Genomic DNA, 1075239 nt, shown 5'->3' with positions numbered 1-1075239 from the left:
CACCTTGTTCTAGGCTGTTGCATCATGCCTTAAGGTAAGTATATTATAAGTACTTTGTCTGTGGGCTTAAATAAAAGTTCACCATGCGGCTCATGAGTAGTGGTCTTTTCTGTCTGCAACCATGGTGACAAAATTGTAGAGGGAGTATATCTGCTGTGAGAAGGGGTATCTGTCACAGAAAAAAAATGAAACTGGTTAAAAACCTGGAGCTCTACCTCATTATACTTGCTTCTATTCCATTACAGATAATTATATTTTCCTTACAGTTTTACATGTTTGGTATAGGGGCGTTTTTATTCCTGGTCTAGCTTCATACACAATTCCAGATCAGTTTGTATTATATTTGCAATTTATAGAATGCACTGGAATTTTCTGGTGGGAAATCGGCTCCCTACAAATAAGAGATGGGTATTTTGTTCCCACTGCTGCCACAGAAATAGGCTGTGTTCTACTGTCTGTAAGTTTCAGTATTGCTAGAGTGGTTAATTAATGTTTTAAAACATTAAGTAAAATAACTGTTACAGAGTTTCTTAAGTTTGCAACAGTTAAGGCTACTTGTGCTTCTGCGTGGGAGTCTGTGTAACTCGAGTTCCCAAATTTTTATATTAATTTGTATTTTTATAATAGTTACTTTTCTGTGGGGTGCTATTACAGTTGCCAGCAACAGGTGATCTTTCCAAAACTGATTTTGTGATCTTTTCAAATTCCTTTGGGAAAGTACTCAGTATTTCCTTTCTGTTCCCTGAAACTGGGCCAGCCTAGGACTATCTTGATTTATGATTAGCTGATTCTGTTGCTCTGTCATATGGTAGAGGTGTGTGCACGTGTTATCAGCAGTTTGGGTATTTAAAAGGCTGTTTGTGGACACACTGTAAGTTTTCAGCCTGAGTTCAATAGACAGTTTGTTCATGGCTAAGGAGTTGTATTCTATGATCTGAGGTGTTTGGAGAACCCATTGGCATTAGCTGTGATAAGGTTTGATGTGACAGCCTGGGACAGTCTCACAGTTCTCAGAAGTCCCTCTCATCCTGCTTTGGGAGCTCTTTCTTCATCTGCTGGGCAGTGCAGGTTCTGGGATACCTGGGACCCTTCTCCCATTGCTTAGCTCTTCCTTCTCTCAGTTTCCCTCCTCTGTAGATTTCCAAGGGAAGCATTGTAGTAGGAGCCTGCTGGTCAGATGTGGTGTTCTTCTTAGTGTGCCATACATATTTCCTCTAACATTACAGATCCCAAAGGAAGACTGGAATCTCCTGGCATTTGTGTGTTACCTCAATTTAATTCGCAAGCCTGGAATCAGCTGTTTGAAATTTCATAGGTTTTGTTCCTGTATTTGCTACTGAAAAATTTCCCTCTGTCACTCTTCTGTTTTAGGCACTGACTGATGGTCTAATTTTGACTTCTTACAATTTATTGTTTTTTAAATTCAGCATCCGACCTTCCCTCCGTACGCCATGAGGCAGTACAGGCGTGGCTGGAGACGGTCCCTGGAGGTAGTTTGGTGATGTTCTATGTATTCCAATGCACAATAACCCTGCCCCCTCTCTTCTCCATGCCTTCAGCAGCTGAGCTGGTACTTTAACCCTGGAACTGATGGCCCTGTCGCTACTGCATGGGGGGACGGGGAGTGTGCATGTCCGCATTGCTCAGGCAGCCCCTTCTCGCATGAACCCCACACTCATCATAACCTCTGAAGGCAAGCCAAGGACAGCTTATCCTGGGTAATGCAGGAACAGAGCAGGGATCCCACTGAGTGCTTTCGTTTGCTTTGTAAACTGAAGATAGGATCTGTTTTTCTTCCCCCAGCCCTTAGACTAAGAGAATGTGGGGCTTTCTTGCATCTGAAAAGTTAAGTGACAGAGAGTGCTTAAAGGAACTGCACTTCTCTGTAGCAACTGCGAACTGTAGTTATGTGGTGAAGAAAACAAGAAGGAAGAATAGATCAAAGCTAGGATCTTTAGGACTAGTGGTGGTTGTTGTATCTCTTTTGACCTGGTGTTGACATAATTCAGGAAAGCCTCAGGAATGTTGAAGGATGGCAGAGCTCAGCTGATTTTTTTTTTTTTTTTTTTTTTTTTTTTTGCCTGGTCCTCTAAGCTCTATTACAAACCGATGAGCCTGAAGATTCTGGGATGACAGTGAGGGAGTTGTGTAAAGCTGTGAAGGTGTCTAAATTAGTGGAGCAGTCTGTGCTAGGTAGTTGATCTACAGCTGGGTTGTTTTTGGCACATCAGAATAGCCAGCTTGCGTTAAAACTTTGCTTCTGCTGCTGCTTTGGCAAGTCAGCAGTGTTTACAAGGTGTCTGCACACGATGCAGGCTGCTCACAGCTGCCAGCTAATACGAACCAAGTGCTGATCCCAGTTTCTGGCTGCTGTAGTGTGTACCTTCTGAGTTCTTGTGTGACAGCTTTTGGCCTTTTGCTCCTTATCCTAACTGCATATATGTATATGCACAGTATATGTATCATATAACCAGCCACCTGCAAGCTTCCTGTGTCCCTCAGAATGGGATCTATCCCTGCACCAAGTTGTTACTTATTGATGCATCTGTTATCTTCCATTGAGTTTTTTGTACCCAACTATTTAAAACCTGATTTTCTCCTCATTCTCCAACACAATCTGTGTGTCATGTCCATTCATGGTTTCTGAATCTGAAGACCCACACATACATGGTGGATTCAGATACTCTTAACATCAGTCATGTTTTTTGCAAGTTTTGATTAAGATTACTCACATTTGCTGTTGCCATAAAGCCATTCGATGACATTATCATTTCCAAAATAACATAAGCTGTTGCATACCTAAGCAACAATCAGACTGGGACATAGTTTGGTTTTGTTCAGTAGATTGACAAATGCTCCTGTGGGCGGTCCAGCCTTTGCCACGTGATTCAGTTTTCCTGTGCTTGACATTGGTAGGGGATGGATTTGATAATTCTCTGATGTAAAGGAATAGGCCATTATCACACATGAGTGGAACTGCCTTTCCATGGTAGCTGACAGAAAATAAACTAATCCATGTATTTGTCTATCTGAATAATACTACAGAGTATGCCAAAAAGGAAATTCTTAGGTTGAAGGAAGAAGACAAGCCACCTGCTGAAGGCTGTCTTTTGAAATAAGCAAAAAACTGTATTAAAGGAGAGGCTGCAAGACTTTAATTTTAGTGAGGGTTAGCTTGTTTTCAAGATTGTCTTAATTAGCAATGCAATGGTATAAATAGTTCCAAGAGCCACATTATCACTAGAAGATAAAAAGGATCAGGAACTGGAAGTGCTCACTTTTTAAAAATATTTAAATTATGTTTAATGGAAATGTTTAGCCAAAAAAGAAAAAAAAAAGGCAGCAAATTGTCTATTGCACAGTTGTTGTTTTTTAAAGTATAATTTAATAATGAGGTTTATACTCACACTTTGGTCTTGTCTCTCCTCCTGTAATTAAATCCTGTCAAAAGCAATCATGTCAGATGTCATAGTTTTCAGAGTTACAAATTCAAGAATCTCGTCTTTATTTTGACCCAGCATATCAAATTGTGATGTGTAAATGAAAAAAGAAAACAACATTTTGAATATCTAGTTTGAATTACTTAAAAGTGTTTCAATTATTGATCCATAACAGAAAAAAGGTTTTATATATATTATTTTAACGATTTGACAGTATCTCAGTTTGTGCACTAGTCATTTGTACAGCATGTGCATTTTCTTAGACCTTATTGCCAAAGACTGCTGTAGCTGCACAGTTAAGCACTTTCCAAGTGTAATAATGGTCAGTCCTATACCTAGACTCTGTCTTGGATTTAGCCTCAAGGCCAGTTTCAATTTCAAGATGAGCAGTTCTGGTTAATTGTGAGGTTTCAGTTTTGACCTAATACACATGCGCTATCAAGTGGTGGTAACTGTTCTGTTGTGGTAAAGAAAAAACTAAAATCTCCCCAGAAGAACAGTAACCTTTATTCTGGTTTGATGTCCTCACAGTCCCCTTCTAATTTTTGAGAACATCCATTGCTCAGAAAAGCCCTGGCAGCTTTCACTGCAAGTGCCTTGGAGACTCCACAAGGGCAGGCATTCCTTGATTTGCTGAGTCTGGAAGTGTCACTTCACGATAGATGTCTCTCCAGGTGACACATTTCAGGATTTCTTGTTTTTGACAGTAATTGGTAAACATCTCCAGTACAAACTGTTGGTACAGTTCAAAATAGAACTTGTTCACTGTGTAGTGTTTGTTTTCTTTTCTTTTTTTTTTTCCTCAATATTTGAATATATTCTAGCTCCATGTGAGGAGGATAATGTGGAGGATGAGCTGGGCACAGAGCCTGCAGACACAGAAGGGCAGGCAGGTGAAGAGGGAGACACGGGTGCAGAGCTGGACGATGGTAGGGTACCACTGTGCAGTCTTTAAACCTGTTGTGTGAACAGAATGTATTGGCAATGAACACTTTGCATGAGGGTACTTAAACCTGGTCTTATTTTTAGAGGTGTGGGAGTTTGTTTCAAATATTTGAGAAGGAGCCAGGAGTGAGGGACAAAAAGAAAGAGAAGAACCTCAATGTCCTGGATTATGTAATGATTTTCTCATGTCCTCTCACTGCATGCCTTGTGTCTGTATTCAATACTGATCCTGATGAATAACAGAAATAGAATTAAATTCGTGAAAGTGTTCCATAATGCTGTCAGAATCCTTCCTGTGCTACTGTAAAATTAACTGCGTATGGCAGAAAACACAGAAAACTCCAGAGAACTGATAAGGTAGCGCTTCAGTTGCTGAGTTAACTCTTTGTATTAACAGTCCAATCATTTACTGCTTTCATTTACTGTTTAAATGACTAATTTTCACACCATAAAAAGGAGTGAACATTTAAGTGTTCAGGTTATGAAAGTGGTTGTGTGTGAATAGAAAGTAGTATGTCCTGATGGACTTGTATCCAAGTTCTCTTGGTTTTTTTCGTCCATGATCAGACGACATCGCATCTGATGCAGAAGCAGAGTTTCGCTTGCGTCAGGCTGGTGTAGAAGGACCAGAACTAAAAGTCTCTGAGGATGAAGAAGATGAAGAAGCAGAAGAAGAAGAAGAAGCAGAAGAAGAAGAAGAAGCAGAAGGTGCTTCTCGCAGTGTGACAGAAGGTAATCACTCAGTGTTGTTAATTGCATTGGAAATAGTCAGTGCAGTCATGGATTTAGTAGATAAGTCTCTTGGATTTGAACCATCTTACTATTCTCAGTGGCATGATCTGTGCTTGCATTAACATTTTGAGAAGAATGCTCTGAATCAGTTAATTGCGGTTTTAGAGAACCCTTCTAATTGCTTTTTCTTGTAAAAGTTGTTATTTAGAAGTGTGTACCATTTTGGACATTTTAAATTTCTTGTTGTGTTCCAGATGTCCAGTCTAAAATTTGTCACTACTTGCTGTGTGTAACATTAAAAAAAAGAGGTAGACTATTAATGGTTTATGTATTTTTGGAACATTTTTCCTTTCCTTAGATCCATGCAAGCCATCAGTCCCTATCCAGCCCTCTAGTGACAGTGTTCTTCCTCTGTCTCCAGCTGCTAGTCCCAAAGCAGAGCAAGCAGAGGTAAGAGAGTGACTCATGGACATTTTCTGCTTAGCACCTGTAGTTCAATAAAGCAGTTTGTTGAATAAGCTAATGAGGCCTGACAGCAGTCTGCTCTCCTCCTTTCCTGTCTCTAATATTTATGTTGATCTTGAAATCTGACTTCAGTAGGCTTAAAATATAATGTATACTATTTTTCTTTCCTGTCTTCAGAGTGCAGTGGCTCTATCACAGCCACACAAGTTCCCCTCACAAAGCCCCAGGCAGAATTATACAGGGTATTTTAGCAGGTATATGTGATAAATGTAGGGAGCCATAAGTAAAGTGTTTCCTGTTTAGCCTGGTCTGGCTGTCTTTTATGTGCTGTACAGTTGCAATTGAAAATTAGAGTAGTAACCAAACCAGTACTTCTTTATTCCAGGGTTCAACATAGTTCAGCTTAAGGAAGTGAGGCATGTTGTCAGCCCTGGCAGGCAGCTTGCAGGTGTACTGCAGTGTGTAAGAGCTTAAGAGCTGGAAGTACATGGCCCTTAAAATGTTCTTTTGGTATTTTGGTTTTTGGTTGGTTGTTTTTTTTCTTTGTTTTTTTTTTTTTTTTTTTTTTTTTTTTAGGAATTGCTAAAATGTATTGGAGAGTTTTGGCATAAACCAGTTTAATTTTACAGTGGGCTTAGTCTGGTTTGCTAAAAGCAATTGCTGATAACATTCACTTTCTATTAAAGTTTGTTTTTTCAATGGCCATCTAAAGATTGTATCAGACACAGTTATTGTTTAGCAGGCAGACTTTTGGACATTAAATTAGTATTATGATACTTGGATGGTTTCCTTATGTCTATCTTTGTTTAAAAAAAAAAAGAATTGTATTTTCATGTACCTAGTGATTGTTAATATTCCCCTTTTTCATTTTTTCTGTAGGATGCAGAAGATCCCCTGGCTGAAGTATGCCATGCAATAAAGTCCCCAGAGCCGCACTTTTTTCCTGAGCCTTTCATTCTTGAGGGAAGACCAAAGGATGACATTCCCAAAGACAGGAAAGTTAAGAGCCCTTTGGCGCCACCATCTCCAGTGTTGTCGCAGCCGGTTGCATCACCAGAAGCCATTGCACCCCCACCACTAGCAGAGTCTCAGCCAGAAGCACCAGCACTGCCCTCACCCCCAGCATCTGCTCAAACACCTATCTGTTCCCAGCCTTTACCTTCTGCTGAAACATCCATTTCATCCCCAGTGGAGCCTCCAGTGTGTTTCCAACCTGTCCCAGCCTTAACATCTACTCCTTTAGCCAAATTGGCCCTTAGAGGCCAGGATGGGCAGGTGGAAAAACTGAGGAGCCCTACCACTGCAGAAGAAGCCCTGAAACGGAGCAGCCTTGTAGAGGAGTTCTGGATGAAGAGTGCTGAAATCCGGAGGAGCTTAGGGCTCACCCCCGTGGACAGAAACAAACGCTCAGAGAGCAACTTTACTGTGTCTTCTCTGGAGACAACTCCTCAGAAGACTTTCAACAGCAGGGATATTTCGGGGGATGAAAGGATCCATCCTGTGAAACCCCAGCCTGCCCCAAGAAGACAGGGACTAACCAAGCTAGAAAATGAGCAGATTTCTCTGCTCACTCCAAAGTCTCCATCAGAAAAAGAGCTAAAGATTTCCAGTGAAGTACGGGGAGATGTATCTAGTAGCTCTGGGCTTGGTCTTCAGGAGAGCTCATCTAACATGAGAACTATGGCTAGCCAGAGCTTCAACACTTCTGACTCCACCATGCTGACTCCTCCATCGAGCCCGCCCCCACCACCTCCTCAGAATGAGGAGCCAGCCACACTGCGTAGGAAGAGGTACCAGGCACTCTGGCAGAATGAGGTTGAAGCTAGGTCACCTCCAACACCAGCATCAACACCTCCTGCTCCCCGACACCAGGAGCCAGCCCCTCCTGCCAAGGAGTGCCCCCCAGCCAAGAGAGACGACGTGCGGAAATCGTTCGCGGAGAGCGTGGATGAAATTCCATTTGCTGATGATGTAGAAGACACGTATGATGACAGGACAGAGGACTCAAGCCTTCATGAGAAGTTCTTTACACCTCCTACCAGTAGGCCAAGGCCAGAGAAACCACATATTTTGCCCTTGGTCAAAGAAAATGGTGGTCCACCCTCAATGGAAGGACGGGTTCACCAAAAGAAGAGAGTGTTCCCTGACATTTCTGTGGAAGCCAAGGAGCTTGCTGAGGAAAGAATGAGAGCCAGAGAGAAGTCTGTCAAGAGCCCAGCACTACGTGATGCCATGGCTAAACAGTTGAGTAAGATGAAAGATATGGAGATGGCTGCTGCTACTGGGGCCACAAGGGCAAGAAAAGCATCTTCTATGCCCTTGAAGACCAAAGAGTTGTTTTATGACTCTCCAAAGCATTTGGCCTTGAAATTAGCAGAGGGATCTGCACAAAAACATAATTCTGCTACTGAGAAGTACTCTACTCCTCCTGCTGATATGGCTGGACCTGAAGGGTCTGTCAGCTCTTCAGAAGGCTCCAGTGGGAAAAGTAAGAAAAGAAGTTCCCTCTTCTCACCTCGTAAGAACAAAAAGGAGAAGAAATCCAAAAATGATACCAGACTTTCTGACAAATCTAGTGGTGGGACAGAGGAAGCAACAAAGCCTAGGTCGTTATGGAAGTCTGTTTTCTCTGGATATAAGAAAGACAAGAAGAAAAAGGCTGATGAGAAATCCTGCCCAAGTACTCCCTCAAGTAATGCCACTGTGGATTCTGGCAAGCACAAACCCTCTCCACTGATTACAGTTGCAGGTATAACAGATAAGTGCCTCTGCACGGTGCACTTTTCCTACTTTCCTGAGGTATCCTTGAAAGTAGTTTTGGTTTGCTTTATCATTCAGCTGCTGTGCTGAATGCTGCTGCTCCCCAGTGTCAGATGGGCAGAGAGGGGTAAGTGCTAGGGACTAGATTTGTGTCTCTGCATGTTGACAGAATCCACTGAAATAAATGGAACCCTGACTAAAAGCTTAACTCTCAATGTTGAGAAATAAGCATTATTTGTTGGAATTTGTGACATTTCATCCCTACATTAAATCTGATCTTCATCTTTTCTTTGGCTGATGTATTTTTCTTTCTTTCCACCTGGCTCCATGGAAGCTGAAGACTGCAGAGATACTGTTATTCCTGTTCTCAGTAATCTGGTATCTTTCTGCTGATCTCTGAAGGAGGGATTTGGCAGCCTCCTGTAAATATTTCACATGCCCGCCAGTTGCAGGCAGAGATGTTTGATGGTGACTTGGGATACAGTAGAGAAATTACCTATAAATGGGATTGAAAGCAAATATATTACATTTCTCTGGCATTGTACAAACAGCCAAAGTAGAGCCAGTCATTCCATGTGCTGTATCTATCCTAAGAGCATTGATACAGCGCAAAAAGACAACCATGGCCATTATTTCTAACAGCATTCAAAGAAAGTGATGCTCTCTTAGAACAGCTCAAACCTCATGCTGATCATTCTGTGGAGCAGGGCTTCTTTGATCCCTCCCAAGCAAAACAACTGACATAAAAGAACTGAGTATTTTTGGTGCTCAATCAACCAACCTACAGCTGAGCTCTGGAAAGTTTGCAGAAAAGATCATTACTTCTCTAACTTCCCATTTTTATTCCCAACTTCACAGATTTACAGCTCCGTCAGCACCTGAGTTTCTCAGAGGACTCAGACCTCTCCAGTGATGATATTCTGGAACGCTCCTCCCAGAAATCCAAACGAGAGGTACGTAGGTGGGAAATGCATTCTGGATGAATCTAGCACCATTCAGATCACAGACTCAGAGAAGCACATCAGGAACTTAGATGATTAATGTTATTTTTACTCTTTCTCCCATGGAACAGGTTTCCCTGTAAGTTGGCTGACTGTCCTATGTAAAATAAGATGGTTTCACTTGTTTTCATTATTATAGGCTACTCTCCACCATTATTACAGGAGGGGTCCATTGTCTCACTGTCCCATTACTTTACTGGACACTAGAAGGAGACTGATTGGCCTGTATTCTCCTGGGTATTCCTTTTTCCCCTTTTTAAAAATGGGATTTTGTTTCCCCTTTTCTAGTCAGGGGTAACTCCACCAGACTGCCACAGCTTTTTAAATATGGTGGCTGGTGGCTTAGGCCGTTTCTCTGCCAATTCTCTCAGAACTTGTGCACCTGTGGGTGCTTTAGATGTTCTCAAATGTGACTTTGTCCTTCACAGGCAGTTCATTTTCCCAACCCCTTCTATGACTGGGATGGTGTGGCAGGAGCCAGTTGCTGGTGAAAATCAAGGCAAAGTTAGAGTACCTTAGCCTTTTCTATATCCTGGATGAATAGGTTTCCAATTTCCTTCTGGAGAGGGCCCATGTTTTCCCCAGTCTTCCTTTATCACTGATACACCTACAGAAACTTTCCTTGTTGCCATTGATGTTCCTGGCAGATTTAATTCTGTCAGGGCCTTAGCTCTCCTAACCTGATCCCTGACTGTTTGGAAAATTTCTCTGTACTCCTTCCAGGCTACCTGCCATTGCTTCCACCCTCTGTGGACTTCCTTCTTCTGTTTGAATTTGTCCAGGAGCCCCTTGTTCACCCACACAGACCTCCCAGCGTTTTTGCCTGACTTCCTCTCTGTTAGGATGCATTGCTTCTGGCTTTGTAGGAAGCACTCCTTCAATGTTAACCAGCTTTCCTGGGCCCTCCTCTCTCCAGGGCTTTATCCCAGGCCACTTTACTAAGCAGATCCATGAAGCCAAAGTCTGCTCTCCTGAAGCCCAGGGTAGGGAGCTTACTGTGCACCCTCCTTACTGGCCTAAGGATCTAGTTATAAGGGTTTGGTTTAATTGCATGCATTTATATGTGGAAAATGTATGGTAAAAGCAAAGTTTCAAAGCTAGTTGTTCTTAAACTATTTGATTCAATTTTAGAATGTCACTATTAGTACAAAAACAAGGTCTCCTGGTTTCGGGCAAATTATTTAAGGAACTCTTTGATCAAAGTAAGGAAGAATGCTACTTTCATTCCTGAGAGCCTCTAAGCTCTGCTAGGTAAAACTGGCAAGGTTTGTAGGGGTACGTAGAGATTTTATTGAACTCATAGAACACTAAGGTTCTTTTGGTACACCAGAATGAAAACTGTGTTCCCACTGTTCTTTCCTGGTGGTGCCTGGTTAAAAAACCTCAAGAAAAGAGCCTCTGGGAAGGAACTGTCATAGGCACAGTGTCCTGTGCCTCCTGACTCAAACCTGTCATCCCATGTGCACAAATCAATCTCAGATGCCAAATTGATCCTTGGCTGAGGTGGCAAAGGTGTGGAAGTACTGCAAATTGAAGTGTCATATGAAATGCTTTCTAAGCATATATAATAGAATGAACTAGAATAACTAATGAGTGAATTTAAGGCTGGTGGAATAAATTGATGAACTAAATAGGAATTTCCTGTATTTACTTATCTCTCTTTTAATCTCTTTCCCTAGTTGGTCTAGATCTCATCTGAGAGGAAGATTATTTTGTTTTTATTTTATTCCCTTTTTTTTCTCTCCCCCTTCCATTCCCCCTTGCATGCCCTCAAGGCGTTTCATGAGAAATTCTGCATTTTCCAAGAGATGCAGAAGAATGAGGTACCTGGAGCCACCAGAGGACAGATACCCAGTACTTGGGGTTCAGATAAGAGTTAAAGAGTTTTTGGTCTGCCTTGATTGTAATTTTTTTTCTATGCTGGGCCACTTAGATTTAAAATGGCTTTTGCAGAAAGGAAGATCACATCTCTAAGCACAGGAGGGGATGGCAGCTGACAGTGAAAATACTGAAAATACCTCACAAGTTCTTCCAAGGGTGTGGTGGTAGTGTCTAATATTTGCTCATTTGCTGTTGCTGAAATTACATAAGTATTTATTCACTCAGCATCTGTCTGTTTTCATAAGGATAGTTTTGAGAATGTATTTATTTAGACAATATGGATCTGAAAACTTGACTTACCTCATTTTGTTGCATCCTATCCAAGGATGTAGAATATACATGCAAACACTGGAATGCCTTGTTGTCAAAAGAAATGTAACCAAACTTGGAGTCTGACCAAGCTGGGTTTGTACTGGTTTGGGGAGGGAGTTGTATTTTTTTAAGTTATAACCTGCCTGCTACTTTATATGGGTAAGAGCTGACTTACTGCTACTTAACTTTTATGTGAACCCCTTCTTCAAACTGAGATCCTGTTCATGCTGCTTTTTTGGTAATGTAGTTAGCTTGCTTCCCAGACAGCCTGCTCTGTTTAGCCTGTTCTTTGTGATCAGCAGTGAATTAATTCAGTGTTGCTTAAGTGGTTTCTTTCAAGAGAAGCATCTTGTAAACAATTGCTAATGACCTGTGGGTGTTGTGTTTGTAGGTGTGTTGTCACCATGTGTGTTTGTCATTGCTCTGTACAGTTGTGGTGTCGTGCTCAGGTGTTCACCACTACAGGTAGCTTGCTTTTTCCTGGAGCCCGCAAACATGCTGGTGTTGTTCTCTGGCTTCTCATTTGTGACTGGTTTTAGTTAATTGAATGTGAGAGTGCAAAATGCTGTCTGCCCAGAGTGGCACAATGCTTTCTGGACTTCATTATATGGAGGGAAACTTAGCTCTCTTCTTAGCAAATAAAGCTAAGTGCTTTACTTGCCTTATATTTGGGTACAAGGTAGCGTAGAATGTCCTCGGCTAGAGTAAGCAGTGACTTCCCCTCCTTCTCCTGTTCCTTTCCCCCTCCAGTTTTAGCTCCTCAAGGTCTTTGGAGGCTCTCCTTTTAGACAAGTAGGTTCCATTACTGCAGGACACATAACCAGCTCTGAGCCCATCTGGTGTTTCTGAGTTCACAAAGCAGTGGATAAGATTTATGATGTTGGTTAAATGTCAATTATAATTTCCATGAAATAGACATAATTTAAAACTGTGGAAGAAACACAACTCCTAAGAGAGCCTGTAAATCAGAATGTAAATGCAGAGTTGTATGACATGGTTGGCCAAGCCAACCAAATATGTTCCAGAAATAAGCCATTATTCCAAATTTTAAGCCAGAATTTCATACCCATACAGGTAGACAAAGGCCAAATACTACCTCTGGAAAAAGGTATTTCCAAGTTGACTATCTTCCAGGAGGCTGCCAAAACTAATTGCATTCAGGAAAGTGCTAGAAACTTGATTTTGTGGCCAGAAGTTCCATTGTGCTTCATCAGTGTGGGTCACGTTCAGCATTTGCACAATTTCGTTTCATGTAAAAACCACTTTGTTTTATTACTATGCATCTGTTTTCAATGTTTAACTGATTTTGCTTCATTTTGTGCGTTTATTTTTTTTTATTTTTCTCCCTTTACCATCCCCCCCTTTAAAGTCGATCTATGTACCACACGCCTTGGCATTCAAGAGATCATACTCGTCAAAGGTAGTGTCTCCATTCCCACTAGTTGGCCATTGTTGCATTGCATGTCCCCCTATACATTAACCCATTGAATCCATAGCTCTTCACCACATGTGCACTAACATCAACTGATTGTGCATGCCTGAGATGTTAGCAGACATGGGCAGCAAATTCTTTGTAGAGGATGTGTCCTAAAAATGCATTAAGCTCCAAAATGTCTGGTTGGAATGCATGCGTTTATCAGTGCACCACTGTACAGTGATGTGAATGATCTATGAGCTTCAGAACAAATTGGTCTTCAGGACACTTAAATATCTATATTCTTCTTTTTTAATACTTCACATGTGAGTGCAAATGAATCATCACACTTTAATCAGCAGCTTTTAAAATTGCTGAGGTGGCTCAAATCTTAGTGAAATTCTGTATCAAGCTAAAATCCAGGCAGAAGTTGCTGCTTTCTGAAATTCTTATTGTCTTGTCTTTGCAGTCACAACAGTGTTATATGGGCTAGAAAGGTCTTGTGCTCTGTCACTTTACCTTCTAATTTGAGAACCATTGTGGATTTGTGTTTTTAAAAAAGGAAGAGTAAAGTATGAGCTTTTGGAAGCTTTAACAGTGGTGTTTGCCTGTGACCTACCTGAGGGATTTTTAATTAAGCTGTGATCCTACCTTAAACTCTGTTCACTGAGGACTATCAACAGAGGTAAACTGACCAATGTGGCAGTACAATAACTAGATCAAGCAAATTTCAGGGTGATCTGAAATAACATTCAGTTCTTGAGGTTTACAGTCCATGGAGGAGATACCTTTCCAGAAGTGGAAGATGCATGTTTACAGAAGTCCCTTAAAGCTTACATACATGTTCATGAGAAAAGAGGCTTTTTCTTCACTGTAGTTTACTTAGTGCAGTTGTCAAGTTTTTTTGACACTCTTAAAGCTCTTTGAAAGTTTTTCTAGGCTATGATATATCCAACTAGTGTATCTGGAAAGATCCTAAACCAAATTTCAGTAATGTTAGAAAGATATATTCTCATACTAGTTTCACTGACAGAAAAGAAGAGGAAATGCCCTTCTATTTCTATAAACACTGATTTTTTCCTCTTTTGGATGGCTTCCAGTGGTGCAATATACTACATTAGTTTATAGTAATTTCTTAGCTTACACTGCTGTAACTGTTCATGTAGACAAGCCTTTACCCACTTGTAAAATGAAATCAAGGGGAACCTTATCAAGATGAACCCTCTATATGTTACTTGTTGATTTATCTAAATCCATTTGGCTGAATTAATTGAGAAATGAAAATTACTGAGAATAAAAACTGCTTTGATCTTTGGGAAGGGGTTTCATCTAGCAGTGGAAAGCAGGGGTGGGATGTCATATAAAATCACAGCTTTGCAGCTGGCTTAAATGCTTCTTCACTCCTGATTTGATCCTGAAAGTGTTGCTCACTGCACTGTGAACACCTTTGCCTACAGAAGCTTGACTTGACACAGCCATGGCAAAGACAGAACACCTCCCTTCTGAGATTTTTTTGGAAGAGAAAATGGTCATCCCTGCCCCCATATCTCTGAGCATTTCAATAAGATCTGCCCGTGTTTTTCCTTCCTTCAGAGGGCCTACACAGAAGAGGAGCTGAACGCCAAGCTGACGCGGCGAGTACAGAAAGCTGCCCGCAGACAAGCCAAGCAAGAGGAGCTAAAGAGGTTACACAGAGCTCAGGTAGTGTCTCACAAGCCTTGTGTCATGGCACACAGATAACTGTTTAAAAGCACCCTGATCCTGACATTCCTGTGAGTGTATCAGAACAGAATCCTCTTTTTCTACATGAGTACTCCTGCTCCCTGTTTCAAATTTCATGTCATGCCACAGGGAAGTGAAGGATGGCTGAAACCTATCATGAGAATTTTACGGTGAGAAAAATCATGCCCATAACGCCTTTCTAGCTGGACATGGATGAATCATCATGGAATGGTGATAACTCAGATAATGCCTGATGGAGCTGCACCTATCATTGCTTTGCTAGGTTATGCTGGTGGTTGATCTGTTATAAAATTCTTTTAATTTCCAGAGAGTCTGCTGGAAAACTGTTGACATCATCTACAGCTGATGGGATTTGTCAAAAACTAAAGGCTCAGCTGACTGAGTAGCATCACCCTTCACTTCAGTGTTCAGGAAGGTGATAGGGGTTGTAGCAAATACATGAATGTCAAGGTGTTTGCAGATTTAAGAGTTAAGATACACCAGGGTGAAGAGGATGTTGTCACCAGAATTTGTGATGCTTGCTGTTGAAACAGGGCATTGTTGAATACAAATACTTGTTTTTGAAAAGGCATGTCTGACTGAAATCTCTTAGTGCTGGATGTGTTCTGCTGACTGAGCAAGAGAATTGCTTTGGTGAGGTTCTGCTCATTCTTCTCTGAACAGATTATCCAGCGGCAGTTGGAACAAGTAGAAGAGAAGCAGAGGCAACTTGAGGAGAGAGGAGTTGCTGTGGAGAAGGCCCTTCGAGGAGAAGCAGGTATCCATCACAACGTAGTCTGGTTTTCCATGTTTTCTTAGCAACTGCTTGTGCAGTAATCTGTAGCTGTTTGGATTTTAGAGGCATTTGGACCATTATAGTCTAGAGACTGAGCCCAATGTGAATCTATTCTCCCTGTTCTATCTTTTTTGAGACCTTGCTTTTCCTGTATTTCTTTTAATTCTGGGACTTCCCTGCTGGCAGAGACTTAGTTCATTTACCTTTACCTGAGGCATGGGAGGTAATTCTCCAGCTACTACTAATGGCTGTCTGTTTCTGCATATTACTGGATCCTACAGCTAGAAAATTGCAGGGGTTTCTCAGCTGCCATTCACACAAAGTTGTCACAGTAAGACAGCCCTGTTTCTATGTTAAGGAAATAATTGTGAAACTGTATGTGCTTTCTCTATTGTGTTGGATTATCAAGGTAGTGTCCTTACAAGGGACCATCACAGAACATCTTCCTCACTGCACAGCCCAGCACACTGGTTACTTCCGACAAAGTTGTGCAGAGTAGAAATGCACACGTGTACTGAAAGGTATCCACGTCAAGCTATTAAAACAAATGTTGTGTGTACTTGAAATTAAATTAAATTAGTATCATTTGATCTGGCAATCATATGAGTGGAGGAGTACCTGGTTCAGATAATGCTGATAGTAGTATAATGATTTGGGAAAAAAATCCTCAATTTGCAAGGAGTCAAATATCCAACAGGCAAATGCAGTGTGTGTATACCTGACAAGGCCAGGATTATGTACCTGACCACAGGGGTCAGAGTTCAGAAATGGCAACCGTAGAAGAGGTGTTTGGAAAATATCTGCTTGTTCCTTGAAGAGCCACATCTATGCCTCTGAAGATGGAGCTTGATTAAGCATTGAGGGCGCATCAGAGAAAAGTCTTTTGTGACTTCCTGCCAGTTACTACTCAGTCAGAGTTAGGTATGTCTGGTGCTCCATAACAGTGTGCCAAAGAAGCAGGACTGAGTGCTTACCAAAACAAATAGGTACTACATGTGTGAAGAACAGTCTTGAGGACTTCAGTGTGTTTATGATCAGGCTGTCTTTTTTCATTTGTGGAATCAAAAAAATATGCTTGTGCAAATGCCTGTCATTGCAGAGCTGCCTCCTTCCTTATGCTGTGTGTTCCTCTGTAGCCCTGCTCTGTTCTCTGGCCTGACAGTAACTGCACTTGTTAAACCCACCTCCATTGTTTCTAATGGTTCTTTTCCTTTTGCTTCTTTTCATCAGGAAGTCCAATTAATCTTGATTATTGAGCTGCCAAACGACTTTCATGTAAGACATGCCAGCGCAAGTGAGAAATCTTAGCAGCTGAGATAATATTCATGATAGAGTTTTCTCACTAAAGAATCATAGAATGCCTAAAACACGTTCAGACAGGACAGACTATGACCAAGAGTAAGAATTACAATCTTATATGGGAGACTGCAGAATAAGCCTTTGGATAAATAGCTTCTCGCTCCCAGCTCTCTGAAATGGAAGCAGCCTTAGATGAGCTTATGTATTTGTGAATTTCCTAGAAGAACTGTGAAATTGTGTGTCCTGCTTTGCAAAGGTTATCTGTTTTCTTCAGGAAGTCCCTGCAGTATGCTTTGCTCTTGCAAAATATTTCTATCAACGGGGCGTATGTTATTTCTGCAGAAGCTTTACTCTGACATAAAGAATTCACCATCCTAAAATCTTCCCCTTATTTCAGGGGATTACCCAAAAACACATTCTGTTGAGGTGGGCAAGAAAAGCATGTTCTAATCTGTTTTGACTGAAATACAAGATAAAAGATCAATTCCATGCTTCACCTCACTAGGTCCTCTTGCATGGCCATAGAATCATTTAGGTTAGAAAAGACCTCTAAGATCATGTGTTCAACAATTAACCCAACACCACCAAGCTCACCATTAAACCATGATCCTAAAATGCCACATCCACATGTCTTTTAGATACCTCCAGGGTGGGGACTCCACCACTGCCCTGGGCAACCTATTCCAGGGCTTGACAAACTTTTCCATGTAGAAATGTTTCCTAATATCCAAGCTAAACTTTCCCTGGTACAACCTGAGGCCATTTCCTCCTGTTATGTTGCTTGTTCTGTGGGAAAAGAGACTGACCTCCACCTGGTTACAACCTCCTTTCATGAAGTTGTAGGGAACAGTAAGGTTCCCCCTCAGCTTCTTCTTTTCCAGACATTTTATATATGTTTACAATCAACTGAATTCCTTCTTTTTGAGATCTGTGGTATCACATTCCATAAAGTTAATTTGTGCCGGCAATATCCACTAATTATTCAAGAGGGAAGGATAATTTTTCTGTCTTCATTGACTATTACATTCAGCAAGGACTGCTGTATAAAGGTGTGGAGTCATGCTCTTGTCTCTGATCCTTCCTTAATGAAACCATGAAAACAAAAGTTCAAAAAGGGAAAGGCAGTGCGTAAAGTGGTGTTTCTATCTAAAACAAAAATCTCTTTATAAGGTTGTACAAGGAGAAAAAATGGGGGAGCTTGGGAGGTATGTCTGCTGTGCACTTACTTTGTCTACATAAATAGAGAAGGATTGCAGTTACAGCATCAAAATAATGGCTCTTCCATAGGCAGTAGCCAGTATTAACTGTTCTGGGACAATGTGTTAGGCTCTGTAATGAGTGGGATTTTCAGGTTCCTTCCCTGTAGGGAAAGAAGAAAAATCACTTACTGATCAGCATTTAAATATGACGTTTTGGGTAATGTTAATGGCAATTTCTTACTACTTAAAAATCCAGACAGAAGAAACCAGAATTCTGTAACTTGCAATGATTCTTTTCTTTTCTATTATGGAAAAAGACAGACAACAATCTGAACTACTTCCCTAGGTAGTTTATCATCTTCTAGCATATTGCTTCTTAGTTATCTTTCCTCTCTGTAAAGAATTGCTAATTTTTCTTTTGTAGAGGTCTTCCTGACTTTAATTCCTCAAATCTCTCACGTCTGGACCACTTTCCATTTTTAGAAAGAAGTATTTTTCAGTTCGACTGGTAAGGAAAAAAACCAGTTCTATAGATAAAAATTTTTTAACTTAGAATAATGTTTCTACTTTCTATCCATTTTGCATCACCATTAATATGTTATTGGCAAGTTACTTAAACTGCGAAGATTGTCAATAAATTCTTCACAGTGATGACCTGCTGAGAGGTCACAGATCCTAGCAATAGATACGAGCAGCTCAATATTCTTTCCAGGAATTTCACACATTATCTTCTGTTTTTCAAGGTGGAATATTTATAGGGCGATACTTGCTCTTCAACTAATCAAACTCAGAATCATTTTGGAGGTCACCATCAACTTTAATTCTGACAAAATAATTGTACCTTCTTGGCTACCTCCTTGTCTTTTTTTTTTTTCCCTATTGCCTCAGGCATGGCACAGTTGGTCTTTTATTCCTGCAAAAGCTGAATGGTCAATCTATCTTTTAGTTTCTAATTCAGAAAATCTCACTACCTATGATTACTTAATTGCCTTAATGTGTTCTCTGTGAGTATCTTTGAAGATCTCAGCCTTTGATAGTTGTGTTCATAGAAAGAATGAATGATTAGGAGGCTAAGCTCTATTTCAAGTGGCAGTGTAAGCTCTATTTCAGGGACAAGTTTGTCATACACAGGTGGTCTAAGCTACTGTCATTCTTTGTTTTCCTTCCCTCACTGCCCCCTTCCTATTGCATCATGGTATATCACTACAATGGAAAAGTGGGATCTCAATGAAGAATATTCTCAGTTTTCTGTGGTGTCCCAAGAGACCCCTTGAATGAGTTAATTAACATAATACAATGTTGCTAATGCAACAGTAGTTTGTATTATAGTGCATTCGCCTGTTTGGACATGCTGATGATTTGGATTTCCTCTGTGAATTTTTCCTTTTTTCAATCATTAACTTAAAAATATGTCAAATCCAAAATTTCCAGAACCTTTCTTTTATTCCTTCTAGGATAAACCTTGATAGTAATTTTTAAGAACTTGGAAAATATTTATTATCAAATCAATACTGAAAAGTTTAAGAGCCACCTCTTTACATCAAATGAATCATATGCAGTGAGAAATATTGCTCTCAGTACTTCCATCTGTCTCCTCCCAGTGAAATGTTCCACAGTGCTAGACTTGTAGTTCACCTGTCTCTAGCAGCTGTGGAAATGCTTATCTCTGTCCTGACAACTGCTGTGCAGTTCTTCCCTGGCACAGAGACTGCATCAGCAGGAGCACACAATCCCATCTTCCTACACCTGAGTGTTTGCCATTCGTGTTGGCTCTCAGTCAGTGCCTCCCACCTGTGTGCCATACACCATCCTCCACTTGCTCACCTCCAAGAAATCAACCCTTACACCTTTCCTGCAGCTATCCTAAGAAATTACACTGTTTCCTTCTGACATATTGCTCAGCTCCAAAGCAACAGGATTAATTCTGCTTTTCTCAGCAAGAACAGGAGAGACATCACTGACAGGTACTGCTGCAAACACAAATAGGTGAAGTGTCTCTGTGCAAACTTCTTGATTTTTCCCCCTGGAAGTCCTTGCCTGCCTGCTGGAAGTTTTCTCTTCATCTTCCCGATATGTATGTTTGTGATATATTTGTGTGTGTAAGTACATATATATATATATATATATATATATGTATGTGTATATATATATACACACAGTGAAAGAGAGAAGTAGTGTTTGTATATATGTGTGTGTGCCCACATGTATAGCTGCCTGTCTGTTTGCCCTTTGTTTCTATGTCTTTCTCATATATTGCTTTGATTGTATGGGGCTAGGGTGGGTATCTGACTCAATAACTCTTGTCTTCACCAATTCCTTGTTGTAGACTATTGGGGAGAGTCTTATTACAGTGACCTCATCGACTTGCATCTGGGTGGTATGTATGGCTGAACCTCCTGCTGACACTAACCCTGCTGACACTCCTCCCCACCCTCCCTTCACCTACTTCTCCCATCCTTGGCTCACAAACAAGAAGAAACAGCCCTTGCACATGAGTGATTATAGCAGAACCCCTTTTCCAGCTCAGGACCAGGAGATCCTGGCATGTGCCACAAACCATGTGTAAGGCTCCGTCTTCTATTTTTCACAGTGCTGATTTTTTCTAAATTTGCTTACTGTTTTCACTCCAGCCACCTTCCCTGCTAGCAGTAGGTGGTTGTTCTGGTTTTATACTTCTCTGAAAAGTCCAGCTCTATCACTGATGTTTTCTTCAGGAAAGTATTTTAAGGGGGGACAGCAAGAGCAAACAGCACTGTCAAGGATTACTCATGCTATTGCCTCTGTTTTGCCCTTCTGAGGCTTTTTTTCTTCCAAAAAATCCGGAGTGTGTTGTTGATCTAATAAAACAAAAATGCTCCCTCAAGGGACTTTGAAAACACTTGCAGATGATAGATACGTCTTCTTTCTTGTTTTGTCTTACTGTAAGGTTAGAAGAGAATCTGCTGTTAAGAGTTCCAGTCATTTTTGCTGGAATCCTGTTTGCATCATTACACAGCTATTAAGCTCCTTGCTATGCTATTGCTTTAATACCCCATTTAGTGCTAAACACACATTAGAGTGTTTAGTTCTCATTTTCAGTTCAGAGTGCGGTCATCACTCTATACCATGGTTCTGTACTTGCTTTAATTGATGTTACTTCCTGAGTCCCTTAGCAGGTGATTAACTTTTGGGTTGCAAATGACATTTGATTAGCTTTTGCCTATCTTGAAAATTAAAATTTCCTTTGCTAGTTTAACCACCCAAAATCTATTCTTAGGAAGTGAACATGTCTGTCTGTCAGCAGATCCAAGAGAATGGAAACTCTGCTCAGTTGCCTTGTTATCTGAGGGTCTCATTTAGTTTATCTTTCAGAGTAGAAAGTTGCTTCGTCTAAGATGTGGTTTTTTTTGAGGGACTGCATTGCAGGCTAGCTCTGCAGAGGAAAAGATTCACATGCTCTAGGCCTGATCCAAGACACATCCCTGGAAGTCTTCCCTGATTTCATTGCATTCTGTGTTTGATCCTCCAAATAAAATCTTGCCTGGGTTTTTAACAGCCATTTTTTTCCTGCTCCAGGGAGGCTGTCCTACATAATATCTACCTATACCTATCTGTTGTGAATTATTTGGGTCACAATAGACTTTTATTGAAGAACATCCACCTGAATTCAGAATATCCACCCAAGTGCAAGTTTCAGAGTGGAAGACTTTCCTCCTTAGTAGATCTATTAGTTGCCCAGCTCCCCTGTGCTAATTTTGATGTGATAGTCCTCTGGTAGCCCTGTGCTTCATTCACTGTTCAGTCCCTCTGGCATTCTTTCCTGGGCTATCTCCTGCAGGGAGACTTTGAAACCCTCTTCCTGATTTTGTCCACCAGGGCTGGCCCATACTCATATGTGCATAGAATAGGAGCTGTAAAAGGGTTGATGCTGAGTTACACTTAACAGATCCTTATCCCTATTTAATGCTATCTCCACTACACCTCTCCCTCCTCCTGCCTCTGCTCCCAATGCCTCTTTAGAGACAGCGATCCCATCAAATTCACTTATAGTTGCGTTAAGAAAAGCAAAATCATCTTCACTTAAAGGGACACTGTCACTTAAAAATATTTGCTGTTCTGCAGAAAATCTTAATTGAAAATGGAATTTACTGTTTATCTTTTTGAGTATTTGCTTTTCCATTTCTCTGAGCTCAGTCATCTCAGAGTGGTCATTTTTCAACAGGCTGCTTTTATTTATATGGTGACTCAGTCACTTGGGCTTCCAACAGTCATCGGCAATATTCATGGTTATTTTAAGAACAGTTGATACATCTTAAAGCTCTCTCAAATTTCCGCTCATCTCAAAAATACTGTTTTCAAAACAAATTTTAAAAAACCCCTGTATTTGGCAGTATCCCTTTAAATGCAGTGAGCCAGTATAGCCTGGAGTATGTGGCTTTATAGTATTACTTTGTTGCCTCAGTAATTTGCTTTATATTTGCTTTTGGGCCTGCCAGAACACTTCTGCCAGAAGGGATACATTGCTCTGGTGATACTTGTCAGCTCAAGTGGCAGATACAGAGCTCATCTTCAAGATTACCATGTCTGTACATGATGGTGGATCTGAGTGGAGTGCCATTAAAATCCCTGGAGGTCCTGCTGAGCACTGTGGGCAGTTTAGATGCTTCACAGTTAATTATTCGATCAGCAACACGTGTCTCTGAGGCATGGCCATGGCTCTAGTCATGCTGTCATAGAATATTAACAAAAATTGCAAAGCACTTTGGAAAGTTATCTGCAAACTGGTAATATTGACAACTTCTGCAGGGGGAGTGATAACTTCTGACATCCTGGTCAACTTCCAATGTGTAGGATTACAGATTACTATCTTAACTAGCTCCGTTGCTCTGCTCAGATGTCATAATCCTCTCTTCCTGTTCTGAAATGTTTTGTACTGTTGCTGTAATGCAGATGTTTCATTTCATGCTACAGATGGTCACATTTTAATTCTGAGTAATTATTGCTGTGTGTGTACATTGTATGTGTGGTGTCGTTAAAAGAACATTACAAAGGTTGCAAAAGCAACTGAAATCAAGACTTTATATTATATTGGTATATCAAGAGATTTATAACCTTCAGATCCACCGCAGAGAGCTGTCTCATGTCCTTATGGAATAATTGGTAGCAACATTAGGTTGTCATCTTCTGGGTAGATCCTTATGGAGATGGAATGGAACAGAAGCTGTGGATTTTATAGATGTTTGTTGGCAACAGTAGAATAGTGAGACTTGAAAATATGGATTCTGAGCTAGATAGTGGAGGGGTGTAGTGGTCTGGTGGATACACACTCTTTGCCCTTTTGTTCCCTCATTTGAGACAGTCCTTGTCCTGATCCTGTCTTATTTCATTCAGAGCTCCTTACCCCACTTCTGTTTTCATTCTCAGGTATTTAATTTTAATCCTACCTTCTTGACAAAAAAATCCTAGCATTCTACCCCTCAGAGCTCCTATTTCTCTCCACTAGGTACTCCTGGTCTTGTCTTCCCACTGACACAGTCTGCACAGAACAAATCCCAGCCTTGGACTTCTTCCAAATTTTTTGGGCTCTGCTCCCTCTTTTGCCCAGCATTATTTGTCTGTAAATTTTAGGTCCTGCTTTCTTTTCAAATCTGCCTTCTCTTTTCATCCCTTGCCCTTTTTTCCCTCTCCTTTGTCCATTCTCCATGAGTCACTTTGCCTCCTTAGTCCCAGCCTCAATTCCTCCTAACTCACCAGCTCCTTGTGTGTCTCTGGAAAGTACCCCCATAGTTTTCTCTGCATTCAAATGAGCAGCTTCCTTTTCCTTGCACCCAGCAGGGAACCATTAAGTAAACAGCCACACACGCCCATCTTGCTTTTTTCTTGGCTGGAGTATACCAAGAGAGGCAAGAAGGATGTAGGGAAGAGAGCTGGTATGTTTGACAGTGTCAATTTCAGACACGTTCTCCCTTCTTGACAAAAGTGTTATGCAACTTCATCTTTTTGGGTTTTTTTAATTTATTTAAAACATTTAGGCTTACTGTGTTCTTTGAAGTCTTGCAGGTCTAACTCTGCAAGGCACGAGTCTGATATATTCAAGTAGGATCAGTCCTATTCCTTGTGATTGGCAAACACAGCTCTTCTGAAAGGGGAGTGGAGTTGTAAGATAAACATTGTTTTCGAAGTCTGCAGCTGTTTTTGACACTGAAGTGAATTGGTAACTTGTTTTCTTTCCTGTGAATGTTGAGCAGGAAAGAACACTTGATAAGCAGAACTTGTTAAGTACCAGTACTTGTTAAGCAATTACTATTTACCTGCTTCTTTCTGCACATAAAAACAAGTCTTGGGAGACAGGGTTAGTGCAGGACTGTATTAATTCTGAGTGCATTCTGAAGTGCCTCAAGGTCTAGTAAAAGCAGAAGACTTCTGTGGAGTCATTTGTGTGTGTGTTCTGCTCCAATCATTGCTTTCCCCATTTTTTTTCCTTCACTTCCCTGCCTTTCCCCCCACACCCTTCCACTGGATAAATAAAAGTGTTTCCGTTTGCACAACACTCCAGTGCTCTGTGAGTTTTCCCCAGGCTTCTTCTAGTGATTGTACTGTAGAGGATATTGAGTTTGACCCAGATTTAATAAACTGTGATGTGCTTGCAGGACATTTGTCAAAGTCCTTGCTCTCAGCCTGCAGTTCTGTGGATGCTGTTCTCCAAGAATTGGCTTTCTGTATCCTTGGTTTTTAACAATGCTGCTGTTGAACAAGTTCACCAAATAGTAAAGTTAGAGTGCTTTATTTTTCAGTACTTGGATTTCTGACCATAACCTGATTTTTTCTTAAGGGTGGAAAAGAGGGCATTTACTGTGATCAGTGCTGTTTTTTGTTTGACTTACTGATCTCTTTTTGACTGATCCATATTTTTAAGCACTGATTTAAAATCAGAGCTGTTAGTATTCCTGATAAATAAGGGATGAAGTTTATTAGTAGAATAAATTTCTAAGGTCTCATGCTTTTAGCTTGTGAGGGCAAGTGCCACAGAACTGAGGTTGACCTCAGAGCTGGATTTCCTGTCTGGTGTTGCTGTTTTCCAAACCATCACAATTAGTCAACAATATAAAAAAAATCAAAGTCTTTGGATGCAAAGCTCTCAAAGGATATGATCCCACTTGGTCTTTGGTACATCTGTTCAAGTAAATTTAACTTGCAATGACTCACCACTTCTCACAAATCATCACAGCTCTCATATCAAAAAAGCAGTGAAGGGGATCAGTGTGAGCTGTAGCTTGAGGATAGTGGGGTCTGACACCCCAAACTTTGTACTGTGTTTTCTTCATCCTGATGGATCATTTTGACCACCGTGCTTCTGATTGTGAAGAAGTGTTATTAGAGCTAGAGAGGAAAAGGACAAAACCAGTCTGAAGAATTGCTCTTTAATCAACAGGTAAATAAAGATTAGAAAAGAATGCAACCGTCCAATTAGCTTCTGTAACAAAGAACAGTGTACTGTGGAAATGAAGGTATATTTTCATAGTGGCTGTACAATTTCTGGTCCTCGTTTTGAAGAGACTTTGAAGCTATGGTGTTTGTTCTTGACCTGGCTCTTGGTTTCCACCACTGTAGCAGTCTGCAATCTCTCAAAAGTACTGTGACAAACAAGGTCATTCTTGTGGCTTTTTTAGACAGGAGCGAGGTAATTCCAGTCACTTTGTTGATGGGATGTGTCTGGTGGACAAGGCAGAGCTTCTGCCTCTGGAGAATCTTCAGTGTTTCTCAGGAACTGGGGCACACTCATTTCCTGCCTCCAGGCCATGCTCTGGCTTGCCAGCAGCTTGGACTGATGAGCTCTGCTTCCAAAGCTTTTCACAAAAAAAACAAAAAACCAAAAAAACAAAAAAAAGAGTTGGTTTGTGGCACTGAAAGGGATCAACTCATGACTAATACAGTCTGTTGGCAGCTTTATGGTTCTTGTGAAAAAAAATTGTAATTTTCCAGAGGCTGTAGCCACACCTTAAACTCTTGCTGGCAGCACAGGAGGATCCTAAGAAGGGAATGCTCACAGAAATGGTTTTTCTCTTGCCTGCCAACTCCTTCCAAACAAACTGCTTCAGCGGGTGTTACTGCTGCCAGTTGCTCTTTCCATGTTGTGGGTGAAGACCTGTGTCAGTATATTTTTGGTGGTGAAGGAGACTTAAACAGAAAGGAGGGTTAGGTTTGTTGAGGTTTCTTTAATTTGCACAACAAATGGCTTTTTCCCTATCTGACTCTGGCTCCACATCCAGGAAAATTGTCATGCAATAATGATCCTATTTATAATTTAATGAAACTAGGAAGTGGTGATTTATCTTCTCTAAACAATGCAATAATAATAGTAATAATAACAGTAATAGTAATAATTACTGTAGGATTAGTAACGGCTTTTGGAGCAATAAGCCATTAAATAATCTTTAGAGAACCATGGGAAGTAAGTTTTCATGTTGCACTTTGTTCTTTCTGCTAAGGACCTCCAATACCTAAGGAAGACTTTTTAAAGCCTTGCTGATTATCCTACTTTGGACAGAAATTGTTTCCAAAGTAATTGCAATGATCATAACCTGTATTCACTAATGTAATTAACTGTAATTTACATCTAGAGTATCTGGAAAGGATCTTAATTGCAAAGGCTATGTTTAATATTTAACTGAAAAAACATGGTGACTTTTCTAGTAGCAGGACTAGTGTAGATACAATGGACTTTGTCACTTAATTCAAGGACAACTTTTCTTTAGACAAGAGTGGGAAGATAACTAAGAGCAAGTGAGGAAAATACAGTTGTGGGGAGCGAGCTCTGCATTAGTTGTGTGCTTTGTGATCCTTGGGGCTTTTTACTGGAGACCAAAGATGGGCTTTCCATGGATGGACACTCTCCTAATGTCCTCTCACTTGCGTACTTATGACAAAAACCAGTAGTTTGTGGCCATTTCACGAGATGAATCATGTTTTCACATACTGGGTATGTATTTTCAGCTCAAATACGGGAAACTGGAAGTTCCTAACCAAGTCTCTGTCCATGGCTTGAAATGTATCAAATCCTCCAGCCCCCAGTTCTGAATGAAATCTCAAACCCTGAAAGAAGTGGATGTTTTCATCTCCCTGACCACCCTCAAAATAGTGGTTAGACCAAGTTAGAGTATTAAAACTTTTAGCTGAAAGGATTAGTTTTTAATGAGATAGGATGGGAAATAAAAAAAAAAATTAACAAATATCATGCATTAAATGCTCTGTTTTGTGTGCAAGCATATTCTTCACTGTACCTTTGTGGTTTGGGGTTTTTTTTGTTTGTTTTTGCTTTTGCAACCTGAACTGTGAAATGGCAGTTCTAGGAAAAAAGCCCTAGTGTTTTTCTATTTTAGATGAAGAAGTTGGAAAATTCAGAACAGCTGTAATTAATGTTCTGGTACTTGATCTCAACTACTGATGGTACTGTGCTTTATTTGTAACTGTCCTATGGCCAGCTGTGGCACCTCTCCCAATGTTGCCCCTTCCTGCTTCCAGTGCAGAGGTTTCTTCTTCTGAGAAAGCCGTGCTGTTCAGTCACAGGCTTTGAAGCTGGTGTGCTCTCCCTCTTGCTCCACTGTGTCCTCCATGTGCTGGTCTAGTTCTGTGATGGTCCCTTCTAAAGCCTTCCCACTTCACTGGTACTCTAATTTTGTAGAACTTTCTCTGAACCACAAACATCCAACTCTGCTGACTTCTCCAAAATGAGTGTTATTCTTACCATACTGTTGTTGTGGAGTTTATGCCTTTTCCCAACACAGAAATGCCTTCTCTTCATAAATACAGTTGTGCCTTGAGCCCAGTAAGTGTTCCATTCTGGTAGCTCTGATGTTTCAGAGTTCATCATCTCCCTGGTGCGTGTTCTCCTGTAACTATCAGTGATATTGGTTACTGCCTATTGTTTATCTCTCTAATGTTAAGTACTGATGAAAAGCAAATTCTTGGTGTTAAAACAACTGAACCTTTTGAGAGATGAGGAATATTTGTCCTTCACTGGCTGATGGAAAAGATGATAAAGATCCAGTAAGTCATGATACTAACAGGACTTGTAAGCTTTAAAATACTTTGTGGAATGAGAACATCAAGGGAGAGCTTTAAATGTACTGGTTTAACTCTGCAAAGTCCTCAGTTGGTCACTGGACCTGCAGATCCTGATGTGAACCACTTTATCTGTGTAAAAGCCTTTTCCATCCTAAGCACAACAATCCAGTGGGGTACATGTGTACTCACTACACTTGACACAGCAGATCCTGGCAGGCTGGTTCCATGGTAATCAGATTCTCCCTGTGATGTTCCCTGTCTGAAGACATTCTATTCCATTACAAAAGACACTTTTACCATCCATGGATGCTGCCACAGTGATAAGAGCATGGTCCTGATAGAGCTTAAGGTAGGGTGGCTGCTTACAGGTGGTGTCTTATGCATGCAGGCGAGACTTACTGTAACCCTGCTTGAAATCTGACATTTATCAGCAGAAGTTGAATATATGTCTCTACTCATCCTGACATCTGGGTCACCAACCTTTCAGTTAAAGACCTTGCACCTGAAAACTGTACATTCGGAAAAGTGCAGTAACAGTAACCTCCTGCCTGCTATTTGTACAGCTCAGTAAGAGTTCACCAGTACTTCAGTCTACCTCTTACCTGTTATCTGTGCTTACTAGGGACATTATTCATCTGTAGACTGTATCCCTTGTTTCTGCTTCTCCATTTCTTGTATTTTTTCTTTTCTTCTTGTGTTTCCTTTCTTTCTCACTCTTACGCTTTTTGTCCTTTGCTTGTCTTTTATTTCACCCCTTTCCTCCTCTTCCGTTCCACTTCCAACTTCCTCTTCCTCTCCTGCCTCTTCCTCTTCCTCGTTTGGTCCTATTGAAGTTGAGCCCAATGCCGGGACACCACGTCGTAGACCTCTCTCCTTCTGCCCTTGCTGTGCCCATGAAGGTAACGTAACCTCACACACCCCATGTCCTCCCTGCCCACAGCTGGGTTGTCATAGCAGCACTAGACAGCTAGTGACCAAAGCCCCCAGCCCTTTTCTTGATGTGTCCCCGAACCAACCTTGTGTGTAGCTACCTGGTAACCAGCTTTTCTGAGCCTGTGGCAAGCTGTTAAAGGTACAGTATCCCTTTTGCTGTTCCCAGCTGTGCAAGAGAAGGTGCAGTGACTGGGAGGGACAATGGGCAGCAGCTGTGGGACCAGAAGTGTCACACTCAAAAGTTTGTTTTCATTCGGCGGCTTCAAATTCTCTAGTCCTCCTGAAAGATGTTTGGAAAGTGGGATAAGGGATGACAATCTGTTTCCTTAATTAATAATGGCCTTTTAATTAGCATATAGGGATTAAAGGAATACTGTGTCTTTATAAGGACTGATTTGAAAAACATTCTTGAACTTTAAAAACCAACAGACCTTAAGTTAGACTAGTTTTCCTTCATCTGTCTTGCTGAGTGCGCTCTGTAACTATCCCAAATGGAGTTTGCAGTAGAGTTTACATTGCCAAGGCATGGGGAAGGGGTTGTTTTATGTGTGTTCATGGTGTAATTTTGCTAACCACTTATCTGCTTTCCATGGTGCTCCCTCACATCAGTTGTCAGTGCTCCCTTTCCAATCCTCCCATTATTCCTCTACTCATTGGCTGTTTAAAATTACTTACGTATTTCATAGGTCAGTAGCGTTGTGTTTTTGGCTTTTTTCTTAGAGGCATTTGTTTTCTATACATCCTGGCATCGGAAAGGAAGGGGAGACTTCCCAGTGTTTTCATGGCGCCACAGCACTGGACATCTGCATGCACAGTCTCCCTTTCCTGTTGCCACATGGGCATATTGTGCAGAGATGCTCAGAAAGGAATGCTTGGAACTGAGCAACACACTGGGATAAGGTCCACGGAGCCAGGGGCTTTTAGGGTGGTACAGCTGAGTCTGGTATTCCCCGAGGGGCTGGTATGACAAAGGCAGGTGAAAGGCAGCCCAAGCTGCACCTTACTAGGAGTTGCAGGCTCTCCCTTATGTAACTGTAGGGCAGTGCTTCTCTGACATACTGGGGATGAGGCAGGGCACGGGTCTGAATTAAGTAGCCATTAATGTGGTATTTGTGATGTGTCTGTGTCATAGAGTTTGAATAATAAGGTTGCTGCTTGATTATTTTTGCATTAGATGGACTGTTTGAGAGCTTTTGCTGTTGAGGTAGAGCATATGCATCCATAATAACAAGCAGAGACAGGGATGTTAGTTACCTTGGGATGCCTAGGTCATGTGCAGTGTGAGCTGGTGGGATGCAGCAATTCAAAAGTGTTGTTGAGCTTGATTTGAGGCCTTGCTCCTGCTTCTACTTCCACACAGGCAGGAACACTGCCACTGGCCTTGATGGGGTCTGATGTAAATCACAGCATTCAGATGCAGGTGCTTCAGTGTGGAATAAGTGGTACAGACAAAGAGCTTGCCAGGAGGAGCCTCCTTGGTAAGTTCTTGTGTTTGCTAAATGTCACCAGAAGGCTTTGGGAACAGCATTCTGCATTTATTCCACATGACTCCTGACAGGCATAAGACTCATCAGTGCACTGTTGAATGTGTTTAGGAGTTCATTCTAAAATAGAAGGACCAGCTAAGAATTCTGTACTAGGTGGTCAAGGTCCAAGGTTTCTTTATTCTTCTTTCATATTTTCTTTCTAGCTCTGGCATGCAGTACAGTAGAATTAGTTTCTGTGTTCACTGTGCAGGGGGAGCTTCAAGATGGGTAGATATGTGGGACTAGGAGGAGCAGTCAGAAAAGATTTACTTAACTGTTGAAAAAAGAAGAGACAAGATGTTACTTTTGGCTAGTAAAATTAAAACCTGAGGCCATGGAATTGAAGAAAATGAAGGTAAAACACATGGAGTGGCAACTGAATGCTTTTCTGATGCGCATATGTTTAAGTAGCTGGCATGAGCATCCATAAAATTTTTCTAATGAAAGGAGAAGTTAAATACTCATAGGAATTCGGGCTTTCTGCAGTAAGAGTGAGGAAGAAACAAATACAAGAGTATCAGAAACAAACAAACAAAAAAAAGTAGGCTCCAAGGAGAAGAAAATCCTTTTGGAGGTGACTTCCACTTGAGTGCTGTAGGCAAACTGAATGGACCCGGCTTGGGAGTGCTCTGGCAGCATCTTGCTCGGCTTTCTTTGCACATTTTGCCCCATTGTTGTTTTTTCAGTTTGGGCTTGTAACGATTGCAGGGCATTACCAGAAAATTTACCAGGTGTGTTTCTTGGCAGGCATGGGTAAGAAGGATGACCCCAGGCTGATGCAGGAGTGGTTCAAGCTGGTGCAGGAGAAGAATGCCTTGGTTCGCTACGAGTCTGAACTGATGATATTGTGAGTGAAAGTGGAAAAAATGGGGATTTTGTCATAAAAACTAGTGGGAAATCTGTCAGTATTGTCTTCCCTGGAAGGCCAGGAGTTTGGCAGCCTCTTAGGCTGAGATAGAAATCCAAATACATTTTAGAGGAGCGGTAGAAGAAGGAATAATAGTGGTAAGGGATGAAAGTTACAATTATCTGTGCACATGCAGAAGTACAGGTATGTGATCCCTTCTCATGCTGTTCTTGTATAAAACACATCCTGTTTATCCAAGTTTTTTTGAGCTGTGCAGAAATAATGTGGGACTCCTGGTTTTGGTAATGTTGTCTTCTAAGCATAGCCAAAAGCATTTAATTCAGTCACCTTTGCCACGTGGCCCTCTTTTCTGCCTGTAGTGGGACCCCAGTGCCTCTCATGTTGGCTCAGATGGTAAAGGTGTTTTCCTGTTAATGAAAGTGGGTTTTTTTGTCCCCATTTTGCAAATTCACTGAAATTAATTTTGGAGTGTGTCAGCTCACCTCACCAATGTGGAAGCTGATGGCCTTGGAGGCAGAAAAGCTGCAACCTGGTGTTTGCAATGGCCTGACATGTCCTTAAGTAATAAGTACTTTGTTAATAAGTAACTTTGGTTTTTGAATGGGAAGTGTCAGGGGATAGGTAGAGGCATTGCAGATCTGTTTGCTCTTTGACTCTGCTGTATATTTAGTTTGCTCCACTTTTGACATTGTACTTCTAGCTGAAGGCAAAGAACCTGAAATGCTAAAAGCACAATGAAATATTTTAAAAATACAGTTCTATATCTTAAGTTATTTAAGTGTTGTTTCAAATGAGATTGGTAAAATGCACAGCAGATATCTAGAGAGGGAGGAGAAACTGAGAATGAATATGAAGCAATGTGTGCAGTATTTTAATATACCTGGAACTTGGATTTCTGGTATTTTCCTTTCAGTGCTCGGGAGCTAGAACTGGAAGACAGGCAGAGTCGACTGCAGCAGGAACTCCGTGAGAGGATGGCAGTAGAAGGTGAGAGCGGAAGGGAATATTTCATGGACTGTGTGTGTGTATTTCTAGCCTTGTGTATGCTGATAGTTTTTGGCATCTCTGTAGATCATCTGAAGACAGATGAGGAGCTCTCAGAGGAGAAGAGGATCCTGAACGAAATGCTTGAAGTAGTGGAGCAGAGAGATTCCCTTGTGGCTCTCCTTGAGGAGCAGCGGCTTCGAGAAAAAGAAGAAGACAAGGACCTGGAGGCAGTCATGCTTTCCAAAGGTTTTAGCTTGAACTGGTCCTGAGCTTAACACGTTTACATCTGCTGGTCTGTGCTGTCCAGTTGGCCTACCCTGAGTTCGCCAGAGTTACACGGATAGGAAGATGTTGAAGGGGAAACCTCCGAAGGGTCCACCAGCATGCAGGGACTTGGTTTGATGCACTCAGAAGCCTTTTGATAAGTGTGTGGGTTCCAGAAACTTAAGTTTTACATGTCTGCAAGCCAAGTTGAAGAAATGAGTTGAGACCGTGGAGTCTCCTTGAGGTCGTGTACAATGGACTGTATTTTGTGTGTGTGGTAGGAGGGAGGGGGGAATAATCCATGTGTAGGGAAGGAGGTTAAGGGAAGAAGTACCCTTAACTACATTGGATTTAAGGCAGTCCATTCCTTTCCCGTTTTTACTACACCAGTTCTAATAAAAGGGAGGGGAAGTGGCAACCCTTCCTGAAAAACCACAGCAACCTGTAGCAGTGGAGTCAGCTGTCCAAGAGAGCTCCAGAAGCCCAGGGCAACACCTTCTTTGCTTTAGTCTTCCTCCCCACCAAAGAAACATGCAGTTGATCCTTATGCATGGATATGAAGAAATACAAGACAGAGAAGATATTGCTATATGTGATGGAACTCTCTGCCCCTTGGTTTTTGGAGAGAAGTGGGCATCAGTGGACTCTTTCCCTACCTTAGCCTCCTAAATCTTCTTGCGGGGAGCAAGGGGAGCAGGAGAGGGAAGATGCCCATCTGCTTTGCTACACACTGGAAAGACAGCTACTGCTGGCCTTAGTCTTCATGGCCACAGCTCAGAGGCTGGTGGGCTTCCTTGTTTTGTTTTTGTGACTGTTTTGACACTGGAAAATACTGCTGTGGGACAGTGGTAAGTGTGTGCTGGGGCAGGGGTGTGTTCCCAGGCAGCATTCCCTGGTTATTAGGCCCCTAAGAGGGAGAAGCCCTGAAGTGACTGAACCACCATTAAGATTTTTCAGTGTTTTTATTTTTTTTTCCTCTGTATTTTGTTTTTGCACATTGGAAACAAAGCTTAAGACCTGCCTGGGCCCTCAGTCACTTTGACCCTTTTATGTCAATTAACTTATTTTTTTAATACTTGAAAGAAGATTCATTTTTATATCTTTCAGGAAAAAAAATGGACGAGTGATGGGTGTGTGTGCCTGCTGCATCCTACAACTTCCACTTCAAAATTACTGGACGTTGTTACCTGTGGCTATTTATTAGTGTTCTTATTAATAATTTGATTGTTACACATATTTGATTGTGGAGGGAGTGTTTGAACTCTGTTGGAGAAAGACACTACTGTGGATTAGTCCCTGCTTCACAGCAAGGGCAGCCTTTATGTACCCATGGATGCATCCTGCCCTAGGAGTTTTCCTCTATGAAAAAAATCCTGTGCACTCATGGAGTTTAAGAATCTATTTGTGTTCTTAGTGTCCTTTTCTTCCACATCCCAGATTCTCTCTTTTGGACTAACAAACCTATGTTTATTTAAATTTTACATTTTCATAACAAGAAAGCCAAAACTGGTGAAAGTGGAAAAAAACTGGTGAGGTGGAAATATGCCATATGTCTCTTCCTCACTGAAAGAGGAGATCCTCACAGTCCTGATACAGTTCAAGGGATTTCCATGAGAACAAAAACAGCACATTTCCTGCTGCATCTATTGGAAGAAGCTCCTTTTGGCCCAGTTAGTGAATCTGCTGCTTTTCAGCTAGGAGTTGCCTGACTGTAACCACACGACAACCAATGAGCAGGATATGCACCGAGCAGCTCAGCACCATTCCCTGTGGGACAGACTCCCTGGGTAAACCATGTCCTTAACCTATCCTGCAGAGCTGAAACAGCATCGTGCACTTGGGATGCATCCCATCCATGATGTGTCCAGAGGGTTTCCCTCCTTGGGATGCTGGCTGTGTTCTTTTCCTGTTGAAGAAGTACCAAGCCTGCTTTCTGACGTCTTTGAGAACATGTCCCATTCCCAAGCACATTTGTACAGTGTACTGACTCTTCCAGCTTGAACTGACACTGCCAGTGCGAGGCACCCCAGCAGGGCTGAACATCCTTCAGTGTTTTGCCCCGGCACAGAAGTTTGCATGGTTTCTTGCTGTTGGCTGTCTACCTCCTTCAGAGGGGTCTCCTGTAAGCCAAGGTCTATGATTTGAATTCACCTCTGACTTTGGAGAGTGCCCCAGGTTGAGGGAGAATGGGTCGGGGTGTCCACAGGGACTGTGAGCAGTGCTGGTTGCTAATTGTGGAAACACACGTTTTCCACCCAAAGTGTTCTCCCTTTATTCCACCTAGTGCTTTATGCTAAGGCATTACTAATTAAATCCAGATACTCGTGAAACCAAGCAGACAGACTGGCAACTGCAGTACTACTTCAAAACTGTGTGTGTTTAGCAAGTGGTACCTGCCATACCAGCATCCTGGAGTGTTTGCTTTACCAGCAGGATGTCCAGCAAATAGAATTTCCTCCTGTTTGCTGGTGCATGGCCTTCTGTCCGAGTCAAACTGGCAATGGTAGTTTACACAGTCTGCATTTGAGGGGCGAGCAGAAACTGGAGTGCAGGAAGAGGGAAGAAAGATAGTTTACTGTAAATTGACTTGTGCAGAGAATTGACCTCAGTCCATTTTACAGTGCACTGGTTATATGGACCACATCTAACTTGTAACAAAAGGTCATTGAATGTGAGCTGTAGAACAAACAAAGTCCTGAAGAAGAAACAACAGATAGTTTCATTTCCCTTTCATGCTGGGGGACATTGGCCAGATCTTTGCAATGCTGAAGAGTGAGAACACTTGAGGGTGTATTACCTTATTGCACAGAAAACCCACATATCCTAACCCTAAACTCTTTGGGTTGTTCTGAAGGCCTCCAGCAGCGAGAATGAAAACGAAGAGCTAACATCACACTCACAAATTGATTAAAAATACACAAAAGGGAATGTTAAAAGGCCTTTTTATATCAAAATGGTTGTAAAAGGCACAACTTGTTATTTGCTGTTCAGTTGCACTTTAAGAATATGACTTGCATATCAAATAGTGGGGTTTTTTTACTCTGAATATTTTTAATTCAAATTTTGTATTTTTGAAGCTGAAGAAGGCTCTTGTGAGCACAAGATTCCTTATTTGTACCTGAATCAGAGCAGGATGTTCTAGCTCTTGGTGCTGCCCGACTCAGCAGCACTGACTCAGCCATGTGCATTCAATGACATGTGTCCATTGCCCGTGTGAGGAGAGCCAAGAGACCCTCAGCTCCCCGAGACGTGGGCACGCAAGGGTGGGTGGCTGTGCCCAGGTGACATGGTCCTGACCTGGGGCTGGCCACTTCATCCTGACAGCACGTGTGAAGAGAGCCGAGCTTGGAACCTGAGCCGTGTTCATTAGAAATGGGTGCACTGAGGATGGGGCAAGCACTTCAGCCCCCTTCAGGGAAGGGAGGGGAACACCAACTCCTAGAAGGAAACTCCCAGGAGCCAAATGGAGATGGGGGAGTGAGGACTGCCAGAACAACTAATCTGCTGTTTTCACAGTACCTTTTTTTCTTTTTTTTAACTGTTTTGTTCTTTTTAACCATTTTCTCATTAAAAGTCACAACCAGCTGTAAAATTCTGAGCTTCAGAGAACTACTGTGTGGGGAGGTGACAAGACATTTCAGCTCCAACTTTTCAGACATATTCCTTCTTTCAGTTAACCAATACCCCCTGGCCTCACTAGGGCATGTTATAAACTGCATTGCTGAACATATTTTAGAGCAAACCGCAAGTTTTAAAAGTCTGTCCTACTCTCTCCGTCTCTGCATTTTCTGTAAATATTTGTTTGTATGTAAAGGCACCAATGGATCCTTGGGGTGCTCCCACGGTCAAGAATCTGCATTTTGTGCAATGCCTAGGCCTCTGTTAGAACACGGTGCTTGCGTAGAGCTAGTCACCACATTTGTGTGCACTCTGGTGGGTTTTGATATTTTTATACATCCTAATCCTGAATGTTATGAAATATTCTAAGTGGTCTAGACAGCATGATCTAGAGCAGCCAGCAGTTCCCTTTTGTGAGCAGCTACACCTTGTTTGGTTAACATTCTTCTAAAATGAGTTTTCCATTAAGTGTTTACACCACACACCAGTGGATTGAGAGAGGTGTTGCATTGTAAAATCTCCCGTGTACAAACTGAAAAGCTGCAATGGGAATTTCAGTTGTCACTGTCTGCAAGGAAGAGAGCTCTAAAGCTCTAAATACTAAAAACCAGCCTATCTATAGTTCAGAGAAAGAGATCGCTGGCTGTTGACCTTTTCAAAGTAACAGAGATGAGAAGCTTTCCAGAAGTTCCTGCTTTTGGATTGTTCAAAGACTGCTTGGCAGGTACTAGGCAGGGTGGCAGGCAGATGCGGACGTCACTGAAAGCAGGTGTGAAGGGGAGGATGCCATGTTGTGATGGCATTGCAGTAATTTAAATACTCTGTATCTCTGGGTGCATGCGTGTGTGTGTGTGAAGTCTAATCCAGGCAAAGGGAATTTGCTTTGGCATCTTCCTTTTTGTATGAACGTGAACTCTGATATTCAGATTGTTCAAGGCATTTACGGTTGGCATGTATGGAGCGTTAACAGAAAAGCAAATACCCTACCTGTACAAAACCAACTCTGTTCCAGCCTGTTTTCTTCTATTTGGTTGTGTTTAATCGTTTGTTTTTATGCACACTTGCTTCATTGGTGTTGAGATTTTAGCACCTCAGATGGCCAACTGAACTAAAAAAAAAAAAAAATAAAAGTCATTAATTATTTTTTATTTTTTGTTGGTGACGTTACAGTTTCTTTCCTCTGTTGTCACTTCCTTGGTTGATGATTGATGAGGACCTGAGAGGAGGTGATCTAGAGATAAATCTGGGTGTTAAAGGGCATGGCTTCAATTTCTCTTTTGCTGGCTCACTCTCAGCCACTGAATGAATTATCCAATGCAAAGAAATCAGTGATACACCCCTACTACATGTACATATTCTACATTGTTTTTTTTCAGATTCTTAGTGAAGAGAAGTTACAGTTAATAGCCAAGAAGGGATTAAGGTAATATAAATTGGATTGTAGTAACTAGGATTTCATGTTTGTAGCTGAAGCTTACTTCCTCAGACTGGAGTGTTAGCCTGAACATCTGATGCAGGTGTAGCAGGATTCAGTAAATTAATGGCAGGATGACATTATGAACAGTCAGTCTCTGTGCTGACTTTTTTAAATGATTTTTTTTGTTTAGTTTTTTTTTTAGAAGCAGAAGTTTCATACAGGATGGTGGGGGAAATCCCAGCCGGGGAAATCCCAAACAATGTATTTTATTTTCTTGCCCACTCAACCATTTTCAAAAACAAAGGATAAACACTGGTGTTCCTGTGGTGGTGTGATGAAAGGAAACCTGTTAGTGCAAGAGGGATGGGAGGCCTCAGATTTCCCCTTGGCTGGATGCTGGGCCAGCAGGCTGTGCTGCAGGAGGTAGCAGAAATGACAGCACTGGCATTTGTGCAGCTCAGTAGGGCAGCAGCTCCTTGAGTACGTTCCAAAGCTTACAATTCTTCCTGCTCTTTTAGTCTCTCGCTCTGAAATGGTAGCAGGAATAAAAGTAGTAGTGGGAGAAAGCTGTGGTTACCCAGGGATGGAGGTTCTTTCTGCTGTCAAAAAGCCAGTCCATGAGGATTTCTCACTTGATGTCATAAGAAAAATGAATGTCTGGAAAGTAGCTGCTGGACTGTGGGACACAGGAGGTTGGGTCTCATCCACAGCTTAGGAGACCACTCTTGCAACACTTCATCATGGCTTTTTAAGTTACACTGCAAATTTGTTAGTCCTCAATCCCAATTAAGAACAAAGACATTCTGCTGTTTTATAAACTGTGGATGGAACAACGGATCTAGGAAGAACTTTATCTGTTGCTAGCATGACAAAACCTATGCTGGCCATCCAAAATGAGTGCTCCTGCACAGATTAGCTATGCATGTCTAAGAAATTGCACCAGAAAAAGACCCTCTAACAAGTAAACCCCGCCCCAGGAGCCCAGCGGTGGCAGCTGGTCTTTTCCTTTTCCCTTTATAATGAAGGTAGCCTTCAGAAGCGTCTGACCCTTTCCACAGGTGGCATTCCATGCCCACGAAGCTGCATCATTCCCCTTGGCACAGAACCACAACTCCTCCCAAGCTCTTTGCCTTTCCTGTGGAGGTGAGGAACAGCGTGGAAGTCACTGAGGTGGGAGGGTGAATGTTCCTTTGGAAGCGCTGGAGGAAGGTAGTCAGTGGGCTCATTAGAAGTATGCAGAGCCTCTTTCTGGCAGCAGCAGATATATTTTATCTTATACAGCCCTCCTGACTGGACTTGGCCTGGCTAAAGGCAATGAATGCAACTTGTCAGGAAGAATAAGTAAGAGAAAGTCGTGCCTACAACCCCCTGCCATTCTGGCTTCCCTCATGTTTTATACGGGTTTTTTGAAAAGTCCTCACTATCAGTGCTGTGACGTCAATTACCAAGTGCATTTTAAAGTCCCACATATTGGAGAATGCAAACATAATCCTATAAGGATTCTACCTGGCTACACATCTCTTAATTCCAGCAGGTCCTGAGTATATCTTCGTGCTGTAAATCCTAAGCATCAGCAGCAATGGAACAGTTACCCAGAAGAACGACCTTATGGGTGGCAATGGGTGAAAGCAGCAGTGCTGGCATGTGTCTGCATCTCCTTCTGGAACCACAGGGAAGAAGGGGCCTCATGCTTCATTTTATAGATATTACTTGAGGGATATGATGAAGAGTTGCCTCCTTCCTTAGTCTGCATCTTTTTACACAGCACTCAAAATAAGGAACAAAAAAGCCCCCTGCTCCAGAAACCAGCTCTGGAAAAAGTTCTGTGTTGCCTTGGCACCTCAGGAACAGTATGAATGCCTACAGATACCAGGAAAGTAGATAAACTAGTATTTCCTAACCTGCTGAGTGTGTGGTGTTTTCTGCATGTCTCAAGTGCAGAAATCACGTGGCTTTCTGTAAGCAAAAGATAACATCTCTTTTTTATTATTCACATGTTCTATACAAATATAGAATTTGTATTACTCAGACAACAGAAACAAAGAGATGTAAAAAACCTCACAGCAATTTCTTAAAAAAAAAATACACTTTGGGCAGAAGAGAGAGAGGGGGACAGTACTGCTTGGGTCAGTGCTGACTTTGCACTACAAAGCTAACCAATTTGAGGAAACAAAAACTTCAATTCCTTGGCATTTTAACACCATTCCCAGAGGGAAGCCACCCCGTGGTTTGACCAATATGACTCAAACCTGAATCAGAATTGGTTCGGTCTGTTTTGGAGAATCCCAGGGACTTTAAAAAGCACTCCAAGGTCAGGCACCATTGGCACACCCTGTGGGACCATCCCAAGCCTGAGCATGGCACCGTGACTGGGCATGTTAGGAAGGAAAGCGTGACAAGAAGGACACCCGTACTGAATACCAGCTAAGCATTGCTCTAAACAGAGCTGTGTTAAGGTGTAAGGTTGTATTAAATAGGAATTAGTTGAAGTACGACTGCATTACTAGACTTGAAAGGGTGTGGCAAGGTGGGGCCTGGTCTCTTCTCCCAGGCAGCAAGTGACAGAACGAGAGCACAAAATCTTAAACTGCACCAGGGGAACTTGGGGTTGAACACTGGGACTAATTTCTTCACAGGACGGTGTTTAGAAATTGGAAAAAAGGAGGTGGTGTCACTTTCCCTGGAGGTGTTTAAGGAAAGACTGGATGTGGTACCGAGTGCCATGGTCTGAGGTGACATGGTGTTTGGTCACAGGATGGAACCGAGGATCTCAGAAGTCTTTTCCAACCTGATTAGTTCTGTGAGTCTGTGATTTTAAGCCCGTAAAACGATGTTAAGCGAAAAATCTGCATTTATTTGTCAGGGAGAGAAGCGGCTGTAGATGACGTATGAGGAGCCTTTGGCCAAGCAGCACCAGGTCGGGACCATCAGCATTCCAGAACTCGAGGGCTGTCGGGATTCGAGGCCCGAGGCGGATCCCGATTCCCGGGGCGATTCCCGAGCCCCCAGGCCCTCAGCCCGCGCGGCGGTTGAGCCGGGCCCACAGCGAGCGCGTTCCCGCCCGCCCGCCCGTGGGGCGGGGCCGGCCCGCTCTCAAGTAGGCGGCCGGGAGCGCCCACCGCTGCAGACGCGCTGCTCCGGTCCTGGTGAGTGGTGCCTGCGGTTCTCTGGCCGCGGGAGCGGCTCGGTGGGGACCCCGCGTCGGGCGGGAAGCTCGCGGGCTGTGCATGGGCGGTGTCCGGGGCGCGCCCCGACACTCGGCAATGCGCGGGCCCGGGCCCGCTGGCTCCTGGGCCTCTGGGCATCAGCGCCGGGGCCGGAGGTGCCGGCTGCGGCTCGCAGCCCCCAAGCCTGTGGGACCCTCCGCGGGGGCCCGTGTGCGCGTTCTGCTTTCTCTTCTGGGTGCTGGAAACTCCTCTGCCTCCCGGCCGACCTCGCGATTCCTTTCTGCCCGCTGAATCCGGCCTTGCGTTTCAGCGGAGCGGTTCTTTCTTCCTTTGCTCTGTTTCCTGCTCAGTCGCTGTCCCTCTCGTCCCTGCTCTCCCTTGCTGGGAGTGGCTGCCCCGCTCTGCCCTCGACTCCGGCCCTTCTGCTGCTTCCCTCCGAGCCGCTCCCCGCCTCCCCCCGTCCCTGCCGCGAACGGGCCTCCCTCCCGCTCAGGTGTTATTTCATAAAACCCCAACAAGTTCTCTTTGCCTTTGGACTGTGTGGTAAAGTGCAGAATTTCGCCCTCACTTTCTGTGAGAGTAGTCAGATACGAGCGGTATTGGCCGGGCAGGGGGAGAAGAAGGAGTTAACTCTGTAGTGGCGGCTCCAGAGGGACAAGCGCTTGCCTCAGCCTTCCAGCAACAGAGCGATGTGGGAGTGGCAGCTCCAACAAAAAGCAAGGCAAAGAAGGATTTCTAATAATAGCGCTAGCACTTTTAGGAAGAGCCGGTGATTGATACAGATGAGTCAATTCAGTGTGAGCTGTTCTCTCCGCTCCTTGCCTTCCCCAAAACCGCCGGTGTCTGTGGCTACCTGTTGAAGTGGTGAGCGCCTGTGGCTGTCCTTTTGTTTTCCGTGAGCAGCGCTCACATTCCCCGTGTGCTGGATTCAGGATGAGTGAAGGCTGGAGCAGGAGACTGAGAGTGTGTGAAGTGGAAGGGAGCAGAGTGAGCAGGTCTGCTTCCTTAAAGAGTGTTTCTGTAAGTCACATGCTCTGGTGGTGTACCGGTGGAGTGGCTGTGGCTCGGAAACTGGTGAGCTTGATGAGGGGGGATGATCTTGTCTTCTTTTGGACCATAATATTTTGTAGCTTTAATTAAAAAAAAAAACAAAACAAAACCAAAAACAACAACAACAACAAAAAAAACAACAACCAACAAAGGTATAAATGCCTCAGAGTTATTTAAGTCACTAACGTCTTCATTCAGGAAGTCAATGCTTATTTCAGAGATAGTGAACTTTTCTTTATGTCTCTTGGAATATCTGGGCCATAATCTCGTCATGGGATACTTGTTATCTGTTCAAAACGGTTAAAGTGTTTGGTGGAGGAAAGAGCAAAGTAGTTCCCCGACAGGAAGTTATTTTTGAAGTTTTTGTTTTGGTTTGTTTTTTTGGTAAAGGACTTTTTGCAAAAGTCCACCTGTGGGGAAGAGTGGTTTTTGTTCTGTTGTAACTTTTTGTCACTAATCAAACTGAAACTGTTTTCACCTGCTTGTCGAAGCATAATATCTTAAAAGGTGTTATTTAAAAATAAGGGGTTTTCTGTGTGGGGTTTTCTTTCCCTCCCCTTTGCAACCCCTTTACGTGAGTTTAGTGCTGTTCAGTGTCTTTTTTCAGATAACTTTGCAACAGGTATTCCTGGAGATCTCTTCTGTGCTACTCTTGTTACACAGAAACACCGGGGATAATGTGCCGTATAAAAAGTAGCATTCTAGCACCCTGTTAATTCGCTTGGATTTCTGCAACCTGTCTCTTCCCATTTTATTGTATTCCTTTCTTGATCTTTTGTCTTTCATTGGAGGTAAGTGGCAGGGCTTAGGGATCTGCTGAGGCAAAACACTTCCACTGTTCATGTGCAAAGTGTGACAGGTGATGGTAAACCTTGTGGATAGGGCTGCCCTGTACCAAGGAAGGCTGGTGTGGAAAACCTTCCCTTCTGATTTGTCAGTGCTTTCTTTTTTGCACCTGGTGACATTTTGTGAGTTTAGGAAGAAAAAATGTGACTGATTTTTGGTTATGTGATTTTGTTGGGTTCCTGCCCTCCCGGTTTCTTAAAACCAGATTAGGCCAGCTGAGAGTGTGAGTTCAGGTCAGCTTCTCACTGCACAGGCAGCAGAGCAGTGTACAATACTCCACCAGGGCAGCCTGTGCAAACCTGGAGTCTGTGCTCCCGGGATCTAGGCATGCCTGAACCCAGAACTAGGACACTACACCTCTACATAATGTGAGGACCTTGTAAAGGTGCTCAGTGTGGCTTTTTATTTCTGTTAGATCCTAAATCAGTAAGAACTGTGATATATAATTCGGGAATTATATGGGCTGTGTGTGTGTGTATTTGCTGAACATTCTCATCTGAGGTCATTCATGCCATGTTTCCCTATGCTGTGTTTTTTCCTCTGGATGACAGGAGTCATCCACACTCAGCAGGAGTCGGAGGACCTGACAGATCAAAGAGGTTTTTTTTCTTTTCTGTAGTAGAATGAAAATGTTTGAAGTAGAAGCAGGCAGACACCTAAATCTAGTGACTGTCACCTTTGGAAACATTCCTGGAGCAGCCTGGAAGTCATCAGCTGGGGGAGAAGGGACTGTCTCTAATAACGCTGAACAGGTTTTTGTGCCTGGTGCAAAGGATTGCTGGCGTGACTGTGGAGGAGCAGTCTTGGGGTTCTGGTTCCTTTGCAGAGCAGCTCCTTTGGCCTGTGGGTATGAACTCCCCAGCAGGAAAAGAAGGAACTGGCCTGCTCTGCAGTTTCTCTGCTGAGGGGAATTCATGCAGATGGGCAGGTTTCGTTCTCATTGCTTAGCAGTTCCTAGAAGAGTGAATGAGCAGAATTTGCTATAAATTTTGGATTGTTTTCTTGGGTGTTTTTTTCCTTAGGGAGCTGCCTTCTCCTTTTTTCTTGGCATGCTATGGCTTTTTGTCTGTGTCAGATTACAAAAGAGTTTTGGGGATGGAATTATATATCTGTGTGCTGTGCAAAGCCAAGTATGTGAAAGTATTTCTAATTAGTGAGTGCAGCTTGTGGTTTAGCCAAAGGTGCAAAACTCTTGGAAGTCTGAGCCCCTTTTCATTTTGGATGGCTTTGCTTGGGGTTGGAGGAGCTTGCAGGAGGCTGAGTTCAACTTTAATTAAAGCTTATCAGTAATGATTACATTATGTGCATAGTTGGTCCCTTCCTCAGAGATTTTACAAGTTTGTTTTTTTTTTTTTTTTCACCCAGACAAGATAGGAAGGATATAGGGAAATGAGGGATAAAATGTAGAAAGAAATGTTGAGTCGCAGAGTCACCTGTCATTCTTTAGGTTTGGTAGCAATCTGTTGAGCTTCTGTAATTGCCTTGATTTGTACCAGATGTCTGTAGTAAACCATGTCCTGGTATCCTGCTGTACCCGATCTATACTGGAAGAGAACAGGATTCTCTGGGGCTGTAGATTAGGCACCTCCTTGCACCTGCTTTGGGTGCTTGGTGACTTCTGTTCTTGATCCAGTCTGCTGCTTTCCCTGTCTCTTTGCACCACCATGGCACTGCTTGGAGGTGCTGCTTGGCCCTGGTGGGCTTTGGCTGGACTGACCTTGCTGGCATACATGAGGAAAGGCCTGTACCCCTTCATGCATTATGGGAATTCTACTCTTTCTCCCATAAGAGGACATTGTCATTGTGGCTTTAAACTCCTCCTACCTCAGTAGCTTGCTCCCCATTTTCCTTTAAACTCTGAGCTTTTATTCAGCTTCACTGGATTATGAGCAGGGGAATTGGACTGTGCATGCAATCATGGCACACATGGATGTTGGGTGTTTATTTAAATGTCTGCAGACCTGCTCTATTTCCTGGTAAAGTGCTATGACTGCGACCTTTGGCCAGTTTGTAGTGCTCTTACTGCTATTTATAGAATGGGCAATGCCCAGGTCTCTCAAATATTTTGGGCTAGTTCCTTTATCTTTAAAAGACACATGAGTTCCTTGGTAAGTGTAGCTTCTGCTTGTTCAGTGTAATTGCTGTAATACCTTTAGATTGACAGCCACATGAAACAAATCCACTTAGGTCAGCAGTTGCTGTATTTTGGGTAAGCTCTTCCTGTGTTTCAACATCAACCTGTTCCTCCTAAGGTAGAACTGAAAGCAAAATGGTTTTGCTTTGTTTCATGCAGAGTCATGTGTTTTCTCCTAGAAGAAGACACTTTTTCACTGTGCTTGTCAACTTAAAGTAAGAGCCTGTAGGTGTTAAGTGGAAGAGGCAATGTACTGAGGTATTTCCTGTTTGCCTGGCACTAGGAAATTTGTACTCTTGCAGGCATCTATTTGCAGTTTTCCTGTCACAGTTCCCAAATAGCTCCCACAGTGTTTCTTTGAGAGGGAATATTTTCTTAGCTCTATATTGTTGTGAAAGGTGTTTAAAAGAGATGGTGCTTTCTTTTGTGCTTTCAGTATATGAGGTGCTATTGTCAAATGGCTTTGATCAGGGTGATGAATGCTGCTTTGTATTGCCATAATTTTTGGCTGCCTGGTTTGATGCACAGCGTTCTTTTTAAGGTCCTTGAGGATTTCTGGGCTCCTGTCATAAGAGATTCCTTCAAGATTATCTTTATATATAGATATATATGTATTTATACCTGCCTCATCAGTTTAACTGTCATGGTGGGAATGGAGGTTGCAGTGCAGCACAGTGGGAGAAAGGGAATCGAAGGATCTGTGTCAGACTTTCCTGCTGGGGATCTTCTCTGGCTGTCTGTGCTGGTGCACAGTTGGCTCATAAAAAGTGAGGAGTATAAGAGACATTTACATCTCTGATACACTGGGTGTTTAGGAGGAGGGGAGCCCGTTGAAAATTCACTTTCATCGTCTGGAAAAGCTGTCAAATACTGATACAGGGTTGTGGATGCTCTCAGAGCACATGAGTATGCAGTTATGAAGATTTGTCTTTGTTCCCCTTCCTCTAGAAATGCTTTGGGTCTTTTTATGATGAAGGTTTGGAGTCTGAGAGGGTAAGCAGGCTCCACTGAAGATATTCTGAGGAATACCAGCTGTGAGAATTCCCTTGAGAGCAAATTGTCCAGTGCACTGAACTGTTGTTCCTTGAGTGCTATCCTGGCTGTTGCATCAGCATCATTGTTCTACCTAAGCAGGGAACTCCCAAAGTGTTGTTCTTTGGGCACTGGTGTAATTTCTGATGGGCTACTCTGATCCAATATTTAAACTTCACACTGAAACATCTTTACAGCTTCTCTTTGTTCCAGAAAGCAGTGCACCAGATGTTCCTGGTGCTTCCCAGTCTAGAAAGGGAATTCTTGCCTGCTCATTTGGCCTGAAAGGCAAAGGGAATGCTACTGTTAGGGGCTACCCGTGTCCATAAAAACTGTCTTTTTGAATTCTTATTTTTATTACATCTGACCAGTTTCTTGCTTTGCTCATCTAACTTGCCAGTCAGGCAAAGGAAAGACAGATTTGCATTCCTCTTTGCTGTTGGTATCATCTGTGAAATGCATTCAAGTTGCAAAATGACATTCCTGATTTTCTGACTCAGGGCTGGTCCGTGCTCATGCTGGCACAGAATAGCAGTACATGTATTAAAACTAAAATCAGGAGGATTGTCTTGTCCTATAGGTGGCATGGCAGTTCTTGTATCCAGTCCCACTTTCTGAGGTCCTATGGCTGGCAGAACCTGTCCAAGTGGCACCTGCAGCTCTCAGACCACTGTTGCCAAGTGCTGAGACAGTCTGCTGCAGGAGCTGCACACTTTGTTGGTGCTCCAATGTAAAAGCAGCTTTGCCAGAGTGCGAGGGTCCAGTATCCATGGCCCAGCTGGGGCATGCTCTAAATCCAGAAGCAAGTCCTGCATTTCTCTGGTTGGACACTGTCACTTGCGCATCACCAGTGATAGCTGGAGTTTGTCCCAGTGCTACCTGCTCTTGGTCTGTTTATCCTTCCCTGATAATGTCAAAACACTGGAACTGTGATTCCTCAGTGCTTCCTGCTTTTTCCTCATTTCTGAGAGGATAAAAACTGTTTGCACATGCACTGTGCCATTATAGCAGAGGTCTGTTGCAGCTGCAGGGCTGAAATAGATTTTGAACAGGAAGCTAGCCTTGTGAAGACCAGCAGTCCTGTGTGATAGCAGTGATGGTGCTTTTTCATCAGGGTTTGCTCTGTTCCCTCCAGCCAGGTCCTGAGGAAAGATAGTTTTCCTAACCTTACAAAGAGGGTGAAGTGCAGGACAACCTTACTGGACTGGAGTTCTTTGCTCAATACCAGAGGGGAAAAACTTGGGCCAGTGGCAGATCCAAGAAACTGCCTGCACTCTGATAGCCAAGATCCAAGGTCCTGCCCTTGCCTCTTAGGTGTGGCTATGCCCAAAACATGGAGATGAGGAAATTCTGTTTGGTTCCAGCTGTAGGCTTCCTGCTGACTCAGTTTAAACTCAGCTGTGTCTGTAGGCTGGCTGCTGAAGAATAAAGTGTTGTCATGCTGCCTCTGTCACTGATCCCATACAGAAACCACACTGATGAAAAGGTCCTGCAGTATGGCAGTGCTCCTTCTTACTCATTCATGTGCTGCGTGGGGGCTGGTCACCAGAGCTTTTTGAGCCAAATGAGAAGGGTAGTTGATGAGGGATTTGGCTCTTTTTCTTCCTAAGAAGTCAAAAATACTGCCCTGATAACCAGAAGATTGCTGCAATTCATGTCATAGTGAAAAGGCAAAAGACCTTCAAGAACTTCAATTTCTATCAAAAAGGCCAACTGACACCTTTTTAGAATTGTCTCTGATAAAGTTTTTCTTCCAAAGAGGAAGATTAAACCCCCTTTAAACAAAGAGTGCGATGTATTTCAAAGCCAAAATAGACAGCTGAGAGTGCTTGGTGTCCAGGCTGGGATGGTAATTCTGTACTAAAGCAGCATAAAGAAGCAAAGGTAAAAATGCCCCAGCTAAGGCAGTAGTAAGTATTCATCATATTTTGCATCAAAGGTATGGGGAGTAAATGGCTTTGTGTTGGTGCTGGGTTTTGTTTTCCCTTGCTGGAGAGACTGGTGGTATTGTTTGCATTCTAAAGAAGCTGAAAGGAAGAGAAACAAAAGCTGGAAACCTCAACCAATTCGCTGTCCTGCTTAGGAGTATCAGGGAGAGGTTGTCCTGGTTTGATTTTAGGTAGTCTCATGATTCCTGTCTAACCGGGTATTCCTCCCAAGACCCAAACGAATAGACTGCGGATGACTGGGGAGGAGGTGTGACCTGCTCTGGGCCACTGAGCTGATGGTTGTCTCCAAGTATGCTCCTCATGGCTTGTCAGTTTTACCACTTACAAAATGAGCTCTTAGTGTTGCATCCTCCCTCGGAGGTAAATGGGTGGAAAATACCCTTAGTTTGTTTGGAAGCAGTGTTCCCTGTGGCAGGGGAAGTCCTGACACTTTCCAAGCCAGTAACTTCGGTGTTAATCAGATGTACCCAACCATCCTTCAGTTTCACAGATGTGTGTGCATGTGCATCCATACATGCCCATAGGGTCTTGTTGAGCCCATCCCTCACCTGGCTTACACATTGCAATGTTTCTGTTCTCCCACCACCCTGCTTCTCTTTCCAAAGCCTGGAAGCACATTCTACTTTAGGAGTGAGTCTCAAATGAGGCAAAATCCTGGGGTGTCCTAAACACTGTTACAGGCTGGCGAATCCTTTGCAGAGCAAGGAACAATGGGGACAGGTTTCCTGTGGTAATGCTGAAATTCTGTTTACTCATCTCAACACTGTTGGTTTTGCACCCCAGCAAGATCCTTTCCCTGGACTGTTTAGTTCCTGTTGGGTTTATGGGCTAGAAGTGGAACATTGCAGAGCAGTGAGGCTTTTGGTGCCTTTGGGCTCTGTGATGTGGTATTTGCTTACACTCTCATGACCTCAAGTGCTGCAGACAACAGTGGCACAGCTCAGAATATCCTCAGGTAAGGAACTTCTTAAGTCTGATGCTGTTTCTCTTTATTTTCCAGTAGTGACTGGTAATGTAAAGTAGTTGTGCCTCTGGCAAGTTCTCATGAAGACAGTAAAATTGAGTGGTTGTGGTTTGATATGTAGGTTTAAAATGTCAGGACATATCAAATACTTGGTTTCCCTGCCTGTAAGATGATGCTCTTGCTCTTTAAAAAGCTCTGTAGCTCAGAGCTGAATGAAACATCTGCCTACAGGACAGGTAAGTGCCACCAGGTGCAGGAAGGGGCAAATAAACGTTGCTTTATTTCCTCAATAATGAGGTCATCCTGACTGCCACACCCAAAGTTCTTACCTTTCAGCTGCCACACAGGGAAAGCAGTGCTCAGGTAGAAAGTGTTTTACTTTGCCAATGACTGATAATTTATTGTGGTTTCTGCTTTGGAGATTTTAATTGCCTGTAACTCCAGCGTGAGACATAAACATCTTGACAGCTCACACAATAGGTCCATTGACCTATACGTCAATGTCTGGTGTTCCTATGGGGGGTGTCTCAGAATCCAGACACGGTGTTAAAGGAGTCAGTCCTACAGGCCTGTGGCCTCCCTGCTGAGCAGAGTGTTTTCCTAACCAGTGTCTGCTGGAGCTGAGAATGGGAACTCCCAGGCTGAGCTGTAAAGAGAGGTGAAGAATCTGAGGGGAAGTGATGGTAAGCAGAGATACTGTTTCAGGGGTGGCTTCTTTTCTGAGCAGTCTTGAAATCACCACCACTCCAAGTGTGGAGGTGAAAACTGAGTTTTTAGGATTGCTTAGCACTGCTGCAGGGATTCTGGGACGTGCTGCAGTTAGGGCAGCCCTGAGAGCTGTGGGGAGTTCCCCAGCAGGGTAACCACAGTGCAGTTCAGTGTATGAGGCTTTTCCTTTGGATTACCCCTCACTGCATGATGTGGGAGGGGTTGAGGTGTTGGGAGAGAGGCATGGAATGCCAGTTGTCTTGGAAGTCCTGCTTCTCCCTGTTTTCTGCCCTGCAAACTTGCAGTGCCATCTCTCCTTAAGGCCTAGAGTCAGGGGGTTCTGGCCCTGCCTGCTCTTGCCTCTGGTGATGCTACCTCTCATTGGTGGACTGCAGGTGGGAAAAGCTCTTCTGGTCAGTTCTTTGTGAGATTTAAAGGATCGTGCAACTTGGGGATGAGAGGAAGAAAAGGAAGATGGGATGCCAGACCTGAAGCAGCTGTGTTGTTGGAGAGCAGTAAGTACCATCCCTCAGGGTGTACTCAGCCCCATCTAGAGCCATGATTGCCTTGGAGGAAGCATCCACAGAGTTCACTTGTGAAAAGTCCCAGAATTCACTTGTGAAAACTGCTATGTGTGGGTGGAACGAGGTCTCTCCTTCTGCACTGAGAAGCTGCTGGTGGATGTGCTTCTCTAATGGTAATTGCTTTCTTACCATATGCCTCTCCACAGTCCTACATTCCTTAGAATGTTGAGTTGGAATGAACATGCCCTGAACTGATTGTATAGAACTGATTTTAGGTTCTTAAACTTATGCTTAAAGTACCTCCTTGATTTTTTTCTAAGGAAGAGAGAAAGAGCAGGTCTAAAAAACTGGTTGTAATCTTATGTGCTGAACACTTCAAGGCATTTAGTGATTTCTCAGAAGCAGCTCATTTCTCACAAAGAAATGGGAGCTTCTCACAAAGCTAATTTGTCTAATGAGTGAATTGAAGTAAAAAATGAATAATGTATTAAAATTAGTTGGTGTTTCAATTAAAATATCATATTCTGTAAAAATTAATTCCAAGATTTCAGCAACCCTGAAGCAGCCTTAGCAAATGATCTAATTTGACTCTGAATATGAGTGCAGATGGTGTTTGTACCCTTTATCCATATTTTCTCTTCTAACTAAAGATTCTTTTGACCCAATATGTAAGGTAGCCTTTTTCCCTCTACCAGAAACAGTCTTAATCTGAAACTATCAAGGATTCCAAAGTCTTAATGATTAAAACATTTGGATGGTATCAGCATGATTGCATTTGACTGGGATTTGGTTTTGGTTTTTTTTTTTTTTTTTTGGGTTTTTTTTTTTTTTTTTTTTTTTTGAGATGCCATTAAGGAATTTGGTTTCTCAGGAGGAAGAACTTTGTGACTGTCGAAGCTTTTGCATTGATTCAAAGTAGTTACGTAAAACTTGAGGTTCCTGTAATTGCTAATTAACTAAAACAAAAACTAATTTGTCCTGTATTGTAGAAGTAGGGTTTTAGGGTGTGTGAGAAATCCTTTTTCCTCTTCTCTGATGTGATTTTGACCACCCAAGCAGAACTTTCTTAGCTGAGGGCAGGTATTGCCTTCAGCGGCATTCACTGTGTGGGTGATCAGTCTTTGGTTTAGGAAGTTAAGTTTGTGAAGTTATCATGTTCAGGATCCCTTATCTTCATTTCTGGCTATATTAGGAGTTTGGAGTGCGGTGGAATTTTCACTGTTCTGATTGCGTGTTTGTTTTCTCTGCTTGTGTGCAGGAGTATGAAATTGCTATTTGCAGTGATGGTGGGTGACTTTTTAATATGTCTATTTTTGTGGACTTGGCCTGAGGAGTGTCTATATCTCCACAGAGCTGATTTGATGCCTGAGGAAAGGCAAGAACCCACAGATGTTGTAGCCACTGACATCTGCAGGTGCAGCAGGCACCTGGCTGGGCTGGAGCAGTCTGTGCCTATTCATTTAAAGCCGAGAGTGGGGAAAATTGCATTGAAAGGAAATGTTATCTCTAAAACCAGAATATGTGCAAACTGAGGCTTTACCTAACCTACAGAAATATTGCTTGTGTGGACAACTCCTGAGGAGTTCGCACAAAGCCAAAGTCCTGCCATAGACTTAAATCCAAATCCCCACTTTCCTCTTAATGCTGGCATACTGTTTCAAAATTTCTAACCTGAATTAACATCTGTGTCTCTTCCAGCAAAGTCAAGCCCAGAAGAAAGGTCACCCTGACCTGTTTCAGAGCCCCTTCAGGTCCCAAAGAACAGGACAGAGGACTCTCTCCAGCCAGAACATTCCTTAAGGTAGAAGTGAGTAGCAGAAATAGGGATTCAAATGGAGCAGAGGAAAGTGCAAAGTAGCAAGGGATAAGTCTTAAGCATTGTAGCTGTTAGTCTGACATATATGCATGAAAAGAAGAGCTCATGGTTTAGAGACTTCCTGTGGGCTGTTGTGTTTTCCAGACATATTTGAGATTGTGTTTTGGTCTTGGACTTCTAAGAACCTTTGAAAAGTTGGGAGATTCATGGTCTCTTGAAATATGACTCTGGTTTGCTTTGGAGTTTGAATTTCTTTCTGCTTTCATTTCCTTCTTTTCTACCAGGACACTTAGTTATTTAAAACACAAATGTGAGGGGCTGTTACTGTGAAATAGAGTAATTTATCACTAGCCCAGGTCTTTGATGGTTAGCAGGCCTTTTGTTTGGGTTCCTTAGTGCTTCTAGCCCATTTTTGGTTAGAAGGTGCCTGTGAAACAACCTGGTTGTTCCCCTGGGTGAAGGTGGCTTGGTAGGGAGGGAGTGCCTACTTTTGGCCAGGCCTTGCTCATCAGGAGTTGAACCAGAGACTTCTGTGTGCAGCTGTGGGACTGCTGTGTCTAAGGCAGCAAATGCAAGGTTCTGACCCATCCATCAGCTGTTCCTGGCAGGATGAGGAAGGAGCACTGTGCTCCTACATCCAACAACTTTTGTAAGGGAGAGAAGGAGTCTCCCCTGTGCTCTTCCTTGTTGGGTGCCTCTTCCCCTGGACTCTGTCCTGCTTTCTCCCTTCTTCCTAGCTAGCCTCCCTGGAGGCTTAGCAGAGTTGCACTCGTGACTGGGAGCCTCTGTTGGCTCTTGATCTGACCTTCCCCATCGTAGACATTTGTTGGGAAGTATTGAAATGGGCCTGAGTATCCATGTGGATCTCTTGCATGGAAGGTGGGGAGAGGCACCCTTGAGGCCCTGCAGATGTATAGCAATGTCAGCTGGTTTTTTCATTTCAGAATATTCCGCTGTGCATGCAGACCCATCAGCTCACCTGTGCTCAGGAGGTGCTCAGGAGTTCATTTCTGATCACCCTGCTTTTCATTCCAACCTGTGGCTCCATGGAGGGTTGTCCCTCCCATCCCCAACAGCAGCTCTTGGTTTTCAAGCCTTATTTGTAGGTTGTGTCACTCCACGGTCTGTCACATGTCTATGGCAGGAAGGAGATTAGTGCCTCTCATTCACAGGGCCCTTCTCACTGAGACAATTGTGATTTCCTTAGCCCTTTTTCACGACTGATGTTGTGTGATGGGCAGCTCTCTCCAGAATTAGAAATACGAATCACTAAAAGGGACATTTACTATAAGACATGTCCAGACACATAAGTACAGGTGCAAGATGTGGATTTATGGGGATTTTTTTTTCCTTTCACACTTTTCTTTCTTACTCTTTCACAGGACGAGGATTTCCGGTCTGAAGCAGAGGGTGACCCAAGCTGCTCTGTCCCTGAATCCGTCATGGAACAGGTTAGAGTCAAACATGTCTGAAGTCAGCTGTTCACAGTGTACAGTGGTTCTCTGGTGCACTTGGCCTGAGATACCTTGAATGGGATAAGTCTCAGTGTTGGCTCATGGCCTTCTTGAATTTCCCAGAATTTCTGCAGTCAGAAATTTCTGCTTCTGTCACTGCTTTGAATACAGGGAAGTGAATGGAACCAGTTAGGTTGCAAGCTGCTTCCTTGCAGCTCTCAGTGTGGCTTTCCCTTGGGACTGCAGGCTGGAGATGTAGTTGTGTAAGAGACTATAATGTTTATTGGTAAAGCTACAAACTGCTAAAACTGATAAAGGAATGGGCACAGCCCTGTGATCAATGCATTGCTTTGGTTTGTGCAATGTTAAACACAATTAGGATGCTGTTACTTAGCACATTTAAATCTTACACATTGAACTGTAACTGAAATGTCTGTCATCCTCCCCCAGCCCAGGTCATGTTAGGGTGCAATTCTAACTCCCTACTCTGCCCTCCCACAAGCCTTTTTAACATAGCATGATTTAAAAAGGTATCAGTGATAAACTCAAGGACCAGTCCAGCAGGCTGTTGAAGGGGATTGCTACTGGTGCCCCAGTGAGCTCAGGTCCCAGGTGACCTGCACTACTGTCTTTAAGCATGCATGCTCAGATTATGGAAGATGTGCCTTCTGTTCATCTCTGACTGATCATATACTTTATTTTCCATTTGTTTCCATTTCTGAATGCTGCCTTTTGTTGACTTTGTTCCTTCTTTTGTCTGCCCAGTCTCAGATACGGTTATGTCAAAGCTTTACAAGTTTCTACTCCCCAAAACTCCTCTTCAGTTACCAAGTTGATCCTGGATGCATATTGTTGGCATAACAATCCATTCTTCTTTATTTTTCTTCTCCCTAGAAAAAATTAAGCCTAATTATTTTCTTACAGGCAGCATCATCTGCATATCAGAGTAAAGATTTTCTTTCTTACTTTATTTCTGTGCTTGCACCGCATCCCACTCTCTTACCTGTTTAACTAATTTTTTTGGGAAGTCGCCTGGTTTTTTGGAGGCCTTAGTTGGTTATGAAGCCTGGGGCTCCAGTGGGAACCCCATGCTTCTATCAGTCTGCCTGCCTCATGGGCCTCCTAAACATAATTAATTTGGGCACTCTGTGCTGCCTTGCTTGAAAGCTGCAGGTTGTGTGGCCATGGAGACAACCCTTGGCCATTTACTGGGGTGCTGCTGGAGGTGGCAGGGATCTGCCATCTCATGCCATCTCATCTTTCCTTGTGAGCAGCTTCTTGGCTCTCTATGAGGAGCTGAACAGGTTTATTATGGAGCTGGTTCCCTTGAAGAGGGAGAAGCGTGAACCTTGGGAGTTTTTGCAGGCTTGTGCTCTTATCTCTTTTTCCCACCTTGTTACTGCTCTGCTCTGATTACATGGAAGTGGGGACCTGCTGCCTTCTTTATGCACAGCAAGTAGAGTGCCAAATTCCCAAATGCAGGGGGTAAAAACCTTTCAAACACAGATGTGTGAGTAAGGGAAATGGATGGATTTTGTGGAATACACAGCTGTTTCGGAAGAGGAGCTCAGATCAGAGTTGCTGCCATTTCCACAGCTGGGGATGTGAGGAGAAGGTGAGCTGAGTTTTCAATATCAGTTTGTAAGAGCAGAGCCTTCTGTCATTCACTATGGGACAGTCCTGTGTGAGCCCATATCCAGGAGTCAGTCTGTGTTTGCTGAGGCCTCGTGGACCCTCTGGCCAATGCTGCTCAGGGTGCCCAGAGGAGGCCACGGAGACTGTTCAGGTTTGGAAAATGGTGCATGCCTAGATGCTTTGAGTGGGACATTTTCTAAGCGTGGGCTTAACAGTGATTTCCTTGTGTCTCAGATCAATGGATCTCTTCAGATGGAGCATGCACTGCTGTTCACCTTTCTGGAGGCATCCTCTGACTGTAAGTTCAAAGACCAGCTGCAATTCCTGCAAAGCCAACAGATCATGTGGTGCCAAGGAAGTGGTGATGATGATGATGAGCTTCAGACCGATGGCAATCGGAGTGGCCACTTTCAGAATGGTGAGCTAGGTGAGCAGGCTTTTGTCCATCCCACAAGTCTCTCTGAACATGGTGGTTTTCTTTTCTCATTTCTTATCTTTCTCACTGTCTGTTTCAGAGGAGTAATGTTTTCTCTATTGAGGAAACTTCACTGTGTGGTTGTTGGTGTTGGTAGCAAATTTAACACTTAGGTTAAGAAAACTGGTGCTTAGTACTTTTTCTCTCCATGGATTTCTGGAGCACCTGTCACTGGGTTTTGTCTGCAGCACATCAGACAAGGGCACAAAGCTGGTACTGGTGATAGCTGCCTTCAAGGAGTGAGATACTAAGCAGTTAAGTTAGGCCTCACGCTGCTCCTCAGGCAGTATCAGTACTTGGGCTAGGATCTTGGAAGAACTTGAGTTTTGAGTAAATCCCTTTCTGCTCTACTAGTCTCATGGAAGCTGTTCCTCAAGTAGCTTCTGGTCCTGTTCCTGCTTTGCTTGCCATCTGCAGGGTGGATACTGCCCCTTGCCCAGGGTGTGTCAGCTGGCACACTGACCTCAACTGAAGCAGGGTGAGAGGAACTGCTACAGTAAATAGCCCTCTCTCACACAAATTTGCACAGGTCTCATGCCAAAAGCAGGTAGGACAAGGTGTAAGGTTCTCAACTGAAAAAGGACAGATTCAGACTTAGATGTATGGAAGAGTTTTATAATGAGGGTGATAAAACACTGGCACAGGTTGCCCAAAGAGGTGATGGATGCCTCACCCCGGAAACATTCAAGGTCAGTTTGGCTGGGGCTTTGAGCAATCTAATTTAGTTGAATATGTCCCTGCTTATTGTAGGGGGTTTGGAGGACATGGCCTTTCAAGGTCCATTCCATGTCCCAGCTATTCTATGAGATGCTGTATTTTAGATGGTGCTTGAGATACAAGTCCTGACAAGTCACTTAAATTCTAGAATCATTAGGTTGAAAAAAGACCTTCAAGATCATGCACAGTTTCTCAATTCTCCTCTCTGGGCTATAACTGTCCTGTTCAAATTTTGGTTGGAGATGCTCTAACATGCCCTGAAGTGTGGTTTTTTTTGTGTTTTTTTTTTTTTTGTTTTTTTTGTTTTTTTTTTTTTTTTTTTTTTTTGGCAGGGTGAGACTACATTTTCCCTAAACTACAGATAGCTACAGATATAAACCCCTGTTTGCCACTATTTCTGGTAAGCAGCCTGGGTGCACTTAGAGAAATCATGCTTAGACTGGTCATGAATACACTCAGGGATGGGAAGGAGGTTCCTAATGGAGATCAGCAAAATGCTGTGACCTGTACTGAACCTGGTCTTACTACAGCCTGTGAACTAAATTCTGCTCTTTGTGTTGGCAGAATTGCCTCCAACAAATGAAGAAGTTATCCGGATCATTGCTGCTCAGCTTGCTGAGATTGGAGACCAGCTGGATAAAGAAATCCAAGGAAGAGTAGTAGAGAACCTAGTGCAGCACTTTCTGAATGAGCAACTGTCTAGAGAGGTGAGAGAAAAGCAGCCTGATATGTAGTTATCCTTTTAAATATTCTGCCTCTTTCCTGATCTGTCTTTGAAGGCATCTGCAGATTCATCCCAAACACTTACCTTTGATATGTTACGGGTGATTCTGTGGCAGAAGTTAATGTGTGAATTGGATTCCTTGGGTTCATCTCCTTTCTGCAGATGGTGAAATGGTGGTTGTGGAAAAAGACTGACTTTGAGGCATTTTGTCCTTCTTTTGATGGCCCCATGGCTTATCTTAGAAAATGAGCAGTCTGGCTAAGGCTTGTAGTACTTCTGGCCTTTGGACTTTGGTGCAAAGTCCTGTATATCTGCTGACCACCTTGTGGATAAAAATTGAGCAGATTAGTGACAGTAGCTTAACTTGTGCTTGTTACTGAGCACTGAAGAGACAGCAAGTCATGAGACCCTTTTCTGGTGCTGTGAGTGTGTTCATAGGCACAGTTTTTGGAGTCACAGTGGGTTTAGGCCTGGCTGGGTGACCTGCTGGGGTGGCCTCTTTCTACATGCAGTTGGCCCACCATCTAACATGCCTTGCTGCTATACAAGAGAAGTAAAGTTTGAGGTCTCTTGTGTTAAAAAAGAAAAGGAAGGCTAAGGATTAAGATCTACATCTGGATCAAAGGCTGTGATTTTTTTATTTTTTTTTAACATAATAGGCTGGCTGCCATAGCTGGGAGGAAGGGGAGCACATCCTGGCAGACTGTGCTGAGACCCCTTTCTGCCCCAGCTGTTGCACTGAGAATCCCTCTCTTCCTTCCATACAGGACATAGCCCTGCACATGTCCAGGGTAGTGAACGAGCTTACACAATTAATCCCCTCAGACATGGCACAGGAGAAGGCCATGTTGGTGCTAGCAATGGTCTTAACTAAGAAAATTTTGAACAGAGTGCCCTCCCTTCTACACCGTGTCTATAATGCCACTGTGAACTACATGAACCAGCAGTTCCACGACTACATTGTTGAAATGGTGAGTGCTGTCAAACAGCTCTGTGGGAGTCACAGCCAGCCTTTTAGCTGTCCTGGGTTATTCCCTGAGGGGTGACCTAGCTCTGAACTGCCTGTGGCCTGCTGGTTTCCCTGCAGTGCTCTGGATGTTGGGCCAGAAGGGAATGCCAGTCCTTGCAGAGCTCTGGAGATGAGTGCACTTGAGGGGGGTCATGTCACAGCTTCTGCTTGCCCCCCTCTGGCAGCAGCCAGTGAACAGTGTGCATTTGTTCTGTTGGGCAGAGAGCTGTGACTGCTCCTCCCTGCAGTTTCCTCAGGGAGCTGTACCAGTAAGATTGTGGTTAATGATTCTTTCTTTCCCTTGGGGAAGGAAAGCCTGTCCTGAGCTCTACTGGCTGCATTTCCCTCATGTCTTGATCCTGAGGTCTCTGCTCATCTTCCTCAGCTCCCCAGAGCTTGGGAGAAGGGGAAAGGAATTGCTTCTGAGAATTAACACTAGCAGAGGAACAATGAGAAATGGTCAATTCCACTCTTGTTCTCTGTTGGCACTTGAGCAGAGGTGGGAAGAACTGGGTAGGGGAGAGGATGCACACACTAATGTTAAGATTCAGTGGTCCCTGCGGAAGGTATTTGAGCAGGAAGGGCTGTGATCCTGCCTTGAGGAGAGGTGACACAGCTGTGCTGTGCTGCAGGCCTGTGGGACACTCCTGCACTGCAACCTTGCCAGGGACAGTGTTGGCAGCAACTCGCAGAGGGGCCTGGCTCACGTTGTCACTTTGCCTCACCCAGCACCCTGGGCACGGTGTCACTGTGCCTTGTCACTCAGCACTGGCCTTCCCTTCACTCAGTTTGGCTCCAGGGTTATGCCAGAAATGGGTCACTGGTGTGAGACTGACCTGTACTGCTGTCCCAGCTGGCTCGTGGCACCAAGGGCAGGGAGAGGGCTGGACTGGGCACCGGGGCTGTCCCACACTGTTCCCATGGGCCGTGTCCCTGCTGCTGGCACAGGAAGGAGCACGGCAGGTGGCAGTGTTGAACTCTTGGGCCGGTACAGAACAGAGCAGGGTGTGCTGCGGGACAACCCTGCTGCTGTAAATAATACCCCTTCTGTTTCTCTCCCCTCTAGCTGGGTGAGTGAGCTCTCCAGCCCTGTGTGGAGCATGTGGATTCCTGAAGACTTTCCTTGATGGATGGAGATAACTTGATTTACTCTTAACTTCTGAGATACAGCTGTGAAAGGGATGGTGGAGCTTCATAGATAGGCTTTTGTAGACTAGCACAGCAGTAATAGTAGTTTGAGCTGCCTGCCAGCTCTGTCAGTACCTGTAGGGAGTAGTGCTTGCCTCTCTCCTTTTACAATATTTTTTATTTTAGCAGCAGCCACCTTTGTTCAGTCTGCCTTGTGCCTCCAGAGGCCCAGGGCCTGCCTTCTCAGTGTGTCTTTTTTCTAAGCAGCTGTAACATTTTGCTTTAGTTATTCACTTCCTAGCCCTGCTTCTGCAGCTGAGCCATACTGAGTGTTGTTCCCAGGAAGGCCTCAGGCTATGGAATGGGTGGTTCATCAGCAGAATGGTTGGGGGTGGGTGGGTGGGAATCGGGTCTAGACGAGAACAGCTGGCAGCAAGAAGGAACAGAGCCCTCAGTGATAGAGGGGGGTGTGACCAGAGAAGGCTGACACCAGGACACTTCAGTATCAATCACCACCATACACTCGAGTTTGCTTGAAAAATAAAACTGAGGGAAAAATGTAAAGATAAAGGCAGAGTATGCACAAGGCAAGTCTTTTTGGGAATGCAACCTGGATAGACTTTAGAAAAAGTAGCATTATCTTGTAGTCCCATCTCAGGTTGAACAAACTTGGACTCAGGTTGTTTGATACATAATCACACATGATGGCAAATGTATCACCTGTGATCCAGCTCCCTCAGGACTTTTTCAAGTATGTAAATATTTTATGGGGTTTTTTAACTTAAATAAAAATTTCATTTCTGATGGCTACTACAGCTCTGCAGCGTTTCAGTTTCCACCTGACAATATTTTGTGCAAGTACTCGTGGCATTCTTCTAATTCACCATGGCTTATGATGCAGCTGGCAGAGACAGTGGTCCTGTCCTTGTGCCTTGCATAAGGAAGTTTCCTGTAAGTAAAACCACTTTTTCTTCCGGTGCCTGCACTAAAATGGGAGGAGAGGGGAACCACAGAAGTAGCTACACATTTTTTTTGGAAACTGTACCATTTATTAAAGTGCAACCTGGAGGCATGGTCTTACAGCAGTGTCCCATTAGCAAAGGGAAAAATGTATCTACCCCTTCACTTGAACTGTATATTGAACAATGAAGCTGGAAGGACTTTCTTGTCAAGGTGGAAACACTTTTATTAACCAAATGGCACAAGAAGCTTTAGACAGTTTTCCCCAAGAGGGCCGCACTTGCATATTGGAAGGAACAGTGTGACGAGTTCCTACGATGATGGGTGACCTGAGGAGCAGTCAGGGTATCTTCCCCCAGGCAGGCCTCTTGAGAACAGAATCCAAAACCCCTGCAAGTCTGTCACTATTTGCTTACACCCAGCAGAAGCCTAGAAGAAGAGATCCCCTAACCTGCTGCTTCAGAGTCAGTCCCATTAGTCTTTGCTACTTAACAAAGCAAGTGGCATTCTTTTGGTCTGAGTGGGTTTTTAGGTTTACACTTGAATAAAAGTGTATCCTGCAAATTAAAACTGAGGACAAAGCCCCTAAAGGTATAGCAATAAGATGCATCCTCTGCAGTTTGTTGTGTCCATATCGCTAGTGTCCCTTGCCTCCCCTGCAGATACTGCAGGGAAATCAAAAGCAGCTTCCACTGGAAGCCAACAGGAGCTTCCCCCACTTCTACAGCATGACCATAGACCTCTAGTTTGGAGGAAGCAAGTCAGCCTACCCAAGAGACTGAGAGAAGGTCAGCTCTAAGTAGAAAAAAAGAAGTGATAAAGTTATTTAACTTAAGGAGGTGGAGCTAGTGATGTGTTACGGTTCCCCTGGACTTAACACTACTGACTCTTCTGAGCTTGTGTCATTGCCCAGCCAAGTCCTGGTCTGGTGCCTTCACTGTATCAGATACAAACTGAGTTCTGTTGCCCAGACCTGGCCCTGCTCGGGGCCTGAGAGCTTGCTTTACCTGAGTCAAGCAGCGCTGGCCTAAATTTTATAAACACCCCCGCTTTATTTTTGTTACGGCAATACAGAGCTTGCACTCATAAGTACAGGTACATACATGAACTCAAAGTAGTACTGTTCCTGCAACCTTCCTTGTGCTGAAATTAAGCAGTCCAAGTCAAATAAAAGTCATGCACAGCTTCTGCCCTCACCAGGTAGACCAGCTATTGTGTCTCACACCTCCCCATTTCCTAGAATCAGCTAGGTTTGGAAAACACCTTTGATATAATGTCCAACCTATGCCCTAACATGACCTTGCCAACCAGACCATGGCACTGAGTGCCACATCCAGTGTTTTAAATCAGCTCCAGTGAGGGTGACTCCACCAGCTCCCTGGGCAGCCCATGCCAATATCCAGTCACCCTTTCTGTGAAGAACTTCTTCCCCATGTCCAAACTCAACCTCCCCTGGCACAGTTTAAGTCTGTGTCACCCTGGCCTGTCCTTGCTGCCTGGGAGAAGAGCCTGAACCCCAACCTGGCTGCACCTTCTTTTCAGGTACTTGTAGAGTGACAAGGTTTCCCCTGAGCCTCCTCCTCTCCAGGCTGAACACTCCCAGCTCCCTCAGCTGCTCCCTGTAGGACTTGTGCTCCAGACCCTCTCACCAGCCTTGCTGCCCTTCTCTGGACTCCCTCCAGCATCTCAACATCCCTCCTAAAGTGAGGGGCCCAGGACTGGACACAGCACTCGAGGTGCAGCCTCACCAGTGCTGAGTACAGCAGGACAGTCACTGTCCTGGTCCTGCTGGCCACACTATTCCTGATCCAGGCTAGGAGCCATTGGCCTTCTTGGCCACCTGGGCACACTGCTGGCTCATGTTCAGCTGCTGTCAACTATAACCCCAGGCTGCTTTCTGCCTGGCCACTGTCCAGCCACTCTGTCCCCAGCCTGTAGCGCTTCAGGGGACTGTTGTGGCCTAAGTGGAGGACCAGGCACTTGGTCTTGTTGAACTGGACTCAGCTTACCAATCCAGCATGTCCAGGTGCCTCCCAGAGCCCTCCTACCCTCCAGCAGACCAATACTTGCACCCATCTTGGTGTCATCTGCAAATTTGCTAATGTTCAACTCAATTCCCCTCATCCAGATCATCAATAAAGATACCGAACAGGAATTTTTCACTGGAAAACACTTTCTCCCACTGTGCTCCAACATGAGCAGACACCAACAGAGCCCAGAATATGACATTCTACTGAAGCCCTGGGCTTTCTGATGCCTGAAGACATGACACCTGGGCCAGCCCTGTGCATCTCTCCACCCCTCTTCCCCCCTTTCACAGCAAAAGATTCTAGTAATTACACTCTGAAACTCTGTAAGAGGAACTTGCTCTGGTTTAGTGAATGAGCGACCATGGTGCCAGAAGCATTTGGTTTTTTGCCAGAATAGCAACCTCTACCTTACTAAGGCTTTAGCAGTAGTGGCATACCTGACATACAGGGAAGGTTTATAACCTCAGATTATTTTATCTACTACAGTCATTAAGATGAAAGAAAGACCAAATTTCAGCAGCTTGCTTGTTTAGTACTAATTAAACTTTTCATTTGTGACCATTAGAAAGAATTGATTAGTTTAAAAATCCAGTCCAAAGTTTTAAGCCTAGCTGTGATCAGCACTGTGGGGGAAGGAAGGAAATGGGATTCTGGCAGCAAAACTTGTCCTGTGTAAGAGCACTCAGAACTGCAGCTTCCACCTGGCCCTTTGAGCTGCAGCTCTCTGAGAGTGAAAAATGAAGCCCTCACAAACAGCACGGATGGATTCCTATAGTACTGACCTGCCCCACACCCTGGATCTTCTGAAGAAGCTCAGGGGACTCAGGAGGCTCCAACCAGCACACAAGAACTCCAACATGGGCTGGGACCTGGCTCTGCATCTGCACTTGGGCTTTTGAGCAACAGAGGAATTCTGTCTTTGATCTCAGCCTCTTGTTCCTGCAGTGCCAGCTGAAGAAAATCCTTGCTTAGCTTCCAGCCACAATGCCCAACTAAGCATTGCTTAGAATTAAGCACAGCTGAATTTTAGTTGCACCTTATCTTGAAAGCCTTTCCCTTGACAGCTCCTTCTTGAGCATGCTGCCCACTGCAGTTCCTTAAGAATTTCCCATCCAGTTCTCTGCTGCTTTAGCATCTCAGCTTTAGGGTATGCTAAGGATAAAGTGAAGACAGAATGGATCTAAGGTAGATATTTTGTTAAAGTACAGGCCACTTGAGCACAGATATTGAGGCACTTCTGGAAAGGGGATGAGCAACACAAGTGAAAGCGATTCTATACGCCCTTTTGCAAGTATATAGCTCCTGCCCTCCCTCTGCCAGCTACAAGATCCATAGAGAGGCTGCATCACACCTTTCAGGGTAATTGGACCCAGCAGTTTAAGATTACTGTAATATACCTGAAGATAGAGGGGAGGAAAACTTCCATTTTCTAATTCACACCTCTTAAGAGAGCAGCCTCTCACTCAGGTCTGTAGGAACACTGCCATCTGAGCTTATCCACCCTTTGGTAATCCCAGCTCTGACCACAGGACTGCAAACTCTGCAGAACTCAACCCCACAGCTGACCTTTTTAACTAGTGGAGTGTTCCCAGAGGAAAGAGACTCATACAGGAGATTTTCTGAACATGTGGTCAGTTCAAATTCTTGCTGACATGACAAATCTAAAAGACCCCAGAAGGAGAACATTATAAAGAAAGGACCAAACAACTAAAACATACGGTGCAACTGTTGTTCCATGAGATGCAGCAACACACCAGATACTCAAGGCTTCTGCCTGACATGAAAATGCATAATGCCTAACACAGTCACTTATTTTCTGTACTACTGCTGCCACCTTCTCATTGCTGTGCATGAAAGCTTTTTATTTCATGCCCCACTGGGCTACTTGTGGCAGTAAGTTTGGAACTTTGTCCCTTGCCAGCCTGGATTTATTCCTGTCTGTCCTCTACCCATCTCCACACTACTACTGAAACAACCACATCCACAGAGAAGATGAAGTAATACCAGCTCTGCCTCCACCCTCCTCCCATTGGTGCACAACTTATCCAGTGTCCACAGAATCCATCTCTGCTTCAGAGTAATCTGCTGTGTGGCTAGAGGTGGGGCTGTACCAAAGCAGGTTCATTGTCTGCAGTAAGGAGGGGATGTAGGTTAAGAACAGTTCTCTGCAACAGAGAATGTGCCCACAAAAGAACCCAAAGCCATCAGCAAAGCAGCAGGAGAGGGGCAGCCCTGCCCTGACTGACCAAGCCATAAAGCTGCCCCTGCCACCTCAGAGACTGTACCACTCCCTGATAAACACATGTGAAACAAAGCAAAACTGTTCCTGCATGACTGTAACAAATGGAGCATAAAGAGACCTCTCCTCCACGTGGGGGAAGCTCCTGCAAGGGGCCAGGAGAGGGAACTGCTGTGGTGGGAATGCAGACACCAGAGTCCGTGGCATGAGGAGGTCCCAGCGACCCCTCCTGGGGACACAGCACAGCAACGAGTACCAGCAGGGCACCAGAAAACGGCAAACAAAAAAGTCAATTCAATTTTGCAGTGTGATAAAAAGAGTCGAGCTTTTTTTTTTTTCTGGTAAGGCCAACCTGCTATGTTTTGTACATGGAAGAAGAGCAGTGATCAACAGTAGAGTCCAGAGCTCCCAAGTTCAGTCCACAGCAGCAGTACATACACAACAACCCTTCCTCTTAATATTCAACTTCATGCACACACAGTTCAAAATCCAATAAGTTTTCTAGAAAATCCATTTCACAAAAGCTTACACAAAAATAATTCCTCAGAATCTGACACATTCTAACTTTCCAGCATCCTGGGATATGAAAATGCAGCAATATCCTAAAATAGAGAATATGCTAAGATCTCTTCACTCTGAGATCCCTTAAGAAACAGGCTCATCAGATGTACTCTTGATATGGTTTTTTAGAAATAAAAGTACCTTGTCTTTGTGCTTTGCGAAGAGTTCCATAAGCTCATGTTTTGTTTTTTACTTTATTACGAGTTCCCTTTCACCTTCCTCCATCTGGTCTAAGCCACCAACCCTCAGAGATGCATCCACAGTTGTGCCTGGGAAGCCCAAGGTGCTGCCTACAGAGCCACAGGATGGACAAGGACAGACACACAAATGTGCTGAAAGAGGAACACTTGCAGCTGGATCCCACTAAGGATACAGCAATACTTGTAAAGGCTTCTCTCCACACACACCTGAAGTGTTGTGACTGCAGGAAGGGGGATTTCCTTTTTTTTGCCCAAGTAAATTGCTCATCATTTGTGAACCTGTAAGTTTAGCTAATTACAGATTCACAGTCGCAAAAGAAATTGTACTGAACACCACTCTGGGCCAGGTCAGGAACAAGCAGATAGAGATGTTTAATGCTCTTTTGCTCAGTTACTAGAATCCATTGCTTTATATATCTGGGATTCTGTCACAGGCAAAACCAAGTTAGGACTAAATACTCTGTGCTTAACTTGGGAAAGACAATGCAGACTGCAGCGTGACACAGGACAGCAGAGCGTTAACGTCTGAATTGCACTAGCACTGACCTTGCTTCCACATGGTTTTGCTGTATTTTTGCTGAATACATCCCACATATCAGAGTACTGATCCCAACGGCACCGTGTCCAGCATGAATTTCGTACCTCTGGTAACTGAAGAGTTTGCAGTAAAGAGGGCTGGGCAGGAGCAGAGCAAATGGATTCTCAAACCAGCAAATAGCAGTGTCCCTCCCATCCTCCTAGGAAGCACCTCTGCCCCAGGAACACCAGGATGCTCAGAGATAATACAGTTATAGAGAGGCAGCATCTTCACAGGATGGGGCTCCAGTAAATGTTAGGGGCCAAAAGACTGTGAGCCAAGAGGTAAGAATAAGCACTGTCCCACTGGGACTTAGGAGGAACCTGGAAGATTATGAGGAGCAGTGCTGTACCTGAGAGGAAGCTGAGACAAAAGGGACACCAGCCTCTTGCTACAGGACTCAGGTTGGCTAATGTTTGTTAGGAGGGCTCAGGGGCACAACAGGAAGTGACAAGATAGCACAGCTGCAACAGCGGTCAATCTGAGAAACAAAAATCTCCAGAGGTTGGCAGCAGTTGGCTCTCCCCTTCCCCTGGGGATTCTCTGTTCCAGTTCCTAGAGTATGAGCACCCCTTTCTTCAGCACCTGCACTTTAAGTTCTTAAATTTGCAGATTTTTTTTTTTTTTTAAAAATACCCCCGTGCTTTAATCACGAAAAACCAATCCCCGTCCCAATTCTACTAAAAACATGATTGTCCGTAGCTGGAGGCTTATTGAACAACCTCACCTCATCACCACTGAGTTAACTCAAATGTCCAATTGAACAGCAGGCAGCTCAACCTTTAGGTAACACAACTACAAAAATTGGATGTGCTCTCTTCTCTCCTCCTCCTCCTCAAGAGAGCTCTGTTACTTTTTCCTAAGCGCCAGCGCTACTCCGACTGCCACAGCTAATATAGCAACTGCAGCAGCCCCGCCATACAGCAGTATAGATTTCCCTTCTGGCAACAGGATAGGCTTCTCCTCTGCAGCTGAGGATTTCTCTTCTATTTCTTCCAAACGGCCCTCTTTCCCCACTTTTTTTTCCCCTGGAAGCAGTATTTTCTCAGGTTCTGGTGCAGCCTTTTCTTCTGACAGGGCTAACTTTGGGACAGGTTTACTTAACACAGAGATTTCAGGTTCAACAAGCTCTTCAGCTGATTTTCCCTTTTCCTCATGTTTTGTATGCAGAAGTGTGGAGGGATGTGCTTTTTCAGCAGCAGCAATTTCAGGAGGTTTTATTTCCTGTAAAGAAGCAGAGGTTTCTGGAAACACTGCCTGCATGGTCTCTGCAGCGCCAGCTGGCACCACTGCTTCCTCAATCCCCTCTGGTATCTCTTCCTTCTCCACGTGAACAATGTCAGAGTTGGAAGAGTTGTTCTCACTTCTCTCTTCACCCCCTCCGTTGCTGTCCAGGCTTTTGACTTCTTCAGGATCCATAGCCACTTGCTGCCAGGACTCGGGTCCCAGGGAGACTGGCAGGCTCTCCGTGTGCCAGCTCTGACTTGCCGACAGGGAGACGGGCAGGCTCTCCGACTGCCACGACGTGGTCACGGTGGGGGACTCTGGGGGGCTCACCTGCCCTGAGTTGTCACTGGTCAGGATGTAGATGTCATTGCTGTCCTCTGCAATGAGCCCGGGATACTCTTCCTCTTCGGATTCCAAAGTGAAGACTGTTCCCTATGGACAAAAAAGAGGATACAACACATGAGCAATGCCTTCAGCAGTCCCTCCCCTGTAAGGACAGAGCAGAACAGGACACCTGAAAACTTGGTAAGCTGTAAGAAAGATGAGAGAGCCTCTGCAGGAGCAGTAGCTGCCTGATCTATATTTCAGTAAAAATTACAGAAGTCAGCTGGTCCAGCTGGCATGTCCAGAGAAAGGAACCCCTTACATGAGCTTTGCTGGGAGATCCTCCTTTCCCTGATGTTACTTTATCACCACATCACCAAAACACACCACATGGCCATTATTAACCTGACAAGATACTAAAGTCTGAAACCAAACTGCAAGAGAACAAAGAAAAAGAAAGCAAACGCAAATACACAATCCCAGCTGAACACCATTCCCCACTCCTTCCTGTGCAAGTGCTCTCTGTGGCTTGTCCATTTTCATCTAACAGTGTTCCTCTTACATTGATTTGACCCCATTTCCAGTGCTATGTGAAGCCTGTATTTCTACTTTGTACCAACAAGCTGGAATCTACAGTAATGCTAGTATTTTACTACAATTTTAGCTATTCTTAAACAAGTTCACTTTTGAAGATTGCCATTGTAACTTTGGCTACACAACTGAAGTTGAAACCAACAACCAAGCACAAACACCCAGAGATGATGAGAAGGTTTGCTTGCTTTTCTTTAGCTAGGAAGAATCTGTAGGCATCCTGAAAATTTAACAATGGGTTTCAGCTGGAGAAACTGCAGGTGTAAAATACTGATTCCCGATCAGCCCTAGTTCATGCACTGGGCTCAATGTTCCATGGTCTGGAATATCCCTTTGGATATCTGGCATATCCTATCCGAGCTCAGCTGCCCTGGCCGTGCTCCCTCCCAGCCTCTTGGGCCTCTCCTCACTGGCAGAGCATGAGACACTGAAAAGTTCTTGATTTAGGGGTAGCACAACTTAGCAACAACTAAAACATCAGTGTGTTATCAATGTTACTCTCATTCTAAATCCAAAACACAGCTCTGTACCAGCTAGGAAGAAAATTAACTCTATTCCAGCTGAAATGAGGACAAATAGATAGGGGCAGAGAGGAACTCCAAAGTTTCCTACACCATATAATTGAAGTCTGTGAAATAATTAACAAAGATTCAGTAACTTTCTTGTTTGCAACAAGAATGATTTGAATATTCTATCAAGTACTGCAGTGCTGGGAGCCCCTTCTGTGCAAATTCCAAACTACCCTCTACAGTTCCTCATAACAAAAAATTCCATTCATTCTCTTTCTCCCTGCTCCCTTCCACACACAATAGTTCTCCCAAAGTACTTTAAGCAGTTGTCCCTTTTTAAAACCCTTCCCAACAGCTGTGAATTTGGGGTTTGACTCCTACCTAGTTTCCCATTCCAAGATACCTCCTTGATTGTTTCACAACTTTTTATGGATCCATAAGGTGACCTGTGTCAGGAATTCATCCCAGTTGTAAACAGACACTTTTTATTTTGTAGAGATGTTTTTAACCCTCAGCCCACAGAATTTTGGAAGATATTTGGCCATGGGCAAAGGAATATTGCAGAACACTTGGAAAGGAACTTTTCTTAATAAATGCCTTTAAATTGGTTGAATGTGGGAAACATCATCCAGCTTGGTAAGATGTCCAGGAACTAAAGTGAAAAGATGCAGAGTTCCTCAGGGAAAGGGTTAAAAGCAATTAAGCTGTGCACTAAGCATTTGAGGATCACCACAAAGTCTTAACTCAGAATGTTATAAAAATGAGTAATACTCTCACTGGAATATAAGCCATTAACAGACACCTACGATCAAAGTCAATTTTTTATTTCCAGAGGTGACACAGACTCAGAAAAAACAGCGAAGAACAACAAAATAATTAGAGGTAAAACCTGCAGTCTCATGAATCTCTGTACTATCTTCCTCTCTGTTCAGCTCTCTACTTCAGAGATCAGGGTGAATTTATTTCCTGTCCACACCACATCATAGTACACTAGATCTGTGATGTGACATTAGAAGAAAGAACATGGACACACAACACTAATAACAGGTCTACTCTTGAGATTCCAAAGGAAGTGCACACATGCTGCTGTGACTCACTCAGCATGAGGCATGTACAGAATATTCCAAAAACATACTATGAGCCGAGGATTTGTGAGCTCTGGTGATTGTAGCAAAAAAAGCACCAACAAGGGCTACATTGAGACCTTGAATTCCCCTGAAGTTACACACTGTGCACTGGTGAAAGCCAAGAGGCTTTGAGCCACGACTCAGCAGCCCACTAAAGGGAGGATGGATCCACCCGTAGTCAGTGGGGACAGCAGGCCCAGAGACGGCCCTGAAATTGAAACCATCCTGATAATTCTAACATACTTTCACTGGAGATCTGCTTCTCACAAAATACAGGTGAGATCTGGGCACATCCAGAGGGTAACATGCAGGATAAACTGCTTTGGAGAGGGTAAGGAAACGAAGGGAAGGTTATACAAGGAACATGGGCCACCCTCATAATTTCAAATACCTCATTAATACGTGTACCATCACTACACACACAGCCTGCCTTCAGGAGGGAGGAGGGCCAAAGGGGCTCAAGAGTTTTATTGTTCCTTTTCTCACGCCAACTGTGCTGACCTCAAAAGAGTTATCAGCTGCTGGCTCCCTATAAATCAGAGCCTTATGCAGCCTGGCTGATTCCTTTCTGTCTTTACAGACAATTTCCCTTCCGTGTCACTTCTCAGGGACACAACTCCCCAGGCTTGGACAGACAGATCGCCCGTGGTTGGGAAGGCTGGGGCAGAGCTGACACACTGGCACTGGACAATTCCAGCAATTTTTCGGTAAAAGATTATGAAGCTTTAATTGAAAATCCAGACAGTAATGGGCATTATTTAGGATACACGATTAATATTTCTTGAGCTGAATTAAGATTTAATACATGAAGTCAAGCGGATAAAGCTCGGATTCTGTGCCAGTTCAGTTGAGGTTTGCACTTTGGTGGTTTTTTTTCTTTTTCGTTTTAAAGCAGATGCAATAAAAATTGAATGACATTTAGGACAATTCTCTGGATTTATCTACAGATGTGACCTAGAAGCAAAGCTCCAACAGGCAGATTATTTCAGGACAGGATGAAACATGTGGAAGGATTTTTAATAACCTGAGGAGGCCTTATATAAGCCCTACACTTTAGATTTAATAATAAGTAAGTAAGGAATGTATGTACACATTTCTTTATCTGCTTTGTTTATTGTAAATAGACAGTATACTGCTTCAAACCAGACGCATCAGAGTTGCTCTTTTTCACATCTGCAGTTGGAAACTTGCAAACTTGGGAGTGCTTTTCCTCATCCAGCATACTTAGAGAACCAAGTCAGGTGTGGTAGAGAAGCTGGAGTCCCCCACTGCAGCTTTCTGTCACTCCTGATCCCAACCACGGCCACCTGAAGAAAGAGCTGGCACAGCGTATGAGGAGACTGAGAACTGCACATTTCCCTGCTCGGCTAGAACACAGCAAGAAGGGCCACATCCCATAAGGCAGTCTTGGGGAAAAGATCAGCTACCAAAACCAATCACTGTCCTCAGCCTATGGGGTTTGACCCAGGCATGTTCCACAATGCTTCTACACGTGACAGGAAACACTGTTAACAAATGTGGCACACTTGCCCTCAGGAGAGGCCAGTATGCTACACTGGACAACAGCAAAATGGTAACAAAATGAAAAGAAAGTCTGAAAGCTCCAACAATAATATGGTACAGAACTGTTACTTAAAAACACCTGTTAAATTTCAATTACAATTTAAAGACAGCAAACATAACAAAACCTCCCCCAAATACAGAAACTGACTCAAGTATATTATGTCTATTATGTTTTCTGTATCTTTCATAGTTTTCCAATATATCTGTTATTAAGCGTATACAAACAAATAGGCTCATTACCTATAGTATATATTTGCTGAACAGCAAAACCTTTAACTACACATAAGGAAAAAAAAAATCCTTATTTCACAAAATAATAATTTCAGTACAATCAATACAAAGCTGCTTCTGGTACCAAGAGATATTCAAATCAAAATTGTGCATGTCTGCAAGATAAAAGCAACTTATTCCTTTACAAAAAACAGTAGGAGTAGCAGCACACATTGCACCTATAATGAGATTAGAACAGAAGAGATCCCATTAAAGTGTCTATTCAATAGAGTTTGCTGCATCTTAGAGCAGACTTTGAAAGTCCTGCCTTGTAAATTCCAAAGACCAGGAAAATGCAGAACAGCTGTGTCTAATTGCTGTTGAGACTTCTTCCAGGGTTTGGTTTTAAGTGTTCTCAAAACCTCAACTGGTCTCTCTGGTTCAGTTCTTAAAGTAGAAACAAGGAATGATGTAGATAGGTAACTCACACAAAACTCATTTCTAAACTCATTTCTCATTTCTGAATTACAAAAAAGCCCACCTGAAAAATGTACAGCCCAGCAATCCACCTGTACACCCCAGATCCTGATTTTGTCCAACACAGGTAAAAATTCTGTACAGAGAGTGCCACCAGGGGAAAAAGTTTCCATGTTCTTCAACTCCTCAACATGAAACTAAACAGAGCCACATAAAATCCCTGAGAAAAAGAGTATCCTGAGGTTGAAGAGGAAATGCTGGCAGAACACAATGTCCCAGGAGAGCAATCTTGGCTATAATAAAAATTTCAAACACTCAACTCAGCTAGAAAGTTTCTTAGGTAAGGGCAATGACTATCTTGTAACATAACCTATCCCAGAGAGAAATGAAGTTCAAGAAGTGTTTGGACAATGCTCTCAGGCACATGGTGTGGCTCAGGGCTTGGACCCAGGGAACTCAGGATATTCTATGCTTCTATGGCCACCTTCCCTGCACCAAACAGTATCACAGCAACAAGCACTAGGAGCCCATCAAATGCATTTGTGCTTAAAATCCAGTTCTGAAAAACAAGAGGCAAGGAGTGATGAACTGCCCTATGTCCAGGGATCCTAAGACATCTCCCACAGGGAAATAAGCAAACTTCCCACAACAACAAACTTCCCTAGAGCTGGGAATGTGCTGGTAGCATGATCTGTAGCTGTGGCAGAGGAACAGCTGTGTGCTGGGGTAGGGGTGCCTGTGCTCAGGAATGGCTTCACTCCCACCTGGGTGTGCCCAGGCTGTGGCTCCATCTCTCTGCCCAGCCCTGTTATACCAAACCTTTACAGACCATCAGGGAAGACAGACCAGACAGTATCACTCAGCTAATCCTTCAGAGAAACGGATTATAAAGGAGCTGCTGACAACATTCAGATCCAGAACAAAACATTCTAAAATATAAAGAAATCCCAAAAAGCCCCCAGGCACTTGCTGTGTCTCTCTGTTCATCCCTCTGAAGCTGTCAAGATAGGTGGAGCCAAAAAAAAAGAGAGCAGAGATCTTACAAATAGGACTGCACTTTTTTTAAGAAAAAAAAAAAAAAGGAAAAAAAGGTCAAGTGAACCACATCAAAGCACTCTGATGTAGCAGCCACTTCTCTCATTCCCTTCAAGGAATACTTTGGCTAGAACAGCCTGCAGAAATGATCCTCTATCATCCCTGCAATCCAACATAACCTCTAGAACCTGCAGAAAGTCAGCACCAAAGCCAACACCCTTTAGGTTTCAGTCTCATGGGTTTAAAATGAGGTAAATTCAGTTATTTCCAGACCACTTCTCCAGACTTGAAGTTGTTGGAAGGGAAAAGAGAAAAGAGATCTAATTGCTTCTTCACTATTTAATTTCCTTCTTCAGCCACAGTGCCTAAAAATGAAAAAAATCTATTACTGTACCAAAGAAGTTACATATAAATAAAAGTAGATACTTCGCTGCAGTATCCCATGATACAAGCATAAAGTATAATTATTTTGAAAAGAAAACAACTTTCTAGGACTCCTCTAACTAGGCTGCCCTTTCTTGCATCTCTGCCACATTAAACTTCCTTCTCTCTCCTCCAGCAGAGCATGTCTCTCTATTTCTGCATTGTCATTCCCAGGGCAGACACCTGGACTGCTGCAGGAGATTTTCATCTCCAGAATAACAAACTGACTGACTTCCCTATAATGACAACTGCCTCTTTACTCTCGTTCTCCTCCAGATCGTTAACACTCTCTAATACGTGTATAATTCAATCACCACCAGCAAAGAAAACAACTAAACCAGCTGCAAAGCCCAAGACAAAACACTGGAGACACAGAGAAAACAGCTCCTCTAAGGCTGAGATAGGATACTGTAAACACTGTAGATTTCATACAAATTTACTTTTATTCCCTTCAGCATGGGCAGTTAACTAGTTAAATGCAAATCCAGGTCTGAACTCAATGAGACAAGACCCCTGGGAAGGCAGAGACAATTTCTGCCACAGGTCACAATATAAATCCCAGGCTTGTGCTGAGAAGAAAGGTTATTAACTGCACTCTGATAAACAGGTTCAAACAAGGGGAAAGCAGAAGGGCTGGTAACAGGAATGGGAACCTGAGAGGAAAAAAAAAGCCAGTTAGCCTCCAAGAAAACTTACTCTTTTCTCCTCAGAGACATTGCCAGATATTTCTACAAAGACAAAATCTAACCATGGAAAACAGGATCAGCAGAGCTTGAGAAAAAATAAATTATTTGGGAAAGGGTGGGAAAGGAAGAGGGAAAAAATCCTTACCAACTGACTGGACTTACTGTGCACTTTTCCAGGAGACCAAGAATTGCTTCTGATGCAGCAGCATTCAGCCCTGGAGAAGTCAGAGAGAGCAAAAAGGCAGGGGAGGTAGGAGGAGAGAAGGGAGGGGAGAGGAGGAAAGGGGTGGGGAGAAGAGGAAAGGGGTGGGGAGAAGAGGAAAGGGGTGGGGAGAAGAGGAAAGGGGTGGGGAGAAGAGGAAAGGGGTGGGGAGAGCCTGTGCACACTGCATGTCTGTTTTCTGAGCCCCTAACACTGGTTTTGGGAAAAGAAAAGAACAAAGTTGCTTGTAAATCCAGCTGGGCATTGTTTTGCAATGGCTCAAGATGATAAAGGAAGAAGGTCTTAGTAGGATCAGTGGACCCACTAGTCAGGAGGAAGAAATGCCTGTCCTCATATATGTCTGTTTAGAGAACCTGGAATGCCCAGCATGCTTTTTGCTCCAAGAGAAGTCATACTAAAACAGTCAAACAGGTAAATACAAGAGTTGCAGCCAAACCATACAGAGCAATTAGTGAAATAGGGAACATACAAATATGCCAGCTATTCCCTCACCAACCAACCAAGCCACCAGTACATCTCAGTCCCATACTGCCATCAAAAGTCAGCTAAATTACAATTTTAGTGCCTGAAGGGAGTATGGGAGGGGAACATTGTTCCAACACACCATCTCAGCACCATATCTCTGTGGGACTGGCATGGGAAATCAAAAAGCAACTTCTCATCCTGCAGTATATCAAATTTCTCATTTCCCACAAGCCATGCCAATTTCTTGAAATCTGCTGCGCAGCTACCCAATTTGTAAACCTTTATTCCCTTGAGCTGGAAATTTTGCTTCTAGTTAGCTGTCTACCATCCTCAGTCAGATGCCTTCCTGGACTCACAAGCCTCCTGATCACAAGAGAACCTCAAGTGTTGCACACATGCAGAACACTGGGAGCTCTTCCAGCCGCATCGTGGCTGCACAGAATGATGCAGCAAATGGATGACACAGCTCTGTGCAATTCTGACTCCACAGATCTGCAGTGAGGCACAGCAAGGACTCAGCTGACCCTTTACCTTTGACTGGCTACTCCCCTCCTGGCCAAGGTTGACTTCAATCCAAAAATTGAGGAAGAGCCCAAATTACATGGTGCCAAGAGATGAGACAACACCAGAGACACCACAGAACTTTTCAGGTCTGCCCCTGAAAAGCTGAATCCTGTGAAACTCTCATCTGCTCCAGGTCCACAGAAAACCAGACAGGCTATTCTTGCATCTCACTTTTAAGCAAGCTCTTAGCAGCTGCAGGAAAGACCTAACTTCATACATCTCCAAAATAACACAAAAATTGAGGTTCTTACTGTCACAGCAACATGAGTCACTGGAGACTCCCAGGTTTACACACCGCTCTTATGGCTCAAGCAAATTATTACTGACAACTTGATCCGGCACACAGAGCTCCTGTGGCAGATGCTTATCTTAAAAAATGCAAACACTCCAACACTTCCCTGTGGCTACCAGCCTGCCAGGCTCTTCCTGGCCCTTCTCAGAACACAACCTCTCCCATGCTGGCCCCATGCCCTGCTCCCAGCACTGCCATCCCATAGACTTGGAACAAACCCAGAAACAATCCACAGGGTGAAAATGAACCTTTTCCTTATAGGGAGGAAAAAAATATATATAACCATATATTCCCCCTCCTCCACAAAAAGCCACAAGCCCAGTGGGTCCCCAAGCCCAACCCCAGAGCAACTCACAAAGGTTAGTGCAGCTACATTAATTCATCTGGAAAGGATTTTCATCACCTCGTCTCTTTCCTCGCCTCTTGTGCTGTTTCAAAAATAGCTTTGGCTTGTTTGCTGCACTGCCTGTGTCAGTCTGATTTTTCTGCCTGGCTGGATATGTACAGACACACTGGGAGCCTGCTGGACACCACCACCCAGATCTGTACGTCCATGCACAGCCACCCAAACACTAAGCTCAGCCCCCTCCCTTGCAGGCTGGGCTTGTTTTCAGAAGCTTTGCAGTCTACGAAGTATGTTTACAGCAGGCATCAAAAAGGGCCTGAAGAAAACAGCACAGCCCTTTTGGAGGTCAAAAAACAAGGCAGAAAAGCAAAAAAGTGCTAACATCGATCTATCTAAAAGCTGCAAGTAAAGGCCTGCCTTGGGATGAAAATACTTTGAGATGAGTGCATTTATCAAATGACCTGTGGTCATTTGGCTGCATACTGTTAGTGCTTCTGTCCATTAAAGACAAACAACCCCTACCACAGGCTTTCAGAACTGCTCTCCACAACTTCCAGGAAGGGAACAGGTAATGAAGGTGCAGATGTACAGAAATTCTGGAACAAGCTATTCTTCAAAAAAAAAACAAAAAACAAAAAACAAAAAACAAAAAAAAAAAAAAAAAAAAACAAAACAAACAAAAAAAAAACAAACAAAAAAACACCCAAAAAACCCTCAGGGAAATACAAGAAGCTTCTGAATTATATTCTTTCCTACTAGTACTTTTTTATCACTGGGTTTTCCCGAACAGCTTTTCTTTTTAGAATAAATCAGTTTACTGGAGCCATTTCACAAATCCCAGATTAATTCCATTCAAATATGGCATTCTTCCCAAACCAAGTAATCTTAGGCCCAGCCATCTCATTAGCTGTGAGCTGCCTTTCTGAAGTATTTCTAAATGAAACTTTCTCAGCACGTCATGACTCAGGGACACTGGTTACCATGAATTAAAGATTTCTACAAGGAAACATGCAGCACAAAGAAATCCTGATTGCTTATTCTATGCATGTACCTATAGAGCTATAAACTCTAATATGCATTAGCTATCTTATTACTTATTATAAAAATTAACTAGTACCTATTGACATTTCTGCATGAAGTGCTCCCCAATTACTTATCTGATAAGAAACTATCTGAAATTTAAGAGGAGGAAAAAACCCAAATACCTTTTACAGCAGTCACCAGAGGATGAAGATAGCATTAAAAAGAGGAACCAAAAGATATCACCTCTTGTTATGGGTGTCTGGTTCCAAATGCAGTGCTCCATGTACATTAACAGAGAAACACAAAGCTCACCATACTGCAATAAATTACCACCTTAACACACACTATATGAAAATTAATTGTTATCTGACACCTCAGGACCTCTTCAATTTCAACAGCAATCCAACGAACCAGACATGCAAAGAGCTAGAACAGACTGCCTGGGGAAATTGTGGAGTCCAGTCACACAGTTTAATATCAACATCAGAAATGCATGGGTGAAAGTCAGTTCTGCCTTGGGGAAGAGAAATAGATCACTGCCCAAGATCCCTTTTTGGTCCTGACCTCCTGATTTATTTATTTTTTAAATTTCTTTATCTGAGTCATTCCTTTTTGCATCTTCTTACTTCTAGCAACCCCTCTTAGCCTTCACTCCTACTAGGATCACACTTAGAAATGAAGTCTTCTTACCCATCCTCCTTGTTGAATGATAAAATCTGCAGAATAATCTTCTAGATACGTCACCCCGAAGTTCACAAGAGCACTCAGTGGTTCCTGGCCCCGTCTGGTCAGCTCCATCAGAAATTGTTGTAACAGAATCAGGGGCACCAAGACCTTCAAAAAACAAGAGTTGTGAATAAATACAGAAAGCACTATCAACACTACTGTGCAGCTAGAAGAGAATTCACATGTCCACAGGAAAGGTCTGAATCCTGAAGTCCAAACACACCAGGGACTGTACAGTTCATTTCTGAGAAGACACAAGGCAAATACACAATAAAGTGCACAGAACAGGTCCAGAACTTGCTATCCCACAAGTGGAAAGATACAACATCATAAATAGCTTGAACTGATATACACCCAAATGCAAACAGCAAAGTCATACACATTCTTGAATAGGAAGACTGCACTAGACAGTGTCTCTCTAGAAGTTCACACTTGGCTTTGAGACAGGACAGAAACGCCTCCACCCAGCAGCATAGCATTGCAAACATGTTTAAAATGACAAGTACAAAACCCTTTCCATGTCAAACTCTCCCTCTGATGCCAAATTTAACAGAGAGAGACCTTCCTCCCTTATTTCATACTACCATTCCTCTTTAGAAACTTTTTAACGGAATGCTCAGTCTTAACCTAAATTGCTTTGGAAGATGCAAGACTCCATGAAAACAGCTCCTTCACATTATATGGCTCTAGAAACTTGCTTCTGAAATTTTGTTTTTGTTTGCCTAAATAACATGCACTTTTAAACTCTAAATTTATTTGCCTAGAGCATGCAAGTGGCCCTCTGAGCAATGTTTATATGCACCAGCTTGCCAAGGTCAGGAAAGTGGTATGGACTGAAGTCACTAGCATCTGAAAAAGCATTATGACACAAGAGAAAAATATTTGTTTTACTGCATTTTAATTGAGGCAACTGCACTGCACATCTATTCACTGTGCAGATAGGAATGCTGTTTCCCAGCTGCACAAGGGAGATGAAGGCTCAACTACTGCTCATACTCAACTCCTAATACCTCCTTCCTTTTCCAGTCTCTTCCCCCATCAGCCTGGTTTTCTTCTCTGTAAATACCCTGCATTACAATTACTAGAAATCACACCTTAGAGTACAAAGCTGGAGGAAGATGAATAGGCAAAGTAAGCAGAAACCGAGATTTTTACTATATTCATAGTGGCATCACACTGAGATTGACTACTAAAACCAGACAGGGCCTAAAAAATGTCCATAATCTGATAAATTTAAGATGCTCCATCTGACTAACAAAGGAGTCCAAGACTGTGGCAGACAGGTTACAGTACTGTTGTTCTGTGATGAACAGTTAACACTGGTAACTGTTAACACTTCACTAGGGATGTCATGGTGCCAGAAATTTAAAGGTGTTGGGGTTTTTGAGTTTCTTGCAATTAATCTCAACTCAGAGGCAGAACAGGTGTAAGATCACAGATCTGTACAAGTGCACAGACGTAAGAAGAAGGTCAAGATGAGGTGTTAAGAGGAATCTTCAGTCTTTTCAGATGAAAAAAACCCAGGCCGTCAAGGTGAGGCATCTTTCAGAGGGTTTGGGCACACCCACATAACTCTACAGCAGCATGAACACTGGGATCTCAAAATATTTGGCATTTACTGTCAGATGAAGGCAAGAGAAACAAAGGCAAGGAAAGGCTGCTTGGGACATGAAGGGAGCTCAAATGCTGGCATAATGAACATGATTGTTGCCTTCTTCCTTTGCCTACTTGATGCCTAATCCACCCATTCCCCCAAATTCAGCAAGCCTCTTCAGGCCTCACAGTGAGGGACCAAACTCAAACTCTACCAACAAACACCACCCAGCTTTCCCTTCCTGCTGAAATTACTGACACTCCTGCCTCTGCAACCAGTAGGAACAGAAGCAGGTTTGCACAAGACTGTCCCCAAATTCATGAAAGAAATTACCTCACAGTACTTCCATCTAAGTCAACAACACCTTTCTGTACAGTAAAGCAGCTGTGTGAATGGTGGTGAGATTTAACTGGAACAAAGTAAAAATACAGCTTTGGCAATTCAAAGCAACTGCAACTCCCTCCACCAGGATGCCTGGGAAGGAATGCTAGAGGCTATTTATATTTTCACTGAAGAAAAACACACACAAAAAATAGTTGGCAGGAGAAAACTTCTAGGGAATCATAAAACCCACTTTACGATCAGAAGACAGCTGATTGTGTAAATTAAACACTTGTGTCCACTACACTATTGCAATCCCATTGTACAATATTACAAATTTAAATGTAAACAAAAAAAAAAAAAACACCCAAGAAAAAACCAAATAGAGTTCAGAGGCTTTGAGGAAGCTGTATTTTTTGAGGAAGCTGTATCCAAAATTATTGCTATTCTGTGTACCTTCTGACTATTCCAAGCTAAAACGAATCTAATTCTTCACATGACTATTTCTTATATTTTTGTTGCACTATTCTTTGCTCCCATTAATCAGTAAGAATGGGACACTAAGATGACTGCTGCCCTTCTCACCAGTTCAACTGGCTCTCAATAACAGTATCTGTTATCCTTTCATCCTTTATGATGATGCACAACAGTGGGATTATGCATTTTGGATATATGTATATAATATCTAGTTTTAAGCAAAAAGCATAAAAACTCAGCATTGGACTATTTAATATTTTTATTATGTTAATTTTATTATAGAAATTTAATTTGCCTTGTCTGAGGTGGTTTGGAATTTTTTTTTAATGAGAGCCTTATTTCAAATAAAAGATGAAGAACCTTTTCCTTTACAGAATTCAACATTAACACGTTTTTCTAACAGATTCTTTAAAGTAAAAATTAAGCTGACCTGAAACAGCAGGAAACGTATCTAGATTTCTTCTAAAACACAATTCTGATTAAGATGATAAAGGAAATTAAAAGGAAATGAAACCACCACAAATGTATTCCACCTCCTCAAAACAAGGATTATTGAAGGAACTGCTGGGCATTCCTGGAGCTCCAAGCTACCAGAAAAACAATACAAAGAGATGCTGTGCTGGGGTACAAAAATTCCACTCTGGTTTGCTCTTGGACTATATGTTTTGTAGCAACAAATGCTACGAGGAAGCGGAGTTGATGACAAAGATGTTCTGGATGATGCTCTCCACCACAAACTGATGTGGACTGAAACCCACAAGCCCCAGGGGCTGCAGGAATGCAGCAGCTATGAAGGCTGGATCATAAACCCTCAAATGCAGCCCATTTAGCCACCCAGGGCTGCCTCTTCAGGAGGTGGGACCCAAAGTATATTGACCTGAGAAGCCCCATGCACCTCCTCCATTGCCAGCTGAGCCACAATGACTGGTTTTATGCTTGGTTTTAGCTTTCACCAGCTGAAAAGTGAAATGTGCTAGCTTAAGCCACCTTCTTGATAATCAGATTTCATGGCTGTTTAAACCAAAATGCTCTGAATCACAAGATGACAAACTGACAGAGCATACACATAAAGCAGTGATAATTGCTGGAGCCATAGGCAGTAATTTGTCATGCAATGTCTATTAAACTGCTTTACAAGTGCCCACACCCTTGGAAAGATGAACAGCTTCTGAAGTAAGCAGGGAAATCTAGTCAGGGAAAAGTCTTCCTGAAAAAAAAAATGCAAAGAAGGGGAAAAAGATTTCTTGTTCTATTTTAAATTTAAGTCTACATTTTAACACTCAAATTGTGATTAAATTTGCAAGTAGTTATTTCATTCTTTCATTCTTTTTTTCATGCCCACTGAACCCATCAGAGAATGATTAAGGTGATGAATTTGAATGATTAATGAAAGATGTATCTGGGAAGAGTAATCTACTCATTTTACATTGAAAGTATTTTATGATAATTCATTTACAGATTTGCATGTTGTTTAAAAAAGAAGATTCCTATCATTTGAGATAACCACCCTTGAAACCAGGTAGGAACACCATCCCTACATTTTGTGAACAATTTAAATATCACAAAGATACTGTCAATTTTTATTTTCACCATGTTCAGCACTCTTTTTTACATATATTTTAAAGCTGACATCGGAGAAGGGAAAGAATAGAGAAACATTATGAAAAAAAAATCTCAGACTTTGTTCCAAACTGCTGCAGGAATTAACTTCCCTTGGGAATTTAAAAAAAATAAGTCAAGCAACATGTCTAACTTTTCTTTTTACCGAACTAAAGGAAGGCTGACCTAACACTTCCATTCAGTAACTTCTAGCTAAATTATCTATAAAACTACCCACTATGTGCACATCTACCATTTTGAGAGTGTAACTTATGTCATACTAAAACCAAGTTCTTTCTATTTTTGGCCCTCTGTGAAGCACAACTGTACCTAGTACAGACAACATGGACATCAAAGAGACATGAGACACATCCCAGTGCAAGTCACTGATCTGCTACCTTGTTCCATCCAGTGGCATGAGCAGCTGCCTCCTGCGTGCGCTCCCGATATTCCTGATATGTCACCGGCCTGCAGAAGTTAAACCAACACTCAAAGTTATAAAAGGAAACGAAAGAATGTGAATAAAAGAAAGTTCTCAGTTTCCAGAGAACACAATCTTCTGCATATATTACAGCAAGTAATTTTCAAGAGCTAGCAGGTCTTGTGTTTCAGGATATAAAACACCAGCACCAGACAGGGTCAGAATGGCATCACCTTTCTCCCACTTACACACATTGATGTAATTGGTTAAGTGAACTTCTTAACAATTTGATACTCTACAACCTAAAAGACATTAGATAAGTAGGTTCTCTGATATGCTACAGAATTCTAAGATCTTAAGGGTTTTTTATTATTTAATACTTTAAAGACAGAACATTCTAGTGAGAAATTAATACCTGAGCTGGAGGCCAATGGAGAGTAAAATTTTCTAAACAATACAGGTTATGGACTAACACAGACTGACTGCATTAACATTATATTAGAGCTGAAACCTTTTATTTGCAAGAAACAGCACTTTTGATTGTAAAACCCCTTCATACTTCAGTAGAAACCTCTATTCTGCATTTATCACATCCCTGCTTCTCTGAATTGGGATGATGAAATTCCTCTCTTCCACACTCTTTCCTCTAAGATCATTTGGCATCTAGGAGTCAAATAACAGCAAAGGCTTTCTGCCAAGTGATAGCAGAAGATGCACTGCTTCAAAAGCAGCTGTTCTCAGCCAGATCATTACACAAGGCAAGCTCAAACTTCACTTTAACGGAAATAGTGGTAACTGGCATTAGACAGAAAATTGCTTATTGAACTCCAGGGACCTGTCATAATCTAACAGCCTACTGTACCATAACACTTGTTTATATGTATGTCAGAGTGCAGGAAAATATAAGCCAAATTAATAAGTATTGCACCAAATAGCACTATTCTAGCAATAGGGGGGAAAGAACAGACTTAAAGCACAGGGGGGAAAACAATTTGGGTTTGTCATTTTAAGGGCACTCTCTTCACGTCCTTGGCACATTAATTCTTTGAAACCAAATCCAAATCAATCAGTGGGATGAGAAGAGTAGGAACAGCTGCAGGAAGGATATTATCAAGAGATTAAACAGTAACTCTAGTTTGCCTTAGAAAAAGGCAACACAGTTTCACAGGCACTTCAGACATCATGTATGTACATACATTTAAAAAAAAATTACCTGGATGCAAATATTTTCCTACAGAAAACACAGGAAGTCTTGAGCACCAGGGTATCAACAAACTAGAACTACTTAAATGCACGGCTGCATTTATGCAACTCTTCCTAAAGCAGCACCTTCCAACTCCAGCTCTCTACCAACACATTTTGGAGGTCACTCAGAGAAGCCTCAAGTAGTTCATCTGAATCCATTAAATTTCAGGCTGGTAATTGCAATACAAGATGCAGTCCCACCTTCAGCATTTCAGCAGCAGTCACAGTGCAAAAGGAAACACCTTTGAAAAAGCAAATGATAACTCACTTGCTAAGCAAGCTCTGCAGTGCTTTGTGCAGATGTTCCTTCAACTCCTGGGACACTTTCTCCCCCAGATGAGCCAGGCAGTCCTCTATTGAGCTCTCTGGATTGGCAGGGCTGAACACTGGGGAAGTGTGGCAGTCAAACCCTGTAGTGGTAAACGCTGAGAGAAAAAGGTACACAAAATAAAACAGATTCACAGAAGAACATCAACAGTCCCAGATTTTTTATCCCATCAGTTGACATAGTTTACATGAGGGATGAAAAAAAACACAGCATGCAATGAACAAATCATAGTAAAATAAGGTCCAAATACATTCTGAAAGTGCTATTTACAAGGCAGAGATTGAGCTACATTTCCCCACCAGCTCTTGTTTCACAACTGCATCCTAACCAGCAAGTTTGCTGAATGTGCAGCTATTTTCCCATTTTAAGCTGATGCCAGCCCAGATGGAGCAGCAGAAGAGCCTCTTTTCAAGTACATTTGTCCACACATGGACATCTCTGCAGCACTCCTAGAGTATTGGTTTCTTCAATATTATTTTATTCATATAACCTGTTTCTTCTCAATATAAAACTTCTAAGAAAGCTCCATATGAATGAACTTAAACAGCTCTAGAGTGTTTCTATTTCAGATTTCTGATTTGCAACACACATGCCAAGTAAAGATGGGTTTGAAATTATTCCTGCTGGGAGTCCTATAAAAACCACATCTACAGGTCAAAGCACATCACAAAAAATAAATGTGGTGGAAGGGAGAAATCTGACTGTTTAAATCCACACTCCTTGAAATATTAGCTCCTGAAGATTTCTACCATCAAGTGAAGCAGCTTAAGGGCTGCTTACTTTTCATTATTTACAGCAGCCTATTAAATGTCATCCAGTTGTTTGCTTTGGCCAGGCTCCACCACTCCAAATGGTAATGTTTAACTACTTTACTCCATGTGACAATGTGTACAGATCTTGGGGGGGAGGACGATAAAGAGATTCAACATATTCAAAAATCTCTTTAACTGGAGTACCTGTTACAAATTAACCACCATTACAGTGCATAGAGATTATGGATTGAAACGGGAAAACCTGAAGAGCACCTTCCAAGATTTCTTCATCAAGACGTTTTAGCTCCTCCTCGATTTCTAATTTAATCTTCTCCAAAGCCTCTTTCTCCAGAGCATGTTGTGCCATAAGCTGTTGTTGAGTCCCTGAAAGAAACCAGAGAAATCATTCAAGTGTTTAAATTCCACATTTTGAATAAGGTAGATAATAGAATGTGGTATTGAACTATTATGAATAAAGGAATTTGAGGCAAAAGTTTGATTTCAGACAGCAACAATTATGATCCCTCCAGAGGGTTTATTACAAAAGTTTTATTACACAAACCCAGAAACAGATAAACTTCCAGGCCTTTTCAAGGTAGAACTGGTGTTTTAAATAAAAATGTAAAACAAAACAAACAAACAAAAAAAAAACATAACAAACTTTAAGGCTACAAACAGAATACATAGGAACTTTAAAAGCAACATCTTTAATTCTTCAATTTAAGACCAAAATCAAACCAAGACACATAAACAATCAGCCATTATACCCAATACATTTATTATCAAACTACACTAAAACAAAGTAGTCTGGTATAAGCTTGATTTTTAGTAGCAAAATATAAAATTTATATTGACACTTGCAAAATCTACAACATCCTCAGAGCAACCATGCAGTGACATCAATGAAGAATCCTGAAACCTGTGAACAGTGTATCATTTCCCTGGTCATGAGAAGTCTACAGGCCACAGTCTAACACAGAGTTCACATGTAAGACTAGAGGCATAGGACCTCACAATTGTCCATCAATTGTCAATTCTCCTCTCCTAACCCAGAAATTAAGGAATTTGAAATGACTACATATCCCCAGAAGTTCACATGCCATGGTTTGGCATCACAAATACATTTTCTATGTGCTGACTCCAGACATTGGTAACAGAAAACTGTTTCAGCCTTATCAGTTAGGGTTACATAGACCCTCAGTCATCTTAATCATTATGCTTTACCAAGAAACACAAAACTGTCTCCAAACAAACCCAGGTATTCAGGACATTTGAATTTCTCACCCTTTCTTCTCACCTATACCAAGGGCTACAGTTCTACCTAGACAATGTTCTGCTCTACAGACATTCTTCACTCAGCTGAAGAAAACAAAAAGGGAAAGGATTTGTATTTGTAATGTTGGTATCATCAGAATCGATTCCCGCCTCATCACTTTCATTTCACATCCAGATCTTCAGATAAGTCCTGTAACAGCCAGTGGAGCTTTCTGGCACATCTTTTTTCATTCTTGTCTTGAAGGCACTAAATCATAATTTGATGGTCTTATGAATGACAGCTTTGAGGCCTGTTTTCTTTGGTTTGTTTCTCTGCTGGAACTCACTCTAAGTGCTGTCTTGCCTTCCCTATTTTTCCACAATGGACACATATAATCACTAAATTTCATAAAAGGTTGTGTGAAAACTGTAAAAACACTTAACACACACAGATGTGTAGTGAAGTACACTGTGCATTTTCTGTATTTAAAAAACCACTACACAGTAAGATTTCAAGGTCTCCTACAATTGAAAAATAAGTTAAAAAATCCACGGTACTGATGCACTGAATGTGTGTTAATGCTTAAAAACTCAGCACAAGAATCCCTCTAAACCAGTGTATGCCTGAGTCAGTATAAACTGTTTTCATAAATTTCTGTGACCAGTCTAAAAGAAGAAATGATAGCAAATTAAATTCCACTTGACTTAACCACACATGTTCAGAATAACTTCGCTCCTTAAATCCCTTTCCAAGTAGTGTCTCTTTGCCACTGTGAGTAATAAATTCCAGAGAGGAGCAAAGTGTTCCTCCTTTTTGGTTAATGCCCTGTCAGTCCCTGTCAATTGCTTCTTTGAAGAACTGAATCACCACTCTGGAGTCAAGTGCAACAAGTGTGTGCAAGTACCAACCCCTGTGTGAACCTGTGCTTTCCCTGCGTAGGGAAGGGACAGAGGGACAGACCCATTCTCACAGGACTAATGTGACGATGATCGCCCATGACAAGCTGTCATACTTGATAAGAAGTCACCCAGAAAATGGAAGGAAAAGAAATTCCACTGCTGCTTGTTAGTTATCTAAACAAAAGAGCTGTTTAGATAATCAGCACTGCAGTCAATGGTTTCCATCTCGTAACACCCACAACTTTGCAGCAGCTGCTGATTCCGACAGCACCTGACTATTCAGTCATGCCAAAACATCAAAACCCTACCCCTCCCAGAGCAGTGACTTTGCACTGTTTATTCCCCTAATAAAGAATGGATTTCAGCTTTCTGCATCTCCTGCATACTGACTGCTCCCAACAAACACTGCACACAGCACTGGAGAACATCAACAGCAAAAGTCCTAAGTGAGGGGTATCTTCCTCTCAATTAGCTAACTTCTAAATCACAAACAGGTAGAAGAAAACAGTAAAACCAGCTTATTTTAGATGAGAATATATTTTCATTATCAAAGATGCAAATGGTCACACCAGAAATGGTGTCTGTAAGAGCCATAAGCATTGAATGCTTTCCTGTGCTCCAGAAATGGGTTTGCCTCTTCTGGGCTTTTGGTAAACCAACTCTGCAAGGCCTCATCCCAGCCCAGAGGCACAACAAACCTCTGTTCTTACACAACCAAGTTACTGCATTCTATTCTCTATTTATGGAACAAATGTTCACTTCGGCACAATTACATTCCTGTTAAGATTTTGGGTTTCAGGTATTTGGAAGTAATCTAAAAAGTAGAGGAAAATATGTTCTGAAAGTCCATCAAGAACTGCATCAGGGAGCATCAGACTAACAAATAAATGTAATACTTCAGTAAAACTCCAGAAGCTCAGCAACAATACAAGACTAACCTGTTTGCCAGGTTTGATCCTAAGATGAAGAGGAGAGGTGGGAAGTCATTCATCAGAGCTACAGAGTCTGCACATCTCATTCTACAGTGCATGAGCCAAAACTTCAGCTAACAAGGGACAACAGCAACTATAAGGAGAGACTGAAAAGATGTTATGCCTTTTTATTCAAGGAAATGAAGGATGAGTAGAAAAGAAAGCCCCTGATATCACAGATTACTCCTGATTTTTCTTCTTTCATGACTGTAATTAAAATCTACTAGTATATCCATTTTTGAGTTCTCCTAGGTCTCTATATTAACTTCTGTACAGTTGACTTAAAAATTTACTTTCAGCATGACTGTAATATTTCTTTAACATCTCAGACTTTGTAAAACATTTAGTAAGAATCTAAAATTACTGTAAGCACTGAAAAGTGACAAAGATATAAAAATCTCTTTACAAATGTATTTATCTGATTCCTTTAATGAAAAGTATATCCATTACACCAGCAAACTCCAGACCAGGGACTGCCACACATAGATGAAGCCCTTGATTTCAGAAATGTTTAAAAGAAGCTCTTTATAAAACATAAGAAGAGTCAGTTTAAAAGAAACTGAAAAAGTCTAAAATATTAATAAGAAATAAGATATGCCAACTAGCACTCTTTAATTTGTTTTTTTTTTTTTTTTTTTTTTTTTTTGTGGGCAGAGAGGAGGCTTAATCACACCCCAAAAAGCTCCTTTTCTTTCCCTCAGTTCAGGGAATAGCTCCCTTATTACCATTAACTGGACTGCTCTGACCTACAATGTGAATCTTTACAGCCCAAACAGGTATGTTTTCGCTAAGAAGAAGGTCTCTAACAACTAAGTTCATCATCTAAGAGAAAACAATCTAAAAAAATCAGTTTCCTACAAGCCATGTAAGTACCACGTGTGTGGGAAACCAGGAAAATGGCTCGATCAATAACTACATACAGCACTTCATATGGTAATTCCAAAAAGATAATAAATGATCAAAAGGACATTGTGCATGATAATTGGATTAAAGTACTGTGGATAGCATGCACTTCAGGGAAACTGTAAAATTGTCAAAACCTCGTGCTCCTCTTGACTAATCTATGTCACTGTGCAGTTGTAGCACTGGCTATAAATCTTTTAGATGCTGTAAACAAAGAGATTATTTAACATTTTTCACTCTTCACCTCAAGGAAAACACAGAAAAAACACTTTTCTTCACAGGTTTTGTTGTAGCCACAAGCTCATGTGATGGTGTCAAGCAATGGAGGAGTAGATTAAAAAAGAAAAATACATTAAAAGTCACTCCTTGATAAAATACAAAGAAACATAATACAAATACATTAAATCACAAAACCAAAGTACTTTGACTCACTTCAAAAGTTAGTAATACTAACAACTGCATCAGAGTAGAAGCTTCTGTAAAGAGAGTGACTTCAGGGGGGGAAGTGCAAAGATGTTTTCCAATACTTAATTATTTTCTGTGTCTGAACCAGTATTTATAGGTATGACAAGAGTTCTGAAAAAATACAAAGCATCTCTCCACAATCTAATGAACAGACAACTGAGAGTTTCCACACATTTTAAATATAAGTACTCATCTGTTGCCTCAAACCACACTGACTTACACAAGTGATGCTACTCTATGTGTTTTATCAATTTATCTGATTTTTCACCTATATGAAAAACCTACCAAAAAGTATCAGAATTTACTGCTAATGGATTTTGCTTTAAATAAACTGCAGTGACTGTTATGCAGAATCACTATTCTGTCAAAACTAACAGGAAAAATCTCTCAAAGCACTGGCCAGTTAAATTTGCTGGATTTATGTCTGGAGACACTTAAATCCATTACAGAACACTATAGAGCTATAATGTTAAAAGATTGGCTTGTCCAGTAAATCTATCTTTTCTTCAAGGGTCTGGAATATTGTGGATAGCTCTCTCTTCAGTCCCTGTGCTGATAAGAAGATAGTAAAATAAAAATTTCCAAGTGCTCATCAGGTGTTTAGATCAACCTTATTTGCTTGAAGCCAGAAGTGACTTCGTGCTTGTAATTGAAGCCATTCTTCTTGCAACAAAACCAAGACCAACCAAGAGACACAAAAGGAAACACAGCAACACAATTTTCTACGTAATTTCTCTGAATTTTCTACTCACTGAATAAAAACCCTCCAGAAACCATCAGTCTTGCAAAACACATTGGGCCTACAAAAAATGAGAAGTTTTAACTGGAAATCTATCAACTTATTTTAAAGTTTTATCCTTATCTCAATTTTTGAAATGGAAAGATGTACACCAGGAAAAAAAATAGTACAAAATGCAGGAAAACAGAGGCAGATGATAGTAGGAGGGAAGGACAGGGAACAAACAAAAGCATTCAATCTCTCCAACCAGTTCTAGTGGATAGAGGTAAAATAACACCCCTCCTGTTGGGGAGGATCACTTTTTTGGCTGGGTGTTTTTCACCCACCAGATACCCTTTCTAGTTTAACTGTAGTGATGAAACTTCACTGAAATCTGGGAGGCTGCTGTAGAAGGAAACTCAAGGGAAATACAGAAATCCTAACCCAGTGCGCCTTTCTTCCTCATCTCCCATGTTCTGTTCACAAGCAATGGAGAGGCAGAAGATCCTCCAGCACAAAGTGGCTGGAACTGGGATCCTGAGCTGAACTGCTTGCTAGAGGAGTCCCTCACTCCCACTCAGGCAGACAAGGAGGGTAAAATTTAACTCCACCACAGCAAGCTACAACTTGTCCTTCTGGATACTCCCATTACACTGAATATGATTCAGAAAACAGATGAGGAGTGCAGTCTTATTTAGATCTGAGAAAAATAAATGAGATAATAAATAAACCAGAGTCAAGGCCTCATATGAATGAAATACGAAATACAGGAGTGTTCTGCAACTGGAAACAGGCAATAGGCAAAATTGCTTCTTCATTGCTTCCCATGGAAGGTCTGTCTGCACAATAACCAAATCAAAGCAAAATAAGATTAAGGACAGGTGTTTTTTATTGGAATCCTCTCAATTCACAAACCAATGGTGCTCAGCCATAGAGTAGAAAGACTCCTGATCAGCATTTTGAAATGCCACAGAAATCCACAATGGAAGGAATCTGGGATCACTCAAAGTGTTGTACCAACAGCTGGTGATGGTGCTTGGAAAACACACTGCCAAGCAGTGCTGTGCTGCTGTTACCCCTCCTGAGTCTGTCACCAAACCCAAAAGTCTCCTCCTCATGACAGGATTCCAGACAACAGCTCATTTCCATTTCCCAGCTTTCCTGTCTCTCTTGCTCTAACCAGGTTTTTCACCTCATGCACAGGTCCATAACACCCAGCGATACCTCTCAGCAGTGCATTAGGCAGGGCATGAAATATCCATTATAGGCTGTGCTCCCCTCTTAGGGGATTGCAGATTACAGCAAGCAGGCATCAGCCACATGCCAAACAAGGAGATGCACACTGGGTATATTAACTGCTCAAGAGCCAATGGAGATGCACACAGCACTCTGAAATAACCACACATAGCCCAGGAGTGCAGCTCAAACAGTTCTCACTGCAAGGTGAGAAAAAGTAGGAGAAAGGATTTTTTAAATGTAGCTAGCAGACAAAAGAAACCTCTTAGAAGCATGGAAAGCAGAAAACCACCACCAGCAAAAGTGAGTTAGGAAAGAATGAAACAAATCCTGAAGCAGAAAAATAAAAGATAAAGTGTTTGCTTAGTTCAATACAGCCTGAAGTCCATTCAAAGCATTACAAAAGAGAGTGAGAAACAAGATGGCAAATTAAAAATAAGGTAAAATTATTTAACCCAGAAGCTTTGATCTGAAAGCAGCAAAAACACTGAAAGACAGACAAAGTGAAACATGACCAGGAGAGGAGACATTGTGGTCACTGTCTGGTTTGGGGAATGAGGTAGGGAAAATGTAGGAAGATTTCCTTTTAGAAGTCATGAAGTATGAATGCTTCAGAGTATTTTCGTAGCAAATCCAACTACAGACTACTGTCACACAAGCTAACACATCTAAACAGTATCTGAGAAGTCCTCTTAAGTGACTATAAAACTTTCATTTAAGCATCTGAGCTTCCTCTTTAGAAAGCTGAAATATACCTGTGTAATTCAGACTAGAAGCTTAGAGGTTTCAGTAATGAGAATCAATTGACTCTGGAACGAAAAGATTTCACCTCAATTTGTAAATACTTCAAAGACAACTACAGCCAAATCATTTTTAAAAAGCTTTAAGGCTAACATTTTCCTTTCTGAATCTTCTATTTATAGAACAAAGCAGACTCTTACACATTGAACCTTTATATGTACTCAATATAGCGAGATGTTATTGCTAAAATAAGCAAATTTTTCTACGAAGGGTTTTATGAAACAGCTAAGGTGCCTCTCCTTTCATGAACCACAAGTGCAGTCAAAGCGGAAGTAGCAAATATACCTTAAATATGCTAAGGTTAATTTTATTAATGAAATATACTAACATTAATTTAATTAATTACATATAATATAACCAACAACTGCTATGTGCTTTAGTGCCAAATTGAAAAGCAGTTCTGTCGTAACTTTGATGTAATCTTTTCAGGAATTTCTCACTTCATGACAGGTAAGTTCAGTAAATGACAGCATATGTATTCTTAAATGATAGTTCAAAGAGAAAAAAAGATTCTGAAGACTGTCTCTGTTTGGTTTGGGGCTTTTTTATCCTCCTTTCATCAGAATATGTTCTGAATCACAGAACTACTAGTGACTAAAGCGTCATTAAGAAGTGACAAGTCACCCAGGCAATGCTGACAAAAAACATTGCTTAAGTGCTTGCCACTGCAAAATAAAGTACAGTTTCGCTCCCTAGGTTTATGTGAAACACAATCTACCAAACTTCTTTTATTCTGCCTTCTATTTATTTATTTATTTAACCTCTTTTATCCATAAACCTGTCCTGGAAGAAACATCTGACTCTGTGCAGTCCTTGGCCTCTCATAAATAAATAAATAAACAAACAGAAGTAGCACAGGCCACATCTCTGCACCAGCACTGACTGACAACAACAGGAGCCTCAATGTAATAGGCCAAAACTATTCAGCACAGGAGATTGCTCAAGACACCACTCAGTTTATGCCAGTAAACACCACCTCACCCCTGCTTACTTCCACTTGTGCCCCAAAAAAATAGCAAGCATGGGCTGAAATTGTCATGATGGCTCAACAAAGGTAATACATATCCATCCCCCCAGCCTAAAGACAGCAACTAAAAACAGTGAGCTGCTTCTTAAACACCAGTCAACACCATAACTCAAAAACAGTCATCTACATACAAAGAGCTTTGTTTCTATCAGCATCTCTCAACTTTCAATTGAAATTGATTCATTTTTCACTGAATAAACCAAGAGATTCATTACACACCAGGCTCACATTCTGCATCCCTGCAGAAACATCCGAAGAACTAATTGCAAATGCAGCTGCACATGTAAATGGTTAGAGATGAATATGCAAATATTACCTTGAGTTGGAGGAGGAGGATGCTCCTGTGGTTTCTCCTGTGCTAAAAGGCCCACGTAGCTGAGCACTACGTACTTGGTTTCATAGTGAAATCCTACAGGCACGGCAGTAGCGGACGCCATCGGGTTGGCTGTGCTGGCGTGGGGCACGTCACTCTGGGGAGCCCGGGAAGGCTGTCAGGGAAGAGTCAAGTGTTTTGTTTGTTGGTTTATAAGGCTGCAACAGGTCACGAACCCACAAGGAATTATGTAACAACCCTGAAGCAATATCCAAGTTTTTGCCCTGATATCCTATGCATTCTTATTTTAATAAGAACCATGCAGAGTAAACCCAAGTGTGCCCCAGTGAAGCTCCCTGCCTGCTGCCAGCAGTGGCATTTCTCACTCCTGCCTGGCATGCTCACACTCCCATGGAATCAAAACAAGCAATCCCTCACCACGTGTCCTCCTCCCAACACCTCCCATCTCGACCACGCACAAAAATACACGTGTTCACATTTTGATGGATTCTGAACACTTCCCTAACAACAACATGTGGTAAAAAGACAGGTTCTGAGAAGTCTCTCTTTCCCAAAGCCTCCCTTGAATATTTTCTCTGCTTTCTCAGATCCGCTACTCAAAAACTGTAATGCAGAAAAAGTGACCACAATTGCCTCGAATTAATTTTACTGTTCAGCAATGGAAAACATATGCTCAACAGAATAAATTCCACATTCATTGTAGGGAATGGAAGAACAGATGGTTGCTTGTCCTGGATTTCTCACACAGACATTATTAAGTATAAACCAGAAATCCACACCTAACAGCAACATCTGGCCAAAGAACTCCTCCCTGTTTCACTCTAATTGTTTTGTTGCTTTTTTCAAATATCCAAATAAAACATCAAATATCCACCTGCAGGAAAAACTAAGGTAGAGAGAAATTAAAAACAACATGGTAAAAAGTAAAATCTCAAACAACAACATGGAAGTGGGGAAAAAGCCATGCAATAGATTAAAAGGATGTTTGATATTAATCAACACGTTTTAGCTCTTTTTGTTTGGCAAAGTCTGATAACTATTTCTAACATGCTGTCAACCTGATGGACAAATAGTACTACCCAGGGGTTTCTAACAAACCCTTCAAGTTAAGTTCTCTAGGACTCCAAAGAGTCATTCCCAAACAAGCAGTAGACCATTCTTGGCCACCAGAATGGATGTCTAAATGAAAGGCACACAAGAAAGTTTGTGTTACAGAACAGCTACTGAGTAGGCACTGAAATAGCCATATAATTTAGTAATGTGAGACTGCAGTTACATTTAGAAGAAAAAAATGTATTAAGTTTAAAGTTTAAAGCCATTAGAATCAGCAAAACACTATATACAGGGAAGAGAAAATGGACCATCTCAAGAGTTATGGATTGCACTGGAAATGCCTTGGGACTACAAGAAAGAATCTCAGGTTCCAAAACCAAAGAACAATCTGCAAATGAAGCCTCAAGATTAAAAATATCAATAATAAACCAAGACAGCAAAATAAAAGCACTTGCCTGTGTAGCTATTCAAGATGTCTGGGCTAACTTCTAATCCCTCCTCCCTGAGAAGGAATTCAGATTAACAGCAGTTGTACAGTGGTTACTGTGGATAAACAGATCTTGAACTGTGCTGTGGCATGGTTGCTGTGGGAGCAGGTAGCTTGGCAAAGAAAAATTTACCACAAAACTAAAAGCTGCAAAAGGAAAAGAACTGGTGTAAAAATGGCTGACTATTCTCTTTAGAAACTCTAGTTTCTGAAACTCATTCAGTACTGAAAACAGAAAAGGTCTCTCTCACCAAGACCATACTATGGCAGCTCTGCTCTTGCTCCATGTATTTGAAAATGTCTAAAAAGCCTTTACCAGAAAGGCTGAGTTGTGTGTTTGCTACAGTTTGAACCAAAGCAGTGAATTGCATACAAAGGAAACAATAAACTTGGGAGTCAATACTTCATCTGTGTTGCCTCTTCCATCCCAAAGTGCTCCACGGGCAACAGACCCAGCTTCAGAAACCTAAGAAATCACAGCAGAGAGGAAGCACAGCTTTCGAGCAATAAATGCAGTAACCCTTGAGCCTCTCCCATAACTGAAATTTTCACAGAGCAAGAGGATATGGAAAAAAATAACTGCTCTGGAGATTCCAGGATCCTTTAACAATAGATCTGCTCTTCAGACCAGACCCCCACATGCAATCACCATATCACAAGTTCACATCACCAGGTGTGAAAGGTGCCATTAACCAAAAAGCAAAAGCTCCCCAGCGTGTTTCAGTTCTGGTTTGTTCAGTAGAGATCCACAGCCCTGTAATCCAAATGCTTCACGCAATGCCTACACAGTGAATGGGAGCCCTTCCAGACAACCTGAACTGATCTCTCCTGAAAAAATTAGCCTGACAGATGGTCCAGAGACATCCAGAAACTGTGATGTGGACCAAAGAACAAGTCTGGATATATAACAGAGATTATTCTTCAAAATACAATTCCAAATCAACGCAGAAAATGAAACAAAAAAGTTGATCAAAACAAGCACGATATCTAAAGCAGCACAGTGCAACAGGGAGGCCTAATTTACAAAAATTACAGTGTGCTTGGCTCAGCACTTCTGAGGGGAGGAGGGGAAAAAAAACTAGAGAGAGAGAGAGAGAGAGAGAGAATCAAATCACTACTTATTTAAATAGTGGTTAATGTTTTCCTGGGGAAAGAATGATTTAAAAATATAAATTACCTTGTGGATATATTTTGAGAGGCAATTTTATACTGAAATGAGAAGGGAGACTTGAGAACTTGAATGGAAGAATTCTTCAAATTCACATAAAAGAAGATTGTGAGTGGAAGTGCGCTTCAGAATCACTGGTCTTCCTTTGAGAGAAACTCACAGCACAGTAACTGAATGACTAGTTTTGGATTGTGAATGACTGGTTTTGTTTACAAAAAGAAACACAGAAATATTGACTCAGATACTGTAAATATCTCAGAAAAGGCCATTTTTCAGGAATAAGCAGGATTGAAAAAGGACACACAGCTTGAGAGATCACCTCAGAGGAAAGAGAGCTCTCCACTAAAGGAGCAAAAAGGAAGAGAGTCCAGAAAGTGTTTTCTTAAACAAGCTTGTACAGGAGATGCAATGGAGCAGAGAAAATAACACATTATACAGACTCCCTAAGTCTCAAAGCCAGAGAAATAGGTTTGCTTCTGGTTTAACAGGTTCCCTGCAGGAATACTGTCCCTAAAAAGCTACAGAGATCAACATTATTACCAATTACTCCCTTAAAAAAAAAAAATCACCTTTCCCACCCTTGGGGGACAGAAGTCTATACCTGTTGAAGCTTATTTAGCTTGTCACTCCTCTGGCCCTGCTGTCACTTGTTTCATGTGGGCTGAGCTGCTCAAGCGACCTGAGAGCAGGAGTTGCAGTAGGACTGACATTTCCCCATCTGTCACATCCTAATCCACGGCAGAGTTATAAATTGGATAATGAGCAGCACAAGCCTACCAATGAATACAGCGAATATAATCCCCAGCCATGAGGCCAGGCTGTGTTTCAGCCCCTATCTGTAAAACCCTACTGTGCATCAAGATGCATTCACTGTGCATCATTCAAACCCCAAAATGCAACGTCACTGCTCTACTGCCCAGAGCAGTCCAGCTGGTTTTTATAACAAAACAGCAGGCAACTATGGATTTCAGAAACATCAGCACTGCCACAGCTTTTTCCAAACAGCAGCACCATGGCCCCGAGCTGCCACTCCAAAATGGAGTCACTCCAGAGCTGGATGCATTCCTCACCTAGAGCCGGAGTTACCAGGCCTCACTCAGCAGCCACAAACCCAATGACCCTGCAATGGTGGTGGTTCAGTTTCTGCTGTGGCAGAACTCCTCCTGCTGCTGCTGAATTATTGCAGCGTGCACACGGCCTCGGCCAGCGAGTGCTCAGCCGAGCATGGGCAAGCACAGAGGCAACACGACAGCAGCACTGCAGCTCGAATCATTTTTAGGGACACCTGACATCGATATGCTCACGGTTTGGGTCATCTTCCTGACATCAATCTCTGCAACAGGCAGCCACTCTAATCTCAGCTGCATCTACAGCCTCGGGTTTACACACTGCTCTTGACCAAACCTACCGAATTTCAAGGACTTGAAGGTCTACAAAACCACACCCCACATCAACAAGATGGAAAACATTCAGGCACTCTGCAGCCTTACCAGGAGGCTTGTGTGGGGATTTCGGGTGAGACTTGCATGTGTGGACTAGTTTAACCTTGCAGCAGTTTGCCTCTGAAAACACTTCGCATAACAGGCAGGACTATCCAAAGCACCCAGTTGTGATCAGCTTGGGAGATAAATTCTCCGGAGTACTTTTCCAACCGTGTATGAGGGTACGACTAAGAGATTGTTTATAATCAACTGAGAACTATTCAGTTCAAACATGTCAGTTCCTACTGGAAATGAATCAATAGTGCAGCCACTACTGATCCTCTTGTGGCCCTTAATGGGTGGAAATACTGGAAAACATAATTGTTCTTTATCTGGACAGCGGTTGTAGCTGACCTTTGACAGAAACGCAATTAAGCGAGTATTCTAGGCAAACGATGTGATTTCTCTTCTAGGAAAAACAAAAACTGCATGCGTTATCCGCTAAAAATGTCCTCAGTCCTTCGCAGCTTAACACCATCTCACCACAAAATTAAATTATGACAAAACACAGCTTTTATTAACGAGCTTCCATTCACTTTCTGTCTTAACGTGCCTATTTGCGTTTGAGTATCCGAAAAAAGCCGCTCCAAGTTTCAGCAGCGCCGGAGCCGCCGGCGGGAGCGCAGCATGAGCCCCTCAGTTACTACGGCGATGAATGAGATATTTATATCCGGGCGGGCGGGCACGGTGCCGGCATGAGTCACCGGCGGGGCCGTGCGGGACTCGCAGCCTGCGCGCTGCCGAGGCCCCTGCAGCGGGGGAGCCGCCAGCTCTCCGCCGCCAACGGGGGCCTGGCACGGCCCCTTCGCCACGGCGGCCCGCCGGGCCCGAGGGTGCCCCGGGGGTGCCTCGGGCGGAGCGGAGTCCGCACGGCCAAAGGGGCGGGAGCGGCACCGGCCGCCAGGGGGAGCGCCTGCCCCGGCCGCGCCCCCGCCGAGACGCGCGCGCCCGGCTCGCGGCCCCCCTCAGCCTGCCCCTGGCGGACGGGAGCGCGCGCGGGGCCGCCGCCGCTACCCTCTCCCCCACCACCCCTAAATTAATAAGTAAATGCACACAGACAGGTCGGTAAAGAAATAAATAATCAGCCCGCCCGCTCCCACGCCCGTTCCTCACCTGCGGGCGCCGTGGGGAGGAACTGGAGAAGGCGGAGGAGCGGCCGCAGCTCCCGGGTCGCTCCCGCCGGGGGCGGTGTAGGGAGGGGGGGGGGGGGGCGGGCGGGCGCGCGCGCGCGCTCGCGCGCTCGGCCGGTGCGCGGGCTCTGCCCTAATTTGCCGCCGCCGCCGCCATGATGGAGGGGGCGGGGGCAGGAGCGCGGGGAGCGGCGCGTGCCGCGCGTCACGGCTCGCGCCGAGGGAGGGGCGGGACCCGGCCGGGGCCCCGCCTCGTGACGTCACCGCCCGGGGGGCGGGAGGGGCTCCCAGCGATCCCGGGGACTCAGTCACCGGGATAGGGATAAGATCGGGGTGCGCTCCTGCCAAGCTCTCCCCTTTTCCTCAAGGATTCGGAGGAAAGCTGGCCTGACCTCTTGGCAGTTCAGTGTCCGCGGATCTGACCTCCAGGTCACGTGGGGTTAGGTGGGTCACAGTCCCAAACCGAAACACCCCATAAGGCAGGGGGCACACGGAAAAAATACAGAGTCTGGATACAATTCCTACTGTATTTTCTATTTTACATAGTAATATTTATTTTAGAATAATAGACATAATTATCATTTACTATTGTATATTATTTCTTTTTTTGTTAAAATTTAATATTATTTAGACAGTGCCTGAAGTACGAGTAAATCGTTCTGCAGACCCAAAGTACATGCTGATTTCCAGCATTATAAAAGCAATATGAAAAGACAGCAGAGTTACACGCATAGTTTTGTAATAAGCTTTTTCATACAGAAAAAATGAGGGAATGGAAATAAACCAGGAAGAAGCATGGATGTGATGAATACCGCATTTGACACTGATTTGTAAGGGAATGGTTTTATCTTTTCCACCAAATGTTCCTGCAGAATGGAAATGGAAGCCTCTTGCCAATTAGAGCAAACCAATACTATTAGATTATGAAGTTGTCTTTAACTGTGCCATAAAGAAAAGAATGGCAGCAGTAACAGAACTCCAGCAAGGCCCTCTTTCCCCTCCCCTTGTCCAACTCTTTCTTGCATCTTTCTGCTTCTCCTGCGCACTGCCAACACAAATCTACTTCAGGGCCTTACAGGCGAGTTCGTCCCGGTGTTCCATGTCTGTCCGCTGCAGGTTGCAGTCACCGCAGTTTTTCCGTGAACTTTTCACTACCGCCGTGACGGTGACAATGACGGCCCCGCCACATGTGGTGAAGTGACATCATACGCCATTCGTCTTCCTATTGGTCCGGATGCTCGGTGGGCGTGGCTTGTGGCGACCCCGCCCTGGTCGTGACCCGCACCGGATCTGATTCCGCTCGCGGTCACCGACGGCACCGGGCGCGTTTCCTTGGGCTTGCGGCTGTCACCGCTGCTGCCACCGCCACTGTCACCGCCGCTGCCACCGTCACCGCCACCGCCATGGCGCTCAGCGATGCCGACGTGCAGAAGCAGGTAGGGCCACGGGTCCCGGCCCGAGCGGAGCACCCGAAGGGCCGTGAGGAGCGCGCCTGACCGCGCCGGGGCCCGCAGTGCAGCGCCGGGGCCCGGCTCTGCTGCTGTGTCGGGGCGCTCCCCGGGGAAAGGAAGATCGGTGAAGGATCCTGGCTTGGAAAGAGGAGTCTTCGGACAGAGCGATTTTTCCCCTGCCGGGGTGGATGGGCCCCGCTGGGTAACTTCCTTGAGACGTTTTGGTGACATGTTACGCCAGATTGTAGCGGGAGGGTACATGAGCAGGCTGTGTGCTATCTGCAGTGTTTAATTGCACCCCAAGGCAGGTAAATACACAGCTTTAGACGAGTACTGTGTATTTGAAAGTTGCTGTGGTAGATGTGTAGAAGTGAGGGCCAGCCTATTCTTCCGTGCCTGAAGTGGGAGAGCCAGAGAAAGTGGCCTTGAGCTGAGACAGGGGAGATTTACATCAGATATGAGACCAAAAAAATTCACTGTTAGGGTGGTCGGGCATTGGAATAGGTTGCCCAGGGAGGTGGTGGAGTCACCATCCCTGAGGTGTTCAGGAGGTGTCTGGATCTGAAGTGGTTTAGTGGTTTAAAGGATACAGTGGTAGTGCTACCTTGATGGTTGGACTGGGTGATCCCAGAGGTCTCTTCCAGCCTTAATGATTCTCTGGTTCCCTAAGGATTTTCCATCTATTTTATGCTTTTAGCTGTGTTACCTGCAGTGAGCTGTACCTTAGCATTTGGGTGGGCTGCTCAGCGTTCCTGAATGCCCTTTTCAGGTCTACATCCTAGGCAGAGTGGTGCAGCTTGGGCTTGGCTTGCAATGGAAACTTCCAGCCCTGAAGTCTGGCTGTGAACACTCCTCCAGAGGCAGGATGCCCTGTCCTTGTTGACTGTAAACACTGCCTCAGCTAAAAAACCTGCTTTCAGCTGGGTTGGAGATGATGTGTGGTGTTAAAGGCTGTGGGGATCCAGTCAGCACTGGTCTGGGTGGTTTCTTGCAGGTGATGAGCAGATCAGGCAAGTTCCCTTCGTCCTCTGCATCACAAGTACTTGTGTCTCACTTTCTCATTCAGTAAACATAGTTTCTTGGCAAGGAAGCATCACAATAAAAGTAAAGGTAGTAGGTTGTCTTTCTGCAGAAGAATTGTAACATTACATTATGTTCCTTTTATCTGCAAAGCTCGGGGTTTTTTTCCTGGCACTTCCATGAAGATAATAAAAATAAAGCTGACATTAGGGTGGTCTTGCTCAGCCAGAATTGGACCTGAACTTCAAAGGTTAGATCAGCCTCTGGTGATATATTAAACATGTAATGCTGATAGCATTTCACGTCTGCAGCATTCCTGTTAGTGCTTTACACTCCTGAGCCCAGGATGATACTGCTAACTGGAGAGTGCTGATGGCTGACAGTCCTGCATGTGGATGAATCTGGCATGAACTTGTCAGCTGGTCCTCTGAACTCCTTGCCACCACATTTCCAATGATTGCCGCTTTGAAAATCATCTCTGATTGAGACTTTTTCCCACTGACAGACAGGCTTTGTTATTCTGTCAAAAGTCTTTAATATATTATTCCATCTGGTCACTTCTAAAGCCCATCTAACATCTAGAACTTTCCTTGGAAAGGATAATCTCACTGCTCCTGATGGGCAAACCTCTTCTTCCTTTCTATAGGTAATACTGCTTTAAAATTGGTCTCTCATTTCCAAATACATTTTTGTCAGTGTTATTAAAACTAATCCTATTTTTAAGTGTTAAAATCTCACTTTGGTACTATCCTCATTTCTATAAAAAGCAAAAAGGTATTTCAGTACAGCAGCTTTTGAAGGAAGTAACACTGTTCAGTCTTATCAGTCTAAGAGAAGTGGATTCCATATTAGCTTGCTTCTGTCTCATTCCTTTTCTTTATGCAGAGGAATGTTTTCTGAACACCCAGAACTGTTAAAAGTGCTTTTCCAAAATTCAGACACCAGATTACACTGGAAGAAGTGACACATAAAGGCTGCTGCTTGGTTCTTGGTCTTCTTCAACAATAGGCTATTCAGCAAAATAATATCCTTATTTTAAATGCCTCTCTTATCCTTTCTGAAATGCAGGGTAGGAAGCTGATGCTGTAGTTAAACAAATACTTGAGAGTCTTTGCAGACATGAATTAAAACAAAATCTGCTGATTTGAATTTGAGGATGTAAATGTTATTGTTCATTTCTTCCACTGTGTTAACGCGTGTTTAAAATCTTCCACTTGTCTCTTCACTTCTGTTTTTTCATGTCTACAGCTTAGTGCTGTTCTTCACATTGGCTCAGTTTTCACCTTGGCACCTTTCTAACCTCTTTAAAGCATTTAATTTTAACATGAGATTCTATAAGTAGAGTCTTTTGTGTGAGTTTATTCTGACTGGATTTTCTGCAAAATGTGTCTCATCACTAAGTGCAAGCAAAAAGTCAGTAGGTTTTTATGGTCTGCTCCTTCTGGCCATGGAAATGTCTGTACCTCATCCTAGTTGCAGTTTGGCTGGGAGTGAGTCCTTCCAGTCTGCCCCAAATTGGAACCTGATCCGAGGTATGGTCACAGAAAGGCATGTGATGGATGAGCAGAACTTGGTCTGATTGCTTTCCTGGTCTTTAAGCTGCTGGACCTGGGCTTTGTAGTGCTTTGAGGTAGCTTCAGAAATGTTTTTCAAGTAGAACTTATTGGTTTGTGTGGGACTCTGAAGCAGCATGTGACATTCTAGGTGTGGTCTGGGTCACAGAGCGTTGCTGCCTCTGTCTCCTTCCCCAGCCCCTCCAAACTGACCTTGTAATAATAATAACTTATAGTTATTATTAAACTTATTACAGTTTTTCAAGAGGAGTGTCTCTGGTGTTCACAGGAACTTCCGGCTGTACAAATCTTATCAGAGTGGTCAGAAGCACTTTGCTTTGCTTCACTGCTCACCTGTGGAAGGCCCAGGTTCATTCAGATGCCACCTATGATAATCTTCATGTTTCATGTAAATGTCACAACAGAGTCATTTTGCTGTGTAAGGATTTTTGAAGTATGAGAGGTTTTTTTAATAATCCCAGGGGTGAAAAAGTTGGTCTCATTAATGAAGAACGCAAACACCCAGCCTCACATTTATACAAAATCACTTTGAAGTTGGTTGGTTTGTTTGGGGTTTTTTTTATAGTTGCATACCTGAAGTGCATTCTTCCAATGGCAGTTAGTGAAAGAGCATTATATAGAATTATTGGGGAAAATAGTTTTCTTGTAATATATGTTAAGATGACTGACTCTTTAATGTGTATGCTCAATTAAATTTCCTTGCAAAACAATATTATATGAGTTAGTAAATGGATATAGAGGATCTACAGATATATATATATACCTACTACCTCTGGTCAATGTCCTTTCCTACAGAAGATATTTTCTTTCCTCTCTCTTGTTACAGATCAAGCACATGATGGCTTTCATCGAGCAGGAAGCCAATGAAAAGGCTGAAGAAATAGATGCAAAGGTAAAAATGGAAGTTCACTGTCAGTAAGTGCAAAAGGAAAACTGCATCCCATATCCTGCTTGGAAAGTTGCAGTCAGAGAGGACTAGAACACCTTTATAAGCTACAGCTGATTTCTGTTTAGTTATTATATATCAAAAAATATTGTACCAAATAAATTTAGCATTTTTTAGCTTTTGACAAACGGAAATTACTCAGAACTAGTTTTGGTCAATGTTTTGGTGGTTCTTGAATATGATTATATTCACATCAAAGTTCACCCCTTTTTTTACAGAATCAAGAGTGCTGAGTGGTAACGTGACTCAGTTGGATTAAGCAGAACACCTTCCCCCACTAAATTAGTATTTAAGGCATGAGATGAATTACTTGCTGAAAGCTTTACTTAGGTTAAGCCACAAGAGACTGGGTTTAATATTAACCTGGTGATAGAGTATAGATGTTTACTGAAGAAGGATTAATGGTGCCTTTCAGCCCCAACAGTCTGCATTATACCACTACTGAAATGCCTTGTTGGTATTGGACTCAGCATATGTGTTGCTGATAATATTTAATCTTCCTTAAAGGTTTAGATTTACACAAGTATTTAATCAATACTAAAGCAGGTATTCCTGAAGATCTGCAAACAGAACTCAGAAGCTGAGATTGGATTCTCAGGTATAAGTAGGGGAATTATCCATGTGTCTTTACATTCTGTCTGGTGAGGCTTTACGAAAAAAAGTAACAGCTGTGCTTTCACCCTCCTTGTGTAAGAATTACTTAAAGAGGTAAAGGGTTTTTATATAGAACCATAAATTGCATCATCCTGTCCTGTCTGTGAATGTGCTCTGTTACATTTTGGTTCTGTTTTTTTCAGCCCAAGGAATCAATTTCCACTTCAGTTATTTAATTTTTACTGTAGGCAGAAGAGGAATTCAACATTGAGAAGGGTCGCCTTGTTCAGACACAAAGGCTGAAAATCATGGAGTATTATGAAAAGAAGGAGAAGCAAATTGAACAGCAAAAGAAAATGTAAGTTGATTTGGTTAGACAACCATAGCCTAAGCTCACATTTTGTTGTTAATTTTATATAGATTTTTTTCTTTCCTTGGAAACGAGCAAATTGTAGACAACATACTCAGTTCTAATTGTGAGTTTCTGTTTTTTTCTGGGGAGAAATTACTGAAACTGACCTACAATGTTATAACTTAGTGTGATGACAGAATCCTTCTTGTTTCTTTATGTAGTTAATGTCTAGAACTCTACCCTGGCCTGTTACCCTGGGACAAATGATCATGTCAGGTTTAGTTTGGCTGGGTCTTCACCAAGAAAGGGGTTCTGCAGTTTAATCTTTTGTGCAAGTCCAGGAACAGGTTCAAATAGGTGAACAGACCTTGTTGTAGAATTGTTATCTTTAAATGCAAAGCATGCAGTTAAATGTTACAGTTCTTCTGTCAAAGGCTGATGGATTGATTCAACTTTATCATGCACTTTGCAGTCAGATGTCCAACCTGATGAATCAAGCAAGGCTGAAGGTCCTCAAGGCAAGGGATGACCTTATTGCAGTGAGTATCTCTCAAGTAAACACACAGTCTCTATTTCTACCATATGTTAGGAAATGGAACCATTCTCTAAAGAAAATAGATTTTCAATTGAGTGACGTTTGCTTCAACATACAAAAATGGCTTTCCAAGCTGCTCTGAAAAGACCTTGAGGATTTAGTCCAGCATTGCTAATCTCCTTATTTTCAGTTTTCATTACCTGCTGTTTTAGGGAAATATGCTGGTCTTCCAGGGGCATTGCAGGCAGTGTTGTGTCTGTCATTTGCACAGTAGCTTGTTTCTTTAAAGAGCAGCAGCCCTGTCTTGCACACTTGGTCGAATTTTGAAATTCCATTTGCCTGAAGCAATGTTTATGTGAAAAACCCAGCATGGTATAAGCAAGGAGGCTTAAAACACCACTAACTGGGATTTCTTTGTGTCCTTCAGTGGCCCATAGTATATGAAAAGTTTTGCTTCTTGTTCTGGTAGGTGACCAGTGTGTGTGTGTTGACACAGAGGGCGAGTAATCATTCATCAGAGCAGGCTGCATTCAGGCTTGTGTGGGTGTCCTGTGTTTATCTCTCACCACGGGCAGTGTGTCCCCATTCAGATCACTGAGCAGTGACCAGATGTGCTGTGCTCTCCCACCCCATCTCAGAGAGAGTTTGGGTGCTCCATATTCTGCTAGATGGGGCTGTTGAGCTGTTGGAAAAGCTTGAAACACCCGTGGAAATCAAAAATAAAAGATGGGATAAATGTTCAGGTTTATGCTACCATGAAAAAGAGGAGTTAGCAGAAGAAAATCACCAGTTTATTGACTCTTTAAAATGAGTTTCAGACTTTAGATTGTATTCCCAGAGAGGAGGAAGGTGGATTGCTCAAGGGCTAACTCTGTTGTGGTAGTCTCTGCTGGGTAATCTCTTCCTCATTTATCTGCTGACTCAACCTCATGCTTCTGAGTAATTCTAAACACTCTTCCTCATTTTAAGACATTTGAAGTCACATGCTGCTCACTCTTTCTTCCCTTATCAGATCTTTGGCTTCTTTAATGAAGAGAGATGGGCAGTTCCAGAAATGCAGTGTTACTCTAGGGACAACAGAATAACTAGGTTTGACCATGACAGTAAATTGTGATAGTTTTATATCCTCATACTGATTGTGTTACTGTGCACTCTTTTTCTAAACACTATGAGATAGGACAGGAAAGAAAGATTTATACCTTTCACAGAGTGTCTTTATCTGAAGCATTTCTGATGCTTCAGTTTTACAAGCTCTGAGTTGACTCACATTTTTAGAAGTTTCTTAAGAATTCAATCCCATTCGATACTGATTTGCTGAGTAAAGATAACCAAGACAGCTACTTCAAATTGAAAATAAGCTCTCTCTTTTAAATTTTGACTTGCATTCACTTAAAGAATACCTAACCTGAATATTATTTGGTGGAAAAATAGATTGGATTTCTTTGCTCAACCATAATGCTGAAAAAAATTTATTTGGACAACTGTGTTGTTTTAGATTAAGCAGTTATTTACTACATATTTAGTTTATCTAAGTTAACACTCTAAGTACTATCCTTTTACTCCTGAGCTCTCCCTTTTTCACACAAAAGGAATTGTTGTGAGGTTCTAATGAGGTCAGCCCAGGGCAGGGAGAAGGGAAGTGTTGGGCAGGGATAATGTGCCATGCACAGAGATGGAGGTCTAGCTTGGATGAACACCAGCTGGAGTGTACATTTACGTGTTGGCAGGGTGTGAGAGCTATAATGAAAGTACAGAAAGTTGGTAGGCATGAAACCAAATGCCAAACAGATGGGCTCTGCTGATCTGATTTCTTCTGAATGTAGGATTTGCTGAATGAGGCCAAGCAGAGACTTGCCAAGGTGGTGAAGGATTCTGCCAGGTATCAGACACTGCTGGATGGACTAGTTCTACAGGTAAATATTTAAACAGCAAAAAATGGATCATTGCTGCCCTAGCCCCCTAAGTTTCTTTTGTCAGAAGTAGCCCTCTGAAAGTTACAGTTGTATTGGAGTCTGGATCAAATGCTGCTGAGTGATCCTTGAGTTTTAAACATCACTTCAGTATCTTTGAGTCTTGGATTCCGAACAGAAGAGGTTGCAGCTCATTTTGAGGTGTAGAACCTGGTACACCAGCAGCAGTTCCATTGTAAGAATAATTGCAGATGTGCACACACACATTTTAGGGTGGACACATTAAGCTGCTGTAGTGATCAGGTGGATCAAATGCACCTTTGGCAGAGGCTGTTTCTCTAAACCCACAAGCCTGTTGATACCCGCTTCGAAAACCTTTCCAGCATTTGAGACTTAATAAGCTTTGACAAATGTATGGTAGTATGGAGTGTGTCAGTGACAGAAGCAGGCACAGAAAGCAGGAACCGGTGCTTTGCTTGCCTAGAAGACCATCCTCGAGCCCTAGAAATGAACGGCTGAATGTCCAATAAGCGTTAGCCAGGTCAGTCCTGTGAGCTCTGGTGCCTCCTCCTGGCACAGACTGGTCCTGTTGCTGTGAACTCCCAGGAGCCACCCACGAGCTCTCCTGTCATACTGGGATGGCAGAGTTTTCTCAGTCATGTCTCCTACCAGCTTGTGCCTCCAGCTGGGTGTTGTTTCTTTGTCACACTCAGGTCTGGTGTTGCTGTACATCAAGCAAACCTTTCTTGTTCTTGCAAACTGGCCACACTTGTCTTGGCTCATTATATTGGATTCAGTGAGGATCAGATGATCATTGTAGGTCCCTTCAAACTGGAAATAAACTTATTCTGTTCTGTTCTAGCCTCAGGTATTACCACAGGAGCTGCAAGGCAGGGGTTCTTAGAACAGGCATCTGAAACTGCTGCATGTCTTCAAGACCTTGGTTGCATGCTCCATCTACTTAGTAGTGATCCTTCTGTGTGCTTGAGCATTAACTGGCCAACACAGTCCTGAGATTCCGTATGTTTTGTTGCACTTGAGTTCCAAAACATCATCCATATTTGGGCTCTTCCCCAAGTATTGGTGCTGTCCTCTCAGAATGTCTGTGTGAGGTGAACTTGTGAGCAAAGATCTAAATAAATGAGGCTGATATTGTTGGGGCTTGGGTTTCAAATTGATCAGCTTCTTTCCTTTCTTGGGGTTAAATAATTCTGGCAAATTATTAATTATTAATAATAAAGAAAATTTTGACTTCCTGAAACTGAAATGGTTATTCCTTGCAGGGTTTCTACCAGCTGCTTGAGCCCAAATTAGTTGTTCGGTGCAGGAAGCAGGATCTGCCCATGGTTAAGGTAAGACACCTGGAATATTTTGACAGTGCCCTGCTCACAGAGGCTGAGACCTGACTGCAGGTATTTACTGCTCAGATCCACCTCTCTGTGTGATATGAAAACAAGCTTTGCTGCTTACATTTTTTTTGCAGCTACAGTGTGCTTCCAAAGTTTGTGATCATTTCCCTGCTTGGATATTACCTTGGAAACTTTAGATATGGCTACAGTATTAAGAGTAATAACTGGGTTTGGCTGAAGAGCCAAAATGAAATGCATTTGCTTAATTAAAAGAAAAAAAGAGGCCTCGATCCCTTCATTTTATCAGTACAAGTGATTGAGTGATCAAACCCGACTGCTGCAGTAGCATTTGTCAGTGCTAACTGGAGGTTTATCTTCTATCCTAGACTGCTGTACAGAAGAGCATTCCCATCTACAAAAATGCCATTAAAAGGGATGTGGATGTTCATATTGACCAAGACAGCTTCCTGCCAGAAGATATGTAAGGAAAATGGAATTGTTTTGTACAGGACACTAACTTAATGCAACTTTTCAAGCCACAGCTCACATTAGTGTCAGAAAAAAATTAAGTATGGAATGTCCTCAAAGTGGCTGTTGCTGTTCTTGTGGAACTGGCCCTTCTTTGAGTTTATCAGACACAGACTGTAGTTTTATCCAGACAAGCATTGTCTCCATCAAAGATGTAAGGAAAGGTTTTGTGCAGTCTCCAGGCTAATTCACAGTACTGGAGTAGGGAATAACTGTGCATAGGAACTGAACCACTGGTCTTTTAAGGAGAGATAATATGGATGTAGCCATGCTTCCTGTCTCAAGATGAAGCAAACTGAGTCTTAAGATGCTGCAGGATAGTCACTTGATGGGGTTTGTGTCTTTTTTGTCTGCAAGGCTCTATTTCGATATGGTATCATAGAGGTACCATAGACAAAGCTGTGTATTCTGTCATCTTTGTGTGTGGACCAACAAACAATACTTCCAGGTCTTTTCCTCACTTTCCAAAATGTGACAGCTGTCTTAATAACACAGTTTTGAAGGGACAAATTGCATAGCTCCACTTACATTTAAAACATGCTAATGAGGATACTTGCATATAGCTGTGGTCTCTGATAACTTCAAAGATGCTTTGCACTGCTGCTTCACTGGATATCTTTGTGCTGATTCCTATTAAGACGTGACCAAAAAGGTTTCTTTTTTAAAAAAAGAGAAATCTTAGCCATGTATCTGACTTGCCTGCAAATGCTGATTTGGGATATGTTTGCCACATTCTGACTCTGACACATGAATTTCACTGAATTATTTCTTTTTTTTGTTGTCCATCTTTAGTGCTGGAGGTGTTGAAATCTACAACAGTGATGGTAAAATTAAAGTTTCCAATACCCTGGAAAGTCGTCTGGACCTTGTAGCCCAGCAGGTGAGTTTCTCCAACACGTAAACAAAATACAATTAACTAGTTTGTTCTTGTAATGAAATTCTTGTGTTTCCAAACTGTCACAATAGTGCATGGCATCAGATTTCATTTGGAATGACAAGTAGGAAGTTATTTTTGAATGCAAAAAAGCAAGTTACCTATTGCTTGTGCAGCAAAAAAAGTATTACTTTCCCCAGAAGGATTCCTTTTGAATTAAGCTTAAGCATAAAACTAAAAATTATGATACTGAAAGCCTTGGTTATGACTGCACTGCAGTCAAGATGCTGAAATGCTGAGGCTAATTTGAATTACTGAAGCTAGCTAGAGTACAAATTTTGGCTGAGACCTATTACACCCAAGTACAAAAAGCCCTAGCTCTGGCATTTCTTATGCTGCAGTACAGGCAGTGCTTTCAGTCTGTAGAGTAGGAGGCAATGTGTGATTGGAGAAAGACTTCAGAAAGCTCGGATGAACTGACTTGTTAACTTTGAAGCCAACCTAGCTATCCCACAATGCCTGCAGGAAGAGCACACAGCAGTTTTATTGCCCATTTCACATAACTGATGTTCTCTTTCTCTACAGATGATGCCAGAAATCAGAGTGGCTCTCTTTGGTGCTAATGCCAACAGGAAGTTTTTGGACTAAAACTCTATGAGAGAAGGTGGAATCTGTTCCACTGCCATACTGAAGGGGATGCAAAAGCATCTGCTAATTTAAAATCTTGAAATTTAACATTACTGTGTCATCCAGTATCTGTTCTTCAATCGAATAATTTTGCATACCTGCTGTGCTTAGCCTCTCTACTTGTGGTTAGAATGCCTTGCTCAAAGGATGTGAAGACATACATATTCATCCAGAAGTGGCACTAGAAAATGGAGGCACTTGGGCTCTTGGCTTTCCTTACACTGTTGTGACTCTCTAAGGACAAGTGGTCCATTTAGGGTCACTCTCTTTGCTTTGGCCACATCTCTCTCAAGTTGTGTGATGTGTGAAATAAATTACTATGCTGCTGATGGCAAATCCCCTTTCACTTATGGTTTTCAGTGTTACAGAGGGCATGTATTCTTTCCCAAGGTTAGTAGTTCATGTTACTTGGTCAGGCATTTCCTGTTCTGTATATGTGATTAAGAGAAAAAAAGCCTGAGCCTGTAAAACTATTTATTAAAATAAAAATGCGTGTGTATATGGAGTTCCTTGACACTTCTCTCTGGGGCATTGACAGCAACCTTTGAAAAGTGGGTTTGTTTGTGTAAGGACTTCATATCTGAGCTGTGTGCATGAACTGTTCTGTGAAGCTGGAATTCAAGTGCAAGGAGTAGTGTCAAACTGTTTGCAGGAATAACATTGGATTGTAGGCAAGGCTTTTGACTAGGAGTCTAGGATTCTGGAGCATCATTCTCCCTGAAAAATGGGTCAGTAGTTTTGCTCCCTCTATCTTCTGTCACAGGAGAGAACTACGGTAACACAACAGTGCTACTTAGATAAAACAAACACAATCCATTTCCCATCACAAGTTTGTTGCTTCTGTGCAGGAGATCCAAACTATACCCCAACTCTTCCTAATGCTCAGTTCTGAGATTTCTTACGTGGAAAATAGAAGATAATGAATTACTACTTAAATGTGTTTTGAAATCAACTTCTGTAAGTATTGCAGTGAATCAGAAACAGTAGGAATTTACACTGTGCCATGAAGAGCATTTTCCAAGCTGCAGCAATTCTGGCTCTATGCAGTGTTTTTAACCTGAGGCCCTAATGTGTGTGCCCTCATTTAAAGTAGACTCTAAATGCTAGATAAGCCTTTTACTGCCTCGTTCCTCTCAAATGGAGATTGACTGCTAAGAAAATCTTGATTCCAAGCTTATTTTAGTCTGTGTCTGGAAGAAATGTTTTAAATTTGCTCATTGGAAATAAGATTATTTAGCAAGGTTGGATTTTTGGTTTAACTGCTCTTTGCTGTTGCATTTAGGCAGCAGCTCTTGTTTTCCACGTAGATGGTTATGGTATTTATTCCTTCAGTGCTTTGCTTTTCAGCACATGTTTCTGTGACTGGGCAATAACTGTGTGGGGATTGAAGTCCTCCCCTCTTTCTAGATTTTGGATACTGTTACCGCTTTTATCTTTGCAACAGTTGCTGATCCAGCTTCCTGACTAAGCACCGGGCTCTGGTTTTATGACACACATATACTGAAGGATAAGCCTTTGCATGTGCATGCTTAGCTGTGTTGTTTCTTGATTCAGAGTATGTTTTGAAGCAGATTTGTTTAGGTCCTTTCTGATGGTTTCATCCAGCTCATCAGTAAGCTATCTGCAGATGCTTGTCTGTGACAAAATGAGATTCTTTGTACAGGATCTGATGGTACCAAGACATTCACAAAGCCAGGTCTTGCATACTTTTGAAAAGCAAAATAATAACAAGATAAGTGTTTGACTTGATTCTCACACTGGAAGATGTTGGAGTTATTTACCATTTACTTTACTCTGTTAGTTTTGTATCTTCCTTCTCAGGAAAGAGGAAGAAACTTGTTACACTTGGATTCAAAAGTTGGTGTCCTCCAGAATGTGTTTAGTGTTACTGACAGCAGTGACTAAAAGCAGATGATTAAGAGAAAGGGTCTGAGATTTATTTACCTCGCAGCTGAAGTCCAGGACTAAGGACTTCAGCTCCCCCCAAGCTGACTTGAGGCATTATTTGGAACATCCTGGTCCTTTATTCCAGGTAATAGGAACTGTTACCAAGTTTTTTTTACCTTAGAGATGCAGAGGAAAATGGTATATCCCATCCATGTATACTTAGGGTAGTTAGCAACTACACTAACTAACACAACTAACTACAACTCTTATGTCCTCATCCAAACTTCCTTCAGTGTTTTTACATAGATTTTTGCAAGTCAAATGTGAAAAAAAGCAGCATTTCAGGACAATTTCAGAGTTCCTTCTGGAGCATTTTTGCTCCAAAACTGGAGCACGGCTTTTTAAGTTGAACTGTAGTGCTTAATGTAGCTTGATGACTTAGGGCAAATCAGTGAGAATATTGATCTTTATTCATCTTTATATAAGTATGCATAATATTCCAGTTTGGAACAGTAAATAAGCCCTAAGCCAGATCAGCACATTGAGAAACTGGACAAATACAGGGGGCAAAGGAGGCATTAAATCAGGAAAAAATTCTCTGTGAAATTGTGATGGGAGAGGCAAGCACTGCAGATTAACAGTGAGATGGTTCAGTCTAATGCAAAAGGAGTCAGGGAAATAGATAGTATTGCACTTGTTCTGCAGACCTGGCAATGGAAAATTTAAGAGCAGGCTTGACACTAAGTGGTCACCAGAGGACTTGAAATGTTCCTGCACATCTGAATCACAGCCCTGTTTTAGAAGGCAATTTTCACACTTAGGGGTATTAACATTAATCAGGGAGATCAAGCTGTATGAATGATCCCTGGAAGTGCATGCACATATCAAGAAGAGAAAAAGCCTGGAAGAAAACACCCAGAAGGTGGCAGAGGGAGGGTACTTTGCTTGTTGTATGCCCCTGTCCTAACCTGCTGATGTTAGCAAACAGAATATGCATCTCCTGGAAAATAGAAAAGTGTAAGCTCATACCTTACACAGCCCAATAGCACACACAGAACTGCCAGGCTGGGGCCACCTCCATGGACACATAGCCTGTGCCTGAAATATGGGGAGGTTAAAAGAAAATTACCCATTTATTCACTTCCAAAGAAAGTGCAGTGAAGGAGGAACAGAAAAATTTGGAAATAAAAGTGAACCACCCCAGGGGAACATTCAAAGCAAAACATTTTCTTTAGTTAAGTGGACTCTGAGCTGTTACTCTGGGGAGCAAAGGCTTGATGGTGCAGCGAAGCAACTTGGCAAAAGGTGTTTAGCCCTAGGCAAGAGCCCTGACAGACTTTAGCGTGGTTTGGCTGGGTGTGCTGTTTGATACAGGCAGCTCAGAGAGGCAGGTGGGGGCCCCATCCTGCCTCTCAAACATGTTTGCAGGGAACAGGCCATGACAAGAAGGCCCTTCCAGGGCTGGGAAGTTCCTGCTGATCTCAGCCAAAGTAGAGCTGGCTGGGAAACCCCAAATCTGTCTTCCTAGGCATCTCATTCAGAGCATCCCATACTGGTTTTTTGGCTTTGCTTTAGAGAAAGCAAGAAAAACATCTGTACAGGAGCATTCTCGGGTTAAAATCATACTGACAACGTGCCAAAAATGTTATTTCCCAGCCCTTGTTACGTGCTGGAAATCAAAAGCTGTGGAAATCAAGGCTACCACGTTATTTTAGGTAGTTCAAGGCTGATCTGTGGGGAGAGACTGCAAAGAAACTATCAAGGGTGGTCCCCCCCAGTATTCCTAGAGGCTGTTTTTCCTTCCCATGTCCCAGAGGGTTTACAGGAGATCAGCTCTTTTTCCCAGTCAGCCCCTGGCCCAGATAATGCACTGCCTGAACACCGAGTGACTTCACAAACTCTACCCCAGTGCAAACCTTGGGGCTGTTCAGCTCTCCTTGCCTGCAGGGTACCAAATACAGAGGCAACACCTTGGCACGTGGCTGGGAGCGGTCAGGAGAACGGAACAGCTGGCTTAGATGGAGAACTGAGCACAGGTAAGAGAGAGAGGGACGCACTGAAGTATTCCTGGTATTGAGAGGGACAGTTATCTTTTGCAAAACTTCTTTTTCATCCACATGTGCACAGTCTCTGCCTCGCTCCCTTGGGACCATTGCCTGCAGTACCACTGTAACTCCTTTCTCCTAGCAAAGGCCATATTTCCTCATGTGGTCATAGACCACATAGACCATGTTCCAAAACCTTTTGGAACACCTGGAGAAAGGCTGGTGCTTCTCCTTAGAGGGCTGCAGAAGGAGAGAGGAACCTCACTACCAGCAGCAATATACCAGAAGTTAATCCCAAAACAGCACAAGAAAATTACTAATGTCTAAAAATATAAATTACTATTGTTTTCCCCACATCCACAAGAAATAAAGCAGTTAGAACACAGACAGTTGTTCCATGCTTCTGCTGTCAGCTCCAGACACTTTGAAGTGTTAGCTAGCATCACTAGCCAGGGCTGTGACACCAGGAATTGGGAGGCTCCTTTCACCTGCTGCCTGGGTGACTTGCCAGGTGTCCTTGCCACCACCTGGCTCTGTGGGATAGGACTGCTGAGTCGCTGAACTTTAGGAATGGGCATATGAGTATTTTAATTCTGAAGACATCCATGTCCCACCTCTGTGTGGCAGGAAATGCTGCTGTTCTGTGTGTGGGGGACCCATTCTTGATGAAGAGCAATGAGCAGTTCATCACTCATGCTCTAAAATCCTGGCATTTGAAGTGTTCATCCCAGCATAACAGTGGCTACAGCTGCAATGTGGGCTAAAGGTGATAACCTATCAAAAACCTTTAAAAATGTTACTTTTCCAGCCCTGCCAATGCCATTCTGCAGCAGGACATTCCTCAGTCTCCTCCACGTTATGTTGGCAGGCACCAGCTGTTTGCTTTCACCCAAGCTGGAGCATTTGCCTTTCAGTTTCACCAAGTGACCTCTTGTGAAGTCATCTGGAGTTGTAAAGTAAATTGGATCAACCATCTGGCTTTTTTTCTGTTCCCCATTTAATATATTGCTACCATATCTCCCTGCATCTGAATGGCTTTATTGCTCTGTGCTAACCATTCCTTTTTCATCCTGTGTTTCCCTTTTTCCTGGAGCACCAGCTACACATGGTGACTGGAAGGTCTCTAGCTGTGTTGTGCTTGGGGGGGAAAAGAGGAGAGAGGCAAACCCTTGGAGCAAACCCTTGGAGCTAACCCTTGGAGCTCACCAAAGCTTGGCTGCTTTATCTCCATAAAGAGGTGTCCATGCTGCTGAGTGGGTTTCTGGCATGCAGGCATTGCCCTCTGCTTTGATTTCAACCTTTTGGCTGGTAATTTTAGGCCAGCCCTTTTGGCTGCGCACCCATATTGGTAAATGTTAAAAACATATGCTAGGGGCATATGCCTCAAATAAATATGTTTATTTATACATTACATGTAGGTACTACTGTACTAATTATATTATAAAGCATAACAGAACTAGAAATTTAAAAAGGCTTATATAAATATGAAATAAATATTTTTATTTATTAATAGTGCAAACGTATTCTCCTCTTGCACCCCCAGCAGTGTTTTCTTCTGCATGCACCTCACTTTGAAGACCTCTGATGTACCAAAAAGACTTTCCATACTGCTTACTAGTAGTAACCTCTGTGCCAGAGGTGTTGTATCACACCCAGTGTGTATCACAGGGGTCTCAGGGCTTCAGCAGAGGCTGAGAAACCCCTCCAGCGCTACGAGGAGATAAGAGGGCTACAGGAATTTGCAGGGGGCAAAGGCAGACATCTCCAGGGGGTTTCCTGGTCACAGTGGGAAGCTGTGACACCCCTCAGCTCCTCCCAGCCATCGGGGATGGGAAGTTCAGGGCTGCTGCAAAGCACCCCGTGGGTGACAGGTCCCTGTGCCTCCCACCCAAGAAGCACCAAGTGCCAGAGGCAGGGAAGCAGGATAGAAAACCTGTGAGGCATTCCCAGCTCACCCCCTGGTGCTGGATGTGGGAGCGAAGGATGCCTTTCCCTGCTGGCGTGGCCCAGACTGCAGGGAGTGCCAAAGAAGAAATGGAGTTTGGAAAGCAAACAAAGGAAGGGAAGGAAAATATCTTGGAGAGAAGATAGAGAGCATTACAAGTCTTTTGGAGAGAAGATAGAGAGCATTAGGAGTCTCTTGGGAGGCGCAGGGGGGTGTGTGCACACAGAGGATGCAGCGAGCAGCCACTTTGATCTTGCAGAACATCTGGTCCGTGGGCATCTGCCTATAGGGTAGCCCCACAGCCATACGTGCCTGTGAGAGGAGGGGGCACACCCAGAGCCTGATGCTGTTTCCCATGCTCTGCAGCCCCTCTCCTTCAAAGCACTCAGGCTGCATCAGCCCTGCAGAAAAGGCAGGTGCTTGTGGCTCCAGCCCCGGCTCCCTGCTGTTCCCACACCCGCCAGTGGCAGTAATGCAAGTGCTTTAGTGTCTGGCTTTAGCCCCTCAGACCTCTCTGAGCCACGTGGAGCTGTGGCCATGCCATGGTGGGAGGTGTCTGGGCTGCAGGGGGAGCAGCTAAAAAGGGCCTGGGGAAGGAAAGGAGAGTGGCCTTTGGGGCTTTAATTTCAGTGAGGCCTGGGAATGGATGCTCTTTGCCCAGACAGCATGACATACCCCCTGAGATGGGCATGGCACACAGGATGACAAGGAGGACTGTGCTTAGTGTTTTGGCGCTGGCAGATGCTAAATGCCAGCAGGCCTGGGTACAACACCCGGTGTACAAAGTCTCTGCACAATTGATCAAGGTGTGGGAGGATGTCAAAGACATCAGACCCCATCGCTGCTGACTCAAGTGCACACAGACAAAGAGAGGTTTGGGCTTTGGTTTGGTGTGAATCAGGCAGAGAAAATACTGATGTAAAGGGAAGTGGTATGGGCATTCAGGCACACAGGCTGTCAAGCATAGCAGTAATTAAAATGGGAGCAGAGGATCATTCCTACAGAGAGGTCTGGTTTGCCTTCTGCAGTCTTTCTGGGGGTCTCGTGTGCCTCCCAGTCCAAGGAGCTACCCCAGCCTAAGGTTCTCAGTTTGAGGTGTAAAAGGTCTTTCCCTTCTCCTCCCTGAGCTCAACACATCCACATCAAACAAGGAAATAAGCAGCACATTTCTCCATATCGTGCTTTGCTGCGCCTGAAAGTGTGCACACATCTGCTTCCTAGGAAAAAACTACCCTGGTTGTCATGCGAGTGATTGGGTGATTGGGCTGGAAAGGAAGGTCTGGGTGTTACAAGGTGTTACAAAGGGGACAGGTGAAATATTGCAACCCTCCCTGCTGACCCCAAAACCTAGGTGCTCTCCAAGGGCCTCACCAGGGGGCATAACTGACAGAGGAGCTTCCCAAGGGAATGTGTATTTAACAGCCGGGAAGTTGGGTAGGACGCATTTCCCTAGGGAAGGAAGATCAGAGGCAGGGGAGGCAGGGGCAGGCAGCCAAGGGAAGCAGAGCAGACTGGTATGCACAGGCTGCATTTCCTCAGGGGAGATTTGTTTCATATGCAGGTATGTCTTCAAAGGGGACACCAGGGTGCAGGGGAGCACCAGGGATGCTCCAGGGATTAATTGCTCCCTTCCCTCCGCCCTTCCCCCCCCCACCACCGGGAATTTGAGTGGAGAGGCAGGTGTCTGTGGGAGCCAGCCATTTCCCAGGGGGGAGTTCTAGTTTGCCGCTGATTTTCCTAAAAAAACACAGTCCTTCCAAAAACGCATGCAGCCTGGAAATGCCAGGGACCAATAGGGGCTGAGACTTGGGAGGTGGTAAGTCTACAGGCATCTGTAGATTTGCCCAAAGCTCCTGCTGGAATTAGGGTGCTGATGCAGCTGGCTGGTCTGCAGGGCACAAGCTCTGCAGGACATCTTTCCCCACTCTACTGATGCAGCAAATTGTAATCCACTATCCCTCTCGGGAAAGGAAAGGAAATGAAAGCAAACACTCAAATCTCTCTTGTGGCCCACACAGTGAAGTTTCCCTCAGTGAATCCCACATCGGGAATTTTGAGTTTCCAGCTGAGCCAGTAGTGAAGCATCCCCCCTTGCCTCCTCACCAAACCAAAGCCATGTCCTTGTGCCCCCTGCTCCTTGTAAAGGCTCCCTCTTCTCTGCTCAGCCCTCTCCCCAGGCCAGGCCAGGGTTTGATGGATTGCAATCCTCCTCTGCCATGGTCAAAACAAAGGTCACGGCCCGAGGAAATTGCTAACAACTTTTGCCCACCGGTCCCGGAAGAACGGGAGCATTCGTGACAAGGGGCTGAACTTTTTATGATCCCTCCACCCAGGCAGTCTCTTTAGGAAAGGAATTTTAAAAAGTGGCCAGAGAACATGAGGCTTCCGGGAGCTGACAGAATAGGAAACACTGCCCCAGCCCTTGGCAACCCCCGGCCACCCCCTTCCCACCCCCTCCCTCTCCCCCAGTAAAACCTCTCTGTCTCTTTGCTGCTGCGCGAAGCCCCATTTGGGGGCTCTTGTTATGGTCCAGAACAAGTTCACTTTTATTTTAGCACTTGGGAGACCCTAATACTTGTTTTATGAGTGTGTAAATATCCAGGCATCAACACTGCACCTCAGACCATGCTTATGGCTGGGAGCAGGGTTTCAGGTACATTCTCACCAGGCAGAGGTGTGAGCTGCCCCACCAAGCCAATGGCTTTGCTTTGCCCCCCTGTGCATCTCCACCAAGCAAAAACTGCAGCTTTGGGGGCTGGAGGAGATAAGCAGGATCCCAACCTTCAAGAGACCCCCATCTGCTTGGAGAAGTTGCATTTTACATCTCAATGTGGGAAAAAAAAATTGAACTTATAAGTGGATGTATTTTTTCTAATCCTTATAAATGAACATTTCTGCTATTAGAATTTGTTTTAATCCAAAACGGAGTCTTCCTGAGCTATCCCAGAAGTCCTAGTCCTGCCTTTCTGTGTGAGGTAGTCTCTCCCATGCTAAAGTGTGGTGACTAACGGGAAAATTCAAGATGGGAACTTTACCTGTAAGACGTTTTATCTTTTTAGAGAAATACACAAAATCAACCAACATCCCCCCTGCCTCCCTCCCCCCCACCCAAAAGAACTCAAGAAACCAGATTGTGCCAAAGATACTCGGGTTCTTCCTTCAGCATTATTTATTTCCCAAATGCTGCATTAAGCTCCATTGCAGCTACATCATCCTCCAGCTGTACCAAAGCCTGCCTGGAATCAGAGCTTTCCTCAGGGTCTGCCCCATCATGGGGGTGAGTGGCTGCCATTTATTTCCACACCCAAACTGGGCACTAAACTGGTCCCTATTGAAACTTATTGATCAAATCCATCCCCAATTCAAGCCTACAAGAACAAGTAAGTTGCTTTGAAATGACTCTTTTTGGGAAAAATGCTGGGTTTGGGAAGCATCTCCCTGTTCCCAGGGAGAAGGGGGATAGAGAGAGTTTAAAGCCTCAGCATAAGAGCTCAGGAAATCTCCCTTTGTACAAAGGGGTGGGAGTATCTTTTCCAGCCCACGGAAAGAGAAGAATCAAGAATTGTGCATAGTAGTAGGAAAAAAGGCAGAAAAAAATAAGGGGACCCGTGGCTTAGTTTGACACCACCTTTTACACCAGTGACAGCTTCTTGTCAAGATCAGGACGTGGCATTTCCTACAGCACGGATAAGCTTTGTCTTTGCTTGGGCTGCAAGGCAGTTCTAAAAGGAGCAGCTCTCCATCCGCCCCTTCCCCAGGACTGGTTCCAATTAGTGCTCCACTCTGTGCCGGCTTAGGCCCAGGATTAAAAATCTCTCCGTGCCAATCCCCTCTGACCCAAACACTTCCTGCGACTGATAGGGCAACCAAATTCCTCCCCTTCCAAAACTGGACAGCTTGCTCTTGTCACCCCAAACTCTGGCCCCTGTGGAGGGGAGAGGGGAAATGTGACAGAGAGCAGCCCTTCATCCTCCCCCAGGAACAGGGAGCCAAGGTCCTCAGAAGCCTTTGCAGGGCCTGGAGCTGCAGCCATGCTGGGAAAAGCCCTGCTAGGATGTTTGACTTCATCTGCTTGCCCTGACAGCAAGGGCAGCTCTGGCATCCAGTTGGTGGGTTTGGGGTACTCAAAATGTCAGGGTACAGCAGATGACGTCTCATGCTTCTCCAAAGGTCCAGGATGGGAAGCTGCCTACATGTGCTTCTGTGAGCTTCTTTGGCCAGGAAAGATGCTGGCCCCTGGCTTTGCCAGCAAGTACAGAGTCCTGCACCATGGACAAATGTTTCCTGGGCATCTCTTTGCAGAGGCAGCTCTGGTGCTGAGAGCCAGGAGAGCGTGCTCAGCCTGGGAGCCACCCCAGCCCCAGTGAGGATCCCACAGCAGGGGCAGATGGAGCCCATGGAGCAAGCAGGCAATGCTGCAGGGCTGTTTTGGCAGGAGATATGAGCTTCTGTTACCAGCCCTGGAGGAAACAGAGGGAGATTTCACTGGATAGAACTGAGGAGGAGAAGGAAAGGGCTTGCAGCATGCACCTGGGAGCCTTTGTGCCCTCAGCCTTCTGCTGTTCATCCCCACATGCCTCTGTTTGCTGGCACCAGCTTTTAAGGAAAATCACCTTAATTTTGTCCTGATATAAAGCTGCCAAACCATCAGAACTGAACAAATTATTTATTCAGGGAGCAGCTGTGCAACGGCCAAGTGCAAGCTGCTTCCTTGCACCTACAGCAGACACCTTCCAGCATGAAACATTATGGCCAGTTCCTGGCTGTGATGCCGCCGGTGGGAAAGAACTAAGTTGTCTTTAAACACTTCCCTGTTGGGAGGGCTGCAGCCCCTGCCCCATCTCACATGGGAGAGTGAATAAACAGCAAACAGCAAGTGCCCTTTTGGGCCCAATACTCATTTGGACCACCACACATGGTGGCTTTCCATTCCTGTTACAGCACCCGAGGGCCATCATTAAACCAGCACAAAGGGGAGTCACAGTGGCTCCATCAGCTCCTCCTTAGCAGCTCCATCCAGGGCAGTCACCACTTTTAAATCAGAGAGGTTTCACATGGGTGTGGGGGCACAGACTACCCGTGCCCCAAAAGCATGGTGTGTTTTGGGAAGAGATGCAGGTTTCCAGCACTCCTGGGCTGCAGGAAAACCCACAGCCCACCAGAGACTTTGGGGGTGAAAGCAGTGACACCATCTCATTTCCACAGCTGGGTTGTTCATAGGCAGACAGCTGTGCATCTAAACGGGAAAGGATACCCATTAGCTTTCCAGGTGCTCTCTTGTAAATGTATTACAGGTGGTACAACGGTGTCTGACTGCAGTCCAGGGCTTTGTGTCTCTGAAAAAAAGCCCTCTGTGTTATCCTCCCACCCCCATCCACTTCCCCTCTCAAAGGAAGAGGGACACCATCCAGGAGACAAGAAAACACACATACAGCAAGGGTGATTGCTATTTTAAGAATGTACTTTATACAAAATAACCAATTCATATGGAAATAAAATCTACAGACCTCCAAGGATCAAGATTTTTAAAAAGTTCTTTAAAAAAATTACCCAACACACAGTATTAAACTAACTATTGAGGTAAATGTCGCTCTTGGGGAACAAAGGTAATCAGCAGACCAAGACAAAATATACACAATATAAAAATAAATAGCATTCCCCTTTCCAGTATTGACCAGGAAAGTTCACACAACTTTGCAGCAGCAGGAGAGAGAAGAGGATCCCTGACACTGTGCTCTACAGGATGGGGAGGGAGACGGGGGCTCCTGGGCAGCAGGTGATGGAGAGGTGCAGCCCCTGAGGCCCTGCTGGGGACAGAAGTGCTGGGACCAGCAGCTCCAGCATGAACTCTTTCTTGAGCTGATAAACTGAGCCCATCCAGTCCAACTTTTCCTAAACAGCATGGGCAGCTGTTCAGCCCAGTTTCCAATAGAGCTGAGGACAAGCAAGCTCAATCCTCGGGTGTTACATCCCAGCACCCAGCAAAACATGCTAGTGCAGAGCCCCACTGCAGAGGTCAGATTTCCCCCACTGAGGGAAACAGGCAGAGGTGTTTTCACAGCTTAGTGTGGGAGGTCTCTGCTACAGCCTCAGCTCACCCTCCTGTCACCCTGGGACAGCTACAAGCCTTGACAAGGGCCAGGCTTTTGCCTCCATGGCCACTAGACCCCTCCCTGCCCAACAACGAAAGCACAGCAACATGAGAACAGCCTCACCCAAAAAGAGAAAGGCCCCCGTTTTCTCCTTGTGCCCCCAACAGACAGATTACATTCTTTACAAACTTACAATAATACAAAAACAACCCCAATGTTACCCAACTTCAGAGAAATGAATGGATGTAGTGGCATAGGCTCCCCCACTCCCTCCCCAGCAATGCCAAGTGAAGCAGCAGTGGGCCACTCTCCTCCCCCAGAGGCATTAAACCAGTGGTCCACCCTTCCCTCTTCCATGTTCTTGGATGGATGGATGGATGGATGGATGGATGGATGGATGGATGGGCAGGCCTCAACTTTACCCAACTGCTCCCTTCCTTCTGTCTTCCCAAACACAGAAGCAGCAAACAGCTCTCTCATGGCTACCTGAATCAACCCACCAGTCTCTGGGAAAGCAGGAATGTGGCATGATAAAATGTAGGGCCATAGAGAGCACCTTGCTTCCCACTGAGACTGTGAAGACCTCCCCCCCAGTGTGCCCCATAGCCATCTTAGCCCTAAAACAGTACAAGAAAGTGAAAGTTGCACATTATATATGTATGTATATATATATATATATATATATATATACACATGCACTGTATGTTATTATTGCTCAGAAAAAGATCAGGCAGTAGTGTTCATTGATCCATTAGGAAGCAGAGACAAGAGTTTTCACAGTTGTACACAGTATACACACAGGCATTTTTAACCTAAACCCTCTTGGAGGTAGACATGCCAGGATCATGTGTGGGAACCCTACACTGGGACCAGGAGCAAATCCTTGTACTGACAGATGGACAGACACTGCTGTGCCTCGGTGGCAAACCCCACACAAGACAACACTCGTGAGCCACTGAGGACACCCTAACTTCATGAGGAGAATAAACGTGCCCTCCCCACCTGCTGTCTGTGTGTGTGCAGAGGAGGCAGCTGGCAAGGCCAACCCTCTGCCCTTGTGCTTGTGTGGGCAGTGAGCTTTCATCTCTGCACTTGACAGCCACCAACTGCAACGAAGCCAGCAGAGGGAGAGACTTGAAAGCTGGGAAGCAAGGAGAGGGGAAGTGTTGGTATATAATACAAAAGGGGATCAGAGGATGTTCCATACTAAGAGTTGAAGTCTGAGCTCCTATAGCTGCCTGGATGGCTTCAGAAAGAGAGATTGCTCCCCTGCTGTGCTCCAGTGTTTGAATGCACCAGGTGTCAGCCCAAAGGAGTCCCCAGTGGCTCTCTGGTCTAATTTTGTTCACAACAAGGGAATTGTGCTCACACAGCACCAGTTCTGCTTTTAGTTAGAAGATATTCCACTTACTTCCCTTCTGCTAAGTGAGCCAAGTGTTTCCAAATAAAAGCAGCAAAGGACAGAGGGACTTTTGGTGAAAATCTCAATTAAGCCTCAGTCCTAATTAATCCTTTGTTCCCTCTTTCCCTGGTGGACGTAGCTTTTGCTCTCTCCTGGATGCACTGTTCACTTTGATATCCATATTTCAAAAAGAGGAAGACATTTGCCAAAAGAAATCTAGGTCATGGCTGCAAATGAAGGAAAAAGACCCTCAGTCAATGCAAGACCAGCAGTGTTAGATCTACAAAATATTCTAAGGTCTCTCAAATCTTGCATATGAGCCAAGGTAATACAGTGACCAAAAAGGGAAGGGCACAACACAGTGACTTCAAAGGTACACTTGGATTTTACTATCTAGTTTCAGATCCATTCAGGTCCTGAACTTCCCTGCCTAGGGGTAGATGAGCCTTGCCCTGGTTGTCCTCAGGAGCTTGTATTGGGACACAGCTGTAAAAGGGTCCCTCCCCAGCTCTTTTTCAGAGTGGGAGATGGGCAGAGTGGAAACCAGAACACGTGGTTAATTATGTGCTGGTAAAAGAGATCTTTGTAGCATGCTCACCCCATCCTGTGTTCAACAGGTACAGATGGGGACAGGCTGCGAGGGCAACCTTTGAGATGCTTTCTCCCTTACAACAAGCACAGGCTCTTAAAGCTCAAAGGGGCTGCAGCCCTCCTTGCATAGCCTGCTATTGCAATCCTGGCCTTTCAGGAAGGACCTTGGCACTCACAACTGCTCTGCAATCACCAGCAGCCGCCTTAAAGCGAAACAGCAATTATGCAAGAGCAAATTCCTCCATTCCTCCACTGATGCACCACAATAAAAACTTTTTAAGGGGTTGCTCTGATTAAGTGCAGACCCAGTTGCACGGCTGCTCTGCAGCAAGGGGAACCAGGACCAACCACACCATCACAGATTCCACTGTTGGTCTTCTCCAAGCCACCCTTTGGGATGATGCTTCCCTGTCACTTATTTCAGCACCTTCTCTAAAATTCCACAGAGCATACAGCAACACAGTCTTTTCAGAAAATGAAAGCAGAACAAAGCCATCAAGAACAAAGAAACCACCCTTGTTGAACAGAGAGATGAACAAAAGCCTGACAGGGATCAGTGGAGAAAATAAAGAAAAGTTATTTTCTAATTATACTTTCATTTTAAATGGAGAAGTGCTGGGGTGAGAACCTGCAGGGGAGCTGCCTCAGTCAGCAGAATGAAAGACAGCCTCTGTGATTTACTTTCAGATAAGACTGAAATAAAGCTGATAGCTCTCCAAGACCCTGAGAAACCACACTTACAAAAATATACACAGGCGATTTACTTTGAAAGGTCTGCATGGGAAAGGCATTTGGCAGACAAGAAGGAATCAGAAGCTTCCAAGTGTCTCCGTTCACTTCAAAATCACAAATCAAACCAGTTGGGCCTTGAAGCTTCAAATTTACTTTCCCCTTTTGTCCTCCTCATTGCAGGCTGGTGCCTTGGATTGCTACTGAGTGGTTTGGTGGGTCACACCATAGAACTTATATAGACTGCAAACTTCTCAGGGGGATTTTATACAATGGGCTTTGCAAAGGCAACTTGACATCCCTGGAGCTTGGGAAGACCACACACCACTTAGAAAGGAGGAAGTAGTGGGGAGAGCAAAAGGCATACAAAGCATACAACGTTCTTCTGAGAATATTGGAAATTTCTGTCATGCTTGAGCATGGTCAACTTCATAGTTGTTCTATGTATTATATAATCTCATTTAACATGAAATCCATAATTACAGCAAAATGCATCCTCCAGATGGGAAAAGTAATAGCTACAAGAAATTTTGCAAAGTCACTAGTTCAGGATGCTTTCTGAAAAAGCACCACCTGGTAATATATTGTACTACAGCAATGTTGGGGGATGCACTAGAGTTTCTCTGTATTGTGTTAAAAATTTTAGATAATGGCACAAAGTATGGCACTCAAAAGCCACGTTATTTTAAAATGCAGCTACACTTGTCCTGCACTGCAAGCCAACCCATAGACACCAAAACCACCACTCTGTACATAAAGAGCTGCAATGGTAGTCTTCTAAATACTTCAAATCTCTCTTTAGCAATATCTACGAAGCAGCATGGTTTGGAAACCATAAAATTCACATTATATGCTCCTCCTTACATTTGCACAGGTATTCCAGCCCAGCAGTCCTCTCCCAGGGCTGTGCCCTCAGAGGGGAGTCAGTTTTCAGTGATTTGCTTAGATTACACCTAGCAAGATTAAGCTCTGATTTTGAGGGGATCCCTAGATATTGTAAGAGGGAAAGAAAAACTCCCAACCTCATGAACAAAGCATTTCAAAGTCTGGGAAGTCTGATCTAAGACTCCATCAGCATCTTTCCACCTCAGTGTGTCCTGTCCTCAGGAAAGCCCAGCCAAAGCTCCCTGTATTCTTTATGAGTACTTTTCTAACAGAAACCATCTGTCCTCACAACAGCAGCTTGTTAGCCACTTTCATAAAAATTACTGACAACATCAAAAGTCATTTACCTAGAAACCCTCCCAGGAAGAGTCAGCTTCACTGCTTAGTTTTGTCTGCCACCCGCAAGCCAAACCCTTCTCCCAGATTTACCTAGTGTCAGGTGAGGGTATCTATCACCGCCTAACACTCCACTACCCTCTCCGGGCAGACCACAAGCAATTCTTGCCCTCCTTAGTTGTCTCCTGTTTTGATTGAGGCTTGGCACTCATCCAGAGGTCATGACCACTAGAACCATGTTTTCAGTGCCACTTCCAGGTGAAGTGTGCTTCAGCTTGCCTGGAGAGTTTTTATAGCTTCTAAAAACCTCCTGTTCCACAACGTTCACGATGGACTGAATGAAAGTCACTTCAAATACACAGCTGTCTGTGATACAGAAGACAGGCTGAAGTATGGCAGTATGGCAGGGCTTCTTTGCACAATCTACACTCACATTTCCAGAGTTTTCAATGCTTTGCTACAAGTTATATTTTCCGGTTCCTCTGTTTTAAAATCTGTTATTTCCAATTATTTTTATACCTACAATGAACTACACACTGCTTTATAAGGAAAAACAACTGTGTTTGTCCCAGGTTTGTTGTCTTAAAAAAGAGTTATACTTGCACAATTTTGCATTAATATCTACTACTGCTTCTGTGGCTCTGTTCAGTGAAGGATCTAGGCCTGCCTTTTGGAGCAACTGGGGCACCTCTGAAAACCACTGCCAGCTGATGAACCAGATTTGGGACAAATCTGGAAGTGATATAACATAATGTTCTTGGCTGGGGAAAGAAGTTACCCATTTCTCAGTCAAAGGTCATCCTTCAGGATCATCTCTTCTGGTTTAGATCAATCCACCAGTCACAATTGCTCCCTGACAGATGAATACAAATAAGAAAAAAAAAACCAAAACAAACAAAAACAACACATCAAAACCCCCACTTTCCCTTTTCTCATGTAATGGCATCTGTAGATAGATATTGGAAGTCATTCATATTGCATTGACAGATGTCCCAGACAACTGCCTGGCCTAAGCAGCCCGCAGCTACAGTTCACAGGTTGGCTGCAGCAGTGGGTAAGAACTGCAACTGGGAGTACACTTGTGCAATTGCACGAGGAATTTTAACTCCTGTTAGGAGCATTGGAAAATGCCTTGGCCTTAGACAGCTCATCAGAGGTAAAAGTACTATAGCAACAGAGAAGTAAGGCTCATTGGACACTAACATGGCAGTCCTTCCTTTTACCAACTATTTCAGGAAACACCATCTAGGCTTTTTGTTCTTCCAAAAGCTTAGGACAGGAGGAGCAATGGCTTAGTCAGATGCTACCAGCAAATTACTTGATCAGCTCTGCCTGCTTGTGGTAGATCTACACGTAGGACAAAGGCAGTACAGTCGTGCATCCTGGCGCAATCCAGCTAAAGATAAGGGGGATAGCACCATCCAAGACAATAAAGCACACAGAAGAATTCTCCAGAAACTGGAGACAATATCCCTCCTCTAGCTGGTAGCACAGACTAAAGAGCATGCTGCTCTGTCCATACTCTGACTCCTTGGCAGATCCTCTTTTTAACCACTGTCCTCTCCCAGTGCAACCAGCAGCCTGCTCACAAAAGCTACGCTCCCAGAGGCTCTTACTGCCCAGTCTCATAATTTAACAACTCCCCTGTTTTTCTCCAGCTTCCTTAAGAATAATAAACTGCTTGTTAACTTTAAGATGTGAATTAATGCAGACAAAATTTCTACAGAACTCACTTGAACAGCAGTGGCACACGGTGTTTTTCCCAGTGCAGTAATGCCACTGTGCTCAGGGAAGCTGCTACTGGCCTTGTAGGACCTGCTGACAACAAAATTAAACCAACTCAACTCAAGCATGCAGCCCTCTTGTCCTTCATCTTCTGAGCCAATCAACCTCAACATCTAACTCTGAATGAGTGCTTGAGTGCTTTCCAATTCACCTGCAAATTTTTATTTGGCAAATGCCAAATCCAACAAATGGCTCACACTGCAGTAATCCTACCATTCCCCCAAGGCATCCTCTTGCTCTTCCCTCCTCAGCAAGAGTGCTCAGGAAAGCTCTGTCACTTTCTGCTTCACTGCAGCTAAAAAGTGAATATAGCCCAGGATCAGAGAAAGAGGTGGGGACTTGGCTGCTCTTCTCAGGCAGCAGGGCAGTACAGATGTGCACAAAATTTGTTCTACTAGAAAGGTGCTGCTCCACCTGCAGCTGCACTGGTTTCACCAAAATAAGTTTTAAGATGACCAATTATGCCATTTTCTGTTTTCTAGACCACATTATTTCTTCTATCAGAAAGGCAGGGAGAAGGGTACTATACTAGCAGCAGGGACAATGCCATGGGAGTCTTGCCCTGGTTTCAATTCCTGGTGCTGGTTTCCTTGTTCCCCCATGATGACAGGAGCTGGAAGTGCACTCAGGCCCTGGATCCAGAGGGATGGAGGTGGGGGTGAGAGGGGAAGGAGGAAGAAGGGGAGAGAAAAGAGGAGGACATGTTATGCTCCTGAACAATTCCCACTGTTAAGTCAACCAACAATGGGGCTGTGTCTTGGTTGCAGAGGACAGGCAGGAGGACAGCAAGTCTCCATCACACATTTCCTCACCTCTCCCCAGTCCCCCCCAAACCCTCACCCTTATCCTGAAAGATTTCAGTGTGCTATGATTGTAAACAGTTAATGATTCCTCCAGTGCTAAGCCCACTACAAGCTGGGCCCACCCCCTCCCCCATTATGTACAATACATTCACAAACAACAGAAATTTATTTAGAAAGGCAACAGGTTAAATTCTGTAAACTGGATCCAGCTCCAAAACACACACGTTAATACTACAAGTAAAATTCCATCATCGTCCTCTTCCACCCTGAAAAATATACCTGAGTTTAGCAGTCAATGAAAGTTTCCACCCCCACCCCCTCCCTCCCCCCCCACCCGAAAAATCCCTCAAACCCTGAATGAGATGCAGTCTGCAGTCACCAAAAGCCACTAGTTTGGGGTGCCCTGTGATGGTGAGCCAGTTGCTTGGCTGGCTGGGGCCCAGCACTGCTGCGGGTTTCCAACACAAAATCCGGCACGGCACCATGTTCCACAGACCCAGGATGCTCCATGCTGCTCGGGCGAGGGGAGGGTGGGAGCAAGGCCTGCCCCTCCTCTCTGTTGTCCAAATCATATGTGGCTTTTGTCTTCATGAAGTCCATCCTTTTTTGGACTAGCTCTGGAAGAGGAAGAACAAGAGTAGGAGTCATTAACTGGCAGCTTTAAAAAGCAATAATCTTGTGATTGCATGCAACCAGTTCAAAGCTAACACTAGTGATCTGCCCAAGTTCACAGCTTCTTCCAATTCTTCCCACCCTCATCAAACACCTCAATCCTTTAACCATTGGGAGAAGAAAGATTTGCATTTCAGCTCTGCACTCTCTAGCAGCCCTTACTTGATCCAGAGGCAACGCTGATGGTTTTTGTGATGTCAAATCTTCCCGGGACATGGTTGCTATAGGCATCTTCGGGAAAGGAACTTGAGCCTGATGCATTTGCATTCTGGAGTCAGGTTGAATGGAGAGAGTTTTAGCACATGAATGTCAGGAGCAAATCCCCACAGTTGGTTAAAAATATTTAACTGAAGGCTACACACAACACTAGCATACGAGCATTTGTCTTGTATATTCTGTCTGGCTTGCCCCCAAAACACAGCCCTCAACCCATGCCATTCCCTCAATGGCTTAGCTTTAAGTCAAGTTCCCTGAATACTAGAAGAAGGAAGGACTTGATGCTGTGATGATGACAAAAACAGTTGAAGCACATTCATAAAAACTGAACAGGGAATTGTTGGAGTAGCACTGTTTTCCACTTGGGAATAAAATGTGATACACAGTCTCAGTGAGAAATAACTTTCTGTGATAGAAATTTGACACAGAGAGAAGGGGCAAAGCAAGAGGAGGGAAAAGAAGACAACATTAAGGATGTTCATAACAAGAGGCAAACTTCCACTTTAGTCAGTGACTCTGCCCCACTACAAGCAAGATGAAATAAAACGTTTGCAAAGAAAATGGCAAGAGTCCATGTGATTAAGAGATGCTCAACCCTGGATGACACATTAACAAAACACTGTCAAGGAGAAACTCAGCACTGGTGTGGGGATGGATGGGGCAGGCTAACCGGCTCTCCATGACAGCAAGTGCTCCTTGTTTTAAGGAGATGCAACGAGACTCTCCACCTTAGCGCTCTTACTCCAAGAGTCCAAGAGCAGCCACCTCTTAGCCTTTCAACTTGACTTGCCATCTCCTGTGACTTGAAGCCATATCCCTTCAAGGGTATCCAATACTGATGGTCACCCAGGCATCACCCCCCCCACCTTGCCTTCTTGCAGAAAACACGATCTTACCCCGAGGGTCTATACAAGTCCTGAGGTGGCCCCCCCATGCCACCTCCACTGCCTCTCTGCTCCATCAGCAAGGCCTGAAAGTGACCCACATTCTCTTCTCGGCAGCGGTACAGGGAGCCCTCCTGAGAGAGGCCATTGGCCTGGCTGGAGGCTGGATGATGAGACAGGTGAGCATTCATGGGCGATCCATACGTCCTGGGCTGGAAGTGGCTGGCAGGATGCCGGGATCCATAAGGAGAGCCAGTCTGTAGCATCACGCCATGGGGAGGGAAAGCCGAGGGGCCGAATCCCATCCCCGCACCCAGGTGTGGCGGGGGGGCTCCATAGAGGAATTCCCCTGCTGCCACCGAGCTCTGCCTCTTAGTGGCTGCATTATGGTTGTCCAAATCAAGAAACTCTTTGGGACTCTCCGGTCTTTCCTGGGACTCCTCAGACTTCTCATCTTCAGGCCCCAGCTCCTGCCCATCGCTTGGAGAAACCTCTTTGGCACTTGCTACGTCCATGCGGTTGGGAGAGGCCAGGGCGGCGCTCAGTGCCTCGCAGCCCTGCAGGCCCCGCTCTGGGAAAGGGGGCCTGGCCAGGGGCGGGTGGGCACTGGGGTGCCCGCTGGGGCTGGCCTGGGGGTGGAGAGGTCTCTGCCAGTCCGAGTAGCCCTGCGGGCATCCGTAGTAGGGCGGTCGCTGGTAGTGGTGGTAGGAGGGCTGGGGCTGAGGCTGGTAAGGATACGGCATTCCCTGGGGCGGCCGATACCGCGGGAAGACGCCGGGGTGGGCGCTGCTTGGCTGGAAAGCCCGTGGAGAAAAATGCTGGGGATGGGAGGCAGGAGGAGGTGGCTTCCCCCCCATCACAGGGCTGAAACCCTGCAGTCCTGGGTTGATGTGGTACCTCCCAGCTGAATTTGGGTATTCCAGACCAGACATGTAGAGAGGATGAAACTGGTTGGGGGTGGCCCCCATGGAGGTGGCATCCACAGCAGGGAGACCGGTGCCCTGCCCCATGCAAGGCAGGGCTGCTTCAGGCAAAGCCTTTCCCCCACTGCAGAGGGGCTTCTCCAGCAGGTTGGCAGCCAGCCCCTTCCCCTCTGGGCCAGCTGCCGGCCCCTCGCCCGCTGCCCCATTCTGAGGCAGCGGACCCCCTCTTTCAGAGGTGGGCACCAGGTCCCTCACGCAGCTTGGGTCGCCGGCGTAGCCACTCTCTGCTGACCACGTGCCTTTGCCCTGCCCTGCTTTCAGGTCGCCCTTCACACCGGGGCCGTCTCCCTCCCCATCAGGGGGCAAGGCACGCCTCGTGCACTCCATAGGCAGTGGGGGCTTGGGATGAGGTAGGAGTTTGGTGTAGGCCCCGTCGGGAATGCTGATGCACTGAGCCTTCTCGTCCATGCCTGCTGCTGTCTCCACTGAAAGAGAGGGAAGCAAGTCAAACACACATCTAATTTTTACAAGTTTGGGTGAACTTTAATAGCGGCTTCTTTTAAAAGTGCTTTTAAAATCTGCTCATGAGGTTGTACCTCCCTTTGAAAGATGGCAGAGGTGGACACTGCAGTTTGCAAACAACAGCTAAGTCACAGCCCCTCTGGAGTAACACTGCACATGTCTTTGGTGTGACACAGAGGTGTGCAGAGGTTGCCTAAAGGAGAGGCAGAGTTGGGTTCCACGTGACAATGACATCAGGTGTTGGTTTCAGTTTGATTTCAGGGTGCCTTATCCCTTCTGGTCATAGAATTATAGAACAGTTTAGGCTGGAAGGGACCTTAAAGATCATGTAGTTCCAACCCTCCTGCCATGGAGAGACACCTTCTGCTTGGTCAGATTTCCTCCATCCTGATCTTAAACACTTCCTGGGATGGGGCGTCCACAACTTCTCTGGGCAACCTGTGTCAATGCCTCACAACCCTCGCAGTAAAGAATTTCTTCTTAACATCAAATTTAAGCCCACCCGCCACAAACCCCATTTGCATCCAGCTTAGACAGAAGCACCACCGCACCCTGAGATACTGCAGAGCTGATCACAGCCATATTTTAACCAACTGTGGTTTGGAGATGCAACTGCTCTGTCCTGCAATCACTCAACTTTCGCCCCTGCCTCTGTTCTATATCCAGCAAGCTAAATTATGATGATAACTTTTAAACAATGCCACACAAGGAAAGAGTTTCCTCTTAGTGCAAGGCACAGAAGGGACTGATAAAAGATACAAGGGTTTTGATCTCTAGTTTACCAGCTAGAATTAATGAAAAAAATGTTTTTGATCTCCAAATTTTTTTGATCTCTACGTTAGGTTTTATTTTTAAGGTTCATTTTTTTTTTTTTTATTATCTGCAGTTAACCAGATAGAACAAATGAAATTCAACCAGAAAGAAACTGGTGAGGGCATGCATGACATGCTGCTATCCCACCTGAACTGATACAGCTGCTCAGGGCTTTTGGGCAGTCATGGGGTGTGAAGATTTTAAGATGTTGAAAGCTCATAAGGCAGATGTGCATTTCAGAGGAGAAGCCATACTGACACACACTCAAAAGGAGTACATTTAAGGCATTTATTCACATAACATCTCCCCTCCTTACCTAACTCTCTGCAGATCCAATTTTTATATTAACTCCAGGTGAGCTCTAGCAGCATCACCTATGCTTTGCATTTGCACCTCATGGCACACTGATAACTTGCAGGTAAAGCTGGGACAGAGGGGACCTCTGGCAGGCTACAGTGAAACAAAACAGTCCTAGAAAAACCTAAGAAATACCCTAAGCAGAAAATACATTTCAGTTTAGGTAGAAAAACAAAATTCAGTGTAAAACCTCTGTTCCCCCACAAATATTTTATCAAGATTTGAATATTCTCTGAGCGGTGGAGGCGACAGATGCAGGCAGGGAAGGTCAAGTGCTACCAGTGGACACTCAGGGCGTTACCTTGGTTGCTGTCCACGTCCATGGTCTGGCCGCCTGGATCCTGGGAGCTGCCGTTCCCCATGACGGGTTTTGGGGGCTGGCCGCCGGCGGAGGCGGCATGAGCCAGCTGGGGAAAGGGTCCGGGGAGGTGCGGTGGGGGTGGCTGGCGAGGGTGGTAAGGCACACCCGGCGGGCACACGCGGGAGGACAGCTGCTGCATGGCGATCATCTCCGGGCTGTCCAGCATGGAGTCCCCACCCTGGCACCCTCTTTGAACCTGAGGTGGTCCCCCAAACAGAGCTGCCGGTGGCTGCGGCATCCTCTGACCGGTGGCTTTCCCGGGCGGTCGGATGTACCCCGAGGGAGGCACCCCGTGAGGTAGGAAATTCGATTGCTCGCTCCACTGGCTGGAAGTCAGGGGCGGCCTCATGGCTCGGGGGTCCATCATATGACCCAGGACGCGGGGCTGAAGCGAGGGCCCCGGCCCCATGGGTGCCTTCTCCTCCGGCCCCATGGCAGCCTGGCCAGCGGGGCCGTGGCTGCCGTTCCACAGGGCTGGGTGTGTACGGTTCAAGTACTTGTAGGGCCGGTACATGTGTCCCGGGGGAACCTCCGAGCCCTCCGGCGGCTTCACCGGGGGCCCGTTGTGCCGTGGCGGGAGGAAGCCCTGCTGGAACTGGGCCGGTGGGTAGACGGCGTCGGGCGGGGGGCCGCCCACACGCCCCAGCTGCAGGGAGCCCAGCCGGGGCCCCAGCCCGGCCACGTGGGCTGGTGCCGCGCACGCCTGCTTCTCTGGAGTGCCCAGCCGGTGCCCGCGGTGCTCGCTCAGTCCCACGGCCGGCTGCGGAGAGACAGGGGGGTTTCAGTGAGAGCTGTCGCGCTGCGGGGCTGGGGGTGCTGCACCCCTCGGCGGGAGGGGCTTACCTGCATGGCAAAGTGCTGGTGCTGCTGGACCGGGTCTCCGGGATGGGGCTCAGGCACTCGCGGAGAGCCGTACAGTTTTGTGGGATCAGAGCCACACAAAGGACCAAATGTTCCTGGCACCGCTGGTCTCTGAAGGATGGGGAGGGGTGTAGGGAGAGAAATAAAACAATTTGTGAAGTGCATAAAAGCAGCAGAAATACTACAGGGGAGGGGAAAAGCCAAGGCTGGAGTAACCACACGAATAAGCAGCCAGACTGTTTTGGAGGTACCATGGAAAACCTGTACACTCTCTTCCAGGAGGTGACATATCCTTATAAAAGCTACTCTGTCACACCTCAGCCACTCATCCCTGAACTTAAGGCTGCAATACACTCGCCACCTGAATACTAGGGAGCAAGCAAGAAGACTTCAGGAGGCAGTGGTTTGCTTCAAGAAGAGGAATGGACCACAAGAATATGGATTCAGGAAGACAACAGGGAATGTGCTGGATTTCCTTCAAAATATTAAATGCCTTCAGCTCTCCTACTGCCTCCCACTATCTGAAGCACAAGAATCACTAAAAATTCTGTTTGATCTCTAGCTAAAAGGGCAAGGGATAGCCTGGATCTCAGGGGAACAGCAGATGCATCACACCACAAGCTACCACTGGTTAAAATGGAAAAGGCAGTGAAAGATGGGTGAGGAGCAGCCTAGAAGGGAGGCAGAACAGGTGGCATTCAGAGAAGAAACGTTGGGCTAAAGATAGGTCACTGCTGCAGTCCAGGGTGGCCTTTGTTTGATTTAGTTTACTGCTTTTATAAATACTCAAGGCACGAAATGCAGTAGTACACAGATGGCACAAAGTTACCAGGCATCTGTAAACAATTGAGACAAAAGAAGACCAGCTTGTTCAGCTTCATAAACTGGGGGGTAAGGGAAGCAATGTTACAGCTTTCCATGCACACTGGGGTTACTCTCCAAGAAGAGAAGAGAAATGGGAGAATCAGTTTGTTCAAGCCTACACTGGGACATGCCAGCAATGGGAAACATTAGGAGACTGCCCCCAACTAATGTGGCAAAGACTTAAATTACACCAGTTTAAATCTAAGGGCTGAAAAGCTTCACTTGGAGGAACCATAGCTCTGACCCTTTATGTCTGGGAAAAAGTTCCTGACACACACTAAGGATTCCACAGCGGGAAGTTTTCTTCCCCCTTACCTCCCTCCCTCCCCCCAATAGACAAAGGACAGCAGGCACTGCTCCTTACCATCTGCCCAGGATGTGGCACAGGGCTGGGCATGCCGCCATACTGCAGGGAGCGTGGGAAGCCTCGACCATTGGAAGGGCCCACTTCTCGAGCAGTCTGCGTTGGGTTGCCACTTGGGTCATCTACAGAGGATGAAGAGAAGGAGGAGGAAGAGGAAGAGGAGGAGGAAGCAGGAGCCCTGGTAGTAGCTCGATACGGCGGAGGTTTTCCTCCATTTTCCAGGCGTTGCTGTCTCTTGCCAGGCCCATCTGGGTCTCGTGATCGAGTCCAGACACTGCCTGTGCCAGAGCGGCCAGTCCGCCGGCTCCTCTTCTCTCGTCTCCCGTCCTCTCTGATCCAAAACTCCTCATCCGTGTCTCCATCTTCCCCAGGGAAGTGCTTCATCATTGCCCGATGGAAACACCTCTCCAAGTTGTAAGCCATCTTTGTGTATTCTGCAGTCAAAAACCCCCAAGAATGTCAGTGCCTCATAGAGAGAAACAATTAAGCAATTATGCAGCATCAGATAAATCATCTCCCCTCTGCCACATTTCTCCAAGGAGGACTTTTGTTCCTAACTAGTTGGCTTTGGTTTCTAAACCCCATAAGCAACACAGCATCAGTTCTGTTCAGTAACCCCACCAGAGGACAGGCACACAGGCATGACAAAGTACCATGGGCAGCAGGGCCTGCAGAGTCAGCATTAACTCAGTGTTCCAGCCTAGTGCCAAAAATTACATTAGGAGGAGCACCACCTCTGCTCACAGAGATGTGTGACTTGCATTTAGCCAGCAAGAGTGCTGAGAGAACAAATGTGAACTTCCAGCAATGCTATTTGATTGCTTTCAGAGGCTTTTCTTGGACTCGTTCAGATCTCTGTTGTGGGCCACAAGACAGGAAAATCAGCAAACATTTATCCGTGTAGTTTCCAAAGCACTTGCTGATCCTGACACAAAAGCTATTGCCAACACCCGTGTCCCCACTGCATCATTTCCACGGGACAGTTCTGCTGAGATGAGCCTTTACTTTTTGAGTGGATAGGAAAGAAAAGACATGTGAGAGGTGTTGGTGACAAGACCTTAAAGTAAGTGACTTTCCAGTTGTTTCCCCTAAACTAACCCTGAAATTCCTTGAGGAACAGAGCTCTCCCAGTGGAAGTGCAGGTATGCTTTCACTTGCAGCCAACAGCAACAAGCTGATCTGTTCTTAATGTTGCTCTCCCTTTCTCACCAGGTATTGCTGGTAAGACAGTCTGCAGTGATGACCCACCATATGGGAACTGATTTCTTAAGAAACTAATTTCTTATCTTTCTTAATTAAGTCAACACAGTGGCATGGCAATTAAACCCAGGACTTCCCATTTGCACACCCATGTTGTTCTTTCAATAGCCAAGGAACTTAAAAGCTACATTTTCTATGGAAAGGACAGGCATTCTTCACTCCTCACTTTCCTGTGGTACTCAAGAAACACGGGGAGTTAACCAGACTCCCAATGCTTTTCAAAGCCTATATTAGTTACTATGAGAAAAAGGGGCACACTGGCACACATAAGCACATGAAGGAATGAGCTCAGAAAGAAACACTCTCTTCTCTTTGTGTGTTCTGCCTTCACCATCTACCAACATGGCAGTCCTTAGTATGCCATGCATGCCCCAATTCAGCATGACCAAACTGTGCTAAAAGCCTCACTAAAACCCAATGCAGGTCTCAGTAACTATTGCTCTTTCATCTGGTTTCCCAAAAATATCCTGAAAGAGAAGAAGCACAAATCAAACACTGGTTAGGAGGAAGAGGGCACTGCTTGCTTTGGCAATGCAAATAGACAAATATAGCATCTTACTGCTCTTACCGCTGCCTTCACCATTGTACTTAAGACAGTTCCTGAACATGGTCTTCATATCACCCACAAACTCATCCTTGGTGCAGTATTGACCTCCATTCAACTTCTTCTCCATGCTAGAGATATCCATGGGGGCCTGGAACACAATCAAACTTCCCTTCAGCTACAGAAAACTTAGTGGGGCTTACAAAGTTAGAGGTCAGAGAGGGCATGGGCAGCAGAGGATGCTCTCCAGAGAGGCAGCCATCCATCTTTGGTTTTCCTGACTCTTAAGAAGGGACTGCCAGAATCATGGAAATTGACTGTAAGAGTAATACAGCCCATATAACTTCAAAACACCTCCAGAAAACTGCATCCCAGTCAACACAGTGCATCAGTCAAGATGGCTGGGCCACTTTCCATACCTTAATGATCTGGTAGTAGTTGGGAGCATACGATTCATCAACGGGCTCCAAGAAGGGCCAAGAGTCTTTGTGAGCCTTCACCACATCTAGAACTGGCAGTAGCAAGAGAAAGGTGAATGGTTACACTCACACACACATAGAAGTATTTCACTTTGAGAAAGCTGAGGTGGGACTAACCTTTGTACATGGCTGTGAACTCATCATCCAGTTCAAAGCTGTAATAAGAAGCACCACAGTGAATACGCAGACTGAGGTACATGCTCTGTACTTCAACTTCCCTTCCACCCATGCAGTGCCATAATGCTGGCAAACAGGCTTCATCACAAACACTCCTCTCATATAGACCAATCCCAGATGTTTCTCAGCTTACTCCTCTCACTGTTTTCCAACCTCACTTTTCCCTCTGCATTCCTGTGGATGATCACACTCCTCTCCTCACCATAATTACTGCTTCAGTACACTTGTGTGTGCTGCAATGCCCCATTGTGCACTTACATATCCTTGGTCCTTCGCTCTTCCCTGGCAGGGGAACTGGGATCCAAGTGGGAAAGCTCAGGGGGGAGCTCCTTTCCCTGCGCCAGCAGCCAGGCCCGCTCTTCGCGAAGTTTCCTCCTCCTGGCCCGTTCTGCAGTGGGAAGAGATTAAAAACCACTTAGTACTCCTTGCCTACATCTTGCAGAGAAACAGAAGGTACTTCTGCAGTATTCCTCTCAAGTACTCCAGGGAGATGGTCTTGCTCTTTCAGCAAAAGCAAGCCCAGGAACAGGTGAGGTGAGAATACAGTGAACCATCAACACTCCTCATCATCCCCACTTGGTTACAATCACCAATTTTGAAGCACCACTCTGACACAGATGCCGCCTTAGGCGACTTCCAGAAGTGGTGTGGCACAAAGAGGAAAGTTCAACACCCAGCCCTAGGCACAGCTCAGCACGGTGGAAAGAGCTGGCTTATTGTTCTCTTTATCTGTTTATTCCTTTAGGGGCTTCACCTCAGGTAGGTGAACTTGAGGCAGCTGCCTTTGCACTGAATGGGATGAAGAGCAGTGCCAAGGGAAGTTCTACCAGCTGAGTGGCAATGAGTAACTGGAGTCATTATTATCCTCCATGGCTGGCTTTGGGAAGATTGCTCAGGTAGGTCTTCATGGCCAGCAGCCAGAGCGAGCAAGTTGCCACACACGAGGGCCACTGGGACAGTTTTCGTTTAAAGAAGTGAGACATGGGAAGAAGCAATGCTGGTAATATAACTTGTGGTTTGCAACCAGACAGCTGGCTAACAGACTGCTTCATAATAGAAAGTTTATGGGCTTTTATAAACCTCATTTCCTTTTTCTTATAGGAAATCTGAATTCATTTCACTTGCGAAACACCTGTGGTTGGACCAACATTTTGTAGGAGCAGAATTCTGTTAATATTAAGGGAGAGATGTCACAGGAACAGGCCACATCAGGGAACACCCAGAGTGAAAGAAAGATGAGGGAGACTTGGCTAACACCCTCTAATTGGAAAATGCCAACTACTCAAGAGGTACCAGCTCTGGTGGAAAGTTGAAAGTCAGTTGAAAACAAATTTCAGATGGGGGTTGAGAGTACAAGAAAAGTAGGAATAGCTACAAGGTGAGTGTTTGTAGAGACATACAATAGCAGATATGTCAAAGACTGGTAAAAGAAAGAGCAATTTTCCTGTCAGAAAAGTCAGGATTAGAGGACTTGCATCTAAAGTGTCCTACAGAATCTAAGAGAACTGCATGACCAAAAGTCCAACACCCAATTTCAGGTAACAGAGAATATCCGAGTCTGTCCAAGCACTGATCAGAATTCATGCTTGTTTCATGAAATTAGCAATCCTTAGACAGCATTGGAATGGATGCCTAAGTGATAAAGCTGAGGAGAACATGAAGTGATTATTTGATTTGGGCAGCAAACGGAAAATCTCATGACAACAGCAGCCAAGAGGTAAAGATCGGGTAGATTTTAGAAATCCACCAACGTCTGCCAAGGATCTGACCTGGTAAACTGACAGGATCAAGGAGTACTACTCTGGGATCAGGTCTCAGTCAGGATTAATAGCAGGAGCCTCTACCACAGCTAGCGATTAGCACAGGGTGTTCAGGATCATTGTCAGAGCTCATTCTCATACTGTTGGCCTGGGTCAAGTACTACCCAGCAACTTCCAAAATCTAAATAATTCCCTAAAAAGTACCTCGACCAGCTAGAAAGTCATATATGTGAGAGATTATGTTGAAGCAGCATCTGGAAAGAGAACTGAGAAACTCTAACCTGCTGTTGTGGTAGAAATCTAGAAAGTTGCCTTAACTTAGAAATTCGGGAGAGTACAGATGGGCCCAGCAGGAAACTTGCTACCTGTTGGAGTTGGGGGAAGTGCAATCTCGGGCTGGAAACAGGACTGTGATGCAAAAACAGGAATAGCATCCAAAACTGAGAAGAAGGTACAATTCATCACAGAGAAGATAATTCACATCTCTCCTCTACAGAAGGCCATATAAAATTAATATTATATTCCAAATGGACTGACAATTAGAAGAAAAGCTTTGTTACTCTAAAATTTCTGTTGTCGGATGTCCAGTTTTAACAAGTCTGAACCAAGTAAAACAAATGACATAATTTTCAAATCACTTCCTCTCCATCATAAGAGCTGTCACGACAGCAAATGCTAGTGGTGGTGTGCTTGGCACTAAGGAAAAAATCATTAAGAAGGCAATTTTACCTGAATAGCTGCTGGTTCTAGGGATAAAAAATATCATAGTGATTCAACTGAACTAGTCAGCATAACCTTTGCAAACAGCTTTTGCATCAGCTTAAAAGGAGACTTCTTCTAACTAAGCCTAAATGGACTAGGGAGGAGTTTAAACTAACTGAAAGAAACTGCACGAAACAAAATTAAAGAACCTCTGCCAGTAAAAGCATGAATGTACACTACCTTGGCTTAAAAGAGGTTACTTCTCAGCCTCATGCCAGTTTCTTTGCATGACTCTGGTGCCTTTGAATCTGATGATGTAATGACTGCATTTACCCAGAAAAGGAAGTGGTTTATACCAAAACAAAACTATTTTACAAGAACATTTATCTTTGACGCTCTTGTGGAACTTCAAGACTAATTTTTTCTATAGAGATTAAGCATTAAACCACAGAGAATATGCAATTTGCCAAAGGAAACAGATATCTGTGGCAGATATGGAAGCTGGATGAGTCTCAGTTTAAAGCACCTGATTAGCTAGGACTAGCAACCAGGAATACACGAAGGCCAAAGAAGTAATTGGTTTTTCTAAAGGTCAGAAAGGCAAGCAGGTAAAAGAAGCTATTCTTAGATAACATCTGGCCTCCTACCAAACATCTGGGAGCAAACTGTTTCATTTTGGAAAGTTTACAATGTTTGTATGAAATGAGTATTTTTTTTCCTTTTCTGATTCTTTATCCACTTTGGGACTCATGATACTGATATTGCCCCATATTGCCAGAGTTTTCTGAGGATGTTCAGCCTTTCTGAACATCTACAACAGCCCAGCCAGTCACTGTGGCTAAAGCAGCAGCTAAAGGAATCCCCCATAAGGGAGGCCAACAGAGAGAAGGTGGTCAGAAATGAGCTTGCTCTGACATCCACACCTACATGTACTGGCTGACTGCCTGCTGTCTGTGCCTTGATCTGATGTATTAAACACAACTGTTTTGTTCCAGAACAGCTTAAAAAAACCATTTAATTCATAACCACAAACATTTTAGACCAACACTTGAAATTGCCACTTCTGGTGCTCTGTGTAGCCTGGTGCCTTCATCTTTAGCTCTCCAATTGATAAGGCCACTAGCAATATAAAAATACTACCCTTGTAATCCCATGTTATCCCATTTCCTTTCTCCTCAAAGGAAATTATTTCATCATTCATTGGGCCAAAAGAATGAAATGCTGTCCAGTGAGAGCAAAGTCAGCTAATCTTGCACACAGAAATCATGATGAGGCAAGTGGGGAGACAGAACCAAGAAACAACATGAATAGCAAAAGAGAAAAAAATGTACAGCTGGGGTAAGGAAGAAAATTAGCACTATTTGAAGAAGACAACACACTCTAAAGGTACCCTAGAGAAGAGCCACCAACACTGAGAGGACAAAGGAAAAAAACCTACAGTCAGACCAATTTATCAGAGGTAGGTGCAAGAAAATATTCTCATTAGCAAGTCTGGCAGGGGAGGAATGCAAATGGCAGACTTTAATTCAAGACCTCAGTCTTGACTTTGAAAGCCTCCACTTCTGCTTCACACTGGCCACACATTACCTTCCACTGCTTTGACCTTCTCCTCCATCTCCCTCTTCCTCTCCTCCTTTAGCAGCTGCTCCTGCTCCCTCTTCTGCACTGCTATAAGGATCTGGCGTTCCTCTTCTTCCTCTCTGCGCCTCTGCTTCTCCATTGAGCTCAGCACATTTGGGGTTACCTGTAACAGAATGATGTACCAAAAACTGTAATGCACTGGCTTACCGAAGCCCAGCAGAGGCAGGTTTACTTTGAGGAAGTATTAAAGCACACCTACAATGAATGACTGTGAGTAAAAAAAAAAAGGGGGAAAAAATGGATTTGTATGTATGGTTTCCTAGATGAAAAGCAACATGAAAAGGGAAGTTATTCGTCAAGCAACGCAATCCTATTTATACAAGGACAATGGAAGGAGAAGCAGTGGGTTAGACAAGTTTCCATTCTGTCAGGGATGCACCATGCCCATTTCTATTCCCTTCTGGGCAAAGGATTCAGGCTGTTGACACCCTTACACAACACTTCTACCTCTTCCAGCTAGCAGAGCTCTGACTGCAAGTGTGAGAAAAAAAGAACTACTTTGCCAAACCTGTCTCTGCTGCAAAACACAGAATACTTCAACAGGAAAAGCGTCTGGTACAGCCTTGCATCAAGGTATCATTAGGAATGTTTTTCTTTCCTGTTCAAAATTTCTGTGTGCCAATCTCCCCTGATCTGGCCGTCGTTGGGTTGTTTGGACGTTTTCCTGCTGGGTCCCAAAACCAGTTCTCTCATTCAAGGACACCTGGCTCTTTATTGCCCCACTTTCTCACCTCCCCACTGCCAGCAGGCTGCAAGCCTGTGTTTGATCCTACTTAAGACTGCAGGCTTCCCAGACCAGGGACCGCCTGCTCCTATTTCTCCAATAAAGTATGAGGTATGTATATGAAGTGTAGAATTATCTGCATAACCTTAATTTAATTATAAGACAAATGTATCAGTCATCCACCAACCACTCCTAGCCCTGTGACCAAGATATGTGTGCCTTATCAGCAGGGAATATCAACCAGGGAAGAACAATGTACACACAGTTTGCTCCAACTTCATTTTTCAGGGAATAACCAGCAGCCACCACTTAGGCAGAAGGCATTTCCTGAGGATTAGCAATCAGCCAGGGTCCGCTGGCTGCTGCTCAAACCATCAACTTCTCCAGACCCATTATTAATCCCCAGGAAAAAAACCCTAAATATGCCGGCACCACAATTACTATTTTGTCCTTGTTTCATTGCCCAGGAATTGAACCTGGGGGGGTGTTTCGATGAACGCCTAGAAATGTTGTCTGGCTTCACTGTACATTCATTCTCCCTCTCTCTCCCCTTCCCCTACAAAGCCCTGGGCTGCCCTACAAACTCCCACTCCAGCTCTCTGTAGATGAGCACCATGCATCATCTCCAGCAGAAACAACATATTAAGAGAATTATGCTTCAACCACCAACAGTCAAAGAGAAGTGTCCAAGAGAGGGTCATGGGACTCTTGTAAAAGTTAGGACCATACCCTGCATTTAGGGACAAATTGGTCAATAAGAACAACCTATTCTGTGCTGATCCTTTAAGGGGAAACCCAGAGCTACATCTCACCATGATGGAACCATTCTCTTCCTTTCCATTTTATATCTTTTTCAAAATGTCATTACTTTACTTTGTCTATCTCTTTCCTAGGGAAATCATTCTGTGAGTTCAGGTGCCTTGAGATTAGCCAGCTTCTCCTGATAATCAGTTTAAATTTTGTTTCTCAACCCCTCATTCCAACCACATATTCATAGTTATGCTCTTCTGGGTGAGCATAAATTCTCCTTTTCTTCAGTCACATTCCAGTCTTTTACCTTATGGACTTCCTCAGACACTCATAAAATGCTCCCACATTTCTACAGGTAGATTAAATATTTTCTTATAAAGCAATCATTTCAGTTCCCTGGAATGATTATTCCAGTTCTCTCAGACCTTTCCTCCCTGATCAATATCCAAACACCAGGATGCTCAGAATTGTACTATGACAAGGTCAAGTACCTAGAGAATTGATCTCTATATTTCCACTTCTGATTTATTTTTATAGCCCTTTCTTAAAGGCTCTGCCATGTGATTTGCTACTCATGAGCTGCAAACAACTTCATTTCAGACCTGTTCCTGATCACTGTCACACAGTTTCTCTCTGAGTTTCTTGATAAATCTTCAAATTGCCATAGGAACCAAAAGAGTCAGATTCTGCAGTAAGAGAAAGAGGTGAGCAGGAACCAACCACCAAACTTGATATGCCAAGATATTTTAATGAGGATGTGACCATCAGCCTTTGCGTTCTCAAACCAGTAGATGTAAGCCAGCCTGGCATTACAATCGTTTTGATTGTTGGTACACAGATGAGACCTTCCCTTAGTTAATAGAATTTCCACCATTCATGTCCTACGGAAACAGGAACACAACATCCAAGCTGCAGTGCTCAAACCAGGACCTCTCCAAGGCTGCAGGGCATACTCAGCACCCTGTGCTTTAATGGCATGACACAGGATCCACATCACGCTCCAGATCAACCCACCACAAATATGACATCAACAAAGCACTTTTAAACAAAGGAGAGGGTGTCATTCCTACCAGATCTAGACAGCAAAGAAAAGAGAAAAGCAGAAACCACAAACACAGTGTAGTGAGCCCCAAGGACTGCAGTAGACACCCACAGTTGTACTTACTCCCTGCAGCACTTGCAGGGCAGCAACAGTGGTGCATGGGCTATTTGAGACACTTCAGTCACAGAAACAATCTACTTTTCAGAGGTACCCTCTGCCTGGCGTCCCACCTAAGTCCATTGGGGACAAGTGTGCTGAACTCAGGGTTAAAAAAAATACATAAACACAAACCAGTAAACTCCCACTGGATGGGTGGAAGCAGACACTTATTGGAACGACAAAAGCAAGAACCAAACACAAGTTAAACTTCCTTCCTGACCATGGAGGTGGCAAAAGGACACTTCTCCAGCTTCCTTCCCACTCAGAGGATAAAAACCACAGCAACCAAGGCATCACTGCCTCCTTCCCTCCGGCAGAGAGCACTCCAGGACACAACATCACTGCTGTCCCCTGGCCCTGGGACTCTGAAAGGGCCAAACTTCTGCCTTTAGCTTCGTTCTCCAGACTGTGGGTATCAGACTTCAGGGGCAGAAGGCACGGGTGCCCTAAGTGCCCTGGCCCCTCATCTGACAAACCTTCCCGGCTCAGCTTTCCACAGCACTCTTCTAATGAGGGTGCTGCTCAGGCAGCTCTTAATGAGGAGCTAATCTGAACCACCTGTTGAGAAATTCTGCGCCCCCCCCGCCCCCCCCCCCCCCCCCCCCCGCAGGATCAGGAGCCTATGGAGCATGGAGCTGTTGCATCTCCAACTCAAGCAGCAGCCAGGAGAAAGGGGTCACCTGCACCAGGCTGAGGTTTCCTCCTCCAGACTCACCGGCTGCCCACCCTGGCTTGAGGAACAAGCCAGCAGACACGCTGGCACCTTCCCTGGCTGCCCCATGGCAGGGACGGCTGCCACACCCTGCTGGGGAGCAGCGCGAGCATCACTGCTCTGGCGTTGGCTGGTTCGCTGTGTCCCAGCACAGCGGGTGCCAGGAGGGCCCCCTGCTCTCTGGAAACGTTTCGCTGGCCCACAGGCAGCAATTAACAGCCCTCTGCCGCCGCAGACCTGGAGCACCTGCGGTACTGATTAGCATCATTCAGGCTCCATGTGTTTCCCACTCCTCTCCTCCTCTGGGATTTCTGCTGCCTGTGAACAAACACGTGTCCCTGTGCTTCCTGCATGGTGGGCTTTGAAGAGAGTGGTTCTGGCCCCAAACTGACCATCTCTGGGGTCTTATTTTCCTCTTGGCAGGCTTTTATCTGCAGCATGATGAGAGGTTCTTCTGTCCTTTTATCTATCCGTTCTAAGTAATTACACTTATTGCAGAGGGAACCGTACTTTCTCCTTTGTTTTGGGGGAATCCCTGACTCTGGCTCACATGCCATATTCCCTGCAGCCTGATTTCCCAGGGTATGACAAAACACCAGGTAACTACGTTTCCATTATACCTACAGTGAGAGATTATGGCCCAACGTGGTAGAATTGAGACAATTTTTCCTCTGGAGCTAATCCTGTGTTGTCTGACCAATTGCTCAGGGTAGCAGTTGCTAATTCAAAGAGCCCCCATCTTCACTGCCCTGTGTCCTGCCTGTGCCCACGTGCCTGTTAGGGGCTGTGTGGTGAAGTGGATCGGAAAACTGATCTATGTTAAAAATAACCCCGACCAAAGAAAAAGGTTATATTTAACTCCAGTCATCTTCCTGGGTCTGGTTCACTGCACAGACCCTCAAGCAGCAGCAGTACTGTTGCACTGATGGGGTGGAGAGGAGATGAGGGTGAGGAGGCATGGAAAGTGCTGTTTGAGCCCACAAGGCTGCAGTTTGATAAGCATTTATTTAAGCAGCCTAAATTTTGACTTCCATTTCCAGCTGACCCCCTCTTAGCTCAGCTCCATACTGCATCAGTCATTTTCTCCCTCGGCGCTATCTACACCCTCATGTGTTTGCAGCCTCACGTTTTCCCCTTGGCTGAATTTCTGTCATTTCCCTTTGTAAGCCAGTTCTTCTAGCCCTCTCATCCTTCTTCAACTTTTCTTTGAACTGCCTCGAATGTGCCAGCACTTTCATTGAAGTGGAATTCCCCAGACTGAGTGCAGATTTCCATATGCAGCTGCAGCGGGGTCTGTGGTGAGGCCGGTTACCTCTGCGATCCAGAGGGCAGCACCTCCCTGCTCGCCATAGAAACCCCGGGTGTCAGCCTGCCTTTGACAGGCATTACCACCCATCTCTCTTTCAGCACAGCCACTTTCAAGCGACTCCTTCCCACTGAATAGCGATGCTGCGGTTTATTTTTTCCCCCAGGAGGCATCTGCTCTCGCCTCCCTCCTTCGTCCTCCCCCTCGCACCCCCCCTCACCTCCTGCTTGATTGGTTTGATGGGCTGATGGTCAGACATCCACCTGGGAGAAAACTCTGTCCGCTGCAGACGCTTCTCCTGAAACAGGGTTGAGAATTGAGGGAAGGAAAAAGAGAGTGGAGGAAATTAGGGCACATCAGTGACACTGGCAGGAGAAACTGAGGGCTAGAAGTGACCATGAAATCCCTATTAGCTTTACAAGGGTAGCAAACAAGCAAACTGAACTCAATCCAAGAACATCACGCTGACTGCAGATCCTGTTTTACAAAGCCATCTAGCCGAAGGATCCCTTTCCAGATCTGTCTCACCTGAAAACATTCAGCTGATGGACAATACCCTTGGGTTTTGGGTCTCTGACATACCGGTTCAAAGCAGACTTCACTAGGACAGCTCAGCAGCCAGTGCCCCTTCAGCAGAGCCAGCAGAGAAACGGCAGTAAAAGTGGAATCACAGGCAGTTTGCATAGAAAAGCCAGGCTGTAAACCACAGCAGTTCAAAAGCACAGAAATCCCCTGCTAGCAAGAAAGGGCCACAGAACATGGCTGAAGACAGTAACCCCTTCAGCCATCCTGTCTGTGCTGCCGTGCAACCACGAACCAGAACCTCGAGCACCGACTTCAGCACTGCCACAGCATGGGGGAGAGTCTTCCCCCTATCCACAAGCTCAACAGCCCCTGCATCCATGACACTTGCAGGTTGTAGGTGCAGGGAGCAGAATGGGCTGACAGGCTGCTTGAATTTAGCTCTCCTTCACTCAGCAAGCATCCATGCTCTTGGAAGCGGTCAAAGAGAGGTAAACAGGATGTCATGTCTCCTCACCTTCTGAGCAATCATGTTGCAGATCTCCGGCAGGAAGTCTTCACTCAAGAGTTTGTAGAGCTGCCTCTCTCTAAGGGAAGTCCTCTCTCTGAAGCTCTCTGTGACCTGCCTCCACTCCTCTTCCGTCTGGCACAGCAACCACCATGTCCCACGGCCAGGCCCTTGGGACCCTTCAAAAACATGAAAGGATGTTATCTCCACAGCAGTTATGACTAACAGCTTCTCTGGATCCCTTCTCTTCTCTCCTTAAGGCTCAGGAAGAGCAAAAGACACTGGCAATGGCCATTGTTACAGAAAATATTCCATTTACTATAGACCCAAAGCTCTCTTTGTGCACCAGAAGCACTGCTACCTCTGAGGTGATGCCAAGATAGAGAGGAAGTACACAGGTGAAGAAATAATGGCAAAACATGGGTGGTGTGACATCCCTGTAGCAAGCCCACGTTCCAGTTATTGCAGACTGAAGAAAAGAATTTAATTTGCTTCTTGTAATGGTGGCTGTCAGCCAGAGCAGGACACAGGGAACTGCAAATGCCTGATTTAGTCTGGCAGCAGAATAAAGCCATCAAAAAACAATGTAATTTGAAATAAGCCTTTTTTTTTTTAAAGCACTGCAAACCATTTCTGCAATGAAAAAAATCCTCCTGCTCCCTGCAAATGAAACATTTTGTTTGCAGGCACTTGAAAGAGTAGAAGAGGAAGCGAAGGACAGGGTTCATCAGGCTGCCAGATGAGGGGGAAGTTCCAAAAGTTCACATCCCATCCCTGCTCAATCCAGAGTGGGATTGAAGCAGATCACCCACTGCTCTGAAGCATGTCCCAACCACCAAGACACTCTGAGAGCTGTTCCACCTTGTGTGAAACATTTTAATATTAATTGTGAAGGAAGGGCTCTCTTGCATTGTGGTTGGAACACCCACCTGGAGATGGGGAATGTGGTTCCTGCTCCACAAATGTTTACACAGAGCAAGGTTGCAACTTGTATGCTTTTGCCCCAGGATGCTCGCTAAGCAGAAAAAGGTTGTGGCCTTTTTTTTTTTTTCAAGTAGGGAAAGTCTTGGATCAAACACCTTCAGGCTGAGGGGTTCTCAGCTCCCTCTGGACTTTTCTAGGGCTAGCCACTGGCTCCCAGAAAGAAAGCAACAGTCATCAGCACCACTGGCAGATGTCATGCACCTTCTGACCACATTTTCAAGCAGACTAACAATGAAAAATATAAAGAAGTAAAAATCCTGAACCTGACTCTGTGCCTTTGCTGGATCTGAGCTGCGAGTGGCTCTGATGCGCAAGCTGTCAGGTTGTCCTACGAAGACTGGAAATCTGCAGGCTCCCTCCAGCACCTGCCCTCTGTCAGGTGCCTGGGTGCTGTGGCACTGGCACAGAGTTTCAGCTGTGAATGCACTGGGGACTGGTAACTGAGACAGCAAAGGTCCAGCCACATGCTGGTTCTGCTGCTCTGACTACGCAAAGCCATCCCTTGCCCACCTGCAGTAGGAAGTTTACCTGCATCCTGCCCCCAAAGCCTGCATCCTTGCTTCTCATTCCATTGCCAGCTGCCCACTGACAGATCATTTCAATAGCAAACAGGACTAAGGCACTGCTTTGTGCCAGCACAAGATTACTCTGCAGCTGAAGTGACATAATTTGCTGGAAGACAATGATCTGATAAAACCCTCAGCACCTCACGCACATCATGCAGCCTCACGCACATCGTACATTGCTCCAAAGCAGCCGAAGTAGCTGCCAGGAAATCTGAAGACAAAGGGCATAGGGAAGGAGGCATGGGAAAGACAATGCCACCCTTGCCTTTTATTGTGAAGCAAAAGGCAGGCTGAGTCCCTGGGTTTTGTGGAAGCCAGTGGATACACATGTATGACAAATGAGTCCCAGCTCCCTTGAACTCACTTTCACATCATGTCGCTAAATCACTTTTTACCTTGTTAACCCTTAGCTGGGTATCCCCAAGACAGGGTTTACCACTCTCAGCCACCCAATGGCCATGAGGAAGGAAATGTGAGAGGATCAAAAGGTTCTTCCTTCCCTATCTTAGCATCACTGACTCCACTCTCTTCCCCATCTGAAAAAACACACCTGCTAACAAGGGGTGTGTTTTTACCTCACACCTGGAATGAGGACCATTCACAGCCAGCTTTTTTAGGTGAGCCCTTGAACACTAGTGTATCCCAATAGGTTAGGTTTCTTCATCCCGAGCTCAGCCACGATAAAATAGGAAGACTGAAGGTACCCAGGCTCCCAGCTGCCAGGCAGTCTGTAGCACAAACCCCTCCTTCCAAACTTGGCCCCAAAGACCAGCAGAAAGACTCTCCTGAGGAAGGCTGGGCTGTCTCTCAGGCTTCTCTCTGGGTTTTGATAACTGAAGAGCCTTATTAGCTGGTGGTATCAACCCTGATACTGCAAAATCTCTTTACCATTTCTTATCTGAGTCTCGTGGATAAGCAAGTTTTCTTCTGCCTTCTCCCTACCAAAAAAGAAAGAGAAGGAGCAATACAATAAGTACATAACTTCACATCACCGAAATGCAGCTTTTTCTGAGGAGGAGAAGAATAGGGAACACCACAATTATTAAGTGCAGAGCAAAACCATGAAAAGAACACTGCAGAACACACATTTGATATATATTTTCAAATACATATATTTATCATAGGTTTGTAAAATTTTTATAAGTGAAGGTGCAGGAAGAAGTTTGGCAAGTACAGTATCTCAGCTCTTACAGGAAGCATCCCAAAATCTATAAGGACTCAAATAGCCAGGATTTCAGCTTCAAGCCACAGAATGAAGGCATTCTTTATCAGGAGCAAATTCCCTAGCACTGCATGGTGGAAATGCATTTGAAGTGAGGTGGTTGGAAGAGTGATGCCCACTGTTTCACCAAACTTCCAGCTCAGTCAGAATTTGCTTTGGAGAGTGATCAAAGCATCGACCAAGTCTGAGCTTGCTTCACTTCTGAGTTGCATTGAAATTATGACTGCATGGTATATACATAGTTATTGGGGGAACCCCAGAAATACATTACACTTCCCTCTGGGAATGTATGTATTTTACGTCTGTTACAGGAAGAATCAACCCTTCCATACCTCAGTAAATTTTCCTCCAGTAGCTTTTTCCGCTTTGGAGGTCGCCCTCGTCTCTTGCCTGTTTTCCCAGCAACATTTGGGGTGTTTGTCTGCCCACCACATCCCCTGAAAAAAGGCAAAACCATCACAAAATATCCACTGAGCAAGGGAACCGAGGCTGGCAGGATGGGAGGAGAGCACGGAAATTGGAACAGCTGCTAGGAACCCAACCAAAGGAGGGATTAAATCAGAGCAGCAACAGGACGGGGAAGGGAGAGGAGGGATTCCCACTGGCTGGGAGCCTGATCTGGGAGCCGCCGGCACAGCATGGTGAGGGGCAGACAGGCAGGAATGTGGTGGGGCAGGCAGCATCGCTCCCACAGCAGGCTCTGCCGGTGCCACAAAGGCTGCAGGCTGCCTGCGACACAATGCATGGCGCGGGGCAGCTCCCAGCCTGCCTGGCAACTCCGCTCCCACCCGCACTGCCCCTCTCCAGGCCCCGCTCCCCCCTGCACAACAGCAGTCAGGCGGAGCCCCCTCCAGCCGGGCTGGCTGGGCCATGCCCCCAGACATGGGAGGGGGTGTGAGTGTGGGCTGTTACCTGTCTGGAGCCAGCTCTCCGTTGGTTTTGCCCTGCACCGGGTCCTCCTTGTACATCCGCGTGCCGTAGAAGTACCAGTACAGGGCACCGCTGCTGTCCTCGCCCAGCGGCTCCACGCGGAGGCTGTCGGCGTCCAAGCCCTGTGCCCACCGGGAGCCCCCCGCCAGACGGTGACAAGTTGAAGAGTGGCCACATTGTCACACAAAACATGATGACACCCCTTCGTAAACACCTCCCTCCCTCCTTCCCTTCCACCATGCCACAGCAGCAGTACAGCTGCTCCTCCCGGCCGAGCTGGGAAAATGTTACTCCAGAGGGAAGGCGACGTTCACTCTCTGTCCAGGGAGGGATTTAGATTGGCATCTCTAATTTGAATGGCCTCTCTCGTTTTAACATTTCATCTCTGGTGCTCCTGACAGGGAAGGTCTAATTAGTGCTGGCGGCAGTCACGCACAGCCCTGAGAAGCTCCCTCCCCCCTTCCCTCCTCTGCCCTCCCCCAGCTCCCCCAGTACCTCAACCCATCCTTTCATCTCACAGCATCCCTCAGCAAGGCAGCAGTCTCAGCTCTCACAGCCCTGCCACTGCCATTAAAGCACCTTCAAACTCACTCTTTGCAGAAAGAGTAGCCAATGAAGCCAATTTCCTTAGCGACTCGCGTGTTATGAATACATCCACACAGGACAAGGGCCCAAGTCCTGGACAAGCCAGTGTAAAGCAGAGGAGGGCAAAGGGAGCTGCTGACCCACTGTGACCCCTTCTTATGCCAGGAAGATTCTGATCTGGCCCAGCTGCTGTGGCCACAGTGTTTCCCTCATCCCTGCTGCCCAAAGCACCTTGAGGAGGTCGAAGACATCATCTGCATCGAGGCGGTAATCACAGAGGCGGTGCAGGATCTCCACTCGCGTGCGCAGGGGCAACTCCTGGAAAGTGCACTCCCGCAAAGGGTTGGGCTTCCCTTCCTCCAACTCCCAGCGGTAGTTGATGATGTCCTCCAGGTAGCTGTGAAATGTCTGGGATCTAACCAAAGTAGAAAAGTCACACACACTGTAGTTTGCAGCGTCCAGAAACACCTGGTGTACCAAGCAACTATGACAAACACAACGCAGAGACAGAGCACACCTGAAGGAAAACTGTCAGCTATGGTTGGGTGCAGCTCCAGCGCTGACATTCCCAAAACAAAGCAATCTCATTGCAGCACTATGGGATGTCATGTTATACCCAGACAGCTTTTTATACACAGACTGTTTTCTTTTTAAGCAGAATGAGCTGAACATGGTAGCCACTCATCCATTTTTAACCCTTGTGCTAGCACCAATAGCCACCCTTCACTAAAATGGGATGCAACAAAATTTATGCATCTGCTCCCCTTCCAACTCTTCCCGTTTTGATGTGGAGACGATTTTCTTCAGATTTCCCTTTGCCCCTCACATCTGTCATTGCCAAGCCCTGCACTTCTCTACTTCTAAAGAAGTTTTCCATGCCCTGGTTCAGTGGCTTGAGACTTTGCATAGCTGATCACTTCCTCCCCTTCCCACTTTGCTGCTGTATGCTTCCCATATTCCTGTCACGGTCCCTGGCCTCCTCTCTCTCCATCCCCAGAGGTGCTGCCACTTTCTGCCTGTTCCTCCATTGGTGGCTCTGGCAGGACATCAGCATAGCCCACCTCATTCATGTGGCTTGGATGCTACCACACAATAAGGGATGCCACTCATCCCCAACAGGAGTGCACCTCCCAAAAAGGAGTCAGTACAGAGGACTCCCCCCTCTGTACTCTCCCAGATAATCAAGCTGAACACTTAAGCTCTTCATAAACATTACTACTAAAATGATCTTTCTCATTTTGTAGCTGGGTTACATTAAGTCCTACTTTCACTGCCAGCATTTTATCATAAAACTGAAGGAAGCAGATATTTCTTATCCTCATCTAGCACTGAGAGTGTATGTCCCCATCTGACATGTATAAGACCACTGATGGAGCTTTAGGCTAAAAGAATTCCTGTCTATATTTCAATGAGACTTAAGCCTTTATTCTGAATGCTTAAAATTTCAGGAGAATGAATGAAAAGGGGCCATGTCCCTAAATACAAAACTTCCTGAAGATCTGCCCATATGACTTTGAGTCCTAAGAGATTCCAGGCTCGCTCAGTCTGCTCGAGTTGTGTACCCTGAGCACAGCAAAAGGGGACCCCCCCCACGCCCAGCCATTCTTGCACACACGGGAAGTCCATATGCCAGCAAGAACACCACTGGGTACACATTCCCACCAGCTCTCAAAAAGGCAGCTCCACTTGATAGGTTTTTGGCACAAGCAGATTACTCTATATGATTAATGGAAGGGTGCCAGCACTACAGAATTGCATTTCCCTGAGAAATTGCTAACTTCTACAAAAGCTATTATATTTTAACAAAGAGGTGGAGGAGTGTGATCCAGCTGAAGAAGGATCATTAAAAGTCAACAAGAAGTTAGCTATTAGACAGGGGTCTTCACACATTTGGTTAAGACCAGACTTCTTAGCAAGGACCATGACTGGACAGTGACTGCGAGAATAAAGGAACAGATGCCTCAAGCGATGTCCACCTGGCAGCATTTCCCTTCCTCCTTGAGTAGAGAGAAGTGCAGATCACCCTGCAGATCACTCCTCACCAGCCTGCTTCTTTCTGACGTCAAATGCAAGCTGACCTCCCCAGTATACCTCCTCTCACCCCATGACTGTTACCAGCCCTCAGGTTGTACTTAACAACAGATACTCGACTGTACCTGGACTTAGTGCCCTCTGCAACCTGGTGTTTGCTCCATCTGCATGACATAAGCAGAGCATCAGTGTTCCCAAGTATCACTGTTTCATTAATATCAACAATCAGACAAATGTAACTTGAAACAGCCCCCTGTGCTGACAAAGCTCAGTCAGAAAGGGAAGACATTTTATGAAATGCCTCAGGACTGCCTCAAGTAGTAATTTTAGGGTGAAAACTACAGCAATCATCCTTTTTTAAAGCGAGGTATTGAGTACACAGTACACCTAGCTAAAGTAGCTGTGCATTCCTGCATTATCTTTCACAAATACTCCAAGACTTAATTTCCAGCAAGGACTTCAATCTCAGAAAGGGGGCGATAATCGATTCCCTTTGCAGATTTTTTAAGAGTGATATTTGATCACATACCTTAAATGTCAGATATTTACATAAGTCATTAGATTAAAACAAAAAAGAAAAAAAAAAAAAAGAGAGAGAGAGAGAGAGAGAGAGAAAGAAAGAAAGAAAGAAAGAAAGAAAGAAAGAAAGAAAGAAAGGCAGCTTTGATTGTCTTCCACAACAGAAATAATGATGAGAACATCTTTTCTGAAAGCAACACTTGCATTTAGATACTTAGTCCAGAAGGATAAGGCAAATGATTGTAAGCTCTCAGAGAACATTCAAGTTTCAGCCCCACAAGTTCAGTTCTTCAACTCAGCCAGAGCTCAAGACAGAAAATTATTTAATCAAATCTGATGGAGAGGATCTGGCTATTTCCAATAAAATGGACTGAAAAAGCAGTTTACCTAGGATCCTGAATAAGTAGTGAATGAAAAGGATTGCCAGGAAGAAACCACAAAAGTAAAAGGGTTTTATCTACTCCTGTTTTTTCCATACCTAGAAAAAAAGTGGGAAAGCATGGATCAGACAGATACTTTTACCAGTTGCATGAGTTCACTTATCTTGCTCTATCATTTTGGCTGCTCTCAAAGAAAACTGATCCAGGAAGCCATTTAATTCCAGAAGATCATTTGAAATCTTTGCCTATGTAATTCTCCTTCCCCCTAGGGATTGGCTCTGTTGATTTAACCAATTTGGTTTTAGTTTGACTTTCACATAAGTGGCTAACACTAGAAATTTCCGCCATCCACCCGGTGTTCTGTGCATTAGAAGCTCTGTTTTTAAGAGTACTTTTGAGCTCCTACCCCCATCAATTTTCAAAGACAGCTACTGTGCATTTGTCGCTTTGAATAAGGATAGAAATGAGAACCAAAGATGGGAAACAGATGTCTCAAGGCATTCCTAATCACTCTCAATCTTACCCAATTTATATTTTCCCTCTTAATGGGAAACCAACCTCTTTTCTCCAGACAAACGTAGGGTGCTCATCTTCATCCTGTCTGCCACACCTACAGTTAGTTTCACTTATCCCATCTCTTATATTTCCCTTTGAAAATGTTTCTGGAACAGCTCTCTTGGTTTGGAGAAGAAAATCTGCAGGGAGGACAGCAATCTATGAGAACCCTGACCTTGGGGTTCTGCACAAAGCAGAAATGCCCAGGAATAGCTGTTTAGAATTACCTGTAAAATTCAAACCCAAGGATCAGAGAGACTGGATCCAGGAATAGAATTACCTAGATACAGTCTGTTAAATACCCTTCTTTCAAACTCAGTAGTAGGATAGCAATACACTTTGAAAGTCCTACAGAGTCTCTGCTGCAGCTGAGCACCACCAAAAGCTCTTTTGTAAGCGGGAAGAAGGCAGGAAGGAAATCTCTGAGCTGAGGAGACAGATGTATCTCTTCTCCAGAGGTTCTCGGCATCACTGAGATGTGTAAAAACATTCAGCAAGTGGAGGCAGTGCTAGGTCAGTCATGTCCTTTTCTCTACAAACTGGAGCACTCCCAAGGAAGTTAAACTGGTACATGGGCACATTCTTTCTCAGGGCATGTTTTCAAAGGAAAACCATCCCTCTTCCAAAAGTAAATTGGGAGTCTTAGAAACAATTTACAAGAAAAGTGTGAGACCACGGGCCACAATTCTCACCACATCTCAACCACTTCCGGATGTATAGCACAGGCAGCTTCCACACAGCTCACTAACCAAGGAAAAGCACTACAGAAATCAGCTATAACATCAGAAAAGATACCTTGAAGAACTCTGCAACTCTAAAACTTCTCCCATGCCAACTTGACTAGCACCATTAATAATTCATAAAACTGAGAGAAACTTTTCCTCATTTGTCAAAACATCCCTTGCTTTGCAGTTGCCCACCAATGTGCAAAGCAATTCGGATAGCTGTAGTGGGGCAGTGGTAGAATGGTACATGCATATCTATGTGGCACATGCCGCATGGATGCAGATGATTTTTCAAGATCCCAGTCCAATTCTTAGCCTTATCCCTGGCTACACTCTGAAACCACAGGGTTGCTGTCAGAGGTCCCTATATTTTTTTACAAAGATTAGAAAGGAAGTCAAAGCTGAATTGCAACTGTGGTTGAAAGTTTTAATCATATCTTACATATACAAAGGGAAATCTGGGGCACAGGGAAGGACACGACCTAGCACATCTGTGTCAAAGGGGAGGAACAGCCTCAGACAATCCACAAGAGTACCACTGCGGCTGCAGCTCAAGTTGCCTGTGATCTTTAGTAGCAGCTGCAAAAAAATCAGGGCATAAAGAAGATGGAGCAAGTTGAGGGAGGGGCTCCTCTCCACCATGGGTATCAGCGCCCAGAACAGCCAGAGAAATGATCCAGCCCTGACAGCTCAGCGCTGCAGCCTGGCCATCTGCTGCCCGGCTGCCTCCCAAACAGGGAAGGTTTCTCTGTGCTCCATCAGAGGGGAGCTGAGGACTCCTCCCCCTGCCTGGCTATACCAGTGTTTTCCCCTGCTCAAAGGAGAGGCACCCTTCCCATCACCCCAGCTTTTAACATGCTCTGCTGTCAGAAAAAAAGAAACTTGGCCACTGCGTTCGTCACCATGCCCAGCTTCCTAGAGGGGCTTCTTTGGAGACCTCAGGAAGAGAGGGTGAGAATTTCACAGAGCCGACAGGATATATGGAAAAATTTGGTTGGAGCTTCTGGTGTGCATGCTTGGCAGGGAACAGCTGCACCTAGAGACCCCTAGTCCACAGGGACCCTGTAGGAGGAAACTCAGCGTGAAATTTCTTCTGAGCAAATTGGGGCTGGAATTATGCCTACAGGTACACATTCTTATTTTTTTTTCCTCATGCCCAAAGGAAGCGGAGTCACTTGTGTTTTTAGTTTTAAAGACTCCAAAGTAAATCAGATCTTGGCTGGAAAACTGTAAACAAAATCAAGCCAAACAAACAAAACTAAACCAAACACTGATTCAGTAAGAGAGTCCCCGTGTCAATCTGCGCTTCCTGCAGGCAGCATGCCATGGCCCAAGCATGGAATTACTGTCACAGCACACTGCCCTATCTGGTCTACTGCTGCCAATTTTTTTACAAGCCCTCCCCCTGCCACACTTTCAAAAAAAAAAAAAAAAAAAAAAAAAAAACCAAAAAAAGAAAAAACTAAAACCCACCCCTCACAAAATCTCTTGTCCTATGGGAGCAAATATTGGATCAAAGGAAACATTAGGGTAAGGAATTGAAATATCGGAGACAAAAATTTACCAACAATGTTTGGACACTGCTGGCACACACAAATAAGCCTTCTGAAAGTTTAGATGCCAAATAATTGCCTGGACCCACTGGCTAAAATATCTATCATGCTGACAGTGTTTCAAGTCTCTTGTTTCATTTACTTTACAAAATGCAATGGAAGAGTAAATACTGGCATGCTCTTGAGCTAAAACTGCTGGGAAGAAGGCAAGTCTGACCTACATCTAATCCCGGACAGTATATTGTTCTTGAGATTTACACCAAGAACCCTGACAAACCCAGAGGATGACAGAGAGCGGGAACAACAACAGACCTCTTCCAACTCCTGTCCAAGAGTTGTATGTGGGAGGAACATGGAAAACAAGACTGGGAGAGCTCAGCCTTTCTACCAAAGACCGTTTAAAGATAAATGTAATTACTCCTGAAGTTCCTATTACAGAGTAAGCCAGTAAGTGAAATAATAGAGGTGATACTTCTGTCCGGTAAAGGCTTTAAAAGCTGAAAGAGAACTTGGATACATTCAGTCACCCAGCACAAGTGTTGCTTTCAGGACGTTCTCAGTACTAAATTAAAAGAAGAATTCTTGGGCACCTGATTCACAGCACACAAGAGAACTAGCTTTGCCTCTGTGATCTCTCTAGTTAAAAGAAACAACAACAAAAATCTAGGCCTTATCAGAACAGACGCTTTATAATGGAATTAATTTTATGTACTGAAGATATTTCACCTTATGGGCTGGCACCTTTTAAGTTCTGAATTGGCAAAAAGGCACCAGCTTGGTGTTGGGAGTCACTCAGGTGTTAATGAGAGCATTAATTGACAGATGGCATTCAAGATATTTCTCGCCTCTCCAGTGAAGACAGCTTCTTTGCTACAGCAGAGATCAGGAAAGCTTAATTCTTAACAAGCATACAATGCTTTGGCACAAAGGCAAGCCCTCTGGAAGGTAATGGGAAGGATTCAGGGTTTGCTGGGATGACCTCAGTCAAACATCATTAACAGGGTCAGGAGAAGCAAAGCCTATTTCAGAAGAAAAAAAATAATGTAAGGGCCCCCATGATCAATCTATCGTGGCTTGTCAGAAAGAGAAAGCTTAGGCTGACCTTAGAAGCAATATGAGTTACTACTACCAGCCTGACCTTGAGCTCTCATGTAACAATGGAGACCTTTTTTTACTGTATTAATGAGCTTTCTTATCTGAGGTGGGGGAGGAAGCTTTATGGACCAGCTTGTACTTCACCTTCAATTTACCCTACTGAGAAACTAAGTCAAGTATGATGCAGGGGGAAAGAGATGCTGCCCCATCCTTCAGGGGGAGAAGAGGGTTGGAGAGGAATCCCTCCAAGCCCTGTGTATGCAGCTTGCTCAGAAGGTGTGCAAGCCAACAGGGAGCACATATTGCTCAGACCATGGGCCAACTTGTCACCAGGGTGGCCAAACTGCCTGAGGCCCAAGGGACCCAAGCACCCTGAAGGGTCTCTCCACAGAACACTTCCCTGCAGCAGAGCAAAATGACTAAGAAGCTGGAGATCCAGGAATCATGGCCTTAGCCTTTAACCACCACATATAGCAGTGCCACTAGCTGCACCACTGATGGGGACAGACTTCAAAAATTCCAGCCAAGGACAGTCTAGAGGGAGTAGTAACTCCACACCACACTTGTGACAGACCTCAGCAAGGTCCAACTCTTGAAGAGGTCTTGTGATGAAGAAAACCAGCACTCAGACATGTCCTGCTTTTCAGTGCCTATTTTGAATCATGCCTGCAGAAAACCTGCTGTCCTACTCATGGCTGTGAACAAGAGGAGTACAGTTGACATTAATGGACCCTGAATGAGATCACAAAGTAGGGGGGCGAAATTTCAGATTACATTGATCAGACCTCCAGAGTGATGTTTCTCTTCCCAGAGCTGTAAAGAAAGCAGCAGACTTCTGGAGCACAAGACCATCACAAGGCATGTACAGGTCTGCCTTTTGTCCTCTCTGGCAAGTTAGAACTAGTTTTTTGGATGCAGACATTGCCCAAACCTCAGTAATTTTGTGACTTACCTGTGTGGCCATCAGGTAAGGGAAAAGAAAGACATCTGAAGAGTTAAGCAGGTGGATGGCACTGGGTTCTACACACAAGGACATTTGTCTTCACCCTTGCTGAACACGGGAGTACAATCTTTCTACATTAGAACCATTGTTTTATTTCAAAACAGAAGGATAAAATATTAGCTAGTTAGCAAATGTTAAGTAGCAGCAGCTCTCCCTAAAACAGTCCAGCCTATCTCCTGGATTTGGCAGTCTGAAACATGAGCAATTGGAGGCTCCCACATCCATGAAAGATACACCCATGTCTTCCACAAAAGGAAAGGACACCAAAGTAATTTCAGCACCCAAGCAATTCCTGTTCCCTGCTCCTCCCTTGTCCATCCCATAACTCACTTCCTGAACTCAAATGTGACAGAGACCAGAGACCACCTCTGAATATGCTGAAGCAATGCTTAGAGAAGACATCAGGGTTCTGGACCTTTCCCTCAACACAGTAATACTAAGCTAGGACAGGAGGTTCACCAGCAGGAGTGTCGTACAATCCTGCTAAAGAAATCTCATTTACATGGTTAGAACTAATTTACATGGTTGAGTTTACATGGTGGACTTCCCATCTGAACTCCGAAAGTGCTCATCTTCAGGAGAAGGGAAAAAATCATTTGTGAAAACCCATGGCTGTCAGCAGCTACAAGAACACTCCTGATCCTTGTCTTCTTACATCTCCCCCTGAGCCACCTTCCATGCAATCAAACCTGGGGAAGCTGGAAGGGGAGCTGGCAGACATGCTGCATCCCACAGAGAAGCAGAATAGGAACAGCTCTGGAGCGAGGCAGTGTCTCTGGGGAGGCAGGGAGAATGGAGAGCTGATGTGGGCTGTCTGCTCTAATAAGGGATCACACCACAGGAGCATGTGCTGGCTTGACAGAAGCAAGTGCAGCCACTTAACCTGAGTATGACAGCTGAAGTGGGAGCATTGCTTTGCTGCCCCCCAAAAAAGGGGGGTATGAAGAAGGACAGGGGAAGGCATGAGGTCACCACAGCTGCTCAACCTTCAGGAACATTCCAGGTCTGCTTGTCTAGATTTCTCACCCCAGACACAACCTGAACCATCATGGCAGTTTCTGGTTTGGGCTCCCAAGTATTATTAGACCATGCTCAGCAAGTCCTAAACTAGATGGAGATGCCCTTTTACCTCTCTTCAGCTGGTATGTGCTGCCTCCTACCCCTTTTCCCTTACACCAAGAAAGGAGGCACTAAGTCCACTCCCTTCTGAGGAGGAACTGAAGCCATCTCACACACCAGTGTGGCAAAAGGGCACACTCTGATCTCCCCTAGCTGCCTGTGACCCATGCTTCTCCAGCGATTTTAGCTCTTATCTAGCAACAACCCTACAAACAACACAGCTGCTGGGGGTGCCCTGTTTGTTATTTTGCTGAGAAAAGACAGAAAAGCAGGAGACATATCAACACAGATACAGCACTGTCCTGCATTGGCCTCTTCTGGAAAGGCTCTTTCCTTAGGCTGGCAAATGCCAGGGACAGGCAGGAGTGCTGAGATAAGTGTCTATTTGATCTTTTTTTCCCCATTCACCCTGGATTTTTCACTGCTTTATGTTCACAAAACTCCAAGGCAGCTAATCTGCTCTGTGACCCCAGTTAATTGGGGTGTGTGAGAGGAAGGCAGCATTGGCAGGAGAAATCACACATACCTGTTACTTTGAACTGTCCTGTCATATTCTGTCTCCCTGCTTGCCGGAGCTCCAAGCACCCTTCTGTGAGCCAGGGCTGCTCTATTTTCACCACCATCCCCAGGATCAGCAGGAGGGGCCACAAGTGTTTCGTGCTGTGGCTCTGCCTCTAACACCTCAAAGTACAGGGAGGCAACAAAGACACATATTGTTTCTCCTTCCGTGTGAGAAGGTGAAAGTAATTTTAGGTGCAGGAAACATAACCTGAAGGCAGTGATGGCCCTTCTTTCACCTATGCCCAGCTGTTCCTCACTGCCCTTATCTGCCTTGCTGTTTTCTCCCTCACCCTCCCCACCACAACGCGAGGAAGGAAGGAGCAGATGCCCAGCATCCTTCTCCCATCCCAAGAGACCAGCAGCCTACATGGCCAAGTGAGGCAGGGAAAAGAAAGCGATTGGTGTGGAGATGTGAAACAATGGAGAAAAAGGGGTTGGATTTGCCAAACCTCATGGATTATGGAGTTCTTGGAGATGAGGAAGACACATATTGTTAACAAGATGCATGCTGGGCAGAGGCGCTTGCATATGTTTTTTTTAGGTAGGAGCAAGGGTTGTTTCTCTGTTTTTGTTGCTTGATTAGGGAAAGGAAGAAATAGGAATATGAGTAACAATGAAACCGGAGCAGCCAGAAACATCCCAAACAATACTTGAAGGTATGTGATACCACGGGAAGAGAAAATCCTGGGGGCAAAGGGAATAAACAGGAGGATACATACACTGCCCAGACAGATTCAGGGAATATTAATGGGACTAAAATAAAATTTGTCTTTCAATGCCAGCTCAACCCCTCCTTCAAACTCAGTGAGTCTCTGCACAATTTCCATCAAGGGATGACTTGTGCTCTCACTACATGCAGGGTTTTGGACAGAGAAGCAGGAACCCCACCCCCCACTACTGATGCTGCAATTTGAGTGAAAACCGATAATGACAAATCAATGAGTTGGATAACTGGATTAAAACAGCGGGAAAAGAATTCTGCTCAGAGATCCTGAAACATCACTATGTTAAGCAAAACTTATTACTATATACATTTGTGAAAACATGAATTAATGTACATTAGATGAACAGAAAGCATTATTTACTTTGAATGCATAGAAAGAAGAGACATTTTGAGGCCGTTTTAAAAACTGTCTTGTCCCTTAATTACATCTGCATAGATACAATAAATAAAGTGCGATGATGCTATTTTCCATAGGCATTGTTGTTTTTGACTCAGGGTGACCATGTTCACACCAAATGTGTGTTTAAGCACACCTGCCCAGCTTTGCTGACACCCCACAGATACTCTGTGCTTCACAGTTTATTCAATTTTACCTTTAGGGTACTACCCTGAAACCATTAGTCAAAGGCTGCAGATACAAATCAGTTGCATTCAATGTCATATACAGCCCATGAAAGCAGCAAGGGTAGCTTTAAGCTCCAAGAGGAAAACACTTCTGTAATCAGTCACTGACATGCATTTTCAACCATCATGTTGAAACTTGTACTACAGCTCCAGCATGGAGGAAGGCTTCAAAATAGAGACCTCAGATCCTTGAGATACGGCTGAAACAGTAAAATACTGTGCATATGGAAATATATAGGAACTTCCAGAAAACTCCTGGTGAGAAGGTTGGTCAGACATCCTGCCTTTCTGAATGGGAAGAAAGCTCCTATGTCAAGAAGTAAGAGGTTTCTGCTTCATTGGTGGGGGTTGCACTGAGCAGTTCAGCAACCAAAGAGGAGACAAATTGAATGTCTCCAGAAGGGTCAGCTACTCTTTTCCAGCTTTTAGAAATCTGTTGAGCCAAGGGAGCCCAAAAAAGAGGCAGTATCAGTTATGAAAGCTTTCCCCAGCAAGGAAAGCACAGCAGGTACTAGAGCAGGGTGGTTCCAGCTCTGATGTCATCACATTTTACATCTGAGGTACAAAGGACCAAGCCAAGAAATTATCTCACACCATCACCTATGATAAATTAACAATAGAACTGAAAATACCTATTACACCTAAGAAGCTTTGCTGTCAAGATGTGATTCTACAAGAACACACAAGGAAGATGTCTAAGTGTGGGCCATCTCCTGCCATGTGATGGCATTGATCTTAGCTGGGGAAGGTCAGGGAAAATGGCTTTCATTAAGCAATTAATTCCCTGGCATGCTAGTGGATGGGCTTGTGAGCTGAAGAGAACTGGAGCCCAACACTTCCTTATCCAACAAGATTTACCACCACAGCTAGACTGGGAATATGAATTTTCCCCTCAAGAGCATGTTCAGAACAAGAGACAAGAATCTCCCAAGACCCTGAGATACAGAGAACTCTGTCATGCTCAAAATCAGACAGTGAGTAACAGTGACCAGTGGGTAAGGCAGAATGTCAGGAGGCAGAAGAGAAGTCCTGAGTTTCAAAGCCAACATCAGGCTGTGTGCTAAAGGCACAGGACAAACACTGGTACTGAAGGATGGGAAGACAATGGCAAAGACATGTTTTCATGATGGGTTCTGATGTCGATGGTCCGGGAGCACAAGACAGAGGTGCAGAGTAAGACTGAAGGAACAATGCTCTGATCTGTGGAGCACAGCTGGTGCCCTGGTGAAGCTTAATATCACTAAGAGAAGATTAAGCCATGCTGATGCCAAAGTGGAGATTTTACAGGCACATCAGCAGGCTGGATGATACCAACAGACTTAATGGTATCAGTAAATTATGCCACTTTTTGGATGCAATACAAAAACAAAGAACTGGGCTCTCCACAGAGCAGTACAGTAAATCCAAGACAGCAGTTCTAGGGCCAGTTTTAGAGGTCAAAAAGCAATTCCTGGGCCTAAACACAAAACCATCCGACCCAGACATTTCTGCAAACAACTTAGCAAAGCAAGATACCTTTCTTCCAAACAGATAGATTGGAAGCCAGATTTTTGTCAGCCTTGTAAAGAAAGTCAGAGGCAGGAGGGTCCCTGGCAGTGAAATGCTGAATCTGAAAGGCTGTGGTCAGCAAGTGAACTGTTCTCCAGTCCCCACATAGATGGATGCCTCCCAACACCCCTCAGGAATTCAGAGTGCTGCATTCTTTTCTCTTCCCATTTCTTCCCCAAGGCTTATCAGACACTGAGGATGGGGATCACTCATGGGCATAACGATCACACAGCCAGGACTGCTGTACCTTCCCTGTCAAGTACCTTCGGCTTTGAATAACAAAGGGCAATCCCTTAAGGGATCAAAATAGAAAACAAAAAGAACCAGTGTTAGAATCATTAACTAACCCAAGAACAAGTTACAGGTTGTTTGACAGGATAAAAGGAAAAGAGAGAGAGATCTCTGAGTGCTCAAAAAGGAATGAACAAGTTCCTTTGGGGAAGATGACTGGGGGGGATTTGGGTAGCACTGGTGGGGAGTGAGAGGCCTGGCAAGATGCAGGCTGCTGGCTTTGAGGGGTTCTGCTGAGGGACACTTCAGTTCCTGCACAGCCAGCACATACTGCTCTGATCTGGCCACACAGACAAATGCAGTGTGAGAACGGCTGCTGCACTTCCTCCTGTTGTCATAAGCTGCTTCATGTCACACTTTTGACTTGTTTTAAAGTGGATTTTTATTTCCTTGTTTAGTGTCCTGTTCTGTGTGACCTCGACAACCAACCACCAAGGTATGCCCCAACAAGAAGCACTCTGGACATGATGAAATAAAGATGAAGCCATAGTAGTCTGTCTCAGGAGGGATGAACACAGTCTTCCGGATGGTCCAGAATAAATGAATGTACTACAGCCCAAATTTCACCTTGTGATTGAACAGTAAGGGCTTTGGTTTTTCTGCGACAATAATTTGCTTCTCCCATCAATGACCATCACCTGCATCTAGCCAGGTTTCAATACGTACTTGCCAATTTTAATCCACATGCTTCTTTCTTTCTACTGCTGTTATTTGATTCTTTTTTGAGGAGAAACTCCTTGGGAGCTGGAGCTGATTAACTTACAAAAGACCCAAATACATCTATATTCTGAAGGAGCAAATAGGAATGGGGCTTAGGGCTCCACATTCAGACTGGAAGAGGATCATTACTTACTATTCATTCCTGGATCCTTGAAGAACAAGTGAAGCCAGCTTAATGCTGCATTGTTCATTCCTAGTGCCCATCAACAGAAAGCATGCTCCCAATTCATTGCCACAAGGAAAGACAACAGTATTGCTGTGCCATAAGCACTTCTGATTGTTTGGGGGCTGCAGAGACGACCTTAGGGTATTACAGTGATGATGAACACTGTGGGGAAGAAGCTGGAGTTATTGTCTTGAAGATGATGGGGAAATAGGACACATTCAGCATTACAGCATTACAGTATTACAGCACGAATGCATATGAAACAAGCCCTTACGAGCCTTGCTACTCATAGAAAAATGCATTTAATGTCACAGAAAAGAGTCCCCAGTGAGGCACAAAGTACCTAGCTTGGGGTTGCCTTGAAACAAATAAGCTCAGAGGTCAGCAAATTAATTTCTTAGAATCAGCCCCACACATTGTAAGTTTCTGGAGACCATGGATAAACCCAAGTTTTACAGATAAATAGGTCCTAAAGAAGTCCCTTTTGGGAGTTGTTTCAAAACAGGTCTTTGATCTTTTTTACTATTACATTTAAACCACTATATTGGTAGAGCCAGAAAGAAACTAAGGAAGGATCAAAAATAAAACGGGACGAAAAGTAAAAGCACAGGTGACTTAGAACGGAGACTGACATGAGACACCACATTATCACAGTGGCCTATCAGCTGGCCAGCAGCTATTCCAGTTGTTCATCAAGCCCACTGAGGCTAAAAGTCTCCAAAAATTATTTCAGATCTTCACTAATATTCACCCTTGGACTAAACATTGGTTTCTAAACTTGATGTGCTGCTGGGAAGGGGCCTGGGAAACCAACTGTGCTGGAGCAAAAATCCTGCACCAGGGCTTTGGAGCATCACTGCAAGCCTCAAAAGTGAGGGCAAAGGTTTCACACTGGGTGAACTTCCACACCCCATCTGTCTCTCTTCACAGTTCTTTGCCTTCTTCCTTGAAAGGAGAAGATATTTTCACTTGCCTTCTCAGTTTCTCTTTTTATCATTGCTTTTTTCTTCCTCCTCTCCAGAGTACTTGGTTTGCAACATCAAGAGGTTATAAATACAGCTGTCCCTTTCATATTTCATGCTCTGACACAGGCACGATGACATCACTGCAGTCTCCAAGACCCTTTGCTGACTGTTCTCTATTCCTCCTTTGAAGTTTAGCCACCTATTCCTCCCCGTCAATGTTTTGCATAACTCCCTCTCCCTAGCAATCCAATCTGTTTGTCTCTTATCCATCTGCCCTGACAATAACAGCACAGCGTTTTCCTTTTTCTTCTACCATTTTCAGTCCTTATTCTCCACCACATCTATGTAATATCACTTGCAGAACATGCTACCAACTTTTCTTCAAATTCTTCTTTAAAGATTCATTTTATCCATCTGAGAATCAAAGACATTTACTTAGCTTTAGTTATATTTCAACTCTGTAATTTTATTCCACTGTGCTTCTCATTAATCTCTGAATGACCGTGTTATTTTACTGCTGTAATCTCATCCTTCCTTTGCCAACACCTGCCAGCTGCTTCATTTTCACGTTTTACCCTTTAAAAGGCTCACCTTGCATGGCTTGGCTATTACTATAATAAATATTAAAATTAGATTCAAGATGAGCAATGTAGCCACTTCATCTCCCTTGCCCCCTCATGGTATGTCCTGTGCTGATGATACCAGGTTGATTCCGGAGGCCATGCACCAATATCCATGATGTATGCAAGGCAGCACTTGTTAAAAGTCAGACTGTAAATAATGCTGATCGTGTTGATATTCACTTGGCATTCATGAATATGATTTTGAGTTAGTGAGGTGCTTTGTGGCCAGGCCATGGAAGCACTTGTAACCAAGGTCACCAGCACAACTGCAAGAGCTGGCTGTTAAAACTCTTCCCAAAGGTGGCGGACACCAGGTCTGCTGGGACTGAGCTTAGGCTGGATGCCCCAGAGGTTATGGCATGGACTGAAGTGGTGAATTAATTAAATTGAATTAAATAAGCTCAGTCTGAGTACCTTGGCTTAGCTCTTCCCACAGCCTAGTTCACACAGTATTCATGAGACTAAAATCACAGCATTGGTTTGGCAGCTATTCCTGTGGACCTGCCACTTTATCCTCTAGACCAGACTGACAAACAGCAGCTCTGGAAGGACACAGCTCATGTAGGCATGTGCACAAGGGTGATTTCAAGAGGTTAAGCATTTTACTGAGGTCTCTTTTACCAAAATATAAGACCTGGGGTAACCCCTAAAGTACCTGTAAACACACAGTCCACACAGAATAAAGGACAAGGTTGGAACAAAATGATAAAGCAGAAGGAAGAAGCAAGATATCCAGAGCTATTAAACACAGCCTTCGGAAAAAGGCATTACTCCTCAGTAGGCATTGCTCCTCAGTAGGTTAAAAGATTTCAGATGATCTCTCTCCTTCTTATGAAAGTTCAAATAAGAGATTACAGAGCAAGTGCTAGAAAATACACAGACTAGACACAGTGTTCTTGACTGGCAACTCGGCAAGTAGGAAATACTGCTCTTCAGATGCCAGTCTGGGTGTGTTTCTCAATGCCACCACTAAGGATAGGAAAGAAATAATTTAAACAACTGTAGGGAAGGGAAGATGAGTTAAGGAATATCCTATTATCCCTATTAGAATAAACCTGTAGCTTGCACCTTTGTAGGTGCAAACTACAAGCCAAAGACTCCAAGGATAATTTAGGGATCCCAAAAGAACTTGAGGTGGGTGCAAAACCAATGATCCCCTTGGGAAGAAAAAAATTCCAGTGCATTAGAGAAGAAATAACAAGAACAAAACAATTGAGGTTCCTGAGGAAACAAATCCCCTCTGGTGGCACAGAAGTCAGTAAGACAGTTTTCAGCTTTACTGACAGACCAATCCCCTGAGGTGTAAAAAAAGAAAATATTCTCATGGAGCATAGGAAAAAAAGAGAGATATTGTTTTTCTTCCTCATCACATTCTGGCCTTTGTGCATGTTAAAAAAAAACAAAACATACGAAAAATCAGCAAATATGTTCTTTTGAGACAAAGTAGCATCATACAAAATGGCTCCCAATAAGAAATACAATAAAGTTACTGAAACTTTTTATGCCATCACATTAAAAAAATCAGCAAAAGTGCAGTAACAGAACACTGAAAAATCAGTTTCACCCAAAGAAAAGCTGAACAGTGGGAGCTTTTCTGAAATATTTTCATTGAGTGTACACATCCATGTCACACCATCACCTCTTACTTAAAAACAGCTGCAGAAGGCTCCTGCTGTGGCCACTGCCGTTAGCTGAAGCTCTGATCTTCCTGTCTTCATACAAGTCATCAAGTCACATTTCCTGCTGGAATTAAAGTGGCAACCCCTAGGGACTATGCAGCTACCCGCTTTATACCACAGAGAATCTGAAGCAAGCACCATGATTTTCCAAACTGCTTAGTTTTTACTTACTTTTTTGCAACCCCCACATTCTAATAAGAGTTTTTCTGGTCATTTACCTTTTGAAGCAATTAAAAGAAAACAGACACTTTAAGACCTGTGCAAAAAAAAAACCAAAAACAAACTGGGAGCAGGAAAAACCTGTGGGCAATCTCACTGGCTTCAAACCAAAGTATGCCTTAGGTACCTATTGCACCCATAGTAGTTACACACAGATGGTATATGGATACGTGAGGGGTATTTATAAAACAACAAAAGCTGCAGATCATGACACACAAGTATTTTGGCCCAGAGTAAAAAGAGGAGAACAATAGGGAAACTGTCCTGGCCAAGTGCTCAAACTACCTGGTGCCAGGCAAGGACAGCTACATGGTCATTACTAAAGATGCAGAAATGCAGGCAACTGGTTTTTGTTCCAGTACTTCTACAGCACTTAACACAGCAAGAACCAGGTCAATGGATTGTTCCTAACAACTATGATAGAATATGATGAATAAGACTTTGGAGAAGATCACTTAGCATCCCATTAAGTAGTCTCTGTAGTTAAACACAGATATCCATAACTCAAAGAAAGTCTTACATTACCAGACAACACTACTTAGCCATCAAGCAGGGTAAAAAGCAGTCTCTCTTATATATATGTCTCTTTGTCTTAGAAATACTCTGTCACAAATAGTATCAATGTAAAGTTGCTCTATTTCAAAACCAAGGCTCATAGAAGCCAACAAAAGTATTAATCTCATCTTTTTTTCAAAGAATGGGAAGCAAATCAAACTAGAGCATGTTAAATTGAGCACTAGAAGGGCTCTCAGCCACTTCCAAAATTACTTCAGAGCACATCATAATTAGCAAAGGTATGTGACAGTTTTATACCCCTCTATGATGCATGATTAAAGCCAGGCAGCCCAAGTCCTGTGCACCATCAAAACAGATGTGACAAGAACAGCAAGCTGCTCCCAGACAGACTGTGAGAAAGCATTGGCAGATAACGTTTTGGCCATCAAAGATGTAAGACCTGATACAAAACTAATTAAACCACAAAACCCCTCAGAGGTAGGCAAACTGATGCTTTATGAAGCATCCTGTGCTTGAGCTGCAGTGTCCCACCCCAAGAACAAGCAGCAGAACAAGCTCCTGCCTTTCTCTCTGAGGTACAACAGGGAGCAAAAGTTTACAGCCTTGATATTAACAGCTCACAGCCTCAGCACGAGGATGCAGGGCATAAATGACTGGAGAGATGCTGCAGTAACACCACCAGGATGATCTGTGACACTGCTGATTTTTCCCACCCAAGACATATACCTTTTATCTGTGTGCAGCAGAGAAGTACGGAGTCCTGGGCCACTGTGAAAAGCAAGTCTAAACTCCACACAAATCCTGCCTCTTACATTTGCATGGCTTTGTCTGCTGAGCACTTAAAAAATCAATTAGAGGCTAAGCTTCCTACCACTAGCTGTGGAAAAACAAGGTACAGAAGGGAAGCTGGGCATCAGCCAGGACCTTTGCCTCTTGAACTGTGGTTAGAGTTGAAAAAAGATGTTGCAAGGAAACATGCAACAAACCTGGAGAATTTTAGGCCTTTGGATTCCACAGTTGGTTTTAAGTGTGAAACAGTGTGGCAAGTTTGTTTCTGAGAAGTGTATCCAAGCCATCTCTTTTATTTATCTACAGATTTTCTTATTTAGATTACATCCTAATGCTTCTTCCTTCATGACATCCCTCGGCATATAGCATCTTTCCCTCTTGTTTCCAGGTAGCCTAACCCATTGCTTCCTCTGCAGTTCTTCAGAGCTCACCTCTCTAACATCCCAGCAGTTTCAGCCAGTTTTCCTGATATAGCCCGTGAGCCATTCCCACCACACTGCTCCTGTTGTGCCCTCTTCCCCATCTCCTCTGCAGAAATTTCTTTCCTCATTATCCCCATGCCCACGAGGTAATCCCCTTCTATAGGAGGCTGCAGAAGTGGTGCAGCTGCTTTCTCCTTCAAGCACCTCAGCCTTTCCCCAGCACAACTATCTGGGTGAGGTGTTTGGGTGTTTGGTTGTGTGTCTGGGTAACAGACAGACAGACAGACAACTTGCTAGTGGTCCAAGGATCCACCCATGATTCATCCCTAAATTTTCTTAGTCAAAAGAGTTGCAAATGGGGAGGGAATTACACAGTGCAATCACTATGTGGACACTCTTAGATCTGGACAGTTTTGGAGAACCTCACAATGTGGAATTTATGAATTTTATCAAAGACAAATCTGCTGCTGCTACAAGGGTAAGCTGGCTCAGGTGGGCAAAACACTTAAACCACTACTTTCTGATGGATTTGGTATGAAGAAATAAACTTGCTGCATGTTTACAGGCAGGTATATATTGCTCTGTGGCTAATTTGATGAAGAAGATACATGACTGCAACCCTTTACAAACAATCTTCTCATCACAGTTTCATCTGGAGATAGTAAATGCAGTGCAGCTCCCTGGTTCAGGTCCTGATACCTACTGATGCTGAATGTCTATGCAGCAATGAAAGAGAACGTAATTAAGTGGCATATGTATATATAAATAAACTATATAATTTTTGTTGAACATAATCAGTTAATTAGACATAGAGCTTTCAATGCAAGCACCTGTGGTTATGCCTAGGCACAGGCCTAAGCCTCACCACAACAGGGGGATCTTAGGGAGCAGGATTGCTTCCAAGCAACTGCATGTGTTGCCAAGCTGTCTTTGTCCCCACAATTATGCTTTGCTATTAACATGATTCACAAAAGAACAAATAAAACACACTGCAACAAGCCTTGGCTATCACTGGAAGCACATTTTGCTGTGCAAGTGGCAATCCTCTAAAGAATGATGTTCTGCAGATGTCTCCACTTTGGAGGTTGCTTTAGTGGACACTAACAAAGTGTCTCTGGATGTCAAAACTTCAAGAGAACATGTCAAATCACTTTCCAACATCCTGCAGCTGAAGTGATTACAATACTCCTTTTATTTTTAAGAAAATAATCATAGTTGTCCCTGTGTAAAGCAATGGGATCTTTCATGCAAGTGAGGTGAGTGCAGAGGAGCAAGTTTTATGCTACGCAATACATACAAATGTGGAAAACACATGTGATGACTTACTATCGCTAATTTGACCAAAGAGAGTGCAGAGCATAACAACAGATGTGAATGTTCACTGCGTGCACGAGTGCCACAGCATTGCATCAAACACGGTTTTGCAGAACAAAGGAGTTTGCTTAACGGGTCTGTACAATTAAAAGCCTACAAGTCAACCCAAGAGAACTGGAATTCCCTTCCACTCGGTGAAGCATCTGGCCTGATTGCTGGTGGCTGCTGATCACAGCCATGTCATCACTCTAAAGCCGTGAAACATCCCCGCCACCGTGTTAATTAGCTCCCCTTGCAAAGTGCTTAAGCCATGGAGAGAGGTTACTCACGTGATGTCTCTGCGCTGATAACATCCTTGAAGAAGGCAAGCGATCAGGTCGCTGATAAACTCCACATCATCCCCGTGAAGAGCAGCTTCCAGTTCCTAATGAGCAGAAAGGAAAGGGGGAAAAAAATGCAACCATTAAACTAATTCCTTACAATTTCCTGCTAGCTCATCAGGACCAAAAAGACCCAAACAGCCTCACATATATGTACAGCAGCAGAGCACACGTGGGTAAACTGACCTTCCTCATCATTAAAAAGACTGCTTCTACTACCTCTTCATTGCAAGAGTTTATGGGAAGACCTTGAAAGGCTTTTACTGAATGTCACTCTCCAGCCAGAAGACTAATGCTTTTGTCTGGACGCAGAAAAATAGGGTTCAGTGAGGTTGAGATACACTACAGACTAATAAGAAAGGCATGATTTCTCCCATGTTCACCTGATGGACAGGAATCAACAGTTTCATTCTCCTGCTTTACCTCCACTCACTAAGGTTGGTGAGCTCAATTTAAAAGATGTGCTCAGAAATCAGGGCCCTAAAAGCCACTTACAACCCAGAAACAGCAGTTTCAGATGGATTGCCAGAAATGGCTGAAAGCTAGCAAGCAAATGCCTCAAAGAAAAGCAGACATTTTGATTATTTAACTTATTTCCCATTGGGTTCCTTTTCTTTACAATTCCAGTAAAAGAGAAAGAATGGAGGGATGTCAGACCTTATGACCCAAAATCTCAACCCTCAGTAGAGAATATCACAACTTATTCTAGCACAGTGGAGTTCACAATGATGTGAGGCAGAAACTGATCCACAAAAAGAATAAACTCCTGAAACTTAGTTGCTACAAATTTTGCACGTATTGTGAGAAATATCTTTTTTTTTAGCTAGCAGTTTCAAGCTTTGTTTTCAAAATATTATTTGATTAATTACAGTTTTATTTGTATGCCAGTAAATTATTTACAGTAAGAAAAATCCACTTTCTATAAGACTTATCATCACTAGCATACAGCATTTAACAAGATTTAATATGGATAAACAATATAGGCATAAGAAGCTATTCTTTTTGGGTTTCAGAGTAAATAATGGATTGAATACAAATTCCTACTTGAATGTTACTCAACAGACTGTTACACAAATAGCTAAGCTAATGGCTACAGAATAAAGGTTAATGGCCAGAGAATAAAGGATAAATGTTTTGGCACTTACCCAATAAAGAGGAGAAGGTGTTTTTTTTATTAGACCACAGTAACTGCAGTAATAAAATTATTGATAACAGATTGCAGTTTAAATGCTGCCTGTAGTTTTTTTATTGGAAATGTATTAATGGCATATTTTCATTACCAACATTGTTCTTATTTACCTCTTGTGCAACATGCAGAGTGCTTCAGGAGCAGAAGCCTGACACCTGCCCTGTGAAGAATGTACTAAACACATCTATTATATGTGGAAACTGGAGGTAAGGAGTAGGCATGGTGTCACAGAGATAGGGAAAGTACCAGGAATCTCTGCTCTCTGCCTCTAGATGAGCACCCTGTTAATGACAACTTAATACAAAAACTGCAGCTGCTGCTTGTCATCCCTTGGACAGAGTAGTATTATTGCTGTACAAATAGTAATCACACTATATAAATAGTAATTACTGAGTGAATTCACTTAGAATCATGGAATGTCCTGAGTTGGAAGGGACTCACAAGGACTGAGTCCAGCTCCTGCCCCTGGCCCTACTTACCACTTGATAAGTGGCTAGTATTTTAGAGGTGTTGACTTACTTCATTTGTAAAATATTTTAGTGGACATATGCCTTCTATAAAGATGCCTGGGGGAGAGGGGAGCAGGGAAGACCTAAAGCATGTGATACACTAAACCATCCCAGGTGTGTTACCACATTACCACAATAAACTTGCAGCTTGTGAAAAATGACATGCTAGAACCCAGAATGATGGGCCGGGGGAAAGTAAGTCTCCAGGATGCCTCCCTGCATTCAGCCTCTCCCCTATCCTCATACACTGTTCATTAAAGCTGTCAGTCAGCAGTCTGCCCCTGCTAGGATGTGACAGCCTTTTGTATGAAGGAATATTTAAACTGCTTCCCGTGAGCCTTTTCAGCCTGCTGTTTGACTAACATTTCTTGAGCAGTTGCCACCACTGTCTCAGACAGCCCCTATCTGCAGCCATTGTTATCCAGGTCTTTACATTTTTGGCATTTTGGGTCCCCCCAGGAGCAGGGGGATATTCCTGGGGCACTGGGCAAGGACTAAAACACCTGGATGGGCTATCCCCCCTGCCCCTCTCCTGCTGCTTTCCCTCTTCCAGAAGGGTTCTCCTTGTCCCTGTCTCCATGGCAGGTGTGGCAGCAATTTTGGGGAGTCGACCCAGACGGATCTCACAGCCACTGGATAAAGGGGGCTTGGGGCATGCAGACCAGTGTGGGGCTGCGTGCAGAGTCCCACTGCTGGGTTAAGGAGCTCTGGAACAAGCCAAGATTAATCAGCACACACGCAGCGTGGGGCCAGTGAAGGTCCATCCCTGGCAGATGCGAGGCTGTCGGTGCTTCTGTAGAAAGACAATTCCACTGTGCTCCCCAATGCCATGAGTGCTTCCATGAGCCCATCCTGGTCCTCTGCTCCCTGCCAACAGTAACACTCAGTGTCAGAATGTTACGGTAAAGACACAGTCCAAGAATTGCTGTGATGATTTGTCTTGGAAAAAAGATACTGACATTGTCTTATGTTTTAACTCTTGCTGCTTGTGACAGAAGGGTAAGAGCAGTGAAAGGAACCTGATGAATGAACACGAAGTTTGAACAATGAACCCAGGGTTGAGTCCATTGGCCCTGTTTATCTGGATATCACAGTTTCCTACCCCACTGGATTGTCCAGCTTCCTGTCCCAAAACACCTAAATTCTAAACTCTTCCCACACACTCAGAGAGCTATGGGAATGACAAGACACATTAGGAGAATCTGATGCAAATCTTAACATCTCAGGGACGTGAACAAAGAGTTAGGATCCCTTCAGGTTTTCACCTAATGCTTCAGCCCACATTTTGCAGGAGGATTTTTCCAGCCCTCTCCTCCAACAAGGGACAGCAAAGCAGCACACTGCTCAAGCAGCACATCTAAACAGAGGCAGATGAAGTGATGCCAGGGACGCTCAGGAGAAAGAAGCCACTAAACCCCCACCCCCGGTCCTAAGGGCATATCCTGCCCTAGTCACCCATCCCCGCACTCCTCCAGCTTGGCCAGGATGAGTGGCTCAGCTTCCTCCCCGCCACCATCCTCCCCACGCCTCCGATCCTTTTGTTTTTCCCCTTTCTCTTTGAGCACTGAGCTGTGAGCACAGAAATCTGAACCTTGCCAAAACGCTTTGGGGACAGCACAGAAAGGAAACAGAAGAGGCAGCAAATCAGCAGAGGAAAAGGGGGGGACACATATCTCCTCCTCCTCTAGCTGGAGAGAGCGACAGGAGAAAAGCAGGATTCTCCCCCTCTCCAGCTGGCGTCACACCTCATTAGGGAAAAGCCTGTTTAACGTCTTTCCCTCCCCCCAGCCCGGTACTAAATCCCCCCTGAGTCAGGCAAGGACTGTTGGGAAGAGGCAATCGACAGAGCAAGGGTGGCCACATCTCCCAGGAGGAGCGATGGCCCAAAGCAGGGTTAGTGGGGCGGGCGAGAGGCACCAACCCATCCCTCCCCACACCCTGGGAGGGAGGGCTGGGACAGAAGGGCTGGTACCCCATGCCTGCTGCCTTCCCCACACCCAGCACTCGGGCAGGGATGGTTAACCCTACCGGCTGGGGGCCTGAAACAAACGGTGCTTTGGATGCCTTTTTGATATCTGCACTGATTTTTGAAAGGGAGGACAGTCAACCTTCCCGATGAAAGTAAACAAATGAGCCCACAACAGTGGACTGTCACAACACTGTCACCAAGCCAGCATGGGGTGACCACGGGGCTGCTGCACGTGCTGCTTTTTGAGCTGTGGAAAGCAGCCAGCCAGCCAGCCTCCAGCTCCTGCTCCAGGGACCTGACTGTGCAGAGGGCAGCCTCACAAACCTTAATTTCAAAAGACAGACTCCTCCAAACCTGCAAGAGCCCAGTGTGAGCAGGCTGGGTGCTGAGGTGCAAGACTACAGTTTAGAGGTTTCTTCTGTGCTGGAGCTGAATCATCTATAACTAAATGTGATGGACATAACGAGTTTAAGCACAGCTAAGCCTTGTCCAAGTTAGCCATCAGTTTAAAAACCTCAATCCCTTCAGCTCTATTTCCATACTGCTGCTGTTATCAGCTTTCCACTGCAATGCTCCATAGTGACTCAACAGGCTTTTGCAGAGGCTTTAGGAGATCACCAAAAGCTACCAACGGGACATGCTGAGCCAGCTCCAACCCATGTTCTGAAATTTCAATTCTGTCGCTGAGTCAAGTCAGGACACTCTTTTCCCCTCACAGAAAATCAATGACAACAGGCAACTGGGCAAAAGTTTGGCAAACTCATGCCAAAGGGTACTGGGATTGAGCAGGAAGATGGAAAGTCAACTGCAGGCCTGAAACACTTCCAAGAAGCACCATTTATCCCTGCCGGTGTGAAATCAGTGTCTGAAGGTGTGCTCAGCCCCTAGCACCTTCTCAGAATGCCTAAGAGAACCAAGCCCCCACTCAGCACACTGCCTGCAACCCAGTGCCATGTTCTCCCTGCTTGGGACTCCTGCCATCATATAGAAGTAGTTTCCAAAATATGAAGCCTACTGAGAGTGTTCTGCACAGCAAGCCAGGAGTGCACTGCAGGGCATTAGGGGTGTTCCTACAGGCATGGTACACTACAAGGGCAAACAGCACTGGATTTAGCTGGCTGCCAAAAATTCAGAAAGAAGTTATAGCTCCTGGTCCTGATGGAATCTCCCAGACATGCCATCTTAATTTTAAGTGGTTGTTGGAAACACTATGTGTTATGCAAGTCTGCAGCTGGATGCACCTCTCCCACAGTCCTACAAAAGCCTGCACACTGACCTCTCTCTCCATGACTATCCACAGCTTTAAGGTTTCCTAAGCCAAAAGGATCCCCACTCTCTTCACTCTGCCTTTCCACAGCAAGGAAAATGGGTGCTAAATGCCCTCCCTGTGCTCCTGGCAGTGGGGATGAAGTCAGCAGCTGCCTCACAGAAGCATCATCATCTTCTCACCCTCAGGACCACAAGCTCACAGGGAGCCAAGCTGGCCTTCTACAGTAGGTTTGGGGCATGAGGTGAAGAGGTTAATGACACTCATCACTACAGTGGTCCCAGCTCCTCTCTGAGCCTCCCTTCTGGTGGGAACGAGGTCAAGGGATGAAGAGCAAATACCTAAGGGAGGAAAAAAGCTATCCTGTCAGAAGGGAACTATCATTTGAGGAGGACAGAAAAAGACCAGAAAAGGTATTCCCTTTTCCTGTTTCTTCATGTTCCCCCTTAATGTGTGTCAGTGCCTTCTGAAATGTCTACCTTCCTTGACTTTCTGAAAGCAGACTTTGAAGGCTATTTGGAACATGTTGTAAAATGAGAGCATAATGGTACTCCAGGGCTAGGTAGAGGTATGAGATGACAGCTTTGTATGAGGGAGATTGGCTATAAACAGAAAGCCAGGGAGAATTTGTCATATTGCCTCCACATTATGGGTGTTTGCAAAGAACAAATCCCCCACGCTCCCCACTAGTGCCACCAGCACAAGAGGTAATGTCAGCCATCCTCTCCTCCAGCAGCTCCTTCCAGCTATGAAAAGGGATGCAACAGACACTGAATTCTGCTCAGCTCAGCCTAAGTAGGTTTGCAAATGTAAAGTGTTTGCCATGCCAGTGGACATTTTGGTCAGGCTAGAATTTTCCAGACTTGGTTTATAGGCAAACTTACATTTTGTCTTCCTTCACCCTCTCTATCAGGATGCTTAAAACTCTGAGACCACCATGCTCCTACGTACCACCTATCCCACTTACCAGAACAGCTGGAGTTCTCCATCCACATTAACCTGCTGCCTGATCTCTCCCTTGGGACAAGGACCCTCCCCTATTTGCACAGCATGACACTCCTTGCCCTCCAAGTGGAATTTCTCATTGCTGTGTAATACAAACATGAATGAGCATCTCATGCTGGGTGGCTAAACTGTACAGAAAAGAGATTTCAGACTGATCAATTCAGTCTCCCTCATGCCCCATAGCCATGTACCTGTGCTCATAATGCTTTCTTCTCCTCCTAGCTCATCTTGCCTGCAGTGCAAGCAATTTGAGAACTACATTTGTTATGAATGCATGCTTTGTCATCACTTTAAAACTGCTACTCTTTCATTTCTTGCCCCTGGCAAAGAACCCTTTCAGATGGACAGGGTACATCTGAAGCTCTGAAGTAACAACTAATTAGTTTCTGTTTTGTAGCTAGGTACTAGTACTTTATGCCTCTAAAGCAGTTGCCATCCTAGAGCATCAAAGCATTTTAAGAATATTCAGCAAAGTCTTGTAGCACCTGGGAGGGCACACACCCACATGCAGAGCAATTTTACAGACAGCCCAGCTGACACAAGCCCCAGCACCCACACCATGGGTATGCTTTACACAGTGGTGGGGCTGACACTTGATGCCACTGCAATCATCTTTCTTTTTCCACAGATTTCTGAGCAGCCAAAGCTTTTGGAGATCATGCTATTTCCCTCTGAAGGATAATTTCTCCCTTTCAGAATAATCCCCTATTCCTTCAGTGCAGATAATCTACGCCATTTCCCATAAACCAGTTACACTGGCTGAGGGGCAAGCATCGTACTGGGCACTGAGCTGGCTTTACAAGAAATTTTAGGCTCAGCAGAACCTCCAGCCTTTGGTTTGCAGACCTCTTGCAGACCCTATGGAAGACTTCCAAGAGGCCTGTGAAGGGCAAATAAGAAAAGCAAGCCTATCGCCAGTCTGCTTAAATTTCTAAGCAGGGGTCTATGCCATTATGGGAAAAGTATTGGCACTGTGGTCTTTAAAAAAAAAAACAAACCAAAACTCTGCCCTCCTCCCTCCCCACCCCAAAGTGGCTGACTACTACTGCCCAAGCCACAAGTTCGGCTCCTCCAGCTGAAAATAGCCTCCAAACACAACAGTGTGAGAGGAAACACAGTCTGTTTGAATTGCATCCTGTTTGCCTCACCCCCAGACAGAAAAGAAATAATTTATTATCTCCAAGAAAGGCTCTCTCCCAGTAGCGGTGCTTGTATGGAGCATCAGAAGTATTCAGACCATTAAACTACTCGCAGACTGCACTGGTTTAGGATTTTTTTTTTCTGGGAAGACAGGGTGAGAAAAGTGGCAAGCAGACACCTAGGGATTGGCACAATTTTGAAACTAACCCAAAATATGGTATAGATTATATATCACTAAGCTCTTTCAGTCCCATGCCAGCAGTACCTTGCTGGTAAAACCCAACCAAAACAACCCCAAACTATTTCTCTCCACATATGCTGGATTTAGCATTCCCATTTAGGGGCTAATTACTACCAGCAGCTAAAGACTAAAAATTTTATCAAGTGTTTTACACAGCACTTTGGGTGAACACAGTCCTACTGGTGGGAAACAGCATCAGCTCTACCTGTTTTGACATTGTTTCTGGAAACAACACCAGCGGGTTAGGGATGGTCCCTCCCCAGACAATTCAGCTGCACGATAAATAAAGAACAGCTGATCCTGCCGTGTCACCATCTCCTGTGGTAAGAGGCTTCCTGGGTACCTAGTGGGAGTTCTGCTAAGCTTTTAAGCCCATTGGAAACGTGGGGAACAGTCTGTAGCTCCAAAGCCAAGAGGCTCGAAGTAATAATCCGATTTCAAAGCTCCTCCTCCTCTCCAGCCAAAGGCAGCAAGGGAGGATGAGATCAGACTGTAGATGGTCCTCATTTTAGGTCTGGCCATTGCACTCATCTGCTCAGCATGAGCACTGGGAAGGATGAGTGCCAAAATCCGGAATGGATTGCTTGGCTAAAGTTTCTGCAAGGATTTCAAAACTTACTGGGAAAATAATTTTTGAAAGGGAATTTTCACTGTTTTTGATACTGTTGGACTGGTCTATCTAAGCAACACCCATTTTTATAGTTCATGCACTGGCCAAAACTCTTGGGGGATTTACTCACGGCCATCAGACACTCCTGAGGCACCAGGGCATTCAAGCCATGCAGCTGGTTTGCACCCTCCCCACAAAACTTCTCCTGCAACAGTAACCACTGCTGGCTGCCCTCTCCAGGATGTTATTAGCTGCCAGGTGACATGCAAGCCATGAAACAACTTATCTCCACGAGCCTGGAGATAGAAAGTCCAGATCATCCCTTGAGGAGTCAGGTGATTTCCTTGCATCCCTTCTGCCCCTCAAACCAAAACAACGACCTGGCTTTTGAATGGAGGAAGACAGGTGCTTGCTCACCACTGCCTGAAAAAGCAGAGTGAAACAATAAAATACATTCAGCTGGAAACAGGCTGTAAAGCCTTGCTTTTCCCCTTTAATCTGATCTCCACAGCCAGCCATTCTTCTGCCTGTCCTTGGATGCTGTGCAGAGTGCAGCCCACAGCACACATGCCACAAATAAACCCTGCCTGGGGCTCAGTGGGGAGAATGGCCTGGAAGTGCTGCCAGCACTGAAAACTCCTTCTTGCTCTGGGTGGGACAAAAGGAAAGCCACCAAGGGAGAGGGAGCCAGCAGCCACACACAGGTACCCCACATGTTTTGCCACTGGCGAAATGAAAGGTGGGCAAGTTCCACCACAGTGCAACAGTGAAATCCAAGTTCCAGCACCTTTTTTTACCTCTACTAATTTAGCAAAGAAGGATGTGAAAAAGTATGAGATAGCTTCCTACTGCTATCAACCCTAATGGATCAGCCAGGCAGCTACTTGAATGTGAGTTGCCTCTTTGCAACAGGCTTAGTCTCAAGCCTAAGAATAAGTTTTACAAATACATGTCTATTCTGTGGCCTAACAGTTGCTAGAACTAGAGCTAATAGGTCTTTTCCATACTCTTAGATCAGTGTCTGTTCTCTTCTGGATTCCAAAAGCATCATCTTGCTTATCTATCAGACTTTATGAGCTTATTCCAAGCTTATGCAGTCCAGACATACTTCAAGGCAAAAATTAACGGCTTTTATACAATTTTAAAAAAAATTATTACAACAAACACAGATGCTACCACCTTAATGAGATGTATATGTGCTAAGGGATAGGCTTGAAATAGGAAATGGTGTTTCAAGCCAGATGAGTATTGTAAAGCAATTCACATATAGCTGGCTTCCTAAGGCACATCACTGCAGGATCCCGCGTCAAAATAAATAGAAGTAGTTATCTCTCCCAATTCACACTCTATCTTCAGCCCTGTCCAAAAATATCTGTATTTCACTGGATATGTGGGAAAGACCACCCTGCCAAGCTTTTAAAGACTGGCTTGGGTTCAGAGCCTTTACCCCAGTGACTGCTACCTATTACACCTTCCCCATCTGGCGCTTTTTCCAATGTCCTGTGGAACATGCAGTGCTGCCCTGATGAAAGTCCAAAAAGGACCCAACAGAGCTGTCTGGTGAACCAGGCAACTGCTCTAGGGGCTAGGAGCAGCCAGGAGACTCTGGGAATTCCCTTTCCCTTCCCAAGAGCTGGGGAAAGGCAGAGGGGAGAAGGAGGTGCTCAAAAAAACAAGGCAGAAAGCTGGCAGTTCCCAGGGTTTTGAGTTGGAGTAAAGGGCAAAAACTCAGGAGCTGCTTCTTGCAACACACTGCAAGCAACTCAACATTCTCCCCATGGCCCGAAGTGGCCATGAACCACCATCAACTCCCACTCCCATCTGGAAGAAGCTTGGCTCACACATGTTTTTGCCAAGGGAAACAACACAGAGCCCTTTGCGTGCTTAGGAGACATGCTCTGAGTTTCACTCCACATCTGGCAAGGCTGCTCCATAAAAAAGGTGATGGAGTGCTTGTGGCTCTCCTTCCAGAGCATGGGATAAAAATCTTCTTCAGCACACGCCATGTAGGAATTCTTCTCCAGCTTAATTTAAAGCTGTCTTTATAGCCAATAAATTTGCAGATTGCCACAAACGCTTGGCTATTTACACAATAATAGTTATATCTGCCAGAAACGGCAAATAACTATTATGATGATGTTCATAAATGTTAATGTTAACTTCACTCTTAAAAACCCATATTATAAAAAGCATCATAATTTGAGAGAAGTGCAGTAAACTATTGCCCAGACAGAGAGGAAAACAGCTCTATTGCTATAATACTTATTCTACATACATTAGTTGGAGTACCTCTCTCATCTAAGTTTTCCTGACATCCAGAAAATGAAAAAAAGAAAAAAACCAACCCAGACTTGTTTCATTATACTTAAAAACAAACAAAAATCTGACCCAAAAGTCTGTTACATCTCATAAACTGTAATAGCCAGTTTTGTTTCTGCAATTCAGTGCAGACCTGATGACACTGGATTACCCAAAAGATCTGCACAAAATGCTTTGGTCAGGTGATATAGCTGATCTGCCTGAACTGGGGGGGGGGGGGGGGGGGGGGGGGGAGGAGGGAGGGGAGGGAAGCTCATGATAACAGATAATTATATAACCAGCTCGTAAAAGTGTTATTAGTAGGGCATGGGATCAGGAAAGGCCTGGCTTTTTTTCTCACTTCATGCATTCACAGTGATGAGAGCTAAATCTCTATCCATGTCTCCCTCCTCCCTCACCCAAATGTTAGATAATTTTTAGCCAACCCTGTAAAATGCTTGCAATCTTTGAGTAAAAGCAAGGCTGAGGTTAATGTACTGCTACTTTTCTAACATTCAGATGCTATGTTCCACCTTGATAATGGAAGAGAAAACTGGAAAAAAAAATTCCTCTGCGTTTCAGATACGGTAGCTTGAGGACTCAGGGGTAAACTCCAAAGTTCAACATTTTAGTTTGAAAGGACATTTCCAGTCATTGGCTACTGGAATTCAGATCCTGAGTGAAGTGATAAAATGCAGTTAAAAAAAGGACAGCTTTGCCAGGTCTTTTTTTCCAAGGAAGGAATGGGAACATTAGACTTTCTATACATTAAAATGTATAACAGAGCAAAAACCTTTGCATGTACCTTGTTCTCAGTAATCCACAGCTGCATGTCTCTGGAAATCTTTCTTCAGGAGTAAAATTTGCTCCTCCTTTCTCAGGAACAACAGAGTCAAATCCAACCAGGAGAAAAATTAAACTGGTGGCAACGAACCTTGAAGGTCTGAGAGTGACCTGCAGCACTAAGGTCTCTGAAACTGCTTTCATTTGCCAGAACATAAATTAGATTCCTCGCTAGGTATGGCACTGGGGTTAATGGGAGCTTTATAAAGCCTTCTTTGAACATACAGATTATCCTTTTCAAAAAAGTGGTTTAAAGTACAGTACCGTGAGCCAGGAAACCTATTCCCAGCTCTGCCAGGCTGGATGACTTCAGGCAACCCACTTGACTATTCTTAATGTGCATGGCACTTTCTCAATGTGCACAGCAGAGGCAAATACCTAAATCTCCCATGAGGCCAAATATTTGTAAGAAAAGGAGAACCAGCTTAACTCTTCACAGACCCCTCCAAGAAAATGATGTTCAGCCATTCCATACAAGCAGGGCTGCTCAAACTTCTCCAAACAGAAGGTCCCACAGATACCAGAAAAGGACACCTGCACTGGGCACCTCATACGGGCAAGAAAACTGAGTCACAGTGTTACCAACTAAATTTCTTTTTTCAGCAGTGAAGGAAATGTCTCATCCTTACCAGCATTACCGTCCCAAGTGGGTGCTCAAAAAGAGCAAAACTGAGAAATTAGGAAAAATTCAAATTTAGGAAAAGCCATGCTGCTGCCTGGACAGCCCAACAAACAGCTCTCCTCTGCAGGATCTGATTTCACTGAAAGAATGTTAAAAACAACTTCAAAAGACAACAAAATAAATTCAATTAAAAGAACAACAAAACATTTCAAAAGTACAAAACAAAAAAATAAATACCGTAAGTGTGAGATGAAACAGAACATTCAGTGCTGAGAGCAAGGATCACTACTTTACTTACTAACGAATTCTTCCTAGGCATCTCCACTGTGAAAACCAATATTGGCTTAGAATCTCTTTTCAGAAGATGCCTGCCATCCCTCCAAAACTGACATAGCTACATACTCCTCATATTTTAGTGTCCCTATAGTAGTCCACTTCAAACTTTTAAATAAAATGTGTACAAAACATTTGAGCATGAAGCAATGCTATGATTTCCAAAGCTCCTTAAAAGAGAGCATGGAGAGCCTTACTTGTGTTCTGCACTGCAACATTTCAGACTTATGTCTTCCAAGACTGAGCACAGCTCTTTTCTGCACATCCCTGCTCTTAGATCAATGCACTCACATGCTGCTCCTCTTTGAAAAATCTGCTTGCCCATGAGTTCAGGTGACTCTGACCTGGTCACTCCCAGGGAACTCAGTCCCACTGTGTTGATGTCTGGCAACATTTCCTCTGACTCAGCCTTGCAAATATAATAAAGCTCCAGTAAGAGGAACTCCAAAGACTGTTTCCCAAGTCATTCCCTTCTAGCATGCAGAAATCTCAGGAAGTCATTTGAACCCAATAACCTCCACACCATTTCCATACAGTCAAAATAGAACAAGAAAAGGCAAACAAAACAAAAAAATCACATCCTACTTTGCAGCCTACAAAATTTACTCATTCCAGAGTTTCTTGCACAGAAGCAACCACAACAAAGTAACATCACTTCCTTTTCCTCCAAAGTAAAATTTTAGTGTTGAAAAAGTCCACTTATTCATTTGCTGTGAGCAGCCTTAGTCAACACAGGAGCACATCCAAAGCCAGCAGTCAAGGAATAGCACTCAGGACTATCTTGGTATTGATTTCCAGCTGGTGTCCAAAGTTAGGAATTTCCTTCCCCCCTCTTCCCCAGCTGTCCATTGATCCAAGAGAGAAAGAAAAAAAAAATCCAAAAATGTTCAGACTCACTTTTGTATCAACTGATATATCTTAATTATTTTTCAAACAAAACCAAATTATATTTTCCTAACAGCACTTGCAAAAGAGCTAGAGCAGTGTGATCCATTGCTATTCATTCCTTTGGACACAGATCCAATCTTTCAGTCACTCTGTGCTTATTGGCTTTATGGAAGGTAGAGCAGCAAGGAGCACTAAAGGATTAATTCTCACAATAGTGGGAAGCAGGAGTCCTGGCTCCTGGGGGGGTGAGTGGGGGAGAAGGAAGAAAGATGAGTGTGCAGGCTGCATCCCTGGTCTTTGGACTTTCTTGCTGTGATTGCATCTTCTGCTTAAAGTTACCTTAAAAGAGAGCTAGCATGGAAATAGTGCCCCAGTGACTTAAAATGTAAAAAGCATTACAGGAATTTTGCTTTAAACCTGCAAAGACTTCGAGAAGGGGTTATATGTGAGATAACTCATGGCAGAGCTCAGCAGGGAAGAGAATAGCTAAGGCACAAACAGTTCATACTCTGTTTGTTGTGAGTCACACAGCAGCTGAACAGATTTATGATTCAGATGTTTTAGTGTTGGTTATCAGCGATTAGCTCCAACTGTTAGAAAAACAGAGAAAGAGAAAGATTAAGCTTTTGTCTGCTCCAGCCCTCATCCTTCCTTTGCCTGGCAGCAGGGGTTACTGATTGTTTCTGTCCCTTTTTTAACATCAGAATGGCTCCGAGCCACACTCACTGCAGAAGCAGATCACACTGCCAATATCGCCATCAACATCAGATTCAACAGCAACCACTGAAGTGTGACATCATTTGTTCAGGCATATATGCAAGTGTATTTGTCAAATTTGGTTATATGGCAACTTTTAAGTGTGGGGTTTTTTCTAAACCTAGAAACCATTTGGGACACAGAAAGAGCTGACAAGGAAGGACTGGTTTTGCTAACTTTATCTCCAAAGTCTGTATGAGCCCAGTAATATACACATAAGAAGATTTCATGCATCCTTATGGCATTTAACCTCACAACCCACCCATGTGGGCTTCTCACAGACAAGCTAAGTGATTTGCCCAAGATCACACAGGAAGCCAAATGCAGAGCATTAAAACTGAGCACAGCAACTCTTGGGCTAAATTTCTGGCCACTGCAGCATTAATCAGTTTCTAATTTAGTTTAATTTAACTTGATGCTCAACTAACAGATTTCTGCCTACCCACTATTACATGTGCAGCTCTACATTAGAGATCTAGGCTTTTCTGTGAATCACATCTTTACGTGTAAATGTAATGATGCAGCCTAAAGTACGGAGTTATCCTCAGCATCTCCACAGCTGCACGATTCGAAATGCTGCTGGCCTTCAAAACCACACTTCAGCTAAATGCTGTGGCTGTGGAGGAGAGGAGGAGGATACTGTTCTTTGATCACTTCATCCACAGGGTGGTGTATATCTCTGCCACAGACCATGGTCCGAAGATCCTTATGGAAGCAACTGAACACAACACCCAACTTTTCAAATGCTCAGAGCCAATCACAACTGGAAGATCTACATTCTTGGGGCAGCGAGAGGGAATCAGTGTAATTAAATCATCTACAATGTTGGTAGAGCAACTGTGGGTTATAGTGCTGTAAAAAAACAACAAAAACAAAAAACAAAATAAACAAAAAAACAACAACAACAAAAAAGATAATTCCCCTGCAATACCTTGGTCACGGTTAAAGCTCACAGCCACATTAGGACTTGCACCTGATGGCAGATTCCTCTCCTATAGGTCTAGCCAGCACCACTCATCCAAGACAACTGTGGACAAATGCTTATGTGCTGACCCAGTGTCCAGCATAAGCAGCAAACATGATGCTCTTGGTGAGTCTCCAACCTCACACATGCGTGTTCCCTGATCACAGAGTCCGTCTGTGTGCATCCCAACATGTCTGGGAGACAAACAGGCTGCACATCTGCACATCAGTGCTGCAGTGGGTCCAACACAGAAAAGGAGCATCAGGCTCATTAGGCAGAAGTTACAGAGATCATGTGAGTGATTTCTATCCAAAAGTTCCCAGACAGGAATAGAGGAGGCCCCAGACTTTGCTGCTTTCCTTAAGATGCTGTGCACAATGCGTGCAGATTAAGCTCTGTTAGCATGAAACACTTTTGAATAGTAGAAACTAGAACTAAACTTGGAATTAACTGGACTGGTGTAAAATTATACCTTAATGTCCACAGAAACCAGATTAGAAGACTGATGGTGAAGAGAAAAAAAGAAAAAAGAAGAATGGATTGGATATACATATGTGGATTTACATTCAGTGAGCTTAGCACACATCTTGGAGACATTTTTTTGTCTCCATTTTGTCAGCATAATAGAAAGTTGCCTGACAGTGCTGGTAGACTAGATAAGGGGGAAAAAAAGCAGATGCGTTTGAAGGGCTTTGTAGTATGAGTCTTTGAGAGAAATTTAGAGATCAAGGTGGGTAGGAGCACTGGAGGAAAAAAGCCCTTTCAGATACCATGGGAGCATAAAAAGGCAGAAAAGATAGGAAAAGGAAAATTCAGGTGAAGAAAGTGTAACTTTCAGGGTCCAAACAAGAAGCAAGAAGCAGACATGCAGCTTGGGCAGCAGTCTGCAGAACCCTGAAAGTAGAAGCAATATAGTGGAAGCTGTCAAAAATTAAATAATAGTAGTAGGCATATAATGCTGAGGAAAGGAACATAAAATATCAATACATCTCTATATGAATGCAGAGTGAATCTACACCACAAGCACTGCACAGAGTTCTGGACCACAGATTTGGGGAAAAAGAAGACACAGAACCAAAAAGCTGGAGGAGGACAACAACAGTGATTAAATGCATAAAACAGCTTCTGAGGGAAAATCAACTATGCAAAACAATAAAAAGCCAGAAACAGCATGGAGAATGAATGAGTGCTTGTAGTCCCTTCTGAAAAATGAATGGACAGAGCAAATTAAATTATCAGGACAGAAACAAGAAAAAGGAGACACTTCCTTGCACAAGCAATAACTCTTCTATCTCTTTGCCATGGAATATTATGGATGCTATAAGAGTACATGGGTTCACAGAAGAAAGGCAAGTTAACAGAAGGGCGGGGGGGAAATCTATCAACAGCTGTTAAGTAGAAAATGAAGTTTTTGAGCTGTAAATGAGCCAGAGACTGGTAGCACAGTCTAGGGAAGTATCATTGCTTGATTGCCCTGAACTGACACTCTTCCCTGGGCATCTGCTGTATAACAAGAGACAGGATGCTGGGCTAGGGGGACCTTTGATCTAACCCTGTACATCCATTTTTGTGTATAAGGCAGAAAAGGGTTTCTATTCCATGCTGAATTAGGTTTGGTATACTAAAATCAGGAAAGAACGTGACTCAGATGTTAAATACAGAAAATACTGGTTGCCTAGAGTTGAATGTCATAGAGGAAGCAAAATGTGAGGGTCCTAAAAAAAATAATAAATTCTTGTTACAGCATTAAAACGGAGGACAGATTAAACTTTTGATGGCAAGTATGTGCATGAATACAGAAAGCTGCATTTCAGATGTAGAAGGGAACAGAGACTTGATTTCACATGATTTGAGATGCAAGAAGGGAGGCAAAAAAGAGGGAATAAAAGAACGGTATTGTAGAAGACTCCCAACATGTAAAAACTCCACTCTCCTCCCATGCCTCAAGCTATAAGGAGAGTTGAGAGAAAAGAGATGAAAAATGCAGTTTGACCCGCTGGTTCAACTTCAACAGATCCATCTGAGATTAGGCAGTGGAGATGATCACATAACCAAGGTACTGGACAGACACATGGAGATCAGAGTTCATCCCCCAGCTGTGCCACAGACTTCCTTCATGATGGTGGGCATTTCACTTCATGGCTCCACAAAACCGAGAAAATATTTTCTTAATGCACAGGAAAGCCATGAGCCTGAATTCTTCAGGCTCTGTGGGGCCTGAAGAAGCACAGTTAGGACAGCAAATGCCCAGCACTCCCAGAGTGAGATAAAAACACAGAGACAGGGGAAAGGATTCCATCACAGGAAATCAGCTCAGAGAAATTAAACCCAAGAAGGTGTGAAGGGAGCTGGTTTCTAAGCCAGTCAAAATATAAGATGCAGGAAGTATGCTTAAGAAGCTGGCAAATTTGCAATGCCTCTGAAGGACAATGCTGCAAACTGTAGGAAGGAATCAGCCTGACACTAACAGAAGGGGAGATAAACAGGGTAATTTGGTATAATGTACCAAGTACTGCAGTATCCATCTACATCCAAGATGCACTCGAGTACTCAGAAATAAAGAAACAATACTTAGCTCTACAAGAACAGCAGTACAGCTTTTTGGATCCTCTGCTTTACTCTTAAATGCTTAAGATATACTAATACCTTTAAAACTTGTCTAATGGTAAATTTAAAATTACTCTAACTACTAAGAGCTGAAGCTTTCCCTGACTTTTAATCAATCACTTAAATTATACTTAGAATCTCCCAAACCAAATATTTGCCAAGAGGTGTAAAACAACTCCCAGACTGAACTGGCAGAAAACACAGAAGAGCCCAGAATAGACCTTACTGATAGGATAAATTGAGCCTTGACATGTGTGGAGCCCATCTGTGAGCGACGAGGAGTACACGCTTCATTTCTGTTTATTCCCTTCACTCTGGATGAAATTTCAAGGGTAACTTTACAGCAATTCTGCCCAGCTTCTCTACCTGAATGACCAACCCCTGTGCTTACTCACAGTCCTGGGCACCACCCATGGCCAGGTTACAGGGAGGTTTTAGGGTTTTTAGTCCTAAACTTGATTATCCGGCTGAATTTTCTTTGCTGTGCTATTTTGCAGTCTTTCATTGCAGCCTTTCTCTGCCCATCTCACAGTGTCCCTGGCTGCTGCCAAGCACCTGCCCACAGCCTGATCACAGATCTGAGTGCTCAGGGGAGTAGGAGGTGCTGAGATGGGCCACAAGAACCTAAAGATTGGAAACAAACCAGAACAGCTGGCTAACTGCAGTCAATCAGGTTTAGGTGCAAAGCATCTCATTTAAGACAATGGAATACTAAACTTCATCTTCAGACCAATTTTTTAAAAGTTGCAGTGCATTTTTTAAGTCAATTTTTTAACCAAAAGCATTTTAATACAGGTCAAAAGAAACAGTTCATTCTGCAAACAGGAAGAAACAATTATGATTTTGTAATTTAAAACGTTAAAACAAATTCAAGCATATGTTCATTAAAGCCATAAATTGCTCAGACATGTACAGAAGAAAATACTGACTTGAATGTAAAGACTTAATTTGGCTGTAAACCTCCAGATCGCAGCACAATCCAGAAATAATCCAACTTTAATATAAAAGGCAAAAATCACTAAAATCATACTCAAATGATGCTCTAGTGCTTGCTTGTTTGAATTAAAAAGTTAAAACCTCCAGTTTTAATGGAGCTGGTTAAGCTTCCCAGAAGTCTGAGGGTAAGGGGTTGTCAAGATACTTGGAAGAGCTTTTCAAAGAACATCTCCAGAGCAAGAGGCTGGGCTGGCTGCACCAAACAGGTTGGTAATGAAGAGGTATAGGAAGGGTATAGAAGGCATCAAGAGCACAGCCCTGCAGGGGCCCTTGGCGGGCGCCGGTAACGAGCAGTTCAAGAGCAGGCGCTGTAAAAACTCAGGGCAGCCTGCCACTGATGCCTGGAGTCACATAAAATTAATTTAAATTGGAAACAAACTGGCCCAGGTAGCGCTCGCCCGAGTTTCAAACGATGTTAAGAGCTAAGCGGCACATTATGCATTTTGCTGGCAGCTTGATCATTAAAATTAAGTAGGAAGTGGCAAAGCTGCAGGGCAGGTGATACCGTGGATTTGTGTATAAAAAGCAACAGTGAACTTGGGAATTACAGACACTTGTAAACCTTAGTTTAGTACCTGGTAAAATGGCTCAACTGGGTAGTTATGAAAGTTAGATTAATACCATGCAGCAAGCCCAGATTAGCATGGTATTTCCATAAGGAAAATGGACACATCCGTATTTTCTATAAAGAGTGCCAAGACAGTGGTTAAAGAAAAATCAGTAGATATAATTAATCTGAATTTTCAAACAGCCTTTGGTAATATTAATCACCACAGTCTATTAGGGAAACTAGTCATGGGGTGAGAGGTAAACATCCGTCAATAGATTAAAGCTAATTTGGGAAAAATGAACAGCATGAATAAATAGCCAGTTTTCAAGAAGGTTAATGGGGGAAGTCCCAGGGGTAGATACTATGATCAACATTTAATATATTGAATGATCTGGAAAGGGGCATATACAATGCACAATAGGGGGAAAAAATTGTTGATGATACTGCTGTATAAATTAAATAAAACCAGCAAGAACAAATAGTATGAATCTGAAGCATCCACCCAAGTTACATCAAATAAATGTTACTGCACACAAGTGCAAGGTTATGCAAATTGGCAAAGAGAGTTTGAACTAATAGTAGACATGGATGGGTTTCACATTAATTATAACCATTTGGAGAAAGATCTAAGTGGTCTTGTGGATAGCACAGGGAAAACATCTGCTTAGTTTCCAGTCGTCAAAACCACAAACCAGATGTGGAGTTTTGTATTAGAGCAAGATAAAGAATAATATGGAAAACATAGTTTTTCTCTCGGACATCATGTTCAACCCGTTTGCCTTTGCAACAAAACAAAACCTCAGAAACTTATAAGTCCAGAAGGAACTGACACGAATTTACAGCCCCAGAAAGATGCTCATCTAAGAACATAGTTACAAAACACACACATTACAAAACTCAAGACTCACTGATCCCTTGTTAGCATGACTTTGGATGGCCTATAGTCCATTAAAAAGTCTACTGAATAGGAATGCTAATGATTTTCAAATTTCTGGGCTACGTTCAAGGGGAGGTAAGTAAGAGGTGAAACAATCCCAGCATATGATAACATAAAACAGGCAGAGAAAGCCATCTGGATGCACTTATTCTCCATTCCCACCCTCTTTTTCTCCCAATAGGACAGGAGCAAGGAGTCGTTCAACTAAATAAAAGACAATAGATTTAAAAGTGATGAAAGAAAATATTGCTGCACCCACACTTACAAAAGTAAACCACAGAACTCTTCTCTGCAAGGTATTTACTGAAGCAATAATACTAATAAGATTAAAACCCACAAAACATCAACAGTGTCAGCAATTGGAGTCCAGAATTCCATAGTTTTCCCACTTGCAGGATTTTACTCTTTCTTCCAAGCTATCTAATATTAGGCATGACTCAGGACTAGAAATGAGAACAAGCTGAGGCAGTGGCCTCATCCAGAACCTGCTCAGAGGGTTCCCTCTGAGGAGGTGGACGGTTTGTACATGAAAGTAGCTCAAAATGAAAGAGGAAGGAAACCAGGAAGACACAATTTTGACTTCATTGTGTGAGTTACATTCAAGGAAAAGATGCTTTAAGTCACCACAAGAACAGCAAGAAAAATATGCTGAGAAACAGAGCTTTTCATCTTTAAAACTTTCAGTCTTCTATGAAAAGCGGTAGGAGCCAATATCAACTCTGCAGTTACTATCACCAATGCTTCCATCCAAACCAAAGGGGAGACTTGTTTTGCATGTCTTCCCAACACCCTCTTATCCATTTGGATTAGAGTGAGGACTGAAAAGCAGAAAAGCTGTTGCTGAAGTACAGTGTGCACAGACCAAACCTGGAGTGGACATTGTTGTGATGTTAAAGAGGAGGAGGGCTGAACTTCTGCTCTGGAGGTCATGTACCATGGCCCACTTCAGGCAAAGAGAAAGATGGGCATGAGATTACCAACCTGACACCCGTCCACCATCGGTGTAAAAAAACAGTATTTAATGAGATGCCAACCTTTTCTCCCTGTTGTTGAGGGAAAACACCTCCATCAAAATCCAGCCTCTGAGCACAGCTGGCTGGCTTCCAGAGCACTGATGTGCACAGCAGAACCACTGTACTTGTGCTATCTAATTCCTTCTTAGACTTTCCAATAAATCCCAAGGTACTTTGTCCAGTACCTAGCCCGAATCTGCCAAAAGAATACACATATCCAGTGTACCTATTCTACTTTTTCAAATAACCCTAGTATTGGCTACTGAGATGAACTCATGATACTAACCATCTCCTGCTTTCCAATCCACTTTGTTGGGGATAAAATTCAGAGACACTAAAAGGCACACAAAATTCTATTTCTGATCCAGGACTACTTGGAAGCTACTCTTTGACAGACACAATGTATTTATCTAATTTAAGTGTTTCAAGAGCAGAACTTCCTATTCCTGCTTAGAAAAGCTTATTCATGTTTAGAATAATATTTGTTCTCCTTTCCCCCTATTATTTCAATCATCCAATTGCCTTGTCTCTCTTGGTGTCTCTGTCCTATAGATGCAGGTAAGTATCCAGTATATTCAGGCTTTTCAGTGTGTCTTTCCAATAGGATCATTCTCATGCTGTTATTCTGGTTGATACTCTGTGACTTCCCTGCAATTTTATAAATCTTTTTTGTACCAAGATATCCAGAAACAAAGTTATACAAAAGGGCAGGGGCTACATTTAAGAATAAAAACATCAAACTTGCTTGCAACCTCTCTTGATCAGCCCAGTGATCTGCTTTACTCTGTAAAACAACATAAACATGACCCATTGAATTCACAATGTTTTTAAAATTATAATAAATACTGGGTGCAATTTGGTTCTCTGAACTGGGAATAGACTTGGATCATGTTCTCTAAGCACCTTCAAGAATGGAAGGTTCAAGAAAATATGAAATACTGGTTTTGGCTAAAAATCACAAGACATAGCACACTTGTTCTTATGCCCAGAATGTTCCCAACAACTAGCTCTGGTTTATATTATTTATGTCCACATATGATAGCATAAAGTCCCAGATTTAATTTCTTTTTCCATACTTTTAATCCCTCCCTAGGCTCTTCTACTTTTGAGTAATACTCCTTCAGCATTTTTTTACATCAATGAATTAATACACTGCCTACTTCTTTCTCTGAATTGTCAGTGAACTGGAGACAGAAACTACTTCTGGTCCCTGTGGCACCCGCACATATCCTTTCACAGCACAGGTTAGTTACAGGCTTGCCAACAGGAGAGAGGACCTGAGGAGGTCTGGTTATTGCTTTTGCAGTTCTCAGCGTAAATTAAGAGGCACAATTGAGATAAATCAGGTGTTTTCTAATAACTAAGTTATAATCATGTGTTATCTATGTTAAGTGACACCACTTAATACAACATATTAGCAGTGCTTAAATTTCTCAAGAAAAGCAGGAAGCCTAAAATTAAAGAAAAGGCTAAAAGTCAAGTGAACTTCCATATGAAGAATTACTCTATATATTTACATGCTGTTAATAAGTATGAGGTCTCATTTCAAGTCCATTTTCAAAGGTCCCGCATTTTGGGCACACCAGAGGAAGCAGTTGGCTGATAAGGGCAGCTTATTGGAAGACAGGACTCATGCAGACAAATTTTCTGGAAGCACATGAAGTGTCTGGAGCTCATCCACGAACACCACACCATGAGAGCCCTGCAGACCACGTCATGTGCCAGCAGGACAGTGGTGGGGCGGCCTGGTTTCATTTCCTTCCCCACTGTCCCCCTCCCTTGCCTGTGAGCTCAGGTCTCTATACCACCATAAGACCTGGTCTTGATTCTGCTCTCTGCTGGCAAAAAAAAGACACAGGAAAGGGACTCCAAAGGATCACTCACATCTCTACATGCTGTTAGCATTTCCTTAGCAAAACTGGGATGCCTCACGTCTTGGCTAAAGCACAACAGATGAATATATCCAAGGTGCATGGAAGCCCAATATCCTGCCCCAGACAGGGTCTAGCAGCAAATGCTTGGCGGGTGCGTAAGAATGGTGCAAGCATACCATAAGGCTTCCCCCCTACCAGCTTCCAGCAAGCTGTGGCTTAATACTTCCTGTGCCAGAGATTGTATCTTTGTGCTTAATTGCCCTCGATGAACTTAGCTTCCATGAATTTGTTTAATTGCTTTTTGAACCTATCTCAACTTCTGGCATCCACAACATCCTGTGGCAATGAATTCCAGTTTAATTATGTCTTGCATGAAAAAATGCTTCCCTTTTGTGAAGGAAATTACTTCCTTAAAGAAAAAGAAAACACCAAAAGGACTTCCCCCAAAACCATCAACCAACTATCACTATGTAAGACTCCAAGTTCTGGTAGTTCTGTAAGGGCTTTAGAAGAAACCACTGCATTTAGCTCTCCCCTCTGGCCTTCTGCAGAGGTTACTGCCCAGATTAATAGACAAGGGTGCTGGGGAAAAAGGTAGAGTCCTACACCATGATGGTGGGATGGTCTAAACGAGTTGGCAACTTGCCCCAAGTTGAAAAACAATGTCTGCCTAGGTTCCTGACTGTTGTATAAACTTGCAAAAATCCAGTGTTTCAGGACAGGATTTGTTCCCTGCTAGACTCGGAGAAAGGGTCTTGTATTCTGAAAAGTATCCAGTGTTACACTTGCATCACTTTAGGTGCTGCAACCCAGTGCAAGTGATCATAAAGGACACTTTTTTTTTTTGCCTTGATTGCATAATTATTTATTGTGGGTTTAGTGGCTATTTATTCTCACCATTTCAGGTCCACAAGAAATTAACCCAAGTACAGAAAAGGACTGTAGAGATAATATTTTATGAAGCCTCTTTCTACTCTTCCCTCCTTTCTTGACAATCCAAATAGCACAAAGTCTTTCAACACACTGGGTTTTTCTGACACAGGGCAACTCTGGCAAACTGTACGTGCAGCTTTGCAAAAGTGAAGTCTGGGGGGGTTACCAGGGCTCTGTAACAAACCAAAGGACTGCTGGCCTTTGCATTGCCAAAAGGAAAGCAGGCACGGCCATCCACAATTTCTCCTTACTGCCAGGTAAAGCATTAACAGGGCTGACTAATTCCCTATCTCCTCTCCTCCTAATCTCTGCTGAACCAGGGCACTCCACATTATAAATAGGTCTGCTTAACTGAGTTGAACAGCATCTCACTTAACCCAAAATGAATGCCAGTGTCTACCCTGCAGTAACACGCTCCAGGTGCTGGATTCTGGCAGGGGCTGCTCACAACAGCACTTCCAGGTGCTACTCTCACAGCTTTCACACCACAACTGGAGATGGTATTTGGTCATTTTCTGAAGACATGAGAGGAGGTCTTAGAGGGTTTTGAAGACTCAGCTGGTTTAGCCTTTAGTGTACAGTCAGAGGGTCAGCAGCCTAAAGGAACACAAGGCTTCCACAGCAGGCAAATCACCTTACCCTGTGCCAAGGCACTTGCTAAGTTCTTCAAAGACCTTAGGGCAGGAGTATAGAGGAGAAGGGGAAGGGCAGTTCCCGGGGAGATCAAATTCTCCTGAGAGGACAGGAAGCTGACAGCTGGCAAGCACTGCCCTCCACATGTTTCAGAACTCTCCTCCTCACGTTTTACCTATTTTTGTTACCATTTATTGCTGATGTACCCCAAGAGTGAGGCTTGGGGCCAACTTCTCTGGATGGGTGACAGCTACCAAAACAATAACAAAGCCCAGCATTCAGTTCTCCTGAAGCCAGGCCCTTCCTCTTCATCAGCTGATCACAGAAGTGCACTCAAACACCATTTTATTTATTTATACACATTGCTGCACTCTCTATTCCTGGCAACTGGTGCTCATGACATAGTGGCCTGGGACACGCTGGAACAGGGCTCTGGGTCACCTTGCAAGTGGTGGCAGCAGCTGCCTCCTGGATCAAGCGTCTATTAACCAGCAGCTCGGGAGGGCTCTAAATTAAGTTCTCTGCTCCATTCCCACACAGGGGGAGGGAGAAAAATACACTACGACCACCACCAAATCCTTATTTTCTTCCAGCAGGACTCCCTGAAGTTTCCCCAGTGCTCCCTCCCATACTTGCCAGGATAAGCCACCCAAGACCTGGTTACTGTTGGTAGCTATCCGGACCATGCAGGACTTCTCATTATTCCAGCTGCCACAGCTTTCCATAAAATACACAGCCTGGTTTTGGTGGGTGGTGGTGGCACACCACTCCTCTGGCAGCACGGATCCAGCCCTTGGTCCATCTCTGCCTGCAAGATGTGTACACAGTCCCTACAAACCCTGACGGCAGAGTTTTGGGCACCAAGGGTGCTCAGACCCAATATCAGTCATTTAGGAGAGGAGGCTGTATAAATAGCTGGTGTGGACAAACTGGAGGAGCAGCGGGGAAGGAGAGAGGAAGGGACAGAGGGAGGGGGAATCTGAAGTGTTGGGCCCCAGCTGTGAACTCCACTTGTTTTTGTTTTAGGGTAATTAATGTTCCCTTAAATAGAGCCAGGGCATGGGCTCCTGTTTCTGCAGCTTTCAATGCTATCAGCAGCTCGGGCTGGACTGGGCTGGGAGTGGCGGGGGGAGGTTTGTATTTCCTGCCATCCCCAGTAAATGAGGTAATGTGAGCATGGGGGCTGGAGGCAGGGCACAGCCAGGGGGACTCACCCGAGCCCCCCAAGCCCCGACAGCCTGCTCCCCAGAAACCTCTCCAGAGAGCCACCCCCCTTCCCACTCTGCCGTATTTATTAATTTTGCTGCCAAAGCAGAGGACCCTTGCACTCCCATCCCACCGCCCCTTGGCCTGCTCCCCTCTCCCACCCCGAGCTCTCCTCATGCCTGAATTAGATACATTCCCCTTGCACTCCCAGACGTCTCCATCCCCTCGTCCCCTGACAGAGCAATCATTTATCAAGTTGTTTCACGCGTTGTCGGGGAGGGGGGCCCCGGGGGACGGGGGTTTGTTTCGTCCCTTTGTTGGAGCTCCACAGGACTGTCCAGCTTAGTCTCCAGCCAACTGCTGAGAGTTGCCGGAGTCCGGGAGCAAATGTTAAAGGGGCTGCCTTTCATCTGCGGGCTGATCCTGCTGCCTTTTCATTTTATTCTTCCAGCTTCTGGGATGTTACTTGCTTACATGCCCCCACACCCACCCCACTATCATTCTGCATGCATGTCTTTGAGGGAGCAGAAGCTTATTTTCCATGTGCTTGTCTCTTCTCCTTCCCTCAGCAGCTTCTCCTGTCACCAGCCCACTCAGCCTCTGGGAGTATTTTTTACCACTGGCCTTTTTCTCATCCTAGAACGTAAGATACCATAAACCAAACCTGCTTAGGGGCAAGTCCTGCTCATGCAGTGCATCCCTGCCTTGCACACACTTTGGTGTATTGCAAGCTTTTATTCCCCATGTGCCTGGGAGATGAGTAACCACCTAGAGCACACCACCATCAAAACAGAGTAGTTAAAATCAAATGGAAAAAGAAGCGACCTTTGGCAGAAGAACTAAGTAACACTAAAGAAAAAAAGAAACATTTTGAGCACTTTCATGCTTTAAGCACTTTTGTGTTCCACACATGTAGGGCTGGAAGACAGAGGATCTGGTCTGTGTTGCAGACTGCCCACAGTCATGCAGCAGGCTTGTGGCACGTCACCTCACCCTTCTGTGCCACACCTGTGAGACCAGGATCCTGCCTGGCTGTGCTCATTAACCAGCCACAAACACTCTTAGGATTCCTGGGTGGAAAGAAATGTGGAAACATAGTGCATTAGAGATGTCTACCTGCACCCTAAAGTTCTTAGCTGCTGGTTTGGGAACAGCTGAATAACAGAGGGAGCCCAAGGAGATGGGAATTCAAACACACTGTTTCTTTCATTTACCAAAGCCCATTCAAAGTGCTTGCAATCTTATGGCTGCATATATTTTTGTATAATTATAGTTCACTACAGTTTGTTTTCTAGCAAGCTGCCAAGACTACTCTGTGCTTATGTGTGACCATTTCCCAGCTATAGCTTGTTGTGGTCCTTAGTTTAAAGGATGGACAGGGCTTAAGGACAAAAACAAAGAAAAAAAAATTCCACTTGCTTAGCAGCTAAGTAACCATTGTAAATTCCACACATTTCACAGCACAGAGGGCAGAAGCTGCCTGAGATCTGATGTATTCCTCTCACCACCTTGCCTCCATAACTCTTCCTTGTGGAAGAGAGCTGGATTCATTTGCTTCCCAAGTCAATCAACAGAGTTCATGAGTCAGCCAAGGGAATGCTGAAAAGCAAGAGGGTATGCTCCTGCCCTCAGGAACTGATTACACTGTCTCTTAATTGTTCCCAGATTCCATTATCCCTGAAGAGACAGGAGCAGCAGCAGCACCAGCCAGCTTGTTGACAACATCCACCCCTTACAGCCAGCCTCATCAGACATACAGAAATTTACATTTTTGCAATCATGGATCTGTTGAGACTACAATAGTTCGGTTATTAAAAAGAAAAAGTTAGGGCTTACAGATGTATATCAGAAGAATCATCTGTCTTCTGAGCCAGGGCTGCATATCCTACAGTTTTGAGTCTGCTAGTAATCACACAGTCAGAAAGCCATCTGATACCACAACACTTCAAACCAACAACCAGTAAGCACACAGTAAGGCACTCTGTGTATTGCTGATCCAGGCAATTCCCTCCATTCTCAGAGCCTTCAATTCCAGCAGCCTCTGTACTCATTTTTTCCCCTGTTGCCTCCTGTCCTCCCCTAGATGAGGACAACGAAAGCTTTATTCCACTCTTCACTCATTGTTAAGTGGAGTATTTTAGGTTTTACATTGCTGCACAGCCTCAGTTACTACTACTTCTTTAATTTATTCTGTGCAAGCTGCTGACTCTCTGCAATGGTTCAGGTGACAGCGTGTGAAGGGGGGAATACTACATTCAGGATTATAAAACCAACCTGAGGCCTGTCCCACTATTCAAACCCTTTACAATAGTAATAAAATGACTAATCACATCTTCATTATGCTTCATTCAGTACATGGGACTGTGAGACTAGGAAGTAAAGACAGCTGTTCAACATTGATTTTTATCCTTCTTATTCTTTATGTATCCCTCAGCTGTTCAATATTGATTTTTATCCTTCTTATTCTTTATGTATTCCTATGCCTAATTTGCTACATTGCTCCCAAGCCTGGCCACCGAATAAGCTATTAATCGCTTCACAGGACTTTTTCTGTGGTGGCCTCCACACAGCATCCCAATCCAATAAGCATTAACTCTTCTCAATCTATTTACACGTTAATGATTTTTAATCTGATTTGACAAATGAGAAATTGGTGGGGAAAAATTGATCAGCACCAGCAAAACTCACCTCTCTATTTAAGAGGCGCACCTCTATTTGAGATTGCCCCCCCACACCCCCAAAAAGAATCCCACAAGCCCTATCCCTGGCATTTTTATGGAAGCATTTAAAACACAACAGAGACTTAATTGTTATTTTTCCCGGGGCTGGGTAAAGGTGAGTAGGCAGCAATACACTCCAGAGGCAGAGGAAGCAAGGAGGAGTGTGATGCTTACCAAGGGCACCCAGAGAACCTGTGACAGAGGCTGGCTCTTCCCTGCAGCACTGTTCCAATTCCAACTTCACCACCAAACGTGCAACACTTTGTACTGCCAAACTTCAGCTTTAGAGTCAAGATGGTTCAGGCTGAACCAGAAATGCCAGTACTGACATGAACTCAACTCTGCCATTTTTAACACATTTCCCTGTACCGGCCAATGCCCATGGCTGCTCCTCAGCTGGCTAATTCAGCAAATAAAAAACATGTCCTTGTCTGGATCATCTGGATGACCAGCTGCTGGGAATAGAGACACATGGAAGGAGCCAGGGCCCAAGCTGGAGCTCTGGAGCACAAATGGTGGGTGAAGGAGTCTTTGCACTCTGTGCTTCAGCTGATACAGTAGCTTATGCCAGTCTCCCTTGGCTTCACCAAAGCTCTTTCCCAGATCGCACAAGTTTGTGAAGCATTTTGTTTCCACAGCCAAGGAGAGCCACATCTCCTGAGCTGCTCTGGGGAAGAGCTCCACTACCCAGACAGGTAACTTAAGATTTCTTGTTAGAAATGAGGCATAAGCAACTCACTCAGAGTCCTAAGTCTGAAAAAAATAAGTGCCGAGACTGAAAATGCAACTTAACATCAGTATATTTCAGTTGGAAAAACCCATCCTTACTCCTCTGTTCCTACTCCTATCCCATTCATTTTACGGCTTTATTGTAAGCCAGACAACCAAAGTAATTTCAGTTGAAAAAGAAAAACAAACCTAAATCCCTTCAAAATTTAGCTTCTGAAACCCAGATCATTCCTTCTCCTCCCTGCACAAGCACAGCCTCACGAAGGTGAACTGGTGGATGAAAAGGAGCTGTCATCTCTTGGGGCAGAAGAAGGGAAAGCTGTGGACCTCATATCTGCCTTGCCTCTTGCTAGACAGATAAAACACTACAGCCTCATGTAACCAACAGATATCCTTTCTTTTCCTGTGGCAGCCCCCATCTCTCATATCCTGTCCACTTTCCAGCTTCTTTAGCAAACAAGTGAGAACCACACAAGCAACAGCCTCCTTCAGTGCACAGCCTTGGTTTGTACTCTCAGCACCACCTACCCTACAGAGCAAGCCCATGGAAAAAGCATACAACCCTGTAATTAAAACCCATCATCATCTACAGGTACAAGGCCACTGAATTAAAGGTTGCAGTGTTTCCTGTCAAGTAACTGAATTAGTAATCATTTAGCATCAGTTTCAACACACACAAAAAAAACCCCACTAATGTACAACAAACCCCTCACTATCATGTCACAGTGGTGATTTGAAGCAGGCACGTTCTCTACCATCACCACCACTTGAGATCAAATACAAATTACATTAGTAGGCAATATTGGTCTTTGAAGGCAGCATTGCAGGACAGAAATGCTGAAAAGTGTGCAGGAACACCACCATTTTCTGGTCAGCCTTACCCAAAGGCAAGGAAATGGGCAGTGGTTAAAAGTGGGGTTTTTTTTCTGCAGAGCTAATATCTAGCTCTTCAACTACTTATATGGTTAGCAGCTGGATTTTCACAGCATCACTGTTGATCACAACTGCCCTGTTAGGAAGTTCGGGATTCTGCTTCCAGCTGGCAACATTTTCTATATTTACAACAGCACTGAGGGTGAAGCATTATGAACAATAACCGGGCATGCCAATACTTTCATTATTAAAATATAAGAGTCAAAAAGTGAAGTTTGATGTCTTGTCAAGAGTTGGTGCACTCAGTTCCCCATCATCATCCATGAAGAAAAGAGGGGAACACCTTCAGGGTGATTAATGTCATTCTAAAACAGACTCCTCTCATCTCTCAAAGTTCAATTTCTTTTCACTGACAGTGACAAATGCCTGCATGATCAGTCTGACATGACAGTCCACTTTGAACATTAAATTATTCTTGCCCCTTTGCTCATCCCCATTGCTTATCCAAACTCCATACCACGGCATGGCTGGCACAACTATTTGCCATGCCACTCTATAAGCCAGCTCATGAAACTAATCCAGGCAAAAAATAACTGGAGGGAATGGGAGTTGAGGTGTTTTAGGTTTTTTTTTTATCCACTGTCCAGATCAGCTGCCTGACCTCTTTCAATGCAGCCCCAGAAAGAGTTGCACTGGAACACCTGTGAAGGTGCTGATAGGGGTTTAGAGACTAGATAATCACACAGATTTCAGGCATGTAGGAGTGGATGAAAACAAGCAATGTATTAAAAGACCAAAGACCAGAACTCTTGGCTATCTGTTCTCAACAAATAAAAATCTTCCTGTCTGGCCTAAGGCATTTCTCTCAACAGCTGCTATTTTGTGTGGTGCTTACCCACAGGTTCCATTTGGAGTGCCTGCATAATGACTCCTGAAGGAAGGTATTTCTGCACAAGCAGCAACCATCCCTCAGAGGCAAGCTATTCCCTACAGAATGAAAAAAAGAACCAGCAATTTCCAACCCTGACTTATTGTCAGTCACAGTTCAAATGGAGTGTCAAAAAAATGCTAACAGAAGGTGTATCCCTGCTTCAGAACTATAAGCTCCTCCTTTGCCCAAGCTGAATTTCAGCAGTTTTAGTGACCATGCATTGCTAAATAATGTCTTAATTCTTTTCACAATTCTGCAGTCTTTTGGGGGAATGGGAAAAGGGAAAGAAAAAGAGAAAAGAACAGAGAAATTATGTACCCTTCAGACCATGGTTAACCGGACCTACTGTTGATGACAGCCTGAATCCAACAAAGAGGTTGGATAAGAGACTTCCAGACATCCACTCTGACTGTACATTTTTGTAATTCTATAGTGGGGTTTCCTTATCAGCTTTTTCTGAAATCAAGTAATGACTGACTTTCCTCTCATAATGGTCCTTATTGGACATTTACACCTTCAAGCTCTCAGCCTCCATTTAGCATAACCTCTTTGTTCAGCTGCCTTCTCTCAATCCATTTTCCATGTATGGCATAGCATAAAACCAGGTGCACAGCATGAATATTCAGGAACAGCAACAAGCAAAGCCATGACACCAGGAAGGGACACCAGGGTGGAAATACCACCCCCCCCCATCCCCCCCATGATCAAAGGAATGTCAGGAGCAGGCACTTGTGGCTGGATTCATGTGTCTCTATGTATGCCAAGAGATCCACACAAAGTTATGGTTGAGTAATGTTCAACATGTCTTGGACCTTTGGACAGAAGAGGGAGGAATTAAAGTACCCTGTCTCCAAGCTTCTGCAGGTGCTACTCCCCATCCCACTTCTTACTGCACCCAGGAAAAAAAAAGCAGAAAAATAAATCAGGGAAATCAGGATGATTCCTTACTTCCCAGCCATAGGAGAAAGGGCAGCTGTGGAGAGGATTTCTCCTCTGGCTGCAGAGGAGCCAGCCACTCTTCTGCTGCAGATCTTGTCCCTTCTACAGGGGGAGGAATGGAGACTCTCACTTGTCCTCTCTCTGGGCAGAAATCCTGGACTACAAATAAGAGGTTCTATTTGGCAGCTGGGTGTTGGCCCTACAGGAGGATGCTGCCCTAAATAATATCAAGCCTCTGCCTCTAAAGCAGGAAACATCACAGAAAAGAACATCACTCAAGTAAATACATGAGCTGCTCTGCTTCTAAGGAGCCCAGAAATATCCTCACATCATTCAGCATCTCCTCTCCATCCCCTGCCAAGCCACTGTGCCAGGCCAGGGCTCACAAGCAATGTGCTAAGTTCTGTGCAGTACACCCAGCCAGCTCCTCAACATCCAGACACATCCTCTGTGGGTAGAGAAAGTGGGTAGAGAAAGCCCTGCTTATTTTTGTGAATGTCAGTGGGGAAATAAGCACTCAAAAAAAAGACAATATGGGGGACTTGCAGAGCCCCTGCCATTTGCTTGGCTCAGACACAACTTCAAGGACTGCAGTAATTGTCTAGAAATCAAACAAGTGGCTGATAGCACCAATTAACACCTTCCTGCATAACAATACCTTCATCTCATCTCTCCCCATTCTCTCAACATCTTAACATACTGGCACCCTGAACGACTCCTCTCCCAGACAGCAGACAAAGAGTAATGTGCAGGGGAGTGAGGAATGAAGGTGGGCACAGTGTCTTAGCATAAGCGAGGCAGCACAAAGTACTGGCGATTATAAAGTATATTAGAACAAAAGAAATCGGAACTTGTCTTGAGGCACCTGAGAAGGTGGAACAAATCTAAAGAAATATTTTTTTACACAGACTCAGATCCCTTTTTGCTAATAGCTACAAGCTGAGATTTTTTTAAAATCTTCCAACAAAGAATACAGTGCCATCTCTGCACATGGGGAGAAAAGCCATATGAACAATTTAATCAAACTGGGGGAACATTTCCAAAAGATCTTCAGATTTTCTTCAGAATAAAGAAGCAATAAACACAAATAAGTTCTATGCTTAAGCTACCTCCTCTTTAAGCTTCTTGTATGAATGTCAGTTTGCAAGCTCAACCACATGCAAGTCTTGCACTGTGGGAGCACCCAAGCCTGTTCCCATGCACTGAATTCTCAGCATATGGATTGGGTACCTCATGGAGCAGTGGCCAGTTCTGGTGAACAAACATAGCCCAAAGAGAAAATTTCGGTTTCAGAAGAGACACTACGTTCTGCAATGAAAACGTAAGCCTGGAGTACATTGACTTGAACCCACTGGACTTGCCCTATATTTGCACCCGTGTGACTGAGTACAGCATTATGCCTGGCAGGGAGAAGAAAGGGGCATGAACTTCTCTTTTATTTAATACACTGTTTTACTAAAGTAACAGGACTGTGGATTCTGAGATTGACAGGATTAAAGCAAAGCCAAGCTTGTGGACAGGCAATACCTATTAGAAAAAGTGAACAGCTTCTGGATTGAGAGCTCTTAGGGGGTTATTATTTTTTTATTCCCCCAGAACTTGTGCTACCACTTAAAATAATAAAACAATTATCCTTCCCCGAAAAGAAGGCTAATTACCCTTCCCGGTGACACTGCCCATCTACCTTCAGACAGGCTGGAGGGGTAGCTGCAGCTTGGGTGCATTCCCAACAGGGAGAAGCCTCGGGCTTTGCTCTTCACTGGAGCTGGGAAGGAAGGATGGCTGCTGGGAGCAATCCCAAACCGGCTGGACCAGGCTGGTTCCACCACTGCCCAAGGGCTTTGCCTCCAACATTGAAATGTTAATCTGACTTTGTAAACCCATAAACAAAAACAAAGAGGAGGACACAAGAGGTAAAAAGCCTCCCTCAACTCCATCTCCAAACCCAATCTCCAGCATTCAGGCTCTGTCTGATGGAACAGGATTTTACCCACAGGAGTGAGTCCCACAGGCTCTGATAGCAAAATTGCTGGAAGGGAGCATCTTTATGGTCAGATGCATTTAAATGGCCACTTCTACCACACACTGGAATATCCTTTGTTTCAGACATCCCTGAAAATAGCTTTCTACTGCAGCAACAGGCCAGACACAGATCTGCCAGCCTTACTTACTGCCCTTTTACAACAGGACACCATCAAATATTAACAACACTAAAACCTAACTGGCTTCTGTATCCGGGCTCCAGCTCGACCTTGCATGCACTGTACCCACTTTCCCTGTCTCCCCCAAACCCACACTTTTAAGACGCATATCTGCCCATGGCTCATAAAATGGGGGCAAGCACCTTCCCAGACACCCCAGCTGGGAGTCGCAGGTGGGAATCCCAGACCTGGGTCTGACCCAGGAAGGCAGAGGGGAGTGCAGGCAGGATAGCAAAAGTTGCCTTTTGGGGAGAGAAGATCCAAGGACTTGGAAGCAGAGATGCTAAATCTCGGAGATCAGTAGGGGCACAAAGACATTGCAAGGCTCGCTGGCTGTTCTCTCTGCTCTTCCTTCAAACCCTGCCAGCATACCCACATCTGTAGAGTCAGCACAGGGGGTCATGTCTCACCAGCGAATGCTCCCTGCCAGAAGGAGCACTGAAACCATCTAATTACCCTGAAAGCTGCCCTTTTGTTTCCCATCCTCCCTGTTTTCTTCTGTCTGCTGACCTGTTTTCCAAAGCATTTTGGGCTGCCTGTCGTGTGGAAGCCAGATTTTAAAGACAAAGCAGTGGCTCAAGATATTTATCCCTCTGCTGGCTCCAAGGACACTGCTGCGACAAACAATCTTCAGGGAAAAAGTGGACATAGTCAGCAACATGGACCACGGGGAAGGGGAAAGCTGTTCTGCATGCCACAGCAATTCCTTACTGGGGTAGCTGAAGCCAGCCATGGTTAACTTAGGCCAGAAGGTCCAAGGGCTCTTCTCTGCCAAGTTTAGCTCAGGATGACAGTGAAATGTGCTTAATTTGACAGTTTCATTTTAACATGTATGGGCAAAGTCTAGAAGGAGACAGTGGCAGCAGCAAGGGAAGAGAGTTGGATTATTATAAGGTAGCTTTTCTGTTGCCTCAACCCAGCGCTTAGCACTAAAAATGGATACAAAAAAATTATAGATGCTAACTCTTCACCCTAGCAATAAAATGATCAAACACAGAGTGTCTTCAACATGGCAGAAATTCTCTCACACATTATAAAAATCACTTTCACTGTAAATTTCAAACTGCCATACCTCCAAACATTAGAGAAGCTGAAATCTTGGGCATAGCACTGGGGCCGGAAAACACAAGGAAACTTTCTGTCTATTACTCTTTTCACTATTTTTTAAAAATCTATAATAAAAGAAAGTTGTGGCACTGACATGACTTTTGTGTCCTCCTCTAATTGTTGGAAATATACCTTTGTGAGCATGCACAAAGTACAGTTCCTGGAGCGGACACTGCAGGAGTAAAGAGAAATAGGTGGTCAACAAGAAGTTTAATTGGTAGAATCCTGCCAAAGGCAAGGAAAGAACCTGGCTTGTGCCTACGTGCCAGTGAGGACAGGGAAGAATAATGCTTCAAAATTACAGGAGAACATCTTCCGGTCTCTGTTTGACTGTTTCTCCTCAAGAACTGTCAAGTTCAGGTTTTCCTTTTCTCTGCTTTTTACCAGGTGATCCTAAGCCATGGGCTGGGTTGCTGCACATGCCTTGGCATTAACTCCATGAACCCAGTGCATTTATTTGGCTATTTGGAGACAGGATCTATTGGTAGCCCATTGCCAGACACACTGATCGCATATCAGGTGTGCCAAACTGAAGGGAAAGGGTATAAGAGTGCATGATCTTCTCCTCTCCAGGCTCCTGATAAGACCACTCCGGCAGTCCTGCAGTGGCTACTTCATGACCACCACCCCCTTCTGATCCCAGTCCCCACATTGGGGAAGCTGCCCTCTCTATTTCATACAAGTGCATCCCAGGCATGCAGGGCAGTGAAGGGTTAATTTAATTAGTTCTGTGTGTGCTCAAAGAATTACAGGCAACTTCATTTAATTATTAAGTAGCCAATCAGGTAATCTCTGTATCTGATTAGCACGCTAATGAAATAATGTCTTCCAGTTCAAAGCTGTCATTCCAATCAGGAGACAGCCCTTCAGCTAGAAGGAAAAGCTGGCCAGGTTTCCATGGGCTCAAGGCTTTGGATTTTGAAGAGGGGAGCAGGGAGCAGAAACATTCCCACCTTCCCTCTCCTTGTCTCTGCCTCTGCACAGAACAGAGAGGCTCCCTGGTGCTCCAGGCAAGCAACCTGCATCACCACCACCACCTCACACCCCTTCTCTCCTGCTCCCAGATGCACAAGAAGGCTCCAGCCTACAGAGCCTGGACAGTGCCAGGCTGTTAAGAGTATTGCCTGGGCACTGCCAGCTGAGATCTGCTAAATATGTGGGGCATGACTGTACTATGGTCCGCATGGGAGAAGAGGCACACAGCAAAACCGTTAGAGCACTAAGAGGAAGCCAGAAACCTTCCTCCCTCCCCCATGCCATGCTCTGCTCCTGTGTCATATGCAGTTATTTCCAGCCTGGGGAAAAGTGCAAGGCGGCAGCTGTCACACGAGGCAAGGACTTGCCCCTTTTAAACAGTGATTTCAGGACTAAATGACCTATTACAACTAACACAGCTGCAAGAACTGGGACACTTCCACACCGCCCAAGAGGGGCTTTGGGAGTGGGGGAGGAAAGCAGGAGGCAAGAAGAGGGTTGGGATCATACTTCCAAGACCTGGCATGGAATCTCCCAACCCTCCACCTTTTAAGTATTAGCTCAGCTGTCCTCCTCCAAGTGCCACTGTTCAGCCTAAGCACAGTAGGGTGGGATGTGCAGCCCAGCATAAGCCTCACACACTCCTTCCTCCTTTGGGCCCTTCCTCACAAACCCTCTCAGACCCAGCTCAAACTCTCTTTCCCAAACAGCAGCACCAGCTACTCCACTACAGCATGGCTGCTTTGTGCATGGCTGCACACATCCTAACTTTTATTTAGCTAGCCCAGGTTTATCAGAGGAGTTGCAGCAGGATGTGGTTCAGCATGACCAAACCATCCCAGCTTCTATCCAAAGAGCCTGGCAGATGATGTAGCCCAAGCTCCAGCCTGCGCTGCTGTCTCTGTACTCGTGCGTGTCCTCACTGCCAGTTTAAACGCTAATTCCTCTCCAAAATTGCCACAGCTGCCAGCGTGTCTTCACGTTTCTGGGCCCCAGATCATCTTCCTGGTGATGTTTCCACTCTGTCGGTGCCCCTCCCAGGGAAAGGATGGAGCCTCCAGGATGCTCACACCAAACAGCACTAGTTTTAAGTCGCCACTCCAAAAACAAATACTGAGAGAATCACAAGAGGAAGCAGAAAAATTGCAAGCAGTCCCCAGCAGCCAGCCAGCCAGCTGGCTTTCTATGAGAATGCTCAAGTGTTGACACTTTTTGTTGACCCTTCTTATCTTAAGTATATCCCATGAACAAAAACCAGCACTGCTGAGAGGGAAGAGACACATCTCCCTCTCTTCTCTCTGCTTACTACAGCCATTCCAACTGAAGGAAACTGGTTAGATCAAGAAAGTCAGGCTTGGACAGCACAATGAAGCATCCACTAATAATCAATCCCTTCACAGCAGTCTTCCTGCCAACTGGCTAAGGACTAGGCAATGATTATAAACTGTAGTTGCTACTCCAAGGAAAAAACAACACAGCATCATATGGCAGCCCTTAAATTCTGAAACCAGTCCTGCTTTTAAAATAAAGACAAGTCTTTCTAACTGCCTATCCCAAAAAACCCCTCAGCCCTGAAATCCAAAACTGGGTTCATCCCAGCTTGCGTTTCACTATTCACAAAAAAACAAACAAACAAAAAAAAAAAAAAAAAAAACCCAACCAACCAAAAAGCCATAAAGCTTCCCTCATTTAAAGTTGAAAGAAAATTTTGAAAGTGCTGGGAAGGTGCGTTTAACACCTCCTAAGATACTATCGTTACCCCTCTCTCGGTGGAATTCCACTGGCTGCCTGAGGAGGTGTGCATAGGAGGACCTGGCAGGGCAGGGCTGCTCCAGCACTCATTAACCAGCACAGATGCAATTCCAGCTCGACTTAAGCACAAGCCACTGCAGTGGCCACCTGGGGACCCGCATTCCTTGACAGTTCTGCCGCCCTGAACATTCCAGCCCCCTCATCCCCCCGGCCCTGAAACCGGGTCAGGGAGGCACAGCATGACCTGATCTCCACCTCTGATAGCACCAAACCCTGTTCCATCCCCTCTTGCCACCCTTGCCACAGTCAGGCCAGATGTGTTGCCTTCCCCCTAGCGAAAAGTGCAGAGGAAGGATACAGATACCCGTCCAGGCACGTACAGGGACATCCTCTCCATGCCACAGCTACTTGCAGATCAGCCATCATCCAAAACGTCCCAAAATGACAAAGTCCGGGCATTTGGCAAGTCAGATGTTTACTACAGAGAGCAGTTTGTTCCACCAAGGGACTCGAAACACCCTCCCAAATTACACATTGCCCTTTACGGGATGCCACAGCAGCTGGAATCAGCTCCACTTCTCACATTCCTCAGTAAGCACTTCCACTAGGGAGCAGGGTGGATGCAGGGCATCAGCTGTAGTTAGTCATGACTGAGAGCTGGGCTCCCTTTCTTCATGCTCCCAGCACTATCTGCCGCCTAAGAATATCCAGCACCACCCACCCTGCTGGGGCAGGGGGAGTCAAGTGGTCCGAGCTCCCAGGCATTACAGGTCTCCCTGCTAGAGGAGACTTTCACTCTGCCTCCCCCAAGCAGCAGCCTTCAGTGGGGCCCCTCGATAGCTGGTTGAGATCCTACAGATCATGGAAAGATAATCCATTGCACTACTAATGCACTACTGCAGCTGTCCATGGAGAAAATCCCCTTTCAACCAAAAAAAAAAACCCTCAAGCCCTTTGATCCTCTCCAACTCACAATTATCTTAAGGGCAAAATAGTATTCAGTGCCTCGGCACCTTGTATCAGGCTGAAAGAAAGGAAATCGAGACTGCTATTCCCTGTTTATTCTACATGGCTGCCCTGTCCGACAAGGCAAGCTGCTCCAGCCTCTTCAGCATAGGCAAACAAATCCTGATGGATAGATATCTGCATTGTTGGGTGACCAGAGCCACAGAGAAACCTTTTTCTTGGGATTTTTTTGTTTGTTTTATTTTTTCAAAGAAAGCCTGAATCTCTCAAATATTGTTTTACACAAGACTCTCAGCTACCGCAAAGTTTAACTGATTTCAGCTGCATATTCAGGAGTGACTACAGAATGAGCAATTTAAAGGCTCACCATCTAACTCCAAATTAATACTTTCCCAACCAGAATGTTCAATTAAAAAATGAAATGCAGCAAGGCTTGATATAGCCTAAAACCCTTTCAGGGAGGGTCTTACTGATAAGGTTTCTTCCCCAGGTGCCCTCACTGCTGCATGACCTCTTGTTACCTGTGCAGGCTCACTCCACCTGCTACCCAGGGCTGCAGTGCGATAAACGTTTCTTTCAGCAGAAGTGTCAGCTATAAAAAGCCCTTCCCCTCCTCCCCGCTGCCTGTTTCCATTCCTGTGCCACTGCTTCAGTCATGCTGGTACAACACTTTCGTGGGGCTGTGGAGGGAGCTGGCCAGGGGAACTGCTTCTGGTGAGGCACAGCTCACTTTAAAGAAAAAAGTGTTTTTAAAAAAGTGTTGCGGTTTTTAATCTGGGCGAGCAGGTTTACTACCGGCTGTGACAGTGGCAGGAGCTGCTGTGGGAAGGCAGCTTGAGAACTGATGTTCCCAGGTTCCACCAGACTCTGCTCATGAGCCCACACTAACAACACAGAGAAAAATAGCCATGTGATAGCCAGCTCTCCACTGAAGAGCACAAAAATATGAAAGAAAAAAGGAGTCCCTTCTCTAATGCTCTGAAATACTATTCATTTCACAAGTACTACACTTTATATAATGCTTTTTAGAAAAATCATCTAAAATTCCCAACAAAGTACTAACCCTTGTGCACATTTCTCCATCAATCAACCACTAATGAGTTTTGAATTCTGGACTGACTCAACCTAAAGCAACAGGAGTGCCGGAGCCTTGGACACGCTTTCCTAGAGGGAGTGCTCAGCATACTTGGCCACTCCAATTATCCCAAACATGTTTACACGCCAATGCACACATATGGCCCAGGAAATGCACAGGACACAAGATTATCTTTGCAAGAGGAAGGTGCAGCAACGAGGAGAAGCAAAGGGAAGCACTGAGAAACATCATATGCAGGGACATGCACAGCTGCCATTTTCCATGCTCAAATTGGGAACCTTTCTGAAACCAGGACTCACTTCTACTTACAGGTAGAACATATTTTACACTTCAAAATGCATTTCACTTCCACAGAGAGATGTTAAGTTTGGGTGTTTAGGAGACATTAAAACACTTACATGGTGGGCCAGTAAGGGTTAGGCCTAAGTGAGGTCACAAAATACCACAAAGTAGGGGAAGGGGTCTTTTTCCTTGCTTATTTTTCAGTATTTCAACCTTCCCAGAGCACCAGAAGAGGGAGCCTTTGACTCCTCTCCCATGCTTATCATTTGTTTTATATTAGCAACAATGACAAGCTCTATTAAGAGTCAAGCTCTTTGAGTGAACTCTCACCCTTTGCCTCCTAAAACAAACAAACGAACAGAAAAAAAACAAGCAAGAAAAAAACCAAAAACCTTCAACCACAACCCTCTTTGCCTTGTGTTATGGATATATAAACACTTTGCTGCCACGCAATTCTCTGCATACAGGGCTTAACAGAGAGAATACTAGGTCTGCCTTCCAACCCTTTGGCCATACAAAGCTCCAGCCCCTTTACAGCAGGCTTAGCTGGAGAGAAAGACCAGAGAATTAATGGCTTTACCAAAGAGGAAAAAGACCCTCCAGAGCTCCTTTTACATCACCAGCCCCAGCAACCAGAAAGAAATTACAGCTAGAATTTCAAGATCCACAAGTGGATGGACCCAGCAGCTTGCAACCACCAGAAGCAGGAGGTGCTGCTCCCACCACAGAATTACAACCCCTGCGAAAACCCAGCCAGGATCCAGTGAGCAGCTGGGATGGTGCCAGGAAAGGGGCAAACCACAGAGTCAGAAGTGTGGCTGAAGTGAGGGCTTGAGAGGGAGTGAGATCTTCTTTCTGGCAGCCAAGACCTTTCTGGCAGCTGGCATCCCCCAAGAGCAGAAGAGCTTCGTGTTTCACTGCCCCCTCAGCAGCGCACGTGCCCTCCTTCCCACCAGGCTGAACGTGTCTGCTTAACCACATTGATGTAAAAACCAACAAAGACACCCCCCTCTGTTACTGAACCAAGGTGAGTTACTACAGGGAAGAGCTGAACCAGTATAAGTGCACCCAAGGGTGAAGAGCCTGCACTGTTTAGATCAGACCAGTCCAAAAGTTACACTGAACTGGTGGCCTAGCCCAGGGTAGGGGGTCCCTGAGGACCATTACACCCCTCATGTATCAAATCATTTGGCATTAACTTTACATACTGCTTTCCCCAGCCAGCTCTCAGCAGTCCTACCTGGGATAATACCAGCAGCCTTGCTTTTTCAGTAGAAAGCTGGTGTTTCAGCTAAGCATTTATAGCGTATAAAGAGTTTGTCAAGAAGTTGAGCCAGTGCTGAAAGGAGTTGCCACACTGGTCTGCAAGACCACCTCTGAGTAAAGCAAAAACCTTGACTGCCATCAGCACTTAGCATCGAGTTATTCCCCCATCCCTTGTAAAGGCTGTCTGTAAAGCCCCTCCAAAAAGCAGAAAAATGAGTGTTCTGGCAGTAAGCAAACTGCATTCTCACCACTTTTCCCCATCAGCTGTTTTCTGTTCCTCACACAAAAGGCTGCAAACCCCTCCTAATTGCAGGAGCCTTCCACCTAACAGACCCTGCTCTCAAGGCCCTCCTCCCCAGGAACTGGGGGAGAACTGGGGCACAATAGGAAGGAGCCCGGCTAAAGGGAATAGATCTGTTAAATTAACGCATTTTCTGTCAACCAAATCAGCTGCCCCTAGTGCTATTGTTGGTGAAACAATGGAGACCCCAGGAATGGGCACCCATTAAAAGGAACAAGCCTGCTGAAAGGATACACTCTGAGGCACTGCCTTGTGTGTTTAACAGGATTCTCTACTGTAAGGAAGGAGGAATCACTAGGCTGCATTGTTCCCACCACCACAGCAGATGCTGTTGCTTCTGGTAACGAGGGGGGGGGGGGAAATTATTTTTTTTAGAAATTTCATACATACCTACAATAACGTTTACATGATAAACTTTTAATTCGGGAATTTTAACTCCTTGGCTGTGGTCATTTCTGCCCATAGCCCTTTTCTAGAGGAGATTTTTGCCTGAAAGAAGGCTATGAAAGCATCCATTGCCATTACAAAAGTTAATTCTTCACCCTTCATGCAGGCACTTAACAGATGCCAGGGGCAGAATGGCACAGCTCTGCCGGCATTATGCTCTGGGAGAGAAAGAACACAGTTAAGCAGGTCTACACATATAAAGTTGCAACACTTTAAAGGTGTTACTTTTAGCTGGTTTGGTTAGAGCAAACTCCACAAGGAAAAACTTTTAAGGCCAGATTTAGATGCCCTATGCAGGAGTTTTAAATCGGTTGATTGAATTGGCACAGGTTGTTTGCAGTACTTGGTTCTTCTTAAACAAAGCAAACTGCAAAGTCATGTTTAAGCTCCTACACAAACCATTTTCTTTTTTTCTAGTGGAGAAAGACTTGCACCTGATTATTTTAAATCGGTCTTAAAATAAACTCAGCTTAAACTGTTAAACTTGTGGGTACACAAACACTTCAGCTAACACCAGGCATGATTTTCAGTGTCAGCTGTGCCAGCAGAAGAATTCCCTATACTAACACAACATAAAATCTGTAATATCAGGCTCCATGTGCTCCATCAAATCTCTAAAATTCATATCGTGTTCCTCCTTCCCTTCTGCCTTCGACTGCTAGTCATTCCCCAACCCCCCCCCCTCCAATCACCTAACTCAGATCCATTCAAAATGTTGCTGTCAAAATAACCTTCCTTATCCATTGTTCAGACACCCTTTGGCTTCGTGCAGTCACTACTTGTTCACTACTTGTTTCTTTTCACAGGTTTAAGATAACGTTTTAACTCATGTATCAGTCTCCTGAACTACCTATTACTTTTTTGCTGGTTTTTGCTCCTTTGTATTTTTTATGCAATTACACTAGAGTATCATTATATAAAATGTGAGCACTTGTGTAAAAGTTTAAGATCTACAGTTGGGAAAGATGTGACTTGCATTTGAAATGGAAACTGCTTTCCAATTTGCAGACCACTTGAAACAACAGCTCTGAGAAGTATCTCTCTGTCTCCCCCCTCCATTAATCTCAATGAACTCTAGAGCCCAACACTGACACGTAGTGCTAATGATTCTATTATGGACAGAATAACTAAGAGCAAAAGCGAGGAGAAGCAACCTAAGAAGTGGTGCTGGAACAGATATGGGGAGAGGGATGGGGTACTGCAGCAACTGAATCAAATAGCAGATGGGACAGGTAGAAGGAACCATAAAACCAGTATTAGCCCTTGATTTTGTTGGGTTTTTTAAACAACACCCAGCTCACACCCTCTACTCTGATGAAGCTGATGCTGACCAGGGTAAGCAGAGCCATCACAGAGTGACCATAGTATATCACCCAAATTCACACAGTGGTCCATAAATGGGTCTATCCACCCAACAGGACCAACACTGTCTTTTCAGTATATTTGAATTCCACAATATTTTCCAACCCTGTCTGTTCTCTGTACAGCACCTGTCCCTGCACTGCCAGTCACTCTACCTTTCCTCAGACAATGTGTGTTTCTCTAAAGCAAAGTGCTCCACATGAGGGGGAAGTTTTAGTCAGCAGATCTATTGCTCGCTGTTGCTTCAGTCACTGCCCACTCCCTTCCACTTTAATGTTGCCTACTGTGAACAGGCAAATGGCAAGAGGGATGGACATCCTAATGACTGAACTATTCTACCGAAAAGGCATTTAAACTCACAACTACCCTCGATGAACATAGCTGACCTATACGAATTCACCAACATTTTCATCAGCGTGCAGTGCCTTCTTGCTGCATTGATTTCACTTAGATTTTAAATTCTTCTGATCAGAAACTACCTGGCCATCATAGAGCAGGATGAGGCACCAGTAGATGTCATATATACTGCTGTAATAACAATAATAATGCAGCACCGACCCAAATAGCTATAGAGGGGTGAAGGCTGTACCTGGGTACCAAAACCTACTGTCTATGTAATTAACCCCATACAAGCCACTGGCAGAACTGGAAGGTTGTGCCATTTTGGTGTCATGGATCACAAGAGACACACACAAAGGGCAGAGGAAGGGGATCCACAGAGAATTTTCAGAAGGACTTAACATGATAGGACAGTGGAGGTTAGAGCATATTTGGCCATCCTGTTCTCACTAGGAAAAATTATTTTCAAAGTATTAAGATTCTAACACACTGTTCCACACATTTTTTTTCTTTTAAAGCTGTATCTGGTTTGCACAGATAGAAGAAACCCTGTTCTCTGCTCTCTCCTCCCTCTCTCCACACTCTTCCTCCTCCTTAGGACCCGGGGGAGCAGTAGCAGCTGCTGGTTTCTAACAGCCACATAATATTCCTGACAGAAAGAGCCTGTTCAAGAACCAGCATGGAGATACCACACTAGAGAAAGAAAAAGGAAGGCAAGAGCAGCAGTGCCCTCCCTGCCTGTGGGTGGGAAGGAATGTACCTAAAGGCAGAGCCAGAGCCTGAAGTGCTAGGAAGGGGCAAGAGGCAAGGAAAAGCATCCTAAAGCTGTAGTGAAGTTAACAGTAGAGGCAATTTGCCCAAAGGTGCTTTTAAAAACCACAGGAAAAGATTTATGCTTTCCCTGTGTAATGTGGCTTTTCCCCCTTTTCCAAATAAACTAAGTTAACAACAATGTTTTTACTATTTTCAAGCACATTCTGGAAAGTCACCTCCCCTCGACCTACCCAGGCAGAAGTTCCTAAATGTTTGAGTCCACAGCTCCTGAGAGCACATGCCAAAGAGTGTGGCCACACCACACTGGCTCCTGTCCAGTGTTTTCAAGTTGTGCTGAAATATGGTGGAAAAAGTCAAATATTCTCCCAATATTTTTGATACAAACAACCCTTATAGCTGCCAGGAGGATATTTCAGTTGCAGAGAGGAAGGGCACATGGCCAGCAGATACTTTGACAAGTACAAGAGGTGTTCCAGTCTTGAAGAGGGAAATAAATCACTCCCTATCATCACTTGCACTAACTTGACTGTGGAAAACATCCTTTCTGTCCATCAAAGCAATGACAACCAAAAAAAAAGACACACCCCACACAGCCACACCTTCTCCTGCCACAGTGCTGTTAGAGTAGGTAAGGACAAACTCACTGATGCACATTCGTGTGATGCAGGGAGGTTGGATCAGATGACCCAGTGTGATCCATTGCAACCTTACCCGTTCTGTGATTTTACAAACCACCAAGAAATACGCTATGACAACCAAGCCAACACAACCAAAATACCACTTTGGAAGAGGCATGAAAGTTTTGTACAGCAGATGGCTGACAAGGCAGCCATTTAAAACGGGAGGAAGGAAAAAAAAAAAAAGCCAACCCACCCCAGAAGGCAGAAGTGCTCTCTGCCATCCTCAGATCCATGCAAAAACACGGCATGAAGCTGAACACGTCCCAAAGTACCCGCTTCTGTCCCACTGAACTTTTGACCTGCTGGCGGTAGCTGAACCCCTCCTGAGTCCATTGGCGGGTGATGCTGCAACAGAGATTTAAAAAGAGGAACCCAGGCGCCTGCATCTGCCAGAGCCAGCATGAGGGCCAGCTGTGCCCACCCTCTCCCCAAACAATGCCCAGAGTTCAGCCTGATGGATGTGCCTCTTTCTTTTTGGACACCCCTTCCCCTGCAGTCTCTGGCTATGCACCGGTCCAGGAAAAAAAAAATTAAAACATTTGCTTCCCAGGTTTCTGCCATCCAGATGCTGATGGCAGTCCTGCATCTCGAAGCCTGGAAGCTTCACTTTCTTTTGGGCCAATAAGTAGAGGGAAAAGGGTTTGCATTTAAAAAGTGAAAAGGAAAACAAAACAAAACAAAAAACTCCATTCGGTTTCTCTAGACTACTAAAGGCTCCCAACTTCTCAAATACCCTCAGCAAATCTGCTCAGCACAGGAGGGATGGGTCCAGATGGCCTATCATTACAGAGCCTTCCAGCTAGCTATGGACAGACCCACCAGAAGAAAAAAAATATCAGGGGAGGAAGAGGGTGGGGAAAGAAAAACAAAAAATACCTAGAGCTTTTTAAAAATTACCAACAGAACACCACAAATTGGAAGATCAGGTTTGGTCAGGCTTGAAGACTGCAAGGATGGTGGCAGCGAAATCCTAACCTGCTTGCTGAAATTGGAGGGAGAGTCAAAGCAGGGGATATCTGTTTCAAGCAGAATTAAAGGTTGTTTAAACCTTCTGTCTTTCCTAACGATATTGTAAGAGTTTAGCACCAAACTCCCCCCGGAGATACACTGGTATCAGATAAACACCAAAAAAAGTGCCACCAACCAGAATTTAAACTCAGACGTGCTCACATGTCTTAGAAAGAAGAGAATATCCAAGAAGAGACAGCTGCATCCAGTCCCTTAGATATAGTGGGCAGAGTTAGACAAACATTAGCTATGAAGCTCAAGGTGTTTGAGCATGAACATCCTCCAGCTGAAACCCTCTGAACCTGAGATCTCCATTTTATCTTCTACATACCCAGATTCACTCAAAGCGCCCATTTTACTCTGTGCCCACATGGACTGGGGCAATCACCCCTGGGTTACTCATGAGGGGCAGCAACTTTTGAGGGAAGGGGCATTCCCCAGTCCATTGGTATTCAGCCACAAGCACACTTCTCCACAATATCCAAAGCTAAAGCAAGAAAATACAATTCATACATGAGCATAGATTCATTTTTTTATGGCTAGCTATAGTTTTATTTCCCCCTAACATGTGCTTTAAATCCTGGCATCTCCACAAACCTCTAGAACAGCCACCTCCAATTTATTCAGACACCCCTGAAACTCAAGCATGCCTCAGAGGTAGCAGTGAGACCAGCCAGAAGGGGCACTGGTATTATTAAGTCCAAAATCATGAAGAAATCTTTAGGCAGCTAAATAAAGCACAAATAAAAAAAATAATTAAAAAAAAAGGAAACAAAAACACACAGAGCAGTACTCTTAGAAAAAAGTCCCATCACTGGCCATTGGTTTCAAACTGTGAACTATTTGAGCAAGCTCTTTGTGCTAAGATCTGTTCCCAGATATCCCCGAAACCAGCGGTGAGACTGGAACAACTACACCAGGCAAGAGGTAACAAGATGGTGAGCTTCAATGAACAGCAACTTTTAAAACTACTTGTGCTCGGCTGCTCACACTCTGCCGGGGAAGGAGATCTACTCCACGTGCCTGAAGGAGCAGAGTTCTGACAGCCGCATCCATCCTCTCACAGCATCCCGATTTTCACTGTAATTTCCACCGACCCACGGACAAACGCCACGCTTTGAAACCCATTTCTGCCAAAGGCTGCAGGCCATCCACGTGCACGGAATTTTTTGGCGATGTTTTTTCTGCGTGCTGCTTCTGCTCTGCAGCACCCGCAGCACCAATGCGCCCGCACTCCACCACCTCCTCCTCCTCCCGGGCATTCCCCCCAAAAAAGCAAGTTAATTTGTTCCGAGTGATGATGTTAACTCCCCCAGCCTAAGCGTGCTCCGGGAACCAAAGGGGAGCCCACATTTACTTCATTTGTGAAGCAAGCCAGATGCTAATTGCCTCCAAAGGTGAAAGGCTAGTGCCTTGGCCCTTTTATCATTGTAAATTCAGGTTCCTTCAAGACTTTGCGCTGCTGGGCCCGGAGAGCCTCCCCCTTTAATGGTTTGGCATCAATAGGAGGGGGAGGGGAGTTCTCTTTCGCAAGAAGTTGCATCATTGAGAGATCTCATCCCCTTTCAAGATTTCGTACCGCATAAGGGATTCCCCCTCTTCAGAAATTCACATCCTGCTCGAGGAATTTTGCTCTTTAGGGCTTCGCGCATCCCACTGAACTTTTAAACATCTTTGGAATTCGCATTCACGGGGCAATTACTGTCTTTAAAAAACACACGCCACCACGTTATTCACCCGGTTTATTGCCAACGCGCTGGCAAGAATAGCTTTTCACAGCAAGCACAAAAGATTTCCTACCACGACACACTTTGTTTGTAACATTTGTAGCCGGCGCAGAAAATATTTACGGGACATTAGCGGCACACATAAAAATAAGAATTAAGTAAAAAAAACAACAACAACAACAAAAAACAAACAAACAAACATGCCACACAAGAAAGTTAGATCGGAAAACAGGCAAGAAGGTACGAAAGCCAAGAGCGTTCCCTTCGCGGGGGACAGGGGCGGTGGTGAAGGCACCGTCGATTCCCCGGCGGAGGCTCCGCTGAGCCGCACAATGAGAGCCACGGTGCCCCGAGGAGCCCTCCAGCCTCGCCGGGATGCGGGAGAAAGGCTCGGCAGGACCCTCCGCGCCCCGCACCCCGCGGCGGCACCGGCCAGGTGGGGACCCCCACCCGCAACAAAAGGAGCCGACCCGAGCACAGCTGAGCGGGCTGGGGAAACCCCCCAGCAGCAGCCGCTGGTACCCCCGGGAAAGGTGGGGGGTTACCGGGCCGGGCCCGCCTCTCGCCGCCACCATTTTGGGCACGGGGGACCCACCGCGGGCTTCGTGCCGCGTCCGTCCTCCGCCACCTTTGTGTGCGGACACCGGCCCGGCGGAACAATGCGGCCCGGCCCCGCTCCACCCGCGGCCGCCCCCGCCGTGCACCCCCGCCAGCCCCGGAGCCGGGGGGCTCCTGCTGCTGCTCCGCCGCCGCCCGGGACGGGAGCGCCGAAAGTTTGCGAGCGCGCCCGCGAGGGACGGGGAAGTTGCCGGGTCCGCCGCAAGCGGAGCGAACGCCTCGCGCTGCATCACGTCGGAATCTAGCTGTTCGCCGGGGGCCGAGAGGTGCCCCCCGGCACATCGCGGGGCAGCGGGAGAGGCGTGCGGGATCCCCCGGGCAGCGCGGGAGCAGCGGGAGCGGGGGCGCGGACACAGCCCGCGGGCTGTCCGGCGGGACGGGGCGCGGCGTCCGCAGGGTTCTCACCTCGATCTCGAAGTCGGGCAAACGGAAGGCGGTGCGGAAGAGCGAGCAAAAGTGTGCGATGGCCGGGACTTCCCACCAGGAGCGGAGCTCGTCCAGCGCCACCGCAGCCGCCGCTTCGGGGCCACCGGTACCGGCTACGCTGCCGCCGCCGCCGCCGCCGCAGCCGCCGTCCTCCTCCGGGCACATCTCCCGCGGCCGCCGTCCGCCCGCCCGCTCGGTCGCTGCCTCCCTCACTCCGCGGGCGGCTGCGTGTGCCGCCGCCGCCGCCACTCGGCGCTGCGGCCCCGCCCGCCCCCCGGCGCCACGCCGCTCAGCGGCCGCCCCCCGGCGGCCCCGCTCTGCCCCCTCGCTGCCGCCCGCGCACGGGGAGGCTCAGGGCCGGCGGGGGCGCTGCTGCTGCCGCCGCTGCTGCTGCCCCCCCTACCGCGGCCGGCCGCCGCTGCTCGGGCCCATCCTCATCACCCTCGCCGCCCTCATCCTCCACCTCCCCGCCGCCGCCCGCGCCCCGCACACGAACGGCCGCGCCGCCGGGAACAGATGGGCGCGGGGGGGGTGGGGGGCGTGTGTGTGTGGGGGGGGGGGGGGGGGTGGGCCTCTCGGGGCGTGGCTCCGCACGCGGGCGGGCGTGTCCCGGGGCGGGAGCACTAATGGGAAGGCGCGATCGGGTGGAGGGCGGGGCGGAGCGGGCCCGACGGGGCGGGGCGCGGGAGGTGACAAAAGGCGTGAGGGCGGGGTGGGCGGGGCGTTGCGCGGCCGTGCACGAGGAGGGGGCGGGGCCGGCGCTCATCACAACAACAGGCCCCCGGCGCCCGCCCGGCCACGCCCACCAGGGGCGGGGCTCTGTGGGGGCGGGGCTCCCGCACGCGGCGGCTCCGGCGCTCCCGGTCCCGGTGTCGCTCCCTTGGCTGGCCACCGGCTGCTGCCGGCAAGGGGCCGGAGATGGCTCCTGGTGCAGTGAACCCCTGGGAATCCCCAGGGCTTCTGCTCTTGCTTTGTGCCTCCGAGTGAGGAGCCCAAGCTGGGCTTCTTGTTCTCCGCATACGGCTGCCACGAGGAGCCAGATACGCTGCTGTGCCCTGCGATACATTTGTGTGTCACCCACATTCCCAGACCCTCCATTGCTCCTGGCTCGGAAACGAAGAGCAACGCTGCCCCGTTTTGAATTGTATTAGGGGAAAACATGCATCGATTGAAGACAAGTAGATCTTAATTACCTGCTTGTGGAACTGCCTTAATGGGACAGAGTTCCAGTGAAACACCAAGCAGCTGTGACTTCGCGTGCTGTCACTGCATCCCCTGACAACCTCTCTGTGGCCACCACAGTCCAGCTCTGAAACAGTTACAATGGATCACTGTGCCCAGCTGCCTCAGCTTAGGGTCCCACCTCCAGTGAAACCACTGTGAAACTGGAGTTTAACCGCAGTCATGGCAGAGCAGAGACGTGCAGAATTATCCTGTGGCTGAGGGCAATTCCTTCAGAACTGGACTAATCCCATGGCCTGGTCTTAACTAGCGTGGATGTGAGGAAGCAGTGAAATGCCTGAGTTGGAGTGGGAGGGGGATATCCCCATTCGGGAGCAGCCTGAAGATCCGAGGGGAAAACACATTGAAAATGCCCTGCTCTGTCTCTGACTTGGCACCATCAGAGAGGGAAAGGCTGGTGGCATCAATCAGTGCCATCATGTTGCTGCTAACACCTGCTGACATAAAGCAGTCTGATTTCAGAGTCTCCAACTAGCATGCACTTTTGAGATCTCCAGCTTTTCCTCTCCCTTTTTCCCTTCAAAATGAAAAGAGAATAAGGTGAAGGTATAAGCTCTGTGCTGTGTCTCAGCCCACTGCCTAACAGCCTGACCAGGGAAAACTAGGTGAGGATGGGAACAGCTTGTTAAGAGATGAAACAAATCAAGGAGCAGCAGCGTGGCTCAGACAGAATGAACAAGCTCTAATTTCATTGCCTTTTTCCAATTGCGGGATCAAGGGATACCCAGTGAAATTGGAAGGAAATGAATTTAAAATGGTGCAAGGAAATATTTGTACCATGTGTAATTAACACATGGCATTTGTTACCACGAGGTTTCATTGAGACCAGGAGATTAGCAGGATTCAGAAAAGGATTAGACATTTATATGGATACCAAGAACATTCATGGTCACGTTAGACAGGATATAAATAAATTTTAGGAGGGATATAAACTGTCAGGCTTCAAGCACAATATAACCCCTAACTGATGGCAAGGGATTAGGGAAAAACTTTCCTTGTGGGTGGGTTATTCTATAATTGTCCACTATGGGGTTTCTTGCACCTTTCTTTGAAGTATCAGCGAGTAGCAACTGTTGAAGTGGGAAGACTGGATTAGGAGGGCTACCAGGCTCATCTGGTGTGGCAACTGCTGTGCTTTTTGGGGGTTTGTGAGGGTCACTTGAGAAATGGTATGGCAGAAGATGACACAAGAAGTGTCATCAGACACTTGATTTTTCTTCAGACACAGACCTTGCTTTCCCTCACTGTAAATTTCACAAAGAAAATGGATTTCCTATGCCTTCCTCACCAAGGTTTTTGCCAAAATGTACTCTGTTTTTTAAGTGGTTTATTAGTTATCTTTCTAAGTTCAGCCTTTGCATCTGTTTTCCCTAAAAACTTATGACTTGGTTCGTTTATTGTTTGAAAGAGACCAACATGTTATACTGAAACCCTGCCTGTGTTTCAAGGCACAATGACTGCAAGACTTGATCTTGAGCAAGACAGTATCTGATCTTTGTGTATTGTGTCTGCCTGCACTGGATTGAGCCAGCTCTAGCTCCCTGCAGTAACTGTGAGAGGAGAGGGCAGGCAAACTCAGAGCAACATGCAGGATCACTATAAAGTACCAACAGTTCTGTGTGAAAAATCTAGAGGTGACAGATACTCAGGCACAATTTCCTTTGGGCCAATTACACAATGCTACAGTATTAACTAATGCCCAATTCTTCCCAAGAGCTAACTTTTGGTCCCCTGACCATGTAAGAGGAGTTTATGTTGCATTTCTGTCTTGCTCTGTGCTGACATTCCTCCCTGAATTCCTGTAATGTCCAGCTGTGGCTTATCTTGCTGCTGCATCTTTGCTTGTTCTTGACACTGGGTCAAACAGCTTTGTAGTATCCTCACTCTCTACCCTGCTAAGAACTTAGTGAACTTTAAATGAAGACTCCTAATCTCTCTTTTTGTCAGAAGAGCTACGGTACTAATTTTGCCTAGTGTTTTTTTGAATTAATTTGGCTCCCTCTATCGTCCCCATTATTTCTGTTGGACTGTGTTTTCTATTATATTGTTCTTTTTATTCCAGGATGCTAGGGGCTGCCCACAATCACTTAAGGTTGTTTCCTTTTTCTAGATTCTTACACTGTTCTTAAAAGACTTCTTTAAACTCCTTATTCAAGCACAAAACCCTCTGCTCTCCCACTGCTATTCAACACTGGGGAGAGACTTGGTGAATACAGTATGGCATTTCCTCTTCTTTGATCCATGTGCTCCTTCTCTTCCAAGCCACCTTTGGTTATGAGTTTCCTGTCCAGAACAAACAAAACCAAAGTCTGCTCTGGCCAGTGTCCTTTCCAAGTATGCTATATTATGCCTATGAATTTTTTCCCCAGGCTGTTGGTAAGACTTCCCCTACCACTGATTTTTAGCTCAATATCTAATCCTGGCTGCTCACTACCTTCCATAATTACACTCCTCCCCTGTCTTCTGTGCTTTTTCTCATCTTTTCTTCCCAAAATTGGCTGAAGGTTGAATTCTTGTACAATGTAGAGCCACATTGAGGCTGATGGACCAAATCAAAGCCTCTTGATTTCGTTGTCCCAAGTCATCTCTGGATTTGTGAGCTCACCTTCCCTGAGGAAAAAAAAAAAACAAACAAAAAAACCCCCAACAAATTCAAGTGCCAAAACCAAATTTTTTTTAAAAAATGTAGTTGCAGGGACTGCATGTCCCCATTCCTGTATGACAAATCATTTCATATAGAAACAAAAAGAAGGGAGGAATGTTTTCCACTTTCTCCAGAAACACCTGTCATCTGTGCCTGATTTAAAGCTTAAATGTAATGTTAGGTTGATGACAAGTAGATCTCTTATAGTCTGCCTCTGAAAGATAATAGATTACTGACAGGCACAGGTAGGTTCCTCACCAGTTGAAGTGATACCATAATTAATAAATATCTCTTTTAAAAGAACTCTTAACTTCCTTGCATTTCCAACACCTGGCTTTAAGCTAAAGCCCAGTGGACTGTGTTCTTATAAACTAGGTTCAGGGGGAACTGCAGTCTTCCCTTGTAAGGAGTCAAAAGCACTTGCAGAAGGACAAACCAAACCTCAGATTCTGTTCTTACTGGCAGCACATTCTCAGAAGGACTTGGCTTTGGGAAGTTTTCATTCAGGGGAAATTATTTAACAATAGATAAAACCTAACATTTCTGTTTCTTCGAAACAGAACTTTTGCACTTCTGGCTATGAAGAGCTTCATCTCCCTTTTTTAGCCTGTCTGATTTTTACTGCTTCCTTCTTTGTGTTGGCCTCCCTCAACAATCTAACACCAACAAATCTCACTGCCTTTGCTTCTTTTTGCTGAGTTTTGAAGTCAAAGATAGATGTGATTTAGCTACCTACTTTCATCCCAAGCTACTTCTACCTTCTAGGGTTCTTCATATTTTGATCCATCTTCAAGTTCCTTGTTCCCTTTTCAATGCCTCCTGAGCAAAGAAGTTTTGTGGTTTACACAGCACAGTGGAAAAGCCTTCCTGAACAGAGCAGAGGCTGCACTATTTAGCACTGGGAGGTCTGGCTTTGACCCCTGTATCTGCTTTTCCTACCCAGACAACAAATCAAGGAAATTGTGGCACATACAGTGAAAATGAAGGCACATATTTTTCTAGGTAACGGCAGAGCTGGAGTCACGGAGGCAGCCAGAGGGATTGCAGAAGAGGTGTGGAAGCAGATGAGAATTTTTTCTTCTTTTAACTAAACCAGGAGAGTCAAGAGAAAAAAAAGCCATGTTGAATTTTGGTAATTACTTCTTTTGAGCCACTAGTTATGATTTCATAAAGCAGTAGCACACAAGGGGCTGACATAAGATGCAGGAAAGCCAACAGGAGTGGTTGAAAGAGAGCAAAACAGATTTGAAATAGAGGGCAGCATTGCAGTCAAGAGACTGTGTAAGATGAGAGAGACACAAGGGAAGCAGGGGATGAGAGAAAGTGGCAAATACTCTGAGAGGGGGAAGTAAATACATCTTCCTAATTAGCAGGGAGTAAGGAAAAGTCGGTAGTCACAAACACTTGCTGAGTGGAAGGAGCTGGAATGCTGTAAGGAAGAGAGAGTGGGGAATGTCTGAGAGATGGCAAAGTCAGGGAGGGAGAAGCTGAATAAACCAAGAAATGCACAGTGAAGGCAATGTCTGCTAGTGAGTGGGATGCTGCAGGGCTGCATAAGAAGGTGAGATGAGAAAGGTAGAAAATGTGCAATCTCAACAGTTTAAAGTTATCAAGAGAAAAGATGAGGGAGTCAATAAAAAAGAGAGCCAGTTGTCAAGGCAGAGAATAGAAGAGAGATGGGTGGGTGCAGACAACAGCTTCGAGATGGAGGCACGAGAGAGAACAGGGACAGTGCTGGAAGCTGTAGGAGACAGGAATTGGAAACAGAAGTAGAACAAGAAAAAGCTGGCATTCCCACTTTTCTGGCATTGCGATGCAGTGAACCAGCTTGCACAGGTCTGTTGCTAAAGTCGGATATGTGGTATTAGTACAGCTACACTTAAACTTCAGCTAACATGAACAGGACTGCAGGTTTATCTGGGACACAAACACTTCTCTCTAGCTTTGAGCCAACAGAAAGCTTTCCATGATTCCTGCAGCCTGCATCCTGAGCAGCATGGGTTTGAGGTTCATCTGGCTGAAGAACCTGTTGCTTGGCCAGAATGAACTCTCCACCTCCTCAGGTGCTGACCCAGCTGTTATGGCATGGATGCTGCAATTGTGAAAGAGCTGTGCAGTATTTGTTTTGTCTCCTGGATGTACACATTCCATTTATCCATTGTGAAAGCTAATGTAAAAGCAGTCACTCTGAGAACCTGACCTAGCATGTGAAAACCTGATGGATGCCCTTTGTAACATCCCAGTTATTCACTCTACAACACTATTTTCAGCTGAACAAACCACTGGAAAGGAGAAGTAATTAGTGAAGAAAGCCACACTTTCCGTGAAGCAAAGCAGCAGTTGCACATATCACCATTGGTTTAAGCAGAAAATTAGCAACACTGGGCCTCTTTAGCTTGCCTCGACTCTCTTCCTCAAAAAGCATCTCTCTACTGGGAATTTGTCTAGCACTGATGTGACAAAGCACCCTCCATCACAGCTCCTCTTCTGAGTGCTTTACTGAACTACATATCAAACCAACAGATCTAAGCCTTAGGTCTCAACAGATTTTCTGCTACTAACCCATTGGGGCTGAAAAACACAGGTTGTAACTTGATGTTTTGTCCCCTAGAGAGCAATCAACAGGCGAATGATAATTTGTGGCAATGGATTTAAAGCCAGGGAATCAGGATCTTTCCAAGTCTTTCCCCAAAGAGTAACAGAGAGGGGCCCGCTGCGTGGGGGTTTGTTTGTGGTCATCCACGCTCACAGCTGCTGCAAGGTACAACTGGCAGAGAGATGAGTCAGACACAGGCTGGCTTGGATGGCCACAAAACAAGATGGGGAGCCTGTGATTTGCCCTGGAAACCTCGCTAGGAAGCAGACTGGAGACACAAACCCCTATGCTTCCATGCCATCCCAGCTCTGCTGTCTCTGCTCCTGTTGTCCACAGCTGTTCCACGGGCAGGCAGCAGTATTTCAGCACAAACAAAGAGATGTTTAATTGTTTCCAGACCAGCAGTCAGCAGCGGTGCTGATGTGTGCGCTGTGCGCTCCAGGAGTGGTTCCTGCAGACTGCCTCCAAACACCAGTGCAAGGCTCATTGGGATTCACCCCTCGGACTGAGCTCGTTTGGCTCAGGTGCAGCATGCTGGGGAGTAAAGCACTCCCAGGCAGAGGGAACAGCCCCAGACAAAATGCAGGGGATGCTGCACAGCAGGGCAGTGCTCCATGCTTAGAGGGGTCCTCATCAGTCACTCCAGGAGAGATAGACCATGTTCCTAGAGGGGAATGAAAATACCATTTTGCTTACAAGCCACGACAACTCAGTTCTCTGTTCAACACCACCTTAGATGAGGATTAGTGGCATCTGAGCAGAGTTGGCAGAGTGGCTGGAAGTTTTTGTTGTAACCAGCGTTCTGTAGCCTGGACCTGAAGATGTGATGTGAGGGTAAGCTGTATTTCTTGTCTAAAGCTGCTGATCTTACACACTGTGAGAAGTGCTGGGCACCTACTGGACAGAGCAAGATGGTTCCTGTTCAGTGCTGGTGCCAGTGCTGTGCTCTGCTTCTGGGACAGATGCAGTGTTGGTGTAAACCACTAAGCCCCTACAGATTAAAAATGGTCTGACTGTGCGCACACCAATTCCCACAGCTGTGGCAGGGTTGGAAAGGCAAAGCCTTGGTGGTCTCAGCCAACACAGCCTTTCCAAAGCTTCACTTGACACCCACCTGCCAATTGCTTTTCCTGCTCTGCTGCTTCTGTGGGGAGTGCAACTCTCCAGTGCTAACTTGTGACTTCACAAGCGTCCATTTTCAACATCACCAATACCTCCATTCCTTGCTGCTGCATTTGGCTAGACAGATATTCAAATCCCATTCCTTCCACAGCAGTCAGCAGAAATTGAAAGTGATTGATCGGTAAATCTTGCTAAGAATGAGACACCAGGTTGTGCTGATGCACGGGTGTAGAAATAAGGCATAGTCTCACAGAGGGCTGAGCAGCCACCCAATCATTAGCAGGATTGAGTCATGGTTCTAGCCCAGCTCTTTTACTGAATTGCTCTATGACTGTGAGTAAATCAATTCATATTTTTCTCATCTATAAAATGGGAACAGTCATATTTAGATACCTCAGGGAAGTTGCAAGGCTTAATTAGTTAATGCTAGTGCCTTGTCAGTTCTCATTACCACAGTATCTCTGTGTTTATTGCTCTGAAATTGTAAAATGCTACTTAAATGCTAAACATTATTATTCTAGATGAGGTGGAGCGACTTAATCCAGTTTCTCTGTAAATACCAAGGACAGGGAGTTGACATTCCTGGTATTGACTTTAGTGTGGGATCTGCCTTACTTGTAGAAAAACCTCCCTGACATATAACTGAAATTATTTATCTTCAGATCCCTAATGTAGTTGGTCTTCAAACAGTTAAGCTGCACTTTTACCCTCTTACTTAATTTGGTATGTATAATTAAACTCACCTGGGATAAACATAATTTAAACTGGTTTAAACACAATATTGGTTCCAGTGTAAGGGAAACAGAGCAAGGTCCATGAAATACTTTCATAACCTGGCAAGTCACTCAGATGAAAGCAACTGTAGGCAGCTTGAAATGGGGGATGGCTGGCAGATTCAGGGACTAAAGGAATTTTAGGTGCCTCAAAAAAACCCCAAAAACTAGTGACTAATCTAGTGAGTCATCTCCAGACCTTTCCCAGAACAGTCCTGCTTGTAGCTAAGGGGTTTTGAGACACTCAGCTTTTTCTGTCATGGATTAAGAGAGAGCCTAAATGCCCACAGGAGCACAGCCTTGAATGTAGGGGCAGTTAGAAAAGACCTGAGATGCTTAAAGTGGGATGGGCTGCTGCCTGCACCCCTTCTCACCCCAGCCTCTCCAGCAGCTGTGCCAGCTGAGGTGGAGGCCTGGAAAGCCAAGGGCTGACAATAGCCTGGAAGAGGCAGTCTGCTCCTCCCACTGCATTTCCACAAGGGCTGGGAAATGGCTTTCCACTTGGCATTTTGCACACATTATTTTCATCCTCCAAGGCACCAAAAGCACACCCCTGTACCTCAGCCTGGTACTCAGCTCAGAAAATCAGCTCAGTGCCTCCCCAGGGCTGGATGCAGCCAGACAGTGATAGTGGCTGCTCAGCTCTCTTTGTCACCAGCCCAGTTTAAACCAGCAGTGCAGAAGTGGAAAGAAAAGACCTGCTTGAGCTATTAGTGATACTGTCATCCATTGACTCGTCCAGCTTGTTCACTTTGAGCAGCTCTAACCAAACACCTGAGGCTCAGCTCCAGAGGTTCCCATGCTAGCAGGATATCAATACAAGCTGCTAGTGCTCCTTACAGTTAGGCAGGAAGGACGCTGCAGGCTCCTGAACAGAGATCTGATAAACAGATCACAGTCCTGGCCAGAAGAACCTCTAGGTTCCTGTTCCCAGCTCCCCGAACAGCTCTGCCAATGCACTTCTGCTTTTCCCAGAGTTCAAGATGAGGATCCTGCTGCAAACCACCTGCCTGTGGTGGAACGGTTGTGCCTGTGGAAGCACTGACTTGTTTTAAACCTGTGACCCGATGAAAATACAAGTAAATAGGCAACAGAAAAGGGAGAAAGGAGAATTTGGCAAGGCGAAGGGCCAGCTGATTTATTCCCTCTTTTGCACTTAATAGCTTTCAAGGTCTGGGTTTCCCACACCCAGCCTTCCTGGTTAACCTTCACATCTAAGCCTCATTTTCCTGCTGGGAAGAAGGGGATGCATGCCAGCAGCTCTGTCTATATGCCCAGCCCCCAAGATACTGTCTGCCCTCCTAGATCATGGCACCAGAAAAACCCAACTACTCCAAGTTAATCACCCAGATCAACAATCAGATTTGCAAAGTTCTCAGCGCCCAGCCATCCTGCCAGTTATCTGAGTGGCCATGTTTCCCTTGCCTGTTCCCTTGCCACACTCAGCAGTGCAGACAAAATGGGGTGACTTAGCTGGCAGTTGAATGACCCCACTTTATGCTCTCATGAGAGCAGAATCTGCCCCCAAGCCCCAAAATGTGGCAGGAAGGCTTTGATTTATACATCCAGGCAAAGCCCCATAGGGAACAGCCATATGGAAATAAAACCAATTATGCTTTACAATCAGAGAGGAGAAAAAGCTTAGGGTTAAAACATGAAGTGGCCAAGCTATTAACCCTCTCATTTAGAATGAATGGTCACTAAATTACAGGGCACATCTCCTCCCTCCCCCAAAGAATGGCCTTATGAGGCTGAGGGTGTTCAGCCTGGAGAAAAGGACATTCATTGGGTCTTATCACTCTCCATAAAAGAAGCCATAGCAAAGTGAGTGTTGGTCTCTTTTTCCAGGTAACAAATGATATAACAAGAGGAAATGTCCTCAAGTCGTACCTCAAGAGATTTAGATAGGATATTAGGAAAAATTTCTGCACCAAAAGGGTTGTCAAGCAGTGGAACAGGCTGCCCAGGGAAGTAGCTGTGTCACCAGCACTGAAGACATTTAAGACACGTAGATGTGGCACTAGGGACTTGGCTTGGCAGCGCTGGGTAATGCCTGATGATCATAAAGGTCTTTCCCAACCTAAATGATACTGGTCCATTATGTGAACAAGCAATAAAGCATAATTAATCCTGCTCTGAAAATATGATCGAATACTGGCAGTGAGCCACAGCTCAGCCTGAGGGGCCTAAGAAACTTAAATCAGAGATCCAGCATATCAGGCAAATAGAAAATCCTCCCACCACCTCCTGTCACCACAAACACCCAGCTAGTATTTGTGTTCCTACCAGTGACAAAAAACCTTACCTAGGCTCCACGGGGGAGAAGCTCAGCTTCCACAAGGCAAACGTGTGTTTGGGGAAGGGAAGGGGATGGAGTTTCCAGAGATCCTATCTTTTTAGGAGGCAATGCTGTACACAGATTTTAGCTAGTCCCGGTGGTTAAGTCTCCTTGGTAGTGCTTGGGCACACATGGTCTGAGATGTGTGCTGTGGTAGGGAAGTGCTCTCTCACCCACCTCAGGTGGGAAATTAATGGTGCAGGATTTATCAGTTCTCTTTGTGATGCAGAGTCTCTGAACAGACATCACAACTCCACCCTCATCTTTCCAAAGCAAGCACTTTGTTTAACTGATTTTTCTTCCCCATGAGAGAGGGCTACCATTTGTCTGAAGCAGCATCATAGAAATTGAGTTGAAAGCAAAACCAAGTAAATATTCATATAGCAAAACATTCAGACACCATCACAGCAGTGATATTAAATATAAACCAAACTGACAAACAAAATTCCCCAGCAGCCTTTCCAACTCCAACTTTGAAGACCATTCTGGGGAAGATTATCAAACAGAAAGAAAAGCAAAGATGATGTGAAATAAAAGAGAAACCAGCAAAACAAATTCCTTTCATCCAGCTGAGAAAAAAAAAATTCAGGAGGGAAAGAGCTAGCAAAAATAGGTGGTGCTTTTTTGTTTGTTTGGGTTTTTTTTTTTTTTTGTTTGTTTGGTTTTTTTTTTGGGTTTTTTTTAGTGCTCTTAGTATCAGTGATCATTCTGCCTCAAGATCCCAGTTCTGACAGGGGTACCCTTCATTCCAGGCTCCACCACTGGCCTTCTCTGCTCCAAATTTCCTGCCAGTTGTGGGGTGGGGGACAGAGGAAGGCAGAACTGTGCAGCCCCAAGATTCAGACAGAGTCAAGAAGTATTTTAGGTACTTTCCATCCTTTTCCTGCTGTTGGCTGCTGCAGCAGCTGTGCCCTGTGCTGTTTCTTTGTAACAGAGAGGGAAGGACAGAGGCAGATTTGACTTTCTTTTCAGGACTTACCACTACTCAGTGTTCTTCACCATCTCCTGTCTCCAGGCAGGGCAGTTATTCTCATCCTTCTCTTGTCCTTTCCTAGCAAGGTGCTTCCTATGGTTTAGCGCCAATTTCCTGAAAGTAATAATGAATGTAACTGAACAAGGAGTCTAACCATTATTTCTATTCTAAAACTTACTCCACCTGTCCATTTGGATAAATCCAGCCTGTAAGTGCCTTTACTTAAAGTAAAGTATGTGTTTTACCTATCACCTTGGTCTCTACACTGGGGCTTGATGCACAACCACAGCTGGAAAAAAAGCTGATATGAGAAAAACGTAGATTTGGAAGGACAGAAATAGCTGCGTGATAGCACAGGGTATAGTTCTGGTGTTCACTTTTCCCTTACACCATAACTTTAACAAAAAAAAAAAAAAACGCACATCTAATCTTTAAATTAAGCTGGCAGCTGGATTTGCTTAGCTGTTTCTGAAGTTATGGCTATAAAACAGCAGATCAATGTCAAGCCAAACTCTGTCACTGCAGTCATACCCACCATGCCAGAGCCTTCCTCTCTCCCCACAGAGATCTATCCTAGGAGAAACTACCAGCAAAACACTCACAGCACAAGAACAGCTAAAATTGCAGCAACGTAAAAATATTTGCCCCTCCCAAAATGCATCTCCAAAACTGAGCTGATAGCACCTCCCTGGTAGACTGGGCTCTGCAGAGGAGCAGTGTCAGCACTTTCACCCTGCCTGCAGGACATCCCTGCCAGTATCACCACTGTCACCACCCAAAGGCACCCAAGGGCCAGGCTGCTTGGGACCCTGCTGCCAGGAGGGCTGGCACAGGGAACAAATCTGCCTCTCATCGTTTTATTCTGGAGCCATGTGGGGGTTAAGGCTCCCTTTCCCACTTTCAGAGTGACCCAGGTGGGACTAATGAGTGCTTGCCTTGCTTAGCTAATTAGAGACACTGAGAGCAGCAGGCTGCAGTTCTGGGCTGGGTCACTGGCAGAGGAAATATAGAGTGTGTGGGTTTTATTTCTAGCTTTTTTTTTCTTTCTTTCTTTTTTTCTTTCTTTCTTATGGTCCAGTTATAAACCTCTGGCAGGATAGCACAGCACAGATGGGAAAGAGCAGAGGAAGGAGGATCCACAGCACCCTTGTGGCCCACCCACTTCTAATCTACATTGTTCTGTAGTAAAGAAGGAGGCAGGAGTAAAAGATAAGGAAGGCTGAACCATTTGTTCCCATTCACAGACAGATTTTCAGTGTGTAATCTAAATCTTTCAAAGACCAGCCTAAGCCTCCCCACTTCACAGCTCACCCCTCTGAAGCTGCCCATGGTCTCAGTGGAGTGTAGCACAGCCTACACTCTGCCCATGTGGAGCTTATGCATTCTGTGGGACACTTAGGGACCCCAAAGTGCTCCCCAGGGTCTTCACACATCCTCCCTCCCCACCTGCCATGCATCTTCCTCACCAGTGGGGCTGTCCAAGGATACTGAAGGAAAGCCTTCCCCAGCAGAAATGTTGGGAGAAACTGAGGAAGCCAAATTATGGCTGCTGGGCTGGACAGTCCTGCCCTGCCTTGCCTCGCCTCCTCCTGTTTGCATATCCCAGAGGTTTTGCCTTTGGGGCACAAGACCACAGACAGACTGACTGACTGACTGACATCGTGCACTGCCTGCTGTTCCCACCCAGCAGCAGCAGGTCAGAGACTGGGAGTGGGGGGTTCTGCAGCATGGACCCTGCCCCCGGAGCTGAAATCAACTGCTTGGGAAGGATTGGGGTGCAAGAGCCCAGGTGAGGGGGTGATGCTTGTCAGGGAGGAAATGGCCAGAGCTGCTAAGGCTGCTCCTGGCTGTCCCACGTGTGGCAGTGGGCTGGCCAGCACGACGGCTCAGAGGGATCTGGATTTTATTACAACATCTCTATTATAACACACCCAAAGAAGGCCTTCAGCTGCTGCGTGCTCAGAGGCTTGACCTCAAAAAGTTGTGATCTGAGCTCTCTTTTCCTTGCCTGCCCTGTCCTTTATGTACAAATTTCAGCTGCAGCTGAAAGGTGCTTCTTTTTCACCTCACTCTTGTAAGCTGCACTTCCCTTGCCACTTTCTAGCTGTTATTTAGTTCCCTTCACGTTGTTTTCCCCTGGCTTTTTCTTTGTTTCTTTCATAGGAAGCAGCACATCATTATGGCTGGTCTTTCTCTAGAGCTCTCCTAGCCGAGGTCATTACTTAGCTGGGAAGATCCAAGGAGGTGGCTGTTTTTGTGGCTGTGAGACCTGTGAAAAAGCAGCTAATCAATTCAGAAAATCATCTGGGTGGTAGCCCCACTGTCAGCTTATTTTCTTCCCTTCCACTTAGACTTCAAACTGGCTGAAGAGGACTCTGGGGAATGAGGCAGACACTGAGAGCTCCTCCTCTACAGACACATCTGTGTCTTTCATCAGCAGGGCTCAGGGAGGGCTCCAGTCACACCACTGACTGGAGAGGGGGGAAATCTCCTTGGTCCTGAGAGGCTCGAAGTCTCCATCTTCTTGCTCTGAAGAGACCCTGCCCAATGGGGAAGCAATTGTTTGAAAAGCGGCTGATGTGCTTACACTGTTTGGCAGAAACTGTCACCTAACAGGCAGAACTGGGGGAGGACAGGGACAAAACACACAGCAAAGAGAGTGACTGGTTAAGCTATGCCAGTGACCAGACCCTGGTAGTCAAAACAGCCTGCAGTGGCTAAGTGGAGCAGCAATTGCAATAGGACATGTAAATGGTCTTCTGGTGAACGATCTTACTAACTGTTGCACTTTGCTTTCACTCAGTCTTCCTCTGGTTTGTGTCTTTGGGGACTGCATCAGAACAGGAAGCACTCAGGGCCATAAATCCTTTACCATGGCCAGCTTTAGTCATTAGAAACAGAGATGCACAGCACCTCGTACTCTGGGACTCGTTGGTGTCATTCAGAAAAGATAAGTCATATCAGAAAGGCATTCTCTATCAGGCCAGCTAGCCCTCTGAAGGGGGAGTGTGCATGTGCATGAATGTGTCATAGAGTCACAGAATGGTTTGAGTTGGGAGGGGCTTTTAAAGTTTATTTAGCTCCAACTGCCCTGCAATGAGATGGGAGACCTTCAGCTACATCATATTGCTCAGAGCCCAGTATAACCTGCCCTTGAATGGTTCCAGGGATGGGGAATCAACAACTTCTATGTGCAACCTGTTCCAGTGTTTCACCACCCTTACCATAAAAAAACATGTGTTCCTTATTATCTTGTCTAAATTTAGTCTCTCTTAGTTTAAAACCAGTACTGCTTATCCTATCACAACATACCCCACTAAAGATGTGTCCCATCTTTATCTTTCTTATAAAAACCTATTTCAGTATTAAAAGACCACAATGACTTCTCCCTAGAGCCTTCTCCAGGCTGAATTATCCCAATTCAGCCTTCCCTCAGAGGGGAGGAATTCTGTCCTGCTGATCATCTTACCCTCAGGGTATGGGACTCATTCCCCAAGTTTCACTGCCATCAATAGTCCCACTCTAGGAATGGCCATAGCTTCCATCCCAAGGCATTGCCAACCACAGCACCCATCAGACACCCCCAGCTCCCCAAATCTTTTCCATCCCACGAGGGTCTGGGGAGGGTGTTGGGGACAGAGTGTGACACGGGGAGGCTTACATTCCATCCTGGGGGACCCCAACCAGAGGGCCAGAGCCAGTACCCCCAGAGTCCTTAGCAGCCACCTGCCACAAGTACCAATCCTCCATTGTGTATTAACAAGGATTTTTCCCCCACATCCTAAGAAATGTGGGGAGGGAAGATTGGGATTTTATACTCCTTTGGACTGAAATGATTGAAATCATGTAGGTCGCTGTTCTGTTTTACTTACATGCAAGATGTCATTTAAGCAAAAGTCTTTTCCATAAAGCTAGGAACACTCACACATAGCCAGGCTTTCCCTATTTTCCATGCACAATACAGTGGTTCTGTATTTATTTAGCAAGATTACTGAAGTCTCTGCAAAGATTTAGCTGAAAGTTCAGGATGGGAGAATGGCCTCAATTTGAGGTTTCCTTCCTTCTGCAAAGTTAAGTCACATCCTCAGGTCGCCTTTTAGAAAGCTAACAAGCCATGTTAGAAGAAAGAGAAAGATCTTTAATGGAGAAGCCTTGCACTCAAGAGGGCACACAACACTGACCCAGGCCACAGTTCAATTCTTGGGCTCATTTTCTACAGTGGCACAACAAGACAGCTGCACACCTCTTTTCCTGTTAGAAGCAAACTCTGGTGCTCTTCACAGCCAGAAATTTTGTCAAAGAATCTCTGAGATAAATGAAAGGCTTTAATGTTTATCAAGAGTCAATTAGTGCAAATTCCTTGAAACTACTGTTTTAAAAAAACCCACCCCAAACAGAGAGAAAGCAGGAAGCTCAACTACCTTTAAAGACAATGCCTTCCTACAGAGCAAGTTCTGTCTAAAATCAAGATGTGTATTTGCTTCCTTTGGTGTCTCCAGCACTTAAAATAAAATAAAGCTTTTATCCTATTATATTTTAAACCATGACTGACAGCAGAAAAACAGCTCTTGCCTTATTTCCTCTATTTTACCAACATGAAATGTTCTACCCGTGGATTTGGCCAGCAGTCTGGAAAATGTCAAGGTTAGGAAAGGCTGAGCTTCATTTGCTTTTCACAGATCCAAGTAATGAATTCTTCATTTCAAAGCATTGTTCTAGCTTGAAAAGTGAGTCTGTAGTGCTGGCATCATAGGGTTCCACATCTGTCTCTCAGTTTCTCTGGACTACGTTTGCTCAATTTACTAAAAGGAGAGAGTTTTTTCATGTTTTTCAGCCCTGTAAACTAAACAGGAGGCCTGAGGCTTTTCCTCCAGTGGCGCTTTCTTCTTCATATGCACTTATCAACCTGGCAGATTTTGCTTGCTAACACTTTAGATAAATCTACGTTGGTGTTGCTATTGCAAGAAGACTGGGCAAACCCCAAGTGCTGGAAAGGTAAGATCATCAAGAACTAACTTGTGACACTAGACAGAGTACTTACTTATAATTCTGTATACAAATAGGAAGCAGAACCCCACAGTAAAAACAAAAGCAGAGTCCCCAGACAGAGTTGAGTAAAAGTCATTGTGGTTGCAGCTTGATAAAACTCCATGAAAGAATGAGCAGCTCAAAAAGATTCACTGGGAACTCATCTCTGTGTTTCATTGTGTGAAAACCAGAGATAGTCAATTACATTAGAAATCATATGAGGGCAATTGGAGGCAATCCCTTTTCACACTGTGCACATTTACCTATGGAATGTGCTTCTGCCATGTGTGATGGAGCCCAGGGGTCTCAGCAGGATTCAGAAAAGAGTTCAGCAGGTCTCAAACATTTATATAGGCAATATTAAAAGCTATAATTAAAGTAACAAAGGCTGCTAGTGATGTAAGCCCTGCTTGCCAAAGCTGAATTCAACCTTTCCCAGTGGAGTTTGGGAAGTGTTTCATCAGCAGGGATGTTCTGCTCGGACCTACTGAAGATTTTTGTGTCCCTGCCCACAATGCTGATCCCTGGCAAAAACAAAAATCTAGAGGAGAGCCAGAGTTAGTCTTATCTAACACAAATCAGTTTTTTCTATTTCTATTTAAACTGTTGAGCATCAAATATACCCACTGTAATCCTGACCAGTCCTAAGGGCAGTGCAAGGGTGGAGGGGTGGTTCCAGGGTGGTGTCAACAGAGTCCTGACTCCTGTAAGGGTTCATGTTGGGCACTTATGAAAAGGTGCAAAAAATCCTTTGCCTTAAACAAATGTCTTGGGGCAGCGAGTTCCAGAGCTTAACTACTTAGGTGGGAAGCAGACAGGCAAATTTTCTTCTTATTAATTTCTCCCAGAGGTTGATTTCACTGGTTACGCTACAGCAGTGGCATTTCCAAAGTGAAAGCTCCTCAGTGTTTTCTCTCTAGAAGTGTTTTAGCTGTTTGAACACCCTGCGGGTTGCCTGCAGTGTGCACACTCCAACTGCAGCCACTGAAGGGCTGCTGGCCCAGTGACACAATTCCCCTGGGCAGGAATGGACACTGAGGGTTTATCAGCACCCAAAAACGGCCCAGCCTGGTGTCTGCCAGATTGTATGAGAACAACTGGAGTTACCCCACCACATCCACACTTCTTAGTGGTGCTCACACAAGCAATGGCCTGTGGCAAGTGCTGCCAAGTACAGCAGAGGAATGAAGGGGCAGAAGAGCAGCCCCTGGCCACAGCAGGACCTTGGGGCAAGCACGAGGGCTGCAGCCTAAGCAAGCCAAACAACGTGTGTGAGCCTCCCTCAGCCAGGTGTATTTAATTTGTTTCCAAGGTTTCCACTTGTTTCCTGGCCACTGCCTGTTGGAACCCAGAAACCTGTGAGTTTTGATCTTTCCGTGGTTTCTGGCATTGACCCCCTGGAGAACACTGCTTTTGACCTGAGACCTTGGAGAAGGCTTCCAAATTTGGGTGATGAAGTTGGGATCACTGGTATATAATTAGAATAAAACTGTGTAATTTCATATGGTGAAGGATTTGGAATTTGAGGTTTTTAGAATATAATAATAGGTATGGGACAAGATGGAGATTTTTGGGTGTTATCTCTTTCTGTCTTCTTCCTTCTTCTTCATGATTTCAGGTAGTAGTTTTTGGCTGGATGGTTAGTGCTATGCTGGAGGTAACAGGAGTTTGGTTAGTGGGTCAAAAGTGTAAATAATACAGGTGTTAGTTCTTTATTGGATTGTTTAGCTTTAAAGGACCTTGTAACTAGCTAAATTCAGCTCCATTTTGCTTGCTTTTAGCTGGTAGCTAGAAGTGTTGCAGAACTCTCTGTACTTGAGATAAGATTTAATAAACAACCAAGTCTGAACATGAGAAAATTCGTCTCCTTCATCTTTTTATTCCTGAGTCTGAGTGAAGACAGAAGAAAATGAAGACCAGCCACTAATTAGGTGGTACAGTTAACCCATTTACAACTGCACAGAGCTCGAGTGGCCCCATGGCTGCTGTGGGGCTGGAGCCTTGCAGAAGGAGGGTGCAGCATCCCTGGGGAGGCTGTGCCTGTGATTTGCAAGGGGATATATTGGAGGTGGGGAGCAGGTGGCACAGTGCCGAGCTGCTCAGCTGTCGTGTGGCTGGGTGAGGGAAGGGAAGAGCTCAAGGTCTGGCAGTCCTTCTGCTTTGCAGGTCTGCAGCCGGCAAAGGAGCAGCAGAAAGCAATCCAGCTGGGATGCAGGGCCCTGTGTGACTTTGATCCCGGGAGGGGTAGTGCCACGAAGCCCCCTGGAAGGAGTGAGATGTGCGCACACAGGGTCTGTGACAGCCTCACCCGGGCCCACGCTGCTTTGTGCTGGGGTGATACCCTGGCAGCAGCCCCTGCTGTGTGCCAGCAGGGGCCTTGGCAGTACTCTCTGGGGCATAGATTTATATCTGCTCATGCAAATAACCTGGAAGTGTCCCCTGGAGTGGGACAGCTGGTCCCCGGCAGCGCTTTTGGGAGCGTTCTTTATGTGCCCACGTAAGTACCCTGGCAATCTCTTTTGGGGCTCGCCAGCAGGGGCCCTGGCAGAGGCCAGGAGGCAGAGTCTCTGTGGCTGAAGCCATGCCAGCTGAAGCTTTCCAGCAGCAAAGCTTTCTTCTGCCCCGAACAAAGAACCAATGTGGCCAGCATTATTGATTTGTTTTGTGACTCGCTGCTTTCAGCGTGGCAGGAAAAGACCAAGAGGAGTTTTCATTTGTCCAAATGGTTTTAGACAAGGTTAACAAAACTCATCGATAAATGGCACATTTCATTAAGTTTTAATTATGGTGTCATTTCAACAGGCTGGACATGCATAGTCGTGGTGTTTGATTTTTTCATTTAAGGTGCGCTTCCCTGAGTTCAGGGATTAATTTCCATTGTAGACCAAGGAGCTGTCAGGCTGCTGGAGAGCCTGACTGCCTCAGTGAATTCCCTTTGGCCCCCATCCCATGCTGGGAATTACAGCTATTTAAGCTAAAGTCTCTGAACCTAGCACACTTTTGTACCTTGATACATCATTGCCTTGGTCCAGAAAGGGTGCTGGTGGCCGCTAGCCATCTCTCCTCCTCAGGGACTGGTGAGGATGGCACGAGTGCTGAGCGTTTCTTCATATTCTTGTTGTCTCCCAGGGCTGGCTTTTGAACACCTGAAAGAGATGCAGACAGGATCTGGTTCAGGTCAACTCACAGCAGGGTGAATAAACAGAAAATACCAGAACCACTGGCCCTCTCCAGAGTGAAAACATGAATTCTGTTTTAGCTTAAGAAGCTCTGTGTACACACGTATTATCCCTGAGAGAGTATTCCCTCCCGTGCACTGCACTGAGTTCTGTCCCAGCTAAGTTTCAAAATTTTGTTAAAACAGTTATTTGTAAGCAGTTTACAATTCCACTATTTGCTCCCTTTCTTAACAGCAAATTTCCACATTCTTTCCATGTAATCATTATAAGAGTGGAGAGCTTCATGGCTGCAGAAGGCAGAGGGGTGTCTAGTAAAGGCCTTTTACTTTAAAATGCCCACTGCTGTTACCATCAGCATTTAAGGAGCTGTGGTGCTTCAGCCAGGGGATTGGCAGCAGATTATATTCATCTGTTGCATCTCCACCTGCCTTCAGAAGGCTCACACAGCATGGCAGCTAGTGACACTGTTCTGAGAGCATCCCCTGAGGGTTCAGGGCTGACTTAGATAATCCCAAAGTGCCTGATGTAGAGAGAACTCTTCAAGAAAGCTCTGCTAGAAAGCCCCAGTGAGGGCCTGTGAGGCTGATCACTAGCTGAGGCTCTTGCCCTTGCTCCCCAGCTGGGCTACCTTGCACCTATAGCTGTGCCTTGTACCTTGTTTATGTGGACCTTGGCCTGTGGGCTTCAGTCCCTGAGCTGACCTTGGATCTGTCTGGTCAGTGTGAACTTGCCTAGCAGTCACTGGGCTGTGGCAGAACCTGACTTCCATTACCAGATCTGCTCTGCTCTTCTTGCCTGGGTACCACACAGCTGCACCTCTGCCAGTTTGGCCACTGGCCCACGCCTGCCTTCTGCCAGCCGCAGCTCCAGGATCACCTTCCTCCATGGAGCCAGCCCTCACAGGTGACATGCCCATTGATGCCTACATCCCTGATGGTGCCTGTAATTTTGCCTGGGTTGTCACCAGCAGAATGAAACCACAGCAGGAAATAGTCACCCTCTGTCTGCAGAGGACATATTGATCAGGCAAAGTAGAAAGAAAGAAGCTCTCCCACATTATAATTCAAAACAGCAATGAGCAGCAGCATTCCTGCATGCATGTGCCACCATGCTTGCCAAAATCTTAATGTGTGCTAGAGCAGGGAGGGATGTTGCACAAATTGAAGGAGATGGTGATAATGGTTCCCCACCATGCCACTCTGGAGGGGGCTGTGCTAGGTGTGGGTTGGGATCCCAGGGTGAGCTGGAGGAGCCCTGCAGCTGTGCTGGCTCCCACAGCTCGGGGTTACGCAAGAACCTTGCATCAGCACACTCACACAGAGCCACGCTCAGAGCTGGCAGTGAGGTTCAAGAGACAAGGCTTGCTCACCAACACTAAAAGAAGGTGGACTTGAGCTCTTTGTTCCTAGGGTGGGCTGAAAAGTAGTTGTTTTCTCATGGCTACCAAAAGACATGGGGTGTTTGGGCCAAAGACTCCACCAGCCTCTTTAAAGTCTCTATGCCTCACTTTGTGAGTTCAGTGATCTCATTGCGGCTTGCTGCTGAAGGTCTTGTCAAAGTGGCACTGACTGTGTGCTCCATGCCTTTATCACACTGTCAGGGTGGGTGCCCTGAGGACTTGGCTGCTTGCTGTGCTGAGGCAGGCAGTGTTATGGTGCTTTAGGGCAAGAGCATCTCTTGGGGAGATGCAGCAATTTAGCCCAAGGTAAGATTGTACCTATCACTACCTGCAGGGTAGGGTTGGGAGGTGTCAGGGGACACAAGTGTGTTGGGCTGGGCTGAAATACCTCTGAAGAACAGGATGAACAAGTCTAGGCATGCCAGAAATGCTCTGAGCTTTGTCTGTGATGATCACAAGTGGCTGGGCTCTGCTGTTCAGTGTGTACCCTGGGCAGGTGACTGGTGCTGGGATGAGCACCCTTCACCTCGCTTTAAACTCTGTTGCTCAGGTGTTGCCACAGCTGAGAGCAATACAAATCCCTGCGGAGCACAACCCTGCCTAAGGAGCTTAGGGGAATGATGTTTTGCTGGCAGGGCTTCTAGTGCTGACTGGCTTGAAGCCAGTGTCTGCGTTTTCAGCATGGTATATGGAGGTACCTCTAAAGGGAACTGTGCAGAAGCCTTGTTTTGACATCTCAAGGCTTTAATAAAGTTTGGAGGTTTGCCTAGGCAGGATGAAGCTTGGCTACAACACAGGCACTTTTGGCCAGTCGTGTTTTAACCCAAATGCTCCTCACAACTATTCATCTTTTAGTATAAATCTATCCTAAATGCTGACTTGCTTGTCTCATGCACAGAAGGAAAAGAAACCATACAGAGTGGAGTGACTTCTGAGCAGCTGAAGGTCTAGTGTATCTGTTGATACGCTCCCCAGCTTTTGCTATCCTCTCTTCCAAAGCATTTCTGGAGCCTTACAGTGTAAAATAGAGCCACAGCTCTGGGATGCAGTGTAGAATTCTGGGATGCAGCATAGAATGTCTCTTCTGGTGAGACTTCTATGAGAGGCTGGGGTCAGAGAGAGAGGAAAAAGCATGGTGCAGTGTAACTGCAAGGCCTTGTAATTTTTACTGATGGGGTTTAAAGTCTGTGTGATGGTGGAGCCATGTGGGTGATGTAGGCACAGAGAAATAGAGAGGCAGTGAGATGAGCAGATGGCTGACATGGAGAAACAGGATGTCCTGGCAGAGGTCACAGCTGCAGAGTGACCACGGATGAACTCAAATCCTCTGTGTCAAGGTGTGATGGACCCCAGGGGCAGAGGTGGAAGGATTAGGACAGAGACATGGCTGGCTTTTGGTTCTGTTTGGGGAAGTCAGGTGGGTGGAGTAGGAGGCTGGGAGTGGGGAGGATGTTTGTATGGAATATAGCTCCTAGGGACAGGAATTTTGCCTGGTTTTATGCTAGGACAAATCCTTTCAAAACCACACTAACCTCTGTGAGTCAGCAGAGCCTGGGGATGGATAGACACCATAGGTTGGGCAGGAAACCTGACATGACTAATGCAAAAAGCAAGAAAACACTTCCCATGGTAGCACTAGGCTTCTACCCTCCCTAAAGTCATCCCCCAGAGAGAGAGAGAGAGACAAGTACACTTGCTAATCCAGGATGTTTTGGTTGCCTAGTTTGCTCTCATTTTTGTCCCTGTGCATAGGGGAGGAAGAGAATACAAGAGTACTAATAATAAACTTGAGGGTCTGGGAATCTTTGCACAGAAGGCTTGGTGACAGCTTGGGACCTGCCCTGGATGGCTCTGAGCCCCTTTCCCAAATACCCAAGGCTCTCAGCTCATGCCTGGGAGCCCTTGGCAGGCTGCTGTTTGCCCCCAAAGCAATGGGGTGTTAATACACACCGGCTCACTTGATTTTGTACTTCCCCTTCCCAGACCTCCAGGGTGGGGTGACAGCAGCAGGGAATTGGGGTGGGCACGGGTGAAGGATTGGAAGGAAATGATGCAGTTGCACTTCTTTATTTGCATGCTAAGCTCCAGCAGAAGGGCAGTGACACCTGTGTGTGTGTGTGTGCTGGCTGCTGAGCCCCTCTTGTTAGAGGGCAAATGCTGATCGAGTTGTTTGGCTCCTGGAGCTCTGAGCCCTGCTATTGTGAGCAAGATTTGAACTTTTGCAGGTGTGCTGGGAGTAGCCCAAAGCACCTTGTCTCGGTTGGTGGTCAGAGGAATTCATGGCTATTATATTTGGGAGCCAGGCAGTGATTACAAATCAATGACTCCACTCCCAGACTGATTCATCATTAACCTGGGAATTTAGCCCTTTCCCTGGCTCTCTACATCAGCAGATCCCACTCCTGTGGCATCTTAAGGGTCTTATTAATTTTAAATCATTGGATAGTTATGGATGTAGCTGAGGAGGAGTGGAAGGACAGATGCACCGCGGCATGGTCAGGCAGCTGAGGGGAGGGAGGGATTTTGGAAGGGTGTGGGGCACCTTGAGGGTGAGCAGAGCTTGGCTGTAGAATGGGGAGCAATGCTGCCAGCAAGAGCCAGGGTACACCAGCATTCTCTCTGCTGCAGGGCTCCCACTGATGTCCCTGTTGGGCTGGAAAATGTTCCATGTTTTTATCTTACTGGGCATAAAGTGGGCTGGGAAAGAAATAAAAATACCAACCTGTGCCCAGCCAGACAAAAGCAGGGGTTATATAGCGGTCCAGTGGGGAGGTTTAATGATCCCCAACATCCCAGGACAACCTATTCTTAATAATAATTTATAGCCCTTAGCACTGTTACATGTTCTTAGAGTTTTGCAGGCATAAACGAGAGACTGGGATTTCTTCAGAACAGGGACTGGCACTGTGGTCTCACCTGGCCTCAGCAGAGAGGCAGGGACTCTCCACAGCCTGCCCTTACTCACTTGCCCACCTCTGACTGTTTTCTTGCCTCACCTCATGGTTTCCCTCTCCAAACTACACTATGTCTCTTATGCAGACTTGCTTTACAACCCAGGGACCACGGCTATTGCACCAGAAAATACAGCAAATAATTATCACAGCTAGGCAGGGAATTGGTTCCATTTCATAAATGAGGCAGCTGGCACAAAAAGAATATCTTACTGGTGAGCTAGGAACACATTTACCAGCTCTAGTCTTCTCTTGCCAGCCTTACAGTGATATTTCCAGAGAACAGCTTAGATTATAACATGTTCAGAGAGGCTTGGAAGCTAAAAGGCATCCCTACCCTCTGTGCTCTCAGAAACGCTCCTTAGTTTGAGTTTGGCTTACACAAAAAGAAACAGAAAACACAGCCAGGTCTGCATCACCCCTAGGCCTTGCCTCTGCTGGATTTATCACTGGAACTTTTGCTGTCACCTGCACAGGCTTTGCCCTGGGGCTGGGAGCTGCAGTGTCATCCTGCAAGCTGACCCTCCACAGCAGCAGGATGGACTCTGCAGGATGCTGAGCTGAAACATGAAGTGAGAAACACACGTCTGCAAGCCTGCTGCTGCTGCCTCTGTGGTCCTTCCCCCTTCCTGCACCCCCAGAGCTGCCCACACTCCCCTGTGCATGGACCAGGGTGCTGGGAGCCAGCACAGCTGTGGCCACAGCAGGGGAGATGCAGGAGGGAGAGGTGGGGAAACCTGCTGGGATCAGTACCTGTCGCCTTCAAGAAGCTCAAGAGGTTTGAAGGAAAGCAGTTCACATATGGAAGTGAAACTGAAGCAGGGGGAACTACCTCTCTGTGAGCATTCAGTGCTGGCCACCAGCTATTTAAAGCTTCAGAGGAGTCTGAGGTGCAGCTGGGCAGAGAGAAGGGGCACGCCTGCAGCTTGCACAGACACACCCAGGACAGGGGCTTTGGAGCACTGCTGGGTACAGCTGCAGCAGCTGGGAGGTCAGCAGGGGCCACGGAACCCCAGAAATCAAGGGAAAGCTGGGCTGTTTAATGAAGGAGCAGGGCATGTCTGGTGCCCTTATCAGCCTTGGCTAAACAGCACGTGGGACCAGAGCCAGGGAGCTGAAGACTATTCCAAGGACCATGCAAGACTGGACAGGAACTGCAATCATACTCCTGTGGACAGACACAGAGCTATTGCAAAACTTCCAAACAGGCTGCTTGGTTCTCAAGAAGAATTCAAACAAGCTGAGAGATGTGCTGGTGTGGAAATGACAACTGTAACATTCCTTGTTAGTCCTTGAGACAGGGCAAGGCTTCCTATACTGCGCCTCAGTTCCCAGGGAAGTCTGAAGCCAAGGTTTTGGCTGCCTGCAGACACTAGATGAACCCAATCCTCCCCCAGATGGGGCTCCAGGTTGTCCTCTTCTCCCTCTTTCCACCTTTCATGTCCAGGCAGATCACACCTAAAAGCAGCTGTGGTTCTATTTCACCAGGATTTTTTATTTTCAGAGCATGCACCACATTTTAATAGAGAGAAAAGCATCTCAAACACCTGCTTATTTCCTAGTCCAACCCTTGCAATATCTGTACAAAACTCTCTTGGCAATGTCTGCAATTGTTTATGTGGAAAAGTCCCACTGAAGAAGAGTTTGAGCACTGGGCTTTGGTTTTGTTTTTCAAATGTGATTTGAAAGGATGAACCACTACAAATCTCTGGGGCCCTCTGGCAGGCATTTCCAAAACCCCTGCCTGGCTGTAAACTATTTGAGGTCTGTCACACAGCATTTGAACCCCCCTCAGTGCTCCACAGTGGGAACCTGTCTCTAGCACCCAACTGCTCACTACAGAGCCAGTTTTCCAACTGCCTGGGCTGAATTTGATTTTATGGAACTAGTGCTGGGCTTTACTAGTACAAGAAAATTAAAGCAATTCCCTTCCTTCACTGATATTGTTCCCTTGAAGGTATTTGGAGGCAGAACTCTTATTCCTACTGAACCATCCTTTTTCACTCCATGCACTTCCCTCCTCACGCCTCCCTTCCTTGTGTTGCTTTCACCAACCAAGAGCTGCTGCTGAGCACATTTGGGTCTGATCTCCCTTTCTGGGAGCAGGATCATCTAGAGACTCAAGGAATACCCCCCATCCTGCTGAGGAGCAGGCAAGGGGGCACAGCCACCCTCTGGACATGCTGCCATGGACGGGGCTTAAAGGAATATTTGGGATCTCCGACTGGTCCCTGCATGGATGCTGGGACTAATCTTAGTGACAGCAGAGAGTGAAGGGACCAGGAGAGGAGGAAAAGCTGGCAGGAGTGCAGCTGGGACAGTCAGGGAGGGGACGGTGGGCAGCTTGAGCACCCTTTTTCAGTCTGTTATTGTAGTGCCAGCTAATGAAATTTAACAAATTATTGATTAGATCCTACTGTCTCTGCCTCAAAAACAATCTTTGTGACTGCTGTGGGTTGTTTTCAACAGAACTTATAAGATTTTTTTTTTTCTTTTATTAAATTAAACCAAATGGACTTTGTTCTCCCTTGGAAGCTGTTCATGTAACATACGTTTTAAGTAGCTGGACACTCAGCCCAGTTGAACTGTGTGAAATAAAATGCTGAAAATACTGTATTTGCCGTGATGATTTTCTTTTTTTTAATAAGTCCACCCCCCTTCCGCCTGACTTGCTTCCCAGGTTGGAGCTTAGCCCTGCGTTTCTCAGGGCAGCCGGCTGGATCGATGCTTGCGCGGGACCATTCCTAGGTACTCGTACAAATTGCTGTTTTCCCAGCTGTAAAAGCATCAGCGAGCAGAGTTTGCAACGTCGCTGGCACCAAACGCTCTGTACCAGATCAGATATCCAATCCTGTGTGTGTTCCTGGAACAGTCCGAGCAGGGATTCGGAGTTTCCCAGCACCAGCAATGCATGCCGAAGCGCTTCTCCCAGGATACTTGACAGCAGCAAGTGTGTGCCAGGGAATGCGGGACAGACAATCCCCCGCTGCCGGGCAGTGATGGGTTAAAGAGCTCACCCTGTGCAGGAACTGGGGGGTCCCCCGGAGCCACCCCGCTTTTTGGGCTTCCCAACCAATTCCCAGCCCGGCTCCCTTCAGCCGCTCCAGTGTCCCGCTCCCCCATGACCTCCCCTGCCTCCTCCTCCTCCTTATGTATTCATGAAGCTGTGCAGCTGGGGTGAAATAAAAGCTGGGCGAGCGGCACAGGAAGAGGAACTCCGTGTGCCTCTCTCTGCACGGCCGGGACGGACCCTGCTCTTTATTTTTATCTTTATCCGTGCTGGGACAGAACTGCAGACAGACCCGCTCCCAGCTCCCTCGGGCAGCAGCTGCGTGAGCCCTGGATGCCAGGAGGAGGAGAGTTAACAGTAAGTGAGTCAGTCTCACCACGGATGAGATAACACTTTCTTTGGGATGTTTCCTTTTCTAAGCTCAGAGCCAGGCCTGGTATGGAGCTGTATCCACCCCTGCTCTGTTTGCTCCTCCCTGGGACCCACTGAAGGGGCTGGGTTTGTCTTCCTGGACACACAGGTGGAGGAGAGGCTGGAAGCAGAAGCCTTTCTATATAATTCACATAGGCTTATTTCAAAATATTGAGCCCTTCTCCGGCCTGCTTTGCTCTGGAGAGATTGGCGTGGAGGGTCACTAAAGTCTGGTGTTGAAGGATTATATTGCAGATTATATTATATATTGTGCTTTTTGCGGGGAGGGAGAGCTCTCAGAGTTCACATGTGCCTGTCCCCTGTGACACTCCCATGGTCTCCCTTCCATCCCCTTTCTTCTGGGATTGCAAGGACAGGACAGTCCTCTGTTACTGCAGAGGAAGCCTTGGGGTTTCCTGCCCATAAATTAATCCTTCATATAGATGGACTATACTAAAAGGGTGCAACAGGATCTTCTCTCAGTTGGAAAGAATCAGGAACTGGTTAGCTCAAGCCAACCCACTTATCTGGACACTATCAGCACAGACAGCACCTTGGCACCAGCACCCCTTATTCAGTGAGGGCACCATCCCATCTTGCAAGCAGCATCCTGATCCCACCAATCCCCCATTCCAGGGCTGGGTTTTGGCTGCCTGCAGGCACTAGAGGAACCCTCTGCCTTACTGCATGATGTACTGCCAATCTGATCCTAGGAGCAATATCTCTTTGCCCTACACAGCCTTGCTGTGTGCAATCAGCAGCCATAGGGAGTGTGCTGATCCATGAGCCCTAAATTCAGGCAACATTGGTACCAGGTGCTCCTGCCATTACTGAGCATCCCATTACCCTACTGCTTCTGCAGGATGGGCCAATAACTCCATATCCCACTGCTGAGGTGCCACCATCTGACCTGTGCTAATCCTTCAGTCTTTTCTCCCTGTCAAGGTGCAGCTCTAAGATGAAACCTCCGGGTGGGCAAGGCATAAGGCTGGCATACCTTCTCCTGAGTCTGGCTTCCCTCTGCCTTCCCAGCCCTCTCTGGAAGGACCGGGACTCCCTGATGCAGGAGGAGAAAGCCCATCAGACAGGAGGCAACTTGATGCTGAGTAGGCAAGAGGAGCAGCTCAATACAAAGCTTGTAAACCTCAAGAAGAAGGAAGTGGAAACAGCCATAACTACAGGACAGTTTCCTCCAAGCATGCACTTCTTCCGGGCAAAAAGTCTCATTGATCACAGCGCAGTGTTCAGCATCTTAAAGCGCATGCCAAAAGGTAGGCTTGGCTTAAGGAGTCTTATCTTACTCATCCTTTCGCTTTCTGAGCTGGGACAAAACACAGGATGTGGGAGACAAGGTTATGAGAGCTGTAAATTGTGCTCATTGGGTTCCAGGAAAAACCCTGCTTCTGAGCTCAGGGATGGGGTAGGGGGAGAGAGGAAGAGGGGGATGGATTGGATGAATACACATTTCCAGCAATTGTGGCATTTGGTTTAACTTACAATATGGATCCTTAAGTCTTTCAAGAGTGGAGAAGGGGCAAGAGGAAGCAAAGACAACAAGAAATAACAGACATCCCCATTTTCTCAGCATGCTCCAGCCAGGGCCTCTCTTTTTCCCCACATACACATTCCATGAACAGGCTACCAACCTTGTCTTATTGTGTATCTTAGCCAAAAGCATTTCATCCCCCAAAAAGTGTTTCTGGAGGTGGTTCTGTAGCAGACCTGGAAGTCTGCTGGAAAGTCTGGGGGCACTAGAGGAAGAAGGGGCTACCTCTAACACTTTGCTTGATGTATAGAAGTCAAAGCCTGTGTACTTCCAGGACTTAAAGTGAGCTTATAGAAGGGAGAGAGAGAGCAATTTTTTACATGGGCAGCTAGTGACAGGACCAGGAGGATCAGTATTGAATTAAAAGAGGAGAGATTTAGATTAGATGTTAGTAAAAGGTAGTGACACACTGTAGTGAGGTTTTCCAGAGAGGCTGTGGCTGCCCCATCCCTGTAAGTGTTCATGGCCAGATGGGATGTGGCCCTGAGCAATCCTCCCGACTTCTCTCTCCCAGTCAGTGGGATGACTCCCATCCCACTGTGGGATGCAGATCCCAGTCTTGCAGCATCCTAATCTGTTACCATAAACAATTAGTATGTCAGAAATGTCATTATCCTTTCATGGCTGAATTGCACAGTTAGGAATTTAAAAGTACTCCCCTCTTTACCTCCAGTGCCATTGATACCAAGTGTGAGTCAAAACAAATAATTAACAAATTTCAATCCAGGCAATGTTTAAATGGGTTCTTGTGATCTTTGCAAGGGCTGTTAGCTTTTAGGGACAAGATCACATCCTTGTAGCTGTTTGAGTAGGACTTGATCAGAGCCCCTGGGAGTTCCTGTTGTTTCAAGCACTATTGTAATGTCTGTTGCTGCTCAGTTAGGAAAGAAGGTGACATTGCCAGCAGAGGAGGGTCAGACAGCTGCAGCATGCCCATTCTGGTGCACCAGCTCTGTTGGGAGCAGCAGCCATGGCTCCTCAGCATCTTTACAGCCAGACCCTCTGTAGTGAAAGATCATAGACATTAGAGTCTATATTAAATTAGTCCACTATAAATTATACTCTGGAACTTAATCTAATGTCAAATACATACTAGTCTTGCGTCTTGTTCTTGCTATTCATGTTCTCCCTTTACCCCTAAGGGCATCAAAGCTATTTTGACTAAGATCTCCCCTAGACTAATAAAATACATCTCTAAGACTTCAGCTCTCACAGTATCTTCCCTTTACAAAGGTGAGGCTTAGTTCAAGCACCAATAACACCAGGAGTCTTTGGAAAAGGAGAGATCTCAGTAAAATGAAATGATAAGGAAGGTGAGCATACAGAGGATGCTTCCTGTGCCAGGAAGACTGGCAGTTGCCAACATACTGCACAATAACACAGTGCCCCAGAGGCCCTTCATGCTGGCCAGCAGCAGATGTACAATGTAGGCAAGCATGCTTTTGATAAGGCACAGGGGTAAATGGTATGTCTGCATCTGAGTGCAATTCCCCAGAGTAACCTGGTCTGGGATTTTGGTGTATGCCAGAGTTCCAGAGAGCTGAAAAAGGAGATGCAGACTAGAGACAAAAATTGAAGCTGGGATCCAAACAGCTTAGATACAGAGCTTTGCTTCAGGTGTGCTCCAGCCAGCATGCCTTGTAAACTGCTGCCTCCTGTGTGAGTTTCTCTTTAAATCAGTGGGGCCTGAGCCAGCCCAGAGCAAAGTCTGTCTGAAAGACCTTTAATAACTCGGAGCATTTTCCATCCCAGTGGAGAAGCAGAGCTCCCTATTGATTTCCCTCCTCCCCGTGCTCCCAGGGAGCTGTCACGCTCTGTCTGCCCAGTGTCTGATGTGGAGGGGACACATCCTCCAGCCTGGGGGAGGCAGAGCAGCTGGGAGAATTCACCCACAGCCTTCTAGAAGCATTTCCAGACACCTCTGGATGAACAAAGGAACTGTTATCACATTAAACCTTCTACCCAGCTGCCTGGGCTCATCGGGATGTCCTTGTCCCCCGCCAGGTGCTGTGCTCCACCTGCACGACTTTGCCATGCTGAGTGTGGACTGGCTGGTGTACAATGCCTCCTACTTGCCCAACTGCTACATCTGCTTCACCCGCACGGGCTCCGTCCGCTTCCGCTTCTCCCGCCCGTGCCCTTCCCACCTGCCAGCCCAGTGCTCCCAGTGGGTGCTGCTGGAGACCTACCGGGGACAGCTGAGCGACGTGGCCGAGTTTGACAGAGGGTGAGTGAAGAGGAGTGACCAAGAGCCTGTTGGTGTTCCTGCTGGCAGCATTGTGTAGCCAGCAGTATCGTTTCTGGTGCAGCTTTCCCGTTTGCTCACTGCTCTGGAAGTGAGGAGCTCTTCCTCACACAGTTTAGGGCTGTGAACATGAAAAAACAAAGAGCAGTAGACTAGCTTGAAGGCTGCTGCATTAAGTATGTTAGAGTCAGGGACCATAAAACCTGAATTTTTCTGTGCACACTCACTCTGGCCCTCTGTGCAGACATGCTGAGGACAGTAGCTTAAGCAGATTTATGAGACCTGTCCCCAGCTCTCCTCAGAAACCAGGCTGAATGGGTTATCTCTGTGGGACAGGGCAGCATGGTGTCTCATCCAGTGAGGATTCAAAAACTGGATGAGGAAGCCAAGTAGCTGATGAACAGGCTCTCCCCAACAGCAAAAAATTCCTTTGCAAAGTCATTGTTTCGATTCGGAGCAAGAAGTTGGGCAAACTATTTATGTTAATTACTGCACTAGCAAAACCCCTTAAACTTCCCAAAATAAAACCCAACCCAACTCTCCAAACACCAGACTTGTTTTATGAGGCCTGTTTTTGATACCCTACTGGCACCTACCACCTGGAAGCATGAGGTGCTCATTCCAAGAGGCCCCTCAGGCACCAGAAGCTGTGGCTCACTGTCCTGGGCACTGGCTAATCCAAGAAACCCCACACACAGGATCCCTGCCTGGTTTTGGGGCTCTTTCCCCACAAAAACTCTTCTGCTAACAGAGCTTCTGCACTTACAGGCAAGGCTTCTGCAGCTGTCCAGGTGCTCACACCCCAGCTGGCTCCCTGGGGCATCACACCCTCCTGCAGGAGCTCCCCTCCCTGCAGGCAGCTCCTGCCTTTACTGCTGGCAGCCTTTTATCAGGTCAGGGCTGGTCTGAACCACCTGGAATTTATTCACTTACAGGTGGCTGGGAAGAGCCTGGCTCCCCCTCCAGCCAGTGGTGGTGGGAAGACAGAATCCTATGTCCCCATCCAGGGGCCGTTGATCCTGGGACAAAGCCCTGCTGAAAAGACCAAGAGGAAGCATGCAGTTCTGTCGTGGTGTGTGGGGGGCTGGAGAGAGCACGCTAAATAATGCATGAAGTCAGACACTGAGCGATGAGGACAAAGGAAAATATTGAGTAGCCATCCATTCAGAGGGCACCACTGTCCGTGGCGCTCTGGGGGCTGGGGTCTGCAGAAAAAAAGAGTGTGGGGTGTCATGTAATGACAGACAGTATTGCCATGCCAACACACAAGGAGAGGGATGGGTTAAGGCAATGCAGATGACTGTAATCCCAGCATTTCTGAATTGAAACTTGGTGGGTTTTACTGCAGTGCTCTTCAGTGAGGTTGTGTGCTCTTAAATAGAGACCTTTTAACTCCTAGTGAGCTGGTATCCCCTCCATGTGGAAGCTGTCTGGGCTCTGTGCCCTGCAGATCTGGGAAGGAGGTCAGGTTGGGAAGCTGAGGAGCTTCCAGACTTGTGGCATGATATTGCCTTGCCTCCCCAAAACCAGCAATGAGCAGGGCAGAGGGGTCTGACTCTCCAGCATCCACCATCCCTCCCTTATGGAGAAGGGAAGGAGAAAGTGATGCCAGACCCTGGGCTCTTGACCTTTTATATCCTGAGGATCAACTGCCCTGACACGATAGACAAAATAAGATCCAGAGACAAGTCACTTATCTCTGTCATCCAGAGAGAAAACTGGTTCCCCATTAGCTCCTTTCCATTTCTGCTGGGAGTGATGAGGAAGGAAAGATGACAGCACTACCTCTCTTCAACCACACCACGAGACCCACAAATAATGCACAAGTGGTTGGATTTTGAAACAGCTTCACTTCCTTAAGCACTGGGAATTTAGAAGTGTCTCAGGAGCAACCCTTCATTGCACTTGTTTTCAGTTGTGTCTCCATGGCATGATGCCACTTTCAGGCAGAAGCTAAAGGGCAGGGCATCCTGTACACCCTGTACACCTGGGTGACTGGGGCTGTGCATTGTGTTGTTCCCTCTGTTCCTGTGTGGAAACACTTGTTTCCAGAGGCAGTATTGCCAAATTCCTCTTCTTTTGTATTGGTCTGACAGTGTTTAGTGGCCATAAGTCAGAGCAGGACTTCAGAGTGGCAAGCACTGCACAGAGACACAAGACAGAATCTTGCAGCAAGAGTCTCCCCAAATGTGGAGGGGAGACCGAGGCAGAGGCCAATGAAGAGATTGTCCTCAGCAAACATATGCCTGAGCCAAGGACAAACTTGGATCTCTGGCATCCTGGGTGCTCACTTAGCCATTTGAGTATGTTGTCCTTCATTTCTTGCCCTTCCATGATCATCACTACAAAATCACAGAGGAGTCATTACGCATAATGTGCAAACACACCAACAACAGCCACACTGAGGCACTTCCCCTCCTATTTTCATCTAATCCCTGGGCACTAGTCTAGGGGTTAGGAATGTTTTTGGCCGTCTGGAAATAGGTCTCTAGCCAGAAATAGGCCCCAATCTGTTCTGCTTCTCAGTTTCTGGAAACTCTCCCAGTCTCTTGAACATGTGCATCCCAGGCTACCTCTCTCCTGCACTCCTCTTTGCCCTTGAGCACTGACAAGCTGAGAGAAAGCAGATGTCAGAGGAAAGAACGGATGGATAGTTGGGTGGTTTCAAGGAAGTGTCAAGGGATTATGGCAGCAGGGAAGAGCTCTCATGCAAGACAGGGTGGATCAGCAATTGTGAAGGAACAATGGAAATGTTTCTGAGAAGCTGCACCTCTTTCACCATACAGCATTTCTGACCAGGAAGGGGTAGAAGAAAGGGGAATATGCATGATTTTTGCTGCTTGCATTTTTAGGTACATATACGTGTGTGCATGTGTGTGTGTGTGTGTGTTTGTGTGCTTTGGAAGAGACTCCTTTTGTTTGTTTCCCTCAAGAGAAGGTCTAATTATTCCTATTCAAAACACACATCTCATGGGCCAAGACCCCGGAGTATTGTGTTACTGGTGAGCTTCCAAAAGGATGCTGTTAGGAGAGCCAGGAGACCACGGGCCAAGGGACAGCAAAAGGAAGGGAATTTTGCTTTCATACTTGAAAGGAAAAACAATCCTCACTTATTTTCTTCACAATCAATTACGATACAGGAGAATGTCATTCTTTCCCTCAAGAAGCAACATAATGGCTGCCATCTCCAAGGCAAGAGCATGCCCCCGGATATTTAGGGAAGGAGCATTGACATTCCAGATATTTGCAAAATACCACCCCCCACCAGCAGCCCAAGGATTGAGGTTGTGCCCAGCAGAGCTCTCTATCACCAGCATGAAGTCATCTTGTGAGGGAGCTGACACCATGGCCGAGGCTTCAGGGACAACTCCCCCGGGTGCTGGCGGCTGCCCTGGCCGCCATCACCTTCCCCTCCCTGTCCTCTGACTGCCTTACCTCACAGAAAAATAGGGCAGCATGTGCAGTATGAGGGGGGAAAAAGGAATAAAAATTCACTACAGAAACAAAGCCCTCCGCTCCCTCTACAAGTCTCCCCTTGGGGAGAAGAAGAGGGGATGAGAGAGAGCGAGAGAAAGGGAATGAACCACATGTGACAGATGTTAGTCACACTATTTAATGCACCACTGGAAGACATTTAGATACTACAGTGAGGAGAGGGGCATAATTATCCATCAAGAACAGAAAAAGGAGGAGGAAAAAGAATCCCTTTAAAAACAAGGCAAGCAAACCTTTCACTTCTGTATTATATAGCACAAGGAAGGAAAATGGGGAAAAAACCCAGGAAGAGAGAAAGAAAACCCACAGTTGAAAATAAATAATCCTTGGCTGGTCATTTTAGCTGTGCCCCTTTGGGCATATGCATTGCAATAGCATTGTTCAGCGCATATATGACATGACATGGATGGCTATTTGTAGTCTGCACCTGATCACTGGTGAAAGTCCATTCCAGAAAAGAAGCAAAAAAAAAAGTATTTATGAATGTATTTGCTTCATCTGCATGAGCTACTGATGGCAAAAGCCCCCAAACCCTTAGGAGATTATCTGGTTATCAAGGATGAATCACTATTATGCAATAAATCTTCAATAGTTGTAAGGATCAATAATCAGTCTCAAAGGGGAGGGGATTATAAAGAGAAGTACAATTTGATTTATGTGCTTTTAGGAGCAGAGTGGTGTGGGGATTTATTGCTGTTTCTAGCCCAAGAGCACAGGCTAAATAAACAACCACGAGTTTGTACAGCCAGATTTGAAGGCGGGGAGCAGAGCCCTGCGTGTGCGCTCATTGCCGGAGGAGCCGAGTTCTCACAGGACAAGGGGAGAAAGTGGTGGGAGCCCGAATATCATCCATCCTTATCTGAAACAGAGCTGCCTGCAGTGGCGAGATGGGGCTTGCACGGCCTTTTGATCCACGGGGAGGTTTTTCCCTGGGCGCTCGCAGCGCCGGTGGGAACAGCCGCGCTCGGCTCCGGGCTCCGGGCAGGTGCCGAGCTGGAGGGGAGCTGCCTTCGGCCACGAGGGAAGGGGGAAAATCTCTTTTCCCCGGCTCTTCCCACACGAAACCTCGCTGCTGAGCAGCAGCACACCCTTTCTGCCGGCGGCTGCCCCCTCCGCAGCTCGGGCAGGTGGATCAGCGCCTTCAGGATGCTCCTGATATTCCTGGTTCCTAGGCTGGTGCCGTGGTGTCTCCTGCTGCTGCCTGCTCCTCGTTGTGGTCCAGCTCGGTCTTTTCTGATCGCATGGATTGCTGAACAGTAGCTGGGGTTGCCCAGTGGGCTGTGATAATGGCACCAAAGCCCCTATTTTAATGCATGGGAGGGCAGAGCCCAAATTGCTGTGGAAACCTTAACTCTGAATTTTCCTGACTGTTGATCATTTAAGGTCTCATCCTTAACAGTAGTAGCATCTCTTTTACATACAGGTGTGCTTCTAAAATTGTTCCTGGCAAAGAAATTAACAGAGTGAGGAAGAAATGAAACCTCAGCCCCAGGAAGAGAATCCTTAGAGAATGAAACAGCAGGCAGATCCTGGGGGAACGGGCTGTGTTTTATGGGCAGGATGGAGGGATTAAAAAAAGCATGTCTGTCCAGGATGCCTTAGTTTATGAATTTGGACCAGATCACATTTTACATCTGTAGAGAGGCTGTGGGGGTTTAATTCCATCCACAGAAGTGTCCTGGATGAAGATAATAAGATCACAAATCAAAGCCACACCTCCCATATAACTGAGCAGAGCACTGAATGAGGATGGGGACCAAGACATCAAACAGGAAACATTACTGAAGATCAGTAGCTGTTATTGAGAGGAAACTATATACTCAGATGAAAGCTGAAGCATGGCTGAAGGTATTTCTGTCTAAACCTGCTTAGCCCCTGGCACGAGATAAGCACTGGGCCAGCACAGAAACATCTGTAGGTTTCTGTGATGGCTTCCATTTGTCCACCCAGGAATTAAGTTAATCACCCCTGCATTGCCATTTAGACTTTGTCCACTGGTAGGAGAAATTTATTATGAACTACTCTTCAGGTGGAAGAGGGAGAGCTGTTGCCAGAGGCAGGATTTCAGGTGGGATGAAGGCAATCATCTTGGCAGAGGATGGTGGTGTGGCACAGATGCTCACCTTGTCCTAAATGCAGCTGTCATCCACAATTAGATAATCTCACAATTTACTGGCTCCCTTAAACTCTGATAAAATTACCCACTGTCTCTCTGGATTTCTGAAAGAGGCTTATATGCCTGCTGAGTGTATGGAGGAAATAAATACATTTCCATCACACCAAGGAAAAGCCAGGACTTTTCGTTCTTAGAAGATTCTTATCAGCTGTTTCCCTGAAGTAGCTACCAGCAAGGCAGGCAGGGCATCAGGTTTGCTCTCACAGATAGGGAAAAATTATTTCTGAGTCAGAATTGTCTTCCCCTTGCATTTTTTTTCAGATGGCATATTTTGACAATACAAAGGTACCAGGACAACTTACGGGCTCAGCAAGCAAGTTGGAGGTGGCCCAGTACATGGCATCTCCTGTAAGCTCAGTCTGCCTTTTAGGTGCTGAACAGAGGGCCAAGTGACATCTTATGTGCACTGAAGAACCTTGGGAAAACATATTGTCTGCAAGAGTAACATGCATGCCTACTTTCAGATTAGGGGTACCCTGGGTAGCAGAGTATAATTGATATAAAATCACCGTACTTGCTTTTGTAACTCTGTTCCTTGAAAAAAGGAGGGGCAGGCTTTAAGCACCTACTCCTACCCTGCTTACAAATGTATCACACAAAATCTGTGCCAGCCATTAGAGGAGTAAATAGAGACGGCAGAAAAATGACCTGAATGCTTCCTAGTTGCACCAGTCGCTGTTATGCCTGTTGTACTGCAGTGCGAACAGGCTCTGTTTGTTCTCCTCATTCCTTCTCTTCTCCCTTTTCTATAGCTTGCTGAGAAACCTGACCCTGGTGACAGATGCCCCTGAGCTGGCCTACCCCTCTCAGACTTTCATTTGGAAAAGATTTGAAGAAATCTTTCTCATTGCCTCTGGACTTATCTGCTATGCACCTGTGTTCAAGGCCTATTTCTACCAGGGGCTGCTGGAGCTCTATGAAGATAACATACAGTATGTTGAGATAAGAGCTATCCTGCCTGCGGTACGTGGGGTTTGGCTTCTCTAGTAGTCTTTTAAATCCTTATTTCTCCATAACTTTTCTCAAGCCCTGTGTTGAATTTAGCTTTTGGGTGTTTGCATACCTGCCCTTCTAAGGATGCTGGAAAACCTTGATCATATTCAAATGTCTTTCTTGCAGATTTGCATAGGCAAGGGCTTAAAAGTGAGAGATTCTTTGTTCTTAATGGCTAAGGGAGATACCTGTTGTGACATAGGCACAAAAATACATTGTACAGTTAGACTGGGAGCTGTGTCAAAATTTCGCTCATTGTGAAGATGTAACTCAGTTTTGTCTGCAGCAGAATCACCTATTTTGTGGCAGCTACTGTGATCAAATTTCCTGTCTTGAATAGAGACTTATTCTGGAATAGCTATGTTATTTTAAATCCTCAGCTTATTTCAGAATGATTACTCTGAATAGGTGACTCAATTAATTGGCAAAACACAACCTTCCACAATTTGCAGACAACCTAAAATTTTGGCTGTGTGTATGAAGTATGAACTGCTCCTTTCATTGCCATTAACACCACAATCTGGTAATGGTTCAGGCCTTTCTCCCTGTGTGTCACTCAGAGCTGGTCAGATTGTCCTACAAACCCACTCTACCCTAATGCCTCCCCAAGCACCAGCAGACCACACCACCCTACATGTTCCCACTTTCCCAGTGACAGTTTTGTCACTGCAGACACACCTTTCCCATGCAATTCTCCAGCCCAGCTTTATGCAGGACTTCATGGGGGTGGGAGTTCTGTCAGTCTATCCTGCCTGAGAGGAGAAGGATGTATTGCAAAGGGTGGGGGGAAGGGATGTGGAGAAGTCCACAAAGCTTACATGCATCTTACTTTGCTGGGGGTTGCTCTGAATTCAGCCACCACCTGGTTTGGGGGTACCTGGAAAAAGAAGATAACAGCAATGTCAAAATGCCTGTGATGTGAGGCAGCATGAGCCGCAGAGACTTCCAGACCAAGAGTATCTGCCATGATACAAGTGCGTGGGCCTGACTGGAAAATACCCTGCCTTTACCATCAGCCCTTGGACACGGTTGTAAGTCCTTTTGAAGAGAGGCTTGGCAGGGAAGATTTGCTTCCTATTGAGCTCCTAATGCTGGCAGCAGCTGTGGGAGCCTGTAGAGCCCTGGGGCTGACGTGCTGAGCTCAGGGCAGGCTGCCTGCAGCCAGGGTACCAACAGGGAATGCCAGGAGCTGCAGTCACGCTGGGATGGAGGGCAGCGTGGACAGAGAAGGGACAGCCAGGCTGAAGCTGGGGTGAGAGGGCAGGGAAATGCTTCATGGGGAAAGTCAAGGGGAGCAGGGTGTGACGGGAATAGCAAGATGCTCGGGTGGCTGGAGATCCTCCACGGGGCTCGGACAGCAGCGCTGACACTGCAAAAGCTCTCCTTGCAGCAAAGCCTGCCAGAAGCGGCCCCTGAGGTAAAGTAAATGAAAACTGGGATTTAGTGTGAAACAGCAAACACTGTGGAAAAGCCCCCCTAAGCCCAGCTGTGTTTGCAGATTCAGCTGTGTAAAGTCTCACATTCCCATGGGCTGCAGTGGGGGAAAATTCCCTCTGAGCATCGGCAGCTGCCCCACAGCTGTCCCCACAAGGGGGACACCACATTGTGATGGGGTGTGAGGCTTTGAAAGGGGCAACCCTGCAAGGGAGGGCACCAGAGAGGAAGTTAGGGGGTGAAGTGGAGCAGTTGAAGGCTGGAGGAGAAAGGTGACAGAGAAAAGAACAGTGAGAAGGGTGAGAGAACTCATGGAATGGTTTCAGCTGCTGTCTGTGAGCAACTCCAGGCAGGGCCTTTGTGGGATAGTATCAATGGGGCATTCAGGGTCTCCACCCCTGCTGTAATCAGGGCAAAAGTCCTGAAAACAGCCCCAGTAGTGAGGAACCTCCAGAGCAAGTTGATGAGACAGAGCATGCCAAAAGGATTATTCTTCCTAGTTTGCAGCCAGAGACCTGGGAAGGCATGGCAAGACTAAATGACTGGCTCAAGGTCATGAAGCAAACCTCTGGCAGAGGGGAGCAGAAGCCCAGCTCAGCTGGTAGCTTGTGGAGCTCAGCCATTGCGTGCCTTGGGGCTGCCTCGGCTGACAGACTGCCACTGCAAGGCACAGAGCATGTGTGAGTTGCCAGACAGCTGGACAGAACACTCCTGCATTGCATACAGACAGGAGTAAGAGGTCACGGTCCCCTCTGGGTTTTCAAGGGCATTCGCTTGCACATGTCTGAACATGGAGAAACTTGTATCATATAGGAAGGAGGAAACCCACCCCTTGGTCCTTGCCAGCTTGTAAAGGCTTGAAGAAGAAAAAATTCTGCACAGATTTTACTGCTTTTGTGTTCCTGCCCTGTTCTCAGGACCACAGCCCTCTGCTTCTCCCAAGGTTTTTGTCACTTCATTTCTCCCACCTTCCAGTAAAACAGCTCTTCTAACTACTGCTTCTCACGTGCTTTTCACGCTGCAGGTGTATGAACTGGATGGCACCCAGCACAATAAATCATGGTCTGTGGCAACCTACCGGGAAGTGACCAGGCAGTTCGTGAAGGAGCACCCGGACTTTGTTGGAGCCAAGATTATATTTGCAGTGCACAGGTAGAGGCTGAGCAGGGCTAAGAGCGGCTGTGCTGTGCCGGAGGCAGGCAGAGGGCTGGGAGAAGAAATGCTAAGGGCTGGGCTGGAGTGCCAGAGTTGGCTGGCAATGTCCACACATGTTGTTAGAGCCGGGGTGTTGACTCCTCAAACATTCCCTGGCATGTGTAAAAGGCTGAGGGTGAGAACTTGTCTATATAAGTGTGCGTACGTGCGAAGTGAGCACATCCATGAGCCCTGGGAGAGAGAATGAGCCCGGGCAGGGCTCCGTGTGTGCATGTCCAAGATGTGCCTGCTCTCCTCCCGAGCCTGGATACACTCCCCCTCCCTGCAGAGACTGAAGCGGTGACAGCAGTGCCCAGTATGGGCTCTGAGTGTGGCAGAGGTCCCTGTGGGACCCTGCACACGCCGCTCCCCGGCAGCCTGTGTACGGTATGTTCGTGCTACTGCCTGGGCAGGCGGGCACAAGGCTGCTCTCCAAGTCAGCCAGATGCCATGAAGTTCATGTGAGGTAATCCTCAGCAAGTGGAGCAGACCCCTTAGCAGCACTTGCTCGCTCTGGTTTGGCACAATGCCCTCTCCAGTTCAGAGCTGGCTTGCCTCTCTGGCCAGCTTCAGTATGGACACAGTCTGCAAAATGCTCCGAGAAGTTTAAGTCTGATAGGGCTGGAAGAAACCTAAAAGTAAAACTCTCTTGAAATGAAGTTACTGCCTCACCTCCCAACAAAACAGCTGGGAGGAAAGGAAAAAAATAAACATTTTGTCTCCACACTGCTGTGTTCCCTTCCCTGCTTGGTAAATAGGAAAGCCAGTGAGTTAGACAAGCATGCCTCAACTCAAGCGACAGCAGGGTCTAGCCAGGCATTTCCTGGTCATTCATGGGTTTCCTTTCATAATATCAATTTTCTACTGCTGCTCCTCTAGAGACCTGAAGCTGGTTGTCAGATTCAGGAGCAACTTGTATTTTGGAAATACCCCTGGGGACCCCATTTCAGAACTCAAACCTCGAGAAGGCAGCCCATGGGAGTCAGCTTCTGCAGTGCTTTCTCTCTCTCTCTCTCTCTCTCACTCTCTAGGATGATGAATGTTTCCCAGATTAAAGAAGCCATCCTCACTGCCATGGCACTCAGAGCCCGCTTCCCAGACACTCTGGCTGGCTTCGACTTGGTAACTGCATTTCTTGTGGGACTTCACATTAACCCCTGGTGATACAACTGCATATATACACTATGGCATATGTTGTATACCAGAGCCAGAACCTTCACTGCTGTACTGAAATCAGTGCTAATGAATTGCAAATCCTCCAGCTAAGGATTTTGTTCAGGGTAATTGACAAAATCCCCTGAAAGAATCAGCTCCCTACCCCACAGCATTGTAATTTCAGCACAGCTGGCACCTCATTTATAAAGAGCTGTAAGTCCCACCATCTTCCCAAGCGTGCTCAGAAACACCTTTCTGCTTTCCCCCAGGTTGGTGATGAGGATGAAGGTCATTCTTTATGGGACCTGAGGGATGCCCTGACCATCCCATATTCCATGGGGGTCAATTTGCCCTACTTCTTCCATGCTGGGGAGACTGGTGAGCATGAGGAGTCAAGGCTTGTTACTGCTTACAGAGGCAAGACTGAAATCTTGCAAAGAGCAGAAGCAGCAAGCCTGGCTTGCTTGCTGGCTGTGTCAGGAGGATGTGTGTGAATACATGTTTCCCCTATGCTTCTCCCCATACCAGTTTGGAGCTGTAGCATACCCCCATGACCCCTCCCTTACCTAGTCCCTGCTTTTGACTGTAGGTGTCACATTGCTCAGCATCTTGCCCTGGTGTGACAAGGAGTCATGCTTAGGAATTATTGCTGGTAGCTATTTCCCTCTTGGAACAGCACTCACCATCCACAACAGCAGCAGAGTCCCCCAACCATCATTTTACATTTTAAGATGAAATAATGTTTGAGCCAGACTCTAGTCATAACTGAACAGACTCAACAAAGTTACTGATGTACCCTTTATTCCTGGGGTAATGTATTATTATTAGCAATACATTATTCAGTGTCTTGGTGGGATTTATCCTAACTGTGAGAGTCATGTCTAACTTGTACCTTGTGTGTTGCATGTTGACATCTCCAGAAGGGTGGTTACCCTGTGGCTGCGCTCCCTTAATAGCCACAGGCAGGAGCAAGCACTTCTAAGCCACCATACATCTCACTAATGCACAGGCTACTCCCCAGTAATTGTTACTTCTCTCCATTGACAATTAATGGAGTCCAGTATAATTAGCTGAGCTACAAGAGCAATACTATAAACATCTAAAACCAGGTGAGATGAGTGGATATCTCTATGCTGGGAAATATCTTGGGCAGATTTAGATCCCTGTTTCACTGAGAATGCAAGTGGAAACTGAGTATGAGCAACCTCTCACCTCAGACATCTATTAACAAAATCATCTAGCAGTTTGAGGAGCTTTATTTCCTCACAGCACTGCAGTGACTCTTACCTGTGTCTGCTCAGACTGGCAGGGCACCTCTGTAGACAATAATGTGCTGGATGCATTGCTACTGAATACCAGCAGGATTGGCCATGGACTCGCTCTCACTAAACACCCAGTAGCCAAAAGTTTGTCTCTGAAGATGGATATTCCTGTAGAAGTCTGTCCCATCTCCAACCAGGTATGTTATTGTGTGGCAGGATTACTGGAAGGGAATTTACCATAGCTGTGAGGGTCATCTGGGGGGCAGCTACAAGTTTTGATGCACACAGGCTGGCTTAGTTTCCTTTGTACCACCTTATACTGCACTTTGCTATATAGACATACACTGTGAATATATATAAGGCTTGTAGTGCCAGTCAGGAAAAAAAAAATTAAATTCCTATCCAGAGTAACTTGGGAAGACAGTCCTCCCTAGTGGAGGCGAGGCCCAGAACCACAGAGGTGCCTTAAGAGACATAATTGAAAATACTTCAAAGCCAGGAGGGCTGAGAAGCTGGATTGGATTGTAACTGGAAGTCCTTGGCTTTGCAGTATTTATAACCAGTGGGAACTCTTTTGCAGCGCATTAGCATGATGCCATTGTCCCCTGGGTACAGCAGAAAGGATACTTTGGGGTGGAGATTTACAGGTGTGAGCCTTAAGGGAGAAAACCCTGATAGAGTTCCAGATGCCTCAAGCTGAGCACCACAGCAAATGTATAACCAAAAGACTATTCCTGAATTGCTCACAGTCACATAAGAAACAAGTTATTCACTCCACTGGCCTCGATTAAGGTGTCACTACGGGAGATGAGCTGGTTCCTCCTGCAGCAGGTCAGAGCAGAAAACATTTTGAACCACCTTCTGGAGCTTGTCCCTCCCTGACCACTGCCTGCTGGCACAGGCAGCCCTGGCAGGTGTCAGTGTGACACAACAGCTTCAATAACCTGCCATGGTATTGTCTCCTTCTCTTCCCCACCCAGGTCCTGCTGCTGATAGCTGACTTGAGGAGTCACCCTGCAGCTGACCTCATGGCTGAGGGGCACCCCATTGTGATCAGCCCCGATGATCCCCCTGTCTTTGGGGCAAAGGGAGTCTCCTATGATTTCTACGAGGTGTTCATGGCCATTGGAGGGATGAAGGCTGACCTGAGGACACTAAAACAACTTGCACTCAACTCCATAAAGTAAGTTCATCACTTCTCTTACCTTGTCATAGTAATCATAAGGAGACTATCAGCTTGCTTCTCTTGCTTGCATTTGGGTTTTGGCCCCAGTCTCCTCTGCCACATGAACTGGACTTCTGTTAATCCAAAATCTCCACTGTGTGTCTCCTCCAAAGGTGGGACACAGGGAACCCAGAGGCTCCTCTGCCTCTGTTCTTAAGTGGTTTTCTCTGACTGTGTGCCTCTGTGTATTCTTCCTTTTCCATTCTTTGTGAACTTGCTTCCACCGCCTAGTTCTGGGTTTGGGAGAAATTGTGTGTCTTTGTATCATTTGTCTATTTCTGCCAAAATTTGACTTGCTGCAGTGTTTGCCATGACTCATCTGGGAAACACAGGAAAACAACCAGCATTTACTTTAGGTGTGTTTAACCCCTTTTTCTATTAACTGGACAATTCTGAATGTCCAAAAATAGTTTGGATATGATGCCCAGAGTCTTCTTGCACATTCCTCAGCTCCTGCCTCTTTTGCTCCATGTTACTCTGTATGGTGCAGGCATGTCTTGCAAGGGTTAATCTCTAGCTGCCTCCTGCCTTTTCATTTCAGTGCTGCTCTTGAAATAGCTGCCCCCTTGTCTCCTGCCTGATACTGACTTTCCTCCTCCTCACAGATACAGTGCCATGCTGCCGGATGAGAAAGCCAAGGCCAAAGAGGTCTGGCAGAAAAAATGGGACCAATTTGTGGCTGACCTCTCTGATAGCTTTCTAAGGGAGCTGTAGAGAGGACAAGGCTCATCTCAGAAGGCATTTGGCAAGCTAGGGTGAGCCAGAGTGATTGCTGAGAGGGAGACTGCTTCTTCCATGTGACCTGAGCAGATGAATGGACGTCAAAGTCTCACCTGGCAGTGGGCAATTCTGCTAAGCCAGGCTTAATGGGCTTAAAGCTAAGAAGGAGCTGCACTATCCTGTGACACTCATGGACTGGAGGTAAAAGGGAGCAGTGATCCTTTAGAGCAACAAGAAACTGCCCTGCTCAGAAGAGTCAAAACAATTAAAACTTGCCAATGACCAAATCTTGACATCCTTATTCAGGAAAAACTTGCTTTCCAATTAGAGTCACCAGAAGATTGCCAACACGAGGATCTCTGAATTTTGCCTTATCATTACAAAATGCAGACCTTACCCGGAAACAGCTAAGACAAACATCCAACCATTTGGGCCACTGACCTTCAAGAGAGCAAGGACTGAAAATGACTCTTGTTATGTTTAACCCTGGGCCTGCTGCCAAAATAGCACCACTAGGTTGAAGAACCAGTCATAGGTCTGATATCTGCTATTTCAGGACCTACCATGGCTGGAAACAAGCTGGTGGAACTTGCTCCCAGGACATTTAAGCCTGGTTGCCCAGTGATCATAAAACCAGAAGAGAGGTGCCTCAGTTGCCAGCAGTTTTTTTGCTACAAAGTCTTTTCCTGACCCCTGGTCAAAAGGAAGACAAAATACATTTCAGATTAAGTCAAAAACATCCTGGCTTCCCAGACTCAGCTTGATTAAAACTATCCTCCTTGCAAAAACCTGTGTTAACATGGACATTTATAGGAAACACCTTTTGGTTTCAGGGAGTTCCACCACCAGCCTTTGTTGCTGAAGTCATCATGCAAATGTGGCTTTATTCTTTGAAATGAAGAATCTCTCTTCTCTGTCAGAGAGATTTTCACCTTGGTGGAGAACTTCTGTGGATATCCACAGAGCTCTTTTGGACCTCTGTGTTTTCCAGCTCCTTGGCAAAACAAACAAACAAACAAACAAAACAAAAACAAACAAAAAAACAGCACAAGAAATAGTCTCTTGACAAGTTGATTCCCTGTCTTAACATCATAAAAAAATAGGAGAACTAGTTGCAGGGAGACTAAAAAAAAAAAATCCCAATCAGGTTTCTAAATAAATTCAGAAAAATCCTTCAGCACATATATGCCAAGCATGCAGCCAGGATCAAAGAGCATCATTGCCTGACTTCAGTACAGTCATGCTGGATTGCATCAGTCAAGGAAGAATTGACAAAAGTTCCTACTTAAAGAGGTCTCCCTCCTCTGAACCACAGACTAACAAAGGCTGTTGTTTCCTAATCTGACCAGCCTGGGCCAACTGGCTCTCTTTATGCCTTCTGTTAGTTGTCTCAAGCTGTCTGGCCATAGTGTTTATTTCCACTGACCTTGGTTGGAACACCTTAGCAGGAGGCAAACACACTTATTACAGAAGTGGATCAAGCCGCACAGCCTGTGTGCCCTGTGTTAAATTGCCCACAGTTCACAGGCTGCAACTTCATCTCTGGTTATCCCAGAGAAAACAAAAAACAACTAAACCAAACACACACTGCAAGCCCCATCACAGAACACAAATAAAATCACAACAAACTGCAGGTGTGTGCATTGCAGAAGGCAGCAATTCAAACCACAGAAATGAAAAAAAGTGAGAAGCCAGTCACACCCCTTGCTAACTGAGGGGAGGGGGGGGGGGGGGGGAGTTGAAGTGCCTCACACCCCCAGCCCCCTTTTACAGCTACAGCTACCTCTATTCCAGCTCTCTTTCCCAACATCTTCCTCTGAAGAATCCTGATGCTTTTTTTCCAGACTGACCTCTCCTTGGCCTTGATGCAGATTTGGTCCTGGGAAAGAGCTTTATACTGGAGGAGTAGCCAGAGCAGAGGCACCCTCTCTCCTCCTGCATGGATGGTGCATACAGAGCTCAGACTAAAGTCCCCAGGGTGGGCTTTGGTCATGGCCAGGTTATAAATGCTGATTTGGGAAGTGCCTTACTTGTAATGCTGCTGAGAAGAGCCACTGGAAACAAGCAGAATGGCTGCTGACCAAGGACTCAAAGCCCTGTCCCTCTCAGCAACCTGATCTTTCAGCTTTGCTATATGTGGATGGAAGAAGATCTTTATTTGCCATGAGTTGATTCTCCTTTAAATAAGCCTCTTTGCTGCCAAGGTGAAGCTAATCATTTCAGAGCTGTTGTGGGAGGAGCTGAGCTCCTCAAAGCACAGGTTGACCCATGCCCCTTCCTTTTCTACCACAGCAGAAAGCTTTCAGTTATTCCTACACATGGTCTCTTGAGGTCCTGAACCACTTTTTGGTTACCTGTAGTCCTCCTTTCTCCTCATTACCTACAGTAGTTGCAGGGCTAGATCTTCCATTTGCCAAATGCTTGCTGGAACCAGTTTACCTGTTGTGTCCAGTTTGTTCTTGGTTTCCTAGGAAAAGCCTGTTGTGCACATGGCCATTTACCTACTTCACAACTGTGCTGTGATGGAGCCAAGTGCCTGGAGCCACCAGCGTGTGACGCTGTTCAGGATTACAGCAGAATCGGGTTTCTGCAGAAATCACAGGGGTTTAAAATGGCACAGGACTGAAGCAGCCCTCAAAAAGGTGAACCTTGACTCTATAGGACTTTGGGACTAGCTTAGAGGCCTCATTTCTGCTGAAGGTATCCACTTTAGGGCTGGGCAGGGAGCAGAAATTCTTCCATCCTGATAATATGTGTGGGTTTAACTGTGAACCTGAACCACATGCAGGGTCCTGACTCCAAAGGTGTGGCCTTCCTTGTAGCCCTCCTTGCACAGGGCATTGCCATGTGTGGTGACTGGGGCTTCCCAAGAGTCCTCTGGCATATTTAGGGCCTTAGTGAGTGTGGCAGAGGGGGGACCAGCCTGCCTTACTGCTGGGAATCTGCTCTTCCTTAGAGCATGCCTTAGCTGGGAGAAAGGTGCAAACTGAGAAGCCCAGGCTGCATTCCTGCCTCTCTAACTCCGGGTGTGCAAAAAAGGAGGAATTTAGGCTGGACCACAGCAGTTATAAAAGATCAATCCATTCAGCTCCATTCAAGCTTTGGGTAAATTTGGCTGCAGGGCTTCACTGAAACTCGGCTTTTAGCAGCAATATTCCAAGAGTTTTGCTGCCAGTCTATTCCCTTTTCCCCAGTACCTTGGCTCCTGCTTACATTTGTTGCCAAATACATCGCACATAACGATGTCTTGCTTGTCTCTTTCAGAACATAGTGTATAATTAAATTTTTAGATCTGTCTTAATCATGGGGGCTATTTTTCCTCCTCCTCCCTTTTTTTTTCCCTGTTGAAGAATGGGGGATGCCTGGATTTGATGGGAGGTTTTAATCTGGAACATGCAGTGAAGAGGGGTGTCTCACATCACTCAGCCTGGAGTGATCAGGGAGTCTGAAATGCCTTCACAGCATGCTGCAAAGGGCAACTTGATCTGTGGACCTAACATAGTGCTAAGCCTGAGTCACCTGGCCAAGACACTACACAGGTCCCCTGTTCCCTTTTCCCCAAGCCCCACAGTAGCTGCATCCAGCTCAGGGCTGTGTTTTGATACAGAGACCACCTGACAGACAGGATTTGCTCATGCTGCCTCTCCTCCCACCACAGTTTTGTACCATCTCTGTGGTGGTTACAGCACAGGAAAGTAAAATGACTGAAAGTCATTTAACCTCCTTTTAGCATGATTTTAGGAATGGAATAGAGGGAAACAAGGAGCACACTAAATTGTCAGCCCATTCTTTTCAAAGAAAATGAATTATTTTCAAAGAATTGCCTTGTGGAGCGCCAGGTGACTACACGGTACAATGTGAGGCTCTTTGCCCAAAGTACTGCTGGTGGGCATGGGAAGAAAGTACCAGCATGAGAGAACTTCAATATCTGAGATGAAAGAGGAGGAGACAGCCTCAAGGGTGGTGGGAAGCTGAGTAGAGCAGACATAGAGGCAAAAAGAGCCTGCTTCAGTCTCCATCCAGACTCAGGAGCAAGGAAGGAGAGTAGAAAATACCTGGAAGTTTCTATTACAATTACTTCAAGCAGCTATAGCAATACCTAAAGCCTTATGACTGTTATCTCCCCCATCTGTCACTCCCTGTGGCCTCTTCAGGTTCAATTTGACTAAATGGGAGGTGAATGGAGCTTTGTTTGCAGCACAAGTGTTTGCTGCACAGCATCTTTGACTGCCTTTGGGGCAATTTAGAGGATGAAATGTTTTCATCCTGGTCACTCACTGCCAGGAAATGGCTGATCCAGCACTAGCAGTTGCTGTCAAAAATCATGCCAATAAAAACATACGAGCAAAGTAAGTAGTTGAAAACAGAGATGGGCCCAAGCAAGCAGCTGGATCTATCTGTTACGTGAACCTCCACCACTGCAGTGGGACTATGCAGGTACCAGATACTAAGCAAAGCCCTCTGGCCATAAAACACAAGGCTGCAGATGTGTTTTCCACCAGCTCCAAATGATCAGCCTGCTTCAGGTTTTCTTCTTATATAAGTCTTTGAATTAGCCTCTTCACAGGTAACAGAAGGACATTTCTTTGGTCAGAAACCTGTAGCTCTAATTGGCTGAGTCCTTAATTCCTTTCTTCCCAAGCTTGCAGCAATCACAGCAGGTCTATCAAGTGTTTTCTGTGCACTGAGGGACAGGCAGGTGAAGGGTCTGGCCCTCAGTTCTCCTGGCTTGTCATTTTTATCAGGTTGTGTCCTCCCCCTTGGTCATTACAGGATAAGAAAGGCATTTTACTGTATTTTCTCAACCTTTAGCTAGTCCATCATTCCATGAGCAGGCTGCAGCATGGGAAGAGGAGAGATAAACTATGGGGGGAGGGTTGGTTCAGGCCATTAGAGCCTCTGCAGCAAGGAAGGAGATGGAAGGTAGGGCTGCTTTCAAGGGGGGTGTGAGAAGGTCAGGAAGGGGGGCAGGGGGCTGATGACAGGGCTGTGAGTCCAGGGAAAACAGAGCTGCAAAGTTTACACAGGGACCCACGGGAGAAGGCTGTGGGCAAATGCCTGCTTTGCCTGTCTTTATAGTGAGCTATGGAAGGGAGTGGGAGACACACCCAAGAACGGTGTGGACAGGGGAAGAAGAGGGAGTCTCCTGTGGGTGGTGTGAGAAGGGCAGACAGACGATCCCCAGAGGTATTTGGGGTACAGCTGTTGCTAGATGCGTCTGCAGAGGAAAGCATGAGGTCCGTCCACGTACAGCATTCGGAACAGGAAGCTCCAAGCAGAATCACAGAGAAATTCCCAGCGCTTGACGCAACCGAGCATTCAGCACAGGGATGATGGGCTAAAGCCTGCCTGCGGATGTTGGGAGGGCTGGGGCTCGGCAGCCCTGCCAGGCTCAGCCTGTGCCCGGCCGCTGGCAAAGTCCTCCCGTGCCGCTTTAAAAATAAGCGCTCCAGCCTGCCGGACAGCCTTGCTTGGAAAAATAAATACGGCAGCACTGGCAGCCCGCAGGGGGAAAAGCACACGCACACTTTAGGGACAGGTCTCCAACGGGGGATACCCCGAGAGTCCCCTTGGGAGCAGAACAACGCCTTCCCTTCCCTGCCTCCGGCCAGATCCCGCATCCCCACCCGCATCTCCCGTGCCCGGAGCCCCCCGAGCCGGGGCCGTGGAGCAGGAGCGCCTCCCGCAGGGATGCGCCGGGATAACAACCCGCACCGGGGGTGGGGGATAAAACCCTCTGCCCCAAAAACCCTCTGCCCCAAAAACCCTCCCCGGAACTCCTGGATATTTAATACATTAAACTTTTTTTTGGGGGGGGAGGGGGGGGTTTAAGCAATAAAATCGTCTCTGCGGTAGGACTGGATGTTTCTCCCGGCTCTTTTGCAAGCCTCAGGAACAGGAAGAAAGGGGCGAAAGTATCCTTACACTTAAAATAAAAGGGACTGACAGACCCCAACAATGCAGTTCAGTCTAGAGGCACCGAAAGCAGCAGCCAAAACAACCCGTCCAACTTGCAAGTGGCTGTATCCTTAAAAGGCCATAAATCCACGTTAGCAAATACCCTAAGCAGAAATCACAGCAAATCAATCACATTTTCACTCTGCCAGGAAGGACCACCTTGGTGGACTGGTGAGAAGCACTCGAGACAAGGCTCCTGTGCTGGTCATTAACTTCAGAAAGTCTTTGCCTCTGACTATTTTTGATTGACAGTCAGGGCGAGGGTTGGAGGCCTCTGGTTTGTACATAGTTGAGGAGGCACACTCCAGAGCAGCTGTAGTGGGCTTTGTTGTGCTGGTGGAAGAAGGTTTGAAGCCCAGTTCTTCAGAGAGCAAAATATTTTCAGTAAAGTCTCCAAGGCCAGCATAAATTTTATCGGAGCAGGATGAGCTGCAAACAGTTCTGAGAAATTAAAGTGATCCCTGCAAATTGAGGAAATCACGAAAAATAAACAGTAGGTGATTCAGTTAAAACAAAAGCACTTAAGAAGGAATAACCATCTGTACAGAGGTATATCTGAGTTGCCAGTGCTTTAATAGCTCTGCAAATAGGGCTCTGGGTGTTAAAGTGGGTCAAAAACAAATTAAGGTTGGTGTTCATGGAAATGGAAGTGTAAAAACAAACAATTACACTGTGTAATTGATACCTAAACTCATACGTGTTAAACCTGCCCTGTCGAGAGACTCAGGCGATCCTAAGCGCAGTCAGAAAACAAACAAACATTGTTTCATCTCCATGGATGTGAAATAGACCTTTTCCTTTCCCCAGGTTTGGAAGAGTCTCAGCTGAATTCAGCATGAAGATTTCTGTTTCACAGTGCAGGAAAGAGGGACTCAGTCTGTCAAAGAGTAAAAAAAAAAAGTGACCAGAGTTTTAGAGAACCTTATTTATTTGTAGGAAAAAGGGTTTGCATAGAAAAGGCTGAGCAAAGGCAGGGCAGCAACTCACAGAATTCTTAAGGTTGGAAAAGACTTGTGAAGTCACGGAGTCCAAACTGACAGCTTACCACTTTGTTAACCAGACCACGGCTGCAATTGCCACATCCAGTCATTTGTTGAACACCTACAGGGATGGTGATTCCACCACCTCCCTAGGCAGTCCAATACTTGACCACACTTCCAGTGAAGAAATTCCTGATGTCCAACCTGACACACCTTGAGCCTTATGTCCTCTCGTCCTGTCACTGTTGCCTGGGAAAAGAGCCTGACCCCCACCTAGCTACACCCTCCTTTCAGGGAGTTGTAGAGAGCCATGAGGTCTCCCTTGAGCCGCTCTTCCAGCCCCAGCTCCCTCAGCTACCCCTCACAGAACTTGTGCTCCACACCCTTCACCAGCTTCCTTGCCCTTCTCTGGACTTGCTCCACACCTGTTTCTGGCGGGGAAGGGCCCAGAACTGGACGCAGCGCTCGAGGTGGGGACCTCACCAGTGCCGGTACAGAAGGACAAAGGGACAATCACTGTCCTGGTCAGCTGGCAGAGGTGACAACTGCGGTGCAATTCCTTGGCATGCAGATTGCAGGCAGGGCAGGCAGTACTCAGGTCAGACTGAAACCAGACCATGCCCGGGCCGCACACCTCTGGAGCTCACGGACCAAGAGTCCCCTGCTTGGTTTTGTGAAGGGCCGAGATAAACCCACTGTGATTGCACTGTAGGGCTCAAAGCCTTTCGCTGCCTCCTGCCCAAATCTTCCCTCGCCAGTGATTTTGCACGCCTGTACCACGGCACGTCTGCTTGTAGCCAGCGCACCCCCTTTCTGTCCAGGTCCCGCCACCCCCGGTGCTGCTTCCAACACCCGTTCCTCTCTCCGGCTCTCCCCTAAGCCGCGCTCCCGCTTTGCCCCGACGCAGGAACCACGGCGGGGGCGGGCTGGCAGATACCCGGCCGCTCTCCCTGCGCCCGGCCCGGCCCCGCCTCGCTGGGAGCCGTAGGCCGGAAGCAGCGGCGTGCCCGAGGTGTGAGGGGCGGATGGGAGTTGTAGTCCGAGCGCGGCGGCGTGCCCGAAGCGGCAGGGGCGGATGGGAGTTGTAGTTCGGGAGCGGCTCCGTGCCCGCGGTGACAAGGGCGGATGGCGCTGCGCGGCTCGCTGCGGGCCGGCCGGGCGCTGCTGCGCGCCCCGGGGCCGCCCTTCCGCGGGCTCTGCAGCCGGGTGCGTGTGCGGAGGGGCGCGGGGCGGGCGCGGGGCTGGCTGGGAGGCTCCGGGCTGACCGTGCCCTCCGCTCGCCTTGCAGCCGCCGGCCTTCGGGTTCCTGTTCGATGTGGACGGCGTGCTGGTGCGGGGCAGCCAGCCCCTGCCCGCCGCCCGCCGCGCCTTCCAGCGGCTGGCGGACGGCGGAGGGCGGCTGCGGGTGCCCGTCGTGTTCCTGACCAACGCCGGGAACTGCCTGCCGTCGGCCAAGGCCCGAGAGCTGTCCCAGGCGCTAGAGCTGCAGGTGACGGTGGCGGGGCGGCTGCTCTCGGAGAGCCGGGAGCAGCTGCAGGAGGGACCCCGCGCCATCCCCCGGGAGGGAAGACAGCACCACGAGTGCCGGGCTTGGCCTCCCCCGAGGGGCTGGATGCTGCCGGCGGGTCCCAGCCAGCCTCTTCTCTGTCCCGCAGGTGTCTCCGGAGCAGGTGATCCTATCCCACAGCCCCCTGCAGCTCTTCAGCCAGTTCCACCAGAGGTGCATGCTCGTGGACGGGCAGGGGCCCGTGGAGGAGAACGCCCGCAAGTATCCTTTGTGCCTTGTGGCGCTCTGTGCATCCTGCATCCCATCTAAAGGCTGCTGCTCTGGCCCTGCCCCTACCCCTGCGTCTCGCTTGCTCAGCTTCTGAAGTGCGAGGAGACACAAAGATCAGTGGGCTTACCTTATGGGGCAGCGTCCTTATGGACAGGCTTGGGTGCTGTTGATCTCCATGCTGGTCGCTTCCTGGTTTCCCTGTTCAGTGTTTGGCTTCTCACGCTCATGGCTTCTCCTGTGATTGCTGTTCTGTTGGTGGGATGTGACCGTGAGGACTCCATCAGCTTTAGGTGTCTTTCAGTTTGAGATAAAGTTGTGCTCCTCCCATTCTTTCATGGCAAAGCCCATTAGGGATCACTCCCAACTGTCCCATGGATAAGGATTTCCCCAGAAAGTGACAGCAGTTGAAGGAATTTAAATATGATGGGGCTGTGAGCTGTCTGGTCTAGTGGAAAGTGTCCCTGTCTGGCTGCAAGCCGTGAGGTTATACATTACCACACTGCTCTTGTTACTAGACTTGCATTCCTTAATCCTGTAGATGCTTCTGCAAGTAACTTAAAGAAAAACTGTCACTTAAAAAAACCCCAAAAAAACAACAAACAAACCAGTCTCCACAACATTCCTTGATGGTCTGAACTAGCCTGGGGTTCAAGCACGTGGTCACCATAGAGGCCCTGAGGAAGGCATATCCCCTGTTAGACATGGTGGACCTGAGCCGGAGGCCGAAAGAACTGGTAATTTCCTGAAGGAAAGTAGAAGCAGAAGGGGTGTTCTGGTGCAGAGGTGATCACAGCACACAGCAAAGGGACAGGGCAGCTGGCCACTGGTGAGGCCCCTTAGCAAGAGCCTGGCACTGACATGATCAACCAGCACCTCTCCTCTTCCCCGTGTTGGCTCCTGAGGGAAAGGCAGTGACTCTCCCCTCTTCTTTTTCATGCCACACCTGCCTTCCATTGCTATTCCTTGCACTGAGGGGTAAGGTGGTTTGATTGACATCTCCAGCTCTGAGACAGGAGTGCACAATCTGTGAAATCCCACCTGGGACAGGGGAGCGGGAGAAAAATATTCCTTCAGGATTCCAGGTGGCTTTGTTCTGCCTTATTATGGAATTGCCTTGGCAGGTTCAAAGGAGGCATTTTTAGTTTTGTTTTGGAGGTGGCATTAGGTTTTGCATTACTAATCCGGCCTTCCTTTTTTTTTTCTGGCAGCCACCTCCAACCACTGGCTTCCCCACTATAGAAGGTAAGGAGTGGCCTGTGTTTACATATGAGCAGCAAGCAGAGCTAGGAGCAAGGCAGGCCAACTGGGATGGGAGCTAATGACATGCTGTCAGCTCACTGCTATCCACGGGCAGCATATTCAGAGGGTACAGCCAGGAGGCAGCCTCACTGCTGGAAAAAGCTGGATAAAAGCAACTTTTCCCTGTGCTGTGTGCCAGTATCTGGGAGCAGTGGTGCACATGGTGCAGTGATGTTCACACTGGAGCCCTGGCACCAGCCATGTTCCACTGGTAACTACTTGCCAGGGCAGCCCAGCAGAGGAGGAGTGTTGTTAGCAGGTGGATTTTGGATGTTGTGAGTTTTCAAACAGCTCTCAAACTCTTTCAGGGGTGATTCTGTTTGGCGAGCCAGTGAGGTGGGAGACAAGCCTGCAACTCATTACTGATGTACTCCTGAGCAATGGGAACCCTGGGGCAGAGCTGCAGGATGTACCAAACCCTCATCTGCCTATCCTTGCTTGCAACATGGACCTCCTGTGGATGGCTGAAGCCAAGATGCCCAGGTGAAAAGCACGTGTGGTATTTGGTTTAGCCTATTTCATACTCCTCTTGTGCAGATGATCTTTTCCTACTGTGTTGTTTTTTTAGCATTTGAATGTTTTAAGAGCTTGATTGTACAATGTAATTAGCAGCAGAGACATGAAAGCTGCATGAGAAATAAAGACTAAAACTTGGGGAGAAGCAAAAGGCAGAGGCCTCCTGCCTGTGGAGGTGTGTGTGGACACGGTATCCAAAACAGGCAATAACCAAGGAGTGCTTACTGCTTCAGTGGTGTTACTGGGGATGCTGATGACCTCCTTTCTGGGGCAGGTTTGGCCATGGCACTTTCCTTCTCTGCTTGGAGAGCATCTACAAGAAAGTGACAGGCAGGGAGCTGAAGTATGAGGCCTTGATTGGCAAACCCAGCCCAGTCACCTACCGCTATGCCCAGTACTTGATCCAACAGCAGGCAGAGAAGCAGGGCTGGAAGGCTCCCATCCGACACCTCTATGCAGTTGGGTAAGAGACTTTTTCCTGCTGGCTTCCTTAGGGAGTTGCATACTGACTGCTCTTAAGTGTTTTTTTTTGTTTCGGTTTGGTTTTGTTTGCTTCTTTGCCTTTTTTCTTTTTCCCTCTGGATATTTCTAAAGTTAATACCAAAATTCTGACAGTATCTCTGAAGCCTTGCATCCTGGAACAGAGGCTTGATAGCTTTTTGTACCCTACACAGCAAAGCTGTGGACTGTAGGATGCAGAGTGCACATAGGGTGACAAAAACAAAATTAAAAGACCCAGATGTAGTACTGTTAGCTCAGTTTGGCCAAACACTTTGGGAATGTAGGGAATATCATCCATTAATAGCTGAAACTGCTGTGGGTGCTTGGGAGGTGCACATGTCCTGAGAGACTCACTGGCCTACTCCAGCTGCTCCTGTTGATGTTATCAACTATCTCACACCCCTTCCTCCTTCAGTGCTGTCTTAATCACAGTTCCCCAGAGCCAGAGGGGGATGCATGGTCTTGTTTCTCATTTCTGTTTCACACTGTGATCTTATCCAGGGATAACCCTATGTCTGATGTTTATGGGGCAAACCTCTACAACAACTACCTCAAGTCAGCTCAGCAGAACCAGGTCCAGACTGGGTTGAAGAGGAGCCCACAGGCAGCCAGTTGCCATGCTGAGGTTTCCCTGGAGCTGGGGAATGACTGCAACAATTCAGTGGAGTGCTGCCAGTCGATTCTGGTCTGCACTGGGGTCTACCGCCACAACAGTGATGTTCCCAAGAAAACAGCAGGGACAGTGTTCCATGGACATCGGGACTTCTGCTTCGATCCCAGCCTAGTGGAGGCATCCTATGTGGTGCAGGATGTGGATCACGCTGTGCAACTTGCTTTTAAAAAAGAAAACTGGAGCTAGGGGCTAAGACAGGTGTGCATGAAGATCTGCTGTAAGGAGTTTTACTGGAAAGGGAGGAGGGGAAGAATGGGGAGGGACCTGGGGTGATTTGCTAATTAAGCTACCGTTAAAGAAAACTCCCTGTTGCAGCACTAAAAGCCCCTTAATTTTATTGATACTCATCTGCCGTCCTGACAGCTGCTGACAGACTTTCAACTGTGACCATACATTGCTGCATACATCTGTAATTGAGCCATAATGGAAACAGGGTATAAGGAGTAGGCTTGTCCCAACAATCCCAGTTTTTTTCAGTGCTCACAGCTCATTCTTTTCCACACTTTTTGTGCAAAGATCAGGGAAGCCCACCCTCCTCTTTGTGAGGTGTTTGAGGGCAAAGCTCCTCCCCACACAAGGAGCCACCATCAGCCATTTGTACAATGTGCTGTTTATCCAGGCTGTGACTCCAGCACAACCAGAGGCTGGGCTGTGGTGGCACTGTGCCAAGAGGAGACTTTAAGTCTTAAAATTCTCCTCGTGAAGGATAAGTGCCTATGGACTTTAACAAATTTTCTTTGCCTGGGGATTTGCCACTGCATCATTGTCAGTCTGAAACAAAGTTCTGTTTTGCAATCATCTAGCAGCTATGGAGAGGCAGGGCCCCTCGAAGCTGCAGTAGCCAGAGCAACTTGCTGCAGGGCTGAGGTGAAAGTTATATTGTTCCCTCCCCCCTATTTAGCATTCTGTGAACACCCCTGCTTTTTCCCACTAGGGAGACAGCAGCCTGCTCTCAGTAGCAGAGAAAACCACCACAGAGTTTGAATTGGCAGAGTTGTCTTTGCCCAGACTGAGTGCTGCAGCAAGAGGCTCTTTTGACACCCACTCTGATTCCAACTGTTGCAAGGAACGTTCACCTACTCCAGCTTCTAAGAGGGGCCCTTCTTTGGAACAAGGGCCAAACGAAAAGAGTCACAGTCTACCTTTGCTCCTTCCTTGCATGCAAGGATTCAAAGAGAAGATCATCAAGCCAGGATGGTACCAGAGCCCCAGATCCCTAGGCCTGATATTTTAGAATACAAATGTCTGTGTCTTCCAGTTCTTTTGTTCCTGTCATCCCTCATGTGCTTTGCAGCTCAGGGATACCCCATACAGTCTGACCTCTTGTCCCTCCTCTTTCTTTAACATGCAAGTGGAATCCCCCTAACATGAATTAGCAGCTGGGACTTGCCTGCCCAGGAACATTTCCCTAACAACATGCACCTTCTATCGCCTCTTCTCCTAGCTCAGGTTATCCAGAGAAAGATGTGTCTCCATAGACATTCCAAAGAAGATAAGCAAGGTTTGCATGAGAAATTAATGTGAAAGATTGGGCTTAGCGAGGAATGTCTTAATTCCAGAGGAGCACTGTGATTTTAGAAGCACAAATCAGCCTGTGTATATGATGAAAAGCCTTGGATCCAGCACAACTGAGTGGGTTTTCCTAATTTCCTAGTCAGCTCACACCACACTGAAATATCAGAAGCGGGTCTGCTCTGCCCTCTTCTTTCCTTCTTCCTGCTTTACCAGGCAGCTTCATACACAGGGTGCAAACAAGATGTTCTGCACAGAAGTTTGAGTTCTTGATTCAAATCTCAGCATCCATGTGCACTGAAATTCTGCTCCAGCAGCTCTCCATCCTCTCAATACTGATGTATCTTCCTAGGAAGGTCACTGCAGCATAACCTCTGTTCTTAAGTTTTGCCAGGCTCTGTGTGTGAAGCAGACCGGGTGCTCTTTCAGTTACCTAGGCAAGAGAGTTCCTTCTCTGTTTCTCTGTCCTGCATGAATAGGAGCAGAAAAAAATACTCCTTGCATGTGTTCCCCTCCTGCAAAATCCACAGTGGGAAGCAGTTTCTTCCTCTCTTACCACTATTTGGGGTTCTTCTTCTTTCTCTCATCAGGATAAGAATTGTTTGGCTGCTTCTAAAAGCAGCTATAATGGGAGGAACACAGATTCGAATCCTTTTCCTTTCACGGGAGAGAGAATGAAATTGCCATTTCAACTCACTGCACAAGACAAGGGCTTGTCTCCAGTTTGCATAAGAATAGGCACAGGGAAGGACTTGGAATATTACACAGGGAAGGTCCTTGAGCTGCAGCACCCCTCTAGAGTCATGGCTGTGTTGTGCATCCAGTGTGCAAGGCCTGAAACTGGAGTCCAAACTCCATTTATTCACAGGGTAGCTCCAGTGTCCATCAGCCTCCCTTTTCAGATGTGCCATCCAGTGCAGAAAGAGGAACACTCCCTTTGCTTGCAGTACTTGCTGACTTGGGTGGTAACTTCCATGGGATTCCTTGGAATGGTCCTCATAGATAGATCTCAGGGAGCTGGTTGCTGGCAGTAAAAATGAGCCACACCTTCAGTGTGTGGGTGCTGACTGCAGAAATGCTGAAGTCTGTCCATCTGAAGCCAGCCTTTGGCAGAGCTCTGTCTCATTGCTTGTCAAAAGTGTGGTGCCAGTTACTCAGAGAAAAGGTGCTGCTGAACCACTGTGCCCTCAGGGCTGTGGCACCTCTTCCAAGGAAGGAAGAGGTTTGTACAGAGAGGGAGCCAGGCATCTCCATCTTTGGAATAGCAGCGGAGGTGAGCTGAGTGATGTGAATCTGCTTCAGATGCCAAATCTGCTTTTAGCTCTGGATTTGGGTTTTTTTCCACCAGTGTTCTTTGAGCGTTAAAAGTGCATAGGAGGAACTCCAGTGATAAGGAATTTAAAAAAAAAAAAAAAAGCTTTGCTTGCGAGTTGAAATTGAACAGAAGGGAGGAGAAGGAATCTAGAAATATCTTGTACCCTTTCCCTAATTCATACCAAGTAAGGTTGCATAAAAAACTGTGCATTGTTGCTCTCTGCACTAATTGACCAGATGGGCTGCCCTTGGTCTGAGCAATGCAAAGAACTTTTCCCTCCTCTCCTTTTCAGCTCCTTGAAACAGTGCACTTTGTCCAAGTCCCTGCCTGGGAATTGAGTGGACCCACTGGGTAGAGTAGGAAATCTGGTTTCTCCAGCTGCTGTTGGACACTGGCTTGATTCTGAAAGGTTTCTATTAATGAAATTGCTTGGCAGGTGTCCTGTATTCCATGAGTTGCACTAGAGTGCTGTACAGGCTTGTAACTTACCTCCAGTTCATTTATGGACATCTGTTATTGCCAGTGAAATCCTTTTTCCTTGAACTGCGGCTTCCTGGAATTAGCTTCCAGCATGGCTGAAGCAAAACTCTTCCTTTGTCTCATGTATTGCTCAGAAGTGGCATCTCTGAAGTACTATTTCTGTCCTTTGGAGCAGTCATCCTTCTATGCAGATTATGGGACTAAGCAGGAAAGGGGACTTCATTGCTCATCCAATACCTTAATATTTATGTGGTGCACTGCCCTGTACAACAAAGACGGCGAAAACCTGATCCTAACAACTCCGTATTCCAAAGATGAACAGGTTTTAGTCAAGCCAGAAGGGAGTTTGCAACTGAGAATAGCAGGAAGGAACCAAGGGATAGACATTGTTTTGGATCTGAAGCAAAGTGCTTTTATGGCATGCAGTAATATGGTGGCCAGAGAAGTAAATTCCTTTATTTGACAGGATACATGCAACTACTACCCTGGCATTTAGGGCACCAAATAACACTAATGTCCCCTCCCTTCCCATCCTAATCCTGCCATGTCTTTCTCCCTCCAGTAAATGCTAAATGTTTCAGATTGTGTCATGTGCACTACAAAAGAGTGATTATATGTCATTCAGAGAAATCACAAACTATGGTTATTTTAGATTTCATATTCATTTCAATGCAGTTACAGAGTTGCTACTTTGTTCAAGCACATATGTAAAATAATAATAAAAGTTCAAGCACATACAAAAATAATAAAAGATGTTCTCTTTGAAATAAATTTTAACTTCCTGTGTGTACATAATGGGTATTATCCTGCTCTCTTTCACATCTTTGCCCTAAAAGATGATTAGGGCAAACTGTTCACTTTTTATTTTCTGTTCTTCAAGCTATTACTAGATTTTCTTGAGGGAACCACCCTGAAAGATGCTCCTTCAGCAATTAGCTGGCAAACTTTTAGACTAGAACCAAAAGCTCTCCCTGATTTCAACAGAAAAGTAAAGATCCTGCTAGGTGGAACCATCATTTTTGATAATCTAGAAGCAGCCAATTCACTTGCATTGTTCTTACATTTTGTCAGAAAGTTTCCCATCTACAAAGTTCACAGCTCAGGGGAGGCACATTAAACAGTAAAACAAGTGTGATGCAAAGTCCTGAGAACTAGATGTAGAAAGCAACAATCAGTAAAGCAATTTTGGAGGGACTGGACAAGGATTCCCATTCTCAGCAGAGAGAGGAATTGAATTATATTCGATATCCTGGAGAAGTGACCTACAGCCCCAAAGTGTTAATCAGCCTCCTCCTTTTATCCAGTGCTCTGGTAATTGGAGCACTCACCCAAGATGGGGCTAATCAAGGTTTAGTTAAGCAGGGAGAGATCACAACCTGAAGCTCCCAGGTGCATGCTTTTAATCACTGTTGTCAGTGAACAAGGGCAGCCTAGGGTTGAGGTGTTCCTTGTACGAGAGCCTGTCCTGGAAGTTAAGAGTCTCATAGAGATCCTTACCCAGCCTAAGGTACAGAGTTGTGAAACACTGAAAAAGAACCAACTTGAACAAAAGGATTGAGAACCCTGGAGGAGTTTGCTCCCAGGGGATGCTGTAAGAAATGCCTGCCAGGGTAACCCTTGGGAAGTTTGGTCCCTGACCCCCCTGGTACCTTTAGGGGCCTGCCCAAACCCTTCCATTGCCGGGCCTTCCTAACCCAAATTATGAAAGCAGAAATCTTTATTTTATTTTATTTTTACTGCTGCAGTCAATTTCATGAACTGTATACTTGCAGACCTTCATGGATCCAGTCTGCAGCACAAACCCCACACCAGCAAGGCAGCTATGTGTTCTCTAAGAACCAAACCTCCATCAAGAAAACACTTCTCTTAATTCACTATAATAAACTTACTTTTCCTTTTCAGTAATTTAAACAATGAAGAACTTTCTCCTCAAGGTCAGATCAATACGTGCTCTATGCTATGACTGAGTAACTACAAAATACCAAAAGCAAACTGCAAACCCACTCTCCAAGCTCCTACCCTGCTACAAGCATGAAAAGAAATGTCTTGGCATTTTCTTCTGGTATTGAAAGCTCTTTGAACCAAAATGTAATTACAAGCAATAGACTGTCAACACTTCTATGTCGTTTTGAAGAGGATCTGCATTCCCTGAACCATAACAGAGGATCAGCAGTTTAGATACAAAGACTGTGTTCAGAGGCCAAGGCACTGTTGGATTTTGGTGCTGGCCAGGTGAAACTTTTTTACACTTACCTGTAACTTCATCCCTGATCATTTGAATGGGTTAGGTAAGTGCAGTACAAAGCGTGGGTCAGAGAATTCCAGAAGCTTCTTTTCCCACACAAAAGGCATTTTAAGTATGGTTGGAGCAGATTATGCTTCAACTCCCCGAGATCAGCTTTGCCTCTTTCCCTCCCACTGCTGCCAGTTTCTGACAGCTTACTGCAGGGTATAATTAGGTATCTAGTTTCTGGTCTTTCTTTCAGGCATATATCTGCCTCCCCCCCCAAAAAAAAAAAAATTGAATCATTTTTTTGTTTCCTCCCAAGTTCAGCCCTCAAGAAAGTTTTGCTTTACCCCAGAAGGGTTTTTTTTTGAGGGCACAGTTGTTTCCACTTGTGGTGTAAACTAAAAATAGTAGCATTTTAGATATTCGGTATGATTACTGCACAAAACTCTGCTGTCTGCTGTTTGCCTTTAAATATATGTATACACACACATCTCTATGCATACACATCAGTACTTAAAGAAGTCAAAAACATAGCTCAGGAGCTGCTGAAGAGCAGAAGCTATTTATAGTTTAGCTTTTTAATGTTTTAACAGTAATGGTTAAGCACTAACACATCCAAGGACTGCACATTGCATTAAGTAACTAGATCACATGGGAAGCATCAGCTTGTCATATCTCATAGTACAGTGTGCTACAAAAAGCTCTTCAGTGCTTTCTTGAGTAGAAGTAATTTCTCCCCTCATTCCCATTTTAAAGCAGAGGCACAACTTCTGCTTCCTTTCCTACAAATAAGCTCCTTTCTTATCCTCACCCCTTTGTTTGGGTTGTGTTTGCACTGCTGGAGCCCATGCTCAGCCCAAGAAAGCCCTTGAGCTTCCACCCTCTTTCCTGGTGTTCCCCCATTCCTTGTCATAGCTCCTCTTGCCATACAACCACAGGTCCTCCCCGTTCCCACCTACCTACCTTGGATCCAGGACCCTTCACAGCCCCAGGAGGTATCCTGTGATGTCCGGAGAACCATTTCCACAAGCCTGCTCCTGCCTGCCTCAGCCCATCAGGCCCCCTTAGCACCCAGCTCCCTCCCAGCTGCCTCAATTCCCTGTTCCCAGCTCCCCACATCACCTGGGTAGCAGGGTCAGAGCCCATTTCCCAGGTCTGCACACCAGCTGTGGGTGACAGCCCACCCCCTCCCAAAACCAGGGATCCCCCACCCAATTCCCTTTACCTGAGCAGGTGGGACACCAGAGAGCCACCCAAAGCTTTGAGGAATGATGTGATGAAATGAGTGCCTGGATCAAAAGCAGAAATGTGAGTGACTGTAGCAGGCTGCCAGGACAGCTGAGTGAGCATGTCCAGCCTATGGCACACAGGGAATTGCATTGCTCAGGAAATCCAGGGCATGACAGCCAACGAGGCAAAGCTGTCACTGTCTGCTGCCCAGGTAGGGCAGGACCAGCCTTCTCTGTGTGAGGGCTGCTGCCCTGAGTGGCCGAGATGGATGCTTGGTTTTCACTCCACATCCTCTTGTAGAAGTAGAAAACTCTCCTTGCAGCAAGACCAAGACCAATTTAGCTAATGCTGAGGGCTGACCACACATGAATCACTCCAGTGACAAAAGTATTGGCTTACCCTGAGAAGAGTCAGGTGAAGGTGCCCACACACCCTGGATAAAAGCCAGTACCCAGAACATAAGAATGTGGTTTTACTCTCTACCATGGGTCACACACTTACACTGCCATCTAACCCAGCCTTTCTGTGGAAGCCAAATTAGGAGGGCTAAAACTGGTGACCTTTTCAAAACTAATTTTTTTATTTGTGGAAATGCGGAGTTAGCGAGAAAGCCCTCAGCAAGAAAGCACATGGTATCTCCAGTCTCATCTGTTGCTGGGGACCATGACAAGGTGACTGAGAGGAAGGCAGTGGCACAGGTAATGCTGATGCAAGGTGGAATCTTGGCAAGTGTATCCCAGCACTGCAAACACGATGGGAGTGTAGCAGAAAACAGATGTTCCCCCTCCAAGCTGCAACCCCTCCAAGCAGGGGATGGAGCAGGGATGCAGCAGCATGGACTTAGAAGCAGGCTAGCAACATGTGCAGGGGACCACAGAAACACCTGCTTGTTGCTGTCCTTAGATACGGTACCATTTCAGTCCTGTGCTGCCCAAATAACCACATTAAAGCTCGCACAGCCTCCAGTTACCTTCTTTTCCCCTCTGCTCTGACCATGCTTTTAGGAAACTGATTTGTTTGTGCCCCCTCACTCCAGCCTCCACTGACAGCAATGCTTTTGCTGTGACTCTTCCCCTGCTTTTCCTCCTGATTGTTGCTGTGTGCCCAAAGAAATCTTTGTGTCAATCCATCCCAAGTTCTCCCCTTCCCTTACTCAGTTACGTCTTTGCTTCCAGTTTAAGCATGAATTCTCCTAGAACCCCGAACTGATTTCTCCTTGCTGCCAAGAGCAGCCAGGAACACTGACTGGAGCAGAGCTCCTGAGGGAGTCTTCACCAACATGTATAAGATGGTTGTTACTGCTGTCCTGGATGTCCTTTCCCAGTACTAAGCAGCATTTGCTCAGTCCCATATGTTGATTTAGCTATATGCTCAAAACATGAAGCTATTTTGGATCTTTATCACAAAGTGTAGTTAATACAGACATTTGTGGAGACAGTTTGAGGTGCTTCACATCATGGTCAGGCAGCACCTGGCTCATCACTGGTGGGCACAGGTACAAATGAGAAACTGGTGATGCTGAGCATCAAGCCACTTTGGAACATGATGTGCCAAGCCAGTAGTGCTGGTGGTGAATGGATCCAGCCAGCTATTAAGCTCAATTTGAGGCCATTAATAGTGGGTCAATAAAGGTCCCGATTGTTGCTCTCAGTAGAAGTAAGAGCACAAGAGCAGTTCGTATCAATTTAAATGCTATGTCCCATCATGGCAAGCTGGGTAGGGCCTTTGGTATGTGGATTGGCTCATCTCAGAAAACTGGTGGGATAAAAGACACTTACTTAGATGAACAAACACATTGGACCAAATGTAGGGGCAGATGAATGTCCAGCAGCACAGATGAGCCACAAATGAGCGCTTCACTGTAGGCTCTGTGCCAGGCAAACTGGTCTTTGTCTTGGCCAACCTAGAGAGATCAGGGGACACTGAAGCACTTCCGATGTTACGGAGTGGGTGCCAGGGTGCAGTGGCATGTCCATGGGCGACTCGCCCAGGCGCGGCTCGCCCCATTCGCGGGGATCCCGCAGGGCAGGAGGCAGGATGCTCCCCGAGACGTGGAAGGGCAGCATCCCCGGGGACAGGGCGGGGGCGCCTTCATCCCACTCCGCTTCTCGCCCCCTCCTCCCCTCCCCCGGCCGCGCAGCCTCTCCCCCAGCCCCAGCCCACCCACCGCCGCCAGCCGCCCGCCCCGGCTCCGGCAGCTGCTGCGGCTGCTGCTCGGCGCCGCCCCCGGGCTCCCCCGCCGGCTGCCGCCGCTCGGGCTCTCCGCACCGCTGCCGCTGCCGCCGCGGGGCCCGGGGCCGGTGCGGCGGCGCGGGGGGCGGGCCGGGGGCGGGCCGGGGGCCGCGGCGCGGCCGTCGGGCCCGGCGCGCCGGCTCGGGGGCCGGGGAGGACCATGCACCGCGCTGCCTCCAACCAGCGCTCGGTCTCCTCCTCCTCGGGCTCCTTCCAGCCGCCGCCGCAGCCGCCGCTGCCTCCGCACGCCGCCGACCGGCAGCCCCTCTTCCCGGGGGGCTCCAGCAGCGGCGGCAGCCGGCGGGGCTCGGGGTCGAGCTCGGGCTCGGCGCGGGCCCGCCGCCCTCGCAGCCCCCGCAGCAGCACCGAGCAAGAGGAGGAAGAAGAGGAGGAAGAGGAGGACAGCAGCAGCATCAGCAAGCCCCTGGTGCCGCCGCCCGCCACCCCGCTGCCCGCCGCCGCCTCGCCGCTCCCCAGCAGCAGCAGCGGCGGCGGCGGCGGCGGGGGCAGCCCGGGCCGCAGCATGACGGCGGCGGAGCTGTACGGGGTGGCGGGCGGCGGGGCGGGGGGCGGCGGGGCGGCGGCGGGGGCGCTGCTGGGGCCCGGCGGAGCGGGGGGAGGGCGGCGCTGGGGCTTCCAGGCGCTGTCCCTGGTGCTACTGCTGGGGCAGGGCGCGCTGCTGGACCTCTACCTGATCGCCGTCACCGACCTCTACTGGTGCAGCTGGATCGCCACCGACCTGGTGTTGGCGGCCGGCTGGGGCATCTTCTTCTGCCGCAACAGCCGGGCGCGCCGCCGGGAGCGGCCCCCGCCGCCCCCCGGGCCGCCGCCGCCGCACCCGCTGCTGCTGCACGGCCCCCCCGGCGGCCGCGGGGCCGGGGGCCGCGGGGCCGGGGTCCCCCCCCGCGGCGGCGACTTCGCCTACGCGCACCTCGCCTGGCTCATCTACTCCATCGCCTTCACGCCCAAGGCGGCGCTGATCCTGGGCACCTCCATCCTGGAGCTGATCGAGCTGCGCCTGCCGCTGGGCACCACCGGCTTCCGCATCACCCTGGCGCTCTCCGCGCCGCTGCTGTACTGCCTGCTGCGGGCCATCGGCACCGAGGGCGCCGGGCAGCTGCTCCTGCCGCCGCAGCCGCCGCCGCAGCACCGCGCCGCCGCCGCCTTCCTCGCCACCTGCCTCGACCTGCTCGACAGCTTCTCCCTGCTGGAGCTGGTGCTGCAGCCCGGGCGGCCGGCGCCGCTGCCCGCCCCGCTGCGCTACCTGCTCATCGCCGTCTACTTCCTCTGCCTGGCCTCGCCGGTGCTGTGGCTGTACGAGCTCAGCGCCGCTCGCCCGCCCGGCGCCGCCCGCCTCGCCCTGCACCTCCTGCTGCCCGCCGGGCTGTTGGACGCGCCGCTGCTGGCGCTGCGCTGCCTCCTGCTCCTGCGCTACCAGCAGCCGCTGTCCCTCTTCATGCTGAAGAACCTCTTCTTCCTGACCTGCCGCGGCCTGGAGGCGCTGGAGACCTGCTGCCTCCTCCGCCCCGCCGCCGCCCCGCCGCCCGCCAAGTACGGCCCGGCCGCCGCCGCCCCCGCCGCCGCCCCGCTGGCCCACGGGCTCTCCGACGTGGACGTGGGTCCCCACGGGTACGTGAACGCCTTGGCGGTCACCGCCCAGGGCTGAGCCCCGCTGGCCGCCCCTGCCGGAGGGGCTCCCGCCGCCTCCGGGCCCGCTCCCGGCAGAGTCTCCGTCTCTGCGTTCTGCTCAGGTTCCCTCCGCCGTGGCCGAGCAGGGGAAGGGGTCGTGGGCTTCTCTGTCAGACTCCCGCACCTCTCCTCCTTTCCTCATGGACAAATCCAGCAGCGGAAGCTCCGCACAAACCCGACTACCTGCAGGAGCCTACAGATGACACTTGTCACTGGAAAACGCACCTGTCCTTCATGACAAGACTTCTACTGCTTCTGTCTCTCCACTGTCTGGAGGGCCCCACTCTTCCCCTCCCTCCCTTGACATTGTGTTCCTTTGTAAACGTAAAGATTCCGTTTTTCCTTTTCATCCTAAATAAGGACCAGTGCATTTTGTCCCCTCCTTTAAGAACTCCTGCTGATCACAATAATGAGATGCAAGAGGGGCCTGACCAGCAGATGTTGCCTCCAGAAGGACAGAAGGAAGCATACTTTGGTTTCCCTGGGTCTTGCAAAGCTGCTGCCTGTGTTTCCTAGGCCTTCCTAGACCAGCTAAGGAATGTCTGGAAGCACGCTGGCCTCTTGGCCACTTCAAGCCCATGAGCCACCTTTTCCTAGCCAAAATGTCTACCTCTGTGCTTCAACTTTTTGCATCTTACATTGACTTCACATGCTGAAGAAATCAATCCAGCATGGACATAAACCAGGGTTTGGGTCCCATTTCATAACCACCGAGACATTTATTTCTGGTGAGAACAGGGTTTACAGCAGCCTACTGCTGGCATCCCCAGATGCTGGGGCTCTCATTTCTCTGTGAATATGCATGTTTACGGGATCAGCGTTGGATTTATTTTACATGGAGCATAGGGTCTTCCTTTACACAGCCTGAAAGGCTGGAAAATTTCCTCTAGCCCCCTTCCATGCCTGCTTGAGAGAGCAGAGATGGGGCTAAGCCTGCAAAGTACCCCCTCTCCAAGAGCAGAGCAGAGGACGCTGGCACTGCTCGGGATGGGCTCCATGCTCAGTGAACCTCACTTTTCAGCACAGAAAGCAAAGTGCTGCAGGATCCCTCGAGGCAGAGGGGCTCTTGAGCTTTGGTGAAAGCCCATGTATCAGCATCCTGTCCTCTGTGTGCATGTGGTTTAGGGTAGGTGGGGAAAATTGTTAGTAACCTCTCATAGGAACACAGCTTTCTTTGGTTTTAAGCTCCATGAATGTTGGGTGGGGTTAAGGCCTGCTCTTCTGCCTGGCTGCCGTTGCTCCTAAAACCAGCCCCATGGGAGCAGGAGCACACAAGCCACGTTGGGAGGAAGGACTTTGCCCCTCTCAGGCTTATATTTTGTTATCTGGGCAAGTCTGCAATAATTGTGAAAAAAAAACAGTTTCCTGTCGCACTTTTTTTTTCCCCCTTTTTATTTTCAAGCTGTCCTGATGGTAAGGGGAAATAAAGCACAACCAACTGCTACCCACGGCAGGACTGCAGGTGCAGCCCAGACTTCTTCTGCACACATATTCATTCTTTTCTTCAGGGCTTAGGCTTCAGAGCCTCTGTCCCACCTTCCTTTTCACAGAGTGGGATCAACAGCCTGCTCTGGTGGACTGCTACAACAAAATGTTTACAGTCTGGTAACTTCCAGCTCCCAGAGGCAGAAATGGGGCTGCCATGGGGCCCTCCTCCCCCAGCTCTCGGTGGCTGATGGGTTTTGAGGGGCTGGAAGAGCCCCTAGAAAAGATGGGTCAATAGTGCTGTCCTGTTCAGAAGTGCAGCTAGGATGGGTGACTCGCAGCTCTCCTCACGCCAAGTGGAGTTGGCAAAAGCTCGGCTTAACTTTCCCACCAGTGCTTTATTTTTAACCTGAGCCCTTACATGGGCAGTTGTGTGAATTTTGGCCAGTGGCCTTTCTCTTCAGTAACTTCTTCTTGTCTGGACAATCTTGGTGCTGTGAGTGACTGTGATTGTAAAACTTGGTACTGTGAACTTTTACTATGTGATGTGAAATGTGTCGAGGGGATGCTAAGTTCCTGGCCAAAGGAGGTGTAATTACAGGTATATTACACTTGTACAGATATTTGTTTCCTTGCACCTTCCTTTTTCAGCATTAAATAGGCAGTAGAAGGTCAGAAATAATTATTCAAGAGAGAATAAGGTGATACTTGAACCTAGGACTACTCTATTCTTCAGTCAAACAGCTGAAGAAAAAAAAAATCCCCAACCAACCAACTTTGCCAAAAACAAGCTGAAGGAAAAGCTTTTCATCACCAACTATATTTGGCTGTTCCTATGGCCAAGTTCCCAATAGCACCAAAGTTCTAATCCCTAATACACTGAAGCGTGAGCATAGTTGAGACATCAAAAGAATCACAGCACAATTATTAATGAGTCTGACTTCGTTACCCCTTCACAGCCCATAACAAAGTTGCTGTTTCAACAGTGAGTGCCTTTTTCCAGTTAGGATGTTATTGAGAAAAATGGCATATTTGAAATTTATCTGGCCATGGCATATTTAACCCGTTGGTGGTGAACTCACAGTTCAGATTTTTCCATGGATAAAAAGGTTGCCCAGGACATCTGACCCTGCAAAATGACTCTTGTGTTGCATAGAATTCCTTTGTAGAAAAAGTTGTTCTTTGTGGTGCCATGGTTTCTAGGTTGTTAGGAAATGTGCTGTTTGGAGAGTATAAAGCTCTATAGTTGGCTATACAGAAGCCCCCTTTCAACTAAAAGGGCAGCTCTGCTGCTCCTGCAATTACTTACTATGAAAAAACATTTAAAGATTTTCAATGTCTTGTTTATAAACCTGCTCCTCCTTTTGAATTCCCTCCTCTTTGGTAACTGAGCTCTTGCTTCCACTTAAACCTTTCTGTTTGCAGAAGAGAGATGGTGGTACCATCAAAATGCAAACAATACCTCTCCCAATGCACCTTGCACAACTCCTGTACATCGTGCCAACATTAAATTACTGGTCCAGGTCAGTAACGCTTTGCTGAATGAATTTGTGCCATACTAAGACACAGGTCCCTTGGGATTCTGTTACACAACTCAGTTATTTAGCATTTTACTGTTGTTTGCTATCCTGACAAAAGAGATGACTACTCCCAGGAGGGGAAATGGAAGTGAGAGATAAGGCCTGTGGCTGATGGACACTTGGCATCCCCCTGGCATTAATAAGAACTTGTATTTTTTAAAAAGCAAGATTGTTAAAATAAAATTAGAAACTTGTGACTGATTTTGTTCCTTTTTTTTCCTCCTTTGAGTCTTGCTGGGCTATTCAATTTTGTATTGAATAGGGACCAACAGATGCATTAAAGTTACTTGTTTTCCTTGTACTGGATTGCTAAAATACTGTCTGGATTTTCCCCTCAAACAAACTTTCTGTTAATGAAAGCAAATTCTAAGAGCTGTAACACCAAGGGAGTTATTTGAGAAGGGAATGACTAAGGCAAGGAAATTCAGATGACACTTCTGAGCTTCCTATTTAAGTGATTTATAGGAATTTATACCACTTGAAAAAGACTCATGGGAAAAAAAATATCAGATTTACATGCTGTAAGATAAAAGAAACTTTAAGAAGGGGGATCATCAAAATGGCAATTACTGACATAATCTGGGAAATGGGTTCTCACTGGAGAAGCACTGAGATCACAGCTGCCTCTCTGCTTAGCCCCTGTTGGGTTAGATTGGATTCCTGTTAGAGCAGGAAGGCTCCTAGCCTCAAGTCTGGATCTTTGCAGGGACTGTCCCTTTGTTATTAAGCTGTCCTCAGAGTCCTGCACGGAAATTACAGACAATTCCTTTACCACCTGTTTTGAAGGGATGTGTACTTCCCATGGCTGCAGGCCCTCAGCTCTGTCCAGCTCGTCTCAATACTGTGCTTTGCAGGAATATTTTGACATTTGTGAGCCAGTTCGGTTCTGGCTCAGTTTTGCCTTGAATTTCTGTAACAAATACTAAGAACTTAATATAACTTAACACAAGGAATTAGACAGAATTGAGAAACAGAAGTGTTTAAGTAAATATGTCCAAAAAGTATTCATGGTTTTTAATTTAAGGAAAAAAACCCCACAGGTTCGACACAAAATTATAAAATATACACAATACAAAATACATTTCAAGTCAAAAGAACAGGTTCTTTTCTGAGACATTAGACTTTAAAAAAGCTGAGATAAAAGATTTTTTAACAAGTAAACTTAGATGGACAGGAAGACGACAAAGGAGAAAGGCCTCAATGTATTTACATCTCACTGGTTGTTATCCAGTAAGCTGCAGAAACAGGGTGATAAGAAACAGGGTAAATGCCATCACTGCTCCTGGGAGATGAATCCATTAGTCTGTTCAGTATTTTACTGTGGTTAACCTGAACAACCTGTGCTTAAGCTTAAACCCACACAAGTATATCTTGCAGTCGTTTTTGCTCAGCCTCCCTTAACTTGGATATAATTTCCACTTTAAAACAGCATCTGCTGAGGCTACACTTCTTCCTCCTCCAAAATAGTCTTTCATTTCCTTGTGTGTCACTATCTGTATCTTCAGTTCACATCTTTCTGGTGCTAAGATACCCAAAAGCAAACAGAACTGCAGCAGTGTGTCACAGAAAACATCAGATTCCCCTGATTCTGTGATTCTGTATTCAGCCCCACATTTCTTAAAACCGTAAAAAAATCCCAAATTCCATTTTTTGGTCTCGTCTTCCCCCTCCCTGCTGTTGCTGGCTTTCAAGCACATACCTCCCAGTAGAGAGTCAGGAAGAGTTATGGAGACTCTCTATTTAAGCATTTATCCCACTTACTCTCAGCTACTCCACTTGATTTCTGAATGACCATGGAAATGCAGCTGCAAATGAGTGGTGGAAGAAAAATCTCCAGGCCCATTTATCAATCAGGTAGAGACAGCCGTAATCTAGCTGAAATTTAAGACGCACATCTTTGACACAGTTTTTACAAGGAAATGTTTAAAAGGTGCATTAAAATGGCAATGCAAATGTTACCATGTTATCTAAACCTATTTTCTAAACCACGCCTGTGACTTTTATCCAGTGCAATAGAATCAGCACAGCTGGAAGGCATTTTGAAGGCACGAGTGGATGAGCCATAGTAATTTTTCTGCCATCCATCAGTGAGAATTCAGTGTAATGCTTTTCCCCACAGAACAGAACCACCACCTATTCTTTCACGAGGAGGCCAATATTTGTGGCTTCTCTCTACAGAGACTGGAAGCAACATTCCATGTCTGCTGTGCAGTGCTGTATCTCAGCAGCACACAGGAAGATCCCAGCACTAAGCCATATACAATGCAAGGAGAGAGATAGGGCTGGAAATGCAGTCTCAGTACTGCTCTGTATGGGACCACCTTCCATCCCTGTATTTCAAACAGAGCAGGTCCCAGGCAGAGCCTAACAGTCCTCCAAAGAATGGTCAATGTCCATCACCTCTGCCGGATAGCTCCAGCTAGAGCTCCTCTGAATGTCCTGGAAAAACAGCTGCTTCTGGAGGCTCTTTAGACTGTTCAACACCTCTGGAGAGAGTTCATGGATGCCCACCTGTTGTTCCTGATGCTCCTCCTCCTCCTCTTCCTCCTCTTCCTCTAGAAGGTCCTCAGGAGGCAGAGGGGAGCATCTGGAGATGTAGCCCTGGTCTGACTGCACTGACTGTCTCTGGTCTTTGCATTGGTCATCAAAGACCAGCTGGTGCTGCCTGTCAGCCTCCCCCTGGCAGAGATACTCTGGCTCTGAAGGAATGATGCTCTGCTGATAAAGAGGGTACATGAGTCCATTCAGATGGTCACTCAGCTCATCTGAGAAGTTTGCAGGGCTCTGGTCGGCTACTGAAACTTCAGAGCCATTGTGGAGGATGACATTATTCCTCATTGGAAAGCTTGTCTCCAGAAGAGGAACTCCTTCCATACAGTCTTCATTGTTCAGCACATGGTGACTGAGTATATTTCTATCTTCCATGGAAGAGACTGGCTCCACTACCTGGATTTGAGGAACATCCACAGGAAGGACCACAGTCTGGGAATTTGGATCCCCACATGGATTAAGTTGAGGCTGCAGCTTGCAGCCTGTACTTTCACCTTCGTGCATGTGGAGGTTGATGAAGTAACAGCAGCCAGGGTCAGGTTCACGTAGGTGCAGCTGGTGTTTCACAATTCCACTTGGCTCACTCAATGGTGAATCCACCTGGCTCTCTCTGTTCAGGGAATGCAACTCTTCATCACTATCCAAGCAGATGGTTTCATTCTCAAACCAGTCTGGGTGCTCAGTCTGCCAGTTCTTGAACTTCACTATAGCTTCTTTCAACTTCCTCCCACTGGGGCTATCGATGTAATTTTCAGCTGTGATTTCCTGAATTCGATGGATCCGCCCAGGTTCAAACTTCTCCAGATCCTGAATCCGAAAATAAATATCTTCAAACTTGTCCATCAGTTGGTACCTGGATGTGACATTGAACAGATCAGGTATATCCCTCTCACTGCTTATTCCCTCGAAGTAGCAGACTATGTACATTCCAAAACAGGCTGGTTTCTTGAAATCTGGCAGGATCAGATTCAAGGCTGGGGTAAACAGGTCTCCCACCGGCTTTTGCTGATCTTGCTTGAGACACACAGGCTCACCCCCGAGCATGGCCTGCCATTTGGCCTGGGTTCCCTGAGAACACAAGACTATGATCTTCGAAGACAGCTCTTCCATTTCCTTCTTCTGCCGCATGAGCCAGGGTAAGGGCCCCAGCTCTGAGATGTGGTGGTCTTCCAGCAGATCCAAGGCTACAGCAGTACCACAGACTGTCATCAGGAACTCAGCAAACTTCAGCACCACGTCCACGTAGAGCAGGTGATCAGCAGAGTACACAATCCAAACCTTCCGCGGCTTCAAGGGTGGCAGGGACAGCTCGGTGTACGGTGCTGATGGAAGACAGAAAATATTCATTACAGCCACACTCCCCAAACTGTCATGGTGTGAGTCAGCACTAATCAGCATAGGAAGGTATTAACAAAACTTCTGAGTTTTAAAGCTATTTTGGCAACGTATGTGGACAACATCTCATTGTGCAAATTTAATATCAAAGTACAGACACAGCAAAGCTGTGATTTATAATAATGTCCAGATGAATCATCAACTTTCACCTCACAGAAACACTACAGCAGCTTCAAGAGGTATACAAATATTTCTGTATTCTCTGGTGAAGAGCTGAGTGCCCCCACCCCAAAACAATCTCCTGTTGCTATGGCCTAAGATGATTAGCAAAGCTTCTTCTGCCAGTACAGCCTTGGCTGGGTTGAAAGCCTCCCCACATTCCAAAACAAACACCTCCCATCTGACAAATATAGCATTTCAAATTCCATACACGAAACTTCTTTTAGCTAAGCAGGAAGATCCTAAGGCTACCTTTTGGTTTCAAGAAGCATCTATAAAGTAGTTAGAGCCTACAAAAGCCTCTTCTGGGCAACTTTGTGAGACCTGCATGACAGGTGCTTGCTAAAACACAGGTAGCATCTTACCAGCTTGCAAACTGTCATGGTTGTATTTCCCTCGCCGGCGTCCTGGAAGAGAGAAAAGTCACTGTCAGTTCTGAAAACATGAAGTAAGATTAAATGTTTAAAATCACACCACCTTCCACAGATTAGGTTAAAAAAAAAATAATCTTTAACTGTGTAGGGAGATAAAGCCCTGAGGAAGGAGAAGCCTAATAAAAAAACATACTGAATTTATAAAGACTTCTACAGCCAGTTCTTGCTATATTTTTCCTTTGATAGTAGACAGAATGCACTCAAAATGAACTTCCACCATCTCCCGAAAATCCTGTCAGTCTTATGTACAGAACCCCAACTGTTCTGCAATCTCTCTTTAAGGAGAAGGGGCTTTTAAAATGTCTTTTTCGTAAGAAGCTTCTCTGAAGAGGTGACTAAAATGTCCCTACCTACATCTTATAGACGAGTTTGATGTTAAGAAATTTTCCAAAAGACTACCAATTCTTCCTCTTGTGTAAAAACAAAACACAACAAAACAAGCAGTGAGTTACACATCTTGCCTGAGATAACTGCCTCACGGCTCCAGCACAGAAAACTAGGAGTTAGCGATTAGGTACCAAATTTTCCAACTTGCTTGATGTCAATCTCTATGTCCTGTATTTTTTCCCTTCCACTTTAATTGAAAAACCTTATCTAATCTCACCATAGTGTAACATTGATTCTGCAGAGACTTTGGGCAACAGGGGGAAGACTACTGTGTGGACAAACAGGAAGCTTCTCTTCTGCAACATACTTATGCAATGGAGGGGAAAAATAAGTGCCAAGAGATCCGCAGCAATCTACAGGAAACAAAACGGCTGAACTATGAAATTCCTTTTCCCCCTCATGAGCTCCGAAGTGCTATGCACATGAGTATCAGACAGGATAACCTGTGGAAGACTTTACTTATCTAGTGGATGGTATAAGGACATTGCAAGTCCTATAATGTAAAACAGAAGATGTTTTCATAGGCATTATCTCAGAGGCAAGGCATCAGAATGGCAAGGAACAAAACCACAGGTACAGAAGGAGGAAGAAATATTCTTTAGCGTTGGATTTTTCTTCCTGGCTGGTATGAGTCTCACCTGCTCGTATTTTAGTCATACACAGCACAGCTGTTATGACTGACCCCACCAGTAACACACAGATCCCAGTGATACACCAGTAGAGCCATATCATCATATCATCTGCAAAACAAAAACACTCCTCAGACACTGCCTTACACTGAGTTTCACCAAAGATCAAAAGGTTCTCGAGCATAAGAGGCCAAGGAAGGAGGACCCTGGCTTTGCAGAGTCGACCAGCACTTCCCCCTTACAATCCACAGGCACTTCTCCAAACCAATTCCTGCTTTCATGGTGCTACTGTACACCATAAACTAGCTCCACACAAAGAACCATATGTGCAGCACACTGAAAACACAGATCAAGAACCTTCCTCTAAATAGCAATGTTTACCCAGCTTTGACAGGCATGCCGCCCATGTCCTGCCTGTTCATGCAATCTCACTTAAAAGAAAATAAAATATCATCATTTTGGGTCATGAATTTCAGTTTACAGGTGTTTTTCTTTTTTTTTTTTTTATTAAATCTTGGGCAAAAGATCCTTACAGGTGTTGCAGCCAAAAAAAAATCTAATCATTATGCACAAGTTATCTTGACATTCATAAAAATGAATATATGCAAGGTATTCTCTCCAAAAGCTGCTTTATATTATGCAAATTTTTTAACACTGAGCAAAGTGACAGAAAGTATTTTATATTAAGACTCTTCTTGTCAAAACTGCTTCTCAAAGAATTCTATGCAAGTGAAGTATCTCTCAAAAAATTGCTCTTTAAGGTTCACACTGCATACAAATACTTGCCTCATTAAATCATGGTGAAGTCATTCTTAGCACAATTAATTCTGAACTCAGTGTTAAAGAAATTTTAGACATCAGGCTCTCACCTCCATCAGAGAGATTTATTGGCACATACTGATGACGATACCTAGCTGTTTGAGCTTGGCTGAAAAGAGAGACCCTGAACAAAGAAACCCCTGGACTATTAAACCCTCGTGACCTAAACTCCCCATCCCTCACGTGACAGCCCGGACCAAGAGCATTACTGGGGTCTGGGGTCTCTTTGCTCTTCGTTGGTTTGGTGTTTTGTTACCAAGTGGTTGCCATGTGCTGATCTTCACATCCTCTGAGGTTTCAGTGGGAGCTCTGGTGGGTTCCCAATATGGCTGGTTCATACATCACCATCTATGGGCTGACCACTGTTTCCAAATAATATAAAATTTTCAACAGGGACATTTCCTGTCCATTGGGTCATTCCCAGGAAAGATAATTTCTCATTCTACACAACAGGAGAAGAGCAGCAAAAAAAGTCTCAGGGTATTGGAAGAACTTCTTACCTGATGGTTCTGTACCTGCAAAAGACAAGAGTTATGTCAAAAATTCAGTTCTCAGCTGAAAAACAATGAGAATCTAATTTACAGAAAAGTGGTTCTCACTTGGAGCTGGTTCACATGGGATGAAAGCAGAGTGTCTCAGACAGTCTGTGCCACAGTTTGTAAAGAATGGCTGAATCTGCAGTTGAAATGAATCCGGAAAACAGAAGTTATTCTTAAAAGAAATTTTTTTCCACGATTTACTTTCTCCCTGCCTCAATGTTCCTTGTGTTTTAGCACAGAGACACAGAGTTCCCATTTCCCTTCAGAAAACAAGATTAATGAGGAATTCTTACACCATACATGACAAAGCCTATGAGCTCCTGAGGTTGCACATTTACCATTCTCACTCTCATAATCTCTGACTTGGCAGCCCTGTACTAAGGAAAAGCCATTGACTACAGAGAATACTTATATAAAAATTCTTTCAGCCATAATATTTCCCTGATCCAGGCAACTAGAGATTGGCCAGTCTCAGAAAAAAACACTGAAAAAACCCCTAACATTCCTAAGGTGCTCACTGCCTTGATTGTGAAGGAAGGACACAGAGACAACAGTGCCATCCCACCTGTATTCTGTAGCTGCAGCAAGCTTTTATGTTCTTGTCTATTTTGATTGTGACATTCACTTGCTGTTGTAGTCCATCCTGCAGAAATCAGAAGCAAGTTATAAAGGAAGGAAGAAAACTGAATGAAAGCAGGAAAAAAGAAAAAGCTGACATGAAAACACAACGTGGTCCAAAGAAGCAGAAGCTGCTTTTTTTTTCCTTTTGAACAAGCCGCCCACAGAGAACAAAATGGGTAAAGGCCACCATGACACAGTAATACAATTAAGACAGCAGGCTAAGACTGCACAAGTAACAGGAAATAATTAGCTATGTACATTGTACAACTTCAGAGGAGTTAAAGTTTCTTAACAATGTAGATGTCTTCAGCTTTGTAATGTGTAAACATTAACAAGCTTCCTAGTTCAATTAAAAGCAGCTGTCAATACTGACACTAGAACAGGCAAGTAAGTTGCCCTTGCTACCTGCTGTACACAATCAGTATCATGATAACCTAATTCTTCACAGTGATTAGCAGATGCAAATTCCAAAATGAGGTGCATTCCCCTCCACCAGGAAAATACTCACAGAGCTGTCCCATCTGTGTCAGTAATAGCTTAATCATATCAGTGCATGCAGTACTAAGGGTTTTAAGTGTTAAAGAATAGAAAGATTAAACAAACTGAATGCCAACATATCTGCCCTCACCCAAGGAAGGGTGGAGAGTGGTTCCAAATATTCAGTATTTCTCCTCCCTCAGATGCCTGAAGGGAAACATGATTTGTATTGGAACACAGTCTGGACACTTTGAGCTTCTCAGCAACACAGACTGCAAGATCTACAGAAACTGATTCTCAGCTTGAATGAAGCATCTGTTACTAAACCACTCATTCTTCATATAAAAAAATTAATTAACACCTTCCTGCAATCATATTCGATAAAGTACTTCAATGATTTATTGAAACTTTGCACCTCAATTTTGGTTAATTTACTTAGTTTTAACTCCCCAGGCACTGGCTTGAAATACGTAATAAAGCCCAGATAGTTAAACATAAAATTTGACATGGCAGATGTTTATAGGTTGCTTCATGCATTATAAAACCTCTTTTTTGATTTTTTTATCCACCAAATTCGAGACAATTTAAAAAATAATTAATTGAAAATTGCTGTTCAAATGTCCTGGTTTAGCAAGCATGTAAGATGTTTGCCTAAATCTCCAAAGAAGGTATGACTTGGGAAGGTAATTACCTCAGTGAAATCCCATGTGGTCATTTTACACCTCTTCTCATTCAGGTAACTGGCCACATGGATTTGGTAGCGGGCTGGCTCCATCCATGGGTTGAAGCTCACGAGCAGAGTTGTATCATCTAGACTTTCACCCTGGATCCTGGGCTCCCACAAGCTGCCTGGAAGTGGGGCAGATATTCCCGAGTTTCTCAACTGTCAAATACTCCAACAGAGTGCTCACATCTATGTGACTCAAAAATTTTTACCTGTCTTTATACATGGGATGGTTCTCTTCATCAGAGAATCCGTGCAGTCTGCAAGAAAGACCACCAGCAGCTAGTCAGAAACATTGTACTTCCATTTAGGAACAAAACAGATTCTTTTATCAGAAGCAAGCTCTAACCAAGCTCTCCTAAATGAATGGACAGCTTTGTTCTGAAGCAGTGGCAAAATTCTGTAAAAGAACAGTACTGGTTTCTAGCATACAGTCCCTTCACTGATGTCACGGTGTGTTTGGGTCTTCTTTTTCTTCTCAGAACAAGAGAAAAAGAATGAGACTAAAAACATACCACACTTAATAGTAGAGTGATAATGTAACACTGGTGCAGAAAGGGTCTCAAATAGTGGAATTAAAACTTCATATCCATCCCCACACCTTGTGATCACACCTCAGCAAGAGATTCCTCCAAAGGCATTCTGACACAGGAAAATCAGGAGGCTGGAATCTTTCTTAATCCTAAAACACTCTTCCACATTTCTAATTCCCATTATTTAGCAGATTGGCCCTGCTCTTTGGGACTTCCTTCAGAGTTAAATCTGGAGTTACATATTCAACATTTATCAATGTGGGATTTACAACTCTCAGTCTTAAAATTATATCTCTTCTCCACGGTTTGGACAAAGGAAAAGGAACAACTCCCTGCTTAGACAGTTGAGATAAAACACTGCATATCTCAAATTTCCAACTTTCTAAGTCACCAATTAAAACTTTACGAAGTTTAGGAATTTACAATGTCTCTGCAATTCATGTGCAAGCTCTAATCAGCAAAGCTTCCTGCAGCTGCTGATCTTGACACCATGTATTAGTTTTCTGAAGAACAGTAGAGGATAAAAGCCAGCAAGTTCTTAGTGTGAACAGGCAGAAGAAAGAGTAAGAGGGCTGAAAATGAAGAGCTCCCTCTCCTTTTCTAGCTCACATTGACTGACACATTCCACACTTGCTATTTTATAACTATGGAGTCAGGCTGACAACTAAGAACAAGAAAAAAGTTAACCAGTTTACAAGATCTGTATTAAGCATGAAATATTTATGAATTAGTCAGTGCAGCCAGAGGGCAATGCAGATGCTCAGCAGCCTTGGGAAAAACAGTAAAAATTCTTTTAGCAAAAGGAAAATTTTCACATGTACAAGAAAGGGTCAGGCACTCAGTACTACCAAATTTCTTGGTAAATTATGCTTAATTGTGCCTTTGAAATTGAACTTCACATGTCTAGGATTTAGTACTAGAAGGGAAACTTCTCATTTGGAAATTCTGAGCTGTACTTCCAGCTGCTACAAGCAGAGGGGCAACTCAGGAAGATTTTAAATTAACTAAAAGCATCAGTGATGTCAGGTCCACAAACCACCACGTTCCTAAACCCTAAACAATAAAAGTGAACGAAATCACCTCTTACCAGGCATTGTGAGAGACGTGGACTTGCAATTGTGGTCCCCATTGACGCCCAGTTTGGGCAGGTGATAGACAGTCACTTGGTAGGTCTGGCCAGGTTCTACTTCAAAACGGTCAAAAGTGAAATTCCACTGAAAACAAAACACATCCACAAGGACTTTAGAGGACAACATTGTTCTTGAAGGCACTGAAATTAACAGCTGACTTGGCCGTGTTCCACTGTGTCCCCTCATCCCATGTAAACCTTTTACTGAAGCTTGACTATAAAAAATTGGAACTTAAGTTTATTTAAAATACCCGTCTCTTCGTCTCAATTCTTCTGTTTAGAATTAGTTTTTTTTCTTGGGATCTTTGAGCTGACACAACAGTTTTATGCCAAACCACTGTGTAGAATTCCCACCAAACTATATTCTGAGATGAAAGGAGACTGGAATAAAATATGCAGTTTCAAGATGGAAATTTCAATCTAGTATGAATTTTGTAGCACTGTGCAAGTGCTATGCATTTAGAATTGCACTTATACATATGCAGCTCTGTACCTGGCCATTCCATACATAAATTCTTAAATCTATACTATTTTCTGCATCAGCAATGCTGTGCAAATTCTGGGAGAGGCACTGGCTCCTAGGCTAGTGGTGTTTGGCAAGTGGTAAGCTAACTATGGCCAAATTCTGTGTGGTTAAGGAATGAACTCCTTATTGTTTATATTCCTTACTGTTGTGGATGCTCAGCACTTTCCTGCTGAGTTTCCTAGAAGGAGTGTAAGATGAAGGACCACCCCCAAAGTTGGTGCTTTCTTCCACAAGAGAGGACAAGAAAGAAGTGGAAGCAATAGGAAGAGTTTAGTTTAAAAGCTATGAAATGTCATGCTCTTGAGCAGAATGCAAGACCCCCTACAATTATTTGCTTTCAGCAACCTCCAGAGAGATGACACATGCTAGGCACTAAAAGCAGCAATTCTTAAAACCTGAAGGATGGGAGGAGTGAAAGAGAAATGGGAATGACAGCAGATCTCAAGTCCAATACAGACTTTAAGCAGTCTGTACATTTTAATCAATAACCCTGCCATAAAACAGTGAAAGCAGAAACAATTCCACAGAGTAGAAAATGTAATTTGAAGCCCTTTGCACTCACCCGGCCTCCATCTGGACGGACCTGAAGAGGCAAATTGTTCTGGAAGTCAAACTGGGCACAGATCTGCTGATTGCTGTTCACCTGCATCACGGCGAGCTCTGCCCCTTCCAGACAGCGGATGCTGGCTGCAGGCACAGGGACAGAGTGACATGGTCACCTTTCCCTCTCCTCGGCACACGGAGAGGCTGCAGCCCCCACAGAGAGCACCACTGTGCCTAGCCGTGCCACAGTCTAACTCCTCTGAGGTGCTGAGGATCCCAGCATGAAGATAACTGGTCATGGAAAAGTGAGCATGCAGGGGTGACTAACAGCACTTTCAGTCTAAACGTTTCAGCCTAAGGTCCTGCATGGCAAAGCTACATCTGTGCAAATGAAGGAACAAAGGAGAAGGCAACTCCACTCTCCACACACCCTGGCAATTCCCCAGATATGGTATTGTGTTTAGCTCTGCCTCTCAAAGCTGCCTTGTGCAGTCTGGGTGCCAAAGTAAACACATCTTTATTTTGGTACACATGTGAGAGAGTTGGTCCCAGTGAGAGAGCTGACAAGCACAGCTGAGAGAAATTACTGGGTCACCTGAGTCACACCTGCTTCTACACTACCATAGCTAGAGAGCATAACTCTACAACCCTCAGACACAGCCCCTGCAGAAGGAAGAAATGAATGTGTTTAATTCTGTCTTAAAGCAGTGCAAAACTTTGGACAAGAGTATGCAAGGGAAGCATCATTTACAGACAAACAATCAGAGATATCTGGACAGTGAGACTGTTGTTTGTAGTCATTTAGGCTCCAACAATGAGAAATTATTGCTTTATCAAGAAGGCACACAAAGATGAGATTACACCCACCAAACAAAATTAAGCAGACAACCTCTCAAATTTTAAACATCTGCTTTCGTGACTTGAAGTCATAATTATCCTCTCTATCCTTACTAGATCACACCTATTTCCTCTGCTCCATGCTCAAATTAAACAACCACCACTTACCATCCGTGGCTACTTTCCACTCTATCTGAAGCACAGGGAACAGTTTTCCATCCTCCTGACGGAAAACATCTGAAGAAACATGGAGACTGCTTGGAGCAGAAGGAGTCCAAGCAGGAATATTCAGCCAGCTCGACTCCATGCAAGTGCCTGTCCAGAAAATGAAACCCACATTTAGAGTGGGGCTGAGGAAGCTCAGTTTAATTGCAGTTATGATCTGCTCTTAGGGTCAAGGTTACTCTGAGGGAAAAACTGGGTGACAGACTGCTTCCAGTTCAGAAAGGCAGTTTTCAGTATGGAAGTACTCTGTAAATTGCCTGCAATAATCTGAACTTACGCTTGTAACTTCCACTTCCTCTTTTCCTTAAAATCCATTAGTACTTGTCACAATCAATGTAGTCAGGCTAATAGTTCAAGTGAGTTTACTCAGTATCTCCTTCAACCTTCTGCTGAAACAAACCTATGTGAGTGCTAATTTCCAGGCTTCCAATGATAAGAAATCCATCAGATACCCAGGGAAACTGTTCCAACAGTTAGTTACCTTGGGTCTACAAACTGCTTTTCCTCAAATTTGAATATACATCTGAATTCAGCTTCCAACAACTGCCTGTTGTGCCTTGCCTAAATTAATGAGCTTCCTGGACAGAAAAAAGTAAACTATGCTTGTCAACACAGTGTTAGGGAACACTGGTCCTGTAAAGTCATCAGAAAGTGAAATCAGGTATGATAGGCACTAAACAGACATGATCTACCTATGCTTTTGTAACACATTTGACTTCTCAGAGCACATTAAAAATAGCACAATCAGGCCCCCGTAAAGTACACTTTGGGTCTATTTTGCTGGGTATGTGATGGAAACAGTAGCAAGTGGGCACTATCCATTCAGTCAAACACTGTGGCTTTAGGCTTAGGAGAAATTAGACAAATCTCAAATGCACATTTTACAAAAAACATCTATAAAAAGCCTGACAAGAATAAAGTACCTTTCAGCAAAGATTGTACTAAACACTAAAAAAAAACCCCAAACAACAATGTATTTCTCCTAGAGCAGAGAAACATAACAAGAGCCATAAGGCAGAATTGAAACTAAATATTTAACTTAGGCAGCATTTTAATGGTGGTGCTGCATTTTGGCTCAGCCATGTTGTCAAGCTGTACTCCAGTGGCTGTGTGCCAGTGCAAAATATCATCCAACCTGATCCCACCCAAGCCCTCTCCTGCCAGAGAAGTTTTAAACCTGGTTATTTTCAGCATAGTCCTCTCCCTTATCGGGCAAGTCAAACAAAAACACTGCAAAAATATTACTGGCTGCAAAAAGACTTGTGCCAATATGACACAGGGTTGGGCACTGAGGCAGGAATGAACTTGCTTAAAACAAGGGCTGCAAGGAAAAGCCAAGGAGCTCTGCAGCATTGCCCAGTTGCCCACAGGTACCAAATGGACAATTTCAGAATATTTTCTTTTTTTTAAAGAACATTTTTCAGAACATTACCCATAATTATATTAAGGTCTTTCAGATGCATCCCATTGCTAAGACTTGACCCCTTACACCCAATAACTTACATTAATTGCTCTCAACTGCACCCCTCTATGCCCCCTTTTTAATTCTAGTTCACACATTAATTTTTCATCAAATACTATCATAATGACTTGCAATGAACATTTAATGGCAAACTTGTCCTTAAATTCCCATTTCTTCAAAAATGGATAATCCCAGCTTTAAACAGAAACTAAACAAGTTGGGTTGGGTTCCACTCATGCCACTGCCTACCCCCAAACTCTATCTCAAAAAAAGACATAAATTTCCATTCCTCTTCTAGCTGGAGCCTATAATGGATCAAACTGGAAACTCCCAAAGCAAGGCATGATAGCAGTGTTTTCCCTTCACAACTCTCTGATACTAGCAGGAAAAATATGCTGTATGAACCCAGTTAAAAAAAAGACAAATAGAAAAAAAAGAGCATGATCTGATGAGAAAACTGCAACAAAGAAAAGAAAATTACTTACTATTTCTTACGAGGCAGTTTAAATCCTGTGGGGGAAAGAAACAAGAATATTACTCTGAGAATAAAATTGACAGAAACTTGCTTCTGCTCAGTGTTGGGAGAGGGGCAGGAAAAAGCATTACAGTGGCACACACAGATTGGAAGAATTAACCATGATGGAACACTCGACTGAGCTGTTCATCAAAAAACCAAGGACACAGGGCATGAAAGCTGGGCACAACTTATGTGACATCTCTGAGATCATCCAGTCCAATCTATGACCAAACCCCACTGTGTTAACTGAGATAAATTCTTCAGAATCAGACACTTTCTTGTTAAGAATAAAGATGCCCTGATCGTAAAGAAGCAACCAGAAGTTATGTGGGCTCGTCCTGGCTTCTCCCAGTGATGTTTTGTTTATACTGGAAGCCTGCATGGTCACCAGGGAGAAGCATATCAGCTTGCTTGGTTAGTGTGATGAAAAATCTCAGTGAGAAGGAAGCCTGAAGTTGTCTCTGACATGGTAAATCAGGAGGAGGGCTAGGTTTGCTCTCACTCATTTCCTATGCCATGACAAATAAAGATGGATATTATTGTCAAATCACTGCCATCATGTAATTCATTTCGGTGGAGCAGGGAAGGGTGCTTGAAATTGGGTTTTTCAACTCTCTACAACTTCCTAAGGTCAACTTCAAGTGTATTTGGGGCTTAGTGTCCAAGGATATATTTACATTTTTAGGGAAAGGTGCTTGAACAAGCCGGCTGTGCCTTTTTGGTAATGAAAATACTTCAGAGATTAATGTTCACATTTCAGCTCATGTAGCTGTGTTCCTGCAAACCTGGAGCAAGAGCAGAAGATTTGGCACTAAACTCCTCATGCTTATATAAAAAACAAAACCTGAAAATCTCTTTCAGACCTTTGCTACACAAGTCACAAAAATACACACAGGTATAAATCCAGCCTTCAGGCATCCTTCACAAGAAACACATCCACACTCCATTTACTGTACCACAAATGCACCCAAGATAGAGGTATACTGAAAAACAGCACCTGCAACCTAAATCCTTCATTAATGGAAAAAAAGAAAAGAAATGGAAAGCAAAGAAGCAAACGCTGATTAAACCAAACCCAAACTGGCTAACTACAATCACTGAAAAAGAGAAAAATAAAAATCTGGAATACCAGTATGGAAGAATGGATTAAGCTATGAAAAAAAATTTAGTCCTAACACTTCAGATCCTTAATCAAACTTTTTAAGGTAAATTAAGTGGCCTGACAAAGCCCATTGTGTAAAAAGGTGCAGTGTTTTTTCTGAGATGGAGTTAATTTTCTTCATAGCAACTCTATGGTGCTTTCCACTGAGGCCAAAAAGTAAGTGGCTGCTCTGGTATGAACCCTCAAGAGGAAACAAAAATAACTGGCTACTAACCATAGGGATTTTTTTTCTAATGTAATGATTTCTGTTAAAGCCTATCACTTAATATTCAGTCATTTTGTCCTTATTCCGTTGCAGTTATCAGTAATTATTGTACATGGCATCACAATAAAGCCCTTATAAAAAAATATAAGGCATTATTAGCCTGAAGAGCAGCAACATCTGCTTTCATCTGAGTGATGGTGCTCTGTGTCATAGCTGACAGCCACAATGAAGTGAGGAAATGCTGCATTTCCCCCTTCTTGTTTAATGATCAATATGAATATTGATCCAACACGGCATACAAACGGATCCTCTCTTCCTCCAAAGTCTATTATCCCAGGTAAATTGTCCACAAGGATGTTCTCAGCTTTGATGAAGCTGTTGTGCCCTTTGTGACATTCACTAAAAACTCCAGAGCTCAAAGAGGAGCCACCCATCTGCTGATGAGGATTCAGAACTGACACTTGGTAATTAAAGCCTTTCTTACCTTTTCAACACTGGGTTTCTATGGGGAAAAACAACAGCATTTTATCTGGTGTACCCCCTTTCCCCAGCCCCACTCAAGGTTTTCAAGGTACTACCTACACGTGTTTCTCCTACCCTGCACTAACCCGTTTACATGCTATGCCAGCAACTGTTTTTATGTGTAGCTGCCTATACTGAAATGTTTTAAACTGTGATCAGTTAGTTGAGCATTTACCAGGTCTGCCACAAGAAGAGGGGAAGGATTCTCTCACCACAAGGCACCAATTAACTTTTTGCCCACTCCTTTCCCAGTCCCCAAAGCACTACAGGGATGACCCAGGAGCTGGAAATGCTTCTAAGAACAAGTCATCCACACAGGAAGTCCTCACTGTTGGCATAAGGAAGCAAAGACAAAGCCACACTGCAGGCAGAGGTATAAGAAACTCAAGGAAAGGCAAATCCTAGAAAGGACTTGCCATGAAAACCCCCATCTCCTTTTTGTAGAGTACCCTGGTGAATAGGTCTGGGCAGCAGCTGAGGGCACACTTTTATACCAAAAAGTGCAGCTCCAGATAATAACATTCAAAAGCCAGAAAGCAGGACTGCAGCAAAGTCAATCAGTCTCATATCTGCACTGGCTACTTCTTCAGCACCTGTGGGAAAACTTGCTGGTTTTCCTTTGGAAAGGTCCAACCAACACAAAACCTTACTTGATGCATTGGCTCATCCAGAGCACATTAACAAAGCTGTGGACAGCAGAAGCATTTAACCTAGTTTCCCTACTTGAGGGTGCTGGTTTTGGCTGGAATAGAGTTATTTTCCTTCCCCGAAGGTGTAAGGGGGTGGTGTTTTGGATTTGGGCTGGAAACAGTGTTGATGACTGACAGATGTTTTCGTTTTTGCTGAGCAGGGGTTGCACAGGCCATTTCTGCTTCTGTAACACACACCCCTGCCAGTCAAAAAGCTAGAGGTGCAGGAATCAGGAGTGAACACAGCTGGGATTGCTGACCCCAACTACCAACAGGGATACTGTAAGGCATCAACTCAGCACGTAAAGCTGGGGGAAGAAAAATGAAGCGGGGGACCTTCAGAGTGATGGTGTTTGTCTTCATGAGTCATTGTTATGCGTGATGGAACCCTGCTGTCCTGGAGGCAGCTGAACACCTGCCTGCCCACGGGAAGTGGTAAAAAACAACTCCTTGCTTTCCTTTGCTTGTATGCATGGCTTTTGCTTTACTTATTAAACTGTCTTTATTTCAACCCACAGATTTTCTCACTTTCACCTTTCTGATTCTCTCCCCCATCCCAGTGGTGGGGGAGTGAGTGAGTGGCTATGTGGGGCTTACTTGCCAACTGGGCTTAAACCAGGCCTGGAAAGCAAAGCTACAGACACGGAAGGCATAAATATTAGAAGCAGATGATTGTGAAGTGATGCTGAAACTATTCTCAGCAGGACAGGAACAGACAACTCTTCATGCTTACTTGCTGTATTTTTCACAGAAAGCTAAGGAACTGTTTCTTTAGCTCTTTTAAAATGATTTTTGTTTTGCTTTTGACGTTAAAAAGAACAGACCATATGCTGTGGAGAATCCTATGAATCTGAATGAAATAAACCTGGGAAACTGATTAACAGCACCATCTCATAAAAATTCAATTAAAGTAATGGGAAGCAAAGATTTCCCAGCAGGATGCTGTGGTAACTAGAGAGAAACCACTGTGTGCCAGGCAAGTGTCCAGTTTTCCTTTAAAGTAGCTGCTGAATGGGAAGAGCTCCAGCTTTCCAAAATCTGCCTTTCACCTTTGAACCATTCTACGTATTTTCTGAGACTGGGATGATTTGAAGTTTACTGCAGTTTCTCTTTTCCAACTCCTTAGTAAAAAGAAGCAGAGATTAACACATGAACACATTATATGAATAAATGCTGAAGGATTATTTGTTTAAGGCTTGTAGGAAACAAACATCTTTTACAAAATTGTTTTAGTTTTTTTTAAGCATTTATTTCTACCATTTTGAACTTTTTGCCTTGCCCTCATGTCAATTCTCAGCAAAATCAAATCCAAATTCAAAAGTTAAAATTTCTTTATAACAATCAGTTCTAAAGTTGTCTTTATCATATTTTCATAGTTTTGATCAGTGCTCATGGGTTATGTTAGCATCCCACACAGCAGAAAGATGCCACAGAAGGCAATGACAAAAGTCAGTCAATAGCAAGGGCAAAATGAACACATTTGCAAAGGAGACCAGGGAAAAGTCATCCTCACACGCACCACCATGGCTCGTCTTCATGAGAGATGTTACATCAATTCTTCTCCAGAAACTTCCAGAGAAGCAAGCTGGCAACATAAATTTCAGAGACCAAACTATGTACAGCTATCCAGCCCCTCAAAGACAGCAGGGTTATAAACACTGCATTCCTCCAGGACACCCAGGCATGCTGTGTCCCAAAACAGTTACAGCACAACAGCTGAACACAGTGATTTAACACTTGATGGTGTAAAAACAGATGGGTATTTAAGCTGTAGGATGTTCTTCCCCTGCAGATGACATATTCAAGCAATGGCTACTGGTAAGAACTGGATTTGCAGCTGTGCTATTCAGCCCTAGAGGCTGAGCACGTTTGATGGAGCAGTAATGAATAAGGCCCATTAAGTGCATTTTTTGGCATTTTAATAAGATGAGCTGTTAATAAGCATTTAGTTTTCCTTGCAGGTGCCCACTGATACCATATATGACACTTTCCCTCCATCACTCCATCTCCCAAACAGCCTCTGCCACATGAGGGTTTTGCTGAGGAAGTTGCAGTGGCTAAGCCTGACCTGCTCTAAAGCTCAGCAACAGCAGGTGGGTTAAACAAAGGAAGTGGGTCTCACCCACCCTGCTCAAAAGCAGCTCTGCTTCTGAACCACAGCACAGCCACACGTTGGGAGGGCTACTGAATCATCATCCTCTGAAAACAGTGCAACCCACAGAAAGGGAAGGGGGAATGGTTTTCAACTGTCAGAGCTTCAGATGATAGGGCTTCTTCCTATGTGAGTCAGCAGCTTCACAGCTGCTTGAAGAGGCTGCTCCCCGGTTTAAGACTCCTTTTTCTTAAGTCTATCTGCACTTTGAAAATTGGCTTTTTGATAGAAAGGGCCAATGCAGCAGACCTGCACATTCACTGTTCTGGGTGCACACCAGAGCATGGGGCAACACAGCTCCTCTGTGAAAGTTGGTGATGTCCTGGTGAGCCCCTCACCCAGTTACTGTGGTCACGTTTCCTTAAAAGAAAAAAGAGGGACAGACAGCAAGACAAAGTCAGTCAGAGCCCAATCATCCAAGGACTTGCAGACTCTTTAATATATTACTGTCAATCTCTGTGACTAACAAGGTTTGGGATTCATGGTTATGTGAGATGCCTAAGCAATATTGTATTTTTTCCTTTGGCAAGCCTTTACATTTTGTATCTCTACAATGTCCAGCCTAAAGTAAAATTGCAGAACTGGTCTGTTTTCTTGGGGTCTCTATAAATAAGAGAAAAGGCAGCAGAGCAGAAATCTGGTAAAACAGGAGTAAAGGATATAGTCAAACATTAGAAGAAGTGTCTAGTCAGACTACACAAAAGATAGGAAATGTGTACAGGAAAAGGTTATAGATGCTTTAATCCCAAATTACATGTTTTGTTTTACATTTGCCTATAGATGTACCTTAACTATATGCCTTTTTCAGACTGCTGAAAGAACATAAAAAGCTGTCCAGCTTAGACGACAGCTGCACATTTTCCAGTTTCGCTGCTTTTGTTAACAGAATTAAAGCAAAAGCAGATCTCTTCCCCCTTCTACACACTCTTTACATGCATCTGACACAAAAAATCACCCCAAAACAAAAAAGCGACAAACATAAATCCAAAACAACCGTCAAAAACCACCAGAGAGAGTGACTAGCTAGGAGTTCTAACTCAAGTTCGCCCAGGTTGGTTGGCTGACTTTATACAGAGACGCTGCATTGGCAGCTCCCGTCTGGCTGGTTTCGCAGGGAGAAAAGGCAAAACCAAAATGTGCCTGTTCAAAAACCTCGGGTACACGTAATGTTTATTTCCCCGCGCTCCCCTAAAAACCCCTCAGTTGCAAATAACTGGTTAAAACTTTTAGGACATTGGGCAACGTCAGCTCTTAGCAAAGACTCACATCCTGCTCAGGGACCGCGAGCGCTTCCAGCACGGCTCAGTCCCGGCCCGCTCCGAGGTGGCAGCGCTTCCCGGCAGCCACCCGGGGCCAGGGGAAGGCAACGGGGTGTGCAGCGCACCCCGGGACAGCGACACGGCCCGGGACAGTGACGGCCACACCGCCCGGGCCCGCGCCCCACAGCGCCCGGCCGCTCCCCATCCCGCCATCCCGGCTCCCCGCTCCCGCCCGGGCCCGGCGCTCCCGGCGCCGCTTACCGGCTGAGAGCAGGTGAAGGGCGGCGCGGCGTCCAGCAGCAGCCGCAGGGCCGCGGGCGGCCGGGGCAGCAGCAGGAGCAGCAGGAGCAGCAGGAGCCGCAGGAACAGCAGGAACAGCAGCGGCGGCCCCGCACCCGCCATGGCCCCCGCAACGCCGGCCGGCGCTTCCGGGCCCGGGCCGGGCGGGGCCGCACCTGAGGAGGGGCCGGAGCCAGGGGGCTGGGCCTGGGCCGGGCCGGGCCGCGGAAGCGCCGAGCGGCTCCTCCCCGCCGGGGACAGAGCCGGCCGTGGGCTGAGGTTGGGGTTAAGGAGCCAAACCTGCTTCGACCCGGGCGTTGTCTTCCTGTTCGCGGGTCAGCGCGAGGGTCCCGAGGTCTGCGTGCTTATCACAGAATCGCCGGGGTTGGAAGGGACCGCTGGAGATCGTCCGTTCCAATACCCTGTCAAGGGAGAGCCACCTGGAGCAGAAACGCGTCCAGGTGGGTTTGGGATGTCTCCAGAGCGGGAGAATCCACGGCCTCCCTGGGCAGCTGTTCCAGGGCTCTGCCACCCTGGACCTACCGAAGTTCTTCCTCGTGTTGAGGCGGAACTCCCAATGCACGTCTCTGGCTCGGGATAAATGCCCGTGAGCATTAAAAACTGACATCAGCAGCGCTCTGCGGCGGCTGAACAAAAGGAATTATAAGTGTATGCTCTGCTTTTCCGGTTGTGGGGCTGTTCTAAATGCACCCACTTCACAGGGGACTGTGCAAACCTGTTACTCGTTCCTGATGCTCACCCCGTTTCAGCTGTCTCACAGGTTTCACTCCAGGTTTCGCACTGTTTTCACACGGCAGCACGCCCACAGCCACTTTCACTTGTTCTTTGCCATGGATTTCACCTCGTGGTCTCACACAGAGCTGTAACTCAGCTGAGTTGCCAGCTCAGGGAGTTTAACAAAGCTGAGCCCTTTGCTGGGCTTTGACCAACAGCCGAGAGCATGGTGGTTTCATATGGTTTTGTGGGGGCAAATGACTAACTGGTGGCCAGTCTGAGCCTGCAGAAAATGCGGTTTCTCTTGGTGATCCTTCTGCCATTCCTGCTGCCCTGCACTGATGACATCTACAGGTTTTCATCACTTACTGGGTTTTAACATTTTGTGCCACCACTATTTAATAGTAGCAGCAAAGCCTGCAGTTCTGACAGTTGTGTGCAAGTCAGGGAAAAATACTTATATGTACATGTGTAACTGAAAAAAACCCATTCTTTTTTCTTTGGAAATTATTTTACTGAATCTTAGACTGATGTACTTGGGCTGAGCGCACCGTGATTTACAATGCTGCGACACAAACACGGTGCTCAGCTGGCATTGCAATGTAATTTCCTGATAACCGTGGTAGAACAAATTTGCTCAGTCGACAAGCAAATGTGTAGAATGTTATTTGTTATCATCCCATTAGCTTCATGGCTTATGTATATACTAATTACACTGTATTTAAGCTGAGGGCATTCATTTTCTGTTGCATATGCTCTGTAAGAAGGAATCCAGAAGAGAAAATATTAAGTGCGTGGTTGCGCGTGAGTCACACATTGGACATCGTGACATGGCAGAATTTCTGTGGTGACAGCAGTACAGAGAGGGTTGGATTTCCTAAGCTGCTGTTTAGCAGGGCAGGCTGTGACTGTTCAGACCATTCTGCAGCCCTTTAAATAGGGACAAGAACCCCTGAATGGCATCAGGGTGCCGATGGAAATAAGGGGCTGCAGGAAGCTGTCTTAATTTTCAGCCATTCCTGGTAGGAGGGAGCAATGTCAAAGGAGTTTTGATACCATTTACAATATTGAACAAATCTGGACATTGTTTAGAAATTTATTAGCAATTTTAAAATAACATCATTCCTTAGATAAAAATGCAATCTTACAGGAATATACATTTGTCCCACACAGAGATGACCCTATAGCTCACTGGCGGGCCATTCGCTCTAACTTTCCTCTGTTGATTTTAAAACGTGCGAGAGGGCAAGACGGACTCTGGCACTGATGACAGGCTTACATGACGGTTACAAACTGTACAGCAGTATTTACAAAAGCATTTCTGTGGGTTCATGAAAACTAGATATAAAAGTGTGGAAGGAGGTAAAGAATTGAGACAGGGAAGGGCTTGGGTGGAGATGCGAGGGAGGGCTGGAAAGGTGGGCAGGGGGTGTAGGGAAAAGTGGGAGAGGAGGTTTATATCTGGACTGATTTATACTTGAGAGAGGTAATTTTACAGCTCTGGGCAATTCAAATGAAGGCAGAACACTTATATTTATCAACATTTATAGCTGATGATCAGAGCAGGAAATGGAGCTCCAGGGCCTGAACTTAAGAGGTGCTGAAGAACCCCATTTTTCCTGAAGTCACTGGGAGACACCAGTACACAGTACCTGCTGGGCCAGACCCAAACCACGCACAGACAGCACCCACCAGTCCTTAAACCCTTTGGATCCTGCAGTGCTCAGTCCTTGGTGTTGATGTTAATTCAGACTGAATGAGAGATCAGCTCCTAAATTACACTTTTGGTCCTGAAACTGGACTAAATTCCAACCACTTCATGCCAGAATTCACCCCAAGTGACTCATCCCTTGCTCTATCAAGCGGCAATTGTTTGGAGGGAGATTCATCAATTGGAATTGATTTTTAAGGCAGTTTTATAAGTATCTCCCCTTTTTTGTGTGTGTGATGCAGCAATGTTTGTCAGAGATATTTACAATCTCACTCCTCCAAAATCTTCCCACATTCAAACTGTTAAGACTAAATAAGCTTGAAACAACCATTTCTATGAGCAATCATAAAGTTGATGATGTTTAGATAGTATTGGGTGCCAGTCTAACTAAGTGCTTGAGATGGGAGCAGACTGACTTAGGATGTTTAAAATACTGAAAGCATTTCAGTCTAACTGGGAAAGAACTAATGGAAAACCACAGGTATTTAATCACCTGTATGATGATGCCAACAAATGGTGTCTGAGTTTGCGGTTCTGTTTCAAATAGGAAAAAGCTTTGGAAAGGGGCTGTTGGAACACTGGCAGAAAAATCTGTGGCCGAGTGAAGTGACGCCTACTCTTGTCTGGGCCTGCCCCTGCTCCCCCGGGTCTGGGATGCAACCACTAATCCTGGCCTAAGGGAACAACTGGGCAGAGCACTGCCAACTTCTGGCTGCAGGAGTGGAGGCAGAGTGACTGACATGGGGTAGAAAAACAACAGCATGGGAGTGTGGAGACAACCTCCTGATCCTGCCTAACTAAGCCCTTGGTAATGCTAATGAAGATTCCCTCATTACATCAGTCATTGGTGCTGCTCCTCTCAATTAGCCCTTTAGAAAGGGACTTGATTAAGTTGCCTAATTGTCCCCTGCCACCTGAGATCTCTACCATCCTCTGGGGCTGGGGGCTGTGACACCAGCCCGGCCTGGGCCAGAGCTGTGCCTTTCCCCACCATCTGTGGCAGACCTGGCAGAGGATACTCTACGGGGTCTCAAGTGACAGTGGACACCCACGGCTAGGCAACTGAATCGAGCCCTGTGCCCCTAAAGAAGGCCTTGTTTTTATGCTCAAGTGTTAAGCTCCCTGTAAGGGGTGGGGAGAAGAATGGAGAATTTAACTAGAACACTAAAGTTTGTATCAGAAGAGGTTTGGTTTTTTTTTTCCAGTGTCATGCTACTGAGTTTTCTGAAAGCAATTGGAGCCCAATCTGTCTCCTGCTGTGCTTTTACGCTCACCCACCCAACCTCAGGGAGCTGTAGCAGCAAGGTCAGAGTGGTTTCAGCTTTCCAGAAACAAAGCAGGAACAGAGATAAAAGCTCCACAGACTGAGATCCTGCTGGAAACCACCTGGATCCCTGGGCTTGCTCACCCAGAATAAAACTTTAAAAGTTTTGTAACATTCAAAAGAAGAAAAAAAGACACCCTGTGCAGCTATTGAGAATTGTCTTTCTTAGACTTCTTTGAAGAAGAAAATAAATGGTGGAAAGATGTAATTAAAATTTTCAGGGCCCAGTTCTGTTTTCCACATTCTTTGCATCAATACAACTTCCTTGGCCTCTAATGCCCTCCCTCTCATGTTACCGAGATGGGAATTGGGGTTTCTGATGGGCCTGGAATGTTTTCTTTATACACATTACAGTTTTCATTATGGGAACTGATAAAATCTCACTACTACCAGAAACCCCCGACTGGATTCTACCTCAGTATTGTTGTGCTCCAAATTCCCCATTCAGTGTTCCTCTCCCTGTCACTGCCCCTGATGTAGGGACAGTCACAGCAGGACCATGGATGTATCTCAGGATACTCAGTTCTGTCTCAGTAGGGCTGCTTCACTTCAGCTCCCTGGACCAGTGGGATTGGGGTTTCTCATCTACACGTATGAAGCAAGGCCTCCAACTCCATCTGTGACACAGGTGACCAACCCCACGGGCTCGGGGAATGGCCACCTCGTCCGGTTGTGTCTGTGTGCAAACGCGCATACATTTCATACAGCAATCTGAAACTCAGGCAGAAAAGACACAGGAGCCCGGCTGAGACCCATACAACTGTTATATTGGCGTCAGTCTAAAGAAAGCAATGATACATTGCTTTGGAAATTATCAAGAAATGTAAAAAATGCATTTGCCCTTTTTTTTGTAGTTGTTGTCGTTGTCGTAGTCACTGGGGCAGGGTTGTGAGTCAGAAAACAAAGCAGAAATAGATGCGGTTCTGTACATGGCGCCTCTCTGGCTGTCCCTCCGTGCCAGGGTGTGGTGGGCAGGGCAAGAAAACAGGTGGGACCCCTGCAGTAGCAGCAACATCTACACTGTCATTGTCCACATGTCCAGCTGAAGAGGCAGATGATGCACAAAAGGTCTGTGGACAATGAAACTCCAGCTCTGGATCATGAGTTCCACTTGCTTTCTCATGTCAGCCACACAGAAATAAGGAAGAAAAAAAGAAATGCACCCGATGTGGCTGGCCCAGTACTGTCTGGACTGATGAGCAGGAGTGATACAGGGAGGAGGTTTGTTGTTTTATACGAAATGTCTTTAGTCTGCAGTGTCCTCTTGCGAGTCAGAGATGCTCAGAGGCAAACAGCAGATCATTTTCCCCATTCTTTCCTTCCATGCCACTTCTCAGCTGTCCTTCCTTCAAAGCTTCCATCCACAGCACAGTGATTGTACCCACAATCCACTCCCATACACAGGGAAACACTCCAGGAACTAAACCTGCCCCCTCCTTCCCACTGTCCCCCAGACTGCCTCACTTGCAGGAGGCAGCAGCTTTTTGCTCGGGCCTGTCACAATGTGCACACTGGAAGTACCTCAAATGAAAATAAAAAAAACCAGCCACCCTCCCCAGAAAGAGAAGCTTGCACAGCTGGCACCAGCAATTACTAAATTTAACACCTGCCCCTCAAACTGTAGAAGTCATTTGCATTCTCTGCTAGCCATACATTTTCCACTCTGCAGCACCTACTGGGTCTTCCAGGAGAAAGCAGGGTTTCCCCTGGCCATTGTAGGCTTTGACCCCCGAGGGAGTAGCAGCTTTCACCAAGAATGCCTGGGGCATAATCTTTCCTGTCATTTTCCTTCCCATAAAAAAAAAATCCTAACAGATGGACTGTCAATCATCCAAAATGCTCAATGTCACCACTAATTTAGGTAAGCATTGTTTTTTAGGAGTGAAGAACCCCTGTCTTCCATTCGGAGGGTCAGATGGACTTTGCAGTGAAAGAAAATGAGTTAAGGGGCCCTTACATGGCATTTTCAGGAACAGCCAGGCATGGGCATTTTTCCCTTTCAAGTACCTTTGGAGCACATCAGCACCAGCAGCAGCAAACTCACAGGGAGACACATTTTGTGTGCCCATCTCCATACTGGCACCAGGGATGAAAGGACAAGCCTGACCCAGATCAGCTAGTTACTTTCTGCAGGGAAGCCTTGAATTATGACTTGGTGACAGATACTTGTACAAATGGATTCATATTTCTCTTGTATTTGTTTTTTTCCAAGGTATCTTTAGCTGATGATGGCTGGTTCAAAAAAATACAGTCAAAAATACCCTTTGCTATTTCTCCTTTATGCCTCAGAGAATCGAGAAGAAAAACAAGAGCGTTACAAAAACAATGTAATCAATGTATGCTGTGAAGGGTGTTCTCGGACATCTGCAGAAGCTCGAGATTTGAATCAAAGTTTAGCTCTGAGTCAGATCACACCTCAGAACTCAGAACTGATCTGCAAGTTTGTGAATCATCCTGAGGAGGGAGAAAAAACAGCAGTAGTCTAGACAAAAATCAGTTGCATAAAATCTAACAATACGTGCCTGTTTTTTCAGCTCTCAGGGTTAGGGCCAACTGTCAGTGTAAGAGAATTTCACACTTACTACTCAGGAACTGCGGCTGGGACATGCTGTGCTGCCACATGTTTTGTGACTTAGTACCTGACCCATCCACTAAAGTCTGGGAAGAGGACTGAGACCATGCATAGGAACACCAAAAAGTCCCTTGGCACCTGCTTCTTGACCAGACTGCAGCAATTCTCCTAATAGAAGATCCACAGCTCTCTCTCTCTCTGCTTTTAGCCCAGACCAGGATTTAGATAACTTTACTTTGCCAACTATTCAGATTCTTGCACTTCTTATTCCAGGATCCTGCTAAAATTGATCAGGGTTCAACTATTTAATAAAATAGTTTTGAAGCCAGATTTTTTTCCCCCTGCTCCTTAAATTGCTGGTGCCAGCTGAACATGTAGGATGGATCTGCCAAATGGGTTTTGGGGGTCTTGCCACCCTTGAGTGGGATGAGACCTTTAGAGGAACTCAGCAAAAAGAAAGAAAACAAACCCTGAATAAAATGTCCCAGTCTCTCGGGAAGAAAGATTCTCTACTGATAAAGTCATCGTGCACATTAACAGGGAGTGAGGAAGAAGGAAAATGAACACAAGATATGCAAAATCAGTAACGTTCAACCTGTCAGTGGATTGCAGAATAGTTACTTACACCAGGTACACTTTGTTCATCGTACAAATTAAAAAAAGGAAAACAAAAATAGTACCCTTTCCCCAACCACATGTAAAAAAGCACTTAACAGTTCAAAGGTAAAGCTTGGCACATTCCAAATACGAAATGATTCACTTGACATGCAGCAAAATATACAAGAAGTGATTATTTTTTCTTTTTTTTTAAACAAACTTAATTCAATTAATTATATTTGCTTGGCACAATTGCAATTCATTTTAAAAAAATATTTGAAAAATACTGAAACTGACCTGAATTCAAGTATAACGGTTTCTTCAACAGAAACATTATCAATGCAATAAAACATCACACGGAATATATTGAAGCATAACGTCTTCTGGTTCGGTTTTTTTTTTTTGTTTCCCCCCACCCCTGTAAATTTTTCTTTCTATACAGTTTTAATGCCAACACAACTTACAATTTTATTTTAAAATCAATATTATTGCATTGTTTTTGCATATCTTGTGGAACAGAAAATGCAAAGTTACTGATTCCCTTTTCGAAAGCAGAGAGAGTGGTTTGTTTTTGCATTCGAATGGCCCCAGATACAGATCGCCCACAGCTCAAACCAGGACCTGGAGAACTGCTCTTACACACAACTCACACACACACACTCACTCCTAATGCTCCCACACTCGCAGATACACTTAGCACTAAAAAGAACCCAAATCAGTCACTCAAATGTGCAAGACTATATCAAGTGCATTGCCTACTATCTTTAAATTATAAAACAACAACAACAAAAAAAAAAAGGTTTCAGTTGCTAGTAAATAAAATTACAAATTCTCGGTGTACATAATGGTTGGTAAAACTCATTAATCATTATACTTCTACCAAATTCAATGGAGAAACCATCCCTCCCCCCAGTTTAAATAATACAACATGATCAAACCAATTTAACATCTGCAAAGGTGAAAATAAACCAAAACAAAAAAGGTAGGTGATTACAAAACGCTGTAAACACTCCCTTCTCCCTCAAAAAACAATAACAAAAAAAAAAAACCAAAAAAAAAGACCTGCAACATGCTTTCAAGAAAATACCAAACTGCGAAACGAACTCTGCACAGGCCCGGCGGCCCCTCAGCCTCGCCGCCATGCCTGCTCTCCCATTGGCTGGCACAGTTGGCGCGCTGAACTCTGATTGGCCGGCAGGAGACTGCTTGAGCTCCGATTGGCTAGCGAGTGAGCGCCCGAGCTCTAATTGGCTGGCAGGGCCACTGCCAAGTCTCGGCATAGCTGGGCCGTGCCTCGAGCGCCCGCGGGCTTCTCCTGCTTCCTCCTCCCCGTGGCCGTGCGGGAATCCACAGCAGAAGTCTTCCTGTCCTTCCCAATCAAAGGGCCTTGGCTTTATGGAGACGGTGAGGCTCATACAGAATATGTGCAAAATGATTTTTACAAGCAAGGTTGAAAGACACCCGTTTGGTGCAGGGTCCTTTTGGCTAGGGCCATCCACAGGAAGCTGAGGTTCCCCTTGGTGCTCTGGAGGCAGCTGTCGTTCCTTGTGCAGGGACTGAAAAAAAGAGGGAGCTGGCTCTCCTCCTCTTCTTCTTCTCCTCCTCCTCACTCTTCCTTCATGGATACGTGCTGGCGTTATATCTGCTCCTGAAAAGCTTTCTTACACCACCCAACTCTGCGACTCGTCCCAACAGAAATGAATGAAGAACGCTGTTCCGGTTACTCCAGGTCACGAGAACAGTGAGGCACTTCTGAAACAAACCCATTAGGAACATTGAAACAAATAAAAAACCAGCATCGCTTCCAGCCCTGGCAACTACAGGCTGCTGATATAAATCCTGCTGTCCTTGAGCTCCTCCTGACTTATCCTACAATCCGGGTTTTGCACCTCTTCCTCTTCCTCTCCTGCACTGTCCTGCCCTGGGTCCCTGCAGTTAGCAAAAGGCAAGAGGTTGCCATTGGGGCTCTGCTTGCTGTTACCATTGAGAATGTTGTCTGCTGCATTTTCCATCTCTTCTATCGTCATGTCGCAGGCGTCTGCGAGCTCCTGGGTTGTGACCTCAATGAACTTTGGATCTTGAGCAAACTGCATCAGTCCTTCCGAAATCAAAACCTTCAAAAGCAGGTGGGGAACCAAAACACAAAGACACGTGTTAGTACCCCGCAGCATCAACCCTGTCACACCTCCAACACAACCCTCTTTAACTGCTGTGTTTCCTTCTCCCATTCATGCTTCTAAAACCCTGCTGGCAGAAGGGCTCTCCTACTCCTGGAATTTCAAACATGTTTCCCTGCTCTCCCAGGGCCATGTTTCTAGATGGCCGTGCCACAGTGTCCTTGCTGCCTGTGAGTTCTTACCGCTTCCACCAGGCTGCTGGCGCTGCCGTGGAGCTGCCGGCTGCTCCCTGCGGTGGGGCTGGGCACAGTCAGGGACACCGGCCGGGCTCTCCTGGGGCTGCCGCCGCTCTCGGGGTACCGGGAGCCGCAGTGCACGGACGGCAAGCTGCTGTTGAGCTTCTCCGAGGATTCCGCCCCGTCGAGGCGCAGCGTTGGGATGGTTTGTTGCGGCCAGCCCCGGTTGCAGGGCGTGGCCGGGGGTGTAGCACACAGCCGAGAAAACATGGTGGGGGAATGGCTTCGCTGGAGCAGGGGACTCAGGCCGGCCACTGCTAACGCCTGTGGACAGAGGAGAGACAACGTGAGTGAGAGCTTGCACGGCTGGAACAAGGAGGTGCTGGAGAAACCATACGAGAAAGGCCTGGAGAATCTTGAGGCTTGTGAAAACAGATGCCAGCTCCTTGAAGGGTTTGTGTGTGTGTGCTGCAAATATGTGCTGCAAACTCATTTTGCAAGCTTTCCTTTAAATGGTGTAGCCTGTGCTAGTTGCAAACACTGGACTGGAAATTTTCAGAAACACAGTTCTTTAGCATGGGAGCCACAGCACTGCTAGGAGAGATGCATCCCCATTCCCATGGTGCTGTCAGGAGGGATGCAGCCCTGTTCCCCACGGTGCTGCCAGAAACACCACCTCTTCTCCAGTAGGGGAGACAGCAACTCATTTTTCCACCACTGACACCAGACATAGCACAGGCTATGTTATTTCCAGTTGCTGTTTTAAGTGTCTACGGAGAAACCTGAACAGTTACCAGATGTGAATTTTAGATGTGTGTGCAGTTGGCAATAACCTGAAATCCACTACTAAGGCATCTGCTATTGGTGGGAGGATCAGTATTTGATGATTGTACTTTCAGCTGTCCACTCCTTCCTGTAATCATATACACAACCTCTGAGTCATTCAGCCTCCTCTTATAACAAACTCCTCAAGAGGCCTCTCTGATGCCTTATTGATGGTGGCTGCTTCCTTGTTCTATAAGCAAGACTGTCAGAGTCATAAACTCATCTCACAGAGCTCATGGCTGGGCAATGAAATAAATGCATAGAAACTACAAAAGTGTGTGGATTGAGTTGTGTTCAGGCTGGTGGAAGGCTCTGTGTTTAGTCTAAACTAACTGTGCAGAAAGGCACTGGCAAGCCTCCCTTCTCTTCAAAGCCTGCCTGAAAATGCTGCCTCAAAGACATGACTTACACAGGACAAACTTGCCCTTTGGTCATGCTCCTTCCCTCCACTGACCACAGTGGGACTGAACAAATTTAAACTAGACAGCTCACTTAAAGCTATCTAATGTTCAGTGAAGCTCAGTCCATCTGCCACTGAAATCCTTGGGAACTGATAATTATGAAATATATGCTGATGACTTCAGTGTCAAGTAAACTGACACTGAAAAAAAGAATTAATTCTTAGTCACCTGCAAGTTCACTAAGGCTTTCTCAGGAATTAGATGTCAGAGTCCTATCAGATTTCAGTGAGGAAGAAAGCCCTTAACACTTCTGAGTAAGTCATGCCCTGCAGGCTACGATGGCCTCAGCACATCCCTTAAACTGCCAGGACTTGAAGGAGAGACCTGGATCTGTCAGGCAGGACAATGAAACCAATTTTTCAGCTTGTTGGCAGAAACACAAAATGCTTTCTCAAAAATGTAAGGTTCTGAGGAAGCTGAAAGAAGCTCTGTAGGATTGCTTTAGGCTTCAGCTGAATACATTTACATATGATGTACAGGTATTCCATGAGAACACCTCTTCAGGCATTCACAGCAATAGAATCCATTAGGTTTAGCAGAGGCAAGCTTTCCACTCGTTGGTCTTATTTTAGGCTCTGTTGTTGGTTAACATTTTTGTAAACATGTGAATGTTGCTGAGTGTTGTCAGCTGACAGCCAGATGCCTCTTTCAGGGCAGCCCTTCAGTGTGGCACTTGTGTGGGCAGAGCCCCATTCCTCCAGGTTTTGGGCTGCATGGTGGGATGAGGAAGGGTGAAGTAGCTCCGTCTCATTTGTAGAGGTTGGAGGGAGGTGATTCTGTGGCTGTGTGGGCTGAAAGGGCTGTGAGGCCTGTGTTCCCTCTGCCTAGCCTGCCATGGGAGGGCAGGAAGTCTCAGGAGGGCTTTTGGTGCTCTGGTGAGCATGGGAAGCTGTTTTCTCACCAGTCTTCCCTGCTCCAACACACTTTCTGGTTGTCACTACTGCAGCTGTAACTCTCTGCAGACCACTGCTTTCTGGAGCTCAAGAATTAAAGGATATCTCTCTGAAAGTGGAGGTGAGAAAATCCACGGAGCCTCAAGCCCACACCTCTCACTCCTCTGACTTCTTACTCCTCCCATTCTTGCTGTATGGCATTTTCTGCCCTCGTGGCAGCCTAAACAAGTGGCAAGGCCATTCTGCTCTGCCTTTGGGAACTGCAGAGAGCAGGATGTCACACCTGCAAGGCTGGCATCGCCATCTGCACCCATTTCTTTTATGGTGACAAAAAGTGGCATCATCAAACCAAAAGACACAACTCTCCTTTGGACCCTGACAGCTGGCTAATCATCTAGGTATGTGTTTAGGCATACATTTGCTAGGCTGCTGAACACAGGGCTTTGCTGACAAAGGGCTTAAGAAGCTGACTGATTACATATAACCAGTTTATGTTTTAAAATGGTTAATTACACTTACTGGTTACCTTTAATTAATATTACAGTAGACTGTGCACACTTTATTCATGTGTATACTGCAAGCCGGTGCAATTGCACTGCAGCATTCAATTTGGGTAGTTATTTTAATCTTTTTGCTAGTATTTTATTTTATTCTTTCATGGGCATCATAAAATGGTAACTGTGGTGACTCCAAGGAATGTATTCCTGTAGCATTCTGGGAATTATTAAAATCCTGATTGCTAGAACCTGGGCCTTTAGTATGGGTGAGAATCTATCCCAAATGGTTTTTAAACAGTGGGTTGGGATGCTCTGGGGGGCACTGCGGGTGGCAGGGGCCCCGTGTGGTTATTAACACTCACCTGATGATGGACCAGATGCAAAGGCAGGACTGTCTTTTGTGAGACATCCACACCCTGGTTTTTCTGTCTTTTCAAACACTCTAAGTGAAAAGATGCTCTTCGACCTGAAACATCAACACGCACAATGTGACCATCACTCATAATGCACCACAGGTAATCTGTTTTCAACTTCTTTTAGTGCAGTTCTGCTGGACATACAGCAAAGACACACATGCTTTAGGCTCTGTCCACTTCCCTTTAACACTGTGCCCTTTCCAAAGCAAATGCATTTACAGAAAGCACTCAGCATGTGATCTGTGTCCCTCAGCTGTCAGACATACCACACTTTAAGAGACCGTCTATAGCAAGGTCAAATGCAACTGAATTAATCACTGGGGAATTTACTGGTGAATGGAAGGTGACTTGGACAGATATGAAGCATTTTCAGAATTTGGAAGGAAGGGAAGATAAAAGATTTTAGAGGGATCTACTGAAACAGTCACATTGTTTACTTGCTATAAAATTAAACTTGACTTCCTAAATATGAGAAAGATACTCTTAATGAGGAATGTAAAACTCCTGAAAGGTTTGTTTGTGATCAAATGCTTTACTTCTGAAAAATGGCAGATAAATCCAGTATTAGAGGTTCAATACATGTCACACTGAAATATTTTTGTGGTCTTCTTGATTCTGTTGACGTTTTTCTAAAGAAGGAAAGAAAAATAGAATTCTGAAAATAGTAATTGTCTATAATACTGGATTGTTGTGAAAAAGCCCTCTCAGGGTTGGAGAAAATATGTTCTAATCCAGAGAATGAATGTTACAATGCAGGTTAAAAGTATTTCATCTTTCTAGAGAAAAATCCCAGCTAGTAAAATGAGCATGACACCAGTATATAAATATTCACAAGAATGTAGTTACTGAAGCATTGTATCAAGGGCTGACTGCCTTACAGATAGATATAGAAGTTGTCATTGCCTAATATTTTAAGATTTGAAATAAAGTAAATGTTGTTAGAATGCTCAAGCATCCTGAAGGATTTCAGTGAAGATACAGTAGCCTCGCTTTAAACATGACACTAGCTAGTCTGTCACTGTTATTCTGTAAAAATTTTATACACATGATTCTTTTTAGTTTCTCCCTTCAGTGCCCTTTTTCACCACACCAGTATTTAGAAAAAGAATGAAAAGTGCTATACCTAAAAGAGTTCCTTTTGTCACAGACTCTCTTGATACTTTCATAAAACCTTGTGATTCACAGGTTTCCCCTGACAGTGAAGCACTTGAAAATCTCCAGGTACCATTAGAGCAGAAGGCAAATTTATGTTGTATTAACTTAATCTGACATTCAGTGTGTTCCTGGTAGCAGACAAAGGAGACAATCTCTCATTTCTCCTTGCTGAATACACACAGTGCAGAACACTGTAGACTCAAGGCTCACCTATTTGGTAACTCCCTGGTGATTGTTTGGAGAGTCTACAGCTCTCAAATAAACTGCCCTAAGTCACAGGAAAGCTTGATCAAACAGATCCCAGGGACTGTCCAAGCAGCCACAGGTTCATCTGCTGACCGAGTGTGACCAGCAAAGCCATGTGCCTGATCGGATTGTCTGCACGCCCTGGGATTCCTGATCTCACGAGCTGAACACAGCAAACAGCAACACCCGTACCCACACAGGCTGGGATTCCTCTTGGGAGATGTGGGAACTCCATCAAGGTGGAGGAAACACAACCCAGCCCTGCTGGGAGGTTACCTAGAGCTGAGGAGCACAGAAACCCCTTCTTCGGAGAGTGCCGGGTGTCCTCTCCTTTGCTGTTTTCTGGCAGAGTGAGTTGTCTGTTTTCATCATCTTGGTATGCAAGCCTGGGAAGGAGAGCAGAGGGATTTAGAAAAGCAGCTGATAAGGGGCAGAATAAGCCCTCTTCCAGCAAGGAAGCCAGGAAGGTCATGCTAGCAAAGGGATGCAAGAGCAAGCTAGCTTCAAACTATTACTGGTCCAAGAGACCATGAGACAGAGAACCCTCTAAAAATGAGCTCTGGGAACACCAGGAGGTAGAAGTAAATGTGGGGGGCAGCCCTGCAGATCCAGATGTGTTATTCAGAGAAGGAAAATCCTAGGTGAAAAATATCCTTTTCAATGCTACTTCTAGGGCTGAGCTGCATTTTTAAAAGGAATTATTTTCTCATATTTGAGTTGCCTAAATTTTTCTCACCTTCTCCCATAAACTGAATTTTTTTGTAGAAAAGTGTCACCTCTTCCCAGTTCTCCCCCTTAATTAAAGAACCACCCAAACACCTTGACTAAAGCTGCAAAGCTCACATTTCAGTAGAGAGCAGACTTGGTTCACTACAGTACTCAATGTCTTCATTCAAATTTTCATCATAAGTCTCATCCTGAGACACTTCCTCTTGGCAAACAATTGCCAGCTGGCTGTCTCTGGAACTGGAGCTAATGAGCAAAAAAGACAAATCAAGATATGGAGATGGTAAAGACAACCTGTTACAAAGAAAAGAATGACAGGCTCCATCTGTCTCAGTTTATTATAATGCTGAAGAGCCATCATAGGAAAATCAATGACTGAACAGAGCTACAGAGTTCACAAATACAAGGCAACAACCTTTGTCTGTGTCCTCTTTCACAGTATGAGTTTCTTAAAGCAATGCTGAGCAACACTGTAAATGTATTTTGTCACTTGTGACTACCTGTACTCTATTAATGTGCACGTCACTCTGACCACATTTCCAAAGATACACCTCACTGCACTCACAGTAAAATGTGAGATGGGCTCTCAGGAATAAGCTTTTTCCCTTGCTGCAAAAGACTTGGTTATGGATTTCAGAGAAGCCTCGAGGACACTCACAGTAACCTCCCGTCTCTGTGATGTATGGCCTTTGCCTCCCAAATTCCTCAGTCTGCACCAGCTCTGTGCTCTGCCTCCTGGTCACGTTCTCATCCTTGCTGGCCTTTCCACCTTTTGTCCCTTTTTTTTAACTGCAGAGTGCTTCTAGTAAATTCAGTAGGATCTGTTCAAATCCTTAAGTGTGCCAGCCCTTAATTCCCTGCTTGCCTCCTCTGCGTCCCTCTGTTTCACATTTCAGCACTGGTATTTTGCTATGTTTGGACTCTGCATTTTCTGAGGAGTAAAGTAGAATCTGGAGGTAGCTTGAATCTTTGAAGTATGGACATGGAGTATCGGCAACTATTTAAGTTTCTTACCAGCATTTGTAGAAGAGAGCAGGGTGGCATTTAAAAAAATCTTTTAGCAACTGGAGAGGCAACTTTATCTTGTTGTCTGGTTAAAGCAAAAACCATTGGGAGAAATGTGGTTATGCATTGTGTAAAAGAGCCTGTAGGACAGTGCTGCAGTGATCTTCTTCTGAAATGGAAGGCAAGTAAAACTGCTAAGGTGCAGAGGGGAAAAAATCAGTATCTGGCATCTCCTCTTGTTCATCTGTCTGTGTTTAGCCAAAACCATACTGAATTTTTGTGTGAACATGCCAGGGTGCACTTCACTGTGCTGTGATCTGAGAACATGCAGATGTGTGAGCCCGGCTAGAATCTCTAAAAAAAACCCCCACATCTAGAAAATAGCCAGAACATGGATTGCTACTTGCCCTGAGTTGTGAGTATTTTCTGCAGCTGCCATGGTGATAAGTATCTCTATTTCAGCCCTACTGACACTAAAAAAGAGAGCTCATATTCAGCATTAGTGGGAATTTGGAGTTTGAACAGGATGAAAGAGTGGATCTTACACCCAGGCAGCAATAGAGGGGTATGGAGAACACGTACCGTCCCAGTGTCTCGTAGTAATGTGTCCTAATTCAAGGAACGTGCCCAGGGAAGCAAGGAGAGAAAAGAACACCCCATTAGCAGTGTCACACCAGCACAAGTCAGGAGGGAGGAGGGCAGATGGGAACACATGTTATGCAAGTCCCGTGGCCTCCCTCAGGAAGGCATGAAATAGAAAAACCACGGGACTCTTCACTTGGGCAATTCTGCACCCACTGAAGTTCCTCTGTCTTATGGTCCTATTCTGTCCTTTCCAGGGCCAGTATTTAGTCACCTTTTCACACTGTTCTCTCTCTGCACTGAAAAAAGAAATCCATCTCTTTCCTGCTGTTTCTGAAAGTATTAAAAACAAACCCCCCACTGAGAAAAATTATATTCCTTTTGTGTTAGTCATCTGTGTATAGAGAGCCTGAAAACTGTCCAGAGAAGGGGATTTTCTTCGCTTTGTTTCTGAAAACCTTGCCTCCCTCCTCTCAGAATGTCTTTGGTGACTTCTGTAGGGATGTGACCTGCTGTATGCAAAAGCACTGACTTCAACAAAGCTCCCTATTGGGCAATTAAGACATGAAGAGCAGTCTCCTTCAGTTACCAGTTGGTAAAACACCTCCCTGTGGTGAAGGGGGGATAAATAAGGTTCCCTTTGGATCTTACAAAGGTTTCTTCCTGATAAAGCCCAAAGAAATCGAGTGTGGTGGTAGTAAGAGTGCTGGTGCTTTGCAGTGGCCAGTTGGTGCATATCTGTTGCACTGTGGGCTCTGGCACAAGTGGAGAACCAAAAGGCTCAGTCCAAGCTGCAGGCTGGGCAATGTCTGGCAGTGACTCTGGCTCGGCAGCAGTGCTCTGGTGTTAGCATACACCTTCCAACACCTGTTCCCTTGGCTCCCTCTCAGCTGGGAAACTTACCTTTTGGATGGGAGCTTCCAGGGAGCCTCCTGCACACATATGGTGGGTGACAAGGGGGTCCCATGGCCTTCCACTGTGCTGACAGTGCTGGGGTAGCTGGGTGGGCTGGGGAAGCGACACAGGGCAGTGTTGTTGGCATTGTTGATGTTGGCATTGGAGCCTGAAGATGAGTAGCTGCTGGGAGTGAAGGTGGAGTCCACCAGCTTCTCGTGAGATGGAGATTCCGTATCTCCGTGGTTGTTGCCAGACTTATTGATGTGCAAAGGTCGCTGGGTGGTGAATGTCTGGGGGAACCCACTCCTGCCATCACTTTGGTAGTAGCTCACATGGTTTCCAAACAAGCCTCCAGCTCTCTGTCAGAGAAACAGAAAGGATTTTTCCTTTGTGAGTGAGATGTGCAAGGGCCCTGGTGTTTTCCTGCTTAGACTGTTCTTGAGGAGAAAAAAAAGTGAGGACCAAAGTCAGCATAATAGCACTGGTGCTTTCTCTTTCAGGAGGCAGTGTGAGGACTTCTCTGTCACAGAGACTAGGTGTGGGATTTCAGAGGACTGGCAGGAGGTTGTCTCTGCACTTCCCACCAGTCCTGGGAGTCTGGGACAGGGTATGGATGCAAGAACCAGGTAGCTGCTGTCTGTTTTTCTCAGTGCAGCTGCAAAGGAACAGTTAGATATGAGGGGGAATTTGAGAAGAGCACCAGAAACTACTAAACACATGGAGGAAGAAATGAAGAGAAATTTAATGAGCCAGTTATGTACTGTTTGGATGGTGGGTAATGAAAGGGATTGATAGCATCTTCCTGTAAAGAAAGGAGGAAAAGGCCAAAGGAGAGAAAAAGTAACCAAAGAAAACAATTATAAGAAGCAGGAATGAAATAAGAAAGAAAAGTTTCAGCTAAGTTGGTCAGAAAATTTTCTCCTTCCATAGGAGCTCTATTGGGTCCTGGTGTACTTTTTGGAAGGCTGCTACCAGTGCCACTGAGAGAACAAAACACTAAAGTGTGCCTGGCTGCTGCTCTGCAGATTGCAAGATGCCTGCACTGATCTGTTCTTTAATTTAGGTTTCATGAGGGAATCTTCCAGTGAGAAGTTTCCTTTGAAAGAAAGAGAAGGAATTGGGATAAAACTATGCAAAGACCTTTGGACCTTTCATTTAGGACCTAGGTCCACCACTGTTTTCTAGTAAGATCTACACAACAAGGAGGGCTCAGCTGAAACGCAGAATGAACACTCTGAGCTCAGCCTCAGCTCACAAACTTGTTTGGAACCTACCCGGAAGATATCATCTTCAGAGGCAGCAGAAACAGCTTCTTTCATGGCCTTGTCCAGCTCTTCTTCAGCTGTCAGGTCTCCAGAAATTGCTCGTCGGATCTCCGGCCCAATGTCGTGGAGTGTGCGTAGACCAGCCTGCAAAACAGCAAACTATAGAGCTTCATATCTCCGAGTGGGCACAGGAGAGATAACAGCATTGCCATTTCTTCCTAAACACTGTGGAGTCCGTTTAGTTAACATAGCACCCCCAGCTCCTAGAGAAACACCAACAAACCCTGTTCTTTCATCTCCACCTCCGAGAGAGAAACTCTTGGCAATGCAAACCAAGGAATGTTTGTTGCAAGTCCTTGGCTTCATCACAGCAGGATATAGACATAAATCCACAGGCTTGACTAAGCAGGTCTGTGTGCTTTCAACTCTGCGTTCTCAGATCCACAACCAGACGCTCTAAAGCAGCCACAGTGCCAGCTGAACCATGTACTCTGGTCCCTCAGAAAATCTCTTCTTTTTATCAGCAACCTAAATGTGGATTTAGTAACTAAGCTTCTGGCATTTGGACCTGCAAAGTCCTCAAACACATTACTGACTGGAGCCTGTTCCAAAGAGTCCATCCAGGGTGGTAAGGGGTGGGCACACTGAGGCTTCATTCTGTTTCTGTGCCCACATCACAGCACTTTTCAACTTGCTGAAATTCCAGAGTCACCCTTTTTTCTCAATGTATCCTTGAGGGACATAAATAGTCCTGCTTGTACAGTCAATGGGGTTTTCTCTTTCTGTCGCACAGCCTGATAATCTACTGTGTAAACATGTATCACAGTGGGGAACAGATCCCAATTCTTACAGTCCTGTCCATTGGATGGCCTTGGCATCCAGGTATGCTTTTTGCTTTTTAAGTGATTTTGCCTCCTGGCAGCAATGCACTCAGAATGGGTCAAATGTATGTGGGAGTAAGCAAATGTCTGTAGGACACTTCATGTGAGTTCTCTAAGAGGATCACAAATTTCAAATATTACTGGCTTATTGATAAATTGTGATTATGCCTCACCTGTTCCTTCCATTTCCAGAGCCAAGGGATTGTGAGCCCATGGTACACAGCTATTTGTCCAAAAGGATCAGTGTAATAATTGAAGGGGTCTACAAACTCCTGTCCAGTAGGGATAGCCCACTGCAACCCCCAGAATGGCTGAAGAGGGAAGTGGGGCCACCTGTCTCTACTGTACCACCCCGGTCCACTTGGGGCCCGCTTGTCACCTGTAAGGACAGTGCATTGCGCTGGGAGGGCTTCCCCACCAGCCCCTGCTCTTTACGTTTCTTGAACTTCCGGAAATATTCCTGGATCAAGAAAGTGGCGTAGAACTTCCCGACGGTCACCTCGTCATCTGCAAGGGGGGGGGGGGGGGGGGGAGGGGGAAAAAATAAATTAAATAAGCAGCTGATTTATCATGTATTTGCTCATGTAAATCTTGCAGAAACACTGGGTGCTGTCCATCTCTGCTTTTTATGACATCAGGATGCAGGGCTGAAGGAAGGGATTGCTCCACAGCCAGAGCTTGCTGTGAATAGTCAGGAGGAGAGGTGCAGGTGGCATTGGGGCAGATTGGCTCTGCTGGCACAAAATCCCTGCAGCAGGAGCACATCTAACCTTTGCAGTCTCTGGTGTTGCTTAACCACAAAGGATCTCGTTATAGCAGCAGCCTCCCAGTCTAGGTCAACACATGCTGCTGTCTTGTGACAGCCTGGGGTAAGACTTATTCACAACAGCCAACAGCCTCTGACTGATCATCCATCCCAGGCCTGCTCTGACCCTTCTCTGCACTGGAATTCTGCCTCCTTTTGCCTAACATGGGTATGAGTTAGCAGAGAAGATCACCTCTCCCCTGAAATGCAGTCACAGCTGTGTTCCCACACAATAAAAAGCGTCAGCCAGCCAAAATGTGGACTGTTTTTCTCCAGGTAGCTCTCTTCCTGTCTGCAAACCCACTGGAAATTTTAGAAGACATGGTCCACTGACTTCAGAGCAGGCTCAGGACCTGTCTGCTTCTGTTGGCTGACTGCCAAGTGCTGTTTTGTGCCCATGGGGCCAACTGGAAAGTCAGTGAATGCCATACTGGATGCCTATGCACCAACACCTATTTATGCACATTTTTTTTTTTCCCTGATTTCTCAGCAGTAGGAACAGGATATTCATGTTAGTATAGAACAGAACTCAGCCTGATAGGCTGAAATACAGATCTGAAATCAGATATCTGAAATACAGATAGCTTGTAAAAGAAAGTCTGTGCCCCTTATTCCACCTGATGATCACGAGGTGCATTAGGACAGGACAGGTGAGGGAAAAAAACAGAGAGGTTCAGGGACAGGGACAAGATCATGCACTCACCACCTGCAGGAGGCACCACCTGGTCCAGCAGCTTCATACTGGTGCGCTTCCAGATTTTCTTAATTATTGCTCTCAGCTCTTCGTTGGCTTGCTCCAGGTTACCTGCAGGGTGAAAATCATCAGAGACAGGAATTAAGCAGATCCTGCAGAGGAGCAATTTAATGTCTGACATGGAAATATCAGGAGGTAAATATCAGAGTGTTTTCAGTAGTGGAAAGTTTTGGGCCAAGAGAGGCTCAGACCATTCCTAAAGCTCCCTCACAGCAAGAGGTCTTCTTCCTAAATATGCATAGTTATCTCTGGGTAGGGAGGTGACTTTCCTTCTAGATACCCATCCCCTCTCAAATGAGTCACCTTCAGTTTTATTTCTTATGTACATTCAAACCCCTCTCTTCTCTCTCTAGGAGTCTGAAACTACTATCTTGTCCTCCTAAAGGTGCTGTTCCTGTAATTTTTCTTATTTCTCCCCAGCACTAAGGGTCTGCATGGCAGTAGTTTTTATAATAGGATGAAGTGAAGATAGGGACACTGAATAACTTGCTGAGGATGCAACACATGGACAGCATCAAAGGCAGAAATCTTACTCAGCAGGGCTAATTCCAAACTCCTGCACTGACTACTTAAAAGATCCTAAGGCAAGAATGAAAGCAGTTTGAGGCTTTAGATGGTTTCCCAGGAGTTCACTGTCAATGCCTCCAAGAGTCTGAGGCTCAGATAGATAAGAAAATGAGTCCTTTTTGGGTTTCTGTTTCATAAGACACAAGATATCTTACAGGGATTGTGGGTGGCTTTTTCCTCAGGAGAGTCTCTTGTGCTATAGTCATATTCTGTTTAGCACAACTTTCAATGCCTTAATATATATTTTTTTCATTCTGACACTGGTTTTAGGCTCAGCTGTACAGCTGGCACAGTGAGGTAGAATTCTGCTGGTCTCTGCTTCCCCATACCTGAAATGTAATGCAGCCACTCCTGAGGCAGAGGTGTTTAGCTGTGAATCACAAATCTACACTCTCTTTTAATGCATCTCATTAATACATGAAGCCAGACTTTGACTCAGGACCAATATCTTTCATTACGCAGGTGACAGAGTGCAACAAAAAGGACAAGCTGAGCCCCAAATCTTGTCTGTTTTCCTCAAATATACCTGCTGTCTATGCAAAGCTATTAACAGTCCCTTTACTTCTCATCTCTCTTTACAACACCACTGTTACTACAATGTAATATTAAGTCATGCTAATGGAAGCACAGGAGGAGCTTTTGTGAGATGAAACCCTCCAGTCCAAGTTCTTTGTTCTCCCTTGGACAGGAAGATCAGTGAAAACAGCAGTCAAGAAGTGGCTGAGTTCTGCAGATGGGTACAAAGAGGAGGCTTCTTTGCCCTTTGTCCTCCTAATTCCTGTGTGAGAAGACATTGATCTAAAACTTTAAACTTTCAGACCACTGTGAAGAATGTGATCAGTAATTTGAGATGATACTATAGGAAGCACTGGCTTCCTAGGCAGGGGGAAACACTGTGCTTTCCCTAGAAGATATTGTTCCTCCAAACCTCTTTACAGAGCTTTTTGTCCCATGTGCTGCATAGGAGTAATTTGGATCATTTTGAACAAGATGTCCCTGTTGGTTTATTCCAGCTCAGGACACCTTGGCATGAACACCTTTGTATCCTTGCAGTCAGCAAGCTTCTCACCTTCTGTCTTGATCCTCAGTGCTGTTCTGACCAATGCAAAGAGAGTGGCATTGAACATGACGGTCCCATCACTGTTCAGTGGCATATTCATGGAGACAAGACGCTGTGGGATGAAGAGAAGAAAGACAACAATCACACTGCCACATGTGGACTGAAGCATGCTCTTCCTTATGTCCTTGTGACATCCTCCAGACCTACCATCCCCCTTATGTGAATATCCATGGCCTGCGGTTTGGTTATACAATGAGAATGCCCTGTTATTTCTATCTCTCCTAATCTGTCTCAAGATGGGTGTTGGACAGTACAAGCAGATGTGTATTCTTGGTACTTGAGAGCTGTATTTAGCACAGATGGGCTCTCCTAACCAGACATAAGGCTGATGGCCCTGAGTAGTGCACTACCTACCTGCTGGTGACCCTCCAGCCCTTGACTGGGTGGTTGCAGCTCAGAGGAGCTGGTAAGAGGCACAGGGCAGCCCAGGAGTTGTCCAGACATGCTGTTGCTGGCTCTGCCTCTTGAGTGGTGAGCTGGGATGTGCCCAGTGAGTGAGGCAGGGTCAGGCAGAAAATGCCAAGGCAGGCTGTTTAGTGTAAAACAACTGGTCTGGTGGAAGGCAGCCCTGCCCAAGCATGGAGGTTGGAATTAGATGGTCTTTAAAGCGCCTTTGGGGCCAAACCATTCTATATTCTCTGACTGATTCTCTGGTTTAGCTGCTCTGAGCCCAACCTCCCTTGAGCTGCAATGCCTTACTTTGCAAGCCACCCGGTGAGGACAGAGCTTCCCGAAGCCCAGCGGGGGCTGGATCCGCCGGAGCAGCGTCACAACATCCAGGTGTTTGATCCGTCCCCTAAGGAAGAAAGCTCAGTGAGGGCTGCATCCTGACTGGGCTGAGCTGCTGACCCACCTGCAGAGTGCAGCTACAGCTAAAAGTGTCACTAAGGTCTCTCCAGCCCCATGCTGCTGCTCCCTGTAGTCCAGGCATAGCTTGAAGTATTATTTCAGGCTTCTTGCATTTGGTGCCTTCTGCAGGATTTGCCCAGCATTCATGTAACTTCTACTACTGTGGAAATTCCAGCTGTCAGTCATACTTGAGTCAATACTTGCAAGAACTGACCTCTGCCTTTTCAGTGTTGAAGTTTCTTAGTGCACAGACAATTTGGGGTTCTCTTCCCATCAATTACCTGCTCGAAATAAATATCTACTTATCTATTTGTTGGGCTGAGGCCTACAGCAGGCAGAGAGGTATAAGAGTCTATTTCCTTGTGGTTTGCCTCCAACATAAATAGCCCCAAGCTACTATCTTTTAATATTTGTTTATGCTTTGGGGTGTCACTAGAGTGAGCACAAAGTACTGAATTTCCTCCACAGCAGCAGCTGGGTTTCTCTTAAGTTTGGTAAATGGCATCTCAAAAGAAGAATTCTCTCATGGAAGGAGGAAGGTTACCAGAGCCAGAGGGTCATGATACGTGGATGGGGAAGAGGAATAAAAGGGCTTCCCATTTATAATCAGTGGGGAACAGGATGCCATCTGAACTGTGTGGCTATCTATTATACAGCTTCAGCCACTGCAGTCTAGCCTTCAAGCAAGCATAAACAGTAGTGTCTGTTTTGTTAATAAACAGTGTTTTTATTAGGAGTCTGTGCTTATTCTCCATCCATATTAAAAGTTGCCAGCCGGGGAAGTTACCCTGAACTGGAAGAAGTGTTTAAATTCATGTATCACTCTCATAAAGTGACACACCCACATCCACATATGGCAGAACCTGAGCCCAGAATAATCTCAACACTACGTCTCCTAAAGAGATCTGCTTTTAGTTTACACCCAAATCTCTTTCCATGGCTTTTGCATTATGAAGGGAGCTTTGCAATTACAATTGTTAACTGTACAGTAATGCTACAGGGATCTAAATGCTCTTTAAGCCTAAGCATGTGTCAAACAGAGCATATAATACTGAATGTCAGTTAAGCCCTGATGTGAGTTGTTGTGGTGTAATTTTAAATTCCTGCAAGTCTGCTGTTGTAAATAACCCTTCAGACAATGTAATGCAGCCATGTGAATGTAGAGGTTGAGATGGCCATATATGACATATGAAAAAACAGGAATTTGAGCACAGCAGCTCTGCTGTGAGTATGAAGTCAAGCAGAAGACTCACATCCCAATATCCCAAACAAATGCAATAATAAACCAGGCGTGTAATCACCTTTTCTCAATCTCCTGCTTCCCCTCACTAAGTCTGTATCTCCCTCATAGAAAGTAAAACAATGGCCTGAAAGGGAACAGTGCAGCCTAAATGCTGAGATATCTTTGAGTTTCCTTGCACTTTGGGCTTATGAATTCACCAGCAGTACCTTGTGGTGATATCTATTTTAGGAGTTTTGTACAAAAAGAAAAAAAAATAAAAAAAAAAAAAAGGGTGTTCCTGCAGGAGGAACGTGGCACTTACTGCACTGGGTCTAGAGAAGAGAAAATAATGGGCCTGTTCTCCCAAGGAGCTCTGATATCCAGACTGGGTTACTTACTTAGCTTCAGGGTCATACTCTGCCCAGATCCTTTTAAACTCATCCAGGTGATGTGGTCCTAAAATGGACCAGTCCCGTGTCAGGTAATCAAAGTTATCCATTATAACAGCTACAAAAAGATTGATGATCTGCAAACAAGGACAGAGATTATGTGATGGATGAGGCAAGGAACAGCAAATTTTACCAGATTCTCCATTTAAGTCTGGATTTGGAATCACAAAACTAGGAAGCCATTTGGGTTAGCATCTTTCTTTCCCCATGCTGCCCCCCAGTTTAAATGGGAAGAGCCCAGAGACAGAATAGTCTCAGCTGGTTACATTTTTCTCTTCTCTGCTGAATGGATGAGGCACAAATTTGCTGAATTCTTAGATGTGCTGTTGTGGCTTATTGTTTACCTGTATCTTTGCCTGACAGAATGGGGTGGGATTTATCTTCAATAGGCAGTGGGGCTGAGATAAAAGTCCTTTCTTCTGGCCCAAGACCAAAACTTTTAAAATGTTGCTGCTGTTCACTGGGAGAGTTTTGGGCACTGCTGCCAGCTGCAGAGCATGTGCTGTCACTCTGAGCAGTGCTGCATTGCCAGCACAGAGCAGATGCAAGTGGGATATGTGTATTCTCACAGTCATTGCTGCTGGCAGGGGAGGAAAAACCCACTCAGCAGCCAGAAGGAAGGTAGGAGGGAAGGTGGGAAGTGTGGCTGAGGCGTTGCTAGCCTCAGCACAGCCCACAATGCACTAATTTGGTTTTCTCATTGAGGGGGAGGGAGGAAGAGTGCTCCTTTGCTGTGCACAAAGGATTGGGATTGGAAGCAGAGCTGGAGTGAGGCAGGGAAGGGGTTTTGTCACTGGAAAGGTGCTGCTGGGAAAGACCCTTTGGGGAGATTTCCCCTCATTGAGATCATTGTCCTGTGCAATGCTGACATCTGGGGAAGCAGAGGCTCAGTCTGCCAGAGGGATGGTGGACTCACCAGGGAAGGTTTGGGTTGGGTGGACTCACCAGGAAGGCACAGAGCATGTAGAAGCTGATGAAATAGAAGACAGCGAAGCTGCTGCCGCAGGAGTGATCGGCTTCTGTGGAGTTGGCTGGCTCTGACTCCGGGTCACATTTCTTGTCTGGGAGACATGCCAGCATGATTTCCTGCCAGGCCTCACCTGTGGCACACCTGGGCAAGGCAAAGGGCAGGGGATGACATCAGTGACCTTGGATGTGACAAGGACTGGAACATTAGCAACCTGTTCCTGATCCCATGAACATTAATGGGAATTTTGCTGCTGAGGTCAATTAAGAGCAAGTTAGGCTGATGACTTTGACATCCCCTGGCATATCCTGCTCCTCTGTTTGGCTTTGTTGCCATCCTCAGTGTATCATTTCTGACTGGCTTTGGCTGCTGTGGGTATGGGGCTGTCACGTTCCAACCAGAATCATGGATGTGTGTGTGGCATGGCTGTAGATTGCACCTAAAAAAGTCCTTCAAAGTTACAACAGTGTTGAATTTGTGCCAACTTCCCACCCCTTCAGCACCCCTCCCTGGCCCCAGCTGGAGTAGAATGATGTGATAAGCTGAGCTGGGCATGGTCATGCCTAAGCATGAATTCATCATGTCCCTTTCCCTGCTAGGAGTCACACTGGCCAGATTTGAAACAAATAAGTTTTTGGTGCATATCAGTTTTGGAGAGCACTGAAAACTGGCTACCTTCCTTATGTGTAGGAGGATTTGTCTCCCTCCCCAGCACTGAGCATTACCAAAGTGAGCTGCTGGGGTACAAGAGACTTAATGGACTGGTCATTCCATCTGACATAATTCCCAGGCTCCCCTGCTGAAGGACAAAATGTTGCTACTCACCTTAGCAACATGATATGGTAGAAGGAGATAAGCTGTGCCCGAGAGCAGAGGAATCGTGCTCCCAGACTGACACAATCCAGAGCTGTCATACACCCACCTGAAAAGCAGCAGCACTGCCTGGGGGAAGGTCTGGAAGTTATTGTTGCGGTTGATTTCTGTGGTATCGTTCAGCGCAATTTTACCAAATACCTGGCAGAAAGTAGAAGTCTTTTCAGATTAGCCCAGCAAAATCCCCAAACCTCTTGTCACCCATAGCTCTTGGCCTCACCCTGACTCCGATATTTAATGGAATATGCTCTTTTATTAAAATAAACTCTTCTGTGTGTCTTTTTTATATATTGTTGCTTCCTTGGCTTCTGCTTTATCAGCAGAAAAGCACTAACTTTTTAATAAGAAGCTTCTTGTGTCAAAACTAGGTGCCCTTCCTTATTCGTACACTGAATACATGACATGGGGCCTTGTTTTAAATGGCACTCATTTGGGAAGGGAGTCCAGTTGAAAGAAATCAGTAAGACAGAAGAGAAGGCTCCTTCCTTCATTGCTTATCTATCTTCATCAGGAGGAAATGATAGCAAAAATCCAGAAGCTGCAAAGCCTTGAGCTTCCATCACTGTGGGGGTCCTTGGATCTTCACAAAACAATGTAAATGCATTGCCTTGGATCTGTAATTGTCTGATTACCTGCCCTTCTACAGTCATGCTTGTCATCAGCAGCTGTTTCAGGGTTCCTCCGAGAATGCAGGAGCATGAAGATGATGACTAGATCTGCCCAGATAAGGATGTTCTGGAGCTTCCTCCCATACCACCCCTTAGTGCATGGCATGAAGCCTGCAATCATCATCAAACATTTTTAGGAGCCTATCTTTGGTGTCCCCAGGCTTCTTTAAAAAATATTGGATAGCTGTGGTACTTTCAGGCAGTGGTACTGAGAGCTTAACAAACAGTGTGTGGCAGAAAGGTCTCTGCACAGCATTGCCAGGACTATTTATTCCCCATTGATAACAACGTGGCAGAGGTCTCGGGGGGCTGAGAGCTGTAATCTCTCTGTAGCTGAAACAAGCAGCAGGAGCAGAGCAGCTCTGAGAGGACAACGAGCTTCTTTTCAAGGAAATGTCACTGATAATTAGCACCCCAAGAGAAACAACGACGTGGAGAGGAGCATGGGGACAATGGTGGGACAGACGGGAGGGAGGGTCAGCACATGGCAGCTTTCCTCAGGGGTTCCTCATGGATGCATGAGGCCAGCCCCACGCCACAGGCAGCACTGACAGCCCCAGCTGCACTGAGTTTGAGCTGAGGCAGCCCATATTTTTCATTTCAGGCAAATGTAGGTAAGGGAGCTTCCCATGATCTTCCTTTGGACCCTGCAGCTTCCCTCGCACAGGAGGCACTGGCAGCAGCTGCTGTGGGTGTTTTGCATTAGGTACCTGGGAGGAGCTGAAAGTGGAGGTTCCTCCAATCTGTGTCTCCTGGGCCATCGTATGAGTGGCTTCATCCATCAGCATCAACTTGGATTTTTTCCACCTGAGCACATTAGGTAGTGAGGCTTGAACGCTCCAAGTTGTGGCAGTTGCTGACATAAAGTAGTAGGTCTCCTTTATATGGGAAATTCTGATATTTTTATCAGATCTGGTACATCCAGTCTTTCATGGTGGCTGCTTAATGAAGTGAGGGATGATTTTCCTTCCTATATGTCCCTATGTGTGAGGGAACTCTATGTGTCAGCATGTTCAAGAGAGCTGCACACAAAATGTCTCAGATACCATTTGGACAAAAAGTGATAATCACAGGTCTGTGGGCTCGCTCTGGGCAAACAGGGAAAATGAAAAAAAAGGTTGGTTTTCTTAAGGGAAGACAGATGTGTGGTCTTCAGGCTGCTGAGATGATTTAAACAGAGGCTTGAATGTAAGCCAAGGGTTAAATAGGTAACTTAGAACAAGCTGACAGAAAAAGAAGTAGAAATAGAGAATAAAGCATCTGACCACGGCAGTGCCCTGATCACTGTAGACCCCATCTGTGTGGGTGCTTGGAAGCCACTTATAATGCTTTGTACAACATTATAATACCAGCTGAATACTCTGAAGTGATTTTATGTATAGCATAGGTAATTCTGTAAGATCTTGGCCATCTTAGGTATTAAAGGCAAAACTGGCAAGTTTACAGTATGAGCTTAGTAGAGTAAATGACAGCCATGTTTACTGAGGCTACTGAGATAACCTGTGATAATTCAGGAAAACATTAATTTTGTATTTCATGGTGGGGCAGGGTAGATGGAGTCTGTGAAAACATGTGATTATAATAACAGGAAACAAATTAAAACAAGGTCACAGAGGTCAGATGAATTTCATTACCAATTCTGTTGTCATTGTGAAACCAAGAAGCCTGTCATTTTTGAAAACCTCTGGAAGCAATTACGCCATGCCTTTCTATACTGTGGCCTCTGGCCCCAGATGGCTGACTTGTCTGAGAACTTTGATTAACACCAAAGTGGAAAGTGAAGCTTAGCTTGAAAAGCAGCACAGCAAATGAGGCTGGGACTGTCACAGTGTGTCTGTATCACGTGTTGTCTTCAATGGTGTCTGTGCAACATCAGTTCCTTGCACAGGTGAATGCTCAGGATGATTCCAAGCCCATTTTGCAAACTAAGTAAGATGTATTGTTGCAGCTTCCTGGAGAAACTCTGAGTATTGGTACATTGGTACATCTGATCCCATATTTACCTTCATGGGTGTAGATCAAAAGCTGCTCTTTAAAATTCAGTGGAAATTATGCCAATGTGAAAGAGATGCAAGAGAACATTTTGGTTTGTTCAGTGCAGCACTGTGGACATAAGCCCACTTGAAAAACTGTTTTGAACCAACAAGCAATTCTTAGTGGATAGTCCTTTGAGAATGCAGAGGGCAGGCATCGTCTTTTTACTGTTTGCATATTGTGTTCTGCCATTGAATGGGTCAATTCTTTTTTGCTTGCTTGCTTTTTTTCTGGAGCATGTTGTGCTGTTGTTGGAAGTACTCAGTCAGAAGATGCTCTCCAGCCAAGGTTAGCTGCCATCTTACTTTACTGGGTGAAAACATTGCTGTAAGCCCCCACAGCCACACACTGATCTAGTTACCCTATAAGCCAGCTCCCATGCTCTAGCAGGAGAAGACAGACACAGCCGAGCTCTTTAAGCATCACTCACCTGCATCCCAATCACAGCGTAGATGAAGAACAACATCACTATTAAAAGAGCCACATAGGGGAGAGCCTGGAAACGAAAGAAAAAAAGAGAGCACTGTGTCTCTGCCTGGTTCGTGCTGCTGGCTTTGGGACACCACAGAGCCTGGCTCTGTAGTGCGGGCAGGTGGCCACTAGATGCCTCTACAGGCCCACGCTTGGTTGCCCGCCCAGCCCAGCAGGCTGGGTGTGCTCTGTGCCATGGGGGATGGATGGATGGATGGATGGATGGATGGATGGATGGATGGAGCTCCGCTGCCTTCCTGTCACTCCCGCCCTTGACCGAGCCAGGAAAGCGAGGGAAAAATAGCGTCTACACCTGCTTACCAGGAGGAGAAAGCTCTCACAGCCGGCATTACTCTGGCACTAATGGCCATGTGATATTTCCCTGGATCCAGTATGGGGAAATAAAAGATGAGACAGCTGCCAGAATCTTAATTCAAGGCTCTGCTACAAGGGGTGGTACCACCCTAAGTACCTGAAGCAGCACTTTACAGCACCTTTCCTGTTCAGTGTTAGGTGTCCCTGATGGTGTCTGCCATGCACTGAGTGTCAGAGATCAGGTGCTGAAGAGGAAATGCAGAGCCCTGATATGCAGAGCTGCCTCCCAAGGCAGAGGTCAGCGCAATCAGCCAAGTGCTGAGTGCTGCCGGTTTCCTCCACCACTGTCAGGAATCAAGCGCTCAGGACTTTGTACGCTTAGGCTTTTGAGCAGGAATCTTTTGAAATATCTAGCACTCAGACCAGAGGCTGTCAGAACTTGCTTCAGAGGAAATGGGTGGGCACGTTTACTCTCAAAATGTGAGTACAGTCCCTGATCTAGATTTTGAACACCCAATTTCACAGAATAAAATGAACCTACAGCGTTATCTGAGGGCTACAGCACCTCTGCTATGGAGACAGGCTGAGAGAGTTGGGGTTGTTCAGCCCGGAGAAGAGAAGGCTCCAGAGAGAATCTAGAGAATCCAATACCTAAAGGGGACCTACAATAAAGACATAGGGGGATTTTTTTCAAGGGCATGCCATGATAGGAGAAGGGGTGATGGTTTTAAACTGAAAGAGGACAGGTTTAGATTAAATATTAGGAATAAATTATTTACTATATGGGTGGGTGAGACATGAAGAGGTTGCCCAGAGAAGCTGTGGCTGCCCCATCCCTGGGATTGCTCAAGGTTGGATGGAGCTCTGAACAACCTGGTCTAGTGGAAGGTGTCCCTGCCCATGGCAGATTGGTTGGAACTATGTGATCTTTAAGGTCTCTTCCAACCCAAACCCTTCTGTAATCCTAAATTCAACAAAACTAAATCCTGCAGGAAAAATGGAGGGAATATTTTCACTGGCCACCATGGAGATTTGACCAAGATCTGCATAAATAATCTCAGAGATCTGAATATTAAAGTGGCAAAAAATAATCAAATCCTTTAGACAATGTCTATAATCACCATCTTGAGTCTCAGGACAGATTCCTTTGTCTTTTTAGGGGGCCAGACAAATTGCTATGTTTACCCCACAATGTCACTGAAGAGACCACCAGCTCAGAACTGGGCTCCAAACATTTTTTGATGATTTAATTGGGACTTGATGCACACAACACCTAAGGGCTCCTGGGATAATGTCCAGACAGGACCTGAGGTGTATAACCTTAACAGTACTTCTGTTTTCTGATCGTACTTCTGATTTTCCTATCCAAATGGGGATAGAAAAGTGTCTTCTCTCCTGTCTGTCTGCCCCTTCACTTCCTTTTCATGTTCTTCTGCTCAGTCCATTCCTCTCCGCTAACTCACCTTCCTGCTCATCCCTGCCCCTTGTTCTCCATGGCTCCTTCAGCTCTCCACCTCCCATATTCTACACTTCTGTCTCTGTCCTCCTCTGGCTCTGTCCTTCCCTGGCGTTACCACTTTGTCATTGTGATTCCCACGGCCCTGCTGTGCCCTCAGCACCCTCTCACTTCCTACTCCTCCCACTCCCCAGGCTGACCCTGATGCTGTCTCTGCAGATGGAAATCCCGCTTAGCATTTTCCCACCACTCTGACCAGTGCCCCAGCTTGTACGTCAGTGCTTCATGCCATGCCCAGGGCACGTGCAAGTGACCACGGGATATAACTCCATGAGTTCGTTGCTTATTAGGCTGCCCTGGGTGAGCAGAGATGCTTCCTGGAAGCATGTGGGGACACTGGAGAGCCTGTGCCAAAGTCTGCTGGGATCCCACATTTTGTCAGTGGGAGTGGCTGAGGCACAGTGGCTATTCTTAGCTACCAAAGGAGCCTCCCGATAGTTGCAAGAGGAGGAGCTTGGAGCAGACAATTCCATGTTATAAATGGCTAAAGGCTTTCAAGGGAAAAGGCACTAGCTTGCAGTGCCGCCTTCCTCCCCCCCCGCTGTGGAAGATCCCTCCCTTTTTGCTTTCTCCCACCACCCTACAACCCTGCCTGAAGTGACTCTCCAATTAAAGAGGTCTGAAGGTCACTGGAGGGATGTACCAGGTGCTCCCTTTCCCATCCACCTCTTCCTCTCCAGCCATGAGCCATGACAAGTTCAGTTCAGGGCGAGCTATTGCTAAAGAGGCTCGAGGGGTACAGGGGCAAGGGGAGGAGAAGCAGGAACTGGAAATTCTGACTCCGTCCCCTGCATCAGTGCTGGCTGAGCTGTGCCAAGGGAATCTCATTCCTACGCATGCAAACAAAATGGTTCCCAGCAGCACTGCTCAAATAACAACCTGGAAATTGGCACTCTGAAAGCAATGGAAAAAGCCACTGTGGTATGGATGTGTCAGCAACCTGCTGTGCAGGGTTAGGTCCTCTGGCAGTCAAGGAGTGTGCAAAATGAGTGCTTTGCATCAGCCTGGTGGTCTGGCTACTGGGACCATTGAGAGCTGCACTGGAAGAAGTCCGTGCTGATCCCTGGTGTGCACGTGTGCTACTTCTGCTGAGAGGAGACAGAAGTTGCAATGAGATGCAGCACTGCAGGCTTTGGTCTCAGTTTGTGTTGTCACTGGTGAGGCTTAAGTTTTAAAGTGTGGGTCAGTTCTTTTTCCATTTGAGTCAATACAAAAGCTATTGACCATTTACAGCCTCAGTCTGAGGGGTGTATAGTTGCTGTTTCAAGACTTGTGTGTTGCACAAGTTACTCTTTCATGCTTTTGCCATCATTTGTATTCCTGTGCTGTGTTTCTCTGCCACTTCCTTTGGATATGTGCCAGATAACATTCAGGTTGTGCTGCTCCAGTAAATCCAGGTCAAGTACTTTTAAAATGCAGGAATATGCCATGCTTCATCTCTGCCATTTTGCTACACGTGGCTAGGTTTTTTCCTAGCAAATAACTGTGGTGTTTTTTTTCCTCCAAAGGTGATGATTCTTATCCATTCTGGTCTCCTTCACTTCCTCCTATCTACTCTGGAACTTTACCTACCACTGAAATGCAACCTGTATCCAGGGGAAAAAAAAAGCAGCAGCAATTTAATAACTTGGCATTGTTACCAGCTCAAAAGAATAGGGCTAAAAAGGTGAATTCTTCCTGGATGAAAGTATGGAGGCCACACACCTCTAATACTCAGTGGAAATCCTCAAAACAAGGCTTAAAGGAAACTTAATTGAGACCCAGGCCTTCCCCCCATAGCGGTGTATTTCACTTAAAGTTACACATATGAAATACAGCTCAAATAAAGAAAAAAAAAAGATGGGATTGAAGGGTTACAGACAGGCAGTAATTGAGTTGAACTGAACTATTAAGGCTGCTCAGGAGGGTCTCAAGCAATTGCCCATGCTTTAAAGATGAAACTCATGCCCAGGCATTCCATTTACTTGACTCATTCATGCTGCTTGTCCCTGGGCACCTTTGAGTTGAGGCACTGGGTGAAACCGCTCCCTGAGAGGCCACCAAGGGAAATCAAAAGGAGTTAGGTCTTTTCTTAGAGACAAGTGAAGGAATACCTGGAAGGACTTGATGAAGGTCCAAAGCAGCGTCCGGATGCCCTCCCCTCGGCTCAGGAGCTTCACGAGACGCATCACGCGGAAGAGTCGGAAGAAGGTGATTGAGATGCGAGAGTTTTCCTCTGCGTTCTGGAAGCCATTGGCACAGAGGCAGGAGTTACAACAGCACGAGAGGAACGAGGGCCCTGGGCCACAGAGGACGCTACGCCGAGGGTTCACTGCACTGTTCCTTGTCCTGGTACTGCTCCCTGGGCTTCCACTCCCCGGCACCCCAGGGACAGGCCAAGGCTGCTCAAGCCTGCCCTGTCTCCCATGGTGGTGAGGCTACTCTACAGGGGCTCTCAACATCAGCCTCTACCTTCAGTTTGCCTGGGCTTTCAGGGATTAGGGGTAGGTTGTGCTTATACCCCTCCAACAAATCTCCTCACATTGGAAATAAGCAATTCCCCTTTGACCTTGTACTGGAGGAGAAGGACACTTTCCCTTTTGGCCTGTCAGGGGTGTTTCACCCCAGTGAGTGCCTCAGCCAGCAGTGAATCTGGTGTCATGCACCAGCCACGTGCTGCTTGCTCTGCTGGAAAACAAGAGCAAGTCCCAGATTTTCTCCTGGGGTGCAAAACCCCATGGGGGCACGGTGTGTGCTGGTGTCACTGGTGCTGCTGCCAGCCTGGCTGCCCTTCTGCAGCTGTGGCCATGCTCCTGCAGGCTGAGCCCTGGTCACTTGCTGCTGCTGCTGGGCTTTTCTCATTTCTCATGACCCCTTTGTATTTCCCACAGTCTGCGCACTGACTTTTGTTTTTTTTTAAAACATTTTATTTTGGCTTCGCTGCTACTGTTTAAGCGTAGAGTATTTTAAAATAGTCTTTCTTCTGGCCTGTTTTTTCTCACAGCATCTGCTTTGTCCCTAAGCATTTTCCCCTGGGGTTGTAACCAGCTCTGACGTTCCTCAGCCTTCACATGTGTGAAGGCAACATCCATCTGAAGGCTGCTGCAGCAGCAGGCTCACCTGGCCTTGGCAGAGGACTCGCTGCCTAGCTCAAGGGCACAGCAAATGCCATGTTTTCCAGTTTATTAACCCCCTAAAATACTGTGCAAATCCTGTGGAGCTGGTGCCTTCCGGTAGCAGCACTGTGGGAACGTGACCTCCTGTCACAGGGGGAGATAACACTGTCACCCTGCCACTTGACCTGCTGCCGAGCAAAGTGCATGGAAACCCCCCCTCTGTCCCCACCCAGGCTGCAAAGACTGCAGTTGGAGTCTAAACACCCCCGAAAGAGCAACATTTAGGAGGAAGAAACAGTGCAGATCACCCCTGCTGTTAACCACTCACCACTGTGTAAACCAAGAGAGAACAGACTCTTTAGATTTCCTGCCACTGGGCAGCGAAAATAGAGGCTGCTTGCTTGTCTGCTTCTGATAAAACTCAAGGCACACAGCAGCCCGGGTGGATATTTCTGGGATTAAATGTCCAGATGCAGATATGTACCTGTGTGCTCCTGTTTCGGAGCCAGGATGAGCAGATTGGTGCTCAGCTCTGTCCCTGTCCCTATGCAAGGACTGTGTGCTCTCAACACTACAGTCCCAGAGGGATATCTCGAAGGTCAAATACCTCTTTGAGTCCTATAGAAGCTAAGCTCTAATACCATCTAAAACAGAGCTGAGGTTCAAATTTAAAGGTTGTGTGGACAGCAATCCTGCTGTGGTTGTGACTAAAAAAACCAGTGTTTTCTTATTCTACCTGCTGTGCTTCTTGTTGGCTTGGCTCCTTAGGTGGCAGCAAGCTGTGACATGGATCTGGACAGAAGTTTTACTATTCCTTTGTCCTTCCTTTCTGAGAGGAGGCCGCTACTGTAGAAATTTATCTCTGCCCTCCTAGTGTCCTGGAGCAAAAATCTAAGCAGCAGATAAAATAGAACAAATCCCTCCCTGATGCAAATCTGAAACTTACTGGCATCAAACCACTTAGCCAAAAACTCAGCGATGCCTTAGAAGATTACAGTCATTTTAAAACTAGGTGGCTATAGATTAGCTGATGCTTGAGTAGCCCTGCTTACTTCCTCCTGTCTTTCATCCAGCTTTTTGAAGGCGTATCCTTGCCAGAGGAGGGAGGTTCTGCAGAGTGGCAAGCCAGAAACTGGGGTAACTGCAGCTCTGTGGGGTTGGTATGGGAGGTGCTGGTCACACCAAGGCAGCAGTGTTTTGTGCACCGTTGCACCACTTACTCTTTTTTATGTGCAAAACACAAACTCAAATGTTCTAATGAATCACCTCATTGAAGAGGAGTTTCAGAGTCCCAGCCCTTTCTTTTCTGGAGGCTTGGACATGAAGTCACACAGCAAACTCATGCAGCGTCACACTGATAGTGACACAGGGACATCATTTGTGGCTAACAAGAAATCTGAGAGGTCCAGTTCTCTCTTGGTGGTTCATTAGAAGGCAGAACAACAGTTAACTTGACCAAAGGAAAGCTCAGGATGCACAAGAGATACACATGTGCAGCATATTCACAGCTCATGTGAACACCAGACTCACACCAATACACGACATGGCAGCTTCATGCACAAATAACTAGGCTGGGCTTGGAGAGAGAACTTGTGATCACGGAGAAGAGAAAAAAGGAGTGTGTTAGAAAGAGTGTCACAGAAGCTGGGAGGGTGGTCTGTATTTTCGGTCTTACCATAGAGGAAGAGCATTGGGTATGTTCAGCTGGCTTTAAAGAAAGGCAGACAGAAATAAGCTGTAATAAGTCTCCAATCAAGAGCCCTAGTAAACTAGGTCTTGGCTAACACAGGAGCAACAAAATGGCAGAAGAGGGCAAAAGAGAATTTGAAAGAAATGCACAAGAGGCTGGGCTTATGCCCTAGGATGCCCAGGATCAAGGCTGGCTGTGGCAGAAGTAGGTACAACTGCCACTGAATTTGATGTAAGCTCTCTCCACTACCACCACATGTGAGTCACACCCAGCGTCTCCTGAGTGCTGGACACCCTGGCAGTGGAGGTACTGAACTGGTAAAACATTTCTTGTATCACTACAAAGAGTTCAATACAGGGGCTGATTTAGGTCTCCAACTCAGATCCAGGCCATGTCTGCATAGGGACCAGCCAGCTTCTAGTGCATCCATCTGATTTGTACACCCATAATATCCCAGTGCTAAAGTAACACTTTCTGCTTATATATCCCCATTGCTTTACACACTGTTCTGGGTGAGGCAATGGGTTGGGAGAGTCTCACTAGCTCTTGGCAAGCCTACAACACCCAGCACCAGCTGTGGGAAGTGGGTTGGTGCAGCTAATTAGCTCACTCTACCTTCACCCACCTCACAGCAAAGTCCTAGGGACACAATGGATATGTTCTTGGAGGCCAGGCTGAGCTGAACTGAGCTGAGCCGAGCCCTGGTCATGCCTGGAAGAGTCAAATTACTGCAGACACTCTGCCTGATATTCCTTGATTAATCTCTGTGGCCATTTCCAATACTGAAAGCAATGCTAAAAAATACCCAAGGCTTCAAGTATCCTTGGGTGTAAGAAGCAGAATTGCAAATTAAATAAAACTGTCTTTACTGGGAGTCCTTCAGTTCAACAGCAACATAATCCTTCAGGCCTAACCTCTACCATATGCTAAACCCGTCTGTTACTTTAGCAAAGTGGGAACTGATGTATTCCTTCTTCTTTCAGTGTCAGAATTTCCCACTAGTGCCATGGAGGACTCCTGCAGCATGCTCCTGCTCTCCAAGGATGCTGCAGTAATCAAGCTGGCATTGTATTACCTGAAGAAAAACTGTAGCTTGGATGCACAGCCTATCTGGTGGTACAGGCAAATGAGAGCAATTAAAAACCCACGTACACCAACTCATTTAATTATTTGGGTTAACTAATTGGTTTGGTAGTGTCAGCTTTCATTGCTTTTATCCTCCTCTTTCACATGTTTGCTCTTGTGTTTTCAGATCACATACAGGCAAAAGTTGGTTTGAATACCAAATTAAGAAGCAGTGCCCATAGAGACATTTCTTACAGGTCGGGCATAGATTTTGATTTTGTGCTGCTAGGCAAACATCTTTCCAGCAAAGTGTTTCTCTGTCCCATCCCCCTTCCTCTTTCTAGCTCCACAAATCATCTTTTCTAACAGTAGAAGGACCCTTAATCTGCTGCTTGCTTTATTCCTGGTAGAAGGTATAAAGGCCCTTCAAAATAACTGAAGGAAGCCTAAAAATTTTCAGGATTCTCCATCCTTTCTGGCTGACAGTGTTGGTGCATCTGTGACTGACAGTCTGAAGAAGCCTTTTGAGGTGCTGTGGGATGTTGTGCCTTCATCGTCATTCCTTCTCTTATTCCCTGAGCTAACTGGGCTGTGTTTTAAGATGTGGTAAAAAATGTACCAAATTATATCCCTACCTATGGTAGAAGCTCAAAAGCAGCCCAGAAAAAGTTCTGCTAATGCTGGCAGGTGGGATTTGTACAAACTGTGGCACTGTGGGCTGAGGTTCCTGCTATGCTTGTGCACAGTGAGGGAGTTCATGAGGGGGTAATAAACCTCCAGCTTTGGGTTGCTGAATACATTTTCTGGTATCCACAAAGGTTTCAGAAAGGAGACAAATCCCACCACCTGTGCCAAAGGGGCACCCCATGGACCTGAGCACAGGTACCCGAGAACCCATTACTGGAACTTTCAAGTGTGGCCATTGTGAACTCTAAAGCTGAGAGAGCTTCTGCTAGATGATCCAAGAATCTTCAGCCTTGACAGTGATGTGGGAATGCCAATTTTAGGACAAGGACAGGCAACTGGCACCTGAGAATGTAGTGGTCACCTCAGTTCCCAGAGAGGGAGGCGTGGTGACAAGTACTTGGAATTAAACCCACTGTCTATTGCCCGTCTGAAGTGGACAGGATTTCATTTCTGCAAATCTCAGAACAATGTGGAAAAACAAACCCTCATCTGTTTAATGTCTCTGAAAGAGCTATTGGAGAAGCTACACCACTGAGTAGAAAGCAGTCTTGTCTGTAATGTTTAATTTGCAGCCATCCCTGCTCCTGCAGAGTGGGGTTTAACCTGCAAAGGAACTTCAAGCCTTCCATCCTGCCCTTCTTTTTTGGGGCGTGAGTAACATGAACATACTGAATGGGAAAGGTCCACAGCAGGGAGATCAGTCAGAAATTATGTTCTGAGCAGTTTCCCTCGTACAGAAAAGGGATCTGAAGTATAAATCACAAGTCCAAGGCCATATTTAGAGTGATACAGAAGGAAACCTTCAGGCTGAGTGGGAAAAGAAATGTCTGAGGCAGGATGCACCTGTGTAAAGACACTTGGGGTGATGAGTGCAATGAGAACTCTTTGGGTATTTCTTTCTTTCTTTTGATGTCACTATATTTAAAAAGGCAACAGAGATGCTAAGGAGCAGAAGAGGCCAAGAAAGAGAAGAGAAGGTTCTAGAAGCTCAAGCAAAAATTCAGTAGGATAAAGACTGAGTGATCCCTGCAACATGTCTGAAAACCTCCTCAGAATATTGTTGCCTGCGTATATCTCATTCATGTTCAGTGTGTACCAGAAAAGCAGCTTTTTAAACAGATAAATTGCTTCAGCTGCTGCAAACCTACAAGCACAAAAAAGGAAGGCAAAGCTTGTCAGGAAGTCATCAGGAAGTCATCATGAAGTCAGGATCCCAGGTCAGGAAGTCTCTGGGAAAGAAGCCAGTTTTATTCAATGGAGAGATACTCAAAATCTCAGAGACCACAACACTGGATAAGGTAACTGTGTTCCTACTAATTGTGCTCTGCCTGGGTAGGAGGGAGGTTCGCTGGGGACTACTTGTGAAGGACACAACCCCTCTAGGTCCTGTTCAACCTCCATAATGTCTCACAAATCCAACTTGGTGTCTGATACTGCCATCAAGTCAAGGAAAAGTTTCTAATGGGTTGTGCTTTGGAAGCTAGGAGAGGATAACATTTGAACTCCAGGAGAACCAGGGTCAATCTTTCAAGAGCAATATATAACAGAGTCAATATAGTAGGGCATTTATGTTGTAATGCAATCCATTCTGAAATTCTGAGGAGGGATGGTGTGGCTTTTCAGACCTGCAAAGACAGCAGCAAAAATTATGAGCAAAAAGGCTTTGTATAGTCACAGTAGTATCAAAGTTCCTTGAAATATCCATGGCTTAGAATATCTTATGGATAAAGATTTGGAAGAAAACAAGGAAGATAATAGGCAGATTCAAATGAAAGTTTCAGTAGGAAATTCCCGAGAAGAGATATTAATCCCACCTCATCCTTGTGGAACACTGGAGATGGAGGACCATGTTGGGAGGTTTGAGCTCCTTTAGGATGGATTGCTGAAAACTGTAATGGCTCTCCAGAGAAGCAGGACCTGGAAATGCCTGCAAATCTGAACCATATAACCATGGAGGCTCCTGGACTGCTGGGTAAGTATCAGTAGCTGTTCAGTAGCTGATGAAGCCTGACTGCACTGAGATGACAGGACAGGCAGGCAGCATTCCCATTGACAGCACTGCTGATGGCTGCAATTCTTTTACGTCACAGAACACACTGAAGATTAGTTCAACTCCCTTGGAGGGGATCCAGCTTTTGCTAGGAAGTCCAAACGGATCTTCTCCATGATGTTTGAGGAGCAAAACTTCCTTGCTGGTAGTATTTTACTTTCTAACAACACTCATTTGTAGGGAGGAATCTCTTCTGGCAAGAAGCCTTTATGTTGTGGAGAGCATTTAAGCAGCTGAATGCACAATGTTATAATTGCTTTGCTGGAGTTGTCTCAGTCAATGCAGAGGTACAACTGCAGCCTTCTAGTTATGCCTGATAGCCCTAGGTTAGAAGAGATGAGAGGAAATGTGTATTTGAGATGCTGGCACCACAGTATAACAGAGTAGCTTCATATTTCTTAGGAGAATGAGTGGTTGTGCTCAGGAGAGGTGCTTATGCTGCCTTTTGTGACAAAAAGTCTGTAATGGCATTTCTCCACTGAGGAAACTGTGGCCCGTGGATGAAGCTTTTGGGAGCCCGCTTGGAACAGCTGGTTGCTGGTGATGGATGTTTCCTAAGGTATTTCCTTGATTGCTGTTGACCATGGAAAATTAAAAGTTACCCTTGAAGATGCCATATCTGTTGGAAATTTGATAGTTGGTCTGTCAGCCTTGTCCCATGAGGAAGGTGATACATGTTCACTTCTTGTTTTTTTCTCCTTACTGCAGGAAGGGTGCCTCTGAGAATCCACTCTGCAGAGCTTGCCTGAGCAGGCTGAAGTGTTGTGTAACTCCTTTGCATTTGTAGGATTTCTAGATCGAGGTCTTTGTCCACAGAGGTCTCCTCCAAGAGTCCTACTTCAGCCAGCCATGCTGCATGTGTGACTTTGGGCACAAGACGAAGGGTGGAAAGAGACATTCTGGGGAAATAAACTCATCAAAACCATAGGTAAGATGTGGGGGGTAATTAAAAGCACAAATATGGCAATGGCAGACCACAATGCTCTTCTGGAGATGTTTCCTTCCCATGTGGTTACACTGAGATGGTATCTGCAAGGTTGTGAGTTTCAAGAACAACAAGAATTAATTAAAGTATGGGAAAAAAAGAGGTTTAGAAGTTAACTGTGTCATGGAGACATGGCAAAAGACACTAGAGATCCTCTTGTATTTGTACTGTCAAAAATCTGAAGTGACCTCAGGGGGCTGAGCTGCACAAGTCTTTGTGGAGAGCTGGAAAAAGTCAAGGTTTCAAATCAACCTGTCTGCTGGCAGGTAATAGTCTGCCATTGCATTGGGGAGTTACCACAGCTCCTTCCAGAGCCATCTGTCTGCCACTGCTGTCTGAGTTTTTAATCACAAGCACCCTGGAGATAACCCACCAGCCACCAAAAGTCTATGAGGTTATTTTAAGGCCAGGCAGAAACATATCTGGTATTTCTCTGACAGGGAATACTACTGGATTGCAGATGGCATAATTGTCAATTCCCACAATCTTACAGTGAAATCAAATCATTAGCAGGGAAAAAAAAACAAAAAACAAAGAAACCAGAAAAGCTTCTCAAACTGTGCATTCTTCCTTTAAGTGTGCAGCTCTGAGAATTTCTGGGAACTTTTTGAATAAAACTAGCCAAAATTACGTTTTCCCTGCAAAAATATTTTCTGTTAGAAGAATGCTGATGCTGAAAGTCAAATGTTCTGTAGAAACATGCCAATTTTGAAACAGGCATTTCAGAAATTTAAGGTTGAAATCTCACATTTTGTCCTCACACATTTTAATTTGGTTTACATTTCCATTATAAATCATATATAACTAAGAAAAAAAAATCAATGCCAGATTCAACTGCTTTTACTTTACTGAACCATATGTTTTGAATCTTGATTATTTCAATAGAAATTATATTTTACTGAAAGTTTTTCAACTTTAAATTTTCCTTCTATTTTAAAATGGGAAAAAAATGTTACAAGGGGCTTTCAGAAACAACAACAACAACAACAAAAAAGCTCGAGCTTCCCTATAGCTCTAATCTGGGTGAAGCACTGGAGGCTTTTTTGGTATCACTTAATGCCTATTAGAAAAGGGCACCGTCTTACAGGAAAATAGGGAATTGAGATGTGTGATGCTGCCTTTACTGGGGCAAATGGTGATTTCCCTGGAAAAAGCTCTGGGTGTTCCAGTGCAATATAACATGCTGATGCTCAGACAGCTCTGCAGAGGAGACTGAACTCTCCTGCAGCAGGGAAGTTAAAATTTCATTTGTTGCAATGAGGGGAATTAGGAAAAATGTGACATGTGCAATGAGGTTTGCCATTACATTTCTGCCTGCACTTACTCATAGCGGCCAATAGACACCAAGTGTCAGCTCATCCAAATGCAATATATATGCATTTATACTTCACTGATTTCACATGATCTCAGACCTCAGTGGAAATATTACCATACCCCTATGCAACAAAAGCCTGTTTTGAATACAGTTAATAAGGGCAAGGTAACTTTTTAAATAAATGAGTCCTGCAGCTATCATGTTTTTTCCCTTAATTTCCTACCTATTCTAAGATTTTGAAATTCTGGAGCTTGCTTTTCTAATTAGTTTCTAATATGCAAATCATACTAATTCGAATAGCTTATTAATTAATTTCAAATATATATATAGATATATCCATGAAATTGTCAGACAGTAGTCTTATGGTTCTAAGTGCTTAAAGTAAGTATGAGGAAAGTCAACTGCTTTAATTTGGTTATGCAGATTACCCTACATTGACTATTAGAAGACAAGTAATGAGGAGGCTGTTTCTTTACACAGATAAAAGCTCTTTTTTTCCCCCATGACTTTCAGAAAAGCAGAACAATTGGTAAAGTGTATTTATGTGAATTATTCTTAATTTTCAGGATGTTTTAATAATCCTTCTCATTAGCTCTGGGAAATCAAGTCTTGTGGTAATCAAGCCTGGGGGGCTCCTGAGAAAGAAGCAGATACTAACCACTATCAGAGATGTAGTACCCATCTTCAGGTACAACTACAGAGAGGTAGGTGCAGCTTGCCTGTGTTTCGTAATTTGTTTTCTGTGGGACAGGCAGCCAAAATAAACCCTAGAACGTCTGGATGAGAAGGTGCTGAAGATGAATTGAACCATGAAAATAAATGTTGAAAGGCGACTTGTGTGAAGGACCTTTTGTTGTAAGGTAGAGTGATTTTGAGGATCTTCTGTTTGAGTAAGAGAGGAGAGGTTCTGCTGGTTTGAACACCTTTGCCAGGAACCATGTGTGATGAACTTTTTGTCATTAAGCTTGCCTTTTAATTTGACCAATTCTTGATTCACAGGGCAATAGTTACCAAAGGAGATGATCGGTCTGCCCAGCCCAGAGCAGCCTGAGGGGGACGACCTTGGGAACAGAACAGACCACTGAGCAAAATGGACAGAGGTCAAGAGTGAGAATTTAAGTTCCCAAATCTTTCCAGTTTTCCTCACTGTTATTACCATCCATGTCAACACTGTCCTCATTGCTGTTCCCAAGCAGTCCAATGTGTTTCACTGCATTTCCTAAAGGCAAAGTTAACATGGCTTTTAAACATCAAACTCAGTAGTGTATTTATCACTGTGCTGGGAAGGGCATTTTTCTTTTCCTCCACCTCTTTAGAAACATTTATGTTCTGAATTACATTGCTCATTATTCTCTTCCCTTTTTTTGTTTCATTGTCTGGGAGGGAAGAGGAGAGAAATCTGTGGGACAGATTTTCCAAAAAGAGCACAGTCTGTATCTGGTTTTGACTCATTTCAAATAACAGTTAGTTCTACATCCAGGTTCTCCCATCCCAAACACCCAAATAAATCCATCATCTTGACTTATCTGTAGCACTGCTGTGAAATCACAGCTGCTCTGGAGGGCTGTGAGCTGGGAGATGTTCTGTGACACACTTGGCCTGCTCAGGTTCTTGTGTACTAAGACCATGACAACAATTTTGATGTCAAAATAAAACAGAAGAAAAAGACTGTTCAAAACATTCACGCCAGTCCTATGACTTTAAAGACATGCTGTTGTGCACTGTGTAAGCATTGATTTTTCCACTTCTTGTAGCATCCCACAGCCTGCCTTGGAAATGAGAATGGCAACAGAGCTCTTCTTTGAGAGAAGAACTTCCTGAGCCATTGATAGACAGGAGCTTTGTGTCCAACACCTTGCACTGCTCCATTGGTACTGAGAGAGTGAGTGACATCTACCATCTTCTTCTTCCCTTCAGACTGGTGATTTGAGGAATTAAGCAAACTCCCAGAGGCACGTCCTTCTGCTGCCATGGCTGTATTTGACTTCTCTGCACTGGACGTTTGAGCACTTCTGCAGGCATTTGTTAATTACTTCTGAATTAACTGATAGGATTTCATGGCATGGGAAAATGACAAGAAAGAAGGAAAAATGAAGAACATAGTGAAACCTGGTGCTCTTAGTGTATTGGTGTTTCTGGGGTTTCTCTGGCCAGCCTCAGGCTGAAAGGAGGAGGGAGACCTTCAAACTTTGTATGGTTTCAGAAGTACATGAATCCAGAAGGAAACTTCAGTAGCATCTCTGTTGTACTGTACAAGTCCTGTATAAGTGATGGGGAATTACACTGGTGATGTTAGGGCCAGTGTGGTCTGCAGCAAAGCCTCCACTCCTCAGTATAACTTTGGGGACTATTGGAGCCAGGTGGAGACTGGACCCGGAGTGGTTCTTCTGGGCAGGCAGGTGGGCTACCAGCTGAAAGATTCCACATGCAGCGTTGCCAGGACCCATCTTTCAGGAAGCCCAAAGGCTCTGGGATAGTGTGAAGATGGGTGAGTCATGTTATGCTTTGATGAAGGTGCTTAAAGAAATTGCATATGCTGGTGGAAGCAGGAAAAAAGCCAGCCCACCTTTGTTCCAAAGCTATAGGTCTGTGGATTGCAAGAGGCTCTGGATGACTGTAGGTGAATTATCAGCCTCTGTCAGTTCTGTATAATTAATCTCTGCTCAAGGGAGCGTATCCAGAGATACCAGCAGCCCAAACAGACAGATTGTTATGGACCATTTTCATCTGAGATTTGTAGCAGCTAGTATTGAATTCCCAGTCTGTGTCTTTTCATTGTCTTTTAAATTAGAAAGTTATTTAATGTTGATGTAGAACATTTCCTAGGAAAAATCAGCCTACAGACTCATACTGGACTTCTGTATGACAATATGGGATACAATAAAGCTTATGTGTCACTCTGGGATTTGAAATGCCGATCACAGGCATTATCAGAAAACATTAGAAGTGGTCATATGGAGACTGGGAATAGATCTTACAAAGTTACTGAGCAACATTTTCTTGTTCTACACATCTTTCCAAGAATAAATTCTTATTAATTTGATGAATTCTTTGGTAAAAAAGAAAGGGTAGGAACTGTTTAGATGATATGTAATGCTCACTGTGTGTGATTTACTGTGTTCAAATATGGTCAAACAGTTGAGTTTGAAATTCCCTGTCTCTAAACATTAATTTGTTTTGATGTTTTTTTCTATTAACAGGTGTTTCTTTACAGTTGAGGCATCTTTCCCTTCATGTCTGTTCATCTTATGTAATGATGTCTGGCTTTGGATGAAGGAGATTTTCTCCCAGCCACTCAGACAAGGCTCAGCAGGCAGCACTGCTGGCTGGTGTCTCTGAGTTTCAAAGTGGAGCTGGGCAGAACAACTGGGGCGTGACCAGCTGTGATGTCCCCTTACTCTGCAACAGCAATTAGAGCCAAGTCACTTTTTTTGGCCATCAATCAGCCGACCACAAGCAGCAATCCAGTCCCTACAGCTTGGTCATCTGGCTGCAGCAGGGAAAGGGTCCCATGTAGCAGATGCCCAGGAAGATATATGAAGCAGAAATCGTTTTGTTGGCATGTTGTGCCAGACGGTCTCCACAAAGAACAGGTCAGGGAATGAAAGTAAGAACACAGCCATTTAAAAACCAGATGTCTATTAAGAAATAATAAAATACCATCACCCCTTTTGTGTTTATCTGGCTGGTGTATGAGAATGTAGAGGAAGCAAGGCAAGAGCTAAATGGGGGTGTTATATTGACTATATTAGAAAGGGTAAAATTAATTTATATGTGTTTGCCTTTGATTACAAATCTAGGTGAGCAGCAAAGTCCCCACAACTGGGTGTGTATTTGATGGGAAGTCTGTACATTTGGGTTTGCAGACTGGTACTATCCCTATTCTGAAAGGCTGCCCAGTGCCTGGCACAAAAACCCTCACCAAGGGGAGCAGATCTTTCCCTGGACTGATGGCATCTTGCTTAAGACAGAGAATAAAATCTACTGCTATATGAGATAGAGGGGAACTTCCTGCTGCCTTGCTGAGAATGTCTGCTGCCCAAGATTTCAGGAAAACTGGGAGAAATTAACTGGGGAGAAGAAGATGGAGGAGAAGAGCAAGTTAAAGAGGAAAGCATGTAAAATGCTTGTGTGTGTCTTCCCTTCTTCCATCACCTCTGTTGCTTTCACTGCAACTGGCAGTGCAGCCCGACGCAAGTTAGAATTTCTCTAAATATGCACAAGAGTGCATACAGTGCATACAGTGAGGTCTTGTAGCACTGATGCTAAAAGCTCTTGTGGTTTGCATGAGGAACAGGAGCTTTTGCAGCAAAACTGTGAGTGAGATGCAGGGGTTTGTGCCCTCTCTGTTACTGCAGTCTGTGTATGGAGAACAATGACACTGGAAAACTCCTTGGCCATTCTCAGCAAGGTAGGTCTGAGAAAAAAAAGAATTAAACTCCAGAAACATCTTTCACTGCTTCAAGGAATTTCCTAAGATGACAGAACCAGCTGGATTTGAACTCACCCGAGCACCTTTTTGACCATGTAACTTAGGATGCTTAGAGATCATTAATTAACATTAATATATTCAGAGATGATCTAAGGAATCAAGAGTCAGAGATTTTTCTGTGGATTCATGTAAAGATACAATCTCTATCAGAGTTCACGGAAAGTTAAAAGAAACTTTTGCTAGGCAAAAAGAATGATTTATCCTGGCTAGTAAGCCAATGGAAAAATATAATCAGCTTGGGGTAGCTCTTTTTAATTTGAGTGTTTTAACTAGCTTTGTGGAAAACTACATTGGAATTCAAAAGAAGATGCAATATAACTCTAATATATCACAGGTTTTTATGCCAGAATATTGTAGAGGGTTTTCTCTTCAAAGTGCTGTGATAGGAAAATGACAAGTAAAATTAAATTCTGGTCAGAAAATCTGGATGTAGGCTTTTTAAAGCTCTTTGTATTGAAATGTAGATGTCATACAATTATTTTTACTCTTGAACCAAAATGGGACAAGGTCTGTGGTTCTTTGTGTTCCTACTATTATTATTTTACTGTTATTGTTACAATAATTTACAGTTAAATACGAAAACAGGACTTCTGCTCTAAAGGCCTTAAAACCCAGCAAGGTTTTGGGTATGTGCAAGCCTCCACTAATTAAAAGCACAATTCACTCCTCAGGACAGTCAGTGAGATGCTGTGGGCCACCATTTCAAATATTTTCACTCAGAAGGACTCCAGACAGTTTTATGCATCAGGTCTTACAGTCATAAGGCTCTCTAACTGCCTTTTTGCTGCTTTCACATTTAGCTTCTAAGACTTTGTTCTCCTGGATTCTTTATCTTCCATTTCTCCTATTTTAATTAATGAAAATGTGTGAGGTTCTTTTTTTTCCAGTCAGGAAAATTTATTTTTGCGCTACTCTTAAGTCTTCCCTGTATTAAAATACATTCTGATTTTTCCGTGGGCCTGGAATAATGTCAGAAGCAATTTTGTGGAAATCACAATATTGAGGTACTTCCTTAAAATTCGGTAGTATGAAGAGTCTTTCAAAGTTGGAACTAAATGTCTTCTTCTTATGGTGCTAGCACTGCTAGCAACAGCTCCAATACTCAGGTAAACTGAGGAAGGAGTAATTTGCATTGACTGTCTCGTGTTTTTGCAGAGAATACATACTTTTTTCTGATTGTCCATGTTTCATATAGATTTCCATACAGAAAAAGTTGTGCAGTTACCAAAATCACCTCTTTTAAAGAGCAAATCACATTATGAACTCTGGAAATGCACTCAAAATACCAACATTTTAAAGACAAGAGATTAAAAAAAAAAAAAGAAAAAAGAGGCCCCCATCATCTTGACAAATATATATATATATATATAAATAAAACCAAAAATAACCCTGTTCAAACATGGTTGTGGTTGGATGGTCATACCGTACTTCTCACCAATAATAGGGTGAAACATATGCACTAAAATTGTTGATTAAGAGTGGGAGGTGATCAATTTCAAATTAATCTAAGCCTAATCTGTAGAAGATTAGAAGATCTGTAGAAGGGCAGCTCTCCTGATGCTCTTCAAGGACAAAATAAAGCACTTGCCACTGCTACAGCTCACAACCATGCTTCAACGTGGCTTCCTACAGCTGGGGCCACTGTGGTGCATTACCCAAATTATTGCAATGATAAAAACACCACCAGATATATTAAAAAAAAAAAAAAAAAAGCAAACTAAATCCACCCTCCCCCCCATCAATTTTATCAGTGGCTTTTCCAAAAAGAAAACAAGTCATATATACATACATATACACGCACACAGGGAGAGCTCAGGACTACGGACAACTTCTGGGATGGCAGCAGTAAGGTGTGACAACACAAGATGTCAAAAGAAGCCACTGTGCTTCTCCAGCCCTTTGCTACATAATTTGGAGGCCTCTGTTACCCAGATGACATTTGAGAGAGAGAGAAAGGAGAGGGAGGGAGGTGTTTTCTGCCTTTTCCGGAAGGTTTGGCTAAATGAGCTTGTGAGCTGTGGGAATCGCAAAGATTTGCATCCGGTGGCAGCTGACGGCCAAAATCTGAGCAGCAAAGGGCGTGGAAGCGGAGAGAACCAGACAGGCAGAGAAGGACGGACAGACAGACAGACAGACAGACACAGCGACAGATATGAATGCCAGTCCCAAGTGAGGTGCAGGCTGGGTGCATGTCGTCCTTCCTGCGATCCTTGCTCCCTTGGAGGGGTGTGTGCACAGGACTGTGTGGCAGGGCTGGGCGCTCCAGTCCTGGCACAGGCTGAGCGCCTGAACGAGGACTGCAGTGCTTGAGCCACTGGTTCTCTGCCTTCAGACACATCGGTTGAGAGTGAAAATGAAACTCGTGAGGTTTAGTGTGGCTGGAGACGGGGGAGAGGAAAGCAAGGGAGAAAAGGAAGAAAGGCGGGGTGTGGGTTAAAAGGGAGGAGTGCAGGAGAGGGTGAAAGGGAGATTTAAGTATAGGCTTTCAGATATTCCAAAGAATGGGAGCAGGAGCCCGTGGCAAATAATATGAAGCCTCTTAACACCAAAAGCAAGATGATTGTAAAAAAAGGCCTCATGCGCCTGGTTTAAGCCTGAGCTGCTTTACATCAGAAATAAAATAGACTAAATGAGAAATCACTGCACAAGTCTCCAAGTCTTAGGAGCTCAATGCTTTGGTATTTCTCTGGCCTTACTGCAACAGTACTCAGGATTCAATCAAGCTGCAACCCTCTGCTGACTTCCTAACAAAATTTGGAAACCTTTCCAGAAGCGCAAGGTATGAAGTACTCAGCTCTCCTGAATACCTGATGGACAAACACCAAACCATTACCCAGTAGGCTGGGGCAAAACAGACCTGACCAACATTTTTTAGGGATGTAATACATCAAGGTGGGGTTTGGGTTTCCCTAATCTTCTTCATATGGGGGCTACTTCCTGAAGCATCCCAGTCCTATGTCTCCCAGATACTCACACACAACACTGCACTCACCTCCTGTCATCTCTCCCATCAAAACCCCACCATTTCCATGAGCCCTCAAATCAATGTTCACTCTTAGGAAAACGTGTGCTGCTACAACAGGCGGGCATTTTATGCACAGAAATATTTCATTATTTCACAAAAGCCCTCAAGTCACCAGTTCTCTGTCTCTGACAGTTCTCATCTTGCAGCCATGCTCAGCCCCTGGCTCATCACATCTGCTGCATCGTCTTGTGTACCTGTGCTGGGTAACTCCTCCTCCCCTGTGCCTCCTGCACGGCTCACAGACACACCCAGACGCGCAGCACTGAATGAACAGGTAGGGTGGGGACCAGTCCAGATGTTTTGCTCAGTCATCCTCATGCACAGCTGACAAACACAGAGGCACCTGCACATGCAGACATGTTCAGAGGCACCAGCAGAAGCCCTCCGAGACACAAACCCACAAAGACAGGCACAAACCCTCCCTCCCTGACATCCTTTCCAGACAGACAGATGGACTCAAGCACACAACATCCCCACTGTCACTGTGCTGTTCTGGAGACACACGTGATCCCACCTGGACCTGCCTCTGGAACTCTTACACATCTGCAGGCCATGTGCTCCACACTTGTCTTGGTTTCAGTTTGAAACTGGGTAGAAATATTAATTAATGTAGTGGTTTTTGTTTGCTAATTTGAAATTTTTTTTGCTGTGAGTTAAGATTAGGAGGAAGATAAAACAGTTCACAGTAAAACTTCAGATTATTTTCTTTTCCTTACACAATTTCTTAATATTGAAAATGTATAGAAAATAATTTAGTTAATTATTTTTAAAATAGTTTTTTATTAATTTACTAGGGAAAGGAGATTTTTTTTTGTTTATGGAGATTTTTTGTAAGAAATAGTTTTTTATGGTTTTGATGTTACAGTGGTCAGTTGCCCAGGAGAATGGAATTTTGATTACTATGTAAATTTGTTTTTTTTAATTAACAGATTTTTTTAATAATTATAATTGAGGAACATATTAACTTATTATTACTTTTTAAGGATTGTAACAGTTTAAATAAAAGATTATTTTATTTTTGAAAATGGAGGGTTTTGGTTTTTTTTTCTTGGAGAGCAGCAGGGATTTTTTATTATTTATATTTAGGGGATTGTAGGAATTTTTTGTTTTTACATGTATGTTTCACAAAAACACATAAACTTTCTCTTTAGTGTAACAATCCTAAAAATCCAACACTAATTAGTCCTTATCAGGTACAAAAAAAGCCTGCCCAGGTCTCAGCAAATAAAACTTTCAAAAAGCCTTTACAAACCACCACAAACTGCAGCTGGATGAGCAACTCTTCAGCTGGCCAGGGGCTCAGACAGCTCAGTGGGCACTGATATGAGCATTGCCGTGGTGGCGAATGAAGACTGAACCATGCAGTTTCATTGGTCTGACACTGACAGGGGAAAGGATGAAGGAAAAAGGACCCTATGAACCAAGGGAGTGTCAGTTTTCCTCTCCACCCAAGAGGAAGGAGGCCATGTGAGCAGCTTTCCCAGTGACTCGGGGTGTGACTGTTTTTCTTTTATTACTTTGGGCACTGTGGCACAGCACAAATCGAACTTGATCTCCCCATTTGATACAGAGCAACAAACAGTAATGAGCAACTTTCTTTGCCCGGAGGAAGGGACAGCAGGCCGTTAGTCACTTTTACAGTACTCAACTCCAGGCTGTGTCTGCTGATGTGGAAAGGAAGGAAGTGCTACTCTGTGCTTTGGGCTACTTCTGGGATGATATAGTTCAAACCTGCTGGGTTTTATTCAACTCCTATAAAATTTATTTCCAATTATAACAGAGAGTAATAATTTTTACCACTGTAACATTTTCTTCTAAGGAGCTTAAAGGGTTTTGCTAACCCTAATAGCAATACTTTTTTAACATAAGGAATAATAAAAGTCTCCACTGATGGGAAGTCTGAGGTACAGGGATCTAATCAAAGTCCAAGGAATATAATTCACAGGCCCTACATCCCAGGTCTCATACAGTGTACCAGTTTTCATCTTACTCCCCAGAAGTTATTCTTTGTCTTGAAGAGAGCTGACACATGGTAGATGTGGCCTCTGCCTTGGAAGTTCTTTTTTTAGCAAAATATTAAAAAGTCCTCTCCTTCCTCTTTAGTTACTTAAGAAGTGGCATAAGAGTGCCCCAAACAGAAACACTGAATATTTTTTTAAAAAAATGGGAAAATAAAAATAATAAAAATCTTCATTTTGTGGCTAGAAGGTTAGTTGTGCAGCAGTCACTGAGAAGAAAGCCCTGAAAATGCAGCTTCAGAGTCATGCAATTTAAAGGTGACTATGGCATAAACTGTGTCACTCTGAAGTTTTTAAACACACCAGATTTTGATCTTCTCTGTTTGAGGAAGCCCTTTGCACTTCCTCAGTTGTGTGAGATGCCTCTGTGTGTCTGTGCAGCTCCTTGGGGGCGAATTAGGAGATGTTCCCAGGCTGCAGGAAGTAAGAGGGCCTAACATGATTGGACTTATTGCTTGGTGTATTTCCCCACCATGGAGGTGTTTTACCTGAAGGCTTCCTGAAGGACTCAGAAATGCTGAGGGGGGCCTGCCTTGCAAGCACATAACCTCCCACTATTTTGAAATGCACAGCCATGCAAGTGCACACTCACCCACGGGCATGCAGGGGAACATTCCTGCATTCAGGACATTCCCAGACGCAAACACTCATCCATACCCAGCTCCAACTCACAGACATCAACACATCAGCAACAACCAATTCACTGCACAAGTACATGTGAAATACTTGTGTTTGCATCCACATTCTTTTCCCCCCACTCATTGGTTTATGTTTGGACACTCTCCCATGGATTTGTACAACCAAACACACTCAAGGACATGGAGTACAAGAATTGGAGTGCACACACAAACACCCACCCATGCACACTCACATATATCGTAACAAAGGTTTTGGTCTGGGAAATTCCTTTCAAGAAATGAAAATAAATGTCAAAAGGCAAAATAAAAGACAATCCAGAACGTGGGGAACTGCACAAACAAAAGCAAGCACGTACCTACACACACACACACTGTGGAGGCTGTCAGTCAGTCAGGGCTCTCCTCACAACTACAGCTCAGTGCCTGCTGGGTTTGCTTCCCCTGAGTGCAAATGTCTGGTGAACCTCACAGATTTCAGGATTATCTGTCTATGGCTGCAGGTTAAACTGGGAGTCTCCATCTTCCCTTCTAACTGATCACAATAAGAACTGACCCTTCACTCCAAGAGCAGCACCTTCCAAGATCCTACCGCAAGCACTCTTCAGCTTCTATGGAGTTAAGCAGAAATATTTTACCTGCACCTGACCAGTCTAAACATCTCCTATTAATGGAGCTGATTGGCATTTTAGGGTTAATTGTTTCTGTCCTTTTCAGATGCCAGGTCTCTCGGAACAAGACAAGACAGTGTGCAGAAACACAGGGCAGGGCTTGCTCAAAGCCACAGACAGCAAGGAAGCAACAAGCCCCTGAGGAGAGGGGAGAAGTGTGTGATAATCTGCCTCACACTGCTTGGGAAGATGACAACGGTCCGTCCAAGATGGGCTGCTACTTCCAAAGCCCATTTTCTACAGGTGTAACATATCAAGTGCTGCTAGCAGGGACGGAATCTGACATGACAAACCAACATACAAAACATTCTCTTATTCATTAAAGGTTATAAGTGCAAAGGGATTTCAGAACATTTCAGAACAAACTCAATCCATAGCTGCCGCTTATTTATCAGTGCGTCAAAAATGTTGTGCAAGTTTTTAGTAACAAACATTAGAAACTAGTAGCAAAGGACTTGCCTAGATAAAAAGAGAAGATTTAAACATGCCAGGTAACAAAAAGACGTGTGCAGAGATCTGTAAAACTGTATAGAAGGAAAGGGTTCTTTAGAGGAAACAGAGGGACCATCACACAATGCTCTTCACTGCCCTTACTAAAAGAGTCAGGGCCAACCCTGCCGCCTCCTCACCTAAGGCAGGTGCTTGTTGTCTGGGCAGAGACATGCCCTCATTTTTCATAGGCTTCTATAACTGAAAACTGGATTCTGGGCCTTTCCTGACATGAACTTGAGTTGAGAGAGGGCCTTGTCACTGGCAATTAAGCACACCAGCATGGACAGCCCTGGAGACTGAAGATCACAACAATCAGCAGCAGCATGACTGTCTCCACAAGATGTTGACAATGAATGTGATTTATACTGCTTAAAATTGATGTCTGGGAGCTGGGTGTCTAGACAAACCTAACAAACCTAGACACTCACCAGTCACTGGCAGGCACCTCCAAATAGTAATTTATTTCTCTGTCACAGACATGTCCAGGGAGAGGAGCATCCCTTGCCACCAACAGCAAGAGGACACCTGGGTGACTCTCTTCCCCTCAAAAATTGGAAGATAATGAGGAGATTAATCTGAATTTCTTCAGAAGGATCTGCAGGCTTTTCCTGCAGTCCAGGATTTCAGACTATGTACCAAAACACAAGGATTTCCCTCCTTTCTGCCTAGAAGACTTTTGCATTGATTTAAGTACATCAGTCAGGGAAGTTTAATTGATGTTTAATATGATTCATTTCCAGTTAACTGTGTTTATTCCCTCCGGTGCCATGTACAGTTCTCCCTCTATGGATGAGAACTGCACTTTTCCACAATCTGAAGGCCATTTCCAGGTTCTTTACTTGGTTTGCTTGTGACAAGTGTGGCAGAGAAAAGGTTTTAATATCACTCTTAAAAATTAACAACTTCAGCCTCATTGTAACATCCTCCTCCAAAGTCAGCCTAATACTAATATCTACCTAGTAAAAGGGTAACCAAAACTGTTTACAGCGTTCTGTGGGAAATGCTGCAAACAACTTTTGTGTCCAGAAAGTATGATATTTGAGAGATGCAAAATAAAAGTTCCTTTCTAGTTAAAAACTATTTTCCATTCTTTCAAAAGTCAAGGAAAATAAACCAGTTTAAAAAAAATAAAAATTAATTTATTCAAAATCAAAATGTTGCAGCTTGAATAAATATTCCTGTTTCAGAATAATAATAATAAAAAAAAAGAGTTGAAGAGAAGTTAAACTAGAACCAAGATACAAAAACATTTTGTTTGGAAAGTTCCAAGTATGGCATTTTTATTTTCAAAATGCTGCCTAATTTTTTTTCCCTAAATACAGCAGTGAGTGAAAAATATGCTGTCACTTTTCTGCATGAAATGGGTTGGCTTTACAGTACACAACAATTCCAAGATGGAATGTTTATTCAACAGCCACATAATTTTGAAAATTCATAACTAATTTTCTGATCTTTAACATATTTACAGTAATTTTCTTTCAATCTTTGTTTTCCTGGCCTTTATAAGGTGGATTTTTCAGTGTAATTTTTGTCCATGCTCATAAACCCATCACAGTCTTTCTTTTGAAAAATCGATGTGTTTCCTGCCTCTCCTTTGTCTATTTATCTTATAGCTCTGTATCCATCCACCTTTAAAAAAAGAGATAAAGGAAAAAAAATTGCCTGGTGTGATTTATTTCCTGCACACTAGAGGCTTATTTCAGTCTTTGTGGCTCACTCAGTCCTTCTCCTGTCTGCTGAGGGGGAAATGAGTGGGGCCAATCAGTGCCAATTGGGCTGGTGCAATTTGAGAGATGGAGCAAATCATGTTGCAAACAAAAAAAAAAAAAAAAAAAAAGAACAAAAAGGGGGGTGGAATTGTGGTACTTTGTTTTCCTTTGGGATTTCTGCTTTATTTTATCTACCTTTTAAAGAAATTTAAATTACCTTTTTTCAACTATTTTCACATTTGAAATGGAACATTAGGAGCAGATTCCTCTAAACAGAGATGATTTGGTCTTTATTTCTTTTGGAGTAAGCCTGAGTGAGGAGGCACAGGGAGGATTCCTGTTTGGGTTCCCTCAGTTCCACCTCGAAAGAACTGACCTTTATCTCTCTGTGGGGTGGAGAGTATTGAACTGCCATGGGAAGCAAAGCATAACACTGGGCAGACCAAAGTCCTCTTCGAGCAGCTTCCCATGGCACAAAGAGCTTTTTCACTTACACTCCACGTTTCCCATCACTTTTCCTGCTATACAGTTTAATTCATGCCAGGCGGATTATGAAAGGAAGAAAATGATGCAACAGTCAAAAAAGTCCTTTAAGTCGTTCCAAAAATTAAAACAGAATAAAACCAAACCAAATAAAATGAAAAAAAAAAAAAAAAGAAAGAGCTTTGAAACAAAACAAAAAGTTCTGGAAATAAACTCAAAAGAAAGGAGGAAAGGGGAGGAAAAAAAATAAAATAAAAAGAACCCGGGAAAGACAAATGAAAATGTTAGAGCAGGCACGATCATGGACAGACGCCAGCTACTTACGTTCACCTCGGTGATTGCTATATCAACAATGCTACCCACAACAATCAAGGCGTCAAATGTATTCCATGCATCACAGAAATAGTGCTGCATGTGGCAGAGAAGCCAAGGAGAGAGAGAGAGAGAGAAAGAGAGAGAGAAAGGAAAGAAGGAAGAGGAAGAAAGAATGAGAGAGAGAGAAGGGAGAGAAAGAGGGAAAGGGAGAAAAGAGGGGAAAAAAAGTAAAAAGTAAAATAAAATAAAATGAAAAAAAAAAACAAACCAAAACAAAAACATGAAAGAGGGAGAGAAGAGGAAAAAAATAAGAAAAGAAAGAGGTTATGTGGGCATATTAAATAGTCTCTTACCACTCTACAGTATTGGTTGCTCAAACCTCTGTAACGTTTCACGTGATGGAGGGTACCAACAAAAGCCTGGTTAGTCAGAAAGTTACACTCAAGCATGTCTACCTTTTGGAGGGAAAAAAAGCACACACACCCCAAACTCTGTGCGCTTTCACCAGTCACAGCCTTGGGGCCAGCTATGACAAGTGAAAAAGAAGGAGGCATTTCCCCCCCTCCTTTTTTTTTCCCTGGGAGAAGGAGAAGGACGACGGCAAGTTCAATAAAAGCATGACTAGAGGGAAAAAAAACCAGAAAACAAAAAGAGAGAGAAAAAAAGAGAAAGAGAGAAGGAACAGCAGAGGAGGAGGAGGAGGTGGTGGTATCCTGGGGAGGGTAGAGTAATACTCACATTAGTTTCACTGAGAATGACGTCTATAATGCTGCCAATTACGATGAGGAAGTCAAAAACATTCCAAGGATCACTAAAGTAACCCTACATAAGGAAGGGGCAGGCAGGATGGGGATTAAAAAGGAATGTTAGACAGACAAAAACAGTTCAAAATTACCATTAGAATTTCTGCCCTGACACCTCAAGGGGATTTCCTCTTAAGTCTACTTGTTGTGTCTGAAGCTGTAGCCCAGGCCTGGGTTCCCTGACTTGTGTGAGCAGCCCCTCTCCAGGTGATGTGATTCCAGAGAAGCCACCCCTCCCCTCCAACTCTGAGACAGGGGCTGAAGGGAAGTCACACAGATCATTTTGAGCATGGTTGCTGGCAGGAATGGGGCTTGCAGGACCAGCTCCACCAGACATATCCATTCCTGGCAATGCAGCATCCTTTCCCATTTAGTGGGGAGTGTACAGGAATAGTGTAACGTGGTTTCCTCAAAAAATGGCTCCCCACTGTCAATATCAATCCCCCAGTCCATGTTCCAGCTGCAGTGCGCTGTGCTGGCACAGGGAATAGCTGGCTGCTGTGCCATGGAGGAGGAGAGGGCACAGTCAAGCTGGGGACGTGCTGTCTAAATCTCACATTTCTCTTTACCGAGCCACAGCCAGTATTATGGCAATCATTAGCCTGACAGTTTCTTTCAGAAATGCTTTAGGTCCTGTGTCAATAGTACAGAGCAGGACTGGTATCTCTGTTACTCTGAAAGTATACCTGCACCACAAAAAGGAGCTGTGAATGTAGGCTGGCTCGTCCCATCAGGAAGAGGTAAGAATAGGAGCAAAGTTTGCTTTAGCATTGCTCAGAGCTAGACCTGTTGCTCACTCCTGCTGTGCCACAGCAGTGCTGTCACCTTGGCTGGCCAGGAAAAGCGATGGCTGATCACTTCAGGGCTATCCCAAACATCTCCTTGTCCTAAGAAGAGCTCAGGAGATGCTAATCAGCACTGCTTACTGTCCTCATCCTGCATAGTTTTTGGTGAATAGGCTGTAAGGACACAGGACCCTTTTGGAGAAGGGTCTGTTCAGCCCAGAAGATAAACCTCTGTATGTAAATTTCCTCTAAAGTCAATGTCATGAGCGAAGAAAATTCATCTTGGCTCACTGAGCACCTGTGCCAATCTCCTGCCCTTGTTCTGCAGTCTTTAAAGGAGGCAAACATATGAAATCCTCTGTGCTCCTCTCATGTGTTTGGTCTTGTGAGCATGGGCTAATCTGACCTCCCTGTTTCCCAGCTGCAGCTTGTCTCCTGTGAGACTGAACCCAAGTTGCACTGTGACTGCTATTCTTAGTCCAAGAGTCAGGTCATGGGTAAAGTGTGAGCTTGTGTTCCCAGGCAGCATTGCAGAAAGCAAAAAGGAGAAAAGAAAAAAAAAAAAAACAAGAAAGAAAAAAATTATCCCAGTACTGGCACAGTACGAAGTCGGGCTTGGGAACCTCAGATTACTGTAGGTTCAACCATCACATGGAGCAGGCACTGGCAAAAAGTGTCTTTCTGCTGAAACAATGTCTCCATGATACTTTGAGACTCACATTTATGTACAATATTACACTTTGGGCAGGGAAAAAAGACAGAAAAAGATGAAGCAGAAAAAGCCACTGCCCAGCTGGTTCCATGCCACTGAAGGGAGCTGGTAGAGGGGACTTTGCAATCCTCTCCTCAAAACCAGAATAAAACACCTTTGTTCTGCAGCCTGAAATAGGCAAGTCTTAGCAGATCTACACTGGAAGGAGCACCCATCCCATGGCTACACATTACTACACAATTAGCTACAACGGGGAGGAAGCAAACAGGAGCAAAAGCAAATTCAGAGAATATTATTATTCAGCGTCCAGCCTAGAAATACACAACAAATATTAGAATGAATTCAGCAGTGATGTCCAGCATCATTAGCAACCAGATGGACCTGGAATAAAACTGTCATTAGACTTCACCAAGAGGAAGGGGAGGGAGAGAACAGCAGATTAAATTGTAGAGGCAAACACATTTTGAATAAATAAAGGACAGACACAGATCATACAGAGTTACACAAAGTGCCTTTGCAGCCTGATGAGATCTTGGCAGACAGTGCACTTGCAGGATCAAAGAAGAGAGCAGAAAACAAGAGACCCAATCCTCCTGCCCCTGTCCATGGGCACAGTCCTACTGAACACAAGGGCACTGCCCACATGCCAAAGGAATACATGCGTTCAATAGCATGGTTCTCTTCTATTCCTCTCAAATTGCATAGTTTAGGAATTTGTAAGGATTTCAGAAGGAATCCAGACAACTTCAAAAAAAACCCCAAGAGTTTGATTTTTGGGCAGCTGCAAGGGTAAAGATCCAAAACGTGTTGTTTAGATGACTTTTAATGATTTTCAACTCTCTAGTGACAGGTATTTGGTATTCTTACTATGATTGGCACCATACTGCAAAGAATGTTTTTGGTGTAACAAAATTTACAATTTATTTTTTCTGAGCAGCTTTTTACATAGAGCCCAATAATGATTGCTCTGGTAAAACAGCATTTGCTGTTGATGTAGAACCTATGTGACAAGTGACATCAAATTCTGTCCTAAGATGACCACCAAAGCCAGTCAGTTATGTACTGCTTCCAGCAGTAGTAACCTCACTGGAAGCAATGACACTGCTCTGACAGAGTTGGCACATCTCAGGAGAGATTCAGGCCTGGAAGTAAAAGGTCCCTCTTTCATTGCCATCAAAAATAGCTGCTTTGGACCTCTGAGACACCACAGTGTATCTGGAGTCACTCTGCTGACTTAACAGTGTTGCTCCAAATTTACACAGCAAGTTCTTTCTCCTGGGATGCTCTGCTGAGTCTCAGCAGCAAGATCCTTGCTTGAAAGTAATGGGCTGCTCTGCTCTGGGATCTCAGAAAGAGCATTATCCCAGTCTGTTATTGTGTGGCTGTAAGGTGAACTCAAAGATCTCTTCTCTTCCTCCTGTGTCTCTTAGATGAGTGATAGAGAGGAACCATGGATATGAATGCAGTTTTACTCAACCCCACATCCAAAATGCCGGTGTTGAATTAAGGAAACACGTGAATTTAAAAACCTTCCTTTCCTCCTCACCTGCTCCCTCTGTGTTTCAAACAGAAGGGTGAAAAATAGGAAGATATTATTCACAGTAAGAGAGCTCAAGGTAACAGAGAACACAGATTCTTCATTGGGGTGCAAGGAGATGGAATCCTTCCCTGAAAAGCCACCCACCCTCCTTAGAGACATTTACCTATAAATGGGCATGTGGGAATTAGCTTTGGATCAGACCTCATAACCTGGTAATGAGTTATGAGTGCATTATGAGAGTGAGCTACATGCCTCCAGGACTTTCCTCTTGTGACCTCAAAGTACCTCTTCAAGCCACATTCCTCACTGGAGTGTACCAGGGTGGCTCATGAAAGACAAACTGAATGAAGGAAGAACTTTCACTCTAATAAAGAGGTTGTATTTCCGAAATATTTTTCCCACCAGAAAGTTCTGCATACTTTTCCCAAGAGGGTGGAGGTCTGACTGGAAATGAATTGATGGCACTGTTTGTTTTTGCAGTACAGGAATTTAGAGTGCAATACCATATTTTACCCATAAAGGGAGATGCTTGACCCTGATTTAGCTATAATTGCATGCCACATAATGGCATCCTCAGGGGGTTACTGGGGAATGGTAATCACCCTCTCTTATGGGATGTCTTTGGAGATCCATGAAGTTTTTGGGGAGAAAAGAGGACAGAGAGAGACCAGGAGGATTGGATTGAATATTCAGGAAGCATGAAATAGCCCCACCAGTAGAGCACATTTTTTCCCCAATTTTTTTCCCCCCAAAGGTAGCAAATGATTGTGTATCACCACGTGGTCAATAGGTTAATGAAAGGCTGAGCATAAATATACAGTAGCTGACTGGAATGGAATCTCATTTGTGCAAGAGAAGCAGACATTTCAGCGGGAGTATGCCAATCATTTTTAGGTTTCCTAGTTGCTGAGATTAGCTGTTAAAGAAACTAGGGTTTTGTTTAGGTGCTAATGGAGACATTGACATCTCTGGACACCATTTCTTCTACTTTTTGTGAATATGAGATCCTAAATAGGACATCTAAGAAGGCTCAATACTAACAAGAGAGAAAATTGCCCAAGGGAGTCTATCTGAAGCTCTGTCACCTGTAGTATAAGAGTACTGTGGTAGCTGGAGTGCTGTGTATTTACACTGAAGCATAGAAGTCCTAAGGGGAAGGGTGATGTTGAGTCATGGTACTAGCTGGGTTTTGAGTATCCAGCCCTGTGGGACCTTCAGGGTCACTTGTGTGTTAGTTTACATGCAGTTTTTTATCTGCTTAGTCACAGGTTTACATTTCTGCCTCTTCTGAGGCAGCTGGCAAAATTTAACAAACCCCTCTGAGAAAAAGGTCTCTAAAGATGAAGAGCACAGCAAGGTCAAGCCTATTCACTGTGTGGGATCTAAATGTAGGTGGGATGGCCCACAGTGAAAGGTGATGCTGCAGTGTTGTAGGAAAAAAGGGAAGGACATGCATACATGAATGCATGTTTGTATTCATGAATATGGGAATGAAGCATCGAGGAGGAGAAACTAAGACACAGAGATAACTGCACAGCCTAAAAGGAGGGGAAACTACAGGATGACCTTGCTACCACTTTCTGAAATAATCCTGCATGCTAAAACAAAAAAAAAGAAGCATCAAGTCTAAATCAGATGAAGAGAGTACATAGAAAGGAGAGAATGGGGCTGGTACCCTGACAGTCAGTGGGATTTCTTAGCAAAAATTTCCTGCTGATTGTAAAGGGCAAAGCAGACTTTGCTGGGGATTTGCAAAATGAGATGAACTGCTAGTCTGGCTGATGTTTAGTAAATACAAGGATTCATTTTTGAAAATGCTGCAGGCTGTTTAGAGCTGTGAGAGTCAGTTCTCAGGCTTCATTAAAAGAGGCATTCCCTGAAAGTACTTTTGCAAAAGGGACAGTATTGAACCAAAGGACATTTACAGAGTTCCATGCTCTTACAGCAGATTTGGGGGATTCATGTGTGCCCTGAACAATCTTACAAAGCTGCAATAGCTCCTGACACAGAGCAGAGATGTATCAGATGCAAATTCTGTTGTGCTAAGATACCATTTAGCCATAACAGCAATCAGGAGAATTAACAGAACCTAATAGAGAAGGAATCAAGTGGAGGTTGCAGCTGCTTGGAGTTCCTGACAGGCTGCAGGAAAACAGCATCTATTTGCATACTATCTATCAACTCTCATCCCCTGATGGATTAATTCTGAGACAGAGTCCCTGCAGTTCACCTACCAGTCACTGTAATGAGTCACTGCTGCAGGGAATTAAAGGCTCCCTTGTACTCCCTCAATTTTTTCCACATACAGGCAAAGAAAAGAGGAGCATTTTATCATTATTCTGGTGAGCTCTGAAGGAGCCTCATGACTTTTTGCTTAATCCGTAAGAAAGCAAGACCAGCTTATAGCCCAAGATGGACACTCAAAAATGTTGATGTTTTCCTTTATCCTCCCTCACTTGTTTCATGCTCTCTCTCACAATGAGGGCACCTGTGAAAGCAGACATGCCTGCACAGACATCCTGAAGACTCTGTGTTTGACAGAAACAAAAGAATTGGAGGAGCTGAATGGCTCTGTGTTCTGGAAAAAGACTTCAGATGTTTATTTCTAGGTCACTGGTATAAAACTGAGGTACCTTGTTACTGGCCACTTTGAAGTAAGACACCTTCTGATTATTGCCTGAGATACTGTAGGCCCTAAAGCAAATTACAGGTTTCACTTGTGCTTCTGGGGAACAAATATCTTCACCACGGGAAAAAACCTGAAAAACCCCACTGCCTGAACCAAGACACTCTTTGACTCTTTGACTTTGACTTTAACATCTATGGAGGCTGGAAATATAGAATCTCTTTTTTACGCTCTACACACCTAATGATAATTGATAATGTCTGGAGAGCATGACTAGAAAAGATATGTATCATATTTGTGAACTGAGAATTTCCATTTCCAGATTTTGCAATCCAGTTAATTTCACCAGAATTGTGTTTTCTAAAGAACCCCATGAGTGCCTCCATGCTTATCTGTATGGATTCATGGGATGGTTTTGGCTGGACCTTAAAGATCATCTGCTTCCAATCCCTGCTGTGGTCAGGGACATTCCACTAGACCATGTTGCTCAAGCTCAATCCTGCCTGGCCTTGAACACTTCCAGGGATGTGGCATCCACAACTTCTCTGGGTAGCTGTGCCAGGGCCTCACCACCCTCACAGGGAAGAATTTTTTCCCAATACCTAATCTAATCCAGCCCTCTTTCAGTTTAAGGCCATTCCCCCTTGTTCTATCACTACATGTCCTTGCAAAAAGACCCTCTCCTGCCTTCTTACAGGCCCCCTTCAGGTGTTGAAGGTGGTGGCACTTGGTGGCACAGCCATCTAACATCTGCCTCTATTTCATTTACTGTGAAGTGGTTAGAAATACACAAGCTCTCAGCCACAGGGGAGGCTTGAAGGGTAATGTTCTGGTCCCAGGTCCTCCAAAGACTGGGAAAGAAACATGGCAAAGACAAAATGGAAGGATTTATTATGAAAGCATCTCTTAAACATAGCAAAGAGTGTATTTCCAGGCAACATGCTGAGGAGGTCTGAGGAAATTATACTAGTAAAACATAATGAAACCAGATGATTCAACTAGCTGATCCTGATGTAATTTTTGGCCTGGATTGCTCTTAACTGCCTTTGAATGACATAAATGCATGAAAATGGTGGCGGAATAACTGAAAGCTACCTTAAAAATTTTGCTGTCCACCTGGAAAGTAAGATAAACATTCTTGACCTTCCTACAGGTATATTGTGGCAATATAATACCTCATGAGGAGTTAGGTTCTTTTTCTCATGAACAGTAAGCTCACTGCAGTCATTTAACAATTACTGCCCTGCATCCAGAAACTAGACTTGTTCTTAACAAAAAGAAACAAAACCAGCACCAGCTTTACCAGAAAGACTGAAAAGTGAATGTGATAGCTGAACAGATCTTTCATCACAAAGTACATTCCATGAGAACTTTGCTGTCCAATTCCATGTTATCTGCATCCATGCAGATGCTCAAAGACTTTGGAAGGTCTAGAAGCAGCATTTCTTGATGAAAGCCAGTAAATAACTCCAGTAAATAAGGCAGTAAACCAAGCCAGAAATATGTCCTATTAAAAGAGCTAAAGGATGGGCTTTATTGTTTAAGATAGTCTGTCTCCTAAAGTAGGGCTGACATCCCAGCCCAGGCAAGAATGATTCAAACAAAGGAAAACTCAGCCCATAGGAACAGAAGGGCCATATCTCTCAGAGTGAAGAGTCACTTCAAGTTGTGGAAAGATGAGACAGTGGCAAGCAGTGGGTGAAGAAGCATTCTGAATATGGGGCTGGACTTGGAATAGCTTCCCTCTCTCCACAGGAAGCATGGGAAGAGGCTGTGGACTGCTCTGATGTGGTTGCTGAGTGGATAGTGGATACTGACTGTCAGAAAGGCACAATGTTCAAGAAATGGCACTGTAGGTATGAGCAGCAGGTTTTTGCATAGTTTCTTTTAAAATTGCTTCCTTTTCATAAAAGGCTTAATTTTATATAGGTTAGAATGGATAATAAAATAATACCTATTTTTATGTACTCTAGCAATCACAACTTGCCAAAAGAGGATGATTACTCTCATTCTACCCTTGGGGAAGCAGAAACAAAGGAAACAAAAGTTTCCAAGGTCTCCAAAGGCCAGATGCATGAGAGAAGGGGGAATTACTTCTCCTCTAGATGTCAGCCAGGTGACCATTTGCCAGTGGAAATGTCACTTTTTAACATGATGAATGGTTCTTAACAGGTGCTGTATCACAATTTATCTGGTAACATTCTTATATGAAGATTCACATCTCTGAGAGCTTTTTGACCCTTTAAAACAAACTTTCATGAAGTGATAGAGGTTTGGGATTTTTGTCTGAGAGGGAGAACAAGTTGCTTTCCCCTGCACTGTTGTTTCCCCTGCACTGCACTGTTCCCTTTCCAGACTGTTGCTGCTGCTGTTGATGTTGTGAGTGAGGCCCTGGCTCATCATCCCACTGGGCTTTTAACACCGTGAAGATAATTTTCTGTATTAAATAATTAAGTGCAATAGCTAATACAGTGCTTCCCACACTGTTGCATTGTGCAGTCATATAATTATTTTTGATCATTTATAACGACATTAAAACCCTCAAGTGCCAGACTGAAAATACATCTGTCATAAGGTTGCAGCAATATGCAAATTCTCTGGGTATATTTGCTGTGAAGGAAAAGGTCCTCTATCACTGAAGTTCTTACACAGCTCCTTTAACAGCCTTTTCTGCCCACTGAATTTTCCACTGATCCTTCAGAAAGCTGGAGGATTGCACAGCTCTGGTTGATCGTTTTTAGGGATTTCACACATTCTCTATAGTAATTAGAGGATCTATTTGCAGAAAATTGCTTGGCTTGTCCTCCAGGAAAGGGAACATCCTGCATTTAAACGACAGATGTAACATGGGGAGCAGCAGATCAAACAGCCTTTTTGTCCCTCACCAACTGTTTCCACCACAACATGAAGTTCTTTTCATGAAGAAGGAAGTTTGTTCTGGATACTCATTCCGTTGTTGGCCTCTTTCTTAGGGCAGCAACAAAGAAACCGAATAAGGTGCACTCTGCTCATATCATTGTGCCAGATATATTTGTTTTCTGCAATAAAATGGGGAAGAGCCACTTTATACAGGATGTCAACCAGTGTTGACAAGGAAGGCTTTGATACTTCCTGACCCAGATTCAAGTAGAGTTATGGATTCAAGAAGAGCTAGGGTTTAGAGTGAAAGTTTCATTTCTCATCATCCATCTCATTTCTTCTGTTACATTCACCTACCGAGTGTTTTTCACACTGCATGACTTGTTTAGGTTCAGTCACGCCTATGCCATCTCAGAATATAAGCATATGCACAATAGAACAACTTTAGTCTGACACTACTTTCTTCTCCTTTAAAGTGTTTGGAAGGGCCAGATTTCCTCTCCCACACACACTCAGGAACTGGTGAGGAGCTCAGTGAAATCTAGAAGCCATCAAAGAGGATTCCCTCTGCTTCCACATGATAGAGAAGCCAGTTATCTGCTAGCTAACTCCTCAGTTATAGAGACTGTTGCTAAATCAACCTCATGTCTGAGCATTCTGTTGCAAATTTTCTTTCTTTGTATTAGCTGGAAGATTTATTATTCAAGGCTCTACTTGATGGGCCCTCAGTCTAAAGCACCAGGATGTATGTTCCTCTTTATGTAAATTTCAGTGCCTTGTAACATGTTGGCAGCACTCTCTCCTGAGCAGTTTTGATTAAGTACCTGGAACAACAAATCCAGGCTTTGGCTCCTGCCTAGTGGGGTCTTTGATGGTCTGTGAGAAAGCCTCAGTGCTAAACTGCTGAGAGAATGCTGTGGCACAGACTGGGCTGCAAGAGGCTCATTTTCTTCCTTAACCTCTCTTTTCCCTTCCTTTTCCTGGACATATGGGCAGATAGAAATTCTGTCAGGCACACAGCTTCCAGGAGCAAGTCTACCAGCTCACTGTGCCAACCCACTGATGTGCATAAAGGACTGGGATGACCTGGTCATCCATGTGCAGAATAATGATTCCAAGTATTTTTTCCCACCAAAGTCACCTCAACATGCTGCTCTGACATAAAATACTTTTAGTATTTACTTTTTCAGGAAGGGTTAGAAAAAAGGCTCCTTCTTCCACATGAAAGACAACATGGCCAAGTCTCTGCATGATGTGTATATTGTTCAAAATGCATGGGAATCCTGGCAGACAGGTAATCACAGTAAAGAGAAAGCAGAAGAGTGATTAATGAAGGGTTAAGCTTTCCCCCCCCACACCCTTTTTCTAGTTTATTTCCCAAACCCTCGAGGCTGATTCAGCAATTCTTCCAGAGCCTCAGGCTGACTGCACATGAAATGCAGTATCTGGTATCTTTAGCTGGGAATGACAAAGACTATTTGGGCATAACAAAATCAGGGACTTCTGCTTGTATGGCAGCTGCTGGGCTCACTGAAGAAGCTGAGATTAATTCTGGCTGGGCTACTGGTAGTATAGAAGAGGAATATACAAGACATTCAGATTTCACCCACAACAAAATCTGGGGTTAAAAAGGAAAGCCTTTCTGAGGTAACCTGAAGATGCATTTTGAAATAGGGCTGAATTTAATCCACAGAAGTAGGGAAATATACTGTACCCAACTTCTACTGCAAATTATTCTGATGAGACAGTACAGAGGGAGGCTGTGGCTGGGATTCTAATGTGTTTGAACATGGAGACCTGGGATGCCTGCCAGGGAACTTCAATAAAATACAGAAGCACAAAAAGATGCTCATTAGCTTAAAAGGTATGGGTTTAAACTCAGTTTTTAATTTTCTAAAAATCTCTTCCTATATTTACTTTTTCTTTCAGTCCTGTTTCTGTTTTTTTTTCCCTGCATCACTTTTTTGTCAAATCACTCCTTCCTCCATTTTATTCATACTTTACTATTTTAAGGTCTTCAATTTATTATTTTCTTTCTGCCTCTAAGGATATTTTATCTTTTCCCACTCTTCATTATCTGTATTGGCTTTTCTCCTTCTATGGGTTTGGGTTTTGTCTCTTTTCCTCTCAGACCTAGTCCTTCCTGTTGTTTTAGTTCTTTCCTTTTCTTCAGCTAGCAAACTGTCTTACCTGATCATTCCTACTTCTCTCGATGATCACTACTTCTTACCCAACATCAAGTAGAGCTAACTTTTTGCTAAATGATGTATATTATTCCCCACCCACAGGTTTTAACACATAATCAGCTTTCTTGTGCTTTCTTTTGCCTTTTAAAGCATTTCTTTCACCCAAAGCCAGGCTGGTGGTTGGAGACTGCCCTTCCTACTGCAGTGGGCACATGACTCAGTCATCAAATACTCCACATGTGGAGGCTGCCCCTCCAAAACAGAAAAGATCATACTGAAGCTGAAGAAACAATTGGGTGGCTACCGAGGTTAAGGACCTGCCAAAACCAGCAAAAGAAATCTGCAAAGTAAGAGCCATTTGACAACATATGGCCACGGCCAATGGAGGGAGGCAGCTGCCTGCACCATGGGCTCATATTTATACAACTTAAACCACTAGTTTATGCCACCATACTGCATCCAAGAGCATGTGATTTTTAACTATGATTCCTGTTGGATGGAGTTGATGTGTTATTCAGCTCTGAGCAAAAGACCACTCAGTTGTAACCAGTTTTCCTGATGTTTTTTATCAGTGCAGAATGTCTTTACTTCCCTTTCTCTGTATAAGCTGCAGAAATAAAACACTGTGATGAATGATGCCAGGGCAGCATCCTAAGCTATACCTGTATTTATACAGGTACTAGAATGAGGAAGTACAAAAAGCATTAGATTTCCAAAATTAACCAATGTTGTTTCTGCGGCGCAAGGGGATAGCATGGATATAAATTTCAGCTGTTTGTGGAAATGTTGAAGCCTCTATCCTGACCAAGGAATAACCAAGGAATGGTTTTGGTGAGAAAGAAGAATGCAAGTTGTGTGAAGTAGCCAGTGTGACTTTAGGAGATACTGCTCAAAGATCTGTTTATAGGCATAGATGTATGAGAAATGTACTGGTAAAAAGGGAACAAAAACAGATGAGTCATTTTGCAGGTTTTAGAAGAGATATCTGTACATCAAATGCATGATAAACGCTGTCTGAGAGAAGCTTAAAGAGGAATAAAGAAGTGCAAATGCATCAGGGGAGAAAGAAGCACTGAGGACACAGATCCATCAGTGCATGGAGGATAAGAAATAACCATGGGTGGCACTTGTGACTTTTACAGCACAGAGGGTCACAGTTCCTCCTGGGATCACATAGGATTGTGTACCTAGTGCTGAATTCTAAGCTTGTTTGAAACAGCCCATTGAAGTCTGAACTCCACTGCACAAAAATGACATGTAAGAATGGCAAGAATTCAGAGAAAAGTAGCAGTGAAAAATGAGGGACTGAAGTAACTATCTGAGGCAGGACAGATGGCGTTGTTATAGGCTGCTTTACAAGTAACATCCATAAACACCCAGGGAAGAAAGGTGCTGACAGTGTCTGGTAAATGGAATAGACTTGTGATCTGCAGTCTCTCTGATAGTTGTAATTCCACAGAGGAAATCTCCAAGATTCCCTTTCCACACACAGGCACAGATTTGACAAAATATATGATCACGTGCCTTACTTTATGCGTAGCAGTAGTTCCATGGTTATGTCTTCCCTAGTTTGAGATGACAGGCACCAGCAGGAGAAAATTCATAGCTCTTGGATTAGTGGTCCTGCCCTAGCTAATAAGGGGACAGATGATGTATTTTCTGAAAGAAAAGTAGATGTGGCTCATCAGGAAAACAGCCCATTCCAGTGAGCTGGAAAGATCTGAAACTCCTGGAGGAATATCCATCCTCACAATTAGTATGTACATTGACAGATGGTGAAGCTTCATACGAATAGGAATTTTAAGTCACTGTCTTTAACTTGAAAAGATAAACCCCAGGCAGGTTTTGTAGAGCAGCTGGCCCTTCGTAGACTGGTTCTTGTGGGGATTTCTTCTTTAAGAAGCTGGAACAGTGGTAGCTCTGAGCACTACAGACAGCACAGCACCTCATTCCCTTTAGTAGTTTTCTCTGGAAAAAGACTGAAGCAGCAGCAGCAGAAGCTTTCTCCATGCAGGAATTGGAAAATAGCTCAGCAGACTGGCTGGAGAATTTATAAAATTAGAAAAACAAAGCAGCAAAAGGCCTTGGCTCAACAGCGTTACTATTAGACTGTCTGTCTCTTTGAAGTAACTAGTCTTGACTCAGTTTATGAGCATCAGCCAAGACAAACAATGAGGTCCATTTGGGAGTTTTGCTTCAGAGCAGCATATTAATACTCTGTAAGGAGATGCAGGGCATGTAGTGGATGTTTTCTTTATCAGCAGCCCTAATCATCCCAAATCTCTCTAGCTCACTGTTAGCACACTCTCCTGACATGGATGGAGAGACATGGATGAGCTGTCTGACACAGTGCTTAGATTAATCCTGTGAAGAAATGGGGTAACTGACCCTCTGCAGCAGCAGAAGTGTCACACAAACCCACAGGGCTCTCAGAAGCTTCGTCCCAGCCTGGCATGCACTGACTGTGCCACAGCAGCAGCTGCTCCAGCAGATGTGCCCTCTTCTCTATGGCTGCCCAGGAGACCAAGCAAACCTAAACACTGCTCACAGAGGATGGCCAGCTAAAAGGACAAGTTTCAAAGGGACTTGCTGACCAGAGCAACCAATCTCAGCAGTAACAGTATGTTTAGTTAGGGAAGCCTTGTCTTCCCTTCACATATTTTCTGTAAGTGTTAGGAGACAAGCCCTGACTTGGACTTGGCTCCTTATTCCTACAGCTGGCCTTTCAATAAGTAAAGCCTTGCTCCCACCACAAGAACTAGGGGCAGGGCTGGATTATCCATGCTGGTTCTATGTCGACAGGCACATGTGTGAACCTGCTTCTTATCTGTGCAACTGATTGTGTTTGCTTTTTTCAACTCTAATATCAAGAGTAGTAAGTCAGGAGGACATCTCACAAAATGGGAATGAAGAAATAAAAAAGGGATAAAAAATAAGGGGTACAGTAAAGAAGTCTATTCAGTCAGGCAGCCACCTTTTCTGTTGTTATGCAGGTAATATACAGGGAGCTCTGGTGTGCATTGTATTTAGTGGACCTTGGCAATGGTAGGTTAAAAGTTGGACTTGATCTTGAATGATCTTGATGATTTTTCTACCCATTTCCAATTGAATCTCTGCATCTGTAATAGTGGACTCCACACTGTAGGCAGCAGCAGGAACTCTGCATATTAGGCTTCCCCTAAAGCTGTTCCACATGGGCACATCCCTGTGGTGACTTCTATGAGAAGGTAGTGCAATAGCAGCTCCCAATACCTCAGGGATGTGTCCTAGTTCCTTTTCCAACTCTCCCTGGTGAAGGTATGAATAAACAGCAGCTCATTTCACCTTGTGCAGATGGAGAAAACCTCATCCTTCTGTGGCTGCTGCTGCAGAGCCTTCATTCCAAGGTGCCTTTAGGAAGTGGCTGTGCAAGGGAGAACTCTGTGGTGGCTGCTTCAGAGTCACAACTCAGTTCCTGCTTGTTTTTCTGCAGTTGAAGGTTAAGTTGTAGCATCCACAACTGGGTTAAGCACCCAAAAAAGAGGAGAAAACAAGCTGAATGTTGCCAGCTTCAATTCTGGGCTCAATTCTGTTCTGCCACATTCTCCTGGGGCTTGTCATTAGAACACATCTTTGGCTAACCAAGTTTCCTGCTTTCTTGTTGTCCATCATAAAGCTTACAGCTCTTTTATTTTAGGGTATTCTTCAGACAGAAAAGAGTGATGTTTGGGCACCAATTCAAAATGAGAAAAAGCAGCTTAAACAAAGGCTGGTTTGTGTTTTATTTCTCAGGAAATTGCAGACAAATCTGTCTGCAGCAGAGATGAGAATTTCATCTTGACATTTTCCATTTGGGAAACACTAATAACAATCGGCATCTAATTTCTTTGTTGGGAGGACTTGGTTGGTTAGAGGGAACAGGTAATGATGTTCTCCCAGGTGACAAAGAAATGCTTTTGGACTTTCCTAGCTGGTGTTCCTAGGGACAACTTCCATCTGCAGATGTAGTTTGGCCACAAGGTCTAGCCAAGCAGAAAACTGAGGTAACTACTTTCTCCATGCTGGAAACTCCCACTTCAGAAAATATTCTTGGCAAGTTCATCTTCAGTACTGGTGTGCAACCTGAAGAGAAGCAGATGGTGTTCCCCAGCGTTGGTCCACATCAGTCCCAGTGGTCATCTGGGAGAAAGGGTTGCCTTCTTTGGAGAGCACGGAATGAAGGCTGAGCCAAGTCCTCGTACATAACAATGACAAGTTACACAAGGAATTTGGTGTTTCCAAACCCGAGTCACTGAACTGGCGCTTAAAATAATTCAGTGAGAATATGCTGCAGGAGGAAAGTCTTTACTTTGTTAGCTGTTTTCACAAGGTCAGTCCTGTTTTTCTTCCTTGTAATAATTTGCTTCAGTATTTAAAATGTTGGCGTTTTTTCATTAAGGTATTTAATTAAAATGGAGGTATGAGTTAGAACCATTTTTGGCATGTAAGCCGTACCAGGATTTTAAACATTTATTGTTAGTGCTGGCTATTCTTTCACCTGAGGTTGTTGTCTGAGTCCTAGCTCAAAATACTTTGTTAAAACTCTACTATTCTCATAATAAGAAAATTAATTTTTTCAGTCTACTTTTACTATAATGTAGTAGCTGGGGATTTAGTTTGGAAATCACAGAATTGTGGAAAATTGGGTTGAGAGGAGCCCTGTGGTCTGTTCCAATTGTGTGTCTCAAGACAGATCATAGATTCCTAAACTGCCTTGAATTAAAGATTGCCCCAACTTAATTTTTAATCATCAAACTACAGAGATTCCACAATTACTTTAGGAAATCTGTTTCAGTGTTTTGCCATCCAGAGATACATGATTACTCTCAGTTGATTTTTTAAAATACCTTTTGTGCAGTAAAACTTGAAAAGGAGATTGAGCAGGTGAAAGTAAACCACAGGAAGTAGAAAGGACTTTCAATATCATCAATACCATTTCCTTACTGTTAAAAGCAACCATGTCAGGTAAAGCCCTCCTTGTATATGCACAAAAATCAGTGTTTGACCTGGTTGAATTTCTCCCCTAAACGTTATAAAACAGATTCTGCTGAGATTCTCGTTTTCCTGGAAGTTAAGAAGCTGCTGCAAAGCAGAACTGCAAAATCAGAATAACATTATAAAGCCTGTGAGATGCACTTCTAGATACATAGTGCGCAGATAAAACTTTCATGAAGCGACAGAAAATTTGTTAACAGACATGGTGAAGTCTCAAAAATGAAATGTAGATCTCTCCTGAAAATTAAAATCCCTGATGAAACAGATAATGATGCTTCTAAATTTCCCAAGACAGTTTTTGAGATCTCACAAAAAACCCTCCAAAACCCTGTCTTCAACAGGACTGACAAGATGCTCCTAACTTCCAAGACAACTGCACCCAAGATAGGATAATGACAATAAAATTGTGACTGTTACAAGAAGTCCTAGAAAGTGTGGGAGAAAGAGAAGCTGGGTGGGAGTAAAGTCAACATGGAGTTGAAAAGAAAAAATAAGGCCAAATTCAGTAGAAATGGAGAGTGAAGTTTCTGAACTGAGGATGAGGAAGATGTTAGATTACACCTGGGTGGAGCTAATTCAGTGATCCCCTAACTTTAACATGAAGGACAAACATGATTGCCAGACATAAAAGTTCTTGTTTTTATCAGTTTCATAACTGATGCTTCAGAGAGCATCTTGACCATCTTCACAAGGTTTCAAAGCATCCTTCAAGATACAAACCCATGTGTCAAGGTACCACTGAAGATATGAAATGACATGAGGGACCTATATTTAGGTATCTGGATTCAATGTTTTATGACACATTACTGAGTTTAAACCCTGCAGAACTAAGTCCTGAGTAATTCTGTGAGGTCAGGATCTTTGTCCTTGTCCTGCAGCAGCTGTGAGAACTTAAATAGAAGAGCTTGGAGGTTATAATCATACCCCATAGTGCAGCTATACTGGCATAATATCATGGCCCAATGCACAGGACAATACTTTAAGACAGGAACTGCTGGGGTACTGAATATTATCAATGAAGTCTTAAATTCAAAACTAGAGCAATCCAAATCATCACTGAAATGTAGCCCTCCCAGAAGAAACATTTTCTTACAAAGCTCATAACTCAAAATGAGTCATGCTTGATTAACTTCACTTGGGTCAGGAGACTAATCATGAGATGCTGTTTATAAATTATATAAGGAAAGTCATAGAGAGAGCATTAGAATAACATTCAGCATGGAAGACATGCTATAGCCTTACCAGAGTGTCACTGTGATAACTTAATGAAAACTAGAAACCATCTCTATTAGCAGTGTTGCCTTTTTTTACATTTTTTTAAGTGTGTCTACTCTCCAGCGAAAAAAGTTATTAAATATAAGTGAGACTCCAATCCAGAGAGCAACTGTCCAGCTCAGTTCTTGGTGGGGTAATAGATCAGAAAGTTTCACCTCCTCCTTCTCCTCACAGCTGCCCCGCACACATGCACACACACACAGAGGCCAGGGAAATCTATTCCTAGAGCACCTACCTTGGGTTTGAAGGCGATTAATTTCAGGACCATCTCCACAGTGAAGAGGCCAGTGAAGAGCATGTTGAGAATATTCATGGCTTCCTTGAACATGCAGCTCTGACCATAGTGCTGAAAAAAAGCATCCCAGCAGGAGTGTGAGGATAGGACATGCCAGCAGTCAGGAATACACCTCCCAGTCTTCCTTCATGCCAAGGTTCTCTATGGAAGACTCCAGCATGTTTAATTTTTTTCAATGAAGAATTCCCATTTCGCTTCATACATAAGCCTCTATCAATGCCTCTATCCATTTTTTGCCACCTGGCTCTTGAGCTCCTCTTTTTAGAAGAATCTTTTTGAGGAGTGGCTACCAAAATCATACCTGTCATTTCAATTCAGGGCTCATTATAAATTTGCACAATGTTACAACACAATCTCCAGTTGTGTTTTTTATCTCAACCTTCCCTAACACTTGGATTACTTTTTTGTTTGATTGCACAGCAAGCAGGAGTTTCACTGAGCTGTCCATAATGATACCAAGCCATTCCCCAAGTAATTACACTAAATTCAGAATTCTGCAAAGTACATGAGCAGCTCAAATAATCTCTTTACAATATGCATTATCATGCATTTGTCAACTCTGAATTAAATTTGCAATCATGCTGCTCATTCACTTAACTTTATTAAGATCTTCTGAAGTTACTCTCCATCTTCTATTGATTAATTCAAGCAGTGTCTTCTGCAAGTGTTGCCACCTCTCTTTTCATACCCCTATTTCCAGATCATGATACTTAATTTGTTGCACTGCCTTATTCTCAGGTCACCTTCCAGTTCATGTTACAAAACCCCATTTGTAGTTGCTTAACTTTAATAAACTTAAAACAGCTGGGATAGATTTTCATGTTCTGTGTTGGCACAGGGTGATTTATTCAAAAGAGTTTCAGTTAAAACAATTCACCTGAAGCTGAATGCAGGGCTGAGAAAAATACAGTGTTGAGGCATTTTCAACATTTTTCTTGGAGGGCTCTGGTACTTTCAGGACTCTGTTTAGAAATGTGAAATTTATTTGTTTTTAAGGAGTCAAAACAAAATTGTTGAGAGTGCCAGATATTAGCAGGAAGAGGGAGAGAGTTAGATTCCTCATTTCAACTACATGTCATCAGAAGTTAACAATGTTTTGTTCCTCTGCCTTGACACGTGGTGTGAAGGTGAAAGTAGGTCTCAACCACAGCTGTTTTTGCATTTCCCCCAACAAAGTCTACTACTTTGTCACCTGGAGGTCTTCTGCTTTCTTACTTACTTGCATGGCCAGGCAGATGGTGTTCAGCAGGATCAGAACGAACATCAGGTATTCAAAATAGGTGGAGTTGACCACATACCAAACTTTGTACTGGTACTGGTTTTTAGGGATGTATCTCCGCAGGGGCCGGGCTTTCAGGGCATACTCTACACACTGGCGCTGTGGGAGAGACAGGGTACATTTAAAACTCAAACCCAAAATACCAGAGTGGCCAGCTACCTCCAAATGTAATAAAAATACAATATGTTTCAAGTTTTTTTACTGAAATGAAAAAGCTTCGTAGAAGAATTTCTATTAGGTCATAATGGGAATGTGCACATTCTACCCGTTAAAGAGCTCTACAATGGAATTACTTTGACCATTTACTGCTGTTGTGTTCATCTAATCTCAGTGAAACAAATGGCACAGCAAACATTTTTAAGTAATTGTTCTCCCTTGAGAAAATTTTACAGCAAGAATTTTTCTACCTGACTCCTAGAGGATGTCAGCAAAGCCAACTTCCAGCTTTATCTTCTTGGCAAGCTTAACATTTTCCTCTCTGTATGCATTTATGTATTAAAAGCTTATTCTCAATGCATTTTCTACCTTTATTGACAGCAAGTTGTTGTAAATTACCTGGTTTTTGTCCAGCTCACAATTCTTGTACTCTTGTTCTCCTTGTTCCTGAAATGTGACGATGACGAAACCAACGAAGATGTTCATCATGAAGAAAGCAATGATGATGATGTAGATAATAAAGAAGATGGAGATCTCAACCCTGTGATTATAGATGGGTCCCACATCCTCCATGTGGGAATCAATGGACCTATACAGCAACCTGAAAGCAAACAGGAGCCAAATGCAGAGAAAATCTGCAACTGCCTTGAGGCCTTATAGGTGATGTTATAAAGTTTAACTTTGTGATTTCCTTCTAATTGTATCAAAATTAATTCACTCAGAGATGTGCAGACTTGCACTGATCTGAGTACAAACACTTGCAAAAGAGAAGACCTGGCTCTTAGTAATTCTACACATTTGAACCTGTTCAGGGGTGAAACGCCTTCATAGTTGAACAAAATCATGGTCTTCAGTTAACAAAGGACAGGAGAGTCCCAACAGAGTTGTTGCCAATTCAGTTTTGTGAAAAAAGCTGATCCCAGGAACCAACAGCTGTTAACACTGCTGTTGGCATCACCTGGTGACACAGGTCAGGGTCAGCCCCAGTATCCTTCATGTCCATGTCACCCTGCGTGACTCTGCGGGAGTCCCCAGCTCCTGTGGCACAGCAGCAAGGCCTGAAAAGACACCCCATGTCTGCCCAGTACTGCAGAGGCAGCACTGATGTGTTTCATATTGCCTTGTTGACTTCATGGGGAAACCTGAAACCAGCCAATACTGGAGAGGACTTGATATGCATTTATACACATAATAAGTGCAACAAATACTGGTATCAGTGCTACTAAAGGAAATAATTTTTAAGAACTAGAGACAGTGCTTTTCACCGTTTACAGGTACAGTAACAGAAGTTCCTACCAGCCCTGAGGAATTTACAAAGTACATAATACCAGAGTGCTACTATTGCTATATTTAAAGCTCTAGACTTTTTAAATACTTAGAAAGAGAAAGACTGTGCTCTGCCTTTGAATTTTCTCTTTTGAAATGAATGAAGACATTGCTAGTGTTGCACTGGTCCAAGAAACACTCACTCTGGCCAGCCCTCAAAGGTGGAGACGGTGAAGAGGGCCATCATGGCAGTCAGGACATTGTCGAAGTCAAACTTGCTATTCTCCCAGCTCCGGGGCTGTATCATGGGCTGGCTGACCTCCCCATCCTTGTAGGTGATGTAGTACCCTCTGTGGGTAGAGAGGGGAGACAGAATGTGGCAGACCTGCATTGCCAGCACAAGGCTTTGTGGGTGGGTGGCCAGTGAAGGGGAGAGATTGGAAAAGCTCAGACCCACCTGCATTCTGCTTCTGTCTGCTTGGAGCTGTCAGTGCAGCTGTACAGCTTGCCCTTGGAAAGGAAGAAAGAAGAATGAAGCTTCTGCTTGTATGGTACTTTTATGTGTATGTCCTGAACACTTGCTGTCAGGAGGGTGGTGAAAGGCAAGGAGATAAAAGCAGACATGAAAAGAAGTGAATGAACAACCCCCCATGGTTATCTGGTGTGCTCCTTCCTCTGCAAGGACCAATCCTTTTCAACAGTCCCTTCACCTTCCTGAGAGCATGTCATGCCAATGTAAATTTGTTCAGAGAAGAACAACATTGCTGATCATTTCTTCTGATCACAGATGATGGGCAAGAGTTCTGCATATTCCTGGCTCAGTTTTGAACTGCTGGTAGCAGAAGCCCAGGTAATACTGGCAGTACCTCAAATGTCTTGCGTTCCAGTGAAGAAAGACCCCATTTTCCCTTCCTCAGGCTTTTCATGCTATTTTTCTTCCCAACCCTTAACAGAGCTCAATGTAATGGACGAATGAATGAGTCTGATGGTTTTACCTTAAACAGCTGAACTCCAATGCAGGCAAACATGAACTGCAGCAAAGTGGTGACAATCACAATGTTCCCGATGGTTCGGATGGCAACAAACACACACTGGACCACGTGCTGCAAATGGAAAAGAGGAACAAAAGTCACTTGTGGGACTGTTCTCACCTCTTCTGGCTAAGGGAGAAGCCCAAGAATAAAAATACAAATAATAAGAAATGATTATTTAACCAGTACCCATTATCCAAGTAATGTTTTGGGAAAGGGGACCGACTTGTTTCATTTCTTGCTGCACTTTTAAAAGCAGGCAGAAAGGGTTAGGAAAATACCAAAACTCAGTTCTCTGAAACTTCCCTCAGTTAGGCACCCAAGAGCACGAGCACATAGGAAGGAGTTTATCTAATACAGAAAAGTTGTGTTCAAGATTGTGGGACCATCTGAACCCTAGAAAACCACATCATTTCACCTCTGTGCTGATGGGGCCATTCAGCTGAGAACCAGCTTGTCAGAAAACGACCTGGCAATCTTGGTGGACACAGAGTTGAGTATGACTCTTCACTACAAAAATGGCAAGTGCTATCCTGGGCTGCATTAGGCAAATATTTTAACAATCTGAAGGAGGTGATTCCTCCCCTTTACTCAGCACTGGTAAGATTTTGTCCTGTTGTGCTTCGTCCAGTTCTGGCTCCTCAGTAGAAGAGAACCATGGGCATCCTGGAGGAAGTCCAGCAAAGAGCCACAAAGATGACTTAAGGGATTGGACCATCTCTCCCATAACAAAAGGGTGAAAGAGCTGGGTCTCTTCATCTTAGAGGAGACTTAGGGGAATCTGGTCAATGTATATTAATGGCTAAAGGGAGGATGCCATGGAGGCAGAGCCAGGCTCTTTTAAGTAGTTCCCACGGACAAGAAAATGGGCACAAATCGAATCAGAATAGGTTTATCTGAACATTGAGAAACTCTTCTCCTGTGAGGGTGACTGAGCATTGGAACAGCTCATCCAGGTAGGTTGTGGGGTTTCTCTCCGTGAAGGTACTTTAAAGCCTAGGCAACGTGCTCTCAGTGGCCCTGCTTGAGGATTCCTTCCAACCTCAGCCACACTGTGATTCTTCTGAAACATTACTTGAACCACTACAAAAGCCCTTGTAGCCTGAAATAACCTGAATTTATCATTTATAGAATGCACTGGGAATTTTCTAACCTTTAGTCCTTTGGCTCTGTTGATTGCCCTCAGTGGTCTAAGGACCCGCAGAACACGCAGGATCTTCACCACATTAATGGCACTGGACCTGGAAGAAAGTATTGGAAGGTTTGAGAGGTACAGAAATGTGAAGAGTATGCAGCAAGGACAGGTCTTTGAAATTCTGCACAGCCTGAGGCTACATAAAGAATTTAGTCAACTCTTTGTCATGGCACTTCAGGGGTAAGGAAGCCAATTTCTGATGTTATCTTCAGAGGTCTAGCTTCTTGTTCTAGCTTTCATCATCTCTGCTGTATTAATGAAGGGAGAATGGAACATGGGTAAGGTGTATTTTTAGAGCAGGGCAAACAGATTCTGTAGATATCTATGATACAGAAATTGTGCCAAGATGTAGTCATTACCAAGGCATTTTCAGATAAGGCTCAAAGAAGCACTCCATTGAAATATTCATAGAAGAGTGAACAGTCCAGGTGACTAGCATCTAAGGTGGACTATCCACCTGGAGTTTGATCCTACAGTGTGTTTGGCCCCTGAACCCACAAATCATTTAAGTGTGTACATAAATTTAAGGAGGGAAAACTCCCACTGAATTGATTAGGATGACTTATGTGCTCCTTTTTAAGTACTGAACACAACTATCCTCTGCAGCAGAGCTCTCTGCGCCTTCCAAGACTAAAACCCTGACTGAGAAACTTCCTCGTGCTCAATGACATCATGTTCTCCTACTGATTTTGGGAACAGCTTTAATGTTAACACACCAAGAGTCTGACTTAAGAAAGAAACTTCAGGTCAAAACAAGCACTGTGCCATTCTTAAGGCCATGACTGAAAGCCCAAATTGTCCTGCTTGAGTTAGTGTGCAACACATGTGAGCTGCTAATCTGCAATGGTAACAACTGGGAGCTTGTTTCTTACCAGATGTGAAACTAATTAAGGAACTTCCTACCCGACACATAGTCGAGTAAATCTATAAATTATTAAGCAAATTAACAGACGAACAAAAGGAAAACAGAATGACAGAACAGCACTACCACTCTGAACATTATCACAAAACTCTTCAAATGCTTGATGGCCTTCCATTGACTAAGATTCACAACATCTTAAGAAGTAGGAAAGTAGGAAAACATTATCAACCTCATTTTCCACAAAGGTTATGAAAAGTCTAGGAGGGAACCATAAGTCACTGAACTGTCCTGAACTGATACAGTGAAAAGAAAGCTAAGTGTCACGATTCCCAATACACCCTTTTTTTGGTTCTCATTTGCTCTTTCTTAAAGATTTCCCCCCCTCGGCCCAGTGCAGCATTTCCCAGTTACTACCTCCTCTCTTGAGGACGAATTTTAATGGCCTTGAATCATCTGAGAAAAATACCTCATGAATACCCCAACAGGCTCATGAGAAAAATCTTACCCCGATAAGACAATGAGCCTGAGCCACCCCTCCCAGCCCAGCCCAACAACCCCCCTACAAAACCAGCCAGCTGGAAATAGCTCACTCACTGGATCCCAAAGGAGATGAGAGAAACGCTGACCACCAGCAGGTCTAAGATGTTGAAATAGTTCCTGCAGAAGGAGCCCTTGTGGAGGAAAGCCCCATAGGCGGTCATCTGCAGGGAGGCACACGGAGACACAAACACAAACTTTGCCATCAGCAGCTGCTCAGGAGCCAAACCCACCTGGTTATGCTCAGAGTGGATAACTGGGGAGGGGGCAATATTGCTATTGTTGGCAGACAATTTACCCCCACACCCCAAAGGAGAAGTTGAGCCCCCATGGAAAGAAGAGAGTGAAAAAGACAGCAAGATAACTGTGAAAGGCTTAACTAAACAAAGCAAGGAAAATATGTGCCTTAAGTAAACTGAGTAAATAACATTTAGAATCAGCAAAGAAGCAAAAGACTTTGCAAAAACTACCCTTTGCAATCATATGCTTTTCCCTTTTTCTTCAGTGACAGAGGACACTGGTATTATATAAAGGCCTCTTCAGCAAAATTGAATAAAAAATATAAAATAAAATGGGCTCTTCTGTAATGCTTTTCAGTACTTAGACCAGCTGTAGTGGACAGTTGATTGTTCTTCCCTTCATGAAGGAAAAACAGAATCCCTAAAGGATTTGATGCTTTGGAACTGAACTGAAACAACAGGAGGAACTACTGCTCTTTTCAGCCTGCTCCTCCTGTTCAGCTCAGTCCCACATCCCTTTTCCTAACCATCTTTATTAATTTCTACTCTAGATGCAGTTGTATTTTCCATTTACTTTTCCTTACAAAGCCCGGGCTGTATTCCTTGAAACAGAGTAATTTCTTTCTGGAGGTAATCATTGTGAAGGTCCCAGGGCAGAGGTAAGGAAAATATTTACATATTTCGCAAGGGAGGTTCTGCCCCGCCCTGGGTATGAAGATGTATTGAAAACCTGCTGGCTTTGAGGATGTCACAACTGCAGAACTGGATTGATTGACAGCATAAACAGAAAAGTTGAGACTGAGCTCTGTTACAGAATGTGACTAAATGAGCCTGGCACAGTTAAAGAGAGTGAGCTGATGGGGTATTTGTACCACCTACCTTAGACTTGGTGAGTGATCTAATGTAGCTGCTTTGGAGAAACCCCATCCCCACACATGCTAATGTTCCTTCATTAGGCATTCTTGTTCCCATCCAGGGATACAGGCTTCTAAGTTTGGTCCTCTGAATCTCATCTAAGTTAAGTGTCTAAAGGAACCTGAGGCAGACATCATGAGCTCTAGCCAGACTTCCAGCTGAGAAGTATGAACTGGAAAGTCAAACTGGAGTTTTCTGGCTCCCACCAGTAGCTCAGGATGGTGTATTGGCTGGTGGTTTCCAGCCTGTGACAACTTTATTCAGAGCAGGGTAGAAGGACATATGGTAGATCAGATTATTTTCTTCACCAAACATCCATGACATCAGGAAACTGACTATCAATCAGACAGAAATTAGAGGGGGAGGAAGTATAAACTCTGGTCTTTGCTTAGAATTTATACTTGTAGACACATTCAGCTGGGGAAGGGAGGAGGGGTTCTTGCCATAACAAAGGTGGTAAAGATGCCCTTTACTGATTAGATTTTGTATGGCAATCTTGAAAGAAAGACACCATTGAAATCAGGAGGGGAAGCTCTGCTGAGTTTAAGTTCAGTACAAATTTTGGTTCTGTCAAGGCTGTTCAGAGATTTTTTCATCTCAGAAGAGACTCTCAGAGAGTGCATAATTTATATCTGCCTCCCATCTGGGGCGTTAAACAAGTTACAGCCTTTTAGGATGCCAGTTTTAAATCCTTGGCAGTCACCTTGCTAACATTCACCAGAATGCAGGTGTTGTTATCAGCAACATGAGGGAAGATGAAGCTTGTTTCTCTACAGCCTTGAACATCCCACGGCCGTTCATTCTTTTGTTTTTACCACTTACATTAACTTTGCTGTTTTGCAAAACAATGTGTTCGGTACAAGGCAGCAGAGAAACCGAGCTATTTGTGACTTAAACTTATGGTCCTTGCACTGTTCTCCCACTTGAACTTAGAGAATATACAGAGATGTTGTCATAAAACATTGAAGTTAACAGGAGGACCCTGGGAAGGCCCAGGACAATGGACTGGGTTATGTTCTGCTTCCCCTGAAGTCATTAGGAGCGTTGCTGCCTCCTTCAGAGCAAGCAAGAATTAGTAATTGTGAGCCCAAACAGGTGCCTTGAACTATTGTTTCATTTTTAACGTTGCTGTTGGGATATTTTCCTTTTCTTGACAGTCTTTTTGGATCTGCCATGTGATCTATGCACATTCAGATTTATTGTGTAAATACAGATGCAAACTGCACACAGGCATAATGTGTACATCTCCCTAGAGAACATAATGGCTTTGGTAATTTCAAGTCATATCAAAAACCAGCACGTTTCGCTATAAAAATATGCAGGGGCCACCCTGCTTGCCAGCCTTCTATATAGATACTGTTATTAGGGTCTTGAGCTGCAAAATTTGAGCAACTCTAAGGCACTGTCTGCCAGCACTTAGAACTAGCTTGCTGAGAAAAAAAAAAACAGCTGCCAAGTGAACCTAGCATTTAGAAAGCCAGAACTTTGCTCAATTACTGTTATTTAAATTATTAGCCTACCAATTTGGGAAAATTAGAATTAAGAACAAGGCAGCCTATTTTTATTTTCTTCCGAGCTAAACCATTCTCCTGCGCATTCCCCCTTGGTGTAGAGCACGTTCCTGGAAAAATGGGAACCTGCATTTTGATGCAGCAACATTCATTGGTAGCTACTGTCCTTGGTGTCTCAGTGATTTGTACTCTTGGTTCTCTCTACACCTAAAAAGTGAGCTTGCACTGTGCTCCCTGCCTCCTACTTGGCTATGCACCCTGTAAGCTCACAGAAGTCTTCAGCCACCCTTTGGGCTGTTTTCGGCAGAAGAGAGACCTTCTCTTTGGGTGTAGCCTGTGTAAGAGGTGTGTGTATTCAGCGTTTCTTGCAGAGCAGAAAAATACTATTTTGGAAAGACCAGCCAGGGTAGAGGGAGAAATTTATCAGGTGATGGCCTTTTTCTTTGTCTTCTCTTACATTTCCCAGCATTGCATCCTTTCATTGTGATTCCCCTAAAAAGCACTGTTTTGCTATAAGTCCTCAATTACAACTTTGAATATCAGAATTTCCCAGGACACTTTTAAAGCAACTACCAAAACGTCAAATGAAAAGAAAAGCAACCCTTCGTGTAGAGATAAAAATGAGGTTAAAATTAAAAAGAGAGAGAGAGAGAGAGAAAGAGCGAAAGAAATAGAAAGGAAAGAAGAAAACACGTGTATTTCTCAGATTGGTTACCTTAAGAATAATTTCTAATGTAAAGATACTAGTGAAGACATAGTCTGCATTGCCTAGGATCTGAAAAATAAGCACAATTGGGTTAGTGGTACTGAGCGTGACCCAGGAACAAAGAAGCGTGTGTGTTAGCAACAGAGAGTGGCAGAAAAACTAGAAAGCTTGTCAACAAGTAATGGTAGAGAAGATGGGCACTTTACCTTCAGAGCAATTTCAATGGTGAAAATGACAGTAAAAACTATATCAAAATAAAAGAGAATCTGTAAAAACAAAAGGGGATAGGAGTGGGGAGGGTAGGTCAGTGACTGATCACTTGAATGGGAAATCACAGTTAAAATCAAATACATGAGTTCTTTTCACAAGGGAATGAGGACGACTCTATAGGGAATGGTTTTGTAACGTCCTGTTGAATGTAGTGAAGGTCCTGGCACAGAGGACAAGAAGCACATTACATGAAATCTTTCCTGAGTTACAATCCCATGAGCACTACAGAGGCAAAATAACTTTGGTTGGTGTAGGATTTTTTTTTTTTTAATCTCATAAATAACATTCGAGGGTTTTCCCTAATAGGATTCCAAACTGAGAATACAAAGAATGCCTGATCTCTCTGCAGAAAACATGAGATTCCTTCTTATTAACTTCCATTCAGTCTCGTCCTGTGCTTCTCTCAAAGGAAGAAAATCAAACTGCAAAATCATACTCTAGCTATTTCTTTTCTCTCTCCTGAATTGCTCTGGATTAGGATGAATAACAAAGACACTGCCAATTGAACAGAATCCCAGCCCTTGTACTGCAACCATAATTTGGACATTCGTTAAAGGTGCCTAACTTAGATCCTGCATCTTTCCATTTACATCCTCAATAACCAGACAGCTGAAATGCTCATCATTCCCGGGAACCGAGGTCTGGTGATGGAGATACCCACTACATGTACAGCAGATACAAAAAGTGGTGTCACAGGAGGCAATGAGAAGTCTAGAAGTGTAAAGGGGCTTTCAAAGTAGCAGCACCAAGGACAGGAATGTCCTTCGCTGCCAATATGTTGGCATCCCACAGTAAATGGGAACTTTCTTACTGATTTATGGGATCAGGATGGAAGTCTCTTTGTTTCCAATATATTTCAACATCCCAAGACACTTTAGTGCTATCTACACTACAAATGTTGAATATCAAAAGTATCGTGCTCCTGGTTTACTGTTGTTTTACCATAATCGTGTTTTAGACCAGAAGACAAATATATGGAAATTAATAATTTGTGAAATTTAGACCTTTGCAGCTACAACACTAATAAACATAAAACAGGAAACTTGCCCTCTTCCATCCCACAGGCATTTATTGTATCTTAGTGTCTGTATCCTGACTCAGATTTACAGGGGGCTAAATTCTTACAGCCTGGTATGCAGAGGGGCAGCTACTGCAAATTCCAGGGTTATTTTACATTGCACTATTTAAACACAGTCTGATTTGCAAACACTGATTTTCAAATGGGGAGGGGGGGGGGGATGCATCAATTTCTGCTACCATAGAACTCAAAATTCTTCAGGTCACTGCTCAGTTTTTAATCCCAAATTCTTCTCAAGGTTGTCTTGGACTCTATCAATTTTTGCACCTTAGAGAATTAAGAAAGGGCCACTTCAAGGGGTCAGATCTCGATTTCAACCTATATTAATTTATGTACATTGCAACTGCCAATATTCGTTTGCCTTGCTGCTTTGTAAATACTGACATTTGATTATTTTATAAATGGAATAATTTTATAATCATTGGGCCAGGTTCATAGGTGCTCTCTAACTGCTTTGCATGACTCCACCAACATAAAGAAGCTGCAAACTTGATTAAACTGAATTATTAAGCTGTACCTATTGCTGCTTTACCTCACCAGGGGGCTGCAAAGGAGTCAGAACACACTGGTGAATGTGGTCCCAAATGTGCAGCTAGCAAAGGTGAAATCATGCTTCATGAAAATGGTCACAGCCCCACCTGTGCAGGCAGTTCCATTTATCAACTGGCATATTTACTGTTATCTAAACATGAACTTGCTCTAGAATATATTAAAATGTTTGCACCATGCCAAGGTGCAAACAGGAGAATATTGTGAGTACAATCTTAGGACTTGCTTGGACTTCAAAGGCTGTTTGGTCAGACTGGGCTGGCACTTCCAAACACTCGCTGCCTGAGCCCTGTGTGACACAAGAAAGACATAGCCTGCCCCAGGAAAGCAGCCGAGTCCAACCTCTCCACTAGCCCTTGCTGGGCTCTCTATTCCTGTCTTCCTGCTCTGTGATAGTCTGTGCCAGCAGCACCCCCAGTCTGCACAAGTCCTGGTGCACAGATTCATGCTGAGTGAAGGCAAAGGCAGCTTTGCTTTCAGTTTGATTTCAGATTTGCTTTATTCCTTTTCCTCCCAGGTCTCTGTGTAGGCACAAAATTAAACACAGATTTTCATGCAACGCCAGTAGCTTCACATACACGAAACAATGCTTTGACTCAAACCTTCAGCTCTTTAATCCAGGACAACCAGCTCTGACTCCTTTTTCCCCCCCCTCTCATTTAAATCTCTCTGCTACAGACTCTGTGACTGTTTCTGCAGCACGTCAGGAGCCCATCTGCCAGTTGACATGCTGCAGCACTAATACATATTGGCATTCACTTATCCTTACGTGGTGTGCGCCCTCATTTGTGCACAAGTGGGTTATTGGTGGCACAGGTTTGACTGGATTATTTAGCATCTTCCTTCAGGACAAAATGCAAAGCCACTCTGAGATATGCTTAGGAATAGACTCCCATTAACACCTTCTCTGCATGCATATATATGTTCAAATACGTGCTCAGGCCAGGATATTTTAGGGAGCATTAAATTAAGGTTTTATTATTAAACAAGGAAAAACCACCCACTCTTCAATCCTAGCAAACTCTTCAGGCTTCGAGGCACCAAAATGCCACTGCAGACGCCAGAAATCAGAGGTCTTGCATATGTCTGTTGCCTCCTCATTTTTCTGCAATGACCCCTGACTAATGGAAACAACCACTGGCAAAGTTAAGGGAGCACTGAATGTTTCAAAAGGCAAATGAGCATGGTCAGGGAAGAGGGTGAGAATGTACCTCTGTGCTGAATGCTTTCCTCTTCTCTCCCCAGGCAGGTAGGGAGAGAAGCACAGAATCTTTTTTGAGGTTTATCTCAAATTTAATGATAGCTTTGCGGCTTGTGTTCAAAAAGTCTGATTCTAACCTTGATGACATCAATTTCCCCCAGAGTGACAGCATGAAACTCAAGAATGTTACTCCTGATTTACACTAGTGTGAATAAAATGAAAATCAGGCCCCAGGCTTTTTAGCTTAAAGGACAGCATGTGGTAGCAGAACACATGTTCCAAAGGGAACCTGAAAATCCCTCAAAATTGAATTATCTGTATCCCCAGTCACTGTTTTTATAGCTCATTTCTAATGCTTTAATCCCAGGCCACAGTAATTTTGCTTCAGCCTCCTGTTCTTCCTTTCTCTACACACACTTCTGAAGTGAACTAGAGGCCAAATTCTGCACTGACTCATGTTTCCTGCAAAACCTAATGATTTCCCACACAGCCTACAAAAGGCAGAAATCATGGAAGACAGGCACTCCCAAAGCCTCTGATGCAGCCTTTTTTGCCTTTCCTGGCTTCAAGTCATGATCTGCTTGCAATTCCCAGAGAGGGAAGGAGGATGTGAAGCATACTTGGTTCCTAAAGGAGAGGTGTCGCACAGGGTCCTCAGCTGCCAGGGAGATGCTGCTGAGCAAGATGAAAAATAGGATCAGGTTGGTGAAAATGTTATCATTAACGATTCGATGGCAGTGGACACGAAACCTGCAAGAGAGAGGAGAGGCACAACTTTATCTCTCAAAGAACAGCAAGACCTGGGAAACATTTTCCCCCTCCTCTTCTGCCAGCAGCACTAGAGGGTTGCCCTGCAAAGCATCTTCCCTCTGCCCCAGCACAGGGACAACCTGTGAAGGGCAATGGTGGCTCTCCACACAAGACTCACACTCAGTGTGTTTGAATGGAGAACAATCACTCCCTCCTGACAGAACCTTTTGTGATTTCCATGTGGTCTGAAACCTGCCAGCCCAGAATTACATCCCTTGCTTTCATTTATGGAACTATTCCTGATTCATTTAGGAGGAAAGCAGCAGAAACTAGATTTATGGTGCCAATGTCTGTCTGAGCTGGGACTGGAGTGTCACTTAAGAGGAGCTGTGGGGGATCTACCTTGCTAACAGGGTACAGGCCTGGCCAAATGGATACAGGGCAGGCTGGCATCAGCAAATGACTTCTGAGAGACATCATGCCATGCAGGTTGCATGCTAAACCTAGGCCCACTTGGTGCTCTTAGTGGGAAACTAAAAGGTAAAGAAGGAGAATCTCCCATCAAACTTGCTTACTGGAGACCATTACATCACTTTCCATATGTTGGTAGCAGGGTGTGAGGAGTTAAACGCTGTAATAGCTCTGTGCATAATTCTACAGGCACTTCATTAATCTATTTAGCTCTACTCTTGGCTGTTAGGGCTCCAAGTACCTATTATAGCAATTTTACAGATGACTGCAGAGGTTAATTTAGTTCTACAAATGACAGGGGGTGGGTGGCAAAGCTAGCATTACAGTCCACGAGCCCCAGTCATTCTCAGTCCCTCCCTGTTACACATACCCAAGGAGGAGTGGCACAAGCTCTGCTGGGAAAAAATGGCTCTGAATTCAGCAGTGCAGGTACAGCCCTGCCTTCCTCTGGGGCTGTGTTTGAAGGCTGAGTCCTTTGGAGAGATACTAGAGTACGTGGTGCTGCACAGAGCATTGGGCAGTGAGCTAGCTCATTGCTGTACCCTTGCAAAGATAAACTCACCGATCTCCTAACAGCCCTCCACTCACAGGTCCTGCACATCTCATTTTGGAAAGGCAGGTGTGACAACATGAGGCTGCATTGCAGGAGCCCATGGGGAAAGTGTGAGAGAAGAGCTGTGCTCCCTAGACAGCTCTCAGAGCTATAGACTCTCCTCCCCCTCTCATTTCTTCTTTTATGCTCATCCTTGATGTGCAGCAATGAGCAGAGACACATGAACTCCCTCCTGGGAGTGGAATTTGGGCAGCCCTTGGGACAGGAAGCTGCTACTTCCCACTTGATTGATTGCGTGATGGCTCTCCTGCAGTTTGGACCTGGATATGTTGGGAAATTCCAGTTACTGACTCGCCTCTGTGTCCCTTATTTCTAAAGCTTTCATGATTTGTGTCTTCAACAGCCTTGCACGTGCCATGAACTCCCACTGAATATTTTCACTACACTCCCTACAGTTGTGATTTCATAGGATTTCATGCCTTAAAGGAGAGGTGGGTCAAAGGACGCCTCTGGTATGAACTTCTGAAAGGGAGCTCTGCACCTTATAATTTTTGGGGCCCAGTGTGAAAGGGTTACCAGCTCTTCACTTTCTTTTTCTGGCTAACCAATCTCTTAAATACCTGTTGTTAGGACTGAAGATGAAAAAAGCACTGGCATCAGGCATGGGCACAGCCTTTTCCTTAAGGTGCAGCTCAGACATTGGGCGAGGTCGAGGGCCGACAGGCATCTCAGGTTCTTCTTCATCTTCCTCTGCTGCAAGAAGAATTTTGTCTTTTAATGCAAAATGCAACCCATTCCAAAGTGCTGGGGCATTTTTCTCTGTCATAACTAGAGCCAAAATCTAAGAACCATTAAAATAGGACGCTGAAGCTTTGAGTTTCCTTGCCCTTCCCTCCTTTGAGGCAGTGCCCTTTACCCAGTGCTCACCCTGGCAGACACTGGTCTCATCTCTCTGTAAAACCATTAGTGCTGGTAAACCTACAACATTCTCACAACACTCCTCAGATACTTTGCAGTTCCTTCTGCAATAAACAAACAGAAAGGCTACTTCTAATGGCCCATTTGAATATTTCTTGTTGTGGTCTAGATCCATTATCTTTTTTCTTATTTTCCATGGACACAGAAAATTAAAAATTGCCTTCCTCTTGTAGATAGATTTTGCATACTTGAGGACCACTATTATGCCCCTGGGAGAATATCTGGTTCGTAGAGCAAAACAGCAGCAGCCTTTCCTGAGGTGCTGTGTTTCCCAGATCACTCCTGCTACTTGCTTCTCGTCTATCTTCAGGATTAACCTGCAGTTGAGGTTTTGCTGCTGCCGAGGAAAGCCAGATTATTGCTTATATCTTGTAATATCTTTCTGTTAAATGTACTTCACGGAGACTTTTCATTATATATTGGCATTAATTTTCCATCAGTGTCTGATATGCACAAAACACAGATTATTTACCATAGAGCAACAGCCTGGCCTGTCACTCCTCCCTCTGCATTTCTGCTGCTCACTATTCCCAAAAGAGGCACTTAGACCTCATCCTTACTGAAGGGCACATTTTTTTTTTCTTTTGACCATTCCTCCAGTTTATCAAGATTGTTTCTCTTCTATTTGTGTGCATCTCCATGGAGCTGCTGCTACATCTGGAACTGTGTCTGGATGAGCACACATATGCCCCAGAACAGTGAGCACATGCATATTGACTTACACTGATCAGAAAGTCTCAAAATTTTCCCCTTTTATAATTTAGAGGGGGTAAGATCAGAAAGTTGGGAATGAGGCTGAGACTCTTGAACCTGTGTCATCTCCAGGCAGATCAGTGAGAAATCTCAAGACAGAAAATGAAGAGATGAAGGCTAAGAGGCATGTGAAAGAGAAGCTTCTGCCTTTAAGGATTTCCTCTACCTGCTGAAGTCACATGTTGTTTTTTAAATTACATTATAGGATTGTGCTATTTTAAAGATCCCAATCCTCTCATGTAATCAGCAAGCCAGAAAAGAAACCAACTTTAAAAAAGGAGCCTGACATGTTAGGTACAACTGATTCATCTTCCAGGCACTGCAAAGGAGGAAACTCTAATTAAAAGGTTCATCTTGAGTCCACAAAGGGAGATAAGTTCCAGGAATGGTGTTCCTTTAGGGTGAGGTACTGTACTTGATCTGGTCACAGGACACATCAGAAAGAACAGATGAATCAGCACAGACCCTGATCTGGATATCAGAGAGAGGAAAAAAGTGCCATTTTTGAATGCATGCCATTATTACATGCAGATAGGATTCTTTCTTTACACTTCCAGTACCAAGAGTTCAGCTCAAATTTGCTTGATAGATCTTTGCATAAATGTTTGAGCTGGTGCATCGAGTTTGTACTTTTAAAGTCAGCCTATTTTTTAACAGCTCAATTTTATGTGTAATATACTTCATAATACTCTTTCTACAGGCTTTATTTGTTAAAGAAACATCTTTCAGAAGTACTTGTTTTACATAGCACTTGTAAAATAGGCATTAAGGTTAATGTGCATGTTTATGTAATATAACCATACTTTGCACCTGCACCTTTTATCTACGGGTTTCAGAGGAGGCTGACAAAGAGTGAGGTAAGCAAATTCTTTTTCTACTTTAACAGGCCAGAAAACCAATGCCTGGGATCATGTGGGATATTTGAAACTCTTACTTAAGAAGAGTATCTGGGTCCCTGCTCTGCTCCTTCAATGTGATATCATTCTTCTTTTATTACTGAGAGGAATGCTTAAAATATACTTTTAAATGAGCATGGAACAATGCATCTGGAAAATAGACCCTTAGCAGAAAGATCACCCCATGAAGACCATAAAAAACATTGCTCCTCTCCTCTTTTTCTTGTGTCTGCCATACAGCAAGAAATACAGATTAATGACGCTGGTAACCAAATACTTTCAGACTGAAAAACACATTCAGCTCCTCAGCCATACAGAACAACATTCTACTTTTCACTTAGAGTCCAGGGTGCAGAGGAAGGGAAACACTGAGGGTCAAATTCACAAAGAATAATATGATTATAACCTCATCCCAGGTCACTGCCTCCATATAGAAGGTATCTACCTCCATATAGAAGCAGCACAGCTGCTCACAGTTGTACATTTCTAGAAGCAAATGTTCTTTGGGTGTAGAGACAAGCACAAACAGGCTACAGTGCAGCATCAGTGAGAAATTTGATGATTTTTTTTTTGTTTTGCTTTTTTTTACTGTACAAAGACCAGAACTCTCAAATGAGGACATTATTTTGCTTCAAACTCCCATGAATCATCCCAAGCTTTTACCTTCATCTGGCATTCCAAATTCTTTGTCTATTTCTGTACTAGACTGTAAGACTAGCTCCCTGTCTTTGTGTAATAAACATATCATCATAATAATCCTTCTAGTGTACACAAATCTCTGAGAGAACCAGTCTGTCCTTCCAAAAAAGAGGCCAGGTGACCTGAGGTGCTGAAACTATTCTGGGGCCAAGAAGCAACACTGTGCAGCAAACAGAGTCAGGAGAGGTTATTGACAAAACTGGTTTAAGGAGCATAAACAAATCAGAGAAAGAGCAAGGTAGGTTAGGAAAAACAGGTAGGCTTGGTTGTTAGGAAAAACAAATTAAGTGATCAATTCAAATGGTTTCTGAACATTGAATCTTCAGTCTTCACAAAGAAGTGATAAACAATTCAGAGAACAAGCCTGTTGAGAAATGGCATCGATGCCCTACAGTGGAAAGTAGCCAAGATGGTGTCCCTTTGTATTTCTATTTAGGAGATAGAATCGTAACCCATTCAAATTTTAGGTCGTGTTCAAAAGTATGTTAGGACAGGGATTGGCACCCCGAGGCAGGCATTAAAAGTGTTTTCACTTGATTTTCAGCACTCTAATTCTATGTATGGCTGCATGACAAAACAGAAGTAGATGTAGTGTTTTGTTATGTATTTCATTTATAAGCTACTCTTTCTAAGCTATCTACAGAAAGTAAATAAATCCCAGTTCTATTAGCAGGAGACTTAAAATTGACATTCAGACGACTGTCATTTCACTTGAAAAAAATTGTAATTGCCTGCAAATCCAAGCCAGCTGAGAAACAGAAACAAAACTTTATCAAGCTGTTTTAATTTGTGCTTCTTACTAGAGACCCCCACAAACCCCTTAGCAACTGGGGATGTGTGTCCAGTAAGTGCCTGTACCTACAAAGGTGATGGGAAGAATAAATCCAGAATTACCTGCCTCAGGCAGTGTTAAAATAGTATCGCAGAGAGTTAGAACCACACTCTACTCCTGATAAATTTGCTATAAATATGTAAGAATACAAGTACAGCATATGTGAGGACTTGTAATGAAAATCAAATGTAATGAACAGTTTTCCATTTGGCTTGTCTTAAACTCTTGTCCATCTACTCAAAATGAACTATTGTGTCCTTTTTTACCCTATCAAATCAACCTATTATCAGACATTTATTTATCAGGAATCATGGAATAGAAGAGAAAGTGTTTTATGGCCTATTATAGCCTGTTATATAATCACAGAAACACAGACGAGTAGAGCAGGAAAGGATCACAAAAGGCTTTCTGGTTCATGCCTCTGCCAAGCCAGGTTCAATTAATTATTATATCTAAGCCTTTTCTGGGAGACATTTTTCTGACCTGTCCTTAACAACATCCAGTGATGCTGGGCTTCCACAACCATCTCTGTGAACTTTTACAGCCTTACCACTAGAAAATTCTCTCTGCTGTGAATCTTAAATCCGCTACTTCATAATGGAGACAATTCTTTTCCTATCTTTAGAAGGTTTTTATGCATTTGAAGATGTTTCTCCTGCCTTTCCTAAGTCAAATGGCCAAGGTTTATTCAACCTTAGTTCTTGCTACCTACTAGCATTGTTTTCACCAATCTCTTCTATACTCCTTCTAATTCAGTTCCACTTCTCTTAACCAGAGCACCCAAAAAGAGCTATGATATTCCAGATTCCAGAGATCTTATCAATGGTGCACACAATAAAAAATTGTTTCGCTCTGATTAGCTTTCATTGACCAGTTAAAACAAACCTGTAACTGGACAAAAGGGTCTGCGTTATAAATCTCACTGCTTGCTTGCCTTTTTGAAGACAGCAAACTGTTGCTGACATCTGTTGAGCTTGTGGTCATTAGATTCAGATCCTTTTCTCAAGGACTGTTACCTAACTAGCTGTCACCTAAGATCCTTTATTTGTGAATTGTTTATTCCTGTCTATGCATAGAGCCTGGCACTTTCAATTTCATTTAGACCATTTATCCAGGACCTCAGGAGCTCTTTGAATTCTAATGCTGCCCTCCAGCATGCTTCTTGTCCTTCCTAGCTTCATGTCATCTACAAATGTAATAAGCATATCGCCTCTTCCATCATTCAGGTCATTAACAATGAACTGAGCTGAACTCTGGACAGGCATTTGGGTTGTACAAACTCACTTGGGCTATCACTGCTCTCCTCATAAAGGGTCTGATAATTTCTCTCAACATCATCTAGGCCATATTTTTCTAGTCAGCCTATGAGAATGCTGTAAGAGATGGTCAGAAGCCTTAGCAAGTTAAAGAATATGGCATCTACTTCCTTTCTCCCATCTAAAAATGTTTTCAGCCCCTTTTAGAAGAAAATAATGGTGGTTTGATGTGATTTTCTCTTGGCAAATATGTGTTGGCTGCTAGTCATCTCCTTATCTTGGAGTTATATAGTTTATTTAATCCTTTTTTCCAGCACTTTTCCAATCATGGAAGTTGAACTAACTAGCTCTGATCCTACCCCCCACTCAGGATCTCTGAACACTGCTTAAAGTTCTGAGATTTGTTCAATCAATCTTTCAAGTATCTGAGAATGAAGTTAGGCCCACCTGACCTGAAAACCAGCCTAACTAATGCTACAGCCTGTTTCTTGCACTTCTAGGCTGAGATCTTATGCTTTTAGGGTTATGCTAGTGTCATACTGTTCTTTTTTATTAGAAAACAATGCAACAAGGCACTCAGCACTTTCCCTTTCATGACTATCTGTTGTGAGACTCCCCTGACCACTGAATACTGAGAAAGTACACTGAAAACAGTGCCATATGTATATTTTCAAACAGGAAGTTTTTTATATGATTTGAGTCTATGTAAAGCTCTGTCTTTTCCAATAAAGAGCTTTACAGAGAACCAAATCAAATATGACTGATCAGTATAGGGACTTCAAAGGGCTAAGTCCACACCTGTGCAAACACAGGCAAGAACACCACCCTGTCCCATAATGAATGCATTTCCAGCATACCTGCTACCACAGTTTGGCTTTGTGTGCATTAACAACTGGAGCTTCTATTGAGTGAGGAATATAGGGAAGGAGATGTATACCTGGTGCTTCTGTTGTGGGATAAGGGCTCTTTTCTTCATTTTCATTGGGCTGATAATCATCCACGTTGATCTGACAGAAATGGAAGGAGAAGCATCAAAGCCTTTATCAGACAAGGCTGACAGTTTTCATTCCCTTAGAAACCCAACTGTTTCTGCCATCACTGCACAGAGAGTGCTGGCTGCCAGCAGACCTTACCTTGGTAGCAGGTGGGGACTCTCCATCAGCAGTGATTGATTTCAGCTCAATTTTCTCCTCCTTTGTCTCTTCCTCCACAGCTGTTTTTTCCATCTCCTGTTTCTTTTCGGGACTAGCAGTCCTAGCAATTTTACAAGATAAAAACTGAAGAGTTACAAAGGTGAAAAGCTGCTTCCCTTTCAGGAACTTCATATAGTACAGCACACACCATGAGATCAATCAGCTGGCTGGCATCTCCATTCTGAGTTCAGTTTCCATACCAGCGGCTCCACCTTGTCCTCATCTGCAGGCAAAGGCAGAGGCTCTGATCTATTTTTATATAGTTCCCTTTATTTTATAGCTTTCTCAATGGCAAGTGTTTGTGTGTGCGTGTTTGTGCAAATGCATATTTTAGGTCTGTCAGCAGAGATCTCTCTGTTCACCCAAAGACAAAGCCATGGACCATTTTCAACCCATATCTTCTGAACTTCCAAAACTACATAGCCTACAAATATTTTGCCCCTCACTGCACCACTAGAGTGAGGGAAATATGTGGAGCTGCATGCAGGATGAAGCAGAAAGAGCTGCACAAGAGATCCCCTCCAAGCAGCCTGAATGACAGAGAATAGGAGTAACCAGTAAGGAGAGGCTTCCCTGCTGTTGGCAGCTGGGAATGACAGAGAAGCTCCTCATCCAGCTTGTGCCCTTAAGTGTCTGCAGAAACACTAAAAGTACTGGCAAGAGAAGAGCAGCATGTGGCATCAAAAGAAAAGGAAGCTGCTAAATCTCATCATGGCAATGACAGAAAATATGCCTCATGGCCAAAAGCAGTCAGAGAATAGTAGGGAGATTCAAATGGGATTGACACCATTTCACACTCATTCTCTGCTGATGCTCTGGAAGATCATCAGTAACCCAGACTTCCTTTCCTCTGCTCACACCACTGCACCTGGGGGGAACTACTAGCTCACAACATTTTCTTCTCTTATGGCTGGAATTCCTTTGCATAAAAATTTATGTATACATAATTCCATATATAATTACAATAATCACATATATAATCTATACACGTACAGACAAGTGATATATATTACATATACATATATGTATGTATAGGCATCATATTCACGTATATATCCATGCTTTGTGTAATTACAGGAAAGTGTGAAGATTGGTGTATGCAAATGGATTTACCTAGCTAGCTTTTTCCTTTCTTTTTCCTCTTCCTCCTCTTTCTGTGCAGATGTTAAGCTCTCAGCATCAGCAAGGTTGTCCACAGCAATGGCCAAAAATACATTCAGCAGGATATCTGTTTGTGTGCTACTTAAAGAAAACGGGCTTTGAAAACTGCAGAAAAAATTATACTAAAGGTTTCTTAATTGAAAATTTTTAGCAACCTGTCATCAGATCTCTAGGATTTTCCAAACTTCCATTTCACACAAGTGCATATCCATCATGCACAAACCTACACCTTCCTTCCACACAGATAACACACTTTGTGGGTTTTCAAAATTTCACAACAATCTGGGCTGATGTAAAACATCTAAACCCAGATTTGCATTTTAGTTTCCAGTTTCCCAAGTCTCCCTTTGTGCAGAGAATCCCACTGAACATAACAGGAACACTGAATGCTTTGCATCTTTTGACAGTTTAGGTTGCACGAGTGGATTTTATAGACAGCAAGCTTTGTACTCTGATCAGAATTTCTGAGATTTATTTAGTCTGGACAATGAAGGGTTGAGCTGACAACTCTGCCATCTCCTAGCAGAGAGTCCATGTATGGCCAGTCATGCCCATGGAGGTGAAGGGCAAGAAATTACAACTGTTTTCTTGTCTTACCAGTCAGTGTTCACATCTCATGTTACAGATCTGACCATAAGGCTGTTTTATAAATTTCTTGAGTGTAGGTCTTATTATACCACAGTAACTTCTAAGCAAACCCTAGTTCAAGGCTTAGTCTGGAAATACAGACATCCCCCTCCCAGGGCTCCAAGGTCTAAAGTCTCCAAAGTCAGCCAGCATGTAGAGTTGGCTCACATTTTCATAAGGAGATCCAAGTTGTAGCTTTTTTTTCTTAAGCTGTCAGTGAGATTGCCTACCTTGACCTTCAGATAAGTGGAATTGCACCACCTCACTTTGAAGTGAGGACATGTAGGTCAACTGAAATGTCAAATAACATGGTTTGAGAGATCTGAATTATGGGCAAAGGCCAGAAGAGCTGGGCTGAGTCTATAAGGTGGCATTGTAGAAGCATCAGTATAAAAGGAAATGTCAGCTCTGACACAGGAGGGCCATTTATTAGGGAAGCAGAAACTAAATGTGGACAAATTTGGAGCAAACTGAGGTAGGGAACAGAATGGCAGCTCTATGTTATATGCAAATTCCTGTGAAGAGACACTCACAGCACAATCAGGCAATGTGCTTTGTGCCTCCTGGGGTAAGTACAGTGCCCTCACTTCACCTTAAAGTCAGCTAGAACTGAAGTTACTCAAGACCAGCACAGGCTGGAAGATAACAGAGCACAAAATTTTTTGTTTGAAGAATACACAGATTGCAGGGACTGAAATGGAACACAGGTTCTGTTAGTTTATACATGAATTAATGTACGATCTCACATAAATCAATTATGTCAAACATATATTACTCCTTTTACAGCATTTGTATATAGTGTATTGCAGATTATACATATTTCTATTCCACATTAGGCTTGGATGGAAGCACATGGAATATATTGCTAAAAAAGAAATTAAAGTAAAAAAAAATGCAGTAACTACAGTAGGAACACCCAGAGATTAGTTTGTGGAGAAGGCATGAAAGAAAAGCCTATGAGAGAATTAAGGGGAATGAAAAATAAAAACACAAAATATGTAAAGATACTAAATAAAAGCTAGCATGTGGAAAAGCTGGCATGTAGCTGGCCCTTACAAATGTTTATATGCCTAAGCACCAGCTAAAACAATGAAACTTGTTTAACTTTTGGCAGTGCAATGCCAAAATTCAGACCTAGGGAAAGGGCAAAAACATGAGGTGTGAAATTTACTGTTTTCTGACATAACAAAGTAAATAGTGGTTTTAATTCATCCCCTCTCGCAGAAAAGAGTAGCATCAAAGGATACAGTTTCCACAGATGAAGAGGATGATGAAGTAAATACAGACCAACATTCCTGGAAAAGAGGGGCCGCCATAAGCCATGATCCCATCATACATCACCGAATTCCAGTCCTCCCCAGTCAGGATCTAAATGACACATTCCCACCAATAAGGGATACAGTGTTAGACCACACAGAGAATTTGAAAACCCCATTAACACACAGATACCCACTGTCCTAGAGAACAACCCCTCCCCCAGGATGGAGGTGATGGGGACTCTGGCTGTGTCCATCTAGAACATTAAAAATCCCCCAAACAACAAACCACAGCAGAACAAAGAAAATGCAAAGAAGGCCTGTGCTCAAAGTGTGAAAAACTGTCTTCCTGAAGATGATGGCTGAAGGCAAATGTCTCTCTTAGACAAGTCTGTTCAAGTCTCCCTCTTGTTCCAAGCATTTCCCTCCCACGTGCCTGTTGTTTCAGACAGGTTGCACAGCCTATAGCACTGCCCTCAGCACAGTACTCCAGGCCATTTCCCTTTTCCTCACATGTCAGTGAAATAATGATCCTGATGCTCTTGGTGGGTCACTCCCAAAGCTGTAGAGTGCTTAAAGGCCATGGGATTACTTCTGTGGTTGTGTGAGCAGGTATTTGTTCCCCAGAGCGGGGTGGGGGACAGCAGCAGGGCTGAGCATTGGCACACAAGTGCTGCCCTGGGACATGGCAGGGGCTGTTCTCCTGTCTGGTCCTGTCCTGCAAAGACCCCGTGGCCTTGCAACACACAGGGGTTTAGTCTTTGGTTCCCACTTTGGGAGGGAATACCCTGTGCTAGCAGCACAACCTGGCATCCTGCTCCTGGAGCTATTAGGGTCATGTCCCATTCTGGGGACTGTTGGCCTGCAGGACCTATCTTGCCCCATGAAAACACAACATGCTGGCTCCACAGGGACCACTCATGCCCTTACCTGAAACACAGTCAGGAGGGACTGAGGGAAGTTGTCAAATGTACTCCTCCTGGTCTGCATCTCGTCAAAGTTAAACTTGCCACCAAAGAGCTGCATCCCCAGGAGTGAGAAGATGATGATGAAGAGGAAGAGAAGCAGCAACAGGGAGGCAATGGAGCGGACTGAATTCAGGAGTGAAGCCACAAGATTACTCAGGGAGTTCCAATATCTGGGAGAGAAAATGGAAGCAGTTAAAATTCCTTCAATTTGAGACAGGTGTTCATGGACTGCACAGGATATTGGTTTAGGCTGCCTTCTGTATGAAGCAGGCATTTCCTAACACCCTGTTAAGCAGTGAATCATTGATGTGCTTCCCTAAGATAACGAGACCCACTGCAGCTAATGAGTAATTTTACTACCACACGCGTACATACACAATTCCCTCCACCCCCCACTCCGCACACACACCCAAATGATTATTACAGCACTCTCCATCTAAGGCTCTGAACATCTTATATCAATATACCATGATTAGTTCTTGCTGCTTCAGTGAGTTCATTCTAACCAACCTCATTACAACACACAGAGATGTTATGGCAGCCAGAATACCTCACTCCAGAGAATGGCCTGTAATAACTAACAAGAACAGATGGGGAAACTGTTTGGATGCAAATACAAACTTGCCCAAAATTTGGAGTGTGTGAGTATGTACTTGGGCTCACTCACAGAGAGGTTGCTGAACTCTCTGGGACTGGGAGGAATCAGAAAGATATCAGTGCTCCTTTTACAGGGACCTTAAAGCAAACTCCAAATCTACATTCATTTGGAAGAGCACAACATCACTGGGTTTTTTGGTTTTCAAACCTACTCTACTTCTTCAAACAGACTGCTGAACATTTTCAAATGGCTTCATTCAAGAGACAGGATGGCTAAGACCTGTTCTGCCAGCGTATTCAGGCTTGTGCCCAGTTCAGACTCATGCATGATGCAGAGAGAGGATCTTCTTGCCCTTGTGGTTCCACTTTAGGGTTCAGAGAGATGCCAGCAGCATGTTTGCTGCAGCATAAAAATTTGCATTCTTTGCCAGCCTGAAGAGTCACAAGCTGGAAAGAGGTTTTAGAAAAAATTCTAAAGAATTCACCACATCACCCGTGAAGCAACTTCCACTTTGGTCTTGCATCTGATCAGTCACTCCTAATCTGCTTAGCTGGTCATGAGCTCTTCTCTTTTGTGCTTTGAGGCTGGCAGAGTTTTCAGATTGGTCTGAAGATTAGCTGTCATCTTCCGATCACCACATTTTGATGCACATTATTTGCAAAGCCTCAACAGCTTTCACAGGTCAGCAAGCCAGCTGTGCTACCTGGCCTGCCACCGTGCTTTGAGAGTCCACCAAAGCCAATGCCCTCCAAAATGCTTCTCCCAAAACCCACAACTTAGAACATTTCTTTACTCAGAGGACTCTGCGTTTCTAACCATATTTTCCCTTAAGACAAAAGTTCCAGGTAAAAAGGATGGCAGACTGCTGCTCTGGCTCTTTTGTGGAAGCCTTATCCTTCAAGTCATCATTTTCTTCTGAAGGTAGAATACATATTCATTAGAGACAAAGGTTCTTAAAATCCTAGTTAAATTAATATTTTTAAAATATTGATCTAAAAAGAGTACTTTTCTTGTCCTGTGGAAGGCAGAACTGCCTGAGCAGCCCAATCACTTCACGAAGATTAACAATCTGATCTGCAGAGGGACATCACCATGTCTTGTCAAGTTCAGCAGTGAGTTCATCTCCAAGGACTGAGGTTCAAAGAGAGCTGTGATGTTTTCCCTCCAGCCCAGCTTCAGCACTTCAGAGAAAACTACGATGCTTTAAAGTTTAACGGCAATTAAAGAGATGAGCAATGAAAAACTGCAGAGCAAAGGTAAGGGCATAGAAGCTGTGGGCTCATTGCCACCAAATATCCACACGGAATGTGCAATGTAACAGCTCCCTGTGTTTGCAGTTATACTCACAGCTCACATACTTTCACACTTTGGAAAGAAGGGAAAGTGACACAGGAGAAGGGAAAAATTCATTCTGATGAAAGTCAAATTAATTCAGCATCCTTAAAGCAGAGGTTGATGGGCTCCAGAATATGTCTAAGTCCTCCAATGTCAGTCAGGACACACATTTTCTAGTTCTTTCTAGCAGTACCCTTAAGAAGCAGTGAAGTTTGTTACACATCTGAACAGTCCCAGTGACTCAATTTAAGCTTAAAGGCCTTGCTATCTCAGCTCACAACTGTGCAGACTTCTGTCAGCTCTGCATTTCTTACAAATGGTTTAATACCTGGGACTCAGATTCTTTTATAAGTATCAAGTTTCAAGCAATTAACTGAGATGGCCTGGTGGTAAGATTAGTGCTGTTTTATCTGTGTACTAGTGGTAGCTAGAATTACAGTACTATTAGAAAAGTAAATACACTAATCAGGGGAAAAAAATAAAAAGAAAAAAAAAGGAGAAAAAGGAAAAAGAGAGGATAAGAAATGATTGACTGATTAGGATGTGAAAATAACAACAGTTTTATCTCAGGGTCCTAGAAACCTGACCTGAGGTTACCATCTGTCACATTTGGTGGTGCAGAACTAACGTGAACTCCCTCCCTCAAAGTGAGATCTGGGATTACTCAGTAAAACAGAAGGGTTTTATGTCAGCAGTGGTTGAAGCCCAGACAAATAAGAAGGGTCTCACTACTTCATCCTCTCTGGCTAACACCTTACTACAAAGGAAAAATCAGCATTGGATACTGGATGAAATAGGAGGTTTTGGACCAGGCATCTTTTAGTGGGAAGTATGAAAGAAAACAGAGTTGCTGCTTCAGATTTATGGGGAAATGAATGTGCCCCTGAACAGCTCCCACTGCAGATTCTGGGCCCTGGAGAGTGCCAGTGAAGGCTCTGCAAAAAACCCCAAGTGAGCAGGACATGATTGTGATCCCTGTTTCAAAATGAAGGAATGATGCAGAGAAGTCAAGTGGTTTGTTCAGCATCTCACACAATAATCAGTTGCAGAACTGGATTAGAACTTAATGTGTTCTACTCTCTTCTCTCTCCTCTCTCTCCACACCTTTCCACTGTATCTTTATGATCACATCTCCAGCAATCACGGACACAGGGCTTAAAACAGTAGCAACAGCTTGCAGACTCATTATTGGAGAGCTTCCCACCCTCCTCACCCAATATAAAACCACATTGGCAGTGATTTTTGACAGAAGGCACAAAAAACCGAAGTACCCCATCTCTCCTCCCTACAATTAACAGTGACTTACCTACTGGTAGGGTTAGGTATAAAACATCACATTTCTCTATGCTGTCGCAAATGATATGTTTTATTTTTTAAATACAAAGGACTATAATACATATAAAGCAGTAAAGGATTATATATAATGAAAAAATAATCTGTCTTCTCATAGTAAAATGAAATGTTCTGCACAGCACTTTAAAAATTAGGGAGAATAAAACAGATAACAGTGTCTGCTTGTCTAATGTATTTATAATTCTGGAAAAAACATTTGGTCTTGAAATTCTAAATGGTGCTTCCAAAATGATGCATTGTTCATCTATTTGATGGTGTCTTTATTTGTTTCTATTCTATTATGGCACTATATTTGTGTTTCTTGTAGGATTGTATCATTTTGATGACCCAGAATTTGTTTGTGCATGGTATTTACCATGGAAAATCTATGCAAATATACAAAGATATATGCTCACCAGAGTATTTTTCCTGCTCTGTAGCTTTTTAATATCCTAGATTATCATTATTCTCACCTCCACTGTATGTCCCCATATGCTCATGAATGTATGTTTGATATAAAACACAACACAATCATTCCCCCTGCCCTTCCCAGCTTCCCAGTGTTATCTTTCTGAATTATCCTTGCACTCAGGTGGCGTATTCCACCAGTGTTGATAATGTTATTAATAAATCCTCATTGTATTTAGAGCTGAGTGAACAATAGAAAAAATTGCAATTTACTAGAGAAGGTGAAATCATGGCTTTAATGCCAAAATACTCTGTCCTGCAGTAAGGCATGGGTGAGCCTAAAATAATTCTTTGGAGGCTTGTGTGAAACCCTTCCACATGAGGGTGAACTTCATCCAGAGAGGGAAGAATTATGAAGAAAATTATGAATAATTACAAGACATATAAATTTGAGATGACTGCAGCCTACTTGTCAACATTTTAGGAACAGGAAAGAAAGAAAGAAAGAAAAATCTGATTAATCCATTATGCATCATGAGTTCCTCCTTGGCTCTGTGTTTTACACACAGACCCATGCACAAATTGCAGGAGACATATTCCAGGTAACACTTTTTCCAGGAAAAATTGTATTTTAATTGTTCTGCAGAGTGAAGGCAAATGTAACCAGTCCTACTGCTGATTGGTTCCATCATCACATTTTTGCCAGAAGCTTTAGGAATATTTGAGTACTCCACTGCTCAGGCTTTCTAAAGTATTAATGATATTCTCTCAGTGTTTGCCTTTCTATTAGAGAATTCTCTTTAGCTGGCTTATACATTTCATGTAGGAGTGGAGACATGTCTTGAAAAAACAATGACCTCTCCAGGATGCTATGTTGAAGCTCTTGCTTTTATAGCTATTGGTATGTTGCCCTGGGTGTATCTGATTACCCAGTGCCTGAAACAGCTACTGCTTTCCTCAGAAACCAGGCCTGGGACTTGGTAATGAATAGATCCAGGAAAAACAGTCCCCAAACCAGAGATCCCCACTATTTCTGAAAGACAAATAGTGAAAGTACCTTTCTTGCTGGAAACTCTTGTTTTTCCTCTCTGGGAGGGAACGTTGCCCTCTGGAAGGTTTTCCCTTCTATGATCACACATCCAAACAGACTGCTTTCACCCCCACCCCTGCCCCCTCTGAAATAGTTGTAGGCTTGCTTTGGCCTCTCTCTCTCTGAGACTGTGAACTGATTTTGTGTCTGCCATCTGACCCTGAGATCCATCCATCCAGACACAGATCTGAGCCTCAGAAGCTTTAAGGGCAAATCTTATATGATGCACAAGTTCAAACCTATTGTTTCTTTATGCCTCTCAGCTCAGTCGTCTTGACTGTCTTCCAGTTTTGGATTTGTATTTCTTGTGTGCTGTGTTTTCTATCTCCAATTTGTCAGAAATTTCCTCTGGTGGGGGATGTGAGGGGTGCTACAGGATTTGTAGGGATATTTTCATGGCTGAGCATACAGAAATAGCACTTTTTCACCACCTCAGTCAAGCTTTTTGTAAGGTGCTGACTGGTGCCCACATGGGAAAAAGCAGACCTTGTGCTACTTGGGGCAAGCTCTTGGATAGATCTGTTGCAAGAGCTCTGGGTAAGTTTGGAGCTGATCTCTCCTACAAACTCCCCTCAAGCTGAAAAAGCCAAACCAAGCTGGTGTTTTGGAGGTATCTGGCTCAGAAAGCAGTGACTGTTTAAAAGATCACTGTGCCTTTATGCAGAGGGAGAGGGGAAAGAATGAAAAGGGAAAAGAGGAGATAGTGAAAGCTGGAAAAAAGATGCTGCTTTGTGATGGACTCCTTAGAAGGAGAATAGTTGGCACCATCCTGTGTCTATGGCTGCTGGTGTTGACACAATATCCCACTCAGGTCACTGTTGAGTGTACTGGAGCTGGCATGGGCTCCTCAGTCAAATGCTGTTTTGGCTCAAAGCAGCCTTTCAGGCTCCTCTCTGTCAACAAAAACAGTCAGAGGAGGTCACAAGGCTATCTGCTGTCTTGGGTTTCTTTGTCTTTTGCAGAGAACTGTAAGAGCCTGAGCTCAGTTCACATTATACCAGATTTCAGTTTAACACTTTACATGGTATCAAGTGTCTCCAGCTGCCTGTGCCAGACTCCTTACCACTCACATCAGGAACAGATGTCCAGTCTGTAAAGCCCTCCCTACCCTATTACAGACTTCAGAAGATGAAGCACTCTCACTACCTAATTAGTGGTAGAAAAAGTGAAAGTAAACAGGGATGTGAGTGACTTGTACCCATACATGTTGTGCATTGAGCAGTAGCCCTCCTCCAGCCCCAAAGAAGCAATAAAGTACCTTGTGATTTTAAATATTCTTAGGAGTCTGACACATCTCAAAACCGAAATGCCCAGCGGTGACATGATCTTCGTCTCCACCAGGATCGTTTCCAGGATGCCTCCACACACAATGAAACAGTCAAAGCGGTTGAAGAGGGACACAAAATAGGCCTGGAGACCGAGGCTGTACATCTTCAGCAACATCTCTGCCGTGAAAAGAGCTAGCAGCACCTTATTGGCAGTGTCTCATGGAAAGCGAAAAGAAACAGATCAAGGAAACTTAGTCAAAAGATCATCACAACTAATCATTGGCCCTCGCTTCTGAGAAAGCATTTTAAGGATCAGGCTTAAAAGTTAACTTCACATAAGCTCGGGTCAAAGAATGAACTTGAAAAGTGTGGGCATCTCATTCACAGAAACGTTTTAGCAAGAGGGTTACAGCAATTCTTATGTACTGAACATACAGCTGCAATGTATTACACAACCTCCAGTGGCACGCCTTCCTGTGCACAACCTGCCTTCACACCCGTCATCTGCAGAGGAGAGTGGGAATAGAAGAGCTGCTGTGCTACCTACTGTTGCTTAATTAAGCCTTTTCAGCTGCTCTCACCTCCAGAGAGAATTCAGCTGTTCTGCTGACAGAAGAACTTTACAAATCACTCTTCATCACCTCCCTAATAATTAGAATTTATCATAAATGCCATTTCAGGGGAAACCTTGGACAATGTGGAGCTCCCAGTACCTATCCATAAATTAGGAATCCAGTTGCTGCAAATATAAACTTAGCATAAGCTCCTGATTTCACTTACACCCAATGGAACACTCCTTTGGCTGGAAATGAGGTATTTACATTTTTCCTATAACTTCTCCCACCACAGGCAGTTAAGTTTATTGAATTATTTAGGATCCTCCACAGACACAGGACTGCTTGGAGCTGTGTACACTCCTTTTATGTTGTGTGGGTTAATGCATCAGCTCTTCTCTCAGCTCCCTTTTTTTGACACCAACCATAATAAACAGAACGAGTAGCTCCTCCTCACCTTGGACCTCCGTGAGCCAATCTGGTTGGTTGTAGTGCTCAGAGGCAATGGTGAGGGTGTTGAGGAACACGAGGAAGATCACCAGCCAATAGAAAACATTGGACTTGACAGCAGCACGGCACTTCCTTCTGCAGAATCGATTCCATCGGCGCCAGTAGCGACTTGAAAAATTGAAGAAGGGAAAGTTCTTTTCAGAGAGGGATATTTAGGTAATTGAAGCTCTCTGTCAAGGGAGACTCTAGTCTTGATTTATGGTTCAAGAATGGTAGAGAGTAACTCAAGTTCGCCCTGAGAAATACTCTCTCATCTGAGTCGACACTTGTGAACATGCCTCCTAGAGCTACAGAAATAAAGTTTGTCCTAAACCAATTTGCAAGACCTTCAAGCAATATCTTAATCTGAGTAAGACATCCACTGCAGAAAACCCAAGAGATTTTTTAGCTCAGTTACCACAAAAATAAATATTTTCTTTGTACTTGATGCTTTTGGCCTGCAACAGCATCTTGCCCAGCCTCAGGATAGTCAATAGACAGATACCCTATCACATGGAGCTGAATGATTTAGTTTTTGGAGAGGTGAGGTCAAATAAAATCCAAAGAACATTTCCAGCATTCAGCAGCATTCAAGAGTAAGCCCAACAAGAGCTAGTTCTGAAAAGAATCCCAGAACTTAGGGCACTTCAGCATCTCACCTTCACAGCTGGAACTAAGGGTTACCATTTGCTAATCAAGAGAGTTTTTAAAGTTTGCCTTCCATGAGCACATCCCCTTGTGTCACTGATTTCTCAGAGTAATTACTAACCACAGAAGATATTTAAAGCTAATTACACACCTCCTACTCTTCAGAATTTAACTTGCATAGCAACCAGTTTCCAGGCAACACTTGTCACTGTATAATAAATCTAATAGTTTTATATAGACACTACATACATATGTGTGTGTGTCTGAAGTGACACACACATACATGATGTTACAGGAGAAAGAACTTTTCTTGACTGCTCTTGTCCTGTAATATAATTTTCACTGGCAAACTGTAGCAATGCTTGAGATCAGGGTTCTCATCTATAGGAACTAAAGCCAGGCCATGTAAACACAATGTGAGTAAGAATTTTGCAACAACATTTTAATGGGTGGTCAGATCTAGGGTGTTTTACCTATCTGATTTATAAAGGCACCTAATTTATCACAATCAGATACATTGTGTGTTTTGCAGTGGATTTGGGATAAGAAATAATCTTCCTGGCTTCCAAAGTGGGTTCCATATTTAGACATTATTTTTGTCATTAAACTATTTGCAATATTACATGCTTTTTTGTGTACTTGTGCACAAATGTGCATGCACATGACAATGTACACTATTTTCTGTGCTTATACCTACAATCTTTGCTTGGGGATGTCACATATTTACTTCCCAAATTGACATTACTCATTACTCCTTGGGTAAGCAGAAGGACTCGGTTACACACTTGCTCCAGTTATTCTGAAAATTCATTTAGTGTTTTACAAAACTGACAGTGAATTCAGGGTTATGGAGGCAGCTGAGCTCCTACCAAAGGGGTACCTTAACAACCAAGTTCATGAGTTCAGTCTCCCTCTCCAGTGAAACCCCAGAAATAGCCATCTTGGGACTGCTTCACTTTTCCAAAAGATCCAAGTCAACAGAAAACCCAACACCACCAGAGAAGCTCCCCATGTCTCAGGGTGACAAATAAGATGCAAACTTCATCAGTTGAAATCTTTACAATCAAGCAAAAGCAGAGAAGTTCAACAAAGAGAGCCTTGAGCTGACAGGGTTGTTGTTGACGGATGTAATATAATTATGTGGTTGAACTGGCTTTTTATTTCTGATTTTATATTTTATGATTTGAGATACATAGGTAGTATAGATAGGTACTTCAGTACTAAGAAGTCCCTGTGCCTTATTTCAGTGTGAAACTAAGAAAAAATTCATTACTAAAATCTGACATATTAACAGAATCTCCTAGATTCTCCTAGAATCACCACTGCATCCCAGTGATGCTGGTGTAAACCATTTCAGAAAAGAATAAAAACAGTAGAAAGGAGGGAAAACAGAAGTCAGTTTTACTTACCTAAATTTTGATTTTGAGATCCGATGCCTGAAAGACAAGAAATGCCATTAGAGACTCCGAAGCTGTCCCGCACCTCCCAGGCTTTTGTGAAAATACCAACAGAAAGAAACAAAGTTAAGCTCAATGCATTTTTTTTTTAATCTGTGCTGTTTTCCCCTTGCATCTGTTGTAAGTCATTCAGCGTAGGCACTGGGCATGGCTAGAATTCTCCAATAACCAAGTCTTGTGTTTTGGTGGGACTCGAAGCAGAAGTCATGCCGTGGTGGGATTCTACCACCTATAGCTATCAGTGAAATGTACAACTGCTACCAAATTTATTTCTCAAGTATGACTACTTTTTTTTTAAATTTGTAGTCACTATTTCTTTTTCTTGTATTGAAATATGTATGACTTTATGCAGACAGACTTGTTGCTTCCACACATCACCTGTCACTTCAGGCTCTATAAGCACATTATGAAACAATAATGGTGAAATAATGCTTTTTTTCAGTAATTGAAGGAAAAATGGTGCATGACAAATATTTTCAAACTGAGATACCAACACTTATTCATCTTGGTTATCTGTGCAAATTGGTTTCCATTCAAATGCATTTGTACAATAATAGAATTTCTAGTTATCAATTAAATTTTGCATTTAAATTAAGCATTCCCAAAAATTTGGCCATATTCCCACTATATATGTGCTTAAATATCTAATTCCATGCATTCTGATTTATTCACCTAAATAATCTCATTATTTTTTTATGAGAAGTCACAGGCAAATCTAGAAATAGGTTCCAGTTCTTAAACCACTACCTTGCTCCACCTGACACAAGTCCTGTAAAGCCTTTGAACACTTTGACTGTCTTTTGGTAAAGCCATAATGGTGCACAGAGAGAAATAAATGTATGTGGACACAATAGTGTGAATCAGAGGTGACTTAGGAAGCTGCAAAATCTACTACCAATAGCAGCAGAAATGAGAATCTGGGGAATGATGTGAAAAAAGAATTTCTGATGGCTTGAAGCATTCCTTAAGGTTCCCTCTATGACGGGAAAGTGAGTCATTGCTGACAGTAGTCAGTAGAAGTCTTAGTGCACTGCCCTAAAATTGGATTCTCTGTTAGCAGAGACAGGAGAATGTAACTCTCCAAGCATCCAACACTTCTTGCTGTAGCAGCCTTAACAATGGTCCTGTCCCTGCTTGAGGACATCAGTTACTGGCAAGTAATCAGTGATAGGTCAGGGTCCTTATGTGGAAGAGGTTTTAGTCAGGGGAACTTTTCACCAGCAGATGGGCTGAGCCCCAAAAAAGAAAAAAGCTTTTGCACCAAATACACAAATACATAATTCCTGCTGTGTCACAGGCAGCCTGTCTAGGCCACACAATGGGCAGCAGTGAGGCTACAGACATATGCAAGACTCTTGAGAAAGAAGAAATAATGCACTGGCAGAGCAGAATGCTAAATTATGCTGCAGAGACAAAGCAAGCTCTAACAAGGATGCCAAGTGAAGCATCTACAAAACACATCCTTAATGTTAAAGCTATTCCTACTTCTCACTGAGCATTTTGGCTTGACAATCACTACCTGCAAACTGTAGTGGAGCAGATTTGCAGGCAACAGGAAAGAAGGCTCAAAGACAGGAAGTGAAAAGCTGTAAAAATCACAACGAAGCAGAAAGCTGAGCACTGGAAAGGAGGTGATAAGGAGTTTGATAGGAATAGTTTGGCAGGGACAGAGGGGGAGAGAAAGCTAGAGAGAGCAGGAGAGAGAGATGGAAGGGGAAGGACAGGGAGTGTGAAATCCTCTGGTGACCTCTCTGGTTAATGGTTCCCTGTGAGCCAGTACTGAAATATTTTATTTATTTAAGCAAAAGAGATGCAGCAGGTGTAGTACTCATCATGCATGTGATAATTATATCTTTGGAGCATTATGAGCAGCAGCCAAGTGCGTTCAGTGCTCCCACAGGTTACCTACAGCCTTCATCCCCCTCCCTCCACCTTGCTTTACTGCTGTGGCAGAAGGCTTTATCACATGTGGGTGTGATATATATATAGAACAGGACAAGGAAGGAGGATTAGATTTATATTTAGAGGTAGAATCAGAGAGTGAAACAGAATTTTGGAAATAAACTGTATAATAAATGTTTCTGAAAACATTATGCATGAATCTGAAACACGTTTTTCAAATTACTCTTATGATTAATTTTTTTTCAGAACTTGGGTTACCAATGTCACATTAAAAAAATGCTTTTATGGCATCACTAGGGGCTGACAAATAGTCTGGAAACAGGGCCTTGCCAGTGTCTGCGGCACTCCAAGCTGACACTTAATGGGCTCAGAGTGGACCAGATTCTCTGCTGCATTTAAACATGGATCTCTTGCATCGCTGGTGTCCTGGGAGGTTTATATCACTGGGAGAAAGAGGATGACTCCAATAGTGTCCAACTCTGGAAGGTCTTGAGAAACTTTTGTTTAAAATTTTAGCAGCCTAATGAAAACAACTTCAGATCACTACTGAATGCTTTCATCACAGGAACCATGTAACTCTGCTTATCTTTTAGAAAGACAAACAGAAAAATCAGATCCCAACTGTTCAACTAGCTATCTTTGAAATTCTCTAAAACTCCCCCAACCTTGCATAGTTATGTACAGAACACAGATAACACAGTGAAATTTAAAGGTTTTGATCAACATAAATTCTAGATAATCAGCATAACACAAATGTATTGACATATCCCACATTCTGGGAGATAAAGTCTTCATTTCCCTTTTCATGGTGGACACCAGAGAAGGCAATTCTGAAGGATGTGACAGTTTTGTGTAACAGGGGTTGAGGGCTCTATAGAATTGTACACACTACAGACAATACTGGAAAAATCTTGTAGGTCACCAAGCATGACACAAAAGCCACATTAAAGTTGTTTTCTGGGTGTGGACATTATCAAACATGACCATTATGTAACTCTCTGGTCACAACTACTTTTACATTGTACGATCCCAACTTAGAGGCAGCCATGTCTTCAAAAGGACTCACAATAGCCTTTGGACACCAGTAAAAGCTGTCAAAAAACAGCAACACAGAAGATTCTAGATTATGTACAACTTTGGAGAACATCAGAGAGCTTCGCTGGCCATATCTTATATATTTTAGTGCAGTGAGAAGGCAGTACTGGTGTGATGTGGATTCTGCTTTGGTGCAATGTGGTGCATTTGCGCAGTTACTGGTAAGGTAACAATAAGAATCTGCAGAATAACCTTAAGAAAACTGGATCTGTCCAACATAAAATTGACTTGGTTTGCTATTAAACAGGCTTTCTTACTGGCTGGGAAAATAGGCCAGCATTTAAGCATTCAGTAAATAATCTTGCTTTCCTTGGGGCAAGTCACAAGAAAAGGCTGTCACAGAATCTGAAGCAGGAAGAAAATTCTTCTTCCATAAGGGCATGCTACTGTCCTTTCGACACACACTTAGAGATGACTGCGAATATTAAAAGCACCTTGCTCATAATAAGTTGGAGAGCAGTATCTGAGACTGACGTGTAAGGGTTGATCCTGTGAGTTTTCCGGCTAAAGTCAGCAGTGGTTTCAGAGCTTTTGGAAGACTTTTCTTCCCACTGTTCCTGGTGTGATGGGAACTTTGGTTCCATCACATCACATCACATCACATCACATCACATCACATCACATCACATCACATCACAAGGAGCCCATCTTTTCATAAGGTGAAAACCAGCAGCAACTACAGCAAATCCGCAAGAAAACTTCCACTTTTACCGCGGGCTCCTATGCTGATTATTGCAAGAACTGCACAGGAGTCAATTTCCATGCCAGAAAAGCACCAAGGGAAAAATCACTGACCATTCAGCTGCCAGGGAAACCTTCCATTTGCTCATAAAATTTTCAGGACACACTGTTTTCAGTTGGAAAGCCAGTGTAGGTTGTTCATTTTGGTTTATCCTGTTTTATTGTTTGAGCTGTCTTTGGTGGAAAAGCAATTGAACTGTCCCCCATATGTATGGAAATCCTGGCCAAGGTGAAAATGCCAAGTGGGTTATTGTTTCAAAGAAAGCAGATAATTTTAAGCTCTCTTTCCCTTTGACCTCAGGTGCTTCACTTTTCTATTGAGGCTCTATGGAGCATTAGTTTCCACAAAGGTCTTTTTTTTTAGCTAATGCATATGTATAAAAGCAAGCTCTATTGTAGCACACCAAATCTGTATGGTTGTATTAGATAATTAACATTCTGCTTGTATTGGAAGATTATATATGATGACACCCTGCACAGAACATATTACTCCTGATTATGAGCAATAGCCTGTCCTCAGGAATCTGGCTCCTGCACAGCAATAACCCCAGAAGCTCAGGAAAATTACTGGCTGTTGGGAAGCCCTGGGTGTAAGAATATCCTGAAAACAGAACCCCACTGTTCTGGGTCTGGGTTTGTCCCACTGCTGCCTTCTGCAGTGTTAACATGTTTGTTTGTACCCTGAGGCAACAGGTTATGAAAGTTGTGACACATCAAAATAAGATAAGTTCTACTTCCAAATGCTGTCCTTGAGGATAAAAGCTGTTGTGCTTCTACTGCAGAGCAGATGTCAGCCCAGTACAAGGCAATACCATGACAGGAATAATATACTGTGGAAGTTGTGGGATGCTTTTCAATGTCTTGTGGAAGCTTGCAAAACCATTTTCAAATTCAGATGTCTGATAAAGTGAATGCCCTTAGGAAGCGAACTGTCCTGTGCCACAGCACTCCTATTGCCAGCAGATTTACACCAGAAAATATTATGAATTAAATTGTTGGTGTTTTTTTTTTTGTTGTTTGTTCGCTTTTGTTTTGTTGTAGTTCTAAAAAATTGGATTTACTGAACAAGTAAAGGGAGATCAGATGTTAGATTCCTCCTGAAACTCCTGCTGGTTTGAAGGTTGGTGTTACTGCAGACAGGACAGGTGATACAGGCAGTTTCTATACTATGGATACTGGAGAAATAAAAGCTTTTTTCAGACAATTTATCAGTAGGCAATAGTTTGTGTTTGAGAGGTGCTTTCCTGATCTCACATAGCATATGTCTCTGTGGAGCTGAGAAAGGCTGTCAGGGAAGATCTCTTTTTCCAAAAGGCACATTTGAGCCTGGCTTCTCAAGCAGATCTCTCTGTCAGTCACAGACACAGCCTTTCAATCTCTACAGATTTTAAAAGAACAGAAAGAATAGTGAGTAATTCTAAGTTGCTTTCAATGAAAAAGGTTTTACTTTCAATCTCCTGGGCGTCTTTTTCCTTTTATCACGAGTGCATTTTGATGGCAAGCTCAGCCTGTAACTGTAGTGGTGGTGCTGGGGTGGTTAAATGCCCTAGGCAGCCTAATGTCAATAAAGAAATAAATATATTGCTTTGACTTGAAAGCCTCATGTTGCTTCAGTCATGTCTGATTGCAGCCTGCTCTGAGCAGCCTCTGCCCTCTGGGAAAGAGTGTGTTTATAGCAAAGCAATGGGACTCATAGCCACAGGGTAAGTTTAGAATGCTTGTAAAAATACTGAGACTCATCGGCAATAGATGAAACTCAAAAATCAAACAAAAATCTTGGCTAACCATTCCAACTGCAGAAACAGAGAGTAGGTGACTGCTCAAAAGTACAGGTCTAATCTTCAACTAGAGCATATCAGGATGACATGACTGTAATTATTAATGTTAGTACTCAAAATCTAGTACTTGATGAGGAACTTTTATTAAAAGCTCAACTGACTTCCCATGTGAATTTTCACTGCTCTTGAACACTGGGCCAAATTCTGATTCTTAGTCAGGTTCCAATAAAATAACACACTCATTCAAATAAATCCTTTCTTACATTTTATATATTCCAGAAGGAATATTGACCTATGTGGGAGTTTGAATGAGGACTCAGTAAAAATAAGAGTACTTAATACTTCTTGAAACAATGGCAGCTGGTTTCTCTGTCTGCCTAAGTGTGTGATATAGTAGCAAAGGAAACCAGAAAGGATTCTAATCCTCAGAATCAGAGGCAGGTCTGAATTGGCCCATAACTAAGGAAATTGCAGATCCACATGTTTAAAAGTTGGGCAGCATTGGCAAAATTTGTATCTCACTCCAGAATTTCATAGTCAATGATGCAGCCATTCATTTTCATTAAGGAAGGAGCCTATCCATCTCTTAGAGATGAAAAGCAGTCTGAGAGAGGCCTTGAGGATCTTAGCTGTCCTTGGGTAAGGACTAAACAAACCCTTCTCAATAGCAGACTTCAATTTGCCTACTATACATCACCCATTTCCAGATGAAGTGAAAAGTGGCAAGGAAACTGTTTATCTCTCTGAATCTTACACGTCCTGCTCTGCTGAAATTTTGGGCCCTTTTTTAACATTTGCAACATGAGAAGAAGAAATGAAGCTCTGTTTTCCTGAAACTTTCCTATGTCTTTTTCCCTAAAATATGTTTGACTTAGCCATCCCTTCTCCTAATGCCAAATCAGGGTACTGCCATTCTCCTGTGAGCACATTGAGCTATTTTAAGTAAACTCTATTCTAAGTCATGATTACATTTAGAGTTGAGTTTAACTTCAGCCCTCCTGGCCACATTGCAGCTAAGATAATTATGTTCTTGTTGCCAAAATTCCCAATGCAGTTTCAGTGCAAAACGAGTTATCCCTCATACAACCCCTTAAAATTTGTGCCTGTTGTTTTTAAACACCTGTCACATTTTACCTTGAAGGTGGTTGAACTCTAATGCTGTGAAAACAATCCCTACATTTACAGTTCATAAAGTGCTTTAGGACCCTTTGGGACTAAGAACATTAAATGAATGCAAGCTGTAATATTAAAAATACATGAAACCTTAGAGTAACTGCTGCCGTTTTTTTGTCACTGGGTCCACACCTATGAGGGGATTTACTATTCTGACATATTCTGGAAAAGCAATACAGCAAAGCACAACCAGCCCAGGAGGTTCCTGGAAAGCAATGATGGCAACTTTCTGACACAGGCAGTGGAGGTTCACACAAGGAATGATGTGCTGCTCAACCTCATACTAACTAACAGGGTAGGGCTTTTTGGAGATGTGAAGGTTGGGGTCAGCTTTGGCTGCCACTCTGGACCAGACGAGCCAGGGTGGTCCCCTAGAACCTGAAACATTTTGTGATTCTGTGAGCCATAGCTGCAGAATAAAGATGGTTCTCCAAAGCAGATCCAGCTGACGCTTCCTGTACTGCACCAAGAGCACAAGCAACTTGGTGGGGTGCCAAAGGAAGGGCTATAGGTGCCCCAGTGCTGTGAATACATCTAGCCTGGTTCCTGCAGGAAAGGGTTCATAACCTATACTAAAAGACTCAGCAGGTTCCCAACAGCAGGCAGGTGAAGGAAAGTGATCACAAATAATTTCTCCTGGGCCTTGTAAGTCACTGGCTGACACTTAAAGGAAGACAGAGATTGAATTTACAATATATTCCACATCTTTTAATGAAGATTACAGAATCACACAGAATTGACTAGGATGAAAAAGAACTTTGAGATTATCAAGTCCAACCTATGCCCTAACATCACCTTGCCAACCAGACCATGGCACTGAGTGCCACATCCAGCGTTTTAAATCAGCTCCAGGGAGGGTGACTCCACCAGCTCCCTGGGCAGCCCATTCCAATATCCAGTCACCCTTTCTGTGAAGAACTTCTTCCCCATGTCCAAACTCAACCTCCCCTGGCACAGTTTAAGTCTGTGTCACCCTGGCCTGTCCTTGCTGCCTGGGAGAAGAGCCTGAACCCCCACCTGGCTGCACCTTCCTTTCAGGTACTTGTAGAGTGACAAGCTCTCCCCTGAGCCTCCTCCTCTCCAGGCTGAACACTCCCAGCTCCCTCAGCTGCTCCCTGTAGGACTTGTGCTCCAGACCCTCTCACCAGCCTTGCTGCCCTTCTCTGGACTCCCTCCAGCATCTCAACATCCCTCCTAAAGTGAAGGGCCCAGGACTGGACACAGCACTCGAGGTGCAGCCTCACCAGTGCTGAGTACAGCAGGACAGTCACTGTCCTGGTCCTGCTGGCCACACTATTCCTGATCCAGGCTAGGAACCATTGGCCTTCTTGGCCACCTGGGCACACTGCTGGCTCATGTTCAGCTGCTGTCAACTATAACCCCAGGCTGCTTTCTGCCTGGCCACTGTCCAGCCACTCTGTCCCCAGCCTGGAGTTTCCTGGATCCTCCTTTCAGCGTTTTAGGGATTGGTGTCCCATTGTCCAGCTTCCAGTCATCTGAGACCTCCCTGGTGAGCCAGGACTGAAGAAAAATGATGGAGAGTGGCTTGGGCAGCTCTTCTGCTAGCTCTCTCATCCCCCTAACCTAGATCCCATCTGGTCCATTCAAAGCAACACACAAGGGCTCAAGGTAGCTCCCAAGACAGGAGAGAGACTCAAAATACTCCAGCGTGGTACAAGCTATAGCAAGGATATGTTTCAAGGAAATTTGGAGGGAATAACATATTGGCCCACAGCATAAAGTCCATTCTTGTTTAAGTAATGCAAAGGGAATAAAGGACTCCTCTTGCCTATACTTGCTCTCTGTGAGGTTAAAAAATACACCACGTTATGGCATTTCATAACTGCTACCTCATGCATTCTTGAGCATCTCCACTAATTACAATGTTGTAATTTCAAAGAGGCATTAATCCCTCCTAATTGTTGTATTTCTTTGTCACTACAGCACTCTGTTCAGAAAGGGTGTAATTCAGTCTGCAGGATGGGAGTTATTCTCTATGTATTTCTATTACACGACACTGTAAAGTGTATAAGAATCCTTAGAAAAATTGAAATAGACCAGTCATTTCCACTCTTCAGTCTACATATACTGGTTTTGAAAGTCTATTACCAGCGAGGAATTTTAAAATAAGAACACTATTATCTACCAGTTCCTCTTTTAGATATTATGCAAAATCAGATCTGCTTATCCTGGGCACTCTGTCCCTTATTTACATGTCTAAAATGAGAGGTCCTTCACTAACATCCAGAGTGAGTTTACATCACAATTAAGATAAGAACCTGGATCAACTGATCTTCTGTGGCCTCTCCTTTCACCCCCTGTGGGTTTTGCTCATCTTGAAAAGCCTGACACGTGCCCTGGCTTTCCCCCCAGTCCAGCTCAGCCCTAACACATTATCTGTGTGTGGGTACTCACGCCAGCCTTGCGCCGCAGTTCTCCCCTTCCATATCCGCTCCTGGGACGTTGTCGGTGTTCACAGACTCGGTCTCACTGGTGGGCATGCTCACTGCAAGAGTCAAAAGTAAGAAAAAGAGAGGGATGGCCATCAGAACCTGGCACATCTCTTAATGAATGTATGACTGAAGGAACTAGCTTAATGAAAAGACCCCCAGCTGCAGCTCCCGAGGATTGAACAATTTGCTGAGAAAATTTAGTGCCTCCCTGTACAGAGCAGGTTGAGCATGTAGTCTTCAGGACCATACAAGTTACTCAAATGCTAAAAAAAAGGGAAGAAGCAGCTGCTCTCCTTCTTTCAGAGTCACTTCCTGGAAATCTTATGAATGAGAACCGCTGGAAAGCAAAAGTCCTGACAAATCCAACAAGAAGCTCTTTTATTCCATTGAACATTAAAAAAAACAAAAACCTCTTTACCTGCAGCAGCACAACCACCTCACTGCCTTCTCCAATCTTTTGTGTAATGATTAGAATACAAATAAAAGATACCAGGATTGAGATGCATTCAGATAAACAGCTTCTGCTAGCCTGATAGCAAATACCACACGAAGCATACTGATGGCTCATCTGTTATTTACTAGCCATGAATGTAATTCAACCTTACACCTAGAAAGTGGACACAGAGGTATAAGAGAGAAAATCAGACTCTCTGACCCACTCAGATATTACCAACAAAGGAGCTAATGAATGTGGACTATGGTGCAGCTTTATATTGACTCTCACAGCTAAGAATTGGACAGAACCTTCTAGGCTTTTACAGAAGTACCATGAAACAAACATCAAATGAAAGCAACCTTAGGTGTGAAACCCTTCTCGTCTAGATTCAAGAACCTGTTTCTAGCTATTATCAAACCTCAAGATTTTATTTGCTCCTACAGACCATGAAAATCCCTCACACTCACACCATTTTCATTTCCTCAGTTGCTCACAGCTCCTGCATAAGCTCCAATCACTCTTTATACATAATCATTCAGTTAAAGGTAGGAAAATGGATATGATCCATTACGTGTATTGTTCCCTCACCCCTTTTGGAATACACAAAACAAATGAAAAAAATACTTAAGACTGAATGATGGAGGAGTTAAACAGATCTCCCAGGAGCTTGGTAGAACTTCAGAACACGTCTTGTATTAGATGTTGGATACATATCTCAGGTGAGTCTTGAGAGCACATGCTGATAGCTGTTGGAGAGATTTGTAATAGCCTGCAGGAATATGCAACTCAATAGTGAGAATATGTCTATTTGTGGGTCATTGGTGCAAAATGAGCCAATGTAGAAGAAACAGGTTCTGCATTTCAATTCGGCAGATGCTCATGGGGGCGTAGTCTTCTCTCAGGGGCTAAAAAGACATCAGAAGGTCCTTTCAAAAGTGTTCTGAGTTACTGCTTTGAAAGCATTATGGTAGAAATGTCCCTCAAAATGAACTATCTTTCCTTTGTCTCATCACAACAATTCACACACTTCCAACACACTCCTTAGGAAATCTAGAGTTCTTGTACTGTGATCGTAGGACCACATGAAATAATGGACTCTCTAGCACTCTCAACAAAACTATGAAATATTGTACTCTAATGGTGCCTGCTCCTTTATGAAGACAGATGTTTTAATAATCTTGTCTATTTGAAAAGACAAATTAAGGAATAAACTGAATTCATGTTCTGATATACATGAAACAGTCAAGTAAGCTATGAGAAAAAAACGACATTCATAATTAAATTTTTTTGTCCAGAGTAAGCCCTGCAGGAAAAAAAACAAATCACTGATATTTCACAAGTCAGTTTGGAAGATGAGGTAAAACACTTTCAAGACATATTCAAGCTTATTTGCAAATGGAAAACAATTTTGTAGACATTAGCATGAGATCGATTTGCAGAGCAGCTTGTTATCCTGGGTGCACAAAGAGGACACTGCACAAGCAACAGACAAAGCCAGGCACACACATGCAGGAGAATACAAAGCTGATTTATGGGCCAGTCTGCACAGAGATATACAGACACACAGACACATGCAGTGTGAACACAGAGCACAGTGGAACATTACCATGGCTTTCTGTGGAGTGACTAAACCAAGCAAACTTTCCTTTCTTCTCATCAGGCAAACCAGCTGGAGGGCTTCCTTTCACAGACAAGATGGTCAGTGTCAAGTACCAGGAACAAGACATCAACAGAGAACATGCAGCCAGTGACAGGCAAAAGAAAAAAACAAGGAACTCAGCTTACACATGATATCCACTTCTGTCTGAAAACTTCATCATGTGAGTTAAAAGTGCAAAATGCAAAACAAAGGTATACAGAGGTATGAAACATCACTAAGAGACCATCAGACCACAGCTCTCATTTGCTTTCTATTATTTTTTATATCTGGCTCTTAAGAACATGAACTTAATGAATTTAAGTTTAGGGGTCATATTCCAGAGACATCTTAAAGTGTACCTCGTACTTCCCTGATCTCACTGCTGCAGAAAGTCAAACTTCAGTAAAGTGAGAGATGCAGGTGCAGTGGTACATGGGTTGAAGAAACCCCATGGATCACTTTGCTGGCACCACCTCACAGGAGCTCATTACACTGCACCGATGGAAAATGTTAAGGGCAATCAGAAGTACTAGGATGGTATGAAGTATTAGAGGAATGATGGTCTAGAGGATAAAAGTCAGGACAGAGGGAACATTAGAGCTGAGTTCCCCAATGCCATGTGCTCTCAGAAGCACAATTACTTTACCTGGCACCTCACACCACCTTCATTGCCAGGGGATAATCAGGTGAGCACTGCTGTGAGATTTATTCAGGCCAGTTGACAAAACCAGAAAATAGAAGATGCTGCAGAAGAGTTGAGCATAAACTGGAACTGAATATGAGAGGAAGTAGACCAAATAAAGCCCAGATGGCTTCCTTATCTGACTCAGTTCTCAGAGAAGCCAGACCCTGTGCCCACACCCTGGCTCCAGTCTAGAAACAAGGCAGGCATTTTTTGCAGTCCGGGTAATTAATTACTGGAACCATGTACCAAGAATGCTGGTGGTAAATCCACCACAGGAATGTTTTAATCAGGAAGAGATGTTTTTTTCCAAATGGTGGGCTCAAGTCCAGACCAGAGTTGTGTTTAGGACCATGGCATACAGACAATGTCATCTCAATGGCCATTTCCTCCCTGTAATTTTGGGAGTTGAGACAAAGGCAAAAAATATGCAAAGGTTGATGCAAATCATGGTGGCTTTGCTTACATGGGAATCTCCTCTTTTTTAAAGATTTATCATTTTATCCATAACCCACTGGAGTTGATGAAATCTCCCTAATGGGAGAGTTACATATTCTCTAGGTAGCAGAGATAGCAATTTTTTAAAGGGAAGTGAAACAACTTTCCAAAGGCAGGCAAGTATCTCATGGCTTCAACGGAGTGCAAATCATAAGAACCAATAGGTTTGATATTCTCTCTCCAGTTCTGTCTGAAGCCTTTGTACTTCTTATATCTTGCCACAGTGTGGCTCACCACTGAACCTAGACTTTTTCTCCTGGACTACCTCAACTCCAATTTCACATCACTTACATAGCATTCCTGCAGCAGTTAAAGCAGCAACAAAAGCTATATAGAAGCTTCCTTAAAAATAAATCTGAAAAATGCTTCATGTTATGTTAATTCTAGCTCTGAGAGCTAACAAACAGAGAAAAATAGGAGCGGAGTGTGCAGTCTGTGACTGACTAGACAGATGTGCAAGACCCTTTGAGAGCCTCTGTTCCATGTCACTGGCATCAAGCACTGATACCAGCTCTACTCTTGCACTAACATATGTCCCTCCTCCGATGAAATGCCCCATGGGCATGCAATGAATTATTGGATGGCAGGTTGCCAAAAGACAGCCAACCACTGAAAGAGAAAGCTGGCACAAGCAAATACCCTTCTGTGCAGTCCTGAGATGATTTTTCCTTCACACACTTGGAGAACAGTATTTGCTTCCCAGTTCAGAAATATCATTTCCACTGTTGCATCGTGCATTTATGAAATGCTTGTCATCTTGGCAGTGGAAGTAATTTTAATATTCAGATTTATTTCCATGGATTATATAATGCTGTCACACTTCTTGCTGAACCTCACTTTAATACTGTAACATTTTAGGACTCAGAGGCAATCATGCTTGGGCAAAGGGTGCCCAATTCTAGAAAGAGACAAAACAAATTTTTCATAGATTTTACAGGGACATGTTACTGCCTGATTTTTCAGATCTGGACATTAATTATAAAAATGGATATATGGGGGGTTGCTCATATTGCCTGACTTACCATCTCTGATTTAGCTGTTTGACTTAGGCTACAGAGGCAGATTCCTACCACAGGTTTTCTGAATGCCATGCTGATGTGTCCCTCAGTTCTAGGGACAGGCTAAAAAAAGACATTTATCTTACATTCTTAGGTTAAGTACCTGACTTGGAACAGCATGAACATCCAGCAGTATTCATGGTGAAAGTGCCTTGTAGTGGGTTTTCAGATTAAAAAAAAACAAAAATACATTTGACTGACTTTTATAATATTCTCACTCAGACTCTAATTTCTCCAGTATACCAATCTCTACTGGTAATGAATCACTTTGAAAAATATGGGTCTAAATAACCCCTTTTTCCCACACTGGCATTTGAGGCCAGAGGGACCTGAAGTCATTTGCCCATCATTTCACTTTATTGTGTCACCTTGGCCAGTATGACCAAGCTTTTCTATATACCTGTTCAGTTTCTGTGCCAGGGGAGTTGTAATTCTGCACTCACCTTGCCAGCCCCTCTGAGAGGTACAGATGAAACACATCACAATAAGTGCTAAGTGCTATAGTTATTACTGATGCTAATGTCTCCCGAGTGGGACTCTGCACAACTGTAAAGCAAATCTAAAGAGCAAAGTGGTCCAGTGAATTCTCCAGCTGGGATTTAAGATTTCTTTTCCCATCAAGCACAACAAGAATAAATTGCAATACCCAGGCTGCTTCCTTTAACAGTATGTGCATCAAGTGAATGACTTTGTCTCCGGTAAAACTCTGCTTCCTGTGGTGCCTTTCAGGTCCATCATTTCATGAATGAGTCTATGGGCAGAATATCAATTGACTCGTATTTTTTTTTTGTGGAGAGCTCTCATTAAAATTAATATGTGAATACTGCCTTGCTTTCCTCTTCTGCCTGTTTTGAAAATGCTGCTCTCAATTCATCTTATTCATTAATTTAAATAAGATACAGCTTTCATTCTGCTCCATGCATGCAGTGCCTTGGGAACAATCAGCGGCTATGCTCTTAAATGCAAGCAGCATCCAGAAGGTAAACTGCAGAGGTAAAGCATTAGTTTTCCATGAATGTCCTGATTTTGTCAGGAAAATATAGTAGATGTGACTGGGGAATTCTTTAGCATTTTCTGCTTTGAAAAGGAGCTTTGTGACAGAAAAGCTTTTACAGGAGAAGAAGAAAGGGAACTTGAACTATGTGTAGGATCTTGGTGGTTGCATGCCTCCCAGCCTTAGACAGAACGTGCCAATAAATCTAGCACAAAAAAAATACCCAGAAAAATTGTGAAAGTACTTGGAAAAGTATTTTCTAAGGGCTCAGAGATGAATACTCATAATGTACAGTATTATACACTATATTACATTAAACACATGTAGCATATACACTTTGCACAACCTAGTTTTGGATTATGCACTGATGAATACAATTGCCAGGAGAACAAGCTGGATTCACACTGTCACTTAAGATCAGCCACAGAACACAAGGATAGCCATATAGAGCCATTAACTAATTGTCGGTTGCATCCATTTCAGTCAAACTGGAAAGGGCTTTTGGCAAAAACATCTTTCCATCCATGAAAGGTACCACAGCTGCTGTGTAGTGACAAGACCTGTGATGACACCAAGCCCAGGCTGGGCACTGGACTGTACCACAGAGGCTGATGCAGTGTAACACTGCTTTACTGAGTAGAGCAGCACAAAGTAGGAACATTGTCAATACTGAGATGGACTATTGTATCAGCAAATGTTTCATTCATAGAGAGATTATCTATTTTACAATATAAATGGCAGAGTATATATTTTACTTATAAAGGCTTGTTTTAACTCGCCCTTCTCCCCTTCCAGAGGGTCACCATATGTCCATGCACAGGTTGAGGGGACATGGCAATGGGCTACATAAATTTATACCTTACAGAAAGGGAACAGGAGAGAGTGAAATGTATTAATTGTGCAGGCCTGTGATTAACAGATCTGTCAATACCACATACAGATTACTGCATACCTATAGGTGCCTTACTTTGTTACTAATTAATCTTCCTGGGACTTATTCTACTGTAACAAACTCCTCAGCTGGTTTGAACAGCTGCCATTCCCCTTCTTTTTATAGCAATATTGACAGTAATATGCGGCATTCCATAAATATTTGTTCATTACAACCAGTGAGTGGAATGTACATTGCACAGAGGACCAAGTAATGGGCACAGTCAGACTCCTGGCTATGCCAAGTGACAGCATTCGCCAGTGTCACAGATGCTCTGTTCTGGACTTGAAAGGAAGAACTTAAAATCTCTTTGCATTTCCTGCCTGACGGACAAAACTTTTCTCGGTATAACATGTGGTACCTGAAAATATCTTGTAAGTGCAGAGCCTGGGACTCACCCAAAAGTAGACTTTGCAGAAAGCAGTCTAACTCTCTGCTGAAAAGGGCAAGAGGGGCAGTGTCCCTGGATAACTGCTTTGGCTGCGGAGCAAACACCTGAGTCTGCTGTAGAAACCCATTCCATGTAGAGAATCTGCCTGCAAGGGCAATGCAAGTAACTCTCACAATCCCTGTGGCTGAAGAACAGGTTGGCTGGGTCACAGGGTGACAGAGGTGCTACCAGCACACACCTTGAAAGATGCCTCTCTCCTGAATCTGGATCATCCTATGACCTCCTAAACTAATTTTCTTGTCTGATAAATGACTTGCATCTTTTGCCTTGCTAGGAACAAGAACTAAGGTGCCAAAGTTCAAGGCATTTATTTGCCAGAACATGGTGTATAGTATTTATTGTGCTCGTATAATACCTATTTGCAACCTCTCTGGTTCCCCACAGAATTCTGAAGCAATTCAAGGATGGACAGACAAGATGAAGGAAAGGCAAAGCTACTGAGTATGTATGACTCTTTCAACAGCATTTTGCAAATAAATCACAACAGCACATTTGTAAGAGTTCTACAAGTTTTGTCTCTCATTATTTATGATTTTTCACAGAGGAACTTAGGGCAGGCCACAGTGCCATCAAATGCTCCTGAAACAATCCTACAAAATTATATGTGGGCACAAAAAGCAAAACCATCTCACTAGAAAAACAGAAGGATTCCTTTATTGCAGGCTGTTCCTGCAGGCGCCTTAGAAATGGGGGCATGAGAGCTGCAGACACTGTAGATAATGTGTTGGGAAGTGATACAAATACTGATCATGAGCAAAACAACTAATGACTAAGAGTGCCCTCAAGACAGTAAAAACAACTAAAAAAAAATCCCTCTGGTTTTTGTGCCACTAATAATCATGAAGTTATTAATATTTCTCATGGGCATTGTTATTAATGAAAGTAGACAAGACTTGGGGTTTAAGCACAAATGTGGTTTTAAAGCAGCCTATGTGCTTCTTTCTGCAGTTCCTGTCCACGGGGAACATCTGCATCTGCCTACCCTCACAAATATACACCTGCATGATGGGATGGTAACTGATCAGGAGCTCCACTTCAGCAGCAGCATCTTTGCTCTTTCAGGGCATAGCCTTGTGAATCCATCTTCCCTGCAGAGTCCAGGAGAAAAAAATAAAAATGACAGAAGCTACTTCCAAGCTGATCTGCTTAGGTCATCAGAAACTCTCCAGGGAGTCTATGTGTCTGCTTTACACCTGGACTACTAAGCTTCAAAGTGACTGAGATGCAGCTCTGGCTGTTTTACGACATTCCTGCCTGTCAAAAGCCATTTCAAGGTGGGAGATGCCTGAGAAGTCGGTGAGTGGCCTACAGTTGGTGATCTAGAGCAAGTAAGAGGATAGGTCAGGACAGCAGGGACTGTTTGTGTGGTGCAGGGGTGGGAAATCATGGCCTTGTAGCTCACAATGGACATTTTCCCCAGAGGAAGCTTGTACAACACTACAACCAGGGACCTTAGGCAGGAATTGTACCAGGGAGAAGGTGCAGAGGAGGTGTAGAGGAAGGAAACTATTCTTTAGGAGGCTGGCTCTTGTTGGCAGAAAAGCCAAACAAGCAAACAAACAAAAAAAAAAAAGGCAAGAAAAAAACCAAAACCAAACAAACAAAAAACCACAAAAACCCCCCAAACAACCAAACAAAAAAACCCCCAGAAAAGTGAATGGGAGGGAAAAACTGGGCTGTATTATTTCAAAGGACAGGCGGAACTACTGGGTAGTGACTGGGATGCAGGCAGAGATAGTAGGAAAGAAAAAAATCACTGAGAATTTTCATCTGAAATACCACTCTGCAAGCTGGAAGAATAGCGTGTGCTCCCTGCATTTGAGCAAACTCAGTTTAGAAGTAGTGTTTAAAATATTTAAGCATTAATCTTATGAAGAAAAGACAGCAGCAAGGCCCTGTCCATCTGAACAGACAGTGCCTGATTGAGATGAGTTCTCAGCAAGTGGAGACATTTTCTAATAGTTGGATTCATGTGGGATGTGTGAGAAGGCTTATGGATGATGCTTTCCTTGACAGCAAACCATCAAGCAATTCAGTTCACTGATCAACAGATCCAGCAACACAGACATGAGATTTAGGTCTCTCTGGAGCCAGGGCTATATGAAAGCACCAGCCCCTTGGAGCTGAATTCTTGCATCACACTCAACAGGTTTAATTCAGCCTCATGACCTGAAATGGAGCTCACCTCCCCTATTGCCAAGTGTGCATAAAATTCTGTTTTGAAACCCTGGTCTTTTTTTGTGCCTAGTAAATAAAATGCTTGTTATTTTGTGTGCTGCTCCTGCATGTGGTGTTCTTTCAGACACTTTTACTAACATAATGACTAGTCTGATACTAGACTCTATTATCACAATATCATGAGTCAGAAACATGAGACATGCTAGCTGGGCAGGCTGTGTATTACTGTGCAGCCAGAAGAAAAGCAAAAATTGAAGTTAAAGAGACTTGCCTCTAAAGTCAGCTTGTCAAACATATGATTAAAGCTTTTCTACCTCTTGAGCAAGGCACTGAGAATAGACTGATTACCCTGAGCCAGAGAAATAGACATTTTATAGGGGCCTTGAAATAATAGATTCCTGGTTTGCAAATACTTCCAGCATGCTGGAGAGTGAGGGACTGATAACAACAGCTTGAGTTAAGCTTAGTGTGGGCAGGTGTTATGCAAGCTTCCCTCACACAGCTGTGTTAAACAAGTCATTCGTGACCTGACATAGCCCTGTTATTCTGCTCCTGGTTCTTCAAACAGCCACATAATAAACTTACATTTTGATCTGCACATCTGTGACGATCCAGAAGCTCTGCCACAGCATCCTTGTTCTGATGCTTAACCCTTCTGCTACTTCAGACTAGGGATTTTAATGTAGTTGGTAGCATCCTCACCCTGATCTAAATGAACCCCTATCCTTGGGCTCACTACAAGTCCTTTATAATTTGAACCTAGAGGGACACGTCTGAGTGCAGCCCTTCCTCAGGTGGAAAAGGAGAAGAGAGATGCATCATGCTGTGATTTGTGAATTTAATGGGAATGAGGATGTGAGCAGCCCTACGAGCACCTGTGGGCACTAAAGCTGAATTTGAATCTTGGCCTCAGGATCTGAAAGGCCAGTTCTCTAACAGGCTGTCTTGTTTCTACAATGCTGCTAATTCAAGAGCTGCTGTAATCAGCAAGGCAGACTCAGTGCCACAACTATTTTCAGTTCAGTTCCTCAGTTGGAAACATTTTCCTTCCCCCGCCACCTCTCCAGGCTTGGTGTTGTCTACGAAATAACTGGCATGGAGAGACCTGCTTTTCTCCCCAGGAGCAAATAGAAGCAGAGATTTTTATCCCATTAGCAGACTGTACTGAGTGGATGGGGAGTTCCACCTAATAAGCAGAAGGGAGTAGGCACCGAGTGAGGGTGTGACTGCTGCTCCCTTGGACCTGTGCCTGCACCAGGGTCCTGCTGGAAGCTTCCCAAAGCACTGGAAAGGGCTGGGTGCCATTCACAGCTGTGGGTTCTCCTCAGCTGCTCAGCACTGGCTGCCAGTTTGGTTACACACGTGCCAGTTCAGCTGTGTACTGTCACCAAGACTCGCTGTCTCTGAGCTGTGCCTCGGGAACATCACGGTGGCGCAGATCATCCGTCAGCCGCGGCTCATCACACAGCTCCACACTGCAGGGCCGCTACCCTAACCCCACTTGTGCTTGAACAAAATACCTTTGCCTTCTTGTGCTTGCTTGTGAATCGACTTAGGCAAGTGATCAACTACTCAAGCTGCCTTGCAGTCAGGGCTGGGCAAGGTGGAGGGGATGAGTTTCCACAGGAGAGCTCTGCTAATGCACCTCCTGCATCCCTCAGTCTGTCCTGGGCTCTTCCAGACTTCCTGCTCTGAGCCCTTCCCAAACAGAGCTCTTAGTCTGGACTTCAGTATTTACCTCTCTGCACATGAATCTTCAAGTTATAACATAAAATACATAAGGGAAGACAGAGAGGTCATGATGAATACACTTAGACAAGGAGGAAAAAAAACCCCACATCATACCAGAACAATTTCTGTTACAGCTGGTTCCATCACACTCTTTTAAGACATTCAGCTTACAGGATCATTATTGAAGGTTCTCCTTGTACTAAATTTCTCCTACATGCCTTTGGACTAACCACACTCAGTTGCCTTTTCTGAGGCACTCCATGACATTTTTGACACCCCATTTGGGATATTCCTTCCAACTATCACACTACAAGAGTACAAGCCTCAGCTGTATATTTGACCTGTCAGTGCACAGAGAAGGCCTTGGATATGAAGAGGTGTCTAAATTGGCATTAGATTAATGTGTTTAGTCAGCTGAACCGCATCTTTACTAGTTTTGATTTCCTGTAAAAAGGAAATACATGTAACATACTTTTAACTTCTGCATATACAGTGCCAGACACACTGTGGTTTTGATCTTGGCTGACATTACTGTAATAAAACTGATTCTCATCCCCAGCAGTTGTTTCTAACTCAAAACATATGCTTCATGTCCCTCAGCTACCGTTCCTGAACACCACAGCCTCTCTCCTGACAGCTCTTCGTACCACATCAAAACAATGCTCAGGATTTCAGTTATCAGTCCTACTCACTAGTGCTTTCTTCTCAGTGAAGAGACTCTTGAGACTACATCTGCAGTGGTAACTTACTTTAAAACACTGACCATGGGCCATTCTTACTGACTTTACCAGGAACTGCTGAATACTCCATAGTTTTTAAAACCACTTTATAAGTGTCCTTGCAAAGATTTAAGAGCACACTTTAGGCACCTTCTTAAAAAACGAAATAAAAAGTGGTCTTGGTCTATGAATAGTCATCTTGGGGGTTTGTGGCATTTCTTCCAAACATTTTCTGTGGAGATACTGGTACCAAATGCTTTCTACGCCTCTCTGACCATGGGAAGTAAAACAATTCATCAGAAGGTATGGTAAAGGCAGCTTTCTCACAGACTAATGTCCTCTCTTGAGGAGTAGAACCAGTGTCACTGGATTAATCTTGACAGCTTCAAGAAACACTTGCCAATAGGGCAGAGAGAGATTAATTTATTTGCACGAAGGTGTCTTCCCCAGTTATATAAACAATGGATTCCCTCCTAAGCCTTACCATCAAAGATACTTCTGTGTAACAAACTGGTACTACAAGAGAATTCCTACATCAACACAAGTCTCTCTTCTAGAAGGAAGAACGGAGGTGTTCTCTCACCAGCCAGTCTTTGCTCAGGAAATAGCTTTTATAGTGGATAAACGTAATGCCCTATCAACACTAATGTCAGTCTCTATATGCTATAGCTGGTCACACACCACTGCTCCAGCATTTCTCAGTGTAAAGTTGTTTGTGCTTCAGGACACAAGAACCAGGGAAGGGAGGAACTGGGAGGACCTGTGAGTTGACAAAGACAGGCCAAATTCTCAGCTGCAATAGAGCAAGAGCACAAGTAGACCACCACAAAACTTTTCCAGTCAGAGAGGATATTATAGGAAGTTTTTTTTCTCCCCAAGATGTAAACCACATTTACTTGGAAGCTTATCTAATTGCTGTAATCTTTGATGCCTTCAAGGGAGCAAGAAGAAAAAAAATGAGCCCATGGGCAAAAATTACCACAGTTTTGGAGTTTGTTCTCCATGCAGAAGTGGTACAGAGATTTGGTGCTCATCACAGTGACCCTCCTAGGATCAGCTAATTATCTCAGAGCTGTCACTGTTCACCAGCACTTGGTCAAGACCCTGGCTGATGGAATCAGGCACATGCCTGAATTTAGCTCACCTTCCTCAAATGGGGGAATTTCCCTGATTCCTAGAAGCACTTTTCCCTCTTCCCCAAATTACATCAGGTCTTGTGATGCTCATCTGGAACAAATGACTGCTGAATTATAGGTTGTATTGGCCACAGCTTTGTCCTGAACACCAGCAGCTTTCCCCCCCTCCCTGTTCAAGCAAAGGAAACATTGTTTTCTCCATACTGTGCTTTGACAGAAAATGCAGGCTTGAGCTAAACTGCTTTAACATCTTGTTTGGTTAGGTGGGATTTACCTACCCTAGCAGTAAGTTATCATCAGAAAAGGAAGGGGAAGAAGGTTTTCAAATGGTTTCTTGGTCTTTGTTTTATGATCAAAACCTTCTTTGAGACAGAAAGAAAGAAAAACTGGGAAGTTGTGAAATCTACAGGATAATGAACCTAAAAGCTGCTTTTGCTAAAGGCTGAGTCATTAAATTATATTACTAACAACACCCAGAAAACCAGACGTTTTGATTCACTTACATGGAGTGAACCATCCATACATTCAGGAGAAAAAGAAAGCCATATTTCTTAAAATGATTAACATGATTATTGTGAATTGTCAGAGAGGGAAAATTGTTTAAAACCACCATGCTCAAACTTGGAAATGCCTTATGTGATGCAATCCAAGGTCAAAATTCTGCTCTTTCTGCTCTAGAAAAAAGTGTGAGAGCCTGTGGCACTGGACTGTGGGGATGGGTGATCCTGAGAACATAATTTATCTTACCTGTGTTTGTTTCTTTTTTGTTTGTTTGTTTTGTTTTGTTTTTCTTTTCTTTGTTTTTAGTTTTTGTTTTAAATTGGAAAAAGGGGCCAGGACAAGATTTCACCTCTATCCAAGTATCACCCTGCATATACATATTTCAAGAATCAATGTTATAGCTGAAGCATTTTAAGGCGTAATTTAAACAGTCAAGTTTAAAATTTTACTTTGTTGAGAAGACTTTTCTCCCAGGTATTTAAGTATTTCCTCTTGGAATGGGAGAAACACAAAAAAATCAAGGAAAAAGATCTACTGCTTCCTTGTTTTTTTACTCACAATATTAAAAAAAAAAAAAGATGGCAACATATGAAGAGAGTCAGGAAGAAAATCCACTCTCAGTTTTGATTTTATTCCAGTAGGGAAAAGTCAAATGTTGACATCACAGTTTTGTTGATATTGATGGAAATGTGGAAGAAGAATCACCCTAAATGATTTTTTTTTTTTTTTTTTTGTTACTTGAGCTGCACAGAAAATGTACATGAAAATGATGCTTGGAAATAGCAGCATTACTTTCACCTACATCACTGAAGATCATTCCCCTGTGTACTCTGCTACCACAGCTACCTGCAGGGTCAGTATAAAGCCTCACAAATGCTTGCCTTTTTTTTGTTTTGTTTTGTTTTTCTTTCCTTTCCTTCTGAAATACATAGATTTTCCTTTTAGGATATCAGATTTTACCTGGATCTGATCACACATTTATTTCAGTATAGTTATGGAAGCCTCATGCTTGTAGGGACAGTGGGTCAAATTCATGCCAGATACAACTGCATTTTAGCCAGTGGAATAATGCACTGGGCAGACAGTGCTCAGTGGACTACTCATTGCTGTAAGTGATTTCAGACCCCAGATACCTCATGCTCTCCCTTTGGTGGATGCCAGTTAGACAATACTGAAGTCATGTGTGAACCCTCTGTGCTCCAAGACCTCACATTGGGCAACTTTTTTGAGTGCTGACATTAGCATTTTTTGTTACTGACCTTGGATGATACCAACTGGGGCCCAAGTCCTTAGCCAGGCAAAATCCCCAGAAATTTCAGTACAATTTTTGCCTAAGGACTGTAGGAGTGATTCAGCCTAATGTGAGAACTAATGTCCTAGGAGCTTTTTCTAGGCAGCATCCTAATTATAGACTCAAGCTCAACATCTGTAGCACAAACCCATGCTGCATTTTGCAACCTGAGCTTCTCAGTGAAGAACCACACAACAAAAACAAAGCTGACTTATCATTTACAAAGGCCTTTTATTAGGTGTCCTCAAACTCTGGTGGTATTTATATTAAGAGCAGCATGTGAGCTGCTTCAAAAGATGACAAGGTAGGAAGATGTCACAGGGACTATTTTCTACTGGGCACAGCACACAGCTGGAAGCTGCTGTCGCTCCTGTCCAAGCAAACCATGCGTTGGAATCTCTGCACATTAATTAATACATGGATTTTTTTCCCTCTAGAACAAACTGGTGGCACAGTGTGTATCAAAAAGCACTTCTTTTGTCCCTCTGTCTCCTGGTGAAAGAGAATAGATCTATCCCAGTTACTAAACTTGTGAAGTACCTATCAGGTACACTTGTAAAATGCCTGCAAAGTGTTGGCACAGCAGCTAATCTCTTCTTGGTTACCAGATGATTATTTTCCACATCAGTGGACAATGATAAAAGTAGAATAGGTTGTGCTTTCTTCCTCTTTAGATGAGATGTTGACAGATAATAAATCATTTTACAGGACTGACATTTGTTTCCTTGTATTTAAATATGGAAAGCAAATTGCAACCATGGTCTATGATGCCTTTCTCAAGCCACCAACTGGTATTGGAGGAATTAAATTGATAAAAGCTTCATTTTCCAGCCAATTTTCTTTTGTTTAGATGATCTTAAATTCCATGCAAGTCACCTGTGGGTTTTTAAAAATTGTTTTTTGACGATATCTGTACCTGCCTGTAGAGGGGTGACTGTCCATGTCCTTCCATGTGTATATAAAATACATCCGGACAGATTCTAAGGATGAAGCTAGAATAATACAGGATGAACTAATTTGCTGACATAGATAAGTTCAAGTATTCTCTGCTAAACATAAATTAACTCAGAACAGCATCTTTTTGCTCTTACAGTAAGAAGACAGGTTTTAAGGCAGTGAGGGTCAAGACTGGATATAAAATAGGTATCTTTTAAATATCCACTCTCTCAATTTCACCTCTGCATCTTCCATATTAATTCCCCAGATGTTCACTTGCCCATTAAATTTCATTGCAGAAGATGGACCAAGAGTATTTTAGGCCACCCTGAAATTTTAGCTTTTAACCCAGTCTGAAAATCCTTCCTACCTTAGACATTATCCCAGAGCATCATGATATTTTATTTCAGGCTGAAAGTAATAAGCCACTTTTTGGTCAGTACAGTAAACAATTGATTTGGAGGCCACTGAGCAGGCTGACACATGAAATTACTAAATGTATAAATTGAAAAAAATGTACAAATTGAAGTTGGTGATCTTTTATCTTGGTATCATGATTAGATCTGTACATAAAGCTCTCTCTATCCAACAGCTCCACATCACTAACTTTCCCAAAGAGTTGCAAAGAATTTAGTGACAGCTTTCATTCAAGTCAGTGGCAGATATTTTGTACATAACCTCACTGAAATCAACACAGCCTCCTTGCGGTGCATAAATTGACTGTGCAAAAGGAATTCAAGTCGACAGGAGTTGGATAGATAAATCCTAAAATGCCTGGACTTTTAGGGACAGGTGGCCATGTTTTTTTCCCTGCTACATAGCAGAGTCAAACTACTGTTGGAGGTCTTGGGAATAAAGCCCTGTTTGGGTTGAAATTACTAAGGCTTCTGTTCTTAGAGTTCTAAAACTCTTCCCTTCTCCTATTTAAACTACCATCTCCCCATTCTCATTTTTGGCCTGATGTGCAAAAGCACAAAGTGTTTCCATGAAAGATACAGTTTTTCCAAAAGCTGTAATGGTATAAGGTGTCCCAATTTCTTCTGAAATTTCGCTTTTTCTGCTGAAAATTTCTTCCTTGTCTCAAAATAATTATTTTCCAGGGAAGACTCTCACAAAGCTGTGATTAAATGCAGTCTACTTCCTAGTTATTGTTATGTTAAAAAGTAACAGTTTGAAACAGGTTGAAAGAGTGAGAGAAGACCTGTAGTCCACCAAAAAGTTAGGTTGTCATTGATTCCTTAGAGGCAGTGAACTCAGATGTTAATGAACGTTTCCAAAGGTCACTAAGACACTACAGAAATTCTCTGAAGGTGAAGATTGAAGACTATTACTTTTTAAACTGCTTAATTTTTAAATACACATTTTAAAACCTGCCTGTATGTCTGTACTTTTTGTCTTTAGTGCACTATAACTGTGCACTATTCCCATTTCAACAGAGGCATAAGTCTGCATGTACAGACACACACCTTTCATTATTTAACATACTATCTGAAATACTATATGATTCTGATAGGCAACATATTGATTTGTAGTGTTTTTTCTTTTTCTGCTGTGCTTATCTACAGCCATCAGCTCCATTACAATAGGGTCTTGAAGAATGATTAGACTTTTAATTTTAGTAGGGTAAGCTACTTGCAAATCGGTTCTTGAATTAACAGCACTATGTTGGATATGACTAAAAAAGAAGAATTAATTGTCTTGAATCATGGAATGTCTTTACAAAGCAGTGGGCTTTTTTACTCTTAGGGACTCTGTTGACATTAGTGAGGTAATACTGTCACTGCACATGGTAGCACCAAATAGAACTGAAATAGAAGGAAACAGAGGGATGACAAAATCTGAGCACTCAGAAACATCAAATTACTTTGCCCTGCCCATTCATAGATTATTTGTGACCCCACTGCAGCCTGTGGGAGTATTTCCAATTAATTTCAAGAGGAGGAGAATCTGGGTTGGATTGAGGTTTTCTGCTTCTGCCCACAGCAACAGATGCATTCCAGACCACTCTTGGGAAGGGAAAACAAAAGTGCAAATTCCCAGTAACTGTGGCAACAGGAGGGAGGGTTTTCTTTGCTATCATGTAATTTTGAATTCAGTAGCTGTTCTGTGACATGACGTGTTTCTCCCCTCTGTCAAATTAATGCTTTCTTCCCGTGTGGCAGGCGCATCAGGGAAAGAGCACAGAACAAAAACCATCAACATAAACAGCCCCCAGAAGCCTTTTCACATTTCCCACCTCACATCTGTCACAATGGCAAATCTGTGTTTGCAAACAACATGGAAAAACTGCCTTAAATGCGGTACTTCCTCAAAAGACAGGGAATTAACTCAGCCTGCTCTGTGAATGTCTCTCAATCCATGTGAGCCACAAGTGATGAGGAGCTCCCTCAGCAAAATGCCAAAGACCTCTGCTATGGAGAGAAGTGCTAAAGACTGCACAGGTTGTCCAACTCTGGTTGCATTCATCTTCCTTTTTTACCCTTTCCTTCACTAAGGTTCTCTCTGTTGTATCCTTGGACTTGATAACTTTATTAAGGGCTGCAAACCCCCAGTGAGGCTTAGGGCAAGGTTTCAGAGCCTCAGGAAAGCAGCAGCATACGTAAAATATGACCAAGGGTGCCCTAAGGACTGTCACAGGCAGTCAAACCAAAAGGGGATGCAAGTGAGTTTCTCTTCCCTTCCACCTTGTGTCCTCTGTTTTATTGGAGGCAGTGCCCATGCTGACAAGCGGGCAGCATTCTCTACAAAGTTAAAAGACAGCAAAATCTGCCTCTGTAGCTGCCAAGGACAGAGAAGAGGCTAGAAACATATGTTCTCTGTGTTTGGGATGATTCAGTTTAGGTGGACTACCTGGGTCAGAGCCCAGATGGTGTAAACTGCTGAATCTCAGAACTTATATTAGCTGAGTCTTTAGATTAATAAGTATTTTTTTATTTGAACTCCTGAACTATTCTGATACTCTTCATTAAAAAAATCTCCAAGTCCCCAGACAACCTTGAAGGGAAAGCCATAGAAGTAAAAACTGACGTGACTTCTTTAAAGCATTGGTGTGAATCACTGTCTGAGTATCAGTACAGTGCCACTGATGCAAAGGCCACACCTGAAGTTTATTGAGCTAACAGCAGCTTAAGGAGGTCTGAACTGCCCTGTGCACTTCAGTGATGTGTCATTTGAAGTTCTCAGGGCTGATAACTCAAAAGCCAACATTAATTAGTCACTGAACAAAGTGTGCTTGAAAGGGCAGTAACAGTCAACCGTGGAGTTCAGGATGCTGTACTAGAAACAGAAAGTGATGTGCATATAAAGTGCTTTGAAGAGCACTTGAACAAAAGACAATGGAGATGCATAGGAGGCAGCTGAGCTAAACACAAGAAAACAAGGAAGACATTGGAGTCTTGGTGATGTAATCTTGGACTGGGAGTAGGTGGGATTCAAATGTCTTGGAAACACTCAAGCCATAGGGATTCAGAGGGAATTTACAGCTGTGCCAACTGTCCTTTACTTATTTTGTAGATGGCTTTTGGAAGAGAAACAATACCATCTTTCTCCTTCAATTTAACCCTACTGGTGATTGACTGCTGGCACGAATGCTGTAACATTCAACCCAGGAGATAACACCCCAAAAACTAAACCTTACCCTAAAAAAAAATGCCCTGTCCTGTCACTTACTCACAGTACCTTTTCTGTGGTATTATCTTAAGGTGAAATCACTGCTTCTCAGTTTTTCTGACTCAGAGGTGAGAGGACTAATTTTGGTAAACCATGTCTCACAAAACTCACCTTATCAAATTGATGAGGAAGATCTCAAAGCAAGCTGGAGATGCATTACCTTTCAGGTCTTAACATGACCACAACATAAAAGGGGCTGGTTAGCTCAAATATGGATTGACTACACTCAACAGTACGTGCAGTGAATCCTCATCTGATTTATTCATGTATTGTATGCCACAGAGCAGCAAATTTTTGCCATGATCAATAAATTCATTTCTGAATAGTTGCTGAGGTTAAATTGTGAAAGTAAACTTTATGAGCTATGAAAACACCAGCATAAAAATCAAAATAACCTGATCTGGGATAAGTCTGAGCAAGTCACCACACTGATTCCTTCAAGTCCAGATACCTAAGTATTGTGGGTATAACATGATATTAATGACCCGTTTTATTTTTCCTAAAAGAACTTCACTATTGTGGCTACAATAGTGGTTACTAATATCCTACAGGTCATGAACATCTATAAAAATCTTGCTGAAGAAAGAAAGGCACAATTTCCCCATGAGCAGTCTTCCTGTTACTGGAATGTATGTTTGTGGTGGGATCATCCCATAGATTTTGATTGTTTGGTAAGAAGAGTGATATCTAAGGACATGTTTCATGTCTTCTCTTCCAAAATCAAACAAAGAAAATGCACATTCCCATAATGAAAGCCAAGAATAAAGCCACTGTCCATGGGCTGTGTAAAGGTTCCAAATGTGGCATTTCCCAAGTGCACAACCAGCAATGCTAACTGCTAAGTGGTTCTGAAGTGTTACACAGTCCGTGTTGGGAAAAGAAAGTGGAGGAGCCCTGCTTTCTTCAAGCCCCTCTTTCTTGAGGATTTCTAATGAGAGGTTGTTGGCGAATTTTCACTTTGTACAAACATCTTGTCAACTCCAAAAGAGAAGAGTAAGAAATAACACCCACAGAATAAACACCTGAGAGCTTAATCCAGCCTGGTAAAAGCAAACAGAAATCCACTGGTTTCAGTGGAGTTACAGATGGCCCACTTAAGGTACAACAGAGCTGATATGCCCTTCTATACTGTAGCACTGCTTTCCCTAAGAAACTTTTGCTTTCAAAGGAACCAACCATGTGCAAAGAGCCTGCAACACTGAGCTAAAATTAAATAAATGAATAGAAGGCACATTTGTACTGTAAAACTTTTCTCAGTAGTGGAATTTACCAGCAACTATTGACCATTTGTGCGTTTAATATCAGGATCTAATGCCTGTATCACAGACTAAACACTGATCTGCAGAATATCAATTATTGTACCTGTGTTTCTGCTTTCTATAGTTTCCTACAAGCATTAAATTGGAATCATGTATAAGCATAGTGCATGTCTCAGGAAGAACTTGTTCTTCCTTAGAAGCCACCTCAGCACTACAGCAGATGGGCATAGGCTTTATTGCCAAAAGCACGGAGAGAGACAGAGAAATAAAGAGAGAAAAAGAAAAAGAAAGTGAGAGAAGAAAGTTGCTTACTGTTACGAGGCTTCTCCTCATCCATGCCTTCATCTTCATTTTCTGGATCAATGTCTTCTGCTTGAGTTATCCAGTCTAAATATCCCTTCAGATCCTCCTCTAGCTGTTGCTTTTCCCGTAGCTTCTGGAAATCTCCTCGAGCCTTAGCCTTTTCTCTTTCTTTGGAAAACTCCCTACCAAGAGGGAGGGAGGGAGGGACAGGACATGCATGGAAAGAAGGAAGAGATGGAAGAAAAATAATGGGTTAGATTGATTTCCTCTAGAAAGTCTCCTCAGTCTGTGTAGCACACCCAGCTGTCTCTATTCTTTCAAGACAAACTCATGTATGGAGCATCCTTGCTGCACACACAGATATAAAACAGCTGAAGTGTCCACATTTCTATCAATACGTAGGAAAACACTGATACCTTTTTCAAAACTTTCCTTCTCAGCATTTGATTGACAATTCAAATAAAACACATAATTTAACATTTATATACATTTTTATGTACAACATACAACCAGACATTTCCCAACATTCTGTAAACACTTAATATTCTCCAACAGTTATCTACAAATGTCTATATGAATAATGGTTAAGGATGAACTGTTTGACAATAATCCGACATCTGGAGAGTGAGATGGTGGCTCTAGTTTTTAGCCAGGTTTTGATCTGTGTTTAAGATTTTACATGTAGTCACAACTAAATTGGGCTAATTTAAGTGTAATTAATAGTACTCACAATCATGTACACATTTAATCATGGACCATTTCAGCCACAGTAATGGAAAATACAGTTAAATATTCAGACCTCAAAGGTTTTTACTGAAGACTTTCAGCATTTGAGTCAGTTATATGACATTAAATATATTTTTCAAATCTCACATTGGGTAGACAAATATGGTAAATTATGGGTAGACAACACTAATAGATTCTGCCAGAAAATGATCAGGGTAAAACATTTGATGATAGTTTTATGAAAGAACACTGTTAGGAATATAGACTTAAACAGGGCATAAGAACAACAATTTCCTGTTGCTTAGCTATGATCCTGGGTTCCTGGCTTTACCTTCTTTTTGGCTGCGGTGCTCTTTCTTCTCCTCTTTCAGAGACACCTATACAGCAGTAATTTTTTTCATGAAATGCTGACCTCCCTTATTTAGAGACTTATGTGGTTCTAAACCAGGTTTTAGTGCTTGTATTCTAAAAACTAAGTTTAATGATTGTGAAAATTGCTTGACCAAGAGTACTTAAGCATTAAGTCTTATATCTGCTGAAACATATCACTACACAAGACACACAGAGCAGATAATGCAGGCCACTCTTTCTAGAAAAGAGAGGTAAAGCCATTCTCCCCAGTGCATTATGTTACTGTTGCTGAAGACTGTCAGCAATTAACGGATTTAACAAAATGCTTCTCCACTCAGCATTCGTCTTAGGTTTGCTCCTGCAAAAATGAATAGGAGATCTCCCACTGATTTTGGTGGCATAATATTAGGAAAATTAGCCAAAATGTCAATTTTGTAAGCGCCATGTGACTGAAATGGAGGTGGGTTTCTAACAGTGATGCTGAGATATTTTCCTCCTGTTTGGTCCAAAACCTGCTGAAAGACTAACATGGATTTCACAGGTTTTGGGTCAGGTTTTCAGAATTATGAGCTGTGCATGAAACCAGAACTGCAGCAGCATCATCCCTTAAAGCAGGATGATCCCCTAATTTCTAGCCAAAATATGTGACAATGTATGCCAGTGTCATCTGCACCCTTGTCACACTGCTGAGGGTTCAGGTCCCTCCAAAGGAGTCTGATAACAAAGGTGGAAGTGAGGAAGAGAACTACTGGCTTTTCTGACCTGAAGTTACTTCATAGCTAGCTCTGGGTCCAAACTAAGCCTCAAGGCATGGAAAAAGTAAAAAAATAAAATTTTCTTATACTGGGAGTGATATTTTACTATTTACAATGTAAAAGAAAAAATAACCCCAAAAATAATAATAAAAACCATACAACGATTGTTAGGGGAAAAATCCATCAGTGGTGGTTATATTTTCTGCTTCAGTAACACCTTTCCCCTGGGTCTGCAACATTGCCTTATCCAAGTTAATGAATTAACTCTCAAAAAAATAATCACTGAATGAATCTATGTATTATTAAGCCTGTTTGTTAAATCAAATTCCAATATTTTAATCTTTAGCTCGTAAAATACTATTTTAGAATCTAAAACAAATGGGCCCAATTTTGAAATGGAAAAAAATGGAAAAACCTAGAGTTTTCAAGTACAACACAAAAGATTGTGATAGCATCACGTAAATTATCTTCAATTTCATGTCTCTTCCCTTCGTACATCACATGATACTCCACATCTCAGGTGACTCTCCAAAGAAGACAACTGGTTTAAATTGTCTTAATTTCTATGCTCTACTAACATTGAACTGGTGAGAAGAGGTGGCTCAGGAAATTGCTATTGCAATCAACCAACCTCCCATGTGGAATGGCAGCCTGTAACTGGGCTAATGTAGTTCACCATCAAGAGTTACTATCACTGGTCATTTTCTATCCCCTGAGAAGAGAGCTGGTGGCCTCAGCCCAGGGCTTATTGCAGGCAGGTGCACACATTACTGCTGCCTCCAGCACAGCTGGCAATAAACGGTCACTGTTTGCAACTCCAGCAGGCAGGCGAAGGACCAAAATCCTTTAGATGGAAGTGCCATGTTGAGCCTAGAGGTTGTCTTCTCAAAAAAGGCTGTGCTGTCATGGCAGGGTAAGGTCAACAAAAGCTTGCAGAATTAGCAACCAATCTGTCTCTTTTCAGTGAACCCAAAACATCAGTGTAAGAGTGGGTGAATCTGATTGTTTTTACCACAATTCAGTTTGCTTTGCTTTGGTTTACTTCTTCCAGAAAATTATAGAAACGTCTGCCAAGGGGAATACCAAATAGCAGAGTATTATGGAGAGATGTTTTCTCTGAGTGATGTTAGAGTGGGTCAAGATCATAAACACCCAGCTCTGCATCATATGCTGTTTCAAAAGAAAATTTCTCTTTCCCATCCCAATGATGGAATTTAGGTTTTTCTTGTTGATATGATTTCTCACATTTAGAGACAAGATAGAAAGTGAGCAAAACAGCAGAATTCTAACAGTTCAAAACTCTTGCTTACTACTCAAAGTGGAGCACAAGGCTCCAAATCTCATCCACCCTGAGAAGTACATCAAGGAATGGGAAGGGTTGGAAGAGGGGACAGAAGAGTAAGAAAGATACCTGAAAGGTCACAAAAACTTCTCAAGGAGGAGCTACAACCATAGCCAGCCTCCTGTTCACTCTGACCTCTTTCTTGGCAGTAAAAGCATCAAAAGCAGACAACTGTGTTTTGCAGGATCCTCTCAAAGCAGAAGAAATGTCTGTTCTCCTGCCCTCCATTTACCTTAGGCAACTGCTTGTTTGGCCTGTGTCTGGGGATTTGGATCCAGATATAAAAGAAATGTGACTCTGTATTCTTAGGTGTACATGTCTGAAGGTTGAACCTCCACTGCCTTTTTCCCCCCTCATTAATTAACTGAAACAGATAACAGAATGTGTACATCTCTGATCTCAAGTGACTTCTAATCACTGCTCAGAGCAATGATGTGGAATTGTTTTGCCTGGGCTTGGGGAGGTCTATTGTGTGATCTGCTGACTGGATATTCCTTTGGAGTACATGAATTTTATATTGTGCTCAGCCAAGTCAGGAAGAGATTACAGCTCCACGTATAAATACTCTGACATGCTATTTAGCCTAGTATGTGATTAGTAAATTCACCAGGACCATGAATGGATGACATACCTGAGGAAAAACAAATTATGAAAGAGCTCTTTCAGCAGACCAGAATTCAGCATTTCATTTTGCAGGTGCAATCAAGGTGTCTTTGTGAGTACAATTAATTACACTTAAGTATTCAGAAGTGATTAAATCCCTCCCCCCCAAGCTAATCTGTCATTTCTGAAGTCTAACTACATAACATGCCTGCTGAAGCTCCTGAAATAGATGGGAAAAAAAAATCAGAGATGCCCAGAATGGATATTCAAAGATAACCAGGAATGCTGCTTTGCATCTAGAACAGACAGGTGGATCATCAACACAGATCAAACTAATAGCAATAGCAAGTCTCCAATAAAAAACACAGCTGAATCTGCAAAGTGAAGACACTTTGTAATTCAGCAGAATTTAGAACTGCTTTAGAAAGTTAATTGTTTAAGAACTGCTTATTTAGACCAAAGAAAATTTGGAACATTTATCCTATCATTTCTGTGTTTTTTCATGGGTGCAAATTCTTAAATTTCTTTTCTCCATTTGGGGACATTTTTGCAGAAACAGTGCAGCTGTCATAACACTGTGAAGACAGCCAGAAAGAGTGACTCACAGCTCAAACAAGGTGAACACTTCATCTTTGATTTCAGTTCCCTCTACAGACTTCCATCTCCTACCACTACTCTGGTGGTCTAGCTGCAGTGTCGCAGGAAGTAGAAAATTTAGGTCTCAAAACACCTTATTGCGTTGAAAATGAAAGAGAGGGAATTAAATTGTCAATTATACGGAGGTACAAATCCAAGTGCAGGTAAATTGAATCAGCAGCACTTCAATACTATGTACTCCTCATGGCTTGGCTCACAGGCACCTCTTATCCAATCAGATACCATATAATTTTTAACAACTTTTCTATATTGTCTTGAGCACACCTCTGACAGAACAGATCTCTTTCCCTGTCAGCTGATCATCATCCCCCACTAGTGGTGACATCCTTACCTGCTGGGAAGAGTATCCACCTGAGGAATGAGGAACATGTGTTTCAAAATCCTACCAGAGCATCACTCTCCAGATATACAAACACAGACTATTGCCCAACACTTCATTAATGGGGATTTTGTCCACACTTCCATTACTGAATGGAAACCCTTCTCTTTGCAGCAGCTGTCACAGTGGCTTGTCTCCTTCAATGGAGTCATGAAGATAGAAATAATTCCTCCTGCAGACCTCCTATTACTTGTCTCTTTGCCAAAAGGCCAAAGGCGGATTTTTTTCCCCAGTCCCACTGCTGCCCAAGATAGGAATCTTCTTGGCCCAGGTACTGAGGACATAATTTCTGTGAGGTTACAAGTCCTCTCTCCTGCTCAGAGATCATTTTCCCTCTCTTTTGATCAAAAGACAAGAAGGGACTTCAGGACTGCTTACTCAGGCATCAGGTACAGGCCCTAATCAAACTGATTTAGAGCTCCTCAAAGGAAGCAGGATGGCAGAAACAAAAGGAGGATGCAGAGAAGTCCTCAGACCATATTTATCTGTGTACACAGGATGTCTGTAGCCCCCAGCCATGTCCAAATATGGACTAGAGGCCTAATCCTAGAAGATTTTTTTTTTTTTTAAATCTTGCAAGGAATGTTTGCTGGCTTGATTCCTTTAATTATGCGGCTCCCCAGGGCAGTGAAGTTTTTAAATACTGGAGACAATATCAATTGTTTTTAATCAAAGCTACTAAAATGATGCTTTGCAGCGAGGGTTATACTGCAGAGCTGAAATACTGCTGAATGTCTGGATGTCTTAAAAATGCTTAAAAACTAAAAGGACTTCTCTACTTCTCTGTTCATCTTTGGAAAAGGTCAGAGGGAAGTGATCTTTTCTCCCTGAATCATGTCAGGTTTGTAATCTGCACAATAGAGAAGATGGGCATACTGAAGAAGAAACATGCCCAAGACTCTCTCCAGGGAAAAGTCTCCTGGTAGGCTGTGCTTAAGATATACTAAACAATGTGAAAATTTCTCCTGTAGAGAAGATATAATTTGGCAGGAATCTCATCCTACAGATGTGAAGGGATTTGTCTCATGCTCTCATTCCTCCTTCAGCCCTGCTGACTCTTCCAGGAATTTTACTATAATCCACTTCTATGCATGGATTGCTTTGCCCCCAGGAGAGCATAGCGCTGACCTCTTCCCACAGAGCACAGGTAGAGGAATGTGCTACAGACAAAAAATTGTCTTATATTCCTTCCGTTTAGTGGAAAGGCTCCTTCTGTGATACTGGGAATGCTGTCTTTTGCTATTGGCACAGCAGTAGCCTAGGCCTTCTCCTAAGATTCTTGAGATCAACCCGCCACTGACCGTTGTTTTGGTAACCAGAGAGTAGGAATAGAAATACAAATTTTTAAAAATAAACAATAATAAAACATTTTCCTGGTACTGCTTACCCGCTAAGTACACCGAGAACCAAGTTAAGTACAAAAAATGACCCTATGATGATTAGTGTAACAAAATAGATCCAGGGCCAGTCCCTTCCTATGGCATCATTGACCTGGAAGAGTGGAATGATAATTAGTGAGACAAGCTCAGATTCTGAGCACTGCAAGGCTCCAGCCAAAGAGATCCCAAGTCACCAGCAGTAAGATTCTTCAATAGCCAGTTTTCTGGAAATTCTTCAATAGCCAGTTTTATGACAGGTTGACATAAATAATTTTGAAGGCCCTGAGGCTGAATTTCTCTGTGAGGGGATAACTCCGCTTTTGTTACCTGTATTGTTATTTGCAATATTTGAACATTTTGTCAAAGCATTTCAGGGCTGATGTGAAGCTTCCTTGGATTCAGATTTTTAATCCCTCTGAAAGTATCCTGGTGACAGGGAAGAACCCTTATTATGGAGTCTTGCCCTGTAGCATTGGAAAAAGGACACCAAAACTGTCAGCTTACCCGCTCAACACACCAAGAACCAGATTTAGAACGAAAAAGGATCCAAAGATGACCAGACTGACAAAATACACCCATGGTAACTCATAGCCCATAGCGTCCTGCATCTGGAAAGATGAAGGAAAGTTAGAAGACAGAGAGGGAAAGCAGAAATGATTAGGCAAAGGAACAGATGGAAAGGTTTGTAAACAGAGCCTGTGGTTGGTTTGCACATAATCATACCAAGTGTTTCTGTGTGCTCTTTCTGATGTGACCACTCCTTTGATTGGTTTTTTTTTCATCTATTTCCTCGCAGTCAGTGACTAGTACAGCCTAGGATATAATGATGGCACTTCATTGGATGCCCAAAATTGTGGACTTACTTTTTGGAATTTACTTACAACCACCACAAAGGGTTGACCCCATGAATTCTAAACTTGGCTGCCCACACATATGACCCTCTGCTGCCAGGGAAACTTCTTAGCACTAGAATCTGTTTTATATGAGGTCGAGTTCTAGCCCATAATAAGATCTTGTATATATTCTAAAAGCATCTAGTACATAAACACTATTTCATCTTGAAATCTCTTTCAAAGTTCAAAATTTTGCCAAGTTGCTAGATACCTTAATAGAATTTCACTTTCATAATGGTATTAAAAATAACGGAGTCCCTTCTTTACTCTTCATAAACACTTATCTTTGCATCCAGACGTAGCATCATTAAAGAAACAGATGGTGGTTAACATTTTCAGGAGCACTAAATTGATTTATGAACATAAATTGCAGACTTTAAAGTATCTAAAGGCATAAAGCAATCTACATTCCTTTGTTTTCCACTCTTTTGAAAATTTTGTCTTCTCTTTCCAGGAAAATGCTCTTTCCTTTGCAACCTAAACATTTGTTGGAATCATAGAAGAAATATCCTTCCATACACAGGCAATTAGATACACTTCAGAGGAGGTAATTTCACTCAATATTCATAACAACTCAGGAAAGGAATTTCAGACCTTCAGTAAGACAAGGCAGGAGAGTAACACTAATATAATCAGTTCATTGTGGATGGAAGTCCATTATCCATTTTTCTTCCAAAGCAAAGTCACTAAAATTCTTCTCTGGCAATAGTCCAGAGTCAATGGACCAATCCAGAACTCCATCTCAGGGCTCCTTCAGCTGTGACTGAACTGAAGTAGACTCATTAAAAAATAAGCTCAAAATCTGCCTCTGTGAAAACAGTTCGTCAGCTCCTTCCTCACAGGATAAATACATTTGGTGGGCAGAAGAGTACCTGAACTGCTAACATTCCCTAAGCATAATAAACTTCATCCCTCTATATAGTTTTGCAAAATTTTTCAGTTAGTTTGTAAATCATACTAATTACTCTTTATGCTTACAAGCCACATTTCATCCCATGTGACCAAAAAGTGCCACCCCTGGTGTCTACTGCACATCAGGGCTTTAACGAGAACAAAGCATCATTGAGTATAAAGATGGAAGCAAAAATTCACCTGAGACCGCAGCTGGGAAACCAGGAAGGCAAAATGTAAATGCCCAAGTAGGATTTCAGTAAAGAAATGAGATTTAACACCCCCTCTCTCCTACAAAGAACACCAATATCTATATAAAGCAATCTGCACAAACAATGAGTGTGGAAGACTTTGAAAACTACCATAAGAATTTACCACTGTAGGCACAATGATGAATTGACATCCCTCTAATTATGATAGATGGTGATAAAAAAACCTTGGCTGCATGGTATTTGTCTCTCATCAGTTTGGGATTTTTTTGTCAGCTGGGAAAGTAGAACTTCTCAATGCTGTAATACAAGACAATCCTAAAGATCAAATGCCAGGGTGCCAGGTACAGAGGTCAAGTGCATGTCAGGGGAGGCACAAACCTTCCCTGGCATGAAGAAATTTCCAGATGGAAAGAAGCTTCCAGCACGTCCTGGTAAAGTATATAACTAGAATATAGTGTACCCTGTTATTCCCAATGCCTGCACAAATGCATAACAATTGTACCAGCTAGCATCAGCACAAATTAGTCCTGTAAAACAGACCTGCATTCTGGTACAGCAGAGCATTTGGGACTTTTCAGACTGAAAATTTCAGAGGCCAGCTTTTCATCTCCATTTTATTGCACAGTTATATATGTAACAGAGAAGCTGAGGGGCAGAGAGAACAAGAGCTTCTCAAGCAGAGAGAAACTGTCAATACTTTGCAGACAGCTGAGTCTGTCTCTTTTGCTGGACTTCCCTATGTTTGGTGCTCTCGTGTCATTTTTCTTTAGTAGCAGGTGAAGTTATTCCATTATTATGAGGTGAGATTATTCCCGTGGGACTGACCCACAGATGACAGGACTGTATGTTATATGGTCATATAATGTTAAGTGTTCATTAAATTATGTTTAAATCTCCCTGCAATAAGGAAACAGTATACTGTGAGCTTACTGCTTGCTCCTGAAAAACAGCTGCAGGAGAAATGCAGAGAAATAGGTTGTTTGGTGAAAGTTGGGGGGGACAGAATGGGGATATACTTAGAACAGTAACAGCAAGGCCAGGAGTGTTGTCACTTGCACCCTCCTGAGTGCAGGAAATGAAGTCTGTGAAATATATTTTGTACTGTTGTCTCCAGTGAACAGGAACTGGATCAGTTACAGGTTACCTGCCTAAGATGAACAACAACTGGTATACAGATCAGTTTTCTGGTGCCTGAATGTAACACTCCTCCCTGAGTGCTTACTACTAGCCCTAGGAATCCCAACAGAAAAAGTAGATCATCTTCTAAACTCACAATTCACAGTTCTCAACAAAGACTCTCATATCAACCAGCGTAGGTCCGAATTACAGCTTTCAGTCCAGGTGATTGCAACCTGATGCCAACTTAAACACGTATGGAACAATTGTTACATCAGCTGGAAGCACAGGATCAGTGAAAATCTGCAGATTGTCATTTATGGAAATAATTCTGCTTTCTGAGTCAAATTGCCTGACCTTTCACAGCTCACATCTCAACACTTACACGTCACTAATCTCAACAGCGAGGAAGCTGGCACATTTCAGAGCATTCATGCATCATCTCTCAGAGATTTTGAAGATAAGGATTCCTTCTCATTATTATTTCCTACGTACCCTCTCTGGCACTTGGGGATATCATTTGGCTCATTATGCTTCAGCTTTCCAATCTGAAAAGTGGGATACTACCTTGCCTCACTGGGTACTGTTGAAGAAACCACACAGTTTCATGACAAAAAGAGGTCATTTCAGCATATATGAGGTCTGTTGGAAGAGCTCTATCTTTGCCAAGCATCCTTAATTGCTATCATGCCTATAGTATTTCAGCAAAGGCTTTTCTCATAATGGTACAGGTAATCATCTAGAAATAACACCAGGGTTTCTAACTCTGTATTTTGCTGATCTCAATTACTATCAGCAGTTTCAGTAGGGGTCAAGGAATAAAAGTCTTTCTTAGTAGACCTTTGTGCTTTTGTCTTCTGATTCTTACAGAAGACACAGGTGAAGTTACATTGGCAAGGCTGCAGACATTCATGCATTAGTTGTTTAGTCTTTTTTATTTTTTTCATTCCCAGGGATAATAGCCTGGCACATTTGCAAGTGTTTCATTCCTTACACAGGCACCATAGTTCAAAGACAGTAATAGAGGCATATAATCTATTACCATTGTGGTTGAGCATCACCAAGTACAGACTTTCAGTCACTTAATGGGGGGGTAGGCACAATTCAAATTCTGCTGACTTCACAATTCACACACTCACACCCTGACACTTTGTGGTGAATGTCTTTCAAAAACATCAGAAGGTCACAGGAAAAGTTTAATTTATCAGAAAAAGGCAGCTGCCACTGGAAAATAGCAAACTGAAGAAAAACATGAAATCTCCCTTGCTTGGTGCGCAGTGCTGGAGAGCTGCAGCTTAATGGAAAGTAAGTTAGGGCATCTGGGCTAGGCTTCTGTTCCTTGAATAAATTGTTAATTGATTTCTAATGACTATAGGATGTTGTGATAACATTTTTTTAAATGCTAGAACTAAAAGTATTCTACAAGGAAGTGTATAACCTTTCACAGAGTAATATTAATGGAGAGGAGCAGCATATTTAATAAAATTAAACGGCAACAAATTTGGAATTTTTGCATAGAAATGCTGTTTTCTATAACCTATCTGTGGAATTTACAGCCTCAGAAAACAACCCAGCCAAAACTAATGGTTATGGCCAGTAGCAAGATCTCTGGCTGAAACCAAGTCTTCCTTGTGACAATCTAATACTGGAGAGTATTGGGAGCAGGAAACAGCAGAAATAAGAGATAACACTTAACTGTCATTTAATATATCCTCCAGCTTGAAGCCTTTATGTTGAAAACCATCTTTTTCAGGAACAGTACTTAAGCACTTTCCTAACTTTCGGGATGCGTAGAAGTAATTTCCTCAGCTCAGACAAAAGATCTCATGATAGGCTACTGGCAGGCAGAGCTCAGGGGATACATGAAGGGCATGTAGGTATTGATGAGAGATTGGGATACTTATCACTGGTCAATAAGGTTTTGATTAAAACATAAATTTTCCTTTTCCACCTCCTCTTTCCTTCTCTTCCAATGAATATTTGGGTGAATGCATTTCATTCACATATGAAACTAAAACTGTAAACTCTGTGTTTTTTTTTTATTTTTTATAGGATGATGCACTGTTTTGCACTGTGAGGGGAAAATATTCTCTGCTATAGTTTTCAGTCAGAACTTGGGTACAGCTCCTATTATAATAAACAAAGGATGGAGCTCTACTCTTCACAGCTATAGTTGAGTTGACAATATTAAAGAAAAAATATCCATATCATAGACAGGAGGTAAGCACTACATCTCAGGCAAGGATTATGTGACCTAGGAAGTAGAATACTCCTATTCTTACACTACTTTCTTTGGCTTCCATTGTATCTTCACACTGCCTTCATGATCATTAAAGCTCTTTGTTTCTGAAACTTCACTACATTTGAACTTTGCACTCATGCAGGCAAAGAAAAAAAGATGTCATAAATCCATAAATCCTTCAGAAATAATTAAGGCAGGGTGAATTTCCTACTAAATGTCTGTATATATCTGTCCAGTGAAGAAGCAAAACTTTGAAAGATCTACCTTTCCTCATGCTAGATATATTGCATGAGCAGAAACAGATGAAGAACAAAATATTCACCCCAAATGAGAAAAATTATATTGCTGGCAGCTCCTAAGAACATCCAACTAACAACTGTAATTGGTGACAACAGGATTTTTGAGGCTGCTCTGCAAACAAAAAAAAAAAAGTTTTCTCAACAAAACAATATTGTCTGGTTAACTTTTCAATTGCAGGCCGTCCTTGAGCTTAAGAACCCTTGGCTCTGCAGTACTTTGAGTCTTTTCATTGAAAGCTCTTGGTAGTTATCAGAGGATGTGTGACAAGATGGTTTGACTCCTGTTTTTCTCTCAACTTCTACTTAGAGATCTGAGACATTGGGGAATTGTCTCATTTGGTTATGCTCTTACCTTGTAGGTGGGAAAAAGGACTGTGACTATTGAGACTGTGACACAAATAAATCAACCCCTAAATATGCAGAAATTTAGTGTTGTTAGCTCGGGTAATGGATCCTGTACATTATGTTTTTATCTGATCTCTAAACTGTACACTGCTGATGTTATACTGGAGTTTTCTAATGTAATAATTGTATTAGCTATGCTATTTTAAATGTATTCTAAACCTTGCTGCTTTTAACAAGGAAATTGTTTATTATTATTATTCACAATTTCTAACTTTACAAAACTGTAAGTGCTTAGAAGAAGCCCCAGAAAGATATCAATGATGTGACACAGAACTAAAGGTTGAGTTACAAGGGACACGGTACTAAAATTGACTTTGTATTATAGGCTCAATAAGCACTTTTTCCAACCTGTGGGGCAAACAATGACATGGTTTCTTTAGCACACTGAAATCCTGCATTCCTGAATCTGCTGGTTTGTTTGGAGCCTGAATGGTGTGAGGCTGCTCTGTATCAGGTCAATAAAGATAAGAAGAAAAGCATACTTTTACTTGATAAATTCCTGGATGCTCTCCACATACACTTCAGGTAAGTCTATTGACAAAACATATATTCTTCTGACTTCACCATTCAGAAAAGGAGCAAGGAAAGGATCATATTTCCTATTACCCAGCACATATCCTAAAAAGTGGATTTAGTGCATTATTACACTAAGGATGCAGATTCTACCTTGCAGATCCTCCATTATTTAAAATCTAATTAATTGTTTGGTTTTTAATCCTGCAGTCATGTCTGTGCATAATTTAAGGCACATAAATTAATAATTTGACTGAGGCCAATAGTCAATATTATTGTTATCAGTGGAAATGAGCTGATATGCACAAGTGCTTTGCTTGAATAGGCTGGGGCACAGGACTGGGAGGAATGTATGATTAGGAATCTTCAGAAATTCCTTGGGGAAAAAAATTGAAGCTTAATATACCTAATTACTAAAAAATGGCAAAAGCATTGAAGCATTTCCATCTATAAATGCTACTGCATCATGAAAAGTATTATCATCTTGTTGACCTGGAATAGTCTTTTAGATGTTCTGAGTCTTTTGAACAGGTGAAAAGGAGTGGGAAATTAAGGTCTGAGAGCTGACTCAAGGGACAGAGACGGGGGCAAAAATTCTAAAAGGCATCAAAATTTTTGATAAGCAAAAATGTAAAAACTAAAATAAACTAAACTTATTTTTATGAACTTGGAACCAATGGTTTAAAATACTGGCATGTATGTCTTTGCTCTTAGTCTGGGTAGAATATCTTGCTAAGCATCCTTGCTTGTACCCTTGTAGTCTTACAGGGACTTTAAGCCACAGTCATTCCTTAAAACTATTCCTAAACGCTCCACATTTTGTAGCTGGTGCTATCAGATGGGTGCAAAGGAGACACCAGAGTTCAACCCAGCTTGAATTTGAACAGATGACAGTAAAAGGAACAAGGAAACTGGTCCTGTTTTGACAGTCACATTACTTTTATTCTGAAGTACTGAAGGAAAAGGGAAATTTTAAGCTGAGGTGTCTTCTCCAAGCCCTTAAGGCTCTATTTACTGTGTTACCTCAACTGGGGAATTTTACAAATTGTGTATGTGCGTTCTCTAGATACATATAAACAGCTATAACTTTTTTCAGTATCTTCATGAGAAAGGCAAGACAGAGATGGGGGGAAGACAAGGGCACAGGGATCCTGAACCAGGGCAGAGAATGCTCCAGACAGGTTATTCTGCTATGCAGTCACTGTAGGATAAAAATGAATAACGTAGGCAAGATTCACCATATGGTGGCAGTAGGAAAAATAAGACGACTCCCATCTATAGGTTGGTTCCCCAATCATTCTGTATACTCTGTAGTGATGGAAAGAGCAAATTAAAATTCCACTCTGAAACAGAAACACTGGCAATTTGTACAGAACTCTCTGCAGGAGCTAAATGGAGCCATTAACTGACAAAGGACTGCCTCGATGAGGGCAACAGAAGCATCAAGATTAATTTGCAACAGAGAACCCTTGAGAAAGAATCAAAGAAACTGCAACAATGGAAGATGAGTCCAGAATAGAGAAGGGTAACACTACAGACAGATCTGAGAATGTGGCGACTTCAGAGGTTGCTTCTTCACCTCTTCTAACAAAGATTGAAGTTTTTCAAAGATCAAAGATGTTGAATCTCCCGTAAATGTCCTCACCCACATATACATGCCCTGATCCAGGTGAACCGTAATTTGTGGTTTATTAATTAAAAGCTTTTGGTATAGCTATAGTTCATTGTCTGATCTCCCTGACAGGAGGGTGCAGTCTCCAGAAGTGACCAAGTGACCAGAAGTGACCACACAGCACTCTACAGAAGACAAAGGGGAGCAGGGCTGGAGCTCAACCTCCAGAGCCATGAGAGAACACACTTCTGCAGGAGATGCACCTTGGGGAGACTGTGCAAAGGCAGGAGTCCTGCAGGAGGGTCCTACCAGGTTGCTGCTCCCTGCTCAAGAGCAAGGTGGGAGCTGAGATCAGCTCTGCCTTAGAACCAGGTCGCTGCTTGATGGCAAAGTGAAAAAACATGTAAAATAGCTCATATGAGCTCCTCTAAAGTTATACAGGAATGCCATTTTGCTGTTACATGGAACAAACCATATTTGCTTCGGTTGCATATTGTTTGAGGGAAGTGCATTGCTACAGTAGCATTTGCCACACTTTTTTTTATAACAGCACATTTTAATCAGTCATTAAATACAGGCCCCTTTTCAAGGATATGCACATTTTATCAGCTGGGAAAGACTTTATACAGTCAGAAAAACATAGAAAAACACCAAGCTTTATCTAGCTGATACTGTCTGTATGCATTCACTCAGTCCTTCTACTGTGTTTTTTAGCTCTCAGTATACAAGCACTGAACTCTACAACATTATTTCCCTTGTTAGTAAAGTTCCACATTCATATTTCATCTGTTTTCGGCTTGGGTGCACATTGTTTTTTACAGTCTGATGTTCTTTGCCAGACTGAGCCATTATGGAAAATACAAGATCTCTGTCTGAGGGTAAGGAAGAGAATTACAGCTTGCATTCAAATACCAGCGGGTCAAAATGTCTGTGGCACACAATGATTGAGCTGAGCTGTTTCTCACTGCAAGTTATTTCTGTTGAAAATGGTTCCTGATCCTGTACTTCTCCAGCACAGCAGGTTGTGCTTGCTGGAGAGGTGGGGAATCATAGAACCATTAAGCCTGGAAAAGGCTTCTAAAGATCAAGCCCAACCACCAACCTAGAATCAACACCCTGTTCAGCACTAGAGGGGAAATACTGAATGTGTTTAGCAGTGTCCTAGTTAAATCTGTGATTTAAAATGGCCCTCACACAAGTTTACTGTACAACTTCAACAGATGGCAAAGGCCATCTAACTTCACACTTCTCAAAATAGAGGAGAAAACCTTTGGGCTCTCCCTTCACTTAAAAAAGCCCAGCAGTGTTACTGGCTTTTGTTTTTCACAAAGTTGCAACTTTTATTAGCACTAGTAGTGCTCCAAAGGGACATGCATCATCATGGCAAATCTGCTATCTGAAGAGCAGATTTGCTGACAAAATCTCAGCATGTTAAATTTTGTTAGTACAACTACCCCTGGCAAATTCCTCTAGTCAGCTCTGGAAGGGGAAAGAAAAATAATCAGGAATCTACAATTTATACATCCTCCCATGCACCTGTAATTTTGTGCTTTCTCTGTTTCTCTGTGAAAACTGGAGGGTGCTACATATCTCTGCAGCATGTTTGGCAATACAGGGATTCTGAACTCACACTAAAAACATCACTTACACATCAAGAAAGCCTTAAATCAAAGAAAAAAATCTAAGCTCTAATAAAACTCTTGCTTTGCCACCTCACTTTCTCCAGGCTTAATTCGTAAAAGAGAAAAAAAAATGTATCTCAATTCAGTTTAACATGGAACATGTTAACCAAAAGTGAAATATTGAAATTCAATTACTGCCAAGTGATAAAGCAACTCACATTCTAGAGCATGCTGAAACTGCTGCAGTTTGAGGATGTAAAAAATTCTCCCGAAACTGTTCCCTCAGATGTCAGGTGATTTTTTTTCAGTGGTGGCCAGGTCACTCTGTCTGCTCTGAAGGTGTCTGGGTCATACAGACCAGTGGGGAAAGAACATGCAAGACACTGACCCAGGCAGGGCTCATAAAGACGTGAGGCCCAGACTGAGCAGGTACTCAGGACTTCCCACAAACACATCCTGCTGTCTGCTGTGTCAAGCCCTTGCTCTTGACCCATTCTGCTTGTTGATACAGATGACTGACAGATCCTTTTCCCTACCTCTCCTGAACTCAACAGCTAACATCAATAGCAGTATTACTTTGGCCTGCTTAGTATTCTGCTCTTCATGGTTGCTGAACAGTGGATCTGCTTAGAGGAGGTTCATGCCATTGTGCACCTGCAGTGCTCTGCCAAAGCCAGGTACCTGCAGATGGGCCATGAAAGGCCACGAAGGCTCTCTTTTTCTTTTATGACTGATTACATGGGTGGTTGTTGAGTGAATTTGTAATTTACAGAAATACCATGGAGTGACCTCCAAAAATTGTTTGGATGCATGTGACTCAATCAGGATTTGAATTCAGAGCTCCAGAGGTAAACATCACAGAGCTTTATCTGAATTGCCTGATTCCCACATAGGTGTGTACAACACTTTTCTCCCCTTTAAAAGAAAAAGGTTGGGCTTTGAGAAAGTCATCCAAGAGCCCAAAGGTTATCTAGCCACAGTTCTTTCATTACAGCCACTGCAGCAGTTCCATCTCTTACTGCTACTCTGTTATGTAAAAACCTTTTTGCCCTTTAATGTCTTTGGAAATTCACTCCAAAAGAATAAAGTGCTCAATTCAAGCATAAAAATATCCTCTGCAATGGTGGGTTTCCAAATCTAAAAATTTCATCTTAGAATTCTGGGCTATCCCTTCCTGCCTCTGTTTACTTTGTGTTTATATTTGCATGGCTGATTATCCAGAAAGGATTTTCTCCTTGTATTACTGTATTGCTGTTTTATAAGTGTTTTTTTTTTTATCTCAGTGTAGACTGATAGCAAATTCTTCCACAACTATATAAGAACACTACTGATTGCTGCATACACAGGAATATACAAGCACACACTATTCATTGATTTCCATAGTCAATTAAGTCCTTAAAAATAAATATTATGAAAAACAGCACTGTAAGATGTAGATAATCACCACCTCCTTTAATAAGTGAAAGCAAAACTATCAATTTGTTTTTGCACTTGATCAGTACATCCCATGTTCCTCTGTATCGAGTTCACAATCTAGGAATCTTAGGAAAATTCTACATTTTAGATAATTAATCCATCTTCCAGTTGTGAAATCACATCCAAAATTCTCAAATAAAATGTACAATATCTAGAATTCCTAGCACACAGGTAATAAACCTTTGTCTGATAGGCACTCAGAGATACTGTAAAAGCTCTAAAGGTTTGCTGAAGAAATTACTTTCAAAGAGCCTGAACGAGCTGCAACTGCATTACTGACAGACAGGACTGCCCCTTCCCCTTTTCCTATGAGTCTTATAAGCAACACCACATAGGCAAGATTAGCACAACATCCTGACTGATTTGTTTTAGATATGCTTTAGAAGTCAACAGAGTTGATGCTCTGTGGTGGATATTCATAGAATAGTTTAGGTTTGAAAGGACCCTTAAAAGCCATCTAGTCCAACCCCCTGCAATGAGAAGGGACAAATTCCATGAGATCAGGTTGCTCACAGCCCTGTCCAGCCTGACCTTTAATGTTTAGATGGGGAATCTACCACCTCTCTGGGCAACCTGTGCCAGAGTTTCCCCACCCTCATTGCAAATATTTTCATCCTTATATCTGATCTAAATCCACTCACTTTCCATTTTAACTCACTACCCCTTGTCCCATCATGACATACCCTTGTACAGAGGGCATCTCCAGCTCCCTTGTAGGCCCCCTTTAGGTACTGGGAGGTCTCTCTGGAGCTATCCTGTTCTCCAGACTGGACAACCACAGCTCTCTTAGCCTTTCACAGAATCCCAGAATTTCCTCACAGGAGAGCTCCTCCAGCCCTCTGATCATCCTCACAGCTCCCCTCTGCACTCATCTAACAGCTCCATGCTCTGCCTGTGCTGGGGCCCCCAGGCAGCACTCCAGGATGGTCTCAGCAGAGCTGAGCAGAGGGGAAGAATTCCCTCCTTCCCCTGCTGCCCACAGTGCTTTGGATGCAGCCCAGGACATGCAAGTGCACATTGCTGGGTTATGTCCAGCCTGTCATCCACCAAAACCCATGAGTCCTTCCCAGTAGGAAGACTGAGTCCTCTGATTGACTTCTAAATCAATAATTTTAAACTTCTGGTCTCTTTGTATCTTTTGGAAAATGTGCTCAATATTGTTTTTAGGTCTTCAGTTTGGGTGCAGTTCAGAGGATTGGAGTTACAAGAAGACAGTTCTAGAGTGGGCCATGAGTGCAGATAAACTACACACTTATGATGACATGACCACTCATCATACTGAGCCCTCAAATCCTGCTCAGGCAGAAATCCCTCAGAAACCAAGGAATAAAGCCAATATTAATGGACCAATTCTCTTTGCAGGCAGGAAGGAAGGACTTTATGTCCACAGTAAGACTGGTGAAGATTTAGTTGTATTGCCCCTTGTCTTAAAAGCAAGATGTTGAAACAAGTTAAGCTCAAAATAAACAATAATTTAATAATTGGTTCTAGATACATGTCTTGTGTCCTGACCTTGGGCATATTTCCTTGTCTTTTTCTTTCCCAGGATCTAGATAATGAACCAGTCTGTTATTTGTGTATTTGTCTAGTAGATATGGGTCCACAGCTAACAAATCTGATGATATTTTTTCAGAAGGCATCAATCACAATTTCTTGATAAAACTGGTGCTAGACATAAGCAATGCACCCACAAACAGAAGCACTCAAAATCCTAAGTTGTGTAGAAATGTTCCAGTAGTTTAGCTCTTAATTTTATAGCTCCAGGACAAAAGAATAAAGATTAAAGACAAGAAAGGTCTCTGTGGTGGTGATTAGACAGCAGCAATTAGGACACAGTCTAAAGAAGAACAAAAGAAGAAAGAAAAGTGAAAGGGCAACAGAAAGACAGGGCTATTATAAAGGTCCTTCCCACACAGGAGCACTGGGCAGAGGGTCTCTATTAACACCTCCCATAACCAACCCAAAAAATCCTATTTTTAATAGAGAGTTTCTTTTTATGTTGAGGAAGATGGCTGAGCAGTCCAAAGTTGAGTTCTGAAGGGCTCATAAAGACTTCATTTCACACAACAAGCGTATTGAACAAATGTTCAGCAGCAGGTTTTCGTGGCAGGTGCCAATGAGTAAATCACTGCTGTTACTCACTTTCAAGTCAGTGGTACAGCAACCATTGCAGTTGCATGTGCAGTTGTTAACTAGGAAAAGGAAAACAGATTGAGGTCAGCATTTATGCAAATTACATGTGGAAACTGCTTTTTCAGTGCATTGATGCTGTGGCCCTTCAGTGCTCTGAACTATGGCTCCTCTCCCCTTACCCACCACTGTTGCAGCAGATGGAGATGAAATAACCTCTGCAATCACAGTGATGGGTTGCTCATACTTGCATGCTTATTCTCTGTAAATTTTTCACATTCATGCAACCCCCTGCCAAAAAGATGATTAAAAAAACCTCAACCCCACAACAATAAAAGCCCAGCATTTTCTTGGAGGGGCAGAGGAGGATGGGGAATAAACACCATGGAAACATGTAGACAGATATATTCTTAGAATCAGATAATTCTCTTTTGTGGAAAGTCTTACTAATTCAAGCTTAAGTGCTGCAAGAATAAAGGGTTAGAAGGAAAAACACAGCTGGTGAAAATTGGGGGTTGCAGTTCTGCATTTAATGTCTTCCACTTTGAGGCAATACCTCTGAATTTCTCACATCTTCCTCATTGGCTGCAACAGGATGGAGGAGGGGGATGAGAAAAGCTTACAGAATCTGTCAATGCTGTCAGCAAAGTAAATTACATCTGTTGTTCAATTTGTTCCGTTTTGATTTCATGATGGGAACTGGAAGGGTGACTGTAAGCCCGTGTTTCAAGCTGATTTAGCGACTCTTGAAAGTATGATCTCAAAGACTGAGAGGTGGAGGGAAGTTCCAGGACAGCCTGTTTAACTCACTGCATCTGTATGTGTTTCTCTCTGCTGTCGCTGGGGATGTGATGCTCCTGGAGGTTTGCACTGATTCAATCTCACTGCGCTGTGTCTCTCACTGTACTGTAGTGGCTATACTGCACTGTTTTAGACTATTAACTCATTTTCTTGCCTAGGGGCTGGGGAAGACTAACAAGGATTTTTTAAATCTGAGGGAGTCAACTTACTATGTGCCAGTTTGGACATCTCTTCCAGGGACAGGTTAGTGCCCTGGATGTCATCCAGGCTTGGCCTTAGTCCATCTATAATAATACCACACTCTTTAGTTTACACTTACAGCCTTGAGGTAAATTGTTCCTGGAGGAACTGCATGTTATTTTCAGAGACTTGACCAAGTATTCTGAAGTGCTGTCCAAATGACATGGGTCAGAGCCAAGACTCCAAAACTGATGGCAGGCTCAGGGTTGCTCATTGTTAATATTCTTCAAGTAGATCAAGCAGAATTACTGAATCCTAGAATTCAAGCTGTGAGGGGCAAGCAGAACAACTCAGGACCAGGCTCTCCACTGCCCAGGAATGTGAACAGCCCAATACAACAATTTGCAATTTCCCTGCACTTTGTTTTCATTTTTATCTACCATTGCTTAGATGCAGGGCAGTGGAGAGACCAGGCACGTAAAGCTAAGGCTGCAGTGGGTAGATTTGCATGCAGTGTCACAGGTCTCCAGCTGCAGAGAGCACATTTCACGCAAAGATGAAAACCTTTGTAGAGACAGGGCACTGGCTGAATTGAATTTAACTCAAAAACAAAGCTTCCCCTGAAGGACAGTAAACTGATGAAAAACAAAAAGAAGATCCATTAGGGAAGGTTGAAAGAACCGAATCTCCTCAGATTAGAAAAAGATTAAGTGAAGACAAACAATGCCTACAAATATTTAAACACTATGTTATAAACTGCTCAGAGATTAATTTTCCTCCTTAGTCAACAAGACAATACAAAATAATGGACTGCAGCAGAGGCTGATTACAAAATACCAAATGATTCAATTCGCAACATTTGGATTTTCATCTGCTGCTGGAAGTTTCCAAGATGGGTGGGCCTTCAGAAATGGGCCTTGGTGCCTGCACCAAGTGGGCTGCTAATGCTGGCTGATCATACATTAAGGAGAGTTTTGAGAATAATAACCTCAAATCCTTCTATAACGCATAGGAAAAGTTGTAACGTGACATATCCCAAGAGGTGCCTGTCTACTCAGTGGTTCTGTGGGCTGACTGCCCATGAGACAAAGGCTCCTTCCATGGGGCAAAATAAACTTGTAAGACTGAGGCAGTACAGGAGATGTGTTTGTAGAAACACTTAACACTCCCTTCAACAAAGATCAATTCTTCAGTGAAGAGTCAACAAGGCTGTTTTGAACAGATTTTCATCCTGTCCAATATAGTTATTTCACATTAAAAATTTGGGCCTTTTTAAGTAATTATCCTACCTTCCATGATAGCAGTATCAAACTGTTTTCCCTAACGTTTTTCTTTCCTATTTCAAAAGAAACCAGTCTACTCGCAAGTCTTATCTCTAAGAGAGAGAGAGAGAGAGGAGATTGGAAAGTGTATTGATCTTAGTGATGCCAAGTCCTTTGAGGGAATAAAAGTTTATTGCTTTTCTGTCTCTGATTATCTTTTTGTGAGGATGTGTATCAGAGGCTGGGAAACAGCACTCCCTGAGAAAGGAGACAGGCTTCCCTACACAGGTGGAAAGCCTGCATAGGGAAACATGAAGAAGGAAGCAGGAAACTGAAGTTAAAATCTGAAGAGCTAGCTATTAAGTGGATTAGGAGTCCAGGGCTTGTGGAAGGTCACTCAGCTTTCTAACTTTGAAACATGCAGCATTTACCTTGCAAATTGTGGCACAGGACAGATACAGGTTTCATGAAATGACTACTATATTTTTCAGGGCAACATGCTGAAATGTGCTAAGCTCCCTCCATTCCAACTGAGAAGAATGCAGAGATCTAATTATCTTTAAAAAGTTGTGGGGTTTTTTAATTTTTTTTATTTTTTATTTTTAAATAAGAAGATATAATTGAGAAGCACTTATAGAAAAGTACAAAGCAAGGGAATTGCTCCATGATATCAACACTTCCAGCCAAGTAATTCAGCCCAGAGCTTTATCTGTTGTTCTGCTGAGTTTTAGGCCAGGCACACATTTTCAGATTTAAGAAGGGAGCAAAGAAAATTCTCTGCATCCACATGTATGTCCTTGGAAGACTAATCTCAACAGATATGAAGGCCTTGATCAGGCATCTGTAAGTGCTCATATTGTACTATGACTGCATGTGAGAAATCTCAACAACATGATCAAGATTTTGCAAAATACAAAGTGAGATCCTGACCTTTTGAAATTAATGACAATTTTGCCATTGACCCCAGCAGGACCCCAGATTCAAACCTTGTTGTCTACCCTGAATTGCAGAGGAGCTGAGAACTTGACAGTCTGCTTGAGCTTTGAATGCTCAGCACTTTTAAATATTAGCCCATTAGCTAACATGGTTAAGTTTAATTTTTGTCTGCAAAACTGTCTGAGCTGCATCTCAAATTTTCTTACACTGTATTTTTAAATCTACTTTCAGTGTAAAATGGACAGCAAACTCTGTATTTCTAATTTAAATAACTGTGCAGATTTATTTCCTTATAAAGAAAAATTTAATTTTTGTGATCTCACTGTGGTTTCAGGAGATCTTTCAGAGCTGAGAAGAGAATACCCTCCTATCTCTGCACCCTGTGGAGATGCAGCACCCAATGGGTTGTCTATGACAAGTCCACTCCTCCTCAGCCAAAAAGGCAAAGACTGGGAATAAAGTAATGTATGAGTCAGACTGCAGTAAGGAAACAGTGGCTCACAGTAAGGTTAAGATAGATATTTGTATCCTACCTCACTTACTGAAATTCTTCAACAACTGAAATGTTGCATTTTTTCTATCCATTATTATCCAGAGTACTCTTCCTTTTGATCTGGCTAAATTAAGTAGGAATGCCCTTGCCATGGATTCTAAACCTGACTGTGCAAACCATAATAGATATGCTTGGATATTAAATGAAATGACAGTGTGAGCATTTAGAGACCATTTCTACACAGAAATATTAAGCAATAGTGTTTCTCCTAGGCGTGCCCTGCAAGAGATGCTGAAGCAGCATCTGACCCCAGCATGGCACAGACCCCTCTGCAGAAGGAAACACCTCAGACACCTCCCTTACCAAATGGTAAACACTGATCAAAGCTGAATTCTGTCTGCTTTGTCACTATAGCACAAAGAGGCAAAAGTCATATGGGACAATAGTATTCTTAGGATTGTTTCCAGCAGCTTAACCAAAAATATCTGCCAGCTCAGGTGTTCAGGTATTTACTCAAACTTTGTATTTCATGGTCTTTAAACATAGGTGGCACTTTTTTACTTTATGAAATGAATTCCCTCCTCCTCAGTTACTGACATTTTTTTTTTCTGCAGTGTTAGCTCTTATCTTTTGTAGTCTTGTCCAGGAATAACTGGGAACTGATGATAACAAATATTTCTGCTCTTCCCAAAGCAAGCATTCTAACAATGTCATAATCTAAAAGGCTCACTATATGCATACCCCTAAAAATAATGACCAACAATCTGCATTAATTTAAGGTCTAAGTTCAGCATTCTGTCTCTAAAGAAAAAAAAGAACAGCTCAGGAAATCAGTGAAAAAAAGCTGGCTGAATACCAAACAAAAGCCAACAACTAAAATTCAGTTTGCTGCAGGGACACCATAAAAATCAGACTCTGCTGCAGTCATGGTAGAAAACCTTTTGGTAGTGAGTACATGTTTTTGGCTCCTGTTATTAGATAACTGATAATGAGTTAAACATGATTCATATCAAGTCATTAAAATGACTCATGGACCCTAAAGGGTAAGAATTGGAAGGGTCTTTCTTAGCACATGTCTGGAGACTCTGATGATAACTTCCGGAGAGGTTTCACAATTCTGAATGGTATACAGGGCCAAAACTATTTTCATTTATTCTTTTCATATCATTTACTTTCTCCTGTTTTCCCTGTAAATAAATCCTCTCAATCACATACAGGATGGAGAAATGTGAGCTAAACATGCTAAAAAGATAGGTATGCTTTATGTAGCCATAGTTGAACTGTGGAGCAGTTTTGCCCAGTTTCTCTTCTGCCTTTAACTTCTGCTCTTCATTATTTTATTAATTTATACCCTCTTTTCTAGTAATGGCAATTTTTTTTGCTGAGACCCAGACTCCCCTTGTGGTTTGATCTCTGCCCTTTATCTCAGGCATTAAAAGGAAGCTATAGTAACTATTCTAATCTAATCTCAAGAACATAAAGAGACAACTTCTAGCTGTTCCACACAGAGACTATTCTTTGCAGATAAGCTAAATCTTCAAAGGGAAATCAAACTCTAAATCACTGGTGGGTAGAAGGCAGCTTCAGGCTCATGTTTAAGAGAGAAGCTTGTTGACTAACAGTGCAAGATGCCTCAGTCCAGATTATCCTTTTGTGTGCTTTGAGCTTTCTCGAGTCAAACTACATCATTCATTTTAACACATCCAACCATCTGGAGAACCAGGTGTGTCATGACATACCAGACTTACAAGTTGAGTCTGGGTTAGTTTTATACAGACAGGACTGTGCTGTGTGTGAATGAAAGTCCTAGGCTATAACATTGCTGCAAAAGCTGATGGCCAGAGCTGCATCCAAAAACATATTTATTTATGATCTACTGGTGAAAACGAAACCTGATATTAACTCCTATAGTATAATTGCATTGCAGTGAATTTCCCAATACATTAGGAATTAAAAGGTACAAACTAAAGCTGCTGAAATGCCCAGAATAAGGCTACAGGACAAGATAAGACTCAATTTTATTACAGGTAGCATCATATTTTGGCTAAAAATATGTGAGCGTGATTGTTTCCAGTATCAGAGCTAATAGCATTTGAATAAATTCTTCTATGACAAAAGTCATAATTGGGAGTACTGCTGGAATTAGTGAGGCCTTTCTTATCAAACCTATGAGCTGACAAATGTAGTGCCTTTGTAACACAAATACCACAGTAGAGCATATGGTTGTCTGTCACAAATTCTTCTTCCTCAGTAATCTGGACATGTATGAGATGTTTCACTCTTGCAGAGAGGGTCTTTCAATGACTTTCTGCTCAACCAAGGTACATTGCAAACCTTCAAATCAATGAGCCGTCTGTTATCATTCAGAATTAAAATATCAATGGAAAGTCAATATTTACATTTGATTCCATTGCACCAGATAACCCCTCCATTTTACCTAACAGTAAGCTGAGTTAATTCAAGCTCCATGCTAGCAACCATGCCTTCACTCTAGAGAACAAGCAAGAAAGCTAAAGCCCCCAAGTTTCAACATAGCTGTGAGCACGAGCAGGACTCTCAGCCTGTCATTTTCGGATACGTACCCAGTACAGCACGTCTGTCCAGCCCTCCATGGTGATGCACTGAAACACCGTGAGCATGGCAAAAGCAAAATTGTCAAAGTTGGTAATGCCGTGCTTAGGTCCCTCCCAGCCCGCCTTGCACTCGGTACCGTTCTGACACTGCCGCCCGTGGGCAGACTGGGGGGCACACGGAGATGGATCATCTTCTGCAGGTGTATCTTAAAGGAGAGAAGGGGAAAAAAACAGCTGAAGGAAACCATTTGACATGCTGATAAGCCAGTGAAAGGATATCAGATTTTAACAAATGTATTTTGCAGACTTTGACGGATTTCTCAGGAATACACAGGCAACTGCTCACTGTCACGCTTCGCTTTCTTTTCACAACAAATATTAGCCAAGCTGTCAAATTTTATAGTCAAAACTGAGATGAACTTTTATTTTCCAAAGTATAACCTCCTGTGAGGAAGAATTCATGCCTTTCAACAGGACAGGGAACATTAGATCAAGCCCATCATGTTTCATTAGGCTGTGTGTCATGGCCAGCGTTTTCCTACTGCAGTCACCTGGCATCTGGGTTAGTCTTGGAGGCACAGCACTGACTAGCACTGCTGAAGGAGGCTGAGCCCCTGCAGCAGACAGGCTTCAGTGCTCTGGAGACAGGCTGATGTGGCAATGGACCACTGCTGAATTACAGCAGAGAGTGTCTGGAGCTCTGCTCTTTCGGCATTTAGATGATGTGTGGCTTTTTATCGGTAGCCCAGTGGCACTCAGAAACTAAGACTGCTGCTTGATTATCCAACTCTCATTCTGTACAGGTGTTTTCAAAGACCTGACAGCCTGTATAACACAGCAAACTAAATGCTTTGGTATATAAAGAATGCTCCAGAAAACATTTTTATAAGAAAAAAAATATCTGCAATATGTTTTTTTTTTTAAATATACGGATTTCAGATCTTTGTGCTACATTTTTAACAGATGCAGGTACGTACGTATCTGCAGGGGAGTAGGTAATTATGTTTGTTTCTCATCTTATGATGTGGTAAACAATGTAATTTTTAAAAATTGTGATCACATTCTGATCATGAAAGGATGCCAGAAACAGTAATATCAGAATTAGATGCTGTAATGTAAATACTTCCAGACAGAATGGAGAAAAATACACCCACTTTAAAGATGCAAACCAGAGTGACAGTTCATTATAGTTCTAGCATCATTTCCAGAAAATGAAGTCTGCCAACATTATAAAAGCAGAAAATGCAGAACTTCTGAAACAATTGTACACTATTTTCTTATGAGCTGAACTGGGTAGTAGGCATTAATAGCCTCTACAATATGAGAAATAGCTGCTGTTCAAGATCAATAAATCAAATGAAAATGAACAGATGGTTAGATGAGTGACAGCGCAATTGAATTATTTTGAAATGTGAATATTTCTTTCTGTAAATAATTTGAAATAAAGACATTTCCTGATGGGTTTGATGTAAAAAAGTTTCTTCCAATTAATTTAATTTTGTTTTCTTTCTGGTGGCACTTCTAACCAAAGTTGCAGCCTATGACTAAAAAAATAAGGTACTGCCCTGAAATATATATTCTTTTACAAAGATACTGGTTTGAAACAAAGATGCATTTGTGTATGAGATTGATAATAAAACATGTGAGTTGTTGATTTCTCTGACACCATCTCTTGTGTAGCTCAGTCTGCAGTGGTCAAATTGTGAAACCTCTAAGAAGTACATAAGCAGTGAGCAACAGCCACCTACCTCCTGTGCCAGAAGAAATTACACATGGGAAAAACCTCCCTCTGAAAATCATTGTATGTTCGTGTGTGCTCCCCTTACCTATCAGTCCCCCTTGCACATGGTAGCAGGTCTTATGCATCTTCCCCATGAATAACTCCAGTCCAATAATGGCATAGATAATAATGACAAACAGCACCAGCAGGGCAATATGCAACAAAGGGACCATGGCCTTGATAATTGAATTTAAAACCACCTGGAGACCTGCAGAAAGAACAGAAGGAAGCACTTATCAGCAAGACAGCAAAACTCAGAGAGGCTACAAATTGCACAGTAGTGTTTCAGTTTTATTTTGTTCCCTTCACCTGAACTCATTACCTTGATGGTGCAAAGATGTTCATTTACAGATTACCTCCCCAGAAGATCCCCAACATTTCAAAACTTACCACCACTTCCCAGATCACAGACCAAAGTGAAACTGTTATTACCTTTCCTGTCACCAAAATATCCCCATCCTGAGTAAGGAATATTTCAACTAGCTTGCTTGTTCTTGAAAAACTGGCTTAAGGTGTTGCACACATGGTATTGAGGAGAGTTAAAGCACAGGAAAAACAAAGAGCAATGAAGCCTGAAGAGGGACAAGAACCATGGTACACATGAGAGGGGAAATGCTGGGGTGCACAGAGCTGCACTCCAGAGCATGGGGAGAGGTGTCAAACTGAAGTCATGTCCCTCCACTGAATCTGGGAGCTTCCAGAAGTCAAGCCAGTCCCAGGCAGAACCTGAGGTGCCCAAGAACCATCAAACCCCTATTGAGTGAGAACTCCCAGCCCTCTTCGGATCTTCCTATGCTCCACACCCACCTCATCTAACTTCAGTCTCAACAGAGGGAAAGTCAGAACCAGCAGTGTTGGTTTTGTCCCACGATTTATAGGTCACCTTTTAACAGAGGCTGCCCAGAAATGGATATGAGCAAAATATTATTACATGATTGTTAAGGTATGAGACTGTTGAAAGACCTAATCATGAGCAAGCCAAACATTCCCACAACAGCCCAGGGAAGGTGACTTGTAGCCAAGTTTTCTAAATCACTAAGCAACTGTACCCTCAGATGCACTTGACTCAAGCTGCAGATTCATGCAGCTCTGTCTCCTTCCCCTCATTTTGTAAAACCAGAACAATAAAGCCAGCCTCATAAGCCTTTAGTAAGGATTTGCATTTACAAAGATCTTAAAGTTATCATTTTGAGTAGGAATGACAGCAATCCCTGTCTCTGGCAAGTTATTAACGTTGGAAGTATTGAGAGACCTCTAGAAGTCTATAGTCTACACATAGCCAGATCAGAACAATTACAAGCTCATGATTTTGCAATGACTGAGAGCCAGAAGTCATTAATGTCTCCTGAAAATGCTGTCATCTCCTCAGAGAAGTTGATATTAGCTGTGATTTTTGAAAAATGTGATTCATGAGTTGTAAATGTCGGTTATACATCTGCCAAGAGAGCTTGTGATAACTAATAACTTTTAAAATCTATCATCTAAGATCTTAGACTTTCTTTTAAAAAAATGCCTTCATTTAAATACTTTCTAATGAGGATGACACATCTCTTGACAAGCACTTTCCCTTGTAGGCAATCCACTTGTCAGCTCACAGCTAAGGCTGAGACTGCCTTTGCTCCACAGCCATGATGGAACACAGCAGAGGCAACCAAGAGTGGCACAGCTGCCTCACCAGCAGCATCCCTCACTGCCTGCTAGCAAGTACTGGCTGGATTCTAATCTCTCAGATGTCAGAACACTTTTTCAGGTGTCTACAGTGGTTCAGTTATCTGTTATCAGTTATCTGTCCAAGGGATATGCTCCTATCCAGTGGCAGTGCCATTCAGCATGAAACATTCTGGCTTCCACAGAGACTCTGAAAAGAATTACATTACTGACAGCATCAAAACATGCTGTACAAGAGTGGGCCACTCTGCTTGCTCAGTTGCCTCTGGGTGCTTTTCTTGATAAGCAGTATCTCTGGGGGGGAAAAAAAAAAAATCTGTGCTTACATGAAGTAGTCAACCTTTTCCTCTAAATGCCCACATCTTTGAATCTACTAATTCTAAATATGTGCAGAAAATGAAGCGCAGTAAATACCAGCATTGCTCCAATTCTTTACATTGGTCCAGAATGTTACATTTCCCAGAAAATTAAAACAATGTCTCACCTTCTGCCAAACAAGTACAAAAGTACAAGAAAGTTTAAAGACTATGGATGGATGCAAACCTGAAAACAACACACACAAACTCTGCAGATTGAAAATATTTGTTGCTTCAACTAAATCTTCACAAAAGCAATTAAAGGCCTACTGCGGTGGCCTACAGCTGGCCACCAGAGTTATATACAATCCCAAGTTTATAACTGAAGTGTGGTTGATTACATAATTACCTTGCTTATGTAACTGGACCAGTAAGGCCCTTTGGGGAGCAGTCCCAGGTCACTGGGGACTCAGGCTGCTGTTGGCTGCTTGGCCAATTGCGACACCCTCCCTTTTCAGTGACTTGTTAACCCAAAATGTAGCCAAGCTTATGAGTTCAAGAGTTCTAATACCAGGTTTTATGTAATTTACCCTTTATTATTATTATTATTATTAATTTCTTCTAACATTCATCATAGGTTATACCCAGTGCTCTTGAAAGGGTACTGAGGACAGACAAAAAGATGAACAAAAGAGCTCTCTAGTTTTAAAAAAAGCTTCATTAACACTCAACACCATGAAAATGCTTCAGCCTACTACCGATGTCCAGAGAAGATAATATCTGCACAAAGCAACACCCTTTGTGTTAATAAAGCAGGGTGTATGAAAACAAAGGTTTGTACCATAAGCTTGAGATAATGTTTAGATGGTCAAGGCGAATGTGTACCACCAGAAGATGTACAGTACCTTCAGAAGCTCAATTAGAGAAAAGCTTCTTGAGAATAATAAGCCAGCTTTGAAGAGGACATGAGGTACTGAATGCTTTTAGCATGAATTGATGTGGGTACTGTGCAGTATCCCTTCAGGGCAGCCTGTTTTAAATCCAGATTATTCCAATTATTACCAAACTTAAATACATGACCATCAAAGTACTCAGAGAGTTTCTAAATATTAAAAAAACTCTAACTATGCAGCAGCTTTACAAATGCCCTCAGGAGATGTAATGGATGCTACTTGCAGAAAAGCAAGAGACTCATGCATATCACCAGGCTCCCCACATTGATGCTGAGCTTATTGCTGCAACACAGCTGCTGCCTGGAAATTGCTTTTATTCTGTCAGGCAGCTGCTTGCAACACAAAGAGCTGTTGCAAGGAATGGCACGAGGAACCATGCCCAGACACTCAGAAAATTCATTGTACTGGCAAAGGGGAGAACAGGGAGAGCAGATGAGGAAGGATTAAAGGTTGGGGGAAGATGGGTACATGGAACAGAATGACTTTTAAAATAAAAACCTCACACACTTCAAACACACACCAAATCTGTGTTCTGAAGCCCCAGAGGTGCAGATGCATTCCTCATCAGAGTGAATCAAGGTCAACCACCCCCTTACAAGCAGTCACAAAGATTTTTCTAACCAGTGGTGAGAATTCTCCATGCTCTTATGGGCCCTTTCTCTGTGCAGAGGAAGAAAATAGAGTGCAGCTTATAAAAGAATGATTTCTCTGTCCCAACTCATGTATGCTCTTAATCTTTGCATGGTGCAATACATACAACTCCACACAAGTGTTCACACCATTGCATGTCTTTGGAATTTTTTTCTCACTTGTAGAGGTAAGGCTTACACTCCTAGAAATGAGCTGTGCAGCTGATATTCATAATTAAGTCAGAGGACCTGATCACACTGCAGAGCTGGCCTCTGGGTTTAAAGCAGATGATGCCAATAACTGCTTTCTAAAGCAGATCCAAGTTTTTGCAGCACTGTTTGCAGAGGCTGGCAATGTAAGCACTGGCCAACCATAAACACAGGGTCTTGAACTTAAGTCCTGAGAAATAAATATAAAAATAAAGGGTTTTCAAATATTTGGCATTCTTAATCTACTTATTTGTGTGCTATACTCTCTGCAGACATCTGTTAAGGTGCAGCATCTGCCTTGAGGAGCTCACTCCAGGCTGGACACAGAACTGCACAGGGATTAAGGAAAGTGCAATGAAAGGGATTGCTTGCACTTTTTCAGCCCACACTTTTCATCTGTTAATAATTGAAGATCTTAAACAACTCTTAGTATTTATTTTAAAAGCACTTCAGTTTACCTTTAAAAAAATCCTCTTGGCTGTGTTCTGTTGGCTGACAGTGATTCCATAAATGTTTCAGCAAGCAAAACATGTTAATGCCATTCCCTGGGCTCACAGAATTTAGCCTTTATTTACACTGATAAAACGTTTTAAATATTTATTACATGGGAAAAACATTGCTTTTTATACCAGGTCAAGCCCTTTTTAGCCTCCAGAGGACTGTATTAACCCAAAAGTTTAGAATACAAAGGGGAAGAAGAGGGATTGTGGAAGAATGGAGGAAAAAAGCTTATACCAAGTAACTGATGTTTCTCAAAGCTATGGGAAATGGACTTTTAGGGCTGCTGCAGGTGTTTTAGAGCTATTATATGATGCTGTGTTTTTCTCTCAGCAAGATGATGAGAGGGGCTGGTTGCTGTCTCATCGATTCAGGCAGTTACTGAAGAATGAGCTTTATCTTTGAGCATGTAATTGTCTGCACCTAAAGCAATGGGATTACCTACATATCCCCTTGTGTACTTACAAGCCTTTTTGGATTTCAACCAATATTTAGCAAGATGGCACAAGAAAAAGCCCCAGCTGCTAAAATGCACTTGGCATTGTTGCACTGTGGAACACATCCAAGGAAATTAATGGTAGGTTTGCTAATACAGAATTCCTCTCGAGAAAGACATGCCTATAAAAAGTAAGACAATTCTTAGAAACACCCAACTTGCCTTTTTTTTCCAAGACTCTGAACTTTCAGACCCGAAAAGTCTTCTTAGTCTGATTCTGCCAGGCTTCTTCTCAAAATGACAATATTTCTTCTTTGTTGCAGAGTGGTGTTCATAAAATCCCAATTAATTAGTGCATTAGTGTTAATTACCTCACATCTTCCTCCCTTTTCCCCTTAGGTTTCCTGTCCTTTTGTACCCCTCATGTTTCCCGCCCTTTTTCTCCTCACGTTTTCCGCCATTTTTTCTCTCTTTTTCTACCCTTTCCTCCTCTATTTAAATACTTCAAATGCCAGAAAAAGGAGTATTTCCTCTGAATTTTAACCCTTAAAACCAAGGGAAAAAAGAGATTACCTTGCAATTTAAGCTGCAAGATGATGAAAATGGGGAAATTTTCCCTCAACTCAAACCCAAAAAATGGCATCAGAAAGGTTATCCCCTTCTATTTTAGCTAGGAAAAAAAAAAAAAAACAAAAACAAAAACCAAAAACACCAAAAAGCAACATTTGAGCAGAAAACAAGCCTCTTCAACTGATATCCGTAAATCATGGAAAAGGGAAGTTTTCCTTTAATTGATACCCTTAAAGTCGCAGGTGAAGGGGCTCCCCTCCAATTTAAACACAGACAATAATGGAAAATGAAATGTCCCCTCAACTTAAACAGCTTTTCCCTCCAACTCGTCTCTTTTCTGGGGTCACTGGCAGGGTCTGGAGGCACTGGGGAGGGACTGGGAAGATGAAATAGAAAAGAGAAAGAAAAAGGATCTTCCCTGCACAAGCACGTGCTCTCCCACCTGCTCAGGTGCGCTGCTCCCCTCTCCTGTGCTGCCCTGTGGCACAGGGCCTGTCCCTTTGCACATCCTGAGCGATGCTCTGGGAGCATCCAGGTGTTTCCCCTGCAGATGCTGTCACTGCTGTCCTGTGAGAGATCCCTGGAGATTGGTACAGAAACAGAACAGGTACAGAAACCCCCTGAAGGCAGCCCCTAGCAGGACCCACCCCTCCTCATCCTCACTGACCACACTTGGGACTGCCTTCATCCTCATCATCCTCACTGACCACACCTGGAACAGCCTTCATCCTCCTCATCCTCACTGACCACACCTGGAACTGCCTTCATCCTCATCATCCTCACTGACCACACCTGGGACAGCCTTCATCCTCATCATCCTCACTGACCACACCTGGAACTGCCTTCATCCTCCTCATCCTCACTGACCACACCTGGAACTGCTTTCATCCTCCTCATCCTCACTGACCACACCTGGGACAGCCTTCATCCTCCTCATCCTCACTGACCACACCTGGAACTGCTTTCATCCTCCTCATCCTCACTGACCACACCTGGAACTGCCTTCATCCTCCTCATCCTCACTGACCACACCTGGACTGTGATTTCTTAACTTTCTGAATGCTTTTTAGATCTCATGCTGACCATCAACGTTATGATTTATTTTGTTTACAAGGACACTGAGTAACCAGGAGCCCTGCTCTTGAAGCAGTCAATGCATTTTTGGAGCTGTTTGGACATCAGAAGTGCCGTGGCAATTATCAGGAGCTAGCAGCTCTTGTCCAAGGGACACTACACCATGACACTCCTCAGGCAGTGTGTTTGGACACCCAGATCCTGCACATTTCACTTTGAGCCACCCCTTCATCTGAGCCCATTTTCTGGGCTGACTTCTGCCTGCTACCTGCTGTGGAAGTGATGTGCCATGACTGAATTCCACAGGCCAAGCTTAAACTATTCTTAAGATGTTGGTCTCAGAACTAACATTCAGGCCTTGCCAAGCAGAATCTTCTCTCACAATTTTCACGCATCTTCAATTTTGGATCAAACTTGGCTTGCTGGACAGGGCAGTTTCCTGTTCCCATCACATCAGTAGTCCAGGTCTTCAGAGAAATCATATCCTGAGTCTATTTTTCAATTGGTTTTGCAGGGATATATTTCACACTACGGGGTTGCCTGAACCAGGAGTATGAGCAGGCACATTCTCATATAAATGACCTCCTAGAAGTGAGCAGGAATAAAAGGAAAAGGAGAGGACCATCTTTCCTTTTCCTTCCTATGCACACAAAAATATATATTTTTGTACTTAAGCCAGTGCCAGAGGTGTGGGAAGCAATTATTTTTCTGCTAATATAGCTCAGAAGAAAACTACGACTCGGTGCAAGCAAGGAGGAAGCAGGGGAGGTTTTGTGACTCAGCACAGTGCCTGAGTCAGAACACTTCTGGGAACCACTCTGAAGTGGTAGAGCTGAAGCACCATCCCCAGCCATGAGCAAAGTCTACCCACAAATCACATTTATTTCTGACGATACACCAAGAGACTGCCACCACAGTTCTTTTTCCAAAACACGAGCAATATAGCCAGTAATATTCCCCAGAGTGGATGTTTATCACTTAATAAATGTAGATATTGGCTAAGAAAATTGAAAAATATTAAATATTCATAAATATGAAAGGTTTTATAGCAATTTCAAAGGAAGTCTGGAAAACAACAGACAGTTTTAGCACAAAAAGGTTCACAGTCATGGCAAGATATCTTAGATAAGTACATCTACAATTATTTGTGAGAAAAAAACATTGAGGACTTTCTTCACCAGAGCTGCAAATGGAAATAATATCACACAGTTCATTTAAGGACAGCTTTACAATAGCAATTTGGGGAGGTAGTCTTTTTTTGTCTTGCTGGATTCTCAAAATATTAGTGGCAAATTGGTAGATAAAGTAAATTCTGTGGGTGTAGCCCAGCATTCTTGGGGCTGCAGATGTAATTTCTATTTCAAGAATAATAGGGAAGGTCTTGAAACAGTAAGGAAAGACACAACACAGGACAGAAAGCTGGATGACATGAAAAGAAATAGGAAAGAAAATTTTCAAGCTGCAGGGCATCTACTTTGGAGTAGGCAATGCCATTTAAACATATACAAGAACACAATTCAAAACCACGTGCTGTAAAAAATAGAAAAAAGTTTTGGCATCTGCTCACAATTCTTTCACTCCTGCATTTTCAAACTGTGTCTTCATTGACTTCTCAAACCAAAACAGTCACACACAAGGAGATTCATACAAATGGGCATGTGGACAGGAACACAATTGTTTTATGTTTGCCAAGTCTTGCAATACCACCCTTGCCTCATCCTTTGAGGCAAGAAATGATCAGTAGAACAAAACCCAAACCCACAACAAAACCCAGCTCTTTCTGTATCCTTTTCTCTTGGGAAGCAGCTCAGCTTGCATATCCTCTGCCTGCTGGAGTGACCTAGCTTAGGCAGACAATAGAGCTTGTCCTGAGTGTGGTGGCTACACAACCCCAACTTGGGGAGGATGCTTGGATAAATGTACACATGGCTTGGGCTCCTTGATTCTCTGCTGGAAGAGACCTCTACTACCACTCACAGAAGTATCCCTCTCTCCTCCTGGGGGACTTTAACTCTTTTTTAGTAGCCTTTTGTTCAAAGTATGTAAAGTTGCTTGATGATGAAAAAGACTTTCTTCCAGTTCCAATCTATGAGGTAGCTCCTGCAAGTTCAGCCTTGCTCTCTAACCATTTGATTTTAGCTCAGTTCAGTGGAAGATGAGATCCAGGCAAGATCTTCAGACTTTAAATGTAAAAAATAAAACCTAAAAATGGTGTGCTGTCCCTCCCATGCAGCTACCTGAATACAGAGGAAGAGCATGGAGAGAAAAGCAGTAACTGCCTACAGAAAATTCCATGTTACAGAAAAAAAGGCCATCTCAAACAAAACCAAGATGAAGTTCAGTGAGCAAACTCCAAAGCTGTTCTGAACAAAGACCACAATGTGCTGCCAAGTAGCCTTACACAGAGTGGGGAGGTTCGAGGTCAAGTACTCTCTGCCAGACAGAGACTTCTGAGGATGGTTTAAAGTTAAGGCAGGTAAAGGGCATTCAGGAGCCCTGGCAGTTCCTAGGCCAGCAAGGATCAGCTGTTATTATTTCCCAGGAAATAGCTTTGATTTTCTGCTGACAGGATGATCATGGACTGATAAAACCATTCATGGGGTCACCGTAAAGGTTTTATCTATCTTTAACCACTTGGAAGGATCACAGATAGGAAGAATTTTTCTTGGCTCCTCTTCCTGCCGGGCTATCCAAACCCAAAGACAGTCTGGCCCAAAGACTGCCCCAGGTCTCAGTGAAATGACCCATCACATTTAAACATTTTAAGTTTCTTCATGAGCAAGCACACAAGCACAACTGTGACAGGGAACAGTATTTACAGGGGGGAATTTTGGTCTAGTCCTGTGCCACTGGATTCAATCAGAAAACTTGTGTAGGAATATGTCAGCATGCTGTACTGTCTTCAGTCTGGTCAGGTGAATGTGAAAAAACAAAACCCAAACCAATAGTTAAATGACCACTTGAACCGAGATAATGATGGAAAAGTCTTGTTTCAGGATGCCAAATGCTGTTGCATGCAGCCCTGAAAAATGAATACGTGTGTCCTAAGGAAATAGTTTTGCAAACAAGGTACTTTGAAAACCTGGAAGCGCCAAAGCCTCATGGTAGCAGAAGTGGGCTTAAAGAAATTCGGTCTCAATCATTTGCGTAGAAAACTAATGAATTTTGGGTTACAAACACCTATATAAAATTGTTAATTTTTTTTTACAGTTTATTGACAGAATTCCTCAAGTCAGTGGACATTAGTCTCTGTATTATAAATAATAAAGTGTACTTTATTTGTTTCATGTCCTTCTCCAGATGCTCTAACTCATCACTTGTGAGAAGGTTCAGGAAAAGGCAAAAGCTTAAAAGATAACAAATGTTAACAGGGATTCTGTAAATGTAGAAGTCCAGTCAGGGATGATAAGATTAGAGTTTAGTAGTACATGGAGAAAAATATATGGATGAAAGAAATTGATCTTCTTGCAGGTTAAATGCTCCAGCAAATAACAAGTGGCTTACTATGAGCTATACAAAGCATCTCATGATAGAAGAATTACAACAAAATATTGGCTAAAGTCAAAAACTTTGTCTTTAGATGACTGTGTAGAAGTACAGCACTGTATATGACAAATAATAGGTTATATAGCCCTAGAGATGAAAATTCACCCAACCTCTCAACTTGGGATAGTGCTTAATGAGCATAGATGGGACTGAGATCTGGAGAGACACAGAGTGACATTTTCAAATCAGTGTCATGGAGGGTTTCTAGCAGAATTTTGAGAATCTAACAATAGAAAGCTACCTGATCAGGTAACTAAAGAACTGATGCAAACACTACAGCGTATGATCATTGCTGTGTTACTGTCTTGATGCACTTGTGGGATTTGTTTTCTCTTCGCAAACAGCTGGAAAAAAGACATGGCCAGACAAATCTGAGCAACTCTGACTCTTAGTTTTAAGAACAAAGAGTGGATTTAGTGGCTTATCAACACAGTGGTTAATCAGTCCCATCTCAGAATACCTAAAACTACAGCTTGCTTTATTTTTCCACATTAATAAGACTGTTGCTTTTGATTTTTATAAACCTGATTAGACTTAAAACTCTGCTTACACACATCAGATAATAAAATGCTTTAGGGGAAAAAAATACTTTCTGATACAATAAGCAAAATGTCCTTTAGCTCACTAGGCAGCACCAGTATGTTTGGACAGAAAAATTAATAGTTGCTGTTTTCACAAAGTTGTATTTGTCAGAAGAGAGAATGGTTCTTTATTTACTTTCTTTGCAACTCTCTTTACAACTTGCACAGTTCCAAGGCTTTTTGTACAGATTGTGTATGTATTGCTAGAATACACTCAAATTAAACATTTATTTATTTTTAATTTCCTTTTACATATAATAAACTCTCAAGGGGGAAAAATAAGGCTTTCCTGCTGCAATCTGAAACAGCTAAATAAAATCCTTAACAGATACAGAAATATACAAATATAAATCTGAGAGGAATTTTACTTCCTCCAAAGTAAAGTTTTAAAGTGATATAATCTCAGCATTGGCATATGAAAAGCAAATGATGGGCTAGAGGCTGAGTTTAAGTTTTCATCTGTATTGTGAGGGGAAGGATGAGACTTAACACTAAATTCCTTCATTGGGCATTGTTTATATTGAAAACCAGAACTGCTAGATTTAGAACAGGCCTTTGTAAAGCCTAAATGTATTCATACCTGCATGTATTGCTTTGACTTGTGACCAAGATATCCAGCCCGATTAAAAGGAACTTTATCCTTTGGTAATTTTAAAAACAACCTACAAGAAAATGTCAATTGCAGAAATGTCCTGAACAACTTACTGCAGAAAAAAAAAAAAAACCCAAAAACAACAACTAATCACCAAACTCAAAAACAAATGCAAAAAAAGAAAGAAATATCAGACAGGCTGCTAGCCTAATGTGTGAGCAATAATAGAAAATAACCACCCCCAAGAGATTATACTTCTGAGATGGAAAGCATTTGTTCTCACACCACTTCCTTAGCCCTCTGCAAGGATGGTGTGTGGTTGAATGATGAGATGTTTGAAGAAAGTTTAGAGAGGATGTTTTGTAATCCTGTAAAGAAATTGAATTTCTATAGCCATTTCCACTGCTAAAGAAAACAACATTTAGTAAGGCCTATGGAAAGAAGTGACAAAAATAGAATTTTTATAATTTCTCCTATTTCTTTTATCCCATGAGCTACATTCTGTCAAAAATGCTTCTGCTGTAAAACTATTGAGCAGTTTTAGCAGTACAGAAATTGAAAAAAAGAATCTTTGCAGAGGGTTAGCAGATGTTTTTTGAACTGTGATTGATGTGGCAGGGCAAACCAGCAGAAGATAATCTAAAACTGAAAAAATAAGAGGCATAGCTACTCAAACAACTCATAAAAAATAGTTGCAACAAAGGGCAAAACACATATGGGATAGGTTATTGTTGCATGTGTTAAACAGGAATTGGATTTGATTCTGGAAAAAAGGGAGATTAAGAAAGATGTCTGATCTCCTTCCCTTTTCCCTGGCTCAAAGAAAACTTAGATAAAATGTTAAGAGACTGGGCTAGGTTAGGCTGTCATTTCCATACTTCCCCATGATCAGAACAGCAAATTATTTGTTCCATCAGTGAACATCTTAAGCATTGAATAGTTTATTAGTTGTTCACACCAGCCAACGTGCTTGTGCTCTCATCTAGCACAGTAATGGCTAACAGACATAACTAAGAAGGCAGTACCTAATTTCGGAGAAATCTACGTTAAAGAGAAGAGAGAGGCTCTCCCACAGATTTATGCAGACATTGAAACTTAAAAATATTTTTGCCAGTAATTAATTCATGCTTTGGTTTTTTTTCCCTACTATAGAACTTATACAAGATGCAATATTATTATAAATTCAGATCATCACAGAAAAAATATTGTTGACAGGCTTAAAATGCATTCACTGGTTGAGAACATGATCTGGCTGGTCTGCTGCTCTGTGCTTTGCTGATATTTTGATAATGCTTTGTGAAAATCACAAGGACCACAGGCATCCAACAAGGCTTTTGGAAGGCTTGGACAGACAGAAGTAATTCAAATGGTGCCAGAGTCATGGAACATTCATGTAGCATCTTGTGTTCTGAGCAAAATGAACTCTCTTGGTGTCCCACTTCTGAGTTGACTGTTACCCAGTGTGTGTGACAGTCACATCCTTGGGACAGGATGAGAAAGAGAATGTTAAATAGTCCCATCAGGGCAGCAACACATTAATAGACACACAGTTACTCTAGAGAAAACGAACAAAGGACTTCAAATCATTCCTCCAAGATCTTAAATTAATAAGCAATGCAAAATTCAGCCAACTGAAATCAAAGTATGCAATGAAATTTGTTGTAAGCTTGGGGCGACATCAGATGCAGTAGAGGTGTCACCTGGGGGAGAATGTAAGCAAAACCCAAAGCAGATCATGCCTTTACTGCTTTGATGTGGAACAGCCAAATCTTCCCTCCCCAGCATGTTGACAGCGACAGCCAGCAATTACAAGTGAGCAACTGGGAACCCAATGTGCTCCTGTTGGTACCAGTTAGCTTCAATCTGTCCAAATACAAGGCAAACTGTTCTGAGGAGACAGCAGATGGCATTCTTAGATTTTTAGATGTTTCAGGACAAGAATTTTGGTGGCATGGGTTCCCTTTCAGACCTGTGCCCTACATCTAATCTGAACGAGAACTCTGGACATTACTTGAAGAATGAAAAAAAGGTACTAGAAATGTCTGATCCATTCAGAGCCCTTCTGGAAATTTTCACTATCTCCCTGTCTGCTCTTTGATGTCAGCATGGGGTTTGTTTTCTTCATTTGAAAGGGACTGCCAACATCCTGATGTGGTCCCATATTATGATACTGTGATTTTTTCTGTTGTGAAGACAAGCTGAATAATCATGCCAGCATGCACAGTAACTGCTAGGAAAAAGGCTGAGGCAGTTATTGGGTAGATTTGTAGCCAGTATTATTTTTAAAAGAGCTACATAGACAAGATCAAATAAATATTTCCCTGTTTTCATTGGCGTTTCTTAAATATGAGAGAAATCTTTATGAGAGCAGCGACGTGCCTCTGTAAGTAATCTTCCTTAGCAAGATAAACCCTTCTTTGCTACTGCTAGAGAGAGTTAACTTCTCCTGCCATAAATTACATCATTCTGCAGGCTGTACCTCTCAGGGAAGCATGCTTTAGGTCCTGATTGTGTAATCCATACTCACAGGAATGACCCTTACCTAAGGGAGATGTTAGCTGGTATCGAATTACTCCCTTGAGTAACGGTGACCTAAGAAAATAAAGCACTTGCAAGCATGTGTAGTTTGCAGTTAACTACGAAGAAACAAGCCTAATGAGGACATTTAGTTCAGACTGTTCTATCCTTTCTAATCCACTCCCTCCCCATTTGTAATGAAAGCAAACAAATTGACCACTTGAGATTAAAAACAGCGAGGTCAGGACATGGGAAAGGTGGTGCAACTAGTCCTCTCACAGTGCTGTATGTGCTAAAGAGATGGCACAGAGGGTTGAGAAGTCTTGTTCAGGAATGAAGGAGAACTTCAGGCATCTGCCTGACAGCACATTTGCTACAGCTTCTGGACCTCAAGAGAAAAGGAAGGAACTGGGCTTGACAAAAAAACTGACGTTATTTAATGTAACAACAGTAAAATTTAAGGCAGAACTAATATTTAGAAGCCAAATTTTGCCTAAAGCTATATGAAGCAATTCCCTGTGTCATCAAGGACCTTTATCTTGGCTTGGTGGCAGTAAACTGCCAAGTATATTGTTTGTTCCTTACACATCTTACTGTATTCTTTAATTCCTATACACAAACCTTTCACACTTGGGGAGCTCTGATCAGGCCACTTCTGCTATCTCTTCCCACTGAAGGCAAGCACAATCCTCCACTGGTGTGCCAGTCATAGCATAACCTTAGGAGTGCAAATTTAAGGCCCTTGCTCCACCAGTGATGGGGAATAAATACAAATCACGTGCAAGACACATCTGTCAACTGTACTTTGCTAGAAGTATATACATTTTAAAAGAAAGTGGGCTTCCTTACTGCCAGTTAGCATCTCCTTAAGACTTAATACCTGCTATTCAATATTCAGAAACAGTCAATGGCTCAACATTTATTTGCCATATTAAAAAAATACGTGATTATCAAAAGAGGTGTCATTTTGGATTCCTTGAATTCTCTGTGTTTATTACCTCAGTTGCATTATTTCCTCCACTCTACACTGTAGTGTTAATTTTCTTTCAGAGAACAGAAAATAATAAGAAATTACAGTTGAGAAGTTTGATTGGGCACTGAAAAAAAAATTCCCAAAGGCAAACCAGAAAATTGCATTGAACGTACTTTGTTTCAACAGCTTTGTTTCAACACTCATTTTACTATAAATCATTCAATAACAAATTCGAAGTCCTGGAATCAAAGATGAGATAGAGCAGTTGTTTAGTCTTACATTACAAAGATGACCATGGTGGTTCTGACATATCTCTGCTATTGTAAACTCTGCAAGTTACTCTGTATTCTGCTACAAATGCCCCCCAATATTTTCCTTTCAGGGGCATGTATCACTAAATTATGAGTCCATACAGACATAATTCCCCTGTGAATTCAAATTATTAGATTAGAACATATCCCTTGAAAATGGGGATTAAAATATTGCCAGTCTTAGTGTTAAGAACAGTCATTATTGGAAAATACAGATTATAACATCAATATCTTGTAAGAATCTGAAAGCTTTTGCTCTTACTTCACAAAAACTTGACTAATTTAGCACACACAATGTATTTAAGTAGTGTCACACAAAAGACCACCTAGACAGGAAAAAATCCAGTCCTATCACACCTGTGATTTCTTTGCTTCATCTACATGTGATAATGTGGCGAATTAACAATAAAGGCAACTGGGTGACTCTGCCAATCCAGCATTTTCCAAATGAGCAGAACCTTTCCTCTCTCCATAGAGCCCTCAGGGTGTATTTTACTTCTCATCTTCATTGCTGTATGTGGTGAATGTGGCATCATTCACAGATACATATCAATATATAGACCTGGATGGCCCAGATCTATCAGGACATTGCAAGGAAATACAGGATACTTTCCTGCCTGTTTCAAAGAAATATTTTGATTAATGCCAGAGACTTTGGGATAAGGATAGGAGATGACTGTGCTCATGAGAAAACTGCAATAAATATGGGGTAGAGAACGTTGCTGAGACTGAGAAAATATTATACATTTTAATAAAGCATTTCAGGGCAGATTGCTAATTGCAGTGACACAGACCAAAATCTAAAAAGCCTACATTTTTCATCCACATTTTCTCAAGGTGCCCAATTTTCTCATAGAGTAATCATGGACTTAAGCATCATTTTGAAAAAGGATATGTTCTAGTTAATTATTTAAATATGCATAAAGGTAGTAATCTCTCGGCATTCACACATGAAAATTCTGGTCTTATTTAATTTCAACTCAAAAATGTACTCTGCCAGTTACAGGCTGCTCTGTCACTAACAAAAGGACATTGTCATGAGGAGGGTTTGGCTTAGGTCCTTTTGCTCGTGCCTTCTCTTTCCCTATTATACAATGGCTGCATCTCCAGTAGACCATGCAATTATTGGTGCAAGAGAGGTACCCACACTGCCTTTGAGTAACTCTCCTGATACAAGATTCCAGTGAAGCTTAAACACATCACAGGCTTAGCTTTCTGTGGTTTTAAAATAAATAAATAAATAAATAAATAACAGAAGACACATGGTGAGTTTTTGTTCCAGTGGAACAGTCAGGTTTCCTCTCTAGCTCCATTAAGAGTAGCAGGGTCTTCTGCCCATATAAATCTGTGTTGTCCGCAGACGTTTTAGTTCAAAATACAAATATGGAGCACAGCAGCTACTCAAATCATATGACTTCCAAAATGTCTAGAAGAGCTTATCAATTAAGTCTGGTAAATATCAGATAGACAATAACCAGTGGCAAAAATGCAGTTACATTAAGAAAAAGTACAACATAAAGAGAATTAACAGAATGCATGAAGTGGTCTAATTGAGTAGCATGAGTAAAGGTGATAGAAATGGAATTTAATAAGTTAAAAAGGCATGAGCTATCATGCGTAGGAGTAACCCATTGCCCTTTCCAATAGTCAGGAGTGATTCTCCTTTTTAACTGGATCATGTTTTTTCATTGCCCAATTGGAAGCTTCTTTTTGCCCTCCTAGAGCACAAAATGTTTCAAACAAGTTTTAAAATATGTAATAACATAAAACCAAGAGAGAAGAGTAATCAACAGAAAACCCTTAGCACAAAATGGCTGACTCGATTATGTCCCTAGAAAGCTTTACAATGCTTTATGTTCCTGCCAAAGGAGATACTGGGTAAGTTTCCAAGACACTAAAGTGATTAAGTTTTGGTCGACATGCTGATTTTGCACTTGTCTACTTATGTCCATCAAGGAAATTGTTTTCCTTCTCTCTCCTTTCTCAAACCATTATATTGATCTTAATGTCACACATTAAGACAGGTGCTCTGAAACACACATGAAGTTTTCCTTACAAGAAGACTGCTTTGGTACTCTGGCAGTAAAGTTCTTCCAGCAACTGAAATAAAGTGTGCACTGCAAGAACTCTGTTAATATGACAGCAACAGAATAACTGAACAGTGAAATCTGGCCTGTGTATCAATGACATCAAACGCTTAGATCTCATTATCAAAAGTGATTTTACTTCCATGAAACCTAAATCATCTACATACTTTGCAAAATAATCACATTTATCTACACATTAATGCCAGGCTAGAAGGACTGAGTGTGGACCATTTTTCCAGAAGAAGTAGGACTTCAAAAAAAAGTGGTGGGGAAAAAAAAGAGTTTGCTTAATTAGCTCAGAAACTCTATTTTGTATACAAAGCAACTGCCAGCACTGGGATGACAGCTGTGGGAAGGATCTATTCTACTGGTCTGCCATATACCTCACACAGTTACCATAAGAACTATACCTCTCATTCAAAAAAAAAAAAAGTTTTCTGGAAAAAAACGTAAACTACTTTAAAAAAAATCTAATGCACAAAAACCCCCTCAAACCAAACCCAATTGATCCCAATGGAATTTCTTGGAAATGTGTAAATACTTAACACAATTTTTTTAAACTGTATTGGAAACCCAAAGACTTTGAATTCAGTGACTTTGAAAGTTTCTCCCACAATGGTACAGTTGCTTTTTGTGACACGGATAAAAAAATGTCTGTCTTATCTTTTGAACAAAATGTCTATTTTCTTCCTTATGACTAGTGGTCTTGTGAACGTCCATATAACCACAAAGCATAAAAGTGTCATCTATTCTCTAAAAGATTATGAAATATTGATGTTCCCACAACTGTCATCCAGATGTAATCTTCAGGCTTGTTTGAATTTGTGATCTCAACCCCTTTTGATTTTAGGAGGCACTAGCATAGTCTGGGGCCTTGGACAGTTTTATCCTGACAAAGATTGTCAAAGGTACCTTTTTGCTTGTCTACTGTGGGTGAGCCAGCTTTGCTTGCACATGAACCACTTATTGCACTGGTCACTCCCCCATTTCTTGGTTGGGACATTTAGTGGCAAGAGACAGCCAAGTCCCAGGAATTAAGCATGCGTGGGACTTGAATAAAAGGGATTGTGAGCTCTCAGCATCTTCTATCCATCTATCTGAAGCAGTTGGATTGTTGACCTAAATGTCTAGCCAATAGAAAACATAAATAATTAGAAGCCACTTCTGGAAGTGTTAAATCTTGAGCTTTTTTTTCCAGCTCTCAATCTGCAAAATGCAGACATCAGCGATTTACTTCAGGGGGCAATTAATACGTCTTTCCCTCACCTCAAATCAAACCTATGTGGAAACTCTCTATATGCTGCGACCGGTCATTAAATACACAAACCTGAATACAAAACATCTCCCTCTTAAATTGGATTATTTCCTATGGATTGAGCCAGAGAGAAACAAAATCCAAGTAAACTCCTTGTGACTCAGAAAAAATTATTCCATGCTGCGAGCCAGTCTCTCAGACAAACTATTTCCCAAGACTAATCCCAATGAATTTAAGATTTGCATGCAAAAATTCACCATATGTTTCACAAATTTGTTTTATAGGAATCATTGTGCTTTACACACTTTTTTCCAAACAGTGGTACTTAGATCTGGACCTCAAGCCAAGCAGCAGATGTTGGAATTTCCATGCAGAAGGTGGCTGCTAGTGACCCAGAGGATACCCTCTTAATAAAGAGATCCATGCAGAGTCTGTTAAGTGAGAAGGAATTGCAGTGTATGTTACATTAATGGAATGTTAGTACAAATCCGTGCGGGTTTTTTCCTCACAGGGAAAAAGCTTTTTGCATTTTGGAAGGGCAAGGAGGCAAAAAGCATTTCTTTATAGATGGCAAAACACTGCAAGTGCAATGTTGGTAACTCACCCACTGGTGTTTATGATGCCTCAGAGACAGAAATTGAATGGAACCTGAGACTTGACTTCTAAAGCTCTGCACTAAACTTAAGAATGTAATCCTGTAATGGGCTATTTATGGCTATCTTAGGCAATCTTATCTAAAAGGCCTCATGAGAAAAGTTACGCTCTAATACGTATGGATGTGATAACAGCTATTCTAGGCTAATCAACAGGCATTTGTACAATTAAAAAATGCCCAGTCAAAATTGAGGCTGCATTAGCTACAGATCTCAATAGGCTTTTTAAAGCCACACTGGCCCCCAAGAAGCCTGGTTTAACAAATATGTTCCTAGTTAGAACCAAAAAGATTAATAGAGGATGTCTTTCAGATGAAGTTGATGGTTTGCTTGCTTCACACTGCACTAGCATTTTGTTGTCCACACGAAGACCAGTTTATTAGTCTGCACCAGGCTCCCTGGCTCTGTTCTTATGCAAGTTAAATACTCCTTGATGAGAAAACTCACAAATGGACTGTTAGATAGTCTATGCTGGTTTTGAGATTGTACATGCATATAGATATGAACTGTGTCAGCTTCCTCCACGAGCAAGGAGCACACAGCTAAGCTCAGCCTGTATCAAAACAACTGATATCACAGAGTTTATGGCAACTCAACTCAAGGCTTTTCCATGACTAAGGTTAGAAGTACTCTAAGATACCAATCTAGCAAGATCTTCAAATAAAAATAAATTAAGTGCTCCCTACAGCTATTCTGGAGAAGATTAACTCACTTTCTGCTTACTACACCTCTCTTTGCTATAATCATGGAAACCAATGGGAGTTTTCAACCATGTCTCTCTCCAGAAGGCAAACAAGTCCCTTCCATAACAAACTCTCAAGCCGAATGATATAATTTTCCCACATTATCACGTCCATATTCCTCCTCCACAATGGAACTACCAGACTTAGTTACTCATAACTGCATTGTAAACAAGAAGATGGATGAAAGACTATTGAGGGCTGCTTGAGGACTTTCTCAGTGGCATTACAAATAATTTAAGCAAATCAGACTAACAGAGAATGTGTGTCATTGCCCTCTATCCTGTTGCTTCTAAATTGTTCCCAGTTCTCTTGATCTGAAGAAAATGCAGTTTTAATGAAAAATTTCCTCTCCCTCCAAAATCAACATGCATGACCATACAGAATTTCCATCAAAGTTGAGAATTTATAACACTGAAACTTCACTATGATTTCACAACCATTTAAAGGATTTTGGGCTTGAAATCACAAAAGTCCTGGATATTCCCCTCTCATCTAAAAAGATTGCACAGACTGATATACCACAAGACTTCCATTCCTTTTCAGCTCTGCTTTGGCCATCCTTTGGTCAATATCATGTTTATCACAAATACATACCTTTAATAAAAGTCTTCCCCCATGCACCAAAAATAACCTGCATCATGGTCTTTCTTCAAAATTGTTACAAAAATTGCTCCAGTCCCGTGCCACAGCATAGACATAGTTAAAAGGAAAATAATGGCATTACTTACTAGGAACTCCAGACACCAGCCGTAGTGGACGTAATACTCGGAAAGCCCGCAGTGCTTTAACATCAAATCCGGCACCTTTTCCTCCTATTGAATTCCCCCCATCTGCTTTGGTTGCTTGTTCTAAAATTGCACTAAAAAGTCTGCAAAAAGAAAGAGGAAACAATCTGTAGGCAGACAGCAAGGCTTGGGCTAAACAGGAACAGAGATCATCACCATCATATCACCCAAACTATCTCACAGATCTGTGAAGTGTGTCACACCTCTCTCTCAACATTCACATATGGTGGAAGAGAGACAGACTCTTCCCATATGCAACAGCCTATTGGTGATGTCTATACCATTTGCAAAACACTTGTTTATGGAGCAAACATAAGCATGTCAAAAAGCTCCTCCTTCATGTTCCTCCATGGCTCCTTGCAGCCAGCTATGGGGTACCAACACTTTGCTGTCTTTGTTAACCAACAGTCCACCTTGGGGAAGAAAATCATCCAATCATTAATTGTCTGTCACCCATTTTACGAAGAATTAAGATTCACCAATGGCACAGCAGGTAGAACTAGATGTAAACACAAGGACGTTTCAAGGGGCAAGTTTTTAGATAAAGGAGTGTGTGCTTACACTGTGTGCTTGTGGATCCATTTGTAAATCCCCTGATACACTGGCTAAGGACAGTGCAAAACTATAGGAGCCTTATTATTAGAATGTTCTATTATACCAGCCTTGATGTTTTATCTTGCTATTAGGAGTAGATGCTTTAAGGAGATATTTCACTTAGAATGCATTTAAAAAGGCAGAGAAAGAAAGAAAAGGCAATGTTCTTCTGTAAAAACCTGAAGGCTCACCCTCTCTGTTAATAAGAACTTGATTTAATAAATTAGCTTTCAGGAAGCAGCTTCCATTTTTCTGGTAAAACATTAGTACTTTTGGGGGAGGACAGATTCCTCATGAATTTGCTAATGATATTGCTTTTAGCCTTGAAATCCTCAGCTTGAACCCAAATTGAAGCCAAATTCAGCAGAGGTTAAAAGCTGTTCCAGCCTAAATGGATGTTTGGCACTCTGTAAACAAGGCTTGCCTGAGAGTGGCAGAGACCCCTTGGCCCATAGGGTGCCATGGAGGTACCACAGACAACTTGAAAGAAACTTCCAGAGGTGAACCAGTCCAGATGGAGAGGCCTGGATACAGCAAAGGTTTCTCTAACAGACTTTGCAGTCTGTGGTGCCCTGCCAGGATCTCATCCATATCCCAACTGCCATATTCCACAGAGAGCCCCCAGACCACGGGTCAAGCAGAGGCTGAGTCAGCTGATGGCTTAACAAGGAGCTCCAATACCTGTAGCCTACAGATGAATCTTACTGACGGGGTCACAAACACAGGGAGCTTGCCCTGGGTAATTAAATGAAGATTCATTTACTGAAACAACTATTCCCCCAGCACTAAATCTGCACAAAAGTATGGATTAGAGGACCACAAATGCAAAATTCCTTACTTCAATAGGAAGTTATTTTTTTAAAATTTGGATTGGGAGTCTTATAAAACTTGTCAGCTGTGACTGAGGAGCTCCTAACTGGATCTATTCAAAGCCTGAACTTCAAGCACTGCAGAACGATTTAACAACTAGGTAAGGATCATGGGAAAAACTGTGTGTGAGGAGGTTGGATGCTGAGCTTGTAGGTGTTGCAGAAGCAGGATGCAGAGAAGACAAAAACAGAACCTCTGAGAAATACTGCATTGACTACAGATATCACAGAGTGAGACAAACAAGGGTTGATGCAAAAAAGGTGAATTATTGCAATGTATGTATTTCTTGAGCTGTGTACACAAATTATACACTTGCAATTATCTGCTGGTCTTGATAATAGGAACACTGTAGGTCAAATTTGGCCTAATGTATTTTCAGTAAGTGTCTGATTAAGCTCTACCGATGTCCTCTGTTTCACATTCATAAATTTCTATCTTTCTAGTCCACAGAATTCTCATAATAGGTGATGAGTGACATACCTATACAACAGTCCCAGTCTCCTGGGATCCTCTAAAGGAAAAAGAATTTACTGTAAAAAGGCTTCTAATACTGTTTTTGAGCTCCAAGAATAGGAATCTCAAGGAACTCTGAGTCAGCTATTGTGCAAAACTGAGGGTCCATTTTCCTGATCCCCATTTTCACTGGCCCTGTGTTTTCCCAAAGAGCAGCTCTTGGCATTGGACACCAAGGCTGTTTCTGCTGCCACTTGTACAGTAAGCAAACCAGACTGCTCTGAAATTCTGCTGCCCAAGCAATGTCCTGAATTATTTGAGGAGGAGCAGAAATGCAACCAGTAGGACAGATCACTCTTCTGGAGATAGAGCCTGCCTTCCCAGACTAGTGCAACTCCACTGCAGGCCAGTTGGCCTTATTTCTGTGCTCCAGCACTAGCATGCTAAATGTGCTCTTTTGAGGTACCCACAGTCATCTGCCTCTGCACTTCAGGAATAATTTGCAGTAATTCCTGCTGCTCCTCATTTAAAAACCTACATTTAAACTTGAATTGCATTATTCCTGCTAATCCTGCTTTAATAAATTTACTCTGTGCTTAGTAACTTCCCTGTACTAATCCTGCTTTTTACTAATGCATTACAACTTCTTATTTCTTTCATTTATTTCACTCTCTTTGCCTTTTGTATTGGGGTCTAGACTGTGCCCAGTGTGGCCTACTGAATCTCTACTCCACTTTTCAAATTTACAGTATATCTTGTCAATTTTTCTTTGTCCTAAGCACCTCCCTCCAACCAGGGCATGGGCAAACATCCATGATGTGCAGCCACCTAACACTTTTAGTTTTTGCAGCTAATTGTTTCCTGAGACTAAAACTGCTGGATGGATGTAAAACTACTGATACAAAAGATGAGGCCAGAGACCTTCTATCTTATATCTATATAGGAAATCGTGCTCTTTGATAAAAATCTTTTGGGAAAGTTTTCAGTAGGTATGGTGGAGCAAGATGTAGCTCCTTATCAGTAGGTGAGTTAGAATGCTCCAAGCATAAGGTGAGAGAACACTCTGCTGACAGAGAAATCAGAGTCTGGATGGTACAAAAAAAGCAAGAGAGCTAATCTCTTTTGGCCACTGAAAATCTCACCATTGAACACACCCTCCTCCAAAAACCAAACATCAGCCTTATTTCCTTCTACCTAACTACTTTCTGACAGCCTAAATTCATGTCCCATTTTCATTTGGATATCGTGCTTTCCACTGATAAAACACAATTAGCATCACCTTGATTTCTGAATTTGTCTTGTGACATGACTACACCTTAACTAAATTCTTCGGACAGACATGAACTATAAGAGCAGAAAACCAAATATTTATCGCACCCATGTATGGACATGCTCTATGCTTTGTTTGTACTTTTTTACATTTACCTGTGAAGTAAGAAGTTAGCTATGTTGGGTTGTTTTTCTTATATTTTTCTATTTTCCTTTTGACATTTGATATTTCAAAAGGATATTCACTTTGTTAAGGACCCCAACAGCAGCATGATAAGGTTGTAACCTGCTCTTCATCTCTTCCTCTGTGGAGAGTACACTGTGATTTTTATAGCATAAAAAAAGAACTTGTCAAGGGCCTCCAAAATATAGAAAGAAAACAGAGGGCTTGGTATTTCCAAGGCAAAAAATCAGCAGAAAAACATAGTTGAAGAAACCCTCTTAGGTATAAAAAAAGAGCAAAACACAAAGGTTTTTTTTTCAGTGTTTTACAATTCACCTGTGATTAGTGAGTATGAAAATGTTTATATGTGCCCTCTAGAAACTCCCCACAGGTCTTCAGAAAGACATAAACTGCAACCACATTTTCCAGTCTGCTCTGACTTCAGATCTTGTCCAAATATCTTCACTGCTTGCCTTCCCAAGTAAGTCTATAATACTGCTTTTCAAATTACACCACTTTTTTTTTTTTTTCTGGCAGTAGTTACAGGTCCTTGGAGAATGACTGTGCTTGGCAGACAAACCTCAGCACTGCCAGGAAAGACAGATATTCTTCCTTCACAATATTGTCAAGCTGGTCTTCTCTCAAGAGAAATTTCCTAATATTAAGACACATCACTATGATATCTGGAAGTTTTAGTGTTTTCCTAAAGAGGAACAGCAAAAATTAAGGAAATGGGAGACAATTTGCCTAACCGTCAGTGTTTGTGGGATGTGACTCAGTGAGCAGCCTAGGGGCCTGGTCTCTACTATTAATTAATAATGTTGGTAGAGCTTCTAATTGATACCCTCACCCAGACATTCTTCAAAGCAGCACTTAAAATGCTGCTGTAACAAGGTCATGGGCTATTTAAAGAGAAGACAGATTCAAGCTCTAAAAGACATAGCTGATGAATAAGCAGGTCTTCCACATTTCAAGAATGATAAGATGCTACATGCCTACAGTCTAAAATGCATGCTTTCACCAGAAAACATAGCAGTTGTGGTCAGTGGTTCCCTCTGCTGCTGTTGCATATTCCCATTGCCTTGTTAGAGTCACTGACTCTAAAATCCCTTTGGATACCTGGGGACCTATCTTCAGAAGGCAGGGGAAAGTATACAGGCATATTGTTATAAACATTTTTTACAGGAACTGTGACTCCCCTCTGAAATTTATACTTGGTCTTACACATGTCCGTTTTCCTCTCTCTCTACGGGAAAATGTAGGTCATTTTAAGGTAAAGGAAGCCAGATATGTTATTATCTATTGAAGTTATATGTGTTGAACTGAGTATAGGTGGATTAGGAAGATCTAAACCATGCTTTTTTTTTTTTTTCTCCTTTAACTTGCAACGGTACTTGAAGAAGTACTTCCCAACTAGCCTATTTTTTGTTGCTAGGGCAGTCATCATTGAAAATGAAGATTGGAAAGGCAGAGCAAGCACAAGTGGCAATTACCACAGTAGTACCATCCTTTGCCCCACACACCAAATAAATCTCTGCCCTCTGTCCCAGCTGCATTCAAATGACTCAGTTTTCTCCAACAGCTCCATCAATAGGCAGAAAACAGCACCACAAGGAAATGTTGTTATCAGCACTTGCTTTCTTCCTCCTTCCTCTCTCTCTTCAAAATTTATTTTAAACCTTTTCCATGGGGCTTCCTTCCTGGCAAAATATTCAAATATACTGAAGTTTAAACATAATGTCACTGAGGGATTTCAGACAGCCCCTAGGAAAAGAAGACCAGGCAGGAGAGGAACAGATGGTATCACCAAGTAGACTTTGCAGAGGGGCTGTGGAGAGGAAAAGCAGCACACCAGCCCAGGCTGTGGTGCTGTACTAGTGAGTTTGAGCAGATAAACTTCAAAGGAACCCATCTGGCCTTGAAGTGGAATCTGTCACTTGAGATTGTTACTATTTAACAGAGACCTTGGGGTCTTGGCCATGTTTACTATACTCATGTAATCCTTCCCCACTTACATTTTTTGTTCTCCATCTAGTGACTAAGAGCTGCTGGAGGCAAAAGCAGATAGAAGAGCTGAGAGCTGCAGCTTCTGTCATTGGCAAGGGAATTAATTTCAGCCTGAATATCATCTTGCTGATTAACTGCCCTAATAGGAAAATTGAAAAGGATTGTACTTAAACTAGATATAATGCTGCTCTGTGATTTCTGGAGCCCTGCTCTCTCACATCCAATGGAAAAAGAGGAGGTAATGTGTTCTCTCTTTAAAATGCCTATTTCTCATAAAAATAGAAAGGGAATAATTGCATTCACAGGAGTTCTTTTTCTTCAATCTCTCTTCAACTTAGGCAACAATTTCCAAACACTTGAGATATCTGAGGGCATTCAAAGACAGAACCAGTGATGGAATTGGACATCAATACCAGGGGTATTGAGGGGGTGGGGATTTTCCAATTTTTAGGTACTGATATGCTATGGGATCCTCTGTCTGCAGGTAGGAAAAAAGGAGAAGCACAATGAGTGTTGCTGTAAGGAGAAGCTTTATGTCCACGTGGAAACAGAGAGGTCTTGAGACTAAGAATAGGTTTCAGCCTGTTCTCCCTCCCCCTCACTGGGAATTCTCCTTCCACCCACTCTTATCCATGGTGATGGGAAGTGGGAGGTATTGGGAAGCACACGGCAGTTTGCTGATTAAATATTTTGGGGCCACCACAAAAATGGTCAGGAAGGCGGATTGGTTTGGGGCAGAAATTATGAGGTGTTTGGATGACTAGGAGTGTCCCTTTTGACATTTCCCCTAGGAGCTGATGCAGGGTTTCCTTGGTAAAGGGGTGAAAAGACTACAAGTTTTTGTGGGCGATGAAACTCTCTAACAATGAAGTGGTGGGAGGATAGGACAAATTATTCAGGCAAAGAAATCCTTGTTCCCTTTGTATTCAGAGGTAGTTTATCCTTCACCTCTTCCCTTCAACAACCACAATACCTATCCCTTGCTTATCTCTAACCCTTAGGAGGAAAAAGCAGAAGGCGCATGATGTTACTTTTATTCAAATAAATTAAATCCCAAACTTGAAAAAAGTGGAGAGGAATAAGTGAATTAGAAAGGTTGCAGCTCAAAGTGGCAATTTGATCTAAAATAGTAAAAGTAGTCTTAGAAAAGGTTAAAAGATTAAAAGCCTCAAAATTGAAAGTGTTGAAATCACCAGCTGAGCAGTGCAATTGAACTGAGGAACTTATTTTTGTTTGTAAATAGGAAACCTGGGATTTAAATTTTTTTTCCATCTTTCAGAATGAGAAACACCAACAAAAGTTCACAAGATGGCAGAATTTATGTGTCATCAAACTCTTAACCTTAATTAAGGTGTTAACTAGCTATTATTTTAAAATATTAATACAGATTTAAAAACAAATGCATTTTCTTGTAGTTAAGCACATTCAGGCAATTTACTTTATCCAACAGCTTTGGACTGCTTTCTCTTTTTACCCCTGGTTCCCAGAGAGCAGTTTAATTTTCCCTTGCAAACCATTAAAAAAGTGTTTGTCAGAGGAACAGGATGGACAGCAATGTCTAACATCATCCATATGTAATAAAGCCTTCACCCACCCTTATGGTCCCAAAGGTTGCCACTATCCCCATGGGGACAGTGCCTTGAAAAACAAACTGTTGGTACTCACCCTACTACCACAATTATAAAATCTAGTAAATTCCAGCCATTGCGGAGGTAAGCGTTGGGGTGAAAGAGAAGTCCGTATGCTATTACTTTTAAAAATGCTTCCACTGTAAAAATTATGAGAAAGAGATATTCCACTCGTTCCTGGGGAAGACAAGAGAACAAGAGAGACACTGGTTAGTGTGAGTGACAAATCACGGATCAGAGTGTTTTCTTTTGTCCTGGTCCACCCCTGCAGCCTCCAGCTCACTGACTGCCACCTGGGTACACCTCCCACTCTCAGCTTGCTGGCCAGAGGGTTTGCTCCTCAGTCTTGCATGGCCTGCAGTGGTTCTGACAGTACAAGTGGCAGTAAATTTTAGTTAGATTCTGAAATTTGCTGCCCTTGCTTTGGCAGGGACTGACCCCTGAACAGGCTTGTGCAAGGCAGGAGGGGAGAGGGTTGACAGGAACTTCCCAGCCCTTGGGGTAAATATTGTCAGCCATCAAGAATGAACTGCACCCAGTTTCTGGATGCAGAAAAAGGACTGCATCCAGTCCTTTAGTGCCTCTGGAGAGAAAACGTTGCTGCATGCAATACTGTGGAGAGAGATGGGGAAAACTAAGAGGAGCCCACCTGAGACTGATGTGTATGTCAAACAGCCTTCTTTGGGATTCCCTTTGCTGTTGCTGGGGAATAAGTAGGCTGAATATCAGTGAGAAGTGATTCACAGATCAGGCTGACTAACTCTGGAGGCTTTTAGCCATTCTGTCAGAATTGTACATATCCCTGCAAAGTGCAGGCTGCAGTTAAGCATATCCAAACAAAGGCACTTTCAGTTACGGTACATCCTGATTTAGGATAAGAAAGCAGGATTTTAGAGTCAGTACATAGGCCCAACGTCTCTCATCCTCAGGACTTTTAACCCCAGTGTGGAATAAGGATAGCAGTATTGCAGAAATGGTAGGGATCTCCACCTAAGTAGGAGGGAAACTGCAGCATTAGGTAATCACTACACAAGTGCTGCATGGCAAGCTGAGTGGGGGATAAGTACATGAAAACGAGATGACAGCAAAAGACCAAGTTCCTACCAAGTTAAACTTCAAAGTTATTAAAAGTTCATGTTGAAGAAATAAAGTCTGAGATAAATACAAACAAAAATGTCCTATCTTAAAGGGTACCCAGCACAACAGTCAGACAGGTCACTATTTTTCTTTTCAGCTCCAAATTAAAACTGCCCTTTTCCTCTGTCCAGCTGAATGCATGTGTGACATTTTTGTATTATACAGGAATAGAGAATGAGCAGGATTACAAAAAAATTAATTTCATCATTTGACAGCTGCCCATTCTAATATCACCCATTCTAATATCTTCCATTCAGCTCCAGGTAATTAACAACTCACTAGAAGCCTGCAGATAAAAAAAAAAAAAAAAACAACTGCCAGTTCATCTGCAAGTTTACATTAACATGATATTTTAAATGACTGAGAAACTCCATCTGACAGTAGCAGGCACATGTTCATGCTTTAAAATATTGCTGGCTTCCCTCAGACAATGCTTTCCCAATGCCTACAGTATCCCCCTGTGCTAAGTACAAGGAATACCTAAAAAAAGAAAAAGTGTCATTTTGCAGTTATCTGATCCAGTAGTAAAGCTTTTGAACACACCCACAGCAGAGGATTTCTGCCGTTGTCCCAGATGGAGACACAGCAGCACACTAAGGATTTCCCTTCCCTTGAACTCAGAAAAGGAAACAACAGCATACAATACTATGTTCCCAGCTCTACCAATAGTAAGTGCTTGCAACCAGGAGTCCAGACAGGGGCTGGAGCACAGAAGAGAGCTCCATGGTGGCCTGAATATTCCTAGAAGGGATGGACACAGTGGCCCTTCTTCTTCTGCTACAGCTGAAACCTGAACGAGTTCTGATAAACAAATCAGCCAGACAGACCCAAACGATCTATCTCCGTGCACACGTTTCTGAAGTAGGACCAGCCAGTTGTGAAATCTCTCAAACAGAACCCAGAAGAAATGCAGAATGACCCTGTGATGGGAAGCATGGTCTTCCCAGCTGCCCTGCACCTTTGTGCTGCCACATGGCTCTACCGACACGGCCCAGCCCCACACAGACAGCTCCTGGGAGCTCTGCCTCATGGAGCAATGCCCCATGTCTGAAAGAACAAGGTGACACCTGCGTAGAGATCAAGGAAAGATGAAAATGGGCTCTGAGGGGGAAGAACCCGCCCTGAACTGGGGATGGGAGTAGGGACTGCTGTGCCTGAGATGGACATGGCCTCACTAGTGCCAAATGAGCACCTTTGAAGAAGGAAACAAAGATTTATCTTATGGCAACCCAACCCAATAATTAGTCTTTCTCACTCCTGGGGCTTAGCACAGTTGTGGCCAAGGTCTTCTTCCCTCCCACAGAAAGGTCCAAACTACTCCTCCATCCTGCCCTTGATGCTGCCCTGCACACTCAGTTCATCTCCCTCTATAAACACACACAGCCCCAAAGTGTTGCTGGCCCTAAAGCCTCCTCTAGGAGCCACAGCTGAGATAGTGCAAGGGGATGTGGAGGAGCTAATTCAACAGCTCCAGGTGCTATTAGAAACAGGTGGTCAGGACAGGTGAAGTGGAAGGGCTAAGGCTTATCCCGTGCCCAGTGACTGAACAGCAAACACTGTCACTGTCTCCAGGGACAAACAGTGCTTCCACTCTATGACTTTCATGGAAACACCTGTGCTAATGCCAGCAAAAGAAGTCCATGAAAGAAAAGACTTGGGAAAATTCTGGAACAACTCCTTTTTTTTTTTTTTTTAATTACTATTGTAAAAATATTCAGTGCTGCGCAGAGTAGACAATATATCAACAGCTAACATGTTCCATTTGGCTGGGTTTAGGGACCTCATATCTTTTCTGTCTCTAAAGATGCCTATGGGACTACAGGAACTTCTTGTTATTGTAATAAATGGTGCTTATTGAACCATGTTATGGGGGTAATAATATGCCAAAATATTGCACACACGTGCATGTACATACACCTATACATTGATATATAGATATATACAACTACAAGCTGTTTGAATAAATTCCTTACAGTTCTTCAGCTAAGGTGGAAAGATCCATAAAAAATAAAATTCTATAAAAGCTTCTGAAATTAACATATGATACAGAATGTTGAGCAGAGGATAGATTTTACGATCCCCTGCACTTAAATTAATGATTTCGAGGTCTAAAACTGAAGGAAAAATACTGCTGAGATTAAACAGTGCAGCTGCTCCAATACCATTTCAGAAAGTTACTCCTGCTCAGGCTCAAGAAGAGTCTGAAAAGCCTACTAAATAATTTGTGTCCCCTTTTCTTCCTATATTATAAAACTAAAGAGCCTCTATGAACAGAGCATAACTCAGTAATGACATAGCATAACTGAGTTCTCCAGAATGTGGGTTGCAGTCCCAATTCTGATGCCACCTTGCCCAGTGAGGGCAGAGATGTGACTCAGCCACTCCCTGCCTCAGGTTAGAAGGGACAGCATCGTCTCTCACCCTCAGCAGCCACAGAACGATGAATTTGTTTCTGCTAAACGGGCATCTGCACTTCTGTTTGCTCATTTGAAGCTTTGCTGTCACACAAGAGGTAGACCAGGGCCCAGTATCACAATCTCCCAAGGGATACAGCACTTCAAAGTATCCATCATCCCAACTCCTCTGAGAAGCCAATTTGGTACAATTTAGAAGAAGTCACGCTAGAAAAATTTTGGTATTTCTCTCTGAGAGAGTTCCCTGCTGATGGGGAGAGAAGGAGCTGAGCTACCTTTATGGCACTCTAGGGAGATAGCAGCAGCATTGACCCTTGAAACACTAATCCAAACCACAGCATAAAAACAGAGGGAACTTTGAAGCTGCAAGAAATAAGGAAAGGGATTTTTTCTTTATTTGTCTCTTAGAAATGGGAACTATAGTCATGTGGCTGAGGCACATAAAGAAGACTTCAGGCTGCAGAATTACAAAGCAGAAGCTTCCTCCTTGGACAATAGGGACATAAATGTTTTGAAAACCAAAGAAAAAACAGCAAAAAAAATATATGACTGGAAGAAGAGGAAGGATAAAAGTTTTACAAAGCAGAGCAGTCCCTGGAGCACACATGTTCTGGGGCTGGCTGTACCTGTTTTACTTTGTTTTGGGGTTTTTTTGTAGATATAGGGCATAAGTATCAGCCACCTCAGCTGACAGATTAACCAGCACTAACACTACCAAGAAGCAACCTGTACATCATCTTACTCATAACAAAGAAACAAATATTAACTTACTGTTAAGGCTCTAAGATATATTACCAAAAGAAGATTACTGTATTACGTATGAAACCCTTCTAATCCCACGTCTTCCAAAGAAGTCATAGGTTTGGTTTTGTTTATAATTTTTAAACCGCAGCTGATGTCCTCTTGGGTTCATAAAAGGAGCCTGAAAACAGGAAATCCAAGGGAATTACTCTAGGGTGCCATAAGGCTTTTCTCCTGTCAGAAAGTGAATAGACCAGTGCTGTTTCTGAGAAATGATCATCAGAATGATTCACTGTATCTTGATCTCAGCTCTCTAAACTCCATCCATACATCCATACAGCATCACTGCTTGGTTAAAACATTTTCTTTTCAAGAAAGATTAAACCACAATCAGGTTCTTGCATTTCATAAACACCAGTCGAAAAAGAGCTTACAATCTAAAATTCAGTCACTAAATGTTTTCTCAAGCTTTGCTGTCTCTCTCTCCCTGGACTCTGTTCAGTTTGTTATAAACCATGTTTCAAAAGCTAGAGCTTAAATGTTTGAAGTAATGAGTCGCAAGCACTGTACACTTAGAACCTTTATGGGGCTGCCCCTTTGACCTCAGTTACATCTGAGCCTGCATTATTATTTCCTAAAGCTTCCTTAAACATAGGAGAATACATCTCTCCGCTAATGCAAATACCCAGATGTCCAAGGAAAACAGCAGTTATTAAGGGCCCCTGCCATATAGGATGTTTTGGCAATGCTTACAGAAATAGGCTCCAAAAGGTACGAATCCAAGTGGAAGCACTCAGACCTTCCCCTAGTAGGGATAACAAGGAGATTGAACTGCAGTTCTGGGAAAGACAGCCCAGAAACTCCACGGAAAAGGGTTCTATGATTCTTGGATTACAGGTTATCATCACATGTGGTGTACAGATATCTTCGTTGTGTGAATATGCTAACCTGGAGAGTACTGCTAACATGAATAACTGTGACCTTCAGTGAGGAAGAGCCACATGTGTGCACTTAGAGCATCAATTCAATAAAGAAGTTGTTAAGAGAGGTTTGTTCACGATGAGTTACTTCTGAGTATACTTAGTTACTCAGGAGGCCTTTTCAGCTAAGTGCACATGAAAATACACAAGCACAAGAGGGATTAAAAGTTAAAGCACAGAATATGTTTGGATTTGTCTTTTTTTTTTTCAATTTCTCCTTAAAACTACTGTCACAGCAGAAACAAATGATCATATCCATTAAATAGAGAGAAAGGGATGATAAGATGTCATACTACTGAACATAACTCCATTTGCTGCTATTTCTGGTCCTAAAACACAGCATCCCTTCCACACATTCTCCCAAAAGAATATCCCCAAAATTAGAGCAGAAGAACACTATCTGTTTTTGGCGGACTAAACAAGCCCAAAGAAGAAAGTGAGTGATTGCCACTGAACTAAAGGTTAACCCACCATTTCTGTAAACAGAAGTCAGAAGGGCTTCTAAAAGGTTTGATTTCCAAATATCACCACTGCCTTCTCTCCACTCCAGCCAAAGACAGAGTCAGACTTTCAAATGAGCAGAGTTGAATTCAAACCAAGCACTGCAGAAATATCAACTTCTAATTAAGCCCTGGAAAATGGGGGATTCAATCACATACATCTGCTTTATAGGGGTCCAGCATAAGAATAAATGAAAGAGAGAATTCTCACTAATCTGAAAGAAGCAATTAAAAAGCAGGAATATAATGCATTAGCCAGCCTTTGGTACTTTATGATAATTTGCAATGTGCCCACAGTGTATTTAAAGAACTTCCCTGAAATGAATAGAAGAGAGAACAATAATAGTTTTAAGTTATTACAGGCCTTATACACATGCCTTATATTCAGGGATTCCTTGGCAAATCAATGAATACTTCATGCATAACTTTTGAAGAATTTAGTCTATAAGGCCCTTGTTTTTCTTAGAGCACTTTGGCAAGGATCAAGTTGAATTTATTTGTAGGTTTAGTGGAACTATGCTGTATGTCAGAGTCCAGTTGTAATGCAGAAACAAGGTAGATGGGGGTTGTCCTGGTTAAGGGCAAATTTGGGAGGAAACTTCCAAAGGGGTCCCTCTAGAAAGCAAATTCAAGTGGCCTCTCCCCCAGCTGGTTTGGGAAAAGATTTCCTTGGAGAAAAATGGAAAAAACCCCCTGTTTATTTAACAAGTATAATATTCACAATATAACAAATGAATAATATTTAACAATAAAACTTCTCACTCTTCTGAAGAGATGGCAAATTCAGAAATTTTTTTGGTGGATTTTTGTGCACTTCTCCCCCCTGCCCCATTTCACTCTCAGAACCAGTCTTAAAGGTGCAGAACTTAATATCCAGCATGAAGAGAACAGACAACTGGGGACACAAGCATAATAAAGTCACCCTAGGACAGGTCAATCCCCTGTTACTTGTACAAACACACTTTCCCTTCCAGTCAGTCACGTGCTCATGCTCACTCAAACCAGAACGCAGATGATGAATGCCACTGCTGTTCTGATTCATCATAATTTCACCCAAATTTTTCACTAAGACAGGGTGGGAAAACAAGCCCCAAGTATACAGAATAATGTAAAAATTGAGAGACCTACATTTCAGAAAGGGGGTGACATACCAATAACATTTGGTAGCAATACAATGGGAATATTGTTTTTAAACCTTTATACTAGAGAAGGTTCTGAACAGCTTGATTGATTTTGAAGACAGTCCTGCTTGGAGATAGAATTTGAACTAGACAACATACAAAAATCCCTATTCAACCTATATTTTTTCTGAGACTCTGTATGCATGTTTTATAACTCTAAATGTGCCTCTAGTCCTCAGAATAATCTAAAAAACTTGCTATTTCCTTTCCATACTACATCAGTGCTTCCCAGTGGGATGCCTCATTCTTCATAATAGAGATGGTCAAGCAAGCACCTTTCTGGATACACATAAAGGATTATGCTTCCATTCAAACTTAAAACTTGTACTCTGGTGCCAATTAGACAATGTGCAATACTTGTATATCTTTACTGTCTTTGTCTAGCAATAACAGAAATCTCTTGGGTGTTGTTGCTCAAGATTAACTTTTTTTGACTGAAATAGAACAATAGGATTCTGCCTATGCATGAGTCAAATCCAAAGAATATGTTCCTTATGGGTTCAGATTTTCATTGGCATGACCAAGAACTGAAGCTGTACAAACAGGCCACAGACAAAAATTCCTAACTGAACAGCTCTTAAGAGGTAAAGAAGGTTGCATCCTAATTTTTTTTTTTTTTGGTCCACTACTCTGATTAAACTGAAATGAACTGCCACTTTATATTTTGATCAGACCAGTAAGTGATTAAAGTGATTACCCTTCTAGGAGGAAGCAAAATCAGGGAAGGCAGCGTAAGGTTTATGACTGAGAGAGCCTCATTTAGGATCTCTGGATAAAAATTCAAAAGTGGCAAGGTGTTTTTACCATGCCTAGGAATTAAATTCACCCCGGAAGAAGATTTTACTGCTCTCCTTTACGCATTCCTGGGGCAGTGAGGCAGCCCAGTGTCTTCTCCCAAGGTTAACACAGCCATTAGAAACACTCCCATCATTTTTCCCTCTACCAACCACTGATCAAGACCAGGGTACCAGAAACATCCATTTGAATCAGAGCAGCCCCAGTACAATAGTTGTATCTAATAGATCATCACAAGGCATATGTGTCTCATCCAGCTCCCAAAATGACTCAAATAAGTGAGAAATTGGCTACCCACCATGCTCAGGTGTCTGCACTCAATCATGTATGAAATTAAATACACAAGTCCAGAAGCCATATGGCATTTCAGTGGCCCACTTTGTTAATTTTTAGAATCATTAATAAACTTTTTAAAAACATATTGTTAAATATCAAGTGTTTTGTTGCCAAACAGAACTATGTGTGCATGTGTGTGCATTTATCTGCACTTAAGGAGGGATTCTAGACAACTATCTAATGAAATAATGATTCATTAGGACAGTTTCTAGAAGTTCTTCTCCACAGCACATCGTCTAAGCAGGATACACAAGCACACTTGCTTTTGGAAACAACCTACCTGACCTCAGCAACAACAGCTCTAACGATTTTAGTATTTTGCACCACCTATGAGCTGAGTCCTAAAGGGAATCTGAGCATCATTACTATCAATTACTATCATTACTATCAATACTGTCAGTACATCACTTTTCTATGAGTCCCTAAAGTTCTTAGTGGCAGGCACAAAGCTTAACAAAGGTGAAACCCAACCATCTGACTGCTATAAAGAAGTAACCCTGCCCCTATGAGATTTATTAATTTCCAATCAATTACATGATTTCAGGAGCTGATGATTTCACTGCTTGCAATCAACTTTATGATAACTGTGGTTTGTCTGCCCTATAAACTTAGACTTGCCACACGAACAGGCACACTGGGAAACCCTCATGGCTCTATTCAGTCATCTTTCCAAAAAGAGGCCCAAAAACTGGGCTCCAAAATGAAGGACTGAATTCCCAATGCAGCTCAACATGGGGATAATGAGTTCCTTTGGAAATATAACCATAATGAGACTTTCTATGTGCCAAAGATTTTTTACAATCCCCTCATCGATAAGAGGTGTGATATTCCATACTCTTAGTTAATGAAGAATCATTTCTCTCAGAAAGTTGGATTTTGTTTTGGCTTTTCTGGTTGTGGGGGTTTTTTTGTTTGTTGGCTGGTAGTTTTTTTTTATTGGGGGGTGGAGTTTTGGTGGGGCCATTTTGTTTTGGTTTTTGTTTTTTTGGGTTTTTTTGTTTGTTTGTTTGGGTTTTTTTTGTTTGTTTGATTTTTTTGTCTTTGTTTTTCACTTTGTAAAAAAATCTCTGGTCCCACAATGTTTTAAATAATCATAGTGCATTCCAGGTTAGACTAAAATAGTCTAAATCAGGTAGAACTTTGTGTCTAATTCTGTCTGTAGGCTGAATTGCCCACTTTGTCTTTACAACTTCTCAGGTAACACTAAAAAATTACAAACTTTCCCTAAACTGCCTTGCAAGGGGAACCCCAACTTGCACACCCATGTGCTGAGCTCACAGAAGGGTTGGTGCTGCCTCTTCCCCAGGAGCACATTTCCAGAAGAAAGCAGGAGCCAAAGGAAGGAGGATTTGGGCAGCTCTCCTGGGAAGAGATCTCAGCAAACACGGGCTCCTCAATAAACCATGAACACACCCAGTCTATTTAGACCCTCTGTGGATCACTCAACCACTGAGCTAAGAGCTGGAGCTGCAAGTGAGCCCCTGCAGAAATCTGGCCCTTGACCTCTGTTTTTACAGACTTTTCGCTGACTGACCACCCGGAACACCTCACCAAATCCCACTTTTGAAACATCTCTGTCAAATGCATTTTAATCCCATTACTCTTGCACATTTTGGGATGCTCTAATTTATGTTTTTAATCTACTACAATTCTTTTATAATTGTTTGTGCAGTGATGCCTGACAGGGAATGCTTTATAAATAAATTGAATTTATGACTGTTTATAACTTCTCCCTCTTGAAATTTCTCTGCAAATAAATAGGTCCCACAGCCCAATCTTCTGGGTTTGGGGTTTCTCTGTACATATTCATAGAAACACACAACATGTGTGCATGAAAGGAAGAAAGAAAGGGACAGAAAGACAGAGTATGCACGTGTGTGTGACCTTTTATTTCCATGAGCGACTTAAGGTTTTATTTAATATTCTGTTCACAGGGCTCAGGGCAGACAGGGAAAACACAACTGAAGGGGATGAACAATGAAAGGTCCTTGAAGCTTCTTCGTCTCGGGCTCCATCTTTCCTTTCGTAGGACAAAGGTTTTCATGTTTTGTTTACTACCCCTGAGTAAGTTTCTCTTCAGCTTCTTGCTGCTTGAGCAGACAGGACACATGAAATGAGGCAGATATAAGGACCTCTGACAACCAGCACATAAAACTCGTTTTATTTCCTTAATGGAAGGCTAATTGGTAATTAAAAACATGACTGTGACCTGTGCGGTACCCAGAGAATAGAAATTGATTTCATTTTAAACAGATAAAGCTGCAGCTGTGCACAGCAGCAAGACTTTCTAGGCAAGGAGAAGTGAAAAAAGTGCTCTTGTTTTTAGCAGGCTTTGCTAGTTTAGGCAAACCAAAAAAACCCCAAAGAACTTGACCAGTTCTTCAGGCCCCTGGTTGACTCCAAAGAGCCACTCTGCTGACCCTCACTGCATTAGCTACTGATGTTGAAACAGATCCAGGGACAAGAAGCTGGAAAATGGAATTCATATTCTTGCCCAGCCTCCCCCAGTCAAACCAGGGCAGGAATTTTTGTTTCATGTAAGACAAGTGTGTGCTCCATCCTCCCAGGTGTGTGCACTGTAGGGATAAAGAGAAACTAATACTCTTCCACCCCAGCAGGCTGGGGTACCAGGATACTCCATCAGCCTCACGGAGCTCACAGCAGTGCTGGGGCATGCTGCAGAGTAATGTGAGGTAACATCATCAAAAAATATTTGGATTTTCTTTAAACAAGCCAAACACACAGATCTGGGAATGTTAAAACATTTTTGTTCAATAAAAATATTTAAACACAAGCCTCTGCTATTTCTGAAACTCTCTGAGAATTTCCCTTTACAGAAAAGGGGAATATTGCATTTTGAATGCAATTTAGAATTCCAAATTTTCCTTCTGATATTCAACAAAACTGAGTTTTAAAATACTGGAATATTTCAGACAAACCTAGATTTCCACCAGCCTGACTGTCAAACCAGCAGAAATGAAAACTGGGGGAAAAAAAGAAACATCTATGAAATGGGCTAATACATGCTAACGCATTTAATTCATTAAAAACAAGGAAGAAGGATTTCTAATTAAGTTCAGACACTAATAAGGAATGGAGATTGCACCCTTGCCATTTTTTTGCATTTGAAAACTCTGTAAATAACTATGGTGAGCGCTAATTACCATGCCAGAAGAGAGGTGTACCCTGTACCTGTATTTTCTTTTGCTATGATAAACCCTTAAGACAGTATTTATTCTCATGCAGATAAAATAAAAACTAAGAAAAATATTAGAGTCTGGACAATGAGAGGCCAAGAGTCTTATTAATATCCTATAATGTCCTTTAATTAAACTCAGCTTGATTATCTTCTCTCTGGTTTGCAAAAAGTTGCATTCCTCCTGTATACCCTGGCTGCAGGGGTAACTCTGCCTCCTGCAGATATTGCAGGCTGTGGGATCTCTGTCTAAAGGGAAAACCAGATTTCAGCTGGCCCATCTGAAAAAAAAAGAGAAAAGGAGATCTAAATCCCACCCATAACCAGAATTCCCTTTTATCATTTAAGTCAAGTTCTTATGACACCCATCACTCAGTGGGGCCAGTCCTGGTGAAAACATCTCTAAGAACTCAGCCAGATTTCCTCTACATCAGAGCACTGCTCAGGGCTGGCAAACATCCTGCCAAATGGAATTGAATTTCAAAGATTTTGTGTTCACTTGATGAAAATAAGATGTTACACTCTCTGTTTTCACTCCCTCTGTTCCCAAGGCTCCCTTTCTCTTCAATCACCCTCAGGCTCGGAGCAAACAGGATTCATATTGATCTGTCTGAAAATTATTTTTAATGCTATTAATGTTATAGGCTGCTGTAATGGACATCTTCCAAGTTTTTCATCCTGACTAGTTGTTCTAACTGATCTGCAACACACTAAACCCATCACTTGCCTTGCTGCTGGCCATGTCCCAGCTCCAAACACAGAAAAAAAAAATTAAAAAACCATAAATTTAACAGACATGCTGAAACGTCTCATAAAACAAAGACCCAATTTTGGAAAAAGATTTTAAATTAACTCCTTATACAGATGTAATTTCCACCAACTTTTAGAGGGTCTGTATAAACAAGAACTAAGAAAAGCAGGACAGCCAATTTTGGCCTAGTAACACCTAAAATATTAACACAAAATCAAATTGCACAAACTTGAGGGATTTTAGCATTTTCTTTTAGTTGTCTACAAACTGTACTAAGGCAGTGCTGTGCTTATGTTTGAGTTCAATGGGGGAACTAATTAAAAACTATAATTAAATGGAATAAGCTGCTATTATTTATGAAACAGTGAAAAAGGTGTTAAAAGAACAAACATAGACATGGAAAAAATAACTTTAATATTACTCCTTCATTCTATTTTGACTGTCTTTGGTACTGTTAGTGACACACAGATAGAAGGGGAACCAGTTTTGCAGGTAATAAGCATTGCTCAGTCCACAGTTTATCCTTATCATTTGACAGACTCCAAGAACAAACATAGCAACCTAAAAATTCATTAGCAATTCATTAGCAACCTAAAATTCATTCATAGAATATTTTATGAATGAAGAAGGGGCCGATGATTCAATTTTCACAAAAGCTTTTGTGTTTTGCTGAAGCCTTCTCATTTTAATCAATTGGTCTAAACTGAAATTTTCCAAAATACTTTCTTCTCTCCTAAAAATTTTTTCCTTATCAAATCCATCAGGATTCATGAAAGATGTAGAAGAACATTCATAGGGTAGCATGCAATAAGGACTTGTCTTACGCCCCTCAGCATGACTCTACAAGCTACTTTCCACCACTCATATTCCAAACAGCTCTGTCACTTGCATGTCCTCTGTTTCACTCTCCTATGCTGTCTCACCCCACTTTATTTCAAACCCAATTTGTTTTCACAAGGAGATTAAAAATAACCACACATAAGCAATGAGGACTATGAAACCACCGACCTAAAATAAAATAAAATAATTAAGGGAAATTCTTTAATTTTAATTAGCTTCCCTTGTGCAATCATTCCCTTTGTGAAAAGTTCAATTACCAAGAACCAGTGCTGTTAGATTCATTGCACTATATTATAGTTAGCTGGGCTGTTACACAGAAATGGGAACTGACAGTGAAATCTCTTGCACAGCTTGCCAGATATGAAACTAATAGGGCTGAATTATCCCGCAAGTCTTCTGGAGCTGCCTGAAAGGAAGAGATTGCCAGACTGAAAGGATAAGTTTGTCTCATCATGTAAGTGCTTTAGATCTTCAGAGAAGGTTGCAGGGCTCATATAGTCAATCACATACTGAATGCAACTCAATGCCATGCTATTGCAAAACAAAAAAAGCAAACACCATACTAGGATGCGGTGTAAACAAATGTACGAGCCACAGGACAAATTCCTTCTGCTCCACACAGCGGGGGTGAAAGCTTGGCTGAAATTCTGTGAATGAAAGGATGCACGGATGGACTCTTCCAAGAGAGATCAACAGGGATCTCCTGAAGCGTACAAAAATTACCTGAGAGGAAAAGCTGCGATGATACTGTTCAGCATGGAGAAGGTAAATCAAGACAAGGCTCCAGACTGCTGCAGAGAGGTGAATAATTCATTTGCCTGCTTTTACTCTGGATATGGCAGGAGGTAATGGCTTTACACTGGCATAAAGAACGTCCAGGAGGGACATTAAGGAAACCTTTCCTTGGGATAGCAGTATTGGTCAGAGAGCTGTGACAGAGCACGTTGGCTGGAAAGTTACAGACTTTAAATCCCCAGAGGTTAAATTCTCCAGTGGAGTAGCATGACTAAATGGCCTAGCAGGGTTTCTTCTAGCCCTAACTTTTGTACTCCTGAGGCTCTAATAGATGTCCACGGCCTCAAGATCCAGACAGATTTTTCTCCTTGGGAGGTAGCAATCTGTTGGGCTTGGACAGAAATACTCCAGGGTACAGTCCTTTGCTATTCACGAGCAAAAAGCTTTTCAAAATATTTCTTACACCCATGAAGCTAAGGCAGATCTAGGCAAGAAATCTATTAGTCATTTGGGATTTCAAGGAATGCCTCCATGTGTCACCATTTGAAAAAGGAGCTCAATGTCTCTCCTGAGGGAACAGAATTCGGGCTTCTCCCCAGGGCTGATCAGTTTGGAAATGTCACTGTAATTGCACTGGGATGAAGTGAGGTTTTCTGTTCTTGTGTTGCAGTTTTGGGGTTTTCAAAGATTACACTGCAGAGCCCATTACGAGCAGGGATTTCCCCCTCCCAGAAAGGCCTCTCAAGCACCATCATTCTGACTGATTCTCATCTAGGCTGGTGATATTTATAACAGGAGTTTCTCTTCCTCAGTGGATCTGGTTCTGAAGGGCATTCAGGAACATGACCTTGTGAATATTTAGTCTTCTTTTGATCTCTTTTGCCTTGGGTCCACAGAGCCCCTGCAGCAGAAATCTATGAGATTTGCTGAGCATATTTGTAATTAATCCTAGACTTAGAGAAATGTGGGGATTAATGGATTGCTGAACTCCTTATGTCTCTGGAGCAATGCTGGACTTTCCTTGTTACAAGCAGCAGAGAAAGATTCAGAATTTGGCATAGACCACTGAACCTGCTGATTTCCATAGATCAAAGAAGTCTTCAAAGCAGAAATACAACCAGTTTGAATAAATACTGTCTCCTTCTTCCAAAGGTTGCAATAAGACTCCACAGACAGCAATGAATGAATTAAAATATAAACCACACCCCATGAGCAAGAAAAACTGTCTGTATTTCACAAATGGGAAAATTGAGAAATACATAGGATGAAGGTACTTGAATGTTGGAGGTCTTAAAATTGGTAAGTACCCATTTTAGGATAATGAGAGCCTGATTTTACTCCCTTTTTTTTTTTTTCTCCCAGAGACACCAAGTGTTTTGTTGACTAATTGGAATGACGATGCCTCTAGGGATAGGCGCTTGGCGCAGTGACTTGACTGACTTAACCAGCTAACAAGCTAATAGCAATTTACAGAAGACAAACCTCTGACAAGCATGAAAAGACCTTGTCTAAATGTTTAGAAATCTGATTAATTCCTGGTGGATGAAAACTGAGATGTTGCTGTCTCTTCCCCTCTATGTTGCTTAGACTCCACCTGCTGCCTCATGTTTTCTGCCATCTCTAACCTTTTGTCTCTTTGGTTGCTTTGTTTTGCACTCCACTTTTCTTTTTGTATACAGGGAATTCCAGAGGTTCAACTGAAAGGGAAGACTTCTGGATCTCCATCTCCAAAACAAAAGCTGTTCAATACCGAGAGAAAAGTTTGGAAATTGGACCTACCTGATTGGAAACTTCATGAGAAAATCAGGAGGGGGATGATGGAATCCTAGGGGGATACTTTGCTATTCCAAACCATAGGTATGGTGTACGTATCAGACAATGTTTGGGAGAGGCCAAGGAAACTTCTTTATCCAGAAGGATGTTTTTGCGGCTCACTTTTGCAAATTAACGCATAGTGCCCAAGGAACACATCTTTTATTTGGTGACATTTGCACTGTAACATCAAAATTACACCAGGACCTCACAAAAGCAAGTGCAGTGCCAGTGGGGACCTGAAGTACCAAAATTCTCTCTCAGCAGGAAATAGTCTGAACAATAAGTTATCGAAAAAACAGTCCAGCAGCCTTTTGCTGCGACACGCTTACAGGGAGGATACGGTGCATCACAGCATGGTGAATTCATTGCATTGCAGCTGGTAGGGACTTTCAATTGCTAAAAGCTCAGTTTTATCTGTCCATCCCACAGTTGATTGCTGACTGGGATGCAGAGGCTGCTTTGCACAGTACAGACAGGCTGCACTTACCAGAGAGTAGTTGCAATATTTATCTGCACATCACAATTCTCCTACTCTCTATAAACCCTGACTTGGACCAGCTGCCAGGACGCCAGTGAAGATGAGTTACACCCTGTGCACCAACCTGCTGCTTCTCCTATCAGTTGCCATCCTTTCTTTTCTCTGCAGGACCAAAACTTCCCTCACAAAATCATGATTTACTTCAAGTAAAACAGTAGCTGACAGGATGAACTCTCCAGGAATGCAACAGAGCAATGCAGAATTCTCTTCAAAACACAGAATAAAAACCAATTATCTAGCAAGATGGTGCACCTAGTAAGTGCACAACAAGGGGTACATCTCTAGGGGTGTCTTGTAAAAGAGGAACAGTACAGCTCACTGCAACAGCACTCCTCCTGTAAGGCAATCGACAATTCATGCTGTGGGTAGATTGATGAAAATGGAGGTTCCAGATCAAATTCTGAACAGGTCATAACTAAAAAGAGAGAATATTGACTTTTTATTGACAGTAATCATTCTTCCCTCCTGTAAACTCACCACACTCCCTAGAAATCCCTGCTGGTACACTTGGGGTGCTGCTCTAGAGCATTGCAGTGTGAGCAAGGAAGCCCTTCTCAAGGAGGGAGATCGGAGCTCTAATAAACAGAAATTCTGGTGGAGCCCTTTCCAAAGGAGGGATGTGCACTGGTGGAGACCCAGAAGGAGGGATGTGGTTGTTCCAGCCTCAGATGTGCCCACAATACCCTTCCCTTCACCGGGACTTCTACTCTGTGCTCTCCCAAGAGGGGCTTTACAGCTCTCTAAAATAATTTTTATAGGTCTGCATTTTACCAGGCAGTAATTTCTGAGAGAAACACTGCAGCTGTAGCAGTTATTCTTAACTGTTTAAGAATATGCTGGTGTTTAGGAAAAAAAGAAATCAAGAATAAGAGGTACTATTAATCTTTTATTTTCTCTCTCTGAACTTCAGGCCATTTAGTAGGAAAAAAAGAACTGCTCTCGTATGCAAGCCTATGAACATCAATATATTTTAATGGATATATTTCTGTCTTATATCTAGCCTCTGAATTTTCCCACCTCTGAAAATGCACTGCATCATCTGTAATGCTCCGTAACCCAAAATCCCAAGTCTCCTTAGGAAACTTTCCATTCAAAAAATTTTAATATGATGTGATATTAACATCCCAACAGTTTCCCCCTCATGAATTAGAAGCCTCACTCTCTGTTTTGACTAATTTCTGCTAGATAAATAAGGTCTACCTCGATTAGAGAAATTCCCATGTTCTGCACTTTTTATTTGACTGGTGAGGCTTTCTTTACTTTGTACCCTGAGCTCTTTGCCTCATTTAAAATCTGTATCTCTGCTCAGCATGCCTGCATTCCTGTGGAGAGTTGCTTAATCCCTCTGTATACTCCCAATTTAGCCACAAGGAACACACAGAGCATTCCCAGATCTTTAAATGGAGGCAACACAAAAATCTCCTTTCTTTTATTAATGGAAAAGAATTCCTGTACTATTTAAAAAAAAAAAGAAGGAAACAAAAATCAAACTAGCCCCCTCTTTTTTGGTTTTATCCTTTTTTCCTGCTTTACACAATTAGAGCTGATTAACTGCCATGACATATGAGTCATACAGGATCTAGGACACAGGATGTGTTCAGAATTGCTTAATCATGTTCTAATATCTAACATGTACACTTGTTTACTAGGTAAGAGAGCTGTGCATGGCATTTACATTGTGCTGTGTTAACTTGGGATGTTAAAACTAGAATGGACAGAGAATGATAAACAAAAATGATACAGGCAAATAAAGAGGGAGAAAGAAAAGATAAACCAAAGCACGATGAGAAACAGACTTCCAGGGCAGGGGGAGAAAGAATTCACATTCTTTTTTTTTGTTTTTTTTTTGTTGGGCTGCTTGCAGGTCTTCCCTCAATTATATCAATCTAAGCTCAAGGTACCTTTCTTTTCAGGGTGAATGTCTGGTTTTACCCTAAAAGCAGCCAACTTTTCTATACCTCAGATTTTTCTCATAAATACCTAACTGCCAAATGCCCCTAAAACTCCTTCAGTACATGAGGAAAGCCATCTGTGCACAAAATAATGACTTTTGCTGCCTATTTTGAAGTGTTGACATCTGCCTCTAATCACTTAAGAATAAGAAAAGGACATCTTACATAGAAAAAATATGTTTTTTTCTCCTCTCCTTCTCTCATTGCAGCATTAACTCCCAGTCAGCACATCAGACAGCTTTCAAAAGAGCACACATAAAGAAGCCAAGCTGTCTCTAGGTGAAACAGAGGATCACAGCACCTTGTTTAGTGGTGGGCCATGAATGGTGGTAAAAACAATTCAGCCAGAGGATTCCCCTCTAAAGAGCGAGTATCCTTTTTTATGGGTAAAAACAATAACTAAAAGAGATTACTTGGCTGTGAAGCTTACCCAGGAATATCAAAGCTACATAGATAAGATGGAAGAAGGGAAGAAAAATAAGATGTGCTCAATATAAGCAAGGATATTTGAATTCAGAGTACTTAGAAAAGGTAATGAATATGCAAAATAATAATAATGATAATAAAAACATCTATTTGGCTGGCTTCTTCTGGAGGCACTTGACAGCTGAATGTGTTTTTGAAAGGCCTGAAGGCAATTTACCACAGGGACTGAGTCTAGGCAGCTTTGCAGGAGAGAGGACAATGGCATTCTGCAGCACACACAGGACAGATGCCTATTTTAGGGAGATGCTTTGCTGTCTCCAGGAATCCTCATCGTGGATACAGGACAACACGGAGCACTGCAGCAAGCATGGTCACAGAAATAGAGCTTAATTTGGAAACTGTTTTACAAATTAATTGCTTGTTACTTTGACTGCCCTTTGTTTTTCTTCCTTGCACTTGATGGCTTTTGTCTCTTGCCCTCCTACCTGCGACTTCTCCCATTTTCATCCCACTCTACCACCCCTATTTAGATACTTTTTGTTTTAACTTCTGTCACACTCTGACAGTGCTCCCAAGCTTCTGATAAAACATTTTAAGCACCCAATAGCAACAATGCTTTTAATCCCTAGGCTAGTTTTTCTTCATTGGAAGCTTACTAGAAAAATGTGTTCCTTGGGAGTCAGCAGAAGCTGACAATGAGGCATGAGAAATCCAAACAGGACAGCACCAGAAGCTGCTTCTTGCTGGGTGCTCTGGGCAAGACTGATCAATTCTGCAGGGTTCCTTCATGTCTAGTCCCTCTCCCTAGGCTTCATTTCTGTTTTCCCTCTTTATTTACCATTTTAGCCACTAAACAGTTTTCTTGTTAAGTAGCCTTTGAACAAAAATTCCCAGCTGCTGGTCCAGACCTTTAGAGGCAAGAGCTGCTAAACTTCTAACCTGTATTATGGTCAAAATTACTCCCTAGCAATTCCCAGAAAACCCCAAAATCCCACAGCCACATTCTCCATGTTTTTGTTACTCCTGCAAAGGGCACAGCAGTGAATTAGAGCCAATATTTTAAAAGCCACCCATCCAAATTTTGGGCTTCCTGTATGTATCAAAGCATCTACCAACATTTCCTGAGCTAATTCAGCAGCTGTCACAGTGCTTAATGCAAAAAGATAGAGGCTTGTCTTTTCCACCTAAGCAAGAACTTTTGTACTTTGCATGCAAATTTTTTACAATTAATTCTTTCTGGCAGATATGCATCTTACTCTTTTCAATTCCCCTTCATGTCTAATTGCCAGGAGCTGTCCAAAATCAGTCCACTTGGTCTTCAGACCAGTTATTCACCTGTCTGCCCAGAAGCTGCTTCTTGCTGGGTGCTCTGAGCATGACTGACCAATTCTTCAGGGATCCCTAGGCTTCATTTGTATTTTTCCTCTCTTTATACCCTTAGCCACCCATCAGTTTCCTTGTTCAGTAACCTCTGAACAAAACCTCCCCTTCCACAAACATCTCAGTGACGTGGCAGAAAACCTAAAACACAGAGCAATTAAGATATCACTTCAATTTATTGCCCAGTTCAAGTTATCAAGGCCCCAACACTGCACACAGTTCTCCCTGAAAACAGAATCTGAAGGGCACAAAGCTCATACCTCAGCTCTGCAATGCTTGTTCAGAAATGTTACCACTTTATTACATCGCAAGTGATTGTAAAAACAGTGTCTCCGATACCAAAATACAAAAGAGCCTTATAAAAATTGTTTAGGTATAAAGGAGAAAGGAAAACCTTCAGATCTGTGTTGTCTGCCAATCTGCTAAAGTAAAAAAGATTTAAGCATACTGATTTACAACATTGGAAAATAATTAATCTGACTCATACAATTACCAAAGGACATTTGTCTCTATAACCCAGTAGGCAACTTCATTTTTCATCCTATTGAACAGTATTTCCAACTTTTTTTCCTTCCCTGGCTACAAATAGCCTTTTTAGTCCTGCTGCTTTTTAACTGTTATTCAACCAAAAAAACTAAAGGCAAAAAATAACCCAAACATAAATAATCAGAATATCTATGTAGGGTATTTGCTGTGTGAGGCAGATTATTGAAGGAAGACTGAAATCCCCTCGACCTGATCACTGCAGGGAAAGAGGAACTCTACTGCCTTGAAACTGAAAGACAAGGTCCAGGCACAAGAATGACAAGGGCAGGGGAAAAGTGACAAGGGAAACACTGAAAAGATGCAGAAATTAAAGAATGTCAATTACCTCCGGTATGCTTTTGGAAATATAAATTCAACCTACACAACATGGGTCTTCAAGAGCACTGGAGAGGGTCTTTTTACAAGAGCATGTAGTGACAGGACAAGTGTTCATGGCTTTAAACTAAAAGAGGGCAGGTTTAGATTAGATATTTGAAGAAATTCTTTACCATGTTGGTGGTGAGACACTGATTTCCTCAAGAAACTGTGAATGCCCCATCCTTGGAAGTGTTCAAGTAGAGGCTGAATGGGACTCTGAACAGTCCAGTCTAGTAGAAGGTTTCCCTGCCCATTGCGGGGGGGGATTTAGGCTTACAACTAAACCATTCCATTCTAGAACTTTTTTTTTTTTTTTTTTTTTTTTTTTTTTTTAGCCAGTGGGGCTCCTTACAAAACACTTTTGTTCAGGTCTGTTAACATTACCTGAATGAACTTGTCTACATGAAATTACACCCCAGCAGGAGTTTGCTGTTTTGCATGGATGTTAGCAGCAGTATCAACAAAAAGTCAGCATTGACACCCAATCACCAAGGAGAGAGGACCTTTATTAAAAAAAACATCCAATTCTTACCAATTTACAGAAGAGATATCAGATTCTAGTTCTCTAATTGGCCTCTCTAACCAAAACATTCAGGTCTTTCGGAACCTCTCGGATTTCTCAAGTTTCAATAAGGAGAGAGGGGAAATCTGGGTACTTCTTCTATCCTGGGCTACCATGAACAAAAGCTCATCAGTCACAGTGATGGTTTACAGAGGTCATTGAGCAGCATTGAATTAGGGCAACTCTTCTACTGCAGAAAATGAAAAGTGCTGAGAAACATGTGAGTATCTTCTCACATGTGGTCTTCTCTGGGCAAAACAAACACACTGGCTGGCTTTAAGCTGCAGATATTGGCAAGTTAATTATTGATTGCTCTTCCTATTATTTTCTACTCATCATCTCTCCTGTAACCATTCACTGGCTTCCTTGGTGAAAGAAATGTGTCTGTGGGTAATGATTTCACTGCTTTTCCTCCTCTGCCCGCCTCTCTGTCGCTCTTTTATATTGAATAATCATTTATGTGGTAGTTTAATTAGCTAATTATGAGAGTGTTTGGGTATTTTAAGGAGGAAGAATCATTGTTTACTTGTTAGTAATTAAGTGGGTTCCATTTGATTTTGGTGCTGGGAAATTTACGAATATTATTTTTCTGTGTGGCTCTACCAAAACATTAAACACCTAATTATTTGCTTATATCTTGGTACACTGAAAGGAGAAGTAAATTTTCATGACTGTAGGCTTTGGGCTTCTGGTGGACTTTTATTAGTGTAACCAATCTGGATTTACTTATTAGGATGCGGAAAGAGCAGTCAAGAAAGGAGACCAGTTATGGATAGAAAGACCCACTGCATTTTGGAGGCTTTGCACAATACCCAATTCACCTGTCTGCCATCACAGCCAGCACAACCAGCTCTTCCAATTCCCTCCTCTCCCTATAAAGGTGTAGGCAAAAGGAAGCAGCACAGTTGGTCACCATCACCCATGGTCCTTGTAGTTTGCATGAAGAAGTTTGAGAGCCCAAATTCATCTAGAGCTGCTCTCTGCTTGATTCTCCTGACATGAACAAACAGGTCAGGCTGCCAGCACACACCAGCAAGCCTGGGTGGAAGGAGTGAGCAGGAGCAGTGCAGGCAAACACAGCAAGACTCTCTCTCTTCCAGCAGGATCCCAAGAGAGGCAGGCAGGAGCGCATCTGCTGCAGCTCTGCTCTGCCATGAATGACAAGCCATCAGATTTATATAATCCCAGGAACGTTTTAGAATGCACAGACTAGGAAGCAGGTCTAAAGAAACTCATGCAAGCCTGGTCATGGTGTACCTTGAATATTGGTAGTAATTTCCCAGGATCAGGTCCCACTTATGGCACTCATCCTTCCCTTCCAGTGGGGGACAGCACAGAATGAGATGAATAATGCAGAAACAACACAGCATGAAGAGTTTGGCCTCCTCATTTCACTTAATTTGAGAAACATACATTACTCAGTCATTCCAGTTTAACTGAGCATGGTTATAAGACCTCCATTTGGCGGTTTTGGGGACAGCCGAGAAGACTTTTTAGTCTTTGGTAATGTAAAATGAGGAGCAATATGTGCAATGCACTGTCTCAGGGTGAGAGAAACAACACGGTCCTGCCAGTCTACTTTAAGTGACAGCATCTAGAGAGGAGAGATGCCTTTAGGATATCTACACTTCAGTTCCCTCCCAAAGGCTGACTTTATTAAAAAAAAAACACCAAAACCCAGGACAGGTCCTACAGTTTTCAGCAGCACTGCATCCAGCAGCATGATTAATAGATAAGAAGGATAAACAAACTAACATGCCTTGTAACATGTCCCATGTTTTGTTCCTTTTCAAACAAATTTCAGGGTAAATCATAAATTACTTCTTCCACACTCCATTTTGCACTTTATTGTATACTGCTGGTTGGTCTTTCCAAATTATCTTTTTTCTAAGAACTCTGATTCTGTTTCAAACCAGGACATACTATAACAAACAGCACTTAAATACACAAATCCTGAATTTGCCTTAAAAGGGCCAAATAAGAACAGCAGAACTGTGTTTATAGATGTTTTTCTTTGATTTATAATTTCTGAGGCTTTACTACACCTTTTCAGACTACAAAAACTATGCAGGCTGTAATGTTAACATCTTTAAAACTAAAGCTGAAAGCAATGGAACTGCAGAGGACTGGGCTATCACAAAATAATCAACTACTGTGAGACTCAAGGTAAAATCATGGGATTTAGCAAGATATGTAGATTAGACTAAGCGTGCAAGCAATATCCATTGCAGCACTCCAGAATCCTTCCACACCCAATTCCTATTTACAAGGGTACCAAAAACTAGATCCATTTTATAATGTGAATTGAAGGTCATTGGAGATGGGTCCAGCTGCACCAGCAGAGGAGGAGTCCTGGAGTCAAGGACCTGGGCTAAATATAACCTTCATCAGCTTCATCCTGCCTTCACCTTGAGGCCATTGTCAGAGCATTCTGGGGAATTTCAAGTGCCTTGGTGTCATAGTGAGGAGAAGGTTGCTCTCAGGTATTCATATCACTGCAATTCACTGCTTCACAGTTTATTAATGACATGTGTGCAGTGAAATTGGATGCATGAGCCCTTAAGCCTCTATTCCCTCACATCATTTTCTCACAAGTATGATTTTTTTAGAAACTAGAGTGGAGTTATGAATTGAGAGCAGAGCCCAGTCCAGCATTTCACTGTTAATTAATATCTTACCTATATTTTATTGCCTAAGCACTTTAAAAATCCAGTTTATGTAATTTTCATAATCTAATTTCTAATTATCAATAATTGTTCTTCCCTCAGTCATATGACACATCTGAACTGATTAATTAATATTAAAGGCTAATACTTTTTCAAACACCTTGATGTCATAGTTCAGCAAGATCTGCAGCACTGTGCCAAGTATGTGAAACACATATGTACATCCAATAAATTGGAGTTATGTTCAGTCCAAGGCTGGTGAGATTTAGAGCCATAGACAACTGCTGCAATCTTACAGATGGAGCTTTATTCAGAGCTGGGGCAAGATCCTCCAAAATTTCAGATTCCTTGGAATCAAATAATGACACTTGCCTTGCGCAGACCCCCTGATATAGGCTCGTTGAACTTTAAATCAGCAATACTACCTGTGTGCTTTAAAAAGATCACTCTGGAGGCCAGACAAAATGTTGTGAACACTCAGCACCATATGCATATGATCAAGAGCCAAGAAGACTCTTAGGTCTCATGATAAAAACTTACTAAGCCCCAGCCTCATTAGGACAATTTCTTAGTATGTCTAATCAATTTAGGCACAGTGTGCCTTATATTTCAGCACAGGCATTACACTCATTATGACCCAAGATCTTCAGAGTTCACTTAAATTTGATTTTTTGCCGGTAATAACTGTTTGCCAAGGATTGAAAAAAATGCCACAACACCGCATTAACAATTGTTTTCCAGCCCCAAAACCACAACAGAATGTGCTGCTGAGCACAGAGGCCCCACAAGTGCTATATATAAAACTTAGATTTCTCTTCCTATTGTTGACAAAGAGTAGGGTAGAACAAGGCAGAGCAAGGGGAGGTAAAATGCCTTCAGAGATGATCACAGAAACAAAGAAGAGATTTACTCATTTTCTCACCCCTGGCCCTGAAGGAACCCCCATTTTCTCATTTGATGGTTAATACCACACAGAGACACATCTTATTATGGCAGGAGCAAAGCTACCAATAGCCCAGACAGGAAAATGGGAATAATTGTAACAGTGGCAATTGAAGAAACAGGGCTGGGCTCTGGAGCACATTCTCCTCTGCAATACTTCTATTATGCTTACCTTCTACAGATGGAGCTTACACTATTTGATTTCCAAGTTTCTTCTCCAAGTCAGGCAGCTTCACAATTAGAATGTTTCCTAATACTTTAGTCACTATTTTATTTATTAAATAGTACTAGTTTTTATTCTATCACCTTTCTTCAAATCAGCTTCCAAACCAAAGGATTTCTCTTTTGAGTCTTTTGGGAATATGCTGCAAAAGTGTTGCATTTTTCCACACTAAGAAATCAACCCTTTTTTTATTCGGGGCTTAGGAAAAAAGTCTACTAAAATAGGATCAGAGAGGTTTTAAACCAGGGCGGGAAAGGGAGTACAGATTCATTCCCAGAGTATGCAAAACAGAAATGAGATTGAAAAGTGAGCTAGGTTCAGATAAAGTCACCTTGTTTCCAATAACACAATTACACATCCCCAGGGAAGATCTCTGTGCTGCCCAAGCAGGGAGGCTGCGGATTGCATCTTTGCTCTGGGTTTATCAGCTGGTGTAAAGATGAAATCAGCAACAGGATAAGTGAGACTGAAACCAGCACAAGTGGTTTTGCTGCTGCAGGTGGAGGAAGCTGAGCACTCTCCAGCCACGGGGCTGCAATCAGGACAGGATGGAAGAGCAGCCTGGAGCCAGCACACAAGGTTTAATCACTGGGCTCTAACTAAATTGCACTGCACCACGCCTGAGCCTTCTGGTTCCCCCATTATCCCTGATTTCCTCCCCAGGAAAGGACTGCATGCCTTCAGACACAGCATTTGGAAGCAGCCAGGAAATACCTTTAGACCCAAACAGTGCAAAGCACACTTGGACCTCGTTGTTTGTTTATAACTGGAGTGAACACAAAGATGGATGTGCATTAAGCAATGCCCTGAGGATTGGGATTCTGCCTAGTGCACTTCCCTTCTCCCTCCCATTCCCAAGAGAGAAAGAGTCCTTAGGGTCAAGGCTTGTTGTGCAGTCTGGAGTAATGGTTACCCTAGAAAATATTTCTCTTTACTAAGTCATGATTATAACTTGGTATATTGGGTTATTCTAAGTGGAAGATACATGAAGCTGCAGATGAAACCTCTTATAGGTACAAATTGTATTAATATACAGTAGTTTGAAGATAAGTGCATTGACTTTTTCCTTCTGAAGCCTGCTCTTCAAAGACTGCAGGAATCTGGGTCTGGAAAAGACAAGTGACATTCTCTGAGGTGGGCAGCAGGAGCATTTCAACATTTTAATCAGTCCCAGTATGTGCACCTCACAGGTTGTACAAAAAGGACATCAGACCATAAAAAAATGCAGCTGTCAGTAATACATTTATAGTAAATCCATTTAATTTGGGACCTTAAGATTCTGGAATTGGAGAAAGTTGTACAACTAGCCACTGTGATTTGGAAACTGCTGCTTCTGGATTGCAAGGAGATTAAAAAGGGGTAAAGCTCAGTTATTTCATTAGCCTTTAGCCTCTCCAAGATGGACTGTTCTGGACACTCAGCCATCAAGTAGGCATCCACATTAATTGTTTCACCAGCTTCAGGAGGTGTTTTGGTGGCCCTCACTGGCAAAAATTGTTTGTTGGGGAATCTGGAACCTCTGGGGCTTTCACAGGTGATGAGCTCCCTCCCTAAGGTGGTCTGGATACAAGTACATGTCTGTTCTTTCCAAAATCCCAAACATGCACACTCACACCAACATTTCTTAATAGGCAGCTGAAAGGCAGAAAGATTATTTCTAATACCCCATCTTATCATCACAGGTCCTGATGACATGAAGTGACCCATATGAAGAGTGGCATGCTCCTCTTCAACCTTCACCTGCATCAGCAGAAGGAAGGACAAAGTAACTGAGTGCAAGGACAGCAAAATGCAATATGCAAATTCTCTAACTTTAGACCAAAAAGGTAGGACCTGGAGGGAGGGAGCTCAGGTGATCTAAATAAAGCAGCACAAGGCAGAGACAACCTGGACTTTCCTCTGGCTCATTGCTGATGCAACGAGCGCCAGCAATTTAATCCTGGGAAAGTTCCAAGGCAGAACTCACAACAAGAGCTAGCAGCCCCCACCAGCTGCACTGGCAGAACACCCTGGCACACTGTTCTCCTTTTGCTGTCCCAAGGTGGCTGGGTGAATGCAGACAGTCTTGTTAACAGAGAGAATTTTCTCAGTACTGTTCAAACAAATCTAGGACATTTCATGAGCCGAGATGCTTAACCCCCATTTGCCTGATCCAAAGCCAGCGTGTGACCTTCTCCTTCAGGATTCACCTGAGACAGCTTGGCCGTGTCTGACATTGGAAGGTTCCAGATCAGCCTCTAGGTAGTGGAGACCCAGCAGCTGCTCGATCAGAGTTAGGAGCACTTTGGAAAGCACCAGATACCCCTCTTCCCCAAATCCTGACTGACATGATGGAACAGGGGCACAAGTACCCTGTGAGGTAACACAGAAACAAAACCAAGGTCCTTTTGCTTTGAGATCATCCTATTGATCTGCTGTTTCTTTGCTCCCTCCGTCCTTCCCACAATATCATACACCCTCACTACAATATGAGGCTCTGTGGCTTCAGCCAGCTGGAATTTCTACCCAGTAGCTCCATACTTCATCTACTCTGTGCAAGTCACAGCTCAGTGAAATATGTGTGTGTGGAACAGTGAATGCTGGGGAGAGAGGGAAAAGGGTGTATAATCAAACAACTAGGAAAATTCAGTGCACAAACAGCAGTAAGGACAATTTCCTTCTATCCTGGAACCTAAGCAAGTGGGGCAGCTGTTAGCCAAATGAAACCCAGGGAAGCAGGGACTCTTTCCATCAGTGGGAATTCAGCAGGGTTTAAAAGTTCAACAGTAGAGAACACTAATATGCACTAGATAAATCTTTTAGGATTGCAGTAATAGGAACAATAATATAAAATTAGAGATACCAGCAGGTGAAAATTTTACTCAGAAAAACACAGGCCAGCAAAAAATCAGAGAAAGGCATTCTGGTTCCAGGCTAAGGAGAGCTAACTGGGTCAGAGCCATCTAAAGATATTCTTTGTATGGCTCTCTTACCTACCTTCACTTGTGAAAGAATTTGTGCAGTACTTGTAGTAATAGAAGACAGAGATATGCTAAGAAAGATTCTTTTTGTCCTAAAATTCATCATCATGATATAAAATTTTATTTTGCTTATCTAATTCATTTTTACAAATCTTCCTAGGTCAATATTTGTCCTAAACAGAGATTTAAAGAACTAACGTCAACAGTAAGCTTCACTCACAGTTTTGTGATTATATTTAATGAAGAAGATTAAAGATTACAAAGTAAAACAAATCTTATTTTACTCACTTGCAGGAGACAGACCTTGCAAAAAGGTCCCACTTGAGGGAAACAGTATAAAACTTTAAATGTAAGTATGAATATTAGAGGAGGGAAGAAAATAAAGTATATTTATATTCTGCAACATGAGAATCTGAAGAACAATTTTGGTCAAGATGACAAATTCTAAAAATACAGGCCACGTAGAAAGGTATGGGAAAGTAAAACTTCCAATATCTGAAAAGCCAAATCTAGGGATCATAACTCTGACTCTTTGCAAGGCTTCTCTTTAGTCTCTGATAGAAAAGGAAAGAGGAAAATGGTATGAGGCAAGTAAGTATTTGGGAGGATAAAAGATCCTCACCATGACGAATGGAGCACACAAGAACTTGAAAAAGGTAAAAATGAGCTGTGGGTCCCTCACCAAAGGGAGGAATCCCTGGAGCTCTGGCACAGACAAAGGGAACAACCTGGCTTCTGAGGGAAACCACGGGTGCAAAACTACAGACATAAGAGGCAAAGGTGCAGAAAGATGCACAGGGCTTTTGGCAGGAAGGGAATGATGTCATGGGACACAGACAAGTAATACAGGAGGCTCAACAGGGCAGGAAAATGAAAAAATATGCCTGAAACACATGCACTTACACACCTACAATGCACAAGCTGTGAAGCTGCACTGATGACTACTCTGGTTTGCTCTGGCAGCAAACTGAAACAGAACAAAACAGGAAGTCTAAAATTTAAGAGGAAGCAACAAATACCAGGACAAGGATGACATCTCATCGGGAGGCACCAGGAGATGTACTGCAAGGAGAACTCAAGGAGGGAGGGGACTCCAGACCAACCACCCAGAGGCCAGGACTATGCTACAATTTTCTCTGCTCTCCAGTAGCCAAAGAAGAATGTGTAAAGCTGGCAATACACAGATAGAGAAGTTCCTTTATGCATAAAGAGAACTGCAGTGATTCCCAGCAAAAGAAGAGGATATAAAAGGTGTGGAGATCCTTGTGTGATCCCTGTGCACATCTTCAAAGGCCAAAAAGTTGCTGAGCTTTCTTACCAGAGAGTATATTCTGTTCTGGAGGGAGGTCAACTGCTTAATGCAAACTAATTAAAACACAACACCCTTTCTTCATTCTATTATATACATTACTTTCCTTTTATTCATGATCAGAGTCCTGTAGCAAACAGAAGAGCAGCTTGTACATATGACTAGTATTAAGAAATGTGTTTAATGTACTCAAAGTGCCCCTAATGAAATTTAGTGTCCAAGGGAAGAGACCGCACTTTGTGACCAGACAATTCTCTGCAGATCACATAAAACACAAAACTAAGGTTGCAGACCATAGTCAGTCAGCTCTAATCTACAGAATGATGGGAAAAAAAATTCAGCTGAACTAGTTTCTGAAGAATAGGGACTGCCAGAAAAAGCTGAGTATCTTTTACAGAATTTCAACATTTGTGGCTGTAGGGAATGCATGATGTATCTGAAGCACAAGCATTTGACAAAGCATCTCAGGAAACATTAATCACTGAATTAATTTGCTTGGATCACAATGGGAACAAAATCAACCAAAGCCATCTGAATGACAGAAAACAAAATCTGTTTTTTGGCTCTATATCAAATTTACACACTTAGCTTACTGGAATATTATATGAAAGTATGTTAGTCCACTTTTTACCTAACATCTTCAGCACTGCTCCAGAAAAAGTGAAAAGTCTATTAAAAAAGAATGGCATGGTTATGAACTAAAAAAAAAAAAAAAAAAAAAAAAAAAAACAACAAAAAACCCCAAAAAAACTCATTAGAAAAGTTAGATCTGAAATCAGAAAGCGAGGAGAAAGTAGATTTAAATGCTGGAATGGCATGGAATACCAACTGAAACCCCAGGCATATAAGGACAGCAAACCTGACTGTTCACACAGCAAGTGGCAGGGTTCAGACAAGCCTCCCCACTAAATCCAGCCCACCAGATTTGCTCTACATGCACAATTTATTTGCACAGGTACATTAGGAGCCTTTGCAAGCTGTAAGTGCTGGCTGCCCAGAAACAAAGAAAAACAAAATCTTCTTTACAAGGTATTCTATTTACATGGGAAATCCTGTAATAAACAGAATATTTGGAAATTCCCACACTGATTCAGGGATCTTTTGACCTCCTCACAGTCCCATGAATTAAAATGTTTTTACAAGACTCTGTCCCCTCTTTCTAGAACACTCAGGGATATTTCATTCACTTTGAGACATCTCATTAACTTAAACAAAAATGGAGCTAAAGTAGTGGCAGAGGAGAAACAAGAACATGCAGAGGCTGACTTAAAAGAAGATGTTAAGAAAATGAAATACGCAGACCTTGGCTGGAACACAACAAAGCAAAAGAATACAACCAGAAATGACAAATACTTGAAGGTTATAAACACCAAGAAAGGAGAGGAATTTTGGGTTGTGCAAGAAGTAGTAAATCTATGAGTAATGACATTAAATTATGAAAAGATAAACTTTCATTGAAACATCAATTTGTCTTTACAAGTAGTTCTAGTATGATATCGAGCAGTCTTCCAACAGCAAGTTCAAAAGATCCATTGCTAAGGGTATTTAGAAAGATTTTGGACAAATAATTGAAAGTGCTCTATAAGGAAAATATTCCATATTAGGAGCCAGAGAAGTTTCATGATTTAGTAAGTTTTTTCCTTACTCTGACTTCTCTGAATATCTATTTTGAAACAAGCCATTAGCATAAGATTTTCTAGCTCACGAAGCTAGAAGAAGCCAATTTGTCTTCTCTTGCTCAAGAGGTCCCACAGATTACACAAGTATTACGCATTACTTATTAAATAGTGTTTGACATCACTGCATCTAAACTGGGTGTAACCCATTTAAAAGGAAGGACTAAGGAAAAAATAAATATGCAGTCCTTGGCAAAGAGACAAAGAAGGAGAACTCAACAGACATATCTCTTTTCTATCAGAAGGATATAAACCACAAGGAATCAGATACAAAAACACACTCAAGAAATGGTAATTTAAATTACTTCTTCAGAGTCCAGTACTAGGCAATGGTGAAGCCAAGAATTGATTCCAGGGGTATCTTGAAGATGGGCACCCTGGATTCCCTGCTTAAACCAATGGGACATGTACCTGCTTGTGACATAACTGAAAGCTCATTCCCTCTAAAAAAAAAGTACTTTTGGTAAATCTTAGCTAATCTAAGAGGTACCAAGAAGCCTGCCAGTAATCACAGAAAATGAAAGGTGTCCAGCTCAAAGCAGTCACATAGTGGAATGGATACATTTAGCTGTATTAATGGAATGTGACAACAGAAGCATAAACATTTTCATATTAAAGCTACTAACAGCACTTTTCACAGATCACAGAATATTCTGAGTTGGAAGAGACCCACAAGGATCTTTCTAATGAATGGAACTTATAACCTGGAGAGTCAAAAGTAAAAGAATCGCACCTATTACACGTGGCCAAGTTTGAATCTACAGTTCATGTTTTCATTCAGGCACCGAAATATTTGGGTAATTTTTATAGCTACTGGGGAACTGAAGAGAGACCCTTCTGACCTTAAATGAGGTAATTACTTTGTAGTTCTGAGAACTCAATGCAACTAAAAAAGCCCTTCCCAAACTTTAGTCTCATAGAGAAGAAATAGCAATACTTGTTTGTTTATATAGCTGAACACCAACCAATGGCTGCAGATAATCCAGGGAGCTAGGCTTGGAAATCTTCTTTAAAAGCCTAATGATTAATCAAGTCTGGGTTTGCAGTATTAGTACTGTCAGGGGTCACAGACAGCCTGATGAGAAGAGCCCAATCCCTTGGAAATTAAATCAAGTCCTTCTAAAGGGATGAAGCAATCACCAGTGGGAAAGGAAAGCAGCAGCTCTAAGTCACTGCTCACTGATGGAACTGAAGGGCAGCAGCTGGATCCCACTGGGTCACTTTGCAGTTGCCCGCAGCTGTCACGCAGTGGCTTAAACCTCTCCTGAGAGACTGAACCTATGGCTATTCTCAGCTTAAGGCAGAGAGAATTTACTACAGGACCCTAAGAAAACTGAGGGCAGGGCAGGCAGGATCCAACTGCAATCTAATTCAGGAAATTGTACTTAGTGACTGCATCTCTAACAGCAAAGGGATGCTGGGTTCATGCTGCAGGTGGATACCTGGCACAGTGACTGCCTGTTCACAGTGTGGCACATGCACTGCCACAAGATGAGCCTTTCTGTGATGTCAAGACACCAGTGAGGGGACAGTACCACTCCTTCACACCTGGGAGATGCCATCTCACGGGCAGTCAGGGCTCCCTGGCTCCCTGTACTGGCACAAGGCTATGGTTTCAGGGGAATGTGTGGATGCACTGGCTGAACCATGCTGCAGTTTCCCCAAAGCCCATCTCTCTGCTTGGAGAACTGAGGTCTCCAAGTGAAAGAAGCTCTGGGCTTGAGCTTGAAACTTTTCTGGTCTCTGCAAAACCTGCCTTATCCTTCAGTTTAGGACTTACAGTGAAGCTGAAAGGACAGGGAGTGGAGGGAGAAGCATCACATACAGCTATTGCATCAAACAAAAAGAGGCACTGAGGTACTGGAGTCACTAACACACCAGAGTCCAGGGCTGGCCATGGTTGTGCCACAGAGCTTGTGAGCTGTTCTCCTTATCTTATGCTCATCCTAACTTTCCCCACCACAGTACAGCCATACATATCCTTTACCAGGCCATGGGACCAGGCGGCCCCCATCACTGCTTTTATTCCATGCAGCTGCTCCAAGGTGAGCCTGCTGGAAAGGCACAGCCCGAGGAACATGCTCCAAATGCACAGGAACCTCCTTCCAGTGCAGACCTGACTGGGAGAGCCAAACTCCAGTTCAGCTTGGGCTACCTGCCAGGATGCACCCCAGGGCCACTCCAGACAGCAGGGAGGGGAGCACACTCACAGGAAACAGGCAGGGGTGACTGTGACTCTGAGATGAGCCTGTGTGTAGAGCACAGCCTCCATCACCCTGGGTGCAGCATTGAAATGGACCAAGAAGCTGGAGGCTCTGGCTGGCAGGCCAGGGAAGATGGAAGTCACTGTTTTTGTCACTCTCTGGAAGGACACTGGGAAATGTCTGGGCAGGTCTGTAGCCCTGACTGCACTCCCCAGTCCCAAGCTTTCTTTTCCTTCTCCTCACCAATACAACATGCAGCACTGCACAGCTCAAGACAGCCAGCGGGGCAAAAATGGGAGGTATCACTAAACACAACAGCATTCTTAATGAAAAAGCTGAAAAAGACTCAAGTCTTGGCCAAAACATGAATCACCAGAAAACTACACTTGCTGAGATCCCCATAAAAGGAAATGTAAATAATCATCCCAAGCCCCATGCACATTCAGACACCCTTGTGCTCATGTGCAGGCCAGCTGTCCTGGGTTGAGTGCATGTGTGGGTATTGTGCACAAACGTGTCCATGCCTGGATAGCAGTAAGATAAAAAAAAAAAAAAAACAAAACAAAACAAAACAAAAAGAAAGGGAAAAATGCAAGAATAATTTTGGACAGGAGAGCTGGAAATCTATAATAGCAAAATATTCAAACAGGGTCTACAGGTCTCAAAAGAAGGCTGCAAAAATAAAGATCACACCCACCAGGTTTCTTTGTGAGTGCACTGTACTACTAACAGCAGTAGTGGCACCGAGATGCGGGAGGTGACAGCGCTGTGCTCACACAGACACTGAACGAAGTCACGGCCAAATCCTGAGCACTTTCTTCAGAAAAAAGATCCCATATAAGGAGATCTGAGGCTTTCCCTTTGGGCTCAGGCCGTGGGTGGCTGTGCAGGCATCACACACACAGCCACTCTCCCAGTTCAGCATTTTAACCCATTCCTTGGCCACGTGGGTTGAGAACTGCTTTGCCATTCTGGTGCCCAGGGTCACAGAGACAAGGCAGGGGATGCCTCAGGTGAAGGGCTGGGCTCCTGGCTGCCCTGACCTGGCTTGGTGGGGCTGATGTTTGCCACTGCCACCACCAGGACCAGAGCCTGCACGCTTGGCTAGCCTTGTACTTGGAGCAGCCCCAGCACTCCAGCCTTTGAGTCACATTCCAACAAAAGGCAGACAGAAGGAAGAGGTACTGAGATGCAGCTGATTCAATCCAAACAACTATTATTGGAAGATGATTTCATTAATGAATTATCCCAATTGCAGTTTAGCTAGTGGGCATGTGGGAAGGCCAAGTCATTGGCTAAAACTGAAGTGATTTTCTTTTGTTCTGTAATTTAGCTCTTTGGGAGGTGTCAGTCAACAGTTTCTAGCCACACACATGCACACAGAGCTCACTACACAATCCACAGGCTAATTTCAGCTCACAAAGTGAAGGCACCTCCCATACTCCAAAATGCCTTTTTGATGGAGAACAACCACATTAACAGAGTTGGAGAAGGGGGGAGGGCATGAAGAGGAGGTGACATTGATAGAAAGTGAAAAGAAGAGAAATTCACAAAAATAATGAAGGAAAAATGGGAAGGAGGGAAGGAGGGAAAGGGGGAAGAAGGGGAATAAATAATTCAAAGCATACAGTCAAATGCAGAAGTACTAAAAACTGCTAAACAAAACATATGTTTTAAGGACAAGTTTCAGCTTTATGAACAGAGACATTATGAAAAACTTGAAAAAATTTCTGAGGCAGCCATGCTGGGCTGGCAGACCTGCCATGAACCCTAACGAAGAGCCAAGCTCTCTTGGAGGCCAGGCAGAAAACTCTGGGTACCTAAAAGGGCACATGCTCAAGCTTAAACAGGTGAATTGCATTCTAAATGTGGAAGACCACAAGGTAGAGCCAGACACCCCATGAGAAAAGAAGATAACTAGAATCATGAGGAACAGTGGCAGAGTCAAATTTTCTCACCCTCCAACAATCTCATCAGATAAAACATCCCTGAACTGATCCCTACAGCCACTACTGTACAAAGCAGGTCAACCCATCATAGGGTAGTCAGACCGATCAGAGTTACTAAAACCAAGAAGGGATATATTTGGATCAGGCCCTTCTTGAACTTCTGTGAACTCTTTAATATCCATGATACCCTGCATGAAGGAGCTCCACGGATGCCTCCTAGGACATGTTAAAAGCCAAGTTCTTGTAAATGCTTTGAGCCTGCCCTGCCACTTGCTAGTTTCATGTAATCCTTTGCATGTCAGAATTCATGCATGGGAAGAGATACAGATGGCTATTTCCCTAAATTCCCACCTTGTGGCAGTTGTGAAAACAAAACACAACCATGCCATGCAGAAGCTCTGGTGTTTATCCTACTTGTGTTTCCCTGAATGAGCAAGCTGCCTTTTATTTTTCTTCTGTACAGTTACTGTACATGGTTAACAAGACAGAGGGTAGTCAGATAATCACACTTGATGAAGCAAGCTGGGGGAAGGCAATCTAAATGTTATTTCTTACATCTTCCTCCCTCCTCAGTGGGCTAATCCTGCCTTGTTAACTGCAAACCTCATTGAGCAGCTTCACACAGACTTTTATGTCCTTCACTAATGCAGCCAGATTGAAAATGGCTTTTTCAGGCTAGCTGTAATGCAATACACTTTTCTGTGGCACATGTGCACTCCTGTCTCCAGCAGCTATCCTGAACAGAGGATAACAAAACAGCTGCTCCTGACACTACCAGGAACAGGAGATCTTCCTTAGTCCCAGAATTCACACCTACCTCTTCCCTGCTGTGGGAGAAAGGTCCTTTTATATATGCCTTGGGTGAGAAGGGAAAAGTGTGATTTATTATTAAATAAGCCTGCTCTCTACACTCACTGATTCATTTGCTGCCTGGACATTCCTGGAGGAAATACAAAGGACAACCTTCACATTAACACACACATATTCCCAGCTCCCTACAGCAGCATTGCTCCCTAAGTGGGTGTGGACTGCACTTTGGGTTTTTGTCTTTTCTGCACATCCCTTCTCAGAGAACCACAGAGAAGGAATAAAGAATTTCATGTGGAAACACAGGAGTGGAGGCTAAGATGAGATATGCGAACATGAAGTGGGAAGAACTAATAGATCAAGCAAGGAGAGAAAAAATAATAGAAAAATTAAGAAAAGGAGATAAGTAGAGAGAACTGAGAGGATGGCTGCTCATGTGATGCAGAGCAGTGAGCATTTTTAATTGGGTCACGTCTATGAGAAGGCAAATGACAGTCTGTTTTCACTGTATATTTCTGAACTTATGTAACCTTAGCACGCTCCATTATTGCAATACATTTTATTGCTAATCATTTCCATCTGCAAAACCATCTCTTTGTGAAACAAACTGCACGCAGTATATTGGAGCTGAAGTTAGTTGTTGATTCTGTAACTGGATCTGGATTTTTTTGGGATCGGGAAAGCTGATTGTTGGGTTTTTTGCACTGCTAGGTAAAGAAATCCACAGTTTTAAAACACTTTAAAAACATCCTTCAAGAACTCCATGCCTATATTCAAAGGTTGAAAATTATAGTGGAAAATAATTTTGAATGCTTTTAAACCAGGGCTGAGGGTGAAGATGCAATGACATAAATAGCCTAAGTGTTATAAAATAAGACAAAAGTATATTGTTATGAATGCACAAACACATATGTACAGAAAGGACAAGCCTCCCCAGAAGACACTGATATATCTTCAGTCAGCTACTACAAGTAGTATAAACAAAACAATAATACAAACATGAAACCCTCCGTGGGAGAGCTTTTTAAATCATTGCATATGCATGTAACTGCTTTAAAAAATCCATGTGAGTACAAAGTTTAGATTTTGACTGCACAGAAGCCAAGGAACGTGGTTGTGGCAAGATGTGGCGTATTGGCTTTTTGTAAAGCTGCTGACCTTGTATAAATCAATACAAAAAACCCGAGGTATTTGTTAAGGTATGAGTGATGAAAAAAAGTACCTGAAGATACACTTTTATGATTGAAACCCTTAACCTACAACTACTCACATCTGAAGCTCTTTTGTTTGGGCTAAAATAGCATGCTCAGCTCCACAGACATTATTTTTAGAGACCTGCACACTCCATCTGGTCTTATGGTGCTTGCTCAAAGTATTCCTCCTTTGAAATAGCTGTGACAAGGAGGAAAAATGAATCTACCACACATGGCATGGGTTCAAACACCAAGCTATAGACACAAGAAGAGTGAGGATGGAAAGGATTCTTCCCATTCTGAGCTGTTCCTACACAGCTCTTGGACAATGTTTATTCTTCTATATGGCACCAGCCCAACGTACATGAACCATGAGTGTTATTTTGTTAGGAAACCATGTCAGAGCTCTCCCTGGATAGGTGTATCAGCCTGAGGAGCACCCGTTTCTTTCCTGATGGTGATAAACTGCTAGATGCTCTTTAAGTGCCAATGCACAGAGCCAAACTTCTCTAGAAGTACAGAAAACAATACAAACAGGCACAATGTATTTTCCCCTCAGTCGCCTGCAGGATCTATGAAAGCTCACAGCAGCTTCTGCAGCACAACTATCAAAAAGCGTCACTGAAGGCAGCTGGTTACCCAAATCACAGATTCCCTCCTTTTGCAGCAATATGAAAAGCCAGGTGCTGGCTGCAGACAAGAGCAGGCCCTGCAACTGAGAAAAGCATTCCCTGGTGTGGAAATATGCTTTTTCTGTGTGTGGCAGGGAGAAAAGCAGCTCCTTGGATAGGGAAGGAGCATGTAATCTGCAGCTGTCCTAAAACTGAACCTCAGGGCTGGAGGCTTTGCTGCTTAGACTCTGCCTAAGTAAGGACCAAAACAGACAAAGCTTGTTCTAGTCTACCTACCAGATCAGGCAGAAAACAGAAAAGGAAATGTCCCAGGCCTGATTACAATGTCGCCAAGCACATAGAAATCTAATTTGACATTAACAAAACTGTGGGTCATCGTGTCTTCAGCATCAGCAGCTGGTTGCAGAGAGGCTCACTCTGTAGCTCAGGTTAGCTGGACTAGGAAACTACTGTGAAGAACAGCTGCCTGAAAGTGAGATACAGTAAAAATAATAATAATAGAAGTATTAAAAATGAAAAATACCAGATGAGTTTGAATTAAATATTTAAAATACAAGAGAGAAGGATATTTATTTACATTCCTCTGTATCATAAGCACTAGCAGTAAAACTGTTAATCAAAGTCTGGTTGTGCCTCAGAACAATACATCAACTTGAACCAAGAGCAACCCAGCTCGGCTCCCAGATGACATTTACAGAAAAGCCTCACACATATCTCCACTCACAAATCAGAAGATCTTATCTTGAGTAGGGACAGTATAGAAACCACACAATGCAACATTAATCACTTTTATAGGTAGATACTACCCAAAGTGTTTTAAAATTAGTCAGTGGTAGGGAAAATGAGGTGCATGGGATTATCAGTTACTAATGGGGGGCTGAAACCAAGAGTAAGATCTGGATTTAGCTCTTGGATCAGTCCTCTCATCAAGCAGCCAAGGCAAAGTTTCTGCTTTGTTCTTGCCTGCACATTCATGCTCTAGGATTTGCTCCTCCTCAGAAGCTGGGGAGATGTAGAGCCCACTTCTCTGGCTGACACCTAAGGATAATTAAGGAGGAGGATAACAGAAAAAGATTTGCAATGCAACCTCCTAAGCAGAAACAAAAAGATCCAGAAATCTGGAGTAAGGTTTCACAAAGATGTAAACTCACCTTAGAGATGGTGCTGCCTTAAGGATGTATCCAAAGATCACATTTCCTACCAGCCTCCAGAAAATCCCATTTTCGCACTATCTATAAATGCATTCTGTTCATGTGTGCAGAAATTGACACTTGTTTACACCTGCCTAGTATCTGGAGAGACAGTTACAGCCTCTTCATGGGCAAATGTACACTTGAATGCATTTGTGTATTGCTCTGCAGATGTGTTCATCCACAGGCATCCTGCACAATTTGGGCAGCTATGGCAAACCTGACTTTAACAAGTCAATGCTAAATGCAGAAACAAACTAGGATGGAAAGGTCCAGATTTACACACACTCTTATTTTGTGTCCTGGCTTGCCTAAATTTTGGAGGGTGGTTATACATTAAGGAGAAAAGAATTAACTGATAATAATGGATACAAAACTCCTCACACACACATTTTCAAACCTGAATTTGATTTTGATTTATGCCCACTATAAAATTAACATTTACAGCTCTACCTAATGATTCCCTTCACAAAGGAGAAAGGCATAATGGAACAAGCAATGTGAAAAGGGTTAAAAAGAAATCCCATCATGAGCTCTGTAAGTAGCACACCCATTTCAACTCATCTGCTCTCAAGTGGTAATAAAAATGTTTTAATTCCAGCCTTCTGAGATTTAGCACATATAGTACCTCCTGGTAGTTCCATCAATACACCCACACTCTCCTCTCAAGCACAGACATCCCAGTGTCTGTGCTGGTGGTGCAGTGTGGTGGTTAGAGACACCACCACATACAGCACCAGCAGCAGCACAGAAGCAAGAACCTTAAATAGGCAGACAGAAACCAGGACAAAAATCCATCCTTCAACTCGCAGCTTCCTGAGAATTTCAATAAACATATGTTTAACCTACAGGGGTCAAAATTTACAAGGAGGAGAGCTATGCCAGCTCTTAGAAAGGGCTACCAGGAGAAACCAGAGGGGCTTTTGGTTACAGGGTCTAACCTGAGGGTCAGGGTATGAGGTTCATTAATACTCTTTGGAGCACACAGAGTTTTTCAGTGAAGTGTGTGCTAGAGGAAAAAGCACTGATGGAGACACAGCCAGAGCTCTGAGCCAAGGTACAGCCTCACCTCAGCAGGGAGGGAGGATTATCTGCCTGAGCTGTTGAGTCAGAGGCTGCAGGAACACTGCAGGACATTGCTGGCTCCTGGCACTGGGGAGGGTCGTCCCTTCCCTGTGTGCCACAAGGAAGCCTCTACATAAATCTTCCCTAGAAATCACCCAGTCTGTCAGGGAGATTTAGGGTGGAATTTATGCTTTGCAATGAAGAGATCTGCACACAAAATGTCAAGTTCCAAAAAAGGCTCAAGTTTAAACACCTTCCCTTGCGTTTAAACTCTAGGAAAGCCAGGTACTAACATCCATAGTATTTCATCTTTAACAGCATTATTGAATCCTGATATCTGTGGTTTAGGTTGTTTATCCATCAGTTCTACCTTTTTTCCATCAAGGAACTTTTTAACTTGGCAGATTTGTGTACCTCCACTTACATTCAATGAATCAGGTTTAAATCCAACAGTGAACTGTAAACTCTGCCACCATGACCCCCCAGCCCAGTGGAGAGAAAGTTCTATTTCTCCATCAACAGAATTTGTATGTAACCATTTCAGTAATCCCAGGGTGCACCATGCATTTCCCTGTAACAACAAGATGAATTCTGCTGCCCAGTTCTAAAGCTGCAAATCAAGTAAAGATTATTAACAAGACTGAACATGAGAGAAATCCGGACAATCCAAACAAGGGTTGAAGCATCATGTTGCTCAGTCTGCCAGAGAGTCCTACATCAGAGCTATCTCAGAGGAAAAGAATGCTTTTAAGAAAGAATTTATCATTAGCAGGGATCTCAAGAAATTTCAGGGGAAATTACTCTAATCCATGAATCAGCATAAATACACTGGAATCACAGAACCCCAGATCTTTGCATGACAGTTTGGGTGACCTTTGTAGACATTTGCAGGCAAACATGTATAGCCATCTGTGGGTGATGACTTAGCCTTTTCATGATATTTCAGTCTTCTATTCTTGTATATTTACCCCCCCCCCCCTCAAAATTGCCCCTTTTTTATTGGTAGTAGTCTGCCATTAACCATTTATTTCTGTTTGAGCCCTTGTTCAAACTGACACCCATTTATTACACTAAACAGGGAAACCTGCTTCTTTATCTCATCCTCAAAGGTCTGAGAAAAATAAACCAGCAGAAGACTAATAGACCAGTCAGCCTTTTTCTAAACTAAGGTGATTAGTACAACTTGAAAAACAAAAGTGAGAGCAGAAAAATTACACTCCTGCAGAGTTTCTTGTGAAGCAAAAGAAGACACAAGAATTGTTCTTACAGACAAAGTGAGAATGACATACTGCTCCAATATTTGCCCCTGGAAATGCAGAACAAGTCAAAGGGGAAAGAAGTCCCACATTTGAGGGAGTTGTTTCAGTAAGGACAGGGTCAGGATGTGCTCAAAATATTCCCAGAGAACATGCCACCTGTGGTAGGTGAACATGTCTTACCTTCAGCCTTGACAGCTTCATGAGTTTCTAAATGCTATTATTTGCTCTGGGTTGGTAGTTTGAGAAGTGCTTTCCAGAAGAAGCTGCTGGAACATATCCAGAGCTGCAGCTAACCTGGTATCAGGCACCAGTAAGTGACAATTCACTGATTATGCTCTGTTACACAGACACTTACAACACCTAATACCAAAATGACTCTCTTGACCAGCCTTCTCAGCATTTGGTTGCAAATATCCCTATCAACAGGTATCACTTCAGGGCCTGTGTCCATCATACTGCTGCCTGTCCAGTGGAGGTATCCAAATATGAATTTGTGAAGGTAACATCACGTAACATCAGGAATTTCCTCACTCATCTTACTCATCCTCCAGCTTGTTCCTGTGGGACAGTACAAAACTACACTGCAGCCAGGGCTGGTGTGGCCTGTGGCTCCCAGAGGAATCCAACTCTGTAACACTTAACCACATCCTCCACAGAAGCAAGGAATCCCAAAGCTCTTGAATATTCCCCCAGAAAAACGAAACAAATAATTTTCTCTTCGCAGCAAGTAAAATCTTTCATCCAAATCCCATATTTTTGTTTTATAACATCAATGTAACTGTTGAAAACAAAAATGAACATTTCATAATGAAAAATCAAAATATTCTGTTCCAAAATTCTGGAAAGAAAATAATAGGATGTTCTGTTCTTCCTGTATTTTATTTAATTTTGTCTAATTTAACACAAACCTTTCAAGTATTTCAAGTTTGTTGAAATTATTTTTGGAGAAGGGAAATACGTCCACAAAATGTCTTACAAACTCCAGCAGTTGTGTCAGTCACTAGCACTTGTGTGCCTCTGCAGAGGTGGGTTAAAATGCCCAGTGAGAGGCCGTAAACTTTAAATTTGAGATGGTTACACTAATAGCTGGAGATTAACTGCTGTTAATTAACCAGAATGTGACATTTAATTATCAGCTCGTTTGGTGTGAGATGGAAACACCAAAAGAGTTGTTTGAACTCTGACCTTTTCTTCTCTTTATCTAGTTAACTCGGGTTTTGCAGAAATACAGATCTAATTTCATAGGTTTATTGAATATTTTGTCTTTTTTGTTCAAGATTGCATGGCAGCAGTTATCCTTGAGAGGTGCACCAAGTATTAGATTGCCCGGCAAACAAATAAAATATTGCTGTATATGAAAACAACATGAACTTTGAATTTGGAGGACAATCCGTTTAAATATCAAAATTAATCACCGCTCTCATTTGTTATTTACTGTGCTTGTCCTAATCATATAATGCCAATGCATCTATAAATTGCCTTGTCACAAAGTGACTGCTCAAAGTGATGAAAGCTGTCATTTAATCAAAAAACCTAAATTAATCAAAAGGAAAGGAAAGCAGGCCCAGCCCTGGCATTGAGGATTTTTCCTGCTCCACCAGGAATGACAGACACAACTGAGTGAGTGCAAAATTAACAGAAAAAATAACAAAGAGAGAGAAAAGCTCCCAGGCCTCAGTGGCAAGGCAGGTACCCTGGCTGGCCCAGCATCTTCTCCAGCATGCGTCAGGCTCCTCTGCAGTTTTAAATAAATTTGATCTTCACCTCCTTTGCTCTCATGATGGCAATGAAACGTTCTGCTAAGAAGCTATTGCATCCCACTACAGGGCTGAGGTTTCACATCAGGAGTGGACACAATCTTCCTGCCAAATATAGATCCTTTGACAAACAGAAAGTGCTTTTGGATTCAGCAAGATGAGCAGCACAACAGAAGTGACGTTTTTCCTTCAGCGCCGCTCCTCTGCTTGGAGCTCCTGAGAGGCCCCAGGCCTGGGTTTGCTCAGCAGAATGACTCATCCCTTCTGGTTAGAGGAGTGGAATAAACATGGGTTTGATCAACACTCGAAGTTGTATCGCTTCAAATCCTTCTAATGACTCTAAAACACAGGGCTACATCATTTTCTCTTGTAAGGCAGTGCATTCCCACTGGCACCAAAGCAAGTTTGGTGTGTGATCCCTCCACCTGAGGCTAGCCAGTAATAGTATCACACCATGGGGATGTCACTACTGTCTCTATACAAATCATGGTATATACAAGGGACAGAAAAGAGATACTTAACTAAAAGGACACTGTGGCTCAAGAACCAGCTCATTCCTGGGATCTCAAACAGGAATTAGAAAAAAGATTTCTAACCACAAAAGAATGGAGAACCTACAACAGCCTCTCGAGTAAGAGAGAACTATTGTAAAATGGGGTTTGACCAGCCTACACAAGGGATTACTCTGTAGTTTGACTGCAGACTTGGCTCCACTGACTATTCACAAATTTTGCTCTAAGTTTTTCTTTTCCCCAGGACAACAACTAATACAGATGAAAACACTCCAGCAACAGCTACTCCCCATGAAAAAGCCAAAAAAGAGCTATAAGAAAATATAAATCTAAGTACTTGACCTCCATAAAGCCTTGAAGACCTTGGTAACACAAACCAGCTGCATGTGTGCACAATTTCTTCCTGATGCCAACTACAAGTTCCTTAAAACACAGGGAGCTGACATTTATACTTTAATGCAAACCAGACTAATCACTACTTTTATTCAAATACAAGTCCAATCTTCTCACCTATTTGCCCATTGCAAGACAGGTTGAATTGCATATTGCACAAAAATGTATCTTACTTTAGCATGTTACATTTCCTTCCTTTCAACTAAGCCAGGACATCTAACTCAACACCAAACCATGTATTTTTTTCATTCAGACTGCCAGTGAGGATGCTGCCATGTGATACCACAAGTTCCAGGCAGTCTGCCTGTGTTTCAGTGCCCAGAGAAGCTAAACTTAATCAAAGCAGCAAGGATTCCAAACCAAGCTCTCACTGCTCAGCCCTTCCAGGATACCCTGGAAAATTAGTCTGACACAAGCAAGGACACCTTTGATGCATCATACACATAATTAGGGTGCCCCAACATTTCCATTTTCTCCAGTGCACTTTTCAGCTTACATTTGATTTCCCCAGCTGCTTATCCTCTTCTGATTCATTCTGTTACAGCTTTAAACAAGAAGTCCCCTTTCCTCCAATTCCCTTACAATTCTTCCACTTCCTCCTTTCCAGAGCCCAGGCTCAAGAGCTCCCCTCCATTTCTCCTTACAGACTCCACCCTGCCCCTCTCAGCATTTCTCAGTGAAGGCACATGAAGACCACACCTTTCTCTTCTCACACGTGTCAAATATGCACTTTGCTATGTGGGTTCCACTGGTACAAAGAAAATCTGTTTGCTATTCTCTGCTTTCTCATGGTGTCACCAGTAACAAACAATGTGGCATCTGCTTTGTGTTTGTTGCTATCTAAGGTTTTTAGAGCTCAGTGATTTCTCCATGCAGTATTCCAAAGCAATAACATTCTTCCACTTCCATTGATAAGTGATGGAAGGTCAAATTGTTTGGTTTATTTGCCCTTGGAGATGCCCTATTAATATTGTTTATAAAGTCCATTCCACATCTACAGGCTAGTGCTTGTTCACATCACAAAACCTCAGAAAACAGAAATGCTCTGCCTGTAAAGGCTGCTGCAACTTTCCAGCTTCAGTTATGGCACAGCTCTGCTACATCTGTTAAGAAACTTGTATTGCTGAACAGAAAAGGGGCATTTTAATTCCATTTTAGTTATCATGTTGCTCACTTTAAGGTCTCTTGATTGACCAGCCCCCTGCTAATTCCCTGAAACTGTAGCACCTAGAAACTCAGAGATACGAGAAAGGAATTCCTGCAACTTCTATCATATCTTGTAATGAGGCTAAAAGGATCCTCTTGATTACATGGAATTTATGGCAAATTGTCACTCTGTGTCAGGAGAATGTCCTGCTAACAAGAATGGTCTTGACAGGAGAAGATAATTTCTGATTGCCAAGTTAGTTCCTGAAGCACCCAACCCACCCTGATCAGGAGCAATAAAGAAGTGAGTCATGACTCTTAGGTATTCAAAGCTACCACCTTCCAAACCCCTTTCTCCCTTTATGAGAGAAAGAGTGAAAAAAATAACCTATAAAACCAATCTTCCACCCAGCTAATGGGTAATCTGATTTACTGAATTTATTCCTCTCTCCTCAGAAAGATAAAGATGATACTAATGACTCCACAGCCTCTGGTAATACTGACTAACTGCAAACTTTCCTTGTGAACAAGAAATAATTTTTTAAAATATTAAGGGACTTGAATTTATTTCTGCCACACATTTGTCAAAAATAGGTGCAAGCATTTTGGGGGGGTCCTTTTCTTTCCATTTACAAGAAGCCATCTATACCAGACAACAAGAATTCAAATGTCTTTGATGAGCTCTATTGCTCTGACAAGCAACTGAGAGAGCCAAGGAGGATAGAAGAGGAGATTATATGTTATGGTCAGCTGAATTAAAACATCTAGATACTGAAAACAGTCAAAGACAGTCTGAGGGAATTGTCAGTGCAGCTCTGGAACAGGCAGTGTGGTAAAATGGGAGACCAAGGCCCCAGGTACAGGGACCGTTTCTGGCTGCAGGTCACCATTAATAAACTTAAATTTTTATCAGCCAAAATCTCAGTGGGCACTTCTTCTGTCACTTGTGCCATCTGCATTCAAAACAAAGAGCACATGAGTATATGGGACAAATAAATCCCCAAAATAAGCAATCACAATAGACTGCAAATCCTTTTCCAGACAGACACAATTATGTATGGCCCTCTCTTCTCCCAAATCTACCCCTACATGGAAAATCAAAAAGATTATGGAACAAGAAGAACTTTTCAACACTGAGCAACCAGGTAGGGCAGGTACAAAGATTCAAGCAGCTGTTAAATAATTCACATCAATTATTAATGTTAAAGACAGATAGGACTTCTACAGCTGATGTAGTGCATACACACACCTAACACTGAAAATATGCCCTTAGGTAGTTAAATTTGGTGACATACATAAAAATTGCCTTTCAGTCAAAGAACAAATATATTTTTACTAATAACTGTTGACAGAAATCAGAGTCTCTGCCAAAATATTTACACTCAATTTGATTACAATAATGATCAGAGAGCATTGTTTAATTTACTGTTCATTCAGTTTTGGCAACAACACCACAAATATGAAATAATCGTCTCTCTCCAGATCTTTCATATATATTTAGTACATGTTAAATTATATATTTATGTGTGTTCACAATTGTGTGCATTTTTTAAATATAAAAATGTGTTTATTTTGTGTTAAATATGTGTTAAATATTTTCATTTAGCAAAACCAGAATCATCCCCAATGTTTCTGATGTTAAGCAGCAGGGGTAAGTTAGAGGTTCTGCACTCTCATTAAACTAGCACTAATCAGATTTGCACCCAGTCCACGTTCTTGGCTACATCCTTGAAAAATGACACGTTCCAACTATGTATGAATTTTTAATTCCACAATATTACTATGTAGATCTATTTCAAGACAATGTTGTGCAGAGTAACAGAGGTTATTACAAACCAGCCTTTTGCATCTAACCCTCTTCCTCCTCAATCTGTGTGCTAACCTCACATCTCCCTCTGGAAAGCACAGAGCTGGTGTTGTTGAGACAAGGTAGCTCATGACCACCCCAGAACACCTGGCTGGTGACAGCCACCCCTCTAAAAATGTCCTACACAGACCAGAGCCAACTCTGTGAAGGAGCTTAACAAACCAAGAATTCAGGCTAAATTTGCTGCATTGCACTGAATCTCTCCTTGTAAATAACCCAAATAACAGAAATAGACTTTGAGTACAACTTGGTTGCTCTGAATGTGATGAGTGCAAGTGGCAGGATTCACCTGCCTGCCCAGAAGACAGAGGAAGGACAGGGCTGTGCTGCTGCCCATGGCTCTGGCTCTCAGGGCACACCTGGTGAAACGGAGGCCAGACCTTAATCTCAAATGCTCCCTGATATCAGAAGTGAACCAGAGTTAACGCTGACCTCACTTCTGCAAAATGCTGAAGTGATGAAGTTAACCAGTACATCCAACAACCACCAGTGTGTACTTTAGAGGCAAAAAGGGGATGGTGGGTGAAGGAACTAAATAAACTGTCAGGAAAGAGAAGATCCAGTAGTGGGGGAGTTTTCACTTTGGTGCTCTCAAAGCGGCCCAAGCACTGCTGCAGAAATATTCCAAAGTACTGTGGGGTTTTCCTTCTTTATCATATGGTGGCTGCCAAAACACCAACCTGGCTCCAAACGATTTGGTCACTAAGGGAAGCTCTGGCCTTGCTCCATCTCCACAGCAGAGTAATCTTTTAAAGAGAATTTCTCACCTTGGGGGGCATTTTCTGCTCTGTTTACAGCAACAGCATGTTGTGAGATCTTTAGCTTGGGGCCTTCATTTCTCATTAAGATTCTCAGCTTCGTGGAGAAAGGTTTGAGCAGCAAAAGCTTCAGGCTCTGTGCATGTCAGAATGGTTTCATGGCATGTTAAATTCAAACAGTGCCATAAACTGAAACTTCTCTTAAAGCAACTGGAGTTTCTATTAACTGCAGCAATTACCAAAAGGTGTCTGTAAATGTTTCAGTGTCTGGCTCAGTTCTTCTTTTCTCGCTGGAGGGCTAGTATAGGGTGATAGAATAAAGCACCTTGCAGCTTCAGTAGCTTGCAGCAAAGGGGTTTCTTACAGTTAGAAATAAAATAGAAGGAAGGTATATGCAGTGTTAAGAAATAACAGCAGCACTTTACTGTGTCTCCTATCTGCATCACCCAGAACAGTTTTGAAACACTAATTAATTAAACATTTCAACAGCCTGGAAAATGTGTGAGAATTATTCTCATTTATGGATGGTTAAACATAGGCTCAGGGAAGTTAGATGTCTTATCCTAGAACACAAAGGCAACTAATTGCAAACCTGGGACTTGATTTTTTCAGCACCAGACTCTTGCCACTACAATAATCTCATGTCTCTTGGAAACAAAAATGTGATGGAATGATTTCTGGACCAGCTAAGTTGTGTGATCCCCTCAGTAATGCAGGAATTTGTCACAAGTAGCACTGTTGATGGAGGTGGTGTCATGCATTAAGATGTGTAGCTGCAGCAGGTCCTCCTCTACCTATTTTCCTAAATCATCTGCTACAAGACTCAGAATGAGTACCTTTCCCAATTAATATAATGTACTTCTACTGGATTATTTGATGTCCCTTCTTTGAACATATGGACTTCCTTTTGCTCTGCTTTCAGCATCCAAAAGCATCCCAAAGACTTCCGTAGCTCCTTTAATATTAATTATCAAGGCTTCATCTGCTGTGGTGTCTGCCCCATCACAAAAATCCTCTAAGTATATAGCATCTCATGGGAAGTTGTAGGCAGACCTAAATGGAACAACTGGCAAGGATCAGGCAGGAAAAAATACGTTACTTCAGCTTTCTTACATAACAAGTATGTCAAGGTTACCAGTGAAGGCACAAGGCTGGAGAAATGAAGAGGAGCTGGTGGGACAGAATGGACCTCAATGACATCCACATGCAAAAAATGCAGAACAGTAAACACCGACTTAGAATCTTGGAGTGTTCTGTTGTTGACTGACATTGATTTTGTCCTTATTTTATAAGATCAGTGCTAATGTACTACAGTTGATAAGAAAATGCAGGCTAAACTCCTTTGGTCAGGCTGGCATGGGTGAGGGAACAAGAAGCAAGAATCTCTAGCCATGAGTTCTAACTATGCTACTGAAAGGGAGACTTTACAGTAGTTTCTTCCTCCTCTTCCTCTTCACTCTTTTTCCTTTACAAGCTTTGACCTTTATTGTCACTCCTCAGCACACCCATCTCTTCCTCCTACTCCCAGGATCCTCCAAAACACAGATTTAGACTCTCATCTATATGATTATCAGTTTTAGCTTCAGGCTTAAAATCAAGTGGAATCTACCCACCTAGATATTATCAATTCCCAATTTGTGATCCATGGGGTGCTTCAAGAGCACAAGAGTAATCCCTCATATCATTGTGCATGTCCTAGTCAAGGAAACTCAAGGCACTCTTTGAACCTCGATGCTTCCCCTGAAAAGATGGCCAAAAGAAGCTTTCCACAGACATAAATGTGTCTGTCCAATTCAGTGTGCACAATGCTGGAACATGAATAGTGGTGAACATCCACACAAAGAGACAAAGAGGTCAGAAATTGGGCTTTTATCTTACACATCACAGAAATTGAGAGAAATGCAAGAAAGAAAAACACTCAAAGACTCTTGAACAGATCTGGACCTGAATTTAGTGCTCAGAGGCCTTATGGAGCTAAGAAACCTTCTGAGAAAGGAGGAGTCTGGATAGCTTGTGCCGAAGGAGAACAGATAAATACAGTGAAGGATCCACAGATAATATCAGAATCTCTGTGCTTCAGTTCTGCACCACTCAAAAATCCCCTTGTGAATTTCCACACACATCACAAGCAGAGATACAGAAAAGGCCATAAATAAGCAAGAGGAAGAAAATATCAGGGTTGAAGGTACGGAATAAGAAGTCAGCACTGATCCTGAAGGGAGAAGGCAAACTGATTGCACACTACAAAGAGGTTGTTGACAGTGAACCTCCACCCGCCAAATATTGTGGAATTTACAACCTCAGTTAGCTCTGTATCAAGAGAGGCTCTAAGTGGTGGGATCAACACACAGCAGCCTTAAACAAAATGTGGATATCATACCCTGGTAGAAAAATACAAGGTTTTTTTGCAAGGAATACCCATGGATTGATGGGCTAGAGAAGTTTTATATTTTCTAGACAGTGCTTCAGAAAACTCAAGTCAGTCCTAGCCATGGCAGATGTTACTTGAGAAATATAAGATTTTGGAGAGCCCAACAAAAATAGCTGTGGCATTTGCTGTTAGATAGCTGAGTTCATTTAGAAAAGCTCTTTCTGCAATAAACACTTGCACATCTTTCTGATACTTAATTACTTTGCAGACCACAAGACCTTCTTTTGGGTCTCCCATAGGAATTGTTCAAAACATTAATATAATAGCACACCACTTCAGTCCACAGCCGGGTAAGCACTCACAAAACACGCATGAAAATCTCATGAGAAGGGAGAAGAGGAGCAAAAAGGTTCTTGAATGCATGTGCAGTAGATATGGTAAGCATAATTCCCAATTTAGGGGTCAAGTTTGTTTCTGAAGGAGTTGCTATCAGTATTAAAAGGGTGGGTGATCTACAACTATAAAAAGGCTACAGTTATTTTCTTCTTGTGTAGCTATATGTTCTTTTTTTCCCAGATTATGTAGTTGAATAGAAAAAGACTTGAAGTTTCTTACCATGAAACTCCCACTAAACCCTGTATTAGACTCCGATGCAGGCTTTTAGCTCCCATGCCAGTCAGTGGCAGGCAACATCTGTGGCTGTGCAAAAATGTAATTGTCTGTCCCCAAAGAACAACAGCAACAACAAAAATCCATGCAGATTATTTAAACTATTAAATATTAAAAATTTTAGTTTTGAAAAGATTTTAATGATAATTTGCTTAGCTTTCTAAAGGAAAGGTCATCTTGAAATGAAAAATAATTATTTTTAAATCTAAAAATGGTCAAAATAGATGTATTGCAAATTTGGAAAATTTCTTCTTCCCCAAAAATATTTGTATTGAAAATTAATCCAAACTAACTTGTGATGTGAACTGGTTCAGTTTTGATGAATCCACTTATTTTAAAAATATTGTTTTCATGGAAATATTAATGGCTAACTCCACAGTGTTCCTAGTAGTACAGAACATGCTATAGTATCTCAGAGCTGGAGTTAACATATACCTTGCTGACATAGGAAAAATAATACTGGGGGAAAACAGCCTTTGCTAAATTGATGTCTCCCAATAAACTGAGAGGGTACTTTCACTGAAATCAGCTGCAAAGCCTCTTTAAAAATTCTATGTAGGTTAGATGTTCTTCTGTATCTATATTAATTTGATTGTTTAAAACTCATCTTGAAACAGTCATGAAGTTGGACTAACATGATGAAGCAAATCCCTAAAGCAAGAATAAGGGAATCTCAAAGAACAAACATCTCTACCGCTAAACAAAGTCAAGAAAACTCTTAAATTGAATTAAAACATCCATAAGGGAGCCTTACCTTTTGCAGTGAAGGATGACAGATCATACTGTGAAAGGGAAAGCATTTTGCTACTACAAACATTCAAGAGGAGACAGCTGACCTTCAGCCTCTGGTTTTGCCATGGAACAATTCCTACTCCATCTGTCCTGAGGAAACAGTCCCACTCCCTCAAGAATGAGAGGCAACTCATTAACAGTTTTGGTGCAAATAATCAAACTTAAGTGGTTAATAATGCAGGTTTAAAGCTGAAGAGCTAAGTTCATTTTCTTCAGTGTTTTTCTGCAAGGCAATTGTACTGCTCCTGTGATCCTGCCAGCCAGTTTTTAATTTGAAAGAAATCTTTTTTTATATGGTGAGGAGCTCAAAAGAGGATGGAGAGTGGGAGACAGAAGAGCAGCCTGGAATCCTGTTCCAGGTGATGTCTTGGGTGCAAGGTGGAAGGTACAGGGTACAAACAGACTGTGAAATTGTACACTGATGCAGAAAGCCTGAGAGAGCTCCAGTGCAAAACCAGAGGTGTAGCTTTCTGGTGGCACAAAAAGTGGTCTCAGACGTATGACAGGAAAGGTAGCTTTCCTAAGCATTTTGCAACATTCCATTAGCTCTTTTTTTAAGATGCGCAGGACAATCTGTCACTGTAAATGGTGCTGATTATTTTCCTTCTCTTAAACTGCCTCTTAATGTGCTCACCCTTATTGAGATCACTCTCAAGGCTAAGAGTTTTCCCCGTTTATGATAAAACATGAATAAAAACTGACAAAAAGATAAGAACTCTTTTTTAAGACTTCCCTAAAAGGCTGAGGAGTCTAAACAAAGGGCTCCTGATTATTAGCTCAGTACAACCTATCATCACTGCTTCATGGACAAATTGTACTACATGCCAGAGAACACGGAAGACACAATAATTTATCAGCCAGAATGCAGAAAATTTCACAGTGTATGGTGACTTCCCAGATCCCATTTTTCACCTTCAGGTCTTCCAAAAGAGATATTGCCATGCAGCATAAAGCTGAAAGGGACTTGGGGAGGGAACAAAGAAAGTACCAAACTGTGGGCACCAAGATTAAAAGCCTAAATTAGGTAATCAGTCAAGGGGCACTGCTAGGCTGTAACTCAAAGCAAGAGCTGAGGTGGCCTGTGAATCCACACTGCTAACACAAACACACATCCCATGACTTCCCATCAACCATTCCAAGAGCTGACAGAGACTAACTTCTGAACTTGGGCACCTGAGAAAGGGAGATGATGTGAATGAATACCCTCCTGTGTGCAAAATCTGGGACAACTGAGAAAAAAATCTAGTGGCAATGCTTACAGGGAAAAAGAGTTTTTTCCCTTTTCCACTCCGAACAACCTAGAATAGGAAGACAGCACAACAGGAAAATGAAATTAATGAAATCTCAAGGGAGTACACTTCAGTAACCCCAGAGAATTGTCAGGAAAGGTCTCCAGAGGATGGCCTAAAGAAAAAAGGCATTATGGAGAGATGGAAGCTCTTTAATGAAATAATTCTTATGACCTTATGTGCCAGCTGTTTCATGATGGAGAAAAGACAAGTGACACAGTAGACTTGACTTAACCATGAGTTCTTCACTGACCTGAAACATGAGAAGGAAGCAAACCAGCAGGTGAGAACCAAATCAGATTACCATGAAAGTGTACCAAAGCCCAACAAGATTACATTAAAATAGAGTGCTACTCACTAAGAGTGTTCAGGGTGCAAAGTTGGATGTAACCAGCAAGAAACGTTGAGAAATCATTCAGTAAAGCCATAAACAATAAAGGAAGGCTTGAGTATTCTGCCATAAAACTGGGCATGAAATTCATTGTTGTATGAGGTTAAAAAGGTTAAGTTGTTAATGCTCTTTTGTGTGCTGGTCATCACAAAAGACAAGATTTTATCAGACAGATATCAGCTCTGGTTCCAGTCACAAAAGAGCAAGAGTTAAGTCTTTGAATAGAAAAAAATCCTCCCCCAATTAACAAGTATTAGCAAAATTCAATTGTTTTCAAATTTCCTGGATCTAATGAGCTTCATTCCAGACCAACCCTAAAGGTTTGACTGATGAGATCTACAACTTTTAGCAGTTTTTTTGATAACTCCTCAAGACAGGTAGATGTGATGTCTAATACTTTACCCATTCTCTGTTTTTTTATTTCTTAAAAGACATTAAAGGAAAATTAAGTGAATTAGAAACAGCTGTTTTAATCTCCAGAACAAATTATGAGATGTTTGTAACTATATGGAAGGTAATTATCAACATCCAGCAGAGATTTCTTGTGGAAAAAAACCTCTCACACCAATCTAATTTCTTTTTAGGACCTGGTAACAGAAAGAGGAAAGACGAGAGATGTACAACACGACTTCAGTAATGTACATAAGATATTCTTATGTGCTGCAAACATAGGGAAAAAAAAGACTTAGATAAAAGGAGGTTTAAAGTGGTAGGAACACTTTTAGAGATTACTTCACAATATATTCATAACTCATGTTGAAATATTTATTTGTGTAAGAAAAGCTAATGTGCAAAATCATATTTCCATTCTATTGAAGGCTTCAGGTCTGGGTACTCATTTCTGGATGCTACACAAGGATAGATTAAAGCAAGTCCAAAGTGTGCAACAGAAACTATGGAAGGGCTCAAAACCACTATCCACAGAGACCTACCCATGGCACTGGCACTGATGATAAATCCTAAGCATCTTCCATGTCAGAAGTCCCCAAATAGTAACTTCCAATAAAGATACAGAAAGGGACTGACCCTATTTATTCCATATTTTAAGATCAGTTCCATCTTATCTACTCCGTAAAATTAATCTTTTGTGTTACATGTGCTTCAATCAATCAGACCAAAATGACTGGACATGGTCATGGCAGCATACAATTTTACACTGAATATGTGTAGAAGTGCACATATATAAAAATATATATAAATATATGCATATATGCATACACACACAAAACAATGTAGTATGTCCTCAGAATGAGAATATATATTTATATTTCTTAGAAATATCTTTCAATATTCAGCCTGTGAACTTAGAGCCCAGGGAGACCTCCATGTCCTACAAGTTGTCCTGCTCGTTACCCTGCTCTGTTCACCAGCCCGTTTATTATCTATTCGCCACATCCCAATCACATTTTCAATTAGCTACATCCAGTAGGATTTGTATTCCTAAATCCCCTATTAACAGTTATTTTTAAAAAAATCACTCCACACTTAAAGACTTGTGTTTCTTTATTAATTACAATTGGGATGTGTTGAAGAGTTTTAAGATCTATTCCAGGTTGAAAGCAGACAGTGCGTGCCCTTTCAAACAGGAGGATTTCAGTCCTGGACAATACCACAGAAACCATGATTGCTCTTGCACAGGGCAGAGGTAGTTTTAAAGGATCATGACTGTACTTAAAGATGCCAAGACCTGCCATCAGAGCTACATTCTGGCAATCTACACCTCAGACTATGGCTGGACGTCTCATGATGTCCTGTTCTCTTCCCTCTGACTTGAGTCATTGACTTGATGGAATCATAAAATGTCCCAAAATGGAAGGGATCCATCAGGATCATCAAGGCCAACTGCTGGCCCTGTGCAGCACCATCCCAAGAATCCCATTGTGCCCAGGAGCCTTGTCCAAGCGCTCCTTGAGCTCTGCCAGGCTGGTGCTGTGACCGCTGCCCTGGGGAGCTGTTCCAGCACCCAGCCACCCTCTGGGGGAAAAACCTTTTCCTGATATCCAACCTAAACCTTCCCTGGCATGGCTTCAGGCTGTTCCCTCGGGTCCTGTTGCTGTCACCACAGAGATCAATGCCTGCCCCCCTCTTCTGCTTGTGAGGATATTTAAGATCATAATAAGGTCTCCCCTTGGTCTCCTGCAGGACAAGTGCCCTCAGCCTCTCCTCATACAACTTCCCATCCAGACACTTCACCACCTCTATTGCCCTCCTCTGGACACTCTCCAACGGCTCAATGTCTTTCTTGCCCTGTGGCACCCCAAACTGCACACAGTATTCAAGGTGAGGCTGCCCCAGTGCAGAGCAGAGTGGGACAATCCCTCCCTTGCCTGGCTGATGCTGTCCCTCATGCCCCCAGGACAGGGATGTCCCTCCTGGCTGCCAAGGCACTGCTGGCTCGTGTTCAACTTCCCACTGACCAGGACCCCCAGGTCTCTGTCTGCAGGGCTGCCCTCCAGCCTCTCATTCCCCAGATGGAAAAACTTCCCTTTCATGCCCTCAGCTCACTCTAGAGCCAAACCCCTCACTGCTGCAGGCACGACAGCTCAGCCAAATCCCTGCTAAGTTTGCTCCAGCCCAGCTCAGTGCCCCTCTCTGCCCACAGCCCCTGGTACCCCTGCAGCAGCTGCAGAGCTGTGCCACCCCTAATTATTCCCAGTAGTGCCAAGCTGGAGGCGCTGCTGTCACGGAGGATGGCAGCAGAGTGCAGAGCATGACAACAGCAGCAGCAGGTGGGCAGAGCAGAAAAGGCCAGATTACTGTCTATGTGATTACTGTCATTTATCTCAAGTCAGGCAGAAGGCAGAACATGCTCTGCCTTTGCTCGTTCCTTCCCTCTGTTGCTACAGAGCAATTCCTGAAAACACTGTACAGGGATGTTATGCACTTGTTAAGCTTTGTTTTAAGTACTGAAAGCCACCACTGTCAGAGCAAGTAATTGCCCCTTACAGCAGTCACATGTTTTTCTCAAACACATGTGCTACAGGAAAATAAACAAGGAGGCATCCAATCCAACTTGAAAAGCTGTTGAATTTTTACAAATTCAACATGCATGTTTTTCTTTCAGTGTATTGGCCAGAGCAACATTAGAAATGTAAACAGGAGCTTTGTCCTTCCAGCTCTGCCTTCTGGAGGCAGCAGGAGCGTGATGCTGTCAGGGCAGCTGCCTGCTGGGAGAGCTGCAGGAAAGCTGCTCAGCTCCAGCACAGAACAGCCAGTGCACAGGTGAGAGAAGAAGCACTCCCCTCTAATGCTGGGATCGATCTAAAATGTGCTCTTGTATCTGCTTCCCATCTTGGCTAATTCTTTTCCCTTTTCTCCCTGTTATTTAACAGAGTAATTCTGTGTCACAGCTAAGTGTTTTTAGTTCTGGTTGTCAGATCTCTAAATGAAATTCATATATTTGAAAGCATAGGGACTTCTGTATCAATTCTTTATACAAAAAAATGTAATTTCTGAATCTTAAAACAGACTTGCTAAATTTAGCCAGAAAGCTTAACACCATCACAAATACAGCCTTCATTGCAACACATATTTTCCTCCTCCAAAACTGGATCCAAACTTTGCTCCTTGACCTCATCATTAAGTTAAGAACAGATAATAAAATAAGACTCAACCAAAGTCTGTATCCATATGAAATGCAAATCTATTTTGAGGCCTGAAAATATTCCATATGCCTTGATTTTCATTCCACTGGTCGTGAACTTGAAACAAAATTGAGAATAGATTTGATTTTGGAGGGAAAGTTTCTCCTTTCCACGTTAAGGGAGCAGAAAACTCTATAGCCCAAATGAGGTTTAAGAAAGCCTCCTGCATAGATCTATGGGCCTCCTGAGGGTTTTTTCATCACCTGCTTAGACAGGGGAGAGAAAATATAACAAAAGGCACATGGGTCGAGATAAGGACAGGGAGAAATCATTCAATTACCGTCGCGGGCAAAACAGACTCAACTTGGGGAAATTAGTTTAATTTACTACCAATCAAATTAGAGTAGGATAATGAGAAATAAAACCAGATCTTAAAAACACCTTCCCCCACCCCTCCTTTCTTCCAGGCTTAACATCACTCCTGATTTTCTCTACCTCCTCCCCAGCAGCACAGGGGGATGCTTAGTGGGGGATGCAGTCAGTGGTTCCTGCCACTCCTTTTTCCTAGGGCATACGATTGCTGTCTCCTCTGCTGCTCCAGCACGGAGTGCCTCCCACGGAAGACAGTCCTTCCTGAACTTCCTCCACATCCTTCCCCACAGGGGGCTGCAGGTCTTCACAAACTGTTCCAACATGAGTTCCATGCATTAGGAACAGGCTGCTCCAGCATGGGTCCCCAGCAGGGTCACAGTTCCTGTGACCAAACCTGCTCCAGGTGGGCTCCTCTCTCCATGGGGTCAGACTTTCTCCCAGGAGCCCGCTCCAGCACGGGTTTCCCATGGGGTCACAGCCTCCTTCAGGCATCCACCTGCTCTGCTGTGGGGTCCCTAATGGGCTGCAGGTGGATTTCTGCTCCACTGTGGACCTCCAAGGCCTGCAAGGGGCACAGCTGCCTCAACATGGTGTGCAGGGGAACTTCTGCTCTAGCACCTGGAGCATTCTCTTTCCCTGCCTTTATCCATGACCTTGATGTTGGCAGAATTGTTCCTGCCACGTGTTTTCCCTCCTTTTGCCAGCTACAATTGCTGTTGCCCAGAAACATTCCCCCCCTCCTCCCCTTTTAAAATTTGTTATTCCTGGGCTGCTAACCCTGTTGCTGATGTGTTCAGCCTTGGAGATCTGGGAATCAGTCTTGGAGCAGGGCTGGGATTAGCTCTCTTGGGCATGGGGACGCTTCTGGGAGCTTCTCATGGAAGCCACCCCTGAAGTCCCTCTCTTACCACAACCTGCCCATGCAAACCCAGTACAGGTATCAGTGTGAATGAAAGATAATATACGTGAAAAATATATTGTGATGCTTATTTGTCTGTCAGCTACTGAAGTTTTTCAGGGCTGCCAGTTTCATGTGAACACAGTCTACTCATTGCTGAAAGCAAAACTTATTTGCCCCTGCTATTTGTAGTATGTACTGCTTTAAAAACAGGCAGTTGGGAAGATCCATATCAGAATATTAAGGATGCTCTTGGTAGACCAAACGTTCCAAAAATCACTGTGAACATGGGTTGTGCATTGGCTATTTTTAGTCAGCAGTGTAACTAGGCAGGCTTCACCTCACACCACATACAGCCTTTGCTAAACAGCTATCTCCAAACAGACATACCCCTCTGCCCCGAGAGCACACAAAATCCCAGAAAAGATCAACAGAAAGGGTTTTTGATCTGTCCTGGAATCAGAAAATAATGCCTTAATTTCTGCTTCCATTGCAATCTCCCTAACCAGCCTACTCTCTCCAGCCATTACAATTTCAAGGAAAACAAGTAGTGAGTGTACAGAAGGCCACTTCAAGCAGCTCTAAGCATTAGGTTGCCAGAGTTACAATTCTTTTTTTTTTCTTTTAATAGCTCCAGGAACTCTTTGGTGATTTCCAGCAACAAGGCCTGAACACCACCAGCATGATTTCATAAGCCAAGCCCAAGGCATGAACAGAGATGGGTCTTTACTGGGGCCTCTGACCTGATCCTGTCTCCTGTACCAACAGCCTCCTGACCACGACAATCCAGCAGAGAGACACAGCAAAGCTTGGGAAGTGTGAGTGGAGACAAGGAGAGCCAGGAGTGCTGACACTGCTGGTTCCTGCACTCTGTTTTGGCAGAATCCTGCCAGAAGGCCGAGGAGGCAGCTTGTCCCTCCAGCCCCAGATGTCACAGCTGCACAGGGCTGATTTTAATGACAACAGCTGTGCCTCAAGGTGTAGCCTTCACAGCTTCAACAGGGATAAGCAAACACGAGCAGAAAAGGTTCCACATGAGCACATACCACAGCCTGCACAGCTGAATCAGAAAGCTAAAGGAGACCACAAGTTGCCCATTTCCACAATGAACAATTTCAGAAACTGTGGATTTGAAGCATGATTTCCCTGTGGCCAGTTGGTGCCTTCTCTCTCTCTCCTTGATTCCTGAAGGCCATGACAACCTTCCCTGAGCTGGGCTGTCCTGCTGCTCTTGCTGCATGCAGGCAGCAGGAGAGGACCTCGATGGCACTGTATGGCAGATGCTGCAAGAGCTGTTGCCACCAGTGACAGGAGGGGCAGACGGTCTGGAGACACAGCTTCTCACCAGTGCACCTTACAACAGCATCCAGGCGATGAATTAGCCCTTGGCCAGAGCCAAAGCTCAATCCCTGGAAGAATTCAAGGCCAGGTTGGTGGGGCTTTGAGGACCCTAGTGTAGTTGAAGATGTCCCTGCCCATGGCAGGAACCCTGAACTGGATGGCCTTTAAAAGGTCCCTTCCCACTCAAACTATTCTGTGGAAGCTGCCTGACTAAAACACTGAGTACAGTGGACCAAAGGCACTACTCCTCTCATGGCAGGGTTAGCAAAGAGACACCCAGAATAACCACCTTCAAAGTGGTCCCAAAAATCCCATGGAGCTGTGGCTTTCCAGCTCTGCAGGCTGCTCTCCAGGATGGAAAGAAAGGAGGAGATTTCCCACCTGCTGCAGAGCCCCCAGGAGAAAGAAGTCTGCCTATCCAAGTACCCACCAGGCTTCCACTTGCCCCTAACTGCCTGCTCCTGCCATTAGCCTGATTAGCAATAATTAACAGACTGACTGAGTTTAAGGAGGGGGAAAATAAACCCCCAAACTAACCCAAAAAACCCAACACCTTTCTGGTAATGTATCTGCCTCCTCCTTGACGTATCAACTCCAGATACCACACACATGCTGCTGCTTTCAGTCTGCATAAGATAAAAGGTGCGACAAGCCGACCTGAGGTTGCCATGGAGACCAAAAATCTTTCCCAGTGCTATGGTAACTGACTCTGGGATGTGCTATGAAAAGCTGACTGCACACCCTAGTTGAGCGGTTTCGTATTTTTTAAAGCAATTAACTGAGAGTTCAGTTAAATTAGTCACTGTTTAAAGAAAGGCACTGTCAAAATGTAAGACGTATTAGTTGGTGTCTTTTTTTTCCCTAGCCAAATAGAAGAAAACAAAACCTTAGGGAGATTACCAAGCTTTGATTGTTTCTGAAAATCAAAAGCTTTATCTTTCCACATAAGAAATTCCATCTTTATATATTTATACTGAATAAGAAGGAAAGGATTGAGCAGCTCTAAGCCTGTCTCCCCTTCCATGCTTATATGTCCTTGCATGTCCAAGTCTCTGATGTCACTGGAAGTTTTAAATGGACAAGAAATAAGCTTCCAGAGGAGAATAAATAAGGCTTCAGTAATATATTTGAGATAAACATAATAAAACTGTGATGGCAGCTAGACATGGTACAGCAAGCATGAGCCACACACAGACCCCGATCAGTGAGAATGGAAACTCTCACTCAACCCTGGCTTCTCTGTGCCTCTGCTTTCCCACTTAAGTGAGCCACAATCTTCCCCTCTCTTCACAGTATCCTGTGATACCAGTGGCCTAAGAACTCCCAGATTTCATCAGTAGGCATTTCAAATCTGTTTTTTTCCTGTTGAGGGCACATGCATCACCCTGGTGAGCTGTGAGTTTCCAAGATGCTGTTCCATCCTCTGATGGCACATGTGCACCATGTAGGTGCTGCTGCTCCAGGCTAGGAATATAACACAGCTTAATCTCTACCATGTGAGGAGGAAAGAGTGGAAGTGGACAGGCACAGGGGATGCAATAAACCTAAAATAATCCATTCTCTGGGGTAATGCTAAAAAGGCTGAGCAACACCTGGGGAATACCTGCCAGTGCCACAGGCCTTGTTTGCAGTGCTGTCTTTGTGAGCTGAAGTGGAGAGAGCTCACAAAGACAGCCACGTTCCTATGGTTCCTCGAGGGCCTCCCAGAAAATCTGCTAATTCAGAAATCTGGTTGGAATCCAGCTCGTGTATTTTGGGGGTCGGAAATCTGGCCCTCGAAGGCGAGAGTAGTTAAAAAGAAATAAAGAACATGTTCATTTCAGGGATGTAGGTGGCAGAGCTCTCCTACTGAAATACTCTAAAGGAGTGTCCTCATTTGACCTGGTTGTAAAAGGCTACCTGTGCTGTGGACTGAGATCTGGGCAGGTGCAGTGGCAGTCAGCACTTCAGGTAAGGAGATATGAACTCAATGTTGCCTCACCTTCAGGTTTGCCTTTTACCTGTTTGCCTGCATTTCAAACTCATTTTTATCTTAGCAAAAGCTTCAGCAAGAAATGTCTCTGGAACACAGCAGTGCATACTGCACAGGCACTCCAGGCTCCCAGCACGTGTCCTGAAAGGGGCCAGGAAAAAGGATACTGATTCTGCAAGCTTTGATATGAAAACTGCCATTGCTAATAAACAGCTGGTAATAAGCAAGAACATTTTCTTTGAGTATAGAATGAGCAAACTCATATTTCTATATAAGGCAGCTACTGTATCAGGAGCTGTACTGGGTAGGTCTAAAAAAAAAACAAAACCAAAAAAAAAAAAAAAAAAAAACCAAACCAGCTTTACAGTCTTTGTTCAGAAGACAATTCCTCTCTAATTTCTAGTTATTCTTCAATAAAAAACAATCAATGTATTTCATTGCATTAAATACAAAAAAAATCTTATTTTGACAGAACTCCTGTAAGGCATGTTCCTGCAGAATCACAAAAAGACACACAAAGACAAAAAGGGATTGCTTACACCAAAGAAAAATACTAGGCAGATACGACAGTAAACATGTTGCAATCACCATGGAAGTACACCCCTAAAGTTTTTGACAGGTATTTACTCAGCAAGTCAAGAGTCTCAGCAAAAAACAGACAAAGTAGCAGCTAGAATCTACATGTCTCCTTCCCTCAAAAGAGGGAACACTTGCTAGAAGATAAATATTATAGATATTGGGAAAGAAAGGAAAAAAAAAAAGAAAAAAAAAAGAGGCAAGTAAAGAGTGCCAAGGCAACAGATCAGAGGTATTTTGATGGCAACTAATGGAGAACACAGCATTGGGTGATCAGCAGCAGGAATCCATCTCTGAATTTTTCAAGAGATGCTAAAAATATCCACAAGTATAAGATGCCAAACCAGCCAGCTAGTTGAAGAGAAGCAAGAACAAAAGAGGAACGTGTTACAGAGATGATTTATAAAGAAGCCAACAGAAGAAGCAAACTGAGAATGTACTTCCAGCTCCTGCCCATATTCTGTTCTGCCTCATATTTGCTGCACAATTTATTTAGAAAAACTTTTCTAAACACTTCACTGCAAGTAAAATCATGGAATAGGCATTCAGTGCTAGAACAGATTCATCAAAGAGGTTCCACATTGCAGAGACAAGCACTCTAAACACAGGATTTAACCACAGTGCCTCAATACACTTCAATGCAGTCTCATCTCAACTTTGATTTGTGCTCTGCTACTCCGGGGACAACTTGGAGTGGCTTATCCTCTGGTATGTGTGGCTACATGCTCAGTTCTGTAAGAAAAGTAAATTGCCATCCTGGGTGGTTTTCCTTTTATCTGCCTAGCATACTAGTGAAGTTTGTCTTAAACCAGACAATCAATAAGAAATTTAAGAACATGTCAGACTGAAATACACATTGAAACATTGGCTGGGAGGGCAGACCTGTGCTTCACTAATGAACCTACAGAAATTAAGTCTTATATTGTACTGTAGATTGTATTTCCTTGAGATTCAGAATTAAATAACAGACAGAGATGGATGAAGTATGCCTGTCTCCGAAAATAGCTACCCATTCATCTTCATCATGCTGTAAAGTCAAACATACTCTTTTGAAAATATTCTGCACCCTGAATTGCTGTGGCTACATGGGGAAATAGTTCTTTGTCTACTACGAATATTCTAGAAGCAGAAGCTTCCCAGATGCAAGAGAAATGACAAACAATATTAATAACAATAAAGAATTGACAGCTCCATTTCCTCCTTTCCTGACTAAATGCAATGCTAATTGTTTGTAAGCTGGATAAAAACAGTACTCACTTGGAAGAAACAAAATTTTCATTTTCAGGAGTTGTAATTTCAGCATAAGCATATACTTCCACAACCAAAAAAGAAATTATCTGTACTTTTGTTCTCATGTAAAGCAAATCTCTAAACTTTCCAACTGGCTTTTGACCAGTCAAATGCTTATTCTACTTTTATTCTACAATTAAATGTTTGTTATACTTTCATATTTCTGCACTTCCATACTGATCTTCAAAATATCACAAAAAAATCCTCCTGTCAAAACACTCTAAACTCCTTGGAAAGAAGTAATTTCCCAAATTATTACTGGGAAGTTTTCTCCCTGGAGATTTTGAGCATGGTGCCAGTGGCAGAAGCCTGTAACTAGAGTCTCCTCAATGCTGTTACCATTTGGCTTTTCAACAAAACACCTCCAGGTAAAATCTGCCACCATTCCCACCTAAAATCCTACCCTGAACCTGGGTCAGGTGTGGCTAAGGGCAGAGCCCCACTTGTAGTGCTTCATCAAATTAACTGCCTTTGGTGTTCTTTTCTTTCCAGCTACCCTGACATTTACCTGTTTACTCTAAATGCACATTAAGAGCTGTATCAACAGCAAAAGGGCAACTGGCAGACCCTGTGTTATGCATTAGCAATCCCCAGCAGCACTTCAAGCAAGCAGATAAGCAGCACCAGCCAAAAGAAAAGAAATTTCAGAGGTTGGAGGTTTTTTCTCCTTCTCTCTTCATATTGTGGTAGAAAAGTGAAAGGAATGCTTTGCAAACTGTTATCCTGAAGTAGGGGAGAAAACTTTCTTAAAAGCCTCTTTGGTGAAAAAAATAGCATCTTCAGGTACATTAGCACAGGAAAATTATCAGCCTGAGCTGCTCCCTCCAGAGCCAGGCAGAAATTAGTCATGGGCAAAGCTCAAATACCTTGAAGGTTCAGATGGGTATTTGCTATGTCTGATGCTTATCGTAATCCCTCGAGCCTGCCAAAGAGCCTTTATTGCAGTTTCTTGATGCTTCTGCACAAAGTGCAGAGGTAGGAAAAGTATGAAAAATTAAGGGGAAAAAAGTGGCCAAACATTTCTGTATTACAAAGAGAGCTCCATTTGAGGTTTGTGGGAGGACTGCAGTTAGCTGTTATTTTGTCTAAACTGGCTTAAGTATCCATAAACAGCTTTCATGGCAGGACTGTATGGAATTCTTCTAATCCTTTAAGCTACAAGCACTACCTTAATCATATTCTAACCTGTTATCTCAAAACTCTTAGGTACCATTTTTTTAATACAGCAAAACAAAGAAGAATTGCATAAGTTTTTCTATGCTAGCAGAGACTTCACTGATTTGGGAAATAGGGAAAATGGTCACAAACAATCATTAGTATAGTGAAATAATGTCTTACAGCAGTGAATGAAGGGAAAGAATCATTACTGTATGCAGTGCACTGCAATATCTGATTATGAGGAAAACTAGAAATAGGCAGAAAAATAATTCTACTGCTCAGTACAGAACGACACATAAGTGAATATTAACCACACTTATTGCACCATTCACATACTAAATTTCACTCACTGGACTATATTCAAAACATCATGCAAGCAAAATAGGCTTCACGGAAACACACAACATGGACATATTTTTCCACAGCTTATCAAAATTGTGCCAGTGCTCAGGGATCTAACTAAAAGATTATGCAAAAGATGAGTAGATATCTATTGGTTCAGAAAGATACTTAAGTGATGGGGGAAAAAAAGTCTCTAACCCTGATAGATCAGTCTCCCAGACAGAAATATTGATGTTTATGTTCCATGGGGAAGTATGTATTATGAAGAGAAATATCAAACCAGAGCTGGAGCAATGATGCATATGAACATGGGAATAAAGGTAACAGAGAACTGAAGCAAAGAAGAGATAAAGAGAACATAACAGGCCAAATCACCTTCTCCTAGGAAAGTTTCTGATATAAAAACTTTCTGTGATCTATTTTTTGCTCCAGTTCAGCTGAAAAGAAGAAATTATTCCATTATTGTGTTTCTAAAGACAATCCCTCTATGAATTCACAGTAAAAGAGGAACTAATTATATTCAGGGCTACAAAGAATTTATATAAATGATATTTACTTCGCTGCACTAACTAGCACAGTATTAAATATACTTGCTCATCTATTTTGGTATCTTCTTTGCACTTTTCATTTATTTCCTCTAAAAGACCTGCTGTTTATCTGAATATAATCTTTGTAAAGTGTTGTACTGCTTTAAAAAAAACCAAAACAAAATCCCCCCCAAAAAAATCTGTGACTTTAAATGATTCTTTATCTAAAATTGACAAAATTTTACATAGAAAAGTCAGAAGTCTGAAGAAAAGAAACATATGAAATACAGATAATGTAATCTGCATCATTCTACTGGTAAGTCTGGTTGTATAGAGTGAAGAGCTGCAAGTACATCCCAAATCCTTGCAGTTTGTCACTATTATGGAATAAAGTAAAAAAATTCTCCCTTTAGAACATAAATTTATTTTTTGAAGTAACAAATCAAATAATGGCCCAAATTTAGAAAGAGAAAAACTGAAAAAAAAATAAAAATAATTAAAAAAAAAACAACTAACCAAACAAGTAATTTAAAACTTAAAATTAGCTTTGAAGAATGATTCGCTTGTACCCTGCTATGGTTGTAGCATTTATGATACTTAAAAAAATCAAAGGAGAAAACCTAACCTCTGTGGTAGTAGCATTCTGCTGCTGCTGGGCATTTTCTCTCAAATGGTAATAGATCTGCTTCATTCAGAACATACATTTTTTAAGTCATATGATAAGCAAAAATATTACAACACAGAAGAAAAACAAACAAGCAAAACACAAAACAAAACAAAAAAAAAAAACCCAGAAGCAGGCTACAATACTGCTGAAATGCTTTAAATAAAATGGTATGGGTTTTCCTCCGTAGATTTAACATCAAAAGCTCAAAGTTGTTTTAAAATGGACAATAAACGTAGCTCTATTTCACTTGCAAAATGAAGATAAACATCTTGATATTACATGCTTTTACTGAGAAAAAAAATGACCAGGCTTTGTTTCCAAGCACCAGAAGTTTATGAAAAACAGCAGGAAAAAAAATCAGAGAGCCTGTGATGCCAAGCCAGAACGAGTTCATGTGTAACCAAAGTTTAAGAGTTTTTAGCTGTTTGGATAGCTAACAGTCCAGGGCCCAACATTGTGGGTGTTTTTCATGTTACCAAAGCCACTCACAAGTTCTCACTCACAAGGTGTTCAAAAAATTCAGGTTCCAGAAGACATATTAAAAAAACCATGCAAATCAAATATTTTTACATCAGCTCTGACAAAACATCACAGACAGAAGGAAAACCCTGAGCCCAGGATGTTTTGGTTAAGGGTTGTAAATGTAGTATTTCCTCAGAGGACACAGCTGCTCCACACAGAAGAATTAAGAATGGTTTTGTCTCTCCTCTACACCTGTAGAATTTAAGCTCCGTAAGATTATCTCAGAGTAATTAAGGACAAAATTGGGTTCATGCAGTTTTTATTCCAGCTGTCTGTACCCAAAAGGCATATCCATTTATAGGTTTGCATCCATTCCTACTTTTGTTGTACAGGAAGTAAAGAAATAAAAAATATAAACAACAAAACCCCAAACCCAACACACAACAAAAATCTTTATTGTATTTGAAGTATGTGAAAACAGATGCCCCAGACAGCTGAGAAATGGCCAACTCATGTATTGTTCAGGAAAATTTAATTATAAACAACCAAAGACCTATTTAAGCCACATGTTTTGATTTAAAAATGGGGTAAAAAGAACAGATATTCTCTTCCTGTTACCTTCTTGCTTCAGGCCTCTGCATCCATGGTAACACGATTACCATCTCAGGGCTAGAATTGATCAGAATTTTTATAATTACATTCAGCCCTAACAAACCAAATGCCTTTTTCTCTGTTTGGTGGGGTGGTTTTTTTTTTCCATATGAATTTTGTAGAACTACTGCCTCAATAATCTCCACCCCAACCCCAAATGTTTTAAAAAGAATTGCTCCTAAATGGTTTCTTTCTCTTCTTTTTCTAGTCCTCTTCACTATGAATCCAATCAGCCAGAAAATCCTGTATAAAGCAGGGTCAGCTATGGATTAGTTTCCATGTCTTTCCCTGTGCCTCCTTTGATCAGTTACATTTTATTGAGAAGCACATCCTCAGCATTAGAGAAACAGAGCACAATGAAGCAGCAAGGGGGGTTTGAAGCCTTGCTTTATCACTGGGCCTTCTGCAGTTGCTACATTAATTTTGCTGACTTCCATGAGCTCATGGAAAGGCCAAGAAAAAGTGATTTTGTGTTATCTTCCAGTTCTCATTCGCTATTTAGTGTCTTTTATTTTGAATGATTAAGTACTCGTGTCATCCACATAATTCCCTTTTATAAAGGGATATCCCTGTCTGGTTCTCCCTGACCAGGAGCCTGCAGTGCCTACCCTTATTATCAGGTAAAATCTAGAGAGAAAGAAAAAGAAAAAAAAAAAATAGAAAAAAAGGTTTAGCTATAGAGACAACCACAAACTTGTGCTAAGAATGAAAGATGGAATTTAATCTGTAATATTCAAAAAATAGAAAAAAGAACTAATTTGTACCAGGTAGCAACCCCAGAACTGGAGAAGGCAAACAAAGGAAAACAATTGCTTTTGCTGCCTAGAGTGAGTGGGAGCCAAGGCAGGAACAGCTTGGGAAGGTCCAGGTTTTAGACTCCCTGTGAATTGCTGAGGTGCAGCTCAAGTGAAAGCAAATTCATGTGAATCACACTTGCTGAGCATTCCTGCACAAAGAACATACCTTATTTTATTGTGCTGGCACATTAGTTCATATGGCAGCACATGTGCCTCACAAATAAGTTTACCACATTGAGCAGATACTATAAAACCCCCACAAGAGAAAGAGGAATTATTGGCTGTCGTAATGGCCTGCACTGTCTGGAACACGTTGCCCATAAACCAAGAGGACAGATAACAAAATCTGTCCATTGGAAATCACTGGAACTTCCCCAACACCCAGGGCACACAGGACTTGCCAGGTTTCTAGAACAGAGAAAACAGATTTTCAGTTCCCTTAGCCAAATTTTCAAAGCTATTGAGAAGACTAAAAGGGCTAAGAGAGCCAAGTGAGATTTTCAGACACAACTAACCAAGTCAGGCATCCATCTCCCCAGCCCTAACCTGCTTATGCACTTCAGAAAATCTCATTAGGCACAGATCTGCATCTTCAGATACCTGTCTGCTTTCAGACTCTGCATTCCTTCCTCTACAATTCAACTTTTTTTATCTGCTTTTTTGCCTACTCTTTCTTACATCTAGGTTCTCACCTAAGATGCAGTAGGCTTTTGACCTTGGAAAAGGGATCCTGGAAAGCTTTTTTTAGGGAGTGTTTTTTTAAAGGAGGAACTAAACACAGAATAATACCTTTCGAAAGAATAGGCTGAACAGCATTTCCCCCCCCCGTTTAACCAGCACAGCCGTAGATTATAAGGAGTTTGGTTTCATTACATAACAACCCATCATTGTTCCCTAATACATTATCTCATCAGGGGGCCCCATTTCAGAGAGGCTACATAGACACACATTTCTTAATAGCAGAGCTAAGTGGCAGCATGATCTAGTGGATTAATTATATAACTGGCAACTAGGATTTCCTGGTTGTAATACAATTTTAAATTTACATCTTTAAATCAATTTTTTAGACAACTAACAGCGTTGGCTTTAAGAGATCTGCATGTAGCTTATTTGTTGAAAAAAATAAAACATTTGTCTCTTTAGGAGCTTTTTAAATCATGCTTATCCCTGCTATAAGCAGAAACTTTTGGAACAACAAATTAGTTTCAAAAGCCTACAATAAATACCTTACAAAATTTAGATATTGAAGATAAGCCAAAACAGATGAATTAAAATTAGACATTTTATACAATTATTCTCATTAGTAAGGAAAGAAAAAAGAAGTGAAATCCAAGAGAAATCTTAGAGCTCTTAACAATTTTTGTCTTCAAGCAAGTCTAAAAACACTCAAATGCATAACTTCAATCAAAGTGGTACCCAGTTGCTGTCTGGAGTAGAAGCATATATTTTTATAGATAGATAGATAGATAGATAGATAGATAGATAGATATTTTAAGAAACCCTTGGATAGATCCTTGCTCCTGCCCTACCTGGAAAAGCTTTACATTTTTTTGTTATCAAATATCATACAGGTCTATGCATTTAAGACACATTTTATATCTTCTCCATGTGGTACTAATCCTTCTATAAATGTAGACCATGTGGCTGTCAGGATTTATGAACAATGTGTGCAAGTCAGGCCACTGAAGTGGATTCTAAAATAAAGCAGGGTAGATATATCCCATATGAATTCTTCCTCAGACTCTCTCTTTTTTTTCTGAGATTTTTATACAAGAACACCTAAGAATCAAAGCAGAGGACTTGTACTCTTCTGGAGTCAGAGCACCTTATCAAATTACCTTAAGTGGTTTTGCTATACAATTATTTTAATGCTCTAGACATTGTTTCATGCTGAGATTTATGAAGTCTTTCAACAAAATCTCACTTTTTATACAATGTTGTGATTTACCTTTGTACAATAGAAATGGAAGACAACAGAGGATTGTTCCACTCTGATTTTCACATCATCAGTGGCAGAACCAACCTCAGTAACAAGAGTCAATCCAGTTTTGAGGGCTCTGAAAGCTTTCATCCTGCTCCTTTCATCACATACTCCTTATATATTTGTTGGTTCTATTTACTCCCTCTCTGTGAGGGTTGAATTTGAATGCGGAACATGCTTCTTTCGTATCTCCCTGTTGCCTGCAGCTTCCATCTTATTCTTTCCAGATTACTGAGTGAATAATAATTGTATTGATTGATATCCATTTTTCTTCACCATAGGAATTGTCCTATTGGGTCAAATTTATTAAATAGACTGACAACAACTATTCAGGATCAAGGTGGCTGCTGCTAGACAACAATCAAGCCTCTACTTGCCTTAACCCAAAACCAAAGCCTGTATATTCATGAAAGAGATCATCTTGGCCCCTAGCCCACTCATACATTAAGCCTGAACCAGGAAAAGATCATCTCTGTTCCAGCTGATTCTAATCTCACCTGCACTGACTTTTCACTACTGCTGTTTCTGCTAGCTTTATTAGGAGTGTTCATAATCATCATTGTAGATGAAAATAAGAACCTTATATTTGAGGTTTAAAGTCTGGAGAGCTTTTTCCACCTTGAAAAATTTGCAATTCGCTCTAATTCTATGTATGTTAGTGAAAATCTGGAGTAACTCCAGCTGGAGACTGTAACTTCTTGGCAAGTAGATAGCAAGAGAAATTCAGCAAGTTTCTTTTGCTCATGTAGCAGACTGCAGCTCCAGTAAAGAAAATAGTATTAATGGTCAAAACTGTAAATTCTGAAATCTTTAATCTCTTTTAGCATGGAAAAGAAATTAATTTTATCATTATAAAACTAATGGAAAGGAGATGCTTTTGTAGTTAAAGACTAACTTGACATCAGTCAAGGGATAATGAAACTTCGAGAAGATGTTTTTGCCAAATCAGATTAGTTAACAAACTCTAAAGAATAGTAGCACAGCATATTTAGGAGGAAAAGTATAAAATTTTCAGCAATAATTTTTATTATCACAATTCATATAATTCTGTTAAAACTTGCTGCTAATTTTTACACAAAATGCTAAAAATGTTGGCTTAAATTGAAAGCCAGCCCTCCCACAGAATCATTTTAGATAGCTAAGATTATGCACAGTATGAGTTACAGGGTTAGTAATGTAATTTGAATAAAACTTAACAATTATCTCTGAGCTGCAGACTGTCACAGAGCAACGCTTGATGGACAGAAGAGAGGAGAGGGAAGCAATAATATTTAATAGCAAGGAATCCTCTACTTGTCTAATATTTGAAAATAATCTTTTAGGTCATCTTTTCTTTAGCAGATGTATTGGTTCCTGCTATTATCACTATTCAAATTTCTTCCTTTGGGATAGAAAAGAGTTTTGTCCAGATATGAATTCAGGGTCTCCATTTCTTGAGTTGGAGTCCCTGCTCTATTTTTTCTTTATTTCTCTTCTTTTTCTTTCTCCCAGGCCTGGCCTGAACATGCTCATTCTCTTTTTCACCTCTCATGTGTATTCTCCTTCCTGGGTTTTGGGTTGTTTTATTATTTTTGTTGTTGTTGTTGTTGTTGTTGTTGTTGTTTTGTGGTTTGGTTTTTTTTTTTTTGTGGTTTTGGTTTTTCTTCTTTTATGCATGTGGATCTGGAGGACTGTCTCCCCCTGTGAAAACAAAGGGGCCATGTTGTTGCCTTCACCCAGGTGTACTGCAGAACAGTGATGTCTCATTTCTCTACTAAAAGAGTAGTACCAGTATATTTAATGAATTTACAAACAGGTAGAGCTTGGGAGAGAAACTGTACTAATCAAAATTAAATTGATTTCACAAAAGAACTTTCAAATACTATTTCTTGTAATTTTCCTAGCTTCAATGACTGTTTTTGCTTAAACCTGGCTTTGATATGGGAATTGTGATTTAAGTAGCTTTGGCTTGAGACTGAATGACATATAAAAAGGAGAAGATAGTCAGGAAGTCACATGAATAATTTTGAAATCGTCCAAATAATTAAATGTTAAACAAAACAAGGACTGGCCTTAGTGTAAAAGCTGCAGGAAACTTGTACAATTTCCTTAATCCATTTCATTGGAATGTGAAGTCAGATGACATTTGTGGTAAGATGATTGGTTGACCACTGACTTGAAGAAATGAACATTCAGTTACGCAAACTTGATTTCCTTCCGTTAATCACTGTGCGTCAGATGTTGATCAGTCAGTCATCAAAAATTGGTATTCATTGTTCAAGGACTCAAACAACTGCCATTTTTAATGGCACTTCTCATGAAACAAGTGTGTGCTGAAACATGCATATACTGCAATGCACAGAAGTTCAATTTCTGGGGAAAATACAAACATCCATCAGTAACTCTGTACAGATTTTCTGTCACACTCGACACATGCAGCAACATCTTTGTGGAAACCCTTGCTCTGATCAGTCATCTCCACAAAGCCAATGCTTTCTAGAATTTTTGCTGAGGGAGGAGAGATGAAACTCAGATGAGTGGCATCCAGTGAAGTCTAGATTTGTATTCCCTACTGCCATGTGGGAAAGTACTAAACTTGCATGAATTTTGTCATACATCTTAATACCTCCAGCAATGAAAAAGTGATGTACTCATTAGCAAGACAATGTCCTTTTTCAGACAGCCTTTCAGTTTGGACATTCCTGCATTGGCAGCTGCAGAGCTAAAAATGCTGCTGGAAATAGCACCCAAGTGGCCACATGGCAGGAAGAGAGGTGGCTCTTGAAGACCCATTAAGAGCAGAAAGCTCCAGGAACGCAGGTGGCTCAGGCAGGTTTTCTTGCTAGTAAGAGGTTTCAACTTTTGGTCATCCCTAAAGTGGTCAGACAGTTGGACTGGATGATTACTGTAGGTCCCTTCTATCTTACTCTAACCTCCTGGCCACATGGAAGATACTTGGCTCAAAAGAATCCATGTACCACTTCAAGTTCTAGGAAAGCTTAACAAATAATACAAATATTACAGGCATTGAAATAAAGGCTACATAAAAGACCAATTGCTTTAATTAAAAAAAAATCTAATTGGAAATATTTTACTCCTGTTTCATTTAAAGGGCTCTACATCTAAAAAGATCCATGATTTAGCTGTCCAAATCACTTTAGGGGAGTTCTTTGTCTTGAACCAAAACTGAAAGGTACTCTGAGCCTGCTAGGAGCTCACTCAGTTTAGAAGCCCATGGAGGCCTTTTGAACTCCTCCCTAAATCATCTGTGTTAGAAACTGCATTTTATTAGTATCACATAACAACTCATTCTGAAAGTGAATTTCTGGATTCCTAGAGATTCGTGTGCTTTCTTACCCTGAGAGTAGATAAATTGAATCTTTATCCTATGTCTCTCTGCTGCAGGTGACCAAAAGGCAGCCAGCCAAAACTGTTTGTGCACCCATCTGTTCTAATTGGGCCTAAGATCACCAGTGTCTGTCCCTCTGAATTCTGCTTTGCATTTTAGTCTCCCAAAATTTAGCTTTTACACCAATGACCTCTGAGTAAAAATATCCTTGTTTCATTCCTGAACTGATGAGCTGCCAAAACACTGTTATTCCATTACTAAGCATTCCAATGTGCATTTGTACCTTGCACTTTCTTGATCCCCAGCTCAGAACCCATGAAATTTTATTGCTGGTTGGACATTTCTGCCTTCCACAGGGAAATTCTGCAGAGGCTGAAGCTGAACATCAATGCATAACATTCATCCTTTCACAGTCTACTCTTACATACCTTGATTACATGTTATGTGCAGCTCTACAGCTGCTAATAACTTGCCACTGTCATGAGGACACTCAGAAAGATACCACCATATGAAAATAAAACCTGAAATATGTTGTAGAAAGAAACTTCAGGACCACATACACCCCATCTTTGTTATTTAAATGCAATTTGCTCTTTGCAGAGAGACCAATTCAGAAGATAAATTTAAATTATTATTAAATTATCCTCCCTGACCCACACCCCTTTTCTAAGCTTCTTACATATTACATTTTTTACTGTGGGAATAGCTGTGTCACAGTGGGAGGATTGTCTGTCCTAGAAATGTATTAACTAACCAATAGACAGGGCGTATGCATAGAATAAAAAGCGTGACAAGCTACCCATTTTCATATACAAATAGATTGTGTAGTAAGTAACAGTTTTGGGACAAAAGTTTCCTGGGAAAAGAATCCAATGTGAAGGGTAAAAGGATTTCTATTTATATATTATGTTTCCATTTGTATTGTTCACTAAGTATGAAACCTCGTTTTTAAATCTACATCTCCTGGTCTCTTGAAGAAGAACAGACTATTCCTGCCTGTCTGAGTCATGTATCTCTGGGCAGTCAGACCTTCTGACTCACTGAATAGTCAAAAATCTCAGATTAATAATAGTGCATGTCTGCTAAAAATAGGAGCTGTAGATCCTGGGGCTGAACGTGGGCAGAAACAAACACATTTCCTCTGAATACCTGCAATCAGGAAAACGTAAACAAAAGTGTTTGCATTCTGCTCCTTCACTTGCATTGCATTCAATTTTGTTGGAAAACCAGGTCTGAAACTGCCTCTACTGCTGTTTTCAAACATCAGCAGAAGAGATCTCAACAACAACCACGTGTGTTTCCAACTTGTACACCTGGAAGTATCCTGGTTATGTTTAATAAGGAATGCCCAACCATCACTATTATGGGGTCATCCCTTACCACACCACCCCAACCTCAGCATCTTTCACAGCTCTCAGGACAAACATTCCAATGCCCAAACATGTTAAAAGTATTCTTGCTTAATTTATTCTTTCCTTGCTTTTGGTTTGTGCAATCAAGTTAGCCATTCCTGAATTAATCAGGGCAGATTTCACGATGATACACTGAAAAAGATGATCTGTCTGTAAAATTCTGCATATGTGGTTGCTAACTCTTTAAAGTGGTGTGATCATTGTGATAGAAAGCATAAAAGTGAACTAAACAACACTGTAATCTGGCTTTTAGTCCTATAACATTTCCAGGAAAACTCATCACAAAAGGCATGGAGATTATTCATATTGCCTTTTATCCTGGATCTGGTGTTGATGAGGAGAATGACAGTTCACTTGTCCATCAGCATGATGAATTTGTACTAGTGTTTCAATTATATTAATTTAAACCAACAAAATCAATTGCCTACCTGTGTGATTAAAATTTCACAGAATTGAAATTCCAATTGTCTTCTGAGTTGATGTGATGAAGAAATTCTGATCAAATACAGAAATGGGACTTTTGATCAGTGAGAACTCCTGAAACTTAAACTTCTGATCTCCTACATCAGCACATTTTCTTGCATAGCACCTTCAATACCCTTGACACTGTCTCAACACTCTTGCCTTGTAAAATGGCCCCAACACGGGTTACCTAGAAACCAGGATTATCAATGCCAAACAGCATCTGACTGCTCAACTTAATAGTTGGGAAGGACAGGAAATTGCTAACTTCAAAGAAAAATGAAGCATAAGAACTTCCAAAAAATCCTATCAAACAGAGAGCTTTGGAAAGCAAAATTTTAGTCTTGAAAAAGACATTTAAAAAACTGTCAGAATTGAACAGACAGCAGTGCTTTAATCAGGTTCTAGCTTTTGAGATGCAACTTAGGGAAAAAAAAACAGAACCAACAAAATAAAGAAGTAAAGCAACAAAAAAGAATGCAAATATAACAAAAAAAACCCAACCACCAAAACCAAAAACAACCAAAAAACATCAAACCAAAGTTCAGAGAAGAAAACAGGTCTCTAAACACTATAAAATTTTTTCTTACCCTAAGTACTTGCATTTGTGCCCACAACTGCTTCTACTGGGCAACCTTCTTTTAAAAATACTTATTCCACATTGTTTCAAGGTGTATCTTTTGGCTGCAATTAGAGATAATGCTTTATCTGGTGACCCATTTTTGTTAGTCCCTGGAGCAGCATTTTAAAAGAGGCTAGGCCAGGGTGAAAGAGAAAGGACGTGGTCACGCACAGCCAGTAAAGCTTCAAAATAGATATTGAAGGAAAAGTGGGGAAAAATCCATCGAATTCTGAAAAATGAAATCAGATCAGCAAGGATTAAGGTGATATCATGCCAGAAAACAGTTCTGCAACCCAAATTGTCCAGTCTTTGACTTATTTCTTAACTCCTGTCAATTCTAGGCAACAGGGCTTTTTGAGAGAGTGGTAAAAACCCGAAGTGGCTGCCAAAAACTCTCCAAAATTGACTAACAGACTGAAATGCCTTGTATTCAATGCACCATTGAAGTGGCTCTGGAGAGATGTAGACAGCTATGTGGACACAATCTTTGACAAGAACTTATTGTATTTATGTCACAAGTAACAAAACTGAGGTGCTCATTCTTAAATCTCTGGTCTACCCTGGGCAGGAATATCACAGTCATTAAGAGCATTCATAGTTTATTAGAACATCAGCTTCCCATCATCTTTAGATGGAGTTTAGGGTGAAACTATAATCCTTCTGAATTAACCCACATTTTTCTCTGAGAGTCATGGAATTAAATGCAGGAATTAAAGCTTGCATATTTTGGCACAGTCTCAGTTAACACTTTAGAGCTCATTCTCACAGATTTTGAAGCCTCTGTGGCATGGTAATCAAATGGCCTTGAACTCTTTCTTTTTTTCTTCCCTTCCTTTCCCTCCAGGTTTTGTTTTCTGAGCACACTCTGAAATTACAACCACGAAAACACTTGTAAAAATTACTAGGTGCTGTCAAATTTATTGATTAGACATTGTTTGAAAGAAGTGATGGGATGAAATGGAAGAAGTGGATGCAGAGGTACACAGGAGATCCTTACTTGGTGAATGCTCAGAAAAAGTGAATGCTGAGAACTGCAAGATACACCATCATTCTCTAACATGACTTGTGCTGGTTTTGAAAGAAGAAACTCGAGTCACTTTCTGTCATCATCTATATCTGGATCATGTGTCAAGGAGATCTAACCTGTTACAAAGGGTTTGCCTAAACAAGAATATTTTGGGGGTTTTTACATTACTATAAACAAAAAAAACTTAATTCTTATTCTCCTTTCTACTCCCACAACAGACTTATCCATGTAACAGGCACCACTGTTGCTAAGTGACCTACCTGGCAATCTTGGCAAAAGACAGAATTATTAGCCAATAATGCTAATTTCTTAATGATTTATGCCAGGGCAGCTTTTACTTTTGCATACTTCATCCTCTGGAAAGCATACACTGAGCGAGTGAGAAAAGCTCAAGCAGCGCAGTAGTACCAAGCATACTTCAGAATAGATTACTGAAGCGCATTTTAATCTTTCAGGCAACTTTCTTTTATTAAAAAGTCACTTTAGAATTAAGTCTTTGTTGTATTTACCACTGTATTACAATGCAATTCCAAGTAATGACAGAATCAGACTGTTGAGAAGATTTTCCAGAAAACCTCTTTGCAACAGAATCAAACCAGATATAATTATACCAAGCACACTCGCAGCAATGAAGAGTCAAATGTGTGTCTATGAAATTATGAACCTCTTCTTGACAGGATCCAAATGCAGCTCAAGGTGCTCCTGTTTGGACAGCTATAACTTGGTCCTATATAAAATACAATCAATTCATAGTCACACACCAGAATTTCCACGTACAACAATTAAGACTTTTCTATGTCCCTAGCCAGTTAAAACATCTGCTATCTCCACTGGGACCACAATTTTACAGAATGGAAGCAATAATCAGTTTTTTGCCATCCCACATCATTAGCTCTTTTCTGCTTGGGAAGAAAAAGCCCTGAATTTTGCACTGAAGACAGCCCTGATCCCATCACCAGTACATGTCACACTTCAGCGAGTCCTTCCACAGGGGACAAGCCCTGAGCAGCTTCCACACCTGCTCCAACTCCTTCCCAGCATATCTATTAGAAACTTTGACCCATAATTATCTTGGGCAAAGCCCCAGCTGTAATTAATTACTATTTTTTCATGTATCCATGTGCACATAGGAACACACACAGAGAGCAAGGTGAGCCAGGCAGCACAGTGATGCTTTGCTTGTTCTATTTCCCAGCTATCAAGGCAATAGAACATTGACAAAAAACTTATTAAAAATCTACCTATGTTAAGAAAAAAACCCAACAAAAAGCATCCTGCAATAAAACAGAGGGCTTGTTCTTAAACTTTGATTCAACTAGGACTAAATGTTTTCTTTTCTCTGCCTAGGATATGTTATAAAATAGGAATTACTAGGGTCTGAGTTTATTTAAATATCTTTCACAGGTGCTAAACAAAAATACCTTATGATAGGTATGCAAAAAAGGAGGAAAAATCCAACTCCATCTGTTTTATCCACATCAGCTTTTTTAGAGAGCATTTTTTCCTCTAGAGAGGAAAATTGCATCCATAGCTCCATAAAAAAAAAAAAATCTCATCTGGTTTCTCTGGGATATTTTGTATATCAATACATATTAAAAAAACCCAAGATTTCTTTATACTGACTACAGCAATGTTCAACCAAAGCGTCTAAGATAAGAGACCACAGATTGCACACACTTTTGTGGAAACACAGGACAGGGCTGGGGAAAGAAAAAAGTTTAAAAAAATCAAGAGACTTCATAAACAGAGAAAAGAAACAACGGAGGAATAAAAGGTACAATGTGATTTTAAATCTCATTTGAAAATACAATATACAGGCCTAAATAATAATGGTGGGTCCAAACACCTCAAGTGCTGAAAAAATCCTCAAAAATCTGATCTTGGGCATAAACCTAGAGGTTTTGGATCTTAGTAACCAGATAAGAAATATTGGGAGATAGTGAGCTCTATATTCAGAAAAATCTCTATGAACCGAATGGAAGAACGGCTTCTGCATTGTTGGGGGTAGTAAAGTCATTTTCCTTTCATGAAGACACTTGTCACTGCATCCTCTTAAATTCCAAATGTCTGACAACACCAGAAGTACAATCATGCGCCTCGTGTAAAACATGAGATGAGAGTAAGTAGATTCCCAACATCAGTTCTTTTTGCCGTGGTAAAATTTCACAACCAGGCATTGATGTTTGATGCTAAGAACAGGCAACTCTACAAAGAATCCTGACCCCTGCTCAATTACCTTGAGAACTTAGCAGAATTGTTAACACATCTCCTGGACACAGACCCAAGCATAACACATAATTAACTAGCAGTATTAACTAGGGGGTGCTGGGAGGTGTTGTAGTTTTTGCTTTCCTACTCAGAAAATTATATTTCTTCTGTTGTGCATATATTAGAAGCCAGTAACAGAGATGAAGCATTACTGCAAATCCCAAGGGCAAACGATGCAAAGACATGATCTCTTCCCAAGGTAAGGCCAGTAGGTCTTGCTCAGGCATTGTTCCACTGAATAAAATGACTGCTTCATGGTTCACTCCTGCACTTCTACAGATGTTTTCATTTGTGTCCAAGTTTCAGAATTAGCAGCCTTCCTCTATTACTAAGACTAAAAGGGAGATTTTTTCATGGTCGACTTTCAAAACTTCCTGTGTTTTGTCATGCTCTGTCTTACACAAATGCCTTTTTAAGCAAAATGTCTGCAGGGGAGAACATTTTATAATTATTCTTTGTCCACAGGACTGAGACACTGTTTCTGTCTTTTTTATAAATTACGTGAAGAGAAAAACAGAATATTTTCATGTCTTTCTGCAGAAACATTTTGAGCGGCTATAAAAAATTACTACAGCTTAAAACATCCATGGCCATTTAGCTTAATTTTTGACAGCAAAGTCCATCATATTTGTTGATCCATTAAGAGTGAGTGATAGAGATTAACCTAAATTGAAATCTGAATTTCAGATCCGCACTGCCTGCTTTGCTTTACGTTGTTCCAGCAGCAGTACTGTGGGATCAGAGAGTCAGAAGGCCAGGAAGAACCTTCAGAAGCCATTTATTACAATGATTTTCATCTTCTGAAAAGCACAACTCCCTTTTGGGTTATATATCTTCATGCAACAATTATGTGAATAGGGGCCAGAAACATCAAGGTCAAATGCTATTAGATATAACCACTGCTAACACTTTAAGGTTCTTTGAATTCAAGAGTAGCATGACCCAGTGTTTGAAAATTACCAGTTTATTTCATCTCTTTAACCATGATTTACTCCTTCTACATGTTTCAAGGGAGAATCAAATATACTTACATCATTTTTAACAGATGTTTGCTTAGTCTTTTGGAAAACTTCCAATGAATAAGACTCCACAGCCTTCTTTGGCAATGCATTTCAAAGCTTCACCAGCCTTATTGTTCAACTCTCTTTCCTAATATCTAGTCTGTACTTCCTGTCTCTAGACTAAACATTCCTAAGCTGCAAGTCATGCTTTGATTCTTCTTCCTCTGCACTCTGCAGCTGGTGCACATCTCCCTTAGCATGTTCTACCCAGGACTGCCTCAGTGCTTCATCTAAAGCTTTACCAATGCTGAGTAGGATTGAAGTCTTTTCTTCTGCATCCTGTTTTCCTGTTTGCACATCCACAGATTGCATCTACTCTCCTTAAAAGAGCATAAGGGGCTATTTGGCTTTGTGCTGATTTCCTAATATCATTTCCTTGCTTTTCCTGTCAGAGATGTATCTTGCCTTTGCCGCAAAAATCCCTGGGTGCCAGAAGAGCCATTTGGGACCCCAGTCCTCAGGGATATAATTTACTCCTGCTGAGAGCTTCTTACATGGGGCCTAGAGCAGTTCCCAGCCTACACCATAGCAAAGCTGTGTCCTCCAAGAGCACCAAGAGAGCACAGCCTGGAAGGCAGTGGAGGACCTAATACTGAATGGGTACCACAAAGCCAGCAGCTTTTTAGATATGTTAATTCCTGTCCTGGTTTTGGCTGGAATAATTAATTTTCTCCCTGGAAGCTGGAACAGGTTTGTGATTTGGATTTAGGATGAGAATAGCATTGATAACATGTTGAGTTTTTAATTGTTGCTAAGCAGTGCTTACCCTGAGTAAAGAGGTTTTCAGAATCTTGGCTCTGCAAGTGAGGAGAGGCACAAGAAGCTGGGAGGGACCGTGGCCAGGGCATCTGACCTGAACTGGCCAAAGGGTTATTCCAGACCATAGCACTTCTTGTTCCACACATGAACTGGGGGAGCTGGCTGGGAGATGGTGATCTCTGGGGTGACAGGCTGGGCATCCATCAATGGGTGGTGAGCAATTGCATTGTGCATTGCCTGTCTTGGGATTTATTCCTCTCTCTCTCTTTCCTATTATTATTATAATAATATTTAACTTTATTTCAATTATTAAACTGTTCTTATTCAACCCACGGATTTTACCTTTTTTTGGATTCTGTTCCCCATCCCACCAGTTGGGAATGGGGGAAATGAGCAAACAGCTGAGTGGTACTTAGCTGATGGCTGGGGTTAAATCATGAAAATCTCTATGTATTTCTATAGCTGCAAGGCAAATAAAATGGTAAATCACACAGCTGTGGGTCCATTGTATTCTTATATCTACAGAAGGCAAATGTTTACAGGCTATCAGGCTGCCAGAATAATGACTGTGTAACTTCCCAGGACTAATGCTGCAAACCTTGTTAGTTTTCTGCACTTAGTGCTTCTACGTTTTCTTTTTCAAAATTTAACTCAAAAATCTAGGATGCTGCAATCTTACTGTTTCAACATCAAACATTATTTTTCTAGGAAATACATATATTAATAATTTCAAGGGAATTTAAGCTAAACTATATATCTTTTTTTGGATAAGTGTTAAGCTAGTGAAAGATGCAAGATTGTACCTAGGCTGTGCAATGCAAGAAGCTCGATGTTATAATTGAAAACTCCTACATTTCCTCACCTGCTTCATTCCATTATAGAATCTTTACAGGAGCTTTGGAAATATATAGATATTCTCCTTTTTTCCTGCCCTTGCTCCCTGACATCTGTCTGTCCTCCATTCTTTCCCCCCCCTTTTTTTTTTCCAGAAGGAGGAACAAATAATGTTTTCCTGACTTTGTCTGGACCAGCACACAACCACTTGCCCAGCTGAGGCAGCCAGCCTTCTCTTGACTTCTCTGAAAAGTTGCTGTTTCTTATCACACCTTTAACTTAGAGTAACGAAGCACTTTGAATATGTGATCATGGATTTATAAAATCAGAACTTTCAAAGCTTTAAATACCTGCCGGAGCCCTCTTATATTCTTAATGTCTCATCACATTAAGAAGTTCAGCTGCAGCTCCCATCAGGAATGGAAATATTTCAGGAGCCCTGAGCAACTCTTTAGGATGACTGCTGTCAGACCCTGAAATAATTTTCATAGAGCACACACAATCAGTGAGATAACCACCATTCATATTTTTCAATTTCTGAAATGAAATAAGGAGTTGCATGGTAAGTAAACTTTCCCAGGAGAGTTCAGTGAACAGAGTGTGGCATCAAAGGCACCCATAGAGTGCAATTAACAGTGGAAATCCAAGCTATGCATTCCATAAGCAGACATGGCAATAATTGTACAGTTCCTTCTTGAGTTACCCAGTCTCCTTCCTGTCAGTGGATTCCACAGACACTAAAAGCAGATGCCTGAAAAAAGGTGTTCTTTATGAGCCAATTCACAGGTGCCTATGGATATATAAGAACTCCAAGATATCCAATAAGTACAGCAATGATGCATGAAAAGAAACACCTTTCTGTAGTGTACATGTACTCTAGGGTAAATTCAGCAGCTTGATTCCTGCCTCCAAGAAGTTATACTCCACAATTCTGCTCTCAAGTCTCTGATATTTGTTTTATTTCTGAGAAGAACAAAGCCTCTTTCTTCTCCTCTTGTATAATCCAAGGGATTATCTGGAACTGTTTCTGTTGCCTGAGTTTGGGACAAAATACATTTTTTATCAAAAATCTTTAAGAGACCTGTATTAATAATAAGTGCTACATGAAGGACCCCAAAATCAAAACAGTTACTATTCTGGGGGAAAGGTTTGGGCTTCTCTCTAACATTCATCAGTAGAGAAGAACCTGATTGCTTTAATTCTTCCGAGACTTCAATAAAGAAATCAAAGCACCAAATCTCACACTTACTCCGTAACCTTTGCTGGGTAGAATAAGCAATGATCAATAGCACTAGTTTTGCTTCACTGGAGCAGAAGTAGTTCTGGGAAATTGCTCTTTCACTTTCATAGTCCTCATTGGAAGAGTCCTGAAGAATCCAACCTTTCCTCCATGTTAGGCACTGTCTGAACCAGGCTGCTGGGAGTGCCAGTGAGAGAGCAAACCCTGTGGTGCTGGCAGTCTGTGAGCCAGCCCACAGCTCCAAGGCTCCTTTTTATCACATGTAAACAGCACCATCCCTCAGCTTTCTCAGTGCCTCTATGAAAACAGCATGTGGAGGCACAGAACCTACCTACAGCTCAACAGCCTACACACCACTGAGTAACAGTGGTAAGAAGCAGCCTTTTTCTCTCCTCTCAGAGACATTTGTCCTCAGATTTTCTAACTGGGGTTTATTTGGTCCCATCTGCATTCCTTGAGACATCACCAAATAAGCACTGCTGCAAGAAAGCCCAATCCTGTGCATGCCTAGAGAGAAACAGGACCGGAGAGGGGAATATCACCTAAGCACCTGTAGATGCTGCCATAGTTATCTTAGAGATTTATGACTTGGAGGCACAAATCACAGAGGGCCTTCCCTGCAATACTCGGCTTCCTACCAAAATGCTCTGCCTGATACAGATCTGAAGGTTCCTGTTCAGAAAAAAACAGTTTTTCTGGGATTATTTGTTGGTCACAGTAGAACTACCATTTTCCCTTGTCCAATCCCTCCTACAACACCCAACTTTCACTGACACAGCCAATGATGACACAACCTTCAGAGCAGCTAAGTCAAGATCACACTCACAAGAGCAGTAGCTGCTCATAGTTTCAAAACAAAAACAGTGGTGTTTTATTTTTTTTCTGTTGAGCTTTCTCTTGACAATTTTTTACCCACACACAAGCACCAAAAAAAAAAAAAATGAACAAATAACAAAAAAAGCCCTGTGACTAAACCAAGCAATTCATTTTTCCAAACTGGAAAGGAATTGACCAAGACCATCAATTTTTAAATATTTCTGAGATATTCAGATATAGCAGCTACATAGACTATACAAACACTTCAGTGGATGGTGTCCAAATTCCACAGCCACAGATGAGAGTACAAAAACCATTAAGTAATATGTGAGAGCCCCACTGCAGTAGTCCCAGAGGGAAGGCAGACCCTTTCATCCCCGAGAAATCAGATCATAGTAACTAGGTCGGATTAGAGGCTAGGCAGGGATTACTTTTAGGAAGCTTACGAAAAACAAACTTGTAAGCAGAGTCAGTGGTTGAGATTTATGCCTCCCTTGTGGTATGGATCAACAGAGCCTCTGAAGTGCCCTCCATCAGAGAGTGTAAGCTAGGAAAAGAGGACCCAGGCAGACTTGCTGCTATTAAAATATTTAGGAAATATGCAATTCCATAGGATCAGGCTGCCACTGTTGCTTTCAGCCTCAACCATGCTGCAGATGCTATTGCCAGCTACTGAAGCTTCCAAATAATGACTGCAATCATTAACAGAAAATCAGTCACTGTCAAAACCTCTGAGTAAGAGCTCAAGGAGTTGAAGTCATCCGTCTCTTCCTTGTGCCTTTACAAGTACTGAAGTTGGTTTGTGGCAAATGAGGGTTTGCTTGCTTAAACACAGCTTAAACTGAGAGTGAGTGGTAGTGAGAGGTAGAAGTCAGTGTATGTAGTTTTGGCTTTTCCTGATAAGAACCAATCTGACTGGGACAACTCTGTGGGAAAGTGTTTTATTTATGACTGGTCCATGGATAACATATGAAGCCTTCTGCTTTTCCAAATGGATCTTGCGAGAGGATTCTAATAACAGCGACCCAAGAGGTATAGGTTACAGTGCTATTAATACCTTAGAACATGAACATCTTTCATGTACCAATGGATATTGTGGACTACTTTCTCTGTAAAGTGCCAGCTGGGTAAGAACTTTAAGAGACCAGAAATGAAACACATCACTGTTTTGCAACAGAAACTTCTGAAACCCCCCTGACTAATTTTCTCAGCTGTTTTTGTCTTTCATAGCTAAAACTATTTACAGATTAAAGTAATTTTACATAAATATTTGATGCTAGACTTCATTATGAATCTGGGTTTAGTAACAGCGACTAAGACAGAACATTTCACAGACAGCATTTTCCAATACAAAATCATTTAAGCATCTGCCGGCTGCAAGAATAAATGTCTCAACCAACTTGTCAGAGCCTGTCAGGCCTATAATTAAGCTCTACAGCATTAAAAGGAACTACTTTTGATTGTGTGGGTATGAATTGCAAAAATAACAATACCAAATTACAAAGGCTACCAGCAGAACAGTCTCAGTGGGAATATGCACAGTGTTTACTGGCCAAGGGCTCCTTATCTGCTGTCCCCTCTGATGTGTGCAGGGGCTCTGGCAAACCTTACATCTCCTGGGTCCCCCAACTGCACAGGATTCTCATTGCAAAGTTGACATGCACCTCCCCTGCTGCAGATTCTGGCATCTCAGTATACCCTGGGAGCCTCCAGCCTGCCCACCTGGCACTGCCACACTCTCAGGGTCAGCTGCTTCATGGGAGCCCTTCAAAGAGCACAGCTGGCAGTGTAGGACATGAAAATATTTCCTGTGCATGACAGAACAGTCACCACACGTGCTCAGATGATTATTTGAAATCCTCACTGCAGTTTCAGCCTCACCTCCCAGCCCAAACTCTGCTAAGGTGGCTTTGGGCTGCTGTGGAGCTCTCGGGCTCATCTGCACCCCAGACAGCTGCAACCATTTAAATAGCACACAAGCATCTTCCTTACAGCCTATTTCTAACCAGGGATAGGGTTATAAGTTTCAGTATTTGCTGACTCCAAAGAACAGGGGCTTCTAGACAGTGTTAACTTTAAACTGAAATAACACATTTTCAGCTCTCAAATGCAAAACACCTCTTGATGATCAAACTTTATAAATTATAGCTCTGCCCAGCCTGCATTTCTCACTTGCAGAAGGCAAAGAGAAAGTGTTGAAAGAATTAATAGTTTTATTGCTTGTAATTAAGATAGCAGTGATTTTATAGATATCACCTATAAATGATACAGTATGTGGTAATTATATACTTAGAAACTAAACTCGAAATTGCAACTAACTGAAATGAATTCAACTTCAAATACTTAATTTTCTAACATTAGAAATGTCAATTTCTCATTAAAACCTTAAGTTTTATCCTATCTCCAGAAAAAAAAAAGAAATCACTTTTAGTTAAAAGAATGATTGTAAAGCTATGCTATCAAAATATTTATCACCTTGCCTGCTATTTAAGCACTTTAGAAAAACTAGCCTGCAGTTGGAAAGAAACCCACCACAAAACCCAAAACACATTAAAGGTTTACGCTGTCACATCAGCATTAGGTGACATGGGAAAATTAATTTCTATGATGCATTCTTTTAAAAAAGTGCACAAAATTACCTTAGGCAGCAAACAGTATGGCATTCTGCCAAAAACCCCACAATGCTGTAAAATAACCAAAGAAAACCCTCAGAAAGTCAAACTAGAGAAAACTCCTCCCTATTATCTCCATCCTCAGGCTGTCATTCACTTGGAGCCTTGCACAGAATTCAATGGAAAAACTCAGCAACTGACTCCAGTCAAAATGGAATTAGGCTACTAACATTCAAGATCTGAGGGCCATCATTTTATTTCAAGAGACAATTCTCACTCAAGTCTGGGTCCATATGGTCTCATTTTGTTACAATTCTGCACTTAAGGAAGTTGTCTGCTTTGTTATAGGGTGCTTATAAAGACATTTTTAAAATGGTGTCACGGACAACAGAATGTGTAAGTCAGAACTATAATCTTTATCTGGAACCAAGAGAAAAATCTATAAAAGTAGCTGAACAAAACACACGTAAGAAAAAGATTTTATTTTCTTGAGAGTTCTGTTATTCTTTGCTGTGTTGGCTGGAATTTAGTCTTGGCACACAGTCAAAACACTGGTCATGGCTACATTACTCACAATTTCATTTTTCTTGCTGCATCACCAACACAAGTTCTTGTAGCCTCACATACAGCAGAATAACACCCCTTAACTATTTCTGAAAAACCCTAATAACTAACAAAACCCCCAAGTGTAGAGTTGGAACTACAAGTCTATGACCAGACTAAGGAAAACAATGGTTGGATGGGGAAGAAAGCCTTCATCCTTTCAGCAGCACGTTGAAGAGGATAATTTCATTAAGTGATCTGAGTGTTGGGTCAATCCATACCTTGGGAAGTCAGTCACCAGTCAAAGTCATTTGCAGGGAAGCAGCCCTGCTTTCCCAGATATAAGTATCACTCAGGAATGGGCAGAAGCAACCTGTAGGAAACTGTCGATGTTTGTTGTGCTTCACTTTAATGCAAAGATATCTCGTCCTTGACTTAGCTGCAAACATCCAGCCACCTCTTTTCTACAAAAGTATTGTGTTTCTTTTGCATGGAAGAGGAGGCAGTGACCACCACTTTCATTTGCAGTGCAACGCAGGGTCCTCCAACCACATGAGGGCTGATCTAAGGACCTTTGCTTTGCCCTCACCACCCCTGCTCCAACCACAATCTCTCCCCATGGCATCTAATCCATCCTTCCCAAGGCAATTCTTCCCTGTATCAAGCACATGAATCACCAAACACATCCCTTCCCAGATTTGTCGCTTCTGCCAGCACTGGGCACAGCAGGAATGCCTAGTGACACCACAAGATGCCAATTCCCCTAGTGGCATCTTCCAGGCTGCAGCAGAAATGGTAACAAGAGTAGCAGACAGCACATTCAGGCAGGCAGAGGTGTTGAAGTGCTCAGATAATATATTCTGCTCAAATAGCTATTCCCTGCCTCCTTAGAGTGAAATTTAGTAAGTTGGATGGAAGTGTTTTCAACCAGCAATCAGGCCTGCTGGCATGGGTGATCATAGATGTTTTATTCCAAGAAAAACTATTCTTCTACTTTTTCACCAGGGATTATGTGAAATGTATCATGAACCCCAGTATTTTGGTAGAGAACAGAAAGGATTCATCTTTATTAAAAGTCTGCATCTGAAATAGTCACTGAGATTTTTTAAAAATATATTTTCCAAGCTGGCAGCTAATAAGAAACAGTTCTAAGCTAAGATTCCACCAATTATTTGGGACATCCACCTTAAAGTAGATGAATCTTATTTTAGATACAGACTGCTCAATCCGATTCTAAAGGAGTTGGCCAGGAAGTACAAATGGATGCATTGGATTAGAGAAGCATCCATGCTTAATTCTGTTATTTGTTTAAACAAGGCTGCTAGATTTCAAGATTGATATTTCAGAGTGTGCTCAAAAAAGCCTGAAGTGGAACAGTTGAATTTTACGTCCTACCTTATTGGACAACTGTTCTATGTGAGACTAATTTTCTAGAATATCAGGAATAAAAGCTTTTAGAGGTATTACCTTGGGATTTTGTTTGTTAAAAACTAGTCTCTTATTATTTTACAGTTAGGTCAACTGAGTTGTGAACTGGCATCAACAGACAGTTTAGATTCTCAAGAAAAGGTTACATTTTAATTAAAGCTCATAAAATAGCATGAAGACCACAGGAAAAATCTCAATTTTCAACTATGCCGCAGTCAAATTGACAGCATATAAAGAGACACAGTAGAAACCAAGAATGCAATGTGAATTTCTCATTTTTTTGCTTGTGCAGCTGTGTCTCAAGGGTATTTTACATGGGACCCAGAAGCTGAATGTTTTTTTGCTACTAAAAGTCTCATTAGGAAGGTAGAAAATGTAATAGTCACATACACAAAAAAAGCACCATCTGGGCAGAACTCTTTGTTTCTCAAAAAAAAAAAAACAAAACAGAGTGGCAATTAACATAGAGATGTGTGACCTTGGCTGAAATATTTGACCACATGCAAATATTCAGGGAAAAATACTCAGGCAAATGTATGAGTCCAGCACAGAAGTAACAGAAAGTCATATACAGTTACAGTCACAGAGGTTAGGAGAAAAGGGGATGCTATGGCTGTTGGGGAGATGGGGTAGGTAGAAGGGAAAAAAAAAAAAGAAAAAAAAAAGAAAGGTAAAGCAGCAGCAGTTTGGTTTGAGAGCTGAGATTGTGTAGATAAAACTGATGGAACAGATACATTTATGGGATGTTCTGATCTGATGAGACAGATCATGTGTGGTGTAAGTCTCTCAGGCACACTGCTGACCCTGCACCGCGGATGTTGTGATGCCATTGCTACCAGAACCTGCCATGGGCTACTCGCTGTTTACTACGAGCTGGACAATCCAGGTTTCCTTCCGCTCTGGTAGGAACATCTTGTAACAACAGACATAATGTGGTTATCTCATGGCACCAGAGAACTCAGGCTTCCACTTGAGACAGAGCTCCTCAACAGGTTTTAATCAGATTCCGGGTTTTCCTCTACTGGCAGAGAAACTCAGGAGCATAAGGCTGGGCTCAAGTGCAACCTCTGCCTCTCTGGGCAGCTGGCTAAAAGTCAGCTTTGCTCTGTGCAAGGTCTGAACTCCAAGCACAGCTACAAGCAGGAAATCAGACATATCCCTGGTTAAACAGCTCATGAAGTACCTCTGTGATCAAGCAGCTGTTTTACAAAACTCATCAACACAGCCCCAGCTTTGCAGTGTGGCAGACATGACACAAAAAGTATTTAACAAAAAGAGTACCACATGCATTTATCAAGATACAGAGCTTATTTAAATACACACACACTAAATTATCTCTTCCTGCCCAATACTTAACTTCACTACAACATTATTAGTATATGACATGTGCTTGTGAATCTATGCTGGAAATTCATGCAGCTATTGCAGAAATGTATCCAAAATCCTATCATGGTCTGGTTTCAAATGTGAAGGACACAAAAAAAATGGGTGAAAATCTGAGTTTCCACACTTGGGAATATTTACCTAACAGTATATTCTGAATGAACCTGATGTAAGAGTCAACTTGTTCAAATGGCCAAAAAGAGGTCTGAAAAACTTTTGTGAGTAAATTCACAATATTGCTTTGAGTTTTATCCTTAACCCATGGCAGGCCATGTGATTTGCCTACTTCCTTCAGCTTTTGTTTCGTTTCAACAGTCCATAAAACACCAATACCTCTAATGATTTAAGCAGAATCCTAGGTTAGAAATCTACACCTCAGTGTCTGTGGTGTCACCTGACAGTAATGGAATTATTTCCATTTATTTTAAACAAAACCAAGCCCACCAGAAAACCCTACCACAGCATATCTCAAGTTAACTAAGCTCCACAAGGAGGCATTTTACACTTGGAGTGGGAGAGATAGATAGTCTTCTGCTTATTGTCTCATTACTGCATTTCTTGAGCAATGCAGAAAGAGTAAGAGACTTAAAGTCTGGCCAGCCAAGATCCTTCACTTACTTACTCCCTCCTCCTTTATATACCATTGCTACTTATAATATGCAAACATTATGATAAGCGAGTAACTTTCTCAAAGAGTAGATCCAAACTAGAAAAAAATTTGCCTAGGAACCAAACAATTAACAGGAGAGTTTGGATTGAGGAGGACAGGGCCAAGACATTCATGAACCAAATAACAAAATCTCTTCCTGCCTGCAAATCACTGCAACCTCCAAACAGCTTTTAGATGTAGCCTCACCTAGAGCTCATGAAAGCAGGCTACTCTCAAAGTGACAAAGGCATTAGCAGACCACACTCCTCATATTCTCAGTTTCTATTTCGAGCCCCACTAGCAATGCTGGGAAGAGGAGGATTTATAGATATTCTCAGAAGATCTAGCATGCTTTCAGGTAAGTAGTGTTCAGACAGAATTGGTTTGCAACATATTCAAAAGAAAAACAAAACCAAAAAAAAACCAAAAAAAAACCACCAAGAAACAGAATATGAGGAATTTCTGTTCCCCTAGAAAACAGTAATTGCATTGGTTACAAATTGATGTGATGTAATGCCTAGATGGAAAAGTTACCTGCAGGCCAGCAGGCTATGAAAGAGAAGAAAAAATTTCCAATAGCTTATGTTAGTAACACTTGCTGCAGAGTAAACAGCAGCTTTTGCTTCAGAAATATTTAAATTACTCTACAAAACATACTTCCAGAAATCCTTGCCTTCTTCCTTGAAATCTATCCCTTCTGAGGTGCAAAGTGACCATAGTAAAGGGACTGACTGTAGGTAAATGAGGAATTGGTTCAAGGCAGACTGAGCTGCATACAGGTAAGAAGGAAGTCGACAACACTCTCTCAAAACATACCTGATAACAAAAAATCCCTGGTCATGGTTTAACCCTGAGTGGAACTAACCTATATCCTGCTCAGCTACCAAAAGGAATAGAAAGAGCCAACAAGAGCTGCTGTAGGTTTAATACAAAAAAAACCTTCATCTTGGCAGATAACATTTTCCAGCACCCATTCCCATGGAACAGTCTGGTGTCCCAGATATTTCATGAGAATTCTTGAGAAACATGCCCTTCCTTTGGGAATAGGGGCTTTTAAAACACAAGAAAGTCCAATGTGTACACCTTAATGTATTAAAAAGATTTTCCTCTCACATCATACTTCAATTTTTTTCATAAAAGTCTTCCTTTCAGAAGCATATTATGCGAATTCTGTGAATTTTATGAGCAGTGACATTAGAAAGGTTGTAAATTTGGGATGGAGCAAAACCAGCTGTATTGTGCTGAGCCTGGGCAGAGGGGAACTGCAAGGTTCCACACGTGGGAGCCTTCCCAGTGAGCACACGGACCCAGAATAGAGGTTCTGACCCACAAACCAGCACCAGGAACAAGAGCTGCAGAGCATTTTAGGACTAGAGCTGAATACAGATGCAACTTCACCTAAAATGAAGCAGAGAAAATTGCTTTCTTGAATTAGAATGGCATATATATATATATATATATGTGTGTGTGTGTGTGTGTGTGTGTATGTGTGCATGCATGTGTGTGTGTGTATGTGTGTGTGTGTGTACAGGATTCCTGTCCTTGTGACCTGCTCAGAGGTACCACCAACAGCCAGAAATTGATCCCGTGTTCTCTTAGCTCTCCAGCAACTCTGGAGGTCCAGAGAGAGATTAATTCATTATTAACTTGCACCTAAGAAACCTGTCACTGACACATCTGTAGTCAATGCACTGAGAGGTAAACAGTGTAATATTTTATTTTGCTATCCCTAGTGCCAAATTTGGAATCAAGTTCTTATGCATTTTCTTATTCTTCTGAAGAGGACTGATTGCCAACCTGCATTCCCCTTCGTGGCATCCCTTAAGTATTCATTACAATTTCTAAATGTTTTGGACATTTATTTTACATGTGCTGATGCTAATCTGGGGACAATCTGTAAATCAAAGGGTAATTTCTACTTGTATTTAAAGTATTTTAAAAAAGCAATTTTTTTAGTCCATTAAGGATGTCACCTTGGGCAATTTATTCTGTTCAGCCATAGCCACCCAACAGGGGAATTCCCTCAGAGAATAGAGCTCAACAGGACTAAGGAATGCTTTACTGTACATGGCAAGGAATTTCTTAAAACCAAAAAAGAAAAATCTACATATTCTGGCTTACTTAACTTGCACTATTTCTTCTTTTATATACCTTTTCCAAATGCAATTTTGTACTTTACCCAAATTGTCCCCTAATTAGTTTTGTCAGCAGGTTCCTATGAAGCGTCCATTGTCACCTTTTGTTATGTATTTTTTTTGCCATTTCTGTCAGGGAAACAGGTTTGTACATTCATGGTGGTGGGACTCCTGAGGAAAAATGATAACTATATTGCCCAGATTAAATCCCTGATTCACAAAGCACTGTCTTCAGAATAGCTCCTGAAGCTGGAAGGCAGTGAAGAGTCTTGTCCTTGTTGCCTGGGCTGCAGATTGTCTGACCCAATTTCTTCATTCCTGTTAATGCTTTTCACTCCTTGACACCTGGATGAGCCCTTTCACTTGCCACTCAAGCAAACTATAATCTTGTGGTACCCCTGTAAGCTCTCTCTCAGGCTTCTGCTTTTTCCACTTGTCCAAGCAGCTTCAAACTAATATAAAAACATATGCAAAATGCCCACGGATAACACACACACAGAGCTTGCCAAATTTAGATGTGTTCACAGGTTAAACCCTGCAGGTAAGGTTATAATGTAGTTTGCTTGATTCATGACACCACAGGACATTCTCCTCTAAACACTGACAAAATAACAGGTCAAACTCGTGGTTTCAGTGATAACACCCAACAGCTCAGCTGGAATGCTTATGCTGAGGTTTAAATTAAGCCTAGCATTAAAATTCTGGGAACTTTTGAAAATATCACAGCTCAGCAAACCTTTTGCACACACAAAGTTAGAAAGCCACATTCATAGCATCCCTTGCAGCTATTCATAAAATCCAAATTTGTACCTTGTACCAAAAGGGTCTCTTGAAATTTGAGAAACCACGCGAAGGACTCTTACAGAGCTGTAGGGTCAGCTTCCCTTCGTTCCCAGAAGGTGGACTGAAGTAGCACATTACATCAGTGCTCCTCTCCAGCCAAAGCCCAGCTCCTGGGGGCTTGTTCTGCTCACTACCTTCCTGCCCTGGAGCTCAGCCTGGAGCCCCATCCTGCCGTCTGGGCTGCCCTCGTGCTCTCCAAATAGTTGATGGCATAACAAGAAAACCCTGCTACCAATGTGGAACCTAATAACAGTGCTTCTGTCAAAGGCTTTATATCTGTCAGGTTGAGCTTGTGTGAACGATTACTGTGTCTCATTTATAACCCAGCCAAGCTGGCTGATGAAGGAAACAGCTTTTAAACACTGCTGGTAAATGCTCCTTGTCAATAGTGCAGCTCTCAGTGCTGACAGCACTGGGGGTCATTCCCCCTTCTCCCCTTCCTCCTCTTTGTGGGTTATTGACATTAGGAGTTTAGACATCTCAACCAACAGCAAACAAGTGAGTTCAGAAAATTTGAAGATAAAATTCAACTTGTCTACTCTACATTATCAACATTTTTTCTCGATCATGTCCCTTTCCATTCCTGTTCCTTTCCTACTTGTGAGATCACAGGGTCATTCACAATTTGTTCCTGAGAAGCACTGACACAGATTTTTGGGCACCCTACTCCACAAATGCTCCTTCCTCGAAGTTCAGAGTGGCCACATTGCATGAGCGTGATTTATAAATCTCAAAAACCCTCAAAGAACAAAATAATCTGACATCCCTCTCCCCAGGGGAAAAAAAAAAAAAAAAAAAGACCTCCCTAGCTGTTTAGGGGTGTAGATTCATGAGTTTCTTAAATACCTGTCCCCAGGATGGTTTATTAATCTTCTTTAAGCCAATTACTAAAAAAAGCTAAAAATTGTTTATTCTCTCTGTCCATCCTTCTCTTCCTGCTTCCTCTAGTTCCCAAGTACAGAAACTACCTTGCCAGTCTCAAACCATAAAGATTGTTAAATATAAGACTTACAAACCAAAGCACTCATATCTAAAGGATATTTCTACTAACTCAAAAGGAAACCCCTCTTTTACTAAGCAAATAAGGATTACTTAACTAAAAGTGTTCACAAGTGTACAAGTTGCAGAATAAAGAATCTTATTCCCACCTGTCATGGAAAGTGTTGAAAATGACAAAACAAATAAATGCATTAGCCTTCAAAATCATACTTTTAAGAACATCTTTACTCCCTACAACGCTACTACCAGCCTTTCAACACTGGAATGATTTCTTCACCTATTTGCCAATAAACAATTGCTATTTTCTGGATGCTTCACACGCAGACAAGCATCAGTTTTCTTACGAATGAATAAATCAGGGAAGACAAATGGAGTAGCTCAACGTGATCCAGCTTTCTTGATGCCAGAGAAGGTGTTTGGCCCTCGGTGCGTGTTCGTGATGCCTTGGCTGTCTCCAGGACACACGTACAGCCAAACCCTCTCAGCTGCAGGATGTTAAGATGCTTTTAGCACCTGGGACAGACAAGTGTTATTAGGGGGTTATTCACACCAAGCCCTCTCCCCTAACACGGCCATTACCCCCTGATCTCACCGGGATTATCTCGGCATTGAATGGCAGCCGTGCCCTCTGAAGCCTCTCCAGGTCGCTGCTGTGGATTTTGGGCACCCAGCATTTCTGGAATCTGCACTAGATGGAATTTCATTTGGTGACTACTCATATTATGTATTTTATACAGATTACTTCCATTATTATCTCTTTTCTTTTTTTTTTTTCTGTTATAAAAATTAATAGAAAGTGATGTTGGGAGCTCATTTGTATTGCATTGCAAAGGTATCCCAAGGTGTTCCAGAGACCTCTGCTTGACAGGGCACACCCAAGGAGGTGAGCTCCTGTTTCACAGAGCCCACGCTAAACTATCTTCGCTTCTTTGCCCTTGTTCATTACTATAAAAGGAAGGAAGACAGATTTTTAGCAGAGTTGATCAGATTTTTAACTAGCCAATGTGGTGTTCCTTATTGCAAGAAAATTCTGAATCAATGAAGCTGGAATTTTTCATTGAAAACGGAGCTCGTTCCCAATGGAGAGTTTTAACGGCCTGGATGTAACTTCTAGGTCCCTGTATTTCTTTGGGAAGCCAGTTAATAGCATTTTAATAAGTGAAAGAAATAGATCTCCGGGATTAAAATTAATTTAATTAAGCCATAGAAGTTAAAGTGGTTCTCTCTTTGACACTGAAACCAATAATTTCAAGTAACCTTGTGTCAAAATCAACGTAGAGATTTGCAGAGATTAATATTATCCCAACCTAAATAATCAACCTGTTTTTTAGCAGCTGTGAGAAGCCCTATACAAAATATACACATTTAAGAAAAAAAATCACAGTCTCTAATGCTCAAAAAATTATATATAAATGTCTGATCAGCCCCTTCAAAGGAGAATATAATTGATATTAAAAGTGTTAATGCTTTAGGCTCAGATGGATTCTGATTACACATTGTCAAATGTTTAAAACAAAAGGCTGTGGGCTCTCTTGCAAAAGTAACGTGGGGGAAAAAAAGATGACGGTCTTTCCTTTTAAGTTTATGCACAAACATATATTTGGGTGAGATATTACTTACTGTACTAAAAATATACATCTGATCAGTTGTAATATTACAGTAGGATTAAAAAAGAAAAACTTCTGAGAAATTCAGGCTCAGTTAAGTTCCTGTCATTCATTTCAGTGGCAGGGGTCATGTTACATCTGATGTCAATGAACACACAAAAAACCAAACAAACAAACAAAAAAAAAAAAAAAAACAAAAACTGAACACACTCAGGAAAGACAATAAAAAAGAATGTCACCATTTAGGGTGGGACCTCAGAAACAAAATTCAAATACATTTAAGTAGCAAGACACTAAGAGTGCAGTAGCTGGCATATCATAGACACAATTCATGGGATGTGTTACCAAGGAGATAATGTTAATAGGGAAGAAACAAGAGAGTAGGAGGGGAATTAAGTAACTATTCTTTCTGCCTGTCGAGTCAGTTGTGTTCGTGTATATGGAAGGATAAATAATCTATTTTTAAGAAGCAGTGAAAAGCTTAGCTCTATTTTAAATATAGTACTGCAGAGCTGAAGCTTTAGCTCAGTGCATGGGTTTGTCAAAGAAAACAGCTCAGGCAGGAGGGTTGTCTTGTTTGTTCCACCCCTCCACGAACACCTTTTATTTATGAGAAGATGAGTACAAACCGTTTAACAAAAAGCAATTTTTGATGAAAAATAATGGATGCCTGGAGCTCCCAGCACTTCCTCCTGTCCTCAGAGTGACAGCTTAGTATTAGTGTGCTCAGACTCTGAACAATGAGCAGCTTTAGGTGCACTCCCAGCGTATGAAAACCCTCGTGCTGCAGCAACAAAACACTGAAATTTCTCAGTCCCCGCGACTAATTATTAAATTACTGTATTTATTGAAGGACTGACAAAACAAAATGCCCTTTTGTAAGCTGACTGCTTGGAGATATTTCAGCTTCAAAGAGAAACACGGTGCTTTTTTGTACAGACATTAACAGCAGCTATTTAGATTTAAGGAAAATTTCTCATCCAATAGGTGGTGCTAGCAAGTTCTCCCGTTATCTAAACAGATGATATAAGTATTTATAAGAAAAGGAAAAAAGACAGAAAAACCAAAATCAATTAAGAGGAACAAAACCAAATATTCTGCAACATCAGGGTTCCTAAATACAGTTATATTTACTATCTTAGGATTGTTGCTTTTCTCTGAAATTATTGAGTTTCTTTCATTTAAAAAATTCTTCAATATTTTCATCAGAACTGCATCTGATAACACCAACTTTTGTGTGACTGCATGATACCAGTGACCAGATACCCTACTTTCATGTTTCTGCTCTATTTCATATGTCCATAATTTCTTAAAGTGAAAGGGGATTTAATACTCCTACAAAATCTCATAGTGATATTATATTCTCTCTTTCAAGATTTTTTCTAATCTTCCAGTTGTATCATATTATTGAGCACATGAATGGGCTTCTTGAGGAAAGCATGAAAGGAATGTATGAAACATGAAATCTAGGTTCAAATCACCTATTTTTAGATGTCTTCTCATTATGTTCATTTTCCCTTCAAGAGATGAAAGGTTCACATTTATTCATCTACAAGGCCAAGACTAAGGAAGATTTTCACGTGAGCTCTGTACCTCAAGTGGGAAAACTAATTCTGGTTTTCATGAGATGAGAAAGAGATGGTAGAAGACCAAGGTAGAGCCAGTTTGTGGCAAAATACTCAGTGAGTGATTGGATTAAAACACCAAACCACTCCAAACATCAATGGCAGAAAGAACACACAAAAAAATCATGACATTGAAATACTTGCATTCAGAATATTTCAGCTTGTCATTAAATTTTTAAAAAGCATTTAATCTAAAAAAAATTAAGTCGACAAAACATACAATGCAATATTTTAGATTTAAAAAACTTTCAGGCCCCAAAACATTTGGTTTTGCTTTTTCAAGTAGTTATTATTTACATTGCACAAAACCTTTTTCATATTTTTGCCCATTTTTATCATTTTTTGAACATTAATTGGACAAGTACAACTTCACAGAAGTCACTGAACTTCTTTGTCTGTGTGACTAAACTATAGCCTTCAGATACTAAATTTATACATTAAATTGCCATTTTTCAGCTCTTTCATCATGAAATGGGGAAAATTCCTGAATTCTCTTGTGTATTAAGTAACGAATGGCACTAACACAAAAACAAGCACAATGCACATTGCACAAAGTACTTTGATAATTCATTTCCCAAATGACACTTATAGTGCTGGTTATTTATGATAATATTTCTTACGGTAATAGTAAATGCCCTTGGGCATATTTTTATTACTTAAGACTCCTTTGCTTTTAAAAGACTTCACTGCAGCACTTCTCTGTTGAATTTTTGCTAAGTGGCAGGGAGACCACAATTTTTCTGTTGGGCAAATAAACAAAAAATTTGATTGCTAAGGTTTCTTGCATCTTTTAAGAGCACTCCAGCTTCCTACACTGCTTTAGATTCAACTTCTCCTGAGTATCTTTGAATCATTGGCATCACAACAGCTCCTGAGAAGCAGGGAACAGATAAAGAAAAAAAATTTAAAAAACCCCAAATACATAAAATCTATATTTCACACATTACTGAAGCCTTCCCCACCTCAGCTCAGGGAGAAGAGAGCATTTGTAGCAACACTGAAAGACAACATGTGAAGCTTATCCTAACCAGCCAAAAGAGTGATTTACAAGAGAGGAATGCATTTCCCAGACTTAGAGAGGTTGCCATCCCAAACCTTGCAAAGAAGAACAACTCATGACCATAAATAGGTTGAATGCTGTAGTTTTCAAACTACTGTTCCTGAGGCTCAACACCAATGCTTAAGCACATGCTGGGGTCCAAAGGGGAAATCTGCTCACTCAGCTCCTCATCCCTGGACATTTCCCATCCACCTCAGCTCCACTACAAACCAGCCCTGGCTCTCCTGCAGGTTTATCCTCACCCTGATGTGCCTCACACCACAGAGCTGCACAAGAGATGTGGCAGAAATATATAATTAAAGGCAAGAAAAATGCAAATGCACCTCCTTGGCAACATCCACAAATGATAATTGAGCCACAGTTTTGCTTTTATTTGCCCATTATCTTCAAAGAACACAAAAGCCCTGCAATATTCAGCTTTTCCACAGCCCAAACATCCTGAATATTATTTTTTTTTTTGTTCAGCATTTCTTCAAGACTGCAGCACACACTGATGTAGCTGCACTGTTCTCAAAAAACACCTGTCAATCTCTGCTGCACTCCCCAGCTGTCGAGCACCTACATATTCACTTCTGGGGCCTTATGGGAGATGGTAACAAGTCTCCAACACCTTGGAGAGTAAAGGAACTGCCTTATAGCCATGAATAGTTCATGCAAGGATCACAGTTCATATGAGAATTTGACTTAGCTTGCAAACACAGGAAGTAAGACCCAACAACATTATGCAATCAAGGTGTACGTTGGTGAAAATGCTGCAGTTACCAAATTGAAACAGCTTCTTTACCTTAAGTGTTTGCAGTTTGTTTTTTTTTTTTTAAAAGAAAACAGAAGATTTTTTTTTAAATGGAAAACATAACCCACTCCTACATGTCACAAGTTGGAAAACAATGGACACAAGATATGCCAAGGCAAATTCAACATATACTGCTCCTGGTTTGTTCCATACTTCATACTTGCAGAGCTGTGATGGCTCTACCTTTTCTTATGCCAAACAGGCTAACACCTTTAAAATGTTCTTCATAGCCTGAAGCTGTTTGAGCAGCACGTCCAGACCAAAGCCCTGAAAACAGCCTGGTGTTTGTACTGTAAAAGAAAAAAGTTCAGCATTTATGGTGCCAGTCAGAAATCAAGGACATCAAAGGCATTTGTCTACTACACCGAAGCCTTCCTGTTCACCTCTGCTCATTTGCTTTCCCTTCTGTCTGTCAAATGAACAGTAGACTCATCTAAACCTGAGAATATTCTTTACAAATCATCAGCAAAAGTTGTTATCAAAATACAACAGATATTTTCCTCTTTTATTTCTGAGTTATTGGTATCAAGAGTATTCCAGAGCCCTTTCCTCTTGAGATTATCAATATTATTCTTCCTCAGGTGAAGATAAAATATATCAAAATGTTAAGAATTTGGAATACCATTCTTAACAGAAATCTATGATTGTCCTAATCTTTGAAAAGCAAGACAGGAAGAATGTCCTTGCAGTTATTAATGGGTTAATTAAATTCAGAAATGGTGCTGAATTCCTTCTTTGTAAAACATTTTTAATAAATTTTTAATTTTTCATAGAGCTCAATTAGCAAACTTAAAATAATTGGTAATGGACTCAACTTGCAGTTTCACACCACAATTAAAATGCATCTACATCTAGAGACACCTGCATCACATTACCTTAGATTGTATACAGATTTAGCCAGAACCATTAGGTAGCCATGATCTCAAAAGGCCTAAAATCCCTGATTTCTATGACAGATCACTAAACTTACAGGTTGAAAACACTTCTTTAAACCAGCAGAGACCCACAGCATGATGGTCCTGCAGCCAAGCCGCTGTGTATCCCCTCCCTGCCCTCAGCACACTTAATGCACAAACTGTACTCATCTCACGGCCTCTTTATTGCTCAGGAAGCTTCTGTCTGCCAGGCACAACTCCAGCCATCGTGGTGTTGCTCTACATGACAAATACATTTAGTACATAATCATTCAAAGGTGCCAAATTTTAATAAACCATATTTTTTTAAACCAGTCCACTCTGTTAGATGGAAACCCTTTAAGCTTGACTGGCAAGTTGACAATTTGGCATCCCGTCATTTTAATGAGCTACATAGCTTTTGAACAGAGTTTAATTAAAATTGGCTATACTACATACACTGCCCCGCAGTTTATAGTACAATTTTCAGGTCAGATACACCTATTAGCACTACCTTTTGACAGTCACAGCTCTCCCAACAAAGCACACTGAATATTACTCGATACAGGCTGCAAGAGCCACTAGATAGCAGCAAATCGAGCTGTGTGCTCATCAGGACAGGCAGTGCCCTCTCTCCCACCCATTCACTGCATACACAAGCAGCTGTGCTCTTAGCATTCGCTGTGCAGCCTATGCAGAGGAGCACTTGGAAAGGGAACGCAACACAGGGAAAAACACGGGCTTTCCATGAACCACATACGCATGGTGAGCATATACATGATACAACAATTGTTAACAATCTCAATAAGACAAATACAGGCTAGTCAGGTGCTGTACTCACATGGCTGCTCATGCAGAGGGGTCAGGCAGGGCTGGGAGTGCTGCTCAGCAAATGCCTGTCTGAAGGAAAGCAAGCTCAGCCTTAAGGAGAACCTTCCTCCTCAAGGGAGCCCATCTTTGTGTCCCACTCTACCCCAGCAAGAAGGGGATCCTTCCCACTCCTAATGAATGAAGAACACCTAGGCAGCCCTCTTGTCCTCACCACAACAGTCTGGGTTTCCTGTTCTGAACAGGAGCACCCTCTTAGAGGTGATTTGCTCTAAAGAGAGCAACCCATGTTGGCCAGATCAACAGCCGTGCCCTTTGCAGCTTAGCAGTGAGTCAGGGTTTGCAGGTAACACACCCCACTCCAGTGATCTTCTGTGATTCCCAGAACCAGAGAACTGAAGACAGAGGTTTCTTCACCCTGGTTTTCAGTTCTTTTGCTGCTTTCTATACTGTGCCACAGAAAAGTGGACTTGCACTTTCATATTTTCCTGGATGTCAAAGCTGGTGGTGCACTTGAAGAAACCTTGTGAAATAAAGATAGAAAACCTCAAAGGCTTAAGTAACAGGCATTTCCTAGCACATGTGAATGCAAGAAAAGGTGTCCAGAGAGGAAAGAGTACAGAGCTGGGCAGGAATTTACTACAGTTTTGACAGCAAAGACAGAACAAGAGAAAAGGGGGAATTTCACTGGCTCCCATAAGAGGCCTTGAAAAGATGAGATCAAAGGAACAAAGCTGGTCTGGTGATATTGCACAGCTCCTGTTACCTTCTCTGGGACAGCTGGGTCAGGGCTGTCCCTGCAATCTCTCAAGCAGTGTTTTGTTCCTCTTTGTGACAACCACTGAGGAGACATGAAACACTCAGGCCTGAACTTCCCACGGCGGAGAGGCTCCATAAAGCATCAGTGAAGTCAATACTGGTTTGAAATGGCCAGCTATGTGGCAGGAAAACCCAAAGGTGCACTGCTCCACTCCACTGGAGGGAGGAAGCAAGCTGCCAGGAAAGATCAATGAGGAATGAATTGTTTCCTGTTGGGGATGTTTACATTTTAAGCACTCTGACCATAATGGAAGTGACTGAAATTAAGACTGACATACACTTTGTGAAGCAGCAATCCCTCACACCACAGACTCGCCCTGAGCTCTGTGTTGACGACCACATAAAACTGCAAGTTTTCAGACCAGAAACAGAGTTTTTGCAGCTCCAGGGTGTTAAAGGGCTTTGAACTTTAAGCAGCTCTTTAGGATACATCTTGGGAAAAGATGGTGCGCTGTTATGTGGAATGACTGACACAAAAAGGATAAGGAAGACTTTCTGGAAGTTCCATCTTCCACAAAAAGAATTGTGTGTGATCATGCAGGTGCAATTGCTGTATGCAGCTAGGTGTAAAAATGCACAGTAACTCTGGGTATATGCAAGGAGGGAAGAAAGAGATAAGAAATATTATTAGTAGGGAAAAAAATTCCAGTTTTTCCACAATGTATCATTATTAAAGAATGCCATACTAACAAAAAAATGAAAAGCAAGTGGAAGCGTTAAAAGTGCTATATGGAGGAATCATGAGAGAAATCAAAAGAGCAGCAATGGATCTCTTCCATATCCTATTGGAACTCCAGGTTATTTTACCAACCTAGATAAAAAAAAGTTCATTGCCATTGCAGAGACCACAGATTTGTCAATACGTGCAATATGATGAGGGCTAAATTTCAAGTTATGGATCAACAGCAATCAGGCCACAAAATGCAGATGCTCACTACTGGAACTACTGGAAGAAGCAGCTGGTAAGATTTTAGTATGCCACATTCATATCCTCAGGAATCCACCCTCAACCTTCAGGAGACTGAAACAATGTCTAAGCCCAAATAAATCAGTAAATTGAGGATACAAATACATCCCTTAGTGAACTCAAATCCCAAATTCCAAATGACTGATCATGGAAGGAGACACACATGCTGGGTAAGGCTTTTTTGATATTCTGACAGCAAGAGTCCATCTGATTCAGTCAACTAAAAATACAGCTTAAAAGATGGAAGAGGTGTGACTTACTGACAAGTCTTCTCACCCACTCTTTTATAGACTCAGAACATGATAGATGGAAAATGGAAAAACATTTGGGTAAATTGTAATTAGAACTCTGCACACAAATTAGTAATGGAACAGTGAGGGAGCTTCTGCAACGCAATAGCTCAGGTCCCAGCTAGGAAACACAGGAGGGAGAGAGAACGAGCCAGAAGAGGCCCCACCAAGAGATTCTCCTTCACCTCCAGTGCCAACTGTCCTGCTGCAGAGCTGGTCTGAACAGAAAATCTGTTAAGAAAGTCAGCAATATAAAGGTGAAGCATGAAGGACTAGATTTACTCAGATTCTCACACAATTATTTTTCTTTTCCCATTTTTTTTTATTTTGACAACTTTTAGGATGGGTTCTTCAAAGCCACCCATTCTGTGACTCAAGATCTTTTAGGCCACTTGCAAAATTTCCCTCTTGCTGTCTGCTTTGCTTGCTTTAGCAGACATTTCAATTGTCTCTCTCAGGAGGAGGGCTAATAACTCAACTTCTTTTGCTCAAAGTAACTAAAAAGCTGGTGTCCACTCTCAGGTGTTCCTGCTCAGTTTGAACATTTGGAGACCTGTAATACCAAAGTGGACATTGTTTCTAAGCTATTTTGAAAGATGATGTTCTAATTCCAAATATCTAAATTAAATCTGATATTTGCATAACGCACACAAGCACTAAAGAATTTCTTGTCTGTGGATTGAAGAGGTTCTTTGTTTGTTCTACTTTTCTTAAGCTTTTATGGAAGCAAAAAAAAAAGTTATTCTTTTCCAAATAACCTATTTGAAAAAGAATATAGTCCTGGGCCCCAAATTCTAGTTTTGCAAAGAAATCTAGTTCACTGAGGGTGGAATCAGGTCACCATGACAGTAAAACCTGTTCAAGAAGTGCTCGTGCAAGAGAACTGGAAAATTAGAATGCTTTGCACAGAATCACATTGCACTAGAGCTGTGTTAAAACAAGTGCATAGGACATACTTTGTGCTAGCAGGAATGAGGACAACTAAGCACAAATTTCAAGCAGCAGTGAAATGTATACAAGGCCGAAGGAAAACAAGGAAATTTGACAAATATATAAACATATATACAAATATATAACTCAAGAATACTGTAGTGTACAAAAGTCATTTTAGATGGTTCATCTGCTTTAGGGAGGGAGCCAACCCACTTGCACCCTTTGGTGTTTTAACATGAAGGTTGGTTATGCATGCATGTCTGTACCTGGGCTGGCTAGTGTTGGGATCAGCTGGAAGCTGTCACATATTCTCCTCAAATCTGTCTCCTTGTGCCCAAATAAAGCTGCTGACAAATCCCATCTGTCCCTGCAGCAGGTGAGCCTGGCCTCTTTGAACAGGACCACAGGACATCTTTTATGAGTAACACAGTGGTGCTACAGCTGACAGCAACAGGCAGAAAACACAGACTCACTTGAGACATGAACTTTACTTGAGTCAGGGACAGTGAGCTTCCTCACTATTGATGCACACAGCAGGAAAATGCATCATGGTAAGCTCAGCATTCTCCCCTCAAATATCAAGTGGGTTCAACCCCCAAGCAAATCCTGAATTCATTTCAAGTGTCGGGTCAGGGCTTTCCATTTTGGGCCAGAACTAATAAACAGCTCTTAAAACACAGAGGAAAATGTATTCTCAGGGAATTACAGAATCACAGAATCATTTAGGTTGGAAAAGACCTCAGAGATTGAGCCCAATCTTCAAGCACCACCTTGACAACAAGACCTTGGCACTGAGTGCCACATCCAGTTGCTCCTTGAACACCTCCAGGGATGGTAGCTACACTGCCTCCCTGGGAAGTCCATCCCAAGATTTAAAAAGCCTTTCCCATGAAGTTATTCCTCCTGATGTCCAGATTGAGCTTCCCCTGGCACAGCTTGATGCTCTGTCCTCCTGTCCTGCCACTGTTGCCTGGGACAAGAGCCCGACCCCTACCTGGCTACAGTCTCCTTCCAGGGAGCTGTAGAGAGCAAATGAGGAATTTCCATCAGCCTTCTTCTTGTCACCTAGTGGAAAAGCTTTAGAGCTGTCCCAGCAACACAATTAAAGACTCAAACAAATGGGAGAACCTAATTAATGCACAACGAAAATAATATTGGCGAATATCTGAGGAAAGAGAAAAGTCCCACAAGTAGCTAGTTAGTGAACCAACCACAAAAGTCAGTACACCAACAGCAATTGTGTGCTTCAGATGCAGACTACCTGCCAAGGCATGGTGGTCAAAGGGATTTGAACTATATTTATAGTCTATTCCATGTTGAAAGATTTCATAACAGTAAATGCAATTCCTCTCGTGTTTTTTTCCATATCTGTCCACTCAGAATGACAAAGAAGAACCACACTATTGTACCTAAAACATGCTGAAGGTTAAGGTTTTAATAATGAAATATTTCCAGCCATTGTCTGAAGATGTTAAAAAATGTTCAGAATTATTGCACTATTTTTGTTTGACATTATCCATTGAAAAGAAAACTTTTTAGTATAATATTAGAGTGGGAACTCTTGCAACCTGAGATATTGCTTCTTAGATGTGCTTGTGGTGTTTCATGTCACATTCCAGGGATTAGATCTCCCATGATGGATGCTCAGTGTACAACCAGAGAACAGGCTGTGAGTGTGTTACAGACCAAGGCTAATCCCTACAGATGAGAGAGGCAGCAGATACTTCAACTATTTCTCTTGTGAGGCATCAAATCAGCTCAGGAAATCAAGAGCAAAAGGAAGATGTTCCTGCACGGTTCAACACAATGAAAAATTTTGTTTCAGATTAACCAGAGTCAAAATTAAATATTTTTTGCTTTTTCTTCCAAATAAAACAAAACACTGGTAGCAGTTTTTTGAAAGAAAATTCTAGTTTTTCAAAAGACAAGTTTTATTTCAAGTAATGTTTCTAGAAAATGTTGCAAGAAATAATAACAAATACCAAAGAAATCCTCTTTCATTTGCAAACTGCTTGAAAGTGTTGCCAAACCTAATCCTCTCAAGAGATATCTGTACCTAAAGTATAGAAACAAATCACTTTTGTGATTCTCTGTAACAGAGAGTTTCTGAATTGGAAGCTGCAAGGGCAAGCATAATCAAAATTTTAGTTATATATCTCAAATTTTACGGTGAGCTGGATCAAACATATTTTATTTGCTGTCAGAAGAGTTCAGATGTATGCCTTATAACATCCCAGCAACCTTAGTATGTGTTGTCAAAGCATGATTTGAGAACCAAATTTAAAACAGAGGGATGTCAGACACGCCCATTGCTGTGTTAATAGATGAGTATCAAAACAAGGGTCCGTGATGGAATATTGCTGCTGAGACATCATAACACAAAACAAAGCAGAAAGATGTCATGTATAGAAACAGGACTTAGCAACCAAAACTAAGTGGAAAAAATAGGCAAGAGATTTTGCAGAGGGCATGTTACCAAAAGGCTTTTTCACTGTTGTGGCAATAGTTGTAATAAATAGTCAAGACATCCTTAAAGCTGCAGATACCAAGAGCCCTTTCCATTCCCTATGTATCCCATTGGGAAAATGTCCATTTAATCTTGGCTTCATGTTTCTCACCCCAGAACAAAAACTGAACATAATAATGTCTTTTCCTGTATGTATCTGTGCTACATATACCTTTTAGTTCTGCACCCACAGTTTCTAGTACCATAGGGGAAAACCCTTCCATCCTTCTGAAAGAGGTTCCTCTGAAAGACAGTCCTCAGAGCCATGAGAATATTTATGGGTGATTAAAGTATGCTTAGAGAATTGTTTTTCTTGGTTAAAGTTCAACTTGGATTCCAGCTCAGTTCCCATTCTGAAGAAAGGACACTTGAACCAAAGAAAACCCCAAATAAAGCTTGTTAGGAGCAGCTGTCTCTTTAGTGCGGACATTTTGACTTCAGCGTACTCACAAAAACAAGTTGTGCCAGACACTCAGGGTATAAACATTTCAAAATCAATCAAATCAGAGTTTACCATAGGAATTAGAACAATATTTAGGTAACAGCATTATGACCAGCCTAAAAGTTGACTGTGCATTTCATTTTATATTTAGTAGGTCCCTTAGCTAGTCTCACTTTTAGTGCTGAGGTAATAGGATCTTTTTTTGCTAATTAACTCTTAATATGCAACAAAGGAGAAGCACAGGGAAACAATTCCATTTTTGGGCTTCATGTAAACAGCTCTGTTCAAAGACAAAGTGTGAGAAATCTACAGCCAGCCTTAATGTTCTAACAAGAAAAGGGATAAGCCATAAAGCCACTGAAACCTGAGTGTGGTAAACCTGCTTAGCTCCATGTCCAGCTGCAGACCACCAGGCCAGTGTAGCATTATTTTATAGACAGAGTGGTTCCCATTTCTAAAAATATCTGCAATATTTTTTAGCTAATTTCATAGAAATACCATGCCAGTGACATAGCAAGTGTTAAATGCTAGTACAGAACTAAACAAACTTTTGGTAAAATGTGGTGTTGCTAATTATATTAATAGCACAATACACTCTCACCTGGATTCAGAGTCAGGAATCCAGGCACTTCATGACACACCACAGGATAAAGTTTCTCTACAAAGAATCAGTTCACAAAAATATGAAAACAAGGGAATACAGATAGGAAAGAAAATAAAATTGGGCAAGTTATACAGCCAGTTTTTCACCCAGTAAGGAGACATGAGCAGCCAGATTCACCAGGAGAATGCCTTGGGAAGATGGGATAAGTGAAGGCTCACCATGGCTGTAAGACTTTATTATCACATTTGTTTAGGTAAGTGCAAAAGAAATTGAGACACATTTTTAAGATATGTATTTAAGTATTAAGAATAATATTTCACATCTACTTCATCCAAAACTGTTCAGATATTTAAAGATGATAAATTGAGCCATCATACCTTTAATGAGAGATCATTACTTGTTTTAGAATCATTTATGTATATAAAATTAATACCTTTAAGTGAGGAACCCATGGCTCAGTATACATCTGCCACCAATTTCAATCAAAGCCAGGATTTCACTCAGCGCTGGAAGGCTGGAAGAGACTTGTACAAGTCAACAAAGAAACTCAAAAAAGAGAGGCTGGACTTGACATGTTCAATTGAGAAAATATTAAATGAGGCAACCATGGCATGATGTAGGGATGAGAAGATTCCTTGGGAGATAAAGTATTTTGGAGGCACAAGCCATTTATATTGCCAACGAGCAATAAAATATTGTCTCAGAATATGCAAGATGACCTCACAAATAAATGCAGTAAAATATTTATATTTAGTTATTTAGGATTCTGTTTGAAGACTAGCAATTTTCCCAGTATGGGGTCAGCTTTTGACAAGTTTTTCCATGCAAACACATGTTGCTAGCAACATAAACATGCTAAGCTTCTTTAGTCAGAAATTACACATTTCATTTTTACTTCACATTGACACATTATTCATTTTATTATGGTGACTAACACTCCTAGCCTATAAAAAATAAAATCAAATTAAGAAGTAACTCACTCCAATTGCAATATGTGTTGTGGAATTTCATGAATTATATTTCAGAAATAAATCAAAATAAGAGGCTGTATGTACTGTTTATTACCCGTAGCTTGCTTTCTTAAGGAAATGTTGAAGCCTTGTGCTGCCTTTCAGATTTATGCTCTATGAGCTATGGAAGGTCTAGTACTCTCTGGAAGAATGACAAAATGTCAGTTGATCAGTCATCTAACAATTTTTAAATCTGAAATAATATTTTAGTATATGATTCTAACTATACTATACTAACTATACTGTAGCTAAACATTTTCTAACCTTATTAAAAAGAGGATCCTTTATATGTTAAATTCTAAGATTATCTGCAAACAATCCACTTTATTTTACTTATTTAATTATTTATTTAAATTAACTACCTTAATTCAGTGACCTTGTCCCCATTTTAAATTAAGGTTTTCAATTACTGAGACATTGCAAACCAGGGATGAGCTGCCTGGGCAGCTCTGACAGCAGCTTTGACTACATAATACACCAAGCCATTGCAAAAACACATTTATCCTAAAAATGTCAAAGAGGAAAAACTGAAAATGTTGTTAAGTCTCATAGTCCAATGATGAGCATTGAACAATGACACAGATTCTACTTATAGAATATATGGCAATAACTAATTCATGGGCAGATCAAAAGAAAAAAATCAACCCAAAAGATATATTCAAAACAATGCTATCAGCAAATATATTAAAATAAAACTATATAATATTCTCTCTCATTTCTCTTTTGAGAGTTTCTCTTCTCTGCCTAGACAGTCACTGATAGACTCACATGACACAATCAGAACCTTCAGATTACTTCCAGAGTACTAATTAATTTCAAAACCAAAGTGAAACCTACTCCAGGGCAGTACTAAATTATACCTCCCCACTCAACCAACACCAAGACATCCTATATCCCCAATAACTAATACTTTTCCAGTATTCTAAATCATCAGATTACAATATCTCCATGGTCAAACCAAGTTTGAACAACATGGCATGGGGTGGGAGAGAAGGAGGGATGGGGCAGAACAGAAAAAGCACAAGCACATAAGGAAAAAGTCAGCTTCTAATCAGAGAAGCAGAGTTAAAAGGGTATATAATCTCTCTGTCTGAGCTGTCATGAATAGGGCTCTAAAATCTCTGTGATAAGATTATGTTTTTTTGACAAAAAGAAAAAACCTTTAGATACACTCTGCAGATGAAAGCGGAGGAATTCTTCTATAAGTTTTGATAATATTTTAAAAATACTTCACAATGAGAGGCATTCAATGGTTTTTTCAAATGAATTCTCACCCCTTTACAGAAGAAACAAATAAAAGGCTGGCAGGGTATAAAAAATTTAGGATGGAAAGAAGAAAATCTTCAAGTCGTCACTGCACAAGTGACTCACAGATTATCCTTCCATCTTTTGACTCTCTTCCATAAAATGTGGCAAAAGAAACATTGTGAAGCAGAAGAGCAGAGGGCTGAGCATGTCAGACAGCTGAAATTAAATGAAGGGTCAGCAGTATTTCCGGGCTGACATGCCAAAGTGTAATTTCCTTTTCCAAACTGGAGGTTAAGCGGGCCAGAAGAAACTCCACAGTAACTGGAAGATGTGAAGGAGGGAATGGAAAAGAGAGCAGGGGAAAACTTCTTTAGAAAGGATACACCCAAGCAAAAGGGTGCCGAGTGTCAAAGAGGACAGGAGATTTGTCTACAAAGAAACTTCCAGAGGCCTTAATGAGGGCAGTTACCACAGAATAGAGAAAAAAAGTAGGCAGATAGAAGTGAATTATCAGACAGGTTGTCAGACTGGAGGAGGTGGCACCTGGGGCTACACCTGCAGGTTATTAACTCAGTAAGTTTTCAGGTAAGGCAGAGAAAGGTACAATGTGGAAATGGGAGGGACAGATGAAGTCACAAAGAAGTTGTTTAATTAGAGGAAGAAAAGTAGAGAGGCAGCAGAGGTCGGAGGAGGCAGCAGGAAGGCAAGATGGATGGTTAACATCTTCCTTTCTGAACTATGACTACAGCTTAGTGCACACATAGGCAGCAGGTCTGGTCTGGTTGATTTCTTTCAGGCTGCATCATAAAACAAGTAGTAATCCCAATTAATATCTCTCTGAATTAGTATTTCCTCAGGGCATCTAAATTTCTTCTGCATATTGAAGTAATTTTGCTCATTGCTTACTCTCCAATGTGTCACTGGCTAGAACTTTTCATAACTGTCTGTACTTTGACAGTGCAAGAGCATTTAATTCTATGCTGTCCTTACCCTGTAAGGTAATTTTGCTTGAAGATTTAAGTCAGGTTTCACCAAACTCACTTAGCATTTTGGTCAGGAACAATGGGGAAAATAATAAAGTTTGTGTGCCTTTGAAGGATTAAATCTATGTTTATATTCCTGGTGAGAGAAGTGAAGACAGCAAACATACATATTCAGTTCTTCAGGTAGGGAATAAAAGCATGTTTGTATCTCAAAGAATGAAACCTCGAGAGTCTTTGTTTGTGGCTTAGCAGAAAGAGTCCACCTTGGCTCTGCAAGGGATTTATAAGTGGATTCCAACAGAGTAGAACTAGGAAGGCAGAAAAAGAAATTTCGTGCCTGTATCCTGGCAAGAAGGTGGTGCAGGTTGCAAAAGTGCTTTTTAGCACTGACATTTACAGGTCATTTGTGCATGATGCCCCTTACCTGTTCAGTAAATCAGCAGCGATCTGGGGCCATTAGGTGTGCATCCACCTTCTGGCTGAATAGTGCCCTACTCATATTAGGTGGCAGAGCTGGATTAGAAATTGGCATTGCTTCACATTTCTTTTACATAGGAAACTTGCTGCATGTTTATAATAGAATTTTTAAACAGCTGATTCAAAAGGTTTTCCTTAGAGGACAGCAGCACACAACCACTTATTTTTCCAAAAGCAGCAAATTCTTGCTAATAGTAAGGATTCCCCACAAGTTCTCAATCAGAAAAATGCTCCGTGTGCATACAGGGTTGTGGCCATTCTTCATTTCTTTCATACAGTTAGGCAAGCTTCAATACAGCAATGACCTAATTTCAGGCAGTTTTGTTTGAAAATGCTGGAAAGTATGGCTTACCTGGACTCGTGGAGCAATTTGTTAGAATACCAAGTTTTACGTTTCTTACAGGTCTTGCCTTGGAATACAGAATTCCTCCCTGCAGAGTAAAATACATTTTCCCATCTGTTCTTTAACTCTCTGATGGAAGCTATCCCACTACTGACAACCAGCACATCAAAACTGCCACAGAAAAAAATTCTGCCATTTTGTTTTGTAGGCTCGAGTCAATGTAACAGCATAAGCCACTTATCCTTTAATCTTCTTTTCATAGTAGCAGAACATTCAGAAGGATATTATCCTGAAATTCCTTTCACAGGCTCGGCAGCAGCAGGCTCCCACTAGAGCAGGCTGCCTTTTCTTCTCTCTGTAACTGTACTTACAGCAAGGAGAAGATGGGAGCATCTGTGTTTCAATCCAGAGTGACCTTCCAGAGCACGAGTCCCAGCAATTACCTGTTGCCACTATAAGCACTCCCACCAGGAAAGCAAGTTAGTATTCTGTGTCATTCCATTTTGTATCACAGTGGCAGCTAATATCTGTTCTTTGCCTGCAGAGCTGGAAGAATGGAAAACTATTGTCCTATGACAATATTTCCCTTTTTATTCTGTAGCACACTTTATTTTCCTCCATCAAGTGAAGCTCTAGAACTCAGTACAATGTTCCATCATTTGGAGATAGAAAGCAGAAAGAGAAAAGGAATGTCTGGTGATAGTCTTACAGCAACACTGAGAACTCATGGGTTAAAAACACACTTTTCCTTTACTACACCTAATTGAGAAATTTTTCTAACACAACAGAAGAGGATCAGTAGGTCAGAGCACTTGATACTCAGGCCCCTATCTCACCCCTGTATGCAGTTCTGCTGTAAATGCAGATGAAATTTAATCTGTTTTCCTGGATCAAAGCATCCCCACTCTGTACATGATGTAAAGTGCTCTAGCAGACTGATCCCTGGTTCAGACCCCCATGCTCCCATTAGGATTTCAAATCCTCTGGACATGTAGGCAGATCAGAACTCCTGATCTGAGGAGAATCTATTTAACATGAACCAAAACCATGAGAAATGTAGCAAGAGAGGGTAAGTGCAGGCAATCAGGGTATTTGTTTCAAAACTGCACCACTCCTCTGTACCAAAATGCTAAGGTAAAGCCACCTCTCATTTGGGCTGTAATGGGGTAATTAAAAATAAAGCTGTAACACTAAAATAAATGCTTCAACAATGGGAGTGAGTCTGGAATGGATGTGGAGCACAAAAAGGCATACAGCTGGGAAAAGAGGGGCTTGGCCTGAGGACTGTGAGGAATGCATGGATGTATTTATATCACATGTATTCATATCATGTCATATATCATATCATCATATATCATATCATATATCATATCACATCACATCACTTAATTCTAAGGTATGGCTCATTTATTTTGTCTGTCATACTGTAGACAATGAACTCCGAGTTTCTTTTCTTGGTCACATTTTTTCATCTGAAAAATTACTACCTGAGAAGATACAAAGATTTACAAATATTTATACTGCATCATTTTATGGCCAGCAAAGAGAAACTTCTACAACCTGAAAGTCTACCCAGCTGTTATAATCCCCTGAATATGATAACGGGAATATTATTTTCCCAGTCTGGTGTGCAGCAATTTTCAATCCTGTTGGTTTTCCAACTTGCTCTTTTCCAGTCCAACAAAGCCATAATATTTGCTAAGGGCATTCAACCCTGATGGGCTAAGACACTGTGGTATGTAAGAACTAAATTATTTGGCTTCATTTTGGAAGTGATTTGTGGTCTTGGGAATTACTAACTGCCAAAATATTTTAAAAGAGATGTCTGTACAGAAAAGAGTATCTATCAAAAATATTCTTATTTGAAAAAATGTTCTTGTTTGAAAAAGGTTTTTTCTTTTTACCCTTAGAAACATGCAATTATTTCATTTTAGAAATAACTACGGCAACAAAGTGAACAAGCCATTGTTAAAAAATGAGGTCAAGTTGGCCCTTTATTTGTATATTAAAATGTTAGTAAAGACTCCTGTTATCAGATTTTATGAATGGACAAAAGCTTATATAAATGGTATTTTTATAATCTCCAAAGATTGGCAAGATTCTGCAGGATCGGAAAAATGTAATTCAAGTGATACAGTGCTTACCACAGCCCTTCACAGACTCAAACAATTCAATGGAGAATGTGACCATTTAAAAAATCTTAAAATTAACTCACACATAGTAATGTCATTAACAAGGCTACTGGAGGTGTCGATGCAAGTTCCCTTTTAAGTGGGAGGATGAGATTAATTCTGTGTGAAAGCCCAGCATAAAACTTGAGCCCTAATACATTAACATTTATTAATATATATAATCAATGGTATTAATATTTAGCTCTAACGTGAGTGTTGTAAGCAGGGTGGGTGTGATTCATAGGCCTCAGGCTGGCTGTGAACATTGGCAGAGGAGATTCTCTAAGTCAGAGCTCCACTTACGTTTGACTCATCAAGTAACCTGCAAGAGCCTGAAAACAATATTTTCAAGGGCTTAACTTCTCAGCTTTGCCATCAAGCCTATGCTCAATACAACACATCTGAGTCATTCTGTTTACAGAGCACAACCAAATCACTTAGCAAAAGACAATATGGAAAATAGAACAGCTTGAAAACCCTTATTAAAGCAACACCAAATGGAAATTTGCACTTAACACTGTAACATGACCTTCCAAGAGGGAGAAAAGAGAGAGAAACAGCAGAATACCAGCTGTGAAAGAATAGGCTCTGTTTTCATTCCAGATTAAGTTTTCTTATCTAAGTGCCTGGTCTTTACCAAACGCATCAAGGGTTTCAAGATCTTTAGACATTAAAAAATCTGCTTACCAAAATTATACATTTAGAGTAAAATATGAGATTTAATAATAATTTAAAGCGGAAATGAAACATTTAAATGTGCAGACAGGAAGGGCACAGTGAAAAGAGAAGCAAGCAATAAAGCATGTAATGAGGAAGAACTCTTTCTAATCCAGTTCCATAATTCTGATCCAAATGGAGTCAGACCTGTAGCTCAATTTACTGCATTTTGAAGTAGAGGATGCACAGGTATTACTTACTGCAGGCATGAATAAAACTAGAAGGAACTATACAACTCCTAATACCATCTGAAAACTAAAATTCAGTAAATTTAAGAGAAACTGAATTTCTGAAGTGAAATGTATTTTTTCTTACTCTTTCTATACTAAACTTGGTGAGTTAATTCATCGCATGGGGAAGCCAAAGGACAAGATGAGTTGCATAAATTTATCAAGGACATCAGGAACAACACAAGATACTATTGGTGTCCAAAATGCACTTGTGTGGCAATAAGTCTCATTCCTCACCCCAAAAGATCCCTGCATGCCTTGAATGCTGGTGGGGTTTTAAGGTTTTGTTATGCTCTTCAGATGCCACAAATGATCAGCATTGCCAGGAAAAGGTATTACACTTGGGGTATTAGACATGATTCAAGGTAGCAAATCCAACCACACTCTCCTTTTGTTCTTCAGAAATTGTTCCTAATTCCTACAGAGTAACTGAAAATTAAAACATAAAGAATGTAAGAGAATCAGATCCTTGGCACTGAATTCAGTCATTGTTCGTTCATCTAAAACCAGTTATCCCTACTCTTTACATTTCCCAGTGCTGCAGAAAGACCTTTTTTGGTTTTTTTCCCCAAATGTCTAAGAAAGATGAGATTCAAAGGAATATGACCAACAGACAACACTTTCCAGATGTGGGGAACACACATACAGTGTAGTAAGGATGCTAGTAACGTCAGAGATAATTTGTGCTATTTTCAGATATGTATTGGGCACAATTTTTATTCTGGTCCCTACTTGGGGTGTTTATCTGAGAGTGCACCAGGTGCATATTAACTATGGATAAAGTACTTCCAAGCTATTATGCCAAAGCAGCAGCTTGTTACAGCTTTCATTTCACTGCTTTTATTGTTACTGGTGGTGATAGAAGTAAAAGTCAATGAAATGGCACAAGCCACTGCTTGGAAGGCTCCTGTACATTTTTAATTCTGCAGGGGTTAGGAGTACAGACCTGGAAGGACAAAGGCTGTTTACAAGTTGCTGGGATCACAAATTCCCACTGAGATTCCAATTTCCAACACAGTTAAGAGAAAAACCCTGCTTTTCAGAAAGCAGCTTAAATTGCCAGGTCAAAAAGGTGCCAAAGCAGAAGCTGGGCCAAAAAATATAAGCTCGCCACAAAAATGTCCTCATGTCCTAACTCTCCCAAAGGAGTGCTTGTTAGCTTGTGTGAGCACATACCTTTTGAGAGTAGAGTGAACAGAAATGTTTATTTTTGGACTCTGGAAAGGGTTCCATATCCCTTCCTATTTCTCTTTGTCCTGACCAAATATTACCCTTTCTCCCAAAAGAAACAGTGGAACTTTCTTAATAAACAAAAAAAGTATTGGTAGTGTAATTTGTATTCTATGTGTAAGTGTAGACACTTTCCCGTTCTGGAGAACCAAAACCAGCTATAGAGCCTGTGATGTTGACAGAAGGTATTGTTCATCTTCCCTACAGATCACTTCTATATCGTGTTTACACACAGGTGAACCTTTCTAACATCGTAAGAGACTTTCATCCATCTTCTAATCAGGAGAGCTAAGATGCATCAATTCCATTTTATGGAAGATTCTCATATTTCTTCCTTTTTTTTTATTTTTGTTAGTTTTGGGGTTGGTGTTTTGGTTTTTTGTTTGTTTGTTTTGTTGTTGTTGTTGTTGTTTGGTTTGGTTTTTTTTACTCTGATTAGAACAGAGCACAGGCCCTTCCTGCAGTGACTCTTGTGATTATAGACATGCCTATGAGACCACGTTTAAGTACCCAGTCCTTAGCAGACAGAGATGGAACCTGAATGAGAGATCTCCCCTTTATCTGGAAGCTCCTCCACAAAGTTTACCCAACACAAATATAAGACTGACAAAATTGAAACCAAATTTATGTCAAGGGAAAATATGGCTCCTATATCCCCGGTTAAGTTTTGGTTTAGCAGCTGGGAGAGCTGAGTTCCTGATCAGAGAGGTGGATAAAGGGATAGCTGGGTGTGAAACCGTGTGTTCCACTGCTTCAGTGCTCCGAGTACACTGGTTCTTGGAAATGACTGGGAGCTCATTTTCATTAATTCTTATTGAATGCTTTTGTTAGAGCTGGCAAAGTGCTTAGAGTACCTAGCCCAAGGACCTATTTTATCACTTATTGGGAGGGGCATGCTTTTGATGCTGAAACAGACCATAGATGCAGAACCCTAAATATCAAAAGAGAAGTGGCAGCCAGGCACTGGCACTTGAGACATAAGATAAAGTAGACTAACTTCCAGAGCATTTTATCCTTTGGCAGCAGAATAATCAGGTTTCCAACATAACATAAAAGGATAAGACAGAGTCAGAGAGCTGCATTAGCTACCCAACAAGAAAATTGCTTATAATGACATTGTCTTTAATTGTCTCTTAATGTGCATTTTACAACATTGTTCTCTGTTGAATAGAGCCCAAATTTTTTATGGGTGTGCAATGGCCCTTCCAAATCCATCGATATGAGATGGTGTCTCATTTAGGTCATGTGGTTTGTGCTCTTGGAACAGCACCTGCTTTTACTGCAAGATGTTCTCAGACTTTACCAGGAAGTTCTGACTGGCCACAACAGACAACAAAATTAAGACAGGGATCTGAGAAGGTGAAAAATTTGGCTGAATGCCCTCTTAAAATTGAGAATTTTTACCAAATTCAGCACTAATATATTTTCCAGTGGTTTGAATCTGGAGTGTTTTGGGTTGCTATTGTCCCAGATTTCAAGAATTTATTTCAATTCCTCTCTTTTGGAAAACCCACTACTACAGCTGACATGTGTAGCAGGGTCATGTCTGTGGACATGGGGTAAAGGTTCTTCACTTTGGGGAAGAGAGAATTTAAACATCTGTTCATTATTTTTCATCAGTTAACTTCCATGTAAGGAAAAACAATTTTAATAAAAGGAAAAAAATAGAAGAAACATACAAACTTTTGTCATCAGAATATTGAAGATTTAATAAGAGAAAGTAATTAATTTTCCAAGCTTTAAAATTTTCCCCTAGATTTTTTTTCATTGTCCAAGTCTGGGGAGTTACCTTTCCCTGCTGCCAAATCCTTAACTGCCATTTTCTACTTCATTTTCTGTTTCTTAGTCAAAAAGAATGTTTGGTAGCCAAAAAAAAAAGGTGAACACCAACAAATAGTCCTGGGTATTACACTTGTAAATGCAATTAGAATTTCAATTTAAAACAAAGGAATGAAGTAATTTTAGTTTCTGCAAATAAAACAAATTATAGTTTGTAAAAAAATTTCTACCTTCAAAATATCCTGAAAGCAGAAAAACCCAAAGACTTCAAAAAATTTAAATTGATTCCCAAGATTTCTTCTTCCTTGAAGCACTACCACCAACTTTCTCAGCAGATAGGACCAATCATTTTAATCCTTCTGCTCCTTCTCAAAATAGAAGTAATTTTATTAATTTGCCAAAAAAGGATGGGATATATCTTTTTGTATTAAAGACAGTGCAGTACTTGAGGAAGTATTTTTTGAAGTCAAGCTGCTGGACATTAATAGATAATTTGAAGAGGTGCAAATCAGTACCATCTTCATTAAAAGGGAGACTAAGAAAAATGTTTATATTACTCTGCTGTGTTTCCATAACCAGATTTCTGAAAATAAGCTTCTGACTCACATTTTAATATTTAGAGAGGCAGTGTGGTTTTAAAAAGCACTGATCTCAGTAGCTATCCACCTGGGATGATGAAAGATGTAGGAGCCTAATTTTCATCACACCTTTAAACTTTACTTAAGGCCTGGTCCTAGATATTCTTCTAATTATATCACTTGAATTTCCCATCCTCTGAGTACCTCAAATATTTGACTTTGCAGAGAAGTGCAGATGAACATTCAAACACCAGTTAGCCTTTTCCCCCTCTGTGGGCATGGCAGTGGATGAGAAGACCCATCTGCCATTACTCCTTGCCTCACTCCACTTCCATAAATGTTCCATAAATGTTCCATAAATGTTCTGGGATCAGAAGCACAACCTGAGCACAGAGGAGCCCGAGTGGAGGAAGGGCTCCAGCTTTGTTGCAAGGTAAAGGAACATTTTCTTGCTCTTTGGCCATGCCTTAGGGAAATGTTCCCTGGAAAGAGATCAGAGAGATTCCAAGCATTCCTGCACCATCCCTGAAACTGGATCTGCTCACTCAGCACAGGCCCTGGATTAAAGGTGGGTGGCAGAGGAGAGAACACCATGAGCCTGAATTATTCTGTACAAAGAGAATGGCACTACAGCGAGTGAGACTAAGAGAATAAACAATCTGAGGAGGAATGCAGAATGCGTGGATGATCGTCCCCAAATGGAGACTCTGCCTGAGCCATTTTGGATTCTTTTAGGTTTCAAAATAGCTCTGGAGTGCTAAAGACTAAATCAGAATTTTTTTGGAGAGGATTGTAGGAACCAAGCCTCAGTGAGTGAGGGATGCCCCAGTATAATCTGAGAAGGGGAAAACTCAGGACTTATTCGAAGCTGAATTTAAAAGAAGATTTCTATATTTTTTCTGTTCCTTATTTTTGCACTGAATTTCAATAGCAAATGCCTTTCTGAAAAATCAAAGGAAGATGAGGATAGATGAATTCAAAATAAACAGAGAAGTCTTCCTTGTTTGTGAAAAGAGCACAGATAGCTGAAGGCAGAATCTGTACCTAAATTATTGGGACCTCTAAGTTTTAATTAATACTGTCACAGGATCCATGATCTGGCAAAACGAAAACTATTGGAGGGTTTGAGGACTGTGACCGATATCAAGCCACACATTTGCTCAGCAACAAAGACAGCAAATGCAGCTCTGCATAATGAAGCATCTCAACATCAATATGATGCACTGTCATACCACCCTGCAAAAAAAGCAAAAGCCAATCAATTCACACTGAATATTAACAGAATGCATTTGGAAAGCTCACAGGAAATGCTTTGAGACAGATCCTCGATCACCAAGCTGCTCTTCTACTTAGGACACAATTTAGACAAGGAAACCACTGGCAGGCCAGAACTGCCCTGGCCAGCATCCAGAGTGCATCAAGCAGAGGGGTAGGAAATGAGTGGTGCTGGTCACACAGTGTGTGAGCCCTCCAAAAACCACAGCTAATGGGGTCATGTTAGAGCAGCCAGAGAGCTGCTGTACTCTCTACCAAGATCGGCACCAAGAGTCATGGAGAGGACACAGGAGTTCCCTACTCATCCAAGCACTTGGGCAGGGGGCAGCAGCAGCAGAAGGGAGGGTACTCAGCATACAGTTCACAGACCAGCTGCTTTTTCAACTCTTGGTCTGACTAAATCAACTTGGACTGCTTTTGACATCCTACATTATGTGCCATCATCCTGTTCTCCTTTTTCCTCATCCTGAGCAGCTCCAGGCATCTCTGGAGGAGAAGTACTGCTCATTGTCAGGGCCACCTCTGCCCCAAGAATGATGTAGGTGATGCTTTTTCCTTTTGACTTCCAAAGCCTGGAAAGTTGGGTGCAGAACAAAGAGGAACCGGACTGCATCTTCTCCTGCTTTAAAACAGCTCATCTAGGAAGGGACAAAAGCTGCATAGGTCACACACACAGGTTACAGGACACAGAATGGGACAGGAAACAAATGGGGAGCCAGGGCTTCCTACTGTCCTTCCACAAAAAGGGAAGTTGACCTGAGTATTTCACATCAGGTCCAGTTCAGTAGATCTACTTTTCATTTGCAATCCATTCAAAACCTTCCCTTCAAATATCACCCGCAAGTGTCACAGCTGTGATCCAAAGAGCACTTTTCAGACAGATCTCACTGTGCTCTTCTTAACACCATCAGATCCCAACACAGCCAATTACTGGCACCAGACTGAGCAGGAAGTCTGCTGCTGCAGCTGATCCCAGTCAACAGCATTTTTAAGAGTAGGAAAACATTTACAGGGAAGGTCAACATGCAAAATCACAAGGAATCGCAGACCAGAAGCTGTCCACCCAAATAAAAATGGTGACCAAATTCAATAACTCTTTTCAGACTACCTAGAAACTAGGTTTGAATTCATGAGAGATTTGATTTGCATGGCCTAGATGATGTTCTGGCAGTCTAAGAGGCTCTGAGAATCCAACACTGAAAAATTTCATCAGCTGTTTTCTTTGAGAATTTCTTTAGGGTTTACTATAGGGAGCTAACATTACTTGCAGGAACAAGCCTTTAAAATCAAAGCATTTCAGAAACTGAAGAAATGTCCAGACTTATTTTTGGAGGAGAATCAAGGGACAGAATGTAAAATCAGGAAAGCAGGGTAAAAACAGAAATAGAGAAATAAGTGGCCTTTTTCTGTTCTGAACATTTCTTAGGTTCTCAAGTCCTCTGCTAGCCATCATCCAGCTCTGTGCCAAAGCCAGTTCTCATGGACTGTACACCTAAAAGGCAGGAATGAGCAGATGATGTATCCTGGAACAGCAAAGAGAATGGAAGAGAATTAAGTTCACAAAATTAGACTTCATTAGGAGGCAAGAACATCTCTAGCTGTACCTGAGGACTGAATCTCACCAGCAGCCTTCTTGTGAATGATATTAAGAATGTGGCCTAAGTGCCACATTTGAAATAGGAGCATGGAGTGACATTCTGAAGGTGCATGTTGAAAACAGGATTTATCTTCACTGTTCTTGATAAGCACATCTGATTTCTTAGGCCTGATATTCAAACAAGGGACACTGCCAGAGGGAATAAAACTTCTTAAAATCAACTGGTCAATATACTTATTTTGGCAAGAGAAATGAATAAGCTTTAGAGCCTGTACTTGTAAAAGAAACTTGGGATTTCTGATTTGTGACAATCACAGGTGATGGAAAAGGTTGTGTTGATTTCTGCATCCTTATTTTGAGATGTCGTTCTTGGTATTTTTAGAGTATTGAGTAGTAAAACCTCCTTTCCATTTTATCCTTGGCCTCATTTTTCATTGTTAGAGCTTTTTTACCTTTAACTGACCTGAAAGAGATCTTAGGATCCTTCCTTTTCTTTTCAAATATTTCATCCACTCTTTATATATCAAATCCTGTTCTCACTGAAAATATGGAATGAATCTCAATAACATCAGTAGGATTAGCCACAGACCCCATGAATTAAACTGCAGAGGTCTGAAGAAATTCCTGACAGGCCTTTATTGGAAATACAGAAAAAGAAATGCACAAGACAGATGAGCTAGTAAATCACTGTTAAATCCCCTGAACAGCAGAAAATCTTCTGAGATTCAGCCATATTGTTGTTACTGTTTTAGTTGGCAGTACGTTGAGCTGAACAAGGTAGGAATAGATTATTTCCAAATGGAGACTTTGCAAAGGGGAAAAAAATATATATACTGCAAGGATTATTAGTGAATTAGTTCTGGAATCTGGCTACATTTGAAGCATTTTGTGGTCGTAGGTAGGGCCACTTTTCCATAGCAGGAGGAAGCTTTGAATCAGAACTATCTTAGGTCTTCTGATCTAAGAAGCCCCACATATCCACAGAGCGCATTTGTTAGCCTCGTTACCCAGCTAAATTTCCACCTAGGGAATTATCTCTTAACTTTTTGATACACCCAGAAATGTCTCTTCTAAAATCACGCTGTATGTATTTTATCACAATTGCTCTATTTCACTACAGAGGGATCTTCTCATGGATTTGTTTGTTTGACAAACAGGAAAACGCAAGTTTTACTGTTAAGATAAGAACTTCACTGGGTGAGATGTGAATGTTTGCCTATTGTGCTGCACTGCCTTGGATTACACAGGCCTGGGAACTGGAGGGAAGGAAGGGGTTGAAGGATGGGGGTGGCAGAGGAGGAGAAAGAAAAAAAATCTTTGGAGATCTTTTGAGTTGAATGAAAAGGATTTAATGATGTTTTGCTGCCTCCCCACAGCATCTTGCTCCATATTACACACCAGGCTGGGATGAAGAGCCTCTGCAGCCCTGTGATTACAAAATATGACAACTCCTTGCTTGGGGCACCAATGAGGAGCAGAAACGTAGCAAGGGTGGGGAAAGAAGAAAGCACTTTGCAGATTTCCCAGCTGCTATATTGGATTGGCAGGCAAACCACCTGGAAAGCTGTTGCAGAGCCATTGGCATGAACACAAAACAGAATGTTGATTTTAATAGAAAAAGTAAACCCCAACCAGAAAAGAACTTATGCATTTATATTGTTCTACCATTAAACTACATTAATACATAACCTATATAAACTACACAAATTCAAAAGGTGTACTCCAGACCTTTTGCTGGCACCAAGACCTTTTATTCATTAATCTTCTTAGTGCAGCCAAAGAACTTCAGAATTAAAGAATATGTTGTTGCTTCTGTGATTCCTTGGCTTATTTTTCCCAGCTCTATGCGTCTTGTCAGATGATCACTATACGTAAACAGCACTCAAAAACTTTATGAGAATGGAATGCATCAATTTGCAGAAAAAAAATTATCTTATACACCAAAATTATATTCCTTAACTAGAAAAATGATAGATCAAGATGGCTGGAAACACTCTGTTTTCTTTGACAGATGATATGCAGGTCTTACTCCTGGGAGAAGATGGGAAAAACGCATAACCCATATATCAAAATCCTGCTATGACTGCAAGCACATATGTTAAACCCAAAGTTGTTTTTTCATAGGGAAAGAAAAAAAAAAGAAAAAAGAAAAAAGAGGGAGTAGGAAGATCAAAACAAAAACACTATCTCAAACCTACTCTAACCTACATATTCACACATTTTCTCACATAGATGCTCTTGTTCCCGTCTACCCCAGCAAGCCTCCATCCATGATGCTCATCACCACTGCTGGCACATATGCACCAGCACTCACATAAACTCCCTTTCTCACCCACACACACACCTGTAGTCCATGGGCTGTCAGTCTGTCACTACACTTTAGCCATGACACAATGATGTTACCACAGCCAGAAGACAAAAAAATGTTTATTCAGTCTCCTGGGAATGAAGTCTAACAAACTGACTGTAGTTATTTAGTGCTGGGGGGTTTGTGCAGCACTCAGAGAGTACCACATCATCTTTGTTCATCCCATCTGACCAGAGCCTGATAAATCCAAGGATAGATAAATCCAAGGATAATGACAGCACCCATAGCCTTCCTCTCCTGCAGTAACAGCTGATTTTTCTGGCTGTCAGTGAGGACTGAACCAGGGCAAAACACACATGTAGAGTTGATACAAGGCTAAGAGTTCCCTTAATCAATCTAAGTTTTACTACACTACAAAAAATGTTTCCATCAGACCCAGCCTTGCTTCAACCAACGTAGTAAGAGCAGCACTGACAAGGCTCTTCAAAAATGCAAAAATAGGTCAAGCTAAAAATGCCCCCAGCTCTGAACTTTATTGCAGTCAGTGGGAGTCTGGCTAAAGTGTGTTTGGCCTTTGAACTTCAGAGAAAATGTTCACTGCATTAATCAATCTGAAGTCAGTAGACTTTTTTTTCCCCTTTTTTATTTACTAGTGGGAGACTTATAAGCTAAAGGACACCAATAGAGAAAAATACTGCATTGAGAAAATACAATGCTTAGAACAATCAACCATTACTGTTTTACTGGTATCATGTCTTCTTTGTAGACTATAGATCAAGCAGAGCAAAGAGTTATCATCCTGAGGTATTTATGTTTCATGTAATAATGCTTTAATGATTCAATTAGCATTGATTCTTTAGCTGCAACAATATTTTCTGACTGATCTAGTAATTTAGCTCTCACTGTTGATTGATACAATTCCTATGAGTAATAAAGCAGTTAGAAAGAAATTTATTTAATAATTCACAAAAGATTTTTAAAGAAGATTTTTATTGCTTCTGCCAGTAGTAATCCCTAAGATTTCAGAAAGTGAGTTATTTCCTTTAACAGTCTGGCATTTTTAATAGTGAGTCTTTCTATTAGGAAGGCTTTTTTTCCCACCTGACATGGCTGGGGTAATTCCATGTAAGAATATTTACTAGCCTTTCAGTGGGGAAGATTAAGACAAGTGGGGGTGATATGAAGATGAATTTATATTGTATGTAATGTGTACAGATCATTTAGAAACAATGCAGGCTACTTGTACAAAGACAATAGAGAAAATCTAGGTTTGAAACTCAGCCAGAAATGTCACAAGCTATAAGGAAATAATATTAAGTGTAATTGGTATTAGAGCAGGTCTCCACAGAGAGAGTTAAAATGGTTACTGAAGGTTGTCAGAGAGAGATACTCAAGCTGCATGACAGGAAAATTTCTCCTAGCACGAAAATGGTAGTAAATAGATGAATTAAAGCATCCTCCTAAGTGTTTTGGGAAAAAAACATCTGTTTGAGAACTTCTGCAGCAGAGGCTTAACCAATAACAGCTTCATGGTCTTCATGATGATTCCTGCTGCAGTAGCAAAAAAATATACACAAGGAAAATTTCATTAGCCTTTCAAAACAGCATCCTCCCTGTGATTTCTGCTTGTCCATGTTCTACAGTGCCTCATAAATCTCCATGCTGATAAGTAGATCCTGTCCAAATGAAATGCTCTTCTAATGTGTTTTGTATGTGTCTCTTTGTGCATGTATTTATATACACTTCTTATTTCATGATGGCTCCCTAGGCAAAATCCCTCATTCTACTCTATTAATTGGCTAGTGTTTCCTGGGGAAAGCAGCTCTGGAACACACGGATTTTTTCCTTAAGTCATATTGTTTGACATTTATTTTTAACTCAGTGGGGAACAATCTGACTGAAAAGACAATGTGAGGGGAAAAAAAAGAAACCAAACTATTTCACAAGCACAAAATAATAAATAAGAGAAGCCCACATGAAGTTTTGGGGAGGATTAATCCTCACTGGATATATCAAGTTTCCTGTTAATTTTGGTGTCTCAAGGAAGATAAATAGCTCTGGGTTTAAAACACGGACCAGGAAGACTAAAGACATCAGTTCTCTTCCTCGATCCAAATAAACTCACTACATGACCTCGAAGATAAAAGGTTTTAGTTTGAAACTGCACTCAAGTTACCTGTATTTGCCCATATCAGCCTTTTGCAAATCTGCTGGTTCAACAGGTGTCTGCTTTGCTATGAGATAGGGCTTTCACAATTTGGGGATGAAATTCAGAGCCTAATCTTCCCAAGTTTTAGCATCCTATCTTGCTCCTGCATAAAGCAATGATAATGACTCTTGCCTAGTTGTACTTCACAGGTGTTTTGAGGCTCCATTCATTCATACAGAACTCATAAAGCTTTCTGAGATCCCAAATAAAAGATTATAGAGAGCTACAAATTATTGTTTGAGGGTGGAAAATCAAAACACGGTGTGTGGAATGCAAATGAGACGGAGATGTGGTGGCTTTGCCCTGGCAGGCTGAGGCTGTCTCCCTTCCACTGAGCATCAGCCGGCCTGCAAATGTGAATGCAACAAAGCTGTGCCTTACCACTGTGCTACAAAAAGCCTGTTAGCACAAGGTTCTCAGGAACAGCAGAGGCTCTTTCAAACAAGGCTGTACAAATGGCAGTTTGCACAAAAACAGAACAAAACTGAGTATCCACTGTGAGTCTGTTGGTCCCTCTCATCCCATCAGCTAAGGAAATCACACATGCAGTTATGTTCCCCCTTCTTTACTTTTAATTTATATTATTAATATATCTAGGTCATTTAGTAAAAACATTTCTAGGGCAAGTGAACAGAAGGTGACACAAGGAACTGGCGGGTGCATAGTTGCTTTCACTCCATTTTAGAATGAATATGAAGTACAGAATAGAAAAAAAAAAAAATAATCTTGTTTACTCTTTCCTCATCTTGCCTCTGTCCCTGCTGCACAAATCACCATTTAGCAACAGAGAAGGGAGGAAAGCTGAATATTCACTACCTTCCATTCAGGATGACCAGCTCATGTTTTAATGCTCATCTCAGTTTAAAAGAAGTAAAACCCCTTCAGTACCATTATTTTTAATCACAGGATCTCATTTAATATCCTCTTATGAAAAAGTATGGCCATAAGAAATGTACAGAGTACTGTAAAGAAAAATTTAAATATGAAACTGAGTATAAGGTTTACATTGTTTCCAGGGGACTGTCTGTTAGTGGAACTAAAACACTGAACTACATCACTACATGGTCTCTTCTTTCAAGAATAAACTCAGTGTCATACTAGGTTTTCTTATTTTGCTTCTTGGTTTAATATCATGCTATCAAACCTCTGAATTTCAAGAAGGTTTTCTATCATGTAGTCTAGTTAAATCCTTTAAGAAAGAGAAGAGTTACACAAAATAAGTTTTTGCAATATGTAATTTAGAGATAGTGAACATTATATATGAACAGAAGAACACATTTTCCTCCCAAGAACTGTGATTGTCAAAATATACAGCATCACAGAAAAGTAATTATTTCTGATTTGCCATAAAGTTCTTAGGTATCTTCTGTAATTTACTAGCTTGCTCACAAACTCATCCACCTCCAAAGCCATATATTTCCAGATACACATTGGAATTGTGGTGAACATTAGAATAATAAGGACACCTTATAATGCTGTAAACTCTTCACTTTTGGATTTCATCTAGGACCTGTAGTGTTACTCAACAAGGGCTGTACCTCAAAGGAAGTGGCCAGCTTGGTGGCCAGCAAAAGGAGAGGGAGAAGCAGGAAGAATGTGCTGAGAAGTGAAATGTCAGTGGGAGAATTAATCGAAGGATGTCCTCAAGTTAAAATAATTTCAGTAAAAGCTGAGGCAAAAAGCTGTAGCAGAAAGAAATATTTTCTCACTAGACTTTTACTTTCACTGAGCAATGTTGTAAGCCTAAGAGTGGTTGACCTCATTTTGGAGTGTCTCCCTTGCTGCACTGTGTGTATTATAAGCCAATGGACAATGACTGACTGCTCCTGTATCTATAGAATGTCGAGCACATTTTGTAAAACAACAATTTGTAAACAATAAATTCCCATTGGTGAGAAGTGAAGACCTTATCACAGGTGTGGTAGCTTTAAAATAGCTGGACTTCCTCCAGGACAAAAATCAATAGCAAATGTAAATTATTTTTATATGTCACTGGAAAGGTGCTTTTTCCTAGATTTGTAAGTTCTTAGACTTGATCAAGAACTTTTATAACAAGGACCATTAATTACCTTTCAACATGTTGTACTAAACCAAACACCATTTTCTGAAGATTTGCTTGAGTTTAAAAGGATGAACTAAATTAATACAACTCAGTCATATAAAAGACATATTCATTTGACTGTATCTTTTCCTTGGCTGGCAGCTCCACCACTCCTGTACTGTGTCTTGCCTGCAAATTAAAAATCACCTTTTTGATAGTGCTGATTGTTTTCAGCAGTTGGTGATTCATGGCTGTGGGACACTGACAGGAGGCACAGAAAATATCAAAAGTAATATCTAACGGATCCTATGACTGCTTCCATATAAACATTCCTCCCTTCCACAGTTCCAGAGGGTCTTCAGATTCATAGGATCATGTTTGAACACCTTTCCCTTCTTTGGGATGATTTATTAAAACTGGTTAGTGCCTTTAAGGTTCAAAAAGATAAATTACCACTGTCTATGCTCTCACTAGGTGAAAGCCAGCAGAAAGCCCTATGCCCTACAAGACAGCCAAGGACACGGATTTCAATATAAAAGAATAGTATCTGAATAGAGAGGGGGAAAAAAGATGAAAATTTCCTTTATTAAATAGGAGAAATATTTTATATTCATATTAAATATAAACACATTGAAAGTGAAATAAAGTTCACAATGAAGTATACTGAGAACCTGACAGCTCTTTTTAAAAGAGTCATTACTGCATCCTTTCCATCTCCTTGAGTCCAATGTCAAATTGTTCCTTATTGTACATTTATTAACATTTTGTCCAGTCTATATTTAAACGTGTCAACAATAGGGTTCCCACTATTTCTCTGTTATACAATTTATTCTCCTCAGATCTAAAATTACCCTGTTACAATTTCCTGTCATTAACACTATTTAACCCTCTAGATCAATCCTAAAAGAGGTTATCTTCAGTGTTAGATTTACACCATCCTACCATGCCCCCACTTGCTCTCTATTATTGGGTAAAAAAGCTGCCACAGGTAGCAAAACTCTTGTCAGAACATCGTGTTCAAGGCTGTTAAATGTTCCATAGCAAAATGTATTTTTTCCGCTACTTATTACTAACATGCTAGAAATCTTGCTAGAAATTTTTCATCCTACCTCAAGTTGAGTTTGGGGGATCTTTTTAGATTATTTCAGTAAAGATAATTGTGCTAGCAGCCAACAGGAAAATGCTCTTTCCTCTGTGTCCTGTCTAAGAACTCCAGAAACATTTCCTTTGAGCAGGCCTAGCATGGCAGATTAAGAACAGAAACTTGAAATATGCCCAGTCTTCTCCCCTGTTCCTTTTTTTTTTTTCGGTTATACACACTTAATTGGAAAACCATTTTTTTTTAATCTCTCAAAACGAACTCAATAGGAAAAACAGTATTTCACAGACAGCCACCTATTGCTTTCATTAGCACTGTGATTGCCCTTGTGAGCTCCCATTTTCTGGAGCATTTCTGGCAGCCTGTCCTGCAGGGCACTGATTATCCTCAATAATCAATGGAAGATGAGCACGCTACCCACGGCACAGGAGGCCCTCAGACACCTAAGGTTAGCAGCATATCGAAAACATCACAGGAGCAGCCACTTGCTGATATTAAAACTGCTCTTTCAACAACAACAAAAAAGGCCAAAACCCAAAAGGAAGTCTTATTATTCCTGATGCAAGCAGGGCCTGCTGCATTTAAAACTTGTTATTAACTGTAGGGAAATGTGGTCAAACTCTTGCAGCAGAAGGAACTTCAGGGGAAAAAAAATGGAAGAGAATTGTGATCTATAGCATGTGTTTTGCACACTGTACAGGCCCATCCACCATGGGACACAAAGTCTTCCCTTTTCATGCCCTAATAACTACTATGGAAATCAGAGGTGGAAGAGGAGCATGGCACAAGAAGAAATTTGACATAGGCACGTGTTTCAGCATTTGTTATAAAGCAACAGCAACAATTTCAAGTACCTTGGGACAAAGATCTGTCTCTCTGGCCCATCAAGTCCAATTTAAGGCTTGATTAAGCCAATTTGTTCCTTCCTATAGCTGAGTACGTCCTTCAGAACCAAGTGGTATCATGTGGCTGTCCAAATATTATCTGATCAATTACTTGAGTAACTTTTCTACAGCACCAAAACTCAGATGATCTCATCAGTGGGATAGACTGGATGGACTGACTAGTCTCTCAAAATGAGCAGAGATGAATACTGCAAATATAAGGCTTGTAGCCAAGCCTTCCACCTGATAGCTCATATGAGGAATACAGGTGAGGTTGGACACCAAATGGATGATTCTCACCAGCTGCATAATGAATATCAGAGACGAGGGCCACTGTCATTCCAAATGAAATACTCAAGGCAAATCACTCTATTTGCCAAGTCTTATATGAATTCAAGTAAACCAAAGAATATTAAACCTACAAATCAATAAAAAACACCTTGAGATAGCTTTGTTTTTTCCTGGTTTTGCTCTGGGGGATAAAATATATATTCCTCCACTTGCAGAACTTTCTGCAAGTAATGTTAGTACTTGTTAGTAATGTTTTGCAAAGTATAGCAGTGTGAGCTTGCTAGCAGAATTTTTTTTGTGCGGGAGCCAAAAAGACAAAAAACAGGAAAAATATGGGTTGTGATGTCTCCAGGTGCTATAGAACAGTAACTATTCTACATTAAAAACTGGGATATCCCTTTGGAATGTTTTGATATCCTGTGGGCTCCTTAAAAATTCTGGGGACCACATAATTTATAAGTGTTAGAAACTGTTAGATTTTTTTAATATTTTACCTTTTAAGAAATTATGCAGAACTGAATGACGAACAGGATTTATCAACAATAAACTTCAATACAAAAAGAAAAACAGGAAACACTGCTGGAGCAACATAACATTCATATATTTACAGTATAATATGTATTAAAAAAGAGCCCTTATAACCTCATATAATTGTTTACACTCCCAATACCTAATTATGGAAGACAATTAAGAATTCTCAAAAGACGTTGAATGGAAAATTGGCTATCAGTCTTACAAGTGAAATGGAGATGCTCTTTAATGCATTTCCATTTCTTAGGTACAATAAAAGTCAATTAGATGTAAAAGGTCTATAAAAAATGAATGTTCTGGATTCACACCATCTATGAGCAAAAATGCTCTTCATTATCAAGTATTGCCTATATGATGCCAGGAATACCACCAACACATTCATTTAGAAGAGCTCTGAATTCCCAAACTCAACTACCACAACTGAGCTCACGGTAACTGCAACATTTTCCAACTTAAGTGCCACAGGAGGAGAAATGAATCATACAAACTCCTTTGGATTTGCTGAAGGGGATGACTGAATACGTGGAGACCCCACTCACAAGTAGTGAAAAGTCGATGAACAGTCTCGTTCCCAGAGTTATTCCTAAACACAGCTTCCAGATGTTCTGCCAGCAGCACAGCTGGCAATCTCAGGGTGCCAAACAAACTGCAAAGCTTCCAGCTAGAAGCTCCAAAAACACTGGGGCAGTTATCTTGTGCTGAACTCTGTGCTGCTGTGATTAAGGAGCTTCTGCTGGCCAAGATATTCAAGATATTCTGCTACTTTTGCATATCTGCTCTTATACATGCCATTGTTCTGATTGATCTGTCAGCTATTTCAACAGAATAAGGAGCTGCTTCTGAGTCTTATAATTCCCAAAAGATTTCATATTGTGCATATTTGGAAAATACTTCCCACTCTATAACCTTCAGTATATGTAAAAAGAGTTATTATTTTCTTTAAGAACAGGTATTATTTTCTTTAGAACTTCTGATGATTTGAGCTTATGAGGCCAACACACCAATTTGAAACTAGACAATTTATCACTTCCCTTCTTGGCTCCCTCTTTTGTGGCCCAACACTTCACAGAAACTGAAAGCAAGTGATCTGAATCCTGCCATCAATTTTGACTCTCCCTGGAAAGAGATGTGAATACAAGACTGAAAATGTTTGTCCCATTATATAGTTTGCATTTGTGGTGCCCTTACTTATTACAATCTCACAGCAGCAACACGTGCCCTGGTCACCACATGGCCAGAAAGGTTGAGATTCTGCAGCTCCCAGGCTCACAGCTTGTTCAGGATGGATTAGCCCATCTGCTCCTCTGTTCCACAAAGAGCCAGTAGATTTAGACTGTCCTGAGTGCTACTCAGACTGGTATTTTGACTGGAAGGTGATCTCCCTAATGTTTAAAACCCCAGCTGGAAAGACCCTTTATAGCACAGACCCTTTAAAACCTTTGTACTGACCTGGAAACATCCTTGTTCCAGGGATTATGCTGCTGCCTGATGAAATGTACTTTATTGTGGCTGATTTCCTGATAGTAGAATTCACTGCTCTACAGTACCCATTTCATCTTATATTCCTGGCCATTTTTTATTAAACAAAAGCCTTCAGCATTTTTAAATATCATGGGGATTTTAAAGATTATATTTATTTAATGATTACTTCTGGCCTTATGTTTATTAATGCAGTGTCTTTCCCAGCTTCCCTTCTGAGCCTGTAGATGTGTAAGTGAGAGAGGGATAGTAGGATGCTGCCTTTGTCTTTAATCTGTTTGTATTTTAAAACTACATTATTTATTTAGTATTACTGAATTTTAATGTTTAAATGAGTGATTCCTTGTTTAAACAGAATGAAACAAGAAACAGAGAGTGCTTTATATGTAAAAGCAGTGTTCTAATTCTGCTGGCATCAGAACAATTGTCTAGGCAGGACAGGGCTGCTGTTTTTAGGTATTACCATATATAAATAACCACAGTTAGCATTTGTAGTGGACTGAGATTCTGAGGCAAAAGTGAGTTTTTCCCATCAAGAGATGAATAGCACCTGTACAGAGCAGCTCATTTCAGAGCTACAAGGTGCTCCCTGGAAGAGAAGGGTAGGTGTTACCTAATCCAGGGTCTCTAAAGGCTGTTCTTTTCAAGGAATGGAACAATAAGAAAATCCCCCTGGAAGCCTAAGGTGAAAGGAGGTAGATAGATCTAAAAAATTCACGGACCTAAGGTGAGGGCATGAAGAAAAACATGCCTGATGGAAGACCAGTATCACCAGGATCAAGTGGAAAAACAAGTGCAACCACAACTGAAATAGAGACAATTTTGGTTTCTGATAGAACTCTAATTTTGTATGGGAGCACTCAGACCTGTACAAGTCATGGCTTTCACTTGCTGCTGATTTCCAGTGTTGCAGGGAATTGAGTGGGTTCCAAGGGTCAGACATTTTGCATGAAAACTGTTTTGTGAGGTTTCATCTTCTATCATCCAAAAGGCTGGAGCTACAAATATAAAGTATTTATGACCAAAGTCCTCTCAATCTCACAAATACCTTTTCATTAGAAGAAAATTTACAACACATTGGCATGTTTTTCAAAAACTATATTTAAGCTTAAAAACCCATCAGAACTTCAGTGTAAAGCAAAAATGAAGGCAGATGAATGACTGTACAAGTTAGTTCATTTGCACTGATATGATCCATTTGATCTAACCATGATTTACCATGCACTGTCTCACCCATGGTTGCTACAGCACTAATGAATACATCCAGCTTCTGTCTGAATACATCATGACAAATGTTCTGTCACACAGCAGAACACACAGAGAAAAAGGGAGCAGCAGAGAGGACAGTCTTCCAAGATGCTGAGTGCTAGTGAAATGGCTCTGCCACAGCAAAACTGGAAAAAGCAAATGTGCTGCTGCTGCATCCCTCCCTCTTCATCATTGCAGGACGAGCAGGTGCCCTCGGCAGAACTGCAGAAGAGCAGCCCCAGAAGGGTTAACCCCGGCTGTGGAGATAGCACGCACACCTCTGTTCAGCACACACACATCTGTTCAGCACACACACCTCTGTTCAGCACACACACATCTGTTCAGCACACACACATCTGTTCAGCACACACTCATCTGTTCAGCACACACACATCTGTTCAGCACACACACATCTGTTCAGCACACACTCATCTGTTCAGCACACACACATATCTTCAGCACACACACCTCTGTTCAGCACACACACCTCTGTTCAGCACACACTCATCTGTTCAGCACACGCACATCTGTTCAGCACACGCAGATCTGTTCAGCACACACTCATCTATTCAGCACACACACATCTGTTCAGCACACACCCCTGTGTTCAGCACACACTCATCTGTTCAGCACACACACCTCTGTTCAGCACACCCTGACTAATTGCGGCGTTGGCGAGGCTGGAGCTCATGCGCGATGCTCTGGGTGAGGCATTGATCTGCTGGGCTTGTGTGGGCTTTAAATACCCAGATAAGCCTGCAAAGCTGCAAGAGGATCACATCGATATATTTACCCCACAGGCCTCCCTCTGCCCTCCTGTCATTCTGTCCTGTGTCCACCAAAGGTCTGTTGTGAAACAATCTCCTGAGCCCTGTTGTGTTGCAGCTTTCTCTAATGCAAACTGAAATTCCCTTGGTAACGGAGACACAGCACCTCAGCAGTATTCCCACTCTCCCCTCTGAAGCTTATCATTTGGTAGTGGAGCTATTCAAAATAGCATCTAGTGTTTTCTTTGTAAGACTTCAGTGCTGAATTATTGATGAATTAGAGTGTAATTCTAAAGGAGCTGTAATTTAGCAGAACAGCTGGGTAAGTGATAAATAGAGGGTTGGCACATTTTCTCGGTGATAAGTTTTGCCTATAACAGTACTACATCCAATTTCAAGGTCAGGACTCTCATTCTCAGGCAGCATTTAGCTTTAGGAAGAAAACCAGCAAGGCACAAACATAAATTCCCTCACCCCCACAACTTTTATATGAGATAGGTAGGTGTTATGATGTCCATTACACAGAAAACTGCATCTTCTGAGACAAAGAGTCCTGTCCAAAGTCTGACACCAGTCACCAGAGAGATATTTCAACTATAGAATCTCTGAAAGCTGGCTAAAGATTTTTCAGTTATATATCTATTGGCTTTTTCCTGAGAGATATTGACAAATCAAAGTCAAGACTTCAAATGAGCACCTATGCCTGTATCAGTGAAGACAGATACCCAAACAAAGGGGAATGGCTTAACCAAGCTCAGTTTGGCAGTGAGAGAATCCAAACAAGTAAAAGAGACTCATATTCTAACCAGAGTTAGAATATGATGACTTTATGATGGAAAATGAGTACCTGTCCTACTGCTCTAGGAGGAGCATCTTTCCTTTCTTTGTAACAGATTATCCATCTACAGATTGGGTCAGTATTTTAAATGTTGCAACATCTCATGGGACAGGAGACAGTCTTTCTGCCCTTTCCTACTGATTGCTTCTGAAGACCAGATCAAATAATGTCCAGAAAGTTTTGCAGAAAGATAAATGAAGTTGTCATGGCTGGGGATAGGGTCATCTTGATCCAACAGATACATCAAAACCCAAATAAAATTGGCTTAGTCCTTCCAGCAAGCATTCCGTTACCAGATGAGAACTAGAGCAAATTCCACCTCATTGTGAAGTGGGGTAGAACTTGTACAACAGAGAGGAAAACATTATGAGACAAGTTACTTCTAACTAAGAGAATCTTGTTGTAGAGAATACAGAATAAATAGAGGCAGGAAAAAGGCAATTCAATTTCATGCTAATTTGAGCATACAGTACTGGAAAATGCAGGTTTAAATTTATCAGCATCTATTTTGAAATTATCAAGTAACAAATATATTGTTAGGATTATTCCTCTTGATCAGTTCACCCCTAAAATCTAATTGTTTAGGGAATCCTTTCTAGCAATTTTTTTTTCTATTTAATCCCTCAGTTTTATTGGGTTTCAGAGAGCACTTACATATCTATTATTTATTTATTACATATCTCCAAATGAGGCAATGCTAACGCAACTGCTTTTAAACTGATTGAGTTAATAAAGGTCAGTCCTTATCAATCCTGTCAGCTGCCATTTGGAGCTTGTGCCATACAGACCCTACTGACAGCCTTGTGGTCCGCAAATTTGATTCTTAGTGTCATCTTTTCATGGCAGACCTTTGAAAGGACCCTGTTTGAACTGTTTTCCAGTAATGTCACAACAACACATCGCTGGAGGTGTTCAGTGAGCATTTCTGTCTCTCACCTTCCTCCATCTGGACTAATTTATCCAGCTGTTTCTCGGCCTAGTTAACTCTCACATAAAAACAAACAAAAAAAAATACATAAAATCCGGCAGAGATCATGTTAATACCTAAAGGTCTGTTTAGCAGTTTCTCTATTTGCATGCATGAAAACAGAGATGTGCGTTGTTTTGATTCTGGGCATCTTTGATTAGACAGAACCATGCAGAAGGTCTCCTTGGTCCTCATTTCCTGTGGCAGTATTCTGCAGGCATCCTTTGTGAATTAATTTCTGGTAGGTTTATATAATAATACAGGTCCACAGAAGCCATACTCTCTGGTGATGAATGAGTGATTCTTTTCAGTTTTCTACAAATGAAAAAAATGCTTAATCTCAGATGCTATCAACTCCCTAAGAATAACCTAATCTGATGTGAGATCTCTGAATTGAATGCAGACTTCTAATGCTTATCTAATGACAAAGTGATTTGTGTTTGCAAGTCTCGGAGGATGCCTCATGCATATTTTATATTCATGCATATGCAGAATCAAAATCTATGTGATAAACTGCATATCCAGTTGATATCCAGATGTGTCATTGATCTCTTACATACTGATCTACTTTGTTTTAATATTTCAAACCACTGGGTCCTTGTTTATAAGGCTGAATGGCAAAATTATTCTATCACTGAGAATTATGTCACCCATAAGATTAGCTAAACCACATGGTCACACCAAAGAGCCATTGCTGGTGTGTAGGTCCAACACAGCTCAGTTTGGCTTCAGAACAAAGTTTGTCCCCAGCTTCCAAAACTTCCACAGGGATGAAGAAGGATTCTTGCTTGAAGTTTATTGTTTTTAAGAAGGGATTTCCTCGCTGTTACTTTGCTGGGTACAAGTGAACAATAGAGAGTATAAATAGACGTTCTCAAAGGTTAGAAAAGAAAAAACTTAAGCTGCATAGCTGGGATTCTTCTCTGCTACTAATGTACATGACAACTATCTCTCCATGCTTGATGGAAATCAGGAAAGAGATTACCCAGTTCAGTCCTACAACAATGTTAATGAGATTTTAGTCTCAGTGGGGCTCTCTCATGTTTGTCAATTATGCCATTTTACCTGCCCCTTTGGCTTTTATTTCTCCAGTGACTTCTCTGTGCAGCTTGCCAAATAACAACGAATAACAGCAATGAAAACTTGCATTTTAATGCAGCTTTCATTTGAAAAAATAAAAACACAGCAACGGAATATAATCCAGGGCCTGGATACAGAAGAGTACTTAAGAAAATTATTAACTTTAGACGTATGTAGTAGTCTTACAAATGCTTAAGTACTTTCCTGAATTTTTTCAGGTTTTACAGAAGTTTTAGTCTGTGTAATGTATTTCCATATGACCCAAGATGCAGGAATTATTATTTTCCCTGAAGCTTTATCTTTTTGCTACTGAGAGTACTTATGGAAGTTCAACTCTCATCACTTCAAGGATCATATTTCTACATCAGTCAAGACAGTCCATGTCTCAAAGATATTATGATGTTATGTGGACAAGGAAGACAAATGTGAGAGAACTGAGGGCAATGAAAGAGTAACAGTAAGTAACCCCCCAAAAAAGAGAGCTGGGAGAGCACAAACCCAAGATATATAATAAGCTTTTCAGAAGGAAGAGTGGAGCTAAAGGATGCTAATAATGGGAAGGGAAGGCCAATCTGTTCTCGCCCATTCCCACAGTGTCAAATACACAATATTGTTTAGCTTAGACTTAAATTTTTACTCCTGATTTTTGTTGGCTTGTGAAGTTAGAGCACCTGTCTTTAATACTGAACCACAAACTTGAATGCCAAAATGTTCATTCAATTCCAGTGCTCTGCAATTTCTTAGAAGGAGAGAAGTGTGCAGCAAGAATTTAACTTTTCTGACAGATTCAGATTCAGCTATTCTTAAGTATAATTTATGCAATTTTTCTTGTGTGGAAATTAGAGACTGAAATATTTAACTAAATTAAATCGTGTGTGAAGAGATGAAACTCATAAAATATGTATCAAAAGACTCATGAGTAAACCTTAAAAAAAAGGAAAAAATCAGCTCACATAGGTAACAGCCTATGTGAATCTCTTCATTTGGCCAAAAGAATTGACAATTGCCCTGTCATCACTGAAAAGATATAATTATCAAGTAGACCTAATTCTCAGTTTGTGCAAGGATTGCAAATTTACTTAATCAAAACCAGCCACCCATAAAGACCAAATGATTGTCAGTTTAGAAAAATCTCACTGCAATCTGCTGAAGTTTGTGTGCTAAAAACAAGTGCCACAGGAATTGGTAGGATGGCCTCATGTTTAAAAAGGAAGTTTATTTATGAACATGGACATGCCTGCTCCATTTGAGACCTTCAATCTGCACCTCAACTACTATTTAATTCAATTTCTTATCTGCAGGGTGAAGATAACAATATATGGCCTTTTCTTAAAGCATTTCATGATTCTTGGAGGACAGGACCTATAGAAGTGTAACCTATTTATTATTATGCAAATTGTTGTTGAGAATTATTCTGTGGCAGCTAACTGTACTTTCTTCACTTCAAAAGCACATAATCTCTTCTAATGGAACTCTCTCCTAATCCCAAAATATTCTTTCATTGTGTTAAATTACCACCAAAAAAGCCTTAAGGGACGAGTTTCCACATTTTCATTCATTCTTTCTTCAGTCAATGTGAAGATGGAAGAGTGTCTGTTTAAATAATGACCAAGTGAAAACTGATTAAGGAATTCAGGATTGAGTCAGGAAAGTATCATTTTCCTATGTACGTGGAGGAAGAAGGAATTGACCTTCCCTAGACATTATCTTCATTCTAATACAGTGAAATAGATTTGGTACATTGTTATTATTCTTAATTAAGAAAAAACACCCCTCAGCATCACACAATATGCATTCCAGCTCTCATTTGTCATGCGTAATTTATTCAGATACTTTTTAAAACAGCTAAAATAACTGACTCAAAAAATTAAGCTTTTCAAAGAAGCAAAGCACATGGTTTTATTCCCAAAATCTCCAGGAGCATCTCTAGGCAGATTGGTTAAAAAACAAAACAAAACAAAACAGAAAAACTAACAACAACAAAAAAAATCAGAATTAAAATATTCCTGAGTTCAAAAAGCATTTGGAAAAAAGCACATCCATAACAATGTTTTAATCTTCAATTCAGCACTCTTGCCTGAAAAATCATGTTTCTGAACAATAGCCCCTAAGGCAGATGAATGTTTTCACTGAAAACATTACATCTTTATTTTAACTGAACTACATCTGGCAAACAGTTCCCAAAGCCTTGCATAGTCCACTTAAATTCAGAGTTTTATTTGCAATATACAATCATTACTCCACTTCAATACAGAGGTACTGCTAAGCAGATGACAAACACTAACAATTTCATGGTACATAAAATTCTGCCAATTGATAATGCCACTCTCTTTCTGTCCAGGTTCAAATACTCTAGAAGTCATTCAGAAATTGAATTCAATCTTTGATCTTCATGCATTTGGATTCAAATTAAAATAAGCAAACTACACATCACCATGAAGTCTCTTTTAAGACACTCAACACCGCAGCTATCAAACAGGAAATGGTCTTTCCAAGAAACAGCAGATCTCTGCAGAAAGATTTTTCTCTTCTATGAACACACTTTATTTCAGTTCCTGGAGAACAGGTAAAAATCAAACTTTCCTTGAAAATATTCCCTGTTGTTTTGTTTCACAGGGAAAGGTAGCAAGAACATTCTAGTCGTGAAACTCACAGAGCGGAGCACCAACAAAACTTCGAATGTTTACTACCACAATACCCAGAGAACTGCCCCATTACAATCTGTCTGGAAGAAAGCACATTGTCCCCAATCCAGAGCTCTCTAAAGTGTGATGTGATCAGCAGAGCAGGCTGTTTCTACAAAATTCTCCCACTTTTCTTAAGTTTCTCATCTCCCCAGAGTCTAAATGTTCTAAATGATCCCTCCATTGATTGCTTGAACCTAAGTCATTGTTGTCTCCTGCTCTTTGCTTCCCTGCACTGACTGCTCAGCCACTTCCACCACCTTTAGCAGTGTCCCTTCACTCACAAGAAACTGGTAGAAAACACTTTTTTACAGGAGGCTGGAAGTGAACGGGGTCTTTGATTAGTCTTGCACAGATTTATTTGTTGGCAACCACAATGAGAACTTAGGGACTTACAGTTTGAGTATCTCTTGCTGGGGATTAGCAAAATCCATGTTTTTTCCTGCCATGCCCTGCCCAATGCTTGTAATTTTCTCCCATATACTGTCTTTCATCTCTCCATCTTCAGACACCTGATGGCTTTAAATTTTTCAGGCATCTTTCCATCAGTGACCTTCAACTCAACCCTCATTCTGGGATATCAGTTGCAGTATTAAGCGTCTCTTTGCTTTGACATTTTATTAGACAGACATCAAAATGTGTGCAATAAACACATTTCAAGATACTTCACTGCAGTGAAAACATTTTCCTCTAATATTCCCTGTGAATACTGTTATCCCTTTTTGTAACATTTCACTGTAATATTAATTCCTTGGTGTCAGGACCTGTTGTTTTTTTTGTCTGTAGAGTGCCACAAACATCTATGGCTCTGCAAAAAAATTTTTTAAAAAAGTAATGAAAATATCATGTTCTTATTTTTCCTTGACAGTTTCTTGTCTCTCTCACCCATTAATGCAAAGTCAGCCTGAAAGTTTATCACAAGTAGACTGACCTTTGCTTTAGGTTTTGTCTTAAAATAGACATGCAGTGTTGTAGAACAAGTCAAAAGCCTTGCCCATCTTCTGCTGTTTTGCTGCATGGCAATGGCTCAGATGTCTCACTCTGCTATTTCAAGTGGTTAACTGCATTATCTAAAGTAAGCCTTGATTGTCAAAGCTTAAGCCCATATCCTTCCCTGTTTTCTCTGAAGGTAATGCAATTCCAGATAAACGATTATTTCATCTGATGAGAAAATAGAATGACAATGCTTTCTCTAATGCACTGAAAGGATCTGAGCACTAATGTCTTAATACACTGTAATGAACATTAAGAAAATATCTTTTCATCTTGTGAAAGGGAAAAATTTTGATTGCAGAAATGCTTCTGTGATAGCAACCCTATTGCATATTCAGCCCAGGCTGATGATGCTTGCAGAGCACACAACACAAAGCACTTCTTTTTTTATATGCTTTTGTTCCTGGATTTTAAGTAAGATGTTCGAGGAAAGCGTGAGGGCAATATTTTGAAGTTACATAACACACTGTCAACCCTTCAAGGTTAAAAATAAAAGCATTCAGACTCTGCCTCATAATTGTAATTTACAATGAAGAGTTGCATAGACATATTCTCCTAGAGAATTTCAGTATTTATTCCTCTTTTTAGCACCATGAATCATCCCACTTCTCTCTTCAGGCAAGTTACATACACACAGTAACTTTATTGGATTAGCAACAAAAACGAACAGTTCAAAAGTGTCCTTGTTTTCTCATTTTGTTGCTCACAAACAACAAAAAGAGAAAGTTAAAGCAAACTATCAGCACACCCATTCAAACCTGCTGTTAGAACACACCTCAGGTTTGTTTCTCCTCAAAACTTTCTCATGCCCTTCTCTTCTAAGTGCTGCATATTTGCAAGATACATTTACATCACAGATGGGGCAAGAAACTTCAGGGTAAGAGAAGCAGGGCAGGAAAAAGAGTTTGGGAAGAGCTGGTAGGAAGCTGCATGTGGATGGCAGGGGAAACACCTGAACACAAAGATGCTGCCAGAGGTACAGAAAGGAGAGAGAAGCAGCATTTTTTTTTAATCATCCAGTTTGAGCAACTGAGGTGCCAAGAGACAACAAACTGTGGCTCAACTAGCAATTACATTCCAGAATAGATTTCTAGAAGCCTACAAAGGAAAACAGAGTCCTTCCCCTTGATGATAGCCCTATTTGTAAAAGCTGCCTTTTTCTATACATTTTAAGGTTTTTATTTCCAAAGGAATGATGAACTACCTGAAACAACCACCTGCAACAGTGCAATAATTGCAGAAAGAGATGTAGCTTGGATGTATTCTAAAGCATTTTCTATCCTGCCAACAGCTGTTTGGACAGATTATGTTATTGAGAGAATAGTGTTTACTGTGTCAGCAGGGTAATTATATTTGGGAAAAAAACCACATGAATGCTCAGAGTCTTTCCTCAAAACAGAGCTATGTGCTAAAATAAAGAATGATGTCTATATGAATATTCTCAACCTTAAAAGAGTTTTCTCTTGAAAAGCTCACAGCATCCCATCCTTTCCTCCCTATCTTCCAAAGGTGTCAGTCATCTTCTATCTTATCACTGTGAGCACAGTGCAGCCCAGCACTGCCAACTCCTTATCCTGGAAGAGCATTTCAGTCATTACAGGTTTCTCTTTTGTTTATGTATTCTTCCCAACAGCTCCCTCACTCTTAATAGTAAAAGAGACATATTTTTTCCTGCTACAAAGTTTGTCTAAGGCTTCCACTAACAACTTCTACAGATACCAAAAAGACTCAGAATGTTCCCAAGCCTTGTGTAAAGGGCTTAGGGTGAATTACGAAGCCCTGAACCTGGAGCAGAGGCAACAATGATCATAACCTCAGCATTAAAGTGCTAAAATGAGACTCAGAGGTCTTGACTAAAATACATCTTTAACCTAAGATACACTTTTCCAGAAGCCTGAATAGGATTGATGTACTGTAAAATTATTACCAAAGATTTCAAAGCTCCAAATCATACTGTAGATTTTAGGTCCAAATGAAAAAGATTCTCTTTATAAATATTAGATTGAACTCTTCTAAGCTTCTGTAGTAATAAAATTGCTTTAAAATTCATATTTATTAGGATTTTTACCAATTTTTGCATGAGAACCTCAGCAATATGATAGTGATATCTAGACTCAGAGTGAAGATGGAATGATACTGTACTGATTGTCATCTCATGCAGCTAAGGAATTTACAGTAACTCCATGCCTTTACAAAATTTAAAAGTAATCTCCCATAAGTAGGTCACTTTCTTGACAACAAATTCATTTAAATCAAGGGGTCAACCCTGCTGAGCCCTAGACCAAGAAACTGGTAGAAGTCCCAATGATACCTAACAGAACACTCTCAAACAGCAAGTATTAATCAGAATTTTGTCTATGGCTTTATAGCATTATTTTTAAAACTCAATCCAAATTATTAAGTGCAGCTGCTTGAAATCAACATAATTCCACAAGCCACAGCATTTTAACCATGAATGAGGAATGGTGTAGAAGGCAAAGCAAATGGTAAAAATACTAGATTATATCCTTTGTAATATATATACCTGTACATTCAAGTTGTCCCCCCAACATCTTCTACATTAAGATGTGTATTCTACAAATTCATTACTTCTGTAGTTTGCAGTAACACAGGGATTCAGTCAAGTTTAAAAGTATGGAATTGAACATTAGTGCTTGGTATTTTACTACTGCTGACAGATGTTAGGAGATGACAGCTACTAAAATATCAGACCATTCATAGAGTATTCTATTCCTCTGAAAGATAAGGGAAGTGAGTATATCAAATAAGTGCTTTTATGGGCAACTGTGGGCCTCCAAAGGGAAGTGTACCTGGGGTCAGTCAAATAGTGTATATTTGAGATTTGTTGGGTAAAAATGGAAAACATTTCACTTCTGCCTTAGCAAAACCCTCAAATTTTTACCAATACACAGTAACACATAAAATCTAAGACATTAAAATGCAAACAATTAAAAAAAAAGTCCAAAGGCTACCAATTCACCTTCAAGATGAGAGATTCCAAGGCAAATGTCTGTGATCTTCCTGCCAAGTACAGTGTATCAAGTCTCATGCTTCTTTCCCAGGTAAGACAGGGAATATTTGAATGCGCTGGTGGAAACTCAGGACCCAAGAGGTGCTGGTGTCAGTCACTTCACAAGTACAAGGCAGAGACTTCCACTCAGTTGTGAAAGCAGGCCCTCAGAGGAATTTGTCCTTGCAAACGTTTTTGACAGAGCCTGATGTCCCAGATCTACATTTGTGCTGGATCTGCTCTCTGCCACTTCATCCCTTCTGTGTTTGACCACAAGCATCAAGGCTGCTTCTTTGCTCTAAGGAATCTTGTTCAGAGTTGTCTTACACATTCAAAAAGGTAGACAGCACCAAAGACCTTCATGACATATTGCTTATTCACCACTGTCATTACACTGACATCCACCCAAAAAGAATGGCAAACCAGCAGGTAACCATCCAAACAAGAATGATTCAGAGCAGCCTTTTTAACACCACAGAAACTTCTGCGAGAAAAATCAAATTTTCAAACTAGCCAACCTCCCAGGAAAAAAAAAAAAAGCCTGCTTTTCTGTAGACAATACTGATTTAGTTTTACCATACAATGTTTATTAAGTTCTGATTTTTTGAACACCAAGCAAAATTCAGTTTCTGATTGCCAGTCTGAGGGCATTCTTGAATTTGACTTTTCTTCCATTATTATGATTAGTGCATCACTTTGTTTTCACACTACATAGGAAAAAACTACAGCTTGCTCCAGTCTGCAGGAATCCCTGTATTACTTACCAGACCTCTGTCCTGGTTTTGGCTGCAATAGGGCTCTTTCATTCTTAGTAACTGGTACAGCGTTGTTGTTTCAGATACAGAATTATGTTGATAACACACTGATGTTTCCTGTCAAAGCCAATTTAAGAAATAATCCAAAGTGGTCTCATGATGACTGGGACAGCTGTCTCCTAGCTCTCATGAGTGCACCCCATCAGGTCACATGGACCTGTGTGCACCCAATTTGTTTGAATGCTCCCTAACCTATAGCCCTACCCTGTAAGGTCTCATTAGGCTCATCAGAATGAGAGCCCCATGCACACCCCCACCTCCTTCACACAAAAATTACCTCTCCCTGTCCTGTCCTGGCCCAAAGTTTCTGATGAGCCTTGTGCACACCCATTTCTGTGCTGCTCTTGTGTGAGATATCCCACCACGTCTGCAGCTCAGATGATTCTGTCGCTCTGAAAGTGCACACAGACTCTAACTCCTCCTGTTTTTTCCCTACACCTTGTGTATGAGCAGACAGACCCTTCAGACAAGTACCTGGTCATGTTCTCTTCTCTGAAAAGGCATGAAAGCTTTCCCTGTAATACAAATTAAGCTTAGCAAATCCAGCAATGTGTCCCAACATCCCAGGGAGAGAACGGTCCTTGTGCGACAACTTTCTCTAGCAAACTTTTATGCCAAGATCCCAGAAACTCAAGAACTCTATATTTTATGTTTTGAGTGAAAGTTGAATAAGCAAAAAAATTTTAAAAACCCTTACATCTGAACTAGTATTACATATTACAAAAGGACATACAGCTTTCTCCTGTTGTACTAGTTTCACCTCAATGCATTAAATGGTCAAAATTCTGCTGTTTTACAACCTCAGCACTTACGTTCCAGGTAAAACTGTAGCATCAGCAATGAAACTACCCCTGGTGTCTTGCAGAAGGCACAATTCCAGGCATGAACCATCTGAATGTAATCAGGAAATGTTCCATCAGCACGGGCTGGGTGCCTCTGGCTGAGAGCAAAATTCACAGAGAGTTAAAGGCAAAGCTTTGTCAGCAAGCAAAGGAAAAAAACCAGGTACCAATGCAACTGCAGCAGGGATCTGAACAAAGACAATGAGTGCATCAAGATTCTGAATAATGTGGAAAATGAGGTTCCTGGTAGAATTTTAAAAGTTTAATACAAGACAATAAGAGACAAACAATAAAGCAAATGGTTATATGGCTGGGTGCTTGGAATTCAGCCAAGAGCACACCCACTGTTTTGGAGACAACCCTTAAATTCATCAGCCCATTGCATATTCGTAGACTCATCGTACATTTTCAAACTTTTCTATAAACTATTTTCCATATTCTAGGAACTGTTTTACGTGCCCACTCCTTGGGTCCACCTTTTTAAAGCATGTGTGTTTTTGGTTGTGGTTTTAATTTATTTTTCTTACCAGTCTTAATTTGGGCTGTGGTTTTCAATTTTTACAGATTGTTGGTGCTGGTAACTGGTATATCAGTGGCAGGTGTCTTCACTGGGTGTTATTTAACTAAGCAGACAGTTCACTTACAACAAAGACACTTTATGAGCCTGTGTTACTCCTAAAGAAAACTATATCTCAAAAACCATTTCAACACTACACATACAGTATCCAACCTAATATTTGTGAAAAGCCAATACCATAATGTGCATTTATAACAATAACGACTCGAGAGACGAGATAAATTTGACAGGAGTCGATCTCTATTTCCCGGCAAAAAATCGGAACCCTGGGCAACGAGTTCCTTGCTTCCCTGTCTCTCAGCACACAGGAGACCCTGGCACAGGGCAGCACCAGGGATGAGCCAGCAGCCCTCAGTGGCCTTCAGTGGCCATAGCAGGCCAAGCCTGGAGCATCAGTACCGTTGCCATGGCAATCAGCTGTTGCCAGGTAGCCGGCAACTAAGAGAAGACCAAGAATTAGCAAGGCCTAAAAAATAAAAGTATCATTTTTTTGTGTGGTTGGTTGTTTGGTTTTTAATTTTTTGTTTTTTCTAGATGCTCATATGTAACAGGCAAAATAATAATAACACTTCCTCAAGATCGCAGCAGTTATGGGGTGTTTCTATTCCACTGCTTTGAACACCTTTTAAAATAAGTACGTTTTTCTAAGCATTGAAAACTACCAAAACATGACAGCGGGAAGATATTCCAAATCAATGAAAACATGAGACTAAAATGCAGGAAAGGAGATAAACTGTTCTGAATATTCAAAGGAACTGACAGATAAAAAACTAAATCCTTTCTAAATCTCTGCATCAGCAGAGACAGAAAGCATGGCAGCTCTGCTGGTTTGCATCTCACATGCAGGAACTGTTCTGTGCTTAAGGGATAGGGGGAAAATGGATTTAATTTTCATCCCTAAACATTCCGTATGTGTACGGACCCTATAAAATAGAAGAAAATGAACCTTAGGAGACTATGCAACTGAGGACATCAAGGGCTTTGACATCCTCAGACTGAAGAGATGAAGGGAATACAGGATGTGCTGTCTCACTGCAACAGGGTTTGTGAAATCAAATATTGCAAAGGCTTTCCCAAGCAGGAAAGGCTACTGCAATGAAAAAAAAAATTCAGCAAAACTTAAGAAAAGATGGCCTTTCCTGCTTCTTTCTAGTCATTACATGGATATATTACAAAACAAACAAACAAACAAACAAAATCCAACCAAACAAAACAAAACAAAACAAAACAAAAAAAACCCAGACAAACAGAAAAAGAAAACCACTCCAAATCTAACCACAGGTCACCCCAGGCCACATGGAAAGCCAGATCTGCATCATCTTTCTTCCCAGGAGCAAGTATTTTAAAGGAGAGAAAGCTGTATGAGCCCCTGTGAGCTAAAATATCAGAAATCAGGTCTAATTGTAAACACTTGTGTTTTGCAGTTATTGACTCCAAAATCTGCCTGCATTTGTGCTACTGGATTTCCCAGAACGATTCCTTAGAGGTTTCAAGGGATAAGCCCATGGCAGAAATACTGCAGGGTTGGGCCAAAGTGCTTGCCAGGCTGATTCCTTTCACAGGAAAAATTAGACAATGAACGAAATAATGAGTCTGAATCCATTTCAATGTACAAAATAAACAATTCCTTTGGATTAACTAAAATAAAGGAATTTTACTTTTTTTACTGCCCCCCCCCCCCCCCCCCCTCTTATTTAAAGTACAGAAAATCTGATGGAACAATAATTCACCCTATTAGGAAACACTGTTTTCTTTTTTTTCCTTTTTTTTTTTTAGCTTTGGTTTGGTTTGGTTTTTTAAGCTGAAAATAAAATGTAATGACTGGAACCAAAATAAGGAACTATCAAATTGAAAGTAACTTCAGATTTGAACAGTGTAAACTTCCAATGCTTAAGATGTTAAAATAAAACATTTGGTAGTTTTTGAACATGGCTGCTTCAAGTGAGTAACCTGGCAACAAAAAAAGCCATTTCCAAAACATCTTGGATGTTGCAAAATCTGTGTTTCAGTAGCAGTATAATCTGATTAAATGTTCAGTCTTCTTCTATCTCAAACACCCACCCAGTAAAATATTTTCCCCCTAAATTCTGTGCTGTATGTGACCCTCTGTTTAGAAGGAGCACTAAATTTCACTATAAGGACCATGATTACTTTTACTTTTTCCTTTTCTATGTTTCAATAAATAATGTCTATTCTCCAGTGTATATTAGGAATCAATGGAAGTGGGAAATGTCACAATGACCACTTAATAGCAGCACAGTGTATTTTAGAAGCTAGAATAACACCCCTGTGCACAAAGACCTTTGAAATAATAAATAATAATAAAGAAGCAGTGGGTTTATTGAGAATAAACTACAAGCATATTTTTAGAAGCCATATAAAGGCACCAAATAAAAATTAGAATAATAATAACAATAATAATAGCCAAATTTGAGTGGAAAATTACTCCAAAATATTAACAAGAACAATACAAAGGAAGCTAAAACAATGAGAGCTGCGTTTCTTTCTAGAGACTGTTTGTTTTAAGAAAGGACTGAAAATTAAAATGCCTCTTCAAGTTATAGGAATAATTCTTATCCTCTTCCTTTTGTTCTGGTATCCATGACTGAATTTTACACATTTTGACCTGCAGAGCATCAGACAAGATCTGTTTATACAAACACAGGCAGGCACACAGAACCCTTAATGTAACTGTGTGATAACTCTGCTGATTTTAGAACTCTGCTTGAATTTGATTTTTGTCCAGATGGGCTTCAGCTCCCCCAAAAACACTAAGCAGTTGCAAGTGTGGTGATAATTTTTAAGGAAGCCACAAGCTTGAATATTGAAAAAGTCTGACTTGGTTATTCCCTCTTGTTCCATCCCTTGAGGAAAGACAAATACCCATCCCAGGGATGGTTTCCAGAGATCCAGTGTTCTCTGAAGTACAAAGGAGTTTATTTTGAACTCTCTGACTTTCTGAGCTTTGTTTCTTAAGCACAATTGGAGGTTGCTCTGCCCAAGCCAAGTTCTGGCATATATGGAGGTGCCCATTCTCAGCTCCCCTGAAGAAGGGCACTGAGTGGGATGACTTTATAAAGACATTTTGTTCCCTTTGCCATGCTTGAGACTCCCTTTGTCTCTACAATGCTTAACTCAGCCAGGGACACAGTGCTGCCCCCAGGAGCCTTTCTTTTACCTGTAGAAAGTCTTCCTTTTGGCATCTTTTAATGCTTAAATAAACCCACACCAACCCCACTCCTTCCTTCACCCCGGCCCCCTAAAAACCCAAAACCAGAATGGCAGAAGATTTGCATAAAAATAACTTTTACAAAATTGCATTTTTTTTGCAGCATGTTGATGTCAACCAAGTTTTTGACAGAACATTGTCAAAACTTTCCACTTCTGGTGTTGAACACAGCAACTAAGCTACTATCACACTAAACTATTAATTGTAATTGTAAATATAATGTGTACAATTCTTGTTGAGTTGGTATAATAAAGAAAGAAAAAAATCAATCAAAATGTTTTGATACCACTAAAGGGATTGCTATATTTTGAATTTTAATCCCAAAAATGTAAAATATTCAATCTTGAAATTATTTTCTGCTTGAATTTTGAAATTTCCCATAGAAGAGGAAAGTTGATATTTTAGACACAAATAACTATCATACATTCACAGGAATGTTCTGGGGAAGAGAGTCAAAGCCCAGGAGCATCAGCTAAACTGAACACACTCAAGAGAAACTGATTATTAATTTCTTTCCAGAATACTGGCATTAACACAGAATTTAAATTCAAAAACTTTCATATATATCTCTTCCTCTGGCCTCAGAATAATGCCATACTTATTCTGTTTTCCCTTTTTTTCTTTCATATCCACATTCTATTTTATAGTTAGAACAACAGTTATCATATAAAATACAATGAAAAATCTCTCACAGCATTAACTCATTTCCTTGCAACATAGAAATAAAAGCTTTGTGTTCAAATAACAAATGAGGGGAGTGGAGAAATGCATCTAGTTGGAGCTCCACAGCAGGAAGCCTGTAAGACACAACAAACCTCTCTATTAATCCAAAATTTAGAGATTACACAGTGAACGAAAAATTGCTGATAAGACCTGCAGCCAAAAAGAACATAGATCTCATTCTAGTGCAGCACTAGATCTCACCTCCCCAGTTCCACCGGACCATTGTTCAGTTTGAGAAATTTTCTCCCCATTTGCAGGGTAAAAGCATATCTATCCCTGTAAAAATGTTTTGTCATCTGGAAATGTAATTTTTTTTTCCTTCCAAATGTATAGCAGTAAAGAAATATTTATTCTTTTCCTTCACTAGACTCTTCTGTGGTATTGCTCAGTTGTAGTTAATTCAGTAGTTATAGGATTCTCTATCCTCGTTCCCTTGACTGGGTAAGAATTGCAAAATCTCTGGCTCAAAAATATGCACCTAAAATGAACATATATTAATTTTGGTGGGAACAATTTTATTTTTTTTCCAGTTTAACTCAAATCTGAAATGTAGAGTAAAATTTTCCTTAAAATTGTTGAGTTGCAGTTCATTTGCACTAAAAACTTATAATTGACTCAAATATACTTGAAAGATTCATAAATCTCTCTATGGTTTCTCTTCTACAAAGCAACCCATAAAAATAATTCTATCAACATGAACAGGAGCTACACAACTTTTTTATACCTAATTGCCTTAGGAGCAGCTCTAAATTCCTTTTCTTCTTCCTGTCAATGAGGAAAAAACATGTTGATCAAAGTCAGACAGGTTCATTTTTTACTTATATATCGATTTATAAGTTTCCACTGAAGAGCCAGATTTGGAAGTTTATGGCACCTGTAAAACTATGGGCTTGCATAAGTTTCACTAAGAGTCAAGTTATGCTGCAGAATATTATCAGTGATGATGCACAAAGTAGGAAGGAATCAGGCTTGTCTTTCTTTGCTAAGTCTGCAAGGCTGACAGCAAAAATATCTGTAATCTAAATATATTTGATCTGAAGTTATAGAGAAAGAAACATGACAACCTATCACACCTTTTTTCTTTTTAAACAAAGTCATATCTTGAGAAGAACTGCAATTTCAGGAGTCTTTCAAGTTTTGAGGTCTGAGTCAGTTATGAAAGCTGAAAGTGGGCATGATGAACATGCAAAGCTCCAGCAGGTACCTTTAGACTCACATCAATCATTTCACCTGCCCCTTGGAAGGGTGGTTTTCCCTCAGAGATGCCCAGGGGAACTGAACAGAACTTTGTCCTTCAGGAGGGATCACCACATCCCATCTCCTGGGAAGCTCTGGAAAACAGGCCAGAAATCATCCTGTGCTCCCCTGCAATGGTTCTACACCACTTTCCTGAGAATTGCTTCCCCAGAGAGGCCAGGAGAGCTGTCAGCCTCCTGTCAGCCTCATCCCTGTCTCTCCACCCTGCTGCTCCACCCTCATTTCTTCACAACACCCACAGCAATCCACCACTGCCGGGTTTTTTCCTCAAAACAGCTCAGAGAGGGGTGAATGCATTTTGAAAACCAGATGCACCATCTGAAAGGCTCAGATCAGAAAGTGATCCGTATTTTCTACAGTTTATTACTTTTTAATTATTCTAGCCCATCCTGTAGAAACAGACTCATCACCTTCAAACAATAAACTTATCCATATGGAATATTGGTAAGACTGGCAGGAAAACAACAAATTTACATAGTGAGTGCTTCTGAAGTTTTGATCTCTTTTGTCTTTTGATGAAATGAAGGATTTGATCACTTACCTCGCATGCCTCGTGCATGCATTAATTTACACTAATCCATACCTGTTTTGCTGAAATTCTGACTGAGATTTTATGTAATTACCATCAAAACTGAAGCATCTTACTTCTTGGGAAGAAAAGGAAAGATTTAACCAACTTTAGCTAGGACTTTAGGTGAGGAACAAGCCAATATGAAATGATAAATTAAACACTGATTTCCAAACACAGCCCCAGTGACTAGAAAAAAGAAAAGAAAGGTAGCATGACACATCCTTTTTGCTTCAACTAGTAAGACACTCAAAGGAAAAACAGAGATGTTGATCAGCATCCAAAGAACATGAGGTTCTTGAATATGAATATTTCTGACTATTTGAAAGGTCTCTGACATAGCACAAATGTGTAATTTACAATTTTCAAAGAAACTTGAATGTGACAACCAAGACAGAGTCAAATTAAACCTAACAATTATCTCCTTTCTCAATAATGGAGTCTTCAAACACACACAGTATTTCAAGTACAATTTTTACAATTCCAATCTATCTTGGGGGTGAGGATCCTTACACTGAGATGCAAGCACTAAACCTCAACCAGATTCCGTTCTGCCTAAAAGGAAGAACAGTGCAAAAACACACACATACAAAATAAAAGGGAAAACATGGCTACTTAGGCTGTTCCAGAAGCTTTACACATCTCCTGCCTGCTGCATGTTATCACACACCTTTTTCTTCAAGAACCTATGCAAAAACACAGTTCAAAGAGCTGTCCTTTGTGGTGTTATTCTTTCTTTTGTCACAAAACTCATCTCAGATTGCTGTAACTACCATGATCTCAGTAGAACTTTTCTTGTTATATTACACTTTTTCCTTGGCCAGCTCAGAACTTCATACCAAGTTAGGAGAAATTGCAAGTTGTTTTGCACAAAGTCATACAATGGGTCACTCCCACTCCAGGTTACTAAGCCTGAAGAAAAGAGCATGAGGGGAGAACTCTCTGCTCTCCAGAAAGACCTGAAAGGAGGTGGTGTGAGGTGGGGGTCAGTCTCTTCTCCCAAATAACAAGTGACAGAATGAGACCAAATGGCCTGAAGTTGTGCCACGAGAGGTTTAGATTGGAGAGTAGAAAACATTTCTTCCCCCCAAAGTGTTGTCCAGCCATGGAAGAGGCTGCCCAGGGCAGTGTTTGGATCACCATCCCTGGAGGTGTTTTAAAGACATGTAGATGTGGCACTTGGGGACTTGGTTTAGTGGTGGCCTTATCAGAGCTGCATTAATGGTTGGACTTATTTATCTTAAAATTATTTTTCAACCTAAGTTCTTTACTGATTCTATGATTTTGTTTTCTATTTCCTTCTTCGGTCTCTCTGCTGCTTCCCTCCTGTACCAAAAATCTTCTCTTTGCTTTTTTTTCAACACTGGAAAACAAAGTGTGGCCTTGTATTCCTCCTTCTAACAGGATGTGAATTTCACCTTCTTTATAGAAGAAGGTTATCTAAGAACACATGGGAAAAATCAGGGCAAACTTGCCTGAAAAAATATTCCATTCTAGTCATTAAGTCATAAGGGGGGCAGAGGGAAAGCTTTTAAAAATACTGAAATGCTGCTATAATATCTTTGATGTGATTTTCCCTCCCTAAACATGATTGAGCATTTTGTTTCTATGAGATTTTGCCTTTAAGCACATTGATCACTCTAAAATTAGTAAATACACAATCAAGAATACAGTCAGTTTTCTATCAAAACTTTCTGCAAAATGTTAAAAATAAATACAATGCTCCCTCTTCCAAATAAGCGACTCCTTTTTCAACAGATGGAACATGCAGCACTGACCCTTTTGATTGAATATAGTGCACCTCAGGTCTTGAATAAAACCACACAAGAAGGTCATAACATTTTATGCCCTTTCTTGTAAAACAGTCCACAACCTCATTCTTAAATTTCTGTTGTATATACATCAAATGCAAAAGAGATGTATTGCAATGGATAAAAATGCTCTTCTATTCTCATCTTCCCAGAGATTTATTTTCTGTGGAAAAGAGTTTTCGTTTAAATAGGTACATGTCTTCTGAAAAAATGTGTTATTTTATCAGCCCCTGACAGAGTATTGCATACTTTAATTTCTGTTATTTCAGGTACATAACTAGTTTCTGGCTAGTTCTGCTCTCCACCCTTGCTACATTCTCCAGCTGGAATGTAATGACCAGTACTGAAACCTGTGACTTGTAAACTCTTGCCTGTGGACCACTTACTGTCCCTACAGACTCCATGAAGAGCAGTTCCTGACTCAAGAGGGAAATATTCCTTCCTCAAGAAGAAACACTTCATCTGTAAAGAATGACAGAAATTTTATAAAATCTCTTTCCTCCCACAGAAGGTTTTAAAGATTTGGAAAAAATATTTGTCTCAAAAAAGAAACATATTTAATTTCTTTTTTATTTAAAAAGAATCCTAGCGTTGTACTATAAAAATCCACCTAAGTACATGGCAGAGAACACCCCTGACATGTAGAACATGGAATATTAAAAACCCTTCCCACAGCCAAGACAACAAAGCTTTTAATCCTAGACAGCCTAAATTCAGCTGAAGACTCGGCCACAGCTGCTCTCTTCCACTTCCTCCTGATGTAATAATCCTGTTTTATATTAATAAGTAGTAACAGGGACAGAAAAATGTAGCCCTCACTGTTTAGTCTCTTGTGGGATGAGGAAAACCAACTCTCACCTGCTCACTGCAATGAACAAAGCTCCACTTTTCCAGCAAACCATTCCAGCTGATGTGCAGTCCCAGATTCGCAGAAGGAATCAGAAGAGAATTCAAACCCCTGTTTCCTGTGTCCCAAATCAGTGCTTCAGCAGCCACAACACTGGCCATGCTGGAAATGCTGTTAGCCAGGAGTCCCATCCAAGATTTCAGAACCCATTCTGATTTAAGTTCTGTCAGAAACACTAGATTGCTACAAAAACTTTCTTTTCAGAGAACTCACTTTCAGATGGAATCATTTAGATGAAAAAAAAGAGAAGCCCTTACCAGCCCTATTCACAGTTGTTATGCAACCATTTTTAAGGGATTTGCAGATCCTTATGAAAATACAGACTCCCAAAAGCAAGAATTTGTCAGTATTTTGCTAAGTTTAGATTTTCCTTGTTGTTCCTGGTGTTTGTATTTGTATTTGCCCACAAACAAATGTGAACAGGAAAGGACCAGAAAAGCCTCATAAACTTTCAAAGTGACCTTGGGATTATAAGAGCTCAGGAATGCTTTCACTGCCCACAGGGAAGGAGACACCGGAGAATATATTCAAGCTGGTTTTGTGGAAACATAAATCTCCAGCATCTATTAGATGATCAGCTTATTTCAGTTGTGACCAATATTCCATTTATTCCTATCCCTAAGAAACCAGCCAACCCTACTTCCCAGCTGCATATGAAATAGATTTTGGACTCTATTACAGTGGAAAAACCAAAGCAATGGTGCTGTCTACACTACTTAAATGGGACACTCCAGGTGTACAGTATTACACTATCAGTCTTTCTGCTGCTCTAAAGAGAGTCATGGACATTAATTTAACATGGATAGGCCGTGGAAATAATGGAAATAACATTTGATTGAACATAACATTCCTCAGTACTCATACCTGAGCTCCTTTTATTTCACTGACGTGCTCAACCTTTACTCAGCTCAACATCCACCATTCCCTTAACACCAAGCCTTGTAGCAAGGAACTTGCCCAACAGCATAACTTGAACTTGCATCTGTGGATAACATTATTCATGCCTCTGAGTGGTTATTACCTTGTGTGCTTCAAAATATGCAGGGGTTGTTTGGGTTGTAGTAAGGAATGAAAAAAAAAAGAGTTCTATTATTTTCTATATAAAATCAATGCAAATTAAAAATTATGCTGAACTATTTCCCCAGCAATGCTATAAACCACTATATTATCCTTTAAACATGGTCTTTTTCTATGTAATACTTACTCCCTGAGAACCTGTGGGCAGTAACTCCTGCCTACAGGAGTTACCTCCTGTACATCCTCTTCAGCTTTGTTTTCTAAGCAGGACTGGTGAAACAATGCAATCAGCTTGATTGAAAATGGTTTTCATTCTCTTATTCCTTCTGTTACCACTTTCCCTACCCTTTGGGTTCATTCACATCAAACATTAAGGATCATGTGGAGTACCATGTACAACAGGATTATTACCTCTTTCAATCCATTGGACTTCTCTAGAAACAAGGAACACATTAACCTCCTTCTCATCTAAGTTACACTGGAAATTCCTGCTCATCCTCTAGCCAAACTATAACCACTTCATCTTTTTCCAAAATACTCTTCAAGATGATACCAGCATTTCTTCTTGTTAATTCCTTAAGGCAATTAAGCACAATTCCTTTGTGCGACAAGACTACATTTGATTTTTACTGTTTTGGTCTAATCAAGTTGTTTTCATATACCCAATCTTCTCTCACAGTATAAAGCCTCATGACTTGAGTGACCAACAACTTCCATCAGCACGTTATTAATGTTTTTATTCAAAGTCAATAACAATAAATAATGTATTTAATGAAACATATTAGTATTCAGGGAATTTTTATTGTGGGAAGCAAAAAACCCCCAAATCTTCATCTGCTTAGACAAAAATAGGGTTGCTCTCTAACGAAATGTCAGACCTCAAAGAAAGTTAAAATTTAAATTTTCAAATCAGATATTTGAAATCTCTTCATGTTCTCTTAAAAAAAAAAATCTCAAAAGGCAAAAATACTAAAAAAGACTTTGCTGGGTCTCTTTCACACATCCATCTCTACCGGCCACAGACTTTGACTCATGATGTACTGGCAACTACAAACATTTTAAAACGTTCTAATTATGCTTCATCAGATGTAGATATGATATACATGCTCCCTGATTTTCCAGGACACATCTATACCAGCCTCTAATGAGATTTAAGATGCTGACAGAAATGATGGAAGATCTGGGAATATTCACGCTGTGAATGTATTTATGCTGAAGATTATGAGCCAGTTCCTAGCTATGAAATAGCTTTCCGCACATGACTGAAATGCCATCATCTCAGATATTCTATTTCACAGTATTTGTTTCATCTTCATTCCTAAGGCAATGATACTTAGCATTGTAATGTTCTCCCTTTCAGGATTACTTGAACAAGCATCAGTTCCTTTCCAAGGAAACAAAAACTGTTGCTGCTCAGAAGGTTTACAGAAAGGAGACCAGCACAGTCTGGATGTGGACACACTCCAAGAACAATGGTGGGTCTGAACTAAAATAAAACTAACAAGAAATGAATACTTAGTTCCTGAACAGAAGGGTGAAGTGTGAAAGAACATCTTAGCAAAATGAAGTCAGGTTAAGGAGCAGTGCAGGTTAACCAAGGCCAAATTGAGGAGCTGGTGCAAAAGTTGGAAAGAATGCTGTTTGGTCAGAAGAGTCTCACTGAAGAAAGCAAAACCAGAGAAGAATTATCTACATATATGTGATGATATTTACACCATAAAAAATGGCGGACACCATGCTATGTTGTTAGAAGACCATAAAAAAGTTTTTAGCATTTCTTTTTTACCTATATGTGATTGAAACTGAAAATGACACATTCCTCTGCAAGCTTCAGTATAAACCCAATAAATATGTATAGCCTGAAATAAAAAATTAAAAATTTCATTTCTAATTCTTCATTGCCTACAAAACAAAGTTAAACACACAGCTATCTAACTGCTGGAGCACCTAAAAGATTTTTAGATAGCGATTTTCTCTCTACATAGGCTTACTTGCTGCAGAAAGCAGGATGATTTTCACAGGTGTATATTAGCATAGAAATATTACATCGAAGTGTTCTGCATTTTATTCATCTTTTTAGTCCAATTTTGGAATCACATGACCTTTTATGTACATAAAAGGCTCATGCTAATGAAAAAGAACCAAAGTTGTCTTCAAGAAATAATACCTTCCATTTTAGTATCCCAAAGAAACACACAAATGTTGAAGACTAAGTATGAAGGAAAAGTCTATCTAGCTCCTAAGAGGTCAGAGTCCTCATTTGTTTTTTCTCCCAATGTTATATGCCTCAAAATTATTTAGAATGGAAGCATTTCCTTTATTTTTACAAATTCAGTTTGCCACAAAAAAAAAAAAAGAATAGAATTTTTAAAAATAGTATTGTAGTGTTTTGAATTATTGAAATAAATTGCAATTTCCAGCTACATTTATATCTGCTCTTCGTGATGGCAGGATGTAACTCAGACCAGACCTTAGATATATATATATATAACATTACCACAGCATTTCTGATAGGATATTAATAAAAAAATCTTTATCACAGATGTGGTCAAACTGACAGGTTGTGGAATCTCCATCCTTAAAGACGATCAAAATTCACCTGGACAGGGCACTGAGCAATGAGTTCAATGTAACCTACCTCAAAGCTAGCTCTAAATTGACTGGTGGCTCGGACTAGATGACCCTGAGAAGTCCCCAGTTACCTAATTTATACTGTGACTTTGTCTCCAAGGTCAGCCTTTCCAGGTTAAGCACAGAAGCATCCTACAGCTCTGAGGAGTACAGTGAAGTTATCACATTGTGGTTCAAATGGGAGATGTGTAGGGGCAGCAGTCAGAAGATCATGAGTTTGAATCTAGCTGAGGTATTCACAAGCAAGTATGTGAGATAACAGGCACCTTCAACAAAAGATAGGAATGATTTACATTCACAGGACCAAAGGTCTCTTCAGCTTTGCGAGAATCTTTGCTTTTAGTGTTGAAGGTCTTGTATGCAATAAGACATTTTATTGTTGATTTTGGAAAGCAGCAAAGGGCTGTTGACAGCTACCTTTCTACAGAGGTAGAAATATAGCAAAATTTATTTTTATATTCTTTATATTTATATTTACATGATTTATAAAATAATGGATGTTCTAGAAATTCCATTAGAAGTTTGCATAGATGAACCTCATTAGGAAGCAGCTTTAGTTTCTGAAGAAAATTATCTGCCAATATGTTAGATGGAGATGGAAAGGAAGAACAGACTTCCAACATGGCCAGGTACTGGGTCCTGCATTTGGAACACAACAACCCAAGTTGGTTTTCTGTTTTTTAACAGAAAATGGGCACACAGCTGCCAACCCATCTCCAGCCTGAGGAACACCACATATGATTTCCTCTGCTCCACTGATGTTCCTGTACAGTTGGTGTAGAGTCCATGCCCAGTCGTCTGTGACTCCCAGGCTTCATCTTTCAACTTTGCAGGTGACTCCCATGGTTTTTAACTCACAACCAGATTCTGGGCTGCAGTATAACTCACTAGACATAACTGAGTTAGATTGCTGTGGTTTGCTTCAGTTTCCACTTCTCATCTGTAGTGCTGAGTAAGAAAACAGCCTTCCAAAATCCAGCCATGAATTATTTGCCTTTGGGCCATTCATTTATTTCTGCTTGTTCTGATTTTTTTATCTGACTGCCCCAATTAGACTGAATATGTTTGTAGAGTAAATACTGAAATAACCTAACCAAAGTCACATTCCCAGAATCATCTGTCACGCCGCTCCCAAGTCTTACTGATTACCTTGAATAGCAAAAAAAGTAGGATGAGATAAAACAAAAAGTACCATGATTTTATCCTCCCTAATGAATTAGTCTTCAGATATCTCCAATGATTCTATTATTTTAAACTGTCACAGGAAAAAAGATACAAATGCAACCAGCATGGACCACAGTTTTCTAGCCACAGCATGTGGCTTCACTGATGCTTATTAATTAGTGTTCCAAAAAAAAAAAAAAATCTCATTACAAGAGCCGATATTACATTACTCTGTGGGACCTACTCCATATGAAGGTATTGTGGTGGTATAAAAGAATGCAGAAATTGGCTTTCTGATTCAGGTGCCTGTGCATGCATGCCCACAAAAACAGTCTACATTTTGCTTGTCACTACTGAAGTGTCAGCTTTGAGCTTATTTTATTATCACTGATGAATATGCTTCTCTGACTTCATCTGACCTTTAAGAGAACTACCTGCTAATGCTAATAGCATACTGCTGTGTCTGGAGCACACCATGAAAGAGACTGGCTGTTAGATATGCAGTACTCTCAATCAAGGAAAACCTTTTTAACTCTGAGCAGTGACAGGCAAGCCATTGGAGACTTGAGGTTCTGTTAAGCACACCAAATGGCTGATTTTACAGATCTCTACCAAACCTCTTTGGTCTTTTAACACAGAAGTCTGGCAAGAGCAGATGTCAGAACTGTGTTTCTTGCTTGGCTGTGTTTGGTGGATTCGATATTGTTTTTTCATGGGAAGTTTCTGGTCCCTCCCAAGCATCGCCTGACTGGAACAGTTGCCTTTCTGTGGTGCAGATCATGAACAAAAGGCCTTCACTAGAACAAGGAAGTCTAGAGTTCATCAAAGTGATCAAAAGTGGATTAACTGTAATAAAACAGAAATATTAAAGTCTTTACTGAGTGATTTCAATTAAAAATATGTGAGAGACTTCACAGTTACTTCAAAAGTAATCTGATCTAGGGTTAGTTCAAGGACTTGGTAAAGAAAGAGGCAGTTCTAATTTTATCTGAGCTGATTCACCTGTTTGTTATGGCTGTCCTACGTGCTCTAATAACACAGTCCTGTGGACCTTAAACCAGTGTTGTGACAGAGGTTTTTCAGGTTTTTAAGACTCTGAAGATGTTTTTATGCTGACAAACCAGCAGCTTGACCAAGCATATCTTACTGGCTCCCATTAAGGGGCACATATTGTGTAGATTTCCTAGGACAAACAACAGAACAGCAGGCAAGACAGTATGGCCCATAAGGAAAACAAATTAGCAGCCAACTCAGGACAAATCTTAGAGTATAAAACAGCATTACTGTATTAAAGGCAAAGAAAACACCAGAGGGTGTTAGAACAAAGTAAAGAATTGCAAAATACGTTTTCTGTGAACACCCAAAAACAGAATTACTAGTGCACTATTGTTCATGCCACTGGAAAGGCAGGAACAGCAAAACTGAAACATCAGTCATAAGAACAGAAGAAAGTCAGGAGTGTACTGTTCAACACCTTTTTTTATGTTCCTCCTCTTTATTTTCATGGAATTTTGGTTTGGAAAAAAAAGGATACTTTTACAGAATTAGAAATCGAGGGGGCTTACCTAAAGAACATCTGCACCAACCTCACCGTGTTTTCTCTCCCCTCTCACTCCCCAAACTCCATATTCCTTGCCAGTGCTTTTTAGCACTGGCAAAGCAGGACTCCTTTGAAAGGCATGGAGGACGATCCTGCATGAGGATGAGCACTCAGCCAATTATGGTCAAATACCAGTGGTGAATTTTCTGATGTTGGCATTACTGATGATTTATAGAGAGGCTATTACTGTAGCAGAGAAACATTTACTAGAAACTGGACTGGGGCCACCAATTCATTTCACACAAGCTACTGAAGCAAGTAAAATGTTCTCTTGTCTCATTTCTAATTTGAGCCAAAGTTATTTGGTTCCTTTAAATGAGTGATTCTCATTAGCCTGCTTGGGGGTCAAAAAGGCTGCTTACAAATTTTGTGACAATTTGTAAGGCTTTTAAGCACTTAGTTTTGTATAGTTCATTGAATAAGGGTTAAAGTAACTGAAACATCAGGGTGAAACATACAGAGGCCTCTTTTTGAGTTTTTTCCTGTTGTTCTTGAGACATTGCAAAACAACAAACAAAGTCAGTTTAATAACACAAATGGTATTGCTTTATTACTGGCTTTCATAATTCTTTCTGACCATTTCTGTCGGGAACAGCAAAGAAGTCAGTTTGGTAATTTGGTCCATGGATGGACATCCTCTGTCCACAGAGAGTCCTAATGAAACAGCAGCAAGAGAACACACACATAAAATGGAAGCCACCTATCATATTCAACACTGAGACACTGTATAATGCCCCATCTAGACCCAGACTACTTAATCTGGGCATGAAACATGTCCCTAGGTTCCTATCACAAGAGCTGGGAACTAATTTTTCTTACAGATGAGGGTATTCTGGAGCTTAGAAGGAAAAACAGAGTCCATACCCACTGCATTAAGTAGCATCTCTGCAGCTGAGTATGGCATCCATCTTGGGGTTTGGGGAAATTCCAATACAGATCTTTGGTCCACTTATTTAAGGAGGTGAAGGTTATTTTTTTTTTTTTTAATAATGTCTTAGCAAATAGATTGAGAATTATTGCCTGCCAAAGTTTCCTGTTGGAGAGATCTCATTATGTATAAATGTTTGACTTACTGCAGACCAGGCTTGAATCTTTTCTGTACATTTCCAGTGATTGTTCTATCTGTGCATATGGATTCAGCTCCCCTCACTTGTTCCACACTGTAATTAAGCTCACCAAGAATACATCTGGCAGGAAAAAAGCAAGGAATGATTCTGTAGCCTGGTGGTCAGGTCAGTTGCTGGTTAGAGAAGCCACTACTTGAAGCTGTTGAGCTGTTTGAAGACTTGGATCTAAATCACGACATCGAGTGAGGGCTCTGGACATGGAGCTGCCAGTGGCTGTTTCAGGTTCTGTGTTTTCTCATCTTAACTATAAATTCCTCTCTGAGACTAACCAGTTTTCCTGATGGAGCTTGTAGTGTACATGGCTATAAAAGTGACTACTGTGACACACACACGTGTTCCAGTCTGATTTATGCAATTACACTACTGGAAATGAATTAGAGGACATATTTGCTGGGTATTCTTTTAAAAAATGAGGCTTCCATCAAAAAAAAAAGTCACCCACTGCCTTGCTTCCTCCATCTCTATGTAAACAGGCTACCACAGGAATCTGGATGACTCAAGTGGAGATCTGGCATAAATGAGCAATGTCATGGTAAATATGATAATGCCATCTTGGACTAATTTAACCACCTTCCTTTGACACATTTTAATAAGCACACTCTGGTGATCATCTTCTTTCTCCTTGTGCACTGAGGAGCTCAAAGATGACAGAACCAGTGAAAAAGGGGAATAACCAATCCCTATGTTCTTAAATTCTTTCTCCTCTCTAGCCAAATCCAGAACAGTAGGACATTTCAAAACCAATGTTTACAATCAAATTAAGGAACATCACTACTATGCTATATAACATGCAGAACATAGCTATGTTTTTTTAATATCTTAAGATCCTTCTGAAACAGAACTGCTACTTCAAAGGAAATAAATAAACAAGAAAAATGTAGTATTTAAAAATTTCACCTGGAATGTGACTATGAACATGAGAAAATTAATTACAAATACATTCTGGCAGTACAGTGTCTGGGATCAGAGGCAGGACAACCCTTGGCTCAGGCAAGAGGCATGTATTTCTCATTGGATAAGACAGCCAGGGTTTAATCCAGAACATTTGATTTCACAGCTGTAAGCATTAAATTTGCTTAAAAAAATCCTGAACCCCAGTTTGGAGTGCAATGTTTCAGCAAAGTGAGGTAACCAGATAAGAAAACCCAAATCTCCATAAGGCAAAGGTCAGTCACCATCTGCAAGAACATTTGCAGGTCATCTTTTCTCACTCAAACAGCTAACTTCATGTGACTCAAATAACACACCCCTTAGTTCATGTTTGTGCTACAGCAACTAGTGCCCGAGGACAGTCTCCCAAAATTTATTGTAACTGAACAAAGAGATTTTGTTCCTTGGTGGGACAGTTAAAGAAGAAAGATGACCATGTAGGTGGAAAGACTGCAGGAAAGCAGTAAAATAAGGAAATACCCAGGGAAGAAGAGATTATAGCTGTTGGCTTTTCCCCACCCTCACCACATTTAAGCTTGTTTTTAACATGAAAATTCTGTTTTCAAGCAGTTAAAAGCCAGTGTCATTGAAATCTGTGTGGTTACACCAGTTTACACAATCTGAGAATCTAGCTCTAAGACTGCTGTTTGTTTGGGATATTTTATTGTAAACTGTTTCATCATCGCAAATAACTCATCACCATAGGAGCCTCATATGGGCAGAAATGATCTCATCTCACTGCCCATCCATGAGCTGTAATTAAATAACTTATAGTAGGAGTCCTGAGGCTCCTGCCTGGTTTTAATTGTGTTTTCATTAGAGCAAGTATTGTTATTCTGCAAGTGAACTGCGAGTTCTGCAGCATGGCCTGAGCTGCCACTGCAGAACCTCTGTGAACTTCTGGCTGAGCTATTACACCATACAGAAACGAAATGCTGCAGCTCACAACACACACAGGCCTCTTTAAAGCTACTTGATTTAAAAGAAAGCAACATCCTTATTTCCTTCTTTTACTTTGCTGCCAAGAGAAATAATCATGCTAAGCCAGGACGAGGGAAAGCAGCCTTATGCAACAGACAAATGGCACTTGCAAATACATTTACAAGTCTCATGATGCTGTTTGAGTAACACAGCCACAATATCCTTCCTTGCAGAGTTAAAAAAAAATAAATTAAAGGATGGTACCAGAACAATGACAATGTACCTTCCAACTGAAATCTGGCAAAGAAAGCAAGCAGTCTGCACATAAGGTCCAGGCTATGCAGTTTTGGTTTAACTTCTGCTGCAAGAGCAGCTTTTCCCCAAAGCCACTGTGGTTATATTAATACCAAGAAAACAGGATTATTGCCTGAAGAGCACAAAGATGAAAAACTATTTGTATCTGCAAGCTGTCTGCGTATTTAGAAAGCATTCATTTCCTCTTGATAACACATATAAAGAGCAACTTTGGGAAAGCAGTTCTGGAGTAGTTTTTTTTATTGATTTATTTTCCTCCCTGCAGGATTTTTTTTTTAAGTGACAGAGAGCACACAAGTTCTTGCATCTTCCCACCACATGCATGGGAAGAGTTTCCAAGCTATTAAATTCAAGGAGTCCAAATCATAATATTAGAATAATAAAGAATGATCTGGAGGGCTGCCTGCCACAGGAAGCTTGCCCTGAAGTACATAAAATCAGCTATTGCCATTACATACAGAGGTAAGTGTCTCTCAGGCTGTTTTTATTTCATACCCTAGCTACAAGGAACTGGAAAACACTTCAGAGGGAAAGTGGATGAAAATACTGGCCCTGATGATGGTTGCTAGGCACCAAGCAATGCAGAGGACTACTACTGGCCAAGCTTCAAGCAGATGTAGATATTGTTCTGATGACCACAGAGTGTCATTAAAAACCAAGGTCTGGTTTAAATAATTTTGACCAGAAGACTGAAAAAGAAAAATAATTTCACATTAGCCACATCTCCAAGAACAATATCCAGGAAGGTGAACTTAGCAACAGCTGGAACACGACTCTTCATACCGACTTCCCAAGGAAAGGAAGATTAAATTGAATTCAAGACTCCTCCTGAGCTTAAGTTCAGTGCAAAGCACCTGTGGGCAGGGTGAGAATCCAAATCCTGACTTGTCCTTGCCAGTCAGCATGGTTCCCAAAAGGGACATTTCTGTGTGCCAAGTGGTACCACACCATGAGGCGCAGCCAGGGAGCTGCAATCCCTGTGAGGTCATCTGGCACAAGCCCAGGGTAGCATGTAGCTCTCTGTGCCTACTGCTCAACAGAACAGAGAGAGACAAGGAATTGTAAAATATCCTAGTTTGGAAGGGACCTCTGGAGGTATTCCTACTCAATACAGGCTCTGGGATCAATGCAGACAAAGCAGACTTCAGGTCTTTAAACAATTCTGTCCTTAAATCGTTTCTGAGTCTTCACAGTTTGGAGATTACTTTTTTTTTTTTTTTTTTTTTTTGCAAGTTCAGGTCTTTGATCACAGTTGGTTTTGTGGATACATGACATTTCCTCACCCTTACACATGGTTTCACTTCATGCTTTAGATCTAGAAACTGACTGGGAATAAAATAATATCCTTAGTCATCCCAGATTTTCTAACATACATATTAACTTCTCAGCTTTTGTCTATCTTTTCAAAATGCTTAGTTTGGACATATTTTTAATCTGCTGCTCTCATTTTCTCCTTATAATTTCATTATTACTACAGGTACTTAAAAAAAACCATTTTTTTTAAAAAGTCTGCAAATTCCCATCACTTCAATCCAAAAAACTCCAAATAATCCCGTGCAAGTCAAGGAGAACATGAAACTACATGGGACTACAAATACACAAAGGGACATAATTCTATTCCAAAAGATTCATTTTCATGAGGCCATATTAAACATTTCTATTAGAAATGGTTAAAATGAACAAATTTCTCAATATTTCCTGAAAAAAAACAACTTTAGGTCATCTGGTATTAGAAGCAGAAGCCTGTGTTTAAATATTCAGTTATCTTACATCACACCTTCAGAGTATTTTTTTGTACTTATCTTACAGTCTTTCATAAAGATATTATTTTGAGATTGTGTCATAAATTGTGCTCCAATCTAATAATGGTGTTTGGACAGATTTTCCACTTCTTAAGTTTGATTTGGTCTAATGAATTAGGGTTTTTTTTCATTATTTATTGTGTCAAACTTAACACCTTTACTTTGTTATTCAATTTACTCTTGTATCAAAATGCATATAAATGGCCTTCTCCAGTATAATTCTATAGTTTAAGTTTTCTCTTGTTTTTTCCATCTAACTTTCAACCATATTTGAGCTATTTTTCTTCAAGCTTCATAAATGAAACCATGTAAATTGGTCTCAAAACATCTCTGCTAATAAATTAGAGTTCCTCCACTTAAAAACTGAATTACTTCTAGCCTTCTATTGAGAGGATTGGGCTATCAATTTCATCCATTATTAACTGGTAAAAAATACCATCATTCTCTGAAATAGTTCTCTCCCTCCTATCTCCATCTCTTCAGCCAGTTCTTTGATCCAGAATGCAGCAGAATCAGCCCAGGAAACAGAAATATAAATAGATTTTAACCTACTATCATACAGGAATTTCCATTTTTTAGCTTCTGGCACGTTGTGCCATACTGCTTCTGGTATTGCCTGTATTCACTAAAATTTGTTACAAAAGGCAAGAGTTTGTCAAGCAGCTTCTTGAAGATGGCATTCTACTCCTGTTCCTCAATATCCAGAGCAGTGGTTTAATTCTCAAAAGTGCTGAGCATACTGCTTCTGGTTGAATTTTCAGAAGAATCAAATCCACTGAAATTCTTGGGGTTTTTTCTCCTTCAGAAAGTGTGGTTTCAAAGTTTATTTGACATGCTTTCTTTTCTTTCTCATGATACAGCTAGGAAATTTAACAGATGAAGGAGAAAAGCCTGACTGAACAAATAAAAGCTTTTATATCAATATTGGCAATCTATATCAATACTTTTATATCAATAATGGCAATGAATTCCACATCCTCCATTCAAAAATAGCTTTAGTCCTCCTTTTTGGTCTTAATACCAATGCACTGCCAAGAGTTTGTCAAGAATACAAATTTTGACATTCCAGATCAAAGACAGCAATATCCAGCCTACTGAATTTCAAACACAACCACAGTAAAGTTTTGCCACCCTGATACATTAAAAAAAAAAAAAATCAGAAAGCAGAATAATAAAAATTATCCTACAAACTCATATCCAGTATAGCCAGATCACTGATCTGGTCAGTTAATCTACACTGGGTAGTGGCCAGTTTCTAACATTTCATAGAAAAGCACAAAGTCTCCATCATACACATGGATAGTACAGAGATGTGAGGAACTTCTCTGACTCCCACAGGCTGCGGGACCTCCTATGTCAAAGTCTGTTGCATAATTAGTCTATGATAATCATTAATTCCCTTCACTGGAGTCCAGTTACCACACTGCTTTATCAGTAAGTCCTACAAATTAACATCTTTACAAGCATTTCACAAATGTCTGTGCACAGTTATGTGTAAATAAAATAAAAGCACTTGTGTTGCCAGCAAATATGTTTACCCTTGATACAATCACATACTATAAAGTTTATGAAAAACAGAGTGAAGGTGAATCATGTTCAAGGTCCTCTTCCTTGTCCTGGCACAAAACTAGAAACTGTCCCCAGTCAATAAGTTAATTTTACCTAATGTAGCTGGAAGAGTGTCAGGCCTGTCAAGGAGATAGACGTGGTCACACCTCTCCTCTGCCAGCTGCACAGCGATTCCAAATCACTTGTCATGCACAAAGAAAAGATGCAAGAGTCTGTCTTAATCTACTGCAGTGTCAGACCACAAAGTCTTCAGAGCAGTGACTCACTGCAATGACTGTAGTTGAATTATTACAGTATTTTATTTGAATCACTCTGGATCTAGAAGAAAACTCTCCTCCATCCTGGTCCTAAACCAACATTTTATACCATGTAAATCTGTAACAACAAATCCCCCTCCAAGATTTAGACTTGAGGAATGGGATGAAAAATTTAGTGTCTATGTCTCATCTTGCTTTAACAGGTCAAGGAAGGCAGGAAAAGCAGACCTGAAAAGGCCACAAAATAAGGGTGCAAATTATCATGATTATTCCATTCCAAATTTCTACTTTAAAAGCTTTTTTTTTTGTTGTTTTTTAGACAAATTTATTATAACCCATAGTTCTTTAAAACCTATGCTTTGTTCAGTCTAGAATTTTTATCCACCTGTAGAGCATCTAAAGGCAATGTGATAATAGAGTCCTTAAGCATATTGCTCCTTCTCTCAACCTAGTCCAGTTTCCTGATTTACTTACTACACCACAAAATTGGAAACTATCTGTAAATTAAAAAACAACCCTTTGTCCACAGCCTCAAACCAACAACCCAAAAATTAATTTCAAAATATTGTGGCTATATCCATAATCCTTGGTGTTCAATCCATTTAATGTATGTCAGTTCTCAAATATTAAATCACAAAAACTAAGGAGGTTTGGGTACAAGGAGAACCTAAACACCGAATATAAGCAGAAATGTTACAGAAAGTGGACTGGTTGATTCTAGGGGGCATTTTCATTCTGGCTCACTGAGGATGAGAAGGGGAGTGCCTAAATTCCCTGGTTCTGAACACTTGCCAGCAATGCAACAGGTTCGTGACATTTGTTGCAGGCAGAGGGAAAAGGTCTGTAAAGATGGCAAGACTCCACTTTATGGGATTATTTTTTTCAGTTAGCTTTGTTTGTTTTAAATTTACTTTATCCTCTTCTGATTTTTTTTTCTTATATTCATTAGATACAGGTGAAAACATATATCATAGTTCAGAGCTACTTTCATAAAGCACAAAAAACAATCCAGTGATATTGTTATATTCTCAAATGCTTTGTTTAAAGGCAGTGTTACTTCACTGTACTTCTAGACATGGAAAAAGCAGCAAGACACATCATCATCCAGTTGTACCATATCAGAAAAGGTACCTTAAAAAAATACTAACTTCAGTTTTACACTGACAGATACAGTGCTATGACAGAGTAAACTGAAACCCTCCCCTATTTTGGTAAATTTACACAGCTTAAAAAACTGAAAATATTCTTTAACCTCACGCACTCTTAAAAACAGTCCTGTAAAAACAGGCTATGATATCTGCCACTTGCTTTGATCTGTGTCTCTGTCTTCAAGATAGCTCTTGATACACAGATAAGCTCACTCAGACAACAGCTTGTATTGGCAGCCAGATTCTCTGCTCACATTTGTGAGAAGGAACCTAGCACTTGGAGAAAGCTCCTCAAGTCACACAGGACTGCTTCTTCCAAGCACTATGCTGAGAGATTTGGGACAGGGATCTGTTGGAAGCCAGAAACCTGGGAGTTTTGAGCTGTGTTTTCTGGCACTGACCAGAACACTGCTTTTGACTTGAAGCCTTGGAGGAGTCTTCCAAATTTGAGTGACAGAGTTGGAGTCACAGGTGTGTAGTTAGAATACAAGTGTGTAATATCACTTGGTGAAGGGTTTTAAATCTGAGATTTTTATAATATAATAGGTAGGGAACAAGATGAAAGATTGTGGACCGTCTCTCCTTTTTGGTGTTCCTCTTCATGATTTCAGTAGTTTCTGGTTAGATGGTTAGTGCTGCACTGAGGGTCATGGGAGCTTGGCTGTTGGGTCAAAAGTATAAATAATATAAGTGTTTATTCTCTATTAGACTGTTTAGCTTTAAGAGACCTTGTAACTAGCTAGGTTCACGCCCATTTTGCTCACTTTTAGCTGGTAGCTAGGAGTGTTACAGAACTCTCTGTACTTTAGATAAGATTTAATAAACATCTAAGCCTGAACAGGAGAAAATCCATATCCTTCGTATTTTTTAATCCTGGCTCTGAATGAAGACAGAAGAAACTTCAGACAAGCCACTAATTAAGAGGTGCAAACACCACCCATTCCAGGGATCAGCTTTTGTTCTCTTCGATGTTTAGCACAATGGGGTTGGGTGTAGCTCTGAGGCTTGGAGCAGATGGCAGGGATGGCATTGATGCTTTAAGTTTTAGCTTTCATATTGTCCAGATTCTGTACTGCATTAGTATGTAACTCTGAACTTCATATAAAGTGTTAGCAAGTTCTCCTCACAGCTCAGTCACACAAAACAATCCTTTTCCAGCCCAAGAACCAAGGACACCGCTGCGGCTTCAGACCCAAAAAAGTGCAAACAACAGCAAATTGAGGAAAGCAATCTGGGAGGATGGGACTGCACAACTTGAAGCTGTAATTGGAAAATTAATCCCAATATGTATATGGACCAAAACTTCTAAAAGTCTGAAAACTCATGACTCAGGGTCCATCTTGGGTGGAGCCATGGCCAGGCTCTTGTACTGTCCAAGGTGAATTCTTTGAAGGCCTTTTAATAAATCCCTACTTTATTCCTTTAACACTGTCTAGCCCCTGTTCCAGGTAGCCTCTCAAGGCACCAGCACACACAGCTCAATCTGTGCACACTCCACACTGCTGAGGCAAATGTTCTGTGCTGCTCCAGTGTTATTTCACTAAGGAGACCAAAGCCAAGATGACAAACCTCACTTCAATCCGTATCAAAGATATTCTCAGCAGGATACACAAAATACTTCTAGAATCAGCTCTAGCCCACTGAAATTCAAAGCTACTCCTTGAATTCTGAAAGCCTGCTGCTGCTTTACAGCTTTCACTTGAATAGGGATGGCCACAGTCCCTCCTCCACCCTCCCCCACAGGCACATCCAAAAGAGCAAACACTGATCCACAGGCAGAACTCACATTATGCCAACCACGAGATGATCACATCAGTAATGGAGGGACATAGAACGTCCTATAGCATCAACATAATGTAAAAACAGTGAACTTATTCAAGATTGTAAACAATTCCAAAATCCATATTTACTCATGTTTTTTGTTATAGTTCAATGCTGCTTAAAAAAAGAAATCAGATAAAAATTAACAAATGCAGTTTCATTCTCTTTTCCAAAAAAGTTCTTTCAAGAAACAAGTGCATAATTTTACTGCTAATGACTAGTTATCTGATAATGATATAATTCAATTTGGAGAGAAATATAGAAATGTTTACTTTTCCACTTTTAAATTAGTCTTTTTAAAAGCATCTATCAGTTATAACACATAAAGGCTTCTCAGAGCCCATAGTGTTACTCACATAATTTGGGTCACATATATTTTTACTGGATTTATTTGTGCTGGTTGAATTAGGCCTATCAGCCTGAGTCACTTACTGGAAAGTTTCAACTCAAGGATTTTTATAACCATTTTATAACTCCTTTGTCCTATGTACTAGGAGAGTCTTTTCAAAAGTGTATAATTAGTGTTCATAATAGAACTGAACTGCTTTTCATAGAATCACTATATTAACTATTACTAAAATGACAACGGCATTGTCATGATACATACACTTATAATTTACAAGTGCAGAATATTATAACCCCTGGCAGATGATACTTATGTGGGTTCTGTGACCTCCTCATGACATTGCTAAAACTGTTCTCTTTAAGAAGTGTCAGACAGGAACTGAAACCTGTCCTAACTCCAAGTACCTAACTCTGGAGTGAAAGCCAACATAGAGAAACAACAAACATATCACTCATTTCCTTATTAGCTGTGGCTCGATAATTGCTTTCACATGACAGTTCTATTCTTAGAAAAGTTGTGAAAATAGGAATGATATCACAAGAAATGTTCTGGTCAGACTTCTAGGCCATTACAAAAAAAAAAAAAAAAAAAGAAAGAAAGAAAAAAAACCCCACAAAACAAAACCAGCTCCATCAATATTTTCAGAGAATGAATTTAGGTAAAGTGCAAGAAGTCAATGTGGTGACCTAAAGAACCATATAGGACCCTCTTAATCCTGTGGGATATGTTCCTATATTGCTGTTCTATTTCTAATGAGAGGTTTTCCAGAAGTTCAGTGGTCCAGAAAGTGGCCTGTGCTAATCATCCTCTACATCTGCTGACACAGAGGGCACAATTGCCAATTGGAAGCCAAGTAGATCCAATCACAGATTGGGTAACACAGCACATTTGCTTACCCATCTTGAGAAATTCACAACTGCAATTCCAAGTTGCACTAGAGTATTTTTATATGCTCAGGAAATGAGTAGCAACTGATAGCAGTCCATATCAACAAAAGATAAATTTAACAGCAAAATTTTACAGAAGCATTTGTATGGAGAAAAATATCTCCATTTGCAAATGCATCAGTGTCTGGATTCTAATGACATCCTGGTGATATATTAGCCAGCTAAAAGCAATTTTTCAGGTTATTTTTACTGGCTTTCAGGATAGTTTTGCTGAACTGTCTTCCTAGAAAAATCTGAGAATTGCCAAAAACTAATTCAAAACCATCAGGATACTTTCCAACATAAAGAGTCAGCACATAGACAACACTAGAGACTGACCTAGATGCCACAGAGCTCACCCCAGGCTAGCTCCTGGGCCCAGAGGAATTCCATTTCATTGCTAATACAGAGGATGAATGCAGTCTCCTCAAAATTCTGCTATACCCAGCTTTGAATGGGTTCCAGTATGATCTCTGCACAGCTGGCTAGGCAACCTTGCAAAAGTGTCAGACTGGTGCTGTTCTTCCTCTCCACAGAAGTGGCAAGACTGAAAGGGAAGCAGGTGCCTTGTTAAAATAGGGTAGGACACCCCTGTGTGACCAAAGCTGGCACTTGTTGATGCTGTGTGTGAGCACAGAGCACAACTTGTTCTCCTAAGCTGTCTTCTAGGGAAGATCCCCAGTCAGGGACTTTATTGGAAAGACTGAGAGGATTCTGTTCCAGCAAGGTTTCTGAGGCCTTAGAGGGATCCATTTCTTTCAGATATCTGGGACACTTATATCTGGATTCAAAGTGGCTGGGGAATTGATGAAAATAGGGACAGTATCTAGACCACGCTGCTAGGTCTGTTTTCCTTGGAGAGAGGCTGAAATGTCTTGGGTCCTGCCATCTCCTTTATAGTCCTTGTATGTGACTCTCCACTGAAAGCTCCTTGAAATAAAGCCACCGAAGGACATCATGAATATAACAAAGTGTCACAAGTCTGATGCTGAATTGTCAGCTTCTTTGAGAACCTACATTGCCAAGACTAAAGCGGGGTGCACAGTTCCATTTCACAGATTTCCAATTTCTCTTGCTTAACTGCAGTGTGAAAACAAATTCAAAGATACATGTTTTGAATATAGGGCTTTATCACTAAAACAAAACAAAAAAAGCACTGAAATTATCTGCCTCCCTTCCCCTTGATTTATAATTGAGATTGCCACCTCAACTTAATAATCACTCTTAAGTCTTTGTACTTTTCTGAGATGAAGAATTTTCGCTGAACGTTCTTTCACAATTACTAAACTCTCAAAACAAAAATTATTTAATGAGAAGACCATTTTTACAATACATTACAGCATCCTGAAAGATACAGGAAAGCACAGAATTTTGTTTTGCTCTTGAAATGCAAAGTTAATATGGCAATACAATCATACATACAATCAGCATTATTGTATAATGTGGATATAACATGGGTAATGTGCTGCTGTGATTGGCAGGAATCTCTGGTGCATTTGGTTTACAAGATGTGGCTTTGATGACCAGCCTAACTAAAAACCTACTGACAGGGAACTAAAGACATATTCTTGGGAAGAATTCTCCCATGTGAAGGGATGCAGAAAGTAGAAAATTCCCTGTAAATAGTTTTACCAGTCACAATCAGAATTAATTTCTCAAATTAATTGGGATCTAACTCCACAATACACATGAAGCCAGATGTTATTACCAACAAAACCAGCAATCTGAGATAAAAGTGCATTTTCAGATGTCTATCTGAGTTTGGTGGTTCCCACATTACTGTCTCAGGGATAACATCTCAGCTGACAACCTTGAACCTTTCTCTTTCCTCAGATTTAATTACAATAACAAGCCACAAATCTTCAGCTTCACTTACAATTAGATTCTCTTAAACCAAACTAAAAGGCTGATCAGGCCTTTGAGCAGCCAGGTCTGGTGGAAAGTGTCCCTGTCCATCACAGAGGCATTGGAATTAGAGGATCTTTATGGTCCCTTCCAACCCAAACAATTTTTCCTCTATGAAAAATCAAGGACTCCTGACCTTAAAAGACAGATATTCAAAACACACTGTTTCCTTTCCTTTCCTTCCCCTCCATGCCAGGTGAAGCTTGGCCACAAAGCTGTAAAACAAAAAGCATTGAACTCTTTCTGGGTTTTTGAACCCCAAAGTTCTAGTTTTCAGGCTCTCCCACCCTTCCAAAAAATACTTCATCTAACTCAGAACTGTGCCTCCAGGAGCAACTCAAGTCAAAAGCCAAAGGGAGCTCAGTGGCAAGATAGGCTTGTACCTTTCCTTCATCCTTCTCCCAGTCTCCAATTATTTTCAGCTCAGAGGATCTCCTCAGCTAATTATTAATCCTCAATGGACCTATTTTCCAAATTCTTGTTCCACTCTCCTCTGAAGTTAATGTAAACTTTCTGCATTTTTATGCGACAGTAACACTTCAGACTAAACCTCTTGCTTATTCTTGAAGTAATGTCAGAGGGGAAGAGCATGAAGAATGAGTCATTCCTGCCTCCTGACTCAACTTTTGTCCTGGAATGCTATTTTTCTGCGAGGCTACAGGGACTAGGTGGGAACTACTGCTCCTTGCTGAAGTCAGTCATTCAGCTCCCCAGTGCAAAACTTCATTTTAATAAGGTATCGAAACAAAAGGTTTTACTGAAAGTCATAAAAGGCTGCTTAAAGCTGGAAGCTGACCAACACATAAAGCTTACGGACTTCTCCAATTCACTGAAAGCAGACTGGAAAATGAACTTTTGCTCACTGAAACAAAACATCACCAAGTAGCAAAAAAAAAAAAAAAAAACCTACTAAGAACTCAGCCTATATATCAGCAGTTCAGGGTAACATTATTTAACAAACTTCTTTTGCTGTCACAGGATTATGAATATTTCAACAAAAAAAAAACATTATTTAGGTTGAGAAAGACTCAACAACCATCACACCTGTAAAATACTACAGACCCTATAGTCTAAAACAAAGATAGTATTTTTTTTTTACATAAAACAATGAGAAAATGAGCAGATATTTACTTCTAAATAAATAAGATTCATGTGAGAACACAGTATTTTGCTTTCCTCCTGCCTCTCTTCTATCAGTTCTAGCACTCAGTGATGGAAACAAAGACAAGTATAAATCACTATATGCCATCAAGGCAAAACTGTCCCAGAGAGTCTGGCATCTTGCCCAGGATTTTACTCACTCCCTGATGAGTGGTGTTCTCTTCAGCTCAGATTTATCCAGCCTCATCAATAAATACCTCAAGCATGGTCATCTGATGGACATGATGAGATTAGATTCCAAAACATTAAGGGCTGTATACAGTATTTCACTGTTGTAAAGAAAATGGCAAATATCCCAGAGCAGGAACCATTTTCCTTATTCCTTACATTAAATGAACAAATTATTGTTCAATCCTTGATGGCCAAGCATAATATGAGGACTTTTTAAAAATTTACTAAGTGCTTTTTCTGTGCATTATTCTATGAGCCATTTTCTGCTCAGTGTTTGCTTTATAATCATCACCACTTTACTCACTTATGTATGATGTGGGAAAATATGTTCTTATCTGTGTCTTAGCAAGCAAGAGCTGGATTTGCTTACAAGCTTTCAGACCTTGCTTTTCTGAATCAGACCAGGAGACATAAAACAACAGGTTTTAATATGGCAAGCAATTAGAAGAGACTCAAAGCTCACAATCAGTCTCTTGCTCCATAGTCCAGTTAAAGCATATTTACCGATAGCAGAAGAGAATAACTACATAATCACTTGTGTGCAGTACAGGGCTCCAGCAGGTACAATGGAGAGAAGATGGAGAGACATGTCAGGAGTAGCCAAACAGCAGAGGAAACACAACATTCTGTTTGCAAGCTATTCAAGCAACACTCAGTCACCCACTGAGATCAGCCTGCATGTTTCCAATTTTGCTGAAGCAGGGCAGGCTTAAGTGTATTTATCAGAGAATTGGGAGCTATTGAACAATCAGTCTCAGCATAGCCAAAAGCAAAAGCGTGAGTTTGGGATCAAGGAATGCAGGTCAAGCTTATCAAACTATTATTACACATTGGAGAGCAGCAGTTTCTCTGAGTGGCTTCCAGGTCATGTCCAAGGTCAGCTGAACACAAGCATAGGGCACAGCAAGGTTTTAGATAACGTGGCTAATAAGATTCCAGGATGCCTAATGAGTTATTAACTTCTTTGCTGTGCTAGTGACAGCAAAATCAAAAACTTTATCTACCTCCAATGGCCATCCTTCAAACATGCTTCTGATGAGTGTTTTCAGGAGAACGAACAAAAAAAAAAAACATCATCATCACCAGGAAATAGTGAGAACATAGAAGTTACAGCCCTTTTAACACAATCAAGCATAACCTGTCAGAACTTACATGGAGTTAAGAAATACATTTTCATTCTCAGTGCACATCTGTAGAGTAGTAGAGGAATGCATGGAGGAAGAAGGCCTCTCTATTTTTTCAGGTTATATTCATCCTTAAATAGCTTTCAATTAGAAGTGAGGTTGTTCTTACCAGTACATTACAAACATCTTCCCTTTTCTTGATAAAAGTTACAGCATGAGCTTATATGACCAGAAGAAAGCAACACTAGAGGCCTGAAATCGTCACCTCCCACTTTAAAATACAGTGGATCTATGGAATTTGCCTAAAACTTGGAATTTGTGCTCACCTCAGGGTTCTGTATGGTCTAGTTCATTTGGTTTCTCCCTAGTCCCACAGGGTCAGACATACTTTTGAGAGGTCATAGGCCACTTTATTTCAAGCAGCTCAATGAAAAAGTAATAATTTTCAGCTCCCTATGGATTTTCATGCTTTCAAAAGGTCAAAGGCCCTGCAGAGCCCAGTTTGCCTTCTGGGCTGGAACAGTAAAGACACATCAGTTCCTATAGCCAGAGGCACCCAGAGCAGCGTGGCTGTCACTGAACTAACAGTGCTCAGATGCATCGATTAGAGGCGGGTTTGAACATTCTCCTGGCCAAAGCTCAAACAGTGGCCAAGGGAGAGCAGTGCAAAGGGCAGAAGGCAGAACAGCCTTCTCTCCTCCACAGGCTGCTGAGAGGACCTGCTGCCCACCCCAGTGAGACAGGAGGGAAAGGCTGCTGTGTCTGCATGCAAGGCAAGGAAGCAGCTCCAGCCTGGTGCCTGTCCCCTGAACTTCTCTGTCAGTACCACTGGGTGCTTTTAGAAAAGACTGGGAATGACAGCGAAAAGACCTAGCTCTGACAACTACACAGCCTCTCACTGAGAGTTGTGGTGTGACTTGCTACGAGCATCGCCCAGAAACATCCATAACCCTCACCCACGGGAAGAGCTCAGAAATGGAGCCCAGCAAAGGTAGAACCATATTCTTCGTAAGTACTGCTTTAATGTATTGGTTTAATAAAGGCATTTAAAAAAATAAAGCCCAAGACATACTGAAGAACCAGTGATATGAAAATCCTACTTGGGAAATTACTGTTCATTGAAGAATTGTTTGTATCCAGTGAAACTTTTCTCTGTATATTATTAAAGAGCAACAGTGGACACAAACGGGCAAGTGTGTCTCGTTCAGGTCTCGGTGATGGAAGGAGGGAATGAACCACAGAAAACTGTTTTAAACACACTCTTTAAATTCACATCAGAGCCCAACAGTGCTAGCTGTGTACCATGGAAAATAACTTGAATAACCAAGATAAACTGAGGGAAACCCATGAGCAGCAGCCTGCACATAAGCTGTGATCTGTCTCAGTCTCCTTTTTCAATACATATTGAAATATGAAAGCAAAGGTAAACATTTCCAAAGGGAACTCTCGGCCAGGACTGAATTTATTTCAAGAGCTATTTACCAGAAGTATTTCCAGGGTTGTATCAGCAGTTTTTTCTCTCAAATACCACACTGCATTTTCCCCAAATTAGCTCCTGCTCTTTGTACTGCTGTGTCCCTCATATTGCCATATCTTCTGAACAAGGACTCCTAAGTGCAAGCTCAAAACTTGGCAGAATTAGACATTCTGAAAGTTACAAATGCCTTCCCGCATGTATTTCTTCCTCCTCTTTTGCTCTGTAAGATTTCAGTACAGAAAAAAAACACCAAAATACTCAAACATTATCATATTTGTGGCCTCTGAAAGGCTAAAATGCTCAACTTTGCTTCAGCTGCTTCTTCCTTTTTTCCCTATGATTTGTCAAACGCTTGCATGCAACAGCCTGGTGTGTCAAAAGAAAAAGAAAGCAGCAGCAGTGCTACTTTTATCCTAGCGACAATGAAATTGGAGATCAAGTTGATCTGGACATTGAAATTTATACCAAATATTTTTTTTAAACATGGCTGAAACTAGAATACAATATAAAGCATGTCAAATATTGTAAACACTTAATTTGAGCAAGTAAAGGGCAATGCTGGAATATGAACTGCTATAAACAGGAATTTATGTCAGGAAGAAAGCACCCTGAGATGGATAAAAACTGGAATTGTCAAATGAGAAGTAGGATACAATGAAAACATTAAATAATATCTATAAAAAAGCAAGACACTTGATTCACAGCTAACACTTGGTTCTGGTTGAATAAGAGAAGAACATATCATGGTTAATGACTTATAAAAATTAGCATACAAGTTGTTTGGGTGAAACGAGATTTATCAGATTTTTGCTGGTCCATATCAATGCAACATAAGTTGTAAACCACAGCTGCACATCCAGCCCAGACATCTCCATGTAGATGATGCCAGCTTTTACCTACTGCTCTCCCTGCTTGGACACACTGCACTAGATTTTACAGAAAACCCCAGATGAAACTACAGTATCATCGTATAGCCTGCACATGATTATTCAGTATTTGCACAAGCAAACGCCCAGTTAAGTTCCTGGACTCAGGAGGCACCTGAGGCTTTTATCAGAAGCGGAAAGCTGGAATTCCTCTATTTCCTTCCTTTTGTTGCAAGGACAGCAGTGATTTTAAAGAGCAGGAGCAGCAGATTTCCTTGTTCTACAGCAAAACCATCCTTAACAATTAAATGCCCCAATACCTGCAACCACAGTGGCACCAATCCTCTATGTGTTTGAGAACTTCCTTTCTCATTGTTATGATTTAAGCCACTGCTATAGAAGCTGCACGTTCCCTTTGATGTTATTTCAATTCACATTTTTCATCTCAGCCAACTGCTCCTGAAGGGCGTTGATGTGCCTTTTGTGCAGATTCAGGCATTATTTTGATGACCATAATGAGGAGAAGCTTTCTGTTCGTTTGTTTTTAAATACAAGTTTAGATTGTGAAACAATTATGCAACTAGATCTTCAAAAACTCTTCTGTGACCACATGTTTGCCAGCATAATCTCATCTAAACAGGGATTTTTGTCTAAAAGTGACTCAGACAATAAGGCCACACAAGGATAACAGCACGTCAAGTGGTTTTCAATGGATAATAATAAAATTGCATGCAAGTTCCGCTTTTGTGTGAGGTTTTATGTTTGAGGGCATGTAACAGAACTGAAACATTTTTAAATGTCCACATAAAAAGCATTCACCATGCTTCAGATGAAAGAGTCATAGTAAAAGATTAAGCACATTTATTGCTATGTAGAAAAACATTTCAACATACCAGATGAAGATAACCATATGCAAAAGACATTTGCTTCAGTTCCTAATATAAGCCACCTAAATATAAATTTTACAAGCAACAGACAATGGCAAACCAGAAGAAGATGATGAATTCCAAAACCCCATATTCTCCATCAGTGCAAGTTTATCAGGACAGCCTGAAAAACAGCTGCACACTTGCCAGCACACACATCCCATTCCCATTCTGGAAAGCCTCTGCTGTGGGAGCTGGGCATCTCACACGTGCCATTGCCAAATTTAGCACACAGGCCTAAAGGTGCTGACACCCCTGTTAGAGAGGCTGGAAAAGAAGTGTACCAGCAGGAAGGTAGTGTACCAGTGTTACCCAGGAAAGCAACAGCTCTCAGAGGTGCTCTTCTGGCTGCTCAGCCTTCAAGCTCTGTATGGATAAGCTCACTACAAGCACCAAGACATCAATTTACACCCCACATCTATCCAATTTTACAGCTATACACCATTAAAGTGTCTCCACTGCGCAAAATACACATTCCTTGGTGTCCCAGAAATCATCACAAGCTGTTAAGGTTGTAGCAAAAAGTCAGGAAATGGTCCAACTCCTTGCTTAGACTTAGGGGAAAGAGAACTTTCTGAGGAGATTATCTGCTGAGCCAACCTCCAGCATCAGCCAGAAATGCAGCACGCACTGCAAAGACATTAATGAACGTTTCCTGCTACTTGTTGGAAGTCCTTCCCTAACCAGTGGTCTCTCAACATCATATTCTTGATCAAGAAATATCTTTTCTAACTACAGGTTCTTCATGGGAAATATACAAGCAGGAAAGGAAATTATATATTATATATTGTCCAGCATTTTATGATGGTGAAATCCAAGAATGTTCTCATCTTGCTTTGAGGCTGTCTGTCATTCAGCCAGGAGGACTGAAGAGCTGCTATGACATACTCATGTTTTACTCCTCGTTATTTAGAAGTCAGAAAGGATAGGAGAAAATAGGAATTGTCCTCAAGAGGAATATCCAGTCAAAACTCTGACAAACACACAAAACATTCTTCCCTTCTGGCAATTCTGTCTCTTGGCAAGTAGCATATCCATTATTTTACTTCTAATGGAGCTGTGAAAAGTTCTTAGGCTTTTTTCTAGCTTGAGCAAGTACATGGAACATCGCCTTTGAGTCAATGATTTTGTACACGTCAGCAAAGCCCAATGTTCCAACAATTGTTTGTCAATGGCATGCACTGAATTAGTGGATGGGTTTTGGTGACAGAAACTCCAGTGAAGTCAACGGGAAGCTTGCCTGACTTAAAACCCAAGAACGTGGTGTAATACAAACCATACATAAAGGAACCTAAAGGTGTTGTGTAATAAGCTCGATTGAATTTCTAGATTTTCTAGGTGCTTATTTCCTTCCTAATGTCATTAAAAGATTCTGCAGAGCTCATGAACAGCAGTCAAACATTCCCAAAGACTTATAGAAGGATAAGGATACTTGTATCAAAAAGGACAATACAAACATTACCTGACATTAAGAAAGTTTCCGCTGCTTTTAAAAGACTGTTACTTTTGGGGTGGCAGGAATTAGACTACAGTGAAAATATCACTACTTAAATACTCTTTTTTGGCCTGCTTTCATATTTTTTTCCTAGCTTTCCTAAACAGGTAAAAAAAACTGGTTAAAAAATCCGAAGGAAACACACAAAAATACTACACTGAACCTGAGGTTTGATAAACAAGAATAATTGCCACCTGAAAAAAAAAGCACAACTAACACACTTGTTAAGATTTAGAAAGCCTACACAAAGAAGGGGAAAACAGTAATCAGAGCTGTCTACAAAAATGGGAAAAATGGTTTAATGTTTGGACTAACTCTATAAACTTGCTATCAATCAGAACCAAAACATACAGCTAAAATCTCAAAATCACTTACACAGAAATTTACAACCTACAAATTTCAAGTTACTCTTTTCATGGAGTTGGATTAGTTAGTGTAACAGCGTATCATTCTTTGCATTTTACACAATTTACAATCCTGCTGCAAGTGCACATCCGTATCCACATCTACTGACAATGTTCAGACATCACTAGGAAGACCACTGGTTTCAAAAGCAAAAGGCTCAGACTAGGAGACCAAGGTCTTGAGAATGAAGCCAAAAAACAAGGAGATAGAATGTGCACTGGGATTAATTATTTGGTTGCAGAGTCCAGGTTTAGGAAAAGAAAGGGAATTCAAGAGTAAAATTAACAAGAGAAGAGGTCAGAAAGCTGAGTAAGCAGGACAATGAGGTCAAAGCAGGCAGGAAACATGAAACTGCTATGGTACTGCAGTTAGGAGGAAAATGGAAAAGGGACAGGTCTCTTAGAATGTGTACTGGAGCAAGGAGAATTATCTGGCAAGGATTATGAATTTAAAAAGCAAAAATAAAGGGGGGGACGTGGCCATGAGAGATCTCAGATGCCATAAAGAGATGGCAAACAACAACAAGCACAGACTGGATGAGGACTCTGGGGCCACTGGTACAAAGAGAAGCTGGGATTTGGTTAGGACTATGAACCCAACAGTTTTGTTCCTGCTAGTAATACATATGTCAGCCTCTGCTTTACCAGTTTCATCTTCACAAAGCCTAGGAAATGACTTGACTATGTTTAAAAAAACACCAGAAAACCTCCCTTTTACATTTCTCTTTTAGTTAGCGATTCTTTCTTGGGATTGATTGCTAGGGATTTTCTTCTTTCCTTACAGTCTTTTCTACAGCATTTCTTGTAATGATGTGATGGAAAAATTGAGATGGCAATTGATCCAAGGCCACACAGCTTGCCAATACCAGAACCAGTACACAGGCTAAATGCCTCCCTCTCAAACCTAATGCTTATTCTTCCACCCTGTGCTTCTCTGCTGCTAGGGATGCTGAGTCAGAAGCAGGGTTTCTGAGAACTCTGGGAAACCTTGAGCCTAAATCCCATTATATTCAACTTCCTCAGAATCACACAGTGATGCATAATCTTTCTGGAAGAAACCCTCCAGGATTTTTTGGCACAATTTCCCTTCTTCCCATCCTGACTCCAGTCCCTTTCCAGCCACCTCAGCATTGTTCTTCCAGCTTCTGTCACTCAGTCCTCATTCCTCAAACACTCTGTGTGAGCTCCCGCAGCTGCAGCAGTTCTGGCATCAGACCCAAGGTAACAAACCTATCAGAGCTTATTAGCTCAGTGTGCACTCTGTTCCTCATCCTGATGTTGGCATCTCTCATTCCTCTACTCACTCGCAAGCTGGGAACTGGCACACAGGAGGGTGAGAGCAGTGATACAACAGAACCAAAAGCTTTTGTGCAGTGTTCTTCCTCACACAGAAGAGCCATCCTTTCTTTTCCCAACCCCCTCACCCCCACTTTGCCCTCTAACACTTCGTGATTTCACACAAGAAAAATTGAACCTGTTCTATGTGGTGACTCAAGAATTCTCTGATACAAAAATTGCTGAAGTTTGTTATGCCAATATTTAGAAATGTAGTAGATAGTCATACCAATGCCTATTGTGTCAGTCTCCTAAAAATAATGCCAGGAAAAAAAAAATTAAAACAACTTTCTCTTTTTTTAGTATAGGGATCCTCTGTTCTACAGGATACTCCCACAGTGATCAAGTAATAAAGCAGCCACATTTCCTGAAAGGCAAGCACCCTATCCATAGGCAAACACGAACACTGGCTGGCACAAAAACTGACAAGCAAGCAGAAATCTCATCTCTCTTTTCACAAGGTCCTATGTGAGATTTAACATATTAGTCCAAAGGTGACATCTCATTACAAGGCATATATGAAACACAAGAGACCTTTCTTTATATTTAACTAGTGCAGAAGAGGATTTCCTTCCTATAAAAACGACAAGGAAGGGAAAGCAGAACCATCAAAACAACAGAAGGAAGGTTTCCCTGCTTTTTTATCCAAAGCATAAACAACCAACAGAGTTACCTTCCCTGGAACGTGTTGTAAACCTTGGTCTTAACCTCATTATGTTATCACCATGCTGTGACACTGACCAGGCTTGTGCCATTTGCAGTTGCCAGTAAAGTGACAGAAGCATTTTCCTCTCAGCTTCCTATCTTAGGCAGTCTACAGTTTTATTCCTAAATGTATGTTATCTCTGTCCTAATGCATAATTGCAGGGATAACAAGCAGAAAGCCTCTGTATCAGCCACAGCCTCTGATGCAGGCTGACGTTAATTCCCCTCAAAGCAGCTCCAATTTTCCTGATTGCATTAACACACAACTGTTCTTTGCACAGGGTTATACGTGAGCTTACTTTATTTGTAAATTTAAATTAAGTCTCAGCAAGTTCATTAATGCAAAAAAAAAAATGTACCTAATACAACTGCCCTCCATTTGTGTAAGTTCAATAATTTTCCAGTTACTTCCGCAGTAACACCGGAAAAGTAACACATAAAAACTGGTGAAGCCAATATTAAGCATTTTTATGAGTACATTATACTGTTGCAGCATATTTCTCAAAGCCAGTGACAAAGACACTGCAGTGAGCATAAAAATCGGAAATTTGGGGTTTAGGATAGATGCTGATTTCAAAACCGAAAGGGCTTCACAGTCCAAAGTATCTTAGACTTGATATAAAAGCCTGAAGATTTAAAGGAATTATTATTATAGGAAGATAGATTGCAGAGAAATAGGTAGAATATCTATGTAGTGATAAACCTAAATTTGTAATACACAACAGTTATTCCCAATTCCTAAGTAATGTGAAAGGGAAGGAATCATTTACTGGACTCTTCTGTAACTAGTTTCAGTGTTCATCACTGAGGAATCGTATCAAATAGGTCTTGCAGCTAAAGGCAAATGGAGACACGGAAGAGGTCGCTGGTTTTGTTCAGGTACATGGGGAAAGTACAGAGCATTGTGTGTGCCCTATGTGAGAAAACAGCAACAAAATGCACACAACAACAGCAAACACAGACTACTAACAAGAGATCACAGCCTACCGAGCAGTCAGAGCTCCAGAGTTTGATCTACAATGTAAAAGAGTCTTGACTTCAAGAGTCCACACTAAGCATCCCATTTTCCAGTTTTAATTATTTTTTCTATTAGGACACAAAGTGGAGTCAAGCAGATTACTCATTTAACTTTCTTCTTCCCTACTTCTGTGAAACAGCTATCTAGGTAAATTAACAATTCCTCCTCATCCTCAAGGCTTCAACATTTCCAAACTTTCCTGAGATGACAACTCCTGCTTGCTAGGTTATGTAAAACTTTACCAACAAATAACACAAGTGTTGTTATAGACATTCTAAATGATGCAAAAGACATCTTGGAAAACAGATGCAGAATGCAAATTCAAATCACAAGGCGCACATATTTCTTGATAGCAGAACAGTTTCAATGCACCTTGTTCATTTACAAACATACTTCCAGCCTGGTTTTCACCAGCAGTCTCCTCACTGAATTGAGGCAAATACCCACAACCCATTTAAACTCAAAACAAGCTGTGAGTCCTCTCACCTTCAAATATGTTTCATTTTCCTCTCTGAACCCTGCAAGCCAGAAAATGCAATGAACATACCTGTTTCCCTCACCAGGAAAAAAACTGAATCTATTTTTTATTACTAAAACACAGCAATTTTTGAGATGTACCCTACCGAAGTTTTTAAAATATACACACCACAACTCATAATTGTTAAATGCTAAGTCACACAAACAAAGAACAGCCAAAGCGACACAAGACCAGCTCATGTGTACTTTATGTGTAGAGTAGCTCACAATCACTTACCGCCTCCTGCTTCTCTCTTGGTACTTTTTTAAGGAGTTACAGTGCAACATGCACTACATTACAAGTTTTTTATTTAAGCATAGAAGTATTGTTTCAGCCATTTCAGAAGTTTGCAATACATTTCCTAAAACTTCAAGAGAGATTTCGTTAGACGACTGGTTCCCAAGAACATCTTGAATCTTTTTAACTACAATGTCTGTCTGCCATCCCAGCTGTTGCTACTTTAGAAGTATGGCTTTTGTTTTCCTCCACTGTTGTTCTAAAATTTCTTAAGTCTCAATAAATTTTATTCAGGAAATAGCATCCCTGCTCCTAAACTCTGGGAGTAAGTTTTCATCCTGATTCAACCTGACAAGTAGGAGATTTATTCACATATTTGACAGGGGAAAAAATATTTTCTGCTAATTCAGTGAACTGCATTCCAGAGCTGGTTTGTGTTTTGCCCTTACTGAACAGAATTCTTTGCTATGATTTCATGCGAAGCCAAAAGTAAACACGCTTCCTTTTTATACAGCTCAATCCCAAAGTACCAACACTGACATCAGTGGTAACAGAAGAAAAGTTGCATTCCCCCAACAAGAGGGAATTATTAAAAAAAAAATAAATAAAGAGAAACACCAAACCGAACAAACCCAACCCCACAAATATTGTTCAGCCAAATCCATGCACGTGTCTGAAATGAAAACATTAATTAGTTATCAGTCACTTGAGAGGAGGACAGTACCAACTTCACAATAGCACACAGTAAAACAAAAACCACCAGGGTAATCCCTGACTAAAATATACCTCCCACAAATACCTGCAGGCTAAAATTTACCAAGCACTTTTGCAGAATGCTGGAATTTGTTCATCTAGACATCACACACAGCATCTGTGCAACTTTCTGGAATATCCTTCTCCAAAACCACTTCCACTGAAACAGGTAGCAAAATGACTTGACAAGACACAGCAATCAAAACCAACTTTTGTGATGTTCTAATCTTTGGTGGATATATTCACATTCCCTACCTTCACAAGTCTCCTGAATCACTTTTCAAAAGGACTTTGAAAATAGCAAGACTAATCACCATCAAGGACTTACCAGATTGGAATTGGTGGCATTGGAATCATCTTCTGGAAAGGGGATATAGATAGCTAAGGCCACACAATTGGCAAAAATAGTCAGTAAAATAATTATTTCAAATGGTCTGAGGAATGGAGTCAAGGAAATTGTTCCAAAATGAGCACACAAAAAGAAATAAATAAGAAAAAAGGATTTATAAGAATTCTGTTTAAAGAAAGCATTCCAAGCCCCTTATATTTTGAAAAGAAACATATGCCTTTTTAAGCACTTTTAAGAGCTCCCAGCCAAAAATTTTCCTAATATGTCAAAAGCAGCGTAGGCCAGTCGCGTGCCAGAGTAAACACAGATTTCTTACTAGTTTTTTCTTCCTTTACTTATTTAGATTGCATTTTCCCAATTTTCCTTCCATTGTGTCTGCACTAGTTTTATAAAAGAAACCGGTACTATAACAGCTGCCCCTGTTGTTTTTAGGATTATTTTCTCGTGGTTGTTTTCACTGGCATTTATAAATTCTCAGATAATTTTAACAAACACTTTGGGGTTTTTCCTCTTTTGTTGCAGCTGCTGCTTTATTTTTGCTTCTCTTTCTCAGTTTCTCTCTCATATCTTGGAGTTAAATGTGAGGGCTCGACTAATACATGCATACATGGTTAGAAGGCATTTTAAAAAGGATAAATTGTGTTAAGGCAAAAAAAAAAGCCTTTGTCCAAAATGTGTTTACATTGCACACTGCCATGTATATTTATTTTGCTTAAAAATTATTTGGGGGAGTATTTATTGTTCTCTTAATTGCATTTCATTTGGCATCAGAGGGAACACAAACATTCCAGCACAGGAAGCTGAGAGTCCCTTCTGACAGGGAAACAGTTCAAAAGAATTTCAACCTTGCATCAGCTTCGCTGAGGAAGAGAGAAACCAAACGTTTGGAATGTTCAACAAAGAAAACCTGCACAGGCTCAATGCCCCCCTGAATGCCCACTGGAACCAAAGGGCATTTTTCTACTGACCAATGTCCTGGCACTGCACTTTATCTACTTCAATGCTCTCCCTAATCTCAGTTGCCATGAACCATCTCCAAACTCAGACTAGAGAACAGATTTATGGTCTGTCTACATTTACTAGTCTGCAAGAATATCCTGGAGGCTACTTCTGGGATAACTCACCAGTACTCTGGAAGTGAACGAGGGGCAGGATAGAACAGGGAGAATGCCAAACATAACCTGTGCCACAGAGTGCATTTGAGCATGACTTTTATCTACCATGGGACTGCCAAATGTCAGCACAGCATGTATGATTTTGGTCAGCAGACTGCTGTTCTCATCAGGTTTAAGCAGAAAGGAGCTCTTTCCATGTTAAGCTGATCTGCAAGATATACACAAATTCCAGGCACCTGACCACTGTTTATACTCACATACATTCTACATTTCACATATGAAGACGTCAGAGGGTCCCAGACTCACCAGATTACTGTGCCTAAGCCCCTGAATAATAGGAGATAAATGGTACCACAGAGGCAGAAGAGCAGATCAGGACAGGAAGACTGTATGAGAAATCAGTAAGACTTCTCAGGTATGTAATAATCCCAGGCTGTTTGTATAATGGTTACAGCTCAAAGACCTGAATTTCCATAGGCTTTCTTTTTCTTAATAACTTCCCCGCCCCCCAGATTTCTTTTTGTTTGTTTTTGCAGAATTATTATCCATCAATTTACCACTGTTTACATATATTTTCTTTTATTTGTAGTATCTTTTTGCACCATAAACATTGAATTCTATAAAATCTACCAATACACTGCATAAAAGGCAGAAAATTAAATACACAGCTAAATCTTTGCAAAATAAGGTGATTACTTCATTTCATTTTTTCTTGCATGCAATTGCTCATTCAGGCTCTTAACACTGTGACATTTGGGTAAGAAACACCACAGAAGTACTATTTGATATTTGTTCAATACCTATTATGCTTAAACTTTAGTGGTGCAACAAATTAGGCTAAGCCTTTCACAGTAGTTCTTAGCAAGTGGGAAAAATCAGAATATAGAATTAAACTAAATCTTGTCACAATTCTTTAATATTGCTTGTTGTCATTGCAGCATTTCATGTTTACAAGCTCTAGATGTCTAGATGACAGGTTCTGATAGAAAAAAACATTTCCATCAACTCACCTAAAAACCAAACAAAGCCCCAGACTGCAAGCTTCAGCATCTTTGTATTGCTTTAGTTGCACTGTTTGGTCAACACATCATTGACATCATTCATTGGTGAGCTCCTTTATGTATCAAATGTCACTCTGCTTTCCCTGAAGAGATGTGGTGACTGGGGTGCTGCTAAGCAAACCAATATTCAGTTTTATCCTCTTAGTCATCACCCATCATCTTATGCTTAAAGTACCAGACTTTTGTCAGAAGCAATAACAAGCAGCAAACTTAATCAGGGGATTAAAAATTAGCATCTGAAGAAGAAAGGAGCAGGCAGGCAGGCAGTTTAAGGACATTGAAGGATTGACAGAAGCATTTTTAACAAGTTCTTCATCTGAAAAGTATGTCCATGTGAGCAATGCTTAATATACTGATTTCCTGTTTTCCCCCAACATTCCACCAGACACCCAAAGGAATAATATTATCACATTGTCTTAAATGCCTTAATTCATTTTTCTATCATATTAATTAGTGCCACAATCTGTAGTGGCTTTCCTTGGCATGCTTATCTATCCCTAAAAACATTCTTTTTCTTTTGTATTTCCAGAAGAACCCCATTAGCTTATGATTACTGTTCAGGGTTAATCCTGATTTCTCTTTGAGGATGCAAAGGAGGCCTAGTTCGTTTCAGTTTGAGTCTTCCACCAAAGACTCAAATTCCAGTTTGCACTGATCAGACCTGGATGACTGAAAAGGCTTTGCTCTTTGCACACAATAAAGCAATGATCAGACTCTCCCTGACTTTCCAGGGAAGTGGCACCAACCTCTTCACTCTGCAGTTCTGTGTCAGTGGTTATCATCTATCATCTGTGACACCATCTGTCTCTTGTTCAGACTGTCAGATCTGGCTCTGCACTGCATTTGAACATGTTACTTTAACTGTAATTTCTTTTTCCTCTTCTTTGAGATAACCATTAGCCCTTACCGCACATTACCGAGTGTTATTTATTGTATATTTAACTGGAATTACAATATAATTAACAGTTCTCAACCCAGACTCAGGGTCTGACTGCAAAAACCTTAGGAGTTGTTTGTTTTTTTTGTTTTTTTTTGTTTTTTACCTTGTTCTTTTGCCCCATTCTTTTCTCCACACTAGAAAGTGTGATGTCACATGTTTAACAAAAAAAGTGTATGATTCAAAGTACCAGAGCTTTGGATTGGTGATGTCTCTAAAAAAATAAAAAAAATACAATTAAAAAAAATGGGAAAGCCAGCAGCTGCTGTCAATCCCATTGAATCAGTTCAGTTCTGACCTCAGATACCTTGAATACCTGCCATGCATTTCAGCCTGGACCATAACTTTCACAAAGAGCAGGTTCAACCACCAAGCTTTATCATTCAAGCTTCCAGAGTGGTTTCTCACACCAGGGTATAGTTAAGGTTGCAGTTCTAATCCTCTTTCTTGATGCATCCCCCTTCAGCATAAACCACCTCACTTAAGACACCAAAAATTATCAGTGTACTTTAAGTTCCCAATGGTTTCTTTCTGTTGGATCTCAGAAATGTGGGGGTTTTTTTGAGCTGTCTGTGCTTTCTGGCACTGATCCCCTGGAGAACACTGCTTTTGACCTGACACCTTGGAGAAGGCTTCCAAATTTGAGTGATGGAGTTGGAATCACTTCAAATAAAAGTGTGCAGTTAAATAGAAGCATGTGATTTCACATTGTGAAGGTTTTTTAATTTGAGGTTTTTATAACATAGCAATAGGTATGGGACAAGATGGAGGATTTTGGGTAGTGTCTCCTTTCGTGTTCATCTTCCCTCTTCATGGTTTTAAATAGTAGTTTCTGGTTGAATGGTTAATGCTGCACTGCGGGTAACAGGAGTTTGGTTATTGGGTCAATGCTATAAATAATATAGGTGTTAATTCTCTATTGGACTGTTCAGCTTTAAAAGACCTTGTCACTAGCTAAATTCATGTCCATTTTGCTCTTTTCTATCTGGTGGCTAGAAGTGTTGCTGAACTTTCTGTACTTTAGATAAGATTTAATAAACAACCCAGCCCAAACACAAGAAAATCCATTTCCTTCTTGTGTTTTTTAATCCTGGCTCCAAGTGAAGACAGAAGAAACTCCAGACAAGCCACTAATTAAGCACTGCAAAACACCACCCTATTACAAGTAGTGTGCCCGTGTCAGGCTACATCTTTCAAGCAAATGCACTGATTTCCCCCCACCCAGGAACAGGATGTGCCCCAGCGCCTGTGTGGCTGTGCCAAAGGATATTTCCATTCGACGATGCTGATGCACGCTCTCCGGATGGGATTCTTCAGCGTGAGGCACAGCAGCGCCCGGGGAGGGCGTGTGGCTGTGGTGGTACCCTGCTTCTTCTGCTTGCCATACTGCTGCCGTTTCCTCTGCGTGGAGCTGGCCGTGGAGATGGTGGCGTTGCCAGCACTGCCCATCAGCTTGGCTTGCCTGGCAGCATCGATGGCAGCCTGCCAGGACAGAGCTGCCCCCGGAGTGGGGATGTGCTCTGGGGCAAGCCCTGCAGCTGCATTGGCATTCATGTTGGCATGAGCTGGACGGGGACTCCCATAGTTGGAACCTGCCAGAGGGAAAAAAAATATAAAAAATGAAAACAAAGCAGAGAAATTTGCAAAGACATTTTTCTCAGCTGTGGAAGAGATTGCTAGTGGTTTTTAGAGGCCTTCAGTGTAGGGTAGTGTAGGTAATTCAAATTCTTCATTGTAAAGTAATACTACAATGCAGTCCTTGCAAGAGATTCCCAACAAGACTGATGGATGCTGAGCAGTTAGAAGTGCCTCCAATCGATGCAGTCTCCAGAGATTCAGAAGAAATAAAATATCCTATCTTTTTCACCGACGTATTTTGCAAGTTGGACTCTGAGACCTCAAAAGCTAGGTCCAGTCCTCATCACCTTCTCACTCAGACATGCAGCACTATGCTAGCTGGTACATGGCAAAGGACCCAAATGAAATTGTCAAGGCCTATCATAAAAACCTTCATGCTTCTTTGAGATTATCTCAAGGGAAAGTGAAACTTTATGAAAAAGCTTAATTCTCCCTACAAACAGTACTTACACGTACATCTAAGTACAGCCTGAGCAGAAGGGACAGTGAAGCAGAAACCAGCACACAAAGGCGCAGCTCATGGCTTTTGTGCTCTGTATGTTCTTGTGCAGAGAGTTTAGGCCAAGCAGTTTGTTTAGAAATTGGAACTAATTCCATATCCTGATAAACTGACAGATGAACTACTGAATCAATGGATAAATCTATTTTTAAAGGATAAAATAATAATAATGCTAAAACCCAGCAGTCCCAAGTTTTGCCGCTTCTTTAGCCAAAAGTCAGGAGGTATATGCATTTGCCCAATCATAATAATGGAATATACACATCAGGTGACATGTGGCTGATATTGAGAAGGTCTTAGCAGTACAAAAAATAAAGTCACTCCTTCAAGCTACTGCAGTTGTTCCTGCATTACAGTAAAGACAACTAAGTCACCTGTGCCTCTTCAATGAGGCTTTTCCAGTGACCCATATTAAAACCCCGACCACTTTAAGGGGAGCCAATTTTGACATTTCAAAGCAGATTGCTTTACCCTTTGGACAATGCTTCACCTGAATTCTACAAGAGCTTATGAAAGTTTAACTGAATTTTAGCCCAGGCACTTTATAGAAGAAAATGTAAGCCCTGTTTAAAAAGGTGCAATATAGAACCTACACAAAGTCACAACAGCAAACTTCGATTAAGAAGGATGCCTTGTTTAGCTATGTCCTGTCTCATATTTAAGGGACTACTTAATTGTTGTGGAGTTTGCCTGTAGCCCATAATTTGAGGTACAGGTAAAAGCAGGCCTGAGGGGTCTACAGATCTCATTCCTCCACAGTTCAGCTTCAAGCCCACTGCTGAGACCAGTGCTTCCATTTATGTGTGCTCTTCAGAAAAAGTGCATGCACAGGGGCAGAGTGTGGAAACCCAGGAAAGGAGTTAGACCACCTGTTTCAAAGCAAGCTCAAAGCCTCCTGTTGGCCATCTTCCACTTTAGGTTAGTGTAGAAATATGGTGCTACTAAATAGGACAGATGGGCTCCTGTAGACTGTTAGACAAAGCAAAGGGAAGACCACTTGTAACACTGTTTCATTTACAATATCATTATCTTAAAACCAGGGACTTGGCAAGCTCTTCTTGAATGGAAATAATTACACAAGATGCATATTTCATAGCTGGATATGCAGTGCCAAGGGATCACAGCACTGACTGCACTGCACTACAAATGAAGTAAAGCAGGTGGAATAAGTACAATTACATTGACACACAGAGTGCAACAGGATATATGCCTCTACCTAGAAAGCATTCAAGACTTGTAAATTCATCGCACTGAATCACAAGGAAAGACATGATTGAGTCAGATTGATTTTTTTTTTTTTTTTTTTTTATCAGGCATTGCCACAAGAATCCCAGGCTGTTATAGTCTCAATACAGAGCAGGGAAATCCAGAGCTTGTCCCTTCTCACTGAAAAACCGCCTGGTTGCAAACCAGCCAAAGGAAGCTGATAAGTAATGTGACTCTGATATGTGAAAGGGAAAGCTGAAAGAAACAAGAAATGAGAAATGGTTAATTCACATCCCTCACATTTTGAAAATTAAAAAAGAGCTTTCAGAATCCTACAGGCTAAGCAGATTTCCTCGATGAAGCAGGCAATCAAGTGGCAGACAAACTTAGTTTTCCAAGGCTAAGCAAATTGTACACAGCCCTACTCATGAGATACATATTTATTTTCAGACTTGTTCAAGATGCAATCTTTATCTTAGCATCTATTTGACCTCCCTAGTCTGAGGCATGCTGGAAAGGCAAAATAAATGGAAAAAAATCACTAATTATTCTCCAACTCCAGCTCTTCTTTAATACTGACCTATTAGAGTGGAGAAGATGTGTGTTTTCCAGTAAAAACAAACTTGCTGATCCCTCTCCACAGTGTTCTTATCATGCTGACTTGACCATGTGCTCCTGTAAAGAAACAGCTGCTGGTTCTTAATGAAGACTTTTCTGCAATTTGGGAATGCGTCAAGCTTCATCATTATTATTTCTTATTAGTTAGGTTCTACATGAGGATCCAAGTCCATGTATTTTGACTTTGATGTGCCGGCAAAGTTAAGGATCCAACTTTCAGTGGTTTTATTGGTTTTCCTTCTAATGTGATCAGCAGACCCATAACAAAGTGCTTTGTCTCGAATTAATTTCAAACAATGAGTCAGTAATGACAGATTTATATTAACAAATATTACCAATATTGATTACTGATAAGGATCTGTGTTTTATGAAGCTCAGAGGCTGCAGACAGGATCTGTAGTAAATGACTAATGGCAGTGACTGGAGGTACTTTATAGAAATAGCTTGAATAAAAGAGTGAAGCTCCCACACCTACATTCATGAACTGAGCAAAATATTTTCAAAGACAACATAGCCAAAGTTTCAGAGAGAATGAAATTCCACCCTATAATCTAAATGCTTCGGGTTAATCCCTGGGAAGTAAGGAGAACACAGCTCCTATTGAACTAGTGAGGTACCATGCTGAAATTTCATGTACAGCACTCATTTCTTCCCCACTGCAAAATTTTGCTGCCACTTGAGAGCTGCAGTTACTGGAATTGGTTTCTTTTTTCCTTTTTTGCAGTGCAGCAGTGAAATACTCCACTCAATTTCCTCGCTACAAATAAAGTTTCACACTACCAAATGCGCCATTATTAAGCTGGATGTTGACCAGGACTAGGAAATGGAGATTGAGCCCCCACCCAAATGCAATAACTCACTAAGCACTGTGATCCACAGCATCATCACCCTGCTAATCCCCACCACCCTTCAGCAAGAATTTGTATTGTTGACTGTGTCCAGCTGGTGCACAAAATTCTGCTCTGTCAAGCTTTTCTGTGCTATGATCATGAATTTAAGCATCTGAATATAATTAAACAGAAAAGTCCATATATGTGAACAAGTTTGACTACAAACTCTTTGGAAAAGGCTTTCAGTTCTGAAAAAAAATGCAGACTTGCAGAACTAAAACAGATGCAGAAACAACAGAAACACAGGTCTCAAAAATCAGAGTTAAGTCACAAAAGTAACAGGTAAGGCTGCTTTGCAACAAGAAATGAACCATGTTGCACAATGTACCTGATGCTGAAAACTTACAGCTATATCACCATAACTGTCATTACCAAAAATATTATTAAAAACACAGTGATGACAATTTTAAGTGGTATTTGAATCCTAATACCACCTGTCATGCCACCTATTAACTATCTCAAAAAGCATCATTAAAAAAACCCCCAACTATGCAGTGACCATTTGATACAAGGCAGCATGGGCAAGTTAATGACACAATGGAATCACAGCTTCTGAGGGGTTTTGACTTCATCTAGTTAGCCATACATGTATTTTAGAGAAATTTGTGCTTAGATTAATTATTTAAATGAAAAATACACCAATCCTGATGTAGAGTGTCATAATTTTCCCCCCCACCACTTCAAAAACAGCAGAATCCTGAAATTGCATACCTTGAAACTGCTGTTTTCCCCCAAAGCAGAGGAGAGCTGGGTATCGTAAAAGATGAGATTGGTTAACTCAGTGTCTTAACTGCTCTCAGAATGAGAGCAAACAGGAAGTAAGAAACTGGTCACACTGCTAAGATCACGTGTGAGACCAGTTCAAGCACATGGGAAAAACATTATAAAATACTGAAGAGAGAGGTGTCGAAATCAGAAGTACAAAGAACAATACAAAAAAAAAATAAGTTAGTGTATGAGATCATCTGTTAGTGAAGAAGAATGTGGAAAACATCGATCCATTAACCAATGGAAAAAGGCGAGCATTTGATATATGATTCACATAATCCATGGATAAGAAGGATTAAATACTACATGACATTTTTGCATCAATTTTTACTAAAAAAATAAAAATTAAAAATAAATCCATCAAGAGCTGATGACTAACACAAACCCCAAACCAAAACGGGTATCATCTCCAACTGTAAAAGAGAACCAAGTAATTGGATAGTGTCTGTGCTTGCAGCTACTTTGGTGCTGTATCCTAGAATGTCCTAGAACACTTCAAGCACTTTCTGAAGTAACTGCAAAGCTGTTGACTGATGACTTGAACTCATGGAAGATGGGAGAGATCTCAGAGGACTCAGAAATGCCAAGTGGAGTCCCCAGTTTAAAAAAAAAAAAAAAATTAGAAAGAGGGCAAATTTACATCTGGATTAACTTTGGTTTCAAAAAAGAAAAAAAAAGCTGGACAAAGTAAAATAAACAAGCATCATCAAGTGCTTGTAGGACAAGTAGAAAAAGAACAAGAGACATGGATCTGTCACGAATACATTGCATCCAAGAAAATAAATTTCTTCCAGAACTGAGCAACAGAATTCACAGGCAAGATGAAAGCAGTAGGGTCCATGTCTCCTGATTCCATTAATAGTTTTATGGGGTCTTGTATGATAGCACCCTAAGAAATCTAGGGACATACAAGGGAAAAAATTGGAAATCATGAGTATGAAAGCAGTGGATGCCTGAGGGAAATTATTGCTGCACATCTAAACTGGAGGATGTATCACAGGGAGGTACCCATGTGCCTGCCCTGGATCTGATTCTGTTCTATGTTTTGATTCTGCTCAATTAATGATCTGGATGATTAAATGGTGAATAGTGTTATTAAACAACCAGGTAACTGTGAAGCTGGGAAGTAAAGCAAATACACTGAAGGACAGGGTCTGAATTTAAAATTAACTTCATGAATTGAAGAAAAAGTCTTTAAAATAGGATGGAGTTCAGCAGGGACAAATGCAAAGTATTTAAGCAAAATGAATCATCTGCCCAAATTATTTTCAGAAAAGCCTTGGGGGTTTATATTGGATCCCCACCAGAACAGAAGTTGATATTGTAATACTGCCTTCTTCCCATGAAAATGCAGTCATAACCATGTAGTGCATAGATAGGGATAAAAGCCATGCAGCACTAAGGGGCAATACTTCCCCTCACCTGGGCATTGGCACTGAGGGGGACTTCAGCTTCAGCTGAAATGCAGTGTGCAGGTTTGGGTTCCCCACTCCAGACAGCCTGGCTCAGGTCAGGCTGCCCAAAATGAGCAAGGAAACCAACCCCAGGCCTGGAAACCATGAGCCACGAGGCAAAGGCACAGGAATTGGAATGGCTGGAGTCAGCCTGCTGTTCCTGGGGATGGGAGGAGGAGGATGGCATAACAGTCTTGATGCATGTGTGTATATATACAATATATCTGGGGTTAATATATATTTTTAGACACATATGTATATACTTCAAAGAACAGAAAAGCCATATCTACCACCAAACTCACAGACAATATGCAATGGGTTTTGCAATAAGAAAAACTCAGGGTGTGCCTTCTACACTCTCAAGTCTGTTAGACCAGGCCAGAAAAAAAAAATCTCTATCTGCAATCACACACTCAAGGAGAGATTTCTAGCAAGCAGTAGCTCCTTTTGTTCATTTAGACCAAGTTTGACATGAAAAAAAAGCCTGTGCACAGAAAGCTAATGTATTCATTCCATCAGTTAGTCCATCAAAAGGGACCCCTCTGAGTAAAGCCTGCCTCACCCCATCCTTTAGAGGCTACAGCTACCCCAGCACTTCATAAAGCTTTATGAACATTTTCTCCTATTTCCATGAGTGGAAATTTCCACTCCTATTTCCATGAGTGTGTTCATCACTCCATGGTGGGGGGAGATGAGGATGCTCAGGACCATTGACCTGGAACTCCTGCTTTGGTTTTAAAACCTCACTTTGTAAATTTTAGAAGCCTAATAGACTTTCAGTATCTCAAGAAAACAACTAGCCACATGCCAAATTTAAAGCCTTGACATGAAAGAAACCAACTTATTTGTATGTGAGAGCAGGTTTTTTTTCCCAAAAATCTTTAATAACGTCTCAGCTTCCATGCCTGGAAATTTCCTGCAGTGAATGTAAGGCTGCACACACCTAAAATTTTTTATTTGAAGGAAGATTTGGATATTTTTACTTACTAGAATTTTTTAAAAGTTGACAAGACATTAATTCTGATATCTAACAGCTAAAGTGATGCTACGGTTTTTTTCCCCTCAAATAGAAGGTTTTTCTGAAGGCATTCTGCAAGTAAAGGTAGGAATTATAATGAAAGCTAGATTGCAACTTGAACTAGGCTCTTTCTATTAAAAAAAAAAAATTCATAATAGACACAGGCACCTTTAAATATCACATCAGGCTAAGAGCCAGTAGTTTCTAGCCCAGATAAGAGAGTTAAGAATTTCTCCTGTGACTTGTTTGGGGGTTTCAGAACATACATGTACATTGAAAATACATGATTTAAGACAGTTTGCTTACCACAGTTGAGACAAAACATTTTTTTAAAAATCTAAACAATAATACCGTTTTCAAGAACTGTGCTTCACTTGACATGATATCTTGGTTTTCCTTTATTTCCCTCCTCAAAAGCAAGGTTTTTTTTTTTTGAATGCCATTCACAGAAGATGCAATGAGATCCTAGCAATATGAAAAAAAAAGCCCATTTCAATGAGGAGCACAAGTGCACAAGCTGCTCTCACTTCCAGTACCAAATGCCTCCAAGTTAAATATTTACGCTTGAAAATTAACTACTGACACTGTGTAGCAAATTACTGTAACTTTGCCAACACTATTTCGTTTTTGAGTTTTCTGAGAAAGGTTCCACATTGGTAGAACAGGCAACACAATGGATTTCTGGCTCATGAATAAGACACAAGACTGCAAGCAATAATAATTCCCTAGACAATATATTCCCTAGTGAAATAAAGCATGGGACAGCTCTTCCTTAAAATCACCAAATAAGCAGATCTCTCTCCATGCAAAAATCCCATATTTCAGAGTATGTTGTAAATAAAATCCTTCTTCTATATGCACAAATCTTGGATTTACAAGAGATCCAGACAGCGTGATACAAATTTCCAGGATTTCTCTTATTTGGGGAGAAAGGAAGGGGGACTGTTTGTTTTGCACTGTGGGCTTTTATTTAAAAAGACACCATCTTTTACTTCAAGTGAAAACAAGCTATGTTCCTGCTTACTGATAAATTTGGAATTTAAAGCAACTCTCTGTTCTGCCTCCTTCATCAAAGAGGTATCCCAAACCTTGCCCAGGAGAATCTAGAAAGCTAAAAGTTTGAAAATTTTCAGCAGACACCAAAATCCATCTAGCTTAGGAGGTTTCTCTTCTGCAACTATGGATTAAAAAGAAACAGACTGAGAGGTAAGGTTTGGGGGTTTTTTAGAGAGGAGGAAGAAGGGAGAAAAAGCATGAACCCTACTGAAAAATAGAACCTGAGGCAAGTGTCTGATGCTAAAAATTTGACAATTGATGAGAGGTCAAATCAGCTGAATCACAAATTCTATCAGAAGATAAACTTATTAGGGTGAAGCAGTTTTAAGAAGGCAATTTCCTTTTAAACAATTCCATTTTTTTTTTCTTTTGCAACTTTCAAGCTACAAGAAAGCCCAAAGAAACTCACAAAGAATCCTTTTTTGTTTCTTGAGATGAGTTTCTGGTGGCACCAGAAATCAAACCAGGGAACACTTCCCTTCAACTGCAGCTCAGTGAAACATTTCATAAAACCCAAAAGCAGCAACAGAGGACTGGTGACAAACATCTTTTTGCTGATAAGGGTATTTGTGTTTGCCTGAGAGAACCCAATCGTCCCCATGTTTGAAGGAACAACTAGAGAGGGTATTTTTTACAGAAACCCACAGTTCTCCTGGGATAACACAATCTCCAGCAGAACACAAGGGCAATGCTAACACCAAAGGGCAAGTAAATAAAACCCCAAAGTTCCTTGCCTTGGGGCATCTGTAGACACATGTCTCACGGAATAATACTTTGATGCATCATTTTAAAGTAGGGCAACAATTTTTAGGGCACAAAACCTTTGCAGTAACATGCACACACATCATGGTGAGCTGCTTGGAGGAACACCAGGCTTCCCTGGCAAACTCCAGGCACAGATCCTCAAACAGAGACACCAAGAGAGAGCTTTCTTGTTCAAGCACAATTTTTTTTCCACCATTTGTCTAAATTAACATTACCACCATTATAGATCCTGGGTTCAAGCACATCTTTGGTAAGATTCCCTAGACTTCAGTAAAATCTCTCTGGAGATTACCTGTAACTCAATAAATTGGATTCTTCTGACAAACCTGTCAACTGCTTGTCATTTTCTTATTGGCAAATGATTACTCTTTGCTTAGTGAGTAATCTAAATATAAGTTTTTCACAGAAATTTAGCTCTTAGACTTCAAAAATAATCCTCACTGTATTAGATGATCTCAGGATTACACGTCCTAAAACGCAGAGTGGGATAGAAACCTATACAAAAACCTGTTAATTTGATTTGCCTCACCCTACCCAAACCATTTTAAAGAAGGGATCTTGTCTAAACCCCCTCCAAAATCAGTGCAGAGGATCCTTTCTTCCATCCTTAGGACAGATTTCTGAAATGCAAGTGAAAGCAGCTGCTCAAAGTGCCAACCGCTCTTATGGTACAGGAGTAATCTAAAATGTAAGTTAAATTGCACAACAAATTTCAGTGGATTAAATAAGATTAAATGACTCCCATTTATTTGTGGGGAGCACATGCATGCACATGTGCTTGTGCACAAGGTAGAGAGCAATTCTGCAGCTGCTTTTAGCCCAGTTCTGGAGCTGCTTTTGGCCCTAAGCATGTGACACAACTTGGGAAATATGTACAAGCATATGATATCTAAATAATTCAAAGCCTGCAATTTCAATAGTCCTCATCCTAGAAAAATCAATCACAGTTCTTCCACAACTCATAGTATTCTCAGTCCAGAAATAGAAGTCTGTTCCCATTTACAACAGATGATGGCTAAAAAGCACAAAGGGATCTCTATGTAGGTCTGTATCTGAGTTAGTCAACAGACACTTCAGTAAAGATAGACACACACAAACAAGAAATCAAATTTTGCATCCGTATCCAGCAAGAGATAAGCCCTGACAATCAATAGGCAGTGTAAATTCTGACAGGCTGAGGGCTTTTTCTTCCTCTTGCTTTTCATGGTGTGAAAAACGAGGTTCATTTTTCTGGTAGATTTTTAAAAGTTTAATAAAAGACAATAGAAGACAAATAATAAAATAAAGGCTTAAAGTAAAGGCTTTAATGCTTGGCATTAAACCAAGAGCACACCCGCTGTTTTGGAGACGCCCTTTAAATTCATCAGCCCACTGCATATTCATAGACTTATCATACATTTTCAAACTTTTCTACAAGTTATTTTCCATATTTTAGGAACTGTTTTTATATAGCCACTTTTTGAGTCCACCTTTTTAGAGTGTGCATGGTTTTTTGCTGTGGTTTTATTTTTTTTATTAGTCTTAATTTGGGTTGTGGTTTTTAGTTTTTATAGATGGTTGGTGCTGGTAACTGGTATACCAGTAGTAGGTGTTTTGACTGGGTATTATTTAACTAAGCAGGTAATTCACCTGCTACAAAGACACTTTATCAGCCTGTGTTACTCCTAACGAAAACAATATCTTAAAAACTATTTCAACACCGTACATATGGTATTTACCTTAGCATTTGCAAAAAGTCAATACCATACCAATACCATATATATTATATAAATGTGTATTATAAGATATAATTAAATATATATTATACAATGGAATCAGCATTCAGCCGCACCAACCCAGCGAGCAGCAGAGTTTGTGGGGAGGAGCTCAGCAAGTGGAGAGAGGAAGAGTGTAAATCTGAACTTCCTATACAACCCTCCCATACCCACACCAGGAAGTCATTAATCTGCATTATGATACAAAAACTCTGATTAAAAGGGACCTCTGAAGGCCATCTGCTCCACATCCTCCTCCTTTTTAGCCCCCTCCTCCAAAGTGGTCAAATTTTATCAACCTCTTTGGCTGTCCAGCCCCACACTTTGCAGCATTAGTGTTGTCTCTGAGTCTGAGCAGGGTTTTGAGAACACCAGCAAATCAAAGATTCATTCAGGTAGTGGCCATACAATTTAAGAGGATATATATACACACAAAAATAAATCTCAATACAAAATCTCCCTAATTTTCAGAGGTACCTACTACATGATCCTCAATGAAAGAGAGACATTAGCACATACATGCAAAACAGGCACTTAGAAAATATTTGTTGCTTTCCAGAAAGGCAAAAATTTATTTTAAGATGCATTAACCTAATTTCAGATTATGCATGCGTTATCCTAATAAATTAAAGATGCACTCCCTTCTTGAAATGCAGGCAGTTTCAAAGGAAAAGGTATTTATAAGATGCTTCAGTGTCAAAAGTGATTTTATTTCAGCTATTAATCTTAGTGTTCTAAAAATCACATTTATCTATTTTTAAAATATGGGATGTTTTTCTTCCCCTGCTGCTTGGAATTATACCAACAAAACATCACCAAAACCAGCTGAAGAGGAAAGGTTTGAAACAAACTATACAAAAAGTTCTATCAAATCCTAAGAGTTAAATAAATAGAAAAGCTTGGTGTTTCTCCTAATTTCAGTCATCTAATTAATGTTATCTCATTTTAATAGCCTTAGACAAAATGAGTGTTCAGACAAAGGGGCTCTTTGTAACTCGGAATCATTAAATAAAGAGATCATGCAAAAAAAGGGCAAAATTTGAATTGAGGGATGAATAAAACTTCTTCCATTCTCTCTCTCTGTTGTCTCTCATCCACACAATCCTCAAGAAAATGCTGCGTATACAACACAATCTGCAAACCAAGGGAAAAGAAGCCCTTGTGAACCTCCCCTCAAATAAACCCAGAGAAAATGACTAACCACATGAATGTAAACCATGCTATACAACAAAGGAAAACAGTGGCTTGGTTAATATTCAGGCTGATATTAAAAGATAATTTAAAAAAAAAAAGAAACACAAAACCATTCATTTACTCAAACTAAACCTTTGTGATTTAGAGGTATTATAGCATTAACAGATTTAGAGTCATTTTTATAGCACTTTGGATAGAGGAAAAATAATTTTACTGGGTTGCTTGGTATCTAAAGTAATGTGTTCTATCCCCAGCATGCAGATTTTTCTCTAACATTTCTTTATCTACTCATCTTGCTGAATTTCCAAGTCTAAATATTAAGCACATGTAATATAAAGATGCAAAAATAAGCACTCCTGGCTTGTTCTGCTAGTGTTGAGCATTTCCAACCTAAATAAGGCAACCTAAATAATCAGAAGATTTCAACTGCAGCAAGGAGGGGAGCTGAGGGGGAAGAGGTAATACGGGTGGGGAAAATTAGCAGGAGACAATCTCTGCAAGCACCTGTATGAGGAAAAGCAGCATCTGCTTTACATCTCAGGCTGAACACCACCACATGTAACCCCAAAAATAGTTCTTGAGTCACTGGTTGACTACACAAAGATGGTTAAGCAGCTTCTCTGTGACCTTTTCTACACTGGATGCAGACAAATATTTGAGGCAGTCTTTGTAGAGTCTTTCTAAAAATAAAAGCTCCTGTTTATATAAAAGCAGCTCCACTGATCATTACTGAATTTACACAGAGCACAGCAGAGGTGGCACGAGCAGATGCACACCAGGTTCGCAGAGCAGTTGATCAGAGCTCAGCAGGCTCTGTGTCAGCACTGCCACTGAGAGAAGGTGCTGGCTGCTGCTGCTCCAGCCCTGCCTTTGGAATTTGCAGATCTCACCAAAGACGGTGAAGGCTCAGGCTTTTTTGTTCCTTTCTCGGGATGCTACACACTTTGCAGAATCAGCATCACAAAAGGTTCAAGAAGTTTCCTACAAACCATTCATCTGATAGCATCTGAATGCTGGTCAAGAGATTCCTGTTTCTATTGCTTATTAGAGAACAAAACAAGGAAAACACAAAAACCCAAACCAAACTAACAAAAACATAACAGAAGGCCTCAAAACATCCAGCCTATTTAAAAATTGCTAGCAGTGTTGAGCTCTCCCTGTTTGGAGGGAGGAGTTGCACGAAGCTTAACTCCTCTTCCGTGACTGAGATGCTTTGTCCTTGCTGGCTCTGACCACTGCACAGAACGAACCAACACACAGAAACAGCCCTAAATTATTTCCAACCTACATGCAAGCCTGAAAGTCCAAAGAACTGGGGGGGAGGGGGAAATAGATATATATATATATATATATATGAAATGTAGAGCAGGATAATATCTTCAATTAAAGACTAAAAATAGCTGAAGCATTTACTCTTATGTAAGAGAGTTTTTAAAAATTTATCAGAATTAACGAGCATGAGCACGTGAAAGGTTTGTGACACACCTCATGACCCTTTCAACTTCATAGAATAATCCTTACTATATTCATTATTTGTAGCTGTAAGTAAGCAAATTCAAATGTCTAATAAGGCGCACACTGGTAACAATGAGGAGCAGCAACCAGTGGAAAATTAACTGTAAAATGTCAGGGGTCACTTCCACTTTATCTCCCCAGGTCAGGTCTGCTTGATTTTCTAATGACCCTTTCGGTGATCAAAGAGCAGGGTTTGGAAACTGCTGGGAGAAATTCTTCTGCCTGGCAGATGCCCTCAAAAATCTGTTACCCTCAGATAGCACAAGGACAGCAGGAGACTCAAAGCTATCAGGATGATCTTTAAAGTACACCAGCTAGAAATGTCTCTGCAAAAATGTCTTTTGCAGCATCTTGAGGCCTGTAGTGGGATAAATGCAACGTTTTCATGTGTAGACTGGGGAGCTCCATTGTCCTTATTTCAAGTTATTTGCAGTACAATGGCTTAATCAGAAAAGCAGTGTTACAAAAACAGTTACATTATGTTAAGTAAATTACTCCCACTTAAATCCATACATTTCCCGAAACATTCTCTCGTTTTGAGTCATTGTATCATTACCAGGCACAGACAGTAAATGAGCATTCAAAAGCAAATGGTGAAACCATGACAGAAAACATCAGAGACAACCCTATGCAAAATTACAGAATAGCTTTTCAAAGAGGCAAAACATATGTTTGTGATTTCTTCAGGAAGATTAAGCTGAAAGCCACCAATGGTAAATACTACATTTAAGGGTTGTTATTTAATTTAAAAATCCCCTTACTTCCTATTTTCAAAATTCAGATTTCACAACAGAGTTCACAAAGTTCAATTATTTCACCAGCACCTCATGAGAAGGGCAAGTATTGCTTTGAGCTGGTCCATCCCACTGCAGATGCCAATTCCTGTGAGGAGAATCTCTTGCTAGTGCTCTCCAGGAAGCTGAAAGAGCTGTTTCACCAATCCTAGGTTCTGTGGCACAGCCAGATTTGGGCACTACAGAGCTTCTGCAAAGGGCAGTGTGACAGAGCCAGAGTTGTAAATTCTGGGCAAAGAGATAACAGGATGATACTGAAAATCTTCATGTCAGTGTTTGTGGCAGTGAGAGGGAGAAATTTTAAAAGACTTATGTTATTTGAGGTGATACAGTAACACAGATATAGAGTGTGCCACCCTTTACTAATGATGATAAAAGCTTTCTCTGCCAAGACAGGTTCACCTTTTCTTCTGCTGTCACCAGAAGCATTAATCCCCAGCAGCATCCTGGGGGACAAGGGCTCTCCCCTCTGGCTGAAATCATGGATCCAGCACACTCTGCCTGGAAATCCAGGCTCTGGCAGGCAGAATCCCATTTGCCAGCATGCCCAAGGTTCGACAAAGTCACCACGTTCATAAGACCCAATGAACTTCACACCTCAGTTTATCTTCTCTTTGGGACCCTGCTACAACAGGAGCTTGCCAGAATTCAAAAATGACACTCTCAAAACCAGGCATGCTGCATTTGATCAAAGCACAGCCCACACAAACCAAAGGATTACTGCAGAGAGCCCCCTCCACATTGCTGTCAGCCAGCCATTAATCTTTCCTGGTGAATTTGGTACATTCCAGCCAGCTCAGGTACCCACACTCATCAGCCAGGAAGTAAAGCCTGAACTGCTGACAGCATAATTCCTCTGATGCTGTCTTCTGCCACACTTGCCATCCTTCTCTGACACTCCCAAAACACTCCTCTCTGACTCTCAGAAGCTCATCTCCCTCTTGAAATACCTGTTCTGCATTCACAAAGTTTCCCACGCCTAAACATCATCTTATGAAAAATGAATTGCTCTCACAACACAGGGATTTAACAGCAATATCCCTCAAGAAGCAGCTTCCATGGAATTCCAACTGAGATTTTTTTCCAAGTTGTTATTTTTCTTACCATGCTTTTCTTTGCCAATTTCTTTCATTTAACATCATTCATCCAGGCAGGAAGTATACACTGAATGCATTCACACAGGTCACCAGAAAGACAGGTGACTTTAAAACAGGCATAGAACTCCTTTCTTCACACTATGCTTCTGTTGTTGACAATCAAAATTAGAACTCAACAGACACGCATAAGGTAGAATTCAGTTCAGTAGTTCTAGCAGTCTGAAATCTGACATTTAGGCTAACTTAGTCACCAAAGCTTTAGCTACATAGTCAAGGCAGAGCTAAATAGCTCCCAAAAAAGCAGCATACCCCACCTGTTTCATATATCTATAATGTTCTTTAGCTATGACCGCCTTCCTCCCTACTGACTACACACCAGCTGTAAGGGATTAGCTCTAACTAGACAATTTAAACACCTACAGTGAGGTAAAATTAAATCTATGCCAAATGATCTATATGAAGAATGACAATTCTCAGAAGGAAGACTTAGAGCATTTCTCTCATTTCATACTATTCTATTTCTTTCAAAATCTTTCATAACACAGCTAGATCCTTCCAATCACAGTCACTTATTCACTCCGGTCCACTAAGCAAATTATATTTCTGCCTATATATACACACAACTGTGTAGGCACACTGCAACTGCAGACATCTCAAAAACATTCTAATGGCTCCCAAGAGTAGATAGTTTTTTCCAGCTATTTGGAAACAAAAAATAAAAATGCCTTATGATATACACACTGGAAAGATGGCAGATAGAAATCAGAAATATCTGTCTATCTAGGCTGCTCTTCAAGCCCTGGAGGTGCCTAGCGATAAGTACGTGTAGGTTTGGGAGGAAGAGCACACCCCACAGCAGCACGTGCAGTCCCCAGAAAGAGACCAGACAACAGTCCCCTTTTCCTATCTGATTCCCACTTGATCATGGCAATACCTGTACTCAGAATAAATACACTTGGGCTCTACAATTTACATCCAAGGGGGAAACAACACACATCCTGATCATAAAGCATCTGGCTCAAAATTCTGAACTGACTCCTCATAAACCTGCCTGGTCACTTCTTTCCAGTTACCAAGACATCAACCTCCTTCCACATCTGTTACATCCTGACTAGAAAACTGATCATCACCAGGGAAAGACTGCACTGACAAAGAAGGGAATCCTCGTTACTTAATAATATACAGCACTCATTACTGAAGTTAAGACTGCTCAGAATAATTGGTGTTAGGGCTGCAGGCAGATGACTCAGCCTGGCCTGAGTAACCAAACAGGACATGGAAAACTACTGGCTATGGACTTGTGAAATTACCAGGAGTGATAATTTAAAGTGAGGAGTTGGCAGGAGCCACAGGGGGCATTGTGAGAAATGGCCAGATTCCCCACACAGTTTAGAGGGAGTTGTCAGAGAGAAACAATGTTACAATGACATCAAGATGGACTGGCTTCACCACCAGTCCTTTATTAGAAAGCTTTTCACGTCTTCTTTCAGGCAACTCCAACTCCTCCTTTCCTCCTCTCTGTATGACTGGCTAAACCCCAACCTGTCCCTTACCCAGCCACCCAACCCTGGCTGTCCCTCACACAGCACCTTCTTCCCCTGGGTGTTCCCTCACACAGCACCTTCTTCCCCTGGGTGTTCCCTCACACGACTGCATATCCCTTCCCCTCCTCACAGCACAGCCAGCAGACTCCATCCCAAACTGCAGCACACTCTGAATCTCAAACTGCAACTAGTGACCACCCAACCCACACTTTTATAACATCCAAACTCATTGGGCAGGCAAGGCTGTTTCCACTCCTCAGTAATCAGTACAGCTGTAATTCATTGGGAGAGATTGCCTTCTGCACTATCCTTTCAACCTATCTGACCACAGAATAAACTTCATACTTAGTTAAGGAAAGTACTGGAGTCCTAGAGGGGAGTATTCCAGGGACAACAGTGCCCAGGTAACTGTTAAGAATATGAAATAAGGCCAGCATTACTGAAAACCAGTACCAGAAACACCGAATTTGGGTATGGAGGTAGAAAAGCTTGTGCAGTTGAAAATAAAAACCAAACGAGGTTTGGGCTGTTTGCTCTGGAGAAGACTGGAATGACAAGGGAGACACAAAGGCAGAGAAAAATCAAGTCAGCAGAAGTAGAAAGACATAAATCATGGCACAACAGTTGTGTGGAGGTACCCAGCACGAGCCCTGCTCCTTGATCACCACAGCTGGACCAGGACAAAATAACCAACCTGTGGTTCTAATCACACCAAGACTCAAACCTGCTTGTGCACACAGGAGGACCTGGGTAGGGTTTGTTCTCTCTGATTTAAGCCCAAACACAGGGATAAAACATCCCAGCATTTCTGTGTCTGTTCCAGGCTTGACGACATCAGTAACTAAGCACCATTTCATAGCATGGATCTTATTAAAATGAAATGCCTTATTAATTTCTTTGCATGCATCTCCTAGGGTGATATCTTCACAAAAGCACATACAACATAGTTGATGAAGAAAGAGAAAATTAATTTTCCAAGCCTATTGACTCGGCATGTTGGGAAGATGAAGAGATTTTTTAATACTAGAAGATGTTCATATTACCTACCATGTAAATATATAAGAGGAGAAGTAAATAACTTCAGAGAAGATACTTATTTTTCAACCTTCCACAAGGAAAGAAATATAGCTTTTGTGGAGATATGAGACTTTCTGAAAGTCTACATCCTAACACAAAAATAAATTAGAATACAGTCTGATCCTCTAAATGTCCATACTCCAGTCTTTACATTAATCTCCCAAACAGTACCTGACAGTCTGTCAGATCTTTGTTCAGTGCATTGTAGCTGCAGAATCAGCTACAGAATTTAGATACTTTCTACTGCTGTTATCAGAATAACTAGCTCCATGAGCTAGAGGTTTAAATCCTAAGATGACAAGTGGGGCTTTCCATCTTCTGCAGCAATTCTGTCTTTAAATAGTATTCTAAAATAGTATTCCAACACGACATAGGGAGACGAGTAATGAAATCCACCAATGTATTAAACCATCTGTCTGAGCTTACATCACATTGCTTTTGAAGTATCAAACCCCACCAATACATGCTAAAAGAATAAATTTCCTTCCCTGTGATATTTGTATAACTAACTGCACACAGGGCTTTCCCATCCATACTTCTCATAAACAATGAGCCCTCTGACCCTACAGCATGCATACCAAAATCTTTAGGAGCACTCAGTGTATTCTGGGCACCAATGTTCTCCATCGGAAATCACCTTACAACCCAACAGACAAAATCTCAAGAATGCATACCCAAAAGTAAAAAAGTGATCTAGTGAAATAACAGCAAATTCAAGGCAAAACAAGATAACAGCAAAGCTCTCAATAAGAATGCTAAGCACTGGAAAAATAGATAAAGAACTGCTGACCCATATAAGCTTATTTGGATACAAGCTTTGCCTTGAAACAGTAGGATGTATGTTCCAGTCAAATGCATATCTCTCCACAGAAATACTCCAAGGTGTGTAAACAACATTGCAAATTAAAAGCATTTAAGGAGATGTCTAAGCATAATGCTTCATAGAAAGTAGCAGAAGTTGCATTCTCAGCATTAAAAACTTCCTGCAGTGTTTTGTTGAATTATTCATACTTGGAGATGTGATCCTTTTTTAAGCACTTCACATTTGACCGTGTGCCATGATACATTCCCTGCGATTCTGCCAGGCACCTGTAAAGCTCCATGCTCAATTATTCTAAAGTTTGAGGTCTGAATTTTTTTTAATTTTATTTTAAAACTCTTTGGTTGTCTTTAAGAACTGCCAGTAGCAAGTTCTTCTTGCCATTTTTGACTCATTACCTGGCATGCATAACAGCTTTTATCACTGCATGCAAGTTGGGACACAATTTTTCGTCTCTTATGATCTTTCTTGACACCCTTTGCCTTAAAGCAGAGAAAAGCCTTCAAGTCATGTTCATCTTAGTTTTTCACTCTCTCCTTTTGTTTCTGACTTTTGCCATAAAGGCTGAAAATACAAGAGATACTCAGAGTTACTCCATTGCAGTCATTCCTGTGCCATTGCAAATCAAATTTGTTGCAATCCATTTCAAATCCAAAATTTAAATGAAACTATTAACTCTTTTAGTCATAATGTAAACCCAAAAAACTAAATTAAGGATTTGGTTTTTCAGCATATTCCCTCATGAATGTACTCATTTCTGATTTAAGCAATAAGCTTTGTTACATTGAACAAATAGCAAACAATTCCCAAAGAAAACTGTGGAGAGATTATTTTGAGAACTCAGCAGTGGGTGCTGCTACGTGCAGGACCAGCATATCCCAAACACCTGCTAACAAACATTTCACACTCAGAATTTGTGCAATTGAGCCAAAGCCAGCAAGAATCTGCCAGGGAAGATATTGGAGTTCCATGTCTAAAGCCATTCACTGATTTATGAATTCAACTTTTGATGTTGCTGGCACTAAACATAACTGCTGTCTGCAAATCTCAGGCTTTTCCCTTAAAATTTTCACTTAGGTGAAAGTGATGTAAAAATTTCATGTAATCCACTCCTAGCTGTTGCTCCCAAATACAGTCACACTAAAGTTCCATTAAACCCACAATTAAACCTGATCACTTTCAATTTTCACCCTATAAATGCCTTTTACTTCCCTCTAAAGACACCAATTTGAATTTAAATTACACCTGAAAACATTCTGTGCATCTATACAATTTATAATAGGCAATAATAACAGGCAATATACAATTTATAAAAGCAATAATAGGCGATTTAATTATCATATGTGAATTTCAGCACACAGGTGAAGCTTTTCTCCCTGCATGAGTCTATTTGTACACAACTCCAGAGAGTAATGAATAATGTGGATTTCCTCCATTTTCTTAATGACCCTTGGGTTTATGTGACTTCATTTGCTGACTTTGCTGTCAATATGTTAAATTCATCCCAAGGAAATCAGACCCCTTGGTACTTAACTCAAACGTCCAATATTTACATATAGAGTCCGCATGGAAAATGTTCTTTTCTGAAGTACAGGATGGAAAACCCAGCGAAGTTGGACATTACAGACCAGTCTTAACTTTCAGCTTCCTGATATTTGTCCATCTGCATCAGAAATAAAGTTCAACATAAAGCCTCTCTGCAAAGTATTTAGGTGCAATAATTTATTTTCCCTTCTGTCTTCAACACACATCAATTTTAATTCCTGTATTTACACCGATTACATTTACTTCTCACACAGTTCATTGGTGCATTCCTGGAGCTAAAATTCAGGTACTCCACTACTAGCAGCTGTATCACACAAGTTGCAATTTCAAAATTAGTATTTTTACCAATAATACATGAAGCTGAATACAGCTGCCACCTGAAAGAGTTGAGCTGACTTACAAGCAAAGAGACAGAAGTATTCTTTTTGTCTATGTAGAAGATTATTGCATCTCACAAAAAGCATTAGAAAAATATCTGATGTAACAATAATCTATATTAAATTTCAAAAATTACATATTAAATTTAAAAATGGAGGCACCTTCAGAAGTCTTACTGGAGAATGGGAGCTTTTTTTTCTCCCTTGGAATAAAGAATCTGAAATCTGATCAGTAACATGACTTTGTTCCTACAATGCCTTTAGGAAGAAATGTTGAGTTAATTACTCAATTAGAGCATATTTACTTTGTAATTATAATGTCATGTTCAGTCATATTTAATTGTTTTTTCCAAAATACCCGAAGGGAACCATACACATAGTGGGTTAAAAACCTGAATATTTTAGATAAATAACAATACCTTCTAGAGAAGGATATTTTAAATGTATCATAGAGTATTCTTGAAGGTTGAGTGGGTCTCAGACAGTATTTTCCTAGCAACAATCAACCATTTAAGTTTTATGTACAAAATTCAAAAAGAGTTCCTGTGCAGATTTCTTTTTATTACTATGTCTGGTTTGAAAACCCACTAAGTTTCCAGTCACTCTTGAAAATTATTTTATTTTAATCTCTGCGTTTTGTTAAAGAATCAAATTTTCCCTCCCCCCTAAATTTTCCTTGGTGCCCAGGTGAGACTTGTAGATTTCTTTTACTTCTTGACCAATGCCAGGTTAAGTAACTTTTTTTTCCCTCCCACAAACAAGGTTTTAACTGGTATTCTGCTAATTTCTCCCAGATGTTGAAGGACATTCAACTTGCTGGTGTGGTTTTTTTGGATTCTGAATGTTTTGCCTGCTGAGACAGCCCCTGAAATTTAGAATCTTCTATGTGGAACTGAAAAAAACCACAGACATATACAGAAAGAAAAAAAAATGACAGCAGTACTGTACAAACACAATTTTAGCATTCCTGTATAAGCTTCTAACATCACAGAGATTTCCAAAAAAGCAAACTATTCCAAAACTGGTGTGATGCACTGAGGCAAAAGCCCCTCAAACAGCCTCTGTGTCTGATAAAACACAGAAAAGTGGCAGCAGCTCAGCTCTTGGGTGACATTGGAAAATGAGCTCTCGTCTTCACAGATCCAGATTTAAATATACATAGCGGGTACCAGGAACAATGTGGTGAGATTGCTTGTTATGAGGGTAGTTAAATTCTGCAGCAGGCTGCCCAGTGAGTTTGGGGAAGCTCCATCCTTCAGGATTTGCCTGGACATGGCCCTGAAAAACTCCTTTTAACTTGACCTGTTTGGAGGTGTTGAGCTACCTAGCTTCAGCATCTCTCTCCCATCACACAGTACCATTTTATTGAAATCTCACTTCCCAGAAATGCAATTTTGGCATGAAACCTGAGCCAGGGAGAGCAGCACCTCCTAGAACTGTCTTTTTGGGAAGGATGCCTGGGAAGGTGACATACCCAGGCAGAGCAGCCCACCTTCAAAGCCACCAGCAGTCGGTTCTCCTCAATCTAACCTCCTCCTGTGGATGAACTGTGCTAATAATCTCTCAGCTTCAGATTGCAAGAACTCAACCTTGCTATCTGGACAACTGCCAATTTAACCAAATAAAGACAAAATATGATTCCATCAAATCTTCTGTCACCTTCTACAGCACATGTATTATCTTTTCACACACATATATCTTTTCTTCTTTTTTTTGTTTTTCCTTCTCCTCCCACATATCTCACGGACTGGCAAGGGACCTATCAAAACCATACAAACTTTGATGTTGTGTTTGGGTTTTGGGGGGAAATTCAGCCAGGTTTTTTGTTCTGGAAATCTCTATACACAGTACAGAGACACCTGTGGCTCTTCCAACTGGAATAGACCTACCCTGAAACTATCTCAAGTTCTTAAAGAAGTTTATTCCACTCTCCTGATTATGTCTTATCCATAGAAACTGACAGAACCTCTTCCAGGAACTTTCAGGAAAGGGTTTATATTTACTATCAACTGCACCCTGATCTATTTCACAACAACCCTATAAGAGCAACAGTTGCCTCTGTGATCATAAAACCTCACCACTGGATATCAAAGATCCCACTCCACCACCTGAATCCACAGGTGCTCTCTGGCAGGAGCACCATGAGTCCATCACTGCCCTCTCTGCACTGAAGACTGACTGGTGCTTCCTCTCTCATTAGAAAACATAGGAAGACTGAGAAAAAAAATAAAGCCTGGCAAAGCTTAAATGCACAGCAATGCTTTTACTACAATAAAAGAGAAAATTTCTAGAAATGGTAGTTTTTGGGGTGTTTTTAACACTTGTTGGTAACATTGCAAAGAAGAAATGCCAATTTTATGTTAGGTAGTAGAGGAACCACCAGAAAAAGGAAAAGCGTTCAGTGGCCATCAACATGTCTGAACCCTAAACAGCGTTTTCTCTTTTTAAAACTAATGATGCTGAAATCCAGTAATAAACATTTCAATTAATACACTTGCTCTCAAATTCATATCATCCCCACTATCTAAATAAAACCAGTGTTTCAGATAAATGATTGACAAAAAATATACTGAGTTTGTGTACAGTCTTAAAAAAAAAAAGAAGATAGGCAATTGAACCATTTAATAACATTATGTTTTGGAAAGCATATATCTGCCACTGGTAAAAGCTTTCTTTGGTGTTGATCTGATTTGTTGTGTTCAATAATTTAAGAGAGACTTTTACGGCACACAGTCACATCTGTTATGCTGGTTGATAGTCAATAAATTTAGAGAACACTTGCTCAGAAGAGCTTTTTTATTTGCTGCTCCTGAACTTGAATGACTCTGTTCCTTTCATTATTTCCAAGAAAGGGTTAAACAAGACACTTCTAGCAAGTCAATGGCCACAATGACAATTCACACACACACAAGAAGTAAATTTAAGAGTGACTGCCATTCAGGTAAACTCTATTTTAAGCATGGATGTAGAACCACTTTCCACAAAACTGAAAGAAAGTAAGCCACAACTAAGCACATATGGCAACACTGCAGTTAGAGAACATGTTCTCTGAAGTGTTTTGAGGAAACAAAACAAAAAGATGAGGACAAAGAATTCAAAGTAAATATCTCAGTAGGACAAATTAATTCCACATGGCAAGGCTGTGTCACTTCTGCTAGAGTGAATTACTCTCATGTAACCCCAAAAACACATCAGAGATGCAAGCAAGAGAGGATTCAGAAAGGTGTCTTGGCTGCAGAGAGCACGCCAGGTAAGTGCTCATGACAGCAGTGCAAACTCCAGGAAGAACCAGTCAGCAGGAACAGTGATGATGACCTAACCAAATCTGGTCTCTGTGACTGAAGATAATTTCAAAGAAAACCTTTCAAAAGTATATCCTTTAAATTCCATGCCTTTTGCAGGACACTTAAATACTCCTTTTAAGGATAGGAAATGCTTGAAAGCACTTAAATACCTTTCTGAAGGCTGAATTGGCAACTTTCACAAATAAATGCAGTGCACTGTATTAGGTAGAATGTTTAAGTCCTGTTACTTAACATTATATTGAATATTTCATATTACACTGCTGTTTCATGTTATATTGAGTTAAATGCTATACACCAATCAAAAGTTCCAAGTACTTTGAGGCAGAAGACAATACTTCATAAGTACAAGTGTTTATTGTTAAATATGGGGAGGTTGGAATTCTAGTGCTGCATCTTTAAACAGTGATTCAGACTCTTTTTCTCCAAGAATCCTGAATGTAAGCTGTTTCAGACCACCTGGAGGTATTCTTTATGCCCCATGACTAATTCCTACTCTGACCAATCTTTACAGCAAAACAAGAGCACGAGAACAAATACTCAAAAAATTACAAGTAAGTTTGCTAATCTGGTCACTCTGTCACTATGGAAAGAGCATGGTTTCTCCCACATATGAAAGCATTGCCCCAAAACAAACAGGAAACAAAATCGGTATTCTGAAAGCAGAACAGAAAATTAAAGCAAACATCCAATAAATTCTAGTGCCTATAGCCAATGATTTTGTTGTACCATGCACAGCATGAGACAGATTTCAACTCTTCAAATGAAATCAGCTGTGAAGTGTACGCAAGTATCTCTAGTTATGCCTGCACAGTTAAGGGGAATATTTGTGGGTTTGACCCTCATTTCAGGTCAGAAAATCCATTAGGGATTATGCTTGTGACTTGACCCTCTCTCTATCAATAGGCTTCCGAGAAATAAAGGGTATACTAATTAGTTCTTAATTTAACAGATACAAGAGATACAAGGACTATGAAAAGTGTCTTACAGGGAAACATTTCAAGAACAGGGTATGTGCAGGTTAGGAAAGGAGGTTGCAAGAAGATCTAATTATGGTTGACAAATACCTGAGGGGGTTCTTTTTCTACAAGCAGCAGGTAGAAATCTGTTCAAAATACGCAATAAGGACAAAGCCCAAAGGCATTATCAAAATTGAAGGCAGGGTAGTTCAGACACGGAATCAGAAATGGCTTTCCACTCAGAGGATCATTACTGTACGGCATAAATGACCTACCAGGGGCTCCTGAATCCTAACGAATTTTATTCCGGGATAGACACCAAGTTCTGGGCGCTCCACCGGAGAGCCGGGCTGGCCGCAGCATCCCGGGCAGTGCCGCCTGCCGAGCCCCGGGAGCGCCGCCGGGCTCCGCGGCCCCGCAGTGCCACCTTCCGGGAGAGACACCCGGGACCCCCGCCCCCCGGGCCGAAAACCACAGCAAACCCGCTCCTCTGGCTCCTTTCCTGCCGCATCTGCCCGGCACAGATCCCGCCGAGCAGCGAATTTAAGCTGGTGTCTGAGCAGCGCTGGACACCCAGAGAGGCCACCCCGGGGCCGGGCGGGCTCGTTCCCCTCGCTCCGTCCGCAACACACGGGTTTGCAAACCGATTTCCTGTTTTATTCTAAGAGAGCAAGTTTTCAAAAGTGTTATGAGGGAAAGCACTAAAGATGCCCGTCTAGGATTCCACCCAGTCCCACATGTGCATTAAATGTGATGTAGTTAGTTTTGGAAGCTTTCGCTGGCGCTTCTTGGGTGGGGTTTTGTCATTTTCTAGACAAACAAAAGCTATATCAATGAATAATCATTATTTTAAAAAATACACCCCATTGTGTAGCAAAAAAAAAAAATGAACATCGGGTCTCAGCATCAACAAATAACATACTATTTACTTGCCTTTGTGCAATAGGAGACGGTAATGAAAGCACAGCAGGCTTAGCATCCAAAAAAATGAGGAAATTCTTACTTTAGGGTCAAAGATTTCCAGGATATGTAGTCACATTCAGAAGTGTAAAACAAGTATATTACAAATCTACCCAAAATGGCATTTAAGAAGCCAATAAAGCCCTTTCAAATACAATTCCACCTCTCCGCAGCCCTCCGAATGTCACTAATGGCCTCTCTATGGTTTATTTATTTATTTATTTGCTTTGAGTAAGCCCTGTTGGAGCAGCTCCCCTGCTGCCCAGGTGTGAGAGCTGCTCAGGTGGGCTGACGAGGGGCTGGCTGATACCAGACCTGTGCAGGCAGCAGTGCTGGCAGAGGCCTGCTCACGTCAGTCACGTTTCAAGAACAGACATAAAAATCTGTCTTGCACCTGGAACAGTCACCTTGCTGCCAGCAACTGAGCAGGATGTAAGAGCAAGGAGTGATCCAAATCAGTCTTCCATGTCAGAAGTGAGGAGCAGACCAGGAGTCCAGACCTGGCTTCATTTTCTACCCCCCCTCCTGTCACTACCTTTCAACTGGCAATCTGTAGTTGCTTCAGTGGCTCCATTCCACGTAGTGATGGGTTTGCTCCCATCTCCTCACCACCAGATTTTCTTGACTACTGACCAATTTAACCTTTCAGGTACTGTTTGCATAAAATAAAAATAGATTGTAAATAAATGGCAACCTGAACACTATCAGGGAACAGAACTCTCTCCCACTTGGCTGATTTTCTGTTTGCTTTAGAAGTTGCTCTTTCACCTGGGAGTAATGACAATCCGCATCAAGAGACAGATGCAAAACTGTTCCTCCAATTATATAATCACTGCAGCTGATAAGGAGGGAGCTGGATTTAGGTTGCCATAGCGTTGGCATATTGCTATGGAGGCTGAGCTCTTCATCCACTTTATCAGCTCTGGACCAGGAAGAACAGCCCAATTATGCCTGCCGAATGCATGTGGTGCAGACTCGCTCCCACTTGGAAGAAGCACTCTGGATCAGGGGCTGCTTCCTTTTTCCCTCCCACCTTATTTCGATGGAGTGGTTAGGGGTGGGGGTGCTGAGTAGTTTTATTCTTTTTAATCTGCATTTAATCGGAAGGAGGGTGGTGTTATCTCTAAACCCCACTACCCTTCTACCATGGAGGGCTGCCATAGCGCTGCTGCCCCTCCCCAGCTGCACCTCCAGCCGCCACTCCAAGGCGCTTGGGGCTGCCTGGGGGCTCACCGGGGCACCCTCGCCCCCGGAGCAGGTGTTGGATGCCAGCGGGCGGGGGCAGGTTTGCCAGCGGGGAAGTTGTCGCCGACCGAGGGAGGGAGGGGCTGCCCTGAGGAGCAGGAGGGGGGCGAAGGGGACATGAGGAAGAAGTTGGCCGAGGATGGGGATTCTGCCGTGGGGACAGAGACACCCCGGCAGCCGCTCCCGGCGGAGAGCTGCTCTTCCCTCGCCGACAAGAAATGGCTCTGCCTGCTCTGCAACACCGACGTGTGTGTGCAGCCAGGGCTGGAGGGAAGGCAACGGAGGGGAAGGGAGGGGAAGGGAGGGGAAGGGAGGGGAGGGGAGGGGAGGGGGGTGACACCATGCAGGTAACGGGATAGAAATAACTTCGGGAACGGCAGATCGGGGTTGGGCGGGGGGGGGGATGGGGGCGGGGAAGGCTTCTGGAGTTTGGACAAACAAAGTTTTACTACGGGGAATAGCGGGGGACGTTTGCTAATGCCGAGGAGCAACAGCACGGGTTGGTATCCATGATGCAGGCGATCCTGCGAGGAGCTCGGCGAGAAATCACTGCCCCAAGTAAAATCCAACTTTCATTTTAATACAGGCACCCCCGGTGTCCCTCGTTCTCTCAGCATGGGCGCATGTATGGTGCACATGTGTGTAAACAGATAATTCTTCCTTCCCCTCCCCTTTCGTGTGAGAGATTGGAAATAGCGTAAGAGAAGAGAAGGGCTCCTCTCCCGGTGCCTTAGGAAGCCGTACCCAGATGAGGGTTAGGAGCAGAGGGACGACGTTAATTGGGAAAGATCCCCTAATTCCGGCGGCCCTGCGAGTTAATCCCGGTCTGACACGGAGGAGCTGCTGCTCCGCGGCTCCCCCGAGCCCCCGGCCCCAGCGCGCAGCCCCCTCGCTGGCCGCCCCTCCTCGCCCCTTCGCCTGAGAAGGCGACGACGGCGACTTAAAGCAACTTTTCTTTGCTCGGGCTTTCCTAAGAAGCAGCCGCTCTGTGGGGGTCTCCCCGGAGCACGCCCGGCCGAGGGGAGCTGTGCGCTCCCAATGGAAGCCGGTGTCAAAGGCTGTCCTCTGCCCCGGCCCCTCGCCCGCCTCTGCCTGTGGCGGCGGCGGCTGAGCTGAGCCGAGAGATAAGGGACAAAGGGCAGGGGAGGGAATGGTTGCTAGGTCCTCGGAGGTAAATCTCAGGCTTACCTTGATGGTTTTCTTCTGGAATGTACATCCTCTTGTTTTCATTGACCATTTAAAACGAGTCCAGAATAATCCCTCCGAAAATCGGCTTGGTAAAATTCAAGGAAGAATGGAGCTGCAGAATTTCCCCTTTTATTATTACCTGATTCCCATTATTGCATCAAACACCAAAAACTGATCCTTTCCACTACTGCCTCCTTTAGTGAAATTGCAATGCATCCTCAGTACATCCGGGCCCCTTCCAAGAATTTAGCACAGCACCTCTGGCTGTTAAACCATAAAAAAGAACAGGAAGGGGGGAAACGAGAGGGGGGCGGGGGGGAAGGAAAAAAGCAAAAGCATCCAGGACAAACCTCTGAGGGTTAAATGTCTTTTTAAAATCCACCAACTACAAGAGTAACAACAGGAGGAAGAGGAACAAAAAAAAAAGGGGAGATGTTCAAACGCTGCTGCTCCTCCTCTTCAAAGCCATTCTGAGCGCGTTGTGTTGGCAGGGAGCTGTTTCTGCAGAGGAAGAGAGCAAGTCCCAGCCCCTTACTCCCTCCCCTCCCTCAGCGCGCTCGCTCTCCGCTCTCCCTCTCGCCGACAGACAGACACACTGAACGCTTCCAGATGTTCCAGCTGCGGCTGCTGCACGCAGCTCCCCGCGCACGGCGTTGGGAGCCGCCGGACTTGATCTGAAAGTTTAACGCGCTGCCTGCCTCCACTGCGCCTGCTGAAGCCTCGCCACAGACATGACGTCAAGGAGGCGAGCTGGAGCCGGCTGCTGCCTGGGGGAGTGGGGGACAGCGAGGGGAGCGGCGGGGGCCGGGCCGGGACAGGGACAGGGACAGCGACGCGGCCGGACAGCGGCACGGCACCGCGCCCAGCGCCCCGCCCGCGGCACCGGCACCGGCCCCGCTGCCATCCGATCCCATCCGCTCTCTCAACAGTGTGGGCTCTGCCCTGCGGTTCCACTACGGAGTGCGAGTGTGAGCTGCATTTCAAGGAGCACGGAGCCGCTCGCACGGTGTGCGGGCGCTGAGCGAGGCGGCGGAGCGGGCTGCGGCTCTGCTCGAGCCCCCGCGGGCGCGGCAGGAAGGGAGAGATACCCAGGGGCGAGTCGCACGGACGAGAGGATGCACAGATGTTTAAACAGATTAATCAAGCTAGGATTTGCAAAATCCTTGGTGGAAACGCCGAAGTGCTCTGCTGGTATCCCACCACTTGCCTTAATTATGCCTGTCATTTGGCCCGCTATAACTGAAGCCTCCACAGAGAGCAAAATCGACTCCTTTAAAACGAAATGTGAACTGAATGCAGTGCATGTTAAACCTATCTGGACTCTCCGAGCTGCCATGTTAAACAAGAGATGCAGAGTCCTAAAACACTCCCCAGAACCACTGCGGAAACTGCCACAACCTGAAGAACTGAACCACTCTGACATGCACGGAGGTGAATGCCTGGAGTACCGTGTCCTACGAGCAAACCCATGGCTGTAGATTCTCACCATAACCGAGTATCCGCCTAACATCACATGCATGCAACACTATTTGTGGAGCTTAAAACACTGCAATTATTTCCTATCAAATGGTTTTCCATTTTAACTAGGGGGAAAAAAAAGAGTATTTACAATTTGTAATACCCCTATAAGAGAAATACTTTTGAACAAACTTAGTGCCTTCTCTACAAATGCCTTCCAGTGGGATGTATCAAATGTGCATCTCTTCATGGGGCTTTCTCCCCGGCACTTTAATTGAGCTATCTCTCAGCTGGAACTCAAAATATTACAGAAAGCACCACCAGCTAACAGATATATGGAAAGAAACAAAAAAAACCCCAACACACCCATTTGGAACTACAAGAAAAACTAGAATAGATATAAAGCACTTACCAAAAACTGGATGCAGCCAAATCACTCGTCCTAAATAAAGGTCATTTTGGTTTCTAATAACCACTGATCATCACAACTTCTGCATTAGATGCTATTCAAAGGGTAATTAACCAACACCATATTGCCATTGACAGCATGTAGAGGCACAGCTTTATTTCTGACTCAGGAGGAAGAGTTCCTCTGAGCAATTAAAATAATCTGTCCTCTCTTGCCTAGTTTTTCTCTAATAATGTCACATGCACTTACCCATTTAACTTACCAGATCAGGCAAGATCACAGCTAGAGGTAGAATGGCAATATATTTGCTTTCATTTTCAGTTCAAGTTTCCTTTTCTTGAAAAAGTCAAGTCTTCCCTTCACCATTACAGAAAGGCCTGAGCAGAAAATACTTCACTGCCTACATTTGTTGTGTAAATGTACATTTTGTTTTTCTCTTGTGACCACAAATCCTTGCCATTTTGGGTTGTGCTAACTACATTTTTTCCACCCATGAGTCAACTGAGACTTGCATGATTCACCCTTCCATGGACCAAGTATCTTGGGAAGTAAGTGCATGCTGCTCACCCCTGCCCAGAAACCAAATGCTGCTGGAGCACCTGTAAATGTTTCTTTTGCCTTTCTTGGGTCACATCCTCAGCTAGCTGAAGATTTATGTACAGTATTATTTAAACAGTTAAAATCCACATAGCCCTGCTTTATGCCAGCTCACATATGTATGCAGGCACATACACAAGCTGTCTCTGACACCTACAAATCTTTTTCTCCGTTCTTTTATCCCTCTCTTTCTGCCAAGCTCCCACAGTAGGACACAAGTTGGGCCAATTACCAAAAATCAAATACCAAAGAAAAATAGAGCAAGAAACAAGACTATTAGCTGGCATTAATTTCTCCAGCATAAATAAAATTCTACTATAACTTGAGGTTTCCTTACTCAGCAGTTCTAATAAAATTATTTCCTACACAGGGAAATGGAAAGAAACTGATTGTAGGATGAATATGGAAAGATCCTGTTAATTAATCAGGTGGCATAAGAGTGAGCACCACAGCTTCCCCTAAAGTATTCGTATTGTCCAAGTCACAAAGTAGGTGTAGTCCATGAAAACAGGCTTGGTAAAGAGGTGGCATTTGAAGTAAAGCTGCTTGTAAGATTTTTTTTCTTAATGTGATTACTGAAATGCACATTTAATATGGACTCCATCAGGTAAGAACTTGAGGTGCTAACCTTCACAGAAACTAGGAAAATTTGCCTTCTTTGGAATTCAATCCCCACAGACACACCCAAAGAGTAGTATACAAATGAGAGATCAGCCTTAAAGAAAATTACAAAAGAATTGTTATTTCAATACAAAACCAATTCAAAAGCTCTTAGTCCCTGCCTGATATGGCAGCCAGCAGATTTGGAGTGTAAAGATCAGACACAAGGGTATCTCACACTGACCTGCATCAGTGCTTGTGGACTTCCTCTAAGCTCATGATGATAGACTGGACAAATGATCCAATGTATATTCAGCCTTAGGCCTCCCTAAGGTGGAGATACAAATTTTCTATCCCATGCAATGGTACAAGAAGAAAAATTGTTCTCCAGTTGCTCTGAGAACAATTGTGATGAGGGCCATATAAAGCACCAAGTCAGAGATTCCTGAAAAACTATCTGAAGTTATAAAGTGTCATAAAATGACTTCTAGGGTACATACTGTGAACATTCTGCATGTCCATTCTGCATGTCAAGAATGTTTTGTTCTGTGCACAAAATAGCAGCCCTTCCCTTTTATCCAGCCTTATAAAGAGTATACTGGGCACAACAACTTCTTCAAACTCCAGTATAGGACCTGCATCCATCTTCAGAACAGAAATCATCTGAATAGGTTGTGCAGGAGAACATTCCCCTGCTTACAAAAGGAGGAGTTACAGTCATGATGTATGGAACAATGGGGCTGGAAAGCAATGGGATGAAAGCAGACCAGAGTATGCAAAAACTCTGCACTGAACTGTTTTTATAGCATTATTTGTAAGGCTCTTTTAAGCAGTTTCAGTACTTCTGAAATGATGTAGGGTTTCCATAGGGCCTACTGCACAGTCTGTCTAACTGCAGTACATTATGCTCACACTATTTTGGCAGTATTGCCTTCTACTCTAAAAGAAAAGGGTAAATTATTCAAAAGTGGAAAATAAATGTATTTTATCCCAGAAATAGTACTAATGTTCCCAATACAAATGCAATTCCTCCCAGGGCCAGCTCAGGGAAATGGTGCCAGAGCCCTGTATTACTTTGCTGAAAGGTATTTTTTTCCCCCACAGAATTTAGATTTTTCACCTCTGCCAACAAACAGAGAAGGCTTCTCGTAAGAGTCTCCACTTTCTTGCACTGAAGACTATGGGATTTTTTATTTTCCACTGATTTAAATAAATGACCATTCTAGCCTAAAGCAACAGCCTGAGCAGTCCTGGGCACACTAAAGAATCACTGTGCATGAGCAACATAATACACCTAACAACCACTGTCATTTCTTACAAGACTGAATTGTTGGTCCACACACAGTATAATATCAGTACTGGCTATTTTGGGGTATTGCATGACTACAGTGTAATTTTGTAAAAATCAAAGATTGATGGTAACAAATTTTTCTCATACTTCAGGAGTTTAGAATTGTTCTCCAAGTTATTTTTGATTCTTTTGGACTATGTATCATCTAAAACCATATCATTCTCTGCACTTCTTATTCGTAGATGAAAATAAATACCTGTTTGAACCCATGAATAAGGATTTATAAAGATGCTCTTTATTTGACTTTTCTACATTTCCTAATTTTAATCAAAATTAAAACAATTGATAATCCTATCTAAGGGTATTTAAATTGTGGTCAGGAAACAGCAGACATTGCAAAATTACCAGCTAGCTAGAACACAAGAGACCTTCTCAAGATTAAAAAAAAAAATCTGGGATGGATGGGATGCAGAAGACTGATGATCAGGATTTCTAGGTGATTTCATTTCTTAAAATCTGGAACAGTTACATACACACAGGAACTTCTGAAATTTTACACAGTGAAAAAGATTGATTTTCAAAGTCAAGCTGGGAAACTTAGCTGTATATTTCACATTCAAATTAAAAGAAGTGATTACTTGACCTTGAAAATCCAGTCATTAGCTTTTATATTTACATTTAAATGTTGTCAAGCAACTACAAGATGTTAGAAGGGAAATTATAAGATTATCAAGGTAGCTGTAGGGCCCACTAAAGGATAATAGGGTCTATTGGTAAATGACAGAAAATATCAGACCTAAGGGGGGGAAAAAGGAAATAATTAAATAATTGACAGCTGGGTAAGATAGGAAACAGCTAGTAAGGAGAATAAATGGTCGTTAGACACAGAAGAGAAGGAAGTACATTAAATTGATGGCCTTCAAGCAGGTTTTGGTTTTCTAGACTGCAGAAGCCTCTAGAGAGTAACCTGGATGCCTGAATGTGATTTTATTGAAGTCTTACTGGCTATCCAAGCTGTCAGCTGTGCTCTGTGACTCAATGGGCAGTGGCAGAAGTGGTTTTGTTTTAATTCCAGCAATAGAAATGCCTGTAAATTTATATTTCCAGCAATTTATGCCTGTAAACAGGTGTTTGATTACTATGCAGCATTGCATGAATCCATGCACAATTTTAAGGTGTAACAGCAAACAACTGCTTGAACACTCTAGAAAACAAGATAAGCATTTGTCCCAAGTTAAAATATAAATGCAGCCATGCTTATCAGATTTTAACAGAACTTTTGGCAGTTTTCATTATGCCATCATCATTATGGATAACTGGCCAGGGAGGAAGGTTTAACACCTTTGCAGAATTTAAATATAAAAGTACTGTCTGGAAAAAATTGGTGGCTCTGCTGTAAAAGTTTAAGGGAAAGACCTAAACTTCACAAAAAGTGTTGCACAGTTTCTATTTTAAACAAAAAATAATTGCGTCTATCTAGATTGTTTACTGATACAAGGAGATTTACACTCAGCATTGTTTCATTAGCTTCTGCCAATTAAAAAAAAAGAGAGAGCCAAATTGTTGCTGTCAATACTAGTCTAAAATAATCAGTTAAACAAAAGACATGAGCTTATTATGTCTACAAGGAAATGTGCAACGAAAAATGAAATTTTAATCCAATCAGGCTACATTGGTGAAAATAATCATGCACACTCTTGAGTGTATCGTAGATACTTACCACAGCTTACACAACAAAAATGGAGAGCTTATACCATTCTAATCTTCCATCATAGTTCTAGAAAATTCTTAAGAATATGGAGTTTGTAGCTTGTTCTTAACCAAGAACCACACCGAATTTTGGATTTAGGCCAAGCACAAAGAGACTGTTTTGAAGGGAGGGTTTCTTCAAAGAATAAATGTTTGTAAGCTGCTGAGCAAGACCTGACAGTGACTGGAATTACTTGATGCTGACATTTGGAAACCTCAGTGGACCTAATTAGCAAACAATGAAAACTACACAAAGTGAAAATAAGAAGGCAATGCAGAAAAACATATTTAGCTAGGACAACCGATTCCAAATATAAAATTCATAAACTGAGTTCAAAAAAGAGAAATAAATTAATGTTGGGGTGGGCTGTAAGACCAGGTTCCTTCCTTGTCCTTTGGAATTTAAAGATCCAAAACTTCTAAATATGCTTTGTCAACACAGAAAATTATTGACAAACTCAAGGAAGCCAGCAAATCTGGAGGATTTGCAATAATCACTAATGAGATAAAATGGTCTAAAAATATATCATCTTAGGTATCAGCTGCGAGGAAGATGATTAGATTAATTTGTTCGAGTAGTCAGGTACTGTGATGTTGGCCTGATATACAATGTCAACATTTCATCTTCAACAATGACTCTTTCTATACTGAAGGGCTACACTGCTTGGTAAGTGTGTCTGGTTATAATCTTTGTGGTGTTCCTCTGGCTTTTTTCCTCCCAATTATTTCTCTCCAAAATGAAGAAAAACACAACTCACCCAGCAAACAGCCTCTGTTTCAACTACAGCAACTTTATTTTTTGTGATCTTAAAATCTGCCCCACAACTTGCAGTTCTCCTATTGCCTCCTGTTAGGATGACTGGTAATTGTGTTTAGTTGAATAATGATTTTGTGGTCAATTCAAAAAGGGCACTAAGTTAGAAACAGCTTCCACATGTAGCAATGCTTGATTTCAACCCTATTTTCCACGATTGTATGGTTACAGACTGTAGAAAAAACAGTTATCTCAGTACCACCTAAACATTGTGTTTGATTTTTTTGCAAACTGCCCTTTAAAACAGTTAGTTCCAACAGACTGCTCAGAAGAGCTCTCTCTATTAAAAATAAATAAATTTTAAAAAATTGTCAAAACACCAAAAGCTAATGCTACACAAACCCTAATTGAATTGGTTACTTCATCAGTGTTAAAAATGTATATTTTATTAAGGTGCCACCTTGACTAATCCCTCTGACAGGACATCCAAAAACTCATTTTGTGAGACTTTAATAAAATGTTACAGAAGTTCTGGAAGTGTGAAACAAAATGCTTGGAAGTGCTTTTTGCTGGAGAGATATTAAATGTATCCTGAAAAGGTTCCTGAGCACTGTATAAATTAAATCTGCTTCTGTTGCACAGATCTGGGCTTGCACACAACAGTTATTCAAATACGTTTAATTTAAAAATGGTTGTGTTGCTGTCACTGTGAACTCCAAGACTGCTGAAAATAATTCAAAATACTTGTAGCAATATGTAATGGGTGGCTGCCTGAATATGTGCTCTCCAAAGCTTCCTCAGCTGCAGTAGAACCTTGGTGGAACAGAAGCAGAAAAATAAGTGAAGTGACAGGCAGCAAAGTTGAGAGCATTATTTGGAAGATAAAACAGTAAGGTAGTAGGTTTTGAATTGACATAGTATAAGAAATGTTCATTATGTTTGCAGTTTCTCAAAAAAATATGAAGCTTTAGAAGCTGAAAAAAAAGTTATACTGTTATTTAAACTGCTCCTGCAGCACACAATCTGAACAGTTTATTTATGTCTCCACTTTTAATTCTCCCATCCTTGCCTAAACATGTAGACAAGTAAAATAAAACAATAAACAACTTTAAAATCTTTACTCACTGGTTCCACATGTTCTAAAGGAATTATTTATATTCCTCTAACAGAAATGGTTATGAGTTCAGTAATTTTATAATGCCATCAATGTGTACACTAGTTTGTAAGAGTTACATCTAAAGAACTCCAGGAGACCACGAATGATCAAACTAAGCTCCTAACATACACAAGAAGAGGAGAAGGAAGGAAAGAAGGAAGGAAGGAAAGAAAGAAAGAAGAGAAAGAAGAGACAGTTTTATCTGAAAGTAATGTATCACAAGAAATAAGTTTTCCGGATCAGGTTTAATATGCCCTTGGATTTAGGGGAGAGTAAGAGACAAATGGAGAAAGATCACTTTCAGCTTGAACTTCAAATGGCAATAGTTTTACACTGAGGGGAAAACAGGTAGGTTTCAGAATAGGTTACAACACTGGCTAAGACTGCTTCAACTGTTATTCATAACTCACCCTTTTTTAAAGCACAGTGGAACTTTTAAGTATTTGATATTTGCTTTTGCACTATATGAAGAGAAACTAATAATTTTTAATAAGAATAAAGAAAATAAAATAGGCAAAATAAAAAGAGAATGGAAAGCTCATGCCAATTACACATATAGGAAGCTCATGTAATTGCGTAATTTCATTCTTTGATATTATCCTTCTTTCCTGTCCCTTTCTCCTCAGCTTTTTGCACTGTTTCCTTAAATCAGTAAAAAAATGGGAGTTTTAATGAGCTGATGTCCTGGTTGTGATAAAATATAATGATATTTTCAATAGGTAATCTTATAAATTGGTAAAAACCGAATAAATGCCTGACCCAATGTTGCACAAGAACCAAACTGTAAAGAGAACAGAAGAAGCCCCACTTCCCACTTTGCTCCCCAACTGCCTTTTCAGAAGTCCTCTATTTCCCATCTACCTGTGTTTCCATAAGCCAGTGTGAGTCTTGTGACTTCAGAAGAAGATTGGGTGAGTGAAAGCAAGAAGAACATTTCAGACCTGACTCCTTAACAACTAAATCCCTGAAGAAGTCTCTATCTAGTTCCTTAGTTTCTTCTTCTAGACTTACATAGCAAAGCAAAGCCATGCTCTTTACAAACAGGAACGAGTGACAGTGCTCATAAAATAAAAAACAGCATGATCCAACTTGACATGAAAACTCCTTTTCACACTGTGAGCTGTCAGGCACTGGACCATCTTTCTTTAGTCTGAAGGGTTCTTCTCTTCCATCAAAGGAACACAAAAGGCTCAAAATCTTACTCAGCTCCCTCTGTATCACTGCAATGCAAAAGGCTTGATCATTTTGTTACTTAACTGAGTATCTGTTGGATATCTTTCCTCTTCAGTCTCATAGGAGAGTCTGACTTTTACAATTATTGTGTCATCTGCTGCCATCTCCTGAAGAAACACAGCTTGAACTTTGGAGAAAGGCAGGGGAATGGAGATATCCACATTCTGAGCTTTCTACTGGTCAGTGCTGCCTGTCAGTCCCAAAGGAAAAGTGTAGCCTGAAAGTTGCAGGCTACATCCAGGTAGATTCTGAGATTGTAGAAAATGATAATATGGGACCTTTACATCCCTCTGACTCCATTTCTCTCCCATTCGAATCCGTGGTGTTCGTGGCAATTGCTGTCATGTACAACAGGGGCTGCTGGTTCCCCTGCAATCTGAGGGATGAACTCCTATCAGCAGGAGCACCACCACGGAGCTTGTGCACCCTAGAGCAGAGAAAATACACAGTGCATGGGCTTCACAAACAGCACCTGATTCAATAAGGTGTGTGGCTGTTGTTCTAACATGTGCCCAAGGGATATTTCACACTGCGAATATCTGTATTTAGCTCTACACTACTGTATTGCAGTTTTTGCAGCCTGGTGGATGTCTAGAAGCCAAAGACATCAATTAGTTGAAGAAGGAAGAAACTAAGGAGGAAATTCTGCTCTCAAAATAAAATAGAAGAAGAATGTTATGGAGAGTGGGGGGTGGGGGGGGGGGAAGAAAAAAAAAGAAAAGAAAAAAGAAGAAAAAATACATAACAAAATCTAAACAAATCCTGCTTGGCCCAGTGACCCACAGACATGCCAGTAAGATGATCCTGACCACAGCCTGAAATGACTCCCTATCTATACTTACATAAATCTTCCTTTTTGTGCTGGTGTATCAGCTTCAGTTTACCAGAAATAGAACTACAAAAATAGATCTATAACCATATATAAACAATTTCTTCTTGTGTGCTCCTCCAGTTTTTAAAAAATCATTTTAAAATCATACAGCTATTTTTAAACTAGATTTTTGCATCTTAACTGGCCTAGCATATCAAAACAATGTAGTCATCAAGGGAGTTACAAAGATAGAGGAACAAGCACAGTATGAAAGAATGGCATATGGTATTATTGTCAAAATGGAAGTGAGCTGGTGGTCAAGTCTAATAATTCTTGAAAGCAACATCATGCCTGAACTTTCACACATGAAGAACACAAGGTTTAAATATCGTAATTTATTTTTAAATTATTCTACTGAGGAATAACAAGCAGAACCCACAGATGCTCCCCAGTGCAGGGGAAATCCATATGCTTTCCTGGGTAACTAAACATATGTATTTGCTAAGACCAAAACTGTTTCTAGGGAAGCGATTGAATCTGACAAGACCTCACACAAGAATTATACCGATGTAGGTCAATTGCTTTTACCAAATTACTCCCAACTTACATTATTACAAATGAGATCACGATGCCATTTAGCCATCAATGGAAGTAAAATCTAACCCATAAAGATGCATCTGCACTTCAGTATTCAGCAGAAAGGAAGTGATGAATCACACTCTTGCCCTAAGAGTGACACAAAGGAGCAATCAGCTTGAGCTGATGTTCTGGCACCAGTTAAGAGCACACTCGTGACTCTCCGTGTTCTGTGTTCCTGAGTCCTTGAGATGAAGCTCCCATAATTTGCAGCAGCATAATTAAAAAAAAAAAATTAAAAAAAACCCCACCAAACTTCAGAGAACACAAAAAGTGTTTTAAAATAATTTTACTAGTCACAACTGACATTTGAGTTAAAACTTCGTTTTGAATTAACTCTGCACTGTACTTTGAAATTGGAATTGAACAAAATGCTGTATGAAATGATTTACTGTTGTGAGAACTTGGTCAGAATATGAATATGAAAAGGTTCAGTGAGACATAGACCGACCATTAATTGTTGAGGTACCAGTTGCATGTTACAATTACAGAGAGGTTGCACACCAGGCTGCACAGTGAAACTCAAACCATTGTTTTGTCAGCTCAGTACTTCTTCCAGGAGAAGAATGGAATCTGCTGACCAGCTTTACTATGTCTGCTGCCACCCTAATTTCTTCTTGAAGTCCCATTGCATTAGTAACTACAACTGATTTTGCAAGAGCTCAATAGCTGGTATGATGGCAAGCAGGACAACTAAAAGCTGGGCTACACTGAAGTGAGGAACCAAATTGCCATGTTTACGTAGAATTTTAATTCTTTAAAGCATTGCAACACATCGACCAATTAATTCTTAAAGTATCCATGAAGACAGAAAATAAGATCTTGTTCTTTCACTCTGATTCAACCTGACTAAATCAGGGGGATCTTGGAAACTTTGTAGCAAAATGATACTTGTGGAGGCAATATGCAATGTCTTTTCAAATAAAGTGGCATGTCAGGTCAATCCTGTGCTAGGAAATTAAAAGGAGGCTGCCTTGCAGTATTCCTGGATATTAACATTCCCCTCTCTGTTCATAAATGCCTCTGAGAATCCATGTTTAATGGACTGTTGCAGAAAAGTATACTCCTTCAACTCTGTTGCTTAAAAAGAGCATTGTAGTTTTTTTAAAAGAAAACTTAAGCTCCATGCCAGCTTCCACCTACTTTTTGTCTTTCTTTATATACTCAGAGCTCCAGCATACAACAAATACTCTCTTCTCAATAGATCAAACAAGACACTTAGAAGTGTTAGGCCTTTCAAAGACAAAATGAGTGGTAGACCATGGGGGTCAAGAGTAAGGGGTAAAAGGTAAATCATAATTGGACTCCCAATTAATTTGCTGTTTCCTGTCAGCCATGAGTAAGGGAAGCTACATAACTAAGCCAGATGGTGTGATGTGATGTGATGTGATGTGATGTGATGTGATGTGATGTGATGTGATGTGATGATGTGATGTGATGGAGTTAATATTAATGTTTGCGTGCTGCCTCCTCTTGACTAATCAGGAGTGCTGCTTCATGCTGGTTTGGGGAAGAAGGCTGCAAAGCCAAGGAGATCTGTCATTCTAAGGAAACATGAAGCAGGAATTTCTTCATGTTCAGAGAAGTTTATTTGGTTTCCATACTCAGTGGCCAAAGTTCTAGGAAGAATTTTATCTTCAATTTTTTTATTCAAGAGAGTTGTCATCGTATTGGGAATACCCATCTTCAAAATGAATTCAAATTTACATTTTTTATTTGAAGTTGTGGATCATTGCTCTGTGGACACTTCTCTTGCTCCCAAACTGTGCTCTAAGATAATATTTGAAAAGTCAAAGCAGTAACTTACAAGTAATTTCTTTACTCCCTGCCACAATTTAGCACCTTACAAAGAATGTGCAAGAACTCTTTACATTGAGCTGAAAAAAACACCACAGTATGTTGTAGCCTTCTCCTGAACTTCAGCAGAGAAATTCAGGATATTTCTTTGCTCTTTCAATCCCATTAGTGTAGGATTTCTCAAATAAGGAGGCATTTCCAAACAACCCAAATTCAGATACAATTTTGATATGGGAGAAATAGCAATTACCAGAACCTTCAAATCACTTGGGCCACATCCTGCTGGCCTTTCATCCAGGGAAAATGTTAATCAACCTAAATAGTGACTTCAGATCAATAAGAACTTCGTGATTTCTCATACTGTTGCTTTTCATTTTTAATAAGGATGGATTTTCAAGTCCACGTAAATTTCCCTCACAGGCAATCAACATAACTTTCGATCCAAAATAATCCAGTTTTTAATTGTAATCTACTTCTAGAACACACTTTCATCTTAATATATTGTACTTTGTCAGGGATGGAATCCCCATCTGTCTTCCCTTAGTAAGCAAAATGATTTTTCTAATATCATTTCCCTTTGTTTTAATTTGAGAGATCTCATCTCTATGGCTTGTGTTCTGATACTTGGTATGTTCTCTTCTTTAACAAACAGTAATTCAACTACTGGTCTTTGCATTCTATAACTATAAAAAATAGAGAATTTTTAAAAAATAGTTTTCTTTATCATATTTAGTAACACAAAAGCCATTCCAAAACCTAGACTGGAAGAAAATATTTTCAGCTAAATTACATTATCAAATTTCATGCAATTTCTATTAACAATATGAACTAAAATCTGGTTTGGCTTTTCATACTGAAGTGGTACATCTGATCTTCTCAGGCACAAATGCTATTTTTAAATAAAAAACTGCTTCTATAAATATTTCAGCTTTAAACACCCATAATTCAGTTTCTATTTTTTTTTTTTTTTTTTTTTTTTTTACATCTAGAATTGCAGTAGGGCCTTGGAGAGGTTAAACAACTACAAAGACCCTAATATCCACTTAATGACTGCTAGTAGCATTTCCCCATGTTCAAAGTAGACTGCCCATAATTCAGAGGACACGACAAGGTCACTAATAGAACTGCGTCTGCTTTTTCAAGTTCCACATAAAAATAGTGCATCCTTAGGAACACAAAACAGACATAATAGATTGGTTCACATCAGAACACACACAAACACAAGAAGCTAATCATCTTTTGATTGCAAGAGGCTCTGGCTCAATTATTTTGCAACACTAGCAGCAGTCTCCTTTGTGTAGGGTTAAAAGAAAAGGAAAAAACTTGCTTTGTGGCTTTAAGCAATCACAACTAATGCCAGGACCAAATTAAGCTCTTTGTAGACAAAAGTAAAAGGCTGCATTTGGCTTGCTACCATCTACACATTTGGCAGAGCTGGACCCAAGAAAACTACAGTTAACATCATGAAGGCATCACCAGCTGAATTATTCTCTCCCACCAGAAAACACACATGCAGCAGGGTGGGAATGAGGCTGCTTTTCACCACCTTGTTTCATCTGAATGTAAAAAGTGATTCCAGGAGTGATCAAGATACCACTTACCTGCAGCTGTGTGTACCACAGAATATCCAAAAAAGCAAACAGCACACTGCACTGCCCTTTCCACATAACCTCCCTTCAGCTCTGAACGGGGAATACATTCACCAAGTGACCTGATCCATATGCTCCCCATAAAGTGCAGGGAAAAACCACGTGGCAGACATGAACTCAATGGGTAAAATGTCAGCCTGTGAGAGGCCAACACGTGGAAGTTACTACAAGTGGTACATAAAGAAGGTGCTCCTGAAAAATTTACTCTCATAACAAAATATACAGGAAAAGAGTGCTGTCACCCTGAATACCCAAGTGACAATGACTACTGAATCCTCAGAGAAAGATTAATGACTTCTGAAATACTCACACCCTTTGTGTTGTAATTGAGTAACTGAGTTCCAAAGGATAGCTAGAGTACACCTTAAAATACACTATATTTAAAGAAGAGATTTACCAGCTGTCCTGACTTCCCAACGCCCCTTCCCCCCACAAAAAAAAAAAAAAAGAAAAAACCATGCAACATATTTTACTTTTGTTTCTTCCATACTTGATGCTGTTTAAGGTATCAGTTCATTGCATCTTCTGCATACTTTCCTTGTGATTTTTCATGCTTATCCCTACCTACTTTCTGGCTTCATATCAGATTTAAAATGCCAGAAAAAAAGACAATTTCTTCAGTTTCTTTGGTTTCAAGACCTATCTTGTTTTAGCCAAACTGTCGTGTCCTCCACCCTTTACTTCCCAGCCACTACACAGAGTTAGTAAGGATGTTTGTACTGACATCTTCCCATCTGTTCCTTCCTGTGGAAGCTGGTGTGCTCCCAGTTAAGGGTGGGAATTGCAGAGCAATTTATTTGTAAGTGCACAGTAATTTATTATTGAAGCTTACAGAAAAAGGAACACACACTTGACATGCCCTTGCTAAATTGTCCATGAGGGAAACAACATCATTTACATACAACACTGTCAATATTTCAACTGGAAAACTTGCTAAATACTGGAAATATTTCTGAAAAAAATAATTCTCATTATTTTTGCACCAGCAGAAAATTGTCCATACATGATATATTAATTATCTTCAGAGGTATTTCATTAATATGGGCAAACCTGTGAGTGCAAAGAGGGTAATAACCTCACCAAGCTGCATGAGATAGACTACTGGCCAGTGCATTAGAAGTAGAAGGTTAAAATGATTGTAAATGCAGAATGACACTGGTCATTGTAATAAGAATCCAAAGCAAAATATAAACAAACAGAATCAGTATTGATTTCTAAAATATTTCTAATAGTTCTAATATTAGAAATTCTATAATATATTTAGAAATTCTAAAATATTTCTAAAAGTTACAGGCCTACAGCTAAAACAGATTAAAACTTTTCCTCTTGAAATTTTTTCTTGAGAGAAAAAATTCCTCTATTAGAAACTATCCATAATTATTTCCAAGTTAATCTTTGCCTTGAGAAGCATTTTTCTAGACCAGATATCACAGGCGATCGTGGCTTTACCCCAGCCAGACCAAAATGATGGAAGTGAATATCTAAAGTATTTGATTTACTTACCAGATACCTGGGCAGGACATGCCCAGGCATCACCTACAAAGGAACATGGAGGGTAGAAAAAAATACATAAATATTTGCAACTAAGCAAGGCTTTTTGTGACTGCTCAAACAATAAAAGACCTGAAAGTTATTGAAGTTCACACGGCCACAATGACCTCAGCCGTCCTAAACAAAAGTGAAACTACGATGTATTCCCTTAATCTGCAGTTTCAAAGGTTACCAGGAAGGGCTTGGCAAATTATTTCTTCTCTAACATAAAACATGTGTTGCTTCTTCACTCACACTGACCAAATGCAGACTTCTCCACTCTATTTTTATTTAAAAATAAATGAGTATAGTATTTCTGTATCTCACTGAAGTATTTGTGAAGTTGAGACCTTGTAATGAAAGAACTGAAAATCCACATGAACTACAGTGTTACTAAATGGTACCCTGACATTTGATTTTCATTTAAAAATAACCCCTCTTTAACACAACATAAGTACAAGGCAACACTACTACAATATATTCTTTTCAGTTTTTGATAACAAAGTTTTAACCGTTTGGATTGAAATTTCTCAGGGTGGAGGTTGAATTTATTCTGCAAGTTTCCGGAGGGGGGAAAAAAATCAGTCATTTTTAAAAGAAGGGTAAGAAGTGCTTTATCCTACAATATTAAAAAATTCACACACTACAAATTCCCAATGAAAATGGGTAATAAATGCTTCAGAGCCAGGACTTGCAATCTGACAAGCAACATTGCCCAGATTTCCAGGCCTTCTGTCATGTACATGTCTTGAATCTTATCAAGTTAAAGTTCCATAAAAGTATTGCGACTTCCATATGCTCACCATGGAAGAAGAACAAGCTATAGGGCCAGAACCACCCCAGAACACAAGAGGCACTGAACTTAAATCTAAATGGAACTTCATCCCTAGATCCCTACACTCTTCTGCAGGTTTAGCCCCTGTTTTCTCCTCAGGGCTGACATAAGAGTATGATCACCTTCACTTGTTATCAGTTACTACTGTTTTCCAAATTGTAAAATAAGGGCTATGAATTGAAATGTTTCAGCTGTTTTAATAAACTTTGCAGTAAAACCATTTTGTGCATTCAAATTTGGGGGTGAGTGCAAACGTGTGTTTCAGGAGGTACATACCAAGAAAGTGATATCCAAAAGACTGTGTGAGTGATACAAGAATTAAGCCTCTGTGAGTAACACCATCACTCTGTTTCCATGGAATTAAAATATTTATGTTATGTTCAAATACTGCTTCCTGAAAGAACCCCTGGGATAGCTTACTTCTGTGATACTGATTTATCTTCTCTACCTTTGGAACTAAAAGACTGTGTAAAGAGGTTGTGTTTGTAGTGAAAGCCCTTCCCCTGGAAAAAAAGGCAGATCTCTACAGTGAACCACTCTGGTATCACTGTAACTACCAGCAGGAGTCACAGTCTTTGCTGGTGGACAATAGGAAAGAACAGGCTGAACACAGTTTCCCAAACTGTGATGCCATGCCCATTTGGAGACAGCCACCCTGTCGTTTGGTACTTCAAATCAAGCTGGAATCCTCTTTCATAGGCAAGAACTTGTTGATGGTTCAGTGAAGGTGACTAAGGAAAATTAATTTTTCATCAATTAGAGTGGGACAAAGGCTGTTCTTGCATTTAGTTTTCTAACAGAATGCCTTGATGGCCAAATTCAATAAAAGTTGAAAAAAAGTTAGGAATTTGGGCCTTGGAAGACAGAAGTTAACTTTTACAATCATCTTCAAAATGTGATTTTTCAGCTGCAGATTATCTATCATTCTTCGGGGACACTAAATACCTCTATGAGCTCAGACCTTCAATGACCTAATTATTCTGTCTTATTTTTCAGTAATATGTTGTTTTCCTTGTCCTTTTGTAGGATAAGGAAATATCCTACTTTTTAACAGTGTCCTCATGAGTGCCCTATCCTTAAAAAGGGGAGGAAGAAAAAAATCCCCAACCATGTGCAAAACTTCCAACCATGAACCTCATTCCAAAAATTCATCTCGATGCCTCCTTCTAAATCCCTGTCCCTGGAATACTGCTCTCTGACACACGGCTCAAAAGTCCACGTATCAGAGACTGGGCAGCAATTGACTCTGAACAGTACAGTCAGTTCACTTCCGCAGAACAAACAGCAATTCCTGCTCCTATTAGCCCTTTTACTCTCCTGAGAATCTTTATGTAATGTTGCATTAGTAGCCTTTACTAAATTAGAAAACCAAAAGGGAAGATAAATCAATATGAATGTACGTTTGCTGATATTGATTTTTCCTCTCATAGTCAGCATGGGAATATTGTGGTTCCTATTATTACAAAGAGTGGAAGAGCTTTAAATGGTTCTGTTTGGATAATTACCCAGTAGTTTGGGAAACTTATTCAAACTTCTTTAGTCTGGAATTTTGAACTAGACACTCCATGAAATCAATTCCTTCTCATGAATAGTCATGTTAATATGTTGATGACAATTTCATGATCTGGCTTATCAAGAAGTTGACTAAGAGAGGCATTCAGCCTGGTATCTGGAATTGATAAAAAAAGGATGAGGTGCTAGCCAATGTGAGGGTCAAGGGCAGCAAGGCTGCAGCAAACACAGCATTCTGCGGTTCAACATCCTGGAAGAAATTGAGCAAGAGAAATATCAGAGTCGCAACTTTGGAATCCAGGCTATATTTCAGTTTGTTTAGGAATGGGCTGTGGGGGATCCCACAGAACACTGCCCTGCAGGGCTAAGTGACCCAGGACATGTGGCTGCTCCTCATGGACCCTCCTTTTTAGTGCACAGGATCAGGTCAGTCTGCCAGGCAGGAAGGAAGCCAGCATGGCGGGAAGCCAGCACGGATGAACAGGGAACTCCCATCTCAGCTCAAGAACATGGAGATGGAAGGCCAATGCCAAAGCTCAGATGTAGCTGGAAAAACTGAGAGATTAAAGGGCAGAAGGGCTTCTGTAAGTATACTGGCAGCAAAGTGAAGGCTGGGAAGGGTATGGCCATACTGCTCAGTCTGGCAGGAAATGCAGTGACAAAGGACATGGATTAGTTTTAGGTACTCACTGACTGGTTTTCCTTCCATCTTTTTCTGGTTTTTATTTTTTATTTTTGGGGGAGTTGTTTGGAGGTTTTTGGGGGGAAGTGGTTTAACTCCTGGTGAGGTTTGTCCTTAGGCCTTCAGCATCTCCAAGGCTGGGATCAGTCTCTGGGAGTGGCGCACTTAAACCAGCTAGACATACACAGATCCTTGGACAGCACAAGCTGTACCTGAAGGTGTGGAGAAAGGTGGCCAATGTCACTGTAAAGTTGTCCTCTCATTTTTGAAAGGTCACAACTGTCAGGTAAGGCTTTTGATGAACAGCAGGACAAACACCATATCCATCTCCAAGAAGGAGGAGCCAGAAAGCTCCTCCTGTAGGGCAGTCAACCTAACTTCAGCTCCAGGAAAGATCAGGGAGTAAATTATCTTAGAAGACATATCCAAGCAGACAAAAGATAAAAAGGAACAGCCAGTTTGGAATTACCAAAGGCACATAATGCCACACATACCTGACTATTCTATGGCAAGATCACTGGCTCTGTGGACAAGGGGAAGGTAATGGGTGCCACTTACCTTGACTTTAGCAAGGCCTCTGACAGTCTCCCATACAACTTTGTAGCTAAGTTGCAAAGCTGTAGATTAGATATGGAAGAAAAATGAAAATTTCCCTGGACTAACACAAATCACAGATGCCAAATCCAGCACCTGGGATGGAATAATCCCATGCATCAGTAGAGGTTGGGAAGCAGCTTTGCAAAAAAACAAGAGCCAGGAGTCCTGGTAGAGAAAAGGCTCAACATGAGCAAGTAGCGTGCCCTGGCTGTGAAAGAAGCCAACCACATCCTGCACCCACTCCCCAAGAATGTCACCAGCAGGTCACAGGGAAGTCATTCTGGGAGCCCATGACTGGAATGCCCCATCTAGTTTTGGGCTGCTCAGTACAAGACACTGCAATAAGAACATGTCCAGACCCTCTAGGAGAATTAGGGGGCTGAGGCACACACTGAGTGAGCACAGGCTGAAAGAGCTGGGTTTGCTAAGCTTGAAGAGACAACTAAGACAGACCTTTTTGCTGTCTTCAGGGGTTCAAGAGGAGGGCATAGAGCAGTTGGTGCCTGCCTCTTATCAGAGGTATGTATCAAAAGGATGAGAGGCAGCAGACAAATCATAAAGGAGGGAATTTCAATTAGACACAAATAAATTTATTTCTTATTATGTGGATAATAAAACACTGGAATAAGTTGCTCAGAAATGCTCTGGAATCTCCATTCCTGTTGCTACTTCTTTAGTTTAAGTCAAAGTTCTATTCAGAAACACTTTTACAGAAAAGGCAAATTTAGGATCTTTTTCTTGTTACTATAGCAGTTGAAGTACAGTATTCTCATTCATAGAAAAAATATCATATCCCTCAGTATGACAGGACAGCTCAGAATCAATGCAATTACAGAACTAATGTGCTTATCATTCTCTCCTAGTACAGCATGATGAATTTGCCATGTGAAAGGAAAGACCCATAAATCAGGCAATCTTACTCACTTACACTGAATGAAAATGGAGTCATCACTGACGGAGTTAATACAGATAAGAGGAAATCAAACTTCAGAAAATCTTTACATCATTTCATTGTTTGAAATTTTTAGTGATAAGTAAAATGAGCCTGTCTCCCATTTTGGGCCTGTAGGATTTTTGCACACAATCACATGTACACATACACATACTACCTGAAGCTCAGACAAAACAGCCTGGTTTATATAATTTTTTTGTAAACAGCAATATTTAAGATAGAATATTTAAAAAAAGTACGCCACGCCTTTTCCTCCCTCTATATCCTAAACCACATTTCAAACCACAGTCTCTATTGACATACTTTTAGGATAAGTACAACTTTTAGGATAAAATGGAACTGCTATTTGTCAGCTGGAGTTAATGATACTTAGACATTTGAAAATGTTAGACTGCATCATCTCTCTTGGAACCGTACAGAGGGCTTCTTCGTCTTGTGGCAACTGTTGCCAAGTAGTAGGAAAAATAGAGATGCTTTCTAGCAGGCTTTATCATTTCATAAATGCTTCCTCATTCACTACAAGGTTTTTCTTGATGGTCAATCAACTTCTCCTACAAGTGTTAAGTCTACACCTCTTTCTTGCTCGAGAGAAAATGTCTGTTGGTCTGTATGCCTCAGAAACCCCTCAGAGACAAAGAAACCAAAAATCTGCATGATGCTGTATCTGCTTTCCAATTTCACAGTGCTGCGTGAGGGGAGAGACTCTCCATAGGTTCTGTTCTGTAGCAGCAGCAACTTCCAACTAGGTCACGTCACAACCAGCAATTAAAGTGACCTAAAAAATGGTCGTGGAAGAAGGACAGTTCTTGATAATGACAGCACACTATTCACCCAACCTTGTGCTCAGCATTTCCTTCCATGAAGACACTCCTCTATTTCCAGTTGCATAATCTACCTAAATTTTCCTGCCTCCAGACCAACACAACTCTGTCCTCTCCATTTCATTTTGTTCCTAGCAGGTGTTCCATTCTGGTGGCAAATCTCCTTCAGTTTTGCCTGCATACAATCCTGCCTTCCCCTCCACCACGGCAAGCCTTGTTCCACCTCAGCCCTGCTGCCTGTAGTCCATCCCAAGCTTCCTGGTCCTTCTGTCCCCTCGTGACACAGCTGTGATTTGTGCATCTCATCTGCACAGTCTGGATGTTTCTATATTGTAAAAACAATGACACAACATTCTTAGGCGCTTTCTTCCAATCCTCACCTCTTGTTTATTACCATGTTGAATAACACCTCCAGATACCCCTTCCAACCTGAATCCTGCAGTTCTTAGAGCAACATGAAATGCTGTATTAGCTGATCTTTCAACATCAAGACTCCCTCAGAAGACGTGTAAAAAGCTACAGAAGGATCTTTCCTTAAAGGTGAGTAGCAAGTCAAAAGTAAATAACAAAAAACCCAACAGAAATGTCCTGGACCTGATTTAGTTTTACACAGTCTTGGTAGGTTTACTAGTGCTTCAATGACACAGCAGTTTCATTGTAGATAAGAAAGCAAGCCCAGCTCAATATTATAAGATTAATTTAGGATGATAATAAAATTAACAGATTTGGGCAAACCTGCATGAAAAATAAGAGGAAAAAAAAAGGGGGGGGGGGGGAACAAAAGAAAAAAAGAAACCCTGTCCTGTTACTCCTTATGGAAGCTTTCCTTTGAAAAATCCATGCAGTTCATGTTTCTGTCAGGTGAGGTAATATGCCTGTAAATTTAATCTGACAGAAGAAGCAGCACAGCATCAGCAGAAAATGACAAAATCAGATTGTAGAAAGGGACAGCCAAATGCCTTCACAGCTCTCAGAATCCACCGAGGGAAACAAATTCACGCAACTGTAATAAACCGAGACTCAGACACTCACTGGAGGTTTGTGGTGCTAATACCTTTAGTTTCCACTTCAAAATCTCATTCAAAAGTGCATAAATCATGTATTGGCTGCCTGATGGAAGGTGCCTTTGCCTAAATCCAACCCTTCTAAAAACCAGGGATAGACTGCATTTATTGTTTCCAAGGGCAACACATCAAATGTTACCAAGTTTTGTTTTCTGGTTCAGTTGCACAAATCTGAACTCCTTTTACTACCCAGGCCTTTCTTCTCATACCCACAAAACACCATAAATATACCTAAAATAACACAAATTATGACCAAAATGTAGGTTTAAAATAAAAATTAAATTTTTTTACTCTTCAGGAAGCTGCAAATAATTGCATTGAAAAAACGGGTAATTGTGGATCCTTATTACAACACAATGCATAAAAAAAGGAAAAAATAGCCAGTTTTCAGCTTGAAAGGAAACTTACTTTAAAACAAATCTTTTCTTCATATTTTCTAGCCAAATAAAGCCAGTAACAAATAAAAATTATCAGGTAAGGTGTTGCGCCAAAATCATGCTATTATAGGTGAGGTGATCTTGCCTTAAAAGGACACTTAAAATAGCTTTAAGGCTAACTTTAACTACAGAATGTGTATGTGTATTTGTGAGAGCTTTCAGCAGCTCTGCTCACCAGGAGGAGCAGAGCTGAAATAGCCATTAGCAGCACAAGAATTTCCCCAATATCCATGGGCAGCTATCAAAAATACAAAAGCATTGGGGGGACTATTTAAGACAGAAATGTCACTTTATTTGCTTGGTTTCTTTAACTTTAAGAATCCTTCCTTATATTTTTCTGCTCTCTGAAATTCAGTATTGTTGCAACACTCTTCATTCACTTGTATCTAAATCTATGAAATGCTGTATCAATCTTTAACAAACACCAACATTTTTCATTTAAACAACAAACACAACAACAAAAGCCAAGAGGATACTTCTGCCAGTTGAGAAGGAAATAATGCAAATTCTCTTAATAAAGTAAAACTGTAACAGCTAAAACTATAAAGTTATTCAGACTTTCTTGTTCTACTTCCTCAATTAGCTCAAATAAAAGCGGATGGGAATGTTCAGAACTCATAGAAAGATATTTTGGCACCACAGGCACAGCTTCCCAGCACTGTGGATTTCTCTGCAGCAGCAAAAGCAGCTCTGTGATGACTCCATTCCCTTCACAGGGCAAGAGCTGTTCTGCCAGGTGAGGTGTAAAAATAAGGTCCTGACTTAATGTAATTACCTAATGAAACTTTCCATACTAGGAATTAATTAAATAGGGGCATCGTCTCTGTGACTGGTTGGAAAATACCTCTTAGAGCAACAGGTGTCTGATTCTGCCAAATTAAATGGTGATTACCAAGGAGTTGTGGTTGGAAAGGCATTATCTTAGGGGAGATATAATTGCTACTGTACCTTATTAACCTATGGGAAATAGCAAGACTGCCTGATCCTATTCAATATTTTGGTGGCTCGTCTAGCCAATCAACTAAGCAAAGAAAGAAACTGATGGCTCAAAACAGTTTATGTCAGTTTATCAGGACAGCAATAAGGTAATGGCTATCAATAATATTTTATTGAACTTTAGCACAGACAGTTGTGGTAACAAAATCACAGAAAAAAAAATCACATACTGGCTCCAAATGGTTGCCTTCTCAGGATAAAATCTAGTGTTAAATTTTAACTGTAATTAAAGTAGCATGGGGGTGGAAGTAAAGGAATTTGCAAAGTTAAACCTTATGAGAAATGTTACTGCAGTTAGTGAATCCTGCTACATTAAATAAATAAAGAAGGAGGAAAAGGCCTTCTGCAAGTTTTGACAGTATTTTTTCTTTGCTGTAGCAGGGAAATCAACAATACATGTCCGGAATATTATCAGCATTAGAGAGAGAGACTGGAGGATGAAATCTAGAATTTTATTAAGAGATCTGACAGAATCATACTCACAAATGTATAGCTATAGAAGCCAGGCAAATTTTGGGGATAAAGGCAACAAAAAAGGAAAAATATTCCACACACAAAATATCCCACACATCTTCTTTAGGTTTATCATAAACTGATTATCTAAAGAAAAGACAGTGAAATCGTACAGTCACTCAAATCATTGAAAATATAATACTGATAAAAATAAACGTTTTTACTGATTAAATGTACACAAGAAATTTTTTTTTTCTTTTCCTGAATGACACAAGAACTCAATGCAATTATATTGGTATACACTCTCGCTTCCTCCGCCTAAATTAAGTCTTTTCTTGCTGTTAAATTTGTTTTTGCAGGTCAAGATTATGTCTTCTGAAGGTAAACCGAAAAGAATTCCTCACACTTATAACATGTGAATAGAAAGTTAGAAAGGAAAACATGTAGCTCTACTAATGATAGTAGGTAACTTTCCTCTAGCTTTCTCCAAGATAAGCCACTGGCAGAAATATGGCCTACAAAAAGGTAAGCCATGGTACCTTGCAAACAAATGCATAGCAAAAGAAGTAAAGAGTTGTATTTTAAGTGATTATGATAGTAGGTCAGCCAAAGGGGGGGAAAAAAAAGCCTTCTGGTAAAAACCCAGGCTTTTATGTGCAGGAAAACTGCAACCCTCAACTGAAATTCATATTAAATTATGGTTAATTATTTCATACATGGTATAAGTACTACCAGAATTCCAAATCCAACAATACCAAAGAGCACTATCCCATTCCTGTGGGGACTAACACTGCAGAAAATCTCAAAACAGTCTCACAAACTTCACCAGGGAGCCACATTGCAGATAAACACGTGCCTTCTAAGAGCCTAATATGCCGGGGTTTATCTGGGGGCACGGGGGGAGCTGGTTAGAATTGGAATGAAAGCAGCCAGATTTAGTTTTAGTGCAGAGAGAGAGTATTTTAATAACAGCAACAGATTATACTATAGTAGTCTGACCCTATACTCGTGAAGGAACCTTCAGCAAGTAATAAAAAAAAAACAAACTAAAATTGGCTTAACCATTAGGGCTGCAGTTAAGAAGTGGTCTCAGAGCATGGCTGAGAATTTCAGCTCTCAAGCATGAGGAAAGTATTCCAGTGCAAAGATACTGAAAGCCTTAATAAATGTGGGCTGAAAATACTACATATTTCAAATTATTTGTGCCTGGGAAGGGATGCAACCAGACTCCAGCACAAAGCACAGGGCACTGGTTCCCAAAGAAGGAGAGCTACCATGCTGCGGCACTGAAGGCACATGCCCAGGAATATGTGGAGCATGGGTAATCAAGGCTGGCTGGATCATTGTGGCTCCACCAGAGCAACCTGCTGCTCCCAGGAAAGCAGCATGCAGGAAGGCATCACACAAATGCATTTAAGTGGCCCTGGATGAATAGGAGGAACTTATGAGTGCTGCCTCAACACTCTCCTCTAGCAGGGGCAGCACTGGTGCCACCAGACAGAATGAGAAGAAAATTGTGGCAACCTGGGAAGGAATAAAAGCGAAAAGGCAACTACCATGCAATAACAGCTCCAAAGGGGCTGGAGAAGAGGAAGTGAGGCAAATGAGGTGCTCAGCACTGCATTGGCTCAAGTAAATTCTGCTGTTTATCAGAAAAACTTGCAGCTCAGAGGAAGGAGTGAGTGTGGGCAGGTAGGCAGGCAGCCAGGGGAGGCTGTGAGTTCAGCAGTGCTGTGAACACTCGCTTCTCACACAGTTCATTGCCCCCATCTGTCTGGTTCACACTGAGGCCATGCACACACCTGTGCCAGGCCAGAATGAAGGTACCAGAAGGGCAGGACTGAATGCCTGGGACCTGGGACAAGGCTTGCATATGCTTAGCAGTGCCCCCAAATAAATCCACAGAAAATCACACTCACACTGCCAATAATTTTCTGGAGGAAGCATGCCTGAATTTTTAAAAGTGTCACAGATTCTTGAATGTGAAGGTTTAATAACTGCTTGAATAAGCCTTGTGAACAGGTTTGGCCTAACCATCTCCACATTTGTTATTAAAGGATACCTCCAAAATGTCATATTGCAAAGATTTTGCCTTAAATTGGCCTAAATATCACCTACACAAAATCCTTTTCATGCCTTATCAAAAGCATGATATGGTTCGGGCTTTTATAACAAAACAGGATCCAGGTAGGAAGAAGACAAAAAAAGTGACATTCTAATTATATACTTCATGAAATTATGACATTTTGAAAGCATGAAAATTACTTTGTTTCATAAATAAAATTACAGCAAAATCATTCAGACTCAATTTTACAGTTATCATGAACTACTGGAAGACTGACTGTAAGAAGCAGAATCACAGTTTAAAGAATCAATGTTTTTAAGCTAAAATATCCTTAAGCTTTCAGATGCAGTGAGAATTCACAGTGTTTCTCTTCTTAACAGCATCTTGTTTCATAGGAAAATTTTCAGTCTGCTATCAAGTGATCCCATAAAGCAGGGCAGAACTAATGGCTTTATTAAGTATATTTACTTCAGGCTAAATGGAAGGAGCAATTACATTCCACTTATGCAGGAAAACAGCTGGAACCAGCCGAAGGTACCTCAGAGTGTAAAAGAAAATATAAAAAGGCCTGATCAGAAGCTTGACAGGTTCACTGACTCAAAACATAATGTTAGGGAACTGTCTGTCCAGCTTTGTGGGAAAGGGCCACAGGCACCTGGGAGGGAGGTGGTAAAAAAGCAGCGACACGCAGAAATACACAGCCAAAATATCTGACATGTCTGCTTCAAGAGATCTGAAGGGGGGGGGGGGGGGGAAAGCAAGCAGGGTACCCTTTGTAGGCAGGAAAAGCATCTGTAAAGGAAAAGTCAAGGAGTGGGACTCCAAGAGTTCCACTCTTCTAAGCCTTGGTAACAAGTTTGGACTTTGTGTAAGCAGGAGAATTGCCAAAGAATTGAAGATGACGGTAAAGAGAAGCTCCAGCACATGAGGAGTAATGTGCTTAAGGGTGCCTGGAAACTGTGGACTGAGAACTACTTAATCAGCAAAAAGAAACTAATGTGCACCTGTAAACTATTTAAGCAACAGATGACTTATCTCTCCTACTTACTACTTTTTCCTTTTTTTTTTTTTTCTGCCTTTCTACTCTGGTCATGTCCAGACCAAGGACAGCAGTTTTTCTTGTCCACCATGAGACCATGTATCTTCCTTGCTGTTACAGGATCTGTAGGTCAGCCAGAGATTTGCAGTGGAACTGCTTAGAGCCATTTTCCTACCACAAGTATTACAAAAAAACACTTACAGAATTCTAAACTCTAAAGCTGTATTTCATCACAATCACAAATGAAACAAGGTGACTTTAGACAAGGAGAAAGTGAGAGTGAGACAGATTATAACCAGAGTATGTTCAGATGTTTCTCCTCCTAACAGATGCTTGCAGAGCAAGCTGTAGGTCCTTATTCTTAGTGATGCAATTTTTGGTGGCCTTCTGGGATAAAATAAAACCTATAGAGTCTCTCCCAAGTCCCAAAAAACAGCCAAACAGCCTTTCTTTCTGTCCTTTTTGACAACATGGCCACTCCTAACTCCGCTCAAGAGACTCGCTGTCCCTACATTTAATTCTATGTATTCCCAGCTTGCTGTTTCTTAATTCTCTCCTATCCTCACTTCACATGATGGGAGCCTTTTACCTAAGCTTGCCCATGTGCTCTTGGAACAGATGCTACTGCTCGTTCTATCCCACAGGCTCCATCTGGCCTGGAGCAAGAAGAAGGGAAGAAAATGCAACAGCAGACCTCACCCCCTCTGTCCAGCTACTGTCCTTTTGAAAATGTTGTGTCAGGAACATTGTAAGCAATTAAGACAGCATCCACTACCATCACCTTGGTTCATCCAGGGTATATCCTGTTCTCTGTAAGTAAATATATCACTCTACTGCTTCTGTACAGGGAAGGTGGTGACTGCCTCCAGAATGGCTGCATCAGTCTGAGGTGATGAAGTAAAAATAATTTGTTCTGGCAGGGGTTTCAGGCAGGAGGGTTAAACAAATCTTTTCCATGTAAGTATGTACTGAGCTTATCTGCATGCCTCATAAAGCTCATGTATTTGCTGTAAACTGTCAGTACCAATAGATTAATAACAAATATGTGTGTCTGACAGGAAAACGTGGCAACTGAATCCTCGGTCTTGTCCATCTGTTGCTTGCTATTTGTATAACTCCATATTATAGTATGCGTGTTTAGGTTTCAGCTGCGTGTCGCATGCATAAGTATATATATATATATGTATATATATAGACGTGTGTGTGTGCGTGTGTGTGTGTGTGTATGTATGCACATGAGAGTTGTGTGAGGGTTTAGATTTAGCTGGGTGCAGGAGTGTGTGAGGCTATGCCATCAAACATGGGCTGAGCCCCTCATGGATCCCTGAGCCCCTCATGGATCCCTGAGCCTGCATGGATCCCTGAGCCCCTCATGGATCCTTGAGCCCCTTATGAATCCCTGAGCCCCTTATGAATCCCTGAGCCCCTTATGGATCCCTGAGCCTGCATGGATCCCTGAGCCCCTCATGGATCCTTGAGCCCCTTATGAATCCCTGAGCCCCTTATGGATCCCTGAGCCCCACATGGATCCCTGAGCCCCACATGGATCCCTGAGCCCAGGATGGATCCTGAGCTGGAGGACACACAGGCTGGATGGGCTCAGTCCCGCTCTCAGCAGGGACACCAGAGCTTCCACACACACTCACAGAGTTGTTCAGTTCAGAAGGAACCCTTGGGGATCATTCTGTCCAACCACTGCTCAGGCAGGGCCACCTGGAGCAGGTGGCACAGGAATACCTCCAGGTGGGCTAGGAGTGTCTCTGGAGAGACTCCATGGTCACCCCGAGCATCTGTTGCAGTGCCCTGCCACCCCCAGTGTAAAGTTCTTCTACATTCTGAGGTGGAGCTCCTTGTGTTTTAGTTTGTGCCTGCTGCTCCTCCTCCTGTCACTGGGCACCACTGAAGTCTGGTACTTTCCCCTTGGCACCTGCCTTGGTGATATTTGCATGTATTGAAGGAACACCCCTTGGCTTTTTCTTTCCTAAAGAGACCCAAAGCTGGACTAAACAGGTGTAGCTCTGGCACGTCCCCTCCTAAGGGATGAATGAGTCCAGCCACAGCAGGAGCACCACAGGACTCCCAGGAGTCCAGGGAGGAGCTGAAGCCACAAGGCTCACTGTATCGTGTGTGGGATGGTGTGTTTCATTATTATTTCAAAATAATTTGAAATATGTGGTCTTCTCAGCCTCAGCCCACATTTATTAAGGATCTCAGTAGTGAGAGGAATGACAGATTTGTCTTTACAAATAAGCTGTGGGGCTGCTGGTAGATAAGACTAGCACTGAGAGATAAACAATGGGAAGGATTCCACTGATTGATGAATGAAAAAATATATATATATGTATTTGCCTTTACAAACAAACTGTAGGTTTGCTGATAAATGAAATTGGGTATTGAAAGATGGAAGAAGCAACGGGGGGAAACTATGAATTCTATAAGAATTAAAAATTAAAAGAGAGGGTTATGCATTACAGGGGAATCTTAGGTATTAGGCGTTCCGGGAATTCCGTACCTCTCAAGTACCTCAGCCCACGGGGAAAGAGAGAGGGAAATGCGGCCGGGAAATTAGGATAAAAAGGGAGGAGTTTGCATCCTCCAAAAATTGGAGAATACCCCACGGTCTCTCCTGGTATTCGAATAAAGCAGAAAGGACTCCTCTGTCTCGTTTTTGGACATAAACCTCAGGTGCTTGTGGATTAATTTTCCTGACAGCAGCTGTGCACTGGAATACTCTCCTCATGTTCTAAAGTTGAAATTCTCAGTCGTGCTCTGAGACCACTTCTTAACTCCAGTGCTAATGGTTAGAACCACTTTAGTCTTTCCGCGTTGCGGCGGGCACTCCCGAGTGACCCGGCGCCTGCCGCCGCCGTCCCAGCCCTGTCCCCGGCCCGCCCCTCGTCACCGCCCGCCATCCGGAGCGGCCGGCGCTCGGCGCTCGATTGCGGCGGCTGCTCCCGGCGAGGCTCGGCGCTGGATTGGCGGGGGCTGCGCGGCTCGGCGCAAGATGGCGGCGGCGCTGGGCCGGGGGCTGGACATCAGCCTGGCGGCGCTGCGGCAGCACGACCCCTACATCAGCGGCATCGTGGACGTGGCCAGCCAGGTGGCGCTCTACACCTTCGGCCACCGTGCCAGCCAGTGGGTACGTGCGCGCGCCCGCCCCGCCCCCGGCACGCCCCGCCCCCCGGCAGGGCCGAGGTGTGAGGGTGGGGGACCGGGAGAAGGACCGGGACCGAGACCGGGACGGGGCCTGGCGCCCTCCCCAGCCCATCGTCCCGGGGGGAGTCGCACAGGCGCCCTGCGCACGCTGAGGAGCCCCGAGGGGCCTGGGAATGGAGCTTTGGCAGGCTGCACGATGGAGGAGTTCCACCTGGAGGCTGGGGTTTAGTCTAGGGCTGTGGAAGCTGGTATTTAGCCCGAGGCCGTGGAAGACTGGGGTTTAACCCAGGACTGGTTTTTATCCCAATGCCATGGAAGACTGGGGTTTAACCCAGGGCTGGGGTTTATCCAAGGGCTCTGGGTCTCAGGCCTTCCTCTGCCCTTCTGACACCTATAATAGAACCCAAACATGTGCAAAAGAGTGGTGGAGTTACCGGTGCTAACAGCATTGTTGTAAGATGTACAAATGTTGATTACCTCGGAGAAACTTTAGGTAATAATATTCAGGCTCTTGGTAGATGGTTCTTGGCTTGCTTTAACAGTGAGACCCAGGACCTGTGTTTAAAGAAGCTACCCAGACTGCCTTTTGTGTTGTTTTCCCCCATTTCTATGCCAAACGTCACCCCTGGGGGCAAGTACCCTTTGAAAACTCCTGTCTCTGCCTCTTGCCTGTCCATTGTTGTCAGGTGTAGCGTAGAATTAACCCAGTGCAGTGTTTAATGTCATGGTGTTGTGCCTGCAGCATTTTTGTGTCTTACTTCAAGCCCTGGCTCAGCTGCATGGTGACCTGTGCTAGCTCCAGCCTCTCACCACCAGCCTGTGAAATTTGGTTTAGTTATTTTTTTTCCTGGATTGAGTGAGAGAGGTGTAACCAGTGGTTCTGGTAAAATAGAAAAGGGAGCTCGCTGATGGTAAGCAAAATGCTGCCTTGTATTCAACTTTCTTAATGTCCCTTTTCTTCAGGAGAAGACGGATGTGGAGGGAACACTGTTTGTTTACACGAGGTGAGAACGCTATATTTTGACATACACAGGTGAAATCTCTGCATATGGAAAAGCTGTTTGTGATGGAGCATGGCTGAACGAAATAAAATACTTGCCTTTGTTCAAGGGCAAAAAGAAACTGGAACTGCCAGAAGCAAATGTGGGAAAGAGAACACTCTGAAGGAGATGTGAACTTGTATTTTGTTTAGCACTTCCAAATGCTATTTAAATGTCAGTATGGGTAAACTGTAGAAATATTTTGTGTTGGTTTAAATAGAAAAAAGTGTCTGAACAAAAAAAAAAAAGAAAGAAAAAAGGTGAAATAAATAATTATATGGCTTAAAGGAAGGGAATGGCAGAGCTTTTGAAATACTGTGTCCCCTACATAGGGAACTTCCATACTACTTGTGTCTGTTCTTTTTTAATGCATATTACATCCAACATTTTGGATGGTTTTCATAATTTCCTTTAGCAGCAACTCCGGCTATGGCTTTGAGAGCATCATTTTTTGCACCATTTGTTCTAGCACATGTGTTTGTTCTGTTGTGAAGCCTGCCCTATGCTGAGGTTTCCATGTTGGTGCCCCAACATTTCTCTGTGACTGCTGTTAAAATCGAAAGTTACACAGTCAGCAGGTCTTGCAGTGGCTGCTGAGATGTAACACCAAGCAGAAGGTTACTTTTTCAGCTTTTGTATCAAAGAGGATCTGGTAGGAGAGCTGAGAAAGCAAGAAATGGTTTTGAGAAGTGGATGAGGTAACAGAGAGGCCCAAGAGCCTGTGAGCTTTGTGGGAATGCTGGTTTCAGTCTTTGCAGCTCTCTTGTACCAGCAGTAGCAATGGTCATCAGTAATTTTTTGGAGTTGTTCTCATGTAAGTAGAGATCAGGTGCTGTAAAATTACCACCATGAGAGGAAAGCAGCAGCCCTTTGTTGTGCTGGCACTAGGTGGATGTGGTGACTTGTGTGCTGCAAAACAGAAGCAGTGTTTCCTGGTATGTTGGTCTCAAAGCTCAAGAGCTGACAAAGTGAAATCTGGTCCTTCTGGTATTAGTTATCTTTTCACTTGTTTTTGTTGCCTGAGGAAGTTTCCATTTAGGGCACAGGTTGCTGCCTGGCTGCATTTTAGGCAGTGGTATGGAGCAAGTTGTGAGCCATGAGTAACATCATGCATTGCCCTCATCATCAGTTTTAACTTTAATTTTCTGTGACTTCAAGTAAATGTATGAAGTCCTGTGGAAAAGACATTGCCCGTAGACAGTTTGGAGACCAAAGGTGATGCCTTTGTTTCTTTTCATTACCTCAGTCACAATGTAAAATTATGTTACCATTTTACCTGGGCTGACTTATTCACTGCCCAGCTCATCTTTGTGAATTTGAGGAAGAGTCAAAAAGTCAGACTGCAATCCTAGTAGTACAGGTTCCTGTGTTTTGGTTTCATAGAGAAATCCACACACCAGCAATTAAGCAGAAGTGGCACTTTTCCCAAATGTTTAGCCATCATCTTTTCCTTTATTGCCAAACCTGGATTGAAAGGCGTGTCTCCTGTCAGAATCATGACAGGCTTAAAAGTTTTATCTAAGTGACTTGAAGTGTAATCTCCGTGACTGAGTGTAATGACTTAGAGTCATAGCATGGTTTAGGTTCATCATTTACCAGACATCATTCAGGGATGGAGGAGGACTCAGAGCTGCTCTGGGGCAACCTGTTTCAGTTTCTCACAATGGTGACTTTTATCCTTACGTTTTAGGTGGTGTGGAAAATTCTCTCTTTGATGACTGTTAGTATCAGCAGTTGTTAACCTGAGTGTTGAGAACTTGGCTTGCTCTGAATTGTTTTAACTGCTGCTTTTTAGTCCAGCGAGGAGCTGTAGGGTAGAGGGTGGCATTGGATCACGTGATGCTAATGGTCTGTTTATTTCTCACACATAACGTAGGGCTTTGCCATAATTAAAAGGATTACCAAGAGTCAATTGTTACTTCCGTGGCAACAAAATTAGATTTTTGTAGTATCTCTTAGAAATAAAGAAATAATGAATTTCGAGCTCTACACAACAAGGAAATTGTTGTGATTTCCTTTTTCCTTGACTTGTTCCTTTTCAGATCGGCTTCTCCAAGGCATGGTTTCACAATTATGAACAGACTGAGCATGGAAAATCGAACGGAACCTATTACTAAAGACCTCGATTTCCAGCTCCAGGACCCTTTTCTGCTCTACAGAAATGCGAGATGTAAGTATGTGACACGTTGGGTTAAATACTGGAGTCAGGTTCTCTTCAGTCTGTTCTTGATTAAGGTAGTGCTTAGACTGCAGCATTCAAGGGGTGAAATAGAAGGAATGCATTTTGCTTTTTTGATGTGCTGAAAGAGAAGCATTGCTCAGTGTTCCCTGAAATGCCACTCCACTAAAGCAAGCATTAGGATGTGCATAGGAGTAATCTCCTCATTTAGCTCATTTAAATTGTGGATGTTTGTGGTTGCCTGTATGTGACAGGCTGAAAGAGACTGTGTGTGTGTGTGTGTTTCCTGAGTACACCTCAGTCACTGTTGGGAAGTCTCAGTGTAGTATTTCTAATCTTGATACAAATGCAGCCAATTCAAGCCCTGTGTTCTGCTGCAGAATACTGTTCTTAGAGCATGTTGGAAGGCAGGTTGCTTCTCAGCTATTAGGCGTAACTCTTGACAACATAATGCTGAGTCTAATTTAAACCCCACTGAAAGACAAAGTTATTACTTTGGGCTTTCTGTTGATATTGCATGATTACCTTTACATAAAAATTAGCAAGTGTCAGGCAAGCTCAGAAATGAGTGGAAGACAAGAGGAAGCTTATTGTGCATGCAGATCTGCATACAGACTGTTACAGTGTGCAGGGAGCAGTTGTAAGTCCAGTTTGTAGCTGTGCTTGGAAGCAGAGCTGTAGTACCTGATCTGGGCTTTGTCCTTTATTCATAAAAACAGATTGCAGAAATGGTTTATGTGAACTGTGATGCTCAAGTGTTCCCTCTGGATGAAGTAAAGGCAAAAGCAATCTGTGGCTTGCAAAGCAGCCTGATTTGATAATCTGCTAGACCTTCTTATTTCATAAACTAATTTGGAGTTGGGAAATACATCAAGAGGGAATCCTGTTGTTCACACACGCTATGTGGTAGAAGCATTCTAAAGAACATTCTAAATAGCCTAAATGAAACTGCTGTTTTTGAGACTATTTGCCAGGTTGACAAAGAACTGGAATACAGGAGGAGACTGAAAAGAGTTGCAGACATCTCCAGGCTAACCCAGACTGTGCCAAACGTTAGGATTTTAAGTACTATGGCACCTTTTTATCCATCTGATTTTGAAGGCTTTTTCATGTGTAGCTGTAATCTTGTTTTATGTATGTATATACCAATATATATGTATGTATATACCAATATATACCTTTTGAAACCTGATCTATTAATTTTTCTTTTTTGTTGACACAAGTGGTATAATGAGTAATTAGAAGTTGTAATTCTGTGGTGACAGAAAATACGTTTTTAGTCTGATTACTGCACATAAATTGTAATTTATTTTTTTACTAAGAGAAAACTGAAGGGTTGGGGGCTGTAAACTTTTTTCACTAAGAGATGTGATAATTTTAGATTTGCAGGGTGTCAAATATAAGTAGCAGCCTGTGGTTCTGAGCAGGATGCCTGGTCTATGGATCTGATTTTTACCAGGGTTAGCTGTTTGATCTAACCATGGGTAAATCTGTACCTCTTAGTTGAATTGAGGGTTTGGTTGTCTGAGAGCAGACCCATGTTTGTTTTACTAAAAAAACCCTATAAATTCTGTCACTCTGTCAGGTGAGTTCTGGTACAAGGATAAGTTACCTAGATGTTTATCTTCCTGAAATATTCTTACAGAGGCTTAATTATTATTTCTTCAAGAGAACTGAAGGTTTTGATACTTCAAAGGAAACAACTTTTGTTGTTTTCTTGTTGGAGTCATTAAGTCAAGAGTCTCTCTGAATTCTGTTTTCATGAAGACATCTGTTTCCAGAGCAAATTGGAACACAGTTTTTACCAACCTACTTGGCTATTCCAGGTTTTCTTTAGGTTCCTACAAATAGTTCATGTGGTGATTTCTTCACTGAGTTGCAGATACCTCTTGCCCTTTCTTCCTTATTTTATTTCAAAGCCTTTGCAACATAAAATAAAAGGATCTCCTCAACAATAAGTATGAATTTTCACAAGGGTCTTATCCAAACACAGTTCTGAATATCCCCTTGTCTTTTCTATATGAATATTTTCTTGCTTTTATGCTTCATTGTAAAACTTACTTTTATAGTCTTTTGTAAAACTAAGGCTTGAGGCTTATTCCTTGTTAAATGAAGTTTTCATACAAAACTGGGGCGTTTAGGCCCTTATGTTGTAGTGTTATTTTTACCTCCCACTTTCACATACTAACAAGGAGTACTCAGTAATAGCTGTTTACTTGGCAGAACAGTGGACAATTTGGCAGTAATACTTAACGGTATCTGGAAATAAATTATCTTTTTCTAACGTGTTGTTTGACTTGGTGACTTCTTAGGCTGTTTTTCATACATGTTAGATCTTATTAGATCTAACAAAACTAACAATTTCCTCTGTGTTTCTAATTGCTGGCCTGCCCGTTGTTTGTTTTTTTTTTTCTTTCAATATTCAAAATTCATTTTGTACAGCTGAGTATCTCTGGCTGGTTGTATCACACAGTCTGAAGTAAGTCTTTTTGCCAGCAAAAGGTGGTACTTCTGTACTGGACAAGCCCGACAACATTTTGTCCTGTAACAGCTATCCTTTTGTCAAGCTTGCTTTGTATCCAATATATGAGCACAACAGAAAAAAAAAATCCAGAATTATACACAATAAATGTAAATTTAAAAAATGCTTAAAATTAAAAGGCATATGCCATCTTTTTTCTCTTTTTTTTCATATTTCTTTTATTATTCCATATGATCCTGGTCATCTTAAGTTGAAATATTGTCTAAACACCATGTTGGAGGCACAGTCTAATCCCAGGACTTTTCAGGCTAGATTTGGGATCCATTCCAGTTAATGTTTGCACTGGTCCACTATTTCACAGCAAAGTTTTGTTTGGGAAATCTGTTAGGGTAAAGCTGGGGTTATTCATTTCAGAGCCAGGAGGGAAGCTCAAATCCCTTTTTATTGCCAGCAGAAATCTTTGTCCACCAAGGAAAAGAAGGTTTGTGGATCAAACAGGCAATTTTCAAAGTGACCTTTAAACTTCTATAGTTAACTGCAATTTTAGATGCTTGCTTTCTGAAAGCAAGACAGTAGTTCTGGTTTTGTTTAGATAATATGATCTAATAATTTTAAAGATTTTTTAAAATTTCATGAGTTATGTATTTGACTAATCTTAACTACATAATTATTACTTTTTTCATTCATTTTTGTTGATAGTTATTGGGAAAGCCAGTGTTCAGAGCCTGCTGCTTAAGCATTGCTGCTGATTGATCTGAGATAGTTCAGAAGAAATACATAGCAGTAAATTATTGATTAAATTACCTTAATTTTCTCCCTTTAGCTATATAATAATTACAGCTGTTCTCCACTTTCTACTGTACTAGGTGTTTATGTCTGTGTGCTGGGCTAGGGAATTATTTCTTGATTTCACTCATTTACCTTTCCATCACTGAATACTGATTTTGATGCTTACAGGAAATAGGGAATTTGGGGGATATTAAGTTGCTTATCTCAGATCTGGCTTCACCTTGAGCATTTCAGCTGCCAAGAACACAAGATCCTACCTTAAAATAGTATGCTAATTGTGACAGTGATCTGATACAGGTTAATTGGGTGCTTTTCTGCTATATTGAGTGAAGAAAGAAATTGTGTGACACGTCAACCAATATTCTCTGACAGTTCTGTACCTATTTGGATATAGAAGTTACTTTTCACTTCTGTGCCACACTGTAGAAAGGGCTTTTCTCATGTCATCTCCTAAGCGTGAAATGGAATAAAGACTTCCTAGTCTTTTTATTTCCTAGTGAAAAGTGTCTGCTGAATTTGGGCTTTTGCAGAGGTTCAGCAAGTGGTACAAAAGCAGAGCAGACATGCCTGGTTTTGGCAAAGCTGTCCAGACGCATGTGGTCTGTACATAACCTCACACTTGTTTCAGTGTTTCACGTTAACCTGCCACCATATGTCTCTCAGAACCCTGAACATTTTATATTATTTTCCCAGATTCCTACACTGCAGCGACTTCTGCTAAATGGGATAGGAGGAAGAGGGAAGTTTGCCAGCTGTCTAAAGAAATTTTGTGGGTTTTATCTGTGGTTTGTGGGTTTGTTTTTTTTTTTTTTCTTCCCCCATAGTTCATAATTATGTAGGAAAATTTTTCCAAATAAATGCTTTGGGGCAAGTGATCTTAAAATGTTTAGGAAAAGGTAACAGTGTATATTTTCCTCAAACAATTGTTTTTCATTCTTAGACTGTGTTAATCCATGAACCCTCTCAAGTAGAACAGCTCATCTTCTTTTGAGACCGATGGTGGCTCATTTTAGTTCACCCTTCTAAAGAAATGCATCCTGTTAAAAATACAAATGGATTATAAGTGTCCCACTCTGCAGTGACCCTGCAAGTAGCATTTCTCTTGTAAAAAAGCATCTTAGCTTGAAGATTTTAAAAGTTTACTTCTGAAGGGAAAAGGTAGAAGGCAACAAGAAGAGTACCGGAGTGATATCTAAAAAAGAATATATGATGAAAAACAATCTTCCTTTGACTACCATAGTGTCTTTTTCCCTTTGAAATGTGTTCATAGGCTACAGTACATAATTGTTTAATACAGTACTTTAAACCTCTTATTTCTTCTGATTTTTTTTTTTTAATTTGAGAATGAAACCAGCATTTGGTGATTAAATTTCCTTGTGTGTGTTTAGACTTGGCCTTCTGCATATCAACCGATAAACTGCTACTTGTTCAATTGAGAGGAAAAATAGATATTCCAGCATTTGCCTTTATGTTGTAATAGAGTTTCTGTTTGATGTTTTTGGTTTGGGTAGAAATACCAGTTTAGAAAGGAGAACCTTATTTATCAGCCTTCTTCCTGCCAACATACAGTATCAGATCCAGTATCAAAACCCCAACAGGATAAATCCAGAAAATAGAAATGTGTATTCAATTGATTATTCCCCAAATGCTCATTCATCTTTCAGAATTTTGAAACAAATGCCTGTAAATGTGTTGAACTTAGTCCAGTTTTTATTATTTTTTAATCTAAATGTCTCCAAATCAGTGGTCTCCTAATTCAGAAATATTACATGGCTTTCTGTTACTGCATCATCACGCAAAATACAGTGTTTTGGTCACAAATGAACAACCTAAAACTAGTTTTTTTGAGCTTAAGTTTGTTTGCAGAACTATTAGTCTAGCCTGCTACAAATGATATGTTTTGTTTAGGAAACTATTTGTGTAGTTTAAAACTCTTTGAAAAGTGTTTGTCAGTTTGAAACAAAAGTGCAAACTCAAACTGTAGAAATGTGAAGTAATTTCAGCAGAAGCGCCTTGCCTTTTTTAGGGATGTATTCTTCTCAGCCTGGTTTTCTGCTAAACAGTTTTGGGCAAAGCTATTTTTAAAAAGTCCCTGGACTGACTACTGCCATTTGTTTAGAATACAAATGATTGCAGTTTACCTGAGGTTCTGTCTTTGGAGACATTTTTGTCTCAGAGATTCAAACAAATCTCTCCTCCTTTCCATTCCAGTTTTCTCTCCTTTGATCAGCATTTTAAAAATTCATTGTCTATCCAGCAAGACTGAACAACAGCAGAGGTCATGATTATCTTCCCTGAATGTCCCTGATCTTAAAGTGAAACCTCAGTTTTGCTGAGAGTACTGGAATACTAACACTCTTGAGCATAGGCATTATTTTCCTTTTTAAATTTCCAAAGGGAACATATACACTGAAAATAATTAACGTTTTCTTAAGAGATAATTCTAAACACAGAAAATGAAGGGTGCAGCATGAGCTTTATCATGTTGAATGCATTTTTCTGGAAACCTGTTTAAGTTTCTGTCCAAGTTAACTGTTTTATAGTTTGTCATCTGCAAATTTTCTTGAGAGAAGCAAGCAAGTTTCATACTACAAGTTTCATACTCGTACTTCTTTATTTTTTGGATTCATAGTGATGATAATTTTTTTTCATGTGAGATGGCCTCTAGCATTCAGTTTATTGACTTCTTGTACCTACACTCAGAAATTACCTGTTCATAAACCAGTTTATAAAAGCAAACATAAAGGCATTACTAATTTCCTACTGCATTTCCCATGTAGTTCCTGCCTTTTTGGTCTATACTTCAACTAACTATGATTTTAATCTGCTTAGAAAATGGTAAAAATTACTTTAGAATGTCAAGGAAAATAATAAACTTGGAATAATAAACTTGCCCCTTGGAAATAGTATAGATTTACATTTTTTCACTAAAAACATAAAATATCTACATTTATCCATTAGATTTTCATGCTTTCTGTCTCAATTTTCAAGGCTATCTTTAGTGCCTTGAAATCTTTAATGTCTGCTTGCTGAGATATAAAAATATTATTATAACTTGATGGCATAAGTTAATAGTGCAGGCAGGGATAGGTGGACATGCAGCAGTGCTGGCTCAAAGAAAGTAGGTTTTAACAGCAGGAATTAAGGTTTTGCAGTCAGGTTATTTGGTTTGCCTACTGTAGATGCACAAACTACAGGGTTTGAAACCTGTACCTAACTCTGCTTAAATCCGTGGAAGGAGGAGTGGATTTTTAACCTAGGGAACAGGAAAATTAATTTAAAATAAATTAACTGAAAAAGTGCCATAGAATATAGTTTTTTGTGGAAACTTGTAGTTGATCATTATTCCTTGTTTCCCCAAGTGTCTCTCACACTGAAGCTGCCACTGTTCTGAGCAGAAGGCTGGACTAAGTGAACTGCAGAGCCCCCCAACCAAACTAAATTATTACTGTGACTCTAGGAGTAGCAGCTATTAGTTGATTCAGCTTTAGGGTGTTTGGAGTTTTTTTTTCTGTGCATTGTAGAGAGTAAATGTTCTACGATTTAGGTTTTTATGGTTCATATAAAACAAAAAAAAAGGAGGAGGAACTGCAAAATTCCTTTTTGTTTATTGATTTAAAAGCAAAATTGTCTGTACTAATAAGTATTTTTAAATTTTGTGTTTCCAGGGCTGCCTTATTATTCATATTTTCCTTTATACTAAATATCATTGATGTTTTTCAGTGGAATTTGTAGACACCACTTCTGAAGGCCTGTAATTTTAATTTTTGATACGTAGCACAACATCCCTTGTCATACTGCCCAGCTCAGCACAGATATTTCTATTGAGACTTTGTAAAAAGGACATCTTAGTTGTTTCTTCCTCACTGTTCCTCCCCTGAGGATTTGGGGCCAATTGTGGAAGCCTTTGACTGAGCAAAGCAAACAGTTTGGAATGGCTTTTGTTTGTCAAGTGGCTTTTTGCAGCTGTAACTGCAATGACTGCAGCCATCTTTAATTATGTTTTTCTGTTGTGTGTCGAAGGTGCTTAAAAAATAAGTAAGGGAAAGAAGTGCATTAATCCTAATGTAAGTTTTCAGTTTCAGCCCAATCTGGAAATCTGAGTATGCCATGTGAGAAGAAACAGGCTGTGGAGCTAAGACAAAAAAGCTGTGTAGTTTTTGGATGGCTGGTAGTTATTTTGTGCATGGTGCAGCTGTATCTCAGCTTGAGCAAACAAATCAGTAGGAAGAGGGTATGGAATAGTTAGAACGACGTATCAAACATCTCACCTCTGGGGCTGAGTTTCTGTGTGGGATGACAGGAGAGTAATGCTGCATATATCTGTTAGACACAGTCTTTGTTTCCCATTTATGGATGTCAGCATATAAGCAACAAATTAGCTTGTCTGGGCGTTTACTGTGGAGAGTGTAGTGCCAGTGCTGGGCATTCCTGACGTCTTTTCAAGATAAGATAGGCATATGATGCAGTAATGCTCAAGAGTTAGGCTTGTAGCAGATAATGAATTTTTTTTCAGAGGGGTTATTTTCACGTGACTACCTGTATATACTCTGCTTCACACATCCCTCCTTGTACAGCATAAAATGGTAGGTGTTTGAGAGCAGGGGAGATATGTACATGAGTGCTTACATCTTTCTCCTGCGAACAAGGATATTCCAGAGCTGGCTGCTTTTCACAAATCCCTTGTGTGACTGCCTTTGCAGCTTAATCCCTTCACGTACACACACATGTATTTAGTATTTTCAGCTTTCGTACATTTTCAACTTCTTAGCCTCTTTGTCTACAATAAAAAGCCCATTTCTTTCTTTTTCCTTATACCTGCATTCCTTTTCTTTTTTTCTTTTTTTTTTTTAAATGATGTCACAATGGAAGCAGGAAAGCAATGTTCATTAGGTGCTCAAAATACAATATGTAACCAAGAGAAGCCATCCATCTACTTAACTCCCCAGATTTGAGAATTACCAGAATTATCTAAATCCTGTGGTGGTGTGATCACATATTCAGGGCCTCCCAGTCCATTATCACCAAATACTGCTGTGAGGTATTCGGGTAGTCTCCTACATTACACAGATTGCTCTATTTAAACAGGAAGGCAACACTCAGGGCAGCTCCCAGTACACTTTCTGTACACACAAGTAGGTGATGCTGTCTTACCTCCAGGTTTGATGTAGAAGCAGTTCAGCTGAGTTTCATGCACCAGCTTCCCCTTGTACTTGGCTTCAGGTTCCCCTGGCTGGTGGCTGGGCAGGGGGTGATACGCTTGCCGAACCAAGGCTTGAAACATTTTAAAATTCCAAGGAGCGTTGAAGCAGCTGAAGTGAAATGTATTTTCTATAGGTAGTAGAGGCACATTCCTTTTGGTTAATTTCCTTGCTTCAGGGTTATGTAATAGCCTTGTACAGAAGTTAAAACCTGAATATTGTTTTAAATTGCTGACAACTGGATCTTCTAATCTAGGAACTATTTTCTAGCTCTTTGAAACGTTTTCAACATCTTTTGCATTCTCCTTCCATTCCTTGCTGTTCACTCCTAGTACTTTGCTTGTCCTCTGTGCCTTATGCTCAGTTGGAGCCTTCTCCTCCCCCCGTCCGTTTTTCAGGAAAACTTGGATTGAGGAGTGAAGATAATGGGCGCCATCCACCCGTCAGCTCATCACCTCAGCAAGCCATGACGATCTCTGGTTTCTGCATATCGACACAGGCTCCTCTGATAATATCCTCTTGTGCTTGAAAAAAATAGGTTTGCTTAGCAAAGGGTGGACTGCACTCCTGACACAGTCAGAAAACTTCTTTTGGAATGTGAGCTTGCTTACTCACTTTATATGTGTATGTATATATATAAAAATATTTGTAACCTTCTCTCAAAACATGGAAGATAAATATGTGAGCAAGTGTATCCCACGGCACATATACAAGCTGCTCACTTCTGTCTAGCTTTGATTTAATACAAGCTTTTGAGTGCCTCATCAGTGCTCTCTTTGTCAAAACAAGCCTTAAATCGGCAGTAAAGAATACTTCTCAATTACAGGAGGGAAGAGGAAAGAAACCCTTCCCAAGTGTAAGATAGCATACCCTTTAAAGGACAAGGAATGTGTTATATACAGAAACACGGTGCAAGTGCTCCAGTGGAATTCCACTCAGGCTGCAAAGTCAGTGTTGCTTTTTTGTCTTAACTGGCATCCAAACCAGTAACAGCACTGGGCTTAATGCCTGCTGTCTGCTCTGCTTTAATGGTTGTGGCTGCAGCCCAGTTGTGGGATTTGCAACAGAGCCTCCTTACATAAAATGTAAAGTTTTCCTATCATAATGCATTGCTTAAAATCAATCTCAGGAAACACCCCGGTGGGTTTTTCCTGCTGGCTTTATTATTTTGGACATACATATGCCTAGGACTTTTGGAGCATGTTTTAATAATCCCTTTGCATAAGAGATGTATTATTTACAAAGCATAAAACCAACCAGAGAGATTCTGTAGCCAGTGGGGGAAAAAAAGTAAGTAATGTAAGACACAAGCTTCAGGTCAGAAGTCAGTAATAAAGGGACTAAGAAGATTCTGTGAATCATCTGCTGCTGGCTCTTGTCTTAGACAGAATACAAACTTTCTGTTTGAGCTGTACCAATTCTTTTGTCTCTGTCAAACAATCTGCCTTTATGTAAAACTTCAATATCTTTTCCTAAATAACGTACAGTGTTAAATCCTCTATACAGGCATATGTAGCATCTCTCAATTAAGAAGTTCATGAAATTTCATAATAATTAGAAAAAGGAGAGAAATAACATTAAGGTGGTTTTTGTTTGTTTTTTGTTTTGTTTTGTTATGTTTTGTTTTGTTTTGGGGGGGACAGGGGAGTGTGTATGAGTATGATATGTCTTCCTGCAGGGATTTGCTGCCTTCTGTTTATTGTTACCTGTTATTTTTATTCTGGTTTCTCTCCTAAATATTTCTCTCCGTAACACTCTTTAACAGAAAACAAAGTAGATGTTCGAATTTGCACTGAGAGTTAAAAGCTGAAGGAGAGGAGAGATTGAGGAGGCAGATGATGATTACTGTTAAGTTTTATTCCTGAAGTATTATGTATAAGCTAGTAAAACACTGCTGACTTCTGAAGCAAAATGAAATATGCAGTTTTACTTTGTGTGGAAACAAAGTGGTTGCCGCAATGTAAATGGTCCAATGTATAATCAGGGATTCGAGTTGCAAGGTACCTCCCAGTGCTGCTATTGTGAAATATCTAGCTGGTAATATAAAATTAATTTGATGAATGTGAGGGTTTTTTTCCTCTGTTGAATTACAGGTTGAATAAGAAGCATTTTACTACTTAAATGGCATTTTCTTGGTGACCAACTTGATCTCAGGGATGCATTGTTTCTCTCTTTGTAGATATACATAGAATGTTCTGTATTCTTGCACACAGAATGTAGCAAAGTCAGTAAACTTCTGAATAGTCTGAACACTAACTTCAATTTTTAAAATAAAATTTTAAAATATATACCAATATATTAAAATAGAATTACAGTAATCAAAGGAAAAAAGCAACAAGGTACATCAAAGGGTAATCAAAGGTGGTATTTGTATCTTCATGAAAGAATTTACTAAATTGCAATTTCACAAGAAAAATGCAGGTGAAACATTTATACTAATACTTTAATGATCCTTCAGCTTTCAAGCATGTACAAATTCAGTTGCCATATGTGAATGATAAAGGGGTCAGGGTGAAATTTAGCTTGTGAACACAGTGTAAACCTACCCACAACTGGAGTAAATCTATTAGTTTGCCTGTCATCCTGTGAGAACAGTGAAGGTCCTTTCTGTGCCTGTGAAATTGTATTATATTGCTAAAAATTGTACTGCAAAGTTTCTGTCTGCAGCTCTACAGACAAGCAGATGTTAGTGAAGGCAGTGTAACAGCTGAGTGCAAGAGAAGGAATGGCTGCAGAAGAGTAGAGAACTCTTTAATGTATGGAGTATAACCTCTTAACAGGCTGTGGCAAAACAATAAAAGGGAATGCATAAGATTTGCTGTAAATATCAATTAACTGAGATCTCAGGAGGAGCAGCTGATTGTTACCTATTCTGTGTGGATTTCTAAAATCCTTTTTCTAACCATTTTGGAATTAGAGATGGTGTAGGAAAAATGAAACAATTGCCTATCCAAAATGATGTATATAGAATATACAAATTGAAAAATACAAAAATGGAGGGTTTAAAATTTCTTGATCTTAGGGTATTTCTTATGTGTTTTGTGTTACAAGAACAAGGATATACAGGTAACTTAGACTTTTATTGTTGCAGGCTAAGAACTTAGTCCAGATCCGCAAATGTATTTCCATTACTTAGGATCTGAAGGTATGCAGTGGAGAAGTAAGAGATGAGATCACAACAGTCAGAATTAGAAACATCATCCATAGTCAAGGTAGCTTATTTTCCTCATGAAGCCCTTTCTGAAGCTGTTCATTGTTTTGTGGGAGTTAAACCGTTTGGAGTGACAGCTCATCATACTGATTATAGTAAAAAATCAGGTTTCAGGAAAAAATTACATGCTATTGAACACCTATTTGAGGTTAAAATAGTCTTCTCTTTTTTCCCCCCCTCTCTTCTAATGTACAGGAAAATGGCATTGTCAGAGTTTGGAAAACAATTTGACCTTGAACTTAACTATAGCTGTGAAATTAGAGGTGTACCTTTGGCAGGTACCTCAGAGATGCACTTTAAAAATAATTTGGAACATATTCTTAGATTGGACTAAATTATAAATGAAAACCTCGATGTGAGAACCCTGGTGAGTCTTCTACCAGCTGTGTGTGTCACAGACAGCAGAGCAGTTTTTCCCCGTGGGACTGGAAGCCCAGATACTCCACAAGAAACACACAGAAGCTGCTGCTTTTCTTAACATAGTGGCAAGAAAAAGGCTGGAAATTGAGACACTAAAGGTAGCTCTCCTTTCTATTCTTTCCAATAACAGCATTTTTTTTGTTGTCTCCAGATTGGAAAAGCTGTGTTGTCCCCTTCTTGATTGAGCAGAGTTTGCTTTTTGTTACTAGGTAGGAGTGAAATGTGTTGTGTTTTACTCAGCTGATTTCTATAGATCAGGGCCTGGCTTCATTTCAGCGTGCTGAAGACATGTTTTATTGTTTGCTTTAGAAAGCTAGCAGAGAATATAGAGCACAAGCTAAAAAAAATAATTGTTTCAGGTGTTGAGGAGTTGCATTTGTTTTCCAGTAAGCCTTTCTCTGATGGTTTTTAATTTCACAGGAATCCTGCTTGTGTTGACTGAGGATATTTGGATGTAGTTTTTAGCTTATAGAGCTCTTGTCTGACAGGGACATTTTGGAAGTCTATTGTGAAATAGTAATGGGAACCATTTGTTATTTAAGAGGGCCTATTTATAAGAAAAAATATTCATTGAGAACAACTTGTTATTTAAAAAACTGATACCCTGGCACGTACAGCCTTCCTGCCTTAATTTCAGTGTCACGCACCATCATGATTTAAAAATTTTTTGGAACTGATGATGCAATGGCAGGAGATGTGACTGGAAAACCTGTGGTGTGGGGGGGAAAAAAAAAATCCTCTAAGCCAGATGGATCATAACATAGATGCTATTCCTGTGTCATGAATAAAAATTTCTTGTAGCATCAACAGAAGGCATATTTAAGGGAAATCTTGCAAATACAGTTTGCATTTGGGCTCTTTTCCAAAAAAAAAAAGTAAAGAACCTGCTGATGGACTCTTATATCTGTTGAGCTTTATGAAAACAAGTGGATCAATGGGCTTTACATTTTCCTGCAGTACTAACAGAACTTCAGCTTTGAGGTCATTTAGGGGGCTTTCCAGTGACCTTATTTTGTTGGACTGCTACACAGTTGATTTTTCTTCATAAATATTTCTGATAAATTTGGATTAAAATTCTGCCTGAAGTCAGTCTCTCACAGTAGAGTCACAGACATGATTTATTAAACCATCCACCATGTCTGTGCTGTCCTTTTTTTTTTTTTTTTTTTTTGCCTCATGAAACCAGAAATATTTGCTGGCTCTGTCTGCAAGTCTGGAAATTGGTTCCTTGACTTTTGCAACTGATAGATGATGGTAGGAATATTTCAGGGTCCATTCTATTAACAAAAATTTTGTCTTGATTTTTAAGACATAGTTCCAAGCACAATTAAACAGATGGTGGTGAGGAACTTATTCTTGACTTCAGTAATGTTGCCGATCATTGCCCACTCTCAAACCACTTGCTTTTGGGGGAAGGGGTCTGGAGGGGCTTTTTCATTTTGTTGGGGGTTTTGGTTTTGCATATTTTGTGGTTTGGATTTTTTTATATAAAATTGCTTAAACAGTTCCCTCCTCAGCTGAGCTGAAAAATGGCCATGTGTAGTCATTGCTTTGCATTGATATCTGTACTGACATTGACATCTGAATAGGATTCTTTTTCCTTTAACAACTGGACATAATATTTTAAACATTTGAGATAATGGAAATACCAAGTCTTCCTTTTCCCTGTCTTTGTTAACAGTTCTCCAAATAAGCAGATCAGGAGCTTTATCAACCTTTAAATGAAAGAACAAGTGTCTGATAATTTAAAGCTCATAATCAAAAGACACATTATGTTTTTTTGAAAAGTTCTTACCTTGCTTCAATTTATTGACATTTTTATGCCTGAGAAATGATTAAAATTTTGACTTATCTTTAAAAATTTCCAGAAATACCAGGATATAGCTGGAGAGGAATTTCCATTTTTTAGAAACAAATACTTTTACCTAACACATATTTTGTATTGTGCAGTTTTGCACAGTGTTGGCAAGCAAGAGGCCTAAAAAATCCAGTCCTGTTGATGAGCCACATTTCAATCAATATGGTATAGTAAGATACAATTTAAATTTTTTTCCTAGTGTTTTGGGTTTAAGTATCTAAAGAGCAAAATTTTGTATTTGAAGGAACTTAAAGCCTGTTTAGAGCTAAAAGAACTTTGCTCCTAAACTAGGAAATACCAAAGTTAAGGTTGGTTGTGCAATGTCTCTGTTTATGGAACTTTATATTGTGTGGTTATCCTCTTTTGCAATACGGACTTTGTTTCAGTTATCAAACAGTTGGAGTGGTGTTCACATCAAGAGGCTACTCAGTATTCTGTTTTTTTCCTCATTGCTCATGCATGGGTCACTTGCTTTGTTATATGCTCCTGGAGTCCTGCACTAGAGTCAGAATTATTGGGTTTTCTTGTTGTTTTCTCCAGTAATCATCACTATAATAGCTGATAACTCATGAACAAAGGGAACTATTTTACTTTGCTCAGATTAGAAATACTCTTCCCATTTCACAAATTGGGATCCTAGGGCAGAGTAGTTACAATTAGAGACCGATTAAATATGGAGTGTCTGACTTGAATTACTCAAGCCAAATTTTTTCCAGTGTATTTGTTATTCATATGTTCAAAAACACTTCTTACAGACTTGGATTGGGATGATTGGTGTTTTTGCAGGCCACGTACTCAAATCTTGCATCCGGGTCTAGGATTTTGACTCACCCACTGGGAAATGAAGCCCACACAGCCAGTGCAGCCACTTCAGATGACATTTCACAGCTTGTGTGTTGTTGCATAACATCTCTGGGATGGAATTCAGCTTTCCAGGATAGTGTGCAGCTGTCTGTGCTGCAGGCTTTTTTATCTTTTTCCCTTGTTGCAGTCTTAAACATAGCAACGTAAAGGTGTCTGCCTGCCTTGCAAGATATGAATACAGAAACTTCTTTTAATAGAGCCAAATCAAAATCAAGAATAAACCACAAAAATGGAAGAATTGGGGGTTTTATTTATTTTTAATACCAGCAAGTATAAAACAGTTCCTAGGTACAGGGGAATCTCTAGTCAGTTGTTATTTCTGTACCTATTTTCTACGTAATTTTTACCAAGCTTGAAGACTTTATGCAGTCTGTGGAAGAATACCTAAAAAATCACATGTTACAGGTACACTGAAACAAAAGGTTTGATAATGAAAATGTCTATCCAGAAGGCAAAAATCCAATTGCTGGAATAATTAAGAAGAAAAAGCCTAGAAAATGCCTTTCTTTTTAATAGAATACTTAACACAAATTATTAAAGTTGATAAGAAATTCTGTATTATCATAATAACTAAATTAATGTTTCAAATATTGAGAGGTTAGAAATTGTTATCTACAATTCTGGGAGATAGCAGCTGTCAGCTTCTGCTTATAAATAGTATCAAGTGTTCTAGTGTTTGTGAGGACAGGAGAAATCCCTAGCCAGAAAATGAAAATTGTAAGGCGGAAGCTTTCAAATTGGCTCTGAAGTCGTGATTTAAAACTTAAATAGTGTCCTTCCTGAAATTCAATCACTGAGCTATTAAAGGAGCTTCACAGATTTCAGTAAAATTTTTCAGTTTTGATTTATGAGTAGCCTGCCTTTTAGAAATTCTAAAAATTCTGAAGACTGATACCCTTAATAATTAATAATTTCAGTCAGTTTATTTAAGTAATTTATATAGCTTCCCATTCAATGTTAATTGGTTCTTCTTGATTTCATAGCTGAATTATGTCACAGTTCTGTGTAATGTTGTTAATAACATTGCAATTTTGGCACTTTTTTTCTTTTAATGTCATCAATTCATTACTTGACTTTGTTTTTATTTTTTTCTGTTTTTTACAATAATTTCTTCTTACATAACTTTATGTTTGAAGCTGGGCCTAAAAGTGCTTTAATATTTCCTCTTCTGTGTGGCAGTAGAAAAATTTGCTTTGTGTCTCTGATGTTTTGTGATTAATTTTTAACATGAACATGAAATTACCACTCTACAAATGATACTTAGATCTGGAATTCTATTTTGTCAAACAGTCTGACAGAATGGGAAGGCAGATAAAAGTAATCTGTTTATGCTTAATACTGATAAAATATGCAGTGTTTTCCTGCTGGTAGAAAGCTTACAGTGAAATTGTATTGTGTGTCTGTGAGTGTGCCAGGTTCCCTGACAGTTACAGGTTGTTATCAGCTTAGGTTCTCATTCTGGTTGTGGGGTTTTATGTGTTGCCACACACATAAGAATTTTTTTTTTTAATTTTTCATTCATCAATAATGAAGATGGAGGCCATTAACACTACATTCATACTATTTACACTTTTTCTCTTTTAAATACAGATTTTAGCAGAATATAGTACTGTAGTGTGGATTTATGCTATGGTTACTCTACATAACTCAGATTTCCACAAGTTGCTGTGTTCTCACTGGTCTCTCATTCTCACATGCAAGAAAGAGCTCAGGGTATGTTGTCCAGCCACAAGCTCAGGGATTGCTTCTCAATGTATTTGAAGTGTTCATCTGTTCTGGACAGATGAGAGCAGGGAAGGAAGAACAGTGGGACTGTCCACTTCTGAAAGATTTCACCACTGACTGGGTGAGCTCTAAGCTCAGAGGATGTTGGGCTTTGGTCTTTGCTTGCTTTCAGCTGTGCTTCCTAATTTGGGTTGAAAATACCATTTAACCAAGACACAAAAGTAAATGTGGGTTGAAGTTCAGCTAAACTCTAGGCTAAAGGTCTCTGGATCTGCAGTATCCTGACTTAAAACTGGAGTTAAGATGGCATATGTTGTTGGGTGGTGGTGTGGTTCAGTTTGGTGGCACAGACCCAGTGTCCTCCTTCTGTGACCCAAATAGGTTTGTATTTGTTGCAGTTGTATTTCAAAATATTAGTTGTAGTTCTGTAAAATCTGAGATGGTCATTTATTCCAGCTATCACTTTGTTTGTGTTTGTCACTGAGTTGAGGCAAATCAACAGCAGAAACAAGCCAGTTTGAGTCTTTCAGCTTCTCATGGCCAGAAGCACTTTGGCATTTCCAAGGGACTGTCAGCTTTCAGATTTATTAGATATTCATAAATAGTCTGTGACATGTCTGTTCTGTTGGCCAAAGGTGAAGCTGTCCAACCTGTGTTGCATAATTGATGGTGCCACCAGCTGTGGTAGACATAAAAAAAATTGAGAAGATGGAGCAGATGGCCAAAAGTTCATCAATATTCTTTTCCACTGGAGATTCTTTTATTAAAAAATAAGAATCTTGATTAAAACAAATTTGGTTTGTCTGGGATTCTCAGTCTGCTTGCTGTGCTGTTGCACTGAAGAATATGGAGTTACTTGTGATTTGGACAAGTCTTCAAATGTGTTTCATCAGAAAGGTGTGGAATTTTGCATAACAGTTTGGTGTTTTGGAACTTTGAGTTGTTCACACACTTTTCTGCAGGTCCACAATTTATTATTGAACACCCATTGGAATAAGCTAGAATATTGATGTGTATTTTAAATGCATATTTTAATATTTATGTTAAAAAAACTGAGATTACTTGTGCAGTTCAGCTCTTACATTGCACGTTTGTAGAAACACTGCTGCATATTATGTTACTTGCCTTTTTTAGGTGAATAATAGAAATCATCACACTTTTCAATAATCATAAAAAGGACAGTGCATATTTTAAAAGCTAATTTTTGTATCTCTGCAAGATGTCTGGTTTGTGGGATATTTTAGATTTTTTGCCAATGTGCTGCATATTAAACAGTTGGGACCATTTTTAGGTCTATAGAATACAAGACACAGCTTTAAATTTAGGGGGGAGAAAATATACTTGTTTCTTGCAAGCAGCTGTACATTCATTTTCTTTCCAAACATTAACAAAGCCAAGGTACACTTCACATGCCCCTGGTTTGGCTCTATGGAATTGAGGGAGTTATTGCTTTTGGACTCTCCTAATTTTAGGAAATGCTACTTCATCCAGGTCAGTGTTGCAATTGTTTTTGAACAGGTGCTCAACCCATTTCAAGTGAAATCCATTTTCAAATGAAATGTAGCCACCACCTGTGTTCAAAGACGTGGTACGAACTGCCAGTTCTTGGTAAGGTTAAGAGACAATTCTTGCCTGCAGTAGGGTAGAAAAGGAAGGAGGAGGAAACCCAGGATCTCCTGTTGAAAGCAGTGGGCAGAATTATAGCAAATCTACAAGGGGGTAGAAGTATGTTCATCCTACTCCACCAACTTTGATGCTCTCTTAGATAGACCTGAACATTGTTTGAAAACTAAACAGATTTTTCTACTTCCATCTGTGTGCTATGCTCCCTGCAGTGTGCTGGTAGTGCAGTCAAATGGACATAACAACTGAAATAAAGGACATAGAAAAATATTTTAAAGAAAAAACCCCAATGGTTTAGTGTTCTGAAGAAAAGGATCAAATACCTTTGCCTTATTTGAATATTTAAGAGCTTGTAATTTACATGCTTTGAGATGTGCCTTTCATCGTTTTTGATTTTATAGGATCTGAGGTGTCATTTTGTGTTTCTAGATGGGGAAAACATAAGATGAAAATAAATTCTGAAATTTGTTTACAGGTCACATTTAAATATCTACCAGATAGAATTGCTGTTTGAGATGTTCACAGTTTGTGTTTGATGTGCATTTACAGTGTCCATATATGGGATTTGGTTTTATGATAAGGAAGAATGCCAAAGAATTGCAGAGCTCATGAAAAAGTAAGTGATGGGTGAACAACACTTCCGTGGTTTTTTTACGTGTGTCTTTCTGTACATACAATGTACATTCTATGTTTTTAGGATTATCATACCTTTCTACTTAAAAATTAGATTTATAAACTTTGTTGGAAGTGTCAAGCCTGCATTTCATAAATAAGTCGCTGTATGGCAGTAATTTTTCCTAGTTTGTAATGCAGCTCTCCAGCTACATCAGAGTGTACCAGTTGATATGATTTACTTCCCAATGACTCAGAGATCTATTTTGAAGAATTGTATTCTTTGGGGGTTTAATATATATTTCAGTTTGGGGAGATTTTATTTCTTAATACTGTTACCTTTTTTTGTTTCCTTATATCAAGGTAAGTGCAGGATATCATGAGGACACACTGTACTAATACAATTTATGTAGGTTTTGTCCTGTTTGTACATCATGGCTGAATTCCTGCTTCCTCATTTCCTAGCAGTATATACAAAATTCACTTTTCTTTTTTTTTTTGGCATTGAAAGCAAGTCTTCAATTAGCTTTAAAGTCTTTGCTTTCATGCACATGAAAATCTGTTTTTATACACATTAAACTTTAATTTTGCAGTCCAGGCAGAGGTGAAGATTTCAGACAGAACTGTGTTCTCAGCTGTATTTTAACTTAAGAATGTCATATGGGTAGTTTATTTTAGTATTGCTCTTTTCTTCTCATGTCGAGGATGGATGGGGCTCATCCTTCTGCACTGTTTGCAGGGACCCTTTTCTTAGGACTGTCATGCAGATTTTCATGTTTGCTTGGTGAAGGAAGGAGCTTAAGTCACACAGATTTTATCAACATGCAGTCTACATTTTTTTAGAGCTGTAATGTGGGGGATGTAGTAACGGGGCTGGGTAGGAACAGGCAGTGAGTGATTGGCTATTCCAGCTGCCTGTGGTACACGAGGTTAGACACACCAGATAGGATTTGTGATAAAATACTGGTTGGGAAGGTAGTCATCTTTCCTCCATATATCTTTTTTTTTTTTTTCTTTTTAAGTAATATCTGCTGCTTTTCATTCTGCAGTGACAAAAGTGTGAAACACAGACTGTGATAGTGGTGGGGTTTTGTTCAGTGGGGTTTGTTGGTTTCGCTGTATATCCTACAGCTCTAAAATGAGTCAGCTGTGACCCAAGAAATAATTGATGGGGATGAATTTACAGAAATAACCTAGGAAACCCATGTTTTTGACAGCTCATTTTAGTTAACTAGCTCAAGTTTCGGTTAGTGGTGATTAGGTGCTCTCAAACTGGTAATTTACTACAATAAAACCTAGTTTTCAGAGGATTCATGCAAATGTAAACCATGTGTAGTGGTTATAATAGCAGTATTTCATATAGATAAAAAATACCCTGTTGCTCAGCCAATTGGCTGTGTGTTTTAATTCTCAGTATTCTACAATAATAATAAAACAGCTGGGGCAGGAAATTGGTCATTTGCTAGTACTTAATGCCTGATTTGTGTGTGTTTGCCATCTTCCACCAGCAGCAGAGCTGAATAACACTATAAATTCCCTGCTCCTTCTGGGTATAGAAATTGTGACTCAGTTATGGAAATTTTATTCTATGGTCTAGTATATTCAGGATTGGAGAAAATTAATCTCATGTCAAACTATGATTTTATAGATATGCTTTAATAGTGATTTTTTTACTGCACATTTTAAAGTAGATGGGGAAAGACAAATATTTGAGTTCCAATCAAGTATTGTACAGTAATTGTGGTTAAGTTTTTCTATTTTACTTGTACTTTTATTCTCATATATTCTCCATCTTTCAGCCTAACTCAACAGGAACAATTCAAAGCACAGCAGGGCACAGGAACAGGGGTGTCCCCCATGATTATGAATTCTGCTAATAACAAAGAAGTGGATATCTTACGGATGCTTACCAAGGCCAAAGATGAGTATACCAAGGTGAGACTTGCTCCCAACTTTACATTGTGAAACATAAAAGCTTTGGTTTTGACCTTTGAATAGTTTTACTCAAAGGGATTTTGGACAGTGCACTCTCTCATTTTGTGTAGAAGTGGCTGGTAAAAAAAGTTTTGTCAGAATTTGCTAAAACTTCAAAAGAAATTAATGCTGTCAGTAACAAGTTCTGGAAGGAGAATATGGATATGATTGATTATTTGTTGAATGGTAGAGGATCGGAGCAAGTATAAATTGCCTTTCATTCTGACCCTTAGAGCTCCTGTGCCTATTGAGGAGCACCTGCAAGCTCTGCTGTCTTTCCAGGCAAAGTATTTACCTGGTGATAGTTTCTGTGGTTTGTACAAAGGACTTGGTTCAGGAGACTTTTGACAGTGAAGTTACTGCTTTTAATTGTGGTTGTTAGCTTCTTTCAGGCACTAAAGGAAGGAAATGAAAAGGTTGAAATGTAGTATGATTTCAGCCCGTGTGCTGCTTTGGTCTTCTGAGGCTTCTAAATAAAGAAGTAACTAATGGACTAATAATGTTCTCTATTATTGAGCAATCAAAAACGTTTTACTTTGGGGGATAAAAATCTAATAATTTTAACTCTCCATATATAATCTGCAAATTGTTACAGAGCCTGCAGGTTCCTGCTGCTGTTTCCTGTATTGCTTATGTGCTGTCATGCGATAATAGAGCTTCTGAGTGTTCCATAAGAGACTGGACAGGTGCATATATCTTAACTTTTTCTCTCCTTAAATTTCTTGAGTTTATTTTTTCTGAAATGTAGCTACTAATAAAATCCACAGAAAGATGATGGCAAACTATTTGAGCTAGGGTGAAATGGAGCCCTTTTTATTGTGTATAGTTGCTGTTGAAGCTTGGGGCCTTTGTATTTTCTGTAGTAGATATTTAATATATTATAGTAGACAAACGCTTCCAAAACCAGTATTTTTCCCATATTTTAATACTGAATCAGTATCTAATCTTAGCATCAGAGAATATGACTTGAGATGTTCTGAAATGTTTGAGAGGTTCTCATTAGATAACCTTAAAAATACTGCAGATGGAAAACTGGGAAAATATTAGGCTGTCTCCAGATTTTGTGAAAAGAGTGATAAATCTAAAAGATGTGACCTTCCATTTCTGTATTAGCACACAGACATCAAGACAAAGGAGATGCAATTCTGTTGTTTAAATAATAGCTTTTAGGACTATTTTCCCTTTAGAACCTTTTGTAGATTTGCTTCTTACTTTATCTTTAATCTTTCTGCATTTAAGGGATTGACAAGGACATAAAAAATAACATGAAAACTTCTTCCTCATCTTCATCTGGGACTTGAGTGCTAGGAATGCCTGACCTCTTATGAATAGGATGTGTGTGATTTCTTGTATTGCTAGTAATATAAATTTCAAAAGAGTGTGATAAATAAAGGCAATGACAACCATTTTTCTATTTAATGTCAATATGTTTCAGAGCAGTCATGCTTTCTGACTGGTTTATGGCATCTGCTTTCTTGTCAGTGTATGTTTTATTACTTACAATCTTATGTACTGAAATTAGTTTTGAAATATGTTGTTCTCTTCTTTGAATTCTGTGTTTATTCAGTGATGAGTGTTTTAAAGTGTTGGAAGCTGTAGAATAAGAGCATCAATTTTCAAAACTTTTAAGTAATTTTGCTCAATTTTTAAGGGTGTAACTAATTTTGAAGGGTATATCTTGTTCCCCGATTGTTGTACATGTGGAGGTTGCATTACAAGCAAACTAAAATATATAGCTTCCCCTTCCTTATGAGTTAATGGAGCTTTAAGATGCTAAACCACTGAGGGGACTTTTTTTGTTTTGTTTTTGTTTTTGTTTTTTTTAATGTACTTCTTATACACTTGCCTTCTCTTGATCTCTGGTTAGAAAATGCTGGCCTCACTGACAGCTAGGGAGAAAACCAGATGAAGAGTTGCAAGGGTACAGAACAAAGCATGACAAAATGGGTTTCTCCTTAACCATTGTGCCTTGTCTTGAACTGCTACACAGTTCTCCCAGCGTTTAGCATTTTCAGCTTCATATTGTACAGGTGGAGTATGAATCTCATAATGCAGAGCAGTCAAATATCTCTGACTCTACCAAACTTCTCAAAACGCCCTCAGTGATTTTCTTGCTCTTTTTGATCCACATTGACCATATGTGTCTAGTTTTGTTCCAGTGTTGCTGAGCCTTTCTTTGACTTGATCTTAGAACCTTTTGATTACTTAGGCATCTTTTGTAGCAGCAGAGCTTTGAATAGGACACCTGACTAAATAAAGGACCTGTGAAGCAAGGCATAATAATTGCCAAATGTTGTAGCTGGTGAGGACTCACATTCCATCACTAAAGAGCATAGTGGCATTTCTTTCATGCTGCTTTTGGCTGTTTGTTGATAATAGTATCTGATATCTTCTTTACCTGTATACATGACAGTTACTTAAAATGCCATGCTAGTGCTCCCAACTTATTCATCAGCAAGGCCGTGCTCCCCATCTGCCAAATAGCTTTATATTCTGAGCTCCAACAGTTATAGGTTGCTCTGATATCATCACAGGCTTCTTTTCTCTTCCATGTGCTTGTGTGTTAGATAGCAACCTACTAGCCTTGTTATCAAGTCACAGCAATGATACTAAGTCAGGTCAATGTCATTCTTGTGTGTACTGATGCTCATTTGGCTGAGGAATTTGGTCTAAAATATGCTCATATAGTGACAACTCTGTTAAATACTACTGCTTCTCATCTCATTTTTATATGCTTAGTTCTGTGATCATGCAGGGTATGACAGTGGAATCTAAGGTACTTAAGTTTTCTGAAGAATTCAGCCTATTAAAATATCCTGAGGAAATAAGGGTATTATTTAAATTCTGTACAACTCTCTGGGAAATATTCAAAAGGGTGTTATCCATGGTGTTAAAGAAAAAGCTTATGTGCTTTTTGCCCAAAGTTATACTGAAAAATAGCAATGAGAAGAAGATACGTTGAAGAAAAGGCAGCATCATTAGAAAGGGAACTGTTTTGGGAGTTAAAAAAAATGCTATTTAATCTTACTGAGGTGCAGTTCTGGTCCATGTAGGATCTGTCCAATCTGACAAACAACTGAAAGTATTCATGACCTACTAAAGCCCCTTAAGTCCCCATGAGAACTCCAGTTTTGATTTACTGGGCAGCCCTGGACCAACATGTCTCTGTTTATTGTTACAGTAGGTGTGGGAAATGGGTTAAGTGATCAGCTTTGTATATTTGAGAGTGGGGTTAGAATTCATAGAAGAATTAATAGAATTAACTTCTGGTTAAGTAATTATTTTAAAAACCTGTCCAGTTTCTTGGTTTCAACTGTATCAAGTGACAGTGACTCCAAATATGTCTTCTGCTGACAGTACCATTCCATGTATACCCAATGCTTTTTTAGTTTCATTGACTATATGCTTATATATAGCATCTTATTCATGTTTTCCTTTTCCATTTACTATGTCTCTTTAATGGAGCATTTTATGTGATTTTTTTTTTTCTGAATTAAGTCATGCCCTTCTCTTTCCAGATGACTTTTTTTTTGTTCCTGATCACTTTCAGTTATCTGTCCCTGACCACCTTTTTTTATAAGTATTTTTAATAATAGGCATATTTAATAAGAAATCCTACTGATTCTACAAATTTATTAAATCTTTAATTACTTTTCTGTGCATGTATATGCATCCTGCAAGATCCTACCATATGAAGATTTATGTAAAAGAGTTTGAGTTATAATTCTACTTTTTGATGAAAGCATTTTAAATTATCTTTATGGGCACATTATTCCTTCATGGATCTAAACTACTTCTAGCTGCCTGTTGGATGCAGGAAAAGCATGTCTGTTGCTTGGTTTTTAAGGTGCTTTTAAAAAGTATTTTGTTTGTGAAGTGCAGGAAAAGCAGAAGGCCAAAAAGAATACTGAGATATAAATTAGAGAGAAGCCTCATGCAAGGGAAGTCTTGGAATCAAATGTTCAGCTTTACATATGTCTTGTAATTTTAGAAAATTAGGTTTCAGTTCCTACAGTTCTTCTAATAGCATAATACTTCATCATCAGTGCTGCAGTTAGTATTTTTGGTTATTGAATACCCGGTTTTGTCTGTATTTTACTGTGGCTGGGAACTAGGAGAGAAGATACTGTCACACACACTAAGAAATCCTTTTGTTCTGTTTCAGTGTAAGACGTGCTCAGAGCCAAAACAAATAACCAGTTCCTCTGCAATCTATAGCAACCCCAACCTAATCAAACCCATTCCAGTGAAGCCGAGTGAGAATCAGCATCAGAGAATCTCCCAGCAGAGCAAGGTAAAATCTGTGGTGTTTTCTGACTGCTGCTGCTGCACTGACTAACAGGAACAGTGATTTGAGTTGGAAGGTCATTGCAAGAATTTGGGATGGAACCACTGTCAGGAATGATTTTAAAGCACAACTAATCTGGTTTGTATAAGCTCCCCAACCCCCACTGTATTATATAGAAACACATAAACTACGGATACACTATCCTGATGCAACAAAGAAATACTGGTCTTTCAAATTTCAGGTGCTGTTTTCAACACAAGCTGATCTAGTCAATTGCTGGACCACACTTTTTGTGGGTTTTTGTTTTTTTTTTTTCCAGGGGAAATCATTTAAATGAACTCTCTTGGTGTATCTTCAAGCCAAATCACACGGCAAAATCATAAAAACTGAATTCAGCTGTGACCAGCAGATGCATGAGAAGTGGCTCTACTTCATACACAGATTTCTGTCTCTTACTAATATTGTACTGGTGGCTGTAAAAGAAGATGCTCTTTCGTGTTATTTAAAGCAAAGCCACTGCTATATCTCAGATTTGCTGATTTTCTCCCACATTAGCAGCTTGACAACAGTCTTCTTGCCCTTCCTATGTGACAAAACTATTAAAAAGCCTCTTCGGGGGAAAAAAAGGAGCATAGCAGTTTTCTCAGCTTCTCATTGAATTCCACTGGTTAAATACTGTCACCACTTAATGTAAATTCTGCATGAAGGAGCTATGTTTACTCTTTTCCTTTGTCCCCTCACAGGGTGTGGATCCTGAACCCCAGCACTTGTCTTTGACAGCACTGTTTGGCAAACAGGACAAGGCAGATGTCTCCGAACCACTCAATAAGCAGCACCAGGAGAACCTCCCTGTCAGGCAGGGCGTGGTTCGCTCGTTGTCCTACGAGGAGCCCAGCAGGCACTCCCCCAGTGCAGAGAAGCCGCTGTGCCCTGCCATACAGAAGCTCATGGTGCGTGGCACAGAGCTCCATCCCCTCGCTGAGTTCCCTGAGAGTCGCCTCTGTGAAAATGGCAATGTCCCCCCCGTGGGGGAGACTTTCTCAGGACTCTTCCAGCCTGTGACTTCCCACGGCATGGCAACAACTCACGGAGCTCAGGACACTGCTGGCACTCAGAGCTTACTGCAGAAGTTGCAAAGTCAGTCAGGGTCGGTGACTACAGTGGACCCCAGTGCTACAGGACCTGTGAACTCCACAGTTTCCGTGTTCAGCAGGACTCCTGCTCCTGTTGGAGCACCAGCAGCACCAGTAAATAACATGAGCCAGCCCCCTCTGGTGTATTTCAATGGGCCCATACCAGGCCAGACTTTAGAGGCTCAGACACTTAGTAAAGAAAAATCCAAACTTCCCAGACGGTCACTTCCTCTCTCTGGCAATCAAACAGCCAATTCTGGGGTGATTTCACCTCAAGAACTATTGAAAAAACTCCAGATAGTACAACAAGAACAGCAGCTCCATGTATCCAGCAGACCAACGTTGGCAGCTAAGTTCCCAGTTGTCACCCAGAACACCAATACCCTGAAACCACTGGATTCTTGGATAGAAAAGGCTCCAGGAACAGAAAAACAGAGCGCTCTCTTCCAGGTAAGTGGGGAATTTCTTCATCATAAGTAAGTAGAAATCTAGCAGTCATTTAAACTTGATGTTCTCTGAGGCTTCACTGCCCTGCTGCATGTTGCGCGTGATTCATTTGCAGGTGATAGTTTCCCAACATCGAGTAAGTCCTGATTTACCAAGATGTGATGTTGTAAATCCTGAAGGCCACATCTCTTACACATCAATGACAACCAGTGTTGGGTTATCCCAGAGTCCCTTTGAAAAGTCACCTAGTTTTCACTTGCCCTACTTGGGCTGTTATGTGTAATTGCTTGCTACAGAGTGTAATATTTTGGGTTTAATATTCATTTTCTGAAAAATTAGTCATAGCTTTCTCTGTGTAGATATGCATTCTTTTGTATGCCAGTTGCTCAAGATACTTAAAAGGTCCTTTCTTTTCTAACAGCAGCTTTTTTTCAGTATTTGTATATTGGTCAGGTAGTTATCTTCTACCTCACCTGCTGCTTCCAGATATTCATTAGCTATTTTTTTTCAATTTGCTGTGTATTATTTTGAAAAAAGGTCTTGCACTTGAATGACAACAGAAAGTTCTGTTTATTTTGGTCCTGGAAGTCAGATTGGTGTCTTAAAAAAATCAGGAGATGTTAAGAGACTGTATCTCTGAGTACATTTTTATGTTCTTCAGAAAAGCAACGTGTGCAATTACAAAATGTCCCATCCAAAACAACTACTGTCTTTAACAACTTCATTTTCTGTAGGATTTCCTACACTAGAATGTCTTTACATGTCCTGTCTGGGAATGCATCTAAGCCCTTTTCATCTTCCTGCATTATGGATAGGCTGTGTTGTACTGGAGTCTGACTTGTGTGGGAATCTAGAAGTTATTGATCCCAAGCATTCCCCTTTCCAGTGTAAAGTTGAAAAGCTGTTTTTCTATAGTGACTCTTCCATTCTTGTATTTCTGTTTTATTCTGTTTTTCTCTTTCATTCTATTTTTCTAATTCTGTCAAAACATGCTAGAAAGTTCTTCTATACATGAAGAAGTTGAAAGAGTAATTTAATAATGAAAGAGCCACATCTGTCACTAAGTTTGTGACAGGTCAAGTTTTCTAGTTCCATGAGAGAAGTGGGAGGAATATTAATTTGATACAGCAAATAGCCGTCATTATTTTTGTTCTTTTAATTAATGCAGTAGGATTTGAATCTGTATGAAAGAGTTTTTTGGGGATTAGTCATTGAAATTATTCAGGATCAGTTGCTTGCAGATGGTAACTTTGACTTTCCAGTGGAGAGCTAAAGAATAAAAGGAGGATCCAAAGTCAAAAAAATTATTTATTTTCACTGGGAATGGAACTTGCCTGCTTTAAAATTAAGAAACTGTGTGATTCACTGGTACATGTACTGATAGCACGAGGGAGGACATAATGAAGGTAAAAAGGGAAATGAGGCAAGTCCAGGCTTCACATTGTAAGTCAGTATGCATGAATAAAAAATAAGGAAATACAGTGATATATTTTTCCAGTGAAAAATCCCTACAGATGGTGCTATGGCCAATGACTTTAATGTTGTATATATGGAAAAGACAGTGGTGCTAGCATTAGTTGCAATGTGGAAAGGCTATTCCCAAGATCTGGCCTAATGCAGTTGCAACAGTTTGAGTGTTTGAGTATAGGTAGAACAGCAGCTTGTGAGAAAAGTTAGGTCTTCTCTGGAACAAGGCTCATTCACTGTGATTGTATTACTGCAAGTTTGCCTATCAAAAAAAAAAAAAAGGCAGCAACTGAGACTCTCTTTGCATGGCTGTGAGCAGAACAAGGAGACTGAGTCTGTCTAGGAGTAGTTTTGCAGGCTGCCATAGCTGCTATCAACACAATATTAGATGCATTAAATTTGGAGATTTAATGCATAGACTAAGAATGATAATGAAAGTGTCACTAATTATTGTTTAGGATACCTAAAGCTCTGCAGTCTGGAAGGAATGGCCTCTTTCACATGCAGCAGATTGTCACAAGAGCAGGGAGGTTAAAAATGAAGGAAGGACTCTGTTCCTTTGGGAGCCATGAATTAGTCACACAAAACATGCCTGCTTTTGAAAAAGAACCTGGAAGATAAAAAGCAACTTTTAAAACCAACATTAATCTTTTTATAGTATTATCCTTGCAGCAGACCAGAGGCTTCAAGTGCTGCCATGCCTGCAGAGTAGGTATTTGAGTGAAATTGAATTGGCACAAATACATCTGCACATGCTCATGCAAAATTGATCAAAGCAGATTCTGACAACAAGTGCAGCAAACGGTTTGTTCTCTGTAATTATTTGTCTTTTGGTATTGCCTCTCCTACCATGCTTCACCATACAGAAAAAGCAAAAGTCTGACAGGAATGGAGAGATATCTGAGCAGTGTCTGTTGTTGGAAAAATCAGATTAAAGGAACACCCTAAATCCATCAGCAGCACTAAGAAAATGTAAGCAATAGTCCTTTCACAACTGACACATTACAAGTCCAAGTTTAAATTGGCTTCTGCTGCATCTCCATATGGTATAAGAACTGTGATCTCCCACATGGAAAGGAAGAGATCAGTTACCAAAAAAATGGGGGGGGGGGGGGGGAGAGAAGAAGGAAAAAAGCAAAAGCCAAAGAATAATACTTGGAAGCATTCAGCCTGGTCTGGCGCCAGCCCTGTTTTGTGAAATATTCCTTATGCAGACAGTGAGTAACGTGTGCTTAAGATTCAATAAAAAAGCATTAATCTACAGTGGGTTTTTAGGGATATGTTTAGTGTTAGGCATGTGTTATCCTGATTATAGATACATGCATGCTGAAGTGTTTATGTTAATCAGAATTATGGTTTTAAAAGTGCTGACAATAACCGAGACACAAATTTAGCATTTCTTCAGAAGGCTGCATATCTTGCAGCTCATTTTTTGCATTTCTTGGAGCATTTTTCCATCAAGAATGTATTTTGTCCATAATGTTACATCTTCTGAGTATGTGCATGAAACTCAGTGTCTTTGGTGTGAGCATCTCACCATTGCTTCTCTGTTGTCCTGACTGCAGTTTCAGCATGCAATTGTATAATGCAAATAGGTGCATTAAATTTGTTTCAAAAAGTAATTTCAGCCTCTGTAGCTAAACAACAAGTGCAGCAAATGGTTTGTTCTCTGTAATTATTTGTCTTTTGGTATTGCCTCTCTTACTACACTTCACCATACAGAAAAAGCAAAAGTCTGGAATTAGAATATTCTAAACTAAACTTGAAAGACAAAGCAATGTTAGTGTTGTAGCCAGCTCTGTTTTAATTAATTGCCTTTAAAGTTCCTGCACCATTCTTAGAATTACAGTCTAAGCAGTTTTAAGCAATGTCTCTGAAAACTGTTTGGCCCTCAGCACCCACTGGGTGCTGATGTTCCAGAGGAACACTTGATCCCCCTGGGATTCTGTTCACACAGGAAGCAACAGAAGATGCCAGTTTGCATTGCAGTGCGCTCCTTGGTTCATGGTGTTATTTGCATTTGCCAGCTATGGTGTCATCCAGCTGCCAACAGCCACACAGAACACCAAGCTGATATCTTAGTGAGCATTTGGGCTTCAGGGAAAGAATGTAAGATACTGCACCAGTTACTCTGCACATTTTTCTTGTTCTTACTTTATTGCTGCACAGCTGATGGCAGATTCCTACTCTGTTGTTTGTGATTCAGAGATTTAAGTGTTGACCTGACAGCTGGAGAGAATGGATGAACAAGCAGCTCAGGTTCTGTGGGAAAGAAGTTGATCAACAGAATTTTGGAAGGGCTGTTATGACTGGTGAGAGGTTACTCAATGCTAGAAGATTTGTCCAAAGGCTGTTAGTGTCCCTACAGAGCATTTACAGTGCCTTCTGCAAAAGCATTGTGTTACAGGAATTGCACTGGTAATGCCAAGATCAGCGTCCTGTTTTCTCGTGCGTGTCGGTTGTCCCAGTGACTCAAGGTGATCTGAACTGAATCTCAGATTAAAATTTTGCTGTGTGTTTAAAACAAACCCTAAACAATCCATGCTTTTTATGTAAAGGTTTGTTCAATGGCAGAAGCTTTGAGCTTGAGCTGTTAGCAAAAAATGTATTCTAATGTTGAGTACAGACATAAATGCTATGCACTGAATAAAGACACATATAGTCTCTATTACTCTTCTGACTCAGTATTTGAAGTTCTGCAATACCCTGTAGATGTTGGCTGTGTCACCAGCAGATGGCAATATTGCTCATTCCATATAGTTTCCATATGCTTGGCGTGTCCTACCTAACAGACCTTTCTATCCAGAGAAGACAAAGCATTCTTCATGTGTATTTTAAACCACAGCATGTGTTTGTCAGAAGGAGTTGTCTGTTATTAAGGGCACAATTTATCCCAGGTTTTGTGTGTTTGCCTTGGGCAAATCAGAAAGACATCTTTTGAATTAGAAGGCCCTGTTATTTAGGTATGACAGAGTCTGCTGTAGATTCAGCTGTGTTAGTGGGACACTTTATCTCCTCCAGCTGATCCCAACCTTCCCTTTGCAGGAGGATTTTGCTCTTGTAGAGCAGTTTTGTATATGCATTCTTGAAATCACATTAGGACAAATAATCTTGTTTAAACAAGCCCTGCCAATTTTGCTGGAGGTAAATTAAAGAGAAGTTGCTGCAGCAGCATGGATGAGTATCTGGGGGTAATTGTTGTTCCACAGGCAGGAGAAGATCTGTGCAGAGTCTGAAGGTCTCACTCTACAGAGGGACATCACTTTGGACTCACAATTTTCTTCTAAAATGAAATTTCAAAATTTCAAGCATAGGTGAGCAAACCTTCAGTTAGTTTGTACTTCTGCTCAGAGGCTTGGAACACAGTCCTAGTGATTGCTGTTTTGATTACATGCTGTGGGGTCAGAAGAAAGCTGTAGTCAAGAGTTTTGTAGTACCCTGCTTTTGAGAAACAGACACAATATTTACCTAACTGGGTAAATAATGGATGGAAAAAAGAGATATTTCCATTGTGTGTATATTGCATGCTTTCTTTCCTGACCCTTAGTCTTTCTGCTTCCTTAAATTTTCCATAAAACAGCATGAGATCTCAGTCCTCCTTGTTTCTATTTCTCTTTGTATTGTGGTCTCACAAACACTGTTCAGAAATATCATGGGTAGAACAATCACAACCAGGAGAAAGACAAGCTACAAAAATATGACTGTTCTTTAATGCTAATCTGTGTGGTTTTGCATACCTAAGAGATTAACCTCACTTCTATTTTCTTAACCTTAATTTTTCTTCAAAATTGAAATGTAATCCAGGACATAAAGTGATTCAGTAGCCTTTCACCTTAATATGGCAGCAATAAATCATGCTTCAATCCAAAAGGGAGCACCTTTGGTGAGTTTGTATCAATTCCTTTGTACGTTCTTTAAAAATATTAGATGCTTGAATAGCAAAGAGATGGCTGATTAGGATTAAGGTTTATTACTGGAATTACCTGCAGAGAGATCTGGTGTCTGCACGCTGAGTGAAATAGCAGTCTGTTATGTTGTATATTACATCTGATAGTATTTGCTAATATTATATCTGATAATATTTGCTAATACTGCATGTTTTACAGTTCCAAGATTCACTGCAAAATTTGAAGGCGAAAATTATTTGGCAGATGTGCAGTTTGGTATGATTAGGATGCTGAGGGAGATGCTTCAGCATCAAAGTTCTCTCTGAGGCCATTTTGGTTTTGTGAGCTGTGTGTTGTGGGTCTCTTCTGTTTCTGACAGTGCCACGAGCTCATTATGAATCTTTAGCTAAATCACTGAATCTATGGTTTTGTTCTCTCTCTCCTTAAGTAAAATGAGAAGGTAAAATACACACACACACATATATATATATTTAATTATACTTTCTAGTATTAGGTACAGAGGTTAGTCTTTAACAGTGATATTTGCATGTCTCATGTTCTCAAAGATTAAAGTTGCTGACTTTCTGTCCCTGTGTGGAAGACTTTACGGCTCCATTCTCTTAAGTGCTGATATTTAATAGTAGTCTGATTCCTGTAATAAAATTCTCTTGTCCTAAGAACATTTGCCCATCAGATAGATTTATCACACTTGAATCCATGCCTGCAGTCTCAGATTGGATGGAAGACCCTTTAATCTGGAAATAGAACCTAGAGGTGATGTTGAGGGAGTTTCATCTCCCAGCAGTCTGTGCCTGCTGCCAATCTCTCTGCAGTTCCCACCTTCTCCATTCCCGCAGAATGAAGCAGATAGCTTGCATTGATGCCTGTGTTTTATCGGACAGGTCATCTCCCCTCAGCGCATTCCTGCCACTGTGACCCCCACCCTGCTGATGTCCCCCATGGTGTTCACCCAGCCCACGCCCGCTCCACCCAAAGCCACTGACAGCGGGCGCTTGGCCGCAGCAAACCCTGAGCCAGCTGCCAGCTCGGCCAGCCTGCTCCTGCCCCTGCCTGCCCCAGAGCCAGCCGTGGCCAGCAGCACCTCCATCACCAAGCTGCAGCTGCAGGAAACACTTCTGCACCTCATCCAGGTACAGTGCCAAGAGTTCCCCCACTCCCCTTAAAATCCTGCTGCCCGTTTCAATACAAGCACCCTGTAATTGTTGTATCTGTCTAAAGGCGAAATGAATAATTACATCTATGTTGGAAGTTGGGCTACTTGTGCAAGGGTCTCCTTGCACACTGCTGGCTCAACTACGTTAATGATTAATGCATTTGATTTGGGGTTCAGGAAAGGTAATGAATTTCGTGGAAAAGAACAGAGATGACTGAAAGCTTTGCGAGGTCAGCCTATGAGACAGAGAGACATCTATTATATTTTTAGCTAAGGATAAATAATGGGTGATTATCCTAGCTGCCAACTATTTCAGAGATGTGTGTAAGCAGTTAGAGGAATTCAGATGGGAGATTAAAATTGCAGGATGAGTGTGAGCCACTTTAAAATATGGGCTAGATAACATGAATATATGTTAATTCAGTTTAGCATTTGAACTAGAGAATTACATGGAATAAAATTCCTTTTGCTGCAATTTTTCAGGTTTAATTGTGATAAAGCATTAACAATGTTATGTATGAGATGACTGTTTACTGCTCTGGCATGATGCATAATTACGATTTTTTTCCTTAGCTTGCTGTGTGAGTTATATCTGAAGAGTATAAGTTGAGGAAGGATTACATAACTAAAGACCTGGCTGCAGAGCACAAGGAGCAGAGAAACATGTCCAGTTTGTAGGTCAAAAATACATGCCTGCAAGGCTTTGGAATAAAATTAAAAGTCATTATTGTAAGTTACTTAAAACGTTATTTAAGTTATAAATTCAGGAAAGAAATAGTATCTTTAACAAGCTGGAGGCTTGTCCATTTTCCCCTGTATTTTTATTTTGGGATTAAAAAAAAAGACCACATTATCTTGTCTTTACATACTTTGAGTGTCTGGATACTATTAAAACCATACATGAAGTTAAAGAGGAAACTAATCACGGAAGATTGGGGTTTACCCTCTGTAACTTTGTACTTGTAAAATATATATTTAACCTTGCTATTCTTGGTGGTAGATAGGATTAACTGAGTTGCCTGAAAATTGTTCACTGCCAATTTGTTAGCTGTCGTTTTCCATTATATAAAACTACAATCTTGGATGTGCCTAATTTTACCTTAAATATTATCTTGATTGTAATTATCCTCATATGTTTATGTGAGCTACTTATGACATTCTTTCTTAATATGGGCTGACTCATTCTTGCAAAATGTTCTCCAGAAAAAAAGGTTAAAACATCAGAGCAAAAGAAGCAGCATCCTTTAGGAGCATTAAGCCTAAAAGATCTAAACAAGATGCAAAGATTTTCCCAGGTAGGATTTTAGTGAAGGATCACAATCTAGAGTGTTTCATTATTGCTTCAGAAATGCTTGTAATTATCACTGACCTGACAGAGACTAGAACTTAAGGAAGTCCCTAGATAAATGAGGGCAAAGAAGAGAAATTGCAGGGTTGTAACTTCAGTATTGTCACAGAGTTATTATGCAACAACACTGGATGCAATTTAAATGCACTGTGAGTTTAGAAAATCTTCTTTCTGTGTACTCATTGCTCCTTACTTAGGTGCAGTCATGGGAAATCAAACAGATTTTCAGTGAAGGAAAGGGCTTTGCCATTGTTCTCTTTTTTAAAAAAAAGAGTAAGGCTAAAGTATCTGGTCCTTAAAATGGAGTAACCTTCTAATCTCTTTTGCAGTTATCCTGTTAACAATTACCTGGTTTGTTTTTCAGAATGATGACAACTTCTTAAACATTATTTATGAAGCATATCTCTTCAGTGTGAGGAAGGCGGCGCTGAAAAAGTCTATGTGAAAATTCCTCTTTTAAATCAATTTCCTTGGCTTCCTGAACTCCAGGAAGAAGATTTTGAAATGTTCAAGTATGATTATGTTTGAAGAAATAAATGGTCTTAGGCATTTTGCATACACTTAGTTTTTCCTTGTTGGCAAATACATGCTGTACTGAGAAAAAAAAAAGTGAGAAATGGATTGTGCCTTTAGCAAGGGGAGCGTCACGACGCTGAAGAGTTAATCACAAAATATCTTAAATTATTTTCCTTACCCTGGTACGTACTTAGAGTTGGTTTCCCGGCATAAGGATTCAGTTCTCAGGATCCAGTTTCCTTTTTTACTTGCAGCGTGGTTACTCATTGCCGAGGTTTTTGTCCCTGGTTTTCCCTGAGCCGTCCTGCGCGGCTGTCCCGGGGAACGCGCCCGTCCCTGACCACATGGTGGCAATGTTGGACTGTTCTTAGGAACGTGGAAATCCGGCTGGAATCTCGGAACAGGAGGTCTCGGGAAGGCTCATCGTCGTACTTACTTTGTCCGCCAAGCAGTTTAGAAGTGGTGTCATGACTTCCCCCAAAATTTTTTGTAGGAAAATCTTTTTCTATTTTGACAAGAATATTTTTAGCTAGATGTAGAAATGGGATTCTGCAGGAGTTCGAGGAATTGGGGTGGGGGGGTGGGGTTGTGAATGTACTTGTGTTGACACAGAGCTCTGGGGTGACACTGGATTCATGTTTCTATTATTCCAGGTACAATCTGCATAATTATAAGCAATGTGAAAATTTGTTAAGGGGAATGCTACCTGGTGTAATTTTTTTTTTAAAGCGTGATTTCATTGATCCATTTCTAAAAAAAAATAAAAATGGATAATTCCTACTATGTGTTGATTTCATTTTATTGCATGATGGGCCATATATTTCGTTTGTATGACTCTAAAATGCTTTTACACTTGGCAGAAGACACATCAGATTTTAAATCAACTAGAAGAAATTATTGAAATAATTTTATGTATATTTTTGTTAGTATCTGGTGCTGAAGTGCCAGTTTGCTACAGTTTAGGAATACACAGTTGTTGCTGAGGAGGCATTTCTTCTGTGGGTGCAGAGAACCCAAACTGTAATCCATGAATGATTACTTAGTCTTCTTTACTGTGAGTATTGAGGTAGGCACAACTTAGTAGCCTCATCTGTGAAAGTTCTTCAGTGTCAATTTGGCTGCAGGTTTCAATTAGTAGAATTGTAATGAGTCAAGCAGTTGCTCCTGCCTCATGCAAGGGTAGGGGGAATTTGCTCCCATTTCTTGGGAAAGGATCTAAATACATAGGGAAAAAAACTTGTCAAGAGCTACTTTCTTTATTCATGTAAGCAATAATGCCAAGAAACTGCTGGAGTTTCCCTACACTAAGTAACTGGAAGGCAGCAAGTCATGCTCTGGTTGCATTTTGTTACTTTATGATTCTTGCAGATTCAGTGAAATGAATGTGTTGAGCAGATACCAGGAAAAGCAGACTTTAAAGACAACAAATTCTAATACTGTAGCCTTCATAATTTATGTAGCCTTTATAATTTATGGGATTCTACTGAGTTAATTGGTATTATTTTGGAATGAACTGGTGTGGAAGAAATTGCAATCTACACAAAAGAGTTTGAAACTAACTACATGGATAATTGGTGTCTGTCATGTTGGATTATCTGAGAGTGCATTTTAAAGATGATGGGCACACATAGTTAAGACCTCGTTTGACATGCAGAACTTCTCTAATTGCTGGGTAAAAATAATCCTTAAGCATCTCAAGCTATCTTGGTAATAGATTTTCTAGTTATGGGGGAAATATTTTATTTACCAAAAGACAAGTAGAAGTTCTAAAAACATTATTTATTACTTGTCAGACCATTTCACAGAAATTAAGGGCATTTTTTTTACATCATCTGTTAACTCTTGGTGCTTACAAAAACTGTAGTATTGGCATTATGCTTGACAAGCTGAGGCTTATCATAAAGCAGACAAGGATTGAGCTAATTCAGGGTTTCTTTTCACTGCCCTCTCTTCTGGTTACATCTACACCAAGTAATGCTGGCAGAATTTTATTTTTCTCACTGTATTGCAGTGTAAGGGATTTCTGGGATTATTCAGAAGGCATAAAATTGCCTTTTGTGAAGAAAAGTTGTTGCTAAAGAATGGAGGTGCTGTTTTAAAGTTTATCCTGCTTACCAAGAACAGCAGTGGTAAGAAGATAGAAAAAGCTCAGAAAGAAACCCTGACAGCAGAAAAGTAGTGAGAGAAATCTGTTGAAAAATGAAACCAAACTTCTTGTCTAGGTTTCCATCTCAGAGGACAGATCTGCTTTATCAGGTGCATTTGAGAATTGGAGACTCTGCTTGGAGTCATAGTAGAGTACAGAACTGAGCCATGTCCCTTTCTACTGCGAACCGAAGTACCTGTCTCAGAAAAAGGCTGTATCCAGAAATATAGTTGGAGGCTTCCAGTGTGCTGGAAACCTGAAGGATTTTCATGGAATTCTGAAAACTTCATCTCTACCTTTTGGCATTGTGGATTTTTAGTAATTTTGTATCACCTGCGAGTATCTCTATGCAGCCGGGTCTGTGCATGATACCGAAAAAGGTGTTTTGGGGTTGGCAGATCACCTCTGAATTTGCTGGTTGTGAACATTTGGGTTCCTCTTTTTTATTTTTTTTTTTAAGTCACTGTGAGAACTATGACCTCTTAGGCTAACAAGGCCTTTTGAGAAGAAAAGACTGCAGCAGTTAGAATTGCCTTTCTTTGGGCATGTTTTGTTTTTTCTTTATCTGAGTATGGAAAAGAGAGCAAGTAGAAAATCAGGAGGTATAAAAGGATCACATTAACTCTACTTTAGATGATTTCACAGTATGTATGTGTAATTTTTTTTTATTGTTTATGTACTTCTTGTGATACTGCTCATTTTGAGTTGTGCTTTTTGTTTTTTTCTTCCAGTAGAATTAAATAACTTGTACATTTGAGACTAGCAAGAATTCCAGAAGCAGCTGCAGCAGTGCTTTATGCATTAATCCATTCTCAGCCTTGAGTTGATATTAGTTTTCAGTGTAGTTCTGCTTAAACACTGTCCACTCCCTTAAAAAATTCCATACCTATTAAACTAGAGTGAGAAGACAAGGAGTAAAAAGTCAGTGAGACATTGAAGAATAATTTCTGTCTGTGTCTATCATGGAAATCAACGATACTCAGTGAAGGCATCCAAATATTTTCTCTCAGAAAATTCCACCTCCTAATTTGATTTTTATTCATTAGCGCTCTGTTGTTCCTGCTTGTTGTAGCTGCAATGGGGGTAATTAAAATGGTGCAGCAAAAGAAAATTTTCCAGGAGCAGGATGCAGCTGAACAGGCAGGATGCTCCACCTCCTCTGACAGCCTATTTAGAACATGTTGAGCTTTGAACTTCAGTCATAAAATCAGTGGGTGTTGGAGATACCAGTGTCCCTTTAGGACATTAAAATCATAGTTCAATATTTTAGCAAACTTGGAAGTCTTTGCTGAGGAAAAGGCAAAATTAAAAGACATTTTTCAGTAAGCATTGGAGGGTCTAATGAAAAAAAAAAAAGTTATGGCAAGGCAACTTTACCCAGAAGAGTTAATCAAACCTACAGAAAGACAAAATTCCACTCCTGGAGATGAATAATGCACTAAAAATTTAATCCTCGGTCAGCTTACATAAACTTTACTGCTAATTCTGAGAACCTTTAAGAGACTCTTACAAGTCTCTGCCTTTTCAGACTCCTGTGAATGTCTCTAACAAGCTTGTTCTGGCCTTCAGATGTAAATCTGTGCACAGCTGAGTTAAGAATGCTGGAATGGGAAAATGGGGTTCTGCAAGACACTGAGGAAACAAAGGTTGTGGCTTTATAAATACTGTGAGCTGGCTCTGCTGCTGAAGAGGAAGCCCATCCCAGCCACCCACTCCTAGCTGCTCATCCCTGCTCCCACGCCAGTATTTTCTGTCTTTTCCCTTCATTTTTCTTGTTTTTTGCTTGTTTTTGTTTTTTGGTTTGTTTTTGTTTTAAGATTGCTACATGGTGAAATGTCTTGTAGAAGAATTAATGCAAATGGCAAGGCTGGTTTTGATGTCACGGGGCTCAGAGGAGAGCCCAGGCACTGTATCAGTACATGGCTGGGATGTGGGGAGAGCAGAGAGAGGCGAGGAGCTGCAGCTCTGCATTGAACTGATCTGAGGTGCTGGGGAAACTGGGATCTGAAGGCTCTCCCTCATGACTGACATTAGGACTTGGAAAATGCCACAAATACCAAAAGGTGACTTTGTTGTATCCCCTACCTTGGCTGACTCTGGGGATCCAGGAGTGTTTGCAGGTACCCTCCCACAGGGTAGCTGCTGATCCTGAGCCTAATCTCAGTGTAGAGCCAGCAGAAAGATGGGATCTTGGCGAGGTTAGCACAAACCTAATTTAGTGGGGATTAGAGTGTCTGGGATAAAGTTAGCCTGGGCAAACACCTTCCCCATCACCAGCACCCTGTGCTGAACCTGCACTGGGACCAGTGTCAGCCCCTGCCTTTCCTCAGAGTGCAGGAGAGAGTGGTGTGAATGTATCCCTTCAGATCTGTGGGGATTTTTAATCTAATGGAGACTGCACCTTCGAACCAGAAAAGAGCGTTCAGATATAAATCTGCCCAGCATGGAAGTGAATGTGAAATGCAGGAACCACATTGCTTTAAGTATAGCTGGAAGATAAAAAAAAAAAAAAAAAAAAAAAAAAAAAGCAGGAAATAAGTACTGGAAAGGGTAAAGTGGAGACAAAAAGGAGATTTTATGTCACTTTAAAAAACAGATTTTGGAGAAAATGTGTTTAATATAGGAATGCCTTTTCTTTATAGCGGTTATGGAAAGAATTTGAGTTGCAAGTAATCTCCATGCTTCTTTCAATTGGTGAGCAACAACATAAAAAACCCCAATAAATTGATTTAGAATGAACATCTGGTGTACACAATAGGAAGTCACTGCACCTTTTTTGAGAGCAGCAGCCTCAGTCAAACAGGTAATAAAGAAGCCCCACACAATATTTTTAAGCTATTTGGAGCATATATTAATTAAGATATGTTTTTTCTCTATTTGGACACAAACTCCACAAAAAGCAAGGTCAGCCCTGTAAAGGCAGAAGGAAAACTCTCCAGTGTGTGGTGACTAAACAAGAGAAAATAAACAGAAAGGATGACATTTCACCATCAGCAAGAGTATCCTGCTTCCATGCCATGAGGGAACTCTGGAAAATGATGGCATTCCTACAGCTGCTACTGTGTGCATAGAGGGATGTTAATCCCATGCTTAGACCCTACATAAATACTATCATTTTTCTTGCCCAAGTGCTGCTGCCACACGTCTCTTTGTGTTACACCCTTTGTCTGCAGGTACAGCCACCTGCCCTGGATCTCTTCACCAAAGAAATCTGAAATCTGATTCTCAAACATCCTAGAAGGGAGAGAGAAATTATTATTATGGCATTTCAGGACCCTATCCACCTGTGGGCTTTTCTTCAGCACTTGCCTCTAAATACAAGGTTGCGAGGGAGAGAGGAAAGGAGCGTGCAGGCTCTTGGCAGCCTTCCCAGAGCAGGGCTACTCAGGCTGGAAACAAAAGCTCTGTTTTCCTTCATTTTTACTGCTGCTTTGCAGTCTGGCTCACCAACAGCCTCCTGCTTTCTGCCTGGAGCAGTAGCTCTGGACCTACCACTTAGTGTAAGTGCCTGCATTTCACATTCATCTGAGCAGGGTTTCTTTGTGCCTGAGGCTCCTCTCTTGGATCCTTATCAGGGGAGTCTTGCCTCTCCTGGTTTCTGCCATGGATGCAGTGGCCAAGAGCTTGAATTAGGGGAGCTGCCAAGTTGCAGAATCATAACAAAGTTCAGGAATCACCTACTTAATGCTGGAAGTTTGGCAGCAGAGGTGCAATTCCCATCTCTGTGAGAGGTGTGTTTGCAAGCACCATCAACCACGGTCTCTGCTGTCTCACCCTCTTTCCCTTCTCCTGTTTTTACCCCTGAAGGCCAAATCCTAGTGCTTGCAAGCAATCTGTGCCCTCCTCCTTACCGCTGCCCCAATTCCTATAATCACCACCTCCATTTCCTCCAAAGCAGCTGCAGGGAGATGTTGCAACCCCTGTCTGCCCCATGAGCAAGCACAGGCCATCACCACTGGCTCATTACAAGTTCATCACATCTCACCAAAGTGTGCCACAACCTAGGAATGTCTCAGCAGTGTCAGCAGGACCACAGGTGAGGATGATGAATCCTGTAACAAATAAAAGCATTGTTGTCTTTGAGAAAAGGCCCTCCAGGGATCATAAAACAGGAGCTTCATTGAGGGAAGGGTAGAGGGAATGAGTAGAAATGTGAAGTTGAGGAGTCTCCAGTTAACTCCTTTGTCTGAGAGATGTGAAGAAATAATGACTGTGTACTCAAGAAAGTCCAGTCAGGACTTTGAAATTACTGAGAAGTTCTAAAGAGATGTGAAAACTGGACATTTTCAGCTCACCTTTAGGGGCAGAAGTGAAGGTGTAGAAATCAGAAGAGGGAGCAGGGAGATAGAACAGCACAAACAAACCATGATTTTGTTCAGGAAAACTTTCACTTCCTTGGCTAAAAGCAGAAATTTAGAGAGCATTAAATTTCAGGACACTGAGCTAATCCCTCACTGCAGGGGGCTGCTAAATCCATCAGACAAAGGCTCACCAGAATCCAGTGCAGTGAGCAGCCATATGCCCAGAGATGAAGACAACAAGCCCTCATGCCTCTGGTGTGCGCATCTTGAAGAAAACAGGTTATGAAATGGGAAGATCTCAGAGATAAAATATCAGCTTAGGAGGTGACAGGAAGACAGAAGTGGGGCTCTTGTCATCACACTATAACAAGCTGCTTAGTTACACTGTACTGAGAGGGCAGGCCTGGACAGACAGAAGGTGGGGAGGGGAACATGGCCAGGTTCAGAGACAGAAGAGAGGGGCACAACCACTCTTCAGGTATTTAACCTAAAGTGTTCCTGCTCCTTTTCTGGAAGTGATGATTTCATAATCCCCTGAAACATCTTTGGACAAGAACTCTTACATGATTTTAAAGGATTTCTGTTTCTTGCATATAGTTTTTTAAGTCTTCAACATTGCTCTGCAAGTGCATTTACATGAATAACTACATAGAAGCATCTAAAAGTGCTTTTTATACATGTTGCCCTTCTGAAGGAGAGAGAAGGAAATATTATCCTGCTTAAAATGGGCATGAAGAGCAGTTCCACAGTGGATGTATGGAGGTCACAGAAGAAGGGAAGTGGCAGAGACTGATGCTCAGTCACACCTCACTGGAGTTTCACTCCCTTCCCAATGCTTCATTTTTGTTTGCAACCAGCTGAGAAATCCTTCAGTCCAAACCAAACTGCTCTGTTTCCCAGCACTTTGTAAGAGATCAGCATGTTGTGTAGGCAGAAAAAAATGGAAAAAACAAGGAGCAGACAGAGGAAACAGCAGAGCCTAGCAACCAAAAATTAGTCATGACAAATGCAGGATTTCTGATATTATATTCCTTTCCCTTTGCAGGTACTGTATCACCCAACAGGAATCCCTTCCCCTCTCCCCTGCTCTGCAGCATCCCAGTGGCTGGCACGTGGCAGCCTGGCATGCCCTGAGCCTGCTGTAGGCCAGGCAAGTGAACAAAGCCAGCAGGAGTGACCGCACCACTGAGAGTATTCTCATATGCAGCTCCTGTATTGATCAAAAAATAAATTACTGTTGCTCCCAAATAATAATGAACTTGCACTCTCCAGCTGTGTGACAAAGATGACACTAAGGAGGCCAGTTGGTGCAAGATTCCCATTATCCTTCCTGTCCCATTAGCTCTGCTCTTCCCTTGCTCTCTGCTCAGAGTATCTGATGTGATTTGTGATGTGCTGCTGTCAAAGCTGTTGTTGTGCTTCTTCCTTAGAAATGTTTTCCTCTTGCCTGATGACTGCAGTAGCTTAATGGGAGTCTTAAAGGGGTTTTGATGGTCTGTCCAGAGGTGAGCAATTGTTACTGTCATTTCAGAAAAGACCAGAATTACAAAAAGTCCATTTTCACTGGGAAAGAAAAAGGCAAAACCTCCCATGTTAGCTCTTTCTCCCCAAACATAACTTTGCCAGAGTAGGGTGGGCTGTTGAGCTATTGAGGTCTGCCCTTGGCCACTCCAGTCTTGATGTGCCAGGGAACAGCACTGTTCAGCAATGCTGGAAACAGCCCACTGTGGTGATAAAACATCTTCCTGACTACTGAGCACAGGATCCGTTCACCTGATCTGCACTAAACCCCTGCCCAGAGACTGAGCTCACTCTGCACTCTCTGCATTTGTTTCTACACCTTCATGGCCCTGAGCTGCCACAGGCACAGCTGGTTATTTTCTGGAGCTAATATCAATTTTTCTCCTTAGTTAATATGTTCAGCAGTGTACAGAATCCTGCTGATCAGTGTCTTCCCTGCCAAAAAGCAGGAAAAGGGCTCCATGGCTATTTTAACCTGTCAGATTTCCCAGCCTTCCTAAGCAATCGATTCTAAGGAGCTCTAGTCACATCAACCTTCTCTGCTTCCATCTTATTCCATAGTAGATATGTTATTTCTTTTTTAATCTTTTAGCCTGAGTATGATCAGCAGGCTGTGGAATTTCGAAGTCTGCTGGACTCCCCCCAGCATTCTGGGGGGACTATGAAAGCAGTGAGTTCCTTTCTTTCCTGATTATGCTCAACAGGGGTCTGTGAGATGAGAAAGAACACCAGCCTGCCCTTTGCTGCTGCAGACCATCCTTGAAGGGAAGGGTAGGGAAGTGAATAACCTTTCCAGTTGCTGTCTCTGCCTGGGCAGATGAGAAAAAAACAGCTGGTGGTGGATGTGAAGACAGATATTAGGAAAAATTACCAGCAGAGCTCTGGAAAAACCTCTGGAAGGTAAATAGAAAATTATGGCATTTCAAGGATGGGACAAAGCTGACCAGTAACTGAGGACTGTGACAAATACATAGTGCAGTTTGAAGGTGGAAAGGCCCAGGAAAGGACTTGTGGAATCCTAGGGACATCTCCACGTGGGATGAGAAGGATGAGGAAGATGAGGAGTGCTGTGTCTCTGCCCCTGTGTGCTTCCCTGACAACCACAAAGAGCCACAGCCAGTGCCAGAAATCCACCTCCCAAATGAGCCAGAGCTGGCAAGGGGGATGTGCAGGCTGAGCATTTGCTGGAGCAGGAGAGCAGGTGGAGTGTCCTGGGAGGGGTGGCTGTCCCTGGGCCTGGTGATGGAGTGTGGAGAGCCTTAAGGCAATGTGACAGTATCTGCTGGAAAACCCAGCTGCTGTGTTTGGTCGTGGTTTCCCTCCAGCCCTGGGCTCCTTGTGGGAGGGTGACACTCAGGGGCTGCCATGAAGTAGCTCAGTGGTTGTCAGAGTGTGACACCGTACATTTGAGCACAAGAACAGTGCTTTTCCTGTCTAGGGGAGTTATAGGCCTGGCCAGCAGAGTAGATCCAGGCTTAAGCTGCCCTTGTAAAATGGAATCACTTCAAACTGAGAACGCCAATTAACTCCAGCATCACTTGAACAAATTAAGCCAAGGTCAGAGCTGCAGCAAGCAACCATCACTAATGAGATTTCAGCGCTGCTCTGCCTACTTTATGCACATCAGATTTCCTGTGAAGGAATCCCCCAGGGCACAACTGTTTGGTCTGAAACTTCAGGAGCCTCTGGCTCAGAAAGATGTAAACTTCAGCCTCAACGCTGCACTGACAAGAAGGCAGAAGCTGGAGTGCAGCTTTGAGAAATGAAAGATGATTTGAGACAGACATCACAAGTTGGAATAGAAATTTCCTTTCTTACAACATAAAATTTAGAAATATTTACTCTATTAAAATTCTATATTTAATTTTTTATATATAAAATATTATTTATTTTGCAATCCTACATTCCACTTTTTGTTGCAGATGGTGGACACAGTTCTTGGTTTTATCTCCAGCGTGCTGCAGACTCCTCTGTCCCTGACCCAATGGTTTGCTGAGCTCTCTCTGTCTCTCTCCTGCCTGTCCCATGTGCTGTCCAGATGCTGACAACAGTGGGGGGAAGTGGAAGGAGCCAGGCTGCTAGAAACTGATTTTTTCAGACATATACTTTGCACACTGCTATGTGTTCCAGCAGTAAGAGAGAGGTTATTTTCTCTCATAACATATGTGCCCAGGCCAGGCTAAATCCTTGGGAACCTCTGGAGAGACCTCACCCACTACAGGGGGAGACCAGCTCCATCACCCCTCACTAAGGGGGTTCATAAACACCAACAAAAAAAATAATGCTGGATATGAATGCGCTGGTTCACTTCCTCAGCTCGTTTCTGCTCCTCGAAGGAAATCGAAGAAGGCATTTAATGATCCTTCTGGGCACAATGTGATTTGTATCTTCTTCCTTTCAGGGCAGGCTCACAGCACAGCAGGCCCTGGGGTGGAGGGGAAATCTGTTTGAAAGGCGTTCGCTGAGCGAGATGCTGTCAGACGTGGAAGGGAGGAAGAATTGACTGTGTGTTATGGAAGCTGGCAGGTGACTCAGCTAATTATGAACTCAGAGGCAATTCAGGGTGACAGGAAGTGACTTGAATTGCAACCAGAGGTTAAGAGTTTAAAAGGAGCCGTGCCATGCTTGGATGGGTGAACACCATTCCCTGCCAGCCCGCTGAGCAGCTGGAGGTCAGGGAAGCACCTTTCACACTCAGTACAGGGTAATTTCACAGCAAAACACAAAACGGTGTTAATTGGATGTGCAAAGCCTTCTGCAGAGCTTCCCCCCACCTCTTTCTCTTCTTCAGAACTGTCAGGGTATTTTTAATAACAATTGATGGTTGCCTAAAATCACAAAACATGTTTTCATTAATATTCATGAAAGAATGGACTGTTTTTATCTACACCTACATCAATGTGTGGTAAAATGTATCCAAAGCCCAGCTTTTATCTTTAATCACACTGAAACTGATCGCCTCTGATTTTTGTGGGGGGAAAAAGTAGTCTCATTTTCAAAGGAGAAAAGCATGAAATGTTATAATTTGTGACCTAGAATTTTGGCAAAGCTGCTGCCTTCTGTGAAATCAGAAGGAAGGGGAAAAAAATAATAAGACTTTTAAGAATTTTTTTTAATTGGGTTCTGATTATTCCAGAAATTATAATACACATTTCTACAACAAGTCTTGCCTGAACAGTCAGTATCAGCAACAAAACAAAATTAGCAGGAAAGACTGAAAGATTTTCAACCTCTGAAGAATGAAAAAAAAAAAAATCTGCCCAGACACTATCCTTTATTTATGCCGTGGTAGCAGCTTACCCAAGGATGAGGCATGAGTGCTGTACGTGCCCACAGATGGAGAGCCCGTGGCCCACAGCTCAGCTGTGCTGATGCCATCTTTCCTGACAGGCAGATGTTCGATGCCTGCATCACTCCAGAGAGTCCTGCAGGGTGCTGCAGCTCAGCTCCACGGCCTCCCTGATCCACCCCTATTGCCAGGGAACAGAGAAAAGCTCCCTGGTGAACTGACAGTCTGATCCAAATGCATCAGGGAGGGCAGGGAAGCAGTGGGCTTTCTTTGCTGCTTTGTTCCTGTCGATCACTCGCCAAGACAGAAGAAGGTCCCTGGCACTGGAGGCTCTGCTGTGTTCCCCTGCAAGAATTACTGTATTTCCAAAACAATTCCAAAGAGAATTACTGTATTTCCAAAACACCCTACAGCCATAATCTAACAAATCCTTGTCAGGATTTCAGCAAGTAGGTGAACCAGTAACATCAGATCATATAGGCAAGTAACTCATCTCTGTGCCTTCCACACCTGCTGACCCTGAGAGTGGAACAGATGGAGGAGGGACCCTCCTTTTCTATAGCCCTGCCAGGCTGGAATAACTTTAATTTGGCCCAAATACCTCTGTCCTGATAACCTTGCAAAATCCTGAATCCTCAGTAACACATCGAGCAGAGAGGAGGAGGGATCTGCAGCATGCTCCCCAAACAGGGTCATTGCATCATGCATTTAATACAAAGGATTGGCAGCATAGATGATGTTGCTAGATGTGCACTGAGTCAAGTGTCTTTGCAGCACAAATTGGCAGAATGACTGCATTTATTCAGTCACCTGATGCACCAAAATTCCTGGGGCTCCCCACAAAGCAAAGCCTCCTCCCCAAGAAAGCTGTTCCAGTGCAGCCAGTTTATCACAAAAAGCTTTAATCTCTTTTAAAATGGATTTCCCTTTCTCTTAATCAAGTTCCTACAGGTGGGTTTGGAATGTAGAAGATTAAGTTTAACCATTTGATAGTTGAGAGAGAAAGATAAAGTTGACTTTCACTCTGGGTGCTTTTGTGGCAGCACAAAGGAAAACTCCATTCTGCTCACAGCTCTCCCCAAACAGAGCATCTGCATTCACTTACTTTTCCTTTTCTTTCCCCCCTTTTTTAAAATTCATTCTTTTTCTTGCCATGGCTTCAGAGCTGGTGGAAAGATGCTCCAGTGCTCTTTGTTTCCTGTGCATTCTGCTCTCCCTTGGTGTCTCCCTCTGTGCCCTGAATTTCCTGCTGCTCAGAACACTATGTCTGATGAGGGTTTAAAATGCTGCTAGCAAAAACAATTTTTTTTTAAAATGCTCATTTCATCTTGGAGTATTTAAACAAGTCTGAATTTAGAGCACAGCTGTGGGGAGGGGAAAAAAAAACTAAAAAGGAAAAAAAGGCAAAGTAACCAGCCGTAGGCATTAATTAATATGACACCTATATGGCTTCTTCTATAAATTGCAGGGAGAGCATGTGGCTTGCAGATGAATGGGTCTGCAGGCAGAAATGTACAGAGCCCCCGGGTGTGATGTGGGCTCTGGCAGGATATATGTGCTCCAAGTCACCCTGCTAATGTCTGCAGGCCAGCCACTCCCCCGTTTTCCACTGTCCCTGAGAGCACCTGAAGGGGTGCAACGCCTGTCTCCATGCCAGTCAGGGTACCCCATACGCCTGTCACACCAGGGGTGACTCTGTCCTGCTCTACAGACTCAGTGAGGTGTCAGGCACACAGGCATCAGTGCATTCCCATGGTGAACAGACTTCTGTGTGCCTCCTTTTGTGTGCCCCCTCTTATCAGGATCTCCTGGTGACCCCTGGCACTCATTATCCTGGTCTCCAGGGGCAGGAGAACCTTTCCATGCACAGCTGCAGACGCTGTGAAGCTGCACAGTTTCCCCTGCACCCAGATGGTGTTCAAAGTCTCTCATTTAACCCAAAACACACCTGGAAGTGAAAGAGGTATTTTTCCACCTGGGCTGTGGTGAGGATGGGGCACTCACAGAGGCTCTGCTCACCCAGCACCACGCTGTGCTGAAGATCTTTCAGGTCTCACCATCCCAAACTTGCTATGTCCCAGGCACTGCCAGTCACACAGACAACAGAGTCCTAGAGCAGACAGCATCTCCTTGTTTCATTGCAGCTTCCCAGATAGGGAATTCAGCTGGGATTGCACAGGTCCTGATGGCACCAGAGGGGCTGGGAGGGCAGCCCTTGGCTGGGGACACCTCCCCTGGTCCAGCTACAGCGCCCACCACTCGTGCAGGAGCAGCTCCTTCCCATTCCCATCAAACCCACACCTCTGCAAGCTCATCTTGCACAGAGTGCTATCTCTCCACAGCACTGAAACTTGATTGGATAAGATCTGCATGACCAGTCAGTAAAGCCATCACTAAAAGTACTTCTCCATCACTGCCTCTGTCAAGGATCTCCTCTCCTGGCAGCTGCTGGGACAGGCAGACTGGATTCTGTAGTACTGGCAAAACACTGCCTGCCTGCTTTCCACACCACCCTGAGGAATGGCCACACATGCTCATACAAGACACAGACACCATCCTCATGTCTCCCCAACAGGACACCAGCTCAAACACAGTATCATAAGCAGAGTATTTCACAAGGGTAGAAAGGAGATTTTGTGCCCAGTTACTCGTCTACGTTGTCAAGAGATAATGAGAGGCACAAGGTTACAATCTCAGATAAATGCATCTGCTGGGAACGAGGCCACGTAGTTTATTCCCATCATTACTTGTTTTACATACATTCTCCTTGTATTCATCCCACTGTGAGACTGCACTTCTTAACCAGTCTTTTGATGATATTTGTTCTTTTCCTGGTTGTAACATTTGCCAATATCTTCCCATAACATAATAATCCAAACTTTGGTTTCAGTCAAACCAGAAATAAATACAGCAGGTAAATATCCCCCCTGCCTGTTTTTACAGCACAAAATCACACTGGTATTTTTTTTATTGCCTCATGGTTTTGCAAATGTAGCTCTAAATTGCTGTGCATTTGCTCACCCCATACCCCTTGCAGCCTTAAGTTCTCACTCCCTGTTATGTATTTGTTTTCATTCTTTCTCACAGGTTTCATTTTCTTTTTGCCCTGTCAGCCCCTGCTGTTATCTGCCCTTGCTCAAACTGTGCTCACACACTGTGGAGGCTGAGCTCTGCAGAAGCAACTGGATACACACTAATCCCATTAAGGCCCCTCAAGGCACCTGGGGTTTTCAGTTTTCAGTGCTATTTTCATTTAATCTTCCAATCTTACTTCCTTGCAATTTTAGATCATTAAGGGGTTAAGTGAGATATATCCAGTAAATGAGATAAATCCAAATAAAGGGATTTGGATCTCCCTTCAGTTCAGCTATCTCATTGCCTTCTCTATCAATGTTTCAGGGGTTACCAAACACACCCAGACAAGGGCTCTTGCCAGAATCCATCTGGACTAATCTGAGTCCCAGCTGCAAACAGTATGCAGGGTTACTGAAGAGATCCTGCAAAAATCACAATGAAAATTTATATGGCTCCTTGCAAAGTGGAGAGAAAATTTTATCTAAAATGTTGATGTTCCTGCCTTCAGATCTCGTTTCAGATTTTTTTTTTTTTTCAGAATGTGAATTTTTATCCTCTCTTCTCTCAAGTATCCAGACGGGGAAGCCTGTCATGCTGTATGCCACCCCTCAGTTTTAATCCTGCTGAGCAGAGAAAAATGAAGCCTTCATTGTCTGTCTTCCTAGCTTCTCTAAGAAAATTTTCTCCTATTTTCCAGCTGCAGAAGGAGGCAGCCTATTTTGGCCATTTGAGAGAGGTGAATTACATAGGCCCAGATATTTTCTGCCTGTTGCCTTCCAAAGCTGCTCAGGCAGCTGCTGTGCAGCCCTGTGATGTGCTGAAGGCACAGTCTCTTGAGAGATTTTTTGTGTAGAAATTGATTATTTTTGGTAGATTTCAAGGTCAGAAAGAACCATTTCAACGTACCCATGTAACTCTTTGCACAGACTTAAAAACATGAGAGAAATTTATGCCCTCCAGGCCCACAGCTTCAGCTTGAACAAGATTGTAACTTTCAATAAGACAATTGGTCTAGAGTAAATATTGTAATAAATGACAAAACCCTCCTATCCTGAGGTCAGTTATTCCTGGAATTACTTAATTCCTTACCACAGGCTTTCATCCTCTTCATCATACAATTTAACCTCTATTCAATGTTTCCTGGTTTTATTCCCTTTTCAGTATTTCCTCTGCCACTTCTATTATCCCATTTAAAGTGCATCTGGGCTGTTTTTGGCTGGGATACAGTTAATTTTCTTTACAGTTGCCATCTATACTATAGGCCTTAATTTTATTTCAGTGCTTTGACAGCCAATTTCCCCCTCCATGTCCTTAGAGAAACCTAACGATCTAGCGTGGCTTTGCATTTTACATTGCATTTTACATTAAACAAGCCATTTGTAAATGTGCAAATGATGATTGGAAGGCACCGGTAATGAATGGGTTAATTCATAGCCAAAGAATGAAGCTGTTCAACAGGTTGCTGTAGTAATTTATGCTCTTTCTGCTGCCATCTCTGTAGGTGTTTATAATTCATATTTCTCGTGATGATAATGAGCTTCCACAGTGTGTCCCTCATCCGAGCGTGCAGTTTGCTGCTTCCTGCTATTCATCAAGCTCAGCAACTGGGCTGCTTTGATTCATTGCTCTCCAGACACAGACGAGGGGATGGCAATCTCAAGTGAATGTTAGCCAAACTGAAAGGTCTGGCTATTAATAAATAACCATTCACATTAAGAGGCGATCAGTTGAAACTGGCAGAGTCCTTCCCTCCCTGTCGCTTTTGCTTCCCGCGGCTCATTTGCCCTCCTCTCCCCTGGCCAGACATGGCTTGGAGGGAGATTGCCTTGGATATCGCCTCGGAGCTGTCCTGGATGCAGCCAAGGCTGTTCCCGGCCTCACCATCCCTGTGCAAACCTCAGCACCAGGCAGGGGCCAGCACGGACCCGCTGGTACCTTCAAGGCTCCATCACTGCCTCACCCCTGGTGCCAGTCTCCGACCGCCTCTGGACAGGGGATAACGCTGGGACAAACTGCCGGAGGGACCCGCCGGCATCCTGCACGTCGGGGAGGCCCTGCTAGGCAGAGATCAAAGGTCAGGGAAGGGTTTGGGGGATGTGGATGCGACCCCCTTAAAGCAGGCACGGCCTGACCTCCGGCTGGAGAAGCCAAGACCCGTCTTCAGAAATCAGAGTAATCCCGGGTGATTTTATCCCACCCCACTTCCCTAAATCTGTGGCTGCTGCTGCTTGGCGAGGGGATTAAGGGCTGCCAGGGGATTACGTAGCCGCTGCAGCTCCCAGCGCGGAGCTCCCTCCTGGCGCGGCCGCTCCGGGCTCGGAGCCGCTCCGCTCCCGCGTTCGGTGTCCCGGGCCGGGCTCGGAACCGCTCCGCTCCTGCGTTCGGTGTCCCGGGCCGGGCTCGGAATCGCTCCGCTCCTGAGTTCGGTGTCCCGGGCCGGGCTCGGAGCCGCTCCGCTCCCGCGTTCGGTGTCCCGGGCCGACACCCCTGACGGCGCCCGACGGCCGCAGCGGCGCTCCCGGGGCAGAGGCGGCCCAGGTGCCGCCGGGGCTCGGCCCCGCACGAACTGAGCTTCCAGCCCGGCACCATGGCGGGGGCCGTGGGGCAGCCTCGCCAGGACAGCAGGAAGGGCGAGGAGCCCCCGCATGCCGCCGGCCGGAGCCCTTGCTGATGGTTGGTGCCTGGAGGATGGGGCCCTGGCCCGTCCCGTGGATGATGCTCTGTCTGCTCTGCCTCCCGCCCTGTGCCAGGGCCCAGACGAAGATCCCGCTGGAGACGTGAGTGTTTCTCTGTGCTGCTGGCGATGCCGAGGGCATGGACGGGCGGGTGGGAACGCTGTGGCAGTCACGGCGGGAACAGGCTTCTCCGGAGGGACACATGGCTCCAGGGCGGTGGCATCTCCTTACCTTGGCAGAGGACACAGACACGGGAGGCGCGAATTCCGTGCCCAGGTCTAGACTAGGATGCAATCCCTCTTCCTCCCCACTCGCCAAGTGTAGCAATGATACTCATCTTCTTTAGTCTCCTTTGACATCTATTAATGCTCTGCTTAATGCACTGGGCAGCGGAAGGCAAAACCAGTGTAAAGACATGTTCATAAACTGCTGCTGCTGCAACTTGCAGAGAACCCACCGTGGAGGCAGACATGAGTGGCCCCAGTGTGGCAGTGGTTTCAGTAGACACTGCTGGGTTTCAGTGTGCCAGGAGCACCCAAGGGGTGCATAGTGCTGGCCGGGTTCTGGCTGTGGAGGATGCACGTGGGGTGTTGGAGCGAAGACACGTCTCTCTGCACCCAGCTTGTGCAGGACAAGGTTTGCAGCTCCAGAGCTCTGATCCCTTGCATTGGTCTGGATCGCTGCTGGCTGAAAAGGGCCTGGGTAATTCACACAGCCGTTTTTATTCACGTGTGTGGCTGTCAGAGGATGTCAGTGAGAGGAGGCTAAACAGAGGAAAGAGGCCTCAGCACTTCTTGCTTGCACTTGCTCCACCTCTCTACAAAAGGCAAAATGGCCCTTCCCAGAGCTGTGGAGCAAAGGAATGAGAAGATGAGCTGCAATACAAAGCACACTCAGCCGTGGTTGTTGCATGCACTGCACATGCAGGGACTCTTGGTGCATCTTTTAGGGTGTGGGTTTGCAGTGTGCTCATGCCTGTGTGTCGGTGTGACGAGCGGCTCCATCACACAAAGCTCCCCACCAGCAGCACACTCCTGGCAGCCCCCCAGGAGCCCAACATCTCTCAGCAACCCCAGTTTATAAAAACTTCACCTTGTTAAGCTGATTTGCACAAGTTAAATCCTATAAGGATTAAAAATGTCAGCACCGCCATTGGTAAAAGTTGTAGTGGGGCAGCTCCTGGGGTGCTGGGATAGACTTATGGGTGCAAGACAGCAGCTTGGTCTGGAGAGGAGGCAACACTGCTCAGCCAGTTTCAGAAGGAGGTACATCTGAAAAATTAACTCAGGTCATCCTAAGCCCTTTCCCACATTTGGGGAAATGTTTTTTATTCAAAAGTTTCCAATAATGCCCCTACAGATGTGCCACCAATACGGCCCATCTGACCAGGGGCTGCACTGACATGATCCAGGAGGCTCTCGGGAAACTTTGCTACCAATTCTAATCTTGCACCATCAAACCCTTCCCCAGCAAAAGTGCTTCTGATTTGGGTTTCAGAGAAAGGACACAGAGGTTACATAAGAGAAAATCCAACTTCTGCCAACTTCAAACCATGCAAATCAACTTTCCATGTCCAGGATAAATACTGCATAGGACTACCTTTCAGCATTGAAGCCTGTGGCATTTAGAAGCCAGCCTGTCCTTTCTGCTGTTCTTATCACTGAATGCAAGAGCAGGGATTAGAGGCAGGCAATCTCTGACCAAATCCTTTTCTGATGTGTTTCGTTATAATGTGATAGCCCTTTACCACTGGGAAAAAAAAAAAAAAAAAAAAAAAAAAAAAAAAAAAAAAAGATGTTTACGTCACTTTGCACAATTTGGAACTTATTCCTGTACAAGAATGAAGAATAAACAATAGAAAAATAGCTTTTCTCCTCTGGTACTAAAACCACACCAACAGCTGAATTAATCCCTGGTGTTTCAAATCCACTCATGAATTTAACCAAAACACAGAAGTTCCCTTTTGAAATGAAATTTCAGTAGAGAAATACGTTGGCCAGAGGCCCAGAGGGAGTAAATCAGCAGAAAATGGCTCTGTTTCATGGGTTACAAGGGGACATTTTGGGGACACAAAAACAGAGACCTTCAAGCAGCAGCTGGGTTCGATCAGGGTGAGGTGACACAAGGCTTAGTCTGGCTGTGCTGCTCCTCAAGCTGTGTCTGGCTCTGCTGCATCGTGCTTGGATCACTGCCAGCTTTTTCCAGAGCTCACTCAGCTCCAGCAGTGCAAAGATCTGCTCAGTTAGGTCCTAGTGATGCTTCAGGGGTGCAAGTTCAGCACACAAACCACCTCTTCTTCCCTACTGGACATGGCTTTGCTCATCTGCCAGTCACAGCGTGGGCAGGAGTGCTGGTGAGGAGCTGGGGCTGGCTTCTTCTTGGGGTAATGGAAACACTGGGAAATGCTTCTGGGAGAGGCAAAGAGCAGGCTGGTGTGGCCTCTTTGGGCTGCTCCTGTTGCCTTTATACATGTGCTCGTGAGCTGGACAGAGCCAGAGACCTTAGAAGAAATTTCTGTGCAACCTGATGAATTTCAGACTGACTTTTCTCCCTCATTTCCCTGGCAAATAATTGTCTTTTAAATATGTAAGTGACAGTGTACTTCTGCCTCTTCATTTTCCTACTTTTCAGCTTCCATGAATGCCACCAGGTATTTTTTAATGACACAAACTTTAGCCCTGTAACACAGGGATTTGAGACCTTTGTACCCTCTCATTCCTCTGTGCCCCTTAACATTCCAACAAGTCCTCCAAATCTGCCAGTCTCTGGTCTTCTCTTTGGTCCCCCTGTCTTTGTGCCTTGTTTCTCCCCCTCTTTGAGACCAGAAGAAATACCAGTCCCTGGGCCAGAGTAGACCTCCCAAAACTACACAAACCCCTTTTTTATTCAAGTTCTGCTGTTCCTGGAAGTTTCAGGAACTTTCAAGAAGATGCTCAACTGCACCCACTAATCAGAAATTAACACCACAGACTCTTCCACCCTGCTGGGATGAAAAATGCTGAAGGCTGGAAGGAGTAGGGGTACACTACACATATGACACAAAACAGAGGTGGGGCGGAGGGGGGAATAGGGTAAAAATAGACATCCCTGCTAAAATTACTATCCCTTCACATTTATGTTCTCTCTTTCTGTAGTAAAATGTGAGGAGACTGGAGAATATTGGTTAAATTCAGCACAAAACGTCTCATACATAAAACCTGTAAAGCCAGCCAAAGCAGATGGGCATCAAGTTAAACATTGATCCAGAGATCCTCATATCTAAGGGAATGCATTAGTCACTACTGCAATAAACAGGAAAGCATCTCATGTGATCCCTGTTTCTTGTTTCCTCTTTTATTCCAGGCTTGCTAGAATAACTCTGATATAGCCCAATAAATCCTGGTCTCCTAGAAAATACCTGTATTCTTTTTGAAAGCTCTGGCTCACAAAATAAGATGCAAAGCACAATGCAAAAAAAAAAAAAAAAAAAAAAAAAAAAAAAAAAAAGACTTCAGCTGGTGCTAGTTCACACTGAGTGGCTAAATATGATGGCTCATGGCCAATTAAGGATTTTAAAAGGCACCCACTCTCTCATGCTTTTTATATAGCAGTGGAGAGAGGTGTAGAGCTGGAGGTTTGTATTTGTGGCAAATCATCCTCTGTAGCTGCCTGTGTGTTCCTGTGTGCAAGAGGGGAGTCTAAGCAGCCTTTCCCAGGTTGAAGTGAATTCTTGTGATTATTCCACCATTGCTGTGCTGGCTTTACTTCTGAGCCTATCTCTGTGTTGGTGTGTTATTTGTGGTGCAATGCCCTGGGAAATCAGGCCCTGAGGTTAAAGCCTGCCTGGAGCTAGAGGAACTCCACTGGAAGCTGTAGGTAAGAGTCCTACACATCATAAATAAATAGTGTGTTCTGGTAAGTAGGGAAGGCCACTTACTGCATTAAATAAATCTCTCTGAAATGAACTCTTGTTGAGGGACCTGCATGGAGGTGGAGCTGCCTAATGTGGTTCATGTAGCAGCTTTCTGATTAAGTGCTCTGTCAACTTTGGGAGCCATCTATTTCGATTTGGATGGCTCAGTATTCAGGCTGGTCCTCAACATCCAGATGTTCTCTATGTGGGATTGCTGCCATCCATTATTTACAGGATGGCACAAGTGTGAAGGGTGCTTTACAGTGACAATGTGCATAATCTGCTGTGGCATTTTCAAGCTGCAGCACCACTAGTGAGAGCAGAGAATTTGTCTGGCTCATCAGTCTCTGGCCTGGTCTGCTGGAGGAGCTGAATCCAAGGGGTGAATCATGACACCTTCTTTAAGTCCTGACACTTATTTTTCTTCAGCAGACTTGGTACTGTGTGTCTAGCCCTTCACCCCAGGGTCTGCCAGGGAAGACAAATAGGTGTCTGCAGAAAGCAATTTATTTTACTTTGCTAGCAACAGAAAGAGCTCAGATGCTGTCTAAGACCAAATTTTTACATCTAAAGTTAGGTGGGACAAGTTCAACTCCAAGCACAGTGACTGAGACCAGCAGAACTCAGTATTTCTCCCTCCTGACCAAAGTCCTGTGTAGAATGTCAAAGAGCAGCAGTGTCTCCTGCCTTACTGCTTGTCTGTCTGGAGTCTGGGGACAAAACATTGCCACTGTTGAAGTGTGGCTTCAAGAAATACAGGGGTTTGTATTTAGAAGACGGAGTTTCACCTGTTTAAAGAAGTAACCAGTTCTGCAGATTTGGAATTATTAACATTGGTTTTCCTTCTTTTGGCCCTTTTTTAGGGTAAAGTCCTGGGCAGATGCCTTTGGTGGGGAGCTGTACTCCATTGTGACTAAGTATTCAGGCTCTCTCCTGTTGCAGAAGGTAGGCAAAATCTGTGATAGTTCCCTTTTTGCTTCATATCACCTTCCCATGTGCCTTCCAAGGTTTCCCCCAGGGTGGAGGAAAGAATAAGACACTGGTGTGCAGCTGTCTTTTAAAACCATGAAGCACCATATCCCTAAGCCCAGAGTGATGTCCTGTGGCCATTCTCCATGAACTGGAGAGGGAGATCCATCAGTGCCTTCCCTGCTTTCATCAGCCATTGCACCACCTTAATTGTATCACTTCTTGTTAAAAACACTTTTTTAACAGCACTCCTCATGTTTCCCCTCTGATGATTGCTTCCTGCTCTCCCATGCTGACCCTGCATTCTTCCTTTCCTGAGTCCCTCTGCTACTCATCACTCACCTGCTCATTATTGCCCCATTGTCCCCTCCTGCCTCTCTTCAGCTGACACTATTATTTTTTTTTTTTTTTGCTTTCTCACCTGTATTCAGCCAGTTGTTTATAAATTCTTTGCATTTTGCCCTTAAGACTCTGTTTCAGGCAGGTGTCCTGGAAGCCAGCAGGGCAGAGCTTTGCTTTGCTTCTTCAACAAACAGGCACTATGGCAGTAAACTCTCTACCAGCATTCAAGGGTGTAGCTAGCTCCAGAGGCTTTTAACACATGGTCCCTTTTGCAGCTGTACAGGAGCTTCCTTAAGTCAGTGGTGAATGGCTGCTCCTCCTTCAGCCCGGGGAGCTCTGCCCTGCACTTCCCAGTTGCTGCTCTGGGGGACTGGTGGCTGCTGACTGCATCCAAAGGAATACAGAGTCCGCTTTGTGGCCATGTGGTTCTTTTTCCTTTACTCTTTCTCTGATTCTCCAACATAAGCCATGAGTTTCCCCTTGCACCTTCTAGGTGTCTGATTTCTGTCCTCATATTAGCAATTATACCCACATCCCAGTGCAAAACACAGAATTTGGGTAGCACTTTCCCTGCCTTGCTGCTGAGCCCTGTCTCCCTGTCCCCATAGTTCTGCTTTTTGCCTGGAGTAAGGGATCATATCCTGTAGCACTAAGTTGCTAAGTTTGACTAGGACAGGCTTTCAGCATCCATCACCAAGGTCTATGCCGATCATCAGCTCTTCCTGGGAGGAAAGAGTCACCCTGCAATAAAAAGCTGTCAGCCCTGATAAAGGTACTTCATGTACTAACCATGAGGGAGATGTGGATGCAGGCAGAATTAGGCTGCATCCACAAAACAGGCTTTTAGCAGTTTTGATGATGCTTCTGCATTGCCTGTTGTCCCCTGGGGTCCCCAAGCCATAGCTCCCAGAGGCAAAGTGGACACAGTGTCTATGACTCAGAAGGAAAATGTCACTTTGAGCAGGGGGTACAGATGAGCTTGATCCAGCCTTGCTCTGTCAACACTCCAGCAAAGAATTATCTCCTAAATTCATGTTGTGTTGTGCTCTGCCCTAACTTAACTTGAGCAGTTTAGGCAGTTCACACTTGTCTTTCAACCCCCTTCTTGAGCTTTTTCATCTCCTATAGTTTCCCGGGGAAATAATAAGAGAGAAGCAGCCAGCACTCACTTCAGTTCTTCTCTCAGCCTTCTTTTCTTTAGGTAGGTTGGGCACCCTCTCACAATTCATCATCTCAAAGCAGGGGCCATCCCAGAGGGCTCCAACTGCATCCCTGGCACCTCCAGCACTGCAAGTGGATGCAGACAGATTTTATAGTGTTAAATACAATTTTCATGCACCCTGGCAGACCCCAAATAACTTTATGTAGATCACTTCATTGGCACAGACTGTGGGCACATTAGGTCTGGGGAGCCAAACACGCCAAAGTCTGGAAATTAAACATGGATTTACCTGCTTCCCAGGCACCTTTCTCTGATTTGGGCTATTACCTGTTTTTCACATCAAATATTTCTCTGCATGCAAGGGTGTGCCCAGACCAGCAGAAGGGTGGGGAGCAAGCACAGTGCAGAGTTCCAGGTGATTGTTTTCTCAGTGCTTGTCTAAGTCAACAGGCATTTTGTCTTTGAGAAAATACAAAAGGTGCTGTTATCTCAGTTTGTATCTTATTTCATGTCTCCCTTATTTTATATCTCCTTTGTGCCTAACAGTCTTGAAGTAACCAGCTTATTGTTGCTGAGAGTCATAATTTTTCAGTTACCAAATGCTTTGCATGTAAACCTCATCTTTAATGCTTGGTATAAACTTTCTTTTGTGGTTTTGAGTTTGCTTAATTTTCTTTGGACTTTTTGTTTGTTTCCTCCAGAAGAACCTTAAAATTATGTTGCAAACTCAAGTAGTTGACTTCCTACCAGGCTGTATCATTCCCCGAGACCTGGTGAGCTAACAGACATCCCTTGAATCCCCAAGGGCAGGCTTTTACCCTGCATTACAGCTTTGCCCTGCCGTTATTAGAAAGCAAAAAAAAAAAAAAAAAAACATGGCAAAGAACAGACAAACTTGAGTTCAGTCAAGACGTTTTCCTGGGTGAAGATGAAAGGAATGTCTTTCACACTCTTAATTTAGTTCCACTAGCAGTGAGTAATGCAGCACTGTGTACTTCAATAGGCTGAATTTTATGGAGGTGGGAACAAGAATATATATTTGGTGACATATCTCTGTTCACAGATAAAACTTAGGATACTGAATTCTGGATATTCTACTTTTAAATCACCACCCCCGTCACTGCAGAAGGGGAATCTTAATGAATTGCTCCTGCTGTTTTAAGGGAATGCTAAGTGCTAGATGAATAAGAAAAGGTTTTCTGCTAGAGCTGAGCTAACTTTTTGGCCTCTTTTCAACATCAGATCCTTTCAGCCTGTTCTGACTCCTGTTTTGTAACTCATAATGCTCTGATAACCTGAACCCTAAGCACGGGTTGTACAGGATAATCCTGGCCAACTACATGCACCTGAGCTGACTTCCAGCCATGGTGTCTGGTGACAGTATTGAAATCACAGCTCTGATGCCCACCATTAGAAAATCTTGGATGAATAGTCATCAACAGCCAGAGATTTCTGTAGCGGAAATACAGACATGCCATGGTTTGCTGGTTCATTTGTAGGAAAAAAGCTCAAGTAGGATTTGAGCTCAAACCTTGTGCATTTCTTAGCAAACTAGAGCTTTGCAGAAAGTTTTTTTTGCGTTGGGGGTTGGGTTTTTTCCTTCCCATCTCTGGCTAGATCTCAGGGCTGAGATGTGTATGCCATTAGCAGACTGCTTGTGATTTCTCATGATTACTTTTACCTCAGTAACCTCTACTTGTGAGTATGTCAATTAAAAAAAAAAAGGAAAAAAAACAAAGCAAAAAAAAAACAAGGTGGGGGGGAAAGCCTTGTTGCTTTTAATTGAGGCTGTGACCCAAGGTAACTGGTGGCATGTTGCTTTCTGAAGCATGTGCTTGCCCATGCTGGTGTGTCCCCCCTTGGTGAGCTTTTCCAGGAGAGATTATCCAGCTTCCCCCCCCCCCCCCCGAGCAGGACCTGATTACACCCAGCCTGGCAGAGATCACTACTCTCCTGGCAGAACCATGACATGGAGCTGAAGGCACAGACACCAGCTGGGTGTGTGCTGTGGTCTCATCACCAGCAAGGCACCTCAGGGCTTGTGGCTGCACATTCTTCTGGCAGTGTGGTTACCCCAACCTTTCTGCTCAATCCCTCCTCCTCCTGCTGCTGCTGCTTCCCCCGCCTGCCTGTCCCAGCCCCAGCGCAGGGGATGCAAGTCCTGGCATTTTTAATCCAGTAAAACCTTTGCTGTTAATCATGCCAGACAGAGCGAGCAGCCTCCCTGCCATGCCTGCTGTGGGCTGGATGCTGCTGCTATTTCTGTCTGACCTCCTCAGCCTGCCCCATCCTCAAGGCATTTCTTCCTTTGCCTGTGCTCAGCCGCCCTCCCTGATGGTCAAGGAGCTTCTTGAACAAAAGGGGCTCCACGGGCTCACCTTAAAGACATGCAAATTCTTCCCTCTAATTCCAGTCTTAATAGAGCCCCTGCCATCTCCTTGCCCTTTTCACCACCTCATTTATTTTTTTCCCAGCACAAGAAACCCAGCCTTGGCTGAGGTTGCTGCTGTGATGCTAACACAATGTGAAGATGGAGGGCAGCTGTACACACTGCAGACAAAACTGACAATAAGGGACCAGTTGCAGTTGGTTACCTTTGTGTTTCCACATAGCCCAGGAGATAAGGCTCTGTCTTTTCTGAAATAAGTTAATCATCCTGTGTCCTTTTGCAGGTTTCTTTACTCTTTCTTTCTGGCTATCTCTGTTAGCTGTGGGATTTTTTGGAAAGGAGAAATAAAGGCCATTGTATCCAGTCTTAAAAGAGCACGTTTAAGGATGCAGATTATGGTTACACAGTCTAGATGTACTCTTGTTTCTTTTTAATTCCTAGGTTATATGAAACTTGGTGACAATAAACTGGTTATCTCTAAAGCTGTCAGATTTAGCTCCTCCTCATTACAGCATCTCTCCCAAGCAGCCCCAAGTAGCTATGCTCATAATTCCTAGGTTTTGGGAATTGCCTCTGTGGTGCTCTTGGTATAAATTATGCTCCTGGGTGCCCAGTAAGTGGCATAATAACTGTCTAGCTCAGCTTTCCTTGGCAGTCTGCCCATAAGCACTGAGCAAACCCTTTTTGCTGGAGACCTGACAAGTTCCCTTACAGATGTGGTGGCTCTGGGGCAGGACAGCCCCCCCCCCACCAGTGCCCCAGAGCACCTGTGACATAGGAAGAGCTGCAATGACAGCACATAGCTCCATTCCCTTGCTCTTCCCTCTGCCTTAAGTGATCTGGAGGAGAGTGATGTGTATAATGCTGTCGTGGATGTCATCAGGGTGCATGGTTCAGGTTTTTAAAGTTGGTGGGAAAAATAGCTTCAGGTGCATTGCTGATTTCAACAGCCACAAGCTCACAAGTGGATCAGTTGTTTTTACTTGGTCAAAGTACTTTGAGTTAGGGCCACTGATCTGCACACCCTGAATTACAGGGTGGAAAAAGGAGAAAGGAAAAGATGGAAGGTGATAAAGTCAGAGCAGTTGTTTCAACACAAAGACAATACCCAGCTAGCAATAATAGTCATCTCTCTCCTTAAGAACCTCCTGCTCAGCAGGATTTTCTTCTTTCCCTTGAGTAGAAGTACAAGGATGTGGAGCCAACTCTGAAAATCAAGGAGGTGGATGGCTTGGAGCTGGTGAAGAAGTTCTCAGAGCAGATGGAGAGCATGCTCCGCAGGAAGGTGGAAGCTGTTGAGGTATGACCACTGGGCTTTGGGAGGGAATTTGTGTCCTGCCGACCCTGGAGCAGCAGGCGCAGGCCTCCTGCCTGCACCAGGAGCGTGTGGGTGCAGGGGTTGTGTGAGGACTTCCCTGCCCAAGCTAGAGCCTGCTGATACAGCTGGCTGCTCACGCTGAGCTTTAAGCAGACACCGGTGGGAGGGTGTGGGTGTTCAGACAAGGGGATGCTGGCTTCTCCCTGTGCTCAAATTAGAAAATAAGACAAAAACAAATTCTAGAAATAAATAGGAGGGAACCAGCACTCTTCTAGGAGACAAGCTGTTTAAAGAAGTGGGGAAGAAAACCTCTCAAAAGTGAAAAATCCAGTTCATCCTTCAATAATGAGCTCTGGCCGCTGAAGACTAGGGGTTTGTTTTAGCTGTGTATGGCTCAAGGGGAATTTCTGCACCTCCTGAGCAGAGGCTGCAAGGAAGGTGCTTGGATTTCCAGCTGTGTACATGAGGAAGTGGGGAGGAGGAGGTGGCAAGGGGTCTGTAGCTGTTGCAGTGTGGGAGATCAGAGCAGGTAATTGTTCTGGCCCCTCTTGCTTCCTGCACCTAAGGATTTATCATATTCTTGTGTATTTATCTACTATGAAAAGCATATTTCTGTAGTCACAGAGCCTTGACTGTTTAGGGCTTCTGATGTGGAAAAGTCATCCAGAAACACATCATTTGAATCTCCTAGTGAAATGTGGGCATATTTAGTCCCAGAGCTTTGGCCCATAACATTAAATTCTTAGCCAGACTTTTCCAGTGTTTGCATTGCCTTATCCTTTGTGAAGGAGCAAAATGTAGTTCTGCTGAGACTGTTGCTGATTGTGCAACCCTAAAAACACATACGTGTTTATTGGATCCCTTCCCAGTCTGTACCAATTGAGAATTAGTGCCCTGAAGCATCATACTGGAAAAAACTGGCTGGTTTTATTGCCTTCCATAAATGGTAAGAGCTTATAAATGGTCACAGCATCGCTGAGCCCTTTACGAAATCCAGTCATGGTCTTTGTCTCGGTAACAATACCAGACTGGGGCTCCCACAAAGCCTTTTCCTTTGATGAGATACTGACATCAAGCTGGGGCTGAAATGCCTTTCCCATGGCTTTTTGGAAGGGTTCATGGAAAATGAAATTAAATCTGTCTGTTGTTTCTCTAAATGAGCCTGTTTCTGTTTGTATATGTCCTGTGATATCTAAAAGTGCAGGGACTGTGGAGTAAGTAGGTGTGAATACACTTGGCAATAAATAGCTGCAAATAATGTACCTTCCAAGCTGTGAAATTTAGCACAGAATGACAGGGCAGTAAGAAAGGAGGGAAAGATGGAAGTTTATAACCCCAGACTTGGTTGTGGTGAAGGAGACAGTTGCTGATACAGCTGGAAGAACTCCTGGAGGGTTTCGCCATAGCACCCGCTCACCTTCCTTTGTGTGCTTGCTTTAGAGGCTGGTGGAAGCAGCAGAAGATGCAGATCTGAACCATGAGTACAACTCCTCGCTGGAGGTGAGTTTATCCTGGTCAGTGGCAAAACGTGGCACACATCCTCAGAAAAGCCAAAGAATGGGCACAGTCAGGAGCCCGCCCCCGTCAGGTTCCTGGGCAGGTCAGGAATTGTTTTGTGTGCAGGACACTCAGCTCCTCCAGAGGCTGCTGCAAGTGAGAGACATCCTTGTTGGCAGATCCCAAACCTAGGAACACCAAAAAGATTTGTCCCTTTGGTTCTGGGAGGGGAAGGATTTGGGAAGATGCTGGACTGCATTATATATATTTTTTATATATATGTATACTTCTACTGCGCAATGATGTTTTAGTGCAAATTAGCTGGCACTTTGTGGGTTACTTGACTGGAAAATGAGCTAAAAATTAAGTGTGAATGAGCAGTGAGGAGGATGCTGTTACAAATACCCACAGCAAACCCTTAATCCAAATGAACTGAGGTTCTCACCATCTTTAACAGCTCCCATCATCTTTTCTGTACTAGATAGACACCCACTTATCAGGACTTCCCTTAAGGTGAAAGTCTAGTGCTGTCCAAGCAATTTGGATAATTGGCTTTCTGTTAATAACTTTGTTGTGGCCAAGGTATGGGATTATTGCTGGTGAAGGGAGCTGGAGTGAAAAGGCTGTGGAAGGAACTCCTCTGTCCACAGTACAAGCACAGACAGCTTAGCAGAAGGACAGGCTACCCCTGCGAGTGCATATCTCAGTGCTGGGAAAAATGAAAACACTCCTTGAAATCAAGGTCGTTACTAATTTCATCTCACTTTTTTTTCCTTTTTTTCTTTTTTAAAAGAGTCCCATGAATCATGGTAGTTGGGTCAGCTGCACTCACAGTAAGGGTCATGAGTGAGTTGGGGTACACGATTCCATATTTGCACATTTCATTTGCACCCTCACTAATTCTTACATAAACTCTGGCTCAGATAAAGCCAGCAAAAACATCTTAAAAACATAGGCTATTCAAGGACAAATAATGCCCTGAATGTACTAAAGTGACTGTAGGTGGTAAATCCCCAGTGACCTTCCTGGGGTGAGTGGGACACTGCATTTGTCTTTGAGCACCTTCTGCTTGATCCTTTGCTCTTGATGAGTGCCTGCTACTTGGAGTGACAGAATGAAGGGATAATCCTGGCTGGATGTCCATCAGGAGTTAACTCAGCAAGTGACAGCTGCAGAGACAGAGCAGGGGAGGTCAGTACTGGCATGTCCTGTGGTAAACCTGGGAGCCAGACCCCCGTAAGACACTTCACCTTTCCAGCTAATCCCCTAAACACCTCTGAGGGGCCACAGGAGGCTGCCACGCTGCCCCTTTGCTCTTAAGTGGCTCTTAAGCAATGTTCCTGGCATTGACAGTGCTTGTGGTCATATGGGCACATGACAACAACAAACTGGCCAGAAACCATCCTTTGAGCAGCTTGACACTTTCAGTTGGTATAATAACTTGTTTGTGGCTCATTTTCATCCTCTTTGAAACCTTGATTCTCCGTATGTCCCCTCTTTATTTTAAAGAGTGTTCAACCCCCCCCCCCCCCCCCCCCCCCCCCATCCTCTGGCAGTGCTGGTAATAGTCTGTCCTGTTCTCTCTTTGTCTTTCTCTTTTCCATTGTCTTCATGACAGTTTGATTACTACAACTCCCTCCTGATTAATGATAAGGATGAAAATGACAATTATGTGGAGCTTGGGGATGAATTCATTCTGGAGCCAAATGAACATTTCAATAACCTGCTGGTGAACACAACCTACAGTGATATCCAGCTGCCCACCAATGTCTACAACAAAGGTAATGGCTTCTACTTTCTCACTGCTGGTAGGTTGGTATGGAAATTTTCAGCAGTAATGCTGTAAACAAGGATGGGAATAAAAAAATAACAACTGACAGGGAAAAAAAAAAAAGGCAGGGTTGGAAAGGTGCTGTCCTGAGGGGGACAATCATGTCTGTGCTGTCATTGTGACAGGGCTTAGGTACAGTCTGCTCTTGGAAAACCTCTCATGGTGGACAGGTCTCCATCTCAGGCAGGCAGTGTATTCTCCTACAGCTCCTCTACCCAGCCAAAGATTCTGTGAGACAAACTGAGATGAGACTTTATTGGCAATTGTCACTCTGGATGAAGGGTTGGCTCTATCATGGCCTTTAGTTGTCAAGAATCTCACTGGTGTCTGTGCTCACAACTGCTGTTATTTAGAGATACAATAGAGGGAGTTCTATTTCTCCTATGATTTCAAATCAGTTCCATCTGCTCTGACAGCCCCAGACCCTAAAATCTTGCTCACAATAGAGCAGCCAGCAGAGCTGGCTGCGAGTAGGTACAGCAGAACTGTACGAAGTAGGCTGCTGCCTGTTGGAACCCAGAAACCTGGGAGTTTTGAGCTTTCTGTGCTTTTTGGCACTGACTCCCAGGAGAACACTGCTTTTGACTTGAGGCCTTGGAGAAGGCTTCCAGATTTGGGTGATGGAGTTAGAGTCATGGGTGTGTAGTTAAACAGAAGTGTGTGATTTCACATGCTGAAGGGTTTGGAATTTGAAATTTTTAGAAGATAGTAATAGGTATGGGACAAGATGGAGGTTTTTGGGTGTTCTCTTTCTGTATTCTTCCTTCTTCATGATTTCAGGTAGTAGTTTCTGGTTGGATGGTTCATGCTGTACTGCAGGTAACAGGAGTTTGGTTAGTGGGTCAAAAGTGTAAATAATACAGGTGTTAGTTCTTTATTGGACTGTTTAGCTTTAAAAGACCTTGTAACTAGCTAAATTCAGCTCCATTTATCTCGCTTTTAGCTGGTAGCTAGAAGTGTTGCAGAATTCTCTGTACTTTAGATAAGATTTAATAAACAACTGAGCCCAAACACAAGAAAATTCATCTCCTTTGTGTTTTTAATCCTGACTCTAAGTGAAAACAGAAGAAAATGAAGACAAGCCACTACTAAATAAGTGGTGCAAATACCACCTTTACAGCTGTGCACACAGTATGGAGAGAGGTGGTCAAACAGCAGAGAGGCGCTGCCCAGCCAGCTGATTTCTTGCCCCTACACTTGGCCATGAACCAAGGAGCTCCTCTGGCTGTGGCTGCAGGATGAGCAGGAGATGGAGGAGGGCTGCCTCCATGCCATGGCTCCTGCAGGGAGCTGTGTCCCCCAGTGCTCAGTCCCTCTCTTGCAAAGAGCAGCAAGCCTGGCACTCCACAGCATTTCTGGCTCTACCTTCTTGCAGGACTTACTTTGGTCTTGTCCCTGGGGAGCCAAAATTCAGTTTTTCCCTCATTTTGACCAAAACCACCTAAACAGGGAGTGGTAGGTGAAAGCCCCACCCTTTTTGACACAACACAGTTAATCCTGCACTGACCAGTTTCTCATGATTCACTGTTTCTACTGCTGCTGCTCTCTTTGGTCTCCTGAAGCAGTGAGTCAACACAGACACCAAATACATGCTGCCTCCTAGGAGTTCTTGGAATCTGCAGCTTCCTATCTATTCTGAGGAGATGGGGGCATGGTAGGACAGCCCAGGCTTTGTCAAGGAAAGAGCAGGCAAAGAAAAGAAAGATTTGATGAGGAAAAGACGAGAGAGAGTGCAACTGTGTAAATCCTAGGGTTCCTCTGTCTTAGGTGATTACACCTAGCATGAATTAAGACAGTCCTTGTAGAAAGGCTGTCAGTGATGCATCAGGTAGCTGCTTCTCAAGAGCCACATGTCCCCTGTCAGGCACCAGCTGAGCCCTGCCTGTAAGGTGTGCCAGCGGTGCTTGGCACTGTGATGACACCCCTGGGTCTCTGAGAGCATTATTCCAACCAGATGTAGGGCTTAAGGGCAGACAAGGCTGGAAAGAGAAATGGGGTTAATAGTGTCTGACCAAGCTGTGATCACCTGCAGTGGCCAGTAGTGGTCTGGCCTCCAGGATTCACTTGAATGGGCAGGGAACAGGATGCATCAATGTAAAAGCTTTGGACAAGGTTGCATTTCTCCTGAAGCTCCCTTTGTTCCCATCTGTCTCCTCCATCAGGGCTGGTGAATGTTGTCCCTTCTTTTACATGCTTTTCTCCCCCACAGACCCTGCCATCCTCAATGGGGTTTACATGTCAGAAGCCTTGAATCCTATTTTTGTGGACAACTTTGAAAGGGATCCCACACTGACCTGGCAGTACTTTGGCAGCTCCACTGGATTCTTCAGGTTGTACCCAGGTAAAAGAATAGATAATGGCTTTGCTCTTTCAGTGCAGCACAATAATTTTGCAGGACAGGGTCTGTGCCATGGAATAATCCAGGAAGAATCCATGGCCACTTGTTCAGATGGCTGCATGTCTTTGTTCTGTGACCTGGTACATGCTGGAGGTGAAAGCAGAAGATGGCTGTGAACAGAGCCTGAAGTAGGAAATCTGGGATGCATCCATGTCACTGCTGCTGCTTTTTTATACTCTCAACCACCCTCTGGGAGAAAAAAAAAAAAAAATCTGTTGTTGAGAATTACATCAAAGTGACAAAAAGTTCAAAGTACAAGTAGGTACTTCCCAAATCCAATTCCCTAGACTATGCCTTGGTACTTCTTTTTTAAGCTAAAATTAATAAACAGTTTGCTCAGAACTGCCAAAAATCAAGCAGCTCTGCTTGTATTTCTGCAGAAAGGCCACTGCTGTGGCTGGCCAGCCTTGTGTGCTCCCTGGGGTAGCCAGGGAACAGCAGCAGTGCAGGTGCCTGGGGAGCAGGGAGCAGGTGCCTGCCTGTGTGTGCTGATTGCTCCTCTTGCTGCTCTCTTCAGGAATAAAGTGGTTACCAGATGAGAACGGAGTCATCTCCTTCGACTGCAGAAACCGTGGCTGGTAAGTTTTGGCCAAAGCACCTTTCAGCCTTCCTCCCTGCCTCCGTCTTCTCCAATATGACACCTTGGTGAGTTGCTGATCAGTAATTAATGTCGTGTGGTGCTCCTGCAAGAGATGGGGATATAGAAACAAAGGTAATAGCAGGTGGGGAAGCCCTGCCAGCAACAGTTTTTCCTTTGGCATCTAATATGTGCCACATGGAAATTACACTTCTGTGACTGGGAGATGGGGATATTTAGGTTTCAGAACTGTTGTGTGTTTACTCAGTCTGCTCAGCATGGCTAAAGCAGACTTGAACAATTGTCACTCTTGGATGTGTCTGTAGGAGGCTCAGCAGTCCTCAGTGCAGGAAGTGAGGTGCTGGGGTCAGCCTGTTCCTGCTGGACAGCTGTGCTCATGGTGCATGTGGTGCTGTGGCTGGCACTGTGTGACATCAGCATGTCCAGCATTCCTCCTGCCTGGCTCTCACCCTGGTTCCTCGTGTTCTTTGCTGTGCAGGTATATTCAAGCTGCCACCTCTCCCAAGGACATTGTCATCATTGTGGATGTCAGTGGCAGCATGAAGGGCCTGAGGATGACCATTGCCAAGCACACCATCGTCACCATTTTGGATACTCTGGGAGAAAATGACTTTGTCAACATCATTGCAGTATGTCTGCCTCCATTCTGGTGCTGAGCTGTGTCCCTGGTGCCTCACACGCTCTCCTCCTTCCCCTCAGCAAATCATAGTGACCTACCTACCTATGTGGGATGGGGAATTAACCGAATTACCCTTGGGAAGGCAGCTTTGTGTGGTCAGCAGGGTGGTTGCCAGGTCATCTTATCTCTCCTCCACAGAGGATGTTGGCTGCATCTTTTTGCTTTCTTAGGGATGTGACTGCAACAGATAACAAAGGGCTGCAGAGAGACACCTGAGCTAGGAGGGAGCTGAGCTAATAATTCACCTAGCTTGCCATAACACTGTATTTGGGTCCAGAAGCAGTAGTGTAATACTCAGGATAGCCTTTCCAGGCTAGAAAACCACCACCATATGCCTTTTCATGCACTAGCATCCTGCAAGGCTGCCCTAACAGTTCTGAGTTGATCAGCTGGGCCTTCATGGAGCTTGGTCAGGAAGCTTCAGTGTTACTCACTTCCTTTTCAGCCCTGGCAAGGTGAAGATGGGCTGGTTACCCACAGAGAACAAGCACCACTGGTTACAAAAACCAAAACTTCTTTCCATGACTCATAGCAAGACTGGTGCCATGTTAAAGGCTCCTCACCTTCTAATTTTCACAGCTAATTCAAACACCATCTCCTTCCCCAGGCTTCTTTCTATGATAGCTTGCCAGGGCACATCCACTGAGATATAAATTCTACTTTTTGTTGGTAGCTTCTTATGCTAGCTAATTAGAAACTCCAGTGGCAACAATTCTGTCTTTATATGACTGGACAGATGGAAGAGTGAACAGTGTTGGCAGAAAAATGGAGGGGAGTCATTAAGGAGTTTGAAATATCATCTGTTCTTCAAAAACAATCCCAGAAATACCCTGATATATATATATATATATATATATATATATATATATATATATATATATATATATATATATGTTCCTTTACTGCACTAACACCAAGAACCTGCTGGCTCAGAGGCATTATAGCCTGACCTAAGCTCCTATTGATCAGCTCAGCATCAGTGGCCTCTTAGGAATTGCACTCTCATGAACCTTGCAGGAAAAGGTTCACAGGGGCCTTACCAAGCTTTACCTCACATGTAACAGCCTGGAATCATCCACTCCCCTAATTATCCCAGTCCAGTGGATGTTTGTTCACCTGGTTTGTTATTGTTCAGCCGTGCACCAGAAGCTTCAAACTTCAGGTTGCAAGGTTCAAATGGTGTCTGGGGACTCACAAAGTCTCCAGAAGTCAAAATTACATGCAAAAAGTGCTAGAAGCAAGGCCAGAGATACAGGTTCATAAAGTGGGGATAAAAACTTTGTGGTGTGAATGGGGAGAAAACATAAAGTAACTTCGTATGTGTAGATATGCTCAGCTAGAACTAAGCAAAACACCATAATTAATGTGTTATTCAAACAAACAGAAGATTCATCAAAATCCTAGTTTGCTATGGTCTCTTTAAACAATTTTTAAGGGAAACAGTATAAGATGGCATAATGCTCCATGCTGTTTTCGGAACATCCACCTAGGACATGAACCCATTTTGTGAATTTTCTCCCATGACAACCCCTTTCTTTTCATTTTTTTTGCAGTACAATGATTATGTTCATTTTATTGAACCCTGTTTTAAGGGTATCCTGGTCCAAGCAGACAGAGATAACAGAGAGGTGAGTACCGGGCCCCTCTCAGTGTAAGTCAGGTAGCTCTCTTTATGCAAGCAGAGCATGGGATTGAGATGCTGTGAGATGAAACTCCAGGGACATGGAACAGAGTTTGCATTTCAGAAGCCAGCACCAGTTCAGTACTCTGTGTTGGCTCCATGGCTCACCCTGGTTTACCCCAATCTGCTGTTACATGGGGTCAGCTGGTGAGTGAACAGCAGCCACAGCTTCCCTGTGTCCCCACTGCTGGACCTGGAGCAGATCTAGCCCAGACTGAATTATTAAAAACTGTGTGCAAAGGACAGGCTAAAGGTCTCCATCTTAGACACCCCACATACTCAGCCCTCAGAAAAGACAATAATCTGTCCTTTCCTGGTGAATATGTTCTCAGACTGGCCTGATCCTTCATCAGAGTGAACTGCCAGCAAGCCCTCTCTGAGGAGGGTTTTGCTGCTCTCATCCAGGAGGGTTCAGCAGCCCTGAGTTGGCCAGCCTGTGGCCAGCTGCTCCACCATCCTCTGGGCTGACTAGTATTTTTAGCTTCTTTCCTTTTTTTTTTTTTTTTTTCTCCTTCCTCTTTCAATTTTTTTTAGCTTGTGTTACTACATCCCTGTATGCCTTCAACAGCCAGATTTCTTTCCCAGATTAGCCCTAGATCACAGAGTATGACTGCAGAGGGTGATGTTTTCTGCAGTGTTTCCCAAATAATTCCCAAACATCCTAGACACTAGGATGAGACACTTGCAGAGAGGGTTTAATTTAAGCAAATCAGTGCAGCTTAAGTCATAGACAAGCATTCATTTTTTTCTTTTTCCCCATCCTTTTGCTTTTGGGTGCGCCAGATTTTTTTTTTTCCTGAAGGAGCAGATAGGGAAAGTCAGGTTTCCAGTAGTTTTGCCCCTTCCATGATCTTACATGGATTGTCAGTGTTTCACAATCCAGAGACTGAGAAATGCAGTCCTGCTGGAGCTGGATGGGCACAGCCTTTTCTGGGCTTTTCTTTCCTGCCCTGGTCAAAGGGAACGCCCTGCCTGCAACTCATTCCTGGCTTTTTTTCCCCCCCCTCTCTTCGTGCCAGCACTTCAAGCAGCTGGTGGAAGAACTGCAGGCAAAAGGAGTGGGGACTGTGAGCAAGGCTTTGACAGAATCCTTCAAAATCCTGAGAGAGGTAAGAGTTGGTGCTGATGCTTGTGTGGGGCACAAGTGTCCCTGCCCACCCCTGCACTTCTCCCCACCAGTGACTGCACATCCCACAAGGTGCTGCAGTGCTCTCATGGATCCCAGATTTGTGACAAGCAGTATGCAGGGCTCACCCATCTTAGGGGCAATGTTTGTTTATGCATCATGTCCACAGCCACCAGTCCCTGCCCAGGAAGGATCAGGAGCCAGCAAAGCTGTAGCCTCATGGATTTTCTTTATGAGCCCCACAACTGAGCATTGCCCACACACTTTTACAGATGGTGGCAATAAAATATAACTGATCAGCTGAGGGCCACAGTTCTGATTGTAAGTAATGTTACTAGTGAACAGTGATGATAATGAAGAACATGAAAGATTATTCTTCAAATTTATTTCAATGTCACTTTGCTGAGCATCAGTGCTTGGGGAAGAAATAACAGGTACAGAAGAATTATTCTCTCTGATAAGATCCATAAATGATTCATTGCCTCATGTGAATAGGAAATTCAGTAGCCTGGAGGTAAATATACAATTTAATTCTGTTTCTTAAGGAATGGTAACAAGAAAAAAGGAGCAAGAACCAGCTGAATACTCCCATCCCCTCATGGCACTGTCTATAGTGGGGTTGTGGGTCACAGAATCATAGAAGGGCTTGGGTTGGAAGGGGCCTTAAAAGCTGAGATAAAATACGTCCTCCACTGACATAAATGAACCAAAGATACTTACAAGGAGAGAGTGTTGCCATGCACCCCAGTGGACTAACATGATTCCACTGCAATAATAAAGAAGAAACTCCTTGGTGGGTAAAGAATTTAATTTTTCTTTCTATTTAGCATTAGAAAATGCAGTCAGCAATTTCAGTAATCATCACTTATTTTGATTCTTCTTGATTCTTTCTTGCTTAATGAGCTCTAAACAGCTCTGAGATTGCTCTTGGACAGTGAAGCACCCAGTGGTGATAAAACCTGCTGTTATTCACTCACAAGGTGAAGTACTGCTTCCCTCATGCCTTTTGCTATCACCTTGGATCTGGGGACAAGGCTCAGGCATTTGAGCACCTGCAGATGAGGAAAGGCTCTTCTGTGCCTTGGAAATGGCTGTCCATAAAACAGTGGTTCAGAAACTGGATCTTCGATACCAAAGAAACAGAGTATCTTAACATCAGCAGCTGGAGCACCCCAGGCTCTGCAAGTACCACAGCTTAAGGCAAAAGGGTGCCCTCTGCCAAGTGCTCCTGTGGTTTAAGGGCTCTCTGAAATCATCTCCTCAAGTTTCTTAGACCTGTATCGGTAATAGCAAAGGAAAAAGGTTTTCATCAGTGTGCCCCAAAACAAATCTGTGCAGCCACAGTCAGCAGAAAGGGGATCATGGGTGGAGCTGACCACCTCATTCTCATCAGACAAAACTCCCACTCTCTGCTGTTCCTCACAGACTCTCCTGTTACTGCTCATGGGAGCATACGCAAGAGAATGAAAATTGCGGCATCACACTGATGAAAGAGGCTTTGCTGATTACAATAGACAACCAGTAATAATATCTGTAATGAAAGTGGCTGCAAAATTTCCCCAGTAATTTTCGTCAGTCCAATTGCTCACAGCATTAATAGCCCAGCAGAGACCTACTCAATGAAGTATGAGTAGCAAAGTGGGGTTGAAGAAGAGCACAGATCTCTCACTGTCTTTGTTTTTCTCCATTATCCTCTGGGGGAGACAGGGCATATTTTAATCTGTGATGCAATTTTCAGACCAGTTTCAGGAGAACAGTTAGCCAGAGACCCCCATGTCCCTCTCTGCCATGCTCAATAAACCACTTGAACGCTCCATTTCAATTTAGCCACAAACCAAGTGGTTTCAATAAAATATGCGTCCCAGGGAAACCATGGTCTTAAGCACACATTTATGAAGCGCTTGAAAATTTTCAGGTGTCAAGTGCTATCTTTTGAGGTCTTTTCTTATTTATTAAGTTTTAATCTATCTCACTGCTCTCTTCCTTGTTTCAACAAGCTTGGCTTGGCTTGTTCTCTCCCCTTTTTTCCTGCAGGATTTATACCCTTTTGTTCTGCTTCCAGGCTGCCTCCCCTGAAACACCATCCTCCCAACAGTGTATGAGTGCTGCAGCTGAGAGCTATCAGGTGCTAAGCAGAGCAGAATAATTGCCTTCCCTGTTTTACACACAGTAGTCCTCTTAACAGGACATAAGACAACAGCTACATTTTTTTCAGGCATTGTCACACTGTTAATTCCTATCCAGCTGATGTGTGTCTGCAGCATCCCTCCCCAGGCAGTATCCACCCTCCTCTTCTGTATTCAAGCCACTGCTTCTCCTTTCTAATGTACAGTGTCCTCCTTTCTCAGGATACAACTCAGGGCAAGTATTTTGAAAGCTGTTGCTTTTTCCACCCTGTCGACGACAAGAAAAGCCAAGTTCTGCTTTCCAAGGCCACCCTGGAATGATGCTTTCTCTTACCACCAGGCTGATTCAGTCATGTCTTGTCTCACTGCCGATCTCAGAAATCACATAAATGTTCAAGTTAATTGAGTGGGTCATTCCAGAATGGCTGTAGGAAAAAAGATGATGAAACAGGTAACAGACTGGATTTCAGTGAGACATAAAATTCTGAGTAACTTGAGCAAACTGGTGCCATAAGAAGAATGAACCTGTGTGCTGATTTAAGTAAACAAAGCTTTGTGGCCTCTTATGTCTTACTTATGTGTACTTCATTTGCACATTCACAAGATGCATGTGTTACTAATTTTTCTAGCAGCATGCTAGATGTTTAAGGACAGTTTATCCATCCATTTTTCTGTGCTTTTTGTTGATTCCCTTTTCATCCTTTGGGATCTTGTATATCCCAGTCAGATCTCAGCCCATGAAGCAGGTAGTTCAGCTATACCTTCTGCAATTCTTTCCCTTCATGCTGAGCAGATTATTCAAATGCTTTCAGTTAGTTTTTATTTTAACCCTACCACTCTGTGAGCCTGCCTCCAATTCATTCCTTCTTTTCTTAGTTTATCACTTCAGTGGGTACCCAGCCATTACAATATTTTCCTTTTGATGATAAAGTATGAAGGCTCTAAAGCCTCTCTGCCTGACAATCTCCCTCTGTTTTTTATCATCTGGCATCATATTATTTTTACTCCCTTTCTTGCTTCTCCTCTGAACACTTAGAAATTGTTTCTTGATTCCAGTCACATTTTTGTGGACCTAGATTCTACAGTATATTTTTCAGGATATGCAAAGCTCAGAATTTGCTGTTTACCAGCTCCTACTATTTTGCTAAATGTCCTTTCTTGTTTCCCCTTCACTGGTTTTGTTTTCTTGTCTGATGCTGATTTTCTCCCCGTGAGACGCTTTCCTCCAAGTTTGAATTTTCAGTAGTTCTGGAGGCCATTCCAGAGGCAGGTCTGCATAATAATGGGACAGGCAGAGATGGAAAGGGGCTGCTCAGTCCCCTGGTCAGATGTGCACATAATCAGCACGCGTGCCTGCACATCTCTGAGTGATGCTGATGGTTCCTATTGCTCCACTAGGAGCTCTGTGCCAGCCTATAACTGCAGAGCAAAAGGCGATGAGCAAACAAGGGAGTACAAGAGACTGTGACCCTGAATTAATTAGAGCATGCCTGTTAGTCCTGGCAACGTGACTGAAGTTACACAGCCCTGTGCCTCCTTCACTGACCCAGCTCTAGCCTGCATTTCTTCAGATATCTCTTCTGTGGACATGTTATTCTCCATCTCCCCTTCTTTCACGCTCCTGAGACTTCAGTCAGAGCAGGGAATTATGCTCAGAGCTTGCTGTGAATGCTGTCAGATCATTTGCTACAGCTGCAGCCAGTCACAAAGGACCTAAAAACCAGGGATTACCTCTTGTTCGTTTGTTTTCTAAATCTGTCTTTTTAATCTCCATTTCTATGACACTGATGATCTCATTTTCCCTGTTGAAAATACCATCTACTCCTGTAATTAGGAGATTGCTGGTTCTGATACAACATCTAATTTCTCAGTATCTCAGTATTATGAGTTTTGAAGTAAGCTTCATGAAGAGATCTTAAGTAGTTTGATGAAATGGTGGGTGACCTTAATTAAGTGTTAATAATAATCTAAACAGACATATTGTAGATTGCAACAGTTTGGCATAAGCTGCTTTCGTAACCACAAGGTTCATATATCTGTGATCTGAGCCTTACTCTGACAGCATCTCCTGCACCCTGTGCCTCCCTGGTGGGCACTCACACTGTCTGTTCTCTCTGCTAATCTGCACCCAGTTGATCTCTGTCCTAGAAATAGCTTACTTGATGCTCTGGTTATTTCCTATCTGTTGGTCTTTAGCAGAATCCCATGTGGCTCTCACCTGCTCTTCTCCTTGGGTTTGCTTCTAAGAGCATCCTGTGTTTGTTTCTGTTGTACACCCTCAGCCTTTTCTACCTGTCTCCCCTCTGAATGTGCTGCCGTGGGACACGAGAGGAGGAACACATCCAAATACCTCATACTCAGTGCTTCCCACAGATGTTTTACCTGAGAGCAACTAGTTAGAAATGACACTATTACAGCATCCTTCTCACTCCTGTCTTGCTTCGGGTCATTGATACAAATAGGGGCACGCCCAGAGAGGGGTTTGTACCTGTGGTCATTCAGAAGCTGGTGAATCCATGCTTCCTGCAGTCTATTTACAGGTACTGCCTGAAGTTGAAGGAGGCAGGACTGATAACATAGCTGGTGGTAGAAGGTGACTTTAGGGTGCTATTAGCACTGAACCTGGTAATTTCACAATAAGGGACAATCGCAACATAATTGTAGGAGTGGTGAAATTACTGATGAAATCTGGGCTTGGAACTGGCTTCGAGGTATTCATGGACATGATGTTAATCTGCAGTGGAACCATAGGACCAGCCACATTGGTAAAGGCATTTGTCTGTCGTAGCAGAGCATTACCAAACCTGAAAGGTGTTGGGAATTGAACTCTAAAACATCTAAAAACTCCCAGTTCATGGTCTATGCTCTTGTTCTCCCATCCAGGGATTTCATTTTATGCAATTAATCTTGACACTTGGATACCTTTTTTTTTTCATTTGTAAGATATAACCATCCTCTCCAGTTTAAAATTGCTGCTGTTTGATGTAACCTTAGTTACCCTTCAGTTGGTCTCCTGTATACTCTTCATCTTGTGCTATTGCCTCTCATTAATCTTTGTTAGCAGGAGAGCTGTTGTCTCTTCTTCTTTCCGTATTTTTTTAGCTCTGTATCAGTTTCTGTACCCACCTCTATTGATCAGGCTTTTCCTTGCTCAGAGCATAGCAGCAGTGAGAGACAGGACAAGGAGAAGCACAGAGTGCCACCAAGCTGGCAGCTGCAGTGAAGTGCCTGCTCAGTTTTGTCTCTGGGATGGCCTCAGCTGCCTCTGCTGCTGACTTTAGCACTGTGTTGGTGCTGCATAAGGCCCTCAGTTCTCTAGAGCAGGTACCTGAGGGCATGGGAAGTACAGGGAGCAGGAGACAGACAGCATTCCAAGGCTCATTCTCCCTGGGTGGACAGGCAGGGTCTGGCTCACTGGTAGGAGCATGTCTGTCCAACACCTCTGCAGGTGCTCTTGGGAGCACATCAGTGTTTGTATCAGAGTCCTGGTGCACATCTGATCTGCCTTAAAAATCACTTATGCATAGATAACAGGTCAGCTGTCATGTCAGTGTACGGCCTCTCTGTCTGGCACATCCATAACTTTTCCCAGCTCCGATGGCAATAGTCTTCTTTTTTCATATGCTCCTGCCTTTCTTTGCTATTCTTTGGCAGATTGATGGATTCACCCTGAAATAATGAGACTGATTTCCCACTCCTCTCACATTTTCTGCCATAAAAAGTGACAGTTACTGCTGTCAAATCAGAATTACTGTGTTTATGGTCAATCTATAGTTGTTTTGCATAAACTAATGCAACTGTGCAAGTTGTGAAGCAGCAGGGAATCACACCCTTCCTCTACTTCTTCTCTCCTCATTATTTTACTTCTCCAAGGCCTCCTGTGTCTGCATGTGCCAGGCAAGGCTATATAAATAAAAAATCTATATGCAGCGTGTGAAGACAATCCTCTTTCTGAGCAGTGTGAGGTTTGCAAATGGAAGTCAGGATCTGGCCCACTGTGAATAAATAGAGTGCAGTTCCTCAAAAACAGCCTGTGCTGGCATAAGCAGTGCTCTCCCTCTCTGTTTGTAGTTCAGAGATGCTGGCCAAGGAGGTTTGTGCAACCAAGCCATCATGCTGATCACTGACGGAGCCGTGGAGGATTATGAAGCTGTGTTTGAAAAATACAACTGGCCTGATCGGAAGGTTTGTCTGGGGAGTGATAAATAGAAAGGGAGGGAAAAGGTGCTATTCTGCTGTGGTGGGAGTAGAAGAGCATAAGCCAGGATATCAGGCAAAGATGAGCATTCACTTAGTCCAGTACCTGAATACCCATGGGCACCTGACTGTAAATACAAGCAAAGCAGCCAGGCAGGAGGCTACTGCAGTGATTTCTGAGGTGAGAGGATTACAAATGACTGTCTCTAGGTCAGAGAAGCTTTTCTTTTTCATCAGCTTTGTTTTACAAAGGTGTGGGCAATCAAAATGTTCTCCACATTAGATTATAAAGACTGAGTTCCGTATTTCAGAATTAAAAAGCAACTTTTGCCAAGAGTTTTAATTCCATGCAGGACTGTTTATAATTGGTCCTGTTCAGGAAGGGTTTGGCTATTCCGAGTTCCTATGGCAGCCAGGAGAATGATCTAAACAGCCTCTCTAGATGCCTTCCAGCCCTGTTTACTCCAATGTCTGTGATTACAGGCTTGCAGTAGCAGAGCTGGCTGTGAAAGTGGAATAGACCACTGCTCATCCTAAGCCCTTCTGACTTATTTGTTTACCTCATCCCAGCAAGCAGCAATGCACAAAGGGAGAGAAGCAGCCTACTGAGAGACCAGATCAGGGAGCTGTTATAACAGTTTATTTCTGGATTGGCTCTTTTGTTGGTGATCAAACCCAAGAGAAATGGTAAAGCTCTCTCTAAACGATTCATGTGACCAGCTGTTCCCCTGCGTAAAGGATTCTTGGGAGCTATAAACCTCTCTGCATGTGGTTGCTGAGTGCCTGCCAGATCTGCTATCATAAAGTCAAACAGAATTTGCACTTTTGCTTTGTTACTCAGATGATCCTGGGTGCTACTTGGTTTTCTGGGCTTATTGTAATTGGAAATCAAGTTCCAGACCACAAAACAAGAAACAAATAGCGCAAGCGGCTCCTGTCTCTGTGTGAAGGCAGAGCTATTGCTCCCACCACATTCACAACAGTGGACAAGGGGATGCCAAACTTCAGCCATTTGGATTTGGTAGCACATTCCAACCTAATTCTCCTGTCTTTGCATCCTTCTAGGTCCGGGTGTTCACATACCTCATTGGACGGGAGGTCACTTTTGCCCCGAATGTGAAATGGATTGCCTGCAACAACAAAGGTGCTGTGCAAGAGTGGTGCCCAATCTTCCTGAACCCCTCCAAGGCTTACCCACCACTGCTGGGGCCCACAAGCCCTTGCTTGGAAGGCAACCTAAGGAAAAAGCAGACCCTGCTGGCACACATGAAGTGTGCCTGTGTCCAACTAACACAAGGCCTCCGTGCTGAGCCACCGCATTTTCCTGTCACCATGCCAAGGGACACTATGACCGAGATTCATGTTGGCTGTAGTCCACCTAAGTCCCCTGTGCTTATTGTGTCCCAGTTGCTGGCTTTTGACAATCTGTCTAAAGCTCTGTCAGAGAGCCTGACATCTTTTGGCTGAGATATAAAACAAACATTGCTGCTTTAAAGATTTTACAGCAATTTTCACAAGGTATGCAGGTTAACCCCTGTATCCTGGCCAAATGCTTTGTATGTAAGTGATTTTCACTGAGGTACCAAAATAGCTTGTTAATCCCACTCCAAACCCACTGTTCTCTTTAATTGGCATGAAATTACGTGAATGAGAAGATCCATCCACAGTGGGTGAGTCACCTCTATGCATTTGGGGCCAGTTAAAAAGTCAAGTTAGCACTGTCAGAGTCTGCAAGAGTAAAAGAAGAAAGGGAGGGGGAAAAAAAACTATCCATGTTTGGAGATGACATGGCCTCTGGAGACAGTAATGCCCTTTACATCAGTGCCCTGTTTAAACAGGGAAAGGAAGGGAAAACTGAAGCTGGGTGTCAGGTACAAACTGTTTTCCAGCCTGAGCAGTGTTTCCAACAGAGCATGAAATGCATGGGAACATTTGCAACTGAAAACAGTTGACAGGAGACCTGCTAGACTGTAGAATGTCTGTGAGCTGGAGATGCTCAAGGCTCAACCATTCATCTAATTAGCACTATGAATTACACATAATATTTTTAGGTTTTGTTAAATGAAGCAAGCCCCTGGGTTTCAGATTGTATATTCAGCGAGGAGATCAGTGACAGAGAATTCATGGTACTCTTGGTTCACCATAAAATGTCAGAATGTGTTCTTCTCAATAACCAGGTAACAAAAGTGTGCTCTTACCAGATTTGAGCTCTGCAGAGGTCTCCCTGATTTTGTTTCTTCCACTTCAATGCGTTGTGTAACTCTTTTGGTCCTTGTTTGCAAGCACACTAAATCTGTTTCCACATCACAAAGCTTATCGGAACATGAGCCCTTTCACATGACAGTGTTTTCCTGGTGATAGAAAAGTTTTCCATCTGACGCATTCTATCCTATACCAAGTACAACCGATGCCTGTGGTGAGAAGCAGGACACAAGAACCCTCATGACATTACTCTGTGTTAGCACTTCTAACCAGCAGCTAGTTATGAAGACCTTTTGGTAACTTGAGAATATCCTTCCCCTTTACTCCCTGTTGTAGTTTTGGACTGCTGTAGGTCCAGCTGCAAGGACAAAGTTTTGGAAATAGGTAACTTGCACTTTTTATTCTGCTTCCAATGTGTAGATGGTACTAGTTGCCATCCTTGGATGCAAAGCTAGGCAGACTGAAGAGTGCTGGAAAAAATCTGGAAGAGGAGGTGGGAATTTGGTCTTAATATAAAATAGGGCAGGGCAAGTGGGTAGCCTGGTAAAAAACTTTCCTTGCATATGTTTGGCCTTCCAAACCAAAGGGAGTCTGATTAGTGGAAGGTTTTCCCTGAGACCCGAAGCAACATTTTGCATCTGCTTTGCACAAATCTCATTATATCAAGACTTTTGTCTTGCACATTGCTTCAGCATTTTTAGAAGAACAGAACCACTGCTTCGAAACTAGATTTCCACTGATGCTTTTGGATATGCAGCCCATTTTACAAAGAGCAGATTACCTACCTGGGTAGGTACAGTCTTTGACATTCAGTTTTCTAGCTTTGCACTCATTTAGAAATGGGAGATGTTTCAGCAGAGTGATTCACACCTCTGTTTCTCTGTGAAGGCTACTACACTCAGATCTCCACACTGGCAGATGTCCAGGAGAATGTCATGGAGTACCTGCATGTGCTCAGCCGGCCTATGGTCATCAACCACGACCATGATATCATCTGGACTGAAGCCTACATGGACAGCGCGGTAAGGACCCTGAGCATGAGTCAAAACCTAAATAAAGTCCTGAAATTTAGGTATTACAAGCCAGGAGTTGGTTGATTGATATAAATTGATGGTCTCTGGCTCTATTGAGACAGAAAGTATTTCTTTTCTGCTCACTCCTGGAGCTAAGGTGTGTATGCAAACTCCGACATGGATCTGCAGTGACTCAGGTGCCCAGGACTAATCACACAGGCACAACTCCACCTAAGATGTGCTTGCTCTGTGCAAGCAGGTTAGCTTCTAAAGGATAATTCACATAATAGATTATTCATGGCTCAGGGTAGAGTCACAGAGACTGATTTCCTCCAGCCCAGTAGCTAATTGCAAATTGCTTGCTACTCAAAGATACAGATCTCAGCTGAGGCAGCAGGCTCACTCCTTCCTTAAACTAGCAAGACCTAACCCACCACAGTGGTCCTGAGCCAAAGGACATGTGGGCAAAGGAAACGTTGCAAAGGACCAGACAGCCAGCACTCCCAATGCCCCCTGCTTTGTCTCAGGCCTGCCCTGTGGGAAGACATTTGGCTCTGTGAGGGTGACATAGGGGTATCTTCTGCTGCTTGAGCTGTGCCAAATGAGGGCTGGGACATGGTACTTGGGTGTACTCATCAAAGCCTCCAGAAATGCTACTACCCAGGAAGTTTATTTTATCATCAGATTGCCACCTCTGGCACTGGTGTCACACTTCCTAAGGCAGCCACAGGCATTTGTTTGCTGCACGTTTTTTCTGCATCTTGTTTCTTGCCTTATGTCTTGTCATTCTCTTCCCCTGTCCCAACCTCTCCTGTCTGTGATTCATTCCTCCATTCATGTATTCATTTATGTGTTCATCCATGTCTCCCACCAGCTGCCACAGTCTGAAGAGGTAACTGCAGCCTGTGTTTTGTGTGTGTGCTGTTTCCCTTGTGCCAGTTGGTGTGTCAGTGCCAGCCTTCACAGCCACAGCTGGCCTGTACATCTGGAGGGGTGGGGGCTGCAGCACTCAGAGTCCTTTTGCACCAGCAAGAAGAAGAGAGGAAATGCTGGATGTACTGGAGAGCTGTGCTGTTGGTTCAGAGTAGGTAGGGCTGTCGGTGTTGTGCAGTGGCTTAATTCACCTGATCTTTTTTTCCACATGTCCAGTAAGTGCAAGAGAAGTTTACTTGCTGTGTGTTAGTGTGAGTTTTGCTGTGAATGGGAAGATTCCACAAAAGATCATCCTTAGAAGTAACTCAAGATACCGAGTCAAATCTCCATCAAGTGACTAGATTGTTGACTTGCTTCTTTATGGCTCCCAGCATGCTCTGTGATAGGGACAGGAGGGACATTTCTTGCCTTGCTACTTACTTCACCAAACGAGAGGTGGAAGGAGTGATGCTACTGGCAACAAAGGATTAGAATCTTTTGATAGCTAGGAATGTTTGGGAGACTCCTTTGGATATAGCTTACCTGTTTTACCTCTTGTGTGCTTTTAGAGCATCTGTCCTCTGTTGAATGGGGAACATTTCTTATCCCATTACACATGCATGTCCTGTATCCCTCATAGAGATAGCTCACTATGGTGGAACTGTTTGTATCATGACTTTGTCTCTTTTTCCTGAGCTTAGATGGTTGAGTAACAAGCGTATATATAAATAGGCTTTGTGTGTATTTGTGTCATTTAAATATTTGTTTGTGGTGTTTTTCATTTGTGGTATTTATATGTTTGCAGTATAGATGACACCTTGTTTGTGATTTTGCTCATATTTGTGTTGCTTTTCTCTTTTCTGTGCTTCTTGTGCTGGTGGTTTTTGCACTCATTGTATAAGTGCTCATGCCTTCACTCATAAAGAGTGGTAGGTATAAGTTGTGCCACCACTTCTACAGGTTCCTGTCTCTTCATTAAAACAACTCTTCAGTGCATTTCACTGGCTTTCATCTCATCCTCATCACCTCACACAAGCAAGCATCCACCCCACAATCCTCTTGGTCACAGAATATTTAGAAGTGCTGCTGTTTTCTGAGAAGTGTGGCAGGCAATGAGGTGGCCAGTTGCAGTCCACATCTGGGGTCCTTGGGAACTGGAGCCTTGCACTGGGGCTCCCTGGGGTGCTGCAGCACTTGCTAACACACATGCTGTTGTTCTGTGGCAGCTCTTTGCGTCGCAGGCTCAGAGCCTGTTGCTCATGACGACAGTGGCTATGCCAGTGTTCAGCAAGAAGAACGAGACGGTGAGTGAGGCACAGGGGACAGGAGGCAGTGGAACTTTGTGGGGTTCTAAAGCCAAAGGGCCTCTGAACCAACATCTGGTCATTAGGGAAGGCAGCAGACCTCTGGAAGGGTGGGTGGGTGATAATTTATCTGTCAGAATGATAGTCTGTCTTTTCTTCAAAATACCCCTTAAGTATGACACTTCTCCTTGTTTAATCCCTTCCATTTTCAAACTGAGCTTAGTTCAAAGAGCCTGAAATTTCAGGCTGGAAGGGATCATTACCTTGTCTAGTCTGAATTTTATTGCAGGCCTTTACATCTCACATAGATGAGCCAAATACCCTGGTTTTAGAAAAAAGCATAATTGAAGAAAGGCATCCACAGGCCCAAGCTCTCTCTGTCCTGGTTTCTAAGTCTGTGAAAAACTGGTGTCTAAATTCTGCTTTTAATTTGTCTGACTTCACCTTCCTGTCATAATGGCTTCCTCAGATTAAAAAAGCCTGTACCCTTTAGTGAGTTCTCATGGGAAGCATCTTCTACACTGCCATGAAATCAAACCTGTCTATCTTGATAAGATTAAAAAGGTTGAATAATTTAGATTATTTGATAAGGGCATTTCCTCTGGGGTTTGAAACCCTTTAGACACTCTTTTCTGTAGCATTTCCAATTTCTCAGCATCCTTTTAAAATGGAGAATGGTACCTTAGCATTGCTGTACAAGGGATAAACTCTTATTCCAGGTCATACAGGTGATTATCTGCTTTCTCCACCTGGGCTTGGCCATAGCCTGCATTAGCACAGCACTGCAGTGGAAGCCTATGTGTAATTTATCCATAGTGCTCTCCAGATGCTTATTAAGCAACCAGATCCCCATGTCATGGAGAGGGGATTTCCTTTTTTCTAGGTTAACAGTTTTATATTTGGCATTTGATTTGGTTGGCCCAATTTATCAACCCATTCATGTTGGTTTGCATTATTTTTTTGACCTTATTGGTATTTACACATACTTAATGCAGGGGTTTGCCTTCAAAACTTGTTTTCAGTGATTTTATGTTACTTCTGAATCACAGTAGTGATTACTGACTAGTGTTGTGCAGAAATACCCTTCTCCATAAGCACTGGAATAATCTATTCGGACTTTTTGAAGGATGTTAATTGGTTTTTGAATAACTACTTTCACACAAGCCTAGAGGGTATGGGTGAGAGACTACTAGGGAGAGACAATAACGTGTTTTCAGGTAGAAAACTACCCCAGGTTTTGCTTCTGAAAATGGATTCCCCTTTGTTTTAAAGCGATCCCATGGCATTCTTCTGGGTGTGGTGGGCTCTGATGTACCACTGAGGGAGTTGTTAAAACTTGCTCCACGGTATAAGGTAAGACTGAGATAACACAATTGGTTCCTTTGCACAGTAAAGTCACTACTCACACTTCCATGGGCACAACTGAAAAATCACTTCTCTGCTTTGCAGGAAAAAACTATGAGCATAAGGGAAGAGTTGCTGGATGTAGCGGTGTGTGGTTTCTATATAGCACATATGAAATCATTCACAACTACAAGCTTTTAGGCTGTCTCAGCAACAAAAGGACTGGGTGATCCAGTAGGTTGGCAAAAGGTCATTTGCGTCCTGATGGTCACAAACCTAGATCCCTCAGAGGTGACAGCCTATATTAGAAGAATTAAAGTTTTATATCCCGTTCCCAGTGGACAAGAGTTGCCATGCCAGCTGGCAAAAAATGCACTCGTTTCACTGTCAATATTCTTAGCAGAAAAACTGAGGGCTGAATGGATTATGGAGAGCCAACTCTCCTGTCATACCTAGAGGTTCCTTTCTCCAGATCAGCATGATGGTTTCTTGGCAGGACAGCATACAGAAAGTTGGCTCTCACTTGCTTTGTGCTGTACCTGGATAGAGTACTTGCTCTCTGGAACTGTTAGTCAAAAAGCTTTCCATTAGCTCTATGTTCAATGTTTCGTAAAAGAAATGTTCATCCATAGGAAATTCCCCCAGTGATGCACTGTTTGGTTTGGTTTCTGCTGTAAATTCCAGGCAGTGACCCTTTGTTCAGTCAGGCTGCACAGCAGGAGGCAACGAGCACATCCAAGGACCACCACAAAATCTGGCACCTTGAGCCAACATTTCAAGTTTTTAGTTTCTCTTAAATAACTATCAGACAACTACTACCAATGAGGCAGTTGTCCAAAATCTGATTGCTGAAGACTCACAGGACTGAAAGTGCTGTCAGAAGCTGTGAATATTCCAGGCGCTTCCAGACATGGGTGCAGGGCAGACCATTAACAGGCAGCTGTAGGATATGATCCTGCAGAAGCCCTGGAACTGTGAGTGTCAGGGTGCCTGCACTCAGCATGCAAAGCTGCTTGGTTTTGGTCCATTTTTGTATTATTAGTTTCTGTATAAGAATCATGCCTTTTCATCTCCCTTTCCCCATGTTACTCAAAGGACAGATATACAATAATTTTTCTTCTGGGCTAAGGAGGGTCACTGTTCTTTCCTCCAAGCAGTGCCAGGAAATGAGGGGGAAAAATTTTGGATTTCGTTATATCAGCAGCAGGACACACCAAAGAAACTCCTCCAACTCCAGACCAGTTTGGGAATCTAGGGATCCTCAACTTAAGTTCCCCGGCATATGGGCTCCAAAAGGACCAGTTCCAGCGTTCCAGACCACTAGAACTTGAATATTAATGATCGTGCTTTTACAGGGCTGGGAAATTTCAGCTTTAATAGGCCAAAAAAGAAATTTGCTGATCCAGTGTCTTTTTTTATTCTTGCTGCAGTGAGTTAAGCCAAGTGTGTTTTTACAAAAAACTGCTTCACATAGAGACAGTCCAAGGTATTGGTCTGGGATGTGTGAAATAGCAAATTGATTCCCTGAATGCAGAGACAGATTGTAAATGACTTACCTCCTCACTTCCCTACCATTATCCCTCCAGGATTGTCTCTATAGGAAAATAGAGTTGCAACTTTTTTTTTTTTTTTTAAGATGGAAACCATTGTTGTTTTCCTTGAGACACCTCTTGTTTTGGCAAGCACAGGCCATCTGCAGGTTTTTAGCAACTCAGGATGCAGCTGGAATTTGCATTATATATGGGTTTGAGCTGAGTAATTGTCTCTTGGAAATCTCTCGAAGATCAGGTCAACCAGTGTCTGCTCTTGTTAGATCATGCTATTCCTTAAAAAGCATTTTAAGACTACAGGCTTGTACAATTGGCCTGGGCTAGGTCTGGTCTTGCCAACACTGAAACATAATGCAGAGCTCCTGTGAATTCTGACCAGGTTTCCAGGGAAGCAATCTGTGAGATTCATCCTCACTTATTCATTCACTGCTCTGCAGTGCAGTGATGGGCACACAGAGCTGTCACCACTGTTTCTGTACTGTTTACAGCATTCCCCATCATTGCCCATTCCTGTGCAGCTCTGCTGTGGAAAGCTCAGTCTGCCTCTGGGTGCTAATTTTCCACAATGACAATCAGACTGTAGGATGGCATATTTTTTCTGAATGTGTACACAGACCTACTACCTGCACATCCTTTTGTGCATCCAACCACAGACAGAGCAGACTGATACTTGTTTTGGGATGGATTTTCTGCTGATCAATACCTTTAAAAGAAAAATACTTCTCAGTATTGGTGGTGCTTGGGTATCAACAGCACCCATTACACAGCAGTGTTTGTAGCTAAAGCACTAATTATTCTAATGCTTCTTTCTCAGCTGGGTGTCCATGGCTACGCCTTCCTGAACACCAACAACGGCTACATCCTTTCACACCCAGACCTCCGTCCTTTGGTATGTAGAACTGTGCATCTGAGAACCTTTGCTGACTTCAACAGTGACTTTCAGTGCTGCTTCTGATTTCTTTGGGGTTTTTGAGTTGTGAAGGCCACCAGCCTCTGACATACAGACACCCAGGAGCAGGAGGGCCAGTCCTCATTGCTGAGATGCCAAGGCACAGATGATTTTACATTTCAAACACGTGCTGGTCAGCACAAATGCACTTGCTCACAGCTGTAAGCATTAGTGTGGTCATCACAAGAGACAGCTGCTGTGAAGCTCCATGGTGGCCCTGTCTTCCAAAAGGCAGCTTTGTCCAGGGAGACCACAGGCACTGGAGTCACTTCTGTGTGTGAAGAGAAGGGACGTGCCATGTTTCCAGCGCCGGGCAAGGCAAAGCCAGGCAAGGTCGCTGCTTTATCCTTCCACCTCAATTGGCCTCTCCCAGTCCCCTTCTCCCTCCCCGGAGATTAGTGGAATAGCTCTCTTGCGTCAATTAGCTCTAGGTGAGAAGTCTCCCTCAGTGGAGTCGAATACTGACTCCCGCAGAAAAGATCTCCTGCTAGTATTATAATGTTAATGGGATTACACTCTTAGCTGCAGGGAAAAAACAACCTGATTTCCTGCAGGCAAGGGTGTTGTACTGATCTGTTTAGGAGTAGAAGGCCATAGCCTTTATCTGTAAGTTTAGCTGTCTTCTGTCTGTCCCTTGCTCCTGGAGCTGCTTCTCCCACTGGAACTCCCCTAGCCTCTCACTGCCAGTGTAAAGAAATACGTGAAATGGGATCAAAAAGATATTTCCACAAACTCTGCCTTCCTAGTCAGAGAAGAAATGAGACACCCCTATTTTTCAAATTACACACCAATTCTCAAAGGGTTAGCTTAGGAAGTGATCTTCACTTACTTGAATATTCTTCTTTCTTTTTCTTTTTTTTCTTTTTTTTTTTATGCCAGTATAAAGAGGGAAAGAAACTGAAGCCAAAGCCGAACTACAACAGCGTAGATCTCTCAGAAGTGGAGTGGGAAGACCAGGATGAAATAGTGAGTGTCATGAGTGACATGGATTTATCTGCTTCTTGTAGCACCTTCTCTCTACTACTTCGTGTGCCTGTATGGAAGATGTGGGGGACACTCTTGTTGTTCTTCTGTGTCTGACTGGCTCTAAGAGACAGGAGTGGTTTACAAGAGGACAAAGCATGAAGCTCCCCTACCAAGCGCTTGTCTTCCTTCCTAGCATGAGTTTTCCTTCTCATGGAATAAAGAAGAAGTGCTGGGAGGAGGAAGCAAGCAGTTTGGAGGAGCTCCAGTCTGTGTGTACAAGGCCCTAACACTGCCTTAATATAAAGCCAGAGTAGTTTAGGAGTGTGGCAGTGTCCTGTGATGTCTCCCCCACACGCAGTATGTGAGATACAGCTGAAGCCACTCAACAGGATCAGGAACAAGGAAGTACATTCATCAAGAGATGAAAACTTCCAGTCGCTATTAATAATAGACACAGGGAATAAAGGACTTAGACGCCTGGGGAAAAAAAATCCAGAAACCACCTTATTGCACAGGTGCAGAGGAACTGAAAGCAATAACTGACCAGAGGGAAAAGATAAAAAATAAAACTAAACCCTTTTCTACTGTCTTTTGAGCAAAATTATTAACAAGTGATAAAGAAGAAACAGCGTGCACCTTTAACAGCTGCACATTGCCACTTTGCACATCTAGGACCCCAGATTAAATGAGAATATAGAGAGGTTCCTCTGTGGCGGGTTTTCTTTTACTCAGAATTAAGAAGAAATAGATATTTAAATTGCTAAGATAAGAACTGAATTTGGAGTAAGATAGAATTAGCTGTGAGACACATGCTTCTGGATTACAGGGGAGTCTGCTGAGATAAACAGATCTGATGCTATAGATATCCACTTAAACAGGTAGGACAGACAGAGCAGCAAGAGGATCAAATTAGCTACTGCCACCAGTGTAGGCCAAGTATAAAGGTGACATCAAAGGAATTTGGGAGGTGGAAGAGTGGCAAATTGAGAAAGGGAACACAGCAGAACTATGTAACGTGGAAAGCAAGACAAAAATAAGGGGTATTACATGCAGTGGAACCACCAAGATGCAAGTTGCCAGCAGCTTTCTGTGGGTTCACTGATTTCTTATAGGATTTTGCTTCTGCTGTAGTTTTCTCTCTCACTGGAACTGCTTTTAGAGCTGTTCCTCTTTTTCTAGTTTTCTATTTTTAAAAAATAATCCAGGAAATGAAAGAAATTTGCTTTGCTTTTGTATTTATTTGGCTAGCAGGCTCCTGTCTGACCAACTGACACTGATACCTGAATGCAAATACAATACCAATTGTAAGGTTTCTGTCCATAGGCAATCAGAGTAAAACTGTCCAGGACAAAAAAAAAAAAATCATGAAACCAGCACAAGAAACAAAAGCCGCTTTGTGTTCCTGTACTGCATCTTCCAGAAAAAAGAAAGGTTGCAGTCACAGAGGGTGCAGAGACATTCAGTGACGTGAGCGATATCTGCAGTGTGACTTCAGCAAGTCTAGAGGCTCTCAAGATACACCCACTGCAGCAGAAAGCTGCTAACATTTCAACACTCATATTTGTAGCTGTGGTATTAGATCAATGACAGACTCAACATCAGTTGCAGTATAATCTCAGCAACACTGATAAGCAGCACATTCAGACTGGAAAAATATTCCCAAATGCTAATGATGTGTAATATGGCCAACTGCAAAAAGAAATCCAGGAGAGGGAAGTTGGCATTGTCTGAAAAACACTAACTGGTGCATAATGGTACAACCTGCAGCCAGGCAGCAGCAAGGGTTTGACCTTGACTTTAAAGCAACATGGGGATATTCACACTGTGAGGGAAAAAAGGGGAAGGGTCAAGGATCTGGAGGGGAAGCCATACAAGAAGTAACTGAGGTCTCTTGGTCTGTTCAGCCTGGAGGAGACTGAGGGGAGACCTCACTGCAGTTACAGCTTCCCTGAGAGAGGTAGAAGGGGTGCAGGCACTGATCTCTGCGGTGACAGCGACAGGACCCGAGGGAATGGCCTGAAGCTGTGCCAGGGCACGTTTAGGTTGGATATCAGGAAAAGGCTTTTCCCCCAGAGGGTGGCTGGGCACTGGAACAGCTCCCCAGGGCAGCGGTCACAGCACCAGCCTTGCAGAGCTCAAGGAGCGTTTGGACAACGCTCTCGAGCACACGGTGTGATTGTTGGGGTGTCCTGTGCAGGGGCAGGAGCTGGACTTGATGATACTTGTTTCCAATTCAGGATATTCTATGATTCTAAACTCAAGAACCCGTAGCAAATCCTGTAGGCTGTCAGACCAAAACAGAGGGTACACTAAGGCTCTGGAAGAAGGTCAAACACTCTTAGCCAAAAAGGAGTAATAGTACCAGTCAATGTTTTCCTTTCCAAGATATGGGCCTTGGGAAACATGAGCTTCATATTCTAGGTCTGTAAATAACCCACATCAAACAGCCATAATAAACAAAACTGTGGCCTTGTAAAGCCACTGCAGTTGAGACTGGCTAGGACCTGAATGGAGGTCTGTCTCTAGAAGTAAGGAAACAATTTGTGAATGAGTAAGTTACTTCCCACCTATTTTTTTCTATCCAGCCTGAAGCAATAGACTTGATATGCTGTGGCAGGCTGGACCTGAAGTCAAAGCCTCTGTACTTTTGGAAAAATTTCCTGTATCTTTCTTGCAAGAGGCTGGGAGACACTGTGAAAATTACATTTTACCTGTGGAACCTGGGCTGAATAAAGTGGTCTTCTCACTGCCTACCCTCCTCTCATATAGTCTTGCTTTGCTGTGCTAAACAGCTGGTTTGCTGCACCTCAGAAGTGGTGCTGAATACAGCCTATAATTTATAAATCAGTTTTAAAAATATCCAAGAGCTTTGGATTCAGTCTGAGGGATTTAGTGGGTTTCTCAGTTTTCTCCTCTTCCAGGCTCTCAAAGCACCATGCTAATGAATTTCTGGCTGCCAAACAGTGAAGTCTGTAACTGGGGCTGGCAATTTCGTAGATTCCAGATCCTCTCTTTTTGCTAAAAGACATACCAACAAGCTTTCAGGATAAACTATTACTATTCTGTATCACTTATCAGCTTGACTGTCCAAGGATTCTGATCACTGCAAACAGGATTTCTGTTTAAAAGAAGCAAGACAGAGCTGGGGAGGAAAGGGAGCCAACAGTGATTCTTTCTGCCAGCTCCTGTGTGTTAATGATGAGTGGCTCTGTTAATTCCTGCTGAGCCCTGCTTGGAGACACTAACACCAAACTTGCTCACCTCTGCAGCTGAGAAGTGCCATGATCAATGGGGAAACAGGCTACCTCTCTATGGATGTGAAGGTCCCTGTGGACAAAGGGGTAAGAAATTATCCTTCTGTTCAGGTCACACAGGGGAGTGGATGGGAAGTGGACGCTGAAAAACCACAAAGGATGTGGTTTTTAATGTTTGGCATTCCTGAGTGTGAGTAATTTAGTGTTTCACCACATATAAAATGCATGTGCTAAAGACATACAAGAGAGTATCATTAGAAGTTCTCATTATACCTACCAAGATTTTGCTCTCAGAAAGGTGCTGGAAATGTCTGTCAGCTCCCTACTTTGTCCAGGCAAAGCCAAAAAGCATGTTGTTGTTTGTTTATAGGGCTGAGAATTGAATTAGAAACATACAAGAGTTAGAATAGGGGAAGACTATGCTGAACTGATCTAGACAGAAGGAGATTTGGAGATTATTTTGCCACCCTCTTTTCCCTACCCAAAACCACTCATGAAAACTTTGTCCCTCACTTCGTCAGAATGTGATTCCCTTTGTTCAGGTCCAGGATTAAAATTCTATCCAAATATTTGCAGACATTTTATGAAAAGTCCTAGTGAAATGGTGACTTTTGAACACTCCCTACCAGCTCTAGGGTAGGGTTATACATCTTCCTTTGGAATCAATGCAAAATTATCTCGTACATTTATGTTCACTGGTGCTTTTTCATTCACATTTATTTAACTCTTTCAAAGATTTTGGCTTTCATCATTTCCTGTTAGGGAGTATTCCAAAGTCCTGAAAGTTACACTGCCCAAAAGTCTTCTATATTTCAGGAAAATTTTCCGTCCTTTATGCAAAGCATTTTTTTCAGTGGCTGGCTGAACTGCTCCCATGCTAAGCCACAGTAAGCACCAATTCCAACAAACCAAATGCTCACAGCCACTGCTGTAATTTTCTGTCTTCATTTTGTATTGAAGACACCCTTCTTTTTCTTCTCAATGGTTGTCCTGCTAGATCTTGTCACTACATTGTTTCTCTCTGTTCTTGGTGCTTGCAACTCTCATGATGATAGCTTTGCTTTTCTTCTCCTGGGCATTGCTAACATCTGCATTTGAAATATTTGCACATTTTTGAGCTGATTGTTCCCGTTGACTCTTCTATCATTTTTGGAGCCCAGGTACCAGGGTTTCACTGAATTATGTGACTGTTTCCCTGTTGCTCTGTATATAGCAGCCATTCTCTGCAATAGGATATTTTTGAACAGGGAGCCCCCAAATCTCCTTTCTGCTGTCCCTTCAATTTTTTTCTCCCTCCCACAGCTGCACTGGAACTACTGTGTTTCTTAGCTATTTTTTCACTTCTGTGTTTCTTAGCTATTTTTTCCAGTTGCCATTTTCCACATGGAACCCACTTCTCCTTTTCATCCACCCTTTCTAATTTTAAGGGCTGTTGAGACACTTCTTTCAGTATGCAGAGAAATGTTCTATTTTGTCTTACAGATAGATCCCTGTACAGAAGGCCTGCTAAGGCAGAATCCATTCCTCCCATTAGATTTTCTTCCCTCAGTGGCCTGTTGTTTACTGTTTCTTTTTTGTTTACAGTTCTGCAGCTAGTTCTCCCTCCATATCTTATTTAAGCCCACTTCAATTGATTCTTTTCAATAAAAGTTCATGAGAAGCTGTTTCAAGTACTTTATATAAACTCAGATATATTGCGTGTCCTTTATTTCCTTTATCCATTACCTTACTTACTCTATCAGAAAAGTAATCAAGGTTTTAGAGCAAGATCTATTCTTTGTAGGTCTAGATTGCTTCTTTGCTAGCTTAACCCCTTTGTGCACCCTCAATAACACTTCTTCTGAGTCATCTAATGAATGAATACCTTTTAGTTCAATATTCTGCTCCCCTACCCAGTGGAAAAAGAAGATAACGAAAAGTACCCTTGGTAAAGAGACATTATTTGTTTCATTCTGCTGCTCTGGAAGCCTTATGAAGCACAACAGGGGACTGAGGCTGAGTCTGTGACAGTTTTACTATTATCAGAATACATATGGAGTGGAAACCAGAAATGAAGCTTAGTAATTCCCTAGCTACTTCATCCTGCTAGCTGATGAAGTAGAGCAGCGCAGAAACAAAGAAAGTGCTGACAGAGCCTTGAAACAAAAAGCACGAGGTGGCCAGACTGTGGAGAGAAGATCTGAGTGAAGGGGATAGAAATTATTCTGTCAGCCACGTAAATATCGATACCCGCATTGATTTCAGCAAGGTATTGAGAACAGAGTGAGATAGAGATGAAGAAAATAAGGAACAAATACGGGAGGCAGTTGTTACGAGTTCTAAGGGCAGAAATGCCTTTGCTTGCAGCTTGAGTGCAGAAGGGCTGTGACTGTGGAGGCAAAAGAGAGAGGACACGGGTAGAAGTTGTGGCAAACATCTGGTAATGGCCAGGCCTGGATGCCTAGCACAGCATCCAATCTGAAAGTCCACATGTTCCCAGACTGCAGGGGATGGCAGTCAGCCAACCTGTCGCTATGCCAACATGCCCATGCTCTCCTCCCTTGACCCCCACTGTGTAGCAAAGTCCTGCCTGATCATCCTCAGCCGCACTTGGCTCAAGGGTGCCTCTGCTTCTTTTCCACTAGGTGGATAAGTGGTGGTACCTTCAGTTGTCTTGGGGCTGGCTGAGCAGTCACCAGAAAAGGGGCAGGTCAAGGGAAAAAAGGAGGAGCAGAACAAGCCCTGCTAAAGGAAGGGGTCTCAGAATAGTGGCCAGGTCTTTTCTCTGCCTCCCTGCCTCCATCATCAGATCAGACAGGCAAGAAAAGGGAGGGCTAATACCTTTTGTACCACCCACAGCCACCAAAACACCACCAAGTGGTATTCTTTAGAAGTATCACAGCCCTTTGGAAAACCTTGCACATTAAAGAGAAATACCTTCATGGAAAGGGTTATTTAAAAATTGGAAAGGACTGCCCAGGGAGGTGGTGGAGTCACCATCCCTGGAGGTGTTCAAGAAACTACTGGATGTGGCACTGAGTGCTATGGTCTGCCTGACAAGGTGGTGATAGGTCAAAGGATGGGCTCAGTGATCTCAGAGGTCTTTTCCAGCCTCAATGGTTCTGTGATTCTGTGTGGTCTTGGCCCAGCAGAAGACCCTGTTGTTCAGCAGTACAGTTGCCATGCATGGAGAGAGAGAGGAGGAAAGGGGTTAAGCCACCTGCCACCTCCTCACCTAACAATATCCTGAATCCCCATCACACCTAATGATATCCCCCATCCCTGTCAGCACGGTGAGCACAAACTTGGTGCACACTGTGGAACTGGAGCCCTCTGTGCCTCATTCCACTTCCAGGGCTGCTCAGCTGGAGCAGGTTAGAACAGGCACGACTTTCCCTGGGGAACACTGTGTTTTCTGTGTTCACTCCCCTGTCTCCCACACACATCCTCTCACCTCGTTCTCAGACTGGGTCTAGAATTTTAAACATATTAGGGTTCATATACTGGCATAAGACTTGGATAGAAACTTTCCAGAAACTTTTCTCCTTTGGAAAAGCGTTCCACTGAAATCAACACTTTCCTACAGGAAAAGGCCAGTCTGGCAAACAGATGAAGTTCTGAAGCAGCTTTCAATAATCTGAAATGTCTTCAGTTGAAATGTCAGTCTGAAAAAAATATTTGCATGCGAATCAAAATGGCTTGGATCTGAAACGGTACTTTTTTCCCAAATTGAAAATGTAAATTTTTTTTAAACCAATTTTTTTAAACAAAATTGGAATATGCTAATGTTTTGTCCCACTTTGGCATGAAAGCAAATGTCAAGAATACCAGCATTTCCCATAGGAGTGGGGAGACTTGGCCCTGGCTGCCCACCCACACAGAGGATAGGTTTGCCATTCTGCCTCTCCTTCAACTCCACCCCTCCTTCCTATCTGCCCCTGAACCCCCTCCTACTGGAGATGATGATGATGATGACAATCATATTCAAAGCTGTCAGGGTTGCTGTGTTTAGTAGAAGAGCCACAGCGCCCCAGCACATGTACTTGGAGGGGGCGAGAGGGAGGGCAGCTTCTCCCTACCCCTTCCTGCAGCTGGTGTAGGAGTAGAACAAAGAAAGGTTTAACTGAAGCCCTTGTTGGAAAGATAGAGTGGCTGCCTAGATCCTGAAAGTCTCAGGATACTGCACATTCATCCCAGCCTCCAGCCAGCCCTAGCAAAGTTTGAGGTGTTGGTTTTGCTCAGCCTTGGGGACATTATCCCAGATCCCCATCACCACTATGCCCTTGCTCTGTCAGATGGTCTCTCTTATTCATTATCTTATTTCAGAAACGAGTTCTCTTCCTCACCAATGATTATTTCTTCACGGACATCAGTGGCACACCCTTCAGGTGAGCAAGAACTCATGTGGCACCAGTACAGTGTATCAGAAGTCTGATCGGGGACAGCAGATTAGTCCCTTCTCTTCATAAATCTTGCTACAAGTCATGAGTAGAGCAGTAGGAGTAACTGACTTCTTTGTTTCTATTGCCATTGAAATATTATTTGGGGTCAGTTCAAAAGGAATATTATGATTTACCTGAAATTCAGAGTCCAAAAGCTATACCTTAGGTAAAGCATGTTGTTTCATTTCAGAGAAATGATACATCTTATATTTTCATTTCCACTGAATATGGTACAGGGTTCTGGTGTACGGCTCTAAAAAAACCCCAACATTGTTATACACTGAAAATTATAAACCAACAAATAACAAATGAAGCAAATTGGTGGGGGGGGGGGGGGGGCCGGGAGGGGGAGAGGAAAAGAGGGAGGGGGTGTTGGTTTTATTCCCCCAGCTGAAATGGTTTGAAACTAGCAGAGATTTGAGAAATGTTATCATGGACCTGAACCTACAATGTTCACCAAAAAAATTATCACCAGCAATGCCTCATAGCTCTACAGACAGGTTCCTTAGCCCCCGTGCTGAAATCAGATCTCACTTAATCCTCTTCCAATTATGTTATTTTCTTTAATAGCTGTGGAAGGAGTTAATGTCTTTAAGGGTTGTAACTGCAGGGAGTGACACCTTTCCTTGCTGACAAGCCCTTTGTTTTCCTTCTTGTCTTGCTTGCAGCCTGGGTGTTGTGTTGTCCAGAGGGCACGGGGAGTACATTCTGCTGGGGAACACTTCAGTGGAAGAAGGTAGGGTAATCTGAAGGAGGCAAGGGAGCTACTCTGAATGTCACCACTTCTCCTTCAGAGTCTGTATGTGTCTGTCTGCTTCCTCATTGAATGCTCCATCTACTCTCTGGTTTCAGGTTTGCACGACCTTCTCCAGCCAGACCTGTCTTTAGCAAATGAATGGTAAGTGAAGGAAATCCTGTCAGTGACACAGGACTTTGTCATGCTATTTGGGCAAAGTTCCCAGCAATCTGGTTTGCGTTCACCACCCTCTGTGGCCAAGGGAAAAAGCAGTGCTGTTCGGGTGCTGCAAAGACCTGATTGTCTCCAGGCAACTGAGTTTCACCTCTTCTTTTGGGAGATCCCACCAAGACTTGGCACATTCCCCTCCTAAGAGAGAGCTGAGATTGATCCTCAGTGCTCAGACTTACTTTGTTCCTCCTTGTGTTGCTCAGAATTGTCTTACAAAATCTACACTGTGTCAGACCTGTTAGGAATTTTGTTGCAAGCTTGGTGAGAGATTGAAATGCTTTTTTAAATCCTAGTTTATTTTTGGTTGGCATCCTGAACTGAGTCTAGACCTAACTTCTATTGAACATGGAGGTGATTTATGACCCCTGTTTCAAGAGCAAGCAGAACTTACGGTTTTGCTTGGTTTGGATATGAAACAGGGTGAAGCACGGCACTTTCCATTTATTGCTGTGAGGTTTGGGGTTTTCATGAACCCAACATTCAGTCCCACTCAGTCACATGAACTCAGGCTGTATCAAAGCCAAAATAACTCTATTCAAGCTGCCCTGCACCCCATCTCACCTCTCATTACACTGTCAAGTTTCACAAGCAGCACATTTGAGATACAGTGACTTCTACTCCTGACTTCAGGTGTCATCTTACCACACTTTACATATTCATTTTGGTTAGACTTTTCTCATAAATCACTCCTTTCAGCCCCTTTATGAGTTTTAATTCTCTCTTATAACCCCTTCCTCTCCCTTGTCCTGACAACAGAGCAGTAAAAATTAGAAGTAAGATTAGAAGACTGGTTTCCTTTATAGCACAGAGCATTTCTAATACATAATACTTTGTTATTTTTTCTGCTCCTAGCCTGGTCTCACACTGCACATGACCCTCTGTTTTTCAGGTCTGTCCATCACACTGTTATTGTCTATACAGGCACATGTACACATCTTACATAACATGACACAGGAAGCTGCTGGCAAGATTTGGAACAGCTCTGTTGCATTGTGAGCTTATGCTGGAGAACACAGCAACCCTACTGAGCACAGTAGTCAGGTTAACTGGTGTTTGGTTTAGTGGTAGGGTTTGACTTACAGCCACACTGTTAGATTTAGAGTGGGCACAACATGCAGCAACGGTAAAGACTTTGCAGACCAAGGTTTCTTGCCGACTTTCTTTTTGCAGCTACTATAATCCAGGAGCATTTGTTTGACTGTGGTTTCTCTTTGCCCTTTTGGGTTTCTTCTCCCTATCCCACCAGGATTTACTGCATCACTGACATTGATCCTGACCACCGGAAGCTCAGCCAGCTGGAAGCTGTGATCCGTTTCCTCACTGGAGAGGAGCCTGACCTAGAATGTGAGTCCCAGGCACTGAAAGTGCCCTGCTGGAGTTTTCCTGTACCCATCACAAGTGAGAGGGGACTGTGACTAACTCAGTGGTGACAGACTGAGCCCCTGTGGCACTTGCTTACACAGGCAGGACTGAACTCAAGCCTGGATTAACTCACAGGTGGAAATGAGCTGAGGATCCACCTCCTTGTCTCTATCAGAGGATCTTTTTCCATGTCAAAGCTGACACGTATAACTCAGCCATATTGGAGGTCTCAGCATAGGAAATACTGGAAAGTGGAAGGCTTGAATGGAGCTTGGTAGGGAATGCACACCAGGTTTAAGACAGACTGACTGACTGGCCTAGGGGGGGCAATGGCAGGAGAAGCCAGGAAAAGTGCTGTTCCCAGGGACACCAGGCATCATCCTCCAAGGGCTCATGGTGCCCTCTGGAGAGATGGGTTCTTTAAGAACAAGGATTATTACTGTTGTTTTCCAAACACAACAGGTAACTGATCTAGAAGGAAAAAAATGGTTACATTATTATTATTATTATTATTATTATTATTATTATCTTTCCTGCTCCCCCTGCTGCTCATCCCTTGCACCAGGTCTCCTGCTTTCTCCTGCAGCTATTACAGCACCAGTGAAGAGTGGGATCTCTATCATGGGTCAGAGATGGGCAGCTGTGCACCAGAATTGCTTATAGGAATTTAGTTTTAGGAAGTCCTTCAGCCCCTTTAGCTGTGCCAAGTACAAGCTTTTGCCTGTAATGCTGCAACTCAGAGGCACAAATCTTTGGCACAAGGATGGGAATCTCTTAAAAGTAAAATCAACCACAGTCCAGTAATCCTGCCTCTCTTGCACAATGTGAGCAGACCCCTCCTGGCTGTCCTTGGAGTAGGCTGCAAAGAGGAGATGCATGAGTTGAAGAGGCCAGGGAGGAGCTCTCCAGTTTCAAGAGAGCTGACTTGGAAAAATATGCAGGCTTGGAGGTGCTGTGGAGGAAAAAACAAGTATGATTTGAACACATCAATCCTAGATATGGAGGACGTGAGGAGGAAAAGATCTCATGGTGGGCTCTGATTTTGAGGGTTGAATAACAATAACTATGAAGAGAAGGATCCTGAGATCTGTGATGAAATTTGGGAGAACTTGAGCTACAACATTAAGGGACACCTGGAAAATCAACCCAGAAAGTTTCAGTGTCAGAAACACTGAAATGGTGGGGTGGCTTCATCTAGAGCAGCACTGAAAGGGGCATTTCTGCAACATGATAGTCACCATGTTCTCACAGATTAGTGCAAACAGAGCAACACAGAAACAAAACAGGTCAGAGAAATGGGGTTCTGGGGCATGTCATTTAGTACATGATGATACCTTGAACTTTCCTAATCACTTCTTAGCTCCAGTCCAAAGTGGATTAGACTGGTAGCCTGGACTGACTTGAGCATCTGGTGAAAAGCAGGACAGGAAAATGTTTTGTGACTCACAGGAAGGAAGCAGGGCTAACAGTGAAGCCAGTGAGCAAAGGGACAGAATAGAGGCTATAAAAAAATTTCTAGTGGTTTTGAAAGAAACTACTTGAGTGGAAGGTATATAGTATCCTCTCTAGTAGTATGATAGGTGATAGTATCCTCTCTATAGGATACCCAGAAGAAAGGTCAAAGCAGGGATTTGAGGCAAAGGCCTGCTCAATGAAAGAGTCATGTGACAGTCTAATTAATAACTTAATTTGAAAGCCTCTCACTTGCCCACACTTGTTTGGGCACCACCCATCCACAGAGTTTGCAGGGGAACTGGTCTGATGATTTTGGACATTAGGAAGAAATTCTTCACAGAAAGACTGATTAGTTATTGGAACAGCTGCCCAGGGAGCTGGTGGAGTCTACTGTCCCTGGTGGTATTTAAGGAAAGACTGGAGATGCCACTCAGTGCCATGGTTTGTTTGACACAGTGGTGTTGGATTGTAGGTTGGACTTGATGATCTCAGAGGTCTTTTCCAACCTCACTAATTCTGTGATCTTGGCTGTAACATCTGCTCCTGTGTTTTCCACCACCCAGGGTGTTAGGACCTCTTCTCTGCCCTATAATTATGGAGGCCTCTTTTTTGTGTCACATTGATCCACTGTCCTGGACAGACAATGCTCTTACTAAGGGATTCTGAAACATCTAGGGAGAAACATGTCTTTCTCTCCTGATTTTTGTTCTTCCTTTTTCTCCTTAGGTGATGAGGAGTTGGTTCAGGAAGTGCTGTTTGATGCAGTGGTCACTGCCCCCATGGAGGCCTACTGGACAACACTAGCCCTCAACATGTCCTTGTACGTGTAGGAGACAAAAATATGGAAAGAGCACCACTGAGGATACATCTCCAGATTCTATGGGTTTATGCAGTGCCTGAAATAGTCACAAACTTTTGCACAGCATATAAGAAACCTTAGAAATAGCTCAAAAAGCTGATAGAAATAGCTCAGTATCTTTAAAAATAGCTTTTAAAGTGTTTCTCAGGAGTAAACTCCAGTAAGCTGGGCCTTCTTGGGAGAGTTTTTAGTTTGGTGACAATTTTTCTAGTGGAGAAAAGGGAGTTTGGTCTTGTCTCTATTGGTGGTATCTCCAGACTGAACCTCAGGAAGATAGTGGAAAGGCTGGCTTCAGTAAACAACTTTGTATTCTATTATTTCCAGTGAGACACCTGTTGCTTGTGGTGTCTTGTATCATGTCACACAGATCTTCTTTCAGCAGACAACGTGTTCCTTACAGATATACATGGCCACTGGACTCTGTCCTTGTTTCAGTTCCTTGCATCCCTACATTAACAGAAGCTGAGCCAGTGACAGTCCTGCTAGGACACCCAATTATCAGCATACCTTTGAATAGCTACACCAAAACACCCCCTTTGGTCACATTCTGCTACCCTGGCCATTCTCTGCATCCCTGATCCAGCCATTCTCCTGCAGTTCCTCTCCTGCACTTCAGCCTCATGCAAGTAGCCTGGAGCAGAGCTAGCAGGGGTAGAGGAGGTTGTCACCTACTTAAAAGAGAATGGAATAAGCAGACTTCAAAGGTTTAAATCTGAGCACAAGTCTTAAACCTTCTAGTTATCAGTCAGTAACAACCTGTTGCCATTAGCAGGGAGGAGTCAGTACCACTCCTGGTAAAATAAATCAGTTATACTGGAAATTAACTTAGGACCAGGTCTCCAGATGTGGCTTCAAGTTTGAAAGCCCCTGGGGCAGGGATCATGGCTCTTCTTGTGAGAACTCTTTGCTTCTGCTTGTGTGTTTCTGTTCCACAGGGACACAGAGGCAGGTGTTGAGATGGCATTTCTGGGCACTCGGGCTGGACTCATGAGGAGTGCCCTGTACGTGGGCTCTGAGAAGATTTCCAACAAGTAAGTCCCTAAACTGCATTAAGGGGTTTCCGTCAGTGTCTCTGAAGGGACAGCATGAAATTACCACCAGCCTTAGAAATGCTTTTGGGGTGATAGAATGGAAAGAAGCAACACCTTGACAGCATTAATGGTGATTCACAGAATCAAGGTAGGGGGCCTTTGTCTTCTTCTGGTCCTTTTGAGTTTTTCTTAAAATACTGTCCCAAAGTGCATTCAAAGTGCAAAGCCTTCAACAATTCCCTGACTTCAGTCAGCTGATGCAGAAAATGCCCCCAGTTACTACATATCCCCAGGATCATTGTGCAGTGCAAAGGCTCTGCACTCCAGTGCCCCAGCAACATTCCATCTTCGCTGTGTTTGACCTTTGTGCCTCAATTCCTCTTCCAGATTTGTGCTGTTCTGCCTGTCGCACTGCCCACATTGCAGCAGCATCCCAGTGCCTTGCAGTGAGGCGTTAAGTGATGTGACTGACATCTGTCACATCCCATTCACTCTCTTGTCCTCTCCCTCAAGGCACAAGTGTGTGTGCACTGAAGGGTTTTGACATGGGAAGGGTAGTTTGCATTCTGTTGCATTTTGCATACGCAGGCTGGTGCATGCTGCCGTAGGAAAGGACAGGTCACAGAGGCACACCAGCAGATAGAACAGAAAGGACCATGTAGGTGTTGGTCATTGGCTTCTTGGCAGCTGTTTCACTGTCCCCAAGTTCCCCAAACATGAGTCCTACACTCAAGCTCTGCTGTGCCTGAAAGGTGATACACTTCATGTGTTTGAAACAGTCTGAACAATTCAGAGTATTCAGTCTCTGACAGCAAGGGAGAAATGCTGTGTGCTGCAGGAGGCTAATGTGATGATTCCCGATTCCCCACTGCTCATCAGGAACAGCATTCAATGCTTTAAACATTCACAGTCACCATACTGCAGAGACAGACCCCCACATATCCCACAGGAGGAGCTTCTGGAATCCCCTGAAAGGAAGGAATCGTAAATGAGGAATTATCATTACATCAAAATATGCAGCAAAACAAGAGCCTGAAAACAAAGGGTTTTGCCAGGCAAGCTGTATGAACCTCCAGGGAAGCAAATTACCTGATTTTTCAGGAGGTCTCTCCCGAGTACCCACTGCCTGTCTTGCCATGCTCCCAGGACACATCTTCTTCGCTCAAGCACTTCAGTTCCTGCCTCTCTAGTAATCACAGAATCATAGAATTTGTTAAGGGGTTGGAATGGACCTTAAAGATCATCTGTTCCCAACCCACTCTGCCATGGGGAGGGACACCTCCCACTACACTAAGTTGCTTAAGGCCTTATGTAACCTGGTCTTGAACACTGCCAGGGTTGGGGCACCCACAACTTCCTTCAGCAACCTGTGCCAGTGCCTCACCAGCCTCCCAGTAAAAGATTTCTTCCCAGTATCTTACCTAAATTTCCCTTCTTTCAATCTGTACCCATTTGTCCTTGCCCGTCTCTACAGTTCCTAACAGAGTCCCTGTCCAGCTTCCCAGTAGCGCCCCTTCAGATACTGGAAGGTTTCTCTGAGGTCTCTGCTCTGAGCATCTCCTGAGGAGATGACGATTTACACACAGTTGCATAACCTTATTTTTGGGGTGGATGATCCGTTTTTGTAGGAGACTGCCTAATCCCCTTTCCTCACCTGCTCCCCATCCCCTGCACTATCTAATGGCCACAAGCCAGTCGCACCCGTGCTTCCCTCGCCCGCCTCGCACTCCGGCGCTGATCCCGCTGCTCGCAGGGTGTCACTCCCGGTAACCCCTTCCATGCTGCCCGGTATCCCCTCCGTGCCGCCCTGCCCTGCCCTGCCCTGCCCTGCCCTGCCCTCAGAGCTCGCGGGACGCTCCGCCCACCCAGGGCTGCCGCGGGCCTGGGCCGGGCCAACAGCGGCACCTGGCGGCGGCCGCCCCTCAGGAGCGAGCGGGAGCCCGGCCCTGCCCCGAGGGGACACCGCCGGACGCGGGGACACCGCCCGTCCTCGCCCATGGAAAAGCCCCAGGCGATGAGATGCGGACGGTGCGCCCAGCCGCAGGTTGTCCCCCTGCGTTGCACCGAGGAGGGCTGCCGCTCCACCACACCGTGTTACAACACAACGTGTTATCTACCGGCAGGAAATTCCTGACGCAGAAGGACAAGGAAAGCATCTTCACCATGGACCACTTCCCTCTGTGGTACCGCAGGGCGGCCGAGCATCCCCCCGGCAGCTTCATCTACAGCATTGTCTCAGAAGACGATTCAGGTAACCCCAGCCTGAACACAGAGCAGACAGAGGGAAAGAGGGAAAAAAAGCTTTCCACACCTCGCATCCCACAATGTGCCCATCCCGATCCCTTTATCACTGCTTCCCGCCTAGTGGGAAGTACTGAGACCTGCCCTCTTGGTGTTACCTTTGCACTAGTGAGGGGCAGAGGGCTCATGACCAAGATACTGATCACAGCTGAAAGATGAAGCTGCAAGGTGTGGAGAAGGCAGTCAGGAATGAGTAATGCAGCGCTACAGTGGAGGAGAAGAAACGGAAATGGAAACGGAAATGGAAATGGAAATGGAAATGCAGGGCTTGGTAGATCGAAAGGTTTAGGGAAACAGGAGCTGGGGGAACACAAGGTATTTGTGGGGCAGGAATACACATGAAACATGAGAAGGGAACAAGAAAAGTATTGCAGAAGGAATGAGACACATAGGTGTGGCCAGGCTGGGGAAGGAACAACATCAGCCCTGCTGGCACTGGTGAGGGACCAGCAAACAGTCAGGAAGTCTAAGTTCAGAGGGTGTCAATTTTTCCATCACCACTTTCCATGACAGGAAAGCTAGAATGTGGCATCCCTTGCTCAGCAAAGAAGTTCAAACAGCAGAGAAAAGCAAAGAGTGACTTTTCAATATCTTTTGTTTAGGGTGTTGGTTCCTGTGAGTTTGCAGGGCCAGCCAGGACCTTCCCAAAGGCTGGAAGAGAGCAGAAGGGCCTAAAAACAAACAAGTAAAACAAAATATTCATGTGAGACTCCTCCGCAGAAGGCAGAAATCCCCTCTGTGCTCCTCCCTGGCCCATAGCCCTCCATCTCTGTCACAGAGCTCGGCACTGTAGCTGTTAAAGCTTTTTGTGGCACAGTGGTAGGAGTCTGGTGGGTGGGAAAGCAAGTAGCAAAGACAAGAAAACCATCCTGGGAGGCAAGAGATGAACCAAGATGTAAAGGGAAAGGAATGGAAAGAGAAAATACTCGAAACCTACAAAAGCGTCTCTCTCCCCAACACCCTTACATCTTACTTAAAAGGCAAGTGTGGAGAGAGGAGGAGAGATGGCAGGAGGGACCTTTTACACCCCTGCAAGCCATGGCATCTGCTCTTTGGAATAGAGAATGGGGTTGGAAAACCAGGCACTGACACTCTGTGGGACTTCCTAAGACAGCCATTGCCCAGGCCACAGTAGTCACTGCTGGCTAAACATAGGGGTTGTGGCTTGCTGTAGCTTTCTTTAAAGTCACAGCTGTTTTTGGATAAAGACAGAAGACAAGTAGTTGGTGCTGTTCTTTGTTTTACATGGCCATGGGTCAAAAGCTTCAAACAAGTCCAGAACCCTACTCACCTGGAAACCCTGCAGGCACCTTGTAAGAAGCAGCACTTGGCCCTGAAGACCTTGTGCCCTAAACTGTAAGGGAGATTATTAGTCCTTAGGGATGAGCAGCTGGGCTCAGAGAGACTGTGATCCATGGGATCATGCAATATGCCTGGAAACGGTCAGGAAATAATAGCCAGTGCTTCTGAAATAGTGGTTCACTGTAAAGCAGACTCCAGGCCCTTCCATATCATCTGATGAAGCAGGGCTGCCCCACATTTTAGCCAAAATAGGCCACCCAGTTTCTTATTAAATTCTATCAGAAGCTGAAGTCTCCTTTTCATGTTTTCCACAAGTCCCCTGCTGTGACAGGAGGTTTTCATGGCAGATGGACTTCTAATCATCTAAGAAGGAAAACCCCCAAGAGCTCTCTGTTGGGGAGGAAATGACTGCATGTCATCAGAATCATTGATGCACAGCACCTCCTTCTAGTGTCCAGAAATAAAAGGGCAACAGGGAAGCCTCTGCATGTCAAGTAGAACTGTTCTTGCAAGCCAGATTTTTCATGTGATGGGTGGCATTTTTTTTCTAGAGACCCTAAGTGTATTTTGCCTCTTTGTCCCATTCTAGAACAAGAAATTAGAGGTTCACCATAAAGGCAGAATCACGCTCAAGGCATGTGAGCTGAGTATTTATTTCATAAAGGTTTTACTGCTTTTGACACACTTGAACAGGTTAATCTGGCTTCAATCAAAAAAGAAAAACAAAATAGTGAGAGCCTGCAGGCTAAACTGGTAGGCATTGAATTATGCTCTGGACACACCTAGAATGATGAAGGCAGACATGGAAAGCTGTAACAAATGCTGGACTTGTGGGGAAGGAAAGAATCCCTGACCCATCTGGATTTCCACAGAGCATGTGAGGAGGGAACCAGATGCAGACTACATAGATCAGACTGGCCTTCAAACTGTCCCCCGGCAGTTCCCAAATGAGTGCTTCAGCTGAAGCTAATCTAATCACTTTTTAAAAAATTACAGAAATGGAATCTGCCACATGGACAATTGCAGGCTGAAACAACTGCAATGACAAAGAGAGATGGGGTTCAGTTGCTTGAGCCTATCCAGCCATATGGTTTTAGATTTTAAATGTCCCATGGGAGCTCAGAGGTCTGCACAGGGCTGGCACATGTGTCACAGGACCTACAGGATGCTTAAAGCAGCAGCTTAAGGATAATTGGGAGACTCTGGATAAGAGTTCAGGCAACAAAGTCCCAGAAGAGTTTGTTTCTGAAATGGAGTGCACTTTGGAAGCACCTGGAAGTTCTGTGTCTGCAGTTTGTAGTGCTGCCCTGGCTTGGGTAAAAGTTAGACATAAACCTGGCCTTTGCTGTGCAGATGTTATCAGAATTGCCTGTCCTGCTTCTCCTCTGTTCACAGAGTTTAGATGGTGCATTGAGCAGAACAGCTCTCTGGCGTAAGAGAAGCTCTACATGCCCAAAATAGAGGAGGCCAAAGCTTTATATTTTATCCGAGAATCATGGAATGTTTTGGGCTGAAAGGGACCTTAAAGGTCACTTAGTTCCACACCCCTTACCATGGGCAGGGATGTCTTCCATGAGATCAGGTTGCTCTCCCCCCCTGCCCCCCTGTGACACCTTGGATGCTTCCTTTATGCTGAGGATATCATGAGCCATAGAGAAGATAAAAATAAAATCTACTCATAGCCCATTAGGTTGTTTTTGTGTCTTGAAAGACGCAGCCCTCAAAATTCTGGGATGTTTCAGAGTTGAGGCATATGTACATGCTGTCCTGAATGGGATAATGTATGGGCAAGCTGCTCCTGCTACATTTTTATTCCTCTCTGGGGGTAAGCTAACCAAACCTGCTGTATTTGTGTCTTGACAGAGGGGGGTGGCCTGCCAAAAGTGGTGACAGTGAGCACGGCTGTGTCTGTGTCTGTGGACGGGAAGATGGGAATTGCTGCAGGTAGGACATTCTGGTTTCTCTTTTTATCTTGAATGAAATGGCTGCATCTTGCCTTGAGTGTGGGAGCTGAGAGCTGTTAGCTTGTCATTCAAGGAAAATGACAGGATCCACAATAGCTTGTGGTATTGAGAACTAGGCTAAACAGAGAATAATGGAACAGGTACTGAATGGCTGATAGGCTTCTGAAAGAGAAATGGGCTGTTTGAATGGAAGTTTCCCATCTCCAGTACTGGTGAATTTATGTATTGAGACTTTCTCTGGAGTAAGTTTAAAATTTTGCAGGAAACACTTTTGGCTTTGGAACAGCATCATGTGTGTGCATCTCCATTGTTGTCTCAAATGAAAAATAACTTAGGCTGGTGAAATGGGCATGTTGCTAGAGCTCCAGCTCACACCTATAGGTTGCCAGACTTATTGTTGTATCTGAGCTTTAAACTCCTTTTGGCAGACCTTCACTAGACTGTATCTTCTTTTGGAAAATTCATGCAGCACATTATTATATATTTCCAAAAGCTTTTCTCAAAGCTTTTGAAAATTTACTGTTTTCTGTACTAATGTACTTCCTTTATGGAAGTACACTGAGCTCAGAAGCGAAACAGAGCAGCCATTTAACAAAAGAAACCAGCATTATCAGTAACCCTGGCACCATATCCAACTTAACCACTCAGAATATGAATACTGGGCTAAGAGAAAATGTAGCTCCATGGAAATTATTTTAGACCTGGAAAGAGTGACTAAAGGAAGAGACTAATGGAACAGGCAATGGAGTAATTATATGCTGTGATGCAAAGCTTCTTGGCAAAGAATGGTTAGTGCTAATGGAGCCTTGCATGGTGGACGGAATGGCAGCTAGAATGGGCAGCAAAGAACAACTTTGGTATAGGAGCACCCTGTAGAGAGAAGGCCATACAGCTGATACCTTCAGATCACAGAGTCTGTCATTGCATTTGCTTAGGCTGGGTAGGAAACAGGGAATGTTCTTGAATACTGCTAGTCAGTAAAAGTATAGCAATTTAACTTCATCTGATGAAGCATTCCTTAATTTCCAGGATTTCAGTAAGTTCTAGCAGACAATGATATTCTTTAATTATCACCTGGGCATTGAGAAAGTATTGATAAGCTAGAGGAAGTGTATAAAATAGAACATTTCACTCTTATGCCCAAAGCAAGAAAATTAGTATGACGTTTGCCCAAAAACACCTGTGAACAGAGATGGTTTCAGCAAAGTTCACATTAATGGGTGCTTGGATGACAGAACCTGCTCCCAAAACTGATACCAACTGACACTGTTATACCCAGCAGAAGATGAAAGAACATTGAAACTGCACCAAGGGCCTCTGTATGGCACTGAAACGTTTTTCTAAGCATTAATTTGAGAGAAGAACATTTTTTAAAAACAAAGTTTGTTTATGTGATCTTTTTCCTTCCCTTTCCTGACCTGTGGATTAGAGCAGAGGCACACAGGCAGTTTCATCTGTGTTGTGGTTCAAGCCCAGCTGAAAATTAAGCATCACACAGCCTCTCACTCAACCTCCCTCTCACCCTTCCATCCTGGTGAATTGGGTAGGAGAATCAAACTAAAACTTGAAGTTTGAGATAAAAACAGTTTAATAATTGAAAATTAAGTAAAATAGTATAATAATGGTAAATTATGATGATGAGGATGATAATGATGATGATAAAAATAATTAAAAGGGAAAAACGAGCAATGCAAGATGCAATTGCTCACTACTCACTGACCCATGCCAGACCTCCCTTCCCAAACACAGACTGGTCCCTCTTCTGGGTAACACCCCCCAGTTTCTACAGTGGGCAAGATGTTCTGTGGTGTAGAATGTCCCTTTGGTCAGTTCATGTCACCTGTCCAAGCTTTGGTCCCTCTCAGTTTCCTTTTTTACACCTCCTCACTGGCAAAGCATGAGACAAGGAAAAAAGCCCTTGACTTAGGATAAACACTTAGAAAAAAAACAAAACATTCTCATTATGAATTCAAAACACAGCACTCCAGCAGCCAGTGAGAAGAAATTAACTCTACCCTATCTGAAACCAGGACAATCTGGCACTCAGCATAAATACAAGGAAGGAAACTTCTCTGTGGAAGCACTGGAGCAAGAACAAGTGGCAGGAGGATTTGGCCCTGACAGAGCCATTTCTCTTCTGTCAGCAACACTTTCCACAGCCCCTGTGGAGATTTCCACCCACTCACTTATGCTGAATACTGTCTGTGTGGACATGCTGTGAAGGGGCAGGATCCTTTCCAGAGGGTGGGGTGAACAGCAGAGGATAAGGAAACAAATAATGTTAAAACAATAACAGTAAGGTGAAAAATCTGTCATTTTTGGAAATGATGCAGAACCAGTTTTCTCACTGGAAGCCATGGAAGTAGAGACACCGAAATGAATTTTCAATTGCTTTTGTTCCTTAAAGGTACCATGGTCCCTGTTCCTAGCAGGTGCGTTAGGTGCTCTGACCACAAGCATCTTCTGCTACTCTCACACATGGTGGGTGTTCTTCATTCCTGGTTTCTTATGCTTTGATGAAAACAGCCCATCTCTGATCCATGGGCTAAATGACAGCATCAGGGCAAACACTCTCACCCAGAGGGTCCAAAGTTCTTCATGTCCCCAGCTGCAGCTTCCACTGACTTCAGCAGGAGCACAAGGGTTTGCTGAGGTAGGTTCCATGTGCTGGCTTAGGTGTCAGTTTACACCATGTTTATGGGGGTTCAGGGAGAAAAAAAGTGCTCTATTAGCATTTGTTTCCAATAGTGACAAGGTTTAACATCTGAATCTTTCATAGTAGAAGTCATTTAAAAACAAGGGCAATAACTACTAGTCACATAACCAATTGAAATATTATTTTTTCTTGAGGATGTCAGCTTAGAGAGTAAGGATGTAGCTCTCACTTCATTTCCCCTCACAGTAATATAATTATCCTGAATGGCTAGATCCTGATTCTAGGGGACTGTGAGGGGCTGCAGCAGAAATGATGCTGGGTAGAGCTGCAACATCATCCAGGGTACAGGAGAGGGGTGAAGGAAGGGGAGGGAGTGTGGAGGTACACAAGAGGCAATCAGAGCAGAATGAGATGCAGATTGTTGTTATTGTTATTCTGATGGCGTCAGCCCTTCCTGGGACTGATACCATGGTAATTTAGTTATGATACTACCAGAAGTTTGATACCCAGCACTGGTTCCCAGAAAGCCAAATATCTGGGTAGACTTGTAGCTTCTGAACAAATACAGCCACAGTTCTATAAAAGGGGAACAACAGAGACTTTTTAAGTACCCCTATAAAAGAACCAGTGTTATGAACTGGCCTGTCATTCTGCCGCTGATCATTACTGTCACTTGTTTGACTTGATGGTGCTTGAGGGGGTTTGTAAGCACTTTGAAATGTTCACTATGCATGCAATGAAAAATTAAGCTTCAGGATTTACAGCCATGCTCATGGGGAGGGAGCACTCCCAGTGTACCCCCGTGGGGAGAATGCCAGTGACAGGGAGCATTGGGCCCCTTTTCTTCTGGCAGATGAATGGCAGTCCCCAGCCAGGGCAGAGAAAGGCAAACTGGTAAAATCAAATGTCCAGTAAGTTGACACAGACCTGGCTGCTGTCAGGGAGTGAGGGAGCAGTCTGATAGGATTAGAGTTGCAGTCTGGAGGGCTGAGAGAAGGGATGAAGGGGGAAGCACAAGGGCCTCTTTCCTCCCATTTCAGTCTGTGTTAGCTCAGTGAGAAATCCCAGAATGGCTTTGAGGGGGAATCCAAGCTGCTTTTCTTGCTCCAGGTGGAGAGGTGGCCAAATTCAGGAGGCAAAGGAAGTGTCCTTTGCCCTGCCCTATCCCCACCCCTTTTCATCCATCCCTCTCTTTCCCCCATGGGCCTGGAAGGAGTGCACAGGGGGATTGGGGTACACATGGATTTCTTGGAGGACATGGTGGAGAAGGCAGGGCCCACTTGTGTGAGCCGAGTTTGTGTGGTCTCATTGGTGGGAAACCACACAGGCAGCCCTGGCTTGTCTATACCTGTTTCTTGGAATGAATATTATCTACCTGCTATATTGTGCTTTGGCACTTCAAAGCACTATGCAAACATTAAGTAATGCCTGGGTGATTAATTATAATTAATTAGAAGGCAGCTATTCTCCTGGGATGTCAGTCCAGTACCTTTCACGCACACTAACTGTGTTGGAAATGAGAAATAAGGAATGGTGATGGCATTCTCCCCAAGCCATGTCCTGCCCCAGATAGCACTGTCATCTGCGCCCTCCCGTGAGTCAGTAGCCTGGGGCTTTCTGATCCTCAGGCTGCAAGGCACAAATCACATGGAGTTGCTGACAGAAGCTTTTAGTGATTTAAAGCCTCAGTGAAACCGCTGGAATCTGTGCAGGAGTTCAGCTGTCACTTTGGGCTGTGGATGACGTCTCTTTCATTGCCTGACCTTCTGGCTGTTCAACTTCTGGGGCTGTCAGCTGGCTGCCAGTCCCAATAGGGACAGGTAGGATTAGTATCCCTGCCATGGCTGTCATGTGGCAGGGATGGGAAACAGACAATGGGGCATGCACATGGTACCCAAGAAAAATAATCCAAATGGGTACTGGGGAGATGCAGGTTTATTTTGTACAACACTTCTCTGTTGATATTGGAAGCAACTGTTCTTACCAGCAGTTATTGGACCACAGTGAAATCGTTATCCCATGACACCAGCAATTCATGCAGATGCATTTGGGAAGAGCACTAGGCAAGCTCAAACCAGGGGCAGAAAAGAGAAATGTTAACTCTGTTTTAAAGACAGAGTTTTGGGACACTGAGTTATTTAGACCAGTATTTTCAGAAAAGCTCTGTACTCACAGCAGGAGCAGATTTTAAAAATATATTTTGATGATTTTTTTCCCCAAAAGAATTTTAAATCAATCAGTCTGAAAAGTTGATAATGGGGAGTAATATTGCCATTTTCCCTCTGGTTAAAATTTAGCCTCTGTCAGTCTGATGGAAGCTCTTCATTTGAAAAGCAATTCCTGGCCAACTTGATGTCTCTCCATCTCTTCCTTGATCTCCAATTTTGGTTACCTGCTGTCTGCTACCAGCAAGTAGGAACAGGAGGTGCAGGTGGCTTTTTCAGCAGGACTGTTGCTGTGGCATCTTTTCAAGCTAATCTGCACACAATTCTGTATTCCTGCAGTTTTGTTGCTTGGATCCAACCTTCTCTCTGGAAAGTGACAGTAACATCAGTAGAAGCTGTTAAAATGCATGGAAATAAGCTCTAATAGCATAAGCACCTTTTCCATGGAAATAACTGCATATAAAATAGAGAATTAAAATTATTTCACTAGGCTGGTTCAGAAAGCAGCATTAAAATACCCATATAAAATGTGAGGGTAGATGATATCTTGAATGTGTGCTGCAGTATTCAGAAGGAATGCTGTCCCTCTTTTTGTGCCAAAGGTTGTGCTGGAGTTTCCTCTGTGCAGAGACTTCTGTAAGCCTGAGGCATCACCAGGTGCCTCTATGGAAATCACGGTTCCCCCAGCATGCAGTGGTAGGGTGGATAAAAAGGAAGACAACTTGTTTTCAGCCCATCACCTGCTATGTCTGGTCTCTTCCTGATCCCAGCCCCTTCTGGCAATCCCCAAAGCCTGAGCAGTTTCTCACACATCCATTTGATCCAGCAAAATCAGAGACATCTGAACAGGCCATGCCCTGGAAATGAGTCATGGAAAGTGTTAGGGGTACTTGTAAGGCAGAAATGTTGCTGATGTTAATGCTACCAGCAGCTGTGCCTTCTCCACCTCTCAGGACATCTGTCTGGGAGCTGCTGTCAGTGGGTACACACTTGGCTGGCCTAAGGGTTGAGCCACTACTCCAGTGTCACAGTGTCCCCATGACATGTTAGTGTGCAAAAACCAGTGTCTCTTGCACTCTTCAGCTGCCTGCCTGCCACCCACTGCATTCTGCTTACACACTGAGCCTTGGGGGGTACCTGTAAGCATCCAGGCTGCTTTTTGGGGTGTTTCTGGGGCACACACAAACTGTTCCAGACAAAAGTGAGGTGGTTGCATTATTTTGCGCTGGCTCTGGTCTTACAAACTTTGTTTTTTGTCAAGGTTCGGCATCATTGATGGGGCCACGTGGCTCCCTTTTCAGAGTGTATTATCCTCCTGCCGAGTCAGTGAACAGGCAGAGAGAGAGCAACATCTGCCCGCAGAACTCCAGATAGTTGTCTCCATGCATAGACAGTAACTGGGAACAAGAGGGACAAATAAGTCTATTTTGACCTTAAAAGAGTGCTAAAAATAGTCATGTGAGGCATCTTTCATAGCATTCTGCTCACCCTGGCTAGACCTTAACAATTTCTTTTTCTTCCATGGTGTTTGTGCTGTCTGCATAGGCTGTAAGATCTTCAGTACGGGGACCATGCCTCCCCTCCATGTGTGCAGACATTGTCTGTTGCCTTGGGATGAGGCTCTATCTGAGGAAAAACTGAAGACAATAGCCAATTCTGTAGAGTAAATATTTCTTTGTAGTCTCTGCTGAGTGCCTGACTTTGTACGCTGCACCACTTACCAGGGAAAAAGCTCTAAGGGAGTGAGCCCTGCCTTCCTCAGCCCATGCAGGCAGTGCTTCACTCAGCACAGACCCTGTGGGTAGGTTCCTGTGCCCAGGCCCTGCCCTCACCAGCCCTTTCAGGGAATTTTCTCAGTGGGACCCCAACAAGATTGCGAGCAATGAGTTTTCCCATTTGGGGTCTGGTAAGGTATCTGTGCCAGGATATCCTCAGCCCTGGAGCCTGTTCCAGGCTGGAGCTCCAGCCCAGGACCCCGTTCTTGCCTGTGCGTAGCAGAAATCTTCTTGCCCGAGGTTATCCATCACCACTGCCTCTACAGCTCCTCTGATTGCCATGGTTGTCACTCTTGAAGTGAAAAGAGCCCTTGACACTAACTCAGGAGAGACTTGCATATAGCTGGATTTTTTAGATTGGCACCCAGCGCCTTTGCCATGTTGCCTTTGCTTGCAAATTATTTGATATAATTTTAATTCTAAGCCGAATTAGAGCAGTGCACAGGTTACCATAGCAACCATTACCTTGTGCCTTTTGGTCTGACTCATTGCAGACAATTACTCTTGCGCTCCAGGATTCACAGATGTGATAGGAGAAGAATCATGTGCTGGGTTTTCAACTTTTTTTGCTTTTAATTTTCTTCCCAGCCTCTCTTCCATTAACTCCTGCCTACCTAGCATCAGCAGGGCCCTGTATCCCCGCCCTGTATCCCCGCCCAGGGGTGCTCATGGGAGTGCATTGGATGCAAAGATAAACGATATGTGAGGTGATTTGTGCATGCATGTCTGTATCTGCATACATCAACAGCTTTTTCTGCAGTGTGTTGTGAGACCCCTGGGCTCCCTGTATGCACATCTCACTGGGGACATGCACAGACACTCAGAACCACAGAGCAATTTGCACTTTCTTCTGTCTGTGGTGTTTCCCAGATAGGTATAGGATTGATCCCTATGACCATGGAGTTTTACATGGTGTGCAGGGGCTGCCAATAAGTACTGGGTGTTTAGGAGGACTGACAAAGTGCCAGGGTCATGAATGGTGCACAACCTACCATTTGAAGCTGTGTGAAGATCCACAGGCTGCCAAACAATTGGCACTGACATCCCTGACACCACCTGAATATCTGTGTGAATGCAAGGCCAGTTCATTATCCTGCTCACACCTATCCCCCCAGTGCCCCATATCCTTTATGCAAAGTGCATGGGGTAAAGTGCTGTTGTCTGTAGCCTTAGCATGGGGTATAACTGACATCTTGAGCTGTATTAGCACCTACAGTTCATCAGAGGAGCAAAGCCATGTTAGAAGATGTTGAAAAGAATCACGTGAGCAGTCTGTAGATGTGAGGATGAAGGTGGTAAATGTCACAGCAGAGGAGGTTAAAGGAAGTGTATGATGGTTTAGCTTAAATTCAGCCAAGGCAGAAGGAGACGAGTTTTGCAGGGTGAGAACCACAGAAACTTAGCAGATCTGAGTACAGCTCCAGCCTCCTCCTAAGATACATTTTTATAGCCACTAAACTCATCCTGAATTCTTTTTCTTCTGCCCTACCTATCACCTAAGGCACAAATTTTTGTAATGGGATTCTGGCTGCCATCCCTTTCCCTTCACAAGACCTTTTTCTTCTCTTCCTTTCTCTCACTGGGACACAGAAACCCCACTCACAGGATCACAGATAATTCTGGTTAGATGGCACCTCTACACTCTGCTGCCCAGTGTGTGGAGGGTGTTCTGCTGCTTACTCATGGCACTGCTTGCACAGGTGGCAGTGCAAAATCTGAAGTGTGGGGAGGGACAGATGAGCTTTTGGGGACAGTGTGAAGCCCCCATTAATGTGAGGATCCTGATTCTCTTGCTCTCCATCTGTCTGTGATGACAAGCAGCTGCTTAAGCTGGCTCTGCAGAGAGACTATGTGGAATAGAAAAAAGGCAGATAGCAAAGAAGGCTGACTTGCCCAGCCCTGCCCAGCCCTGCCCTCCCTTAGAGGTCAGAATTGTAGGGATAAAGTGAGGACTGCTTACATATCAAGCTGAGCTAGACCTTTCAAAGGAGGTTAAAACAAGCAGCACCATATTCTTCAGCTATTTGGGGAATTAAAAAAAAAAAGAAGGAGTAGGGCCACTTCTGGTCAATAAGAGTGAAGTTGGGTTCAAGGAGTCTGTAGTCTGAGTGAAAACCAAAGAAGATTCAGTGACCAAGGTATTGATAAGGACAGAAATATCCTTGGGGAAAGAAACGAGTGCTGTGAATAAGCAGCTCAAGCTGATTAGTGCACTCACAGTGTTGGGCCTGGGTGCTTTCTGGCCCTGGGAGGGCTTTTTTCAACTCTGCACACAGTGGTAACACCATGCAGTCTGCAAAAGTGAAAATTTAGCAGTTAGGATTAAAGAAAGATGAGAAAGTTTGTCAGCCTCAGACTTTTAAGTATGATCTCTGCAATATTTGTAGCACTTTAGATGAGAACTTCAAGGAAAGTATAATTATTACCAAGGAGTTAGGGGGAAAGGGGGTCAGGCAATATGAGTTTATCAGTGCTGGATAACACCAGTCTGAGCTAACATCTTTCTTTCAGATAGTTGTTTCTGTAGAAGGCAAAAGAAATTTCATAGGTCTCATCTCTGTATTTCAGTAAAATATTGAACGTGCCTCATAAGAAACAATTAGTTAGACTGGAGAAGATCAAGAGAGGCAGAAGAGTTGTAAGGGGCAGGGAGGGAGTTCAATCTGGGAAGACAGCAGCAGTAAGATCACCTATCAAAGTCTAGCAAAATATTATTTGTCACACTCTGCATGGTCACCCATGGGATTAGCCTTTGCTAATATTAACCTGAGACCCTGATTCAGATAGCTAGAGAGAGTGAGAGAGTATCCTGATGATTCAACACTAGAAGGCATTGCTAGTACAGGGAAGGACCAGGATATTGCAGAGGAAGCCTTATTTGACCTTGGCACGAGTACTAGAAACAGAATGAATTTCAGTAGTACGACAGACAAGGTCATATGCTTGACAGCTAATAATAGAAATCTTCTGTAGCTGGGAACTCTGAGAGATCTGGCAGAGGGCACAGCAAGCAGGACTGGAGGCAGTTCTTGTCTTTTGGGAACTATTGAGCCAGTTTTGCCAAGTCTCAGTGAGGATCCTCAGTTTGGATCATCAGTATAAACTGTATTGCACCCTGATGCCCACATTAAATTCAGGGAACCATTATCATCTGCCAAGACCTGTCCTGAGAACCTTGCTGAAAAAGACCTGGATATACTTAATTACTTTGGGTTTTGCAAAGTAAAGAACAGTGAGTAGAAAAAAACCCTGCTTACGATTACAAACCCTTAAAAAGCAGATGGGGTTGTGGGGGCTGGTGTGTTTTGTGACAGTTGAGTAGACCAGAGCAGGGAGAATCTGAGAAGCAGCTGGTCAGAGGCACTCATTGAAAAGTGGATGATCAGTCACAAGGAGACAAAAATAAGGAAGAAAGAATAACTGGGGAATCCAAGACATTTATGTCCAGTGAGAGATATGTGAAAAATAACCATCTGAGGCTGTGAGTGGATGAAAAAGTGGAAAATGCTACAAGGGGATCATCCTTTTAAATAAAGGGCTAGATTGTCTCATGCCAAGAATTGTATAAATCTGGAGGCTCGTGTTTAAAATGTACTGAATTTATACTGCTGTAAAGGTAGGATCAGAACCATTTACCCATAATCTGCCTTCCTCAAAATTGCTTGTTAGGGTTTTGTCCTAGTGTTTACATTTGCCTCCATCTTTAAAGCAGGAGCAATGTTCACACAGCCTAGTGAGTGTACTGTGAGACATTCTTAGGTGGGAAGGAGTAGACAAAAGTGGCAAAAGTCATGTAGTGTCTACAATATAGAGCACAGATACTGGTAGATGAGGAGAATACTTCTAAAAGGAGGAGAAAAAGCTGGAAGCAGTGTGACAGTAGGCTCCAATGTTGTTCCAGAGGTGAGAAAATGCTTTCAGTAAAAGACTTAATGAACTCAATCTGCCTATTGTACCTAAAAGAAGACTGAGAGATTATTTGATTTAGAGTATAAAGTGCCTCTACAGAGAGAGCTGCTGGTTATTGAAGGTTTATTTTTTTTTTTAATCTAGTGGAGAGAATAACAAAAACTGGGACAGAAAAATCAAAAATATTCAAATGAGTTAGTAAGCATGAATGCTAACAATGAACATGAATAGGTATTGTGAGAAGATACCAAGGGAAGCAATATTTTTCCCTTTCTTGAATGTTTTTCAGATCAAAGGTAGATGCCTTTCTGGAATATTCAACTTAGCTGCATGTAAATCCTCATTATTGGTCTTTCTACAGGATAGCTTTTCTCATTTCTGTTTTATAAGCTAAACTGATTGAGCTCTTTCAGCTTTTCACAGGAAGGCATTTTCTGCCACCCCCAAATAATGCTTGTGGTTCTTTTCCACACGATTTCCAAGTAGCGTGCGATACACAGAAGGTCAGACTGGTGATCTAAAGTCCCTTCTGGCCTTTATATTCTCTGAATCTCTGCCTCTGTGAATTCATTAATGTTTGCAAGCTCCCAGAGAGTTGCCAAAGGCAAGCACTATAGAAATGCAAAGCATTGTTGTTACTCTGCATATTTCCCTTGAGCTTTACACGGAGCTGGTTGAATGTCACAGGGTATGTCTGTGTGTATTCCCTCAAATGAAATACCTGCATTCCTCACTCCTGCAGTGCCCTTTCCGAGTTGATTTTCTGCAGATGTGCTAACCAACAAGTTTATTCCCAAGTTAGTCCTCAGAAAAAGCAAATGTGAAGGGGCAAATCTCTACCTGGAGCCCCAAGCAAAGAGTGGTGCAGTGTTGTCCTGGCCTACTGCCTCCCTCCACTCAAGGCAGAGATTTTGTTAGCATCATGCTCTGCTTTCTCCTTGGCTCCAGATGCCCTGCACATGGCCTTTGCCTGGCTGCAGCACAGCAGAACTGTGGGAAAGACAGATCTGGCCCTTGTTGGGTGCTTTTCTCCCATTCTCTAAAGGGAGAAGAGCTGTGAGGATGCTGCCTTGTCCCCAGGTTTCCAGGGCTGCAACTGATGTGGAGAGCACCCCAGAATGACGCAGGAAATGTTTATTTACTCACATTTCATTCTGTAACTCTATTCATGGGTGAATGCTTGTTGTATTGCCCATTATTCTTGGAGGGAAGTCTTTTTGGTCCTCAGAAATCCCATGCTAGGACTTGCATTTATCTGGTTGGAAGACAGAAACTTACCCTCTGACCTGTGCTTCTAATCAGTGCTAGCAAATGCTCGTCAAGGCAGCACAGTGGGCTGCTGATGGATGACACACTGAAGAGGAATCCTATTTTTATTTTTACCTGTTATATGTACAGAATTACATGGTTATTATATAGGGTGTTTATATGTGTGCATGAGTAGGTATGTAAGCAGGACAAATATATTGGTCCATATGAAATAGTAATCAAATGATAATGAATCAAATTGCAGAAAATCGCAGCCTTCTCCCAGATAGTTAATGAAATGAAAAAGCCTGGCGTCATCAGATGAGTGTGTTGGCTTTGCTTTTTTTCTGCTTTGTGTTTCTGGTATTATATGAAGTGCTAAGTAGTATTTGTGTGCACTCTTCTACCTATCCAGCAAAATTAGATTAAACTATGTGCCACAGACACTATGCTATTAAGCAATAATGGTGATTCTCCTGCAGCACGTACCTTTTTAGCAGAACAGATGCCTCAGCCATGAGTGGATAGAGTAGCAGGATTCTGCTCCCAGTTTCTCTTTGAAGATCAGACTGAGCATAGCAGGGTGACTGAGTATAGCAGTGTGAATAGGGTGGCACAAGGGTTTGCTCATGATGGGGTTTAACATCCTTGGTGGTTTCACATGCGTCAGGATGAGCTTATTCTTACAGCAAGGGAATGTGATGAATTGTGTACGCTTAGCACTGAAAGTGGCCAAGTGGGGAATTTAAACTTCTTAGCTGTGTGTGATAGACCTAGCCAGAGAACAGCTGGTGGAGAGACTCTTTTAGCTCTAGGGGTAACAGCTTGTGTACTTGGGGGGTGCAATAGGATTAGATAGCAATTTCCATCCATTTCAAAATAACCTTGCTCAAGAGGGTCAGGAATCTGGAGAGGTAGGAACCCATAGCTCCCTATTTGTTACATTATGTTCTAATAATTTAAAAAAAAAAAAAAGGCTTTTGGAATCAAATTTGACCTGAATATAACTCCATTGGCTCCTGCGTTCTTACACCAGGGATTAATTTGGCCCTTTCTACTTTTATGTAATGAGCTGATTGCCACAGTATCTTATCCTTGTTACACAATCACCCTTGTCTGGCTGTGTCCCTGGAGCATTGTGTGTGTTTCTAGATCTAGGGTCTCACCTTCACTGACTGTGTGTTTAGTCCTAGAGCCTTACCCTGACTTACACTTATGTGTGTGTGTGTGTGTGTGTGTGTGTGTACGTTCACTCCAACTTCAAACAGTGTGTACAGACAAGAATATATCTGTGGGAATTGAAGGGCTTTCTCCTTTGGCTGGCTGTGTCCCTATGGTGTTTGCTTCTGCAGGGGATAGGGAAAGAGTGAATGGTACCACCAGAGATCTCATTTAAACAAGAAGGAGCATAGGAAAATACATTCTTTATTATTATTCTGTAACAACAAGCCAGAAATATAATATACCTTTAAAAAGTTTCTTTCTCATGCCAAAGAAACCTCCATTCAATCATTTTAGAAAATCTTGTCGCTCTCCCTCAAACGGTAACAAAAAAGAAAAAAGGAATTACAAGTGCCATCTGTTCCCTGCAAGGGATGTGCCTGCCTGTCCCACAGGTGGATGTGTGGGGAAGGGGAGCAGGAGGGGTGTTCCTGGTGGCCCTGCCAGCCCCAGAAGACCCTTGCCTGAGGGCAGACATCTGTATGTGTCATTGGAGCAGCTGCCTGCATCCAGGGGGATTCCCCCCATGCCCAGACATGCCTGCAGGGACAACAGGAGCCGCTGTCCCCACACACCAGAGAAACCCATTGGCTGGGCACACATGGAGCACTGGGTGTTATTCTGTATCCAGCATCCCAAAGAGTTTTGTTTCTGCCCACTCAGGATGTCGTGTTCCCTGCAGTGCCTGTGGGCAGTGCAGCAGTTCACTCTCACCAGGGCAGCCTGATTTCCAGGTGTGCTGGGGAATGGAGAAAGAGCCTATTTGCAAAAAGTGCCATGAAGAGGGCACTTCCTAGTGAGCACTGTTACTCTGCTCTGCATGCAGAAGGACAGGTCCTCATCCTGCCAAGCAGAGTATTTGCTTTCCAGAGGGACTCCTCATAGCCTTCATGTTTCCCAGCAACACTCAGTTCTCCCCTTTCCTGTCTTCTCCTTTCCTGGGTGGGTTTCTAAACATAGCAGTCCCTTGTCTAGGGTTGAGATAAATCCAGACTTTCTGCTGTATAAATTAAAGCAAAAAAAGAAGAGGGTGGGCAAGGTCATCACCAGCCCCACAACACAGGATATAGAAAATATTATTAGCAACAAAAAAAATTGGTCAGGGCAGGAGGAAGACACAGGGATGGTGCAGGGAAAGGAGGATTTCACACCCTCAAGCCCTGCATTGTCCCCTACCTTCTTCCCATTCGTTTCACCACTAGTCTGTTCCATTAAAAACAGTCTCTCTCATATCACACACACACATACACACACACACACACACACACACACACATATATAGATTCCATTTGTTTTGTGCAATATGTCACCATTATTTGATGCAAGTAAAATATAGCTCTATAAATATACCGCTCTGAGTCAAGTCCCATTTCAAGTATGATTGCGGAGTCCGGTATGGTAAAGGGAGAGGTTCCCCTGAGAGGGAGGTTGGGGAGAGGTTTGGATCCAGCAGGCTGAGTCTGGTCCTGGCTTGCTGGGAATATAGAGCAGCAGTAACACGCATACAGAGTCTGCAGTGCACCAGTTCTGCCCTTCAGAGCGGGCTACACTTGGAGCAGATGGGATGGTTGGGATGGCTGTACAGTGCATGGGGGAAGAGTCCTTCCTCCTCACATTTCACCAGCCCCTCTCCTTCTCTTCCTTTTCCCCACAGTGTGCTGGAAGTGGGGGGAAAAGTGTGTGCACACACCGGTGGGAGGGCTGACTTCTTCTCCCAGTTCTTCCTTTGTGGCAGCCTGATCTTTTGCTTCCCTGAAGAGAATCTTCCTCTGCCCTATGCATCCCTGTGTTGAAGGGAAATCATACTAAAACAGTCCAGAGCATCCTGCCTCCCTGGCTCTGGTGATCCTGGGTAGACCAGGAGGGATTCTGCAACTCCAGGCTTTGATTAATGATGTCGTGTGCCCATGGGTCAGTACAACCACCTGTCTGGGACCAGAAGAAGTGAGGAGCCAGTGTGCATTGCTTGCACAGGGATCCAGTCGCAGCAAGCAGGAGGGCTGTGAGATGTCTGATGGCACTGGGATTCAGATGGAGCAAGTGGAAGAGGTGATCTGCCCTGGCAGGGGCCACCTGCAGAACACGCAGGGCTCTGAACACAGGTTGCTCGTGAAATACCCTGCAAAGCTGGGCTGGCTGCCAGCTTGTTTCCTGATGGCAGGGATCACACCATCCACAGGCACTGTGGATGCACGACCTCCGGTGTCATCTTCCTCACTCAGGAATACCCACTGTGACGGGTTAGAGCAGGTTACCATGGCAATGTGCACTCTCCCCTGGAGACAGCATTTTATCCCACTTCCAGTGATACAAAATGAGTCCTTATGTTAAGTTCCCTTCATGTTTTTTCCCCTCTTACTTTTTTTTCCCCTGTCAGGTCAGAATAAGCTAAGACTAATAGGAGGCACTGCAGTCTGAGGGCTTTAAAATCTGGTTGGGGGAAGTCACCTTACGTGACAGTGGCATGGCTGTGTGTGTGGGCACACTTGGGTGCACCTGTGGATGGACACCCCAGTGATGGTGAAGGGTGTGCATGTGGGCTCTGCTGCTTTCCGTGCCAGACCCTTCCTGGGCTCTCCCACATCTGCCACACTGTGCTCCAGGTTCCAGCCTTCACCTCAAGACCCTCCAGAACTCTGTCCACTCTTTTTGGTCACCCAGGCTGCATCACCCTGTTCCACACACAGTGCTGGCCCCCGTGCCAGCCACGGCAGCTCCTGGGTTGTGTGACTTCTTCCCCTGACACCTTCCCCTAGGCTCACACTACTCAGCATGGCTTGTGCTCCTAGTAAGCCACCTACTCCTGTAGTCTTTCCTGATGACCCACTTCTGATCTGCCAATCAAACATTTCTAAATGGAGGCTTCATATCCTTACCCTCTCCATTTATTAGAGAAGACGTAAAATATATAAGAACACACCTTTTTTTTTTTTCCATGCTGTGTACTTATTTCCACAGACTGGTGCTGTAATCTCAATAACTTTGCCTCTCTCCATCCTCTCCTGCCAATTCCCACTGGCTCTGCACTATGGCTGAGATGTTTTTGTCGCTCCTTAGTGGCGTGTGCATGTTTTTTGGCTGGAGCAGAAGGTGATATGCACTACTATGATCAGGGTAAAGTAAAGTGGCTGGGTGTATCCATGGCTGCATGCAGAGGGCAGGTCAGCATGGGCATGAGTGGTAGCTCTGCATGAGCAGGTGGCTGCCTGGATGCCTGGAACTGGGACTGGCTCCGTGTGTGCGTGTTGGGATCAGAATGAGTCAGCGTGTGTGTGTACAGGAGGATGACTCTGTGCCTGTGCACCTGCAGCAGATGACATGTGTGCTCAGCTCAAAGGTTTGGACTTGGTCAAGAGCAAAAAGAGGGACACTGTGCTCCCTGGCAGTGGGTTAGGGTGATATAGGTATCTTTCCACCTCTAAAAGTAAGAAGGGAAATCTCCCACTGACTGTTGCCCTACCACAGGGACCTTGCCTCCCTTCTGATGTAATCTTGGCAGCACTGATTTGCAGGGTAGGCAGCAACTTAGTGTCACATGACAGCACTGACCTAACAGTGAGGCATGGACACTTCTGGTGTCCTGCTCCCCACATAAGGTTTCATACAGCTGTTCTCTGTTTGCAGAGAACACTTGACAGGATACAGGATGACTCAGGACCAAAGCTGAGAGGATGACACAGGTTCCCAGAAGCTGCCTTTGCAGCAGGCATGTGAGGGAAGCTCTGTGCAAGGGCATGAGGTACAGCAAGCACTCGAGGTCTGACTCTACTTTATTTGTCTGGGAGGGCCCAAGGGTGAAAGGGCACAAAATAGGCCTGGGGCAGAGGAAAAAAAATTGAGCCAGGTGCCCTGACTCCCAGAAGCATGTTGTACTACTTGGGTGAGTGGAGCAATAGCACAGTCTGTCTGGGAAGGTGTATTTTGGGAGGACCCCATGCTTGACTGCTCTCAGGTACCTTTTTTCATCGCTGTCCCTTCCTTCCTAGAACAGTTTCACGCCACAGAAGAGATTTGTTTTTGTTCTTCATGTTCGCCTTCTGTGTCACCCATGAGTGGCTGCCTCTTCTTCAGCTCCCGGTGGTACTTGGCCATGAGGGAGGCATAGATGCAACCATAGGCAGCTGCCACCACCATCATGATGCAAACGATGCCACAAACCACCCCTGCAATGATCACAGTGCCAATAGCCCGGCGCACGCTCACAGGCCTATACCGCTGTTTCTGAGGGCATCCCACACTGGGCTCCACTTCTGTTTCTGGGCCTGATTTAGATTTGGAAGGAGCAGGGCTTCCTTTAGTGCAAGGTGGGCCAGTATTTTCCAGCACTGTAGAGCTGTTCTCGTCATCCAGCTGGGAGCAGTAGTTGAACATCTCCATGGGCACCATTCGCATGTCCTTTCCTTTCAGCTCCTTGGGCAAGGTGCAGGCCAGCTGGTCGATTTTCCCACCTGTTCAACAGAGATAACAGGAGTCAGTCACAGCTCCGTCCCCATACAGAGACAACAGGGTTAGATCCTCAGCTGGGGTGAGTTCATGGGCCTCCACTCACACCTGCTAAAGAATTTTCCCTGCAGAAGCTTCAACCATGTCATCTGGCCAGTATGCCTCTGCCTAGGTTGGGTTTGACACTAGAGCTTCTGGTGCATGATATCTGCATAGACCAAGACATGAAAGCCATCTGAAACCATTTAAGTCAGCCTCATACTGTTTAGTGAGTTACGTAAGTCTCAGTAGAACCATTTTAGAAAAGGAGAAAATAAAGCAAAAAGATAGAACCAGGCTGTATCTTCTCAAAAAAAACCAACAGATACACATCCCATCTTCTGACAACTAATCCAATCCATCTCTGTGAAAATAATGACAGATGTTGGAACAAATGCTTGAGTGAGTTTGAGCAATCTCCTTCGAAGGGGAGGAAAAAAAGCAAAGTTATGTCTGCATCCTTTCCCCTGACTTTGTGATACAGTAGTCAAGAAAAAAAAAACTAATAAAAAAAAAGAAGTGAAAAGTGGCATTCGTATGCTTGTTTGATTCTGCTCACACAAATGCCTATTTCAGACTGCAGTGTAGCCATAGGCAGAGATAATCTCCTTGCAGCATGACTGTGATCAGCAGGGATGTGACAGCTGACTGTTGCTAGCTGCATGAACCTACTCATTGGTTCCAGAAACAGAAGGTCAGGCCTTCAATCCTCACTCCTGTAAAATGTGCCATCTTTCTTTGAGTTGCAGCTCCTGAAAGCATGTCATCCCATCAGTATTCCTGATAACTGACATGTACCTTTCTAGTCTTCTGTGTTTCAAGGAAAATCTGGAAATACAAACTTGTCAAAAACTGCTAGGTTTGAAATTACGATTTTATAGCCAGTCTGACTTGGGGCCTGACATGTTAATTTGAGCTGTAGGCTTCGTTCTCCAATATGAGTTGCAGTGTTTTTCCTAAGTGTCACTGTTTCCTAAGGTTCTTTTTTTGGCAGAAAACCTGGTGCATTACAGCCAAATCTGACTTCTAATTCTCTCAGCTTAAGAAAGAGAATAGGATGGTTATTCCCAAGTGTGAAAAGTATTTCTTCTCTTTAGGCAGAAAGAGTGAGGTGAATTCAGAATCCTAAAATTTTAATGTTACTTGAGGGGAGTTCTTTCTTCTCATGTGATTTTAAAAAAAAGGGGTAATAGTTCCAATTAGAAACAAAACAAGTAAATAGGAGATCTAGGGCTGCTGGGAACTTCACAGACTGGCAGTGTTGCTATATGAAGGCACAATGACACTAAATGTAGCAGGATCCTCATGTCCTTCAGGTCAGCCTGACCTGCCAGTTGTATCTGCTCCTGTTTCTTCCCTGCCTGCCTTTGCTTGCCTTTCCTGGAAGACCAGAACTCCTCCTCTCCCTCCCACAGCGCGAGCACCTACCTCGGTAGGAGAACCACTCCATCCAGTGCTTGAAGTCTCGGAGGTTGCAGTCACATTCCCAGGGGTTATCCCCAACCTGGAGTTGCTGCAGGCTGGTTAGAGGCTCAAAGGTCACCCTGTCCAGGCTCTGCAGGCGATTGGACCTGAGGGAGAGGGACCGGAGAGCAGGCAGGTCGTCAAAGATGCCTGAAGGAATCTGGGCCAAGCCATTGATGGAGAGGTCCAGCTGGCGGAGGAGGGCCGTGTGTTGTAGCAGGTCCTTGTCCAAGGCCCGGATGCTGTTGTTCCTCAGCTGGAGCTCTGTGAGGTTCCCCAGGTCACTGAAGATGTTCTGAGGGAGCTGGTCCAAGAAGTTGTTGGATAGATCCAGCCTCTGTAGAGCAGAGAGGTTGGAAAACACTGCTCCTGGCAGGACGCTGAGTTTGTTGTTGAGAAAGAGGAAGGTCCTGGTGTTTGTGGGGATGTCTGAGGGAATGGAAGAGAGGCCCAGGCCACTACAGTCCACTTCCAGGTTGCCACTGTTACACTTGCAGGAGGAAGGACAAGCAAAAAAGGACTCAGCAGCACATAGTGAGAACCAGCAGCCAAGCACTGGAAGTTGAAAAGCAGGGAAGAAAGAGGACATGGATTAGATCAGTGCTTTCCCATCCTCAGCCACCACAACTACAACACAGCCCTCACAGCAGAGCTCTTCACTACAATGCCCTGCCATGTAATGAGTTTCCTCACAGTTACATTCCTTTACTACTGGCCTGCATGCTGACAGCATGACTTTTGTCTTAGCCTGCTTTTTTGTGAACAAGCAAGTAAATATCCTTCCAGTTTCACAATGAAGACAGAACAGTGGATCCCAGTGGACTTTGCCGACACATGCTGGTACCTGTCAGAGGAGAATGGAGCAGAGAGTGGTGGGAGGTTTCACCTCTGACAAAGAACAGCTCTTTATAAACAGCCAGGGTAGAGACAGGAGGGACAAGGTATATTTAAGAAGTTCCAATTTTTCAGAAACACATGTTACTAAAAAGCTTTTAAGAAAAATGAAAATAAAACAACATACATTTCAAGTGTGCTCCTGCAGTTTGAATCCTAATATTTGTGGTAGATAAGACTCAGATCTAAGATTCTAAATTGCTTGCTTACCATGTTCACAGTGTGTCATATGGGTATTGTGTCCACTTTTTAATGAATTGCATTACATTACAAAGGGATGACCAAGACAAATGCTAAAAAGTAACAAAAGAGTTACTGGACACCTGGTACTTGCCATTGCTCTTAAAACCGTATAACAACAGCCCCTAAAGTATCTCTGAGTGGCCAGTGACAACCCCCATCTAGAGGTGGTAACTGGGTACAGATCCAGCAGTTGTTCTTATTAAGAACTTTGGACACATTCTGGACTACAGTCCTATGCAAATCATGGGCCGAACCCTGAATCATGGTTACCAATTGGGCACACAGCAGACATGTAAAGAACAGTTCAAATCACATCTGACCAAAAGTGCCCACAACAATGGCACGAGAAAAAGAAGTGTACATTGGTAACTGCAAAAAGCAGTGTCAGGAAAAGGCTTAACGCACACACCCCCTTTCTCCTACACTATCTCAAAGTTAAGGATGGACAAACCACAAACCAGCATTTTTTAGAGCTGCTCTGGATTGCAGACGTGGGTCCAGATCCTGCCGGTGGCACCAGGGCCCTACCCTACACCAACCTTCCCTGGGAGCCAATGGCTTTTCAAACTCTCATTTTTGTGACAAAGAAGCATTATCAACAAGAAAACAAGCTTTGTGCCTCTTGTCACTAGAGGAGTGGGAGTTATGTTTAAGCAGACTATGTAAAACATTTGCATCCTTCATCTTAGTTCCTTTTGTGGAATTGAGATCTCACAATGAATTCCACTATTCTTCAGTGTGGGAAGCAAATTCAGCTCCCTTGCTGTTTTTAAGGTGACAAGTTTGAGCATTTGACTAAAACTGAAGCAGGTTTGTCTGTACATCATGCCTGTCCTCTCTCTTTCTCACTTCAGAGAAGCCAGTCACTTGGGTTGGTAGAGTCTTTTTAGGGGTGAATGGTAGCTAAAGGGGATGCATTTATTGTCTCGCCTCCCTGAACTGGCAGTCAGGTTCTTCTGTCCTGCTTTTCTTCAAGGAACCAACAGGCAGGTGTTTTACTTCTTAATCTTAAAGGAATTGTGAAAACACTGCCATAAGAGAGCGAGCCAAAGGAGACACATGCTGTGGAGAAGCTCTGCCTGGAGCAGCTTTACAGTCAGCCCTGCTCTTCCTTTCTTCCCTTTTGCCACTCTCTAGAGTTTAAGCTGACCCATGGCGCATTTTTTTACAGCAACTTTGCTTCAGTCAGCATTGTGTCTTCATACTCCAAGCCTGTCATCCTGCACTGGGCAGGTTTTGTGTTCTAGTGATCCTTGTGAGAATTGGCAGATTTGTGGACCAGTAGTCTAAGGAGAACTAACCCATTTGAGTCTAAGGAGAACTAACCCATTTGAGTCCTGAGCTATATGACTTTATTAAGGACCAAGGGATAAATGTTCAGAGATAATGTATCAATTCTCCTTTATTTCATCTGTCTTTTGCAATTCTTCAATAATTTTTGCCATCCTACAGTTGAGATCTCAGCCCAGGCCATGCCAATAAATGTGCTCTTTCAAGGAGAATTATGGATCCTTATGGTGAAATGGAAGACAGATCTTTACTCAGAGCACCTCGGTGCTTTCTTGTCATACAGAGGCTGGGGCCCACAGCAGAAATTGCCATGAAATTAGATCATAGACTATGAACTACTACAGTACAGGTACTGACTGGCTGGCTGATATTTAATTCTGTTCAGAATACATCACACTCTTGTTGTAGGGAGAGAATTAAGAGAATGGGAGCTAGAGTGGGGAAGGGAAAGGGCCATGAGTCATTCAAGTGACCCCCATCTTTTCCTGGATGCTTAACAAAAGCCTGGTATTAATAATAGATTGGCAGCTGTGATGATGAGATAACAGCTGCTTTGTGCACCAAGAAAGGCAAGAGCTGCCCATGTGTAATGCTATCCAGGTGGCATTCTGCTCAGGGCTTATCTCTCAGAATGCCTGGCCGCCTGCAGCGCCGACTGGGTGGCTGTGGGGTTCCACCAGTGTGTGTGCTGGCAGTGGCTGGCAGGAACAAAGTCTCAGGCAGCTGGCTGTGGTTATGTTCAGGAAATGGATTTATGCCAAGCTTCTGCAGCCATGTAGGATATGCCAAAAATGTCTTGTTGTTGCCCATATATTGCTGTATGCTTTTGGAAATATTTTACTGAAATCATACAGAAAAGAGATTTCGTTTTCATTTCCCTGCAAGAAGTGCATCTATGACAATGTGAGCTGAGGCCAGGGAATTCATTGCATTGGTTAAGATGCAGCTCTACAGGAAAAGAGAGACAGGGAAGCAATAGACAGAACTTGAAACTGTCTTCCAGCCCTACAGAAAGATGGATAACAAGTGTTTTTGTGTTTGGAGAAGACCAAGTTACTTTGTGAGGTGTTTGGTGACTCTAGTTAAAGTGGCAGAAAGCTGATCCAGGTATATCAGATTAAACTAAGACTCAGTAGCACTCATTATAAATAATTTACACAGTCTAGTCTGTGCAGATGGATTACAATGTTTGTTTTCTGGAGAAGGAAATAATTCCCCCAACTTCTTACAGCTTCAGCTCCAAATGTGACCAGGAGGACTGGAACAAGGGAAACCACAGACCTACTTGGTGCCTGGGCATGCAGTAGTTAGGGACACTCTCCAAGAGTCCTCTTTACTCTGCTGTTGTCCCTAGATGGTTCTCTGAGATGCAGATAAATTCCCAGAAGCCCCACATCACCCTAGCAGTGCCTGCTCTGCACTCAGGGGTACTGTAGCAGCTGCCCCAGTCACTGGGAGTATGCACAGGCTGAACGTTTACAATTTAATTTGAAAGAGAGCTTCTTTATTTACTCCTTGATTTTCACTACATGTGGCAGTGCCCAGTAGGAGAATTCTGCCTTCACGTCCTGCATTTCCTTCTAAAATCTGTTACGACTTTTGCTGTGAGGAGCTAGGAGCCTTGCTCTGCAGCCTGTGTATAAACCCCAAGCACAGAGAGGAGTCTGCAGCTCATAGGATACTGATTTGAGAAATGTTCAGGGTGGATCTTTGTGCCATGGTGTCTGTCATGCTGTTTCTCACCTGCCAGGCCCACTGGAATTCAGAAGCAATCAACACTCGCTGTCCCACTTTAAGCCCATCTTCAGCTTTAGAATATCACTCTCCCTCCCAGCTAGCCTGGCCTCTAAAGGAATCAGGAATTAGTTCAAACATCTCCATTCTTAGCTGTCCCTCTCCCCTGTTCTTAACCCTGATGTGACCTATTTTCTTCCCACTCCTTGACAAAGAGGAATGTTGTAGTTGGTACCTGAGTAGGCATTACTTACGACAAGCCTCTTGCCACCTCATGAGGAACCTGCTCCTCCACTGGTGGCCAGCACTTGTAGGCAGCATCGTGGTCTTCTCCAGCGTGTCTTCACATCCAACAGCCAGCCTGGCACACGGCCCCAAAGGGAGAAGGAATGACCTTGTAGCCTGCCTGCCAGGTCCTGGAGAGGGAAAGCAGAGCAGAGCAGATGAGATTCGCTAACCTGGGTGCAGCACGCGGGGCTGAGCTCAGTGCTGTCCTTTCCCTTCCCCAATTAGTGTTTTGCCTTTGAGGCATCAGTTCTGTTTTGGAGGAGAAATGGAGGATATTTCAGGAGGCGCAGTGTGTTGAAGGCACAACATTAATTCATTTTGAACCTCACGGTGCAGAAATAAGACCTTATTCACCTAAGTGCCAGAGAGAAGTTTGTGCTTGAATAGCCTGCTATGGTAGTTACATTAGCCTCATGCTCAAGGTTAACCTGATGAATTGCTAAGGTGACCCTGCCAGGGCAGCAGACTCTGGCTGATTCCTGTCGCCTCCACGCAGGCTGGTGCCACCTGTGCATCCTCTGCCTGACGCACGGCTGAGGCTCGCAGCGATCTGGGCACCAGCGGCTGCCAAGCTCCTTCTCTCTCCCCGTTCCTCCTACCCCCCACTCCACCACACCCCTCTCCCCCTCCTTCCCCCACCCACCCTCCCACCCCACCCCACACCCCATGCCATATTCCCTACCAGCACTTCCTGTCTGTTTTAAGGTAAAATGGATGTGATGGCTAGAGCTGCACAGCTTCAGCTTGGGGATTTCCCACTGCAGCAGCTGCAGGAGCTGAAGAGCAAGTGAGCCTCGGAGGAGAAGGAGAAGGAAGGACCTGAGGCGAGGAGACTGAGTGGGAGTGTTGAAAAGAGAGGAATTGCATCTTAATTAGTAGAAGGAAAAATCCTCAGTCTAATTAGAAACCCAAAGACCATAAACTCTCCCCTGACAATAAGTGACTGACAACAGGTTTCAACTTCCCTCCTGCTTCCCTTTTGGATACAAGGAGGCAGGAAAAATGAAAACACCGCAAACCCTTCTGTGCCCCTGTGTACTCTCTGACGTGCCACCCACAGTCACAGCAGCAGTTAGATGGACACATTTCAACCAGAGTACAGAAATAAGGCATTCTCCGTTCCCTCTGAGGGGCTCTGACAACATCTACGGCAGCTATTTTAGCTGGGTGCTGCACTGCCACCAGGACGCTCTCCCCACACACGTGCCAGGTGCCTACCCTCCCCCAGGCTCCCAGACTGATTTATTTTATATGGGAATGTAAACCACCAGGAAATATTAAAATTAGCATCTTGATGAAAATTATGTGCAGGTTCAGTACCTAGACTAGCACATTTGGAAGGCTATTTAGATCATTTACTGAAGTGCAAATGCACCAAATACCTCTCATGGTACAGAGACCAATTCAACCTTCATCTGCTGCAGCCCCCCCCCCCCCCCCCCCCCCCCCACTCCCCAAACTGAGCTGGAGCCCTTTCCCTGCAGTCCCCACTGAAGGAGAAGCTGCAACAAATAGCTGTCCCCATTTGGTGCTTGCACTCGACCTGACCATGGAGACTTTCAGCCTCCCCCATAGAAACATCTCCATTCTAAAAGCCACCCCTGAAGTCTCCTGTCCCCACCTGTCCATATGGAAAAGGAGGATGAAAAGCTGCAGGCACTTACCTGGAGGGGTTCTGCCTGCAGCCACTTCCACCCGACTCCCCGGACACTGCCCAATTACAGCCTCTTCCTTCCCTCTCCCTCCTTGACTTTCACTCCCCAGCAGCAGGCTTTCTGTGTGCTCTATTTAACTCCCTACAGCACTGGAATAAACGACAGAGTTAAGCTGACAGCCACAGAGCCTTATCTGCCTGCTGGATAGCGCCAGTCGATCAGCTCCAAATCCCGTTGCCAAATGATCACGTCCTTGCTCTCAGCATCAGGGGCAGCCGCCTGCCATGCTCTGCCTTTCCCTCTTCCCCACCTTCACTCCATCTAACTTTGTCAGGGTTATAGATAGCTCTGTTCCTTGCGCTCTTGCCTTTTGGCTCTGTTTTGTAACACCCCATCTGTATCAGCTGGCTTGGTTCCAATTAGGGGGGCTAAGCAATTAAAAAAAAAAAAAAAACCAAACAAAACCAGCTTCCTTGGGTGCTTTGTGACACGGTTTCCCTCTGTGGTGTCCCCTCAGCCCAGGCCCCTGCTCAGGCCATGCACTGGTGTCTCTCCCACCGTGCTCTGTGCAATTTATCCATGCTGTCCCGAGGCAGTGATGGGGGCCGAGGGCAGGGCTGGCACACCCGAGCATGAGGATGGGGACAGGGTCAGGGTTTGCACCCCTGGCTCCTTCTCCTCTGGCAGGGCAAGTCCAGCTGTTGCACTAATTTCTGGTACCTCACAGGCACCTCTTTCCCTCAGGCAGCACCAAGGCTCAAGCAGAGAGTGCAGGGTGGGAGGAGCAGCCATGTATAAATAAGCCTTTTCCCTATGTTTAGAATTTATTACAGTGCATAGTGATTAACACCTGTTCGGGCTTTAATGCTGTCTCCTGCACTGCAACATGCACTGAGATGGAGGGGCCTTGATAAACCCAAGATTATTTTAAAGCATGTCACATATATGCCACACTCCCCACTCCATAGATAGCAGCCACCCTGTGTGCACTCACACACGTGTTTCCAAGACTTAAAAGCAGCTACCTTCATGTACAAATTCACAGACTCACCAGCCTAGCTTGCATTTACAAATGTGTGCACAGAGTTGGGCTTGCACATGTGCCGGGGACTGCTCTGTAACCCATATTTATTAACCTCCATGTCTTCCACAAAGCTGCCTGCTTCTCCAAGCATACCATATGCCCAGGTGGCAGAGCAGTAGATTTGGAATATGTAGAGGTTCTTGGCTGCTGAAAGGTGAGGGTCAATGAGCATTTATACCTTGGAGAAGTATGTTCATGGAGAAATTTTAATTCCAAAGATCCAGAAAAAAAAAAAACAGTTTCTACTACGCATCTACCACCCATAAGAACAGGATACCCTTAGTGATTAATATTCCATAGTCAGGAGAGAGCAAGGAGGCAGAGAGAATTTTTAAGAGTTTCTTTTTTAAAAGTTTCCTCTGACTTGTCTTGAATTCTGACTTAATTAGCAGTTTTCTTGTGGCCAAAGAGATGCCTTCTGCTCTGCAGAGCACTAGGCCAACTGCACTCATTGCCAGTGAAGCACTGGGAACGTGTGATCCTGGGGCAAATGGCACCTGCCCACACCTCCAGCCTCTCCAGAGCAGCACCAGATGTGTCTGTCCGCTTTCAGCCTGACAGCCCAGGGATTTTTCCAGCAGCAAGCACTCTGCCAGACCTAGGAGTGCTCCCTATATGCCCCCAACTCAACAAGAGAGGCACTGCGCCATCTGTTCTGAGCTTGCCTGGCATTGCTTGGATTTGGGGGCTCAAGGCTAGTCAGCATTGCTGAAGCTCTGAATGCTCTGAAGTCCCCCAAGGGCTCCGCAAACCAGGCATTAGTCTTTCTCATGGGCTTTCTAGATGGTTCCTTCTCCCTAGAGCAACATGTCAGCTGAATGCCCTGTGATGATCCATGGGGCACAGTGACCAGAGCTTTCTTCCATGGCTTGGATTTGAATGCCCTTCCACATTCTGGAGAAAAGAGGGTCGCCTGTGGGGCTGGTGGTGGCCTTTTCTTATTACCGTTTCAAATAGGACAGTAAAAGACAACTTTTTTTCATTTCAGCTCAAAGCAATAAAATGAAATCATTTGTTTCTGGCCCATGGGCTCTAGTGGCCAAAAATACACTGAGCTGAAGTGCCACTTGGACATTTGGCCTGCTGTCAGACTCTAGAGGACTCTCTAATGAGGATTCCCCTAATTAGATTGAACAGCAAACCTTACTGCTGGGGGCAGGGGAGCAAAAGAAGGGGGGGATGCAGAGGGGACTGTAATGACTCTGCAGCACTTTCCAGGGCCTAAAAACTATGGAAGGCACTATTCCTTTCCTGTGCCTGCTCCTCTGTGCCCAGACACCAGTAATGTTTGCAGTATCACTCCAAAAACATAGCGTTTGTGGGTCGGGTCCCAAGGAGCATGCTAGGAGAGCAGGGAGGGTTTCAGTTTACTGTATCCACATGATGGCTTAGTATCTCTTCCCAATTCTGTGTTGCCTTCTATCCAAAGCTTGCCATGTGCTCTATGAATGGCTCTTACCATAGCTGTCAGGTGGTGTTTATTTTGTGTTTAATGACCCCCAGAAGTAAGGCTGAGGTAAGAGCCAGTAGTGCTTCTGCTGTGGGTAGGTGGATAAATCTATCCCATTCTACAGACAGCAGCACTGAGGCTAGAGACACAGGTGACTGTGTCACTAGGATGAGACACTGTCAGAAGCAGAGCCCAGCAACCTCTGTCTCTGATTATCTCTCCAAGTCCCTTGCACTAACCCTTGGATCATGGCTGAGGGATCAGACTCTGTTAACAGCCTGGCTTATGAGCACTGGCAGGGCATGTGGGTGACCTATATTACAGAAGGGTAGGTAGCAGAGACTGCAACAGATGCCAGCAATAAATTATCAGAAAGTATGCACAGACTTTCATCCCTCCCCCACACTCTCCTTGATGGCAAAGTCCCTTTCCAATGCTGAATTGCTTTAGCCTTTATCAGAAAAGCAGCAGCATGAGGGAGGGCATGGAGGACACTTTAAGGAGATTATCTTCTTTCCTTCCCCTTTCCTAGTTGCTTTTAGGATTCATGTTTTATTGCTATCACCCCATAATGGAGGGGGACAGGAGTACCTCAGCATTTAGTGACTAAAGCATGTTGTTCTGTGCATGTCCCTTTATCTGCCTTTGGTGGGGTAAGTGGCAGCAGAGACTGCCACAGTGGCCTGACTACTACACCACAAGTGGCTTTAGAAGGAATGGAGACCTCCCCCATTCTTGGTCCCCCAACAGACCTGTTAGTTGTGCAAATTATCGATCCCAAGAAGTCACACTGTCTCAGTGGCAGCCTCTCATCTGTTTGGAATGCAAAAGCACTCAGAGGCAGCAGAGAAGCTCAGCAGTGCTGTAGAAACATCCAGTTCGTGTCACTGCCCCTGTGAGCTTCCAAGCTAAAGAGCTGCGGGCTTCATTTGCAGCACTTGCTGATATATTAACATATATGTTCAAGAATCATTAGTGTTGTGCTGTCACAATCAATGGAAAGCATATTTTAAATTCATATGAGAAACCCAGCTGCAGAAGAAATAGTGCTCTCTGACTTGCAGTGATCAATCACAGCGAAGGGAAACACCTCATACAGAAAGCTGTAAAGCAAGTAGAAAAAGTGTAAAACCCGTCATCTTGTAAAGGACTCTGCCACATTCCTGGCCTGGTGTGAATAAAAACCTCGTCCTTTTATCTGTGATGTGAAAAGTTCAAAAAGATTCTGATTTTTGGATTGGCAATGTAGGCACCTCTGAAATGCAAATGTGTTTATGGTAAAAAATGTTTCCTCCCCAGGACCCTCCAAGAAAGATCAAATTTATCCCCATTTTATGGAGGGGTAAACTATGATGCGGGTAAACTATGATGCAGGTAAACCTAGCTGCTGATATTGGCTGGCTGAAATTTCAGTGGCCTTGCTTTTGATACTTCTTCATTAGTCCACCCCACTCATCATCTCCACTCACTCAGGATTTTCAAAGCTGTCAATTGCAGCGTTTGCAGTTCAGCTTGTAAATTCTGTCCTGTCTTGCAGAGAGTATTTGTAGGCCTTAACAAAGTTACACAGAATAAAGGATTTTTGGCCAGGTTTCCCCAGTTTCCTGACAGGCTTGTGGCAAAACCAGGAGATAAGCTGGTTTTCTTGACTCCTTATTCCTTACCTTGAGCAGAAAACACTCTTTGCATCCCAAGCCTCCCTGACCAATGCATGATAATGAGACTGGGAAATTGTGGAGGAGCTGGAAATACCAAGGGCATAAAGCCTCAGCAAGTCCTCTGAGAAATACAGAGCATCAGAAGGGGAGACAGGGAGGGTAGCACTGCTGGGAAAGACCCAGATTGCTGTGGAGATGTGGAATTCCTTGGGAAGCTGTGGAAGCAGGTGGAGGGAGCAAGATATCCAACCGGGAGTGACAGGAAAGTCCCAGCACAGTGAGAGTGCAACATATGGAGGAGGCCCAGAGCAGCAGCAGGAGGAGAGCTGAGGGGGCAGTTGACAGGAAGAAATCCAGCCATGTGTGTGCCAGCATCTTCTCCAAGTATTACTGAACGTGACAGACCACGTGCATGTTTCCTCCCTGCAGAACGGAGGCGGCTGAGAAGGGAAGCGGGTGAGGGAGTGGGAGAGGGGCTCAGAGGAGGGACACGTGAGCTGACTTCCCAGTTTCCTTCTCTTTTTATTGCCACAGGGTGATGTTTTTGTTCTTCTCACACTGTTGGCAAAAATTGGTAACCAAGTGAGATATGGAGGGGGGTTCTACATGAAGGTTGAGATAACATTTTCTGATCCAGCTGGGAACAGTTGGCTGTGGGTGGTGGCTTGTCACCAGCCCTGCCAGTTCTAATCCAGATCCCAGTTTTTCTCATTCTCTCAGCTGTGAAGAGCCTTCCCTACAACTTTAATTTCCTGCAGGGGTTAATCCCATGGTCAGTGGTAGCTCAGGCCCTTAATCCTTTCGCTCAGTCCCTTGACAGAAGAACTGCAGCCACTCCTGCCTTGGCAGGTCTGAGGGAGGCACCTTTCTGCTCCCGGTTCCTCCTCTACACCCCACAAGCATCCTCCAGCTCACTGGCATTTAAAATGCTGCTCCTCTCTTCCTGGCAAGCCTACCCCGGGGGTGTGTGTGGGTGGTACAACCAGGAAAAGGTTGCAGGCAGAGAATACATCTTGGTGGGAGAATCCTGGTGCTCTGGTCCTCATTCCCATCACTACCGTGCTCAGTGGTATTTTCTACACTTCTTGGCTGGATGGTGCTCGGAATCCCATATTCTCTTTCATGTTTTTATTTGGGTGGTTCAGGAAGGTTCAAGAAGGAAGGTGTGTATGGGCCCACATTTGGGAAGGATTCTCTGAGGGGTCAAAAATTTTAACGTGGCCCAGTACCTTCCCTGGGTCTCTTACTTAAGGGTCAAAGGATGCATCGGATCTCTAAGAGGGAAGGTGCCAGCCTGTCTAAGAGATACATTTACATGTACAGAGTAGTAGATGGAGGTGCATCAATTTAGCATCAAGATTGGAAAATATAAGTTTTTAATCAATATAAGCTCTGTCCCTGGAGCGCTAGGCCAGATGTCTGTTGAACAGCATGACCAGACTGCCAAATCAAGGGGCTTCCAGATCAATACCAAGAGACAGACCCCTGTTTACATCTTATGGGTGTCAAGGCACTTCAGCTATGAGCCTTTCTCTTCATGGCTTCTCATTCCAAAAATGAGGCAAGCTTTTGCAAGCCTGAGTGATCCCTTGCACACAAAATACCCCATACTTGCTTTTCCCCCATCATTTACTTCTGCATTAGCCCAAAAACCAGTTTTGTTTTTTTCATTTCCTGCATTTTGAAATACACTGGGCCCTTGAGCTCACTGGCCTTCCTTATGCTTGACTCTTGTTATTCTTTCTTCTGGTGGAGAAACCAGCGTGGTGAAGAACTGCTGCCACCAAGGCTGCTCCCCCTTTTCCTCACTCCCCTTGTTGGCCATGCTTCCCTGGGTGCCAGGCTCCCAAAATGAGCTGCAAGGGTAATGGCTTGAGCAGGAGGAGAGAGAGGATGTAGAAAACACTGGAAAAATGGAAGAAAAATAAGGTCTCACAAGGCTGTGCCCTGGGCGTGTCCAGAGGGGCAGAAACCATCCATGCCTGCACAGTGGTGGGGCAGAGCACAAGATGCTGGCAGTAAAAATCCTCTCAGCTCTTATGATAAGGGGATCAGCAACCCAGCATGCACACAGCTCCTGGCAAACCCCCTGAGGAGAGGCTGATTCTCATCATTCACACACAATGCATTTGTACTGGACTCTGAAGGAGACCTTTTTCTGCCTTAGTGGGTTGCAGAGATCTGTCTCAGTTGGTTAACACTGTATCACAAGGTTGTTGGTGCTGCCTGTAAGAGCCTGGAGCTGTTCTACTTCCCCATCGCCCCCCATCACCTTCCCAGAGCATCCAAGAGGGGCAACCCTGCAAAGTCCACACAAACTGCATGGGATCTGGGCTGCTGCCTTCAGCTCCAGGGGTGCCTGCAGATCTCTGGGACACATGTATGCTTTTTAGGAGCCGGGAACATTGCCCATAGCTCAACTAGATGTGATGACAGCTCTCCCAACCCAGAGCTCTAGCCAGGATCTTTGGATGCATCTGGGTTAGCACACAGATCACAGCCTCATGCTGCAGAGCTTGCTGAGGCTGAGGAAGGTCTGTAAATTTGATGAGACTTTAGTTTTCTATGGGATTTGCAGCCACAGAAGAGATACCTTTATGGCAAAGTTGACATCCCATCGAAATCACTAGAAATAGAGTTGTGATCAGGGCCCACCTTCAGCCCCTCTGCCCCCTCACAGGCACTTCACAGCAGTCACAGCAGCACCACACCCTGCTTTGGGCAGCACTGGCACTATGGAGTCTCTTCAGGAGGGGAAAGGCAGCCCAAGAGATGAGTGCCAAGCCAAGTTGCCTTTAACAGCTCATCTCCAGACTCAGGGTGATGTCTTGCTTTTTTATCCCTTGTGTGAGAGCATGGTTCATGGAGAAGCAATCTTCCAAGACTCCTTGAAGTGAGAAGGAGCATGGTAGCAGGGCATGTCTTCCAAGTAACAGCCTTTCCTTGCAGTCAGTCCAGAAGTTCTGACTTGTGTGGCTTTGCTATAAATTTAAGTCTCAGTCCTTCTTGTGATGGGCATAGGGCATTGCAGGGCATCAATAATAGACAGTCTCTTGTTTTCCCATTCATAAAAATATAATGAGGAAATTGTCATTTTCATTAAAAGAAGAAAAAAATTACCATATGATAAAATAGGCTTGCAAAGCCAAGGACTAAAATGTGTTCTTTATACTCGCCCAACTTCATTCAGCCACTTGCATGGATGCAGCACAGCACTGCCTTTGCTTATCCAACCAAGTACTATTTCTTTTTTTCACAGGACCCTGTCCCATACTCAATGCAAAGGATACATGATATTCAAGCTAATAGTGAGGATGTTGTAATAAATAAGGCTGGTTTAATATGGTCAGAACTAAACATTAAACCACAGTTTTGGCAGGAGGCCACAGTCTGTACATTCCTAATTTTGCGGGTGCCCAGCACGAGACCCTAGAGGACATTTTGCAGAACTGCTGAGCGCTCACAGCTGTTTTTCCAAAATGCTGGCAGCTTAGCCAGCAAACTGGTACAATCTCAAGGACTCAATAGCACTGAGAGCCAAGAGGTCCCTGGCTCTGGCCCTGCACCTGCTGCTCCTTCCTCATGTGGCTAAAAGGAGGAGTCTCTTTTCCCTTCAGAAGCCAGGAAAACAACCACTCTCTCTTGCCTCATCAGGAGCATAAATTCTCTATCATCAGCTACAAGGCAACTATAGCTGCTAACATCTTCAGAACACCACAAGACAATGAATAGTGATGTATTGCCTGCAGGGCTTGCTTGGTGGGCAGTAAACAAATAAGACAGGCACGCATTTTGCAGTATCAAAAAAAAAAAAATGCCCCCTGCCTCCAGTACCAGTATTTCCTAATTTTCAACTGCTTGTTTTTGCAATATGAATAATATATTTCACATAATCCAACCCCTCACAGATGAAACAACTTTTCCTTCCATCTCTTGAGCCTGGAATTGAACTAGTTCATAGAAAAAAATGCACATCTTCTTGCTGTTATCATACCCCCAATCACAGAAAGCTTTTTTGTGAGCCAGCATTTTGGTAAAGCCACAGCAGAAATAAGGTATGTGTGACAAGGTATTTCCCTGCAGCAGGAGGAACATCCCAGAACTCCCACTCCTGCTTCTTTCCACTGAGAACTGAGCGTGTGTCATGGTGTAGCACACTGAAGCATTACCCAGCTGGCAGGAGCATCCCAGTATGGTCATCTGAGTTATGGTTTGAGCCACCCAGGACTGGGACAGTTGTCAAACAGTGTAAGCAGCTGCTTGTAACCAAACATGGCAAGTGAAGGCAACTGCCTGCTCTGTCTTTTGACTCAGCAACAGGCAAGAGTCACTGAAGAGCTACCCAGAAATGCCCTCCCTCAGGCTTGAGTCTCTCCCCATCCCATTCCAGCCTCTGTTGCTCCCTGAATGCTCTTGTCCAGGTATCCTTGTGGTCCCATGATGCTGCTGACCCTCCCAGCCCTACTGAGACACAGCTCTGCCTTCATCAGGCTTCTGTGTGCAGAAGAGCCTAGAAAAATCTTTTCTGCATCAGACTTTAAAAAAGCCAGAGGACAGACAGGAGACTGGAGTAACTCAAAGGTATCTGAGCTGAGAGTGAACCTTGCTAGAATGTGACGTTCACTTTGCTGGAGTAAAGGGTAAAGATATGATCTGGTATAAAAATTGCATGAGAAGGCTTCCCCCTTTCTCTTTGCAAAAAGCCCCTTTGCTCAGGATTTACCATAATTCCTCCAAGTGGACAGGATGCAGTAGCAGAGGCAGCACTGCTGTCTGACAGGCAGACAACTCCCGCAAGCCTTTCACTCATGTGGAATAATTCCCTTGCAAATGCTGTTTGCCCACAGCAGTTAGAGGAAGATCCACCCCCGCCCCCCAATAGACCTGAGCAACAACACTCAGAAGAAAAATGGTCTGCAGTTCTGGAAAGGCTTCCTTCTCCTCACTGCTGGGAATGTTCCCTGCTTTGGGAAAAGTCGCTTTCTGTGTTTAAGGGTTCCCCTGTCTTTTAAGCATTTCCTTCTCCTCTAACAGCAGCTGCTTCAGTCCTTCCCCAGATGAGATCTTAATTTCTATCTCCATCCTCAACTGGCAGGTCAGACCCCTGCAGCAGAGCAGTGCTGTATCCTGCCCACTGCCATTCCCATCAGGGCTGTGCTGGATGTGGCACATCCAGGTTATCTGACAGTCCACGTAGTGGACCTGGGGCCCAGCTTGGTCATGACCATGACATGTTGGAGCAACAGCTTCAAAATACCTTCTTTCCCCTAGTCGGGAGACCTCCAGTTTAACGTGTCTCTCTTAATTAGCAAGAGATGCAGGGACAGTAATAAACTGGTTGGGCTGAGGGAGGAGGAGGGGGCAGAATGCCCTGCATGGATGTGTGTGTGCACGTGTCTGTGCGTGCGTATGTATGCACACACACACACACACACACACATACAAAGGCAGGCTAACGTTTACATACATATACCCCTGTCCATAGTGTGCTTCACCTCGGCCCATTTGGGACCTCATTCCCACCCTTTCCTCCCAGTCAGGGCTGGAAAAGGCTGTGAAGCTTCTCTGTTCTGTGTTTCACACCACCCCCCTGCCCCCCTTCCAGTGCTGTGCCTTGCACCCAAAAGTTCCGAAATAACAGGCTTGCCCTGGGGAGATGCTGAAAGCAAGTCGGGACTTATTTTTTGCTCTACTTGTGATTTGGCATCCTTCACTTCATGTCCTGTGGTCATGTACATGAGTACACACACCCACACATTAGTACACATACATCCCCCCGATCCTAAAGCTGTGCACTGAGGGCTGAACCTGTTTGATTTTGGTCTGTACTTCTCCATTTTAGGTTATTCTTACTGAGACAGCTGAGTCCAAAATGCTAGCCAGCAAAGCCATAACAAGTCAGGCGAGTGACGCCTCTCATGCTGACCCCTCTGAGAGCCCCGAGGAGGGGACAAAAGGCAGGGAGGGCTTCCCGGTACAGCGTGACCCCAGCACCGAGTTCTCAGCCTCAAAGCTGCACCTGAGCCGTCTGTGATGCAAGGAAAGCTGCCGCTGCCATTCTCAGCTGGGAGAAGTTGCTCCCGGCTGCCTGCACTGAACTGGACTGGAACCAGTAAAAGCAACAACCTCTGCAGCAGGTTTACCGTTCCGCTGTGTGGGGGAAATCGCTGCCCATTTGTCAGTCTGGCACAAGGGAGCCTTGTGCACCTGGCTGCCACCCTCCTCCCCAAGGAAGCCGCTTCTGGGGGGCAGCTCCACTCACCTCGCTTAGCCGGGGATGGGGAAAAAACGCTTAGGGGAGACGTCTTTACTTACCTCTCTCAGGCTGGAATGGACCCTCCTGTGAGAATGGCAGCTCTCTGAACCCGGTACAATCCCAAAGAAAATCCAGCAGAAAGTGCCTCTGTTCGCAGCTGGACTCTCGGCGGACCCTAGCGGGCAGGAGCCCTCCCTAGACAGCTGCTTGCCTGGCGTAGAGGGTAGGGGAGCCGCACAGCGAGATGACAGCGTGGGAAAGGGTCTGTAATCCTCCGTAAATAATAAACAGTGGGAGAGAGAAAGAAAGAGAAGGGAGGGAGAGGGAGCGACTGTGCGTGGTGAAGTGACAGCTGGGGGTACATCTGCGATGGCAGCAGCACACGCACAGGAACGCGCACAGACAGTGCAGAGGAGTCACCCCGCCAGGCGGGCAGGATCTGCTCCCAAACACCCAGAGGAAGGAGCTCGGGAGGTTTTCATTCCTCTCAATGCATCCTGGAGAAAGGGCAGTTGCTGTCAGTGCCTCTGTCTCCCTCATCCCGCCCTTGCTGCCATCCCTCTCCGTGTGCCAGGAGCCGAGGGGCTCGAGGAGGGGTGAGGAGATGCCAGGGCGGGAGGAGCTCCCCACAGCTCCTCAGGAGGTAGATTGGTCGGGCACAGGTTACAAGAGAAGGCGCCGAGTGGAACAGTTCCTCCCCTCCCTCCATCTCTCCCCTGCTACGGCTGATGACAATAAACTCAGAGAGAAAGGCATCAGGATCAGAGGGGACCAGCCCATTGCTTTTGTATAGGAGCGAGGCGAGCGGCTGCAGCGATGGGGAGACAGCAGGGGAGAAGCCGGGGAGCTTGGGAGAAAGGCACCCCCTTCCTGCCAGTGCTCCAGAGACGGTGGTGGGGAGGCAGTGTGTCCAACAGGGACACAGCCGAGAGGTGCCCACGGTGGGCAGCACAACCCTGTGTCTGTTTCCCTGGGGATTCAGGGAAAACTTGAGGGATGCTGTTAAGTGGAATGGGTGAAAGATTTGTTCCCCTGAATTTTGGATGCAGGGTGCAGCAGAGAGTGTGTTCAGCCATAGGTGCGTGTGTCAGGTGCGGTGACATCCATCAGTGACAGGCATTCGCTGCCCTCCCTGACATCGCCTGCTGGTACAGGAATGCAGTAAGCAGCCAAATCCGGCCCACTACCTCTGCTGGGATTTCCTCTCTGCTCTCTCATGGGCTCCTGTAGCCTTCTCCCCCAAAATCAGACCCCTATCTTGCCTTCCTCCATCTTGATGAAGACCTCGCATTTGCAACAATTACTCTTTTGTTGATCTATTTAACTGCCCCTTTCTATCAAGTCCAGTATCATAAACAGGCTGATTTGGGCTTTTTACTCATTTTAGTTTGTTTGGAAGTTGTCTTTTTAAGTGAAATTTTTAGAGGGCTCAAAGTAAAATTTCAAGTTACTGATTCAAGAGGGAAAATATTTAGAAATAGGGAATAGAGAATGCAAATGGATGGTACAGGCATGCCTGCTCTGGTACCTTCCATTTGAATCACAAGTTTTATGTAACCGTTGGACCAGCTGCCATGAAAACAGGTTGTGAATGGCAAGGTAAATCTTGATAAGCCCTCTGCAGGATGCAATCTTGAGATTTTGTTATGCCTTTTTGTTGTGCAGCAGGCCCAAGAATTAAATCTTGGGGAAAGCTCCTTATGTGAACAGCATATGGATAATCAAAGAGAGAAGCTAGAGACTGCAGACAGAAGGAGAGGCAAGAAGAGGATGAGCTAATGAAGCAGGCATGCTCAGCAGAGGCATGAACAGGTGGAGGGGAAGGCTCTTCTCTCCACAGTGAATGGCAGTGCACAGCTCCAGGGAAGGCCCACTGCAGCCATGGCTTTGCAGGCAGGGTGGAAAGTGGTGCACAGCTTTAGGTACCATGTCAACACGGTGATGCCTACCTGTGCCAGGTATTCAGCACCACTTGTCCTCCTGCTTTATTGCATTGCTGGGCTGCTGCAGTGGCACAGGTTGCTTGCATATGAGTAGGAATAAAACTATTAGTCATGGTATCTCTGGGGACTCTGCAGCAGCCACTCTTCATTTCATGGACCTTACATCTTCCCACTGATGCAGCATACCCTTTGCCACCAGAGCAAAAGGGCTCATTAACAATCAGCTATTCTTTGGAACAAGCACAAAGGAGTTTGTTCCAGTTTTTTCCCTCTAACTTGAGCTATAGCATCATCCTTATCTCAGACTGAATCACTGCTTTCCTCCTTTCTCCTTGACCTCACCAACAGTGTGAAGATGCACAGATGATTATTTGTAACTAGCACTGGGGGGGGAGGGTTGATTGTGGCCTGCTTCTCCTTAGCTCCCATGTCTTACTCAGGTCACCCAGATGTGTGAAAATTTCTCACCATTCTTGACAGTAGCTGCTGCTTTGTCCCTGCCACTGGTCATCAGTCCGACCCCCCAGGTTTGCTTCTTCATCATGTTGCAGGAAGCTCTGTCCAGGCTGAGTATGTGCTACTTATGCCTCCTGGGCAGAAGCAAAGATTTACAACCAAGGGCTAGGACCTCTCTGAAGAATAATTTGAGGCCAAGTGTTGCCACTGGCAAAACCATGAGCCACTAAGTAAGTCTGCATTGAAAGGTTGGTTATGTAGGTATTGACTCCTCTTCAAGTCTCACGGAAACTGTATGTCCTGGGTAGTGCTCATATCCCATTGATGTGATCTGCTGTGATGAGGGGAATGACTCTACCTTGAGTTGGTTTGGAAGGATGAATTTATTTAAAGCTACATACCATATCAGGTGTGTGGGCCTCATGGGATTCAGCAGCAACATCACCGCTGCCTGCAGTCATGGCATGCTGGTTTGTCAGCAGGGGCACCGAGCCAAACCATGCCTGCCACAGCCTTGCTGAAGCCAAGGAATCTTAGCCCAGGCCAGACTCAGCCCTGTCCTTCCTCCTTTGTTTGCATTCATTGTCTTGTCTGGTTTGTGCTCTGCAAGGCTTAGGGCAATGCAGCTCTACAGAATCGTTCCTTTCCCCCACAGACAGGCAGTCAGATTCAGTTTACAGCGGGGAGAGTTGGATAAGAAATGTGCCTCTGATACATGGGATTTGTAAGATGTACCAGGAGTAGGAATGTGACAAGGACACTGGTATAAAACACAGAGCTGATGCCAGGTGCCAGGGTCTCTGTACACGAGGTAAGAAAATATACCATTGCATACTCCATATATATGGGTATGAATTTTTTAATTCATACCCATCTGCATTAGAGCATCAGATCATACTGTTAGCTTAAAAGCACCCACACGGCATGATTCAGATTTAAAGGATCTGTTCCCCCCTTTGAAGCTCCTTCTAATTCAGAGGAATTCTGTAGAAACAGCAACACTTCATCCTCCTGATATTGGTGTTGTGAAAAAAGGCTCCAGATCTCCCTCCCTTTATTTCTTTTTCTCCCTCACTTGCACTTTATATTCTATTTCAAGGTCCTGCTTGAGGCTATACTTCCTCCAGAGCTCTTGGATTCAACTAGTTGACACACAACCTAGTTGTTCTCCATCACTGTGCCAGACTGTGCACAACTGCACTGGTTACTATGTGTGCTTGTAGGCAGCCTACCCAGGGACAGCCAGGTTGTCCTTTCAGGGAGACCCTGCACCACTCCTTCTCCTCTGCAACTATGCCTTAATTCAGAAGCATGATGCTGGGAATAGAAGGGAAATTAAGCCAGGAAATTAGGACACACTTCATTAAGAAACACACATACACACAGAGTGCTGCTTAGCCCACCATGCACTATGCTGGGACCAGGTAACAAATCACTATTCATAATCAACACTTTCTGTCCAATAGCATTCATAATTCTGTGCTTTTGCAGTGGCATAGGAAAAATCTAAATCTCTGTGGTTCCCCCTTGAGACAGGTGGGTTTTCAAATTAATCCCTTCCCCACTGGCCTACTTTAATTCTGATTGATGCTGCATGGTGTAGGAGTTGAGGCTGGGGAGATCACAAACATCCGTTCTGGCCAGGCAAATCTGAAAAAGACAAAGGCAAAAGCTCACGCCACCCCTGGGGGCTTTGGGGGATTTTGTTGTTGCTGTTGATCTGTTTGTATCTTCATCATGTTTAATGTGACAGAAATCTCAGTACCTTGGTACAGTCAGTGTCCCCTTTTCCTCTACCTTGTTAAACCTCTGACTCTCACTTGGCAGTCTGACTCAGCACTTACCATTCACCCTTGGAAGAAGGTTGCAATTGTGATTTCTATCCCATCACCTTGGGCAAATATTTACTCCTCTTTTCCCAACTTGTATTTGTCTTTAATGCTCCTCTTTTGATCCTCCCCTCTTTTTGTTTTCTGCAGCGGTGGGTGTGCAAATAAAGCTGGATTTGCTCCAGCGCAAGTTTTGGATGGCCATGCAACAGGTAGGAGGATCAGCAATCATTCAGAGACACAATTTAATGCTCTTTGTCAGCAAGGTCAATGCTATGTTATGTCACATACAATGGCATTTTAATGAGGGCTTTTGTGGAATTCATATTAAAAGATTTATGAAGTAGATTAGTTTGAAGTCACACATTTCTGTAATCCTTTGAGGGCACTAATGCGGTGTGAGCCATGAGTCTGTTCTGCAGATGCCGTGGTGACAGTGTCAGCATCCTGGCCTGGCTCTGCTGCATGTGACACATTTAATTGTGGAAATATGCTTGTGCTCATTCAGGCTTTCAGAAACCTCGTGGAAATCTGAAATTTTGGGCACACAGAAAAAAAAAATCTACTGCCTTCTCTTATCATCTTGCTAATGATAACAAAATACTTCCAGCTTGCCAAAATAAAAATTATTTGCTCCAGGGATAAGCTTTTGTTGTTGTCCTAATATTAGATACCCTCTGGACTGAAAGAAGGGGAAAAATTAAAACAACTCCCCTGGTCTGGGGAGCAAGAAAAATGAAACACCTTTCCCTCACCACCCAGGGGCTTTCTCCCCAGGCTTTGCTTTCAGGGAGGTCTACTGGAGGGGTGAGTATGACAGGACTGTAGCAGCACACAGCATAAGTGGCTCTCTGCTGTCAGGAGAGGGAACTGTCATCAGACGGGGGTGACAGAGAAGATAGGAGGGCAGGAAGCTGCTCTGTGGTAACAGGAGCATCCTCACAGGTGGGAGATCACATAAACCTAACCTGAGCTAAAAAAGACTTATGCAAAGCACATGAGCACATCCTGAAACAGCAACATACAGCAACAAACAGCAACAAACCCTGCTCAGGGCCATACCCAGGCAGTTCTCACACAAACAAGCCCTCATAGGTGTTAAGTGAAGCTGGGAGGCCTTATTAAAGTAGGTGAAGGAGGCCTGTGTGCCAAATGGCCACAAACCGTAGCCGTGGTAGGTGCTGGTGTGAAAAAAGGCCCTATGTGGTTTCCCAGGATGTGAATGCTATTGGACAGAGGAATGACTAACAGATTTTGCTTTCTCCCTCTCTCCTGCCTCACTGATGCTGTGCTGCTCTGGATGTCCATGCTGTGCCTCCCAGCCCAATGACAGTGATGTAAGTAGACAAAAGCTGGGGACAGGGAGGCATCCTGGCATGCCTTGCTGCAGCTTGGCTTCCTAATTGTGTCATTTGTGTGCCATCATATTATAGGCACTGTCCCTTGTCTGAAACCACTGGAGAGGGTCCAAACCTGTCACAGGCCGTTATTTGTCTTCACAGTAATTAAGTGTCTTTGGCAAAGCTCAGAGTGCTCTGGGTCACAGAGACCTGACCAACAGCAGGAGGTTGCTGTGAGGTAGGCTGGTCTCTGAGGAGGGAGCTGTGCCCGTGAAACAGATGTAGATGTGGTTTCAGAGCGACCAGGGAGCACAGGCTCAGTTCTGCCCTGTCTCAGGGTCTCCCTGCAAGCTGCCAGTGCTCTCAAACCAGGCTCATGGCTGTGGTGCTGCTGCTGTATGGCCAACCCAGCACCAGGCACTGCTGGAACTTCTCCAGGTCTGGAAGTGCAGTGGTAATGAGACTCACAATGCTGAGGAAGATGTGTGAGACACAAGCCCTTCTTGTGGAAAACCACTGTGGTTCACCCGGGTTTCTGTTCTGATGTCTGAACCCTGGGCTCTGTATTTGTTATCCCCACCAGGTCACAACTGTGGTTTCTTGTGACCATGTTTCTCTGCTGACCAAAGGAACCTGTCAGGGTGAAGTACAAGGCCACCTCTAGGAATACATCCAGGGAGATAAAACAATCACATGCTGCTTTGTGGTGAAGCAGGGGTGAGATGGTGCTTGCAACTGTGGATAAAGGAATTTTTTTTAACCATTATCCCAAGAGTCTCATAAAGCCAACTGGATTCAGAGTATGAACATGTCATATTGCAAAGCTGTGGGACTTGAAACTAACTCAGGCATCTCCAAACCTCCCCTGAAGTTGAACAGAGGGACAGAAAACCAGTTTTGTTCTGCAAAACTCAAGGGGAGAAACAAATTCTAACTGAAAGTTACAGTCTTCTTGTGGTCTGGAATGGCCAATTTACCTCTTGTTACTGAGAATCACACAGAAAAGGAGATGGATTTTATGTCTAAGAGTTTGGAGAAAATAGTGTGTAGCTGGCTAAGAGCAGACCGCCTATGTGCTATGCCAGTGTCGTCCCCTGACCCCAGAAAACCTCTGGCAGGAAGGGAACTCCATGCACAGAAAAGGCAACACCATGTCAGCTTTCTTCCCTCTGCTAGTGGAAAAAATAGAATTAAAAAAATAACACAAAGAGACAGACACATGCAGCCACAACAAACTCTGAACAATTACGAAATCGGTAAGCACCTGAAGGGCTTTGTTACTCATCACTTAACCCTTCGTGTCCCCACCCCGTTCAGTGTTGTGAAACACATGTCAAGTCCACGACGCAGAAATTCTAAATGAAAGAAATGGATGGTGCCTTGGGCTACTTGTGCACCATTCACATCCTATTTTATCATTAGCTGTCTCGAGAATAAAGAAACCAACAACAACAACAACAAAAAAATCCCTGCCTAAGAAGAACCCTGATCTAAAATACCATGCTATGTTTTAGTCCAGATACTAACAGATGCTGAAATGCATGCTGGTTTCTCCCTGGTGCACAATAACCTTTGCTTTCGCCCTTTCTTTACAAGTCCTCCTCTGCTTGGAGTGCACAGGTCCTGCTGGGAGCGTGTCGGGGAGGCAGGTGCTGGATCTGAGCCCTCGGGAGAGGATATGTTGCTCACAGAGGCAGGGAGTTGGAGTGGCTGACCTAGGGGGTGGTACCTGTGAGTTCTGTCAAGCTTGTCCTGGTGGAAATGCCAGCTGAATTGCAGAGCTGTATCAGATACTGTTCTGGAAACCTTTAGCCCAGCAGTCCCAAGGGGGAGACAGTAAGATGAGCTCATGCCATGTGCTGAGGGATACACTCAGTGCGGGTGGCTCCGGGTGCAGCTGCAGGTTGAGCTCTGGGAGCCCCAGGCAAGAGGCTGTGAACTAGCACTGACCCTTTGCACAACAAAGGACACCACAGGGACTTGTGGGACAGCCAGGTGTCCTGAAGACACAGCAGGAGCAGATGTCTCATCGGAACAACCCCAGACAAACACACACATGGACTGTGAGGGTATAAAAGCCCAGTTTCCTTTGTTTGGGGCCCCTCCTCAGAGGTACCAGCTTGAGCTCCTTCTGTGTTGTTGCACCATTAATGAATTGCTTTAAGGTTCTGGATGTCTGAGACCCTGTCATGGGAAATCTGGAGTTGAGCGAGTAAGAAAAACCTGTCTGGCTGTGTGAGTGTGGGGTGTATGTGGAGTCAAGCAGAGACTTGTGGGGTCACTGTAGCTGCTGCTGCCTCAGTCCCAGCAGTGAAAGCCTCTGGTGGTGGGGGAGTGAGTACCGGAGCTGCTCCTGAATGGTCAGACCGGGAAATTTCCTTCACACCATGGTTAATTCTCTGCTTTCCCTTTGCAGTGCAGTGGCTTGGATGGAGCCTGTCCACTCAGCTGTCAGGATGATGTAAGTTGCCTTGCTTTCTTCCCTGTAGCTGTTATGGATGTGATTGACTGCCTGCTCTGTGGACATCTCTTGTCTCCCCCAAAAAAGGCATTGCCTTGTTGTGTCCTCACAAGAGACTGAACAGCTAGGGCAGGAACCTCATACTAATGAGACAAATCCACAGTTTAGGTCTTCCCCCAGCTGGGCCAGGGCAGAGACATTGGGATTCCAGCCAGTGAAAGTCTAACGCCTTTAAATCTGTCTCCCTGGCACCCCAGATCTTCAAAAAGAAAAAGTGGCTGTCAGCATGACATGCATGCTGGACACCTGTCTTTGTGTCTATGCCACTGCTTCAGCCTTGGTATCAGGAATATGTGGGACAGGAGATGCTCTGCCCTGAAAAGTAAGATCACCCAGAGAGTTTTTGTTGTATGTTCATGTAGGATTTTCTCTGCTTCCCAGTTTTTTCCTGCAAGACCTAAAGGTTTTCATCTGAACTCTGTGCATCCATTTCTTGCTTTGCAAACTAAAAATAAGATCAACACTGAATACTCAGTGGTGGGGAGACAGTTATTTCATGAGTGGTTATAAGACTCTGAAATCTGGAGATGGAAAGCATTAGATAGCATATGATTAAGAGAAGAGCACTCAAAATATCCTGTCACTTCCTGAAGAATGTCTTGCCTTAACTGTTGCTCACAGCTGGCTAGGCCTGCACAGAGCTCTGTGCTAACGCTGCACAGAGTGTCTAGCCCTGGCTAGAGACAATCTCTGTCACAGTTCATGAACTCAATGCCTCAAAATGGAGGCAGAGAGGAAAAAGAATTGTGTAAAATTCATCATAGACAAGCTGTGGGGCTTGGCATGGAAATGCCGAGGCTGTTGCCATCATCACACTGCTCCATCATGAACACAAATAGGGAAAAAGTCATCTTTAATATTGCTTCTCTTCCATCTCTGCAGATTCTGAACTGCTTCCTCATTGACAACAATGGCTTCATACTTGTTTCCAAAGTACCTGAAGAGGTAAGAGAGAGTAAGGGAAGGAGGAGAGTGGGGTTTTCTTGTTCCTGAATAACCCACCAGAGCTGGTTAAAACAAATGAAGTTAAATTGTGTAATAAGGGTGGCTGTGGTGTAATTAAATTCAACTGCAAATTGAGGGGGAATGCTCCCAACAGAGTGACAGCACATCCTGGGTGAGGAAGGAGTTTGCAGCGATAAGGAAGGAACTAGTCAAATTATCTTTTGATTGGAAGAAAGGAAATTAGACTCCATTCCCTTGGCACAGATGCTATTGAAAGATTATCTGAGACAATCCCAGAGGGAAGGGAAGGGAAGGGAAGGGAAGGGAAGGGAAGGGAAGGGAAGGGAAGGGAAGGGAAGGGAAGGGAAGGGAAGGGAAGGGAAGGGAAGGGAAGGGAAGGGAAGGGAAGGGAAGGGAAGGGAAGGGAAGGGAAGGGAAGGGAAGGGAAGGGAAGGGAAGGGAAGGGAAGGGAAGGGAAGGGAAGGGAAGGGAAGGGAAGGGAAGGGAAGGGAGCAGTGTTTGAGTACTTCTGAAGTCAAAGCAGGTGTTCTTCAGGAAAGGAAACTGAGGGGATGGTAAGAGCAATATGCTAAAGGCAAAAAACAAAACCAAAATAATTTAGCAAATTGGAAACAGGAACACACCTAAAGAATTGGAGAATTAACTAGACTTGCAGAGGTGAAAGGAGCAAGGGAAAAGGCTCAGAGTAGAAATAAAAATAAGGAGTATGGTTCCATAGCCATTTCTAGGGAGCTGAAGGGGTGCAAGTTTGATGTGACATCCTGTGCAGCTGGGTAAAGTCAACACTACCAGCCTGGTAGTGGTTGAGCTTGGTTGAGCTACACTTTTCTGTTCTCTGATAAATTCACCACAGAGCTACTTATTTTGAAATAATTAAACCCCATAGTTCTGGATGTCAGAAAGTGATATGTGGGAACAGTCTCATAAACTACAAAGCAGTAAGTCAATAGTAAGAGTGGGCTTAGAGAAGAAATGGGAAACAAAGGGGTTTTGTAACTGACAGAATTGTGGAGTTTCATTAAAATTTCCATTGTACTGGAGTCAACAAATGCACTTTAGGTATTTCCAAAAGGCAGTAGATCCAATCCCATAAATTACTTTCTTCAAGATGTGACAAACAGGTTGAAATGGAAATTAAGGTAACAGAACTCCTGGTGGATGTGATTGGCACAAGCAGCACAGCTTGCAGAGGGAAGAAAACTCATCAGCTGTAGTTCTTTGAAAGTGTGACAAAATCAGGAGGTAAGGGAGACTAGATAACCTAATGAATTTCAGTTCTCTTTAGCCTTGAACAGGGTCCTGTACAAGAAGCTGGTAAAATAGTGAAGCATGAAGTAGTGACATTGACCTCAAAGCAGCTGGGACAGAAGAGAAAGAAGAAGAATTTTTAGGTGGTTATGTAGATGGAAAATATCAGCTGTATGAGTCCCATGGTTTCCTACCTGGACTTGGGCTGGTTAGCATATTCAGAATGGGCCAGGGAAAAAAAAAAAAAGGAAAAAAAAAGGTGAGTCTGTGCATTCTGCAGGTAGTGAGTTCAGAGAGGCTGATATAAGACTCTTGAGAGTCATGGAACAAAACCAATCACCAACAGAGGCACTGGGTGGGGGATACAAAGGGGATACCAAGATACCAAGGGAAGCTTATTGCAAGGGATAACCAACATCTTTTCTGTAGGAAAGTGAAAAGTGTCCTACCCAGCACACTGAGTAGTCTGGTAGAAGTGTCCCTTCAATGATGTGGTGTGTCAAAAAAAAAAAAAAGGCAAATAGAACTTGAAAAATAAGGGAGGGAAATGCTGCAAAAGTTGCATTGGCTCCCTACTCTGGGAGGCCAGGTCCTACTGAAAGTTTGGGGTGGGCTGGTGGTCTTAGGAACTGCAGTTTTCTCCTCTGACCCACGTGGCATTTTCAAAGATGCTTTACACTATGTTGTGTTTTCATCAGTCGAGAAAAATACACCCTTTAGCTACCATGTCAGCTGTGTGTCCTCAGCATTGCCCTCCTGGGCTCTGCCTCTACTTTTTCCTGCCTCTTACAGAAAATGAGTTTTTCCAAAGCTCATCTCTGAAAGATCTGACTAGCAGAAACATGGAATTATAGTGGATTTGAATAAATTATAAACGTTATCTGTATGCCTCCAAGATCATGCATTTTGGCAAGCACCAGAGCTGTCCTCCTCCAGCTTTTACCTTCCCTCACCTCAGAGTTCACCACTGCTTTTTTTTCTGATTTCTTTATCCTGTTACAGTTACTGTTTTTATTTCCTGGTGGCACCTTGAGTGTCTACACTGTTAAACCCTACAGGGAATTCAAGACAGCAACACTAAACCAGTGCCCTGAGTTTCCTGGTTTGCCACCTGGATATTGCTGCATAGGATCACTTGCTGCCCCATCCTGTAGTCTTTCATCAAGGCATCCCTTAACATAATGCCAAAAAATCCTGTACCTGGATTTTGGTGGGTATTTTGGCTTTTCTGCCTGCCAGAGCTGCCTGCTGTCTGCACCTTCTTCCCTGGGTGACACTGGAAATCAGAGCAGCTTCCCGCAGGAATGGCGTGAGGACAGACTCTGCTCTCCTCTGCCCTTGGGATGGGGGATCAAGGTGGGGGATTGGCTCTAATAACCTCTGTATGAAGGCATACAGGAAGCTTACTGGCAGTTGGAAACCACCATGGAAAAGGGACTCGGGATTTTAATGAGTGACAAGTTGGAAGCTCTCTGCAGGATTACTTGGGGAAGAACGGGTAATCTCTTAATTCGAGCTAATCTCCCCATCCAGTCTCATCCCAGAGGGAGCAAAGAGTTAATACACAGAGAAAAGAAGAAGGGAGTGAGTGAGGACCGGGTGCTCTGGGAGGAAGGGAAAGCAAGAGGCAAGGTTGGGCTGTGCTGCTAGGAGGGCTGCTCTGCGTTTCCTGCCATGTTTGCAGCCGTGGCCCCACAGCCACCCCTGAGTTTTTAGCTGCCTCTCACTGCCAGTCATAGGCACAGCTGTGGATCCCAGGTCTTGAGCTCCCTCCGCCTGCTGCATCCAGATGTTCCCTCACTCACTAAACCCCTCTTTCTAGGACTGCTGCCTTCTGCCTGAGGCATTTTGGAGAGGATGTCTGCAATCTCTGCCCAGATACTCCAGGAGCAGGGTGCAGGAAGGCAGCCAAAAGGTCAAGATGCCACCATAGCTCAGAGTTTGTGGAGAAGCTAGAGCTGGCTCTATTTGAGCCATGCAACAAGGAGCCTGCCTGCCTGCTCAAAGCCTGGACAATTTGGCAGATCCTGTTTGTCTACAGCTCCTGAGTGTACAAAAAGTGTAAATTGCTCAATAACCCAGTAAATCATGGATGCATGTGAGCAGTGATGTAGCTTTTGAGTTGTATTTGTGCTCTGAGCTGCATGTCTTTCCTGTGCTCAACCTGCACATATGCCTGTACACTCAGCTGCAGGGGGGAGTGATACAGTGTGTGTCACACGGGATGTCAGAGCAATGCTTCATGCTGCCAACCTCTGAAATGTCAAGGGCCTGTGGAAACTTGCCCAGAGATGGGAGTTAGGAGAAACAGAGCAGAGGGATGCCTAGGACAGCAGCAGTTACTGGAGAAAGCAGGATGTAATGAAAGCAGCTTTACAAAATGTTGCTCTATTACAGGACCACTTTGGTTTCTGCCAAGTGACGCTTTCCTGTGTTAGCTACTGTCTGCACAGGGTACCTAAAACACCAGCAAGCTTTGAATGTCTGATTTGGTGTTGGAGGCCAGTTTGCTGATGCCTTTCTGAACAGACTCCCTAGGCCATACTCTTACTTGCAATAATAGTTCCTCATTCTTATAGCTATACAAATGATGTCCTACATGGAGAAATTTGGCCAGACTTCAGCATCTCTTGACAGGATGGGCCTCGTTTACAGCCTTGCAGTGGCCCCCTCTTCTTGCCCCAGTGTCTGCAGCTTGCACTGTGTTAAATCTCACTGCTGGGTCTGCAGGCTGGTATTAAATGGAAGCAGCTGGCCTCTTCCCACCCTAATCAGATTGAAAGAGCGAGGGAGGTGAAAAAAAGTTAGCACTTGCTCAGGCACGTTTGACTGTCTGAGACTATTACAGCCTAAATGCTGGAAGGGGAGTTGATGTTATGTATCAATTTATACAGTGAAATTACTTCTAAAGCCTTTTGGGAGGAGGCTCATAACCACGTAACATTACTGTTAGATGATTACCATTTGATCTTAGGTAAATCTGCCTAAGGGGTTTAGGCATTTTTTGTGGAAATGTCCTACTCAAATAAATGAAGTCATCTGTCATCTGCGAATACATGCTAAATGACTGCTAGCCTATCAGTGGAAAAGCAAAACACCCCACACTGTGTGAATGCTTCCATAAAACATGGGAGCTATTTACTCTGTCAGGACCCATGAGCTAGAAAAACAGAGGACAGCTCATATCCGCACTTTTATTATTTACAAACATTTCCTTTACTTGCCTGGGAACAAAAGCAGTGAACTTGACAGGTTTGAAGCATTTTTGCAATAGATTTGTCATAGTTTAGTAAGCAGGAAGGCCAGAATTGTTTGTTTGAGGAAATCTTTACAGCAGCAGTTACCAGATTTGAGATTGGGTCCATATTTGAGGTTATCCATGGCATCCATGGAACTAGTTGGCCACAATCTCCACCTTTATTTTAGGCATGCAGGTAGGACTGGGGGGTTGTTGTCCCCCCAGTGCAACTTAGTTCTAGCTATGCCAGTGCACAGCATGTAAGCTACAGGGATGGATGAGTTTGTGCTGTGTTGTTTGGGTTACTGCCTGCTCAGAACTCACACAGCAGTGAGTTGTAAAATTGCATTTGCTACCTAAATAAGTGTGTACGTCACAGTTGTGCATGATGGGCCAGTTCACCTAGGGCAGCAGGAGAGCAGAGGTTTCCAAAACCACTGTGGCCATGGGTAGCAGAGAGGCTCAAACGGAAGACTCTGGCATTTGGATCCAGAGAACATGGATTCCCAACAACCCACAGGCGAGTCCAGGATTCCAGTGATTCAGCATGCCTGGGTCTCTGCAGCTTGAGAATCTGCCTTTTTCTGACACAAGCTGCAGGGATTTACATGGGTAAATCATTTTCAAGTGGGGTAGCAATGGTGCAGGATGCCCAGCTGGTGATGGGGGAAGCCCTCCCTCAAGCTTTCCAGCCAGCCAAAGGACAAAGCTTTTGCCTCCTTACAAAAGCCCTTGTTGTGTACAGCAGGCCTCCAGACAAACTAGATCAGCTGGAGACACTGAGCATTTGGAAAATTTAGTTTATTCTGTTTTTTTCGTTTTTATGCTTGCAGACTGGAAAATTTTTTGGTGCAGTAGATGGCTCAGTGATGACCCAGCTACTAAACATGGGCATGTTCAGGCGGTAAGTAGGGGATCTCCACATTGTACTTCTTGTTCTTCACTGGTGTGTGGGTCAGAGCGTGTTGGTCCCTCTAAGAAGCACTGGAGCAGGGAAAATACACATGCTAATGATGCATGTGACTTTTATTCAGACACAAGAGCTCCTTTAGCTGCCTGCCCCCTCTGCTGACTGCTCAGCCATCATCAGCACACACACATTGTTTCTCCTCATCTCTTGCTCTTCCATCTGCTGCAAAACACAGAGAGAGACAGAAACTTCCATTCTCTGTGTGGTCAGAGAGCAGCTGCTTCTCTGTCTTTTCCAGGGAAAGATGTTATGGGAAACACTTCTTAGAATTTTGGGTACAGAAGTGCCTCAGTTCCTCCTGCCACTTGGAAAGCCGTTCTGGGGAGTGGTTGTCTGAGAGCCCCACACATGCAGCATTGCAGCTGGCTGACTACATTTCTCTCTCTCTTAAAAATACTTCTGTTCATTTCATTCCATTCCCCCAGATGATGTCAAAAGAGAGTTCAGAGTTTCAGTGGCTTGAAAACAGGAACTAGGGGGACCTGAGGTAGTTACAATTATAATTCCTCTGCTTCGTAGTCTGCTTTACTCACTGTCTGAAATTAGGGACATATTTCCTCCTGTAGTGACCCAGTTGCATTAATCCAGAGCCTGTATTTCTTGCTTTGAAAGATCCAGCACTGCCCAAACAGCAAAGACATGTGAAAGCACGTCACTACTTTAGTGAATCCAGCAAACAGTTAATACATTACATTTTTAAGAAAAACCTGACGTGTCTGTCCCTTGCATTGCTTGCTTTTGACTGCTTGTTGTGTTTTGCTTGCAGAGTGACCATGTATGATTACCAGGCAATGTGCAAGGTGCCCTACCACCACCACAGTGGCGCCCAGCCCCTGCTCAGTGTACGTATCTATCACCATGCAGCTCTCCCTGCACTGGGCTTCCTCCTGCAGGGCATCTCAAACATTCCCCAAAAGCCTTCAGCAGATGTTTCCTTTCAGGTGATGGGACTGTCCAAACTCACCTCAGGCACATTCCTGAAGCAGTGATGGCCACTGATGTTGGTTTCCAGTGTGGCTGTCTATTGCCGTACAGGATCTCACAGAATTGGAAGGACCAGGGAAGGGACAGGAGCTGGACTATGACAGGTTCTCCTGAAAGCCAAGGAATCAGCTAGCAGCTAAAATGCTTTTACAAGGCATGGTTTTACTCATCTCAAGAAGGAGAGTTGCAATGTGAGGGAACAGAACATCTGGAGAAAACTGGCAATCATTGGGGAAGTATGAGTGAGCTTGGAGCAGGAGAGAGAGTGAGAATGCTGGTAGCCCAAGGAACAAACTAACAGAGTGAAGGGTTTTACCAGTACACAAACACAACCTTTCTTTAGGCTGACAGAAACTCATACTCTAATCTCACTCCACCTTCCTAACCTTGCCTCAACCAGGCAGAACAAAGTAATTATTCAACACAATTATTCCACTTAGGCCACTTGAAACTGCTTGACACAATCCTAAACAGGGATGTGTTCATTATTGTTATGATCCTGTGATACTGGAAGGAGTATCTCCTTACAGCATGACATTGTACGTTTTTTTCCAGTAAAAGAATTTTCAACAAAGTATTGCCTTTTAACAACATGCTTAACAATAACACTTTTAACAATGTCTGGTTTGCAATGGCTATACTTAAGCTGGCTAAGTAACATATGGTGATTGTAGTGAAAATATTTTCTCTATTATATCCCCTAATTCTGATCACTGAAAGAAATGCCACAAACGATGAGGTGCAAAAAGTGGGCTAAATTGGGAAGAGAATAAAAATGTGAGCATTCAGCCTCCATCTCTCATCTTCCCCTCTTAGCAAAACTTTTGAAAAGAAAGGAATCAAGAAAAGTCAGTTTTCCATATACAGAAATAAAAATCAGTCAAATTGACAACCATGTATAGATTTTACTACTTGCTGACTTATTTTGGCTGAAGAGAAGTCATCAGTAATGGAACATTATCCTGCATCTGTTGTGGGTTTGAGGACATGGGCATGATTATGAGAGGGGGAGATGAAAATAAGAAGTGGTTACCATGAAGAAAAGAAGCAGCAGTACCCTCTGCAGATGAATTGTCCCTGGGATAATGCTGAATTTCCAATTTGTAGCTGAAAAGCAAGAAGATAATAGAAGTCATGCCATCTTGAGGAAAAGCTGGATGAAAGCACAGTTAAGCATAATCAATCAATGGCAGATAATACTAAATCCTGGGGCAGTGCTGTCACTTGTCCTAGAAACACCACTTGCTCTCAGAACACAAAAGCATCCTAAACTGGTGGTGTCCCATTTAGCTGTGTTTCTCTCCTGCTCTGAGCTCTGAAGGTCATCCACACTGGAGAGAAATCATCAAGCAATTACATCTTCAAAGTCCTTCATACATTCCTGATAAACTCCCTGACCCTGATGGGGAGGGGGTGAGGAGGTATTATTAGTAGCAGGGAAGCTCTGATGGCATTTGATGTATTTTGAACATTTTCCATTGGTGCCCAGACCTTGAATTTCCAGCCTGTCTTCAAGAGCTCTGATCAATGGAGGGACTTGGTCTAAAATGCGGGGTCCTGCATAAAAATTATAAATTTTCTGACCAGGTCCTTATGGTATTTCTCATTTCTTCTTTTGTTCTCCAGCCAATTTATGCCTTTGTAGCTGCAGTGAAGTGGCTGATAAGTGATTTCCTCATGTGAGTACCAAAAGATGGGAGTGTTTGGGAGGCTCAGAACAGGAGGGGGCAAGAGCTGGGAAAGCTGCAAGTGGAAGCCCTTGCATAGGGCATTGCTGTCAGCCTTCTCCTGACATTCAGCTCTGCACCATGCTCCTGGGAGACAGAAAGCTATTACTATTGCCATTTTGAGAGGTAGAGGCTCACAGCGGGGCTGGGATTTACCTGAAGTCACTCAGTAAAAAGTGCCTGAGTCAGAAATAGGACTTGGGTCTCCTGGGGCTCTGTGTAGATCCTTGGCGCCGAGTCCTCTTGCCTGTCTCATTTGCCTGTGAGGAGCAAATGCACCTCTCTCACAGGGGGAGAAGACTGAAGGCAGCTCAGGCAAGACAAGCAGCTCAGGTCTGAGTGCCAGGCAAGGGGGGAGAGAGGGGAGGCTCTCCTCTGGGTTTGGGTTCACCCCAGACTTCTGGGGTGAATCAGAGTTCAAGCTCAAATTAGAATGGAAGTGCCACTGCTCAGCTTGCTGGGTGTGCAGAAGGGGAGATGTGGTAAAAGTCCATCTCTGAGGGTTTAAGCCTGTTGGCACAGAATAATTCCATGTAGTTACCTCCAAGCAGGCAGAATGTGGGCTTCTGATGGCCATCATGCCTGCTCCTTAGGTGGGTCGTACAGTGGCTGAATCCCGTCCCAGCCTCAGGGGCTGCCATACTTATTCCTTCCTTGACTGGCAAGCCCCTTGCAGAGGATATACTTCAGGAAACGTCCATTCAGATCTTCCACAGTACGGATCCCACGATACAGAGCTACATTCTAGCATGTGGAGAGGAGGGGGAAATTAAAAAAAAAATTTAAATCAGACTTGCACTGCCAGAAATTTGTAGTAAACATTTTAGAACTGATACTGGGCAACAGGGCCATCTCACTGACACCTGCATCCTTCCAGGCTGCTGAAAAAGCATCCTCTGTTCTTGCTCTTTTGACAGTTTCCTTTTGGAGTTTAACCTGAGTAGTTTCTGGCACTCAGACAACTTGGCAGATGGTGAGTACACAGGAGTCCAGCCACCCCATAGCACATGAGTGTTGCAGCCACTGGTGACAGGAGAAACTGAGGCCTGGCCTTGTGTGAGGAGCCTACCCTCTGCCCCACACCCCTTCCTCCATGGACACTGAAATCCAGCTTCCAGATCCCACTATCTCCCCCCATTTCCACTCCATTCCAGGCTGCCACAGCACCAGGGTGGTCAGGGTGAGGTGTGTGCTGCTTGGAGCACACTGCTTGCTTCCTTCAGGGTAATTTGCTGAGGAGAGGGGAGACACTTCTTCCTGAGGACCCCTATCCTATGTGCAGTGAGATGAGAGAGGTCATCAGTTGCCAAGAACTTCTGTTGGAAAGCCTCCCTTCCAGGTACAGGACAGGACAGAGCAGGGGTGGAACAGCAGGCCTAGCAGGTAGGTCCCAGGAAGCCAGACAGAAACCTTAAGAGTTGAGTAACACACAGAGGGTCTTCACTTACCCACTGGACCTGCTCTGGAAGAGAGATGATGGCACGTGGTATTGCATAGCAGCTGAGTTCAGCAGAGGGGTGTGTCTGGCTTGAAATCCAGACCTGTCCTGCAGCTGAAGTGCTGCCTGCTGAAAACACCCCAGGAATCTCTTCAGTCCCATCCCAGCCTCTGCAAGCAGGGGGGATGTTAATGGCCCTAAGGAGACTAGAGAAGGGGAGGTATGCTCTGTGCAGCCAAGTAGGGGCTGTAATTAGTCTTGCTAATTATTGATCACTGGTGGTGCCTTTAGTGGAGACAGTGGTACTTTCCATGCTGACTGTGGGGCTGGGTCTTCTGCACTGAACTCTCCTGGAATAATGAGGAAACAGTAACTTTTTGAAAGTGAAATTCCCCTCTAGAGAATGAGGTCTATGGGTGCTGTTTAGGTTCCACTCTCCACCTCCAAAGAGATGTCAGTAGAAGCTGCAGCTGTCCCCTAAGCAGCCCTGGCTGCTGTGTAACACACAACAGGATAATAGGAGTGGCCCCATGCAGAAATTGGTGAGGAAGAGTCAGGTGAGCAGGTGCAATACTCATGGCAGTTCAGGAGAGACTGCTCATTCAGGGGGACAGGCCCTCATGGTGTTCCTGCTGTGGATGTTCTGTTGCTGCAGTCTGATTTAGTCTGTGCTTGAGGAAAGCAAAAAGGGAGGGGTCGATGTCACTGCTGTCCTGCTCATCACCATTTCCTTTTGTGCTGCCTTCATCTCTTTCCCACATCACCTCACCTCCATGACTGCTGTGTGCAAATTCATGTCTCCGTGTCACTGCCATCCTGTGAAACTGTCACGTCTCCATCGTCACCATGTGTCTGTGTGTCATGGGATTTCTCCAGCCAAGGCTGTCTTCCATCACTGTAAGTAGAACAACCTAAGAGTTTAAAAAAAAGAAAAAGATAATTAACTAGAAATTCCCAGCCTAGGAAAGACTTTTTTTCCACCTTTTGTACAGTGAGGGGACTCACAGAACTGTGTGACAGGGCCAAGGCAGAGCCTGGCTCTGTTTCCCTGCCCTGTTTCCCTGGTCTGCAAAGAAGAGATGCTGTTGCTCATTTAGCTGGCTGAGCTGATGATTGAAGGTCTGTCACTGAGAAGTTGATAAAAGAAGGAACACACAAGCCTCCTGAGGAGCTGCAGTCACAGACAGGCGTCATCACTCATTGCTATGGCCTGGCTGGGCCTCTGGCCTGTGATCCATGGCATGTCCTTCACCGTGGTTCCCAGCTGGCCCATTCTTTTCAGCTGTTATTCCCAAACCAAAGACCAACCCATGCCTTCTTGCAGGACAAACTACACAGCTCTTGTAGACTTCAGTTATTAAGAAGTAACTTAAGTCTTCTTTTCCACACACCATGGCTTAGCTCCTTCTGATAAATCCCAGCCCAGCTCTGGGATAATGCAGGAGGACTTTCAAGTGGTTCAACTGATAAGTATATGCTGTAGCTCATAAATCTGCTCCTACAGGCAAGTTAGAAATTCCTCCAAGACAGAGTCCAGACTGTGGCTGTATTTGTATCTCCCTGCTTCCATATCTAACTTGTGTTTGCCAATTTGCTCTCTGCCCAGCAAGACGTATGTGTGAGACAGAGATGGAGAAATAGAGACAGTTGGAATGTGTCTTACTGGATGGAGAAGAAGAAGAGCAAGAGAGGGTGTCTGCAGATGAAAAAAATGAGTGTCCATGTGTGGGGGGGAGTAGCAGGGTGGAAGAATACTATTGGGGCTGGAAGAAATGGATTGCACATGTTGTTAAAAAGGGGCTGTAGATTTTTGCCAGAGACGTTAACATTTTCTTGACTGCACGCCAAGGCTGGTGTATGTGAAAAATATGAAGCGAAGGAGACATTTTGTGAGAGAGAAATTGAGCACATACATTTTTTCCGGGTTATGTGCAGAGGAATTAACTAACGATCAGGGATCTAATGCTCTCCCTTGCCTGACTCTGTACCTCTGCTTCTGCAGCACCAAACCTATTTCTGCTTCCCAAGTTCTCTTGTTTTCTGGGAAGGTGAGACTTGCTGTTGGAACATGGGCGTGATGTATTCAGACTGCACTCATCATACAAATCTGCTTTTCAGAGGTGGTGAGAGGACATGTTTGCTGCCACAGATTTTTCTCTGCTCTCAGCATCTCAGTTTCTCTCTGTGTTTTTAAGGGCTTCTGCTTTTATGGACATCAGGACAGGTTTGAAAGCTTTTAATTAAGCCAAAAATATTTCCAGCAAGGCATGGAGCCTAGAAAGAGCTATTTCTACAATTCAGTAGATCAGAAAAGTTTCTCTTTTTTTACTTGCATGGTAATGTACACAGAAGGTATTTTACAAGATAATTGGTTAAATTCTACATTTTATATTGGTAACTAAGTGGTAGATTTTGTCATATATCCCAGAGTAAATCCTCTGACTCGAGTGCATAATTTATGCTGGTGGGAAAGAGTTCACAATCTGGGCTCTGTAGTTCATAATAAGGCACAGCAACTGCCTTTGCTGCTCAGAAGGATTGGTTGCCAAATGTCTGACAAAGTCTTTCTGGAAGTGCAGATGGTAGCAACGACAGCCTGGAATTAACTCACTCTTTGCTATAAAGTTTGCAATTTGCTATCAGCTCCTCTGGCTGTTTACTAATCCCTGACCAGCAGACTCTCAGGGCACTGATAACAATTTGATGTCCAGCATGTGCTTGCAGAAGCTCAGCCTGAGCCTTTTGTTGATGATGTACATGCTTCTCTGAATCTCTCAATACTGCTGCAGCTGCATTGCTTCCCAGCAAATGAAGTGGCAGTAGGCTTAAGCATAATCTCTGTCATAGGTCTTGTCTCTGTGCAGGAGTTAGATTTTCAAGCAGTTTCTTTTCACTCAGCTTCTTCCAAAAACCACAAACAAACAAAAACTTAAGGTCTGTGCAGGCCACTTCTGCCAGTTTAAAAATACACCTTGTTGCTGGCCCCGTTTATCCTGGGTATGGTTCATACAGTCTTTTCAACTGACTTTTCCTTTGTGGGGCCTGGTTCTCCAAGCCCACCATGACAGCCCTCATCCAACAGGGGCTGAGGCTGAGAGGCCTCAGATCAACTTCCATTCTGCATTTTCCAAGCTGATGGTCTCATTCACCCCTCCCTGCAGCCTGTCCTTCACACCACTGTATTTTATATTGCTTGAACTCCATCTGCTTTGATGATGTTATAACAGGAAGCTTGTAAAGGATATGATATTATAAGAGGAGCTAGTAAAGGATGTCATCCTTTACCAGGGACAGGGGGAAAATGAGGTCCTGGTATGTCAGGGCTCTTTGCCACTCATGACATGAGCCATACGTTAAATTCTTGCAAGCAGTCTGCCCTCAACTTTACGATGTCACCTTTGTGGTCATCACAGCGATTCTTCTGAGCAGGAACTTCACAGTCCATTGCCAATAGCTGTGCTGCAATGGCAGTGCTGTAAATCCAGGGCCAGCTCAAAGGGACTGTAATGGTATGTGGCTGAGGGACCAATGTGTGGTCTTGCCACAAGCATGTCCCTGAGAAGGGCTGTCCCTGGTCCAGGCTGTGATAGCCTGGCCACCTGTTTCAGGGTTTGGAGCTGCTTTCCCAGCCCCCAGTACAGTGAATTAAGGCTGAAAGAAATGCTGCTCTGTTTCTCACACTCCTTTAGTCTTAGTTTGGGGATTTTCCTGGCCAGAATACACTTACCAGCCCTGCAGCTGCTCAGAGCCAGAAAGTGTTTGCAGCTTCTCTCCCTACAGCATAAATGGGGATATTCTGCATGCCCCATCAGAAGTGTCAGAAATTCACCTCAGAAACAGGGTCATCTTCTGCTCATCCCAGATCTCCTCACGACTGTCACTCCCTGTGACAGGTCCTAGTCAGAGGCATTCTCTATCAGCAGAAATGGGAGAGGCTTTTCCCTGCCTCTGCAGTGTGGGGCTTGCACAGAGGGACAGTGAATGGTGTCAGAGCACAGGCAGACAGCTCCTGACTGGTGGCAGAGGTGCTGCCATCCCCTGGAATGACAGGTTTGGTTGATTAATTCAGTGTGAATCGAGGGTGAATACAGAGCGAAGAATTGTGCTGCAGTCAGGCTCTGGGTGCTTTTGAATGTGTGTGAAATGAACCTCACCATGTCACCAAAAGGTGGGGTCCCTGGGAGGGTTTAAGCAGGGAGCTGCCTCCTGATGACTGGTTTTTGAGACTTCTGAATAAAAGCACAAAGTACAGTTACCAGAGACTGCACTGCAGGGGGGATTTGAGTGCCCATCGTATTTACCTGGGCAAGGCATTAGAGGCAAGATTGGGCTGCAGTCCTGGCTCCTAATGGATGTCTTGTGTTGCTCGATTGCCATGGTGGAGAGGAAAATCAGAGGAAATCATGCAGTTTTTCTCTCTCTCGTGTAATCCACATTGTTTAGACGGCAAGCTGTGTGGGAGGTGCCTGCTGCTTTCTGCCTGCTCTGACAGTGCCGGGATAGGGGGGAGAGGAGACCATTGCTCTCTGCAGTGAGGGTTTTACAGTGATGCAAATCACCTGTCCAATCACGGATACCCTCTTGATGCCCACTCACCATACATTTGCTGATTAAAACCCAGGTTGCTGCATTTTTCTATAAATCTTCAGCACCTCTGCTGCAAGGGGTAAACTGGACATCCTTCACGTGAGGAGGACCCTCTTCCCTACTGGTTCCCTCCAGGAACACTGCCTGTAGCTGCTGTGTGGGTGGGGGGCTGAAAAGCAAGGCTTTTGTGCTCAGACCCAAAGGTGATGTGGAAATCATTTCTGGTACTTGCTGCTGGCTGAGCTGCAGCCACCTCTGCCCTAGCAACAAAGCTTCACATTTCCATCAGCATCAGTCCCCTGTGTGTCCTACAGAGGCAGGAGCTGGCTTTGCTACCTCCAACTGCAAAAAATAATTGCCAGAAGGTCCCAAGGCGGTAGTTTCAGGCAAGACGGATTTTGCTGAACTCTTAGAATACTCTTGCTTCTTGAGGGAGGCTTAGTGAGGTGGTTCAGCTCCCCCTCATGCCCAAATTAGTTTGGGAGTCCCACAGAGTGTGACTGATGAGTGATGGAGCAGCTGCTCCATCCAGGAGCCAGTGCTGTTCATTAGCTGGGTCTCTCCTGGTCCTCAAGAGCTGTCATCTGTTTCCCTGCAGTCTCAGGCCAGATCTGTTTGCTGGTGGTGGTTTCTTCTTAACATGACACATATTGAGCCCCTCCAATTTCCTGCTGTGGGCTCGCTCTGAAATGTCAGTGGGCTCAGGAGGGATCAGCAGGTGATGAGAGCCCCACCACAGATACTCAGGGTTCCCGCAGGGGCAGAGCCCTTGGCACAGGCACAGAGGACCAGCCGAGGCACACGTTTCAGTGTTTAAAAATTGCATGAACCAGGGCTGGCTTAGGCAGGAGGGATTTCATTGACACGACTGGTTCAGTAGGGCCCCCCGAGCTCCTTTGAGCACAGGGTAGCCCGAATGTCCCTGCCTGCCTGGCCAGGGAGGTCCCAGGGATGCTGTGGCCACTGCGGCCCCTCGGTGGGTCCGGGCTTGCTGCGGAAGGTGAGTGGCGATATTGGAGGCATTTCTTACATAGGCTGGTTTTCCCACACCACCTAGTGGGAGCAGGGATCACTGCCTGCCTGCTTTCTGCAGCGTCTTCTTCCCTCTGTTCTCGATGGGCACCTGCTCCCGGCCACTGTTGGAGGGGAGCTGCTCCTCCAAAGTCCATCAGCAAGTCTGGAACGTTTGCGGCTCCCCTGTGCCCCTCACGTGTGCCCTTGTCTCGTCCCCCCGCAGCTCACAAGCACAAGAAGCATGACACGCTGCAGCCCTGCGACACCGAGTACCCCGTGTTCGTGTACGAGCCGGCCATCAAGGAGACCAACGGGCTCATTAGCTGTGGAGACTGCCAAAAGTAAGAGCTGCAGCTGCCCTTGCAGCTGGGGGCCTTGTCCCAGGGCTGCTAGGGGTGACAGCAACAGGAGAAGGGTCACATGCCACTGTGCCCATGGCACGGCCAACCACAACATCCACAGCTCTGGCCACAGAGCCTTGCTGGACAGAGAGAAGTGAAGAGACCAGGGTAGTGATTTTTAACACAAAAAAAAAAAAATTAAACCCATCTGTTAATAAGCATAAGTGGCTGGAGAACAAAGAGAACAGCATTTAAATATATCTATATCCTTCCACAGATTTCAGAAAGGAACTTTTTCTGTTCTTTCATGTTTCTGGCAAAAGCTTTCTTCTTAGAAAGTTTTCATTTTTGCAATGATCTTGGCTTTATTTTTTTTCTCATTTCCCCCCTTTCTGTATTTCTACAGAAACAAAAAAAAAAAAAAAACAGGGTTAGACTGAAAGAGCTAAAAACAAGGGTCCACTTTTTTACATCTCATTTTCATTGCAAGTGAATGGACAGTCAAAAGTAAAATGTCAAATGACAGGAAAGTCATTGTGAAAAGAGGCTGTTTTCAGTACTTGCATAGTGCCATCAGCAATCACATGTGGAAAGGTGACAAAAAGATTAATTTCCACTGATCCAGTTTTTCCTAACATGAGATCTGACTGGAATTGCTCCTAAAAAAAAGAAAAATCCTACCTAGTCTTCAGTATTGGACCAACGCAGGAAAGACCTAAAGGTTAGAAAAACAGCCTCACTTGTCAGCATGGCTCTAGGAAAACCAAAGCCTTGCCAAACATTGTTTCAGAAGAGATTGCAGATTTGATGACAGCAAGGCATTGTATTAAGCTCTGGGCAGATCCAGAGGAACTGAGTGACCTCTTCAGGTCGCAGATCTCTGCCACAAACAAAGCCTGGGACTGCCCCTTCCCTGCTGGAGGCAACACCTCACCAGTGCTGGAGCAGCAGGTGCTGTATCCTGCTTGGCTACTTTGTAGTGACGGCCTCTGACTCCCAGGTGCATCTTGTGCATCTTTTATCCAGATATTTGGGTGACCTACCTCTTGCCACAGACTCTGTGGATCATTAGCCAGGGCCTGGCATGCAGGCATTCCTGACCACATTCCACAAGCTCCTGGTGGAGCAGGGGTAGGCTGGGTGCTCCATCCTGGGCAAAAACGTTGGCTTGTGGATTGACTGATGCACGGGGCATCTCTGTCCTGGTGACTGAATCTGTGCATGAGTTGAAGGCTGCTTGTCAAAGCTCCCAAGGTAGTCATTAGTCAGGGAGCACTAATGAAATGGTCAGCTGTGTGTGGCATTCAACACCTTTAAAAGGGGACACAGAAATCCCAGGAGGCTGGAAGACGGCAAGGCCAGGTGGTGAATAACCAGGGACACTGGGCACTCTTCCAGCACAGTCATCTTGGCCAGTACAGTGAGCACATCCCCACAAGCCTGTATTTCTATTCCAGAAGTCCTCTTACTTGGCTGAGCCATGATTAGCAGGACTGGGAGTCACTGAGCCATACGCCAGCTGCAGCCTCACAGCCCTGCCACCAGTGCAAGCACGCTGGGCCTTATGTCCCCAGCCTTCCCTGTGCCCAGTGTCTCCAGGTCATGCTGGCTCCCTGCCAAACACCATTTGGTCAGTCCCATCACACCAGTGTAGCCCACAATGTTACTGGGTTCCTCTATTTCTCTCTCCAGTAATGTGAAATTTAGCACAACTCTGCTTGTCCCAGGACCACAGAATACAGGCACCCCTGCATTGTACAAGCATGCACATAAATATACATTAAATAGGCATTGACATACCTCTGGGTGAAGCCAGGCTTTGCTCAGGTGTCATCTGCTCTGACATGCTGTCCTCTCTGGGGAGGGCTTGTGTTGGGTTTGGCTGGTTGATTGGGTTCTTGGGTTGATTTTTACTTTTGTGCCTGGCATGGAGTTGTAGATTTGAGCCAGTGCAAAGTCAAAACGGCCAAAGATGGCACTTCTCCCTGTGTATGCCTGCTCATTGGTCTCTCCTGCTTTCTGCTGGCACCCTGTTTCCAATGACCTGTTTTCTTTCCATTTCTTCACTGCGGTTCAGGCAATGCCAGGGCTACTGCTCTGGGCTGGAGAGTTGTGCTTTCTCTCACCCTCTGTTCCCTTGCAGGATGTTTGTGGCACAGCAGATCATCAGCAGTAACCTCCTGCTCCTCGTCACAGACACTGTCTGTGATTGCAGTGTCTTCCCACCTGTCCCAATGGATGCAAAAGAGGTCAAATATATCCTTCTATGCACAGCAGGGATGCAGGGCTCCGCAGGGCTCCACAGGCCTTGTCATCTCCGTGTTTGCCAGGGTGGAAAATGTGCTTCTGCTGCCATTGCAACGAGCGTGGAAAGCACGACCCGGCTTGGAGAGCTCTGTCTCCAGCCCGTGCGGGGTGACCTGCCCTTGCCTTGTCCTCCCCGCTGCGTCTCCCGGGTGGTGCAATTACACCCAGCCAAACTTGCACTGGAGCCCCGCGGGTGTGTGTGGCATCCATCCCCTTTCCCTGCCCGCACTGCCAGTCCTTAACAGCCTCGCACATAACGCTTCCGTGAAGTGTGAGCGGATGCGCTCCCAGAAGCTGCGCCGGAGGCCGGACTCGTGCCACGCCTTTCACCCTGAGGTATCCCGGGACAGCGGGGCAGGGAGGGACAGCATGCGGCTGGATGGCACCAGGGGCACGCCTGTGCCCAAAATGCACAAATGTCTCCTCTGGCATCCTTGCATGGGGTGTCTGACGTGCCCATCCTGCTGGCTGGAGCCAGACACGGCCGTGAATCCCCGAGGGGGTTCCTAGCACGAGGAATTCACAGTAGTACCACCTGGGAAGGACTTGAGCTCGGAAACCACAGAGTCAGGAGCAAGCACGCACATACACACCCCCTGCTAGGAGCCGAGGAGGCTTTTGAGCCCACGGGGGGCTGCTATGGCCAACAGGAATCAAACCAGTCCCTTCCTTGGCTCCTGGGGATCTTTCGGCCGCAGGCATTACTCCCTCTCCCGAAGGTGACAGGTGGGCTGGCGGCAGGCAGGCTGACTTCTTGTCTCCCGTCTCGCAGGAAAATGCCCAGGACTGCGGTGGCACTGCTGGGATCTCTGTGTGTCCGACGCTGCTGCTCCTGCCCCTGGTGCTGCTCCTGCGGTGACACTACCTTACACGGCAGGGACCCGGCGGGACAGAGCGGTGTGAGGAGAGGAGATGGGATCCCTTTCTGGGACACCCTCTGCGGCTTCCCGAGGTGTCCTTCACCCCAAGGTCCAGCACGGTGCCGACAGTGGGAGCTGCCGCCTCCTCGGAAGCCTGTGGCAAAAGGAGATGCGAGAAGCAGCAGGGGCAGCTCCTGGCACAGCAGTTGCTGAGAGGCTCTTCCCCGATACCGCTCACAGCCGGGAGTGCTGCAGTCATCGGCATGGAGAACATTCCCCATCATCCTGCCTCCCAGGGAGCCGCGTGGGCTACAGGCGGCAAAGGGCTCGGAGGAGCAGACCTGGCTTTAGGAGAGCAGGAGGGGCAGGGGACACCACCTGCCTGTCCCTCAGGGGGAGCCACCTGGATTTGGGACACCCGGGTGTGGAAGCAGCATATCCTGGTCTTGGGGGTGGTCCTTAGCCCGGGACCCCAGGGATGGAACACGGTACCAAAGCTAAACTGCACCAACCTCACCTGCAGCTGGACAGTGGGAGGCAGCACAGCTCGACTGGAGAGCTGCAGCCACACCAGCTGTGCCAGGGAGGCCTCTCCTAACACTGCTAGAGCAGTATCCAGGTTCTTGTCTACATGAGGACTTACCTCTGGAAAGGGGTTATGTATGACCCACCAGAAGAGACTTACCTGCTCTCTTCATTGCAGAAGCAGCTACGAAACAGGCACTTTCCCCCTCAGAGCAGCACTGCCCTGCTCATTGCAGCTGCCCTTGGTTGCTCCCTACTCTGAGCATGGCATTCCAGCTCCTTGGCACAGGCCATTTCTCACAGAGCTTTACGGACAACGGTTGGGGAGCACCCTTTTTGGTTTTTGATTTTTTTTTTTGTATTAACTGTTCCATACCATTCATTAAAAACAAATACATGGCATGTTCTACATAGACACCATAGCTTCAGCATGTTTGGTGATCATCACAGCCCTACACAAATCCCAGAAACCCATGAGGACAGGGTGTGGGTGGAGGGATTGCAAACACAGCTGTGGTGGCCCCAGGACAGCAGGGTAGTACAGCAGCAGAACCTTTCCCTGGTCACTTTGGGAGCCTCCTGTACCCCTCCAGGCCCCTGTGTGGCTCATCACAGCAAGACATCACCTCCTGCAGGACAAGGGCCCTCTTTGCTCTCTGCCTGACAAGCAGCACTTCCCACACGTGCTCTGCCATGTGCCTGCCATGGGGAGCTGCAGGCTCCTCTCCAGGGACACTGTGCTACCCACTCCCACAGCCACCATTGCCAGTCTGGACTTCTGTGCAGCTGCTGCAAAGAGCAGCTGGATGGGGAAGGGCTTTATTCTCACACCAGGTCTGTCCCTGCCCTGCACAGCAGGCACCCACAAATGCACTCCAGGCATGCTAAGGCTGCTGTCCTTCTTGCCACCCATGTCACCTGACACTAAGGGGACAGGATCAGTCCCAACCAGGCCTTGGCAGGGACCTTCCAGGACCTTAGAGCTCCCACAGTGGGTTTTGCCTGGCTGCAGGGCAGTGTTACAGCAAAGACGAGAGGAACCACTGCAGTACTGGAAATAAAATCGGAGGTGGAGAAGGTTCCAGGCTTCAGAGGCAGTGACCTTATCAGAGCCAGCAGCAGCCAAGAGAGATGAAAGCAGGATGGAGGGAGAAGGGGCAGCTGTCAAGGCCGAGGAGCCAGGAGCTGCTCACAGATGGAGGAGCCAGTGGGTCAGGGCACCCCTGGGCTGGTACAGCTCCCCCAGCCCCATGTGCCTGCCCGTGGTGCCTGCCCTCCCAGGGCACCACTCTCAAGGATGTCAGAAAGGATTAGAAGCCTCATGTCTACTCAGCTTAAACAGGACATATAAATGCACATTGCTCTGCTGTGGATGAGCCATGCTTGGCTTCAGGTGCACTAATCCACAATAAATACTGCAGAGGTACCTGCACTGAGAGAGTGAAGACCAGAGTTATACCTGGCTTAGTTGGCTGTCCATGGGTGAGAACTGGATTATTTCTTAAACTGAGAAATACAAGCAAAGGTTTGCCTGACTCAAAACCTGAGCATACACCAGGAACAGCTTCCTGGGTTGTCTTTTTTTTCTTTGCAGCAAAGCAGACCATAAGCAAACCTACCCAGTTCTGGGCTCCAACACGGAGTTAAGAAAATTCCATGTCGTGGTCTGACAGAGATAGTCAAGGCCCTTCAGCAAGAGAAGAATCCCCAGGAAAAGCAGCTGCCTTAGCTTCCAACCTCTTCAGCCATGTTCTGAGGACAGCAGATGAAAATAGGTCACCAAAAGCAAACAGCGAGCTGGGGCTGGAGGATCCAAGCAGCAGTGGAGCAGCTGTGAGAGGAGCCACCTCTCACTTCCAACTGAGCAGCATCCTGCTGCCATCCTGATACTCCGTAAATCCCAGCTGTCCTTCCTGCCAGACCCCGCCCGCACAAACCAGAGGCGGCAGGGCTTGTTTTCCTAGGGCAAGATGCAACGGGAGCTAATTCCCTGGTGGTGCTCTGCAGGCAGGGCTGTCCATCAGACCCACATCTCACTGTGCCCCGATCAAGGGCTTCGCAAGCCCAAAATCTGCAGCCGATTTCCTCACAGGCAGGGGGACAGGGAGATGGGAAGGAGTCTGAATTCTCTCCCTGACACTCCTTACAGGTTTCAGAAACACTCCACTGCAGGCTGAGGTAAGGCTGGCTCTCCCCCAGGCGCTGTGGTGGGCAGGGACACACACCTTGCAGACTCACACACACGTGCCCTCCCTGACTCACAGCTGGGGACAGAGCAGGCTGCTGGCTTCAACTCTGGCCACGCAGGGATGACTTCATTCTACAAAATAGTGGGAAAATCAGCCCTGGATTTACAGCACCTGTTTGTAGGTGGGATGAGACACAAAAAGGAGGCTAGCCTGAGCTGGTTTGGACTTAGCAGGAGTCTGGCACATGTCTGGCTGGGCATAGCAGTGGCCACAGCCAGGAGCCACACGACCCAGGTGTGTTAAAATGTGGGTGTGGCCCATCTCTGCCACAGCCAAGGACCAGTACCACAGTTCTGCTTGGTTTCATGCACACCTAAAGCTCCTCAGAGTATTTTCCAGGGTGCTTTTTCTGCTGAGAAAGCCCAGTGGCACTGTCAGCACAGAAACCCTGGGCTCCACAAGCCTCTGCTTGCAAGGGACGGGTGCTGAGAGCAGCCTAATGCAGCAGATACATTTATGCTAAGCAAGTTCTCCAAAGCAAGCAGAGAAGGAGCATCAAACGCCGTGTGCCAAACACTCCCTCAGCAGCTGGGCCCTCACTGAGGGGGAATTGCTGCTCCCGTCCCCCCGGGCACTGGGGACCTCCCTCATCCCTCTGCACAGGCTGTTTCCCCACGCCACCTCTGCCTGCCCTTGACAGGAACATTTACACCTCCTGTCATTCAAACACCTCTGTCACAGCCCCGGGACATCAGCCACAGCAGTCTGGAATGGCCCCACTCCTTACGCCACCAAGTTCCTGCTGTAAATACCCACAGGAAATTTCATCAGCCCTTCCTGCTTTACTTGCTGCTGCTGCTGCCTCAAATTTTGGGAGCCCTGGCACCCCGCCTTTCCCCAGGCAGGCCCCTGCTAGCAGCAGAGGAGGACTGGGCACTGAGCCTGGTGTTTGGACCTGTTTGGCTCTCCAGGGCCAGGCAGCTGCCACTGTCCTGCCCAGCAGTGTCATGGGGAGCAGAGCCTGTGTCACACAGGGATGTGCATGGCTGCTTCCTCAGTTTTCCTCGAGGAAAGGCTGTGGGGACAGTGGCAGAAGCTGCCAGCCTCACTGGAGACCACTGTTGACCAAGGGTTGGCCTCTCATGGGCAGCAGGGAAAGAGACAGGGAAGCCCCCATAGCAGTGACACCAGCCACAGCCCCCAACTGCTCTTGCTTGTCTGTCTCAGCCAGCAGTGACTTTCTTTAGCCCCTGGCAGCAGGGGCTGGAGCCTGCTGTCTGCTCCTCCTGCCCGGCCCTGAGGGACAGAATATCACTTTCCAAGCAGGCAGGAGGCTCCCTGGCAAAGGCAGAAATCCCAGCCTGACTGCCCCTGCAGGCAGCGGGATGGGGAGCTGGGCCAGAGCCAGGGCAGAGCCCCGGGCTGGCCACCGTGGCCAGGAGCCGGCAGGAAGGTGGTGGCAGCGGCTGCTCCCTCCTAGGAGGGCTGGCTTCCCATGCCAGCAGCAGATGCCACCCCACAGCCCCATCTGCCAGTGCCAGCCCCGCAGCCTGGCCACAGCCACAGAGAAAACTTTGGACTGGGGGAGCTCAGCTCCAGCCAGCACCAAGACAACCCCCAAAACACAGGCACAAGTTGGGCAGGGTTAGAGGTGAGAGCGAAGCCAGGCACTGGAACTAGCTGGGGTGGCATTTGCCTCTCTAAGGGAAACACACCACTGCTCTGGGAACTCAGCCAGGCCAGCGATTTTCCCATCTCATTTACAACTAGACCAGTTCAGTTTTATGCTGTAAAGAGACTCTGTGCTCAGTGATGCCACTACAGAGATGAAGCTGCTACTAAACGACATCATGGTGAATCTCCAGTGCAAGCATCTCCCTGCTCAGGAACACCAATACCTCTGTAGTTTAAACATGAATTTTACAGGAGAAAGTAAAGGAGAAGGTTCCCGAAATGCCAGAAAATTTCATCACTATGAGGGTGATGAGACACTGGCACAGGTTGCCCAGAGAAGCTGTGGCTGCCCTATCTGTGGAAGTGTTCAAGGCCAGCTTGGAAATGGCTCTGAGCAACCTGGTCTGGTTGGAAAGGTGTCCCTGTCCATGGCAGAGGGGTTGGAACTATGAGCTTTAAGGTTCCTTACAACCCAAACCACTCTGTGGCTATATTAAGCTCCAGCTGGCAAAACAGGAATGCTGGGCTCCCAATCTGCTGTCCCTGCCCAAGGAGCCAACCTTCAATGGTGAACAAGGAACTGCTCACACTGCCTGGCTCTCACAGCAGCTGCCCTGGGCATGCTGGGCAGCTTCCCCCAGCACTTTTCCTTTGCTGCTCATTGTTCAAACAGCAGGAGATGACTAGGTGTGACATTGCCCATGTTGCCATGCACTCAAGGCCAGTATTCCTTCTTCAAGAACAATATGTACCTAGGAATTACCACATACACTCTCCAAGGAATCAGTCTTTTTAAGCAACTTCATTCAAACCACATTAGTGCTCTGCACTCCTGGAAATCAGCCTGGAGAATTTCAGCTTAGGCATTCCAGGCAGATACAGCAGCACTGTGCAGCAGGAGGGTTTGGTTCAAACAAGTTGCTTTGATGCCACACAGGAGGCAGGGGTAAAAAAAAAAAAGATAAAGGGAGAAATAACTCAATTTTGCAGGGATGCCTTTAATAGCTTCAAGGAAACCAGTCAGCTTTTCCATCCTAATAATGTATTTATTTCCAGCTCATTAGAAAGTTAGGCAATGGCCTCAGACACTCACCTTGATTGCAGCACTTTAATCCATTCTCAGGGTACTTGGCAATGAATGAAGCAAGTTATTCTTAGAAGAGGGCAGAGCATGGACACAACTACACACAGAGGAGGTGGGACAAACAATTTTATCCCGCCCAGACAACTTTTAAGTATCACTCTTCTTTCTGGAAACACAATAAACCCAATTCATATTCAAATGTGGCAGCTAGTAACTGGCGTGAAATCTGATACAAACCTTCTCCATGTTCCTTTGAATTTGCTTTTCATTAAAATAACAATAATAATAATGGTAATAATCCATCCTGAGACATCCATCAAGCTATCAAGGTCATTAACAGGAGCTGACTCTCTTACAAGTCATTGCAGAACACTCACCTTGAGTGAAGGAACTGACAAAAGCACAGCTCAGCTGTGGATACCCAGGCCTGGTGTGACCAACACAAGAGCAGGATTAGGTGTTACCTTTCCAGGCAGTTCCCAGATGCTTGCTGACTGCCAAGGAACAGCAGAAGGCTCTGCTGGGCACAAGCTGTTGTGGCCACAACCAGTCCCTCTCCCTGCCCAGTCAAAGCCCACTCCTGCCATCCCCTACACCTGCACACCAGGAGATGAGCATCCTGCATACAGGATGGGAGGCATTTCCTCCATTTCCTTCCATTTACACCAGGAATTTAAGTCCAAGCCTCCTGAACTTCTTTATCTCAACTCACCTAAAATTTTTCCCACAACCACTGAAGTCTCCAGCACTGACCCTCTCTTCCCCCCAGCTCCTGTGCTTTGCACCCTTGCCCTGCCTCTTGCCCACACAGTGCAGAAAGACCCAGACCAGACAATAATCATTTTGGTTCTTTTATTAGCAGAAGTTAAGAATACAGCAAGTAGTAAGATCCCATCTTATATGGAACCATCACCAGAGTCCCCAGCCATCAAAACCCCAGAATGTGCTTCATTGCTTCCAACAGTAAGCAATTGTTAAAAAGAAATATACTGAACAAGGCCACTATTTAATGGGGAAGGAAAGAAGCTGTAGGTCCTAACTATTCTATGGCAATAACCTGCACACAGAGCAAGCAAGCCTCTGACTGCTGAGAGTAAGGCATTCAGGTGCCAACCTGGGAAAAGTTCTCAGCAAAAGCTACAGAAAAGTGCACAGCTAGGTTGTTTTTATTGGAACACACAAATTTCTTGAACAGAGAGACTGACTGGGTTAAGAATAGCAGGTGGAGTACTGTGTTTTTGTAATAGTTCTGTGCTGTGTAGGACCAGGTTACAATCACCCTTGGAGGAGTGAACGTGGGATGATCCAGGATAGAGGCTGCTGCTTCTGCTAGTACTGTTCCAAGGTATCCCAAAGCACTTCCAGCCAGCTCTGATTCTGATATGTACCACACTTGGCTCAGACGCCAGCACAGTTACTCCAGGAGCCTCCCCATCCTTGTCTGGGATGCCAGTGCTATTAGCCCTTACACCCAAGGTAATTTCACCCTTTCCTTCATTTACATACCACACACCTGGGATAAACTACTTCCAGCCCTACAGGCATCCAGTGTCGGGATCCCACTGAGAACACACCCCTCTAAACTTGCAGGCTGCTGCAGCACCTCCTTCTGCAGGCGACCTTGCCCTCAGAAGATTTGCTCCACTCCAGGGTGAAGCCTTAATACCCACTCAGCTTTGGGAGGGCATTCTGCTTCTACCTGGCTCCATTAGAAAAAGCAACTCCCCAAAACACACTGTGACATCCAGGGTATGACAAGATCTTTGCAATCCATCTCCTTCTCTTGAAGAATGAAAACTGAAACTTGATGGAATCTAAAAAAAATTAATAAACCCAAACAAATAAAAAAAAAAAAAACAACCAAACAAAAACTACCTCACACAACAACCAACCACCCTTTACCTTCCTTCCCTGTGAAATACTGCATGGTATGCTGTTTAACTCATCTGTGAGAGGGGTAATTGCTCTGAATTTCCAGCTAAAGCCTCCAAGCAATACCTGTGCCATAACAAACAAAATGTTCAAGTTCCACCTTACGACTCCAAAGATTCTCCTTCAGTCTGGCTTCTGACTGGGCTCCAAAGCTCAAGCTACATCAATTACTCAGAAGGGTATTTGCCTCCCCTTATATAGGAGGTGTGTCTGCTCCACAGCAAGCCAGCTGAACTCTCAGGTCTAGGCTTAAGAAATACCAGCAGTCCCACTGCTAAAGCACAGATGGAAAGCAGACCTAAGGACAAAAAAAAAAAAAAAAAAAAAAAAAAAAAAAAAAAAAAAGGAACTGCACTAGGCTGGTTGGTTAGGGATCTATTCCTCCTTAAAAAGAACAACCTGCAAATCGCCTTGGCATGTGGAGCCTGACACACAGGATGGTAATGTGCCTGAGGTCTGCAGTGCCCGTTAATTCTGAGTCCTGAAGCACACAGTTTCCTCTTTCCAGTCCATCTTAACTCCACCTCTGTTTCCCCTCACATCTGCTCAACGATCTTCTGACAAGTCTATTACCATCACCCCTCAGAGCAAACGAAGCAGGCTTGCAAATGGCAACCATCCTCTCCCTGGGGGCCTCTGGGTGTAGGCAGGCACTGATGGAGTTGGACTGTTTGCCATTTCATGTGCAGTTACCCACCATGCTCCAGTTCCTAGGATGAGACCCAAACCAACCAACTGCAGGATCCATTATCCCAAAGCTCCCACTGCACACAGGCTGGGAATGCAGCTGTCCCCCACACTTGGGCAGGGAGCAGATGCACCTTTCCAGTGACTGGAGCAAATCCATTTGCTCACACTGTGACCTGGATGACACCATGATTAATCCAGCCTTCACAGCCCTCCTGTACACGTCCTGAACCTAATCCAGGTGCTGGCCAGGACCCCGCATTGCCCAGGGCATGCTGGCCACCAGGAAAATCTACAAGGCCAGTGTGTTTCACTCCTGGGAATTTTACCTGGTCCTCCTGCAATCGTTTATTTTGTGCAAAATTGAAACAGTGTGTGGTACTTGCATGTTGCATTCTTTACAAAAACCCTTTTCCCCCCACCCATTGTTTAAAACATTTATATAAATTTTATTTAAACAGAAAGTTAGAAATCTTATTTACAATTTGTTTTTCTCCCAAAAGAGCATCTAAAATCAACGCCCAAACCCTCCAAGAGGATATAAATTTAACCTTGACTTTTTTTCTTTTTTTTTTAAAAAAAAGGAAACTGCTAAGCTATCCCTCCCCAGTTCTACAAATAAATATGGCATTGAACAGAAGCCGATTTGGAAAGGGTCCTCTGTAGCTCAATCTGTAGATCCCAAGAATAAATTAGGTTTTCAGAATTTCCTGGTCTTCAAATTGATTTATTCCATTGCTTGAGGTATAGAATTTATCTTGATTAGTCAGAATCCCCATGAAGCTCCATGCCTCATCAGCTGAAACTTGGATTCTTCTTAGGTATTCCTTTTGCTAAGCCTGGATGCTTCACCCGCGCTGGCAGCTCTCTTTTGGTTCTGCTCTCAGGCTGAAGGCCGCCCCTACTGCATCCCATCCTCCTCTGTGCAGCCCCCTCCGACTGTGAAGCGGAACTCCTGCAGGTTGGAGACCCCATGGAAGTGCACGAAAGCGCCAGCCACGACAAACACATGGAACAGCTGATGGGAGTGGAACTGCAGGAAGGAAACACCTGGGTTCAGCCGGGGCTCTGGGGCCACGCTGCCCCCAGCCCCACATTCAGCTGAAGTACACAGTAACACAGAGCAGTGCCTCACACCATGAGCTGCACAGCTCTCCAGGCTGTGTGTTAAAGCCCACCCTCCCTCTACTATCTTTAGCAAAATAATCCAATTCTCCGCACACACACATCCTCCCCTTCCCTTCAGAGTCATCTGAACCAGCTGGTCAGCCAAAAAACATGCTACAGAACTGCTGTAACTCATCTTTGCAAAGGGACAAGGAGAATTTCAGAAGCTTAGGCAAAAGGCTTAACTAATTTTAAAATTAGTTCCTCCACAAGACACACTGGTGGCTTATGGACAAAAAGGGTCCTCTCATACAGGTAACAGGTACAAAATCTGTTCTGGTCACAGGCATAAGTTCTACCATGTGGATTCTGCATGCTGGTATTTTATTTCTGTACCACAGAGAAACAGGACAGAAAAACACGGGATTATAATCAAAACCTAGAAACAACTGGATGTTCTGAATGAATGCCCAGGATGTCACTGATCAGAGTACAGCAGAATGAAAACTGTGAGGGAGCTTCATGACAAAGCATGCCCTTGTCTGAGGGAAGCCATACCAATATGGATAATGCTCCTGAAATATTCCTACAAATGTGTATTTGCAGGCTTCATGGGAAGCTTGGAAAAGAACTGGTGGCACATGAGTGCTTTGGGAGCTTAGCCTACTATAGTAATAAACCAGGCTGGTGCTGTGCACAAGCTGCTCAAACAACCCAGGTCTCATTCTCACTTCCACTCTTCTTTAGGGGTACAGTGACCTTCCAAAGGTCCACTTCCCCTCATCTCTACTCTTGCTTCACCCAGCTCCTTTCCTTACATCTTCCTCAGGTATTTCTCCTTCAGTCTTCATGATTCTTTCCCTCATACCACCCATCACCTTGCTCACCCCACTATCCCTTCTTCTGGACCAGAGATCCCCCCAAAGCCTACCATCTCTGTCCAGCATTTTCATTGGCTATACAGGATGAGGAGCCAGACATGGGGAACATAAGAGAACCTGGAGAACATGTTCCCAGAGGACACACTGAATATCAATGAAATAACAATGTACTGCTCTGCACAGAAGCAAGGTAAAGATGTGTCTTTGCAGGATCCTCAACACACACACACAAAAATGTTTGCAGTTCCTTGCTCATCTGTTAAAGCTATCCAGAAATGTACTGAGGTTAATCTGCACACCAACAGTAACCTCAGACCAGCCAGGTTGTGACAGTTTGGGAAAAAAGGCACCAGTTAAGCCAGGCTCAGAGAGCCCTAACTTGTTTGGCCCCTGAAGACCTATTACTTCAGGTGCAGCAGTGTGATACTTGCAATAAGAAAACATTGACATAACATCCTTCAGGCTCAAGGGGAACCAGCTTTAAAACTGGTCTCCTCATCCAGTCACTCAGTAGACTCACCCAGATGTCACACTTGCCAGGGAAGAATCTCTCCGGGATGCGGGCAGCATAGAGTGCAGCACCAGTGATGTACAGGCATGCCATGAGTGCCAACCAGCCTATCTGCCCCATTGTGGCTGCTTTCAGGAGCCCCTCAGAGATGACAAAGTGCAGAGTGGGAATTACCCCACTAAGACCCAAACCTAGAAATACTCCTGGGAGGTAAAGAAAATGTGGGAGAGTCAGGTTTGAACGCAGTGGCGGCAAAGGAAGACAATGAAAACACAAAAGCTATGGAAGGAAAACTCAGTATTTGCCAAAGTAGCAGAGAGGTGACAGCTCTTGAAGCTGCAAGCCCCCAGAAGAGATTTACTGGAAAGGAAGCTAAAGAATGCACAAACTTCCTTCATATACCAGGAGCTACTTAGTTATATGTTCCAGCAGATAGCTGGAATAATTAATTTACTGATTGTGCCTGCCAGCTCCAGTGTAGGTGAAGCCAGTTCCTGCTCTTGGCCTGTAGAGGGAACTGAGACCACACAGACCATGCCTCACTTCACCATAGCTGCTCAAGAGCAAGACAAGGAGACACAACAAAGAGATTGTTTATCATATTCTGCACAAGTACTCCTAGGAAACAGAGAAGCAGCATCTGTGCTCATCTGATCTGCCATACAAGACAACACTATTTGTTTAGATTTTAGCAGCAAGGACAGAAAACTTGAAAAGCCAGTGGGCATAGGGGGAATATTCATGTTCCATACGAGATTTTAAGTTTGGAAAGCTGAATGCTCTGAATGTACCCAAACCTGTCCAGAAAATCTAGATTTACTGTAGACAGCATGTGCAGGTTAAGAAACAAGGAATATTAATATTCAACCCAGCTGTGTGCACATTCCATAGCTGCCCTCTAAAGCTCTATTTCTTCCTACCTCAAAACGTGAAACCAAACCTGGTTTTGTTCTTTTGATGTGAAGAGAAAAACAGTCTTTATCTGAACACTGTTTTATCCAGGCAAATCATTCAGATTAAATCAATCATTCAATGATTTGCTAATGTTACAAAAAAAGCACAAGCACTACAGGTACACACACACACCAAGCAGTCAGTCATTTTTTGAGAGAGCAAAGTTGCTAACTGCAGCTAGAAATCGTTAGCACCACCTTTCCTACTGCATGTGTTACTGTCCATTTCAGGAATGCACTTCCAGGACTTGCACCAGCCCTTATCTGTGCATCTAGTTGGGTACAATAAATGCTGAAAGAAAACCCACCAAGCTCCCAATTCAAGAATATTAGGTCTATAAAATTAAGCTTTCCTACGTCTTCCCAAGGAGGTATTTCCAAGTGGCAAGTAGGAAGCAGGAAAGACAGTCAAGAAGCAAAACAGTTAACTTCAGGTCTTACCTGCCCTTACACCCCGGTATTCAGGGGTGGCAAACATGTCCCATTGTGAGACAATTATGGCTGCAATGCCCAGGACACAAATCACAATCAAGTAGATGAAGCAAGGCTGAGGGTTGCAATAGAAAGAGTAGTACAGCCATGGTACAAAGCTGCCCATTATGAGGAGTGCAATGCCAGAATAATCCAGCCTAGAAGAAAACAAAAATCAGTGTCATAAGAAGTGTGAACCTTGGGAAATCCTCACACCCACACACTTTTTTATTTAGTAGAGCAACTGTCTACTTCTCACTGCAACTAAATTACTCTCACTATTGCTGCTTAGGTCCTGATGGCAACTCTTCCACCTACAGGAATGGATTACCTCGACAGATAATCAGGAAGGCCATTTTTGAGACAGTCATCAGCAATACCTTCAGCAGCCTTTAGACCAAAGCTTTCTGAGGAAAACTCACATTTTTGTTTCAGATGCAAGAGCCCTCTGAAGTATGTTCTGAAAACACAGCCTAGGCAAACACTTCAGTATCTGACAAGTGTGAGTTAGCTGGGCATCAGCTTCAGTGACCACAGTGGAATAATGCTGCAATTTTTCAACCATGCTGGTTTTCTGTACACCCACGTAAAAAAGGAAATCCATAGCCACTGCTTTTTGCCACACCCTGACAAACTACTCCTGCAAAAGTTGATGCAATTAGTCTTTCAGCAGGGAGTTTTAACTGCTGGACTACTTTAGAGGTGGTCTTGCAGGTTACAGAACCCTAGGTTGAGTAGTCTTAGGAAATATCAGATATTCAGCAGCCAGCCAAAAAAGAACATGTAGTGAAACCAAAAAACCAAGACATCTCGATACACACTGTGGAACAGTCTTACATAAGTTTAAGGTTCAAAGTCAGTCAGAACAGCTGAAATGACAGGAAGTAACGGTTGCACCAAAAATTCCAAGTCCTGCAACTAAGTTCAAGGCATATTACTTTACAGCAGCAAATGCAAGCACATGCTTGCCAAACAGCAGAAAATGATGGAGTTTTAAGACTCAAATGACAGCACAAAAACTCAGGCTGAAACAAACTATAATTAGAAGAAGCTGCATTAAATCTCTGCTCAACTCTGTTCCAAAGTACATGTAGTCATGAAATGAACAACTCCCACACTGGGGCTCCAGGCACAAATCCCAGCCCTGTTTTCCCACCTGTTTTCTATTTGGCCTGCCTTGTTCTCTAGGCACTTACTTGGAGAAGAGCCGGGAAACACCTTCTGAGTGGCAATAAACTGTGTGGAAGAGCCATGAGAAGGAAAGGCAGAGTATGGCTCCCAAGAAGAACAATCCAACGACCACTTTCTCCTGCACAGGTGCTACGAAGGACATGTTTGGCCGGAACATGTAGAAGATTCCCAGACAAAGGAAGAACACACACCCTGAAAAACAGCAAGGCAGAGAGGTGTCAAGTTCATGCATACTGAAAGCTTTTTTTTCTATGAGCATCACCACTTCCCTTCAAGGCTCCCACAAGTTGAAAACACTCAGAGAAGATGCAACTTAAGCGTGCTCCTGTGGCAAGAAATACAATCCCAATTAACACCTATACACTTGGGAAAGCAACCATCTAACACTAATTTATTAACAATTAGGAAATGTTTAATGCATTTGTTTGTATAGTATGCCATAATTAAGCAAGTCCTATCCAACTATGATGGGATAACATTAGGAGAGGGATAACAAGCTGCTAATTTAACAGGTTACTAGTGGAATGATAATGCTGACAACCCCACAGCCCTTTCTATCTTGCTCTCTTTTCTTTGAGAGCATCAAAACCATTACGTGAGATTTGGGACTAGATTAAAGCAAGCTGAGAGTACCTAGGAGATGTGTCCAGATGTTGCCAGTCTCTGTGTGTATTCTGAAGATGCTCTTGAAACAAGCCCGGAAGGAAGGCATGGGTGGTCTGTGTCCATGCAGCAGGTAGTCATTGTCCTTCAGCCAGTCAGGCAGAACGTCGTGGGGAATGACTCTCCACCTGCCCTCCCACACCTAGGGGTAAAAAGAGTTTAGTGAAATGCAGGGAATGGAGCTCCATCAGTGCATGGAAATAGTAGGAAAACCCATACAGGTAAAAGTGCTGGAGCTACCCTGTGAGTACAGTAAACAGAAGAGATGGAACATCTCTGAGGAAACGGTTTTACACTTGAAATATCATGCTAAAGTCACTGTTCCCAGTTCAAAACTGTACCATTATGAACAGCACCATCAGACAAAGAAATACTTCAGCATTCCATTGGACAGGAAGGCTATTGGCTGGTTTTACTGTTGATGAAAACATTTAATTTGCTTCCGTGTTCTGTTATTTTACAGGCCACCTTTCCATTTAACTGAAGAAGCCCATAGCCAGTTCTCTCCAATAAATAAATAAGCCTGTTCCTCCACCACAAGCCAACATGACTATCTGCTAGCAGTTGGGGCAGGCTAGCAAAAGAAGCTACCCATTAGCACTAATAGGGGCCAGAAAATGTGAAAGAGTGACAGCTCAGCAAGAGGAGTCTAACCCCTTATTCAGTTTGGGCAAAAAATTCTCCCAAGCTCACAAACAAATAGTGACAGAGCAGTTAAGGCAACAGACTCATGACTCTTAATTCCATGGGATTTCTTCTTTAAAGGGAGAGAGGGGGTTTGTGCACAGAGCTATTCTTGCAGCTGGCTCCACAGGAAATAAGTGTGCACAGATGTTCCCAGCACTGCTTCAGTAACACAAGACACATGGAGACTTCAGTGTGGCAGCCTGGGGGAGCAGGGAACTGCTTTATGTACCGGGGCTGTTCCTGCAGGGTTCCTTGGACTTGCCGGCTGGCTAGAGTTACAGGAGCAAGGCTGAAGGGTCCTGAAACACTAAGTTTAAAAAGCTACATTCTTATTTCAGTTTCAACAACAAGAGCTCAGTTTTTGAATCAATTCTCCACACTCGTGCACGGAAGCAAAACAAAGCCATTCAGAATAACCAGCCCAGTTTAAGACTGGGCTCTTAAATACATTAAACAAGAAAATAACTGGTTTAGTTCATGAACAAAAAAACTTAAAGTTAATTGAGGTAGAAACAGGAGGATGAAAATAATTTTACACAATTTACCCTGCAGTTTTTAAAAGAGGCAAAGATGCATAGTAAAAAAACAAATCTACAAAAGCAAAACTCCAGAATGACCCATACACAAAGCATCACCAAGGACCTAGGGTCCCTCTGTAAAAATATCAAAAATAGTTCATAAACCCAGCAGGAACCAATGCATAAAGGGACAGCATTCCTTTCAGCAAGAAAGGCGAGCCAGAGACTGACACAGCCCAGTGGCTCTAAAAAGTAGCAAAAATTGAGCCAAGGTCAACAATTACAAAATCTATAATGGATTTACTTACGTATGGTTTCAATACAGTATTGTTTTCAAGTCAGGGACAAAGCTTATTTTACAATAGATGCAAACAGTGCTGGAAAAGCAAACTATTTGCAAATCTGAAGAAATCTAGTCAAATGACCTTGTAAGTCAAAATGCCTCGAACCCGAAGGCTTTTGTTCTGCTTTGCATTCACAGGTGTTTCTCAAGGGACACACCTCAGTGGCATGATCAGCTTTGGAGTCTCAGTTGTAAATCCCTATTGTTCCACACTCCACAATTTAATCCTGTATGACAGACAGATGCTGAGGAAGTGCAGTATTGCTACTCAGAATATGAGATGCCCATTTGGGGACAGTGAGAACCTCCTCTCCCTCACATTTGCAATGTAGCTGCTCTAAGTACAGTCTGCTGCCCACTGGAGCTTCTCAAAAAAGGAAGTTACTTCAGCAGTTTCCATGTGCCCTTACCTTACACACAAATTCTTCCATTCTCTCCATAGCATGGTGGGCTTGTAGAAGAGGTGACATTCCCATAAAACCTTCATCTTCTTGAGGTGGTTCATCATTATGTTTATTATCCTCAGAACACTGGAGGGGGAAAAAAACAGAGAAAATGCTTTGTAGAAAGATGAACAGAGGAAGATGATGTTGCTTTCCATACAAAACTATGATTTGCAGTCTTGGCAATTGAAGAAGTCTCTCCTTGTACAGCACTGAGAAAATAATTCAGAAGAACAAGCAAAAAAATTATTTCATTCTTAGGCATTGAGAACAACTCATGTCTAATCCATTCTGCGTATGTTTCCAGCAGGTTTGGAAGCCAGCACTGCTCCTCTAAGTCATGCTTCATTAAATCCCAGATATGGGGTCTGAGACTTCCCACCTCTAGGGAAGGATTACTCCCTCTTTTATGTTTCAATGTCACTGTGTCGGTGTTAATGCCTCTATAATGTACCTGGCATTTCAGGGTAATAAAAGGTAAGCCAAGGAGAGGAATCCATTTACCTTGTTAGAAATGTTTCACCTCGATTTGCAGTCCAAATACGAAAATCTATTCTGTTTAACTGACACTTCTGTTCAGCTTGTAATCCAGTACCGGAATTTACTCATTTGTTTGATTTTTCAAGGTATTTCAGAAATTACTATGCAACTTCAGCCAGTTAGACAAAGGCAAGTTATCAAAGAAAATCAGTAACAGGGATCAGAGTTTTAAGCAAAGTTCAAATAAAGAGAAACATTCATATCCTCAGAGTGTACCAAGGGAATTATGAAAAGGAAAACTAAAATAATCCACTGAGCTGGGATATGAGGCTGGTAGACATCATTAATAACTTTACAGGAACAGTTTGGTAGCTTTCTGCTCTATCATGACTTATCACATCATCTGCATATTTTGATACCCTCTAGCTTCCCAAGGAGGAAAAAAGCAGGGGGCCATGGAAATTCTACATTCCTGTTTGCTTCCTGCAATGCTCATGGCCCATCAGAGACTCCATTCAACACTTCAGCTTCCAAGGTAAACAAATTGGAGGAAGCTAGGAAGGAGAGAAGGAGCTTTTTGCACCCTTCAGACTTAAGGCAGAGAGCTGCCATGCACCACATGGCCACACCAAGAAAGCTCCAGAGTCAGCACAGAGGGAGACTGGCCATCTCCAGATTTCCCAGAACACTTTTCCCTTGTCCTATTCCCATACCATAGTTAACAACTTTAAAAATCAAGATGATGTATCAATAATACCATCCAAAATGAGATATGGTATATATCCTCACTTACTTTATCTACAAATTATTATCAGTGACATTGAGATTAATGCCCTGAACTTCCAAGCCAAGGATGGGAGCTGGCTGTGCATTTGTCCCACGTTACAGCTCTCTCCTTGGTGTCAAGCCTTATTAACTATTTCTGTCAAGTTAACTCAATAAGCTGCTTAAAATTTTCATTTCTGAATAAATAAAAGGAGACTTCTTCCAGCCTACAGTGAGCTAGTCAGAGCCTTCAATATTTTTTTGGGTTTTGATGGAGTAATGACAGGTTCATATCTGTTTTGTACTCAAGCCTTGCAGTAGTCACTGAAGCTTCATCTTTTAAGGAGGAGGTCCCATCCCTCTTGACTCAATTTCTTACCAAGTTCTTGAATCGATTTTGCTTACCCAGAATGCAATTTCTGGTATGTAACACACAGCACACATCCTTCAAGTTTTATGTGTGATCTCCATTTGTACACACTAGGAAAACTTGATTGCCTAAACAATGTCTTGTTTAGGAACCTATGTCCCTTGTACTGTCTACTCACCTTCATTTATCATTCCAGTGAACAACTCCACGGAACAATATCTTGTATTTTACAGCAATGATTGTTATATAGACCAGCTCTAAGCAGATTCTCCAGCAGAAAAAGATGGTATTAAATACATTCACTCTACCTAGGTTATCCCATTAGTCCTATCCAGAAAGGCACCAGGCAATAGTAAGATGCAAATAGGTTTAATATCCTTCTATAATAGGCACAATTCCTATCAGGCACAGGAACGAAAAGCAAATTTGCTTTCATTCTGACTCAACAACATTCACTGACATTGTTTCCCCACACCGTCAATTTTACTGGCTTTTTCTACTAATGGAGCTCTCTAGGATTCCAGTTTTCAATATCATAAATAATTAACTCAAAGTCATGGAAACATAGAATGGGTTGGGTGAGAAGGCAACTTTAAAAATCAACTAGTGTAAATACCCTGCCATGGAGGTCTGGCAAAGATGCTCATGACAGTCTGCACAATTTAGAAGCCAAAAGAACTTTTCGTTTCCAAGAGTGTGCCTTATGGAAAAGCAAGCCTGGCATTTAAGTTCCAGTGCATTTGACAGAAGGAGCACTGCTGTGCCTTTCAGCTACTCTAGAATTCCCTCCCCCAGCAGCACACAATAACCAGCTCCAATGGGGTGAACAAGGTAGTAACCTTCAATTTACACAACTGGGTGTACTGAAGGAAAAAAAAGGTCCCTTACAGAATCAAAGCCTGTATTCATTGCAGTCTGCCCAGTGACTCAAAGCCAAAAAATGTTCATTTCCCCCTCTGCACATACTCCGATTTCTAGAATCATGGGAAGGCTTAAATTTGAACAGACTGTAAAGCTTGAAGAGCACAGCTATTTCTGAGCTAGTCCAAAATCCCTGCATTTTGGCCCTGTGCCAACAAACAAATCATTACTGAGCTTCTTTTGGTGATAAAAGGAATTCATATCATTTACACAGTCCAGATTACTGCCAAAAAATGGAATTGATTTTACTATCTCCTTCCTGCCATTAAACTGCAAAATTAGTATTCAAGGGAAAAAAAACCCTAAAGCTCAGCTTCTTAGTCCTTTTCTTGGTACAGAAGCAAAAGGAGGCCTTTTCTGGAACAACCATCCTCCCTTGACTCCCTCCCGTAACATCCCATTGGGAAGAGCCGTAAACTGTGCTTGCTGAAAGCCAGAAATCTACCGTGAAGGACAACACCAACACCAGCTTTCACTTGGAAGTCTGAAGGAGTCTGACCTTCAGTTCTTAAGGCAGTGACTGAAAGGAAAGAACTCCACTCTTCTACTCTGAAGGCTTATTGTAACATTTCCACTGTGACTGGTTCCTTCCTATCTCGGGACCCACATATTTTCTCCTCTTCAGCTGATTGTAGCAGAAATTCACAAGTAATTCTAGACCATAACAACATAAGCAAGCACATTCTTTTAGGACATGTTTTCAACTATTTCTAAGTCCTACCCACAGAATCACATTTTGAAATGAGAAACATATTGGGTAAATAATATCACTTGCCTAAGACTGTGCAAGAAATGAGAGCCCAGAAGAAAATTCTGATACTCCCACTTTTAATGAGCTATGGTATGTCCTGAATTAAGTGCTTCAAGAATAACTTTTGCCTTTGAAGATCACAGGCCAAAGGGATTTTTCACTTGGCTGATGTTTCAGATGTTTTTACATCATCTAATTTACTCAACTTCTTTTAAAGCATCTCAGATATGACTTAAGTAATTCTGTGAAGTCTTCAGAGCATTTTAGAGTATCTTTAAATAAACCCCCTGGTTTGTAACAAGCAAACCTGTTACAATCAGCAGCTATCACTCTTCTGCTGCACACATGCAGCAATACCTACAGTCAGTCTTTCACAATAAGCCAAAATCATAGCTTCTGGATGCTCACACTCTAAAAGGTCTGGACACTCAACTCTATGGAAATGTCAAGCAATTGTTACCATTTTAATCCTACTCCCTTTGCAAATTCACAAATTGTTGAAGCTACCAAAAACCAGTCTCTCATTTCTATGAGATGGAAAATATCCAACACATGCATAAACAAAATCTGAGCTGACTAACTGGTACCAGGGAATAAAATACATCTGAAAGACAAGTGAAATTATCCAGAGGAACCAGCTTTACCGGTTTATCCATATTCACTTTATTTTCTTAAGTGCTACAGCTTCTTTTGTGATAACGGTGACAGACAAGAATGTAAATGAAAAGGTAGAAATCAGAGAACCAGGCAACACACTTCCAGGGACAGATCATAACCTAAGCAAAAATTCCAGAGTATATTTTGGTGGGGATCAAAAAGGTTTGATATCAAACCCGAGACTTTAGAGCACCAGAGCAAACAAAGAGCAAGAAACCCAAGAGCTCAATTGCACAGTGCTGATCATTAAGTAAGTTCAGCAGTAAAATTTCACTTTTATAGCAACAGCATAAAAGGTAAAAGAAGTTTACATTTGGTACAAGAATTTCTCATCTGAATGCAGTCCAAAAAGGTCAGATCACACAGCCAAATATCCTGTTACAGAGAAAAGTGCAGTAAAAGCTGCTCTAGGAAATGCAACATGTTTCTCTTGTCTACTACAACAGCTTATCCTTCTCACACAGACTAACAGTTTCTATAGTATTACTCTCAAATCTGTTCAAAAAATGTCCTTACGATGGAAAAGCCTGTCAGAAGTCAAGTCATAACTGCAGAAAAAGATTCCAGAAACATCTTTCTGATTTTTGACTAAGTTACGTTCAATGGACTTCAGGCAAAGTGTCTTTTCTTGAGGTCTGTGGTTTCTTGATGTCAGTTTAAAGGTTTCTAGAAAGTTTCAGAATTTGCACATGACTGCTCCGTGCATATGTAACAAACAAGTTCTTGTTCATCACTTCAGAAAGTGTCATCAGTGTTGTTCATTTGAGAGTGCAAACTAAAATATAAATGAAATCTGAATGGAGCCACCTTTTACTCTGTAAAAAGTGGTCATCTTCTCCCTCACCTCCATCTGACCAATGCCCATCCCATCCCCCAGCAGAGACCAGCAGCTCCCAGCCAGCTCCCCCCAGCCCAGTTCATGTACTGGGCTCGATGTTCCATGGTCTGGAATATCGCTTTGGCCATCTGGGCTCAGCTGCCCTGGCAATGTTCCCTCCCAGCCTCTTGTGCCTCTCCTCACTGGCAGAGCATAAGACACTTAAAAGGGTAAGCACTGCTTGGCAACAACTAAAACATCAGTGTGTCATCAATGTATTCTAAATCCAAAACCACAGAACTGTACCAGCCAGTACAATTTTCTGCTATCCCCGTCAAAACCAGGACAACTAGCAACTGCAATAAAACTCTCCTAAACTCCAGAAAGTGCACAAGTCTTCTGTATTAGAGTTTCTTTCAGACACAGTCACTACTCACTTACCCAGGAGTCTAACTGACCAGGCACATACCTAATGTAGTATTAAGCTTTGGAGTTAATGAACTGCCATGTCTCCAAGTTCAACTGTCTGTTATGCCAATTCACCACCAAGAGGTCACCAGTGCCCAGTACCATCACAGGAATTTTCAAAGCATGATGCAGTCTGAATCTGTTCTAATATTCTTGCTTCCTTCAGCTGCTGGCAGACACACCCCCACTGTCTTCTTGATCAGTGCCCTGACAAAACTCTGTGCCTTGGTAGGGACACAGGCAAGATAGCTCAGAAAAACCAAATGTCTTGATTACCACTGAGTCACAGCATATTATATAAAACGGTACTTATACATTATTTTCTTCTTAAATCTCAAGCTACAGAATGTATGCTGTTGCATTTATAGTACCACTGTTATCCTCCACATTAAACTGAAGTCACAAAGCCTAGACACGACTGAGTTTTTTCTTGTTTATCTTGATCTCATCAGATGAATGATTAATAGTGCTTAACATGACATTCAAGTAATTTTATGTTCCTTGGGGCAGTGTGCCAGATTCAGAAACATGAGAGCTTTCAGCATAATGGCCAAGACACGTTCAAGGCTACCATATAAAAATGTTATTTTTCTAATCGCAGTTCTGTAACATCCTTTTCAGCTGGCCAGATTGCTTTTTCTCAGCAGTAACTCCTCTGTGTCCATTCTGTCGACTGACCTTTTATCAACCAGAACTTTGTAAGGGGGAAGCAGCAATAAGTGGCAGCAATGGCTGATATGCCATTTCTCCTAAAAGCCTGTTGCACATTTTTCAGAATTTCATCAACTTATATTCTTTGAGTCGTAAGAAATAAACTAGAAACAGGCAGCATTATAAAATTTTTCCTGACTTCCCCTAACTTCTGCACATACGAAGTTATTTTAAAATAACAGCTTTGTTCTTTAGAATTCACATTCTCCCTGATAAACTTGTAAACACAGCCACACCACAGTTTCCAGGAGGCTGACTACATCCACCCTCTAAGCAGGGTGTGCAAAGCTGCGTTTGCTGTAACTAGACCAAAAAAAAAAATCTTTCATTAGCACAGTGCCAAAAACCTTTCAGGCCTGTTGGTCAAAATGTCAAGCACTTGGAAGTTCCTGGAGTTCAGTGTTTTTCTTTTGTAGGTCACCTTCTTACAAAAGATACAGTCCATTTAATATTGGAACTTGAAAACAGCTTTACACAACTGGTCATGGGCGACTGCTCTCTGGCACTCATTAAAAACAAGCACTAACATTTCCAAACTCATTTAGCAAAGTGAGTCCTAGGACAAAGTCACACTTTTGTTTCAGCAACCTTGCTAGAGAACACTCTGATTAGAACTAGCTCCCTTCTTAAATATCTTCAAATGAAAAGTGTCTGTTGAATCTCTGAGCAGCAGCAGCTACTGATTTTCTGTCAATGCCCAGTATCTGATGAGGGCCCAAGGCCTCAATGCCCACATGTGCTCAGAAATTTTTTCTACTGCAGAAGAGTCTCCTGTGCCATTTTCTGCTCCTCTGCCCTTGTTAATCCTGATAGCAGAAAAAGAAAACAAGCATGCTGGGCTTATGGAAAAATAAACGCTCTGCTACAAAAATAAACAAAGAGAGCTTGGAAATGTACTGCTGAACTTAACATAACAGCAGAGTCGATCAACCTGAAACAGTTGGAGGAAGATGCAAGTTAACTCACCAGTAGAACACTATTTTTTTCTTTTATATCACTGTAAAAGGTCAACACACCCCCCCCCCCCCCCCCCCCCCCAGCTGCCCAAATCAGGCAGATAGGATCTCCAGGATAACAAAGGCAAAACCCTTGGAATCTAACCCCTGTCCAAGGAAACTGTTGTGCCAGTGAATTATAAACAGAAATACTCCCTCCCTCTCCTAGTTTCAACACACAGCACAGCAAGCAACGGTTACAAAACCTGCTGGCAGGCAGCAAACTCAGCACCAACACTTCCCCTCCCAAAGCACAAACTCCACAGAAATAGGGCACAGTTGAATCCAGCTGCAACTCAACAGCCATCACTTAGGACAAATTCCTTGGTACTTCAGAGAGAGTTTTCTAGGAGACAGAGCAGACACTGAGAATGGTCATTTCCTACACATTACCAGCCTTCTGGGCACTGCCCACACATGGCTGACTGGATCACCAGTTTGCTTTTTCTGCAGACTTCCAAGCCCTGACAGTCTGTTCATAACCCAGGCAAACCCAGGCACATCAACTGCCAGTGAGGGAGGCACCAACATCTGACCAACTCAGGCCTGTGGAGCCTGGAAACCATCTCCATAAACATGTCCCATTGTCTTCATACTGTCTAAGTGGGAATACTTGGGGGATATTCTGCTCTGTGTATCCAAAAATGCTTTGCTGTACAAAAAAAAAAAAAAAATCACTATATTCAAGCACTCACTTCAGTGACTAGCAGTCTGAGTAAAATTCACATTACTTCCAGTTCTTAGAACAGCAAGTGAAGGAGAAATGCAGATGTTAAGATCTTTTGATCTGAAGCAAAATGTCAACTCACATGCTTTCAAAGAAATAACATTTCTTCCCAAAACTTGCAAAAAATAAAGGAAAGGAAGAGGTGATAAAGAAATCTACAGAACAACGACATTTGAACACAATCAACTTTAAAATGAAAGGAAATGTGCTTTGGTGGGACCTCAAACCTGATTTTTCCAGGCGTCTTCCATTCACCATCTACTAACAAAACTTGCAATGCATTGGAGGAAGAAGGCAAACACAGAAGCAAATGACAAGATTTCAATTATAACCCCAAAGAACCAAGAGAAAAATGCCAGACTGAAAGGAAAGCTAAATGGTTTGAAACTTGCAAGCAGATCTACAAAGGATGAAATTTCACACATTCTTGAGCTAATATTTGTAAACTCTGAAAGACTGTTCTTGACTCAAATGTCTCCCTTCGACCTTTTGAGACTTCACCTGTCTTTTTCACTCAGCTGGCATGCACCAGAAAGTCAAGTAGACAGTTCCATTTATTTGCATGCATCCTTCTGTAATACCAAAAAGTATGTCTGTAGTCTGCTTTTGTAAGTAACACAAGCAGTTCTGTAACAGAAAAGGCTTTGAGTAAGTTCTATGATTCAAGTTAAAAGCCTTGAGTCATTTCCTAACCCTCAATTACTCTAAAAATTCTCTTTTGTACCTGAAATTCTGAATTTCTGTATGAAATACATACTTCTGCCTTCCTCCTTCAAGTCCCTTTGGTACTTATGCTCTAGAAAGACTCATGTAGGTACATGGAGATGTCACAAAATCTGTCAGATATCAACTAAGTTCTCCTGTCAAAGCCCATACTCCCTGAAAAGCAATCCAGGAGTATTTACCCAAATTTCTTCTGCCCATTCAGACGACTTGAGTGCTACACAAACCTCCTCCCAGAACCTTACTGCAGGTTATCAAATACTTCAAAGCATCAGGTCTCCACCTTATGGGAACATTTTGGTTCCACACTGGACAACTGCATGGAAGATAAAAGGAATCATCATCCAAGCACAGGGAAAACCCATGACTGGAACAAAGGCAAAGAAAATGGTTCTTTTGTTTACCTCCTGTCACTGACAGGTTAAAGTACAAAAGGAAAGAGTCAAGCACAGGGTTTCGGGCTGCATAAAGAGCCCATTCATCACATGGTAAGAAGTCACATGCATTTGATTGTGTCAGCTTAACAAAGTCACAGTAGGAGATTTCTTTAGGAACTAACACTGCTGGAATTACAAAGGCAGTTAAGACACAGAAACGCTAGGACAGGAGAAAGGATGCTGTCCCAAAGGCAAAGCAATCCAGGATGCTACAGGAGGGAAGCACCTGCTGAAAGATGCCTTATCAGCACACAGTGTAAACCAGGAAAAAAAAAGGTTTAAACTGCTGAAGGAAGGAGAAGAATTATGCAGCTTGCTTGATCCTTTTCTCATCATCAAGTGCTTATCATGTAGACAAATGGCTACTATTTGTCTCCAAGTCACAGAAGGCTCACCACTCACCTGCCACTACACTAATTTCACCACGTTTGAAGACATCAAGATGCGTATCTAGTCCTTAAAACTGGTACTGGGAAGAGGGGATAATCTATGGACATATTTGCACTCTAGGAGAGAACAGAGAGTTATGGAATAAAATACAGACTGAGAGGTTTGGGTATAAAAAGGATATTGATGTTACATGATTTCTATCTTCTCATAGGAATCCCTACGAAATTGGCAGATTAACAGCACTGATAGAAGACTGCAGCTGTGTAATTGTTACTATTTTGAATAAGCATGTTCAATATGGCTAGTAATTCTTTGCTACATGTATCTACTGAATTAATTTACAGAAAGTAGGAACTTGAAACAGCTAGGCAACCCCACAAGTAGGTTACTGGTGCCAGGGTCTAAAGCCTCAGAAAAAAAACACAGCCTTTTAGGAGTAAATCTTATTTCTTAATATCATCTTCATTTTCTTAGCAAAAAAATGCTTTATTACTTATGAGGACCAATATTTTGGCCCATCAAAATCAGAAGTATATAGTATACAATGCAAGCTGTGAGGAAGATGGAAATTAATTCTGAACAACATAATGACATGCTTCCATGCCTTCCTTCTTAGAAAAGACTATTGAAAAATTCATCAAAAATTCATCAACTACTACTGCTTAAGAGCTGAGACTGCTTACTTCTACAAGTGGAGCAGGAAGTGGATATACAAGTAGGGAAAGGAATCTTGTATAGGAGAGTTTGGAGAAGATTTTACATAAGTACAGAGCAGCAATGATACAAGCAGGGTAATAGGAGGCACTGAGAAAATAAACAATGCCATATTATCACAGGATAAAAATACACATATTTTTACACTAATACCTCAAGTCCTAGGCTCAGTGCATTTTAGAATGCATATTTATTATGATAAAAGCTTTTCCTAAGTAGAAGCATTTAAAAGAATATTAAATGATGATGGTGGTTCTACTGTCAAGACACTACACAGCCCTCATCCCCTCTCCTCATCCAACACGGAATTTCATCCATCAACTCCATTGTGGCTGCATTTAGTACTAGAGCACTGATGGATTGGGCACTACTTGAGACCTTTTATAAGGCTATGTTTAGCCTGAGCACTATTGCCACCTAGCCAAGAACAGTATCCTTACATTACTGTTACCTAAACATGAACCTCTTCCAGACCAGAGGAAAATCAGGCTTTTGAACTTAGAAGTCATGCTAATGAACTAATAGGTCTCTCTGCTGAGACAGCTGGACAGAGCCAGAATGCACAGCAAAGCAGAACAGTGAATCTGAGCTGACATTTGAGCAACAGCTGTGCCGAGGCTTACACGAGACAGAGGAAGATACATAGCACAATGTTTTTTCCAGATTATTTGGAACACTGCGGAATACCACATAATAAAGGCCATTTGGCAAGACAATATTGGTGCTTTTGACAGCAAAGTGTTTTGGGATGATCCATTAGAAGCATCAATTATTCAGGCTTTTAAGACAAAAAAAAACAACTTCAAGACATCATACTAACAAACCCAAGAAATCACAGAGGATGGAAATAAAAGAATGAAAAAAAACCCAAAAAAGCAGAAGGCCATGTATGGCAGAGAAAGTGATGAAGATTAAGACAGAACAGCAAGGCCCAAATGACAAAAACAAATTTCTGTGACAGCACTTTAGAAGACCAGAAAAGAGAAAAGAAATCAAACACAAGAAAGCCAAACATTTGTAGTGAGCCAAAACAAAAAAAACCCACAAACATTTTTGCATGGATGAAAGCAAAAAAATCAAAAGACAACATGTGCTCCGAATGCCTAAAAGAGAGAATGGAAGTATTTCAACCATTTCATTGCCAAAGTATTAGAATGAAACACTGATTCATCCAGATAGTTCCTGTTCAGCTAAGCAAATGTACAGAAAGAATAAAAGCACACAAGCAATTATGGACTTTTTACCTTGGGTATTCCATGGCTACAGTTAACTGTCATTACTCAACCAGAAAAGTCAAGAGGCAAGACAGAAAACAGCCTTCAAAGCAGATGATCCCAAATACACCATAGATAAACATGGAAATTCAAAGTATCTGCTAGGACAACCCAACTTTTCTTTTTCTAGCCAGTCTTGGCCAAGATTTTGCACCTTAAACACATTCTTCACAACCTTCCACAAAATGGGAAAAAGTCTCTGGGTGTTTCCGTTATCAGGATACTGAGAATGTCCTAGAGAAGTTATAGCAGTACAACTGTGAGTGCATTGGCTTGGATGACTAGACATGAATACCAATCCTGACTTCTCATTACAAGAATGCTCGGAACTAAATTCTGTAAGGGCTCCAACTCATCAAGCTGAGAAGGCAAATACCAGTTCTCATGTCAGCTGATCCATGACAGTGGGCCATGCAAATACCCAGAACTTGTGGCAAATGCAATTACAGCCACAGCCCAACATACATTAAGTAGCACCAGCATGTTTTTGCTGCTGGCTAAAACCACAGAGTTGCTGTGACTGAGCTGATACAGTAAACTCATTAATCCATGATAAATTGGATAGTGAGCCTAAGATGAAGGCCTCTTCCACTTAACTATGCTGATATCCATCTGAATATATCCTGGGAGAAGCATTAATTACAGCTCTGGAACTCTCTAACCAGAAGGTACTTTAGTCCAGTGCTTGGACGCTGTCTTTGTAGAAAACCTAATTAAGCTGTGGATGCCCTTCTGCATGTTGTAGCTGCTGAAATTAACAAAGGTTCACACACCAAAAATCTACTGACGTTGCCACTGGCTCAGAAAATCTGGGAGCCACCAACTGCTAAAGACTGGGAGGCCATCCTAGGCAAGTAACACAAGTTGCTTCTCCATCTTTTTGCTCTTCCTTGTGAGTCTTACTGGCTACTGTCCAAGATAGGATGTCATGCACTGTTCAGTCTAATTCCAGCAAGAATGCTTACAAACATTTTTCTGTCCTAATCATCAAAAATATACCAATTAGCCAAGGTTGTGATTACATGCAGCCAGAGCCAATAGTTCTCTTTTCACTTATAATTAATTGAAAATTATAGAACAAAAATCTTTTCCTATGAGCACCATCTCAGCAGAACACAAAGCAGTACAAGTCCCATCTCTTTGAGGATAAAATAAAAACATAAAAGCTGGTAGAACTAATTATGCCAAGTCTTGTCACCCAAGTTCCTATAAACTCAACTGAATACTTCTGCAATCTTCCTGGTACTATTACAGTTACTTAGCAGGCATTAAAAAGGTTGTAGGCTCCTGGTGCACATTTCTGAAAGCTATTTAAAACACTGAAGCAGTTATGCCAGAACTCACTTTTCCTAGCAAACCTAACAGGCAATCAATCATATGACTTACATTTTCCTGGTCAGAAGACAGTGGTGGCTCCTCTAGAAGAAGCCTCTGTTGAGAGCTGTCCTCTTCAAAGGCTGCCTGTGTTGTTGCAGTGTCAGACATGTGTCGTTTTCTGAGCCGCAGACCTGGCTCTGGAGAACCAGCATTATCGGGTTCCGTTAGTTCATTCATGAGATGCTGGAAGCCTTCTCAAATATTCTCTTTCCTCTTGGTTCAGTTTGGCTGATTATGTCTTGGCTCTGAAAGACAAATGGTTTGTGTAACTCAACTAAAGTTAAAAAGAAGAGTGCAAAAGTTGGCTGGAAGGACAGCTTGCTTAAAAGCTACCAAACAGATACAAAAACTGTTTTTATATGTGCCCAAAATCCCACAGGATCAATTACACAGATTTCTACACTGCTGGATAACGAATTCTCATCTTGAGACTACTAACAGTTTCATACCCTAACACAAGTTAAACACAACTTTGAAGGATGACAGAAAGTGAGCTTCCTAAAACAGTAAATCTACAAAACCACAGCCAATTTTTATAAATAATTTCTACAAAACTGCAAGCAGCAGGCTGTTGATATTATTTAGAAACAAACTACTTATCACAGGTACTCTGTAATTACTGTATTTTTGCAGGTATGAAGCTCATACCCAAGCTCAATCATCCAGACTTGGTTTTGGTTTCACCAAAACTAGGACATTAAGTACTAGTAATAGCAATCAAGCAAAGCTCAAGCAGAGCTCAAGTAGCAACTAATTTTAGACAGACTGCAAGGAGGGCAGTAGTACACACAGTGATTATGCTTCCCTTGCGTAAATTAACATGGTCACAAACACTGCCAGGAATGGGTTTGTACCTTTACTTGTGCAAGGAATTAGAGCAGACAAATTTAAACATTGTTCATTCCATCAGAGCAATCAGAAACAGGTAAATCTCCCAGAAAACAACAACCCATGATTTCTACTCAGAAAACTAACTGCACTTTATATGTACAACACCACAAAAAGGATTCAGGGTAAATTTACCTCAAAACGCTAAGGATTTGATCAAATGTACAGAAAATTGACGACAACTGTTAATGTGAGTCCTCATCAAGGGTATTATTGGCTATCCATTTGTTCTGTACATCCCTGTGTGGTGTCACTTTGGCAGCCAGTTCAGAGAGACCTGTTTGACACTGGCAGCCTTGGGAGGCACAACCTCCAGAGAACATGGCAATCTGAGTGCCAGAAAGCATCAGAAGGTACTGTGAGAATGAACCATAGCTGAGGCTTCTGAATGATGATCTATTATCACCTGGTATCATTCTTATTACTGAAGCACCTAAGTGCCCTGATGTGACTAACACATAACATTAAGTTGACCCATCTAACAAGTTTTAACTTGCCAGTATGCATAATTAAATTGGAATTTTAGTGCCCAATAAAATATGCTGAAATTTTTCATAATGTAGGAGAAAAAATTAAAAATATAAGATGGGGAATTGATATTGGCAGTTTTGTAATACAATGTCACCTCCAAAAAGCCAATAAATAATGTATTCTGTCCTTACAGGAACTCATTTCATTTACATATCATCACTGCAAGATAATTCTCAGCTCTGACAAATGGGCTATAGTCAATTTTGCCGCAGCAGTTTGTAATATTATATCCCCTCAGCTGCCTGGCAGCCCTCAGAGGAGACAGCTGCTAATGAGCCAGTAAGAGACTGCAGAAATAAATGATACCTCAAGTTGTCTGAGTTCAGTATGGCACACTGCTTTAATCACCCAGGATGGTAAGGGGACAATGTGACAGTAGAGCAGGTGGTAGCCCCACCTTCCTGCTACCTCCACTACAGGGTCAGCAACCTCCATCCGAGAACTAACATCTAAAAGGGCCACAGCTGTTTACTCGGTAAACACAAGAGCCACAGGAGAATTAAGAGGAAGTTTAACAACATTACACAGGAAGCTCAGGTAAGGAGATGAGCAAGTAGATTTTAAGAGCAGGAACAAATATTCAGAAAAGCCACAGAACTGAAATCTTGACTGGTTTTGTCATTTCAAGCAGCCAAATCACAATTCTATTTTTATGTAAGAAACATGAAGACATAATCACACTGCCATTTGGCAAAACTGATGTAAGAAAGAAAAAAGTACACAACAACAACTACATTTTGAAATTAAGCTAATGGAGATCTTAATAATCTGTAAGAGACAATTTCAGTACAGTATTATACTGGTTTTGGATGGGATAGCTGAACACCTGACTGCCCATGGGAAATGGTGAATTAATTCCTTGGTTTGCTTTGCTTGTATCCACAACTTTTGCTTTACTTATTCAACTGTCTTTATCTGAACCCACAGGTTCTCTCTATTATGATTCTCTTTCCCACCCCACTGGGGCAGAGTGGGTATTAGTTGCCTGCTGGGGTTAGACCACAACAAGTACACTGAACCAGTATGAAGCTGTAGCTAAAACCAGAAAAATGCAAGTAAGCAGAGCAGCTGCTTTATAAATAACAGTTACACACAGGCACACCTCCTGCCAGCTATTCCACACATTTCAAACAGGTAGTCAGTCAGTAGAAACAGGCCTAGTTAGCTCCCCAGATTGGGCAATTTCATGAGACGTTTAACCATCAAGTTTTACTAGTTCTTCTTCCAGCCAGATTTAAGCAATAGCATTGCCACTGTGTGCTGCGTTGCCACCAATATTGCCTAATGCCTGTCCTTACATCACCTCTGTGACATTGTGGGAGCAATGCTCTGGGACACAGTACAGCCACACAACAGGCTGAACCACATTTGGCCAAGATGCTTGTGAAAGGCTCTTCTAATACAAGAAGATACAGGAATGTCAAGAGACTTTTACATCAGGCCTTGAGGATTTACTTCACCAGCCATTGCTGCCAAGCACTAAGGTTAAAAATAAAAGATGCATTTCACCTCCAGCAAGTCAGATTTGCATTCAGCAGTAAAGCTGATCTTCAGAGCTCCGCAGAAATAGATGTTGTTGTTTTTTGAAATTACAGTGGGATTGTTCAGTGAACTAAGATGCTTTCATGTCACTCATGCAGGATCCTCATAGTGCTAAATATGCTTGCCCAAAATGAGCATGCAAAGGTAAGCAAGACAAAAGCTAATCCAAAAGCATAACTATTGGGTTTTACTTCTTTTAAAGAATGTACTATTGACTGACCGCAACTGGAAGGTGCCAACACTGAAGTGCAAATAGCCTGAAATATTTGTTCACAAGTGAAAGAAAGCAGTGAAGATTATGAACAGGAAAGGCATAGGTGGTCTTTAAAGTTCTATCATAAAGTTTGTGACTCAGAGTCCAGTGACCTTTTCCTAAGCAATTCGGAAATCTAAATATGGTCAGTAGCATCTAACCAGAAGATGATGGTTGAACCATTGTGAGGATACTTACTGCCCCATTCTGTCCAAGACTACACAGTTCACAAGAACAAAAACTAGAAAATGGAAAGCTACAGAACACTTGAGGTCTTGGAAAATATTGTTTTGTCTCATTGAGATTATAAATCTTATAAATGAAGTCCTTCAACATTTTTTGCAGCATGCAAATTAAAGGTTTCATTAAAATTAGCTTCCATTTAAATAGGAAGTCGCTATTATGACTTAAAATCTACTTAATGATTGCATACATAATATCAGCATGTAGATGAATCAGTGAGTGCCTGCTGTGCTTAAAATAAGCTGAGAAAAGCATCTACAGAGTTTGGTCGGTTGGGTTTTTTAATACAGAAAACTTCTAAATGCTCCGTCAGCTTTTAGAAAGGACTTAGCAGTTTAATGCAAGCAGAGTTCTAAACACATCCTATAAACACAAAATGAGGCTTTAGTCAATTCAGTGTGCTGCTGCCTTGTCACACACCCCTAGAGCAGCCTCAGCTGCTCCCTGCACCCCAGTTCAGCAGCAGCCAACCCCACAGGAGGACAGTCAGTGCCAGTTTGAGGCTCAGCCCTGCCATCTTTCCAAACACAACTAGAAGGCAGGCAGTATTATTTCAGCATTCACTGCAGTTTGTGCAATGTCAACATCCACAACTACAGCATATTTAGGACACTGCTTCACTCTTAAAGATGATAAGGAAAGACAAGTTACACAAACTTAATCACCACGGGATAATGCTATTGTTCTCTGCATGACACTCCCTAGGATAAGCACTGCAGCCCTTCTAACCTCCCAGAACTCACCTGGCACAAGGACTGATTTACTGCCTAAGATAAATGATGACATATGGCAGTAAAACAAAGAAAACACACTAATGGTAGTGTTTGTAATTAAATTTAAAAGATCTGTCACTCCCTTTTGAGGATAAAACAGAGTCCTGGATGGTCAGACTACCTCCCACTTCCCCAAAACAAAGCAATCTCTCCAGTATTCCACTCTTGGCATTATGTTCATTCCTGTAAGCAGCATGAGAATGATTGTCAAAAGGCATTTAGTTCTGTCTGTAGCTATTACATGGAAGCAGAATGAAAACTGCTTCCCCCTACAATCCCCTCTCAATTGCCTTACTGGCAGAAACATTACAGTTCAGGTAATAAGCAATGGCATCCACTGTATGTTCTTTCCTTGCTGATCATCCCCCAAAGTATCCATTAAAGCAGCATAAACAATGTATACACAGTGGATGATTCCTCCTAAGATTCGCTCATTCCCCCTAACAGACCTTAAGCTATCAAAAGAACAAAAGACCATCATGAAAATTTCAGGCTACACATTTCTCAGAACATTCATTAAATGCTTAATGTTTAATAAAGGGCTCGAGTGCCCAAAAAAAATCTTGTAAGAGATGCTGCATCAATCTACAAACTGCCTTGCCTGTGTCCATGTGCCATGACAGTCACAGCCATGCCAGGGGTAAAGCTGATCGAACAGTAAGACTTCACCAAATCCCAAGATGTTTTAGGCAAGCTCTCAGTAACAGAACAGGCACAATTCCATTCCCAGAACTGCCGGCACAGGTACAAATGGCAGAGCACTTCCACTACAACCCATGGACAGACAGACTGGGAAAAGAACACAGCCTATATAGGGTGATGGGGAATTTTCTCCCTATGAAACAGCTGATTTTGGCTACCTTGAGTGAAATAAGGTATACTGATTGAGATGCAATATTCTTGGCACACTGTATTCCTAATACTGTCTTCTGGTACGGAGGTTCTGTCACAAGTAGTAGCTCACAAATAGTACTGTAAGGCCAACTTGAAATAAAGGACTTTAACATTTTTAATTTTTTAAATGTATTTATTTAGCAGTCTTTTAATGATTCAGCTTTTTCAATTCAAGAGTTAAACATTCACAGTTAACATTCCAAATATTCTCTAAAGCTACAGTCAAAAACAAAGCAAACAAGGGTAAGTATGAACGGGAGAAGGAAATTCTCACAGAAGACTGTTTTCTCAATGTACCCTAAAGGAAAAGTACAAATCAGCCTATAAAAATTCTTTGGAGGTCATCTTTAACAGTGAGGAACAATGAGGAAGTAATCCAACACCTCTTTTCTTCATGTAATTTCCCTAGATAAAGAGGCATCTACAAAACAAAGATTAGACTCCCGCAGAGGGTCAGTGGCCAAAAAGCTGTCTTTGTAACTTGTAAACTGTCACTGGTGGCTTCAGCCCCAGCTATTTCACAGCAGGCTGCAGAGGCAAACAATCAAGCACATTCTGATGCATTTGGATCCAAAGAAAGGAAACAAGCCAGCAGCCTGCCTGCATTATCAAAATGCTTCCATTTCAGAGGATCCCATTACATTGTTACAACATTTGTCCAATTTGTACTGCAAATTGGACCCCATTTTTTTAACTGGGCTAAGAGTTATGTCAGAGGTTGGCCCACCCCCAGAGCACAATGTCCGGTCCTTACAGACTGGATGACTGCTGTAAATCAGTTCTAGTCTTCAATAAACCAAAACCAAGTGAATTGTTACAAAAGCATACAAAACTGAGAGCAGAAGTTCAAGTTCTCTTCACGTTACATTCCACAAATATCCACAGCAGACCTGGAAAACTTGCTTTTGGTTCATTTTTCATTAAACTACTCTGTTTCTCCAAGTGAGAAACATCCCATCTTTTGCTCTTTCATGATTTTATTCCTATGGCATGCTACTCACACCAACTTGCCTCACGGCTGCCAACAAGAAAAAGATGTAGTTCTTCTATGTTAGTAACACTTGGGATCTAAAAGTGAAAGACTGAAATCAAACATCACTTTCCTCTTAAGTGAAAATCCAGAATACATACTTAGCTACTGCCTCAAGGGCATTGAATTCACAAAACTGGGTGAAGATGAAGAAACCAAAGTACTTGGAGCAGGCACTAAAATCCTGAGCTAGACCACGAAAGTGAGGTTACATTCCTTTTACCCCTCTACAGAGGGAATCTTTGCATGGGAATGTAAAGGACACCAAGATAGCAGCAATCCAGTGGCACAAGCAAAACCCTACCCTTCCTCCTAGGAAGCCTGGGTTACAATCCCTAAAAACTGAATCAAGATCTTTTACTGCTCAAGAAAATGCTCCAAGGAGCAACTGTACAAAAACAAACACTGCAGCCCTGCTTTTAAAACCAAAGAGGAATATGCACGTTTCAGGCTGCAAGTTTTCAACAGCAAATCATTAGGACAGCTGCCTTCAGTGCTTCTTACTGGCCTGCGTGGACATGCCTTCATTTCGATGCCATCATTGTGCAGATTTAAGGTCTGACCGGTGCCCAGAGGGGGCAGCTCCACTTTCCCCTGTTTGGGCAATCAACAGCTCCACTGCTCCCAGCTGCCCGCCCCAAAGGCACTCTGATGTTTGTCACAAGCTCTTCCAGGTGACTGTGGAAAAACATTAACCAAGGGAGGGGAATGAGATCATCAGCTGCCGCGAAGGATGCAAATTCCATCAAACACGCAACTGCACTGGTTCAAAGTTCTGCTGGGGAAACAGCGTGGACAAGGTGGCAAAGGGCAGCATCCCACCCCCAAACGTGTAACTGCATATATTATAGGCAGTATTTTCCCAACCTATGAAAAACTAGCAGTTATTTGTTGGCCCTGACCTTTTATTGTTAGATAGGCATACACCATGGCCTTTATTACAACCTGCTGACCAGGGGCAGACCACACCTGGCACAGCAAACCAGACACCTCACCAGGATCACTAATTTTAATTGAGCCTGGGTTGTAAAAAGCTGACACTCATCCCAGTTTTTGGAAGTACCTTCTCTCTAGTTTTGATAATCTTGATAAGATTTACACTAAGGTTGTGAGCTTGCTTATCAGTGTTTTGTTTTGTGGCTGACAGGTTTGGTTTACAAAATGCTTGCATTCCCATATTAGTAAAAAAACAAGAACAAAGCAAAGTTACTGCTTCACTTGCCCTCAGAAATGGCATTTCTTCAGCTGAAAGCAGCACATACCCCTCTCCTCAAAAGCCATAGTGTTGGTTTGCCACAAGTCAGACAACTAAATATTTGCTACTTTTCTGTAGCAAAAATGCTGCAAGAACACTGCAGAAACAGCATTTACATCCACAGAATTGTATCACTCTAGGATCAAAAAAATGGTGCATCATCTTTCAGATTCCTTTTTAAAGAAGCAGACCCACCACAGCTAGACTGCAACTAATTTATGCCAAATAGAAGCAGATTTAGTCATGTAGCTGAAGTTCCACATGAGACCAGGTAAAGATACTTATTAATTACTTTACTTCCTTAATGCAATAGCCAGGGAATAAATTCAGCTCCAAAAGACAAATACTGTTGAGAATTAGGAAAAGCTGATGTGAACACTTAGTCTCCTCTACATTTAGTGCCACTCCTTCAGATACAAATTTCTTTCCTGGTAACACAGTTCAAAATCATCTTGAATTCTGAAACAAGACCAAGGACACTGATACTGTAAGACACCACTGATGCAATTTAAAAGTAGAAAGATTAACTTAATCTTTCACTCTTTGTTGTCCTGTGACTACGGAGTGATTTCAAAACATCCAAAGTCTACTTATCAGAATACTGCTAAAATGAAGTAGGGCTGTACCTTGAACTCCATAAAAATGTCTGCAGATCCTAGACCTAGAGACTCACACAAAACATCCTCTCACTGTGGTTTGTTTGACCAAAATACTTTCTGTTAGTACCACTGTGTTCCCCACAGAGGTTTTTGCTGCTGTCTGTGGTCTAACCGTACAGTCATTCCCATGTAAATTCTAAGTTTGAGACCGTTTAAGATCATAAACATGTTTCATGTTAACTTACAAGTAATCAGGAAGCATTTTGTGAATATACATGCTAGCTGTTTTTCACGACTGAACACCACTTACTGGTGCATTCAGACAACCATTTTGGGTTAGGGTGTATGTGTGTGATTCATGTCTCTTTCAACTCAAACAAAAAAACAAAAAACCACAAACAAACAAAACAAATAAACAAACAAAACAAACCCCCTCAAAATCAGAAAAGTCCCCCAAACACACAATGGAGTTGAGGAAAAAGCCTGCAATTGAGCTGGGCAACGAGGAGCACCTACCTTCTAATACTTTCAGTACAAAAAGTGTATTGTGGTCCTACTCTGAAGCATGCATTTGCCATCATTCTTTGTAACAGAGCTACACTGCTTCATAAGTACAATGAGGACTGGCTGAATCATTGGATTAGTGACTATCAGCACCATTACAGGAAAATGAAGATTATTTTTTCGTGTCAAACTATTTTCAGAAAATAATTTACAACATAAAACTTTAACAACAGTAGATTTAGCAAATAATTCCTCCCAGGAAACAGACACAAAGTTTACACTTACAAAAATATCTTATTACAAAACAGGAATAAAAGCTTAATTTCACATAAACAGAAGAAGTTGGACTTCCAGGTTGCCTTAATCATGGCTAGAATGCAGCATTTACTGTAATTACAAAATTCAAAAAAGAAAACACAGGATTATGTGAAGCATTTCCAGTAAGCAATGCTAGATGTATATCATAGTTAAGTACTGCTGGCTACCCTCACACCTTCACAGGCCCCCCACAAGGCAAGGTAAGATAGAAAAGATAGGATTCCTCCAGGATCATTTACCCCTGCTCGAGAGCCTGGAATCATAAGAGGGTCGGCAATGTCCTTCCTAGACTTGCAAGTGACATGCAGGGATCTGGGGACATGGAATGAGAGGAAAACCATAACCATGCAGCCCTGTAAATGCAGCAGTGCCAGTAGGAGCCCACAAGCTCCATATCGAGCCACAAGGCCAGGACTGGTTTATCAGGCTTCCTCTGTAAGAACTGCAGCTTTTATGCAGTTCAGCTGTGACAGCAGCTTTTCTAACCAGCCCAGATGCCATTTACTTTTGTTTACCGTTGTGTGATATAACCTCTAGTTATATTCCACAGAAAGAGGAATTTACAATGATGCTGAGAAATACTGGCCTAGCATGACAACAGCAGAGGAGCAGGATGCAGTGCACAGGAGTACAGGCAGGGGATATAAGACAGGACACAGCCTTGCCACCAGGAGACCCCACAGCTAAAGAACTCATTAATGAATACATAAATGAATAATGAATACATAAAGGGCACCATATATAATAAATTCAGAGATAACCTGAAGGTTTAGACCAATGAAGAAAAAAATACAGGAATAAAAACATATTAGCAATGATATCAAGGAAACTCAAGTGGATCCTACAGAGAGGAAAAAGAAACAGGCAACATCAATATCATACTCCTCCCAACACAATTCCCAGCGCTGATAACCTCCGTTATCCTATCCAGGAGGCCAAAGCTGCTGCCCTGAAGACCCAGAACAGCAACAGAAGGGTGAAAATAAATCACAGAGAAGGGACAGAAACCAAAAAGTCCATGTGTTACAATTTTAGCTGTGTTTGGCAACATTTCTGTGTATGTAACTGCAACATTCTTCTCAGAATCATTAGTCAGATGTTCATAAAGAAAAACTGAGTCACACTGTTAAGATTTGCATTGTACCAGCAACAAATTGTTGGCCTTGCTTGCATGTACATTACTTTTATAACCAGACACATGCACAAGCGGTACTTCCTCTTTGACCATAAACAAGAACATAATAGCAAAGAAGAAGGAATGCAAGACTCCATCCATTGTTGTCTTCACAGGAAAATTACAACAGAATAACAAGGTCTGAAAAAGCCCCAGGAGAAACAACCAAAGAGGCCACCTGAACTGGTAACATTCTCTGCCCAGAGAGGGAACTCTGTGCTGGGGTGACCTGTCAGTGTTGTTTTCTACATAAGGGCCTTTCATACATGTATATACCTTTCCTACAACAGCACCTAAACATAAAACAGTGAGCCTGGCATTCATTGTCTGTGCTTTCTGTTTGCAGAAAGAATCTCTAAATATCATAGGAGACACTCCATTTCTTTAAGAAACCTTAAGAACAGGAAGGAAACATGGCTGAGTCGATAAGCCTTCATGATCTTAAGAGCAGGAAGTGTAGAAATTTCAGTTTATTTCCTGGACAAGGGCCCAGACAGGAGGAACACGAGCAGAAAGCAAGAACTAGGTCAGCAAACTACTGAACAGTTATTTGTCCTAGTTCTCAAATACTGAAGGTGCTCTTGCCCTAGCCCAACTGCATCTGTAAGAGGTGTTATAGATGTAGAACTACACAGAAACTGCTCTGGAAAGAAGAAAAAAATACCTTAGGCTGACACAACACCTACTGTCAATGGAGTTAGCAAATAAAGGATCTCTTTCAAGGATAAGTTTGTTCTCTGTCTGTAAAAAGAAGCTATCTAGTGTCATTTTGATGTGAAGACCAACTGCCATATCCACAGTGTGACTGAGATGCAACACAGCTCTTTAGATTCACCTGACAAGCACAAGAGACACAGGCCAAGCTTCTCAGCAGAGACTGAGTGCTACGTATAGAAGTCAGCCACTAATCTGTATGCCAAAGATGTACTCAGCTGAGTTCTCTGGCTGAGAACTCCATACAGGGGGTCAGATCTGAACAGAGCAAAAACATCACCTTACCCACTTGTATCCCCAGGTACACCATTATGGAAAGCATGAAAGATTCTTCCAGTATTGATAGCACAGTAGTGGCACAAATTATTTTGGAAAAAAAGGAGATACCAACAGGCTGAAAGTCTTAAGGAAAGTCAACAACCAGTGCTGTGAATTTAACACCTTAGAAAAAACAGAAGGAAAACCTTGGAGGACCTTCGACCTGCCCAGATAACCAGGCAAATCCTGACGTACGTAGATAAGCAAGCAGCTGTAGCTAAGTAAACAAGCAAGAAGTGAAATAAGCCTTGAACTTATGAAATACAAAATCCAGTATCTCTTTTTATTATGTGCTAACATGCAATAGCTTGTTAGTTTTACAACACATTTTACACATTTACTAAATTACTTGAGACATTTCCTTTATGATAGGAAAGAAAGCTTTATGTGAAACCAGAGGTGACCAATCAAAACTGCAGGTAAAATTCCAACAACAGCACAAGGTTTCCTAATCTTTGTGTCTACAACAACAGCACCACCCCAAGAAACAATAAGAAAAAGTGAAGATACCAACCACTGCCCACCAACCAAGGTAAGGTCACACAGAGTTAGCAGATCAGACTGGGCAACCTCAAACACAAAAAAATCATTTTTGACACAGCAATAGACAAACCTTGGAACTTTTTGCTACAGGATGAGGATTCACAGGGAAAACAGACGAATGTACAGGATAAATCTATCAGTGGGTATTAAGCAAATGAAGCCACCTTTAGCTCTAAAAATCTCTGAATACCAGTGCAAGTCTGTCTTATGTTGCTTACACATTCATGCTTACAAGCTATTTTCTTCCTTAGGGGATGGACATCCTCACTAAAAACTCCCTAAGAGTTCTCTCTGAGGAAGGACAGCAAAGGGCCTAATGCATACAAACAATACAGGAAGTAAAATGATTATGAGACAGAAACCAAAAAAGTCTGTAGAAGAATGGATGAGGGAAATGGAACGGATGAAACAGAAAACTTCCTAGGGAGACCGGGCAAAGCACCATAAGAATACCAATAGCTCCCCGAAGGCATCCAAGAAGCCAGCAGGCACGACCCTGAGACACTCTGGCCAGCAACTTACATAAGAGGACAAGGGGACAGAAAAACCCTACGGCTGCCAGGTTTCTGCCTTCTCCCCTGAATGGTCAGCTTGGCTGGGACTGGTAGGTGGCCCTGCAGCTTGGCCAGGCTTCAGACTCAAAAGGTATAACTAGAAAGGTCAGGGACAGAGCACAGGCAAAGGCTCAGTTAGAGGTGCTGTAACCTGGCACATTTGGCACCCATAGGTCAGGATTTCATCCTGCAGCCAAGGACACATCAGCGACCACAGCCAGGGCACAACTCTCACACTCCCCACCACCTCAGCACCAGGGACACACAGAACCTGCTGAGTACAACCAGCCCAAAGCTTCTGGGTCTCTCTGCTTCAGGGAGGTCTTGTCACTTTGAGCATGGGTGACACACAGGAACAAGGAAACTGAGCAAGCGAAGAACAAGAACATGAAGGTGCTTCTGCTGCAGGGCTCAATGGTACATAGGTGGGTATCACACAGGCTGCTTGGATTTCACACAAGAGGCTGCTCAGAGTCTCAAGGGCAGAAGCCTAAGCAGCAACTCCATAATGAAGGCAGAATCCTGAGCCAGAGGTAGTTTCACTAGTTCATGTTATAGCTCTCCTGGAATTTCAAGTTTTGATGAAATTATCTTTTTTCCAGAAACTTAAAGAAATCGAAACACTCCGTGTGCCCGAATTTTTGCTCTTAAATACAGATTAGATAAAATCTTTTAACTATGATTTTTAATTTCTGACAGGGATTATGTTTAAACTGTCACACGGCAATCTGAGGTCACTTATTTCCATTGACAAAAGTCAGAATAGTAGGTGCAAATGGAAAAGAAAAAACTAACCAAAAAAATCCCACCCCATACAAAAAAAAAATTACAAAACTGAAAAATAAACAAAATAAACTCTTCAAGAATTCATTGCTACAGTTTTCCTCCTGAAGGGGAAAAGAATGACATCTTCTAGTCTTGTCTCTGACTGGTTGATATTCTCCTGCAGCTCACCTCAACAATCAACTCCAATTTGGAAGCCCCACTTGTCATCACCCTGTTACAGAAACATTCAAATTTATCCTAAGCCTCATTTTTGGGAAATACAACACAGAGCAACGAAACAAGCAACTTGTACCTTCCATATGGAGTAACACACAGCAGTTATCTTAAACACTGCAGTAATCTTCCCCAACACGTCAAATATTCCTGACTAATTTGTTACTGCTTTCTCATAAATAACTGTACTACCTGTAAGAAAGCAATTACTGTCACCTCAAATTCCTCCCTGGCTTTTGATGTTTATATTCAAGCTTAGGAAGGTTACAGTCCAAGATTTCTACAAGATATGCAACCCACACAAAGGCTGTTTCTCCAAGAAAACTAAAAATCAGATAATAAATTTACATAGAGAGAGAAAAAAAATCCTAAGTGTATATGTCCTACATATCAGCTTGTAAACATTTAGATCACATTGGACGGCAAAGTGCATGTCTACAACTAATTAACATCCTTCCATTTTTGTAGGCTCAGTCACCCAGATAACTTTGACTTAACTGCACACAGTTACAGCTAAATTGCATAAAGATGCATCAGCACAAAACCAAAGAAAGAAGGAAATTTTCCACCATCTCCACTACATCATTCTCTACAAAATACTCAACTCCAGATACCATATCTTATCCAAACTCTCTGCCAAACAAATCTGCCTCGGTACTTGTTAAAGCTGATTTATTACTGTCAAATACATTAATCTGCATGTTAATCTGCCTCAGGTCACTTGAAGTTGGTGAAAAGGGACCTTTGTCAAGGCATATAAAATGTTGCTTTTGGTCCACATGAGAGTTTGAAATCAGAGCTTGCAAGAGGTCCTCTATGACATAAATATTACACCATGAAAAAAGCAAGGAACACAGAAGACTTTTCCTGTAATCCACTTCCATCTTCTCTGCTTCACTTCATGGCATGTTGTTAAAGCCTAAAAATTTCCCTAAATGAAGGCTGAGTTTATCTTAGGATCCTGTGTCCCTGGAGTTGTAAAGCACCAGCATGACAGCTTCAATCTGACATTCACTGCACTCCAGTGGAGGAGGGAAGGCTTATAATTTATACAACCTACTTCATCCATACTGCAAGTAGTACACAAGACAGAAAAACTAGCTCCAACATTACACACACTACATTATGTACAGTGAGTGCTGGTAATATTTCTATACAAAGCCTTACATGCAACAGTTTGAAATCTCCCCAGTTGCATGGCTTCCTTATTTAACATTTCTAACAGAAAGCAGAACTGGTTTTCACTAGCAGACCACTTGCTTCCTAATAGAATCAATTCTCTAGACAGCTAACCAGACAACCCAAGATTTCAGTACAAACAAATCAGAAGTTCAAAGATGAATAAAGACTGGTGGGCGGGCAATCCCTGAAGAGAAGCAGCTTTAACATACACATCCTGCACGTTTGCTTAGCAACTGGATCACCATAAGCAGGACAATATATTGGCAATGGTGTATTACCTGTCACGTCCCCCGAAGAAGCAGTCTTGGATGCAAGCAGCAGCAATGAGTATATTCCCTGCCTTTCCTTTTTATGTTTGCTGAGTAATTAACTTTAAGTGCCAGCAATTCTCAATTGCTCCATCATTAGCATGACTAAATGTCATTCTATGGTAGGAATTATGAGACTATGTTTTGGTCAACCCCAAATACTGCCACTGTTACCTGTGACTCTGAATGTTGCAACAAATAACATGCTTATGAACTGTTCATTTATTACAAAGACATTACTTCCATTACTGTCCAATTCATGAGTCCCTTCAGCTTGAAATGAGAAGGTGTTACCTCAAAACAGGATCTTCAAGAAGGAAGCACTGAGGTTTAAGGAACTTTTAATGTCTACACGTGATAGTCTCTCAAAATGTAATGTGATTTTGGGTTGTAGTACAAGAACTACTGGACCCATCACACTTACTGCTAAAAGAACAGTAATGTGGAATTCTGCCTTTTCAAGGATGACCTTCGCCTACAGAAAACACTCATGTGAGTCTTGCAGGCAGATAAGCCCTCAGGCACTTGCATAATAATGAACTATTGAAGCAGAGCCAAGACATGAGTTTTCAGAGGAAAACAGTCATGGGTTCTGCTATCATGCTTTGTTTCTCACAATGACTGCTGTGATGTGTAACAAGCGGCCTTTTGATCTGGTTAACCAATCCAGAAAAAGTCAGCTGGAAAGGGCTTACACAAAGGAATGAAAAACCAATGTGCTTTGAGAGCATCTTGTACCACCTTTCCAACAGCATTTTAAGACTGTGCTGCTCCCAACCCAATTACTCACAGTCCTGCAGAGCTGTACTGCTACATCAACCCTGACCTTATCTGAGCATTTGAGATCGTGGAGTATTATCTCCAACAGTCTTGTACATCACCTCCCTTTGCCATCACTGACCCCTACCCTGGAGTCCTTCTAAATCAGTTGACACAACTGGCATTTCCAACAGCATCATGTGCTGCTTGGGTGTTTGGGACACAAACATTTACGCCAGGGATCTGAAACTTGGTCAGCTTCTCTTGCTGTCCATCAAGGATAAGCTTAACTTAAAATTGACTTTGCCTTTAAGGCAGAATACATCCTATCCTTAAACTCTAGAGCATAGGTTCAAGGCTAAATTAGAAGCATTTTACGACCAAAGTAACTAAAACCAATGGACACCTCCCCAGATACTTAAGCAACAAGTCACTTCCTACTGAATCAAAGATTTCTTTTGTAACCCAGAAAGTTTTAACATTTTATTACTGACTTTCTTTCTTTACAGTCCTGGTTGATATAAGAATGCCAGAAGAAACACTTATGAAAAATTCTAACACAGAGAAAGGCGGCTTTAGCAAATTATACTCAGTGTTTCTGAAGGATGATCCAAAAAGAGAACAAATAATTGGTATATATTTATATTTAGATAATACCATATTTATATTTAAATTTCCTCTTCTATACCAAAAATGCATTTGAAAATTGCCCCTTGAGAAATACCTTACAAATCAAGTCTAAGCTACCTAGCAACTTCCTTCCCTGCATTAGTGAAGCCTGTAAAAATGAAAGTATTTTTATAAAACATTTAGTACTGAACTAATTCTGTAATGCTGCAGATTTCACATGGTTGCCAATTACTAAAATGTCACAGAGCAGGAAGTCGAAGAGCAGTTGCACTTAACCATGGACATTAAGATAACTATGACACAAGCCTTTTTCAGCATCCTCCTTCTAGCTTGGAATACATAAGGGTCAGAAAACCACTGAGTAAAGCTTTTGTTGACTTTGTTATGTTTTTCTCAACTCTCAGAACACTCACCTCAGAAAATAATCCATTTTATTCCCCACTGAAGGTACAGCAGGCAGAAAGCCAACAGCTGGCACTTTGTCACATAGCTACTTTAATAAAAATTATGAATAGACTCTTACTTCTATCTCTAAAATCATGTTCCATTAAACAAAAAACTATTTGCCAGAAGATTAATACTGAGAACAGCAGAACATTGCTGTGACCAGCTTTGCAATGCCATATGCCATTCTGGGGAATACACAAACACACAAATAATTCTTAAACTAACACAATTTGCAAAGCACATTGCTCTTCACAAGGAAATTGGCTGTATCATCTCATAAGTCTGAAAGGACCTGATTCCACCACCACTAACTTACCTCCACAGCTTCAGTATTTGTCTACACGCCCACAAATTCCACCAGCCATGGAGACCAACACAAATTTAATTTACGTGTTTTATTTTTCTTCTTTAGGGAAGAAAACATAAAAAGTTAATCCTTGCGTTTAGACCAGGGAATGGCAACTGCTCAGTCTCAGCAGCAGGCCAGCAGGAAAAGCAGTGCAGCTTCATGACAAAACCATACCTAAGCTGTCAGCTGAGAGATGCTGAAATGCATGTGACTCTTCATTTCAAGTCCTACTAGCCAGTCACTTCCTTGTTCCAAATGCTGAAATCCCTTTCCCTGCAGCTAAAAGCCTGCCAGGACTCTCAGGACTGAGATATAGCAAGTCTCAGCTACACTTATCTTTGCACTGCATGGCTTTTTCAAACAGCTCCCACTGCTGTCCTGGGGACACAGATACATTTCTAGTACAAGCAAGAGTTAAAGATTTACTTACAGAATTTTACCACCAGATTAAGGAATTTTACCATTCAGATTTAATATAAGTAGCCAGAGTTGGATTTTCTTTCAAAAGACAGCTTTTACTGCTTCTATTCAACTATCTCATTTCCATCACAAGTTCTGCATGTTAAAAAAAACAGCAACAACGTACAGCTATATGTGATCTTGAAGTCTTAATCATGGTTACACCTCCCAAAATCTAGTATCACTTATCAAATAGTTTGAACAAGAAACCAAAGGAGCACAAGTAAGTGCTTTTAATGAAGTTTGCAGAATTACATGAAGAAAATATTTCATATAGCAGGAAGGTCCATGCCTCATTTCCCTCCAGGAACAGCCTGTTATTCAAATATCCATAAACATCTAATTTACTAATACATACTTATGACAACATTTTGAGAAAAATCAAACTTGACAAATAAAAAACATCCATCAGTAAGGAGCTAAAACTAGAACCTCGCCAGAATGCTGTCATTAAAACACAGAAAAGCCCACTAAAGGCTCCTAGCAGCAAAATGGCCCTTATCTAGAAGTTGTAGAACTGCTTAACACATCCAGTGATCTCTTAAAAATTCCACAGGACATAAATTGTCATTGACCCAAACAGAGTAGAACAATTGACCTTGGCTTCAAACAAAGAGTGGCAGCCTCTGCCATCCTCTAAGCAGATGGAACCAACATGTTGGGGGAAAAGAGCATTTAATTTGGTTGAGAAGACAGATATGAGAAATGGCTTTGGTGTACTTGTGATAAAGCAGCCCAGTGACACCTTATCTTTGAATACATGCAGATGATCACAGATACCCTTAGAAAGACAATGATTCCACAACAGCAAACCGCTTTGGCAGAGAGCTAGACTCTTACAGATCTATTCAATGCAGGTAACATTGCAACATTATGACATCTAGAGCTGGTGTACGTTTGCTTTCCACTATGAAGTGAGAAATATGAACATTTACCATTTTGAGATAAAATACTAGCAGAAAGAAGAGAATAAAACAAGGAAAAAAGAAAAAAGGAAGTAGCCTCTCCTGTAGCAGATTTGCAATGCACTTAGATATGCTGGCAGAACACTGAAATACCCACTTTGAGTATTCAGATATGACTTTCAGCCCATTCTGCATGTAAATTGTCTCCTCTCTTGCCTACTGCTGTCTAAAGGTACCTCAGAGCCAATGATTACAGCTCTGCCTGTTCCAACACTTTCCTCCTGTAAATAGTGCCTGACTATTTTCTGTTCTCACAAGGGCTTAATTAGTCCTGTTCACAGTGCTACAGCAGCTGGCACATCCCGGCAAACTCCATTGCATTTTCACAGCTACTGAAATTCATCTGGACCATGCAGCAAATTTTTCTACACTAACAATTACACGTCCTGTGAAATATACATCCACCTATATGCTTGAAGACCCCTTTCTGCAGACAATTTAACCACAGGACAGCCCTGAGATGTCCCAAAATCACTGACACACATGCAAAGTCCAAAGAAGCCTGCCTGGTCAGAAAAAGAGACCCTCTCCTCCACCAACAGAGAAGCAGAGACCTGCAACTCCAGAAGACATGAGTAATCACGTTAAATTAGAAAGCAACATGCTATTTAGACATATAATACTTGCTTTTCATATCTCTAAGCACCTTAATTTTGCCAACTCTCTTCAAGTTCTTTGCTGTTTTTCAAACCAAGTAGCAACAGCATAAGCTGTGTAGCACCTCCTTTCCTGGGAGAGGCTGCCTGCTTATCACCACACCAGCTGCCACATCCCCATGTGGTGAGCAGCTCTCTGGAAACAGAAAGTCTGTCACTCTGTCCTGAAAGGGAACCTTGAGATACATCGTCAAACTGGACTAAGATGATATTTTTGTCAAACCATTGGGACAAACTTTCCAGAAAATACATGTAATAACAGGTTAAGTTCAGTTTTACAATTACATGATGGTAGAAGTCTGCATCTCTCACTCCACAGAAAGCAGGAGATTGTTCTCTTCAAAGCTCTGTAACAGGAACTATGTGAAAACAACTCAACCCCTGCTTCTTAGTAGTTTACACACTGATCTGCAGCATCCTACTTCAGAAGTCAAATGTTCCACTGGTAGGAACACGTTCAAATCAATAAATGAAAGTTAAAAATGTTTTCAGAAATCAGTTTCTTGAAGAATCATAACCAGCATCTTATTTGTTTCCATATTCTTAAATTTTGAAAACCAGTTTTGAAAATCAGTTGTGTTACACTCGTCTCGATAAACAGACAAGTTTCTACTTTAAAAAGCAGAAGCAGACAGTCACCATGTTAAGCATAACTAGCTGAAGTAAGTCTTGTAAAAAGACAATGCATTTAAAACAAGTTCTATCACAAAACAATAGTTTAAAATAATACTCCTTCCCTTAAACACTGTCCCAAATACTTTTTCACAATCACCACCATTACCTTGTGCAACGTCTTTTCAAATCTACCAACGCCGTCTGTCAGAAAATTCACTGAATGACTCAGACAGACACTTTCAAATCACAAATACTCAAAACAGCTATTTCCATTTCAGAACTACTTCCGTTCAAGGATTTGAGTTGCTGATGGCATAATAATCCAACGACCTCCTGAAGTTTCCTTATCAAGATTTTCCTCATGCACAAATAGCATGTCCACTGACGAAAGCAAGCCTTGTTGTTTTGCACAGTGTCTTGGACAATATGGTTATGCAATCCAAAACCTGTAAAACTTGCAAAAATTTTAGTGCCTCATATTGAGTATCTTTCATACATGAATGCTTGACACAACTCCTTGAACATGCAACTGAAGACATGAGATAACAGCAGAGAACCAAGCATTAAAATCACTGGCATTACATGCCCTGCCAATTCCCATTAATTTTCCTTCATCTCAGATCTACAGAAACCCTTGCCTAGAGCAAGAACAAGCTTACCAAAGCCCAGCATTCTAATCCTGAGTCCAGGAGTCAGGTTTCCAGTCTGAATCTCACCCACACTGCCAAAATCACTGGTCACTAGCCACTTGCCAAACTTGTAGCAATGTCACCAGCTCAACAGCACTCGACCATTAGGGCAAAGACTGGGGTAAGGGGGTGATGGAAAGCCTCACAGGTCTGGCTCCCTTGTCTCTTAAGACAATTTAAGCTCCCATACCCATGTCATTTTAAATCTATATTTGAGAATACACATAAAATACATAAGAACCGGTTGGAGGAATTTTCACTGTAAAAGGTTTTGCTTGAAGAAGTACACCAAAAATACACTCTTGTCCTTCACACCACATTATGTTTTCATATCTGATTTACACTCAGAAAGCATCATTTTGATAACCTGGGCTGGGTTGAGACGCAGCTTTTAGCTCCTCCATCATTTATTCCAATTCAGTTTTCTACATTAGCGACTATCCTCCATGGCTTTCACAGCAAAGCTGCCAACAACCTTATTCACAACCATATTTAGCTGTCAGCTCACACAAGGGAATCATTTCTGTATTTTATCCACTAATCTTACACTCCCAACACAACAATTACCTTTCTTTAAGTTGCCTACTAACACACACTTACAGCCTTCATATAGGTTTAAGTGTCACAAAACAAATGATGTTCACACGTTATTAGTAAGTTATCCCTCTAATGCAAGAACCACAGCATGAAATCTTCATAACTGCAACTGGCTGGCAACCTTACAGGAAAAGGAAAAAACCTAACTCAAAACACAAACTTCCTTTCTCCCATAAACAAGGCTAGGTCACAGCCAAAGATAACAAGGAAAACTGGCCATGTTTCATGATTGTGCTGCACCCATAACTCCATGACACAACGCCTACTTTGTTCATCACAAACATATTTTCCTCTGTTACAGCAACTATCACAAATCTGAAGTAGTCTTGATAAGGTTCTGCAGCAAACTAGCACCTCCACACCGAACTACTACAAAAAGGCCTCTGAAATCTGAGGATTTTTACAATAATTCTGGGAGTGCTGTGCAGCATACAGCTCTTCACTTTGACTTCCAGAACAGACCTGTGAAGACCAGAGCCAGGATGCAGCCAGAAATTAAATACTCCCTGACACTGACTACAGCAAGGGAGTGAAAACAAGAGTTTAAATTACACTCTAAGACACCAACTCTCGAAAACAGATTATGCCAAGAAGGGTTTGCCTGGAGGGCCTAGCCAGTTCCATAAAATTAGTTCCATTTTTAAAAATACACAGCATGGTTGTGATACACAAGACAATTCAGCTGCCTGAAAAATTTCAGTGCTGCAGGAAGAACACAAAGTTTCTTTGAACGAGGGGTAACATCTAAAAGCTTCCCTGTTGTGTGACAAGTGCATGATAATTTACATATACAAAATGACAAAGCCCGTATGACCAAAAAAAAAAAAGTTATAATTTAATATTAAGGGTTTTCTCAAAACAAATGCCCACACATCTACTGAAGCCCCAAAATCAACTGACTTGTAAGGCTAAGACAAACACAAAAAGAAACTTAACACTGCTTGAAAACTCCAGCAAAGAACAACAGTTGTCATCTCTTCTCTGTTTTGCAGGCGATTACCATATGTTTCAATGTCTTTGTTGTTCATCCCAAGCAAACAAGAGATGTATACCTGACTCTCTCAGGGAAAAAAAAAGTTTCTTATGATGCCACTTGAGAATATCCAAACTGTGGTTACCCTAATATCAAATATTTATATTACGGTATCTACTGTTGGTAACTGCAGTGTTTACCGATATACGCACTTAAAAACACTCCGCTGGCAAAAAAAAAAAAAAAAAAAGAAAAAAAAGAAAAGGTTCCCATACTGTGCAAGCGAAGGAATTATATTATTTATATTACCTCCGTAAGAAGATTTCAGGCGCAGCAGCAGATTTCCCTGCCCTGACAAGCAACAAGTGCACGGAACAAGACCCACTTACAGTGCTCTTGACCCACTTAGAGCATCTACCGGCCTAAAGCCTCCTCCTGCGTTCGGCGATTCCCCCGTGCTCCGCCGAGCCCTAGAGGGAACCCGCCGGCCGCAGGCTCCGCTCACCGCCCCGGCCGCCGCCCGCGGGGCCTAACCCGGCCCGGCGAGGGCAGCGCCTCCGCCGCCTCCCCGCTCCGGCACCGCCGCCCCGCCACCGGCCCAGGCCGGCCCCGCCGCCGCTCGCTCCCCTCCCGCCTCCCCGCACAGCGGCCGCACAGCCCGGGCGGGGACCCCCGGCCCCGCGAGTGACGGCCGGGCCGCGCACACCCCGCGGAGCGGAGCAGAGCGGGGCCGGGGCTCCCCGGCGCTACGCTCACCTGGCAACGGCCGGCGGAGGTGCTGCCGCCGCCGCCGCCCCCGTCCCGCGGCCGCCGCTGCCGCCGCCGCCGCCCGCCCGGCCCGGCCGCCGCCTCCTCCGGCCCTACGCCGTCACCATCGCACGAGGCCGCCGCCGCCAATGCGGGACGCGCCGCCGCGGCTGCGCGTCCGGAGCCGGAAGGACGCGCAGCGGGCCCGGCCCGCCCCGGCCCGCGCACCGAGGGAGGCGGCGCCGCCGCGGCCGCGCAGCCGCACCCGGAGCGGAGCGGGGGGCGGAGGCGGGGTTGTCTCCCGGAACCGGGGTTGTTCCCCTCCCTCCCGGGAACGGGTTCGTGGGGTCGGTGGGGAAAGAGGTCTGAGATATCGGGTCCGACCTGTGGCCAGACACCACCATGTTTGTTAGACCAGGGCACTGAGTGTCCACTCTGTCCTTAAACACCTCCAGGACGTCGACTCCATCGGCTCCCTGGACGGCGACTCCATCGGCTCCCTGGGCGGCCCATTTCTTCTTCTTTAAAGAAGTTTATCCTAATGTCCAACCTAAGGCTTCAGCTGGCGCACTTTAAGACTATGTGCTCTTGTCCTGTTGCTGTTGTTTGGGAGAAGAGCCAGACCCCCAACTGGCTGCACCCTCTGTCAGGGAGTAGTAAAGAGCCATAAGGTTCTTTATGTAAGTAAAGGAGGTCCCCTGAGCCTCCTTTACTCCAAGCTAAACACCCTCAGCTACTCCTTGTAAAGTATGTGTTCCAGACCCTTCACCGGTTTCATTGCCCTCCTCTTGGATTCGCTCTAGCACCTGAAAGTTCTTCCTGAACTGAAGGGCCCAGAATTCGACACAGGACTTGAGGTGTGGCCTCACCAGTACAGGGGGACAAGCACTGCCGTGGTCCTGCTGGCCACATTCTTCTTGATCCAGGCCAGGAGCCATTTGCCTTCTTAGCCACCTGGGCACACTGCTGGCTCATGTTCAGCCAGCTGTTGACCAAAAGGGTCAATCCCACATCCTTTTCCAACTGGCCTTCTAACTCCTCTGTCCCCAGGCTGTATTGATACATGGGATTGTTATTGGCCAAAGAGTGGAAGGGATTGGCAAAGAATGGAGTTTCCAGCCCCTGGCAATGGCCTTGAGGCTGAAGGGGGGTTTCACTTTTCGTTGCTTCCTGTGTGCCCTGAGCAGAGGCAGAGCATCACCCTCTCCTCTCGGAACTGGTGTCAGGGGAAACCCCAGCACTTCATGACAGAGAGGCCACCCCTCTAGGAACAGTCCAGAGCCATCCAGGCACAGCACAGTGCACTGCAGGGAAGGTTCCCAACAGAACACATACCAGAAAGGACAAAAAGAATCATGATCAGCAGTTGTAAATGTCCAAATAACAATAATAAACCCCCTATTATAATACAGTGATCACAGCACACTCATACCCTCCATCCACCCATCAGTCTTCTCCTGCAGGACCTGAAGCTGTTAGTAAAATGTGTTGTTTCTTAGCTCTGTTTAAATGACAGTTGAGTTTTTTTTTTTTTTCGCACTACAGGAGAACATTGGGAGGGGACCTGGATGGGGGTCTGAATGTATCTGAATGGGGGTGGCAAGAGGATGGAGCCAGGCTCTTCTCGGTGATGCCAAGCAATAGGACAAGAGGTGAAAGGCAGACACTGATGCACAGGAAATTCCACCCGAATATAAGGAAGAACTTCTTTACTCTATGAGTGACCATGCACTGGAAGAGAATGTCCAGACAGGGTGGGAAATCTCCCTTTAGGAGATATTCCAGAACCATCTGGACACAGTCCTGTGTCACATGCTCTGCGATGGCCCTGCTTGAGCAGGGAACTGGAAGCAGATGACCCACTGCGGTCCCTTCCAACCTCACCCAGTCTGTGATTCTGTGATCTGTGGTGTGCACATCCCCTGCATCCAGGGCAGCTGGAGGAGGATAAAGACCTCCCACTGGACAGGCTGACCTGCTTGCTCTGGGCATGGCACCAGGCAAGGAGGCCACAGGTGGTACAAGACCAGAAGGATGATGAAAACCAGACAGTGTTCCCAGGCCTGATGTCACGGGAGGCACCTGGGGAGCCTGACTCGGGTGACAGAGCTCAAATGCCTGTGTCTGGTGTAGAGGCACCGAGGGGGAGCACCAAAGAGAACAAGAACTTGCCCTGTTAAGGAATGGGAAGTGTTGGCTGAGCAGCAGGAAAACCTATGTGACGTGGAGATTTCACCTCCCAAAATAGAGTCCTTGGGGAAAATGGTGGAAATCCTACACCCGCTTGTTTTACAGTGAGGCCAGTCAAAACATGAAGGGAATTCTGCTCTGTTAGAGGACAATCTTAGCAATTGCCAGGCAGAATAACTGGATGATTTGGAGAGCCTGTCTGTAATTTGTGTGGCTCTATGTACTTTAATGCTTTGCTGAGCCACACTCCAATCAGTATACACTTGTCCCCACACCCAGAAATTTTAGCTCATACCAGTGAGTGTGAATGAGATAGTTAATGAAAGCAAAAATATCCCTATAAATTAATATTTGAGTTGTTTTGATCCCTAATACCCACAAACAATAAATACATCCTGCCCATTCCTTAAAACTCTGTTCATAAAACTATGATTCCCTATTTTCTCCTTTAAAATATGTCTCCCATCTCACACATTCATTAAAATTTTTGTTATTATGAAGGGAGCAAGGTAGTTACTGAACATTACAGTTGCACTCTTACACGTATTTATGGTTTCTCTCACCAATCAAAATGTATTTTGACAGCCATTGAGCAGCAGCATGGGGAGCAGAGGCTGCAGTGGCTGCTCCAGCTCCACCCCGTGCCTGTCAGATGAAGTATTTCCTGCCCTGTCTTTCAGGATTTCTTCTGCAAAATGGTGCTAATGATTTAAAAATATTTTGAGCTTCATTGACAAAAAATATATGTAAAACCTGCATGTCATTTTCAACTGTCATTTCCTGTCACCATAACTTAATGTGTGCGCAACCAATTAAGAGGGACAATGAGACAGGAATACTGATTCAATAAATATTAAATAAAAGGAATTTGGGTAGTTTATTCTGGTTCAAGAGCCCGGAAATCAAAAAGCAAAGCTGTGCCTTGCAGTACAGCAAAACAAATTTTCCAAAACAGAGTTATGTACTGCCTGGGCATTTGCAGATTCCTAGAAAATGTATCAGTAATAAAAGATTCATTGCCTTAATTCCTTCAGAATGTGTTTGTCCTATATACACAGCCCTGTGATTTGTGGAAGCTAGCAGGTCATTACTGGTTAACTCTCTTGTTCCCAAGCAAGAGAAAACAAATCTGCCTGTGGCAAATGAAACTGAGACTGGCCAGAATTATCACAGTGAATTGCAGAGAGCTGCCACTCTAAAAAACTGGTCTAGGTGTTTGCTCAGGCCAAGAAGATGCTAAGTGCTTGTGCAGTTCCTTGAGGCTGAGGACAAGACTGGGTTACAATTAGCTCCAACAGATGTGGGTCTACCCCAGATCTTTTAATTTTTTTTCCCTGAAAGGCAGTGTTGTCCTTGCATGGTAATGCCCCATCCTGCCCATCCCACATAATCTCGATGTTTTGGGAGTCTTGTGAAGTGCTGACACATGGATATGGCACTCAAGGAAGAGCCACAAGACATGATGATGATTCAGAATAAAGCTGCCTTAGGATAAATAAGAGCCTGAACCATTTTTTTTATTACTGTTTTTCTTTCCGGATATGTGTTACTGCTGCAAGCCTTTAAACTGCTCCATCTCTGTTGGCAAACACACCTGAGCAGCTCCCTTCTGAAGTCCCCAGGATAGCTGCCAGGACACGACAGAACCGATGGGAAAAGGGCCTGAGTGAGGTACTGCAACCTCACCCCCTCCCAGCAAAGCACAGCAAAGCAGCGTGTGCTCACTCTCTTTGTATTGTAGTATCTCTTTGTATTTCTTTCCTAGTCAGTCTTCCTCTCCTCCCACATCACCAAGGGCCTCACCACCCGCTCAGTCATGCTGCTGAAGACTGGTGCCTGCTGCACCAACCACATTCCAAACAGCTGGAACAGTTGCCAGTACTGGAAGCTGGGGAGGGCTTCAGAGCCAGCTTGCATTGGGTGGGTAACATGGAGAGCAAACTGTGACACTTAGGGCAGGTGTCCAACTCGAGTGTCACAGGGCAGTATTTAGTAGCTCTTTTTATGGCTGTTGCATTTTATCACTGGTCACAGGGAGAGCTCCTGACCCTGTTTGTTCCCCCTTTCTCTCTTTCTATCTTCAAGGAAATACTATCATGTAGGTTCTTGAATTCTAATGGAAAAAAAATTCTAATGTAGGTTTTTGAATTCTAATGGGAAAAAAAAAATCTCAACTGTCATTTAAACGGGGTTAAGAAACAAGACATTTTAGTAACAACTTCAAGTCCTGCAGAAGTCTGATGGATGGAACACATGAGTGTGCTGTGATTATTTTGTCATACTGGGGGGGTTTATTATTATTACTTGGGCATTTAAAACTGCTGATTATGATTCTTTTTTTCTTTTCTGGTATGTGTTCTATTGGGCACAGAAGTCTAACCTTTGCTTGTCTTTGAGCTGGTTCTGTTTAGACTTCAGAGCTAGTATGCTCAGGAGGTGGCCCAGTCCCAAAGCCTGGAGCTGGGACAGGCTACCCACTCGACAGTCTCCGCATCCACAAGCCTTTGCACACAGGGTGTTGGTGCCAGGGAGTCAGAATATGGCCAGGATACACAAGGAGATGGGATGCATCTCTGTGTCCCAGGGATTAGACATAGCCAGAGTCTGCCTGTGAGAAGAAGGGGATCTGATATTATGTTCATATCTGCCATGTGTTAGTCCTATGACAGTTCCTTCACAGCCTGCCCTTCAGTGAACCTGACTTCACAGAGTATCTGCTAGAAACTATTTAACCTGAAATGTAGTTAAACAAAAGCTAAATGAAAGTTAATGACCATATAAGCATCTCATTCTGGAAAGCCTTGTGACAGACACTTGAGAAATGCCCTGTAGTCACTGGAAGGTATTTCCCAAGGTCTCCTTGGGATGTTCTGTGGCTGTGTCAGCAGATGAAAATACTGTCTATATTTCTGTAGCCACAGGTGATGAGGAATTGCTCCCACAGTGTAATTTAAACCTACTAGGCTTGTCCCTGGATGGGGTCAAGTGAGCAGAGAGAGACTCCTGCATGGTTGATCTCATATGACTGAACAAGATCTGCTTCATTTGTGCTTTGCTGAGGTCCATAGGGAACAAACTTTGGTCCATAGAGAAAGTATAAGTTACACCAATGCTGCATGTCTGGATTCAAGTGGCTGTTTCCTGAATTGCAAAGGGCAGCAGCCCCTCTGCTACACTGAGCTCCAAACAGGCACAGACATTTCGGGGACAAAGAATGGGAGCCTCCAAATTATTCAAGTGGCCTGAAGTTTAGCAGTGTTAAAAGGTTCGTTTAAATTTTCTCACAAACCTGCCACCTTCTTTTTAGTATGATTAATATAAACTGAAAGTTTCTGTTCTGGGATCAGCTATTGCTTAGCTTACCTTGCAGCAGAGCATACTGAGGCCTCATTCATTCCCACTATAACTTAGGCAGTAGTTGCCAGCTGGAAAATGATGACAGATCTGCATCCTGTTCTGCTCTGTTTAGGAGCCCATGTTCACTGACTTGCAGTAACAGTGTATTTGCATAGTGCCTTTAAGCCAAAAATATTTTAGTTTTACAAGACTTAAGGGTGGCCATTTCTATCAGCCTTGAAGTGCAGCGACTTCAGGGCTGGAATGTGGCAGCCAGTTACCAGCCCAGAGTATATAATAGTGTATGGTGTGAGTATCTTCTCCATATGAAACTGCAGACAGAATTAGAGCAGAGAGAAACCAGGTTGACCTACCTAAGCCTTACTTTAGCTACAAGATCTTCAATTGCCATAAATAAACAAGCCCTGAGTTGGCCTCTCTTTTGTAGCACAGTCCTCACTCCAGCATTGTGCCAGAGTAATGCTTTGCTGCTACAGACCCTCTGAGGCTCTTGCTGAGCCCCCAAGCAACCACCCCATCCGTGCTGCTGAGCCTCTCTGTGCCCAACTGAGTGTCCTCACACAGTGTGGATACAGCTGTCTGCCTGCTAAAGTTAATGAGCAGAGAACTAAATTAATTAGGCCTTCAGTTAAACCTTTTTTCAGCCATATTTCTCAAAGATCATTACAGAAAAAGGAGGTATCCTGCACCTTATTTTATAGAGAAGGAGGCTGGAGGCTAAAATGCAAAGAAATTAAGTAACTATTTGGAAATTACAAAGCAGATTATCAGCAAAGCTCAGAATTAAGCTTAGCTCCCAGCCCCACACCCCTTTCTATCACTTTGTGCATCAAACAAGGCACAATTTAAAATCCACCACTTTTAATTTTCATGGGAAAGAAGCAACTCTGCTGCAGCTTTCTGTTTTACTTCCTTTGGATTTCTATCAAGGCAATCTGACTGTGCTCTTATTTTATACTTACTACCACCCTATGGAGGTTCTTTTATGTGTAAGTGCCATTGAAATTAAGTTTGAAACTAGAGTTTAGTGGGATCGAATTTTTGAATATAAAATTCCCAGAAAACCTAAAATACTGAAACCTGGGTCTTATGAAAAAAAGGGAGAGGAAAGAAATCTAATGGTCACTTCTCTCCTATCGCTATATGGTCCCAGTCCAATAGAAACTGCTGGCTCCAAGCAGGCTGCCAGAGGTCTGGAATGCTGGGACAAAAGGCCAAAACACATCTTTTTTTCCATCCAGACAACATTTTAGGTGGAAAAAGGACATATCCAGGGACACCCAGATGAATAGCAGCCCTAACAATGCCAACTTTTCCGCTCCCAGAGTTGTTTATACCCACAAAATTAATTGTGGTGCCAAACTGCAAGGAGGGTTGTGACTCCCTAAAATGTGTGGTCTTTATCAGAAAGGCCAGATGCAGTAATTTTGAACTATTAGACACATTAACAATGCCTGAGAGTGTCATACATAAAGAGCTGACACCTTCAAGCACTGATGCAATAAGGATGCATAAGAACATGAGGTGAGGGTAGTGGAAGGAAAGGTCTTTTTCAGAACTATCCAAGGTAGAGCAAATGTTATTACTGGGCTAGAAACAGAGTATCCCAGGAGTGAATAGCTCACACATTTGATCCCATCTTGGGCTCAGTCCAGCTCCCACTGAAGTTTAATGGGAGTTGGATCAGGCCACTGCACTCACATTTTTTCCATGCATGGAAAACTATTTCCGTTACTTTGAATTACAATACCACTGGCTTCGGATTTTATATAATAAAGTAAATCTAGGCCACTGTTTATATTCCAAAAAAACTGCATTCTGGGATGCCAGCAAATATATTGCCTGTTGGATTAAAAAAAATAAAATAAAAACTGGACACATTGGTTTAAAAAAACAACAGCTCCTAATTATTAAGCATAATTTCTCTTCCTTGTGCTTTACTGGAGTCCTCAAATATTTGAAGTATGAAAGGTACATATAAATTCTTCTCTGGTGGTTGAAATGGTGGAATCTGTAAAACTGCAATGTTTTATAAGAAACAGAGGTTTAATATAAAAATAATAATCTTCATGACTGGCTCATTCCTTATTGGCATATTTCAAAATTTACTAGGAAAATAAAAAACAACACCCTTGCAATGTCAGTAACAAAGCGGATGTATATTAGCAAGTCCTTATATTTTAGGAATTGGCTTCTCTTGATGGTTCTGACTGCAAATGAACTCTGCAGATGCTGAGAGGTACAGGAAATGTCTTGTGCAAGAAACAGCATTTGCTCCCTGCTTTATGAATTGGATTGTACTAAAATCCCAATGTGGTAAGACTGATTAGCAGACTTTGGTAATGCCTTCTGCCCTGGTTCAGTTTTATTACAGTCTTTTTATTACCAAGGAAAAACACAGAAGACTTCCACAATTAACATACACCCACACTCTGGGAGCAAATGTTCCTGTGGTTAGCTTATGCCAGGGAGGAGCACGGCCCCTGCCCTCTGAAACACAGAGAAGCAAAAGAAAAGAACCTCACCAAAAATAAAACACACATATACACAAGCAACAGAGGGAAAGAAATGACATTGAGGGGTGTTTAATGTTAAAGAGAAACTATACAACTGTGTCGGCGGTGAGGAGGATTCAAGAGAGCTGAACAAGGTGACCACCTGCATCCAATTCAGAGAGAACTGGCAGCAGGATGAAGAGTGCAGGCACGTGCATGTGTTCAATGCTTCTTCCCACTGACAAAATGTCCTCTGCAAACATCCTTGGCACCGGCAGCTTTTCCTCTCTACTGAAAAATTAAGTTTCAGCATGGGATTTAAAGGAAAAGAAGAAAAAAAAAAAATCATCCCTCACACACATAACCATGTGGCTTGAGCTGGGCAGGTTTCCCTCAGCCCAGGTGGTACAGAAGAGCCAGGTGCTGGCTTCATGGGCACCCCAGGCTGTGCACTGGTCAGCCACGGGTTGACCTTCCTTCCTCTCAACAGTAGGCTGTGAACTTTCCTCTACTCCACTGTGGTCTGGGGAGCATCCAGGAATGGTTTGCAAGACTGTGCATTTTAAGCCATACCCTTGTAGCCTTAGCTAACCTTCCCTCTAATGTAGCAAAGCACTTAGAGGGACCAAGAATCAGTTCCAAATTTCCTAGTGAAGGACTTGAAATCTGAATAACTACGACTCACCCATGTCTGGATGTAATTTCCAAAGTGCAGTAATTATTGCAAAACGCTGAGATGTATTGATCAGACTGAAGAAAGAACCCACTCCTCACTGGCTTTCTGTCTGTAATGAAATAGCACATGCTGGTGTGCTTTGCCAGCACCTCCTCAGCTTCTTCACCCTGACTGAAGCATCCAAGGGGAGATGCACCCAAAGAGAGATTCCCCAGCAGAATTGAAGGAACGTCAAATTACCTGGCCTGATGGGGGAAATTTCAGAACCAAAATGTCTCTTAAATAAGCTTCTTTAATTATTATCACCATCTGTTTATTTATACAAATATAAAATATATTTATATAGATTTATATAATATAGATTTGTTGCTTTGGCGGCTCCTTTCATTTACAGACGTACTGGTCAACGATCTCTGTGCACTTTTTACACTTGACATAACAGCACCAGTGGAACTTGCAGTGGCAGCGCTCCACCTGCACGCTCTTGAACTGGTCGTAGCCCCGGCCGCAGCACATCAGCTCGCAGCCATCCATGCCCTCCGAGGTCTTGTTGCACAGCCGGCCCTGGGTTCCCAGGGAGCCCGTGGTCTCGTTGCGGAGGCAGTAGTCCGGGCTGGGGTCCACGTAGACCAGGTCCTCCTGGGTGGGCATGTTGAAGCGGCTGTTCACCAGCTCCAGCTTGCCCTTGCGGCTGATCCTCATGGCCGCAGCGCTGTCGTACTTCTCCTTGAGCAGGTCGCCCACCTTACGGAAATCGGCCAGCTGCAGCCAGCAGGTCTTGAGGCTGCACGAGCCTGACACGCCGTGGCACTTGCAGGCCACGTCTGCCAGCTTGTACACGGCCTGTGGGAAAAGAAATGCAATCAGGCAGAGCTGTGTTCGTTCCTGCTGCACTGGCAGCTGGCTTAATTACAATGAACTCATCGCGCTCTCAGAACTGCTTTGATTATCCCACAATTTCTGTTGTTTTGCCCTTCAGAGGAGACAAAGGTCTTCTCCTCCCCTGTTGCGACTGCTGTGCTCCTATTCCCTAAATATTTCTATTTCTGGTCATACTGCCTGCAAACACAACTTCCGCACCCCACCTTCTTTCCCTCTGGCAGACTTCTGGCTTCACAGCAGGGTTAGGAACAGCAGAGAAAAAGAGAAGGAGCCCTCTTTGTGTGGACTCTGGAAATTCCCCACCTCACAGACCACCACGGTGACGCAAGTTTTTCCCATTCAGGGCTGCAGAAAGTGAACACACCTGGGAACCAGCCCATTTCCTACCACCCGCACCAGGACTCAACACTGTCGTTACAGGGATTCATCCGCATCCTTTGGAAATAAATCCATGGACCCACACCCTTTCCCTTCATCTCTGCCAAGAGGAGCTCGTGCAGGGGCAATGTCCAGATAGGGGCAGGCAGGGGCAGTGGCGCACAGAGGGATGCATCTCCCTGGAAGGCAGCTGGAGGTGCTCCCCAGGCGTCCCTGGCAGTGCAGGGCTGAGCCGGGAGCCCTCTCTGTGTTCCTGCGCCATCTCGTGCCCAGCTCCCTCCACTAGTAGGGCTGTCACCAGGCAGAACAGCCAGGATTTCAACAGCATACACAAGCTCCCCATGCTCTCTTTGCCCATAGACTTCCAGCTACATTTTCAGGAGCCTGCGGGGGCTGGAGATGCATCATACCCCTGGCAATCCAGCATCAAAGTTAGCAAAGAGTCTTGAAAATTCAGAGTGTAAAACCCTCATCAGAGTGAGCACAGGATGTGAAGGGAAATGGTGTTTACTGTCCTCCTCCCCACACTGGCTGGGAGGTGAGAAAAATACTGAGAAATAAAAACCAAGGAAAGTAAGCTGAAATGCAGGTTGGGTTTGTTCTTCCCATTCATTTCAGAGACAGGTACAAAAGTGTAATGCCACGTGAGCTCCTGTCAGCTCTCAGACACGGAAAGAGCTTGCCAAGCAAGAGCTGGGCATCACCTCACCGTCAGAGCTACTCTTTGTTACAGAAGCTTGATCCCCCAGCCTTTGGCTCCTCATCCTCTCACCATCAGGCTCACATCTGCTCTCCCAAGACCATCTTGTATCCTGCAGTGCTTTTGCCAGATCCTGCATGCCAAGCAGAGATGTTTGGCATCGGCTGCAAAATTACCACCAGCTGTATGTGACAGGAAAGAGCAAGGAACATGAGAACAAAACAGAGTGCTCTGAAAGAGATGGCGATGTGTCTTCCAGATAGGTTTTCTGCTGAAAAAAAAAGCAGCCAAACACAAAGGGGTTTTTTTGCCTCACTCACTGACACAGAATAAAGCTTCCCAGCTCTCTGCTTTCATGTGCCAAGGTGATTAAGGCAACTGAGCATACTGCAAGCAAAGACTTCTGCCTACAACAACGTTCTGGACCAGCAGGAAGAGGTCAGAGTTCTCCTACAATAACTGGTTGCTCCTTGCTTAGCTAATGTCTAGTGCTCCTGACAGCTAGTGAAGATTCAATTTGGCTTAATGGCTAAATCACATGGAGGCCAATCGAGCTCCTGAGAAAGTCAATGGAGTGAGTCCTTAAAACAGAAAAGCTTTGGTTCTGCTCCTCAGAGCTCAATTTACCAAGGCAATCCCTCATGGCGCAATGTAGCAGCTACAAGCTGGGAGTTAAGCACTTGTCCTGGATCAAACTGCAACTGCAGAGGACCAACCACACTGTTACTTAAGGATTCCTGCTGTACTATGACCAGACAGGCTACAGCTGAATTTCCTGAGCAGCAGACACTTACTATATCCTCACTGCACTGCCAGCCTGCTTGTTATAAGCCTGTGTTAGCACTTTTTGGTTATGGTTCTGTCAAATCCCAGGCCACTCATGCCTCCCTTGCCCTTGCATGTGTTTTTATAAAGTATTATGATTCTTCCTAATCCCGGGCTTTGTTCCTTTAGAAAAACACTGCAACTCAATCCCTCTCAGTTAATGTCATGGGAATGAATTCACTCTGACTTGGCTTTCAGCAACTGATGCTCAAAACATCTGGCCCATGTGGTCAGTAACTGCGCTGGGGAAGGCAAGTGCTACCAGTGATCACAGGTGAGCATGGTGCCACTCAGCCCCCCACAGCTTCCACCACCCATGTCCTGTGGAGCCAGCCACAGCTTCAGTTGCTAAATGACTCTCCCACTCTCCCCCTTCACTGCCCAGATGAGGAGAAAGCAGAGGAAATTAGAGAATTCCTCCCTGACCAGGATCAGGTCAAGGTAAAGAATAACAGACCTCACATGCAGTTCTGAGGGCAGGATCTGATCGATGGCCATGCCACTTAAACAGGTTAAAAATGCCTCTAATGGAAGGGCTTAAAGCCCCTTCCCATAAGCCCAAGTTCTCTTCCAATTCTTTTAGTGCAGGAATGGGAATAGGAAGAGAATTAATGGATAATTCCTATGTGGTCAATTAGCCAGACCCCCTTCCAGGCTCTTCTGGCAGTGGCTGGAGTGACTGATGACTGAAGGCTGCCATATGCTGACTGGGTAAACAGCGTGGAAGGAATGACGGCCACAGTCTGCCAGACAGAGTGACAGATAAGGAAGGAGGGCAATAAGAGAGGCTAATGGAGACCAACTGGAAGAAAAGACAGATGGAAGGAAAGGACATATTGAGATAACAGCCAAAGACAAACAAACAAGAGCAATAAAGCCAGAAGCCACCACCACAAGGACTACAATGTGGAGTTGAAGGGGTGATAGGGTCAGGACTGCCTGAAAGATAAAAGACCTCTGATTCCCTCCTGTCCCCCCCAGCTCCCTCTGAGAACCATGGAGAGGACGGACAATCCTCTCTCCTGCCACCAGAGCTCCTCAGGATTCAAGGAGAACTTTCTCACTCATAGGAAAGTGAGTGAAGGGACATGCCAAAATCTGCCTGTAAATTAGAAGGGATCAGCTGAAACCTTGGCTGTGAAAGCAGGGCAAGGCTGCAGTGGGATGGCAGCTGGTAGCCACTGCAGGGCTCACTGCTGTGTCTCCAGCAGTCCTTTCTTCCAGCATAAACTTGTGGGAATGAGGAGTTACATACGCACCTTCCTACTTATAAGACTAGTATCTCAGAAGTTTAGGAATGCACGACTAGACAGGACCTCCTGGGTTGTTAAGCATGATCTCTTGCTATTGTAGGCACCGCTTCAAGTAACATTTTCCTTAAATGCATAGGATGCCTTTTAAAAAGCAATTAGGTTTTCAGCCACCATTATTCTGATTTCCATTCCAACAATAAAGTATCTTTTCCTGATTTCCAGCCTATATATATTTACTTTATGCCCATTTGCTATTGTGCCAAATTAGTCTTTTGCTTAAAAAATACTTTTCCTTCCCTATTATTTCTCCCATGAACGCAGACATCAGTCGTGTCCTCTCTCCACTTTCACTTTACTAGGCTAAATATGGCAAGCTGCTCTAGCACACTTTCTTAAGGAAAGATTCCTATCCCTTGGGTCAGCCCTAACAAGCCTTTTCTAGTCTGAGGTCATTTTAGTTGGAAATATGAGAACACACAATACTTTGGGGCCTCACGAGAGCTTAATACAATGGCATTAGTATTCCCTCATGTTGTATAAAAAGACTTATGTCTAGTATGTCACAGGATATTTACCACTTTCCAAGCCACATTACATCTGCAGTCATTTGCAGCCAACTGCTGCGACCAATTCTTTCCTACCCTTTTCCTAATGACTAAAGATGTATTTCATGCAAGACCTCAAATGATGGTCTTTGTGTTGTTTTACTGAGTGTCATTAGCTGCTGTACCGAATTCAGATTCTCCTCTGTAGTCATAATACCTGCCACCTTGGCATGAAGAGCCAAGCTCATCAGCTCATTCCTAGTGCTTGTGTTGAGGCTGAGAAACAAAAATCCTAAGGGCAAGTCCTTAATGAGCTCTGCTAATCAAGCTCCATTAAAATCAAGCTACATTCTTTCACACAACTTACTGATGTCTTTCCTTGAACCAGTTTCTTATCCATCTCACAGCTACTGCAATTTTCATTTTCTTTTGCAGTTTAACCAAGAATTTCCCATGGGGAAAATACCTCAAATGATTCACAGAAGTTCATGTAAATGAGACCTCTCAGATCTAGTCTGCTTTTAGAAAATCAGTGTTGTTCTACATGATTGTGTGATCAACCATTGAAAACGTCTTCTCAAATTATTTCCTATTTTCCTCTGAGATATCCAATGCCCCCCACTCCAACTTGAAGACCCAAGCAAAGCACTCACTCACTTTGGGTAGCAAAACTTCTCTGCCTTTAGACTCAGCCCCATCCTCCTGCCTGTCTCCTTTCTTCCAATCTCCACCAATTTGCAAAGTTTCAAAAACTTTTGCTGTTTATTTTATTAGCGTTTTCAAGGTCTGACTCAGCATGATTTTTCCTGTTCTCACCTCCTCTTTCCACTTCTTGACCTCTAAGACAGAGCTTTCTGTTATTTATTTGCTATAGTTTTTTTTTTTCTCTCCATTCTTAATAGGCTCTTGGTCTATTCCTAACAGCTTCTCTGTGGCAGTTATTCATTCAGTGAGGTCTGGATATTCTTCCTACAACATTTTTTTTCTCTTGTTGGCATGCAGAATTGTAATGGCTTTAGCATCTTTGACTTGAAAAAGTTCCAGACCTCCTCCACATCCAGTTCTTTTGCTGAGCTTATTAATCAGCTCCCTTAGTTTATCAGTTTTGTGTTCTGTTTTTTTAAATCCACAATCTTAATTACACACTGGTTTATACTTCCATTTAATTTACTCTAATATAAAATTACTTGTGTTCATTTAATCTGTGTTACTGCAGTTCACCTGGCACCTCAGACTAGGGGCCATACTCTGTCTCTGGACTCCTCAAGGCTGTTCAAGTCTCATGTTCACTCCTTGCTTTAGGCAGGGTATTTATTTGTAGCAATCCAAGTCCATGCTCCAGATATGCAGGATGTTCAAAGCAAGTAATGCAAAAAAGAATGTCACATTCAGGCTAATACTCCACCACATATACACCCATTTCTAAGTAAATGCAGAGCCTCTGCCCATCCAAGAAAAAACAAAACAAAACAAAAAAGCCCAACTCCATCCCAAACCAAAACTCACTGAGTTACACAGCTTTCAAGTCCAGTTTTTCACCTACTGCAAATTTACCCCAATTTGATTTTGTAAAAGACCCAGGAAGTACTGGCAATGCTTCAACCTGACACATTGATTTCACAAACAAAAATATTGAATAAATCATCTTTGGTGTCAAAATGAAGTTGAAATTACACACAGAAAAGAGACATCCAAGGGAGAGGGAAAGATAATTCAGTAACAATTAGAAGTAAGAAAGGGTAGAAAATTGATAAGAAAACTAAGGATATTAGTTAGGAATGTGCAGAAGAGCAAGACTAAGTATACTTAATGGGATTTTTTAACATTAATTAGAAATAAAATTAACCTTTGAAAAGCTTACTTCTAGGGAAGAATGATAAAAACTTAAAAGACCCTGGAGAAAATGCATGAATGTTCAAGTTAGTATTCCTGTTCTACTTTTGGAAAGAGGCAGGATTACACAGCTGGACTGCATATGAATGATGCTACACCTTCCAGGCTATTAATCACAGACAGAGGAATTGTGTGAAAAGCAAAAGTGCATACACTGAATGCATACAAAAGGGGTATGGGAAAAAGGAAAGGCTACATTAAAGTGACAGGAAAATCATTTGATGGCTGATGAGAACCTCTGAGAGAGTCTTCAGTGCTCAATCTAGTTTGTCAAGAAAGAATGGTGAATAAATTACAGCAGGTAAATACTTGTATGCCAAGGAAATGCTGATTACTAAGAGGGTCTTGGATTTAGCTGTAAAAGTCAGAAAAAGAACTGACTGGAAGCTGGTACCAGATAAATTCAAATGATCCTTAGGTTCAGAGTTGAAACAGTGATTAATGCTGGTATCATACTACAAAGCGAAGTCATGGATTCTCCATCCCTAGGGGTCCTCAGATCAAAACTGTGAATCTTCTCAGAAAATGTTTGTCACCTAAATACAAACTATTTATTGTGCCTAATACCAAGGTAACTGAGCGAGGCCTGAGTTTCAGAGACAGCCAGGCTCCTGGCCTTATATTCCTAAAAATCTAAATCATGGTAGTAGAAGACAACTCTACATGCCAAAAGGTTCTTCTTTATACCACCAGCCTGTCACACTCAGAGCTCTGGGAAGATGATTTCTTAGACACAAAACTTAAAAATGGGCCATAACAGCACATAGTTCATTTGGAAAGGGCTTAAACACCTGGAAATGTGTGCCATACAGTATCTCAACAGACCCCAAAATTCACTGACTTTAACTGGCAAAGGAAGCCTGACATTAAAACCGGAATACTGTCAATACTGCCTGTAACATTCACAAAAATGAAGAAAATGCGACTGTACACTGGGGCATCACTGACTTAGCCCCCATCAAACCTCCAAGGAATTTGATATCCAGCTACCCCCAGGTAAAGGGGGTAGCCAGCACTCCTCTTACCCTTCGGCCAGCCTCGTTGTTCTGCAAGTTCATCAGCATACGAGCCTGCTCCTCTGAACCTCTCACGTAGTTCTTCTCCCTCTCCTTGGCATCCACAAACTCCTTGGCGAAGCGGTAGCCGTACTCCACGTTGTCCCCGCAGCCGCCCCACAGCCAGTCCCGGGGCAGGTCCTTGGGCCGGGCGGTTCGGCTGCAGCCGCACGAGGACAGCTCGCCCTCGCGGCACGCGCGGCTGATGGCGTTCACCACCCCGGCGGCGCTGACCGCGTAGGTGAAAGCGGTCTCTCGGCTACCTGTGAGAGAGGGGTGACAAAAAATTAACCCCGCATGCAAACGGGCTCCACGGTGCGCTCCGAGGAGGTGCGCAGAATTTACTGGAACGAAAGAATGCGATGGTCAAGTGCAAGGGCTCCATCCCGTTCTGGGTGGCAACTCCAGATGCAGGGACTGCTCATCCTCTTTCCCCTTTCATTCTGTTTCATTGAGGAAACTCTCAAGCAGCAGGAGGTCGTTCACTTGCTGAAAATACAGCCGCTGACTTTGCCACTGCATTTGGCAATAATCATTAAGAACAAGTAACAAGGTTGAGTCTGTGCAAAAGGAGTCCTCTGGTTAAGCCTGTTACAGCACTAGAATGCCCTTCATTTAATTGGGACATGCAGTCTTCGTGGGCTCCTCTTCACTGAACTTAGTTTTGTTTATGTAAGGTCAGCTGAAAATTATTGGTAGACAAAGTGAAAGAAACTCATTTTTACACTGCAACATCAAGGCAGGGGCTCTTCCACTGCCTGCAGAACCACAGTGCTGGAAGAAGTAAAACTCCCATGTAGACTATAATAAATAAAAAGACTTTCCATTAGCACGTTTACTAGGGACTGCCCTGCTTGGCATGCATGCCCTACACAGCTCAGCAGCTGAGCCAAGCAGCTGGATGAGGTCTCCAGCTCGGTATTCCTGGCAGGGATTCAGCCCCAGTGTGACCGGGGCACCAGCACAGCCAGAGCACTGCAAGAGACCAAGCACCATGAGCACTGAGTGTCTGCAGAGGGGGAGAGGGAGAAGGAGGCAATCCACACCTGCACTCTCACCACATGGCTAATAAATAGCTGAACCAACACCTCCAGAGCCATTGTGCTCATCACCAAACTTGCAAGTGATAAAGAGAACAACTGCCAAAGCTTCCTTAGAATAAGCAATCTAATTGTGAAGGACTACTTACGCCAAACCTCAGCAAGGTGCTCTGAAGCAAATTTTAATGACTTCAAAGGGCAGATCCTAACAGAATAATTTATCACCAGCTCAGGAGGCTCTCAGTGCCAGCTCCCTCAGCAGGGCTGAGCTGACGCATTTGGTGTGCTCTTGTTCAAATTTGCACGTGCTGACAATCCCTAATTAATAGCAGTTTATCACCACTTTAGTGGTAATGACCCAAGACAAAGGCAAGGCTGTAAATGGCATCCACCTTGCAAAACAACTTTTGATTTTTTACCCCACCTAAATGAGATGAACACTAAGGATTTCTGCCCTGGAACACAACTGACAAAATGCTACAGGACAAAAAATACAGAAGGGAGGTCCTTACTCTCAGGTCATTAGAAGAGAACTGTGCTTACCAAACCTCCCTGGTCCAAGAGATACAGAGGAGTGACTCTAGTTAAGGCAACTCAGATGAGACTAGCCCATAGGGGAGTTAGGGTAATTCTTCAGTAACCAAAATCAAGCTTTTACTCATCTAGTTTGTTTTGCATGTTATGGGTATTTTAAAGTAAGAGTCCAGTGCACAGTTTTGCCCCTATTTGTATGCAGAAAGCCCTGAGGACACACCAATCATCCTTTTAAAGAGAGTACTGCCTTGTCTATAGAGGAAAGGACATCACACTGTGACAGCTCATGCAACAGAGCCTGCATGACTCCAGGTGCTTAGAATCCTAACAGCCTGACTGAAATTCCCGAAAAGACACTGGGATTTGCACTTTTACTGCCCGTATTTTAACCATCTCCACCTGTCAGATGTAGCAGCACAACTCAGTCTGCAGCCCCTGCATCTGCACGAATTGCTCAGGCTGCTGAGGATGGTGATGGGACAAGAGGCTGGAACAAGTCACAGCAGGGTGGGTTTTTTTGGTGGGGTCCACCCCCCCCCCCGCCCTTGCTGCCCATAAAGCAAACACTTGGAAAAGTATTTGGGTTTTCGCTCGTGCTCTCAAAGTCCAGCCCAGTTCCGCACCTCTGTGCTGTCGTCTCAAAGGACTGGAGGGGTTATTCCCAAATTAGTTCTGGCCTCTCGCACAGGGTTGCGGGTCCCGGGAGCTCGGTGGAGCTCTGCGGAGCTCTGCTGCCCTCCTGTGCCCGCCCGCCGGGAGCCGCGCCCGGGGAGCGGCTCGGGCAGCGCTCCGCTCCCTCGGATCGCCTCTCCGGAGCTGCCCCAGGAGGAAATGCGAGAAGAACCGGGAGACCGACACGAAAGCGCGTCGCTTCAACTTTTTTAAGGAACAAGTTTTCAACCCGTTGTTTTTAAAAGCATTACCCCAAAGTTTGCCGATCTCGAAGAAAAACAAGGGGGGAAAAATTCTTTGTTCTCTACTTTTATGACTGTTTTTTTTTTCCTTTTCTTTTCCTTTTAGCAGTTGAAAAGGCAGAAGAGATAAGATCTTTGACTCCAGATATGAATGGACTAACCTGGAAACCCCAGGCTTGCATTCAGGATTCCTCAGGAGAAGATATGTTCTCCCCTGAGTAAATTCTAACGCGACCTTTTGGGGTGCTCTGTCTTCTCCCCCTCATAAACGTAGCAGTAAGGAATGTGTCTGTATATAATGTATAGAGCTACATCTATACACACACGTGCAGTCCAAAATCTGTATTGACAGAACAGGAAGCAACTTCGGAAGGATAATTTTTTACATCATTAGATATTGTTATTGAATAAACCACATTTAAAAGCTAAGAGCAAGTCTCATAACAACACAAACACTAGGAGAAAACAGTGCTTCAAAGAAGCCTACTTCAGTGCTGCAGGTGCCCCTCCTAAAGCTTTGTATCACTGGACTGCCTCACTCCCATGAAAAGCACAAAATGAAGGTGTAATGATTAAACACAGACCAACCAGCTCTCCTGATCCTGAGCTAAGTCAAGTTCTGTGAATGGGAAAGGAAACTGATCTTCCGGGTTTCTGAGTGAACACCCTCACACAGATCTCCTAGGTTTTGGCCAAGTCAGGCTCTCTTCCCCTCTCACAATCTAGTGCAGCTCCAGAAATCATGTAATATATGCCATGATCACATCGGTGGGTGGGCAGCAAGGTTTGTTGGCACACTATGCACCTTCTGGGTCCTTCTTATCTCCTTTCCCCTCCCTCTCCACAACAATCTGGCATGTCTGTGCACTCTTGCAGATATTCTGGTCTCCAGACCTTTCTCGTGCCATTGGCACAGAGTACAGAAAAAGGGCTGTGGTCCAGATTTGGGGCTCAGAGGTTGAACACAGGAGACAGAAACACAGTATGAAGAATGACTTTATATTTGGCATAACCTAAGAGATTGAAAGGGTTTGTCTTCTTCCCCAGTGCGAAAAATATATTTGCTGAAATGATAAGCAATGACTCATTACAAAGTAGGAAAATATAAAAGCGAGGAAGGTAAAGCTATAAAAAAGTGGAGAGGCAGCATCTCCTTCCACAGCACCTTATGACTGACACAGATAACAGCCATGAATCACCAAAGATCCCCGAATACCACAGGGCACCTGCAGTGACATTTTTCTTCTGTGCGGTCTCTTGCTGGAGTATAAATATCTGAATGTGCTCTAACTGACCAGAGAAACTCTGTTGGGATAGGTTTTCAAAGAGTGGGCAACTGCAGGCTTTCACCTCAGACACTGCCATCAGCAGATTCCTACCACAGATACAACAGGATAAGATACAACAAGCAAATGCACACAAATACACACAAACCAAGGAGCAGGATTAACGGCCATACCTATCACACACCTCTGTCTTCACCAAAACACAAGCAAATCTACTCCCAGTCTTAACTTATAGGATCAAATTCATCTTAGAAAAAAATCCTCTCACTATTCACTCTAGTTCTTTCTTCCTCTACACATTCTGATTCTTCCTGACAGCTTTTCATCCTTCAGTTTGATCTTTGCTTAGTTCACCCTTACTTCTCTTCTCCACGTGTGGACCTTCTCATCACACCAACCCAGAGTTGTAGGAAGGTACTGGAGAATGAGGATTGCTCCAGAAGGGGAGATTGCTATTCTACTGCATCCTTGTGGAATCACAAGTATCCCTTTGGGGAAATGAAACACTATTGTTTAGGAGAAGTTACATGTGAGGGAGTGACATCAGAAAGGATAGATGGAGGTCCTTTTCCTTTGGTGGATGAAATTTCAGTTTTCATACCCTGAAGTTTTAACAATCTGGGATTGCATGCAGCCCCATCAGGCCACCACCCTTCCTATCAGAAATTGAGAGATCAAGGATGCACAGATGCCTTGGATGTGTGACAGGAACTGGAAGTATGTGTCAGGAAATGGCATTTCCCAGGGGAGTACCCCCAGAGAAGAACTGCTGGGGTATGAGCAGGGCAGAAAGGGAGGAATTAGAATAGCTCTGGTGGGCTGAATTAGGAATTCTGCAAGATTGAGTAACACACGCAGAAATATCCCTAGAATTCTCTAGGGTGACACATGAATTTCAGGATCAAATTGAGGACATCACAGGACTTTGTGCCCTATCGCCTAAATGCCCCAGAGGTATTAAAGAGGCATCTCTTGGTGTCCTGCTGCCCATGCAGTTTCTTTGAGAGTGAAACCAAAACCAGTGCAAGCAAGTACTGGGAGTACAGGAGCTGAAGGTCTTTTTCCATCCCTCGAGTTCACAACCGAGAAATAGTTCTGATTCTTCTGTGTAAATGATTGGCTTTGTGGGTGGAAAACAAAACCTTGGGACAGGGGTTGTGGAAAGTGAGTGAATGTGTGTGTGTGTGTGTGTGTGTGTGTGTGTGTGTGTGTGTGTGTGTGTGGCTGTTTTAACACCTTTTCTTTATTGGCCTGGCTGTCGGACATTTCAAACCCAGCCGGATTTCTCAGTTTCTTGCCATCAGATGACTGCATTTCAAAAGAAGCTGGGACAATGTAGCTAGGTCACACCTCAATTCAAGTGCAGCAATGGCCTGTCAATGTGCCTCCTATTGGGCAGGAATTATAAAAATCTCTTAGGTTTACACAGAAAGTGGCAGAACGGGGATGTGGGGGAATTTCCATGCCCGGAGAGTCCATATTTCCCACATCTCAGGGCTGCATTCCCTCTCCGAGATGCTGGGAACGATAACACGGGGGCATTGTTCCTGCCTCCAGCTTCTTCCCTCATTACCTTTAAAGCACACCAGACAGAGGCAGCCTCCCCTTTCGTGACTTTCCCGTGCTCCCCCTAAAAGAAACTGTGTCCCGCTCGTCCCCCCGCTGCCCCAGCTGGCTCCTGCTGTGGCCGAGGTGCATCGGTGCCACCACCTAGGCACAGGCAGCATTCGGGCAGCGCCAGGGAATGGGACAGCTCGTTAAAGGCAGCTTTAGGAGCCGTGCTAATAGGGCTCAACACTCCTGCCCGGACGGGACAGAGGTGCAGAGGGACAGACAGCCTTGCGCCCAGCACCTCCCTGTACGGCTGGATGTACTTCTATACTTCTAGGTGCTCCTACCTATTTTCATCACCCTCCCAAAGACGGAAGTATTGTCCACCGTGCTGCAGTTCCACCTCCGCTGCCGAAACTGGTACTGGCACTCCTTGATGGCGCTGCGGGCCCCTTCCCCGATGAACACCATGTGCTCCTGGTAGAGCTGGCAGAGCTTGCGCTGCCCGGGAGACAGCCCCGGCAGCTGGCTGCACACCGGCTGGGCGCCGATGATGTACATCTCAGGCCTCTGGATAGGGTTCATGGCCAAAGACCTACGATGAGAAAAACATCCCAGGGAGTCTGGAGGGAGAGGCCCCCTCCGCGAAGCGCCCGACACCTCTCCCCTCCAGCCCAGCCCAGCCCAGCCCCGCTCTGCTGCGGGAGCCCGGGCGCATTTCTCATGTCAGCTGCCTCCCTCCACAGCTCTGCCAGATGCGAGGCTCTTCCAGGGCTCTAGCGGGAGCAACACTGTTCGTTTGTAAGCCGAGTTTAAACAGAGAGGACACCCGGGATGGGGAGGGGGCAGAGAGAAAGCTCGGCACTTTCCCTGCAGAAGAAAGCGAGCAACTATTTTACACAGCGCCAGCGGGCGATGCCTGCCTTTGAGCCAGGCTATTTTCCGCTCTTCGGGGGAAGGGGCTCCGCGGCTGCTCCCCGGGCTTTTGGCAGCGGGTAGGAAACCTTACCCATCCACTCCCTACACATTCCCCACATCCTAAAGTCCGGAGGCATTTCAGCGAGCCCGTACAAAAGGAGCCCAGAAATGCCTGAAAGAGAGGGGCTGCGTCCCACCACTCCTGAAACTGGGCAGGGACACCAGGGGAGGGGGGGCCAGCGGGGGGGGGGAACCTGGAGAGAAGCGAGCTGCTGCGAAAGAAGCCCGGGAGGTAGGGAAGTTCCCGAGGAGGGCGCAGGGCAGGAGCTGCTGCACGGCCCCGGACGGTCCCGATCCCCGGCCCGTGGCGGACAAAGGCACCGCCGGCTCCCCTCACTTACCACCAGGAGTTGGCGTCGGCCACCGGCGAGGTGCAGCTGCAGAGGAGCGCGGCGGCGAGGGCCAGCCTCGGCCCGGTCATGGTGGGCTGCGGGGGCAGCCCCCGCGGAGCCGGCCGCCGGGACGGGGCGCCCTGCGGAGAAGTGCCGAGGAGAAGCCCTGGAGCGGGGCCTGCGTGCGGCGGGGGCGCGGCGAGCTCAGCCCGGCTGCCGCCCCCTCCCACCCCGCAGGACCCTCCCCCGGCCGCCGCCTCCCGGGGGCTCCGGCGGCGGCCCTGCCTCCCGCCCGCCCCCGGCCCCGGGGCAGGGGTCGCGCTGCCGGGGCTCCGCCGCCGGAGCCTCCCCCCCGTCCGGCCAGGGGGGAGCGAACAGACGGCGAGGCTGTCCTCGCCCTTGCGGGTGTCCGGAGGGCTTCCCGGAGCCACCGGGTCGCCCCCGGCTCGGCTCGGCCTTTGATGCGCCCCCCGGTCCGGCCGTGCCGGGAGCCCCGCGGCCGCAGGTGTGCGGGGAGCCGGCAGGGCACATCAAAGCGCCGCGCTGGCCCCGCTGCCTTTGTAATGCAGAGGCGGCTAGGAAATGAGCTGCCCCCTCCCCAGAACGGCCTCCCGAAGGACCCCACGCCACGGCCCCAGCCCCTTCCCCGGGCGGGGGGGTCTGCGAGGCTCGGCCGGGCCGCCAGCGACGAGCGCAGATAGGGCTGGCACCGGAGCCTAATGGCTTTATGGGCAGGGGAGGTGAACAGGAGGAAAGCTTCAAAGGTTCCTCTTGTCCAAACACCCTCTCCCTTTCCCACTGGAATCACCGCGAATCTCAAAGGCAGAGCAATCGAGCAGCTCCTCAACCCTGTCCTTCCCGAACACCGGCAGAAAGCAAATGCAGGGATCCTGCACTGTGCAGGTACTTCTAATGTGCTCCTCACACCCTGCCTCCCTCATGTCGTAGGGAAACAGCCACCTTATCACACCGTCGATGCTGCCGCAGCTGCCCCCAACTCTACAAGGCTTCCCACTGTCCCATCCTACCCTGCACCACACGGTTCCCACCTCTCCTTCATGGAAAAATGCCCCTCCACCCCAGCCTCCTCACCAGGCCTGGTGTCCCCCCAGCGCTGCCCCTGCACAGCGAGTCCCCAAGGGCAGGCTGAACGTGTGGGTCCCCCCAGGCTGCGGGGTACACGAGTACCCAGCCCCGCCGTCTGCCCCGCCAGCAGCACCCGAGACATGAATCACCAGCCTCGGCGGCTCAGACTGCCGAAGTGTATTTTTTATCAAATTCCTTGCACCCGCCACGGTGGACTTGCTGCGTTTGTTTGCAGCACGCTTCACTTCCTCCCCCATCCAGATGTGCTGTACCTGCAGCTGGTGGCCCATCTCACCTGGCAGGCAGATGTGGGGCTGCAAGTGCCAGAATTAGCCTCAGGACAAAAAAGCCTTGTGTGACCCAGCACCTCAGTGGGAGGGGAGTTTTACTGCTTGGGCACAGCGGGATCCATGTCTGAAGAAAACAGGGTGACTTTATTCACATCTTCTATATCCTCCCTTTTCCTCCTCCCACAGCCCCGAGCGTGACGGAGGGATGGTGAGGTGTGTATGTGTGTGTAACCACGCATACATGTTTTGGGTCTGTTTCTATAGGGAATAGACAGAATGGAAAGTTTATCTCCGTGAGTCTAGGGAGGAAGGAAGTTGTGTATGGATGAATGGCTTTTCCATGACAAACAATGAGTCTGCACAGACATGGTGTGATGTCACCTAAGGAATTTCCAAGCCAGCCGCAGATACAGGAAACCTTTTCGCTGGCAGAGATGAGAGTGTCCCACCTTTCCATCTCGCCACAGCCACAAAGAACTAGGGCAGGGGGAAAAAAAATAAAAGACCTCACTGTCTCACACACACACAAGGCATGTGCCATGTAAATAGATGACATGATGGGAGAAGTGCATCTCTAAGCTTTGCCCTCACCCTGCGGATTCTGAGAAAGGAGTAAACCATGGCGAGGCGCCCGGGTGCCTCTCCCAGCCAGGAATGTGAGACGGCAGCAGCTGATGAGGCAGCTCCACAAATACAGGTGATGTCAATGTCCGTGTGAGCTCCTCTGAGCACATGTGCGCAGTCGCAGCACTCACAGGGCAGCCAGGACACACGACCAGGCAGCCCTGCACTGGTGGGCTCACTGACAGCACCGTGGCGTGGTGAAAACAAAAACCTTGCCAGCCAGGAAAGCCTGGGAGGTGCTCACGTGAAACTTGGTCCAGAAACACAAGGCACTAATTAAATATCTCATTTTAAGCATTAATATGCACAGGCAGATGACGATTAACAATAGTAAAGCATTATGAATACTGCTGGTAGCAACCTGACTGCCAACAAGCACAAGTAAGTGCTTGCAATTTTATTTTGAAACACAAGACCTAAGCATTGCTCTATGGGTTAAGATTGCTTTTCCAACCAGCCTAATATCCTGTCAAAGGCGGCAGCTGAAGGAGTTCCTTCAGCAGGAGAGGTCTCAAACTCTGAATTCTGCCTAAAATCTGCTGCTGGTGAGAGGAACTGCCATTCAGCTAATATGTGAATCACAGAAGCGAGTCCTTTTCAAGGTGCTGGAAATAATTTCTTCTCTGGCTGTGTTTATGACCTCAGATAAAGTGATAATAGCAGCTGAGGCATTGCTGCAGGGATTTGGGCTCAGCCAGCAACTTCCACACCAAAAGCTGGAAAGCACTTGGCTGGTGGTCTGAAGAATATATGGTCTTTCCCTCTTGCGCCTGTTTCTACTTGCCATCAAAATCCTGAGGTTTTGATTTTATAAATAAACAGCTTGGGTTATCCTTTAAGCCCAACTACAGGGCTGGTTCAAATACCTTTGTGAAGTTGTTTGCCCAAGCAGGGCTGGGTGGGAGGCATAAGTGAAATTTTGTGAGGATGAGAGGTGGGGTGAAGTGGGGCTGCTGGTGGGCTGGGGTGAGTGTTTAGTTAGTGAAGCATAAGGTAGGACAGCCCAACCTTACTGCTGGCAGACCACCCCTCCTGGCCATCATCCCTGTCCATCCTCCCCCATCCAAGCTACTCCCATTTTCATCCCAAACCATCCTTCCCCGGCAGCAGCCCACTCACACCAACTCAGACCACTCCTGCTACACTGGAGGATGAAGGAGCAAGAGGAAGAACTCCAAAACCACAGGTTGCTCTTCTGTGGAAAAAGGTCCCATCCCACCCCTTCCAGTGGGCAAGGATCACTCAAACAGCAGAAGTTAACTTGCTCGAGCTCTGCAGTTCTGATGCTTGCACCCAGAGTACTAAGGATCACCTGGGCTAAGTAAGGAGCTGTTGCCTGAGAACAGGACATGAATCTCAAGCCTTAGATTAAAAGTCTAATGCTTCTTAGAGGGCAGAGCAGCAGCAGCAAGCCTTCATCTTTGTAAAGCCTTGGCATTCTGCTTCATTCAACAGTCTGCTGCCCTAGGCAACTGTCTACTGTGTTGGCTGGCTGCCTGAAATTTGTACCTGTGTTTGCCTTTGTTCACTTTTCAGAGGTGACAACTGTGCATGAAGCATAAATTTACACATCCAGTTTCCAAAGTCACAGCGAAGCAGCTGGAAAGCTATCATGCTTTCCCAAACACCGTCCCTACCACGTTTGCTGGAGGGAAGCTGCAAGACTCCAAGAAAGGGAGGTCATGTCCATGAGATCATTTGCAAAGATTTGGCAGACCGTGAAAAGAGCTGAACCCTTGCTGGAAGACAGTCCTGATAAATGAGAAAGGGAGAGTTACTCATGCAAATTCCTTGTCCTACCCTTATTGTTTCTTAAAAATTTGGGATGTCCCCAAATGTGACACAGATCTTTATCGAGTGCTATAAGGAGTGTTGCAAGAAAACATCACTTCCACATTACTCCAGTGCTCCTCATTTCTGCAACTTGTCTGATTTCTTCTGGTCTGGGCAGAACTGGACATACATTCTTCCTGTAATGATCATCTTTTGAGTTCCTGTTTACTCTTGCAGCTTCAGTGGAGTTGAATGCTTGCTTTTAATGCCTCGCAATGTCCAGTGCATCCAGAAACAATTATTGCTTTCTCTGACACAAGACACTTACACAAGATGCGAAGGATATTCACTGAAGCAGTCTCCTCTGCTTAAGGAGCCAGTAGAGATGCACTGCCCAGTGTCATGGTTTAACTCCTCTTCCTCCTTGCCCCTTGCTGAGCACAACATCACATGGTCTGGGAAATCCCTCTGGCCAGTTGGGATCAGCTGTCCCAGATGTGTCCATTCCCAACTCCTTGTGCACCCCCAGCCCACTCACTGGCAGGGTGGGGTGAGAGGCAGTAAAGGCCTTGACTCAGTGCAAGCCCTGCTCAGCAATAACCAAAATATCCCAGAATTATCAACGCTGTTCTCAGCACAAATCCAAAACACAGCCCCATACCAGCTATTATGATGAAAATTAACTTTACTCCAGCCAAAACCAGCACACCCAGGAAGGAGGCTTTCCATGTGCTGCTCCAAAGGGAATCCCTGCCCTCTGGTTCTGTGCCATGAACCTGCTGCTGACAGCATCTAGAGATGTATCATAACATCCTGCTATCCATCGGCTTCTGGCAGACAGGCTTTAACCACAGTTCTTACTAAGACTTCAGGAATCTCATTAAAATCACATACTTGCCCATTCAGCTGAACCAGTTTCAGAGGGAGTGTAGATTAAAAGAAAAAAAAAAAGAAAAAAAAGCCAAAATCACTTGAAGCTAAATTGCAGTCTTCACACAGAAACCTAAATCATCTTTTATCTTACCACTCCCTGACTAGTCTGGTTCTGTGCTGCTCCCCTGCTGCCAGCCTGTACCACCACACTGCTCTACTGGTGTCAACCTTCCCAGACCTAAATGTGTTTATTTAAATGTACTGCAATTATTACTTGACCAGCAATTGGAGCCACCTCTATAGGTCCGGCCACAGCTGGAGTGTTACAGAAGGTATAATAAAACCTTCTTAAAGTATCCCAGCACATCAGTCCTTCATGTCTGCCCTTTTGTCTTGACATTGCCTTGCCCCACTGAATTGTTACGTACTGTCTCTGCAGGAAAGGCAGATAATTCCTGCTTATATCCTGCTTGTTTCTTTTGGTACTTACAGACTCGGTTTTATCTCCTGATGTGCTCATGCACTACCTTTTTCTGCATCTCATCACCTGTCACCCCTGCTGACAGATCCAGATTTCCTTTCACCACTACCTTGCCCTTTAATTTTTCCATGACTCCCCTGGCCAATGACATCTAACCTCACTGTCACCAGGACATGTAGTGCAGCAAATGCCAAGATATACCTGCCAGTCTCATCAGACTCAGTGACAGCTGTCCCTGAAGTGCCTCACCAAGGAGAGCAAGAATGGAGGAAGCTTGCAAATAAAGCAGAAATATTCCACAACAAAGGTGGCCAGATACTAAACATTTTCATCTTTTTAAACCAGAATATGTATAAAGGATAATTATTCCATGAATAAAACAATTTCTCATTAGTGAAAGATACAGAATATGTGTATAGCCTAATGAACATTGTCATTTTCAACATAGTATATCATGACAGGCAATGAGCTCACTTGGAGCAAGACCATCTCACCTGTTACAAGAAAAGAAGCAAAGTCCAAAGATTAATCAGGACATGATCCTCCATCCTCCCAAGAGGATTTAGTGGTACTTGTACTCACTCTTACAGCAGATTAAATCCTAGTGTTGAGCCAACCTTGTCCACTGTACAGCACAAGATGTCACAAAGAAAAGTGCAAGAGACTCAGCAGAAGCTGCATATGCTGAAACTAAATTGATTTAGATTTTCTGAAATCGAGAAAGAAGCAACACAGACCAATCCCTTCAGGTATATAGCTGTCTGGAAACTCTCCACATTTATGATATTCCCATGGACAGATCCAAGCCATCCGGTTCCATTATACATGAGAAATCTATTTGCATGTTGGCAGCCTCAGCTGAGAGCCAGAGTCCTAAACCAGGACATGTCTAGCCCAAATTCTGCACTTCTTGTTCTCACAACTACTATAATACCAGGGTTTCTGGGGCTGCAGCAATCATCCATAATCACAAACTGAAACATTCTGAGTGTCCTCTATTTATATGGGAAAGTCCCATAAGAAATTAGACCAGTTCTACTATGTATAATTATAAATCTAACTAAAAATCACTAGATACATATATTTGAAAGAAGTACCAAGCATTACCCTCTGCTGACCATTCAGCAGCTTAAGATGCCCATGATGTCACAGCTTCCTTGCCAGACAAGCACCCCATCTACTCAAACTGCACTAACAATTTCATCTTCAGAAAATGTTCCCTGGCCCCCCTCAAAGGAGCCATGGGGGGTCAGGTTGAAACACAAGCCCAGGCAGGATGAGGAAGCCCATGCTGCTGCTCCCCAACATCAGATTTCCAAGAATGAAAGACTCCATCCTTAAGGCCATCTAGCTAACATCTAGCTTCCCCAAATGTTAAATTTACACAAAGGATTAACCATCCTAGAGGAGAATAAGACATGAGAAAAGTGAAAAGAAGAACATACATCCCTCCTTTGCTTTCCAAAGGCCAACCATGGGAGCTGGTTTGCTACCTGCTGTATCTGACCACAGCACAGACCTCTCAAGCAGTGACAGGAGGGCAGCCCTGGTCCTGCTGGGAAGATGATGCTGCCTGCAGGATTTGTATGAGAACTCTAAGATCAGATTATGGTGGTTATGTGCACACGTCAGCCCTCCTTGAAGGTTAGGAAGCATTAAGAACACAAAGTTCTCTGACATGAGCAAGGAGGCAGAGCAAGGCAATCCAAGTCAAAGCAACTTCTCTGCAGAGATTTTAGGACAGGACAGGGGATGGAAACAGTTGGATGACTAAGTGTTCTGTTCCTCACTCTGCTCTTGGAAAGCATGGAGCACCTTCACCCTCCCTAAAGAGGTGTCCAGCTCCCCCAGTCCCAGTGGAGCCATGCCAAACAGAGAAGATTTTTATCTCTGCATCTCACATGCCTGGAGCTCATTTTTGCCCTGGATATAAATTCCTTTTAGCTTGTTCCATACTCTGTAATAATTACATCAACTGCCAAAGGAAATCAAATATTTAAAGTACAGTTAAACTGTTGCTGCAGTGGTTCTTAATTCTCCAGGAGTGAATGACTGGAGGAAATGGAGATGCACTGTTTACTCCTGTGTCTTGGACATTCTGAACCTCAATGTAGGCCACAGGGACCAGCATCAGACTGGGTCAGATCAAGACCCTCCTGTCAGTTAAATCACTGCCAGGAAAGCCTGACATGTACATTTCCAAAGAAAACTGTAAACCATTGGAATAAATCCAAATCCATTATAATTTTTCTCCTTCTTAATAGGCTCTTCAAAGAGGTTCTTACAATGTCTAGTCTAATAAAAATAATAACGGCCAGCTTTTCCCCCACTCTAGACTTGCAAAACAAACACATACATCCCTTAGACCCCACAACCCTGAGAGCCACTATCTTTCCCTTACCTTACAGAAAGGGAAAGAGAAGTGCAGGAAGGGTGAGTGACAGGTTAAAACCAGTAAATCTGTGGCGCAGATTTACCTCAATTCAGCAAATGCTTTCAGTAAAGCATTAAACCAAGTGCCTGAAAGTAAGTCTATCCCTACTCATTTTTTTTTCTGAATTGGGATCAAAATTAAAATCTACTTGCTTTTTCCATTCTTTCAACCATCAAATACTTCTGCCATCAATTAAATGTTGTCCCTGCTCAAATACAGTGGATTCAAATACAGAACATTTTGGGAGTAATGCCCAAGTGCATAATTGTACCATCTTCATAGTTTTCACAAACAGTTCCCAAACCAAAGAAAAAAACCCATTTTTTTAAGCATGCTTACTGTGTCTCATATTTAAAAAGAAACCTATAATAAAGGTTGAAGCATTACAAATAAAGCCCTGTCTGTATTAGGAGATTACTAACCAATTTCAGAACTTATCTTCTATACCGTCACACTTCAGTGAAGGAATTTCCTGTTAATTCTGGGTGCAACAGATTTAAGCTAAACCTATTCAAACTGTCTGGGGAATAGAATGCATATATATTTGTACCAATAAGGAGATAATTTTATATCTTAACTTCATTCTAGCACCAATCACTTATATGTGATTTGAACTGCAGAAAATAAAGGTATCCTGTTACAGATCTCCTTTGTAAGTTCACTGCCACAGGCCGAGGGCACAACAGAGAATGAACATCAGCCTCCTGGACCAGAACTACATAAAGCTATGATGCTGCCAAAACCCCTGTGTTATCAGGGCAAGGCCTGAAGTGCAAGAACACAACAGCAAGGAAAGGGAAAAAAATAATCTATGTGTTAAAAAAAAATATAACAAAGCATTAGTTTGAAAGATGGCTCTGTGTAAAAATTACCTGATTTGAAACAGATGAAGTTTCCAGTATTTGTGCTAGCATTTGCTGCTCTGTAAATCCTTCCCAAAAAGGAGGAAAAAAAGAACAACTGGAAAAGTAACTGAAGCTGCTAGTGCACTTCACTCAAATTTGTTCATTTTCATTGACTTTCCCTCAGTTTTCAAAGCATATTATATAGATATTTTAACTGCCAAAGCTATCCAAAAGCTTTCCAAAAAAAGCTGTGCTTTTTTCCTGCTTCTCTTGCCAACACGAACTTTAATGTGACATTTTGGTACAGACACTAGAATAGCATCCATCTCCTCCTCCCACAGCTCTGCCTGCCCAGCAGGGCTAACAAAAATTAAAACTTGCTTTATATCAACACAGCCAGTGCAAGTTATCACCAGACCAAGTTTCCATCCATGGTGAGGCTTTCTGAGCACATTCTGCACTCCACCAGTGGCAGTCTCATCCTCCAAAGAGCTCAGCCCACACCTAGGCTTCAAAACAGGGAATCAGATTTCAGAGGTGCCTATGGAAAACTGTTTTTCCTTTCCTCCTTTGGACATGAAGAATGTTGTCGACACCAGAAACATAACTCCAAGGGGTTAAATTATCTGGAAAAAGTAGGTGCTTATCTAACACCTTATCTACTCAGAAAGCAGCTACAAGCCCATGAACGATTTGCATCAGAGAATCTAGCCCTGAGTGGTTCTGAGAGTCCAGATGGTAACACCCACATTTTGCAGACCTTCAAACACGGATTCAAAAGTCACTGTTCCCACAGCAGGTGCAGCTGGGCTGCATAAGGCTGCCCAATTCAGATCACTACGATCCTGCAAACTTCAGAAAGGCACTCGGATATTTTGACATCTAATGCCAACCAGTTTTCAATCCAGATGGCTATGGAGAGCTGAGGGAGGGCAGGACTGCTTCTTTTGCCACAGTGTGGGCTGATGTCATCTTTGAAATATCATACACCTGCAGTGTTATATGGTGTGAGATGGTCACAAGGTCTCAAAATCACACCTGAAGAAGGAAACGAGCAGGTACTGAGTGATTCTTATTCCTGGAGAAAATTCATAGAGAATGGAGTTTTCCTCAGAAGCAACCAGTGCTTGGAAGACTAAGGCTTTGGCCTCTCCTGTGGCCAAACTGTACCCTGGGCACAGGGTGGACATCACGCCAGGTGCCCTGCAGGGACAGAGCTGCCCCCCCTCCCCAGTCACACCTTAATGCTAATGGCACTTTCTGGATATAGAACACGTGCATAAATATCCTCCAGTGAAAACATGTAAATATTGTCATTATATAGTCCATGCTCACGCTAGACATTGTGCAGAACTTACCGCACACAACTGAACAGCCTACAGGAGACAGCTTTTTTAAAAAGAAAGAAATGTATTTATTTTTCCTTTGAAACTAAAGGGAAAAAACATAATCAGTGGGAGAAATCCAGGAGGTTAAGTTCTTCTAACTGCCAGTCAAGTAAAGAGAATTAAAATTATTTATTTTACGCTATAGTCCAAAAGAATATTTAGAGTCCTGGAGATTCTTTCCCCAATCTCTTGAACGTATTTATTCCCTCTGGCAATATGCTACTGAGTAAGTCAACTGGACAGGACTAGGGAATTTAGGTAGGTGGAACTTCTGTACATCTGGAATGCAACCTTTGCTTTATTGGACAACTACAAAGATCTTGCAAAGAAAAGTGTGCTTGTCCTGCAAAAAAAAAAAAAAACAAAAACCCAGTGTATCCGCAGAGAGGTTAGGAATTGCTCATCTTGCAGGAAAGGGAAGCCTGCTGCATTGCATAGAGGGGTTAGAGGCTTGCTTGCAGGTGTGGATCTCAGAAAGCTGTTGTATGAGTATATGTGCACACTCCTTGCAGCAGGCAAGGTGTAGGATGAAAGAGGGAATTGCTTGAGTCTCTATACTGCAGGGGAAGCAAGAAATCCTATTAAGGATTTATGCTGTTCCAGCAAAATAACTTCCTCACTTGAAGCAGAAGCCAGCTTTTTCACTGTCTTGACTTTGCTCGTGCTGACATGCAGTTCTTCGGTCAAGCCCAGTGCCAGCTTTGTATGGAGAGATTCAGCATCACGAAATGAGCTAGTAAGGCTCTTACTCCTGCTCAGTCACAACTTCATTTGCCTCTGAGATGCACTTCCAAGACTTTGAGTGAACAGCCCTTCAGTTTCGGAACACTTGTAGAGAGAAAGAAGTTATTTACTACATGAACGGGTTTGAAAATAGAGTGATGTGCACATTCAAAAATATGTTCTAGAAAAGGCATGTATGGGAGATGTCTGAGAAGACATTTGTGCGAGGTGTGTAAAAATTACAGTGTGTTTTCATTTATACAGCGTCGCCTCCACGCACAAGGGAAGGTAACAAAATGTAACTAAAACCACATAGCCTTACAAATAAAGGGACAGAGAGAGAGTTTTTTACAAAGGTTAAACAAAAAAATCTGTTTAATGTTACTTTGGGGATTACAGGAACCAGAGTAAAACAAACATCCAGAAGAAACTTTGAAGGGTTGCTTCAGGAAAAGCACGTGTGTACCACCACATCTGCATATTCAATATGTCTTGCTGGGACAGCCTGAGGAAAATAGGAAGCTGAAAATTTTCTGTGTGGGAATTAGATGGAAGAATGTGAACCATTCTAAACAAAACAGAGTGAAGTTGCCAGCTGACTTGCTAAAATGCCAGTGCTCTCTAGGATCCCTTGAAACAGAGCTGAGGAGTGGCCTTGCTGCTCAGGGAGTGGGTATGGAGCCAGGAGATCTGGGCTGGATTCCTGGCCCTGCAACAAACCCAGCATGTGACCCAGCTGGGAAGTCATTCAGCTCTCAGTTTCCAAAACCTGATTTCATGCCTACATTTCTGGGCACCTAGCATGAGACAGCGTGAGCCCAAACATCCCGGATTTCAAACAAAGTTAAGCTGCAGGTACTAATTTCCCATCCATGAAGAACACACAGCTTGGGACTTAGTTTCATCACAGATGAAGCAGGGCTAAAACCTGCAAATGAACCTGAAATGCTACAAAGCCCCAGGTATTTCATGATTAGACATCTTTTGCCACAGGGGAGGTGCTATGGATATGCAAAGGACTACTACCTGTTGTTTCCCATGTCCTGTGGCAACTATTGCTATTCTATAAATATTTTCACAGATTTCAGTACATCTGAAGATTTTTGTTTATGCTTCCTGCTTCAGGGCATCAAGGAATAATCTTCTCACAAAAGGATTCACTGTTCCAAAATGATCCTAAAGAATACAGATCAGGATTGCTGGCAAAAAGCATGGAAAAACAACACTGACAATACTAGGAAAATACTAGATCTCAAGGATGAAATAGTGGAAAGAAAGACATTTTCCACATCATTTAGTCAGCATATATGCTGGGGGAAAAAAAAACAAACAGAAGTAAAAACCATATTTCCATCTTATACTTTTATGTGTACACACATTTAAAAAAAATCAGAACAATCAGAACTAGAGAAAGTTGTATTCTCATTGTACATGAGGGAGTCTGGTGACACAGATTAATTTACATTATACTGTAGGCTAAGGTTTATTATGTTTTGGGGGGTTTTGGTTTGTTTTTTTTTTTTTATTTTTTTTTTCCCTAATGAAAATTGCAGACGAAATTTGAAAGAACAAATGTAAAACACATATCTTGTTCTACCCATTTATACTTCCACCTCCAGCATGGTGAATTCTTTACTTTCTTTCTGCCCTGTTTCTGCCCTTAATTTCACCCCTGCATTTCCAGAGACGATTTCCAAGATTTTTGTCATGCACAGATAGGTAACACGTGTTGGTGAATTTAGCTAGCTTATTGGGGTTCTAGAATTTCCACATGAACCCAAGAACAGAAGCAAGGACAAAAGAAGTTTCTGAAAGGGACGCCCCTTTGCAACCATTTTTCTGTGCATCCATTGTAGCTGCACCAGATAACTTTCAGAAAATCAGCAGAATTTAGAACGAAGAGTTTCTGCGCTGTTACTTCTAGGAATAAAATGTTACAGTAACCTTCCTTTGGCCAGAAGCAATCCAAATCCTCCATTAAGTATAACATTGTATTTTGTGTCTTTAGCCTGCCTTCCTTATAAAACTGTATGTTCCAACTCTCACCTTTGTGCCAAGCTCTATCTATGAAATCTCATTTTCACAGCATGTTTCCAAAACAGTATTGCCCTATTTTTCAGTTTTCCTCCAAGAACTTACTTCAGAGCTGGTGCTCATAAGGCAGGTGACATAACTCGGTCCAATTCAAGTGAATTGCCAATTTTAGAATGCCATTTACTACCTGAAAATGTGCTGGTGGCCACAGTCCAGAGAGGGAGGAGTCAATAGTTAAAAGTAATGCTGCGGTAATGCATGGGTACAAAAATCTTGTGTTTTAAGAGCCACACAGCTACATCAGTACCCTCCCCAGGCTGAGCTTACCCTCTTGTTAGTTTACCTTTCACTCTCACTTTGGCAAGAACATATGAATTACTTGTCCCTGGACCTCGCTCTGAGGGACCCATGCAAAACTTGATTGGAAAGCCCAGGGACTGATGTCTTTTCTTCCTTGCAGCTTCTGACAGGGAGCACAGGGAGAAGCTTCCCTGACAGCCAAATACCTCTTACCCACAAGCTGGCCAGTAATGTTACATCTGCCTCGACTGCATGGAAGCCTTTGGCAGAGAGAAAGCTGCACCCGCTCTGCCCAAGCCTCAGCCAAGGGCTGGAGCATCTCCCCCATCCCAGGGCGAATGTGTTGGCTGTCAATGGAGTGACACACACAGAGCATCCAGCTACCTCTGCTGGGTTTTGGACTAAACTTCTGCTACAAAGGAAGATTTCACAGACCTGCTGCTGTAACAGGTACTACACGACATGTCAGACACACATTTCTACTGCATCTGCAGGGGCTATCCCATTTAGCTCAAGTTGTAGAGGTCTCAGAGTTCAATCCCCAGGAATGGCTTATGAAAGCAATTACCACCTGAAAGGTCTCTTTGTTTTTGTGCCACTGCTTTTAATAATAATGATTGCATCAGATATTTTCTACCATCTTGATCTTCTTTGGTACTGCTAAGTAATGACAAAGCCCAACACTTAAAATAGCACCTAATACAAATGAACGCAAACACTTGGGTTTGAGGTTTTACATCCTGCCCTCCCAAAGCACTTTCCCTTTGATGATTTTAACCACCGAGTACCAAGCTCCACATAAACCCTGAAGGGTGTGACATGCATGGCCGAACCAGGGAATCACCTGCGGGCAGGGGCCCAGGTTGCCTGCTCTGAGCACCAGACAGTCTTGTCCCACAGGAGCAGACAGACAGACATGAGAGGCACAAGGCATTTGAGGGAGTTGTCTGGACAATCACAAATTGTTTTGATTCTTCAGGCAATCCTTTCATTTATGTTTGGTTCAGTCTGTTACAGCAGCACAATTACTGGCAAATTTAACAGCAGAGCTGGGAATATATTCCAGACCTCCCACACTTAACACTCTCGGACCATTCCCCCTCATATCAGCAGAGTTATGTTTTGTCAGCTACTGACTGACAAGTTAAAACAAGACCTGAAGAAAATACCCAAATCCCAAAGTCTCAAATCTATAGCTGGAGACTGCACTGAGACACTAGCTCTGAATTTTGCCCCAGCATCCAACCATATATCCACAGTACATTGTATTTTGAATGAACTACATGATTGCAGGAAATACATGGCAGATGAGAATTACTTTGTGCAGAACAAACCACATAATCCTAAAATACAGCCTCATGTAGCACCTATTAGAGACATAAACCCCACTAGTTTTTTTTAAAGGAAAGCTTCACAGTGACCTAGTCCTCACTATAAAGCTCAATAGGCAAAAGGATCCCAGTATTACAATTTCCAAACAGTTTTCTGATCAGTTACATTTTTTTTTATATTCTCTGATCAAAAAATGAGAGATCACAACCAGCATGAATTCCAAAGGGAATTCATTCACTCAACACCCTATCCCAATTTGTGTATGTGTGTATGCATGCACACAGATACGCACACATGCAGTGCAGAAACACAGAATCACTGAAGAGTTTTGTTTGGAAGGGACCTTGGAAAGGCCACCTAGTCCAACCTCCTTCAACTTTGGAAAGGCCACCTAGTCCAATCCCCTGCAATGACCAGGGGAATCTTCAACTAGACCCAGTTGCTCAGAGTCCTGTCCAACCTGGCCTTTAATGTTTCCAGGATTGCAGTAGCCACCACCTCTCTGAGCACCCTGTGTCAGTGTTTCACCATCCTTGGTGTAAAAAATTTGTATCCAGTCTAAACTGACTCTCCTTTACTTTAAAACCATTAATTATTGTCCTATTGCAACAGTTTCAAAAGGACCCTTTTGGTTTCATTCATAAAAAAAAAAACAACAAACATTCCCCAAATTTAATTTGAAGAAGCTCCACTAAACCAACTTTAAACGCAGTTTAACACCGTGGGTTGTATTAAACTTAGTTGATTTTTTGTGGTCATGCTTCAAATCTTATGAAGAAGGTCTGGAAGCCAACTTGTGAAGGACAACTGTAGCCCTGCAGAGTGTGGCTGCATCTAAGTTTAAATGGATCAAAAGAGAGAGAAGGGTTAGCTGGGCATGGGCTTTATTGTCCAAGTTTTTTTACATCAGTTCTGTCCTGCAGTCCCAATGGCAACTGCCCATAGGCCAAAAAAAGCCAAAGGCTAAAAAGATTCCTGAGGATAAATTCACAAGTTTTTTACTCCACAGCGGAAGTTATGAAAATGAAGAAAGCACATGGAGTAGGGTGGCAGAAGAAAAGGAAGGATAAGGAAGAACTCTGTTATATCTTAAATTACTAAATTGATCCAAAAGTTATCCTGCAAATTGACAGGCAAAAATAACAAACAAGGCCAGGCTGAGATGGGAGCTAGAGAGAGACCTGGTGAATGCTATACCCAACCATGCAATAAAAGATGCAGGATAGACAACAGCACAGCTTTATCAGCACAAGCTGCTTCCAATCATAGAAGCCACGAATGAGTTATGTGGATCCTCCTGAACCCCTGCCAAGCAAAATTGTACAGCCTCCACTGAACACCGGTGTAACTCGAGGAAAAAAAATGAAGCATTTATCTGGCAAGTGCTTTCCAGAAGAGAGTGTGGCTGTCGGGAGTCGCTCAAGGGGCTGGAATGCTAGAGATGGTTCCAGGGGGATGGAGCAGCCATTAGAGTGCATAAGAGACAGGCAGGGATTTTTAATAAAATGCAGTTTTTCACACAGTGATTACCACCTCCTATTTATACCACATGAGATCATGAAAAACATGGCACATATTCCTTTACTCCTGGAAACACAAAGTCAACTGAACAACCACGTGACAATCTCCCTTCTCATGCACTTTGTCTTTCTAAACCTCTATTTCCAAACATCTGTCACTTAGACTGAGAAATAAAAATTTGCTGGAATAGTAATTTCTGTGCCTTCCTCTCCCCAGATCAACACTACAGTAGATTATTAATCCAAATTTCAAGCTGTTCCACTCAACATGTAAACCTTAACTGTTCACAAGAAAGGACAGATGGTCTAAGTATATAACACATGAGAAAGAGAATTCAGAATCTCCAGAAAATGCATCATCTACTTCTAACCTCTGTTGTCCACACACAAGAGGCATTACAGACACAATACGCCAAGACACAAAGAAAAAAGTGTTTCAGGTAAGCTTTTCTGCCTTGAAGAGCACGCCTTTTCCTACTCCCTTCAAATGTGGTTTGAAAGGCTTAGGGAGAGGAAATACCACATTATTTCCATGGTAAGAGTCGGCAGTTGAGTTTGGGACAATACGGTGAAAGCCTTCATTAGCACTCTTTCAGAATGACTTGTAGAACTTGCTTGCAGCTTTGCCAGTTATGAGTAATGCAACAATCACTAAGATACACCAACACTTCTGTGTCACATTTCCTTCACACATTGCCTGATGTCTACTGGACTCAGCCTTCTTGTGAGCGATCCTGGTGCTTCCAGACAAGGAATCCCAGCCATGACAGGTCCATGAGATGCCACACCTTTCACCTGCTCCCCGCTCCAGGGAAATTCTCCATTTCAGTTGCGATGCTCTGCAACTGATTTGAGCACAGCCAATCTGCAGAGAAAAAAATATATCACCCCTAATCTTTTGCTTACTAACCCAGTGGTTAACCAACCTCCCAACAGCACAAACTGCAAATATAATGCTACAAAGGTAATACATACTGGGTGACACCCCAGTACAGTTCCTGTGTGTGACTGTGGCTCCACAATCACTGAAACTAGGTCTATGCATTGCTGGATCATCCAGGAGTACAAATTTCATCGGGATCAGGCCAAGGCATGTGATCAGGCTGCTGCTGATTAAGCCAGAGTGCAGGATGCAGGGCCAACGCCAATCCTGCTCTGGCCACGTGCCAGGCACAGGGGTGCAGATGATACCTGATCTGGCTGGAGCAGAGCACAGTGACACCTGAGCCGGCATAAAGTCTGCTAGTAAAAAGTTAACCTGTCAAAAACTTCTTGAATTAACTTGAGCAGGCAGGGTGAATGAATACCAGGTCAGCGCTTCACATCATGTGGCCACCCCATTTTGGAGCCAATAATAGGAGCTGCAGTGCTGGCTTTTGTGTGCTGCCAAACCACAGGCTAATGTCGATAGCGATGTTTATATGCATGGGGAACTCAGTGCAAGATCAGGGCCTCAGAGTCCTTCAACTAGCCTTGCCTCCAACTTAAAGCTAAAAGGAAAGAAAAGAACAGAGTGAAACCTAAACGTTTAAACTCTAAGAAGTCAACAGAATCCGCTAATGTAGAATCTGTACATGAAGGTGGAGCCATGACTGCTCCTGTAGCAGATAAATTTAAATGATTATTAAAATAGAGCCTATTTCTTCAGATTAGTGAAGGCATCAGTACAGCAAACACATCAGTTACTAGGCTGATTTGTGCAGTGTTTTAGCAAGCCAGACAGTATTAAAAACACACCCTGTCATGTTGAAAAAATGCAAACTTTACTTTTTCTTTACTAAGACAGGGCAGTCCTGTTCTTCTGAAACTGTGTTGAAAAGCCTTACCTGATCTCCAGAGGAAGTTAAGCCATTTTTAACACTGCTGCAATACTGCCCAGTGTTGAGATATACATGGGTACCATTACACGAGGCTAGAGGCACATAGGAAACATGATTTTTAAACATTCTTTCTTGAAATTGCTGGAAGTCATGGGAAATTGCTTGGTTTATATGAGTACTTCAACAATTTTCAGAGCTAGATCAAGGAGGCCATTAGACGAAAGCCATTTTCAGATTTTCCATTTCCCATTACAGAGGCCCTAAAATGATCCATGCAGAGATGTAGGGCAACCTTGACAGCTACTCAGATCTCTGAGCTGTTTACAGCCATGTCCTATCATTCCTACAGGCCTGCCCAGACAGAAGGTTCCCAAACTTTGGTCCTCAAGGCTGTCACACCGCCTCATGGCCTTGCCACAGACCACAGCAGCTGGCACTCCAGCAGGCAAGGGTGAGGCAGCAGTTCACTTTCCCTTTGTCACCTTCTGCAGCTGCATGAATTCCTGTCCCTCCTCATGGGGCTCCCAGAGAGCTGAAGGAGTTACCAGCTGGCCCAGCATGGCCTCGGCAAACCTTGATGCAAAGGTGGCCCAGTGACAGATACCAGGGTGAAGCGAGGGGGCTGGCTGGAGCATAGAACAGTACTGAGCTGGAGTCTCCAGCTGTGCCAGGGGAAGATTTAGATTGGACATCATGAGGAATTTCTTCACAGCAAAGGGTGACTAGGCATGGGAAGGGACTACCCAGGGAGCTGGTGGAGTCACCACCCCTGGAGGTGTTTAAGGAAAGACTGGACCTGGACACGGCCCTGAGTGCTGTGGGCTGGTTGACATGGTAGTGTCTGGTCATAGGTAGGACTCGGTGATCTCAGAGGCCCTTTCCAACCTAATTGAGTCTGTGATTCTGTGAAGCAGCACTGCTCTCTGTGGCCCCACCACCCCTGCCCTGGTGGGGATGTGTCATCCCTGGGTGACAACACAGTACCCACCATGGCTTCTCTGCACTGACAGGGCAGGAAGTAGGGCAAGACCTGGGATTAGTAATGCAGCAGGGAAAGTACTGCCAGCAGGTCGAGGGAGGTGATCCTGCCCCTTTACTCAGCCCTGGTGTACTGCATCCAGTTTTGGGCTCCCCAGTACAAGAGAGACCTGGAGCTCCTGGAGAGGGCCCAGTGAAGAGTGACAAAGATGATGAGGGGACTGGAGCATCGTTGTTATGAGAAAAGGTTGAGAAAATTTGACCTGTTCAGCCTCAAGAAAAGATGACGGAGAAAGGACATCATGTAAGTACCTGAAGGATAAGTCAAGAGCTTGGAGCCAGGCTCTTCTCGGTGACACCAAGCAATAGGACAAGAGGCGACAGTTATAAACTGATGCACAGAAAAGTTCCTCCTGAAAACAAGGAATAATTTCTTTACTACGTGGGTGCCCATGCACTGCACCAGACTGCCCAGAGAGGCTGTGGCGTCTCCTTCTCTGGACACTCAAGGACCGTCTGGACGCCACCTTGTGCGATGTGTCGGAGCCGGGCCGGGCCCAGGTGACCGCTGAGGTCCCTCGGGCCGGGCCCGGAGCCGCGGTGGCGCCCCCGGCGGCGGCGCGGGGCAGCGCAGCCCTCGGCGGGAGAGGCGGGGGCGCCCCGCGCTGTTTCCAGGGCGACGGCTCGCCGTGTTCCGGACCGTACCATTGCGCAAGCGGCGCGGGTGGGGGCGGGCGGGGGAAACAGGCCGGGCCCGGCGCCGCCTCCTCCCCGGCTGCCTCCTCCCCCCGCGCCTGGCCGCGCCTCCCCCCCTCCCGCGGGCCGGAGCGGCGCCGGGCCCAGCAGCGCGCGGTGCGGAGCGGAGCGGGCGGGCCCGGAGCGGCGGAGTCGGTACCGGCGGCGGGCGGGCCGGGCCGGGCCGCGCCACCCCCTGCCCTCGCTGCCTCACCGCCGGCGCGGGATGCGGGCGGCGCGGGGCCGCGGGCTGTGAGCGGCGGCCGCGCGGAGACAAAGGGAGGCGGCGGCGGCGGCGGGGCTCGGCGGCCGGCGCTGGGCACGGGGCGCGGGGGCCGCCGCCGGGGCGCGCCCGCCGGGATGCGGCGCGGGGCGGCGCGGCCGCGGCAGCAGCGCGGCGGCGGCAGCGGCGCGGCCCGCCCGGCGCGGCGGTAGAGGCGGCGGGGCCGGGCCGGCGGTCGCGCAGTAGCGTCTCCCGCGCCGCCCGCGCCGGCGATGTGAGGGCGGCGGCGGCGGCAGGAGGAGCGCGGCGCGGAGCGGAAGGCGGGCGGGCCCCGGGCGGAAGCGGGCCGGGCCCGGCGGCGAGGGGCAGCAGCGCGGCGCCGGCGGGGGCGGCCGGGCGCGGGCGGGCGTGCGATGGAAACGCACATCTCGTGCCTGTTCCCCGAGCTGCTCGCCATGATCTTCGGGTACCTGGAGGTGCGCGACAAGGGCCGCGCGGCGCAGGTGTGCACGGCCTGGCGGGACGCCGCCTACCACCGCTCGGTGTGGCGGGGCGTGGAGGCCAAGCTGCACCTGCGCCGCGCCAACCCCTCGCTCTTCCCCAGCCTGGCGGCGCGGGGCATCCGGCGGGTGCAGATCCTGTCGCTGCGGCGCAGCCTGAGCTACGTGGTCCAGGGCATGGCAGACATCGAGAGCCTCAACCTCAGCGGCTGCTACAACCTCACCGACAACGGGCTGAGCCACGCCTTCGTGGCGGAGATCAGCTCCCTGCGCTCGCTCAACCTGAGCCTCTGCAAGCAGATCACGGACAGCAGCCTGGGCCGCATCGCCCAGTACCTCAAGGGCCTGGAGGTGCTCGAGCTCGGAGGCTGCAGCAACATCACCAACACCGGCCTCCTGCTCATCGCCTGGGGCCTGCAGCGCCTCAAGAGCCTCAACCTGCGCTCCTGCCGGCACCTCTCCGATGTGGGCATCGGGCACCTGGCGGGCATGACCCGCAGTGCGGCTGAGGGCTGCTTGGGCCTGGAGCAGCTCACGCTGCAGGACTGCCAGAAGCTCAGCGACCTCTCGCTCAAGCACCTGGCCCGCGGGCTGGGCCGCCTCCGCCAGCTCAACCTCAGCTTCTGCGGGGGCATCTCGGACGCGGGGCTGCTGCACCTGTCGCACATGAGCAGCCTGCGGAGCCTCAACCTACGTTCCTGTGACAACATCAGCGACACGGGCATCATGCACCTGGCCATGGGCAGCCTGCGGCTGTCTGGCCTTGATGTCTCCTTCTGTGATAAGGTGGGGGACCAGAGCCTAGCCTACATCGCACAGGGCCTCGATGGGCTACGCTCGCTGTCCCTCTGCTCCTGCCACATCAGTGATGAGGGCATCAACCGCATGGTGAGGCAGATGCACGGGCTGCGCACCCTCAACATCGGCCAGTGCGTCCGCATCACCGACAAGGGCCTGGAGCTAATCGCCGAACACCTCAGCCAGCTCACGGGCATTGACCTCTACGGCTGCACCCGCATCACCAAGCGGGGCCTGGAGCGCATCACCCAGCTGCCCTGCCTCAAGGTGCTCAACCTTGGACTTTGGGAAATGACTGAGAGTGAGAAGGTCAGGTGAGAGGAGGAGGAGGAGGGTGCCCCGAGACCTCCATCTCCTCTGGAGGGACTCACTGACTGACTGACTGCTGCAGAGGAGGAGAGAAAGAGAGAGGGGCATGCACAGAGACATGCTACCCACGCACTCTGGCACTGCAGGGAGGAACACAGAGAAAGAGGGTATGTCCTCGACCCTTCTGTGCTGCCTACCTATCCTTGCTGTGGAGGAGGAGGAAGGGGGAGCAGGAGGACAGAGAGAAAGCACCTATCCATTTTCCAGGTCATGCCTCAAGCTCTGTACTAGGGAGACAGAGCTCTCCCTTCCCACAGCATCCTTCCCTGCAGAAGAGGTAGAAGCCCACACTCTTATGCACTGGGGCTAGAGACACCCCTCTTTATCCCCACTCCCACATTCCATCCCCTCAAGCACTAAGGATGGATAAAAACCCTTGTTCTGCCATGTATTCAGAATAGATTGTTTTTTGGTTTATATAAAGGAGAGTGGGAATGGAGATGGGAACAAAAAATAGTAACAGCAGAAAAGGCTTCCTAGCTACACTTGTGTACCCAGCCACCCAGTCATCCTGTGCTGGGCACACACACAGCTTGTGATAAAACAACCATTCCACCTCTGTGCTTGCCCCTCCCCTGTCAACACATTTGTGGCACAAATACTGCTCCGTAGGTACATTGATTTTTTTTTTTCCCCCCTTTAAATCTCTCTTCAGTCTCCAGTTTCATGTTATTCTCTGCTGTGGGTGGATACAACCTCCCACTATTCCAGTTCTCCACTGCACTGACACTAGCCATAGCTACAGCCTCCCCTTTTGTCAGTATGTTTGCTTGTTGTCCTGCACTATGGGTAATGGAAAAGTCCAGGCACTCCATTCTCTCTCCCCATTTCTCCACTGCGGATGAATACACCATTTCCTCCTTCTCCTGTCTCTGTGGGGACTGGATACAGACCTCACTCTCTCAAGCCTTCCTGTGCACTGGGGGACAGTGAGAGTTACTGAGACTTGTCTTCCCTTTCATCATTCTCTTTTTCTCCCCTCCTCCTTGGCAAGAGGGATAGACATATCCAGCCACATATCCATTCCTCTCTGGGTTGGGGGGTGAGCAGGTAGAAGGGAGTTCTAGCTCCTCTCAATCTAGGGGACATGAGGAAGAATCTCCAGCTTAATTTCTGCTTCATTTGAGATACTGTGACCTGTTTTTATTTTTAAATGCATAAAAAAGTTACTGCTACAAAAACAGCCTCTTACTGTCCCATCTATCCCTAGCTTACATCCTGTAATTGATCCCAGTTTTCCTCACTCATTCTCCCCTTTACAGTATTCATTTTCTTACATGGTTTTATTTTTAAAGACATATGAAGTTGCTGTTCTTGTGGATTTTTAAGTACTTTTTTTTTTCTGCTGAATATATTCTATATATATAAATCTATATATGATGTCTGGCTACCTCGTTTTAATTTGTTACTTTTTTTTCCCCTCCTCAAAAGCCCTGGAATTCTTACAGGAAAGAGATTTTGAGACTGAAACATTTTTGTGCCTAGACTGGAATAATGCCCCTTGGGTTTGTTCTTATTTTTGCCTCTACTCTGCCCCCACCCTTTTTTTTTTTTTTTTTTTTTTCAGACTTACCCTACTGTGTCCCACCTTCACATTATGGTTGTGCCTCTCCCTCCCTCCTCACTGGGAACTGGGGACCCAAACTGCTTCTTGCATTTTTACTCTTCTAGCACAAATATGTAACGTGAGAATCCACACTGAGGATTGGGCTACTGTTAACAGAAATGTGTAAAATGCAAGTTTGTTTAAAAAAAAATAAATATATATATGGATATATGCAAATGCTTTCCCCTCCCCTCCTAAGCCATCTACAAAAGGTCACTATGCCAGGCTTCCTGTTTGTAGGTGGAGAGGAGCAAAGCTGGCCTAGGGGCCCCAGGGCTGCCATGTGAAGGGAAGGAGACTGAAGTTCATCTGTCTTATCTCTGTTCTGTCAATAAAATGGAGCTGGGTCTTTAGATTATTTTTTTAATTATTATTTTAAAGAGGAAGAGTAAGTTTGGGTTTTGTTTCTGTCTTGTTTTGATTTTTTTTGTTTTGTTTTTAAATACCTTGGCTTTTTTTTTGCTTATTTGTTCAAAATCTCAAATCCTTTACAATAACAGGCCAGACCACGGAGTTAACGCAAACCCAGAGACCCCTATGGATTAATTGTACTGTTTGTGAATTTGTATAAAAAAATAACAAAGATCCTCTTAAAACATTTTATATTCTTACAATAAAAGGTTAAACATATTTATATAATAAAAGAGGAAATATGAAGTATGTTTTTGAAAAAAAAAAAAAGCCGTATCTGTGTTGTCTGTGCTTATTGAAGATGTGTATCTGTTGGTTTGGTAAGAACAGCCTTGTGGCCGATGGCGGGATTTGGGGCTGGCTCTGCTGAGTGATAGAGGAGGAGAAGGAAGGAAGGGAGCCTGATGCCTCCTGTGCAGGATGTTGGGTAACATCACCATGAGGAGTTTGTAAGGAAGGGGTTTGGCAGGATCAGCCTTGGCCGCGAGGATGCTGGCAGCATCCCTGGGGACAAACCCAGTTCAGCTGCTGAGTCTGAGGTCAGACAAACCTAAAGTGCTGTAACTTGCTAGCGGCTGAATCGACTACTTGGTGACAAAGGACAGCATTTGGGGTGGGGGGGATGCCTAGGTTTCCTAATTTTTTTTTAAGCTCCAGACAAATTCCTTGGTGGAGGATTTTTTAGTGATTTAAACTGTGGCCCTCCCCAGTGGAACACCCATCAAAATAAAAACATTTCCCAGCACTGACAACCACCAAAAATCCATGCCCTTGGAGACCTGGGAAATCTGAACCGTCTTGGTTGATTTCCACTGCCCAGCCGAAGATTAAAGAGAAAGTAAGTGGGACTGTGTTAAAAAAAAAAAAAGTTTGAATAATCTAACGCGTCCTTTGTCCTCCACCATAATCTTTCTCCTCAACGTTATGACTTTTAACCCGATGCGGTCCCTTTCTAGCCTCCCCTACGTGGGGTGTTTTATTGTTGCTGGAGATGGAGCTTAAGCGGTGTTTATAGGGAAGCCACAAAGCCTGTCTCCCCCAGCCCGGCGGCGGGGCTCGCTCGCCCGCTGCCCCCTTCCTGCCTCGAAGGAGGGGGAATGCGAAATGGTGGAAGAAGGCAGAGCCATTGTTCAGGAAAGTTAAAAGAGGAGCTGTCCTTGCTTGCTTGCTCAGTCATGCATACTCAATCTGGCCGGGCCCGGGTCCCTATGGAAAGGAGGAGGGCGATTCTTCCCCTCTTTTTAACATTCCTCTCCAGGCCTGGCTGTATTTAAGCTGCTTTCCTCCGCGCCGAGGAGGAGGGAGGGGGATGGTCTGAAGTTCCTGTACATTTGCATTTTAAGCACTTCCAGTGCTGAGCAGGCCACTTTGTTCCCGCTCCAGCAGCCGTGGCTGGGTGCTGCTCCAGGTGGGATGCTCTCCCAGAGGAGGTGCCCTCGGCGCCCGCACCTGCCTGCCCTGCTCTACCTCTGCCTCCACAGGTATTTTGGCTGAGGTTGGGCAGGCATACTCATGTTGCCAGCTCTGCCCATCTCACCTCTTTTGTGTCAGTGCTGCATTTCAAAGGGGAAAGTAGTGCCTGACTGTGACCCTCTTAAAAAGAAACAACATCTCCTCCGCATCCTAAGCACCTGGACTATCTCAGGGTCTGGACTTTAGGGCGTGTGTTGTTCTAGTCCCTCCTTTCCAAGACTTCCAAGCTTTCTGCTGGGAGTCCATTCACAAAAGCTGCATTGTTCGCTTTAGGGAAAGCCACCACAATTGGATCTAATTGAGCCTGACACTATATCCATCTTCCTCTACTTGGAGGGAGGTGTTGGGGTCTGTATTTCCTGCATTAAGAAAAGAGTTTACAGTAACTTCTTGATGGAAAAAGAGCATGTATGTATGAGTATTATAAACAACAGGAATTCCAGATCAGGTTCCCATAACAGCTGAAAACGTAATTGCTCCTGGGGTCAAGCAGCAGTCCCAGCCAAGGATTGGGAATGATAAACCTCTCATAAAGTAGGTTTGTTTCTACTGGGTTTGGATGAAAATGGCATCTCCTTACTAAGCCCCATGTTCATATGGTTAACAGTGGGACATTTATGTTTCAATATAATGTGTGTGAGCCATAATCAGAACTAGGACAGGATTTTTTTTTTCCCTAAAAAATCCCCTGAACTTCTTTTCTCAGCTTATAAAAAAAAAAAAAAAAAAAACCAAAAGCATTGCCCACATGGCCCAACATCCTCTTTTAAAGGGAACACAAGCCAAAGGAAGTTGCCAAAACCAAAGCTACCCTGAAGCCCAGTTCATAGACATCCTGGACTGTTTCCGTAGATGGAGCAAGTGCTCCTCATCCCTTCCTCGCATGCTCCATTGTGACAGCACCTCCTTGGACACAGATGCACGCCAACAACCATAGACCAATTACCACATAACTTCTCAGCATAAACAACCACTCTTGAGTTTTTGAACATGACTCAGTTGGCAAATGGGGTAGAAAACTGTAAAAACCACTCCACTACTTGGAAGTGAGCTAGAAGTCTCCTGTCTGTGTCAATGAGCCCACAGTGCCCCAGCAGTGGCTCTGGTGCCAGCTTTCACAGCTGTGCCCAGCAGAAGTGGTGGGGCAGCAGGGCCTCTTGCCCACACCTGCACAAGGCAGGGCACAGAGGGTGGCCCAGGGACCTGCTTTATGGACCAGCAGCTCTGAGGAGCGGAGGGGCCACACTCAAGAGGTGGTGGCAGAGAGCAGAGCAAAGCAGGAGTGATGTGGAGGAGGGATGAAGTGACTGAGCAGGAGAGGAGGCGGATAGGGACCCAGGGGCAGCAGCTGGGGATGCCAGCTCACAAGCCACAGCGAAGTCCTGCATGTGCGTGGGGTCCCTGGTCTGCTGCAACAGCTGCTCCCCTCGCCAGATCCACGGCTGGCTCCTCTCCCTGGGAGATGGGAGGAAAAGCAGGCTCCACCTGGGTCCTACTGCCCTTGGACTAGCACATGGGAGGTCCATGCATGACAGATTTATACATTTTATACCTTCCTGCTGCACACTGCGGGTTCGGCTGAATCAGTTTGTCATGGTGGCTCTGGGGTCCTTTGTTTCACGGTTATAAATAACGGGGTCACGGGGCAGCTGTCAGCCAAACCACCTGGGGCCTGTGCTACGGCCAGAGGTGATCTCCATGCTAGGCAGCACAGAGCTTGCTAATGAACCTGCCCCTTGGGGGTCAGGGAAGGGTTGAAATGAGAGCTGGGTGGCCAAGACACTCACAGATTTTGGAACCAAAGCTAGAAATTAGCACAGGGTACCATTAAAAGCTCAAGGGGAGATGTCCCTGGATCTGGCAGCCTTGCTATGTACATGTGTGGGATGCTCCAAGCAAAGTGAACCCTTTTTTTGTTTTCTCTCTCTCCCTCCTCTACCTTAAATGCCACTCTTTCAACCAACAGCTCTTTAACAGTGCCTTCTGTGGAGGAAAAAGATAAATGGATAAACTTGACTGGGTTGGTGTGGGCTGGACCCCTCAGGACATTAGTGAGGCCCCAAGCCAGAGCTGCTGGCTGGGCTGCACTGACACTCCCCACCCTGACCAGCCAGCCAGGCTGTCCTGCTCAATTCCCCAGCCCCAAGCTGCACAGAAGAGCTGGAGAGGGTTCATCAGGCTCCTGTGCCAGAACTTAAGCCTCCAGCCACATTTGGCAGGGAAGCTAGTGCTTCTCCCCCTTCTTTAATTAAATTTACCATATGCACTAGTTCAATGACAGCCCAAACTGAAATCACATGATGGAGATTTTGAAAGATCCAAATCTCATCTGTCCCTGCAAGATGAATGGAAATGGGATTTTCCTAAAATCTGTGGTGTTTCTTAGAAAAGGTGTCAAAAGTTTAGTACCAGTGCCTAGACACACACCCTAAGCAAGTGTTTCCACATGACAGGGTTACTGAGACGTAAACCAAACTCATATTCTGTTACAGAAACTAACTCAGATCTAGAAATGGGAACCTCGTCCTAGCTATTTTCCTTCCTCTGAATCTTGTTTCTCTGGGCACTGTCTAGTGATTTCATGATGAAGCAATTTCCCCTCCTAGCTTTGGGAAAAAAAAAAAAGAATCCCAAACAAGTTGTACCTGAGCTTGGTCCTGTTCCTCCCTCTCCTCTGCCTCTTTCTCCTCCCAAATACCCCAGCTTTGCAACCCTTGGATGTCTTTAGGGGTTTGACAGTTGGCACACAGCATCACAGGGGCACACAGATCCCAGCTCTGCAGCCAACAGCCTCTCTCCTTGTTCAGTGAGCTGAAATGCCAATAAATCCCTGCCATTATCTCCCTTGGTGACAGCTGCAGTGGCACTCCTGACTCCCCAGCTTCAGTGTGAACCAGGTGCATCCTTCAGTGTCATAAACTCGTCCTGCCACACACTGAGTAGAAGTCTTGTGAGGCAGTCAGACCACAGGTGAGCTGGCTCCCTCTGCTCCCCGGGGCTCCTGGAGCTGCCAGGGATGCAATGCCTGAATTGGCTCCGGCACAGCTCCATCCGCTTGGCCAAGGCACCCTATGCAAATTGGCCAGAGGTGACAGATAACGAGATCCCTTGGGTTGCTCGTCTATCTAACACCCAGGAAAACCAGAAAAACAGATGGAGACCACGCTGCTGCCTGTGGTGCTGGCACGGTCTCTGCAGTAGCAGGGACTGGGTGGCACATCCCCACCCCCATCCCCATCCTGTTCCTATTCCAGATCCTCATCCCCATCCCCATTCCCATCCCAAACCCTATTCCCAATCCGGTTCCTGTTCCAAATCCCGATCCTCATTCCCATCCCATTGTCGTTCCTGTTCCCCATCCCCACCCCCATCCCGTTCCTAATCCCAATCCTCATCCCCATCCCTACCCCCATCCCAAACCCCATTCCCCATCCCTTTACCGATCCCAATCCCTTTCCCGATCCCTTTCCCAATCCCCATCCCTTTACCCATCCCCATCCCGATTACCTTCCTGATCCAAATCCCAATCCCAATTCAGATCCTGATCCTGCTCCCTTTCCTGATCCCAATCCCCATCCCTATTCTGATCTCTTTCCTTTTCCCGATCCCCATCCCTATTTTGATCTCTTTGCCTTTCCCCATCCCCATCCCCATCCCCATCCCCATCCCCATCCCCATCCCCATCCCGATCCTAATCACTTTCCTGATCCCTTTCCCAATCCTCATCCTCATCCCCATCCCCATCCCGATCCCTTTTCCCGATCCCCTTGCCTTTCCCGGAGCAGCACGGCCGGCTCCCCGCGGCTGCAGCGCACGTTCGGCCCGCCAGGCGGCAGCATTGCCCGCCGAGTGCCGCGCCCGGCACCGCGCGTAATTAACCGCAATTAATGAAGGGATCTGCGCCCGCTGCAGCCTACACGCGGGTGTTAGGGGTCACCCGTGGCATCAAGTGGGAGGGACGAGAAATCGGAGGGACTAAAGGGTTCACGTGTCCAGCCCTGGACACGAACCAGCACGGTGCGGCCGAGGCGGGATGTACAAAGGGATGGGGAACCTCAGGCTGCTCATCATCACCACCACCATCAACATTTGGTGACGGTGAAGGGTCCTGAGAGTTTGCACCATAAACCAAACTGGAAAGCAACACTTGACGTAGCTGAACCGGGAGTCAGTCACACAACCAGTGATCTTTAAAATCATCTAGTTCCAATCCCTCTGCCATGGGCTGGAACACCTTCTGCTATGAAGTGGTTGCTTAAAGCCCTATCCAGCCTGGCCTTGAACACTTCCAGGAATAGAGCATCCACAGCTTCTCCAGGGAACCCGTTACAGGCCTCACAATAAAGACAGTCTTCCTAATAAGAAATCTAAACCCAACCTCTTAGAGTTTAAAGCCATCCTCCCTTGTCCTATCACTACACATACTGGTCAGAACTCCATTTCCAGCTCTTTTGCAGCCCATCTAAGTTACTAGAAAGTGCTCCAAGGCCTCCCCAGAGCTTGCCCTTCTCCTGTCTGAACAACCCCAACTCTCTCAGGCCGTCTTCACAGAAATGCTCCAGCTCTCTGATCACTTCCATGGCCTTCCTCTGGACTCACCTCAACAGGTTCATCTCCTTATGCTGGGATATTCATCAGTGCTCCCCCTCATGCGAGAACTTCACACCCCAGCGTGAAGAGCTGCCTCTTGGAAACCATCCATCCTAGACTTAGCACTGCTGCCCTAAAACTCCATTTCTTGACATCTGTAGCTTTACAGCAAAAAAAAATACTATATTTGTGGGGTTTTTTTAAAGCATGCAAGTGCAAGAATGGTAATGGAGCAGGACCAAACTTAATGCTTAGATTATTTTATTTCAGTTTTGTTGTGCACAGTTTTGCTGTGTTGTTGGCACAGTTGCTCCACTGGATGCCTCTGTAGAGATTAAGGTATCTGGAGCTGTATGTGTGTGTCCTTTTCGGCAAATAAATTTAAATAGTCTTTTTTATCCAGTTCTCACACTGCTTCTACAGATACAGCGACAGTGTCTTTTTTTGAAGCAACTACACCTTATAATTTACAGAATTTTAATAATTAGCTTCTGCAGACTCATTACATACACATACATCAAAAAGGGAAAATCAGCACTAATGGGGGAAGAGAGGTGGGAACAACTTGACTAAAGCAATATCCCAGATCCATGTGTCACCAAATGGTGCCTGGCGTCCACCTGTTCCATCTCCAGTCCTGCTGGCTTCTCCCACCTGGAGCAGCACAAATGGAAATGAACGTTCCAGCCTAAGGTATTCCTGGAGAGGGAGGGTCAGGATAAAGAACATCGTCCTAGTCTTCCACACCAGACTCACTCAGCAGCCTGGAAATGCTAGTGTAAAAGTATGGGATGTGGAAGAGCTCCCAGCAGCAGGAGCCCCTCCAAGAAGCCTCCTCTCTCTCTCTCTCTCTCTCTCTCTCTCTGTGCAAACTCTTGGGCTGTCACAGCTTTTATTCCAGGCAATGGCCACTCTGACTCAACAAACACAGAGCTGTCAGCCCTGCAGGGAGGGACACGTCCTGGCACAACAACAGGTACAGCTCTGCCTGCAGCCCTCCGGCTGCTCCCTGGACATCACCAGGACTGTCCCTGCAGCAGGGACCACCCATGAGGACCAAAGGCACTACACGGTCCTTAAGGCTGCAAATGATGATTCCCCTCACGGTCTCCCTTCCCCAGAGTTACCTGCCCATCAGCACGGACTTGCCTAGACCACACCGAAGGCCAGCTGAGCCACGGTGACTTTTGCCCTCCACACCCAGACCACACGGCGAGGGCTGGTGCCTGGGCTGCCCACTCCCTTTCCCTCACCTCCACTGGGTTCAAATGCAGTGAGCCAGGGGCACATTAGGGGGAACAGGGGGAAATATCATCTCCCACCCACACCTGCTAGGGAGGCAGTGGGGCAGGGGAGGCTGCATGGGAGCGGCCGGGTGTAGCTTCCACCCTGTCCCTAGTGCCAAAAACAAGCATGTTAAACCTAATCTACCCCTGTCTCAGCTCAACTGCTTTTCTGTGACTAAGCCCCTTATAATGGTTTTACTAAAATCCCCTTTTGATGGAAAAAATCCCAGCTGGAAGTTTCGGGCAGTGGCACAATGTGCAAGTCTGCGTGTCCCTTTCCCCAGCTTCACAAAAGCCTCTAATCGAGTGGAAAATTTGCTGGAGGCCAGAGGTTTAGGCCTGCAATTATTTTTTAAGGGATTATCAGGAGAGAATGGTGGTACTTACGACCCTCCCTCTCTTTGTGCTCTGCTCTGTGCCGCTTTCAGATGGGCTAAGACAGAAACCTAAACCACCGCAGCTGGATTCAGCAAAACCAGGGCTTGGCTGGGCAGCTTGCCTCCTCTCTGTCTCACAGGACAGATCCCAGACTCCAGGTTAGATGAGTCCCACCCCAGCAGCATGCAATGAGCAGAAGTGCTTTTCCACAGAAGCAACCCTCTCAGATTTTTTTAAAGAAAAGCCTGAGAAAAAGCAAATGATTCCAGCCCCATGAGCCTCAGTGAACTGAAAAACCAAGGAGCCAGAAGGGATGATGTCCATTGGACAGGCTGGGCTTTGGCTCTGCAAAGCCATTATGTAGGAGGTCTTACACAAGTTACTTGCAGCAAGCTCCAAAAAAGACTTGGCACGAAAGATGTGCGCACTGTAACACCCAGCTTTTGAGGGCTCTGCTCCAAGGGTGGATCCTGGCACTGGGGTCCTCGGTGCTTTTGTGGCCTCTGAGAACAGTCAGACACCACAAAGGATCCAAAACACCTCCTTGCCCGGGCATGGAGCCACTCATGTTAGCGCCCTGAGCATGGGCAGGCCAGAAGAGAGGCACTGCTGGCCCTCCTGCCCAAGGGCTCTGTGCTTTGCTCAGAGCTTCCAGGAGCTGCCTGTGCTCACACGTGGCCCAGAATCAGGTGCTGCTCCTCTTCCATCAAACTGTCACCTTCCCAGCCATAGCCAGAGGAAGCAGCAGTGTTCCCTGCTTCTCAACAGTAGCCTAAGGAAGCGGGAGACCTGCTTTAATCCCTGCCTCCCTTCACTTCCAACCTATCCCTTCTGGAGAAGGCATGAACTAACCACAGGAAAAAGGGCTACTCTTCACTGTTCCCATGTAAGCCACATTACAGTGTGGATGATTATTTCAGACTCTGAGCAAGAAATGAAACATGTGAAGGAAGCAACAGCCGCAGATCTCTCAGCGTGTGGCACAAAGCAGCTGTTAGCTAAAACGGAGAAGCAGCTCATCCTTTGAAAGATGTTTCAAAACAAAGTGGCAGCTGCCACTGAGGTTTTTTTTTTATCTTATGGTGCCTGCACATGCTGGGTGTGCTCTTAAAGCACCTGGGCAGGCTGAGGGGCCAGGATGCTTGCCTTCTGGATTGCAGTCAGACTCAAGCACTTTGGGGCAGGAATTTAAGTAAAAAACTCAGCACCCAAGGGGTGTTAAACCAGAAATAATTAAAAAACCCTAGACAAGCACAGAGAAAAAGTCAAATGAGGCATTTGTGGAATTACGATACCTCATGGAGTTAGGTGGTGCCTAAGCTGGGGATTTTGATTTTGCAATTTGAATGCTGCCTAAATGTCATTTGGCTTTGTTTCGGTGTTTTCTTGGATCATTTTTTTTTGCCCCTCTCTACTTCATTTTCTCCATCCACATGGACACTGTTTTTGCAGGATTTAACACAGTAACATAAAAAGACAAATGGCCAATAAGTCTCAAAATTGCCCCTTAAGGCTGATGTGCTTTGAGATACGCTCTGAGTCTGCTCTCCAAGACAGCCTGTGAACTCCAGTGTCCCAAGATAAGGAATGCACAGTCACCAGTACGTAGTAGCATAGGATGGGACCTGCATGATTCACTAGTGGCACTAGAAATGTAAGATCAGGTGAAGAGTCAGCTCCAGCCCCACTTCTCACCCAAACACATGGAGCAATGTGCACAGTGCCACAGAAGACCCATCCTTTACTACCTCCAAGGAAGCAGATCTTCCCCCAGCCTGCTGTTCCCAAGTACCACTGGTGAGCTTGCTGTTGGAGTCCTAAGTCTTTCTGTTTATACAAAGTCTGCTGTCCACAGATAACCTTGGAGAGCACTGCTTACAGTATCACTGAAACACCATGGACTTCCAGAGACCAGCATCTAAATTCTGCCCAGAGGTAGGATCATATATATTTGGATCATTTCTGAAAAGGGTTTATCTTACCCGTATATAGCCTGCAGCCCCCTTACTCAATCACTTCCAGTTTACTTCTAATAATTTTTCTCTCCATCCACCTCAAATATTTTTACTTTTTACCCCAGATTAAGATGGGTTTTTAAAGCTCTCCACAACTGGCAACAGAAAAAAAGATGACGAGTTTTCTGTTTCAGACAGCCTCTTCCACCCTGGAGGAACACTCCATTCCCTGAGTCCCCACACTCAGCTCCCTGCAGATGAACCTCAGATGCTTCAACTCCACCTCTGAGCAGCATCAGCCTTGTGAAGAAGCCAGTTATCATGCTGCATTGTACAGGTGGATTTCTAGATGTATGACAAACATGTCTGGAAACTATGATTATCCTCACAAATATTTGTGAGTGTTGAAGCCAGAATCCCAACAACATAAAGAGATTTACCTCACCGGGATGTTATGAAGATTTCGTATGTTTCAATATTGTAATATTTTTAAGGCATACATCATAATGAAGATGCAACTTGTCACATGTTCTCATACACGTTCATTTCTGGCCTGAAGAAGGGGCCCTGCAGACAGAAGGGCTTCCAAACACGTCTGCAGTCATTGCTCTGGAGCTGTGCTGTGTCAGACAGAGGCTGGGTGTTGAAAGGACTGTCTATATGTTCAGCTGCATATTGTTACAAACATTTAAAGAAGCTGCTGTTTCCAGAAAGGAAGGACAAGTTATTATAATCATGAAAGTTGGGGGGTTTCCAGGGTTGCTGGTGTGCCAGCAGAGGATCCAGAGCCAGGACAATCATGACAGGAGAATCTGTAAGTGCCTGAGGACCACCTACACAACATCTGCATGTCTCACGCACCAGGTGTTGCTCCCTGGAGCACATAATTTGGGCATGCACTCAATGTGCCACTCCTACCAGTTCCTGGCTTCCACCAGAACAATGTCATGCACTGCCTACAGCAACGTGCAGAGCGATGAGCGCCAGCCCCAGCTCAGAGAAATCTGTCATTTACCAAGAATATGTTGTGTCAGTGCAAATTTAGCCCGCAGCTGGGAATTGGCAGGACATGCTTGAGGTACCACACTCACAGAGCAGGAACAGAAAAACTTTGCCCACAACTACCCAAAAACTGCAGGCAGTTTAAGTCAATGACTTAAAAGGAGGCCCACAGAGAAGTTGGGGGTCAGGCTCCAAGAGAGACACAGATTCAGACTTCAGGAAACAGGCTGCAGAGAGGAGTTCATCCCAGCAGCAAGTGTCACACTGCACACAGATGTGCTTTCTCTACAGAGGTGAATGTACCTATCACACCTCTGGTCACTTAGTCCATGGATCTTTCACACTTCAAGGATGGGAGAGTCTCTCCTTTATGCATGAGCTATTCTCAAAAGCTAAGGCTGAAATCCTGGCAATAGGTCCCTGCTTTCTTTAAAAGTGAAAGAAAAAAACCCCACCCAATACAACAAAGAAAAATAATAATAAAAAAAAATTCCGAGTCAAGAGTCTGCTGCAGCACAGAATGAAGAAGTGCTTAGTCTTCTTCAGGAACAGACTGTATTTCTTATATCAGGCTGAAGCTGGCCATGGAAGGGGATTCAGCACATGGATGCATTTCTGGAGGATCTTTATTCTAATAAATATGCAGGGGTGAAACCTCTGTCAATATAAATCCTATGGAAAACATTGTTCCTGTAGACAGAAGAGAGACCAGTTCTGTCTGTGCACTCAGGCACTGCATATATGAAGATATTTTAGAGGCCTCTATACTTAGCCATTGTGGTTTCAATCTTTCCCAGGCCAGAGGTAGCTGTGTAAGCATATAGTCAGCACTGGCTAAACAAGTACTTTTGAAACCATAATATTATTACCAAATTAAGTTTTTTGGGGTTTTTTTTTTGTTTGTTTGTTTGTTTGTTTTGAAGAGGGGGAAATGTAGACTTCAAGATAAAATCATAAAGAAGCTCAACAAACAGACAAACAAACAAACCACCAAGAAAAAGAAGACAAAACCCCACCACCCTTCTAGCCCTTAGAGCGAGACGTGTTTTTCTCAGTATCACTTTTCATTTAACTGCAGCCAGACCACTTCAGGTCATGCTTTCACCTGACCTCAGCAGGATGGCAGCCCCAGGACCAGGGACACCATGGTCCTTTAGGAAGCCACGTGCGTGACTCAGGCAGTGCAGCTCCTTCCTCTGAGTCAACACTGCCCCAGCGTTCCAGCACCACGCCGAGGGCGCTGACCTGTTGTCTTTCAGAGGAAATAAATGGGTGCCTGACCACACTGGTGGCTGCTAAAGACAACACCAAGCTTTGCACAAACACTGGCATTTGGCTACGTGAGCACTCCCCAGTGCGTAATTACATTTCTGCCTTCCTCCCTGCTCTGTCTTGAATTGTTTCAATGGCTGCTGTGTTTCACCCAGCCCTAAATGCAATCTGAGGCCTGGAGGAACAGCTCCAGCACTGCCCAAATCTACAAACCTGGAATTTTATTGCTGACCCCACCTTTGGTTGGCTGCATGGCCTAAGCATGTCTCTCCTACCTTTTCCTCTCCCTTGTTTTCCCCACATAAAAAAGCGAGATCACAAGAAGAGTCTCTTCTGTAAAATGCACTGAAAGACGCTGGTGGGAAACCCCATGTAAGAGAACACCATAAAGGTGAATTATGTGAGATGGCACTACTAATTAGGTATGCTAATAAAACATTCTGGGACTTTTTTCAGTAGAAAAGGCATTAAGGAAAATAAGGAAGATTTGTGAAGAAAGAAATGAAGTTTTTTTGATTTGATATAATCAAGACCTATGTTCTTTCTTTAATCCCAGAGAGTATTGGATTAAGTACCAGACAGGTATTTTTCCCTTTGATGTCAGGGAGTTCAGTGATGCCTAATCTACAAGAAATTTTCAAAAGGTGCTGAGCATTAGCTGGAGTTTTTTTTTTTTTGGTTTTTTTTCCCACAGGCAACTCAGTTGCCTATAATTACCTGAAGAAAAATTTGTCCTCTCCTTCCCTAATCCCATGGCTCTGATCCCATCCTACATTTGCTCTGGGGACTCCATTTTGTAGCCATGTGACATTTACAACACACAGTCTGAAAAACACACGTGGATCTGAGATTTGGCACAAGCTTGATGAAGGCTCACCAAAAGGCTCACAACCCATCTCAGCACAACCAGGAGCAAGTTACAGCTTGGCACTGTATCTTGCAGCTTGGGCAAGTAAAAAATGGGATCAAACTTGGAAGCTTTGACCAAGATGCACTTAAGAGAGTTTTAGTTCAATTTAGGCATAAGCTCAGCTCCAAATTCACAGGCTGGAACAGAGAGCAGACAAAGGATCTGCAGTCACCTGCATGGCAAAGGGCTTGGCTCAACACAGGTGACAGGGATTCACAGAAGCCCTGGCCACTGCCAGCACAGAGACAGCCATGGGAACACCAGCACTGTAGGGAGTCACTTCTGAAGCAAACCCCCCACAAGACCCACAAACCCTGAAAGTGGTTTGTAACTTTGAGCAGCCTTAGAGCTTGCAAATGCAATTCTCTCTGGGTGAAAATACACCACAGACCATGCTTGAGGAGGATACTCTGTGCATTCTCCACATCCATGGGATCAGATATAAACTAGTCCAAAATAACACTCCCCCACCCCACAGTGCTACTGCACGGGTGCCAGGTCTTCAGCATCACCTGTGCCCCCTCCAGGTGTGCTCCTCCCGCCCCACTCTGCCACAGCCACCAAGAACTGTGACTCTGCTGCCAGAGAACTGGAATGCAGAGGTACAGCAGTACCTGATTATTTGGGATATCTGCTTTTGAGCACCCTCTGCTGGATATTACAATTCTTAATCCCCTCCAGGCCAGCGATGCTAGCAGGCTACCTGTGATCACCCAGCAAGATGCTGGGGTGTGGAGGCAGGGAGCCTGTCCTGGGCACCCCCAGGATGCCCTGGCACACAGTGCTGTGTGAGGGCACTACAGTGGATAAATCAGTGTCCACTGAAAACAATCAGAGCCCAGAAGACACAGCCACCACCACCAAGGAAAGTCAAACCCAACAAAAGCCTTCCCCACACGACTGAGCTGCTTACAACTCACTGAATCTGAAGGAAACACGCTTCTGAGAAAAGATGCCGATGGGAACACCTAAATGCATTGCTCCCCAAGAAGATGGAGCTGCCCAGACTCTGATGAGGTAACATTTCCTCCTGCAGCTCCGACCTGCAGAGGTCACCTATCCACCACAACGCTGGAGCCGATGACAGGCAAAGAGGTAACTGAGACATGCCAGACGGTGGTCTGACAAGATGGGCAATTGTCACCTTGAATTCACAGTCCATGAGGAAAAGAACAGCAGCCTCATATCCTACATTTCAGCCTTCAGGTGATTAGAAAGTTGTGGCCACCTCTGATCCCAGTAATCTTTGAGTGCAGAGATGTTCCGGAATGTAAGGCTTAGGCAGCGACTCCTCTAAGCCAGAGTCTAGTGTCAGATGTCTCAGAGGAAGGCATTGGAGGTTTATAGGGCCAGGAAGAACTTTTAACTGGCTGCAGCTGGAAGACTGTCCAGGAGAAGGAAGCCCCATACCTTCTAAATGAGCTAGAATAAAATTAATAAACTGTGTGCAAGATTTTTATCCACATATCTAATCCTTTCTGTATTCTACTACAGTTCTCAGTCTCAATTATTTATGTGCTGTAACAAAAAAATAAGCTTCACCTGTGTCAGATGTTTCCTTTCAATTTCGTTGGAAACCTTGTATTACATAAAAGTATACACAGGAATGCCTGGTTTACCTCTCTGTACTTCTAAGTTTATGTATTTCTGTCACGTTGCCTTTTTATTACTCTTCACTCTAATGAAGGATGCATAATCTTTTTCAGCCTTTCCACACCTCCAGGCATTTTCATCACCTTGTTCTGTTAAATATTTGTAGCAGGGTGATCAGAAATGAGTGCATGATATTTTATTTCTAAGACCGGAGCCCCAGTGAATTGCTTGTCTTTCCACCAAGGAGATCCCACACATCCCCAAGGCCAGCAGGCTCCTCCTCAGCCAAAGCCAGGGGAGAGAGATGGAGGCAGCAGGGCTTGTTTCACCCTTTCACTGCAGAATTCACTGCTGCTGCTGGAGGAGTTACATGCTCCCATCCCATGCCAGCCAGCTCAGCCGTGGTAAGGCAAGCGAGAAGGCATTAACCCTGCTCCCTGCTAGCAAACAAAGTCTCCCACTCATTCCCGAGAAAAGTTAAAGGTACTCATTTCTGAGGGACTTGCGGGGTGGGTAGACACAGCACAGCTCTCCAAAGACAGCTCAGAAATAACCTGGGAGGATCCCAGATGAAGGCTGGGTGTCTTCTTACATCTGTCTGGTTTCCGAGATGGAGTGTAAACAGTGGCACATTAGCTTAGATTAATTACAGGCTGCCGGTCTTTTGCTTTCATGTAGCGAGCCCTGGGAACATAACACCGCTGATAATTAAATAGTGCCTGCCATCAAAGGGCTCCAAACCACCCAGCAAACCAGGCAGGCTGCTCAGGCAGGGCTGCTGGGGTGGCACACAGCAGCAACTTAGCAGGACACAGGAACACAGCACGCTTGTTTAGGAAATGAGAGATTTCTACTGAGACTACAGAAGGAACTATCACATGTTTTACATTAAGTACTGTACAGTCAGACCTGGGTAGCATTAGCATCAGGAGACCTTCACCATTTACACACGAAGTTTTTTATTCCATGAGAAAGACAATTTCTCCCATTATATGACTCCCTAGTTTTTTTGTTTGTTTGTTTGTTTTTTACTTTTTTTTTTCTCCTGGAACAACGGCCCAGGAACGAGCCATTAATGACTGAGGAATAGAACAAAGTTATCTCCTACTTAGTTTTCTGCAGGGTGAGAAATACAGAACCAGTGATAAATGCCAACATAGAAAAACTCATCAGAGTGGAGTTAATTTCCTGTGTCACCACACCCCCTCCTTCCCCAGCTCCTTCCACACACACCACTGCCCATCGGTTATTTGAGATTTTGTGCCAGGCTCGCCAGCGTAGCAGTGTCAATACTGGGGTGGATGATCAAACATTCCTTCTCTCATGCCATATGCCATCTAGGTTACCACATCTCTGTTCATTTCCTTTTCCGTCCCTGCTTTTTCGAGTCCCAAAGCTGCTTTCCTGTTCTTGCCCCATTCCCTTGAGTCAATGCCCACCAAGGTCAGGGAAGACCACGGTTGCTTCGGTTGGGATGGCTGAACGAACTCCTCCTGTAAGGCTGGGCTGCTCCCCAAAACTGCAGCCCTGAACCCATGCAACATTCTCTTAAATCACCCAAATGAGAGGTCCATGTGGAAGCCAAAAGGGAGAGCAGGGGATGCCAGGATATAGTTTTATGCTCTCACTTGGAACGAGGGGCAGAACTATTGGAGGGGTGCAGGTTTTTCCTGCCCACCACAGGTGCTGGCACTGCCTCACATTGCCCTGCAGAGGACTGGGAGCCTGCAGTTCAGGAGCCCAGCATCCCAAGCAAGATGAGCTGCCCTCTGAAGGAGGATCTAGGGACTGGGAACATTAACATACTCAAACACACACTACATCCCTTTAGTATTCCCAGAGTAACCCAGAAACTCCAGCTTGGCCATCAGCAACACCACCGAGGGGCAAAACCCTTGTGCTGTCCTCATGAGCACAGCATTATCACTGGGTTTCACACAGCCTGCCCTCTGTGCAGGGACAGTGACCAATTCAGCAAATTTCACCTTCCCCATATTTAAGGCAAGGCCACAGATGCTCTCCAAACCCCACTTGGGCTGCAGCCTGCCTGCTGACACGAGACATGCCTGGCCAGGAGGAGATCCACTGCAATGACAGCCACAGAGAGAAGGGCTTGAGGGGGAAAGAAGGAAGGGAGCAAACTTCAGACAGGAGCAACACTGTTTTTTGAATGGTTAATTGCATGCTACTGTGGTTTAGTTAATAATCTGTAATGAGACACACACTACCATGCAGCGCCTCCTCACCTAACAGAGGCATCTTTTTGACACATCCTGCAGACTGCCATTGTCACACAATGATTGAATAAAAGCCATGAATATTAAAAGCCATGAATATTAAGTCTGCAGCCACAGCATTTGATACAGCAGCTGCAATATGCTGTAAGGCACCAAGCAATGAAATACAAGAAACTCAAGAAGACAGAAAGCTACCAAACTTCTACGATACCTGCCAGTATTGTTCAATTACCCAGCACCTTCCAACGAACCATGGACAGAGCCCACAAATGAAGCTAAAGAAAGTACTTCTCTGCTCTCCCACACTCCTGAGTAACAGAGAGGATAAACTACACCTGGGCTGTTTTACATGGCAATTGTAATCCTTTGCACTCTCCGCTGCTCACAGGTATCAGTGCCCAGGTAAAGCTTACTAAGGAAAGGAGCCACTCAGGCTTAACAGAATTCACAGAGGCTGGGTTAACCCTGTAAATCTCAGATCCCAGCCCTGACCCTCACAACTGAATCCTCCAAGTGAAATCTGGAAGCCTTTATCGCCATTAGCACGAAGTGCATATCCCAGAGCCTTTGGATCTGTCACTTTAGACCAGGACCCCAGTGTGCCATGAGCTCTCTGCCAGCAAAGCTGTGTGGCTTTGGTCTGCAATGTGTGGCTTGTGCTGCAGGAATATTCGGGGGCCCCTATGTGCTAGGCACTACTAAGCACGAGACAGAAATTAATTCCCCGAAATTAACTGCTAGATAAATGTAAAATCTTATACTGAAGAGTTTTCTCACCTCCTTTTGCAGTAGGAAGATCACACAGCAATACTGGCATTCCCCTCACTTAACAGGGGCATAAGGGAGGACCAAAATACATATTCAGCTGCCAGAGGTGTGACTGCAGCATGTCAGATGCACAGGCAGGTGACACTGGAGAACTCATGGAGAAAGAACAGGGGTTTCCACCCACTCCTTTGCCTGAATATGTCCCCCAGAATCCCAGCAGATTCATGCCACCAATGCAGCCACATTCTCCCTGCTGCTTTTTGGGCGTGGCAGAGACCACAGCGAGCTCAGGTGGGCTGCATCCACCCCTTAACACTTCCACACCCCGGGAATATCTTCCTTTCTCCTGAAATCACTCCCACTGCACTAGCAGAAACAGCAGAGGAAGATAAGCCAAAAAGCAGAACTAGAAGCTGCAAAACCTAAGCCCTGTTTAGTCACCAAGCTGTATCTGTTCCTCAAACATTTTGTGGAGGGATACATTTCTGTTCCACCACCAGTGAAAGCCCAAGGTCTCCAGTTGTCAGCGTACTGCCAGTGCTGGGGTTCTTTCTGATATATTTAGAGCTTACAGCTCCTCTACTCATTAAGCCATGATATTTGAGCTATGACTTTCATTGCTGCTTTCAAGGTAATCTATCTGAACAAGCTCTCAGATTGTAAATCTGGTTACCGAGCAAGAAAAATGTGGTTGCCCCAATGTGATTTTGTTGCTGCACTGAGCTTGGCTTTTTATTTGGAGAGCAGGTTTTATGTCTGTCTTGCAAGGACAAACTCCTGATCTAGAGTAAAAATCTGGGTGAGGCAACTGACCAATGCATCTGACCCAAGGCTGAAAATAAAAGCTGGCTTCCCACCTTAGTTTCCAAGTAAACTCCACCAAATGACGCAGCACCCCATACTGCATTTCACAGGCAGTACAGATATATTTAGCCCAGTATGCCCCTCCCAAAGCACAGTGTGGGGCACAACTGGCTGAGCAGAAGCCAGGCAGGAATACAGGGAAACAAGCCAGGCAAACCATCCTCTTCTGCTTGGGAGGGTGGCTCTTGTTCACTTGCTTTGTTAAACATAAACAAACAAGCAAAACCCCAAAACAAGGAAACCTCGCAAGAGGAGTTTTATTTTTCAGGTCAGGCAGCAAACCCAGCAGTTGTAATTAGGTCCTGGAAATCAGCAGTTTAATTTATTTGTATTGTTGGGCATTCTTTGTATTTCCACACAAGAGTCAGAACAAACCAGCATCTACGCTTTCCCCAGAGGCTTGTGAGAGAAAATGATGTAAACACCACACAAGCATCAGTCCACGTGAACATGGAATCTCCTTTCATGGATGTGAAATGAGGAAAACAAGCCACTTGAACAGTGATACTTGGGTGCCTGAAGAAGCAACACTGTCTGCTTTTGGGATCTAGGGAAGTGCCAAAGGGAGAGGAATTTCAGAGGTGTAGAGACTAACTTGCAAATGACTTGGTGTATTTCAGAAGACACCTCCCCTGCAAGACGTTTCCAGGGAATCACACCAGGGCTGTGGGAGGGTTAGAAAATACATGTAGCTGAAGTTTTGCCCTCAGGGCCCTGGGAAGTGAAGTCCTCCTCAGCCTCCATCAAATCAGATAACAAACAGGCCAAATTATTGTGATCAGAATGACAGAAGGCAGTGGTTGCTCAGAAGCACCCACCAGGCAGGGTTTTGGCACCAGGTGGTTACAGGAGGTGATGAACCAGAGATGTTTCCAGCCAGAAAGCTACAGGAGGGCTGTCTACCTTCTCCAGGAGGGCTCTCTGCCACACAGGAATACAGGGTATCTTTCTGGCTTCCATGTGGGGCAATCTCCTGGCCTCAGATGAAGAAATTACACACTTGGTCATAAAAGACTTCTCAAATCAGGAAAACTTTCCATTGCTTACTAGAAATGAACCAAAAATCACAGCAAAACGCAACAAAGTTGTGTGAACAGGAATATCCTATCAAGACCCCTGGCTGCAGCTTTGCCTAACAGGGCATGCTTTCATTCAAGTCTTTGGGAAACTCCCTCTCCAAAGGATGAACTTTCAGTTCCAAGCTGGCCCAAGCAGAGAGTCATTCCTTAAGGAGCCCTCAGTGCAAAACACAAAACCATTTCTCTTATTATTTCCCTCGTCCCCAAAAGGGAGGCAAGGTGGAGTTGGGGAAGATTCATGGCCATGATAAAACTTTAATGTCTGAGTAACACTACAAGCACAGAGAGTTTTGATTTCTCAGACTTGCACCACCTCATCCTCTCCTGTGACGATCCAAGAGGCCGAGTGGAGTGGCTGTCTCCCAGACTTTCACTCCTTTCCCCTAAAGTGTGCTCTCTTCAGGCCTTATATCCATGTCCTTTCCTCAGCCAAGAGAGGCCAAGCACAGCTTTTTGCTCCTGTCATCTCTGCCCCAGACAACCAGGAGAGGAGACTTTTATTTAAAGAGCTGCAGAGTGAGACTGGGATATGATTATAATTACTGCCCCCTGGGAACCCTACAGCAGAGGACCACAATGTGCTGAGAAATGAATAACCCTCCTCCTGCAGGAGAGCTGAGAAAACCTCTTATCCAACTTTTTTAAAAAGCAATAGAAGATTTTTCTCTAATTAGTGGCAAAAGAATTTTTTTTTTAATAAGTCCTGCAAGTAATTCCTGTCCTATAGGTTGTGTACGTATCACTGACAATGTTTGTTACCCAAACACATAAGATGGCAGGCACAGCTTCTTATCCCTGACTGGGTGAGTGCAATGCTTGGAACCAAATTTGTGATGCAAATATTTGAAATTAAGATGTCAAAATTCAGGTCCCTTCAGTGCCTGCTTTAGCATGCTACCACTGTATCCATAATGAAAATCACTTGTTAAAATACAAAGAGCACAGTAAGCTCTTCAAACACAATCAAACACCACTCTTCCTCTAAATATTGGCCAAAAAGGTTAATGCACTCACCTAGCTCGTCAGTAGTGATATAATGTTTGTAACAATCCCACCATACCCAAAGGAGGTTTCTGTGAGAACAGGGCTTTCTCCTTCAAGAACAAGTCTCCTCCTCATTTAGATTAATTGATTTCACACACAGTTGTTTATGTGTGTGGCCTCCCTTGATTTTCTGAGCCCTCCTCACTCCAAACAAAACAGCTTAGGGATGCAGATAGAGCCAATTGCATTTGGGAAGAGGGGAGATAACACCTCAAAGCCAGACAGAAAAGGACATTTCTTGCTTCAGAGACTTTTCTCTGGATGACGCTTTGAGGAAGCCTGAAAAAAGAATGTTTCTGGGGAATACCATAAAGCTGCTTCACAGACACACTGCACAGGGCCTGGCAGGAAAAACCTCCCCACAATGGTGGGAAGGGGAAAAAGTAACTTCTGAGGAGAAAGATATATGGCAAGCTGTGAGACTGCAAACAACAGACGACCAAGAAACTGTCTGAAATTTTAAAACATGCTGATTTCATAGAACAGCTTGTAGCTAGACTGGGAGAGCACCAGGATCCTCATTTGTGCATGGAACATGTATCAGGCAGTTGTGCAGAGCACTACCAAATGCTGGTTTGGAAGAAAATTTTTCTTCTGAAAGAAATCTGGATATAAATTTGAAAGCACAACCCAGAGCAAGAAAGATTAACTGCCCTCAGCCTCTCCAGCCATGTGGACACACCACGAGTTCAATCTGCACTGAATTACAAGTCATCACTGACAAAGTATTGAAACAGCCAGCCAGCAAAACCAGTGGAAAGACACTTTTGTGGATCTGGTCAGAGAATAGAATCTCAGTTCCCCAAGGAAGGGCTGGGATTTCAGCATTTGCCTGCATCCCAAATAGGGATGAAAGGTCCAGATATTACATTATTTCTTAGTATGAACAATTCCAAATGCTCTTGATTTGAAAATGCAGGGGTGTGAAGGAAGGTATTATTGATAGAAACAAAACATTCTAAATGTTTTAGCAGAATTTTCTGTTTACCAGCACTGTACAAATGTATGAACGCTGGAATCCTGTCTTCCATTTTGGTCCTCACTGTGCAAAAAAAAAAAAAAAAAAAAAGTAGATAGGTCCAAAGAAGGGCCACAAAGATGACCAAAGGAGTGGGAGGCCTGCCAGCGAGGAGAGGCTGAGAGAAGAGGGCCTTGAGAAAATAAGGCTATGGGGAGAACTTATCACCATGTTCCAGCATTTAAATGGTGGCTGCAAAGAAAATGGAGACTCTCTCCTTACAAGGAGCCACATGGAAAAGATACAGGGTAATGGGTACAAGTTACTCCTGGGGACATTCCAACTGGGCAGAAAAGGAAAAATTTACACAATGGAAACAATCAGCCATCAGAATAATATCCCTAGGGAAGTGGTAGATTCCCCAACATTGGACACTTTTAAGATTCGCTGGACACGGTGCTGGTGCTGAACATCTTGTTCAGACTGTGCTTTTGCCAAGAAAGGCTGGATCAGATGATCCTTGATGTCCCTTCCAACCTGTTATTCTGTGATTCTGTGAAAATGAAATGTTGATCCAAAATGAGAGATTTTGGGGTGTTGACCTGGAATTTAAACTCTTGTTCTGGATTTCAACATGAAATGACATTTAAGTCAAAATGTCAATTGGAAACAGAAATCATTAGGTTTTGAAACATCACTACAGAAAAGCAATTCAATTGAGATAAAACCATGCTTTCTTCTGGGAGCTTTTTTTCATTTTACCAGCTCTGTGTTTGTTTGTTGTGCTGCTTGAGGGTTGGACATTTGCTCCAGGCATATGGACATCTGTACTGGGTTATCCATACTGGAGATACATTGTAGATTCCTTATAGAAGTCCAGGAATACACCTGCACCCAGGCTTTCTTAGGAACCTGAACTATTACAGAGTAATTAGCTATTTTAATTTAGGGAAATGGTCCCAGGTGTCAGACAAGTGGCAAACAGAAACTCACTTTGCACACAGAGGAGAAGTACAATCTGCAGATACTTCTGGATGTCCTCCAAAGCATCTTCTCTTCATCAGCATCCAAGATTACACATCTCTCTCCAAAGGTTGGCTTTGAGAAACCTTACAGAGGAAAAGGCAAGTGGGCCTCTGGAAGCATTAAACTGCCTCTAAAAACTCATTACTTATTTAATATTATTCCTTTGTAGTAACAAACCCTACAAACAAAAGCCTAACTCCAACCTCAGTAACCCACAAAATTTCTGTGCAGACTCCTTTAGGCAGATGTGCAACTACCAGCACATTCTGCCTTGTGCAGGAACAGCCAAAGCCTGCTGTAGAAGCAAGGACAATGACAGAAAGCAGAATTTCCCTAAAACCTGCTGCTTCACACCCACGGGACAAGGGCACAGCATGACAATTTATAGGGACTAGTCACAGAGGCAAGGCCTCAGATTGCCACTCATCAAGACAGTCTGGCAGATCCACCCAGCACAATGCTGAGGTATGCCAAGAGAAATCCTTGCCAAAGCAGGAGTGACAGGACCAGGTGTTTGATGTGATGATGATGGTATTAAAAGCCAAAGGTGCCTGTACATGTGGACAGAGCAGCTGAAGGGAAAAGTAAAGTGTGCTTAGGTGGAGCCACAACCGTTGACTGAGCAGACCAGAAGCTTTTGCCTGAAACCAAATGGAGAACAGATTATGTTCAAGCAACTCTGGAGCTTTTAACATCAGACCAGCACCTGTGAGCTGATGCGCTTTCTGGATGTCAATCTACAGCTTGGGTATAGGTGTTGCTTTGGAACTCTTTCAATCTCAGGCTGAGTTTAGGAAGCTATGGGCACCCTATGGCAGTCTCTGACACCTGCCCCAAGATGTCAATGGGCCAGTTTCCACAGGACTGGACCCTATCCCTGCTCCAGCTCCCAGCATACACATCTTCTTGCTCACAGCTCTGCCAGATAATCTTTCCCTAGCTGTGGACAAAGGTTTTGGGCTTTGTGAAGATCACCACCTCTTTTACCAGGAGGAAGAATGAGTTACTGAACCAGCTGGGAAGTAAGAGGATAGTATTCCTTGTTGCCTCAGGGAGGTGCAGGAATTGGTAGAGGTAACAGGAAAGCTTTCCACGCCTGCTCTGAGGCACCCTGTGGTGGCCAACTTCCATCTGCTCAGCTGGGCATGGACTGCATGAAGCACAAGGTTTGCCAACTCAGATCTCACCCAGGTTTACCAAAAGCAGCAACAAACTGACAGAACTTTCTCTCTAATGGGTCTAAAACACATTTCTTAGTTCAGACTTGTCCATAAGCTAAAGTAAGGCTTAGGTAGCACAAACTAACTCTGTCTAAACTTAACTGCTACTCCTATTGCTTCTAGCTTGGTTTTATGCTTGACTTGAAAGCATTATCTGGACTCTCTAAGTAGGGCCTCGTCGAGGCTTTCAAGGTTACCCCACAAAACTTTTTTAGTTCGAGAAATGAAGAAAAAAAAAAGAGAAAAAAAATACACACTCCTCCAAACACCGCAGTGTCAGCTGTGCTGACAAAGATGCCTCCATGGTCACAGCTGTGCCCACAGAAAATGCTGTGGCTCCCCTTCTCTCATGGCTATGGCATAGACACAGTCTAACACAAGCAGCCAAACTCAGACAGTAAATTGTTCCTGGAGTGTGAGTCTGACCTAACTGGCATCCTTTTCTTGGAAGATAAAGAAGTTTTATGTGTCTTGTAGATGAAAGTTTAGGTTGTTACCTGCAATGGGGTTTTATACCACTGGGGTTCCACTGTTGTCGTGCAGAAATACAGACCCCTACATCTTCTCAGCATGCCGTGGAGGAGAGCTTTTGAGCCTTCCAGCAGGCTCCTTGGAAAACAGCAGAGATGATGAAAGAGCCTGTGCAGCTTCAGTAAAAACTGAACAAAGCCAGTGCTGCACTTACCAAGCTTACCCAGCTGAAAAACCTCCTTGCCATTCATAAAAAAAATATTAGAAGTTCATTTTGAACACGGGCAGAACTCCCAAACAGCTAGTTAAGAATAGGTGGAAATGGGGAATAGTTATAAAAACAGAAGAGAAATTGGAACAGGTAATTGGTCATAATTCAGAGGAGCCATCACTCCACTCTACCTGTACCCCAGGCTGTGAAGTCTCCACAGGTGGAATAACAGCTGCAGCCACCCACAAGGCTGCAGATGTTGCTGAGAAACCTGGTTTGTGCCCACTACACACAGGAGAAAGAGCTGACATTTTGGTATAAAAACATAAACTTCCATTGCAGCGTAAAGAGTAACGTGGCTAGCCCATGAATACCTCCATCATCTCGGCGTAAGACTGCAAAGCTTCAGTTAATTTTCTGAGATGAAAAACTGGGCAAAATTTACTGTGATGACAGCCACAGGACACTACAAACCTTCCCAACTGCGACACAGAAATGATAGTGGCAAAATATTTACTAAACAAAACCCTGACATGCTGCCAGGACCAGTATTTACAGTAATTATTAACAAATCTGGGCCATGGAATATAATAAAGGAATCTGGAGAATTGGCTGAGCTGTAAAAACAGAGGGGGGGAGGGGAAGGAACTTAATTTTCTTTGTACAGTATCAATTTATTATGGTTGGAGGCAATTTTGAAGAACTCAGGAACACCTCAGGGAGTAATGAACCCGACAGACACAAAATTATTTTTTCTGAAAAATGTTCCATTAATGAAGACACGCTTGGGCTCATATGTCTCTCTCAACACTGTGCTACATAACAAAGCTCAGAAAGGTTTTCCAGCTACGCAAGGGAGATTCTCATTTAATTTGCTTTACAGCTCCAACTTGTCCATAATAGAGGTGCTACAATGCTTCAGGACTCAGTTAAACAATGGTACCAAACCAGCCAAAAAGCTAAATACAGAACAACTGGAAAAGGAAGACAAATTTAGAGAGCCCACTCAAATATTAGTGTTCCTGTGACTTTTGTTAAACCTCTGCCCTTAATGATGGACAAAACCAAATCCAAAACACATGTTCCACCCAGTCACTTCGGTCTCCTTCACCTCCAACCGAGATGGGAGAGTTTGCAGAAAACATAATTTTCCCTCCGATCCTTCAAATAAACCAAGACTTATACTTCATATGTGTTCAAAAATCTCTCTCTATATAAAGACACAAAATGTTGCTCTGATTTTCTTCCCCTAAGACAAAAACTATCAAATCCTTTGAGCTTTTCCCATGAGCTACTTAAAACCACAAATTAATCAAAACCAAGACCTCTTTACCCATCCCTGCACGCAACAGTGCCATGAGCTCTCCGGCCACAGACCAATTCCCAGGAAAATTCACTCAAATTGAGTATCCCTGGTACGTTCTGCATTAATTCATCTCATTCTGTTCTGCTCCAGAGGCCAAAATGAAACTTTGCAAAATGGACTAGTCACTTTGAGTAATCAAGTCCAGACTACTCAAGAATGCCCAAGTATCCAAAATAGCTGAACCTCAGGGAAAAACGGGACCTTTGACAGCATTTAGAGTTGAATACCCCAAATCACCAGTCCTGAAAGCCCTGGCCTGCATTACCTTTCCTCTGAATATGAGAGTATTAAACCCGAGGCCACCGGGTTAGCTCAAAGAGGGGCAGAGGAGGCCAGGACTCAAACCATCTCTCTCATGTGGCAGACCACAGCACTAGCTGCAGGCATGCCTGGAAAGAGAGATCAGTCAGGGGTCTCTTGCAGGGTTATGCAGGACACTAATGGTTTGATCCCGATGGTTTTATTTAGATGGAGAAGGCTGCCAGGTTGGGCAGCATTTACTGTCCCAAATTCGGAAATCCTAAAGAAAGCGAATTCTATCCAGCCTGACAGAAACAGGAGCACACCCTTTCCTCTACTTGTCCCTGTCTCTTCCTCCTCTGAAGATGAGGGGCACATCACTCACTTCTCAAACAAACTCACACAAAAGCCAGCTTGGGGAAGCCCAGCTCTGAACAAAGTGAAATAAGGAAGATGCTTTTGCAGGGAAGCACCTACTGCTTCCCCACTGCTGGATCCCTACAGGAGCAGAAAGAGGCACTGTCCCTTTAGAGCTGGCCAGGGAGCAACTCAGCATGCCTAGTCTCTGGGAGCAGCCACAGCCAGGGAGGAAAACTGTGGGCTACAGTGGGACAAGGGGAGATTTCCTGAAGCCTGCTACAGAATAAACACTCAGAGCTGAAAGGACAAGGGACCCTCCAGTCCTGAGGGCTGTGCAACCAGATTTAAAAATAAAACCTACAAGAGGGAGAACTGGCTTGCCTGGGACCTTGAAAGAGCCAGCATCCGCTGAGAAGAGGGAGCAAGAAAAAACCACCAGCCCCAGGCAGCCAGGAAACGGAGCAGCAGCAGCCAGAGCCACAGCCCAGCCACAAGAGAACAGGTCGGCTTAGGAGGGATGAAACTGGCTGGGGAGTTAAATTTAGACAGGTAAACATTCCGAGGGGAAGAGATGGGGTTCACACAGCCCTTGTGTCCGCCCAGGCCAGCCCCTGGGGAGAGCTCTTCAAAGGGCTGCTGGGGTGCTGAGGCACCTTGGAGTAGGGCTGCTGGGGCCAGTGGGTTGGGAGCACACAACTCTGTGGTTATCTTCACCCCAGCATTTGCTCCAAGCATCTTCCTGCCTGGCAGCATCTCCAGCAAGCAGGAAAGCTGTTGAGAGAAGTGTGGAGGACACTGCAGCGTAAGGAAAGGTGCAAACCTTGGGAACACAGGGTACAAAGGGACCTCGCAAAGCAAGTATACCAGGGGAAACCCAACCAGCAATACATGGGCCACAGCATCGGTGTGGCCATTTGGGTGTCAGAGCTCCCTTCCAGCGGGAAAAAAAGAGTGAAAGAACCGAAAACAAGGATTTAGTCCAGCCAGCTTCTGGAGCTCGAGTTATCCAGACCCTGTGAACTGGAGGGGACACACAGCACTTCCCCCCACCCCAGCCCTGCCTGCAGCTCCGAGGCAAGCCATGAGAGCTCAGCACCTGTTTTACAGCTGCAAGGACAAGGCAAGGATCCATCCCCCCAGGCAGACACACTACAGCCATCTGCAATGGGCAGCCAGCAGCTGTGCAGTCACAGGGCAGGGAGAGCATCCCCACTCTAGGGAGCTGCTGTGCCCACAGTGACCATCTGCCCCAGGGACCCCACAGCTCCACCTCTCAGAGAGCAGGGCAAAGCCTGAGTGAGCTTAATCCAGTCCTAAGCCAAAGCTTGGAAGGGGGCGGTAGATCACAGGGTCTGCTCTCATCTGTAATGCCATCCGCGTAGTCTCAGCCAGTTGTCTTTGCAGTGAGTCCAAGAACTTGCACTTCAGTAAAACGCCCCTTCCAAAGAGACACCCCGTCTTTATTGGTAGGTTTTAAGAGCTGGAGAAGCAAATGCTGCCTTTGGTCGTTTGTTCTGAAGGTTAATCACCCTGCTGTTAATCACCCGCCTGTTTCTAACAGAGCTTGAATGCTCAACCACATGCCTGAAGTTCTCCTCTTGAATTAGAAAGCTCTCCGAGCACCAGCTACTTTCATAGCTGCTGAAAGCAGTCAGGTATCATACCATGCTACATCTTAATGATTTTTCTAAAATGCTACCCAGCTCCTCATTCCTTAAACCTCCCATTAGAAAAGGACTTTTTAAGTTCAGGAGTAATTCCCCTGAGCCGTCTCTGCGCTGCCTTCAGTTTAAATAAAGTCTGTGTGCCTTCTCCCAGGAAGCAAAGCTCCCTTTCTATGCAAAAGTGGAATTAAATCACAGACTGCCCTGTCTTACATAACATGCCTTGGCTGTCCACATCCTGATTTTACAAGTACTGTGTTTAAAAGTGTCTCTGAAATGCTCAGCATATGCGTGTGTGCGCGTGTGTGCCCAATTTATTTGGAAATGATGAAATGGTTTTCACTCGAACTTTGATCAGCTGCTAGAAAAAAAAAAATCTTATGAATAGAAACAATTTTTATTCATTTAAATGAGCAATCATGCAGTTTTCAGAAAAGAGCTGATTTCCCTGTGTGCCTTGAAACCCAAAGCCAATAACTTCAGGACAAAAGACTCAAGATGTGAAGCAGCCCAGAAACAGAGGGGCCTATTGGGCGAGAGAAAGGGACAAATAGCTTTAAGGTAACTTTCAATTTCACAGTATTTGACCTCTTCCTAAACGAACAAGCTCCTGGAGACTTTGCTACACAAGAATGTTAATTTTTCTTTAAAACACAGGACCCACAACTTTCTAGACCCAGCTCTTTCCAAATTTTTACCTTTTTTTCAACTGATGTAATGAATTCTGGCAGATTGGGAGGCAAAGGGCTGAGAAAGAAGACTTCTCAGGGCTGGGAACCTGCAGCCACAACTTTAGTTTCAGCTTTCCTAAACAGAGATCAGTCACATATGGAAGGACGTTCTCAATGTCCATGCACCAGAGGCAAGGGAAAGCACACAGGGGCTGCTTACAGCTCCTAAGAGGTGTGCTAATACTGCAGGAGCCTGGAGAGACTCCTTTCCAAAGGGAAGGGATCTGTTGCAGAGACTCCTGCGCACAGAAATGTGAGTGAGCAATGGAGCCTGTGAGCAGAGGAAACCCCAGGCTGGAATGGGGCCACTCACTTCCCCAGCTCTGCCTCCTGACCCACACTGGCAGCTCATCTTCATGCTTCTCTCCTCATAGACTCTGCTATTTTCTTTAAAGAAGGATAGAACCCCGAGTAGTTGGGCTAGCTCTGCACACATGGCGACTCATCCCATACACTGGATGTTTGGCATGGAAAACATTCCACCTGAATTCTTGCACAGCCCAACCTTCACCTTGGCTAAACCCAGGTGTACGTGCACAGGACATTGGTTTAGGAGGAGTCTTGTCTCTCTCTTGCCACCCTTGAGAAAGCCCACTTCTTTCTCTTCTGGGAAGAAGAGCACGTACCCAGCTTGGTTCTCCATTTACAACTGCACCTGTGTGACATAAGACAGGTACCTGCAGGTAAAACTGCCACCATCAGAAAAAGTGGCCCTTTCAACTCACGTGGCGATGGACAGCAGCAAATTTGGGAAGGAAGGGCCATGACAGGCTCACACCTGAGCACTGGTGTGGTGTGGGAAAGGTGGGGGAGAGGCACTGGAGATGTGCATGCACCAGGCAGGCTCTGAAGAGACAGATGGACTAAAGTGTAAAGGAGACCTTGTGTGTGCCCAATGCTGTGTGGGACAAAAACCCTCATAAAGGGCACCAAGAAAGAGCCCTCAGCAACTAGGCAGATAAGCAAGTATTGATGCACACAGTCCTCATGTGCAGGTGATGTGGAGCAGAGCAGATTACACTGGAAATGTGCAGGTGCACACAGGGAATACAATGCACACACACACAAGGTTTTGGCTATGAAGAAACTGAAGTAAGAGCTTAAGTACGTGTAAGAAACAAGCTCTGTCACAAGAAACCCCGACCCCAGAGGTGAACAGGGAGGTGAGTTTGTGGGTGCAGGCAGCAAGGAAAGAGTGATGATGATGATGATGATGATGATGACACACTGTAGGGCAGCCAGGAATGCATTAAGAGGAAGGTGAAAGTTGGATAGAGAGACTTACAGGGACACTCACCTGATGGTAGAGGAAAACTATCAAAAACATGGGGTAACAAAGTGTACCAGAGCACACAAAAATGTGTTTGGGGAAGCTGTTTTACCCATACCACTAAGTCAAGGATTGCACCACAATTCCCAGAATTAAAACTAAGTTTCGTAAAAAAGCGTGTCTGTCACAGATATAACTGGGATGCTCATGCCCTGGTACTGTGAAACTGGGCACACTTTCACTTCTCATCTCTGCTTCCAAGAGCCCAAGGACCCTTTCCCACGCCATATGCCACGGCTCATGCTGGCACATGCAGCCACTCCACATGCACACAGGTGAGGACACTGCGGGTGCTCCCAGGAAAGCAGCTGTGCTCATGCCCAGGGAAAGAATCCTCATCTGACAGTAAAATTCCTGTGCTCACAGTAAGGTCCACCTCACTGGAGTAACATCTGTTTTGTGAACTCGTGTCTGTCATGCCTGAGGAACATCTGTTTCACCAGCACAGCGTCTGCCACCCCGGAGGAGCATCCTTCGCGCCCCAGCAACATCCCTCACACCAGAGGGTGGCCCCTCTCACCCCGGCAGCGTCCCTCATGACACCGCAGGTCTCTCCCACCGCAGTAACACCGCCAAGGCCACCCCGCAGTCGGCCCCAGCCCCGCGCTCCGGTGGCCCCTCCGGTGCCCCGTGTCGCTGGCGGTCTCACCCGGGGGCTGCTGGCCGGCGGCGACGGCGGCTCGGCCCCCGAAGAACCCTGCCCGCGACCGGGGCCGCCCGCCGGGGCTGCTCCGGGCAGAGCGATCCCCGCAGCCCCCGCTCCGCCCCGACCCCGCTCCGCGCGGGACCGGAGGCGCCTCCCGGGGAGGGCGGCAAAGCGCGGCCGCGTCTCCCGGGCTGGGAGAAGCGGCAGAGCCCCGGTACCGCCCGCGCCGCCTCCCGCCCCTTCGGGGGCCGCACAGGGAGGCGTCCGGCCCCGGGACGAGCCGAGCCCGGGGGTCCTTAGCGCCCGCCGCGGCCGAACACCTCCCGCCCCCGGCCTCCTCCTCCCGCCGCCGGGCCGGGGCCGCCTCCTACCTGCATCTCCCGGGCGCCGCGTCCCCGGGCGGCGGCGGCGGCGGCCGCAGGTGAGCGGGCGCCCGCGGCGGGCACGGGGCTCCGCGTCCCGCTCGGCGGCGTCGCGGCGGCCGGAGACCGCGAGGGGACGCACCTGCCCCGGGGGCCGCCGCCGGGCCGAGCCCCTCGCCGGCTGCCAGAGGGGAGCAGGGGGACGCTGCCGGCGCTGCCCTCCCCGCGGCGGCGCTGGGCTCCGGCAGCGGCGGCACCGAACACGACTCCCGGCCGAAGTTGGCGGCGGCGGCGAGTGCCGGGCCCGGGAGGTGCCGGCGGATCCCGGGGGCTCCGGCCGCCTCCGCCCCGCCTCCCCCCGCCCCGCGCCCGCCCCCCGCGCCCTGCTCCCGCCCCGCCGCGGGCACCGCCGCCGCCGCCGGGATGGGGCTCGCCGGAGGGGGCCGGGCCGGGGGCGAGCTGGGGGCCCGCTGCCGTCGGGGGGAGGCCGTGCTGGCGAGTGAGGGGGCGACGGGGACAGAACGCCGCGGTCCCGTGCGCCGGAGGCCACCGAGCTGGCTCCCTCCCCGCGGCCCCGCCGTGCCCGGCAGCGCAGCCTCCGCAGGATGCTCGGACGCTCGTGTGTCGCTCCCAGCGCATCTCTGCCGTGCTCCGTCCCTGGCTGCCGGGCCCCGCCGGCTGTCAGCGTCCCCGGAGAGCTCCGTGTCCTCCACTTCTCGCCGTGTGAACTCGCCAGCACCCTGCTCGTGTGGCTCCTGGCCCGGAGACAACGTGCTGGGAGCCAAAACCCCTCCGGTACGAGCAGCGGGGTCCCTGGCCCTCGCCAGCGGAGGGCTTTTGACCTGGTGACCCACTACTTCATCTCAGCAGGGATTTTTGACATCTGTCTCCCAGTGCGGGTGGGCAGCTGGATCGGAATGAAGGTGCGAATGAGGCAGAGCCCGGTGCGGGGATGCTGTTAAAATAGACTAGCAAAGTTTGGCAGAGGAGGCAGTGCATGAAGCTCTTGATGGAGCTGGCACTCAACAAGCGCATCCATCCCTTGCCTGCAACACCAGGAATCACACTGGGGGCTGTCCCCCACCTTCCTTCTCGTAAAACTTCACAGATTCACAGCCAGATCCCGTTCTCACTTTTCCTGGCAGAAGCAGGAGTAGCTGCACAGGCATTAGCAGGATTGCCGCAAATTTCCTTTGGTGTAACTGCAAGCGGTGCCAAGCCCCTGGGACTGCTGGGCTGCTCCGTGCACAGAGACAGGATTTACATGCCTGGTCTCCGAGCTTGGTGGCAGCTCTGCAGCAGCCAGAAGTTACACTTGTTGTGTCCACTGTCTCTGGGCCTCACATCATCAGGCATCCAAAGTCCCCATGCAGCAGGAGCTGCAGAGCCTCACACACGGTGCAAAGATCACCTTCTGCTCCTACACGTACACAGACTCACACATATAAGGATCCAAATGGAATTACATTGGGGAGGTGTTTGATCCCCTGGAATTCCTCAAATATGTACTGGCTTGGGACAAAATGCAGCTTGAGACACCCACCCTGACACAAGCATCTTGTTTTAAAAAGCTCTGAGCATCCATTTGGGTTCAGAGTGGAAATACATGAGCATTTTTAGAGGAGCAGGTAAGTGTTTGAATACAGGCTACACATTACAAGTAATTGAGGGCTCCAGCTGTCTTAATTTATGACCAACAGCGCCAGTGTTTCCCATCACTGCAGTCATTAATGATACTTTCTTTTAATGGGAATAGGAGATAGAGGAGGTACAGCTAGAGGTAAATAGTAACCCAGTGTTGGTGGCAGGAAATAAGGAGCCATTGTCCTCAGCGCTGTGTAATTAGAAAGATAATAGTTGGTATAGAAAATGCCAACTAATTAGAGGGCGAAGGATGTCTTGAAATTGCAGCTGGCTGCAGGAACTTTTAAGTGCCAGCTTTCTTGCTCCAAGGTAAAGCCTGTTTGCCATATGGGCTGCTGTTCCCTGCTTGTCTGTCCAATTTCTAACTTGCACGGTAAGGCTGCACAGAGGAGAGGCAGGGTGCTGCTCTGGGGAGCCAACAAACAACAGGGACCCCTCCTGGGGACCTGGAGGTGTGAAGGGGAGTGTCACAGAACTGAGGCTCAGTAACAAATTGCTTGGTCTGTCAAGTAACGTGCTTTTCCACTTTTGGTGCTACAAGGGACAGCTGGCCACAACGGGTCAGCAGGCCAGAGATCCTTATCCATCCTCACAGGAATCCTCTTGGGGCTGGCACTGCTTCACACCCCGGGATGGTGTCTTACATCAGGGTTAGAAGGAGCAGATGGGGAAGGCAGAGCCACTGGACCACCAGCAGAGGTGGATGGGCAACACTGGATATACCTGTTCCTTAAAATCCTCAGCTATGGGCCATGTGGATTATTCCAAAAATAGACCAGGTTATTGAAATACCATGCTGGCCTCAGCATAGTCCATGAGGAAGATGGGAATTCCTGCAGCTTTAATCCGTCCTTTAATCCATCTAGGAGTGATGTCTCCACTCCTGCTATGGTGGGATGAGAAGGGCCATTGGGAGGTACGTACATGTGTGTCAGGGCATGCTGGGTGCCAGGAAGGGTAGGAGGGACAGCTGGACAGCTCCAAAACTGGGTGGAAGTGATTTCCCAGCTGGCCTGGGAGGGCTTGAGAACAGTTGAAGTATCCTGAGCCAGCAGGAATGAGGTGCATGGTCCATCTCAGAGGTCTGTGTCTCACAAGGGGGATGCCTTGGCAGTGCTGCCACTGCTGAGGACAAAAATCCCCACAGAATGAGTTGGTCATGGTGTTGGTGTGGGTGGGTGATGACAGGAGACCACCAGTTGCTTTACCTTACTGTGTTCTCTCTGCTGAACTTTGTTTCCTTCTTGGAAGGAAAAAAGTTGGTTGCCTTCTTTTATCCTAGTCTCCCCCACAAGATTGATTTATCCTCCACCAAAACAACACCCTATGGATGTCACTCCATGGTTTTTGTCCACTGAAACTATTCCTCCATCTACAGAGCAGGGCAGATAAGAGAAGGGCACTTGTATTCAGCCAGAGTGATCCTTACTAGGTGTTGGGAAGGGGGCCACCAGCTGCCAGTAAGGAGGGGCTCCTGTCTGCTCTCAGCTGCCAAAGGTGTTGTCTATGTGCTCTTTACATGTCCCAATATGATTAAGCCTTGCTGATTTAATAATGGGCAGCATCCACAACTGGATCTGGGCAGGATGTGGACTCCAGTCCATGACTAGACTCTGGGACATGACTAATATTGGTGGGAGACACTGTACAGCACACCCAGGGAAGATGTTCCATCTGCTTTGTTGCCAAAAGCATCTTAACCCATACAGCTCCCCGGACAGCACAAGCTGTTTTATTTCTCTTCATCTCACTGGAACATTCCTATGGCTCCAATTGTCCTCATGCTCCCCCTTCTCTTCTACTACAGCAGTGGATTTTGTGTCTCTCCCCTCATTGGTCCCTGCTACCCGTGAGCAGGAAGAGAGTGGGGAAGTGCTCAAACTATTTGAGATGTGGAAATACTAAGCTCACTCTGCAGAGGAGAAGAGCAATTTAAAATGTATTAAGGAATATAAATCCCTCTCAGTTAAGGGCAGGACCCTGCAGAATATATTGAGAAGCGGGACACCTTATCACTACAAACTCAGCCATGTGGCTCCAACTTCTTTTAACCAGGTGTAGCACAGTCTAGCAGTTCTGTGGTGCTCATAAACTCTGACCTCTTGGGAAGTTTCTTCCATCCCTGTTGCACTTGCACAATCATCTACCACCTGGTCAGCCAATCCTGTGTGCTCTCTGCATCCAGGATAGAGCTGAGCCAGAGCTGATGCCTATCCTGGAATATTCACTGTGCTTCTTTCATTGACATGGACCTTTTTTTGTCCTCTACCACTTGCCCCCGGTGCGGGCAATCCCTGTGCTGGGATTACTACCAGTAGCAGAAGCAAGTGAAAGGGAGTGAATTTGTGAGGAACTGGACACACTTCCAGCAGTGAGATTGTTATGAGTCAAGGTGAAATTCACAGAATAAAAATCTGGAAATGGAAAAAAAAATAATCTTGAGCTCCTGCCAAAGGAGAGCTCATTCCAGACAAGCTACCTGATCTGACCTGCCTCGCAGGTGTGAAAACCTTCATTGACCCACCCCCACATTCTCTACCTGCCCCTGCAAACACCAAAGGAAAGCATCGCCTCATTCCCAGCTGCTGCCCTTGTGGGAAGCAGCCAGTTTCCTTGGGGCGTAAAGCTCATGACCTGAGAATCTGTGGCACTCCACAAAAGGAAATACAGGCTAAACTTCTGAAACATTTTCTAATGTTGACATCTTTCAAATGATGGAATTGTCTGCCCAGGGACACATGGATGCCCTGCTCCTTGAGTCAGAGAGCCAGGACCCAACAATGCAGGGGAGATGTCACTGCCTCTGTACCAGGGAGATTCAGCAAGGGGGGGAGAGGAAATACATTAGATTACTTGAATAATTTCCCACTCTAATTGCTATGATTTTGCAGTAGTTTTTCCAGCCCCAAGTATAACATTAACCATCAAAGCACAATATCAGTCACGGTCAATTAAACTAGGATTCATCTGGCTTGACATCACCAAGAAAAATCCATCCTGGACTCAGGGACACCCCGCTGAGAAAAGACAGGAGCCAGACAGGGGCTGGTCACTGGTCATCCTGTGGGATAGGCAGAAGCTGCTGCCTTTAGAGATGGACATCTCTAAGTATTTTCTTCTGCCAGCACAGGACACAAAGGGAATGCAACAACTGTATAATGTGCAAACACCTTTCCTCACCTCAGTGATGCACTAGTAGGGTCCCTGGGATGGATCTTCCCGTCTGGATGGTCCTGCTGGCTGAAGGTTTGCTCCAGAGTCAGATGGAGACATCCTGTAATGCTGGCTGACATGTGCAGCCCTTCCAGAGCCAGGCTACCTCGCCACATGCAGTGGCTACACGTTACCCTCTATCCAGCTTGCCTCTGCCCTCCTGGTCCTCCAACACACAGATCTGGGAATCCATGAAGGGGTTCAGTGTCTAGAGCTGCATTCCCAAATGCTGAGGTCCACAGCATGGAGAGCAGGACAGGGAATGGCTCTCCCACGGCTGCAGCTCTCCTCCTTGCCACTTCATGCTCTTCCTCCACAGTCCTTGTGCAAAGGGGTGAGCCAAGCCATTTACTGGGTTTAGAAAACCAAGAGATGAAATAACCAGAAGGCCTTGTGAAGACTCTGGGGTTTAAAGGATGCAGCAGTAGCCAGGCTGACCTGGCGGCAGCCGTGGGGTGAAGCCCTGGCTTGCCTGTTTCCACGTAAATTGGTAGCAAGGCTAGGGAGAGCACAGAGAGTTCAGGTCTCCTCATTTAGCCCTTTAATCATTAGACAGGCACTCCCAACAGCGGGTTCTGTGGGCTGGCTGAGTTAAACTGTAACTGCCCCCCTCGATGGCCCCTGCCAGGATCCCTGGCTCCAGGGACCAGGGCACACCAGCCTCCCCCCGAGTCCCACCAGCCCTCACTGCTGGCTGGCAGGGACAGCCTGGGCACAGGCTGGTGTGGGACAGCTGCTCTGCATCCCATGATGGTGTAGGGATGGATAGGGTCCTGCTGGGTTTTGTTCCATGGAGCTGGTAGAGCTCACCCATCCCTCCCTCCTATGGACAGATAAGCATCACCTGTCCCATGGCACTGCTGGACAAGGGGGACAGGAGATGGCCCTGGGGCCAGCCCAGGGTCCCAAGCCCTGTGCCTTGCCACATACAGAGCTCTGTGGTTTGGGGAGGCACAGGGCCACAGCCATAGCTAGACAGTGAAGTAATCTGCCCCTCAACTCCCCTCTTCTTGGACCAAGTCCCTCAATCTCTTCTACTTGGCTTAAACCCTGAGGTGAAGAGTTGTACATCCTTTCCAAAATTTTTATCGGCATGAATTATGACAACTCTGGATATTCTTATTGTCCGTTTGAATGGCTGATCCCATCCTAAAGTCTTTGTTCTTGGCCTCCCCTGCTTCCTGTGGTAACGAGCTCTGCAATGTCATTAAACACAGGCTATCCTGGTAACCCTGGGATGGGCTTCAGCAGGGCCCACAGCACATCGGTGTGCAGCAGAGCCTCTGTGTGTGTGTGTGTGTGTGTGTGTGTGTACAGAGAGGTGACAGTGCACTCCAGCCTGCTTCCAGCCCCAGTGCACAGCCAGTGCTGGCACCAAGGGCTCTCCTCAATGCCTGACTGACAGGGAATGATAAAACCCAAAGGAGATGGTTGCCCTGCCAGCCCCCTCCTCCAGATTGCTGGAGTGATGCTGAAGCCCCACAAATCTGGCAAGAAGATGTCTCCCAACAGCTGAGCATCCACAGGTGGTTTTGGGGAAAGCGCACACAAGGCTCTAGATGAGATCTGTCAGAGACAGATGAGCCCCAGCCTCTCCTTCTCCTGTAGCCTGCAGCTGCTCAGGGGTGCAGGGGTGGGAGGGGAAGTGTGTCCCTCTATGCTGTGCTATTTCTGAATGCAGAAGAGCCCCTTCCTTCCTTCCTTCCTTCCTTCCTTCCTTCCTTCCTTCCTTCCTTTCCTTCCTTTCCTTCCTTTCCTTCCTTTCCTTCCTTTCCTTCCTTTCCTTCCTTTCCTTCCTTTCCTTCCTTTCCTTCCTTTCCTTCCTTTCCTTCCTTTCCTTCCTTTCCTTCCTTCCTTCCTTTCCTTCCTTCCTCCCTCCCTCCCTCCCTCCCTTCCTTCCTTCCTTCCTTCCTTCTTGTAATTTCTGTCTTCATTTGCTCAAACATTCTTCCATATTTTTTTCCTTTGAAAGGTAGACAGGCCTCTGGCTGGATCTAGCACTGATAAGGTGAAAGGAGATTATTCTGATAATCACTGGGATTTATACCCCACAGCAACTTCAGCTAAAGGAGGAAGCAAACACAATTCAGACATTACATACAGCTTTCCCATGGAGCACGGAGATGTGTGGGGTCATGATAAGGGAGAAAGGCACAGGATGGGTGAAGAGGGTCCTGCCTGGCCCCACAGGCACCACTGCAGGTGGGCATGGAGGGCAGAACCCCACAAACCCCAAACCTGGGGTAAGAGCCACTCCCTGGGCTTGCTTGGTGCTTCTGCGTCCCTGCTGGCTTGGGCACTCCCAGCTGCAGGGCCAGCCTGACGCCCTGATTGCCCTGGGGACACACAGGTGACACAGCTGGCTTCTGGGGAGGGTGGCACATTCTCTGTGACCTGGCAGGTGGAAGGGAAGGAAATGAAATGTGCTGAGACACCAAGCCAGGAGGGTGCGACCAGTGCCACCCTGCCACCAGTGCCACCAGTGCCACCCTGCCACCAAGCAGCTGAGGCAGTGGGCAGAAGCTGGATGAGTTGGGAACATCACTGTGCAGAACAGTACAGGGTTAGGAGGCATTATGACTATGGGGCTGCAGAGGGAGGATTAGGGCAGAAGGCAGGGAAATGAGATATGTGATATAATGTGTGTCTGCCAGGCCTGTGATTGCTGGTGCTGCCTGGGAGGGATGTCACACAGCCTGGGGACAGGCACTATTTACAGTTGGTGAAGCCACAGCACCCAGCATTTCCTGTTTTTATTTCTGGGTCCCACAAATGCCAGGGATAAACTGGAGGGTATCAGCAAGGCTCTGCAGCTCTTGGCTGTGCTGCTCTGATGTCCTCCTGCAAACCAACCTGGTGACAATTAAAGCCTTTGTATGAAAACCACAATTTTTGTAGGCTCCAAAGTGCCCTTTGATGACAAATGCCTTCGCTTAATAGTCTCACCTTTTCAATGAGAGCTGAAGGGAACACAAACATAATCCCTGGATGCTGTAGCTTACAAACAAACAAACAAACATATAGCATGGGTAATATATGGGCTTACACAGAAACCAGTGATAAAACACACCAAGTAGGCAGAGATGGAAACTATAATAACCAAAGCACCAAAGTGCAATCACAAGATACAAAGTAGGAATAAACCACATGGCAATTGATGGTTTTCTTCTAAGGCACTCAGATGTCATGAATATGTTCCTGGGGCCCAGCCACTAAACAAAGGGCTGTGCATGGATACCGAAGCTCCCATGGCACAAGCAGCCCTTGGCACATCTCAAGGGCTTGTTCATGGAAAAAAAGTGTTTGTTTCTCTGTATTTTCACATGCAAGAAAATAAAGATGTAGAAACCAATGAGTTCTAGCTGAGAGTCCTGTCATGCACTCTTGCAAAGGTAAAATTAAAGACATCAGAATTCCCTATGTAATTTAAGTGCAATTGTGTATGCGTTCTGTATTTTCTGTGGTTGATGTCCTGAGCTGATGACTCTGAATTTTTGGCTTGAGACATGGATTTTCCAGGATGTGCACAACATCTACCTGCTAACACCACTTGTGGCATCTGAACTTACACCAAATCACTAAATGCTTCATCACATCCTGGGACTGTAATTATACACACCCGCAAAAAAACAAAGAAAAACTCTCCAAGAAACCCAAAGCAAAAAAATCCCCAAACCCAAAGAAGCTGACAAAAAGGGAAGACATCATGATTCATGCCCCAAAACGTATTTGAGTATGTGCTTAAGATCTTGTTTTTCACTCTGACAGTAGTTTTTTGTGGATCCAATTCTTTTTTTCTGAGCCTTTACTGTTCACTGAAGCTACTTTTTTTTTTTTTTTTTGAAAATGAAGATGAGTATTCACTTTCTGTCAAAGGGCTTCAGGGGCTGTGTTTGGAAGAACCAAATGTCATAGAAGAATAGAAGATTGTAACCTTGTGTTTTGATACCCTTGAAGATATGGCTTGTATATAATGCCTTTTATAGCAGCATGAATAACATCAGGCACAGAGATCTGTGGAGAGCAAACAAGCTTTTGTGAGGTTCAGAGGGCCCAGATCTGCCTCTTGTGGATCTTCATGAGGATATAAAATTGGGTTTTAGCAGGCACAACATAATTCATTGTCCATGAGTTATGGGAACCTTCCCAAGCATACAGCACCTAAACCCCCAGGCATCAGAGCTCCATTTAGAGCCTGAACTGCAGCTGGTACATGCTGACAGAGCAGGGGGAGCTGACCTTTGACACATCTTTGGCTGATTTGCTCTGTGTTTTCTTATATTTCCTCAGCTCTTCTGTGTAGAGAACGTGTTAGCAGTTAATGGTGCTGCAGTGAGGGTGTGCTTCAGGACACATGGACAGCCCGGACAAGCTCAGGTTTGGCTCCAAGCTGGGCATGAAGTGGTGGCTGTCACTGACTCTTCACACATCCACACGTCTTCCCAAATGATCCGTGACACCGTCACTGCACAGTGCCAGGCTGCAGCGCATCCACAGTGACACAGCCCCCAGGCTTCGTCCTGCCTGAACCTGCCCAGATATCATCTGGAGATTGCACATCTAACAGTGAGCACGAGCAACAGAGCTGTGCTGAGCAAGGCCTCTCACCAGAAAAACAAACCCAGGGAAAGTTGGCATGATCCTCTTGAAGCCCTGTCACTCCTGAGTCCAGAGCAAGTGCAGAGGAAAGCTCCGGCTCAGCATTAGGCTGGGTCACTTTGCTTCACGGATCCAGGACTGGTTTCACAATGAAGTCATGCTCTCGTTTGTCACTCACGCACAGGACGCCTCTGGGTCATCCTTGGTGATATTTGTCTGCAGCTCCATAGGTGGCTGTGGCTTTGATCTGCTCTTCTGACAGATGAACATGAGCCACTGTGTTACTGCTCCTGTTGTCAGTAGTCATCACTTCATTAACTAACAGGGGAAATTAGAACTTCCAACCATAAGGATGAGGAGCAGCTTTTCCCTGGCACCTTGAAGTTCCTGTGCCTGGCTTGGGCTCCTGGGGGGAGACTGCAAAGGCTGCCATTGCATTGGATGCACCACATCTCCAGCATCCACCATCTGGCACAGGGCTTGTTCCTGCGGTTCAGTCTGAAGCCAGCAGCTGCTGCCTGCCCCTGGAACACCAGGCTTGTGAGCTGGGTGAGCAGCCAAACACTCCTCAGGTCCATGAGGAACAGGGTCCATTTGTCCAGGGGTGACAAATATCAATCCCTCCCTGCCACACCAGGGATGGCTGTGCACATCCTGATGGAAGATGTGAACTTGCATTATATTTTGCTGACAAATCCCAGTTTTATTATTTCTTCTGGATTCCTCCAGGGTCTAGTGAGGGATCTAATTTGGATGCAAGGTGTCATGTTGCTGCCAAACTAACAGGAGAGGACCCTTCAGAGGGCACTGGTAGGAAGCTCCATCTGTGGTGTGCAATATCACTGCAGTGATGGAGGGTTTTGAATGCACAAGGGGAAAGAGTTTTTTATTGTTTTTATCTGTCCTCAAGACAGCATTTCACACTTCTCATATCACTGGGGCAGGAAAAAGAGTCATCTTACAGTATTGTACTAGAAATGGTCACAAGGGAGTTTGCAGGAGACACCAACTTGTTCCCATCTCCTCCTGAAGGAGCAGCAGCACCTTCAGCACCAAGTACTTTGGGGTAGCAGTTCTTGTGTTTGCCATGCCTGCCATATATCTGAAGGCTGTCCAAAGTAACCAGCAAACCCCTCATGTGTAACCACTTTGGATTAAAAAATAAAGATAACAGAAATGGGTGCTGCTTTCTGAGACATACAGAGAGTTGGCAGAGCTGAAAAATTGGGCACAACTGCCTCAAAGCATTTTGCTGGTTTGTCATCTGAGGAGACAATGGGAGTCATGGGGTTACTGCTGCTGAACAGATTGCTGCAAGTGAGCTGAGCCCTGGCAACTGGCAGGCAGCATGCTCCTAGCCCCACACAAATCTAAGGCAAGGATGACAGTAGCTGCCAGCTACCATTGTCCTCTCCAGCCTTGCTGAGCAGCAGAATGACCTTGCCATGGTCATACATCATCCTCACTGGAGATTCTTGGTTTTCCATACAAAACCCTGTTGTAGGGCTTCCTCTGATGAAGACAATCACGATACCAGAATGAATTTCCACTCATCCTGGTTCACTTTGCATCTTTGGAGCCCCAAGAGTCTGTACAGCTATGAGTATTCACCAGTTGTGCCTGGTGCAGCAAAGAGGCACCTTGGGAGCAGAGCCAAGATCTGCACAAACCTGTTAAGAGCTTGGTTATTACTTCAGCTGTGTTCTGCTAAAAATGCTTCAACAAAATATGAAAAGAAGAAGGGAGAAGGGGATATAATGTACAAGTGCCATTCTCATGGATTTATAAACAAGAGAGTAGCTCCCCAAATAAACTCCTTTGTAGAGTCAAAATTCTTGAGGAGTCACTCAGGCGTCAGATTGGGTGAGAGAGCAGCAGTGCAGACATTCATTTGTGATGCTGTGCTACAGCTGAACTACCCTGGCTTTGGTGGGTGCCATGAGCCTGTGGAAGTTCCCTGGCTGCTCCTGCTGTTCAGCCCCTGCTCTCTCTGAAAACCACCTTACACAGTCACCACTTGGATTGGGAAAACATACCTGAATCAAAAATATGCTACTTTATAATAAAGTATATCAGCAGAAGTGGCAACAGTTCAAAATATCCTTAGAAGGAGCTTTCTCAAACTTCAATGACTACCACCACCACCATGCTCACTGTAATTATTAATGCTAAATTAATGAAATCATAGATGCATGGCATGAACTGCTGATTGAAGTCATGTGGGGACTAAAAAACTGAGATGCTAAAATTAAATTTACCTCCTTCTGCACTTTGCACCCAGTCTTTAAATCCCACATGCATGTATTGCACATTCTCCAGTCACTGAGCTGCACTGATGCAGCATTTTGGAGCTCTTTGCAACTGCATCCTGCAAGTGTCTGCAAACATATACCCCTTCTGTGACATATCAGTCACAGAAGTGACTGTTCAGCTGTCAGTCAGTCTTAAATATTTCATATGGGACTTTGGGAAAGGCTTGTGTTGCTGCCAGGAACGACCTAGCTGAGAAAGTCAATGTGTTTTGTAGACAATAAGGAAGAAGAGAGGAAGAACATCCATTTACCTCTACTTTAATGTCAAATCCTATCTCCAAGTCTTTGAATTCCTGACGAGCCTCGGGCAGTCTATGGTGTCTGATCACAGTTAATGCTCAGCTCTGTGGATGAAGAAAAAGAACTCTGCTTTGCTAGGTGAAGATTTGCATTATAAAACCCACCAGAAATAAGTAGGGGCAATTATAGGTCAGAGATACGGGCATGGGGAAGTGCTGGAATGCCCAGGGAGCAACAGCACAAACAGGAGCAGCTCTCCTAATGTCTAAACTACCACTAGCATGACGGAAAATTAAAGAACCAAAGTAATGAGAGGCTTGTGACAGAGAACTGGTGGTCTTGGATAGCAGCAGTGGTAGGGTTTGTATAATTACCAGTTCAAAGAAATCAATGAATTCTGTACAAAGAACGAAGGAAGCATCTGGCAAAAAAACAGTTATATAAATACCTCACTGAAAATTGCATCATGGACATATTAGGCATGAAGTCATGTAGATTTTCTAATTTCCAGACCTTGGCCACTGCAGGTTTGGCATTCTTGAAGCATGGTTTCCAGCGGCCAGCTCTATGTATTTATACGTGATCACACAGATGGGCACAGACACATATATGCATACGTGCACTTCAGGGCATTGGGCTACAAGAGGATACACTGCTTAGAGCTAAAACTAGCTTCTGTGCATTATATAAGAAAGGTTAAAAGCGTTCATATACATTCCAAGACTTGTGGTTCCCCAAAATGGTGTGCCCTTACAGAAAATGAAGGGTTTAGTCAAGCTGAACGAAAATCCTTCTAGCATGGGTTTTGAGCTACAGCAGCCACCCATCCTTTTTAGCAATACATAAAGAAGCCAAAGGTTTTTTTAACTTGCCTTGTCACAAGATTTGTGTCCATAGACATTCTTGGAGCTGAATACCCACTGAAGTAAGCGACAATTTCACACAAATGGGCTGCAGTACCTGGGCCTAAATATTTTACTTCTTAGCTAACCTCCTAGAACAGTTTTAATGTTTGCAATTATAAACATTGGGAAAAGCTACTGCTCATGTACTTAAAACCAGATGGACTTAAAGCCCACGCCCTGAGAATCACTTGCTGTAACCCCACAGCTACACCCAAGCTGGTCCCAGCTGTTCCACTTACATGTTACAATACATCACCAGGATATTTGGAAATAAGGTCTACCAACACAACGTGTATGGCTCTGGTTGCTTGATATGCAAAAAAGTTATTTGCACCTAATTTTAGTATATCCACCAACAAAACATTTAGTTTCCCAAGTCATATGCCCTACTTGAGTTTGAGGGATTTTAGAGACATTAAAGAAAGAGGACTTTGGCTATTTGCCTGGGATTTCTAAACATCCGGAAGCCCAGTGAGAAGACCCACTTGATGTCTCAAAATCCCAGTCTAAAGGTCACTAGTCACATACAGATCATTAGCATGGGCAATTGGCTTTAATTACTGGTTTGGGGTAATCTGGTAATCTTTGGGCTGGCTGATGCACCCCTACTGCTTCAATCCACATAAGCAAAAGGCATCTGCAGCACAAGTGCAGCAGATCCTGTCAGAAATAGGAGATCCTAAATATGTAGCTTCTCCCAGTGGTTTGCAGATGTGGTTTCAGCAGTTTCCCTGACTGGTGTGATTTAGAAAAGCAGGTTTTCCCAAGTCACCCTGGCTAGAGCACTGCAGAAAGCCCATGTTTAATTAGGAGCCTGGGCAACACAAGGGCTGTGCACACCCCTACGAACCTATCTGGAGGAGAATGTTTTAAATCTACATGTGCTTGATCCCAGGGCTAACCATTTGCTGTTTCCACTGCTGCCTTGCCTGTTCAGTGTCACAGTAGCTGCAGTCAACACAGACAATTCTGTTCAGATGCCTTGTGTTTTACTGCATAATGCATAAAATGTAACCTGATAACACACAAAAGGCATTTGGCATCTTCTCTTTTCAGCACGAACAGTGTTATTGTTATGGGCCATATGGGCCATCCAAAACATGAGTCAGCCTGCCGGGACATGGCCCTGCAATTCACCAAGCAGCAGAGCCAGCGTGGGCTGCAGAGCTCAGCTCAGCTCTCCCTGCAGATGTGCTGTCCCACTGGTGCTGACTCAGACCCCTGACCTTTTACTACTCCTTTAAAAAGGACAAAGTCCTCCAGAAGTGATGTTTGTGCCATTATCAGACTGATGGGTACCTTGTTGTGCAGTAACTGGTTAAATTTATGTGTCATGTGGTCTCATTCAGCTGATCTGGACTGTGCTGCAGAAGCCAGGCACACCCTGGCCTGACAGGATTCATGAATCCCCTTCTCAGCCAAAGATGTCTGAGCGAATATAAACCAGACAGGGAACCAAAGGGCTGATGGACTCTTCCTTTCAAAGCTCCTGAGACCCTTAATCCCCATGCATCCTTTCTCCACACATTGCTTTACATGCCTGATTGAAGCCCAAGTGATTGAAATCCAATCAGCAAAGGGAAGGGAAAATCCAGGCACTGAGATCAGGATGCCTGTTCTGGTTGCAGATGTAGTCACTTGTACTGAAAAAAGTCAGGACCTCAAGAGCCTCATGAAATGATGAACTGAGGAAAAGAAGAAGGGACAAAGCCAGCAAGAAAGCCCAGAGAAAAACTGGCTGTACAGACAGACAAAAGGAGAAAGAAACTTGTTAGAAAGTGTCCCAACCTGGGGAGGTCTGTGCTGTCAGGGCTTCAGGATAGCTGCGGAGGATCTGGTGGAGTGTGTTTAGCATGGACATTGTTCCACCACTGGGACCCAGTGTTGCAATGCTATTCTCTTTAGAACAGTCAAAAACACCAGAAAAAATGACATTTTTATAGTGACATTACTCAGGCAATTTCCCATGTCATCAACACTCATCTGGAAACTGGACACTGGAGAGAGCCCATTTCTGCCCGCACTGCAGGGAGCACGCTCATCCTACGTCACAAAGCCATGACTCTCCTCTGCTCCTGAGGGACAGGACCCACATCCAGGTTTCACCAGGAACATGTTTAATAGGACAGTCTTGCTGGCATTTCCACAGCAAGGCTTTCCAGACACATTGCTCTGGAAGATGGGATCCTGACACTGACTCAACACGAGATGCATATCTGGAATTTAGTCACCCACTAGCAACTTTTAAGCCACTGACTTGGAAAACAGGCAGGAGAGACAAAGGGGACAGCTGACTGTGACAGCACCTGTTTTATCTCCACTCACCTGATCTGTGAGGTCCAAGGGTATCTGGGACACCCCTGTGATTGCCAGTCCCTCACCTTCACCTTGCAGGCAGCCCCAGCTGTGTCCATGAGCACTGTCAGGCACGTGGTGCAGCCAAAGGCCAGCAGGCTTGTCCCACTGGTGCTGGTGGGCAAAAACTGGGACCTCAAGCCTGGTCCCAGGGAGCAGCCCTGCAGCCATTCAGCCCTCCTACTTGCCATCCCACCCTGGCCACGCAGAAGAGGACACCAAGCAACGCACACTGAAGTAAAGACACGGCACAGAATTTTTAAATAATTTTATAATTTCCTGATGAACTTAGTCTGTGAATAAAAAAAGAAGAAAAAACGAACAAAGTGTTTATATTATCAAGGCAAAGTTGAATATAACACATTTTCTTTGCAATTTCATTATCCTGTCAGTAACATGACTCCAGCAATAAAACACAGACAAGTTGAAGGCAGCGTGTGCACTTGCATCATGGACACCAATGTCTCCCGCTGCTGTCATTTCCAAAAGGAATTCAAGTACACTAGATCCCATCCCTAAAGCCTGCCTCCCTCTTCACTAAAGTGCAACATGTCTCTTCCAAAGCAAATGAGGGATCTGTGTCTGTGGAGTGGATGGAGGATCCCAGAGAATTGAACTCCACAGATGATCTATGAACTTGGTTTGCAGCTCTCCTCATTCACTGCCTTGGAAGGAAACGGCAATATACTGTTTTAGTGGGCTTGAAGCAGCATGTTGGGCTAGCACAGAAGTTATTCCCCTGTTCGTGGTCCCATTGGATTTGTCCTCCTCCAGCATCTGAACAAATAAAGGCATCTTACACTAAAGCATCCCCAGTTATACTGTAATGACTGTGTAATGAGGGGCCAAATACAGCCACCCCTGGGCAGGGAGGAAGGGAGGGAGGACTTGGCCTTGTCTGCAGAGAGTTGGGATGATGGGGCAGATAAAATGAATGGTGTCTACTTTTAAAATTTGGCTTTGCATTTGGTTTTAAAGATAAACACATAACAAGTAAGAATATACGTGTCCAATACATCAATTTTTTGCCAGTTTCCAAGTGAAAGAAACCAGTGTTTTGAACAAAAAGCCCTACCAAAGTACCAAGAGCCTAATGGGAATACCTACTTAAAAGCAAATTATTTTATTTCCAACATCTGAACTAAGCTTGCAAGATGGGGACAAACAGCATATGGTTAAGTTTGATAAAAAAATTACATTCACTTGATGCAATTCTTTACCTATGTTCATAGGTAAAGTGATTTGGCAGGGTTCTTTTTGTTAACCTTACACGCCAGTTTAGCCTCATGTCGTTCCTTTCAAGCAATGCAAGTCGTTGATGCAACCAGAGAAGAAAGTGGCTGCTGGTCCTTCCTGCCCCATAATGCGTTTGGGTATGTGACCAACACCAGAGGCAAGGAAATACAACTTTGACAATGAACCTACACACAGCTACCTGCATTAGCTCATCTTCACTTGCTCATGTCCCTGGCATCAAGGGGTGTGATGGAGAAAACAGAAAATTTGGCCAAAGCATTTGGCCTATTCACATCAGTGGTTCCCATCTTAGGGGACACCTGGTGTTGATAACTGTTACCAGAAAAGACTGACTTCCACTGTTATTTCATTCTGCCCATTTCTGTCTTACACGTGTACAGTATAAACCTGGGAAAGCAGGAATTTATACAGGGTTTGTAACATTTCCTAAGAGGCCAAGCTGCCTTGGACCTCAGAAGCCTGTGAAAGGCAACTGGTTATAATTATAAGCCCACAAATCCTTTTCTGTACAATCCCAAGAGGAGGAGTCATGGCTTTGTTGCTTCTTTACTTGAATTCCTTTTGATGAAATTTATTTTTTATATATTTTTAAAAACACATCTTTTTCAGTTCTACTACTATCTTTTTTTTCAATCCGACAACAGACACACATTGTTGGTAACTGCCCCAGCCTTAGGACCACACAGACAATATCGACAAGCAGAAAACAAAACAGGAAAAACACCCCTGAAAAAGTCAGGGGAGATACTGATGACAGGGTTACAGCACTCACCACACACACTGGAAAAAGTCAGGATTTTTGAGTTTATGCTTTTGACACTAAAAAGTTTTGAAACAGTTTTTCTCTCTCTTTTTTTTTAGTTTTACAAATAGTCAGCGGACACAGCCATTTTGTTCAGAAGGATCTGCTGTTGCATAAGGTTCCTTCCATTTACATGGAAAAAACAATTAAAAACATTGTTTTGTTTTAAAAAACCCCCTGACACTCCTCTTCCTCACCACACAGATGAGAGGGGTCAGCAGAGTTGGTCTTGCCAGGCACGATACCCCTGATGCCCCATGCCCAGTCCTCCCACCCTGCTGGCTCCGCTGGGGCAGTGTTGGTTATCCACAGCCTCTCCAGCTCCCTCTTCCAGTGCAGGCGCTGAGCTGAAGAGAGGCTTCCTTTCAGTACAAGATGCCTTGATTGTACTCTTTCCCTTTAGCATTTCACCGGTGTAGTTTGAGGAATATATGTTCTACATATGCAGTGACATTTTTGCTTTAAAATGGTATCAGTGCATGACTCTACATCCTTTGTAAAGACCTCTGCAGTGGCAGTAATTGGCAATTAGTACAAGAGTGGGGACTCAACCCTGTCAACCCTCACCAGATGTAAAAATTTCCCAACAAATTGAGCACTAGCAGCAGAATGGGTGGGAATTACATGGCAAATGAAAAGAGGTGCCCCTTTGGTTCAAAAAGCAGGGTTGTCTCTACAAGATTTATGACATTTATGCCCCCATGTGCAAATTTCAGAGCCCTGAAGTACCAGGAAATTTTCTAGAGAAGGGATATTCCAGCCATGCAACAAGAAATGGCGCATGCAGTTCCACGCATCACGTCCGACCTTCACCTTCCAGGACTTGGCAAAAACTGGATACTTCAAAGAGGGTTTGGCATTTTCTGGAGTGAAAGCTGGTTAAAGGCAGTCAAAACGAGAGAGAGTACTTAGAGAAGCTTAGAGCTTCATCTGGGAGCATGCCAGGTAATTCTTCTTCCAATGGCAAACAGTGCTCATGTTCTCACCCTGCAGTTCTAGTGTTACGTCCTTTTAGTGTTTTACATGAGGTTGGATTCAGAGGAAAAT

The 1075239-nt window shown here is 43.3% G+C and overlaps 16 protein-coding genes and 1 long non-coding RNA gene across 32 annotated transcripts in view; 9 read left to right on the top strand and 8 right to left on the bottom strand.

Moving 5' to 3' along the window:
- The window catches only part of MICAL3 (microtubule associated monooxygenase, calponin and LIM domain containing 3), a 103496-nt gene extending 66142 nt beyond the window's left edge, over positions 1 to 37354 (top strand). The window contains exons 22-36 of one of the 5 annotated variants that reach the window (XM_062491903.1): positions 1428 to 1490; positions 4265 to 4369; positions 4953 to 5117; positions 5476 to 5567; positions 6462 to 8331; positions 9201 to 9295; positions 11119 to 11166; positions 12906 to 12956; positions 14544 to 14651; positions 15357 to 15450; positions 20293 to 20343; positions 28844 to 28909; positions 31217 to 31316; positions 32251 to 32324; positions 32409 to 37354. In XM_062491903.1, the coding sequence (XP_062347887.1) occupies positions 1428 to 1490; positions 4265 to 4369; positions 4953 to 5117; positions 5476 to 5567; positions 6462 to 8331; positions 9201 to 9295; positions 11119 to 11166; positions 12906 to 12956; positions 14544 to 14651; positions 15357 to 15450; positions 20293 to 20343; positions 28844 to 28909; positions 31217 to 31316; positions 32251 to 32324; positions 32409 to 32593 (3167 nt within the window). In that variant the 3' untranslated portion in view covers positions 32594 to 37354. Of the gene's footprint in view, positions 1 to 1427; positions 1491 to 4264; positions 4370 to 4952; positions 5118 to 5475; positions 5568 to 6461; positions 8332 to 9200; positions 9296 to 11118; positions 11167 to 12905; positions 12957 to 14543; positions 14652 to 15356; positions 15451 to 20292; positions 20344 to 27325; positions 27393 to 28843; positions 28910 to 31216; positions 31317 to 32250; positions 32325 to 32408 lie in introns of those variants that run through there. The other 4 variants (XR_009933154.1, XM_062491904.1, XM_062491906.1 and 1 more) reach the window with 4 other exon arrangements.
- Positions 37355 to 53239: 15885 nt separating this feature from the next.
- On the top strand, positions 53240 to 59321 carry BID (BH3 interacting domain death agonist). Its single transcript, XM_062491006.1, has 5 exons — positions 53240 to 53264; positions 55137 to 55320; positions 56659 to 56801; positions 57586 to 57789; positions 58894 to 59321. Exons 1-5 carry the CDS (start codon positions 53256 to 53258, stop codon positions 58903 to 58905), a joined length of 552 nt encoding a protein of 183 aa, XP_062346990.1. The 5' UTR covers positions 53240 to 53255; the 3' UTR covers positions 58906 to 59321.
- Positions 59322 to 64568: 5247 nt separating this feature from the next.
- On the bottom strand, positions 64569 to 97994 carry BCL2L13 (BCL2 like 13). Of its 3 annotated transcripts, none has more exons than XM_062491900.1 (7): positions 97982 to 97994; positions 92662 to 92833; positions 84344 to 84454; positions 83259 to 83415; positions 81723 to 81792; positions 77298 to 77441; positions 64569 to 67181 (listed from the first exon to the last, which is right to left on the bottom strand). In XM_062491900.1, the coding sequence occupies exons 2-7, from the start codon at positions 92780 to 92782 to the stop codon at positions 66372 to 66374; spliced, it is 1413 nt and encodes a 470-aa protein (XP_062347884.1). In that variant the 5' UTR covers positions 92783 to 92833; positions 97982 to 97994; the 3' UTR covers positions 64569 to 66371. The 3 variants fall into 3 exon arrangements, with proteins under 3 accessions (XP_062347884.1, XP_062347885.1, XP_062347886.1); XM_062491901.1 differs by lacking the exon at positions 64569 to 67181 and adding an exon at positions 70456 to 70619; XM_062491902.1 differs by lacking the exon at positions 64569 to 67181 and adding an exon at positions 73883 to 73909.
- Positions 97995 to 99324: 1330 nt separating this feature from the next.
- On the top strand, positions 99325 to 110323 carry ATP6V1E1 (ATPase H+ transporting V1 subunit E1). 3 transcript variants are annotated; one of them, XM_062491003.1, is made up of 9 exons: positions 99325 to 99434; positions 102870 to 102935; positions 103832 to 103941; positions 104408 to 104474; positions 106294 to 106383; positions 107664 to 107732; positions 108116 to 108210; positions 109050 to 109137; positions 109717 to 110323. In XM_062491003.1, the coding sequence occupies exons 1-9, from the start codon at positions 99402 to 99404 to the stop codon at positions 109777 to 109779; spliced, it is 681 nt and encodes a 226-aa protein (XP_062346987.1). In that variant the 5' UTR covers positions 99325 to 99401; the 3' UTR covers positions 109780 to 110323. The 3 variants fall into 3 exon arrangements, with proteins under 3 accessions (XP_062346987.1, XP_062346988.1, XP_062346989.1); XM_062491004.1 differs by lacking the exon at positions 102870 to 102935; XM_062491005.1 differs by lacking the exon at positions 106294 to 106383.
- Positions 110324 to 128742: 18419 nt separating this feature from the next.
- LOC134043508 (chromatin remodeling regulator CECR2) lies at positions 128743 to 221316 on the bottom strand. The gene is made up of 19 exons (XM_062491908.1): positions 221131 to 221316; positions 172199 to 172293; positions 151960 to 152143; positions 151126 to 151265; positions 150546 to 150650; positions 149880 to 149929; positions 147451 to 147620; positions 146632 to 146709; positions 141665 to 141821; positions 137874 to 138003; positions 137556 to 137593; positions 137379 to 137470; positions 136984 to 137110; positions 135156 to 135589; positions 133910 to 134038; positions 133007 to 133826; positions 130103 to 131498; positions 129153 to 129258; positions 128743 to 128935 (listed from the first exon to the last, which is right to left on the bottom strand). Exons 1-19 carry the CDS (start codon positions 221314 to 221316, stop codon positions 128930 to 128932), a joined length of 4443 nt encoding a protein of 1480 aa, XP_062347892.1. The 3' UTR covers positions 128743 to 128929.
- A 28446-nt stretch (positions 221317 to 249762) lies between these two features.
- On the top strand, positions 249763 to 266256 carry ADA2 (adenosine deaminase 2). The gene is made up of 9 exons (XM_062491002.1): positions 249763 to 250088; positions 252368 to 252590; positions 259032 to 259242; positions 261731 to 261858; positions 262932 to 263022; positions 263325 to 263433; positions 264357 to 264514; positions 265298 to 265500; positions 266148 to 266256. The coding sequence occupies exons 1-9, from the start codon at positions 249776 to 249778 to the stop codon at positions 266254 to 266256; spliced, it is 1545 nt and encodes a 514-aa protein (XP_062346986.1). The 5' UTR covers positions 249763 to 249775.
- An 8047-nt stretch (positions 266257 to 274303) lies between these two features.
- On the top strand, positions 274304 to 282057 carry HDHD5 (haloacid dehalogenase like hydrolase domain containing 5). The gene is made up of 8 exons (XM_062491899.1): positions 274304 to 274406; positions 274489 to 274689; positions 274856 to 274968; positions 275618 to 275711; positions 276186 to 276219; positions 276585 to 276759; positions 277067 to 277255; positions 277795 to 282057. Exons 1-8 carry the CDS (start codon positions 274326 to 274328, stop codon positions 278150 to 278152), a joined length of 1245 nt encoding a protein of 414 aa, XP_062347883.1. The 5' UTR covers positions 274304 to 274325; the 3' UTR covers positions 278153 to 282057.
- Positions 282058 to 287125: 5068 nt separating this feature from the next.
- Positions 287126 to 288631, top strand: TMEM121B (transmembrane protein 121B). Its single transcript, XM_062492495.1, has 2 exons — positions 287126 to 287433; positions 287476 to 288631. The coding sequence occupies exons 1-2, from the start codon at positions 287126 to 287128 to the stop codon at positions 288629 to 288631; spliced, it is 1464 nt and encodes a 487-aa protein (XP_062348479.1).
- A 4027-nt stretch (positions 288632 to 292658) lies between these two features.
- IL17RA (interleukin 17 receptor A) lies at positions 292659 to 312520 on the bottom strand. The gene is made up of 13 exons (XM_062491897.1): positions 312416 to 312520; positions 306134 to 306158; positions 304130 to 304276; positions 303144 to 303268; positions 302014 to 302140; positions 300606 to 300653; positions 300361 to 300518; positions 299137 to 299214; positions 298632 to 298707; positions 298533 to 298547; positions 297223 to 297324; positions 296129 to 296170; positions 292659 to 295531 (listed from the first exon to the last, which is right to left on the bottom strand). The coding sequence occupies exons 3-13, from the start codon at positions 304266 to 304268 to the stop codon at positions 294024 to 294026; spliced, it is 2418 nt and encodes an 805-aa protein (XP_062347881.1). The 5' UTR covers positions 304269 to 304276; positions 306134 to 306158; positions 312416 to 312520; the 3' UTR covers positions 292659 to 294023.
- Positions 312521 to 321189: 8669 nt separating this feature from the next.
- CACNA1C (calcium voltage-gated channel subunit alpha1 C) lies at positions 321190 to 766952 on the bottom strand. Of its 2 annotated transcripts, XM_062491894.1 has the most exons (49): positions 766656 to 766952; positions 696718 to 697041; positions 692316 to 692419; positions 505953 to 506092; positions 498875 to 499014; positions 478601 to 478762; positions 476784 to 476980; positions 457127 to 457230; positions 450936 to 451108; positions 430477 to 430567; positions 421325 to 421351; positions 419236 to 419396; positions 418215 to 418440; positions 412156 to 412363; positions 411217 to 411337; positions 409295 to 409409; positions 408122 to 408242; positions 407926 to 407995; positions 402195 to 402327; positions 400421 to 400550; positions 396909 to 396968; positions 396712 to 396771; positions 393389 to 393495; positions 391891 to 391978; positions 390702 to 390809; positions 390164 to 390216; positions 389910 to 390056; positions 388840 to 389041; positions 388225 to 388383; positions 386946 to 387056; positions 369650 to 369733; positions 368921 to 369004; positions 348955 to 348987; positions 346278 to 346406; positions 342313 to 342378; positions 339230 to 339321; positions 338286 to 338451; positions 337290 to 337417; positions 335520 to 335616; positions 334770 to 334872; positions 333083 to 333184; positions 331954 to 332081; positions 330703 to 330837; positions 329435 to 329787; positions 327062 to 327190; positions 326495 to 326604; positions 324764 to 324867; positions 321732 to 322049; positions 321190 to 321486 (listed from the first exon to the last, which is right to left on the bottom strand). In XM_062491894.1, the coding sequence occupies exons 1-49, from the start codon at positions 766783 to 766785 to the stop codon at positions 321190 to 321192; spliced, it is 6630 nt and encodes a 2209-aa protein (XP_062347878.1). In that variant the 5' UTR covers positions 766786 to 766952. The 2 variants fall into 2 exon arrangements, with proteins under 2 accessions (XP_062347878.1, XP_062347879.1); XM_062491895.1 differs by lacking the exons at positions 368921 to 369004; positions 396712 to 396771; positions 457127 to 457230 and adding an exon at positions 457623 to 457726.
- Positions 754860 to 793178, top strand: DCP1B (decapping mRNA 1B). The gene is made up of 9 exons (XM_062491896.1): positions 754860 to 754994; positions 755975 to 756015; positions 758094 to 758221; positions 776953 to 777019; positions 778815 to 778950; positions 783155 to 783283; positions 784021 to 784860; positions 791114 to 791362; positions 793098 to 793178. The coding sequence occupies exons 1-9, from the start codon at positions 754860 to 754862 to the stop codon at positions 793176 to 793178; spliced, it is 1806 nt and encodes a 601-aa protein (XP_062347880.1).
- Positions 793179 to 810251: 17073 nt separating this feature from the next.
- Positions 810252 to 928857, top strand: CACNA2D4 (calcium voltage-gated channel auxiliary subunit alpha2delta 4). Its single transcript, XM_062491892.1, has 40 exons — positions 810252 to 810358; positions 815012 to 815093; positions 820194 to 820310; positions 821769 to 821828; positions 823444 to 823606; positions 825866 to 825997; positions 826572 to 826632; positions 827131 to 827281; positions 828885 to 828959; positions 830032 to 830121; positions 836336 to 836449; positions 837527 to 837605; positions 839552 to 839685; positions 840551 to 840568; positions 841815 to 841892; positions 843165 to 843245; positions 845601 to 845675; positions 846615 to 846701; positions 849971 to 850042; positions 854261 to 854322; positions 855045 to 855112; positions 855229 to 855274; positions 856590 to 856687; positions 858887 to 858980; positions 859955 to 860050; positions 862174 to 862301; positions 865517 to 865597; positions 905468 to 905529; positions 906640 to 906654; positions 909074 to 909118; positions 910061 to 910123; positions 915464 to 915534; positions 916367 to 916442; positions 918211 to 918263; positions 919229 to 919284; positions 920626 to 920646; positions 925574 to 925691; positions 927835 to 927947; positions 928252 to 928334; positions 928771 to 928857. The coding sequence occupies exons 1-40, from the start codon at positions 810252 to 810254 to the stop codon at positions 928855 to 928857; spliced, it is 3312 nt and encodes a 1103-aa protein (XP_062347876.1).
- Positions 882386 to 889039, bottom strand: LRTM2 (leucine rich repeats and transmembrane domains 2). Its single transcript, XM_062491893.1, has 3 exons — positions 888953 to 889039; positions 884502 to 885092; positions 882386 to 883039 (listed from the first exon to the last, which is right to left on the bottom strand). The coding sequence occupies exons 1-3, from the start codon at positions 889017 to 889019 to the stop codon at positions 882585 to 882587; spliced, it is 1113 nt and encodes a 370-aa protein (XP_062347877.1). The 5' UTR covers positions 889020 to 889039; the 3' UTR covers positions 882386 to 882584.
- LOC134043500 (uncharacterized) lies at positions 915485 to 917681 on the bottom strand. The gene is made up of 3 exons (XR_009933153.1): positions 917618 to 917681; positions 916565 to 916694; positions 915485 to 915762 (listed from the first exon to the last, which is right to left on the bottom strand). It is a non-coding gene; the product is annotated as an uncharacterized LOC134043500 (long non-coding RNA).
- A 6311-nt stretch (positions 928858 to 935168) lies between the features above and the next one.
- On the bottom strand, positions 935169 to 979936 carry ADIPOR2 (adiponectin receptor 2). Of its 6 annotated transcripts, none has more exons than XM_062491887.1 (8): positions 979812 to 979936; positions 957304 to 957539; positions 944685 to 944804; positions 942697 to 942868; positions 942069 to 942255; positions 940843 to 941030; positions 939458 to 939651; positions 935169 to 937982 (listed from the first exon to the last, which is right to left on the bottom strand). In XM_062491887.1, the coding sequence occupies exons 2-8, from the start codon at positions 957469 to 957471 to the stop codon at positions 937851 to 937853; spliced, it is 1161 nt and encodes a 386-aa protein (XP_062347871.1). In that variant the 5' UTR covers positions 957472 to 957539; positions 979812 to 979936; the 3' UTR covers positions 935169 to 937850. The 6 variants fall into 6 exon arrangements, with proteins under 6 accessions (XP_062347871.1, XP_062347872.1, XP_062347874.1 ...); XM_062491888.1 differs by lacking the exon at positions 979812 to 979936 and adding an exon at positions 979365 to 979512; XM_062491890.1 differs by lacking the exon at positions 979812 to 979936 and adding an exon at positions 979445 to 979490.
- Positions 979937 to 988904: 8968 nt separating this feature from the next.
- WNT5B (Wnt family member 5B) lies at positions 988905 to 1002823 on the bottom strand. 2 transcript variants are annotated; one of them, XM_062490999.1, is made up of 5 exons: positions 1001724 to 1001961; positions 996022 to 996314; positions 995541 to 995543; positions 993381 to 993395; positions 988905 to 989393 (listed from the first exon to the last, which is right to left on the bottom strand). In XM_062490999.1, the coding sequence occupies exons 1-5, from the start codon at positions 1001959 to 1001961 to the stop codon at positions 988905 to 988907; spliced, it is 1038 nt and encodes a 345-aa protein (XP_062346983.1). The 2 variants fall into 2 exon arrangements, with proteins under 2 accessions (XP_062346983.1, XP_062346985.1); XM_062491001.1 differs by lacking the exons at positions 993381 to 993395; positions 995541 to 995543 and adding an exon at positions 1002696 to 1002823 and having other exon boundaries at positions 988905 to 989363; positions 1001724 to 1001971.
- A 19735-nt stretch (positions 1002824 to 1022558) lies between these two features.
- On the top strand, positions 1022559 to 1025185 carry FBXL14 (F-box and leucine rich repeat protein 14). The gene has a single exon (XM_062490998.1). It carries the CDS (start codon positions 1022559 to 1022561, stop codon positions 1023759 to 1023761), a length of 1203 nt encoding a protein of 400 aa, XP_062346982.1. The 3' UTR covers positions 1023762 to 1025185.
- Positions 1025186 to 1075239: the final 50054 nt, after the last annotated feature.

The sequence above is a fragment of the Cinclus cinclus genome, chromosome 4, assembly GCF_963662255.1.
Source record: "Cinclus cinclus chromosome 4, bCinCin1.1, whole genome shotgun sequence".
Classification (NCBI taxonomy): domain Eukaryota; kingdom Metazoa; phylum Chordata; class Aves; order Passeriformes; family Cinclidae; genus Cinclus; species Cinclus cinclus.
This window is presented reverse-complemented; position numbering and strand designations above follow the sequence as displayed.

Coding starts and splice junctions, on each gene's coding strand:
- ATP6V1E1 (XM_062491003.1), top strand. CDS start 99,402: ATGGCGCTCAGCGATGCCGACGTGCAGAAGCAG. Junction 106,384..107,663: donor TGGATGGACTAGTTCTACAG/GTAAATATTTAA, acceptor TATTCCTTGCAG/GGTTTCTACCAGCTGCTTGA. Junction 107,733..108,115: donor AGGATCTGCCCATGGTTAAG/GTAAGACACCTG, acceptor CTTCTATCCTAG/ACTGCTGTACAGAAGAGCAT.
- ADIPOR2 (XM_062491887.1), bottom strand. CDS start 957,471: ATGAATGAACTAACGGAACCCGATAATGCTGGTTCTCCAGAGCCAGGT. Junction 944,805..957,303: donor TGTCTTCTGACCAGGAAAAT/GTAAGTCATATG, acceptor TTCCCCCTCCAG/TGTTCTGAGGATAATAAACA. Junction 937,983..939,457: donor CTGGCAAGTGTGACATCTGG/GTGAGTCTACTG, acceptor TCCTTCCTGCAG/TTCCACTCCCATCAGCTGTT.
- BID (XM_062491006.1), top strand. Junction 55,321..56,658: donor GAGTGGCCACTTTCAGAATG/GTGAGCTAGGTG, acceptor TTGTGTTGGCAG/AATTGCCTCCAACAAATGAA. Junction 56,802..57,585: donor ATGAGCAACTGTCTAGAGAG/GTGAGAGAAAAG, acceptor CCTTCCATACAG/GACATAGCCCTGCACATGTC.
- WNT5B (XM_062491001.1), bottom strand. CDS start 1,002,775: ATGACCGGGCCGAGGCTGGCCCTCGCCGCCGCGCTCCTCTGCAGCTGC. Junction 1,001,972..1,002,695: donor GCCGACGCCAACTCCTGGTG/GTAAGTGAGGGG, acceptor TTCTCATCGTAG/GTCTTTGGCCATGAACCCTA. Junction 996,315..1,001,723: donor TGGGAGGGTGATGAAAATAG/GTAGGAGCACCT, acceptor CCTCTCTCACAG/GTAGCCGAGAGACCGCTTTC.
- TMEM121B (XM_062492495.1), top strand. CDS start 287,126: ATGCACCGCGCTGCCTCCAACCAGCGCTCGGTCTCCTCCTCCTCGGGC. Junction 287,434..287,475: donor CTGCCCGCCGCCGCCTCGCC/GCTCCCCAGCAG, acceptor CGGCGGGGGCAG/CCCGGGCCGCAGCATGACGG.
- LOC134043508 (XM_062491908.1), bottom strand. CDS start 221,316: ATGTGCCCGGAGGAGGACGGCGGCTGCGGCGGCGGCGGCGGCGGCAGC. Junction 152,144..172,198: donor TATCAGCGCAGAGACATCAC/GTGAGTAACCTC, acceptor TACTTTGGTTAG/ATCCCAGACATTTCACAGCT. Junction 137,471..137,555: donor GTTCACAGCCATGTACAAAG/GTTAGTCCCACC, acceptor TGCTACTGCCAG/TTCTAGATGTGGTGAAGGCT.
- CACNA1C (XM_062491894.1), bottom strand. CDS start 766,785: ATGTTTCAAGCCTTGGTTCGGCAAGCGTATCACCCCCTGCCCAGCCAC. Junction 418,441..419,235: donor TTGGCTCACGGAGGTCCAAG/GTGAGGAGGAGC, acceptor GCTTTCCATGAG/ACACTGCCAATAAGGTGCTG. Junction 327,191..329,434: donor TGGAAGCTCCCATCCAAAAG/GTAAGTTTCCCA, acceptor TTTGCTCATTAG/CTCCAGTTCCAGAGACAGCC.
- DCP1B (XM_062491896.1), top strand. CDS start 754,860: ATGGCGGCGGCGCTGGGCCGGGGGCTGGACATCAGCCTGGCGGCGCTG. Junction 758,222..776,952: donor GCTCTACAGAAATGCGAGAT/GTAAGTATGTGA, acceptor GTGCATTTACAG/TGTCCATATATGGGATTTGG. Junction 791,363..793,097: donor CACTTCTGCACCTCATCCAG/GTACAGTGCCAA, acceptor TTTGTTTTTCAG/AATGATGACAACTTCTTAAA.
- IL17RA (XM_062491897.1), bottom strand. CDS start 304,268: ATGGAGTCGAGCTGGCTGAATATTCCTGCTTGGACTCCTTCTGCTCCA. Junction 303,269..304,129: donor GTGGAAAGTAGCCACGGATG/GTAAGTGGTGGT, acceptor CTGTGCCTGCAG/CCAGCATCCGCTGTCTGGAA. Junction 302,141..303,143: donor TCCGTCCAGATGGAGGCCGG/GTGAGTGCAAAG, acceptor TTTTGTTTTCAG/TGGAATTTCACTTTTGACCG.
- FBXL14 (XM_062490998.1), top strand. CDS start 1,022,559: ATGGAAACGCACATCTCGTGCCTGTTCCCCGAGCTGCTCGCCATGATC.
- HDHD5 (XM_062491899.1), top strand. CDS start 274,326: ATGGCGCTGCGCGGCTCGCTGCGGGCCGGCCGGGCGCTGCTGCGCGCC. Junction 274,969..275,617: donor GTGGAGGAGAACGCCCGCAA/GTATCCTTTGTG, acceptor GGTCTGAACTAG/CCTGGGGTTCAAGCACGTGG. Junction 276,760..277,066: donor GCTGAAGCCAAGATGCCCAG/GTGAAAAGCACG, acceptor TTTCTGGGGCAG/GTTTGGCCATGGCACTTTCC.
- BCL2L13 (XM_062491900.1), bottom strand. CDS start 92,782: ATGGCGTCCGCTACTGCCGTGCCTGTAGGATTTCACTATGAAACCAAG. Junction 83,416..84,343: donor TGATGAAGAAATCTTGGAAG/GTGCTCTTCAGG, acceptor TTTTTCTCTCAG/CGTTTACCACTACAGGGTTT. Junction 77,442..81,722: donor ATGCCACTGGATGGAACAAG/GTAGCAGATCAG, acceptor TGTTTTTTGAAG/GTCTTGGTGCCCCTGATTCT.
- ADA2 (XM_062491002.1), top strand. CDS start 249,776: ATGAAACCTCCGGGTGGGCAAGGCATAAGGCTGGCATACCTTCTCCTG. Junction 263,434..264,356: donor CTTCCATGCTGGGGAGACTG/GTGAGCATGAGG, acceptor GTGTCTGCTCAG/ACTGGCAGGGCACCTCTGTA. Junction 265,501..266,147: donor CTTGCACTCAACTCCATAAA/GTAAGTTCATCA, acceptor TCCTCCTCACAG/ATACAGTGCCATGCTGCCGG.
- LRTM2 (XM_062491893.1), bottom strand. CDS start 889,019: ATGCTGCCTACAAGTGCTGGCCACCAGTGGAGGAGCAGGTTCCTCATG. Junction 885,093..888,952: donor GAGGTGGCAAGAGGCTTGTC/GTAAGTAATGCC, acceptor TTCAACTTCCAG/TGCTTGGCTGCTGGTTCTCA. Junction 883,040..884,501: donor GGAGTGGTTCTCCTACCGAG/GTAGGTGCTCGC, acceptor TCTGTTGAACAG/GTGGGAAAATCGACCAGCTG.
- CACNA2D4 (XM_062491892.1), top strand. CDS start 810,252: ATGGTTGGTGCCTGGAGGATGGGGCCCTGGCCCGTCCCGTGGATGATG. Junction 837,606..839,551: donor GATTGCCTGCAACAACAAAG/GTGCTGTGCAAG, acceptor TTCTCTGTGAAG/GCTACTACACTCAGATCTCC. Junction 841,893..843,164: donor TCAGCAAGAAGAACGAGACG/GTGAGTGAGGCA, acceptor TTTGTTTTAAAG/CGATCCCATGGCATTCTTCT.